We start from the raw sequence: 1128257 nt of genomic DNA, 5'->3' as shown, positions 1-1128257 counted from the left end.
ATCCAGCGGCACACCAGCCACCGAGGGCAGTGAAAGCAGAGCGGAGGCCGAGGACGACGCTGCGGAGGAGGCCGCGACAGCAGAGGCAGGTAACGGAGACGCCCCTACCCCGAACCCTGGGGCCGCCGACCTGCCCCTGCACCCTGTTGCGGAGCCCAACGTACCTGAACCCGCCATCGACACTGTGCCTCCACCGCTACCAACCGGTTCCCAGGTCATCGACACCACCAGCGAGCCCCGCCCCACGCCGTGCCCTCTGACCCCGGGCGTGATCAGCAGACCACAATCACAGGCCCGGTCGCAAGGCCTAGCGCCCCCGTACGCCGCCCGTCGACGGGAGTACTGCCGCCAACAGCTGGAGGTGTTCGAGAGGGAGCAGCGGGAGCGGCGCATGAAATAGGAGAAGCTGCAGGCCCAAAGTGCAGAGCAGAAGATGAAGGCCCGACGAGATCCCCAAGCTGCCCGCGGTCCCCGAGTCACCGGGACTGTCGTGAAATTTCACATGGAACATGGCTGCAGTTTCATCCGAGACCCTGAGACCATCAGCGATGTGTTCGTGACGAGGAGAGATGTGGAGAGCCACCTGCCGGAGGGTCATCGAGGGCGAGATCTGTTTCCAGGGGATGTGGTGTCTTACACCCGACACCAAGGCGTGAAGGGATGGTACGCCCTCCACGTCCACAGAGTAGTAGAGGAGGAGGAGCAGCACTACTCGGACTCTGAGTACCAGGAGGGCCCGGACGGGCCTGAAGATCATGAGGAAGAAGGAGCATCAGGAGGACACCGTTACCAGTGAACGGTAAAGTGGAATTGTACATGGTTACCCGTCAGGGTACAGAGAACTGTGTGGGACTGTTTCAAATTGAGTGTGGTCCCCATTGGGACTGATATAGGACTGTGTGAAAGTTATCCCCTACATCCCCTACCAGGCTGAGGACTGTGAGCAGCCATTTCCCTTCCCAAAACTGGCCGAGGACTGAGAGCGGCCACCCCTTTGTATATAGTTGCGCTTCTTAAAGCGCCCCCTACTGGTTTTATAAAAAAGACTGCAACTTATACCTCAAGGCAAATTTGCTGGACTGTTGCACTTAGAAGAAGAAAGAACACCTGGTCGCAAGTTGCACCGCGGCCATGATCCAAGGATACAAGAATGTGTCTTATTTAAAAAATGTTTTATATGAAGAGTTTAATATGCTGCTAGAAAATGTTTTACATAATTTTGAGACCGTTTTATATGATAAGTGACAAAAGAGTTCCAGATGTATTAGTATGTGTTTTATAATAGTGTGACAAGAAAAGAAAAGTGTGTCCCATAAAGGGAGTTGAACAATGTCGTCCGTTTCTAAATGTAAAAAGTTTTAAAAAGTTTTGCATGTCCTGTAATCGACTGTTTTTGCTCTTTTCCAGCCCGAGGACGTGCTGTGCTTTACCAGGGGGGAATGTAGCGCCCCGAGGGTTCGGCCGCTACAGGGGTATTGCACCTCAGTCCAGAGGTGTGATATTCCACTCCCGGGTAAGGATGGAGTATGGACCAGGGCTCAGTTAGCTGCATACAGCACACACACCCCATTTCCGAGGGACAGCTCAACGGTGCTCCCACTAGACAGAAGTGCAGGCACGACCGACTATGTCCCTGCCTGGAGTGGGGAGGGGGGTGGAACACCCAGTGCTGTAGGGGCAGATAGGGGTTGGTTCCTGAGCGTAGATAGGAGCTCATTGGTTGCTGGTCACCTGGGCTCATGGTCAGAGGGAGGTATAAAAGGTGGGCACCATCTTAGAACAGTGTTCAGTCTGTGGGGAGAAGTTGAGAGGAGAGCTGACACGGAGCAGCAGCTCAGGCTGAGTGCTGCTCCAGAGGCAGGCCTAGAGAAGAGGCTGGAGCCTGAGAGGAGAAGGAGAAGTGGGCCTGGAGAAGAGGCCAAGGGAAGGAGGAGAAGACAGAACAGGAAAGAAGGAGAAGAGAGAGAGAAACAGAAGGGCTCAGGAACAAGAAGGTGGAAGGGACCCTAAGAACCCACGAGAATCCAGGGTGAAGGGTCAGGCAGATTAAGGGTACCGGATCCCAAGTTGGTGGAGGAGAAACTACCCTCAGCCAAAGACCGGTCGTCGTGATCATTTATTGGTGCGACACCTCATCAAACCTGCTAGGAAGGCACCATATAGGACAGCGGAGGACGGGGCCCACGTTTAACCGCACAAGTCCGCGGCCGCTGGACAAAAGTGGGTCACTGGTGAGGCAGGCCAGAGAAAGGACAAAAGGGGGTCCTGAGCCATACTTCTGAACTGCCTGGGAGTTGACCGAGCCCCACACCTGGTGGACGCAGCACGGCTCGGGCGGTCACTACCTGTACAGAAGTGACCTGGAGTACCTGAACTGTGAGTAAAAGACATTGGACTGCAGTACGTTGTCTGTGTGCTCTTTCGCTCCTCCAGCACTACCGGTACTGGGACTCTCACCACCATCACTCCCACCATCCGCTACACTGCCCTGGGGCCGCACTCTTCCCGTGGGGAGTCACACTACCCTAGCTGCACACCTCATCAGCCCCAGTGGTCTGCAATCAGCGGCGGTTCCTAATAACCACAATCCACGGGTGGCGTAGTCGGACATTATCAATAGCACATAACGGACTACCACTGGCCTGACCACCCTGAGCCACGGAACCGGGTTGCCACTACTACTCCCATCGTTCCCTATTGCCCGGATCCGAGTGCCCCACGGCCCAGGAGGCGAGTCACATGCGTTTACGCATGAGGACTACAAGCACTTTCCAGGCGATAGCATCACTTGGAAAGTGCTTGACAACTAGGTCACACTTTATAAATCTATGCAAACAGCATGGATTTATATAATGTGACCGTAAAAAATAAAGCTATACTTACCGATCCCCCGCCGCGTGTGCTGCCGCATTTGTTGTCGCGCTCCTTCCGGGTTGCCGGCATATCGCGAGACAGCCTGCGGTCACATGACCGCGACGTCATCTCAGGTCCTGGAAGGAGAAGCGCTGCAGGGGCCGCCGGAGAGGTGAATATAAACTTTATTTATTATTTTATTATTTTTTTCTCCAGACTTGGGAACCATACGCACATTGAAACGCATATTATCCGCGTGTACAAATGTACAGACACGGATATTATGCGTCTCAATGCAAATCAATGGCGGCGCTTCCGCTGCGCTTCCGCAAAATTAATGAACATGCTGCGGATTTATGAGCGCTGCAGAAACGCTGCGGAAAAATCCGCAGCATGTGCATTGACATTGCGGAATGCCATTGGGGACCATGGGGTGCGAATTACCATGCGTTTTTGATGCGTTTCCGCTGCCGAAATTCCGCAGCGGAAGCGCATGAAAAACGCATCGTGGGCACGCAGCCTGATGGTATTGCTTGAGGCCATATCTACAAAGCCTATGTGGCGCCCCTGCGGGTTCAGTCGCCACAGAGGTACTGCATCTCACAAAGAGGTGTGGTATCTCACTCTCAGGTAAGGATAGAGTGCTGCCCGGGACCCTAACACCTGCATCCAATACATTCCACTTCAGTGGGGGCAGGGCGAGATTGCTCCTGAGGGAGAGTACAGTCCCTGGTCCCTAGCTGAAGGGTGGAACTATGTAGTGGGTGTGGGTGGAGGACGTAGTTCAGGGGAGCACAGGAAAGGAAGTGATACAAATAGAGAAGCCATCGTGAAAGAACAAGTCAGTCAGAGGAGGAGAGTGTGTGGAGCAGGAGCTCAGCAGGAGCTCTGCTCGGGAGCAGGGCCTAGTGAGAGAGGCCCAGGACAGACTGAAGAGAGGAGAGGAGCAGGCTCCAGGAGGAAAGAGGGGATCCTAGGGGTACGGGCAGTGCTGGAGGCCACCCGTACTCCCGAATCTGCAGGAACGTGGAGGGATCAGGCCGCAGAGAGGGGACCAGCCCCTAAACTAGTGGAGAACTACAATGCTCAGCTAGAAACCGGAGGCTTCTGTACTTTTAGGGTGCAGTTGCCACAGCCACAATTACATCACCGAAAAGGTGGCCACAGAGGGTTCAGGGGACTGCAGGTCGCCCGACAAGACCAAAGGCTACCGGCTTGGGACACTGATTGTGAGGCGCAGGGCAGGAGGGTGAGAGCCAGCGCGGGAAGACGACTGAGAAAGGCACACAGAAGGGGGTCCTGTTAAGTGCTCTTGAATTACCTGAGGGATTGCTGAACCCCTCCCTGAGTAAGCACAGGATGACGTGGGAAGTTACACCGGTACCTGTAACTTGGATTGCAACAACTGTGAGTAAACCTTGAAGACTGCACCCCACTGTCTCCATGAATTACTGCTGCGCCATCACCCCTGCACTACACCGCAACATCCATAACAACTCAGCACAGCCCTGGAGCTAAGCTCTACCTGTGGAGAGCTAAACCAACTCTGCTGCATATACACCAGCTCCAGAGGACCTGCCCTGCAGCAGCTGCTCCCTTTAGCCGCATACCACATGTGGCGTCACAAACTGTATATAAAAACTATAAATCCCCTGTAAATATCCCCTTTTTACTGACCGCCCTGGGTCACGGTCCGGGTCACCGCCACTGTGACATCTCCCCTAGCAATGACCGGCCCGGCACCGAGTACCCCACGGCCCAGGGGGCACGTCATTTTTGGCATGACGAACAGGATATGAACCCACCCGTTATCACTGGGCATTGTGAGCCTAGAGACTGTGTTCTATACTGAATGTGGCGCCCGCCCCAGAAGAACGGGCGCCATTATGTGCGTTATCAAGGACAACATAGAACCTCCCATCGTGGGCCAGGTCCCAGAATGGCGCCAAAAGCAGAGCACGCCCCAAGCAGCAGTAACCATGTATGTGGATGTGTCCATCAAGGTGGGGGAGCTGCCCCCAGGTGTGGCCGACAGCAAGCAGCCATGGGACCGCCCCAGAAAGGGGAGAGGAAAAAAGAAGAAAACTGGGAGACAGGGTGTGGTCTCGAGCAGTCTAGACAGACCACACCCGGCAGGCAAGATGGAAGGAGGTCAGCCTGAAGCTCTGGCTTGTGGGCTGCAGCCTGTGGCAAAACCCCTCACCGTGGAGGGGATGCTAGCCAAGTTGTCCCTGGAGGACACCAGCTTCATCCAGGATGAAATGCAGGAACTGGGCAGGAGGTTGGAAGCAGCCCAGCAAGCTGCGATTGCTGACTGGAGAGCGGAGCTGATGGAGAAGTTAGTGACCCGGCAGCAGTCGGCGCTGCAAGTGACCAGCAGCGCCCTGGCGGTGCCTGACCAGAACAGGGAGGCAGCTTGCAGCAGAGGAGCGGCCGCGGGAGCAGGTAAGAGAAGACTCTCTGTCCCGGGCGCTGAAAGCGCTGACCTGCTCCTGGGCCCCCTGGTAGAACTCCCTGTCCCGGGCGCTGAAAGTTGTGATCTGCTCCTTGGCCCCCTGCCGGAACCTCCATACCCGGGCGCGCATGCGCCCGCCCAGCTCCTGGTCCCGGAGCCTTCTACCCCGGGCGCTAATGAGGAAGACCTGCTCCTATGCCCCCTTCAAGAGCCATCAGCCCCCACACCCGAATGGGTGTATGGACGTGCGGTCTGGGACTGGTCCGCGGAGGTGGAAGACCGTAACCTCCCGCTGTTTCCTGCTCCTGAGCCCTTAGCCATCTCCGGGAGGGAAGAGGACCAGTTCCTGTGGGACAACCCTGGGGGGGACCTCATGGGGTTTCCCCGGGAAACCAGAGCAGAGACAGCACGCCGGGTGGAGCACTGCAAGAGGGAGCTGGCACAGCTGGAAAAAGAGCGGCACCTCTGGCGGGTGCGCTGGGAGAGACTAGAGGCCCGGAATATGGAGGAGAAGGCCTGGGCCCGCATAAACAGGGAAGCTGCACATGGTGAAGTTTAACTTGGATGGAGGATGGGATTTCATCCGGGATCCACACACCGAGATGGATCTCTTTGTCAACTGGAGGGACGTGGAGTCCCACCTAAAGGAAGGACATCCGGATCGGAATCTATACCCTGGTGATCACGTCACCTACACCAGGCATAGAGGTGAGAGGGGCTGGTATGCCTAGAACGTCCACAGGGTGGTGGAGGAGAGTGTACCCTCGCCATCTGGAGCTGATGACCCGGCTGGGCCAGCCTATAGTGGACAGGAGTTGTTTCCCTGGAGGAAGCACCACTACTGAGCAGTAGGTGGAACTGTACTGTATATAGTTAGTTACCCGGAAGGGTACAGCAATGTTGGTGTGAACTGGAAAAAGTTATGGGTGTGTTTTCATAGTTACCCGGTAAGGGTACCAAAGACTGACAGGCTGAGGACTGTGAGCAGCCAAGAAATGACCTTGTAAATAGTTGCACTTCTTAAAGTGCCCCTTATTGGTTTTATGTAGCAAAGATGACCTCAGAACAAAAACTCGTTTGGCGTGGCCGAAGACGTGGTCCAACACCTGGATCACATATGCCCTGCAGCCATGCCCAGGGCCTACGTTGAGGGTTTTCGGACAGGTCCCTCATGCTCATGGTTGCTAGATTGCACCTTGTTGAAAAGAATAGACAGCCGGTTGCAGATTGCGCTGTAGCCTACTAAAAATGTTTGATATGAGAAATGTTTTATCTACTTGAAGAATGTTTTACAATGTGTTGTAAGCTGCTAAGGAAACCTGTAACGTTCAAGTAATGTGCCTCCCATAAAGGGAAGAAAAAGTTTGTTTAAAATCTTCTATTCGAATGCATTTTAAAAATAGCATGTCTTTAAAATATTTTGTGCTTTACTCTGTTCCAGCCCGCAGACGTGCTGTGTTTTACCAAAGGGGTATGTGGCGCCCCTGCGGGTTCAGTCGCCACAAGGTACTGCATCTCACCCAGAGGTGTGGTATCTCACTCTCAGGTAAGGATAGAGTGGTGCCCGGGACCCTAACACCTGCATCCAATACATTCCACTTCAGTAGGGGCAGGGTGAGATTTCTCCTGAGGGAGAGCACAGTCCCTGGTCCCTAGCTGAAGGGTGGAACTATGTAGTGGGTGTGGGTGGAGGACGTAGTTCAGGGGAGCACAGGAAAGGAATTGATATAAATAGAGAAGCCATCTTGAAAGAACAAGTCAGTCAGAGGAGGAGAGTGTGTGGAGCAGAAGCTCAGCAGGTACCTGTAACTTGGATTGCAACAACTGTGAGTAAACCTTTAAGACTGCACCCCACTGTCTCCAACTCAGCACAGCCCTGGAGCTAAGCTCTACCTGTGGAGAGCTAAATCAACTCTGCTGCATTTACATCAGCTCCAGAGGACCTGCCCCGCAGCTGCAGCTCCCTTTAGCCGCATACCACAGGTGGCGTTATGAACTGTATATAAAAACTATAAATCCCCTGTAAATATCCCCTGTTGATTGACTGCCCTGGGTCACGGACCGGGTCACCGCCACTGTGACATCTCCCCTAGCAACGACCGGCCCGGCACTGAATACCCCACGGCCCAGGGGGCGCATCACCTACACGAGCGATTAATCGCAGTATAGAAATCAATGGGCTGGAGAGAGCTGATTGGTATGTTAGGAGTTAACTCCACTCCTGAAATGTTACTACTGTGCACACTCAGCCAGGGTCTGGGCAGGCACTAGTAACTGGGCTCTATGGAAACCAGCTGTACTTTATGAAAGATAAAATAGCTCATTGCAGGAGAATGACAACAGATAGAAAAAGCAAGCTAATTGCAAACATGATCATTTTAATAACATGAGAATACCCCTTTAAGTAGTACAGAGACAAAACATCAATATTCTCCTTCCAATATCTCTACAGTTGAACAGCAACCATACATTTTTAATAAAATGCCAATTCATGGTGTTAGTTCTGGTTGCAGCAGTCAGGAATTAGAAGAAAAATAGATGAGCTGATTGTCTGCTCGATGAATTGGTAATGTTAGCATGTATGTACTTGCTCATACCAATTGCTCTAAAGAAGACTGAGTTTCCTTTGAAGGTCATACAGTTCTTGTCTGTGTTACAAGCTCTACCCTGCTAATATCTACCGCTCAGTCCCTGAAGAACCTGCGGACGTGATATGTCACATTCCCAGCTTCACATAAATAATGGAGGTGGAAATATATTCACACCTCTTCTTTTCTTGAGCATCTGCAAATGTTCAGTCTCTTCCTCCACATGGCTATATACTGTAAATAAATGATTATTCTGTTTTCTGTGTGCTGCTATTATATGAAGGGAGCTTCGTTAATCCCCTAATTACTGAATGAGTTTAAAGAACAAGCTAATTTTTTTAATTTTTGTTTTATGGCACTTCAAACACCATGATGTAATTTTTGTTGCATTGCGGTACAACAATTTTAGGGAAAAAAATAAGTTTTTGGATAAGAGAATCCAGAGAGCCATAACATTTTTATTTTGTCATCCATGAAACAGTATTACCATTTTTTTTTTGTTGTAGGACAAGTTGAAGTTTTTATTGGTTATATTTTGGGGTACATATAGTTCATTAATCATTTTTAGTTTTTGGGTGTGAGGATTTTTTTGACTAAAATAAACAGCAATTCTAGATTGCGGTGATGCTAAATATGTAGTTACTTTAATTGTGAAATATTTACAGCTAAAATAAGCGGGAGGATAAATTTGTTTATTAAGTATTTTTTTATATTTTTCTCTTTTCTTCATTTAAGCCCTCTTTCACACATCCGCTTTTCTCATATGTGTCCGATCTATGTTTTTCAGAGTAGGTTCACAATAGGATATAAAATATCATTCAGAGTTTCATCCAGAAAAGTGGGACAATTCTTCTTTCTCATTTGTCATATGTGTCCTGTCCGCATACAATCTGTTTTTCTACGGCAGCAGCTATCAATCATTTACAGAACCATTTACAGTTTCCTATGTTACAGAATTGCAATATAGCCCTAAAATCGAATGCGATTCCATGGCTCCGCTTGGCATCTGATTTTTTTTGCACACCCATAGACTTGAATGGCCGAGTTTCATCCGATTTACTGGTGCACGCTGAAATTCTTTTCACACACTAATTCAGTCAGTGAAAGAAATTTGCTTATCTGCACTGCCCCATTGAATAACATTAGTCCGCGTGCTGTCCATTTTTTCCACGGACTGAAAATATGGTTGTGTGAATGAGCCCTCACAGATAGAATACTTGATCATTATAGTCTATGGGGTTGATCGGATGTACACGGAAACTGTCAGCAAGATGCTGTTGACTAATTTGTCATTCTTGTTATGTGTTGATTTACTACTTTGAACTGTGATAGGCTATGGATTGCCATACTGACATTGTAATCACCATCCAACTTGCCTTTCATGAATGAAGGGTTCTAAAAATATCAGGTTTTATACATATGTCATTTTCACTGTTAAAAAGTGTTAAATGGGTATTCTCAAGTTTGGAAGTTATCCCCTATTCGTGAGATAGGGGATAACTTCCTGATTACTGGTGGTTGACCATCGAGACCCCTATTGATCATGAGAACCAGGTTTCTAAAGAGCCCCATGCGAATTGAGCTTTGATCGATCATGTTCCCTGACGCTCTAACCATTCTTAATTGAGACCACTGTCTGCGCTCGGCTGGTCTTCAGTACTCCCATATGAATGAATGGAGCAGCAGTACGCATGATCGACCTCTACTCCATTAACACAGGGTTATTCAGATCCCTGATTCTGGGGATCAGTGGGAGTCCTGGATGTCGCACCCCCAGCGACAAGGAAGTTATTCTCTATCCATCAATCTGAGATGACCATTTTAAGGAGAGAACTCTTGTTTTTATTTTTAACAATGTCAAAACTAGAACGCAAATAATGTGGTATACGTGTAACTCACTCATACATGGGTAACTGGAAAAAAACAAACTTACAAAACAGAGAAGCTGCACCCACACCCTACTGGTCCCTATACAGACTAGACAAACCCTAGCTGCACAACTAATAACACCACCTTGGACCTGGCTCCCTAAAAGGTCGTCAAGGGGTTTCTGAGGAATCAGAGGGAAGGTCGCTGTGTACAGCTAACCAGGAGAAGGAAAGTGTGCAGAAGGATACGATGACCTAGGTTGAGGAAACTTAAAGCACATGCACAAAGGGGAAATGAGAAGAACTAAGGAAAATAATAAATGAAACAAGAATAGTCTCCCACAAAACTAACTAAGGAGACAAGGAAGGTGCTGGGAAAAGCAGACAAACAAACCTACAGCAGAAATACAAACAGTGTTTACCTAGCAGGGAAAATCCCATCACTGAAGGGCTTGAACTCCTAAGCACTAATCCACTTAAAAGTATAGCCAGCAAGGAAGTGTAGTGAAGGAAGAATATATATAGCCCAACTCAGAATGTGATAAGTGTTATGCACACGCCCGGACTGACTGGCGTGTGCGGGTGTTGTGGTTCCACTGGACCATGGACCGGAGAGTGCCTGGAGGGGCGTGACTAAGTATCTGGCCGATCCGACCAAGGTGGCACGACGGCATACGACGCCAGTGCACCAGGGAGAAACCGGGCAGAGGGACCAGGTGCTACTCCAGGTCAAACTCCGGACACGGGGGTTGACCCACACTGGAATTACTGGAACAGGCAGGTTAGGCTGGCACAGACTGGTGGATGTAAGCAAACACGGCAGGTATGCAGAGGGGTGGATACAGGCGAGTATGCAGGCAGGGAGGTACTGGCCGAAAGGACGGGCTGGAGCACAGAAAGGTTAAGACCCAGTACAGACTGGGTCACAGAACCGCAGATGCGGTAGACAACCACAGCAGAGAGGGAACGCCCAAAGCGGTGGGCAAGAACAGAGCAGGACGGGGCTGCAGGAGCAGCGAGCACAAGCAGGGCAAGACAGGACTGCCGGAGCAGCGGGCAGAAGCAGGGCAGGACAGGACTGCCGGAGCAGCGGGCAGAAGCAGGGCAGGACAGGACTGCCGGAGCAGCGGGCAGAAGCAGGGCAGGACAGGACTGCCGGAGCAGCGTGCAGAAGCAGGGCAGGACAGGACTGCCGGAGCAGCGGGCAGAAGCAGGGCAGGACAGGACTGCCGGAGCAGCGGGCAGAAGCAGGGCAGGACAGGACTGCCGGAGCAGCGGGCAGAAGCAGGGCAGGACAGGACTGCCGGAGCAGCGGGCAGAAGCAGGGCAGGACAGGACTGCCGGAGCAGCGGGCAAAAGCAGGGCAGGACAGGACTGCCGGAGCAGCGGGCAGAAGCAGGGCAGGACAGGACTGCCGGAGCAGTGAGCAAAAGGGTAAGAGCGGAGCAAGGCTGCCGGAGCAGTGAGCAAGGAGTCAGAGCAGGACGGACAGGGCTCTGTTCACACGGAACAGACAGGAAGGGAAAGGCAGAGCCAGATACCCACAGGGTACTTGCAGTGAAGTAGCGAGGGGACCACAAACTCACAAACGGGAGTACAGAGACAACAAGCAGGAGTTAGGTACGAGTTCAGACTCTGCAGAAAAAGGAAAGGAACGGACATAGAGGCAAAACAGGTAAAGGATAGGAGAGAGTTCAGACTGGAACTGAGTGTACGGAAGAGACCGACACTGCAGCGGGATACAGGAGCGGGTCTGGGAATACGGCCCCCAGAGAGGCGGGACGAACAGGCAAGGAGCGTGTTCAGACAGGACAGACAAGATACAGGAACGGATCTAGGTAATCGGCCCCTAGAAGGCGGGAGGAACAGGCTAGGAGCGTGTTCAGACAGGCCTGGAAATACAGCCTCCAGGAAAGGCAGCAGGCAAGAGTACACAGACAGGACTCAGTTCAGACATGGGAACTGATACCGCAAGGCAGGAGACATAGACAGGACTCAGTTCAGACACGGGAACAGATACTGCAAGACAGGAGAAATAGACAGGACTCAGTTCAGACAGGAACAGATACCGCAAGGCAGGGACACAAACAGGACTCTGTTCAGACGGGAACAGATACCGCAAGGCACAGACAGGCAGATCTAGGAATACGGCCCCTAGAAGGCGAAAGAACAGGCAAGAAGCGTGTTCACAAGAACAGACCACAGTTCAGACACAGAACTGGAAAACAGGCAGGAAAACAGGATAGGACCTGGCATGTCAGAGACAAAAAGCCGACTGACAGGACACAATGCTCAGGCGCCATCTTGAGGAAGAAGGTGGTATAAATACCCAAAGATGGACAGCAATAGGCTGAAGGTGCAACAGGGGCGTGTCCGCAGAAGGTACAAGAAACAGGAAGTTCAGCGGGCGTCGCCCTATGCAGCCAAAACAGACAAACAGACAGCAAGGAGGGAAGCCAGAGAGACATTCTGGACTGGAGATCAAGTGCGCGCTCTTGCACAGTGGGAGATGGACCACCATGCAAGGACGCCGCCAGGTATGTTACAGTACCCCCCCCCTTACGCCCCCTCTTCTTCAGGCCTGCCAGAATCTTCCGCAGGGAATTCGAGGACCAGTCGTTCACTTCAAGGAGATCACTTCCACTGTCCACAGGAAAAATTGATCTCATCTGGTTAGCTAGGATGCTACCTCCTATCCAGCCATCCTCAGCAACAGACGAAACGGGTGGAGTACCAGGAACAGCACACAAGGAAGTCTCTCTCCACATATTTTCAGGTGGCACCCCAGAGGGTACAGGAGACAACTGGAAGTCCTTCACCGGGTTGGAGGGGGACAGAGACTTGGGGGTAATCTCTGCTTCGAGGTACATCTTGTCAAACTCACAGGAAGAAATAGACGGGTTATCAGGTACATAATGAGGAAAAGTCACTGTCTCTTTGTTATCTGGTGGTACCCCGGAGAATTCAGGAAACAACTGGAGGTCCTCCGCCGGGTCAGAAGAGTGCAGAGGCTCAGAGAAAACCTCTGCTTCAGAGTACACTAGGTCGGACTCACTGGAGGAAGCAGGCGAGGTATCGGGTACCGAGTATAGGAAAGTCTCTGTCCATTCACCACCAGGTGGCACCCCGAAGGGTTCTGGAGACAACTGGAGGTCCTCCGCCTGGTCGGAGGGGTGTAGAGACTCGGGAGTAACCTCTGCTTCGGAGTACACTAGGTTGGACTCACTGGACGAAGCGAGCGAGGCATCAGGTACAGAGTAAAGGAGAGTCTCTGTCCTTTCGCTACCAGGTAGCACCCCGAAGGGTTCTGGAGACAACTGGAGGTCCTCCGCCTGGTCGGAGGGGTGTAGAGGCTCGGGAGTAACCTCTGCTTCGGAGTACACTAGGTTGGACTTACTGGACGAAGCGAGCGAGGTATCAGGTACAGAGTATAGGAGAGTCTCTGTCCTTTCGCTACCAGGTAGCACCCCGAAGGGTTCTGGAGACAACTGGAGGTCCTCCGTCTGGTCGGAGGGGTGTAGAGACTCGGGGGTAACTACCACTTTGGGGTACCGATTGTCAGGCTCACAGGACGAAGCGGACAAAGTATCGAGTACCGAGTGTAGAGAAGTCTCTCTCCATTTGTCATCGAGTGGTATCCCGGAGGATTCAGGAGGCAACAGGGGGTCCTCCGCCAGGTAGTAGAGGTGCACAGACTCAGAGGTAACCACAGCTTTGGAGCATCCTTGGACATGCACACCGGTTAAAGTGGGTGAAGCATCTGATGCCGGGTGCAGGAAGTTCTCCTGTGTGGAGTCTGGATGGGCAGAAGTCTCTTCGGGCAGGAGAACCGGAGCACTACCCACGCACATTACCCGTTGGGGCTTCTCCGGGATACAGGGAGATGAAGCTTCAGTAGGGACTTCAAGGTTGGGGTCAGGAGGTCTCAGGGAGGACAGACCCTGGCGTGACGGCTTGCCTCTACGTCTAGCACGTCTGGACTGCGTCTTGAGGTTGGGAGAAGTATTCCGGAAAGCATAGTCACCCTGTGAGGATTCTGGGTGGGCAGTAGTCTCATTGGGCTGGAGGACTATTGCGCTACCCACACACATTACCCATCGGGGCTGCTCCGGGATATTGGGAGGTGAAGCTTCAGCAGGAGCCTCCGGGTTAGGATCATCGAAGACCATTAGAAAGGCCACCAGGAAGGCCATTAGGTCCAGGAGGATCGGATCCTGTGTTTCATATAGGGGGTTGATCCATTCCAAGGCATCACCCGCCAGGTAAGACATAATGAATGCCACCTCAACCCGATCGGTGGGAAAACATAGAGGGTAGAACTTGAAGTGTAGCATGCATTGCTCCACAAATGCACGACTTTGTCTTGGATCCCCATAGTAACGTGGCGGATCCGCAGGAACGAGAGCAGATAGATCCATCTGGACGGGTGCGTAATTTGCCTGGAACTCAGCTGAGAAAAAAAAAATAAATTTCATTTATTTTTAATGCATGTATTCGCTGGAAAACTTCTCAGAGAGCGAAGGCCGTGGGGCTCAACGGGAACCATGGCCTGAGCATGCTGTTATGCACACGCCCGGACTGACTGGCGTGTGCGGGTGTTGTGGTTCCACTGGACCATGGACCGGAGAGTGCCTGGAGGGGCGTGACTAAGTATCTGGCCGATCCGACCAAGGTGGCACGACGGCATACGACGCCAGTGCACCAGGGAGAAACCGGGCAGAGGGACCAGGTGCTACTCCAGGTCAAACTCCGGACACGGGGGTTGACCCACACTGGAATTACTGGAACAGGCAGGTTAGGCTGGCACAGACTGGTGGATGTAAGCAAACACGGCAGGTATGCAGAGGGGTGGATACAGGCGAGTATGCAGGCAGGGAGGTACTGGCCGAAAGGACGGGCTGGAGCACAGAAAGGTTAAGACCCAGTACAGACTGGGTCACAGAACCGCAGATGCGGTAGACAACCACAGCAGAGAGGGAACGCCCAAAGCGGTGGGCAAGAACAGAGCAGGACGGGGCTGCAGGAGCAGCGAGCACAAGCAGGGCAGGACAGGACTGCCGGAGCAGCGGGCAGAAGCAGGGCAGGACAGGACTGCCAGAGCAGCGGGCAGAAGCAGGGCAGGACAGGACTGCCGGAGCAGCGGGCAGAAGCAGGGCAGGACAGGACTGCCGGAGCAGCGAGCAGAAGCAGGGCAGGACAGGACTGCCGGAGCAGCGGGCAGAAGCAGGGCAGGACAGGACTGCCGGAGCAGCGGGCAGAAGCAGGGCAGGACAGGACTGCCGGAGCAGCGGGCAGAAGCAGGGCAGGACAGGACTGCCGGAGCAGCGGGCAGAAGCAGGGCAGGACAGGACTGCCGGAGCAGCGGGCAGAAGCAGGGCAGGACAGGACTGCCGGAGCAGTGAGCAAAAGGGTAAGAGCGGAGCAAGGCTGCCGGAGCAGTGAGCAAGGAGTCAGAGCAGGACGGACAGGGCTCTGTTCACACGGAACAGACAGGAAGGGAAAGGCAGAGCCAGATACCCACAGGGTACTTGCAGTGAAGTAGCGAGGGGACCACAAACTCACAAACGGGAGTACAGAGACAACAAGCAGGAGTTAGGTACGAGTTCAGACTCTGCAGAAAAAGGAAAGGAACGGACATAGAGGCAAAACAGGTAAAGGATAGGAGAGAGTTCAGACTGGAACTGAGTGTACGGAAGAGACCGACACTGCAGCGGGATACAGGAGCGGGTCTGGGAATACGGCCCCCAGAGAGGCGGGACGAACAGGCAAGGAGCGTGTTCAGACAGGACAGACAAGATACAGGAACGGATCTAGGTAATCGGCCCCTAGAAGGCGGGAGGAACAGGCTAGGAGCGTGTTCAGACAGGCCTGGAAATACAGCCTCCAGGAAAGGCAGCAGGCAAGAGTACACAGACAGGACTCAGTTCAGACACGGGAACTGATACCGCAAGGCAGGAGACATAGACAGGACTCAGTTCAGACACGGGAACAGATACTGCAAGACAGGAGAAATAGACAGGACTCAGTTCAGACAGGAACAGATACCGCAAGGCAGGGACACAAACAGGACTCTGTTCAGACGGGAACAGATACCGCAAGGCACAGACAGGCAGATCTAGGAATACGGCCCCTAGAAGGCGAAAGAACAGGCAAGAAGCGTGTTCACAAGAACAGACCACAGTTCAGACACAGAACTGGAAAACAGGCAGGAAAACAGGATAGGACCTGGCATGTCAGAGACAAAAAGCCGACTGACAGGACACAATGCTCAGGCGCCATCTTGAGGAAGAAGGTGGTATAAATACCCAAAGATGGACAGCAATAGGCTGAAGGTGCAACAGGGGCGTGTCCGCAGAAGGTACAAGAAACAGGAAGTTCAGCGGGCGTCGCCCTATGCAGCCAAAACAGACAGACAGCAAGGAGGGAAGCCAGAGAGACATTCTGGACTGGAGATCAAGTGCGCGCTCTTGCACAGTGGGAGATGGACCACCATGCAAGGACGCCGCCAGGTATGTTACAATAAGGCAACCAAAACAAAACAATATGAAACACCTGAAGAGGAGCAAACCCAGAAATCAAAAATTAAAGCAATAGGAACCATCAGCATAAGAACAGGGAAGAAAAGGGCAGAACCTTCGGCATAAGAACAGGGAAGAAAAGGACAACAGCTTGGCAGACAGGAGAACTGACCACAGAGCAAGAGGTCACCGGATAGAATCCCCAAACTGAGCCATGACATAATGCTATAAGATGTATCAAAATCAATCATCCAGCTTGACAGTTTTCAGAAATCACAAAAAAGTCATCAGACTGGGGTCTTAATTCAACTTATGGTCTGATTTAGTATTGAGTTTTGAAATCTGAATAAATTTTGGGTTTTCATTTCATTTTTGGGTCTAACGTCTGAGCTTTGCACTCTTTGTGGGGTTTTTGTGACACTAGGGTACTATATTGGGGTGTAACATGGGTGTGTTGTTTATTTAAAATGGGTGGTCATTTGTTAAAAATTTGGGTTTGTCCATAATTTTTGGTTCAGTCACTGAGAAATTACTAAAGAAGAGTTTGGGAACTCCTGGTGGAGATTCATTTGAAATGATAATAGTCTTTTCCAGATTTGTAGTCTCATTTGTGAACTAAGGCTTCATTAATGACTTGGCGTGTAATTGTTCTATATTGTCAAACACAATTAACATTACAGTCATGCTTAATTGCTCTCCATCTTCCCAGTTTTCTCCTGTGTTACGTAACAGCTAAGTAAATCACCACCGTTCTCATAAATGAAAGCCAGCATCGGCCTGCTGCTCCGCTCTGCGCTGTATGTTGCTGGCGACTTTCTTCAGTAACCATTAACAATAAATAAATGCCTTTCATTGTAAGGTGCAATGAGTCTTCCCAGGCTCATGCCCTGCATGAGTGATTTAATAAACTTCATTGTAGTCCGACTTCTGGAAATCAGAATTATTTTTATTAGAACAGACATTTCAGGTAGGAAACCCCACAGCTCATTAGTTTGACCTTGGACACTGTCGGCGAAGCCATAGCGTCTGTAGCATACAAGGCTCCAGTCATTTGACCATTTGATGTTTTTTATTAGAACAGTATGCAAATCTTAAGAAAACTCTGCATGAAGGATAGTTTGGCCATGTAATTGATTGAGTATGTAGAGCCATTTCACTGCTATTGTTACACACTTCATTGAATCTAGATAGTTAACTCCAGGCGGTGTAGAAAGCCATTATTTCACAGTTGTGGCTCAATTATGTAACAGGATCATTTTAGCTTTTCTGTGTTCCTCATTAACTCTCGTTCATTTCAGAAATGAAAAAATTGGAATTTTTACTTCATCATTATTATATTATTTTATATTTTGGCAATTGATACACGGTTTCATGTAGGGATATATATCAGCAGCCTAAAATAAAGGGGTTTTACATTTTCAGGAAACCCCTTTCAAAACTGCAGTTTTCCCCTTCTCCCTCTCTGCTGAGTCCAGTTTTCACTGCTGCTTCCACTATCTGTTATTGTCTGTAGTGCTGACATCATGTCGACAGCGCTGTAGCATGTAAGTGAGTTCAGTGGCTCTGCCTAATTAGACAGCAACGCTGGGTCACTGAGCTCACTCATTGTCTGCAGCGGTGTCCCTTTATGTGACTACAGACTTGTAAATCCTCACAGCGTGCGCACTGGGCACTGTGAGGATTCTCCAGTGACGGTGACGGGAGGTCATGTGACCACAAGTATGCAATTTGCCTACTTTCAGCCACATTCCAACTAGACGTGTCTGGCGTCACTCAATACTATTGCATTGAGTGAGGCTGCGTACGTCTAGTCGACACGTGACTGCATGTATACAAATCGCATTACGCCCACAGCTCCTGGTGCTGGAAAATTCTAACAGTACATTGTGCGTGTAATATGTGGATTCACAAGCCTGCAGACTTGTACCCCAAGGCAGGACATTACATCTAACCCTTTCCCATAAATGGATGTATGTTACGGGTCCGGGTGGTGGAACCTCTGTGCCGAGGTGCAAGGAGGGACCCAGAGGGGCGTGACTAAGTATCAACCCGAACCGACCCTGGTCGGACGGCAGCAAACGACACCGTGACCAGGGAGGATCCGGGCTGAGGGACCAGGTGCTACTCTGGGGACGACCTTGTAAGAGAGCAGGTGGCTCCCACGGGTCAGATGGCTGGGACTGACCGGTATGACGGATGGACACGGCAAGCAGGCAGAAGTCTCTGGTAGCTGACAGGTGGTCACGGTACGTGACAGCAGAGCAGGTAGTAGTCTCTAGGTTTACCAGGCAGGTGGTCACAGCAAGTGACGGCAGAGCCTCCAGGCAGGCTGGCAGGAAACAGGCGGGCGCTCCCAGGTGAGCGGGCAGACCGACAAGGCAGGTAACAGGCAGGTAACAGGTGGGCGCTCCCAGGTGAGCGGGCTGACGGACACAGCAGGTAGCAGACGGATGCTCCCAGGTGAGCGGACTGACAGACAGGGCAGATAACAGGCGGATGCTCCCAGGTGAGCAGACTGGCAGACAGGGCAGGTAACAGGCAGGTAACAGGTGAGCGCTCCAGGTGAGCAGGCTGGCAGGCTTGGCAGGTAACGGGCAGATAACAGGCTGGCAGGCAGGACAAGGAGTCAGGCTAGCAGCGGGACCTGAGGGCTGAAGCAGAGATCAGAAACTGAGCAACAACTTTGCTCGGGCACCTCCATTTTGGAGGAGGTGCCCTATATATGGGAGGACCCTCGGCTATTGGCCGGGGACTCCTTAGGCCGGCACGCACGGCCCCTTTAAGAGGGGGGGAGCACGCGTGCTCCCTAAGCACAGTGCCCGGAGGACTGCGCACGCAGACAGCAGGCTGAGAAGGAGAGCGGGGAGCGTGGTGAGAGGGACGGCGTCTCTGCCCGGCAGGAGGCAGAGACGCCGAAGCTACAGGGCTGCGCGCGCCGACAGCAGGCTGGGAAGGAGAGCGGGGAGTGAGGAGGTGAGAGGGACGGCGTCTCTGCCTGGAAGAAGGCAGAGACGCCGATGCTACAATGTATGTGTCACAATTCCTCCTATTGGTGTGTTTGGACACAGTGAGTGACAGTTACGTCGTCCAATCTAGAGCTGTCAGTATGGTGATGGACAGCTGAGCCATCCAATCAAAGGCTAGGACTTGCTGAGTTGTCAGTGTGATGAGTGACCGTCCAGCCACCCAATCAGAGCTAGGGCGTGCGGGGTCTCCTCCATGTGTCTCCTGTTCGGAGTGATTACTTGGCTATTTAGCTGGCTCTCTGCCTCCAATTACTGCCAGTTGTAGCTTATGCTCGGTGGTGTCTGCATTCATTGTGTTCCTGTGCTCAGTCTCAGATCTATTGTTACCCGACCTTTGATCTTATTTCTGACCATCTGCTTTCCTAGCTCCTCTGTCTTGATCCGGTACCTTTCCAGAATCCTGACCTCAGGCCGTAACCTGACCACGCCTTTGTCCCACTCCTATGATTATGACCAGCTTTCTTGGTATCTGACCCCGGACCTCTTGACTACCCAGCCTCACGGCTTGCCCCTCAGTAGTGACTAGCGACACAGTATGTAAACATCCTGATGGGGCGTAAGTTCCTGCATCAAGATATACACTCCTCAAGATTATAATTGCAACACCATGAAGGACAAGTTGCAAGGTTATAGAAATCAAGGAAGTACCAGGTGTCGATAAGATCTGCAAATGATCATATTTTCAAACACCTAACTCCAATTTGTGGCAAGTGGGAGGTGGAAAAAATTCAGATCTAAGGAATTTGACGATGGGATAGCACTCCTTCTGTTAGCTTATTGCCTCTCTCCACTCTCTGCAGCACAATTTCAAGGAACCTAAGAATTGCCTCTGGGGCTTCCAAATACCTATACCGATTAGATCATGCAGAGCAGTGTATTATCTAAGTGAACTAGATGGTGGCCCGATTCTAACGCATCGGGTATTCTAGAATATGTATGCGGCCGACCGGGCGCAATCAGCAGAACGTTGTTTAAATTTGGCGCCAAAATCGCTGATTGGTCGCGGCCAGCAACCGCGACTAATCAGCAAAACGGTGTTTAAATTTGGCGGCAATATCGGTGATTGGTCACGGGTGGCGGCCGCGACCAATCAGCGAACTGTGTTAGTGAGGACCGGAGAGCTTGTTTAAATTTGGCGATAAAATCGACCAATCAGCAGAGCGTTGTTTAAATTTGGCGGCAATCTCGCTGATTGGTCTCGGCCGTCTGGCGGCTGGGACAAATGAGCAGAGCGGTGTTTAAATTTGGCGCCAAAATCGCTGATTGGTAGCGGTCGCCGGCGGCCGCGACCAATCAGCAGAGCGTTGTTTAAGTTTGGCGCCAATCTCGCTGATTGGTCGCGGCTGGCTGCCGCGACCAATCAGCACAGCGGTGTTTACATTTGGCGCCAATCTCGCTGATTGGTCGCGGTCGGCCGGCGGCCGCGACCAATCAGCAGAGCGGCGTTTAAATTTGCCGCCCATCTCGCTCATTGGTCGCGGTCGGCCACCGCGACCAATCAGCAGAGTGGCGTTTAAATTTGCCGCCCATCTCGCTGATTGGTCGCGGCCAGCCACCGCGACCAATCAGCAGAGCGGCGTTTAAATTTGCCGCCCATCTCGCTTATTGGTCGCGGCCGGCCACCGCGACCAATCAGCGTCGTATTAGTGTGGGCCCGGGAGCGGCGCTGCTTGTGCGGCTTTGTATTAGCGAGGACCGGGGAGCGGCGCTGCCTGTGCGGCTCCTTCTGCTGTGAGAAGCCGGGAGATGAGCGGCTGCTCGCAGCAGAAGCATCCCGACCGGCAGAGCCACTCCCCGGTCCTCTGTTCACACTTACTGTCGGCAGATCAGCGGGCCAAGCCGCTGATCTTCCGACGTTAACCGCATGGAGGTCAGCGGCGCCGGTCGGGGTAGTTGTGCTGCTAGCGCCGCTCATCTCCCCGCTGCATCGCCGCTGACCTCCGTCCGGCAGATGAGCCGCTAACGGCCGCCATCTTTTTTCAGAAATCCCGCTGCGCTGATTGGCCGCTGCCGGACCAATGAGTGACGCGGGATTTCCAGGACAGACAGACAGAAAGACAGACAGACAGACGGGATAAGACGATTATATATATAGATAAGGGAGCACATATTCAAGTTGTAAAAAAAATATATAAAAAAATTTGAAATGTTAAGAAAGTTTGTAAAAATTGCAATTTTTCTCATTGAAAGGCTTATTTTGCAGCATTCTAGTAAATTGTATGTATGTCCCCAATCCCCTCTGCATAGCACAAAAAGACCTTTTATTATACCCCCATACAGAGCGGTCCGACCTGATGGGCGTCTCTTCTCTGGTTTTGATCCGACACCTCTTCTCTTTCTACAATCGCTGTCCTCTTATCTTGCTTCATATGGATGACGCATCATACATCATCCTCACAGTGTCCCTCATTCGTGCTCCTGCGCAGGCGTACCTCTTTCTGTCCTGCCAAGGGCAGAGCAAAGTACTGTATTGTGTATGTGCCTGTAAGGAAGTAGACACCAGAGAATACAGTTGAAGTTGATGCTTAGCTGAGAAATTGCAAGTGAACACCGCCATCTGCTGGTCAAAGGCGAAAGTGAAAGTAAAGTAAGAAGAAGGAACTTGTTAGTGGGAACCCATGTTCCAACAAGAAGTGTTAAAAGACGACACCAGGTCAGGTGACACTTGTGTCACACTTACTTACTATAAAAGGCCTGGCCCGGCCGAGAAGAGGTAGTTAGTGCCACAACCTGAACCAGGATAGGTCGTGTGGCTGTTAGGTGGGCTTACAGCAACCATCATCACAGAAGGGTCCGAGAGCAGTCAGATGCCGGAGAAGGCCTGAGCTGTGAGGAAGATCCATGCACCGCGCCAGTAGAAGTCTGTGACCGGCGCCAGGAGAAGTCCGTGACCAGCTCCAGTAGTACTGTAGTCTGTGATCAGCGCCAGTAGTAGTGAGATAATCTCGGTACTCTAAGTCAGATAATGTTATGAGAAGTTTTAAAGAAGTTTTCACTACTTTATATGAACCCCCCAATGTATCCCCCCGGGGCCCAGAAGTGTTTTTGTAAATACCTTGCTGTGCCTTTTCTGCCTCTGAGCGGCACTATCGCTTGCCGCTCAGAGGCATCACGTGACCCGTCACTGATGTCACGTCAAGTGAGGCGTGACATTAGTGACGCGCTCCCTGCAGTGGCTGCTGGGTTGTGGGCGGGGTTACCCAGCGCCTCACACCCAGCATCCACCGCACGCTTTCCCAGTGAATGAGGAGAGGGAGAGCGCGCGGTGGATGCTGGGTGTGATGCGCTGGGTAACCCCGTCCACAACCCAGCAGCCACTGGTGGAACACAGAAGTAAGTACCCCCTGGTGCAGCCAGAACTTGACGTGACATCAGCGGATTTCAGAGCCTGCTGCAGCCGGGGGTCACGTGATGCCTGTGAGCGGTCAGTGATAGCGCCGCTCACAGGCAGAAAAGACACCACAAGGTATTTAGAGAAAGATTTATGGGCCCTGGGGGAATACAATGAGGGATCATATAAAGTAGTGATCAACCCATTTAATAGCAGTCCACAGCAAATAAAACAAACGTTTCGGTCAATACGACCTTCCTCAGTGTACCAATTGCTGGGAATAGAAGGGGGAACAGGAATGAGGACGTAGTGTCTCAACCAAGATATTTGGATTTCTGGGAATAAAAGTGTGAAAATAACAGGAGGGAGGACACTGTGTCTCACCAAGTATAATCTCAAATTCCAGGGGGGGCATAGAGAAGATAGTGTGCGGAGGTAAAGCGCGGTATCCACCGCTTCCTAATAGGGACGCCCTATCCAGCAATCTGAATATCTTGGTTGAGACACTATGTCCTCATTCCTGTTCCCCTGTCTATTTCCAGCAATTGGTACACCGATGAAGGTCGTGTTGACCGAAACATTTGTTTTATTTGCTGTGGACTGCTATTAAAAATTCTCATAACACCATCTGGCTTAGAGTGCCGAGATTATCTCACTGCTATTATGGCATGGACCCTACTCGAGCACCTTGGTCCAGTAGTGCTGCAGTTTATTTATTATCAGTAGAAGTCTGTAAGCAGCGCCAGTAGAAAATCCGTAAGCAGCGCCAGTAGAAGATTTGTACACCATGCAAGTAGAAGACCTGTAAGCAGCGCCAGTAAAAGAACATGACCAGATCCGAACCAGGCTCGGCAGACGATATATATATACAGTATATATAAAAAAAATTAAATCACCCTCATTTTCCCCCATTAAAAATAAAGATATTATAATAAAAAATACACATTATCACCACATCTTTAGCTGTCTAATCTATCAAAATATAAAATTAATCAACCCGATCTGTAAACAACACAATGAGAAAAAAAAACAAACACCATAATTGCAGTTTTTCGGCATCGCAACACCGCAAAAAAATGCATCTGCCTTAAAATAGTATCAATAAAAACGGCAGCTTGCTACGCAAATAACAAGTTCTCAGCTCTATCGACTGAAAAATGAAAATATGATGGGTTTTTGAAAGCAGCAACACAAGCAGTTTTTTTTTTATGAATTCCTGATTTTTTTTTTCACCAGTTAAAGAAAACCTGTCAGGTGAAAAGACGCTATTTATCTGCAGCTATGGGGTTAATCTGCAGGTTAATAGCATTCTGAACCTGCCCGGTGCCTGCACTGAACTTTATTCCCCAGTGTTCGGCTTCCAGTCACAGGGGTGGCTCCGGCGAGGGTTCATTCACTGCTCTGTGTATAGAGAGCGCAGCTGTAACCACATCCCAACACGGACTGACAGCTCACTCAGTATTATAGCCGGCTGTCAGTCAGTGCCAGGGGCGCAGTTACAGTTCATTTACTCCTGGCGGCAGGGCTCTCAGTGCAGGCGCTGGGCAGGTTCAGAACGCTATTAACCTGCAGATTAACCCCATATCTGCAGGTTAATAGTATTTTTTTTTATTATGAGACAGGTTTCCTTAAAGAAGTTGTCCATCAATGTATGATCGGCTGGGGTCCTGCACGCGGCACCCCAGCCGATCAGCTGTTATTGGTGCCGGCGGTGGCACCCGCTGGAAGTGTTCACCTGCAGGGCTCCGCCGTCAAGTGGTAGTGGCTGCCGTGGTGTACTGCACATCCGCCTCTTATTCAATTGAATAGGAGGCAGACGTGCAGTACACCGGGGTGGCCACTACCACTTGGCGGCGGAGCCCCGCAGGTGAGCACTTCCGGCCGCCAGCACGATAACAGCTAGTCGGCGGGGGTGCCGCGAGCGGGACCCCCAGCCGATCATACATTGATGCCCTATCCGAAGGTATGTAAAAGTAGTGGACAACTCCTTTAAAATAATGGAAAAAAAATAACTATGCATGCCTGGTATCGCTGTATTCATACAAAGTGGGAGAATCATGTTGCCAGTTCATTTTTACCAAATAATGAACACTGTAAAAATAAGTTCCAGAATTTCGCTTTTTTGGCAATTTCACCGCACTTTTCCAGTATCTTATGCTAAAAAGAATGATGTCAACCATAACCACAACTTGTCCCGCAAAACAAAACAATCCCACATACGGCTATGCTGACAGAAGAAAAAGCAAAACCCCCACCCCCCTCGAAAATCGCCATATTGGGAAGAGGATAAAGCAAGGAAAAAGACAATGTGTGACTAAATTTTATTAACTAAACGGGGGAGTGGGTATCAAAAAGCACAGATCAGTCCCTGCTGAAAAAAGGTGTAAAAACGCTTCAGTCCACATCCGCGCAGAATGCGTCTGCAAGCAACCTTCTCCTATACAGAGACGTTCGATCCTCCGTCCGCAAGGTGGCGCAGTCGGGCCGCAGATGACAAGATGGACTCGCGCCTCCGTTGCTATAGACCAGCAGTTTGTTTACTTCCGGTCGCACAACCTGGTAGTGGTGAAGGAGCTTGTGGGGGAACGCTGGTACCAGGGGCATGGCTGCCGAAGAGGAGGAGCAGCCGGTGCCAGGTATTCTGTCTGCCATGTGTATGTAGAGATAGGTTCTCTGTGTGTCTGCAGCACATAGACACTGCTGTCTTCTATGGCTGTCTTATACTGAGAGCTGTGATCCAGCTGTCACTGCTGCTGACAGCTCTGCTCTATTGTGATGCTCTGTCCTGCAGCCATCTGAGCATTGTAGCACATAGGAGCAGATCACACGTCCTGTGCTATGCATGTCATATATATATATATATATATATATATATATATATATATATATATATATATACATATATATATATATATATATATATACATATATATACATACTAGATGGTGGCCTGATTCTAAGGCATCGGGTATTCTAGAATATGTATGCGGCCGACCGGGCGCGACTAATCAGCGAAGCAGTATTTAAATGGGTTGTGCACTACTTTAAATTAACCCCCCAATGTATCCCCCCAGGGCTCCTAATGAATTTTGTAATTACGTCATGTTGTCAATACTGGTTGTGACAACATCGCTGACCACGCACAGCCAGCACGTAATATCCCCGGCTGCAGCCGGCTCTTGCTTCCGCTTACATCACGACTATTTGCGGCTGCAGCCAGGGATCTGCTGTTCCGCGTACCACGGTGAATGATGGGCTGTGGGCGGGGTTATCCCCCATCGTGTCACACCCAGCATTCACCGCGCGCTCTGTCAATGAATGCGCGTGCGGTGGATGCCGGGTGTGACGGGATGGGGGATAATCACTCACCGTGGAACGCGAAACAGGAGACCCCTTGGCTGCAGCCGCATTTAGTCGTGACATAAGCGGAAGCAAGAGCCAGCTGCAGCTGGGGGTCACATGCTGCCTGTGTGCGGTGACCCGAGTATAAGCCGAGACCCCCTATTTTTATGACAAAAAACTGGGAAAATTTATTGACTTGAGTATAAGCCTAGGGTGGGAAATGCAGCATCTACTGTTAAATTTCCATATCCTGGTATGTATAGCTCCCTCATCCCCTAATTGTGGTTTGTAAGGCACCATCATTCCCCTAATCCTGGTTTGTATGGCCCCCTTATCTTGGCTTGTACGGCCCCCGCATCCTGGCTTGTATGGCCTCCTCATCCTGGCTTGTATGGCCCCCTCATCCTGGTTTTGTACGGCAGTGTGTTGCGGTGTCTCCCGTTCCCGACATTGTCTGTGAGATTCCGCATCCTGGGCTTGTCTGGTGGCAGTGTGTTGTGGTGTCTCCTGTTGCTGACGTTTTCTGTGAGATTCCGCATTCTGGGTTTGTGTGGCAGCAGTTTGTTGTGGTGTCTGTTGCTCTCTACATTGTCGTTTCCTTGCTGCTTTTCTGTCATCCTCAGTGGCGTATTTTCGCTTACGACCCATTGGAAGACAGGAAGCGTAAATCATGATAACGTGAATTAAAGAAGTATCTGTTCAGCACGCTGTGACTGGCAGAACGTATTCAGTAAACGTGACAGAAGTACATCACACTGTGACTGACAGAATGTGTTCAGTAAACGTGACAGAAGTACGTCACACTGTGACTGACAGAACGTGTTCAGTAAACGTGACAGAAGTACGTCACACTGTGACTGACTGAACGTGTTCAGTAAACGTGACAGAAGTACGTCACACTGTGACTGACAGAACGTGTTCAGTAAACGTGACAGAAGTACGTCACACTGTGACTGACAGAACGTGTTCACTGAACGTGACAGAAGTATGTCACACTGTGACTGACAGAACGTGTTCAGTAAACGTGACAGAAGTACGTCACACTGTGACTGACTGAACGTGTTCACTGAACGTGACAGAAGTATGTCACACTGTGACTGACAGAATGTGTTCAGTAAACGTGACAGAAGTACGTCACACTGTGACTGACTGAACGTGTTCAGTAAACGTGACAGAAGTACGTCACACTGTGACTGACAGAACGTGTTCAGTAAACGTGACAGAAGTACGTCACACTGTGACTGACTGAACGTGTTCACTGAACGTGACAGAAGTATGTCACACTGTGACTGACAGAATGTGTTCAGTAAACGTGACAGAAGTACGTCACACTGTGACTGACAGAACGTGTTCAGTAAACGTGACAGAAGTACGTCACACTGTGACTGACAGAACGTGTTCAGTAAACGTGACAGAAGTACGTCACACTGTGACTGACAGAACGTGTTCACTGAACGTGACAGAAGTACGTCACACTGTGACTGACAGAACGTGTTCACTGAACGTGACAGAAGTATGTCACACTGTGACTGACAGAACGTGTTCAGTAAACGTGACAGAAGTACGTCACACTGTGACTGACAGAACGTGTTCACTGAATGTGACAGAAGTACATCACACTCTGACTGACCGTGTTTAGTAAACGTGACTGAACTATGTCGCACTGTGACTGACAGAAGTACATCACACACTGTGACTGACAAAACATGTTCAGTACGTCATGGGCAGTTGGTGAGTCACATGACCACATGGGCGGAGTCAGCCCTGCTGACTGACTGACTGATTGGTCCGGCCGCGGCCAGTCAGCGACGCGGGATTTCCTGGACGGACGGACAGACAGACGGGATAAGCCGATTATATGCGTGTCTCTGTCTGAAGCCTTTATAGACTGCGCATGCGCGACGCACAGTCTGGCTCCAGACCGCATCCAGCCTTTACAGGTAAGAGAAGTGTATGACGCCAGAGATCGCGATATGCGTAGACACTGAACGCATACCGCGATCTCCGGCGCCATACTTATATACTTACCTGACCGGGAGGAGCGTTGCCGCGGAGCCTCTCTTCGCCGGAGATCGGGGCAGGAGCGAGGCGTCGGATTGGGGGATAGCGCTATCCCGCGCCATTTTACTGAAGACACATTTGCATTGTGTCTTGAGCAAAATGGCGCCGGACAGCGCGGTGCTCTGGCGCCGCACCCCTCCCCCGGCCTCCAGCAGAACAGGACGCAGCAGCGCTGGAGCACAGGGAAGAAAGGTGAGTATAAGTGTTTATTTTTTTTCTATGTGTGTACAGTGTGAAAGGGATGAGGGAGCCACACATACCAGGATTGTGGGATAAGGAGGCCACACATACCAGGATTGTGGGGTGAGGGGACCATGCAAACCAGGATTGTGGGGTGAGGGGACCATGCAAACCAGGATTGTGGGGTGAGAGGATCATGCATACCAGGATTGGGGGGTGAGGGGACCACGCATACCAGGATTGGGGGGTGAGGGGACCATGCATACCAGGATTGGGGGGTGAGGGGTACCATGCATACCAGGATTGGGGGGTGAGGGGTACCATGTATACCGGGATTGGGGGGTGAGGGGACCATGCATACCAGGATTGGGGGGTGAGGGGTACCACGCATACCAGGATTGGGGATGAGGGGTGCCATGCATACCAGGATTGGGGGTGAGGGGTGCCATGCATACCAGGATAGGATGGTGGGGACAGGATGGGGGCAGCATAAATACCAGGAGGGGGCAGCACATACCAGCATGGGAGACCATATACCAATAAAAATGCTCGCCACCCGGGTTCAATAGCTTATATACAGGGAGGTCCAAAAGTAGGTGGACAGAAAATAATAACATTTATTTTGATTTATATATAAAATTATATTTACTAACACAAGCATAACATTGACAATTAAATTTTATTCTGAAAAATAATACAAAAGCCCTTATATTTTATCAACGCAGGTGCTCAAACTGTTTTCCATTACAATTTGCACAGCTTTGAAGTCTGCCTCTTATGCTTCGACAAACTTTTTTGCACAAGTCTCTTTTGGTATTAATTTCTTGAAATGCATCTCTTATGTAATTTTTCAAATCACTGACACTTTTTGGTTTTTGACTATAAACTTTGTCCTTGAGTACTCCCCAAAAGAAAAAATCCATTGGGGTCAAGTCTGGTGAATGTGCCGGCCAATCAAGTGGGCCTCTTCGGCCAATCCATTTATTAGGAAATGTTTCATCAAGATACTCACGGACTACTCTTGAATAATGTGGAGGGGGCCCATCTTGTTGGAAATAAAGGTCATTTGAATTAGGCTGTTGCTGTAACTGGGGAACAACTTGATTCATTAGAATTTCGAGATACTTATCTCCTGTGACTGTTCCATCAAAAAATATTGGTCTTAAAACACCAAAAGTTGAAATACCACCCCAAACATTGACACCAGGCTCATTTAGTTGTTGCTCTAATGTTAAATGCATGTTCTCATTATACCAGTAAATACAATTATGTCTGTTAATATGGCCGAATAATTTGAAAGAAGCTTCATCACTCCACATAATGTTATCTAAAATTACTGGATTTTGTCTGATAAATCTCCCCCTTCATAACCTTATTTCACTTTCTGTCCACCTTCTTTTGGACCACCCTGTGTATATATATATATATATATATATATATATATATATATATATATATATATATATATATATATATATATATATATACATATACATATACATCGGTCCTATGTGTATGTGCTGCTCAGACATTGCTGTGGTCTATGGATATAATGGCTGCTTTGATCCATCTATCACTGCTATTGACAGCTCTTGGCTATCTGAGCATTGTACTGCATAGGAGCAGATCACCTTTCCTGTGCCTGCCATGTGTATGTGTAGATACAGTAAGTCCTACATTGGAGAAAATAAGTATTTGATACACTGCAAATATTGCAAGTTTTCCCACCTACAAAGAATGGACAGGTCTGTAATTTTTATCGTAGGTACACTTCAACTGTGAGAGACAGAAACAAAAACAAAAAATCCAGAAAATCACATTGTATGATTTTTACATAATTAATTTGCATTTTATTGCATGAAATAATTATTTGATACAATAGAAAAACAGAACTTAATATTTGGTACAGAAACCTTTGTTTGCAATTACAGAGGTCAGATGTTTCCTGTAGTTCTTGACCAAGTTTGCACAAACTGCAGCAGGGATTTTGGCCTACTCCTCCATACAGATCTTCTCCAGATCTTTCAGGATTCGGGGCTGTCGCTGGGCAACATTGAGTTGAAGCTCCATCGAAAGATTTTCTATTGGGTTCAGGTCTGGAGACTGGCTTGGCCACTCCAGGACCTTGAAATGTTTCTTACGGAGCCACTCTTTAGTTACCCTGGCTGTGTGTTTCGGGTCATTGTCATGCTGGAAGACCCAGCCACGACCCATCTTCAATGCTCTTACCGAGGGAAGGAGGTTGTTGGCCAAAATCTTGAGATACAATACTCCATCCATCCTCCCTTAAATACGATGCAGTCATCTTGTTCCCTCCTTTGCAGAAAAGCACCCACAAAGTATGATGTTTCCCCCACTATGTTTCATAGTTGGGACGGTGTTCTTGGGGTTGTACTCATCCTTTTTCTACCTCCAAACACGGCGAGTGAAGTTGATACCAAAAAGTTCTATTTTGGTCTCATCTGACCATATGACCTTCTCCCATGCCTCCTCTGGATCATCCAGATGGTCATTGGCGAACTTCAGACGGGCCTGGACATGTGCTGACATTAGCAGGGGGACCTTGCGTGCCTTGCAGGATTTTATTCTATGACGGCGTTGTAGTTTTACTAATGGTAATGTTTGAGACTGTGGTCCCAGGTCATTGACCAGGTCCTCCCGTGTAGTTCTAGGCTGATTCCTGAGCTTTCTCAGAATCATCCTTACCCCACAAGGTGAGATCTTGCATGGAGCCCCAGACCGAGGAAGATTGACAGTGATCTTGTGTTTCTTCCATTTTCTAATAATTGTGCCATCAGTTGCCTTCTCACCAAGCTGCTTGTAGCCCATCCCAGCCTTATGCAGGTCTACAATTTTGTCCCTGATGTCCTTAGACAGCTCTTTAGTCTTGGCCATGGTGGAGAGGAGTTCAAACAAGAAAGACTAACAAGTATATGAGAGCCAGAATTCTTGCCGGTTGGTAGGTGATCAAATACTTATTTTATGCAATAAAATGCAATTTAATTATGTAATAATCATACAATGTGATTTTCTGTTTTTTATTTTTAGATTCTGTCTCTCAGGTGCAGTGTACCTACAATAAAAATTACAGACCTGTCCATTCTTTGTAGGTGGGAAAGCTTGCTGAATCGGCAGTGTATCAGATACTTATTTTCCTTACTGTATGTGTATATGCAGTTCAGACATTGCTGGGATCAACAGTTGTAATGACTGCTATGATCCGGGTCTCTCTTCTGCTGACAGCTCTGGTCTATGGTGATGCTCTGCCGCATCCATCTGAGTATTATACCACATAGGAGCAGATCACACGTCCTGACCCTCATTGTGATACGTCAGAGCCTGGACAGTGGTGTGTAGTGATATCACAAATACAATGATGAGAGTTTTGATAGAGCTGAGGATGGTCAAACTGTTTTCTTACATATTAGCCACTGAGTCATACTTTATTGGTGATTGTTGTGTTTCAGCTTTTTCACTTCATTTTTTGAAGGTTTTTTTTTATTCATCTATTTTATTGCAGCAGGAACGACGTTTTAGTTACTGTTAAATTTCGCCTGCATATCACCTCCCCCCACTCATCTATAGCTTCTTTTATACTAGCCATACAACATACATATACAACATAGCCATATGTGGGCTTGTATTTTTGCGGGAGGAGATGTAGTTTTGAATTACATCACTCATCTTACCGTATAATGTATGGAAAAATGGGGAAAAAAATTCCAGTGTGATGGGAAATGATGACAAAATACAATTCCACCATTGTCTTTTGGTGTTTTGCTTTTACAATGTTAACTGTTTGATAAAAATAATCTGGCGACATGATTCTCCCGGTCAGTACGATTTTTGGCAATTCCAAGGATGTATAGTTTAAAATTTGGTTTGTGTCACTACTTTCAAAGATCCGCAACTTTTTTACATTTTTAGTTGACAGAGCTGTGTGCTTGTTTGCTTTTTTTTGTGCCGTGCTGTAGTTTTTATTTTAATGCTACAATTTTGAGGTTCCTACGATGTGTTCATCACTTTTTATTGCATTTTTTGTGGGAAGTGTGGTGGACCAAAAACGGCAGTGTTTGTATTTTGATTCTTTTTTTTAACTTTAGGACGTGTAACATACAGGTTAAACAATTTTTTTTATTGTTGTACATCAGACTTGTTCAGATGCAGATATCAAATATGTTTATTTTTTATTTCTTTATTTTTCACAGGTAATAACAGGGTAATTCAATTTTTTTTTTTTATATGTTTAAAAAATGTTCACTTTTTTTTATTTTTATAGTCTTGATAAGGGACTTGAACCTGCAATTATTTGATTACTTGTACTATATATTGCAATACCAGATTATTGCAGTATATAGTAAAAATCATTGTCCTTTATGAAGCCCAGCCATAGGCTTAACAGGAACACCAACATGGCAGCAAAGGTTTAAAGGGTAAGCAACATCTATTGGAGCTAGTTCCGATCACTGCTTTCAGATATAGATGCCAACTGTGTAACTCAGCCAGCATCTGCCCTGTGTGGAGTGAGCTCAGCTCCTGAGCCTGCTCCATACACACTAACCTACTATATAATGGATATAGCCATCATAGAGCATTAAGGGGTTAACTAGGCAGCAGTGTGAACTGTTAGCTCCTGATCCCATCCAGCTGGAGTTCCACTGCACTTGTGATGCTGCAGAGGCAAAGTTGCCTGGCGTAGTAGCATCGGAGAATTCATAGTTTGGGTTAGCAGCACAACGATACTGCTGGCCTGAACTGTTGATCAATCAGGAGCGCACCGCCACAAGGCAATCAAAAAGTCAGGAGGCGTTGTGTTCATAAAACTATATATATATATACATATACAGTACAGACCAAAAGTTTGGACACACCTTCTCATTTAAAGATTTTTCTGTATTTTCATGACTATGAAAATTGTACATTCACACTGAAGGCATCAAAACTATGAATTAACACATGTGGAATTATATACTTAACAAAAAAAGTGTGAAACAACTGAAAATATGTCTTATATTCTAGGTTCTTCAAAGTAGCCACCTTTTGCTTTGATGACTGCTTTGCACACTCTTGGCATTCTCTTGATGAGCTTCAAGAGGTAGTCACCGGAAATGGTCTTCCAACAATCTTGAAGGAGTTCCCAGAGATGCTTAGCACTTGTTGGCCCTTTTGCCTTCACTCTGCGGTCCAGCTCACCCCAAACCATCTCGATTAGGTTTAGGTCTGGTGACTGTGGAGACCAGGTCATCTGGCGTAGCACCCCATCACTCCCCTTCTTGGTCAAATAGCCCTTACACAGCCTGGAGGTATGTTTGGGGTCATTGTCCTGTTGAAAAATAAATGATGGTCCAACTAAACGCAAACCGGATGGAATAGCATGCCGCTGCAAGATGCTGTGGTAGCCATGCTGGTTCAGTATGCCTTCAATTTTGAATAAATCCCCAACAGTGTCACCAGCAAAGTACCCCCACACCATCACACCTCCTCCTCCATACTTCACGGTGGGAACAGGCATTTAGAGTACATCCGTTTACCTTTTCTGCGTCGCACAAAGACACGGTGGTTGGAACAAAAGATCTCAAATTTGGACTCATCAGACCAAAGCACAGATGTCCACTGGTCTAATGTCCATTCCTTGTGTTCTTTAGCCCAAACAAGTCTCTTCTACTTGTTGCCTGTCCTTAGCAGTGGTTTCCTAGCAGCTATTTTACCATGAAGTCCTGCTGCACAAAGTCTCCTCTTAACAGTTGTTGAAAAGATGTGTCTGCTGCTAGAACTCTGTGTGGCATTGACCTGGTCTCTAATCTGAGCTGCTGTTAACCTGCGATTTCTGAGGCTGGTGACTCGGATAAACTTATCCTCAGAAGCAGAGGTGACTCTTGGTCTTCCTTTTCTGGGGCGGTCCTCATGTGAGCCAGTTTCTTTGTAGCGCTTAATGGCTTTTGCAACTGCACTTGGGGACACTTTCAAAGTTTGCCCAATTTTTTGCACTGGCTGACCTTCATTTCTTAAAGTAATGATGGCCACTCGTTTTTCTTTACTTAGCTGCTTGTTTCTTGCCATAATACAAATTCTAACAGTCTATTCAGTAGGACTATCAGCTGTGTATCCACCTGACTTCTGCACAACACAACTGATGCTCCCAACCCCATTTATAAGGCAAGAAATCCCACTTATTAAACCTGACAGGACACACCTGTGAAGTGAAAACCATTTCCGGTGACTACCTCTTGAAGCTCATCAAGAGAATGCCAAGAGTGTGCAAAGCAGTCATCAAAGCAAAAGGTGGCTACTTTGAAGAACCTAGAATATAAGACATATTTTCAGTTGTTTCACACTTTTTTGTTAAGTATATAATTCCACATGTGTTAATTCATAGTTTTGATGCCTTCAGTGTGAATGTACAATTTTCATAGTCATGAAAATACAGAAAAATCTTTTTAAATGAGAAGGTGGGTCCAAACTTTTGGTCTATACTGTGTGTGTATATATATATATATATATATATATATATATATATATATATATATATATATATAATTACTATTTTTTTTTGTTTTGTTATTTTTTTTAATTTCCTAAGTGTTTAGCTTATTCTCATCTGTTGCATTGTTTAAAGCTATTTCCAAGAAATTCAGGCATCAATTAATGCTGCTAAAGTTCTGTGGTTTCCTGTCCTTGATGGGGGACCTTCCTTCTCGTCGGGCGCAAGGATGACAGAATCAGGATCGTCTTACCTGGGCTGGGGCCGGTCAGGTTTGGCAGGGCACAGTCTCTGCTGCGGCCGGTCCCGTGTATCCTGGAAGCGCCGCGGGGGGCGCCAACATGTGGTCTCCCCACGTGCGGGCGGTGGTTTTGCGGCACCTGCACAGCATGGTGGCCAGCAACCCCGCGTCCCGGATGTGACATCACGGGGTGCGACGGGAGATGACGAAACCGGGAGTCGCGCCCCGATGACGCGCGCCGGGACCTCCTGACCCCCGGCGGGGGCTGTACCGGAAGCTGCGGGGACGCCGGCGGTGATCTCCCTGGCACAATGAGGTACTTAAGGGTAGATCACCGGCCAGGCAGCAGCGCAGTGCAGCGTAATGGCCTCACAGCAGCCCTCCCCACCACATCTGCAGCAAGAGCAGACCATGCTGCAGCTGCAGCAGCACGAGGAGACGGAGCAGCCTCGGCGCCAGAGGCGTATCCAGGACCAGCGTCCAGCGCAGAGTAGGAGCAGTGGACGTTCTGGGACACGCAGCGCCAAGGATTCCAGATCCAGCCGGCATAGCTCCAGCAGGGTTGATGATTCCGCGGTCTCCAGAGGAGAAGTATCGGATACCGTCCTGCCTCCCGTTCCGGTACCTTGTCTTTATCTACTGGGTGGTGAGTGAGCTACGTGAAAGTCGACGTATTAATGTAGACTTTTTCTGTTTTCTCTCTCTCTCTCTCTCCCTCTCCTTCCTCCGGTAATGGGCAGGATGTCCCTAAGAAGTGTAAAGAGAAGTCCAAACATAGAGTATGTGCCCTGTGTGAATGGGGCCTAACGAGTGATTGGCCCAAGAGGTTATGCCAGTCCTGTATTGAAGAGACAATTGCGGAGGAAGCCCCAACTTTTTCTTCAAATTTAAGGACTTTGATTAGGTCTGAGGTAGAGAGATCGTTAAAATCCCTTTCCCAACCATCCCAGGCCCATAGAGCAAAAACTCCACCCCCACTTTCAGAAACTGAGTCCGACGAGGGAATGTTGGATGACTCCACTGACTCTTCCTCCTCGGATAGCGGAGCAGGGCCAGGTCATTGTTTTCCCCTGGAAAGTGTGGATGGCTTAGTTAAAGCCGTCAGATCCACAATGGGGTTGGTTGACCAGAAAACAAAGAAGTCAGTGCAGGATATTATGTTTGGCACCTTGGATCGCAAGAGACAACGAGTTTTTCCTGTTAATGATAAGGTGCAGGGTCTTATCAGGAAAGAGTGGGATAGGCCGGATAAAAAGGGCCCCCTTCCATCCTCCTTCAAAAGGAAATATCCGTTTAGTGAGGAGGATACCGCTTCCTGGAGTAAGGCTCCAAAGCTGGATGTGGCAGTATCCAAAGCTTCTAGGAGATCTTCCCTCCCTTTTGAGGACTCGGGGATGCTGAGAGACCCGCTGGACCGGAAGGTAGATACCTTCCGTAAGGGTACTTGGGAGTCGGCGGCGGGGGCATTGAAGCCAGCCATAGCGGCAACTTGTACAGCGAGGTCCCTTATGGTATGGTTGGATAGGTTGGAGGACCAGATTAAAAACAATGAGTCACAGGACTCCATTCTGGCCTCTCTGCCGGTATTGAAGGGAGCGGAGGCCTTCTTATCAGACGTCTCGGCAGATTCCGCCAGACTAGCGGCAAGATCTGCGGCCCTGTCTAACGCCGGCCGTAGAGCGGTCTGGCTGAAGTGTTGCCCAGGGGACATACAGGCAAAAGGAAGACTATGCTCTCTTCCATGTGAGGGGGATTTTCTGTTTGGTACCTCTCTGGACTCAATCCTAGAGAAAGCGGGGGACAGTAAGAAAGGGTTCCCTAAGCCTTCCATCCCATCCTTCAAGCAGTCCTTTCGGAGGAAGAAATTTGGCCGCAGGAGGGCGTCCGGGGAACAACCTAGATGGGAGGATCGTTCCAGAAAAGGGAAAGGATTTTTGTTCGGTGGGCCCTCCCAGGATAGTCGCAAGCCGCCGAAGTGACACTCTATCCCAGGTGGGGGGGAGGCTCTCTCTCTTCCTTCCAGCCTGGGAAAAGATCTCTTCCAGCAGGTGGATCCTCAACTTAGTGAAATCAGGGCTAAAGCTAGAGTTTCGGAGGAATCCACCAAACAAGTTTATTCTGACTGCCCTAAGATCCTCTCTACCAGAACAACGGGCCCTAGAGGAAGAAATATCAGTTCTCCTACAAAAGAATGTCCTGCTAGAGGTGTCTCCACAAGAAGAAAGAGGGGGGTTTTATTCCCCCTTATTCCTTGTAAAAAAGCCGGACAAGTCATACAGAGTCATCCTCAATCTGAGAAGGCTAAATGCGTTCCAGAACATTCCGTCATTCAAGATGGAGACAATAAAATCAGCTATAACCCTTCTATTTCCCGGCTGCTACATGGCAGTATTGGACCTAAAGGACGCATACTATCATGTGCCGATCCATCGCAATTTTCAGAAATACCTCAGGGTAGCCGTAAATATGCAGGGAATTGTCAAGCACTTCCAATACAGAGCGCTTCCCTTTGGACTGGCAGTGGCGCCCCGCATATTCACAAAACTGATAGCGGAGGTTACAGCCCATCTCAGGGAGGCAGACAGACTGGTCATTCCGTATCTGGACGACTTCCTGATAGTGGGCAAAACATATGATCACTGTCTGGGCCAGGTCGATCAGGTATGCACCATCTTAAAAGACTTGGGATGGTGTTTAAACCTAGAAAAATCCAAATTGATCCCTCTCACTACTCAGATCTTTTTGGGCCTTACGCTGGATTCGATTTGGCAAGAATGCCGCCTCCCCGACCAAAAGAGGGAGAAAATAAAGAATCTAGTTTCAGCAGCAATAGCGGACCCAGTCATGACTCTCAGGGGGGCAATGTCTCTGTTGGGATCCCTCACCACCTGCATCCCCGCGGTACCCTGGGCCCAATATCATTCAAGAGAGTTCCAATGGGACGTACTAAGAAACGAAGTGATCCTGAGGGGACATCTAGAAAGCAGGCTAATTCTCCCCCGGAATGTGATTCAGTCTCTGTATTGGTGGTTGGAGACAAGCACGTTCCAGACAGGCGTTTCGTGGGTTCCCCAATTCACCAGGGTGATTACTACAGACGCCAGCCCCAGGGGGTGGGGGGCGCACTTGGACAACCGCCCGATACAGGGAACTTGGTCACAGGAGGAGAGTCTGGAGTCCTCCAATTTGTGGGAGTTACGGGCGATAGAGGAAGCACTGATCAACTTCTTGCCCCTACTAGGAGGTCATCACGTGAAGATTCTGTCCGACAACCAGGTTGCGGTGGCTTATGTGAACCATCAGGGGGGAACCCGTTCAAGGTCACTAATGCAGGATGCGGGGAGAATATTTTCGCTGGTAGAGGGAAAAGTTCTCTCGTTAAGGGCCCTTCATATCAGAGGAGAGGACAACATGAAGGCAGACTTTCTAAGTCGCAGGCCATTATTACAGGGAAAATGGGCTTTAAATCTCTCGATCTTCCGCCAGCTAGTAGCCATGTGGGGGTCTCCAGAGGTCGACCTGTTTGCAACCCGTCAGAACAGCAAGGCAAAGAAGTTCTGCTCACTGAATCCCTTAGAGAACCCGCTAGTAGTAGACTCCTTCCAGTGCAGGTGGGATTTCAGTCTGGCGTATGCCTTTCCCCCAATGTGCCTAATTCCAGCAGTGTTGAGGAAAATTCGGGAGGATCAGGCCTGAGTGGTCCTCATAGCCCCCTTCTGGCCCAAGAGGCCGTGGTTTTTCTGGCTAAGAAACATGTCCATCACGAACCCCTGGATTCTTCCAGAGATTCCCGACCTTCTTGCTCAAGGGCCTATATTCCATCCTCAGGTGAAAGGATTGCACTTAGCGGCCTGGAACTTGAGAGGTCGTTGCTAGAAGGTCGGGGTTTCTCATCAAATTTAGTCACTACTCTTCTAAAGAGTAGGAAGCCAATCACTACCAAGATTTACAGTAGAGTCTGGAAGAAGTTTTTGTCGTCATCTCAGGGAGTTTCCCTGGGGGGGGGGTTCCCATTACAGCCATTTTAGAATTTCTCCAAAAGGGGCTAGAAAGGGTCTAGCAGTGAGCACCTTAAAGGTCCAAATCTCTGCCTTGGGAGCCTTATACAGTTATAATCTGGCCGGTAACAAGTGGATTTCCAGGTTCGTGAGGGCATGCAGTAGAGCCAATCCAGTCCCTACAGTAAGGGTCCCTTCTTGGGATTTAAACTTGGTGCTAAACACATTAACAGGTTCTCCCTTTGAGCCCCTTAGCTCAGGGTCCATAAAACTACTTACCATAAAAACAATACTTCTGGTGGCCTTAACATCAGCACGGAGGGTTAGTGAGTTACAGGCTTTGTCGGCAGATCCACCTTTTACCCTAGTACTAGACGATAGGGTAGTTTTGAGACCAGACCCTGCTTTCCTACCTAAAGTGGTTTCTAGGTTTCATATGTCTCAGGAGATAGCCCTACCATCCTTCTGTCCTGAACCCAAAAATAGCAAGGAGGAAAGGTTTCATACCTTGGATGTCAGGAGATGCCTTATACATTATTTAGCATCCACAAGCTCATGGAGGAAGGATAGGTCTCTCTTTATCTCCTTCCAGGGCTCCCGAAAGGGATTGAGGGTCTCAAAAGGCACTCTGTCAAGGTAGATCCGGGAAGCCATTGCAAGGGCCTACACGGGGTCAGGCAGAGATCCCCCTGACAATTTGGAAGCCCACTCTACTCAGGGCATGGCTGCTTCCTGGGCAGAAAGGGAGGACGTTCCCATTGAGCAAATATGTAAGGCGGCCACATGGTCATCTCTGTCCACTTTCTATAATCACTATAGACTTGACCTTTCTGCCTCCTCTGATCTCACGTTTGGGAGAAGGGTTCTGCAGGCTGTGGTCCCTCCCTCACATACTTAGTTCTCTGTAATTCTCTCGTTGTGCCGTCATGGGTGACCGAAAAACACGTATATTACTTACCGGTAATGTGTTTTTTCAGAACCCATGACGGCACCTTTATATTCCCTCCCTATCACTGTGGTGTACACCTTCCGGTGGGTGGGTGTTGAGTGTTCACATGGGTGAAATTCGTTATAGTTATTAAAATTATGTGCTCTAACCGGAGAGTCCTCTCATGCTCTGTAATCCACTGAAGCAGGGAGAGGCGCCGCCCTTTTTATCTTGAAGGTTTCCTGTCCTTGAAGGGTGGATCCCCTCTCTCGTTGTGCCGTCATGGGTTCCGAAAAAACACATTACCGGTAAGTAATATACGGGTTTTTTCACTATGGGCAAAAGAACTAACAGGCAGTTGCTAACTATCTGCTTTTTTTTTTACCTGGCATCGGCTCACAACGGTCATGGGCCGTTTTGCCGGCAATTTTTATGCTTCACGTCTACAGAGCAGCTCTTCCTCTTCCGGGCTGCCCTGTCGATGAGGCGTGACTGACTTCGTCATGCTGATTGACAGCCTGCTTCCTGCAGTTAGGTGACGGGGAGCCTGCTGTCAATCAGTATGAAATCGACAGTCACGTCAACAGAGAAGAGTGGAAAAGAAGTAGGTGCTCTGCCGATGTGGCGTCAGTGGAAGCCACAAAATCCCTGGCATGAGTAGTTTGTGACCACTCTGAGCCGGCAGAGATCGGTGGCGGGCAGAACGGGGCAGATAGTAAGCAACTACCTGTATGTTAGTTCTTAGATATATAGTAAAATAATAGTTCCAGATAACCCCTCTAAAGTTTACAAAGGGAACGGTGGCTGAAAGAAACATGCCATACTCTCCATCGGAATTCATCTCCTGCTTCAGCGCTGCCGCTATAATGGTTTCCACTGGACCAGAAGTGTTGACTTCCCCACCGCCAGTGACTTGACCACTTAAGCCACCGATTTGCTGCAGAGTCAGGTTACTAGTGGTTAAGATGTCATCACTTCCGGTCCAGTGGAGACCAAGGGGTGGATACTGGTAGTAAGTATGGTTTGGTTTTTTCTCTTATAAGCCAACCTACCCTGTAGGGTGGAAAAAACATTTTAATTGTAATCTACCTTAAAGGATGAAGCTCAAGTGCATAAATATGAAATTGACAGTTGTAGTTTCATCTGTAGTTTAACCCAGCATTAAAATATTCTTTATAGTGAAGTCTGCTTAGTTATGTAGTTAAAGCCTGGTGGTTATATGGATGTCACACAAGATGTGTGAAAGACTAAGTGCAACACAAAGGGAAGGGGGAAAGGGAGCCCAGACTCTAGGGAAAGGGGAGAGTGGAGACCTCCTAGGCTGATCTAGTATCACCTTGTTGTCTCCACTAACATCCCTATATTGGTTCCTCACCAATCGCCACATGCGAACTTAAACTCTGCTTTTCCCTAACGCTTGGCCCTTTAGTGCTCATCCCCCTTACCTATATTCGATCCCCACTAACGACTAAAGACAGCAAGGGAGACAAACACGGGGGGAAAGTAGCTTAGCTTTAGCCGACTTCAGAGAGCGAACTCCAAGCGTCCTCCTAGCACCACAGAGGAAGATAGCAGTTTGAGAGCTCCAATCATTCACAAGGAAACGTAAGTATCACCGGCACCTTCCTGCTGCAAAGTGAAACTATTTAAACACCCAGGCGAGTGTGTCAATTAGCAGGAAGGAGGTAGCCGCTGGGTCCTAGAGTGAAACAGCTAAGAAGGTGTCTGTAATGCCAAACGAAGAGATCTTCTGCAACCAACTGCAGGGCGACTGTCTGTCACACCTGACACATCCGTAACAATGGATGGCAATGTTGGTTGTCGCACAGCTTTTCTCTGAATGGGTATGACTGGGAAATAGCTGAAAATAACTGTGCCTGAAGTTATTATGGATTTTTGCACTGCTGTGGTGTGTTCATGTACACTAACAGAATTTTCACTCAGATTTCGGAGATTATTCCACAGCATAATCACTACGGTCCTTTTCTTCTTGGGATCAACGACGTTACCGTATGTTTGAAAATATGCCGTAATATTAGGCGCTCAGAATACTCTTATAACCATACTTTCCCTGCGCCTTAGGTACGTGCGTTTTCTTCTGCACAGAATAGGGGTTTTGAATATTTTGGTGTTAATACTGACGGCATTGGGCCCTATAGAGCTGATATTTCTGTGACCCCACTCCTTAGACTCTTTTGAGGCATCTTTTATTGCTATTCTCACTTTTATTGCAGATTCTGGAGCTATATTCACGTTTGGAAAAAGCAAGTTTGCTGATAATTGTCCCAGCAAGTTTTGGTTAAAAAATGACAAGCCGGCATTCATAGCATGTGGAGATGAACACACGGCTCTAGTTACAGGTGAATAGAAAATATTCGATTTCCTTTACTGCTTATACACATCTCCAGAATACAAAAGTAGCACAATCTATAGGAATCCCAGACAGAGCTCCCCCAAAGCCCCTGTGTAGGTTAGAAATAAATTATAGTATTAACTATTTGCATGAGAAAAAAACCAATGGCAACTACTCTGCTCTGTAGTGTTAGGGTGGGGACTCCACAGTGTCATCTGATGACTGTGCCACATGTAGGTAGGCAACTGCACAAACCGATCTGGGCTCAGTGCTTGCAATAATTCAGACAGGAAAGTGTTAAAAGTTTATTCTCATCTTCATAAATGGGTATTGTTGGATAAACTTTGTAAATACAAGCAATTTTGCAATTTACTGCTTATTAAAATTTTCAGCTATTCTTGAGATATATATTTGTTTACAGCTCATTGCCTTGGAGACCGACCACTGTTGTTAGACAGTAGTACATGTGCAGTGCTTGCAAGCTCATTTCTTTTGAGCTTTTAACCACTGTTTTAAAGCTGGATCACTGAAGGGTGCTGTTGCCTTCTAATCCCGGGCAGCATCAGTGCAGTGCTTACAGGCCAGACAGCAGTGGTGGTCGGTCTCCTAGGCAACAAGCTGAAAAGTGTTAATATCTCAACAACATATGCAAATTTTTATAAGTAGAAAATTGCAAAAGTGTTAGTGCTTGTAAAAACAATCTGTCAATATCCATTTATGAAGATGGAAATAATCTTTTAAGAACTTCCTAATAAATAGTAGTAGCGGAAACTCTGTTTTTTTGCCTATATTTTGTGTTGAAGATAGAGCTTTCGTTTCTCTGTGAACTGGATTATGTTACCCAGTATTGTTTTCTTTTTATTTATTGAGTATAGAATTAAAAGTGCATTTAGAGTACCTGATAATCAGTTCCCGATTATTGTCCTGTGTAAACATGTTGGCGATCACTCGGCGAATGAGTAAAACGGTTGTTACATCTGGTGATCTTATGCCAGCATAAAAATCATCATTGTCGACAGCATATTGCCCCATGTAAATGGGAAATGTGCTGCTGTCAACGGGATGCTGTATGGGGGCAGAACGATCTTATTAACAACGGTTTCCCCCCATACAGTTTTTCTCAATCTGCGTAACTGGACCTGATATATACTTGTATATAGTCAACTGGCACACATTAACAGATCAAAACTATCTTAAATGGGCCTTAAGGGTGAGACCACGCAAGGTAGGAGTGACTATAAGTGGCCGTGGTACTGCTAATAAATTCTGCTTCCTTTATAAAGTGGTTGTGGCAGATGTGATGCAGCCCAAACATGGCGCATTATTACTACGAAATTAGAAAGTCATAATTGTTGTAACATATATACTTGTGGCTAAGGTCAGAAAAACCCCAAGAAGTTTATTTTTTTAATGCCACCATGCCCAGTGGTGACCTATCCCAGTGGTGTCCAGTTATGGACACAGCCAAGCGCTCTCCCATTAGCTCGACCTCTAAAAACTTCCATAAAGTTATCTGAATTTATATTTACAAATTAATATTAAAATGTCTCTTTTCTGATTAGGAAATGGGAAACTTTACGTTTTTGGCAGCAACATTAACGGGCAACTAGGAATCGGATCTGGAAATGTCATCACCAAACCAACATGTGTCAAAGGTAAGAAGGTATGGGGCTTCTCCATGTTCTGCAGCATTCTTATCCAAAATCTGGGTGTTTGCCTTCAGCATCCCAGCAATGTAGTCAATAATAAGTAGTGTTACTTTTCTACTGGAGAAATGTTTTTTGTTTTTTTTTCCAATCATGGGTGAAGTACTGTTTTGTTTTTTGTTTTTTTACAGAGACTAGCTAAGTTTGGAGTATACTTTTTTTTTTGTTCTGCGAGATGTCAAACTTTCAAGCAGCACCAGTGGAGCTGGCTACCTTTAAAGAGTTGGACATTGACTTATAGAACAACTACCTCTCCTAGGTGGTCCATTTGGCTTACAATATAGCTAATTTGCATATTTGTTTTATAAGTAATCGGAAATGTCTCTGTATGGGACATATTTTGGCCAACTATTATACAGTATATCACAAAAGTGAGTACACTCCTCACATTTTTGTGAATGTTTTATTATATCTTTTCATGGGACAACACTGAAGATATGACGACACTTTGATACAATGTAAAGTAGTCAGCATACAGCTTGTATAACAGTGTAAATTTGGTGAGACCTTTAAATAACTCAGCACACAGCCATTAATGTGTAAACCGCTGGCAACAAAAGTGAGCACGCCCCTAAGTGAAAATGGACAAATTGTACCCAAAGTGTCAATATTTTGTGTGGCCACCATTATTTTCAAGCACTGCCTTAACTCTCCTGGGTATGGAATTCACTAGAGCTTCACAGGTTGCCACTCCTCCATGACGACATCACGGAGCTTGTGGATGTTAGAGACCTTGTGCTTCTCTACCTTTCGTTTGCCCCACAGATGCTCAATAGGGTTTAGATCTGGAGACATGCATGGCGACCCAGCGCCTTTAGGCCTCCACACATCCTGGTGATTCCTGTACAGAAAAGACCAGTACTGGTCTGTGCGACGTGACAGTGTGTCATCGGTGTGTACGTGTGTCACATTCATGTGTTCGTATCCATGTGTCCGTGTGCTGTCAGTGTAACACGTATGGAATGAAATGCAGCATAGAAATTAAAGAATGTTAGGTATTACATATGTTCAAAGATAGAGATAGATAGCGATGAGGAACATGATAGATACAAATATGTCAGTGTGCTATATATAATCAGTGCTTTGCGTGCTTTTTTTTTTTCTTCTGTACTTGTATTTATTGTTTAAATAAAATAAATCTGCTTTGGGTCCCCCATAATTTTCATAACCAGCTGAGGGAAAGCGGACAGCTGATGGCTGATGTTAATATTCTGGGAAAAGGGCCAATACCTCTAAAGGTTCCCAGGCTATTAATAACAGCTCACAGCTGTTTGCGTAGCCTTTTACAGGTTAGTTTACGGGGGGATCCCAGAAAAAGAATTACGAAGGATCCCCTTATAATTACTAACCAGCAAAGGCTAAACAGACAACTGTGGGCTGATATTAATAGCCTGGGAAGGGGCCATGGATATTGGCCCCCTCCCAGACTAAGAACATCAGCCCTCAGCCGCACCTGAAATGGCACATCCATTAGATGCACCAAATTGGCGCTTAGCCTCGCTCTTCCCATTTGCCCTTTTGCGGTGGCAAGTGGGGTCATATTTGTGGGGTTGATGTCAGCTTTGTAATGTCAGCTGACATCCAGCCCAGGGGTTAGTAATGGAGAGGTGTCTATAAGACACACCCCATTACTAACCCCGTAGTGAAAATTAAATAAAGGTACGCACAGAAAAAAATCCTTTATTTTAAATAAACACTCCCCACCCTATTTTACCTATTTATTAATGTAAAATAAAAAATAATAAACCACAGTATTCTTCACCTGTCCACTGATAATCCATTTGTCCCACGAAGAGCCCAACTCGGCTACTTATGGATGTATTGCTGAGCGGTGGCATGATGCGACCGCTCAGCCGTGCACCCAGTAGATACTGAGCTGAGCGTGAGAACGCAGCTTCAGTGACCAGCGGTGACGTAATTGTGGTTACCGTCGGTCACAGGCTGCGGTTCCTACTGTCAGCTCTGTGTGAGCCGGACTATGAACTGCGGTAACCTTAATGATGTCACTGCTCGCAGCGTGAGAAATTTCTAACCAGTAAAGGCTAAACAGACAGCTGATATTAATAGCCTAGGAAGGGGCCATGGATATTGGCCCCCTCCCAGGCTATGAACATCAGACCTCAGCCGCCCAAGAAGTGCTGCATCCATCAGGCTACAACTATCATCAGACCTGTGATCAGCAAGACCAGGCGAAAATGATGACAGTTGTGGTCAGCGCTAGACACAGACGACAGTCGCTAACTACAATTGTTATCAGACTCGCCTGGTCTCTCTGATCACGCGAAGAGGAGGTGACAATGATGAGAGCTGCATTCAGCGCCTGGGAACAGCGCAAACTGAAATGCTTTTTCCCAGGCGCTGGTACGTGTCACACTGATGACACACGGATCATCAGTGTGCACGTGTGCAGCATGCATTTTGTCTGCGGTACATTAAAAAAAGGGACATGTCTGAGGTTTTTTAACACGGCCCGTATGAAAAACCTGGCGTGCGCACCACCATTGAATACAATGGGTGTGTGAGTGTCTGTATTTGCGGTCCTTTAAAAACGGACTCCTGAGGGCGGATTGGCGCTGCCAAACCCAGAAATATATTTTCTGGCTGCTCAGAGTCAGCATTTTAGAGGGTGGTCATGTTCTTGGTTTGGTGGATCTATTAAAAGAATATTGGAGTATTCCATGGGGGACAGACAGATACTTGAGGGCCTGGAGGGAGGAGACATGAATAGGTTGGGGGAAAAAATGCCTACAATGGATCTCATACATAAAACCTGGAACATACTAAAGAAGGTAAGGGGACTAACCAAGTTTACACCTATATGGAATAATAATAATCTCCCAGAGATACAAAAGATTGGTACTATAAGAGAATGGACAGGTAGAGGAATTACTTATATGTATCAAATAATGGAGGGGGAAAGTCTTAAACCTTTCTCGCAGTTGCAGAGTGAATTCTTGCTGCCAAATACAGAATGGTATCACTATGGGCAGGTTAATCATGCAATTAAATCCCAAAGAGCCAAACAACGACTGGTAGTGGAAGCAGATCTAGTATTGGAGTATATTTGTCAGGAGGGGGGTACCAGGGTAGTAATCTCGGGCACGTATAGAGATTTGCTGCATACATTTCTCCTGGAGCTTCCATTGAGAACTAAAAGTAAATGGGAAGAGGAAGTGGGATTCATAAGAGAAGATATTTGGAAAAACATACCTAAGCTTTCCATGAGCGAACCTGCAAGACTGTCACACATTTATGTAATTCATAGAGTTTATAGGTCACCGCTAATAATGCACAAAATGGGGCTGAGGGTTAACTCAGAGTGCCCAAGATGTGGAAAAGGGGAGGCGGGTATATTCCACATGATGTGGGAGTGCCCTAGGTTATTAATGTTTTGGTCTGGGGTTCTCGCTACGATTGATGAGGCTTATGGATGCGGTGTCTCTGGTGATCCTATTACATGCTTGTTGGGCTATGTGGAAGAAATCTTAGCTGATAAAAATATTAAAATAGCCATTGCGAGACTACTTTACTGTGCCAGGAAAGTAATAGCAAGAAATTGGACTGGAGTTGATCCCCCCTCGGGGGAAGAATATTCTAAATAAGTAGAGTACATTATACAGATGGAAAGAGGTATATATGAAAAAAGAGGGAAACAGAATATATTTGGAAAGATATGGGAGCCTTGGATACAATATAAGGGAATTTGAGAGTATTGATTTCAAACCTGTATCATATAGTATAAACTAATATTTGCATAATGCACCTCTGGTTTTCTACTATAACTGGTAAATGTGAGGATTTTGTTTTTAAGATATAACATAGGGGAGGGGAATGCTGTCGGAATGGGTGGGATTGAAGGGATGTTTGGTTATGTTATGTTTTCTATCGCAATTTAATGCCCTGAGAAATATTGTATGATCAGAATATGTTTAATAAAAATTTATTTGATTAAAAAACAGCAAAAAAACGAACTGCATACGGACATGAAAAACGAACGTGTGAAGGGGCGGCCTAACCCTCAGTTTCTTTAGCAAGACAGTGGTCATCTTGCAGGTGTGTTTGGGGTCGTTGTCATGTTGTAATACTTCCCTGCAGCCCAGTTTCTGGAGGGACGCGATCCTGCTCTGGTTCAATATGTTAAATTACATGTTGGAATTCATGGTTCCCTCAATGAACTGTAGCTCCCCACACCTGGCACTCATGCAGCCCCAAATCATGACAACCCCACCACCATGCTTGACTGTAGGCAATACACACTTGTCTTTGTACTCCTCACCTGGTTGCTGCCACACACGCTTGACACCATCTGAACCAAATAATTTTATCTTGTTCTCATCAGACCACAGGACATGGTTTCAGAAATTCATGTCCTTAGTCTGCTTGTTTTCAGTAAACTGTTTGCGGGCTTTCTTGTGCATCATCTTTAGGCCACAGCCCCACTATCAGTATTTGGTCAGTATTTTTTGTCAGGAGTAGGAGCCAAAACCAGGTGAGGAACAATCAGAGAAAAGGTATAAAAGAAAAAATTGCACCAATTCTGCATTTATCACCCACTCCTGGTTTTGGCTCCCACTTCTGAGAAAAAATACGGACCGAATCCTGACCAAATACTGATAGTGGGGCCGTGGCCTTAGAAGAGGCTTCTTTCTGGGACGACAGCATCGCCGACCAATTTGATGCAGTCTGCGGTGTATGGTCCGAGCACTGACAGGCGGACCCCTCACCCCTATAACCTCTGCGGCAATGCTGGCAGAACTCCTACGTCTATTTTGAAAACACAACCTCTGGATATGACGCTGAGCACGTGCACTCAACTCCTGTGGTCGACCATGGTGAGGCCTCTTCTGAGTGGAACCTGTGTTGTTAAACCCCTGTATGGTCTTGGCCACCGTGCTGCAGCTCAGTGTCAGGGTGTTGGCAATCTTCTTATAGCCTAGGCCATCTTTATGTAGAGCAACAATTCTTTTTTTCAGATCCTCAGAGGGTTCTTTGCCTTGAGATGCCATGCTGAACTTCCAGTGACCAGTATGAGAGAGTGTGAGAGCGATACCACCAAATTTAAAACACCTGCTCCCCATTCACACCTGAGACCTTTTAACACTAATGAGTCACATGACACCAGGGAGGGAAAATGGCTTATTGGACACAATTTGGCCATTTTGATTTAGTGGTATACTCACATTTGTGGCCAGCGGTTTAGACATTAATGGCGGGGTGTTATTTAGAGGGCACTCCACATTTACACTGTTATACCAGCTGTATGCTGACTACTTTACATTGTGTCAAAGTGTCATATCTTCAGTATTGTCCCATGATAAGATATAATAAAATATTTACAAAAATTTGAGGGGTGTACTAACTTTTGTGATATATTGTATATTACATCCACTGTGTGAATCATAAAAATGAATATGTCATAAAAATGTCTAGATACAGTGAATAGATCATAATGATTAATAATATTTGCAGTTTATGATCCAGTGAAGAGGTAGGATATTAACTTGCATAGGTTAGCGCCAGCTGTTGTTGTCAGTGTACAGCAATGGGCACGTCCATCCCTCTGCAGCCGTGCACTCCGCGGTCAGTACTGTGCACCAGGGCTGTGGAGACAGAGTCGTGGAGTTGGAGTCCATTTTGGTGGAGTCAGAGTTGGTATAAAATAGATCGACTTCAGCTCCTAAAATATATAATAAATTGGGTACAGTAGGTCAATGCAGTTTGTGGGGAATATTTTTTCATAAGAATTTGGGAAAGTTATGAAATGTCCTATAAATGTCTGTCCTAGTCCTGATCTAAGGGTCTAGACTTTTAGCTGAGATGAATCTATGCTACAGTAAATTTATCACTTAGACATGAGCCATGTATGAGGGAGTCGGGGAGTTGGAGTCGGGGTCATGGAAATTGAGGAGTCGGAGTTGGAGTCGGAGGTTTGGCTTACCAACTCCACAGCCCTGCTCTGCACAGTAATCCACTGCAGAGCAGCCTACAGAAAAGGCTCGCAGGGCAGAAATGCATTTCTAGCGGCCGCTCTGCAGTGAATATGGCAGTAATAGCCTGCAGGCATTTGGTTCTAGTGATAGCTCCCACCCACCAAATTCCTAGAGGATGGGAAAAAAACTTTATGCCAGTTGAGTTTTTAATTTTTGTTTTTTTAGTCGTTATGGTGACCAGGTTTTCTCCAGCTCTGTATTATTCAGTATGTTGTGTACGGCACATATATTATGTATGAGTGATTATAGCTACATAGTATTCCATCACTAAGACCTTCCTGACAACTGGAGCGTTACCTATAAGGCATACACATTCTTCTGGGGGATATCTTGTGTTAACAGACAGTGTTAACACCTTAATGACCCATGACGGTTATATATCCTTTATGAGATGCTGCTATATCCTGCACCATGAATAATATATCCGCTATGGTGGCCTCATAGGTTCTGTACACTGTACTCACAATATCACAGCTGATTGTAATACACAGCAGGGCTCGAGCTGCGACTGTCGGCAAGCAATATCGACCGCAGAGTTTAAAATGTTTGGGAGGCTTCCACCTTCAGCCCTTCGACCCCATGTAATGCGATTGCACCAATAAAAACTACAACAAACAAGCAGTCACACTGCTACATTGGAAGAAAAATTATAAAGTTTTGGCTCTCTCGATGCGTCGACACAAAAATCTTTATTTGTACTCCCATGACAGCACCACAAGAGAGAGGATCCACCCATCAAGGACAGGAAACCTACAGGTTAAAAAGGGCGGCACCTCTCTCCCGCCTCAGTTTAGGTTTCCTGTCCATGATGGGAGACCTGTCAGGTACCTGCAATGAATACCGGTCTCTTGCCCAGATGGATAGACAGGGTGCCTGGAGCAGTGAAGTTTCTGCCCTGGTCGGTCCTGTTCGTTCTGGAGACACCACGGCAGGGCTCATTGGGGCACCTCCGTGTGCGTTGCGGTCAGCGTGACATCCCCTCGGTGGAGCCGAATGGTCCGGTATGTGTGGGACCGCATGCGGGCAACCCCCACCCCCCGCTGCACTACCAAGGGATCTGGGCCGCGCCGGCGGGGAACGTGCAGGCGCGGCCCTGTGACGATGGCCCTGTGACGCATTTCCGGGGCGCCGGCCTCCACCGGAAGTGGGCGCAGCATGCGCGCGGCCAGGAAGTACGGGCCGCATGCAAGCAGAGGGGGACGCCGGAGCATTGATCAGGATGGCGTCCCGCCAGTGCTGCTGGGAGCAGTGTTTTGCCCACCCCTTTCCACACTGGTACCTGTATGGCAAGTATAAAAAAGACCTGGTTACATACAGAGGTGCTTCCCAGACCCTTGTTTTTTCATGACAATGGGAGATACCCAGGAGCTTTCACCTCAGCAAGAACAACTGCTGCAGGAGCAGCCCTCACAAAAGGCGGTGCAATGTCGTTCCCGGACCGGGTCCAGCCGTTCAACTAAGAAGTTCACCGCTAAAAGCAGGAAGGAAGGTCCTGTCGTTCAGCGTGATCCTCCGCCGATTAAGAAGGATTCCTCTGCTTCTACTTTACCGCATATGCCAGGGGGTAAGTGGAATCTTCGTGAAAGTTCTACTAATTTTCTCCTTTACTTCTCTGTCTATGAAATTTTTTCAGAGCAAGAAATGTTCTTTTAAATCAAAGCATAAGGAATGTGCCCTATGCAGCAGCCCGCTCCCTGATGCATATATTAAAAAACTGTGCCAGCCTTGTATTGACAAGGTGATGACGGAAGAAACCCCAGGGTTTTCTTTGGGTCTAAAAAATTTAATTAAAGAAGAAGTAGGCAAAGCTTTGCGAGGGGATTCTGAGGCTAGGCATTCTCCTCAGGACCCTCGACCGGGCTCAAACTCCGATATCTCGGACATTTCTTCTTCTTCCCTATCTTCCTCTGATAGCGAATCTGAGAGACAATGTTTCCCTCTAAATTAGGTGGATGCCTTAGTGAAAGCTGTCCTTTCTACCATGGGCATTGTGGACACTAGACCAGAAAAGTCCCTAGAGGATGTAATGTTCGGAGGATTAGGTCAAAAAAAGAAAAAATGCTTCCCCCATGAATTCAAAGATTAAGGATCTCATTAATAGAGAGTGGCAGAAGCCAGACAGGAAAGGCAGCCTCTTTCAAAAGGAAGTACCCGTTTGATGATACCGCATGCTCCTCCTGGTCAAAAGCACCAAGGCTTGATGTTGCCATTGCTAAGGCATCAAAAAAGGCTTCCCTCCCCTTCGACGACATGGGAGCTTTAAGAGACCCCCTGGACAGATGAGCAGATACCTTCTTGAAAGGCGCTTGGGAGACAGCTACAGGAGCCCTGAAGCCAGCAGTGGCTGCCACCTGCACTTCCAAAGCCCTGATGGTCTGGCTGGAACAGCTAAACGATCAACTAAGGGAGGGTGTCTCCAGGAAGGAGATTATTTCTTCTCTACCCCTAGTCCAGGGTGCAGCGGCCTTTCTCGCTGACGCATCTGCGGACTCAGTTAGACTAGCAGCAAAATCGTCAGCTCTTTCAAATGCTGCTCGGCGAGCCCTTTGGCTTAAGTGCTGGCCTGGAGATGTACAAACAAAATCTAGACTTTGTACAATTCCCTGTGAGGGTGAATATCTTTTCGGCCAAACCATGGATGATGTGTTGGAGAAAGCTGGAGATCCAAAAAAGGGCTTTCCGTCTGTACCTCCTACCCTCTTTTAAGAGATCTTTTCGGAAGAAGTTTATCCGAAGAAGATTCTTTAGAGAACAGGAGAAAGTCGAGGAAAGAGGGTGCAAAGGTAGAGGCCTACTCTTTGGTTCTTCTTCCAGAGATGAGCAGAAGCCGGGGGAATCACAATCGGCCCAGGTGGGAGGGAGATTGTCATTGTTTTTTCCGGCTTGGGAAATATTTGACATCGCAATTGGATTTTGAGCCTGATTAAATTTGGTCTTAAATTCCAATTCAGAGCCCTTCCTTATAGAAGATTCTTAATTATTCCCTCTAGTTCCTCCCCAGAGCGGCAGTCTGCCCTTATATCGGAAATTCAAGACCTAACAAGAAAAAACGTCCTGATTAAGGTTCCGAAAACAGAAGAGGGACACGGATTCTACTCCACGCTCTTCCTGGTCCCCAAATCAAACGGGTGTTTCAGGACCATCATAAATTTAAAATCCTTAAATAGGTTTCTTAAAATAGACACCTTTAAGATGGAATCATTTAAAAACAATAATAAAATTACTTTTTCCCCACTGTTATATGGTAGTCCTGGATCTTAAAGACGCTTATTACCATGTTCCCATTCATAGGGATTATCAGAAGTATTTAAGATTAGCCATCAAAATAAAAGGGGTAGTAAAACACTTCCAGTATACCGCTCTTCCCTTTGGGTTGGCTATAGCTCCGAGAGTTTTTACCAAACTGGTGGCAGAAGTTATGGCCCATATAAGAGAAAAGGATATCATAATATTCCCTTACCTCAATGACTTCCTGATAGTAGGAAATTCCTTTGCACAATGCGAGGCCCACCTTAAGGTCACAATTTCTGTCCTACAAGGCCTGGGTTGGTTTCTAAGTCTGGAAAAATCCAGGTTGACCCCACAAAAAGCCCAATAGTTTCTGGGGGTCATTTTAGATTCAGGAAAACAGTTATCCCATTTATCAGATGATAGGATTACAAAGATCCAGGAACTAATGAGACATTGTATGGATAGACCCTCTATGACACTATGTAAAGCCATGTCATTATTAGGGACCCTGACCTCAAGTTTTACTGCGGTGCGCTGGTCCCAGTTTCACTCAAGGACTCTTCAATGGGATGTATTATATAATGACTCAATTCTAGATGGATGTCTAGACCAGGAGTTTACTTTAAGCCCTCGCTCCTTACAATCCCTTCGTTGGTGGTTGGTATACACTAATCTTTCTAGGGGAGCCCTTGGGAAAATAAACCTACTGCAGTTTTGACTACAGATGCAAGTGCTACTGGTTGGGGAGCTCATTTTGAAAATAGCTTAATTCAGGGAACCTGGTCACAAAATGAGGTATATTTTTCCTCGAATGTTAAGGAGCTTTTGGCAATTGATTATGCGCTCAATGAGTTCCTTGTATATTTACAGGGCCAGGATGTCAGTATACTCTCGGACAATCAAGTCTCAGTAGCTTATATAAATCATCAAGGGGGAACCCGTTCAAAAGACTTAATGAGAGTAGCAGACAGACTTCTTCAGAAAGCAGAAGATCATTTTCTCTCCCTTTCTGCAGTTCACCTAAGAGGAAAAGAAACCATCAATGCAGATTTTCTCAGCCGCAATTCCCTAAAAGAAGGAGAATGGTCCTTGAACCCTAAAATATTCTCCAAGATTGTGGCAATGTGGGGTCGTCCAGCAGTGGACTTGTTCGCGACGAAATCCAATCGGAAGGTGACAACATTTTGTTCTCTGAACCCCAGAGAAAAGCCCCTGGCGGTGGACGCCTTCATGATTCCCTGGGAGTTTCCTTTGGCATATGCGTTCCCTCCCATGGTCCTGCTTCCATCAGTCCTAAGGAAGATCAGGGCAGACGGGGCCAGAATGATCCTCATATGCCCCTTTTGGCCCAAGAGGCCATGGTTCTCTTGTCTCCGCAGAATGTCGATTTCAGACCCCTGGATCCTTCCGGAAATTCCGGACCTTCTTACTCAGGGTCTGGTTTCCCATCCTCCAGCCCCAAATCTCCATTTAACGGCATGGAATTTGAAAGGGCATTGTTAACTAGCAAAGGGTTTTCCTCAAATTTAGTAAACACTCTACTATGTAGCAGAAAGCCCGTTACCACCCGCATCTATGCCAGAACTTGGAGAAAGTTCCTGTCCTTCGCAGAATTCAAAATAGAGGATGGGATCCCTATTGGGAAGATACTAGAGTTTCTATAGCGGGGTTTAGAACAGGGCCTAACCACTAGCACCTTGAAGGTACAAGTTTCGGCTTTAGGAGCCTTATTTGCTTTTGATATAGCAGCTAATTATTGGGTAGCAAGGTTTATAAAGGCCTCTTTCAGATGTAGACCTATTTTTAAATCCAGACCCTCTCCCTGGGATTTTAACCTGGTCTTAAATGCCTTGACTAACCCCCCCTTCGAACCTCTAGATTCAGCCACCCATAAAATTATTCTTCTTAAAACAGCCCTGTTAGTGGCCCTAACTTCAGCCAGAAGAGTAAGTGACATACAGGCCTTTTCTATATCCCCACCATTTACCCAAATTTTGGATGATAGAATTGTGTTAAAGCCTGATCCGGCTTTTCTTCCTAAAGTAGTCTCACGTTTTCATAGAACTCAAGAGGTAAATCTTCCAACCTTTTGTTTCCCCCCGAAAAATCAGAGAGAGGAGAAACTACATACATTAGATGTTAGAAGGTGCGTGCTTAAATATCTGGAGTTTTAGGAAAGATAGGTCCCTATTTAGATGCCATCAGGGGGCTAGGAAGGGTTGTAAGGTTTCAAAATCTACAATTGCGAGGTGGATTAAGGAGGCAATCACCCTCGCCTACTCCTCGGGGGATAAGGAAGTACCGGAAGGGTTGAGGGCACACTCCACCAGAGCAGTAGCAACTTCCTGGGCCGAGAAGACGGGGGTTTCCATCGAAGACATATGTAAGGCTGCCACCTGGTCGTCTCCCCCCACCTTCTATAGGCATTATAGATTGGATTTGGGTGACTCTTCTGATCTCACCTTTGGGAGAAGGGTGCTTCAAGCTGTGGTCCCTCCCTAATCTCCTTTCGTCTCTGTACATCTCACGTGGTGCTGTCATGGGAGTACGAATAAAGCCTTAGTTACTTACCGGTAACGGGATTTTTCGGAGCCCATGACAGCACCCTTGTATTCCCTCCCTACACTGAGTTTTTGCACTCCCATAGAGTTATTTTCCTTTTTTGCACCTTTGGGGGAAGTTACTTAAAGTAATTGGCTTAAATTGAATTTGTTTTGTTGTAATTAACCTTGGCGGTCCTCTCATGCTCTGTTAACTAAACTGAGGTGGGAGAGAGGTACCGCCCTTTTTAACCTGTAGGTTTCCTGTCCTTGATGGGCGGATCCTCTCTCTCGTGGTGCTGTCATGGGCTCCGAAAAATCCCGTTACCGGTAAGTAACTACTAAGGCTTTTCTCCAATAACCCCCCCACGACAGCACCAAAGGAGGATGTCACCCCACCCTAATAGGGACAGGAAACACGAAGAGGTCAAATAGCCCCTCCCTCATCCCCCTCCAGTGTTTTTCCTGTCCCTATTGGGATGAAGAGGTCATCCAGGGTGCTCTGTGCTGGCGGCAGAGACCCAGCATACCTTTTAAGCCGGGCAGCTGGGACCGAGCGGTGTTTTCCTCCTCCCCTTATGCTGCTCCCGTCTCCTCTGGGACTCCGGACCCCCATCCCCACCGAGTCCGTGCCTGCGTGTAAGGTCCGGTGGGTGTCGGGCTGGAGGCCTCCTCGAGCTCTCCAGCCCAGCTCCTCCCCCCTCTCCGGCGTTCTCCATAGCGGGAGAGACGCGCTCCGGATCCCGTAAGTGACGCGGACCGCTGGATGATGTCACTTGTGGTCTGCTTTCCACCCTGGAACGCAGTTACCTAAAAACGGCCGGAAAGTGACGGGGGACGCCGAAACAGGGTCCCTTAGGTTACTTCCGGTCCTTTTAGGACAATGGGGGCCTCTGAAAGTGAAAATGGAAATAATAATGAAAAAAATAAATAAATAAAAAAAAAACGCAGGTGATCGCAGGTGTTCCACCAATTGGACCAAGGGGGAGGAGCCTTCCCACCCCCCTCCCCAGGGAATGAGGGAAAGCGCTGTGTCCAGTCTCCTATATAAGAGCCCTGGACAGAAGACATCTAAGGTAGGACCTAATCCGTTTTGTATATTTATACACTGGATGGTCAGGAATCTATCTTCTCCATGTCTGCGGAGCCCAGCGCGATTCCAGCCCCAGTAAGTCTGTCACTGGGGGGTCCTTTCCTAGGTGCAGGTTAGAATTGATACATTAATTACCCTTCTCCCTCTTTTTTAGGGGGACAAGGATCCTGCACCAGGAAATAAGTCTAGCAGGAAGTATGCTATATGCGCAAAAAAACTATCTTCTTCAAACTAAAAATATTTATGCCAGAAATGTACGGAGAAGATTATTAGGGAAGAGAAGCCATCCCTCATGGATGAAATCAAGAGGATAGTCCATCAGGAAGTTCAATCTCCATTGGCCTCCTTTTCCCGATCCACTTCTGACTCGCCTCCAAAGGCTAAGAAGAGGAAGATTTCCCTGGAAGAAAGAAGAGACTCGGACTCCCAGGACGAAATATCCCTTCCAAAAGACCTCATAGAGGAAGGTGAACTCAGCCCAGTAGAGGAAGGTCTGGAAAATAAGAAATATTATTTCTCAACGGAATTTATGGAAGACCTCCTCACAGCAGTAAGAAGAACGATGGAGGTGGAAGAAGAGAAACCCACTAGATCAGTCCAGGAAGAGATGTTCGGTGGTCTCCGTTCAAAGAAAAAGATAGTGTTCCCGATACATAAAAACATTCAGGACTTAATCCTGGACGAATGGGAAAATCCTGAAAGACGACTGAATACACCAGCAGAATTGAAAGACAGGTTTCCGGTAGATGAAGAAACCTCAAAATGTTGGACCGAGATACCTAAGGTCGATATTCAAGTGGCAATAGTCGCTAAAAAGACAATATTGCCATTCGAGGATTCATCGCAACTGAAGGATACTCTGGACCACAAGATGGACAGCCTTCTCAGGAAATCCTGGGAGACATCAGCAGCCCTTCTGAACACTAATGTAGTCTCTACGTGTGTTGAACGATCCATGTCGAGATGGCTCATCCAACTTGAAGAGCATCTGGCTATGGGCACATCTAGAGAAGAGATACAAGCTTCCCTACCCTTGCTGCAGAAGACCACTGACTTTCTGGCAGATGCTTCAGCGTAATCTGTGAGAGTAACCGCCAGGGCAGCAGTCCTATCGAACTCCACAAGGCGAGCACTATGTCTGAAATTGTGGAACGGTGATGTGGCCTCCAGAATAAAACTCTGTTCCATTCCCTTCAGGGCAGAATATATGTTTTGGCCAGGCCCTTGATGACCTGGAGAAGGCGGCTGATAAAAAGAAGTCCTTGCCAGAACCCAGACACTACAAGAAGACCCCCTTTCGCCCCCCTCGGGAGCAGAATCCCCAGTACAAGGGTACAAGTCTGGTCGGTGGAGCTACCCCAAAGGAGGGAAAGATAGGAATATTTTTTTCCCAAAAGGACAGCGACAACAGAAGCAGTGACGCCAGAGCAGTGGGGGGACGAATCATGAAATACCTTCCCCAATGGCAAAAGATCTGCTCCAGTCAATGGGTCTTGAAGGTAATTCAAGAAGGAGTGAAGATCGAATTATCCTCATATCCTCCAAGAAAAGTGAGGATAACTCGTCTAACCTCCCCGAGATTAAAAACCACACTGATGTCCGGCCTAAGAGACCTGCTATCCTTGGGGGCTATTTCACTGGTCCCAAAAACAGAAAGACACACAGGCCACTATTCACGCCTGTTTATGATAAGAAAACCAAATGGCACTTACAGAATAATAATAAATCTGAAACCCTTAAACCAATACATCATCTACCGAAGATTCAAAATGGAGTCCATCAGATCAGCAGTTCCCTTGATAGGACAAGGATATGTGATAGCAACCATCGACTTACAGGACGCATACTATCACGTCCTTATTAGTGTTGAGCATTCCGATACTGAAATATCGGGTATCGACCGATATTCACTGTATCGGAATTCCGATACTTAATTCCGATACTTTTATAATATCGAATACCGGAATCGGAAGTTCCCATAATGCCTGCGCTCTGCAGTGTCTGTGAAGGATGACAAGCTGGATGGCAGCGCTCAGCTGCGATCCAGCTTGTCATCAGAATGCCATCCCAGCGTGGGAGAATTCTCCTGATTGTTTAAAAGCCGGCGCGCGGTAAAAAGCCGCCGGCTTTTAAACAATCACGCAGCCCCATACTGCTTCCCCGCAGCCTCCCACCCCGATCCTCCGCTCCCCTCGCCACCTCCAATCCCAATCGTAAATTAGGACCGGGCGGGGAGCGCAGCACCAAGGAGCGAAGGACCCGGGCGGGGAAGCCGGCAGTGAAAAGACTTCACCGCCGGCTTTCCCGTTCTGTGCTGCGCTTTCCCGCCGGTTATTTCAAATGAACAGCTGAGGTATCAGGTGATGCCGATCAGCTGTTCATTTGAAGTAGCCGCAGTGCCCTCAGAGGGTTCACGTGAGTTCATGCTTGACTGCATTGCATGAACTCACATGAACTTTCCCACGGCCGCACAGGTCAGCCTCACCTCCCAGACCCGTCATGATTAGTGTGTGCGGGGTGTGTGTGTGTGCGGGGTGTGTGTGTGTGTGTGCGGGGTGTGTGTGTGCGCGGGGTGTGTGTGTGCGCGGGGTGTGTGTGTGCGCGGGGTGTGTGTGTGCGCGGGGTGTGTGTGTGCGCGGGGTGTGTGTGTGCGCGGGGTGTGTGTGTGCGCGGGGTGTGTGTGTGCGCGGGGTGTGTGTGTGCGCGGGGTGTGTGTGTGCGCGGGGTGTGTGTGTGTGCGGGGTGTGTGTGTGCGGGTGTGTGTGCGGGTGTGTGTGCGGGGTGTCTGTGCGTGCAGGCAGACATAGGCCGATGTGACACTACTACTCCCATCGGCCTATGTCTGTCCCCGGTCCACTCGTGCCAGCAGGATCAGCTCGATGGGAGCAGTAGTTCCCATCAGCCTGATCCTGCTATTTAAATTGCCCTACTGTGTCCCCAATAAATTTTAAATACATGTCATTGGTGGCCAGTGGTTACCTAAAAGAAATTAGTTCATACATTACCTGTCCCCGCCGATCGCCACCTAAAATAAAGTAAAAAATAAAAAACTACACCTATACTCACCTAGACACCTAATTCCCCGAAGCCATCGATCTCCTGTAATAAAATATAAAATAATAAACCACAACCTTATCCTTACCCCTCCGTAGCAGTCCACGAGTGTCCCACGAAGATCTCTAGTTCAGAGCAGCCACATAGAATGTGACCGCTCTGAACCGCTGCCGCCGCTAGAATGACGGGGCCGTAAGGGTTCACCGGAGTTCAGGCAGCGCTGCTCCGGTTAGCTCCTTTACGGCACTGCTGTATCGTGAGAAATTCCCACGGTACAGCACTGCCGTAAAGGAGGTCTCCGGAGCTGCGCTGCCTGAATGCACTCCGGTGACCTCAGTCAGTGGCTCCCGCTGCCGGGAGCGGACGTGTTCCCGGCAGCGTGAGCTTACAGCAGCCATGCACAGCTGTCACCATCTCCAGATGTGACAGCTGTGCATGGGAGATCAGCGCAGGAACGTGGACAGGTAACTATTTTTTTTTTAGTAAACTAAGAATAAAATAAAATGGTGTGTTTTATTTCAAATAAATTATTTTTTTCTGGGTGTAGTGTGTTTTTTCTTTTTAACACTTTGTAGGTTAGTAATGGGGGTGTCATATAGACGGCCATCATTACTAACCTGGGCTTCATGGCAGCTGGCGCTGACATGAACCCTACCACTATTACCCCCTGCCACCGCACCAGGGCAGCGTGGAAGAGCGAGGCTAAGTGCCAGAATTGGCGCATCCTATGGATGCGCCATTTCTGGGGCGGCTGACGGCTGGTGTTTCTAGCCTGGGAGGGGGCCAATATTCATGGCACCCTTCCTGGGCTATTAATATCAGCCCCCAGCTGTCTGCCTAGCCTTTGCTAGCTATTAAAATAGGGGGGACCCCACGTCATTTTTTTTGGGGGGGTCCCCCATTTTAATAGCTAGTAAAGGCTAGGTATTCAGCTGGGGGCTGATATTAGTAGCCTGGGAAGCTCCGTGGGTTTTACCCCCTTCCCAGGCTTCAAACATCTGCCCCAGCCGTCTGCTTAACCTCCGCTAGAGACTAAAATTATGGGGGATCCCACGCCATTTTTTTTTTAAATAAATCCTTTATTTTAACACTAAATGACATTTGAGGACTTAATAAAGATGCAGTCCCTAAATTATTATTTATTTTTTAATAAATTTTTCCCAAAACTTTTGACGTGGGCTTCGCCATATTTTTGTATGCCAGCCAGGTACAGCATCCAGCTTCTATGAACGCGCCATTTTCCGGGGCGGCCGCGGACTGCAATTTTCAGCGGGGGGGGGGTCAGAAAGCTTGGGCCTCCCTGCGCTGCAGATTCCATCCCCCAGCTGCCTAGTTGTACCTGGCTGGACACAAAAATAGGGAGAAGCTCCACGTTTTTTTTTTTTTAATTATTTCATGAAATTCATGGAATAATTAAGAAAAAAAGGGCTTCCCTATATTGTTGTGTCCGGCTAGGTACAAATAGGCAGCTGGTGGTTGGGGGCAGCCCGTTCCTGCCTGCTGTACCTGGCTGGACACAAATATAGTGTGAAGCCCCACGTCAATTTTTTTTTAATTATTTCAGGAAATTCATGAAATAATTAAAAAAAAATTATGTGGGGGCTTCGCCCTATATTTGTGTCCAGCCAGGTACAGCAGGCAGGAACGGGCTGCCCCCAACCACCAGCTGCCTATTTGTACCTAGCCGGACACAACAATATAGGGAAGCCCTTTTTTTCTTAATTATTCCATGAATTTCATGAAATAATTAAAAAAAAAAATGTGTGGCGCTTCGCCCTATTTTTGTGTCCAGCCAGGAACAACTAGGCAGCTGGGGGCTGGAATCCGCAGCGCAGGGAGACCCAAGCTTTCTGGGCCCCACCCGCTGCAAATTGCAGTCCGCAGCCGCCCCGGAAAATGGCGCGTTCATAGAAGCGCCATCTTCTGGCGCTGTACCCAACTCATCCAGGGCCCTGGTGCGGTGGCTCACTGGGTAATAAAGGGGTTAAGGCCAGCTTGGCATTATCAGCTGGCCCTAAGCCCGAAATTCATGGGGTCACGCCAATATTAGACATGACCGCCATGAATTTCTAGTAAAGTATTTAAAAAAAACACAAACACCCAGAAAAAAGTCCTTTAATTGAAATAAAGACACAATTCTTTATTGTTCTAAATTAAACCATACTTACCGCCACGCCCATTCCAGCTGAAGCCAACGATCTCCTGCAATAAAAGTAAAATAATAAAGCAACCTCATCCTTACCTTTCCATGGTTCCCAGGACAGCTTCAGCTCTGCTACATCGAGATGACAGGCTGGACCGCAGCAGAACGCTGCCATCCAGCCTGTCATCCCGCGGACACTGAGAAGCGCAGGCATGCTTGCGCTCCTCAGTGTCTCTCTGTGACGTCATCCAGATGAGCCGAGGTCATGTCCAATGAACTCAGCTCACCTCATGCACGTCACTGACAGCGTGGGAAAATTCTCCTGCACTCAGCGCTTCAGCGTGAGAATTCTCCCACGCTGTCAGTGACGTGCATGAGGTGCGCCGAGTTCATTGGACATGACCTCACCTCATGCACGTCACTGACAGCGTGGGAAAATTCTCACGCTGAAGCGCTGAGTGCAGGAGAATTCTCCCACGCTGTCAGTGACGTACATGAGGTGAGCCGAGTTCATTGTCGGCTCATCTGGATGCCGTCACAGCCAGACACTGAGGAGTGGAAGTATGCCTGCGCTTCTCAGTGTCTGCGGGATGACAGGCTGGATGGCAGCGTTCTGCTGCGGTCCAGCCTGTCATCTCGATGTAGCAGAGCTGGAGCCGTCGTGGGAGCCATGGAAAGGTAAGGATGAGGTTGCTTTATTATTTTTCTTTTATTGCAGGAGATCGTTGGCTTCAGCTGGAATGGGCGTGATGGTAAGTATGGTTTAATTTAGAACAATAAAGAATTGTGTGTTTATTTCAATTAAAGGACTTTTTTCTGGGTGTTTGTGTTTTTTTTAAATACTTTACTAGAAATTCATGGCGGTCATGTCTAATATTGGCGTGACCCCATGAATTTCGGGCTTAGGGCCAGCTGATAATGCCAAGCTGGCCTTAACCCCTTTATTACCCAGTGAGCCACCGCACCAGGGCCCTGGATGAGTTGGGTACAGCGCCAGAAGATGGCGCTTCTATGAACGCGCCATTTTCCGGGGCGGCTGCGGACTGCAATTTGCAGCGGGTGGGGCCCAGAAAGCTTGGGTCTCCCTGCGCTGCGGATTCCAGCCCCCAGCTGCCTAGTTGTACCTGGCTGGACACAAAAATAGGGCGAAGCTCCACGTTTTTTTTTTTTTAATTCATGAAATTCATGGAATAATTAAGAAAAAAAGGGCTTCCCTATATTGTTGTGTCCGGCTAGGTACAAATAGGCAGCTGGTGGTTGGGGGCAGCCCGTTCCTGCCTGCTGTACCTGACTGGACACAAATATAGGGCGAAGCCCCACATAATTTTTTTTTAATTATTTCATGAATTTCCTGAAATGATTTAAAAAAAATTGACGTGGGGCTTCGCACTATATTTGTGTCCAGCCAGGTACAGCAGGCAGGAACGGGCTGCCCCCAACCACCAGCTGCCTATTTGTACCTAGCCGGACACAACAATATAGGGAAGCCCTTTTTTTCTTAATTATTCCATGAATTTCATGAAATAATTAAAAAAAAAAAATACGTGAAGCTTCTCCCTATTTTTGTGTCCAGCCAGGTACAACTAGGCAGCTGGGGGATGGAATCTGCAGCGCAGGGAGGCCCAAGCTTTCTGCCCCCCCCCCCCCCCCCCCGCTGAAAATTGCAGTGCGCAGCCACCCCGGAAAATGGCGCGTTCATAGAAGCTGGATGCTGTACCTGGCTGGCATACAAAAATATGGCGAAGCCCACGTCAAAAGTTTTGGGAAAAAATTAATTAAAAAATAAATAATAATTTAGGGACTGCATCTTTATTAACTCCTCAAATGTCATTTAGTGTTAAAATAAAGGATTTATTTTAAAAAAAATTGACGTGGGGCTTCGCCCTATATTTGTGTCCAGCCAGGTACAGCAGGCAGGAACAGGCTGCCCCCAACCACCAGCTGCCTATTTGTACCTGGCCGGACACAACAATATAGGGAAGCCCTTTTTTAAAAAAATTATTTCATGAAATAATTAAAAAAAAATTGACGTGGAGCTTCGCACTATATTTGTGTCCAGCCAGGTACAGCAGGCAGGAATGGGCTGCCCCCAACCACCAGCTGCCTATTTGTACCTGGTTGGACACAACAATATAGGGAAGCCCTTTTTTTCTTAATTATTCCATGAATTTCATGAAATAATTTAAAAAAAAAATGCGTGGGGCTTCGCCCTATTTTTGTGCCCAGCCAGATACAACTAGGCAGCTGGGGGCTGGAATCCGCAGCGCAGGGAGACCCAAGCTTTCTGGGCCACCCCCGCTGCAAATTGCAGTCCGCAGCCGCCCCAGAAAATGGCGCGTTCATAGAAGCGCCATCTTCTGGCGCTGTACCCAACTCATCCAGGGCCCTGGTGCGGTGGCTCACTGGGTAATAAAGGGGTTAAGGCCAGCTTGGCATTATCAGCTGGCCCTAAGCCCAAAATTCATGGGGTCACGCCAATATTAGACATGACCACCATGAATTTCTAGTAAAGTATTTAAAAAAACACAACACCCAGAAAAAAGTCCTTTAATTGAAATAAACACACAATTCTTTATTGTTCTAAATTAAACCATACTTACCGTCACGCCCATTCCAGCTGAAGCCAACGATCTCCTGCAATAAAAGTAAAATAATAAAGCAACATCATCCTTACCTTTCCATGGCTCCCACGACAGCTTCAGCTCTGCTACATCGAGATGACAGGCTGGACCGCAGCAGAACGCTGCCATCCAGCCTGTCATCCCGCAGACACTGAGAAGCGCAGGCATACTTCCACTCCTCAGTGTCTGGCTGTGACGGCATCCAGATGAGCCGAGGTCATGTCCAATGAACTCAGCTCACCTCATGTACGTCACTGACAGCGTGGGAAAATTCTCCTGCACTCAGCACTTCAGCGTGAGAATTTTCCCACGCTGTCAGTGACGTGCATGAGGTGAGCTGAGTTCATTGGACATGACCTCACCTCATGTATGTCACTGACAGCGTGGGAGAATTCTCACGCTGAAGCGCTGAGTGCAGGAGAATTTTCCCACGCTGTCAGTGACGTGCATGAGGTGAGCTGAGTTCATTGGACATGAACTCGGCTCATCTGGATGACGTCACAGAGAGACACTGAGGAGCGCAAGCATGCCTGCGCTTCTCAGTGTCTGCGGGATGACAGGCTGGATGGCAGCTTTCTGCTGCGGTCCAGCCTGTCATCTCGATGTAGCAGAGCTGGAGCTGTCCTGGGAACCATCGAAAGGTAAGGATGAGGTTGCTTTATTATTTTTCTTTTATTGCAGGAGATCGTTGGCTTCAGCTGGAATGGGCGTGATGGTAAGTATGGTTTAATTTAGAACAATAAAGAATTGTGTCTTTATTTCAATTAAAGGACTTTACTCTGGGTGTTTGTGTTTTCTTTTAACTTTGACTATGGGGTTAGTAATGAGGGTGTCTTATAGACGCCTCTCCATTACTAACCTGGGCTTGATGTCAGCTGGCATTATAAGCTGACATCAACCCCAACCCTATTACCCCCTGCCACCGCACCAGGGCAGCGTGGAAGAGCGAGGCTAAGTGCCAGAATTGGCGCATCCTATGGATGCGCCATTTCTGGGGCGGCTGACGGCTGGTGTTTCTAGCCTGGGAGGGGGCCAATATTCATGGCACCCTTCCTGGGCTATTAATATCAGCCCCCAGCTGTCTGCCTAGCCTGTGCTAGCTATTAAATTAGGGGGGACCCCACGTTATTTTTTTGGGGGGGTTCCCCCATTTTAATAGCTAGTAAAGGCTAGGTATTCAGCTGGGGGCTGATATTAGTAGCCTGGGAAGCTCCGTGGGTATTACCCCCTTCCCAGGCTTCAAACATTTGCCCCAGCTGTCTGCTTAACCTCCGCTAGAGCCTAAAATTAAGGGGAACCCCACGCCAATTTTTTTTTAAATAAATCCTTTATTTTAACACTAAATGACAAGTACAGTAAGCAACACTGTCACTGTACTTCATATATATGTGACTGACATGTTTCTATCTATCTAATCTATGTGTGAAGCTCTATTCTGTCTGTTATAAATTGTCGGGTACAGATGCTGAATTGCCGGCCGGCTTTCTTAAAGAGACGGTGCATGAAAACACTATTATTTTTTTTTAATAAATCCTTTACACTAAATGACAAGTACAGTAAGCAACACTGTCACTGTACTTCATATATATGTGACTGACATGTTTCTATCTATCTAATCTATGTGTGAAGCTCTATTCTTTCTGTTATAAATTGTCGGGTACCGCTGCTAAATTGCCGGCCGGCTTTTTTAAAGAGACGGTGCACGAAAACACTATTATTTTTTTAAATAAATCCTTTACACTAAATGACAAGTTCTGTAAGCAACACTGTCACTGTACTTCATATATATGTGACTGACATGTTTCTATCTATCTAATCTATGTGTGAAGCTCTATTCTTTCTGTTGTAAATTGTCGGGTACCGGTGAATGCCGCTGATGAATTGCCGGCTTTTCATGTCATTCTACATTATTCTTAGTTGTTTTACTTCATGTAGAATTAACCTACAAGGAAAGAAAGGGTTTATTTTCATTCCGATATTTGTGTCCCATTGACTTGCATTGGTTTCCGGTATCGGAATCGGCGATATCTGATACTTTTTGGGTATCGGCCCGATCCAATCCGATACGATATTTCCTGATATCGGAAGGTATCGCTCAACACTAGTCCTTATACATCCAATATACCGAAAATTTCTAAGGTTTGCGGTGGTTCAAGAGGATCAAACGTTACATTTTCAATTCAACGTATTGCCGTTCGGGATATCCTCAGCACCAAGAATATTTACCAAAATTATGTCAGAGGTAGTGGCTATCAGAAAGGAGAAAATCTGCATCATTCCCTACCTCGACGACTTCTTACTAGTAGGTCCCTTGGTGGCATCACTCCAGGAAGATCTGCAAAGAACAATCCAAATCCTGACCACTCTAGGGTGGTTGATAAATCGTCAAAAGTCAGACCTGGTCCCTGCCACAGAAAAAACGCTCCTAGGTGTTCTACTAGACTCCGCCAGACAAACCTCCTTCCTACCAAAGGACAAACAGATACTTTTGAGATCCAAGATATCGAATATGAAGACCCTGAACAGGGTGTCCCTAAGATTTGCCATGTTTGCCCTGTGCTCCATGACAGCCTGCATTCAATCCATAGCCTGGGCTCAGGCCCACACCAGGGTATTGCAAACCCATATTCTCACACAGTGGGACGGATCCCCAGACTCCCTAAACAGGAAGATCATGATCCCTCATTATGTGAAGACAACCCTGTCATGGTGGCTCAGCTCAAGAAACCTAAGAACAGGGGTTCCATGGTCTCAGTTCCCTCTGATAACTGTCACGGTAGACGCCAGCAAGACTGGATGGGGAGCCGTCGTCACTCAAACCCCCTTCCAAGGGGTCTGGACAGAAGAGACCGGCAGGAGATCCTCCAACTTCCGCGAGTTAAAGGCAGTGGAGGAGGCACTCAAAATATCGGCTCCAATAATTACGGGCAAACACGTAAAAGTCTATTCAGACAACATGACTACCGTAGCTCACCTGTCCTATCAAGGGAGTACAAGGTACGAGAATCTAAAAAGTATCTCAGCAAGAATATTCTTCTGGGCAGAAGGACATCTTCGTTCCTTATCAAGTCTGCACATAAAAGGCTCAGACAACATCCAGGCCGATTTTCTGAGCAGAAGGAATATCCATCCGGGGGAATGGGAGCTGGACTCAGACATTTTCCAAATGCTGACCACACAATGGGGTTGTCCGGAGGTGGACCTCTTTGCAAGACGCCAGAACACCAAGGCAGAAAAATACTTCTCCCTAGATCCAGACGACGTATGCCTGGGGATAGATGCATTCTCTCACCCGTGGCGTTTCCATCTAGCTTACGCTTTTCCCCCAATTCCATTGCTATCCAAGACCTTACAGAAAGTAAGGACCGAGGAGGTCCAGATAATCTTGATAGCCCCACTTTGGCCCAAAAGGAGCTGGTTCTGTGGACTAAACAGTCTAAGCATAGGAGGACCCCTCATTCTGCCAGCAATCAAAAACCTTCTCCATCAGGGTCCAATACTCCATTCAGATCCAGAGAACCTCCATCTAGCGGCCTGGCTTCTGAGTTCACAATCCTGAAAGCCAAGGGACTCTCAGACCGAGTAATTCATACCCTACAAAAAAGTAGGAAACAAATCACAAACTCCATATACAGCAAGATATGGAAGACCTTCCTAACATGGTATAAACCAAATATACCAGATCTTCGGCATCCTGACATGACCCAGCTCTTGGATTTTCTACAAGACGGGCTGGAGAAAGGTCTTAGACCCAGCACCCTCAAGGTACAGATCGCGGCGCTGAGTGCCTATTTCGACCAGAGCCTAGCCGAACACCGATGGGTAAAAAGGTTCATGACAGCAGCTACTCGTCTGCGTCCCAGAATAATCAACCACGTTCCCTCCTGGGATCTTAATATCGTCCTTAAAGGTCTGACACTACCACCGTTTGAACCTTTGGCCTCAATAGAGCTGGATAAATTAGCCTGGAAAACAACTTTTCTAGTAGCGATTACCACTGCCAGGAGAGTGGGAGAAATCCAGGCCTTCTCAGTGAATGACCCATATTTGGGAATCCTGGATGATAGGATTATTCTACAACTGGACCCATCTTTCTTGCCAAAGGTGGTCTCAGACTTTCATAGATCACAGGAGATAATTCTGCCTTCCTTCTGTCAGGACCCAAAAAATAAAAGGGAAGAAGAATTCCATACTTTGGACATGAGGCGGGTTGTTCTTCACTGCCTCCAAAAGACAGAGGCCTGGAGGAAGGATCAGAACCTCTTTATTCAGCCAGTCAGAACAGAGGAAAGAAAGTCTCAAAGGTTACCATCGCTACTTGGATCAAGAAAGCAATTGTGGAATCATATCAGATCCAAAATCTCTCAACATCAGAAAAACTGAAAGCACACTTTACTAGAGCCATGTCCGTCTCCTGGGCTGAAAAGGCTAGCGCTTCCCTCGAGCAGATATGTAGAGCAGCTACATGGTCCTCGGTCCATACCTTCACCAAGCATTACAAACTTAAGTTAATGTCCATTAAAGACTTGGCCTTTGGGCGGAAAGTGCTTCAGGCCATTGTCCCTCCCTAAACATGAGTCTTTGGTACTCCTCCTTTGGTGCTGTCGTGGGAGGTTATTGGAGAAAATAGAATTAGACTTACCGGTAATTCGATTTCTAATAACCCTCCACGACAGCACTGGTAATTCCCTCACCAGGTTTGGTTTGCCAAAAAATCATCTAATTTGAATAAGAATAAATATAAATTGAAGCATCCATACTTGTGTGGTCCTTTATAAAACACTGGAGGGAGGATGAGGGAGGAGCTATTTGACCTCTTTTTGTTTCCTGTCCCTATTAGGGTGGGGTGACATCCTCTTGGGGCTGTCGTGGAGGGTTATTAGAAACCGAATTACCGGTAAGTCTAATTCTGTTTTTTTTCCATAAAAAAATGTTAATTGAAAATGAAGAAAATTATAGAAGTTTGGTATTGCTGGATTCATACCAGCCTGTATAAGAATATTATATGAAGGACCTGATGTTTTTCGCATGCCCCTTCTCTAAAAAAAAATAATAAAAGCTAATTAATAAAGTAAATGTTACCCATAAAATCGTACAAAAAAAATGCAATTTGATCCGTGAAGATCAAACCCTCATACAGCATTAGTGAAAAATGAAGTTAGGATTTTTTAAATGCATGGATGAAAAATTAAATAAAAGAAAAAACAATTCTTGGTCAATCATATATCAGAAGAGATTGTTAAGGGGTCAAGTGTGCAGCTAAGACCTTCCCGAGAACTGGAGAATTCCAGGATGCGGACCACTGATGTATCTCTGAGGCGTATACATTCTGTACGGTATTTTTAATGGTCCGCTGATCAAGCGTATAATCAGACATGAGGGGGATTAGAGGAAGAGCCTTTTCTTTTAGTGATTGGTTGTAGAGTGAGAAACCCTACACTGTGTTGTCAGCATGTCATATATTTATATAGTGAAACCACAAATAATGTAAAATATAGTAATAGTTACAATACGGTAAAATAATTGTGTTTTTTGTTTGGACACACTGCTCCATCTCTGCATTCTTACTTTACAATATTGTCTGTGGTTTTAGGATTGAAGCACAAACTCTACTCTACATATAGACATAGATAATGTAAAGTCATTGGACCCGATTCATATCAAAGCTTTTACACCAGAATTGTGGCATGAAAAGCTTTGAAAAGTCGCAACATTTTGGTACAACGCTGGGTTGGGCTAAATTGTTGTATCTGATGGTATTCTGATGCCAGTTTCGCCCATATCTCCAACAAAGTAGGCGGATCTGGGGTTGGACTGGGACATGGCAACCCTAACTCGTCAAAGCTGCCCTTATGCCACAAACCTGACTCCAGTCCTCGACTGGAGTAAGATTTGTGGCGAGTTGCACACGGAGGGTCATGCCACTTGTCAGACACTCTTGCACCTCTTAATGAATGAGGAGCGTCTGACTCCAGCACATCGCCTTCCTTAATATTTGCTTGAACAACGCCCATGTTGATGAATTGGAACCATAGAGTGCTCAAATGTAGCAAAGTCAAGTTCATAGTGCAGTCCTAGATGAATCCTCAAATACTATAACATAATAGTGTGCACAGATGTAGTAGTGCTGAGTTACTGTTTATTATGTGTTAAATTAGGATACGATCGTTGCAGTTTTATGTAAAGCTGAATATATCAAGTGTGCAATTAAATGTCGACTTCAGCTCTGCTACATCGGTACCAGCACAGTGAAAAATCCATGACTGTACTCAGCTCTATTCTTAAGGCCCCATACACAGTAGATGGAAAGTCATCCTACCATCTGACTTCAGCAGGATCTGCCCACCATCTAATCTGTATGGAAGTCTCCCAACCCTCCCTCACAAATAATATCGGGGGAGAGTAGGATCTCGCCTGTTGAATTTTTTTGGCCGATCCCTTTGTTCTCTGGGAGATAAGCGACTGTCAGAGGCTTCTGGTAGTTACTCTCTCATAGAGGACTATGCCGAGCCAAGCCTTCCGATGTACCGGGAAATCGGGAGAGCCGCAATAGCTGGGGCCAAACAATATTTCAGTGTACAGCAAAGGGAAACTGTCACCAGATTTTTGATCCCACCTGTAAGAGCAGCATGATGCAGGGGCAGAAATCCTGATTCCAGTGATGCCAATTACTGTCACTTACTGGGCTGCTTGCTCAGCTTTTGATAAAATCACTATTTTATCTGCTGTAGATCTAGCAGTTCTCTGAATGCTGTGCTCTGTATAACCTGCCCCACACCACTGATTGACAGCTTAGGCAGAAAACTGACAATCAATGGTGAGGGTGAGGTTATATGCAACTTATGAATATGGAGGACTACATGGCGGTAGATTTACTAGTCCTCTAGTGATCATCTCCTGCTGACAAAAGTGTGATTTTATCAAAACTTCATCAAGCAGCTCAGTAAGCATACTAGCCAACCATTCTGGTTCCAGTAGGACTGTACCAAACTTGAGGAGCTGTCCCGCCGTGTAGGGAAGTCGCGGGTATGTCCCAACATCAGCTGTGTCTGTTTCCTAAGGTCACAGATGCAGCTGAATATAGAGGTAGAGGAAAGAGCCGAAAAGTCCTTCCTAAACTTCCCAGTCTCTCTAAAGACCGAAGGTCCTGCCAGAACCTTTGGGTCACGTGTCAGTCTCTGGTCTCATGATTGGGGGTAAAGAAAAGGGAAGAGGAGCAGGACACAGGTAATTTGTGTGTATTGCTGTAGGAGAGCTGTGAGTATATGTATGGGTATGTATTGATGTAGCAGAGCTGTTTGTCTGTGTTTGTATTAATGTAGCAGAGCTATGTGTGCATGTTTATTAATCCAGGAAAGTTATGTGTGTATTTATGTAACAGAGCTGTGTGCGTATGTGTTTGTATTAATGTAGCAGAGCTGTGCGTGTATGTTTATTGATTTAGCATAGCTATGTGTTTGCATGTATCAGAGATGTACAGTGCATTGTGAAAGTATTTGGCCCCCTTGAACTTTCCTACCTTTTGCCACATTTCTGGCTTCAAACATAAAGATATAAAATTCTAATTTTTTTGGGAAGAATCAACAAGTGGGACACAATCGTGAAGTTGAACGAAATTTATTGGATATTTAAAACTTTTTTAACAAACTCAAAACTGAAAAGTGTGGCATGCAATATTATTCGGCCCCCTTGAGTTAATACTTTGTAGCTCCACCTTTTGCTGCAATTACAGCTGCAAGTCGCTTGGGTTATGTCTCTATCAGTTTTGCACATCGAGAGACAGAAATTCTGGCCTATTCTTCCTTGCAAAACATCTCGAGCTCATTGAGGTTGTATGGAGAGCGTTTGTGAACAGCAGTTTTCAGCTCTTTCCACAGATTCTCAATTGGATTCCGGTCTGAACTTTGACTTGGCCATTCTAGCACCTGGATACGTTTATTTTTGAACCATTCCATTGTAGATTTTGCTTTATGTTTGGGATCATTGTCTTGTTGGAAGATAAATCTCCATCCCAGGCTCAGGTCTTTTGCAGACTCCAACAGGTTTTCTTCCAGAATGGTCCTGTATTTGGCTCCGTCCATCTTCCCATCAATTTTAACCATCTTCCCTGTCGAAGAAAAGCAGGCCCAAACCAGGATGCTGCAGCCACCATGTTTGACAGTGGGGATGGTGTTTTGAGGGTGATGACCTGTGTTGCTTTTACGCCAAACATATTGTTTTGCATTGTGGCCAAAAAGTTACATTTTGGTTTCATCTCACCAGAGCACCTTATTCCACATGTTTGGTGTGTCTCCCAGGTGGCTTGTGGCAAACTTCAAACGAGTCTTTTTATGGATATCTTTGAGAAATTGCTTTCTTCTTGCCACTCTTCCATAAAGGCCAGATTTGTGCAGTGTACAACTGATTGTTGTCCTATGGACAGACTCTCCCACCTCAGCTGTAGATCTCTGCAGTTCATCCAGAGTGATCATGGCCCTTTTGGCTGCATCTCTGATCAGTCTTCTCCTTGTTCGAGATAAAAATTTAGAGGGATGGCCGGGTCTCTCTAGATTTGCAGTGGTCTGATACTCCTTCCATTTCAATATGATGGCTTGCACAGTGCTCGTTGAGATGTTTAAAACTTGGGAAATCTTTTTGTATCCAAATCCGGCTTTAAACTTCGCTACAACAGTATCTCGGACCTGCCTGGTGTGTTCCTTGGTCTTCATGATGCTCTCTGCACTTGAAACAGAACCCTGAGACTATCACAGAGCAGGTGCATTTATACTCAGACTTGATTACACACAGGTGGATTCTACTTATCATTACCAGTCATTTAGGACAACATTGGATCATTCAGAGATCCTCACTGAACTTCTGGAGTGAGTTTGTTGCACTGAAAGTAAAGAGGCCGAATAATATTGCACGCCCCACTTTTCAGTTTTTAATTTGTTAAAGTTTAAAATATCCAATAAATTTCGTTCCACTTCACGATTGTGCCCCACTTGTTGTTGATTCTTCCCCAAAAAATTAGAATTTTATATCTTTATGTTTGAAGCCAGAAATGTGGCAAAAGGTAGAAAAGTTCAAGGGGGCCAAATACTTTCACAATGCACTGTATATGTGTGTATTAATGTAGCAGAGCTGTGTATGTATTGATATAGGAGATCAGTACGTTTATGTGTTTGTATATATGCAGCAGAGCTGTGGGTGTATGTATTGATGTAGTAGAGCTATGTGTGTTTGTGTATTGATACAGCAGAGCTTTGTGAGTATTGATATATCAGAGCTATGTGTATGTATGGGTGTGTATTGTGTGTGGATGGGTGTATTGATGTAGCAGAACTGTGTGTATGTATTGATTTAGCATAGCTATGGGTGTGTGTTGATGTAGCAGAGCTCTGTGTACACTGTGGGAGCATCTTACTCTATGGAGGGGATTGAACTGTGGGGCAACATAAAAATTGCCGTGGCACACCATGCGCGCAGCTGTTTTGTGTCCCCTTTTACTTTATTTGTTAAAAGATTTGAGGTATGCCAGTAAGTGACACATCACTGGAATTGAGGTCTCTGTCTTTAAATTACGCTGCTCTCTTAGATTAGGTGGAAAAAATCTGGTGACCAATTCCCTGTAAAGGAACAGCGCCGACCGGATCCACATGCAGGTCACTTGACAAATGGTAAGGTTTAATACTAGAGGTTAGGACCTTCCCTAATAGGGTCACCGTGACGTGGTGGGATGGCTTTTACATTTTTTTGATCAAAATGATCTTAACTAAGCACCCTATTTTATGTTCATTTATTTACTGTTGGATATTTGCTTATTATGTTTTCATATTGGGTTTTGTCTGTATGCCATTACTGTAGGTTGTGCATCTTCAATAGTGACACTTTAAGGCAAAACTAGGCTGAGTCATTGGGGGCTCAATTTGTTTTGATCAATGCAAAAAGAACTTTTTTTTTTTTTTTTTGTTAGAGAGGTGTCAAAACTTACCAAGCTTACTTGCATTATTACAGTTATCTGATTGTGATAGTGTCAGGATACTGCAGTGACAAACGGCCTATATACACATGTCATCCGTCTGTCCTCTAGTTTGTAGATGGTCCTTCAAAGGTAGATCTCCAGAGCTGCTCTCCAGCTTGTTGTTCATACTAAGAAACAGACGCACATAATCTTCATTGATTACTTCTAAAGCTTCCTGAAATTATTATAGCCGGCAGCAGGGAACATATCACTTCTGTCTCAGGGAAGACATAACACATGACTCCTGCGTTTACAGAATTCTATATCCCGGACCTGAGGCAGCCAGGTTTTCGGCATTATACCTCTTCTACCCATTCCGGACCTCAAGCTGCCAGGTTTTCGGCATTATACCTGTTCTAGCCATCCCGGACCTCAGGCAGCCAGGTTTTAGCTTTATACCTCATCTAGTCATCCCAGACCTCAGGCAGCCAGGTTTTCGGCATTATACCTTTTCTAGCCATCCTGGACCTCAGGCAGCCAGGTATTCTGCATTTTACCTCTTCTAGCCATCCCGGACCTCAGGCAGCCAGGTTTTCGGCATTATACCTCATCTAGTCATCCCAGACCTCAGGCAGCCAGCTTTTCGGCATTATACCTTTTCTAGCCATCCTGGACCTCAGGCAGCCAGGTATTCGGCATTTTACCTCTTCTAGCCATCCCGGACCTCAGGCAGCCAGGTTTTCGGCATTATACCTCATCTAGTCATCTCGGACCTCAGGCTGCCAGGTTTTCGGCTTTATACCTGTTCTAGCCATCCCGGACCTCAGGCAGCCAGGTTTTCGGCATTTTACCTCTTCTAGCCATCCCGGACCTCAGGCAGCCAGGTTTTCGGCATTATACCTCATCTAGTCATCCCGGACCTCAGGCAGCCAGGTTTTCGGCATTATACCTCTTCTACCCATTCCGGACCTCAGGCTGCCAGGTTTTAGGCATTATACCTGTTATAGCCATCCCGGACCTCAGGCAGCCAGGTTTTCAGCTTTATACCTGTTCTAGCCATCCCGGACCTCAGGCAGCCAGGTATTCGGCATTTTACCTCTTCTAGCCATCCCGGACCTCAGGCAGCCAGGTTTTCGGCATTATACCTCATCTAGTCATCTCGGACCTCAGGCTGCCAGGTTTTCGGCTTTATACCTGTTCTAGCCATCCCGGACCTCAGGCAGCCAGGTTTTCGGCATTTTACCTCTTCTAGCCATCCCGGACCTCAGGCAGCCAGGTTTTCGGCATTATACCTCATCTAGTCATCCCGGACCTCAGGCAGCCAGGTTTTCGGCATTATACCTCTTCTACCCATTCCGGACCTCAGGCAGCCAGGTTTTCAGCTTTATACCTGTTCTAGCCATCCCGGACCTCAGGCAGCCAGGTTTTCAGCTTTATACCTGTTCTAGCCATCCCGGACCTCAGGCAGCCAGGTTTTCAGCTTTATACCTGTTCTAGCCATCCCGGACCTCAGGCAGCCAGGTTTTCGGCTTTATACCTGTTCTAGCCATCCCGGACCGCAGGCTGCCAGATTTTAGGCATTATACCTCTCCGTTGATTTGCAATTCCTACATTTTATCCTGTGTATTTTTTAGTTGACGATTCTTCAAACTGATTTCAAAGGAGATACATTTGTATACATTTGTATGTTAAAATGATGCCATTTCTTAATTACTTCTGTTCAGGGAAGGTTATCTGATTGCTTTCACAGCCCATTGAATTCAGTGCTAAAACCATGTGCAATATGTTCCATAACTCACTTTGTTGTTTACAGACTGAATGTTTTCATTTAAAGCTGATACTATGTCACGAGATGGCGCGACACAATCTGAATACAACATTAAATAGATCTCTTATACCTGATGTGGCTGCTATACTTAGGCCGGGTTCACATGAGCGTATAGAAAAATTTTCTGTGCTTTCATTGACTTATAATGGGTGAGTCTGATTTGTAATATGGATCAAAGCAGCGCATGCTGAGATTTTTTTTTTGCGCTTCTTCTGTAAAAGCGTTCACGTAAACTACTACATTGACTTGCCTTGGTTAGTGTGCTGTCTGTTGTCTACCCTTTTGCATACGGACCGATTATATATTTGTGTGAACGAGCCCTTACTGTAAGATCCATGTCTGCATAATATCTCTCACCTAGGCTGATTGACAGTTCATCAGTGTCCCTCCTTCCTCACACTGCTGAGTACAAGCTGCAGCTGTCAGGCTGGGTGGGCTGAGACTGAATGCACTTATGAGCTTTCTCACTTATAAAATCAGCATTATTCAGCCATTTTGACATGGATTTCTCAAGGAAGTACACTAGCCTCATCAGGTCTATGAGGTCTATATCATAATGTATACAGTTTACATTGTAAATTTAACGTTATATGACTATTTAGGATATCTCTGTGTAGCTCTAATCTCTATTAAAGTAATAAGAAAATATAACATTACAGCATACTTGTTAGTACTGTGCAAACTTTGATTAATGTAGAGCATTTTATGACATATGCATCTCTTTGAATATGCTGCAGTGTTTAGCTTTAAAGCATGTGCATGGGCTTGTGAGAAGCCAGCGGGGACTTGCCTCCATGACTAGTAATCCTAGTTACATCCTTACCGGCTGCCGTCTTAACGCAGACATGGTTGTAATAACGGAGCTGATCTCTGTTTCATGCTGACTGTACTTCGGGCAGCATGAGCCTACCGACAAGTTCCCTTTAAAATCTGGGCGTTCAAAGATGTTACTTACCGTACATGATTGAGTCCAGAGATGTAAATTTGTTAATGTTTCTAATGCAAAATTAACATATTATGCTATTGTGTTTTACAGCATTAAAATCTGAAAAAATAAAGCTTGCTGCTTGTGGAAGAAATCACACTTTGGTTTCCACAGGTATTTTTTTTTTTTTTTTGTTAAACTATAGATCTTGTTCTGCATGATGTGAGTGTATGTGATTTCAGTATTTAAGTCATAAACAAAAATTTAGTTTTTAAAAAGGAACCGGACCGTATAGTCATGCTGCAGTAACAATGGATAGCTTGAATTGGACACTGGCTGTAGGATTTCTGGCGTAAGGTACGTTACAGCTAGTCATAAGATGAGCTGTGGTATCACGCTCCTGTTCTACCCCAGCTTCACCCATTTTGGCGGAGCTAGCCAATACTGATGTGAAAACTCCAAAAGATGCCATATTTTTGCGCAATTCTGCAAACATTTTGCGGCTTAAAAGCAATTTACTTAATCACTTTGACAAATTGGGACCATAGGCTTTTCAAAGTGTATTTTCTCTGGAACGCCGGATCAATTCAGAATAAAATACAGTGGGATGTAAAAGTTTGGGCACCCCTGGTCAAAATTACTGTTATTGTGAACAGTTAAGCAAGTTGAAGATGAAATTATCTCTAAAAGGCCTAAAGTTAAAGATGACACATTTCATTTGTATTTTAGGCCCACAAAAATTTGGGGGGATTTTTTACACTTTAAAAATCACAAAAAGGAAAATGGGCCGATGCAAAAGTTTGGGCACCCTTGGAGATTTGTGTGCTCAGATAACTTTGTCCAAGGTTTCAAACTTTAATTAGCCTGTGAGGGTTATGGCTTGTTCAGTCATCGTTAGGAAAGGCCAGGTGATGCAAATTTCCCAGTTTTATAAAAACCCAGCCTCCTCGAACCTTGTGCCAAAAAACAACAGCCATTGGTTCTTCTAAACAGCTGCCTAGCGCTCTGAAAATGAAAATGGTGGGGCCCACAAAGCAGGAGAAGGCCATAAGAAGATAGTAAAGTCTTTTCAGTTGCCCTTTTCACAGTTCGAAATCTAAATAAAGTGGAGTTCAAGATAAGATCTGGAAGACCAAGCAAAATTTCAGTGAGAGCTGCTCGTAGGATTGCTAGATAGGCAAATCAGAAACCCCTCTTTACTGCAAAAGACCTTCAGAAAGAATTAGCAGTCTCTGGAGTTGTGGTACATTGTTCTATTGTTCAGAGACACCTGCACAATATGGCCTTCATGGAAGAGCCATCAGAAGAAAACCTCACCTGCATCCTCATGCAAATGGTATGCAAAAGAACATCTAAACAATCCTGATGCATTCTGTAAGCATGTCCTGTGGACCGGTGAGTTTAAAATAGAACTCTTTGGCCACAGTAATCAAAGGTATGTGTGTAGAAAAAGGGCACAGAATTTCAGGAAAAGAACATCTCGCCAACCAGTAATCATGGGGGTGGATTAATCATTCTTTGGGGATGTGTTGCAGCCAATGGCACAGAGAACATTTCACTGGTAGAGGGAAAAATGGATTCAATGAAATTTCAACAAATTCTTCATGTAAATATAACACCTCTGTAAAAAAAAAAGCTGAAGTTGAAAAGAGGATGGCTTCTACAAATGGATAATGATCCTAAACACAAGTCAAAATCCACAATAGACTACCTCAAAAGGCACAAGCTGAAGGTTTTACAATTGCCCTCACACTCCCCTGATCCGAACCTCTTTGAAAATCTGTGGCTAGACCTCAAAATAGCAGTGCGTACAAGACGACCCAAGAATCTCACAGAACTGGAAGAATTTTCCAAGGAAGAAAGGATAAAAATATGTCTTATATTCTAGGTTCTTCAAAGTAGCCACCTTTTGCTTTGATGACTGCTTTGCACACTCTAGGCATTCTCTTGATGAGCTTCAAGAGGTAGTCACCGGAATTGGTTTTCACTTCACAGGTGTGCCCTGTCAGGTTTAATAAGTGGGATTTCTTACCTTATAGAATCATAGAATCATAGAATGGTAGAGTTGGAAGGGACCTCCTGGGTCATCTGGTCCAACCCCCTGCTCAAAGCAGGATTCACTAGATCATCTCAGACAGATGTCTGTCCAGCCTCTGTTTGAAGACGTCCATTGAAGGGGAACTCACCACCTCTCGTGGCAGCCTGTTCCACTCATTAATCACCCTAACTGTCAAAAAGTTTTTTCTAATATCTAATCTGTGTCTCCTCCCATTTAGTTTCATCCCATTGCTTCTAGTCTTTCCTTGTGCAAATGAGAATAAAGATGATCCTTCTACAATGTGACAGCCCTTGACATATTTGTAGACAGCTATTAAGTCTCCTCTCAGTCTTCTTTTTTGCAAGCTAAACATTCCCAAATCCTGCAACCGTTCCTCATAGGACATGGTTTGCAGACCAGTCACCATTCTGGTCGCTCTTCTCTGAACTTGCTCCAGTTTGTCTATGTCTTTTTTAAAATGTGGTGCCCAAAACTGTACACAGTATTCCAGATGAGGTCTGACCAAAGAGGAGTAAAGACCGATAATGACTTCACGTGATCTAGACTGTATGCTTCTGTTAATACATCCCAGAATTGTATTTGCCTTTTTTGCTGCTGCATCACACTGTTGACTCATGTTCAGTCTATGATCTATTAGTATACCTAAGTCTTTTTCACATGTACTGTTGCTTAGCTCTATTCCTCCCATTCTGTATATGCTTTTTTCATTTTTATTGCCCAGATGTAGTACTTTGCATTTTTCCCTGTTAAAAACCATTCTGTTGGTTGCTGCCCACTGCTCCAGTTTATTTAGGTCTTTTTGAATCCTCTCTCTCTCTTCTCTAGTATTAGCTATCCCTCCTAGCTTTGTGTCATCAGCAAATTTAATCAGTTTACCCTCAATTCCTTCATCTAAATCATTGATAAAGATGTTGAACAATACAGGTCCCAGGACGGAGCCCTGTGGTACCCCACTTGAGACATTCACCCAGCTGGATGTGAAGCCATTTACAACCACCCTTTGAGTCCGATCACTAAGCCAGTTATTAATCCACCTAACAGTTGCCTGGTCCATTGCATACTTGGTCATTTTTTCAATAAGGATGGTGTGAGATACTTTGTCAAATGCTTTGCTGAAGTCAAGATATACTATATCTACAGCATTTCCCTGATCCACCCAGTCAGTGATTCTGTCATAGAAGGAAATTAAGTTAGTCTGACATGACTTGTTAGTTACAAACCCATGCTGGCTCTGGTTAATCACTTCATTCTTATCCATGTACTTACATACATGTTGTTTAATAATTTGTTCAAAGATCTTTCCTGGTATAGAAGTCAGACTCACCGGCCTATAGTTCCCTGGGTCCACCTTCTTCCCCTTTTTGAAGATAGGAACAACATTTGCTCTTCTCCAGTCTTCTGGGACTTCTCCTGTTCTCCAAGAATTTTCAAAGATTATGGAGAGTGGTTCTAAAATTTCTTCTACGATCTCCTTCAGTACTCTGGGGTGTAATTCATCTGGACCTGGTGACTTGAACTCATTTATGTTAGCTAAATATTCCCTCACAATCTTTCTGTTTACAGATAACTTGGATTCCTCTATTCCTTTAAAAGGACAGTGAAGATCAGTTGATGTTACATTTTCTTTCTGAGAGAAAACAGATGCAAAATAGGAATTAAAAAGTTCGGCCTTCTCAACATCCTCTCTTACCATTTCTCCATTTTCATCCTGTAAAAATCCTATAGCATCTTTGACTTTTCTTTTACTTTTGACATACCCCCAAAATCCTTTTTTATTGCTTTTGACATCTCTTGCAAGCCTTAATTCATTGTCAGCTTTAGCTAACCTGATACGTGCCCTGCAGGATCTGCAGACTGCATTATAATCTTCTTTAGATATGCCTCCCTCTTTCCATTTAATAAACATTTCTTTCTTTCTTTTTAGCATGTGTTTAAGTTCTGTGTTCATCCATCCTGGTTTCCTTAAATGCTTCCCATTCTTCCTACTTTTCGGGATTGTTAACGATTGTGCTTTGAGAATCTCATTTTTAAAAATTTCCCATCCTTCCTGGACATTTTTGTCCTTAAGGACATCCAGCCATTGGATCCCTCCTATTCTCTTTCTGAGTCTCTTAAAATCTGCCTTTCTAAAATCTAACCTTGAAGTTTGAGTCTTCACATGTCTTCCTCCTCTAGTTATCCAAAATTCTATAATAGCATGATCGCTGCCTCCTAGGGTCCCAGCCACCTTTACCTCCTCAACCATTTCCTCCCTGTTTATAAGGATTAGATCCAAAGTAGCAGATCCCCTTGTTTTCTCCCCTACCTTTTGGAAGATAAAGTTGTCAGCAAGAGAGGATAAGAATTTGCTTGACCTGTTAGTTTTACTTGAGAGAGATTCCCAACAAATGTCTGGATAGTTGAAATCTCCCATGACCACTACGTCATATTTTTTGGAGAACTTGGTCATTTGATGCATAAAGAGTTCATCCATATCTTCAGCTTGCCCAGGTGGCCTGTAGTAAATGCCTACAATGGTGTCCTTTCCGTTGTTCTCTCCTTGTATTCTTACCCAAACAGTTTCCACAGAACTCCCAGTCTCTGAAGCTTCCATCTCTGTGCAGATATACGCTTTTCTAACATACAATGCAACACCTCCTCCTCGTTTATCAAGTCTGTTTCTTGCAAATAAGTTGTATCCTTTTAGCCTTTTATTCCAATCATGTGTATCGTCCCACCAAGTTTCAGTGATTCCAATGACATCATATTCCTTTTCCTGCATTAGTAGTTCCAATTCTCCTTGTTTGTTGCCCATGCTTTGTGCATTTGTATAAAAACATTTTAGTTTGTGATTGGTTTCTCTTCCTCCCATATTTTTATTATTTAAATTGTTTTGTCTTTGTTCTTCCTTTCCACTTCCAGTAGCAGAGATCTCAATAGTATTTGTCAGCTGTATGGCTTTTTCTGGCCTTTTGCTTCCCTTCCCACATTGTTCTAGTTTAAAGCTCTTCTGATGAGTGTAGCAAGGCGACTTCCAAATACATGTTTTCCAGTCTTCGTAAGGTGCACCCCATCTCTAGCAAGTAGTCCATCGTATAGGTAATTCATTCCGTGATCCAGAAATCCAAATCCTTGTTGACGGCACCATCGACGTAGCCAGTTGTTCACCTGTAGAATCTTATTCCACCTCATTGTTCCATGGCCATCCACTGGGAGGATGGATGAGAAGACCACCTGCGCTCCCAATTCTTTCACTTTCTTGCCTAAGTCTTCAAAGTCACTGCAGATGGTTTCCAGGTCCTTTCTTGCGGTGTCATTTGTCCCCACATATATTAGCAGGAATGGGTAGTGATCTGTAGGTCTGAAGAGTCTTGATATCCTGTCAGACACATCTTTAATTTTTGCTCCTGGAAGACGGCACATTTCTCTTGAGGTTATGTCTGGTCTGCAGATAGCGGCCTCTGTTCCTCTTAACAGGGAATCCCCCATGACCACCACTCTCCGTTTTTTCTTCACAACATTCTTCTTTCTCCATCCAGGAGGATTCTGAGGGCTTACAAGGTTATTCATTGCTGGCAAAGTCTTATCTTGCTGTATTTCTTCATGGTGCTCCTGCGAGAGAGCCTGGTACTGGTTCCTGAGCAGTATGGGTGCTGACTGCCTCTCGATCCTCCTGCTTCGGTGGGTCACATGCTTCCATTCCTCTGTTTCGTCAGGTGCAGTTCGAATTTCTTCTCTTTCTGAATCATGAAGAGATAATTCTGCTCTGTCTAAGAACTCTTCACCTTCCTTAATGATTTTCAAGGTAGTTAACCTCTCTTCTAGATTTCGCAACTTTTCCTCCAACAGGGACACAAGCTTGCATTTCTGGCATGTGAAGTTTGGCTAAATGGGGTTGGGACCATCAGTTGTGTTGTGCAGAAGTCAGGTGGATACAAAGCTGATAGTCCTACTGAATAGACTGTTAGCTGCTTTTTTCTTGCCATAATACAAATTCTAAGTAAAGAAAAACGAGTGGCCATCATTACTTTAAGAAATGAAGGCCAGTCAGTCCGAAAAATTGGGCAAACTTTGAAAGTGTCCCCAAGTGCAGTTTCAAAAACCATCAAGCGCTACTAAGAAACTGGCTCATATGAGGACCGCCCCAGGAAAGGAAGACCAAGAGTCACCTCTGCTTCTGAGGATGTTTATCCGAGTCACCAGCCTCAGAAATCGCAGGTTAACAGCAGCTCAGATTAGAGAACAGGTCAATGCCACACAGAGTTCTAGCAGCAGACACATCTGTTCAACAACTGTTAAGAGGAGACTTTGTGCAGCAGGCCTTCATGGTAAAATAGCTGCTTGGAAACCACTGCTAAGGACAGGCAACAAGCAGAAGAGACTTGTTTGGGCTAAAGAACACAAGGAATGGACATTAGACCAGTGGAAATCTGTGCTTTGGTCTCATGAGTCCAAATTTGAAATCTTTGGTTCCAACCACTGTGTCTTTGTGCGACGCAGAAAAGGTGAACGGATGGACTCTACATGCCTGGTTCCCCCCGTGAAGCATAGAGGAGGAGGTGTGATGGTGTGGGGGTGCTTTGCTGGTGACACTGTTGGGGATTTATTCAAAATTGAAGGCATACTGAACCAGCATGGCTACCACAGCATCTTGCAGCGGCATGCTATTCCATCCAGTTTGCGTTTAGTTGGACCATCATTTATTTTTCAACAGGACAATGACTCCAAACACACCTCCAGGCTGTGTAAGGGCTATTTGACCAAGAAGGAGAGTGATGGGGTGCTACGCCAGATGACCTGGCCTCCACAGTCAGCAGACCTGAACCCAATCGAGATGGTTTGGGGTGAGCTGGACCGCAGAGTGAAGGCAAAAGGGCCAACAAGTGCTAAGCATCTCTGGGAACTCCTTCAAGATTGTTGGAAGACCATTTCCGGTGACTACCTCTTGAAGCTCATCAAGAGAATGCCAAGAGTGTGCAAAGCAGTCATCAAAGCAAAAGGTGGCTACTTTGAAGAACCTAGAATATAAGACATATTTTCAGTAGTTTCACACTTTTTTGTTAAGTATATAATTCCACATGTGTTAATTCATAGTTTTGATGCCTTCAATGTGAATGTACAATTTTCATAGTCATGAAAATACAGAAAAATCTTTAAATGAGAAGGTGGGTCCAAACTTTTGGTCTGTACTGTATGTGTTAGCAGAGTGGCTTGTGGCAGATGCATGAAGGATATCTACACGAGCGTCATCCTGCAGTAACGGCCGGTAATGTAGATCTAACTGACAACAGGCTCAGATCTTTTTCTTTCTACAAGTATCCTGAAGCATCTGGAGCATGGCCTTGTTAGTCAGTGCCTTACATCAGGACTGCTGAGTGATTCTGCTGTGTCTGGAGGTCGCTGTACGGTGTGATGAGAAGCACAGAAGCCTTTGCAGATCAGTAGCTAGTAGTTGTCTTGAGGAAATAACAAGGTGTACTTGTATGTTTGGTCTTTTATAGCACAAGGAAAGGTTTTCTCTTCGGGCTGGAATAGTGAAGGACAGCTGGGACTCGGTGACACCACAGAAAGATCAAGCTTTCATGAAATTACCTTCTTTAACGGGCAGTGCAAGATCAAACAGCTGTCAGCTGGATCCAATACATCTGCAGTCCTGACGGGTAGGAGACGCAGCGTTATCATTCTCTGATCTTTGGAGCAGTCACTTATTTGTATTTCTCGTATAACCTTCTGCAATGTGACATGTAGATATTCCCCTCACCAGGGGGGCTTTGCTTATCTTTCTCCTGAGATTTTCAGGACAACAGTCTGCCTGCTGTCTAGTGAAGTGTTATCATACAAATCTTGTGTGGCTCCAAATTGTCGTTCACTGCGACATTTACATCCAACTGGGCTTTACCTCTCGCCTTATACCGATAATTTCTCAAAAAACTATCACAGCGGGCACACGAGTTCTACACAGCTGGCTCGTGCTCTAACGGGCAGCTTGAAAATGAGTCTGATTGTTGCCCAATATATTATACCAGCTATTGAACCCGTTGTACGCCCAGGTGGCGAGCATTTTTATTGGTACATTTTTAATTTTATTAATGGCGCCGGAGTCAGCACGTGCGCATACCGCGCTATCCTGCACCATTTTTTTTAAAGACCTTGTCCACGAATTCGCATATACAGTGTCTTCAATAAAATGGCGCCGTAGTGTAGTATGCACACATGCTGACTCCGGCGCCTCACTGCGCAGGCGCCACCCATCCCGGCTTCGGACAGAAGGACCCGTCCAGCATGTATGAGATGTACTAAGAATTCAGGGGGGTGTACTCACTTACGCTGAGCGATGTGTGTATAACGTACTGAGAATACATGGGGGTGTACCCACGCTGAGTGCTGTGTGTAATAACGTACTGAGAATACAGGGGGTGTACTCACTTACACTGAGCGCTGTGTGTATAACTTACTGAGAATACAGGGTGTGTACTCACGCTGAGCGCTGTATGTATAACTTACTGAGAGTACAGGGGGTTTAATCACTTACGTTGAGCGCTGTATATATAACATACTGAGAATACAGGGGGTGTACTCACTCTGAGCGCTGTATATATAACGTACTGAGAATACAGGGGGTGTACTCACTCTGAGCGCTGTATATATAACGTACTGAGAATACAGGAGGCTATACTCACGCTGAGCGCTGTGTGTATAACATGCTGAGAATACAGGAGGTGTACTCACGATGAACGCTGTATGTATAATATACTGAGAATACAGGGGGTGGACTCACTCTGAGCACTGTATATATAACGTACTGAGAATACAGGGGGTGTGCTCACTTACGCTGAGCGCTGTATGTATAACGTACTGAGAATACAGGGGGTGTACTCACGCTGAGCGCTGTATGTATAACGTACTGAGAATACAGGGGGTTTAATCACTTACGTTGAGCGCTGTATATATAACATACTGAGAATACAGGGGGTGTACTCACTCTGAGCGCTGTATATATAACGTACTGAGAATACAGGAGGCTATACTCACGCTGAGCACTGTATGTATAACGTGCTGAGAATACAGGGGGTGTACTCACGCTGAGCACTGTATATATAATGTACTGAGAATACAGGGGGTGTACTCACGCTGAGCGCTGTATATATAATATACTGAGAATACATGGGGGTGTACTCACGCTGAGCGCTGTATATATAACGTACTGAGAATACAGGGGGTGTAATCAATTACGCTAAGTGTTGTATGTATAATGTACTGAGAATACAGGGGGGTGTACTCACGCTGAGCGCTGTATATATAATGTACTGAGAATACAGGGGGTGTACTCGCTTACGCTGAGCGCTGTATATATAACATACTGAGAATACAGGGGGGTGTACCCACGCTGAGAGCTGTATGTATAATGTACTGCGAATACAGTTGGTGTACTCACTTACGCTGAGCGCTGTGTGTATAACGTACTGAGAATACAGTGGGTGTACTCACGCTGAGCGCTGTGTGTATAACATACTGAGAATACAGTGGGTGTACTTACGCTGAGTGCTGTGTGTATAACGTACTGAGAATACAGTGGGTGTACTCACGCTGAGCGCTGTATGTATAACGTACTGAGAATACAGGGGGTGTACTCACGCTGAGCGCTGTATATATAACGTACTGAGAATACAGGGGGTGTACTCACGCTGAGCGCTGTATATATAACGTACTGAGAATACAGGGGGTGTACTCACGCTGAGCGCTGTATATATAACGTACTGAGAATACAGGGGGTGTTACTCACTTGCGCTGAGAACTGTTTTTATAGCGTACTGAGAATACAGGAGGGTGTACTCGCTTACTCTGAGCGCTGTATATATAACATACTGAGAATACAGGGGGTGTACTCACTTGCGCTGAGCGCTGTTTGTATAGTTTACTGAGAATACAGGGGGTGTACTCACGCTGAGCTCTGTATGTATTTCGTACTGAGAATACAGAAGGGTGTACTCGCTTACGCTGAGCGCTGTATATATAACATACTGAGAATACAGGGGGTGTACTCACGCTGAGCGCTGTGTGTATAACGTACTGAGAATACAGGGGGTGTTACTCACTTGCGCTGAGAACTGTTTTTATAGCGTACTTAGAATACAGGAGGGTGTACTCGCTTACTCTGAGCGCTGTATATATAACATGCTGAGAATACAGAGGGTGTACTCACGCTGAGCTCTGTATGTATTTCGTACTGAGAATACAGGGGGTGTAGTTGCGCTGTATGTATAACGTACTGAGAATACAGGGGGTGTAATCACTTACGCTAAGTGCTGTATGTATAATGCACTGAGAATACAGGGGGTGTACTCACGCTGAGCGCTGTATATATAGTGTACTGAGAATACAGGGGGTGTACTCACGTTGAGCGCTGTATGTATAACGTACTGAGAATACAGGGGGTGTACTCACGCTGAGCGCTGTATATATAACGTACTGAGAATACAGGGGGTATGCTCACTTGCGCTGAGCACTGTTTGTATAGCGTACTGAGAATAGAGGGGGTGTACTCACGCTGAGCGCTGTATATATAACGTACTGAGAATACAGGGGGTGTTACTCACTTGCGCTGAGAACTGTTTTTATAGCGTACTGAGAATACAGGAGGGTGTACTTGCTTACGCTGAGCGCTGTATATATAACGTACTGAGAATACAGGGGGTGTTACTCACTTGCGCTGAGAACTGTTTTTATAGCGTACTGAGAATACAGGAGGGTATACTTGCTTACGCTGAGCGCTGTATATATAACATACTGAGAATACAGGGGGTGTACTCACTTGCGCTGAGCGCTGTTTGTATAGCGTACTGAGAATACAGGGGGTGTACTCACGCTGAGCTCTGTATGTATTTCGTACTGAGAATACAGAAGGGTGTACTCGCTTACGCTGAGCGCTGTATATATAACATACTGAGAATACAGGGGGTGTACTCACGCTGAACGCTGTGTGTATAACGTACTGAGAATACAGGGGGTGTTACTCACTTGCGCTGATAACTGTTTTTATAGCGTACTGAGAATACAGGAGGGTGTACTCGCTTACTCTGAGCGCTGTATATATAACATACTGAGAATACAGGGGGTGTACTCACGCTGAGCTCTGTATGTATTTCGTACTGAGAATACAGGGGGTGTACTCGCTTACGCTGAGCGCTGTATATATAACATACTGAGAATACAGGGGGTGTACTCACGCTGAGCTCTGTATGTATTTCGTACTGAGAATACAGGGGGTGTAGTTGCGCTGTATGTATAACGTACTGAGAATACAGGGGGTGTAATCACTTACGCTAAGTGCTGTATGTATAATACACTGAGAATATAGGGGGTGTACTCACGCTGAGCGCTGTATATATAGTGTACTGAGAATACAGGGGGTGTACTCACGTTGAGCGCTGTATATATAGTGTACTGAGAATACAGGGGTTGTACTCACGCTGAGCGCTGTATATATAACGTACTGAGAATACAGGGGGTGTAATCACTTACGCTAAGTGCTGTATGTATAATGCACTGAGAATACAGGGGGTGTACTCACGCTGAGCGCTGTATATATAGTGTACTGAGAATACAGGGGGTGTACTCACGTTGAGCGCTGTATGTATAACGTACTGAGAATACAGGGGGTGTACTCACGCTGAGCGCTGTATATATAACGTACTGAGAATACAGGGGGTATGCTCACTTACGCTGAGCGCTGTATGTATAACGTACTGAGAATACAGGGGGTGTACTCACTTACATTGAGCGCTGTATATATAACATACTGAGAATACAGGGGGGTGTACTCACTTACACTGAGCCCTGTATGTATAACGTACTGTGAATACAGGGGGGTGTACTCACTTACGCTGAGCGCTGTGTGTATAACGTACTGAGAATACATGGGGGTGTACCCACGCTGAGAGCTGTATGTATAACGTACTGAGAATACAGGGGGTGTACTCACGCAGAGCACTGTATATATAACGTACTGAGAATACAGGGGATTTAATCACTTACGCTGAGTGCTGTATGTATAACGTTCTGAGAATACAGGGGGTGTAATCACTTACGCTAAGTGCTGTGTATATATATATATAGCATACTGAGAATACATGGGGGTGTAATCACTTACGCTGAGCACTGTATGTATAACGTACTGAGAATACAGGGGGTGTACTCACTTACGCTGAGCGCTGTATATATATAGCATACTGAGAATACATGGGGGTGTACTCACTTACGCTGAGCGCTGTATGTATAACGTACTGAGAATACAGGGGGTGTACTCTTGCTGAGCGCTGTATGTATAACGTATTGAGAATACAGGGGGTGTGCTCACTTACGCTGAGCGCTGTATGTATAACATACTGTGAATACAGGGGGGTGTACTCACGCTGAGCGCTGTATATATAACGTACTGAGAATACAGGGGGTGTACTCACTTACACTGAGCGCTGTATGTATAACGTACTGAGAATACATGGGGGTGTACCCACGCTGAATGCTGTATATATAACGTACTGGGAATACAGGGGGTGTACTCACGCAGAGCACTGTATATATAGCGTACTGAGAATACAGGAGGTGTGCTCACTTACGCTGAGCGCTGTATGTATAACGTACTGAGAATAAAGGGGGTGTAATCACTTACGCTAAGTGCTGTATGTATAATGCACTGAGAATACAGGGGGTGTACTCACTCTGAGCGCTGTATATATAATGTACTGAGAATACAGGGGATGTACTCACTTACGCTGAGCGCTGTATATATAACATACTGAGAATACATGGGGGTGTACTCACTTACGCTGAGCCCTGTATGTATAACGTACTGAGAATACAGGGGGGTGTACTCACTTACGCTGAGTTCTGTATATATAACATACTGAGAATACAGTATAACGTACTATGAATACAGGGGGGTGTACTCACTTATGCTGAGCGCTGTATGTATAACCTACTGAGAATACAGGGGTGTGTACTCACACTGAGCGCTGTATGTATAACGTACTAAGAACACAGGGGCGTGTACTCACTTAAGCTGAGCGCTGTATGTATAATGTACTGATAATATGGGGTGTACTCAACGAATTTGTCTCTTTCTTTCTATCTCTCTTGTCCTGGACATATTGTCGTCATGCCGCCATTCTGAGCCTGTGCAGTCTTTAGAGGTTTCGGACAGAAGGACACATCCCTGGTTATATTATAGACTAGCTTTTGAACCCGTTCTATGACCGGGTGGCGAGCATTTTTATTGGTATATGGTCTCCCATGCTGGTATGTGTTGCCCCCATCCTGGTATTTATGTTGCCCCCCTCCTGTCCCCACCATCCTATCCTGGTACGCATGGCACACCTCATCCCCATCCTGGTATGCATGGCACCCCTCACCCCCAATCCTGGTATGCATGGCACCCCTCACCCCCAATCCTGGTATGCATGGCACCCCTCACCCCCAATCCTGGTATGCATGGCACCCCTCACCCCCAATCCTAGTATGCATGGCACCCCTCACCCCCAATCCTGGTATGCAAGGCACCCCTCACCCCCAATCCTGGTATGCATGGCACCCCTCACCCCCAATCCTAGTATGCATGGCCCCCCTCACCCCCAATCCTAGTATGCATGGCACCCCTCACCCCCAGTCCTGGTATGCATGGCACCCCTCACCCCCAATCCTAGTATGCATGGCACCCCTCACCCCCAATCCTGGTATGCATGGCACCCCTCACGCCCAATCCTGGAAGGCATGGCACCCCTCATCCCCAATCCTGGTATGCATGGCACCCATCACCCCCAATCTTGGTATGCATGGTATCCCACATCCTGGTATGCATGGGCCCCTCACCCACATCCTGGTATGCATGGCACCCCTCACCCCCATCCTGGTATGCATGGCACCCCTCATCCCCAATCCCGGTATGCATGGCACCCCTCATCCCCAATCCCGGTATGCATGGCACCCCTCATCCCCAATCCCGGTATGCATGGCACCCCTCATCCCCAATCCCGGTAGGCATGGCACCCCTCATCCCCAATCCCGGTATGCATGGCACCCCTCATCCCCAATCCTGGTATGCATGGCACCCCTCACCCCAATCCTGGTATGCATGGCACCCCTCATCCCCAATCCTGGTATGCATGGCACCCCTCATCCCCAATCCTGGTATGCATGGCTCCCTCATCCCCAATCCTGGTATGCATGGCTCCCTCATCCCCAATCCTGGTATGCATGGCTCCCTCACCCCAAATCCTGATATGCATTGGCCCCTCATCCCCAATCCTGGTATGCATGGCACCCCTCATCCCCAATCCCGGTATGCATGGCACCCTCATCCCCAATCCCGGTATGCATGGCACCCTCATCCCCAATCCCGGTATGCATGGCACCCCTCATCCCCAATCCCGGCATGCATGGCACCCCTCATCCCCAATTCCGATATGCATGGCACCCCACATCCCCAATACTGGTATGCATGGCTCCCTCATTCCCTATCCTGATATGCATTGCACCCCTCATCCCCAATCCTGGTATGCATGGCTCCCTCATTCTCTATCCTGATATGCATGGCACCCCTCACCCCCATCCTGGTATGCATGGGCCCCTCATCCCCAATCCTGATATGCATGGCACCCCTCATCCCCAACCCTGGTATGCATGGCTCCCTCATCCCCAATCCTGATATGCATGGCACCCCTCACCCCCATCCTGGTATGCATGGGTCCCTCATCCCCAATCCTGGTATGCATGGCACCCGTCATCCCCAATCCTGGTATGCATGGCACCCGTCATCCCCAATCCTGGTATGCATGGCTCCCTCATCCCCAATCCTGGTATGCATGGTACCCCTCATCCCCAATCCTGGTATGCATGACTCAGTCATCCCCAATTCTGGTATGCATGGCTCCCTCATCCCAATCCTGGTATGCATGGCACTCCCCATCCCTATCCTGGTATGCATGGGCCCCCCGTCCCCAATCCTGGTATATGTGATACCCTTCATCCCCAATCCTAATATACATGGTACCCCTCATCCCTATCCTGGTATGTATGGTACCCCTCATTCCTATCCTGGTATGTATGGTACCCCTCATCCCTATTCTATTATGTATGGTACCCCTCATCCTGGAATGCATGGCACCCAATCACTCATCCTGGTATGCGTGGCACCCCATCCCTCATCCTGGAATGCATGGTACCCTGCATTCCTATCCTGGTATGTATGGTACCCCTCATCCCTATTCTTGTATGCATGGAACTCATCATCCCTATCCTGGTATACATGGTACCCCTCATCCCCAATCCTGGTATACATGGTACCCCTCATCCCCAATCCTGGTATACATGGTACCCCTCATCCCCAATCTTGGTATACATGGTACTCCTCATACCTATCCTGGTATTTATGGTACTCCTCATCCCTATCCTGGTATGTATGGTACCCCTCATCCCTATTCTAGTATGCATGGCACCCCATCCCTCATCCTGGTATGCATGGCACCCCATTCCTCATCCTGGTATGCATGGTACCCCTCATCCCTATTCTGTTATGCATGGCACCCCTCACCCTCCAATCCTGGTATACATGGTACCCCTCATCCCCAATCCTGATATACATGGTACCCCTCATCCTGGAATGCATGGCAACCAATCCCTCATCCTGGTATGCATGGCACCGCATCCCTCATCCTGGTATGCATGGTACCCTGCATTCCTATCCTGTTATCCTGATATGTATGCTACCCCTCATCCCTATTCTGTTATGCATGGCACCCCTCACCCCCCAATCCTGGTATGCATGGGCCCCTCATCCCCAATCCTGGTATACATGGTATCCCTCATCCCCAATCCTGGTATATATGGTATCCCTCATCCCCAATTCTGGTATACATGGTACCCCTCATCCCTATCCTGGTATTTATGGTACCCCTCATCCCTATCCTGGTATGTATGGTACCCCTCATCCTGGAATGCATGTCACCCAATCCCTCATCCTGGTATGCATGGCACCCCATCCCTCATCCTGGTATGCATGGTACCCCGCATTCATATCCTGGTATGTATGGTACCCCTCATCCCTATTCTGGTATGTATGGCACCCCTCACCCACCTATCCTTGTATGCATGGTCCCCTCATCCCCCAATAATGGTATGTGTGGTACCACTCATCCCCCCAATCCTGGTATGCATGATCCCCTCACCCCCCAATCATGGTATGCATTGTCCCCTCACCCCCCAATCCTGGTATGCATGGTCCCCTCACCCCCCCAATCCTGGTATGCATGGTCCCCTCACCCCCCAATCCTGGTATGCATGGTCCCCTCACCCCCCAATCCTGGTATGCATGGTCCCCTCACCCAACAATCCTGGTATGTGTGGCCCCCTCTTCCCCCAATCCTGGTATGCATGGTCCCCTCACCCCCCAACACTGCAAATGTGTCTTCATTAAAATGGCACCGGATAGCGCTATGCGCATGCGCCGATCTGACGCCTCACTCCTGCCCCGGTCTCCAGCTAAGAGAGAGGCGCCGAAGCAACGCTCCTCCCAGTCAGGTAAGTATGTAAGTATGGCGCCGGAGATTGCGGTATGCGTTCAGTGTCTACGCGTACTGCGATCTCCGGCGCCATACACTCCTCTTACCTGTAACGGCTCCAAACGTTGTTCTGTCTGGAGCCAGACTGCTCGTCGCCCATGCACAGTCTATAAAGGCTTCAGACAGAGGGACGCTTAGCCGACTATATTATACACTGTGTTCCAAATTATTATGCAAATAATATTTTCTCAGATTTTCCCAAATTACCTATATGAATTGCAGTCATTGTAATTTTCCAGTCAAATAACTATTAGAGTACAATTGAAAGGTTTTTGTACAAACTGCCTATGATAACAGTATGTTTTTTAAAAAAATAAAACACTCAAACTGCACTCAAAATGCATGTTCCAAATTATTATGCACAGCAGAGTTTTCAACCTTTTCATTTTAATAAAGAACAAAAAAATGGTCATTTTTGAAATTATAAGCATTAGCAGGTTATTACAAACTGAAATCAAACTGTTTTCAACTCAAAACTTTATTCTAGGTGATGTTACATATGCACATAGGACCCCTTGTTCGAAAGGAGCTTCTGAACTCTCTCGTCCATTGAATTTGTCAGGTTTTGGATGGTTTCTGCTTCAATTATTTTGCATGAGGACAGAATACCCTCCCAGAGCTGTTGATTAGATGTGAACTGCCTCCCACCATCATAGACACTCCTTTTGATGATGCTCCAGAGGTTCTCAATGGGGTTAAGGTCAGGGGAGCATGGGGGTCACACCATAAGTTTGTCCCCTTTTATGCCCATATCAGCCAGAGATGCAGATGTGTTATGTGCAGCATGAGACGGTGCATTATCATGCATGAAAATGATCTTTCTGCGGAATGCACGGTTCTTCTTCTTGAACCATGGCAGGAAGTGCTGTTTGAGAAACTCAACATACATTATGGAGTTCATCTTTACCCCTTCAGGGATCCTAAAGGGGCCGACAATCTCTCGCCCCATGATTCCAGCCCAAAACATTACTCCAGCTCCTCCTTGTTGGCGCCGTAGCCGTGTTTGCACGGGGTGTCCATCAACCAGCCATCCTCCACTCCATCCATCTGGACTATCGAGCGTTGCACGGCACTCATCGGTGAACAAAACAGTTTTGAAGTCAGTCTTCATGTATTGTTTGGCCCACTGGAGCCATTTCTGCTTGTGTGCAGTGGATAGAGGAGGTCGACAGGATGGCTTGCGCACAGCTGCAAACCTCTGAAGGACCTGCATCTTGTTGTTCGGGGGACGTTGGAGGCACCAGCAGCTTCAAAAACTTGTCTGCTGCTATGACAAGGCTTTTTTGCCGCTGCTCTTTTAACCTGACGTAATTGCCTGTAGAAAAGAGTCCTCAATTTTCCCTTATCAGCACGCACACGTGTGTACTGTGAATCAGCTACATACTTCTTGATTGTGCGATGATCAGGATGAAGTGTCTTGGCAATGTTGATTGTACTCATGCCTTGACCTAAACACTCCACAATTTGTTGCTTCTCAGCAGCCGACACATCCTTTTTCTTTCCCATTTTGGCAGAAAATGTAGGCTGCTTAATAATGTGGGACAGCCTTTGTAAGTAGTCTTGCCTTTCATTGGACACACCTGCCAAACTAATTAGCACAGGTGTCTGCAATTGCTTACAGTGATATAAAGAGCCCCGACACACATCACCATCAATGAGTTTAACTGACAAACAAACAAATTCTTCCCTTATCACTCCTAAACACTTTTTGCATAATAATTTGGAACACGGTGTAGATATACTCCACAATGTTGCCATTTAAAAAAAAAAAAAAAAAAGGTTAAAGCTTTTGCAATGTAGTGAAAAAAAAATTACTGCATTTTTAAAGAAGTTGTGTCATGATTGACATTAATGGCATTTCTATAGGATATACCATAAATCTCTGAGAGAAGCACATATGCAGCCATCTCTCCTGTCACTGCTGCACCAGTCGGATCGGAGGATTCCCTCTCTGGAGATAGGTGCAGATCCCAGAGTTGAGATTCATGGCATGTGTTCTCCCCGTGTTTGCGTGGGTTTCCTCCGGGTTCTCTGATTTCCTCCCATATTCCAAAGACATACTGATAGGGAATTTATATTTTGAGCCCCGATAGGGACAGTGATGACTATGTCTATAAAGTGCTGCGGAATATAATGGCTAGTGTTGAGCGATGCCTTCCAATATCAGGAAATATCGGATCGGATTGGATCGGGCCGATACCCAAAAAGTATCGGATATCGCCGATTCCGATACCGGAAACCAATGCAAGTCAATGGGACACAAATATCGGAATGAAAATAAACCCTTTCTTTCCTTGTAGGTTAATTCTACATGAAGGAAAACAGCTAACAATAATGTAGAATGTCTTGGGGGAGGTGGTTGCCCTAATCGATGGGAACAGTGCTCACAGTGAAACATGAAAAGCCGGCAATTCAGCAGCGGCATACACCGGTACCCGACAATTTATAACAAAAATAATAGAGCTTCACACATAGATTAGATAGATAGAAACATGTCAGTCACATATATATGAAGTACAGTGATGGTGTTGCTTACTGTACTTGTCATTTAGTGTAAAGGATTTATTAAAAAAAATATTAGTGTTTTCATGCACCGTCTCTTTAAAAAAGCCGGCCGGCAATTCAGCAGCAGTACCCGACAATTTAGAACAGAAAGATAGAGCATCACACATAGATTAGATACATAGAAACATGTCAGTCACATATATAAGAAGTACAGTGACAGTGTTGCTTACTGTACTTGTCATTTAGTGTAAAGGATTTATTTAAAAAATATTAGTGTTTTCATGCACCGTCTCTTTAAAAAAGCCGGCCGGCAATTCAGCAGCCGTACCCGACAATTTACAACAGAAATAATAGAGCATCACACATAGATTAGATAGATAGAAACATGTCAGTCACATATATAATAAGTACAGTGACAGTGTTGGTTACTGTACTTGTCATTTAGTGTTAAAATAATGGATTTATTAAAATAAAAACTGGCGTCAGGTTCCCCGTAATTTTAGTCTCTAGCGGAGGTTAAGCCGACGGCTGGGGCAGATGTTTGAAGCCTGGGAAGGGGGTAATACCCACGGATCTTCCCAGACTACTAATATCAGCCCCCAGCTGAATACCTAGCCTTTACTAGCTATTAAAATGGGGGACCCCCCCCAAAAAAATGACGTGGGGTCCTCCCTATTTTAATAGCTAGCAAAGGCTAGGCAGACAGCTGGGGGCTGATATTAATAGCCCAGGAAGGGTGCCATGAATATTGGCCCCCTCCCAGGCTAGAAACACCAGCCGTCAGCTGCCCCAGAAATGGCGCATCCATAGGATGCGTCAATTCTGGCACTTAGCCTCGCTCTTCCCACTGCCCTGTAGCGGTGGCAGTGGGGTAATAGGGCTGGGGTTGATGTCAGCTTATAATGCCAGCTGACATCAAGCCCAGGTTAGTAATGGAGAGGCGTCTATAAGACACCCCCATTACTAACCCCATAGTCAAAGTTAAAAAAAAACCACAAACACCCAGAATAAAGTCCTTTAATTGAAATAAAGACACAATTCTTTATTGTTCTAAATTAAACCATACTTACCAGTACGCCCATTCCAGCTGAAGCCAACGATCTCCTGCAATAAAAATAAAATAATAAAGCAACATCATCCTTACCTTTCGATGGTTCCCAGGACAGCTCCAGCTCTGCTACATCGAGATGACAGGCTGGACCGCAGCAGAAAGCTGCCATCCAGCCTGTCATCCCGCAGACACTGAGAAGCGCAGGCATGCTTGCGCTCCTCAGTGTCTGGCTGTGACGGCATCCAGATGAGCCGACAATGAACTCAGCTCACCTCATGCACGTTACTGACAGCGTGGGAGAATTTTCCTGCGCATGCCTTGAGCGTGAGAGACTCGGCTCATCTGGATGCCGTCACATCCTGACACTGAGGAGCGCAAGCATGCCTGCGCTTCTCAGTGTCTGCGGGATGACAGGCTGGATGGCTGCTTTCGGCTGCGGTCCAGCCTGTCATCTCGATGTAGCAGAGCTGAAGCTGTCCTGGGAACCATGGAAAGGTAAGGATGATGTTGGTTTATTATTTTTCTTTTATTGCAGGAGATCATTGGGTTCAGCTGGAATGGGCGTAATGGTAAGTATGGTTTAATTTAGAACAATAAAGAATTGTGTCTTTATTTCAATTAAAGGACTTTATTCTGGGTGTTTGTGTTTTTTTTTTAAATACTTTACTAGAAATTCATGGCGGTCATGTCTAATATTGGCTGATAATACCAAGCTGGCCCTAACCCCTTTATTACCCAGTGAGCCACCGCACCAGGGCCCTGGATGAGTTGGGTACAGCGCCAGAAGATGGCGCTTCTATGAACGCGCCATTTTCCGGGGTGGCTGCGGACTGCAATTTGCAGCGGGTGGGGCCCAGAAAGCTTGGGTCTCCCTGCGCTGCGGATTCCAGCCCCCAGCTGCCTAGTTGTACCTGGTTGGACACAAAAATAGGGCGAAGCCCCACGTATTTTTTTTTTAAATTATTTCATGAAATGCATGAAATAAGATAAAAAGGGCTTCCCTATATTGTTGTGTCCGTCCAGGTACAAATAGTCAGCTGGTGGTTGGGGGCAGCCCGTTCCTGCCTGCTGTACCTGGCTGGACACAAATATAGTGCGAAGCCCCACGTCAATTTTTTTTTAAATTATTTCATGAAATAATTTAAAAAAAAGGGCTTCCCTATATTGTTGTGTCCGGCTAGGTACAAATAGGCAGCTGGTGGTTGGGGGCAGCCCGTTCCTGGATGCTGTACCTGGCTGGACACAAATATAGGGCGAAGCCCCACGTCAATTTTTTTTTAATTATTTCATGAAATTCCTATATTGTTGTGTCCGGCCAAGTACAAATAGACAGCTGGGAGTTGGGGGCAGCCCGTTCCTGGATTCTGTACCTGGCTGGCATACAAAAATATGGCAAAGCCCACGTCAAAATTTTTGGTAAAAATTAATTAAAAAATAAATAATAATTTAGGGACTGCATCTTTATTAACCCCTCAAGTGTCATTTAGTGTTAAAATAAAGGATTTATTAAGAAAAATTGGCGTGGGGTTCCCCATAATTTTAGTCTCTAGCGGAGGTTAAGCAGACAGCTGGGGCAGATGTTTGAAGCCTGGGAAGGGGGTAATACCCACGGAGCTTTCCAGGCTACTAATATCAGCCCCCAGCAGAATACCTAGCCTTTACTAGCTATTAAAATGGGAGACCCCCCCAAAAAAATGACGTGGGGTCCCCCCCTATTTTAATAGCTAGCAAAGGCTAGGCAGACAGCTGGGGCTGATATTAATAGCCCAGGAAGGGTGCCATGAATATTGGCCCCCTCCCAGGCTAGAAACACCAGCCGTCAGTCACCCCAGAAATGGCGCATCCATAGGATGCGCCAATTCTGGCACTTAGCATCGCTCTTCCACGCTGCCCTGGTGCGGTGGCAGGGGGTAATAGGGTTGGGGTTCATGTCAGCGCCAGCTGCCATGAAGCCCAGGTTAGTAATGATGGGCGTCTATAAGACACCCCCATTACTAACCTACAAAGTGTTAAAAAGAAAAAACACACACTACACTCAGAAAAAAATAATTTATTTGAAATAAAACACACCATTTTATTTAATTCTTAGTTTACTAAAAAAAAAATAGTTACCTGTCCACGTTCCTGCGCTGATCTCCCATGCACAGCTGTCACATCTGGAGATGGTGACAGCTGTGCATGGCTGCTGTAAGCTCACACTGCCGGGAACACGTCCGCTCCCGGCAGCGGGAGCCCCTGACTGAGGTCACCGGAGTGCATTCAGTCAGCGCAGCTCCGGAGACCTCCTTTACGGCACTGCTGTACCGTGGGAATTTCTCACGGTACAGCAGTGCCGTAAAGGAGCTAACAGGAGCAGCGCTGCCTGAACTCCGGCGAACCCTCTTATGCAATGACGGGGCTGCTTTACGGCCCCATCATTCTAGCGGTGGCAGCGGTTCAGGGCGGTCACATTCTATGTGGCTGCTCTAAACTGGAGATCATCGTGGGACACTCGTGGACTACTACGGAGGGGTAAGGATAAGGTTGTGGTTTATTATTTTATATTTTATTACAGGAGATCGATGGCTTCGGGGAATTAGGTGTCTAGGTGAGTATAGGTGTAGTTTTTTATTTTTTACTTTATTTTAGGTGGCGATCGGCGGGGACAGGTAATATATGAACTAATTTATTTTAGGTAACCACTGGCCACCAATGACATGTATTTAAAATTTATTGGGGACACAGTAGGGCAATTTAAATAGCAGGATCAGGCTGATGGGAACTACTGCTCCCATCGAGCTGATCCTGCTGGCACAGGTGGACGGGGGACAGACATAGGCCGATGGGAGTAGTAGTGTCACATCGGCCTATGTCTGCCTGCACGCACACACCAATCATGACGGGCTGATGGTCTGCGAGGTGTGGCTGACCTGTGCGGCCGTGGGAAAGTTCATGTGAGTTCATGCAATGCAGTCAAGCATGAACTCACATGAACCCTCTGAGGGCACCGCGGCTACTTCAAATGAACAGCTGATCGGCATAACCTGATACCTCAGCTGTTCATTTGAAATAACCGGCGGGAAAGAGCAGCACAGAACGGGAAAGCCGGCGGTGAAGTCTTTTCATTGCCGGCTTCCCCGCCCAGGTCCTTCGCTCCCCGCTCCTTGGTGCTGTGCTCCCCGCCCGGTCCTAACTTACGATCGGGATGGGAGGTGGCGGGGGGAGCGGCGGGAGGCTGCGGGGAAGCAGTATGGGGCTGAGTGATTGTTTAAAAGCCGACGGGCGGTAAAAAGCCGGCGGGCGGTAAAAAACCGCCGGCTTTTAAACAATCAGGAGAATTCTCCCACGCTGGGATGGCATTCTGATGACAGGCTGGATCGCAGCTGAGCGCTGCCATCCAGCTTGTCATCCTTCAGAGACACTGCAGAGCGCAGGCATTATGGGAACTTCCGATTCCGGTATCCGATATTGTAAAAATATCGGAACTCAGTATCGGAATGCCGATACCTGATATTACAGTATCGGAATGCTCAACACTAATGATGGCGCTATATAAGCCAGCATAGTAATAAATAATATCCTGTGGATATGCCATTAACGTCAATCATGGGACAACCTGCTTAAGGCCCAAACTAAGCCACACATATATATTGATGTGATTAGGATTTGGATCCATGTATTGTACTCATTGCATCAGAACAAAATAAGAAGAATATATGTTATCATCAAACATTTTCAGCATGTGCAGCCTTAATTTACCAGCCTTTAAAGGGGTATTCTGCTGGGAAGCAGTTATTAACTATTTACAGCATAGGTGCTTGCTTCTACATCACTGGAGGTCTGACTGTTCAGACGCCCACCAGTAGCCAGAAAGGGGCACTTTTATTCCCATTACATAAGTGTCAGTGTGCACAAGCGTCTGCTGCTTCATTCATTCTCTATGGGACTGCTGGAGCGCTGTACTCTGCTTTTTCCAGAAGTCTCACAGGGAATGAATGGAGCAGCAGTCGCGCACGGACACTGCTGCTCCATTCTACCGGGTATAAAAGTGCTCTCTTCTGGCTATTCATTGGGACCCCAGCGGTCGGACTCCACCGATCTAGAAGTTAGAACTTATCCTGTTGATAGTTCAATGGGAAGATGTTATTACCTACCACTTTAAACAATCCTACATCTGCATTACGTTAATATTAAAAAGGTTTTTCACCTTTTTATTCTAAGCCAGAGAGAATTTCATCATGTCTGGTAGGACTACTTTTAGAAAAGGTAGTGCTGCATGGTTGCGTTGACTTGTCTGTTTGCTTTGTGACTTGTCTCTTCTTTTTTAGGGTTCCTACTGGTATGTGATTTTCAAAAGAAGTTTACACCCTTTAAATATATTCAGATTATATTGATATATAAATGTAGAATGTAATGTTTCTCTGTAAATGGACCAAATTACTTTAATGGGGTTTATCATCTTAAATGTTGTGGACACCTTTGGGGGCATTTTTTTTTATTATTTGTATGTCTTTTGATCAGTTATATAAAGGCCGATTGACAGTCATTTAGTGGTTTATTTAGATAGGACAGCAAACATTCTATACGCTCAGATTGATCGTTAATATGATGATTCCGTGTCATATTATCAGCAGCAATTCACCTCCTTACACAGGGCGATGTGCTGCCCATAACAATGATTTTTATGTGGGCACCTGAAGAACAGGTGTTTTGCTCGTTCGTCTGGAGATTCAGGCCTGTTTAGACAGGCTGATGGGCGGCCAATTCACTGATTATTGGCTCTTCTAATTAGGTCTTTACATTTCAAATGATCTATTTTTCCCACTGGAAAAAAAGAAACATTAAATGTGTCGGGCAGCAGGTTATATGCCTCTCCCTCATTTAATTTCAACTTCCTACACCAACCTGATTTTGTATGTAAGAGAAAGTGGTAAAGAACATTTTGCCCGATTACTACAAGTGTCAGTTTTCGAGCTGGCTGTATAATCTGATACGTGCGGGCTGACACCTCCAAGTTATTGGACACACTTATCATGAGAAGAAGGTGAATTGAATGGCGATCTCTGTCTCCTTCTAATCTCCTGTGCAATGAGCCCGCTTGTAATACTGGTAATAACATAAGATCTTTATATTCCTCCAGAGCACTGAGAATTTATTGATGATTAATAACAAATATTAAGAAAGCAATATATCTGATTCATTTCAGCGGATGGCAAACTTTACATGTGGGGTGAAAATTCAGAAGGTCAACTGGGACTTGGTAACGAGAAAAACATCTGCACTCCTCACCAGATAGATGCTGGGAAGCCTATTTCTTGGATTTCCTGTGGCTATTACCATTCAGCTTTTGTAACACGTAAGTCAACCTACACTTTTTTCCAGTAAAATAATGAACACCATAAGGAAACCAGACTGGTCCTTATTATAGTTAAAGGGGATCTGTCACAAGATTTCATAATTCAAATTAGATTAATGTGATGAGACCGGTGTACTTGCTTTGAAAATCCACATCAAATTGGCTGTATAGTCCTCATATTAAAGGGTTTTTCTCAAGTTTAAAAGTCATCCCTAATTGACAGAAAAGCGGATAATTTTCCAATTCTCTGAGGTCTGACCGCACCAATCCCGAGAACCAGAGTTCTGAGGAGCCCCTGCTGAATAGAGTAGAGGTCCATCAAATGAACTACCGCTCCATTCATTCTTATTGGGATAGCTGGAGATTGGCGAGCGCAGTGCTTGGTTATACCTGGTGCTTCTATTAGAATGAATGGAGAGGCGGTGCGCATGATCGCCCTCTGCTCTATAAAACCCCTTTAAACTTTCTGGCTTTGTAAAATGACATTGCTTTGTTAGGGAGAGGGCAACTATTATTTTTTACTCTAGGATATTCTTTGTCTTTTTTATTTTGTGCATCTATAATTTGGCCTCTTTTAGTATATCACAGATCCATATTACTGTTTCCGGTGGGAATTTAATTAAGAGCAAAGACAGGAGCCCTAGAATCTTGCCTTAAAGGAAAACTGTCATGTAAAAAAATGCAATTAACCTCTTGATAAGGGGTTAAAAGCGTTCTGAAGCTGCCCGACGCCCGCACTGAGAGTCCCGCTGCCAGGGAGGAAATTAAATTTATTACTCCGGTGACCTCAGGCTTTCAGCCATAGGAATGGGCCAGCAGCTGCAGTCACCGCTCAGTGCATAGTAAGCGGCGGCTGAAACCACACCTCCAGCACTGGTTGTTAGCCGGCTGTAATGCTGAGTCAGCTGTCAGTCAGTGGCGGCAGCACAGTTTCAGTCCCCCTCCTACAATGCACTGAGCAGTGACTGAAGCTGCGCCTCCATGACTGAAAGCCTGAGGCTGCCGGGAGAAATAAAGTTAAATTATCCCCCCGGCAGTGGGGCTCTTAGCGTAGGCTCCAGGCAGCTTCAGAACGCTATTAAACTGCAAATTAACCCCATATCTGCAGGTTAATAACGTTTTATTAGATGACCGGTTCCCTCTAATATTTTGTATAGGCATATGTATAACCTGAATGCCTGAACCTTCTGTTTTGTAGAAGAGGGTGAACTATATACCTTTGGGGAACCTGAAAATGGGAAGCTTGGTCTGAATGCTGAGAAGCTAGAAAATCACAAAAAGCCTCAACGCGTTCCTGGCATATCCAGTAAAGTGAAGATGGTTTCCTGCGGTGGAGGACACACGGTCGCAGTGACAGGTTTGTTACTGAGTATTTATATTATTTATTATGCCTATGTGATGTGAAGAATCTTACATATGTTATTTCTTCTCTTAGGATTTTACATGCGTTTTTCCTGCCAGGGACATGCGGATGTGAAGCGTTCTTCACATGCATTTCCGCATGCGGGTTGTCAAGCGCTTTCCAAGGGATTTTAGCATCACTTGGAAAGTGCTTGACAACTTGGTCACACTATATACAGTGGTGGCCAAAAGTATTGGCACCCCTGCAATTCGGTCAGATAATACTCAGTTTCTTCTTGAAAATGATTGCAATCACAAATTCTTTGGTATTATTATCTTCATTTAATTTGCTTGCAAGGCAAAAACACAAAGGAGAATGAAGCAAAAATCAAATCATTGATCATTTCACACACAACTCCAAAAAAGGGCCAGACAAAAGTATTGGTACCCTCAGCCTAATACTTGGTTGCACAACCTTTAGCCAAAATAACTGCGAACAACCGCTTCCGGTAACCATCAATGAGTTTCTTACAATGCTCTGCTGGAATTGTAGACCATTCTTCTTTGGCAAACTGCTCCAGGTCCCTGATATTTGAAGGGTGCCTTCTCCAAACTGCCATTTTGAGATCTCTCCACAGGTGTTCTATGGGATTCAGGTCTGGACTCATTGCTGGCCACCTTAGAAGTCTCCAGTGCTTTCTCTCAAACCATTTTATAGTGCTTTTGGAAGTGTGTTTTGGGTCATTGTCCTGCTGGAAGACCCATGACCTCTGAGGGAGACCCAGCTTTCTCACACTGGGCCCTACATTATGCTGCAAAATTTGTTGGTAGTCTTCAGACTTCATAATGCCATGCACACGGTCAAGCAGTCCAGTGCCAGAGGCAGCAAAGCAACCCCAAAACATCAGGGAACCTCCGCCATGTTTGACTGTAGGGACCGTGTTCTTTTCTTTGAATGCCTCTTTTTTTTTTCCTGTACGCTCTATGTTGATGGTTTTTGCCCAAAAAGCTCTACTTTTGTCTCATCTGACCAGAGAACATTCTTCCAAAACGTTTTAAGCTTTCTCAGGTAAGTTTTGGCAAACTCCAGCCTGGCTTTTTTATGTCTCAGGGTAAGAAGTGGGGTCTTCCTGGGTATCCTACCATACAGTCCCTTTTCATTCAGACACCGACGGATAGTACGGGTTGACACTGTTGTACCCTCGGACTGCAGGGCAGCTTGAACTTGTTTGGATGTTAGTCGAGGTTCTTTATTCACCATCCGCACAATCTTGCATTGAAATCTCTCGTCAATTTTTCTTTTCCGTCCACATCTAGGGAGGTTAGCCACAGTGCCATGGGCTTTAAACTTCTTGATGACTCTGCGCACGGAAGACACAGGAACATTCAGGTCTTTGGAGATGGACTTGTAGCCTTGAGATTGCTCATGCTTCCTCACAATTTGGTTTCTCAAGTCCTCAGACAGTTTTGGTCTTCTTTCTTTTCTCCATGCTCAATGTGGTACACACAAGGACACAGGACAGAGGTTGAGTCAACTTTAATCCATGTTAACTGGCTGCAAGTGTGATTTAGTTATTGCCAACACCTGTTAGGTGCCACAGGTAAGTTACAGGTGCTGTTAATTACACGAATTAGAGAAGCATCACATGATTTTTCAAACAGTGCCAATACTTTTGTCCACCCCCTTTTTTAGGTTTGGTGTGGAATTATATCCAATTTGGCTTTAGGACAATTCTTTTTGTGTTTTTTCATTGAAGACAAATTAAATGAAGATAATAATACCAAAGAATTTGTGATTGCAATCATTTTCAGGAAGAAACTGAGTATTAGCTAACAGAATTGCAGGGGTGCCAATACTTTTGGCCACCACTGTAAATCCATGCAACCGGCATGCATTTATATAGTGTGACCGTAAAAGAATGGTAAAAAATAAAGATTTTACTTACCTTCTGATGGCCCCCGGTGTCCTTTTCCGATCTGTCTTGGCTTGCCGGCAGCTCGCAGTGGACTAAAAGAACCTGCCATGACATCATTTAGTCATGTGACGGGTCACGCGACAGCCGACGTCAGCGGTCACGTGACCCGTCACATGACTAAATGACGTCATGACAGGTCCTTTTTAGACCATCGCGAGCTGCCGGCGAGCCAGGACGCATCGCTAAGGATACCGGGGGCCATCAGAAGGTAAGTATAATGTATATTTTTTATTTTATTTTTATTCTTTTTTTTTTTTTATTTTTTTACAGGTACTATGGTACCCGGGTCCGGAAGAGAGTCTCCTCTTCTCCAAACCCGGGTATCATTCGCACATTGAACCGCATGGTATCCTCATCTGCAGATGCAGGGATGCGGATGTCATGCAGTCCAATGCAAGTCAATGGCGGCGAAAACGCAGCGATTCCGCAAAATAATTGGTAGTGCTGCTGATTTTTCTGCAATGATAATCTGCAGTGGATTAGATTATATACTATGAGTGGGGTGACATGGTCATATTGTGAATAGATGCGGTATATATACGCTGGCTCATGTGGTAGTAACTGCCTGCTCCTCTCCATTCCTTTTCCCTACATGTCCATGACCGGCCTTTTTCCTCTTTGTTGTTATGTGGGCTGACCTTGTGCGCATGCGCCGGGTGCTGCGGTCATGTGCCTGTGACGCGGTCTCTGGTGGCCGGCGCCCCGGAACATGTGACGTCAATGGGGGAGTTCCCCTCTTCCGGGACGCTGCCTGAGACCGCGCCGCTGTCACCAGTGTCCGGGGTGCGCGCCGCTATGCGCCTCTATTGGTCAGTACCTACTTCTGTCTCCTGACGGTTCACATATATGAGGCCTTGTATCCACACACACCCCACCACTGCCCCCTGAGGACGTACGGAAACACATGTCGGGGCTTTCCCTGACACTGTTGGTTATCTCTCACCTGTTACTAAGTATGCTTTGTCCAGCCTTACTCATGTGATACTTACATTATTGTGTGTTGTAGGATTTGACTTTTGATTGATTAGTTATGTTGACCTTTGCTTAGGCCATATGATTAATATTATTGTGACCTGACCTACACACATTTTGCTGTGACTAATTGATTGTATTGGTTGGATTATGTGATTGCATCTTTGCTTTTTATTTGATACCGACTGTGTCTCTATCTTCCCTCTGTTGCCTCACCTGCCTGTATTATGTCTGTTAATATATGGAATCATACAATGTGTGTCTTTTTAAATATATTTAATAAAGTACTTATTTTTTACTCATCACATTGTTTCTTAACTATGTTGTACCCTGTTTTGTTTTTTTAAACACTTATGGTCTATTTCTTGTTGCTCAAGCTTTTTTTAAGCGTAATTGCCGCTGCGGAAACGCTTAAAAAACGCATAGTGGGCACACAGCCTTAATGAGCAAAATTATATGATAGCTAAACCCATAGGATAGATGCTATCAAAGGTAAATGATGTTAAGGATCCATCTCCATCCATCTCTCTTATTAGTTAAAACTGGTTCAAAAGGATTTCCCACTACGATTATGGCATATCTACTTGATATGCCATCCATATTACTTAGTTTTTTTTCTATACCTTTCATTGACTTTAATGGAAAGTAAGAGCCCTTTTTTAGTGTCTTAGCAGTCAGACCTCCTTAGGTAATACTTTTATAGCTCATTCTGTACATATACACCACGGCATGTGGTGGGAAAACTCATTTAGCTACTATTTGCAATTTATCTGTAGACTCAGTTCTGAAAATTCTACTTGCAACCCTTTTAATGCTCAGTAGAGGGCGCGTCTGATACCTTTTTAATTAAATCTCATAGTTTACATTACACTTACGGAGTCTCTGAAGAGGCAATTTGCATATTAAATTTCCCAGAGGGAGCATTGCACGGCGAATAAGCCTCTTTACCTTAACATGCCAGAGCTGGTGTGTCACTCTCCACAAGGACGTTACCCCTTAGACCTCGGTCCAGAGCCTCTCACCTAACCAAATCAGTTCTCATACTTTGCACTGACGAGGACCAATAGCCCGAAACACCATGTTTGCAAATTGAGATTCTGATTTGGCTTTTATCCCAAGTCATATTGCAAGACTCATTAAAGGGTCAATTGTGACTTGTAGGATTGCTGCTCCCAATAGTTGGCGCTATAGAGTTCAAGTCCTCTTGTTCTCTGAAGAGGCAATTTGCACATTACACTTACAGCATATGTTAGTAGCTGGGGATTTAATGGGTAAGGAATATGTAATCTAAAAATTACTTAAAGGGAATCTGTCACCAGGCTTATTTAGCCCACCTGAGAGCAGCATAATGTAGGGACAGCGATGTGTCACTTACAGAGCTGCTTGCTGTAATTTAGATAACATCACTATTTTCTCTGCTACAGGTCTACCAGTTCTCTGAATGCTGAGCCCTGTATAACCCCACCCACCCACATCTCTGATTGACAGCTTTCTGCCCATGTACTAGTTCTATCATGATTATCTCCTGCGGTTAAAACTGTAATTTTATCAAAGCTAGACTAAGCAGTCCAGTAAGTGACACATCACTGGAATCAGGGTCTCTGTCTCTACATTTCACTGCTCTCATATTAGGTGGCAAAAACCTGCTGAGAGATTCCCTTTAAAAGGATTGTCCAACATAAGAAAAAAATGTTTAAGCCACTAATGGGTTTAAAATAAAAAAAAAAGTGGCATATCCACCTCCATCGCTCCGCAGATCTGATAATGTGCCTCCCTAGTCTCCTGGCTGCAGCAGCCAACTATTCTGCAGTGCCTCTTCCAGAACCTGCACTGTATCCGCAGGAGCGTTGGAAGATGAGTATGCCACCATTTTCTATTTCAAGGCCATCCTTGCCTTTAGAAAATCATTTTCTTTTGTATATCGGACAACCCTATTAAATTGATCATCCAGTTTCAACTTACAGCTGACATACAATCAGTGATGCACAAGTATTATTGGGAAGGACCACCATTGCAGTAATCTTTTTTGAAGGTTCAGTGCACCGTTTGTGCAAAAAATCATTAAATCGGCCTTATCTAAACAAAATATATTTTTTTCTGTCTACAGCTCCAAGTCACACATATGTGTTTCTATGGCAACAGACTACAGTATAAACAAACTGTGTAGTCTGTTCCTGCAGAAACGTCTTTAAATCTGTCTCCTACTTCTTGGTTTTCTAGTAAATACTGTTCATCCCCCACGACGTATGTCCGCTGATGTTCATCACTATACCACACATGACTTATTGTTTTCCTTTCAGATAAAGAAGTGTATACATTCGGTCTTGGTCAGTTTGGGCAGCTAGGACACGGCACTGATATCTTTGAAACAAATTCCCCCAAAGTAATAGACACTTTGAAGCAGCAAAAGATTCGATATGTTGCCTGTGGAGAAAACCACACTGCAGTAATTACAGGTCAGTGAGCAAATAATACGTCTGCCCCAGACACAGCACTGACATGGCTTCTGCTTGTATTTGGCATTTGTGCTCTTTGTATTTAACTGTGTGGAGCTGACTTTATTTTGTGTTACTATAAAGGGTAAATTCACATGTGCTGGTATGGTGACGTTTCCAAAATCTGGCAAACGTGCAGTGGTTTTACATAATCTGTACTTTCTTACTGTAGCCTTCTGCAAACGGCAAGAAAAAAACAGCACAAAAACTGTCAGAATAAATACGCTCTAAAGCTGTAATATACAGACCAGACTGATGCGGTCTACTGTTATGTGTCATTCTGCCAGTGCATGGTCAGAACTGGTGGTAAAAGTAGTAGTTGAGTGCGTGCTGTATTTAAAGGGCTATTCTTTTCTCAGTATGTGATGGCATATTACTGGATGAGTAGTCCTCCTTATAAAATAAAAATAGCATAAAATAAAAATAACCTACCGTACCAGCTCTGGGTCTTCCGAGGCTTGCATGACATTATGTCACATAAGCCCTGCCGCCAATTAGCGGCTGATATTGCTTTTCTACACGTTCACTTCCATTGTCTGAACCTTGGACACATGGAAGTGGTGAGAGCGCAGCAGCCTAATTTCCGCCACTGATGACAATGTCACGCAATCTATGGGAGACCCAGAGGCGACATCACTTTTATTTTAAAAAGGGGACTAGTTAATGTAAAAAGGAGTTGTGCGGGTAGTTGACGGTCTTTTTATTGATCACTCAGTGTCCAACCTCTGAGAGCTTCACAAATTCTGAGCATGAAAGTGCTGTATTTAGTAATGATTCGGTGCTGCGTCCCCCTTTACAGTTTTTCCCTGCACAGCGGCACTTCTTGCCATGCAGCTGTGTCGGGGCCTGGAGCCACCCCGTTCTTGCGATAGGGCTCTAGATGGCGACCAAGTTGGTCTCCAGACCAGAATTTCAAATGGTGAAAGGACTTTCCTGCCTTGTTGCACTTTGCCACTAGCCCTACCACAATTCGTAAATGTGCTGCAGTTTAGGCACATCTGCTGGAAAAACAGCCCCCAGGATCCATGCTGCCCATCAGAGTAGAACACGAGAAAGGAACACATTGCTGTCAGCACCAATGTAGGGCATAGGATGTTGGTAACCCTTTGGGAAATGTAAGCTCTGAGTGCTGCTGTGATTATCCTGTGAGGGGGTGGTCTGGATGTGATTATACTGTAAAGGGGTGGTCTGGATGTAGTTGGGCATGTCCCTGTCCATATTGTGGTGGGGGGTGTTCCTCACTTTGGATAACCTTGACTACACTACAAGTTTGATTATGGCTATGTTAAGATGAATTTTAACATTCCCGGACCAGTCACATCCACAGCTCTGTGTGCTATTCCATAGCTTAGATGGGTGCAAGATTTGGGCTCCTCTTAAAAAGCACCATCTCACCCCTAAAATGGACATGAAGGGTCAGTTTCCTGCCCATTTGGACTCCGCTGCGCATACAGACAGCACACGGATCAGAAATATGTTCATCTGAACGTAGCTTATGAGATGTAAGAAGCAGAAAAGGAGAAGAGAGGTACAAGACATTGCAGGAAGTCTAGGGGTACAAGACATTGCAGGAAGTCTAGGGGTACAAGACATTGCAGGAAGTCTAGAGGTGCAAGACATTGCAGGAAGTCTAGAGGTACAAGACATTGCAGGAAGTCTAGGGGTGCAAGACATTGCAGGAAGTCTAGAGGTACAAGACATTGCAGGAAGTCTAGAGGTACAAGACATTGCAGGAAGTCTAGGGGTGCAAGACATTGCAGGAAGTCTAGGGGTACAAGACATTGCAGGAAGTCTAGGGGTACAAGACATTGCAGGAAGTCTAGGGGTACAAGACATTGCAGGAAGTCTAGGGGTACAAGACATTGCAGGAAGTCTAGGGGTACAAGACATTGCAGGAAGTCTAGGGGTACAAGACATTGCAGGAAGTCTAGAGGTGCAAGACATTGCAGGAAGTCTAGAGGTACAAGACATTGCAGGAAGTCTAGGGGTGCAAGACATTGCAGGAAGTCTAGAGGTACAAGACATTGCAGGAAGTCTAGAGGTACAAGACATTGCAGGAAGTCTAGGGGTGCAAGACATTGCAGGAAGTCTAGGGGTGCAAGACATTGCAGGAAGTCTAGGGGTGCAAGACATTGCAGGAAGTCTAGGGGTGCAAGACATTGCAGGAAGTCTAGGGGTGCAAGACATTGCAGGAAGTCTAGGGGTACAAGACATTGCAGGAAGTCTAGGGGTACAAGACATTGCTGGAAGTCTAGGGGTGCAAGACATTGCAGGAAGTCTAGGGGTACAAGACATTGCAGGAAGTCTAAAGGTACAAGGTATTGCTGGAAGTGTAGGGGTACAAGGCATTGCAGGAAGTCTAGGGGTACAAGGCATTGCAGGAAGTCTAAAGGTACAAGGTATTGCTGGAAGTCTAGGGGTACAAGACATTGCAGGAAGTCTAGAGGTGCAAGACATTGCAGGAAGTCTAGAGGTGCAAGGCATTGCAGGAAGTCTTTTTTTATTGCACTAATTCTAATGTATTTAGATTTGGTGACTCCACTTTTTACTAGTCCCTAAATGTTTCAGTTTAGAAGCTGATGGCGCCTAGGTTGTATTATTAATCTGAAGAGCACTACTTGAATTGAGCCGCAGGGCAGCAAGTAGCTGGGAGCCTCCATGTGCACCGGAAACACTCTGAAGTGGACACGGCTCCTTCATTCTCCGGATCAATGCGGGTCCCAGAGTTTGGACCTCAGCAATCATTAACTAGCTATATGCCATTAATCACGTTCAGTCATCTTTCTTAATAGAAACAAACTCCATTTTCATGACTCCTTACAATGCACCGTACAGTGGCACACCGAGTCCCAACGACTCTGCCATATGCTTAAGGCTTAGGTGAATCAAAGGATTCCCCTAAGAAGCTTGTTAAAAATATACAGGAACTGTCTAAGGCTGTGTGCCCACGTAGCATTTTTCAAGCGTATATGCTGCGGAATTTCCGCAGCGTAAATGCTTGAAAAACGCATGTATATCCGCACCCCATGGTCCCCAATGGGATTCCGCAAGTTCTATGCACATGCTGCGGATTTTTCCGCAGCGTTTATGCCGCGTTCAAAAATCCGCAGCATGTCATTTAATTTTGCGTTTCCGCAAGCGGAATTGCCTTTGTCCAATGCATAAAAAACGCAAGGCAATTCTGCATGTGGAAAACGCGTGATAAACGCGCGAAAAATGCGCTATAAACGCGTGCGGAATTCCGCATGTGTTTTTCCGGGAGAGGACTTGCATTTATGCAGCAAAAATTTTCTGCTTCATAAATGCAACATGGGCACATAGCCTTAGGCATAAATTACACTGGTAAAATTACCTGAGCAATCTAACATTTTTGAATATTTTTTATGTTATAGGCTCTTTAATACTGTGCAGATCCGGACCCCACCGATTTGCACAGACTTAAAGGGTCTACTGCATATATAAAAAAAAAAATCCAAAAATGTAGTTACTCTTTAAGACGTTGGAAACTACTGGGCAGCTCTTTATTAATTGCCCTTAAATGCTGCACAAAGTAAAAAAAAAATAATCTGTAGCTTTTGGAGCAGCACTGCTCCTCTGCTCTCAGCCCAATGTCCCTGTGGCTGCAGCAGTCATTGAGACTGGCGGTGGAGACAGGGCTGAGAGCAGAGGAGCTGCGCTGGTCCGGGAGGTGATTAAACATTTTTTTTAAACTTTGCACAGCTCTCTGAGATAATTAATTTGGGGTTGTCCAGTATTAGTGAACCACTGTATAGGAAAGCTGTCAGAAAAAAAAATGACCTATTGGAATCTGCGTCTGTTCCGCTTCCCCTGCAATATAATAGTTCAGGGCTGTTTCTAATGAATCAGAATCTGTTTACAGGAACATGAAGAAAAGCTGAGTTATACTTGGTGTCGGTGTTGTGGGAGTGGTGTATGACGAAAGCTTCATCAGTCTCTTGTTAAAGAAGTTCTCCAGCATATAATGTTGGTGACCTACCATGTGGATTGGTCATCAGTATCAGACTGGTGCGGACCCATCACCCGGCACTCCCACCAATCAGCTGTCATTAACGCCAACAGACGCCGGATGGAAACATTGAACAGAGATGAACAGTACATCTTTGTTTAGTGTGTAGCAGCCGGTGCCGAGGACTGCAGATCAGCTCCTACTTAGGAGCATACAGTGGAATAGTACGCCATAATATTAAGGCGGGTGTTACATTGTAACTTTGGCTGTGACACAGGCCACAATTCGCTGTATGTTGCTGCAAGTGAATGGGGCGGGGCGCATTGCAACCCGCAAAGTACCACAATAAGCAACTTACAAAATGTTGGATTTTTTGCAACTTGCTTATCGCGGTCACGTTGCCTTGCAAATCGCAGTGCGGCTCTATTCACTTCCATTATGTTGCGATGCAGCAGCGATATACAGAAGTTTTTGGCCACATGACCTCTGTCACTGCCAAAGTCACCAGTTAGCCACAGCCATATTGGTTCTTGAATGACTAATGTCAATGGAAAACTAGTCATTGACTTCAAACAATGGACAGCAAGCATTATTTTCCTTAAAGAATTTTTCTTCCTTATTTGGATGTCATTTTAAAACCCCCCAACAATGTTATGAACTGTAATTTGGTGTGAATGTGCCACGTCTAAAAGTCAGAAATAATTATGGAGGCTGTAAAGTATTCTCTAGAGGACAGGATCCTGTACATGGTATACAGCATACCAGAAAATAAAATGCAGGCGCCCTCCCTTAACGTGTCGAATGAAACAGCCCACCCTGGCACAAGAAAAAGTAGTATGGGACATGTAGTTCCACAAAGCACTGTAGAGAGGCGCTACTAGACAATCAGGGCACGCACTGGAGATGCCTGAGCTGATTGGCTGAATTTAAGAATTTATGTTGTATGTGGTTTTATTTTATAATTTCCCAGGAGGCCACTTGTAATCTGAAAATGTTGAACTGAAGGCCATTGTAAGTGTATCTGCCATTGGTGCATACAGTATATATATGTATATGTACAGTACAGACCAAAAGTTTGGACACACCTTCTCATTTAAAGATTTTTCTGTATTTTCATGACTATGAAAATTGTACATTCACACCGAAGGCATCAAAACTATGAATTAACACATGTGGAATTATATACTTAACGAAAAAGTGTGAAACATCTGAAAATATGTCTTATATTCTAGGTTCTTCAAAGTAGCCACCTTTTGCTTTGATGACTGCATTGCACACTCTTGGCATTCTCTTGAGGTAGTCACCGGAAATGGTCTTCCAACAATCTTGAAGGAGTTCCCAGAGATGCTTCGCACTTGTTGACCCTTTTGCCTTCACTCTGCGGTCCAGCTCACCCCAAACCATCTCGATTGGGTTCAGGTCTGGTGACTGTGGAGGCAAGGTCATCTGGTGTAGCACCCCATCACTCTCCTTCTTGGTCAAATAGCCCTTACACAGCCTGGAGGTGTGTTTGGGGTCATTGTCCTGTTGAAAAATAAATGATGGTCCAACTAAATGCAAACCGGATGGAATAGCATGCCGCTGCAAGATGCTGTGGTAGCCATGCTGGTTCAGTATGCCTTCAATTTTGAATAAATCCCCAACAATGTCACCAGCAAAGCACCCCCACACCATCACACATCTTCCTCCATGCCTCACAGTGGGAACCAGGCATGTAGAGTCCATCCGTTCACCTTTTCTGCATCGCTCAAAGACACGGTGGTTGGAACCAAAGATCTCAAATTTGGACTCATGAGACCAAAGAACAGATTTCCACTGGTCTAATGTCCATTCCTTGTGTTCTTTAGCCCAAACAAGTCTCTTCTGCTTGTTGCCTGTCCTTAGCAGTGGTTTCCAAGCAGCTATTTTACCATGAAGGCCTGCTGCACAAAGTCTCCTCTTAACAGTTGTTGAAGAGATGTGTCTGCTGCTAGAACTCTGTGTGGCATTGACCTGGTCTCTAATCTGAGCTGCTGTTAACCTGCGATTTCTGAGGCTGGTGACTCGGATAAACTTATCCTCAGAAGCAGAGGTGACTCTTGGTCTTCCTTTCCTGGGGCGGTCCTCATGTGAGCCAGTTTCTTTATAGCGCTTGATGGTTTTTGCAACTGCACTTTGGGACACTTTCAAAGTTTTCCCAATTTTTCTCACTGACTGACCTTAATTTCTTAAAGTAATGATGGGCACTCGTTTTTCTTTACTTAGCTGCTGTTTTCTTGCCATAATACAAATTCTAACAGTCTATTCAGTAGGACTATCAGCTGTGTATCCACCAGACTTCTGCACTACACAACTGATGGTCCCAACCCCATTTATAAGGTAAGAAATCCCACTTATTAAACCTGACAGGGCACACCTGTGAAGTGAAAACCATTTCGGGTGACTACCTCTTGAAGCTCATCAAGAGAATGCCAAGAGTGTGCAAAGCAGTTATCAAAGCAAAAGGTGGCTACTTTGAAGAACCTAGAATATAAGACATATTTTCAGTTGTTTCACACTTTTTTGTTAAGTATATAATTCCACATGTGTTAATTCATAGTTTTGATGCCTTCAGTGTGAATGTACAATTTTCATGGTCATGAAAATACAGAAAAATCTTTAAATGAGAAGGTGTGTCCAAACTTTTGGTCTTTACTGTATATATGTATGTGTGTGTATGTATATACAGTACAGACCAAAAGTTTGGACACACCTTCTCATTTAAAGATTTTTCTGTATTTTCATGACTATGAAAATTGTACATTCACACTGAAGGCATCAAAACTATGAATTAACACATGTGGAATTATATACTTAACAAAAAAGTGTGAAACAACTGAAAATATGTCTTATATTCTAGGTTCTTCAAAGTAGCCACCTTTTGCTTTGATCACTGCTTTGCACACTCTTGGCATTCTCTTGATGATCTTCAAGAGGTAGTCACCGGAAATGGTTTTCACTTCACAGGTGTGCCCTGTCAGGTTTAATAAGTGGGATTTCTTGCCTTATAAATGGGGTTGGGACCATCAGTTGTGTTGTGCAGAAGTCAGGTGGATACACAGCTGATAGTCCTACTGAATAGACTGTTAGAATTTGTATTATGGCAAGAAAAAAGCAGCTAAGTAAAGAAAAACGAGTGGCCATCATTACTTTAAGAAATGAAGGTCAGTCAGTTCGAAAAATTGGGCAAACTTTGAATGTGTCCCCAAGTGCAGTTGCAAAAACCATCAAACGCTACAAAGAAACTGGCTCACATGAGGATCGCCCCAGGAAAGGAAGACCAAGAGTCACCTCTGCTTCTGAGGATAAGTTTATCCGAGTCACCAGCCTCAGAAATCGCAGGTTAACAGCAGCTCAGATTAGAGACCAGGTCAATGCCACACAGAGTTCTAGCAGCAGACACATCTCTACAACAACTGTTAAGATGAGACTTTGTGCAGCAGGCCTTCATGGTAAAATAGCTGCTAGGAAACCACTGCTAAGGACAGGCAACAAGCAGAAGAGACTTGTTTGGGCTAAGGAACACAAGGAATGGACATTAGAGCAGTGGAAATCTGTGCTTTGGTCTGATGAGTCCAAATTTGAGATCTTTGGTTCCAACCACCGTGTCTTTGTGCGACGCAGAGAAGGTGAACTTATGGACTCTACATGCCTGGTTCCCACCGTGAAGCATGGAGGAGGAGGTATGATGGTGTGGGGGTGCTTTGCTGGTGACACTGTTGGGTATTTATTCAAAATTGAAGGCATACTGAACCAGCATGGCTACCACAGCATCTTGCAGCGGCATGCTATTCCATCCGGTTTGCGTTTAGTTGGACCATCATTTATTTTTCAACAGGACAATGACCCCAAACACACCTCCAGGCTGTGTAAGGGCTATTTGACCAAGAGGGAGAGTGATGGGGTGCTACGCCAGATGACCTGGCCTCCACAGTCACCAGATCTGAACCCAATCGAGATGGTTTGGGGTGAGCTGGACCGCAGAGTGAAGGCAAAAGGGCCAACGAGTGCTAAGCATCTCTGGGAACTCCTTCAAGATTGTTGGAAGACCATTTCCGGTGACTACCTCTTGAAGATCATCAAGAGAATGCCAAGAGTGTGCAAAGCAGTCATCAAAGCAAAAGGTGGCTACTTTGAAGAACCTAGAATATAAGACATATTTTCAGTTGTTTCACACTTTTTTGTTAAGTATATAATTCCACATGTGTTAATTCATAGTTTTGATGCCTTCAATGTGAATGTACAATTTTCATAGTCAAGAAAATACAGAAAAATCTTTAAATGAGAAGGTGTGTCCAAACTTTTGGTCTGTACTGATATATATATATATATATATATATATATATATATATATATATATATATATATATGCTATAAGAATGTCTGTTATCATTGTCTTTTTACAAATTCTAACTTTGTTTTCTATGTTTTGTGCTGTAGACAAAGGCCTTCTTTATACCTTTGGTGATGGACGATATGGAAAACTTGGATTAGGAGAAGAGAATTTCACTAATCAGTTTTCTCCCACTCTTTGTAAGAACTTTTTACAGTTCACCATCCAGTCGGTAAGTAATCTTGTGTCTTGTAGACTGCTCACATAAGTGAGCAGTCTTCCCCAACTCCAGTCCTCAAGGCCCAGGTCATGTTTTCAGGATTTCCTTAGTATTGCACAGGTGATAATTCCATCTCCTGCACAGGCAATAATTCCATCGCCTGTGCAATACCAAGGAAATCCTGAAAACATGATCTATTGGTAAGCATTGAGGACTGGAGTTGGGGAACACTGTGTTATAGCACATGGCACTAAGGGGACAATTAAGTACAGTAAAAAAAAATTAAAAAAATATGAAAAAAAGAAGAAAATAAAACCTCAAACGTTCAAATCACCCCTCTTTTCCCCATTAAAAATAAAAAAATACACATATTTGGTATTGCTGTGTTCGTAGAAGTCCTAATCTATCAAAATTATAAAATAAATTAATCCAATCGGTAAACAATGTAACAAGAAAAGAAAATCAAAACTCCAGAATTAAGTTTTTTTGGCTGCCGCAACATTGGATATTTGCATAGTGTTATATATATTTTTCATTATCAATTGAAATATTTTTTTATGAATTACTATTCATGCACTAAGCACTTTTTTCCTTACATATCCACCTCTGTTAGTGTTGACACTGTCATATTGCAGAATGGAATTTATATATTAGGAACGTTTACCATATTTGTGGAAATCATCTTCCCCCTATTCTACTATTATATATATATTTTTTTTTTTTTTTTTTTTTTTTTTATTTGTTCTGTAACACTATATCAATTGCTGTATTTTGGAGCCATTTTTTAGATATACACTGCTCAAAAAAAATGAAGGGAACACTTAAACAACACAGTATATTCCAAGTCAATCACACTTCTGTGAAATCTACCTGTCCAGTTATGAAGCAAAACTGATTGTGAATCAATTTCTCCTGCTGTTGTGCAAATGGAACAGACAATGGGTAAAAATGATAGGCAATTAACAAGACACCCCCTATAAAGGAGTGCTTCTGCAGTTGCTAACCACAGACCACTTCTCTGTTGTCATCCCTTATGGCTGTTTTGGTCACTTTTGCATTTTGTCATTGCCTTTACCCCTAGAGGTACAGTAGCATGAGGCGATGTTTACAGTACAACCCACAGAAGTTACTCAGGTAGTGCAGCTCATCCAGGATGCCACATCAGTGCGAGCTGTAGCAAGAAGGGTAGCTGTGTCTGTCAGCAGTGTCTAGAGCATGGAGCAGATGCCAGGAGACTTGGAGGGGGTCATAGGAGGGCAACAACCGAGCAGCAGGACTGCTACCACCTCCTTTGTGCAAGGAGGAACAGGATGAGCAGTGATAGGGCACTGCAAAATGACCTCCAGCAGGCCACTAACATCCGTGTGTCTGCTCAAACTGTCAGAAACAAACTCCATGAGGATGGTATGAGGGCCCGATGTCCACAAGTGGGTGTTGCGCTTACAGCCCAACACTGTGCAGCACGATTGGCATTTGCCAGAGAACACAAAGATTGACAGATTCCACATTGATGCCCTGTGCTCTTCACGGATGAGAGCAGGTTCATACTGAGCACATGTGACAGACGTGGCAGAGTCTGGAGATGCCGTGGAAAATATTTTGCTGCCTGCAACATCCTCCAGCATAACCGGTTTGGCAGTGGGTCAGTAATGGTGTAGGGAGGCATTTCTTTGGAGGGCCGCACAGCCCTCCATGTGCTAGCCTCAGGTACCCTGACTGCCATTAACTACCGGGATAAGATCATCAGACCCACTGTGAGACCATATGCTGGTACGGTTGGCCCTGGGTTCCTCCTAATGCAGGACAATGCCAGACCTCATGTGGCTGGAGTGTGTCAGCAGTTCCTGCCAGATGAAGCCGTTGAAGCTATGGACTAGCCCCCCCGTTCCCCAGACCTAAATCCGATTGAGCACATCTAGGACATCATGTCTCGCTCCATCCACCAACGTCACGTTGCACCACAGACTGTCTAGGAGTTGACTGATGTTTTAATCCATGTCTGGGAGGAGATCCCACAGGAGACCATTTGCAACCTCATCAGGAGCATGCCCAGGCATTGTAGGGAGGTCATACAGGCATCATTTCCTTGTCTTGAGGCATTTCCGCTGAAGTTGGATCAGCCTGTATTTGATTTTCCACTTTGATTTTGAGTATCATTCCAAATCCAGACCTCCATGGGATATTAATTTTGATTTACATTGATCATTTTTATGTTTTGTTGTTTTCAATGCGTTCCACTATGTAATGAATAAAGACTTGCAACTGGAATATTTCATTCAGTGATATCTAGGATGTGGTACTTTAGTGTTCCCTTTATTTTTTTGAGCAGTGTATATTGAATCATTGGGTAAATGTAAGCATAACCACTCATTTCTTTATTGGTATTTATAAGACTGTCTCCACGTGCATGTTTTTAATGTTTATATATGTTAATAATAAGGTTATGTCTTTGAATTATTTATGGTATGTGTAGTCTTTCTTTATAGGTTTAATAATTGTATATTTGACAGTATGCATACTGTACACTGTGTGCAGAATTATTAGGCAAATGAGTATTTTGATCACATGATACTTTTTATACATGTTGTCCTACTCCAAGCTGCATAGGCTTCAGAGCCAACTACCAATTAAGTAAATCTGGTGATGTGCATCTCTGTAATGAGGAGGGGTGTTGACTAATGACATCAACACCCTATATAAGGTGTGCTTAATTATTAGGCAACTTCTGACCCATTTTGCCAAAGGAAAGGAAGACAGATTTGACGGGCTCTGAAAAGTCCAAAATTGTGAGATGTCTTGCAGAGGGATGCAGCAGTCTTGAAATTTCCAAACTTTTGAAGCGTGATCACTGAACAATCAAGCGTTTCATGGCAAATAGCCAACAGGGTCGCAAGAAGCGTGTTGGCCAAAAAGGGCGCAAAATATCTACCCACGAATTGAGGAAAATCAAGCGTGAAGCTGCCAAGATGCCATTCGCCACCAGTTTTGCCATATTTCAGAGCTGCAACGTTACTGGAGTATCAAAAAGCACAAGGTGTGCGATACTCAGGGACATGGCCAAGGTAAGGAAGGCTGAAAAACTACCACCTTTGAACAAGAAACATAAGATAAAACGTCAAGAATGGGCCAAGAAATATCTTAAGACTGATTTTTCTAAGGTTTTATGGACTGATGAAATGAGAGTGACTCTTGGATGGGCCAGATGGATGGGCCAGAGGCTGGATCAGTAAAGGGCAGAGAGCTCCACTCCGACTCAGACGCCAGCAAGGTGGAGGTGGGGTACTGGTATGGGCTGGTATCATCAAAGATTAACTTGTGGGACCTTTTCGGGTTGAGGATGGAGTGAAGCTCAACTCCCAGACCTACTGCCAGTTTCTGGAAGACAACTTCTTCAAGCAGTGGTACAGGAAGAAGTCGGTAATGTTCAAGAAAAACATGATTTTCATGCAGGACAATGCTCCATCACATGCATCCAACTACTCCACAGCGTGGCTGGCCAGTAAAGGTCTTTAAGAAGAAAAAGTAATGACATGGCCCCCTTGTTCACCTGATCTGAACCCCATAGAGAACCTGTGGTCCATCATAAAATGTGAGATCTACAGGGAGGGAAAACAGTACACCTCTCGGAACAGTGTCTGGGAGGCTGTGGTGGCTGCTGCACGCAATGTTGATCGAAAACAGATCAAGCAACTGACAGAATCTATGGATGGAAGGCTGTTGAGTGTCATCATAAAGAAAGGTGGCTATATTGATCACTAATTTTTTTGGGTTTTTGTTTTTGCATGTCAGAAATGTTTATTTATAAATTTTGTGCACTGATATTGGTTTACCTGGTGAAAATAAACAAGTGAGATGGGATTATATTTGGTTTTTATTAAGTTGCCTAATAATTCTGCACAGTAATAGTGACCTGCACAAACAGATATCCTCCTAAGATAGCCAAATCTAAAAAAAAGCCACTCCAACTTCCAAAAATATTAAGCTTGGATATTTATGAGTCTTTTGGGTTGATTGAGAACATAGTTGTTGATCAATAATAACAATAATCCTCTAAAATACAACTTGCCTAATAATTCTGCACACAGTGTATATACAACCAGTATACTTGGTTACCTTCGGGTCAGTGACTTTGGGCAAATTCTGTAGGTTTTTACATTCCTCCGAAATTAATAAATTATCTAGATGTACCCCAAAATGTTGTAAATAGACTTTTCAAAAAAAGAATCCCTCATACATACACATGAATGACTCTTGGTATGCAGCTACATAATATCACAGTGTCAGATTGAGATCCCAGGAGACGAGATCTTGGGAGCTGAGAGCTCAATCTGCCTCCGGCAGTGAAAACGATGGGAAGTTTTGGGACTCCGCCAACATTTTGTGAAAGCCTGGGGCCCGCTGCAGCCTCGCACCACTGAACACACCCTCCTCCCAGCCCAGAGCCCGCAGCATCTCCTCACTCCTGTTGCTGTCACTGTCAGCTTCCTGCAACAGCGACTCTGCTTCCTTGGACCCTGCTCCACCGCAGCCGCCCCACATTAAGCTAAATTTATTATAAGACGCACCCCCACCCCCAAATTTTGGATGAAAAAAGTGCGTCTTAAAATCCAAAAAAATACGGTATATATATTTTGCATTGTCAGAATTCAGCATTATATTGCTTCCATTTAGGAAATCTGAGTCTGAAGTGTTTATCAGTACAGTTACTTTCATACAGTCTCTCACTTATGTATTCGAGAACAGCAGATTAAACATTAGGCTTCCTCTGGATTGTATTTCTTGGTCGTTGTCCAGAGATAATCCATGCTGTGGATCCATCTGTGCACATAATTCCTAGATTCATATCTCTAGGGTATGTTATCATGTACTGAAACAGAGATCCGATTTTAATGTTTTTGTATAAAAAAATTTGTATTTTGCTATGAGGATTATCATTTTGTATGTTGAATTTAACTATTTGTTGTCAGCAGCTTGTGACAGTATATCTTGATTTGTTGTTTCTCTGTAGTTGCATTTTTCTGTCTGCCCTTTTAGTTTTGTGCGGTATGACCTGATTGCTCATATTAAACTATAAAGATTCAGCCATTAGAAAGCAGAATTTACATATACAGGTGCATCTCACTAAACTAGAATATCATCAAAAAGTTAATTTCTTTCAGTTCTTCAATACAAAAAATGAAACTCATACATTATATAGAGTCATTACAAACAGAGTGATCTATTTCAAGTGTTTATTTTTGTTAATGTTGATGATTATGGCTTATAGCCAATGAAAACACCTGCAAAGGCTTCCCATGCATTTAAAAAGGTCCCTTAGTCTGTTTCAGTAGGCTCCACAGTCATGGGGAAGACTGCTGACTTGACAGATGTCCAGAAGGCAGTCATTGACACCCTAAATAAATGCAAAGTAAATTTTGCATTTCATTTGGAAATCCAGGTCCCAGAGTCTGGAGGAAGAGTGGAGAGGCACACGATCCAAGCTGCTTGAGGTCTAGTGTGAAGTTTCCACAATCAGTGATGGTTTGGGGAGCCATGTCATCTGCTGGTGTAGGTCCACTGTTTTTTATCAAGACCAAAATCAGCGCAGCCATCTACCAGGAAATTTTAGAGCACTTCATGCTTTGCCAACGAGCTTTTTGGAGATGGAAATTTCATCCTCCAGCAGGACTTGGCACCTGTCCACACTGTCAAAGGTACCAATACCTGGTTTAATAACAACAGTATCACTGTGCTTGATTGGCCAGCAAACTCGCCTGACCTTAACCCCATAGAGAATCTATGAGGCATTGTCAAGAGGAAGATGAGAGACACCAAACCCAACAATGCAGATGAGCTGAAGGCTGCTATCAAAACAACCTGGGCTTCCATAGCACCTCAGCAGTGCCACAGGCTGATCGCCTCCATGCCACGCCGCATTGATGCAGTAATTGATGCAAAAGGAGCCCCGACCAAGTATTGAGGGCATTTACTGAACATACATTTCAACAGACCAACATTTCAGATTTTAAAAACATTTTACAAGCTGTTGTTATAAGGTATTCTAATTTAGTGAGATAATGACTTTTGTGTTTTTATTGGCTGTAAGCCATAATCCTCAACATTAACATAAATAAACACTTGAAATAGGTCACTCTGTTTGTAATGATTCTATATAATATATGAGCTTCACTTGCTGTATCGAATAACTGAAATAAATTAACTTTTTGATGATATTCTAATTTAGTGAGATGCACCTGTAGGTCATAATACTGTAGACTTTTGCTGGAACAGAATACAAACTCCGTTCCAGAGTTTCAAACAGAAGACCTGTGCATGCTTATTGGGGTTAAGGAGTAGTTAAGGAAGACTAGCCATCACATGATGAGTTTTTGAAGGTTTATGGCCACTTTTAAGTAACTTAGGGGCCAGTTTAGTAGCTCTGCAGTAAAAAAGCTCACATTTATTTTTACTGCTTAATATCTCATCGGATATTCATGTCAAGTCTTGTTTCTAAGTATTTCTTTGTTGCTGTACCAAGTCTCTTATTTTCCTGGATATATCTTAATTGGGTCTATAAGAACCAGTTATGGCACCCTCATTTTTTCTCCTTACTGTGTTCAGCATAAATGAGTGTACCCCAACATATTTGTTAGAAAAAAAAATTTAGTTTTGTTTCAGAATCAATATTTTCTATGGGATACTATACTACAAAATACTCCCACAAATATGGACCATTTATTGCCAACAAGATTTGTTATTTTATACACTGAACAAAGTAATTTACTTAACAAATTCATTGCAAAAGTGAGTGCACCCCAATGAAAGTCTTAGCAGCAAAGCTAAAGTTTAGACTACAAAATTCTAATTAATAAGAATTCAACCACAGGTAAGTCTTATTATATTCATTATACAGATATCCAGCAGACAGTTGACAATAAATGGGAACCTGTCACCAGAAGAAACGCTATTAACCTGCAGATATGGGGTTAATCTGCGGGTTAATAGCGTTACTAACCTGCCCGGTGCCTGCACATAGACGAATGCTACAGGGAGAAAATTAACTTTATTCTCCCCGGCAGCATTTTGTTTCAGTCACAGGGGCACCGCGAGAGAACACAGAGTGGTGGCTGTAGCTGCACCCCTAGCACTGACTGACCCCAATGCAGAGCCAGTGTTAGTCAGTGCGGTGGTGCGGTTACAGCTGCTGCTCTGAATACTCTGTATATAGAGCGGTGAGTGAACCCGTGCCTGCGCCACCCCCATGGTTGAAACCGAATGCTGCCAGGGAGAATAAAGTTCATTTTCTCCCCATAGCGTTCAGCTGCGTGCAGACCCTGGGCAGGTTAGTAACTCTATTAACCTCATATCTGCAGATTAATAGCGTTTTTTTTTTGGTGACAGGTTCCCTTTAACAAAGAAAACTCCTTCCCATTTCATGCTGTCAGCAATGGCACAACATGGAGTAGAAATGTAACAAGCCCTGAGAAAGAAAAACATTTCTTTACACAATAAAAATAAAGGCTACGAGAAAATGAGCAAAGCTTTACTTATCCATCAGAATACTGCAGCAAAATTATCAGAATCTCACAGAGACGTCCAGGCTGACCACAGAAGTTAACACCTAAACAGGAACGTCTTCTGATGAGAAGGGTTGAAAAAAAATCGACATGCAAATTCACTGCAGTTAGCTAAAGAGATAGAATGCCAAACTGGGGTGAGTGTTTCAAGTGACTCAATATAGCATGCACTTTAGAGGAATGGCATGCATGGGTGACAACCACGAAGAAAGCCTCTCCTAAAGTGCATGCTTAAAAAAGCTCACCTACAGTTTGCCAGGGCCCATGCTGAAAAATATGAAGACTGCTGGGACTCTATACTCTGAAGTAATTAGACCAAAATACATGTTTTCTGAACTGATGTCTTCAAAACTATATGGCGTTGCAATGGTGAGGAGTAGAGAAATCCATGGTGCCTACAGTGAAACATGGTGACAGTGTTCTTATGTGAGGCTACATGAGTGCTGCTGATGTCAAGGAGCTACAATTTCATTGATGGTATCATGCATTCACAGATGTACTGCTCTATATTGAAAGAGAAGATGCTACCATCACTCCGTGCCCTTGGTAGACGTGCACTTTTCCAACATGACAATGATTCAGAACACACATCTAAGACCACTATTGCATTTCTGGAGATGGACAGGGTGAAAGAGATTCTGTGGCCAAGTATGTCTCCTGATCTGAGCCCAATCGAACACCTATGGGAATTCTGAAGAGACAAGTTGAGTATCACTTTCCATCCAACATCCAGGCTCTAAAAGAGGTCGTTCTTGAAGAATGGGAAAGGATAGATGTTGCAATATATCGCCAACTTGTTCATTCCATGCCTAGAAACTTGGTATGGCTTTAAAGGCAATCTGTCACCATATTTGACCTATCTAAACTATTAATATGGGCATACAGGTTATAGAGTGCTGAAAAAAGTCCTCCCTGTATGCCTCATGTCAGATGTCTTGTTGTTGATAAATCATCTTTTATCACTTTATGTAAATTACCTCTTCCAGACTCTGGGGAGGACGTTACCTGGAAGATAACTGTCTCCAGAGCTTCTTTTACATGAAGGGTGCGTTACCAACATGATGTGTGATGGCCGCTCTCTGCTCTCCTGATCTCACTGCAGAGCTGTGTGTGCTTATACCTGACACATCTGCAGGCTCCTCTCAGCCTCCATCTCACTGGCAGACAGGGTTACAATATTGTTACAATACAGCAAAGCGCAGAGAGCTGCAAAAAATGTGTTTGCAAGAAGACAAGGTTCATTTCTCCTGTTCTGTGTTCGTTACTTGTCTCACACTGGTAACTCCCCCTTCATGTAAAATAATCTCTGGAGGCAGAGTTATCTTCTGGGCAGCATCCTCCCCAGATCCTGGAAGAGGTCATTTACATATAAGAAAAACGTGGATTTCTCTGGAATAAGACATTGGATTGCAGATATCAATGTATCATTTTATTCAGCTTTCTATGACCTGCATGTCCATATAGACGGCTTAGGTGGGTTGATCCTACTGACAGATTCCCTTTAAAAATCACGGAGGACATACAAAATACTAGATATAGCTGTATTTGATGTGGGGTGTATTCATTTTTGCCTCAACTAATTTGAGTAAAACTGAAGATTTTGTAATGAGTTATATTATTACAAGTCAGCTAGTGTGGCCACCAGTAGTCGTGATCACCAAACTCTCTCTGGTAAAGTAAATGTGTAAATGTATATTAGAAGCAATTAGCGGGACCTTAGGGCTATCAATATTAGGTCCACACTTGGGTACTGCCCTTGTCAGGGCAGGAGTCCTTGCATGGGGTATGACAGAGGATTCTAGGTTCTTCACAACTGCCTTTTCCCCTTCCTCCAGCTCTTTATTCTATGTGCTACATTTACTAAGGATACGGGTGAGATTTTCCGTTTTTTTTTTTTTATCAGCACTGTTGTTGTCCTGGGCACCTTATTGTTATTATCATTGATTGCTGAGTATTTATGTGTACTAGCATGTATTGTTTTTAAGGCTATGTGCCCACAATGCAGAAATGAAGCAGAAAATTTCTGCATCTCCCTGGCAGAAAAAACGCATGCAGATTGTGCATGCGTTTTTCCTGCAGAATACATGCGGATTCACATGCGTATCCACATGCGTTAACGCATGTGTTTCCGCATGCGGACTGACAAGCACTTTCCAAGCGATAGCATCACTTGGAAAGTGCTTGACAACTAGGTCACACTATATAAATCCATGCAAACGGCATGGATTTATATAGTGTGACCGTAAAAATAAAGCTATACTTACCCCCGATCCCCCGCCGCGTGTGCTGTCGCGCTCGTCCTGGCTTCTTCCGGGTTGCCGGCATCTCGCGAGACAGCCTGCGGTCACATGACCGCGACGTCATCTCAGGTCCTGGAAGGAGAAGCGCTGCAGGGGCCGCCGGACAGGTGAATATAAACTTTATTTTTTATTTTATTCTTTTTTTTTACAGGTACAATGGTACCCAGGTCTGGATGAGAGTCTCCTCTCCTCCAGAACTGGGTACCATCCACACATAGAGACGCATAAAATCCGCTTGTACAAATGTACAGACACGGATTCTATGCGTCTCAATGCAAGTCAATGGCGGAGCTTCCACTGCGCTTCCGCAAAATTAATGAACATGCTGCGGATTTATTTGCACTGCAGAAACGCTGCGGAAAAATCCGCAGCATGTGCATTGACATTGCGGAATGCCATTGGGGACCATGGGGTACGGATTACCATGCGTTTTTGACGCGTTTCCGCTGCGGAGATTCCGCAGCATAAACGCATGTAAAACGCATCGTGTGCACGCAGCCTAATACGTACACTTTTATATATTCACTTATGTGTTCTTGAGCATGGCTCTTTTTAGCCGTGTTTATTAAAGGTTATGTTTTATTGGTACAACCATTGTTTCTAATATAGAGTTATAATATTAACCTTACATTCATGTTATGGGTTTAAAAAATGTTCTATGAAACTCTAGTCTTGTAAAAAATTTTGGAAATTGTTTTTGCATTCCGTTAGATATTTATTAAAATCTTACTTTTCAAAGGTGGTGTACTCATTTATGCTGAGTACTGTATTAGTAGGCACAGTAACTGTTCCTGCCTCCCCACGGCAGCAGGTGCATCAGTGCTTCCCCACGGCAACAGGGGCATGAGTGCCTCCTCACGGCAGCAGGTGCAGCAGTTCCTCTTCTCTTCACGGCAGCAGTTCCTCTTCTCTTCACGGCAGCAGTGCCTCCTCATGGCAGCAGGTGCATCAGTGCCTCCCCACGGCAGCAGACGCATCAGTGCTTCCCACAATACCAGGCGCATCAATGCCTCTGTACAGTAGCAGTGTATTTTCCAGGCAGCAGGCACATCAGTGGCTCCCAACGGCGTAACAGTGCGTCCCTATGGCACCAGCGTCTGCACATGGCAGCAGGAGATACAACGTTTTAAAATAGATGAAATGTCCACCCCTGGACAAATTTTCAGCAGCTTCCTGAATCTAAGCAGTATGCAATGTACACACCTTTGGGATTCGTTACCCTCCACGGCAGCAGGCGTTACAGTGCCTCCCCGTGACTACATGCATTACAGTACCTCCCCACAGGACCAGCTGCAGCTGTGCCTCCGCACAACAGTAGGCTCAGCAGTGCTCCTTTATGGCAACACTGGCAAACATGGATATCTGGAATCCAATAATTCACCAGGGTGTGTAAATACCTAAGTGCCAAATACTATAAAGCTTTGTGATTGGCAGATATGTGGTGAACTGATTAAATGTAAAACTACTAGACATAACAACTCATGTATGTGTATTCCCATCGGTTGTTACTAATAGATATTTGTATATGGTTACAGAAATATGTGTTACGTCAATCTGTAGGAATTGTATTTAGTTGTAGTTCTTCATCTCTACATGTTTTGCAGAAAAATTAAATCAAGGAAGAAAACTTGTATTTTGTGCCAGAAACTGTTGGGCTACAGGTCCAGCCTCTAGTAGTAACAAATGGAAAGCTTTAGAATTACTGAGCAGGAATGGCAGCAGGCTCTAAATACTTGGCAAGAAGATGGCGATGATCTGTTTTCTAAGAAATATTGATGTAATCTTCCTTTGTATTGCTTACATTATACATAACTACTCTTTTTCAATGTCTGTAAATCATTGAGCCTGAACAAACTAACATTCACTAAGCATTTCCACGTGAATTGCTGTTATTGATCTACAGTATTTATTCTACACAAATTGTATTTTCTTTTACGTTCTTGCTTAATGTTACATTTTTTTGCCCCTTTTCCGTCAGGTGGCGTGCGGCGGCTGTCACATGCTTGTGTTTGCTGTACCTAGGCCTAAAGAATCTGAACTGGTCATCTCTGATGAGCTGAAAGAGAATTATCTAACGGTCAACGGCGATGGAGAAAGGTCTACAAGTCTCCAGAGGTCTCCATCCGCACGCATAAGACGGAGGGAGAAAGTATGTTGTATTCTTCGTTACTATTTCCTTTAAACTCTGTAAATCCAGTAGCATGATATCAAATGTGCTCTATATCCCGTCTCGAAATTGTAATATGTTAAAACAAATGGTAAAATCACAAGATCTAAAAATTGCTATGAAGATTTAACCCCTTCACAACCTTGCGATTTTCCATTTTTTCCTCCCCTTCTTCTTCTTCCCAGAGCCATAACTTTTTTTATTTTTATGTCAATATGGCCGTATGAGGGCTTGTTTTTTGTGGAACGAGTTGTACTTTTGAACGATACCATTGATTTTACCATTTTATCTGGAAAAGAGGAACAAAATTCCAAGTGCGGTGAAATTGCAAAAAAAGTGCAATTCCTCAATTGGTTTTTGGGTTTTTATTTACCATGTTAACTAAGCGCGAAAATTTACTTGACAGTATGATTCCCCAGGTCAATACGCACATACCAAACATGTATAGGTTTTTTTTTTTATTTAAGTGGTGAAAAAAAAATTGCTTTTGTAACTATTTTCCGAGACCCGTTGCGTCTCCATTATTCGTGATCTGAAGCCGGGTGAGAGCTTATTTTTTGCGCGCAGAGCTGATGTTTTTATTGATACCTTTTTGGGGTAGATACAATGTTTTGATCAGTAAAGCATACAGCAAATGGCTAAGATACATTAAGGAAAATCTTAAACAATATCTGTCTGGTATCTATAAGTGGGACCAAAAAGCACATGTTTTATGCATATAGAGATGTAGGATCATATAGCAAAAATGTGCGTACACAGAACTTAATATAAAATATATATTTTTATTAAATAAGCAATAAAAACAGGAGTAGAAACCATCTAAAATTGGTGGATGGGTAAATGTTGCAATAGGCCAAAAAATGGCACCAGAATATAGCCAAATTTGTCTAGAGTCTATATAACATGCACATCTTTGTATGGGAACAAAAGTACAGCAGAGACTAATCAAATGCTATTCATGTTGGTGTAGGCAACATTCACAAAAAGATTGTCATTGATTTATACACTGCAATACACAGAAGTCATGAGAGTGTTGTGGCAAAAGATAATCATCATGACCACACATGAGAAACAAGTAATAATATGTTATAAACTGTGTCCAAAGTCAAGTTGTAACCACCATTACCTGGCTAAAACAGAGGTGCCACATCCCCTACGCACTTTTCGTCTGACATGCCTTCTTCTAGGGGAAGTATGCAAAAGACCATCTAAACAAGTCTGATGCATTTTGGAAACAACTCCTGTGGAACTCTTAAAATAGAACTTTTTGGCCACAATGATCAAAATATGTGTGGAGAAAAAAGGACACCGAATTCAGGAAAAGAACATCTTGCCAACCATTAAGCATGAGGGTGGATCAATCATGCTTTGGGGTTGTGTTGCAGTTAATGACATGGGGAACATTTCACGGGTAGAGGGAAGAATGGATTCCATGAAATTTCAACAAATTCTTGATGTAAACATAACATCATTTGTGAAAAAGCTGAAGTTGAAAAGAGGATGGCTTCTACAAATGGATAATGATCCTAAACACATGTCAAAATCAACAATAGACCACCTCAAAAGGTGCAAGCTGAAGGTTTTACAATGGCCTTCACAGCCCCTTGATCTGAACATCATTGAAAATCTGTAGCTAGACCTCAAAATAGCAGTGCATGCAAGACGACCCAGGAATCTCACAGTACTAGAAGAATTTTACAAGGAAGAATGGATGAAAATCCCTCAAACAAGAATTGATAGACTATTGGCAGACTAGAAAAAGTATTTACAAGCTATAATACTTTCAAAAGGGGGTGCTACTAGGTACTAACCATGCAGGGTGCCCAAACTTTTGCATCGGCCCATTTTCCTTTTTGTAATTTTTAAAATCTAAAAGATGAAAATAATATATTTTTCTTGCCTAAAATACAAAGGCAATGTGCCTTCTTTCACTTTAGGCCTTTTAGAGATCATTTGATCTTCAACTTGCTTAACTGTTCACAATGACAGTAATTTTGACCAGTGGTGCCCAAACTTCTATATTCCATTGTATATGTCAAAGGTTGAGAAGGGGTTAATGTAAGGGTTAAATGTGTAAAATTGCAAATTGATTGTAAAAAACAGCAAGTTTGCAATTAGCTTGTTATTAAATATCCTCACCTTCCTCAAGAATCAAAGGATTTATATTTTTTTAGTTTACTACGTGTTCCTTAGTTTTCTATCCACTTCTGCAGTCTTATAGGCGATGGCTGATTTCTAAGTGAAGCTAGCGCAATGCTTACAAGCTCTGGATCTGGCCAGCTTCACTGCTACTGCTCTCCTTTGAAGCTGCAGAGACAGAAATGCCTTTGACTGTGGCATCTGGAAGCGGTGCGCACCACCCTTCATCAAGTAGAAAGCCAGGAGTCAGTGGCGTGGTGATCTCCTGAGCAGCAAAGAATAACCTTTTAGAGGGCTTTTCCAGAGAATAGTCATTTTGTAATATTGGATTTCTGTTACATTTTGGGTTTTAATTTGTTATAATTTTTAGGATCTCTGTTTGCAGAGTGAATAAGTGAATACGAACATTCAATCTATTCAATTGGAGGCTGAAAATGACTTTTAGAACTATTGTGCATGACCGCTTTACATTTTCTTGTCTCTATATCGGCCGCAAATCCTGGCCAAACGGCAGATTTCTCAATCCGAACGAACAGCCTTGTTGTCATATATGAAGCTGTTAGTTCAGGTTGAGAGATCCACAGGTGTGCTGGGATTTGCAGCTCTTATGGCAAGAATATTTGGCCGCTATGTAGTTGTGTGAATTAGCCTTTATTGGCTCAGATTTGCACATCGCTAGCCTTGTGAAAGTTTCAGAAAAACTTTCCTTCTTGTTTGTAATGTTAGCGATCCTTTAAAAGGAGTTTTCCAAGGAATAAAAATAATTTTTAATGGGCTCAGATTGCGTAAAAAAATAAAATAAGTAATGGCTACCTTCACTAATCCCCTGTAGATCCTGTTCAGGTGTTTATCTGGTTCCTGGTGGTCTCCACTCCCAGCACACCAGAATTGCCAACTTGGCCAGTCACTAGCTGAAGCACATTACCGCTATGGTCGGCATTTCTGCCCGTTTCTCATTTTACGAAACGGACCTTGAAGTAAAGATCAGCAGGGACCAGGTAAGTATCAGTATAGGTGGTTGCGGGGGATCTGTGATTTTGTATATTACTTTTTCTACTTCTCATGTAGTCTGAGCCCTTTAAATAAATCCCTCTAATTCAGTTGAGTTGTCTTCTACAAGTATGCACTGTCATGGTGAATAATACCCCACCATGGCCATTGGGAGCATGCAGCTCATTACTATTCATGTATTAACTGCAGAATCCTCCTTTTGGTAATCGGCAGTGCCATTTCAGTTTTTTAACAGCTGCTTAGAAGCTGAGGTTTGGTTTCAAGAATTGTGCTTCAATTAATTTTCTCTCATTGTAAGGAAAGTTTATGCGTAATTGGTTTCTCTTTCTTCAAGAAACATTCGCCTGAGCAGATAAGAGACTTGACTCGCACCCTGCCGCCATTAAATAGTAATTTACTGGAATCTTCACTGCCGGTTCCCAGCAGTACCGTTCCTCCAAATCTTCTTAAAGTAAGACAAGTCAGTAGTGAATCAAGTGCCCATGACTCTGCAGCAGCCTCTAAATCAGGTAAAAGAAGAATAATTGTAAAACAACATTCATAATGGTACCCAGCGTAATGAAAAATTATTCTTTAACCTGTCAGCTAGTAAAATAATAGACGGTAGAGAATATCAGCTGGCTTCATGGAAGCCTTCATAATACTATAGTATATACTTTATCGTTTCATAAATTTCATTACCTTATTTTTCTAGTAATTAGTGAAAGCTGCAGATTAAAATAAATTGAACTCAATGGCGATTAACATCTGATTTTACTGGGAGAAGGCACAGTCAGCCTGGTATTTCCCCTGGAGAAAAAATCTATAATTACATGACGACCATTCACATAAATGGGAAATAGTATTGGGACGTCATCGATGATATTCAGAGGTTGTTTTTTTGCTGCATGTGACAAAACGTTATTGTAAAATTTTGCCTTAGTTTTATACCTTTATTGATTTTGCATGCTTATTTTGCAGATGAAAAGAAAAGTCATGACATTGTGAAAAGCTTTTCTATGGATGATCAATCTGACCGCCTGAGCCAACAAAGTTTTGGGGGCACCACAGACATTTTAAACATGGTACGACTATTAAACACATTTTTTTCTGTTTTTACCCATATAAATCGGTGGTGGATGAAGACTATGAAGGCAAAAAACATAATGGTGTCCAAAGGTGGACATTTACTTGAAAATAAACTACTTAAAAATAATTACCGTATTTTGCCGTCTATAAGGCGCACCGGACCATAAGATGTACCCCAAATTTTGGGACGGAAAATAGGAAAAAAAAATGTAATAAAATGGTGGTGCATCTTACAGTCGCTTTTACCGTAGCTTACCTGGGGGGAGACTACGATGGAGCGGAGTCTGCAGGAGTGGGGCAATGCTGCGAGCCCCATCCTGGGAAGATGGGGTGTTCGGCAAGGCTGCGGTGGGCCCTGGGCTGTTGCAATTGTTTTCACGGCGGTGGACTTTGGGAAAATGGCCACCTAAGGTGGCATATGCGCAGGTTGAGTTATCGGGAGGCTATTTTCCCAGTGAAAACGATGGGGAGTGCGGGAACTCCGCCGGCATTTTCTGACAGCCCGGGGCCCGCAGCATCACCCCACTCCTTCCGCTGCCAGCTTCCTGCAGCAGCGACCCTACCTGCTGGGACCCCGCTACACCGCAGCCTACCCCCGGTTAGCTGCATTCAGATTATAAGACTCACCTCCATTTTCCCCCCAGATTTGGGGGGAAAAGGTGCATTTTATAATCCGAAAAATATGATACTTAAAAAAAATAAACTTTTTTTGTAATAGTTCCAATACATGTAAAATCAAAAAGAAGCAATTTTGCATATAGCAGATTTTTAATGAAGACTGTATTTTGTGTCTGCAGCTCCTACGCTGACATACATCTCCTCTTGGTAACAGGTTGCAGACAAACCCTGTATAATCTGATGCTGCAGTCATTCATGCACGCATACTTCTCTTGTCCTAACCAACCTATGGAATGTAGGTTAGACATAGGGGCAACAAATTAAAAAGGTGACACATTTTAAAAAAATAAAATAAAAGGAAAATGTGTAAAGTGGATTTTATGGTTGAGAAGGTGAAATGCGGGTTTAAAAGAAAAAAAAACATGACCAACAAGTACTGAATGAAATACAGTTCTGTGCAAAAGCTTCAGACAGGGTTGGATAAGATGCTGCAAAGTAATAATGCGTTCGAAAATAAAAGTGTTAAAAGTTAAAATTAATAAAAAATTATCAATTAACAAAATGCAAAGTGAAGGAAAACAATAGAAATCTAAATTAAATTAATATTTGTTGTGACCTCCCTTCAAAAGAGCAACAAGCATCAATTCTTCGGTATACACTTGCACACAGTTTTTGAAGGAACTCGGCAGGAGAGGATGTTCTAAATATCTTAGAAAACTAACCACAGACATTCTGGTGATGTAGTCTTGCGCTAATCCTCTTGTCTCTTCTTGTAATCCCAGACAGACTCAATGATGCTGATATCAAGGCTCTGTTGGGGCCGTGTCATCACTTCTAGAATTTTTCGTTCTTCTTTACGTTAAATCAAAGCAGGGACCCGGCCCCCGGCCGATGACGTACATGTACAGTCGTGAAGGGGATAAGAGGATAAAAATATTCACGGGAGTGCTTCTTTAAATACAATGGTATAGGGTGCCATGCAAACATGCAGGATCCGCTTACAATTTCGTATATACTTGTACAGAAAAAACTATAGTTCTATAATAATATCCATTTAATTTAAATGATTGACGTTTCCAAACAATAGACCTATTAAAAAAAGGAAACCATGATTTATTGACATTGTGTAACTATGTCACTGGGAATGGTGATTATAATGCAATATCCCACTCTGGAGAAAAGGGTAATCAAGCAACCAGAGATGCCAAGACGCCCATCACTCGGGAGTGAATGGATCGTAATCAGCGCTTGCGTACTGGTCGCTTGATACCTAAGTTGGTTACAATTTAATCCTGCTTGAGATCAATAAAGGTAACCAAGCAACCAGAGTCGTCGGGATGCCTAACACTCAAGCCAAGCGGATCGTCACCACCACCTCCACACTGGCCACACGGTACAAAGCAATCATTGACCACACTCTGCCTTCAAAACTGCTTCAAAGCAGCAATTCTAAGTACATTTGCACACTGTAATTGAGAGAACTCGATAGGGAGCTAGTTCCAAAAATCTTGGAGAACTAACCACAAATCCTTCTGCCTCTTCATGTAATTCCAGAAAGACTTGATGATGAGATCAGGGCTCTATTAGGTCAGTATAATCACTTTTAGGACTTTTGTTTTTCTTTACACTGAAGATAGTTCTTAATGATATTGTCTGTATGTTTTGGGTCATTTTCCTACTGCAGAATAAATTTGGAGCCAAACAGACGACTCCCAGATAGTATTGCATGATGGATAAATATCTGCCTGTATTTCTCAGCATTGAGGGCACAATTAATCTTGACCAAACCACTAGCTCCACTTGCTGAAATGCATCATCAAGGGGGTTGTCCTGTGAAAAGTGATACGTCTGCAGTCACTCTGTGTGACTGCAGACTTATGAATCCTCCCAGCGCAGGCTCTGTGTGCTGAGGGTATTCGCTGGTATGAGTCCCAGGATCAGACGCTATGTATACATAATACATACCCCTGGCCATTCAGCACCGCCTCACTCCATACACTTGTATGAAGCAAGGCCACGCCCCGTCTAGTGACGTGGACGGCCAGTGGGCACGTCTGACTAGAAGGTGCGGCCTCGCTCAATACAAGTGTATGGAGAGCGAGGCCGCACCCACTTGCCGGGGGTATGTATAACACATAACTACCCTCCATTACTGGGTCTCATACCGACGAATCCCCACAGCGCACAGTGCCTGTTCTGGGGGGATTCATAGGTCTGCAGTCATACAGAGTGACTACCGACTTATCACTTTTGACCCGACAACCCCTTGAAGCTTGCAGTCAGCCCCAATCTCCAAACATACAGTCAATGTAATTAAGAACTAGCATAAAGAAGTATAAAGAGTCTTGGAATTGATGACACAGACCTCAGAGTCCTGATCTCAACATCATGGATTCTGTCTTAGATTACATAAAGAGACATAAGAATTTTCACAAGCCTACATCTACAGAAGATCTGTGGTTAGTTCCCCAAGGAGTTTGGAACAATTTCCCTGCTAAGTTCTTCCAAAAACTGTGTGCAAGTGTAACTAGAAGAATTGATGCTATTTTGAAGGCTAAGGGAGGGCACACCAAATATTGACTTGATTTGGATTTCTCTTGTTTTCCTTCACTTTGCATTTTTTAATTGATAAAAATAAACTATTATTACTTGTATTTAAAACATTCTTACTCTGCAGCATTTTATTCACACCTGCCTAAACTTTTGCACAGTACTGTAAGTGAATACTTGTATCATTCTTTGCATAAACATATATATTTAAAGTAAGAATGGAAAATTTTCACATATACGGTGCAAATTCTCATTTTATATACATTGTATATTTTTTGTGTATTCATTTTATATATTTTATTATTGTATATTCTGCTTTGTGTTTATTACCTTGGTGTGTACTTAAATATATGAAATGTTCTATGCAGAATATTTATCCTATTAAAGCCAATTGCAAATATGTAAGCTAAAGTAACCCATTTTCTATATTTTTGCATAGTCGTTTGAAAATATAGATATCTATTAAAAGATGAACTTTTCTATATAAAAATAATAATTACAATATATTCATGATATGATTACAATTTTAGACACATGCAGTAAGCTTGAACCAGGGTAACAGCACATTCTCACCAGTTCTCAAGAGAAAGGTAAGTGGTATTTTTGCTAGTGACATTTTTGTACAATAAGGGAGGATTTTTTAAAGAAATTTTATTTAACAATAAACATAGACAAACCTATAAAAAAGTGCTTGTTCACGTGATGTTATGACTGTAATCTTGGAGTATGCAGCAAAATTAAACATTAAATTTATGCACAGGGCTCCATTCACTTGGACTGTGGCCAAAAGAGAAGTTTTTGTGGTCTTCTTTGGACCAGTATATGTTGGAATACCTTTTATTTTTAGTATGGAATAGTGTAGAAGAGTATGCTATTTCCTACAAGAGTATATTAAAAATATGATTTTTCATTTCCATCTTTTCTGTCTTCTTTTGCTCAATTTTTATGCTTTTTTGTTTTATAGCAGCCTGATGCTATAATAGAATAATGTACCACATGTCTGGAATCGGATAAATATGTTTAGGTACATATTGTACTTCTCCTCAATTCCAGTCTGTAGTGCTATATTTTGTTATAGTAAAGTACTCCTTTTATATTTCTGTTAGCTTTTTTTATTCTTTTTGCTTTCTCATGCATTTCATTTCATCTGTTCTTATTCTTTCAATTTTTCTTCTTCATTGTGTTGCCTCTCGGTGGACTAGAAGAGCATTAAAAATGTGGAACTTAAAGGTGATGGTAAGGTTGAGATGAAGGAAAGGAGCAGATCTCTACGATCTTCACTGTCCTTTAAAAACAGTACTAGTGATGAATCTGGAATGGCTTGTACAGATGGCCAAGCAGAGGCGGTTAAAAAATACACCCAGGACAAATTTCGAAGGGCATCTGAAGCTGGAAAATCTAAATTTGTTTCTAGTCAAGAACAGTTGAATGTTGCTAAAAATGCTAAGTCTGATAGGTCCGTTTCTAAGGCCAAAATCAAAAGACTTGAAAAGCAAATATCAAAAGATAGCCAAGCAGACCTAAGCAAGGTTAAATCTGGGATCACCTCTATAGATGCTAGTGAATCAGACAGCACAGCCACCTCTCAGATAAATAAAAGTAATAAACCTCGTAAGCACCCTCAGGTCATTCGTGTAAGAAGCCACGAGGCCATTCAAGGGCTAAAGACAGTGCACAGTAGAGATGGGAGCTGTTTTGTAAGTAAGCCTAGTCATACTTCATACTCTTCATCCAGTTCTGAAAATGTAACAGGGAATTTCATAAAAGGTGTTAGTTTAGTCACAAACCTAAAAAATGTGCTAGATGACAGCCATCAAGGAGAGAAAGGATTGAAATGTAATGATGGCAATAGAGTACTATCTTTTCAGGATGGGCATAGTTCTGATAGTACTGAACGTTCAGAAGAGCAAGCTAAACGGAAATATTTTAAGAAAAAGAAAGAAAGTAAAATACTTGTTAAGCAAAAAGCAAATGTGGAAGAAAATAAAATGGAGGAAAGGGGAGAAGAAGGCGATCAAGAGAAGGTCAATGATAAAAAAAAGAAAGTTGGGCGAGAAAATGTAAAAAAGGATAACAGGGTAGAAACTTCAAAATCGAAAGTGAACAATGAAAAAGTAGATGAGGAAGAGGAGTGTGAAGAAAAAAGTGAGAATGAGGAAACTGAGGAGGGTGAAGAGAATGAGGACGAAGAGGAAGTCGAAGATGAAGAAAAAGTAGAAGAAGAGGGTGAGGAGGAAGAAGAAGAGGGTGAGGAGGAGGATGAAGAAGAGGGTGAGGAGGAGGATGAAGAAGAGGAGGAGGATGAAGAGGGTGAGGAGGCGGATGAAGAGGGTGAGGAGGAGGATGAAGAGGGTGAGGAGGACGAAGAAGAGGAGGAGGAGGACGAAGAAGAGGGTGAGGAGGAGGAGGACGAAGAAGAGGGTGAGGAGGAGGAGGACGAAGAAGAGGGTGAGGGGGAGGACGAAGAAGAGGGTGAGGACGAAGGTGAGGGTGAGGACGAAGATGAGGGTGAGGACGAAGAAGAGGGTGAGGACGAAGAAGAGGGTGAGGACGAAGAAGAGGGGGAGGACGAGGACGAGGGGGAGGACGAGGACGAGGGGGAGGACGAGGACGAGGGGGAGGACGAGGACGAGGGGGAGGACGAGGACGAGGGGGAGGACGAGGGGGAGGACGAGGACGAGGGGGAGGACGAGGACGAGGACGAGGGGGAGGACGAGGAAGAGGGGGAGGACGAGGAAGAGGGGGAGGACGAGGAAGAGGGGGAGGAGGAGGAAGAGGGGGAGGAGGAGGAAGAAGAGGAGGAGGAGGAGGAAGACCAGGAGGAAGAAGAGGATGACGATAAAAAAAAAGCAAAGGAAATTGAAAAGAGTAAAAAAGAGGAAGAGGAAAAGAAAATGGTGAGAAATATGTTTTTAGCAAAGAAAGTTAACAAAGAAACTGAAAATCAAAAAAAGAATGATAAGAACATTAAAAAGCGGAACCTTCAAGAATTCAAATCCATAAAATCAGAAGGTTTAGCAAAATTAAAATCTCTGGACCAATCTGTTAAATTCTGGGATAATATTTTACCCCAATACCTAACACTCAAATAATACTTTAAAGGTTATGTACACTTTTGCGTAGAATTTTTAATTTGCTTCCTAAATGTGAAGTTGGGCAATATTCTAAATGGTTTTAAACACTTTCTACCACTTTGCTGTTGCACTCTGTTAGTTAGCCCTTTATACATCAACAGGGAGAGGGTTCTACACAGGTCTCCACAGTGTAAGGAGAGGGGAAAGTATCTGCAGTCTCAAGGAGTGCAGAGAAAACAGGCTACACATAAGCAAAACACACGAAGAGGAAATAAGTGCAAGATAGAATCTGTGCTGATATATGATTTAATGAAGACAGTACCACCCTGGACACAAACAGGGCTCACTTCCAGCCTATATTACTGAGAAAGATACTCCCACAAGTGAAAAATCTCAACCTTTAATCTGGAAACTGCATGTCAGGGGGAATCTGAAATTGAACAAAAGAAGATTCCTTATTGAAACTGCATTTTTTTTTTTAACGAAAATAAATTACTTATATAAAAAGTATTTTAACATGTCAAGGGTGTCTGTAGCTTTTAATTTTTTATCAAGTAATCAAATATTGTCCAACTGCCATAGAAGAATATATAGAATACTTTTGGTACTACAGAGACTGTTAAGAAAGAAAATTTTCACTTTTTTTTTATTTAGAGGAATTTTCTAAATGGTTATCTTACCATATCTGGGCTTTGCGAAAATGCAAATTATAGTGCAGTTTTGTGCTATTGGATATTGAATTGCAAAAATTGCTCTCTACACCCCGTTCTATCAACTAGAGAGTCATGCCAATCCTTTTAATGGGATGTTATTAGATTTTCTTGTATCGTCAAATCTAATTATACTATGCACTGTTAGCCTTATTTTTATTTCTCACATATATAATTTATACAGCTAATTTTAAAGTAGCTGTAAAAACTTGATTCTTCTCTACCATTTAGTTTGTAAACTTTTTACTTTTCAGTACAGCCGCTCTTTTTTGTGTTGACATTCAAGATTTCATCCTGTTTGTGCTAAGATGTTTTCTGCCTTGCTGCTACAGTGGGGGAAAAAAGTATTTAGTCAACCACCAATTGTGCAAGTTCTCCCTCTTAAAAAGATGAGAGAGGCCTGTAATTGACATCACAGGTAGACCTCAACTATGAGAGACAAAATGAGAAAACAAATCCCGAAAATCACATTGTCTGATTTGGAAAGAAATTTTTTTCAAATTTTGGAACAACATGGACTTTCAACTCCCTCCAAAGGTTTTCTATAGGGTTTAGATCTGGAGACTGTCTAGGCCACTCCAGGACCTTGAAATGCTTCTTACGAAGCCACTCCTTCGTTGCCCTGGCGGTGTGCTTGGGATCATTGTCATGCTGACCCAGCCACGTTTCATCTTCAATGCCCTTGCTGATGAAAGGAGGTTTGCACTCAAAATCTCACGACACATGGCCTCATTCATTCTTTCATGTACACAGATCAGTCGTCCTGGTCCCTTGGCGGAGAAACAGCCCCAAAGCATGTTGTTGCCACCTCCATGCTTCACAGTAGGTATGGTGTTCTTTGGATGCAACTCAGCATTCTTTCTCCTCCAAACAAGACAAGTTGTGTTTCTACCAAACAGTTCTACTTTGGTTTCATCTGACCATATGACATTCTCCCAATACTCTTCTGGATCATCCAAATGCTCTCTAGCAAACTTCAGACTAGCCTGGACATGTAATCGCTTAAGTAGGGTGACACGTCTGGTACTTCAGGATCTGAGTCCCTGGCGGCGTAGTGTGTTTTACTGATGGTAGCCTGTGTAAAGTTGGTCCCAGCTCTCTGCAGATCATTCACTAGATCCCTCCGTATGGTTCTGGGATTTTTGCTCACCGTTCTTGAGATCATTTTGACCCCATGAGGTGAGATCTTGTGTGGAGCCCCAGATCAAAGGAGATTATCAGTAGTCTTGTATGTCTTCCATTTCTAATTATTGCTCCCACAGTTGATTTCTTCACACCAAGCTGCTTGCCTATTGCAGATTCAGTTATCCCAGCCTGGTGCAGGGCTACAATTTTGTTTCTGGTGTCCTTTTTACAGCTCCTTGGTCTTCACCATAGTGGAGTTTGGAGTGTGAGTGTTTGAGGTTGCGGACAGGTATCTTTTATACTGATAACAAGTTCAAACAGGTGCCAGTACTACAGGCAATGAGTGGAGGACAGAGGACCACCTTAAAGAAGTTACAGGTCTGTGAGAGCCAGAAATCTTGCTTGTTTATAATTGACCAAATACTTATTTTCCACCAAAATTTGAAAAAAAATTCTTTCCATATCAGACAATGTGATTTTCAGGATTTGTTTTCTCATTTTGTCTCTCATAGTTGAGGTCTATCTATGATGTCAATTACAGGCCTCTCTCATCTTTTTAAGTGGGAGAACTTGCACAATTTGTGGCTGACTAAATACTTTTCCCCACTGTATGTCTTATCTCACTATGTTTTATTTTATGTTCTGTTTTTTATTTTGTGTTGTATATATGTTTGTTACTAACATTTAATACACAGATTGTATATACACAGTATGTCTGGGAATTGTGATGTCTGAGTAAATTCAGCTATCAATACTTTTAATTTCTAATCTGGTTTTTATTTTTTCCTGTTTTTAATTTTTTTTCTAACAAAATAATGACGGTACTATAAATGCCCTTCATTGCCAACAGTATGTGGACTACCATTTCAGTGCTGTAATTGATAAATTCCTAAAAGAAATATGTCATCGATAAATGACCAGTTGTTTAAATCAATTTTTATTTTAATTTGATATGTATTATTTTATCAATATATTTAAAAAAAATAAATAAATAAAATAAAAAAAAAACAAAACAGAAACCTGGCAATGTTCACACTGGCCACTAGGCCAAATATTATACTGCTACTACTTCTTCTTTTTAGCAGCCACATAAGGGTAAGTAGCAATAGCTTAGATCTGATGCTGTTGAGTTGTATACTAGTAATTTCTGGGCATGCTCTTACCTGGCTAAAAGTTATTGTGAAGGGAGGGAGAGGAGGTGAGCTGTGATATAACATACTGTCAATGGTGGATCTCTTGTTAGCTACTGTATATAGAGGTGTTACCTTTTATTGTTAACCTATCTGTGATGCAACCAGACTGATATTTAGTCTCAGTGGCTAATGTGAAAATAACAAGATTTCTAATTATTTTTGTTTAATATAAATAGTAATATGAAACATTGAAATTTAAAATTCAGTTACAACATTTTTAAAACCTAAAAATGTAAAGATGACCTATTTTGAATGAAAACATCATACCTAAGCTACTGCAATGCCCTGCACATCGGGTAAGCAACATAGCGAATCAGAAGAACTATACTACATTTCTAATTGGAGGTATTTGCTAATATTATTATTATTACACTTACTACATATGCATATTGCGATAGGACCTTGAAGATGGGAATACCACTTTAACCATATAAATGGCAGCATTTATTTTCAGTGTCTGTAAAAAAATAAAAAGTATCAGACATAGTTCTTACAGTAGTTCCCAAAACTTTGCGCCACAGTTGCTTAGTGCTTTTAAAATAAATGGGGACACAGGCCAAGGATAATGGCATAGGAAACAATAAAGCTCTTTTATTGAATCTTATAAAACTCCTTTAAGTTATATAACTTCCAAAGAAAGCTGTTCCTTAGTGATGACTTGTGACACGATAAACAAGTTGTTATCAATGATGGGCAACATGTCTATTTATTTATGTGTCTAGCCAGCCATCTGTCTGTATTCCTTCCTGCTTCTTATCTCGTTCTCTGTATAATTTGGAATATATGTATAATCCCTGAAACTCTACAAGCTAAGGCACATGGGTATAACCATTTCATTATTTACACTGGGGACATTGGAGTGTTTGGACTGGGTTCACACATTAATGTATGAAATATTATATTGTAGCTAAAAACAATGCATTTTGTAGGTCTTGTTGAGTTTTTTGGCGGCAGCACTCAAGTTCTGTCTAAGATGGAAGAAACAGTCTCCAAGCTCTTTCTTCCAGCTTGGATGGAATGTGACCGCTGCAGACAGTCATAGGCCGCTCATTTGCTATAGGTGTCACCTGACACACCCCACCAGGAAAGGATTCTAGCCACACTACAGACAGCAAAAGCAGTAAGGAGGGTAGATATGTGTTGTTTATTATTATTATTTTTATTACTATATTCTTTTTTCTATTTGTTTTTTAATAGGCGACCATGGAATCATTTTTAAATTATTACTTTCTAGTGCTTTTCCCTTTTAAGATTCCCATAAACCTACCTGTCTGTCTTCTTCAATTGACTGATTCTCCCAAACACATGCAATCTCTTTTCAGCCTAATTATGTGACAGGGCCCATTTTATTACATTCTTGGAGAACCCCTTTAATAAATTTGACGAGTCCTACTTAGGCGCTCACTTCACTAAAACTGGCATACAAAACACCAGTCTTAAATCGATGGGGCAGTTTACTATGTAGTGGACAACCTCTTTAATGAATCTGGGCCATTCTTTCTTCAAAACTTTCTTGGAATGAACGCACTATATGTATGTATTAAGTGGTGCTTGCTTTTACTAGTGGCGGAAAAAAATCTTTCCTGGTGAGGCCGATCTTAAAGCTTAATAGCCAGTAGTATAGGCACATAGTAATAAAGTGTGTCCACCTTTTCTATCTATCTGAATGTAGCCGTGTCATAACATCCCCCTACTGTATATCCACCAAGCAACCTTTTACTGAAAGCTACTATGTTGTTGAATTGTGCCCAGGTCCTCTATGGTGGATATAGGGGGTTGTTATGATACGGCTTTTGTCAATATTAGCCATTTGTTATCCTGTATTGTCCATTCTTTTGTCTAATGTAGTATACTTTATTTATAGATAGATAGATAGATAAATATATAAATTGTTGCACTTTGTCTGCATTTTTGACTGTAGATATTACTGTAGATGTTGACTAATTAGATATTACGTATACATACACATACACACGTGGCCAAAATTGTTGGTACCCCTCGTTTAATGAAAGAAAAACCTGCAATGCTCACAGAAATAACTTGAATCTGACAAAAGTAATAATAAATTAAAAATCTATGAAAATGAACAAATAATCTTATAATATAATAATCTTTATTTTTATATAGCGCTAACATATTCCGCAGCGCTTTACATACATTATCGTCGCTGTCCCCATCGGGGCTCACAATCTAGATTCCCCATCAGTATGTCTTTGGAGTGTGGGAGGAAACCGGAGAGCCCGGAGGAAACCCACGCAAACACGGGGAGAACATACAAACTCCTTGCAGATGTTGTCCTTGGTGGAATTTGAACCCAGGACCCCAGCGCTGCAAGGCTGAAGTGCTAACCACTGCGCCACCGTGCCGCCCTAAATGAAAGTCAGACATTGCTTTTCAGCCATGCTTCCACAGAATTTAAAAAAAAATTAAACTCATGAAATAGGCCTGGACAGAAATGATGGTACCCCTGAAAATAATGACATGTTAAATCATGACATGAAAATAAGGGACATGTTAAATCAAGTTGTGTCCACTAATTAGCATCGCAGGTGTCTACAATCTTGTAATCAGTCAGTGGGCCTGTACATAGGGCTAAAGATACTCACTGTGCTGTTTGGTAACATTGTGTGTACCACACTCAACATGGACCAGAGGAAGCAAAGGAAAGAGTTGTCTCAGGAGATTAGAAAGAAAATTATAGACAAGCATGTTAAAGGTAAAGGTTATAAGACCATCTCCAAGCAGCTTGATGTTCCTGTGACTACAGTTGCACATATTATTCAGAAATTTAAGATCCATGGGACTGTAGCCAACCTCCCTGGACGTGGCCGTAGGAGGAAAATTGATGACAAATCAAAGAGACGGATAATACGAATGGTAACAAAAGAGCCCAGGAAAACTTCTAAAGAGATTAAAGGTGAACTTCAAGCTCAAGGAACATCAGTGTCAGATCGCACCATCCGTCGTTGTTTGATCCAAAGTGGACTTCATGGGAGATGACCAAGGAAAACACCGTTGTTGAAAAAAAATCATAAAAAAGCCAGACTGGAATTTGCCAAACTACATGTGGACTAGCCACAAATCTTCTGGGAGAATGTCCTATGGACAGATGAGACAAAAATGGAAGTTTTTGGCAAGGCACATCCGCTCTATGTTCACAGATGGAAAAATGAAGCATATCAAGAAAAGAACACTGTCCCTACTGTGGAACATGGAAGAGGCTCTGTTAAGTTCTGGGGCTGCATTGCCACATCTGGCTCCGGGTGTCTTGAATGTGTGCAGGGTACAATGAAATCTCAAGACTATCAAGGGATTCTAGAGAGAAATGTGCTGCCCAGTGTCAGAAAGCTTGGTCTCATTTGCAGGTCATGGGTCTTGCAACAGGATAATGACCCAAAACACACAGCTAAAAACACCAAAGAATGGCTAAGAGGAAAACATTGGACTATTGTGAAGTGGCCTTCTATGAGCCCTGACCTAAATCCTATTGAGCATCTTTGGAAAGAGCTGAAACATTCTGGAAAAGGCAACCTTCAAACACGAGACAACTGGAGCAGTTTGCTCATGAGGAGTGGGCCAAAATACCTGTCGAGAGGTGCAGAAGTCTCATTGACAGTTACAGGAATCGTTTGATTGCTGTGATTGCCTCAAAAGGTTGTTCAACAAAATTTTAAGTTACAGGTACCATCATTTCTGTCCAGGCCTATTTCATGAGTTTATTTTTTTTTTAATTCTGTGGAAGCAGGGGTGAAAAGCAATGTCTGACTTTCATTTGTTCATTTTCATAGATTTTTAATTTATTATTACTTTTGTCAGATTCAAGTTATTTCTGTGACCATTTTGGGTTTTTCTTTCATTAAGCGAGGGGTACCAACAATTTTGACCACGTGTGTGTGTGATGTGCAATATTTATAGTGAAAAATGCAGATTAAGTACAACTTTAGATACCCTAGTTAATTATAGTAAATCATTGAAATGTTCTAAAAATTTCTTTGTACAAATTAGGAGGAACATAAAGATGAAGACTCTGAGGAGGAGGAGGATGATGATGAAGATGATGATGATGAGGAAGATGAAGTCGAGGAGGAGGATGATGGAGAAGTCGAGAAAAAAGAAGATACTTCCGCCCCACAAAAGAATGAAATAAAAGCGCCGGAGAATAAACCTGAGGAACATTTGGCGGCAGCAGTGGAGGTAAGATTACAAGTGATTGCTTGTAGGTCCAGAATCAAAGCAGGTGAAGAGTTCTGATTAATCGCCAAATAAAAGCTAAGTTTTATACTTACCATATGGAAGCCTTTTTCGCTGGATCCTCTGCTTATTTTCCCAAGAGTTCTGATTAATCCAGTTATCTTCTCTAAACACACACCAATGCTTTGCTTTTCCTCGTTACCGGCTGATGAAGTCAGAAATGTTCTCTTTTCTGGTCCAAATGTATAAAATATATATGCAGCTGTTCCCTTCTGTTTAGGTAAATAAGAGTCATATATGGTATATAGACAGATATAGATATGTAGATAGAATATCTTAAAATGCCCTGCACCCATGGCATATAAATGCTATAGGCTCATGGCATACTGTATATACTGCTAAACTAGCTTATTGCTTATCACAATATGCACATAGAGAGCCCCATTGCCCTTTGGTACATTGTGTTAACTGACTGCCCTGTCCATGGCTCCTAAGATAACAGAGCTCAGTGGATTTATTCCCATAATCTTCTCCCTGACACTTTCTACTGTACAAGTTCTAAAAACATTTGGTGCAATCCCAAACACAGGAGGCGGAATTTTCTATATCTGCTCCTGTGCTGATAACTGTGCAGCAGAGAACTCTTTCTGTGAGATGGGGACATGAGTAAAATAACAGCTCTGTTATCTTGGGGGCTATGGATGGACCGGTTTGTCTACACACCATATCCATATGCTGCTGGTATGATTCTACATATGTTCTGTGCTGAGCAAAGAGCCAGTTTACCATTTCTAAAGCCATTAAGTTTTAAGTCAGTATATGGCATTTTATAAGTTTCAGAAAAAATTATACAGTGCATTAAAGACTTGTGATAGGACTTAGCTCCAACCCCAATGGAACATGTCCTACAGTTATTTTATTTTTCTTATATATGTGTACAGTCATGTATACTTTCTTATTTATTAGGCCACGAAACTGAACCAAGAAGAGAGTACAGCCGACAAAAAAGTGGAAAATGGTATGTTTTGCCATCAATATCACATTGTAATGCTTTAAAGAGGTTGAGCACCACTTTATCATTGATGACCTTACAATAGGTCATCAATGTCTGATCATTCGGGGCCTGATGCTCGGCACCCCCACCGTTCAGCTGTTCTTGGTGTCAGCGACCGCCGGCCGGAACTGCTCAGTCGCGGAGCTGCTCCGTCTTCTCATAGCGGTCACGACTGGGTACTGCACATCCGCCTCCTAGTCAAATCAGGAACAGAACAGCTGATCAGCGGGGATTCCCGGGTGTCAGACCCTGACCAAACAGACATCGATGACCTATCCCAAGGGGATAGATCATCAGTGATGAAGTAGTGAACAACCCCTTTAATGCTACAGGCTCTAGAAGTTTAAAAGCCATTTGGGGAAAGGACTTAAAGAGGTTTCCCCACAAACAAAAGTTCATTTTAATCAATGGCTGTGTCTGACCTTGTACAGAACATGGCCTGATCATACCACTTCTCCTGGGCAAAGGGGGGTAGCAAAAGAGAATACAGACATTACAGCAGGGGATCACAGCTGATTCATTCTTTCTTTCTTTGAAGTAAAACATTGATTAAAAGCAGGCAGCGAAATGTATTTCCTCAGAAAAAAGATTCAGCTGCGATCCCCTGCTGTAATATCTATATAGTCTTTTGCTTGCCCCCTGCCCAGGAGATGTGGTATGATCAGACCATGTTCCTGCACGGTCAGACACGGCCATTACACAGTACACAGCAGGGGCACATTTATAAGATTATCTCCGCACAGGAACATTTTATTTAAACACATTCAACTGTGGAAATTATTATTATTCCAAGATCTATTGATTAAAATGAACTTTTGGGAAAACCCCTTTAAGTATCCTGGAGAAAGTTAGCCTTCAGGAGACACTTCTGTTCAAAACTGAGACCTAAGTAGATAATAAGGAAAGCTGAATGTTGCAGAAAGTAAATAGAACTGTTTTTAAAGTATAGCAGACAAGTTGTTCTTCTAAACCTAAGAACAAAATATAGTTATCATGAAACAACGCAAAAATAGTGAAAAATATCAAAATTTTAGTCAAGTTTTTTTGTTTGTTTGTAGACCTAGAGCAACCAAAGAATGGTAATGGGGTCAGTTCTTCTGAAAACAATTCAGAAAAACCAACATTTTTTGAGAAAACAAGAAGGGTGAGTATTTATTTAAAATTTTGGATATAGAAAAGCAGCAATGAAAACTGGGACCCGGAAGCCATCTCGATGAAAATGCAGTCTAGTCTGAAGGTGCCAGAGGAGCTGAGCAGGATATATATTGTGTATATTTATGTGCCATCTGTACAGGAAATAGGGGCCCGTGGATACATATGGTGTATATGGTGGGAGCCTTCTTAGTGCATACGCCAAATGTACACCCAAAAATCATTGTGAGCATAGCCTAAAATTCGGCATTGGCTTCTTGTTTTCCTTTGTAAGGAGATGTAAACTCAATTACCATTTCATATCCTATGTGGTTGTACACCACTGTACACAACTAAGGAATATAACGCCACCTCATACTCCTTTTCATTTCCAGTTATCACTGTTTAAAAGAAGATCAACAACAAGTCAAAGATCATTGCAAGGAAATGGGAATGTTGCCCCTGCTTCAAAAGAAAATGGTGATGAAACGTTCAGAAGCAAGGAAAGCAAAGGTGAAAAACCTAATAACAAACAGGAGAATCCCAAAATCATTGAACCCCCAAATGAGAAAACTACAGAAAATGATCAAAATATTCAAGACCAAAAATCCAAGTCATGTGTACTGTTATGAGAACTACCTGGATAATGGGAATGTCAGATCTATTTTATTAGGTCTTGTCTGATAAGCAGTTTGTCCTGTGGAAATCAACACTGGAGAACCTGGGACTGGGTAATACATACAATTCAGGGAAATTGCAGAAAGCAATCGCTTTACATTATTATTGGCTTTTTCTACCTTGCTAATTCACACCACATTATCATGCATTTCCTAAAGCCTAGGCAATTATGTATAGGTGTTTAATAATTCTCTTTTCCAGGTTTTATGGTTGTACGTGTATTGGAATGTATGGAAAGAAACCACTAAGATTAAAAGCAGAAGCCTGGCCATATATTTATACAATGTGATGCGGTTCCTGAATAGGGTGGTAATACATTCCTATGACCTACATACCACTGTATTTCCATAGCACACTATACAGTGTATAGTCTGCACATGATCCGTAGGATTCCACATATATAGCACCATTGTCTCCCTACAAAACCTGTTTTAATGCTTCTAAGGGTAGTATGATGCTATATACAGCACACAATATTGGACCATGTGGACTGCAGCATTGTGTATTTTATAAGTCTGTACTTCCAGCCCAAACTAATTGACCATGCTTGGGTATCACTTAATGTGCAGATGAACTACTTAAATATCCTTTACTTGATTACTATATCATGTTTTTATGGTGGTCGTTAAAAACGTATATTAAACCAGGGCTCGACAAACCCAGGCGCCTGGTCGCCAGTGGCGCCTAGAAAATGTTGTCTGGTGCTTGAGGAGTTGAGAAGAAAAAAAAATACTCTCAATCCAATCCCACCTCCTGCACGGAGTCATCCAATCGGAGGAAGCAGGGACAGTATCGCTCAGGCCGCCTTCTCCACTTTGCTCCGCCCCCCTTATGCTCCGGGACTGGACAGGGAGAGTTGGGTTACGGGGGAAGCAGGGCCGGCGTCAGCACCCGGCGTACCCGGGCAAGTGCCGGGGCCCTGGAAAATCAGAGGGGCCCAGCCGCCCACTCACTGTCGGGGCCCGGGCCCACACACCCACCCGCCCACTCACTGTCGGGGCCGGGCCCACACACTGTCGGGGCCGGGCCCACACACCCACCCGCCCACTCACTGTCGGGGCCGGGCCCACACACCCACCCGCCCACTCACTGTCGGGGCCGGGCCCACACACCCACCCGCCCACTCACTGTCGGGGCCCTGGCCGCTTCCTCGGCACCTGTTCAGGGACGCAGGCGCTGCTTGATTGCCGGCACTTCCCCCAGACATGGCCGCGCGCTGTCCGGCTGTGTCTGCTAGTAATGACACGGCAGGGTCGACGGCACTGCACCTTTAATTGTGCTTGTGTGTCGCTCCTGCCGCGTCATTACTAGCAGACACAGCCGCACAGCGCGCGGCCATGTCTGGGGGAGTGCCGGCAATCAAACACCGTCGGAGCGGAGGTCCTGCACAGATGGGCGGGAGGGGCCCGGACCCGACCGCAAGTGGGCTCCTCTGATGTTCCAGGGCCATGAAGTCTGTGACACGCCGGGGGCCCTGCACTGCCCCATACCCGAGGAGCTACTGGACAGGACACTGGACCGGGGACAGGTGAGTGAGGCTTCCCCAATCCCCATATTAAAAATATTAGTAATGGGTCTGTGTGAGTGCATGTATGTGAATGTCAGTGTATATGACTGTGTATATATATTTGTCTGTTTTATCTATGTGTATGTCTGTATGTGTACATATGTCTGCGTACCGTGTGTGCGCGCGCATATGTCTGCGTACCGTGTGTGCGCGCGCATATGTCTGCGTACCGTGTGTGCGCACGCATATGTCTGCTTACCGTGTGTGCGCGCATATGTCTGCGTACCGTGTGTGCGCGCGCATATGTCTGCGTACCGTGTGTGCGCACGCATATGTCTGCGTACCGTGTGTGCGCGCGCATATGTCTGCGTACCGTGTGTGCGCGCGCATGTCTGCATACCGTGTGTGCGCACGCATATGTCTGCGTACCGTGTGTGCGTGCATATGTCTGCGTACCGTGTGTGCGCACGCATATGTCTGCGTACCGTGTGTGCGTGCATATGTCTGCGTACCGTGTGTGCGTGTGCATATGTCTGCGTACCGTGTGTGTGCGCGCGCATATGTCTGCGTATGTGAAGGATGAGGGGGCAGGCTGGGCCATGTGTAATAAATAAATAAATATATATATATATATATTTATATATTTATTTCTCCGCCGTATCTGTGCATCATGAATCGTGTATGTGTTAAAAGGGCCCACTGAGACTCTTTCGCCCGGGGCCCAGAAAAACCTGGAGCCGGCCCTGGGGGGAAGGATCGCTGTGGCCGGGGGCCCGTTCTCATCTCCCGCTACCTGTGTAAGTACATACAAAGGCCGTGCTCCCCGGGGAGACGCCGTGTGTGAGGGGGTCTATATGTACAGTTTGTCAACAAAAAAAATTCTGGCTCCTAAATTTTTTGGCTGGCTCCTAGATTCTGAACAACTTTGTCGACCCCTGTATTAAACTACTTACCTCTTTAACGCTCCATGACAGATGTATGTGTCTAGGACCTGGCCGTAGTGTGCAGCGTGCTCTGGAGTTGAGCCTGCTCTACACGCAGCAGATGCTGGCTAAATTAAATAGCCGGCATCCTTGTGCAACAGTCACTTACTTGCCCATGGCTGTTGACCATTAAACTCCACTGTTGTTCTTTGACAGCATCATTTAACTCATATTGTATTCTAAGTACTATCCCTGATCCTCATTGACAATGATCACTTTCCCACAGTGAGCGCTGCCTGATCTCAGTTTGCGGCACACAGACATTGAAGGAGCCAACCTGAACTTGATGGACCTAGGTCTTTTTTCAACCTATGTAACTATGTAAGCAGTGCTCACTTAGTGTTAGTGCTGGCTCGCACACTGTGTGCAAGTGTCCTCCCATGTTTGGCTCTTGTATCTGAATTAGTGTTGAGCAAACGTGGTGTTATCCAAGCTCACTCATGTGGTCAATAGAGTGTCGAAAAATTTGTTTGCGTCGCCGCGGCTGCATGTCTCGTGGCTGTTAGACAGCCACAACACATGCGGGGATTGCCTAACAAACAGGCAATCCCTGCAAATGTGTGCTGTTGGGCTCCTTTAGTGTCAGCGTGCCGTGGAATGAGTTCAGGCAGTGCACGCAGTGGGAAAGTGAGCTCTTAAAATGAGCAGACGCATTGCTCAGAATGTAAAATGAGTGGCCGTAGCAGTGCATGGCCATGCCAGGGGTGCACCGAAGCTGATTATTTGGATATGGAATAAAAGTCTTCTCAGACAATAAAACGCTAAAATCTATACGGTTACTATGTGTTTTGGGGGTGACCGGCTCCCTTTAGCAGTACTTTTTCTGATGTGCCACCTTTTTACAGCAGTCATTTAGAAGATGATTGCAGCACTGTGTGTTGCACAGTCCCGATACCATTGCACTTCATGCACTGATCAGAAACCAATAAAGTCTCCAATTTTTTAACTTTTTAGATTGTATGGTTAAGGGCTCATACTCATCTGTGAAAAAAAAACGACGAGTGCAATCCGGATTTTACTCTGACCAATGTTAATCTATGAGGTGCATCTCATCTGCAATATTATTCTCAGCTGAAATTGGACTGAGAAAAAAATCGCAGCATGCTGTGTATTGCGTATATCGGACGAGCTTCGCCAATGCAAGTCAGTGGGTGCGAGAAAAAAAAGTGGACTGCACATGACCATCCGTATGCCATCTGACTTTTATGGATACGTTACCATTCTATAGCATAGAACACTGTAAATGGTCCTGTAAATGACTGCAGAATAATAATTGCAGAGAAAAAAAACGCATTGCATACGGATGTCATACGGATGCTAGGTGTGAAAAATCGCATTGTCACATGAAAATCGCATGACACTCGTCCGTTTTTTCTGTCCAGAAAACTGAACTTTTTTTTTCACACATATGGATATGACCCCTTATACATATTACGGCATCTAAGATGTTTGACCAAGCGATATTTCCTGCTGATCAATTCTGGCTGATGAACACATGTTGGTGCAGTGTTTTGTCAAACTGCAGAGTGGGAGGCTCCTGCTGCAGCCAGTTGTCTCACAACCAGTCCTAGACTTGTATCTGTTTTAATTTCTATATGGTACAAAATGGGACCAGCATGCACCTGTTGAGAGTGCTCATAACAAGATAGTTGACGTCACGCTCCCCCATGTGGCAGATGTAGGTAACCAGCATATTATATTATTTTTTATGCCAGAGATCTGTATCAGGAAAACAAAAAAACTTACTTTTTTCGACCTAGAAACTATGTAATAAGAGTTGGAAATGTATTTTAAGACTGGCTGTATAGTACATACATCCTTGAGGGAAACTACTACACTTGATCACCATGAGAATATGGTGAAATGATCATTTCTGGGCACTTTGTTGCTGCAAACAATCTTTTTTATTAAGTTTTTCCTGTGCCTATTCAGGGCCTGTTACATTTCTTATCATATTTGATTACTATACATTTATATATATCGTTTTGGTAGCTGAACACTTCTCCATCTGTCCAATACCTTGTGTTTCTCACACTTGCACAGATTAGGGTTAGACATTTTTGTAACCCTGAGTGTAAACCACATCTATTTCTACTTTTATATATCCTCTGTATGATATTTTGTATACACTGAAGCTCTTGTAAATGATACCAGAATGTGTGATTGAAAATCTATTTAACTCTTGTGGCCTTTAATTGTTCAGTGTTGTAAAAAGAAGATATATATTTTTCTACATTTTGTAATCAATTCCAGTAAGTTGTAGTTTGTACAATATGTTCTAGATATTTCATGTAATAGCATGGAACTGTGATGTGTGCCCCAAATTAAGTTTATAAATGGTAGAAGTTATGTTATGAGATGTTTGTTACAGAAAGACCTAATTATAACGATTTGCACAAATAAACGGAAAACCTTGTTGTGCCCTGTTGTTTATATGGAGATCATACAGTTTATTAAAGGGAAAATCCATCTAGAACTGAAGTTCCCCATGTGTTCGATGTATGATGTAAATCCTCCTTTAAGGCTGCATTCAGAAATGCAATATGCAGAGAACTTTATCTTTCTTTGCTAAACTTCATATAATTTAGATGTCATGAATGTGCTTCTCCAATACATACATGTCTCTGCATAGCAATGATATCCTGTGTCTGCTTTCTATGAATGAATGGTAAATTCTTTTCTCAATTTGCTTATGACAACATTGTGCACAAATTACGCCAGTGTCCAGCTGCCAGCGGTGTGTACATAAAACCAAGTCATGGCTTCCTTTCTGGAATACTGAGGATTCTTCACAATTGCCAACATTCAGGTTAGGAGAGTTCACAGGAAACACTTTACTGTACACACACTGGTGAGTTTTACCTGAACGTACAGTCAGTCTAGTAAAAATTAAAAAAAAGCCAGTAAATATTTTATTCATAGGGAAGATCTATTAACATTTTGCATACCGGAGTACATAATATAGATTCATTGTATTCATATGTATGTTAGTTCATTGTGCATGATCTTAAGGGGAATCTGTCACCAGATTTTTGCTACCTCATCTGAGAGAAGCATAAAGTAGAGAAAGAGACCCTGATTCCAGCGATATATCACTTACCGTATTTTTCGGACCATAAGACGCACTCTTTTCCCCCCAAATTTGGGAGGAAAATGGGGGGTGCGTCTTATGGTCCGAAAGTAACTTACCAGTGGTGGTGGAGTGGGAGCGGCGGCAGCAGGTGGCGGCGGCAGAAGAGGTATCTGCCTGGGAGCCGGGGCCTTGCCTGGTACCAGGGCCGGTTTCTTGCTGTGAGCGGCTTCCGGTGCGCGGGGCCATCTTTCTGAAGCTGATCTACAGGAAAATGGCCACCGGAGCCGGCGCATGCGCTCTGCTACGCCGGCGACCATTTTCCTGTAGATCTCAGCTTCAGAGAGATGGCCGCTCACGCCGCTCTGCCACGCTACTCACAGCAAGACACCGGTACCAGGCACCAGGGCCCCAGCCACCACTCACCCGGGCCCAAAACCACAGCGCCAGCCATCACTGACCCAGGCCCCAAGCCCCCAGAGCCAGCCACCACTCACCCAGGCCCCAAGCCCCCAGAGCGAGCCACTACTCACCCAGGCACCAAGCCCACAGAGCCAGCCACCGCTCACCCAGGCCCCAAGCCCCCAGAGCAAGCCACCACTCACCCAGGCACCAAGCCCCCAGTGCCAGCCACCACTCACCCAGGTACCCAAGGCCCCCAGCCCACCAGTACCAGGTGACCTGCGCAAGCCACCAGCGCCAGGCCCGACTTCCTGAAGGACCTTGCCTCCTGTGTCCCCCGCTACACGGCCCTTCCAGGTAAGATACCTATTCAGACTATAAGACGGACCCCCATCTTATCAAAAAAAAATATTTTCTTATTTTCCAGCCCAAAATTTGGGGTGCGTCTTATGGTCCGGTGCGTCTTACAGTCCGAAAAATACGGTAGTTTATTGGGTGTAGCAGTTGTGACACAATCAGAGTTTTTTCGATCACCCATGACAGCACCACGAGAGAGAGGATCCGCCCACCAAAGACAGGAAACCTACAGGCTAAAAAGGGAGGCACCACTCTCCCTCATCAGTTGGTTTCCTGTCCTTGATGGGGAACCCGTAACAGGCTTACCTGTTCAGAAGATTTCTTCCCAGCCCTGGCCGGCCGGGTTTAGGCAGGGATCCCTTCTCTGCCTCGGCTGGCGAAGGGCTCCTGGACACCACGGTGGGCTCAAGGGGGCTTGCACGTGTGTCCAACAAGGCGGTGAGTGAGTCCCCTGCCTGGGGATAGGAAGCTCTGGTATAGCGCAGGCGGCAGGTGTACAGTGCCCATTTCACCCTGAATTTCCTCCCCGCAGTCACGTGGAGGCCTAAATCGGAAGTGCTGGGCGCCTGGGATAGGTGGAAACATCGCGAGCAGTGACGGCTGGAGGGGCGTTTACTGATGACATCATTGGGAGACACCGTGATGCGACAGATGACACGCCCAAAGGGTGATCGCACCTGGATCGCTCCATGTAAGAATGGAAATTGCAGGGAGGCGTGCCCCGCTGAAGGGGGCTAGTAGCGTTAACTTCAGCCAGAAGAGTCAGTGATATTCAAACTCTTTCCATAGCCCTGCCTTTTACCCAGATCCTAGATGATAGGGTAATCTTTAAACCAGATCCGGCCTACCTTCCGAAGGTGGCGAGTCTGTTCCATAGATTACAGGAAGTCTTCCTTCCCGATCCAAAGAATCAGAAGGAGGAGAGATTGCATACTTGAGATGTTAGCAGATGTATAGTCAGGTACCTTTCAGCTACTAAGGATTGTAGAAAGGATAGGTCATTTTTCGTATCCGTCCAGGGTTCTAGATGGGTGTAGAGCCTCAAAATCTATTCTATAGCCCTCTCATCAAGCGATACGGAAGTGACGAAGGTTTAAAGGCTCAGGCCGTGGCAACCTCTTGGGCAAGGAAAGCAGATGTCTCGATAGAAGAGATCTGTAAGGCTGCTATTTAGTCCTCTCCTTCTACATTCTATAGACCTATAGATTAGATAAGGGTGCGTCTGCCGATCTCCCCTTTGGTAGAAGGGTGCTTCAGTTGGTGGTCCCTCCCTAGATTATTTTGATCACTGTAATTCTCTCGTGGTGCTGTCATGGGTGATTGATAAAGTCTTAGTTACTTACTGGTAACGGTATTTTTCGGAACCTATGACAGCACCCTTATATTCCTTCCCGTCACGTATGGGTGAGCACTCCTTCCTTTTTTACTAAGCTTGTTATTCCACACTGTAGGTGTCATGTGGTGTCGGTTATATTGTTGTTGTGTTTTGTTGTAATAACTATTGGATATCCTCTCATGCTCTGTAATCCAACTGATGCGGGAGAGAGGTACCCCCTTTTATAGCCTGTAGGTTTCCTGTCCTTGGTAGGCAGATCCTCTCTCTGCTGTCATGGGTTCCCAAAAATCCCGTTACCGGTAAGTAACTAAGACTTTAGTTGTAGCATGTAGCAGAGCTCAGAAAGCTAACCCGCCCATATCGCAACTTTTTATGTAGAATGTCTATTGACAGTGAGCTGCTTATCAGAGGAGGGGGTTGTGGTCAGACCACTTAACATGAGGGAGCTAGTCAGGGCAGTGATAATCTCCTGCTGATAAAACATTCATTCTATGGCAACAGCAGCACACAGTCTAATAAGTAACACATCCTTGAAATCTGTGTTTGAGCCCCTACCTCGTGCTGCCCTCAGAGTACATAGCAAAAACTTGCTGATAGATTCCCTTTTAAAAAGGTACTCCCAGAATTGAAAGTAATTTCATCTCCATAGGATAGTGGACTCTTTACTGATTGCTGAGGGTCCAGTCACTGAGACTCCTATATATCCTGAAAAAAGGGCCTTTGGATCCCGAGACCAAGACTCTTGAATAGAGCAGAGGTGCATGCGCCCTATCTGTATTACATTTTTTTGTTTATGCGACTACCGAAAAAAGCTGTGTACAGCGCTATGGGTAGGGAATAACTTTCAATTATGGGAATACGCCTTTAATAAATTAATGTTCTTCACATTCCTGTGAAGCAGCGCTGGCGTCCTGGGTTCCAATCCCACCAAGGACAACATCTGCAAGGAGTTTGTATGTTCTCCCCGTGTGTGTGTGGGTTTCCTCCAGGTTCTCCGGTTTTCTCCCACACTCCAAAGACATACTGATAGGGAATGTAGATTGTGACCCCCAATGGGGACAGTGATGATAAAGTCTGTAAAGTACTGTGGAAATAATGGTGCCATATAAGTGAGTAAAATAAATAATAAATAAATATGTTGACCACTTTACATTCATAAATGGAAGGTGGGGTTCATCCTCATTGTGTTGGTCCTAGTCTCCACATACTCCATCTTCTAATACTCCAATCTCTTCTTATCCTCTGTAGGAAAGGGTGATGTGAAATTCATGTACTCAATTTATGTTTCTAATCTCTATGCCTATGAATGAGGTAGATGGATCAAATTCCCGTCACGTCCCAAAGCAACCCCAGGTGCTGCTTCCTTCTATACCATTTCCAATGCTTTTTTGTTTTCGGAAAGCAGTTCAAAAGTGACAGCCAATGTCGGCACATCCTCTTCTCACTTCCAAAACTTTTATTACTGTGCTATCTTCCTTTATGAATGACGTGTTTGACACTGCTACATCTGTATTTGTGCAAAAAGGCTGCACTGTGTAAATGATGCCATTGTGACTTCTGGTAAAACTGACATTTCTGCTTGTCAGTAAGAGGTGTTGGGGTCATAATTGTAGTTATAACCTTGTCATTCGTATCTGATACTTCTAGAAGAACTGTTCTCATTCTAAGTAATTACAGACTTGTTTCCCGAGCGCACATCCTGCTTCATGTGCCACATCATGTGCCTGTGTCTCTGTTATATACACGTCTTTTGGCTTCTGGGTATTCTTGCACATACGCCTCTCATCGGTTACTTTTCCTAAACTCTAGCATTTCTTTTTTTTTCTGAACTTTTAATCAAGATTTCATTATACTGACATACAATTAGAGCATTAGACCCAGCCGTATAAACGATATACTATTGGAAAGATGAAAGGCAGCATATAAGCACTAGGGCGGTTAAGGGGAAGGTAGAATACTGGGGGCTGGTTGTGAGGTGGTATACGTTCTAATTAAACAGTTCCACTACATAATGGCATGTACAGAGTTTGAAAATCCTACAAATAGATTTACAACTTTGAAATTGACTTGGTATTAAAAATCCTTCCCTTTCTTTAAAGGGAGAGGTTACCAGCCACTGCAGTAGCCAGTACCCTAGACAGGGAGCACAGTGCTTACAAGCTCTTTCCAATAGAACTTGTATGGGTTGCTTTGAATGTGATCAGCCAATAAGAGTCACTGAATCTATGACAACATCCCATGATGTCACTGAAATCATCCACTATAAAGGCACCTCTGGCATGGCTACCCCTACTTCAGGTGCAGTGAACTGCAGGTCTTGATGCTAGATTTAAAGCACCAACTGAGCTGCCATATTTTTTTTTTAAAAGGAACCATTATAGCATCCTCACATCTCCACTATGCTGCCATTACATGCATTGGCTCTACTGAGAAACTAACTCCTGTTCCTGTCTACCACTCTGATCACACCCGCAGTGCCCTTACCTGCTGCATGTACCACACCCTGGCATGAAACACCCTTGGTCTCAAATGCAGCTGCCATTACTTACCATCTCATGGTCCCCGCAGTCACTGTCCACATACCCCATCTGTCACTAGTGCCCACTGTATTCACTTTTCCTTCTCGTCAACAAAAATATAATACTTGACAGGATATTAAGAAAATTGTTTTTTCCCTTCCACCACTAGCATTTCCCTCCATTCTCACCAATTGCATCCCTACACATTCACTCTCATGATGATGACAGCTGCTGTACAATGAAGTAACTGCGATCGGCCAATCGGAGATATTTTTATAATGTCACCTCTATATGTAGTCTTCATCTTTGACTGTTTCACAATGAATCGGCAAGAACGGGCTTCACTCTGAAATACTTCTTGGAGCCAGAGACAGCATGGTACCGTATGGGAGAATCCTTCCCTGTATTGGCTATGTATTTCACTATAACCTGATGCTGCCACCGGATTTTGGTAGAAGGTTGAAAGAAGCTAAGTTTGCCGCAAAGGTTGAATCTAACCACACATATAGATATATCCAAATCAGAATGTGGTGATGGCAGCAATAGGTATAGATCATTCTAAAATATAACTTTTAATAGGTAGGTTAAAAATATGATACACTCATTACTAACTATATACAAGACAAGGAGAAAAACAATGAAAATTCTCATCAAAATGGGGTTATGCCCATTGAGAGAAAGGGTACATTACTCCTCAACAAGAAGTGGATGACTGGGCAAGCAATATTCAATTAATGAATGTAAATGACCAGGTATAAAGAGTGTTGTCCTCTAGTATATTATTTGAAAACCTGGTGAAGTACAGTCACCCAACTCCCTGCCCAGAAGATCAAACACTTTTGAGTTGGACACGAATTAGAACTTTAGATCAGCCCCCGTGTCTCATTCATCTCAATTGAAACCCAGTGAAGAATAGATGAGTCTGGGGGCGAACAGGATATCCAAAATTAGACGAGGTTAAGGGAATTGGGTAACACAAACTTAACAATGTTCACACAGTGTCCTGATTAAACTTTAGACGTCCTTACTATAAAATGCCCACAGTGGAGGATTAGAATTTATAAGAGAGAAAAAGGAACGTCCTCCCCCATTCAGGAGTCTGTCATCAGTGGACTGATTTCGGGATAATCTCAGGTCATCCTGTGTAGATGTCCAGGGAAAGGTATCAGGTGGGACACATGGGGGGCATTTAGGGAGAGTGCAGGGCCCTCACATTAGGGCTAGTTATGGACTGCCCTTGTCAGGGCAGGAGCTAAAGGGGTATTAGGTTACTGTAGCCACCATAGGGCTCTATAGGGGCAGCACCTGGTATCTTTTCCTGGACATCTGCAGTTTTTCTTGTGAAATCTGGGTACAGATCTGCTTTAAGTGTTATCCATCTAATATCCTTGAACATGGTATGTCATGACAATCTGCTGCTAGATCATACAAGGTAGGATAATATATAAATATAGTGATTAATTAATGCAAATCTCAGGAGTCTCTAGAAGACATTTACTTTTTTTTCTGGCATGACTCCAACCTAAACATCCTCTGAAACTATGTCTGTGCACAGTCCTGGAGGAAATCACCCCCCTCATCCTCATCAATGCAACCATTAATAAGTCTATTCCTGCAGACATGACAAATCGCTTGCATTTCAGAACTAGGTAAGTCTATGTAGCAGTAGGTAGAAGGGGCTTCATTCACCTCATCGGCCTGAGTTTGATCAGTGCAATGCTTAAGTACCAGCTCTGGCAGAGGAGTCTTATAGTAATTTGTGTAGGGAGTCTGCTGCGTCCAATAAGGGATTGCTGTACTCCCCCCTTTTTCCTGGCTGAGTTTCAGTTCTCCAAGGAAAAAAAAAACTTGCGGCATCTTGCTTCTTGCCTGAAGCTTAAAGACTGTGTAGAATTCTTTCCCTTCTGTCTGTGTCTTTCTGCTTCCTTTCCCACTGCGTCTGCAGGAGGACTTGTGTGTAAAGTCATGGGGACCTCTTTGTACATACTTTGGCTGTTCACTCTGAATTTGTACCTGGCAAGTGGATATGAAGGTAGGGCTTCCATGATGATGTGTACTTTATTCCTTCTTGGGGTGATTTCTAGATATTGCACAGTAAACCGAGTCTTCTTTGCTATATTTACTGATAGATCCTTTACAGTTGTTAACGTGTAGGACAATGCTGGTGTCACAGTCCAATATTACATACAAGTTTTTTACTTTTTGTTTTCTTTTTCATAAACTTGTACAAAACATGTGAGGTTTACTTAGTAGTAGTCCTGTTGGTTTTGTATATGTGTGTAATGGACAGGCATTCCTTCATTTCTGTGCTAACAACTATTGTGCTGATTTTTGACACTTAACTCATTTAACCACAGTCTGAGACCTGTTGTGACTGCAGTTTGGAAGCTGGTCAAGGTAAAGTTATTCCATCAGGCTCTAATGGCATATTGGGAGTTGTAGTTGAATATTACCTGAAAAATATCAAGCCAGTTATTGTAAAAATCATGTAATTTTGCTATGGAATTGCAAACAGAACAAGAACTAGACTTCATTTTGTTATATGGCATTTCTCATTCTGATATAATGCAGTGATCTGAGGATTTTTTTGCATAGGACTGCAGGTAAATCTAAAAGACCGCCATGGCGCTATATGTTAAATAAAGCACTAATGCTATTTCCATTGATTTACTCTACTTTCTACCGATTTATACAAGTCACATTGCAGTTTAGTGTCCCCCTTAAACAGTGCCTCATTTGTGTATGTCATATGGTATACAAATGGAGCTATGAAGCTACACAATAAACTAAAGCCATATGCCTTATAGCTGACTGTGGGAAATAAGCCATAATTGCTTAATAGTAGTTGTCAATCCTCAGACTTTACTAGGGAAGATACAATTACATGAAGAAAATAATTGATTCTTGCCATAAAGTGACTTTTCCACTGACAAGGAAGAAATCTTGCATTTATTATGATATAAATAGTGAACGTTTAGACACTTTTTACAATGTATTACAGTAAGCTTGTCAAAGCAGTAATTTGATTGTTGAATTTCCAGTAACCATAATTTTCAGTAATAGATATCCATAAACTAGTAGTTAATAAAGTTTCTTCTATTAAAGGGAACCTGTCATGTTGAACACTGTTTAGAAGTCCAGTGGGTGGTCCTGATCAGTGAGCTATCTATATATTCACACTTATACAGAGGTATCTGTCAATCATTGGATAAGGCCTCCCACTAGACCCCTAAGAGAAAGAGACGGGATCCACATGAATACAATATAACATGTAGTGATACTTTTCCCACAATATATTTAGTCTATTTATTATGTTTGCTTATGTGCTTAGCTCCAAAATATTCCACAGCACTTTACACTGACTTTATCCTGATTCATCAAAGCTTTTATGGCAAAAAAGTGGCGCAAAAGCTTTGAAAAGTCACAAAAGTTTGGCGCATTTTGGACTTGCGCCAAAATGTTGCTGCTTTTGTCGATTTCAGGCCAGTTTCTCCCAGCTCTGCCGAAATTGGCGGAGCTGGGGAATTATGGGTGCATGGTGGAAGCATGACGCCACACAGCTCATCTAACCCATGATGAGCTGCGTGAAAACTAATTAATAAAAACTCACTCCAGTACCTGACTGGAGTAAGATTTCTGGCACAGTGCACGGAAGTGCACACCACTCATCAGACTCTTCATGAATCAGGAGCATCTGACTCCACCACGTACCATGAGAAAATCGCCAGTCTTGATGAATGAGAGCCAATGTCTCTACTGAGGCTCACAATCTAAATTCCCTATTAGTGTGTCTTTGGAGTGTGGGAAGAAACCAGAATACCCAGAGGAAACCCACGCAAACATGGAGAAAATATACAATCTCAATGCAAATGTTGTACCTATTGGGAGCAGACAAAATTTTCATGGTGACTGGTTCCTCTTAAAGGGGTTATCTGGGACTTTAGGGTAGGTCATCAATGTCTGATCGGTGGGGGTGTGACACCCGGCACCCCCGCCAATCAGCTGAACCCGGTGTCGGCGGTGGCCGCAACTGCTCAGTTGCAGAGGTGCATAGCACAGCTGGGTATTACACATTCACCCTTATTGATTTGAATAGGTGGCATATGTGTAGTATCCGGCTGCAGCCACTATACAGTTGTCGGAGCTGACACCGCAGTTTCGGCTGACACCGGGAGCAGCTGATCGGCGAGAGCGCCGGGTGTCGCACTCCCACTGATTAGACATTGATGATCTATCCTAAGGATAGGCCATCAATGTTAAAGTCCCAGACAACCTCTTTAAAGAGTCTTTCCAATCACTAAATGTTCAATTACTAGGATATTCCATAATATTCAAATAAGTGGGGTTAAGTTACATCATGCGCTCTTCTCCCTTTATTTCCACTTTGAGCACAATTTTTGATATACAAAAATGCAGCCAATGTTGCTCTTTCATAATGCTTTGGGTGTCAATGTAAGAACAGTGCTGGGAAAAGGAAAGTAAGCCAGAATTTTAGCCTCTGATTAGAAGCAAAAATGATTCTATTCACTTACAGTATACCGCGATCTTGAAAATGATGAAAAGCTTAAATGGTCACTGACATTTCAATATGCTTTGCAGAAATCACTTGTACGGGAAAACAGAAGAAACTTTGTAATGTATATTATCAGAGAAGTATGTCATGTCACATAGGCTATTCTTCATGTCTTGGGAATCTTACAGTATTGTATTGTTGCATTGCTATGCATCTCAATCTGCGCATGTGTGCCACCTCCAGTGGCCAATTTCCCGAAGCCCACCGCAGAGAAATCAATGGGAAAGTGGGGGGACTCCGTTCAACGCCAACATTTTCTGACAGCCCAGGGCCCGCAGCCTCGCAGCGCTGGGACGCCCCCTCCTCCCAATCCGGGACCCGCAACATCTCCCCACTCCTGCCGCCATCGGCCTCCTAAAGCAGCGACCCTGCCTCCTGTGACCCGCTCCACCACAGTCACCCACCAACTCCCCCGGCACGCTACATTCGGATTATAAGACAAACCCCCATTTTCCTCCCAAATTTGGGGGAAAAAACGTGCATCTTATAATCCAAAAAATACGGTATATATTTTCTGTTAACTTTTGTTCTAACGTATCATGAGCTCCAGTTTATATGCGCTGTGACCAGATTGGTTTCAATATTCTTTTGACACATGGAGCACATTAAGCAAAAATATAATAATACTGTGTTAAAAATAAATTTGGCAATCCATTTCACTATGGAAATTTACTTTTGGATCAGTTATTATTTATTTATAAGCTTCCAAAATGTTTTGTGGAACAGTAAGAATGTGGATTGAAAAAAAATATAATCTTTTGCTTCCTTAGTGGCATCTAAGAAATGCCAGCTAAATTACTGGTAAAACGATCTATAGTATACTGTATAGGACAGTCACCTGCTGCACTGGGGTGGGAGATGGGGGGTCAAAGAAGGAATTAGTTAACTATACTAATGCATCACTTACATTGTATTATAACAGTAGTTTAATCCCTTTGACATATGACATATACAGCTCTGGCAAAAATTAACAGACCACTGCAAAATTTTCATTTTCTCTGATTTTTCTCTTTATAGGTATATTTTTGAGTAAAATATAAATTGTTGTTTTATTCTATAAACTACTGACAACATGTCTCCAAAATTCAAAGCTAAAAATTTTGTATTTATTTGCAGCAAATGAGAAATCATCAAAATAATAAAAAAGAAACAGTACTTTCAGACCTCAAATAATGCAAAGAAAACAAGTTCTTATTCATTTAGAAACAATACTCATGTTTTAACTCAGAAAGAGTTCAGAAATCAATATTTGGTGGAATAACCATGATTTTTAATCACAGCTTTCATGCGACTTGGCATGCTTTCCACCAGTCTTTCACACTGCTTTTGGGTGACCCCATGCCACTCCTGGCACAAAAATTTAAGCAGTTCTTCTTTGTTTGATGGCTTGTGACTATCCAATCTTGATTACATTCCAGAGGTTTTCAAAGGGATTCAGATCTGGAGATTGGCTGGCCATGACAGGCTCTTGATGTGGTGCTCCTTCATCTACACATTGATTGACCTAGCTGTGTGGCATGGGGCATTGTCCTGCTGGAAAAAACAGTCCCCAGAGATGGGGAACATTGCCTGAGCAGAAGGAAGCAAGTGTTTTTCAAGGATAACCTTGTATACGGCTTGATTTATATGTCCTTTGCAAAGATTAACCAGCCCGATTCCAGCCTTGCTGAAGCATCCCCAGATCATTACCGATCCTCCACTAAATTTCACAGTGGGTGCAAGACTCATCAGAGAAGATTATCTTACTCCAGTCCTCTATGGTCCAATCCTTATGGTCTTTGGCAAACTTCAGCCTGGCTCTCCTTTGCTTCTCATTGATGAAAGGCTTTTTTCTAGCTTTACATGACTTGAGGCCTGCCTCTAGGAGCCTGTTACAAACTGTTCTTGCCGTGCACTTCACCCCAGCTGCCATTTGCCATTCCTTTTGCAGGTCACTTGATGTCATCCTGCGGTTGCTGAGTGACATTCGAATAAGATGACAGTCATCCCAGTCAATGTTTGAAATTTTAGGGATGGAGGCAACATGACGCTCACTGTATCCCTCTGCTAGCAAAGCCAGAATTGAGCCCTTCTTTTCCTCACTCAAGACTTTTCTTTTCAACTCCTTTGGCATGGTTAAAAGTTTTTTCATTCAAATTACTTTTGGGCTATTCCTAGCACTTGTTTTGCCATCCAGCTTGTCCTATTGCAAGAGGATTGTGAAGACCACAGCAGTGTTTTTTATACTTTCCCTCGTTACATAAGATTTGGTTAACATGATCACCTAATCAGAAGCACATTAAGTAGAATGAGGTGTACTTTGATTGGGATTCAACTGACACTGGAATGGAATGGCTGTCAGACATGTAGAGATGGTGATTTTTAGAAAACTGTGCAGTGGTCTCTGTATATAAACATCATATGTTGTGTCCCATCCACATGTGACTGTTAACCAGTTAAATCCTGCTATCAGTCTCTGACCTGTTGCCTTGACAACCATACTTGTCATTATGATACTCCCGTGAACGCTGGCTCGTGGCCGGCCTTCATAGTAGACTGTGATTTCTGCTATACATAGCAGTGTTGAAGTCCTGCTGTGTATAGCACAGGCGATCGGACTATATTAGCTTCAAGTGTTCTAAGGGGACCATTGAAGACAGTAAAAAGTAAAAAAAAGAAAAATATGAAAAAAACAAAACAAAAAAACACAAAAGTTCGAATCACCCCCTTTTGGCCCATTGAAAATCAAACAATAAAAAGAAATGCACATATTTGGTATCGTTGCATTCGTAAAAGTCCAATGTATCAAATTACAAAATAAATTAATCAGATTGGTAAACAGTATAATGAGAAAACAGATCGAAACTCCATAATTACATTTTCATGGCCGCCGCAACTTTCCAATAAAATGCAACGAGACGTTGAAAAAAATCGTATCCACCAAACATGGTATCTGTAAAAACGTTAGCTCTGGGCACAAAAAATAAGCCATCACCCAGTCCCAAATCCCAAAAAATGGTAATGCTACGGGACTTGGAAAATTGCAACAAATGTACAAACTTTTTTCATACAAATTTTGGAATTTTTTTTCACCACTTTGGGATTTCTGTTTTTTGCGTTTTTATTTTTTGCTCCCCTTCTTCCTAGAGCTATAAGTTTTTTATTTTTCAGTCAATATGGCTGTTTGAAGGTTTGTTTTTTGCGGGACGAGTTGTACTTTCGAAAGACACCATTGGTTTTACCATATCGTGTACTGGAAAATGAGAAAAACAATTCCAAGTGCGGTGAAATTGCAAAAAAAGTGCAATTCCACAATTTATTTTTTTTTTACCATTTTCACTAAATACTAAACCTGACCTGCCATATGACCTGTTATGATTCTGCAGGTCATTACGAGTTCTTAGATACTAAACATGTATAGTTTCCTTTTTATTTAAGTGGTGAAAAAAAATCCAAACTTTGGCAAAAAAAAAAGTCGCCATTTTCCAAGAACCACAGCGTCTCCATTTTTTGAGATTCGGTGAGAGCTTATTTTTTGCGCGCCGAGCTGACATTTTTATTGATACCATTTTGGGGTAGATACGATGTTTTGACCGCCTGTTATTGCATTTTATTGCAATGTTGCGGCGACCAAAAAAATATAATTCCGGTGTTTCGAGTTTTTTTCTCATTGGACCGTTTACCGATCGGATTAATTCTTTTTTTTATACTGATAGATCGGGTGATTCTGAACGCGGCGATACCAAATATGTGTATATTTGATTTTTTTTAATTGTTTTATTTTGAATGGGGTGAAAGGGGGGTGATTTGAACTTTTATATATTTTTAAAAAAAAATTTTACCTTTCACATGCTTCAATAGTCTCCATGGGAGACCAGAAGCTGCGATCTTCTGGTGAAGGGCTTCAGCTGGGCGGCGCTTATAGCAGATCGGCTATGACAACCACAGGGGTCTCCTGCAGACCCCGGGTTGTCATGCCAACCCATCGGCGGCCTGCAATCATGTGACTGGCGCGCTGATGGGCAGGTCTTGTGGCGCGCTGATGGGCGGGTCTTGTGGCACGCTGATGGGCGGGTCTTGTGACGTGCTTCTGGCGTGGTCATGTTAAATGCCACTATCGGAGTTTGACAGTGGCATTTAACATGTTAACTGCCGCGGGTGAATCGCAATTCCCCCCACGGCTGTTAGGGGCACATGACATCTGATCAGATGTCCTGAGGAAGAAGTTAGATGACTTTGAAATGCATTGACTGTACAACCATTCAACACAATCCTTTCCTGAATTTATTCATCTCGTAAATTCATCCATGTACGTGAGTTTGCCAGCAGCGCAAGGAAAACCGTTTTGAATTCGCACAGCAATTCTGGCACCTTAGGGGCTCTGCGAATGTCGCCTGCAAACTATTCTAGCAAATACAGTACGTGCTCCTAAAGCCAAATAGTGCTCCTTTCTTCTCAGCCCTGACATGTGGCCTAACAGTAGTTTCTGACAACATATAAAACATCACTGAGTTTGGGAGAAGTTACACAATAAATTGTGGGGTCCAGTTTCACCTACTAACCCTTGTGTAACGGACATATTTTCAGCAAAAAAAAAAATTACAGTTTTATCACTAAAATATTATATTTCCACATCCCAATGTTATAAATTTCTGTGAGGAACCAGTGGGTACAAAATACTCACTACTACCTGAGATTAAATCGTTAAGCAGTGAAGTTTAAAATATGGGGTCACTTATGGGGATTTCTGCTGTTCTGGCACCTCAGGGGCTCGGTTAATGGCACCCATAATCTATTCAAATGGGATCTGCAAATCTACTAGGCAAGTAGCGCTCCTTCCCATCCAATCCCTGCCGTGTGTTCAAACAGTAGTGTACAACAACATATGAAGTACTGCCACGCTCGTTAAAAATTGCATAACAATTTGTGGGGTCCATTTTCTCCTAATACTCCTCTTCTAAATTAGAAATTTTGTGCTAAAACATTATTTTAGTAGAAAAAATGTAATTTGTTGTTTTCACATCTAAATGTTATAAAGTTTTGTGAAACACCTGTAGGTTAAAAATGCTCAGTACACCAATAGATTAATTCCTTGAGGGGGTCTAGTTTTCAAAATGAGGTAACTTGTGGGGAGTTTCTGCTTTTCTGGCACCTCAGGGGCTCGGCTAATGGAGCCCACAATCTGTTCAAATGGAATCTGCGTTCTAAAAGCCAAGTAGCCCTCCTTCCCATCCGATCCTTGCGTGTGCTCAAATAGTAGTGTACAACCACATATGGGGTACTGCCACGTTTGGTAAATATTGCATAACAAATTATGGGGTCCATTTTCTTCTATTACCCCTCATGTAAATTATAAATTTGGTGCTAAAACAGTATTTTAGTGGAAAAGAATATTTTTTTTGTTTTCATATGTAAATGTTATAAAGTTTCGTGAATCACCTGTAGGTTAAAAGTATTCAGTACACCACTAGATTAATTTTTCCAAACTGGGTTCACTTGTGGGGAGTTTCTGCTGTTTTAGCATGTCAGGGGCTCTGCAAATGCGACATGGCATTCACAATCTATTCCAGACAAATTTATGCTCCAAAAATCAAATGGCACTCTTTCCATTCTGAGCCTCACCCTGTGCCCCTCAAAGTACATTTAAATCTGAATATGTCCCTAAAGAAAAAGGTTTTGTAAATTTCTTGAAAAAAATGAGAAATTGCTACTAAACTTTAACCCCTCTAACAAAATAAAATGATGTTTGAAAAATTATGCATATATAAAGGAGACATAAGGGAAATGTCATTTATTAGTTATTTTGTACAGCATGGCTAACTGGTTTAAGGATATAAAAATTGAAAGTTTGAAAATTGCGAATTTTTCTACATTTTTGCCAAAATTCCAATGTTTTTACAAAAACACGCAAAACATATTGACCTAAATTTACCACTAATATATAGTACAATGTGTCACTAAAAAAACATTCTCAGAATCACTGAAATACGGAAGCATTGAAGAGTTATTATGTGACCAGTGTCACATGAAGTGACCCTGGTTAGATTTTAAAAAATTGGTCTGGTCAATAAGGTTAAAATTGGCTCCGTCACTATAGAGTTAAAAAAACAGTCACATAAAATCATAATGTTTCATTTCTAGGTATCAACCAAACATTTGTAGACCTGTATTCATTTTTGAAGAACTTCCATTATAGTAGCTTGTTCCAGTGGTGTAACTAGAGTTCCATGGGCCCCAGTGCAAAATTTAGACCTGAGCTCCCACCTCCGTATTGATCAGATGTATGCCTTTTAATAAATAAAAGGACACAACCAGGACGTCAGCATAATTAAGGAAGGGTCTTCTACTCCATATACAAATTTAAACCAAAAAATAATGAGTACATAATGGCCTGAATAAGAACACCAAGAATGTCCATGCTAGTGCTCAAAATGCAATTTTGTTTATTAATCGGTTACATTGTGGACAGCTTATACAAATCTTGGAGGCAATAACAGGATAAACAAAGGACTGAGCAGAGAGGCAAGGTAGGGGAAAAGAATAACACGTTCTGTCCAGTTACAGATATTTTAAGTCTTTATAATTTTCTTTTAACTAATTTATCTCGCTCCCTGGTTGAACTCTAACCTGATTCCCTTGGTTTAAAGATGTATGGCCTTTTGTAGCAGTCTAGTTCCTATACAGATATACGTGTTCACACTCAATGTAATAGTGTCCCCCTCCTGGCACCTTCCTGTAATAATGTCCCCTGTCCGGGACACTTTCTGCAATAATAGAATTTCAAAATTTCTGCTTTGAGAAACCATAAATGTTTAATGATTTGTTTTTTTTGGACCAGGTTTCCCATGTATCAACAAAAATGTACTAAGTGGTGAGACACATCAAGTCACAGATCTGTATATTTAGACTCAAAATCAAAACTACTTTGGCATTGTATTTTGATCATGACCAAGTTGTCAACAGTAAACAAACTCCAATGGTCCCAAAAGAGTAAATCTGATCCATAGAAACATAGAAAGGTAGAACTTACCAGCAGGTAGGTGCTAACTTCCTGCCTGTTTTGACCTGTGATGATCTTTCCAGTCTAAGGCAGCGATTCAGCTGCTTCCTTTGATCTCACTTTGACAGAATGGCTCTTTCTCTTCCGCTCTGCTCTGTCCGAGGGCCGTCACTGCTGACATCATGCTGTTTGACAGCTGACTTCCCGCTGTTAGTCATGGCTCAATGAGCATGATGTCAGCAGTGATGTGCCGTTGACAGAGCAGAGCAGGAGAGAAGGAAATGTTCTGTCGATGTGACGTGACTGCTCTGAGCTAGAAGAGATCCGGCAGGTAGTTACTAAGTAAGTTCTTAGCCACTTAGGGAAAAGAAAATAATAACCCCTTTAAAAAGCACTACACATGTGCTGCACAGTACTCTCTAGTTCACCACCTCTCTTCTCACATATACTTTTGTGAATGAAAGAGAGAAGAGTGCGGTGGATCCTGGGTGCTGCCACTGATGAGATGGTTCCAGGCAGTAAGTATAAACAATTCTCACTTTATTGCAACATGCTTCGAAAAAGGAGGAAGGAGTAAAACCTACTCCAAAACACGTTGCAATAAAGTGGGAATTTTGTTATACTTACCACCTGGAATCATTTTGTCAGGTGATCCACCGCACTCCTCTCTCTATTTGTCATGCCCTCCCTCCATCTGGTGTGAGCACAGCAGCCACGATCAGAATACATATCACTCTTCCACGAAGTTGTGCCACGCACTACCTACTTAGGTGAGAGACCAACCCTCCATCTCACCTCCTCCTGTTAGCGGTGTTACACAGGGAGCACCTCTTGTTCTTTCTCTCTCTAGGTTATAATTTTGGAGAGGAGAGATAAAGACCCATTTTGAGAGCAGTGGCCATTTTAAAAAAGTGACCTACGTAAAAAAAAAAAAAAAAAAAAAAAAAACCACTAACGTAATAAAATTTACATTTTCACACACTTTTTCTCAACCTAACAACGGTTAGAGTTCGTACTTAGATTAAGGCTAGGATTTTGGTTAGAGCTAAGATTAGAGTTATGGTTGAGGCTAGAGGAATAAAGTAGTTATGGGGGAAAAAAAGCAAAAATGTAATAAAATAATACATTTAACAACATATGTTTTATGTGAAATTTCAGAGAAAATAGAAAAAAAGAGATTGAATCTATAGCTACATCGGTATTTTCTTAAACTACAATATATGTGATTGGGGAATAATGTGTTCAACACTGAAGTGGTGAAAAAGACATGAAGTGCTAATAGTCCACGGGGTTTAGGTAACAAAATGCTTGCCTTGCTTGCCCATGCATGGCTACTGAGTAAAGTGATTGCACTATTGGGGTAGTCCTCTAACTATGGGTCTGCTAGCTTACCTGTAGAGACTGTACCCATCTTTTCAGGTCTTCTGAAAGGAGGATCTGTATTTGGAAAGTCTTTAGTGGTTGTGCTTGGTTGACAGATCCAGCCTCCAACCAAAATAAATGTTTAGCTCCACAGGGACATTTTTAAAGGGAATCTACAACCCCTGGCAAAAATTGTGGAATCACCGGGCTCGGAGGATGCTCATTCAGTTGTTTAATGTTGTTGAAAAAAAGCAGATCACAGACATGGCACAAAACTAGTCATTTCAAATGACAACTTTAGGGTTTTAAGAAACACTAAAAGAAATCAAGATTATAAATGTGGTACTCAGTAAGGGTAATTTTTTTCAGACCAAGCAGAGGGAAAAATTATGGAATCACTCAATTCTGAGGAAAAAAATATGGAATCATAAAAAACAAACACACAAAAGAACACTCCAATACATAACTAGTATTTTGTTGCACCACCTCTGGCTTTAATAACTGCTTGCAGTCTCTGAGGCATGGACTTAATGAGTGACAAACAGTACTCTTCATCAATCTGGCTCCAACTTTCTCTGATTGCTGTTGCCAGATCTGCTTTGCAGGTTGGAACCTTGTCATAGACCATTTTCTTCAACTTCCACCAAAGATTTTCAATTGGATTGAGATCCGGACTATTTGCAGGCCATGACATTGACCTTATATGTCTTCTTTCAAGGAATGTTTTCACTGTTTTTGCTCTATGGCAGGATGCATTATCATCTTGAAAAATGATGTCATCATCCCCAAACATCCTTTCAATTGATGGGAAAAGAAAACTGTCCAAAATATCAAAGTAAACTGGGCATTTATTGAAGATGTAATGACAGCCATCTCCCCAGTGCCTTTACCTGACATGCAGCCCCATATAATCAATGACTGTAGAAATTTGCATGTTCTCTTCATGCAGTCATCTTTATAAATCTCATTGGAACGGCATCAAACAAAAGTTCCAACATCATCACCTTGCCCAATGCAGATTCGCGATTCATCACTGAATATGACTTTCATCCAGTCATCCACAGTCCACGATTGCTTTTCCTTAGCCCATTGTAACCTTGTTTTTTTCTGTTTAGGTGTTAATGATGGCTTATGTTTAGCTTTTCTGTATGTAAATCCCATTTCCTTTAGGCGGTTTCTTACAGTTCGGTCACAGACATTGACTCCAGTTTCCTCCCATTCGTCCCTCATTTGTTTTGTTGTTCATTTCCTGTTTTGGAGACATATTGCTTTTAGTTTCCGGTCTTGACGCGTTGATGTCTTCCTTGGTCTACCAGTATGTTTGCCTTTAACAACCTTCCCATGTTGTTTGTATTTGGTCCAGATTTTATACACAGCTGACTGTGAACAACTAACATCTTTTGCAACATTGTGTGATGATTTACCTTCTTTTAAGAATTTGATAATCCTCTCCTTTGTTTCAATTGACATCTCTCCTGTTGGAGCCATGATTCATGTCAGTCCACTTGATGCCACAGCTCTCCAAGGTGTGATCACTCCTTTTTAGATGCAGACTAACGAGTAGATCTAATTTGATGCAGGTGTTAGTTTTGGAAATGAAAATTTACAGGGTGCTTCCATAGTTTTTTCCTCAGAATTGAGTGATTCCATAATTTTTTCCCTCTGCTTGGTCTGAAAAAAATTACCCTTAGTGAGTACCACATTTTTTATCTTGATTTGTTTTAGTGTTTCTTAAAGCCCTAAAGTTGCCATTTGAAATGACTTTAGTTTTGTGCCATGTCTGTGATCTGCTTTTTTTCAACAACATTAAACAACTGAATGAACATCCTCCGAGCCCGATGATTCCATAATTTTTGCCAGGGGTTGTATCAGCAGGTTTTTGCCATGTAATCTGACAGCAGCATGCTGTATGGGGAGAGACCCTGATCCCAGCATTATATCACTTATTGGGTTTCACAGTTGTGATAGAATAACAGTGTTCTCTGTTGCAGATCTAGCAGAGTTCAGAATATTGAGCTGAGTAACCTCACCCACGCCACTGATTAGCAACTTTCAAAGAGAGCTGCCAGCAGCAGATCTTGATGATTTACAAGCCCAAGTGCATTCAGTCGTGGCAGAGCATTCCTCAGACAACCTTTAATAATTGCATTGATAGCAGCTAAGGCATGTAAGTGCGTGCATTTCTGCGTTTGTCTCTCATACTAGTTACTGGATAAATCAAGATATTTTGAAAATTTGAGTTCTGTTTTTTTCATCATTTGCATATCATTATGGATACAATAATTTTCATAACTTCATGATTTTTCTCTTGGTATTGAAATTTTAGAGTTGAGTGTATTAAGGCATTAAATCCCAATTTAGACTTGGGTTCCAACAATTGTAATCCAAATAGATTTAGCTTTCATATCTTTTCACTTTCTGGCATGTAAATGAAAGTCTAGTAATCAAAAAACTTTAGACATTTTACAAGCAAGTTTTTTTTTTTTACACTTTTTAGAAATATGCAAACTTACCCTCAACACCAGAAGGAATAAAGCTATCTCACATGAACCAAACCATAGACTCCTCCAAAAGAACAAGAGACATGTCTACAGAAAACTGCTTCGGGACATGCAGAGCAGAGTATTGGTTGTCTTGATGATATGCCTTAGATCCAGCTCAAGAGGGATACTCACTCTCATTAAAAAAAACACAAAGGTGTATGGATCTCTACTTTTTGGAGGACTCTCTGATTTGGGTAATATGAGCTATTGGAGCTTTCTTTTTTTCTAGAAGAGAGCTAATGTGCATATTTTTTTTCCATGGAACATTGCCTGTAAACATATCTCCATACACTGATACATCTCCTGAAAAGGAACCTGTCATGTGAAAAAATGCTATTAACCTGCAGATATGAGGTTAATCTGAAGGTTAATAGCATTTTGAAGTTGTGTAGCTACAATACTAAAAGCTCCGATGCTGAGAGGAAATTAACTTTATTCCTCTATGCAGCCTCCTGCTTTCAGTCACAGAGGTGCAGCCAGCGCAGCTTCAGTCATCGCTCAATATATAGTAAGCGACGGCTGTAACCAGGGCTGGACTGGCCATCTGGGAATTCTGGCAGATGCCAGATGGGCTGGTGCCAGCTGTGGGCCTCCCCTTCACTCCTCGGACAGACATGCAGACCTTACCCCTGGCACCCCTTTTTTCTATTTAGATTCCTGCGCTGCACAAGGATTAACTCTAGTGGTGACTTGACCTCTGGTTCTTCCTATCCACATTCAGTACATGAAGGAGGAAGGAGGTTATGACGCGGATGCAGCCAGTTAGCTTAAAGGGGTTGACCGGTCTAAAATGAAAACTGTCCTCGCTTTTGGACAAATCCAAACATGCAGAGAAAGTGAGAACTTTGCTCTCTCACCTCCTTCAGATGTCAGTTACGTCCAAAGGAAGTGAGAGGGAAGAAGCTACTGAATTGCTACAGGGATCACTTGAACCGGCGTCGGCACCAGAGCTGAGTATAAGTGTTATTTTTTTAATTAGAGGAATAAAAATAATAGTGTTTGAGAAGGGGTTGTCCGAGTAGTGGACAACCCCTTTAATTTTACATTTATCATCAATCACTATGCAACAAAAAAGGGGTTAATGAAAATGTTAAAAAAGGATGCAATACAGTCATGGTGGTAGTTTAGGGAGATAGAGCAGCTGACAGGTTCCCTTTAATGGTATATTTAGGTGCAGTCAATGCATCTTGAAGGGGTGGTCCGAAGTTAATAACGATTTTCATCCTAAATTACTATTCATTGGAATAATATCATTTCTAATATGTTTTAATTAGAAAATCCTTATCATTCCCTCTCTAATCTGATTTAGTGATATTTTGTATTCTATTTCCTCTTTGATAATTTCCGTTTGAAAATCCTCATTGTATGCTGGGATAATCAAACGAGTCACCTGTGTTATCACACAGGGGCCCAAAAGGTCAGGGGGCCCATTTCCACCTCTAAAACAGGTGGAATTGTGCATTATGATGAGCTATTGGATGGCAAAGGGCCTATATATTGTTCTTGCACAGGGGCCCTTTTCTGTTTGTGTCCACCCATGGCATCATTAGTGACAGCCATTTCAAAGGCTGGGCTAGTGCATGCTCTACTGAGCATGTGTTAGTTGTCAATTCCGATGCATGGTCAATAGGATCTCCCTTGTCACTGTGTAATATTCTTCTCAGTGCACAGTGGCAGTGCACAACCTCCCTGGCTCTAATGAGAATTGACAAGCCGGAAAAAGAGGGCACTGTTAGTGCACATTGTAGGGAGCGAATGGGGAGACCAGCCCTGCCCCGATAGTGAAGTCACTTGTGTGGTCCCTGCTCCCTGCATTCTTTCCTTGTCGGATTGACAGCTGGCTGTCAGTCAAAGTGTCGGGGCGTGCTTACAGGTGCTGCTCTCACTGCTGTGAGCGGTGACTATAATTACTCTGGGCATGCCTGCATGACTGAAATCTGGTGGCACATGGGACAAATAAAAAAATTATTTTGTCCCAAGTGCCGCATCTTCAGTACAGAGGCCGGGCACCTTCATAATGCTGTTAACATGCTGTTTAATCCTATATCTGCAGGTAAATAGTTATCTGACCTGACAGGTTTTATCTGATGTGACAGGTTCCCTTTAAATTCCACATAGTGTTTTTCTGACTTAACAGCAGTTTGTTTCTGTAAATGTGATATATATCTCGAGTGATCCACAAAAATTGACAAACATATATCACATTCACTTCATAGCAAGTGGGCCTGTGTGTTCTCACATGCCAGGGTGGAATTTAAGTCCCAGTCCGACACTGGCTGTAACCATGCCCTGGCAGACGGCAGTGACTGACAGCCGAGACAGCAGTGCACCAGCACAGAGCCGGCTGTCAGTCACTGCCAGGGCATGGTTACACTATGTACTGAGCAGTGACTGAAAGCCTGAAGCTGCTGGGATGAATAAAGTTAATTTCCTCCCTGCAGTGTGGCCCTCAATGCAGGGGCCACACGACTTCAGAATGCTATTAACCTGCAGATTAACCCCATATCTGCAAGTTAATAATTATTGTTCACATGCCAAGTTCCCTTTGATGAAATCAAAGTCCATCCTGTGCTTTCTTAAAATAAAGATTTTCTGAACATTCCAGTAGTTTAGGCCTTACAAGAAGCTCTAGGATACAACAACTTGCAGACTGTAATTGTGGGAGGTTTTCTAGACTAGTTATCCAAAAATACTTAAATAATGGCAAGTGATTGTGATAAATAAAGAGGAAGAGCAATACAGTATATTACTGATGGACACAGTGTATGAAAACAGAGCATTTACATCTGTATTCTATTAAATCACATTGTAACTAATCATAGAAGAATTCTGTTTTTCACTTCTGGGATTATTGGTAAAATAATGGTGCCTTGAACAATTAGTTATAGTATATTAAAATAAGTTGGTTTTGCACAATTTTTGCATGTTACTGTGCTTACTAAGTATTCATTAGTTCCCAAAAAGATCACTGTGGCTTCCATCACATCACTTAGAAATAGCTAAGCACAGTAGTAATAGCTTGCCAAGTTGTTTTATTTGTTTTGGCTGCTGAGAAAACCCCTGGCGGTAATTTTTGGCTTGAGGTTATGTTGGAAGTTGTCGTTAAAGAGAAAGAAGGAATTTCCAATTTGTACTCAGTAGCAGACTATATACACATGCTAAGAACAGCAATACTAAGCATTGCAAAGTAATTACATTGGGATAATGATCTAATCATTACCTATTTTAGGACTGCCATAGAAGTACAGTGGGTACGGAAAGTATTCAGACCCCTTTACATTTTTCACTCTTTGTTTCATTACAGCTATTTGGTAAATTCTAAAAAGTTCATTTTTTTTCCTCATTAAAGTACACTCTGCACCCCATCTTGACTGAAAAAAACAGAAATGTAGAAATTTTTGCAAATTTATTAAAAAAGAAAAACTGAAATATCACATGGTTATATGTATTCAGACCCTTTGCTCAGTATTGAGTAGAAGCACCCTTTTGAGCTAGTACAGCCATGAGTCTTCTTGGGAATGATGCAACAAGTTTTTCACACCTGGATTTGGGGATCCTCTGCCATTCTTCCTTGCAGATCCTCTCCACTTCCGTCAGGTTGGATGGTGAATGTTGGTGGACAGCCATTTTCAGGTCTCTCCAGAGATGCTCAATTGGGTTTAGGTCAGGGCTCTGGCTGGGCCAGTCAAGAATGGTCACAGAGTTGCTCTGAAGCCACTCCTTTGTTATTTTAGCTGTGTGCTTAGGGTCATTGTCTTGTTAATAGGTGAACCTTCGGCCAAGTCTGAGGTCCAGAGCACTCTGGAAGAGGTTTTCATCCAGGATATCTCTGTACTTGGCCGTATTCATGTTTCCTTCAATTGCAACCAGTCGTCCTGTCCCTGCAGCTGGAAAACACCCCCATAGGATGATGACATAGTAAACAGAGTGATCAACAAGAAAAAAGAGAGAATGTTGTTCTACACAGATGTGGTGCACAAGTGATATACTTTTGTATATATTGATACAGGTGACCAAAAAATAATAGCTGAAAAAACTGAAAATTTACAGTGAATAATGCAAAATGGGAGTAGGCTCACCTGTAGATTCCCAGATCCTGGTTAATAGACAGCTACAGTAGATTGGGAATGGAATGCTGAGAAGTAAAAAGAATACCTTGGTTAAAGAGGTTGTCCATTTTCTGGTAAAATTTGTTGTATGACATAGATTGTGGGGTTTTTTTTTGCTACGAAACACTTTGTGATAATTCTTGCACTTTATTCCAAGGTCCCATGGTGCCCATGTAATCACTGGATAATATGCTCTCCATGTTCATAGGGATGATGATGGCGCGGGCCATGTGATATACCTAAGTGACCTCTTCCCCAGCTGACCCCTGGCTCCATCCACTTCAGCTCAGATACAGGCGTAACTTCCTCCAGCTGTGTTTGCACCTGCAGTTGACACTGTGGATTAAGAAGTTAGTTGGGTCACATGATGGGACAGGATGTAAGCCATGGACTCAGGCATTACTGAGTTGTTCTCAAACTTCACAAGCTTTGTGTCAAATGTTTTCATAGGCAGCAGTAGGCCTTGAAATAACACTCAATTATGGCATATAACAAATTTTATTAAAAAAATGTGTATCTGGCAAATCACTAGGGATCCATGTGTGGCCAGGTTTTTAGGAAGTATCTGTGAGTATGGCTTGAAACATTTTGTAAAGCATCATGTAAGAGACTTTGGACCCTCATCAATTTCCTAAGCTAAGTGGATTCATTATAAAGTATCAGAAGCCCCCAATTTCACACATGGGAGCATGGCTGAAGAAAAATGGCTAGGATTAGTGATAGACTTGGGACGCTGCACTCCTACATCAAGTGTAAGCAGTACAGAGTCAATATAGATCCTATGCAGTTAAGAAGTAGGTTTAAGTTCTGTAAAAAAAAAAAAAAGTTTTTACAGTTTGTGAAAACACCGAAAAAAATTGCAGCATTCACCATTGGTCTCTGTCCCCTGGATGACAATTTGGTGGGTCATGTTGTGCCAACTGACACAAAAAGGTGCACTGAGAACAGGCGCTCAGAACTCCAGTCTAATGAATTACAGTTAATATTCTCTTTTATATTCACTTGTTACTCAAAAACTGCAGAAAAACATCTAAGGCTGATGCATTAAAACTGAATGTGTGAATATAGCTCTAAGTAGAATAACCAGGATGGTAGGGAAGACTTGGAGAGGCTGTATTGATTCAAAGTAAATTAGTGCATAGTCACAGACTTATCAAATAAGTAACCAAGCTTTTACTCATCCTCCACTGGTTTAGTAATGCCTCTTTGCCCCTGCTCCAGTCTTTGTTGATCAGCTACAACTTTAATATCACATTTACAGCGCTCCTATCCACTGTTGCTGATCACTAGGCTCAGCAGCTTGTGCTACCTACAAAGGCAGAGCCACTGAGGGCAGTGATTGGCTGCAGCAGTTATGAATTCTGTAGACATAATATCGCTGCCGCTTATCAACAAAGACCAGATCAGCAGCTAAGCGGCATCTCTGGATCTAAAAGCTCAGTTTAATAATTTAAAAGTCTGTGAGCCTATGTACTAAAAAAATTTGAATCAGAACAACCCCTTTAAGTCAATGCTTCTTACACAATTTTCACATAATGAACTCTAGCATATTTAATTTAGCTCTAGTCTAGAAGGAGTAGTTTTAAACCAAATAAAGCTCAATAGAACCTCGTACACGCCAAGTCATGTCATTCAATACTGTGTACCAAATCACACAGCACTTCTAGACAACAACATGATCCATTCTAAAGTGGAGCAATATACTGTATAACATTGTATGAAAATTAAGCAGTATATACTCTTCCATCAAAATGCACTACATAGTATTTATATCCATGGACGTATCTAGGGGGTGTGAGCTGGACATTTTCCCCGGGTGCATCCGGCGGGGGTGGCCCCATCGGGCCGCCTGATGTGGCGGTCCGAGGTGTTAACTAGGTGATTGCATTTTGCTCCCCTATCCTCATAGTTCATAGTGAGATTTGGTTGATCTCTGAGCTGACTGTTAAGCTGACAGCTGACTCACAGAAAGTGTAACACACGTACTTACAGGATTCAATTGTACTCAAGTCTTTCTGGCGTGGGTACAATTGAAGTCCTGACTGCCATCACTTCTGGTGTCATGTCATCTGATCACGCTGCTGTCATCACTCTCCGGTGTCACAGAGGCGCAAAGAACGTTGGTATGGTAAGCGCTCCAATGGAGCTGAAGAAACCAAACATTTATTTGTAGTTAGGGGAGGAGGAATTTTTTATGTAGCCAGTATGAGGAGTATCTGTGAGCAAACAGTATGGGGGCAGGGGGAAGGGTGTTGAAACAGTATGGGGAGTGGGGAATGGGTGATGTGTGAGGAGACAGTATGGACAACGAGGGGGGTATATGTGTGAGGAAGCAGTATGAGGAACAAGGGGGGGAATGGGTGTGGACACAATATGGGTGTGGACACAGTATGGGGAGGAGGAATGTCCACAAGGGGGACAGTGTGTAGGTCATATTTTGCAAAGGGAACATAGTGAGGAGCAATTATTTATTCCAGGGCACAGCGTAGGGCAGACATTTTTATTCAGGAGCACTATAATCATGCTGCTATTAAGGGTACCATGTTGAGATGCACTGTATAAGACTGGAGAAGATCGAAGTCTGCAAAGACGAGTTGTGTATGTGAAAAGTCATCATGGCGTCTGAGCAATATGAAGAAAAAAAAGAAAGAGAATGACTCTAATCAGAGAAGATTTCACCTATAATGTAGCTGGATGTAAATGTTTATTTTTGATACTGACTACGTCTCATCAGTACTGTGGTTCCTGTATGGTCTGCAGTCTGATGATGGCTGATAACTTCCAGTATCTCTTTACAATTATTAAGGACATACTGAGAGTTGTAGGTTCGTGCAATTTAAATGTACATGGCGCTGACCTGACATTGCAATCGGTGTACCATCTACTGATGGTGTTTCATATGATATTCATACACTGATGGTTCTGGTAATATATGCATGTACTGATCAGGTTCTGGTTATGTATTTTTGTACTAATGGGGATTCTAGTGATTTATTTCTGTTCTGCTGGTGGTTCTGATTATGTATTTCTGTACTGGTGATGGTTCTGGTGATGTATTTCTGTACTGATGGGGGTTGTGATGCTGTGTTTCTGTATTGATGGGGGTTGTGATGCTGTGATTGATGGTTCTGGTGGTGTGTTTCTGTACGGATGGGGGTTATAGTGATGTTTTTCTGTACTAATGTTGGGTTGTGATTCTGTATTTCTGTACGGTTAGTGGTTCTGGTGATGCATTCTTGTGCTGTTATTGATTTTGATCCTGTACATGTGTAACAATCTATAACTTGTAAGATTACGTGATACATGGCTATGTTAATAAAGTGTTGAACCGTCTTACAAGTTAAGAGCTACTAAATTTTCATATATGTTAGGATCCTTAAAAGGCTTGTCTAAGTTTATGATGGAAGTCTGCAGTCACTCTACAACAAATTGCAGTGCACATATCGCTCCATTTCTACAGTGAGGATTTTTGTGCGCTTGTAATTAGGTAGGGTTCAGATGAGCATATAAAAAATCATCCGATTTTTCTGGTTGATTTCAGCTGTGCGGCCATACATGATCCATCTGTGTGTATGTTTTTTACATTCGTGTGTAATCCATGTTACATCCTCATGGATCCGTATAAATCAATGGATTAAAATGTACAGTACATGATCAAAAACAGTTTTCTAAGTTAATAACAACAATGTATCCATAAAAATCGGATGCCATACAGATGATTTATACGGGATCCGATTTTCTTTGCACACCCATAGAATTGAATAGGCGAGTCTCATCTGAAATATAATCCGTATCAAAAAACTGTGCACCAAACAGCCCTATTCAATAACATTGGTCAGTGTGTTGTCTGATTTGAACTCAGAGAGCAGATGTCCATATAATACATTCATCTGAACGAGTTCTTAGAGTGGAAGTGTAAATAGGTTTTTGGTCAATCAAGAAAAATTACATTTTTAAGTACTCTTGTAGAAAGCACATTGATGACATTGGCACCCACATGGCCCTCAACACCCGGGGCACATGTCTCTCAGATTTATACCTGCTTTAGAACAATTTCAATAGCATATAAAACTCTCCATTAATCAACGAAGATATCTGCACATCTTTAGTAAAAGATCTAATAATTAGTGATGAGCGAGCATGAATTGTTAACCCTTTCGGCGAGCATGCTCGGGTGCTCGCCGAGTATTGGCGGCGTGCTCGGCAGCCGTGACACATGCCGCCGCTTCGACACTAACATTGATGCCGAGCACACCGCAAATACTCAGCGAGCACCCAAGCATGCTCGCCGAAAGGGTTAACAATTCATGCTCGCTCATCACTACTAATAATATCTAAAAATGCACTCTCATCTCATCCACTTGCAATGTACCCTAGGAACACCTCTGCTCTGTTGCCATGACATGTATATGGCATGTGCATGTATATGGCACTATAGATGCAGTATTCTTCCTTCAGTAGAAGAACTATGCACAACGCGTGCAGTGCTTTCAGTGTGTAAATTGGCCCTTTTCCCACATTGCAAAAATATACGGTACATTCTTTTTCGAGAAGCGTCCTAGAAGTGCTGAGTGATCTATTTTGCTAATTATACAGCATGGAACTTTGTAGATGTGAATTATATGTATAAATCTCAGTAAATGAAATAGCCAGCGGGGAGTTCTACAGAGAATGAATTCCATTTTATAGGATTGGAGCATAATTAAACATTTGGTTACTTTGCGCCTTTTCTGGCAGCTTTCTATAAGCATAGTATATTGTAAATGTGTTATTATATATTGGGTAACATTTCTCCATGCGGACAGCGACATGTTAAAGGGGGTGTCCACTACTATTTAAAATATGCCAAAGCGTTTTTATGATGACAAGCAGCTTCTTTGTAATTACCTCCCTCTGCCTTTTCTGCCACAGGCATCACATCACGTGACCCCCGGCTGCAGCCGGCTCTGATATCCGCTGATGTCACGACAAGTCCAGGCTGCAGTCAGGGGTCTCTCTCTTCCGCGTTCCACAGTGGCTTCTGGGTTGTGGGTGGGGTTATCCCCGCGCATCACACCCGGCATCCACCACACGCTCTCCCTGTCCCCATTCATTGGGAAAGCGTGCAGTGGATGCTGGGTGTGACACGGTGGGGTAAACCCGCCCACAACCCAGCAGCCACTGCGGGGACCCCAGCGCTGAGTCACACCTTTATAGACGGGACGTCAGCGCGGGATCACATGATGCCTGTGAGCGGCCAGTGATAGCGCCGCTCACAAGCAGAAAAGGCAGAGGGAGGTAATTATAAAGAAGTTGCTTTTCATCATAAAAACGCTTTGGCATATTTTAAATAGTAGTGTACAACCCCTTTAAGCACGTCAAGGTGATGAGACTTTTAAAGCCACAATGCTCCTCTGGGAAATATGAAAATTGTCTCTTCAGAGAGGAAGAGAACCAGAACTCTAGTGCCACTTACAGGAAGTAGCAATCCTAAAAGTCAAAAGTGACCCTTTAACAAGCCTTATCACTTAGGATATAAGCCAGAACCAGAAACTCAATTTGCAGACACTGTGTTTCGGGGTACTGCCCCTCGTCGTTCCCATAATGTTCTAACAATTAAAACTACGACATAAATAACATGATGTACAATGAAAAAAATTATATTTCAGTACTGTGTTAGCTAGAAAAATCTATGTAAATTCTTTTATGCTCCAAAAAGACAAAAGTATGTATGTAAGAGTGATACCTTTATTGCCTAACCAGAAAAATTCTATTTGTAAGCCTTCAGTGCACAGATGCTCCGCTGTACATGTATGCAGTGTCAGACTGGGGTGCCTAGGGCCCACCCATAACCAAATCCAGGGCCCCACTTTTCAGCTACATGCAAATGTGGCGCCCCTGAAGGTTCAGTCGCCACAGAGGTACTGCACCTCACCCAGAGGTGTGGTGTCTCCCTTCTCTCAGGTAAGGAGGGAGTGCTACACGGAACCCCAAACACCTGCATCCAACACTACACTGCTCCAGGCCGGCTGGAGGGGCAACATGCAGAGCGCAGCTGCTGAGCCCTGACCCTGGCAGGAGTGGGGGGAACCCAAAGGTAGGGGGAACCAGTAGTGGGTGTGGGTGGAGGAAGTAGTTAGAGGGAGCACTTTAGTAGGAGTATAAATAGAGAAGCCATCTTAGGGTGGCAGTCGAGTTAGGGAGCAGTTCAGAAGAACAGCTCGAGACAGTTCAGAAGAACAGTCCGGGAGCAGAGTCTCATTAGGAGATCTGCTCCACAAGCAGGGCCAAGTCAGGAGGCCCAGGAGGGGAGCAGGGAGTAGGCTCCGTTCTAGAAAGGATCCTAGGGGGTACGGTGCGTGCAGGACGGTACCCGTACGCCCGCATGTGTCATAAAACAGAGGGATCTTAGCCGCATTCTAGTCCCCTGAGGGTCAAGCAAGTCTGTGTAACTCCGACGGACAGGAGGGACTTCAGAGTACCCGAACAGGACTGAGAGTGGGCAGCGCAGAGCAGTAGGGAGAAAGACCAGTGTGAAGATGGTCAAAGTAGGAACACGAGAAAGTGGAGTTCTGCCAGGTATCCCCAAGCTGCCTGAGGAAGGGTTGAACCCCTTCCCGGTGAACGCAGCGCGACGCGGGAGGCCTTAACCTGTATAGTGCACCTGTGGACTGCCTTAAGAACTGTGAGTAAAGACACGGATGACTGCACTGCACCGCCTCTGTCCAATTATTTCGTCCGCGCCATCATTCCCTCCCTGCACTACAACGCCCAGCGCAACCACCACTCCATTTTACACTTCCCTGAGGCCTGCTCCACCTGTGGGGAGCCATTCCATCACAAGCTGCCCTAACATCTGCCTCAGAGGACTTTTGCAGCGCTGGTGATCCTCACCAGACACCACAGGTGGCGTCACGACCTTTCCCAAATCCCCTATAAATATCCCCCTTTTTACACTGACCGCCCTGGGTCACGGACCGGGCCAGCCAATGTGATATCCCCCTGCAAGCAGCCAGAGGCCCGGCTGCCGAGTACCCCACGGCTCTGGGGGCGCGTCAGCTCTGGCGTCACGAACAGGATGCGTGACCAGCCCGTACCGGCGGGTGAAGTGTGCCTACCGAACTGTGTTATGTTACTGAATGTGGCGCCCGCCTCAGAAGAACGGGCGCCATTATGAGCGTGCTAAAGGACAACAATATGGGACCTCCCATCGTGGGCCAGGTCCCGGAATGGCGCCAAAAGCCAGCCCTGCCCCTTGCAACAGTGACTGTCCGCATAGATGTGTCCATCAAGGCAGGGAGGCCATCACAGGGAGTGACCGACAGCAGATCACCATGGGGCCGTCCCCGAAATAAGAGAGGAGGTGGAGAGAAGGAATGGAGACAGGGTGTGGTCTTAACCAGTCTAGTCAGACCGCACCCGGCAGCCAGCATGGACGGAAGCCAGGATCAAGCCTCACCCTCTGGCCTGCAGCAGCAAGTGCCCCCCCCTCACCCTGGAGGGTGCGACAAGCAAGCTGTCCCCGGAGGATTCCGAATTCCTCCAAGCAGAGGTGCAGGAGCTGAGCCACAGAGTCGAGGAGGAAGAGGACATGCCCCTGCAGCCTGAGGCTGATGACCCGGCCGGGTCAGTTGGCAAGAACCAGGCCTACCCCAGGCGGGGACCCCACTACTAGTCCAGCAAGTGGGACTGATTGTGTACATAGTCACCTGTAAGGGTGCAGTAGTTGAACGTTTGATAATAATGTTTTGAGTGTGCGTTTCTATCATTACCCGTCAGGGTATACAGGCTGGGGACTGTGAACAGCCGGATATTGACTTTGTAAATAGTTCAGCACTTCTTAAAGTGCACCCTATTGGTTTTATAGTAATAACCATGACCACAGAACAAAAACCTGTTTGGCGTGGTGGAAGCCGTGGTCCAACTCCAGGATCACCCATGCCCTGCAGCCACGCCCAGGGCCTATGTTGAGGGTTTGCGGACGGGTCCCTCATGCTGCTACCTGTTGCACTTATTGAAAAAGAAAGATCTTATTTAAGAAAGTTTTATAATATTCTGAAAAATGTAACCTGTAACGTTTAAGGTGATGTGCCTCCCATAAAGGGAAGAAATGTTGAGTTTTACAATCTTATATGCAGATGCATCTAAAAATTTGCATGTCATGTATACCCTGTTTTACTCTGTTCCAGCCCGCAGACGTGCTGTGTTTTACCGGGAGGGAATGTGGCGCCCCTGAGGGTTCAGTCGCCACAGAGGTACTGCACCTCACCCAGAGGTGTGGTGTCTCCCTTCTCTCAGGTAAGGAGGGAGTGCTGCACGGAACCCCAAACACCTGCATCCAACACTACACTGCTCCAGGCCGGCTGGAGGGGCAACATGCAGAGCGCAGCTGCTGAGCCCTGACCCTGGCTGGAGTGGGGGGAACCCAAAGGTAGGGGGAACCAGTAGTGGGTGTGGGTGGAGGAAGTAGTTAGAGGGAGCACTTTAGTAGGAGTATAAATAGAGAAGCCATCTTAGGGTGGCAGTCGAGTTAGGGAGCAGTTCAGAAGAACAGCTCGAGACAGTTCAGAAGAACAGTCCGGGATCAGAGTCTCATTGGGAGATCTGCTCCACAAGCAGGGCCAAGTCAGGAGGCCCAGGAGGGGAGCAGGGAATAGGCTCCGTTCTAGAAAGTATCCTAGGGGGTACGGCGCATGCTGGACGGCACCCGTACGCCCCGCATCTGTCATAAGACAGAGGGATCGTAGCCGCATTCTAGTCCCATGAGGGTCAAGCAAGTCTGTGTAACTCCGACGGACAGGAGGGACTTCAGAGTACCCGAACAGGACTGAGAGTGGGCAGCGCAGAGCAGGAGGGAGAAAGACCAGTGTGAAGATGGTCAAAGTAGGAACACGAGAAAGTGGGGTTCTGCCAGGTATCCCCAAGCTGCCTGAGGAAGGATTGAACCCCTGCCCGGTGAACGCAGCGCGACGCGGGAGGCCTTAACCTGTACAGTGCACCTGTGGACTGCCTTAAGAACTGTGAGTAAAGACACGGATGACTCCACTGCACCACCTCTGTCCAATTATTTCGTCCGCGCCATCATTCCCTCCGTGCACTACAACACCCAGCGCAACCACCACTCCATTTTACACTGCCCTGAGGCCTTCTCCACCTGTGGGGAGCCGTTCCATCACAAGCTGCCCTAACATCTGCCTCAGAGGACTGTTGCAGCGCTGGTGATCCTCACCAGACACCACAGGTGGCGTCACAAACTTTCCCAAATACCCTATAGAATCATAGAATGGTAGAGTTGGAAGGGACCTCCTGGGTCATCTGGTCCAACCCCCTGCTCAAAGCAGGATTCACTAGATCATCTCAGACAGATGTCTGTCCAGCCTCTGTTTGAAGACGTCCATTGAAGGGGAACTCACCACCTCTCGTGGCAGCCTGTTCCACTCATTAATCACCCTAACTGTCAAAAAGTTTTTTCTAATATCTAATCTGTGTCTCCTCCCATTTAGTTTCATCCCATTGCTTCTAGTCTTTCCTTGTGCAAATGAGAATAAAGATGATCCTTCTACAATGTGACAGCCCTTGACATATTTGTAGACAGCTATTAAGTCTCCTCTCAGTCTTCTTTTTTGCAAGCTAAACATTCCCAAATCCTGCAACCGTTCCTCATAGGACATGGTTTGCAGACCAGTCACCATTCTGGTCGCTCTTCTCTGAACTTGCTCCAGTTTGTCTATGTCTTTTTTAAAATGTGGTGCCCAAAACTGTACACAGTATTCCAGATGAGGTCTGACCAAAGAGGAGTAAAGACTGATAATGACTTCACGTGATCTAGACTGTATGCTTCTGTTAATACATCCCAGAATTGTATTTGCCTTTTTTGCTGCTGCATCACACTGTTGACTCATGTTAAGTCTATGATCTATTAGTATACCTAAGTCTTTTTCACATGTACTGTTGCTTAGCTCTATTCCTCCCATTCTGTATATGCTTTTTTCATTTTTATTGCCCAGATGTAGTACTTTGCATTTTTCCCTGTTAAAAACCATTCTGTTGGTTGCTGCCCACTGCTCCAGTTTATTTAGGTCTTTTTGAATCCTCTCTCTCTCTTCTCTAGTATTAGCTATCCCTCCTAGCTTTGTGTCATCAGCAAATTTAATCAGTTTACCCTCAATTCCTTCATCTAAATCATTGATAAAGATGTTGAACAATACAGGTCCCAGGACGGAGCCCTGTGGTACCCCACTTGAGACATTCATCCAGCTGGATGTGAAGCCATTTACAACCACCCTTTGAGTCCGATCACTAAGCCAGTTATGAATCCACCTAACAGTTGCCTGGTCCATTGCATACTTGGTCATTTTTTCAATAAGGATGGTGTGAGATACTTTGTCAAATGCTTTGCTGAAGTCAAGATATACTATATCTACAGCATTTCCCTGATCCACCCAGTCAGTGATTCTGTCATAGAAGGAAATTAAGTTAGTCTGACATGACTTGTTAGTTACAAACCCATGCTGACTCTGGTTAATCACTTCATTCTTATCCATGTACTTACATACATGTTGTTTAATAATTTGTTCAAAGATCTTTCCTGGTGTAGAAGTCAGACTCACCGGCCTATAGTTCCCTGGGTCCACCTTCTTCCCCTTTTTGAAGATAGGAACAACATTTGCTCTTCTCCAGTCTTCTGGGACTTCTCCTGTTCTCCAAGAATTTTCAAAGATTATGGAGAGTGGTTCTAAAATTTCTTCTACGATCTCCTTCAGTACTCTGGGGTGTAATTCATCTGGACCTGGAGACTTGAACTCATTTATGTTAGCTAAATATTCCCTCACAATCTTTCTGTTTACAGATAACTTGGATTCCTCTATTCCTTTAAAAGGACAGTGAAGATCAGTTGATGTTACATTTTCTTTCTGAGAGAAAACAGATGCAAAATAGGAATTAAAAAGTTCGGCCTTCTCAACATCCTCTCTTACCATTTCTCCATTTTCATCCTGTAAAAATCCTATAGCATCTTTGACTTTTCTTTTACTTTTGACATACCCCCAAAATCCTTTTTTATTGCTTTTGACATCTCTTGCAAGCCTTAATTCATTGTCAGCTTTAGCTAACCTGATACGTGCCCTGCAGGATCTGCAGACTGCATTATAATCTTCTTTAGATATGCCTCCCTCTTTCCATTTAATAAACATTTCTTTCTTTCTTTTTAGCATGTGTTTAAGTTCTGTGTTCATCCATCCTGGTTTCCTTAAATGCTTCCCATTCTTCCTACTTTTCGGGATTGTTAACGATTGTGCTTTGAGAATCTCATTTTTAAAAATTTCCCATCCTTCCTGGACATTTTTGTCCTTAAGGACATCCAGCCATTGGATCCCTCCTATTCTCTTTCTGAGTCTCTTAAAATCTGCCTTTCTAAAATCTAACCTTGAAGTCTGAGTCTTCCCCCTTTTTGCACTGGCCGCCCTGGGTCACGGACCGGGCCAGCCACCGTGATATCCCCCCTGCAAGCAGCCAGAGGCCCGGCTGCCGAGCACCCCACGGCCCTGGGGGCGCGTCACAAATGTGACATTATCCTCAATCACAAGTTTATATAACATTGAACTGGGTAGATTGTTAAATGAATACGATTCTGCCTTTGTCTGTACATAGTGAATAAACTATATTGTGCCAAGCACTGCTCATATAAGAGGGTGGTGGCCCACTCTTGAACAGGGGCCCACCGGAGGATTCTCCTGCTCTCCTGTGGGCCAGTCCAAGCCTGCATGTATGTCATGGTGAAGTGTTATTTACTGAATCATGCCATACATGTATGGTATGGGGATGGGGCGGGTACGGGAGCTGTGCCTGTGCTGTCCACACCAGGAGCCGGCTGTTACATACAGGTGTGGTCCCACTGCAACAGCCAGGATCGCAGCTATGTGTGATCTTATCTGATTAACTTCTTATCTGCCATGGTTGCACTAACTGCGCATGTAAATACTTTGACAGAGAGATTGCTCTCTGTCAGTCCATCGGTGATCACGGAGTGCCAATGAGTTTCCTGGGATTCCTCATATACAGCTGGGAGCGGGATGTGATAGACTACCTGCCAATCAAACACTGACAGTCTTAGTAATACCCGTAAATTGTGTAAACTGTATTATCAAGGCAATCAAAGGATCACATGTTCAACTACTCTTGTGGAACTGGTAAGTATTTGAAAAAAAAAATTTTAAGTTAAAAAATATATATATATATATATATATATATATATATATATTAAAAAAAAACCAAGTCCCAGTTTTAGTAATAAAAAATAGTTTATATGTAAAAAAAAAAAACAACAAACAAAAAAACACTCCAGCAAAACAACACATATTTGAGGTCTCCACATTCGTAATGACCTTTACTATAGAACAATTTCATTATTTACCTTGGTCAGTGAATACAGCAAAAAAAAAATTGAAAAACAATGACAGAATTGCTTTTTCTATTTATCCTGCCTCACGTAAAAAATCTAATAAAAATAAAAAAGTGATCAAAAAGTTGTTTGTACCCCCAAAATAATACAGCTTGTTACATACAAGACCCATATATAGCTCTGTAAACAAAAAAAAAATGAAACACTCACAACCCCCCAAAAAGTGATAACCCCCCCAAAAGAAATATTGTTATAAAAAGATTTTCTGCTATAAAAGTAGTAGATCATAAAAAACACACATATATATATATATATACACTGCTCAAAAAAATAAAGGGAACACTCAAATAACACATCCTAGACCTGAATGAATGAATGAAATATTCTCATTGAATACTTTGTTCTGTACAAAGTTGAATATGCTGACAACACAATCACGCAAAAATCATCAATGGAAATCAAATTTATTAACCAATGGAGGCCTGGATTTGGAGTCACCCCCAAAATTAAAGTGGAAAAACACGCTACAGGCTGATCCAACTTTGATGTAATGTCCTTAAAGCAAGTCAAAATGAGGCTCAGTATTGTGTGTGGCCTCCACGTGCCTGTATGACCTCCCTACAACATCTGGGCATGCTCCTGATGAGGATGCTGATGGTCTCCAGTGGGATCTCCTCCCAGACCTGGACTAAAGCATCCGCCAACTCCTGGACAGTCTGTGGTGCAACACAGCGAGACATGAGTGAGACATGATGTCCCAGATGTGCTCAATGGGATTCAGGTCTGGGGAATGGGCGGGCCAGTCCATAGCGTCAATGCCTTCATCTTGCAGGAACTGCTGACACACTCCAGCCACATGAGGTCTGGCATTGTCCTGCATTAGGAGGAACCCATGGCCAACCGCACCAGCATATGGTCTCACAAGGGGTCTGAGGATCTCATCTCGGTACCTAATGGCAGTTAGGCTACCTCTGGCGAGCACATGGAGGGCTGTGCGGCCCTCCAAAGAAATGCCACCCCACACCATTACTGACCCACTGCCAAACCGGTCATGCTGAAGGATGTTACAGGCAGCAGACCGCTCTCCACGGCGTCTCCAGACTCTGTCACATGTGCTCAGTTTGAACCTGCTTTCATCTGTGAAGACCACAAGGCTTCAGTGGCGACTTTGCCAATCCTGGTGTTCTGTGGCAAATGCCAAGCGTCCTGCACGGTGTTGGGCTGTGAGCACAACCCCTATCTGTGGACGTCGGGCCCTCATACCACCCTCATGGAGTCGGTTTCTACCCGTTTGTGTAGACACATGCACATTTGTGGCCTGCTGGAGGTCATTTTGCAGGGCTCTGGCATTGCTCCTCCTGTTCCTCCTAGCACAAAGGAGGAGGTAGCGGTCCTGCTGCTGGTGGGTTGTTGCCCTCCTATGGCCCCCTCCACGTCTCCTGGTGTACTGGCCTGTCTCCTGGAGCGCCGCCAGCCTCTGGACACTACGCTGACAGACACAGCAAACCTTCTTGTCACAGCTCGCATTGATGTGCCATCCTGGATGAGCTGCACTACCTGAGCAATGTCTGTGGGTTGTAGAGTCCATCTCATGCTACCACGAGTGTGAAAGCACAACCAACATTTAAAAGTGACCAAAACATCAGCCAGAAAGCATTGGTACTGAGATGTGGTGTGTGGTCCCCACCTGCAGAACCACTCCTTTATTGAGGGTGTCTTGATAATTGCCAATAATTTCCATCTATTGTCTATTCCATTTGCACAACAGCATGTGAAATTGATTGTCAATCAGTGTTGCTTCCTAAGTGGACAGTTTGATTTCACAGAAGTTTGATTTACTTGGAGTTATATTCTGTTTTTTAAGTGTTCCGTTTATTTTTTTGAGCAGTGTATATAAGTTGGATATTACCGTAATCATATTGAACTGCAGAATAATGGTACATGTTAATTCTACTGCATGGTGATTGCTATGAAAAATATGAATTAAAAAACTTTTCTAGATTTATTTTTTTATTCATCCTTGGAACAAAGAAATAGATCAAAAAGCAGTTGTATGGGCCCAAAAATTGTTTAATTGAAAACTACAGTTTGTCCTGCAAAAAAGCAAGCCCTAAAATAGTTCTGTCTACATAAAAATGAAAAATTATAAGTCTAATAATATGGTGAAAATGTTTGTTTTTCTGTGCAAAAGAAAATATAAAAAAATAAAAATTTGGTATCATTGTAATTGTATTTCATGCAGAATAAAGATTATGGTCTCAATTCATCAAAGCATTTATACCAGAAAACTTGTTTAAAACGCTCTGAAAAGTCACAAAATTTTGCACATTTTTCCGCTTTATATCAGTTTTGTCCAGCTCTGTCAAAATGGGCAGAGCTGGGGCAGGACGAGGGCGTAACGCAACAGCTCATCTAATCCATGACCAGTTGTGGTGTACCTCGCACCACAAATATTACTTCCGTAACTGACTGGAGTAGCATTAGTGGTGAGGGGCACGGAGGAGCACACCACTTGTCAGATGCACTATTTTCATTAAGAGGTGTGCCCCTCTTAATGAATAAGTAGCATATGACTCAACTATGCCACTTCATTAAGACCCTTGAGAAAATCGCTGGGCTCAATGAATCTGGGCCTTAATGGTAATTATCCGAAATGGTAAACAGTTTTTTTTAAATGTATATATATAATCCAGAATTGATGTTTTTTTTGTTAATGCCACCTCCCAAAAAGTGTAATAAAAAATTATCAAACAGTCATACTTATCACACAAAGGTATCAATAAAACTATATCTTGCCATGAAAAAAACAAGCCCTCACACAGCTCCGTTGATTGAAAATTGAATTGAATTGAAAATAAAGATTTTTTTTTTAAAACAGTTTATTTATTGTGCAAAAATACATTAAACGATAAAAATTTGATATTGCCATAATCGTACTGACACAGAAGGATAACATTTCATTTGTGCAGCACAGTGAATGGTGTCAAATTTGAAATATTTAAAATAAAATGGCAGAATAGTTGCTTTCTTCTCTTCCTTTACATAAATGTTGGTTAACCCCGTCAACCCTGCGTAATTTTCCATTTTTTCGATTGTTTTTTCCTTCCCTTCTTCCATGAGGCATAACTTAGATGAATAGTAATAAACCGGCTGCAGAGAGATGTCAGAATACCCTGCAGAGACTACTGACATCACCTGCCGGGGCGGCGCTGGTCTCCTGCGCATCAGGTATTCTGACACCTCTCTGCTGACAGTTTATTACTATTCATCTAAGCAGACAACAGAACTGAAGCTGTGCAGAGGGGACAGCGCAGAGGGGACAGGACACAACACGCAGGTGACAGGGGACAGCGCAGAGGGACAGGACACAACACGCAGGTGACAGGGGACAGCGCAGAGGGGACAGGACACAACACGCAGGTGACAGGGGACAGCGCAGAGGGGACAGGACACAACACGCAGGTGACAAGGGACAGCGCAGAGGGGACAGGACACAACACGCAGGTGACAGGGGACAGCGCAGAGGGGACAGGACACAACACGCAGGTGACAGGGGACAGCGCAGAGGGGACAGGACACAACACGCAGGTGACAGCGCAGAGGGCACAGGACACAACACGCAGGTGACAGGGGACAGCGCAGAGGGGACAGGACACAACACACAGGTGACAGGGGACAGCGCAGAGTGGACAGGACACAACACGCAGGTGACAGGGGACAGGACAGAACACGCAGGTGACAGGGGACACCGCAGAGGGGACAGGACACAACACGCAGGTGACAGTGCAGAGGGCACAGGACACAACACGCAGGTGACAGGGGACAGCGCAGAGTGGACAGGACACAACACGCAGGTGACAGGGGACAGCGCAGAGGGGACAGGACGCAACACGCAGGTGACAGGGGACAGCGTAGAGGGGACAGGACAGAACACGTAGGTGACAGGGGACAGCGCAGAGGGGACAAAGCAAGGACCAGCCCCTGAATGGAGCATCACTGATAATGCTTCATTTCAGGGAGGGGCAGGGGCTGGGCAGTGACTGCAGCCTCTGCCCACTGATGACACTTTGAATATCCCAGGATGCACTGGGATTCTCAAACAAAGTGTCATCAGACAGAAAGTAGGGAAAAAATACAATAGCAGCTAGATAATGTAGTTAGGGAACAGTAGGGAATTTTTTAAGCAAGTGTATTAGAAAATAGCTTAGATTATGGTATCGAATAGATAGGCAGTGTCATGTACACACTTCCCAGCATGTGACATGGGTGTGTTTGCAAGGGTTAATTTATCTCCTCTCACTCAATCAACCTCTGTTACAGGCTATAAAGTGAGCATAAATCACATCCCCAACACAGACTACACAAAACGCTGCCACCACTCAACAAGTCCCGGGGTGATCAGTCCCCAAAATATATTCTACAATCAAAAAGGGCCACACACTTTATGAAAGGCTATGGATTCTCTAGAGTATACAAGGATCAGATTTATTAAAGTTTTTAAGCTTTAATATAAAAAATAGTCCTTACAAGAAAAGATATAAAAGGGTAAAAATAGAACACAAATATGCAAAACAGTTTTCAATTAAAAAGGGAGAAATAACAGAAAATACCTAGTTGCCTTCTGTTTCCTTGGGGGGTAGATGAATTATGACTTACAACCAGCATAGGCAGGCCCCCACATGTGAACAACATTCTTTTGTGCACCCAGCTTTTATATGCTTGACCCTGGGCTCAGGGTTCCAGGACAGTCTGGATTAGACTATTTAGTCTATTAGTCTAAATTGCTGTTTGTGACTGGATGGTGGGCTAATTTAGGGCCCAGGGCCTTCCGTTTCAAATATCCTGTGTCTCTAGCTACTCCCTCCATACAGTACACAGACAATATTCAGCTTGTTTATAATGACCATCTAATTCCCTCTGAAGCTCAGACTGACCAGAATGGGGTGTCGGGATTGACACCTCTGTACTCATAGCAAGAAGACCCCTTTGTTCTGAATTCTTGCAATACTGGTAAATTCAGTTTGTCTATTTGGTGTAGGAGCAGTTTGCTGATGGCAGACTCACCTCCATGCAAATACATCTCCCTGACAGGGAGTTAGGAGGAAAATGATTTCGCCTTCAGACCACCCCTTTAAGGGGTGGTCTGAAGGCAAATCGTGTAGATTTGAAGAATGGCTTAACATTGGATGGCCGTGTCTCCAGATGGGGCGCGGCCTCGCTCAATGCAAGTTATGGAGTGAGGCCGCGCACACAAGACGGCTTCTGCCCGGGAGTATGTATATCACCACCGTTCCCGGCTCAGAAAGCGGCGAATCCCAGCAGCGCACAGTGTGCGCACTAGGGGTGATTCATAATTCTGCAGTCATACAGAGTGACTCCAGACTTATCAATTTAGACCGGACAACCCCTTTAATGCGATGTCAAAATTATACTGACACATTGCAAGCTGAAAAATGTTTGCATAAGGTATTTGCCAACATACCTCTAAGTGGAATAAAAGTAATTAATCCTTACATGTTATTTAAGGTGAGCAATTCATACTTGGAACTCCCTTAGGAAGCTGATATTTTTCGCATGCTGTAACATTTCTGTTTTTTTTTTTCTTTTGGCTATGTGTTATATCCAACGCTTATTATTTCAAGTGTTGTAACTTCTTTTTCTTTCTAGACATGTAAACATTTAGTCACACATTAGTTTCTGATTATGTGTGTAATTGAAAGTCACAATATTATTATAGTTGAAGCCTAAAAATATTTATTTATTTATTTGGGCGAACATGTTTCCCTAATAACATAGTAATATAATAACATAGGTTGAATAAAGACCTAGGTCCATCAAGTTCAACCTTTCTCCCCCAATTGTACTCCCTACACTAACTTACTAGCTAACTGGGATTAGGCCTCACAAATCCCGTTTATAATATTTTAATTTGTTTTATATTTTGTATTACTCTTTGTGATTCTAGTAATGGTATTACTAAAATCCCTGTGCCTAAATCTGTTGATCTGGAAGAAGGCAAAAACCCCAGGACACATTCAGCCAATTTGCGTCACTGGGAAAAAATTCCTTCTTGACCCTGAGAAAAGGCGATCAGTCCTGGAACCCTGGATCAAACCTAATTGTGATACTAGTTATGTAATTACTATTACCGTACTAAATATACTACTATAGGTGTAATATTTTGTCTAATTTAACTGTAACCCACAATGTTATGTGTATTGAGGAAGTCATCCAGGCCTTTTTTGAAAGCTGTTATGGTGTCTGCCATTACTACCTCTTGTGGTCGGCATTCCACAGTTCAATTGCTCTGACTGTAAAGAACCCTTTCCTGTTTAGGTGCCGGAATCTCCTTTTTTCCATCCGCAATGAGGGCCCCCGGATCCTCAGTATGGTCTTTGGAAGGAATAAGTCATGTACCAGTCCTTTGTACTAACCCCACATATATTTATACATGTAAATGAGATCCCCTCTGAGGTGTCGTTTTTCTAAGCTAAACAAGCTCAACTTTTTCAATCTCTCATATGAGAGGCCTTCCTTCCCTTGTAATAATCTAGTTGCCCACCTTTGAACTGACTACAACTTCTAAATATCTTTTTTAAAATGTGGAGCCCAAAACTGGATCCCATATTCTAGAAGTTGCCTCACCAGTGATTTACAAAGGGGCAACAGTACGTTGGGATCATGGGATTTTATTTCTCTTTTTATACATCCTAAAATCTTGTTTGCTTTTGCGGCTGCTGCTTGACGTTGAGTACTGCTGCTCAGCTTACTTGTAACCAGAATACCCAAGTCCTTCTCCTGTTCTGTAGTCCCGAGTATACTCCCATTTAATGTATATGTAGCAATAGGATTACTCCGTCCTAGGTGCATTACTCTACATTTATCTATATTAAACCTCATCTGCCAAGTGTTTGCCCATTCAGTCATCTTATCCAGATCGTTCTGCAATATCGTAATGTCAAGATCAGATTTTAATATCCTACATAGTTTGGTGTCGTCAGTAAAGACTGACACTTTACTCTCAATCCCATCCCCAAGGTCATTAATAAAAAGGTTAAAAAGAATCGGTCCTAGCACAGATCCCTGCGGTCCCCACTGCTGAATATATCCCATTTAGAGAACGCACCATTTATGACGACTCTTTGTTTCCTATCATTTAGCTAATTCCTTACCCATCTACATATAGTTCCCCCAAGTCCTTGCTTCTGTAGCTTCTGTAGCTTCAGTATAAGGCTCTTATGTGGTACAGTATCAAATGCCTTTGCAAAGTCCAGATAAATCACATCAGCTGCATTACCAACATCCAGATTTGCACTTACTTTCTCATAGAACCCCAACATGTTGGTTAGACACGACCTATTCTTCATGAATCCGTGCTGATTATCATTTATTATATTATTCTCTGCAATATAACTCTGCAGATCATCTCTTATGATGCGCTCAAAAACTTTGCACACTACTGATGTCAGACTTAACGGACTGTAGTTACCTGGATCCACCTTCTTACATTTCTTAAATATCGGTACCACATCGGCTATCCCCTAATCCTGTGACACTACCCCTGTTACAAGAGAGTCTAAGAATACGAGATACAGCAGTTTGTCAATTACTGAGCTCAATTCCCTCATAATCCATGGATGAATACCATCTGGGCTGAGGGATTTGTCAATGTTTAATTTGCTCAGACGCAGGCTTACTTCTTTTTGTGTTAAACTAGTTATATTAGGTGATGAACTTTGATTTTTGCCCTGTTGAAAGATCCCTGGAACAGACTGTTTGTTGGTGAACATGGATGAAAAGTACCTGTTTAATATCTCAGCCTTTTCTTTGTCCTCTATAATTATCTTATTATCATCTTTTAAGGGGCCAATACCATCTTTTTATTCTTTTTGGCATTGATGTATATAGAAAATTTTGGGGATTTATTTTAATGTCGCTGGCGATTTGTTTTTCTGTAGATAATTTTTCTAGCTTGATTTTTTTTTACATTTCTTATTTAGGTCTTTATACTCCTGAAATGCTATTTATGTATTCTTGGCCTTCAAGATTTTGAATGCCCTTTGTTTTTGTCTTATTTAACTCTGTACTGTTTTATTTATCCATAATGTTTTCTTTTTATTCCTGGACATTTTATTACCAGATGGTATACATTTTCTAATGGATTCTAGTAGTATTTCCTTAAACATGCCCCATTTACGTTCTGTATCCCCAGTTATCATGACATGGTCCTAGTTTACATGATTAAGCTATTCCCTTAATTTGTTGAAATCAGCTTTCCTAAAGTTCCAGGATTTTGCATTTCCTTTTTGAAATGTTTTATGGAATATTAAATTGACACTTACCATATTATGGTCGCTGCATCCCAAATGCTCCTGGACATGTAGACCTGAAATTGTATCTGGTCTATTTGACAGATCTAGCAGATTACCTCCCCTGGTCGGTTCATCTACCAGCTGAGAGAGGTAATTGTCCTGAACTGTAGATAAGAACTTGCAGCTTTTAGCACAACTGGAAGATTCTATGTCCCATTGAATATCTGGATAGTTAAAATCCCCCATAATAAGGAAACTATTATTATTTGTTGCCTTTTTAATTTGTTGCAGCATTTCATCCTCTACCTGTTCAGCTATATTAGGAGGCTTGTAACAAACTCTAATTAAAAGCTTTCCTTTATGGCCATCCCCATGTACATTTACCCAGACTGACTCTACATTGTCGCAGCTCCCCCTAATGTCGTCGTTGAGCACAGGTTTTAAGTTGGATCTTATGAAAATACACACCCTTCCACCTTTTTTGTCTTTCCTGTCCTTTCTAAATGTAGTATATCCTTCCATGTTTGTCACCCAGTCATGGCTTTTTTCCAGCCAGGTTTCCGTAATACCCAGCACATCATACTCTGTGACCGACAGAATACTTGATTAAGAGCTATAAATATCAAAACACTTATATTTTTAAGCCAGTTATGTCTCCAAAATGGGTACTTTCTGTACATGAATGGCAAATGGGCAGAGACCAATTGGCCACACCATGGCTCAAGGTTTAGCTGATGCCTTGCAACACTGGGCCATGGCTTTAAAAATAAAAAGCATCATCATGAGGTTCATATGCCCAAGGACCCCCCAAATTACTGATAGTTAAATCTAACATATGTTTTGTCCAGCTGGCATTATAGCAAATAACTAAGCAAGCAGCAAATTTCTGGTCACAAAGTTAATGTTGCTCAAAGCGTGTTGCACTGAAAACACTGAAAACCGGCAGAGAACATTTGTGCTGGAGAATGATAGGTTGGTCTTCATTTTAAAACATAGGAACTTTTATTTTTTTGTTACATTTTCCACTAGTTGGATCTTATGTTATACTATCAGAAACTCTCTTAAAGGAATTACTCAGATGAACTAAGGCTACTTGCACTATCCAAATTTCTGTTATGTTGTTTCAGGTATCCTGTGGGAGACCCTTCTATTAAACATTCATAGAGCCTCCTTCCTTTCATGCTGTCCATTGAAACTTACATTCAAATAGAAATAGCATGTGAGCCTATAAATAGGTACATTTACTTGCTAAGTAGTTCATCTAGCCAGACAAAAGCACCCTAGAAAGACGCCAATGTGTGTTAATATTTAAGACGTGTGCACTTTCAATTCCCACTCATGCTAACACATTAGCATTGCACTATTAGTTCAAGATGTCAATTGTAATTTCATTTTTTTCAGCTCTGAATTATGATGAAATATGTTACATTGGTTTTATGTAGCCTTCGTTTTTCAGTTTGCAATGAAATATTTGTTTCACAAAAAAAAGTATTTTGGTTCAAAAAAACTCCTAATTTTGTGGCATTTACATATATCTCAAAGAATATGTTTTAGTAGCAACTTCTTTGACAATAAAATATACAATTTGCACCCTTTCTGTAAATAGGAATGATATTTTGTAGAAATATTTATTGGTTTACGCACAGTAGGACGACTACCTAGAACTCTTCATCATCCAGCTGTGCCATAAATTGCCGCTTTATGGAAGACGTGATGTATGGTTTTGGACTAGTAGATGCTGATTCAGTTCTGTGGTATTTCTAGCTTGTAGTCTTGTGGTGGTTAGTAATAATTCTATCATGGCTCTGTCTGTCACTGTGAGTTATGAATTTTGACTCATAAGTAATGTTACTTTTTTTCTTTTTATATTTCTTTCATGCTTTCAAAATATGGTTCTGCAATGCAGTTTTGTATATAAGTTTTCAGAAATGGTTACACTTTTTTAGGTTGGAAAGTAAACATGTAGACAACTTCATAAATAGCTCTTCTGACATCTGCATTAGAGGCTCCATTCATATCTTCTGTTACAGATTTGCCGAAAATATTGGACTCAATAGCACAGCATGCTGCACTGTTTTGTCCAGTAACATGATGGACACCATGACTGAAATGGACTTCATTAAAGTCAGATGGGGTCTCTGCTGGTGTCTGCCATGTAAGGGTTCCAGGGTTCCACTCCCATTAATTTAATTGTTCTGCTCATATAATGAAACAGAACAATGTAATAAAATAACTAGTGATGAGCGAGTATGTTCGAAATCCGATTTCAAAACTTAAGTTTGACACGAATGTGGCACATTCGGATTCGTGATCGGAAAGGCAAGCAAAATTTGTTAAATTCAGGAAAATCTGTAACATTTGGTGAATTTCTGTGGTTACGTGATTGCGGGGCAACTACAGCAATTTTACAGTTTTGCTAGCATAGAGCTTGTGTATGATGAGCGGGGGGACGTGGTAGATGAGTGGGGGGCTGGTGATAGCTCAGAACAGGTCAGATCAGCGGCGCGTTGTTTTTTATTTTTCCTGTAGGCGGTAACTTTAAGTCAGGAAAGCGCGGCTAGCCAATCAGAGCGCAGGAAGCATCCAAGATGTCCCAGACACAAGGGCTTCTTCAATTGGCTGCTGAAATCACATGTCCTCTCCATATGAAAACCGCCAATGTTCCCTCAGTGCCATTTTATGCATATCACTGCTGGAGACAGACGCTGCTCCTGCACCCAGCTACTACGTGATGAGAGATATTAGCCAGATAGATGGGCGCTTCTGTGGAAGTCAGATAGTGTAGATAAGTCCTGTGCTGTGTATCTGTTCAATCGACCTTGCAGCCCTTTTTTTTGTTTTTGTGCAATTACTGAGATTCTGACAGAAAGAGCAGGGCCTATGGCATAGAACAGTGTTGGGTACCGGTTGTACTGTCTGTGCTCCATGCAGGAGTATACCTTCAATCTATTTTTGCACTTGCTAATGTGATAAAGCAAGCAAGCTAGCCCTTGTAAGCCACCTTTTGATTTTGTGGGGTTGAAATTCAGCTATCTACAGAGCTTGTCAGTGCAGAGCTTCTGAGTGCAGAGCACAAAAAACTTTTTTTTTCATTTGCTAATGTGATGTGCAAGCTGTGTTAGCCCAGTTTGTCATTTTTTGGTGGGTGAACTTCAACTGTATGCACAGTAAAACAAACATAGTTTTTCTGTTGGCAGGCAGAGTCCACAAAAGATTTTTTTGTGTCGCAAACGTGATACACTCTGCTAAAAGCCACCTACTATCTTAATGTCGGTGAACCTCAGCTCTTTTGAGAGTAAAAATATTGATTTTTTGTCTTGCTAGGCAGAGTCCACCAAAGATTTTATTGTGTGGCAAACGTGATACACTCTGCTATAAGCCGCCTAGTGCTTTAAGTGGCAGTGAAATTCAGCTGTTTTCAGAGTAAAAGAATAGATTTTTTCTGTTGCTAGCCACAGTCCACCAAAGATTTTTTTGTGTGGCAAACTTCATACACTCTGCTATACGTCAGCTACTACATTAGTGGTGGTGAACTTCAGCTGTTTTCAGAGTAAAAAAAATATTACACTTTGCTATAAGCTTTAATAAGCTTTAATATAAGTTTTTCACTCGAAACGCGGATGGCAAAATATTTTATACACACCACCCCATAATATATGCTTTGTCCTCTGAGATGTCCATTTTTTGTCTTTTCTACAAGTTTTTAAAAGGATTTGCCAATAAAGATTGTAGAATTTTAATTAATTGCCCGGTGTGTTGAGCTGGATCCATCTTCACTTCCTCATTCATAGCTTGTGCAGAGTCAAAAAAATCTATTTTTTGCTGTTGCTAATGTTATACAGCAAGCTAGATCTGAGTTTGAAATAGTTTGGAGAATATCTCCTATATTATACAGGCGTCATCCACAGTAAAAAAAATACTTTGTTCAGTTCCTAACGTTATACAGCAGGGACATCTCAGTTTGAAATAGTTTGGAGAATATCTCGCATGTTATACAGGCCTCATCCACAGTAAAAAAAAATACTTTGTTCGGTTCCTAACACTATACAGCAGGGGATATCTCAATTTGAAATAGTTTGTAGAAAATTTCCTATGTTATATAGGCGTCATCCACAATAAAAAAAATACTTTGTTCAGTTAGTAATGTTATACGGCAGGCCATATCTTAACTTGTGATTTAGTGCCGCTAAAATTTAGGTGTGTGCAGAGCTGTTGCAGAGGAAAAAATCTAATTTTGTTTTGTTAATAGTGTGCTCCTACTACAGTATCTGAGCAACATGAGTGGGAAAAAGAGAGGTCGTGATGGAAGGGGGAATAGGCTTGGTGTTCAAGGTATACGTGGGGCAGGTGGTAATGTTAGGAAAAACACTAGTGAACTAACACCGTCATGTCCTATCCAAAGACAATTGACAACTTCTGTTACTGGATGGGCTACTCCACTCCCTTTCTTTGGCAGCCGCACAGGGATACGCCTTGTTGATAAGGGCCAGAAAGAGCAGGTGCTTCAGTGGATGGCAAGCGCTGCTTCAGGTGGCCTCTCCTCTTCTTCCTCCACCTCAACATCACACACAGTATAGTCCACAGAGGTGGCACCCCAATTACCCTTGCTTCCCCCCGTGTCACAACTGTCCAAGTGCCCAACTGACTGTAGCGAACCACAGATGGGCGAGTCTGTAGAACTGTTCATCATTCTATACCATTGGCATCAGAAGTGTACTCCAAACATTCACAGAGTCAAGAAGAGAAGGAAAGCATCTGCACCGAAGCCCAAAATTTTTTTAAGCTGGTTTCGGGGCAGGACAGAGTAGGATCCGAGTAGATTCCTAACCCTCGTCACCAGACGTTAACCACTGGGGAGGGAGGTGATCCTGATGAAACTCAGATACCTGAGGCTCATGTGGACTGTACTGTGCTGTCAGGGCAACAAGAGGAGAAGGGTCACTCTGAGGGCGAGGAATGGGATGACATATTGGATGATGACGAGGTTGAAGATCCTACTTGGTTGGAACCCAAAGTCACGCAGCCGAGTAGCTCATCTGAGGAGGTGGAGGAGGAAGACGAGGAGGTTACCTTCCACCCTCCAGCACAGACACGGAGTGATGCAAGCACGAGGAGCACTGCATCCTTAGCCACAACTGTGGCTGTGGCCAGCAGCGGTCGTGGGTCTACAGCTTGCAGGGGTGGCAAGGGTTGCCTAGGCCACCCCTTTTTTGAGACCGCAAAGGATGAGCCAACTCACGTTATCTGCACACTTTGCAAGAAAAAACTAAGTAGAGGGAAAAAGTGCAGTAATTTGACTACTACATGCATGAACCTTCACATGCACACACAACATGCTTTATGCTGGAAATCTCACTGCGCTAAAATGCAGACCAGAGGACCTCAAAAACCGTCAGCTGCCTCATCAACCACATCTGCTGCTTCTTCTTCCTCCTCTGTTCCCGTGCCTAGTATTGGCACTCAGGTCTCCCACCGCAAAACTTCTGGTTCTCTACCCGCTCCAGTCAGGCTGAGTGAGAGCCTGTCAGCTGTAACGGAAGCAGACATGCCTGCTGTGTTTGTTTCACGGAGCACACCACATGTTTCTCAATCCAACATAACATCTGCGCCTGCACCTCACTCACAGTCCAGCAGTTTGTCCGTTTCACCGTACTCCACTCCGCCCTCTCTCAGCACCGCAGCCAGTCCTCGGTCCGCAGTTGTGGTCACGTAAAAGATTGTTTCATCCAACACATGACAAAGCTAAGAGGTTGAACTCCACCATCTCAAATCTGTTAGCCACGGAAATGCTGCCTTTTCGCCTGGTAGATACAGACAGTTTCCGAAAGTTGATGGCCATCGTAGTCCCCCAGTACCCGTTGCCCAGTCACCATTACTTCTCTAAGAAAGCTGTGCCTGCGCTACACCAGCATGTCGCAGACAACATTGTTCTTGGCTAAATCTATATCTGCCAGGGTGCATTTCACCACAGACACCTGGAGGAGTGAGCATGGCCAAAGGCGTTACATCTCGCTGACTGGGCACTGGGTAACTCTGGTGGCTGTGGGGACAGGCCGGAATGTGCTGCTCCAAAAATCTTGGAATCCCCAAGGCTTGCAGAACAAACCTCTGTATTTCACACTTCCTCCACTGCTTCTGCGTCCTCACCTCCTCTAGGGCATCCACCTGCAACTTCTGCCTTAATGAGACACGTGTTCCAAGAGTGCAGAGTGAATCCACACCATCTCCGTGCTGTGCAGCCAGGGCTCCCCGCAATCAGACAGTCTTCAAATTAATATGCCTTGGAGATCGCAGTCATACAGCTAAAGAGTTGTGGATAGCTCTCCAGGCTCAGTTTCAGCAATGGCTTTCTCCGTTGAACCTGGAGCCAGGGAAGGCCATGTGCGATAATGATGCGAACCTATTGGCGGCCCTACGCTGAGGCGAACTCACACACGTACCTTGCATGGCTCACGTCCTCAACCTGGTGGTACAGCGATTTCTCCGCCACTATCCCGGCCTGGATGAACTGCTTCAGAAAGTACGGAAGCTGTGTGCTCATTTCTGCCGTTCGCATCCCTCATGTCATCGGCTTGCATCGATCCAGAGGTCTTTGTCCATGCCAGTTAACGGGTTGATATGCGATGTGCCGACACGGTGGAATTCCACTCTGCTCATGTTGCAGCAGCAACGAGCCCTGACGCAGTATATCATCTCGTATAGCCTAAGCCAACGCAGTACGGATGTTGGATATATCACGATTACGGAGTGGGACCAGATTAAGGACCTCTGCACCCTTCTGCACAGTTTTGAAATGGCTACTAAACCAGTTAGCGCTGACAATGCTGTCATCAACATCACTATTCCGGTCATCTACATGCTGGAGAAGGCTTTGAATAGCGTGCGGCAAGAGGTGGTTGTCCAACAAGAAGAGCAGGATGTGGAAGAGATAAGAATGTCTCAAAGTTCCAGACTGTCGTCACACAGGCGAATGCCAAGTGACGGTGTCTTCTTGCGATCGAGGGGGTTTGGTGATACCAAACATACTGTTAGTGAAGGTGCAAGAGCCAAGGAACAAATGGAGGAGGAAGAGGTGATGGGCGAGCAACAGTCAGAAAATAAAGAGTATAATCATCCCCTCTCTTTTGAACGTGGTTGGCAGGAGGGGACGGAGGAAACATGCATCAGTGTTACGCAGCCACCCATAGAGTCTGGCTTTGGACCACCTGGAAGAGCCCGACATATGAGTGCCTTCTTGCTGCACTTTCTGCAACATGATCCCCGTATGGTTAGGATTTGAAATAATGCTGACTACTTTGTTGCCACTCTGTTAGATCCACGCTATAAGAGTAAATTTTGCCAGACGCTTCCCGCCCTGGAAAGGGACACGTTAATGTTGGAGTATCGAAACAAGCTTTTAAGCAACCTTATTAGAGCTTTTCCCCAAGATAGGAGAGAGGCACACAGTGTGCGTCACAGCTGTAGTCTTTCAACCTCCGGCACGTCAGTTCGTCAACGCCAAAGCATTAGCAGCAGCAGAGTAAGTGGCAGAAGCAATTTCTGTGAGTCCTTTCACACATTTTTTAGACCAGCTCGTGCACCAGCACAACAGAGTACAAGTCTGACACATGGAGAACGACTGGAGAGGATGGTGGAGGACTATCTAGAGCTCAATACGAATACCATCAGTGAGGATTTTGACCCTTTTACATTTTGGTCTTCAAAAATGGATGAATGGCCTGAGCTCGCCTGTCACGCCTTGGAGGTTTTATCATGCCTGGCAGCTAGCGTTCTGGCAGAACGTGTGTTCAGCGCTGCTGGTGGTGTCCTGACAGATAAGCGCACCCGGCAGTCCCATGAAAGTGTTGATCGCCTAACTTTCATCAAGATGAACAAGTCATGGATCTCAAAGGACTTTTGCACCCCAATTGCAGACTATACAGAGTAGACGATGTTGCAGTTTTTAGTCTGCTGCATTGATCTTGTGGAATTGCAGTCTGTGATATGGCTTGTGTGCCTGCTCTTGCTGCGGCTGCAGGTTTTAGGCCCTAATTTTTGGAAATGTGAAGAATACAGATTTGGTCTCTCAATCCATTTGGTTGGCTGTAGTGAAAGAGCTGTTGGTCCCCATTATACTACTACACGCTAGTGAAATTGATGCCACGTTGGTGGTTTTAGGCCCAAATGTTTTCAAATGTGAACAGTCCTAATTGGGTCTCCATCTACTGGGTTGGCTGTAGGGGAAGAGGTGTCGTTCCCAATTGTACAATTTCTACTGTACTGAAATTGATGCCACTTTGTTGGTGTTTGCCCGTAATTTTTGGAAATGTGGGTAATCCTGATTGGGTATCCATCTATTGGGTTGGCTGTAGTGGCAGAGGTGTCGGTCCCCATTATACTACTTATACTCTAGTGAAATTGATTTCACTTTGGTGGTTTTAGGCCCAAATGTTTTCAAATGAGAACAGTCCTGATTGGGTCTCCATCTACTGGGTTGGCTGTAGGGGAAGAGGTGTTGTTGCTAATTGTACAATTTCTACTGTACTGAAATTGATGCCACTTTGTTGGTGTCTGCTAGTAATTTTTGGAAATGTGGGGAATCCTGATTGGGTCTCCATCTATTGGGTTGGCTGTAGTGAAAGAGGTGTCGGTCCCCATTATACTACTTATACTCTAGTGAAATTGATACCACTTTGGTGGTTTTAGGCCCAAATGGTTTCAAATTCAGACCAAAATCCATCGAGTGAGGAGACTCCAGCGATGTGGTGTAATTAAAATTTCCATTTATTTGAAGGATGATATTTCCATAAAAAATGCACTTACATAAAGAGCCAATTCACACCATATCTGCAAACAGAGTAAAAAAACCCCGCAGTGCGGTTTTTACTCTGTTTGCCCATATGGTGTGAATTGGCTCTTTTTGTAAGTGCATTTTTTATGGAAATATCATCCTTCAAATAAATGGAAATTTTAATTACACCACATCGCTGGAGTCTCCTCACTCGATGGATTTTGGTCTGAAGTTGTGTTCAATGCAGCCGCCTGCTGCTATCCGAGCAGAAAGGAGGAAACACCGGGAAGGAGTTTATAGGTGAGCGGACTTTATCATTTTCTCTGTATAAATGTTTTCAAATGGGAACAGTCCTGATTGGGTCTCCATCTACTGGGTTGGCTGTAGGCGAAAAAGTGTCGGTCCTAATTATACTGTTTCTACTGTACTGAAATTGATGCCACTTTTATGGTATTAGGCCCTAATTTAGGGAAATGTGAACACTCCTGATTGTGTCTCCATGTGCTGGGTTGGTAGCAGTGGTTTGGTCTCCTTTACAATAGTTATACTCTGATGAAAATAATTTTTTGCTGCATGGGGAGTACATACAAACTACTTGCAGATGTTGTCCTCTATCATCATAAAGGAGTTAGCTCATTGACTAGGAGACCATTTACTGTGATAGAGAGGAGCCAGAAGACCGCAGAGTCTGATTCCTCCCACTCCTGCAGTCATTAAAAAGAAGCCTTTCGCCTTCATATTAATCGGTGCAGGGGTTAATTTGCTCAGTTGTGAGCTCCTGGAAGCTTAACGTGATTTAGGCTCTCGACCGATTTGTCCCATGCATCTCCCCTACTGTTATAACGCTGTACCCAAACACATCAGACTGTCGCCTACCGTGGAAACCTTGAAAAGGAAGCTGAAGACCCACTTCTTGTGACAAGCGTACAATCTGCGGCAAGCCTTGCTCCAGCATACCGCTGCACGACTAACTGTACCCTGACCTACTGTATCCTCACCCATCCCTTGTAGATTGTTTGTGCGCCCTCGCGGGCAGGGTCCTCTCTCCTCTTGTAAAAGTTGATGAGTCACCGTCAGTGACTCCTTTTCACATGTAAAGCGCCATGTAAATGTCGCTGTAATAGTAATAATAATTATTGTACTTGTACTCTGGGTCAATTGATGACACTTTCCACATGTCTACCCCTAATTTGATGTGTTTTGGCAGCTTTTGGGCACATTTAAGGTGTTGTGTATGCGTTTTTTTGTCCCCCCATTGGATCCTATGGCGTTCAGTAGCGTTCGACGATCATTCTAAGAATAAATCGGCGAATACTGCCAATTCGGCGATCGTAATCCGAATCGAATATTGAAACAATATTCTAATATTTAGCTCATCTCTAAAAATAACACTGATGTTGAGAGAGCCATATAATAAGTAAATAAGTACTTTTCTGGCACAAACACCATTACTGCACAAATGACTTAGATGTGACTGTAAAGGGGCCTCTGCTTCTCACATCACTCATTCAGTCACCTATCGCAATAAGTTGACAATGAGCTAACTGCACCCCTCCACATACAGTTCACACATCCACACTACACTTCTTGCTGAGATCACTCGGCGTTTTGATAGGCCAGAAAGATGCCTTCTTTGGGTCGCACACTTGCACACCCATGCATCCAACTTTCCCAAACAACTGTCAGGTACACTGCTTGCACTCTGGCATACAAAAGATAACAGAACTAGTCTAAACTTTCCCTCTTTGAGGTTGTGGGTACGTTTAGAGCAGTAAGGAACAAACGTAATAAAGCTTAGAGTTAATATAAAAATAAAAGATGAAATGACAAAAAGACCTACACACAAGGCAAAAACTATCTAAAACACAATCGGATAAAGAAAGCCCTTACAAATTAGATCCATGAGCGTTTTTTTTTTGCATAGGAGTAACCACAGAAATTTGGGCAACTGTCCAATGCACGTTGTCATCTGGATCGGACAATGGGTGTCTTAGGGTGAGATATTATATAGGATCTCATCCAGGCCCTTCACCCCTCTCTCTGGTCAGGTGAGAGGAGGATGACAAATTATAAGCAATGACAGACAGCGTGTAAGAGATTATGCTACCTTATGTCTTATTTCCCCACAGGAACCTCCTAGTGAAATAGTATGACCAACATGTTTCTGAGAATTTTACCATTCTAGATGCACCAAACATGACTATGATATTTCCATAATTCAGAATGATATTGCATTTCTGTGGTTCACCATGCCTGAAAACCATTGTGCTTGCAGTCACAGAAGCAATTAGGTTTTCCCAAACACAGATATATTCATGAATTGTATGGACATCAGGTTATAGATATGGCAGGGTATATATGGCATTTCCATTTCTGCCATGTTATGTCCCTGATATGGAGACATCCAGTCTGCCTTAGGGGCAATTATCTTTACCTTTGATGTATTTGACTCGCCCCCTGGGCCGTGGGGCACTCGGATCCGGGCAACAGGGCAATAATGGGGGTAGTAGTGGCAACCCGGTCCGTGGCTCAGGGTGGTTTGACCAGTGGCAGTCTTCTATATGTTTTGCAATGTCCGACTACGCCACCCGTGGATTGCGGTCTGGGCTAACCGCCGCTGCAGTGCAGACCGCTGGGGCAGATGTAAATGTGCAGCACTGAATAGTACAACTCCCCACGGGAGGAGTATGGCCCCAGGGCAGTATATAATGGATGATGGAGGGGATGATTCCGACAGCAATAGCCAGGAAACGGAGGCCTCTTAAACAGTTCAGGGTCTTTATTAGAACAGGTGAAACAACCCAAAAACAGGCCCGGCTAGGAGGGGGCCTCGATGTCTGAGAACAAGTGGGAAGCTGGCCCTGATCAGGGTGAGGGTGTAGGCCTACCGTGCTCTCTGCGCTCTCTCTGGCTATTTCCCTCCTCGTGGTGTAATAGCCCATAGCCCACGTTCCTGAGATTGCCGTGTCTTCTCGCCCGTATGGCTTGCAACTTGGGTCCCTTTCTACTCCCGGCCTGGTACGGCTTTGCTGGTCCCTTCTGCTGTGGCGGAACCTCCAGGCTTCTTAGGCCAGGGAACATATAATCCCCTGCGGACTGGTTATTTGCTGTAGGACCTGGAATCCTCACAGCCTCAGACACCAAAGTCTGGTAGATTAGTTTCTCTATCTGCCAGGACAGGCTCGCTTCGCCTCTTGTCCCTGGCTCGTGGCTCTCCTACTGCCACAAGGCCTCTTAGGTTGCAACACAACTGTCTGTCCCTGCACTGGGACACCTCTCAATCCAGAGACAGGTTGTCCAGTTCTCTCTAACCCTGCCCCCAGTTCCAGCTTTTATAGGGGCAGCCTGCTCCCCCTACTGGCCTGGGACAGGAGGTGCTGCATGCTAATGGTCCTTGACCAGAGAACCTCCCCCTTGCTCTCAGACACAGCTTTATTATACATTTACATATTACCTATTTGATAATGAGGAAGTACACGGAAATAGTTTTCTCTTCCAGAAACTCAGTCACTCGCTAATTAATATAACTACACACAGAGGAGGATGCTTCAGTGATTTTGAGTTTTGAATTATCTGGTTTATAACTCAGTCAATGTAGAAAAAAACTGTGGGGAATAAAAGCACACACAATAGGGTGACCCTATTGAAGGAATAACAAAGTAGTAAAATGGTGTTGCTCACCTAGGGGATGTTGTGGTACCCCAGTTTGAAATTCCACCTGCTGTCTCATGGCTGTGGGGAGCCCAGAGTCAAAAATCTCCATGAAAGGATTAAAAAGTAGGTTGCGAGGATGGAAGAAAGGTTCAGTGAGAGATCTTTTATTCAGACAACGTATTTCAACACAGTACCAACATCTTTTTCAAGCCATAAAAAAACTGATAGGGTTTACAGATACAGAGAGGTATTTGAAGTCTAAAATGTGTGCCAAGTTACATGTGAACCACCCATTTAGGGGTGGATACAGAAATTCAAAATTACACAACGATAATAAACCAAAAGAAACAATAATAGACAACTTGTTTATAACTTGGTGGAAAGTAAAAAGTTTGGAGTGAACAAACTGAAGAGGTAGTTAGTACAAAAAACACAAAGAAGTGTAAAAAAAAGTGTATAAAAGTAGTGCATAGAGTAAACGCGAATTGAACTAAAGAAGGGTAGTGGAAGAAAAAGGTAAAGAAGGTGCCATTTACCAGATGGAGCCACAGAGTGTTCAGAGTGGGTGTGAAGCAGAGTAGGTTTGGGAAAAAGACAAGGAGAAGATAGGAGATAAGGGAAACAGATGGAGGAATGGGTTAGGTAAGGAGAGAATTGGATAGGACTGTTAATGGATATGAACTTCAATAGTGTTGGAAAGAGTGATCCTACTCTCATGGTCAGTAGAAATATAAGGTGTGAAAAAAAAATAGGAGACGAAGAAGTGATATTTTGTCACTTAGAATGTTAGAATACGCAGAAAAAATAAAAACGACAATATAGGAATTAAGCGTGCAGAAAATAAAAATTGAAAAAAATTACCATTTGCTATTTTGTGAGATAGATAGATAGCTCTTTAGATTGCCATGCACAATAAGTAGCCAATGAAGGAATTCACTAGAGAAAGCAGAAAACTGACTAACAAGTTTTTTCCTGGGTTGTGATGTGGGGAATAGAAGATATGGAGGTAGAAAGTGAGGCAGTGTAGGTGTGTACTTGAGAAAAAATTGAGAAAATTGCATTGAGATAGGGTGTTGTATTGGTTTTAAAGGGAACCTGTTATGCCTTATCTACTATGTAAACTGCCCCCATAGCGATGTTACTGATGCAATGTGCATCACTAACAAGCTTTTTTCATTAAAATTGGTGCTAATATCATGAGTCTATAACATTCTATTCACTTATATCCTACCTGCTCGTTTAGTCATAAGGGTGTGATCGTTGCATTCAGTCAGGGCTGGCGCTGCCCACGCATTTGAATTTTACTCCCGGCTAGTTCTGATGTAAGTGGGGCGCTTGCACAGTATGACATGGCCAGACGTGGCTCACCACATGTGCGCAGTGAGGCTGAGTAGTTCCCAGCTTCACTGCGCATGTGCTGTGACGAGTGGCTTCCCGCGCATGCGCAGTGAAGTTCCCAGCTTCACTGTGTGCGGCTGGAGCTGCTCATCACAGCGCATGCGCACTGAACCTGAGAACTACACAGCCTCACTGAACACGCGCGGGGAGCCGAGGCTCATAGTGCATGCGCAGTAAAGCTAGGAGCTACAAAGCCTCACTGTGCACACGCGTGGAGCTGCGGCTGGCCATGTTATACTGCGCAAGCGCCCCACTTACATCAGCGCTAGCCGGGAGCAAAATTCAGATGCATAGGCGGCCCCATCCCTGACTGAATGCAGCACCAGTCCTGACTGAATGTGAGTATCACACCCCTATAAGTGTATAAAATGTTATGGACTCATGATATTAGCACCAATTTTAATGAAAAAAGCGTGTTAGTGATGCACATTGCATCACTAACAACGCAATGGAGGCAGTTTACATAGTAGATAAGACATGACAGGTTCCCTTTAATTTTTCAAAAAGTGGTGAGGAATAAAAAAAACACCATTTTCGGGTGAGAGAGTAGGAAAAGTTCTATTGCATTAAAAGTTTGCTTTGAAAAGTAGTAGGAAATGAAAAAAATATGGAAATAAGTGGTGAGATGAAGTGAAAAAAGGTATTAAAAAAATCCACCCCTCTCTATCAGACCCTATCATCCATTAGTTATTCCTCACCACTTTTCAAAAATATATGACTCATAAAATACACCTTGACATGTTTTTTTTTTTTTTAAATGACCTTTGCTTGGTTATACCAAATCTACCGAAAAAAGGGCAGTCTTTCTTAACTGTCTTGCAGTTTTGACATGCTGACGTGAACAATGTAGGTGTAGGGATGTGGACTGTCTTACCCTGTTCCTGCCCCTGAAGACAACAAACGTGTCATGTGAATACTGTAGTGTGGTTTTATATGTAAAATTGATGTGCATCTTATGTAAGGTATTATGGTAATGTACAGTGTCATGTCTGGAGCCTAAGGTCTGGCATAGGGGAGACCGGACACATCATGTCCTCTGGCATAAAGGGGAAGATGGACAGTGACTCGCATAGATGAAAAGTGATGGCCGGTCCCGGGTGCACTGCTGAGGTGGACGGAAATCATTAAGGCTGACAGAGTAAGTGGGCTTGGGGGTAATCCTGGACGAACTAGTGACAGTACTGAAGAGGAGTTGCACTAAGGAGGAAGAAAATGTGAATTGCTGTTCCCTATCTCACTTGTGACCACCTGATGAACTTGAACTAACTAGTAAATGTTTGCTTGTTGTAAAGAACTTGTTGTCCCCTGAATTGTGTGCGTCTGATCCTGAAGATGGAAGCTTGGAGGTAGCGGAGGCCTACAGTGTCCATTTTAGCACATGATCAGATAACAAAGTCAAACATCAGAATAATGTCAGTTTGAAGCTAAGTACTCTGTCTGAGAATTGACTTTGATAAGTGACTTTGACATCTGACTTTGATAAGTGACTGACATCTGACTTTGATATGAGACTTTGATAAGTGACTGACATCTGACTTTGGAATGTGGCTTTGACTTTGATATGTGACTTTGACTTTGATATGTGACTTTGACATGTAACTTGACATGTAACTTTGAAAAGTGACTTTGACAACTGATAATAAAAAAAGAGTTTCTGGGATTTGAACTCTAAAGCTCCACTCTATGAGGCTGAAGCTTTACCATTCAGCCATAGGGTCAAGTGATAGTGACTGGTAGTTTTTCTTGTCTTCTTGTCTTATCGGATCAACCATGAAAATACTTAAGGTGATTCTGATTTTGATGTTTGAAGAAAGTCATATATCAGAGTCACATATCAAAGTCACACATTATTTGAATTTGGCTTGGAGGAGGTCTGTGTGAAAGTCCCAATGAGTTTCAGACAGGTTTTCACTGAAAATCACATAACCAAATAGAATGTCAAAGTTTCTTCAACTGAGTGTATAGCTCAATCAGGGGTGGATTAAGAGTAGCTAGGGCTCCGGGCAGTTTGGAAGGCATGGGCCCCCCAGGGACCCGATGTAACATGTCACATAATCTCCTTTGATAGCTCATGTGATGGGTCATGTGAGTAACACACAGGTGCTCTAGTTCACATCTGTAGATGGAAAATGACATTTTTTTTCCCTTATGTACAGCACTGTACATAGCGCTATATAAAATAGAGCAGAGTGATCAACCTATGGGTGCTCTTATACATGTAAACCATAGCAAAAAAAAACTTTTAAAAAAATCTCTATTTAGTTTAAAAACCCCATACATAAATGCAAACGCTTTGCACAGAAAAACAGTGATATAAAATAAGAGCGGAAATGAGGGGAGATAGGGATTCATTTTGGCCTTCACAATTCCCTTCCTGACAGCGGAGGTTGCCACCCTAACATAGGTAACCTCTATATAGCCCTACCACTACTCTAAGTGACCAGGCATCCTCAATAGGTGATCAGATAATATGTAATGAACATATACAAATGTATACAGGATAGATACTAGTGGGCTGAGGGGTATGTATCAGAAATATTATTCAACTATCTGATCAGAAAAAAACCCTAACAAAGTCCAAGAAGAAGTGTATATGATGTCCTTGTCAAACAAAGAATAACCCTTCAGATCATAAAAGGCCGGTCATGTGGCAGTGCAATTAAAACCCCAAAACATCCATATACCTCAGTCATGTTTCTATGGACATTGAATATCCTATATACAGTTAGGTCCATATATATTTGGACAGAGACAACATTTTTCTAATTTTGGTTCTAGACATTACCACAATGAATTTTAAACGAAACAATTCAGATGCAGTTGAAGTTCAGACTTTCAGCTTTCATTTGAGGGTATCCACATTAAAATTGGATGAAGGGTTTAGGAGTTTCAGCTCCTTAACATGTGCCACCCTGTTTTTAAAGGGACAAAAAGTAATTGGACAATTGACTCCAAGGCTATTTCATGGACAGGTGTGGGCAATCCCTTTGTTATGTCATTCTCAATTAAGCAGATAAATGGCCTGGAGTTGATTTGAGGTGTGGTGCTTGCATTTGGAAGATTTTGCTGTGAAGTAAACATGCGGTCAAAGGAGCTCTCCATGCAGGTGAAACAAGCAATCCTTAAGCTGCAAAAACAGAAAAAACCCATCCGAGAAAGTGCTACAATATTAGGAGTGGCAAAATCTACAGTTTGGTACATCCTGAGGAAGAAAGAAAGCACTGGTGAACTCATCAATGCAAAAAGACCTGGGCGCCCACGGAAGACAACAGTGGTGGATGATCGCAGAATAATCTCCATGATGAAGAGAAACCCCTTCACAACAGCCAACCAAGTGAACAACACTCTCCAAGAGGTAGGCATATCAATATCCAAATCTACCATAAAGAGAAGACTGCATGAATGTAACACGATGCTAGCCACTCATAAGATTCAAGAATAAAAAGGCTAGACTGGACTTTGCTAAAAAAAACATCTAAAAAAGCCTGCACAGTTCTGGAAGAACATTCTTTGGACAGATGAAACCAAGATCAACCTCTACCAGAATGATGGAAAGAGAAAAGGCGTGGTACAGCTCATGATCCAAAGGATACCACATCATCTGTAAAACACGGCGGAGGCAGTGTGATGGCTTGGGCATGCATGGGTGCCAGTGGCACTGGGTCACTAGTGTTTATTGATGATGTGACACAGGACAGAAGCAGCCGAATGAATTCTGATGTATTCAGAGCCATACTGTGTGCTCAGATCCAGCCAAATGCAGCCAAACTGATTGGTCGTCGTTTCATACTACAGATGGACAATGACCCAAAACATAAAGCCAAAGCAACCCAGGAGTTTATGAAAGCAAAGAAGTGGAATATTCTTGAATGGCCAAGTCAGTCACCTGATCTCAACCCAATTGAGCATGCATTTCACTTGTTAAAGACTAAACTTCAGACAGAAAGGCCCACAAACAAACAGCAACTGAAAACCACCGCAGTGAAGGCCTGGCAGAGCATCAAAAAGGAGGAAACACAGCGTCTGGTGATGTCCATGAGTTCAAGACTTCAGGCAGTCATTGCCAACAAAGGGTTTTCAACCAAGTACTAGAAATGAACATTTTATTTACAATTATTTAATCTGTCCAATTACTTTTGGTCCCTTTAAAAACAGGGTGGCACATGTTAAGGAGCTGAAACTCTTACACCATTCATCCAATTTTAATGTGGATACCCTCAAATGAAAGCTGAAAGTCTGAACTTCAACTGCATCTGAATTGTTTTGTTTAAAATTCATTGTGGTAATGTCTAGAACCAAAATTAGAAAATGTTGTCTCTGTCCAAATATATATGGACCTAACTGTATGTATATAGCCTGAACACTTGTGTACTTAGCTTATTGGCATTTTCTTCCAACGCGTTTCCCCCATCTTTTGGTCATTCAGGGATTCATCAGGGAATTCCTTCAATCAGGACAAGAAAAGGAGACCATAAGCTGTACTGCAATGAGGACACAGCCCCCTACATACAGTATGAGCCCGCACATATTTCCCTAGATACAGTATGAGCCCGCACATAGCTCCCTAGATACAGTATGAGCCCCACATGCATATATACTTTATATATATATATATATATATACACATACATATATATATATATATATATATATATATACACACTATGAGCCCCCACATAGCTACCTACAGTATGAGCACTTGCATAACTACCTATATACAGTATAAGCTCCACATAGCTCCATATATACCGTATGAGCTCCCATATAGCCTCCTATATACAGTATGAGCTTGCATATAGCTACCTATATACAGAATAAGCCCGCACATAGCTCCATACATACAGAGTGAGCCCCCACATAGCTCCCTACATACAGAGTGAGCCCCCATATAGTCTCCTTTATACAGTATGAGCCCACACATAGCTCCCTATATGCAGAAAAAGCTCGCACATAGCTCCCTATATAGAGAATGTGCCTGCATATAGCTTCTCATATACATAATTAGCCCCCACATAGCCTCCAATATAAAGTATGAGTCTGCACATAACCCCTCAACAGTATGAACCCCCATGTACAGTATGAGCCCGCACAGAGCCTCCTATATATCACAAGTGAGAAAAATGGACACTGTAGAGGCCTGTGGCCTAAAGTGAGTGTGATGCATTCCACACCTGACAGCACACTGGGACTGAGACACTGTTTGTCTGTAAAGTGCCAGAGCGAAACTATTGCTGAGAACAGTGTTTGGCAGCAGCAGTTACATACAATATGGGCAGCACGTCATCATTGCAGGACTGTAAATAAAGATGGTGGGGCTGCCAGAGGGGAGAATAAGTTAGATTGTTACTCATCGCAATCCCTACTTCCTGGACACTTTTTAAAAATCCTGGTTGAGTACTTAAAAAATCTGCCCCGTGTCTCTTTCATATGAGACAAAGCATTGTTTTATTTAATTAATTCCAGAACTGCAAATTTTATGATCTGTAAAAGAGCCACAAAGGACTTTACGACTGGATATAATTACGATAGAGATGACTGAACTTTGTAGTTAATTTGCTCTGCTTTTGCTAAAGCAGAGAAAAAGCTTATTAAATTCTACTTGTAAAACAATGAAACAACAAAACTGGAAGAATATACAAAAAATGTAAAAACAACCTAAAAACAAGGATGTACTGTCTACAATATGTGTTGGTATAATGAAATATTTGTGTGCAGCAAGTTAGAAATTTCTTCCTACAGTGCTCATTTATTGTATATAGAACGAATATGCCATAAATATCAGATTGTTGGGGTTAGACTCTGTGGGACGTCGACTGAGGCTGTCTGACTTCACTCTGTACCGGTCTGCCTATTTACAATAGTCCGATAAATTTATGTGATGAGTACTACAGAGATCATATCTCAATATCACTTGGGAGTCAAATACTGTTCATGTACCTCTTGTAGCTTTTGACTCACCAATAATATAACTAAACGTCATTTACATGGGCCGTTAGTTGAAATTTCTAATTATTGGCCCATGTAAACATCAAAATTCTTATTTGGTGTCTGAGGTGAACTTCTAATGAGGATTAAAAATTATTGTTGTTGGCAGCAATTTGCCCTGAAGGAACGAGGGATGTGCTGAACACAATGTGCATCATGTATTTGGGACAGAATAATCATATTAACGATTGTCCTGTCCCCAATTTGTATCAAACTGTGTGAATGGGCCTTTACCCCCAAGCCTGTTTGCACCTTCATGACCAGGCCAAATTTTACAATTCTGACCAGTGTCACTTTATGAGGTAATAACTATGGAACGCTTTAATGGATCCCACTGATTCTGAGACAGTTTTCTCATGACATATTGTACATTATGATAGTGTTAAAATTTATTTGATATGACTTGCGTTTACTTGTGAAAAAAACAGAAATTTATCAAAATGTGGAAAACTTAGCAATTTTCAAATTTTTTATTTTTATGCTTTTAAATCAGAGCGTTATGGTCACACAAAATAGTTCATAAATAACATTTCCCACATGTCTACTTACTTACGCACAATTTTGGAAACATTATTATTTTTTTTCGTTAGTTAGTTATAAGGGTTAAAAGTTGACCAGCGATTTCTCATTTTTCCAAACAAATTTACAAAACCATTTTTTTAGGGACCACATCACATTTGAAGTGACTTTGAGGGGTTTATATGATAGGAAATTCTCAAAATTGACACCATTCTAAAAATTGCACCCCTCAAGGTGCTCAAAACCACATTCAAGAAGTTATTAAACCTTCAGGTGCTTCACAGGAATTCATGGAATGTGGAAGGAAAAAATAAGCATTTCATTTTTTTTACAAAAATATTAATTTAGACCCAGTTTTTTTATTTTCACAAGGGTGACAAGAGTAAGTGGACGCCAAATATTGTTGTGAAATTTCTCCTGAGTACGCTGATTCCCAATAAGTGAAGGAAAACCACTATTTAGGCGCACGGCAGGGCTCAGAAGGTAAGGAGCACCGTTTAACTTTTTCAATGCTAAATTGTCTGGAATCGAGAGCGGACACCATGTCGTGTTTGGAGAGCCCCTAATGTGCCTGAAGGGTGGAAACCCCACACATGTGACCCTATTTTGGAAAATAGACCCCTCAAAGAACTTATCTAGATGTGTGGTGAGCACCTTGAACCCCGAGGTGCTTCACAGATGTTTATAACGTAGTGCCGTGAATATAAAAAAATCAAATTTTTTCCACAAAAATGATATTTTAGCCCCAATTTTTTTATTTTCACAATTGTAACAGGAGTAATGGATCCCAAACATCGTTGTGAAATTTCTCCTGAATACGCTAATATCCCATATGTGGGAAAAAAAACACTGTTTGGGCGCACGGCAGGGCTCGGAAGGGAAGGAGTCAAGTTTTGGAATACAGACTTTGATGGAATGGTCTGCGGGCGTCATGTCTTGTTTGGAGAGCCCCTGATGTGCCTAAACAGTGGAAATCCCTCACAAGTTCACCCCATTTTGGAAACTAGATCCCCCATGGAATTTATCAAAGTTTGTGGTGAGCACCTTGAACCCCCAGATGCTTTACAAAAAATTATAACGTTGAGTTGTAAAAATAAAAAAAATACATTTTTGAAAAAAAATTGATCTTTTAGCCCCAAATTTTTTTTATTTTCACAAGGGTAACAGGAGAAAATGGACCTCAAAATCTGTTGTACAATTTTTCCTGAGTACGCTGATACCCCATATATGGAAGAAAACCACTGTTTGGGCACACGGCAGTTCTCAGAAGGGAAGGAGTGACGTTTTGGAATGCAGACTTTGATCGAATGGTCTGCGAGCATCATGCTGCTTTTTGAGAGCCTCCGATGTGCCTAAACAGTGGAAACCCCCCACAAGTCACCCCATTTTGAAACTGATCTATTGTTTCCTGGTTTGTGAACTTTATAACGTAGTGACATACGTAAGTTGTGTAGAGTGCATAAAGTTGGCATACGTGAGTTGTGTAGTGTTCGTCAGGTTGGCATACGTGAGTTGTGTAGTTTTCGTCAGGATGGCATACGTGAGTTGTGTAAGTCAGAAATTAATTTAGTAGTCCCTGGATGTGTGGTACAGTCTGAAGCATTTTATTATACACAGGCCAGGTTTGTCGGGGCAGGTGTCGCATTGATAAGTGGTATCCTTGCGTTTCCCCCTTCTGTTACACACTCGGCACCTCTTTTGCGACCTTCATTTTTTTGTGCTTTGTGGGACCTCCCTGAGGAATTGTTGGCTTGGTACGATATGAGCACCATCAGTTCCGGATGTACTAAAGCCTTCTACTTCCTGATCTCTAAAGATTAGGGCCTTGATCACTACCTCCTGGAACTGAAGGTACGACATACTGGTCTGGCCTGCACATTGTGATAGCATGAAAGCGCTGTGCATTGCCATCTGTACAATGTGCACAGCCAGCTTCTTGTACCACACCTTGGGTTTTCTCATGGCACTGTACAGCTGGAGGACTTGATCAGAGAGATCAACTCCCCCCATGTTCTTGTTGTACCCCAGTACACAATGTGGTTTGTGGACCTGAGTAAAGGTACCTTGTACAGTGGTGGGGGTGCTGCCTTCACCATGTATGGTGGTCAAGAAAAGGACATCCCTCTTGTATTTGGCCACCAGCATGTTGTCGCTACATTGGGCTCTGCTCTCACCCTTTTTGAGCAGCTGCCCAATTAGCGTCTTATGGAGGCCTCTTTGATTTTTGCAGACAGTACCGCAGCCTCCAGTAGCCTGCGCAGAGGGACTTGAAGAGTGGGGTGCTGGTATAAAAGTTATCTACGTAGAGGTGATAACCTTGATCCAACAGTGGGTGCACCAAATCCCACACAATTTTCCCACACACTCCCTGGACAGGAGGGAATTCAGGGGGTTCGATCAGGGAGTCCCTCCTTTCATAAACCCTAAACTTGTTGGTGTAACCTTAGGTACTCTCACACAGTTTGTACATCTTAATTCCATACCTGGCCCTCTTACTGGGCAGGTATTGCTGGAATTTGAGCCTCTTCTTGAAATGGATTAGGGACTCATCCACACAGATGTCCCTTTGGGGCAAGTGCACCTCAGCAAACTTGTTGCTGAAGTGATCTATGACCGGACGAACTTTGAAAAGACGGTGAAATTTGGGGTCATCTCGGGGAGGACCCTGTGCATTATCATTGTAGTGCAAAAATGTGCTCAATGACTGTAGTGCGCATGCACAGATGTAGTGCAAAAAGGGGATAAAAAAATAGACAGGAAAAAAAAGTCCTTGCCAAAAATGAGCACGGGTGCTAATCAGTGGTGTACATCTGATCAGTGGCTGTGAGATACACACACAGAGTGGTGCAAATGGGGGAAAAAATAGTGAAAAACAAAGTCTTGGAAAACAGCGAGCACGAGTGCGGATCAATGATTTGCATCATTGATCATCACTCGGCAGCTACTGGATGCATCCACGGAGGTGGTGCTAAGGGGGGGGAGAAAAATGGACAGGGACAAAAAAAAGTCCTGGAAAACATTGAGCACTGATGTGGATCAGTGATTTGCGTAACTGATCAATGCTCGACGGCTACGGGATGCACGAAAAAGAAAAAAACTGCCAAAATTCGAGCGGTCAAGTACTGATCAGCGCTCGGCGGCAGAAGGGTTGGTGAGAAAGATGGAGAGGGGGAAAAAGGGGGGAGAGGTGGGAGAAGGTGATTGGGGTGGATTAGGAAAGATTAGGCAAGAATCAGGGAGAGATTGGGAACTCTTATTTTTTCTCCTTCAGCAGGGGCACAGGCAGCAGGCAGATATGTGATGCCACAGGCTTTTGTGGCACCACAAAGCCCACCACGGTGCACAGACGTACAGAGTGACTACCCTGTGCAAATCCACAGCTAGAATGAGGAAGTACAGGGTGGTCACTGCTAGGTCACACTGCATCTATTCTCTCTGATTGGTGTGATCAACGTTATCGTCGATCAGCTGGCCCTGATGACTCCGGCGTTGCTAGGCTCCAGCCTATGATCGGGGCTCTTACAGCACCAATCTTAGGCTGAACATCAGTGTTTAGCTGTTAAGAATTAAACAGGCAATCACAGCGATCGTAGTTGCGGGGGGGGGGGGGGGGGTGTCACAACCCCCGAAACAACGACTGCATGTGGCCAGCTGCAAGATGTCACTGGCACTTTAATGCGATCACCGGGTTAAATGAGAACCAATTGACTGGTATAGTCGAGTGGCGATCATTGTGTGCAGAAATCTGCTCATGTATGCAAACTATAAGATGTCCATTGGTAGTTCCAAATGTCAAACAATGTCATAGAATTTCATATGTAAGTCCTAAAATGTTAAAGATTGTTTCAGTATGACAGATTTCTTCAGTGCTGATCTCTTACTAGAGATTGATAAGGGACTAAATATCTTCATTTCAATGTCTGGTTATTGCCTTTATGCAAGTTCCTCATAGCAATGAATGGCACAGCTAAGTGTATTGTATTATAGGAGTAGTATGGTTGCCACATTTTATATTGCTGAAGTGGCAATAACCACAAATCAGTGGTTGGCACCGCTGTATAAGTACTATGTAGATACAGTGGGTACGGAAAGTATTCAGACCCCTTTAAATTTTTCACTCTTTGTTTCATTGCAGCCATTTGGTAAATTCTAAAAAGTTCATTTTTTTTCTCATTAACCCCTTAAGCCCCGCGGGTGGTTTGCACGTTAATGACCGGGCCAATTTTTACAATTCTGACCACTGTCACTTTATGAGGTAATTACTCTCGAACGCTTCAACGGATCCCCCTGATTCTGAGATTGTTTTTTCGTGACATATTGTACTTCATGATTGTGGAAAAATTTCTTCGATATCACTTGCGTTTATTTGTGAAAAAAACGGAAATTTGGCGAAAATTTTGAAAATTTTGCAATTTTCAAAATTTGAATTTTTAAGCCCTGAAATCAGAGCGATATGTCACACAAAAGAGTTAATAAATAACATTTCCCACATGTCTACTTTACATCAGCACAATTTTGGAACCAAAATTTTTTTTTGTTAGGGAGCTATAAGGGTTAAAAGTTGACCAGCGATTTCTCATTTTTCCAACAAAATTTACAAAACCATTTTTTTAGGGACCACATCACATTTGAAGTCACTTTGAGAGGTCTTTATGACAGAAAATACCCAAAAGTGACACCATTCTAAAAACTGCACCCCTCAAGGTGCTCAAAACCACATTCAAGAACTTTATTAACCCTTCAGGTGCTTCACAGGAATTTTTTGAATGTGGAAGAAAAAAATGAACATTTAACTTTTTTCACAAAAATGTTAATTTAGACCCAATTTTTTTTATTTTCACAGGGGTAACAAGAAAAAATGGACCCCAAAATTTGTTGTGCAATTTCCCCTGGGCACGCAGATAGCCAATATTTGGGGAAAAAATACTGTTTGGGCGCACGGCAGGGCTCGGAAGGGAAGGAGCGCCATTTGACTTTTTGATTGTAAAATTTGCTTGAATAATTAGCGGACGCCATGTTGTGTTTGGAGAGCCCATGTGTGCCCAAACTTTGGAGCTCCCCCACAAGTGACCCCATTTTGGAAACTAGACCCCCCAAGGCACCTTTCTAGATACATAGTGAGCACTTGGAACCCCCAGGTGCTTCACAAATTGATTCGTAACAATGAAAAAGTGAAAAAAAAAAACACTTTTTCATTTTTATGAATCAATTTGTGAAGCACCTGAGTGTTCCAAGTGCTCACAATGCATCTAGATAGGTGCCTTGGGGGGTCTAGTTTCCAAAATGGGGTCACTTGTGGGGGAGCTCCAATGTTTGGGCACACAGCGGCTCTCCAAACGCAACATGGTGTCGCTAACAATTTGAGCCGATTTTCCGTTAAATTTGTTAGAGGACACCATGTTGCATTTAGAGAGTCCCTGTGTGCCCAAACATTGGAGCTCCCCCACAAGTGACCCCATTTTGGAAACTAGACCCCCCAAGGCACCTATCTAGATGCATAGTGAGCACTTGGAACCCCCAGGTGCTTCACAAATTGATTCGTAACAATGAAAAAGTGAAAAAAAAAACACTTTTTCATTTGTATGAATCAATTTGTGAAGCACCTGAGGGTTCCAAGTGCTCACTATGCATCTAGATAGGTGCCTTGGGTGGTCTAGTTTCCAAAATGGGGTCACTTGTGGGGGAGCTCCAATATTTGGGCACACAGCGGCTCTCTAAATGCAACATGGTGTCCGCTAACAAATTGAATGGAAAATCGGCTCAAATTGTTAGCGGACACCACATTGCGTTTGGAGAGCTTCTCTGTGCCCAAACTTTGGAGCTCCCCCACAAGTGACCCCATTTTGGAAACTAGACCCCCCAAGGCACCTTTCTAGATGCATAGTGAGCACTTGGAACCCCCAGGTGCTTCACAAATTGATTCGTAATAATGAAAAAGTGAAAAAAAAAACACTTTTTCATTTTTACGAATCAATTTGTGAAGCACCTAGGGGTTCCAAGTGCTCACTATGCATCTAGATAGGTGCCTTGGGGGGTCTAGTTTCCAAAATGGGGTCACTTGTGGGGGAGCTCCAATGTTTGGGCACACAGGGACTCTCTAAATGCAACATGGTATCCGCTAACAAATTGAATGGAAAATCGGCTCAAATTGTTAGCGGACGCCACATTGCGTTTGGAGAGCCCCTCTGTGCCCAAACTTTGGAGCTCCCCCACAAGTGACCCCATTTTGGAAACTAGACCCCCCAAGGCACCTTTCTAGATGCATAGTGAGCACTTGGAACCCCCAGGTGCTTCACAAATTGATTCGTAATAATGAAAAAGTGAAAAAAAAAACACTTTTTCATTTTTACGAATTAATTTGTGAAGCACCTAGGGGTTCCAAGTGCTCACTATGCATCTAGATAGGTGCCTTGGGGGGTCTAGTTTCCAAAATGGGGTCACTTGTGGAGGAGCTCCAATGTTTGGGCACACAGGGACTCTCCAAATGCAACATGATATCCGCTAACAATTTGAGCCGACAATTTGTTAGCGGATATCATGTTGCATTTGGAGAGTCCCTGTGTGCCCAAACATTGGAGCTCCCCCACAAGTGACCCCATTTTGGAAACTAGACCCCCCAAGGCACCTATCTAGATTCATAGTGAGCACTTGGAACCCCAGGTGCTTCACAAATTGATTCATAAAAATGAAAAAGTGTTTTTTTTTTCACTTTTTCATTTTTACGAATCAATTTGTGAAGCACCTGGGGGTTCCAAGTGCTCACTATGCATCTAGAAAGGTGCCTTGGGGGGTCTAGTTTCCAAAATGGGGTCACTTGTGGGGGAGCTCCAATGTTTGGACACACAGGGGCTCTCCAAACGCAACATGGCGTCCGCTAACAATTTGAGCCGATTTTCCATTCAATTTGTTAGCGGACACCATGTCGCGTTTGGAGAGCCCGTGATGTGCCTAAACAGTGGAGCTCCCCCACAAGTGTCCCCATTTTGGAAACTATACCCCTCAAAGATTTTATTAAGGTGTATAGTGAACATTTTGAACCCAGAGGTACGGCACATTATTTGTTTACATTAGGTCATCATATTGAATAAGTTTTCATTATTCTTGAGCGCAAGTGCTCGCTACTTGAGTTTGCATCGGGTACTCAGGTATGCACCATGTACAGCGTGTGCTCGAGTGACATGCTCGAGTCCCTGCTCCGCATGTTTCACGGTTATTAGACACCCAAAAAAAAACATGCGGGGATCGCTCGTGCATGGCAGACAATCCCCGTAAAGTTTTTTGGCCGCGAAGCATATGGGGCAGAGACTCGAGCATGTCACTCAAATACCCACGATACTAAATGCATACCAGAGCACCCGATGCAAACTCAAGTAGCGAGCACTTGCTCTCAACACTAGTCGCCATATCGTCATCTTTTTTTCTTACTTTTGAAAAAAATCCCAACCCCAGCCCTAACCCTAGCACAACCCTAGCCCCAGCACAACCCTAGCCCCAGCACAACCCTAGCCCCAAACCCAGCCCTAACCCTAGCCCAATCCTAACTCAAGAGTTTATTTTTGACGCCGTTCCTTGTGCGGTATAAGTGATTAGACGACTTTATTCTTCGGGTCGGTGTGATTACAGCAATGCCAGAATCATATGGGGTTTTTATGACTGACAGCTGTCACACACTAAAAGACGCATTTTTTGTAAAATCTAGTTTTTGCATCGCCATATTTTGAGAGCTATAATTTTTCCAGATTTTGGCAGACAGTCATGTGACGGCTCGTTTTTTGCGGGATGACTTGACGTTGTTATTGGTGCCATTTTCAGGCACGTGACATTTTTTGATCGCTTTCTATTCCGATTTTTGGGAGGCAGAATAAACAAAAACCAACAATTCAGGAATTGTTTTTTTTTTTTTTTTTTTTATTCTGTTCCGTGTGTGGTAAAATTGATGAGGCAGCTTTACTCTTCGGGTCAGTACGTTTACAGCGGTACCACATTTGTATCATTTTTCTATGTTTTGGCGCTTATACACAATAAAAGCTATTTTATAGAAATAAATATTTTTTAGTATCGCTTTATTCTGAGAGCTATAACTTTTTTATTTTTCGGCTGATGGAGCTATATGGCGGCTTGTTTTTTGCGGGACGAGATGACGTTTTCAGCGGTATCATTTTTATTTATATGCGTCTTTTTGATCGCGTGTTATTCCACTTTTTGTTTGGCGGTATGGTGATAAAGCATTGTTTTTTGCTTGGTTTTTTTTTTTTTTTTTTTACCGTGTTCACTGAAGGGGTTAACTAGTGGGACAGTTTTATAGGTCAGGTTGTTCCGGACGCGGCGATACCAAATATGTGTACTTTTATTGTTTTTTTTTTATTTTTTTTATAATAATATTTATTGATGGGTATATTATATTTTTATTTTTGGTGTATTATTTTTTTTATTTTTTTATAATATTTTTGCACATTTTTTTTTTTTTTTTTTTTCCACTTTCACACAGTTTATACACTTTATTACTTTGTCCCACTCTGGGACTTTCACTTTTTTTTTTCTGATCGCCTGCATGGCACAGGAATGGAGCACCATCCCTATGCCATGAAGGCTGTCAGAAGTGCACAGTGTGAAGATTGCTTGGAGATGCACTGCGCATGTCCAAGCAATCTTCCTGCTCTCTGGTGACCCGGATGTTGTCATGACGACATCGGGTCGTCATGGCAACACCCGGGAAGCCTTTGCAGACTGCGCTGGAAGCCGGAAGAGGAGGTGAGTATCGCCGATCACCTCCCCTTGCCCCCGCAATGCCGCGATCGACTTCGATCGACTTCGATCGCAGCATCGCGGGGGTTAATGTGCTGGGAGCGGTGCGTGACCGCTCCCTGCACATAGTACCGGGTGTCAGCTGTGACAATCAGCTGACACCCGGCGGCGATCGCGCCCGCACAGCCTGTGTGCGGGCGCGATCGCGATGACGTACTAATACGGGTCTGGCTCTTAAGTCCCAGGGCACAGACGCGTATTAGTACGTCAGATGTTATTAAGGGGTTAAAGTACACTCTGCACCCCATCTTGACTGAAAAAAAACAGAAATGTAGAAATGTTTGCAAATTTATTAAAAAAGAAAAACTGAAATATCACATGGTCATAAATATTCAGACCCTTTGCTCAGACACTCATATTTAAGTCACGTGCTGTCCATTTCCTTGTGATTCTCCTTGAGATTGTTCTACTCCTTCATTGGAGTCCAGCTGTGTTTAATTAAACTGATAGGACTTGATTTGGAAAGGCACACACCTGTCTATATAAAACCTCACAGCTCACAGTGCATGTCAGACCAAATGAGAATCATGAGCTCAAAGGAACTGCCCAAGGAGCTCAGAGACAGAATTGTGGCAAGGCACAGATCTGGCCAAGGTTACAAAAGAATTTCTGCATTACTCAAGGTTCCTAAGAGCACAGTGGCTTCCATAATCCTTAAATGGAAGAAGTTTGGGACCACCAGAAGTCTTCCTAGACCTGGCCGTCCAGCCAAACTGAGCAATCGTGGGAGAAGAGCCTTGGTGAGAGAGGTAAAGAAGAACCCCAAGATCACTGTGGCTGAGCTCCAGAAATGCAGTAGCGAGATGGGAGAAAGTTCCACAAAGTCAACTATCACTGCAGCCCTCCACCAGTTGGGCCTTTATGGCAGAGTAACATAGTAACATAGTTTTTTAAGGTTAAAGGAAGACTAAGTCCATCTAGTTCAACCCATAGCCTAACATGTTGATCCAGAGGAAGGTAAAAAAATACCCATGTGGCAAACACTAAGCTCCACTTTGGGGAAAAAAAATTCCTTCCTGACTCCATACGGCAATCAGACTAGTTCCCTGGATCAACGCCCTGTCAAGGAATCTAGTATATATAACCTGTAATATTATATTTTTCAAGAAAGGCATCCATTCCCTTCTTAAATTTTAGTAGTGAATCACTCATTACAACATCATGTGGTAGAGAGTTCCATAGTCTCACTGCTCTTACAGTAAAGAATCCGCGTCTGTGATTATGATTAAACCTTCTTTCCTCCAGATGTAGAAGATGCCCCCTTGTCCCCTTTTCAGGCCTCGGAGTAAAAAGATCAGTAGAAAGGTCTTTGTACTGTCCCCTCATATACTTGTACATAGTAATAAGATCACCCCTAAGCCTTCGTTTTTCCAAACTAAATGACCCCAAGTGTAATAACCTGTCTTGGTATTGCAGACCCCCCAGTCCTCTAATAACCTTGGTCGCTCTTCTCTGCACCCGCTCTAGTTCAGCTATGTCTTTCTTATACACCGGAGACCAGAACTGTACACAGTATTCTAAGTGTGGTCGCACTAGTGACTTGTATAGAGGTAAAATTATCTTCTCCTCATGGGCATCTATGCCTCTTTTAATACATCCCATTATTTTATTTGCCTTTGCAGCAGATGCCTGACACTGGCCACCAAACGTGAGCTTGTCGTCCACCAATACACGCAGGTCTTTTTCAGTGACAGTTTTGCCCAGTGTTTTACAATTAAGCATATAATTATACATTTTATTTCCTCTGCCCAAGTTCATTACCTTACATGTATCCCCATTAAAGCTCATTTGCCATTTATCAGCCCAAGCTTCTAGTTTACATAGATCCTCCTCCTGTAATATAAAATTGTCCTCCTCTGTATTGATTACCCTGCCGAGTTTAGTGTCATCTGCAAATATTGAAATACTACTCTGTATGCCACCTACAAGATCATTAATAAATATGCTAAAAAGAAGGGGGCCCAATACTGACCCCTGTGGTACCCCACTGTTAACTGTTCCATTAATAACCACCCTTTCTTTCCTATCACTGAGCCAGTTCTTAACCCACATACATATATTTTCCCCTATCCCCATTGTTCTCATTTTATGTATCAACCTTTTGTGTGGAACCGTATCAAAAGCTTTTGAAAAGTCCATATACACAATATCTACTGCATTTCCTTGGTCCAGTCCGGAACTTGCCTCCTCATAAAAGCTGATCAGATTAGTTTGACAGGAACGGTCCCTCGTAAACCCATGTTGATATTGGGTCATGAGGTTATTCTTCTTCAGATACTCTAGTATAGCATCTCTTAGGAAACCTTCCAGGATTTTACCCACAGCAGAGGTTAAGATTACTGGCCTATAATTTCCAAGTTCGGTTTTTGTCCCCTTTTTGAATATTGGCACCACATTTGCTATACGCCAGTCCTGTGGTACAGACCCTGTTATTATGGAATCTTTAAAGATTAAAAATAATGGTCTATCTATGACTTTACTTAATTCCTACAGTACTCACGGGTGTATCCCATCCGGGCTCAGGGATTTGTCAACTTTAGTGATTTTTAGACGCCGCCGTACTTCCTGCAGGGTTAAGCAAGTGACATTTAATGGAGAATTTTTGTTTTCACTGATCATGTTTTCTGTCATGCGATTTTCTTGTGTAAATACTGTTGAATAAAAATCATTTAGCATATTGGCTTTTTCCTCATCCTCATCCACCATTTCACCCAGACTATTTTTAAGGGGGCCAACACTATCATTTTTTAGTTTTTTAGTATTTATGTAGTTAAAGAATATTTTTGGATTATTTTTACTTTCTCTGGCAATGAGTCTCTCTGTCTCAATCTTTGCTGCCTTGATTTGTTGATTTGTTTTTTACAGAATTTATTTCATTTTCTGTATTTATTTAATGCCTCATCACTACCTACTTGCTTTAGCTCTCTAAATGCTTTCTTTTTGTCACTTATTGCGCCCCTTACAGCTCTATTTAGCCATAGTGGTTTCCTCCTATTTCTAGCATATTTATTCCCATAGGGTATATATTGTGCTCAGGTCCTATTCAGGATGCTAATAAATGTCTCCCATTTGCTTTGTGTAGTTTTATGTCTCAGGATATCGTCCCAGTTTATTGCACTAAGATCACCTCTCAACCATTGGAAATTTGCCTTCCTGAAGTTTAGTGTCCTTGTAGCCCCTCTACTACACATCTTATTAAAGGATACATGAAAGCTTATTATTTTGTGATCACTATTACCCAAGTGACCCTCAACTCGTATATTTGATATGCGGTCTGGCCTGTTGGTTAATATTAGGTCTAGCAGTGCCCCTCTTCTTGTTGGGTCCTAAACCAGTTGTGAAAGGTAATTGTCTCTCATAGTTGTCAAAAACCTATTACCTTTGCATGAACTACAGGTTCCTGTTCCTCAATGTATTTCGGGGTAGTTAAAGTCCACCACAATAATGACTTCGCCTTGAGTCCCTGCTTCATCTATTTGCTTTATGAGGATATTCTGCTTCCATTATTTTTGGAGACTTATAACAAACCCCTATCAGTAATTTATTATTTTTCCCCCTCCCCTTATCTCCAGCCACAGGGACTCTACATTCTCATTAGACTCACATATATTCTCACGCAAGATGGGTTTTAAGGATGATTTTACATATAAACACCCCCCCCTCACTTGTTTGTACGGTCATTTCTGAACAGACTATAGCCCTGTAAATTGACTGTCCAGCCATGGCTCTCGTCCAGCCATGTCTCAGATATCCCCATTATGTCATAATTATTTTCCAACAAAATTAATTCTAATTCCTCCATTTTGTTAATGAGGCTTCTGGCATTAGTGTACATGCATTTTATGTATCTCTCTGTACCTCTATTCCTTCTTACTATATTGACTGTTCTAACCCCACCCCCAATTTCTTTATTTGTGCCCAGGTCACTATCTGCATTATCTTCCCCACCTATAAAATGAATACCCTCCCCCCAATCCCTAGTTTAAACACTCCTCCAACCTTCTAGCCATTTTCTCCCCCAGCGCAGCTGCACCCTCCCCATTGAGGTGCAGCCTGTCCCTAGCGTAGAACCTGTAGCCAACTGAGAAGTCGGCCCAGTTTTCCAGGAACCCAAACCCCTCCTTCTTACACCAATTCCTGAGCCATTTATTTATCTCCATAATCTCCCATTGCCTCTCTGGCGTGGCATGTGGTACAGGCAGTATTTCAGAGAATACCACCTTGGAGGTCCTTGCTTTAAGCTTTCAGCTTAATTCCCTGAAATCATCTTTAAGGACCTTCCACCTACCTCTAACTTTGTCATTTGTGCCAATGTGCACCATGACCGCTGGGTCCTCACCAGCCCCTCCCAGTAATCTGTCAACCCGATCAGCAATGTGCCAGACTCGAGTGACCCGACGGAAGCCTCTCCTCAGTGCAAGACATATGAAAGCCCGCATAGAGTTTGCTCAAAAACACATGAAGGACTCCCAGACTATGAGAAATAAGATTCTCTGCTCTGATGAGACGAAGATAGAACTTTTTGGTGATAATTCTAAGCGGTATGTGTGGAGAAAACCAGGCACTGCTCATCACCTGCTCAATACAATCCCAACAGTGAAAGATGGTGGTGGCAGCATCATGCTATGGGGGTGTTTTTCAGCTGCAGGGACAGGACGACTGGTTGCAATTAAAGGAAACATGAATGCAGCCAAGTACAGAGCTACCCTGGATGAAAACCTCTTCCAGAGTGCTCTGAACCTCAGACTTGGCCGAAGCTTCACCTTCCAACAAGATAATGACCCTAAGCACACAGCTAAAATAACAAAGGAGTGGCTTCAGAACAACTCTGTGACCATTCTTGACTGGCCCAGCCAGAGCCCTGACCTAAACCCAATTTAGGCTGTCCACCATCCAACCTGACGGAACTGGAGAGGATCTGTAAGGAAGAATGACAGAGGATCCCCAAATCCAGGTATGAAAAACTTGTTGATCATTCCCAAGAAGACTTATGGCTGTACTAGCTCAAAAGAGTGCTTCTACTCAATACTGAGCAAAGGGTCTGAATACTTATGACCATGTGATATTTCAGTTTTTCTTTTTTAATAAAAAAATTTCAGTCAAGATGGGGTGCAGACTTTAATGAGAAAAAAAATGAACTTTTTAGAATTTACCAAATGGGTACAAATGAAACAAAGAGTGAAAAATTTAAAGGGGTCTGAATACTTTCCGTACCCACTGTATGTTTTGAAGATACAAGTATAAAAAGCGTGATGTTAGGGTAGAGTTTACAACTGAAAAAATGTTGCAATGTTTGCTACTTTTGTTTGATGATAGATCCCCATTTTATGCCATTTAACCGCTACCCGACCACCCACTGTAGATAAACGTCCGCGCTGCCTGGGCTCTGTGCAGCGCGGACGTTTAAAAACGGTGGGTGGTCCCGCAGCGCTCAGGACCCCCAGGGTCCTGCAAGCGCTGCAGGAGCGGTGTAGAGCGATAGCTCTGACAGGGAACATCATCGGGACCTGATTGGATCAGGTCCCAGTGATGTTAACCCTTTGCTGTCTTCTATATGCCGTGATCTATAGTGATCGCGGCATATAGAAGACAGCAGGAGGAGAGGGGGTCGTCCACTTACCTCTCCGACGACCCCTGATAGCTTCCAGGACCTTGGATTGCTATGGCAGCTGGAGGTCACATGACCGCCTCCAGCTCTGCCATATATGGTGTCCTGCCTGGCTCAGCCTGCAGCCTGCAGCTGAAGCCAGGCAGGAGACTCTGACTGTGAAACAGTCAGTGAAGATCTCATGTAATGTAATATATGTCTATTACATTACATGAGATCAGGGATCAGAAAAATAAAAATTAATGTCCCATACAGGGACTAAGTAAAAATGTAAAAAAAAGTTAAAAAAAATGTTTTGAAACTGTAAAAAAAAAAATACAAAATAAATTTAAATAAATAAATAAAATATTAAACCGATAAATCCGTATATTTATGCAAAAATAAAAAAAGTACACATATTTGGTATTGCCGCGTCCGAAACAACCCGAGCTATAAAACTGTCACACTAATTAACTCCTTCTGTGCACACCGTAATAAAAATAGACAAAAAACTATGCTTTTTCCTCATATCGCCAAACAAAAAGTGGAAAAAAATGCGATCAAAAAGCAAAATGGAAATAAAAATGGTACCGCTGAAAACGTCATCTTGTTCCGCAAAAAAACAGCCACCATACAGCTTCATCAGCCGAAAAATAAAAAAGTTATAGCGCTCAGAATAAAGCAATGCAAAAAAAATATTTTTTCTATAAAATTGTTTTATTGTGTAAAAGCGCCAAAACATAAAAAAAATATACAGTAAGTGTAGTATCGCTGTAAACGTACTGACCCGAAGAATAACGCTGCCTAATCACTTTTACCACACGCAGAACGTCATAAAAAAAAAACTCAAAAAACAATTCCTGAATTGTTGGTTTTTGTTAATTTTACCTCCCAAAAAACGGAATAGAAAGCGATCAAAAAATGTCCCGTACCCAAAAATGGTACCAATAAAAATGTCAACTCGTCCCGCAAAAAACAAGCCATAACATGACTCTGTCGGCCGAAATATGGAAAAATTATAGCTCTCAAAATATGGCGATGCAAAAACTAGATTTTGCAAAGAAAAAGCGTCTCTTAGTGTGTGACAGCTGTCAGTCATAAAAACCCGATATAAATCTGGTATCTCTGTAATCGCACCAACCCGAAGAATAAAGTAATCTAGTCAGTTATATCACACTAGGAACGGCGTAAAAAAATAAATAAAACCAATTCTTCACCTGCTACTGATTTATTTATTATGTCTCCCAAAGATCGCAGTATGGCTCGGCACACATTTATCCTGCGCTCTGCACTGAGCACTTACACCAGAGTTTCCGTGTAAATCTCTGAAATATGTGATTCAGCCGGAACCTATGACGGAAGATTCCCTGTAATGAGACAGATATAGGCCACTGTGGATGCCGTCTGACCTGTGATCCCACGGTGTCATTTGTTTTAGGCGTGCATAAAAGTGCGGTTTGCCACGGTTTTGTGCACTTCTGAAAAAAAGGACACCGCTAAACAGAGGCCAGACGGAGTCCAGAGTAACTCTGCTGCCTCATTACAGTGAATGAATCCCGCAGGGGTTTCATCTGAATTACATCACTTGGAAATTTAGATGGAAACACCGATGTAAGGACTCAGCCTAGAGCGCCGGATAAATGCGACGTAAAATGTTCCCAAGAAAAGCTTCAACTCAGTCCTCAAAAAAAGCTAGTCCCCACTCAGGTCCGTCATCTGTTAAAAATATAAGGGACTTCCAAGTTACTGGTAGCAGAAAGGCTCTGGAAAAGCAAAATGGCCCTTGCCCCCCAAAAGAAATTCAGAAAATTTTGTGCTCCCAAATCCAAATGCCTATTCTACAATAATTTGTTCTCCAATTGTCAAATAGCACTCCGTCCCCCCCAGATCTCGCCGTATGGCTGAGCGGTACGATACAGCCACATATGGGGTATTGCCACTTTTAGAAGAAATTGTGACACATTTGGGCACCATTTTTACCCATTGCCCTGTGTGAAAATGTAAAATCTGAGGGTAAAACATTTTTTTGTGGTAAAAATATAATTATGCTTTTTTCACTGCCCAATGGTATAAATTTAAAAATTAAAAAATACTGACTACTTCCCTAGATGAATTCCTTGAGAGGTGTAGTTTACAAAATGGGGTCACTTGTGGGGGTTTCTGCTGTTTCGGCATGTCAGCGACTCTTCAAATGTGACATGGTGTCTGCTGCCTATCCCAGTCAACATAGCGCTCCTTTCTCTTCCGAACCCTGCCGTACACCAAAGCAGTGGTTTTCCCCCACATACGGGGTATCGGCGTACTCAGGAGAAATTGTACAACAAATTTCATGGTGCAATTTCTCCTATTACCCTTATGATAATGCAAAATTAGGGAATGAAAAACATTTTTTGTGGGAAAACTGTGAAAATTTTATTTTTATGGCTCAATATTATAAACTTCTGTGAAGCAGCTGGGGGTGCAAGGTGCTCACCACACATCTAGATAAGTTCCCTAAGAGGTCTAGTTTCCAAAATGGTGTCACTTGTGGGGAGTTTCCTCTGTTTAGGCACATCAGGGGCTCCCCAAATGCAACATGGCGTCCGCTAATTATTCAAACAAATTTTACATTCAAAAAGTCAAATGGCGCTCCTTCCCTTTCAAACCCTGCCGTGCGCCCAAACAGTGGTTTGCCTCCACATATGGGGTATCGGCGTGTTCAGGAGAAATTGCACAACAAATTTCATGGTGCAATTTATCCTATTACCCTTATGATAATGCAAAATTAAGGGATGAAAAACGTTTTTGTGGGAAAAATGTGAAAATTGTATTTTTACAGCTGATTATTATAAACTTCTGTGAAGCACCTTGGGGTTCAAAGTGCTCACCACACATCTAGATAAGTTCCCTAAGGGGTCTAGTTTCCAACATGGTGTCATTTGTGGGGGGTTTCCACTGTTTAGGCACATCAGGGGCTCCCCAAATGCAACATGGCGTCCGCTAATTATTCAAACAAATTTTACATTCAAAAAGTCAAATGGCGCTCCTTCCCTTCCAAACCCTGCCGTGCGCCCAAACAGTGGTTTGTCTCCACATATGGGGTATCGGCGTGTTCAGGAGAAACTGCACAACAAATTTCATGGTGCAATTTATCCTATTACCCTTATGATAATGCAAAATTAAGGGATGAAAAATGTTTTTGTGGGAAAAATGTGACAATTTTATTTTTACAGCTCAATATTATAAACTTCTGTGAAGCACCTTGGGGTTCAAGGTGCTCACCACACATCTAGATATGTTCCCTAAGGGGTCTAGTTTCCAAAATGGTGTCACTTGTGGGTGGTTTCCACTGTTTAGGGACATCATGGGCTCTCCAAACGCAACATGGCGTCTGCTAATTATTCAGACAAATTTTACATTCAAAAAGTCTAATGGCGCTCCTTCCCTTCCGAGCCCTGCTGTGCGCCCAAACAGTGGTTTTCCCTCACATATGGGGTATCAGCGCGCTCAAGAGAAATTGCACAAAAAATTTTGGGGTCCATTTTTTCCTGTTACCCCTGTGAAAATAAAAAAAATTGGGTCTAAAGTAATATTTTTGTGAAAAAAGTTAAATGTTAATTTTTTTCTTCCACATTCCAAAAATTCCTGTGAAGAACCTGAAGGGTTAATAAAGTTCTTGAATGTGGTTTTGAGCACCTTGAGGGGTGCAGTTTTTAGAATGGTGTCACTTTTAGGTATTTTCTGTCATAAAGACCCCTCAAAGTGACTTCAAATATGATATGGTCCCTAAAAAAATGTATTTGTAAATTTTGCTGGAAAAATGAGAAATCGCTGGTCAACTTTTAACCCTTATAGCTCCCTAACAAAAAAAAATTTTGGCTACAAAATTGTGCTGATGTAAAATAGACATGTGGGAAATGTTATTTATTAACTATTTTTTGTGACATATCTCTCTGATTTAAGGGCATGAAAATTCAAAGTTTGAAAATTGCAAAATTTTCAAAATTTTCTCCAAATTTACGATTTTTTCACAAATAAACGCAAGTGATATCAAAGAAATTTTACCACTATCGTGAAGTACAATATGTCACGTAAAAACATTCTCAGAATCAGGGGAATCCGTTGAAGTGTTCCAGAGTAATTACTTCATAAGGTGACAGTGGTCAGAATTGAAAAAATTGGCCCGGTCACGAAGGCAAAAACAGGCTCTGGTGTGAAGTGGTTAAAAGGGGGATATTACGGCACCTGATTATTTATAATAGATAAAGTAAGAGCTAGGTAACACTAGAGCGTGGCCGTATGACAGAAAAAAAGTTATGTCTGACTATACCTATCAAATGCTAATTGGATTTTCCAGTTTTTTTTTAAATAACCTAAAAGAGTTGTCTGGGCAGAAGACATTCATGACCTATCCTTGGGATAGATCACCACTTTCACCTTGATGGGTGCATAAGAGTGGTGGACTGTACTGTCATGTTCCTACCCCTAAAGACACCGATTGGGTAATGTAGATAATGTCATGCATTTTATACATATACAGGTGCATCTCACAAAATTAGAATATCATCAAAAAGTTAATTTATTTCAGTTCTTCAATACAAAAAGTGAAACTCATATATTATATAGAGTCATTACAAACAGAGTGATCTATTTCAAGTGTTTATTTCTGTTAATGTTGATGATTATGGCGCACAGCCAATGAAAACACAAAAGTCATTATCTCAGTAAATTAGAATAATTAACAAAAAACACCTGCAAAGGTTTCCTAAGCGTTTAAAAAGGTCCCTTAGTCTGTATCAGTAGGCTCCACAATCATGTGGAAGACTGCTGACTTGACAGATGTCCAGAGGGCAGTCATTGACACACTCCACAAGGTCCCAGAGTTCTAATTTTCATTTGGAAATCAAGGTCACAGAGTCTGAAGGAAGAGTGGAGAGGCACACAATCCAAGCTGCTTGAGGTCTAGTGTGAAGTTTCCACAATCCGTGATGGTTTGGGGAGCCATGTCATCTACTGGTGTAGGTCCACTGTGTTTTATCAAGACCAAAGTCAGCGCAGCCGTCTACCAGGAAATTTTAGAGCACTTCATGCTTCCCTCTGCCGACAAGCTTTTTGGAGATGGAAATGTCATTCTCCAGCAGGACTTGGCACCTGTCCACACTGCCAAAAGTACCAATACCTGGTTTAAAAACAACAGTATTACTGTGCTTGATTGGCCAGCAAACTCGCCTGACCTTAACCCCATAGAGAAAGATGAGAGACACCAGACCCAACAATGCAGACGAGCTGAAGGCTGCTATCAAAGCAACCTGAGCTTCCATTACACCTCAGCAGTGCCACAGACTGATCGCCTCCATGCCACATTGCCGCATTGATGCAGTAATTGATGCAAAAGTAGCCCCGACCAAGTATTGAGTGCATTTACTGAACATACATTTCAGTAGGGAAACATTTAGATTTTAAAAACATTTTTCAAGCTGTTGTTATAAAGTATTCTATTTTACTGAGATGATGACTTTTGTATTTTCATTGGCTGTAAGCCATAATCATCAACATTAACAGAAATAAATGCTTGAAATAGATCACTCTGTTTGTAATGACTCTATATAATATAGGAGTTTCACTTTTTGCATTGAAAAATTTAAATAAATTATCTTTTTGATGATATTCTAATTTTGTGAGATACACCTGTACATATATAAAATGCATGACATTATCTACATGCACCTGTATTGTGTTTTGTGAAATGTGAACTATGTACTGCGGTTTTAGTGTATATTGTAAATAGACTGTGATATGGTAGTGTACAGCATAGGGTAGACGTATAGATTAGAATCTAGGACATAAGATAAGGGCAAAAGGCTTAGCACATACTGTTATGAGAGAGTAACTGTAGTTAGCTAAGATATAGGATAAAATACGGTTAAAGTTTAGAACTAGCCCATAGTGGGAGGGGAAAACCCTAGTTAAAGAGGACCACTTCTTAACAGTTACTCAGATAGAGAAGTACAGTAACCAAGGTCAAGTTCAAGTGCAGTGGGCTGCTAGCATCAGCAAGTATTTATCATTCATGGCAGTGGGAGGCCTTACTAAAATCTTTTGCAGGCATTCCTGCAACGTCCGGAGCTCAGGGTTCGGTATGGGTAGTATGGAGAGTGCCGTATCCTCTGGCATACAGGAGATGATGGATGTAAGAGGGTGACCAGGATCTGGTCATGCACCTTGTCTGTATGTGTACATATAATGTCATGTCCTGTTTGCAATATGAAAAGGTTTTATGATTAATTGCCCTACATGTTAGTAGAGGGTAGTGTAGGAAAGGCTTAAGGAGTTTGGGAGCTGCTGAGTGTGGGAGGAGCAGATTCAGTGGATCAGAGAGCAGTTTCCTGGTTGCAGTTAGTTCCTGGGAGAAAGAGAAAGATGTAAGACAAGTACAGTTGGTGGTCCAGGGGGCACCTTTGGCACAAGTTGTCCAGCAGAGAAGAACCTGTACTCAGGTGCGGCGAAGGAAGAAGAAGTTCCGGCTACCACTGAAGATCCCAGAGACAGAGTGGGAAGATTTGCCGAAGGCAGCCCCGCCCATGGAGGGGCGGAGTCTTGAAAGAGAATCTCGGGTGATGAGCAGTGCGGCGCCATTGCTGGAAGGGACAGTGAAGCAGCGAGAGCCTGAGAAGATGTCCCATCGTGGTGGCCTCGGGCGGATGAAATGGGACCGGCGCAAGAAGCGCCAGGAGATGGAGCAGCAGCAGCAGGCGATGAACCAGCCTGTGCGGCCGACGGTAGTGGCCGCAGTACAGCTGGCTGTGGGCCAGAGTGACAGAGTCAGCTCCAGAGGGGAATCCCCTGCGCTGGAGTCAGTGGGGGCAACGGCCGGTTCACAGGGAAGCGTGCAGTCGGGAGCCTCGAGCATGTCAGCATCGGAGACAAGGAGCCGGAGCAATAGCGGAGGATCGGTCTCCAGTGATTCGTCCTCTGGGACCACCATAATCTATATCCAGGGTCAGGGAGTGGCCCACTACGGTGGTCCCAGGGGAATCCCTGAGTGAGCGGCTGCTTTAAAAAGAAAAAAAAAAAGGAAAGCATCTGGTTGTGCTCGTTGCACGGAGGAAGATAAGGAACTGTTCTGCGTTCCTAGGGGCAGGAGCCCCTGTTCAGTCTGGTAATGACCAGAGGTGGCTCAGGATGCGGTCACTAAAGAGGGACTGTTCCGCGTCTCTTAAAGGGCAACCAGCCCTTATAGCACCATGGAGCAATGGTGCTGGCTGGACGGCCAGAAGATAATTTCTTTTATGTGTGTGTTTTTCCCCCTCCAAGTTCTATTGCGCACGTTTGCGCATTCCTCTGCTGGATTACGGGACTGAACCCTAACAGGGTTAACTAAGGACTGTGCGCAACTGCTTCATGGACTGTGTCCTAGTAAAGAACTGTCGAGCGGTTCAAGGTCCTCAACGGGACCGTACCCAGGAAAAGGAGGGAGGGGGAGAAACTGTCAGGACGACCTGAGGATCGAGCCGGGTCACTGTTCCAGGACTTTCGGAGCAGGATTTGTTGGCCAGCGGGCCTGTGGTGGACAAAATTTTTTTTTGTGTTTATTTGTTTTTTTGGTCCCAGGAGCAAGGGGACCGGAGTCCGATGGACTCATATCCAAAAGAACTTGAACTCTGTGTTCCAGGGTCCCAACCGAGTGGGACCGAGGTCAAGATTGACCACCAAGAAAAAGTGAATTGATATATTGTGTGTTTTAATATAAATATATGTGTCGAATGTTTTAAATGTGCATTGTGTTTTTACAGGTGCTCTCATGGTCGGGACGACCATGTTTAAGGAGGGAGGAAATGTAAGAGGGTGACCAGGATCTGGTCATGCACCTTGTCTGTATGTGTACATATAATGTCATGTCCTGTTTGCAATATGAAAAGGTTTTATGATTAATTGCCCTACATGTTAGTAGAGGGTAGTGTAGGAAATGGTTAAGGAGTTTGGGAGCTGCTGAGTGTGGGAGGAGCAGATTCAGTGGATCAGAGAGCAGTTTCCTGGTTGCAGTTAGTTCCTGGGAGAAAGAGAAAGATGTAAGACAAGTACAGTTGGTGGTCCAGGGGGCACCTTTGGCACAAGTTGTCCAGCAGAGAAGAACCTGTACTCAGATAATCTGAATAGACATTTCCGTACGTTCGGGACCTACGGTCCATAGGATTCACAGTGAGTTGTGTCTCCACAAGCCTTCAGAGAAGGGGAAGCCGGACGGGAAACAGTCCGTACAGGGATTCTTACTACTGCAAGGGTCTTATAGACCAGGAGTGTTCACTATGAAAGGGACAACTCGGGACAAATGGACACTGAACATCTCTACGTGCGGTGTGTCGAACGGTGACCCTGGTGGAGTCAGTATGCAATGTAATGTGCTGTATGAAGATATTTACCAATGTTCTAGTAAAGTTCTTTTTTATAAAATGGAACAGAACTCCTTAAATGTGTGTGCGGCCGTTCCTGAGATGAGAAGACTGAAGACGGCAGAGATCTATGATCCAGATGTGAGTGTTCTGCACCACACACACAATACAGGCAAATGGGAACTTTTATCTTTGTCAGGGGACCGGGGTATGGGAACACATCAGCCGTTGGCCACAACTACTACCCTGAGTCCCTTACATGGACGTGGAACAGCAAGTAGGGAAGGTAAAGGATCCCGGGTGTACTGCGAGACTAAATGGGAAATTCCAGGTGTTGCGAGAGCCAGTGAACATGGAGATAGTCCAGGAGGAACGCATAGTGATGATGATAGTGTGCTGTGTTAAGGAAACAAGGAATGGGAAGTGTGGTGCCCAATACTGCGTGTTTTATTCTGATGAACTTGAACTGTCCAGTTTACTTTTGGTTTGTGCCCCTTGATCTATGTGCGGCGACTCCTGAAGATGGAGACCTGGAGACGGCGAAGGTTTGCGGCCTACAAGTGAGTATAATTCATCCCACACATGATAGCACATTGGGATGGACTTGGACACGATTTTCCTGTAAAATATCAGGGCATTATGGAGCAGCACCTCCACCTCTGCAGAACCCAGTAGTGGCCACTACGCACTAAATAGAGCTGCTTAATGCTGCTCCATTCTATGTGTTTACATCTAGCCACCTCTGGGGATTATGACAGCTGATCAGCAGGGGGTGCCAGGAATCAGACCCCACTGATCTGATATTGACTAGCTCTTCTTAGGATTGTCCATCAATGCATTATGACCGAAGAACCTTGTTAAGCTTTTATTTAGATATTTTTTTCACAAGATTGGAAAATCCCTTAAGCATTGGATGAATACAGTCAGACATCACCTTTTAAATGGGCTGTCCACTACTTTTATATTGATGACCTCTCTTTAGGATAGATCATCAATACCATATTGGTTGGAGTGCGACACCTGACATCCCAACAGATCAACTGTTCCTGGTGCTGGTGGCAGGAAAAGCACAGCTCTGTCAACTGTACAGTGGCAGCAATGAGGTACAACACATCTGCCCCTATTCAAAACAATGGGAGTGGATCTGCAGTACCCCTCTGACCACTATACGGTTGGCAGAGCTCCACAACTGAGAACATCCAGCCATTATCAGCCCCTGGAACAGCTGATCTGTGAGTCTGTTTGTGTGTCGCACCTCCACCTGATCCGATACTGATGAGCTATTCTAAGGATAAGTAATTAATATAAAAGTAGTGGAGAACCCCTTTAATGGATATGTCCAATGCGAGCTCCATTTCACAGTTCATATATAAAATAAATCTATGTTAAATTTGAGTAACTTTCTAACTCACAATCTCTACAAGATAATTAATACAATGCTTTATAGTCCAGAGCTACATCCTGCTGTTTGTTATTGGAAGCAGTTAATAAACTTGTTGTCAGACACCCCACAAACAGCCTAAAACATCTAATGCAATACTGGAATCAGGATAGCGGGCACTGCCTTGCATGAAGGCAATGTGCGGGCCAGAGGAGTACCTAGGGGTTCAGCTCAGTGGGGGCAAAACATCTGAGTAGCCCCTTACCAGGTAACCAAGTTAACAAATATGCTGGAACACCCTAACTGTAGCCTCAACTTGTCTGCAGCGTTTGCAATAAAGACACATTTGACTTATTACCTTACCAGTACTGTGCCCATCTATTCACAACCTGAACAAACTCCAAATTCACCTCACTGCTGAGACGTCAACTGCCATATGTGTCCCTATTACTGCATATGGTGTGTGGCAGAAAAACAGTACTCCCCATGGTGCCCCATATAATGATGCCGATCACTGTGCCTCTTTCAAAGTAAAGTGTCTCCTTTCTGTCCTCCAGCTATTAATGTCCTGTGCAAGTGCCCCAGAACACAGTGCACACATTTTGCCACCTAGAAAGCAATAATGCCCCCCTATGTGCACCTTTGACAGCCACAATACACTGAGTGTCTTAATAACAATAATGCTTCTTAAGTGCCCACTTATCATTCAATTATGTCCCGAGTCCCGGCATTTACAGTACTAATGTTGTAAATCCCCTCATTTACAATAATAATGTCCCCTGAGTCCCCCCATGTACAGCTTCCCTATACACACTAAGATGGACCCACAGTACCCCTATGCACAGTGCCCCCACAGTAGTCTCCAAACCTTTATGATGGCCCCCACAGCAGTCCACACCTTTGATGGCCCCACAGTAGCCCCCACACTAAATGATGCCCCAACGAAAGTTCTCACACTGTATGATGGCTCCCACATTGTATGATTGCCCCCACATTGTATGATGGCCCCCACAGTTGTCCCCACACTGTATGATGACCCTCAATGTAGCCCCCTACACTGTATGATGGCCCCCACAGTAGCCTCCACACTGTATGATGGCACTCACGGTAGCCTCCACACTGTATGATGGCCTCTACAAGTACAAAAAAAACCATCATATCCTCACCTAACCCCAGATCCTGGTGAGTCCACCGGCAGACAGCTGCAAAGTGTGGGTAGACCAAAGAGGTGATGTCATCACGCCAGGGCACAGACAGGACATCAGAGTCTCAGCATGATGATGTCATCATGTCACTCCCCCTGGGGCTCATGGAGTACCTCACCCTGCCATTCTGCAGGCCGCAGGCCTAAAGCAACCTTTGGCCTATAGAATGGAGAGCGGTAGTGCTCTACTGTAGAGTTTTATTGTATCAGTACGCTGTGCACTCCAATAAAGTTAAGACTGGTGGTCACTCCAGGTGGGTCCTCTGAGTAGCTACACTACAGGTGCTGCCAGTGCCATGAATGATTAAAAGATGATTATCAGCTCACCTCCATGAAGGCAATTGCAAGGTTCTCGGCAAGGAGACAGCCATTCCTGCCCAGTGTGGGACAGCAACAACTCAAGGAAGAAATTGATGCTCCAGCCATTTCATGTTTCAGACCATACCCAGGTCCTTATTCATAAATAATAATCTTTATTTTTACACTGCACTAACATATTCCACAGCGTTTTACATATATTATCATGGCTGTTCCCATTGGGGCTCACAATCTAGATTCCCTATTAGTAGGTCTTTGGAATGTGTGACGAAACCGGAGAACCCAGGGGAAACCTACTCAAACACAAAGAGAACATACAGACTCCTTGCAGATGTTGTCCTTGGTGGGATTTGAACCCAGGACCCCAGCGCTGCAAGGCTAACCACTGAGCCACCATGGCTAATTATCAATGAATGAAGGCTTGGATATTGTCTGAAACATCATAGGAAAAAGGAATACGGTAAATCTTTTTGGATATACCTGAGACTGTCACGATTTTAAGATGTTGGAATAAAGCTAACTATTTTATTGGAAAACATAGTTGATTAGAGCCTGTTTTGGTCAGAAATCTGCTAGTGCAAATGGGCCATTAACCAGCAAGAATTGCTGAGAGATTTGATCTATGGAAATTGTCAGTGTTCTGAGGAACCGCACACAAAAAAAGGCATACTGAGAGTATCATTGAATGCTTTTTATTTTGCTTCCCTCATGTCCCGAAAAATACACTGCAAGGTGAAGTATAACAACGTTTCAGGTGATGAGAACTTTGTCACTCTATGTACAAATCGATGAATGTTTGCATATGAACACTCTATTCAATCTCTATAGGACTGCCAAGATGCTTCTCTATTCAATCCTGACCAATCCTGACAGCGGACCAACATTTTTGTGATTGCTATATTAGAAGGTTTTCAGATTTTCCTATATCTTAATTGTGTGGAAATGTCCAAACTTCCTTTAAGAACTTATTTTTTTGCTGTCAGTGTTTCTACATTTTCATTATTAATTTATATGAAACAATTTAAAGAAGTTGTCCACTACTTATACATTGATGACCTATCCTTAGGATAGGTCATTGATGTGTGATCGGCTGGGGTCTGACACCCGGCACCCCCGCCGAACAGCTGTTATCGGTGATGGCGGCGGCAGTGCCGGGTGTCAGTCCCCAGCCGCAGTGTACTACACATCTCCCTCCTATTGATGTGAATAGGAGGCGGATGTGCAGTACCAAGCCTCGGCCACTACAAGTAGACTGAGCAGCTCTGCAAGTGAGTACTTTCTGCCAGCAGCCGCCGCCGACACCGATAACGGCTGATCGGTGTCGGACCCCGGCCGATCAGACATTGATGACCTATCCTAGGCTTAGGTCACCAATGTAAAAGTAGTAAACAAGCTCTTTAAATGTGTAAATATCAATTTACTCTACTAAAAGCAATGTACATAAGTCTATTATCAGTATGTGCTGTAAGAACTGGCTCATAAACCAAGAACTGGTGACGCCCTGAAAAAGTGTTTTCAGACTGAGAAGACGATGGCAGCTCCTAGGACATATCTTCAAATAGCCCAGTTCTATTGTTATACGTGTCTGAATTACTGTCCTCCCAATGTAATCTGTAATCTCTAACCTCTTGCTTCCTTTTGCATTTGAAACTCTGCAGACACTGTAATTCTGTGGTTTGCGTAGTCTGTATACAGTGGCGCAAAGACACACATTAGTCTTTTATTTTAAACACTTTTCAATTTTATTTTCATGAAACAAAAGAGAATAATACTGTCTAGTTGCACTCAGAAAGTTCTCATTTTATTTTGAGGATTATACAGCCATTTCGACATGGTAATTACATCAGCCTCATCAGGTCTCAGAGATATATTTATTCATGTATGGAATTTTTATTGTGAAATCAAATGATAGCTCTGCCATAAGGACCTGCCATTCTTTTTTAATTTTTTCATTGTCATATTCCAAAATCTATTTCATTTTTATTTTTCTATCAATGTAGCCATATGGGGGAAACACGGAGAGCACAAGAGTAGTTAGCAAAGAGGCAAAATCTTTATTAATGATACATGATCACAACAGTAAAAAGTAAATAAAGAAATGACATAGCAAGGGGATCGGGAAAACACAGTGCCGAAAGCTAGACCGCCCCTGGCAAAACACTAGCTAAGCAATCCAAATTACAAAAATGCAAGTAAATCAACAGGCATAAGGAACACTCCATGGGTATATAACCACAGATAAGAACAGTAGATAAAAATGCAAGTAAATCTACAGGCATAAGGAACACCCCATGGGTATATAGCCACAGATAAGAGCAATAGATAAATATCACAATTAACCCCTTTAAAAAGTCAATGAGGCAAATATACACACTCAGGGTAAGTATAACAATCACTGAGTAGTGACAATTTATGTGAACATCCAAGATAGGAGTGAGTTACGTAACTACCCTATGCCATGTAGTGCTAGATAAAGAAATGTATAGAAAGAGTACCCGGACCTAAATGAAAACACTCACCCAGTGAGAAAATGTCCGGGATACAGAACGCTCGTTCAAGTTGCCCAGTGTCAGAGTGTCCAAAAGACAGGAAGCTCGCAAGGTGCCAGGGGAGTCAAAGACCGTGCTGCATGTGAGGACGCGCCCCGACGCGCGTTTCGCTTTCTTTTTCAAGAGGCGCTGTATGTCTGCCTGACAGGACCTGATTATATACGCCCACAACTAGTCATGTGATGCTTAAAACAGAAACTCATTGGAGTATAGCGGCGCGTGTACCCGAAGCCGCGCCCCCCGCTACCAACGTCACAGCTGTCAAGTCTCGAGCGCACACCAGGGGGCGTGCCTAGGAAACGCCCCCGGGGGCGCGCCAGGGACAGGAGACAGCCGGACGCGGGCACGGGCCGGCAAAGAGCCGGAAACTATATGCACCATCAATGTGTGAAAGGAAGCAGAGCTCAGTGAGACAGACCAAGAGTAGTGGGCTGAAAACTGAATAATAAGATACACAGTAAGTAAGACAAAAATGCTCTTAGGCATAGACATATACATGAAATAGCTTAGTGGAACATGATTATAAAAAAGAGATCCATTCAATAACTCTAGATGGTTATAATAAATACCCAAAGGGGTGAGTATAAACAAGTCAGAAAATATATGTATAAATATAAGGACTAATCAATAGAGCCATTTCCGACGGGGAGAAAGATGAAAAAATGGAGGAACTCTTGAAAGATGCTCCATCATGTCCGCTATAGGATGCCTTGAAACAAGGAGTGAAAAAGGTCCATATGGCACACATAACCAATGTATTAGTAGCCACGAGTCTAGAAACATAAAAAAAAAAAACACAATTAGAAACAGGATAAAAACAGGCTAAAAACAAGAGCACGGACTTTAGATCAGAAAGAATAATGAACACTGAGGGAGAGCAAAAGCCAGATACAGGGAACCCAATCATAAGTATGAAGAAAAGCTCAAATTTTCATTAAGGCCGCGCGGTGCCAGGGTGTCAAGGGCACTAATCCACCTGGCCTCTTTTTGTGCAAGGCAGAGTTTATAGTCACCCCCCCGAGAGCCCAGATGTACCACGTCGATTCCACGCACCAGGAGGCTGCGTGGGTCACAGTCGTGTACTTGTTTAAAATGTCGCGGTAAGGTTCTGAGCTCCCGGGGGTCCGACACAGATTTGGCTGCGCCAATGTCCCGCACATGCTCCCGCACCCGTACCCTCAATTCCCTTGTGGTGAGACCAACGTAGATTTTCTTACAGCTGCACGTGGCGTAATAGACCACGTGCGTAGTACCACAGGAAATATATCTGAGGATTCGGTAAGTGCGGGAGCCATCCGAGCTCGTAAAGGACGAACTACGAAGGACATTGGCGCAGGCTCTGCAATGGCCACATGGATAGGACCCAACCCTGGGACCGCGCGACCCAAACGGATTAGATGCTGGTGGGACATAATGACTTGAAGTAACCAGATCGCCCAGATTTTTAGCGCGTCTGGCAGTCATTAATGGAAATGGTCCCACCACGTCCCTCAAGGAGGGCTCCGCCCCAAGAACATTCCAATGTCGTGAGAGGACCCGCCTCATAGAGAGCCACTCATGATTATAAGTGGAAATGAAGCGGGTCCTCTCAGGAGGCCCGGAAAGAGAAGGTCTGGGAGAGGGATATAATAGAGAACTGCGGGGGGTGCTGCGAGCTCTACCATAGCCACGGCCGATGCAGCGATTACTGTAGCCTCTCTGTTTGAAGCGTTGAGTTAGTACTGCCGCCTGCATTTCGAAGCTAGACTCCGTCGAGCAAATACGCTTAATCCTTAGGAACTGTCCGACCGGGACGGCCCTAATGGTAGAAAGGGTATGACCAGAGGCAGCATGCACCAAGGAGTTCACCGCTGTGGGCTTCCTGTAGACGTCAGTCTGAATGAGGGAGTGCGAGTCCACCATCAGAGTGACATCCAGGAAGTCCAAGCGTGTAAGGCTATAAATGTACGTCAATGTAGCCATATGAGGACTTTGCTTTTGTGCCATGAGTTATGTTTTTAATGGTGCTATTTTATGGAACATACAATTAATTTATTAGGTTTCAGTATTTTTTTATTTTGGCTGGGGGGGTGCAAAAGATAACAGCAATTCTGCAATTTTTTTGTGTTAATTTTTTAGGTTTTCTTTTTACAGCGTTTACGACACAGTATAAATGACATACTAAAAACGCGTATATTCAACGTATCATCACAATTAAGGCGTTATCAAATTTTTAACATTTATTCTACTTATATATTTTATAACTTTTGCTGAATATGAACAATTACGGAGACCTATAATTTATTAATTTTCCCGTGGATCAAGCGGTGGAAGGCTTTGTGTTTTTTTTTTGCAGGATGAGTTGACATTTTTATCAGTATCATTTTTGGGTTATGCAAACTTTTGATCACCTTTTATTCAATTGTTTTTGAGATGGGATAAACAAAAAATAGTAATTCTGCCATCGTTATTTATTTAATTTTTTTTATAGCGTTCATTGTACAAGTTAAATAGCATGATACATTTTTAGCTCGTGTCATTATTGACACCGTGATACCAATAATATGTTCCCTTTTCCTAACTTTTTATGTCTAACCATTTAAATGTGACTCTCACTATTGATATTATTGGCTAAGGGGTTTAACTGTCCAAATCAAAGGTAGCTTCCATACCAGCTATTACTATGAGCTACAGCCCTGCCCCTGCCTTCGATCTTTTGGGTGCACTGAGAGCTCCTGTAGAATCAATCTGAGGAAAATGTACATCATGGTGCAGGAATCAACTTCTGACCCTGACATTCCTTTCTCATCATAGGTCAGGAACAGGCGAAACAAATGTGATGTATAGATTTGCATTAGGCCACATTTTGGCTGCAAATCCCAGCCTGACCATGGGGGTTATACACACGTGGTCAAAATTGTTGGTACCCCTCTTTTAATGAAAGAAAAATCCACCATGGTCACAGAAATAACTTGAATCTGACAAAAGTAATAATAAATTAAAAATCCATGAAAATGAACAAATGAAAGTCAGACATTGCTTTTCAACCCTGCCTCCACAGAAATTTTTATAAAATTAAATTCATGAAATAGACCTGAACAGAAATGATGGTACCCCTAAAAATAATGTGACAAAAGGAACATGTTAAATCAAGTTGTTTCCACTAATTAGCATCACAGGTGTCTACAATCTTGTAATCAGTCAGTGGGCCTGTACATAGGGCTAAAGATACTCACTGTGCTGTTTGGTGACATGGTGTGTACCACACTCAACATGGACCAGAGGAAGCAAAGGAAAGAGTTGTCTCAGGAGATTAGAAAGAAAGAAAATTATAGATAAGCATGTTAAAGGTAAAGGTTATAAGACCATCTCCAAGCAGCTTGATGTTCCTGTGACTACAGTTGCACATATTATTCAGAAATTTAAGATCCATGGAACTATAGCCAACCTCCCTGGACGTGACCGCAGGAGGAAAATTCATGACAAATCAAAGAGACGGATAATACGAATGGTAACAAAAGAGATTAAAGGTGAACTTGAAGCTCAAGGAACATCAGTGTCAGATCGCACCATCTGTCGTTGTTTGATCCAAAGTGGACTTCATGGGAGACGACCAAGGAGGACGCCATTGTTGGAAAAAAAATCATAAAAAAGCCAGACTGGAATTTGCCAAACTACATGTTGACAAGCCACAAAGCTACTGGGAAAATGTCCTATGGACAGATGAGACAAAAATGGAAGTTTTTGCCAAGGCACATCAGCTCTATGTTCACAGATGGAAAAATGAAGCATATCAAGAAAAGAACACTGTCCCTACTGTGAAACATGGAGGAGGCTCTGTTATGTTCTGGGGCTGCTTTGCTGCATCTGGCACAGGGTGTCTTGAATCTGTGCAGAGTACAATGAAATCAATAACTATCAAGGGATTCTAGAGAGAAATGTGCTGCCCAGTGTCAGAAAGCTTGGTCTCAGTCACAGGTCATGGGTCTTGCAACAGGATAATGACCCAAAACACACAGCTAAAAACACCCAAGAATGGCTAAGAGGAAAACATTGGGCTATTCTGACATAAATCCTATTGAGCATCTTTGGAAAGAGCTGAAACATGCCGTCTGGAAAAAGCAACCTTCAAACACAAGACAACTGGAGCAGTTTCCTCATGAGGAGTGGGCCAAAATACCTGTCGAGAGGTGCAGAAGTCTCATTGACAGTTACAGGAATCGTTTGATTGCAGTGATTGCCTCAAAAGGTTGTTCAACAAAATATTAAGTTAAGAAGAACCATCATTTCTGTCCAGGCCTATTTCATGAGTTTAATTTTTTTTAAAATTCTGTGGAAGCAGGGGTGAAAAGCAATGTCTGACTTTCATTTGTTCATTTTCAAAGATGTTTAATTTATTATTACTTTTGTCAGATTCAAGTTATTTCTGTGACCATTGTGGGTTTTTCTTTCATTAAACGAGGGGTACCAACAATTTTGACCATGTGTGTAATCTAAACCAACAGCATTATAAGGATCTAACATGCTGTTAGGTTGAGGCATTAGACCCACAGTCAATTGCCAGCACAGAATGACTGTTGAAACCAAGTACAGATGCTCAGTGCATTGTGGTGTGGAGAAACATTTATATACACCTTCCCTCCTGCATGTTTCCCTTCCATTCCCACCTCCTTCTTCTTTGATTGACAGGTCTGACTTCATAGAGCCAGAGAAGGGTGGAGATAGATGGAAAACAAGCAGGTGGGAAGGTGTAGTTAAATGATTGGCCCTGCCATGTAAATACTTTTGTGCTGACAGAGTCCCTTTAAACGTGAACAGAAAAAAATATGAACCAAAATTTTACTTTTTTCTATATTTGTGTCACACAGAAAAATTATATAAATTCCACAAATAATTTTATGTACCCTAAAACAAAGCTAAAAAATATTATCATTTGTTTCGTATAAAACAATGTCTCATACAGCCAGGTCAATGAAAAAATAAAAAGATAGTTGCTGAGAATATGATAGGCAAAAATTGGAAAAAAAATGTATCCCATTCATGCCTGTCACTAATAGGTTAATGTTATCTATTCGTTGATCTTGTTGAAGATAAAAAAAAAAACACCCATAGTTTAATAAAGTTTCCAAGAAAAATATGATTTATGTATTTATGAATTATGTATTACAGTGGTGGCCAAAAGTATTGGCACCCCTGCAATTCTGTCAGATAATACTCAGTTTCTTCCTGAAAATGATTGCAATCACAAATTCTTTGGTAAAATTATCTTCATTTAATTTGCTTGCAAGGAAAAAACACAAAAGAGAATGAAGCAAAAATCAAATCATTGATCATTTCACACAAAACTCCAAAAATGGGCCAGACAAAAGTATTGGCACCCTCAGCCTAATACTTGGTTGCACAACCTTTAGCCAAAATAACTGCGAACAACCGCTTCCGGTAACCATCAATGAGTTTCTTACAACGCTCTGCTGGAATTGTAGACCATTCTTCTTTGGCAAACTGCTCCAGGTCCCTGATATTTGAAGGGTGCCTTCTCCAAACTGCCATTTTGAGATCTCTCCACAGGTGTTCTATGGGAGTCAGGTCTGGACTCATTGCTGGCCACCTTAGAAGTCTCCAGTGCTTTCTCTCAAACCATTTTATAGTGCTTTTGGAAGTGTGTTTTGGGTCATTGGCCTGCTGGAAGACCCATGACCTCTGAGGGAGACCCAGCTTTCTCACACTGAGCCCTACATTATGCTTCAAAATTTGTTGGTAGTCTTCAGACTTCATAATGCCATGCACACGGTCAAGCAGTCCAGTGCCAGAGGCAGCAAAGCAACCCCAAAACATCAGGGAACCTCCGCCATGTTTGACTGTAGGGACCGTGTTCTTTTCTTTGAATGCCTCTTTTTTTTTCCTGTACACTCTATGTTGATGCTTTTTGCCAAAAAGCTCTACTTTTCTCTCATCTGACCAGAGAACATTCTTCCAAAACATTTTAGGCTTTCTCAGGTAAGTTTTGGCAAACTCCAGCCTGGCTTTTTTATGTCTCGGGGTAAGAAGTGGGGTCTTCCTGGGTATCCTACCATACAGTCCCTTTTCATTCAGACGCTGACGGATAGTACGGGTTGACACTGTTGTACCCTCGGACTGCAGGGCAGCTTGAACTTGTTTGGATGTTATTCGAGGTTCTTTATCCACCATCCGCACAATCTTGCGTTGAAATCTCTCGTCAATTTTTCTTTTCCGTCCACATCTAGGGAGGTTAGCCACAGTGCCATGGTCTTTAAACTTCTTGATGACACTGCGCACGGAAGACACAGGAACATTCAGGTCTTTGGAGATGGACTTGTAGCCTTGAGATTGCTCATGCTTCCTCACAATTTGGTTTCTCAAGTCCTCAGACAGTTCTTTGGTCTTCTTTCTTTTCTCCATGCTCAATGTGGTACACACAAGGACACAGGACAGAGGTTGAGTCAACTTTAATCCATGTTAACTGGCTGCAAGTGTGATTTAGTTATTGCCAACACCTGTTAGGTGCCACAGGTAAGTTACAGGTGCTGTTAATTACACGAATTATAGAAGCATCACATGATTTTTCAAACAGTGCCAATACTTTTGTCCACCCCCTTTTTTAGGTTTGGTGTGGAATATATCCAATTTGGCTTTAGGACAATTCTTTTTGTGTTTTTTCATTGAAGACAAATTAAATGAAGATAATAATACCAAAGAATTTTTGATTGCAATCATTTTCAGGAAGAAACTGAGTATTATCTCACAGAATTGCAGGGGTGCCAATACTTTTGGCAACCACTGTATGTATGATTATGTATGCAAGTGCATACTGTACACCAAAATTATTTTAAATAAATGAAAGGATCCAGTGAGTATCTTCTATTGGTTAGCAATAGTTAGCTTCTATAAAGGGGTTGTCAACTTCTGCTCCTACTGAAGGTAAACAATAGTTAGAGGGGTTGTTGTTCTTAGTAAAAAGCTAGGAGAGTGCATCTAATCAAATTCTGCAGAGCTAGGACTTAACCCTGTCCTGCATGGCTCCTCCCCTCTACCCAAAGTCAGGCGCTAGGCACCCATCTGTCAACACACAGCACTTACAGGGCTCTGCTACCTACACATTACATGCAATGTTTTGCCACTTGCACATCGGCTCTGCCGCCGGCACATCCTGCACACAGACTCTGCTATATGCAAATTATGAAGACACTCACTGCCTCAGTCATGCTCTCAGTCAATCACCACAAGCAAATATACAAGACACACAATTCTTTCACAAGTACCATAATGCTCTGCAGATAGACAGCCTCACACAGCTCTGCTACACATGCACTGACGCTGGTCTGTGCTCAGTACATTGCATCCTCCTTTCTAGCCAACACAGTGAAAGGAAATTCACAGTGAAAGCAAATAAATGAAGCAGGGACTCAAGGAGAAGTCATTATTATGGGGGACTTCAACTACCCTGAAATACATTGGGGGACAGAAACCTGTAGTTCAAGCAAAGGTAATAGGTTTTTGACAACTATGAGAGACAATTACCTTTCACAACTGGTTCAGGACCCAACAAGAAGGGGGGCACTGCTAGACCTAATATTAACCAATAGGCCAGACCGCATATCAAATATACGAGTTGGGGGTCACTTGAGTAATAGTGATCACAAAATAATAAGTTTTCATGTAAACTTTAATAAGATGTGCAGTAGAGGGGTCACAAGGACACTAAACTTCAGGAAGGCATATTTCCAACGGTTGATAGATGATCTTAGTGCAATAAACTGGGACGATATCCTGAGACATGAAGCTACACAAAGCAAATGGGAGACATTTATTAGCATCCTGAATAGGACCTGTGCACAATATATACCCTATGGGAATAAACATGCTAGAAAGAGGAGGAAACCACAATGGCTAAATAGAGCTGTAAGGGGCGCAATAAGTGACAAAAAGAAAGCATTTAGAGAACTAAAGCAAGTAGGTAGTGATGAGGCATTAAATAAATATAGAAAATTAAATAAATTCTGTAAAAACCAAATCAAGGCAGCAAAGATTGAGGCAGAGAGAATCATTGCCAGAGAAAGTAAAAATAACCCCAAAATATTCTTTAACTACATAAATAGTAAAACAACAAAAAAATTATAGTGTTGGTCCCCTTAAAAATTGTCTGGGTGAAATGGTGGATGAGGATGAGGAAAAAGCCAATATGCTAAATGATTTTTTTTCAACAGTATTTACACAAGAAAATCGCATGACAGAAAACATGATTAGTGATAACAAAAATTCTCCATTAAATGTCACTTGCTTAACCCAGCAGGAAGTATGGCGGCATCTAAAAATCACTAAAGTTGACAAATCCCCGGGCCCGGATGGGATACACCCGCAAGTACTGCAGGAATTAAGTAACGTTATAGACCATTATTTTTAATCTTTAAAGATTCCATAATAACAGGGTCTGTATGACAGGACTGGCGTATAGCAAATGTGGTGCCAATATTCAAAAAGGGGACAAAAGCTGAACTTGGAAATTATAGGCCTGTAATCTTAACCTCTACTGTGGGTAAAATCCTGGAGGGTTTCCTAAGAGATGCTATACTAGAGTATCTGAAGAAGAATAACCTCATGACCCAATATCAACATGGGTTTACGAGGGACCGTTCCTGTCAAACTAATCTGATCCGTTTTTATGAGGAGGCAAGTTTCGGACTGGACCAAGGAAATGCAGTGGATGTTGTGTATATGGACTTTTCAAAAGCTTTTGATACGGTTCCACACAAAAGGCTGATACATAAAATGAGAACAATGGGGATAGGGGAAAATATATGTGTGTGGGTTAAGAATTGGCTCAGTGATAGGAAACAAAGGGTGGTTATTAATGGAAAACACTCAGACTGGGTCTCAGTTAACAGTGGGGTACCACAGGGGTCAGTATTGGGCCCCCTTCTTTTTAACATATCTATTAATGACCTTGTAGGGGGCATACAGAGTAATATTTCAATATTTGCAGATGACACTAAACTCTGCAGGGTAATCAATACAGAGGAGGACAATTTTGTATTACAGGAGGATCTATGTAAACTAGAAGCTTGGGCTGATAAATGGCAAATGAGCTTTAATGGGGATAAATGTAAGGTATTGCACTTGAGCAGAGCTAATAAAATGTATAATTATATGCTTAATTGTAAAACACTGGCAAAACTGTCACTGAAAAAGACCTGGGTGTATTGGTGGACGACAAGCTCACGTTTAGTGGCCAGTGTCAGGCAGCTGCTGCAAAGGCAAATAGAATAATCGGATGCATTAAAAGAGGCATAGATGCTCATGAGGAGAACATAATTTTACCTCTATACAAGTCACTAGTGCAACCACACTTAGAATACTGTGTACAGTTCTAGTCTCCGGTGTATAAGAAAGACATAGCTGAACTAGAGCGGGTGCAGAGAAGAGCGACCAAGGTTATTAGAGGACTGGGGGGTCTGCAATACCAACACAGGTTATTACACTTGGGGTTATTTACTGTGGAAAAACGAAGGCTTAGGGTGATCTTATTACTATGTACAAGTATATGAGGGGACAGTACAAAGACCTGTCTACTGATCTATTTACTCTGAGGCCAGAGACGGGGACAAGGGGGCATCTTCTACGTCTGGAGGAAAGAAGGTTTAATCATGATCACAGATACGGATTCTTTACTGTAACAGCAGTGAGACTATGGAACTCTTTGCCGCATGATGTTGTAATGAGTGATTCACTATTAAAATTTAAGAAGGGCCTGGATGCCTTTCTTGAAAAGTATAATATTACAGGTTATATATACTAGATTCCTTGATAGGGCGTTGATCCAGGGAACTAGTCTGATTGTTGTATGGAGTTGGGAAGGAATTTTTTTCCCCAATATGGAGCTTAGTGTTTGCCACATGGGGTTTTTTGCCTTCCTCTGGATCAATATGTTAGGCTATGGGTTGAACTAGATGGACTTAGTCTTCCTTCAACCTTAAAAACTATGTTACTATGTTATTTACATCATGTGACCTTGTTGTTACCATAGCCGACTCCTGGCGGCATACCGGACTACTGGGTGCTACAGCTTTAGCCCATAAGTCCCAGAATAATGGAAAATCTCGTCCAATAACAATAATATGCAACAAGTCCTTGACAACTCCCACTTGGTGAGACATGGAACCACAGTCTGTGCGTATGTCCCCCTGGGCCATGTTATAGTTCTTGGAGTCTCCATGGCTACAGCTTACCCCCAGACGCTTCCCAGGGACTAACACAGGTGGAAGTGTGGCTCTTACCAGGGTCACCAAACTCCCTGCGTCCCAAAGTCCCGTCACTTGGACACTGTTCACAGTCACCTGGTCCTCCTGAGGCCCCTCGCCAGGAGGAGGAACAGCACTGCAGGCAGGGTAGGCAAAGTAGGAATTGTGCTGGCCAAAGCTGCAGTCCATTCGTTCTGAGACTAGGTCAGTCCCACCATCTCTCTGTACCGAGTTGCTATGTTAACCTTGCCCCCGGCATTGCGAACCCCGGTTCTCCTCTGAACTATTCCTCTTGAAGAGAAGGCTCCCAGCTCTCATCTCTCTCCCGAGCCGCACCAGCAACACCATGACACCGCAGCAATGTCACTGTCCGGCAGAGCAGCTTCTCCATGCTTTCCAACTGTTTTTGCACTGCTGTAGCTGACTTTACCGAGGACATTCAATCTTTACACTTCAATCGCCTGTGCTCTTTGGGACTTCACACCCGCATTTCATCCATTAATTGTAGGATTCACTCTCTCAGATAGGCATTAGCTTTCACACAGGTAATATGGTTTGGTCCAAACAGTGGCAGTTTTATTGCTTTCAAAACCAAAAACAGCCTCTTCTTGGCATAGATATCACAGCAAATAAACAGTTCAATCAGCAGGCACATATATGTCAGTGCAGGCTCACCCAGATTACAGTCCTTTCTCCCAGAGCAAACTTCATACCCAGAAGATGCACGATCCCACCAGTCTCAGTACCCCATTCAGTCCGAGCTCCAGCAGCTTTCAGTGCCAAACCGAAGTATTCAACTCTGGACACAGTTCACTGTCACGCAAGGTGTAGGAAAGACTCAGTGCAACATGAAGGGAAGGAAGAAAAGGGGCCCAGACTCTAGGGAAAGGGGGTAATGGAGACCTCCTAGGCTGACCTATATCACCCTGTCTCCCCTAACGTCCCTATATTGGTTCCGCACCAATCTTCGCACAGAAACCTCACCCTGTCTTTCCCTGGCATTTGGCCCTGGCTAGGGAAGGGAGGGGATGAGCGCTAGTCGATCCCCACTGACAACTAAAGACTAGCGATGAGCGAGCATGCTCGTTACTCGAGATTTACGAGCATGCTCGGGTATTTTTCGAGTATCTTCAGCGTGCTCAGGTGTTATGTTTGAGTCACGTCGTGCGCATTATTTGCGACTGTTTGACAGCTTTAATACATGTGAGGAATGCCTGTTTCTTAGGCATTCCTCACATGTATTAAAGCTGTCAAACAGTCGCAAATCATCACTACTAAAGACAACAAGGGGGAACAAACAAGGGGAGATAGCTTAGTTTTAGTCGACTTCAGAGAGATGAACACACATCCTCTTAGCACCAGAGAGGAAGAAGTACTGCACTTGCTCTGAGCCTTCACAAGAGATCATGTGAGTATCGCCGGCACCTCCCTCTAGCAAACAGAAGGTATTTATACACCCAGGCCAGGGGTTAATTAGCAAGAGGAAGGTAGCTGTCCCTGAAAGACAGCTTCTAAGAAGGTGTCTGTAATGCCAAACGAAGAGATCTCCTGCAACCAACTGCAGTGCGACTGTCAGTCACTTCTGACACACCCGTGACATTCACACTGAACAGTCTGCAGCTTTCACATGGTTCTCTGCAGCTGCCACAAACAGAATGCTCATCTTTTCTAGCTGACCTATGCAGTCTCCATTCTGGCACGTCTCACTCTCTCAGCTACAGCTCACATTTTGGCTAGTCACTCACCAGCAGCACACTCGACTCTGCTCCATCCAGCAGACTGACACATCTAGTTAACACAGGCCCTGGCACTTAGTAAAAAGCTATGCAGATGCATCCAATAAAATCCTGCAGAGCCAGGGCTTAACCCTGTCCCACCTGGATCTGCTACTATATATATATATATATATGTATATATTCGTACATATATAGTATATATCTCTATAGATATAAATATATACTGTATAAATGTGTGTATATATATATGTATATATTATTCATGATTTGGATCATCGCAATGTTTGCACACATTAACCATTTATTAAATAATCTGAAGAACTACCTTATTGCTTTACTATAATTGCACTTACACCAATGCTAATAAACCCTGGATATGGATGCTTGAACCATTAATATTACTTGCTGACTAGCTAATATAATTTGTGCTTGGCTTTTTTATTTTCAATGTTTATTTTTTTATTTTAGGATCGGGATATTCACCACTAGAAGATGATGAGGATGCTGCTTATGCTCGCTCTAGATATCGCTATGGAGGTGATTGCTTTGCTTATAGTGCTTGCTAAAACAAAACTACTTATTGCTTCACTAAGAATTGCTTACAAAATTGCTTTACATGACAATTATTTACAACTATTCATTCCCCTTCTTTATTAGGATATATTCTTTGTGTCATTTTATTTTTCAAATATTTCTTTGGGATTTAGCAATGTAAATTAGAATAAAAAGTAGAGTTTTATATGTGTGTTAATAAGTGTTATTATCCAGAAGAGTTATCATTTTAATTGTTTTTCTATAATTGCTTCCAAAATACACTTATATAATGTAATACACTTATACAATGCAAGCAAATGAATCAGACATTTCAGTTAAAGGAGTACTCTCAAGTTTGGAAGTTATCCCCTATCCGTAGGATGGGGACTATCTCCCTAATCACTGGGGGTCCGACTGCTGGGGCCCCACCAATCCATAAAACTTGGCTCCAAAGAACCCCATGTGAATGGAGCAGTGGTCGATCGTGCGCACTGTTGCTCCATTCCTTCTTATGCGAGTGCCAAAGATCGGCTATCTCCGGTGCACAAATTACAATTGAATGGAGTGGCTGTATGCATGATTGAACACTGCTTTATTCACATGGAGCTCTACAGAGCCCTGTTCTTGGGATCCATGGAGTTCCCAGTAGTCGAACCCAGAGCGATCAGGATATTCAATAGATGTGAATAAATTCCAAACTTGAGAAAATCCCATTAAATTCTTAGGGAGTCAATGGTATAACTTGAAGCTTATGTCTCCTACCATGAGGTTTTAATAGTATTGGCCTTCTCACATGACCTTAAGGACCTTTTGGGACCCTCTAAACTCCAGCGCTTGAGTGCGACTGCAAACTCTGCATCTACTATAGTAACACCCTTGACGCCATACGTCATGTCCAATAACACTATTAAGCTGCAGATACATGGTTAATTCGCAGGTTAGTAACAGTGTGAAGATGTCCAGCCGCCGTACTAAAAGTACATCACCTAGAAGAAAAGGCACTTTATTTTTCCGGGAGCTGCCAACTTCCAATCATTATAGTGTGCCGGCATGTTTTTAGTCACCACTGTAATCACGGCCCAAAACACTTAGACTTACAGCCGGCTCTGCACTGATGCACTATATAGCTGGATAACAGACAAAGTGCTGGGGTACGGCTTACAGCCACCGCTCAAGGTATAGTGAGTGGTGACTGAAGCCGTACCTGGCACATCTGTATGACTGAAATCCAGAGGCTGCTGGGAGAAACTAAGTTCATTTTCTCCCAGTGCTGCACTTTCAGAACAGCGGCAGACGCCTTCATAATGCTATTATCCTGCAGATTAACCCTATTGCTGCAGGTTTAATATCATTATCAGACATAACAGTTTCCCTTTAAGTGAAAAGGCCATAGGCATCTCTTGTTTATATGGATGTAATAGGGGTTATATAGGGACTAGGTCCTAGAGAATAGGACCTATTGTATTATGTGTATTCTGCTTTACAGTGAACTCATCCACAGTAATATTCTAGGTAAAAAGGTAAAAAGACCATGAGTCCAATGCTGCTGGACTCGCAAACAGACCTTAGGTGTTTTAACATATATGATATGAAGCTACAAACTGTGAAGCTCAGAGGAAGCAAATAGGAGCTTCCCTTCATGCAGTACCATGACCTCAATGCTCACAGAAACATGAACAACCCATCATGCATACTTTTACATATTGTTTTATGCACTGCCTTTAGCTATAATCATGATTTGATAATTACATGGTATTTGGAACTGATCGAGATGGAAGGAATTTGTGAAGCGAAGAGGAAAAAATCTTATATACCCCAGCCAAGAAATGAGCACCTTCTGTGCTAGAACGGATAATACGCTCTACCTGCTGTGACATTTAGTTCTCATTTCTATCCCTTGTTTCAGAATAGTCAGATTATTAGGAGAAAGACTGCATTACAAGGCAATTTGTGCTACAAATGTATCCTCTGCAGACATCTAATCTTGGGGCTTTACCCAGAAGTTTGCAATAGGTAGAAAAGATGCATAGTTGCCTGTGATGGCTGGCACAAGTATGGAATGATAAAAGAATTGTAAGATTCATAGAATGATTGGTATATAGATTTATTGATAAATGGAAAGGCAAAAATATAATTAAATGTATTGGTTGAAGCATGAATAGACACATAATCTTCTCTAAATGTATCCATTCATCCATCTATCGCTCTCTATGAACAATGCATCTGCTATGAGGCAAATTATAGTAATTATTACGTGGGCCTTATATTTAAGGTGTATTCCACCCTAAAAAAAAGCAAGTAAAATCTGTGGTGTGGAGTAAAATATGTGCCTATATGTTATTTTTCACCATAAGCACCTCATTAAAATATAAAAATAAAGACTTTTAAGAATACATTTGCCTTTAATGTACAGTATTGCGGAAGATGGTAGTACAATAATAAGTAGATTATTTGGTCTCATCAGTGCTGATATTTAGAATTGGTCTCAGAATGAGCTCTATAGGAATATTACAGCTATACATGAAAATGACTTATAGCTGAAGATAAAGGGAATCTGTCATCAAGTTTTTCTACCTATTCGGAGAGCAGCATGGTGTGGGAAGGAGCAGAGACTCTGATTCCAGCGATTTGTCACTTACTTGGCTACTTGCTGTAGTTTTTTTTTTTTTTAGTTTTGATAAAAGTCACTGTTTTATCGCCAAAAGATTATCACGAGAAGACAAGTGAATCTACTCCTATGTACAGTGTACAAAGTAAGCTGTCAATCAGTGATGTGGGCGGGGATATACGGAGTTTAGCATTCAGGGAACTGGTAGCAAACAAAACAGTTTTTAATCAAAACTGCAGCAAAAAGAAAAGTAAGTGATACATCGCTGGAGTCAGGGTATCTTCCTCTACATCAGGCTGCTGCCAAATGGGGTAGCAAAAACCTGTGACAGATTACCTTTTAATCTCAAATTAAGATATAAAATGGATTTTCTTCAATTCTATGATTATACCATCCTGGGTGAACTCACAAGTTTTGTTTTTACATTATAATATACAAACAGTACCATTAGTGTCCCATATAAGTCAGGGCAGCAGAGTGCCTCTAAGGCTATGTTCACATGACTTTTTTATGCAAATTTATGCAAATTAAAAGCTGTGTTTTACAGTACCAGCAAAAGCTATGAGATTTCAGAAATCTCATGGACATTGTTTTTTTTTTCCTGACTGAATTGGAAAACTGCTGTGTTTTTGAAAACTGTAGCATGTCACTACTTTCAGCATTTTTTCAGCATATTTTCACTTAAAGAAAGCAATGAGCAAGTGCAAAAATGCAGTAAAAACGCAGGTATCAGGTTTTGCTGCGTTTTTAGTGAAAAAAAAACACGTAGAGCAGTATGTGAAAACCATTTATTTTTGTGATTTTCACAAGTTTAAACCATAATGTCTTGATGTCCTCATGTGAGCATGGCATTGAGGATTAGTACACTTAAATTAAATTCATAATGTGTGAAAAGTAAACATTGGCTTACCAAGGTGTGAAATTGTATATCTGATCAACTCAAGGGTTGACGAAAGTGTGAAAGTAAACAGTGTCCTACAAACTCAATGCACTGCCAATGACTTAGGTAAGCTATTCCTGACCAATTCACCTCCCCCACTGTTACATTTGTAATTGTGTATTTTTTCATTAACTCATATGAACTTTTCTTTTCAGAATAGTCACTATTTTTTCATATATAAAAATATTTTTTCACTTAATAATTTGATCAAGTTGCCCATTTTTCCAAAAATGGTTTTATGGTTTCACATATGTTTTGCATTGGTGATTTGTGTTCATGCTTCTGTGGTGGAAGCAAAGCTGAATTTTGGGATCCTGAAGAACACAGCAAAAACGTAGCAAGACCTGCTTTTTGTAAGCAGCTTCTTTACTGCCAAGAGTGCAGGTTTTGCCTGCAGAAAAAAACACAGCAAAAAGGCAACGTGTGAACATAGCCTAAGGGTTCGCTCACATCTGCGTATATAAACTTGCTGAGATTCTCAGCCAGAAAAGTTGGCGAGTGTCAGGTTTCTTTTCTTTCTCACCTACCTTCCGTATGACATGCGTATGCTATCCGTATGCAATGCGTTTTTAACATCATCTTTTACATACAGTAATTCTCTGTCATTTCAAGCTAGTTTTCTAACTAATAAAACAATCTTATATATCTTATATACAGAGATAGATAGATTTTATACGCAGATGTGAGCAAATCCTAATACTATAGATTGTCCCCTGGTAAACAGTGCTATCATTGTGCTTGCTTAAACACAGCTAAAGAATTAAACGATAACATTCTGGCAGTTTACAGCCACCACATGAGGGAGCTATCTGCACACATATTGACATCAATAGAAGCAATATAAATACATATAGAGTATGATCCTCATAGCAATAGCTGCCAGCAAGCATATGGAAGCGCTCTCCAATTTTGCAAAACTCCCCGTAGAGAAGCTAATTACAAATTACAAGTTACTGATTAGTGGTTTTAGTAGTCTTGTTTGGTCTTTTTAGTCTTTTGCCTTCTTGCCAAGCACATTGTGTTTCTGTTAATACCCCACGTATCCCCTGTAATCCAGATGTGCATCACAAATGATTTATTGTTTGCCTGTAAAGATGAGACAATTTGGCAAACACTCAAATAATTACTGAGCCTCTTTGATCTCTGGCTCATCTCTTTATGATCAAATGCTAAGGTAATAGTTCAAGTAATATCATTCACAAACATGTGAGTTCATAAATTAAGCATCATGTAGATTGCCTGTAACCTTTAAGTGTCTTTATGCAATAACCAAGATCCCTGTAATCTATAGAAGTTATGATAAAGAAAAAGAACTTGTGAAGGCAATTACATTTCAGTAGAATATTACTGCATACAGTATCTCACAAAAGTGAGATACACCCCTCACATTTTTGTAAAGGTTTTATTATATCTTTTCATGGGACAATACTAAAGATATGACACTTTGATATAATGTAAAGTAGTCAGAATACAGATTGTATAACAGTGTAAATTCGGTGTGCCCTTTAAATAACTCAACACACAGCCATTAATGTGTAAGCCACTGACAACAAAAGTGAGCACGCCCCTAAGTGAAAATGGCCAAATTGTGCCCAAAGTGTCAATATTTTGTGTGGCCACCATTATTTTCAAGCACTGCCTTAACTCTCCTGGGCATGGAGGTCACTAGAGCTTCACAGGTTACCACTGGAATCCTCTTCCACTCTTCCTTGACGACATCACAGAGCTGGTGGATGTTAGAGACCTTGCGCTCCTCCTCCTTCCATTTAAGGATGTCCCACAGAAGCTCAATAGGGTTTAGGTCTGGAGACATGCTTGGCCAGTCTCAGTTTCTTTAGCAAGGCAGTAGTCGTCTTGGAGGTGTTTACGGTGTTGGAATACTGCCCTGTGGCCCAGTTTCCAAAGGGCGGAGACCATGTTCGGCTTCAGTATGTCACAGTACATGTTGACATTCATGGTTCCCTCAATGAACTGTAGCTCCCCACAGCTGGCAGCACTCATACAGCCCCAAACCATGACACTCTTACCACCATGCTCGACTGTAGGCAAGACACAGTTGTCTTTGTACTCCTCACCTGGTTGCCGCCACACACGCTTGATACCATCTGAACCAAATAAGTTTATCTTGGTCTCATCAGACCACTGGGCATGGTTCCAGTAATGCATGTCCTTAGTCTGCTTGTCTTCAGCAAAATGTTGCAGACTATCCTGTGCATCATCTTTAGAAGAGGCTTCCTTCTGGGATGACAGCCATGCAGACCAATGTGATGCAGTGTGCGGCATATGGTCCAAGCACTGACAGGCGGACCCCTCACCCCTGTAACCTCTCCAGCAATGCTGGCAGCACCCACGTCTATTTTGAAAAGACAACCTCTGGATATGACACTGAGCATGTGCGCTCATATCCTTTGGTCGACCATGGTGAGGCCAGTTGTGAGTTGAACCAGTGTCAGGGTGTTGGCAATCTTCTTATAGCCTAGGCCATCTTTATGTAGAGCAACACTTCTTTTTTTCAGATGAGAGTTCTTTGCCATGAAATGCCATGTTGAACTTCCAGTGACCAGTATGAGAGAGTGTGAGAGCGATAACACTGAATTTACCACACCTGCTCCCCATTCACACCCAAGACTGTGTAACACTAATGAATCACATGACACTGGGGAGGGAAAATAGCTGATTGGGCACAATTTGTCCATTTTCACTTTGGGGTGTACTCACTTTATTTGCCAGCAATTTAGACATTTATTACATTTACATGAATTTCCTAAAGGTTGTACGTTTATATTGAAAGGTTTCCTTTTACCCCAAATTGTGAAATTCTATACTAATGGATATAATACAGAAAAATGAATTATTTTTACTAGAATACAGGTCATATTTAGAAGCTGTGGTGAAGTAAGATACTAATGGCTATGATCTCCGGCTTCAGCTCAGGCCTTAAAGTGGAACTGTTATATTAATTTTTATTTCATAAATCAAGAGTACACATGAAAATAAGCAACTTTGTAATATATCTTATCAGAGAAATCCACTTCTTTCTCTGCCAAAATTGATCTGTCATTATCAAAATTGTCAATTTTGGGGTAAAATCTGTATTCAGTGAAGACAGATTTTCCCTTTACTGAGATAGGAGATGACAGCTACTATGGATAAGATTCTATGTAGATAGGAAGGGGAGGAGGACAGAAGAGCTTTGCCTCTAGTTCCTGCCTCCTCCCGTCTACATAGAATTGTTTCTGTAGCAACTGCCATCTCCTATCTAAGTAATGGGAAAGTCTGTCTTCACTGAATACATTTTTTCCTCAGGATCTAAGGGGCAACGTTTCTCCTTGAGGAGAGTGACGTGTCAAGCCTGACATGCTAAGGTGAGGAGACTTTTAAGCCGCAATGTTTCTCTGGGAAATATGCAAATTTTCTCTTCCGGGAGGAAGACGACTACAACTCTAGTGTCACCTATGGGAAGTAGGAATCCTAAAAGTCAATATCGACTCTAACGAGCCTTGTCACATGACTTAGGATAATAGTCAAAACCAAAATTGCAATTTGCAGACACTGTGTTTCGGGTACTGCCCCTTGTCAGTGCAAAGTGAGAGATCTGGTTTGGCTGGGTGAGAGGCGTCTGACCGGGATCCAAGAAGTAACATTTCTCCTTGCGGTGAGTGACATGCCAAGGTGAGGAGACTTTTAAGCCGCAATGCTCCTTTGGGAAATATGCCTCTCACCCAGCCAAACCAGGTCTCACACTTTGCACTGACGAGGGACAGTACCCCAAAACAAAGTGTCTGCAAATTGAGATTATGGTTTCGGCTATTGTCCTAAGTCATGTGACAAGGCTCGTTAGAGAGTCGATATTGACTTTTAGGATTGCTACTTCCTATAGGTGGCACTAGAGTTCTAGTCCTCTTCCTCTCTGAAGAAACAATTTGCACCTAAGAATTGAGAATTTTGGTAATGACTGATCAATTTTAGCAGAGAAAGAAGCATTATTTTCTGATAAGATATTTTACAAAGTTGCTTATTTTAATGTGTAGTATTGGTTTTTGAAATAAAAATTAAAATGAGACAGTTACTCTTTAAAGGGAACCTGTCACATTGAAAAATGGTATCTAATCTGCAGGCAGGGTGTTATAGAGCAGGAGCTGATCAGATTGATATACATTTGTGTAGGAAAAGTTTCAGTAAACCTTGTATTTTATTCATTGAAATCCCTGACAGTTTTTCCTGTATGACTGTACATGTAGAGATAGATATCAATCACTGAGTAGGACCGCCCATTTGACTCATATGCATACAAACTCCAGGGATTTCAATGAATAAAATACAAGTTATACCTTTTTCCAACAAACTTATATAGCATTCTGTCGGCTTCTTCTTCTCTATATCATGATGTCTGCAGATCGGACTACAACCCCTGGCAAAAATTTTGGAATCACCGGGCTTGGAGGATGTTCATGCAGTTGTTTAATGTTGCTGAAAAAAAGCAGATCACAGACATGGCACAAAACTAAAGTAATTTCAAATGGCAACTTTAAGGCTTTAAGAAACACTAAAAGAAATCAAGATAAAAAATGTGGTGCTCAGTAAGGTTAATTTTTTTCAGACAAAGCAGAGGGAAAAAATTATGGAATCACTCAATTCTGAGGAAAAAATTATGGAATTATGAAAAACAAACACACAAAAGAACACTCCAATACATCACTAGTATTTTGTGGCACCACCTCTGGCTTTAATAACAGCTTGCAATCTCTGAGGCATGGACTTAATGAGTGACAAACAGTACTCTTCGTCAATCTGGCTCCAACTTTCTCTGATTGCTGTTGCCAGATCAACTTTGCAGGTTGTAGCCTTCTCATGGACAATTTTCTTCAACTTCCACCAAAGATTTTCAATTGGATTGAGATCCGGACTATTTGCAGGCCATGATATTGACCTTATGTGTCTTCTTTCAAGGAATGTTTTCACAGTTTTTGCTCTATGGCAGGATGCATTATCATCTTGAAAAATGATGTCATCATCCCCAAACATCCTTTCAATTGATGGGATAAGAAAATTGTCCAAAATATCAAAGTAAACTTGGGCATTTATTGAAGATGTAATGACAGCCATCTCCCCAGTGCCTTTACCTGACATGCAGTCCCATATCATTAATGACTGTGGAAATTTGAATGTTCTCTTCATGCAGTCATCTTTATAAATCTCATTGGAACGACACCAAACAAAAGTTCCAGCATCATCACCTTGCCCAATGCAGATTCGCGATTCATCACTGAATATGACTTTCATCCAGTCATCCACAGTCCACGATTGCTTTTCCTTAGCCCATTGTAATCTTGTTTTTTTCTGTTTAGGTGTTAATGATGGCTTATGTTTAGCTTTTCTGTATGTAAATCCCATTTCCTTTAGGTGGTTTCTTACAGTTCGGTCACAGACATTGACTCCAGTTTCCTCCCATTCATTCCTCATTTATTTTGTTGTGCATTTCCTGTTTTGGAGACATATTGCTTTAAGTTTCTGTTCTTGACGCTTTGATGTCTCCCTTGGTCTACCAGTATGTTTGCCTTTAAAAACCTTCCCATGTTGTTTGTATTTGGTCCAGATTTTAGTCACAGCTGACTGTGAACAACCAACATCTTTTGCAACATTGCATGATGATTTAACTTCTTTTAAGAGTTTGATAATCCTCTCCTTTGTTTCAATTGACATCTCTCGTGTTGGAGCCATGATTCATGTCAGTCCACTTTGTGCAACAGCTCTCCAAGGTGTGATCACTCCTATTTAGATGCAGACTAATGAGCAAATTTAATTTGATGCAGGTGTTAGTTTTGGAAATAAAAATTTACAGGGTGATTCCATAATTTTTTCCTCAGAATTGAGTGATTCCATAATTTTTTCCCTTTGCTTGGTCTGAAAAAAATTACCCTTACTGAGTACACATTTTTAATCTTAATTTCTTTTAGTGTTTCTTAAAGCCCTAAAGTTGCCATTTGAAATGACTTTAGTCTTGTGCCATGTCTGTGATCGGCTTTTTTCATCAACATTAAACAACTGAATGAACATCCTCCGAACCCAGTGATTCCATATTTTTTGTCAGGGGTTGTATATGTACAATACAACAGGTTCCCTTTACTACATGCAGAGATGGTTTCCTTCCATATCTTATATTAATGATTCAGAACAGCCATAGGAATAGACGACAACTGCTATGTTGGATACGTGGTTAATCAGAGAAGAAGACAGAAATAAACTTATCCACTGGGAATAGTAATCAAAATAATAAACTACAAATACCTGGCTGTACTAGGAATATATTGTCATCATTGGTAACACCTCTGTATATATTGGTGATTTTTTATATATATATACTGTATATATGACTCTTGTGTAATAATTTTGATGTGAACCGATTAATCTGTAAGAAGAGTGCTGGTCAACGCCAAAGAAAGCAGCAGAGAAATAATCTAATATCAAGGAATAGTCACATTAAAAGGGGATATGTTTCAGCATTAGGTGGGATTGTATGCATACTTTGTATAATCAATATAAATACTGTATTTTTTATCTTTCTGGCAGATGCCCCATGGTGCTCACCTATAAAAGTTAAAAATGGACATGCCACCTGCACCAGTCCTTCCCACTCATATTACAAAACTGTGAAAGGGACAAGGTGTAACATCTACTGTCAGAAAGGCTATGAGATAAGTGGAGCCTCTCAGGTTATTTGTCAATTAGATAAGCGCTGGTCTAGCAAATCCATATGTAAGCGTAAGTATCACTGATTAACTTTTTTTTAGCCCAATGCCCAAAAGCAACTTTCCATTATCAGATTACCCCTGTCTCCAGGAACAGTTTATTAAAAAAACAAAAACAAATTATTCTTTAGTCCCTCTCCCTGGGTCCAGCAGTAAAACCCCACCACTGCTCTGATACCTGCTATTATCTGCATGTGCAGCACTGCAACCAATCAGTAAGCTCAGTGCTCTGAGCAAGGTGTGCTATCTACTCGGGCAGAGTTGCTGAGTTCACCGTTTGGTTGCAGCGCTATCGACGTGACTTCAGATCTGCAGATAATAACAGGTGCCAGGAGCAGCAATGGAGAGTCAGTTCTGGACCTGCGGAGGGTGAGTAAAGAACAGTTTCAGGTCTAATAGATGACATAACAAGTAGATTGACACTGGTTTGAAGTCCCTTCTGTACAGGTCTATGGAAAGCACAAGGGGGACTAACAATTGTAAAAATATGACCATTTGGTCCAGATACAATTTGCATATTGTTGATAGAAATGTGCTTCAGACAACGATTATTTTTTTTTAGGGGAAGATAAAAGATGCAAATAGGCGATGAAAGAGTTTGCTCATCCTTTGGATGATCACTGTCACGTTTACAAGGGACAATGCAAGATCATTGATTGTGATTTCAGGATCAGATTGAGCAGGGATTGCTCATAGTATTATGCCATGAAGATATAATGATTAGCAGAAGAGCTGAAGCCATAAAAAGTGGGATATTTGGATATTTGCAATTAAGATTTTTTTGCACTAAGGTGCTTCATTTATTTTAAATTAGATTTCAACAATAATATTGGAAAATATATGCAAATCCTTTCACAATCATTTGTTACAGCAATGGTAGAGTAACACATTTTAGTGTTCGTACTCTGTACTCTATCTTATCTGAAGTTGAAGTAGATAAGTATTCTTTCGATAGAACGTAAGATTAAGTATAAATACATATTAAAATACAATGCATAGGTACAATTGGTACTCTGTAATAGAGCACTGAACAATATCAGACCTGAGAACTCAGATTTATATTTATTGACATATATTTATCATCACAGAAAAGAAACAGGCCTTACCAACGCTAGGTCAGATTACCAAAGCACAAGCAGGATGTAGCAGACCCCCATGGTAAAGGCAGGGGCAGCACAGGTGCAACATACTGATGTGACAGCCACCCCCTCCATGAATTGGCAGATATATTAGTGGCTGTGTAGTATTACAAATTTACAGAGATGGGGCTTGCATAGGACGCCAGTCACACAGATAGGGGTGATGCACAGTGTCTGGCTTACAGCCTATTAATGACGCTCATAATTTTAAATCAAGCGGGATGTCCAGCACTATATACGTGCACCCCACAAGACAGACTCCCCAATTCACCCAACCAACACTAAAGGGCCTGGCTGGCACAGAAAAGAAACAGGCCTTACCAACACCAGGTCAGATTACCAAAGCACAAGCAGGGTGCAGCAGACCCCCATGATAAAGGCGGAGGCAGCACAGGTACAAAAGACTGATGCGACAGACACCCCCTGCATGAATTGGCAGATATCTGAGTGGCTGTATAGTATTACAAATGCACACAGATGGGGTTTGCATCGGACGCCAGTCACACAGATAGGTGTGATACACAGTGTCTGGCTTACAGCCTATTAATGACGCCCATAATTTTAAATCAAGCGGGCTGTCCAGCACTATATATGTACACCCAAGACAGACTCCCCAATTCACTCAACCAACACTAAAGGGCCTGGCTGATTATGTAATATAATTATGACATTTTATTTTTAGCATAAAATGTCATAATTGATAAGGAGTTAGAAAAAAACTTTAAGTGTACCTGGTATTTCAGGTACTTTGCCAGAATAAGCGCTCACTTGGTGTGTACATGATGAATAACACCATTTCTGATTATTATATGACTTGTGTCCTGCATGTTTCACAAGTTTTTCCATTTGCAGGCTCCGTTTCCAATTTCAGTTGTCTCTGAGCTAGTGGGTACATACTATCTGTTATGTTGTCTTCAATACACTGCACATAAACATTTTAGAGTAGCACTCAGTTATGTTTCTGTGTTTCCATAAATGAAGAAAAATGCATTTGCTAGAAGGTACAGCACGATCTGTCTTTCTCTTTGTGCCTGTGTCTTCTTAGTCTTTCACTAAGAACAAATATATGAAAGGACAAAAAATGACACATGCAGATATAAATAATAATATATATGAATAATAGGTCAATTCTTTGTTTCTTCTATATCTGAATGCGCCCGCGGACAAAAGTGGAAACCACTCGGATTAAACTGAACAAACCAAAGAAATTATGCCGAGATGAGGTCAAAAATTATTTGGATAGAGGGACCATTGTTTAATTAAAAATTGCCTTTATTGTAAAACATGCGACATGTGGTGGCACAGAAGGCGCTCACAAAAATACAATAATTATAAACATATAAGATGATGGATGAGTAAAGAGCAACAGCATATGTCCACTAAAAATCCATAAATATAAATAAGACCCAATAAAAGTGGAATGTGCTAGCAGCAAGAAGGATCAAAGAGAGGTAATCATGAAAACCTGTGTTAGAAACATGATCCAAAATGCGTAAAAACACAACATTTTGGGTGATGCAGGTTGTAAATTCAAGCCAATATAACTTTATATAAAATAAAAATAATTCTACCAAACCAGGTTAAATGCTGTTTCAATCCAAATAATAGTTTAAAGGTTCTGCATATATATGAGGATAGCGCAGGTTAACTATCCAAGTAAAGTATGAACTTGAACTTAGTGAACCCTGCATCAATCAAGAAAATATATGGCAGAAATATCAATGCTGCATTTTGAACCCTAATTATATATAAATACCAGTCATAACATGGTGCTGAAACATACCAATATGGATGGTGGGCTGTTGGATGTGGCGCCACATCCAACAACCCACCATCCATATTGGCATGTTTCAGCATACCAACATCATGTTTTTTGAAGTTCCTTAATCCTTTCTGGATGCCTTATGACCCAGAGGCTATGTCATGTGTGAATGTAGTCATTGTGTCTATGTGTACAGGGTTTCACCTGATCCATTAGTGTGTTGGGAAGACATAAATGCTCATACACTTAAGCAATGGCTATCATCTGCTTTTCGTCCAGGATAGCACACTTGTCACCTTGACAAATTTTACTGTGAATCATGTCATATGCTTTACTTATAACAGTCCTCCTTCTACACTGGAAACGTACAACACATCTTTTACTAGTATGGCTAAATTCTGTCCATTTTACTGTGGCACATGATGATTCCACAACCAGTATTGTCTGCATTTATTCTGCTTACATGATCATCACCAAGATATATTGCTTCCTTGTTTTTAAAGTTAAGTTTAGAGAAGTTCTGGAAGTTTCCATGTATCAGTCTGTTCACCAACCTGTGCTGTGCTATTTCTGTGTGTGACTGGGCCCATAACCTGTTGCAGATTTGCAGCTTTCAGCAGAATCATCAGTCCTCAGACATTGTGGAAAAAAAATTGTTTTACTTGGAACATACAGCAAACATCATCTGCATCATCAGGATATGGAGGATTAAAGGAATAACAAAAAAAACAACAAAAAAAAATTAATCCAGGGAGATTATGTAATATAGCCTACAACACAGTGCCATCCGCTGTCCTGCTAAGGATAGTCCCTCCACAGCATAAGCCTGCTGTTGCTGTGCTGATGCAGATCATGGCTGCTCGATGTTATGTGAACCAAGCCTTACCTTTTCTTTGCCACTTTGCAGAGACAGCAGTTTAATACATACCAGTCAGGCATAATAGGTGGGAGTGTAAAAACCACTAATGTTTTTTAATTACATTTATTTATGTATAGAGAAAAGATGCCCTCCTCTCACCATGCCAGTAAATGGGGGATTCAAATGCACAGATGGTGCATACTTCAACTCCAGATGTGAATATTATTGCTCACCTGGATACCAACTAAAAGGGGACAGAATTGCTACATGCATGGATAGCAAATCTTGGAATGGACGGCCAGCAACTTGTGTGGGTAAGATGATCTTATGCGCAGGAAAAACAGAAGTTTGAATTTAGTTTAGATTGCCATTTATCACTGATGTCTTTTAAATACTTATAAAAATAATTTTTATTTCTAAATTGCCTCCATATTCTGCAGAACTTTACAATTCAGAGGGTAGTTGTACAAGCAAAATGAGACATTACAGAGTAACACATAGTTCAACACGTACCAAGAACAATGAGGGCCCTTACAATCTATGAGGATGTAAGGGTGACACAAAAGAGAAAAATATTTTTTTTGATGTGTACAGGCCAGCCACCAATATAATATATAGTGGCATTTAAATAACCCATCATGAACCAGTTACCAGCAAGTATTCAAGTACAGATACAAAGTGTTATTGAGTGAGTGGAAGGGAGAACAGGGAATAGATTAGTGAGGTGAGATAATAGGCCAGTGTAAACAAATGTGTTTTAGGGCACAATTGAAACTGTGGATTCTGGGGATTAACCGGATTGTCTGGGGTAGTGCATTCTAGAAATCTGGCGCAGCATAAGCGAAGTCCTGGAGACGGGAGTGGGAGGCTTGGATTATAGAGGATGTTAGGTTGTTAGTGGAACAGAGAGGATGGGTAGGGTGGTAGATAGAGATGAGGGAGGAGATATAGGGCGGGCCAGAACTGTCAAGAGCTTTGTGGTTAAGAGTGATAAGTTTATATTGGACTCTGTAGAGGATAGGCAACCAGTACAAAGACTGGCACACAGTGGCGACATCAGTGTAGCGGTTGGACAGACATATGACCCTGGCTGCTGCATTCAGGCTTGATTGGAAAGGGGAGAGTTCAGTAAGATGGAGACTGATTAGTAGAGAATTGCAGTAATCTAAGCGAGAATGAATCTGAGCAACATTAAGAGATTTTGCACAGTCAAAGGTGATGCAAGGTGCAATTCTAGAGATGTTTTTGAGGTGGAGGTGACATGAGCAAGTGAGTGATCAAATATGTGGAGTGATTGAAGGATCTGAATCAAATATAACCCCAAGATAGCCACTGTGCTGCTTGGGGGTTATGTAGAACCACACACAGATATGGCAATTTCAGGATTAGTTAGGTTAGAAGAGGTAAAAGGTACTATACAGTGTGTAACTTTTACATGTTGGTCTTAAAGTAAATGTATAGCCAATAATCTGCTTTAATTAAAACTGGATAGTGATACATATTTTTTACTAATCTTTTTTAATCCATGAATGTAGATTTTATCTTCTGTTTTCTGTACATTATTTTGAATGTTTCTTTTCTGCCTGAGTTGCTGTTGACAGCATTTAGAGATGTGCTTTAGGCTATATGCACACGGTGCGTTTTTGGTGCGTTTTCTCCGAGCGGAAATGGGCCTAAAACGCTAGGTAATCCGAGTTCCAGCTAATGCAATGACAATCTCGAAGTGCTGTGCACATGATCAGGAATTTTCCTGTCACTATTGTCAATGCGTTTAAATCTTCAGCATGTCAATTCTTTGTGCGTTTATGCCGCGTTTTTCACCCAATGACTGCAATTGAGTCAGTCAAATCTGCAGCAAAAACGCAGGTATAAAAATATTTGTGGATTTGCTGCAGATGTTTGCTGCGTATTTGACTGACTCAGTTCAAATCAATGAATCAAAAATGCTGAAAAAATGCACAAAGAATTGCCCGCGGGAGACTACTCCTCCCATCATCCTACGGCCGATCCAGCTGACAATAGCGGGAGCAGGCGCCGCTGAGGTGAGAAGTAGTCTCCTCAGCCGGCGTCTGTACGGAGTGTAAAAAAAAAAAAAAAGTTAAAATAAATTGATATTAACCCCTGGGATTTTCCATTTTTGCATTTTCTTTTTTTGCTCCCCTTGTTCCCAGAACCATAGTGTTTTTATTTTTTGGTCAATATGGCCGTGTGAGGGTTTATTTTTTGCAGGATGAGTTGTACTTTTGAACAACATTGCTGGTTTTACCATATCATGTACGGGAAAACGGGAAAAAAATTCCAAGTGCGGTGCAATTGCAAAAAAAGTGCAATACCACGGATGTTTTTTTTTTTTTTTTACCACGTTCACTTAATGCTAAAACTGACCTGCCATTATTATTCTCCAGGTCATTACGAGTTCTTAGACACAAAATATGTATTGTTTTCTTTTAATTTAAGTGGTGAAAAAAAATTCCAAAGTTTGCTAAAAAAAAAAAAAAATGTCGCCATTTTCCAAGACCCATAGCGTCTCCAGTTTTTGGGATCTGGGGCCAGGTGAGGGCTTATTTTTTGCGTGCCGAGGTGAAGTTTTTATTGATACCCTTTTGGGGTAGATCCGATGTTTTGATCGTCTGTTATTGCATTTTATCGCTCCCAGCATTGTATAGCATTGAGCTGCCGGGACTGAGGTCACTGGAGTTCATTAGCTCAAGATCAGCTGAGAGCTTCGGTGACTTCACTTATGGCGCCGGTGCTGTGTGAGAATTTTTCCATGCAACACTGATGCAGTAAGTGAGGGCACCGGAGCTCTCAGATGATCTTCGCTGATGAACTCCAGTGACTTCAGTACCTGCCGCTCAGCGCTATACTCTGACAGGAGTGGTCACACTCCTGTCTGTTTATAAAGTGCTGTCATCTACAACAGTCACACCAGTGACTGCTGGTGCGACTGCTGTAGAAGTGACCCAGATCTTCATGGGACATTGGAATATGTCATCACGGCAGACAGGTGAGGGATATGGTTGTTTTTTATTTTTTGTTTCTTACAGGAGACGAGGGCATTGGGATTAGGCGTTAGGTAAGTATACAGTGTTTTTTATTATAAAATAAATTATTAGGCTAAGCACCAGATTTGGCTCATCTTATGGATGCACTAGTTCTGGGGCCGCTGAGAGCTGATATTATTAGCCCCGGAGGGGGCCAGGTTCCATGGCCCCTTCCCTGGCTATTAATATCAGCCCTCAGCTGTCTGTCTAGCCTTTGCTGGTTAGATTTTATAGGGGGACCCTACATCAATTTTTTTCTGTGGTCCACCCCCGTAATCTAGCCAGTAAAGGCTAAGCAAACAACTGTGGGCTGTTGTTAATAGGCAGGGAATATTTTTGGCTAATGGCCCCTTCCCTGGCTATCAGACCCCAGTGGTTGGCTTTCCCTCTGCTGGTTATGAAAATGATGCGGGAGCCCATGCCATTTTTTTCAATTTTAGGCTATGTGTCCACGATCCGGACGTAGCAGCTCTTTGGACGCAGCATATTCTTTCTGCATTCAAAACTCTGCGTTATATTGAATGCAGGTAAATCCACATGTGTTCACTGAACCATGCGGATTTACTGCATTCAACACATTCTAGTGGTCAAATTTCTGTTACGGAGACTAGCGACTCTGCAAGTGAATTTGACATGCTGTGGTTCTGAAAGACGTGCTGCATGTCAGTGTCCATGGGTGATCCGCAGCCTCAGATGCATGAAAAGTGAACATGGGATTTCTAGAAATCCCATCCACTATGCTGTAATATCTGGACGCAGCAGGTTTGACGCTGCATAAACGCGCAGCATCAAACCTGCAACATTTCCTGATCATGGACACATTGGGGAAAGTGGACAGCCATTGACTTTGATAGATAGGTTAGTTGGGGGGGGGGGTTGAGTGAGACGGTGGAAAGATGAGGAATTCAGTTTTATCCATGTTAAGGTTTAGAAATCTGTCAGAGAAGAAGGATGAAATAGCGGACAGACATTGTGGGATTCTGGTTAGTAAGTAGGTGATTTGAGGTCCAGAGAGGTAAATCTGTGTGTCATCAGCATAGAGGTGATACTGAAAGCCATTGGACTCTATGATAATTAGATGTTCTGTCCTGTTTCCTGATATATGTTTGATAATGAGTGTAAAGCCAGTTGACTGGCGCAAAAGAGATGTGCTCCACACTCATAGTGTCACCTCTATTTTTTTGCTAATTACCACCACGGATGCGAGGAGGTGTTAAGAGGCATTGGAGCACAGCACAAATGCACACACTAGCAGCCATTCTGTTGAAATCTAAGATGGAAGCCATATTTGCGGATTTGCTGCGTTTCAGTGTAAATCAGTAGGCGCAAAATCACACCGGAATCGCGCCGCGGCTGGTACCCGGAGTCGGGAGATGAGGCTGCTACTTCTCTCATCTGACCGCTGCTCTGGCTGATAACAGCGAGAGCAGCGTGGATGGGAGAAGCAGCAGCCTGCTCCTCCCAGCCTGCATGCCAGCAGCAGTTAAAAAAGAATGAAAAAGTAAAAATTAAAAAAAAAACTTCGTACTGTACTGTGACATGCAGAAGTAGTGCTGTTGCAGAGTGTGACAGTCACAAGTAGTGCTGTTGCTTTAAAAGCATTCAGCAACTATTAAAAGTAACACAAGCACATGAGACAGGAAGTGTTGTGCTCCAGAAGCATCCAGCAACTAGAGGGGTTAACACAGTCACAGGAGACAGGGAGGGTTTTAGCAGAGCCCCAAGGGGATTGTGGGGAAGTTGTTTACTGTCTGTCTGGAGCCAAAGAGAAAGGTGGTGTGTGTGTTCTGCATCTGACAGAAGCGCCCCTGCAAGTGAAAAGGATTCAAGTCAGGAGTGAAGCTAAGCACAGGTCAGGTAGAGTTCCTGAACTAGCAGTGCAGAGTATTGTCAAGCAGAAAGATAAAGACTGTAAGAAATGATGTCACAGGGATCATCTCCCTCAGCAAACCCTCCCCCCTCCTCCATCTCACTGTGCTGTAAAGAATGCTGTGTTCATTAATGTGCCTTTTCATTAGAATTAAACTGTCCTGTACTACTGGGAAGACGGTGAACTGCTGTGCTGCTAAGGAAACTATACTGTTTGTCACTGGAGCCTGTTGCTGATAAGACTTAGCTTACACTGGATGTGCAGCTTCTTATTAAATTCTACTGTTCTACCGTTTATGAGGACTCTTGTCAAGTGTGTCTGGTCAGCAAGTGAAACAACCTACGTGTCTGTGCCTGAGGGTCAGTACCCCTGTGTGCCTGAGAGAAGCTGCAGCACATGGTCTATGGTCGCCCTGAGTAACGGTTCCCCCAGGATTCCAAAGAATTCATGTAACCTGTCTCGTCCCTATCTGAACCTAGCGGCGTGCGTGTAACAATACTCACCAATCTGGCGGCCCCTGGTGTCGTCCTCTGCGATGTCTTCTCTTCGGCGGCTCGCAGTACACTGCGGGGCGTGGGCTTGCGCCCCGCTGTGTACTTCCAGGACCTGCGGTCACGTCACTTGACACCTCATGGTCACGCGACCATCATCTAATTGCTGAAGCCGGTAATCAGCTGATCGGTCTCATGACCGATTAGCTGATGCTTACCGTGGGAGCCTTCACAAGAATGTTCCCACGGTCTCTAGCTCACTGGGGCTCATCAGCTAATCTTCAGCTGATGAGCCCCAGTGACCACCTGAAGCACTGTATACTGACTGGGTGATTTTACACCCCTGTCATTATACAGTGCTGTATTCTACAGCTCTGACATCAGTGATGTCTGATGTCACAGCTATAGAAATGATCCGGATCGTCGTGGGACAGTCGTGATCGTAGACTGCGTCGTTGACGGCGGACAGGTGAGGGACATGGTTGTTTGTTTTTTTATTTTTTTTTCAGGAGATCGAGGGCTTCGCGGAGGCGTGTAATAAAAAAAATTGTAGAGCCGTGTGTTTTTTATTTCATACTTTATTCTGGCCGTGTCTTTCATTGAAAAAGCGGCGACCATTTAACCACGCGGTTAGTAATGGGGGCGTCATATAGACGCCCTCCATTACTATCCTGGGCTTCACGTCAGCCGCCAATACAAGGCTGACGTGAACCCCAACCCCATTACCCCACTCGCCACCACTACAGGGCAGTGTGGAAGAGCGAGGCTAAGCACCAGATTTGGTGCATCTTATGGATGCGCCATTTCTGGAACTGCTGAGGAGTGATATTAATAGCCGCGGAGGGGGCTAGTATTCATGGCCCCTTCCATGGCTATTAATATCATCCCGCAGCTATCGAGTTTAGCCTTTGCTGGCTCGATTTTATAGGGGGACCCCACGTCAATTTTTTTCTGGGGTCCCCCTATAATCTAGCCAGTAAAGACTAAACAAACATCTGTGGGCTGATATTAATAGCCATGGAACATTGTTGGCTAATGGCGGCTACTGATATCATCCCCCAGCGGTCGGCTTTCCCTCTGCTGGTTATAAAAATGATGCTGGAGCCCACCCCAATTTTATTTTTTCATTTTAGGCTTTGTGCCCATAATTCAGACGAAGCACCGCTTTGGACGTAAATTTTTGCTGAGTCCAAAACATTGCATTCTATTGAATGCAGGTAAATCTACATGTGTTCACTGAACCATACGGATTTACCGCATTCAATACTTTCTAGCGGTCAACTTTCTGTTGCGGAGACTAGTGACTTCACAAGAGAATTTGACATGCTGCAGTCCTGAAAGACGCGCCGCGTGTGAGTGTCCGCAGGTGATTCGCAGCCTCAGATGAGTGCATAGCGGACATGGGATTTCTGGAGATCCCATCCACTATGCTGCAGATTTTGACCGATTTGAAGTGTCATTATATGCCTTGGATTCACATGTACCGACAACAAAAGTGCGGCATTATAGCTCCGCGTTTTAGATGCAACATAAATACGTTGTGTCCAAAGTGCTGCTGAGTGCTGATCGGGGAGGGGGAACATAGGGGCTAATGAACCAGCTGTGAGATGTTAATTATGGCCAGGGAAAATGTTTGCCTAGTGGCACATTCCCAGGATAAAAAAACAGCTCACAGCAGTCGCATAAATTACCTGAATATAAATGCTAATGAAGATTGGGTGAATGAGACTAGCTAACACCCAGCTATTTTGTTTGGTGATGTCAAGGTGTCAATCAGACCTTTTCATGACCAAACAAAGTAAAGAAACACACAGACACAGGGTAAACATTTTATTTGAAATACAACAGACCCATTCTTTAATCATTTATATGAACCAATATACTCACCCCAGTTCTTATGGTAATCCAAGGGCTTAAGCAATGTCCCACCATCTTTATTTAGCTCCAAAAATCATTCATTGGTGCCCAAAAATGCTCAAAAAACGCTTAAAAAAAGCCTCAAAAACGCATGTAAAAACCGCATTCATTTTTTCTGGCAAGGAGAGACAAAAACGCTCAGGAAATTTCTGCTTCAAATTTGCATCATGGGCACATATCCTCTCTCAGAGACATGTAGTTTAGTCCTGATACAGATCAGTTATTCAACATTCATTGAGACTACATTGGTGTTCAACTGGGATTCAACAATTGGCTGTGTCGTAGAAGCTGCCAGCAAATTCCTGAACCTGAGTAATTAGGACCAGAGAGAAACCATTAGTCTTAGGACATCAGTGTATGGTCAGTATCAGGCTAAGTGCCCACGATGCAGAAATGCTGCATATTTTTTCCGCATCTCCCTGGCAGGAAAAACGCATGCGGATTTTACATGCGTTTTTCCTGCCAGGTAAAAGCGTTTGTCAAGTTTTTTTGCATGCATTTCTGCATGAGGGTTATCATGCGCTTTTCCAAGCGATTTTAGCATCACTTGGAAAAGTGCTTGACAACTTGGGCACTCTATATAGATCCATGCAACCGGCATGGATTTATATACTGTAGTGTGACCAAGTAATAGTTAAAAAAGAAGAATAAAAATGTTAAAAAATAAAGATTATACTTACCTTCCGATGGCCCCCGGTCTTTTCTCCCCTGCGTCCGGTCTCTTGTTCTGCTCGCGGTGGTGTGAAAGGACCTTTCATGACGTCATTTAGTCATGTGACAGGTCACGCGACCGCCGACGTCAGCGGTCGTGTGACCTGTCACATGACTAAATGACGTCATGGAAGGTCCTTTTAGACCATCGCGATCCGCCCAACACATCGGACACATCGCTGAGGAGACTGGGGGCCATCGAAAGGTGAGTATAATCTTTATTATTTATTTTAAATTCTTTTTTTAACAGGTTCTATGGTACCCGAGTCTAGAGGAGAGGCTCCTATTCTCCAGACCTGGGTACCATCCGCACATTGAATGGCTTAATATCCGCATGTGCACATGTAGTGATGCAGATATTAAGCGATTCAATGCAAGTCAATGGCGGCAATTACGCTGCGTGTCCGTAAAATTAATGGACATTCTACATATTTTTCCGCAATGATAATCCGCAGCGGAAATTTCCGCAGCATGTGCACAGCACATGCGGATTATCATTAGGGACCATGGGGCACGTATTACCAAGCGTTTTTTAAGCATTTTCGCTGCGGAAATTCCGCGGCAAAACCAATTGAAAGACGCATAGTGGGCACGCAGCCTCAGTTTTCACTATCAGTGTGCCATCAGTGATTTTCAAGTAAGAAAAAAATTAAATAAATAACTGACAAAGTTTCTCCTATTTATTACAATGGTGATCATGGACAGCACACGGACTGTACACTGATACCACCCTCGTGCTGTCATTGATTTTCACAGATCTATATACTTGTATAGGCAACTTCCATCCATGACTCCAATCAAAAACAGACACGTCTTTGTATTTTTTTGCAAATGCACAGTCCACAAAGAAGCATAGTCATGTGAACAGCCCCATAGAGTATAATGGGTACGCTTTCTATCCGTGAAAATTACGAATAGAACATATACATAAAAAAGATGTGTGAATGAGGGGTTAGGGTAACTTTACCGGACCTTATTTTCAGTGTGAGTGCTGTTGGTGGAAAAAACTGACCTCACATGGACAACACTCAGACTAATGTTATTCAACTGGGCTGTTCAGACTACACGTTTTTTACATGGACCATGAAAGAAATCGCAGCACGCACTAATATCTTCCCTATTTTGGATGAGACTCACCTATTCAAGTCTATGGGTGCGTAAAAAGAAATTGGATCCCATATGTATCATCTGTTTAGGATTCAATTTTTATATATACTTTGCAATTCTTAAGGTAGGAAACTGTTTTAGTCTTGTAAATTTTATTCAATACTGATGTATAAGAATGAATGCCATATGGGAGCAAAAAATTGCCATATGGGTTGCATCCAGATGAAAATATCAATGAAAAATAGTCCTTTTTTTCTGGATGAAAATTGGGCATTTTTTTTTTTTTTTTATCCAGTCGTGTGAACTTAGCCAAACTGTTCAGAGACTGTAAATGTCACAGAATTTACTACATTTGTTGCATCTACCAGCTGGTATTCTGCCGTTTAATAAAAGTGCCAAAACGTCTGTGGGTAATGGTCGACCCACACTGGAACTATCATAAAGTAGCAGCATGATGTGGTGCCTACAATTGAAGAAGCAGAACATATATTCGCCATGATTTCCACTAGATGGCAGTATATACATGCAATTAGATTGAACAGATTTCACAATATGTTACCATGAAGCTGTGAGGTTAATAAGAAACTTCTCATCCGAGGTTTTCTGCTGATGCCAATCAGATTTCTTCGGCATGTAGACTATAATGCAGCCGCATAGCAATATGGGAGGTTTAGGTTGCAATTATTCCTAGTCTTTATATTTGGCTCCTGTAGTCCACCATAATATATATACAAGAACAGCACAGTATTGGCATGAGTACAGGCGCACAATGAGATATCATGAAATATAATCTAGACACAGATAATTTGCACTGTCCGAAAACTTCTGAAATAGATAAAGGGTATAGACAGAATCCAAACTTGTAGGACATTTTTTAAAAAATGTCAAACTACGTCCTATTTCTTACCCATAAGGACATAAAAGGAATTGTATGTACCTCATTTGAAAATCGAAGTTGCACGTAATCTCCATTATTCCCTATGGGGAAGAAAAAAAGCAAGCAATCTACACACATGAAATTGCTTGCCACTCAAAGTCACACATGACATTTAGTTTGCAAATTTAGTGAAATTATATTGCTTGAAGGGGTTTGAATTTCACAGTAATAATAATCCAAAACGAGATTCATGCACCCAATATGTTGTAACCTATCAATTGATTTATTCAGCTTTTAATAACACTTCTTGGCTTGGGGCAACATCCAACTATAGTGAGGTTCAATGTAATTGCACTGCTCACTTTAAGGACAGAGATTTTTTTTTCTGGTGTTTTAAACAGCTTGAAAACTCACTTGCAAAACACCAGTGATTTTATGGAGCTTTTAGTGGCTTTGTTCATTCAGAAAATCTATAGAAACCTAGAGGAAAAACATTGGAAAAAAATTGCAAACCCAGAGCATACTTAATTTTGAAAAAAAATATCAGCATTTAAATGCCAGTGAAAACACTGTTAAATGGGGTATTCCCATCTCCAAAATCCTATCTCAATATGTAGTAGGTGTAATAATAATAATATTAGCAAATACCTCCAATTAGAAATTTAGTATAGCTCTTCTGATTTGCTATGTTGCTTAACCCATGTGCAGGGCATTGCAGTAGCTTATGTATCCATGGATACGACCATTAACAAACTGTCACTATATCAGTGGTCGTAACCATGGATACCTAGGCTACTGCAATGCCCTTCACATAGGGAAAGCGAATCATAAGAAGTATACTACATTTCTACTTGGAGGTATTTGCTAATATTATTATTACACCTACTACATATTGGGATAAGATCTTGGGGATGGCAGTACCCCTTTAAATGCATGTGTTTATCCAGCTAAATATAGAAAATGCAAAAATAATTTCTTTAACTGAGCCCTTTTATTATTGCTGACAGGGTCGGATGGGGACAGATAGAGCCCACCAATGGAATACATTATGAGGGTCTATCCAACATCTTTACAATATCAATATGCTCACTTTTAGCTTTTAATTTTTAACCTCAAAGGTTTAATAATTCAATATAGTCCTAAAAATGTTAAAAACATGCAACACTATTTTTTATGTTAAAATGATATCATGATAGAATCCTGACAAACCTAACTATTGTCAATAAGGTTCATCAGCAACTGTTAGTGTCATATTACAGATCCAACATTGCCATCATTTTAATATTTCTTTCACTATAAAGGAATAGAAAAATAGAAATAATGATGTGGATGGGCACCTAAGAATAATACCTTAAGGTTTGATCACTCTTATATTACATTAACACATTTCCTTTACTCTTAATGTAACAGTATCTGGGTGTTTGGTTCTTAAACCCCTTCTCGACAATGGATGTATTTTTAGTTCCAATGTCAGGTCCCAATGTATGATGCGGGCTCAGGAGCTAAGCGCTGACTGCATAGGCAGAAACCAAGATGGCAAAGACTGAGCAACATGTGCACCGTGCCCTCCTGCAGCTCTCTCCCTCTTCTCCTATTTGTAATTTTAAGACGAGAGCCATCCTAAATTGTAAAAAATGTTCACTGTTATAATAATGCTAACTTAATAATACATTTTAAAGTTTTTACATACTTTTTTCAACCCTAAGTGAAGTCATGCCCAATGTTGGTGTTAGGGCTATGGTTAGGACCAGGGTAAAAAGTTGCATAAAAATGTAAGAAAAAAATAAAATTAAAAGAATTATAGCAAAGCATAACTTTTTATTTTTAAAATTTTAAGTCAAATTTCAACTAAAAGCTGGACCAAACAGCAACTCTAATTCTATCAGTATTTTCTAAAACTAGAATACATAGCTGGGCAGCGAAAGTTGGATCAATGCTAGACTTGTGGAAGGACTCACGGAGGGCTAATGGTTCGCAGGCTGGAGCGGTGGGGGGGTCAAAATACTTGCCACACTATGCCAATGGATGGTCCAATCTTAATTATAATGTATCACTTCTGTGAAATATTATGTTTCTAGATTTGGAACCTCCAAGGATTCAGTGTCCAAGTGTAAAGGAGAAAGTTGCAGAGCCAAATAAACTTACTGCGAGAATCTTCTGGGACACTCCTGAAGGACGAGACACAGCAGATGGAATCCTAACCGAGTAAGTTGTATAATTAATTAATGCAGGTGTAAAACAGTCAGGCCCTGGTGTATAGTAGGGACTATCCTGACTGGGTATACCTTGTCATGGTGAGATAGCATTTACTCATTTTTGATCAAAAAATGTTAACCAAGTACCCTGTCTGATTTATTTGTGTTACTATTTACTTACTGTAGAGTTTCCATGCATTGTTTTTATCCTATAGTATATTTGTTTGTTGGTGGCCTTGGTGTTGCTGTGTATCTGCAGATTGCACTTGTACTAGCAGGCGTGTTTTTTTGTTTAAGTTGCATAATTAGCAAAGTGATACAGTCTGCTAGGAAATTAATCTGGTTAAATGAGTCCATGTATCTGTCTTGTATGCCTCCTCAGTACCACCTTACACATCGTGGTTACCCCGTGGCTTCTCCTCGTGTCTGTCTAGCTTGCTGAGTTTGCCTTTTGCAGCACTCCTCAGCACTGCTGCACCAGCATGTAGTTTCCATCTGGCTTTAAGGGGCGTGGCCGCTCTCAGCAGGAATTTAATCCTGCTGTGTCCTATTGAGATTAGGTTCCCTGGCCTATCCTGTCCCAGCAGGGTCTATATTAGGCCGCTCATCCCACTACTCTTTGGCCGAATGTTGGTTCCTAGCCTGCTTGCTCCTTGATTGATGAGCATATCAACATATTCTGTCTCCCATTATTGACCCAGCCTGTTTACCCGCTCTTTTTGACTTCTTCATCCCTGACTCTGGCTTTGTTTTGTGAACTCAATGTGCATGCCCCGACCTCAGACCATCTGACTATGCTTTTGTCTCATCCTTCTCTACCTCATACCAGTGCTTCTGACCCTCCAGTCTGCTGCTGCTGTCCTGGGGACTGCCCTGGAGTGATACTTGATGTTTACCAGCAGCTCAGCCTATCCTTCACCTAGTGGAGACCTGGTAGACACCTATTCACGTCCCCCCAGGATAAATACCAGAGATTAATGTCCATAACATTTAGTAAATTAAAAATGGTGGCAAAAGTGCACAAAGTCTAAACACAAACTAAATTTCGGGGTCGTAGAAGCACTAAAGAAGTACACTATGTAATGATTTGAAGTTGTAATTAACCACAAGAAAAGTTACATAGATTAAAAAAGACATAGGGTCATCAAGTTCAACCTTTCTCCACCAGTTATACATTCTCTATCGCTCGATTATATATATCAACAATGGCAATTGCTTCAGGGAATTAGGTGTAAAGGTGAGTATAATGTGTTTTTTATTTTATTCTTATTTTTACACTTGTTGTAGACAGCGAAGGCAAAATACTACTCTCAACATTGTCCCTTGCTCACGCAGATTGCAGCGCAAGCCGGGGACCCTAATGAGACTTGGCTCCAGCACCCAGCGCTTGGGAACAGCGCGAACTGTACTGCTGATTCCCAGGCGTCGGTACGTGCCACACATCAGTTTGCACGTGTGCTGGACGTTTTGCAGCCCGTGCTGTGGGTAAAAAACGGACATGTCAGCGTGTTTTGCCCATGGACACACGGTCCATGGAAACACACTGACATGTGCGCAGGCCCATTCATTTGAATGCGTCTACGTGTGTCAGTGTCTCCAGTACATGTGAAAACTGTCACATCATGTACTGGGGACACAGACATGTGAATGAGGCCTTACTAGTCAAATTTTACATCCACCAATACAGCACCCTGTTTCAAGTGCTGGCTTCTTGGATATGGGCCTACAAAGCATTTCTTATTTCAGCATTTTTTTGACAAAGATCAAATTGTTAAAAAGATGAAAACGAATTTAAACATTGAACTGATCATGTGTGTTTTTCCACACATGTTGGCCTGCCATCACATTTAGCTTTCTGTACATGTACGTCCTACTTTGCATTTCTTATTATGTACTTTTTGGCTGAAAAAGTTGTCAATAGTTAATTATAATGTTGTACAAAATGTATGATAAAAGAAAATGTAGCAATTGTAATGAAAACCTGAGCCCCACTACCACTGGCACCAGCTTTAGTGCAATCATACATAGGTCACGATTTGCCTCCTTTATCTATGGCAAGCGTATTAGTAAAAGGAAAGTGGAGCGCACATTGAAATATATAGCACATCACTCTTCATAGTCACATCAGGATGATGTTACCTCTGACAGCAACAACGTCAGTTTTCCTGCACAGAACAGTCTGCCTGATCACAAATGACAAAGAGGGATTATTTTTGGACCCTTTTTTAACTTTGCACTTTGTTATTAAATGAGCTGTTAATTACTACCAAGTTACCATCCGTTGCTATTATAAAGTCACTTTGACATTAGTAAGGCTATGTTTATGTTAAAGTGCTTGAAACGGGTTGGATACATTCCTAAGAGACCTAAGAGTCTTACTCATGTCTTTTCAGGGCAATTAGAGACTGTGATTTGCTGCAAATCAAATTTATTTGAAAAATTAATGGAACCTAGTGAATTTGAATTTAGAGAGATGCGATCATCTCTAGTGCTGAACAGTTTCACCCAAGTTTAGTTTATATTCTAGTCCTTTCTCAGACAAGTAAGTGGGAAGCTAATGTACTGTGTTGATGTCACCTTCTATCACCTTAGACCAGTCTATTAATTCAGATTGTGTTCTACTAAAATTGAATTCTTTTTTTGATATTCAGATAAATATTAATTATATCTGACAAATTAGCTTTGAGTCAGGTAAGAGCCTTTGTCATACTTTGTGAGAAGAAATACATTTTACTAACACAGTAATGTTATAAGTATGATGGATGAGTTAATCACATCAAAGTTTTTTTTAGTGTCACATTAAAAGGACTTCCATCAGGATCTGACTTCCCAGAGGGAGATCATAAAATCCAATACACTGTATACGACAGAGCTGAGAACAAGGCATCATGTAAATTTACTGTGAAAGTCAGAGGTATGGATAACTATGATTGCACTAGATCATGAATTTTTATAAAAAACTATTAAATATTAAAATAAGAAGCCCTTTGTTGGCCAATTCATAGGACTTACATATTGTTGTGATTGTTCTTTTCCTCTTACGACTTTATTCATGTGGTAGAGATATGTTTACAGAATTTGAACGGCTGCATCCAAAATTCGTACAGCTGTATTACAGTATATGTGCCACCTTATGATGCATCATGGAACCAAACTACAGCATATGTTGTATGGTTTCTATATTGTGGTTCCATACAAATCACAGGTTGTGTAAAGTCTGAGAAACCACATAAGAACCGTGCACGAACAAGGAATATTTCACATTCTAATCTCAATTAAAAATATAAAAATGGTACCAAAGTAAAACCACACTAATAAATTATGTGTGCTCAGTTTGCTACATTTAAGGAAAAGTCATGTATAAAATAGATAATCCAGTGTGTTCACCAGTCAACCCCAGAATACGTCTTTATCCAACTACAACCCAATTCCTTGGTAATCCAAATTACCTAATAAAACTATTTGCTTGTCTCTCTGTCTTTTTACTAAGTAAGGCGCTGTGCTAAACTGAATGCTCCTGAGAATGGATACGTCAAGTGTTCGGGAGCTAAAGAGAACTATGGTGCAACTTGTGACTATTTTTGCATGGGTGGTTATGAATTGCAAGGAAGCCCAGCTCGTGTGTGCCAGTTCAATTCTGAGTGGTCCGGCGCAGAACCCACGTGTTCATGTAAGTATATAATAAAAAGTATTAATTTGTTCCAAATTCATACATTTGTAATTTATATGGTAACATATTTTTGAATAAACAATGTAGACGTGAGAGAGCAGCCGCAGATCTGACTTCCTCTGGATGGCGATTACATCTGTAAGAGGGGTCAGTGAAGCGGCTGCCGATTGGCACAGGGATCCTGTGACATTATTATGTCATGTGAGCCCCGGGAGAGCCAGTGCCGACACCGCTGGAACGGCGCTGGCACCGGAAGTGAGTAAAGGTGTTATTATTTTACTGGGCGGAAATATGGTGATTGAGAAGGGGTTGTCCGATTATTGGACAAGCCCTTTAATTAGATTTGAGACTAGGAGATACTTGTACTTGAGCAGTTTACAACTCTTATGAAGATAAAGGTTTATACAAAAGACCTATTTGATAGAAAATGGGGCCCTGGGCAACTAGTAAATAAGACTTTTGTTCACCATTTTAGTCAGTTTCTCTCATAGTTTAAAAATAAATAAAACAAACATACAGTTCTGCTCAAACGTTTACATACCCTGGCAGAATTTTTCCTTTCTTGTCCTTGTTTCAGAGAATATGAATGATAACAAAAAAACTTTTTCTCCTCTCATGGTTATTGGTTGGGTGAAGCCATTTATTGTCAAACTACTGTTTTTCTCTTTTTAAATCTTAATGACAACCAAAAACATCCAAATGACCCTGATCAAAAGTTCACATACCCAAGTTTTTATTACCTTGTATTGCCCCCTCTAACATCAATGACAGCTTGAAGTCTTTTGTGGTAGATGTGGATGAGGTTCTTTATTTTCTCAGATGGTAAAGCTGCCCATTCTTCTTGGCAAAAAGCCTCCAGTTCCTGTAAATTCTTGGGCTGTCTAGCATGAACTGCGCACTTGACATCTTCCTGGAGTGGCTCAATAATATTGAGGTCAGGAGACTGAGATGGCCACTCCAGAACCTTCACTTTGTTCTGCTGTAGCCAATGACAGGTCGACTTGGCCTTGTGTCTTGGATCGTTGTCATATTGGAACGTCCAAGTACATTCCATGTGCAGCTCCCGGGCTGATGAGTGCAAATTTCCCTCCAGTATTTGCTGATAACGTGCTGCATTCATCTTTCCTTCAATTTTCACCAACTTTCCTATATCTTTGTAGCTCACACATCCCCAAAACATCAGCGATCCACCTCCGTGCTTTACATGGTGTTCATTGTAGACCTTGTTAACCTCTCTCCAAATGTAACGTTTATGGTTGTGGCCAAAAAGTTCAATTTTGGTCTTATCACTCCAAATTACCTTGTTTCAGAAGTTTTGATGCTTGTCTCTGTGCTGTTTGGCACATTGTAGGTGAGATACTTTGTGGCATTTGTGCAGTAATGACGTTCTTCTGGTGACTCGACCATACAGCCCATTTTTCTTCAAGTGCCTCCTTATTGTGCATCTTGAAACAGCCACACTGCTAGTTTTCAGAGAATCCTGAATTTCCGCTGATTGTTTTTGTTGGTTTTTCTTTGCATTCCAAACAATTTTCCTGGCAGTTGTGGCCAATGTGGTTTTTACAGAGCCCCTGATTTTCCATTTGTTAATCACAGTTTGAACGCTGCTGACTGGCATTATCAATTCCTTGGTTATTTTTTGTATCCCTTTCCCGTGTTATACAGTTCAACTACCTTTTCCCGTAGATTGGTTGACAATTCTTTTGCTTTCCCCATGACTCACAATCCAGAAACGTCAGTGGCTGGAAGAAAGATGCAAGAGTCTGTCTGGATCCTAGAAACTCACTCAGCTTTTATGCACACACAATGATTACAAGCAAACAGCTCTCAGGTGAGGATGTTACCTTAAGAAGCCATTCAAACCCATTTGTGTTAAATTCTGTGCATGTTATCAGGCCAAAATCACCAAGGCATGTGAACTATTGATCAGGGTCATTTGGATGTTTTTGGTTGCCATTAAGATTTAAGAAGAGAAAACGCAGTAGTTTGACAATAAATGGCTTCACCCAACCAACAACCATGAGTGGAGAAAAAGTTTTTTTGTTATCATTCATATTTTCTGAAACAAAGCCAAGAAAGCAAAAATTCTGCAGGGGTATGTAAACTTTTGAGCACAACTGTACATATGTACTATTGTTTATAGTGAAATACTTTAAATAATACTTCTCTACAATCCCTGCACAATACCACTTTTCACTATTGATGTTCTACAGCAGTGAAGAAGGAAATGGTAAGTCTGAATGGTGGAGTCCATGGGGTAGTCTAGAGCTCTAGGCTACATTCTCACAATGAGCTTTTGGTGAGTTTTTAACCCTGCAGAATTTCTAAACCAATTATTTAACCCCATCATGACATTGCGATTTTAAATTTTTTTCATTTTTGTGTTTTCCTCCCCTTCTTCCAAGAGCTATAACACTTTTTAGTTTTCCATCAATATAGCCTTATGTTTAGCGGGACAAGTTGCACTTTTGAATGACTCCATTCATTCTACCACATATTGTATTGGAAAATGGGAGAAAAATTCCAAGCGCGTTGAAATTGCAAAAAAAGTGCAATTTACAATTGTTTTTTTTATTATTTACCATGTGACTGAAGAAAAAGTCAGCCTTGGCTATGCTTTCATTCCGGGCTTAAATGACAGGTCACTGATCCTTCAGTGACCTGCCTCCTATTTTAAATACAGCGCTTGCGCAATTAATATTGTGGTCTTTAATAAAAAAAATTTGGCTCGAGTAAAGTGGAGCCGGAGCATGTGCTGTAGCATTTATTGGCAAGCGATGCTCTTAATCTGCGCAAGCCCCAGTGTACGTGTACGTGCGCCTATACATCTTACATGGTTAATTTAGCCATAGCTGGTATTGATTTTGCACTGTGCTGTGAAGCACACTCCTTTTAATAAGTTTCCCTATGACGTTGCGGGAAGGAACACATATGGTGGAGCGCACGGTACCTTCCGGTGCTTGTGCTCTCTACCATGTGGGTTTTATGTCTGGAGCGCACTTTGTGGAACGCACGTTTGATTTAAGTTCCAGACATCTTGCGATACTGGGAACGCATGTGGCTGAATGCACCTTAGTTTCCAGTCATGTGCTTCCGGCTATTCCACTTCCGATAGTGGTGGTGCTTGGAACGCATGTGATAGAATGCACATTGGCATCCGTTCACGTGTTTCCGGATATTCACTTCCGAATACACGTGGTACACTGAACTGGGTGGTATGGAACGCACGCCGAACTCAAAGAGGCTTTTAAAACAAAGGGCCACACTAAAAAAGTTTCCCATCTATCAGGATATTGGGACTGCGGGGGACTCTCCTCGGACTCCTTAAATGCCCTATTATGAGGCTGGGTCTTTCTAAATCTGGGTCAGAACAAGCATGGGATCCAGATAAGTAGCTTTTGGATATATATACATAAACTCTGCCTGATTAACTAATCCTGATGAACCTTTTAAAGGAGAAACGGGTCGAGTTGTCATTTGGGTTGGTTAGGCCATATATTTATCTATGCTTGGGGTATGGTATTCTATATGAAATACTCTGATTGTAATCAGGAAATCTATAATCTTATTATAAATCTGACATTCCATGCCTCTGGACTTTGATATTCTATACCATTGAATTGTGTGCAAGATTATGCTCAGACCTTCAAGATAGAGGTTTTTTTTGTCTCTCTTTTTACTGGTATATCTGCAGCTAATTGAACTGATCAGGGTTGCTGATATAATAATTTTACTACCATATGCTATTGATAAAATAATACGTCTCTACCTCAATTTTTTGCACTTTGTTAACCCTAACTTTTTACTGTCACTATAGGGTGATATAGGGAAAGGAGGGTGAGTTGTCGAGGAGCGGGGGCACCACTGCGCAGGATATAGGGTGCCAACCTCCGCTGCAAGGTAGGGCTAGGTAGTGCCAATACACGGTTAGGCACACCCCCCTTCATTTTTGAATTGTGCACTGATAGTGTGTTTTTGTCTTTTTAGTGATAAAAACATGATTTTAAGAGATATGTAATACCAGTTAAATTTTAATTTATTCAATAAAGTGCGGTTTCTGTGAGCTTTTTTACACTGCAATTAATAACATTTACCATTTGCCATTTAACCTTTTATTTCTTTGTACCGTTTATATCTATTATTGAAGGTTGCCTTCTAACATCTGAATCACATAAAATTGCTTTTCACCTGCTTGAATCCCTGATGAATGCGTTAAAATAAATTCATTTTGATGTGCACCAAGGAAGGAGTATATGCCCATTTACCTTAAATGTAATCTAACTGAAATTATATCTGCTGTCCGCCTCTCTGTGTTAGACTATTAATCACACAGAGAGACTGTACGGGAATGGTGACATAAACTGTCTTATTTTATCTTCCTTATTCTCTCCCTCTTCAAAATTCTTTCTCTGGCAGCAGAAAAATAAATGAATGAGAAGAATTACCGAACTGGAAAGAAATTTCTTATTTGACTTAAAGCACAATATCCGCAAGTTCACGTTGCGAGCAGGATTTAGTTTCTTGGCATAATCTAAGAGGTCTAAAGAAAACTCTGAAACCTGAAATTAAAGCTAAATATCCTAAGTCAAGGCCCAATAAAGAGTTGGACATTAAGAGTAGATACCTGTAATAACTGCCACTAGAACTAATTTGCATACCTTTTTCCCAGGGAGCATTGCGAGGACTATATGTCAGCTAGTGGTCTACACAAGGGAAATCAGTACCACCCATGTCCAAAATAGTGGAAAAGCAATTTTTGAACATACTGTACCACTTTTCTCAGCGACAGCCACATTTTCTCTAAAACCACCAGACACTAAACCCAATAATTCCCCCATAAGAACAAGTGGTTGTTACCTACACAAAAGTATTATGCTGTAACAGTGTCTAAATAGCAGCACCACATAAAGCACCAACAGGGTTGCCAACAATTTTTTTCTGGACAGTTTATCAAAAAATCACGGACAGACAATATTTTTTAAAGATACATTGTAATCCATAATAAATCATTATGATTATAAGTAATACATGTCTATAGCCCATAATTCTGATATGAAGACATCAGCTGCATTCTCTTTAAATTGTAAAATGTTGATAATTGCAGTCCAAATAATGTGTATGAGTTTCTTCAGCGTCAAAGAAATCATTTTTACAGACAGGGCAAAAAAGTACCCTATTTTCACAGACTGTCCTGTAATTTCTGGACTTCTAGCAACCCAGAGCACCATACAGTAGTTAACTTAAGACTTATTCACACGTCCAATTTTTCCACATGCGAGAAAAACCGACTGATTATTCTGATCAGAGTGTGATTTAAGAGTCGTCAATTATTCTCGTACGAGAAATAAAAAAAAGAAAGTTTCTTCACTTTCTCCATTATGACAGTTTGTAAAAATTGGACCTCACTCACATGTTGGATTTTTTTAAATCTTTGACTTGCATTGCTGATTTTGATCTGACCCTTGTATCAAAATTGGACATGTCTCCGTGATTTACTGAAAAATCATGGGCAAGTGAATGGCACCATAGACTATCACAGGTACAAGTGCTATCCGCAAAAAAACACTGATAGCACTTGTACATGAAAATTGGACTTCTGAATGAGGCCTTACTGTGACCAAATAAAAGCTCCATTTGTATAGTAATCCCCTAGACTGACAGGTCTCTCCCTATGTGTGCATATAGGGAGAGACCTGGCTGTCAGTCATGGAGGGCAAGTGGGGAGAAGCCACCAGGGACCGGCCTCTTGGACTGTACATCCTATTCGCATCATCCCCAGCGGCTGCTTCAGTGTATCCAGTGAAAAAGAAAGTTAGCGGCACTCACCAATGTACATAAAAAGTTTTTCTTTATTTCAAATCTTCCTAAAAGCATTTCTGTGGCAGAGGAAGCGGGGAGAGGGGGAGAGCGGCAGGTGCAGCAGAACAGACGACAGCCGTTTTACGCTGTAGTACGCTTCAATGGGATTGACATCCATTTCTTTTTCACTCGACACACTTTTTTTCCCCCTTGTGGAACTAGTTAGCTGAGCACCTCCATACACTTCGGGCCTTGGATATCAGACCGTGTTCACATAGGAATTCACACAGGAGTTTCCCATTTGAATTACATGAGTGGCAGCAATTTTATAGGAAAACAGGAGACATGTTATTTTTTACCCTTGACAACCCCTTTAAAGAGGACCAGTCACCATATCAAATGTTTTTGCTCTTTATTCCCATTGCTCACCCGATTAATCTGACAGTTTTTTTAATCTGCCATATGGTTTTAGAGATATGGGTCTTTTTATTCAATTCTAATTCTTATATTCTTTACCAAGGAAGCATTGCTCACAGTGTAATAATGCAGATCAGCCTAAAGACCCCTCCCCAGAGGCTACTGTAAGCCACGCCCCCTTGGTAAACATCATACACATTAGAAGAAAATTAACATGACCATATCTTTGGAAACATATAGCGGATTAAAAAAAACATCAGTGGATGTAAAATAATAGGAAAAACTGGCCAATTTTGACCTGGACACATGTCTTCTTTAAAGTCTTCTCATTATTTCCTTGAATACTTTCCCAATTATCTATTTTAGGAATGCATCAATTTTTGCCAAAAAAAGAGAGTGAAAAATATTGCTCATGTTTGTGTTCATTGGGGGAGGTGTCTCCAGGTTTCTATGTAACTTTTCTGGCGTAAAAAAATGGCAAATCTTGTAGGTGGGGTTTGACTGGAGGGGATTCTGGTGTCCCAAATGATTTACTATAATTGATCTCAAATATTGTCATCATAATAGGGGAAACAAACGTAAAACTTTTCGGTTAAAAGGAAAAAATACCATAATACTCTGAAAAGGGTAAGAAATAAACAGAAGCAATTGTATACTGTATGGAACGACTGCAGGCACCTGAATGTTTTTCTCTAAATTCATTATTCAGCTGCCGAACTCCAGGTCTAATACATGATTTATTTTGCCTACTGCCTCTGAACTTGTAGCATTCAGCCTTGAACATCATCATCCTGGAATTTATGTGGATAAGATGACCGGTTCAGGTTGTTTAGGTCAGGGTGACCCGAAGACTTTTACTTCTTAAGAAAACGAATATAGTTTTACCACCTTATATAAATAAAACTAAAAAAGCTCAGCACAAGTAGCATAGACATTAGCTTTATACTTGTTGTGGCTACATATAACCTATTAGCCAAGGAATTTTTACGAATAATTTTGCACCGGGGATATTAATCCCTATTATTGGAAATAATGTGTAATATAGACATGAGGGTCCTGATTAAAAACAAAACAAAACTGTAGTACACTAGTTTGAACTGGCTGAGTTATCTATTTTTTGGCGAACAATACTGATATATGAAGATTTGGAGGACATGCTCGTGCACAGGCTTGGACTGGCCCACAGGAGAACAGGAGAATCCTCTGGTGGGCCCCTGTGGAAGAGTTGGCCACCACCCTCTTATATGAGCAGCACTTGGCACAATATAGTTGAATCACTAAGTACAGACAAAGGCAGCATCTTATTCTATTAACAATCTACCCAGTTCATTGTTATATACATTTGTGATTGAAGAAAATGTCACATTTGCATGCAGCTGAAAAGGGGGGTCTTAAATTTGGTTACTGGTGGGCCCTTGGCACTCCAGTCCGACACTGCTTGTGTACATGCATTCCTAGTAGGATGATTGAACTAGAGTGCTGTCCATTGATGGCATTGTCCATAGACAGCCCATACATACAGTGCAGACTGAGAAATCAGTAAATGCATGTGAGTAATAGCAATCTTACTGATCATGAACAAAACCTTAACACAAGATGGAGCATGTCTCACTTTCGCTTTTTTTTTTTTCTTTTTACATCAATGTACATAATCCTAATGACCATCTTTATCAATGTTTTAAAACATAGCTACTTATAATATTGGTTTAGCATAAATTTATAGTATATGCGTTTTTATGAAACTGATACATTTCATTACACTTTCCTCACTTTCCAGCTGTCAAGTACACACTCAGGATTTTCTGTGGTCTTGTGGTGTAGATTCCACAATGTAACTATGCAATTTACACTACAGTACAAGTAAATGGGTTTTAAAAATCCTATTCCCATGTTGCAGAAAAAAAATCAGCATAAGGGCTCACTCAGACCACCGTATACATCCGACAAGTGCTATCGGATAACACTCAGATCAATGTTATTCAATGGGGCAGTGCTAGTGACCAATTTTTTTCACTCACATAATCTGTCAGTGAAAAAATTTGCAGCATGTTGCAATTTCACTGTGAATCAAATGCCACTTACCCATTCAAGTCTATGGGTGCATGTAAAACATGGAACTGCACTTGAATGACATCTGAGTACAGTCTGATTTCGGCGGACTAAAACAATGGAGAAAATAAAAAGAAATTTTGTTCATCTTCTCCACACCTGTGCTATGAGTCTCTCATCTGAGAAAATCGGATCACACTATGCTGACACTCGGATCAGAGTGTCATTAGCACAATCGACCCAATTCTCTCGCATGGAGAATCTACTGTCGTGTGACCCCGGCCTGAAAGTGAGGGCACGGTGCAGATTTCCAGTCTGCATCATGCACATTCTTGTGTGGATTTTTATTGTGGATTTAACCCTATTGAGTGCTTTGTAATGGAGTAGGATGAAATTCTCAACAAAATAACCAAGTAACATGCAGATTCTGTAGCAGACGATTGGCATATTTGCAGTCCCCTTCAGACTAGACTCATTTTCCTTCTCTCAATAAAAGAGCATCGCAGGGGAATTGTAACAATATGCACATTACACACTGCCCCCATTCTGCAGTCTGTAGTCACATAAAGTGACTGCAGACTTTTCATTTCAGTCTAGATAACCCCTTTAACATTTGTGACAACCAAAAGCAGTGACTTGCTGGAACCTACAATGCAGCATGGGTTACTCTCCTGAGGGTAACTCACTTAAGCAAGATTGGCTCCTGCCACACTCACATGCTTGTGCCAAACAATCACACCTTTGTAGGCGCTCGTATACCCGTCCAAATAATTGCAACATCAAGTTCCCAGTACCAGTTATTGAACACTGATCTTTTAAAAACCCTAAGGGCAGAGACAGACTGCTGTATAACTCGTGTGAGGATCGCATCGTAAGCAAACCTCTTACTGGCTGTCTGCCCCCCTGACCTTGATAGCTGCATAGAAATACATCACGTTGTCATGCTCAGGCCAGTCCATTCAGTGCGATACAATCATCTCACGAGTTATACGGCAGTCTGTCTCTGTCCTGAGGCTACTTTCCCATGTTGAGCTTTCGATGCATTTTTGACGCTGCATGTTTTTGCTTCATCAAAAACGCAGCGTCTTACAGTTCCAGCAAAGTGGATGGGATTTATAGAAATCTCATGCTCACTGTGCTGCTTTTTAATGCAGCATAAACTGACTTGCGGTGCGTTTTTCAAATCTGCAGCATGTCAATTTCTCTTGCGGATGCACTGCGTTTTCTGTGCAGCTTTTCCCCATAAACTTACATTAAATGTGGAAATCCGCAGCAAAAAAACGCACATGCATTTTTAGTGTATTTCTGTCACGGAAATGCATCAAAAACACATGTAATCCGCACCTAAGTTTAGCAATAAAGTTATTTCAAAGCAAAAAAAGTAGTATCAAAAGCAAAGCAGCTTTATTTAAAGCATGACACACCAGAGACAAACAACGCAGCGTCAAAAACGCAATAAAAATGTGTGTTAAAAAAACGCAATGAAAAACGCAAGCAAACTAATTTAAATAATAGGTGCAGAAATTATGCAATATCAAAAACGCACAAAAAGCTCATCGTGGCAACATAGCCTAAGGTCACGTGCACACGTTGAGTATTTGGTGAGTTTTTTACCTCAGTATTTGTACGCCAAAACCAGTCAGAGAAAAAAAAATATATTTTCACTCACTGGTTTTGGCGTACAAATACTGAGATAAAAAAACTCACCAAATACTCAACGTGTGCACGTGACCTTACACTATTTATGGTTGGATTTATTATTCCTTTACATCTATAGCTATAGAAGGTACGCTAGTAGCCATCGTTCTCTAATTAACATTTGACTTTGATGAGAGTATTGTATTTCCTTCCTAGCATGCTTTATGTGCCTTGTGTACCTCATTAGAGGAACGGTTTGATGTTTGGTCACTTTGTGATCATTGTGGTGCCTTTCCCTGAGTAGTGGTGCCTTTCCCCTAGTGGCCGATGAGATTGGATATGGAAATGGAGCAAGTGAACCGCCGCAGCACAGTATATCCACACTCATTTATTTAGAATTAATTTACATTATAATTAGACTGTTCATTAAGACACAAGACATTTCTATTAATATGACTGAATAAGGGATCTCATAACACTTTGCAGGCTATTCAGTATTTTCATCAGCGTTATTTCTAGACGTGGTGATTATATATAGTGTTTATATTGTTTTATAGAAGATACAGCATTTTAATATTATTTTTGTGTCTTTCATTCAGTTATGAATATTAATGTCGCATTAAAAAACGCTGTCGAATTTTTGGATCAGTTTTATGAAAAGAGAAGATTGGTTGTAATATCCACACCTACTGCTGCTGATTTTTATTATAGGTTACAGGTGGGAACGCTTCAGGTAAAGAGAATTTTTTTATTATTATTTTGTTCACAGATCATAAGAATGAATTGAATTATAATAATTTTGTGTAATGTAACATAATAATGTATATAATCAGAAACTTCCCTCTCTGGCTGGGGTTACCATAACAAATATAATCATAGGAGACTTATTTATCCTCATAGCCTAGTCTTAATGAGGATCTGTCACTAGGTCGAAAGTGGACAGCTTTTGCTCTTATTTTATTCCTGCAGATCCCCTGACTATTCCATTTTTTTTTAAGAAATCCGCCAAACAGTTCCAGATATATGAGCCGTTTTATTTAGTGCACCTCATATGCTGATTTTTATTGTCTTTATTAAAGGGGTATTGCTCACACAGTAATTATGCAGGGCAGCCTAAAGATACGGCCCCAGAGGATCCTGTGAGAAACACCCACTTGGTAAAGACCATAAACATGAGTATATTGGGCGCACTAAATAAAAAGGCTATTTCTCTGGAACCAAATTGGTGGATTTAAAAAATAAAAAAAAGAGAAAAACAGAACAGTCAGGGGATCAATAGGAATGAAATGAGAACAAAAAGTGGCCACAGTATTTGCTGTTGCTGTGTTCTGGGGACCCATAAACAGTAAACTTCACTTAAGAAACACAGACCTTAACTTCTTCACAGCCTTTTTGGTTCTTGAGGACACACTGATTTTTTTTTTAGGTTTTTTTATTACTGTGTTCCAAGAGCCATAGGGACCAATTTATTAAGATATTTTCACCAGAATTCTAGCATAAAAAAGTCACTAAACGTTTGTGCAATGAGAGTTGAACAAAAATTTAGCGACTTTTGGCATTTTTACGCAAGTGCCGGCCAGATTCGGTGCTCACGCTGTAAGGATTCAGAAGTTTGCAGCCACATTGAGTGACTGCAAACTTTTATTAGAGAACTGGACAACCCCTTTAACTATTGGGCAACCTAAAACTCCAGTGCCAGGGTGCAAATTCATTATTTTTATTATTAATGCAAAAAAGAGAGGGACAGGTACATCTAATAATAAAAAATCTTCAAGCTTTATTCCAAATACATATCTTTAAAAATCCATACAAGGATGATGTGGTACAGGAATTTTCCATTTTCATGGAGTACAATTTTAACAGTTACTTCACAGTCTGCAATATGCACACAATGATTTCCCACCACAGGGAAAGTAGCATAGTGATGTCACCTTCCTGGGAAAAGAAATACCGTGTAATAATACAAAGAAAAGGCACACCGTGCTGTCACAGTATGAATGTATTGAGCACAACATCATAGAAGAATACAACAACTTAGTTTAGCAATCTGTATTTTAAGACTAGCGAGAAGAGATAGTCACTACTCTCACATGTGACATATTGGTAATGTCAATATATTGACTGCCTCTCTGATCTCTACATTTAGAGGACAAATCTCTTCTTTGCACTAAATAATATATAAGTATTATATCCTCCTATTTACAAACATGACTCCAACTAATACAAAATATTTGTCAGGTAAGTTCTGAGTATTCCATCTATGAATATCATTTGTGTGACCATGATGGCCCAACAATCAGTTCTGAAAAATGGAATTAGATGGCATTATCCCGAAATTGCCGTGGTTATTAGGAGAGGTGGAACATCGACACCTCTAGACTTTCTGGCATAAATAATTCATATTGCACACTTTTATCTCTGAATACTAGGGAACATATCAATGTGTTTTAATCCACTGTAAACTAATGTAATTAATAAAAGCATGACAGCCATTATTGCCCCTTTCCTCTTTTAAGGCAGGGCTAAGACGTGATCTGATTGCTTTAGAAAACACTGATTTTTTGTGCAAAGAGACCAAACAAAAAATATTGGAGAAATGTTATGTCAGTTTTACGTTTTACCAACCAGAATGAATCAATTTATGCTTCATGTATCACTAGTGCTAAATTTAACCCATCGTTTTAGGTTATCGTATTAGTAAGCTTTGTGTGATATTTCTATATATTTACTATTGATTTTCTTTTTCCTTCTAGCAAGCTCAGTGTGGCTTAGACTTAAGACATGTGACAGTCATTGAATTATTTGGTGTATATCCAACTTATATCGGAAGAATAGGGCGCAGACTACTCCCTCCTGCATTAGGACTACAGCTGAGGTATACAGAATTTTAAGTGTGTCCGTAAAAAACATTTTACATACTGAATAAGCAGCAAATAAGCAACAAAACCCAACCATGAAGCCCTGGACTGATTCATTCCTTTTATGCAAATGTTGTATCATCAAAATAACAATATGTAAGAACATACTGTTTTGTAAGGCTACGTTCACACTTGCAATGGGCATTCCCTATGTTCCATTTTTAGGAAAGGACAAATGGAATTAACGTCTAAAATGGATCAGATAAATAACAGAAGTACCCTACTGATTATTATGGGGTCCATCTTGGTTCTATTATGTATCCTTTCTAGAATAGAACAAACGTTCTATATGATCCCGGAACCCAGAGAGGCCTGTAATAATCAATGGGGCTCCTCTGCTTCTGTTTGCATCAGTTATGCAATAGGCCCTTTTTTGGACTTAATTCTGTTTGTATCTAAAAACAAAACAGCTGAATGGAATGTCACAACTACAATGAGCAAATAAATTTGCAGGACCTGCCAGCACCCCAGCTCCTCTTTTCATTAGCCAGCTTAACGCGACATAATAGGTATCTCACTCTGGAACAATGACATCACACAGACAGAAGAACAGTATATGGGCCCTTTGCAGTGCAATAGCTCATCATAATGCACAATCCCACCTGTCTTGCAGGCGGGAGGGGACCCCCTTGCATTTTGGGCCGCCGTGCTGCTGCACAGGTTGCACCAATGGTATGTCCGTTCCTGATGTCATATTAGGCCATCTGATCAAATGAGGAGTCGAGAATTAGGGCAGGCAGGAGGCAATTATCAGGACTCCTGTCTAGCAGCCACAGAATATTAACATGGCCACTGGAACATGGTCCTGCAAATTTATTTATACAAAGCTTTATAGTCGTTCTGTCACCAGAATCTCAATAGATACTGTATATATTGTTAAAAAGACCATGAGTTGAAGGGTGTTGAATCCCCACCCACAAAATCTGACTGGAGGCTATTCAGTCTCTGCCCTCCAGCTTGTGTGCTGCAGTTTGCACTGAGCACTGTGAGATTTCAACAGCAGCCGGGAGGAAGGACACAAAGACTTTGTCAGACTTTGTCAATCAGGCTAAGTGAGCAATGATTGAGTTTTAAGATTAAAAAAGCATTTCACCAACATTCTTATTTTCAAAGTAAGTAAACCAGTCTCATAAGGTCTAAAAGATCTATTTAACAAAATACAGTCTGTATTGTGAAAACATGTGATAAACCATGTGACAGATCCCACATTGTTTACTATCAAACAGGCTGTCTCTATTGTCTCTACAACTATACCACAAATACTGTACTTTTTTGTATATTCTTTACACAGAAAGCTGTAAAAGATGGCAATATGGTATTGTAGCATTGTGGCAGCAAGTCTGTCCTCAATGGCTAATGGCAATTTTTATTTTATTTTATTATCTTCTAATTAATTTATGTTCTAACTCATCTCTATCAATTTATTATTCCTCTCATTTTATTTACTCTTTTTTTATGATTATGTGCTTTTCTGATATTCCCAAAATATCTTTAATTATTGAAATAGCTAAGAGTCAAATTATCAAGAGTAACGGATTGCAAGTAAGCTCTCTGAATGGCCGTGCATAATTAATGATGTTTAAATTATTGAAATTTGAATATTTTAATGAGGCCAAGTTAAAATTTCTGGTCTCTTTGTAAAAAATAAATCTGATGTTCCTGTGTAAACAGGGGGAGAGTGGGAGAAGCAAAAGAATCAAATGTCAAAAACGAACAGATGCATTTATAGAGGTTAATTCTTTCAGTGTGGTCCTAGAGCACCAACATTGAGAATAGTTCCAGGCAAAACACCAGCAAATACATTTGTAGCCCAAAGATACCAGCTCTGTAAGAATTGTAGAGGAACTAAAAAATCATGAACATATCACCTTAAATGGAATGTGTCATGATTTTTATTAAGAATTATTAATTATATCCTCAATTATTTTTAGAACAAAATAAAATGCATTGTTTTAACTTTTTTTTTTTTTCAGTTTTTCTGCAGCCACTGGAGGTTGTCAATTTTATTTGCTAGTGTGTAAGTGTGTTAGCAGGACACTTACACACTGCAAATACTGCAGCCACAAAGCATAGGAGACTGCGGACTGTGTCCGACCACATTTCCTATATTATGGCTGCTTCAGCTCATTTTATTGCAGTCCAGCACTATGAGCTACAATTTTCCCTGCCATTACTCCCCGCTACTTATTGTTCAACCGTGAGCCACAACTGAAGGTCCTAGCACCAGAGCACTGCAATGGTGGTGAATACAGTTTAGCCAGCCTGGAATAGTATTACTAATGCCAGGCTACCGATCTACCAGGACTACGCTATGGAGGCCAACCTGTGCTCACCGCTACTTTCACATATGACCTAATGGCTCTATTTATTAGGGGTAAATGATACTTTATGAATACATTGGCTATTACAGTATGAATTTCACATTCCCTAATTATTTATTTAACTTATGCACCTTATTTAAATAGGATTTAACTGAATTAATGAACCAGTAAGACTATTTGTATTGTGTGAACTTTTGTGTGTACAAGTATATAAAATTGTGCATACGGACCAGTTATCCTCTATGATAATCTTGCTTGGAGTGCTCCTTTGCTACTTTTTTAATTGTTTTTTTTTTATTAAATGTGCATAATAAAGTTTATTTATTATGGTAGTGGAAGTGGCTGTTCCATGTATAATTGTTAGTGACAACTGCACCAAATAGAAGTTTGTGTTCACACAGAAGCTGTGTGGCTTTGGCCATCTATGTAGGTTCTATTCAATGTACACAGCGCAGTAACCAGTGGCAGAGTCCTCTGTTCTGATGCGCTTTGCAGAAGGACGAGTTAAAGCCTCATTCAGATGTCCCTGCATCACAGACATCTGATGAGGCTTTATACTGACTGAGCAAAGCTCAGTGGTCAGAGCAAGAAAGTAAAAAAAGAAAGTAAAAAATAAAAAGTAAAACTAAATTGTAATCATCCTCCTTTTACCCATTCAAGAAGCACTCCCATTAATTTGTTAATTCCACAGGTCTGTGTATAAGTGTACTAGCTATTGAACCCGTTCTACGCCTGGGTGGCGAGCATTTTTATTGGTATATGGTCTCCCATGCTGGTATGTGCTGCCCCATTCCTGGTATTTGTGCAGCCCCCATCCTGTCCCCACCATCCTATCCTGGTATGCATGGCACCCCTCATTCCAATCCTGGTATGCATGGCACTCCTCACCCCCAATCCTGGTATGCATGGCACCCCTCACCCCCAATCCTGGTATGCATGGCACCCCTAATCCCCAATCCCGGTATGCATAGCACCCCTCATCCCCAATCCCGGTATGTATGGCACTCCTCATCCCCAATCCCGGTATGCATGGCACCCCTCATCCCCAATCCCGTTATGCATGGCACCCATCATCCCCAATCCTGGTATGCATGGCACCCCTCATCCCCAACCCTGGTATGCATGGCACCCCTCATCCCCAATCCTGGCATGCATGGCACCCTTCATCCCCAATCCTGGTATGCATGGCACCCCTCATCCCCAATCCTGGTATGCATGGCACCCCTCATCCCCAATCCTGGCATGCATGGCACCCCTCATCCCCAATCCTGGTATGCATGGCACCCCTCATCCCCAATCCTGGTATGCATGGCACCCCTCATCCCCAATCCTGGCATGCATGGCACCCCTCATCCCCAATCCTGGTATGCATGGCACCTCTCATCTCCAATCCTGGTATGCATGGCACCCTTCTTCCCCAATCCTGGTATGCATGGCACCCCTCATCCCCAATCCTGGTATGCATGGTACCCCTCATCCTCAATCCTGGTATGCATGGTACCCCTCTTCCCCAATCCTGGTATGCATGGCACCCCTCATCCCCAATCCTGGTATGCATGGCACCCCTCATCCCCAATCCTGGTATGAATGGCACACCTCATCCCCAATCCTGGCATGCATGGCACCCCTCATCCCCAATCCTGGTATGCATGGCACCCCTCATCCCAAATCCTGGTATGCATGGCACCCTTCTTCCCCAATCCTGGTATGCATGGCACCACTCATCCCCAATCCTGGTATGCATGGCACCCCTCTTCCCCAATCCTGGTATGCATAGCACCCCTCATCCCCAATCCTGGTATGCATGGCACCCCTCATCCCCAATCCTGGTATACATGGTACCCCTCATCCCTATCCCGGTATACATGGTACCCCTCTTCCCTATCCTGTTATGTATGGTACCCCTCATCCTGGTATGCATGGAACCCCTCATCCCTATTCTGGTATGTATGGTACCCCTCATCCTGGTATGCATGGCACCCCTCATCCCCAAACCTGGTATGCATGGCACCCCTCATCCCCAATCCTGGCATGCATGGCACCCCTCATCCCCAATCCAGGTATGCATGGCACCCCTCATCCCCAATCCTGGTATGCATGGCACCCCTCATCCCCAATCCTGGTATGCATGGCACCCCTCATCCCCAATCCTGGTATGCATGGCACCCCTCTTCCCCAATCCTGGTATGCATGGCACCCCTCATCCCCAATCCTGGTATGCATGGCACCCCTCATCCCCAATCCTGGCATGCATGGCACCCCTCATCCCCAATCCTGGTATACATGGTACCCCTCATTCCTCATCCTGGTATGCATGGCACCCCTCATCCCTATTCTGGTATGTATGGTACCCATCATCCTGGTATGCATGGCACCCCTCATCCCATTTCTGGTATGTATGGCCTCCTCATCCCAGAAACCTGGTATGCATGGCACCCAAACCCTCATCCTAGTATGCATGGCACCACTTATCCTTATCCTAGTATGCATGTGACACGCCCCCTGGGCCGTGGGGTACTCGGTGCCGGGCCTGTCTTTGCTAGGGGAGATGTCACAGTGGCGGTGACCCAGTCCGTGACCCAAAGCGGTCAATAAAAGGGGATTATTTACAGGGGATTTATATTTCTTGTATAGAGTTTGTGACGCCACCTGTGCTATGCGGCTAAAGAGAGCTGCCGCTGCGGAGCAGGTCCTCTGGTGCTGTTGTTAATGCAGCAGAGTTGGTTCAGCTCTCCTCAGGCAGAGCTTAGCTCCAGGGCAGTGCAGATGTTGCTGTTATGGAAGTAGCAATCATGGTGCAGTGCAGTGCAGGGGGTGATGGCGCAGCAGTAATAATTCACAGAGACAGTGGGGTGCAGTCTTCCGGATTTACTCACAGTTCTCACTTTGCTCCTGGTTACAACTGCAGATCATAACTTCCCACATCATCCTGTGCTTACTCAGGGAGGGGTTCAGCAAACCCTCAGGTACCTCCGGAGTACATAACGGGACCCCCTTCTGTGTGTTCCTTCTGGCCGTCTCCCTGCACCTCACACCCAGTGTCCCAATCCAGTGACCGCGGATCTTGTCGGGCGACGTCTTCTCTGTCCCCTGGGTCCTCTATGGCCACCTTTTCGGTGATATAGATGTGGATTTTGGCTGCAGCACCTGAAATGCTGCACCCTCCGGTTACCTAGTTGAATATTGCAATTCTCACTAGTTAGGGGCCGGTCCCCTCTGCGACCTGATCCCTCCACCGCCTGGTAGATTCGGGCGTACGGGTGGCCTCCAGCGCTGGCCATACCCCTGGGATCCTTTCTTCACACCTGGAGCCTTCTCTCTGCTCCCGTTCCTTCCTCCTCTCTTTCTCCTGGGCCTCCTCACTCAGGCCCGCGCTTCCCCTGAGCAGAGCTCCTGCTCCCAACTCCTCCTCTGACTCTCTCTCACTTCTTCTTCTGACTGGCCCCTTCTAGATGGTTCCATCCCTTTTTATATCACTTCTTACTGAGCTCCCTTGAACTTATTCCTCCACCCACACCCACTACATGGTTCCCCCTCCCTTGGTTCCCCCCACTCCAGCCAGGGACAGGACTCAGCAGAGGAGCAGCGCATCTTGCCCCTCCTGCTGGTCTGGAGTCGTGTAGTGTTGGATGCAGGTGTTAGGGTCCCGGGCAGTACTCCTTCCTTACCTGAAAGTGAGATACCACACCTCTGGGTGAGATGCAGTACCTCTGTGGTGACTGAACCCTCAGGGGCACCACACATGGTACCCTTCATCCCTATTCTGGTATGCATGATACCCCTCATCCTGGTATGTATGGTACCCTGCATTCCTATTCTGGTATGTATGGTACCCCTCACCCCCCAATCCTGGTATGCATGGTCCCCCCACCCCCCAATCCTGGTATGCATGGTCCTCTCACCCCCAATCCTGGTATGCATGGTCCCTTCACCCCCCAATCCTTGTATGCATGGTCCCCTCACCCCCCAATCCTGGTATGCATGGTCCCCTCACCCCCCAATAATGGTATGTGTGGTACCCCTCATCCTGGTATGCATGGTCCCCTCACCCCCCAATCCTGGTATGTATAGTACCCCTCATCCCCCAATCCTGGTATGTGTGGCACCTCTCATCCCCCAATTCTGGTATGTGTGGTACCCCTCACCCCGCAATCCTGGTATGCATGGTGCCCTCACCCCCCAATCCTGGTATGTGTGGTACCCCTCATCCTGGTATGCATGATCCCCTCACCCCACAATCCAGGTATGAATGGTCCCCTCACCCCGCAATCCTGGTATGTATGGCCCCCTCACCCCCCAATCCTGGTATGTGTGGCCCCCTCACCCCCCAATCCTGGTATGTGTGGCCCCCTCACCCCCCAATCCTGGTATGTGTGGCCCCCTCATCCCTTTCACACTGTACACACATACAAAAAAATAAACACTTATACTCACCTTTCTTCTCTGTGCTCCAGCGCTGCTGTGTCCTGTTCTGCCGGAGGCCGGGGGAGGAGTGCGGCGCCGGAGCACCACGCTGTCCGGCGCCATTTTGCTGAAGATACACTGTAAACGTGTCCTCAGTAAAATGGCGCCGGATAGCGCTATGTGCATGCGCCTATCCGACGCCTCACTCCTGCCCCGGTCTCCGGCGAAGAGAGGCGCCGCGGCAACGCTCCTCCCGGTCAGGTAAGTATGTAAGTATGGCACCGGAGATCGCGGCATGCGTTCAGTGCCTACATATACCGCGATCTTCGGCGCCATACACACTCCTCTTACCTGTAACAGCTGGATGGGTGATTCTGTCTGGAGCCAGACTGCTCGTCGCGCATGCGCAGTCTATCGAGGCTTCAGACTGAAACACGCATCTCCCGTTATATTATAGATGTAGTGTAGTTTAAGTGTATGAATAAACTTATGGATTGCCATCTTCACCTGGTTCCCAACACTGCTACTGTCCTCTTCTCAAAAATGAAAGCATTGGTTCCATAGGCTTACAAGGTAGTAGCAACTTCTGTCTCACGCACAGACCCCAGTATGATCTGTCTGGTTGCAATCACCATCATATGACTGAGAAGAGGTGCTGGAAACCAGGTGAAGACTCTGATCGGTGAGTATATCAATACACTTCCATTGCAGTACATACAATTTTACACAGGTTTAAGGAATGAAAAAATTAATGGGAGTCCTTCATTAAAAATAAATGAAAAAAATAAACATAGCTGGTATTGTTGCATCTGTAAAAGTCCAGTCTATCTAAAATTAAAAATCTATTAACCCTTACAGTAAATGCCATAAACAGAAAAATGATCAAAATGTTTGAATTGTGGTTTTTCCTTCCTAAAAAATGAAATAAAAAGTGATCAAAACTTTGTATATACCATAAAATGGAATCAATAAAAACATCAGCTCACCATGCAAAAAATAAGCTCTCGGATATCTCTATTGATGGAAGAATAAAAACAGAATGGGTCACTGAAAATGGTGCTACAAACCAATATTTTTCTTAAACTGATTTTTTTCACAACATTAAGGTTAAAAAAAAATCAATACAAGTTTGGTAGTACCGTAATCATATTGACCACAAAAATCATAATCATTGGCCATTTTAATCATACAATAAACACTGTAAATAGCCTCCTCTCGATAAAATGGAGGAATTGTGTTTATTCACTGAATGCTTATATTGCACTGTGGGAAGGGACACCATTTAAAGTTTCACAAAAAAGCCAGAATCAGGTGTACTCAGTGACGTCCACATCTCAGTATTACATTGCAATCATTAACAAGATATCTCGGCACTGAGATTCTGTACTCCATCCTTCCTTATCCTTTTGTAAGCTCCCAGAACAGGAGGAGAAAGGTGATATCAGACACATTGAGCAGATCCTGCCCATATTTACTGCAGTCGTAATGCGTGCTAGCAGAACACCGGATTTTCGTGACATAATGATTGGTTATAAATTGACAGAACTGATGTTCTACTTCACATTAAAGGATTGTCTGGTTTTGAAAAAAACAAAAAACTCTTTTTTCTTTAATCATCCACCACAAGACCAGCTCTGAGTCTGCTGCTGATCCTGGTGTTTGTTATTGTCTGCAGTGCTGATGTCATGTCGAAAGCGCTGCAGCCAATAACTGAGCTTAATGGCTCTGAGCGGCTTGTGTTATCAAATCAGACGAAGCTGAGGAACTCAATTATTGGCTGCAGACGTGACATCAGTGCTGCAGACAATAATAACCAACACCAGCTGCAGTGTCGGAGACTCAGCAATGGACCTGGGGAGGGTGATGAAGCACAGCTTGTTTGTTTTTAAACAAAATGCAGCTAAGGAAGAGCGGTTTTCCGAATCCTAAAAACCACCTTAAGGTGAGATCTTTGTGTTAGATTATATACACAGTCAATGTGACTTGTTGACTGTGCACATAGTTATGTTTTATACTTGTTTTATCTTTGTATACTTGATTTGTACTATGTTACTAGTTATACTTCATGATGTAGTAATTTTCATGTCCTTAGATTGCTCCTAAGAATACCAGAAAGAAAATTTCAGATGGTCGTTCTGGATAAACATGGTGTGGACAAGGAAAGATACGCCATCCCTATAAACAATTCAGATCTTTTTACACTCATTGATGCCTTCCCTCTTCGAAGAGATGAGATGACGTTTCAAGCTGAAGTAGGACACACGTGTAACTGATAGACATGTATTGGACAATTTGGAATAAAATGATGGAGAGCTACTGCTGCATATACCTGCTGTACAGAGAAATTCATCTTTATATATGTTGGCTCTTTATTTCACAAATGCATGATCGTGTCAGATTTATTGGATCCATTATTATTTCACTTTGGGGGACTGATCCTGAAATATTGCAGTTTTCACACTTGTCACTTATCCTCACGATAGACACACACTTTCTCTTCTGCATTTTTCAGGAGTCATATCATTACTATCATTGGCAGAATTACAAAGAAAACTAACACTTCCATTATGAAGCTGGAGGCAGATCAATAACAATAGGTGATGGTTACAGCTCACCTCCTCCCTCTCCCTGTACACTGACCTCTTTACAATTTGTGCCTAGTACAATCCCCATAGAGGTCAGTGAATCTGCATAAGTGGCCATCAATAGTAGGTACGGATGTAGTAATGCCAGTAACACAGCAATTACTTAACACTTTGTGTACAGTTTTTTTTTCATTAAAGGGTTTTTTGCAAGTTCAAGAATAAAAATTGCTCAAGTCAAGGTAAATGGTATTTAATAATAAAAAAAAAACACTTTACTCGCCTCTAAACTATCTTTTTTCTGAACTTGAAAAATTCCTTTTAATGAATACAAGTCATGTGACTATTTAAATATTTGTACAATTTGGGATTTTCTTGAGGACACATTTTTATATATGGCAATAATGAAAGCTTTTAATAAAACATTTTTATGCAGAGATGCTATTATATATTATATTGTGGAAGAGAAATATAATTTTTTTTCTGTGGATAATAAAATAATGGTTGCATGCACTTCTTGTTGTTTTGCTTTTTGCATAAAAAAGTACTATTGGATTTTAAAGGATACCTATTTACAAAGAAAAGTAAATGAATTCTCATATTAAACGTAATGGTTGCAGGGAACCTTGCCAGCAAAAATATGATTATTAAACCATGAACAAAATGCTATAAGGCTCACAAAAATGTCTGCATATGCTCCCTGCTGAAAATGGCAATTTTAGTTTAATGGAAGATGCAGAAAGGGAGGTGCCCCAAAATGTGCATATATACAGAGATATTCAGTACAGACCAAAAGTTTGGACACACCTTCTCATTTAAAGATGCTTTTGTATTTTCTTGACTATGAAAATTGTACATTCACACTGAAGGCATCAAAACTATGAATTAACACATGTGGAATTATATACTTAACAAAAAAGTGTGAAACAACTGAAAATATGTCTTATATTCTAGGTTCTTCAAAGTAGCCACCTTTTGCTTTGATGACTGCTTTGCACACTGTTGGCATTCTCTTGATGAGCTTCAAGAGGTAGTCACCGGAAATGGTCTTCCAACATTCTTGAAGGAGTTCCCAGAGATGCTTAGCACTTGTTGGCTCTTTTGCCTTCACTCTGCGGTCCAGCTCACTCCTAACCATCTCAATTGGGTTCAGGTCTTGTGACTGAGGATGCCAGGTCATCTGGCGTAGAACCCAATTAATCTCCTTCTTGGTCAAAAAGCCCTTACACAGCCTGGAGGTGTGTTTGGGGTCATTGTCTTGTTGAAAAATAAATGATGGTCCAACTAAATGCAATCTGGATGGAATAGCATGCCGCTGAAAGATGCTGTGGTAGCCATGATGGTTCAGTATGCCTTCAATTTTGAATAAATCCCCCACAGTGTCACCAGCAAAGCACCCCCACACCATCACACCTCCTCCTCCATGCTTCACGGTGGGAGCCAGGCATGTAGAGTCCATCCGTTCACCTTTTCTGCGTCGCACAAAGACACGGTGGTTGGAACCAAAGATCTCAAATTTGGACTCATCATACCAAAGCACAGATTTCCACTGGTCTAATGTCCATTCCTTGTGTTCTTTAGCCCAAACAAGTCTCTTCTGCTTGTTGCCTGTCCTTAGCAGTGGTTTCCTAGCAGCTATTTTACCATGAAGGCCTGCTGCACAAAGTCTCCTCTTAACAGTTGTTGAAGAGATGTGTCTGCTGCTAGAACTCTGTGTGGCATTGACCTGGTCTCTAATCTGAGCTGCTGTTAACCTGCAATTTCTGAGGCTGGTGACTTGGATAAACATATCCTCAGAAGCAGAGGTGACTCTTGGTCTTCCTTTCCTGGGGCGGTCCTCATGTGAACCAGTGTCTTTGTAGCGCTTGATGGTTTTTGCAGCTGCACTTGGGGACACTTTCAAAGTTTTCCCAATTTTTCGGACTGACCAACCTTCATTTCTTAAAGTAATGATGGCCACTCGTTTTTCTTTACTTAGCTACTTTTTTCTTGCCATAATACAAATTCTAACAGTCTATTCAGTAGGACTATCAGCTGTGTATCCACCTGACTTCTGCACAACACAACTGATGGTCCCAACCCCATTTATAAGGCAAGAAATCCCACTTACTAAACCTGACAGGGCACACCTGTGAAGTGAAAACCATTTCCGGTGACTACCTCTTGAAGCACATCAAGAGAATGCCAAGAGGGTGCAAAGCAGTCATCAAAGCAAAAGGTGGCTACTTTGAAGAACCTAGAATATAAGACATATTTTCAGTTGTTTCACACTTTTTTGTTAAGTATATAATTCCACATGTGTTAATTCATAGTTTTGATACCTTCAGTGTGAATGTACAATTTTCAAAGTCATGAAAATACAGGAAAATCTTTAAATGAGGTGTGTCCAAACTTTTGGTCTGTACTGTATATATATATATGGTGGCCGTGCCCGGTGTCTGACGCTGCAGAGGCACATTTCAAATAAGGGACACGTGGTTGCGGATGTACAGGGGTTAAACGTCGTTTTCATTACTACTGTCCCCTCTCTGATGGTGTGCAATGTGGTCGACGTTGCCCAGGGTGTTTGTGCAGAGGTAGACATGGGGTTTAGAGAAGAGGCAACAAGAGGAGACCAAGGTAGGTGTGCTTTTCAAACAGATGGAACTTTTACTTGTTGTTTAACACAGCAAAGAAGGGATTACAGCCACAGATGGTACAGAGCAGACATGCGCAGATGACATGGTTTCTCAGATGGACGTTTAGCGAAAGATACAGGGAAAACAGCAGATGAGAGGCCCGACATTCAGCAAGTGTGAATAGAGCCTATCCTGTTCTCCAAACTGACATGATAGAGATCCTCTTCTATCCACTGGGTTGGCATTCCTCAGCAGAGCCCTGCATCACTGCTCGCTCTAACTTTCTCCAACATGGAGGACCACTCTCCAGGCCTGTACTCCTTGTGCGTCCATGTCCATGGCGTAGTATCTGGTAAGCTAGAGGTGCTGTGCAGACCAGGGAATTCCATCTGTCTAAGGGTTCTAGTCCTCAGGATATCCCACGAGTGTTCTCCAGTCAGTCTATCACTATCTGGCCAGCTGAAAGGGGAAGGATGAAGGATCCCCTCACATGTTCCTCCTCTCTGTTCAAGGTGTTTCTTGCTATTATGCAACTCTAGACCTCCCAGAATAAAGCTTGTATCTAACTTTTGTACACCCCAGGGACCCACTAAGCTACTTGCCTAGCAACCATTCTAGTGAGAGGAATTAACTATTACTGTACTAACAGTGCAACAGCAAATCATATATAGTCATATTAAGAACAGCTTACACAGAGTTTACTTAGTAATACAACTCTGGGGTATTACATACCCCCCTCCTTTAGCATGCCTGTCCCCAGCCATGGGACAGAAGTAGGAATGCTTAGAAGTAGAAATACGTACCAGCTCAGCAAGTGCCTATGGCACCAAAGTAAACAGTCAATACACATTATAAAACATTGGCATTAATATCAGAAATATAAAAGTTAATGCAAAAATATACAATAAAAGTAGTAGAAAAAGTCCTTTCATCAATTCTTAGAAACCTGTAATGTCAAAGCTGCATATATCTATAAACAGTAATATTTTTGAGGTAACATGTAGAGACCCTTCTCCTTAGTAGCAGTCTTTTCACGGTCCTTCTAGCAGGGGCGGAACTACCGCCCGTGCAGCCGGTTCATTGAACGGGGGCCCCGAGGGAGAGGGGGCCCCTCCAGCCTCCAGCAGGGCCGCCATCAGGGCATGACTGCCCTGACTCCAGTATGGGGCCCGGCCGGTAGGGGCCCCCTCGGGGGCCCCCCTCTTGTGCGTCTCTCTCCGGGGCCCCATGCTATGCGCCGGGTCCGGGACATTTCAGCGCTGAGCTGCGCTGTTGCAGCAGCGCCTTGATGATTCCCCTGACTTCCGGTCATGTGACGGTGCCGTCACATGGCCGGAAGTCAGGAGAACCTGCTGTCAGCGATTTGGACGAGCGCCAGGATTCTGCAGGGATCGCATGGGGGTAAGTATAACAAGTTTTATTTTTTTTAAAATACAATTAACTAGGAGTGGAGAGATGGGAGAAGCACATGTGTGTGTGTATGTGTGTGTGGGGGGGGAGATGGGAGATGCACATGTGTGTGTGTGTGTGGGGGGGGGGAGATGGGAGATGCACATGTGTGTGTGTGTGTGGGGGGGAGATGGGAGATGCACATGTGTGTGTGTGGGGGGGGAGATGGGAGATGCACATGTGTGTGTGTGGGGGGGGGGAGATGGGAGATGCACATGTGTGTGTGGGGGGGAGATGGGAGATGCACATGTGTGTGGTGGGGGGGAGATGGGAGATGCACATGTGTGTGGGGGGGGGAGATGGGAGATGCACATGTGGTGGAGGGGGATGAGATGGGAGATGCACATGTGGTGGAGGGGGATGAGAGAGGGGCACATGTGGGGGAGGGGGATGAGAGAGGGGCACATGTGGGGGAGGGGGATGAGAGAGGGGCACATGTGGGGGAGGGGGATGAGAGAGGGGCACATGTGGGGGAGGGGGATGAGAGAGGGGCACATGTGGGGGAGGGGGATGAGAGAGGGGCACATGTGGGGGAGGGGGATGAGAGAGGGGCACATGTGGGGGAGGGGGATGAGAGAGGGGCACATAACGAATGTGGGGTGGGGGAGAGTAAATGATAAATGATGATGGGGTGGGGAGAGCACGGACATGATATAATGAATTGGGGCAGGGGGTGCATGTAAATATTGAATGCGGGGAGCAGGAAGTATAGAGTAGGGGGCGTTGCGGATGCAGGAGTGTGACTGGTAACAAATTGGCGGAAAGAGTAGAGGTTCTAATTAAATTATATATTAAGTGCCTATTTACAGTTAATGGGGGCACAGTGGTTGATTACAATTTATATTTGGAATGGTAGGTTGCCTAATAACTAACCATATATTGATGGTGGATGCACGTCTGTATTCAGCTGCGTAATGTAGAAGTTGGGGAATGTGCTCTAGATAACTGTGTTATTTTATGCAGAGACGAGTGATGGCGGTCTGTGCTGGATGAAGGAGAAAAGCGAAGATGAAGGACTTCACCTAGAGACGTCACCGGTGAGTCAGTCTATTACATGTACACTGTGTATAATGTCACTGGTGATCACTGTATTACCTGTACACTGACACTATATACAGAGCTCCTGTGTATAATGTCACTGGTGATCACTGTATTACCTGTACACTGACACTATATACAGAGCTCCTGTGTATAATTTCACTGGTGATCACTGTATTACCTGTACACTGACACTATATACAGAGCTCCTGTGTATAATGTCACTGGTGATCCCTGTATTACCTGTACACTGACACTATATACAGAGCTCCTGTGTATAATGTCACTGATGATCACTGTATTACCTGTACACTATATACAGAGCTCCTGTGTATAATGTCACTGTATTACCTGTACACTGACACTATATACAGAGCTCCTGTGTATAATTTCACTGGTGATCACTAGATTACCTGGACACTTACGTTATACATACCATGTATAGAGCTCCCGTGTATAATGACACTTATGGTAATATTAGTAATGTGGTGGTAATATTAGTAATGTAGTGGTAATATGTGGTCTGGTCATGGTGTGGCAGTTTTTCTCCCTTCTGTGTGGTATTATTCGGTCACTATGTTGTGGTAATATGTGGTCTGGTCATGGTGTGGCGGTATTCCCTGTATGTGGTATTATTGGTCATTTAAAAAAAAAATGTATATGACACATTCCCTTAAAGAAAACTAAATAAAAATATATCTAAAAAGAGTATTGGATATTTTAAGAAAATTTTAATAGGTTAGAGTAGGGCCCGCCCAGAAGAGTCTACCTTATCGTGGTGGCGGCTTTAAAAATCTTTTGGCCAAAACAAAAGCTGATGGCTATGTATGTGGCGCCGTCACATGGCCGAACGTCAGGAGAACCTGGTGGCAGCGACGTGGACGAGCGCCAGGATTCTGCAGGGATTGCATGGGGGTAAGTATAACAAGTTTTATTTTTTTTAAATACAATTAATTAACTAGGAGTGGGGGGAATCAGAGATGCACATGGGGGGGGATGAGAGATGCACATGGGGGGGGATGAGAGATGCACATGGGGGGGATGAGAGATGCACATGGGGGGGATGAGAGATGCACATGGGGGGGATGAGAGATGCACGGAGGGGGATGAGAGATGCACATGGGGGGGATGAGAGATGCACATGGGGGGGATGAGAGATGCACATGGGGGGGATAAGAGATGCACGGGGGGTGAGAGCTGCACATGGGTGGGATGAGAGCTGCACATGGGGGGGTGAGAGATGCACATGGGGGGTTATGTTTACATAACTTTGTTGCCTTATGAAGGGCAGGGGGGGCCCCCCAAAATTTCTTGCACAGGGGCCCACTACAGTCTGTGTCCGCCCCTGCCTTCTAGGTAAGGACCCTGGAAGAAGGAAAAAGTACAGTTTTTATAAAAGGGGAGAAAGAAGTTGTAAGAGACTAGAGAGCTGTCTTGATGCGGTTCCTTCAAACTCCATTATCCCCTACAAGTTTGACAGGGGTGGGAAAGATTTACGGCAGATGTAGGGTGTTTTGGGACTTAAAACTATGGGGCGGAGGGGTTTTGAGCTCACTGTTACAGTGGAGGAGATTTTGGGCACTATACTGTGGACAGTGGGGTAAAGGGGCACAATGCTGTGGACAGTTAGATAGGTATTGAACCAAATGGCACAGAAAGTGGGGAAGAGGGAGGCACAATGCTCTGGAAATTGAGGAGTGGTGAGGTACAATGCTGCAGACAGTGGAGAAGGAATGGGAAATGGGGCATAATGCTATAGTCAGTAGAGAACAGATTGGAAGGGATGCATAATGCTTCAGAGAGGGATCAGGGATGGGATTGGGGTCATATGGTGGAAAGTTGGAAAGGGGTGGGAAGAGGGGCACATGGCTGGAAATGGAGGGAAGGGGTTGGATGGGTGACATAATGCTACAGAAGGGGATGGAAAAAAAGGGGGGCACAGTGCTGCACAGTGGGCTAGCAGTGGAAACAGTGTGCAATGCTGCAGACGGGGGAGAAGATGGAAGGGGGTCATAATGCTTAAAAAAATGGGACAAAATGCTGCTGACAGTGGAGGAGGGGGAAGCTCAATGCTGTAGACATAGGGGAGGGGTGGGAACTATGCTGCAGATGTAGCGCCCCGAGGGTTCGGCCGCTACAGGGATATTGCACCTCTGCCAGAGGTGTGATATTCCACTCCCGGGTAAGGATGGAGTATGGGCCAGGGCTCAGTTAGCTGCATACAGTACACACACCCCATTTCCGAGGGACAGCTCAACGGTGCTCCCACTAGACAGAAGTGCAGGCATGACCGACTATGTCCCTGTCTGGAGTGGGGAGGGGGGTGGAACACCCAGTGCTGTAGGGGCAGATAGGGGTTGGTTCCTGAGCGTAGGCAGGAGCCCATTGGTTGCTGGTCACCTGGGCTCATGGCTAGAGGGAGGTATAAAAGGTGGGCACCATCTTAGTTCTGGGAGAAGTCCAGTCAGAGAAGACAGGGAGCAGAGGCTCTGTAGGAGCTCTGCTCAGAGGCAGGCCTAGAGAAAAGGCCAGAGCCTGAGAGGAGAAGGAGAAGTGGGCCTGGAGAAGAGGCCAAGGGAAGGAGGAGAAGACAGAACAGGAAAGAAGGAGAAGAGAGAGAAACAGAAGGGCTCAGGAACAAGAAGGTGGAAGGGACCCTAAGAACCCACGAGAATCCAGGGTGAAGGGTCAGGCAGATTAAGGGTACCGGATCCCAAGTTGGTGGAGGAGAAACAACCCTCAGCCAAAGACCGGAGGCTGTGACCATTTATTGGTGCAGCACTTCATCAAACCTGCTAGGAAGGCACCATAAAGGACAGCGGGGAACGGGGCCCACGTTTACCTGCGCAGGTCCGCGGCGACCGGACAAAAGTGGGTCACTGGTGAGGCAAGCCAGAGAAAGGAAAGAAGGGGGTCCTGTGCCATACTCCTGAACTGCCTGGGAGTTGACCGAGCCCCTCACCTGGTGGACGCAGCATGGCTCGGGCGTTCACTACCTGTACAGAAGTGACCTGGAGTACCTGAACTGTGAGTAAAAGACGTTGGACTGCAGTACGTTGTCTGTGTGCTCTTTCGCTCCTCCAGCACTACCAGTACTGGGACTCTCACCACCATCACTCACACCATTCACTACACTGCCCTGGGGCCGCACTCTTCCCGTGGGGAGTCACACCATCCCAGCTGCATACATTATCGGCCCCAGCGGACTGCCTTGCAGCAGCGGTTCCTAATAGCCGCAATCCACGGGTGGCGTAGTCGGACATTATCAACGGTACGTAACAGACTACCATTGGTTTGACCACCCTGAGCCGCGGGACCGGGCCGCCACTACTACTCCCAGCGTCTCCCTATTGCCCGGATCCGCGTGCCCCACGGCCCAGGGGGCGAGTCACAGACAATGGGGTAGGCATGGGAAAGAGGGCACAGTGTTTCAGACAGTGGAGGAGGATAGAAATGGGTGAACAATGGTGTAGACGGGGGAAGGATTGGGAAGAGGGGCATGTAGCTGCAGACGGTGTGTGGGTGGGTAGAATGGGTGGCACAATGTTAAAGATGGGGAAGGGTGGGAATGCTGCAGACAGTTGGGGAGGGATAGGGACTGGGGGAACAATGATACAGTGGGGATTGTTATGAAGGGGGCCACAATGCTGCAGACAGGGTGGAGAGAGATAGGAAGGCGGTTATAGTGCTGCAGATAAGGAGGAAGGGCATAATACTACAAATGGGCGGCAAGAGGCCCAATGCTGCACACAGCGGAGGAGGGATGGAAATTGTGGAGCAATACTGCCAATATCATTACAGAGGTACACAGAGGAGGAGAAGGTAAGTGCTCATAGAGCCAAAGATACCGGTGGCAGTATGGGAAGGACTCTGTATGGAGAATGGGGAGGCTCGGTATAGAAAGGGGATGGCATGGGTCCTTTTTATGGAGGTAGCATGTGAGGGCTCGGTATGGAGAATGGGGTTGCATGGGGGTGTCGGTATAGAAAAGGGTAGTGTGGGAAGGCTCGGTATAGAGACTGGGGTAGCATGGGGGCGCTCATTATGGAGACTGGGGTAGCATGGGTGCTTGGTATGGAGACTGTGATAGCATAGAGGGGCATCAAATTGGGGTAACATGGGAGAGCTCAGTTTCGAGAATAGGGTAGTATGGGGGCTTGGTATGGATAATAGGGGGATGAATAGAATGCATGGTATGGAGAATGGGTAGCAGGGGAGGACTCAGTATGGACTGGGGACAATATGAGGGGGACATTGAAGAGGGGATTGCATGGAGTGGGGACAGTAGAGATCATAGTTCATAATTGAAAGTGTGGTGGGTATAATAATAATTTTTATTTATGTAGCACCAACATATTCCGCAGCATTTTACAATTAATGAATTAATTATAATTCATAATGGGGGGGGCGCAGTGTGGTGGTTTTCATTTATGAGAGTGTGGAGTGACTGTCATAGTTCACAAGGGCAGACCAGTGTGGTGGGAATATTTTATATGAGAGTATAGTGTGGAGACCATGTACTAAGAATGAGACTGTGTGTAGTCATTTTTTGCTCAGGGAGCACAGGGACAATTCTTTATTTAGGGGCACAGCATAGGGCTTATTTAGTGCACAGTATGTGTGGTTATTTTTACTTAGGCGGCATTATGATGACACTGTTCTTTTTAAGGGCACCATTTTGGGATGTTCTACAGAAGACCAGAGAAGAGGATAGTCCGTATAGATGAGCTGTGGCTATGAAGAATCATCTTGGAATCAGGTACTTAGTTATAAGGTGCCAGATGCAACCTTTAAACAACTGTGACACCCCAGGGGTCTGGTTGCCACAGTGATAGAGATATTACGTCTGAGAGCAGGTGGGAGGTCCTTTGGTCAGGGATCCTGTGCATGCCACACCTCCTGCCCAGTCTTGGGAGGGGAAGGACTTCCCCTATATAAACCTGGGGCTGAGGCAGGGTAGAGAGTTCTGTGAGGAGAAGACAGGGAGCAGAGCTGCTCTATGGGCTCTGCTCCACAGGCAGGCCCTGTCCAGGGGCCTGAGCCTGGAGACAAGTGGAGTAGAGACAAGAAGCAGCATAGGAAACAGCAGAGTTACAAGGAGTCAGGGGCTGGCAGCTGCAGAGCTCGCCCTGACTAAGAAGACTTCTTTCCGGACCCGGAGTCCGAGGCTGTGGGGACTAACTCCTACCCAGCAGCAGAATCCGTCAGGCAGGGGATTTCAGGTCCTCTGGCCCAGAAGCCCGAAGGCACGGTCACACGCGTGGGACCAGCACCGCCATCGTGGAGCGGAAGCCATTAGAAGGCCCCGAGTCACCGGCCATACGGGTGAGCACCACACGGTACACTCAGGGACGTGGGCTACTTACATCAGCTTCTAGCAAGGTAGCCAGAAGAGTACAGTCAGTTTGGGAGGCCTACAACTACGCCTGGCCAGGGGAGATCCCATCTGCTCAAGGACTGACCAGGCCCCGTTCGCTAGCAAGTACTCCGGGAGGGTCTATCGTTGTTACCAGTAAAGACCCTGAACTACACCGTACCGTCTCTGAGTGGTTCCTGCTACCCCCATCATCCACGTCGGCTGCCCTGAGACCATACCCCTCCCGTTGGGGGTTATACTATCACGCTGCATAATCCTACCATCGGCCTCAGCGGTCTGCCCCGCAGCAGCAGCTCCCTGGCTGCACTCAACGGGTGGCGTAGTCATCAACTATTTACTACTAGTAGACTGCCGTCCAGTTTGACTCCCTGGGCACGGACCGGGTCACCGCCACGAGACTACAACCCTCCACGGATCCGGCTCCGGGTAAGCTCCCGCGTGCGCACCGCAGCGCGACACAGGCCCAGGGGCGCGTCACAACCACTGATCTTTTTTAGCTTGGTGCTTCAGGGTGGGGCCAATCATTTAAATATACCTTCACACCAGCTTGTTTTCTCTCAATCTACACCCCCCTCTTCTTTGATTGACAACTCTGGCTTCATAGGGCCAGAGAAGGATGGGTATAGATCAGTGTTTCCCAAACTCCAGTCCTCACGGACCCCACAGGTCATGTTTTCAGGATTTCCATAGTATTGCACAGGTGATGGAAGTATCATCAAGGCATCAGGAATTCTCTCACCTGTGCAATACTATGGAAATCCTGAAAACATGACCTGTGGGGTCCGTGAGGACTGGAGTTTGGGAAACACTGATATAGATGGAATCTAAACAGGTGGGAAAGTGTATTTAAATGAGTTACTGTACTTGGTTTGAGCAGTCATTCTGTGCTGACAGTGTACTTTTACTAGTCCGTTTAGACAAGTTGTGGCCTCACTTTCATGTGCACAGAACGATCGTTAATATGATCATCCTGTGCACATAGAAAAGCATTGTTCTCAACAGCACGTGTACACACGACAATGTGTTACTGAGAATGATGATATTTAAAGGGAGTTTTTCACCTCCAAAATGCTAATTAATCTGCATACACATTTATATAGAGGATGGGACACAGATATATACAGTTTTAACTTAATATTTTATTTTTCATATGCAGATTAGGGTGCTTCTATGCACTCTTGGCGTGGCCTATGCTTTGGTGCACCGCTAGCCCCTTCTATTTGCATATTAACCCCTTCACGGTATGCACCGTATTTGTACGGCGCATGTCGTGTCTCCCCCTTTGGTGTAGGATCCGGCGATGAGCCCGCACCTTTCCGGGCACATGACAGCTGATCTGTACAGCTGACATGTGCCCCTAACAGCCACGGGTGGAATTGCGATCCACCCACGGCTGTTAACATGATGCTGTCAATCTCTCCGCCGGAAGCGCATCACTAGCTCTGCACATCGCCACCCGTGTCATATGAATGGGGGTCGCCGATGGGTTAGCATGACAACCCAGGGTCTGCTGGAGAACCCTGTGGTTGTCATAGCCGATCTGCTGTGAGCGCCACCCAGCGGTCGGTGCTCATAGCAGATGAACACTTTTGTTACACATAGCAGGGATGAAGCCCTGCTATGAGTAACACAGGTTGATAAGAAAATCACAGCTTCTTAGTCTCCCATGGAGACTATTGAAGCATGTAAAAAGTAGAAAAAAATAAATAAGTTGTTAAAAAATTTGAAAAAATATAAAACCTCAAATCACCCTCTTTCGCCCCATTCTAAATAATAATAATAATAATAAAAAAAAAAAATACACGTTTGGTATCACCGTGTTCAGAATCACCTGATCTATCAATATAAAAAAATAATTAATCTGATCAGTAAACGGCGTAACGAGATAAGAATCAAAACCCGAGAATTACGTTTTTTTGGTCGCCGCAACATTGCAATAAAATGCAATAACGGGCGATCAAAACATTGTATCTACCCCAAAATGGTATCAATAAAAACGTCAGCTCGGTGTGCAAAAAATAAGCCCTCACCCTGCCCCTGTTCCCGAAAAATGGAGATGCAAACTTAAATAAAAACAAACTTATACATATTTGGTATCTGCAAACTTGCCATGACTTGGAGAATCAAATCCTATTGGCAGGCCAGTTTTAGCATTTAGTGAACATAGTAAAAAAGAAAAAAAAAAACAACTGTGGAATTGTACTTTTTTTGCAATTTCATCGCACTTTGATTTTTTGCCCATTTCCCAGTACACAATATGGTAAAACTAATGGTGTAGTTCAAAATAACAATTCGTCCCACTAAAAAGAAGCCCTCACATGGCCTGGGAAGAAGGGGAACAAAAAACGAAAGCTCAAAGCCAGAACAGGGCCACAGCGTCAAGGGGTTAAAGACAGTCAAGTGTCTTAATTGAAAGAGGTAATTTGGTAGAAGTGCTGTCTATAATCACTTAACATTTCACTTCACAGTAGCGATTCAAGTGTCAGTGTGGACACACACACAATATGAATGCAGGCACGTTCTGACGCCTGGCTGGTGCTTGTTTTTGGCTGCGGATTCAATGAAGAGGAAGGGCATTGAAGTGAGCAGACAGCACTTCACACAGCCTTGTCCCCCTCCTTGCTGAAGCTGCTCGCTTGCTACTTCCAGATGCATCGAGTGGCAGCCACTGGCAGGATCAAGGTGTAAGAATGCGCCCATATCTATTCATGTACTAATGGTGGTTCTGGTGATGTATTAATGTACTGATGGTGGTTCTGGTGATGCATTCATGTACTTATGGTGGTTCTGATGAGGTAGTCATGTTTTGGTTCTGGTGACATAGTCATGTACTGATGATGGTTCTGGTAATGTATTCATGTACCTATGGTGGTTCTGGTGATGTATTATTGTACTGATGGTGGTTCTGTTGATGTATTCATGTATTGATGGTGGTTTTGATGACATAATCATGTTTTGATGGTGGTTTTGGTGACACAGTTATGTACTGATGGTGGTTCTGGTATTGCATTCATGTACTGATGGTGCTTCTGGTGACATATTCATGTACTGGTGGTGGGTCTGTTGATTTATTTGTGTACTGATGGTGATTCAAGTGATAGATTCATGTACTAATAGTGGTTTTGGTGATTTAGCCATGTACTGATGGTAGTTTTGGTGACATTTTCATGTACTGATTCCGGTGATGCATTCATGTACTGATGGTGGTTCTGGAGACATATTTATTTATAGTACTGGTGCCATATGAATCTACAATTGATGGCTTTTGTGTTCTATTTATGTAATCATCATCAGTATATGAATACATCACCAGAGCTATCAGAAGTACATGAATACAGCACCAGAAAAACCATCACTGCATGAATATGTCACCAGAACCGGAATACATCAACAGAATCAGCATCAGTACATAAATATGACACTAGATCCACCATGAGTACATGAATACATCACCAAAACTGCCATCAGTTTTATGCAAGCTGTATTTGTTGCATAACGGGTGCAAAAAGCATTATGCGTATCCCTTTACCTATGCTGGTGGTCTGTTAACCAAACTGCCCTCATTATAGTAAAGCTATATTATTTTCTATGACTATCCTTGGTTCTGATATTTAAAATATAGTATGTCAGGGATGAATATCGATATTTGTCCCTGGTTTCGTGTAAATGGTCCGCAAACAATGAATGATTCTACATCTAACTTTGAAATTGCACTCCCTGTAAAGTCACTCGTCCTGTTACCTTAGTGTATAATAATAATAATTATTATTTTATTTCTATAGTGCCAACATATTCCGCAGAACTTTACGGTTTAGAGGGGACTTGTAAAGACAATAAAGACATTACAGAATAACACATACCAGATACCAAAATGAGAGAGGGCCCTGCTCGCAAGCTTACAAACTATGAGGAAATAGGGGAACATGAAAGGTACAGAAAATGGTAAAAAGTGCTTGTATTGTATGGTCCAGCCATCAATATAATAAATAGGGTATTCACATAATGCTGCATGAACCGGTCACCAGCCAGTATGTGTACAAGTACAGAGGGCTATTAAGTGCATGGACAGTGTGTGAACAGATGCTACGAGGGTTCTGATTTTGAAGAAAAATTTTTATGGGCAAAACAAAGATAGTTAGATAAGTGAGGTGAGGCGAATTGCCAGTCTAAAGAAATGCGTTTTTAGGCCACGATTAAAACTGTAGGTAATAACCCATTCCTTTGTTTTGGGGTGGGTGGGAGCACTATTGGCTTTATAAGCCTAGGGCACCAAAATACCTAGTGTCGTCCATGAAGGAAGCCTATCCTAAAGCTCATGCACAAAAAAAAGTCCATCAGGGTCCATTCCAAAAAATGTGAAGACTACTGAGACTTTACATAACAACTTTTGTTTGAAAAAGAGGGTGAAAGTGATTCAGTGGCCAGTTATGTCTCCTGACCTGAACCTAACTGAACACCTAAATGGAATTCTGTAGAGACAAGTTGAGCATTCCTATCCATCCAGCACCCAGGTTCTAAGAGAAATTGTTCTTGATGAGAAATGGAAAAAGATAGATGATGCAATATTTCACCAACTTCTTCATTCCATGAATTTTGGAAATTGTTCTTCTGTTCAGTGGGATAGTAATTAAACTCTTACTTTTCAAAAGGGTTGTACTCATTTATGTTGAAATACATATATATGTTTTAGATATATGTAGCACCCTGAGGATTCGGCTGCTACAGGGGTATTGCACCTCAACCCAGAGGTGTGATATTCCACTCCCGGGTAAGGAAGGAGTGTGGAACTGAGCTCAGATAGACTGCATGCACTACATACATCCCATTCCAGAGGAGCAGGCCGACGGCACTCCCACTTAGAAATGTGCAGGTGCGACCGAGCCTGTTCCTGGCTGGAGTGGGAGGGGGGAGGAACATCCCATGTAGTGTAGGGGCAGATAGGGGGAGCAGTCTGGGTAGTGGTAGGAGCTCATTGGGTGCTGGTCACCTGAGCTCACACATAGAGGGATATATAAGGAGGGCACCAACTAGGATCAGGGTCAGACGCAGAGGAGCCTGTCAGTCAGTCAGCTGCAGAGAACAAGTCTGCTGCAGAGGAAGTCAGCCTGCAGCAAGGGAGCAGAGCAGACCTGAGCCTGAAGAGAGAGAGAGTGGAGTGCAGAAAGACCCAGAGGGGGGACAAAGAAGGGACCCAAGAACCCAAATAAGAACACCGGGTGAGGAGTCAGCAGAAGGGTACCGGAACCCAAGCTGGTGGGGGTAAAGACATTCCCCAGCCAGAGACCGGAGACCGTGGGCAGAGTCTGTCACGGTCACCCACTACATTCACCCTGAAGGCACACCACATGGAGGGTCAGGGAACCTGAGGCCAAAGGTTGCCCAACAGAAGGCCCGAGGGAGCTGGATTTAGGTGAATCACTGGTGGGGACGGCTGAAGGAAGGACAGAGGGAGAGCTCAGGGCCACGCTCCGGACTTGTTTGGGGGTTGGCCGGATCCAGGACCTGGTGGACGCAGCACGGCTCGGGAGGTCACTTGGAGCTAGAGTGACCAGGAACATCTGCAGTAAGTAAAGACCCTTAACTGCACTACCCGAGTCTGTCATCATTACCGGCTGCACCGCACCACCACAACCCCCATCCTCTGCGCCTGTCCCCTCTGAGGCTATACCCCTCCCGTTGGGGGTTATCCCACCAAGCTGCGCATCCACCATCAGCCTCAGCGGACCCTGCTGCAGCGGCGGCCACAGTGACCGCATCACAACGGGTGGCGTAGTCGACACAACGAACTTTAATAACATCAGTAAAGACTGCCACATAACCCTGAGCTTGACGCCCTGGGCACGGGACCGGGTCACAGCCGCTCGGAGACTACAACCCCCCATCTGATCCGGTGCCGGGTATTCCCCTCAAAAAGGAATATGTCCCAGGGGGCGCGTCAACTTTGGCGTAGTCGGCAGGATTACGTGCCCGCAACACCCGGGTACTGCGTGCCTGAAGAAAAGTGCAAGTTTACCTCAGAAAGAAGACTCCTGCCGGTTCCGGAGGGTCCACGCCATCGGACTCCATCACCAGTCGTTTCCCGCCGATTGTCCGCCATTTCCAGCTTGTTCCCGCCATCTGCAGAGTTTCCCGCCACTGGGCGACGCTTCCCGCCAAAACCGCAGATTTCCCGCCTTGGAAGAGCAGCGGACGCCATTATGGGCGTGCCAAAGGAGGGCAAGAGGCCACCTCCCATCGTGGGCCAGGACAGAAAATGGCGCCAAAAGTGGAAACCGCCCCCACCAACAGAGACTGTGATGCTGGAGGTGTCTGTCAGCGTGAAAGAACTACCCCTGGAGCTGACAGTCACCGAGTTGCCCCGGGACCGCCCTCGAAGTGGGAGGAGACGAAAGAGAAGAGAAAAGATGGGTGTCGCTTGGAGCAGTCTGGAACGAGCGCACCCGGAGGCAAGGTATCCAGAGCGAGAGCACCCGGAGTCGAGAAGAGGAAGAGTAGACCCGGGAATGGAGCGGCAGCAGAGCAGCACCGGCCCGCTGGCCAGGAGCCTGCAAAAGGAAGAAAGAGGAGAGCAGAGCAGCACCGGCCCGCTGGCCAGGAGCCTGCCGGAAGAAGAGCAGAGCAGCACCGACCCGATGGTCAGGAGCCTGCTAGAGTCAACAACCCCGCTAGGCTTAGCGGAGATCCTGGCGCAGCTTCCCCGAGATCGGGAGTGCGCGCGGAGTGCCCTGGAGGGCCTCGCGGGAAGGATGGCCCGAGTGCAGAGGGAGATCCTGGCGGAGTGGGGCCGGGAGATGGCCCAGCAAGCTGGAATCCGTCCACGGAACCCGCTCCCTTGGAAGAAGACACCGACTACCTCTGCGGATGACGCGGGAGGACCCAAGGCCGGAGACGGCGCAGAAGAGGGAGCGAGACGCATGGCAGCAGGTAAGGGGGATGCCTATACCCCATACCGGAAGACCACTTACCTGCCCCAGCTCCCCGTCGCAGAGCCCGAAAGTCCCCCTGCCGTACCCGAGACCGCCATGACACCGCCACCGACTAGGCCCCGACCGGAAGCCGCCGTCGCGACCCCAGTGACGTCACGCGTCGTGACCCAGAGCGTGGCGAAGGAAGGGAAGCCTCCGGCCTGGTCGCAAGGCCTAGCGTTTCCGGGCGCCGCATCCCCAGCAGAGCCATCTACCTCCGCGGAGCCTCCGGCCTGGTCGCAAGGCCAGGTGGCCCAGGGTGCCGCCGTGTTAACAGTTCCATTTACCTTCCAGATGCCCCCGGCCTGGCCGCAAGGCCTGGGCAACCTGGGCGCCCCCACCATCGCGCCCGCACCCGTAACATCAAGGGTGCCAAGTCTGGGAGAGGACCCCTTCAGCCAGCTAGCGTGGCCGGACGGGCGGCCCTTCATCTGGCCCAAAGAATTCTTGGAACTGGAGCGACAAAAGAAGTTAGGTCCCCTGTGTGAGCCCCTGATCCCGGCTCCAAAGCCCGTGACTCGGGTCTCGCCTCCACTAGAAGAAGCCCAATTCGTGTGGGACCCCACGGGAGAAGATTTGATGGGGTTCACCGGAGAGACTCGGGCAGCTGCAGCAGAGCGTACCGAGTGTTGCCGTCAACAGCTGGCAGAGTTCAAGAGAGAGCGGGAGGAGAGGCGGGCCAGAGAGCAATGGGCCCGGACCCGCAGCGCGGAGCAAAAGAGTCGGACCAGAAGGGACCCCTATGCAGCAGATCGTCCCCGTACCATCGGGACGGTAATAAAGTTTAATGCGCAGCATGGGTGGGGCTTCATAAAGGACCGGAACACCATGGGTGACGTCTTCGTTACCCGACGGGATGTCGAGTCTCACCTGCCAGAGGGTCACAAAGGCCGTGACCTCTACGTCGGTGACGAGGTAACGTTCACCCGGCACAAGTGTGCCAAGGGACCTTACGCCCTCCACGTGCATCGCCTGACAGAGGAGGAGTTGCGGTGTAGGGAGGAGGAGCCAGAAGACCCGGACGGGTTCAAGGCTAGGAGGTACTACGATTAAGAACAGTAGTAAAGAAAAACTGTATATAGTTACCCGTCGGGGTACCCAAGTAGCCGTAACTACTGAGAAGTTTAGTCCCCGTTGGGACCAGTGAACAGTTTAATCCGTGTGTCCCCTACCCAAACCAGGCTGAGGACTGTGAGCAGCCATCCCATTCCCTTTACTTGGCCGGGGACTGAGAACGGCCAAAACTTCCCTGTACATAGTTGCGCTTCCTAAGGCGCCCCCTACTGGTTTTATGAGAAACTGCTTATCAAAAGACTGTCGCACTTTACCTGGTCACGAGTTGCACGGTGACCAGAGGAGGAAGAAAGAACGAGACGACGAGAATGTTATAATGATGTCTATATGAAAAAGTTTATATATATATAATATTTTATATGTTTTATATGTTTATAAAAATTTGTATGTTTTGGTGTTTTTGTCTTTGCAGCCCGAGGACGTGCTGTGATTTACCAGGGGGGAATGTAGCACCCTGAGGATTCGGCTGCTACAGGGGTATTGCACCTCAACCCAGAGGTGTGATATTCCACTCCCGGGTAAGGAAGGAGTGTGGAACTGAGCTCAGATAGACTGCATGCACTACATACATCCCATTCCAGAGGAGCAGGCCGACGGCACTCCCACTTAGAAATGTGCAGGTGCGACCGAGCCTGTTCCTGGCTGGAGTGGGAGGGGGGAGGAACATCCCATGTAGTGTAGGGGCAGATAGGGGGAGCAGTCTGGGTAGTGGTAGGAGCTCATTGGGTGCTGGTCACCTGAGCTCACACATAGAGGGATATATAAGGAGGGCACCAACTAGGATCAGGGTCAGACGCAGAGGAGCCTGTCAGTCAGTCAGCTGCAGAGAACAAGTCTGCTGCAGAGGAAGTCAGCCTGCAGCAAGGGAGCAGAGCAGACCTGAGCCTGAAGAGAGAGAGAGTGGAGTGCAGAAAGACCCAGAGGGGGGACAAAGAAGGGACCCAAGAACCCAAATAAGAACACCGGGTGAGGAGTCAGCAGAAGGGTACCGGAACCCAAGCTGGTGGGGGTAAAGACATTCCCCAGCCAGAGACCGGAGACCGTGGGCAGAGTCTGTCACGGTCACCCACTACATTCACCCTGAAGGCACACCACATGGAGGGTCAGGGAACCTGAGGCCAAAGGTTGCCCAACAGAAGGCCCGAGGGAGCTGGATTTAGGTGAATCACTGGTGGGGACGGCTGAAGGAAGGACAGAGGGAGAGCTCAGGGCCACGCTCCGGACTTGTTTGGGGGTTGGCCGGATCCAGGACCTGGTGGACGCAGCACGGCTCGGGAGGTCACTTGGAGCTAGAGTGACCAGGAACATCTGCAGTAAGTAAAGACCCTTAACTGCACTACCCGAGTCTGTCATCATTACCGGCTGCACCGCACCACCACAACCCCCATCCTCTGCGCCTGTCCCCTCTGAGGCTATACCCCTCCCGTTGGGGGTTATCCCACCAAGCTGCGCATCCACCATCAGCCTCAGCGGACCCTGCTGCAGCGGCGGCCACAGTGACCGCATCACAACGGGTGGCGTAGTCGACACAACGAACTTTAATAACATCAGTAAAGACTGCCACATAACCCTGAGCTTGACGCCCTGGGCACGGGACCGGGTCACAGCCGCTCGGAGACTACAACCCCCCATCTGATCCGGTGCCGGGTATTCCCCTCAAAAAGGAATATGTCCCAGGGGGCGCGTCATATACATATACATCTATATCTATAGATAGATAAATATGCCTTTAGACTGAATGGTGCCCTGTTCAAAATTGCCTTTTTGTACACCCACCTTTTTGTTTTTATTACTCAGTCTTCCCTGTTTCCGAGACACACGCATGGACAACTCTCTCTCTCAATCTAAATTTATGTATATCTATCGAACAGTCATCACCCAAAACAAGCTATGGAATATTTTGTACTTAGTGGCTACTCAGCCTCATAAAGAGCAAGCTGTGATGTCCTCTTTATACCATATATTTCGATCATGGGCCTAGATGGAAAAGTTGAAAAGAAGAAAAAAAAAGGGTTTATCTGGGCATATAATACCCCAAAGTGCTAAAGTGTCTAAGCATTACTAATTTCCTCATTTAAGTGGCCTGTCATTCCTCATTTGTCTTTCTCAATGAGCTCATTAGTTCTTGGCTTTGATCTAGGTTGTCCCTTTAAATGGTACACCCACACAAGTTCCCATATTAGTGCCATAGAGCACCTATATAAATAGTATTTCTATTAGTTTACACATATTGCCGTAATTACAGCCATAAAGTGGGATTGTCTCTATAAAATAGCACATAAGTACACCTAGCACCGGTATGCCTTTCAGTGCCATACAGAACCCATTTAGTGCCCAATTACATGAGAATTAATGCCAATTTATAGGGGAATTCCCATTTTAAACATTTATGGCATGTCTTAAAGAGAACCTGTTAGCAGAATTAAAGTAAGCAAAAGTAAAGTACACACATGGCCATATAGGCACTGTGATATTGATTAAAACAATACCTATGGTGCAGAAATCTGATTTGTGGATTTTGTGTAATCAGTATTTTAAATTTTCTTATAATCATAGCTTCGAACATCGGGACTGTGGGTAGGGTCTTCGGCTCTGCCACGGCCCTTCCGCTGCTCCTGTTGTCTGTATCATACTCCTGGTTTAAACTTTGCTGCGACACCATCCTAGCCGCAGGTGGCGCTTCCCCACGTTGATCTCTGGTTGGTCTTCCGGAAAATGGGGCCAGTGATGGTGCATGCGCAGATTTAGATCTCGGCCCAATGATGAGATCTCAAACTGCATATGCGCCGCCACCAGCGCCATTTTTATGAAGACCGCTGAGAGCTCCATTTGCGCATGCACCACCACCGGCGCCATTTTCTTGAAGACTGCCAGGAGATCAATGTACGCAAGCGCAGTCTGTGGCTAGGACGGCTCCAGCACAAAGTTTAAATAAAGAGGACGATAAAGACAACAGGAGCAGCAGAGGGGCTGTGGTAGAGCCAAAGACCCTACCCACAGTCCCGCCCCGATGCACAAAGCTATGATTATAAGAAAACTTCAAACCCTGATCACACAAAATCCGCAAAACGGATTTCTTCACCACAGATGTTTTAATCAATATGACAGCGCCAATATGGCCATGTGTGTACTTTAATTAGCAAAATCCTGCTGACAGGTTCGCTTTAATAATATAAATACGTTTATTTTTCTCAAACTCAGATTTACCCAAAGCTGTGTTGCTTTAGGAAATTTCTAGTGTAAAGCCGAAAAATTAATATTCACAGAGGTGGATAGAAACAGCATGCCAAGAAGAGAAAGGAGAATGTGAAAATCAATTTCCCCTAAGAAATTGAAACAATTAATAAAAAGAGTTAACAGCCTATTATTGCAAGCTCCTATAGTAACTGAATGTATCACAGTACTGCATGGTCCAAGTGGACTGTGGATTCCACTATGTCTGATCCTGCAAAAAGATAATGTGACTTACCATCTTCGCTGGTTTGCATTGCCTGTAACTGTTATTACCTCGCATTTGATGATTAATAACCATAAATTATGTCCATTCTGCAATTAACAATTTTCAAAAATACATTGCAATGGTGAATGGAAATAACACAACATCAGTGAATTTCGAAGAATACGACAAACTACATTAAAGTTTAAAAGAAAACACTGAAAAATATAGGTGAGTTCGGCCTAACATTTTAATATGTTTGGGGGAAATGTTGATTGGGCATATCCAATTTTATACAGCCAATCAGTCTGTTCTCCTGAAGATAAGCCATCACCAGAGACGTCTGTCGTTAGTTTTCTCATGCAAAACACAGGAGTTCTGAGTGAGTGATCCTGTGTATGGTAGAGACGTTTGAGATGGCCTTTGGCCGAACAGTCGGCTGAAGCACCATTTGGCCGTCAGCCATCCAATGTGTATAGAAGGCTTTAGTTTGAAAGAGGTACTTGTGATAATATGTATAATTGCGTTTTTACCTGGGCAGAAGAACGTAGAATTGGTTCCAATACAAGGAACGATAATTTGGATTTAAACACAAATATTTTTTTACATTAATAATGGTGCTAGGGAATGTCATATGAGTCATATGGCCCTACGTTCATCTATCTAAAAATCTAATTCAAGTTTTTTTGAGAAACAGCCAAGCCTTGGGAGCTTCAAGAAGATGCATCCAGTGCAGCAGGACTTCAAGCAACCAAAGAATAGATTAGAAGCCCTTAAAAAAGTGAAGACTAACAAATATAGGGCAGTGAACTAGACGTTAATATTTGTTATGACATCATCTCAATTTGAAATATCATTACCTAACAAATGTTTAAGATTTGTCCTCACCCATAACAACAAAATATTTGGCTTTGTAGTAGACTTTCACCACTTTAGTAGACGTCTATTACTTAACATGTATTTTGTTTTATAGCAATAGACAGCCACTAATTGAAATCATGGGGCCCCATAGCCAAAGTTCAAAGTGCCCCTCCCTCGACCGTCTCCTATTCAAATGAAAAATATTCAGAGTAGATGGCGTCAAAGCACATAGGCACAGTCACAGAGGGGCATACCTCTTAACTTTAAAAACAAGGTGAGGTACATGTATTGTGGCACACACACAATAATTATTCATCTACTCAAGCCCCCTAGTGTTCTCACCAACTACAGTAACCCATTTCATGACCCTCATAGAGTATGATACCCCATAAATGTCCCTACACACAATATTATACCCCCAGAGCGAATTCCACCAAAAACATTGCCTCTACTGTATCTCCCATATGCACTGTCTGTGCCCCAGCAAAGTATAATGCCCCACAGATCCTCGAACACATTGTAATGCTGCCACAGTGACCCAAATACAGTATAATGCTTTCACATTGACACCAACACAGTATAACACTGTCAAGGTGACCCCCAATATAGTCTGATGCTGCAAGAGTCCCAACACAATATGCTGTCTCCAGAGTGACCACAACTCAGTATAATGCCCCCCACAGTCTCCCAAAACAGTATAACCCTACAGCAACCACCAAACACAGTATGATGCTCTCACAGTTTCCCAAAATACTGATAACATTAAGAAAAAAAAAATTACTCACTTTTCCCATTACCCCGATGTGCTGCTCCCCTCTGTGCATTATGTGGACTGATACTCACACAGCAGGTGTGATCTAGTGACATCATCGTGCATGCTGCACTCACACTCAGACCCATAGGCTTAATTATGAAACAAGGGGCTGATACTGTTGATATTGAAATAATAACCTAAAAAGTTTGAAGTCACAGCTTCCAAGTAATAACTAAGAAATAAAGTAGCACTCTGTAACGCTAAGTATGTGAACATGAAATATATGAAATTTAAATAGCAATACTGCTCAAGAAAATAGGAATAACTGAGAAATCTTAGCGCTTAAATTGACCAATTCATGTGTACCCGGCAGTAACGGTAAGGCCTTTCTCGATACCAGGACCCTATCAATGTGTATCCTCTCTTAGAGACTAAAGTCTGCATGTGTATTGGAAGGCTAAGATCCTCCTGTAATTAAAACCCCCTGTGGCTTAGTCAGAAGGCCTATGCATATAAATGAAAAAAACTGACCGTCACTTTCGAAACAGAAAACTGGTATGTACAGGTGCTTACTAAGAGTAGCCATCTCCATTTCTTCATTTAGCTTTCAAGTAATAACATATGAATTTTATTGGAAACATATTAAAAACACAATAATGCAGAAAATATTAAAATATGTATATATAACAACAGTAAATAAGTGAGGTTTGCAGTGAAGGCTCAAAAGGGGGGGTGGATACACAGAACAAATAGTGAAGAAATGGGCAGTAAAGGTAATTAACTGGAAAACACAATGAACAGGGAATGAATGAAACATAAATCAGACTAGTCTCAATATGTATAAATAATCAATAAACATGTACCAGTACTGCACATGGGAGGTGGCATGCGTGTTGCCACCGAAAAACCCCTTAGATTTATTAATGCAGCACAACTAAGAAAGCTAACCCCACCCTGACCAGGCTCTCTGTGTGCATAGTCTATAGACAGTGAGCTGCTTATCACAGGAGGGGGCGGAGTCAGACTAGCAAGCATATTCTGCTGTAGCTGATGTAGTCCAGGTAATGATAATCAACATGCGTTTAAACCTTTAGTGTAAGTAAACAACACCACACAGCCGGACATGTGACACATTATTGAAATCTATGTTTTAACCCCTACCTCATGCTGTCCTCAGATTACATAGCAAAAACCTGCTGATAGATTTCCTTTAATAGTATGTTATCCCACAACGTGAAAATGTGGCTAAGTTGTGTAGATGATATATTTATCTTCTGAGGTGGCAACGAGTATGATATTCATAGTTTTATATAGTGTGCTAATGATCAACATCCGTTAATTAAATTTTCCTTGGAAGCGAATGAAGATATCATGCACTTTCTAGATGTAAAAGTGAGGAGGAATAAAAACACCAATATGTTTTTCTTCTAAGCCAACTGAAAAAAATAATCTATTAATACAGGACGGTTTTCTAACCCCGAAGACATTTACTAGCATTCCTAACATCTTATTTATGCGTGCAAGTCACATTTCCAGTACGAATGATGAATATACAGTAAGAAACATAAAGTAATAATGCTGGGGAAATTTAAACAGAGAGGGAATAGTGAGGATGAGGTACAAAGAGCAGGTGAGGAGATAACATTATTGTCTTGTGAACAAGTTTGCAATGAATGAGGGAGGATAAAGATAAAGAACAGAAGATGTTGTATCTCTGAAAGATTATCATTAACAAGCAGACTTAAGCCCCCGTCACACTAAGCGAGATCGCTAGCAAGATCGCTGCTGAGTCACAAGTTTTGTGACGCAACAGCGACCTCAGTAGCGATCTCGCTACGTTTGACACTTAGCAGCGACCAGGCCCCTGCTGTGAGATCGCTGGTCGTGTCGGAATGGTCTGGACATTTCTTTGATCATTGAGGCCCCGCTGGGTAGCATGTATCAGTGTGTTTGACACCTTACCAATGACCTTGTTGACGACTCAGACACAGAAACACATAGGCGTGCATCGTTATACAGGTCGCTACGGGCCGCCGCATCGTTGCTGCGTCGTTGGGAAGATCTGACTGTTTGACAGCTCACCAGCGACCACATAGCGACGCAGCAACGATCCCTGACAGGTCGTATCGTTGTCGGAATCGCTGTAGCGTCGCTTAGTGTGACGGGGCCTTTAAAGGGATTATCCACTACTAGGACAATGCCTTCTCAATCAGAATGTTTGCCCCCCGTAAAAATAAAAACATCTATACTCACCCCCCCCCCCCTGTGCCAGAGCCGTTCCAGCAGTGTCGGCACTCGCATACCCGGGCTCACGTGAGATTGTGATGAGGTTAGGTATGTGTCTGTAGAAGGACAGAAATGCGCTGTAATGCAGATTCACTTTCTAACAGGAACTCTGACGCAAATTATAACATTGCCTTTCCAGTCAAGAGAAAATAACAGCTGTTGGTAATAGTTCTCAAAAAGTTTAACCCCTGATTCATTAAGTGTTACTTGTCTCGGCTTCTGGGTCAAGCTCTCTTACCATATTGCTGCTATCCTTTGCTTTGCTCCACGTCAGGTTGCACAAGATGCCTGTCATGGTTCAGTGACATCATGGTCTTTTAAGGCCAATTCTGACACTCCTCTCTTGAGTATTGACTAAGATATTAGTTCAATTACTGTGTGCTTTGGAGTTTGCCACCATCCATTTCTTTCAGTTGTAATCATCTCTGCAAATATCCAGGGTCTCAACTACATTCATCGACTATTTGTCTCAGATCTGCTGATTAACCCTTTATCTGCTGTAAGCATAGCAAACTGTTATCAGGACTTGTTCACACAACAATGCTGCTGCATCAGTGCATCTTCTCTAGGAATAAGTTTTTCTCTTCATCACTTCGGCCACCGGCTATCCTTTGCTTGCTGATTAACCATTTGTCTGCTGTAAACAAACTCCTCTCTGGATTTTTTCATATATCGATGCAGCAATATCTGAACTATGGCTATACTAGATGCACCTTTTCTGGGGCGGCTGCGGGCTGCTATTTTTAGGCTGTGGGGGGCCAATATCCATAGTGCCTTACCAGCCTGAGAATACCAACCCATAGCTCTCTGTTTTAGCTTGGCTGGTTGTCAAAAATGGGGGGGGAACCCATGCCGTTTTTTTTTAATTATTTCTTTAAATAATTAAAAAAAACGCCATGGGAACCTTCTATTCTTGATAACCAGCGTTGCTAAAGATGACAGCTGGGGGTTGCAGCCTGCAGCTGTCAGTTTTGTCTTTTATTTAGTTGTTTATAGCACAGGTGCCGGCAAATGAATACTCCCATTAGCCTCACCAGCTCTCCCTGTTATTGGTGACAACAGTCGTAGGCTGATGGGTGCAGTAGTCCCATCTGCCAACGCCTGTGACTGGAGGTAAACATTTTACCTCTGGTCACAGCTGCGGGCTCACACTGTGGGAACCGCAACCCTCTGACTAGTGGTATTAATCTTACCACCGATCAGAGGCAATGTTTGCCGCGCTGTCATGCACATGATAGCGTGACAAACAACCGATGTTCGGGTCCTTATTGCAATGCTGTCATCTGACAGAGTGGGAACCGCAGCTCTCTGATCAGCAGTAATGATCTTACCACCGATTAGGGCAGTGTTTGCCTTGCTGCCATGCAAATGACAGCGTGACAAACACCTGATGTTCCAGCCCCCCATTTATGTGAATGGGGTCCGTGTTCGGGTTTGGGTACTGTTCTAGGACCCAAACCTGAACTTTTAATAAACTATTCGGTGTTCGGCTGAACCCGCCGGATACGAAGAGTCAGGGGTTCGCCCATCACTATCAGGCTATGTGCCCACGATGCAGAAATGCTCCGGATTTTTTCCTGAGCGTTTCTGCATCTCCCTGGATTGTACATGCGTTTTCCTGCCAGGGACATGCGGATGTGAAGCGTTCTTCACATGCATTTCCGCATGCGGGTTGACAAGCGCTTTCCAAGCGATTTTAGCATCACTTGGAAAGTGCTTGACAACTTGGTCACACTATATACTGTAAATCCATGCAACCGGCATGGATTTATATAGTGTGACCGTAAAGAATGTTTAAAAATAAAAAAATAAGTCTATACTTACCTTCCGATGGCCCCCGGAGTCTTGCTTCCCTCCATTCTCCCTTGTCGGCAGATCGCGGTACACTGAAGGACCTGCCGACGTCAGCATCGCGTGACTCGTCACATGACTATGAAGTCAGCGCAGGTCCTCCAGTCCATCGCGAGTTGCCGGCAAGCGAAGACAAGCACACCGGAGGCCGCCAGAAGGTAAGTATAATATTTATTTTTTATTTCATTCTTTTTTTCACAGTTTCTATGGTACCCGGGTCCAGAGGAGAGTCTCCTCTCCTCTAGACCCGGGTACCATCCGCACATTAAAACGCATGGAATGCGCATCTATATATACAGTGATGCGGAATCCATGCATTCCAATGCAAGTCAATGGCAGCGAAAACGCAGCACTTCCGCAAAATAATTGGTAGTGCTGCGTTTTTTTCCGCAATGATAATCCGCAGCAGAAATTTCCGCAGCATGTGCACAGCACATGCGGATTATCATTGGGGAACATGGCAGGCCTTCTACCATGCATTTTTTAAGCGTTTCTGCAGCGTTTTTGCCGCTGCGGAAACGCTTAAAAAATGCATAGTGGGCATACAGCCTCAAGGAGGTTTCTCTGAAATGCATTTGCTAGTTTTTATTTTTTTGTATGGTTTGCATCAAGGTGATTTAAATGTTGTGAAAAGCCCCCGTCTCACATAGCGAGATCGCTAGCGAGATCGCTGCTGTGTCACGGTTTTGGTGACGCAACAGCGACCTCACCAGCGATGTCGCTATGTGTGACACTTTGCAGCGATCAGGCCCCTGCTGTGAGGTCGCTGATCGCTGCAAAGTGTCCTGGACCATTTTTTGGTCGTTGCCCTCCCGCTGGTCAGCACACATCGCTGTGTGTGACCAGTGGGAGCAGCGATCAGGCTGGTAACCATGATAAACATCAGGTTACTAGGGGCACACGCGCACCTAGTAACCCGTTGTTTATCATGGTTACCACTCTGCTCACCGTAGCAGAGTGGTAACCATGATAAACAACGGGTTACTAGGTGCGCGTGTGCCCCTAGTAACCCGATGTTTATCATGGTTACCAGCCTGCTCCTGCTTCAGCAGGCTGGTAACCAGGAGCAGGACATCGTGGAAAGATTCTTTCCACGATGTCGCTGCTCCCCTGATCGTTGGTGAGCCTGCCTGTTTGACAGCTCACCAGCGACCACATAGCGACGCAGCAACAATCCCTGACAGGTCGTATCGTTGTCGGGATCGTTGCAGTGTCGCTAAGTGTGACGGGGCCTTAACAAATGAGACAGATTGGAATCCAGATACTGCATTGTTTCTATAGCAACTTCTTTTAACTGCTTAAAGGTTTCTGAACCCTGAAGCAGTTAAAATAAGTTACATAAGATGGAACCTGTGCACAGCAATGTTGTTTTGACATTACTGTAAACTAAGTTTATTTGCGATGCTTTTTCAGGTGGATTTTGGATGGATGCACTTACCCTTAGAAATGGTTTTGTAACTTTTCCAGCCTGAGGAGCATCAACAACTCTTATTTTGAGGTCTTTGGAAATCTAATTTTTTCATGCCATGATACACCTCAACAACCATGTGAAGCTCAGATTTTGGTAGATCCTTGTTTTTTTTTTTTAGATAAAACGGGTTGCCCACTCATATCCAATTGTCATCTCATTGATTGAAAACACCAAAAACACCAGACTCTGGTTTCACCTTCAAATTATCTACTAATCCTTAATGGTCACATACTTTTTTAAGATGTGATATTGGATCATTTTTCTCATTAAAAAATGTCAACGTCTCTTACTTTTGATACGTTTGTTTGATTTAGTTATCTTTTTCTACTTTTTGGACTGACTTGTGTGAAAATTTCATGTGGGTCAAATTTATGCAGAAATATGAAAAATTCTGAATGGTTCACAAATTAATATGTTTGGAAGTTGGAGTGTTTTTTTTTTTAGATTTGGCTATCTTAGGAGGATATCGGTTTGTGCAGGTAACTATTACTGTGCAGAATTATTAAGCAACTTAATAAAAAGCAAATACAATCCCATCTCACTTGTTTATTTTCACCGGGTAAACCAATATCAGTGCACAACATTTAGAAATAAACATTTCTGACATGCAAAAACAAAAACCCAAAAAATTAGTGATCAATATAGCCACCTTTCTTTATGATGACACTCAACAGCCTTCCATCCATAGATTCTGTCAGTTGCTTGATCTGTTTTCGATCAACATTGCATGCAGCAGCCACCACAGCCTCCCAGACACTGTTCCGAGAGGTGTACTGTTTTCCCACCCTGTAGATCTCACATTTTATGATGGACCACAGGTTCTCTATGGGGTTCAGATCAGGTGAATAAGGGGACATGTCATTATGTTTTCTTTTAGACCTTTACTGGCCAGCCATGCTGTGGAGTAGTTGGATGCATGTGATGGAGCATTGTCCTGCATGAAAATCATGTTTTTCTTGAACGATACCGACTTCTTCCTGTACCACTGCTTGAAGAAGTTGTCTTCCAGAAACTGGCAGTAGGTCTGGGAGTTGAGCTTCACTCCATCCTCAACTCGAAAAGGTCCCACAAGTTCATCTTTGATGATACCAGCCCATACCAGTACCCCACTTCCACCTTGCTGGCGTCTGAGTCAGAGTGGAGCTCTCTACCCTTTACTGATCCAGCCTCTGGCCCATCCATCTGGCCCATCGAAAGTCACTCTCATTTCATCAGTCCCTAAAACCTTTGAAAAATCAGTCTTAAGATATTTCTTGGCCCATTCTTGACGTTTTATCTTATGTTTCTTGTTCAAAGGTGGTCATTTTTCAGCCTTCCTTACCTTGGCCATGTCCCTGAGTATCGCACACCTTGTCCTTTTTGATACTCCAGTAACGTTGCAGCTCTCAAATATGGCAAAACTGGTGGCGAATGGGATCTTGGCAGCTTCACGCTTGATTTTCCTCAATTCATGGGCAGTTATTTTGCGCCTTTTTTGGCCAACACGCTTCTTGCGACCCTGTTGGTTATTTGCCATGAAACGCTTGATTGTTCGGTGATCACGCTTCAAAAGTTTGGCAATTTCAAGACTGCTGCATCCCTCTGCAAGACATCTCACAATTTTGGACTTTTCAGAGTCCGTCAAATCTCTCTTCTGACCCATTTTGCCAAAGGAAAGGAAGTTGCCTAATAATTAAGCACACCTTATATAGGGTGTTGATGTCATTAGTCAACACCCCTCCTCATTACAGAGATGCACATCACCAGATTTACTTAATTGGTAGTTGGCTCTCAAGCCTATGCAGCTTGGAGTAGGACAACATGTATAAAAAGTATCATGTGATCAAAATACGCATTTGCCTAATAATTCTGCACACAGTGTATATGTATTATGTGATGTCTCTTCTCCTTCTTCTGATACTGATCTGATCCTAAGAGTCCTGCTAATTATTTGCTTTACAAAGGAAACACCCAGAGAAGCTACAGATAGGAAAAATAACAAACTACCAAGCTCCTATAGTTGGATGTGGTTTGTGAAGAAACTGATCAAAAACTAGGTGTTTTCAGTGTAATGATTGTTGTCACAGATTTCCCTTTCGACTTCTATTTTTTTTTTACATGCTTACTCATTTTTAACTCTCTGCAGCCCCAGCATCCATGACTACAGAGTTTTTCCCATGTAACCAGACTCTCTTCTTCAGGTCAAAGCAATTAAAATGGAATCCAGCTGGAGGTGACAACTTTACAATGCAATACTTTTGTGGCCTCCATATCATGATCAGATGACCTGTGCTTCAGGAAGAAGAGGAAGATTCCTGGTTCGGTCTGTGCTCTCAATAAGGGACATTTCCAGGATGGTCAAGCTAACAAATTATAGGAGCCTCAGGGTTCACCCTTCAGCATCAGAAAATCCCAGGAGAAAATGTCATGCCTTTGAAAAGTAAGATTTTAATCAATATCTCACTGAGCACAAAAACAATTTCCAAAATTGTGACAAGACCAAGTTTCATAGAACATTTTTTTAACCCATAATATGAAAGTAAGGTTAATAACTTTCATTACAAAATCTTCAGTTTTACTCAAATTAGTTGATGCAAAAATTAATGCTCCCCACATAAAACATCTACATCTAGTATTTTGTATGACCTCCATGATTTTTAAAGACAACACCAAGTCTTTTAGGCATGGATTGAACAAGTTGGTGACTTATTGCAACATCTATCTTTTCCATTCTTCAAGAACGACCTCTTTTTGAGCCTAGATGCTGAATGAAGAGTGATGCTCAACTTGTCTTCTCAGAATTCCCCATAAGTGTTTGATTGGGTTCAGATCAGCAGACATACTTAGCCACTGGACCACTCTCATCCCGTTCTTCAGAAATGCAACATTGCCCTTAGATATATGTTTTGCAAACATTGCCATGTTGGAAAAGTGCACGTCTACCAACGGCACAGAGTGATGGTAGCATCTTCTCTTTCAATATACAGCAGTACATCTGTGAATTCATGATACTCATCAATGAAATGTTGCAACGTCTTCTATTTTTTAATCCACCAGTTCAAAAAGCATTTACCTTGATGTCATCCCTCCAGAGTATAGAATCCAAGCAATCTTCATATTTTTCAGCATGGACCACGGCAAATTGTAGGCTGTTTTTTTGTGCATGGACTTTAGAAGATTCCTTTGTGGTAGTCACCCATGCACCTCATTTTTCTGCAGTGTACACCACATTGTGTCACAGGAAACACCCAGGTTTGGCTTTCTACTTCTTTAGCTAACTGAAGTAAACTTGCATTTCTGATTTTCTTCAAACTTTCTCATCAGAAGACTCTCCTGTTTAAGTGTTAACTTGTTTAGCCTGGACGTCTCTGTGAGATGGTTGCAGTTTCTTATTCGCTACATTTTTGTATAATTTTTGCTACAGGATCCTGACAGATAATTACATATTTGATGATCTTCTTGTGGATTTCACCTTTCTTGTGTAAAGAAATTATTTTCATTTTCAGGTCTTGTGACATTTGTCTTCCATGTGGTGCCATTGCTGACAGAATGAAATGGGAAAGGGTTTTCTTTGTTGAGTAACATCTTTTATAGTCAACTGCCTGCTGCAATCTTGTTCAATGAATAATTAGACATACCTGTGGTTGAATTATTGCGAATTTTAATCCTGTAGTCTAAACTTTAACTTTGCTCCTTAGACTTTCATTGGGGTGTACTCCTCTTTGCAATAAGGTCTTGAATGAATTGGTTAGGAAAATGACTTTTTTTGGGTATGCAAAATAACAAGTCTTGCGTTGTTATGTTCTGCTACCAGAGCTAAGGAAAGAGAGGAGATCTGTCCCTACGATAGAACTCAGCTGAATCCCTACGATGTAACAGGGAACCTGATCCTGCGATCAGACCTGCTAAAGTCCTAAGCTAGTCTGTACGGAGACCTATAGATGTGGGGAAGGAATCCCTACAAGTACTAAGGACTGGGAGGAATATGGGACACCTCCTAACAGAAATAGTAGCAGACAGACGAACAAACAAAATATATAGAACATAGAGGTCCGTAGACCAAGCAAACTAACAGAGTTAGATACAGAGCACAGGCTAGCTAGAAAGTAGTTATACAATGAAGTCCAGCAAAGCCAGAAGGGCGGAGCAGGATTAAATAGGCCAACAAGGTCATGTCACCAGCAAAGGAAAAAAACCTAAGAGCAAGGTTCTAACAGTACCCCCCCTTCTAAGAGGATCCTCCGGATCCCCTAGGACCAGGCTTATCAGGAAATCTCCTGTGAAACGCTCTGATAAGTCTGGACGCGGAAACATCATCCGACCTCACCCAAGAGTTATCCTCGGGTCCGAAACCTTTCCAGGCCACAAGATACTGCAAACTACCTCTATACCGTCTAGAGTTAAGGATGCGAGAAATTTCATATTCCCCGTCCTCCACCACCGGAGGAACAGAGGCAGAGGCGTCACAATCCGATACAACAGCTTTTTTCAACAGAGAGACATGAAATACCGGATTAATTCTCCAGGAGGTAGGAACCTCCAACCTAACAGCAGATTGGTTGACAACCTGAAGCACCTTAAAGGGCCCTACAAACTTGGGACCCAATTTCTTAGAAGGAATCCTCAACCGCAGATTCCTAGAGGACAACCAAACCATGTCACCAACAGCGAACAAAACCTCCTGTCGTTTCCTATCAAAGTAGTCTTTAGATTTTCTGTTGGCCTCCTGAAGATTACCACGCACATCCGTCCAAACTCTCTCCAAATCACCGGAAAAATTCTCCTCCTCAGGCACGGCAGATCCCAACTTGGAGAACGACCCAAACGACGGATGTCTCCCAGAACAACAAAAAAAAGGCGAACAACCAGCAGAAGAAGATGTATGATTGTTCAGAGCAAATTCAGCAAGTGGCAGAAACTCAGACCACCCCTCTTGATTGTCTGCCACAAAACAACGCAAGAACTGCTCAACATCCTGGTTTTTCCTTTCTGTCTGGCCATTAGATTCAGGATGATATCCGGACGAGAACGACAAATGAACTCCCAACCTGTCACAAAAGGCACGCCAAAAACGAGCCACGAACTGAGGACCCCTATCAGAAACAATGTCAGTAGGAACACCATGAAGTCTGACAATTTCCTTGACAAAGGCCTTAGCGAGAGTTTTAGCGCAGGGCAGTTTGATGAAGGGAACCAAGTGACACATCTTGCTAAAACGGTCCACGACCACCCAGATGACAGTAAAACCCTCAGAGGGGGGAAGGTCAGTTATAAAGTCCATAGCCAAATGTGTCCAAGGAGCACTGGGAACCTCCAAAGGACAAAGCAACCCCGCAGCAGGAGTATGTGAGGACTTAGATCTAGCACATATAGTACATTGACGCACCCACTTAATGACTTCCTTCTGCCATCCAGGCCACCAAAAACTGCGACCCACCAGTCTCTTGGTCTCAGAGATTCTGGGATGACCTGCCAACCGAGATTCGTGACACTCAACAAACAAATCTCTCCTAAAGGTCCCAGGCACAAACAACCTCCCATGAGGAGTGTTAGATGGGGCATTCTCCTGTGCTTTAAGAATCTCATCTTCCAAAATGGAGTCCAAAGCAGCTATCACAACACCTTCTTGTAAAATGTTCTCCTCTTTCTCAGCACCGACTATGGGAGAAAAACTGCGAGACAAGGCATCCGCCTTAACATTCTTAGTACCAGGGATGTAAGTAACGGAGAAATTAAACCGCAAGAAAAACAGTGCCCACCTAGCCTGACGGGCATTCAGGCGCTTGGCAGCATCAAGATATATCAGATTTTTATGATCCGTAAGAACCTGAACGGGAAATTCCGCACCTTCCAAGAAGTGGCGCCAGTGTTCAAATGCGAGTTTAATAGCCAATAATTCCCGATTACCAATATCGTAATTCAGTTCAGTCTCCGAAAATTTTTTTGAAAAAAAGGCACAGGGATGTAATCCATCCCCGTTATCCTGAGACAATACTGCGCCAATCCCCACAGAGGAAGCATCAACCTCAACCAAAAACGGCTTAGTCACATCAGGCTGCATAAGGATGGGAGCAGAGGTGAACCTCTCCTTGAGATACACAAAAGCTTCAATGGCCTCAGAAGACCACTGAACCGCATCAGCACCTTTCCTGGTGAGATCGGTCAGAGGTTTGACAATACTAGAAATTTTTTTTATGAATTTTCTGTAATAATTGGCGAAACCTAAAAACCTCTGTATCGATTTCAAACCAATAGGCCTAGGCCATTCCTGTACAGCTTGAACTTTAACCGGGTCCATCTCAAAACCTTCGCTGGAGATAATGTAACCCAAAAAACTAATTCTCTGTACAGCGAACTCACATTTCTCCAGCTTAGCAAAAAGCGAATTGTCCATTAATAACTGTAATACCTCACGTACGCTCCGCCAATGAGACTCCAGATCCGGCGAATAAATCAAAATGTCATCCAAATACACAACCACATTTTTGCCGATCAAAGGTCTAAGGATGTCATTAATAAGATTCTGAAAAAATGCAGGAGCATTAGTAAGACCAAAAGGCATAACGAGATTCTCAAAATGACCCACAGGAGTGTTAAAAGCAGTCTTCCATTCGTCACCCTCCTTCATGCGCAACAGATTGTATGCCCCCTTAAGGTCAATTTTAGAGAACCACTTGGCCCCCATTAACTGGTTAAACAGATCAGGAATCAATGGCAGTGGGTAAGGATTGCGTACAGTAATTTTGTTAATCTCACGAAAATCCAGACAAGGACGTAAACCGCCGTCCTTTTTTTTTACAAAAAAAAATCCAACCGCCACAGGAGACTTAGAGGGCCTAATGTGACCGGCGGCCAAACTTGTCTGTATGTATTCCTCCAAAGCCTTCCTCTCAGGAATAGTAAGGTTAAATAAACGACTTTTAGGAAGAGTCGCTCCAGGGACAAATTCAATAGAACAATCATAGTCTCTATGGGGAGGCAAAACCTGCGATTCCTTCTCAGAAAAAACTCTCCAAAAATCCTGAATAGGAACAGGCAATTCTCCCCTATCCAAAGCTGCAATACGCCCGTTACAACACTTGTCATAACATTTATGGCTCCAGGATTTAATTTCACTGGTAGACCAATCCAGTACAGGATTGTGAAATTTTAACCAGGGCAATCCCAATATTACTGGAGAAGGCAAGTTATTCAAAACTACCAAATCCAATTTCTCATGGTGAACACCATTAATAGTGAGAGGAAATTCACAGACCTTGAGAGTAATATTCTTCAAAGGGGAACCATCCACAGAAACCACAGCAATGGGGGATGATAAAGGTTCGGGTTTTAAATTGAGTCTTTCCAAGAATTCCCCATCAATAACATTCAGAGTAGACCCACAATCAACAAACACCCGAAATTCCATTAATTTTTCCTGAGCAATCGTGGAAGCAGCTAAAAATACACCCTTGGAATTTAAACAGGCAATACGGGCATGACTGACCATTTTTTTTTCTTTCTTCATACGAAGCTCACAGCCTTTAATCAAATGACCAGATTTTCCGCAATAGAAACACAAGCCTTCAGAAAATCTACGATCTTTTTCTTGAGAGCGAGGTGCCACCGATCCAATCTCCATCGGTTCACCACTGTTAGTACACACATTCTCATAACCAGAAACTGACATAGCAGAGGATTTGCTCTCATTAACCCTTGCACGCAGTCTCCTATCCACCCGTATAGCTAATTGCATAGCCTGTTGCAAATCTTCAGGTGTGGGATAAGCAATTAGCAGGTCTTTAACCCTTTCATTGAGCCCAGCAAGAAATAGACTTTTCAGAGCAGAATCGTTCCACCCTGTTTGAGTAGACCAACGACGGAAATGAGTACAATATTTTTCCACATTACCTGATCCCTGTTTCAAACGTCTCAACTCAGTCTCAGCTGATGCGACACGGTCAGGATCATCATATAATAGTCCCAAAGCAGAAAAAAAAACTATCCACTGATCTGAAGCATGTATCACTAGGTTGCAAAGAAAAGGCCCACTCCTGAGGCTCTTTGCGCAAAAGTGACATTATGAACCCTATGCGCTGGGATTCATCCCCAGAGGACTTGGGTCTCAAACGAAAATACAATAAGCAAGCATTTTTAAATGAAAAAAATTCTCGGTGTTCACCAAAAAATAAATCCGGCAAACATACCTTAGGCTCCAAGAAATGTGCTCCAGGACAGTTACTCACGTGCTGACGGAGCTCGGCCACTTCCAGAGAGAGTCCCTGCAGGTGTTTAGCCAAATCCTGAACCGACACCATGATGGAACAGAAAAATCTTTCCTTAGAGAATTTGCGGGCTGGACTTACTGTTATGTTCTGCTACCAGAGCTAAGGAAAGAGAGGAGATCTGTCCCTACGATAGAACTCAGCTGAATCCCTACGATGTAACAGGGAACCTGATCCTGCGATCAGACCTGCTAAAGTCCTAAGCTAGTCTGTACGGAGACCTATAGATGTGGGGAAGGAATCCCTACAAGTACTAAGGACTGGGAGGAATATGGGACACCTCCTAACAGAAATAGTAGCAGACAGACGAACAAACAAAATATATAGAACATAGAGGTCCGTAGACCAAGCAAACTAACAGAGTTAGATACAGAGCACAGGCTAGCTAGAAAGTAGTTATACAATGAAGTCCAGCAAAGCCAGAAGGGCGGAGCAGGATTAAATAGGCCAACAAGGTCATGTCACCAGCAAAGGAAAAAAAACCTAAGAGCAAGGTTCTAACATGCGTGCAGTCAATGGCCCACATTTGTTGGAGTACTTTGTAATATAGTATCCCATAGAAAATGTTGATTATGAAAGCAAACTAACGGTTTCTGACAAATCTGTTGCTGGTGTACTTGTGGCACCCCAGGTCTGGTCGCCACAGTGGCAGCAATGTCATGTCTGAGAGCAGGTGGGAGGTTCCCTGGTTGGGGACAATTAGCATGCAGCACCTCCTGCCTCAGTCCAGGGAGGGGAGAAACCTGCCCTTTATAAACTGGATCTGGGGCGGGGTTAGAGAGTCCAGCCAGAGAGAAGTTCCAGACAAATCGCAGATAGGGACAGGTCAGCAGCAGGCTGAGGAGTCCCTGCAGGCAGAGGAGGAACACGAGGCCAGGAGGGGAGCTAGAAGAGCTCGTCCGGCCTAGAGACTTACAAAGCTGGACACTGGAGTCCGAGGCTGTGAGGGTTATAAGCCCAGCAGCAGAAAACCACCATGCAGGGGACTTCAAGTCCTCTGGCCCAAGGAAGCCCGGAGGCTCAGCCACACGAGAGGGACCACTACTGCCCCGGAGGGGTGAGAAGTACGGAAGGCCCGAGTCGCCAGTCATATGGGTGAGAACAACACGGTACACTCAGAGATGTGGGCTACCACTACACTACAGCAGGATAGCCAAGAAAGAGTGAAGTCAGCACGGTAGGCTTACAAACTCCCCCTGACCAGCAGGATTTCCCAGTTGCTCTCAGACTGACCAGGCCTCCATTGTTAACCTGTATTCCGGACGGGTCCCTTAATACCACCAACAGTAAAGACCCTGAATTGCATGACAGACTCCGTGTGGTTACTGCTGCTCCCATGCACCATCACCACCAACATCCCTAGTTACTGCCCTGAGGCTATACTCCTCCTGTGGGGAGTTATACTATCCTCTGCTGCACCCACAACACCAGCCTCAGCGGTCTGCCCTGCAGCGGTGGTTCACTCTGACCGCAATCCACGGGTGGCGTAGTCGGACACGGGAGCCACGGACACGGGAGCCACGGGACCGGGTCACCGCCACGGTGACAACAACCCCCAGCGTCCACAAACGGTCCAGTTCCGGGTATCCACACACTCACACGGCCCAGGGGGCGCGTCAACTTTGGCGTAGTCGGCAGGATTTCGTGCCCGCCACCAATGGGTACTGCGTGCCTGAGGAAAGACTGTAATACTTACTTTGGTGCGGTTTGCCGCCATCCGCAGCCGTTTCCCGCCATCCGCGGCCATTTTCCCGCCATTGGGCGCCATCTTTGGGACGCCACGCGGGAAGAAGAGGGGCGTGGATGAGAAAAGCGCGCGAGAACTGGAGCCCCGCCTTATGCACGGACGCTGCGCAAGGTCCTGAAAGGAGCTGAGCGGACGCTGACGTCACCAGGACATAACGCAAGGTCCTCAACCCCGACGATCGCCTGTAGAGCCGCGGCCTACAGAAGAAAAGCAACAGTATGCCAATCTAGCCAAATTGTTCACCATTAACCAGAACTCTGTAAAGGCTGTGGAACCCTTGCCTCCATCTCAACCAGAGGAGGGTAACTGCTCCAAGAAACAAATGGAGGACTGGTGTCAGAAACTGCATGTGGGCACCGACTCTACTCCCTCACACCAAAAACAGGGAGTCTACCGGGTGGTCCAGGAGTATGAAAGAGTCTTTAGTAAACACCCACTAGACTTTGGGCAAGTAAAGGGGGTAGAACACCAAATCCCCACGGGAGACCATCCACCCATAAAAGAGAGATACCGGCCTATGCCCCCTGCACACTATCAGAATGCCAAGGGTATGTTGCGAGAAATGAAGGAGGCTGGGGTGATCAGGGATAGCTGTAGCCCCTGGGCAGCTCCTCTAGTTCTTGTAAAAAAGAAAGATGGAACGATGAGGATGTGTGTAGATTATAGAAAGGTCAACAGAATAACACACAAAGATGCGTACCCGTTACCTAGGATAGAGGAGTCTTTGGCTGCACTAAAATCTGCTAACTTCTTCCTACTTTGGATCTCACTAGCGGGTACTGGCAGGTTCCTGTAGCAGAGTCAGACAAGGAGAAGACCACCTTCACCACCCCGATGGGTCTCAGTGAATTCAACTGTATGCCGTTCGGACTCTGCAACGCACCAGGGACCTTCCAGAGGTTGATGGAGTGTTGTCTGGGGCACAGAAATTTCGAGACGGTCCTACTCTACCTGGACGATGTCATCGTATATTCCAAGACCTATGAGGACCATCTAAAGCACCTGGCAGGGGTGTTCGATGCCCTGGCAGGCTTTGGCCTAAAGGTGAAACCCTCCAAGTGTCATTTACTGAAGCCAAAAGTACAGTACCTGGGACACGTGGTGAGTGCTGACGGAGTACCCCAGACCCTGACAAGATCACGGTGATTAAGGACTGGCCAAGACCCTCCAGCATAAAGGAAGTGCGGCAGTTCCTCGGGTTGGTAGGCTACTACCGAAGATTCATCTCCGGATTCACCAAAATGGCAGCCCCTATGCAGGACCTCCTGTTTAGTCAAAGACTAAAAGTCAGAAGCCGCCCTTTAAGTGGGACAAGCTGGAGGAGGAGTCTTTCTGCCAGCTGAAGATGGCCCTCACGGGGGATGAGGTCTTGGCCTACCCTGATTACAGCCAGCCTTTTATCCTCCACACCGACGCCAGTAACGTGGGGCTAGGAGCCGTACTGTCCCAGATCCAGCAGGGCAGAGAACGGGTAATTGCTTATGCTAGCAGAAAGCTGAGACCCACAGAGAGAAACCCTGAGAATTATAGCTCCTTCAAGCTAGAGTTCCTGGCAGTGGTGTGGGCAGTCACCGAACACTTCAAGCAGTACCTGGCTTCTTCTAAGTTCACTGTGTACACGGACAACAAGCCGTTGACACACCTGGACACTGCAAGACTTGGTGCCCTAGAGCAGAGATGGATGGGCCCGGCTGTCCAATTATGAATTTACTATCAAATACCAGACAGGGCGCGCAAATGCCAATGCAGATGCATTGTCCAGAATGCCTCACTTGCAGGACGGGGGAGAGAATGCAGAACAACTGGAAGAAATTGAGCTCCCTGCATTAGACCATCATGGAGTCACCCAGTGTTCCCACTGCATAATGGAGAGGTGCTCTGCCACCGCTACGTTCAATCCCTTACCCCACCACGGCTGGGCAGAGACACAAGATAGTGACCCCGCAGTCCGCCTGGTAAAAGAGATGCTGACCCAGGCTGATGCTCACCTTGATCCGGATGCTCCAGAAGAGGCCAAACAGCTGGGAAGGAGAGGAGCAAGCTGTTTCTCTTCGAAGGGAGGCTGTGCCGCAGAACCGTCAACTCTCGAACACATGAGCTGATCTGGCATGTAGTGGTCCCAAGGCGGGATGCGGCTATGGTCCTAGAAGCATACCATGACGGAGCAGGGCACTTTGGATGGAAGAAGCTGGAGTACCTGTTGCGTGAGCGGTTCTTCTGGGTAGGCATGAGAGGGGCTATAGAGAGATGGTGCAGAGACTGTGGCCCGTGCAACCTAAGGAGGAAGGACCGCGCCAGCCAGAAGACTCCACTACAGCCCATCATCACAAAGCAGCCCCTTGAGCTTGTGGCCCTGGACCACGTAAAGCTGGTTCCAAGCAGATCGGAATACGTCTACGCCCTCACAATTGTAGATCACTACTCCCGGTTCCTAGTGGTGGTCCCTGTCAAAGACTTAACAGCTCAGACGGCCGCCAGAGCCTTTCAGCAGCATTTCTGCCGCCCCCACGGGTATCCAGAGCAAGTGTTGTCCAGCATTCGAGGCTGAAGTCTTCCAGGAATTCTGCAACCTGTATGGCTGCAGGATGATAAGGACAACGCCTTACCACCCCCAAACCAACGGGATGTGTGAGAAAATGAACCAGGTAGTACTGGACCTGCTCAAGACGTTGCCCCTGGAGGAATGCAGCCTGTGGCCTGAGAAACTGCCGGATCTGGTGGACTTGTATAACCATATCCCAGTGGGTTCTACCAACTGCACCCCAGCTTACCTAATGAGAGCAAGACCTGGTAAGCTGCCAATTGACCTGGAGATGGGAGTCCTGACACCCGAGGACACCTCACCAGAAGCAGACTGGGACACAGAACGACAGCAGCAGTATCGGAAAGTACAGGAGTGTGTGGAGCGAAGTCTATCTTAAGCAAGAGAGAGGCAAGAAAGGAATTACAACCAGCATGCTCCTGCTGCTCCCCTGGCACCTGGAGAGCAGGTCTTGAAGAGGAAGAGACGGCTCCACAAGTTGGATGACCAGTGGGAGAAAGACCCGTACACCTTACTGCCGTCAAGCCATGAAAACCCAAAGGTGTGTGTTATCAGTAAAGATGGAGGAGAGACCACAGCCACTGTCTCCAGAGACCACCTGAAGAGTTGTCCCGAGCAGCTGCAAAGTGCTGATGAAGACCAAGATAGCCCTCAACCCGCAGAGGAAAGGGAAGAAATGGTCAGTACAGTGCTCGGAGAATTTCCCCGGTCCTGGACACAAATCAACAATGCCATAGTGGTACCCGTCCTTACCTTCCTCCAGCCAACTCCTCAAGAGCCCGCAGAAGAGCCAGTAGTGTTGGAAGAGCAAGTGGCCCCGGAGGCAGAAGAGTACGTACCAGCAGCTCAGGAGAATCAACCCTCTGCTAGTAGTGAACCTGCCATGCCCGTGGTGAGCCAAAGAGTGCGCAGAAAGCTGCCCAACCTACCCGTAACATCTGCAAACACCTCTAGTGCAGACATGAGCACACCCAGTGCACAGGGGGTGGAAACAGGGGACCCAAATAGAGTACCACCAGACAGTGGGTTACGTAGGTCCACCAGGAGCACTAGAGGTCAAATGCCCGCTCGCTGGAGAATCTAAATGCCAAGTATATATCTACCTGTATATTGCAAATGTTTAATGTTTGTTGCCTGGTTATTAATTATGTTTTTCTAGTTACCCAACAGGGTTCATGGACTAACAGGTTATGGACAGTGAATAACCGGAACTGTACCTTGAACATAGTTGCACCTGGTAAGGTGCCCTCTTTTGAAGACGACCCCAGAACACAAAACCCGTAGAGGTGGCTGAAGACGCGGTCCAACTCCGGATCATAAAAGCCCTGTAGCCACCCCAGGGCCTAAGTGGAGGGTTTAGGATGGGTCCCTCAAAGTGCATCATGGGTGACAAGGACACCTGGTTATGGGAGCGCCGTGACCTAAAAAGACTAAACTTCTTGTATATATGTTACTGTATTGTTATTACCTGTTGTGTTTTTGCAAAATGTGTTTAGTCCCGGAGTACTAAATTTCACTAGGGGGGAATGTGGCACCCCAGGTCTGGTCGCCACAGTGGCAGCAATGTCATGTCTGAGAGCAGGTGGGAGGTTCCCTGGTTGGGGACAATTAGCATGGAGCACCTCCTGCCTCAGTCCAGGGAGGGGAGAAACCTGCCCTTTATAAACTGGATCTGGGGCGGGGTTAGAGAGTCCAGCCAGAGAGAAGTTCCAGACAAATCGCAGATAGGGACAGGTTAGCAGCAGGCTGAGCAGTCCCTGCAGGCAGAGGAGGAACACGAGGCCAGGAGGGGAGCTAGAAGAGCTCGTCCGGCCTAGAGACTTACAAAGCTGGACACTGGAGTCCGAGGCTGTGAGGGTTATAAGCCCAGCAGCAGAAAACCACCACGCAGGGGACTTCAAGTCCTCTGGCCCAAGGAAGCCCGGAGGCTCAGCCACACGAGAGGGACCACCACTGCTCCGGAGGGGTGAGAAGTACGGAAGGCCCGAGTCGCCAGTCATACGGGTGAGAACAACACGGTACACTCAGAGATGTGGGCTACCACTACACTACATCAGGATAGCCAAGAAAGAGTGAAGTCAGCACGGTAGGCCTACAAACTCCCCCTGACCAGCAGGATTTCCCAGTTCCTCAGACTGACCAGGCCTCCATTGTTAACCTGTATTCCGGATGGGGCCCTTAATACCACCAACAGTTAAGACCCTGAATTGCATGACAGACTCCGTGTGGTTACTGCTGCTCCCGCGCACCATCACCACCAACATCCCTAGTTACTGCCCTGAAGCTATACTCCTCCCGTGGGGAGTTATACTATCCTCTGCTGCACCCACGACACCAGCCTCAGCGGTCTGCCCTGCAGCAGCGGTTCACTCTGACCGCAATCCACGGGTGGCGTAGTCGGACACTCAGCATATAGACTGCCATTTAGTTTGACCACCCTGAGCCACGGGACCGGGTCAAAGCCACGGTGACTACAACCCCCAGCATCCACAAACGGTCCGGTTCCGGGTATCCCCACACTCACACGGCCCAGGGGGCGCGTCATACTCATTTGTTCTGGACACTGTATCATTAGTACAACCTGTGTAGCTGGCTGAGAAATAAGGGAGCTCATTCCCACTTCCAAAGCAGCAAGCAGCTTCTATCACAGACACATAAACAGGTGTATAATGATAAACGATTGGACTGCAAAGGGTCCTTACACTATTTTTGCACAGAGGCCCTTTTCTGTCTGTAGAGAAGGATGCAGTTGGGCTCCGTTGTATTTTCATCAGCTGTGGCCTGCTGACTGCACTGTATAATCCTTACGCATCCATTTACAGACAGGTACAGATGCAAATTAAGGGAGGTCAGGACCCATGAGCAATATATCATCAGACCCTTCACAGTGAATCAAAATGTTAATCTTTTTTTAAGGAACTCTTACATATCGTAACTAGTGTTGAGCGATACCTTCCGATATCAGGAAATATCGGATCGGATTGGATCGGGCCGATACCCAAAAAGTATCGGATATCGCCGATTCCGATACCGGAAACCAATGCAAGTCAATGGGACACTAATATCGGAATGAAAATAAACCCTTTCTTTCCTTGTAGGTTAATTCTACATGAAGTAAAACAACTAAGAATAATGTAGAATGTATTATGCGAAAAGCCGGCAATTCATCAGCGGCATACACCGGTACCCGACAATTTACAACAGAAAGAATAGAGTATCACACATAGATTAGATAGATAGAAACATGTCAGTCACATTTATATGAAGTACAGGGACAGTGTTGCTTACTGTACTTGTCATTTAGTGTAAAGGATTTATTTAAAAAAATAATAGTGTTTTCATGCACCGTCTCTTTAAAAAAGCCGGCCGGCAATTCAGCATCTGTACCCGACAATTTATAACAGAAAGAATAGAGCTTCACACATAGATTTGATAGATAGAAACATGTCAGTCACATATATATGAAGTACTGTGACAGTGTTGGTTACTGTACTTGTCATTTAGTGTAAAGGATTTATTTAAAAAAATAATAGTGTTTTCATGCACCGTCTCTTTAAAAAAGCCGGCCGGCAATTCAGCAGCGGTACCCGACAATTTAGAACAGAAATAATAGAGCATCACACATAGATTAGATAGATAGAAACATGTCAGTCACACATATAAGAAGCACAGTGACAGTGTTGGTTACTGTACTTGTCATTTAGTGTAAAGGATTTATTTAAAAAAATAATAGTGTTTTCATGCACCGTCTCTTTAAGAAAGCCGGCCGGCAATTCAGCATCTGTACCCGACAATTTAGAATAGAAGGAATAGAGAATCATACATAGATTAGATAGATAGAAACATGTCAGTCACATATATATGAAGTACAGTGATAGTGTTGATTACTGTACTTGTCATTTAGTGTTAAAATAAAGGATTTATTTAAAAAAAAATTGGCGTGGGGTTCCCCTTTATTTTAGTCTCTAGCGGAGGTTAAGCAGACGGCTGGGGCAGATGTTTGAAGCCTGGGAAGGGGGTAATACACATGGAGCTTCCCAGGCTACTAATATCAGCCCCCAGCTGAATACCTAGCCCTTACTAGCTATTAAAATGGGGGACCCCCCCAAAAAAATGACGTGGGGTCCCCCCTATTTTAATAGCTAGCAAAGGCTAGGCAGACAGCTGGGGGCTGATATTAATAGCCCAGGAAGGGAGCCATGAATATTGGCCCCCTCCCAGGCTAGAAACACCAGCCGTCAGCCGCCCCAGAAATGGCGCATCCATAGGATGCGCCAATTCTGGCACTTAGCCTCGCTCTTCCCACTGCCCTGTAGCGGTGGCAGTGGGGTAATAGGGCTGGGGTTGATGTCAGCTTATAATGCCAGCTGACATCAAGCCCAGGTTAGTAATGGAGAGGCATCTATAAGACACCCCCATTACTAACCCCATAGTGAAAGTTAAAAAAAAAAAACACAAACACCCAGAATAAAGTCCTTTAATTGAAATAAACACACAATTCTTTATTGTTCTAAATTAAACCATACTTACCGTCACGCCCATTCCAGCTGAAGCCAACGATCTCCTGCAATAAAAGAAAAATAATAAACCAACATCATCCTTACCTTTCCATGGTTCCCACGACGGCTCCAGCTCTGCTACATTGAGATGACAGGCTGGACCGCAGCAGAACGCTGCCATCCAGCCTGTCATCCCGCAGACACTGAGAAGCGCAGGCATGCTTGCGCTCCTCAGTGTCTCTCTGTGACGGCATCCAGATGAGCCGACAATGAACTCGGCTCACCTCATGCACGTCACTGACAGCGTGGGAGAATTCTCACGCTGAAGCGCTGAGTGCAGGAGAATTTTCCCACGCTGTCAGTGACGTGCATGAGGTGAGCCGAGCTCATTGGACATGACCTCACCTCATGCTGCCTAGTTGTACCTGGCTGGACACAAAAATAGGGCGAAGCCCCACGTATTTTTTTTTAAAATTATTTCATGAAATTCATGAAATAATTAAGAAAAAAAGGGCTTCCCTATATTGTTGTGTCCAGCCAGGTACAAATAGGCAGCTGGTGGTTGGGGGCAGCCCGTTCCTGCCTGCTGTACCTGGCTGGACACAAATATAGTGCGAAGCTCCACGTCAATTTTTTTTAAATTATTTCATGAAATAATTTTTTAAAAAAAGGGCTTCCCTATATTGTCGTGTCCGGCCAGGTACAAATAGGCAGCTGGTGGTTGGGGGCAGCCCGTTCCTGCCTGCTGTACCTGGCTGGACACAAATATAGGACGAAGCCCCACATCAATTTTTTTTAAATTATTTCATGAATTTTCTGAAATAATTTTAAAAAAATTGACGTGGGGCTTTGCACTATATTTGTGTCAAGCCAGGTACAGCAGGCAGGAACGGGCTGCCCCCAACCACCAGCTGCCTATTTGTACCTGGCCGGATACGACAATATAGGGAAGCCCTTTTTTTCTTTATTATTTCATGAATTTCATGAAATAATTTAAAAAAAAAATACGTGGGGCTTCTCCCTATTTTTGTGTCCAGCCAGGTACAACTAGGCAGCTGGGGGCTGGAATCCGCAGCGCAGGGAGACCCAAGCTTTCTGGGCCCCACCCGCTGCAAATTGCAGTCCGCAGCCGCCCCGGAAAATGGCGCGTTCATAGAAGCTGGATGCTGTACCTGGCTGGCATACAAAAATATGGCAAAGCCCACGTCAAAATTTTTTGGGAAAAATTAATTAAAAAATAAATAATAATTTAGGGACTGCATCTTTATTAACTCATCAAATGTCATTTAGAGTTAAAATAAAGGATTTATTTTAAAAAAAATTGGCGTGGGATCCCCCATAATTTTAGTCTCTAGCGGAGGTTAAGCAGACGGCTGGGGAAGATGTTTGAAGCCTGGGAAGGTGGTAATACCCACGGATCTTCCCAGACTACTAATATCAGCCCCCAGCTGAATACCTAGCCTTTACTAGCTATTAAAATGGGGGACCCCCCCCAAAAAATGACGTGGGGTCCCCCCTATTTTAATAACTAGCAAAGGCTAGGCAGACAGCTGGGGGCTGATATTAATAGCCCAGGAAGGGTGCCATGAATATTGGCCCCCTCCCAGGCTAGAAACACCAGCCATCAGCCGCCCCAGAAATGGCGCATCCATAGGATGCACCAATTCTGGCACTTAGCCTCGCTCTTCCACGCTGCCCTGGTGTGGTGGCAGGGGGTAATAGTGGTGGGGTTCATGTCAGCGCCAGCTGCCATGAAGCCCAGGTTAGTAATGATGGGCGTCTATAAGACACCCCCATTACTAACCTACAAAGTGTTAAAAAGAAAAAACACACTACACCCAGAAAAAAATAATTTATTTGAAATAAAACACACTATTTTATTTAATTCTTAGTTTACTAAAAAAAAATAGTTACCTGTCCACGTTCCTGCGCTGATCTCCCATGCACAGCTGTCACATCTGGAGATGGTGACAGCTGTGCATGGCTGCTGTAAGTTCACACTGCCGGGAACACGTCCGCTCCCGGCAGCGGGAGCCCCTGACTGAGGTCACCGGAGTGCATTCAGGCAGCGCAGCTCCGGAGACCTCCTTTACGGCACTGCTGTACCGTGGGAATTTCTCACGATACAGCAGGGCCGTAAAGCAGCTAACCGGAGCAGCGCTGCCTGAACTCCGGTGAACCCGCTTATGCAATGACGGGGCTGCTTTACGGCCCCGGCATTCTAGCGGCGGCGGCGGTTCAGAGCGGTCACATTCTATGTGGCTGCTCTGAACTGGAGATCTTCGTGGGACACTCGTGGACTACTTCGGAGGGGTAAGGATAAGGTTGTGGTTTATTATTTTATATTTTATTACAGGAGATCGATGGCTTCGGGGAATTAGGTGTCTAGGTGAGTATAGGTGTAGTTTTTTATTTTTTACTTTATTTTAGGTGGCGATCGGCGAGGACAGGTAATGTATGAACTAATTTATTGTAGGCAACCACTGGCCACCAATGAAATGTATTTAACATTTATTGGGGACCATGGGGCAATTTAAATAGCAGGATCAGGCTGATGGGAACTACTGCTCCCATCAAGCTGATCCTGCTGGCACGAGTGGACGGGGGACAGACATAGGCCGATGGGAGTAGTAGTGTCACATCGGCCGATGTCTGCCTGCACGCACACACCCGCAGACATCGCACAGACACCGCACACACCCGCAGACATCGCACAGACAACGCACACACTCGCAGACATCGCACAGACACCGCACACACCCGCAAACATCGCACAGACACCGCGCACACCCGCACACATCGCACAGACACCGCGCACACCCGCACACATCGCACACACACCGCGCACACACACCCGCAGACATCGCACAGACACCGCGCACACCCGCAGACATCGCACAGACACCGTGCACACCCGCACACATCGCACAGACACCCACACACACCAATCATGACGGGTCTGGGAGGTGAGGCTGACCTGTGCGGCCGTGGGAAAGTTCATGTGAGTTCATGCAGTCAAGCATGAACTCACAAGAACCCTCTGAGGGCACCGCGGCGACTTCAAATGAACAGCTGATTGGCAGCACCTGATACCTCAGCTGTTCATTTGAAATATCCGGCGGGAAAGCGCAGCACAGAACGGGAAAGCCAGCGGTGAAGTCTTTTCACTGCCGGCTTCCCCGCTCCTTGGTGCTGTGCTCCCCGCCCGGTCCTAACTTACGATCGGGATGGGAGGTGGCGAGGGGAGTGGAGGGTCGGGGTGGGAGGCTGCGGGGAAGCAGTATGGGGCTGTGTGATTGTTTAAAAGCCGGCGGCTTTTTACCGCCCGCCTGCTTTTAAACAATCAGGAGAATTCTCTCACGCTGGGATGGCATTCTGATGACAGGCTGGATCGCAGCTGAGCGCTGCCATCCAGCTTGTCATCCTTCAGAGACACTGCAGAGCGCAGGCATTATGGGAACTTCCGATTCCGGTATTCGATATTGTAAAAGTATCGGAATTAAGTATCGGAATTCCGATACTGCGAATATCGGCCGATACCCGATATTTCAGTATCGGAATGCTCAACACTAATCGTAACTCAATATAGCGACAAGGAAGACTCCCAAAATACATCAAACTGCAATATTCTGTATTGTAACAGTAATAGACTTGAAAATACTGGAAAATTACTGGAAAAAAAATTTTATTCATTGAAACTATGTTTATAGGTCAATTACATTTTAATGCAATTACATTTTATTTAAATCCAACTTGAATTGCAGCCAATGTCAAAATTCTCTTGTTTATAGATCTTGTCTCAGAGAACTAAAATTATCAAAATATAGAATGAATGTACACTTCTCTGCCTGAGATTGATATGGCTGTCTAAGCTGCAAAGAATTAAAGGAGTACTACTTCAAACATAGATATATGCAGTATTGTGCTACCAAGACGGATACATTGTGCAGTGATCTGTAAGAAGCAAATGCATTCTATTAAAATTATGAGATCTTCTAGTTCTAAATACAATAAATATACTGTACAGTGAAATTCTTTGACACCTCTTCCTAACAAAATATTTTTCATTATGAAATGCTTCTGAATGTTGACGTTAAAGTCATTATAATCTATTATTATATTTTTATTTTTTGGAAAGGTGGCTATTTATATGAAGGGATTTTACAAAAGAGCCATGATAAAACAGGAAAAATATTCACAGTAAAATGTATGAGACAATATAACAAGCCCATCTATGACAGACATCTGAGTGGAAAAAAAATGGTCATGTTGCAACCAAAGAAATTTTCCATTTTAGAGAATGTAAACTGATCTCTGATTGATGCTCATATCAACCAAGGACCTTTTTTCTTTATTTCTGATACTTCATGGCTATTATTTTCTGGTACATTTCATTTTATCATATATTATTTTCCTAAAATTGTCACTTAAGTTTAATGCATGATAAATTTTTTGCTGCTAAAAAGGTAAAATTAAAACATTTGGAGATACAGCTAAAACGCAGTGTCGGATTCACTTATACGCTCAGTAGGCCTTTGCCCATAGGTGACCCTGGAGTAAAGTCATCTACTAAATGATAAAAACAGAAAGGAATATGCTGATTAGTGTGTATGCATATCAATATGAGGTGGATTTATTTATTCCAGTCCATTTTCTACGCATGCATGACTCTTTGATAGGTAGAGTCCTATTTGTAAGGAGACATACAGGAAGTGTTAAAGCTGAGATACTGCATAAGGAAGCCATTCCTAAAAGCCACAAGATCAGCTCTGCAGTATATATTTTCTGCTTCTCCTTTCCCTCGCATCTCTTGGTATATACTGAAATGTATGTATTCAATCTGTAAAATACAATTATTATTCCTTAGCTCTCAACATCATTCTGATTTTCGGACGTTTGCATCTCATTGTCCAAAGAGCCTGGTATGATCCTCCAGCATCATCTGTTTCCTAGATTACTGCGGCTGGTCTTGTATAGCTGTGTTCATTCTAAATAATGTACTAGAATCAGTCTAACAAAATATAAAGCTCTAAAAGGTGCTTAAATAGCAATTACAGGGAGCTTCGCCCTAGATTCAGACAAATGATAAGTAGAGTTCGAATAGTTGGGTCCCGCACTATTGCTCCAAACAAAACAATATGTGTAAAACACTGACAATATACTTCAAAAATATTTTGACAGAAAATTGTGCTGTAGTTTGTGCTCAAGGGGTTTTAATTTGTCACAAACCTATATATCTGTAGAATTACCTGTAGCTCACAAACCCAACCTATAGTTACCAATGTCATCTATTTGATGTATAGTCAGAGAGTTGCCTAATAAACTGTTATTTCCAATGGTTTAATGATGTCTCATTGTGATGTAATAGTGCACAATCAACAGATTAATCCTATTTGTTTTACTGATTTATTGTTGTGAGTAAATTTGGGGTGGAGAGATGTAAACTTGAATGGTTTTTCATGCTGTATTATATATTTAAAGGAGTTGTCTAGGTTTGGGTCAAAAGACTGCACTCTATGTGACTACAGAATCGTAGTCCCTGGTATTGCCAGTGCCAGTGGGCGGTAATGTGACCACATGTATTGCGATTTGCAAATTAACGGTCACATGCAAACTAGGTGCGCTCAGCTTCACTCCATAGAAGTGAATTGAGAGAAGCTGGTCATGTCTAGTCGGCATGTGACTGCAAGTATATAAAACGGCAGACATTTATCCAAAGCCTGGACAACCCCTCTAAGGAATAGTTGCTATGGTCACAACATTTGACACATAAGCAGAACTCAAAGTATCCTGTGGCACATGGCAAATATGGCCTTGTTTATATGTGGCACCCCAGGGGTCTGGTTTCCACAGTAACAGCAATGTTATGTCTGAGAGCAGGTGGGAGGTCTCTTGGTCAGGAATCCTATGCATGCCACACCTCCTGCCCAGTCCTGGGAGGGGAAGGACTTCCCCTATATAAACCTAGGGCTGAGGCAGGGTGAGTGAGTAGAGAAGAAGTAGAGACAGAGAAGAGAAGCAGATATAGGAAAAGAACATCAGGAGCTCTGTGGGAGCAGTGCTATAAGGAGTCAGGGGCTGGCAGCTGCAGAGCTCGCCCTGACTGAGAAGCTATCACCGGACCCGGAGTCCGAGGCTGTGGGGACTAATCTTTACCCAGCAGCAGAAACCGCCCGGCAGGGGATTTCAGGTCCTCTGGCCAAGAAACCCGAAGGCACGGTCACACGCGTGGGACCAGCACCGCCGTCGTGGAGCAGACGCCACTAGAAGGCCCCGAGTCACCGGCCATACGGGTGAGCACCACACGGTACACTCAGGGACGTGGGCTACTTATACCCGCCTCTAGCAAGGTAGCCAGAAGAGTACAGTCAGTTTGGGAGGCCTACAACTCCGCCTGGCCAGGGGAGATCCCATCTGCTCAAGGACTGACCAGGCCCCGATCGCTAGCCAGTACTCCGGGAGGGTCTATCTTTATCACCAGTAAAGACCCTGAATTACACCGCATCGTCTCTGAGTGATTCCTGCTACCCCCATCATCCACGTCGGCTGCCCTGAGGCCATACCCCTCCCGTTGGGGGTGATACTATCACGCTGCACAATCCTACCACCGGCCTCAGCGGTCTGCCCTGCAGCGGCAGCTCCTTCGCTGCATTCAACGGGTGGCGTAGTCGTCCAACATCTACCGCTAATACATCGCCGCTCAGTTTGACTCCCTGGGCACGGACCGGGTCACCGCCACGAGACTACAACCCTCAACAGATCCGGCTCCGAGTAAGCTCCCGTGCGCGCGATGCCGCGCGACGAAGGCCCAGGGGTGCGTCAACTTTTGGCGTAGTCGGCAGGATCTCGTGCCCGCAACCACCGGGTACTGCGTGCCTGAAAAAGACTGTTCAAACTTACCAGTGGTGAAGATTCCCGCCATCCGCGAAGTTTTCCCGCCATCCGGCGCCATCTTCTGCCTTCTTCCCGCCATCCGTGGAGTTTTCCCGCCGTTGGACGCCATCTTGAAGACGCCGCGCGGGAAGAAGAGGGGCGTGGACTCCGAAAGCGCGCGAGAACTGAAGCCCCGCCTCACGTCCGGACGTTGCGTAAGGTCCTGGAAGGAGCCCAGCAGACGCCGACGTCACAGGAGCGCGACGGAAGGTCCTCAACCCTGACGATCCACTGCGGAGCCGCGGCCTACGGAAGAGGATCATCGCAAGGTAGGCCACGGTCCACTAGGGGGGAGGAAGATGTCGGATACGGAGGAGAGCTTCACTGCCTCAACCCCCGCCAGCGCCACCGCTGCTGCAGTCATGCCTTTCACCATGCCCTATATCCCGGGAGCGGCCTGGCTACCCCAGTACTCAGGGGAGTCACATACCCTGCATGACTTTAGAGAAAAGCTGGATAGCCTCTTCCAGGTGTATCCCCTCACAGAAGAGCAAAAAGTGAGCATCCTGGTGGCCCAATTAACCGGGGCAGCCCAAAGGGAGGTAAAGTCCTGGCCACCTGGGGGAAGGACTGTTGCAGGGATACTAACCCGGCTGAGGGACACCTTTGATACCCGCACCTCAGCCGAGATCAAGCTTAGATTCTACGGGTGCAAGCAGCGAGCACACGAGAGTATAAGGGACTATGCCCTGAACCTACAAGAGGCCCTGAGAGCCATTAAGCAGACCGACCCTGACGGCGTGGGAGACGAGGACAGGCTGTTGACTGAACAATTTATAGAGGGTTTATATTGCAATGCCCACCGAACCCAGTTGCGGGCAATGGCCTTACAGGACCCTCATCTGGGATTTGCACAGTTCAAGGACAGAGCCATCCGGGTGCTCCGAGAACCGGCACCAGGTGGCGTTGTGACCCACAGACGCCCCACTACCACTTACCACCAGGAGGCGGCACCCTTGTCGGCAGGGCCTGTGGGAGCTGATGCACAGGCTTTGAACAATGACCCGGCTCCAGACCTGCACCATCAGGTCCAAGAGCTAGCTAAAAGCGTTGCCGCGCTAACCCGAACTGTGCAGTCTTTACAGGTTTCCACTCCAGGGAAGATCCAGCTGGCATCCGGACCGGAGGACATCCCGTGGCGTCGACCAAGGAGGACCCCACCGGCCAGAGGAAGACCCAGCGACCGATACAACGAGGACGGACAACCCATCTGCCGCCGCTGCAATCAACCCGAAAGTCTGTACCATCAGTAAAGACGGAGGGGAGACCATAGCCATTGTATCCCGGGATCACCTGAAGAAGTGTCCTGAACAGCTACGGAACCCTGAAGAGGAACAAGAAGACCATCGACCCGTAGAGGAAAGGGAAGATATGGTTAGTACTGTGCTCGGAGACTTCCCTCGGTCCTGGACTCAAGTCAATGGTGCAGTTGTGGTACCCGTCCTCACGTTCCTCCAACCAGCATCCCAAGTGCCTACGGAGCAACAGGTAGAGCTGGAAGAGCAGCCGGTCCAGGAGGCAGAAGACTCCACACAAGCAAAACAGGAGGATCAACCCTCTGCTTATAGTGAGCCTGCCGTACCCCTAGTGAGCCAAAAAGCCGGTAGACAGCTGCCCAGTTTACCCTTGACAGCTCCTACACCCTGTAGTTCAGGGCTAGACAGTCAACTCCGTAGGTCCACTAGGGCCACTAGAGGCCAGTTACCCGCACGTTGGAGGATTTGAAGTGTTTAAATTGTTTTATTTGTGGTCACCTGTCTGTTACTTGTAAATAATTATGTGTTTCTAGTTATTTATAGGAGTCCTTGGTGGATTTACCGGGAATCCTTGTACATGGTTGGAGCGTAACCTAGGAATGGACTAAAGACTGTTAAGGACTCGGGGCAGGACAGACCCCTACCTCGTTACGTCTCCCTGTTTTGGTGAAATGGACACCTTGCTTTTCTTCAAAAACTGCACCCGGTTGCGGACACGCCGTGACCATCTTTATATGTTTTTCTTATTGTACTATTATTGTTTATACCTTGTTATGTTTAAAAATATGTTTAGTCCCGGAGTACTAAATTTCACTAGGGGGGGAATGTGGCACCCCAGGGGTCTGGTTTCCACAGTAACAGCAATGTTATGTCTGAGAGCAGGTGGGAGGTCTCTTGGTCAGGAATCCTATGCATGCCACACCTCCTGCCCAGTCCTGGGAGGGGAAGGACTTCCCCTATATAAACCTAGGGCTGAGGCAGGGTGAGTGAGTAGAGAAGAAGTAGAGACAGAGAAGAGAAGCAGATATAGGAAAAGAACATCAGGAGCTCTGTGGGAGCAGTGCTATAAGAAGTCAGGGGCTGGCAGCTGCAGAGCTCGCCCTGACTGAGAAGCTATCACCGGACCCGGAGTCCGAGGCTGTGGGGACTAATCTTTACCCAGCAGCAGAAACCGCCCGGCAGGGGATTTCAGGTCCTCTGGCCAAGAAACCCGAAGGCACGGTCACACGCGTGGGACCAGCACCGCCGTCGTGGAGCGGACGCCACTAGAAGGCCCCGAGTCACCGGCCATACGGGTGAGCACCACACGGTACACTCAGGGACGTGGGCTACTTATACCCGCCTCTAGCAAGGTAGCCAGAAGAGTACAGTCAGTTTGGGAGGCCTACAACTCCGCCTGGCCAGGGGAGATCCCATCTGCTCAAGGACTGACCAGGCCCCGATCGCTAGCCAGTACTCCGGGAGGGTCTATCTTTATCACCAGTAAAGACCCTGAATTACACCGCATCGTCTCTGAGTGATTCCTGCTACCCCCATCATCCACGTCGGCTGCCCTGAGGCCATACCCCTCCCGTTGGGGGTGATACTATCACGCTGCACAATCCTACCACCGGCCTCAGCGGTCTGCCCTGCAGCGGCAGCTCCTTCGCTGCATTCAACGGGTGGCGTAGTCGTCCAACATCTACCGCTAATACATCGCCGCTCAGTTTGACTCCCTGGGCACGGACCGGGTCACCGCCACAAGACTACAACCCTCAACAGATCCGGCTCCGAGTAAGCTCCCGTGCGCGTGATGCCGCGCGACGAAGGCCCAGGGGTGCGTCATATATATATTCTAAACAGCCATATTTCAAATTATAAATACAAGTGGATGTGACTGCTACAGACTTGAAACGGAACAGATCTGAACTTGGATATGGCAAAAGTTGGTAATATATATTTATGTATATTATATAAAACATATATTTGGATGATACTAACATACAAAATATAAAAGTATTAAGGTTACTGGCCATTTAAGTATCCTTCCAAGTTCAGAATGCTGCATATCACAGTTATGGATCTATAAAATTGGCACTATCTTAGAGTTCATGCAAGGAATTAAGTCTACAGATCATGATACCTAACTTCCATTTTACAGTACTACAAGCGTGGGAATCTGTCAATTCTCAAACTGAGGCCAGAATAAAATAAGAACAGAGACCTATTCTTGTGTTACTTATTGGGGTTCTTGTTGTACTTATTCCTGTAAAATCACTGTTTTATCTGCTGCTTCTCTGACAGTCCTCTTAATGATGAGCTCTGTCTTACTCCACCCAATTCTGTGTAAACTTTGCATAGGCAGAAAGTTGCCAGTGGTAGGGCAGGTGCAGCAGATAAAACAGTGCTTTATCAAAACTACCACTAGAAGCCCACTAAGTGACTCAGCATTAGGCCGGGGTCACACAAGCGTCACGGCAGAGTGATATGTGATAAAACATTGCATAGCACTCGGACCAGTGTTATTCTATGGGGCAGCTCACATCTGGGATTATTTTCTCATGCCGATTCAGCATGAAAGAACAATTGCAGCATGCTGTGATTGGCAGCGAGACTCGGCTCACACGTGCCCTCTCTCTCTCCCCTGCACCTGGGCTGCGATTCTCTGATGCGAGAGGATCAGAGCACAGAGCACTGACACTTGGCTCACGCTCGCAGCAGAGCTGGAGCCAAGTGTCATTAGCATATCGCATCCGATGCTATACGCTCGTCTGATTCCAGCTATTGAATCAGGGTTTCTGCCCCTACTTTATGCTGTTCTTAGATGGGACAGCATAAACCTGGTGACAGACTCTATTTAAAAAGCATTACAGTGAAAGCAGGCAAGATCCTATCAATTATAGCCTGCTCATAATTTGTGCTTGGATGTCTCATTAGAGCTAAGAGCTCTGGTTGGTATTCTTGCGTCTGGACATGGTGGATCTCAGCATGAGAGTTCCTTCTATGGAGGTTCCAGGATTGTCTATCATCTTTTGCCACAAATACTTTTCTTCACCCTGAGCATCCATCCAGGCAACATCATTTCCATAACTTGTACCTGTGTAATATAAAATATGATAATTTAGTATCTCAGCGGGATTGGATCACCTGCCTAGGAGTCCTTTATTTCTGACACATTTAATACATTCTAGAAAAGATGTGCTCACCTCAGGACATTAACAATTTTAGAGTACAAGAAAACTTTGGATCTTTAATGGTCTTTCAGTATCATTTGGGTACTTCTAAAATTGTATGTGATCTACAAATAAAATTGGGTACCATTTGTCAGCATATTTAAGTAAAAGTTGAGCTGATCTTAGATGATCAGATGTCTCACCAACACTGCCGGCCTTAGAACCAATATTTCATTTTGGATGAGAAAAGATCATGTAAATCAATTCTTCTAAATCAAAGGCCATATTAGTTCACCTAACATAATGCATTAATAAATCAAAGCTATGTGGTCCAGTAGTTGGGAATGACAGATCTCGTGAATGAGAACAATATTTGATTTCGCACAGAAGGCTCTGTAACTACAATTGCTTCCGACCATGTCAGTAAAAAAAATAAACAATATCTGCTCATTTTCTTTCTGACCATCATTAATCTATTATTATTATTATTATTATTATTATTATATGTGCCTAACTGATCATTTCTGCCATTGAAAAAGTGGAAGTTTTTGCTGATTTATACAAACTTACTGACATATACCACAATAATTTCAAAGTAAGGGCTCATGAAGACGACCATAATAGTCAGAGTGCGATCCGACAAAACACTGGATCTCACTCGGACCATTTAAGGCTATGGGGCCATGCACATGTCTGATTTTTTTCCCCAGAGTCTGTCCGCAGAAATAAATTACTGCATGCCCGAGTTTGATCCAATATTCGGATTGCACTAGGCCATGCAAGTCAATCAGTCTGTGGAAACTATCGGACTGCACTCAGATGACATCTGAGTGCAGTCTGATTTCCATGGACTGACAGGAGAAGATGGAGAAATTACCTTCCAGCAGGACGACCCTAAATATACTGTCGTAAATCCCATTGAGAATCTGTGGCAAGACTTGAAAATTGCTTTTCACAGACGCTCTCCATCCAATCTCACTGAGCGACAGCTAATTTGCAAAGAAAAATTGGCAAAAATGTAATTTTCGAAATGTGCAAAGCTGGTAGAGACATACCCCAAATGATTTGCAGTAGTAATTGCAGTGAAAGATGGTTCTTACAAAGTATTGACTCAGGGGGGCTGAATACAAATGTACTTCACAATTTTCAGATTTAAATTTTAAAAATTATTAGAAAATCATGTATCATTTCCTTTACACTTCACAAATACTTGCTATTTTGTGTTGGTATATCACATACAATTTAAATAAAGAACATTTAAGTTTGTGGGTGTAAAGTGAAAAAATGTGGAAAAGTTCACGATGTATGAATACTTTTTCAACGCACTGTAACTGATGAACTTTATGCATCAATAAACTCCTTTTAGTCTACTACAGTAAATGATTGCTATGGCGCACATCACTTTAGGTGGAAGTAACATTGAGCTTGTCTTGTTACGCTAGCGTTTGTATTTGTCTCATTATATTCAGTCAGTGCACAGCACTATATATTATTGAGCAATAATTTTATATTTCTAAGATCATCTTTACATATATGATGATGAATAAGAAAAAGCAGCAAGAGAGCATTGAGCAGAAAATATATGTACAAGCCTCCCAATACACATTAAAAAGCAATAAACTTTTCAATTATTTTTATATTTTTAAGCCCTTTAATTGCCTGCAAATCGATGGGGGTCCGGATCCTGACACACCCATCGATTGCTCAAAAGACCTCCGAGAAGTGCACAGCTCAGGAGGCAGGAGAATGAAAGCAGAAAACAGAGTATGAATTAAATAGAAAGCCCACAACTTTTAATTGAATCTATTCTCCTCCTGCGTTGATCTGTAGGCAAATAAATAATAATCAGTTAAAAGTTACTCTTTCAATTATTTGGCCTCTTATTTTATAAGGAATTAGGACACATAACTGGCCAGCCATTTTTACTCTAAATGCTTGGCATAAATAATACTAAAAAAAAATTAGAGTTACTTAAACTTCTGCCACTCCATCGCCATATCCAGTCTTTATTGGCTACAGCAGTGTCCTGACTACAGCATGTGATCGCTGCAGCCAATCACAGAGCTCACTGGTGTCATGTTTATATCAATATCACAGCCAAGCCCAGTAATAAAGTAAAAAAAAGTTTGAGTTGTAAACCCCCCTATAACAAATAATATTCTATGACCCCTGAACTTTTGCTTCTTAGTTCTTGTTATTAAGCAGATTAAATTTTTATTACAATAAAGGGGGGTATTGGCTAATCTTCATAAATCAGCTGTTATGTGATGACAATGGACACCTCTGTGGAATTACAACACTATCAAAATATAGCATTTTCTATTATACTGGATCTTTACTTGTCTTCAGTTCTTTCATATAATGTTTCCAGTGTTATATAAAGGGGTTGTCCAGGATTTATGCCACTTACCTATACGTGTATAGCACTTAACAAAAATATTCCTTTATGTTTGTTCTATGTGTGTATTATATATTCATTACTCATGAAGTTTGGCTATTATAGTGGTGATGCCTATATACAAATTCCTAAATATATTTACAATCACCTTATAGTTCGGCAATATCCTCTACAAATAATAATGTTCCATGTTACTTTCAATATGATATGGTACATGCGGTATATCTTAGGTACACTTAATGCAAGAGCTTTATATTTTTTCTAGACATATTTACGTCAATGATATTTGGCATTTATAATCGATGTTAACTCTAGACATTATGGGATATTTGAAAGCATTGCGCCACAGTATTAATATGCATATGTTATCCGATGATGCCGCCCACTAACTTTGTTCGATATATTCTTTGGCCCCAGGACATTGTTTGATATACCTTTGTCCATAAACTGTTAGTGCATACCGTGCATGCATTGCCTCATGCACAGCCTTGTGCGCCATGGTGCAGCGCTCTGACATATGAGGCATCGCCTGGGCAACGGAACGGTGCAGCTGACCTGGTCAGGTGCCCACATGACAACTGCATTGAGCGCCAGCCCCTTGGTGACGAAGCATCATGGCGGCAATGCGCTACTGCACAGGTGCGGTCATGGCAGCGTCACACTGCAACACAGGTGCGGCTGGTGATGTGGCATCATGGCGGCAATGCGCTACTGCACAGGTGCGGTCATGGCAGCGTCACACTGCAACACAGGTGCGGCTGGTGATGTGGCATCATGGCGGCAATGCGCTACCGCACAGGTGCGGTCATGGCGGCGTCACACTGCAACACAGGTGCGGCTGGTGATGTGGCATCATGGCGGCAATGCGCTACCGCACAGGTGCGGTCATGGTGGCGTTACACTGCAACACAGGTGCAGCTGGTTTCTTAATAGGTTATGGTATATAACAGTGACTAGATTGTGCTTCTATACCTCCTGATGAAACCGCAGGTAGCGGTGAAACGCGTCAAGGTGCACAGTAACCCTGATCTTCAGGTAACGCTGCAGAGTCTATTATGTGCTCACTGTAACATCTCATTATATTTTCCGTGTCTAATGGATAATTGTGTAGGACTAATATAATTAGTGTTGGCCTCAGGTAATGCTGTAGAGATAAACATGTGTTCACTATTAAGTTTCATATGTCTATTAGGTAATTGTGAGTTACAAGTATAATTAATGTATTGATATGCTATTTCAGCACAATATGCACTTTTTGTATTTAATATCATACACCAATTTTATTGGTTCTTTCTATTTCATGTTATGACAGTCGCCAAAGTATTTGATTTATAATATGCTATTTAGCTTGATATAAAATAGCCCTGTATTTCAATACTAAATATTATGTGTTTTCTGTATTGTCTTTAAATGTTTTTTTTTATTATGAATTGATTTTATCTAATTTTGTATATTTCTGAATAAAATCTATTTTTACTATAATAGTTTGCATCAGATGTTCCTTCAAAATCCTCAGTAGGTTTAATGCTATGTATATGAAGGTATCCTCTTTGTTATTTTGAGAACTTGTACTAATTTGCATATATTATTTAAAGGGGTTGTCCAGGTTCTTCACGAAAGTCTGCAGTCCCTGTTTGGGACTGCAGACTTGTGAGTCCTCGCATTGCATGTACCGGCGCTGAGACCAAGCAATATATGTATACTTCCGGACACATTCCAACTAGACAAGTGAATTGAGCAAGGCCTTAAATGTCTAGTCAGAATGTGGGCTTGTAGTATGCTTATCACATACTTGTGGTCACATGACCGCTCGGTCTCACAAATCTGCAGACTTTTGTGATAAACTTGGACAAACCCTTTAATAAAAAAGATATTATGCAACAAAAATTATTTGACCAAATAAAAACTATTCCAATTGATAGGGATCTTATACTATGATATACACTAAGAAAGATAGCTGGAATCAATTTGTTTGGACTCTAACAGTTCTGCTATGAGTTTTCCATAAAAGTAAAACATCTTACACTACAACTACAGAATATGAGTGGTGCAACAGATTAGCCGGTAGACTAAGACATATCTTGTATCAAGTAATCCAAAAAAAAAGAACGAGCTAAGCAGTATAATGAACTGCAGCTTACCCTCTATTTGCCATCTACCATTGCTTTATTCAGGGGTAGCTTTTTGCTATTCCTATGTGGCACCCTTCTTATCCTACTATGGCTCATTAATTATTAATTTTCCCTTCTCTACGATAGTAAAGTGAGGAGAAATATCTGACAGAGAAGAGCTACCACTGATACAGAAGAGAGTAGCTAAATTAAATTATTGCAACTTATCCGCCCTATTCAAAATCCCTACGGGGTTCATCATTCGGTGCTGCTATGATTCATCAAACAGTTGAAAGTTTATGATCAAATTATTTACCTGTTTTTATAATGTAACCATGTGTGCACCTCTCTGCATATTTGCTTGAGCTGCACATTTTGTAGTTCTTTACTTAGCTTGTTATTTGCATTGGATTTACTTAAAGGGAATCTGTCATTAGGTTTTTGCTAACCCATCTGAAAGCAGCATGATGTAGTGGCAGAGACTCTGATTGCAGCGATGTATCATTTACTTTACTAGTTGCTGTAGTTCTCTGAATGCTGAGCTCTGTATAATGCCACCCACACCACTGATTGACAGCTTTCTGTGTGCACTGTACATAGGCAGAAAGCTGCCAATCAGTGTAGGGGGTGGGTTCGTACACATCTCATGAATATTAAGTACTAACTGGCTGTAGTCCTCTAGTGATAATCTCCAGCTGGTTATGATTTTCTCAAAACGACAGCAAGCAGCCCAGTAAGTGACAGAATTAGGGTCTCTGCTTCTTTCCTTTAATAAAAGTTATGTCTTAGCAATCATAATGCAACACGAAGTGAAATATATTTGAGCCAATTAGGGAAATTCAACTCAATTTCATTCATTGAAAATTTTACATCAGCCGATAACTCTCATACAGACTTCAAAGCTTTATGGCAAACCACTAGAGAAGGTCCATTGCCTCAGAAAGCATGAGATTTATTTCAGTGGTGCCCGGTGAAAGTGAACCTCTACATTCTGAATGAGTTTTTATATGGGAGTAGATATACATTTTTAATTAACCAAGATTTTTCATTGCTGCATTATTTAGCTGGATCAATGATTGAATTAGAGAGGCATAAAGTTTGATGTGGAAACAATTGGCAGTGTGAACCAAGCCTTCCACTCAGGTGCAAGAACATTGCATCTTTTTGTAGGGAATATCATCTTGTTAGCTTCTCTGCCATGTAGAAGTAATATGTGGGCTGTCTGATATATGGTGCTTTTATTAATACTTTTAATTATTGCTACTTTTGCTGCTGTTCTAGTTTCCTGCCATTAGATGGTGAAGCCCAACTCATTTTTCTTTGCAGTCGGCACTATGAATTCTTGATACTCACTTCTTAGGGCTCATTCAGACGTCAGTGATTTTTCTCCTACGCAAAAAAAAAGATCTCAGTTTCATCAGTGTTTTGGATCAGATTTGCACCAGAGTTTGGTCAGCGTCAATTTCAAAGTTTGGTCAGAGCTTCATCAGATTTTCTCGAATGAAGACACAACTGATGGAGGATTCTTGAGCTTCTCCTCACAGTCCGTGAAAAATGGAAAGCACACGCATGGCATCCGAGTGTTGTCCAATTTTTTCATGGACACATATACTTGCATTGGCGAGTTTGATCCGACACTCAGATCAATATTGTACAAGTCTCCGTGCTTTTGTGTGAGTCACTTGGTCCGAGGAAAATAATCAGACATGTGAACTACCCTGTTGACTAACACAGGTACGAGTTCTATCTGTGAAAAACTAGGATAGCACTCGTAGGAGAAAAACTGACGTCTAAAGGAGCCCTAGTACTTAGAGAACATTAGTACTATTGAGTTAGTACTTACCACTGCCACAGCCTAGACAAACTCCACCCAAAAATATGTTGCTTGATAAGGATTCCTTATCCCACACTGAAAGCTCCAGGCAGACATTCTGTAGGTCACTGGGCTGAAGGCTGGTGAAGGAGAATGTATGGTTCCATTGAGGGTTCACAGACTTTTTAATTATGGGAGTTTTGTGCTTAGTGGATTTGTTGTTATCTGGTAGCAGATATCTGAGGAAAGAAACTTAGCTCCTTATATTTCTATCACAAAATCAAAATATACATCACAACAAAGAAAAAGTAACATAATGAACTTCTTTAAATACGTAAGACTCATCGAGATGTCAACATTCAGAAGTATAATACGGTTTTAGGCCAATTTCACATATCTGTGGACCATGATGCATGGAATGGCACAAGATCTCCTGATCTGAACTCCTCAACAGTCTCATATATGCCCATAAAGCAGCCAGTGAATACATTGCGGTCCATGCTTGGATTGTGAAACACAAATGTATATCTATAATATGACACTGGTTATGTTATTCATACACTGTATATCCATCCACCATATGGGGAGGAAGAGAAGGCCTCATTCACACTTTAGTATTTATGTGCAATCTGGTTTTTAATGGATAATACACACTTTCTGCACTGCATTCCCACGTCCTTGGACTCCATCCATTTACAGATATACCTTGGGAAAGGCCATGACAGGCCGAAATGTTGGTTATTACTATCTGTTTTTCATTTGGGTCTAATAATAAATTCATTTTTTCATTGTAACTGTTGTGCCGAAGTTCTCTCTATTTCTGTAGTACACGGACATATTACATTATATGGCCCTGTTCACACAAAACAATAGAAACATAGTCGTGTCTGCATTTGGTCTGACTTATGAACCGAACTCAACCTTTTCAATGATTGGGTCCATGATGTCACCGAATAGCACATGGATGACATCCATATGACATCTGTGTGCTGTCCTTTTTAACACAAATGTGTTAATTCAGTCAAATGAATGCCTGAAATTTTAGAAGGGGATGGGTAATCTTGCAGCAGAGTCATAGGTTTTACGACACTGCAAAACATGCGCAAAATCCATAAGTAAATATACTTATTAATGGGATTTGATATCTCCATCTTTGAAAAGAAACCAGTTTTAGACTAGGTACACACTACGTTCGTGACCATTGCTGGATGCATACGGTCAAGAGGTATGCGCCCAATATTGGCCACCATCAGAATGGATGCTGAGGTATCTGACCACCATAGGGACCCGTTGTAAAGAAATGCATACTACATAGTATATGTTTCTTTGCAGTGTCCTCCTGTATAGGGAAGCATATTTGCTGCACTTTCCTATACAGTTAAACAAACAGTATGCAAGCGGCCAAATGGAGACTCGAAAGAATACACTTTTGGCCTCCATGTGGGGAATGGGAGCCTATGTCAACATTAGAGTATACATTGGGAAAAGTTCCTGATGTATACTGTAGGCGTAGTCCACAGACAAAATGTGCAGTGCACCTTGGCTAAGAAGATTTTCCAAGAAACTTTGTCTTTTCACATGTGGATTTTACAGCCATGGTTGTCAATATGATTCGATAATAGAATAAGAACATTAATAAATAATATTAAACAATAAAAATCTGCAAATAAGAAAAAAAGCCATCTAAATCATGTTGATGGGAGTATATATACACTGCTCAAAAAAATAAAGGGAACACTCAAATAACACATCCTAGATCTGAATGAATGAAATATTCTCATTGAATACTTTGTTTTGTACAAAGTTGAATGTGCTGACAACAAAATCACACAAAAATCATCAGTGGAAATCAAATTTATTAACCAATGGAAGCCTGGATTTGGAGTCACCCCCAAAATTAAAATGGAAAAACACACTACAGGCTGATCCAACTTTGATGTAATGTCCTTAAAGCAAGTCAAAATGAGGCTCAGTATTGTGTGTGGCCTCCACGTGCCTGTATGACCTCCCTACAACGCCTGGGCATGCTCCTGATGAGGTTGCGGATGGTCTCCTGTGGGATCTCCTCCCAGACCTGGAATAAAGCATCCGTCAACTCCTGGACAGTCTGTGGTGCAACGTGACATTGGTGGATGGAGCGAGACATGATGTCCCAGATGTGCTCAATTGGATTCAGGTCTGGGGAACGGGCGGGCCAGTCCATAGTTTCAATGCCTTCATCTTACCAGACAATGTGAACTGAGGTCTAAGATGGCAGACATACAAGAAACAGAGGCATGTTCACACTAGCAAAAAAGAAGCAAGACAAAAATATATCTCATACCCTACCATAATTATATATAAATGTAAAGCAAAATTGCATAATAAATATAGGGTACTTAGTGAACTATTTTTGATCAAAAAAAGTATACAAGCCGTCCCACCAGCGGCAAGGTGACCCTAAATTGGGACGGTACCTATACTGCCTATATTAAAAACCTTACTGTATATCAAAGTTGAAGTAATGCATATAAAAGGGTAGACAAATAGGACCGGGTCCCAACTCCAGACCACCTAGGCCCGTGGTAAGCTACATATATACCAATCAGCTCAACAAAGGGCATGCCACACCCTTAAATTGCACAGAATGCAAACAAGTCAAAAAACCAGACAATGTGAACTGAGGTCTAAGATGGCAGACATACAAGAAACAGAGGCATGTTCACACTAGCAAAAAAGAAGCAAGACAAAAATATATCTCATACCCTACCATAATTATATATAAATGTAAAGCAAAATTGGATAATAAATATAGGGTACTTAGTGAACTATTTTTGATCAAAAAAAGTATACAAGCCGTCCCACCAGCGGCAAGGTGACCCTAAATTGGGACGGTACCTATACTGCCTATATTAAAAACCTTACTGTATATCAAAGTTGAAGTAATGCATATAAAAGGGTAGACAAATAGGACCGGGTCCCAACTCCAGACCACCTAGGCCCGTGGTAAGCTACATATATACCAATCAGCTCAACAAAGGGCATGCCACACCCTTAAATTGCACAGAATGCAAACAAGTCAAAAAACCAGACAATGTGAGCTGAGGTCTAAGATGGCAGACATACAAGAAACAGAGGCATGTTCACACTAGCAAAAAAGAAGCAAGACAAAAATATATCTCATACCCTACCATAATTATATATAAATGTAAAGCAAAATTGCATAATAAATATAGGGTACTTAGTGAACTATTTTTGATCAAAAAAAGTATACAAGCCGTCCCAGTCAGAGATGAATATAAACAGTTTATATATACACTGTGTGCAGAATTATTAGGCAAGTTGTATTTTAGAGGATTATTTTTATTATTGATCAACAACTATGTTCTCAATCAACCCAAAAGACTCAAATATCCAAGCTTAATATTTTTGGAAGTTGGAGTGTTTTTTTTTTAGATTTGGCTATCTTAGGAGGATATCTGTTTGTGCAGGTAACTATTACTGTGCAGAATTATTAGGCAACTTAACAAAAACCAAATATAATCCCATCTCACTTGTTTATTTTCACCAGATAAACCAATATCAGTGCACAAAATTTAGAAATAAACATTTCTGACATGCAAAAACAAAAACAAAAAAAATTAGTGATCAATATAGCCACCTTTCTTTATGATGACACTCAATAGCCTTCCATCCATAGATTCTGTCAGTTGCTTGATCTGTTTTCGATCAACATTGCATGCAGCAGCCACCACAGCCTCCCAGACACTGTTTCGAGAGGTGTACTGTTTTCCCTCCTTGTAGATCTCACATTTTATGATGGACCACAGGTTCTTTATGGGGTTCAGATCAGGTGAACAAGGGGGCCATGTCATTATTTTTTCTTCTTTTAGACCTTTACTGGCCAGCCACGCTGTGGAGTAGTTGGATGCATGTGATGGAGCATTGTCCTGCATGAAAATCATGTTTTTCTTGAACGATACCGACTTCTTCCTGTACCACTGCTTGAAGAAGTTGTCTTCCAGAAACTGGCAGTAGGTCTGGGAGTTGAGCTTCACTCCATCCTCAACCCGAAAAGGTCCCACAAGTTTATCTTTGATGATACCAGCCCATACCAGTACCTCACCTCCACCTTGCTGGCATCTGAGTCGGAGTGGAGCTCTCTGCCCTTTACTGATCCAGTCTCTGGCCCATCAAGAGTCACTCTCATTTCATCAGTCCATAAAACCTTTGAAAAATCAGTCTTAAGATATTTCTTGTCCCATTCTTGACGTTTTATCTTATGTTTCTTGTTCAAAGGTGGTCGTTTTTCAGCCTTCCTTACCTTGACCATATCCCTGAGTATCGCACACCTTGTGCTTTTTGATACTCCAGTAACGTTGCAGCTCTGAAATATGGCAAAACTGGTGGCGAACGGCATCTTGGCAGCTTCACGCTTGATTTTCCTCAATTCATGGGCAGTTATTTTGCGCCTTTTTTGGCCAACACGCTTCTTGCGACCTTGTTTGCGATTTGCCATGAAACGCTTGATTGTTTGGTGATCACACTTCAAAAGTTTGGAAATCCCTCTGCAAGACATCTCACAATTTTGGACTTTTCAGAGCCCATCAAATCTCTCTTCTGACCCATTTTGCCAAAGGAAAGGAAGTTGCCTAATAATTAAGCACACCTTATATAGGGTGTTGATGTCATTAGTCAACACCCCTCCTCATTACAGAGATGCACATCACCAGATTTACTTAATTGGCAGTTGGCTCTCAAGCCTATGCAGCTTGGAGTAGGACAATATGTATAAAAAGTATCATGTGATCAAAATACTCACTTGCCTAATAATTCTGCACACAGTGTATATATAACAGGTATTCTGAACAAGGGATTGGCAGCAAGGGTAATGAACAATAATTTGAAATATTAGCAAGATACAAAGTCTCTCAAAATAATGTGGTGCCCTCAGTCATGGGAGACACCACGTGAGTTCTTTAACTCTGCATATGGCCCTAGCGGAGGTCACCGGTTATTCCCGCTAGGCCGAAAGTCTTTTCCGGACAAATTCAATTAGATCACGTTGAGCTCCTTTAACCCCAACCGTTCCCCTCCCAACCTGAGTACCTAAACCCAATTGGCCCCGGTACCGTGAGTGAACAGTAGAAGTGACGGCCCTGTTCACGTATGCTGCTCCTCTGCTTTCACTGGCGTGACTTTCCTGGCTCAGCAGTCTCTCAACTCCTCTCTTCTTTGCTGTTGGAGGCAATCTCTCAAGCCTTGGGTAGGGGGATCCAGACCTCATCTGTCGGCGGGCGACGTCGGGTTCCGCAAACTCACTCAGCACCGCAAGCAGGCTCCGAGTCTTATATCATCCATATATATTAAAGTGGCTTCAAAGTTGAGGTCCCCCAAGCATCTCTCCATCAGTCTTTGGAAGGTTCCCAGCACATTTGTTAGCCCGAATGGCATCCGATTGAACTCAAATAGGCCCATAGGGAGAACAAAAGCTGTCTTCGGACGATCCTTCTCAGCTACTGAGACCTGCCAATAGCCACTGGCCAGGTCGAAGGAAGAGAAGAACTTGGCGCTTCCTAGCGCAGATAGAGACTCTTCAATTCGGGGGAGTGGATAGGAGTCCCGTACTGTACAGGCATTCAAGCTTCCGATAGTCTACACAGAATCTCAGGGTACCATCCTTCTTCCAGACCAGCACGATAGGAGCCACCCAAGGACTCTGACTTTCGCGGATCATGCCGTTCCGGAACATGTGGGCCAACAGCTCTTTCACCTCCTGGTACATTTGAGGCGGGATCTGCCGATATCTCTCTCGGATGGGAGCAGTATTTCTGGTGGGTATTTCGTGCTGAATGTCCCGAGTGCACTCAAAATCGTCTTCATGTTGTGCAAACACTCCCTGATATCGCTGTAGAAGTTGTTCGATCTACCTTACTTGTCCAACAGAAAACTCAGTAAGATTAGCCTCCATTTTCTCCAAGAGGTGGCGCCCAGCCAAGGGTTCTCTTCCATTCTCCTGGCTGTTGAGGGACACCTCCAGGGTCCATGGCTCTCCTTCCACAGGTGCCAGCCCTATAGCGTCAGCTCTGTTAAGGGCCTCTGGCATTATACACACTCGCGCCACCTCTTGTCGGGGCAACAACTGTAAACTCGTGCCACTTAGATTGATGCAAAGCACGGGCACTCGACCCTGCCACACGGTGGCCAGGGTCCGAGCAACCAGGAGTCCAGAGGACGCTTCCTCTCCCTCCATTGGTTCAATTTGAATGTCCACACCTTCTAAGGACACATGTGCCAGCACCGGTAATGTGAGTACAGTCTGTCCCACTGACAGTGTCATTGTGGCTTCAGGTGGTATCAATACCTTACCAAGGTACTGAGAGGTAGCGGGCAATTTTTTGAATTTGGCTGACCCGCACGAGATGCTGGAATACTCTCTTGTTAGCTGGGTCTCGAGTGGCGCGGTTCCAGTTGTTTTTGTCACAGCCCTCAGCCAGGAACTGTCCGACCTCCTTCAGCACATTCATGCCCAGGGTTACAATGGGCCCATCGCCTCCGGGCCCTGTGGTCAGTACGATCCCTTTCCGACCGAGGTCTTTTCCACATGCCCGGACAGACATCCATACTATTCCCGCTACTGGGATTGGTAGTTGATTAGCCGCCACCAGTTTGAGAGTGGGTTCCCGCCAGGAACGAGCAACTTCAGGAAAGTGACTTTGGAAATACGTCTCAGGCATAGTGGTCACTTGTCCATTAGACAGCGGATCCACTGCCCATTAAATTCAGCCCAGATAATGGGCCTCTCGGAGACAATGTCTTCAGAGCTCCCTCTTCCACTCTCTGAAGCTCAAGACCCCACGGTATGCTCCACAACCGTGGGGCATTTTAGTTTAACGGCTGTCCCCTCCTCCTCCTTTCTCGGTTTGGACAGTCTTTGGAGATATGCCCCCTACTGCCGCAGGTCCAACACTCTGGTCCTCGTTCTACCGATAGGTCGGGTACATGCCATGCTGGGGCCTGGTAGGAACATCTTTCTCGCTCTGGTCTCCGTCCGCGTTGGGCGGTACGGTCCATCGGCAAGGGGGCAGCAGGGGTCTTTCTGATAGCGTTCAACTCACCCCGAATATCTCGAATTTCCTGACGTATTTCCCGTACCCAATCAGGCTCTTTGCTAGTGAATTCAGGGGCAATTGCCTCATGACTTCTAACTGTGGCTTTGAGAACAGGAACTTCTTTCTCCAGGACTCTAGCTTCAGCCCTTACCTCCAGGAAGCCCAGATCAGGGCTCAAACGCAGCCGCTCCTTTAAGATCTGCCTCAGGGAAGGGTCTTTCAAGCCAGCAATCAGTTGGTCACGCAACACTTCATCTAATGGTCCCAGTCCTCGGTTCCCATCTCAAGCCTTCTTAGTGATAGGGCCGTCACTTCCTGCAATGCATTAACATACTGATTTATGGTCTCATTTTCCCCTTGGACCCCCTGAAACAACCGTAGGCGCAAGTGTCCCAGATCTGTGGTGTCACCGTGCATGTTCTCTAGAATTTTTATCACTGTGTCCACGGTGTCACGGTCCCCAGGTGGGCGGTACATCACAGTCTGCCAGGCCTCTCCATCAAGGGTTAGGAGGGCCAGTTCCGCCTGGGCTAGGGGATCAAAGGGATACATACATAGCATACTTCTCAGTCTTTCTACCCAGTCCCACAGTGACATGCCATCCCCCGTGAACTTGGGAAGATGGCTGAGCATAGCCCCCAGGGGTATATGGCTCCGGCCGGACCCAGTCACAGGCTGCTCCGTCATCTCTGCGTCTGAATGTTGCATCCTGCCGACTACGCCAAATGTAATGCAGGTGCCGGAATGCAACGCACAGAGACACAAGGCGAGAACAGTCAGAGATGAATATAAACAGTTTATATATATATAAATATATATATATATATATATATATATATATATATAACAGGTATTCTGAACAAGGGATTGGCAACAAGGGTAATGAACAGTAATTTGAAATATTAGCAAGATACGAAGTTTCTCAAAGTAATGTGGTGCCCTCAGTCATGGGAGACACCACGTGAGTTCTTTAACTCTGCATATGGCGCTAGCGGGGGTCACCGGTTATTCCCGCTAGGCCGAAAGTCTTTTCCGGACAAATTCAATTAGATCACGTTGAGCTCCTTTAACCCCAACCGTTCCCCTCCCAACCTGAGTACCTAAACCCAATTGGCCCCGGTACCGTGAGTGAACAGTAGAAGTGACGGCCCTGTTCACGTATGCAGCTCCTCTGCTTTCACTGGCATGACTTTCCTGGCTCAGCAGTCTCTCAACTCCTCTCTTCTTTGCTGTTGGAGGCAATCTCTCAAGCCTTGGGTAGGGGGGTCCAGACCTCGTCTGTCGGCGGGCGACGTCGGGTTCCGCAAACTCACTCAGCACCGCAAGCAGGCTCCGAGTCTCCTCAGCAGGCACAGCACTCGGGTCACATCTGTGAGGGATCTGGAGCTCTTCCACCGGTGCCTGGCTGTGGCACCTCACAGACCTCTGGTTTAGGCCTGCCACACGGGGCTTCTCAGCACGCAGAGAACACGTCTCCTCCTCTCTGCTGCTTGGCGCCAAAAACTGCTCAGGCTTGGCGCGCTGGCCTCTTATCTCCAGGAACTCCTTCCTGGAAGTCACCTGATCGGGTCCAGCATCTAAATCTGCTCTCTCTTCAACTTCTCTTGTGTATCTTGGTTCCGCTTGACTGTGTCTGGCCAGCAGATAGCAGTCTCTCTCCATCTTTGAAACATCATATAAAAGTTCTCTTAAAGGCTCTCTCCCCTCTGCTACACTTGCACAAAGGCGGAGGTAGCGGTCCTGCTGCTGGGTTGTTGCCCTCCTACGGCCCCCTCCACGTCTCCTGGTGTACTGGCCTGTCTCCTGGTAGCGCCTCCAGCCTCTGGACACTACGCTGACAGACACAGCAAACCTTCTTGCCACAGCTCGCATTGATGGGCCATCCTGGAGGAGATCCCACAGGAGATCATCCGCAACCTCATCAGGAGCATGCCCAGGCGTTGTAGGGGGGTCATACAGTCACGTGGAGGCCACACACAATACTGAGCCTCATTTTGACTTGTTTTAAGGACATTACATCAAAGTTGGATCAGCCTGTAGTGTGTTTTTCCACTTTAATTTTGGGGGGGACTCCAAATCCAGGCCTCCATTGGTTAATTAATTTGATTTCCATTGATGATTTTTGTGTGATTTTGTTGTCAGCACATTCAACTTTGTACAGAACAAAGTATTCAATGAGAATATTTCATTCATTCAGATCTAGGATGTGTTATTTGAGTGTTACCTTTATTTTTTTGAGCAGTGTATATTAAACCAACATTATCTGTTATAAGACTGCGACCAAAGGAGTAGAGCAGTGGTGTGCACGTTGTGGCTTTCTAGGTTTTATGATACTAAAACTTTTAGCAAGCTGCTCACAATAGTCAGGGGCCACAGGTTGCAAACTTTGAACATATCAATCTGAATAGAAACCTTACCCTTTAACAAATGTGTCTGAAGTTCCCCCTGATTTCACAGCAGTTAAATTCTTGGCCTCCTTAACAAGTACTTCAAGTATTCCCCCTGTCGGCATAGGGACTTTCTTTGACCTTCTGAAACTTTTCTTTCCTGTTAAATTGGAAAATTATAATTTAGAAAGATATTTAGATTGTACTGTATTAGCCAAAAATGTAAAGAGCTGATAATTTCTATTAGAAGTCGGGAACATTTCTATTCACTAGTGGGATTTTTTATTACCAACAACCTCTTCGGGTGAAACCACACATTGCAGCTACTGATTGGCCTAAACTCTGCCCATCTGCTGCTGGCGCAATGGACACATCATTGTGAAACAACATTTTGCCCCAATTGGCTATCACAGTGGGTGAAGTTTCAGCTGCATTTCACTAGCTGATGCATGTGGTCTCACCCTAAGGCCCCCTGCATGCAGTTTTTGCATAAACAAGCATGGTTTTGCATTTTTGACTGCATATTGTTTAGCAGGCACATTACCAATAGGGGTCCACATTAATAAAATTGGTCTATTAAATTTGTCTCACACATGTGAAAAACAATAGTTCAAAACCATGTTTGTGTATGTAAAAACTGCATCAAAACTGCACTGTGTGGCCACATACAGAGGGTGAGGCCACACAGTCAGGTTTTGTTCAGGCAAAGTTTAAACCAAAATCAAGTGTGGATCATAAAGACAAAGAAAGCATAAAAATAAGCTACTGCTCCTCTTTTTAAATCCACTCCTGGTTCGATCTATGGAAACTGCGTCTACCAAAGAGTATGTGCACGCTGCATCTCATAGACAACAGTGTAACTGCATAGTTTTTGAAGCAGAAGACGTCGTCCTTGTCATGTTTTTTCTTGTTTTTGCTGCAGCTTTGCCGCTAGCAGATTTTTCTAAATTTTACATATAACACAGTGGTGGCATCCAAGCAAGCGTTGCCTGAAGAATAGTCAGTTCACTTCTTTTAGATGCTTCTTGGCTTTCAGAGAATGAAGTGGTGAACAGAAGTTAAAAAATGGAATATATGCATAGCCAGTCGTTTTGACATTGCTGTGCATACATCCAGTCTTTTTAATATTTAATGAGTGTTTTTTTTTAACATTAAAAACCTGAACAAAACATGAAAATCTGTCTTCACCATAAATGGACTTTTGCATAGGATAACATTTGAGCAGTTGGTTCACCTACCCCTGAGGAAACCACTTGAGTGGCGATACACATGGGGAGGCCTGAAATCCTTCTCCTTGATGAGTCTTACTTCCTCTTACATGGTATCATTTGTTCACGTTAGCACTTTCCTTATGATGTATCTTTGGGTAGGATCTATTGTTGATGTTTCATTATATATTGTATGTACTTATGCTTGACTGCACATTGTTACTTTCATACTTACCTGATGATAGATTGTGTGAATAAAAGTGATATTTAAAGGGGTTTTCACAAAAATACTAACTCCTCTCCTCAGGATAGGGGATAACATGCTGATTCCTGTGGTTCCTGAGACACCCAAACTATTCTGCAGAATTCAGCTTTCTCAGTCCCACAGAGAATAAACGGTTCAGTGGTCAAGTTTGTACATGCCGCTACATTCAAGATGGGGGCTTAGAAAAGCCCTTTTGTTAGGATTGTGGTGGTCCCAGCAATGGGCAGAAACTTGCAAATTTGAAAATAATACTTTAATGTAGAGAGGATAGGGGAAATTGTGTCACTAATCATGATTGCGAATCAAAACGAGAAAAATCAGGGTGATAATTACTGTGCACATAGATGAGACCCCGAAATGCGTAGACACTTTGATAAAGAGAATTTACCAATCATTTGAGTGAATTTAGCGCTGCAATTGTCACCCTGATTTTTCTCGTTTTGATTCGGAATTCCTATCCAGACCAAATTGGTGCCAGCAGAGAGGACAACAGTGCCAAGTTCCACATCATTTCTGAAAGTTTCATGAGATGTTATGTTTTGAACACAACAATTTAAGCCCTGGGGGGCAACAGGATATATTTTAGCTTACCTCATTACAAATGTTTTGCCCTAGGACGCACTGTCTCTACTTTTTATAGACGTATGCAACTGGTATCACTAATCATGATTGTGCTGTCTGTGTTGTATTTAGCACTAAACACATATATATTTTTTAAAGTAAACCTGTCAGCTCATACATGCTTCCCAATCTGTAGGCAGCATGTATCAGACACTGGCTATTAATTCAGCCAGGTATAAACGGCTGTGAAATGTCGTGGCGTTTCAGAGAAGAACATGATTTAATAGCTGCCAGGCAATGAGACACGTTGGAAAATAGTCAGAGAGGTGGGTCCCTGACGGCTTCTCCTCGCTCGCTCCCCTGGATTGACAGGTCTATGCCTACATGCACAGTAGGGCAGAGCAGAGTGCACTTGTGTGATCCTGCGAGCATACTGTGCAGGCGCGAGCTCTCGGTTCCCTTTGTGGATAACGCATCACATCAATTGAAGCAGGAGGACGCGATTAGGAGCAGAGAGGAGGGACAGACGCTGCAGCAAGAATGCCCATCGGACCGGACCACTCTCATTTACATACAGAAAGGGAGTATATCAAATGGTATTTTTTTGTAGTGTAAAGAGGGAGTCAGGAGCTGATAGGCACATTTTTCTTGCATAAATAAAATGTGCCTTTTTGCAATTGTCTGTGAGCACAGCCATTTGATATAGCTGCTGATTTACAGTACTTTTTTCTGCTTTGGTACATGAGCTTGTTGCATCCATAGATTACCATCATGACCAGGTTTTGTGTAGTTTTGTCTTGTCTATAGTTTGGTGGGAAAAGTTTTCGAATACGGAGGATCTGGTAATCATAGGTTGGTTGGAAAAGGGAGGATGTGATAGCCATAGGAAGGGAGTCACAGCAATTTTTAGCAAAATTGCAGCAACAATAGCACATGTCAATCCAGCCTTATAATTTCTTTGATTCAATTCTCTTTTCAGCATAAGAGGCTTAGACTTGCAAAGATAATTCCTTTAGATATACCCTATATAGTAGTTTTCTACACTTTACCTGTTGATATTGGTTCCAGTGGAAGAGTCAAGTTCTTTTCAGGAGGAATATAATGTAAGCCAATAACAATTTCTCCTTTATATTGCAGAGTACCTTCTGATGATGAATCCATCTTAACAAAAAAAAACAAAGAAAAAATTATACTTTGCACTTATCATGTAAATGTTTAAAATATATATAACATATATAAAATCAATAAAACAAAACTTAACGATATTTCCAGTTGTTGAGGACACCAAAAGAAAGCATGCTTCTAATGTAAAGCAAGCTTAAAATCAAAGTAGAAGTTTTAAAGTAAGAGTTGATAAAAGTACAAGGGAGCCAAAAAATCCCTTTGACACATGGATGAAGGCCAATTCTGTTAAAGACCCTAGAAAGTTGGGGGACCTGTTTAAGATTCCGCATTATGGCCCACAAGCTTCAAGTTACGTCATTGTCTACAGTTGGAAATGATATGAAAGATTGCCTCCATGTAAATAATCGTAAAGGACTAGCATGTCTTACACCTGCAGGTAGTTTTGACATACTTGCTTTAATTTGCTGAGCAATGAAAAAGCTCCAGAACTCTCCAAATGACTTTTGATTTATATAGTGGTTTAGGAAAAATGCTGCACATCTCTCTCACCAACCATCCACATTGGAGCCCCAATGTGTGTTTAGCTCGTTAAAAGTGTTAAAAGTATACACCTTTGGCTTGGAAGTTTTATAGAACTAAGTTACACATTTTTAGTAATTCCCTATTATATAAGTCAAGGGACCTCCAAAACAGAAGTGCATTCACTTCTAGCTCAAAGAAACATTGGTAAATAATACATAAAGAAACATGGTGACGTTCTGAAGAATTATCCGCTTTCAGGAGCACCTATGAGACATAGGGTTTAACTGCAATATATTTATATAAAGCAAGAAGTAAATAAGAGCAAATTATTCCAGTCCATCTGTCAATACCTGTCAGGAGATTTCAAGGCTCATTTAATTTATCTCCTATATTATTTCACATTCACTGGCAAATATTCCACAGATTGACTCCTCTATAATTAAACCTAGAGCAGGTGGTGGTATGTCTGCCGCCTTATTTAAAGAGTTCTATTTTTAATATGTAGAAAAATCTGAAGTTAGTTTTGCAACTTGAATGGAAGGATCAATCATTAATTACAAAGGAAAACATTTTGAAGGAAATGGGGACTTGGCAAAAGAAACCTATGTTTTCTATTATCCATAAAACCTAAGGCCTCATTAAGACGTCCATTTTGTTTTTTACACATAAAAAAGAACTGAATTCCATCAATGGCTGAATCACATTTTTATCAGTGTATGGTCAGTGTCAGTTTTTACCATCAACGTTTGATCACTTTTTCTCATATGCAAAAATAAAAAAAATGACGGAGGCTTCTCAATCTTCTCGTAGCAAGCAGTTAGTGAAAAACAGAACTAGGATGCAACTATGATGCCATCGGAGTACTTTCCAAATGTTTCACGGACCCATGAATCTGAAAATGTTGATCAAAACTGGATGTTTGGGGATTTGTTTTTTGGGGGTTCATGATACAAAAAGACAAGTATGTGAGCATCCCCATTGACTATGATGGGTACATGTCCTATCAGTGAAAAACACTAAATAGAACATGTACATGCTATGAAACACACCGATAGAACACATGTTAGAAATCTTCTGATTAGTAGGCCCAGCTTTGTGTTGATGTCGCATGGCTTACTCAGCAGAAAAGGAATCCATGATTGAGGCAGGTTGTGGGATCAAAGCTGCATACACACTTACACACTATCTGCATACCAGCATAGACTATATACCTATTGTAAAAAGAAACAAATCACTCACCTTGGGTTGCAAAGTAAAACATTCATCTTCTTGATTTTCAAAATTCCATGTATCAAGGGGAATATTCACTTCTCCCAAGAAACTGTTACGCCCAAATCGGTCATTATGCCAGACAGACAGTTGTAAAGTTCTAGTTTCTAACTGTGTATGACTGATTACATACTGAAATGGAGAAGAAGAGAAAAAAAACAAGTTGGTGTGGGGACTGGAGAAGAAATATGATATAAACAATCACCTTCCATAGCAGAAAAACATAATATTACATGTAAGATAAAATTACTTTCATGCATCAGTGATAGTCTGCCATCCAGAATGAATCAATCTTGATTTTTTAAAAGTTAACCAATGTTGATATACTAATATTAAAAAGATTATCCAAAAATCTAAAACTCAATTGAGTGAAGAATCTGCTGTGTCCAACACATCCCAAATGGATAAATACATGGACATTTTGGTCACTTATATCATGTTTTACACTGTCCAGGCATTGATACAATTAAAGAAATAAGTATAGTGGATACAGAAGTTGAAGTTACCTATGGGTCCTGCTATTTCCCGGGCCCTCTGTCACTGGGTCCCTGCTACCTTTCATGTATCACTGTGCAAAGCATTTTTTTTTCTACAAGACAACACTTTTAGCCCTGCCTCTGTAAATGTGGAAATAGAAGAAACATTCTCCTAAAGACCGATACCTAATAGAGCTGACATGTTATATTGCTGCATTTCCCATATGTTGATGTTTGATGCAATTGTTTAATATATGATTAATTTCCCTCTGTGCACTTGTGTTGGGAAAGTGAAAGTAACAGTGTAGATGCAGGGCTCAGAAGAGTTAATACTTAGCCATCTCTGCAGATGGGAAGAGTTTTTGGCAGAGAAAGTTACTTCCCGGTTAGAGGAGTCTGCAAATTTGGAGACTAAAGCGGACATAAAACCCGTGTTGCTAAGGATCCAAAATGCGATAGGAAACCAGATGTGGCATGGATTCGGTTTTATTTGTCAGCGCGTTTCGAGGTGATCATACCTCTTCATCAGGACAAACCACAGTTCATTGTGACTGTCCTGAAGAAGAGGTATGATCACCTCAAAACGTGTTGACAAATAAAACCGCATCCATACCACAACTGGTTTCCTATGGTACATTGGATCCTCGGCAACACGGGTTTTTATATCCACTTTCATCTTCAAGTTTGCTTACTATCTGTTTGGTGGATCTGCAGCAGGTAAGTGTATGAAAATGTGGCGCCCCTGAGGGTTCAGTCGCCACAGGGGTACTGCACCTCAGATAGAGGTGTGGTATCTCCTCTTCCAGGTAAGAATGGAGCATCACCCAGGACCCTACTTCACACTCAACACTACACCACTCCTGCCCTGCAGGAGGCCTAAATGCACCAGGGTGCAGCCCCGTTCCGGGAGAGAGGAGATGAGGGGGGGACCAAAGATAGGGGGAACCATGTAGTGGGTGAGGGTGGAGGACACACTTACAGGAAGCACTTATAGCAACATATATAATCTACGGCCATCTTGAGTTCAAGGTCCTTTGGTTGTGGTCTTCTGTCAGGGTCTGCAGCTGGCTGAAGATTCACAGTTCTCGTTCTCAGGCCTTGAGACGAGGAGCGGGTCAGAGTTAACCACTGTCTCTGCCCGGTCAGGGTCCCGTTCTAAGAAGGCCTTGGAGGGGAGCAGAGGAGATAGGCTCCACAGGCAAAAGGATCCCAGGGAGATACGGACGGAGCGGAGTCGCCACCTGTATTCCTCACTCTGGCCAAGCCAGAGGGATTCCTGCTGCAAGAGGGGTGACCGGCCCCCGATATCTGACTGTGTACTTCACGTCACTGATGGAAAAGCCCGGCAGCTTAGTGGATCCCAGGGAGGGAAACAAGCTGGAGGAGAAGGAGAAAGAGAGGGAGAAGGAGAGGAACACACCGACGGGGTCTTGACAGGTGCTCCTGATCTACCTGGGAAGTGCTGAGCCCCCTTCCTGGTGGCCGCAGGGCGCCGCGGGAGGCAGAGAGAAGCTTTGCAGCGGCTACTTCACTAAAGTGAGTAAAACCTGGATGACTTCATTTACCGTCTCCACTTGGTTATTCCCGCGCAGCCCTGCACCCACCATCCCTCCACTCAGTCCATCTGACACTGCCCTGAGGCCTACTCCGCCTGTGGGGAGTAGTTCCAACCAAGCTGCCAGAATATCAGCCTCAGAGGACTGTCGCAGCGCTGGTGGCCTTCACCAGAAACCACAGGTGGCATAGTCGAATAACCACTCATCAACAAGCCCATTATTTTTCATGTGACAGCCCTGGGCACGGACTGGGTCACGGCCACGACGACATCCCACCCTGCCACCCCATCGCTCAGGGAGGGCGAGTCAAATACAGTAAGTATGTACATATGTCTTGGATGTGAATGCCGAAAAAATTAATCAGAAAGATTAAAAGAACTAAACACCTGATAGCCGATAAAAAAGTCAGCAGAACAATACATGAATGTGTAAAAATAATATTTGATTGGTCAAGTATATTGAGTAGTACACCCTCAAGGTGTGAGGGTAAAAGAAATATAGGGAAAAGGGCGCATATCACATGTTTAGTAAAAGTGACGTATGTCAAATGTGCGAAGGGAGACATGCTGCATACGGTCAACAGTGTACATAAAATATATAGAAAATATTGAGTAGGTACAAATGTAATTTTACATAAAGACACTGCGAGTATGGTAAAATAATATGGTTAACCAGGAAAGTGACTGAATGTGCATGTGGATGCAAATACTACATACTGTAGGTAGGAGGTATAAACGGAACACTGTCTCTTTAAATTTTCAGTTGGTTTATTGAGCAGCATAAACCAATGTAAAGTTCATGAAAAACAAACACAGCCAATCCGGCCTAACGTCAAACAAAATAAGAAAAGAGTCCAGCAAAGTCCATGCACCAGCCAGGGTCCGGCCACTCCGGGTTTAGCAAAAACCACACGGTTCAGGTTTAGCAGGAACAAATACACGCTCCTCTCTCTGGAGCTGGCCTCCAGATACTGACCACCTCCTGAGTCAAAAGGCTGGCTTTTTATAGCCCCTAAACCACGCCCTGGAGTGGAGATAGGGTGGATAGCTTCCCTCCCAGCACTTAGCTATCCACCGGTAAAGCATGCCCTTGTAATTCTGGCTATTAACTCTCTCTGCACCTAATGTGCAGGAGAAACCTCCATGTTTTACATCACTGAAGCAAAAAGTCTCAGAGACACGTATCCCCCTCCAATGACTTTGTCACATATTCCCTTCCTCTGCCCAAAGCCAGGGGTTTGGGCACCTTCAGCCACCAGATAGGGAATTCTAGAGAGGACATCAGCATTTCCATGTAGTTTCCCGGGCCTGTGCTCTACATGAAAATTAAAGTCTTGTAGTGCTAGGAACCACCTAGTTAGCCGGACATTTTTTCTCTCTTTTCTCTCAACCATCTCAACGGGGCATGGTCTGATACCAGTTTAAACTTCCGGCCTAGTAGATAGTATCTCAGTGTATCTATGGCCCATTTTATGGCTAACCACTTTTTCTACTATCGCGTAATTTTTCTCGCAGGATGTTCTTCCCCATTTATCTCTTGAGAGAGTACGGCTCCTAGGCCAAAATGGGACACCTCCTAAACAGAAAAGTAGTTGCAGAAAACAAAAAGACAAACTGACAAAAAAGTACTAGAGGTCCCAGAAGGACCAAGCGAACTGACAGAGAAAGGCACAGAAGCACCTGGCTAGAGAAACAGTCAAACACTGAAGTCCAGCACAGCCAGAAGGGCAGAGCTGGAATATAAAGGCAGATGGTCACGTGACCGCAAAACACAAGATGGAAAAAACAAACAGGAGGGTTCTAACAGTACCACCTCTTTTATGAGGATCCTCCGGATCCTCCAGGCCCAGGCCTATTCGGAAACCTCCTGTGGAAAGCTTTAACAAGCCTAGGAGCAGAGACATCATCCGTCTTTACCCAGGAGTTGTCTTCGGGACCGAAACCCTTCCAGGAGACAAGATACTGTAATCTGTCTCTATGCCATCTAGAATTCAAGATACGAGAAATTTCATATTCGCCGTCTTCCACCACAGGAGGAACTGTGACAGTGGCGTCCCTATCAGATACATCAGCCTTTTGTAACAAGAAAACATGAAACACAGGATTAATCTTACAGGAAGTAGGGACATCCAACCTAACAGCAGTCGGGTTAACAACCTGAAGCACTTTAAATGGACCCACAAACTTAGGACCCAGTTTTTTAGAGGGAATCCTCAACCGCAGGTTCTTCGAGCACAACCAAACCATGTCACCCACAGTAAACAAAACCTCCTTACGTTTCCTGTCAAAATACTTCTTGGACTTCTTGTTAGCCTCTTGAAGGTTGCAATGTACATTAGTCCAAACCCTCTCCAAATCACCGGAAAAATTCTCCTCCTCCGGCACCGCTGACCCCAATTTGGAGAACGAACCAAAAGACGGATGTCTCCCAGTACAACAAAAAAAAGGAGAACACCCAGCAGAGGAGGATGTATGATTGTTAAGAGCAAATTCTGCGAGAGGCAGAAACTCAGACCACACCTCTTGATTGTCCGCCACAAAACAACGCAAAAACTGTTCAACATCCTGGTTCTTCCTTTCAGTCTGTCCATTAGACTCAGGATGATAACCAGACGAAAATGACAAATGGACTCCCAACCTGTCACAAAAAGCACGCCAAAAGCGAGCCACAAACTGAGGTCCTCTATCAGAAACAATATCCGTGGGAACGCCATGGAGCTTGACAATCTCCTTAACAAACGCCTTAGCGAGTGTCTTGGCGCAGGGCAACTTATTGAATGGAACCAAATGACACATCTTACTAAAATGGTCCACGACCACCCAGATGACAGTAAAACCCTCGGACACAGGAAGATCAGTAATAAAATCCATTGTGAGATGCGTCCAGGGCGCACTAGGATCCTCCAGAGGGCAAAGAAACCCCGCAGCAGGAGTATATGAAGCCTTTGACCTAGCACACACAGTACACTGACGCACCCACTTGATGACTTCCTTCTGCCATCAAGGCCACCAAAAACTGCGACTGATAAGTCTCTTAGTCTCCGAAATTCCTGGATGACCTGCCAACCGAGACTCATGACACTCCACAAGCAAATCTCTCCTAAAGGCTCTAGGCACGAACAACCTCCCATGGGGAGTGTTAGATGGAGCATCATCTTGAGCTTTCAGAATCCCATTCTCCAAAACGGAGTCCAATGCCGCCACCACAACTCCTTTCTGTAAAATGCTCTCCTCTTCCTCGGCACCGACCGTAGGAGAGAAGCTGCGAGATAAAGCATCGGCTTTAACATTCTTAGTACCAGGGATATAGGTAACAGAAAAATGAAACTGAGAAAAAAAAAGTGCCCACCTAGCTTGACGGGCATTCAAGCGCTTGTCAGCATCCAGAGAGATCAAATTCTTATGATCTGTGAAAACCTGAATAGGAAATCTAGCGCCTTCCAAAAAATGACGCCAATGTTCAAACGCGAGTTTAATAGCCAGCAACTCCCGATTTCCAACATCATAATTCAGTTCGGTTTCCGAAATTTTTTTCGAAAAGAAGGCACAAGGATGTACTCCACCCTGGTTCTCCTGAGACAAAACTGCTCCGACCCCCACCGATGAAGCATCGACCTCGACCAAAAAAGGCTTGGTCTCATCAGGCTGCATAAGGATAGGGGCAGAACTGAACCTCTCTTTGAGATACTCAAACGCTTCAATGGCCTCAGTAGTCCACTGGGCCGTATTCGCACCTTTCCTGGTGAGATCGGTTAGAGGTTTAACAATTACAGAAAAAATCTTAATGAATTTCCTGTAATAATTGGCAAAACCCAAAAATCTCTGTATAGATTTCAAACCAATAGGCCTAGGCCATTCCTGCACAGCCTGAACCTTCACAGGGTCCATCTCAAAGCCCTCGCTGGAGACAATGTAGCCCAAAAAACTAATTTTCTGCACAGCGAACTCACATTTCTCCAGCTTAGCAAAGAGTGAATTATCACTCAATAACTGCAAAACTTCACGTACACTCGGCCAATGGGACTCTAGATCTGGTGAGTAAATCAAAATGTCATCCAAATACACAACCACATTCTTACCAATCAAAGGTCTCAGGATGTCATTAATAAGGTTCTGAAAAAATGCAGGTGCATTGGTAAGACCAAAAGGCATCACCAGATTCTCAAAATGACCTACCGGAGTGTTAAAAGCAGTTTTCCATTCATCACCCTCCTTCACTCGTAACAAATTGTATGCCCCCCAGAGATCAATTTTAGAGAACCACTTGGCCCCAACTAACTGGTTAAACAAGTCAGGAATTAATGGCAATGGATAGGAATTGCGTACGGTAATCTTATTAATTTCACGAAAATCCAGACATGGTGGTAAACCCCCGTCCTTTTTCTTAACAAAGAAAAATCCAACTGCCACAGGCGACTTAGAAGGTCTAATGTGACCAGCAGCCAGGCTAGTCTGTATGTACTCCTCCAAGGCCTTTCTTTCAGGGATTGTCAGATTAAACAAGCGGCTCTTGGGAAGAGTAGCTCCCGGAACAAACTCAATGGCGCAATCATAATCCCTATGAGGAGGTAAAACTTGTGACTCCTCCTCCGAAAAAACCCTCCAAAAATCTTGAATAGATACAGGTAATTCCCCTTTTCCACAGTCGCAATGCGACCATTACAACATTTATCATAGCTCTTCGGACTCCAAGACTTAATCACATTAGTAGACCAGCCCACTAAAGGATTGTGCAGTTTTAACCAAGGCAATCCTAGAACAACTGGAGAGGGTAAATTATCTAAAACAACCAAGTCCAAAATTTCTTGGTGAACTCCATTGATAGTGAGGGGAAATGCAGCAACCTTGTGAGTAATACATTTCAAGGGAGTGTTATCAATTGCAATCACAGAAATAGGTGATGACAAAGGTTTGGATTTCAATTTAAGGTTTTCCAAAAACCCTTTATCAATCACATTAAGTGTTGAACCACAATCCACAAATACCTGAAATTCAATCAAATCTCCCTGCAAAGTAGTACTCCCAGAAAGAAATACTCCTGCAGAGCGTAAACAAGCTATACGGGCGTAACTGACCTTTTTTTTTTCTTTACTTAAATGACGCTCACAATACTTAATCAAATGGTCAGCTTTACCACAATAAAGACACAATCCCTCGGCGAACCTCCGGTCTCTTTCCTGAGAGCGGAGTGACATCGCCCCAACCTCCATCGGTTCTCCGCCGTCTGAGCAGATTTTCTGGGGACTAGGAACTGACATTACAGGAGTCTTTACCTCATTCAGCCTGCACCTCAGCCTCCTGTCCACACAAACAGCTAATTGCATGGCATCCTGCAGAGTCTCAGGTGCAGGGAATGCAATTAGCAGATCCTTAACCCTTTCACTCAGACCAGCAAGAAATAAACATTTCAGCGCAGGATCATTCCATTTAACTTCTGAGGCCCATCTCCTGAAGTGTGTGCAAAAATTTTCAACATCACCTGACCCCTGATTCAAACGCCTGAGTTCTGCCTCAGCAGATGAGATTCGATCAGGATCGTCATATAACAGCCCCATAGCAGAAATTTTTTTTTCAACAGACCTTAAACACGGATCATTAGGTTGGAGAGAAAAGGCCCACCCCTTTGGTTCATTGCGCAAAAGTGACATAATAAAACCAATGCGTTGTGATTCATTCCCAGAGGACCTTGGTCTCAAACGAAAATATAACAAACAAGCATTTCTAAAAGAAAAAAAAACTTAAGGTTTACCATAAAAAAACATCAGGCAGTCCTACCTTGGATTCGACAAAATGCGCTTCAGAACAGCTACTCACGCGTGGCTGAAGCTCGGCCACCTCCAGAGACAATCCCTGCAGGCGTTGAGCCAAATCCTGGACGGAAACCATATTAATCCCCGAATTTCTTTCCTTTTAGTTTTTTGGGCTGGACTTATTGTTATGGTCTGCAACATGAACTAAGGAAAGATAGGGGAAAGCTGTCCCTACAGTAAGACTAAGCTGAATCCCTACGATGTAGCGGGCTGCCTGTTCCTAGCGAACAGACCCGCCTTAGTCCTCGGCTAGTCTGAACGAAGACCTATAGCATTAAGGGAGGGGTCCCTAAAAGAACTAAGGACTGGGACAAAAATGGGACACCTCCTAAACAGAAAAGTAGTTGCAGAAAACAAAAAGACAAACTGACAAAAAAGTACTAGAGGTCCAGAAGGACCAAGCGAACTGACAGAGAAAGGCACAGAAGCACCTGGCTAGAGAAACAGTCAAATACTGAAGTCCAGCACAGCCAGAAGGGCGGAGCTGGAATATAAAGGCAGATGGTCACGTGACCGCAAAACACAAGATGGAAAAAACAAACAGGAGGGTTCTAACAGCTAGGATCCGATCCATAGCCCTCTGGAAGGTGGCTGGGACCCCCTGCAGTCCGAACAGCATCCGAGTGTATTGGAAACATCCATCAGGTGTCGAGAAAGCCGTCTTCTGTTTGGCCGACTGAGACATGGAGATCTGCCAGTAGCCCTTCGTCAGGTCAAGGCTGGTGATATACCTCGCCGGTGCAAGCCTCTCGATGACTTCGTTGACGCGGGGTAACGGGTATGCGTCACACTTGGACACCTCATTCAGCCGGCGGTAGTCGTTACAAAATCTCCACTCCCCATTGGGTTTTGGAATGATGACGATGGGACTCGACCATCCTCCTCTCTTAGACTCCTCTATCACACCGAGGTCTAACATCCTTTTTACCTTGGTTGAGATCACCTCTCTGCGTGCTTCAAGAATCCTGTAGGGTTTCAGGTTCACCCTTATATGCGGCTCTGTTAGCATGTCATACTCTACCACCTGGGTATGCCCCGTCAACTCTGAGAACAGGTCAGGATTCCGCTGTAACAGTTCTCGACATTGTTGCTTCTTGGCCAGCGATAGAGTCTCTGCCATTGTGACATCTTCGACCTGGCCTTCGGGAGTGGATCCCAAGAATGGAACTCCCACGGGCTCCCGATCTCGCCAAGACTTAAGCAGGTTCACATGGCACACCTGATGCGTCTTTTTTCGGCCAGGCTGGTGGACTCTGTGGTTCACTTCACTGAGTTTTTCGACCACCTCATATGGACCTTGCCACTTGGCCAGGAATTTACTTTAGACGGTGGGAATGAGAACTAGAATATGATCCCCAGGCTGGAAATTTCTCAGCCTTGTCGACTGGTTATACACCCTCGCCTGGGCTTCCTGCTCCTGGTTGAGATGTTACTTCATGATGGGCATCACTTTCGCCATTCTCTCCTGCAACTGGGCGACATGTTCTATGATGCTCCGGTGGGCGTAACCTCGGCCTCCAAGGTTTCCTTGGCAATATCTAGGAGACCTCTTGGATGCCGGCCATACAGGAGATACAACGGAGAGAAACCAGGCTTGAGGGACTTCTCTGATGGAGAAAAGTAGAAATGGAAGCAGATAGTCCCAGTCTCGCCCATCCTTTTCAACGACCTTCCTGAGCATCGCTTTTAAGGTTTTGTTAAAGTGTTCCACCAGCTAGTCCATCTGAGGGTGGTAAACTGAGGTCCGTATCTGGACAATCTGAAGGACCCTACATAGCTCCTTCATCACTTTGCTCATGAAGGGAGTTCCCTGGTCTGTCAAAATCTCTTTTGGCAGACCTGTCCGAGCAAAAATATGGACCAGCTCCCAGGCTATACTCTTACTTGACGAGTTTTTTAGGGGTACCCCTTTGGGGTACTGGGTCATATAGTCCATGACCACCAGGATGTATTGGTGGCCTCAGGCCGATTTAACTAAGGGACCCATGAGGTCCATGGCAATCCTCTCAAAGGAAACCTCTATTACAGGTAGTGAAACTAAGGGACTACGGAAGTGGTAAGAGGGCGCGGTTATCTGGCAGGTGGGGCAGGACCTACAATAATTTAGGATCTCCCGGTAACATCCTGGCCAATAGAACCTCCTCATTATCCTTTCATGGGTTTTCTCAACCCCCAGGTGTCCCCCCAGGACATGTGAGTGGGTCATATCTAATATCCTCCGTCAGTATAGCCCTGGAACTAACAGCTGTTCCACTACATCTTCACCTCTTAGTTTGGCCACCCGGTATAATAATTCCCCCTCAACTGCAAAGTGTGGGTACCTGGTGTCTGCTCCTGAGCAATCCCATTACAAACAGTAACATTGTCCCACACCCCTTTCAAGGTCAAGTCCCGAGCTTGAGCTGACACAAAGTTCTCCCAGGGCACCTTTAACTCAGGGTGGTCATCTTCCTCGGTCACAGTCTTGTCCTTGTTGCCGACAAGGACACACAAGGGGAACTCATCCACTTCAGACTTCAATGGTGGTATTTCTGGCTTTTGTCCACGCAACTCAGTTTAGTTCCCTTCCCTCACAAGTCCCAGAACAAAGAAAAATCGCGCCCCAATATGACGGGATGTATCAGGTCCTTGACCACCCTGACCTCGTGGGATTTGGCACCACAGTTTGTTCCCACTGTCACTCTGGCCACTGGGTAGTTCTTGGCGTCTCCATGTATGCAGCGGACGCCCACAGTTTTAGCCGGGATCAACTGGTGGGGAAGGGTGGCACTGATTAGGGTCACCAAACTCCCAAAGTACAATAGTCCAAGCACCCTCACTTCATTAATGGACACGGCACATGCCTGCGGCCCCTCGCTGGGTTAACAGTTCACACTGCAGGCTGGATAAGCGTAATAAGAACAACATCTATCTAATCTGCAGTCCATCTGTTCGAAGGACATAGGACAAGGGGCAGCTATGTGTCCGGGACTGTGACATTTCTAACAGGTCAAGTCCTTACTAGTCACTTTTGGCAACCCCTCAGCGACCCCTTGGGATCTTGAACTCCCCCCAGTTGTGGCTCTACTACCCCTCTTTTGAGATTCGGGCTCCTTCTGGGTACTCCAGTACTGGGATGCAACCACATCCGGCTTCCTTAGGGACCTTTCGACCACCTGGTACCTTTCTACCAGTCCAACTAGATCGTCTGCATTTCGAGGGTCGCCCTGGTCAACCGAGGTCTGCACCGGCCTAGGAAGGGAGTGGATAAATCTATCTATAACAACTCGCTCGGCCATCTGGGCTGGAGATGAGGACTCCGGCTGCAACCATTTTTGTACAAGATGCAGCAAGTCGAACATCTGTGAACGAGGGGGTTTGTCACCATAATACGCCCAGTGGTGAACCCTTTGGGCTCTAACTGACATAGTCACTCCAGCACATGCCAAAATTTCAGTTTTTAATTTGGCATACTCCTGTGCATCCTGTAATGCCAGGTCATAATAAGCCTTTTGCGGCTCGCCAGTTAGATAGGGGGCCAGCACCTCTGCCCACTGTTCCGGCGGCAGCCTCTCTCGTTCTGCTATCCATTCAAAAGCAGTCAGAAATGCCTCCACACCATCCCCCGGGGTAATCTTTTTCATGGCTCGTCTTACCACTTTCCGGACGTATGAACCATCACCTGGAGTTGGGGGAGGGGCTGCCTGCCTCCCACGAACCGCCTCTGCAAGTAGTTCAATCTGATGCTGCTGTCTGTACTGGTCTTGTTGATGCTGTTTCTATTGACAGAACTGGTCTTGTTGCTTCAGCTGCTGCTGTTGTCGGTACTGGTCTTGTAGCTGTTGCTGCTGCTGCTGTTGTTGGATCTGTTGCATCAGTAGTTTATTTGTGTTCTGCTGCTGCTCAAGAATATACATGTATTTCGCATTATCCATCTTCCCCTCAACTCGGACCATTTTCCCTGACCCAGCTTCCAAAAAACATCCCCACAGCATGATGCTGCCACCATCATGTTTCACTGTGGGGATGGTGTTCTTGGGGTGATGAGATGCGCTGGTTTGAGAACAGACATAGTGTTTATCTTGGTGGCCAAAAAGTAAAACTTTGGTCTCATCTGACCACAGCACCTTCCTCCATTCATTTGGGGAGTCTCCCACGTCTTTTGACAAACTCAAAACGAGCCTTACAATTTGTGTAAGTAAAGGCTTTTTTCTGTCCACTGTTCCATAAAGGCCACATCTATGGAGTGTACGGCTTATTGTAGTTGTATGAACAGATACTCCAGTCTCTGCTTGGGAACTCAGCAGTTCCTTTAGAGTTTACTTTGGCCTCAGTGCTGCCTCTCTGTTGAATGCCCTCCTTGCTCAGGCTCAGAGTTTTGGTGGGCGGCCCTCTCGTGGCAGGTTTGTTATGGTACCACGTTCTTTCCATTTGATGATAATGGATTTGATTGTGCTCCTTGGGATCATCAGAGATTGGGATATTTTTTTTTATAACCCAACCTTAACTTGTACATCTCAACAACTTTGTCCCTGACTTGTTTGGAGATCTCCTTGGTCTTTATGGTCTTGTTTGGCTAGTGGTGCCTCTTGCTAATGGTGTGGCAGCCTCAGAAAATGTGTGTGTTAGTATATACTGACAGATCATGTGACACTTCAATTGCACACAAGTGGACTTCCTTTCACTAAGCATGTGACTTATGAAGGTAATTGCTTATTGCTTGCACCAAAAATTAGGGGCTTCATAGCACATGCCAATTTTTAGTTATTTGATCCCATAAAATTAATTTATGACTATATTTTTCTCACTTTAATTCACCAACTTAGAATATTTAATGCTGATGCATCACACACAAATCGGATTACAAAAATATTTAAATACAGGTTGTAATGTAACAAAATAGGTAAAAAGTCAAGAGGGGGTCAATACTTTTGCAAGCCACTGTATATCTGTGCTAACTACATAGTATTTGCATCCACATACGCATTCAGTCACTTCCCTGGTTAACCATATTCTTTTATTATATTCGCAGTGTCTTTAGGTAAAGTTACATTTGTACCTATGTAAGGGTAGTGAACAATGGCTATCGTGTTCATAATCCTAAAAACAACAATTGCGTTATTGTTATATCATGTGAGCAGTGTCCTGTGTCTTTGTAAATATCTTGATGTAATGTGCCATGTGAAATGTAATATGGTCCTCTGAAATGAGTAGAGTGTGATATGCTTTGTAAGTGTAATATGCATAGTGTTATAAGATGTATAGTGTTTGTAAGGGAGATCTGCCCAGCAACAGACTGCAGGGACAGATACAGTTAATGTTTGGGACTAACCCACGCAAGGATGGAAGTGTGCCAGGGAAAGCAGACTGCATCCTGTAGTGAGTTAGGGACAAGTTCAAGTAGGAGTAAGAAGTGTTTTTGAGCAGTGGTGCTGTTGGGTGAACTACAGAAGGGAGACTAAGGGACCAGACAGTAGTGCGACCTGCAATTGACCGAAGACCAGACAGAATGACCTTCCACCTTAAAGGGGTCCTTGGATAGGACGACGTGTCACGAGAAACCCTGAGGTTGCTAAACGCCGAAGTTAACAGGCCTAAACAGGGCTGTGTTCATTCGATTAGTGGGTGATCCCAAAAAGGTAGACTTAGGGCGCCAGTAGTGTAAGAAATAGGGTGAAACAGTGTGCTTCACCAGCCCTGGAGTAGACTACAGTGAAAGGAAACAATGTGTATGAAAATGCTTTTCACTGTGAAGGAAATGTTCATTAGACTTGGTACCCGCTACCCCTTGTTGTACATAACTGTTACTTGAGCTGAGCAAGCAAAAGTACAGTTAGATGATTTATTTACGGTTTTAAATAAGGTCCTCTTGTATGTTTCAAAATGGGTCCACCACCCTCTTGCAAATATTAAGGACTCTTGTCATCTGAGCCCCACTCTTATATGTTAAACTATCCGGAACAAAGATATTAATTTAATGGTTGCAATGGGTTAACGTGGACAGTGTTGTGGTGTAGATGCCATCTGGTTACATAAGTTTGTATGCAATGTGATCGCTCATGCTATATTATAACTGCTGCAAATCACCAGAAAAATGATGTTGCTAAGTAGTAGTATTCTTATTTTTGTTAGGTAAGCCTGCGTTCTACAGTGGATGTGAAAATTCTACACACCACTGTTAAAATTGCAGGTTTTGTTCTATAAAAAAATCATACAAAGAAGAATAATTTCAGAACTTTTTCCACCCATAATCTGTTCAAGCCCATTGAGAAAACAACTGAGTCATTTTGAGGGGGAAATAGAAATTACAAAAAGAAATAACAAAACTAAAATATTGTGGTTGCATAAGTATGAGCACCCTCTTATAATTGGGGTTTTGGTTGTGTTCAGAATTAGAAAATCACATTTAAACTCATGTTAAACAGTAAACAGTACACAACTGCCATCATTTACAGGGATTCTGATTAACGCCATATAAAGTTTAGCTGTTCTAATAGAATTCCCTTGACACTTTCTTAGTTGCATTTTACAGCAAAAGCCATTGTCCATAAGCAGCTTACAACACAGCATAGGGATCTCATGGTTGAAATCTATCAGTCATTTCACCTCTCAGCACGACAATGACCCTAAGCATACCTGCAAATCAACAAAAAAAGGCTGCACCAGTAGAAGATGAAAGTTTTGGAATGGTCCAGTCAGAGTCCAGACCTGAATCCAAATGAAAACCTGTGTGTTGACCCGAAGAGGTAGCTGTACACAGGAGATACCCTCACAATCTGACAGATTTGGAGCGCTACCGCAGGGAAGAGTGGGTAAAGATTGCCAATTCTAGATGTGCCATGCTGATAGACTTCTACCGAAAATGCTTGAATGCTGTCATAAATTCAAAGGGTACTTCAACAAAGTATTAGTTTAAGGGTGTGCATATTTATGCAATCACATTGTTTTAGTTGTTTATTTTTATTTTTCTACCTGAAAAGATTTCAGTTTATTTTTCAATTGAATTGTACAGATTATAGGTGACTTTAAAGGTGGGAAAAGTTCTTCTGGGTACGATGTACTTTAAATAACAAAAACCCTGTGACGTGCATTTGCAGTGGCCAAATCCCGTACCTGCGCACTTCACTTTTTTACAGAAGGCGCACTTCTTCCTCCCGTCTTTAGTCATTGTACTGCAGGGATCTTGTGCCCAGGCGCTGGAGAGTGACTCTGACTTCCCGGCGCCTGTGCACAAGATCCCTGCAGTACAATGAACATAGATGGGGGGGAAGAAGTGCGCCTTGTGCAAAAAGTGAAGTACGCATGTGCGGGATTTGGCCACCGCAACTGCACGTTACAGGGTACTGTGACATGTGGGGGAGAGGGGAAACATAATAATTCACACAGGAGGTGGGGATTTCATCTGGGCCCCGGGACTGGAACATATCAGAAACCTGAATGAATAAAAAGAAATTGCACAGCAACAAGACCTCTAATATGAGGCATACAGTTAGTAATGTAAATCTATTCCTATCACCTGTATGCCCATTTTAGTAGGTCAGATAAGTCCCAGGGGGTGACAGATTCCCTTTAATGTTTATCATGCATTTTCGAAGAAGAGTTTGTTGCTGCACTTGTTGGGGGATCAGGGTTAGGAGAATATAAGTTTGTTTTTTTCTGGGAAACAAAGATGGCATTTTTATTTATGGGCACTCAGGTGGGGTGGCATTATTGGAGGCAGACCCAGTACTTAAAAAATATATTGTGATCTATTTCAAGTTGTCTTTTTTCAAGCTTGTTAGCTGAAGCATTGCATGTGTGATTAAACAGGTCACATTATTTTTCTTAAAGTGCTGCCTCCATCTCATTTGCTGTACTAAATGTGAGAGATCCGAATGTCAAGTCTCTTGGGGACTTGCATCTTTACTATTTTATTTCATTTTGGCTTTCAGTGCTGCTTGCTGTCTTTATCCAGGTGGCATTATACATTTTTAGGGGGTACTCAGAGAGCCTTACTGTACACAGTAATTATTTAAGCTCCGGTATCAAGAGGCTTCTGTTAAATTTGTGCATGAAAAGTTCAGCATCAATCTTCTGTAGATAAGCTGTATTTATTTGGATGACTTGAAAAAATCAATGTTGTCTGTTACACAGTAATGACTTTACTCCTTGGAGAGACATCACTTTAATGAACATGAACTGAGGTTTGGCAGTCATGAAACAGAAGCTACTTGCACTATAAGGTAATAAATACCAAGGTATGCTGCACTTCACTAGATACAGGAAAAGTAACCTGAAAATGATTTGTAAATGGATTGCAATGTCCCAGTGGTTCTTTCTAGTATCCAATATTGGAATCCATGAAGTGAGCAATCATTACAAGCAGAATAATTATGGGGAAAGTGCCTTATCTTCAAAGTCATAAAATAAGTAATAGCTTATCTGTATCCTGAAGGTATTTGAAGAGTTATTCCCATCTTCATAAATGTGTATTTTCAGATAGTACTTGTTAATACAAGCAATTTTGCAATTTACTGCTTCTTAAAATTTCCATCTATTCTTGAGATTTTAACATTTTTCTTCTCTTTACAGCTCATTGCTTTGGAAATCAGCTACCTCTGCTAGACAGCAAAACATGTGCAGCGGTTACAAACTTTTTTCTGTTGAGTTTGTAAGCACTGCTTTGAAGTTGCCCAGGATCGCTGGAGTGCACTGCTACCTCCCGGACTGATTTAGAGCAGTGCTTACAAGTTAGATAGCAGAAGTGGTCGTTCTCCTAGGTAATGAGCTATATACAAAAGAAAAAACGGAAGCCAATTGTAATAAGCAGTAAAATGCATAAGTGCTTGTTTTAACAAGCACTATCCAAGAATATCTATCTGTGAAGATGTGAATGACCCTTAAAGGAGATTGCCACCCAAAAAGTGACCTCTAGCAATATCACTGAAAATATTAGAACATTGCAATGAGTCCATGAGTTTAGACCCCTACAAATTTCTTTAATTTCAAGACCATAAAAAGCATTAAGAGATTTCCATTACACAAGAAAATCTAGTTCAAGTAAATGAGGCTATGCCTACAACGGTGTGTCAGAAAATTTTAGTAAATACAAATTCTGATCCATAAATCAATCGCTCTGTATACTGCCAAATGCTTATTTGTTCTAAAAATGAAAAAAAAAACAGTTCTGAAAATTGGTGGTGGTCAAGGGCTGTACCCAAGACATGACAAAAGATAATATTTTACTCAATTTACGCTTTAAATATTCAATGGCAGTGAAAACTTGGGTTTTGGAAACCATCAGCTTGAAAAATGTGATAACCGAACTTCATTCGCATATAAGGAGCGAACACTGAGTATATGAGCAATGGCTGTCTTGGCTTAAAATGGAAAATCAAGATATTATTAGAACTTGATTAACATGGTTGTTGGTGTCCTTTACATGTATTGGTTCTGCTTGTATAGCAAATAAGAATTACATAAGATAATACCTGTAAGGGCTATTTCACACGTCAGTGTGTCCTGTACGTGTAGTGCGTTTCCACATGTACTGGAGACACTGACACACACAGACCCATTCAAATCTATGGATCTGTGCACATGTCAGTGTGTTTCCACAAACCGTGTGTCCGTGTGTTCCACACGCTGAAATGTCCGTTTTTTACAAGCTGCACGGTCCACAAAATGTCCCACACTGAACACACACGGATGCAAACCGTCTGACATCAGTGTGACACGTATGGACGCCAGGGAATTAGTGTACAGTTAGCGCTGTTCCCAAGCGCTGGGTGCTGAACGCTGCCCTCATCATTGTCCCTTGCTTGCGCTGTGATCAGCACGAGCTAGGGACAATGTTGGGAGTAGTACTCTGCTCCCGCAGTGTCCCTGTGTAAAAATAAGAATAAAATCCTTATACTCACCTGTCCAGTGATGTCCCCTGCTGTAATCCTCTGACTGCTGACGCCGAGGAGCCGGACAGAATGAGCTGCTTTAGCAAGCAAGGCCCTGAATTGAGTGGAGCTCACTGACAGGACACTGCTCCAGAGCTTAGTGCAGCTCCAGGGCTCGCTCGCTGGATCGGCTCATTTTCCACGGCTCTTCGGCGTCAACGGTCAGAGGATTGCAGCAGGGGATATCTCTGGACAGGTGAGTATAAGGATTTTATTGTTTTATTCTTATTTTTACACATGGACACTGCGGGAGCAGACTACTACTACTTCCAACATTGTCCCTTGCTCGTGCTGATCACAGCGAGAGCAAGGGACAATGATGAGGGCAACGTTCAGCACCCAGTGCTTGGGAACAGCGATAAATGTACACTGATTCCCATGCGCCGGTATGTGTGATCCTGATGCGGCATACGCGTGGCACACGGTTGCCACACACGGACACACGGACAGAGAAATCTCCAGTATGGGTTTTTCCAGTACTGGAAAAATCAGGACGTGTGAAATCGGCTTAACCCACAGTGGTTATAAAATCACACCAATCCGCAGAAAAAAATGAGCTTTACTGTTCTATAATATATTCTTCAAAGCAATATCTAACAATATTTCTAATCAAAAATGTAGCAATACTTACATTTCAATCCCCTCTCCTTCTGATAAATTCTTTCGTCATATTAATAGTGTATGAAAGTAAAGAGAGATGCAATAGAAAACTCATATATTTAAGGACCTTCAAACCTGAATAGTTACTCCGCTGGATCCATCCTAAATCTTCCAATATACAGTACAGACCAAAAGTTTGGACACACCTTCTCATTTAAAGATTTTTCTGTATTTTCATGACTCTGAAAATTGTACATTCACACTGAAGGCATCAAAACTATGAATTAACACATGTGGAATTATATACTTAACAAAAAAGTGTGAAACAACTGAAAATATGTCTTATATTCTAGGTTCTTCAAAGTAGCCACCTTTTGCTTTCATGACTGCTTTGCACACTCTTGGCATTCTCTTGATGAGCTTCAAGAGGTAGTAGTCACCAGAAATGGTCTTCCAACAATCTTGAAGGAGTTCCCAGAGATGCTTAGCACTTGTTGGCCCTTTTGCCTTCACTCTGCGGTCCAGCTCACCCCAAACCATCTCGATTGGGTTCAGGTCTGGTGACTGTGGAGGCCAGGTCATCTGGCGTAGCACCCCATCACTCTCCTTCTTAGTCAAATAGCCCTTACACAGCCTGGAGGTGTGTTTGGGGTCATTGTCCTGTTGAAAAATAAATGATGGTCCAACTAAATGCAAACCGGATGGAATAGCATGCCGCTGCAAGATGCTGTGGTAGCCATGCTGGTTCAGTATGCCTTCAATTTTGAATAAATCCCCAACAGTGTCACCAGCAAAGCACCCCCACACCATCACACCTCCTCCTCCATGCTTCACGGTGGGAACCAGGCATGTAGAGTCCATCCGTTCACCTTTTCTGCATCGCACAAAGACACGGTGGTTGGAACCAAAGATCTCAAATTTGGACTCATCAGACCAAAGCACAGATTTCCACTGGTCTAATGTCCATTCCTTGTGTTCTTTAGCCCAAACAAGTCTCTTCTGCTTGTTGCCTGTCCTTAGCAGTGGTTTCCTAGCAGCTATTTTACCATGAAGGCCTGCTGCACAAAGTCTCCTCTTAACAGTTGTTGTAGAGATGTGTCTGCTGCTAGAACTCTGTGTGGCATTGACCTGCTCTATAATCTGAGCTGCAGTTAACCTGCGATTTCTGAGGCTGGTGACTTGGATAAACTTATGCTCAGAAGCAGAGGTGACTCTTGGTCTTCCTTTCCTGGGGCGGTCCTCATGTGAGCCAGTTTCTTTGTAGCGCTTGATGGTTTTTGCAACTGCACTTGGGAACACTTTCAAAGTTTTCCCAATTTTTCGGACTGACTGACCTTCATTTCTTAAAGTAATGATGGCCACTCATTTTTCTTTACTTAGCTGCTTTTTTCTTGCCATAATACAAATTCTAACAGTCTATTCAGTAGGACTATCAGCTGTGTATCCACCAGACTTCTGCACAACACAACTGATGGTCCCAACCTCATTTATAAGGCAAGAAATCCCACTTATTAAACCTGACAGGGCACACCTGTGAAGTGAAAACCATTTCCGGTGACTACGTCTTGAAGGTCATCAAGAGAATGCCAAGAGTGTGCAAAGCAGTCATCAAAGCAAAAGGTGGCTACTTTGAAGAACCTAGAATATAAGACATATTTTCAGTTGTTTCACACTTTTTTGTTAAGTATATAATTCCACATGTGTTAATTCATAGTTTTGATGCCTTCAGTGTGAATGTACGATTTTCATAGTCATGAAAATACAGAAAAATCTTTAAATGAGAAGGTGTGTCCAAACTTTTGGTCTGTACTGTACGTATTAAAATTCTTTTTTTGTAGTGTTTCCAGTATTCTATGCGGCATTGTGCAGCCTTTGCTTATTGAGTTACAATTAGCATTCACTTGCTCAAAAACAAATACATATACTATCTCTCAAGGCCATTATTATGTGCGACTGATATATCTCCATTATTCCACTAAACATTTCACTGTGATCTACTGTACATTAATAATAGTAAATAAAACAGTGTTTAGTCTATAATTGAATGCCATGATTCAAAGCAATCACTGATATGCAAGGTACAAAATACAGGGGTTTAAGGATGAGGCTAAGTGCCCATGATGCAGAAATGCTCCAGATTTTTCCTGAGGTTTCAGCATCTCCCTGGCAGAAAAAACGCATGCGCATTTTACATGCGTTTTTTCTGCCAGGACAAGCTTTTGTCAAGCGCTTTTCCAAGCGATTTTAGCATCACTTGGAAAAGTGCTTGAAAGTTGGTCACACAATATAAATCCATGCAACCGGCATGGATTTATATTGTGTGACCAACATAGTGTAAAAAAAAAAAAAAGAATTAGAACGTAAAAAATAAAAAATAACCTTATACTCACCTTTTGATGGCCCCCGCTTTGCTCCCAGCGTCGCTGCTGGCTCCGTGGCGGGTAACGGTAATGTAAAAGGACCTTCCATGACGTAATCGTTCATGTGACAGGTCACGCGACCGCCAACGTCAGCGGTCGCGTGAGCTGTCACTTGACCGCTGACGTCATAGAAGGTCCTTTTACATTACCGGTACCCGCCACGGAGCCAGCAGTGACGCCGGAAGCAGAACGGGGGCCATCAGAAGGTGAGTATAAGGTTATTTTTTACTTTAATTCTTTTTTTACTTACAGGTACTATGGTACCCGGGTCTGGAGGAGAGTCTCCTCTTCTCCAGACCTGGGTACCATCCGCGCATTAATCGCATAAGATACACATGGCTACATGTAGTCATGCGGATCTTATGAGATCCAATGCAAGTCAATGGTGGCAATTTCGCAGAGAAATCGCACTAGAATTGGTCTTGCTGCGGGTTTTATCGCAATACGATTTTGCAGCGGAAATTTCCGCATGATGTGCACAGCACATGTGGATTTGCATTGCAGCAAATGGCAGACCTATTACAAGCGATTTTAATGCCTTTTCGTGGTGTTTTCGCAGCGAAAATACACTGAAAAAACACATTAAAATCGCTTTGTGTGCACATAGCCTGAAGGTGATATATCTGTAATGAACTAAATAAAGGCTTAATTATTGGAAGTGCAAATGTCCAGGATCTCTAACATCTATGGCCCATTGTTACCTTCTCAAGCTAGTGCCCAGCAGTGGTTGAACAAATAGTTGTTAAAGGGCTTTTCTTAACTTGATAAGATGGTTCTGAAATTCCCTTTCTGGTATGGAGTGGAAGCGACATGGAAGGGGAAGGGGAGGGAGAAAAACTAATAAATTACTGATAGGGGTTTGTTATAAGTCTCCAAAAATAATGGAAGCAGCGGAGAATATCCTCATAAAGCAAATAGATGAAGCAGCGACTCAAGGAGAAGTCATTATTATGGGGGACTTCAACTACCCTGAAATACTTTGGGGAACAGAAACCTGTAGTTCAAGCAAAGATAATAGGTTTTTGACAACTTTGAGAGACAATTACCTTTCACAACTGGTTCAGGACCCAACAAGAAGGGGGGCACTGCTAGACCTAATATTAACCAACAGGCCAGACCGCATATCAAATATACGAGTTGGGGGTCACTTGGGTAATAGTGATCACAAAATAATAAGTTTTCATTTATCCTTTAATAAGATGTGTAGTAGAGGGGTTACAAGGACACTCAACTTCAGGAAGGCAAATTTCCAACAGTTGAGAGATGATCTTAGTGCAATAAACTGGGACAATATCCTGAGACATAAAACTACACAAAGCAAATTGGAGACATTTATTAGCATCCTGAATAGGACCTGTGCACAATATATACAATATGGGAATAAACATGCTAGAAATAGGAGGAAACCACTATGGCTAAATAGAGCTGTAAGGGGTGCAATAAGTGACAAAAAAAAGTATTTACAGAACTAAAGCAAGTAGGTAGTGATGAGACATTAAATAAATACAGAAAATTAAATAAATTCTGTAAAAACCAAATCAAGGCAGCAAAGATTGAGACAGAGAGACTCATTGCCAGAGAAAGTAAAAATAATCCCAAAATATTCTTTAACTACATAAATCGTAAAAAACTAAAAATTGATAGTGTGGGCCCCCTTAAAAATAGTCTATGTGAAATGGTGGATGAGGAAAAGCCAATATGCTAAATTATTTTTTTTCAACAGTATTTACACAAGAAAATGGCATGACAGAAAACATGATTAGTGATGACAAAAATTCTCCATTAAATGTCACTTGCTTAACCCAGCAGGAAGTACGGCGGTGTCTAAAAATCACTAATGTTGACAAATCCCCTGGCCCGGATGGGATACACCCGCGAGTACTGCAGGAATTAAGTAACGTCATAGATAGACCATTATTTTTAATCTTTAAAGATTCCATAATAACAGGGTCTGTACCACAGGACTGGCGTATAGCAAATGTGGTGCCAATATTCAAAAAGGGGACAAAAACCGAACTTGTAAATTATAGGCCTGTAAGCTTAACCTCTACTGTGGGTAAAATCCTGGAGGGTTTCCTAAGAGATGCTATACTAGAGTATCTGAAGAAGAATAACCTCATGACCCAATATCAACATGGGTTTACGAGGGACCGTTCCTGTCAAACTAATCTGATCAGTTTTTATGAGGAGGCAAGTTCCGGACTGGACCAAGGAAATGCAGTGGATGGTGTGTATATGGACTTTTCAAAAGCTTTTGATACAGTTCCACACAAAAGGTTGATACATAAAATGAGAACAATGGGGATAGGGGAAAATATATGTATGTGGGTTAAGAACTGGCTCAGTGATAGGAAACAAAGGGTGGTTATTAATGGAAAACACTCAGACTGGGTCTCAGTTAACAGTGGGGTACCACAGGGGTCAGTATTGGGCCCCCTTCTTTTTAACATATTTATTAATGACCTTGTAGGGGGCATACAGAGTAGTGTTTCAATATTTGCAGATGACACTAAACTCTGCAGGGTAATCAATACAGAGGAGAACAATTTTATATTACAGGAGGATCTATGTAAACTAGAAGCTTGGGCTAATAAATGGCAAATGAGCTTTAATGGGGATAAATGTAAGGTAATGTACTTGAGTAGAGGAAACAAAATGTATAATTCTATGCTTAATTGTAAAACACTGGGCAAAACTGTCACTGAAAAAGACCTGGGTGTATTAGTGAACGACAAGTTTACGTTTGGTGGCCAGTGTCAGGCAACTGCTGCAAATAAAATAATGGGATACATTTAAATAGGCATAGATGCTCATGAGGAGAACATAATTTTACCTCTATACAAGTCACTAGTGCGACCACACTTAGAATACTGTGTTCAGTTCTGGTCTCCGGTGTATAAGAAAGACATAGCTGAACTAGAGCGGGTGCAGAGAAGAGTGACCAAGGTTATTAGAGGACTGGGGGGTCTGCAATACCAAGACAGGTTATTACACTTGGGGTTATTTACTTTGTAAAAATGAAGGCTTAGGGGTGATCTTATTACTATGTACAAGTATATGAGGGGACAGTACAAAGACCTTTCTACTGATCTTTTTACTCTGAGGCCTGAAACGGGGACAAGGGGGCATCTTCTACGTCTGGAGGAAAGAAGTTTAATCATAATCACAGACAGGGATTCTTTACTGTAAGAGCAGTGAGACTATGGAACTCTCTGCTGCATGATGTTGTAATGAGTGATTCACTACTAAAATTTAAGAAGGGCATGGATGCCTTTCCTGAAAAGTATAATATTACAGGTTATATATACTAGATTCCTTGATAGGGAGTTGATCCAGGGAACTAGTCTGATTGCCGTATGGAGTCAGGAAGGAATTTTTTTCCCCAATGTGGAGCTTAGTGTTTGCCACATGTTTTTTTTTGCCTTCCTCTGGATCAACATGTTAGGCTATGGGTTGGACTAGATGGACTTAGTTTTCCTTCAATCTTAAAAACTATGTTACTATGTTACTATAAGTGGTGGCAGACATGATTCATTGTATGGGATTGCAGGAGATAACCAAGCGCTGTATAGGAATGCAGGGGGACGAGCGTATAAGGCCACAGCTCCATTCTGACAGCATTTTAGAGCCCCACTCTCCTCATTGGTGGGGTTTCCAGGTGCAGTCTCTGAATAGGTGTTAACTTATCATATTGGGAAAAGCCCTTTAAGGCTGTGTGCCCACGATGCGTTTTTTAAGTGTTTCCGCAGTGGCAAAAACGCTGCAGAAACGCTTAAAAAAGCATGGTAGAAGATCTGCCATGTTCCCCAATGATAATCCGTATGTGCTGTGCACATGCTGCGGAAATTTCCGCTGCGGGTTATTATTGCGGAAAAAAACGCAGCACTACCAATTATTTTGCGGAAGTGCTACGTTTTTGCCGCCATTGACTTGCATTGGAATGCTTTGATTCCGCATCACTGCATCTGTATATGCGGAATCCAAGCGTTTCAATGTGCGGATGGTACCCGGGTCTAGAGGAGAGGAGACTCTCCTCCGGACCCGGGTACCATAGTACCTGTAAAAAAAAGAATAAATAAATATTATACTTACCTTCTGATGGCCCGCGGTCTCCTTGTCTTCACTTGCCGGCGGTGGACTGGAGGACCTGCGCTGACGTCATTTAGTCATGTGACTGGTCACGCGACGCTGACGTCGGCAGGTCCTTCAGTGTACCGCGAGCTGCCGGCAAGCCAGGACGGCGCGAAGAAAGACTCCGGGGGCCATCAGAAGGTAAGTATAGATTTATTTTTTTATTTTTTGACATTCTTTGGGGTCACACTATATAAATCCATGCTATTTGCATGGATTTATATAGTGTGACCAAGTTGTCAAGCACTTTCCAAGTGATGCTAAAATCGCTTGGAAAGCGCTTGTCAACCCGCATGTGGAAATGCTTGTGAAGAACGCTTCACATCCGCATGTCCCTGGCAGGAAAAACGCATGTACAATCCGCATGTACAATCCGCATGTACAATGAGCATGCGTTTTTTCTGCCAGGGAGATGCAGAAACGCTCAGGAAAAATCCGGAGCATTTCTGCATCGTGCGCACATAGCCTAACTTTACTCATAAACTCTGCTCAGGCCTTTTTTTTTTCATTAAGTGTAGACACGAGGAAAGATCTCCTATGCTCTTAATACAATTGATAAAATGGTAAGCCAATGCATATCTCACAACCTATGCCAAAAAGAAAGCTTGTTTGCACAGGTCAGGCCTATTATTCTCGCATCCATACATAAATATGGTATATGTACAAAAGTATTGAGACACCTACACATTACACCTTTTGGAGCTTTTATGATATCACATTTTAAATCCAAAGGCATTAATATGGTGATAGTACCTCCTTTGCAGCTATACCAGCTTCCACTCTTCTGGGAAGGTTGTCTACAAGACTCTGGAGTGTGTTTGTGGTAATTTTTGCCCATTCATCCAGAAGAGCATATGTGGGGTCAGACACATATGTTGGACAAGAGGGGCGGATTGAAATCTCCATTATAGTTCATACCAAATGTGTTTGATGGAATTAAGGTCAGGAAAGTTCTTAACCAAATTCACCCAACCATGCCCTGCTTTGTGCACTGGACACAATCATGCTGGAACAGAAAAGAGCCTTCCCAAAAAGTTTGAAGCATAAAGTTGTTAAAAAAGTCTTGGTCTGCAAAAGCATTAAGATTTCACTTCATTATAGCTAAGGGGTCTAGACCAAACGTTTTCACTGCTCTAGAGTCCAGAGGCGACGTGCTTTAAACTACTCCATCTGACGCTTGGCATTGGGCTTGGTAATGTATGGCTTACATTTAGCTTCTCGGCCATAAAAACTTATGCCATGGAATTTCCAGAACACAGTTTTTGTGCTGATGCTAATGCCATAGGAGGTTGGAACTCTGCAGTTACTAAGTCAGCAGAGTGTTGACGAATTTTATGTGCTATGTACCCTAGCACTCTGCGACCCCACGCTGTAAGTTTTAAGTTGTCTACCACTTCGTATCTGAGTTGGGTTTCCTAAACACTTTCACTTTTCAAAAATAGTACTCATAGTTGATTGTGGAATATTTAGGAGGGTCTTTTTGGATGGCATCTTATTACAATACCACATCTGAATTCAGTGAGCACTATAGAATGAGCTATTCTTTCACATATGTTAGTAAAGGCAGGCTGCAAGGCTTGATGGTTGATTTTATACACCTCTAGCAATGGGACTAAATGAAAATCCTTAATTCAATCATTAAGAATTGTGTCCCAATAATTTGGTCCTTAGGCTGTATTCACACATCAGTGTTTTTCAGTCTGAATATGGATCACAATGCACGGACTGGCTGTAGGTCTCCTGACCTGAACCTCACCGCCTCATATATGTCATGGATGTGTAAATCCAGCCTTACGGTGCATCATGAATGAGAATCCATATAGCACCAAGAACTTGCAGCCTTTGTAGTCCTTGATATTTTTAAGGTCATGTAGTTTGTTCTAAATTGAATGACATATTTTTGCCTTAGCTGTTTCGTTCAGATGAAAGTGCTATTTACTGTAATATGTACAGTACATAGACGAGCACCGGCAGAAAAGAAACATCTTACAATATGAACTTCTTGACCCACTGCAATGAAGATTCTAAAAGCCTTTTATACAGGAGGCTTATCAAAAGACATTTCTTCCTTCATACCAAGTATAATATAAATTTATTAAGTACATATAATCAAACTGCAATCCATCTGCTAGACTAGGGTACAGTCCAGTACACTGGATATAAATGTGTCTACTGGGATTTGTTCTGGTTTACAGACAGTTGTGAAAATGACTTTTAGGGTTAGTACAATTGGTAGGTGGGATAACCAGCAGCCTGGAGAGCCACCGAGGAAGAGAGGTGCAGTTAACATTTGCTTTTGAGTTGCTTTTTGCAATTTATTTAAAACTATGTCCACGCTGCTGTAGTTGACAGATCATTACTCTTTAGTGCAATGGTCCCCAACCTTTCTTAACTCGAGAGCTATAATCAGCTCAGATAGAGGGTTGCCATCCACTTCCAGAATCCTTTTAGTAGGGACATCCACCTCCTGCTTAGCCCACCCCCACCCTCCCACAGTAGCAACACCCAGAGCCCTCATTATTAGTATAATGACAACTAAAGCTTCCCCATAGAAATCACACTGAGACAGTATGTGTGGCGCCCAGCTGCGCTTGGTGCCACAGATCCTAGGGGGGTGCATTAATGGAATCCTCCACAAGAGGCCCCCATAAGCATTCACACATCTCCACCTTACCACCTCAGACCACCAGAGGGAGCCCATTAGGGATATAAATAGGGAAGGTGGAGCTAGGCAGTCAGTCAAGAGTCAGAGTCTAGAGTCTGGAGTCGAGCAGTCAGTCTGGAGTGCACAGAGTGAAGAGCTGTGTGTGCGGAGAAGCACGCGGGTTGCTGTGTGAGGCAAGCTAGTCCTCCAGCGGTCCTGAAGCCCAGTCTAGACTCAGGAGCTCAAGTAAGTGAGCCCAAGGCGTGCCGACGCCTGTAAGAGCGGTGAAGAGCGGCAAGCTGCCGTTAGTGTGAGTAGCCTAGTAAGGGCCTGAGCGCGGCCGAAGGCGAGTGGAAAGTGAGTAGCAGAGGGGGCAGAGGAGCTTACCCAGCTCACCCCGAAACATATACCGGACACCGGGTCCGAGCTTACCGGGATCTCTACGACTCAGTAAGGCATAATCCCTGGAGAACTACAGGTCCCAGGATCACCAGAGAGCTGATACGTAACAGAGCCAGGAGACACATAGGCCCCGTAAGCTGGGACCGTGCACTCCAAGAGAAGGCCCTACCACAACGTCAGCCGGTGCAGGACAGAGATAAAGTTAGGCTAGCTTCAGGCAGGTCAGAAACTTACTACGCAGAGGCAAAAAACAGGAGGCCCTACACCCGCTCATTGGGGAGGATCCTGATATGCATCCTTCACCCTACAGTGCTCCGGGATGTGCCTGAATTACCACCAGTAAAAGGTACTGAAGTGACTATCGTGTCTGTCCCTGTTCTTGCTCTGACCCGGCTGGGTCTCGCCTGTCCTGAATCCCCCTCTCTATACACTGCCCTGAGGCCTAGCTCCACCTGTGGGGAGCTATACCATCGAGCTGCCTTATCACCGGCCTCAGCGGACTGCCGCAGCGCTGGTGATTCTCACCAGAAACCACAGGTGGCATCACGAACTTCCATAAAATTAGCAAACCAAACCACCCTTTTAAAAGCTGACCCCAGAGTAAGGGCCCGGGAGCAGACAACTGCGACATCCCCAAGGTCAGGCAAAAGGCCCGGGTACCGAGTCGTCCCCATTCCCCTGGGCTAGTCATATGCTTACATCCAGGGGTTCCTACATTACCCAACTTTGGTATTCTCGCATCAAGCATACCCATTACACTATCACATTCAGCTTAAAGCACCTCCTCCAACACTAGCAGTGTCATCCTATCTCTAGACTACTATCCTCAATTTATCTCTAAACCCCAAAAACCAGTATATGCTCATCTAGATCTGCTCTTCTGTGCGGGGCTACTCACAAAAGTCACCATATGGAAACCTGCTCTTCATAACTATTTGCTAGACCTGGTTCTAATGTACCAAGCTGGCAGACAGCCGCGAGCCACACATCATGGGCCTGTGAGCAACATGTGGCTCCTTGGCACAGGTTGGGGACCCCTGCTTTAGTGCATTGTTGGAGAAATAGTGTGTGTCACCAAAAAAGAACAGCCTATTCGACAGCTAACCTGCTGGAATGTTATATATTGAAATCCCCGCCTTGAATAGTAGAAGATCTTTTCCCACCCCTAATTAAAAGACACACCTATAGATTATTTCTGTAAATACAAAATATGTTTTTAAACAAGCAGGGAAATGTTTTATCTCTCGGAATGCAGCGTTTGTGATCTCGTTCTATCCTGTCTGTATACTCTCTTTTGCTTCTTCCCCTGAATATCTCAGCACAGGAACATTTTCTTTACCACATCCAATGGTGGAACTTATTTTTATCCCAAGATCTATTGATTAAAATGTACTTTGTCCGTGGGACAACCCCTTTAACAATTGATGAAATTGTTTGTTTTTTTATTACATATTCTACTGACAGTTACTTTTAGGCCGGAGACACACTAGTGAATTTAAAATCGGTCCAATTTTGATGCAGGAGAGTTGGACGAGTGTTCTGTGATTTTGTTTCTGATTCTTCTGCGATTGCAATGCGATTCTGTGTTTTTTTTTTCCTACTCTCAGCTTATGTGATGCTATTTACATCCGTTTTTCGTGGGATTGTGATGCAATTTCCTGAGACAGTGGAGAATGTTACTACAAAATCGCATGGCATTTGGATTACTCGAGTGCCGTCCGATTTAAAATCACATCCATTGATTTTCTACTTCTGAATGCGATCCGATTTGAGATTATAATCGCAGCTTGCTGAGATTTTTTTCCAGACCGATTGCAATCCGATCCGAGCTGGATAAAAAATCACAGATGAACACAGAATCACAGAATAACATTGGTCCGAATGCAATCTGATTTTTTATCGGATTGCATTTCATGGCAAGTGGGAGCGAGCCCTTACTCTTGGAGTCTCTCTATTACCTACGATATAAAGTGTATTTGCCTCCTAGTTGCTGATTTTGTGAAGGAAAACACTTGGTATCTGTAATGCGCATATGAGAAAAATGAGATTTATTTGTACTACACAACACTAAATATCCGATTCTTCTTCTTCTGAGCCCTGCTTAAGCTCCTCAGCGTGCTCCGTTTCTCTAGTTTTTACTCAAATGTGTATGATAGTTGCTAGGTTACATCAAAAGGAGCAAATATGTCTGATGCACTCACAAAAATTAACATAGAAATAAGAAAAAACACATGACTAGGGCTAAGTCTGCGTGCCCATTATGCGTTTTTCAAGCGTTTTTTGCCGCGGAATTTAGCAGCAAAAACGCTTAAAAAATGCTTGGTAATACGTGGCCCATGGTCCCCAATGATAATCTGCATGTGCTGTGCACATGCTGCGGAAATTTCCGCTGTGGATTATCATTGCAGAAAAATACGCAGCATGTCCATTAATTTTGCGGACACGCAGCGTAATTGTCGCCATTGACTTGCATTGAAACGCATAATATCTGCATCACTACATGTGCACACGCGGATATGAAGTGATTCAATGTGCGGATGGTACCCAGGTTTGGAGAAGAGGAGACTCTCATCCAGACCCGGGTACCATGGTACCTGTTAAAAAAAGAATTTAAAATAAAAAATAAACATTATACTCACCTTCCGATGTCCCCCGGTTTTTTCTCCACTGTGTCCGGTCTCTTGTATGACTCGCGGTGGTGTGAAAGGACCTTCCATGACGTCATTTAGTCATGTGACAGGTCACGTGACCGCTGACATCGACATGTCACATGACTAAATGACGTCATGAAAGGTCCTTTCACACCACCGCGAGCCATACAAGAGACCGGACGTAGTGGAGAAAAGACCGGGGGTCATCAGAAGGGGAGTATAATGTTTTTTTTTTATTTTTTACCATTTTTATTCTTTTTTTCAACTATTAACTTGGTCACACTATATAAATCCATGCCGGTTGCATGGATTTATATAGTGTGACCAAGTTGTCAAGCACTTTTCCAAGTGATGCTAAAATCGCTTGGAAAAGCGCTTGATAACCCGCATGCAGAAATGCATGCAAAACCGATTGACAAACGCTTCTACCTGGCGGGAAAAACGCATGTAAAATCCGCATGCGTTTTTCCTGCCAGGGAGATGCGGAAAAAATCTGCAGCATTTCTGCATCGTGGGCACATAGCCTGAAGCAAGGTAAAAATGGTAAATTGTTGTTGCCAGTATACTGAAAATGTTAATCTACTGCACTTTGTTCTTTAATGTCTTATTTTTGAGTTTCAGGCAGGGAGAGCAATCAGAACCCATTATACGTGAGTGACAGGAATAAATATGAAGAGAGACTTTGCTAAAGTAATGCCAGAGCACTTCTGCTTCACGAAACTGATGTTCAACAAATCTACCTCTAATAACATGACAATGGAACAAGCAGCAAATGCAAAACCACAAAGTAAGAAAGATATAAAATCACTTTACACTGCTCTTTCATAATATTTAATATATACATTAGGATAAACACTTTATTCCTTTTTTTAAACAGTTTGATGTGCATTGCTGGATCAATTAAGGGACCAAATCTTTGCTTCATCACCTAGAAATACTTTATTCACAATTTACTCCTCATTTACGAAAACTAGTATAGAAAAAACTGACTACAGACCACTTATATAATTTTCCACCTCACACAGACAAAAAAAAGCTGTGATCTGATTGATTGATTGATTAATTAATTGATAATGGCAAAACCTCTCTATATCTCTTTACAATAATGCTCTAATGTGGGGTTGATGGAGGTGAGGTGTTTTATTTACTCATATCCAATGCAGTGTTAAAATCCATCCTGGGATCTTTTTCAAGCAATGTGATACAAGTAAAGATGGGTAGTTTGATTTTACACCGCCGCAACCCAGCATCCAGTGCAGCCCCCTGTGGCAGCCGGCCTTCACTTCTGCATCAGGTGCCCATTATTTCGGATGCTTGAGTGCAGAACCAGGGAAGCACAAATTAAACTGCTAATCTCTAGATACAAGAACAAAAAGGGGATATACATATCCCAAAGTGTAAATATGTATTTAAAGAGGTTATCCAGGACTTTTTTTTACTATAAGTGCTTCTCGCTAAATTAGAATATCATCAAAAAGTTAATTTAATTTCCTGGTAGATGGCTGACCTGGTAGACGGCTGAATCTATGGGGTATTGTCAAGAGGAAGATAAGAGACACCAGACCCAACAATGGGCTTCCATAACACCTCAGCAGTGCCACAGGCTGATCGCCTCCATGCCACGCCGCATTGATGCAGTAATTGATGCAAAAGGACCAAGTATTGAGTGCATTTACTGAACATACATTTCAGTAGGCCAACATTTCGGATTTTAAAAACATTTTTCAAGCTGTTATTATAAAGTATTCTAATTTACTGAGATAATGACTTTTGTGTTTTCATTGGCTGTAAGCCATAATCATCAACATTAACAGAAATAAACACTTGTAATAGATCAATCTGTTTGTAATGACTCTATATAATATATGAGTTTCACTTTTTGTATTGCAGAACTGAAATAAATGAACTTTTTGATGATATTCTAATTTAGTGAGAATGTGCCTAAAAACTACCTGCCTGCTCTACCCAGCACCAGCTAAGAATGATCACTGACTGCTACTGCCGGCGATTCAGATGCTCCATGTCAACAGAGCAGCTCTTCTTCTATCGGGCTGCTCTTTCGACTGGGCATGACTTCTGATGTTATGCTGATTGACAGCCAACTTCCTGCAGTTAGGCAGGGGGGAGCTGGCTGTCAATCAGCATGACTTCGGCAGTCATGTAAGGGTGTGACAGGGGCTGTCATATGTCTCTCCCTCTTAAGACAGTGTTTGTACAAAGTGTGTGATTTTATTGCATTTTTGTGATTGTTATGATATGTGAAATTGCATAGTGTTTTATAGGCACTAATGCACTCAGTTATTGTAATGTATTGTGATCAATGTATAATACAATTTATGTGTAGCATATAGGGAAAGTACAGGATTAAGTTTAGAGCATCAAGTATAGGATAGGGGTCATAGTTTAGATTAGGAATGGGAAAGATTCAGTTGTGGGCATATTAGATATAGGAAGTGGGTTTTCAGGTTAGTATACAGTTACAATGGTTGGGACCATCCTATCACGGGAGGGTGAAAGAACATATAAAAGGGGTTTACCTCCTGGTTAGATCAGTTGGAGATTAGGTTGAGAGTTAGATAAAAGATAAGTAAGAGTTCAAGGCCAGAGGGCTGGAGGGCATGAGAAATATGGATTGTTCTGGCAGCATGAGAACGTAAGCAAATTTCTTCAGCAGACATTCATATAACGTCTGAGGCCTACGGCCCAAACTAGGCAGTGGAAAGCGTGCGGCATTCTCCTCCTACAAGGGGAAGCTGGACGTGGAAACGCGTGAGGGAAACGGGACGGGTCTTATGGAAACTGCAAAGCTGGACGGAGTATCCTGGGGGCCAAGGGAGCCATTAAGCAAAGGGATAACTCAGGCTCAATTAACAGAGAACATGGAAACGTACTTTGCTGTAACATCAATTGAACTTGGAATATTAAGTAAAGTTGGACTGTTTGATAAGAAGCGAGTGTCCCCTGATTTGTGTGGGGCTGATCCTGGACCAAAGGACATGCATGCAGCGGAGGCCTCCAGCCTGAAAGTGAGTACATCGCACTGCACACAGCATGACATTGATGGACAGGAATACTGTTTATTTGTGGGGTGCCAGGGTGCACCTGTGCACCTTACAGTCACATACAGTCACATGCAGAGTAGAGAAGAAGAGAAGCCGCTTCTCTGTCGTCGATGTGATGTCAATGAAAGCCACTGAATTGTCAACAGGAGCAGTCTGTGAACACTCTGTGCAGGCAGAGATCGGTTCTGGGGACAACAGTCAGGTACAGTAGTAAGCAACTTTCCGCTTGTTAGTTCTTAGGCACATTGTAAAACAAATAGTCCTGGATAACCCCTTTAAGTATTAATTAGGTATAAAAGCTGTGATTTATGATGCATTCATAGTGTAATATACAAACATACATGACATTGTAAAGAGTGAGAAATACAAATCAGATGTGGAATAATGCAATATCTAATGTATAAATATCAGTACACATAAGTAAATTACAATATATAAGACAAAATTTGAATAAATATTTGTACTATATGTAAACTGCAAAGTAGAATAAGCTAAAAGAGAGGGACAGCGGTCACTTGACTTCTTGATCAGAACTTAACCGCTGGTGCCCATCATTATTTACTATAAGAGACCACCCAAAATATGATCCCTACTATATTCATTATTGTACAACTTACCTTGAGCACTTCATTGAACTCAGGATTACTTGTGTTGGTTTTTACTTTTGTCTTTCGTTTGCTCTGACGTGATTTGTCAGGAAGAAGATATGCCTTTACATACCTAAAAACATGAAATTAAATGCATAGTATTAACTAAGAGATGACATACAGGTAAGGATAACTACACCTTCTGAAAACTGATCTGAGTTCACAATGTTTTTTTTATTGCTGTGCCCACAGTTAGGATAGTAGTGATCCAAAATGTTGGGCATATTTAGGCAACCCAATAGCAAGTAAAAAAACAACTTATACTTGTTCTGTACTTTTAGGGTGTATAGATATATACCGTATTTTTCAGACTATAAGACGCACCGGACCATAAGATGCACCTAGGTTTTAGAGGAGGAAAATAGAAAAAAAATTGAAGCAAAACATGTGGTCATGATGCACTGTTATGGGGGAGGGGTCTGCTGCTGACACTGTTATAGGGGTAAAGTCCCCCAATTCTATACTAATATCCCCCATTGTGGTATATATATGCCCCCATCCTGGTATATATGGCCCCCCTTCCTGTTATACGTGGCCCCCATTCCCATCCTGGTATACATGGTCCCCCATCCTGGAATGCATGGCACCCTGATCCCCATCCTGGTATGCATGGCACTCCCATCCTGGTATGCATGACACCTCCATCCTGGTATGCATGGCACCCCCATCATGGTATGCATGGTACTCCCATCCTGGTATGCATGGCACCCCCATCTTGGTATGAATAACACCCCCATCCTAGTATGCATTGCAACCACATCCTCATCATGGTATGCATCGCACCACCATTCTGATATGCATGGCACCCCCATCGCTATCCTGGTATGCATGGTACCCCCATCCTGGTATGCATGGCACCCCCATCTCCATCACTCTGCACACATAAAAAAATTAATTATTCTACGCACCTTGCTTCCCTCTGCTCCAGCGCTGTGTCCTGTTCTGTTGCCAGCAGCTGATTTCACTGTGTAAGCAACGCATGACGTCACTGCCATGCACCCTCACAGGCTGAGGTCAGCTGCCTGAATATTCACTGCTCCCCATGCCCGGATTATGGGCGTAGGGAGTAGTGAATATTCATTCTCCTTAATAGCATGGACAGTGTCAGTCGCAGCCGTTGGCTTCCTGCTGTGGCTGCAGCTAACAGTGTGCCCTCTATTAAAGAGCATGAATAGTCACTACTCCCCACGCCCATGGGAGTGGAGAACAGTGAATATTCATGCTCTTTAATAGGGGGCACACTGTTAGCCGCAGCCACTGCAGGAACCTGGTGGCTGCGACTGACACTGTGCACGCTATTTCTTTAACAGCAGGCACAGTGTTAGCTGCAGCAGGCGGCTCCTGCATCCTGTGCCCCGCTCCTCTGCCCCTGCCTCTCCCTCCACATCTCCACCATCCACGGACCGTACATCCGGACTATAAAACGCACCCCCTACCTTAAATTTTGGAGGTCTTATAGTCCGAAAAATATGGTATATCATCATGATGTATACAGTTAGGTCCATATATATTTGGACAGAGACAACATTTTTCTAATTTTGGTTCTAGACATTACCATAATGAATTTTAAACAAAACAATTCAGATGCAGTTGAAGTTCAGACTTTCAGCTTTCATTTGAGGGTATCCACATTAAAATTGGATAAAGGGTTTAGGAGTTTCAGCTCCTTAACATGTGCCACCCTGTTTTTAAAGGGACCAAAAGTAATTGGACAATTGACTCCAAGGCTATTTCATGGACAGGTGTGGGCAATCCCTTCGTTATGTCATTCTCAATTAAGCAGATAAAAGGCCTGGAGTTGATTTGAGGTGTGGTGCTTGCATTTGGAAGGTTTTGGTGTGAAGTAAACATGCGGTCAAAGGAGCTCTCCATGCAGGTGAAACAAGCCATCCTTAAGCTGCAAAAACAGAAAAGACCCATCCGAGAAATTGATACAATATTAGGAGTGGCAAAAGCTACAGTTTGGTACATCCTGAGAAAGAAAGAAAGCACTGGTGAACTCATCAATGCAAAAAGACCTGGGCGCCCACGGAAGACAACAGTGGTGGATGATCGCAGAATAATCTCCACGGTGAAGAGAAACCCCTTCACAACAGCCAACCAAGTGAACAACACTCTCCAGGAGGTAGGCGTATCAATATCTAAATCTACTATAAAGAGAAGACTGCATGAAAGGAAATACAGAGAGTTCACTGCACAGTGCAAGCCACTCATAAGCATCAAGAATAAAAAGGCTAGACTGGACTTTGCTAAAAAACATCTAAAAAAGACAGCACAGTTCTGGAAGAACATTCTTTGGACAGATGAAACCAAGATCAACCTCTACCAGAATGATGGAAAGAGAAAAGTATGGCGAAGGCGTGGTACAGCTCATGATCCAAAGCATACCACGTCATCTGTAAAACACGGCGGAGGTAGTGTGATGACTTGGACATGCATGGCTGCCAGTGGCACTGGGTCACTAGTGTTTATTGATGATGTGACACAGGCCAGAATCAGCCGAATGAATTCTGATGTATTCAGAGCCATACTGTGTGCTCAGATCAAGCCAAATGCAGCCAAACTGATTGGTCGTGGTTTCAACTACAGATGGACAATGACCCAAAACATAAAGCCAAAGCAACCCAGGAGTTTATTAAAGCAAAGAAGTGGAATATTCTTGAATGGCCAAGTCAGTCACCTGATCTCAACCCAATTGATCATGCATTTCACTTGTTAAAGACTAAACTTCACACAGAAAGGCCCACAAACAAACAGCAATTGAAAACCACCGCAGTGAAGTCCTGGCAAAGCATCAAAAAGGGGGAAACACAGCGTCTGGTGATGTCCATGAGTTCAAGACTTCAGGCAGTCATTGCCAACAAAGGGTTTTCAACCAAGTACTAGAAATGAACATTTTATTTACAATTATTTAATCTGTCCAATTACTTTTGGTCCCTTTAAAAACAGGGTGGCACATGTTAAGGAGCTAAAACTCCTAAACCCTTCATCCAATTTTAATGTGGATACCCTCAAATGAAAGCTGAACGTCTGAACTTCAACTGCATCTGAATTGTTTTGTTTAAAATTCATTGTGGTAATGTCTAGAACCAAAATTAGAAAAATGTTGTCTCTGTCCAAATATATCTGGACCTAACTGTATATATACAGGTATAGATATACATCCTATACAATGTAAGCCCGCAAGAGCAGGGCCCTCTTCCTTCTGTACCAGTCTATCATTGTTAGTTTGTTTACTATAAGTGATATCTGTGTGTATGTAACACCTTCTTATGTACAGCACAAATGAATCAATGGTGCTATATAAATAAATTATAATAATATAGCTTGAAGCTTGGGGTTGCTCTTCTTAGAGAAGGTTCTCCACTTGGAAGGTAACACCAGGTTATATTATTGGGTGACTTTCAAGTTTGATACATCTTTTCCATTAACTTTTAAATTGATTCTTTATCTTATTCGTTATTCTGCTGTTCTAGTGGTCTTCTGATTTATGTCATGTTAAATCACTGGGAATAATACTTGAAATGACAGTGCTACATCCTATAGACTAAAATTCAACTCATTGTTTTCTGTGCTGAATAATTAACTATGCAGTAGGTAAAAGCATTTATAATGCTTTTTCAGGGGCACACGGGTCTGTACAAAACACAATTTTTATATTTGAAATAATGCCTGTAATGTAGAGATAAAAATGTTCTTACGGGTCCGTTTTGTTCTTCTTCTCATCGGCCACTGCTAGATTTTTACAACTCTTCACCAGAACGTTCAAAGCGCCTGTTTTATAGCTGTAATTAAGATTCAGTATGATTTCCCCTGTGACTTTCATATTATCATAGTCCCAAATTTCACTATAGGCACTTGTCATGCTATTAATACTTGTCTGAAATAAAGCACAGAAAAAGAAATTATAAAATAGTTATTCATCTGATGCATTGTAGTGTGCATGAGAAAATATATTACTTCTGGGTATTATGTACAGTACATAGTATAAAAGTAAAAACATATTGAAAACTGTTCTTCAATTTACCAGCAAGCCATTGTCATTGGTAATTTTAGAAAGTAGGCAGTAGGTATGGGGTATACATACTATAGAAGAAGCTGTCTTGGGGCTCATTAGGGGGCAGTTTAGTCCAGCGCTACCCCCCCCTACCAATATATAACATCACAATGGCAGGAATGACGTCAAACCAGTGAAAGGAAGGTCACAAGTTGACAATTTCGCTATTCTCACAACCAGGGAGGATTTAAAATGGTAGCGCCAAAATGTTTAGATACAATGCAATGAACCAGTACTACCAGGTTAATGTACGCCCTGTGTATAAGCCAAGGCTATAGTTTCTTCAGTAGGCAGCACAGTATGTCCCTGGGTTTGTGGGAAGAATTTTTTCTTTTGTTACATCAACTGACTATGTTACCTTTTTACTTAATCCACATCCTTTGTATATTGACAGGATAATATAACATACAAGCTCTGGAGGTGCAGTCATTTTCATTCTCTCTAAATGCATTTCATGGATTGGGGGCTTGGTGTTTCCTGAGCCTATTACCCTTCCCTGCGACGTGATTGCGAGGTGCCGATGAGCAGCCGTGGCAGGCGCAAAGGCTCCGCTGAAGGCCTCAATAGCTGTCATGTCAATACTACTGTAGAGCTCAGCCATAGGCTGGAATTCATAGGAAACTTTATAATTTTTAACTTTATACTGAAATACTGTAATTTCGCAGTCTATAAAACAAGTTTTCACAAAATCGCATGTTCAAGTTCCCTAAAGGGACAAAAAAATAAAGCAAAACAAATGTTTTGAAATATATGAAAATTCGTATCACCCTCTTTTTCCCCTTTAAAAATAAAGAAATAAAAAGCTAAACATTTTTAATATTGCCATGACTGTAAAAGTCCGATTTATTAAAATAGAAAAATTAATTAAGTTGTACGGTAAAAGGTGTAAAGAGAGAAAAAATTGGAATGCGGGAATTGTGTTTTTTGGTCTTCATAATTCCACCAAAAAATGCAAGAACAAGTAATCAAAACATTTGATGCACCCCAAAATAGTACCAATAAAAACATCAGCTTGCAATGCAAAAAACAAACCCTTACACATCTCCATTACCGAAAAAATGAAATCACAATGGTTCTTCGAAAAGGTGACTTTTTTTTTTTGACCTGTAGAATCATGCATCTACGTCATTTTTACTGCACAATGCACTCCATAAAAAACTAAACTCAAGAAACAATAGTAAATTGCACCTATTTTATAATTTCAACGCACTTTAAACTTTTGTTAACATTTTCCAGGACATTGTATGGTAAAATGAATGGTGTCATTCAAAACTACAACCTCGTTCTGCAAAAGACAAGCCCAAATCTGGCAGAAAGATCAAAACAATATATGGCTCTTGGGGGAAGATGAAGAAAAAAATCAAATGCCCAAAACAGAAAAATCATGAAGGGGTTTATAGAATGAAACCAATGACAACAAGCAGGGGCGTAATGAACGCGGTCGCCACTGCGATCGGGCCCAGCGGGTCTGAAGTCCTCTGACACCAGCAGAAACGTCAACTGGATTTGAATTCTTGGATGCACATCCAGCTGAAGTGTATTGCACTACACAGACCCATTGGGTCCGTGCGCGACAGCACACGCTGCCAGCCAATCAGAGGCCGGCAGCTGACGTCGGCGTGCACGTGACGGGGCGCATGGCAGTGACTTCATACTCTCCCATCGACGTCAGCTACTGGCTTCACAAGAGGTTGCCGCGAGGGAGTGAAGGGAAGGTGAGTATTTATTTTTTAATCAGTGGCCATACTAGTACATAGAAGACTATGGGCTGTGCATTATGCTTTACGGATGACTATGGGGTTCATTATATTTTATGGATGCCTATGGGCTGTGCATTATACTCAATGGATAACTATGAGCTATGCATTATACTTTATGGTGGACTATGAGCTGTGCATTATACTATATGGAGGACTACGGGCTGTGCATTATATTTTATGAAGGATATGGGCTGTGTATTATGCTAATATGGATGACTATGGGCTGTGCATTATACTACATGGATGACTATAGGCTGTGCAGTATATTATATTGAGGACTATGGGATGCACTATATTATATGGAGGTGCATAATACTTCTGCTATGTACTCCCCTGGCAGGGGCCGGCTGGCAACTTTTAACCTGGGGGCAAGCACACAGCTGTGGCCCATCGCCGCCGGCGCCAACACCAGTAACAGCTGATCAGCAGGGGTGCAAGTTTTCCCACCTACAAAGAATGGAGAGGTCTGTAATTTTTATAGTATGTACACTTCAACTGTGAGAGTCAGAATCTAAAAATAAAAACCAGAAAATCACATTGAATGATATTTACATAATTAAATTGCATTTTATTGCATGAAATAAGTATTTGATCACCTACCAACCGGCAAGAATTCTTGCTGTCACAGACCTGTTAGTTATTCTTTAAGAAGCCCTCCTACTCTGCACTCATTACCTGTGTTAATTGCACCTGTTTAAACTCATTACCTGTATAAAAGACACCTGTCCACACAATCAATCACACTTCAGCCTCTCCATCATAGCCAAGACCAAAGAGGCATCTAAGGACACCAGGGACAAAATTGCAGACCTGCACAAGGCTGGGATGGGCTACAGGACAATAGGCAAGCAGCATGGTGAGAAGGCAACAACTGTTGGCACAATTATTAGAAAATGGAACAAACACTAGATGACTGTCAATCTTCCTCGGTCTGGAGCTCCATGCAAGATTTCACCTCGTGGGGTAAGGATGATTCTAAGAAAGGTTAGGAATCAGCCCAGAACTACACGCGAGGACCTGGTCAATGACCTGAAGTGAACTGGGACCACCTTGTCAAACATTCCCGATAGTAACACACTACCCCATCATGGATTAAAATCCGGCAGGACACGCAAGGTGCCCCTGGTCACGCCAGCACATGTGCAGGACTGTGTGAAGTTTGCCAATGACTATCTGGATGATCCAGAGGAGGCATGGGAGAAGGTCATGTGATCAGATGAGACCAAAATAGAACTTTTTGGTATCAACTCCACTCGCTGTGTTTGGAGGAAAAAGAAGCATGAGTACAATCCCAAGAACACCGTCCCAACTGTGAAGCATGGTGAGGGAAACATCATACTTTGGGGGTGCTTTTCCGCAAAGGGGATGGGACGACTGCATCGCATTGAAGGGAGGATGGATGAAGTCAATTATAGCTAGATTTTGGCCAACAACCGCCTTCCCTCAGTAAGAGCATTGAAGATGGATTGTGGCTGGGTCTTCCAGCATGACAATGACCCGAAACACTCAGCCAGGGCAAGTAAGGAGTGGCTCCGTAAGAAGCATTTCAAGGTCCTGAAGTGGCCTAGCCAGTCTCCAGACCTGAACCCAATAGAAAATCTTTGGAGGGAGCTGAAACTCAATGTTGCCCAGCGACATCACTGAAACCTGAAAGATCTGGAGAAGATCTGTAGGGGAGAGTGGGCCAAAATCCCTGCTTTAGTGTGTGCAAACTTGGTCAAGAACCACAGGAAACGTCTGACCTCTGTAATTGCAAACAAAGGTTTCTGTACCAAATATTAAGTTCTGTTTTTCTATTGTATCAAAAACTTATTTCATGCAATAAAATGCAAATTAATTACGTAAAAATCATACAATGTGATTTTCTGGATTTTACTTTTAGATTCTGTCTCTCACAGTTGAAGCGTGCCTACGATAAAAAATTACAGACCTCTCCATTCTCAGAATCAAAGGCAAGTATATGATATTCTGTGACTACAGACATCCGATGTCATGTATAGCATAGTATGTGACTATTACATATTATTACAGAATACCAGTCACATTATATTATCCTGTATTTAACATATAACGTTGGATTTCAGTGCGCACAATAAACCACATACTGTGTACAGGGTAATGGGTAATTTGTGACTGGCATATGATACAATATGATGTTGTACTGATATGATGATACACAGACATCAGCCACATATTATCCTGTATATATCATCTGATATCTGTGCACACAGTATGCCACATACGGTATACAGGTGAATATGTGATGGTATATGATAAACTTATTACAGACATACAATGGTATATACAGTATATATGTGACTGTTGTATACTATGACTATATACATTGTATATACATCTCTATGACAGTGTTTATACTGTTTAACATCTGATGTCTGTATCACTGTGTATCATATACCAGCACTGTATGTACTGTACTGTGCACTGATACAAGGTGGAATATGCACTGGACTGATCAGGATACTGGCTACAGGACATAATACATGGCTGTATATATTTGTATATATACAGTGGTGGCCAAAAGTATTGGCACCCCTGCAATTCTGTCAGATAATACTCAGTTTCTTCCTGAAAATGATTGCAATCACAAATTCTTTGATATTATTATCTTCATTTAATTTGTATTCAATGAAAAAACACAAAAAGAATTGTCCTAAAGCCAAATTGGATATAATTCCACACCAAACCTAAAAAAGGGGGTGGACAAAAGTATTGGCACTGTTTGAAAAATCATGTGATGCTTCTCTAATTCGTGTAATTAACAGCACCTGTAACTTACCTGTGGCACCTAACAGGTGTTGGCAATAACTAAATCACACTTGCAGCCAGTTAACATGGATTAAAGTTGACTCAACCTCTGTCCTGTGTCCTTGTGTGTACCACATTGAGCATGGAGAAAAGAAAGAAGACCAAAGAACTGTCTGAGGACTTGAGAAACCAAATTGTGAGGAAGCACGAGCAATCTCAAGGCTACAAGTCCATCTCCAAAGACCTGAATGTTCCTGTGTCTTCCGTGCACAGTGTCATCAAGAAGTTTAAAGCCAATGGCACTGTGGCTAACCTCCCTAGATGTGGACGGAAAAGAAAAATTGACGAGAGATTTCAACGCAAGATTGTGCGGATGATGGCTAAAGAACCTCGACTAACATCCGAACAAGTTCAAGCTGCCCTGCAGTCCGAGGGTACAACAGTGTCAGCTGGGTCTCCCTCAGAGGTCATGGATCTTCCAGCAGGACAATGACCCAAAACATACTTCCAAAATCACTATAAAATGGTTTGAGAGAAAGCACTGGAGACTTCTAAGGTGGCCAGCAATGAGTCCAGACCTGAATCCCATAGAACACCTGTGGAGAGATCTCAAAATGGCAGTTTGGAGAAGGCACCCTTCAAATATCAGGGACCTGGAGCAGTTTGCCAAAGAAGAATGGTCTACAATTCCAGCATAGCATTGTAAGAAACTCATTGATGGTTACCGGAAGCGGTTGTTCGCAGTTATTTTGGCTAAAGGTTGTGCAACCAAGTATTAGGCTGAGGGTGCCAATACTTTTGTCTGGCCCATTTTTGGAGTTTTGTGTGAAATGATCAATGATTTGATTTTTGCTTCATTCTCTTTTGTGTTTTTTCCTTGCAAGCAAATTAAATGAAGATAATAAGACCAAAGAATTTGTGATTGCAATCATTTTCAGGAAGAAACTGAGTATTATCTGACAGAATTGCAGGGGTGCCAATACTTTGGGCCACCACTGTACTTGTGATGCCCTGTACCTGGTGAAGGATTGGTCCTATGCAGGGGTCTGTGTACTCAGGTCTGCAGTGGCTGCATTATCTTGGGCAGTGTGAGAAATGGTGGCAGTTTGAACCTTCATACAGATCGGGAGCAGATGACCTCACACTGGCAACCTGACCTGAATGAAGGGTCAAACTGCTGCAATAAATCCCACTGATACTCAACAGAGCGGCAATAAATAAAGTTCAGGATCTGGCCCCGGACTTGTGAGGAGATGAGCAGCTTCCTGTCACCTCCTCATTCTACAACCAACACAAATCTCCTGCCTCCATCACATTTCGGAGCTCATACTTACAAAGGTGCAACTGTGTCTGGCATCCTGCACTGCTCACACGCTGAAGCTCTTCTCCCGTGGGAGGAAGAAGGTCAGTGTGAGCCTGTGAGGAGAGTAGTGTCTCATGTGCTGCTGCCGCCCTGGCCGGTACATGCCCACATTTAGAGGTACAGTGCTGGCCGCAGCCTTTAAAGCAGCAGAGGTCTTGGCGGCCCCTAACAACTGCCTGGGGTCCGGCCTAGGGGGCATCTGCCCATCTGCCCCCCGGCCCAGTCTGCCCCTGACCCCTGGTGAGTATAATGGTTTATTTTTTTCTAAACATTAAAGAACAGTGGCAGAATGGGGGACATATACCAAGATGGGGGATATATATACCAGGATGGGGCCAGGATAAGGGACACATATACCAGGATGAGGAACATATATACCAGGATGGATGGTGCGCACATATATATATGTACAGTACAGACCAAAAGTTTGGACACACCTTCTCATTTAAAGATTTTTCTGTATTTTCATGACTATGAAAATTGTACATTCACACTGAAGACATCAAAACTATGAATTAACACACGTGGAATTATATACTTAACAAGAAAGTGTGAAACAACTGAAAACATGTCTTATATTCTAGGTTCTTCAAAGTAGCCACCTTTTGCTTTGATGACTGCTTTGCACACTCTTGGCATTCTCTTGATGAGCTTCGAGAGGTAGTCACTGGAAATGGTCTTCCAACAATCTTGAAGGAGTTCCCAGAGATGCTTAGCACTTGTTGGCCCTTTTGCCTTCACTCTGCGGTCCAGCTCACCCCAAACCATTTCGATTGGGTTCAGGTCTGGTGACTGTGGAGGCCAGGTCATCTGGCGTAGCACCCCATCACTCTCCCTCTAGGTCAAATAGCCCTTACACAGCCTGGAGGTGTGTTTGGGGTCATTGTCCTGTTGAAAAATAAATGATGGTCCAACTAAACGCAAACCGGATGGAATAGCATGCCGCTGCAAGATGCTGTGGTAGCCATGCTGGTTCAGTATGCTTTCAATTTTGAATAAATCCCCAACAGTGTCACCAGCAAAGCACCCCCACACCATCACACCTCCTCCTCCATGCTTCACGGTGGGAACCAGGCATGTAGAGTCCATCCGTTCACCTTTTCTGCGTCGCACAAAGACACGGTGGTTGGAACCAAAGATCTCAAATTTGGACTCATCAGACCAAAGCACAGATTTCCACTGCTCTAATGTCCATTCCTTGTGTTCTTTAGCCCAAACAAGTCTCTTCTGCTTGTTGCCTGTCCTTAGCAGTAGTTTCCTAGCAGCTATTTTACCATGAAGGCCTGCTGCACAAAGTCTCCTCTTAATAGCTGTTGAAGAGATGTGTCTGCTGCTAGAACTCTGTGTGGCATTGACCTGGCCTCTAATCTGAGCTGCTGTTAACCTGCGATTTCTGAGGCTGGTGACTTGGATAAACTTATCCTCAGAAGCAGAGGTGACTCTTGGTCTTCCTTTCCTGGGGCGGTCCTCATGTGAGCCAGTTTCTTTGTAGCGCTTGATGGTTTTTGCAACTGCACTTGGGGACACTTTCAAAGTTTTCCCAATTTTTCGGACTGACTGACCTTCATTTCTTAAAGTAATGATGGCCACTCGTTTTTCCTTTACTTAGCTGATTTTTTCTTGCCATAATGCAAATTCTAACAGTCTATTCAGTAGGACTATCAGCTGTGTATCCACCAGACTTCTGCACAACACAACTGATGGTCCCAACCTCATTTATAAGGCAAGAAATCCCACTTATTAAACCTGACAGGGCACACCTGTGAAGTGAAAACCATTTCTGGTGACTACCTCTTGAAGCTCATCAAGAGAATGCCAAGAGTGTGCAAAGCAGTCATCAAAGCAAAAGGTGGCTACTTTGAAGAACCTAGAATATAAGACATATTTTCAGTTGTTTCACACTTTTTTGTTAAGTATATAATTCCACATGTGTTAATTCATAGTTTTGATGCCTTCAGTGTGAATGTACAATTTTCATAGTCATGAAAATACAGAAAAATCTTTAAATGAGAAGGTGTGTCCAAACTTTTGGTCTGTACTGTATATATATGTAATTTAGTCAGAATGGCCTCAGGTCACCTCCAGCTCCTCTCCGCACAAGACACTGAGCATGTCCTGAAAACTAGTATAGAAGTCAATACATTTTTCTAGACTATTGTATTAAAATGTCTATGTGGATACTGTAAATCAAGACTGAATGCTGTTAAAGCAATGTAGCTGCACAGGCAAGATGTCTGCCTCCATAATAATGTAAAGAAACAAAAATAAAAAACAATCTATAATCAGAAAAATACATGTCAGTAGCTGGTTTAATCAGTATAAATATAGGTAATATGCTCTTTTTAATTATTGGAACTATGAGAAAAAAAGGCATGGAAATCTCATCATTCATGGCATCAAACTGCATAACATGTTATAGGAATCATTATATCGAGGAGGTTATGGCTCTCCTCTATCTTAAGTAATATCCTTATTGTAAATATAATCTTACTGATGACAGAGAGATTCCCATTTACTTTTATGACAGTGAGAGCGTCATAATCAATAATGATTAAGTGTCAAACTAAATATCTTTGGAAAGTGAAAGTGATGGAAATGAAGAAAGCACAATGTGCTGTGATCCTATTTGTACAGTGTGATAGAGAATAGCTGAGGTTCTGCACTCATGTAAAAGCTTGAAACCTATCCATTAACTCCCAAGTGCCTGACAATGGGCCGATGGTAACAGTCTCTGAATTATTTGATATTGATTTTACCTTTTTTCCTTTAACAAAGTCTTCACAAGAGCTGAGCAGCTTAATGCATCGTTTAAAAAGGGATTTTAAAGAAATCTAAACCTAATCTCAGCTTCTGAGGAAGAGTGCCAGTACGTCATTAAAACAATGGGATTGTAGAGCCGTTTCACAATGATGACATGAAATTTTGCATAGGACTTTTGGGTTCAACATTTTATTCAGCACTTTCTTTGTTGCTTCATAAAAGTAAAGATAAAGTCTGGTAGAGCAATCTGCATGTGCCACCCACTCTCTGCATTTCCTGCTGCTAAGTAACAGCCAAAACAAATACTGTTGGTACTGTATGGCAGCCATTGCTGCTATGGTGCTGTGCCTGTGGGGTGGTGTACCCTGGAGCCATGGGGCTTTGCCTTGGGTGCTCCCCCTGCTGGCGTTCCCTTGCTACAACAGTGGTCGGCACATTTCACCACACCTTTTAGGTCAGGGATCCACTGAGAGGTGGCAGTGGGCTTCACAGACTGATCAGAATGTTAAAGAGGTATTCCCATCTCCAAGATCCTATCTCAGTATGTAGTAGTTGTAAATATAATGATAATAATATTAGCAAATTCCTCCAATTAGAAATGTAGTATAGTTTTCTGATTCTATGTCTCTTTGCTCATGTGCAGGGCATTGCAGGACCCTAGGTATCCATGGTTACGTCCACCAATATAATGATGGTTAGCTAGTTGCTAGTGGTCCTAACCATGGATACCTAGGGTCCTGCAATGCCCTGCACATGAGCAAAGAGACATAGAATCAGAAAACTATACTACATTTCTAATTGTAGGTATTTGCTAATATTATTATTATTACACCTACTACGTATTGGGATAGTATCTTGGAGATGGGAATAACCCTTTAAACTAAGAATATTATTTTAATTTTTGTAAATTTTTGCTTAGCCACAATAGATCAATAGGTAATTTTTGTATATCATGTCCATGTATTTTCTCTACAGTAAAACATTATTTTTTGAATATTTAAAATGAGATTCTGTTAAACGCAGATTTTAATCCTAAAGGGCTACTGTACATTTAATTGTGTAATATAAAGGCAATCTGTCACCAGGTTTTTGCTATGTAATCTGAGAGCAGAATAATATAGGGGCATAGACCCTGATTGCAATGATGTATCACTTACTGGGCTGCTTTTTTCATAAAACCACTGTTTTATCTGCTGCAGATCTAGTAGTTCTCTGAATGCTGTGCTCTGTATAACCCTATCCACACCTCTGATTGACAGCTTTCTATGTACACTGTAAATTGGTAGATAGCTGCTAATCAGTGGTGGGGGAGGGATTACACAGACCAGGAGGACTACATGGCACAAGCCAACTAGTCCTCTAGTGATAATCTCTTGCTGGTAAAACATTGATTTTATTGAACTAGAACAAACAGCCTAGTAAGTGATACATTGCTATAATCAGGGTCTCTGCCCCTACATCATGCTGCTCTCAGATTAAATAGCAAAAAACAACTGCCAGGTTCCCTTTAATATTAAACATAAATATTGCTAATATAAGTTGTGGAACTCACAATCTACTTTTGTATTTTAGACACACACATTAATTTCATAAAAAAAACACTTGACTTCTATTCTACACTCACACAAACATAAAGAAATCATTCAAACTCTATATAAATGTTGCCCTTATCCAGAATCGAATCCAGGACCCAAGCTCTATTCTGAGACAAGCATTGCCTCTCATTTCCTGCATTTGTGGTCCCAGGGTCGGACTAGCGTGACAGGGTACCGGAGAAATGCACGGTGGGCCCCAGAGAGAAAGAGAAGAAAAAAAAGTTAAGGTTACTGGCCCTTTAAAAGCGCGCGCGGGTGGCAGGGACGCGTGCACGCAGACCTCACCCGCCGCAACGACCACCTGGCCAGCACATCCAGGCAAGTACTGGGGCGGGGGACTTTACGCTAGGGGCCCGTACTGGCACCGGGGCCCTCTCTCAAATACTCACCTCTCCCGTTCCCAGCAGCTCCAGTGTCTTCAGCGTCTTATGACTCTGCCTTCACTGAAGTGCGCCCTCTTTCTTGAGCACTGCAGAGTTAGAAGACGAGCTGAGTACACCGGACCTGCGGGGAACAGGAGAGGTGAGTATTTGATTTTTTTTTTATGTATGCAGCAGCCAGTACGCAGTATGGAGCACTATGATGTAAAATACTGATGAAATACTGAATGTGTGAACATGGCCAAAGGATAAGTGATAAGTTATTGATTGATGGGGGTCCGACTGCTGGGACCTGCACCAATCTGCAGAATGTGCAACTTTTATCCCATTAGTATGGAGCGGCATGTATGACTCGGACACTGATCCATTCATTCCATTAGGGGCTGCACTTGGATTTTCCTGGAAGCACCAAAGAGAATGAATAGAGCTGTGGTCAGACATCCCACCTGCCGCTCTATATTAAAATGGGGATAAAAGTGTCCTGTCAGGGATAAAAATTCCCCATTATTCCGATTGGTGCAGTTTCCAATGCTCAGATTCCACCGATCAATAAGTTATCACCTACCTAACCTGTGGATCGGTGATTACTTGTTTTCATAAAATAACCCTTTAATGCAAACTATCGTAATTGTACATCCCAGTTATAATGGTGCACAGTCGATGTGCAGGAATCGGCTGTGTTTTATAGTCGACGCTCCACTATAACAGGGATAAGGGATAACATGTATTTGCATATAGCTGTAGGGTGGGCCCCCAGAGTCTATTCCCCCTATGGACCCCAGACTCCCCAGTCCAACCCTGTGTGGTCCCCATATATACAGCTCAAGCATCAATTATGGGCTATTGAAAGCTCCTTCCACCATTCCTCCTTCACTGTTAGAATGTAGCATATATATAGATATTGTATGTGGTTGCAATACATACATATAAATCACATGGAGATGTTGTAGAATAATATACATCTGTAGATTGCATCTCTCTCTGCTTTACTGTGTTTCTTCTATGATGGTGGTTATATTCTTACTATACAAGCAATATTTGATGTACTTGGTTTCATTCCTGAGCTTCGCAGGAACTGCCATACCACACTAGTACTACCCAGGGAACCATAAACAACAAGACTATACATTAACATTGACTTCCATTATCTTACATGAAAGTGTGTCACACAGGGTTTAGTGCCTGTCAGCCTAATATACTATTGATTGCAAGAATAGGTCAGTACCTGTGACAAGAAGTAACACTATGTAACACTTACTAAGCCCTAATTGTAGGTGGCTGAAGCCCATCATCTCTTTCAGGAAGCATTACATTAGGCAGAAATAATATAAAAAGCATATATTTATGCTATTGCTAAGACACAGCTATAGACAGTCAACTAAATATCCTGATGTTTTTTTATATGGAAACAGACAGATAGACATACAGATAACTGGTGAGGAAAGTAACAATTTGCAGCTTTCAAAAATAAATATTTACATTAGGAAATCCAAGACAATTGCTGAAACATTTCTGACCAACAGAAACAATTTCCATTAGTTAAGAGATGATTATTGATTAGTTGGACTTGTGGACATGGGGACTTGTATATGGACATTTTTAAAGAGGTACTGAGCCATTTTTTATTAATATTAAGCCCCTTGACTCATATTATTTGTAACATATTAACCTTGTAGCGAACATCGTTATCAGACATCAGCTCTCTGTCTGTACATTTTCTTTTTGCTTCCTCCCCTACCCAGGAGACGTGGTATGATCAGACCATGTTCCTGCACAGTCAGACACGGCCATTACACAGTACACAGCAGGGGCACATTTATAAGATTATCTCAGCACAGGAACATTTTATTTAAACACATCTAATTGTGGAACTTATTATTCCAAGATCTACTGATTAAAATTAACTTTTGTCCGTGGGAAAACCCCTTTAACACGTCAATCTGGAATGTAACTACTGCTCATGTTCAGCCTGGCTGTGTTGGTCGGTCTCCATGGCAATGAGTTGTAAACAATGTAAGACACACCTATCAAAGAAGGAAATGACAACAGAAATAAACAGGAAGTCAACCGTAACTTTTTTTATTTTCATGCTGTCTAATTATATATTTTTTTTAACATGCGAATAACCTTTTAACACTAACACTGTCAATCACATGTAACCAAGTATATCCAAGCATTGTACAGTCAAGTAGAAAAACACATAAAAGATTAAAGGAAGGCAGAGAGATAAGCATAGAGTTAGAACTCACAGTATCTGCATCAGCATCAGGGACATTTAAGTGGGTCCATTTCCTCTCCGAACCTGGATGGGCATTCTTATAGAATGAATAAGAGTAGAAAGAGCAGAAATGTTAAAGAATTAGAAACATGCACCAAGAGAAAAGCTAAGAAAATAAGGAATCAATATAAAGTTAAACTGAATATCCGATTTAAATAAAAAGAAGTACCGACTGGTATTGATTGTGGGTGTTACAATAATATCTATCTTTAAAAGGGTTGTGCCCCCATAAATAATACATTTAATTAAGCAGAAAAGGTGAAAATAAATGGTTTTATAATTTACAGTTATTAAAAATGATGCTCCATTCAAAAAATAACAAGCTTTTATCTTCTGAAGTATGCTCCATGGCCAATCAGCTGGCCGAACATACGCAGTTCCTGTCATCATAAGAGTTCCCCCCAACTCCCCACCCCCAGTGTGCACAATGTATGCTCCCTGCGCACACACAGGTCTGACAGCGAGCGCAGGGAGCAGATTCCTGAGAAGCATGGAAGTGTGTCAGTGATTCTTCTCCCTGCGCTCACATAAGTCTGACCTCTGGGTGAGACCGTTCTGCTTCATCTGCGCGCTGTGCGAGCGCAGGGAGCATACGTTGTGCATATGTTTAATAACTGTAAATTACAAAACCATCTATTTCCACCTTTTCTGCTTAGTTAAATGTATTCTTTATGGTGGCACAACCCATTTAAATTAGTCAGTAAATTAATGCGGTGATCCCTTATTATTATTAGCCAAATATTTCACCGAGTAGTAAGTATGATAGCAATTGGAGAGAGTAGCCTAAGAAAGTAAAGAATTATATTAAGCAGTTTGTAAAAGTTAAAGACAGCCATGTATAAGAACAGTGCTCAATCATCTGACAAACACTTCATTAAAACCTATAATGATCAGATTGATTTTCTTTGATTAATTCTGTATATTCATGTCTAATAGTTGATAAAGATGTAAGAGAACTCTTATGCCTAATGCCACAGATGGAAATATTCTAAAGGTCAGACATTGTCACTCTGTTACCAGAGACATATGATTGTTCTCAGTTTTTATATACAGTTGAATCAGTAATTATAGTTACTTGCTTGCCTATAGCTGTCACTTAAGGCAACTTTTCAGGATATGTTATCATGAGGAAAAACACTATTTCTAGCCATTATATGACTTTTATCCTGTATTTTTTAACAGTTGTCCACTCTGCTGACTTTCTCTAATGTTCAGTTTTCTCTGCGTACGGAGGAGGAGACTAGAGTTTTGATGTCTCCCATGCATAGTATATAGAGACATGAGGGATCCCTACTCTTCTTGTATAACAGAACTGAGCGGTGTAGCTGTGAATCTAGTTCTGGGATGAGATAAATTACTTGTCAAAAGCTCCTTCTCTGCCTGTGTCAGTGCTTCGCACTGCTCAACCCTCCTCAACTCCATTGTTTCTCCATATGTTTTAATAGAAACTGTAACCTGTTTCTTCAGTAAGCAGGCAGACCATCTTGCTTTGCCCAAGATGAATTTGCGCAGTGTTTCAGAGTGATTGATGAGTTCAAGAATAAAGAAGTGGCTCATCAGTGGAGAAAGAAGCATATTTCTCTAAAAAGATATATTTCAACGTTTCTTATATTCACTTATGCTATTAATTTATGCAAAGTTTGTTAAAATAATAGTGACCATTTAATCTATAAGCAGCTTGTAGCAGCCTGGCATATCTACTTTCTTAGACTACTGTAGTGTTCATACATCAAAATGACAAACCCATCTGTACTACAGTGCATCTCTGGGCTCCACATATTTACAGATAATGGCTCATTACAAAATCTATTTTTGTAGAGAAGATTTGATTAGGAAGAACATTTGGACTTAAGCAATGTTATTCCTGCCAAAGTGAAGTTGTTTTACCTAAACACAAAAGTTAGTTAGTCATCACTGTGGCTGATCCAAACATATTAAATCTTTGTGTATTCATCTCAGACACTATTATTTCACTACTAAATATTTGACAAGACTAAAGAAATGCAGACATTCTGTGACTTGCATGTGGCTCAGATTTGGACAACTAGTATACCATGCTCCACAAAAGCTGTCTATGATTTAATTGATTTCAGTTTTCTATATTATTAATTAGCTATAATGTTTTATACAATCCTCAGTATTGAAATTGCAGTACCAAGAAGGAAAGGTTGTGTAATTATGGAAAGCACAGGATCGATAGAGATGTTAATATTATGCAAATGATGAAATAAATGGAAACAAAATTCTGAAAACATCACAAATTAATCAGTATGGTGCCTGAGCATCACAGAAATACAAACACTTACATGGGTTGGCTGCTGTCAATAAGATTATTAATAATTGCCTTGAGGAATGTTCTGCAATGCTGAATGCACTTGGGCAAACATCAAGATCCACTGCTGGCAGCTCCCTTTGCCATTGACGACCAACCAATGGCATCCCAGATGTGCTTCATGGGAGCCACTCTGGAGACGCTGCAAGCTAGAGTAGCAGATTTTGGCCATGCAGGCTGCTCACAGTAGCATGAGCAACATGAAACCTTGCATTGTCATGTGAAAAAATGACTAATGAGACACTTATTAGTTAGTTTTAGTTTTTCTTTAAGAAGCCCTCCTACTCTGCAATTATTTACTATATTAATTGCACCTTGTTACCTGAGCTTGTTACCTGTATAAAATACACCTGTCCACACAATCAATCACACTTCAACCTCTCCACCATGGCCAAGACCAAAGAGCTGTCTAAGGACACCAAGGACAAAATTGTAGTCCTGCACAAGGCTGGCATGGGCTACAGGACAATAGGCAACCAGCTTGGTGAGAAAGCAACAACTGTTGGCACAATTATTAGAAAATGGAATAAACACAAGATGACTGTCAATCTTCATCGTTCTGGGGCTCCATGCAAGATCTCGCCTCGTGGGGTAGGATGATTCTGAGAAAGGCCAGGAATCAGCCCAGAACTATCCGGGAGGACTTGAAGAGAGCTAGGACCACAGTCTCAAACATTACTGTTAGTAGCACACTATGCTGTCATGGATTAAAATCCTGCAGGACACACAAGGTCCCCCTGCTCAAACCAGCATGTGTCCAAGATCATTTGAAGTTCGCCAATGACCAACTGGATGATCCAGAGGAGGAATGGGAGAAGATCATGAGGTCAGATGAGACCAAAATAGAACTTTGGGGGTGCTTTTCGGCAAAGGGGACAGGAAGAATGCACCGTATTGAAGGGAGAATAGATGGGGTCATGTATTGCAAGATTTTGGCAAACAACCTCCTTCCATTAGTAAGAGCATTGAAGATGGGAAATTAATTTTTTTTTAAGATTCTGTCTCTCACAGTTGAAGTGTACTTATAATAAAAATTACAGACCTCTCCATTCTTTGTAGGTGGGCACCAAGTTACCCACCTACATCTAAATCCATTAAGTGGTTGTGGTAAGACAACCATGTCAGATGAACTAATCTCCCTATATGAACAATTTTTTTACCCAGATTAGACCCTATTGCACTATTGTCTTCCCAGGTTACTCACCCAAAATAAAGATAATGATAATAAAGATGCCGATGCCATTACCTCATTCTGCAGCCAGCAATAGATAGTGTAATACAGCAGCCTCCAGGTGTTCCAGCAGCTGGAAACTTCAGTAACCTTAAAGTCTCCCTTAAAGGCTCCCTTAATGTTTCCGGGTCTCACAACTGCCGGGAAACCCAGTGGCTGTGAAATCTGGTAGGTTATCTGAGTTCACATCCACTGAGTCTTGCGGTAGCTTGACTAATGAGTGCCGAGTTCCGGACTTGCGGTCGCTCATCAGTATGGCAATCGCTCTGCGGTCGTGAGAACCAGGTGCTGTGATCTGACTTGACATCAGTAAGGTTACCTCAGTTCACAGCGGTGCTGCCCTCATGAGAACCAGCCGCTGTGAACTGAGTTAATCTTACTGGTGTCACCTCAGTTCACAGCAGCCATGTCTCGCGTAGAACAGCATCACTCCGGGCAGTGGCTTCTGCTCCAGTCTATGGAGCTGCGTTCTCTGAAGACTGGGATCATCGTGGGACCTCCATATTATGGATTATGGTGGACCCAGTGGATTATTATTTTTTTAGTATTATTTTTTTTTTTTTTGTTAATAAATGGGGGAAAAAGGGAAATTTTGGGGGATTTTTTTTCAAATAAAGATTTTTTTCTCTGTGTTTTTTTTTCAAATAATTTTTTTTCTCTGTATTTTCTTCTCTTTTTACTTACTGGGTTAGTAATGGGGGTGTCTGATAGATGCCGCCTCATTGCTAGCCTGTGGGCTTGATGTCAGCGGACATTACACAGCTGAGGTCAACCCCATAATCCCATTACCCTGATTGCCACCATACCAGGGCAATCGGGAAGAGCTGAGCCTACGCACCAGAGTTAGTTCATCTAATAGATGGTCTTAGAGGGCAGGTCTTATTAGGCTGGGAAGGGGCTAATATCCACGGTCCTTTCCAGCCTATTAATATCAGCCTCCAGCTGTCTGCTTTGCCTTAGTTAGTTGTTAAAAATATAGGATACCCCACGTCATTTTTTTTAGGGTCCCCCATATTTAATAACCAGCAAAGGTAAAACAGACAGCTGGGGGCTAATATTAATAGGTTGGGTAGGTCCATGGATATTGGCCCTTCCCATAATACTTACACCAGCTCACAGCTGTTTGCTTTCCCTTGGCTGGTTATTAAAAATAGGAGTGAACTCCACGTTATTTTTTTTCATTCATTTATTTATTTATTAGTATTTTTCATTTATTTATTTATTAGTAATAAATAAATGAGAAAAATGGTGTGGGGTCCCTGCTATTTTTTATAAACAGCTAAGGGAAAGCAGACAACAGCAGGCTGATATTAATAGGCTGGAAATGCCCATGGTTATTGGGCCGTTCCCAACCTAAAAATATCAGTATGCAGCCACCCCAGAAGTTGGGGTTAGTAATCAAGAGGTATCAGTTAGACACCCCGATTACTAATCCAATAATAACAATAAACAAACACATACAGAAAAAAAACTTTATTTAATTAAAGACTCCCCCACACTAGCCCTTGTAAATCCACTTATTTATGAAATGATCTCATAAAGGAATCCACTTCCATCTTCTTCTTTGTCTCCTGTGCCTGTGGATAGCAGTGCAGAGGCACCGGCTGATGAATTCTCTCACCAGCATCGCTTGCTCTCGCTGCTATAAGTGAGAGCAGGCGACTGTTACGGATCCAGGTGGTGGAACCTCTGTGCTGCAGAGCAAGGAGGGACCAGAGGGGGGTAACTAGGTATCAACTCGGACTGACCAAGGTCGCACAGTGGCTCAATCGACTCCGTGAACCAGGGAAGGACCGAGCAGAGGGACCAGGTGCTACTCTGGGCCAGTCCTTGTATGAGAGCAGGTGACTCCCATGGGTCAGAAGGCAGACACTGACCGGTACAGCAGATGAGCACAGCAGGCATGTAGACGGACTGGCAGACACCACGGGTAACTGGCAGGAGCCTCCAGATAGGCAGGCTGGTAGGCACGGCAGGTAACAATCAGGAGCCTCCAGGTACGCTGGCTGGTAGGCAAGGCAGGTAAAGGCTCCGGATAAGCGGACTGGCCAAGCCCATGGACAGACTGGCGGGCTGGGCCGTGAGCAGACTGTCGGGTTGGACTGGTAGTGAGGCTGGCGGACTGGACTGGTAGTCAGGCTGGCAGACTGGACAGGTAGTCAGACTGGCGGACTGAACTAGTAGTCAGGCTGGCGGGCTGGACTGGTAGTCAGGCTGGCGGGCTGGACTGGTAGTCAGGCTGGCGGGCTGGACTGGTAGTCAGGCTGGCGGGCTGGACTGGTAGTCAGGCTGGCAGTGGGACCTGAGGGCTGAAGCAGAGTAGGTACACAGAGCTACAACCTTGCACGGGCACCTACATTTTGGAGGAGGTGCCTTTTATATGAGAAGTCCTCCAGCCATTGGCCGGGGACTCCTTAGGACGGCGCGCGCGGCTCCTTTAAGAGGGAGGAAGAGTGTGCGCCCTAAGCACAGTGCCCAGGAAACTGCTCGCGCCGGCAGCAGCAGGAGAGCCGGAAGACGCCAGGTCAGGAACGCGGTGGTAAGGGGGACGGCATCTCTGCCTATCAGGGGGCAGAGACGCCGATTCTACAGTACCCCCCCCCCCCTTTACGCCCCCTATTTTTTAGGCATGAAAGAAATTTTTTAAGAAGAAGCGGGGCGTGGATGTTCTCCCTGGGTTCCCAAGTTCTCTCCTCTGGGCCAAACCCCTTCCAATCCACCAGAAAAAAATTTTTTCCTCTTACCCTCTTGGTGGCCAGAATGTTCTCTACCTCAGACATCCTCAGAGTAGACCGGAGTAGGGGAGGTACCTGGATCGTCGGAAAAAGAATTAAGAACAACCGGTTTGAGGAGAGATACGTGGAAGGAGTTGGGAATCCGTAAGGTGGCCAGGAGTTTTAACTTGTAGGCCACTGGATTGATTTGCTTGAGGACTTCAAATGAACCGATGAACCATGGACCCAGCTTATAGGAGCATATTTTGAGATGAACATGTTTGGAGGAGAGCCAAACCTTGTCTCCCGGACGGAATTGAGGCGGATCCAAACGTCTCTTGTCGGCATGTCTCTTCATCCGCTCGGAGGATTGAAGAAGTGCAGATCTAGTGTCCTCCCAGATGGTAGAAAATTTGCTGACCAGAGACTCCGCAGCAGGATTTCCACTGAAGCGGAGACGGGAAACGGAATCCGGGGGTGTTGACCGTAGACCACAAAGAACGGGGACTTGGAAGAAGATTTGCTTTCATGGTTGTTATAGGAGAACTCGGCCCATGGTAGGAGCTCTACCCAATTGGTATGATGAGCGTTGACGAAGTGCCGGAGGAAGCTGGTAAGGATCTGGTTGATACGTTCCACTTGGCCATTGGACTGAGGATGATAAGCAGAGGAGAAATCCAGGGAGACATCCAGCAGCTTACACGTATCTCTCCAGAAGCGCGAAGTGAACTGGACCCCTCGATCAGATACAATGTGGAGGGGTAGGCCGTGGAGACGAAAGATGTGATGGATGAAGTCCTTAGCCAGCACAGATGCAGATGGGAGACCAGGCAGAGGGATAAAGTGTGCCATTTTAGAAAAGCGGTCAGCGACCACCCAAATGACAGTACAACCGGCAGACACAGGGAGATCAGTAATAAAGTCCATAGCAATGTGTTGCCATGGGGCAGCAGGTACGGGAAGAGGCAGGAGACGGCCAGCTGGAAGATGTCTGGGAACCTTGTTGCGGGCACAGGAAGAACAGGCCGTTATGAAGTCTACAACATCCTTGCGTAGGGAAGGCCACCAGTAATGCCGGGTAATGAGCAGGAAAGTCTTCCTCTGGCTGGCATGGCCGGCTAATTTAGATGAATGACCCCAGTGAAGAACCTTCTTACGATCCGAAACCGCTACAAACGTCCTACCGGGTGGGAGACGAGACAGGTCCAAGGGAGCCACATTCATCACTTTGGCGGGATCGATGATATGCATAGGCTCCTTCTCTTGATCGGAAGTCAGGAAGGATAGGGATAAAGCGTCGGCTTTAACGTTCTTGTCCGCAGGGCGGTAATGTGGGGGTAAAGTTGAAACGGGCGAAGAATAAAGACCACCGGGCCTGACGCGGATTAAGTCTTTGGGCAATTTGTAGATATGCCAGGATTTTGTGGTCAGTGTAGAAGACCACCGGATGCAGAGACCCCTCTAGCAGGTAACGCCACTCCAGCGCCAATTTGATGGCTATCAGTTTTTGGTCTCCTATGGAGTAGTTGCGCTCGGACGAGTAGACGAGCTTGGAGAAGAAGCCGCAGGTTACCATTCTCCTGGACGGAGATTTCTGGGTGAGCACCGCTCCGGCTCCGGAAGAGGAAGCATCAACCTCCAGAAAGAACTATTTGTTGCAATCCGGACGGTGCAGCACCGGGCAGAAGAGAAGGCCTGTTTTAAGGAGAGGAAGGCCTCTTCCGCTTCGGACGTCCATTCCTTAGGATTTGCTCCCTTCCTGGTGAGCGCAGAGATGGGTGCAGTCCGGGAAGAGAAATGTGGGATGAAGAGGCGATAATAGTTATCGAAGCCCAGGAATCGCTGAATTGCCTTCAATCCCTCCGGTCGGGGCCACTTTAAGACGGCAGAGACCTTCTCGGGATCCATCCGTAGACCAGTCTTAGAGATAATATAGCCCAGGAACGGAAGAGAGGTCTGCTCGAAGAGGCATTTCTCAAATTTTGCATATAGGTGATTCTGCCTGAGCCTAAGCAGGACCTGACGAACATCCCTCCGGTGTGTGGGTAGATCCGGAGAGAAGACCAAGATGTCGTCCAGGTACACCACCACACACGAATATAAGAGGTCACGGAAGATGTCGTTAATTAGTTCTTGGAAGACGGCTGGAGCATTACAGAGGCAGAAGGGCATCACACGGTATTCATAGTGGCCATCCCGGGTATTGAATGCCGTCTTCCACTCGTCTCCTTGGCGGATCCGGACCAAGTTATACGCCCCATGAAGATTGAGCTTGGTGAAGATCTTCGCGCCTTTAAGGCGGTCAAACAGCTCTGAGATGAGTGGCAGGGGGTATTTGTTTTTGATAGTAATCCGGTTGAGTCCCCCTATAATCGATACAGGGGCCTAGTGAACCGTCTTTTTTTTTTACGAAGAAGAATCCTGCTCAAGCCGGGGAGGTAGATTTCTGGATGAATCCCTTAGCCAGATTTTCTTCGATATACTCAGACATGGCCCGGGTTTCGGCCATTGACAAGGGGTAGATATGCCCATGGGGTGGAGAGGCACCGGGTACCAGGTTGATAGGGAAATCTTATGGCCTATGAGGTGGCAGTGTCTCTGCTTCCTTCTTGTCGAAGACATCTGCATAGGACCAGTATCGTGCCGGTAGACCAGGTAGATTAGCCGGAGTAGACGGAGGTCTAGCCGGGCGAACCGGAACCAGGCAGGTCTCATGGCAATCTTGCCCCCAAAGGAGCACCTCACTGGATCGCCAATTCAGAACGGGTTCATGTCTCTGTAGCCAGGGTAGGCCTAGCAAAAGGGAGTGAGAGAGTTCGGATAGCATATGAAAGGAGATCCTCTCCGAGTGCAGCATTCCCACCTGAAGGGTTACAGGCTCTGTGACGAGCAAGATGGTCTCCGGAAGAGACTGCCAATGGTTCAGCCAGAGGTTTGGTGGGAATCTGATATTTCTCTATAAGGGACTGAGAAATGAGATTCCCAGGGGCTCCGGAATCCAGGTGGGCGGTTTCAAAGAAGCGGGTCTCTCCACAGGAAATAGAAACGGATAGCGTCAAGGACAAAGAGGATTTACTCTTGCCTAGGACGACCTCTCCGAGCGGTCCTAGACACTGTAGTTTCCCGGCTTCACCGGGCAGGAACGGATCAGATGCTCCTTACTACCACAGTAGAAACAGCTCCCCTCAGCTCTGCGTGTTTCTTGCCGAGACTTGACCATCTTGGTCTGGTCGATCTGCATGGGTTCGGGCGAGCGTGCCCGGGGAGTTGCTGGTTGGGAGGCAGGTTTCTGGAAAACAGGAGCAAGACGAGGAAATCTTCTCTCCCAGGTAGTCTCCTTAGCTCGTTCCAGGAAACGGATGTCAATCCGGGTAGCTAGTGACACCAGGTCATCCAGGGTGGTAGGAATGTTCCGGACGGCTAGCTCGTCCTTAATCTGTCCGGAAAGACCCTCCCAGAAGGTGGACACCAGGGCCTCGTTGTTCCAGGCAAGCTCAGATGCGAGGGTATGGAACTGTATGGCATACTGGCCCACGGTGAGACTCCCTTGGCGGAGACGGAGCAATGAGGAGGCAGTAGAAGTCCTTCGTCCGGGCTTATCAAAGACCTTCCAAAAGGCAGTGAGGAAAGCCGGAAGATTGGACACCAGGTGATCCCCTCTCTCCCATAGAGGGTTTAGCCATGCCAATGCTTCCCTGGTGAGGTGAGACATGATGAATGCCACCTTGGCCCGGTCGGAGAGAAACTGATGTGCCAGTAGTTCAAAGTGCAGCGTGCACTGGTTCAGAAAACCCTGACATAAGACGGGGTCACCCACAAAACGAGGAGGCGCAGAGAGCCGGGGTGCAGAGCTGGATGCCGTGGCACTGGTAGGCAGAGGCGCCGCGGGAGTGAATGCTGTTCAGCTCGAGGCGGACACAGGTGGGACGGACAGCATGTCCAGTCGAGAGTTGACAGACCGCAGGTAGGTCAGGATGGTTTCCTGTTGGGATCTCTGACGAGAAACCTCCTGGTACAGGTCAGCAAGCGAAGGAGCCTGGGGGCCACCGGGTTCCATGACCCGTGCAAACTGTTACGGATCCGGGTGGTGGATCCTCTGTGCTGCGTTGCAACGAGGGACCAGAGGGGCATAACTAGGTATCAACTCGCACTGACCAAGGTCGCACGGCGGCTCAATCGACTCCGTGAACCAGGGAAGGACCGAGCAGAGGGACCAGGTGCTACTCTGGGCCAGTCCTTGTATGAGAGCAGGTGACTCCCATGGGTCAGAAGGCAGGGACTGACCGGTACAGCAGATGAGCACGGCAGGCAGGTAGACGGACTGGCAGACACCACGGGTAACTGGCTGTAGCCTCCAGATAGGCAGGCTGGTAGGCACGGCAGGTAACAAGCAGGATCCTCCTGGTAGGCTGGCTGGTAGGCACGGCAGGTAAAGGCTCCGGATAAGCGGACTGGCCAAGCCCATAGACAGACTGGCGGGCTGGGCCGTGAGCAGACTGTCGGGTTGGACTGGTAGTGAGGCTGGCGGACTGGACTGGTAGTCAGGCTGGCGGACTGGACTGGTAGTCATGCTGGCGGACTGGACAGGTAGTCAGGCTGACGGGTTGGACTGGTAGTCAGGCTGACGGACTGGACTGGTAGTCAGACTGGTGGACTGGACTGGTAGTCAGGCTGGCGGACTGGACTGGTAGTCAGGCTGGTGGGCTGGACTGGTAGTCAGGCTGGCAGTGGGACTTGAGGGCTGAAGCAGAGTAAGTACACAGAGCTACAACCTTGCACGGGCACCTCCATTTTGGAGGAGGTGCCTTTTATATGAGAAGTCCTCCAGCCATTGGCCGGGGACTCCTTAGGACGGCGTGCGCGGCCCCTTTAAGAGGAAGGGAGCGTGCGCGCCCTAAGCACAGTGCCCAGGGAAGCTGCGCGCTGGCAGCAGCAGGAGAGCCAGAAGACGCTGGGTCAGGAACACGGCGGTAAGGGGGACGGCGTCTCTGCCTGTCAGGGGGCAGAGACGCCAATGCTACAGAGACGCTGATGACAGTAGTAGTCATCAGCCAGCGCCTGACAGATGGTAACCTTGTCAACGCCAGTCACAGCTGCTGGCTCACACGCTGTCCTCTTTGTGACAGCGTGAGAACCGCGAAACCCAGCAGCTGTGACCGGCTGTGACATCAGTTAGGTTAATGCTGGTCAGAGCCGGTGTTTCCCACTCTGTCACGCAGAAGACAGCGTGGGAACTGCCGGGTGCTCGGGCCCCCCATTGACTTAGATTATACCCCATTGATCCCACTTTTCTGTAAAGATTCAGTGGTGTTACTCAGTATAGAACAAAAGTTAATTTTAGTACTGGGAATGGACTTTAAGTACAGTATAAGTTGTTTTTCTATTCTTAAGGTTGTAGATCAGTAAGAGAGGAACGGTTGGCAGAGAAAAGCCTTAATAGTAGGCTTCAATCATTTTACATATTACAATCTTCAAAGAAAATTTTTTTCTCACTTTTTCAACTTTACTTGGTTATTCACCTAGCTTACTTAGCTTGCACACAGGGCAGACACTGTAACAAGAGGATGAAGTCTTCTCATTATTAGCACAATAACTAGACAATAGTGACAGTACCAACTGCAGATCTTACAAGAATACCTTCCCCCTTTGTGGTTTTTGATGTCCACTTTTCAAGAGAGCTGAACTGTGAGACACTCTCAGAGAATAATACAGCAGTGCTTCACTGTCTCATTGAATCCTGCTTAGCTTGTCGTTGCTATGATCTATAATAGTATTGTGATCCAGACTGTGAGAAAGATATTATAGATGATCACTCCCAAGGCTGTAACTACTTAAAGTGAACCTGTCATCAGAAAAAACGCTATTAACCTGTAGATATGGGGTTAATCTGCAAGTTGATAGTGTTATTATAGTGTTGAGTGAGTATGTTCTATTAACCCTTTCGCCGAGTATGCTCGGGCCGAGCTCCGAGTATTTACAGCTGCTCGGTGATATGGTTGAATCGCTCCGGTGTGCTTGATTTGCGACTGTTTGACAGCTTTATTACATGTGAGGAATGTCTATTTCTTACACATTCCTCACATGTAATAAAGCTGTCAAACAGTTGCAAATCATGCACATGGGAGCGATTCAACCATATCACCGAGCAGCTATAAATACTCGGAGCTCGGCCCGAGCATACTCGGACAGAACATACTCGCTCAACACTAGCTTATTAACCAACCCGGTGCCCACGCTTAGCCGAACGGTGCAGGGAAAAAATTAACTTTATTTTCCCTGTAGCGCTCCAGTATCAGTCACGGGGGCGGTGCCGGCACGAGTTCAGTGACCGCTCTGTGTATAGAGAGCTGTGGCTGTAACCGCACCCCCGGCCCTGACTGACACTTGCTCTAAATTGGGATCGGCGGTCAGTCAGTGCCGGAGGCGTGGTTACAGCTGCCGCTCTCTATACTCAGAGCAGTCACTGAACTCGTGCCGGCACCGCCCCGGTGACTGCTACAGAAATGCTGTGGGGGGAATTAAGTTCATTTTCTCCCTGCGGGCGCCGGGCAGGTTAATAACGCTATTAACCTGCAGATTAGCCCCATATCTGCATGTTAATAGCGTATTTTCTGGTGACAGGTCCCCTTTAAAACACCAAGTTTTATTACTGTTAACCCTTGATATTATTTGGACAATATGTATAAAAGATAAAAAAATATAAAATCCAATGTTTCATATGGAATAACACTAATATTTGGCCACTAAATACTTCTTATACTTTTCTTTTATTATTATTACATATTACACAAAAATGAAATAAATAATTAGTAATGCTACAGTACAAATTGGAACTACTTGAACAGAAATGTATTATCTGGGGAGTATCAGAGGCAGCATTGGCACATGGATCCTGTTTTTTGAATTTGTCCCCTCTTTTACATAAGAAGGCACAAGTATTATAAGTGGCAGTAATGACTAGATTGTGAAATTAATGGGATACTTTTGTAATGAAACAAATAAGGAAGCTTAGAAAAAGATGGAAGCCCTGGACTAAATAGCTTAAAGCTCACTCCAGTAGATTTTTTATGGCAGAACTGGAGTGGTGCTACCAATCCAAGTTCCCTGCCCCTAGTCCTATACTTACCAGCCGCCATCTTCATCTTTTATCAGCGTTGCACCGGTCACGTACAGCAGTTTGTGACCTACTGCAGCCATCCGGAAGTCACAACTCAATTTGAATCTATGAGAACCAGAACGAGCTGCTCAGACTTACGTTGAGAGCTTGTGACTATTATCTCTGACTTCCAGTCAGTCAGAAGTTGTGGTCACAAGATGGCGGCGTGAGACTGGAGCATTTGCTGGGAAGAGCTGAAGACAGCAACTGGTTAATATAAGACTAGGATCAGGGAACTTAGATTAGTGACACCACTCTAGCGTTCAAATAAAAAAAATGCTGGAGTGATGCTTTAAAAATTAGTGTTTCTTGGTTATTGTCATAAAATTGTAAAAGTGAAAGATTTAGTCATATACTTATTTCTGCTTTATTTCATTATCACCATATTTTTTGGTTCTCTGAAGTAATTATGATCTAATGAAATGTATCAGAATCACTTGGAAATAATGTGGGCTGGGAACCAACATGTATATATACACACACAAACTTTTATAAAATATCAGTTACACATTAATTAGTCATGTAAAATTGTTCATGATCACATTAAAGCGTTATGGATAGAGGTGAAAAATACATTTTTTTCCCTAATTGCTAGAAGTATTTAATATTAGCCCATCTGAAAAGTAGGGCTTAGTACAAAATAAATAAAAAGTCCATTACTTTTACTTACAACAGAATATCCACTCCGTAAACTAGCAGGTTTTTGTGGCACTGAGTCAATAAAATCCTCTTCATTTTCATCTAAATATTCCTGAAAAAAGAAATAACTGTCATCATATATCATTTCATCATAGAGAGTAAAATTAACTTAATGAAACGTCATTGCTGTAACAGATTCTTTTAAAGCTTAAATGAATTGAGGTGAAACAAACTACACCAGACACATGTATTGCAGACGCTGTTTTAGCTTGTGCTAATAGACTCTGGGCACAGTAGACATATTTATTAGGTGCATTTCCCAATGTACTGAACATAGAACCATAACAGATTGCAAAAAAGCCTGATAGAATCATGTTCCGCTTTAGGACATGTGTAACCTTTTATTGATAAACTGACAGACACATCGGTACATTTATAAGCCAGAATATAAGTATATATTTCCATAGAAAATCTAAAATTACATTAAATATTACACTTAAAGGGGTTGCCTCATGAGAAAAAATAGTTTATTAATAGATCTTAGAATAATAATAAATTCCACAATTTGATATGTTAAAAAAAAATTCCTGTCCCGAGATAATTGTATAAATGTGTCCTTGTGTAATGGCTGTGCTTGACAGTGCAGTAACAGGTCAGATATACCACAGCTCCTGGGCACGGGAGGAAGCAAAAGAGTATACAGACAGGACAGCACAGGATCACAGCTGATTCTTTCTGTGAGGTAAAACAAGTTTTTAAACAGGCAGGGAAATGTTTTTCCTTACAAAAACCATCAGCTGTGATCCCGTGCTGTAATGTCTGTATACTCTTTTGCTTCCTCCCCTGCTGTAATGTCTGTATACTCTATTCCTTCCTCCCCTGCCCAGGAGCTGTGGTATGATCAGGCCATGTTCCTGCACAGCCATTACACAGTGCACAGCAGGGGCACATTTATACGATTATCTCAGCACAGGATCTTTTTATATTTTAAACATCCAATTGTGGAAATTATTATTATTCCAAGATCTGTTGATTAAACTGTACTTTGATTTTTAAAGTGTTTGTCTGCTTTCGATAATTTTTGTTAGAAGGGTCCTCTGATTATATGCTGCTGATCACAGGTTGTCCTAATGCTGGGACTTCTATTGATCAGATGTGATCTGTGGGAGAACCTGGCAATAATATTTATTTCCCTTGCTGTAATTGAAATTGGAGGGGAAATTGATCATGATTCATTACAGCTCTCACTGACTATCCATGTAATGCCGTGAGAGCATGTGTGGTCAATACAAATGACTTATTCCTTCCAAAAACATTACAAAGGACCAGGGGCCACTCATTATGGGTGGAAGAATGATGATTCCGGCAGCTGAGTAGAAAAGGGTTCTTTACAGTCAGAGCAGTTGGACTGTGGAATGCCGGCTACAAGAGGTAGTAATGGCAGACACTATAGCAGCTTTTAAAAAGGGCTGGATGACTTCCTCAACACAAATGGTATTGTGAGATCGTACATAATTTAGTGACAGAATTTATAATTGATGGAAAAAGGTTGAGCTTGATGGACCTGAGTCTTTTTTCAACCTATGTAACTATGTTGGGTCCTCTAGAATGAAATAATTTCTGTTGCTCCAGGTTAAACAAGGGACCAATATTTTATTAACTCAGGATTCCCTGAAAGAATATACAATTATGTGTTTTCTAGACCAAACAACCTCTTTTGGTATACTCCATTGCCTAGAATGAAATTAAAGGGGTTTTCCCACAAACAAACGTTGATTGTAATCAATAGATCTTGGAATAATAACAATTTCCACAATTGGATGTGTTTAAATAAAATGTTCCTGTGCTGAGATAATCTTATAAATGTGCCCCTGCTGTGTACTGTGTAATGGCTGTGTCTGACTGTACAGGAACATGGTCTGATCATACCACATCTCCTGGGCAGGGGAGGCTGCAAAAGAATATACAGACATTATAGCAGGGGATCACAGCTGATTCTTTCTGTGAAGTAAAAAATGTCACTGCCTGTTTTTTTAAGGACCTTGGGTTTTTCCGTTTTTGCGTTTTCATTTTTTGCTCCCCTTCTTCCCAGAGCCATAGCCTTTTTATTTTCGGTCAATATGGCCATGTGAGGGCTTATTTTTTGCGGGACAAGTTATGTTTTTGAACGACAACACTGGTTTTACCATATCATGTACTGGAAAAGTGCGGTGAAATTGCAAAAAAAAATGCAATTCCATGGTTGTTTTTTTTTGTTTGTTTTTTTTTCCACGTTCACTGAGTTTATCTATTAATAAACAATCTTCTTTTGTAAGCCATTTATACTCCTAGTCTCTGTTTGGTTTTAGAGTAGGGAGAGGTGCTGCTGCGTCAAGGAGAGATTTGCTTGTGTATTAGGTAGTGTAGGGAGAAAAACTGTACATTACACATATCCATCTTAACAAACAGTCCTTTCGAGGACTAACTAATCCATCTGAAGAGATATCAGGCAGGCAATGTATATAGGCAGGCAGGGTATATAGCAGACTGCAGTGCATATAGCACAAGAGGCCCCATTCCAATTCTGCCTTCTGCTGCTGTTAGATATTTCTATACAAAGGCCCAGGTCTCACGGGCCAGGAATACTTTTTTTTGGATCTTAATCCTCATTATTTGCTTAAAAAGCAATCCAGAGAACACTGTTTTTCTGCGCCATTTGCTTGTTGGCACTGCAGAATACAGCCAGGTCCTTTCCATATTACAGCGCTAGAAATCCAGTGCATTTAAAATTGTGTTTTCTCCGTCACACGGATCACATATACGTTTTCAGAAAATACTGCCATTTTTGGCCTTCATTCCAATTTTTTTTCACTGTGTCAGTGAAGTTTTTGACAATGGTTTGCTGTTCAAACTACTTACCTACAGGCCAGGTATTTAATACTCTGTTTTCTCTGTCACACGGATCACATATACATTGTCAGAAAATACTGCCGTTTCTGGCCTCCATTAAAAATTCCTTTCAGTGTGTCAGTGAAGCAATTCACACCAGTTTGCTGTTCAAACTACTTACCTACAGGCCAGGTATTTAAAACTCTGTTTTCTCTGTCACACGGATCACATATACGTTGTCAGAAAATACTGCCGTTTCTGGCCTCCATTATAAATTTCCTTCAGTGTGTCTGTGAAGCAATTCACACCAGTTTGCTGTTCAAACTAGTTACCTACAGGCCAGGTATCACACGGATCACATATAAGTTCGCTCCAAACTCAGTAATTTGTAGTGAGCGTGGAAGATACTGTCCTCCATTTAAAATGGGCAAGGCACGTGGCAAGGGACAGGAAACTGGACGTGATGTTGATGGCGCCTGCAGAGACCGAGGACAAGGCCGTGGGCAAGCTGAAATTGTGCCACAACAAACATCCACATCTTCTTGACCGACCTTCCTGCCCCAATTCCTAGGGGACCGCAGCACACCACTATTGAACCCAGAGCAGTGTCAAAAGGTTGTTGGTTGGATAGCGGATAATGCTTCCAGTCACTTAGCCACCACCACCACTCTGTCTTCCACACGGTCAAGTCTCAGTAGCCGTGAGTCTGGACCGCATATTCCTCACCCTGATCCTCCTTCATCCCACCATGCCCGGAGACAACTGATCCCACACTTAGACACTCTGAAGAGCTGTTCACTTTTCCATTTATAGATTCGGAACTCTCGCCCGATCCTCCTGAAGCGGGGCAAGAGGACATCGCGTGTAGCGATGCCCAAATATTTGAGCAGACAAGGTCACACGAAGGCGACTGTGGGAAAGTGTCACAAGAGGTGGACGATGATGAGACACAATTGCCAGAAGGTCAGGAGGAGGTGTGGAAGTGGAAGACGAGGTGGTGGATGATATAGTAACTGACCCAATCTGGCAGGAGGACATGCAGAGCGAGGACAGCAGCACACACGGGCAGGGAGGCAGAGCACCCCAACAGGCAAGAAGTAGCAGTGTGGTGGCCGCAGACAGAAGGCAGGCAACCGTTCCCCGTAACACCAACACGAAGGAAGTTGCCAGTACAACTGTTACGTCTTCCCGAGCCTGGTTGTTTTTTAAAGACTCTGCTGATAACCACAAAAAGGCCATTTTCACCACCTGCCATGCCAGCATCAGCAGGGGTGGCAAAACGACCAGCCTGACCACCACCAGCATGATCAGGCACATGGCAGCAAAGCACCCGACTTTGTGGACCGAACCCCAGGGTCCAGTAACAGTGTCTGCAGGTGGCACCATTGCTTCTTCTGTTGTTGTGCATGCAAGCCAATCCCCTGTCCATGGTGCATGCGAAGATGCCTCCTGCCCTGCACCTGTCGTTGTGCATTCTCGAGTAGCAGCATCAGGAAGCACGTCTATGTCCCTGTCCCAGCGCAGCGTTCAGTTGTCCATACCCCAGTCCTTGGAGCGCAAGCGCAAATATGCAGTCTACGCCCCACAGCCACACTACTAAATTCTCACATTTCAAGACTGCTTGTGCTCGAAATGTTGCCTTTTAGGCTCGTGGAGACGGAAGCGTTCCGCGACCTGATGGCGGCGGCCGTCCCTCAGTTCTCGATCCCCAGCCGCCACTATTTCTCCCGGTGTGCCGTCCCCGCATTACACAAGCACGTGTCCCAAAACATTAGCCGTGCCCTCAACAACGCAGTTACCGGGAAAGTCCACCTAACCACGGATACATGGACAAGTGCTTGTGGGCAGGGACGGTACATCTCGCTGACGGCACACTGGGTTAATATAGTGGAAGCTGGGACCCAGTCGGACCTTGGGACGGAACACGTCCTCCCGACGCCAAGGATTGCGGGACCTAGGTCAATCCCCCACGGTCTACAGCTCCTGCACCTCAGCCTCCTCCTCCACTTCAGCCTCCATCTCCAAAATGACCACAACAGTCACAAGCTGGAAGCACTGCAGCACTGCCTCGGCCAAGCGGCAACAGGCTGTGCTGAAGCTAATATGTGTAGCGCTGGCGTCCCTGCCCTCTGCTAGGCAGGGACGCTGCTCCCCTCACCGCTCTGCTCCGTGCCCGGCGTCCTCTCCCCGCTCTGCTGTCAGCGCGCGCTCCTGCCCGGCGTCCTCTCCCCGCTCTGCTGTCAGCGCGCGCTCCGTCCCGGCGTCCTCCTCCTGCTCTGCTCTCGGCGCGCGCTCCTTCCCGGCCCCTGTGCTTAGGGCGCGCGCGCGCGCGCTCCCCTCCTCTTAAAGGGGCCGCGCGCGCCGCCCTAAAGAGTCCCCGGCCAATGGCCGGAGGACTTCATCATATAAAAGGCACCTCCTCCAAAATGGAGGTGCCCGAGCAATGTTGTTTGCACCTGTGTCTCACCTGTGCTTCAGCCCTCAGGTCCCGTTGCCAGTTACCTGCCAGTTACCTGCCAGTTTCCTGCCAGTTTCCTGCTAGTTACCTGCTTGATTCCTGCCTGAATACTTGTTACCTGTCTGCCAGCCTGAGGTCCGACGGTCTGCCTTACTACTCCTGTCAGTCTGTCTAAAGGACCAGCCTGCCCGCTCACCTGGGAGCGCATATCAGCTACCTGCCTGCTTGCCTGAGGTCCGACGGTCTGCCTTACTACTCCGGTCAGTCTGTCTATGGACCAGCTTGCCCGCTCACCTGGGAGCGCTTCTCCGTTATCTGCCTGCTTGCCAGCCCGGAGGCTCCGTTGTCACGTGCTGTGACCACCAGCTATCTCAGAGACTCTTGCCCGCTCACCTGGGAGCGCATCTCCGTTACCTGCCTGCTTGCCAGCCCGGAGGTCCCGTTGTCACGTGCGGTGACCACCAGCTATTCCAGAGACTCTCGCTTGCTCACCTGGGAGCACACATCTACCATCTGCCTGCTAGCCTACCCGGAGGCTCTGCCATCACAGGTCGTACCTACCCCTTACCCAGAGACTGCCCTGATCACTTGCCGTAACTCCCTGTCCGTTCACCCAGAGACTGCCACCCGCTCCCTTACAAGGGCCGCCCCCTTGTATAGTAGCTCAGAGGTTCCGCCTCCCGGACCCGTTACAGTTTGCTCGGGCCATGGAACCCGGTGGCACCCAAGCTCCCTCGCTCTCGGACCTCTGTCTTGAACTGTCCCGTCTGAAGTCCCAACAGGAGGCCATCCTGGGTCATCTGCGGAATGTTAATACTCGCCTGAACACTCTGTCTGATCCACCAACAACCTCCGCCAGTACCATGGTATCCTTTTCCGGACCCCGGCTCTCTGCACCTCCTCGCTTCGGAGGCGACTCCGTCATGGCTCGGGGCTTCATAAATCAGTGCACCCTGCATTTTGAACTATTATCCCACCAGTTTAACTCCGACCGAGCCAAAATTGCCTTTATCATGTCCCATCTCACCGGGGAGGCCCTGGCCTGGCTAAATCCTCTATGGGAGAGAGGAGATCCCCTGGTGTCCGACTTGCCTGCCTTTCTCATGGCTTTCCGGAAAGCCTTCGACGAACCCGGACGGAGGACCTCATCCGCATCTTCTCTGCTTCGCCTCCGTCAGGGAAGCCTCACCGTGGGCCAATATGCCATACGGTTCCGTACCCTTGCCTCGGAGCTGGCCTGGGATAACGAAGCCCTGGTATCCGTCTTCTGGGAGGGTCTGTCCGGCCGTATTAAAGATGAACTTGCTGGTCGGGACATTCCTACCACTCTCGATGATCTAATAACCCTTGCCACCCGGATTGACCTACGGTTCCAGGAGCGTGCCAAAGAGGTCACCCGTGAGAGAAGGATTCCACGTCTAGCTCCTACTTTCCAGGAACCCGTCATTCCTTCCGTTTCTCCACAGGTACACTCTCCTGAGCCTATGCAGGTCGACCAGACCAAGATGGTCAAATCCCGTCAGGATTTCCGCCGTGCCGAGGGGAGCTGCTTCTACTGTGGCAGTAAGGAGCATCTGATCCGTGCCTGCCCGGAGAGGTCGGGAGAACGCCTGTATCTAGGTTCACTCAGAGGGGTCGATCTAGACAAAAATAAATCCTCTCCATCCCTGCTGTTGTCAGTCTCAATCATCTGCGGGGAGAATCGTTATTCCGAACTAGCCCAACTTGACTCTGGAGCAGCCGGAAATCTTATTTCACAGTCCCTGGTGGAGAAATTCCGCATCCCCACCAAACCTCTGGCTGTACCCTTGTCTGTTGTTGCCGTGGATGGGGGCCTCTTACCTCGCCCCATCCAATTCATCACCGAATCCATTACTCTGCAGGTGGGAATGCTGCATTCAGAGAGTATCTCCTTTCACGTTCTGCCTGGTCTCCCTCACGCCCTCTTGCTAGGTCTGCCTTGGCTCCAGAGACATGCACCCGTGCTTGACTGGCAAACCGGAGAAGTCCTTCACTGGGGACAGGCCTGTCATAAAACCTGCCTGGTTCCCGTCCATTCCGTCCGTCCCTCTCCTATCCCAGCTAATCTACCTGGACTTCCGATTCCTTATTGGTCTAGTGCTGATGTCTTTGTTAAGGAGGAGGCAGAGACATCACCACCTCATAGACCATGTGACTGCCCCATCGATCCCGCCAGAGTAATGCAGGTGGCTCCCGTGAGTCTAAATTGTCTCCCTCCTGGTAAGACGTTCGTATCGGTACCTGATCGGGAGAGAATCCTACACTGGGGTCATTCGTCTAAACTAGCTGACCACGCCGGTCGGAAAAAGACCCTCCAGCTTATTACCCGACACTACTGGTGGCCTAACCTGCACAAGGATGTTATGGACTTTGTTTCTGCCTGTGTGTCCTGCGCCCGCAACAAAGTTCCGAGACACCTGTCGGCCGGCCGCCTTCTTCCTCTGCCAGTACCTGCTGCCCCCTGGCAGCATTTAGCGATGGACCCTCCTCAATTCCGTCCTGGGGATAAAGTCTGGCTCTCGTCCAAATATGTCCGACTCAAGATCCCTTCCTATAAGTTAGGGTCTCGGTTCATCGGCCCACTGGTGGTCATCGGTCAGATCAACCCGGTAGCCTATAAATTGAAACTCCCGGCCAACTTACGGATCCCTAACTCCTTCCATGTATCTCTCCTCAAACCTGTGGTACTTAACTCTTTTTCTAAGTCTACAGGTACGCCTCCTGCTCTGGTTTCTGCTGAGGACAAGTTTGAGGTAGAGAACATTCTTGCCAGCAAAAGGGTAAAAGGAAAGACCTTTTTTCTGGTAGATTGGAGGGGGTTTGGTCCTGAGGAGAGAACGTGGGAGCCCCGGGAGAACATCCATGCCCCTCTCATCCTAGCTAAATTTCTGTCTGGCCTAGAAAAGGGGGGGCCTAAAGGGGGGGGTACTGTAGCGCTGGCGTCCCTGCCCTCTGCTAGGCAGGGACGCTGCTCCCCTCACCGCTCTGCTCCGTGCCCGGCGTCCTCTCCCCGCTCTGCTGTCAGCGCGCGCTCCTGCCCGGCGTCCTCTCCCCGCTCTGCTGTCAGCGCGCGCTCCGTCCCGGCGTCCTCCTCCTGCTCTGCTCTCGGCGCGCGCTCCTTCCCGGCCCCTGTGCTTAGGGCGCGCGCGCGCGCGCTCCCCTCCTCTTAAAGGGGCCGCGCGCGCCGCCCTAAAGAGTCCCCGGCCAATGGCCGGAGGACTTCATCATATAAAAGGCACCTCCTCCAAAATGGAGGTGCCCGAGCAATGTTGTTTGCACCTGTGTCTCACCTGTGCTTCAGCCCTCAGGTCCCGTTGCCAGTTACCTGCCAGTTACCTGCCAGTTTCCTGCCAGTTTCCTGCTAGTTACCTGCTTGATTCCTGCCTGAATACTTGTTACCTGTCTGCCAGCCTGAGGTCCGACGGTCTGCCTTACTACTCCTGTCAGTCTGTCTAAAGGACCAGCCTGCCCGCTCACCTGGGAGCGCATATCAGCTACCTGCCTGCTTGCCTGAGGTCCGACGGTCTGCCTTACTACTCCGGTCAGTCTGTCTATGGACCAGCTTGCCCGCTCACCTGGGAGCGCTTCTCCGTTATCTGCCTGCTTGCCAGCCCGGAGGCTCCGTTGTCACGTGCTGTGACCACCAGCTATCTCAGAGACTCTTGCCCGCTCACCTGGGAGCGCATCTCCGTTACCTGCCTGCTTGCCAGCCCGGAGGTCCCGTTGTCACGTGCGGTGACCACCAGCTATTCCAGAGACTCTTGCCCGCTCACCTGGGAGCGCTTCTCCGTTACCTACCTGCCTGCCAGCCCGGAGGTTCCGCTGTCACGTGCCGTGACCACCTGCTATTCCAGAGACTCTCGCTTGCTCACCTGGGAGCACACATCTACCATCTGCCTGCTAGCCTACCCGGAGGCTCTGCCATCACAGGTCGTACCTACCCCTTACCCAGAGACTGCCCTGATCACTTGCCGTAACTCCCTGTCCGTTCACCCAGAGACTGCCACCCGCTCCCTTACAAGGGCCGCCCCCTTGTATAGTAGCTCAGAGGTTCCGCCTCCCGGACCCGTTACAATATGCTTAGGTGACAAACCCCACAATGCTGAAGAGTTGTGGACAGCTCTGAAAGAGCAGGCAGATCTGTGGCTCACACCGCTGAACCTACAGCCAGGCATGGTCGTGTGTGACAATGGCCGGAACCTGGTGGCGGCTCTGAGGCGAGGCGAGCTCACACACGTACCATGCCTGGCCCATGTGCCTAACCTCGTGGTTCAGCAGTTTCTCAAATCCTACCCGGAGCTGCCGGATCTGCTTATTAAAGTACGCCACCTGTGTGCCCATTTTAGAAAGTCAGCTACTGCTTCCGCCGCCCTTGCCGTGGAGTCCACCAAGATGGTGAGCGGTGATGACGCCATAATTAGCATCACCATCCCTCTTCTCTGTCTTCTGAAACGCTCTCTCCTCACAATCAAAGAGGATGCATTGCAGGCGGAGCATAGTGAGATAGAGCAAGGAACCATACAGGGTGATTACACACAGCCCAGCCTCATCTCATCCCAACGTGGATTGGGTGACAATGAGAAAGAGGAGGAGGAAGGACAGGAGCTAGTTTCATGCGCTATAGACGGTACTACCTGCACAGCTGTCATACTGTCTGTTCAGCGTGGATGGACTGAGGACAGGGAGGAGGAGGAGGAGAGTATGGTCAGTCATCCTCTTCGTGAGGACACGGAAGTCTTGCCTGTCAGTAGTGTGGCACGCATGGCTGAGTTTATGTTACGCTGCCTTTCCCATGACCCTCGTGTTCTCAAAATTTTGGGTGACAGTCATTACTGGTTGGTGACACTTCTAGACTCACGCTACAAGGAGAACTTTATGTCTCTTTTTCCTGAGGCGGACAGGTCTACAAAAATGGGGCTGTACCAAAAGGCCCTTGTTGCGGAACTATTAAAAAAATTCCCATCCGAAAACGCTGGCGGCAGAGGGCACACTTCGTTGGACAACCAAGGAGTACAAGCGAGAGAGACATAACTTCAATCCAGCAGAGGCAGGGGAACACTGTCAAAGTTCTGGGAGAGTTTTCTCAGCCCCTCCCATCGCACAGGCCCTGAGGCGCGGGGTACTCTCACAAGGAGTACAAAGTTTGGGAAGATGCTAAGGGAGTACCTCCATGATTCCTCTGTGCCTTATAATTATTGGGTATCCAAGCTGGATACGTGGAATGAACTGGCTCTCTATGCCTTGGAGGTCCTGGCCTGCCCTGCCGCCATTGTTTTATCAGAGCGAGTTTTTAGTGCCGCTGGTGGAATTATAACTGATAAGCACATCCGCCTGTCAACTGAAAATGCTGACTGGCTGACTCTTATAAAAATGAACAAGGGCTGGATTGGGCCAGACTTCTCAACACCACCGAATGATAGCAGCGTAATATAAACTCAAATCTAGTGTCTTTTCTTGGGAGGTGTATTCCCATGCACCTTTTCACACCCAGACATGCGTATACGCTTCCTGATTTTGGCTATTTGCTCTTGTCCTCCTCCTTCTCCTCATCCTCCACAACCATATCATCAGGGTGACAGTGGTCCGTGATGCAACACCCACATAATTTTTTTAAAGGGTGTTTATGATGCCCGTAAAAAAAAAAAAATTACAGTATGTTCATGTATACCCCCAGGGGTAAATGTTTGTCAGCCCATACACTTAGTGTATGGGCATTACAAGTATAGGAGGCCCGCTCCTTACTAATGGGAACATTTTTTTATGAGGCCCTCCTCCACGTCTCTTCCAACGGGCATTGAAGTGCCTCCAAATTTTTGGCAGCCCTTGCATTCACCGCATAGGCCAACACTATGGGAGACTCTCTCCTTTCTAATGGGAATTTGCTGTTACTGTGGCCCTGCTCTATGTGTCTTTAATTTCTTAGTGGGGTTTTTCCTAAATTTGGTCAGCCGTTGGACTCACTGCATACCCTATAACTGTATAGCAGACTCTCTCCTTTCTAATGGGAATTTGTTGTTACAGTGGCCCTGCTCTATGTGTCTTTAATTTCTTGGTGGGGTTTTTCCTAAATTTGGTGTGCCGTTGGACTCACTGCATACCCTATAGCTATATAGCAGACCCTCTCCTTTCTAATGGGAACATGTTGTACTTGTTACTGTGGCCCTGCTCTATGTGTCTTTAAATTCTTAGTGGGGTTTTTCCTAAATTTGGTCAGCCGTTAGACTCACTGCATACCCTATAACTGTATAGCAGACTCTCTCCTTTCTACTGGGAATTTGTCGTTACTGTGGCCCTGCTCTATGTGTCTTTAATTTCTTAGTGGGGTTTTTCCTAAATTTGGTCAGCCGTTGGACTCACTGCATACCCTATAACTGTATAGCAGACCCTCTCCTTTCTAATGGGAACATGTCGTACTTGTTACTGTGACCCTGCTCTATGTGTCTTTAAATTTTTAGTGGGGTTTTTCCTAAATTTGGTCAGCCGTTGGACTCACTGCATACCCTATAACGGTATAGCAGACCCTCTCCTTTCTAATGGGAACATGTCGTACTTGTTACTTTGGCCCTGCTCTGTGTGTCTTTAAATTCTTAGTGGGGTTTTTCCTAAATTTGGTCAGCCGTTGGACTCACTGCATACCCTATAACTGTATAGCAGACTCTCTCCTTTCTAATGGGAATTTGTCATTACAGTGGCCCTGCTCTATGTGTCTTTCAGAGTCTCTCCATCATCAATGAAACAGGATGTGTCTGATGATGTGTCACACACCACATTGCCAGATAAGGTTGTAAAATGTTAAAATGACATTTCACGGTGAATGCATTTGCCTTAAAAAATAACGTAAAAAAAAACAGTAGGATCTTTCTTTAGCATAAAAACAGAGTCGCCAATGTAACCTCAATGTAATCACATTGTTCAGCTCCTGCACCTCCTCCTCCATCTCCGAAATGACCACATCAGTCACAAGCTGAAAGCACTGCAGCACAGCCTTGGCCAAGCGGCAACAGGCTGTGCTAAAGATAACATGCTTAATGCTTAGGTGACAAACTGCCCAGCGCTGCAGAGTTGTTGAGAGCACACAGCAGCTTGATCTGTGGCTCTCACCGCTGAACATACAGCCAGGCATGGTCGTGTGTGACAATGGGCGGAACCTGGTGACGGAGAAATAACAGCCGGAGTAGATACGGTTTCCCTCTATGCCAGTCCTTTCACCGAGCTAAAGAATATGGCTGTGGTGAAATACAACCCCCACTGAGAAGCTGTTTCAGATTGAAAAACATTGGACCCACCAGAGGATTTGATTCTGAGGGCTCACCTTTCTCCCCCGCTCAAGAGCCCCATAGCAGCTGCAAAGTTAGCGCTATCATGAACTCTCCTGATGTAGAAGCCAGGGCACACCAGAGGATTCTCTGGTGGGACCATCCAACCCTGCCGAGAAGCAGTCCTGGCTAAGAAAAGTGCGTGGGAAGGTTCCCGGACACTCTATGGCTGCTTTTTTACTCAGGTGGAAACCCACGCAAACATGGGGAGAGCATACAAAAGTCCTTGCAGATGTTGTCCTTGCTGGGATTTCAGCACTGCAGGGCTTCAGTGCTAACCACTGATCCGATGTGCTGCCGTTCACCCTCTAATATCTAACAGGCTGGAGAAACTTGCACCTACTGCCACTCTATCTTCAGGTCCTTTGTGAGAAACTAATGTATTTGGGCAGCCACTCAGTCTACCAAATAAAATTCCTGAGAAGGAAATTGGGGATGGCTTCGCTACTGTTACTGGGGGCAGTGCTAATACCATGGCGTCATAACATAGTTTACTGGAAATATTCCAGGATGGTAGGAGGCAAGCAAATTCCCACAGAAAAGTACCAGCAGTAATGTTCAGGGACCCGCGCTTGTAGAAGGCGGAGACAGCACCGGGAGAAATAGTGACGGCTGGGGAACTAGTATGAACACAAGGCATGAGTCATGAAGCAGCCCTGGCTAAGAAAAGTGTGGGGTAAGGTTCCCGGACACTCTATGGCTGTTTTTTGAATGTGGATCGGACGTGCTCAAGCATGTTATTTCTCAAACCGGATTGCAGATCAGGCCATTGGCCAACTCTGTAGTCATGAAATTAAATGCGCAAAGAAAGATGTTTGTGTGTCAAAGCACCACCGAGAAGTGCGAATTGATGTTGGACGGGCTGCCATTGCTTCTGCAAAAGCTGCTTTTGAGGACTTCCTAGGAAAAATGACACCCAGAGTAGATATGGTTTCCTTCTATGCCAGTCCTTTGACAGAGCTAAAGAATATGGCTGTGGTGAAATACAACTCTCAGCAAAAAAAGCTGTGGACTGACTCCGTACCGTCCCTGGCCGCATTCACCTGTCCACGTGTTTGTGGTTAGGCGGTCCTTCCCAGTAAGTGCACTGGGGAGGGCATGGGTAATGTTGTGGGACCCGTGCTTGTGGAAGGCGGAGACGATACCGGGAGAAACAGTGGTGGCTGGGGACCGAGTATGGACACCCGGCCGCTGTCGGCATGAGATTATGAAAAGCTTCCACCTCCACGAGCCTAAAAGGCCACATTTCAAGTGCAAGCAGCTGTCAAAAATTTGGCAGTATAGTATTGCAGCCTGTGGGTTGGTGGGTGGCTGGCTGCATACTTGCGCTTGTATTCCAAGGAATGGGGTAGGGACAACTGAACGCTGCACTGGGACAAGGACGTGGACGGTGATTGTTGCAAGTCTGCAACGACAGGTGCATGGCGGGAGGCATCTTCGCGTGCGCCAAGGATCACTTATGATGGGCACACTTTTAGGCAGTGACCTGGGAGTCAGAAACGCTTCCAGAGGTCTTCCCCATGCTGTTCCCATGTCTTTTCAGCACTGTATGCATGTGTCTGAAGATGTGTCACACACCACATGGCCAGATAAGGTTGTAAAATGTTAAAATGACATTTCCTGGTGAATGCATTTGTCTTGGTTGAAAGCAATTTTAAAGTGCAAAAACGTACCAAAAACGCTATGTGTGAACATAGCCCAAGGTGTGGAGGAGTTTTTTTTGTTTTTGGTTATTTATTTTGCCTTACATGCTAGTCATTACCCTGGAAAGGATGTGCCTTAACATATTTCCCAGGAAAATCCATTTTGGTTTCATTTTTGTATGTTTTATTGTGAGTCCGTAAAAGTGGCATAATACTCTGACAACGTTGTTGACAGCAGTGATCTGGGAGTCAGAGATGCTTCCAGGGTTCTTCCCCATGCTGTACCCATGTCATTTGAGCACTGTTCCCATCAATTTGGGCAATTTTTAGGCCCTCTGCAGACCGCCGGGGGTAGCCGCCTGAAAAATGCTTGAGTTTCCCATAGACTTACATTGGGCTCGTTGCTCGGTTCGAGCACCAGAGTATTCCAATGTGCTCGACCCGAGCAACGAGTACCCGAGCATTTTAGTGCTCGCTCATCACTACAGTTGGTATGTTGTATTTCATTATTTCTGGTCCTTATCTGAACAGAACACACGTAGAGCCAACAGAGGAGACAGTATTCGTTTTTCCAGTTCTCGGCTTTTATTTGAGCTAATTTGCTAACAGTGGATATCACAGTTTTCCCAACACTAGCAGACTGTGGAGTTTAATAAGGGAAGCCACATTCTGCAGCTCTGCTAATGCTAATCAATAGTGTGAACATTTGGCTTCATTTTATCTTGCGCGAACCAGGGCACTGCTTGTTGTAATCAGCTAGGCTTCACCAGATATCAGATAGCAGAGGACTAATAGGATTGACTTTTTACCTTGGAAGAGGAGCTGGCAGATTATAATGCACAGCGAAAAGCTCCTGTTTAATGTGGCATGTCTACTCCTGAAAATGTGTTAAATTGACCATAAACGCAGCAATGAAATTAACAATTTGACCGTAAAAGACAATAATTAAAACTTATCATTATGTTTATGGAGCAAAACAATCAATTCCATTAGTTACAACTGGTTTAGTGTTATTCTACATTTTACTTAGTGCCCATTTAGACTAGTCTACCGCAGTCGTTAAATGAACACCTATTGGCTAAGCAAACTAAATGACAAATGTTTAAGTTCCAGACAAGCAGTTGTAGGGCATGCTGTAAACAGTTGACCTTGAGAAACGCTATGACAAACACTGAGCTGGTGCTGAACTATACCCAGGAATGCTCGTTACTGGTTATTGGCCTGCCTAAATTGGTCCATAGTTATATCTTAGGCCTCAATCGTACTATGGAAAATTTTATTAGAAGGAAAAATAAGGCTCACATTCAAACACATAGGGCCATTTACTGTACTGTACATTTGTCTGTGTTGGAGCACAGGGAGGCTGTGTAGCCCTTCCACACACATGGGCCTGATAGATAGTTACATGTAATAATGTAATTATAGGCCTGATACAGTAAAAATCAGCAGATTTAACCAATTTCCATATGAAAAAAATTCATGCATAGCATTGTGTTAGGAGTATACTGGATAATGAGTTTTGCCAAGAGCGGTCCAAATCTGTCAGATTGCAAGGGAATCTCCCATGTTCAGCAACCTCTTCAGGTCAAGCCACAGATTTTCAATTGGATTCACGTCGGGGCTCTGACTGGGCCATTCCGAAACTTTGATCTTATTCTGGTGAAACCATTTTTTGTTTATTTGGAGGTATGCTTAGAGTCGTTGTTGTGCTGAAAGGTGAAATTACACTACATCCAAATAACAGTTCCAAAGCATAATGCTGTCTTTACTATGCTTCACTGTAGGTATAGTGTTCTTTTGGAGATGTGCAGTGTTGACTTTGTGCCAAATGCACCCTTTGGAATTATGGCCCAAAAAGGTCAACCTTGGTCTCATCAGACCTTAACATGTTTTCCCACATGCTTTTGGCAGAGTTGATGTAAGATTTGGAAAAACAGCCAGGCTTTGATCTTTTTCTTTGTAAGAAAAGGCTTCTTCTGTCTTGCAACCCTACCCTCAAAGGCCATATTCATGAAGAATACAAGAGACTGTTGTCACATGCAGAACACAACCAGTACTTGTCAGAAATACATGCAGCTCTTTTAATGTTGGTGTTAGGCCTATTAGCAACCATCTGGACTAATTTTCTTTTCGTCTTTTCATCAATTTGTGAAGAACGTACAGTTCCACGCAATGTCTCCTCAGTGTTCCTTGGTATATCTACTGCCTTTGAAACATTTTCCTACCCTTCTCCTGACTGATAACTTTGAAAAAATTGATTACTTTGCTGTGTTGAAAGCTGTTTATGGACCATGGCTTTGGCTGTAAAATACAACTAAGAACATGAAAGGAGAATCCTACTAGAATAGCTAAACTTTATATATGGTTAATCAGAATAGCTGTAAAGGATTTTCATTTTGTACTGACTACTATTTAACATGAGTTAAACTGTGCTTGGCTAATTGTGAACAAAACCACATCCCCAATTATAATTTTATTTTCCCCCTCAAAATGATATGTTTGTTTCTCAATGGATTTGTACAGATTATGGTTGACATTAAATAGAATCTGTCAGAAGGTGTTTGCAATTTATTTTGAGCGCAGCATAATATAGGACAAGTGAGCCTGATTCTAAGACCTCATTCACACGGCCATGTCTCCAGTACTTGTGTTAACAGTTTTCACACATACTGGAGACACTTACACAAGTAGACCCATTCAAATGAATGGGTCTGCGCACATGTCACTGTGTTTCCACGGACTCTGAGTCTGTGGACAAAACACGCTGACATGTCCGTTTTTTCCCTGCAGCACAGGCCGCAAAACATCCCACATACGTGAACACCGATGACAAACGGATGAAATCCATGTGTCATCAGTGTGACATGTACCAGCACCTGGGAAACAGCGGTAGAGTTCGCCCTGTTCTCATGTGCCGGGTGCTAGAGGCAAGTCTCATCATTGTCCCCTGCTTGTGCTGAGATCACACATAATCCTTCATTGCATCCACTATAATGTTCAGTAGTGAACACTGCTCACAGTGTAATGAGGAATTAAAGGTCCAGTAGCTGGCAAAAAGTGGCCGCTGGCTTGAGCACTGCTGTCCCCTGGAATCTGACCGGGGGGGGGCGGAGAGAAGGACATCATGGGCCGTAAATGGCACATGGACAGGGGTTAACCATCCCTGTTATAGAAAGGTCAGTCTTGACAGCAGGCAGCGGGCGGCAAGTTGCTCAGAATGGAGTGATCCAGTGGAAAGGACTTTGGAGCAATTTTTCACTCAAGAAACAACAGTTTTGGTAATGAAAGTATATTACACTTTTGATAGTGGCTACATTAACAATCTAATAAGCATAAGTTTGATGAATGACACTGACTATTAAACAATAAACGCTCACAATACCTTTTTACTGTGGACCACTGGCAGCAGAAAATCCACAGGGGTAAGAACTAATGCAGATTTTACTGCAGAAATGTACCTTTTGAAATCAATCAAATAAATAGATAAGCTGATGATTTCATATCAGCAAGGCATTCAGATGAATGTATTGACATACTGTAAATTTCAATTCTGCAGCACCATTCAAGTTACGCTTCAAATTTTTTCTAAGATATCTTAAAATGCTCTACTATAATACACAGCAGATTATCCATCCCGAAAAGAAGAATAAAAAATCAGCTGCTTATCTAACTATTGTAACAAAATCTCTCAGTTATTTTTTTAAAGACATTAATGTTCCACTCACCAAGTTAGTGTTCAATCCTCCTGGAACAGATTTGCTCCTTATGCTTCCTGTTTCCCCATTCCCTTCAGTAAATGGTCTGGAAAGGTCCACCTCTGACCGACTGTGATCTGAAAAGGAGTGCTATACATATTATCTACCAATAACTACTGCCATATAGTAGAGGTGTACTCAAATTATGAAAATTAGTACAAATACTTTTGCGTTTTTAAATGGAGACACTTAATTGTTAAAATTAGGGTGAGTTATTTTCCTTTTTTTTCACCCAATGTATTGCGAACTTGTGGCAAAGTATGTGTTTTTGCAGTAATTTCCTTCTAATCGAGGTAAAAATTGCAACTTTACAGCAACAAGTGAACTCACTCCAAAATATAATGACTACATTGTTTTTACAAATGTAATGGTGAAATGTAGAAGTTGTTTGATGCAAGAGATTATTATTACTATTTATTATTATAGCGTCATTTATTCCATGGCACTTTACATGTGAGATGTCTTAATTTAATATAAAAAGGAATGATATTGTAATTTTTCATGCCAAAGCCTAAATGTAAACCTAGAAAATTCTGAAGATCTGATAAAAACACACATCATTCTATCTAATTAAGTTCAATTCAGAAGGCTATGACACAGATTTATTTTACTGTCCCTTTAAAGGGGTTGTCCGGTCTTAAGCTACAAGTCTGCAGTCACTCTACATGACAGCAGACTTGTGAATCCTCACATCACGCACACTGGACACTGTGGTGCACCTGCTGCGCATGAGTGCCACAGATCCTAGAGGGGTGCATGAACGGATTCCTCCACAAGAGGCCCTCATAGCATACACACACCTCCACATTCCACCTCAGACCACCAGAAGGAGCCCGATAGGGATATAAATAGGGAAGGTGGAGCTAGCCAGTCAGTTCCTCTGGAGAGTTCAGCAAGTACAGGTCTGAATACAGAGTCGAGCTCAATCTAGTCTGGTCTAGTCCAGAGAACACAGCTAATAGTTCAGCAGTGGAGCACGAGGCTCCTGCAAGCTAGACTCAGGGAGCTCAGTTAGAGCTCAAGGCGTGCCGACGCCATAAGAGCGGTGAAGCGCGGCAAGCTGCCGCTAGTGTGTATAGCCTGGTGAGGGCCTCGATCGTGGCCGAAGGCTAGAGGAGTGAGTAGCATTGGGGGCAGAGGAGCTGTACAAGCTCACCCCAGAAAACATATACCGGACACCGGGTCCGCGTATTCAGGGTCATATATCCCCCTGTAGAGACAACCGGAGACCCCTGGACGACTTAAGGTCCCAGGATCACCCAAGAGCTGATACGTACCAGAGCCAGGAGTCATGGAGGCCCCGCAAGCTGGGAGCGTGTACTCCAAGAGAAGGCCCTACCACAAAGTCAGCCGGTGCAGGACAGAGACAAAGTTAGGCCTAGCTATAGGCAGGTCAGAAACATACCACACAAAGGCAAGAAACAGGAGGCCCTATACCCGCTCACTGGGGAGGATCCTGATATGCACCCTTCACCCTACAGTGCTCCGGAATGTGCCTGGAATTCCATCAGTAAAAGGTACTGAAGTGAACTGTGTCTTTGCCTATCCTTCTTCAGACCCGGCTGGGTCCCCTCTGTCCTGCATCCCTACATCCACGCTGCCCTGAGGCCTAGCTCCACCTGTGGGGAGCTATATCACCCAAGCTGCCTTAACACCGGCCTCAGTGGGCTGCCGGAGCGCTGGTGAACCTCACCAGACACCACAGGTGGCGTCACGAACTTTCCCCCATTATTCCTTGCTTTTTAAAGAGTGACCCCAGGGTACGGCCCCAGGAGCCGGCCACCGCGGCATCCCCCAAAACCGACAACAAGGCCCGGGCGCCGAGTGGCCCCCATCCCCTGGGTGCATCAACACTGTGAGGATTCTCACAGTGTGCAGTGTGCCGCCCGCCGCCGGCATCGGAGAGTCTTCACAGCGCACGGTGTGTACAATGTAAGGATATACAAGTCTGCAGTCATATAGAGTCATATAGAGTGATTGCAGACTTGCAGCTTAAGACCGGATGACCGCTTTAATGTGAAAATCATGTGTGTCATAAAGCTGTATTAAGTTGAATGGAACTGATTTTCAGCCGCAGAAATTTTTGCAAAAAATCTGCCATTTGTGAATTCATTTTTCTGGGTCATATTTCAGACCCAACACAAAGTTGCCATAGGATTCTCCTAAGCATAATATAAATTACCGTTGATTTATATGGTGATCTAAGAGGGTCCATTTGTTAAGGGGTCCATATATTCAGTCTTTTTTTTATGGGGCTCTTCTCTTCTAGGTACACTGCCATCTTTACTGCTGCAAACATTCATGTGCTTGCAAAAATTGACCACTTGACTCACTTAGCTAGAGTAACAATATATGATTACCATTCATGTACTGTATTCAAAGAACATGTAGAACAAGAAAAACTTGGATTGCTCCGAGTCTTGGCATGGAGTAGCTGGAAAAGATATAAATTGTTAAAGAAAGAGAACAGTGCCTGCTTGCCTGATGTCAATGTTTCTGACATTTTTTGAATTGCGCCTGATTATAATCTGAGCATCATTTTAGCATCCCTTTTTTTGCTAGCTCAGACATCCCCGGTTTTAAACTGCTGGAGCTTGCAGCAGAATAACAGATGTACTGTAGGAACTGTCCTTGTGGGATTCTGTAATGATAGGGATTTGCCACAAGAGGGAAACTATAGGCTGAGAGTTACATAGTGGAACTAATCAAAACCTTTTTGTCAAATCAAGATCTGCTTTCAATTAAAAAAACCCCTAAATATTGAAACCATAAGGCAAAGCCATGAGTATTTGGTGAGCTTTTGATGTTAACCTTTAATTTAGTAAATAAGATGTTTCCTCTTTTGTTTATTCCCCCTTTAATGCTTATTGAAAACATACTTATATATGGGCCTATGAACTTTATAGGCCTATGTGTGCTTTTTTCTATATACATTAAGACTTCTCTTGGTGTCATCGCCCCATTTTTTGGTCTGACCACTGTCAGTCTTGGTTCTCTTACAGGGACACGGGCGCCTATATAAGTTCTTGTAACTACATTTTAATTGTTATGTTTGTATGTCACCTTTTTATATATGAGGATTGCCAATTTTAATCTTATTTGCTAAATTAAAGGTTAAGTTTTAGGTCCACTTATTGCTGTTTTTGTGACTTTGACTAGTGGATTTGGCGGCGTGGGGTCTGGAAACGTGTCCCCCTCCAATCTTACTTTTTGCTTCATCTGAGTTTTTGATGTTGCAGAACTTGTGCAGCATTTCTGCACCTATTAGCTAAAATAGGTCACTTTAATTGTTTTCATTGTTTTTGAGTGCGATTTTTTTACATGTGTTTTATTGCATTTTTTCCAATGCAGTTATGGTTTATCTTTGGTCTGTCATGTTTTAAATAAAGCTACTTTGTCTTTGATACTTCCTGGTATTTGGCTTTGACAAAACTTTATTGTTACAGTCATTTGTGCATTTCTTGCCATATTAGGGCATCTAATGCAAGTATATGAGGAAAACCCGTACATAAAACTCAGAGTTCCCGCAAGAGAAATTGGGTTATAGGAAGTTTCGCCCCCAGCAATTTGCCCACAGCAGTTCGCCCCCATCTGTTCGTCCCCAGGTACATTTCGCCCCCGCACATTTCGCCCCTATCATTTCGCTCCCAGGAAGATTCGCCCCCGCACATTTCGCCCCCACACGTTTCGCCCCTGGACGTTTCGAACTGGGGGCGATATGTACGGGGGTGAGATGTGCGGGGGCAAAACATCCTGGGGGCCAAATGCTGGGGACGAAATGTGCGGGGGCGAAATGTACCCGGGGGCGAATTGCTGGGGGCGAACTGCTGGGGGCGAAACATCCAATTCCCGAGAAATTGATATGTTGCAGATTTCAAACACGCACCGCAGGTCAGTTTACACAGCCTTAATAAAAAGCACATTGGGCGTGAGATTTATATAAATCCTATCCACTTTGCTGGAGTTGTAAGATGGTTTACTTTCCTTGCGCAGCGAAAATACCCAGCATCACCAAAAACTCGTAGTGGGAATTTAACCTAAGCAAGAAAGCAAAAATTAGCTTATGGGGGGCGATTCACTAAGACTAGTGTTCCGCATGCCAATCTTAATGAAGGGCTCGCTGGAGTACAATGTGTCAAATTCATGAGGAGGTGCACGCTACTTAATGAATTTGGCACATCTTCTCAGTGGCATGCATCTGGGCATAAAAAACGCCAGCACTTTTGCTGAGTTTGACGGGCGAGCAAAGCCACACTCTGTCCCGCCCGGCTCCTCCACAGCCTTGCCTATTTTGATGGAGCTGTTTCAAACTTCAAAAACGCCAAATGATGCAACATTTTTACGCAACTCTGTAGGTGTGTAGGTGAAAATGACAAATATTTTTATAAATTTGTGTTGTCCCAACACATTCTGCTGTCCTCTGTTAATCCTCCTGAATACTGATACATAAATAGACAACTGGATGTTACCACTCCCATTGTCAAGGCGGTGTGTCCCTACATAACCCAGCAATTTCAGCACTGATTGGCCAGTGTCGGTTTGTGTAGGGACACAACCAGTTTTTAATTTATTCATACATTTTTAGGAGGAATAGCAGAGGAACGATACAACACAGAGGTCTAAGATTATCCAGAATTGTTATTTCTTGCAGATTGTACATATTACTAAAACTAATAAGTCAGGAAAGATGTTGCGTCCTTTTTAAATACTGTACTTCTATGTTTTGCAAGCAGCTAATGCTAATCAAGCGTACAAGCGTTAGGTGACACCTGACACTGCATATTTGTCATGCTGAAAGTTCTGCACACTTTACTTGTGCTTTACTGTCATTTTTTTTCTGCAAAAAACGTGATTGAAAAGATGAAATATAACTTAGTTTTGCTCATAAATCAACATAGTACCCCAAAAGTACAATGTGTAAGCGCTGTTTATCATATTCTTTGTATATAACATTGTAATTGCAGAGATATTTTCTGCACTAACATCCATTCATTTTAACAAGCAGTAATCATGGCTAATAATTAGTGTTGAGCGATACCTTCCGATATCAGGAAATATCGTATCGGATTGGATCGGGCCGATACCCAAAAAGTATCGGATATCGCCGATTCCGATACCGGAAACCAATGCAAGTCAATGGGACACAAATATCGGAATGAAAATAAACCCTTTCTTTCCTTGTAGGTTAATTCTACATGAAGTAAAACAACTAAGAATAATGTAGAATGACATGAAAAGCCGGCAATTCATCAGCGGCATTCACCGGTACCCGACAATTTACAACAGAAAGAATAGAGCTTCACACATAGATTAGATAGATAGAAACATGTCAGTCACATATATATGAAGTACAGTGACAGTGTTGCTTACTGTACTTGTCATTTAGTGTAAAGGATTTATTAAAAAAAATATTAGTGTTTTCGTGCACCGTCTCTTTAAAAAAGCCGGCCGGCAATTCAGCATCTGTACCCGACAATTTATAACAGACAGAATAGAGCTTCACACATAGATTAGATAGATAGAAACATGTCAGTCACATATATAAGAAGTACAGTGACAGTGTTGCTTACAGAACTTGTCATTTAGTGTAAAGGATTTATTTAAAAAAATAATAGTGTTTTCATGCACCGTCTCTTTAAGAAAGCCGGCCGGCAATTCAGCATCTGTACCCGACAATTTAGAATAGAAGGAATAGAGAATCACACATAGATTAGATAGATAGAAACATGTCAGTCACATATATATGAAGTACAGTGACAGTGTTGATTACTGTACTTGTCATTTAGTGTTAAAATAAAGGATTTATTTAAAAAAAAATTGGCGTGGGGTTCCCCTTAATTTTAGGCTCTAGCGGAGGTTAAGCAGACAGCTGGGGCAAATGTTTGAAGCCTGGGAAGGGGGTAATACCCACGGAGCTTCCCAGGCTACTAATATCAGCCCCCAGCTGAATACCTAGCCTTTACTAGCTATTAAAATGGGGGACCCCCCCAAAAAAATGACGTGGGGTCCCCCCTAATTTAATAGCTAGCACAGGCTAGGCAGACAGCTGGGGGCTGATATTAATAGCCCAGGAAGGGTGCCATGAATATTGGCCCCCTCCCAGGCTAGAAACACCAGCCGTCAGCCGCCCCAGAAATGGCGCATCCATAGGATGCGCCAATTCTGGCACTTAGCCTCGCTCTTCCACGCTGCCCTGGTGCGGTGGCAGGGGGTAATAGGGTTGGGGTTGATGTCAGCTTATAATGCCAGCTGACATCAAGCCCAGGTTAGTAATGGAGAGGCGTCTATAAGACACCCCCATTACTAACCCCATAGTCAAAGTTAAAAGAAAACACAAACACCCAGAGTAAAGTCCTTTAATTGAAATAAAGACACAATTCTTTATTGTTCTAAATTAAACCATACTTACCATCACGCCCATTCCAGCTGAAGCCAACGATCTCCTGCAATAAAAGAAAAATAATAAAGCAACCTCATCCTTACCTTTCGATGGTTCCCAGGACAGCTCCAGCTCTGCTACATCGAGATGACAGGCTGGACCGCAGCAGAAAGCTGCCATCCAGCCTGTCATCCCGCAGACACTGAGAAGCGCAGGCATGCTTGCGCTCCTCAGTGTCTCTCTGTGACGTCATCCAGATGAGCCGAGTTCATGTCCAATGAACTCAGCTCACCTCATGCACGTCACTGACAGCGTGGGAAAATTCTCCTGCACTCAGCGCTTCAGCGTGAGAATTCTCCCACGCTGTCAGTGACATACATGAGGTGAGGTCATGTCCAATGAACTCAGCTCACCTCATGCACGTCACTGACAGCGTGGGAAAATTCTCACGCTGAAGTGCTGAGTGCAGGAGAATTTTCCCACGCTGTCAGTGACGTACATGAAGTGAGCGGAGTTCATTGGACATGACCTCGGCTCATCTTTATGCCGTCACAGCCAGACACTGAGGAGTGGAAGTATGCCTGCGCTTCTCAGTGTCTGCGGGATGACAGGATGGATGGCAGCGTTCTGCTGCGGTCCAGCCTGTCATCTCGATGTAGCAGAGCTGAAGCTGTCGTGGGAGCCATGGAAAGGTAAGGATGAGGTTGCTTTATTATTTTACTTTTATTGCAGGAGATCGTTGGCTTCAGCTGGAATGGGCGTGGTGGTAAGTATGGTTTAATTTAGAACAATAAAGAATTGTGTGTTTATTTCAATTAAAGGACTTTTTTCTGGGTGTTGTGTTTTTTTAAATACTTTACTAGAAATTCATGGTGGTCATGTCTAATATTGGCGTGACCCCATGAATTTTGGGCTTAGGGCCAGCTGATAATGCCAAGCTGGCCTTAACCCCTTTATTACCCAGTGAGCCACCGCACCAGGGCCCTGGATGAGTTGGGTACAGCGCCAGAAGATGGCGCTTCTATGAACGCGCCATTTTCTGGGGCGGCTGCGGACTGCAATTTGCAGCGGGGGTGGCCCAGAAAGCTTGGGTCTCCCTGCGCTGCGGATTCCAGCCCCCAGCTGCCTAGTTGTATCTGGCTGGGCACAAAAATAGGGCGAAGCCCCACGCATTTTTTTTTAAAATTATTTCATGAAATTCATGGAATAATTAAGAAAAAAAGGGCTTCCCTATATTGTTGTGTCCAACCAGGTACAAATAGGCAGCTGGTGGTTGGGGGCAGCCCATTCCTGCCTGCTGTACCTGGCTGGACACAAATATAGTGCGAAGCCCCACGTCAATTTTTTTTTAATTATTTCATGAAATAATTTTTTTAAAAAAGGGCTTCCCTATATTGTTGTGTCCGGCCAGGTACAAATAGGCAGCTGGTGGTTGGGGGCAGCCTGTTCCTGCCTGCTGTACCTGGCTGGACACAAATATAGGGCGAAGCCCCACGTCAATTTTTTTTAAAATAAGTCCTTCATTTTAACACTAAATGACATTTGAGGAGTTAATAAAGATGCAGTCCCTAAATTATTATTTATTTTTTAATTAATTTTTCCCAAAACTTTTGACGTGGGCTTCGCCATATTTTTGTATGCCAGCCAGGTACAGCATCCAGCTTCTATGAACGCGCCATTTTCCGGGGTGGCTGCGCACTGCAATTTTCAGCGGGGGGAGGGGGGGGGGCAGAAAGCTTGGGCCTCCCTGCGCTGCAGATTCCATCCCCCAGCTGCCTAGTTGTACCTGGCTGGACACAAAAATAGGGAGAAGCTTCACGTATTTTTTTTTTTTAATTATTTCATGAAATTCATGAAATAATTAAGAAAAAAAGGGCTTCCCTATATTGTTGTGTCCAACCAGGTACAAATAGGCAGCTGGTGGTTGGGGGCAGCCCGTTCCTGCCTGCTGTACCTGGCTGGACACAAATATAGTGCGAAGCCCCACGTCAATTTTTTTTAAATCATTTCAGGAAATTCATGAAATAATTTAAAAAAATTGATGTGGGGCTTCGCCCTATATTTGTGTCCAGTCAGGTACAGCAGGCAGGAACGGGCTGCCCCCAACCACCAGCAGCCTATTTGTACCTAGCCGGACACAACAATATAGGGAAGCCCTTTTTTTCTGAATTATTCCATGAATTTCATGAATTTAAAAAAAAAAAAACGTGGAGCTTCGCCCTATTTTTGTGTCCAGCCAGGTACAACTAGGCAGCTGGGGGCTGGAATCTGCAGCGCAGGGAGGCCCAAGCTTTCTGGGCCCCACCCGCTGCAAATTGCAGTCCGCAGCCGCCCCGGAAAATGGCGCGTTCATAGAAGCGCCATCTTCTGGCGCTGTACCCAACTCATCCAGGGCCCTGATGCGGTGGCTCACTGGGTAATAAAGGGGTTAAGGCCAGCTTGGCATTATCAGCTGGCCCTAAGCCCGAAATTCATGGGGTCACGCCAATATTAGACATGACCACCATGAATTTCTAGTAAAGTATTTAAAAAAAACACAAACACCCAGAAAAAAGTCCTTTAATTGAAATAAACACACAATTCTTTATTGTTCTAAATTAAACCATACTTACCATCACGCCCATTCCAGCTGAAGCCAACGATCTCCTGCAATAAAAGAAAAATAATAAAGCAACCTCATCCTTACCTTTCCATGGCTCCCACGACGGCTCCAGCTCTGCTACATCGAGATGACAGGCTGGACCGCAGCAGAACGCTGCCATCCAGCCTGTCATCCCGCAGACACTGAGAAGCGCAGGCATACTTCCACTCCTCAGTGTCTGGCTGTGACGGCATCCAGATGAGCCGACAATGAACTCGGCTCACCTCATGTACGTCACTGACAGCGTGGGAGAATTCTCCTGCACTCAGCGCTTCAGCGTGAGAATTTTCCCACGCTGTCAGTGACGTGCATGAGGTGAGGTCATGTCCCATGAACTCGGCGCACCTCATGCACGTCACTGACAGCGTGGGAGAATTCTCACGCTGAAGCGCTGAGTGCAGGAGAATTTTCCCACGCTGTCAGTGACGTGCATGAGGTGAGCTGAGTTCATTGGACATGACCTCGGCTCATCTGGATGACGTCACAGAAAGACACTGAGGAGCGCAAGCATGCCTGCGCTTCTCAGTGTCCGCGGGATGACAGGCTGGATGGCAGCGTTCTGCTGCGGTCCAGCCTGTCATCTCGATGTAGCAGAGCTGAAGCTGTCCTGGGAACCATGGAAAGGTAAGGATGAGGTTGCTTTATTATTTTACTTTTATTGCAGGAGATCGTTGGCTTCAGCTGGAATGGGTGTGGCGGTAAGTATGGTTTAATTTAGAACAATAAAGAATTGTGTCTTTATTTCAATTAAAGGACTTTTTTCTGGGTGTTTGTGTTTTTTTTAAATACTTTACTAGAAATTCATGGCGGTCATGTCTAATATTGGCGTGACCCCATGAATTTCGGGCTTAGGGCCAGCTGATAATGCCAAGCTGGCCTTAACCCCTTTATTACCCAGTGAGCCACCGCACCAGGGCCCTGGATGAGTTGGGTACAGCGCCAGAAGATGGCGCTTCTATGAACGCGCCATTTTCCGGGGCGGCTGCGGACTGCAATTTGCAGCGGGTGGGACCCAGAAAGCTTGGGTCTCCCTGCGCTGCAGATTCCAGCCCCCAGCTGCCTAGTTGTACCTGGCTGGACACAAAAATAGGGCGAAGCGCCACACATTTTTTTTTTTAATTATTTCATGAAATTCATGGAATAATTAAGAAAAAAAGGGCTTCCCTATATTGTTGTGTCCGGCTAGGTACAAATAGGCAGCTGGTGGTTGGGGGCAGCCCGTTCCTGCCTGCTGTACCTGGCTGGACACAATTATAGGGCGAAGCCCCACATAATTTTTTTTTAATTATTTCATGAATTTCCTGAAATAATTAAAAAAAAATTGACGTGGGGCTTCACACTATATTTGTGTCCAGCCAGGTACAGCAGGCAGGAACGGGCTGCCCCCAACCACCAGCTGCCTATTTGTACCTAGCCGGACACAACAATATAGGGAAGCCCTTTTTTTCTTAATTATTCCATGAATTTCATGAAATAATTAAAAAAAAAAAAACGTGGAGCTTCTCCCTATTTTTGTGTCCAGCCAGGTACAACTAGGCAGCTGGGGGATGGAATCTGCAGCGCAGGGAGGCCCAAGCTTTTTGCCCTCCCCCCCCCCCGCTGAAAATTGCAGTCCGCGGCCGCCCCGGAAAATGGCGCGTTCATAGAAGCTGGATGCTGTACCTGGCTGGCATACAAAAATATGGCGAAGCCCACGTCAAAAGTTTTGGGAAAAATTTATTAAAAAATAAATAATAATTTAGGGACTGCATCTTTATTAAGTCCTCAAATGTCATTTAGTGTTAAAATAAAGGATTTATTTAAAAAAAAAATGGCGTGGGATCCCCCATAATTTTAGTCTCTAGCGGAGGTTAAGCAGACGGCTGGGGCAGATGTTTGAAGCCTGGGAAGGGGGTAAAACCCACGGAGCTTCCCAGGCTACTAATATCAGCCCCCAGCTGAATACCTAGCCTTTACTAGCTATTAAAATGGGGGACCCCCCAAAAAAAAATGACGTGGGGTCCCCTCTATTTTAATAGCTAGCAAAGGCTAGGCAGACAGCTGGGGGCTGATATTAATAGCTCAGGAAGGGTGCCATGAATATTGGCCCCCTCCCAGGCTAGAAACACCAGCCGTCAGCCGCCCCAGAAATGGCGCATCCATAGGATGCGCCAATTCTGGCACTTAGCCTCGCTCTTCCACGCTGCCCTGGTGCGGTGGCAGGGGGTAATAGTGGTGGGGTTCATGTCAGCGCCAGCTGCCATGAAGCCCAGGTTAGTAATGATGGCCGTCTATATGACACCCCCATTACTAACCTACAAAGTGTTAAAAAGAAAAAACACACTACACCCAGAAAAAAATAATTTATTTGAAATAAAACACCATTTTATTTAATTCTTAGTTTACTAAAAAAAAAATAGTTACCTGTCCACGTTCCTGCGCTGATCTCCCATGCACAGCTGTCACATCTGGAGATGGTGACAGCTGTGCATGGCTGCTGTAAGCTCACGCTGCCGGGAACACGTCCGCTCCCGGCAGCGGGAGCCACTGACTGAGGTCACCGGAGTGCATTCAGGCAGCGCAGCTCCGGAGACCTCCTTTACGGCAGTGCTGTACCGTGGGAATTTCTCACGATACAGCAGTGCCGTAAAGGAGCTAACCGGAGCAGCGCTGCTTGAACTCCGGTGAACCCTTACGGCCCCGTCATTCTAGCGGCGGCAGCGGTTCAGAGCGGTCACATTCTATGTGGCTGCTCTGAACTGGAGATCTTCGTGGGACACTCGTGGACTACTACGGAGGGGTAAGGATAAGGTTGTGGTTTATTATTTTATATTTTATTACAGGAGATCGATGGCTTCGGGGAATTAGGTGTCTTGGTGAGTATAGGTGTAGTTTTTTATTTTTTACTTTATTTTAGGTGGCGATCGGCGGGGACAGGTAATGTATGAACTAATTTCTTTTAGGTAACCACTGGCCACCAATGACATGTATTTAACATTTATTGGGGACACAGTAGGGCAATTTAAATAGCAGGATCAGGCTGATGGGAACTACTGCTCCCATCGAGCTGATCCTGCTGGCAGGAGTGGACGGGGGACAGACATAGGCCGATGGGAGTAGTAGTGTCACATCGGCCTATGTCTGCCCGCACACACACCCGCACACACACCCGCACACACACACCCCGCACACACACACACCCCGCACACACTAATCATGACGGGTCCGGGAGGTGAGGCTGACCTGTGCGGCCGTGGGAAAGTTGATGTGAGTTCATGCAGTCAAGCATGAACTCACATGAACCCTCTGAGGGCACCGCGGCTACTTCAAATGAACAGCTGATCGGCATCACCTGATACCTCAGCTGTTCATTTGAAATAACCGGCGGGAAAGCGCAGCACAGAACGGGAAAGCCGGCGGTGAAGTCTTTTCACTGCCGGCTTCCCCGCCCGCGTCCTTCGCTCCTTGGTGCTGCGCTCCCCGCCCGGTCCTAATTTACGATCGGGATGGGAGGTGGCGAGGGGAGCGGAGGATCGGGGTGGGAGGCTGCGGGGAAGCAGTATGGGGCTGCGTGATTGTTTAAAAGCCGGCGGCTTTTTACCGCGCGCCGGCTTTTAAACAATCAGGAGAATTCTCCCACGCTGGGATGGCATTCTGATGACAAGCTGGATCGCAGCTGAGCGCTGCCATCCAGCTTGTCATCCTTCAGAGACACTGCAGAGCGCAGGCATTATGGGAACTTCCGATTCCGGTATTCGATATTATAAAAGTATCGGAATTAAGTATCGGAATTCCGATACAGTGAATATCGGCCGATACCCGATATTTCAGTATCGGAATGCTCAACACTACTAATAATCCTTGCAGTGGAAATATGATGATCTCATACTGTCACTATAGATCAGCACAATGTAAATGAAGTATGAAAGTAAACCTAGTGACATGACTGACCAGGGTCTGCCCGTCTGCTACCTACTGAGGCTCAAAACCAAAGACAAGCAGCAGAGGAACAAAATAGAAGTACTACTCTTTTATTTCTATGACCTAGCCAGTTGTTTATACCACGGTGGAGCCTTAAACACTGACCACATAAGGTCTAGTTACGACAGTGCAGTTTTAAATGTATTTTCTGCCTTTCTTTCTACCCAAAGCAAAGAAATTACTTCCCGTTAAAACAGGGATGTCAAACTCAAACACACAGATGGCTAAAATTAAAAACTTGGACAAAGTCGTGGGCCAACCAGTATACAGTATAATGGGCCCCACACAATCCTTCATACAGAATAATGGGCCCCACACAGTCCTTCATACATAATAACGGGCCCCACATAGTCCTCCATATAGGATAATGGGCCCCACATAGTCCTCCATACAGAATAATGGGTCCCACATAGTCCTCCATACAGAATAATGGGCCCCACATAGTCCTCCATACAGAATAATGGGCACCACATAGTCCTCCATACAGAATAATGGGTCCCACATAGTCCTCCATACAGAATAATGGGCCCCACATCGTCCTCCATACAGAAAAATGGGCCCCACATAGTCCACCATACAGAATAATGGGTCCCTCATAGTCTTCCATACAGAATAATGGGCCCCACAAAGTCCTGCATACAGAATAATGAGCCCCACATAGCCCTTCATACAGGATAATGGGCCCAACATAGTCCTTTATACAGGATAATGGGCCCCACATAGTCCTTTATACAGGATAATGGGCCCCACATAGTCCTTTATACAGGATAATGGGCCCCACATAGTCCTTTATACAGGATAATGGGCCCCACATAGAGGTGGTGGTTCTGGTGTAACAGGTCAAATAAAACCACCCAGAGTTTGCCATGTATATGTTAAAGTGTTTATCTGGACTATAATATTGAAGACCCATCCTTAACATGGGCCATCAGATTGGTGAAAGTCCATCTCCCCGCACCCTTGCCGATCTGCTAACAGCACCATGTACTGTATTTGGTAGCAGCAATGTTTTGGTACTGCAGTTTAGTCCTATTTAAAGGGGACTATTTTATTATTTTTTTACCATAAGCCTAAGAAATAACAGGTAGGTAGTTGCTACCTGTTCTACTCAGCGTCTGCTAGTGATTTTGCTGCTCACGTCAACAGAGCTGCTCTTTCTCTTCTGAGCTGTTCTGCCAATAAGGCGTGACTGCCGACATCATGCTGATTGACAGCCGGCTCCCCGCAGTTATACAGTGGTAAGCCAGCTGTCAATCAGCATGATGTCTACAATCAATCACGTTCCATCTACAGAGCAGGGAGGAAGAGAAGTAGCTGCTCTGTCCACTGAATCACTAGCAGGAACAGTCTGTGACCGCTCTGAAACAGCAGATAAAGAACAGGCCGCTTGTTAGCAATCAATTGCCTGTTAGTTCTTAGGCCCATAGTGAAAAAAAAATCAGTCGTGGATAACTCCTTTAAGTAGATAAAATTGAGTTGCAATATACAAGGAATAATCACTACCGAATGTTTTGCACTCTGCCTAGAAACCAATAAAGGGAATGTGACACCATTAAGTCGGCTAATTGGCAGGTGAGTAGGGAGTTAAAACTAGTGTTGAGCCACCCCCGTAGTGTTCGAGTTCGGTTCGGTTCGTCGAACACCCGTGTGTTCGCCGAACTGTTCGTCGAACACCTTCGAACACCGTTAAAACCAATGGCAGGCAAACAAAAACACATAGAAACACATAGAAAACACCTTCAAAGGTGTCCAAAAGCTGACAAACTGCTCAGAAGACACAACTAACACATGGAAAAGTGACAAGTACATATAGTCATGCGAAAAGAAAAGAGGTGGAGGAGTAAAAGGAGGGGGAGACACAAATATAGGCATGTCATGCCCTTCTAAAATCCAAAAAGTGAGAAGCCGACACGTTCAGTCCGCTCCTGCCCGTGCCACCTCCGTGTTGCCGGGTTTGTGCCAGAGCCGCGGTGAACCCTGACGGCCAGCCCCCCTCTCCCAATACTGGTGCCTGTCCGCTGGTGGGTCGAGAGAGCCCCCCTGTGGTGGAGGCAGCTCTAAGCTTTTTAATTTAAATTGTCTCTCTAATTTGAATGAATACACTTTAAATCCATTTACAAGGATCTATTGGAGGGCAAGTCTCATGCCAGCAGCCGCGTAATTCCAGCTCCAGTAGCGTCCACTAAAGCTGCTGCAGTTAAAAAGCTTTTATAAGGATCGAGCTCGGCTGTCCACCGCAAGGCATCCTACTGCCAGTCCCAGCCCCTATGCCTTGGGGTGCCTCCTGATGCTCTTCACTGAGTATCCCGTGGTCCCGAAGCATTTCCTTTGAAAAAATTAGGTGTCCAAACTACAGGTGGTGTAGCTTGCTTAACAGCCGGGATAATCCGCTGACTAGCAGACACTGCTACTAGGCACAAAGTATTTCCTGGGCTAGATGCAGTTAAAAATTTGTAATTAGATACTCTCGTTGGATGCTGAGAAAGCATTCCATAGAGTCTCCTGGCACGCCATATATGATTCTCTTAAAAAGCTTGGGGTAGGGGTCTAGGGGACCCTTTTATAGCCAAAATCACGGCCCTGTATCACAATACGTCACCTAGGCTGAAGATAAATGGAACTGTAGCACCCTGAGGGCTCGGTTGCTACAGAGGTATTGCACCTCACCCAGAGGTGTGATATCTCACTCTCAGGTAAGGATGGAGTGTGGATCAGGACCTGACACCTGCATGCATTACACCACATTGCCGTGGGGCAGGGCGACCAATATGCCTCTGAGATGGGCACGACAGTCCCTGTCCCTGGCTGGAGTGGGGGGAGGGAACACTGAGGAAGGGGAACCCTGTAGTGCAGGAGCAGGGAGGAAGCAGTTCCTGGGTGCATTGAGAAGGGAGTATAAAAGGTGGGCACCATCTTAGTTCAGTGCAGAGAAGTCTGAGCAGAAGTGGCAGGGAGCAGGGGCTCTGCATGAGCTCTGCTCCGGAGGTGGGCCTAGTAACAGAGGCCCAGGCCTGGAAGAGGGAGAAGGAAGGAAGAGGAGCGGAGAAGGCTCCAGGAACGAGGAATGAAGGGATCCCAGGGGTGCGGACGGGCGAGTCGCCACCGCACGCCCGAATCCACCTGCGTGGAGGGGTCAGGCCAAAGGGGGAGACCGGTCCCCGAAACTAGTGGAGGCAGGAAACGACCCTCAGCTAGAAACCGGAGGCTCTGACATTTTATGTGGCGCAGCCCCTCGCTACACCCGCTAGGAAGGCACCACATAGGGTCAGGGAAACTGGCGCCAAGTTTACCAAGAGGAGGCCCGAGGCAGCCGGACAGAAGGGTTGGTAAGAAAGGCCAGACAAAGGACACACAAAGGGGGTCCTGTGAAGCGCTCCAAAGTTATCTGGGAGTTGTCTGAGACCCTCACCTGGTGAGCACAGTACGACGTGGGCAGCCGTTACCTGCAGACGTGGTCTGGATAATAAGAACTGTGAGTAAAGGCCCTGGACTGCATCACTGACTCCGTGTCGTTACTGCTGCTGCCCTGCACCATCACCCCCATCCTCCGCATACACTGCCCTGAGGCTATACTCCTCCCGTGGGGAGTTATGCTACGCTCTGCTGCACCCACAACACCAGCCTCAGCGGTCTGCCCTGCAGCGGCGGTTCACTCTGACCGCAATCCAGGGGTGGCGTAGTCGGACATTTAAACATCAAAACCACATAAATAGTTCCGCCACTGGTTTGACCACCCTGAGCCACGGAACCGGGTCGCCGCCACGAAGACTACAACCACCAGCATCCACCAAAAAGGGTCCGGCTCCGGGTGTCCCAAGGCCCAGGGGGTGCATCAGAACATTTTCATCACCTTTCACAATCACCAATGGGACAAGGCAGGGATGTCCTCTGTCCCCTCTCTTATACATCCTAGTGACGGAGCACCTGCTCTCATCAATTCGCCATAACCCCAATATTAGGTGGATTGAGGTGGGAGGCACCGAGTACAAGTGCTCTCTATTTGCTGATGATGTCCTAGTATATATCACTCAATCACATATATCCATCCATGCTGTTATGGCTGAAATAGATCACTTTGTTACATGGTCAAATTTTAAAATCAATGCAGCGAAGTCTGAGGCCCTCGATGTCTCCCTCCCCAAATCCATATAGGATTCCATCCAGTCCAACTTTCCCTTTGCCTGGCCCTCACAGGGTATCAAATACTTAGGAATTCCTATTCATAGAGACCTCGCCCATCTATGTTATCTTAATTTTGGGCCCTTTATTGAACAACTCCATACAGACCACGGTTGGCAAGTTAGAACTGTAAGATTCACTACGTGAACCACTGGTGTTTTGTGGAAAAGCACATGTACACTGTGTTCCAAATTATTATGCAAAAAGTGTTTAGGAGTGATAAGGGAAGAATTTGTTTGTTTGTCAGTTAAACTCATTGATGGTGATGTGTGTCAGGGCTCTTTATATCACTGTAAGCAATTGCAGACACCTGTGCTAATTAGTTTGGCAGGTGTGTCCAATGAAAGGCAAGACTACTTAAGAAGGCTGTCTCACATTATTAAGCAGCCTACATTTTCTGCCAAAATGGGAAAGAAAAAGGATGTGTCGGCTGCTGAGAAGCAACAAATTGTGGAGTGTTTAGGTCAAGGCATGACTACAATCAACATTGTGCGATGATCAGGATGAAGTGTCTTGGCAATCAAGAAGTATGTAGCTGATTCACAGTACACACGTGTGCGTGCTGATAAGGGCAAATTGAGGACTCTTTCCTACAGGCAATTACGTCAGGTTAAAAGAGCAGCGGCAAAAAAGCCTTGTCATAGCAGCAGACAAGTTTTTGAAGCTGCTGGTGCCTCCAACGTCCCCCGAACAACAATATGCAGGGTCCTTCAGAGGTTTGCAGCTGTGCATATGCCATCCTGTCGACCTCCTCTATCCACTTCACACAAGCAGAAACGGCTCCAGTGGGCTAAACATTACATGAAGACTGATTTCAAAACTGTTTTGTTCACGGATGAGTGCCGTGCAGCGCTCGATGGTCCAGATGGATGGAGTGGAGGATGGCTGGTTGATGGACACCCCACGCAAACACGGCTACAGCGCCAACAAGGAGGAGGTGGAGTAATGTTTTGAGCTGGAATCATGGGGAGAGAGATTGTCGGCCCCTTTAGGATCCCTGAAGGCGCTAAAGATGAACTCCATAATGTATGTGGATTTTCTCAAACAGCACTTCCTGCCATGGTTTAAGAAGAAGAACCGTGTATTTCACAGCAAGATCATTTTTTTGCATGATAATGCACCATCTCATGCTGCACATAAAACATCTGCATCTCTGGCTGATATGGGCATAAAAGGGGACAAACTTATGGTGTGACCCCCAAGCTCCCCTGACCTCTACCCCATTCAGAACCTCTGGAGCATCATCAAAAGGAGTGTCTATGATGGCGGGAGGCAGTTCACATCTAAGCAACACCTCTGGGAGGGTATTCTGTCCTCATGCAAAACAATTGAAGCAGAAACCATCCAAAACCTGACAAATTCAATGGACGAGAGAGTTCAGAAGCTCCTTTCGAACAAGGGGTCCTATGTGAAAATGTAACATCACCTAGAATAAAGTTTTGAGTTGAAAACTGTTTGATTTCAGTTTCTAATAACCTGCTAATGCTTATAATTTCAAAAATGACCATTTTTTTGGTCTTTATTAAAATGAAAAGGTTGATCGAAAAGTTTGGGGGATCTAAGAGTGTGGCAACCCAGTAGTCATGATTACTTCGAATTCTGACAATATGAGGGTCATGTTGCAGGTAGTGCAGCAAGAAGGCACTTATGTGTCTTGCGCATCTCGGAGCCCCAAAATTATTTTCCGGGCTAGATGCAGCTAAAAATTATTATTAATTTTAAATCTGGTGGAGCTTAGTATAGATGGCCTAATAGGATCAGTGCTGCACACTGCTACAAAGCCCAAATTATTTTCCAGCCAAGATACAGATAAACATGATTAGTAATTTTAAATCTGGTGGAGCTTATTATAGATGGCCTAATAGAATCAGTGCTGCACACTGCTACAAAGCCCAAATTATTTTCCAGCCAAGATACAGATAAACATGATTAGTAATTTGAAAGCTTAAAACGGTTGGTAGGGTGATTTTAACCAATCATCAAGCTTTTACTCTCCCCAGGATGACACAGGGGTAGAAAAGTCGTTTCGGATCCATGATTTGTTCATCTTTATGAACGTGAGTCTGTCTACATTATCAGTGGAGAGCCGCGTGCGCTTATCTGTCAGCACACCACCAGCAGCGCTGAACACACGTTCAGTCAGAACGCTGGCTGCGGGGCATGACAAAATCTCCAAGGCGTAAGTGGCTAGCTCCGGCCATTTATCCAGATTGGAAGCCCAAAAAGAGCAAGGGTCCAGTGACACAGTCATGGCTTCAATGTTTACTTGGAGATACTCCTGTACCATCGTCTCTAGGCGTTGACTATGTGTCAGACTTCTTGTCTCCTGTGGCCTTGCAAAGGATGGGCTAAAAAAGTGGTGAAATGATTCCGCAAAATTGATGTTACCAGCAGATACTGTGGTTCTGTTACGGTTTGAGTGCTGAACACTTGACAGTCCTACGGTTGGCAAGTTGGAACTGTGAGATTCACTACGTGCACCACTGGTGTTTTGTGGAAAAGCACATGTAAGATTCTGCAACAGTCTCTGCTGATACTCCTGCATGCGTGCATCCCTTTCTATGGCAGGAATAATTTCTGCAAATTTACTTTTGTACCGGGGATCTAACAGTGTGGCAACCCAGTAGTCAGGATTATTTCTAATTCTCACAATTCGAGGGTCATGTTGCAGGTAGTGCAGCAAGAAGGCACTCATGTGTGTTGCGCATCCAGGAGCACCAAGTCCCTGTTGTGTTGGTGGCGAGGTAACAATCATGCTTCCTTCCTCTGTCCTCTCCCTCCAACCTCGCACAACAGAAATGTGATCAAGGTCTCCCTCATCTGATGAGTCTTCCATCAGTTCGTCCTCCACTTCTTCCTGGGCTCCTGCACCTTCCTCACTAGTTTGGCTGCTACCATGCGCCCTGGTAAAACCATCTCCCCCACCCTCACATGCCTGCCGCCTTGGTGCTGCCGACCGTCTGGACCTTGCAGATGTTAGCCCTTCCGCATACAATTCCTCCTCCTCTACTTCCTCCACCTCCTCTTGTGCCACCACCTGACTCCGAATTCTGTTTAACATGTGCTCCAGCATGTAAATCACCGGAATAGTCATGCTGATAATGGCATCGTCAGCACTAAACATCTTCGTCGCCATTTCAAAACTGTGCAGAAGGGTGCATAGGTCCCTGATCTGAGACCACTCCTCCAGCGTGATTTGCCCCACCTCTGGATCTCGTTGGCCCAGGCTATACGTCAGAACGTATTGCACCAGGGCTTGTCGGTGCTGCCACATGTGCAGAGTTGAATTCCACCAGGTAGGCACATCGCATTTTAGCCGGTGAAGTGGCAGGCCCAACGACTTCTGTAGAGATGTAAGTCGCTAAGCTGCGGGATGCGAACGGCGGAAGTGAGCACACAGCGACCGTGCCCTCTGCAGAAGGCCATCTAGTCTGGGATAGTGGGCTAAAAATTGCTGTACAACCAGGTTCAACACGTGAGCCATACAAGGCACGTGTGTGACATTGCCCCGGCGAAGGGCCGCACCCAGGTTTGCAGCATTGTCGCACACGGCCTTCCCTGGTTTCAGGTCCAGTGGAGACAACCATTCATGAAATTGGTTCTCCAGAGCTGACCACAACTCCTCAGCTGTGTGACTCACATTTCCCAGACATTTCAAAGTAAAAACCGCCTGATGACGTTGAGCCCTACTGCCAGCATAGTAAGGAGGTGTGCAGGATCCCTTCTGCGCAGTTAGAAAGCTTGTGGCATGACCAGACAGGCTTTGGGTGCAGGTGGAAGACCGAGAGGAGGTTGAGGAGGCAGAAGCAGTGGAGGAACTTTGACATAAAGAGGATTGACGCACAACTCGTGGGGACGGCAAGACTTGGACAGCAGCCCCTTGTCCTGCTGTCACCATAGTTACCCAGTGCCCAGTCAGCGACATGTAATGCCCCTGTCCATGCCTACTCGTCCAAGTGTCTGTGGTGAAATGCACCCTGTCACACACAGAGTTTCTCAAAGAAGCGGTGATGTTGTGTGCGACATGCTGGTGGAGCGCAGGCACACCTTTCTTTGAGAAGTAGTGCCGACTGGGCATCTGGTACTGGGGCACTGCGACGGACATAAGGTCTCGAAAATCCTCTGTGTCCACCAGGCGGAAAGGCAGCATTTCTGTAGCCAAGAGCTTGCAGATGGTGAAATTCAACCTCTTAGCTTTCTCATGGCTAGGAGGAAATGGTCTTTTACTTGTCCACATCTGAGGGACCGAGGGCTGGCTATTGTGCTTAGACGGGGTTGATAAGGGTGTCCCCGGCAAACTGCCGGTCTGTGAGGAAGATGCAGGCGGACATGTTAGGTTGCCTTGATCCAAAGGTGGTGCTATCGATGTCGGACAGCGCTCAACACCAGCTGGTGTTACCACCTCCAAAGAAAATGATGACCTGCCAATCACGCTGGCTGTTGCGGGTAAAGAGGTGGCAGGTCTGCGCCCCAAAACAGGTGTGACTGCTGTCCCCCCAGTCACAGAGGATGAAGAGGCCGCGGATGCACAAGATATGGCAGACGGTGGTTGGCCCGGCCGGCTAGGCCGCATTGTAGCACACTGAGCTTCCCACTGCAACTTATGCTTCATGTCCATGTGCCGGTTCATGCATGAAGTACTCAAACTATGTATTTTTTGACCTCTACTTAGCTTTTGCTGACAAATGTTACAGATAACACGAGTTGGGTCATCTTTATCGATCTGAAAAAATGCCCAGGCTATGCAAGGCTTAGCACCCATGTGACCTGAAGAGCCACCACGACTTGTGGTGAGAGGCAGAGTTGTGTTTGAGGATGCAGTTGTTGACGTGCTTCCAGTACTACGTCTCTGTCCAGGAAGGCGCAACCTGACCTCGTCGTCACTAGCATCTTCCTCCACCTCCTCTGCTGACCTCATCTCTTGGCTGACTGTGGGTTGACAGTAAGTGGGATCTCCAACCTCATCATCATCACCCTGTGCGTTATCACACCCGTCGTCCTCAGAGCCAACCTGTTCCTGCCCTGACAAAAAACTAAAGTTGTCGCTCCAATCAGGTATTTGAGTCTCATCATCGTCTTCCTCATTGTCTCCACCAACAGGAGTTACAGTTTGGGAATGAGGGTCTACATTATGGTCAGAACCTTCTGCGTCTGGTCCTGGATCCGACTCAAAGATTCTGGGCATCAGTGCAGATCATTTCCTCATCTGGATTCACAGAAGCGCTGGAGTCGACCTCTGATTCCCAGGCTATAGTATGAGTAAACAGCTCTGCAGACTCAACCATCTGTTCTACCTCATACTCAGACGGGCAGCTGGAGATTTGGGAGCTGTGAGGAAGCAAGTGCGATTGGGGTGACACCTTTGAGGACTGGAGTATAGTCAGTATAGGTGGACTAATAGAACAAGTCCCACACACTGCTAGAAGGCCAAATATTTTTTCAGAGCTAGATGCAGAAAAAAATTATATTCAGTTTGCAACCTGATGGAGGTCAGTATAGATGGACTAATAGAACAAGTCCCACACACAGCTAGAAGCCCAAATATTTTTTCAGAGGTAGATGCAGAAAAAAATTATATTCAGTTTGCAACCTGATGGAGGTCTGTATAGATGGATTAATAGAACAAGTCCCACACACAGCTAGAAGCCCAATATTTTTTCAGAGGTAGATGCAGATAAAAATTATTTTTAATTTGCAACCTGATGGAGGTCAGTATAGATGGACTAATAGAGAAAGTCCCACACACTGCTAGAAGCCCAAATATTTTTTCAGAGGTAGATGCAGATAAAAATTATTTTTAATTTGCAACCTGATGGAGGTCAGTATAGATGGACTAATAGAGAAAGTCCCACACACTGCTAGAAGGCCAAATATTTTTTCAGAGCTAGATGCAGATAAAAATTATTTTTAATTTGCAACCTGATGGAGGTCAGTATAGATGGACTAATAGAGAAAGTCCCACACACTGCTAGAAGGCCAAATATTTTTTCAGAGCTAGATGCAGATAAAAATTATTTTTAATTTGCAACCTGATGGAGGTCAGTATAGATGGACTAATAGAGAAAGTCCCACACACTGCTAGAAGGCCAAATATTTTTTCAGAGCTAGATGCAGAAAAAAATTATATTCAGTTTGCAACCTGATGGAGGTCAGTATAGATGGACTAATAGAACAAGTCCCACACACAGCTAGAAGCCCAAATATTTTTTCAGAGGTAGATGCAGATAAAAATTATTTTTAATTTGCAACCTGATGGAGGTCAGTATAGATGGACTAATAGAGAATGTCCCACACACTGCTAGAAGGCCAAATATTTTTTCAGAGCTAGATGCAGATAAAAATTATTTTTAATTTGCAACCTGATGGAGGTCAGTATAGATGGACTAATAGAGAAAGTCCCACACACTACTAGAAGGCCAAATATTTTTTCAGAGCTAGATGCAGAAAAAAATTATATTCAGTTTGCAACCTGATGGAGGTCTGTATAGATGGATTCATAGAACAAGTCCCACACACAGCTAGAAGTCCAATATTTTTTCAGAGGTAGATGCAGAAAAAAAATATATTCAGTTTGCAACCTGATGGAGGTCTGTATAGATGGATTAATAGAACAAGTCCCACACACAGCTAGAAGCCCAATATTTTTTCAGAGGTAGATGCAGAAAAAAAATATATTCAGTTTGCAACCTGATGGAGGTCAGTATAGATGGACTAATAGAATGATGCTATGCCCAAAAGATTTTACTTCACTAGGTGCAGTAAAAAAATTGGTATTCTATACACAGGTGGTATATCTTGCAACACAGATAGGCTACTCCACTGACTAACACACTCTGCAATAGGCCAAAATGGATTAGCTTTGCTAGATTCAGCCAAATGCTGTGAAAAAAACTTGCACAGCACTGGCACAGACCTGCCTGGCAAAAACTGATAGGAACTGATGTAACCTAGTCCTGAAAAGGACTGCAATTACAATTAGTCTTTACTCCCACAATCTATCTATTTAAGAGCACAGACCTGCCTGATAAAAGTCGTAGGAAATGCTGTAACCTAGTCCTTAAAAGGACTGCAATCACAACTATTCCCTACTCCCAAGCTATCTGTAGATTTGTGCGAAAATTGGCTTGAAATTAACAAGGTATAGCGCACACAGCAACAGCGGTGCCGTCTAACACGCAGCTGCAGCAGTGAGAAAATGGTGGCGACGGGGAAAATGGCTTGGTCTTATAGGGCAAGGACATGTGACATACACTGCCAATGACACATGCCCTTGCTTGTGTGAAAAACAGCAGTTCGCTCCGTGTGTGCGCTGCTGATAGGCTGACAGACTGCACCTCCCCACTGCAAATGCGGGAAAGAGAAAAAAAAATGGAGATCTTCATTATTCCTGCAGAGATCCATCCCCTGCCCCTCCCCCCACCCCGCTGTACACTCAAACTGCGTATTAACATTAATTTTCATCATTACTGAGAAAAAATCCAGTTATGATTTTGGTGCACGAACAGTTATCGAACATAACCTCGAACAGCCGAATTTTTCTCAAATCGTTCGTGTTCGCCGAACGGCTCGAACACCGCCCAAAACAGCTCGAATTTGAGATTGGCGAACAGTTCGAGTAGAACAACGCTCATCTCTAGTTAAAACCCCCCATGGTCTGATTGACCACGAGAATTATAGTCTCAGAAAACCCCATTTTTTAGGAATTACCATATCAATTTAAAAACATAATTTTCAAAAACACATCACAAATATAAAAAATAAAAAACTCCTTTCCAAATGCTGAACATGGCTAGTAAATAGAATGCATATTATTTTGATTTATTATCTAAGTATGACCACAATTCATGCTGATTTTATAATAAATGCATAGGCTGGTTTCACACAAACTTTTTATTCGTGTTTTCTGTGCCTTTTCTTTCTGATTTTATTTCACGTTTATAATAGGGGCGAAACAGCTGCAATCAGATGTCAGTTCAAGCCTATGGTAAAATACACTGCTCAAAAAAATAAAGGGAACACTCAAATAACACCTCCTAGATCTGAATGAATGAAATATTCTCATTGAATACTTTGTTCTGTACAAAGTTGAATCTGCTGACAACAAAATCACACAAAAATCATCAATGGAAATCAAATTTATTAACCAATGGAGGCCTGAATTTGGTGTCACCCCCAAAATTAAAGTGGAAAAAAACACTACAGGCTGATCCAACTTTGATGTAATGTCCTTAAAACAAGTCAAAATGAGGCTCAGCATTGTGTGTTGCCTCCACGTGCCTGTATGACCTCCCTACAACGCCTGGGCATGCTCCCGATGAGGTTGCGGATGGTCTCCTGTGGGATCTCCTCCCAGACCTGGACTAAAGCATCCACCAACTCCTGGACAGTCTGTGGTGCAACGTGACGTTGGTGGATGGAGCGAGACATGATGTCCCAGATGTGCTCAATGGGATTCAGGTCTGGGGAAGTCCATAGCTTCAATGCCTTCATCTTGCAGGAACTGCTGACACACTCCAGCCACATGAGGTCTGGCATTGTCCTGCATTAGGAGGAACCCAGGGCCAACCGCACCAGCATATGATCTCACAAGGGGTCTGAGGATCTCATCTCGGTACCTAATGGCAGTCAGGCTACCTCTGGTGAGCACATGGAGGGCTGTGCGTCCCTCCAAAGAAATGCCACCCCACACCATTACTGACCCACTGCCAAACTGGTCATGCTGAAGGATGTTGCAGGCAGCAGATCGCTCTCCACGGCGTCTCCAGACTCTGTCACGTCTGTCACATGTGCTCAGTGTGAACCTGCTTTCATCTGTGAAGAGCACAGGGCACCAGTGGCGACTTTGCCAATCCTGGTGTTCTGTGGCAAATGCCAAGCGTCCTGCACGGTGTTGGGCTGTGAGCACAACCCACATCTGTGGACATCGGGCCCTCATACCACCCACATGGAGTCGGTTTTTAACCGTTTGTGCAGACACATGCACATTTGTGGCCTGCTGGAGGTCATTTTGCAGGGCTCTGGCAGTGCTCTTCCTGTTCCTCCTTGCACAAAGGCGGAGGTAGTGGTCCTGCTGCTGGGTTGTTGCCCTCCTACGGCCCCCTCCACATCTCCTGGTGTACTGGCCTGTCTCCTGGTAGCGCCTCCAGACTCTGGACACTACGCTGACAGACACAGTAAACCTTCTTGCCACAGCTCGCATTGATGTGCCATCCTGGATGAGCTGCACTACCTGAGCAACTTCTGTGGGTTGTAGAGTTCGTCTCATGCTACCACGAGTGTGAAAGCACAACCAACATTCAAAAGTGACCAAAACATCAGCCAGAAAGCATTGGTACTGAAATGTGGTCTATGGTCCCCACCTGCAGAAGCACTCCTTTATTGAGGGTGTCTTGATAATTGCCAATAATTTCCATCTATTGTCTATTCCATGTTGCACAACAGCATGTGAAATTGACTGTCAATCAGTGTTGCTTCCTAAGTGGACAGTTTGATTTCACAGAAGTTTGGTTTACTTGGAGTTATATTCTGTTGTTTAAGTGTTCCCTTTTATTTTTTTGAGCAGTGTATATAAACATATAGCATTTTTTTTGCAAATTAGTAGCATTATCCTGGTCAGTAATCTAGCAAATTACCTGGTAATCTGGATAATCTCTATTCTCTTAGTGCTTTTCTCTATAGACTTCTCATTGAACTTCAAGCCAAGAAAATCACTTGCACAATATAACAGTAAAAATGGATGTAAAACACACCATAAGTGTACATTTACATGTGATGTACTTTTACTCCCCTGGCAAATTCACTGTAAATTTGCACGGATTGCTGCAGACCTCACTATAGGTAATTCGGCGACATTTACAAGGCTGCGCTGTTGCATTTTGTGGCAGATTTGTCAAGGGTGGAAAATACAACCGACTCTGAAAAAAAAGTTCAAAACACAACAAAAAAAAAACATTGCATGCGGAAGAGCTAATATTACTGGGGCATTGGTATTGGAGCTTTGTTTTTTTCTGACATATACTGTAGCTGTAAATCCCCTGATTCTCTTCACAAGGCCTCAGAAATTATTGAAAACTCTGGCTGGCACTGCCCAAGTCCAGCAACAGCAATTGCAGACAAATGTTTTATGCATAGTTGTGGCCAAGAACTATTTTATATAAAAGTGATATTTCTCATAACATACAGCCCAAATTAAAAGGAATTTGTCTATATGTATGAGGAATTACCTTGATTTCAGCAATGTGTCATTTACTGGGCTGCTTGCTGTAGTTTTGATAAAATCACTTATATCAGCAGGAGATTATCACTAGAAGACTAGTAAACCTGCTGCCCTGTAGTCCTCCATATTCATGACCCCACCCCCTTGTATATCCACACCCCTGTCACTGATTGCCAGCTTTCTGCCTATGCACAGTGTACACAAAAAGCTTCCAATCAGTAGTGATGGCGGGATAATGCAAAGCACAGCATTCAACTGGAAGATCTGCAGCAGATAAAACAGTGATGACATAAAAATACAACACGCAGGCCAGTAAGTGGAACATTGCTGGAATCAAGAACTGTGCCCTACATCATGCTGCTCACTTAAGGTTATAAAAACCTGGTGGCAAATTTCCATTAAGGGCAAATTTTTTATAATTTTTTTCAAAAAATATTAATAGTAAATATTATAAAAAATATCGTAAAACCTTTTGTACACACATACATGTGTCAATCAGCAGAAGGGCGCGGTAATGGCAGATTATTACATTTTTTGCAGTATTTTGCAATACGGTACGGTACTTTGTCTTTTTCTTTTTTTTTTATTTCAACCCAACAAAACCTATTTTAGTGGTCAAAAAAACTTACAGTAATATATAACTGATTTGGGTTTTAGATTAGTGTCTGGCTGTATACAAAAGTTAAGCCTTATGGGTTTATGGAAACATGAATATTTATTTCTATTAATTTATTCATTTTACTAACTTATATATCTCCATAAATTTACACAGCATTATATAAACTTTATGATCACTGTCCTCATTGGGGCTCACAATCTAAATTTACTGTATACTTTCCATAATTTCATGGTAAAATGCCGCATTCATGGCTTCTCTAAAGGGAATCTGTCAGTAGGTTCAACCCTCAAAAGTTATCTACATGGGCATGTAGGTCATAGAAAGTTGAATAAAATTATACCTTGTGTCACTAGGATACCGTGACAGAGAGTGTTTGGCTACAAGCATGCCTGCACTGGTTGGATCTACTTTGCTTTCCAGTTAGCTGTGCAGATTTCCCTTGTTCTTTTGTTGCAAGGGTTAAGCAGTTCTGTTTGTCTCCTAAAACTTTCCGTCCTGGGTTATCTCAGCTGTTCTGATTTCTCCACTCCCCTCTGGCATAAGTACTCACCTCTTAGCTTGGGTAGTTGCCAGAGAAGCTTGCTATATCTTGGAATCAGTATGTAGGTGTGAGCTGTGGAAAGAGAAGTCGTCTAGAAGTCGTCTCCAGAGATTTCTGCGCAGTTAGGCTTCTTGGTGGAGGGTGGCATCCTGGGACTGCTCCCGAGTGGTACTTGGTGTCTGCCAGCAGCCAAGTCCACCTTGCCATCAGAGGGCAGGTGAATACATGGTAGGCACTAGGCCCCGCCCCTCCGGGGAAAGCCTGGTCCATTACGCAGAGCGTCTACACCAGCCAGCGTGACATCTTGATATCTAATATATAAGATCGATGGGCCAGGCAGAGATCTCCCTGAGAATCTGCCTCCAGAACATATTTTAAACAAAAGGGAGCTCTGTTGTACTGTGTTATTTTTGATCTCACTGCAGAGCTGTGTGTGATAAGAAGAGCAGACTGTCAATCATTACATATCTTAAATTGGTAACGCCCCCTTTCATTTATAATAAGCTCTGGAGGTAGATTCTCAGGGAGATCTATGTCTGGCCTATAGATCTTAACAGCTCATTTACATATGAGAGAAATTTGAATTTCTCTGGAACCAGACATCAGATCGCAGCTATGAAGGTATCATTTTATTCAATTTTCTATGACCTGAGTGCCAATACATGGCTTAGGTTATTCTACTGACAGATTCCCTTTAATAATGACAAGTTGTGCATGTCATGTGGTAGTAAAACTAATGGCAATGGGAGTTGCCAGAAAGTGAGAGATAGATATTCACAATATATGGGAATAACAGTCACTTAAAACTGTAGCACTTGTGTCAATCATTTCATAAATTTCCATCACATAGATGACATACATACCAGATGCTACTGAAACTCGAGATAAGGCCAAGGATGGAGTGCCAGAACCTTGTCTCCTATGTCTCTTTGCAATATCCTCCGGTATGCTAGAACTTGTTTTCATTCCCCTTCCAAATGACTGCTGGGAATAAAAATCTATGTATAAGTAAAAACGTCTTTCTTTCTCATATTTAAAGGGGTTGTCCAGTGAAAATCAAGTTATCACCTATCCACAGGATTGAGTATAACTTTTTTTTTCAGTGGGTGTCTGACCACTGGGACGTGCACTGACCGTCAGAATGGGGGACTTTTATTTCTCTTACAATAGAATGGCAGTGCACATGCTCGACCGCCGCTCCAGTCATTCCCTATGGGGATACAGAACCTTTTTATGGAAGCCCCATAGGGAATGACTGGAGTAGCAGTCAGGTATATAAACAATCAGACATTTTGTAATGGGGATAAAATTTGCCTTTCCGAAAAATATTTCCCTGTTCTGCAGATCAAAGCAAGTCCCAGCATTGGAACACCCACTGATCAACCATTTATAATTTATCCTGTGAACTGTGTGTTGATAACTTGTTTTTATTGGAAATCCCCTTTAATTTACTGTTTCCATTTTTCTGATACAGAATTTGCAAACCCCAGTAGAGATTAATTAAAATCCTGTGTCTATAATAACCACTAAGAGGATCGTAGAAGCATCCTTCATCTTGTGAATACATTAAGCTTATCCATTGCCTCTTGTGAGACAGTTAAAACTTTCAAGCTCATTGCCTCATGTAATATTCTGTAACCAACAGGCTTGTTGCCTACCTGTGAGTAAAATTGTTGCATTAGACCTGTGTTTCTCTCAGTGGGGGACCAGTCTACCACCAAGAGATGCTACATCCTAAATGTTAGTTAATAGAATATATCACCACTCATGAACCCTAACAGTAATTATGAGAAATCCTACAATTATTTAGTACTACACAGAACAACACTCACCGTGTGACTGTAATTAGAAGTTACACTTCGTTTACTTGGGGTGGGAGAACTGTGATGCACTACAGCACTTGTGGTGGTCCGGGAACTGTTGCTTTGACCCCCTGTTTGTGAATTGATACTGCCAGTAGGGTCTAAGGAATGTACACTTTCACTGGAATTATAAAAGAAATCCTATAAACCATGCCAGCAATTTTTAAGCAAAAAATGTTTACTATCATCAGCAAAAAAACAATCAGTTCTTTGTATACAGGCCTTGTATAGGGATTATCATCTAGTTTAAAGGGGTATTCCCATCTCCAAAATCCCATCCCAATATATAGTAGGTGTAATAATAGTAATATTAGCAAATATCTCCAATTAGAAATGTAGCATAGTTTTTCTGATTTGCTGTCTCTTTCCTCATGTGCAAGCATCGCAGGACCTTGGGTATCCATGGTTACGTCCACTGATAAAGTCAGTTAGTTAGCTAGTTGCTAGTGGTCGTAACCATGGATACCTAAGGTCCTGCGATGCCTGGACATGAGGTAAGAGAGCAGGGTCGAACACAGACTGTAGTAGGCCCCTGTGCAAGAATTTTTTGGGGGCCCCCCTGCCCTTCATAGGGGGCATGAAGGCCCCCCCCCCCGTGTATCTCTCACCCCCCCCCCCACCCCCCCGTGCATCTCTGATTCCCTCCACTCCTAGTTAATTAATTGTATTTTAAAAAAATAAAACTTGTTATACTTACCCCCAGGGCCGGCTCCAAGTTTTTGTGGGCCCTGGGCGACAGAGTTTCAGTGGGCCCCTTTAACACATACCATGATTCATGATGCACAGATACCACAGAGAAATATATACATATAGTACAATGCCAAGGATTTCACTTACTACATTACATGAGCGATATCCTCAGGGCACAGTGCAGACCGGACAGATAGTCCTCCATACAGTATTATAGGCACCATATAATGCTCCATACAGGATACTGGTCCCCATATAATGCTCCATACAGGATACCGGTCCCAATATAACGCTCCATACAGGATACTGGTCCCCATATAACGCTCCATACAGGATACTGGTCCCCATATAACGCTCCATACAGAATACTGTCCCTCATATAACGCTCCATACAGAATATTGGCCCCCATATAACGCTCTATGCTGGCTGTTCCCCCCTTATAATGCCCCATTACACGAGCGATATCTATTGTAAATTCTACAATAGCTCAGAAACTGGCGAATCCTCACAGCGCACAGTGCAGACCGGACAGATAGTCCTCCATACAGTATTATGGGCACCATATAATGCTCCATACAGGATACTGACCCCCTTATAATGCTCCATACAGGATACTGGTCCCCATATAATGCTCCATACAGGATACTGGTCCCCATATAATGCTCAATACAGGATACTGGCCCCCATATAACACTGCATACAGGATACTAGCCCCCATAAAATGCTCCATACAGAATACTGACCCTCATACAATGCTCCATACAGAATACTGACCCCCATATAACGCTCCATACAGAATACTGGCCCCCATATAGCGCTCCATACAGAATACTGGCCCCCATATAACGCTCCATACAGAATACTGGCCCCCATATAACGCTCCATACAGAATACTGGCCCCCATATAACGCTCCATACAGAATACTGACCCCCATATAACGCTCCATACAGAATACTGTCCCCCATATAATGCTCCATACAGAATATTGGCCCCCATGTAACGCTCCATGCAGGCTGTTCCCCCCTTATAATGCCCCATGCAGGATGACACCCCCCTTTTAATGACCTATGCAGGATGTCACCTCTACCCCCCATAAAATGCCCCATGCAGGATGTCACCTCTCCCCCCCATATAATGCCCCTTGCAGGATGTCACTTCCCCCCTTTTCAATGCCCCATGCAGTATGTCAGACCACCCCCTCCCTTATAATGCCCCATGCAGGAGGTCACCCCCCCTCCTTATAAAGCCCCATGCAGTATGTCACACACCCACCCTCCTTATAATGCCCCATGCAGGATGTAAATTCCCCCCTCCCCATCTTATAATGCCCCATGCAGGATGTCACACCCCCTCCCTTATAATGCCCCATGCAGGATGTCACACCCCCCCCTCCCTTGTAATACCCCATGCAGGATGTCACTTCCCCCCTTCCCCTCTTATAATGCCCCATGCAGGATGTCATTTCCCCCCTTCTCCTCTTATAATGCCCCATGCAGGATGTCACACCTCCCCCCACCCCCATATAATGCCCCATGCAGGATGTCACACTCCCCCCACCCCCATATAATGCCCCATGCAGGATGTCAATTCCCCCCTCCCCCTCTTATAATGCCCTATGCAGGATGTCACACTCCCCCTCCCTTATAATGCCCCGTGCAGGATGTCACTTCCCCCCTTCCCCTCTTATAATGCCCCATGCAGGATGTCACTTTCCCCCTTCCCCTCTTATAATGCCCCATGCAGGATGTCATACCCCCTCCACCCCCATATAATGCCCCCATGCAGGATGTCAATTCCCCCCTCCCCCATATAATACCCCATGCAGGATGTCAACTCCCCCCTCCTCCTCTTATAATGCCCCACGCAGGACGTCACTTCCCCCCTTCCCCTCTTATAATGCCCCATGCAGGATGTCACACCCCCCCACCCCCATATAATGCCCCCATGCAGGATGTCAATTCCCCCCTCCCCCTCCCCATATAATGCCCCATGCAGGATGTCAATTCCCCCCTCCCCCTCTTATAATGCCCCATGCAGGATGTCACACCCCCTCCCTTATAATGCCCCATGCAGGACGTCACTTCCCCCCTTCCCCTCTTATAATGCCCCATGCAGGATGTCACACACCCCCACCCCCATATAATGCCCCCATGCAGGATGTCAATTCCCCCCTCCCCCATATAGTGCCCCATGCAGGATGTCAATTCCCCCCTCCCCCTCTTATAATGCCCCATGCAGGATGTCACACCCCCTCCCTTATAATGCCCCATGCAGGACGTCACTTCCCCCCTTCCCCTCTTATAATGCCCCATGAAGGATGTCACACCCCCTCCCTTATAATGCCCCATGCAGGACGTCACTTCCCCCCTTCCCCTCTTATAATGCCCCATGCAGTATGTCACACTCCCCCCCATATAATGCCCCATGCAGTATGTCACACCCCCCCATATAATGCCCCATGCAGGATGTCACATCCCCTCCCTTATAATGCCCCATGCAGGATGTCACCCCCCCATATAATGCCCCATGCAGGATGTCACCCCCCCCATATAATGCCCCATGCAAGATGTCACACCCACTCTCCCCCCACCATATAATGCCCCATGCAGGATGTCACACCCACTCCCCCCCCCATATAATGCCCCATGCAGGATGTCACCCCGCCATATAATGCCCCATGCAGGATGTCACCCCCCCCATATAATGCCCCATGCAGGATGTCACCCCCCCATATAATGCCCCATGCAGGATGTCACACCCACTCTCCCCCCACCATATAATGCCCCATGCCCCCATACATGAAAAAAATAAAAAAATCCAATACTCACCTCACTTCTTACCTGCTGCTGTCGCTGCTCCGGACTCCAGCGTCGTCCGCGTCTTCCCGCTCTGCACTGTGACAGGTCAGGAGAGAGCGCGCGCGGTACAAAGACATCACCGCGCCCTCTGACCTGAGACGTCACAGTCAGAGGACGCGGAAGACGCTGCGGAGGCACGGGGAGGGGTAAGTATTGTGCCGGCGCCGTCACATGACCGGAGATGTCCCAGCGCTCAGCATGGGGCCGGGGCCCATGCTGAGCGCAGAGACATCTCCGGTCATGTGACGGTGGGGGGTCCTGCGGGGGGGGGCCCCATGAGGAGACACACAAGAGGGGGCAGTCAGGGCCCCATGCTGGAGTCAGGGCAGTCATGCCCTGATGGCGGTCCTGCTGGAGGCTGGAGGGGCCCCCTCTCCCTCGGGGGCCCCCGTTCAATGAACCGGCTGCACAGGCGGTAGGTCCGCCCCTGTAAGAGAGATAGCGAATCAAAAATACTATATTACATTTCTTATTGGAGATATTTGCTAATATTATTATTATTACACCTACTACATATTGGAATAGGATCTTGGAGACGGGAATACCCCTTTAAGATCTCATACATGGAACCATGTTTTGGATGCCAATATGTTTTTATTTCTTTTCAATGGACCCATGCTCACCACTGTATGGAAATATTTCCATCAGCGTTTGCATAAAAAAGTGCAACTTTCTCTATTGTATGCCTTGTATCAGACCAATTCTGTAATATGGAGCCTCGGATAGAACTATGTGGGGCGGCGCAATACAATTCCATGTGTATGAGGTCTTAACCTAAGCAAATATAATGTTTCAAACATTAATCTTTCAAAAGGCTTAAAAAAAGCTTTAAAAAATTATGATCTGACATGAAAATGAAATAAACTGTTACCGAATAGAGATTGGTGAGCTGCGCTTGGATTCAGAGCGGGAGTCAATTCTGAAGCTTGCTTGACTGACTTCATCAACACTTTCCTGGCCGTTGTGTAGAAACTCTGATTGCGAAGCTTCAGGGAGGTTGTGAATATCTGGTCTGGATCTCCTGTAAAACAATAGTGTATGTGTCTCCATAAAGAAGAATGAAAAATGAAAATACACTGGTCACAGATATTGGAAAATGAGCAACGTGCAGAACCATCGCCATTAGATTGCATTGGATACAAAATTAAATCTACCAACAAAAATTGAAAGTCTAAATTAACAGCTTAATGGAGTTGACTAGAGAGAGATTTATTATTGAATTCAATTATTTAAAGTATAGGACCAACATCATATTTACTGTATTTATCAAGAAAATTTCATTTTTGACCTTTTTTTTCAATTTACTTGCATTAAAAAAATGCATGGCTATATAAAAGTTTTTATGGTAGTAATAATGCCTACAATGTGTTTCTATGGCCCAAGCATGTGCAGGCAATCATTATTCTGTCACTGTAGTTGCGTTTAACTCGAAAAGTAAATCCTATGTTCCAGATGACTCTCTTCTAGTTTAGTTAGAGGGAATCTGTCAGCTGGTTTTTGCTATGAAATCTGAGGGCAGCATGATGTAGGGGCAGAGACCCTGATTTCAGTGATTTATCTCTGAAAAAAAGAACGGGAAGTTCATTAGTGAATGAAAATCCTCCTGAGGATAATTGCAATTATCCGCATTTTTTGTTTTCAGTCCATATGTATATATATGTCTTTTAACCATAGCAATGTAACCTGTGATTAAGAACCCCTGTTTGGTTCGAAACGCGTAAGGTCTGCCTTACATATGGCGCTTTTTTAATGGAACTAATAAAATGGATGTTTTAACTTTACATTTCTTGTGATGGGTACGGAGAAGGTGCTGGAGTTTCTCTCATCTACTTCCTACTGCTTCTCATCCCTAGATTTGCTACCAAGGATTTCCGTGCACCAGTGGACCCTTATGGCATATGCATGGTAGGCTGAAATTTTCCCTTTTTTCCTTATAATCTGTCCCAGTAACTGCATTCAGCTATAAAATAAGATTTGGCCAGCTGTGTTAATTCGATCTCCAGCTTTTTACTGGAAGAGATCTGGCCAGGATGGAGGATTTACTGCTCAGTGACATATGAATAATGGCTGACTGCGCATGCTCAGCCAGCTAAGATCAGTTACATGCACAAAACCACATTGCAGACAATATTAATAACTCTATAGAACACCATAAAACATAAGCATCTATATAACCATGCATTATTATTAATACAAGTAAATTGAAAAAAAGTTAAAAAGAAAACCATTTTCTTGATTAATGAATATAAATATGATGATCGCACAACACCTTTAAACCCATCCTCAGGAAGACCTGACCTATTGAGGGTTGTAAGCAGTGAAAGAGGCAGGGGATTATGTAAATTTACAGAGAAAAATGTCTGTTTTGAGGGAATTTCTGCCCTTTCTAGGAGACAGGTCCTAAATATCCTGATTTTGGGGATGTAAATGATGTTTGTATAAATTCATGTGAATTTTATTTAAAACAATAACTGGCCTTGTGCCCATAGCAGTTAATTAAGGGTCAGTATTCATTCCTAAAAATTGCTCCACGGAGATTAGTCAGGCCGGTTGCGCTGGTAATTTGATTTATCCCAAAGGGATTTCACCTATGATGGTTTATGCAGACAAACACCTTAAGATGTCAACGACAACCAATCAGAATCCAGACTTTGTTTTCTAACTTGTGCAATGAAAATGGCATCAGGATTCTGATTTGTTGCAATGTAGTTTGCCTGAATTAGTTTCCACATATAAAACAGATTACGGTATATCAGTGCTTCTCAAATTATGAGACCAGTGTAGCGCCCCCGAGTTGTTGGTAAGGCACAGGCGGTGAGGTGGTTTTCCTGGAATGATCATATTCTGCCCAGTACCTATTGCACGTACAGTAATTCATTTATTCTCTGTACTTATTTTAATGTTACACTTCATTTAGAAGGAAAAAAGGTAAAATTGGGAGATATTTCTAATTTATGTATGGATTTACACTACAGATGGTGAGGCCCAGACATCTACTGAGGAAATAGAATTTTCTTAAAGGAGTTGTCTGCAGTCACTCTGTGAATCACTGATGAATCCTCACATCGACCATATTGCGCACTGTGAAGATTCTCCGGTGCTGGGAGTGACGCGCCCCCAGGGCCGTGGGGTACTCGGCGGCCGGGCCTTCAGATGCTTGGGGGAAATCACGGTGGCTGGCCCGGTCCGTGACCCAGGGCGGTCAGTGCAAAAAGGGGATATGATTATATTTATAGGGGTTTTAGAATAATTCGTGACGCCACCTGTGGATTCTGGTAAGAGGTTACCAGCGCTGCGACAGTCCACTGAGGCTGATGTTAGGGGCAGCTATGATGGGACGGCTCCCCACAGGTGGAGCAGGTCTCATGGCAGTGTAGAGGTGTAGAAAGATGGCGGAAGCAGGAGGGAGATGGCAGGACGGTCCCAGAGGAAGTACAGGCACACACACAAGGGTAAACTTCAATACCTTTACTGGTGGTGATGCAGGTACGGTCCAGGGCACTCAGGGCGAAGGGTACACTTCTGGACTCTCCCCAGTGAGCAGGTGTAAGGCCTGCTGATCTGTGTCTTTTACTCTCTAAGCTTCGGGCCTGCCTGGAGCTAGGCCTGGCTTGCTTACTGCTTCCTTCTTGTACCTACTGACCTGGCGGTAGGGTTTTCTCCTGGTTCCCACTATTCCTGGTCGCTGGAGCCTTAGTGGTACCTAACCCTGTTGCTGTGGTCAGCGGTTGGTTAACCTCGGACTTGTAGTTCTCCAGGGATTCCGGTTCCTACTGGTCATAAAGATCCCTGTAGGCGCGGACCCGGTGTCTGGTATATGGTTCGGGGTGAGCCTGTTATGCTCCTCTGCCCCCTATGCGTTTCTCCTTCTTCTCCTCAGTCTGCAGACTCTCTCATGCAGACTTCCTGAGCAGACTCTCTGAGTTCTGTCCCTGTCTGTGCCTGACAGGAACTCTCACTTGCCTTCTAGACCGCTCCAGGCTCTCACTGGCCAGACTAGCCCGCAGCTTGGGCCTAGCCTGGCCTTCAGCCACACAGACTTCAGCTTGTCTGGAGCTGCAGCATGGTGTCACACTGTCTGCTTCCCACTGACTGACTTCCTGAACTCCACCCCTCAGTATTTATATACCTGACAGGGCTCCATCTAGTGGACTTGGGTGGAGGTGTCTGCATGTATTGAGGCCACTGGGGAGAATTCCATCCATGCACCCCTCTGGGATCTGTGGCACCAGTGCGCAGAAGGGGCGCCACAGGAGCAGTAGGCATAAGACCGAAAAAATATGATTTGTATACATGCGGTCATGTGCCAACTAGAGGGGTGCAGCCTCGCTCAATGCAGGTGTATTGAGCGAGGCAGGACAGTTCTAGTCGGAATGTGGCTCAAAGTATTGAAAACACAAACTTGCCATCACATGACCGCCTGCTCCCGCTGCTGGCATCGGAGAATCATCACAGAGCACAGTGTGAGTGATGTGTGGATTCACAAGTCTTCAGTCACACAGAGGGACTGCAGACTTGTACCCTATGACTGGACAACCCCTTTAATCAGTCTGGTAAGGCCCAGTAGAAAAGGTTTAAGATCTCCTGGATTATAACAATCAAAGGTTGTTTAATAACTGAGACCTTTACGAAACAAGCAGAAAACGTCTTCTAGTTTAAGCATGAAGTACTGACCAGAGTGTGGATTTGGCACGATACACACAGTTACAATGGAATTAAACACTGAATCCTTATTTCGCAGATACCTAATCCATATGAAGTAGTGGCGTATTAAGTACTCTGTCATTCTGTTTCTTTTTCTTATTGTTTAGAACATCAGAGAACTAGGAAATATGATACAAGTAGTATTGACTAACACTGGGGATCAGTAAATTCTTCACCTTTCAGAGCGTGGGATCGATGAGATGCTTCTCAAGCTTTGTGCGTCGAGATTTGAATGAATGCTGATTGCATCTTCCCCAGTCCTTGTCGGCTTCCCAAGTCTTCTGTCAGGACCACGGATAAAAGAGGAATCAATGCATGGCTTTTTTTATACTGTATTTTTCCTAACAATAGTGAACATTAGGTTTACACTGCATATAAAATAGGCATAAATTATACATTCTGAATCTATTCCAGCAACAGTCTAGATACCAGTCAGGCATGACAAGATAACCTTATGCCCCATACTGATTATAATGCTATACCAGCTATTTCACCTATCAAAAATGACAGGCGCTCTCTTGTCCCCTATGATTAGCATCACTGCCATCCTGCTCTATAATTAAATCATCTTCTCTTTACTCTAAATTCTGTCTCCTTTGTCTGCCATCCTTACCTCTGCTCTTATCCAACCTTATTTTATTGACATGTAGCCCCCTGATTCCCCAGCCTACGTGTCAGGTACATTGGCATTCTTAAAATATTGCTGCGAATTGCAGCGCACCAAGAGTAGGTTGTATGCAAAACTACAGAGATAACAAAGCTACAGTAATATAATGCACAAAGCTGTGATAAAGTAACTGTGATGATAACTACTTTATGACGTTATTATTGTCTGTGGACATATATCATTATATAGATGAATACTAATTTCATACAGATTTATGCAGAGTTTATATGGTGCGATTTATATCACTTATATCACATATGCAGTGCATGTGATGTCATAGACACACATGTAAAGAACAAAACATAGTAAACCACAAAAGATAAACTGTCAGCACGATTTTGTAATGTAAAATACAGACATGGCTGTAATGGGGCCGTAATACTGATTAAATTGGTATATTTGGTGAAGAAATATACTTTGTGGTTCTTCTTTAATCACCATTTGAAGTTTTCTGCTAATTAGATTTTGGTGCTCAGGGGTCGGACTGTGCACTGGGTCTTCTCTTCCCTGTCTGTGATTCCCAGCACATCTGCCTCCGGTCTTGAATGACCTGCCTCCTCTGTTTGATATCTCAGCAGTGACCTGCCATTCAAAGACCGGAGGCAGCGGAGGGGCCGGGAAATCACAGACAGGTTGTAGAACACCCAGTGCACTGTGCACCGAAATCTAATTAGCAGATAACGTCAAATGGTGATTAAATAAGAACCACAAAGTGGATTTCTTCATCAAGGTATAAATTGAATCAGTATTACAGCTCTATTACAACCATGTCTTTACTCTACATTGCAAAATTATGCTCACAGGTTCTCTTTCAAGAGATATTATGCTACATACTACATATTGAACTTAATCATACCACTACGATAATAATACAATGTTTGTGGGGGTACAACCCCACAGGTCCCCCAAAATTTGCAATACTCCAGTGAGTAAATGTGGCTAAGTTTCAGTACTAGGCACAACCACATATATACCGTAGGTGCACTGGTAAAACATTGAAAAGGGAAACTACGCTTGCTGATCAAGAGGTTCCCAAGAATAAGCCATCAGTCATCTGTAGTCACTTGTCCTAGTTCTACATTAGTGGAAGTAATGTTGTACAGCATTGATTATTATACTATAAAGGATGTACTTTGTATTCCTATACTAAGACATTTTATTCCTTTTCATTTAATTGCAATTTCTGTCTTTCTCAATATTATGACTATTCTGAATGATATTAATGTCACATTCACATAAATTCTTCCCCAGTTTTCACTTCTCACCCATTGGCCCGTGGCAGTGATCTTGTACTTCGCAGGCTCTGCGTATCATATTTTGACCGTATGCTTTTACCATCATCGCCTTTTCCTGCATGTTGACTACTGCCGGAAAGAAAAATTTTGTGAGCAAGCAAGAGAGAGGATTTTGGCAGGTTGTCTTATAATGTTTAACTACTGTATGAGAAATAAGACAATATATTATTATGCCTTAATATTGTGTAGGCAGATTGCTATGCAAGAAGATCAATCATGAATTTTCATATTAAATCTCATTTAGGCTGATTCCACATGCAGCAATGAGACTGCATTTTAGCGTTTGTATGCACCATGGTCCCATCACTTCTACTTCCATTATTGTTCTGAACCAAACTTAGATGACCTTGTTAAGCCTGGCCTAGTAGCTTTAATAAACCTTGTTAAGTTTGGCCTAGTAGACCGGCAAAAAGAAGGATTATGGTACAAGGGAAAATACAGCAACAGCTACAGGTTGCTGCATTATGGCATTCTTGTATTCACATATATTTCTGACATATCAATTTGTCAACTGTTACAGCCTTAGTAAAAGAGGAGCACATATGCCTGAGTCCATGGTACATTCTGCACATTAATAAGATTTTTTTTTCTTCAGTTTTTTAAACAATTAACATAGCTTTTTCCATAGATTTTTGGATGGTCGGATTTCCTCTCAAGAATACAATGAAAGCTCTTTAAAAGACCACATCTATGAGAAGAATACCCCTTTATCCAGACTAGTCTTCCTGTAAGAGATCTCAGTTCCACTATATACTTATCGCTCCATATTTTTTAAGAGGACCATTCGGAAGGAAGACCATTTTTCAATGGAATCTGGGTGGTCATCCTAATCCCGTCTCAAAATCATATAACTTACTGCTTTTTATAAACTTTATAAAAAAAAGTAGTGAGTCATACCGCTACTGTTGGATGCTACTGAATGGATGAAAATCCCTCAAATAAGAATATAAAGACTCTTGTCTGGCTACAAAAAGCTTTTACAAGCTGTGATACTTGCAAAAGTGGTGCTACTACGTACTAACCATGCAGGGTGCCCAAACTTTTGCATCGGCCCATTTTCCTTTTTGTAATTTTTAAAATGTAAAAGATATATATTATATATATGTAAAAAATATATATATATTTTTGCCAAAAATACAAAGTAAATGTGTCATCTTTAACTTTAGCCCTTTTAGAGATCAAAAACCAAAACTTTTACATGCTACTGTATGTTGGGCTGCTCTACTCAGCTCATAGGGGATTGCCAAGGCGTATGTATTGAATCATGCATATCATAATTTGAAAAAAAAAAATGTATAGGCCACTTACCGCTTTCCAGTACTTTCACTGTCTTCAGGTACAGGCACTATGGTGTTTTCTTTGATATCAATACTAGATTTTCTAGTGTCTTCACCTATTTTAGCAGACACTGTATAATAAAAAAAGAAAATCATTTTTGTGCATGACCATAGATTGTTTTTCCAGAAAATCCTCTAAGCAGCATGAAGCTAAAAGGTCAATGCTTTGGCAAATAATGTACGAACTCTGATTACCAAGCACTGAAAGCTGTTACTGCCTCTGGCCTTTTGTTATATAAAACTGTGACTCACTAATCAGATCTTTTTAATCTAAGAAGACATTTGTGGCTGCCATGACAGCTTGTGATGGTCTGCCTTGTTTGTCTAATAACAAATATGAAAAGAATAATCTTACCAAAAATAATTAGTAACATATCAACAATGGTCATCTACGATATATTGTATATATTCTGATATATGGTACCTTATATGGCACTGAACAAGAGCTTTTATGTCATTACCACATGTAGTATGTATACTATATTTATAAAATTATTTAGATATCCAAATATGCCATGTGTTTGTTGAGCATCTTGATCCAAAATCATAGTTGTTACTATAGAGTTAGTCTTCTTCCTTTTGCTGATGGAACAGTCTCCTCTCTTCTGAGAGGGCTCATCACTAGAAATGAGCGAACATGTTCGGAAAATGTTCGCCAATCTCAAATTCGGCACGAATATTGCACATTCGGATTCGTGTTCGGACCCCTGAGCTTTTTTACTCAAAATCTGCAAAATTCGGGCCGACCCGAACTGAACATCAGTGGATTCCCAGGCTGTCATCTGCGTGACAGTGCGGGAAACAGGGGCTCTGATCGTCGGTACCGCCTGTCACAGCGCTGGGGGATCACACTGTCAGATGTCAGTGTGATCCCGCAGCTATGACTGTGACCTGCGGTAAAAAGCTTACCACGGGTCACAGGCGTCGGCTAATGAAACTACAACCCCCGTCAGCTGATGCCTGCTGTCACTGGAAACAACGAACAATGACGCTGCTGATAGGAGGAGTAGTCTCTCATCAGCGGGCACCTGTGCTCCAAGTAAAAAAAAAAGTTAAAATTAATAAATAAATATTTAAATAAAAATAAAAAACACATTATACTCACGTACACCTAATTTCCGTGTATAAATATTTAAAACAGTGTTGACTTTTATTTCAAATAAAGGACTTTACTCTGTCTCTGTCTTTATTACAATTTACTATGGGGTTAGTAATGGGGGTGTCTTATAGACGCCTCTCCATTACTAACCCCTGGGCTTCATGTCAGCTGCCAATACAAGGATGACATGAACCCCAACTCTATTACCCCACTTGCTACCGCCACAGGGCAAATGGGAAGAGAGGAGGCTAAACACCAGATTTGGTGCATCTTATTGATATGTTATTTCTGGGGCCGCTGAGAGCTGATGTTCTTAGCCTCTGAGGGGTCAGGATCAATGGCCCCCTTTCCTGGCTATTAATATCAGCCCGCAGCTGTCTGCCTAGCCTCTGCTGGTTAGAAATTATAGGGGAACCCTACGTCAATTTTTTTCTGGGGTCTCCCTGTAATCTAGCCAGTAAAGGCTAACTGAACCACTGTGAGCTGTTATTAATATCCAGGGAACATTAATAGGCGAGCACCCATTCCATTGAAGCCATTGTCTCCTGTATAAAACAGAAAATAATAAACAACAAAAATACTCACTTACCGCCCATTCCATTTGAAGCCACTGTCACCTGTAAAAAACAAAAATAAAAAACAACCATATCCCTCACCTTCCCTTGATAAAGCCGGATACGCTCCACGCGAAACGCGTGTCGGCAAGCGGTAGAGACCTATCTGTCACCTTTTGGGCGCTGGGCTCCTTCAGGGTAAGCCATTTAGCCGTAATTAGTAGGTCTGGGCTCTTACATTTTGGATTGACATTTTCCTAGGTCCTTGCTTTTCTACACACTTTGGGCTACTTATTCCTCAGTATACTTTTCATTATACTTACTATACCACATGGCTTGTGAGGTCTTCAGCCATCTTTTATGCCTGGGTTTGGTGTCTTCCTTGGTTTCTAAACCAATTCCTATTACCTCCTGCTAGGCTTGTCTGCTCCTTGTTTGCCTTGCGCCCTTGCTGCTACTTTTATTGTATCCCTCCTACACACATTTGTTGCTTACAATTGTATTTATTGATGACTATGCATGTTTCTAATAAAGTTATACAAATTTATTTATAAACCTTAAAACTCCGCTTGTGTTCTGTTTTCTCCATATCCCTCACCTGTCCGACATGATGAAATAATCCATACTGTCCCGCGAAGATCTGGGTCAGTTGTAGAGTAGTCACATCAGCAATCACTGATGTGACTGTTGTATAGGACAGCCAGCTATACACTGACACAGGAGTGTAATCACTCCTGTGTCAGTGTATGGCACTAGCTGCCGTGAGAGAGGCCACCGGAGTTCAATCAGCTGATGAGCTCCAGTGACCTCACTCACTGCAATGTGGCTGCGTGAGAAAATTCTCACGCAGCGATGGTGCTGTAAATGAGGTCACCGGAGCTCAGCACTATACACTGGGGGAGCGATCACGCTCTTGTCAGTGTATTGCCGGTTGCCGGGTAGAACAGTCACATCTCTCGATGTGACTGTTCTACAAGTGAGATTGCCATGGTACACTTGGGATTACATGGAATACAGCGGATAGGTGAGGATTATGGTGGTTTATTATTTTTTCTTTTTTACAGGTGATATGGGCATCGGGGATTAGGCATTAAGGTGAATATTGTGTTTTTGTTTTTTTACAGGGGACAAGGGCATCAGGGATTAGGTGTAGGTGAATATAATGTATTTTTTTTATTTTAATATTTATCTATTAATTTTAATTTTTATTTTACTTGGAGCACAGGCGCCCATTGATGAGAGACTACTCCTCCCATTAGCGGCGCCTGCGCTCGCTGTTCACAGTGATAGCAGGCATCTGCTGATGGGGGTAGTAGTCTCATCAGCTGACACCTGTGAGCCGCGGTACGCTTTTTACCCCGGGTCACAGTCACAGCTGCGGGATTACACTGACATCTGACAGGTGGTAACGATGTTACCACCGATCAGAGCCCCTGTTTACCGCACTGTGCCGCACATGACAAAGAGGAAACCATGGTTGTTTGGGCCCTATTCGGGTTTGTGGTAGGGTTTGGGTGCCCGAATACGGACCTTTTTTTGATATTTGGATAAAGACGACGAACCAGAGCATAAAAAGGTTTGCTCATCTCTACTCATCACTAGATTTCAGAACATGGTTGTGTTGATTTGTGACCATTCATCCACAAAAGTATTACGGAGGTTGGCAATGATGGGCAATTGGCCAAACAGTAAAGTAATATCCAATACTCATCCCATTATAGATAGAAACAACAGTTATTTAATTCTGTTAAAAACAAGTCAAAATACAGTATTAATTGAAAAGACACTCACGCATTTTTAGCCTACAAAGGCAAAAATAAGAACTGATTTGCAGTCTGTGATTCCAAATTATCCAAAAGGCATACAAGATTGAGGCAAAGAGTACCATAATCGATTTGGGGTTAGTTAGTATGTATTACAGCTGATGATGCCTACTTTTATGTGCTTCCCACTTCAGCTTGTTTCTTTTTGCTTCCAAATGTGAACTGTCGATTCTGGAAGGTTTTGAATTTGGAAATGGTAGTGGGGCTAAAATGTAAAAATGTATTTTTCTGGAAAGGGAGCAACCTATAAAAGAGTTTTTTTTTTTTGTTTGAAGATTGCATTACAGCCAGCTTGCTTATAAGTAGTGATGAGCGAGTGTGTTCGTTTAACCCTTTAAATGAGCACGCTCAGGTACTCGCTGAGTAGTTTCGGCGTGCTCGGCGTTTTAATTCTCTGTCGCCGCGCCTGCAAGTGTCACGGCTGTTAGACATCTGTGACACATGCAGAGATACAGGCAATCTCTGCATGTGTCACAGATGTCTAACAGCCAAGACACTTGCAGGCGCGGCGACAAAGAATGAAACGCCGAGCACACCAAAATACTCGCACGCTTGGGTGCTCGCCGGAAAGGGTTAATGATACATACTCAATCAACACTACTTATAATCTGTTGTCTGATAATAAGAAATGACGTCAGAGGAGAAAATTACAGAGGTAGTCTTGGACAGAGTTCTCTAATTACAAATCACATCATATATGTAAATACCTAGAACCTTTCTCATTATAGACTTTCGGACAATCTCACTTCCTAGGACAGTGGCATTTCTGAAGCGTCTAGATTTCTCTTCAAAAAACCAGTCTCCTGTGGCTATTGTTATCTGCCTACAGAAAAATAAAAAATAAAAAGACAGATCAATATATATTACAAATTGCATGTCAATTGCAAAGTGAACAGTAGCAAAGTTATATGTTTATTAGTTCAAAGGTATTTACTTTGCCAGTAATGAGAGTATTGCGACAAGACCATGATGATGGAGTGGACAACACAAAGTGAACATGTGACAATTAACTTCAATCTTGTTAGTCAGATTAAAATATTTTTGTGCAAATTGTTGTATGAGATTAGAAAAAAATGTTTTTCTGTTTGACAAATTACATGGAAATAAAAAAAATAGATTATTATTTCATGCAACTATTGATTGTTACTTTTTTTAACATGAAGATTTGCTTTGGTAGCAATGTGATTATTTGTGGTGAGTGCGGCATGTATATAAATGCTGTGCAAGGGAAGTAACTCCCAGAAAAAAAGGTCTAACAACTATAAAGATGTTTTACAAAACTAAAGAGCACAAAAAAGTTGTATCTAAAATTACATACTGATAAATGTATAATCACTAGCGATGAGCGAAAGAGCTCGTCACTGCTCGGTACTCGCCCGAGCATCACTGTGCTCGATGAGCTCCGCGAGTATTTCCGGGTTGCTCGGGTGGGAAATCGGGTCCCCTCCCTGCATGCTTGGCGCTCTTTAGAGAGCCAATGAACATGCAGGGATTGCCTGCTATGCACTGTAATGCCATAGCCATGGTGGTTGTGGGCATTACAGTGATTGGCTGGCCGCACAGCATCATCAAGTGTATATAAGACCGGGTGCCGCCATGCTTGTCACAGTCTACTCCAGAACCAGGCAGAGTAGGGAGAGCCGCTGCTGCGTCAGGGAGAGAGTTGCTTCTTCATAGTTAGTATAGGTATTCCACAACATATATATATATATATATATATATATATATATATATATATATATATATATATCCAACTGAACTAACAGTCCTTCTGAGGACTAATCCAGCTGCATATATTCAGTGGTGATAGCAGGAGTTAGGCAGGCAGTGTATGTGGCAGACTGCAGTGCATATAGTGCAAGAGGGTCAATTGAACGTTCCTGCTGCTGCTGTTCTTACAGATATTTGTAGACATAGCCCCAGATATCAGGGACCAGGGAAATTTTTTTTTCTTAATCCTGGTTATTTGCTTAAAAAGCAATCCAGAGCACACCATTTTTCTGCTCCATTTGCTTGTTCTCACTGCAGAATAAAGCCAGATCTGTTCCATATTTCAGCAATAAAAATCCAGAAATTTAAACTGAACGTGGAAAATATTAACCTCCTTTTCCATTCTGTTGCAGTGTGTCAGTCAAGCCATTCACTCTAGGTGTCTGTGAAGAATAATATTAGTAAATTACAGGCCTGCTATTTAAAACCGTTGTTCTCTGTCAGACATAACACCTATAAGAGTGTTCCAAAATCAGACATTTCTTCCATTTTCATTCCGTTGCACTGTGTCTGTCAAGCTCTTCACACTAGGTGTCTGTGAAGGATAGTATTAGCAAATTACAGGCCTGCTATTTAAAACCGTGGTTCTCTGTCAGACATAACACCTATAAGAGTGTTCCAAAATCAGAAATTTCTTCCATTTTCATTCTGTTGAAGTGTGTCGGTCAAGCTATTCACACTAGGTGTCTGTGAAGGATAGTATTAGCAAATTACAGGCCTGCTATTTAAAACCGTGGTTCTCTGTCAGACATAACACCTATAAGAGTGTTCCAAAATCAGAAATTTCTTCCATTTTCATTCCGTTGAAGTGTGTCGGTCAAGCTATTCACACTAGGTGTCTGTGAAGGATAGTATTAGCAAATTACAGGCCTGCTATTTAAAACCGTGGTTCTCTGTCAGACATAACACCTATAAGAGTGTTCCAAAATCAGCCATTTCTCGTGAACGTGGAAAATGTTGGCCTCCATTAAAAATGGGCAAGGTGCGTGGCAAGGGACGGGGAAGTGGATGTGATGGTGATAGTGCATGCAGAGGCCAAGGCCAAGGACGTGGCCGTGGGCAAGCTGAAATTGTGCCACAACAAACACCCACATATTGTCACTCGATCTTCCTGTCCCAATTACTAGGGGGCCGCAGAACACCACTATTGAACACAGAGCAGTGTCAAAAGGTTATTGGTTGGATAGCAGATAATGCTTCCAGTCACTTAGCCACCACCACCACCACCCTGTCTTCCACATGGTCAAGTCTCAGTAGCCGTGAGTCTGGACCGCATATTCCTCACCCTGATCCTCCTTCCTCCTACCATGCCGAGGGCCCGGAGACAAATGATCCCCCACTTGGACACTCTGAAGAGCTGTTCACTTTTCCATTTGCAGATTCGGGCCTCTCGCCTGGCCAGCTTCAAGCAAGTCAACAGGAGAACGCATGTAGCGATTCCCAAATATTGGAGCAGCCACAATCACATGAAGGTGACAGTGGGAAAGTGAAATTACTGTCGCAAGATGTGGATGATGATGAGACAAAATTGCCAGAAAGTCAGGAGGAGGACCAGGGTGCGGAAGTGGAAGACAAGGTGGTGGATGATATAGTAACTGACCCAACCTGGCAGGGGGACATATAGAGCAAGGACAGCAGCACACAGGGGGAGGGCGGTGTAGGACCACAACAGGCAGGAAGAAGTAGTGTGGTGGCTGCAGACACAAGGCGGGAAAGCGTTCCTCGTAACGCCAACACGAAGGAAGTTGCCAGTACAACTGTTAGGTCTTCCCGAGTCTGGTTATTTTCTAAAGACTCTACAGATAACCCTAAAAGGCCATTTGCATGACCTGCCAGGCCAGCATCAGCAGGGGTAGCAAAACTAGCAGCCTGACCACCACCAGCATGATCAGGCACATGGCAGCAAAGCACCCAACTAAGTGGACCGAACCCCAGGGTCCAGCAACAGTGTCTGCGGGTGACACCATTGCTGATTCCGCTGTTGTGCATGCATGCCAATCCCCTGTCCATGGCGCATGCCAAGATACCTCCCACCCTACACCTGTCATTGCACACTCTCAACTACCACCATCATCAAGCACGTCCACATCATTGTCCCAGCGCAGCGTTCAGCTGTCCCTACCACAGTCCTTGCAATGCAAAAATACGCAGCCAATGCCCCACAGGCCACACTACTAAATTCACACATTTCACAAATGCTTGCGCTCGAAATGTTGCCTTTCAAGCTTTCCGTAACTTGATGGCGGCGGCCGTCCCTCGGTACTCGGTCCCCAGCCGCCACTATTTCTCCCGGTGTGCCGTCCCTACATTACACGAGCACGTGTCCCACTATATTAGACATGCTCTCAACAATGCAGTTACTGGGAAAGTCCACCTAACCACGGACACGTGAACATGTGCTTGTGGGCAGGGACGGTACATCTCGCTGACGGCACACGAGGTTAATATAGTGGAAGCCAGGACCCAGTCGGACCTTGGGATGGAACATGTCCTCCCGACACTGAGGATTGCGGGCCCTGGGTCAATCTGGGTTGCCACCACATTCTACAGCTCCTGCACCTCCTCCTCCTCTTCTTCAGCCTCCATCTCCGAAATGACCACATCAGTCGCAAGCTGGAAGCACTGCAGCACTGCCTTGGCCAAGCGGCAACAGGCTGTACTGAAGCTAATATGCTTAGGTGACAAAAGTCAGCTACAGCTTCCGCTGCCCTTGTCATGCTTCAGCAACGTTTGCAGCTTCCAGCTCACCGACTGATCTGCATTGTCCCCACGCATTGGAACTCTATATTGCAAATGTTGGGAAGGATTTGTGAGTGGAAGAGGGCAGTTGTTGACTACCAGCATCAACAAGGCCGTCAGTATTCAGGTCAGACTCCACACATAAAACCTCGGGAGTGGACATGGATGTCAGACATTTGTACCATCCTACAAAACTTTGAGGACTCCACCAAGATGGTGAGCGGTGATGACGCCATAATTAGCGTCACCATCCCGCTTCTCTGTCTTCTGAATCGCTCTCTGCTCACAATTAAAGAGGATGCATTGCAGGCGGGGCACGATGAGATGGAGCAAGGAACCATACAGGGTGATTACGCTCTCTGCTCACAATTAAAGAGGATGCATTGCAGGCGGAGCATGATGAGATGGAGCAAGGAACCATACAGGGTGATTACTCACAGCCCAGCCTCATCTCATCTCAATGTGGATTGGGTGACAATGAGGAAGAGGAGGAGGAAGAACAGGAGCTAGTTTCCTGCACTATAGATGGTACTGCGTGCACAACTGTCATACCGTCTGTTCAGTGTGGATGGCCTGAGGACAGGGAGGAGGAGAAGAGGAGGAGGATGAGGAGGAGAGCATGGTCAGTCGTCGTCTTGGTGAAAACACGGAAGTCTTGCCTCTTAGCAGTCCTGTGACCCTCGCGTTTTCCAAATTTTGGGTGACAGTCATTACTGGTTGGTGACACTTCTAGACCCACGCTACAAGGAGAACTTTCTGTCTCTTATTCCCTTGCAGGACAGGCCTAATAAAATGGGGCAGTACGAGAAGGCCCTTGTTGCGGAATTATTTAAAAATTCCCATCTGAAAATGCTGGCGGCAGAGGTCACAGTTCATTGGAGAACCAAGGAGTATGGGCAAGAGAGACACAAATGCAATCCAGCAGAGGCAGGGGAACACTGTAAAAGTTCTGGGACAGTTTTCTTAGACCCTCCCATCACACAGGGCCTGAGGGGCGGGGTATTCTCCCAAGGAAGGAAACGTTTCGGAAGATGGTGAGGGAGTACCTTGCCGACCATACCAACGTCCTCCGTGATTCCTCTGTGCCTTATAATTATTGGGTATCCAAGCTGGACACGTTGCATGAACTGTCCCTCTACGCCTTGGAGGTCCTGACCTGCCCTGCCGCTAGCGTTTTGTCAGAGCGGGCTTTTAGTGCCACTGGAGGAATTATAACCAATAGGCGCATCCGCCTTTCAACTGAAAATGCTGACAGTCTGATTCTTATAAAAATGAACAAGGGCTGGATTGGGCCAAACTTCTCAACACCATCGAATGATAGCAGAGTAACATAAACTCAAATTCAGTGCCTTTTTTTCGGGAGGTCTAACTCTATTCCCATGCACCTCTGTCTTCACACCCAGACATGGGTATACGCTTCCATATTTTGTCTATTTGCTCTTGTCCTCCTCCTTATCCGGATCCTCATCCTCCACCACCATATGTACCATATCAACATATCTACGTCTCTTACAAGGGGCATTGGAGTACCTCCAAATTTTTGGCAGCCGTTGCTTCACTGCATAGGCAAACAGTATGGGAGACACACTTCCTAATAATAGGAGCATTATTTGCAGGAGGCCCTCCAACCTCTATGTATCTTGCAAAGGGCATTGGAGTTCCTCCAAATTTTTGGCAGCCATTGCAGTCACTGCATACGCAATAATAGTATAGGAGTCCCACTCGTTAATAATGGGAACAACAAAGCATAGCCGACTGCTGGCCCTTTAAGAATAGTAAGGGCCGCCTGATGGCCCTATAAAAATAGTCTTTGTGACTTTTGAGTCCCTCCATCATAAATGAAATAGGATGTGTCTGATGATGTGTTACACACCACATGGCCAGATAAGGTTGTAAAATGTTAAAATGACATTTTCCAGTGAATGCATTTGTCTTGGTTGAAAGCAGTGCAAAAACACATCAAAAACACTGCGTGTGAACATAGCCCAAGGTGTGGAGGAGGATTTTTGTTTTTGGTTATTTATTTTGCCTTATGTACAAGTTATTACCCTAGAAAGGATGTTCTTTAACATATTTCCCAGGAAAATTCATTTTGGTTTAGTTTTTGTATGTTTTATTGTCCGTAAAAGTGGCATAATACCTCTGACAACGTTGTTGACAGCAGTGACCTGGGAGTCAGAAATGCTTCGAGGGGTCTTCCCCATGCTGTTCCCATCAATTTGGGCAATTTTTAGGAGCTCTGCAGACCGCCAGGGGGAGCCGCCGGAAAAGGAGTTTCCCATAGACTTACATTGGGCTCGTTTCTCGGACCGAGCACTCGAGCATTCCAGTTTGCTGGACTCGAACAACAAGTACCCAAGCATTTTAGTGCTCGCTGGTCATCACTAATAATCACAAGGGCTTAACATTTTGTTGTAGCTTTTTCAAAGACAATAGACTCAAATTTATCATGAAAAATTCTGTTTGCTATCTATTGGGGGGGGGGGCAAAGGATGCTAGATTATCAAGATTTTACTCATAAAAAGGGGTTGTCCAGGCAAAAATAAAAAGTTTGCTGTCACTCTATATGGGTGCAGACTGACAAATGATGACTGTGTGTTGCACACTGTCTTGATTCCACTGTATTCCCCATGCGGGTGGGAAATCACATGACCACATATATTTTATTTGCATACTTGCAGTTACATGTCGACTAGACTGCTCTGACTTCTCTTAATAGAAGAGAATTGAGAGAAGCCAGAAGAGTCTAGTTGACACATGACAGCAAGTATGCAAATTGTATATATGCGGTCATGTGCTCAACCCACCCGTATGGCGAATGCAGAAATACAGCGGAATCATGACAGGGTGTACATCGCAGTTTGCAGTCATAGAGTGACTGCAGACATTTCTTTTCAGTCTGGACAACCCCTTTAAAGAACTTATTAAGCAGCATTCCTTCATTATATACCTAGTATGATAATCAATCACTTTCCAAGTAGGAGCAATTCAACAAGATGCATGAAGAAATGTAATTGGAATATACATTTTAAATAGATGACCATCAAAGAAACCTAGGCCATATGCGCCTTGGTTTAAATGGAAGAAAAAATAGAAAGACACATAAAATTAATTATTATTTATTTCAACAGTTTAAAATAAAAACAGGATTAAAAAACAGGTGCCCTCAGAATACATAACAAACATATTCCCTTAGCTAAACAAATACAGTGGTGGGGGGCCCTATATCAAAAAGGGTCAAAAGGTATATTACAACTAATAAATATTGTGCACAATTCCTAAAAAAAGGGGACTAATAATGATATAATAATTTGATAATTTAATATCGGTAAATAGTACAACCTGCAGATAAGTAAAGTGCAAATGTGCCTGAAACAGTATCAAAATATGTAAATTAATATATATATACACACATACACCCTAAGTCAAATTATAAATAAATATATAAAGTGAAAAAGTGCATAAAGAGATTAGTGCATACAAAAATACACTTGCAGGTGTACCAGAAGAACAAGGTAGTGCAATAATTGTAATTACATCTTAGGCATCCTGGATGCATAAGATGTAATTACAATTATTGCACTACCTTTGTTCTTCTGGTACACCTGCAAGTGTATTTTTGTATATATATATTATATATATATATTTCTTTATAATTTGACTTAGGGTGTATGTATATATATATATATATATATATATATATATATATATTTATTAATTTACATATTTTGATACTGTTTCAGGCACATTTGCACTTTACTTATCTGCAGGTTGTACTATTTACCGATATTAAATTATCAAATTATTATATCATTATTAGTCCCCTTTTTTAAGGAATTGTGCACAATATTTATTAGTTGTAATATACCTTTTGACCCTTTTTGATATAGGGCCCCCCATCACTGTATTTGTTTAGCTAAGGGAATATGTTTGTTATGTATTCTGAGGGCACCTGTTTTTTAATCCTGTTTTTATTTTAAACTGTTGAAATAAATAATAATTAATTTTATGTGTCTTTCTATTTTTTCTTCCATTTAAACCAAGGCGCATATGGCCTAGGTTTCTTTGATGGTGATATATTTATTGGAAGCATATAAGTTTGTGACCTTTTGTGGTATTTTAAATAGATGCCCTACTAATCATACAATAGAATGTAAAAACCAGTGGACACATTGATGGAAGCTGATGGAGTAAGCCAAAGGTCAGGTGGAGGTGATGTCCTTTGTGTGACAGATCTGGCACTCCACTGTGGTTTCTAGGGTAGATGTGATATGCATGTATATTGCCAATGGATTAGCAAACACTGGCAGCTGCTTTCAAATAAATCCTAAAAGGCAGGGACACTTCTGAAAATCTGGACTCCACCTGGATTCCCTGCTGAAATAATAAAACTATCTTAACACTATATTTTAATTTTTTTTTTGTTACATGTGTGTTATTAATGGTGTTGGCAATCTTTTATTAACGAATCTATACTTAAAATTACTTACGCAATCTTGGCACACACTATACATTTCCAGACTTTGTCTTTCACCACTACACGACATGCTTTGCACACTCTGAATTCGCATGCTTGACAGATATCTCCCCGGTTGAAGATAAATCCCAGAGCCTTCTGACAGCGGACACAGATTTTGGTACTATTCTGACGTAATCGGTGAATTTTGGCACCTTTCTTTCTGATTTCCAGAAGTTCATTTTTTAATTTTCTATAAAGAATATAAACAAAATACATAGGATTAATGTACTGCATGTTAATGCAAATATCTAACCAGTCATTCATATGGAAACAAATCACAAGCTTGAAAGAATTCAGCTACAGTCAAGAAGTTCACTTCTTCTTCAAACTAAATATCAGATTTAGAAAAAAAGGTCAACGTTCATGATTTTGACCATGGTATGATTATTTGTTCCCTGAGGGGTCATTTGTATTTGTAAAACTCTAAACCAACTAGGATTTTCATATCTAAAATTTTCTCGTTAAAAGAACATGGTGAATCTCAACCATAAATTCTGTGGGTAAAAATGCTTTACTCTTAAGAGAGATAAGAGGAGAGTGACCTGACTGGTTCAATGCTGACACAATCAAGACAATTACTAATAACAACTCAAACTTATGGGCTACAAGTAGAGATGAGCAGATCGATATCCATGGAAGACCTAGTTTGAGTCGAATTTTCTGAAATTTGCATTTTCATGTGAATTCACAACATTTTGGGAATCGATTTGAGCATCACAAAAAAAGAAAATTGCCCAGTACCATTACTCGCACTGTTGATGTATCAAGGAACGGGGTAATGTCTTTTAGCATAGCAGCGTGAACCTCCCTATAATGCTATGTGATGCACCCCCTGGGCCGTGGGGTACTCGGTAGCCGGGCCAGTCGGTGCTGGGGGTGTCACGGTAGCAATGACCCAGTCCGTGACCCAGGGCGGTCAATTAAAGGGAAAGGTAGAAGGGGAATAAAGTTTTTATATATAATGTTCGTGACGCCACCTGTGGCATGCGGCTATATGGAGCTGCCGCTGCGGTGCAGATCCTCTGGAGCTGATGATGACGCAGCAGAGTTGGTTCAGCTCTCCACAGGCAGAGCTTAGCTCCAGGGCAGGATATAGTGATACAATAGCGTAGATGTGGTTGGTGCGGTGTAATGCAGGTGATGGCGCAGATAATGACCAGTCCACAACTTAATGGCGGTTTCCTCTTATCTTTACTTGCGGTTGTTAAGCAGACCGGGGCGCGGGTACTAGCTGGTAGTAGAGGTCCGGGCGGCCTGGAAGCAAGTTGGGGATCCACCTCGCCAGGTAAAGTTGTAGGCCTTCCCTCTGCGCTAATCTCTTTGGCCCTGCGGCTTGTAGCTATACTGTGGCCCTCATCCCTGAGTAAAACGTCTGTTCCTCACCCGTATGGAAGGCAGCTCGGGCCTTCTTGGAGTGTCGCTCCCACGTGGCGGTGCTGGGCCCTATGGTGCTGCTGAGCCTCCGGTTTCTGCGGCTGGGCTTTCAGTGCCCCACAACCTCGGACTTCGGTGTGCGGTTCTTCTGCGCTTCCCTCTGGGGTGAGCTGGCTTACAGCTCCACTCCCCAGGTCCTTCCTCGTCGCTGTCCTGTCTTCAACTCCTCTCACTAACTCTAACTAACCCCGCCTCCAGATTCCAGTTGCTAAGGGGAGGAGCTCCCCTTGCTGGTCTGGAGCCAGGAAAGTGTTGCATGCTAGTATACCTGACTAGGGGACCCCTGCTTGCTTCCAGGCATGGCATCACCCCTTGTGAGGGAGGCAATGCCACTGTGGCAACCAGACCCCTCGGGTGCCACACTATGCAGTTATGGCATCTGACGTGTTATCATACCTTGTACAGTGGTGGTCAGTACATGGGCCATCACAGATCAGCAGTTCCCAGCAGAGTACAATTTGTACAGTAGAGTTGTTTTCCATATCCAGAGTCACTAGGTAAGCCTCTCTCCCCTGTAGAGACTAAGCTCTTATGGTCAGCAAGGTCCTCTCTCTCTCTCCTATAGAGTGTAAGCTCTTATGGTTAGCGGGGCTCTCTCTTCTGTAGAGTATAGGCTGATATGGTCAGCAAAGTCATCTCTCTTTCCTGTAGAGTGTAGCCTCTTATGATCGTTGGGGTTCTCTATCTTCTGTATTGTGCAAACTCTTATGGTCAGCGGGTCCCTCTCTTTCTGTTCTGTAGAGTGTAAGCTCTTATGGTCAGCGGGGTCCTCTCTCTTTCTCTCTCTCTCACAGAGTGTAAGAGCTCATACCCATCACCGTAAAAAATACGGTCCGATATCAGTCCAGAAAAGTGGGAAGAGTGTCATGCGATTTTCATGCGAGTACAAAGTGATTTTTCTCACCTAGCATCCAATTAACATCCGATTGACATGCAAATGCAATCCAATTGCAATTCGATTTTAACATGAGCTTTTACATAGAGCAATTCTCTGTCATTTCACATAGTTTGTCAATGAAATATTCTTCAATACAATTATTAGGCTGCCAACCTAAGCAGATAGGTAGGGGCACGTTAGGGATTACTATAGAATTTATATTCCCCTTATACCCTGCATTATTTTTGCTGGACCTGTTTGACTCCATTTATATGTATAGACACACCTCTATCATTTTTTTTATTTTTAGAGTGTTTTTGGAGAGTTTTTTTAAGATAATCATTGAAAGTTATATTTTAGGGGTCTATTTTTCTTGTTGGCTTCTTCAGTATTGAACTTTTCCTCTGTTTATTAGCCACAAATTGAATTTTTAAGGAAAATTCAGCAAAGCCAGTCAATTCAAATTTCAAAAGATCTGCTTATGACACAAGATTATAGGTTACACACTCAACAAAACTTGTCATACAAAATGTTTGTTGCATTGTAGTAAAATCATTATTACCTAGTGTAAGCCATATAAATACATTGACCCATCCCATTGAATGTCATCAAGCTAATCATCTATGACCAGCGCCTACACGTTTCAATGGCTACTACCAGAAGGAGGAGTCCACTTGCATCAATTCACTAGAGCAGTGTTCCTCAACTCCAATCCTCAAGGCCCACCAGCAGATCATATTTCTGGTTTTCTTTAGAATTTTGCAGTTGATGGAATTCTGACCTGTGTATTGTTTGGAAAATCCTGAAGACTTGATCTGTTGATGGGCCATCATGACTGGAGGTGAGGAACACTGTTCTACAGTACATTAGGAATGTGGTAGAAGAGCCGAATTTCAGCATGAATATATATATTCAAAACAGCAACTTAGCAGTATTTAGGGATGTAAAAATATGAACTCCTGTTAACACAAAACCGTATGATTGCATGATTTCCCTAGTGATTTTGTGCTCTGGGAAACCACTTCTGTGTGCTAGAGATGTAGGCCAATTTAAATATACCTAGAAGTAATTATTAAAACAATGTATACATATATACTAAATACATGTACACTGTGAATCTCTAGCAGAATTGTGAAATAGCACCTGCGCTTTACATTTGTCACAATTTATCTTACTGAAAAATTAAGATTCTGAAGAATTGAGCATATGTGCAGATAAATGGAACATGAGGACTGCCAGACTCAGCATGAATTATAAATTAAACTCACAGTATGTTGAAACGAAGAAAATTATATTATTTCAGCATCTTATCTCACAGCTTCATTACAGCAAAATGTATTAGATCAAGAACTGGGAATGTTAAAGACATTTTGTTCAAAAGCATAATAAGCTGTGTTGTTTGGAGCTGGATACATTTTGTGAACAAATAATTTACATTCAGATAACATTTATTTCCCTGCAGAAAAATTGCTTAACCTACTTTATGAATATTGTCAGCTGTTACTTTTTTATGCATGACTGAGCAGAACTCCATTTTTTTTCCACCAGAGGACTATTATTGAGAAATGTATGAAAAAGAGAATTCCTGGTTTAAGATGTCTGCTGCTAAAAATACAACATCATTTTATAATTCACATGCTATAAACCACAGATCACTCTAGGTCTGGAATAAATTCTCCCACCACAGATCTTTGTGCAGATCTGGGCCAAATCTACTGTAAATTCTGCATGTGTTACATGTGGAATTTGCTGTAAACAGCATTGTACTCCAGATTCAATCTAGATTTCACCCCTGAATCATTGAAAGTAGTGATGCCTGCGGTTAAAAGCAGCAGCATTTTCAAAATAAAAGGAATGCTGCCATTTTTGATGAATTTGACAGGCAAGCGCAGTCACTTGCTCATCCCCAGCTTCACCCACTTTAGTGTAGCTGGCCAACATTGGCATGAAAAAGACAAATGTTGCAAACTTTTTTGCACAACTCCACATTACACAAAAAAATTGCTAATTTTCAATGTTGTACAGCTATTTTCTGGCATAAACAGTTTGATGAATCAGATCAATATTAGAGATGAGCGTTGTTCTACTCGAACTGTTCGCCAATCTCAAATTCGAGCTGTTTTGGGCGGTGTTCGAGTCGGTCGGCGAACACGAACAATTTGAGAAAAATTCGGCTGTTCGAGGTTATGTTCGATAACTGTTCGTGCACCAAAATCATAACTGGATTTTTTCTCAGTAATGATGAAAATTAATGTTAATACGCAGTTTGAGTGTACAGCGGGGCGGAGGGAGGGGCAGGGGATGGATCTCTGCAGGAACAATGAAGATCTCCATTTTTTTTTCTCTTTCCCGCATTTACAGTGGGGAGGTGCAATCTGTCAGCCTATCAGCAGCGCACACACGGAGCGAAGTGCTTTTTTTCACACAAGCAAGGGCATGTGTGATTGGCAGTGTATGTCACATGTCCTTGCCCTATAAGACCAAGCCATTTTCCCCGTCGCCACCATTTTCTCACAGCTGCAGCTGCGTGTTAGACGGCACCGCTGTTGCTGTGTGCGCTATACCTTGTTAATTTCAAGCCAATTTTCGCACAAATATACAGATAGCTTGGGAGTAGGGAATAGTTGTGATTGCAGTCCTTTTAAGGACTAGGTTACAGCATTTCCTACGACTTTTATCAAGCAGGTCTGTGCTCTTAAATAGATAGATTGTGGGAGTAAAGACTAATTGTAATTGGAGTCCTTTTCAGGACTAGGTTACATCAGTTCCTATCAGTTTTTGCCAGGCAGGTCTGTGCCAGTGCTGTGCAAGTTTTTTTCACAGCATTTGGCTGAATCTAGCAAAGCTAATCCTTTTTGGCCTATTGCAGAGTGTGTTAGTCAGTGGAGTAGCCTATCTGTGTTGCAAGATATACCACCTGTGTATAGAATACCAATTTTTTTACTGCACCTAGTGAAGTAAAATCTTTTGGGCATAGCATCATTCTATTAGTCCATCTATACTGACCTCCATCAGGTTGCAAACTGAATATAATTTTTTTCTGCATCTAGCTCTGAAAAAATATTTGGCCTTCTAGCAGTGTGTGGGACTTGGTCTATTAGTCCATCTATACTGACCTCCATCAGGTTGCAAATTAAAAATATTTTTTTTCTTCATTTAGCTCTGAAAAAATATTTGGGCTTCTAGCAGTGTGTGGGACTTGTTCTATTAGTCCTTCTATACTGACCTCCAGCAGGTTGCAAATTGAATATAATTTTTTTCTGCATCTAGCTCTGAAAAAATATTTGGGCTTCTAGCGGTGTGTGGGACTTGGTCTATTAGTCCATCTATACTGACCTCCATCAGGTTGCAAATTAAAAATAATTTTTTTCTGCATCTAGCTCTGAAAAAATATTTGGGCTTCTAGCAGTGTGTGGGACTTGGTCTATTAGTCCATCTATACTGACCTCCATCAGGTTGCAAATTAAAAATATTTTTTTTCTTCATTTAACTCTGAAAAAATATTTGGGCTTCTAGCAGCGTGTGGGACTTGTTCTATTAGTCCATCTATACTGACCTCCATCAGGTTGCAAATTAAAAATAATTTTTTTCTGCATCTAGCTCTGAAAAAATATTTGGGCTTCTAGCAGTGTGTGGGACTTGGTCTATTAGTCCATCTATACTGACCTCCATCAGGTTGCAAATTAAAAATAATTTTTTTCTGCATCTAGCTCTGAAAAAATATTTGGGCTTCTAGCAGTGTGTGGGACTTGGTCTATTAGTCCATCTATACTGACCTCCATCAGGTTGCAAATTGAATAAAAAATTTTCTGCATCTAGCTCTGAAAAAATATTTGGGCTTCTAGCGGTGTGTGGGACTTGGTCTATTAGTCCATCTATACTGACCTCCATCAGGTTGCAAATTAAAAATAATTTTTTTCTGCATCTAGCTCTGAAAAAATATTTGGGCTTCTAGCAGTGTGTGGGACTTGGTCTATTAGTCCATCTATACTGACCTCCATCAGGTTGCAAATTGAATAAAAACATTTTCTGCATCTAGCTCTGAAAAAATATTTGGGCTTCTAGCGGTGTGTGGGACTTGGTCTATTAGTCCATCTATACTGACCTCCATCAGGTTGCAAATTAAAAATAATTTTTTTCTGCATCTAACCCAGCCAATAGTTTTGGCCTAATACCACAGTTTGGCCACTCAGCTCTGCTCGGTTACCATCCATTGTTTTTATGTGCAAACAACTCCAGAGTTGTGAATTAGTTAACCACCAAAATGAGTGGAAAAAGGCCTGCTGCTGGTGGAAAGGGGAATAGGCGTGTTGGGAAGGGGAAAAAAGGTTGTGTCCGTGGGGTAGGTGCAGAAGAAAGACCATCTTCCAGCCAAACTAAAATGTCTACTTCTTTTAGCGGACAATGTGATAAGATCCCTTTCTTACGGCCACGCCAATCGCTACAAATTCCAGATGAGGCACAAAAACAGCAGGTGCTTCAACGGATATCAAGTGCTCCTTTAAGTGGGCTCTCCTCCACATCAACTTCAACATCACAAATACTCCAGTCCTCAAAGGTGTCACCCAAATCGCACTTGCTTCCTCACAGCTCCCAAATCTCCAGCTGCCCGTCTGAGTATGAGGTAGAACAGATGGTTGAGTCTGCAGAGCTGTTTACTCATACTATAGCCTGGGAATCAGAGGTCGACTCCAGCGCTTCTGTGAATCCAGACGAGGAAATGATCTGCACTGATGCCCAGAATCTTTATGAGTCGGATCCAGGACCAGATGCAGAAGGTTCTGACCATAATGTAGACCCTCATTCCCAAACTGTAACTCCTGTTGGTGGAGACAATGAGGAAGACGATGATAAGACTCAAATACCTGATTGGAGCGACAACTTTAGTTTTTTGTCAGGGCAGGAACAGGTTGGCTCTGAGGACGACGGGTGTGATAACGCACAGGGTGATGATGATGAGGTCGGAGATCCCACTTACTGTCAACCCACAGTCAGCCAAGAGATGAGGTCAGCAGAGGAGGTGGAGGAAGATGCTAGTGACGACGAGGTCAGGTTGCGCCTTCCTGGACAGAGACGTAGTACTGGAAGCACGTCAACAACTGCATCCTCAAACACAACTCTACCTCTCACCACAAGTCGTGGTGGCTCTTCAGGTCGCATGGGTGCTAAGCCTTGCATAGCCTGGGCATTTTTTCAGATCGATAAAGATGACCCAACTCGTGTTATCTGTAACATTTGTCAGCAAAAGCTAAGTAGAGGCCAAAAAATACATAGTTTGAGTACTTCATGCATGAACCGGCACATGGACATGAAGCATAAGTTGCAGTGGGAAGCTCAGTGTGCTACAATGCGGCCTAGCCGGCCGGGCCAACCACCGTCTGCCATATCTTGTGCATCCGCGGCCTCTTCATCCTCTGTGACTGGGGGGACAGCAGTCACACCTGTTTTGGGGCGCAGACCTGCCACCTCTTTACCCGCAACAGCCAGCGTGATTGGCAGGTCATCATTTTCTTTGGAGGTGGTAACACCAGCTGGTCTTGAGCGCTGTCCGACATCGATAGCACCACCTTTGGATCAAGGCAACCTAACATGTCCGCCTGCATCTTTCTCACAGACCGGCAGTTTGCCGGGGACACCCTTATCAACCCCGTCTAAGCACAATAGCCAGCCCTCGGTCCCTCAGATGTGGACAAGTAAAAGACCATTTCCTCCTAGCCATGAGAAAGCTAAGAGGTTGAATTTCACCATCTGCAAGCTCTTGGCTACAGAAATGCTGCCTTTCCGCCTGGTGGACACAGAGGATTTTCGAGACCTTATGTCCGTCGCAGTGCCCCAGTACCAGATGCCCAGTCGGCACTACTTCTCAAAGAAAGGTGTGCCTGCGCTCCACCAGCATGTCGCACACAACATCACCGCTTCTTTGAGAAACTCTGTGTGTGACAGGGTGCATTTCACCACAGACACTTGGACGAGTAGGCATGGACAGGGGCGTTACATGTCGCTGACTGGGCACTGGGTAACTATAGTGACAGCAGGACAAGGGGCTGCTGTCCAAGTCTTGCCGTCCCCACGAGTTGTGCGTCAATCCTCTTTATGTCAAAGTTCCTCCACTGCTTCTGCCTCCTCAACCTCCTCTCGGTCTTCCACCTGCACCCAAAGCCTGTCTGGTCATGCCACAAGCTTTCTAACTGCGCAGAAGGGATCCTGCACACCTCCTTACTATGCTGGCAGTAGGGCTCAACATCATCAGGCGGTTTTTACATTGAAATGTCTGGGAAATGTGAGTCACACAGCTGAGGAGTTGTGGTCAGCTCTGGAGAACCAATTTCATGAATGGTTGTCTCCACTGGACCTGAAACCAGGGAAGGCCGTGTGCGACAATGCTGCAAACCTGGGTGCGGCCCTTCGCCGGGGCAATGTCACACACGTGCCTTGTATGGCTCACGTGTTGAACCTGGTTGTCCAGCAATTTTTAGCCCACTATCCCAGACTAGATGGCCTTCTGCAGAGGGCACGGTCGCTGTGTGCTCACTTCCGCCGTTCGCATCCCGCAGCTCAGCGACTTACATCTCTACAGAAGTCGTTGGGCCTGCCACTTCACCGGCTAAAATGCGATGTGCCTACCCGGTGGAATTCAACTCTGCACATGTTGCAGCGACTGTGGCAGCACCGACAAGCCCTGGTGCAATACGTTCTGACGTATAGCCTGGGCCAACGAGATTCAGAGGTGGGGCAAATCACGCTGGAGGAGTGGTCTCAGATCAGGGACCTATGCACCCTTCTGCACAGTTTTGAAATGGCGACGAAGATGTTTAGTGCTGACGATGCCATTATCAGCATGACTATTCCGGTGATTTACATGCTGGAGCACATGTTAAACAGAATTCGGAGTCAGGTGGTGGCACAAGAGGAGGTGGAGGAAGTAGAAGAGGAGGAGTTGTATGCGGAAGGGCTAACATCTGCAAGGTCCAGACGGTCGGCAGCACCAAGGCGGCAGGCATGTGAGGGTGGGGGAGATGATTTTACCAGGGCGCATGGTAGCAGCCAAACTAGTGAGGAAGGTGCAGGAGCCCAGGAAGAAGTGGAGGACGAACTGATGGAAGACTCATCAGATGAGGGAGACCTTGATCACATTTCTGTTGTGCGAGGTTGGGGGGAGAGGACAGAGGAAGGAAGCATGATTGTAACCTCGCCACCAACACAACAGGGACTTGGTGCTCCTGGATGCGCAACACACATGAGTGCCTTCTTACTGCACTACCTGCAACATGACCCTCGAATTGTGAGAATTAGAAATAATCCTGACTACTGGGTTGCCACACTGTTAGATCCCCGGTACAAAAGTAAATTTGCAGAAATTATTCCTGCCATAGAAAGGGATGCACGCATGCAGGAGTATCAGCAGAGACTGTTGCAGAATCTTACATGTGCTTTTCCACAAAATACCAGTGGTGCACGTAGTGAATCTCACAGTTCCAACTTGCCAACCGTGGGACCGTCAAGTGTTCAGCACTCAAACCGTAACAGAACCACAGTATCTGCTGGTAACATCAATTTTGCGGAATCATTTCACCACTTTTTTAGCCCATCCTTTGCAAGGCCACAGGAGACAAGAAGTCTGACACATAGTCAACGCCTAGAGACGATGGTACAGGAGTATCTCCAAGTAAACATTGAAGCCACGACTGTGTCACTGGACCCTTGCTCTTTTTGGGCTTCCAATCTGGATAAATGGCCGGAGCTAGCCACTTACGCCTTGGAGATCTTGTCATGCCCCGCAGCCAGCGTTCTGTCTGAACGTGTGTTCAGCGCTGCTGGTGGTGTGCTGACAGATAAGCGCACGCGGCTCTCCACTGATAATGTAGACAGACTCACGTTCATAAAGATGAACAAATCATGGATCCGAAACGACTTTTCTACCCCTGTGTCATCCTGGGGAGAGTAAAAGCTTGATGATTGGTTAAAATCACCCTACCAACCGTTTTAAGCTTTCAAATTACTAATCATGTTTATCTGTATCTTGACTGGAAAATAATTTGGGCTTTGTAGCAGTGTGCAGCACTGATCCTATTAGGCCATCTATAATAAGCTTCACCAGATTTAAAATTAAAAATAATTTTTAGCTGCATCTAGCCCGGAAAATAATTTTGGGGCTCCGAGATGCGCAAGACACATAAGTGCCTTCTTGCTGCACTACCTGCAGCATGACCCTCATATTGTCAGAATTCGAAGTAATCATGACTACTGGGTTGCCACACTCTTAGATCCCCCAAACTTTTCGATCAACCTTTTCATTTTAATAAAGACCAAAAAAATGGTCATTTTTGAAATTATAAGCATTAGCAGGTTGTTAGAAACTGAAATCAAACAGTTTTCAACTCAAAACTTTATTCTAGGTGATGTTACATTTTCACATAGGACCCCTTGTTCGAAAGGAGCTTCTGAACTCTCTCGTCCATTGAATTTGTCAGGTTTTGGATGGTTTCTGCTTCAATTGTTTTGCATGAGGACAGAATACCCTCCCAGAGGTGTTGCTTAGATGTGAACTGCCTCCCGCCATCATAGACACTCCTTTTAATGATGCTCCAAAGGTTCTGAATGGGGTAGAGGTCAGGGGAGCATGGGGGTCACACCATAAGTTTGTCCCCTTTTATGCCCATATCAGCCAGAGATGCAGATGTTTTATGTGCAGCATGAGATGGTGCATTATCATGCAGAAAAATGATCTTGCTGTGAAATACACGGTTCTTCTTCTTGAACCATGGCAGGAAGTGCTGTTTGAGAAAATCCACATACATTATGGAGTTCATGTTTAGCGCCTTCAGGGATCCTAAAGGGGCCGACAATCTCTCTCCCCATGATTCCAGCCCAAAACATTACTCCACCTCCTCCTTGTTGGCGCTGTAGCCGTGTTTGCGTGGGGTGTCCATCAACCAGCCATCCTCCACTCCATTCATCTGGACCATCGAGCGCTGCACGGCACTCATCCGTGAACAAAACAGTTTTGAAATCAGTCTTCATGTAATGTTTGGCCCACTGGAGCCGTTTCTGCTTGTGTGAAGTGGATAGAGGAGGTCGACAGGATGGCGTATGCACAGCTGCAAACCTCTGAAGGACCCTGCATCTTGTTGTTCGGGGGACGTTGGAGGCACAAGCAGCTTCAAAAACTTGTCTGCTGCTATGACAAGGCTTTTTTGCCGCTGCTCTTTCAACCTGACGTAATTGCCTGTAGGAAAGAGTCCTCAATTTGCCCTTATCAGCACGCACACGTGTGTACTGTGAATCAGCTACATACTTCTTGATTGCCAAGACACTTCATCCTGATCATCGCACAATGTTGATTGTAGTCATGCCTTGACCTAAACACTCCACAATTTGTTGCTTCTCAGCAGCCGACACATCCTTTTTCTTTCCCATTTTGGCAGAAAATGTAGGCTGCTTAATAATGTGAGAGAGCCTTCTTAAGTAGTCTTGCCTTTCATTGGACACACCTGCCAAACTAATTAGCACAGGTGTCTGCAATTGCTTACAGTGATATAAAGAGCCCTGACACACATCACCATCAATGAGTTTAACTGACAAACAAACAAATTCTTCCCTTATCACTCCTAAACACTTTTTGCATAATAATTTGGAACGCGGTGTACATGTGCTTTTCCACAAAACACCAGTGGTTCACGTAGTGAATCTTACAGTTCTAACTTGCCAACCGTGGTCTGTATGGAATTGTTCAATAAAGGGCCCAAAATTAAGATAACATAGATGGGAGAGGTCTCTATGAATAGGAATTCCTAAGTATTTGATACCCTGTGAGGGCCAGGCAAAGGGAAAGTTGGACTGGATGGAATCCTATATGGATTTAGGGAGGGAGACATCGAGGGCCTCAGACTTCGCTGCATTGATTTTAAAATTTTACCATGTAACAAAGTGATCTATTTCAGCCATAACAGCAGGGATGGATATATGTGATTGAGTGATATATACTAGGACATCATCAGCAAATAGAGAGCACTTGTACTCGGTGCCTCCCACCTCAATCCACCTAATATTGGGGTTATGGCGAATTGATGAGAGCAGGTGCTCCGTCACTAGGATGTATAAGAGAGGGGACAGAGGACATCCCTGCCTTGTCCCATTGGTGATTGTGAAAGGTGATGAAAATGTTCTGACGCACCCCCTGGGCCTTGGGACACCCGGAGCCGGACCCTTTTTGGTGGATACTGGTGGTTGTAGTCTTCGTGGCGGCGATCCGGTTCCGTGGCTCAGGGCGGTCAAACCAGTGGCGGAACTATTTATGTGGTTTTGATGTTTAAATGTCCGACTACGCCACCCGTGGATTGCGGTCAGAGTGAACCGCCGCTACAGGGCAGACCGCTAAGGCTGGTGTTGTGGGTGCAGCAGAGCGTAGCATAACTCCCCACGGGAGGAGTATAGCCTCAGGGCAGTGTATGCGGAGGATGGGGGTGATGGTGCAGGGCAGCAGCAGTAACGACACGGAGTCAGTGATGCAGTTCAGGGCCTTTACTCACAGTTCTTATTATCCAGACCACGTCTGCAGGTAACGGCTGCCCACGTCGTACTGTGCTCACCAGGTGAGGGGCTCAGACAACTCCCAGATAACTTTGGAGCGCTTCACAGGACCCCCTTTGTGTGTCCTTTGTCTGGCCTTTCTTACCAACACTTCTGTCCGGCTGCCTCGGGCCTCCTCTTGGTAAACTTGGCGCCAGTTTCCCTGACCCTATGTGGTGCCTTCCTAGCGGGTGGAGCAAGGGGCTGCGCCACATAAAATGTCAGAGCCTCCGGTTTCTAGCTGAGGGTCGTTTCCTGCCTCCACTAGTTCGGGGACCGGTCTCCCCCTTTGGCCTGACCCCTCCACGCAGGTGGATTCGGGCGTGCGGTGGCGACTCGCCCGTCCGCACCCCTGGGATCCCTTCATTCCTCGTTCCTGGAGCCTTCTCCGCTCCTCTTCCTTCCTTCTCCCTCTTGCAGGCCTGGGCCTCTGTTACTAGGCCCGCCTCCGGAGCAGAGCTCATGCAGAGCCCCTGCTCCCTGCCACTTCTGCTCAGACTTCTCTGCACTGAACTAAGATGGTGCCCACCTTTTATACTCCCTTCTCAATGCACCCAGGAACTGCTTCCTCCCTGCTCCTGCACTGCAGGGTTCCCCTTCCTCAGTGTTCCCTCCCCCCACTCCAGCCAGGGACAGGGACTGTCGTGCCCATCTCAGGGGCATATTGGTCGCCCTGCCCCACGGCAATGTGGTGTAATGCATGCAGGTGTCGGGTCCTGATCCACACTCCATCCTTATCTGAGAGTGAGATATCACACCTCTGGGTGAGGTGCAATACGTCTGTAGCAACCGAGCCCTCGGTGCTACAGTTCCATTTATCTTCAGCCTAGGTGACGTATTGTGATACAGGGCCGTGATTTTGGCTATAAAAGGGTCCCCTAGACCCCTACCCCAAGCTTTTTAAGAGAATCATATATGGCGTGCCAGGAGACTCTATGGAATGCTTTCTCAGCATCCAACGAGAGTATCTACTTACAAATTTTTAACTGCATCTAGCCCAGGAAATACTTTGTGCCTAGTAGCAGTGTCTGCTAGTCAGCGGATTATCCCGGCTGTTAAGCAAGCTACACCACCTGTAGTTTGGACACTTAATTTTTTCAAAGGAAATGCTTCGGGACCACGGGATACTCAGTGAAGAGCATCAGGAGGCACCCCAAGGCATAGGGGCTGGGACTGGCACTAGGATGCCTTGCGGTGGACAGCCGAGCTCGATCCTTATAAAAGCTTTTTAACTGCAGCAGCTTTAGTGGACGCTACTGGAGCTGGAATTACGCGGCTGCTGGCATGAGACTTGCCCTCCAATAGATCCTTGTAAATGGATTTAAAGTGTATTCATTCAAATTAGAGGGACAATTTAAATTAAAAAGCTTAGAGCTGCCTCCACCACAGGGGGGCTCTCTCGACCCACCAGCGGACAGGCACCAGTATTGGGAGAGGGGGGCTGGCCGTCAGGGTTCACCGCGGCTCTGGCACAAACCCGGCGACACGGAGGTGGCACGGGCAGGAGCGGACTGGCCGTCTCGGCTTCTCACTTTTTGGATTTTAGAAGGGCATGACATGCCTATATCTGTGTCTCCCCCTCCTTTTACTCCTCCACCTCTTTTCTTTTCGCATGACTATATGTACTTGTCACTTTTCCATGTGTTAGTTGTGTCTTCTGAGCAGTTTGTCAGCTTTTGGACACCTTTGAAGGTGTTTTCTATGTGTTTCTATGTGTTTTTGTTTGCCTGCCATTGGTTTTAACGGTGTTCGAAGGTGTTCGACGAACAGTTCGACGAACAGTTCGGCGAACACACGGGTGTTCGACGAACCGAACCGAACTCGAACACTACGGGGGTGGCTCAACACTAATCAATATATCTGTAAAGAAGTTGGCGTATATGTATATACACATATATATATACCGTATATATATATATTGTAAGGCAGCGCTAGTCATCATCCTGGGGGATACTCGCTGCAGCGGGTCAATTAATGCACACCAGCAATGTCTTTCCGGTTTTCACACTTCAGCAGTTTATTATCTCATCATAAACCGCCGTTCACACATATAATGTTCAGGAGCCCTGCAACTAGCAGACAGGCCCTCTTGGCTCCAGTTACATCCCTCAACAAAGTCACTTATATCAATGTCCACATCAATGTCCATATCAAGCAGTAGTTTACCTTTGAGGGGTTGTAGCTACTTCAGTCCGCTTTGTCCTGCCACCACTGTGGCTATAGGGCTTACCACACGTGGTCTCCAGCCCTTATCCCGTCCAAGGCCACTGGCATCTCTCATACGCACAGATCCAGGCTCTGCCTTCCAGGACGCTTATTTTAGTAAGCCTCTGGCCCTCCAAGGCTTACTGGCATCGCTTCCACACAAGGATCCAGGCTTCACCCTCCAGGAGTCCACCAGGCCTCTCACTCACACACGGTGTCCGCACGGGAGCAGGCCTCATGCCTTTCACGCGCGGTGCAGGCCTCATGCCTTTCACGCGCGGAGCAGGCCTCATGCCTTTCACCACAGGAGCAGGCTTCATGCCTTACACAACACAACCCACCTGTCTCAAATCACCCAGGGTTTATATATCCTGTAGAACACACACACACAGACAGGACCTTGCTGATGTCACAGTCATGTGATCAGACAGACATTCTGTGCGCACAGGACCTGAGCTATGTCACAGTCATGTGACCAGTCACCTGAGGGAAAGGTACATGTTCAGCCAAAATACACACTGGATCATTACAGTAATGCTGCTGCTTTACAATATATACACATACACAGTGGGTACGGAAAGTATTCAGATCCATTTAAATTTTTCACTCTTTGTTTTATTGCAGCCATTTGGTAAATTGTAAAAAGTTTATTTTTTTTTCTCATTAAAGTACACTCTGCACCCAATCTTGACTGAAAAAAAACAGAAATGTAGAAATTTTTGCAAATTCATTAAAAAAGATAAACTGAAATATCACATGGTCATAAGTATTCAGAGACTGAAAAAAGATAATTAGCTCATATCACCTGATGCTCACAGGAATCCCAGGCTCACGGATTAGTGTCCAGCATACACTTGCAAGGATATATAAGGAAGGTGAAGTCCGGTGCCACATGCGATAAATCCTTTTATTCCAAAATTAAAAATCACAACATGTCCCTAGGAGGGGAACAACTGGACGCGTTTTGAGGACACAGCCCCTTATTCATCAGTCAAATAAGGGGCTGTGTCCTCGAAACGCGTCCAGTTGTTCCCCTCCTAGGGACATGTTGTGATTTTTAATTTTGGAATAAAAGGATTTATCGCATGTGGCACCGAATTTTACCTTCCTTATATAAGTATTCAGACCCTTTGCTCAGACACTCATATTTAAGTCACATGCTGTCCATTTCCTTGTGATCCTTCTTGAGATGGTTCAACTCCTTCATTGGAGTTCAGCTGTGTTTAATTAAACTGATAAGACTTGATTTGGAAAGGCACACACCTGTCTATATAAGATCTCACAGCTCACAGTGCATGTCAGACCAAATGAGAATCATGAGCTCAAAGAAACTGCCCAAGGAGCTCAGAGACAGAATTGTGGCAAGGCACAGATCTGGCCAAGGTTACAAAAGAATTTCTGCATTACTCAAGGTTCCTAAGAGCACAGTGGCCTCCATAATCCTTAAATGGAAGAAATTTGGGACCACCAGAAGTCTTCTTAGACCTGGCTGGACTGCGGTCTCTATTCTTTGATGCCATTGAATCCTCCTGTGCTACAATCTGCCCCTGCATTGTGTGAGGAGATAAAATACAATACTGAGCAGCATTTGAGGGCTGGTTTAAGCTTTGGATAGTTAATGGGAAAGAGTAAGTAGATCTAGTTGTGTGTGCCTTTTTATTGGCTTAAAGCATGACTCCACTTAAGCTAAAATGGTGTCCTTAAAGCTTAGTGGTTAGTGTCACCCACCAGTTGTCATATGCTACCACTTCTGTTTGGTATGTCTTAGCTTAGTCCAAGGTTACTTAAAATAAAAATTTCTCTGCCATTTTATGTCCCTACACTGGGACCTTTATTGTTTGTGTTGTCCCTGATAATGTGCCATGCTGTCCCTGTCGCTTACCTGCCCAACAGGCACAATTTTACACCTAATTGTGCCTCTGCCCTCACCTGGGACCTTTCAGCCCCTGTCAGTGTTCCAATAACCACTCTGTCTCCGAATGAGCCTCATCACCGTGCAAACACTCACCGGTTGCCCTTCTGCCCCTGAGAGTGCCCCTATCCCTCAAATGCTTCTCTGCCTCTAACAATCTCCTCCACTTGTTAGGTGCCTTATTAGCCCTAATGGTGCCTACCTATTTGCCAAACTAGCCTAAAAACTTTAGATATAGGTATTCTGACGCGCCCCCTGGGCCATATTCTTTTAGGGGGAATATCCGGAGCCGGATCAGATGGGAGTTGTAGTCTTCCGAGTGGCTGTGACCCGGTCCGTGCCCAGGGTGTCAAACTCAGTTGTATGTGGCAGTCCTACAGGTGTTATAAGTTCTTTATTGTCGACTACGCCACCCGTTGTGTTGCGGTCACTGTGGCCGCCGCTGCAGCAGGGTCCGCTGAGGCTGGTGGTGTTGGTGCAGCTTGATAGGATAACCCCCAACGGGAGGGGTATAGCCTCAGTGGGATCAGGTGCAGAGGATGGGAGTTGTGGTGATGCAGTGTAGACGGCAATCAGAGACAGAGTCGGGTTATGCAGTTTAGGATGTTTACTCACTGCTGATGTTCTGGTCACTCCAGCTTCGAGTGACCTCCCGAGCCGTGCTGCGTCCACCAGGTTCTGGATCCAGCCAACTCCCAAATAAGTCCGGAGCGTGACCCTGAGCTCTCCTTCTGTCCTTTCTCTGGCCGTCCCCACTATTGATCCACCCAGGTCCAGCTCCCTCGGGCCTTCTGTTGGGAGACCCTTGGCCTTGGGTTCCCTGACCCTCCTCGTGGTATGCCTTCGTGGTGGATGTGGTGGGTGACCGTGACAAACGCTGCCCACGGTCTCCGGTCTCTGGCTGGGGAGTGTTTTTGCCCCCACCAGTTTGGGTTCCGGTACCCTGTGCCGACTCTTCACCCGGGGATTTAAGTTGGGTTCTTGGAGTCCTTTTCTTCTGGTTCCCCCTCTGGGTCTCTCTCTCTTCTCCTCTCTCACTCTGGGTCTCTCTTCTCCTCTGCTCCTGACTTTCTCTCTGCAACTGACCCTGTTCTTAGTTGGTGCCCACCTTATATACACCCTCTATGTGTGAGCTCAGGTGACCAGCACCCAATGAGCTCCTATCTTTACCCAGGCTGCTCCCCCTATCTGCCCCTACACTACTTGGGATGTACCACCCCCCTCCCACTCCAGCCAGGAACAGACTCGGTCGTACCTGCACATTTCTAAGTGGGAGTACCGTCGGTCTGCTCCTCGGAAATGGGATGTGTGTAGTGCATGCAGCCTACCGAGCTCAGTTCCACACTCCTTCCTTACCCGGGAGTGGAATATCACACCTCTGGGTTGAGGTGCAATACCCCTGTAGCAGCCGAATCCTCAGGGTGCTACAATTCTGTATTTAAAAACATTTATAAGCCTGAATCCCTGCCTCTCTCCAGAAGAGAATTCTGTGCCATCATTGATGGTCTTCTCACGTACCTTTGTTGTGTGCACTAGTTCTTCCTCAAATACTGCATTTAAAATATGAAAGTAACTTCATGGCTTGGAGTGTGACAAATATACTGTAAATTGAAGATCTAAGCTTGTTTTTTTCCGCTATCATCCATCTTTTTGCTTATACAATATAATAAAACAATACAATTTCCTTTTAGATGTGTAAAATCAATGTTATCATCACATACCAAGTCAGTAATTTATTGCTACAGATGTGAACCAGTAAAAAGAGATGACAATTCTGGCATTAATAAATGGTTTTAAGTAAGCACATACGGTATAATTAGATGATGATGAATGACCAATAAACAGCAAAAAGATGTAAAGAAAGGAAGCAAAACAAAAGGCAAATAAGCAGAAAAGATCAATAGACAAGAATGGAGAAAATGTAGTGAGTACTAGTTTGTAATTCCAACAGCATCAAGAGAAAAAAATTGTGTCCCTTTTTCCAAACTATTCACATACCGAACTTTAGGAACATATCAAAGAAAAATTCAAGAGCTTTCAAATATTTAGACGTGGTAGAACCGATATGTGTTTCAGTTTTTTTTTTAGGATTACCAGCTGTAAGTCTCGAAGAGATCAAAGATCCAACATTTATCATATCCCTGGTCTAAAATTGCTGCCATATTGATATTCACTGTGTGTCATTACATTTATTGTCTATAATGAAACATATGTAGGTAAATAGTATTACAATGCTGCCGGGCATTCTTATTAAAAGTGCAGTTATCGGGAAAAGATGAACCTATTTTCTCCTGGTAGAGGAACTTTCAGTAAGGTGGCCGAGCAGCATTATTATTAACCCTCAGATTATTCCTTTATCTGCAGGTAAATAGTGCTTCCAAAGTGACAGGTTCCCTTTAGTGTTTAGTCCAACTAATACTGAAGATGGTATAACTAGACAATCTAAAAATACACAAGATTTATAATTCAGCATGAACCGATTTGATAAATTTAATCTAAATTTACAGTCTATCAATTGCACAGGATCATTAAAGGGAACCTGTTATGTAATTTGTACTATCTAAACTGTCCCCAGTGCGTTGTTAGTGATGCAATGTGCATCACTAACACACTTTTTTCATTAAAATCGGTGCTGTAATCCCTTTCAAAAACCACTTTATATAGTTATATCTTACTTGCACGTTTAGTCATAGGTGTGTATTTAATTGCGTTCAGTCCGGGTTGTCGCCATCCATACAATTTGAATGATGTTTCCGGGTTTGCGCTGACATCACTGGAATCAGCTTTGAAATGCCGCTCTTGCGCAGTGTGTATCAGGGAGCCATGCATGCGCCATGACAAGCGGCTCCCCGCACGTGCGCAGTAAAGCTGTATGTACACAAAAAGAAAAAGTGGGCACTGCTGGGGAATAATAATCACAAATAGAAAGGGGTGCTACAGTAACCTGATGTAAAGACACAAAATTATTCGGAAGAAAAAGACTCAGGATATATAACCATGCACACCCAATGTTGGAAAAGTGAAAAAAATCTTTATTACATGATTACATTTAGACAACAAAAGAAACATTTTTTAAAAGCATTTAAAACAGACAAAAACATGTGCAATCTTCATATGGGGGAATTCATGATAATATGCATAAAAATAGCAATAAACCCCACTATGTTATGTGCCACAGGTATATTTTACATCACTTATATAACATTCGATTAATGTAGACCAACTAAGCAACCCTGGCTATAAATAGCACAGCACAACCAGTCAAAATATGTGTTTATGACAAAGCAAACCCCCCTAAATAATATAAGTGAATCAAGGAATGAGTAGGAGAGATGGTCTATTGGCAATGGGGGCCCATATTTTAGAGGTATTGGCCAGATTGTGTCACCAAAGTCATATATGACGTGGCACAGTTGATCCACATCCACTTCGTCAGACGAAGCTGCGTCTGAGCAGCGTAACGCGTAGGGTCTCTGGTGCCAGCAGGTAATTATTCTTCCATATATTTTTTATTTACTTATTTTCTTGACTTGACCACTCAGGAATGCCTGGCTTGTTATTTATATGTGGATCAACTGTGCCACGTCATATATGACTTTGGTGACACAATCTGGCCAATACCTCTAAAATATGGGCCCCCATTTTGTAAAGCTGTATGTAGTTCCCAGCTTTACTTACTGTGAGACACAGCGTCTCCAGCGCATGCGCACACAGTGAGGCTGGGAACTACACACAGCTTCATTAAGCACGCGCGGAGAGCTGCTCGTCACGGCACATGCGCGGCTCCCCAGTACACATTGCGCAAGAGCGGGGAGCTGCTCGTCACAGCGCATGAGCGGCTCCCCGATACACACTGCGCAAGTGCGGGGAGCTGCTTGTCACGGCGCATGAGCGGCTCCCCGATATACACTGCGCGAGCGCGGGGAGCTGCTCGTCACAGCGCATAAGCAGTTTCCCGATACACACTGAGCAAGCGCAGCATTTCAAAGCTGATTCCAGTGATGTCAGCGCAAATCAGGGAACATCATTCAAATTGCGTGGGTGGTGACAACCCTGATTGAACGCAAAGAGGCATACCCCTATAACTAAAAGAGCAAGTAAGCTATAATTATGTATAGAGGTTTTTGCAAAGCATTATAGCACTGATTTTAATGAAACAAAGCGTGTTAGTGATGCACATTGCATCACTAACAACGCACTGGGGACAGTTTAGATACTACAAATCACATGACAGGTTCCTTTTAAATCTTCCCCAATATATCAAAGTGAATGGTATTATTCAAAACAATAATTAAAGAGAAAGGCAAAAAAAGAATCTGTTTTTAACCTTATTACTATTTCTATGCATATCTTTTATTTTGTTCATGCCTTTTCCTGCAGAGAAGAAGCCTTCATAAGGCTATGTAGCCGAAAAAATAAAACGTTTTCAGCCAGGAGTTAAGAAAAAGGACAGAGTAAAAATAAAAATTGTCCGCTTTGGGAGAGGTTAAGCTATTCATTGTGGGATGGTGGATTGGATAGATTCTCTTTAAACATATATTATATTTTATTAACAGAGTCTATAGCAGACTTACAATAACTTCCTAAGCAAATATGCTGATATGAGTAGAGGCTTTGATATAAAACCACAGTACAAAGAGAAGTTTCACTTCAATAAAATATTTAAACTGTCACTGATTCAATGAAATTTGAATAAAAAAATCACATTATAATCTTTACAAATCACTGTTTCTGACTTTCTAAAGAGGTTCTTCGGTAGCTGTAGACAGTACTGCACAGTGCAGAATATAAAAATATAGCTGCTGCAAACTTTTGTTATGAAAAAGGATGAGGGTCATTTAAATCAATACATGCCATATAGGCAGCTTTTCTATTAGTTTTTTTTTCTCTTTCTGATATCTCAGCTGAGAAATCTATGTTGTATTGGTATCTATGGTAAAATCATTAAATGGAATTTCATAGCAACAGAAAATCATAATACTTATTTAGCACTGTAGCAATGCTACTCACTTGGGAGCAGTAGGAGGTATCACAGGAACTGTTTCTATTTAAAAGTCTGGCTGGTTTACTTCAGTCTTCATAAACCACATCACAGGAAACTCAAATATAGCCCTTGTCCGGCACAAAGTAAAATATTAAGCAAAAAGTCCATACAATAGTGCTGGTTAGCCCACCTGGTTTAGAATCCAGGTTCTTAGTACTTTAGCAAAGGCACTCAATCCAGGAGATCTGCACACCTCCATACACACCAACATGTGTGAGACAAACAGGTCTCATTTTACAAAGTGGACCACACCCAGGGGTGGAGATATGGTGAGCAGCTACCTTTCCCAACTCTTCAACTGCTCACAATTCAAACTGTCATGGACAATTAACCCATTTTAGTCCTATATGTACTAAAAGGTTTGGAAATCAACATTGTACAATACTGGTAACATATTTTAATATACATATATAATCACTTAGCTAATATTTACTGTGACCTTTCGAACATCATACCACAATCACTGCAATACACTATATCTTTCTTTATAAATCTAAATTGTAATAATATTTATGAAAATAATCAGTTTAAAAAAATAGATAGGGAATGGAGCCATAGTTAAACAGTATGCACACATCTGCTCCATTTACACTGGAGACTTAAGATCCTCTTCTCATGATTAATCTGCAGTCATCCAGATATGCAAGATGACCTTTCATTTAAAGGGAATCTGTCAGCAGGATCTCATGCCCTCCTCTCCCTCCAAACTATTTAACTATTAATAAGTGCATGTAGCACTTTCACAGACAAGTTCAGCCATACCTTGACATGGCCAGTCCATTCCTCGGTTACTGAGAAATCAGCATTTCAATTTATATGCAAATATGGCTGAAGAACTATGGTAGATACCAGCCCCAGTCCTCACCTAGTACTGCCTCCGAACTAGGGTAGATCTGAAGCCTCTGTCACACCAGCTCTATTCCCTACCTAGCACTGCCTCCCCCTGCTTGACTGACAGCCATTATATTGTGTGATTTCAGGCAAAGGAGCTGTCAGTCACAAGCAGTAGGAGGCAACAATTGGCAGGGAATAGAGCTGTAGTGACAGAGGCTTCAGATCTACCTTAGCCCTTCAATCTCATTTGCATATCAATTCAAACTCTGATTTCTCAGTGACGGAGGTACAGCCTGTCCATGTAAAGGTATTGCTGTACGTATATTTGAAAGAGCTGCATATGCATATAAATAGTTTGGGGGATGAAATCCTGCCGACAGGTAAAGTCCGAGTGACAATGGTGATGTCCCAAATATAAAATAACTAGAAGTAGCAGGAAATAGTAGTCAAGTCAGTAGGTTGAGGACACTGTAACAACCCTTGTAGAGAGGACTAGAGATGTGTACTACATCATTTACTTGGAATGTAAAAGCTAGGACATTTTTCTGCCATATATGTCTTATATAGCAAGTTATTATTAAATTAGCCATGTTGAATAACCAAAAACTAAACTAAAGGTGCTTGAAGCAATACTCCAGGAAAAACCCTGTTCTGTTGATGTTAGGTAACAAAATCAATTATACATCTAAAGTGGGCAAAAATAATCATTTTAAACAAATTCCAATGGGAAAATTAAACTTCATATGTATCATAGATGCTTCTATCACTCTTTCCTTATTCTGTTTTTAATCATGAGTAGAAAAGTACATCCACACAGGCATTCTTTTTTTATGCAACGCATGGAAGACAATTAGTAAAATCTCATCCACTTTTCTGATACACAACCACTATTTCTTGTAAAATCAGTAAGAAAATGTACAGTGTGTGTGTCCCCTCTAAATATACCCTAGGACACTAAATATTCACATAGTGGCTGTGTATACACTGATAGTAGATGTTATAAGAAAAAAGGTTTAGGCATGCTGAATTTCAACACTGTTCTGACTTCTCTGTTCCCGCAGGAGGAAAGCCTCTGCCAGAGGCTTCCTACGAGGGCATATTCTGCTTGCTCCATTAAAATAAACATAGTCATTCAGCTGACCGCTGTATGGCTAGCTTTAGAGAAATACATTTAAAAAGTGATGTTTAGGAGATGGTTCAAGGAGCATGATTTCAGTTTCTTATTTTCAATACATTGCAAGAGAATATTGCTAGTTGCTGTGATGCCATTAAAAAAACTTAATTAAAACTTCAAATAGATTATAAAATCCAGTAATCTGGCAGTTTAGCAGTCTGTGTGGGCATAGGTGCTTAAATAAGTATTCCCAAGGAATTATATTGCCTTAATTAGTTAGAATGAAAATAAGCAAGTTTTCAATTGATTTGCTTTTTATATCTGCTGTCATTCTCCTACAATGAGAGCTTTTATTTTACAGTGTATAACTGGTTTCCATAGAACCAGTGTCTGGCCGAGTGTGAGCCGTTAATACTTTCCAGCTAAAGAGTTAACTCCTAACATATCAGTTAGCTCTTTCCAGACCATTGATTTATGTTCTGCAGTTAGCTGCTCATCTCCTTCCCCCTCCCTTTCAGGTTCTGACAAGCTGCTGTTATAAATCTTGCAAATCTCCAGTCCCCATGATCAGCTGCTCTAAGAGCAGTTATAATCATGCTTCCACTGTCCCGAGCTGTATGCTTCCTCAAATGGCCTGTTATCTCTATATGAAAATACATTTCAGGACAAACTACTGATAATTTAATTTTGTGAAACAGAATGTGTGCTGAGCTTTATAGTTCTACAAATACTAAATCTCTGCTACTCCCCAGAACTGTCAATCAAGGAGGAGAGCGCGCCCTGCCAGAAACCAGGAGGTATAGAGACAGCTTAGCTCTGAGCTGCTCATGTGACAACTTAATTATACCCTTTTAACTGTTACATATCTTTCATAGATTTCAATAGAGAATAACCATACATGCAGACCAAAATCCCCTGGGAAGTTCTGCTAAATAAATGTATCTACAAGGTTCCCAGACAATCATGGACCTACACAATTTATTTCTCTAGCAACTAAACAAACTATTGTTTCAGCCTGGAAAAAAACAGGGCTAGTCTTCTCTGAGATGAAAATATGCATCTCTTGGCACATGATCAACATAAAGCTTACCGATAGGGAGGAAAAGTTTGAGCAGATTGCATTAGCTACATTCCCTTTGCCTTACCTAATTTACAACTGTTAGACTGTAGAAAGCACAGCTCGCCCACTAACCCCTTTTTGGAGTGACCCTAGTTGTGACTCTCATGAGTTCCCCCCTATACCCAAACTCCCTGTTGTTCTTTCACATCTTGTTTCTCCATAGCCTTCACATTGCATGTTCAACAGAGGCATTAAATGGATCTTTCGAATCCTGTGGAGACCCATCAGGGCAACCCAAACACAAGTACATCAGTTCCCATCTCCTGTTTTACCAACGTCATCCAAGTGGCCTATTTGACCTATTACTCTTAAGAGCTAACTCCCCTGACTCACGCCTGTCATTGGGCACCATAATACAGCCTATCTTGCTCAACACTGATTGAATCTTTTAGGCATTGTATATCTTTATCCACCATTTGAGAATACCACTTACTACTATTGATCATTATTAACCTGCTGATTACTTTGTACTTCCCTGTATTTAATAAAAATGTACAGTTTTAAAGATAAAAAAATTGATATGTCTTTAATGGTAATTGTAGGATAACTTTACCATGATGAGGAAAGACAAGGAAAATTGATATCTGCACATTGCCTATAAAAAGCACATACCGTATACTTTTTCTATTTCTGCGATTAGTTAGCTTACCTTACTCTTTTATCCTCTATTTGCTTGAGATTTTCATCACGTTTTAGCACAGCTAGAATAGCCTCTTTTTCTTGGTCCAGTAAATAGGACAAGTTCAGGATTTCTGTGTTTTTAGACATGATTACAAACAATCTGAAGAACGGTGAATGGAATTGTAGACCTCATTCAGAGGGCGGAGGTTGTTAGGAAAAAATGTTAATCAGAAATATTCTTTTCGGGTCATATATTGCACAGAGAAGTTCTCACGTAGACTTTGAATAACTGTAGAGTTGTTGAGTTGTACTTTATGGCTGCAGACTGATATATAATAAAAAATCTTCATCATTGTCCAATCTAAAAAAAAAAAAAAGAATACATAAATGTAAATCCTTATAATTCATATTAATCATGTTCATTGGGCAGACTGGGTAAGTTTAGCATGTTATATTACACTATACACAAATTCTTATTCTCTACAGACAACGATATGTTTCCCCAGTGTTTTGGGAGCACAAAACAAAAACTGCGGTATAGCAATATCATTGACTTGTGTGGCCTTTTATAATTATTGATGATGGTGCCTTTGGTGGTAATGTCTTCTTACTGATTGAAATCTAATTGAATTTATTTACGCTCTTGCTTTATGCAGTTTCCCTCAGAGAATTTTTCCATTATAGGGAGAAGAGAGAAATAACGCATAGTATGCATTTCTTTTGGTCAAAAAATTTCAGAACCTTGACAGAAAGCTGACAGACCCCATTACAAGTCATTATCACTGTTCTAGAAGAATGAAACCGAGCTGTTATCACTCCGTGATTAACAAAAGCCATAACATTAGAGTGAACAGAACCACATGACTATATATTAATTTTCAGTCACATAGTTCTCAATGGTTCTTCGATTCATAATATAGGACATTGCTACTTCTACAAAAAATAGCAGAAAACAGAATGCTAAAGTGAACTCTTTAATTCTGATGGGAAATGATAATGGAAAACCAGTTTTTTAAGATACCTTAGATAATGTAAAGCAAATTCTAGTAGGCATGTCTGGAATGTGCTTCCTTCTAGAAGGCAGCATGTAAAATCATTCTATAGGCTAGGAAAATGTCAGGTATGTTTAGGAGGTGTGGGTTATTAGAACAGTCTTTCTAAGAAGAAAAGGTACAAAGCGTACAATGGATAAGAGGTCTACTTGTATTGTCAAAAAACAATTGCAGAGGCTGAGTTAATGATCCTTAAACAAACAACTTCCTAGGCACACACAAACACACATTATATTATATATATTGAACACGTCACCAATTTGCTAAGTAAATATATATCTAAAGGTGCTATTGACATGAAATTCTCACCAGATGTTAGTAACAACCCATCCAATCCACACAGGCAAAGAAATCAAACCATAGATTATCCATCCATTAAATTATGTGTAATAATGAGAAATGACACAGGGAAAAATTATTGAACACATGAAGAAACAGAGGTACAAAAAGCCATGGAAAGTCTTGACACCAGTTGAAGTGTGTCAGTAATAAGAAAGCAATCTTGACACTTAGTGAAAAATAATAACAGCATGTTCTACTGATGGCCTATAAAAATGTGTCTCATTACCAAGGTGCCACACAAGAAACATCTCAAGATGGGTAAAACCAGTGAGCTGTCTCAAGACCTTTGCAAGTTTATTGTTGCAAAACATACTGATGGCATTGGTTACAGATTTCTGAACTAGTGAAGCTTCCAGTGAGCACTGTTGGGGCCATAATCCGGAAGTGGAAATAACATAATTTCAGCATAACCCGGTCACAACTAGATGCTCCTCGCAAGATTTCAGACAGGGAAGTGAAAAGAATTCTCAGAAGAGTTGTCCAAGAGCCAAGGATAGCTGTGGAGTGCTACAGAAAGATCTGGAATCAGCAGGTACAATTGTTTCAAAGAAAACTATAGCTAACGCACTCAACGTCCATGAACCGTTAGGATTAGCTGATTATTTGAAGGTGAAAGTAGAGTCTAGTGTTTTCAGTCAATGAGATTTAAATCCGGTGTGAGTGGGAGTCCAATTTTATTTTATAAACAGGGATCTTTCAAAGTTTGACCTTCTCAACACATTTGTGGAAGTATATAATGGTGTGACCAAAGGAGATTTCTGAGTTCTCAATGCTCATCAAACTGGAAACAGTTACAAATCCATCTCTAAAGAGTTTGAACTCCAACAAACAACAGTCAGTCAGATTGTATACAAATGGACAAAATTCAAGACCATTATTCAGCAGTGGTTAACCAACAAAGATCAATCCAAAATCAAGGCATCAAAAAGTAACCCAAGATAACCTCTAAGCAACTAAATGTCTTTCTTACATTAGCTGATAACTATCAGGAGGACACTGAACAACAATGAACAAAAAACCGTTGCTGCCCATCTGCAGTTTGCTAAAGATCACCTGGACAAACATGAATGTTGTTGGAACAATGTTTTGTGGATGGATGAGACTAAATAGAGCTTTTTTGTTTAAAAGAGAAGCATTATGTTTGTAGAAAGAAAAACACTGCATGAAATGAAACCTCATACAGTACCTCCTGACATTTTCCTTTAGACTTTGCTGGTATAATTCAGAAGTCATTGTTCCATCAATGATGGCAAGTCGTCCTGGCCCAGATGCGATAAAAAAGTCCTAAATCATAATAGTACCACTACCATGTTCTACAGATGATATGAGGTTTTTCATGCTGTAAGGCAGAGTTTTTCTTTCTCCAAACATTTAAAGAGTAACTTTAGTTTTCAATTTTATTTAATAAATCCAAGTATGCATGAAAATAAGTAACTTTAAAATATATGTTATCAGATAAATGTGCTTCTTTCTCTTCCTGGACTAATCTTTTACTTTGTAAACTCTGTATACCGGCAATTGCCTTACTGGAATTTTGTATTCAAAGAAGACAGATTTTCACAATGCTAAGATGGGAGATGACAGTTGGTGCTCATAGCATTCTATGGAGATGGGAGGGGAAGTAGAAGGGAGGAGCTTGAGGTAGATAGACATTCTGCTGCAGGTGCTTCTTAAATAAGTTATACTTAAAACCAAAAAAAATAATTCAGCATGAGAAAACAATTGCAGCATGCTGCGAGGGAAATCGGATCACGCGCACTTGTATGAGTGTGTGTGAAACATTGGACTGCACTCGGATGTCATCTGAGGGCAGTCCAATTATTGCGGACACAGAAAATGTCACAAAAACACAGTTGAAGCAAAATTGTTTTGTGTCATAATTGTATTTTACGTCACAAAATGTTCTATTGCATTCAAAAACTAAGAACAACCAAATATCCCACCAGGCCGTTCTTGATCCAATGACTCATACCCATAAGCCTCTGCAACAAGGTTTATACTAAATCCATTAGTTCATTCTTTCAGCTTCCATAGTGCAGCAATCCCAACAGCTATTGTTCTGTGAGTTTTTTTTTATTGTATCTATTAAAAATATGGAAGAATCCCATGTTTTCATTCCACAATGCTCCTATTTCACAATTTATTTTAAACGATTCAATTAATGACCCAAGAATTCATTATTTTGGTCATACCTTAGAAACAGCCTCAGGCACCTCAATCATGACAGGAATATTGACAAAGAAATAAAAAAAAAACCTTATTGAAGGCTTTCTAACAGCCTGGACTAAATATCAGAGAACATTGGAATATACAGTTAGGTCCATATATATTTGGACAGAGACAACATTTTTCTAATTTTGGTTCTAGACATTACCACAATGAATTTTAAACAAAACAATTCAGATGCAGTTGAAGTTCAGACTTTCAGCTTTCATTTGAGGGTATCCACATTAAAATTGGATGAAGGGTTTATGAGTTTCAGTTCCTTAACATATTCTTTAGCTTGGTGAAAGGACTTGGGAAACCATATCTACCCAGCTGTCATTTCTCCCAGGAAGTCCTCTAAAGCTGCTTTCACTTGAAATGTGGCCTTTTAGGCTCGTGGAGGCGGAAGCTTTTCATAACCTCATGCCGGCGGCGGCCAGGTGTCCATACTCGGTCCCCAGCCGCCACTGTTTCTCCCGATGTCATCTCCGCCTTTCCACAAGCACGGGTTCCACAACATTATCCGTGCCCTCCCCAGTGCACTTACTGGGAAGAACCGCCTAACCACAAACACGTGTGCAGGTGAATGTGCCAGGGACGCTACGGAGCCAGTCCACAACTTTTTTTGCTGAGTTGTATTTCACCACAGCCATATTCTTTAGCTTGGTGAAAGGACTTGGGAAACCATATCTACCCAGCTGTCATTTCTCCCAGGAAGTCCTCTAAAGCTGCTTTCACTTGAAATGTGGCCTTTTAGGCTCGTGGAAGCGGAAGCTTTTCATAACTTCATGCCGGCGGCGGCCGGGTGTCCATACTCGGTCCCCAGACACCACTGTTTCTCCCGGTGTCGTCTCCGCCTTCCACAAGCACGGGTCCCACAACATTACCCGTGCCATCCCCAGTGTACTTACTGGGAAGGACCGCTTAACCACAAACATGTGAACAGGTGAATGTGGCCAGGGACGGTACGGAGCCAGTCCACAGCTTTTTTTGCTGAGTTGTATTTCACCACAGCCATATTCTTTAGCTCGGTCAAAGGACTGGCATAGAGGGAAACCGTATCCACTCTGGGTGTCATTTCTCCCAGGAAGTCCTCTAAAGCAGCTTTTGCAGAAGCAATTGCAGCCTGTCCAACATCAACTCGCACTTGTCGGTGGTTCTTTGACACAGAAACATCTTTCTTTGCGCATTTAATTTTATGACTACAGAGTTTGGCAATGGCCTGATCTGCAATCCGGTTTGAGAAATAACATGCATAAGCACGTCCGATCCACATTGAAAAAACAGCCATAGAGTGTCCGGGAACCTTCCCCCACACTTTTCTTAGCCAGGGCTGCTTCTCAGCAGGGTTGGACGGACCCACCAGAAAAACTGAGACTCCTCCGGTGGGCCCTGGTTTCTCCTTCAGGAGAGTTCATAGTGACGAGGTGAGGCCATGATGATGATAGAGGCCACCATCTGCTTAGTTTTCTGTTACTTGGAATGCAAGTGCAAGTATGCCGCCAGCCAGCCACCCACCCACAGGCTGCAATACTAAACTGCCAGATTTCTGGGCAGCTGATTGCACTTGAAATGGGGCCTTTTAGGCTCATGGAGGCGGAAGCTTTTCACAGCCTCATGCCGGCGGCGGCAGGGTGTCAATACTCGGTCCCCAGCTGCCACTATTTCTCCCGGTATCGTCTCCGCCTTCCACAAGCACGGGTCCCACAACATTACCCATGCCCTCACCAGTGAACTTACTGGGAAGAACCGCCTACCCACAAACACGTGGTCAAGTGAATGTGGCCAGGGACGGTACGGAGCAAGTCCACAGCTTTTTTTGCTGAGTTGTATTTCACCACAGTCATATTCTTTAGCTTGGTAAAAGGACTTGGGAAACAATATCTACTCCAGCTGTCATTTCTCCCAATAAGTCCACTAGAGCTGCTTTCACTTGAAATGTGCCTTTTAGGCTTGTGGAGGCTGAAGCTTTTCACAACCTCATGCCTCGTATCCATACTCGGTCCCCAGCCGCCACTATTTCTCCCGGTGTTGTCTCCGACGTCTACAAGCGCGGGTCCCTGAACATTACTGCTGGTACTTTTTGGTGGGAATCTGCTTGCCTCCTACCAGCCTGGAATATTTCCAGTAAACTATGGCACGACGCCATGTTATTAGCACTGCCCCCAGTACCAGTAGCGAAGCCTCCCCAATTTCCTTCTCAGGAATTTTATTTGGTAGACTGAGTGGCTGCCCAAATACATTAGTTTCTCACAAAGGAGCTGAACATAGAGTGGCAGTAGGTACAAGTTTCTCCAGCCTGTTAGATATCAGAGGGTGAACGGCAGCACATTGGATCAGTGGTTAGCACTGAAGCCTTGCAGCGCTGGGATCCTGGGTTCAAATCCAAGCAAGGACAACATCTGCAAAGATTTTGTATGTTCTTCCATGTTTGCGTGGGTTTCCACCTCAGTAAAAAAGCAGCCATAGAGTGTCCGGGAACCTTCCCACACACTTTTCTTAGCCAGGACTGCTTCTCGGCAGGGTTGGATGGTCCCACCAGAGAATTCTCTGGTGTGCCCTGTTTTCTGCATCAGGGGAGTTCATGACAGCGCTAACTTTGCAGCTGCTATGGGGCTCTTGAGCAGGAGGAGAAAGGTTATCCCTCAGAATCAAATCCTCTGGTGGGCCCAATGTTTTTCACTCTGAAACAGCTTCAGTGTGTATTTCACCACAGCCATATTCTTTAGCTCGGTGAAAGGACTGGCATAGAGGGAAACCGTATCTACTCCGGCTGTCATTTCTCCGTCACCAGGTTCCGCCCATTGTCACACACGACCATGCCTGGCTGTATGTTCAGCGGTGAGAGCCACAGATCAAGCTGCTGTGTTACAGCTTTCAACAACTCTGCAGCGCAGGGCGGTTTATCACCTAAGCATTAAGCATGTTATCTTCAGCACAGCTGGTTGCCACTTGGCCAGGGGAGTGCTGCTGTGCTTTCAGCTTGGGACTGATGTGGTCATTTTGGAGATGGAGGAGGAGGTGCAGGAGCTGAACAATGTGATTACATTGAGGTTACATTGGCGACTCTGTTTTTATACTAAAGAAAGATCCTACTGTTTTTTTTTTTTATGTTATTTTTTAAGGCAAATGCATTCACCGGGAAATGTCATTTTAACATTTTACAACCTTATCTGGCAATGTGGTGTGTGACACATCAGTAGACACATCCTGTTTCATTGATGATGGAGGGACTCTGAAAGACACATAGAGCAGGGACACAGTAACAGGTACGACATGTTCCCATTAGAAAGGAGAGAGTCTGCTATACAGTTATAGGGTATGCAGTGAGTCCAATGGCTGACCAAATTTAGGAAAAACCCCACTAAGAAATTAAAGACACATAGAGCAGGGCCACAGTAACGACAAATTCCCATCAGAAAGGAGAGAGTCTGCTATACAGTTATACGGTATGCAGTGAGTCTAACGGCTGACCAAATTTAGGAAAAACCTCACTAAGAAATTAACCAAATTGACCAAATTTAGGAAAAACCCCACTAAGAAATTAAAGACACATAGAGCAGGGCCACAGTAACAAGTACGACATGTTCCCATTAGAAAGGAGAGGGTCTGCTACACAGTTATAGGGTATGCAGTGAGTCCAACGGCTGACCAAGTTTAGGAAAAACGCCACTAACAATTTAAAGAGACATAGAGCAGGGACACAGTAACGACCAATTCCCATTAGAAAGGAGAGAGTCTCCCATAGTGTTGGCCTATGCAGTGAATGCAAGGGCTGCCAAAAATTTGGAGGCACTTCAATGCCCCTTGGAAGAGACGTGGAGGAGGGCCTCATAAAAAAATGTTCCCATTAGAATGGAGCAGGCCTCCTATACTTGTAATGCCCATGCACAAGTGTATGGGCTGACAAACATTTACCCCTGGGGGTTATACATGAACATACTGTATAAAACATTTTTTTTATGGGCGTCATAAACACCCTTTAAAAAAATTATGTGGGTGTTGCATCGCGGACCACGGTCACCCTAGTGATATGGTGGTGGAGGATGAGGAGAAGGAGGACAAGAGCAAATAGCCAAAATCAGGAAGCGTATACCCATGTGTGGGTGTGAACAGGTGCATGGGAATACACCTCCCAAGAAAAGACACTGGATTTGAGTTTATGTTACGCTGCTATAATTTGGTGGTGTTGAGAAGTCTGGCCCAATTCAGCACTTGATCATTTTTATAAGAGTTAGCCTGTCAGCATTTTCAGTTGACAGGCGGATGCGCTTATCAGTTATAATTCCACCAGCAGCACTAATAACCCACTCTGATAAAACGCTGGCGGCAGGGCAGGCCAGGACCTCCAAGGCATAGAGAGCCAGTTCATTCCATGTATCCAGCTTGGATACCCAATAATTATAAGGCACAGAGGAATCACGGAGGACGTTGGTACGGTCGGCAAGGTACTCCCTCAGCATCTTCCCAAACTTTGCACTCCTTGTGAGAGTACCCCGCGCCTCAGGGCCTGTGCAATGGGAGGGTCTGAGAAAACTCTCCCAGAACTTTGACAGTGTCCCCCTGCCTCTGCTGGATTGAAGTTGTCTCTCTCTCACCTGTACTCCTTGGTTGTCCAATGAAGTGTGCCCTCTGCCTCCAGCGTTTTCGGATGGGTAGTTTTTTAATAGTTCCGCAACAAGGGCCTTCTAGTACAGCCCCATTTTTGTAGACCTGTCCACCTCAGGAATAAGAGATATAAAGTTCTCCTTGTAGCGTGGGTCTAGGACGTGTGTGAGCTCGCCTCGCCTCAAAGCCGCCACCAGGTTCCGGCCATTGTCACACACGACCATGCCTGGCTGTAGGTTCAGCGGTGTGAGCCACAGATCTTCCTGCTCTTTCAGAGCTGTCCACAACTCTTCAGCATTGTGCGGTTTCTCACCCAAGCATATTAGCTTCAGCACAGCCTGTTGCCGCTTGGCCGAGGCACTGCTGCAGTGCTTCCATCTTGTGACTGATGTGGTCATTTCGGAGATGGAGGCTGAAGAGGAGGAGGAGGCTGAGGAGGATGAGGTTCTGGAGCTGTAGACCGTGGGGGTAACCCTGATTGACCTAGGGCCCGCAATCCTTGGCGTCGGGAGGACGTGTTCTGTCCCAAGGTCCGACTGGGTCCCGGCTTCCACTATGTTAACCCAGTGTGCTGTCAGTGAGATGTACCGTCCCTGCCCACAAGCACTTGTCCACGTGTCCGTGGTTAGGCGGACTTTCCCGGTAACTGCGTTGTTGAGGGCACGGCTAATGTTTTGGGACACGTGCTTGTGAAATGCGGGGGCAGCGCACTGGAAAAAATTGTGGTGGCTGGGGACCGAATACCATGGGACAGCCGCCGCCATCAGGTTGCGGAATGTTTCCGTCTCCACGAGCCTAAAAGGCAACATTTTGAGCGCAAGCAGTCGTGAAATGTGAGAATTTAGTAGTGTGGCCTGTGGGGCGTTGGCTGCATATTTGCGCTTGCGTTCCAACGACTGGGGTATGGACAACTGAACACAGTGCTGGGACAAGGACATGGACGTACTTTCTGATGATGCTACTTGAGAGTGCACAACCACAGGTGCAGGGCAGGAGGCATCTTTGCATGCACCATGGACAGGGGATTGGCTTGCATGCACAACAGCGGAAGAAGCAATGGTGCCACCTGCAGACACTGTTCCTGGACCCTGGGGTTCGGCCCACAAAGTCAGGTGCTTTGCTGCCATGTGCCTGATCATGCTGGTGGTGGTCAGGCTGGTCATTTTGCCACCCCTGCTGATGCTGGCCTGGCAGGTGGTGCAAAGGGCCTTTTTGGGGTTATCGGCAGAGTCTTTAAAAAACAACCTGACTTGGGAAGACCTAACTGTACTGGCAACTTCCTTCGTGTTGGTGTTACAGGGAACGGTTGCCTGCCTTTTGTCTGCGGCCACCACACTGCTTCTTCCTGCGTGTTTGGGTGCTCTGCCTCCCTCCCCCTGTGTGCTGCTGTCCTCGCTCTGCATATCCTCCTGCCAGGTTGGGTCAGTTACTATATCATCCACCACCTCGTCTTCCACTTCCGCACCCTGGTCTTCCTCCTGACTTTCGGGCAATTGTGTCTCATCATCGTCCACCTCTTGTGACACTTTCCCACCGTCACCTTCGTGTGACCGTGGCTGCTAAAATATTTGGGCATCGCTCCACGCGATCTCCTCTTGTCCCGCTTCAAGTGGACCGGGCGAGAGGTCCGAATCTATAAATGGAAAAGTGAACAGCTCTTCAGAGTGTCCAAGTGTGGGATCAGTTGTCTCCGGGCACTCGGCATAGTGGGAGGAAGGAGGATCAGGGTGAGGAATATATGGTCCGAACACACGGCTACTGAGGCTTGACCGTGTGGAAGACAGGGTGGTGGTGGTGGTGGCCAAGTGACTGGAAGCATTATCCGCTATCCAACCAACATCCTTTTGACACTGCTCTGGGTTCAATAGTGGTGTGCTGCGGTCCCCTAGGAATTGGGACAGGAAGGTCAGGTGAGAAGATGTGGGTGTTTGTTGTGGCACAATTTCAGCTTGCCCACAGCCTTGTCCTCAGCCTCTGCATGCACCATCACCATCACGTCCAGTTCCCCGTCCCTTGTCCATTTTAAATGGAGGACAGTATCTTCCACGCTCACTACAAATGACTGAGTTTGGAGCGAACTTATATGTGATCCGTGTGACGGAGATTGCTTCACTGACACACTGAAAGAAATTTTTAATGGAGGCCAGAAATGGCAGTATTTTCTGACAACGTATATGTGATCAGTGTGACGGAGAAAACAGAGTTTTAAATACCTGGCCTGTAGTTAAGTAGTTTGAACAGCAAACTGCTGTGAATTGCTTCACTGACACACTAAAGGAAATATTTAATGGAGGCCAGAAATGGCAGTATTTTCTGACAACGGATATGTGATCAGTGTGACGGAGAAAACAGAGTTTTAAATACCTGGCCTGTAGGTAAGTAGTTTGAACAGCAAACTGGTGTGAATTGCTTCACTGACACACTGAAAGAAATTTTTAATGGAGGCCAGAAATGGCAGTATTTTCTGACAACGGATATGTGATCCGTGTGATGGAGAAAACAGTTTTAAATACCTGGTCTGTAGGTAAGTAGTTTGAACAGCAAACTGGTGTGAATTGCTTCACTGACACACTGAAAGAAATTTTTAATGGAGGCCAGAAATGGCAGTATTTTCTGATAACGTATATGTGATCCGTGTGACGGAGAAAACACCGTTTTAAATAGCTGGATTTGTAGCGTTGTAATATGAAAAGGACCTGGCTGTTTTCTGCAGTGCCAACAAGCAAATGGCTCAGAAAAACGGTGTTCTCTGGATTGCTTTTTAAGCAAATAATGAGGATTAAGATCCAAAAAAAAAGTATTCCTGGCCCCTGAGACCTGGGCCTTTGTATAGAAATATCTAACAGCAGCAGAAGGCAGAATTGGAATGGAGCCTCTTGTGCTATATGCACTGCAGTCTGCTATATACCCTGCCTGCCTATATACACTGCCTGAGAAACACTTTGGCCAACATATTAAAGACTCACGGGTAGGTGGTGACAAAAAAGACCTGCTCACCACCCATGGCCGTAAGTAAGAAATGCATGCCTGATATCTCTGCAGATGGATTAGTTAGTCCTCAAAAGGACTGTTTGTTAAGATGGCTATGTGTAATGTACGGTTTTTCTCCCTATACTACCTAATACACAAGCAAATCTCTCCCTGACGCAGCAGCACCTCTCCCTACTCTGCCTGATTCCGGAGTGACTGTGACGAGCATGGCGGCGCCAGGTCTGATATAGACCTGATGACGCTGTGTGGCCTGCCAATCACTGTAATGCCACAACCACCATGGCTATGGCATTACAGTGAGTGGCAGGCAATCCCTGCATGTTGATTGGCGCTCTAAAGAGCGCCAAACATGCATGGAGGGGACCCGAGCTCCCGCCGAGCAACCCCGGAAATACTCGTCGAGTGCCGAGCATCTCGAGCAGTGAGATGCTCGAGCGAGCAGCAAGCAGTAGCGAGCATGCTCGCTCATCACTAATGACTACCGATAATGGCAAAACATTATAAAATATTATAAATTATTCCATTTTAGATTTTTCAGCAGAAACTGATTAAAATAGGTCTGTAAATCAATATAGTTTATGACAAATGACAGAGATATAAATCAGATTATACCTGAGTCATAACAGTGGAGGCTGATGAAGATGATCAAAAACCAATCATATTGGTTTGATTCCAGTAAGGAGGAAATGAAGTGGAAAAACGGGTTTTACAATGACTCATCCATTTATGTCTGGGTCAATTATGTTTCAAAGAATTGCAAAGTAAAAGTTGTAGTGACTGGGGTGAAAAACTAGATTCCTTCAATCATTCTGTACTCTAAAGGTAGGAAACAAAATCAGGCATGGTTGTCACTGGCAAATGGCGCTCTATCCTCAATAAAAGGCAAAACAAACATGTGCAGTATCTGAATTTTAGAAATATGTGTTACTGGGCGGCTACTAAAATCTGACATTCTTCGAGATACCTTCAACTTTTCAACTCACATAAAAAATTATAATAATTCCCCAAAAGCTGTAAAAGAGATCAGAGAGCATAGAGCTGTACACAGGTTGGTTGTGAATACCAGTGCTAGCATGGACCATGAGAAATGACAGAGAATATGCAGTATTGGATAAAGAGAACCACAGCATTAACCCTATCTGGACATATGGTCAATTTAAAATTTTTACACTTATTTTACACATTTTTTACTCCATTCTTGCAAGGGCCATAACTTTTTTACTTTTCCGTCGTCATATTTATGTGATCAGTAGCGTAACTGGAGTCCGATGGTCCTCGGTACATGTACACATATATATAGCAGCGTCCTTTTCCTGCGGTATAGCTGTTGCAAGCAAGTGGGGCACCATATGGCAGTGCTGCCCGCGATGGGTACACCAAAGTCAGCTGCCAGCCTCTGATTGGATGGCAGCCTGTATAGGCATTTTGGTGCGGGGAGTCTGTGGGCGAGGATGCACATTCATCTGAAAACGGCTCTGGTGTCGTCCAGCCCCCTGACTTCACAGACCTGGTTGCGGTTGCACACTCTGTGACGTGATCATTAAGCCCTTACATTTGATGGCTTATTTTTTGCGAGATGAATTGTAGTTTAACTGACCCCACCATTCACTTTGCCATAGATTCATAGTATTGATGAAGCTATATCAGAGCTTTATTTTTACATAGAGAGTTGTTCTTTTTATTGATACCATTTTAGGGTACATAATGTTTTAATAGTTTTCATTACTTTTTTTGTTGGAGGCTCAGTATCCAAAAAATGTTTTTTTTTATTTTTATTTCTTTAATGCATTTATTGTACAGGTTGAATAATTTATATTTTTGTATGTCAAACTTTTGCAAACACGCAGATAACAAATAGGTTTATTTTTACATTTTACTTTTTTTTTAATTTTTTGTATTGGGAAAAAGGGGCAATTCAAACTTGAGTTTGTTTTTTTCAAATATTCTTAAAAGCTTTTTTATAACCTAATAGTTTTTTTTAGCCCTCAGGGTGACTTAATCCTGCGATCATTAAGTCGATTGTACAATATATTGCAATACTTCAGTACTGCAGCATGTAGTAAATGAAATTAATTTGCAGTGGGCTGGGCTTCATAGAAATACAAAGATAGCATCGACAGTAGCCTTCAGTAGGAAACGAGGCGACGAACATCAGAATGGACAGCTGCCCAAGTTATATCACTTGGGCAGAGGTTAAAGAGGTTAAACAGCAAGGATAATTTCCTGAGCCCACTCCATATACATGCACCTGACATAAGTTATATGCCAAAGCTATAGAAAAAGACAAGGGCTGAACATCAAAAAGCCTTCATTGACCTAATGCTTGGCAAAAATTTAGAAAACTAAACATGAGGTTCTTAGTTTAACATTCTGATCAGACTGTATGAAGACCACTGCAATGTCATGGTGAACCTCTTAGTGGATCCCTAACTTTTTATAGCCTTAAAGCTGTGGCGCTGTGCGTCAACCACTGCCGCAGTGACAATACACCAGGAGGGTGGGCGACCTGGTGCCTCACAGCACCCATGCTGCATGGCTGAGTCTCCATGACTCCAGGCCACAGCATCCCACAGGCACAACATCCCACAACAATGGCCGCCACACAGCACTAACACCAAGTGAAAGGAGTTAATAAACTCACACTCCACAAGCTCTCAGACTGTGAATGTAGAGCAAAAATAGGCGGAACCGCTCTTGCAGTCTCCTGCTAATTAAAAATTCCTGTGACAAATTGGAGATGTGCTTCTCCAAGTATAAAAAGAGGGGATAGACAATGCAATATGCCAGTGCAAATCAAACATCCAAAAATCATACGTTGATCTAAAGCCTAGGCAAAAATTTACAGAGCTGAACAAGAGGTTCTTAGTTTAACATTCTGATCAGACTGTATGAAGCCCACTGCCATATCACAGCGAACGTCTTAATGGGTCCCTAACTTTTTTTAGCCTTAAAGATGCAGCGCCATGCGCTAACCCCCGCCACAGTGACAATGCACCAACAGGGTGGGTGACCTGGTGCCTCACAGCACCCATGCTGCGATGCTGAGTCCCTAATGTTCAGTTTTGTAATGGAATTAGATTAATGTATGATGTCTGGAAGTGCTGTCCATGTCTTTTCCCTACAGCACTGACAACATCAGCTGTACATGTTAGAAGGAGTTAAATATATCTTTAAGGTTTATGTTTAATTTAAAGAGAATCTGTTAGTAGGATCAATCCTCTTATGTCATCTATTTGGGCATGTAGGTCATAGAAAGTTGAATAAAATGATACCTTGATATCTGCGATCTGATGTCTTATTCCTGAGAGAGCCATGTTTTTCTTAATATGTAAATGACCTGTTAAGATCTATGGATTGGACATAGATCTCCATGAAAATCAGCCTCCAGAGCTCATTTTAAATGAAAGGGGAGTTACCAGTATAAAACATGTAATGACTGACAGTCTGCTCTCCTGATATATATTTCTCACACAGGTAATGCTCCCTTTCATTTAAAATAAGCTCTGGAGGTAGATTCTCATGCAGATCTGTGTGTGGCCCATAGATCTTTACTTGTTTACATATTAAGAAAAACATGGATATTAAGGTATAATTTTATTCAACTTTCTATGACCTACATGCCCATATAGATGCCATTGGAGAGCTGAACCGACTGATAAATTCCTTTTAAAAAGTTCTCTGGGATTTTACGAAATTTGCCTGACAGCAAGCTACCGTATTTTTTGGACTATAAGACTCCAAAATTTTGGAGGAAAGTGGGGGGTGCGTCTTATAGTCCGGATGTACCTGTTGTGGCTGTGGATGGGGGATAAAGGCGGCGGTGGAGAAGCGGGTCACAGATGCAGTAGCCGGCTGCTGCAGTTATCATGTGGGCCTGCTGTTAAAGAAATTAATATTCACTGCTCTTCACTCCCATGGGCATGGGGAGCAGTGAATATTCATTTTCTTTAATAGCGATCACACTGTCAGCCAAAGCCGCAGGCTCCTGCATCTACTGGGCAATCACGTGTGCCCGCTATTAAAGAGAATGAATATTCACTGCTCCCCATGCCCATGGAGAGAAGTGAATATTCATTCTCTTTAATAGCAGGCACGTTATCGCCGAGCAGCTGCAGGAGCCGGCGGCTGTGGCTAACACTGTGCCCGCTATTAAAGAAAATGCAGCGCTGCGAGGGAGCGAAGGGAAGGGAAGTAGAAATGTTTATTTTTTATGTGTGCAGCATGTTGGGGGACATATATACCAGGATGGGGATGAGGGGGCCATATATACCAGGATGGTGATGAGGTGGCTATATATACCAGGATGGGGATGAGGGGGCCATGTATACCAGGATGGCGATGAGGGGGCCATGTATACCAGGAAGGGAATGAGAGGGCTATGTATACCTGGATGGGGAAGAAGGGGCCATGTATACCAGGATGGGGATGAGGAAGCCATGTATACCAGGATAGGGGGACATATATATCTGGATGGGGATCATATATACCAGGATGGGGACATATATATATATCAGGATGGGGGGCATGTATACCAGGATAGGGACATATATATACCGGGATGGGGGATATTAGTACAGAATTGTGGTACATCACCCCTATAACAGTGTCAGCAGCAGATTCCCACCCATAATAGTGAGTCATGACCACATTTTTTGCTTCAATTTTTTTTCTGTTATCCTCCTAAGACTCACCTAAAACCTAGGTGAGACTTATGGTCAGGTGCATCTTATAGTCTGAAAAATACAGTATGTACAATAGTAACACAATAAAACAAGTATAACTCACCTTTGTAATCCTCTGCCATTCTTATGCCTCTGCTTTGGTAGTCCCCACAAGCCCTGCAGTACAATGATGAATGATGTATGCCACATCGTAGCCAGCTGCAGGCCTGGCGGCAATCATCAGAGAAGTGGCATTGGAATGGCAGGAGATATAAAAAAAACCCTGTCACTAGACTCATGCTGCCTGAACTGCGGGCAGCATGAATGTGAGCCTGGCTGTGCGACTGCAGATAACAGTTTAAAAATCCAGTCAGGGTTTTTAGGGAGAGACCTGTTAATCAACTAGAGTGGGGTGTGGAGAAGCCAGCCAGAGGCCAAGCCAAACTAGTCGGCTCTTTACCTGGAGTCCCCAGCCAAGGGTATGTGCACACGTTGCGTTTTTCCTGCATGGATTTGTTGCAAAAAATACGCAGCCTTTTCAGTAACAGCAATGTGAATGAGATTTCTGAAATCTTATGCACATGCTGCTTATTTTTTCCTTGCAGATCTGCAGCATTTCAATTCTTATAGCATTTTTGCAGCGTATTTCACCCAAACTAATGAGTAGGGAAAAATATACAACAAAAACGCATGTCAAAAACTTAGTAAAAATGCTATTTAACACAGTGCTTTTCATGCCAACACATCAGGGCTTGCAGAAGAATCAAAGCCTAAGTCTAAAACGACGCAGCGTTTCAGAGGAAAACATACCTGGCTGCAATAGTACAGCCAGGGTATGACTCACTCTGCCCATGGTTCCTGCACCATGAATCTAATGACAGGTTCCCTTTAAAAGCCAGTTTTGGTTATTTTGCCTCCTGTCAAGCAAATTTCATAAAACCCTGATGAACCTGGTAATAGCTTCTGTACAAATCCTGAATGGTAACATGGGAGGTTATTACCAGTTCATAAGATGGATCTAAAGACAAGACAAAAAGTTATTGCCTTTCAAAAAAGTTCACAATGGATCCAGATAAAGTATAGAAAAAAATGTGACTACTAGTTCCACCTTGGTAAAATAAATGACTGAACATTTTTGAAAAACAAAAACAGTTCCTGCATTTCATCTTTTTTTGTCTGATGGTTGGATTGATTTCTCTTAATAATTTATTAGCCTATTGCTCTTCATGTCATTCCCTCCCTAGGTTTTCTGAGAATTACCTGCAAACTAGAGATAGATTGATGTAGATGAATTAAATCATTCTAAAACTGTAAACCTGCTGTCCTTGTACAACGTAAACTTACAGCAATAAGAAATATAGATATAACGGGTAGTACTGAATGAATAAAAACACTAAATGAAAATTAATAGTATGATATAATCGACGCATCTGCATATTCACAAAATAATAGCACAGCAATACATTTTTAATTTGATTGTGCACGTCAAACCATGGCCCATATTCATAATCAGCTCCTATTACAATCAGAGGATAGAATGCAATTTTCTCATTATATTTCTATTCCTCCATCTGACGCTGGGCACTGGTCTAGCAATGAAGCAATAATAATGACTGACTTAACAAAGATAACATACACTGCATGTTATGAAGAAGAAGGTCAAAACCTTTACAATCAGCATTCTAATGTAATTAACATACTAAAATCTAAAGGCAGACATTGGAATAATGAGCTAATATATTGAATCACAGACGCAGATATATGTGAAATACGTAAAACCACAAAGGGTTGTTCACAAAATACTAGTTATTCCCTATTAAGGGGATAACTTGCTAATTTCTAGGGGTCCAACAGCTGGGACCTCCAGTGATCCCGAGATCAAATCTTTGATACCCCAAAAACAAAGCTCTGCAGTCCCATCCTGAAAGGAGAGGAGGTGCACATGCTCAGACTCTGCTCCATTCATTGTCTATGTGACGCGCCCCCTGGGCCATATTCTTTAGGGGGAATATCCGGAGCCGGATCAGATGGGAGTTGTAGTCTTCCGAGTGGCTGTGACCCGGTCCGTGCCCAGGGTGTCAAACTCAGTTGTATGTGGCAGTCCTACAGATGTTATTAAGTTCTTAATGTCGACTACGCCACCCGTTGTATTGCGGTCACTATGGCCGCCGCTGCAGCAGGGTCTGCTGAGGCTGATGGTGTAGGTGCAGCTTTTAATGGTATAACCCCCAACGGGTGGGGTATGGCCTCAGGGGGTCAGGTGCAGAGGATGGGGGTTGTGGTGGTGCAGCATAGATGTTAATGAAGACAAAGTCGGGTTGTGCAGTTTAGGGTATTTACTCACTGCTGATGTTCCGGTCACTCCAGCTTCAAGTGACCTCCCGAGCCGTGCTGCATCCACCAGGTCCTGGATCCAGCCAACCCCCAAGCGAGTCCGGAGCGTGACCCTGAGCTCTCCTTCTGTCCTTTCTCTGGCCGTCCCCACTAGTGATCCACCCAAGTCCAGCTCCCTCGGGCCTTCTGTTGGGAGACCCTTGGCCTTGGGTTCCCTGACCCTCCACGTGGTATGCCTTCGGGGTGGATGTGGTGGGTGGCCGTGGCAGACGCTGCCCACGGCCTCCGGTCTCTGGCTGGGGTGTGTTTTTGCCCCCACCAGCTTGGGTTCCGGTACCCTGATGCCGACTCTTCACCCGTGGATTGGATTTGGGGTCTCAGAGTCCTCTCTTCTGTTTCCCCCTCTGGGTCTCTCTTGCTTTCTCCTCTCTCTCTCTCTGGGGCTGCTCTGCTCCTCTGCTTCTTACTCCTCTGCAAAGGCTGACAGACTGACCCTGTTCTTTGATGGTGCCCACCTTATATACACCCTCTATGTGTGAGCTCAGGTGACCAGCACCCAATGAGCTCCTATCTTTACCCAGGCTGCTCCCCCTATCTGCCCCTACACTACTTGGGATGTACCACCCCCCTCCCACTCCAGCCAGGAACAGACTCGGTCGTACCTGCACATTTCTAAGTGGGAGTACCGTCGGCCTGCTCCTCGGAAATGGGATGTGTGTAGTGCATGCAGCCTACCGAGCTCAGTTCCACACTCCATCCTTACCCGGGAGTGGAATATCACACCTCTGGGTTGAGGTGCAATACCCCTGTAGCAGCCGAATCCTCAGGGTGCTACATTCCCCCCTGGTAAATCACAGCACGTCCTCGGGCTGTAAGACATAACACCAAAACATACAAATTTTTGCATAAACATATAAAACATTATATATATATATTATAAAACATTCTCGTCGCCTCTGGCTCCTCCTCCGGTCACTGTGCAACGTGTGACCGGGTAAAGTGCGACAGTCTCTCTGGAAAACTGGTTTTCCCATAAAACCGGTAGGGGGCGCTTTAGGACGCGCAACTATATACAGGGATTATGGCCGCTCTCAGTCCTCGGCCAGGTATTAGGGAGGAATGACCGCTCTCAGTCCTCGGTCAGTGGGATTTAGGGGTTAAACGGGTAACAGTTCACACATGCTGGTCCCAACGGGGGCTATATTAGCAACAGCAACAGTTTCAGTTTCAGTTTATGGTGCCCCGACGGGCAACTATATACAGCTCCTGCTTCGCTGTACTTAACGACGGCGTCCTCCTGCTCTTTCTTTATTGTTACCTTTGGCTCTAGTTTCAGACCCGTCCGGGTCCGTATGCTGGGCAAACAGATCTTCTCCCAGATGCGGCACTTTAGGTCTTATGGGCGCGGTGGTGTTAGCGCCCGGGTTGCCCGGGCCTTGCGGCCAGGCCTGGGGTATCTGGAAGGTGAAGGGCACCGTAAGGACGGCGGCGCCCTGGGCTACTTGGCCCTGCGACCAGGCCGGGGGCTCCGCGGAGGTAGGGGGCGCTGTTGGTATTGCGGCACCCGGGGGTACTAGGCCTTGCGACCAGGCTGGTGGTACTTCCTGCTTGGTCACGCTCGGGGTCGAGGCGTGTGACGTCACAGGGGTCGCGGCTCCCGTTTGAGGCCTAGTCTGCGGCGGTGACGTTGCAGCGACGGGCACGGCAGGATAGACTTCGGGCTCTGCGACGGGGAGCTGGGGCAGGTGCGCGGTTTCCCGGTTTGGGGTATAGACGTCCCCTTTACCTGCCTCCACTCGTTCGGCTCCCTTCTCGGCGCCGTCTCCGGCCTTCAGTCCTCCCGCGCCATCCTCAGAGGCGGTCTGTTTCCTCGTCTTGGGTGGCGTGCTCCGCTGACAGGTCTCGGTCTGCTGGGCCATCTCACGGCTCCACTCCGCCAACGTCTCTCGCTGCACCCGGGCCATCCTCCTTGCGAGGCCCTCCAGAGCGGTCTGTGCACACTCCCGGTCTCGGGGGAGCTGTGCTAGGACCTCCACTAGTCCTAGTGGGGTCGTTGTTTCCAGCAGGCTCCTGACCAGCGGGTCGGTGCTGCTCTGCTCTCCTACAGTTGCTTCCAGCAGGCTCCTGGCCAGCGGGCCGGTGCTGCTCTGCTCTCCCTCCTCTGTTTCTAGCAGGCTCCTGGCCAACGGGCCGGTGCTGCTCTGCTTTCTCGCCATCTCCGGGTAAGCTCCTCCGATATTCTTCTCCCGGCTTCTTGCCTCCGGGTGCGCTCGCTCTAGACTGCTCCAGGCGGCACCCATCTTTTCTCTCTCCTTTCGTCTCCTCCCACCTCGAGGGCGGTCCCGGGGCCACTTGGTGACTGTCAGCTCCAGGGGCTGTTCTTTCACGCTGACAGACACCTCTAGCATCACAGTCTCTGTTGGTGGGGGCGGTTTCCACTTTTGGCGCCATTTTCGGTCCTGGCCCACGATGGGAGGTGGCCTCTCGCCACCCTCTGGCACGCCCATAATGGCGTCCGCTCTTCCAAGGCGGGAAACCTTTGGAAATGGCGGGAATCGCTTCCCAGTGGCGGGAAACTCTGCAGATGGCAGGAAAAAGCTGTTAATGGCGGACAACCGGCGGGAATCGACCTGTGATGGAGTCCGATGGCGGGGACCCTCCGGAACCGGCAGGAGACTTCTTTCTGAGGTAAACTTGCACTTTTCTTCAGGCACGCAGTACCCGGGTGTTGCGGGCACGTAATCCTGCCGACTACGCCAAAGTTGACGCGCAATGAGCTCCCTGGGCCATATTCTTTAGGGGGAATATCCGGAGCCGGATCAGATGGGAGTTGTAGTCTTCCGAGTGGCTGTGACCCGGTCCGTGCCCAGGGTGTCAAACTCAGTTGTATGTGGCAGTCCTACAGATGTTATTAAGTTCTTAATGTCGACTACGCCACCCGTTGTATTGCGGTCACTATGGCCGCCGCTGCAGCAGGGTCCGCTGAGGCTGATGGTGTAGGTGCAGCTTTTAATGGTATAACCCCCAACGGGTGGGGTATGGCCTCAGGGGGTCAGGTGCAGAGGATGGGGGTTGTGGTGGTGCAGCATAGATGTTAATGAAGACAAAGTCGGGTTGTGCAGTTTAGGGTATTTACTCACTGCTGATGTTCCGGTCACTCCAGCTTCAAGTGACCTCCCGAGCCGTGCTGCATCCACCAGGTCCTGGATCCAGCCAACCCCCAAGCGAGTCCGGAGCGTGACCCTGAGCTCTCCTTCTGTCCTTTCTCTGGCCGTCCCCACTAGTGATCCACCCAAGTCCAGCTCCCTCGGGCCTTCTGTTGGGAGACCCTTGGCCTTGGGTTCCCTGACCCTCCACGTGGTATGCCTTCGGGGTGGATGTGGTGGGTGGCCGTGGCAGACGCTGCCCACGGCCTCCGGTCTCTGGCTGGGGTGTGTTTTTGCCCCACCAGCTTGGGTTCCGGTACCCTGATGCCGACTCTTCACCCGTGGATTGGATTTGGGGTCTCAGAGTCCTCTCTTCTGTTTCCCCCTCTGGGTCTCTCTTGCTTTCTCCTCTCTCTCTCTCTGGGGCTGCTCTGCTCCTCTGCTTCTTACTCCTCTGCAAAGGCTGACAGACTGACCCTGTTCTTTGATGGTGCCCACCTTATATACACCCTCTATGTGTGAGCTCAGGTGACCAGCACCCAATGAGCTCCTATCTTTACCCAGGCTGCTCCCCCTATCTGCCCCTACACTACTTGGGATGTACCACCCCCCTCCCACTCCAGCCAGGAACAGACTCGGTCGTACCTGCACATTTCTAAGTGGGAGTACCGTCGGCCTGCTCCTCGGAAATGGGATGTGTGTAGTGCATGCAGCCTACCGAGCTCAGTTCCACACTCCATCCTTACCCGGGAGTGGAATATCACACCTCTGGGTTGAGGTGCAATACCCCTGTAGCATCCGAATCCTCAGGGTGCTACATATGGGACTGCCAAGTATTGGACACGCGGCAATTTTTAACACCATATTTTTAATAGGGCATAACTTATTTTTTTTAAGGAATGACCCTTCAAATACCTTTTATATACATTCCACGGTATTCAAGGAGTTCTACGCTTTAAAAATAGTAAAAACCAAGGGATGGATAATGACCCCATTTTGGGGTCCTATAACACGGCTCGCCATAGGCCCCATGCATCATTTAAAGGGAACATGTCAGGTCCCCCATGCCTTCCAACCCAGCAGCATTCACCTTTGTATGATTAAACTCCCTGTCTAACCAGCCCTTTATAACATAATTCAGTTAAATAAATGCTTTAAAAAAGCATTTATAATGTCCCCTTTTGCTATGCTAATGAGGGCTTTGACTAGTCGATGGGAGGTTAGTTTCCCAGACTACTCAGCCCTCTTTCCATGTTATCACGTCCTGTGGGCGTGATAACATTATTTGTACAAGCCGACATCTTAGCCAGCTCCTGCAAATCTAGTGCGTGCAGCCAGTGTATGCTTCCCGACTTCAGAGATGCACTGCGCATGACCGGAAGCCATTTTCCACAGGGGCGTGATAACATGGAAAGAGGGCTGACTAAATTGGGGCAACTAACGACCCATCGAATAGTTAAAACCCTCATTAGCATAGCAAATGGGGACAATATAAATGCTTTTTTAAAGCATTTATTTAACTGAATTACGTTATGCAGGGCTGGGTAGGCAGTGAATTTAATCATACATAGGTGAATGCTGCTAGGTTGGAGGGCATGGGGAATCTGACATCTCTAGTTAATAATGGTTTTAAGGAAGGAATGAAGGTTAGTATTGCCAAGAGCATTTCTCTCTGTTTGAGTTGTCCTTTAGAGGTTATGTAAAATGCCTTAAAAACACATGAAAAAGGAAAAACACTGCCTCTATAATATGGTTATGTACAGAGCACTATTTGTCTGCACAAAAAGTACCTATGTTTTTTTTCTATCTATTATTGTACAAACTCTAAGGCTATGTGCGCACATTGAGTATTTGGTGCAGAAATCTCTGCAAGGTTCCTGCATCTCTTGGCAGCAAAAACGCAGCGGAAAATCCGATGCGTTTTTGTTGAATTTTTTGTGCGTTTTTGCCTGCATTTTTTGCAATGCATTCAATGGGTGAAAAACGCAGGCAAAAACGTACAAAGAATTGACATTCAGCGGATTTAAAAGCACAGCAAATCCTGAAAGGAAAAATACTGATCATGTGCACAGCACATCAGGATTCTCATTAACTTTTCTGGCATAAGGATTCCTTAGCGTTTTTGGGCCAATTCCACACAGAAAAAAAACGCTTCAAAAGCGCACCCTGTGCACACCGCCTAATATTTCCTGATGTATATTAACATAATAGACGGTAACTGACTAGGACGAGCCCTAAGGTACTATTTGCATAGAAACATAATTACAGTAAATAGAGCTTAAGTGTTATCTGGTATTACAATCAGGAATGTCAGGGATGATGAGTGGTTGCACAATTTCTGATGCATGCCTTGTAAAGGAAACATAATCACTGTCCTAAACAAGGGTTTCATGGAAGTAAACATTCTGCACCTTTCTAACATACTTTGTATGTACTGTATTTTTTAAATTCAACAGTTTTTGAGGTCTTACATCAGTTTGCTGTCAGCGCATCATTAACAAAACATCCATTATTTTTAGTTAGAAGCTAATGCCTGCTTGATAATGTGCATCTCACACATGTGCTTTGCCGTTACAGGGAACCATAGATCCATGCTTACTTTACCACGGGCAGTATGAGTCAGAGTTTGTCTGCGCATTTGCAGTCAGGTACGCTTTACTCTGAAACATTGCATGTTTAATTCTGAAACGCAGCTGGCGCCTTTCCAAATAATATCTTCTCTGAAATGCTGCAGAGTAAAAATGCCTGGCTGCATTTATGCACCAGGCTCTGATTCATCTGGGATTTGGATGGTATGAATCTAGTGACAAATTTACTTTTAAAGTAAAAAAAATTATATTCAGAGGGGTCACAGAGGAGCATATCTCACAACTTTGCAGCCTTTACAAAGTAATTTTCCTCCTACTGAAACCCTAGATTCCCCTTTCATTGCCCCCATAAAGTATGATGTCAAAGAAAGTGCCCCACAATCACTGTATGATGCCACCACAGTGAATTCCTCCACAGTATCATACACATGCACAGTATGATGACCCAACCATACCCCACCTCAACTCCCTCGGCAAAGTATGATGACCCCCAACACAACACAGTATGACCCCCTGTTATCCCCACACAGCCCTCAATGCAGTGTAATGGGCCCAACACACCTCTCCACACTGTATAATGGCCCCCACTAGCCCTCGAAAGAGTAGAATGGCCCCACATAGTCCTCCAAATATTATAATAGTCCCCACATAACCTTCCATATAGTATAATGCACTCCCCATAGTCCTCTATATAACAGTATAATGCACTCCCCATAGTCCTCCATATAGTATAATGTACCCCCATAGTCCTCCATATAGTATAATTGGCCCTCATAGTTCTCCATATAGTATAGTGCTATACCCATAGTCCTCCATATAGTATAATGCATCCTCATAGTCCTCCATATAGTATAATGCTACTGTATTCCAATAGTCCTCCATATAGTATAATGCACTCCTCATAGCCCTCCATATAGTATAATGCAATCCCCATAGTCCTCCATATATAATAATGCACTCCCCATAATCCTCCCTATAGTATAATGCACTCCCCATAGTCATCCATATAGTATAATGCACTTTCCTTAGTCTTCCACATAGTATAATGAGCCCCCCCAATAGTCCTCCATATAGTATAATTCACCCCATAGTCCTCCATATAGTATAATGCACCCCTATAGTCATTCATATAGTATAATGAACCCTATAGTCCTCCATACAGTATTATGGCCACCACAATGTCCTCATTGATTTTAAAACAATACAATACTCACCTCTCCTAGTTCCCCCACTTCTCTGGTCTAGGCAGCGAGCCTTCTGAAGTGCCGCAAATCTCCACGCAGCATGCTCCATGTAATGACGTCATTGCGCCCGCTGCTGCTGAGACATCAGATGCAGAGGAAGAATGTTGGAGGAGGGAGCGTCAGCGGATGGCTCCCTCTTTCATCATTGCTTTCAACTGTATTGACATCTAGAATACCGATACAGTGCAATGACGGGCAGGGGCCCGTGCTGGCAAGGGGCCCTCCGGCTCATGGGCCCCATAGCATTCGCGTGGCCTGCTGCCATTGGTGGTACTCCACTGGTGTTAAGGTACTGTGCCTACCCTGACAAAAGGAATGTGTGGTTTATTATACATTTTGGGCTGAAGAAAACCTGTTATGTTTTGATTTTCTTATGCTGGAGAAAGCGTTTTCATTTGGAGTGCGGAGAAACGCAATAAACCTTACCTTGTTTCTCACTAAAACTTATGCTTGTGTTAAGTGAGTGCCTACTGGTGGGCGTGAATCCCTACACTGTTTTTTCTCCAGTTCATTCATCTTCAAAAACAGAGACTCGTGAACATGGCCAAAGTTTTTAACCCCTTCACGACAGCCAACGTTAAATAAATGCTGGGCTTTGTGCAGCGCTGACGTTTCTCTATGGTCGGCGGTCTTGCAGCATTCGGGACCCACAGAGCCCTGTAAGCGCTGGTATTCCTGTGCAGAACCATAGCTCTAATTGGCTCAGGTCCCGATGATGTTAACCCTGTGTTATCTTCTAGATGCCACTATCAATAACGATCGCGATCACTGCATTTAGAAGTGAGGAAGTGGGCTCCTTCTCTCACCCCTCCGGCACCCCTGTGATATGATCACGGGGGAGCAAAGGGTCGTCATGGCAGCTGGAGGTCAAATGATGACTTCTTGGTCTGCCAGCTACGGTGGCCTGTTAAACCCAGCCAGAATCAGGGTCTAACAGACATTCTGTCAGTGTAAAACTGACAGTTCTCATGCATTGTAGTACCTATGTATTGCACTGCATGAGGCCAGTGATCAGAGAGCAGTTAAAATCCCACACAGGGATTAAGTAAAATAGTAAAAAAAAAAGTTAAAGCAAAATTTAAAACTACTTAATAAAATCACAAAATAAATGTAAAAAAATGAAAGAAATATTAAACCAATATATACATATATTTATGTAAAAACAAAAATAAACAAAAAAAAGTGCACATATATTGTATCACCATGTCCAGAAAAAACAATCTATAAAGCGGTCATACTAGTTAATCCCTTCAGTTAACACCGTAAAAAGAATAACTAAACATGACAAAAAACTATGCTTTTTCATCACTGCCAAACAAAGTGGAATAAAACGTGATCAAAAAGTGTAAATACAAATGGCATCGCTAAAAATGTCATTTTGTCCCGCAATAAAACATATACAGCTCCATCAGCAGAGAAATAAAAAAGTGATAGCTCTCAGAATACAGTGAGGATCTATAAAATTATTTTTATTGTGTAAAAGAGGTAAAACATAAAAAAATTATATAAATGTGGTATCGCTGTAATCGTACTGAATTGCTGTTTCTTGTTTATTCTGCCTCCCAAAAATTTGAATAGAAAGCAAATCAAAAAATGTTATGTGGCAAAATGGGACCAATAAAAACGTTAACTCATCCTGTAAAAAACAAGCCCTCACAAGACTGTAGTCAGAAATATAGAAAGATTATGGTTCTCAAACCTTGGCGATGCAAAAACTTTTTTTTTGTATAAAAAGCGTGTGGCAGCAGCCAAACATAAAAAACTATATAAATCTGGTATCGCTGTAATCGTACTGACCCGAAGAATAAAGTCGTCAAATCAATTATACCACATGAGGAACAGCGTAAAAAATAAATAAAACAAATTCTTCACCTGCTGTTAATTTGTTCATTCTGCCTCCCAAAGACGGCGGTAAGGCTTGGCTAACATTTATCCTACGCTCTGCGCTGATCGCATACACCAGGGTTTCCATGTAAATCTCTGAAATACGTGATTCAGATGGAATCCCCGGCGGATTCCTATAATGAGCCAGATGGAGTCACTGTGGACGCTGTCTCGCGATGATCCAGTGGTGTCCGTCTTTTTAAGCGTGCTTAAAAGTGCAGTCAGCCACAGTATTGGGCACCTCTGAAAAGGGCACCACTAAACAGAGGCCAGACAGAGTCCAGAGTAACTCTGCTGCCTCATTATAGTGAATGGATCCCTCGGGGGTTTAATCTGAATCATGTCATTCAGAGATTTAGATGGAAACCTTGACGTAAGTGCTCAGCGCAGAGTGCCGGATAAATGTGATTCCAAACGTTATGTAAAATGTTCCCAATAAAAGCTTCAACTAAATCCCGAAAAAACAAGTTCCCACTCAGGTCCATCATCTGTCAACGGATATATAGGGGGCTTCCACGTTACTGCTAGCACAAAGGCTCTGGAAAAGCGCTATGCCCCCCCCCCCCAAAAAAAAAAAGATTCCTGCAAATTCTACGCCCCCAAATCCAAATGCTCCCCCTCCCTTCTGAGCCCCACAGTCTGCCTAAACCACATTTAGCATCCACATGTTTGGCATTTCTGTAGGGATGACAGCCCTCTTAATTTACGGAGTGCGTGTCTCTAGAAGCATGAGCTGGGCACAACGTACCGGGCACTACAATGTAATGGGCACTACAATGGCAGGTTTGCAATTTTCACTGAGCAACATCCATTGCTGCTTGTTTCTGGAAAACACCCATGGAGTCAAAATAGTCACTACAATTCCCAAATAATTCCCGGAGGGGTGTAATTTCTAAAATGAGGTCACTTGATGGTAATTCTGCTCTTCTGGCACTTAGGGGCTCTGTATATGGAGTCCACAAACTATTCTACAAAAAAAATTTTCTCCAAGAGTCAAATAGCGCTCTTTCCCTTCCGAATCTCGCCGTGTGGCTATGCAGTAATGTGCAGTCACATATGGGGTATTGCCATGTTCAACTGAAATTTTGCCACAAATTTTGGTGCCATTTTTATCCATATCCCCTTGTGAAAATGTAAAATCTGGGGTTAAAACAAATTTTTGTGGTAAAAATGTATTTATTTTTTCTTCATCGCCCAATGGTATAAGATTCTGTGACATTCCTGTATTGTCAATATGATCACTTCACCACTAGATAAATTAATTGAGAGGTGTAGATTATAAAATGGGGTCACATATGGGGGGGTTCTGATGTTCTGGCACCTCAGGGGCTCTGCCAATGTGACATGGCACTCGGAAACCATAACAGCAAAATCTGCATCCAATATGGCCCTCCTTCTCTTCTGAGCTTTGCATTGTGCCTCAAAAGTAGTATTCGACCACATATGGGGTATCTGTGTGCTCAGGAGAAATTGCACAACAGATTGTATGGTCCATTTTCTACTATTACCCTTGTGGAAAAAAAATTTGGGCAAAAGAAACATTTTTGGGGGAAAAATGTATTTTTTCATTTTAACAGTTCAACTTTATAAACTTCTGTAAAGCAGCTGGGGGTTTAATGTGCTCATCACATGTCTACATAAATTCCTTGAGGAGTATAGTTTCAAAAATGGGGTCACTTATGGGAGGTTTCCACTGTTTAGGCACATCAGAGGCTCTCCAAATGAGACATGTCATCTGCAACCAATTTTGCATTCAAAAAGTCAAATGATGCTCCCACACTTCCGAGTCCTGCAGTGCGCCCAAACAGTAGTATTCCAACACATATGGGGTAATGGCATTCTCTGGAAAAATTGTACAACAAATTGTGTGGTGGAATTTTTCCTGTTACCCTTGTGAAAATAAAAAATTTGGAGCTAAAACAACATTTTTGTGATTGTTTTATTTTCGCAGCTCAACGTTATAAAATTCTACCTCTTATGAGGTATTGCTGTGCTCAGGAAAAATTGCGTAATAAATTGTACTATTCATTTTCTCCTATTACCCCATTTTAAAATTACAAACTTAGGGCCAAAGCAACATTTTAGGGGAAAAAATGGTAAGATTTAATTTACTCAGCCCAAAGTTATACAATTTTAGGGCAGCACGGTGGCTCAGTGGTTAGCACTGCAGCCTTGCAGCGCTGGGGCCCTGGGTTCAATTCTCACCAAGGACAACATCCGCAAGGAGTTTGTATGTTCTCCCCGTGTTTGCGTGAGTTTCCTCCGGGTTCTCCGGTTTCCTCCCACACTCCAAAGACATACTGATAGGGAATTTAGATTGTGAGCACCAATGGGGACAGTGATGATTATGTATGTGAAGTGCTGTGGAATATGTTAGCACTATATAAAAATAAAGATTATTATACAATTCTGTGGAAAAAAAAATACTCACTACTCCCCTAGAAGAATTCCTCATGAGGTGTAGCTTCCAAAATGGGGTCACTTGTGAGGGATTCTGCTGTTTTGGCATGTCAGGGACTCTTCAAATGTGACTTGGTGTCTGCAACCTAGTCCAGGCAAAATGGCACCCCTTCCCTTCCAAGTCCTGCCATGTGTCCAAACAGTAGTTTTACACCATATATGAAGTATTGACATACTCTGGAGAAATTGCACAACAAATTGCATGGTCCATTTTGTCCTGTTACCTTTGTGAAAATTAAACATTTCTGGCATAAATAAACATTTTTGCAGGAAAATGTGTTGTTTTTTTTATTTTTACTGCTCACCTCTAGATAAATTCTTTGAGGGGTCTAATTTCCAAAATGGGGTCACTTGTGGGAGGGTTTCCACTGTTTAGGCACATTAGGGGCTCTGCAAATGTGACATGGCGTCTGCTATCGATTCCAACCATTTTTGAGTTCCAAAAGTCAAATGGTGCTCCTTCCCTTTCAAGCCCTGCCGTGCGCCCAAACAGTAGTTTTCCACCACATATGGGGTATTGGTGTACTCAGGAGAAATTAAACAACAAATTGCATTGTCCATTTTCTCCTGTTACCATTGAGAAATGCAAAATTTGGGGCTAAATCAACATTTTTGTGGAAAAAGGTAAACTTTTAATTTTTTCCTTCCATATTGCACCTGAAACGTTAATAAACTTCTTGAATGTGGTTTTGAGCACTTTGAGGGGTGCAGTTTTTAAAAAGGTGTCACTTTTTGAAAGTCACTTTAAATGTGATGTGGTCTGTAAAAAAATATTCTTTGTAAAATTTGTTGGAAAAATTAGAAATTGCTCATCAATTTCTAACAAAAAAAATATGTTTAAAAAATTCTGCTGATGCAAAGTAGACATATGGGAAATGTAATTTAATAATTATTTTGTGTGATATAACTATCTGCTTTAAGGACATAAAAATGAAAAGTTTGAAAATTGCAAAATTTTCAACATTTTCGCAAAATTTCTGATATTTCCACAAATAAACGCAAAAAATATCGACCTAAATTTATCACTATCATATAGTACAATATGTCACAAAATAATCAGAATCACAGGGACACTTTGTTATTACCACATAAAGTGACACTGGTCAGAATTGAAAAAATTGGCCTGGTCAGGAAGGTGAATACAGGGTCTGGCCGAAAAGGGTTAATGAATATATGTTCCGGCTATGAAAAACATGGATAGAACATGTATGTGAAGCCTAGACTTATGAATCGGGCTACGGTTAAATTCAGACAGGAATATAAAGTAATTCAGTTTTATTTATTCAGAAAAAGAGACAATTTTTAAAAATCTTTATGCTGTTCAATACGTCCATTTTTCACGTCTGTATGTAATCCTATTTTAGTTTTTACATCTGTTTCGTACATCCACAATCAAGAAAGATAAAAATAAAAGGTCCAATTATGTTTCCTAATCTTTGCAAGATATTCATTGCAAACAGATGCCATGCAATTGGTTTCCGTATAGCATGCATTTTTTTTAACCCAGCAATTGAATTTAATTGCCAAGTCTCATCCAAAAAAAGGATTACATTTATTTTTTTTTCTACAACAGTTCATTGGTCTATGTAAAAAAAATAGTAATCTGAACTAGTGCATTGATTACCATAGGTCTGCGTGCTTTCCGGTTTTCACATGGACAGCACATAAACAGAATAAATGCTTTTCTGAATGTAATCTTAAACTGAGGGTTAGACCGGGTTCAGACATCCGCATTAAAAACGGGCCAATTACATCCATAGAGTGCCAATGTGTGAATGGCTCTGTATCCTCGCTCACACTATCCTGGTCAATAACATAGACCATTGAAGTTCATGCATGGTCCATGTGGAAAAATACTCATGTCAGTTGGTCTATTTGATGTGTGTGATTCATCTCATAGAGGGACCGAAAACACGCTCGTTTTAGATAAAGAAGAGTGCAAGACCCGCGACCAGACAAGGCTTGTTGTAATTTTTGCAATATTCGGAATTTAGTTGAAAAAAGGCCATATAAATGTGGCACCCCAGAGGGTCCGGTTGCTACAGTGGTATTGCCTCCCTTAAAAGAGGTAATGCCATGTCTGGAGGCAAGCAGGGGTTTCCTGGTAGGAACACTATACATGCAACACTTTCCTGGCTTCAGACCAGCAAGGGGAGACCCCTCCCCTTGGCAACTGGTATTTGGGGGCGGGGTTAGTTTTAGTCAGTGCAGGAGTTGAGATTAGGACACTGAAGTGAGAGGAGCTAGGGACTGGAGCTGGAGATAGCTCGTCCTAGCTGGAGCACACAAGAACCGGACACCGGAGTCCGAGGCTGTGGGGGATTCCAGACCCAGCAGCAGATACCGCAGGGCAGGAGATTGCAGGTCTCCTGGCCCCATCAGACGCCCAGAGGCTCAGCAGCACCGAGGGACCAGTACCGCTACGGAGGAGCAAGGCATCCACAAGGCCCGAGCTGCCAGCCATACGGGTGAGCACAACACGTTACACTCAGGGACGTGGGCTACATCACAGCTACAAGCAGAATAGCCAAACAGTATAGTGAGAACGGTAGGCCTACAACTCCACCTGGCCAGGAGGACTCTATGCTTGCTCCCAGACTGACCGGACTCTTATCTCTAGCCAGTACTCCAGTCCAGGCCTGTCTAATTGCTACCAGTAAAGACCCTGGGACTGCAGTGCACGGACTCTTGGTTATTTCTGCACCGCAACACCCTGCACAACCACCATCATCCACACACACTGCCCTGAAGCTAACTCTTCCTGTGGGGAGTTATACCACCTTTGCTGCTATACCACCGGCTTCAGAGGACTGTTCCGCAGCGACGGTCTCTATTAACCGCACTCCACAGGTGGCGTAGTCGGACATTATAAAACCCCTATTCACAAATACTACCCTTGGATTGACCACCTGGGCCACGGACTGGGTCACCGCCACGGTGACTACAACCCCCAGCATCCACAGGCCCGGCTCCGGGTACCCCACGGCCCAGGGAGCGCGTCATATATATATATATATATATATATATATATGTATACACAGTACAGACCAAAAGTTTGGACACACCTTCTCATTTAAAGATTTTTCTGCATTTTCATGACTATGAAAATTTTACATTCACACTGAAGGCATCAAAACTATGAATTAACACATGTGGAATTATATACTTAACAAAAAAGTGTGAAACAACTGAAAATATGTCTTATATTCTAGGTTCTTCAAAGTAGCCACCTTTTGCTTTGATGACTGCTTTGCACACTCTTGGCATTCTCTTGATGAGCTTCAAGAGGTAGTCACCGGAAATGGTTTTCACTTCACAGGTGTGCCCTGTCAGGTTTAATAAGTGGGATTTCTTGCCTTATAAATGGGGTTAGGACCATCAGTTGTGTTGTGCAGAAGTCTGGTGGAAACACATCTGATAGTCCTACTGAATAGACTGTTAGAATTTGTATTATGGCAAGAAAAAAGCAGCTAAGTAAAGAAAAACGAGTGGCCATCATTACTTTAAGAAATGAAGGTCAGTGAGTGCGAAAAATTGGGAAAACTTTGAAAGTGTCCCCAAGTGTAATTGCAAAAACCATCAAGCACTACAAAGAAACTGGCTCACATGAGGACCGCCCTAGGAAAGGAAGACCAAGAGTCACCTCTGCTTCTGAGGATAAGTTTATCCGAGTCACCAGCCTCAGAAATCGCAGGTTAACAGCAGCTCAGATTAGAGACAAGGTCAATGCCACACTGAGTTCTAGCAGAAGACGCATCTCTTCAACAACTGTTAAGAGGAGACTTTGTGCAGCAGGCCTTCATGGTAAAATAGCTGCTAGGAAACCACTGCTAAGGACAGGCAACAAGCAGAATAGACTTGTTTGGGCTAAAGAACACAAGGAATGGACATTAGACCAGTGGAAATCTGTGCTTTGGTCTGATGAGTCCAAATTTGAGATCTTTGGTTCCAACCACCATGTCTTTGTGCGACGCAGAAAAGGTGAACCGATGGACTCTACATGCCTGGTTCCCACCGTGAAGCATGGAGGAGGAGGTGTGATGGTGTGGGGGTGCTTTGCTGGTGACACTGTTGGGGATTTATTCAAAATTGAAGGCATACTGAACCAGCATGGCTACCACAGCATCTTGCAGCGGCATGCTATTCCATCCGGTTTGAGTTTAGTTGGACCATCATTTATTTTTCAACAGGACAATGACCCCAAACACACCTCCAGGCTGTGTAAGGGCTATTTGACCAAGAAGGAGAGTGATGGGGTGCTACGCCAGATGACCTGGCCTCCACAGTCATCAGACCTGAACCCAATCGAGATGGTTTGGGGTGAGCTGGACCGCAGAGTGAAGGCAAAAGGGCCAACAAGTGCTAAGCATCTCTGGGAACTCCTTCAAGATTGTTGGAAGACCATTTCCGGTGACTACCTCTTGAAGCTCATCAAGAGAATGCCAAGAGTGTGCAAAGCAGTCATCAAAGCAAAAGGTGGCTACTTTGAAGAACATAGAATATAAGACATATTTTCAGTTGTTTCACACCTTTTTGTTAAGTATTTAATTCCACATGTGTTAATTCATAGTTTTGATGCCTTCAGTGTGAATGTACAATTTTCATAGTCAAGAAAATACAGAAAAATCTTTAAATGAGAAGGTGTGTCCTATATATATATATATATATATATATATATATATATATATATATATATATAGTATTGTTTCATTACATAGCCACATGTTTATTTTCTCAGACAATAGCGGTTGCTTAGTAAATCTACAGCCCATAAAGTCTAGAAATGAGCAGTAACATTCCAACATTTCACACAGTAACACACAATGGGCAAAGAGAGTCCTACCTACAGTATATCACATGTATATATCTATCTGTTCAGTCGAGTACGACTCTTGGCTATTCTATTCATCATTGCTCCCATAATATATATATATTAGGTAAATACACATTGAGATTAATAGATTCAAATAAATAGAAATGAATAATAGATTCATATAACAAGAAAGAAGCTGACTGAAATATATATACATTTCCTAAGATGATTATTCAATATCGGGCTAGGCTATAAGATAATAGTATACAATGAAACTAGCAGATCCATAACATACATCCAATGCTGAAAGACATGTCTAAATTGCCAATCCACGGTCCAGTTTGATTTGACGTTATATATTTCCACACCATTGGCCAATGATGGCATCCCATATGATTACCTCACTAATTCCCAATGACAGTATCTGATATAATCACATATGACTGTTATATCAGTGCCCAATGATGGCATCTGATCGCATATTATTTTAATACCACTACCCAGTAACGGGCAACTAATCATATATAAAAAGAATACCTGTAATCACTATAAAAATATGCAAACAATCTACACGTCATCCATACAACTAACAAAAGAAAATCTATTACTCTTTTGGCATAATAGTTGTCATGATCCGGACTCTCTTTTATGACTTTTCTAAACACAAGTGACTTTTTCCTGGGCTGCTAAACTAATACAGTGAGCTTATGTGATCCACTTAGGCTGATTTGCTTATGTGTCACAAAATTGAATTCCTAAAATGACAAAGTGACATGATAAACTCATACAGAATAGAAGATAAATCATTTGCAGAAGCAGATCTGTAAGAGTAAGGTATTGTCAATTAAAACCGTCATATACAGAACCCGACAACCTGATCTATTGCCCTGTGCTGCCATCATCCAACAGGCCCATAGTTCTGCTTAGTCTGTGACCAGAATAAAACTGAAATCAATAGACCATACAGTGTAAGAATACAGTTGTTGGCAGAATGAGGCTTGTATTTCATGTATCCAGTAATTTGCACCATAATCAGACGTCTTACCTTATGTAGTGCCAATTTGTAACTATAAAATGAGACAAAAACTGTTTCGTGCTTCATCAAAGCTCATTATTTTCAGTGTAAAAACAACCTCAGCAGTGCACAGATCACTGCACTGGAAACCTGACAAACCAGACTGTCTTGTCCCCAAGATCTGGTGACAATTTACACGCCCAGCGGTACAATGTTTGCGTGTCAGAAAAGCAGGTACATAGCCTGTAAACGCCCCATGCTGCATTTTACAGTTTACTGACATCACAGGCAAGCTGGAATGTGAAAGGAAAGGTACCTGATTTTTCTTGCAGTACAGGCATGCACGCAATTTAATGTTTTCACCAAGCGCAGCTGACATAGATACCATACATACTAGAAGTTTGAGTATCATAATACAAGCCCCTTTCACTGTCTTATTTTCTGGCATTTTTCAATTTATTGAAATGCATTTTAAAATTGCAGCTTTTATATGAAGGGCTTGTTATAGATTTTTTTTTATTTCAGGGATATATTTACAAAATAATATAATAAACAAATATCAAATTATCTCCCTATCACTAGTTCCTACAGGCCTAGCCCCTCATCCCATCCCAGAAAAGAAAAAGAGAAAATGACAGATGTAGAAAAAATAATCATATTCAATCTTCCCTTTTTAATATGAATCTGGGCTTTAGAAGATACTTTTCTTCAGCTTTCATGGATTGAATCCAGGACCCTCATAGCTGGCAGAAGCCAACTAATATGTTTCAGTTGTTATAGAGAGCATATCGTAAGTCAATATTTCTTCATACCGGTCTATTCCTTCCACCAATGGAGAGTCACTACTCATTAACTTTTTGGTTATCGCAAATGTGGCGCCCTGCTATGCATGAGTGCCACAGATCCTAGAAGAGTGCATGAAAGGATTCCTCCACAAGAGGCCCCCACAACATACATACACCCCCACCTTCCACCTCAGACCACCAGAGGGAGCCCGTTAGGGATATAAGTAGGGAAGGTGGAGCCAGGCAGCTCAGTGAGTGATTCAGTAGTTCCTCTGGAGAGTTCAGCAAGTACAGGTCTGAATACAGAGTGGAGCTCAGGTCAGTTGTAGCTCAGAATAGGGAGCTTTAGGTGTGCCGACGCCATAAGTTCGGTGAAGCGCGGCAAGCTGCCGTTAGTGTGTATAGCCTAGTAAGGGCCACGAGTAGGCCGAAGGCGAGTGGAGAGTTAGTTCATAGGGGGCAGAGGAGCTTAACCAGCTCATCCCGAAGCGTTTACCGGACACCGGGTCCGAACTTACCGGGATCTCCAAGACCCAGTAAGGCATAACCGGAATCTCTGGAGAACTACAGGTCCCAGGATCACTTGAGCGCTGATACGTAACAGAGCCAGGAGACACATAGGCCTCGCTAGCTGGGAGCGTGTACACTCCCTGACAGAAGTTATGTCGCTTATCCATGTTATGTAAATAAAAGCTTATAGCCTGACGTTAAATTCATCCATTGTTTTTATAAATTACTCTTTTGAAAGCTGAAACCCTCCTAAATTTGGTTTAGGTTAAGAAAATAAATTGGCATCAATGCTGAAATATTGATCATTTAATGAACACAGAATGGTCAGATTTTGGCAAGACAAAAGTTTTGTCGCCCATAGAAAGTAATGTGATATTCAAACAAATAATTATCTTAAAATACAAATATATGTTGCATAACATTGGTGAATGAAGTTGTGGTGCTATTAGAGTCATATTTAATATTTTGTGTGACTTCCATGAGCTTGAAGGACTGCATCCATGTGGTTCAACAATGATTCATACAATTTATTAATGAAGTCATCAGGAATAGCAAAGAATGCAGTCTTACATGCCTCCCACGGTTCATCTAGATTCTTTGGTTTTGTCTTCCAAGCTTCCTCTTTCATCCTACCCCAAACATGCTCAATGATGTTCATGTCTGGTGACTGGGCTGGCCAGTCCTTGAGCACCTTGATCATTTTTGCCTGGAGGAACTTTGTTGTAGAGATGGATGTATGAGATGGAGCACCATCTTTCTGCAGAATTTGACCCCTTTTATGATTTGGAATGTAAGAGGTAGCTAATACTTCTTGATATTTTAGGCTATTGATATTGCCTTCCACCTTGTAAATGTTTCGCACACCCCCATACTGAATGTAACCCCAGACCATGATCTTTCCACCACCAAATGTAACTGTTTTCTGGGTGTATTTTGGATCCATACGTGCTCCAGTAGGTCTCCTGCAGTATTTGCGGCGGCTGTGGTGTAATTCTACTGAAGATTCATCAGAGAAATCCACCTTCTGCCACTTTTCCAGTGTCCATCTGTTTAGCAGGCTGTGGGACTTTGCAAATGCCACACAGTTTTTTTTTTTGCCTTTTGTTTAGTGCTGGCTTCTGGGCACTGATTCGACCATGGAGGCCATTTCGAGACAGAATCCTACAAACTGTTCTAGTTGACACAGGGACTTGAGGTGACCAGGCCTGTTGGAGATCTGCTGCAGTGGAAGAGGGGCTTGCTTTGGATTTTCTAACCAACAAACATTCCTCCTGAGCAGTTGTCTTGTGGGGTCTGCCGGACCTGGGCTTATCAAACACATCTCCAGTCTCTTCAAATCTTTTTTTAATTCTTTGTACTTGGCGCTGAGACACATTAAAGGTGCCAGCCACCTCTGCAGTGGATCTGGTCTTCAGCCTCTTGATAATGAAGGCTTTGGTGGCAGGGTGGATGTTTGGCATGTTGTCAGAGCTCAAGTTGCAGTTCAAGTGAAGGTCTGGGGTCCTGGATTTCTTTTTATACACACCCACTAATTAACCAATCATTTACTGAGCACTGGTGAGGATGTAAACTAGGATTGGGTGCATTATATGACCAGGTGACAAAACTTTTGTCTTGCCAAAATCTGACCATTCTGCGTTCATTAAATGATCAATATTTCACCATTGATGCCAATTTATTTTCTTCACCTAAACCAAATTTTGGAGGGTTTCAGCTTTCAAAAGAGTAATTTATAAAACCAATGGATGAATTTAACGTCAGGTTATAAGCTTTTATTTACATAACATGGATAAGCGACATAACTTCTGTCAGGGAGTGTACTTCAAGAGAAGGCCCTACCACAAGGTCAGCCGGTGCAGGACAGAGACAAAGTTAGGCCTAGCTCCAGGCAGGTCAGAAACTTACTACGCAAAGGCAAGAAACAGGAGGCCCTACACCCGCTCATTGGGGAGGATCCTGAGATGCACCCTTCACCCTACAGTGCTCCGGGATGTGCCTGAATTTCCACCAGTAAAAGGTACTGAAGAGAATTGTGTGTGTTTGCCTGTCTTTCCGTAGGCCCGGCTGGGTCTCCTCTATCCTGCATCCCCCCTTTACACGCTGCCCTGAGGCCTAGCTCCACCTGTGGGGAGCTGTACCATCAAGCTGCCTTATCATCGGCCTCAGCGGGCTGCCGCAGCGCTGGTGCTTCTCACCAGATACCACAGGTGGCGTCACGAACTTTCATATAATAATTAACTACCCTTTAAAGAGTGACCCCAGGGTACGGGCCCGGGAGCCGACCACCGTGACAGCCCCAATGTCAGGCAAAGGCCCGGGTACCGAGTCATCCCCATCCCCTGGGCTAGTCACAAGTCTTGCATAAAAGAATAATTTTGCTCATAACACTTTTTGTGGTGTTTTTAATGGTAATTATTATTTGGTGTTATTTTCCTGTATAGAACTCTTTGGAGGAAAAAAAAACATTATACCCAAAGCAGGCTGTCACATGACTTGAAGGCCATGTGCCCACGTAGCATTTTTGTAGCGTTTTTGCAGTGTTTTTACGGCTGCAAAAACGCCGCGAAAACACTTGTAAAACCGTCTGCAATGCAAAGCAATGTGAATTCGGATGTGCTGTGCACATGATGCGCTAATTTGCGCGCCGAATTCTCATTGCGTTGCAAAACTCAGCATGACCATTTCTACCGCGATTGCGCTGCAAATTCACGGCCATTGAGGAACATTGAAACGCAGCAAACCCGCAGGTATATGTGGATTTGCTGCGTTTCAATTAAATTCAATGGCCGCGAATTTGCAGCGTAATCGCGGTGCGTGTGGTACCCAGGATGAAGAGGAGACTACAACTCATGCTTCTGGAGACACGCACCCATAAATTAGGCAGGCTCTCACCGCTACAGAAATGTAAAACATGTGGACGCAAAATGTGGTTTAGACACACTGGTGTTCAGAAGGTGGGGGGGGGGATATTTGGATTTGGGAGCCCACAATTTGCTGAATTTATTTTGGGGGGTGAGGGCCAGCCTGTGGCTGGCGTTCATAGGAGATCATGATTTTTACTCTACATAACAGTGCTGATGCACTGCTATGTATAGCCCAAGTGATTAGACCATCACAGCTTCAAGTTCCTTAAGGGACTATTAGATAGAGTAAAAAGTGTAAAAAAGTTTTTAAAAATATGAAAAAAAAAAGCATAAAAATTCAAATCGATCCCCTTTTTCCCCATTGAAAAAAAAAAAAAAAAAAAATCACATTTGGTATCGCTATGTTGCTAAAAGTCAGATCTAACAAAATATAAAGTAAATTAATCTGATCAGTAAACGGTGTAACGAAAAAAAAAAAAGCCAGAATTGTGAACATGGTAAATAAAAAAAAATAAAAAAATAATTGTGGAATTTCTCTTTTTTTGCAATTTCACTGCACTTGGAATTTTTCCCACGTTACAGTACATCAAATGATAAAATGAATTATGTAATTCAAAAGAACAACTCATCCCGCAATCAACAAGCCCTTATACGACTATATTTATGGAAAAATTTAAAAGTTATGGGTCTTGGAAGAAGGGGTGGGGGAAAAACAAAAAGACATGGAAAATCGCTTGGGGTGAAAGAGTTAAATAATAAAATTCAGTCAGCACTTGGGTTAAATGTTTAGTATCTTAAATCATACAGCTCAGGTTTGTATAAGGTGGAGTGCACCAAGCTTGCTAATTGATCACACCCATACTATTAGATAAAGTGGACTGTACAGCACTATAGAAGTGCAGCCCACAAATACAAACACCCAATTTAACCCACCAACACTACAGGGCCTGGCTGCATTCTGTCAAAATGAATAAATACATGAGGTACTAGTTGATATCCAGCCACAATGCATTGTTTTGCGAGTACTCACATCAAAATGAAAATCAAATGATTATTTAAACCCACTCCATACAGCACTGGTGCGAATTGTGATACATAGCCGACACTTGAGAGTAACAGTGTAAATGTTACAGTAGCATTTAAAAGGCTTTAAAATGGGAGCCATCAGTTCTGATTAGTGATGAGCGAGCACTAAAATGCTGACTCCCAGGTCACTGCCTAAAAGTGTGCCCATCATAAGCGATCCTTGGCGCATGTGAAGATGTCTCCCGCCATGCACCTGTTGTTGCAGACTTGCAACAATCACCATCCAAGTCCTTGTCCCAGTGCAGCGTTCAGTTGTCCCTACCTCATTCCTTGGAATGCAAGTGCAAGTATGCAGCCAGCTACCCACCCACCCACAGGCTGCAATACTATACTGCCAAATTTTTGACAGCTGCTTGCACTTGAAATGTGGCCTTTTAGGCTCGAGGAGGCGGAAGCTTTTCATAACCTCATGCCGGCGGCGGCCGGGTGTCCATACTCGATCCCCAGCCGCCACTGTTTCTCCCGGTGTCGCCTCCGCCTTCCACAAGCACGGGTCCCACAATATTACCCGTGCCCTTCCCAGTGCACTTACTGGGAAGGACCGCCTAACCACAAACACGTGGACAGGTGAATGTGGCCAGGGACGGTATGGAGCCAGTCCACAACTTTTTTTGCTGAGAGTTGTATTTAGCTCGGTGAAAGGACTGGCATAGAGGGAAACCATATCTACTCCGGCTGTCATTTCTCCGTCACCAGGTTCCGCCTATTGTCACACACGACCATGCTTGGCTGTATGTTCAGCGGTGAGAGCCACAGATCAGGCTGCTGTGCTACAGCTTTCAACAACTCTTCAGCGCTGGGCGGTTTGTCAATTAAGCATTAAGCATGTTATCTTCAGCACAGCCTGTTGCCGCTTGGCCAAGGCAATGCTGCAGTGCTGTCAGCTTGTGACTGATGTGGTCATTTCAGAGATGGATGGAGGAGGTGGTGCATGAGCTGAACAATGTGATTACATTGAGGTTATATTGGTGACGCTGTTTTTTATACTAAAGAAAGATCCTATTGTTTTGTTTTTTTAACATTATTTTTTAAGACAAATGCATTCACCGGGAAATGTCATTTTAACATTTTACACCCTTATCTGGCAATGTGGTGCGTGACACATCATCAGACACATCCTGTTTTATTTATGATGGAGGGACTCTGAAAGTCATAAAGCCTATTTTTATAGGGACATCAGACAGCCCTTACTGTTCTTAAAAGGCCAGCAGTCGGCCCTCGCTATTGTTAGAGAGCCATCAGCCGGCTATGCTTTGTTGTTCCCATTATTAACAAGTGGGTCTCCTACACTGTTATTGCGTATCCAGTGACTGCAAGGGCTGCCAAAAATTTTGACGCAATCCAATACCCCTTTGAAGAGACATAGAGGAGGGTCTCAGTAAAAAAAAATGTTCCCATTATAAAGGAGCGGGTCTCCTATAGTGGTAATGCCCATGCTGTGACTGCAAGGACTGACCAATTTTAGGAAAAACCCCACTAAGAATTTAAAGACACATAGAGCAGGGCCACAGTAACGACAAATTACCATAAGATAGGAGAGAGTCTGCTATACAGTTAAAGGGTATGCAGAGAGTCTAACGGCTGACCAAATTTAGGAAAAACCCCACTAAGAATTTAAAGACACATAGAGCAGGGCCACAGTAACAAGTATGACATGTTCCCATTAGAAAGAAGAGGGTCTGCTATACAGTTATAGGGTATGCAGTGAGTCCAACGGCTGACCAATTTTAGGAAAAACCCCACTAAGAATTTAAAGACACATAAAGCAGGGCCACAGTAACGACAAATTCCCATTAGAAAGGAGAGAGCCTCCCATAGTGTTGGAATATGCAGTGAATGCAAGGGCTGCCAAAAATTTGGAGGCATTTCAATGCCCCTTGGAAGAGACGTGGATGAGGGCCTCATAAAAAAATGTTCCCATTAGAAAGGAGCGGGACTCCTATACTTGTAATGCCCATGCACTAAGTGTGTGGGCTGACAAACATTTACCCCTGGGGGTATACATGAACATACTGTATAAAAAAAAATTTTTACGGGCATCATAAACACCCTTTAAAACAATTATGTGGCTGTTGCATCACAGACCACGGTCACCCTGGTGATATGGTGGTGGAGGATGAGGAGAAGGAGGAGGACAAGAGCAAATAGCCAAAATCAGGAAGCGTATACCCATGTCTGGGTGTGAAAAGGTGCATGGGAATACACCTCCCAAGAAAAGACACTGGATTTGAGTTTATGTTACGCTGCTATCATTCGGTGGTGTTGAGAAGTCTGGCCCAATCCAGCCCTTGTTCATTTTTATAAGAGTCAGCCTGTCAGCATTTTCAGTTGACAGGCGGATGCACTTATCAGTTATAATTCCACCAGCGGCACTAAAAACCCAGTCTGATAAAACGCTGGCGGCAGGGCAGGCCAGGACCTCCAAGGCATAGAGAGCCACTTCATTCCATGTATCCAGCTTGAATACCCAATAATTATAAGGCACAGCGGAATCACAGAGAACGTTGGTACGGTCGGCAAGGTACTCCCTCAGCATCTTCCCAAACTTTGCACTCCTTGTGAGAGTACCCCGCGCCTCAGGGCCTGTGCGATGGGAGGGTCTGAGAAAACTCTCCCAGAACTTTGACAGTATTCCCCTGCCTCTGCTGGATTGAAGTTGTGTCTTTCTCGCCTGTACTCCTTAGTTGTCCAACATAGTGTGCCCTCTGCCGCCAGCGTTTTCAGATAGGAATTTTTTTAATAGTTCCGCAACAAGGGCCTTCTGGTACAGCCCCATTTTTGTAGACCTATTCGGCTTAGGAATAAGATATACAGTACAGACCAAAAGTTTGGACACACCTTCTCATTTAAATATTTTTCTGTATTTTCTTGACTATGGAAATTGTACATTCACGCTGAAGGCATCAAAACTATGAATTAACACATGTGGAATTATATACTTAACAAAAAAGTGTGAAACAACTGAAAATATGTCTTATATTCTAGGTTCTTCAAAGTAGCCACCTTTTACTTTGATGACTGCTTTGCACACTCTTGGCAGTCTCTTGATAAGCTTCAAGAGGTAATCACCGGAAATGGTCTTCCAACAATCTTGAAGGAGTTCCCAGAGATGCTTAGCACTTGTTGGCCCTTTTGCCTTCACTCTGCGGTCCAGCTCACCCCAAACCATCTCGATTGGGTTCAGGTCTGGTGACTGTGGAGGCCAGGTCATTTGGCGTAGCACCCCATCACTCTCATTCTTGGTCAAATAGCCCTTACACAGCCTGGAGGTGTGTTTGGGGTCATTATCCTGTTGAAAAATAAATGATGGTCCAACTAAACGCAAACCGGATGGAATAGCATGCCGCTGCAAGATGCTGTGGTAGCCATGCTGGTTCAGTATGCCTTCAATTTTGAGTAAATCCCCAACAGTGTCACCAGCAAAGCACCCCCACACCATCACACCTCCTCCTCCATGCTTCACGGTGGGAACCAGGCATGTAGAGTCCATCCGTTCACCTTTTCTGCGTCACACAAAGACACGGTGGTTGGAACCAAAGATCTCAAATTTGGACTCATTAGACCAAAGCACAGATTTCCACTGGTCTAATGTCCATTCCTTGTGTTCTTTAGCCCAAACAAGTCTCTTCTGCTTGTTGCCTGTCCTTAGCAGTGGTTTCCTAGCAGCTATTTTACCATGAAGGTCTGCTGCACAAAGTCTCCTCTTAACAGTTGTTGTAGAGATGTGTCTGCTGCTAGAACTCTGTGTGGCATTGACCTGGTCTCTAATCTGAGCTGCTGTTAACCTGCGATTTCTGAGGCTGGTGACTCGGATAAACTTATCCTCAGAAGCAGAGGTGACTCTTGGTCTTCCTTTCCTGGGGCGGTCCTCATGTGAGCCAGTTTCTTTGTAGCGATTGATGGTTTTTGCAACTGCACTTGGGACACTTTCAAAGTTTGCCCAATTTTTTGGACTGACTGACCTTCATTTCTTAAAGTAATGATGGCCACTTGTTTTTCTTTACTTAGCTGCTTTTTTCTTGCCATAATACAAATTCTAACAGTCTATTCAGTAGGACTATCAGCTGTGTATCCACCAGAGTTCTGCACAACACAACTGATGGTCCCAACCCCATTTATAAGGCAAGAAATCCCACTTATTAAACCTGACAGGGCACACCTGTGAAGTCAAAACCATTTCCGGTGACTACCTCTTGAAGCTCACCAAGAGAATGCCAAGAGTGTGCAAAGCAGTCATCAAAGCAAAAGGTGGCCACTTTGAAGAACCTAGAATATAAGACATATTTTCAGTTGTTTCACACTTTTTTGTTAAGTATATAATTCCACATGTGTTAATTCATAGTTTTGATGCCTTCAGTGTGAATGTACAATTTTCATAGTCATGAAAATACAGACAAATCTTTAAATGAGAAGGTGTGTCCAAACTTTTGGTCTGTACTGTATATAGTTCTCCGTGTAGCGTGGGTCTAGAAGTGTCACCAACCAGTAATGACTGTCACCCAAAATTTTGAGAACGCGAGGGTCATGGGAAAGGCAGCATAACATAAACTCAGCCATGCGTGCCAGACTACTAACAGGCAAGACTTCCGTGTCCTCACCAAGAGGATGACTGACCATGCTCTCCTCTTCCTCCTCCTCCTCTCTGTCCTCTGGCCATCCACGCTGAACAGACGGTATGACAGCTGTGCAGGAGGTACCGTCTATAGTACATGAAACTAGCTCCTGTCCTTCCTCCTCCTCCTCCTCTTCCTCATTGTCACCCAATCCACGTTGGAATGAGATGAGGCTTGGCTGTGTATAATCACCCTGTATGGTTCCTTGCTCCATCTCATCGTGCTCCGCCTGCAATGCATCCTCTTTGATTGTGAGCAGAGAGCGTTTCAGAAGACAGAGAAGCGGGATGGTGACGCTAATTATGGCGTCATCACCGCTCACCATCTTGGTGGAGTCCTCAAAGTTTTGAGGATGGTACATATGTCTGACATCCATGTCCACTCCTGAGGTCTTATGTGTGGAGTCAGAAATGAATACCGACGGCCTTGTTGATGCTGGTACTCAACAACTGCCCTCTTCTGCTCACAAATCCTTCCCAACATCTGCAGTGTAGAGTTCCAATGCATGGGGAAATCACACACCAGTCTGTGAGCCGGAAGCTGCAAACGCTGCTGAAACACTGCAAGGGCGGCGGAAGCTGTAACTGACTTTCTAAAATTGGCACACAGGTGGCATACTTTAACAAGCAGATCCGGCAGCTTCAGATAGGATTTGAGAAACCGCTGAACCATGAGGTTAAACACATGGGCCAGGCATGGTACGTGGGTGAGCTCGCCTCGCCTCAGAGCCGCCACCAGGTTCCGGCCATTGTCTCACACGACCATGCCTGGCTGTAGGTTCAGGGGTCACAGATCTTCCTGCTTTTTCAGAGCTGTCCACAACTCTTCATCATTGTGCAGTTTGTCACCTAAGCACATTAGCTTCAGCACAGCCTGTTGCCGTTTGGCCGAGGCAGTGCTGCAGTGCTTCCAGCTTGTGACTGATGTGGTCATTTTGGAGATGGAGGCTGAAGAGGATGAGGTGCTGGAGCTGTAGACCGTGGGGACAACCCTGATTGACCTAGGGCCCACAATCCTTGGCGTCGGGAGGACGTGTTCCGTCCCAAGGTCCGATTGGGTCTCGGCTTCCACTATGTTAACTCAGTGTGCTGTCAGTGAGATGTACCGTCCCTGCCCACAAGCACTTGTCCACGTGTCTGTGGTTAGGTGGACTTTACTGGTAACGGCGTTGTTGAGGGCACGGCTAATGTTTTGGGACACGTGCTTGTGTAATGTGGGGACGGCACACCGGGAGAAAAAGTGGCGGCTGGGCACCGAGTACCGAGGGATAGCCGCCGCCATCAGGAATGCTTCCGTATCCACGAGCCTAAAAGGCAACATTTTGAGCGCAAGCAGTCGTGAAATATGAGAATTTAGTAGTGCGGCCTGTGGGGCGTTGGCTGCATATTTGCCCTTGCGTTACAAGGACTGGGGTATGGACAACTGAACGCTGCGCTGGGACTAGGACGTGCTTCCTGATGCTGCTACTTGAGAGTGTGCAACAACAGGTGCAGGGCAGGAGGCATCTTCGCATGCACCATGGACAGGGGATTGGCTTGCATGCACAACAGCGGAAGAAGCAATGGTGCCACCTGCAGACACTGTTCCTGGACCCTGGGGTTCGGCCCAAAAAGTCGGGTGCTTTGCTGCCATGTGCCTGATCATGCTGGTGGTGGTCAGGCTGGTTGTTTTGCCACCCCTGCTGATGCTGGCCTGGCAGGTGGTGCAAATGGCCTTTTTGGGGTTATGGGCAGAGTCTTTAAAAAACAACCAGACTCGGGAAGACTGGTGTTACAGGGAACGGTTGCCTGCCTTCTGTCTGCAGCCACCACACTGCTTCTTCCAGCCTGTTGGGGTGATCTGCCTCCCTCCCCCTGTGTGCTGCTGTCCTCGCTCGGCATGTCCTCCTGCCAGGTTGGGTCAGTTACTATATCATCCACCACCTCGTCTTCCACTTCCGCACCCTGGTCCTCCTCCTGACTTTCTGGCAATTGTGTCTCATCATCGTCCACCTCTTGTGACACTTTCCCACCGTCGCCTTCGTGTGACCGTGGCTGCTCAAATATTTGGGCATCGCTACACGCGATCTCCTCTTGCCCCGCTTCAAGTGGACCGGGAGAGAGGCCAAAATCTATAAATGGAAAAGTAAACAGCTCTTCAGAGTGTCCAAGTATGGGATCAGTTGTCTCTGGGTACTCAGCATGAAGGGAGGAAGGGGGATCAGGGTGAGGAATATGCGGTTCAGACTCAAGGCTACTGAGACTTGACCGTGTGGAAGACAGGGTCTTGGTGGTGGTGGTGGCAAAGTGACTGGAAGCATTATCCGCTATCCAACCAACAAACTTTTGACACTGCTCTGGGTTCAATAGTGGTGTGCTGCGGTCCCCTAGAAATTGGGACAGGAAAGTCAGGCGAGAAGATGTGGGTGTTTGTTGTGGCACAATTTCGGCTTGCCCACGGCCTTGTCCTCGGCCTCTGCATGCACCATTACCATCACGTCCAGTTCCCCCGTCCCTTGCCACGTGCCTTGCCCATTTTAAATGCAGGACAGTATCTTCCACGCTCACTACAAATGACTGAGTTTGGAGCGAACTTATATGTGATCCGTGTGACAGAAAAAACAGAGTTTTAAATACCTGGCTTGTAGGTAAGTAGTTTGAACAGCAAACTGCTGTGAATTGCTTTACTGACACACTAAAGGAAATTTTTAATGGAGGCCAGAAATGGCAGTATTTTCTGACAACGTATATGTGATCCATTTGACGGAGAAAACACAGTTTTAAATAGCTGTATTTCTAGCGTTCTAATATGGAAAGGACCTGGCTGTATTCTGCAGTGCCAACAAGCAAATAGCGCAGAAAAACGGTGTTCTCTGGATTGCTTTTTAAGAAAATAATGAGGATTAAGATCCAAAGAAAAGTATTCCTGGTCCCTGAGACCTGGGCCTTTGTATAGAAATATCTAACAGCAGCAGAAGGCAGAATTGGAATGGAGCCTCTTGTGCTATATGCACTGCAGTCTGCTATATACACTGCCTGCCTATACACCCTGCCTGCCTAATATCTCTGCAGATGGATTAGTCCTCAGAAGGACTGTTTGTTAAGATGGATATGTGTAATGTACGGTTTTTCTACCTACACTACCTAATACACAAGCAAATCTCTCCCTGACGCAGCAGCAGCTCTCCCTACACTGTCTGATCCGGAGTGACTGTGACGAGCATGGCGGCGCCAGGTCTGATATAGACCTGATGACGCTGTGCGGCCTGCCAATCACTGTAATGCCCACAACCAACATGGCTACGGCATTACAGTGCATGGCAGGCAATCCCTGCATGTTCATTGGCTCTCTAAAGAGCGCCAAACATGCAGGGAGGGGACCCGAGCAGTGGCGAGCATGCTCGCTCATCACTAGTTCTGATGACCTTCGCATTCTCATGTGATGCAATCGCAGGGTGCTGATCGAATGCATTTGCAGCTGGGGGCCTACTTAAAGAGAACCTGACAGCTGATACATGCTGCCCGATCCAGGGGCAGCATGTATCACACATTGGCTTTATGTACTTATCTAGGTATTTTTGATTCTGAAATGCTGTGGTATTTCAGAGAAAAACATACTTAAAAGCCACTAGGAACTGAGCAGCACTAGAGACTAGTCAGACAGCCCGGTCCCCGGTGGCTTCTCTCTGCCCGCTGCCTTGGAGTTAAAGGTCTTCCCCTATACATGCACATAGGCAGAGACCTGTAAATTCAGGGCAGCTGGCAGGGTGAAGCCATCGGGGACCATCTGTCCACAGCACAGCTTGGTCCCCAGTATGTTTTTCTTTGAAACGCCGCTGACTGTTAAACTCCAATATTTCTGGCTGACTTCATACAGCCAGTGCCTGATACATGCTGCCCCTGGATCAGGCAGCATGTATCAATGGCAGGTTATCTTAAGACTCCCTGTGTCTGCTATGGTAGAGCTCCTATGAAGCACAGTCTGTGGCAGGTTTAAGTTGTAAAAAAAAAACCTGTACATGTGATTCCAGCCTTAATTCCTTCCTGCCAAAACCAGTTTCCACCTTCCTGACCAGGCCAAACTTTTCAACTCTGACATGTGTCACTTTATGTGGTAATAACCCCAGAATGCTTTTAAATATTACTGTGATTCTGGGACTGTTAGTGGTGAATAGAGATGAGCGTTGTTCTACTCGAACTGTTCGCCAATCTCAAATTCGAGCTGTTTTGGGCGGTGTTCGAGCCGTTCGGCGAACACAAACAATTTGAGAAAAATTCGGCTGCTCGAGGTTATGTTCGATAACTGTTCGTGCACCAAAATCATAACTGGATTTTTTCTCAGTAATGATGAAAATTAATGTTAATACGCAGTTTGAGTGTACAGCGGGGTGGGGGGAGGGGCAGGGGATGGATCTCTCCAGGAACAATGAAGATCTCCATTTTTTTTTCTCTTTCCCGCATTTACAGTGGGGAGGTGCAATCTGTCAGCCTATCAGCAGCGCACACACGGAGCGAAGTGCTTTTTTTCACACAAGCAAGGGCATGTGTCATTGGCAGTGTATGTCACATGTCCTTGCCCTATAAGACCAAGCCATTTTCCCCGTCGCCACCATTTTCTCACTGCTGCAGCTGCGTGTTAGACGGCACCGCTGTTGCTGTGTGTGCTATACCTTGTTAATTTCAAGCCAATTTTCGCACAAATATACAGATAGCTTGGGAGTAGGGAATAGTTGTGATTGCAGTCCTTTTAAGGACTAGGTTACAGCATTTCCTACGACTTTTATCAGGCAGGTCTGTGCTCTTAAATAGATAGGTTGTGGGAGTAAAGACTAATTGTAATTGGAGTCCTTTTCAGGACTAGGTTACATCAGTTCCTATCAGTTTTTGCCAGGCAGGTCTGTGCCAGTGCTGTGCAAGTTTTTTTCACAGCATTTGGCTGAATCTAGCAAAGCTAATCCTTTTTGGCCTATTGCAGAGTGTGTTAGTCAGTGGAGTAGCCTATCTGTGTTGCAAGATATACCACCTGTGTATAGAATACCAATTTTTTTACTGCACCTAGTGAAGTAAAATCTTTTGGGCATAGCATCATTCTATTAGTCCATCTATACTGACCTCCATCAGGTTGCAAACTGAATATATTTTTTTCTGCATCTACCTCTGAAAAAATATTGGGCTTCTAGCTGTGTGTGGGTCTTGTTCTATTAATCCATCTATACAGACCTCCATCAGGTTGCAAACTGAATATAATTTTTTTCTGCATCTACCTCTGAAAAAATATTGGGCTTCTAGCTGTGTGTGGGACTTGTTGTATTAGTCCATCTATACTGACCTCCATCAGGTTGCAAACTGAATATATTTTTTTCTGCATCTACCTCTGAAAAAATATTGGGCTTCTAGCTGTGTGTGGGACTTGTTCTATTAATCCATCTATACAGACCTCCATCAGGTTGCAAACTGAATATATTTTTTTCTGCATCTACCTCTGAAAAAATATTGGGCTTCTAGCTGTGTGTGGTACTTGTTGTATTAGTCCATCTATACTGACCTCCATCAGGTTGCAAATTGAATATAATTTTTTTCTGCATCTAACCCAGCCAATAGTTTTGGCCTAATACCACAGTTTGGCCACTCAGCTCTGCTCGGTTACCATCCATTGTTTTTTTGTGCAAACAACTCCAGAGTTGTGAATTAGTTAACCACCAAAATGAGTGGAAAAAGGCCTGCTGCTGGTGGAAAGGGGAATAGGCGTGTTGGGAAGGGGAAAAAAGGTTGTGTCCGTGGGGTAGGTGTTAAAGCAACAGTAACATCTGCAGAAGAAAGACCATCTTCCAGCCAAACTAAAATGTCTACTTCTTTTAGCGGACAATGTGATAAGATCCCTTTCTTACGGCCACGCCAATCGCTACAAATTCCAGATGAGGCACAAAAACAGCAGGTGCTTCAACGGATATCAAGTGCTCCTTTAAGTGGGCTCTCCTCCACATCAACTTCAACATCACAAATACTCCAGTCCTCAAAGGTGTCACCCAAATCGCACTTGCTTCCTCACAGCTCCCAAATCTCCAGCTGCCCGTCTGAGTATGAGGTAGAACAGATGGTTGAGTCTGCAGAGCTGTTTACTCATACTATAGCCTGGGAATCAGAGGTCGACTCCAGCGCTTCTGTGAATCCAGACGAGGAAATGATCTGCACTGATGCCCAGAATCTTTATGAGTCGGATCCAGGACCAGACGCAGAAGGTTCTGACCATAATGTAGACCCTCATTCCCAAACTGTAACTCCTGTTGGTGGAGACAATGAGGAAGACGATGATAAGACTCAAATACCTGATTGGAGCGACAACTTTAGTTTTTTGTCAGGGCAGGAACAGGTTGGCTCTGAGGACGACGGGTGTGATAACACACAGGGTGATGATGATGAGGTTGGAGATCCCACTTACTGTCAACCCACAGTCAGCCAAGAGATGAGGTCAGCAGAGGAGGTGGAGGAAGATGCTAGTGACGACGAGGTCAGGTTGCGCCTTCCTGGACAGAGACGTAGTACTGGAAGCACGTCAACAACTGCATCCTCAAACACAACTCTGCCTCTCACCACAAGTCGTGGTGGCTCTTCAGGTCGCATGGGTGCTAAGCCTTGCATAGCCTGGGCATTTTTTCAGATCGATAAAGATGACCCAACTCGTGTTATCTGTAACATTTGTCAGCAAAAGCTAAGTAGAGGCCAAAAAATACATAGTTTGAGTACTTCATGCATGAACCGGCACATGGACATGAAGCATAAGTTGCAGTGGGAAGCTCAGTGTGCTACAATGCGGCCTAGCCGGCCGGGCCAACCACCGTCTGCCATATCTTGTGCATCCGCGGCCTCTTCATCCTCTGTGACTGGGGGGACAGCAGTCACACCTGTTTTGGGGCGCAGACCTGCCACCTCTTTACCCGCAACAGCCAGCGTGATTGGCAGGTCATCATTTTCTTTGGAGGTGGTAACACCAGCTGGTGTTGAGCGCTGTCCGACATCGATAGCACCACCTTTGGATCAAGGCAACCTAACATGTCCGCCTGCATCTTCTTCACAGACCGGCAGTTTGCCGGGGACACCCTTATCAACCCCGCACAATAGCCAGCCCTCGGTCCCTCAGATGTGGACAAGTAAAAGACCATTTCCTCCTAGCCATGAGAAAGCTAAGAGGTTGAATTTCACCATCTGCAAGCTCTTGGCTACAGAAATGCTGCCTTTCCGCCTGGTGGACACAGAGGATTTTCGAGACCTTATGTCCGTCGCAGTGCCCCAGTACCAGATGCCCAGTCGGCACTACTTCTCAAAGAAAGGTGTGCCTGCGCTCCACCAGCATGTCGCACACAACATCACCGCTTCTTTGAGAAACTCTGTGTGTGACAGGGTGCATTTCACCACAGACACTTGGACGAGTAGGCATGGACAGGGGCGTTACATGTCACTGACTGGGCACTGGGTAACTATGGTGACAGCAGGACAAGGGGCTGCTATCCAAGTCTTGCCGTCCCCACGAGTTGTGCGTCAATCCTCTTTATGTCAAAGTTCCTCCACTGCTTCTGCCTCCTCAACCTCCTCTCGGTCTTCCACCTGCACCCAAAGCCTGTCTGGTCATGCCACAAGCTTTCTAACTGCGCAGAAGGGATCCTGCACACCTCCTTACTATGCTGGCAGTAGGGCTCAACGTCATCAGGCGGTTTTTAATTTGAAATGTCTGGGAAATGTGAGTCACACAGCTGAGGAGTTGTGGTCAGCTCTGGAGAACCAATTTCATGAATGGCTGTCTCCACTGGACCTGAAACCAGGGAAGGCCGTGTGCGACAATGCTGCAAACCTGGGTGCGGCCCTTCGCCGGGGCAATGTCACACACGTGCCTTGTATGGCTCACGTGTTGAACCTGGTTGTCCAGCAATTTTTAGCCCACTATCCCAGACTAGATGGCCTTCTGCAGAGGGCACGGTCGCTGTGTGCTCACTTCCGCCGTTCGCATCCCGCAGCTCAGCGACTTACATCTCTACAGAAGTCGTTGGGCCTGCCACTTCACCGGCTAAAATGCGATGTGCCTACCCGATGGAATTCAACTCTGCACATGTTGCAGCGACTGTGGCAGCACCGACAAGCCCTGGTGCAATACGTTCTGACGTATAGCCTGGGCCAACGAGATCCAGAGGTGGGGCAAATCACGCTGGAGGAGTGGTCTCAGATCAGGGACCTATGCACCCTTCTGCACAGTTTTGAAATGGCGACGAAGATGTTTAGTGCTGATGATGCCATTATCAGCATGACTATTCCGGTGATTTACATGCTGGAGCACATGTTAAACAGAATTCGGAGTCAGGTGGTGGCACAAGAGGAGGTGTAGGAAGTAGAGGAGGAGGAGTTGTATGCGGAAGGGCTAACATCTGCAAGGTCCAGACGGTCGGCAGCACCAAGGCGGCAGGCATGTGAGGGTGGGGGAGATGGTTTTACCAGGGCGCATGGTAGCAGCCAAACTAGTGAGGAAGGTGCAGGAGCCCAGGAAGAAGTGGAGGACGAACTGATGGAAGACTCATCAGATGAGGGAGACCTTGATCACATTTCTGTTGTGCGAGGTTGGGGGGAGAGGACAGAGGAAGGAAGCATGATTGTTACCTCGCCACCAACACAACAGGGACTTGGTGCTCCTGGATGCGCAACACACATGAGTGCCTTCTTGCTGCACTACCTGCAACATGACCCTCGAATTGTGAGAATTAGAAATAATCCTGACTACTGGGTTGCCACACTGTTAGATCCCCGGTACAAAAGTAAATTTGCCAAAATTATTCCTGCCATAGAAAGGGATGCACGCATGTAGGAGTATCAGCAGAGACTGTTGCAGAATCTTACATGTGCTTTTCCACAAAACACCAGTGGTGCACGTAGTGAATCTCACAGTTCCAACTTGCCAACCGTGGGACCGTCAAGTGTTCAGCACTCAAACCGTAACAGAACCACAGTATCTGCTGGTAACATCAATTTTGCGGAATCATTTCACCACTTTTTTAGCCCATCCTTTGCAAGGCCACAGGAGACAAGAAGTCTGACACATAGTCAACGCCTAGAGACGATGGTACAGGAGTATCTCCAAGTAAACATTGAAGCCACGACTGTGTCACTGGACCCTTGCTCTTTTTGGGCTTCCAATCTGGATAAATGGCCGGAGCTAGCCACTTACGCCTTGGAGATCTTGTCATGCCCCGCAGCCAGCGTTCTGTCTGAACGTGTGTTCAGCGCTGCTGGTGGTGTGCTGACAGATAAGCGTACGCGGCTCTCCACTGATAATGTAGACAGACTCACGTTCATAAAGATAAACAAATCATGGATCCGAAACGACTTTTCTACCCCTGTGTCATCCTGGGGAGAGTAAAAGCTTGATGATTGGTTAAAATCACCCTACCAACCGTTTTAAGCTTTCAAATTACTAATCATGTTTATCTGTATCTTGACTGGAAAATAATTTTGGCTTTTTAGCAGTGTGCAGCACTGATCCTATTAGGCCATCTATAATAAGCTCCACCAGATTTAAAATTAAAAATAATTTTTAGCTGCATCTAGCCCGGAAAATAATTTTGGGGCTCCGAGATGCGCAAGACACATAAGTGCCTTCTTGCTGCACTACCTGCAGCATGACCCTCATATTGTCAGAATTCGAAGTAATCATGACTACTGGGTTGCCACACTCTTAGATCCCCCAAACTTTTCGATCAACCTTTTCATTTTAATAAAGACCAAAAAAATGGTCATTTTTGAAATTATAAGCATTAGCAGGTTGTTAGAAACTGAAATCAAACAGTTTTCAACTCAAAACTTTATTCTAGGTGATGTTACATTTTCACATAGGACCCCTTGTTCGAAAGGAGCTTCTGAACTCTCTCGTCCATTGAATTTGTCAGGTTTTGGATGGTTTCTGCTTCAATTGTTTTGCATGAGGACAGAATACCCTCCCAGAGCTGTTGCTTAGATGTGAACTGCCTCCCGCCATCATAGACACTCCTTTTAATGATGCTCCAAAGGTTCTGAATGGGGTAGAGGTCAGGGGAGCATGGGGGTCACACCATAAGTTTGTCCCCTTTTATGCCCATATCAGCCAGAGATGCAGATGTTTTATGTGCAGCATGAGATGGTGCATTATCATGCAGAAAAATGATCTTGCTGTGAAATACACGGTTCTTCTTCTTGAACCATGGCAGGAAGTGCTGTTTGAGAAAATCCACATACATTATGGAGTTCATCTTTAGCGCCTTCAGGGATCCTAAAGGGGCCGACAATCTCTCTCCCCATGATTCCAGCCCAAAACATTACTCCACCTCCTCCTTGTTGGCGCTGTAGCCGTGTTTGCGTGCGGTGTCCATCAACCAGCCATCCTCCACTCCATCCATCTGGACCATCGAGCGCTGCACGGCACTCATCCGTGAACAAAACAGTTTTGAAATCAGTCTTCATGTAATGTTTGGCCCACTGGAGCCGTTTCTGCTTGTGTGAAGTGGATAGAGGAGGTCGACAGGATGGCGTATGCACAGCTGCAAACCTCTGAAGGACCCTGCATCTTGTTGTTCGGGGGACGTTGGAGGCACAAGCAGCTTCAAAAACTTGTCTGCTGCTATGACAAGGCTTTTTTGCTGCTACTCTTTCAACTTGACGTAATTGCCTGTAGGAAAGAGTCCTCAATTTGCCCTTATCAGCACGCACACGTGTGTACTGTGAATCAGCTACATACTTCTTGATTGCCAAGACACTTCATCCTGATCATCGCACAATGTTGATTGTAGTCATGCCTTGACCTAAACACTCCACAATTTGTTGCTTCTCAGCAGCCGACACATCCTTTTTCTTTCCCATTTTGGCAGAAAATGTAGGCTGCTTAATAATGTGAGAGAGCCTTCTTAAGTAGTCTTGCCTTTCATTGGACACACCTGCCAAACTAATTAGCACAGGTGTCTGCAATTGCTTACAGTGATATAAAGAGCCCTGACACACATCACCATCAATGAGTTTAACTGACAAACAAACAAATTCTTCCCTTATCACTCCTAAACACTTTTTGCATAATAATTTGGAACGCAGTGTACATGTGCTTTTCCACAAAACACCAGTGGTTCACGTAGTAAATCTTACAGTTCTAACTTGCCAACCGTGGTCTGTATGGAATTGTTCAATAAAGGGCCCAAAATTAAGATAACATAGATGGGAGAGGTCTCTATGAATAGGAATTCCTAAGTATTTGATACCCTGTGAGGGCCAGGCAAAGGGAAAGTTGGACTGGATGGAATCCTATATGGATTTGGGGAGGGAGACATCGAGGGCCTCAGACTTCGCTGCATTGATTTTAAAATTTTACCATGTAACAAAGTGATCTATTTCAGCCATAACAGCAGGGATGGATATATGTGATTGAGTGATATATACTAGGACATCATCAGCAAATAGAGAGCACTTGTACTCGGTGCCTCCCACCTCAATCCACCTAATATTGGGGTTATGGCGAATTGATGAGAGCAGGTGCTCCGTCACTAGGATGTATAAGAGAGGGGACAGAGGACATCCCTGCCTTGTCCCATTGGTGATTGTGAAAGGTGATAAAAATGTTCTGACGCACCCCCTGGGCCTTGGGACACCCGGAGCCGGACCCTTTTTGGTGGATGCTGGTGGTTGTAGTCTTCGTGGCGGCGACCCGGTTCCGTGGCTCAGGGCGGTCAAACCAGTGGCGGAACTATTTATGTGGTTTTGATGTTTAAATGTCCGACTACGCCACCCGTGGATTGCGGTCAGAGTGAACCGCCGCTACAGGGCAGACCGCTGAGGCTGGTGTTGTGGGTGCAGCAGAGCGTAGCATAACTCCCCACGGGAGGAGTATAGCCTCAGGGCAGTGTATGCGGAGGATGGGGGTGATGGTGCAGGGCAGCAGCAGTAACGACACGGAGTCAGTGATGCAGTCCAGGGCCTTTACTCACAGTTCTTATTATCCAGACCACGTCTGCAGGTAACGGCTGCCCACGTCGTACTGTGCTCACCAGGTGAGGGGCTCAGACAACTCCCAGATAACTTTGGAGCACTTCACAGGACCCCCTTTGTGTGTCCTTTGTCTGGCCTTTCTTACCAACACTTCTGTCCGGCTGCCTCGGGCCTCCTCTTGGTAAACTTGGCGCCAGTTTCCCTGACCCTATGTGGTGCCTTCCTAGCGGGTGTAGCGAGGGGCTGCGCCACATAAAATGTCAGAGCCTCCGGTTTCTAGCTGAGGGTCGTTTCCTGCCTCCACTAGTTCGGGGACCGGTCTCCCCCTTTGGCCTGACCCCTCCACGCAGGTGGATTCGGGCGTGCGGTGGCGACTCGCCCGTCCGCACCCCTGGGATCCCTTCATTCCTCGTTCCTGGAGCCTTCTCCGCTCCTCTTCCTTCCTTCTCCCTCTTCCAGGCCTGGGCCTCTGTTACTAGGCCCGCCTCCGGAGCAGAGCTCATGCAGAGCCCCTGCTCCCTGCCACTTCTGCTCAGACTTCTCTGCACTGAACTAAGATGGTGCCCACCTTTTATACTCCCTTCTCAATGCACCCAGGAACTGCTTCCTCCCTGCTCCTGCACTACAGGGTTCCCCTTCCTCAGTGTTCCCTCCCCCCACTCCAGCCAGGGACAGGGACTGTCGTGCCCATCTCAGGGGCATATTGGTCGCCCTGCCCCACGGCAATGTAGTGTAATGCATGCAGGTGTCGGGTCCTGATCCACACTCCATCCTTACCTGAGAGTGAGATATCACACCTCTGGGTGAGGTGCAATACGTCTGTTGCGAACCGAGCCCTCAGGGTGCTACAGTTCCATTTATCTTCAGCCTAGGTGACGTATTGCGATACAGGGCCGTGATTTTGGCTATAAAAGGGTCCCCTAGACCCCTACCCTAAGCTTTTTAAGAGAATCATATATGGCGTGCCAGGAGACTCTATGGAATGCTTTCTCAGCATCCAACGAGAGTATCTAATTACAAATTTTTAACTGCATCTAGCCCAGGAAATACTTTGTGCCTAGTAGCAGTGTCTGCTAGTCAGCGGATTATCCCGGCTGTTAAGCAAGCTACACCACCTGTCGTTTAGACACTTAATTTTTTCAAAGAAAATGCTTCGGGACCATGGGATACTTAGTGAAGAGCATCAGGAGGCACCCCAAGGCATAGGGGCTGGGACTGGCAGTAGGATGCCTTGCGGTGGACAGCCGAGCTCGATCCTTATAAAAGCTTTTTAACTGCAGCAGCTTTAGTGGACGCTACTGGAGCTGGAATTACCGCGGCTGCTGGCATGAGACTTGCCCTCCAATAGATCCTTGTAAATGGATTTAAAGTGTATTCATTCAAATTAGAGAGACAATTTAAATTAAAAAGCTTAGAGCTGCCTCCACCACAGGGGGGCTCGCTCGACCCACCAGCGGACAGGCACCAGTATTGGGAGAGGGGGGCTGACCGTCAGGGTTCACCGCGGCTCTGGCACAAACCCGGCGACACGGAGGTGGCACGGGCAGGAGCGGACTGGCCGTGTCGGCTTCTCACTTTTTCGATTTTAGAAGGGCATGACATGCCTATATCTGTGTCTCCCCCTCCTTTTACTCCTCCACCTCTTTTATTTTCGCATGACTATATGTACTTGTCACTTTTCCATGTGTTAGTTATGTCTTCTGAGCAGTTTGTCAGCTTTTGGACACCTTTGAAGGTGTTTTCTATGTGTTTCTATGTGTTTTTGTTTGCCTGCCATTGGTTTTAACGGTGTTCGAAGGTGTTCGACGAACAGTTCGGCGAACACACGGGTGTTCGACGAACCGAACCGAACTCGAACACTACGGGGGTGGCTCAACACTAGTGGTGAATAAAAGGTTTAAAAAAAAATTTGGTGGTTATGAAAATATTGTAAATTTGGCATAAAAAGAAAAATTAACAAATTTTGCATTTTTATGACCTAAAAACAGATAGTCATAACTTACACAGTAGTTAATAAATAACATTTACCATATGTCTACTTTATGTCTGCATCATTTTTTTAAATGTCTTTTTTTTGTTGGACTGTGAGAAGGCTAAAAAATGTAGTAATTTTTCAATGAAACTTACAAAACCTGTTTTTGAGGGACCACTTTACATTTAAAGTGACTTTGAGCGTTCTATATTTAAAAAGCCCCCAAACAAAACCACATTTTAACCCCTTTACCCCCGAAGTCAATGCAAGTCAATGGCGGAAATTACGCCACGTTCCGCAAAAATAATGGACATGCTGCGGATTTTTCCACAGTGATAATCCGCAGCGGAAATTTCCGCAGCATGTGCACAGCACATGTGGATTATCATTGGGGACCATGGGGCACGCATTACCAATCGTTTTTTAAGTGTTTTCACTGTGGAAATTCCGCAGCAAAAACGCTTGAAAAATGCATTGTGGGCACGCAGCCTAATTTTTCCAACAAAATTTACAAAATCATTTGTTTAGGGGCCTCATCACATTTGAAGTGACTTTGAGGGGCCTTTATGACAGAAAACCATAAGATACCCAAAAGTGACACCATTCTAACAACTGCACACCTCAAGGTGCTCAAAACCACATTCAAGAAGTTTATTAACCCTTCAGGTGCTTCACAGGAATTTTTGGAATGTGGAAGAAAACAATGAACATTTAACTTTTTTTCACAAAAATATTACTTTAGACCCCAAAATTTGTTGTGCAATTTCTCCTGAGCTTGCCGATACCCCATATGTGGGGGAAAACCACTGTTTGGGTGCACAGCAGGGCTCAGAAAGGAAGGAGCGCCATTTGACTTTTTGAATGTAAAATTTTCTTGAATAATTAGCGGACGCCGTGTCGCGTTTGGGGAGGCCCTGATGTGCCTAAACAGTGGAAACCACCCACAAGTGACACGATTTTGGAAACTAGACCCCTTAGGGAACTTATCTAGATGTGTGGTGAGCACCTTGAACCCCCAGGTGCTTCACAGAACTTTATAACATTGAGCCGTAAAAATAAAATTTTCACATTTTTCTAACAAAAATGTTTTTCAGCCACCAATTTTGTGTTTTCATAAGAGTAACAGAAGAAATTGCACCATACCATTTGTTGTGCAATTTCTCGCCGATACCCCATATATGGGGAAAAAACACTGTTTGGGCGCACGACAGGGCTCGGAAGGGTAGGAACGCCATTTGACTTTTTGAATGTAAAATTTGCTTGAATAATTAGTGGATGCCAAGTCACGTTTGGGGAGCCCCTGAGGTGCCTAAACAGTGAAAACCCCCCACAAATGATCACATTTTGGAAACTAGACCTCTCAAAGAACTTATCTAGATGTGTGGTGAGCACTCTGAACCCCCAGGTGCTTCACAGAAGTTTACAACGTAAAGCTGTGAAAATAAAAAAATCTAACTTTTTCCACAAAAATGATCTTTTAGCCCCAAATTATTTATTTTCACAAGGGTAAGAGGAGAAAATGGATCCCAAAATTGTTGTGCAATTTCTCCTGGATATGCCAATGCCCCATATGTGGGAAAAAAACACTGTTTGGGCGCACGGAAGGGTTCAAAAGAGAAAAAGCACTGAGTGACTTTTTGAACGCAAAATTGGGTCGAGAGCAGACGCCATGTCGCGTTTGGAGAGCCCCTGATGTGCCTAAAAAGTGGAAACCTCCCACAAGTGAGCCCATTTTGGAAACTACACCCCTCAAGGATTTTATCAAGGGGTATAGTGAACATTTTGAACCCAATGGTACGACACAGAATTTGATAACATTAGGTCATCATATGGAATATGTTGTCATTAGTCTTGAACGCAAGTGCTCACTACTTGAGTTTGCATCGGGTACTCAGGTATGCACCAAGTATTGCGGGTGCTCGAGTGACATGCTCGGGTCCCCGCCCCGCATGTTTCACAGTTGTTAGACATCCAAAAAAAAAACATGCTTGTGTATGGCAGGCAATCCCCGTGTGTTTTTTTTGGCTATATGACAGCCGCGAAACATGCCCAGCGGGGACTCGAGCATGTCACTCGAGCACCCGTAATACTTGGTGCATACCCGAGCACCCAATGCAAACTCAAGTACCGAGCACTTGCACTCAACACTAGTCACGCCATATCGTCATCATTTTTTTTTCTTTACTTTTGAAAAAATCCCAACCCCAACACAACCCTAATACAACCCTAACACAACCCTAACCCTAATCCTAACCATAACCCTAATACTAACCCTAATACAACCCTAAACCTAACACAACCCTAACCCTATCACAACTCTATTCCTAACACAACCCTACTCCTATCCATAACCCTAATCCAAACTTAACACAAAACTAACCCTAACACAACCCTAATCTTAACACAACCCTAATCCTATCCGTAACCATAATCTTAACCTTAACACAACCCTATCCCTATCCCGAGGGATCCAGTCATTATAATGAGGCAGCAGAGTTACTCTAGACTTCGTCTGTTCTCTGTTTAGCTGTGTCCTTTTTTTCAGATGTTCACAAAACTGTGGCCGACGGCACTTTTATGCACACCTAATAAAAAGACGGACACCGTGGGATCACAGGCCAGACGGCATCCATGGTGCCTCCATCTGCCTCTTTACATGGAATCTTCCACCTGGGGTTTCGTCTGAATCACGAATCACTGAATCAGTGTAGAGCGCAGGATAAATGTGAGCCAAGCCTTACTGCAATCTTTGGGAGGCAGAATTAACAAATCAGCAGCAGGTGAAGAATTGGTTTTATTTATTTTTACACTTTTCCTCGCGATTACAGCGATACCAGATTTATATCGAGTTTTTATGTTTGGCTGCTGTCACACACTAAAAAACCCTTTTCTTTTGCAAAGACTTGTGTTTGCATCGCCATATTTTGAGAGCTATAATTTTTCCATATTTCGGCCGACAGAGTCATGTAAGGGCTTGTTTTTTGCGGGACAAGTTGTCATTGTAATTGGTACCATTTTCGGGCACATCACGTTTTTTGATTGCTTTCTATTTTGATTTTTGGAAGGCTGAATAAACAAAAACCAACAATTCAGGAATTGCTTTTTTTTTTTTTTAATGCCGTTCCGCATGTGGTAAAATTGATAAGGCAGCTTTATTCTTCGGGTGAGTCTGTTTACAGCGATACTACATTTATATTGTTTTTTTATGTTTTGACGTTTTTACACAATATAAACTCTTTTATAAAATAAAGAAATTTTTTTGCATCGCTTTATTCTGAGAGCTATAACTTTTTTTATTTTTCGGCTGATGGAGTTTGTTTTTTGCGGGACAAGATGACGTTTTCATCGGTAGCATTTTATTTTCATTAGTCTTTTTGATCGCGTTTTATTCCACTTTTTGTTTGGCGGTATGATGATAAAGCATCATTTTTTGCTTTGGCTTTTTTTTTACAGTGTTCACTAAAGGGGTTAACTAGTGGGACAGTATTATAGGTCAGGTCGTTCCGGACGCGGTGATGCCAAATATGTGTATTTTTATTGTTTTCTTTTTTTCATAATAATATTTATTTATGGGTTTTAAACCATATATATATATTTATACATATACACATATACATATATATATGTATATGTATATATATATATATATATATATATATATATATATATGTATATATACATAGATTTTTTTTATTATTATTATTATTTACTTTTTTTTAAAATATTTTTTTACTTTTTTTTTTTTTCACTTTTTTACTTAGTCCCACTACGGGAATTTAACTTTCTGCAGGCTGATCGCAGTTATAAGGTACAGCAGTGCAAGATCACTACTATACCTTCTAAACTGTCAGCCCAGCATACACAAGTTACTTTGATCATGCACTGTGCATGATCAAACTAACTTGCTGGTGCCTGGTGACCCGGATGTCGTCATGACGACATCGGGTCACCATGGCAATGATCGGGACCCTGCGCTGACAGCGCTGGGTCTCTGATCCAAGAGGAGAGGGGCTTTTGTCCCTCTTCTCACTCACTAAATGCTGCTCACAGCTATCACAGCATTTAGGGGGTTAAAGTATGGGAGCGGTGCAGGCACCACTCCTGGCACTGAGTGGCGGGTGTCAGCTGTGAGAATCAGGTGACACCCGGCGGTGATCACGCCTGCACAGCCTGTGTGTGGGCATGATCGCCATGCCATAATAATACGTTCCTGGTTCATAAGGCCCAGGGCACAGGGACGTATTATTACGTACATCGTCAGTAAAGGGGTTAATATCTCCAACGCTCAATGTATTCAAAACCAAATTCAGGAAGTTTGCTAACGCTTCAGAAGCTTCACAGGTATTAATGCAAATGTAAAGAAAAAATGAAAAATTTAATTATTTTAAGAAAGTTGCTTTGGCCCCCAATATTTCTTTAGGAAAAATTAGCCGCTTAATTTTGTTGAACAATTTCTCCTTGGTATGCCAGTAACATATATTTAATCAGAAACTACTCTTTGGGCACACGTGAGTGCTCAAAGGGGAAAGAGCATTATTTGATTTTTGGAGCGGAAATTTAACTGGCATATATTGCGGACACCATGTCACATTTGCTGAGCCCCAAAGACACGAAAACAGAACAAATTACCTCAAAAGTGACTGTATTTTGAAATCTACACCCCTCACGGAGTTCATCTAACGGTGTGTTGATCATCTTAGATCCACAAGTGCTTCACAGAATTGTATAACAGTGGACCATAAAAATTAAAAAGTATGTTTTTTTCCACTAAAATGTTCCTTTAGCCACCACTTTTTAATTTTAACAAGGGGTAATAGAATAAAATGGAATCTTAATTTGTTATGCAATTTCTCCCATACAAGACATTACTCCATATATGGTCAGAAACTACTGTTTGGGCCACACAGCAAGGTTTGGAAGGGGAGGTGCACTATTTGTCTTTTGGAATGACATTTTGGTTGTAATAGTTTGCAGATGTGACACCCCAGGGGTCTGGTTGCCACAGTAATAGAGATATTATGTCTGAGAGCAAGTGGGAGGTATCTCTGGTCAGGAGCCCTAAGCATGCAACACGGCCCACCCAGACCTGGGAGGGGAGGAATCTGCCCTTATAAACTGGGTCTGGGGCGGGATTAAGTTAGACAGGGCCTGCAGAACAAGCAGAGCAGTCAGAGCCTGGAGAGGGAAAGTGACAACAGGAGCTCTGTAGGAGCAGGAGTGAGTGCCAGAGGCTGGAAGCTAGAAAGCTCGCCTTGGCTGAAGACACTAATACCGGACACGGAGTCCGAGGCTGTGGGGACATCCAGGTCCAGCAGCAGAATCCAACCGGCAGGGGATTCCATGTCCTCTGGCCTTAGAAACCCGAAGGCACAGTCACAAGCAAGGGACCAGCACCGCCATCGTGAAGCGAAGGCTAACGGAAGGCCCCAAGTCACCGGCCATACGGGTGAGCACCACACGGTATACTCAGGGACGTGGGCTACTTCTACCCGCATAGAGCAAGGTAGCCAGGAAAGAGTGCAGATAGTCGGGGAGGCCTACAACTCCACCTGGCCAGGGGAGATCCTGCTTGCTCACAGACTGACCAGGCCCCTACTGCTAACCAGTACTCCCGGGAGGGTCTGCATTATACCATCAGTAAAGACCCTGAACTGCACCACACGTTTCTGTGTTTCATCACCGCACCAGCACCATTACTACTGGGATGCTCACACCATCACTCCCACCATCCACATTAGCTGCCCTGAGTCATTACTTCTCCCGTGGGGAGTTATCCCATACTCGGCTGCGCAAACTACATCAGCCTCAGCGGTCTGCAGCGCAGTGGCGGTCCCCACTGACCGCAATCCACGGGTGGCGTAGTCGGACAATTACAATACCAATAGACTGCCACAGGTTTGACTGCCCTGGGCAAGGACCGGGTCACCGCCACGGAGAACTACAACCCCCAGCGATCCGGCTCCGGGTATCACCCTGCACAGCACAGGCCCATGGGGCGCGTCAACTTTGGCGTAGTCAGCAGGATCTCGTGCCCGCAACCACCGGGTACTGCGTGCCTGAAAAAGAGACTTTTATACTTACCTGTGGTGAAGTTTCCCGCCGTCCGGAGCCGTTTCCCGTCATCGGACGCCATCTTGGACCGTTTCCCGCCGTCTTCTGCCTCCTTCCCGCCTTCGGACGCCATCTTCGGGACGCCGCGCGGGAAGAAGAGGGGCGTGGACGCCGAAAGCGCGCGAGATCCGAAGCTCCGCCCCACGCTCCGACGCTGCGTAAGGTCCTGGAAGGGAGGAAGAGAGACGCTGACGTCATCGGAGCGCGACGCCAGGTCCTCGACCCCGACGATTGACTGCAGAGCCGCGGCCTATGGAAGAAGAGCATCGCAAGGTAGGCCACGGTCCACTAGGGGGGAAGAAGGATGTCGGACACTGAGGGGTGCTCCACCGCCACACCGGCCGCCAGCCCAACCGCTGCAGCGGTCATGCCATTCACCATGCCCTATATCCCGGGGGCAACCTGGCTACCCCAGTACTCAGGGGAGTCACATACACTGAGTGACTTTAGGGAAAGACTTGATAGCCTCTTCCAGGTATACCCCCTCACAGAAGAGCAAAAAGTGAGCATTCTGGTGGCCCAGTTAATCGGGGCAGCCCAAAGGGAGGTAAAGTCCTGGTCACCTGGGAAGAAGAGGACTGTCAGAGAGATACTAGCCCGGCTGAAAGACACATTTGACACCCGCACCTCAGTCGAGATAAAACTAAGATTTTACGGGTGCAAACAACGGGCACATGAAAGTATAAGAGACTATGCTCTAAACCTACAAGGGGCCCTGAGAGCCATTAAACAGGCAGACCCTGACAGCGTGGGAAATGAAGACAAGCTGTTGACTGAACAATTTATTGAGGGTCTACTGTGCAATGTCCACCGAAGCCAGTTGCGGGCTATGGCCTTACAGGACCCCGACCTGGACTTTGCACAGTTCAAGGACAGAGCCATCCGGGTGCTCCGAGAACCGGCACCAGGTGGCGCTGTGACCCACAGGCGCCCTGCCATCACTTATCACCAGGACGCGGCGCCCTTGTCTGCAGGGCCTGTGGGAGCTGATGCGCAGGCTTTGAACAATGACCCGGCTACAGACCTGCACCATCAGGTCCAAGAGCTGACTAAGAGCGTTGCCGCGCTAACCAGAACTGTGCAGTCTTTACAGGTCTCTTCTCCAGGAAAGATCCAGCTGGCATCCGGACCGGAGGACGTCCCGTGGCGCCGACTGAGGAGGACCCCACCGGCCAGAGGAAGACCCAGCGACAGATACAACGAGGACGGACGACCCATCTGCCGCCGCTGCAATCAAGTGAGATGATGATTTGGTGCCGGGCAGCTATTGGTCTAAGAGGTAGAGACTACCAAGCAATGGTAGAACCCATCTACTCAGACAGTAGGCCCACCATTTTGACAGCACGGGGGGTGGTCGATGTACGCCATGGGAGGGTGCCCGTCCGCATCATCAATATCGGGGAGAGAGAAGTATACCTGCCCCGGTATGCCACACTAGCCAAATTGTTCACCATAAACCAGAACTCTGTACAGGCCGTGGAACCCTTGTCTCCATCTCAACCAGAGGAAGGTAACGGCTCTAAGAAACCAATGGAGGACTGGTGTCAGCAACTGCATTTGGGTACTGACTCCACTCCCTCACACCAAAAACAGGGAGTCTATCGGGTGGTTCAAGAGTACGAGAGAGTGTTTAGTAAACACCCGCTAGACTTCGTGCGAGTAAAGGGGGTAGAACATCACATCCCCACGGGAGACCATCCTCCCATAAAGGAGAGATACCGACCCGTACCCCCTGCACACTATCAACACGCCAAGGGGATGCTAAAAGACATGAAGGAGGCTGGGGTAATTAGGGACAGCTGTAGCCCCTGGGCAGCTCCACTAGTCTTAGTGAAAAAGAAAGACAACACCATGAGAATGTGTGTAGACTACAGGAAGGTCAACCGTATCACACACAAAGATGCGTACCCGTTACCGAGGATAGAAGAGTCCTTAGCTGCATTAAAATCTGCAAACTTCTTCTCTACTTTGGATCTCACTAGCGGGTACTGGCAGGTTCCTGTAGCAGAGGCGGACCGGGAGAAAACCGCATTCACCACCCCGATGGGACTCAGCGAATTTAACTGTATGCCGTTCGGGCTCTGCAACGCACCAGGAACCTTCCAACGGTTGATGGAATGCTGTCTGGGACACCGGAACTTCGAGACGGTCCTACTATACCTGGACAACGTCATCGTCTATTCCAAGACCTATGAGGACCATCTGGAACACCTGGCAGAAGTGTTTGAAGCCCTGGCAAACTATGGCCTAAAGGTAAAACCCTCAAAGTGTCATCTACTGAAGCCAAAGGTACAATACCTGGGACACGTGGTGAGTGCTGACGGAGTAGCCCCCGACCCTGACAAGATCACCGTGATTAAGGACTGGCCAAGACCATCCAGCATAAAGGAAGTGCGGCAGTTCCTCGGGTTGGTAGGCTACTACCGAAGATTCATTCCCGGTTTTACCAAGAAGGCAGCTCCTATGCAGGACCTCCTGATAGGCCAGTCCAGGAAGGCCAAAAACCAGAAGCCACCCTTCAAATGGGAAAAGCTGGAAGAGGAGTCCTTCCGCCAGCTGAAGATGGCCCTCACGGGGGATGAAATCCTGGCATACCCTGATTACAGCCAGCCCTTTATCCTCTACACGGACGCAAGCAACATCGGGCTAGGAGCCGTACTGTCCCAGATCCATCAGGGGAGAGAACGGGTAATTGCTTACGCCAGCCGAAAACTGCGACCCACGAAAAGAAACCCTGAGAATTACAGCTCGTTCAAGCTAGAGTTCCTGGCAGTGGTGTGGGCAGTAACCGAACGTTTCAAGCATTACCTTGCCTCTTCCAGATTCACCGTGTACACGGACAACAACCCGTTGACACACCTGGACACTGCAAGACTGGGTGCCCTGAAGCAGAGATGGATGGCCCGCCTGTCCAATTTTGAGTTCACGATCAAATACCGGGCAGGACGCTCCAATACCAACGCGGACGCCCTGTCCAGGATGCCAAACCTACCGGACGAAGGGGAGGATCCAGAAGAATTGGAAGAGAACGAACTCCCTGCGTTTCACCGTCATGGGATTACCCAGTATTCCCACCGTGTGAGGGGCCAGCGATCTGCTACGTTCAACCCCTTACCCCACTACAACTGGGCGGAGACGCAAGACAGTGACCCCGCAGTCCGTCTTGTGAAGGAGATGCTGACCTAGGCTGACGCCCGCCTGGACCCAGACGCTCCGGAAGAGACCAAGCAACTGTGGACGGAGAAGAGCAGACTGTTTCTCTACAAGGAGAAGTTGTGCCGCAGAATGGTCAATTCCCGGACATATGAACTGATCTGGCAGGTGGTGGTACCGAGACGGGACGCAGCTATGGTGCTGGAGGCCTACCACAATGGGGCAGGGCACTTCGGATGGAAGAAGCTGGAGTTCCTGCTGCGTGAACGGTTCTACTGGATAGGCATGAGAGGAGCCATTGAGAGATGGTGTAGAGATTGTGGCCCGTGCAATCTAAGAAGAAGGGACCGTGCCAGCCAGAGGACTCCCCTGCAGCCCATCATCACCAGGCAGCCGCTGGAACTGGTCGCCCTGGACCATGTTAAACTGGCTCCAAGCAGAAGAGGGTATGTCTACGCCCTAACCATCGTGGATCACTACTCCCGATTCCTAGTGGTGGTCCCCGTCAAAGACTTAACAGCACAAACAGCAGCTAGAGCCTTCCAGCTGCACTTCTGCCGCCCACACGGGTACCCGGACCAAGTGCTGACGGACCAAGGACCAGCCTTCGAAGCGGAGGTCTTCCAGGAGTTCTGCAACCTGTATGGCTGCAAGAAGATAAGAACAACACCCTATCACCCCCAAACCAATGGACTCTGCGAGAAGATGAACCAGGTGGTGATAGATCTGCTAAAAACATTGCCCCTGGAAGAACGCAGTCTGTGGCCTGAGAAACTGCCCGATCTGGTAGACCTGTATATCCACATCCCGGTAGGTTCCACCAACTGTACCCCGGCTTACCTAATGCGAGCAAGACCTGGTAAGCTGCCTGTTGACCTGGATATGGAAGTCCTGATACCCGAGGACACCTCACCAGAGACAGACTGGGATACAGAACGGCAGCAGCAGTACCGGAAAGTACAAGAGAGAGTCGAGCGAAGTCTCTGTCAATCAAGAGAAAGGCAGGAGAGAACTTATAACCAACATGCTCCCGCTGTTCCCCTGGTACCTGGAGAGCAGGTCTTGAAAAGAAAAAGGGGGCTCCATAAGTTGGACGACCAGTGGGAAAAGGACCCGTACACCGTACTGCCCTCAAGCCACCATAATCCAAAGGTGTACGTCATCAGCAAGGATGGAGGAGAGACCACAGCCACTGTCTCCAGAGACCACCTGAAAAAGTGCCCCGAGAAGTTGCAAAGCACGGATGAAGATCAGGAAGTCCCTCAACCCGTAGAGGAAAAGGAGGAAATGTCCCCGGTCCTGGACACAAGTAAACAACGCTATCGTGGTGCCCGTCCTCACCTTTCTCCAGCCAGCCCCTCAAATGCCTACAGAAGACCAGGTAGAGCTGGAAGAGCAGCCGGCCCAGGAGGCAGAAGAATCCACACCAGCAGCACAGGAGAATCAACCCTCTGCTAGTAGTGAGCCTGCCGTGCCCCTAGTGAGCCAAAGAGTGCGCAGACAGCTGCCCAGCTTACCCATAACACCTCCTACACTCTGTAGTGCAGGACCAGTTAGTGAGCTCCGTAGATCCACTAGAGTCACTAGAGGTCAGATGCCCGCTCGCTGGAGAATCTAAACTAATGCACTGTGAATTTACTTGTTTATTGAGAACTGTTTATGGTTTATGTTTGTTGCCTGTTATTAATTATGTTTCTCAGTTACCCTGCAGATTTATGTGGACTAACAGGTTATGGACACTGGATAACCAGAACAATTCTTGTAGATAGTTGCACCTTGGTGCCTCTTGCGAAGACGGCCGCGGAAGAGAAAACCTGTCTGGCGTGGCCTACTTGCGGCCCAAAGTAGCTAGCTCCAGCCTTGCAGCCACGCCCAAGGACAACGCAAGGGGTTTGCTTTGGACAGGTCCCCTACTTCGCTTAAAACTTCACCTTGGGTGATATGGACACCCGGTTGCGGACACGCCGTGACCTTTAAAGAACTAAAGCTTCTTGTAAATATGTTATTGTATTATTGTTATACCCTGTATTTATGTTTCTTTAAAAAAAAATGTGTTTAGTCCTGGAGTACTAAAATTTACTAGGGGGGAATGTGACACCCCAGGGGTCTGGTTGCCACAGTAATAGAGATATTATGTCTGAGAGCAAGTGGGAGGTATCTCTGGTCAGGAGCCCTAAGCATGCAACACGGTCCACCCAGACCTGGGAGGGGAGGAATCTGCCCTTATAAACTGGGTCTGGGGCGGGATTAGGTTAGACAGGGCCTGCAGAACAAGCAGAGCAGTCAGAGCCTGGAGAGGGAAAGTGACAACAGGAGCTCTGTAGGAGCAGGAGTGAGTGCCAGAGGCTGGAAGCTAGAAAGCTCGCCTTGGCTGAAGACACTAATACCGGACACGGAGTCCGAGGCTGTGGGGACATCCAGGTCCAGCAGCAGAATCCAACCGGCAGGGGATTCCATGTCCTCTGGCCTTAGAAACCCGAAGGCACGGTCACAAGCAAGGGACCAGCACCGCCATCGTGAAGCGAAGGCTAACGGAAGGCCCCAAGTCACCGGCCATACGGGTGAGCACCACACGGTATACTCAGGGACGTGGGCTACTTCTACCCGCATAGAGCAAGGTAGCCAGGAAAGAGTGCAGATAGTCGGGGAGGCCTACAACTCCACCTGGCCAGGGGAGATCCTGCTTGCTCACAGACTGACCAGGCCCCTACTGCTAACCAGTACTCCCGGGAGGGTCTGCATTATACCATCAGTAAAGACCCTGAACTGCACCACACGTCTCTGTGTTTCATCACCGCACCAGCACCATTACTACTGGGACGCTCACACCATCACTCCCATCATCCACATTAGCTGCCCTGAGTCATTACTTCTCCCGTGGGGAGTTATCCCATACTCGGCTGCGCAAACTACATCAGCCTCAGCGGTCTGCAGCGCAGCGGCGGTCCCCACTGACCGCAATCCACGGGTGGCGTAGTCGGACAATTACAATACCAATAGACTGCCACAGGTTTGACCGCCCTGGGCATGGACCGGGTCACCGCCACGGAGAACTACAACCCCCAGCGATCCGGCTCCGGGTATCCCCTTGCACAGCACAGGCCCAGGGGGCGCGTCACAGAGTCCATAAGGTACCGAAACAGCAGAGAAAAAACACAATTGAAGCTGTCTTGAGGCATGCATCTAGGAGTCTAGTGATCATTTTATTCCCAAAGTTGCTTTATAATATAGTGATGTGAAACCGAAAAATTTAATTTTATCCACTAAAATGTTTCATAGATTCATAGCTTTTTTAAGGTTGAAGGTAGACTTACAGTGGGTACGGAAAGTATTCAGACCTCTTTAAATTTTTCACTCTTTGTTTCATTGCAGCCATTTGGTAAATTCTAAAAAGTTCATTTTTTTCTCATTAAAGTACACTCTGCACCCCATCTTGACTGAAAAAAAACAGAAATGTAGAAATTTTTGCAAATTTATTAAAAAAGAAAAACTTAAATATCACATGATCATAAGTATTCAGACCCTTTGCTCAAACACTCATATTTAAGTCACATGTTGTCCATTTCCTTGTGGTCCTCCTTGAGATGGTTCTACTCCTTCATTGGAGTCCAACAGTGTTTAATTAAACTAATAGGACTTCATTTGGAAAGGCACACACCTGTCTATATAAGACCTCACAGCTCACAGTGCATGTAAGACCAAATGAGAATCATGAGCTCAAAGGATCTGCCCAAGGAGCTCAGAGACAGAATTGTGGGAAGGCACAGATCTGGCCAAGGTTACAAAAGAATTTCTGCATTACTCCATTACTCAAGGTTCCTAAGAGCACAGTTGCCTCCATAATCCTTAAATGGAAGAAGTTTCGGACTACCAGAAGTCTTCCTAGACCTGGCCGTCCAGCCAAACTGAGCAATCATGGGAGAAGAGCCTTGGTGAGAGAGGTAAAGAAGAACCCCAAGATCACTGTGGCTGAGCTCCAGAGATGCAGTAGGGAGATGGGAGAAAGTTTCACAAAGTCAACTATCACTGCAGCCCTCCACCAGTCGGGCCTTTATGGCAGAGTGGCCCGACGGAACCCTCTCCTCAGTGCAAGACATATGAAAGCCCGCATAGAGTTTGCTCAAAAACACATGAAGGACTCCCAGACTATGAGAAATAACATTCTCTGGTCTGATGAGACAAAGATATAACTTTTTGGTGATAATTCTAAGTGGTATGTGTGGAGAAAATCAAGCACTGCTCATCACCTGCCCAATACAATCCCAACAGTGAAACATGGTGGTTGCAGCATCATGCTATGGGGTGTTTTTCAGCTGCAGGGACAGGACGACTTGTTGCAATTGAAGGAAAAATGAATGTGGCCAAGTACAGAGATATCCTGGATGAAAACCTCTTCCAGAATGCTCTGGACCTCAGACTTGGCCGAAGGTTCACCTTCCAACAAGACAATCACCTAAGTACACAGGTAAAATAACAAAGGAGTGACTTCAGAACAACTTTGTGACCATTCTTGACTGGCCCAGCCAGAGCCCTGACCTAAACCCAATTGAGCATCTCTGGAGAGACCTGAAAATGGCTGTCCACCAACGTTCACCATACAACCTGACGGAACTGGAAGAAGAATAACAGAGGATCCCCAAATCCAGGTGTGAAAAACTTGTTGCATCATTCCCAAGAAGACTCATGGCTGTACTAGCTCAAAAGGGTGCTTCTACTCAATACTGAGCAAATGGTCTGAATATTTATGACCATGTGATATTTCAGTTTTTCTTTTTTAATAAATTTGCAAAAATTTCTATGTTTCTGTTTTTTTCAGTCAAGATGGGGTGCAGAGTGTACTTTAATGAGAAAAAAAATTAGCTTTTTAGAATTTACCAAATGGCTGCAATGAAACAAAGAGTGAAAAATTTAAAGTGGTCTGAATACTTTCCGTACCTGCTGAAAGTCCATAGAGTTCAACCGAGAGCCTAGCATGATGCAGAGGAAGGCAAAAACCCCATGGGGTAGACACTAATGGATCCATATAGGGAAAACATTTCTTCCCTACTTCATGTTGCTTTAGCAATTTTTCATTTTTATAGTTGGTAAAATCAACTGAGGAATTTGTAAAGCAATTTCTCCTAAGTATGAAAATCCCCAGTATGTGGTTAGAAATTACTGTTCGGACACACTGCCAAGCTCAGACGAGAAGGAGTGCCATTTTGAACCACAGATTTTATTGGAATAGTTTCAGGGTGCCATATCACATTTTCAAAGCTCCTGAGGTGTTAGAACAACAAAATCCCCCAAAATCTGCATCATTTTATAAACTACTCACTTGAATGAATTCATCTAGAGGTGCAGTAAGAACCTCATCATTACAGGACAAGTGTTTCACAGAATTTTATACCTTGAGCCATTAAGAAAAAAAATAAATTTTTACCACTGAAATGTTGTTTCAGCCCAGATTTTTCTCATATTCACAAGAGGTAATAGGTGAAAGTGAACTCAGTTTGTTTGTTATTCAATTGCATCTTTGTGCAACAATACCCCTGTGGAGAATATGGCAGCTATAGTTCCATGTCAGTCATTTGTATCCTCTTTGGCATGGGACATGGCCTTACACTAGCTTTTATCTCCCTTGGGTCACTCCCATTCTGATTTCTGGGCTGAACCTAAATCCCCTCCCCGTGCCTCTGGCAGCTAAAAACTCCAAAACATAATATAGCATAACTCCTTAATGGACAGCCCTAGGGAGGCGGCTTTGGTGCCATCAGATCCAGCCAGGCCCCTGCTATGCATAGCTGTTCTATGTCGTTCCCTACCCCTAGGTGCTAGAATGCTAGAATGGGTCGAGACCCAGGCGGGCGTTCTCGTTGTTCTGGGGATCTCACACGATGTACGGCTAGGAAATATAATATCTCCATAACGCCTTATGAAATTGATAGCTGACTTAACTAAGCAATTTAGAGCGCATAGGATCCACATGGCAAGTAAGCCTTTTGTTCTGCTTTGAGCTGGTCAAGGTGTCAGATCTGTCACTCACAGCCTTTTGACTCTTGACCCCTTTTGCTGTTGCTTGGTGTTCTGTTACAACGGCACACTGAAGGGGTTTATAAAAAAACGGCCCAGCGCACGCATGGTCGAGCATCACACCGGTAATTGACATGATTCATCTGCTTATATCTGTTGTACTATACCCTGTATATGCATATTGGACCATTATATATGTATAACCATTGTGTACATATTGTATTGTCTAGTGTGCCCTTAAGGCGATTAAATATATAATTTTACCTTGGGCTGCTCTTTTATCTTGATCTACAAATCCACGCGTCCTTTTCTCGGTTTAACTTTCCATGCTACCGGGGCTGGTGTCTGGCCCAATATAATTTCCGTTGATGGACCGGGCTTATATTGAATGAGGAACTGGTGGCAGTTCTACCAAGCTGATAAGGTTCTGTTTCACTGGGGCTAATGAAAGGGGCCTCTCCGTCTGTCACGGGTGTGAGCGAGTGTGGTGCCACGTCAGTGACTGTGTGGGCCATCTCCTCTCACTCCCTGTGCCTTCCTGAGCCCATGTGGACAGGGGGTGTCTGTATAAAATTGTACCAAGCTGACCTTACGTGCCCCCAGGGGGTGCGGAACATCATATTGGTACAAGTGAGGAGACTTTGCCACGTGATCCCGCTGACGTAATATTGATGTCAGGTGGGGTGTGGAGGTGCGGATTCTGTATAACCCCCATATGGGGTAATCATACAGTACTGTTTACAGTACTTTACTTTTGAAGTGCAGATTTTCCTGGAATAGTTTGCAGATGCCATTTACCGATACATATGTGACTCCATATTAGAAATTATACCCCCCCTTCGAATTTACCTATGGGTGCAGTGACAATTTTGACCCGATAAGTGTTTTCCAGAAATAAGCACGATTTGGCGTTGGAGAGTGAAAATTCAAAATATGCCAGCTTATTCCAAATACATTGTGCTCAGTTTATGATCCTGGAGACCTGCACCTCTTAAATTGTCAAGTGGGCTCTCCCTGTAACAGTATTGCCATACATTTTGACACTTACTGAAGTTTAGGCACACTGCAAGGCTCAGAAGGGAGGGGGGCATTTGTATTTTGCAGCACAGTTTTCACTAGATTTATTTTTAAGAAAACCATATCACTTTTATAGAGCCTTTGTGCCACTAATAACTTGGAAACCCCCTATATTTCTGTTGACAGATTACAGACATGAGTTGAAGCTTGTTTATGGTGGGTTGAATTGAAGATTTTATTGGAACTATTTTGGAGTACAGAACATTTTGATTGTAGGCTGGGTTTCATTTATCCTGCGCTCTACACTGTGCACTTACCTCCAAATATTCAAAATACAGTATTCAGATAGAACCCTTGACAGAGCATTCACTATAATGAGTTAGACAGGATCAATGTGGACTCCATTTGGCATCTATTCTTGTTGTGTCCAATTTTTTCAAAGGTACACAAAACCATTGTCATCTACACCTTTTTGCATGAATTAAAAGACTGAATACTGCCAGATGGTGTATAAAGTGACTCTGTCTACCTCATTATTGTAAATGGTTGTCGGGGGTTTCGTCTGAATCAGTTTTTCTTTTTTGTGTGATTTAGACAGAAGCCATGACATAAGTGCTCAGTGTAGAGCACAGGATAAATGTGAACCAAGCTTTATTGTGATTTTTGGGAGGCAAATCAATAGCAAGTCATGAATATTTTTTTTTTAATTATTCACCATGTGGTATAAATTATACAGCGTTATTCTTCGGGTCAGTATGATTAAGGCGATACCAGATTTATATTGGTTATTTATGTTATGCTATTTTTACATAGTAAGGCTTTAATCACACATCAGTATTTTTGATCAGTATTTCATCAGTATTTGTATGCCAAAACCAGGAGTGTCTCCAGAATGGGTGTCAATCTTTCAATTATAGTTCTATAAGTCCCACTCCTGGTTTTGGCATACAAACAAAAAAAGAAAAATACTGACCAAATACTGATGCGTGAATAAGCCCTAAAAATGTTTTTTTTTTTTTTTAAATAACCTTTGCAATACTTTAAGAGCTATAATTTTTTTATTTTATCGCTAACCTGTACAGAAGATGAGATTAACTTTTTGTTGGAACCAATTAAGGGTACATAGCATTTCTAATCACTTTCTATTCCGATTTTTGATGGGCAGACTAAATAAAAAACAGGAATTCACAAATTGGTTATTTTTATGCTATTCACCATGCTGTAAAAGTGATAAAACAGCTTTATTCTTAGGGTCTGAATGACTACAGCAATTCCCCATTCATATAGGTTATTTTATGTTTTGCTACTTTTGCACACTAAGAACAATGTGGTATCCTTTCTGTTTTATAACTCCTGTGTAATGGTGATCAAATACCACCGATGGGCAGGGACGTTTCAGATTTGTATTCATGCCCTTAAAGTTCCTATTGGTTCATAATTCAGAGGGAACTTTTCCTTTGTCTGTGATCCTATTTAAAGTGCCTACATGTGCTAATAAACCAGAAGTCCTGAGTACACCATACAAGGCTGTGCTGCATTAATTTCCTGAGTGCTCGTAAAGCAAATATTTTTAATTTGGAGTTCCAAAGGCAAGGTGTATTTTGCTAACATTGCCAAATTCTGAGAGCAGTAACTCTTCTATTTTTCCACTGACCAAGCTAAGTGGGGAGTTCTTTTTTGCAAGGCGAGATTGCGTTTTTAGTGATACCATTTTTATTTGGAAAGGACTTTTTGAGCATTTTATTCCACTTTGTGTGTATTGGAATGATGAAAAATCAATGTTTTGCTGTGATGTTTTTGTCTTTTAGGCTATGTGAACACATGTTGGGTTTTTTCAGCTTCACAAATCTGCAGCAAAACCAAACCATGGTTTTGCTGTGTTTTTTATCCGTTTTTTGTGCGTTTTTTTCAGCATTTTTTTCACTGTCCTTCTGTCTCTATTTATGCATGTACATAAAGTTCTGTGGGAAAAAAATGTCATTCTGGTTTTGGTATAGTGGAGGAGGTGAATTGTTCAGGAATAGTTTAGACACTGGCAATGCATTGAGTTTGTATGACACTATTTACTTTCACACTATTGGCCTGCCATTCAGTTGCACAGGCATTGTTCAATTTCACACCTTACTGGGCCACAGGTATTGTTCAATATCGCACATAGCTCAGCTAATGTTTACACTGTTCACATCACTAATTTAATTAAACACTCCTAATACAAACAACCATCTCAGTGACCAAGACAAGATGGTAAAATCACAAAAATAAATGAGTTTCACATACTGCTGTACTTGCTTATTTTCACTAAAAACACAGCAAAACCTGATAGCCATGTTCACACATCATGATTTTTTCAGCGATTTTTCACTACCCATTACTTCCAATGGGTGAAAAACGCTGAAAGAAGTGACATGCTCTATTTTCCAAAAACCCAATCAAGGCACAAAATACGCAACAACTAAAAAACAAGATGTGTGAACAGAGAATTCTGGTTTCTCATAGACTTTGCTGGTACTGCAAAACGCAGCTGAAAGTTTGCATAAAAAACTGCAGCAAAAAACGCTGATAAACCCAACATGTGTGAACATAGCCACGGTGTCTACTGTAGGGATACGTATGTAGAAATGTGCAAGGCTCAAAATCAATAAACAATATGTTATTTATTGGATAAAATAATAATTAAAAACATATACAGCAGGTTAAATAAATATTGAACACGTCACCAATTTTCTAAGTAAATATATTTCTAAAGGTGTTATTGACATGGAATTCTCACCAGATGTCGGTAACAACCCATCCAATACACACAGGCAAAGAAATCAAACAATAGATGTTCATGAATTAAGTTATGTGTAGTGTTGAGCGAGTATGTTCTGTCCGAGTATGCTCAAGCCGAGCTCCGAGTATTTATAGCTGTTCGGTGACATGGTTGAATCGCTCCCGTGTGTATGATTTCCAACTGTTTGACAGTTTTATTACATGTGAGGAATGTGTAAGAAATATACATTCCTCACATGTAATAAAACTGTCAAACAGTCGCAAATCATGCACACGGGAGTGATTCAACCATATCACCGAGCAGCTATAAATACTCAGAGCTCGGCCCGAGCATACTCGACGAAAGGGTTAATAGAACATACTCGCTCAACACTAGTTATGTGTAGTAATAAGAAATGACAAAGGGAAAAAGTATTGAACACGCTTACTGAAATTTATTTAATACTTCATACAAAAGCCTTTGTTGGTGATGACAGCTTTAAGACACCTCCTGTATGGAGAAACTATTCGCATTGTTACACCCGCAGGTGGCACACGTGTTTCCTGGACCCACTGTGCCACAGGGCTGGGCCTGCCTAGGAAGGGGCGTAGCTAAGCAGTTACTTGGTGTTCACTAGAGCTCCTGATGGTGGATACAGGCTGGGTTGCAGGTAGCCGCCAGTTACCACTCCTAGGCAGTCCCCGATACTGCAGCTGGAGACGCCGGGGCAGAGGCATACACATTGCTGGATACACCGGGATTGAGGCATACACATCGCTGGAGAAACTGGGTTGGGGCATACATATCGCTGGAGACACCGGGGTTGGTGCATACACATTGCTGGAGACACAGAGGCTGGGCCATACACATCGCTGGTGACACCGGGTTTGGGGCATACACATCACTGGAGACATCGAGGCAGGGGCATACACATCGCTGGAGTCACCTGTGTTGGGGCATACACTTTGCTGGAGACACCATGGCTGGGACATACACATTGCTGGAGACAACGGGGCTGTGGCATACACATTGCTGGAGACACCGGGGCTGGAGCACACACATCGTTGCAGACGCTGCTGTCTTCTGTGGGACGGGAGCGCATTGCATGCTAACTTCGCCTATCTGACGTAATCTTCCATTGTATCCTCCACAGCATCCTATAGTGAGCACTGCCTGTGCGTAGTCGCAGAGTAATAAGAAATTAAAGGGCTGGCAGCCGTCAAAACGCAACTACCAGCCCAAGAACTTAGGTACCTGGGAATCTGCCCACGGGTCGGAAGTTCTCCACCCTAGTACTACAGGATAGTATTTTGTGTGGAGAGCTGAAAGAAGAGATACAGTTATATGAAAAAGTTTGGGCACCCCTATTAATCTTAAGCTTAATGTTTTATAAAAATTGGTGTTTTTGCAACAGCTATTTCAGTTTGATATATGTAATAACTGTTGGACACAGTAATGTTTCTGCCTTGAAATGAGGTTTATTGTACTAACAGAAATTGTGCAATCTGCATTCAAACAAAATTTGACAGGTGCATAAGTATGGGCACCCTTATCATTTTCTTGTTTTAAATACTCCTACCTACTTTTTACTGACTTACTAAAGCACTTTTTTTGGTTTTGTAACCTCATTGAGCTTTGAACTTCATAGCCAGGTGTATGCAATCATGAGAAAAGCTACTTAAAGTGGCCACTTGCAAGTTGTTCTCCTGTTTGAATCTTCTCTGAAGAGTGGCATCATGGGCTCCTCAAAACAACTGTCAAATGATCTGAAAACAAAGATTATTCGACATAGTTGTTCAGGGGAAGGATACAAAAAACTGTCTCAGAGATTTAACCTGTCAGTTTCCACTGTGAGGAACATAGTAAGGAAATGGAAGAACACAGGGACAGTTCTTGTTAAGGCCAGAAGTGGCAGGCCAAGAAAAACATCAGAAAGGCAGAGAAGAAGAATGGTGAGATCAGTCAAGGACAATCCTCAGACCACCTCCAGAGAGCTGCAGCATCAACTTGCTGCAGATGGTGTGACTGTGCATCAGTCAACTATACAACGCACTTTGCACAAGAAGAAGCTGTATGGGAGAGTGATGCGAAAGAAGCCGTTTCTGCAAGCACGCCACAAACAGAGTCGGCTGAGGTATGCAAAAGCACATTTGGAGAAACCAATTTCTTTTTGCAAGAAGGTCCTGTGGACTGATGAAACCAATATTGAGTTGTTTGGTCATACAGAAAGGCGTTATGCATGGTGGCAAAAAAACACAGCATTCCAAGAAAAACACTTGCTATCCACAGTAAAATTTGGTGGAGGTTCCATCATGCTTTGGGGCTGTGTGGCCAATGCCGGCACCGGGAATCTTGTTAAAGTTGAGGGACGCATGGATTCCACTCAGTATCAGCAGATTCTTGACAATAATGTTCAAGAATCAGTGATAAAGTTGAAGTTACGCAGGGGATGGATCTTTCAGCAAGACAATGATCCAAAACACCGCTCCAAATCTACTCAGGCATTCATGCAGAGGAACAATTACAATGTTCTGGAATGGCCATCCCAGTCCCCAGACCTGAATATCATTGAACATCTGTGGGATCATTTGAAGAGGGCTGTCCATGCTCGGCGACCATCAAACTTAACTGAGCTGGAATTGTTTTGTAAAGAGGAATGGTCAAAAATACCTTCATCCAGGATCCAGGAACTCATTAAAAGCTACAGGAAGCGACTAGAGGCTGTTATTTTTGCAAAAGGAGGATCTACTAAATATTAATGTCACTTTTCTGGTGAGGTGCCCATACTTATGCACCTGTCAAATTTTTTTTGAATGCAGATTGCACATTTTCTGTTAGTACAATAAACCTCATTTCAAGGCAGAAACATTACTGTGTCCAACAGTTATTACATATATCAAACTGAAATATCTGTTGCAAAAACACCAATTTTTATAAAACAATAAGCTTAAGATTAATAGGGGTGCCCAAACTTTTTCATATAACTGTATACAGCATAATATTCTGTATTTAGGTGTTGAAAGAAACAAATGTAGCAATGCCAAGTAGGCTAGAGTTAAATCCTAGCTCTGCAGGCTTTGATTAGCGCACCTTGCTAGCTCTGCATATAAACAGGCTAGGTGTTCATCTAAGGCATTCAGCTAAGGGAAGCTGACCAGACTGGATGTGCCTTGAAGCTGAAAAGAGAGACCAGCAAGAATCCCTCTCTGAGAAGAGTCTACACAAGCCATCTGCAGAGGACTGCAAGTATGAGTTGCTATTGACAATAGCTGTTTTGTTTGACTGAGCTGGGACTAGCTCATCCGTGTATGAGTAACCAGGGCTGTTTTGTTTACTTAGCACCTGGACAAGGCTAGGGATTTATGCTTAGGAGTTTGTTTTGGTGCTGTGCAACATGTGGAAAGCAATAAAAACTGCATGTGTTTGGACAAAAACTACATTGCCTGTGTGAACACTACCTAAGGCCTAATACTACAGGAGGACGCTGAATGGAGCAATGTATTTAAGGATTCAGCTCTGTATAGAGGGACTGAGAAGATATACTGTAAGATAGAGCTTCACAGCGGCTTAGATGAGTTGAGTTGTGTTTGATAACTGCAGCTGAGAGATCACGGATATGAAGATGCAAATGCTGTTCTATTGATTCTTATTGCAGAGGATTACTTATATAGAGATTTGCAGTTTCACAAAACTGGTTTGTCAGCAGCAGGAAACAAACACAGCTCTACATTGCCATTGTGGAGGGGTGCAGGAGAGTTTAGCTCTGCTATAACTGGTTAATGATGTAGAACCACACAACATATATGATATATTCTTCAGAAGATAAAATTAGACTGGCAGTATAGGAGCAAATAGTGCACAGAAGGTGAATTCTACACTTGGGGTGGGGGGGGGGGTGTAGGGGGTCCATTTAATATCTCACCTGTTCTTTTTTTTAATGAGACTACTTCAGTGATAACTTTTGTCTGTGTCTATGTTTTAAAAAGCATATAAAAACACCATGTATTTTAAGCATTCTTAATGGCATTTTAAGAAGGCTTACTGATGTTTTTTCGCTATTCATACCATACCTAGAGCATGCTGCAAGATGAAAAACACCCACTGACCCCAGAAATGCAATAAAAATGTCAAAACCAAAATTATGTGTGTACAATATTTTAAGAGGATATAAACTTCAAGTTTTCTTTGTATGTTTTGAAGGCACTTTAAATTTTTGTAGACCGTATCTGAATACTGAGATTCTCAGAAGTTAGCTGAGAACTATGCCTGAGAAGCGTGCAGCTCTAGAGCAGGAATGCACAGCTCCTGCCTGAGTGAGTGCACAAAGTGAAGTACGGATACAAAAGAAAGCCTGTAGCCTATGGCTTTCTGTTGCATCAGTACAGGGCTCTGTGCGCTCTGCTCTGTTAGCTTTCTCAGACAGGAGCTGTGCTCTCCTGCCTCCTGAGCTGCATTCTTATCCGCACACCTTTCACCAAATTTTTCATGTTGAACTGAACACACAATGTAATAAGGGCTGCACAGTGAACTAATTGAGATTCTGGTTTGGCTTTTATCCTAAGTCATACGGCAAGGATCGTTATAGGGTCGATATTGACTTTTAGGATGATTGCTACTTCCAATAGGTGGCACTAGAGTTCAAGTCCTCTTCCTCACTGAAGAGGCAATTTAAATATTTAATTTTTCCCAGAGAAGCATTGCATGGCCCACAAGTTTCCTTACACTGGCATGTCAGGTATGTCACTCTCCTCCACAAGGAGAAACTCTACCCCTCAGACGCCATGTATTTTTTAAAAAAGTTGACAATAAGTTTAAAAACTGCAGTTTCAAAGATGAAAATTGAAAGATCTTACATTTTTATATTTAACAAAGATTGTGATAAGGAGAAAAAAAACATAGTCAACAATTTTTAAACATACTGTAATACGCTGGGGCATTGTAGGGCGGCATTGCTGTGATATAGACGGAGACAGTCCATATAAAGAAAATGAGGGGCTTTTATTTTCAGCCAAAATGCAGCTAACAATAAAGCAGCCGACAAACAACAAAGACTTGCCCGGCTAGGTGCTAACTAATACATCATACCTCTGACTCACACTACCAGGGATGTGTGTGGGGCTTGGCTCTCCAGCAACTCAGCGTTTAGCACATTTAACCATGTATATCCTTCCCAGAAATACACCATATCAGTCCGGAGGCTGTGTCTTACTTTCTGAGGCTTTTCTTCAGCCCCTTATGTGTCTGTAATGGTCCGACCTCCCATAGCTGAGCTGCCTAAGCCTACAGTACTGAAGCGGGAGTGGGAGTGATAAGTCCCACTACCAAATCCTACTCATCACTCCAATAAAATCCGGCCTGGAACTACCATGAATAAAATGGCTCAGCACCTAAGGTACTGCACCAACCAGTACTACTCAGCTTTTAATATCTCGTCCAGCTTAACTTTCTGGGATACACTCCGTCCAGTATCCTTCCTGTTGGCCGCCTACAATACATTTAACACAAAAACCTTATTTAAACAAAAGGGAAATTTCTTTAAAAAACACCATTAAAAGACACATTTACACAGAATAAAAGACATAAAAATTTTTTGTAGACAATCCCATAAAAAAAAATCATTCAAATGTGTGGTGCTTTTTAAACTTTTAAAATGCTGAGAAAAAGTGACTGTAAAGGTTCCTTAAGGCTATGTGCCCACTATGCGTTTTCCAAGCGTTTATGCTGCTGAATTTCCACAGCATAAACGCTTGGGAAACGCTTGGTAATCCGCCCCCCATGGTCCCCAATGACAAGCCGCAATGTCAATGCCCATGCTGCGGATTTTTCCCGCAGCATTTATGCTGCGCTCAAAAATCTGCAGCATGTCCATTAATTTTGCAGACACGCAGCGTAATCGCCGCCATTGACTTGCATTGAAACGCATAATATCCGTGTCAGTACATTTGTACACACGGATATTATGCGTTTCTATGTGCGGATGGTACCCAAGTCTGGAGGAGAGGAGACTCTCATCCAGACCTGGGTACCATAGAAACTGTAAAAAAAAGAATTTAAAATAACATCACCTTCTGATGTCCTCCCGGTGTTTTGTCTGCTCCGTCCGATCTCTTCCAATGCTCCCGCTGTTGTGAAGGACCTGCCATGACGTCACTGAGTCATGTGACCCATCACATGGCTCAATGACGTCACCGCAGGTCCTTCACAATAGCGCGAGCCCCCCAACACACCGAACGCAGCGGAGATAACACCGGGAGGACAACGGATGGTGAGTATAAACTTTATTTTTTATTTTTTACCATTCTTATCCTTTTTTTTAACTAACTTGGTCACACTACTATAAATCCATGCCGGTTGCATGGATTTATATAGTGTGAACAAGTTGTCAAGCACTTTTCCAAGTGATGCTAAAATCACTTGGAAAAGCGCTTGATAACCCGCATGCAGAAATGCATGCAAAGACGCTTGACAAACACTTCTACCTACGCATGCGTTTTTCCTGCCAGGGAGAAGCGTAAAAAATATGCAGCATTTCTGCATCGTGGGCACATAGCCTTAGGTAGCATCATGGGAAAGAAGCTTTTCTATGTTGTCAAAGCACCCCCCGGCTTTCACGACAGTGAAGTAATGAGGCAGTGACCCAGGATAGTTCAACTTAATTGTCTTTATTTTGGCAACTTACAAAAATAACTCAAACGTTATCCTCCGGTTCGCAGCCGGATAATCTGTAGCAGTCTGTATTAGTCCGTTGCCGTGGGCGACCGCATCACCGTGTCACTTGTGGGTGCGTCAATGGCTTTGCTCTCTCTGGCACTGACCTGTGTTCAGCCTCACACAGACTTGGGTTACACAGAGCTGCTCCTGCTCTCTTGCTTGCACAACCAATACTGACAACCCCAAACCTTAACTAAAAGTTTAAATGGGAATCGTGGAAATGGGCCACTCCCAAGACCCAGAGTGGGGGGGAGAGATCCATCTCACTACCATCCTACAGATTTCTCCAAAAATAAAGGCCCATGTCAGGTTTTGTTAAATCTGACTTGGTCAAATAGTTTGACCAAATCCACTCTTTTATTTTCATTGTAACCACAGCTGTGACAGTATTTTTCGGACTATAAGACGCACCGGACCTTAAACCGCACCTAGGATTTAGTGCATAAAAAAAAAAAATGAAGCAAAAGATGTGGTCAAGATGCACTGTTATGGGGGGGGGGTCTGCTGCTGTCACTGTTATAGGGGTAATGTCCCCCATTCTGGTATATATATCCCCCCATCTTGGTATATATGGCCCCCCACCCATCCTGATATATTTATGTCCCCATCCAGGTATATATGATTCCCATCGTGGTATATATGGCCCCTTATTCAAGTATATATGGCCCCCAATCCAGGTATATATGTCCCCCAATCCAGGTATACATGGACCCCCTCCTAATCATGGTATGCATGGTCCCCTCATCCCCATCCTGGTATACATGGCCCCCTCACATCCCCATCCTGGTATACATGGCCCCCATCCTAATCCTGGTATGCATGGCCTCCTCATCCCCATCCTGGAATACATGGCTCCTCATTTCAATGTAACACATGTGCTGGAATGCAACTCACAGAGACACAAGGCGGGAACAGCCAGGGGTTGATATAACCACTTTATATGTATAACAACTATTATGCAATGGGGTTAGTAACAAGGGTAATAAACAGCAACTTGGAATAACAATAAGAAATATCTTTCAGCGAATAACAGTAAAGTTCTTTACAAAAGTGTGATGCACCAAGTCGTGGGAGTCCACATGTGAGTTCTCTTTGAATGGCCCTAGCGGGGGTCACCGGTTATTTCAGCTGGGCCTCAAGTCTCTTCCGGATAAAGTCTATCAGATCCCGTTTAGCCTCCTATACACCAACCGCCCACCCCCCCCCAACCTGAAATCCTAATCCCAACTGTCCCCGGTACCATAGGTGAGAGTTGGAAGTGACGGCTCTGTTTACTTGGCGATTCCTCCGTTGTTGCTGGCACATCTCTTATGTCTGAGTTCCCTCTCAGCTCTTCTCGGCTTGACCGTCTACGGTAGTCTCTCATGCTTGCGGTAAGGGGGTCTAGACCCTGGCTCCTGACAGGTGGCATCAGGGTCCCGGGTACTTAGTGTGGGGCGCAGGTCCTGACTATGACCAACATGCGCTGGGCTCAGGGCACTTCAGTGAGGAGTCCGGAGCTTCTCAGGCAGTGTCCGGCTCTGGTGCAACGCAGGCCTCAGGCTGAGGCCTGTCGCGCTGGGCTCTGCGGTACCTCTGGAGCACGTCTGCTCCACTATTCAGCCTTGCGCCAAATCTCCCTGTGACTTGGCACGCTGGACTTTTATATCGAGAAAATCCTTCTATCGATTTCACCTGATCAGGTGCAGCATCTGAATCTGCTCCCCCTTCAACTCCTCTAGCACAAGTTGATTCCACTTGATTGCATCTGGTCAGCAGATGGCAATCTCGCCTCATCTCAGGCACATCCTACAAGAGTTCTTCTGATAGCTTTTTGCCTTCTACTACATTCCTCCCCCCTTTTTGCTTGCCAGTCCTTGGGCGAGTGGACTTTTGCGGGATTGACGCCTCCTTCCAGGCAGCCCAAGTTCAGACAAGAGTTGAGCACACTCTGTTTTCCTTTTGAGTCTAAGACCAGATAAATTCTTCTTGGGCATACCGGTTAGGAGGGATTCCGGCATTAGCCCGCTCAGTCCTGCGGAGCTCGTCCTGCAGAGGTGATTCTGGAGTTCCTGAAGAATCAATCAGTCACTGAGGATTGTAAATCACCTCCCAATTCATTCTCTGTCCCACTCGAAAGTGGCACTAGCAGCTATAACAGACTCAACGGTACTGTAGCCCATCCTTCTTCATCCACTTGCTTCAGCCACTTCAGTTGGAGATTCAGTCCCGTGACAGTCCTTCACTTCGGAAGAGCAGGGCCACAGCATATTGCGGTGCAATACTCTAGATGTCGCGGTGTCATTCCCTTCGGGTCGGACCTCGTAGACCGGGTTATCCAGGTGGACCTTCTTCACCACTCGATAGGGTTTTGCCTCCCAATGGTGATCCAGCTTACACTAGCACATGGTTTCCTGACTGGAGTTGTCCACCCGAGGTTGGGAGCCAAATCAAATGTTCCACTTCCCGGAACTTCTGTTCAACCAATCTTTTTACAGTGTGAAGTTAGCGTCGGTGCTGCCGAATCCGGACAGGGGTCTTCTGAGTCCAGCTCCAGTACAGTGAATTCTCGACCATTCCTCCCAAACAGCAACATGTAAGGGGTGTAGCCAGTAGTTGAATGGACTCACTACTTGTTTTCTAGCATCCTCTAGTGTGAACTGTGCTTTACAGACTGCTCTGCTGATTGCATTTCCCCCTGAGTGTTTATGGACTTTGAGTTTTTGTCTGCGCTTGTTTGAAACACCGTGTGTTTATAATATAAACTTTGATACCTATAAACTGTGTTCTGTAGTATCTTTGTTCCACACAAAGAGACTCCTGTGGTATCCATTATAATTATTACACACTCCAAAGTGGGGACCCCTCTCATGAGCTTCCTTGGCTAGCTGTACTACTAGCGCTTCTGGAACTAATACTTGCCAGGTAACATCAAACTCCCGAGGTAATTGGATCCTTCGGCATAGCAAGCCATCTTTCAGAAAGAGTCTTTCCCACTAGCCAAAGATTTGCAGGGTAGTTGGGAGCGAAGCAGCCCTGGCGTCCTGGTCGGATTTTCCCCCAGGGCAACCCATTCTCTCAGTTTCGCCAGTTCTGGGTCGGACTGCTATAGATGGATCCACTCGTCTCTTGATCGGCCCAGAATTTGAGTGGGTATGGGCTCTCCTCTGGACTCCTGGGCATCTACTACAGCAGCGGCAAACTGACTGAACTCCAGGATCTCGTCACCTTCAAGCTCTTCGTCTATATCTCTTTTCAGCCCTGCTTGGGTGACTCGGGACAGGGCGTCTGCATGGGTATTCAGAGCATTAGACTGATAGGCGATCTTGTAATGGTACTTAGACACCCTTGCGACCCACCACTGTTCTAACGTGCCCAGCTTCGCATTCTTTAAGTGGGCCAAGGGGTTGTTGTCTGTCCGCACTTGTACCTCTGACCTCGACAAGTACTCCGCAAATTTCTCGGTCATAGCCCATATCAATGACAGTAGTTAAATCAAATTTTAGAAAAACTACGTATAACGAACAATGAATTAAAAATATAATAAACTTTATTGATATTAATAAAATTAAAAAAACAATAAATATACAAAAATCTCTAATGGCAACAAATAAATAAGTGGTAGGCCATATAAGGCTCCACAGATAGACATCCACATAATCAGAGGGAGCATATGGATAAAGATTTGGACTACATCCACTAGGAGTTATCAGAGAACCACATAACTAAACCACAAATGGATACTAAGGTGCACAGTGCTAATGTAAACTCACAATGGGAAAATGTCCAAAATCTAAAGTAACATAGAATAGATATGCCCTAGGTACTCACATGTGAATGTCAATCTATGGTGCCTCCGCCCCAATGACAGTAGTTCCAGTTTGAATGAACTGTAGTTGACTGGATTTTTCTCTGTATCCCTCAGTGACTGACTGGCATATGCGATCACCCGTTCACTTCCTTCTTGTTCTTGTGCCAATACTGCTTCCAGACCATGCAAGCTCCCGTCATTGTACAACACGAAGGGCTGTGAAATATCAGCATAGGCCAGAATTGGAGCATCCGTTAGTGCAATCTTCAATGCTCGGAAGGCTTCTTCTTGTCCTGGGCCCCACTGAATAGGTTGTCGCTTGGCTCCACCCGCCGTTCCTCTTAGCAGCTCATTGAGTGGTACCGCAATCTTAGCGAAGTCTTTCATGATTCGGCGGTAGTATCCGGCGAATCCCAGAAATGCCCTCAGTTCTCTCATGTTGGTAGGTGTCGACCACTTCTGTACTTCAGCTACCTTCTCTGCGGTAGGGTGCACTCCTGCACTGGACATGGTGTGTTCCAAATATTCAATCTCCCGCTTGAATAAATGACACTTGCGAGGTTTGATTTTCTATCTGTGTCTCTGAAGTCGCTCTAATACTTGTTCCAGTCAGCGGTGGTGATCTTCAAACGTAGCAGAATAGATAATTATATCATTTAGGTATATCAAAGTGGCTTCGAAGTTAAGATCCCCCAAGCATCTTTCCATCAGCCTTTGGAAGGTCCCTGGCGCATTTGTCAGTGTTAGCTGCAGCAGCTGGTGTCACAGGTGTGTCATAAGTGACAGACAGTCACCCTGCAGTTAGTTGCAGGAGATCTCTAAGTTTGGCATTACAGACACCTCCTTAGAGGCTGTCTCTCTAGGACCCAGCGGCTACCTTCCTCTTGTTAATTAACACCCTGACCTGTATAAATACATGCTGCCGCTAGAGGGAGGTACTGGCGATACTCACATTACCTCTTGTGAAGGCTCGGAGCAAGTGCATTACTTCATCCTCTCTGGAGCTATGAGGATGGGTGTTCATCTCTCTGAAGTCAACTAAAAGCTAAGCTCTCTTCCCTTGTTTGTTCCACCTTGTTGTCTTTAGTTGTCAGTGGGGATCAACTAGCGCTCATCCCCCTCCCTTCCCTAGCCAGGGCCAAACACCAGGGAAACACAGGGCGAGGTTCGCGTGTGGCGATTTGTAAAGAGCCAATATAGGGACGTTAGTGGAGACAGGGTGATATTAGATCAGCCTAGGAGGTCTCCACTCCCCCCTTTCCCTAGAGTCTGGGCTCCCTTTCCCTCTTCCCTTTGTGTTGCACTAAGTCTTTCCCACACCTTGCGTGACAGTGGGCTACTGGTTCCTCCGCCGCCGCTCCCCCCCCCCAACCACAGCTAAAGCAGGTATATCCAGACTATAAGATGAATCCACCACTTTCCTCCAAAATTTTGGAGGAAAAAAGTGCATCTTATAGTCCGAATAATACAGTACAATGCTCTCCAGTGGGTTTAGTATGCTTCTATGCACATCCTAGGGGACACATAACGACCCTCATATATGATTCTCCTCACTGCCTCACACTACTTTATGGCTATATCATTCACACGGAAGCAACTACTAGACGAAAGAGGGTTTCTCTATAAGTAACCGGTATGTAAGATTTTCTTTTACTGTAAGAGCAGTAACACTGTGAAACTCTCAGCAAGAAAAAAAGTTAATTCTTTATATGAAAGGTTCTTACATATACAATGTAATATCATGTATTATTATTATTATTATAGCGCTGATATAGGAAAGTAATGGAAAGATTTATTCTGCTATATTTGGAGTCTGGAAAAAATTTTCCCGAAAATTGGTAGCTGTTATGATTTTTTCTCAATTACACTGTAGCAGGTTGAACTACAGTCATGGCCAAAAGTATTGAGAATGAGACAAATAGTAATTTTTCCAAAGTTTACTGCTTCATTTTTTGTAATGGCAATTTGCATATACTCCTGAATGTCAAAGAGTGATCAGCTTAACAGCAATTACTGTGCTTGCAAAGTCAATATTTGCCCAGAAAATGAACTTTAACCCCCAAAACACATTTCAACATCATTGCAGTCCTGCCTTAAAAGGAGCAGCTAACATCGTTTTAGTGATTGATCCATTAACACAGGTGTGGGTGTTGATGAGGACAGGGCTGGCGATCAATCAGTCATGATTAGGTAAGAATGACATCACTGGACACTTTAAAAGGAGGCTGGTTCTTGGTATCATTGTTTCTCTTCAGTTAACCATGGTTATCTCTAAAGAAACACGTGCTGCCATCATTGCCCTGCACAAAAATGGCCTAACAGGGAAGAGTATCGCAGCTACAAAGATTGCACCTCAGTCAACAATCTATCGCATCATCAAGAACTTCAAGGAGAGAACTTCCATTGTTGTCAAAAAGGCTGCAGGGCGCCCAAGAAAGACCAGCAAGCGCCAGGACCGTATCTTAAAACTGTTTCAGCTGCGGGATCGGACTACCAGCAGTGCCGAGCTTGCTCAGGAATGGCAGCAGGCTGGTGTGAGTGCTTCTGCACGCACTGTGAGGCGGAGACTCTTTGAGCAAGGGCTGGTTTCAAGGAGGGCAGCAAAGAAGCCACTTCTCTCCAGAAAAAACATCAGGGACCGACTGATATTCTGCAAAAGGTACAGGGAGTGGACTGCTGAGGACTGGGGCAAAGTCATTTTCTCTGATGAATCCCCTTTTCGATTGTTTGGGACATCTGGAAAACAGCTTATTCGGAGAAGAAGAGGTGAGCGCTACCACCAGTCCTGTCTCATCCCAACTGTAAAGCATCCTGAAACCATTCATGTGTGGGGTTGCTTCTCAGCCAAGGGAATCGGCTCACTCACAGTCTTGCCTAAAAACACAGCCATGAATAAAGAATGGTACCAGAATGTCCTCCAAGAGCAACTTCTCCCAACCGTCCAAGAGCAGTTTGGCGCCCAACAATGCCTTTTCCAGCATGATGGAGCACCTTGCCATAAAGCAAAGGTGATAACTAAATGGCTCATGGAACAAAACATAGAGATTTTGGGTCCATGGCCTGGAAACTCCCCAGATCTTAATCCCATTGAGAACTTGTGGTCAATCATCAAGAGACGGGTGGACAAACAAAAACCAACAAATTCTGGCAAAATGCAAGCATTGATTATGCAAGAATGGACTGCTATCAGTCAGGATTTGGTCCAAAAGTTGATTGAGAGCAAGCCAGGGAGAATTACAGAGGTCTTGAAGAAGAAGGGGCAACACTGCAAATATTGACTTGCTGCATTAACTCATTCTAACTGTCAATATAACCTATTGGTGCTCATAATATGATTGCAATTATATTTCTGTATGTGATATAAACATCAGACAAACACTAATAAAAACCAGAGGCCAGCAGATCATGTGAAAATATAATTTTGGTGTCATTCTCAAAACTTTTGGCCATGACTGTAGATGGACGCAATGTCTTGTTTAATTACTAATCATATTAATATGGATGCCATAAACAGTATAAGGCTAGGGTCACACGACTGTTTTCTACACCTCCAAGAAAATCGGTCCAATTATGCTAATCACACTCTGATCAGACTCTTTTCAGAGTTGGATCACAGTGCGATCCGATTTTCTCGGATGTGGAGAATTTAAAAGATAAAGTTTCTCCTTCTTCATTCAGTTTGTCCGTGAAGATGTAATCTGAGTGTGGTCAATGTTTTCCATGGACCCATAAATATGAATCGGCAAGTGCCAACCGATTATTAGTCCGGGGAAAAAGTCAGAAATGTGCACAGCCCTATAGAATAACATAGGGATTGGTGCTATCCGTAAAAATGCCGGATAGCACTCATCCGGGTTATATGGCTGTCTGCACGAGCCCTAAGGATAGTCCTAATGGCAGATTCTGGATGCGGTATAATAGCAATTGTTTGAAACCCCTACTTCAACCCATTCTGGGCATCTTGTCCACATATGCCTGTGTGGAAAGTTAATCTGTCTCAGCAATGACACTTTAAGATAACAATACAGTGCATTATAGTTGAGTTTTTAGTTTATTCATGACCGTAGGGAAAAGTATTGCGTCAGCAAAGGCAATAACAAATTAATTTCGAGTGTAACGGTATTGTCTGAAATGTTATGTCTCTAAAGTAATACACATCTTAAATGGCTTTATGTTTTTTAATTAGGCTTCAGATAATCTTCTTTAATATGCACTTAAATAAATATTTTTTTAAAAAAAACACTAATTTGTAATATACTTATTGAAGTGATAAAATATCTATTGTTAAAAACACCTTTCCCAATATTTATATCACCAAAATTAGGCAGAGGAGCTTACTAAAAAAATGTTTTTCTCTCCACTGCATTGCAAAGTTTTGGGCTTTTGAGGCTTAAGGCATGTAATAAGAAAATTTTCCCTTCAACCAAGAGGGTGTTAACAGAGATACTTTTCAAGGGGCTGCCCAATCATAAGAAAGAAGCGTCATAGAGGAGAAAACAAAAAGCAAGCACCCACATAGAAGGTCAGAACAGGCATTTTCAGTGTGTATTGATATACTTATGAAGATTCTGGTGTATTTATATACTAATAGTGGTTTTGGTGCTGTAATCCTGTACTGATTATGGTTCTGGTATTGTACATAAGTACTGATGATGTTTTTGGTGATGCACTCATGTAATGATGATGGGTCTGGTGACGTATTTGGGTACTGATGATTATATAATCATGTACTGCTGATGGTTGTGGTGTTTTATTCATCTATTGATGTTGGTTCTGGTGATGTTTTCATTTACTTATCATGATTCTGGTGCACTATTCATGTACTCATGATGGTTCTCATACTGTAAAAATGTAGACATAGTAATACTTAATTTGTTAGACGATGTCCTACATGCTATGCTAATAAGGCAGTGTTAGGAGCACTAAACTTTTTGTATTTTGGGAGGAGGGGTGAAAAATGGGTGTGCTATCACAGTGTCATGTGAAATTTGTGTAGATCCTGTATTCTCGTGAGATCTTTATATAGCATCTACAACATTATCAGTACTCAAAGGGAAACTGTCACCAATTATTCAAAAAACAATTCTGCAGTGTGCTGCCCAGCAGGCAGAATAGTATATGGCTTAAAGGGGTTGTCCACTACCTTTTAAAATAAGCAACCTAACCTTTCAAAATAAAAAACATATGCTCACCAGCGCCGTTGCAGCAATGTTAGTACTGGATCTTCCCCTTAGGTCAATTGTCAGTCGCTATTGGGCTGCTGCACACTCACTTCCATCATACGTACTTTGCAGGGCACTCACATGGCTTAGCAATGTCACACGAGCCCTGGGAGACCTGACATTGCTGGAACAGTGCCAGTGTAGGAGGCGAGCATCTGTTATGTTTATTTTATAAAAAATAAGAAAACAGTTTTCCAGGTGTTGGACAACTCCTTAAATAGAAATTTATGGATTGGTACATCGCTCTCACAAAATGGTATCCAATCCTGCCTGACTCACAATGAAAAGTAAGAACTAAGGCTGCTTTTACATGTTGGGGCCACAGTGCTTTTTTTTTACCATGGAAAAACAACCCCTTAGTGACGAAACCAATTTTGCCCCTAATCCCTTTACCCCTGAAGGCTGTTTGCACGTTAATGACCAAACCAAATTTTACAATTCTGACCAGTGACACTCTACGTGGAAATAACTTTGGAACGCTTCAACATATCCCACTGATTCTGAGATTGTTTTTTCACGACATATGGTACTTCATGATAGTGGTAAAATTTGTTCAATATGACTTGCGTTTATTTGTGAAAAAAACTAAAATTTCACGATTTTCAAACTTTTAATTTTTATGCCATTAAACCAGAGTTATGTCATACAAAATAGTTTACATCAATTTTTGAAACATCATTTTTTTTGTTAGGAAGTTAGAAGGGTTAAAAGTTGACCAGAAATTTCTCATTTTTCCAACAAAATTTACAAAATCATTTTTTTCAGGGGTCACATTACATTTGAAGTGACTTTGAGGGGCCTATATGACAGAAAATACAGAAAAGTGACATCATTCTAAAAACTGCATCCCACAAGGGTCTCAAAACCACATTCAAGAAGTTTATTAACCCTTCTGTTGCTTCACAGGAACTGAAGCAATGTGGAAGGAAAAAATGAACATTTAACTTTTCTTCTCAAAAAATTTACTTTAGACCCATTTTTTTTAATTTTCACAAGGGTATCAAGAGAAAATGGACCATAAAATCTGTTGTGCAATTTCTCCTGACCATGCCGATATCCCATCTGTGGGGGGAAACTACTGTTTGGGCACACGGCAAGGCTCGGAAGGGAAGGAGCACCGTTTGACTTTTTGAATACAAAATTGGCTGTAATCGAGAGCGGACGCCTTGTCGTGTTTGGAGAGCCCCTGATGTGCCTAAACAGTGGGAAACCCCCACAAGTGACCCCATTTTGCAAACCACGCCCCTCAAGGATTTTATCCAGGGGTATAGTGAGCATTTTGAACCCACAGGTATGACACAGAATTTGATAATATTAGGTCGTCATATTGAATATTAGTGTTGAGCATAAGTGTTCTCTACTTGAGTTTGCATCGGGTGCTCAGATATGCACCGAGTATCGCAGGTGCTCTAGTGACATGCTCGAGTTCCCATCCCGCATGTTTCGCGGCTGGTAGTCACCCAAAAGAAAACATGCGGGGATCCGCGATACTCGGTTGCATATCCGAGCACCAGATGCAAATTCGAGTAGCGAGCACTTGCGCTCAACACAAGCCATCATATCGTTATCATTAACCACACTAACCCAACCCTAACCACAACCCCAAACCTAACACAACTCTAACCCAAAAATCTAACCCTAACCCCAACCCTAAGCCCATATCTAACCTCAACCCAATTTTAACCCAAACACAACCCGAACCCCAACTGCAAAGAATGGAAAAAATTAAAAAATATATATTTTATAATTTTTATCTAACTAAGGGGATGACAAAAAGGAATTTGATTTACTTGTTTTTGACTTTTGATCACTGTGATAGGGTTTATCACAGTGATCAAAAGGAGCCAGTAGGAAAAATTCCCTATTGTTGCCGGGTACCGGCTGGCAGATCTCGGTGGGCACACTCCGTATGCGCCCTCCATTTTTTTTCCAGGAAGATGATGCAGGGACGGGGGATGGAGCAGGAGGGACCGAGGGATGGCGGAGATTCTGCGGGGGGGGGATTTGGGGGACATAATTTCTCTCTCCTCTGACATGTATATCATGTCAAAAGAGAGAGAAATTATTTTAAAACGGGCACAGGTTGTTGTTTTTTTTTTTTCGCGATTGGGACCAGAAAATCCGCCATGATCATGGTTTTCTGAGCTATACCCTTATTCCTGATTGCCATTTTAAAATGGCAATGAGGGAATAAGGCCCCTTAACGGCTGCCGTTTTAATGCTTATTGGTGGTCATTAAGGTGTTAAATTGGATTTGTAAAGTTATTTGATAGTGTTCACAAATGTTTTTATTTTGTTTATAATGAACTGACCTACATTCTTTAATGTTTAAAGCTTTACTAATCTTCAGTTATCAGCAGTGGCGTAAGTTAAAGCTTGTAGGCTCCAATGCAAAATATCCAATGGGGCCCCCAATTAACACAGGTCTTTAATAGTAATAGTCTCTTCATATGGGCAAAAGGGACCTTTTGGCCCCCCAAAAGTCTCCAGAGCCTGGGTGTGAATGCAACCCCTGCTCCTATTATAATTGCACCCCTGACTTTAGTCTTCAGTTCAACAGTTGTACTTATTTTTACCTAGCACAGAGCTGGAAATGAAGCTCATGAACCCAGGAACAAGGCTGACAGATAAACAACAGAGCACCTTTGAAAATATAAGTGTATTAGTAAGTTATTTATAATCATATTATTAACAGGAATTAAAGCATATTTTTGGAAGTAGATAACTTCTGTAAACTAACTGCTACCATTAATGTTAATAGCTAATGTTTTTCTGGGCGCTTACAGATGTACTAATACAATAATTTCTGAGCTACTTTGACAAACGCTAAACACAATTTTTAAATAAGACTGAAAAATAGAAAAATAAAGGTCTTACAAAGATGTTGCATCAAATAACAAATCACTCAGATGTTAAGATTTGTAATTAAGTTGATTTTCTGGTTTCATTTTTCTATATTACTATTTCTTTTTAATTTGTCTATTTAATAAAAAACAAGCCTTTATTATTCAAAATTATACTCTCGTATAAAAAAAAGTATTTTATTTTTTAATAATTACATTTTTAATTGACTTTCTCAAGTCATCAGAAATGAAAATTTTCATGAAAACAGAATAAGTAGAACTATTTTCATACAGTCTTTAGGACATGCTTAATAGAGCCCATTGGGGCATAAAAATAAGAGTAATTGTCGATTTTAATGAGCATTCCACTATTTTCTGTGACATATATTACCAGGAAAAGGAAACTGTGTAAAAGAGTTAAGTTTACAATTTAATCTCTCTTGTCTCAAAAATGTAAAACAAAATGTGAACTTCTCCACATTTGAATAGGAAATTTATTAGACATTCAAATGGCATGAATAGTTGCAAAGATATATATGTAGATTTGGTGTATTGATATTAAATGGGAATTTTCCTTTGACATGTCTATAAATAATATTTGAATAAGCAGCTCATTCTACTTATCTCTTCCTGCAGTAGCAGCCTGCTGTAGATTTGCTTTTCTAGGAAGTATTTTGCCTCTGCCAACACTTTTTGAAGAGAAGAGCTTTCTCTTTCTTTAAAGGGAATCTCACAATTTTTTTGCCATCTAATCTGAGAACAGCATAATGTAGAGACAGAGACCCCGTGTGAAGAATATTGAAAATATAATCCCATGTCAATCATAGTGCCCTGTTTGGTGGGGGATTATACAGATCTACAGTGTACAGCTGTAACCGGACACTTTTGCAGCAAGCAGAATGGAGGGGGCTGAGGGACAGTGAGTGACAAAAACCCCACCCACAGCTGTTGAGCTGCCACAGGAAGACCCCCTGTGGAACCCAAACATGTGGCTCCCTTTGCGTCAGATACTATAATTCAATACCGAGTTATGGGAATACAATATATCCCAATGATACACCAAATAGATTTTTGGAACCACCCGAACATGAAGAATGTCACCCTAGCTTCCAGCACAGTCTAGTGCGCAGTAATAGGGAGATACACACCACAGCCTTTTGGAAACATCTAGGACCACTGTGTTTGGTCTCCACGCGTAGCAGGGGCCCGGCTGGATCCGATGACACCAGGACCGGCTCCCAAGGACCGTCCATGAAGGAAGTAGAGAGTTTTTAGCTGAGAGAGGCTGGGATGGAGATTTAGGTCTAGCCAGGGGGCAGGAGGGGGAGTGACCCAGAGGGGTTAAGAGCTCCAACAGCCCTAGCTCCATGTCTTTCCCCCTGGGAGGTCGTGACGACACGTCGTGTGGGATAAGGCAGATCCGTATCACGTGATCCGTCGGACGTAAGTATGACGTCAGGCGAGTGGCGAGTTGTGGATCTGTCACAAGTGGTGGCGGCGGTGGGATTCTGCGGGATCTCTCTGCTGCCATTCTTCACACCCTGATTCCAGCACTGTGTCACTTTCTGGTTTGCTTTCTGTACTTTTGATGAAATCACACCTTTATCAGCACAAGGTTATTACCAGAGGACTAGTAAACCTGATGCCATGTATTCCTCCATATTCATGAGCTTTCTATAACTCCGCTCCCACCACTTCTGATTGCCAGATTTCTGCCTATGCACAGCGTACACAGAAAGCTGCCAATCAGTGATATGGGCAATGTTATATACAGGTGCATCTCACAAAATTAGAATATCATCAAAAAGTTAAATTATTTCAGTTCTTCAATACAAAAAGTGAAACTAATATATAGAGTCATTACAAATGGAGTGATCTATTTCAAGTGTTTATTTCTGTTAATGTTGATGATTATGGCTTACAGCCAATGAAAACACAAAAGTCATTATCTCAGTAAATTAGAATACTTTTAACAACAGCTTGAAAAATGTTTTTAAAATCCAAAATGTTGGCCTACTGAAATGTATGTTCAGTAAATGCACTCAATACTTGGTTGGGGCTCCTCTTGCATCAATTACTGCATCAATGTGGCGTGGTATGGAGGCAATCAGCCTGTGGCACTGCTGAGGTGTTATGGAAGCACAGGTTGGTTTGAAAGCAGGCTTCAACTCGTCTGCATTGTTGGGTCTGGTGTCTCTCATCTTCCTCTTGGCAATACGCCATAGATTCTCTATGGGGTTAAGGTCAGGCGAGTTTGCTGGCCAATCAAGCACAGTGATACTGGTGTATTTAAACCAGGTATTAGTACTTTTGGCAGTGTGGACAGGTGCCAAGTCCTGCTGGAGAATGAAATTTCCATCTCCAAAAAGCTTGTCAGCAGAGGGAAGCATGAAGTGCTCTAAAATTTCCTTGTAGATGGCTGCTCTCACTTTGGTCTTGATAAAACACAGTGGACCTACACTAGCAGATGACATGGCTCCCCAAGCCATCACTGATTGTGGAAGCTTCACACTAGACCTCAAGCAGCTTGAATTGTGTGCCTCTCCACTCTTCCTCCAGACTCTGGGACCTTGATTTCCAAATGAAAATTGGAACCCTGGGACTTTGTGGAGTGTGTCAATGACTGCCTTCTGAACATCTGTCAAGTCAGCAGTTTTCCCATGATTGTGGAGCCTACTGAAACAGACTAAGGGACCTTTTTAAATGCTTAGGAAGCCTTTGCAGGTGTTTTTTGTTAATTATTTTAATTTACTGAGATAATGACTTTTGTGTTTTCATTGGCTGTAAGCCATAATCATCAACATGAACAGAAATAAACACTTGAAATAGATCACTCTGTAATGACTCTATATAATATATGAGTTTCACTTTTTGTATTGAAGAACTTAAATAAATTAACTTTTTGATGATATTCTAATTTAGTGAGATTCACCTGTAGATCTCAGCATTCAGAGAACTAGTAGATCTTCAGTAGATGAAACAGTGATTTTATCAAAACTGCAGCAAGCACCTCAGTAAGTGACACATCACTGGAATCAGGGACTCTGCCCCTACATCATGCTGTCCTCAGATGGGATATCAAAAACCTGGTAACATATTCTCTTTAAGAAAAATGTATTCAGCAGAAAAAAGTATGCTTTGTACGGCACTGTGCTGGTGCTGCTTTTATATATTCACTAAACTCCTCAGTGACTTATATTTCTAACACTTAGGCTGCGTGCCCACTATGCGTTTTTCAAGCGTTTATGCCGCAGAATTTCCGCAGCGAAAACGCTTAAAAAGCGCTTGGTAATACGTGCCCCATGGTCCCCAATGATAATCCACATGTGCTGTGCACATGCTGCGGAAATTTCCGCTGCGGATTATCATTGCGGAAAAATACGCAGCATGTCCATTAATTTTGCGGACACGCAGCGTAATTGCCGCCATTGACTTGCATTTAATCGCTAAATTTCCGCATGACTACATGTGTACATGCGGATATTAAGCGATTCAATGTGCGGATGGTACCCGGGTCTGGAGAAGAGGAGACTCTCCTCCAGAGCCGGTTACTATACTACCTGTAAAAAAAAAGACCTGTCACATGACTAAATGACGTCACCGCAGATCCTTTTAGACCACTGCGAGCCGTACAAGAGACCGGACGCATCGGAGAAAACACCGGGGACCATCGGAAGGTAAGTATAATGTTTATTTTTTATTTTTTACCATTTTTATTCTTTTTTTTTTAACTATTACTTGGTCACACTATATAAATCCATGTCGGTTGCATGGATTTATATAGTGTGACCAAGTTGTCAAGCACTTTTCCAAGTGATGCTAAAATTGCTTGGAAAGCGCTTGATAACCCTCATGCAGAAATGCATGCAAAAACGCTTGACAAACGCTTCTACCTGGCAGGAAAAACTCATGTAAAATCCGCATGGGTTTTCCTGCCAGGGAGATGTGGAAAAAATCTTCAGCATTTCTGCATCGTGGGCACTTAGCCTTAGGGTTACAATATGCTATGAATTACATTTATAAAATGTGTGAAATATGTATATAGACATCCATTAGGGAATATTAAAATGCAGCCAAGTCTCAATTATGCAACATCCACAAAGCTAGCATATTGCAAGATCAGATTTTCCAGCCTAGTTGGCTACTTGATGCAGGAACAGCTAAAGGTTACAATTAATCGTGAATAAAAATGTGTATCCCAACATTAAATGGTATTAAAAAAGTAGTAGTTTGATTTACTCAAAAAAGGGATTTCTTAATGACAAGAAACATAAAAAAATTCTCAATATAACCATAATAATAATGATAATAATTTACAATCCACAAAAAACAAACTAATCATAAGATTTATCTCACTCTAGAAATGTATTATTTCATTGTATATTTTCAGCATATGCAATAAATGCCTGATATACAGTACTTTAAAAAAGTATTCATACTCCATGAACTTTTCCACGTTTTTTCACGTTACATCCACAAACTTAAATGTGCTTTAATGATATTTTATGTGATATACCAGCACAAAATAGCAAGTATTTGTGAAGTACAAAGGAAATGATACATGTTTTTCTAAATATTTAAAAAATATAAATCTAAATTATGACGTACATTTGTATTTAGCCCCCTGTGTTCTGATACCCCTAATAAAATCCTGAATGACCAATTGCCTCCATAAGTCACATAATTAGTAAATTGAGTCCACCTTTGTGTCATTTATTCTCAGTATAACTACAGCTGTCCTCTGAAGGCCTCAGAGGTTTGTTTGAGAACATTAGGGATCAAACAGCATCATGGAAAACACCAGAAAGGTCAAGGCTAAAGTTGTGGAGAAGAGTGAATCAGCTTTAGGTTATAAAAAGAATAGCCTAAGCTCCGAAATCTCACAGAGCACTGTTCAATCCATCATTCAAAAATAGTAGGAGTATAGAACAACTGCAAACCTACCATGAGATGACTGTCCAGTGTCTACCTAAACTGACATCCCAAGCAAGGAGAGCACTAAATAGAGAAGCAGACAAGAGGCCCATGTTCATTCTGGAGGAGATGCAGAGATCCACAATGTTAGAACCCTCCTGTTAGTTTTTTCTATCCTGTGTTTTGCGGTCACGTGACCATCTGCTTTTATATTTCAGCTCTGCCCTTCTGGCTTTGCTGGACTTCAGTGTTTGACTGTTTTGCTAGCCTGGTGCTTCGGTGCCTATCTCTGTCAGTTTGCTTGGTCCTCTGGGACCTCTAGTACATTTTTGTCAGTTTGTCTTTTGTGTTCTACAACAACTTCTGTTTAGGAGGTGTCCCATTTTTTGTCCCAGTCCTTAGTTCTTTTAGGTACCCCTCCCTTAATTCTATAGGTCTTCGTTCAGACTAGCCGAGGACTAAGGCGGGTCTGTTCACTAGGAACAGGCAGCCCGCTACATCGTAGGGATTCAGCTCAGTCTTATTGTAGGGACAGCTTTCCCCTATCTTTCCTTAGTACTTGTTGCAGATCATAACAGTAAGTCCAGCCCAAAAAACTAAAAGGAAAGAAATTCGGGGATCAGTATGGTTTCCGTCCAGGATTTGACTCAATGCTTGCAGGGATTGTCTCTGGAGGTGGCCGAGCTCCAGCAACACGTGAGTAGCTGTTTTGGAGCGCATTTTGTCAAACCCAAGGTAGGACTGCCTGATGTTTTTTATGGTAAACAGCAAGATTTTTTTTCCTTTAAAAATGCTTGTTTGTTATATTTTTGTTTGAGACCAAGATCCTCTGGGAATGAATCACAGCGCATTGGGTTTATTATGTCACTTTTGCGCAAAGAACCACAGGGGTGGGCCTTTTCTCTCCAACCTAATGATCCGTGTTTAAGGTCTGTTGAAGAATTTTTTTCTGCTATGGGGCTATTATATGACGATCCTGATCGAATCTCATCTGCTGAATCAGAACTTAGACGTTTGAATCAGGGGTCAGATGATGTTGAAAATTATTGCACACACTTCAGGAGATGGGCCTCAGAAGTTAAATGGAATGATTATGCGCTGAGATGTTTATTTCTTGCTGGTCTGAGTGAAAGGGTTAAGGATTTGTTAATTGCATTCCCTGCACCTGAGACTCTGCAGGAAGCTATGCAGTTAGCTGTTCGTGTGGACAGGAGACTGAGGTCCAGGGTGAATGATGTAAAAACTCATGTAACGTCAGGTCCTAGTTCCCAGAAAATCTGCTCTGACAGCGGAGAACCAATGGAGGTTGGGACGATGTCACTCCGCTCTCAAGAAAGAGACTGGAGATTCGCTGAGGGTTTGTGTCTTTATTGTGGTAAAGCTGACCATTTGATTAAGTATTGTGAGCGTCGTTTAAGTAAAGATAAAAAAAAGGTCAGTTACGCCCGTATAGCTTGTTTACGCTCTGCAGGAGTATTTCTTTCTGGGAGTACTACTCTGCAGGGAGATTTGATTGAATTTCAGGTATTTGTGGATTGTGGTTCAACACTTAATGTGATTGATAAAGGGTTTTTGGAAAACTTTAAATTGAAATCCAAACCTTTGTCATCACCTATTTTTGTGATTGCAATTGATAACACTCCTTTGAAATGTATTACTCACAAGACTGCTGCATTTCCCCTCACTATCAATGGAGTTCACCAAGAAATTTTGGACTTGGTTGTTTTGGATAATTTGCCCTCTCCAGTTGTTCTAGGATTGCCTTGGTTAAAACTACACAATCCTTTATTGGACTGGTCTACTAATGTGATTAAGTCTTGGAGTCCGAAGTGCTATGATAAATGTTGTAAAGGTCGCATTGCGGCTGTGGAAAAAGGGGAATTACCTGTACCTATTCAAGATTTTTGGAGGGTTTTTTCGGAGGAAGAGTCGCAAGTTTTACCTCCTCATAGGGATTATGATTGCGCCATTGAGTTTGTTCCGGGTGCTACTCTTCCCAAAAGTCGCTTGTTTAATCTGACTATCCCTGAAAGAAAGGCTTTGGAGGAGTACATAGAGACTAGCCTGGCTGCTGGTCACATTAGACCTTCTAAGTCACCTGTGGCAGTTGGATTCTTCTTTGTTAAAAAAAAAGGATGGTGGTTTACGTCCATGTCTGGATTTTCGTGAAATTAATAAGATTACTATACGCAATTCCTACCCATTGCCGTTAATTCCTGACTTGTTTAACCAGTTAGTGGGAGCCAAGTGGTTCTCCAAAATTGATCGCCGGGGGGCATACAATTTGTTACTAGTGAAGGAGGGTGATGAATGGAAAACTGCTTTTAACACTCCGGTAGGTCATTTTGAGAATCTGGTGATGCCTTTTGGTCTTACCAATGCACCTGCATTTTTTCAGAACCTTATTAATGACATCCTGAGACCTTTGATTGGTAAGAATGTGGTTGTGTATTTGGATCACATTTTGATTTATTCGCCCGATCTGGAGTCCCATTGGCAGAGTGTACGTGAAGTATTGCAGTTATTGAGTGATAATTCACTCTTTGCTAAGCTGGAGAAATGTGAGTTCGCTGTGCAGAAAATTAGCTTTTTGACTACATTGTCTTCAGCGAGGGCTTTGAGATGGACCCTGTGAAGGTTCAGGCTGTGCAGGAATGGCCTAGGCCTATTGGTTTGAAATCTATACAGAGATTTTTGGGTTTTGCCAATTATTACAGGAAATTCATTAAGAATTTTTCTGTAATAGTCAAACCTCTAACCGATCTCACCAGGAAAGGTGCGAATACGGCCCAGTGGACTACTGAGGCCATTGAAGCGTTTGAGTATCTCAAAGAGAGGTTCAGTTCTGCCCCTATCCTTATGCAGCCTGATGAGACCAAGCCTTTTTTGGTCGAGGTCGATGCTTCATTGGTGGGGGTCGGAGTAGTTTGGTCTCAGGAGAACAACGGTGGAGTACATCCTTGTGCCTTCTTTTCGAGGAAATTTTCGGAAACCGAACTGAATTATGATGTTGGAAATCGGGAGTTGCTGGCTATTAAACTTGCGTTTGAACATTGGCGTCATTTTTTAGAAGGCGCTAGATTTCCTATTCAGGTTTTCACAGATCATAAGAATTTGATCTATCTGGATGCTGCCAGGCTCTTGAATGCCCGTCAAGCTAGGTGGGCACTTTTTTTTCTCGGTTTCATTTTTCTGTCACGTATATCCCTGGTACCAAGAATGTTAAAGCCAATGCTTTATCTCGCAGCTTCTCTCCTACGGTCGTTGCCGAGGAGGAGGAGAGCATTTTACAGAAAGGAGTTGTGGTGGCGGCTTTGGACTCCGTTTTGGAGAATGGGATTCTGAAAGCTCAAGATGATGCTCCATCTAACACTCCCCATGGGAGGTTGTTCGTGCCTAGAGCCTTTAGGAGAGATTTGTTTGTGCAGTGTCATGAGTCTCGGTTGGCAGGTCATCCAGGAATTTCGGAAACTAAGAGACTTATCAGTCGCAGTTTTTGATGGCCTGGATGGCAGAAGGAAGTCATCAAGTGGGTGCGTCAGTGTACTGTGTGTGCTAGGTCAAAGGCTTCACATACTCCTGCTGCGGGGTTGCTTTGCCCTCTGGAAGTTCCTAGTGCGCCTTGGACGCATCTCACAATGGATTTTATTACTGATATTCCTGTATCCGAGGGTTTTACTGTCATCTGGGTGGTCGTGGACCGTTTTAGTAAGATGTGTCACTTGGTTCCATTCATTAAGTTGCCCAAGACACTTGCTAAGGCGTTTGTTAAGGAGATTGTCAAACTCCATGGCGTTCCCACAGATATTGTTTCTGATAGAGGACCTCAGTTTGTGGCTCGCTTTTGGCGTGCTTTTTGTGACAGGTTGGGAGTCCATTTGTCATTTTCGTCTGGTTATCATCCTGAGTCTAATGGACAGACTGAAAGAAAGAAGCAGGATGTTGAACAGTTTTTGCATTGTTTTGTGGCAGACAATCAAGAGGTGTGGTCTGAGTTTCTGCCTCTCGCAGAATTTTCTCTTAACAATCATACATCCTCCTCTGCTGGGTGTTCTCCTTTTTTTTGTTGCACTGGGAGACATCCGCCTTTTGGTTCATTCTCCAAATTAGGGTCGGCGGTGCCGGAGGAGGAGAATTTTTCCGGTGATTTGGAGAGAGTTTGGACTAATGTACGCTGCAACCTTCAAGAGGCTAATAAGAAGTCCAAGAAGTATTTTGACAGGAAACGTAAAGAGGTTTTGTTTACTGTGGGTGACATGGTTTGGTTGTCCTTGAAGAACCTGCGGTTGAGGATTCCCTCTAAAAAACTGGGACCTAAGTTTGAGGGTCCATTTAAAGTGCTTCAGGTTGTTAACCCGTCTGCTGTTAGGTTGGATGTCCCTACTTCCTGGAAGATTAATCCTGTGTTTCATGTTTCCTTGTTGAAAAAGGCTGACGTATCTGATAGGGACGCCACTGTCACAGTTCCTCCTGTGGTGGAAGACGGCAAATTTGAAATTTCGCGTATCTTGAATTCTAGATGGCATAGAGGGAGATTACAGTATCTTGTCTCCTGGAAGGGTTTCGGTCCCGAAGACAACTCCTGGGTAAGGACGGATGATGTCTCTGCTCCTAGGCTTGTTAAAGCTTTCCACAGGAGGTTTCCGGATAGGCCTGGGCCTGGAGGATCCTGAGGATCCTCATAAAAGAGGGGGTACTGTTAGAGCCCTCCTGTTAGTTTTTTCTATCTTGTGTTTTGCGGTCACGTAACCATCTGCCTTTATATTCCAGCTCCGCCCTTCTGGCTTTGCTGGACTTCAGTGTTGTTTGACTGTTTTGCTAGCCTGGTGCTTCGGTGCCTATCTCTGTCAGTTCGCTTGGTCCTCTGGGACCTCTAGTACATTTTTGTCAGTTTGTCTTTTGTGTTCTACAACAACTTCTGTTTAGGAGGTGTCCCATTTTTTGTCCCAGTCCTTAGTTCTTTTAGGGACTGTGATGAAAGCCGGCCGGTGGGTGCAGCTCTCTGGCGCCCCCTTACCTCTCAGGTCAGTCAAGGTACTGCACCTAGAGAAAGTAGTGCCAGGAAGCTGCAACCAGCGCAGGGAACACGGTAGTGTGTTATCCCTTCAACGTCACTAAACCGTAACGTCACTACACAGCACAACTCGCTAGCGCCCTCTTAGCCTCAGGTCAGTCAAGGAACTGCACCTAGGATAAGCGGTCGCCAGGGAGACTGTCCTGTAACCTACTGGGTATCGGGGCCCTCTGTAGTGAGGGCGGTATATATATCTTCCTTGGCCGCGCCAGGAATATATATATCTGAACCTCCGACCGTCACTACCAGCCTTCCCCAATCCCCAGTTGGTATGCTGCCACCAGTCCCTATTTTAGATATACGCCCAGTCCGTGAATGGGCCTATATCGGGTCAGGAACCAACCCTGGGTAGCGTTTTGGCTTGAGCCGAGCTCACACGGACGTGCGTTCGTTATGCAGAATAAAAGGCAGGCCCACAATTACTTGAGGTAATTGATTATAATAATACACTAGATACACGATATACAACTAAATATACACAGGTATAAGGTCAGGCTAAACTATACAACAATGGAATACAACACACAGAATCACCACAGCATATCAGTTACCGGTTTCTTGATTTTCTTGTGACGCAGGGAGAGGATTCTGCGGTCGCAGGCACGGTTCTTTGTTACAGGCTGAGGCCTACCACCGCATGGTCAAACTGCTCCTCCCCTTGGTGGCCTCAGCTGGTGCTCAGATGTTCAGCACCCCACTCTTGGGTCAAGACTGACTTATCTCTTGTCTGTCCTGCTATCTTACCTGCCCCGTCCCGCCCACTGCTGGTGAGGTCAGCTGGCTCAGTCTCCACCCTCAGGTCTAACTTCGATCAGAAGCCCAAATTCTATGGAACCCAATAACTTCTTCTGGGATGGTCTCATGATACCCCCAGGGGTTCCCATGGATTCGGGCCGCCGTAACCGACCCTTTGATATCAATTATGATACCATACGGTCCTCAGGAATGGCTCCGCGCTATATCTTGGCTTCCAGAGCACGTACAAACGTCTACCGCGGAGGCTTGTGTGCGCAATGGCTCCGGGACGCCGTGATATTTTTTATTGGCCCATCCCATGCAACATGCGTGTACTTTTCATGTTTCTATATCTTATGCCTCCATGCTTGTGACAGACAAAGAAACTAGTCCTATGGGACAAATGGTCAGGTACAGATAGACGAAGCACCCCCCCCTGCTGGCTGTGTTTCCTCTCGAAGTCTTTGAAGCTCCTAGCATTCAAGTGTTAAGTAGGCTTCTTATCTTACAGGAGCCTGGATGGGGGGAAACTATCTAGTTGACGTTTTAACAGAAGGTCCCAAGGGTGGGGGCTGCTGAAGTGTGGCCATCCCTGGATATGATTTATCATTACCAAGATGGCGGCTACAGGTTCATCACACCTCCCCCTATACGAGGGCGCGAGGGGGTAGCACATTCCTGTGTTCCCCCGTGCGTCCTTCTGCACCCTCCCCTTGCCGGGATAACCCGTCAGCGTTACCGTGGTCACGGCCTCTTCTGTGGCGAATGGAGAAGTGGTACTGCTGGAGAGCGAGGCTCCAGCGTAGCAACCTGCCATTCGACCCAGAGACCGTGTGTAACCAGCTGAGGGGGTTGTGGTCCGTCTCCACGGTGAAATGGCTCCCGTACAAGTAGGGCTGCAGACGCTGCAGGGCCCATACAATTGCCAGGCATTCTTTTTCCACCGTGGAGTAAGCCACCTCCCGGGGCAGTAGCTTCCTGCTCAGGTACAAGACAGGATGTTCCTGGCCTGTCGTGTTGACCTGACTTAGCACAGCACCGAGGCCAAAGTCACTGGCGTCGGTCTGTACCACAAACGGCCGGTCGAAGTCGGCAGCTTGCAGTACAGGGGAGCTACTTAGGGCGGCCTTGAGTGCCCCGAAAGCTGTCTCGCAGGCGACTGTCCAGTCGACTGCGACGGGCAGCTTCTTCTTGGTGAGGTCCGTCAGGGGCTTGGCCAGGGTGCTATAGTGTGGGACGAACCTCCTATAGTACCCGGCGGTCCCCAAGAAGGACATCACCTGCTTTTTGGTCCTAGGAGTGGGCCAGGATGCGATGGCATCCACTTTCCCCGGTTCTGGCTTCAGAACCCCCCCGCCTACCCGGTGACCCAGGTAGAGGACCTCACTCATGCCCAGCTGGCACTTTTCCGGCTTGATGGTCAAGCCTGCCCGGTGGATCCGACCGAGCACCTGCCGCAGGTGCTCTAGGTGATCCTCCCAAGTGGGACTGAAGACTGCAATATCGTCCAAGTACGCAGCCGCGTACCCTTCAAGTCCCTCAAGCAGCGTATTGACCATCCGCTGAAAAGTGGCAGGGGCATTCTTCATGCCGAATGGCATCACTGTGGACTCGTACAGTCCAAAAGGGGTGATAAAGGCAGAGCGTTCCCTTGCCGCGGGGGTCAGAGGAATCTGCCAGTACCCCCGGCTCAGATCCATGATGGTCAGGTACTTAGCCCCGGCCATCCGATCGAGCAGGTCATCGATGCGTGGTATGGGGAACGCATCGGTGGCCGTTACAGCGTTGAGCCCCCGGTAGTCCACGCAGAACCGTGTAGTTCGGTCCTTCTTTGGTACGAGGACTACAGGCGAGGCCCACGCGCTGCTGGATGCCTGGATCACCCCCAGCTTCAGCATCTCGTCTATCTCTTGGCGCATGTTTCCCTGCACCTCGAAAGAGACCCGATATGCTGAACGCCGGATCGGCGGGTGATCGCCAGTGTCCACGTCGTGGACAGCCATCTCAGTCCTTCCGGGCAGGCTGCTGAACAGCCCCCGGAAGGGGTGCAGGGTGGTCCCCAGCTGGGACCGTTGGTCCTCCGTGAGCTGGTGGCCAACCCCCACATTCTCGATGGACCCACCCGCCTTGGCTTGGGTGAGCAGATCCAGGAGGGTTTCTACCTCTCCTTCCTCGGGAAGGTTGCACACTGGGTGGGCAGTCGCTTCCCGCTCATGATGAGCCTTCATCATGTTCACGTGGAAGGCCTTCCTCCTTCCACGGGCGTGATCCAGGGTGACCAGATAGGTGACGGCATTGAGTTTCTGGTGCACGAAGTAGGGACCTTCCCAGGCTGCCTGAAGCTTGTTCTGTGGTACGGGGACCAGTACCCACACCTTTTGACCCACCTGGTAGGTCCTCTCACAAGCATTCTGGTCGTACCACCGCTTCTGGTCGGCCTGGGCCTGGGCCATATTGTCCTGCACCAGCTTTGCCAAGGCCATCATCCTGTCCCGGTGGCGCACGACATACTCGATGACCGACACCTCGGGGGTGGCCAAATCCCCTTCCCATGCTTCCTTCACCAGAGCCAGGGGGCCCCGTACCCGTCGCCCGTACAGGAGCTCAAAGGGGGAGAACCCCGTTGAGGCCTGCGGAACCTCCCGGTAAGCAAATAGGAGGTGTGGGAGGTAACGCTCCCAGTCTCTCCCGTGGGAGTCGACCAACATCTTAAGCATCTGCTTTAAGGTGCCATTGAACCGCTCACACAGGCCATTAGTCTGTGGGTGATACGGGCTGGCCACCAGATGTTGCACCTGCATTTGCTTACAGAGGGACTCCATCAGCCGCGACATGAACTGGGTCCCTCGGTCGGTGAGCATTTCTTGGGGGAAACCCACTCTGGAGAAGATCTCCAGTAAGGCGGTAGCCACCTTGTCGGCCCGAATGGACGACAAAGCTACCGCTTCCGGGTACCGGGTGGCATAGTCCACTACCGTGAGTATGAAGCATTTCCCGGAGTGGCTGGGAGTGGACAGAGGTCCAATAAGATCCACAGCGACCCTCGAGAAAGGCTCTTCGATGATTGGCAGAGTTACCAGTGGGGCTTTGGGGCGCGGCCCCGCCTTCCCCACCCTCTGACAGGTGTCACACGAACGGCAGTAGGCACCCACCGCGGCTCCCATCCCAGGCCAGTAGAAATGCTGAGCTATCCTGGCCTTGGTTTTAGCGATCCCTAGGTGTCCGGCCATCGGAATCTCGTGTGCGATCCGCAACAATTCCGCCCTGAACGGATAGGGTACCACTAACTGTCGGTCCCTGGGCCACGCCTCCGGTGAACCCTGCTGGACCGTTACCCGGTACAGCCGTCCCTGGTCCCAGACCACACGCTCGCAGTCTGACTCCATGGGAGGCTGTGCCGCCTGTTCCTTGAGAGCTTTCAGGCTGTCGTCTGCTTCCAACGCAGCCTGAAATTCCTGACTTGATGTGGCCAGAATCGACGAAACTGCCACATCCTCCGTCAGCCCCTCCGGGCATGTCACCTGGCCGCTGTCTGACCCGGCAGACACTTGGTCAGAAGTGGGGAAGCCGTCGGACCTCTGCAAGGCTCCTTGGGCTCCGGCGCTCCCACTCCTGGTGACAGCGGCTATGACCGCTGTGACCGTGGGTAGTGCCTGCTTCCCCTCTGTTTCTGACCAAGCCGCCCGATCAGGCAGGCTTCCTAGGCCTTTGGACATCTCAGATGTGGGGAACTCCTGCCCTGGGGTCTTACCTGGCGGCTCCTCTCTTGGGACACCCCCACCTCCCATGGCCTGTTCCTCCCCCTGCAGTGGGCCTATACTCAGCAGCCTGGATACCCCTGGGAGCCCTACACTGCCGGTAGCTGCCCCCCTCTCCATCCCTGAGCTTCCCTCTACAGAATCCTGCCCGCCCCCTCCCTCACCGGAGGACAAGAGGTCACGGCACGCCGGCTGAGCACCTCTGCGGGCATCCCCACACTCCCCACCTGCTTTCACTAACCCTGTTTGTGTTGTGTCTGTGCAGGTGTTACCCTCAGGTTTCACTCCCTCCTCCTCAGCAGGACACACACTACATACAACATGGTTGGCATTAGCAGCAGACAAATCAATACACTCTTGGGGGGCCGAACTTGGGGGTTCAGAGGGTACATACTGCGATACTAGACGCCCCAAGTCGGTCCCTAATAAAACATTTGCGGGAATATTTGGCGTTACTCCCACCTCCCGCATCCCCCTTCCGGCACCCCAGTCCAAATACACCATGGCAACGGGAAGTGCCGGCTCCACGCCTCCAACCCCGGAGACGGAAAGAGTCTTTCCTGGTACCAAGTCCTGGGGGGACACCACCTCAGGCCGTACCAGTGTTCGTTCAGCGCCCGTGTCCCGCAGTCCCATGACCGCAGAGCGGCCTATGGTGACGGGTTGGATGTTGTCCAGGGACCTACCACCACCCCCTCCCACACACAAAACATTGGGCGCTCTCTGGGACTGGGATGGGGTCTTTTGGCGCTGGGGACACTCAGCCCTAAAGTGTCCTGGTTTGTTGCATAGATGACAACGTCTTACGTCTGGTCCTTGCCTGGAGAGGGCAACAGGGGGATACACCCCTTGTGTTCTAGGGGCCGGGGAAACAGGGGCATGACTGGGCTTACCCCCTCTCCAGGTGCTGCTGGCAGACTTCTTCAGCTCAGGCGCCCTGTTATTGGCATACTCGTCTGCCAGGGCGGCTGTAGCAGAAGCCCCTGTTGGTTTTCGGTCACGGAGGAACTGTCGGAGGTCCTCTGGGCAGTTCCACAAGAACTGCTCCGTGACGAACAGTTCCTGGACCTCCTGGCGGGTAGTAAGCGCTAGACCCGAGGTCCAGTGCTCTGCGGCTCTCAACAGCGCCCGCATATGATCGGTCCAGGTGTCCTTGGGGCCACGCAGCAGGCTCCGGAACTTCTGGCGGTACGACTCGGGAGTGAGGTTGTACTGCCGGATCAGGGCCCGCTTGATGCAGTCGTAGTTCTGTACCTCCCCGGCAGGTAAGTCCCCCAAGGCATCCAGGGACTTACCCCTCAAACGGGGGGTCAGGTATCTGGCCCACTGATCCCGGGCCAGATGGTGCTGAAGACAGGTCCGTTCAAATGCCACCAGAAAGGAGTCCAGGTCCCCATCCTTCTCCAGTAGAGGGAAGTCCTCAGCTCGGACTTTGGACGACTTGGTCTCCTGATGGGTTGGTTGCTCTAGCGGAAGCCCCCGCTGGGCCAGGTCCAGTTGGTGCTGGCGCTCCGCAGCTCGCTCTGCACGCTCCGCAGCCTCCCGGCGCTCTGCAGCTTCACGCTCCGCAGCCTCCCGGCGCTCTGCAGCCCGCTCTGCACGCTCCGCAGCCTCCCGGCGCTCCGCAGCTTCGCGCTCCTCCTCCGCTGCCTTCTCTGATGCTGCCAGGAGGGTTTTGTAGACGGCATCGCCATGAGACTGGAGACTTGCCATAGCCGCTTGTAAAAGGGCTTGTGATCTGGACAGGCTGGGCTGGGTAGGTGGTGGGCAGCCCACTGCGGGACCGTATACTGGGGACTGGCTCCCTGAGGTGCCCGAGCTGGACTCCTCCTCGCCATGAGTAACAATGTCCTCCCCTCCTGCCACACGGACCGTAGCATTAGCCTCCTGCAGGGTCTTGCTCCTGGTGCAGTCTGCCATCTTGGTAACCGACACCGCTGCAACCCTGAGTTTGCACACACCTTGTTATACTTTTAGCCTGACCGTCTAACGTTGGGCTGACCTTAAGACTCCAGCAGTGGAAGTTACCACTGGCAGTCTTTAGTGCCTGGGAGTAGGGGTCCCACAACACTATTATTCTGCAATCCCACCGCTCTGCCACCAATGTGATGAAAGCCGGCCGGTGGGTGCAGCTCTCTGGCGCCCCCTTACCTCTCAGGTCAGTCAAGGTACTGCACCTAGAGAAAGTAGTGCCAGGAAGCTGCAACCAGCGCAGGGAACACGGTAGTGTGTTATCCCTTCAACGTCACTAAACCGTAACGTCACTACACAGCACAACTCGCTAGCGCCCTCTTAGCCTCAGGTCAGTCAAGGAACTGCACCTAGGATAAGCGGTCGCCAGGGAGACTGTCCTGTAACCTACTGGGTATCGGGGCCCTCTGTAGTGAGGGCGGTATATATATCTTCCTTGGCCGCGCCAGGAATATATATATCTGAACCTCCGACCGTCACTACCAGCCTTCCCCAATCCCCAGTTGGTATGCTGCCACCAGTCCCTATTTTAGATATACGCCCAGTCCGTGAATGGGCCTATATCGGGTCAGGAACCAACCCTGGGTAGCGTTTTGGCTTGAGCCGAGCTCACACGGACGTGCGTTCGTTATGCAGAATAAAAGGCAGGCCCACAATTACTTGAGGTAATTGATTATAATAATACACTAGATACACGATATACAACTAAATATACACAGGTATAAGGTCAGGCTAAACTATACAACAATGGAATACAACACACAGAATCACCACAGCATATCAGTTACCGGTTTCTTGATTTTCTTGTGACGCAGGGAGAGGATTCTGCGGTCGCAGGCACGGTTCTTTGTTACAGGCTGAGGCCTACCACCGCATGGTCAAACTGCTCCTCCCCTTGGTGGCCTCAGCTGGTGCTCAGATGTTCAGCACCCCACTCTTGGGTCAAGACTGACTTATCTCTTGTCTGTCCTGCTATCTTACCTGCCCCGTCCCGCCCACTGCTGGTGAGGTCAGCTGGCTCAGTCTCCACCCTCAGGTCTAACTTCGATCAGAAGCCCAAATTCTATGGAACCCAATAACTTCTTCTGGGATGGTCTCATGATACCCCCAGGGGTTCCCATGGATTCGGGCCGCCGTAACCGACCCTTTGATATCAATTATGATACCATACGGTCCTCAGGAATGGCTCCGCGCTATATCTTGGCTTCCAGAGCACGTACAAACGTCTACCGCGGAGGCTTGTGTGCGCAATGGCTCCGGGACGCCGTGATATTTTTTTATTGGCCCATCCCATGCAACATGCGTGTACTTTTCATGTTTCTATATCTTATGCCTCCATGCTTGTGACAGACAAAGAAACTAGTCCTATGGGACAAATGGTCAGGTACAGATAGACGAAGCACCCCCCCCTGCTGGCTGTGTTTCCTCTCGAAGTCTTTGAAGCTCCTAGCATTCAAGTGTTAAGTAGGCTTCTTATCTTACAGGAGCCTGGATGGGGGGAAACTATCTAGTTGACGTTTTAACAGAAGGTCCCAAGGGTGGGGGCTGCTGAAGTGTGGCCATCCCTGGATATGATTTATCATTACCAAGATGGCGGCTACAGGTTCATCACAGGGACCCCTCCCTTAATTCTATAGGTCTTCGTTCAGACTAGCCGAGGACTAAGGCGGGTCTGTTCACTAGGAACAGGCAGCCCGCTACATCGTAGGGATTCAGCTTAGTCTTACTGTAGGGACTGCTTTCCCCTATCTTTCCTTAGTACTTGTTGTAGATCATAACACACAACTCAGGTGGGAGAATTTGTACACAAGACAACTATTAGTGATACACTCACAAATTTGGCCTTTATGGAAGAGTGGGAAAAAGAAAGCCATTTTTGAAAGCAAGCTATAAGAAGTCTCATTTTCAGCTTCAAAAAGCCATGTAGGGACACAGCTAGCATGTGGAAGAACATGCACTGGTCAGATGAGACCAAAATAGAACTTTTGGGCTAAATGCAAAATTATATGTATGGCAGAAAACTAACCCTGCACATTACTCTGAAAACACTGCCCCCACTATCAGACATGGTGGTGGCAGCATCATGCTGTGGAGATGCTTTTTTCAGCAGGGACAGGGAAGCTGTTCAGAGCTGATGGGAAGATGGATGGGGCTAAATTCAGGGAAATCCTAAAGGAAAACCTGTTAGAGGCTGCAAAAGACTTGAGACTGGGCGTAGGTTTACCTTCCAGCTGGACAACGACCCAAAACATACTGCCAAAAATACAATGGAATTGTTTAGATCAAAGCATATTCATGTGTCTTAATGGCCCAGTCACAGTCCAGACCTAAATCCCATTGAGAATTTGTGGCAAGACTTGAATATTGCTGTTCTAAGACACCTCCATCCAATCTCACTGAGCTAGTTTGCAAAGAAGAATTGGCAAAAATGTCAGCCTCTAGATGTGTAAAGCTGGTAGAGACATACCCCAAAAGACTTGCAGCAGTAATTGCAGTGAAAGGTGGTCCTACAAAGTATTGACTCAAGGGGGTTGAACACAAATGCACATCACAATTTTCAGATTTATAGTTTTAAAATATTTAGAAAACTATGTATCATTTCCTTTACACTTCACAAATACTTGCTACTTAGAGTTTGTGTATCACATAAAATTCCAATAAAATACATTTAAGCTTGTTTGTGTAACATGAAAAAATGTGGAAACGTTCACGACGTATGAATACTTTTTTAAAGTATTGTATAGGTTTAACTTCTGAGACATCCACTCATGGGGAGAACAGAGGTCTTCCACAGATGTTTCTCTATAGATTAAAGGGAATTTATCAACAGAATTTTGTTGCCCCATCTGAGAACAGCATGGTGTAGAGACAGAGACCCTGATTCCAACTGGGCTGTGTGTTGAAATTTTATATAATCATTGTTTTATCGTCTGCAGATCTACCAGTTCTCTAAATTTTGAGCTCTGTGTAATCCCGCCCATGCCACTGATTGACAGTTTTCTGTACATAGGCACAGAGCTGCTAATCAGTGCTGGGCCAGAGTTATACACAGCTCATGAATATAGAGGACTACATGACAGCAGGTTTACTGGTTCTGCAATGATAATCTCCTACTGAAAAAACAATGATTTTATAAAAACTACAACAAGCAGGCCAATTAGTGACACATCACTGGCTGCTCTCAGGTTAGGTAGCAAAAACATGGTTAAAATTTTCACTATAAAGACTTCAACAGAAAGAGCTTCAGACATGGAGCCACCTCCTCATTCATTTTTGGCTTGGACATGGCATTGATCACTTCACTTGGCGGATTAGGGGAAAATGAAAAAAAACAGAAAGGAGGCACTTATGTCCAAGGCTCTGTTATAACGTTCTATGTGAGATGTAGAAAAACTCTTTTTCTTCCAATAAGTAGAAGTCTCAGTGTCACTCGTCAGACATTTGTGGTATATTATGAATATCTACAGGAATAACTCTTTAAAACATTAATATATGCACAACAACTGCCTAATTAGTACATGAAAAGCAAGTGGGCATTCGTCCAATCACAAAAATGTACTAAAACTGTCTTGACTATTATCTAGTAAGTAACACATTCCTTATACCTTAGCTGCAAGTTTCTAAGATCCTGCTTAAAAGAAAAAAGCCAAAAGAACATTTTTTACATCTTTTGGATAATATCTCCACTTTAGACTATTATAGGATTACATTTTTACTGTAACATTTCCCTGATCGCATTTGCCGTAATGCACACATTGCTAAGAACATTTAATTGTTAGTGTTGTATTATTTAGAATTCATTGGGTTTACCAAAGTACCTATTGTTTGCTGAGGACAAAAGTTTTTCTTTAATCATAAATTTAAATAAAATTTTGTTTATTAAATTCAGACTTTCATATTTGTCTTGAGGCATTAATTTTACTCTATTTTCCCCTGAAATAATACGCTAAAGGGTTTAACAATAGGTTGTTATGTTAGGAGGTAGTTTGCTACAGCGATACCCTCAGTGCTGTGGTCTAGTGCTTTCCCTAAATCCCACTCCTAGTGATTTTCAAAATAGAAATAAAGACAAGAAACATGTTGCATGCACATATTCATTTGTTTTAGAAAGTATATAACACTACAAAATCTGTGTTTTAGTCTTATTCATATCTAGGTTGTATCAATATGATGCTCACAAAATACCTGCTGCAATTATTCTGTTTCACTAAGAAACTAAAGAGTTTTAAACAATTACGCACAGCACTATATGAAATCCTGAGCTTACCTATTGTATCTATAGACTTGGTCTCTGCTGGGTTTTTCTAATGTGCTAGTCATATAAAAGAACATGCTTTGATTTATTAAATCTGTTGTATTTCTATACAAATATTCCATCTCTTTGATTATGGCGCCCAATAAGGGACCATATGTAAAATGTGCGTAATCAAGGCTAAAACAGTACAAAGAACAACAACAATGTAACTGATAAGTTATTTTATACTAAAGCTTAGAAAGTTATTTCCACATACAAAAAAGTTTCATAATTTTAGTCAGGGATGGACACTGACAGGGCACCTGTGAAGGTCTTGCAGCTGTTGCCCCGTTACTCTGCCTTACCCACGCACATTTACATGTATATTCACAATAGGTGCACATTTTCAAAATATGCACATGCTAATACATTGAAACAACTTCTCAGAACATTATAGTACAAACATGCACACTTGCATATTTAAAATACTCACATGTAACAAATACAAATATAAAATGAGATTTCATTACGCACGTGTCCAGAAATCCAGAGGAATTTTGTTTGTTCATTTATTGTTGTAACAACAATAGATTTTTTAAGTAAGCTCCACTATATGAAGTCTTTTTTTTTTTTTTGCAAGACAAGATGTATCTTTTCTAAGTGTCATTTTGCCAAACAACGTGGAGCATGACATTTTGTTTTCACTTTTTTTAGTTTAATGGAGAAAATAAAATCAGCCTTTCTTACAACATTTACTGATCACCATAAAAATCCGTTCACTGAATTGTATAGGTTGTTATGATTCAAGGGATACTAAATATATTTCTTTTTAAAACGTGTATTAAAATGTCATTTTTTTTATGTTTTTTAGTAATTTCATAAATATATATGTATATATATAATCTCTTACTTTTATTTTAGCCTTAATATACTGATATATAAAGATGTACTGGTATATACAGATGTATCTCTATGTAAAAGCACATTATGCAAGTAAAGAATAATGCTCTTTTAGAACTTTAGGCAGAGAAAATCCTCCCAAACTTAGCAGTGTAGGCTGCAAGTCCCTGCTAGACTTTTTCCCTGCCATGCTAGAGGTTGTGAGTAGTGTTGAGCATTCCGATACTGAAATATCGGGTATCGGCCGATATTCGCGGTATCGGAATTCCGATACTTAATTCCGATACTTTTGCAATATCGTATACCGGAATCGGAAGTTCCCATAATGCAATGAGCCAGTTTCATTTTATTCAGCCAATGAGGATCCTAAGAAGTGTGGGCACATCCTGTTAGGTATGTAGGCATCTTAACTAATGGCATGGCTGTGATTGGCTGCTGAAATGATGTCATGATGCACTATAAAAGTCGCCGCCGCCTTTTTGAGCTCACTCTGCTGTGAATTCAGTTAGGGATAGGACGCTGTTGTTCTGAGGGACAGTTTTAGCTACCTATTTGGTCTATTCTGCTTTACCCAAGCTACTTTATAAATCGCTGTGCCTTGCAGCGCTAGTGCACAGTTCTCTGTGCTGTTCACCGCTGTCTGCAAGGTCTGTGTGTGTGAGTGCAGCTCACCCTGTAGTGTGTGCTTCAGCCACATCTGGTTGTAGTGCACTCAGTGTGTGTCACTGCCTCATACATTGTCCTTTTTTGCCAATTCATAATTTTTCCTGATATCTCCTATTAGTGTGGTGGTTCCATCCGTATTCAGCTAAATTGGTTCCAAACACACTATATAGGAGTAGATAGAGAATTTTTTTTTGTCTTGCAGTGCTAGTGCACAGTGCTCTGCATCTGCACTGTTTACCGCTGTCTGCAAGGTCTGTGTGTGTGAGTGCAGCTCACCCTGTAGTGTGTGCTTCAGCCACGTCTGGTTGTAGTGCACTCAGCGTGCGTCACTGCCTCATACATTGTCCTTTTTTGCCAATTCATAATTTTTCCTGATTTCTCCTATTAGTGTGGTGGTTCCATCCGTATTCAGCTACATTGGTTCCAAACACACTATATAGGAGTAGTTAGAGGAGCCTTTCTGCAGTATTGTGCCCTGCAGCCCCAGCCAGATTAGTATTAGCCTATTTTTTGTAGCCTCATCTATTGCATTGTAGGTTACCTTCCTACATTGTAATAGCTACAAAAAGTTTGTGATACTATCGGTATTACGTCTTTGGGCACATCCAGTGTGTTTTTGTGACAAAAAAAACCTAAATAAAGTTCACCAAACACTCCACTTTACAGTTGTGTAGGCCACATTAGCTCATATTAAAGTCTAGTCCACACTTTATAAAATTAGTGTTTCTTATACCTGTTAGCAGCTGTTCAGGAATAAGCACACTAAGCCCTTAGTACTTTTCTGCCTATCTTTATCAGTCTACCAAGATGAAGAAGGCAGGGAGTAAGGCATGTGGTCGTGATCGTGGGCGTGGGCGTGGAGTTTCTGCAGGGAGAGGACGTGAGGATTCTGTGCCTGCAGGGAGAGGACGTGGGGATTCTGTGCCTGCTGCGGGCACCAGTGACTCAGCATCCCCCAGTTTTACCAGGGAACAGTCCTTTATGCGCAGATTTGTAGGAGCTAGCCGTAGCCCACTGCAGCGGGAGGACCAAATTGAAGCCGTTGTCGGATGGATGGCAGCTAACGCATCGACTTCAATTAGTTCCAGATCCTCTCAGGTCCTGAGCACTGAAGAGCACCCATCTGTCTCTTCACCACCTGCCAAATTGCCCAGGCAGTCAGAGAGCCCTGGACAGGAGCCATCTCTACTTCTGTTCTCTGAATCTCTTGGCTTGGAAAGAGGGGGCCAGCCAAGCAGAATTCGAGAATTTGAAGAAGAGGTAGTATGCAGTGATGCGCAACCATTTTGTCTCTCTGAATCTGAAGAGGCGGGTGGGCCAGTGCCTATGGTCAGCAGCACACCTCAGTACGCATCTGATGATGAGGCTCAGGTGCCACTTTATGGTGCGTACTGTGCTGTCGAGACTACCCAGGAGAAGCAGTTGTTTGAAGAGGGTGGTGTAGATGAGGTCCTTGACCCATCATGGCATGAGGGACAGGAAGGTGGTGGGAGCAGCTCTGAGGAAGAGATTCCCTGAACAGCCCAAAAAGGAGGGAGAGGGAGGGGGCAGACTTGGTTGCCTGTAGCCTCCACTTCGGCACCCATTAGGAGCATGGTTCTTCCAAAATCCAAAGCGGGCGCTCCCAAGACTTGCAGTGCCTGGTCCTTTTTTGACACAGTTGCAGATGACATTTGCTTTGTCAAGTGCAAGCTGTGTAATCAGAAGGTGAAACGAGGGAAAAGTGTCAGCAACCTCAATACCACAAATATGTGGAAACATGTGCGGACCAAGCACGTGGTGGAGTTACAAAAACACACTGAAGACCTAGGCCAACCTACAGCGCCACCTACCACCTCTTCAGCTCGTGTTGTAGCCTCTTCCTCCAGCTCACACACAGCTCGTTCGGCTTCCTCACACGATCGCCATGGAAGAATCTCTGGCACTGTTGTACAGAGACACAGTGTAATTCCACCCACAGCACCACTTTCCCAGTCATCCTCACACTCCCAGGCCAGTCTACAGCCATCGTTAGCACAGGCATGGGAGAAAAGGCGCCCATACTCGGCAAACCACCCCCGAGCACAGGCTCTGAATGCTGGCATTGCTAAACTACTGGCCCTTGAAATGCTATCATTCAGGCTGGTGGAGACTGACACCTTCCGTAAGTTTATGGCATTGGCAGTCCCACAATACAACGTGCCCAGCCGCTTTTATTTCAGCAGGCAAGCCGTCCCTGCCCTGCAACATCATGTGGAGGGAAAAATTAAACATGCGCTACAAAACGCCGTCAGTAGCAAGGTCCACCTGACCACCGATGCGTGGACCAGTAAGCATGGACAGGAACGATACCTTTCCCTCACTGCCCATTGGGTAAATGTTGTGGAGCCGGGTACAGATCTTGAGAGTGGCGCTGTACGTGTTCTGCCAACTCCAAGGATTGCAGGAATCCAGTCTGTACACATTGACTCCTCCTCATACTCCAGTTCCTCTGAATCAGCGCTGCAGGAGCCGTCACGGTCTACCTCCACATCGACCCGTGAACGGTTACCTGTTATGATGACCGATATTAGCACAGCCGTGGCCAAACGTCAACAGGCCATATTAAAATTAATTTCTTTGGGGAATCGAAGCCACACAGCGCAGGAGCTCTGGAATGCCATCAAGCAGCAGAGCGACGTGTGGTTTGTGCCAGCGAATCTCCAGCCAGACATGGTAGTGTGTGACAATGGCCGAAATCTGGTGGCAGCTCTGGGCCTAGGCAACCTCACTCACATCCCATGTCTGGCACATGTGCTCAACTTGGTCGTGCAGAGTTTTTTGAGGGACTATCCAGATCTTGATGCACTGCTTCACAAGGTCCGCATAGAGTGCGCTCACTTGCTGCGTTCCAGCAACGCAAGATCAGACATTGCAGCTCTGCAGCGCCGATTACGTCTTCCGGAACATCGCATCATATGTGACCTACCCACCAGGTGGAATTCAACGTTACATATGTTGGAGAGGTTGTGTGAGCAGCAGGCAGCAGTAATGGAGTACCAGCTGCAGCAGGCGCAAACAAGTCACAGTGCGCGCCGTTCACACTTCACCACCACTGAGTGGGCCTCTATGAAGGACATTTGCCACTTTTTGTGTGCCTTCGATTATTCCACGCGGATGGCGAGTGCAGATGATGCACCAGTCAGCATGACTATCCCCCTTATCTGCCTGCTTGAAAAAACACTGCAAGCACTAAGGGACGAGGTTTTGGAAGAGGTGGAGGATGAGGAGTCACAAATGCCATCTGCTTCTCTACAGTCTGCGCAACGTGGTTCCTCACAAAGGCCTAGGCAGGGGACACTTTGTGAGGAGGATGAGGAGGAGTCAATGGATAAGGAAGACATCTGTCCAGAGGAGGGAGGTGCACAATGCTCTTGTAGTCAGTATCTAGAGCGAGGGTGGGGTGATGCAGAGCAGGCAGAGATCACGCCTCAAGCAGGGGACAGCGTTTCTTGGCCAGTTGGCAATCTGCAGCACATGGTTGATTTCATGCTGCAGTGCCTGAGAAACGACCGCCGCATCGCCCACATTCTCAACACGGCTGATTATTGGGTGTCCACCCTCCTAGATCCTCGCTACCGGGACAACTTACAAAGCCTCATAATACCGTTGAACCGGGAGCGTAAAATGCGGGAGTACCAAGACGCACTGGTGCATTCCATCATGTTCTCCATTCCAACCGAGAGCAGTGCTGCTAGTGCTTTACAAAGCAGCTCAGTGCATCGAGGCAGTGGAGGAAGCTCTGCACAAAGAGGGAGCAGAAGCAGCGCCTCAGCACAAGGCAAGACCAGTATGGCCGAAATGTGGCAAAGTTTTGTGTCCCCGCCGCCACAAATGTCTACACCATCACAGACGGCTCCAGTCAGCAGGAGGCAACGTTTCCGTCAGATGGTGACAGACTACATGTCTTGCCCTCTTAGTGTACTCCCAGACGGCTCTTCTCCCTTCAAGTTTTGGGTCTGTAAGCTGGATACATGGCCAGAGCTTAGTCAGTATGCATTGGAGGTGCTAGCTTGCACTGCTGCTAGTGTATTATCGGAACGCGTCTTTAGTGCTGCAGGTGGTGTATTAACAGACCGTCGCATGCGACTATCCTCCGATAACGTTGACCGGCTTACTTTTCTCAAAATGAACAAGGCCTGGATCTCTCATGAATTTGCCAGTCCTCTTCCAGAATAAATAATTGGTTGGCAACAGTATCCAGGTCTCCTGTTGTGTTCATGTTTCTACCACCTGAACTGTAATCCCTGAGCTCCAACACCGCCAGTTGGCGCTCGGAAGTGCCGTCTGCACAGTCAACACTTGCTGCCGTGTTATTGGGGTTCAGTAACGTCAGCTGTTCCCCTGCTGTGCGGACGGAAATTTCTCCTGCTCTGTCCACATTCTCACTACTACAGATTTTAAAGTTGCTCCAATTACACCTCTTGCTCCTCTGTTTTTAGTATTTACCCTGGGCTCCAATACCGCTAGTTGCTGCTCGGAAGTGCCGTTTGCACAGTCAACACTTGCTGCCGTGTTATTGGGGTTCAGTAACGTCAGCTGTTCCCCTGCTGTGCGGACGGCAATTTCTCCTGCTCTCTCCACATTCTCACTACTACAGATTTTAAAGTTGCTCCAATTACACCTCTGGCTCCTCTGTTTTCAGTATTATCCCTGAGCTCCAACACCGCCAGTTGGCGCTCGGAAGTGCCGTCTGCACAGTCAACACTTGCTGCCGTGTTATTGGGGTTCAGTAACGTTAGCTGTTCCCCTGCTGTGTGTTCGGCAAATTCTCCTGCTTTGTCCACATCCACTGTACTACTGATTTAAAACTTGCTCCAATTACACCTCTGGCTCCTCTGTTTTTAGTATTTACCCTGGGCTCCAATACCGCTAGTTGCTGCTCGGAAGTGCCGTTTGCACAGTCAACACTTGCTGCCGTGTTATTGGGGTTCAGTAACGTCAGCTGTTCCCCTGCTGTGCGGACGGCAATTTCTCCTGCTCTGTCCACATTCTCACTACTACAGATTTTAAAGTTGCTCCAATTACACCTCTGGCTCCTCTGTTTTCAGTATTAACCCTGAGCTCCAACACCGCCAGTTGGCGCTCGGAAGTGCCGTCTGCACAGTCAACACTTGCTGCCGTGTTATTGGGGTTCAGTAACGTTAGCTGTTCCCCTGCTGTGTGTCCGGCAAATTCTCCTGCTTTGTCCACATCCACTGTACTACTGATTTAAAACTTGCTCCAATTACACCTCTGGCTCCTCTGTTTTTAGTATTTACCCTGGGCTCCAATACCACTAGTTGCTGCTCGGAAGTGCCGTTTGCACAGTCAACACTTGCTGCCGTGTTATTGGGGTTCAGTAACGTCAGCTGTTCCCCTGCTGTGCGGACGGCAATTTCTCCTGCTCTGTCCATATTCTCACTACTACAGATTTTAAAGTTGCTCCAATTACACCTCTGGCTCCTCTGTTTTCAGTATTATCCCTGAGCTCCAACACCGCCAGTTGGCGCTCGGAAGTGCCGTCTGCACAGTCAACACTTGCTGCCGTGTTATTGGGGTTCAGTAACGTCAGCTGTTCCCCTGCTGTGCGGACGGCAATTTCTCCTGCTCTGTCCACATTCTCACTACTACAGATTTTAAAGTTGTTCCAATCACACCTCTGGCTCCTCTGTTTTCAGTATTATCCCTGAGCTCCAACACCGCCAGTTGGCGCTCGGAAGTGCCGTCTGCAGTCAACACTTGCTGCCGTGTTATTGGGGTTCAGTAACGTCAGCTGTTCCCCTGCTGTGCGGACGGCAATTTCTCCTGCTCTGTCCACATTCTCACTACTACAGATTTTAAAGTTGCTCCAATTACACCTCTGGCTCCTCTGTTTTCAGTATTATCCCTGAGCTCCAAACACTGCCATTTGGCGCTCAGAAGTGCCGTCTGCACAGTCAACACTTGGTGCCGTGTTATTGGGGTTCAGTAACGTCAGCTGTTGCCCTGCTGTGCGGACGGCAATTTCTCCTGCTCTGTCCACATTCTCACTACTACAGATTTTAAAGTTGTTCCAATTACACCTCTGGCTCCTCTGTTTTCAGTATTATCCCTGAGCTCCAACACCGCCAGTTGGCGCTCGGAAGTGCCGTCTGCACAGTCAACACTTTCTGCCGTGTTATTGGGGTTCAGTAACGTCAGCTGTTCCCCTGCTGTGTGTCCGGCAAATTCTCCTGCTCTGTCCACATTCTCACTGCTACAGATTTTAAAGTTACTCCAATTACACCTCTGGCTCCTCTGTTTTTAGTATTTACCCTGGGCTCCAATACCGCTAGTTGCTGCTCAGAAGAGCCGTCTGCACAGTCAACGCTTGCTCCAGTGTTATTGGGGTTCAGTAACATCAGCTGATCCCCAGCTGTGTGTACGGCAAATTCTCCTGCTCTGTCCACATTCACACTACTACAGATTTTAAAGTTGCTCCAATTACGACTCTGGCTCCACTCTGTTTTTAGTATTTACCCTGGGTTCCAGCACCGCCAGCTGTTTCCCAGCAGTGTCTTTGGCACGGGTACTCCCTCCTGCCCAGCCTGGTTCCAGCACGCCAGCTGTTTCCGGGTAGTGTCAACGTCACTTTGCCTCCAATGCGTTGTCCTGTCGTGTTGCGGTCGGGTTAGCTGACTCTATGGTGCCTGCAGTTTAGGTGACTCCTATGTGGGCTGCGGGATCTGGCAATGAAGGCTGGTTCCATAGTGCCAATAGGACAAGCACCCCCTTTAGGACTGTGGGTTTTGGTAACTGCGGCCGGCTCGCGGCCTTGCAACTTTTTTTTACATGGGTACCTTCTGCTACCCATCCGGGTTCCAGTACAGTCAGCTGGTTCTCGGCAGTGCCTTTGGCTTAGGTGCCTCCTTCTCGGTATCCAAGTTCCACCAACGTCTGCTGGTCCTTGGTAGTGCTTTCTGGCACAGGTACCTCCTGCTTAGTAACCGAGTTCCAGTACCGTCAGCTGGCCCTCGGTAGTTCCATTGGCTCTTGTACCTTCTGCTACCCATCTGGGTTCCAGTACCGTCAGCTGGTCCTCGGTAGTTCCATTGGCTCTTGTACCTTCTGCTACCCATCCGGGTTCCAGTACCGTCAGCTGGTCCTCGGTAGTTCCTCAGCCTTCTTGTACCTTCTGCTACATTTCCAAGTTCAAGCTTTTTGAAATGGTTCTTGGTAATCACTCTGGATCTCCCTGACGAGGACCCTGAAGACGAGGACCCTGAAGACCAACCCGAAGAAGACGAGGACCCCGAAGACGACGACCCTGAAAACGAGGACCCTGAAGACCACCCCGAAGACGACGAGGACCCTGAAGACCACCCCGAAGAAGACGAGGACCCCGAAGACGAGGACTCTGAAGACGAGGACCCTGAAGACCAACCCGAAGAAGACGAAGACCCCGAAGACGAGGACCCCGAAGACGAGGACCCAGAAGACGACGACCCCGAAGACGACGACCCTGAAGACCACCCCGATGAAGACCAAGAAGATGACCCTGAAGAAGTTGACCAAGAGGACAAAGAAGAGAAGACAACCACCAAGAAACAGAAGAGCAAGAGACAGAAAACCAAGAAGCAGAAGTACAAGAAGCTGCAGAAAAAAAAGCGGAAGAACATTAAGCATAAGACTAAAAATCAGAGCAAAAGATAATATCTAAATTATAAGCAGAAGATGACTAAGCAGTGTATGGGGGTGAGTCCGTTCCTCCTTGTGGTGCCCCTGGAAAAGACCTGCTGCTGCAGGCCAAACTGAACGCGGACAAATCCTGTTGTAAATCTTTTGTGACGGGCAGAACGAAAGGTGTAATGTTCAAACTTTTATAGATAACAACTACAGGAATGCCTGTCACAAATAAGAATATGATGAAGAAGAAGAATATGAAGAAGATGAAGAAGTAGAATATGAAGAAGAATAATAGTTGAATAAGAAGAATATGAAGAATGTAAAAAAAAAAGAATAATACGAAGAAGGTGAAGAAAAAGAAGATGAAGAAGGTGAAGAAGAAGTGGATGAAAAAGATGCTGATGCTGAGGATGATGTAGGAGAAAGTGTGGGAGAAGTAAAAAAGGTGAAGAGCATGGAAATATCTGACAAAATATAAAAAATACTTAACATAGTCAATATTTCCGTAACTCAGAACGTCTTAATAAAAATATAATTCCTGCTATTCCATTTGATTGGGCTAAACCTCTATGCCTTTATTGCCTCCCCCACCACCCCCAATACATTCTACATTATTCTTAGTTGTTTTCCTTCATGTAGAATTAACCTACAAGGAAAGAAAGGGTTTATTTTCATTCCGATATTTCTGTCCCATTGACTTGCATTGGTTTCCGGTATCGGAATCGGCGATATCCGATACTTTTGGGGTATCGGTCCGATCCAATCCGATCCGATATTTGCTGATATCGGAAGGTATCGCTCAACACTAGTTGTGAGTAGTGATGAGCGAGCATGCTCGCTACTGCTTGGTGCTCGCCCGAGCATCTCACTGCTCGAGGTGCTTGGCGCTCGCCGAGTATTTCCGGGTTGCTCGGGCGGGAATTCGGGTCCCCTCCCTGCATGTTTGGTGCTCTTTAGAGAGCCAATGAAGATGCAGGGATTGCCTGCCATGCACTGTAATGCCGTAGCCATGTTGGTTGTGGGCATTACAGTGATTGGCTGGCCACACAGCGTCATCAGGTCTATATCAGACCTGGCGCCACCATGCTTGTCACAGTCACTCCGGATCAGACAGTGTAGGGAGAGCTGCTGCTGCATCAGGGAGAGATTTGATTGTGTATTAGGTAGTGTAGGGAGAAAAACTGTACATTACACATAGCCATCTTAACAAACAGTCCTTCTGAGGACTAATCCATCTGCAGAGATATCAGGCAGGCAGGGTGTATAGGCAGGCAGTGTATATAGCAGACTGCAGTGCATATAGCACAAGAGGCTCATTCCAATTCAGCCTTCTGCTGCTGTTAGATATTTCTATATAAAGGCCCAGGTCTCAGGGGCCAGGAATACTTTTCTTTGGATCTTAATCCTCATTATTTGCTTAAAAAGCAATCCAGAGAACACCGTTTTTCTGCGCCATTTGCTTGCTGGCACTGCAGAATACAGCCAAGTCCTTTCCATATCAGAGCGCTAGAAATCCAGCTATGTAAAACTCTGTTTTCTCCATCACACGGATCACATATACGTTGTCAGAAAATACTGCCATTTCTGGCCTCCATTAAAAATTTCTTTCAGTGTGTCAGTGAAGCAATTCACAGCAGTTTGCTGTTCAAACTACTTACCTACAGGCCAGGTATTTAAAACTCAGTTTTCTCCATCACACGGATCACATATAAGTTCGCTCCAAACTTAGTCATTTGTAGTGAGCGTGGAAGATACTGTCATCCATTTAAAATGGGCAAGGCACGTGACAAGGGACGGGGAACTGGCGTGATGGTAATGGTGCATGCAGAGGCCGAGGACAAGGCAGTGGGCAAGCCGAAATTGTGCCACAACAAACACCCACATCTTCTCGCCTGACCTTCCTGTCCCAATTTCTAGGGGACCGCAGCACATCACTATTGAACCCAGAGCAGTGTCAAAAGGTTGTTGGTTGGATAGCGGATAATGCTTCCAGTCACTTAGCCACCACCACCACCACCCGCCTGTCTTCCAAACGGTCAAGTCTCAGTAGCTGTGAGTCTGGACCCCATATTCCTCACCCTGATCCTCCTTCCTCCCACCATGCCGAGTACCCAGAGACAACTGATCCCTCACTTGGACACTCTGAAGAGCTGTTCACTTTTCCATTTATAGATTCGGGCCTCTCGCCTGGTCCACTTGAAGCTGGGCAAGAGGAGATCGCGTGTAGCGATGCCCAAATTTTTGAGCAGCCACGGTCACACGAAGGTGACGGTGGGAAAGTGTCACAAGAGGTGGACGATGATGAGACACAATTGCCAGAAAGTCAGGAGGAGGACCAGGGTGCGGAAGTGGAAAATGAGGTGTTGGATGATATAGTAACTAACCCAACCTGGCAGGAGGACATGCAGAGTGAGGACCGCAGCACACAGGGGGAGGGAGGCAGAGCACCCCAACAGGCAGGAAGAAGCAGTGTGGTGGCCGCAGACAGAAGGCAGGCAACCGTTTCCCGTAACACCAACACGAAGGAAGTTGCCAGTACAACTGTTAGGTCTTCCCGAGTCTGGTTGTTTTTTAAAGACTCTGCCGATAACCCCAAAAAGGCCATTTGCACCACCTGCCAGGCCAGCATCAGCAGGGGTGGCAAAACGACCAGCCTGACCACCACCAGCATGATTAGGCACATGGCAGCAAAGCACCCGACTTTGTGGGCCGAACCCCAGGGTCCAGAAACAGTGTCTGTGGGTGGCACCATTGCTTATTCCGCTGTTGTGCATGCAAGCCAATCCCCTGTCCATGGTGCATGCGAAGATGCCTCCTGCCCTGCACCTGTCATTGCACACTCTCAAGTAGCAGCATCAGGAAGCACGTCCATGTCCTTGTCCCAGTGCAGAATTCAGTTGTCCATACCCCAGTCCTTGGAACGCAAGCGCAAATGTGCAGCCAACGCCCCACAGGCCACACTACTAAATTCTCACATTTCACGACTGCTTGTGCTCGAAATGTTGCCTTTTAGGCTCGTGGAGACGGAAGCATTCCACAACCTGATGGCGGCGGCCGTCCCTCGGTACTCGGTCCCCAGCCGCCACTATTTCTCCCGGTGTGCCGTCCCCGCATTACACAAGCACGTGTCCCAAAACATTAGCTGTGCTCTCAACAACGCAGTTACCGGTAAAGTCCACCTAACCACGGACATGTGGACAAGTGCTTGTGGGCAGGGACGGTACATCTCACTGACGGCACACTGGGTTAACATAGTGGAAGCCGGGACCCAGTCAGACTTTGGGACGGAACACGTCCTCCCGATGCCAAGGATTGCAGGCCCTAGGTCAATCAGGGTTGCCCCCACGGTCTACAGCTCCTGCACATCATCCTCCTCACCCTCCTCCTCCTCTTCAGCCTCCATCTCCGAAATGATCAAATCAGTCACAAGCTGGAAGCACTGCAGCACTGCCTTGGCCAAGTGGCAACAGGCTGTGCTGAAGCTAATATGCTTAGGTGAAAAACCACACAATGCTGAAGAGTAGTGGACAGCTCTGAAAAAGCAGGCAGAACTGTGGCTCACACCGCTGAACCTACAGCCAGGCATGGTCGTCTGTGACAATGGCCAGGACCTGGTGGCAGCTCTGAGGCGAGGCAAGCTCACACACGTACCATGTCTGGCCCATGTGCTTAACCTCGTGGTTCAGCCGTTTCTCTAATCCTACCCGGAGCTGCCCGATCTGCTTGTTAAAGTACGCCGCCTGGGTGCCCATTTTGGAAAGTCAGCTACAGCTTCCGCCACCCTTGCAGTGTTTCAGCAGCATTTGCAGCTTCCGGCTCACAGACTGGTGTGTGATGTCCCCACGTGTTGGAACTCTACACTGCAGAGGTTGGGAAGGATTTGTGAGCAGAAGAGAGCAGTTGTTGAGTACCAGCATCAACAAGGCCGTCGGTATTCAGTTCAGACTCCACACATAAGACCTTAGGAGTGGACATGGATGTCAGACATATGTACTATCCTCCAAAACTTTGAGGACTCCACCAAGATGGTGAGCGGCGATGACGCCATAATTAGCATCACCATCCTGCTTCTCTGTCTTCTGAAACGCTCTCTGCTCACAATCAAAGAGGATGCATTGCAGGCGGAGCACGATGAGATGGAGCAAGGAACCATACAGGGTGATTACACACAGCCAAGCCTCATCTTATCCCAATGTGGATTGGGTGACAATGAGGAAGAGGAGGAGGAGGAGGAAGGACAGGAGCTAGTTTCATGCACTATAGATGGTACTATCTGCACAGCTGTCATACCGTCTGTTCAGCGTGGATGGCCAAAGGACACAGAGGAGCAGGAGGAGGAGAGCATGGTCAGTCATCCTCTTGGTGAGGACACGGAAGTCTTGCCTGTTAGTAGTCTGGCACGCATGGCTGAGTTTATGTTATGCTGCCTTTCCCATGACCCTCGCATTCTCAAAATTTTGGGTGACAGTCATTACTGGTTGGTGACACTTCTAGACCAACACTACAAGGAGAACTTTCTCCCTTATTCCTGAGGTGGACAGGTCTACAAAAATGGGGCTGTATCAGAAGGCCCTTGTTGTGGAACTATTAAAGAAATTCCCATCTGAAAAAGCTGGCGGCAGATGGCACACTTCGTTGGACAACCAAGGAGTACAGGCGAGAGAGACACAACTTCAATCCAGCAGAGGCAGGGGAACACTGTCAAAGTTCTGGGAGAGCTTTCTCAGACCCTCCCATCGCACAGGCCCTGAGGCGCGGGGTACTCTCACAAGGACTGCAAAGTTTGGGAAGATGCTGAGGGAGTACCTTGCCGACCGTACCAACGTCCTCCGTGATTCCGCTGTGCCTTATAATTATTGGGTATCCAAGCTGGATACGTGGAATGAATGGGCTCACTATGCCTTCGAGGTCCTGGCCTACCCTGCCACCAGCATTTTATCAGAGCGGGTTTTTAGTGCCGCTGGTGGAATTATAACAGATAAGCGCATCCGCCTGTCAACTGAAAATGAACAAGAGCTGGATTGGGACAGACTTTTCAACACCACCAAATGATAGCAGCGTAACATAAACTCAAATCCAGTGTCTTTTCTTGGGAGGTGTATTCCCATGCACCTGTTCACACCCACACATGGGTATACGCTTCCTTATTTTGGCTATTTGCTCTTGTCCTCCTCCTTCTCCTCATCCTCCACCACCTTATCACCAGGGTGACCGTGGTCCGTGATGCAACACCCACATAATTTTTTTAAAGGGTGTTTATGATGCCTGTAAAAAAATTATTTTATACAGTATGTTCATGTATACCCCCCAGGGGTAAATGTTTGTCAGCCCATACACTTAGTGCTGCCGAAAAGCAGTCCTAGCTAAGAAAAGTGTGGAGGAAGGTTCCCGGACACTCTATGGCTGCTTTTTTAATGTGGATCGGCCATGCTTATGCATGCTATTTCTTAAACCGCATTACAGATCAGGCCATTGTCCAACTCTGTATTTAAGAAACTAAATGCGCAAAGAAAGATGTGTTTGTGTCAAAGCACCACCGACAAGTGCGAGTTGATGTTGGACGGGCTGCCATTGCTTCTGCAACAAGCTCAATTACAGGACTTCCTGGGAGAAATGACATGCAGGGTAGATACGGTTTCCCTCTATGCAAGTCCTTTCACCGAGCTAAATACAACTCTCAGCAAAAAAATTTGTGGACTGGCTCCGTACCGTCCCTGGCCACATTCACCTGTCCACGTGTTTGTGGTTAGGCGGTCCTTCCCAGTAAGTTCACTGGGGATGGCACGGGTAATGTTGTGGGACCCGTGCTTGTGGAAGGCGGAGGCGATACCGGGAAATATAGTGGTAGCTGGGGATCGAGTATGGACACCTGGCCGCCGCTGGCATGAGGTTATGAAAAGCTTCCGTCTCCACGAGCCTAAAAGGCCACATTTCAAGTGCAAGCAGCTGTCAAAAATTTGGCAGTATAGTATTGCAGCCTGTGGGTGGGTGGGTGGGTGGCTGGCTGCGCATACTTGCACTTGCATTCCAAGGAATGAGGTAGGGACAACTGAACGCTGCACTGGGACAAGGACGTGGACGGTGATTGTTACAAGTCTGCAACGACAGGTGCATGGCGGGAGGCATTTTCGCATGCGTCAAGGATCACTTATGATGGGCACACTTTTAGGCAGTGTCCTGGGAGTTAGAGATGCTTCCAGAGGTCTTCCCCATGCTGTTCCCATGTCTTTTCAGCACTGTATGCATATGTCTGATGATGTTTCACACACCACATGGCCATATAAGGTTGTAAAATTACATTTCCTGGTGAATGCATTTCTCTTTGTTGAAAGTGATGCAAAAGTGCAAAAATGCATCAAAAACGCTACGTGTGAACATAGCCCAAGGTGTGGAGGAGTATTTTTGTTTTTGGTTATTTATTTTGCCTTATATACAAGTCATTACCCTGGAAAGGATGTGCCTTAACATATTTCCCAGGAAAATCCATTTTGGCTTCGTTTTTGTATGTTTTATTGTGAGTCCGTAAAAGTGGCGTAATACTCTGACCACGTTGTTGACAGCAGTGATCTGGGAGTCAGAGATGCTTCCAGGGGTCTTCCCCATGCTGTTCCCATGTCATTTGAGCACTGTTCCCATCGATTTGGGCAATTTTTAGGCCCTCTGCAGACCGCCGGGGGGAGCCGCCTGAAAAATGCTCGAGTTTCCCATAGACTTACATTGGGCTTGTTGCTTGGGTCGAGCACCCGAGTATTCCAATTTGCTCGACCCGAGCAAAGAGTACCCGAGCATTTTAGTGCTCGCTCATCACTTGTTGTGAGTATGAATCGCACACTTCAAGAAAAATATATTAGGTATGAAGGCAACTGCTGAGCACAGAGAGATGCCAGGGGCCCTTCCCCCAGCATCTTGAGTCGGAGGGTGAAAACTGGAGGATTAAAACAACATCTTGACTTAGATACATTCAGTGTGTCTGGGTTCTTTCCCCATGCAGCTAAAGCAGATGTTAATGTGGCATGTCCACCCCTGGTTTGCTACGCACCTTTGGTAGTGTCCTTGTAAGTAGTGTTGAGCCACCCCCGTAGTGTTCGAGTTCGGTTCGGTTCGTCGAACACCCGTGTGTTCGCCGAACTGTTCGTCGAACTGTTCGTCGAACACCTTCGAACACCGTTAAAACCAATGGCAGGCAAACAAAAACACATAGAAACACATAGAAAACACCTTCAAAGGTGTCCAAAAGCTGACAAACTGCTCAGAAGACATAACTAACACATGGAAAAGTGACAAGTACATATAGTCATGCGAAAATAAAAGAGGTGGAGGAGTAAAAGGAGGGGGAGACACAGATATAGGCATGTCATGCCTTTCTAAAATCCAAAAAGTGAGAAGCCGACACGGCCAGTCCGTTCCTGCCCGTGCCACCTCCGTGTCGCCGGGTTTGTGCCAGAGCCGCGGTGGACCCTGACGGCCAGCCCCCCTCTCCTAATACTGGTGCCTGTCCGCTGGTGGGTCGAGCCCCCCGCGGTGGGGGGGGGTAACATCTGCAGAAGAAAGACCATCTTCCAGCCAAACTAACATGTCGACTTCTTTTCGTGGACAATGTGATACGATCCCTTTGTTACGGACACGCCCATCGCTACAAATTCCAGATGAGGCACAAAAACAGCAGGTGCTTCAGCGGATATCAAGTGCTCCTTCAAGTGGGCTCTCCTCCACCTCAATTTCAACATCACAAATACTCCAGTCCTCAGAGGTGTCACCCCAATCGCACTTGCTTCCTCACAGCTCCCAAGTCTCCAGCTGCCCGTCTGAGTATGGGGTAACACAGATGGTTGAGTCTGCACAGCTGTTTACTCATACTATAGCCTGGGAAACGGAGGTCTGCTCCAGAGCTTCTGTTAATCCAGACGAGGAAATGATCTGCACTGATGCCCAGAATCTTTATAAGTCGGATCCAGGACCAGATGAAGAAGGTTCTGAGCATAATGTAGACCCTCGTTCCCAAACTGTAACTCCTGTTGGTGGAGACAATGATGAAGACGATGATGAGACTCAAATACCTGATTGGAGCGACAACTTGACTTTTCGGTCAGGGCAGGAAGAGGTTGGCTTTGAGGACGACGGGTGTGATAACACACAGGGTGATGATGACAAGGTTGGAGATCCCACTTACTGTCAACCCACAGACAGCCAGTCGATGAGGTCACCCGGGCCTTTGCCTGGCCTTTGGGATGTCGCGGTGGTCGGCTCCCTGGCCCGTACCCTGGGGTCACTCTTTAAAAGGGTGGATAATTGTTAATTTTATAAGAGTTTGTGACACCACCTGTGGTATCTGGTGAGAAGCACCAGCGCTGCAGCAGTCCACTGAGGCCCGTGATAAGGCAGCTCGATGGTATAGCTCCCCACAGGTGGAGCTAGGTCTCAGGGCAGCGTATGCAGGGGGAATGCAGGACAGGCGAGACCCAGCTGGGTCAGAGCAAGAACGGAAACGGACACGGTAGTCACTTCAGTACCTTTTACTGGAGGAAATTCAGGCACATCCTGGAGCACTGTAGGGTGAAGGGTGCATATCAGGATCCTCCCCAATGAGCGGGTGTAGGGCCTCCTGTTTCTTGCCTCTGCGCAGTAAGTTTCTGACCTGCCTGGAGCTAGGCCTAACTTTGTCTCTGTCCTGCGCTGGCTGACCTTGTGGTAGGGCCTTCTCTTGAAGTTCACGCTCCCAGTATGCGGGGCCTAAGCGTCTCTTGGCTCTGTTACGTATCAGCACCTTAGCGATCCTGGGACTTGTAGTTCTCCAGGGATTCCGGTTATGCCTTACTGGGTCATAGAGATCCCGGTAAGCTCGGATCCGGTGTCCGGTAAATGCTTCGGGGTGAGCTGGTTAAGCTCCTCTGCCCCTTATGTACTAACTCGCCACTCGCCTTCGGCCTACTCGGGCCCTCAATAGGCTATACATACTAACGGCAGCTTGCCGCGCTTCACCGATCTTATGACGCCGGCACACCTTAAGCTCTATCTGGGCTCCCTGAATCTAGCTAGCAGGAGCCACGTGCTCCACTGCTGAACTATTAACTGAGTTCTCTAGACTAGACTGAGCTCCACTGCAGACTGACCTCTCTTAGGCTTCTCTACTGCAGGAACTCTTCAGAGGAACTGAACTGCCTAGCTCCACCTTCCCTATTTATATCCCTAACGGGCACCCTCTGCTGGTCTGAGGTGGAAGGTGGAGATGTGTGAATGTTTATGGGGGCCTCTTGTGGAGGATTCCATCAATACACTCTTCTAGGATCTGTGATACCAAGCGCAGCGGGGCGTCACAGATGCTATTGACGACGAGGTTAGGTTGCGCCTTCCTGGACAGAGACGGAGTACTGGAAGCACGTCAACAACTGCATCCTCAACCACAACTCCGCCTCTGACCACAAGTCGTAGTGGCTCTTCAGGTCGCATGGGCTCTAAGCCTTGCATAGCCTGGGCATTTATTCAGATCGATAAGGATGACCCAACTCGTGTTATCTGTAATATTTGTCACCAAAAGCTAAGTAGAGGCCAAAAAATCCATAGTTTGAGTACTTCATGCATGTACCGTCACATAGATATGAAGCATAAGTTGCAGTGGGAAGCTCACTGTGCTACAATGCGGCCTAGCAGGCTGGGCCAACCACCGTCTGCCCCATCTTGTGCATCCGCGGCCTCTTCATCCTCTGTGACTGGGGGGACAGCAGTCACACATGTTTTTGGACGCAGACCTGCCACCTCTTTACCTGCAACAGCCAGTGTGATTGGCAGGTCGTCAGTTCATTGGGAAGTGGAAACACCTGCTGGTGTTGAGAGCTCTCTGACATCGAGAGCACCACCTTTGGATCAAGGCAACCTAACATGTCCGCCTGCATCTTCCTCACAGACCGGCAGTTTGCCAGGGACACCCTACTTAACCCCGTCAAAGCACAACAGCCAGCCCTCGGTCCCTCAGATGTGGACAAGTAAAAGACCATTTCCTCCTAGCCATGAGAAAGCTAAGAGGTTGAATTTCACCATCTGCAAGCTGTTGGCTACAGAAATGCTGCCTTTCCGCCTGGAGGACACAGTGGATTTTTGAGACCTTATGTCCGTCGCAGTGCCCCAGTACCAGATGCCCAGTCGGCACTACTTCTCAAAGAAAGGTGTGCCTGCGCTCCACCAGCATGTCGCACACAACATCACCGCTTCTTTGAGAAACTCTGTGTGTGACAGGGTGCATTTCACCACAGACACTTGGACGAGTAAGCATGGACAGGGGCGTTACATGTCGCTGACAGGGCACTGGGTAACTTTGGTGACAGCAGGACAAGGGGCTGCTGTCCAAGTCTTGCCGTCCCCGCGAGTTGTACGTCAATCCTCTTTATCTAGAAGTTCCTCCACTGCTTCTGCCTCCTCAACCTCCTCTCGGTCCTCCACCTGCACCCAAAGCCTGTCTGGTAATGCCACTTGCTTTCTAACTGCGCACCTCCTTACTATGCTGGCAGCAGGGCTCAACGGCATCAGTGTTTACTTTGAAATGTCTGGGAAATGTGAGTCACACAGCTGAGGACTTGTGGTCAGCTCTGGAGACCCAGTTTCATGAATGGTTGTCTCCACTGGACCTGCAACCAGGGAAGGCCATGTGCGACAATGCTGCAAACCTGGGTGCGGCCCTTCGCCGGGGCAATGTTACACACGTGCCTTGTATGGCTCACGTGTTGAACCTGGTTGTCCATAAATTTTTAGCCCACTATCCCGGACTAGATGGCCTTCTGCAGAGGGCACGGTCGCTGTGTGCTCACTTCCGCCGTTCGCATCCCGCAGCTCAACGACTTACATCTCTACAGAAGTCATTGGGCCTGCCAGTTCACCGGCTGAAATGCGATGTGCCGACACGGTGGAATTCAACTCTGCACATGTTGCAGCGACTGTGGCAGCACCGACAAGCCCTGGTGCAATAGTTTCTGACATATAGCCTGGGCCAATGAGATCCAGAGGTGGGGCAAATCACACAGCAGGAGTGGTCTCAGATCAGGGACCTATGAAGTTGACGCGCCCCCTGGGCCGTGGGGTACCCGGAGCCGGGCCGGTAAACGCTGGGGGTTGTAGTCACTGTGGCGGTGACCCGGTCCGTGACCCAGGGCGGTCAATCCAACGGTAATTTGTATATATGGATTTTATAATGTCCGACTACGCCACCTGTGGAGTGCGGCCAAAGGGGCCGCCGCTGCGGAACAGTCCTCTGAAGCTGGTGGTTTTGCTGCAATGGCATTATTACTCACCACAGGAAGAGTGTAGCTTCAGGGCAGTGTGGGTGGATGATGGTGGTTGTAGTGCAGGTAGTCAGTAATGAACACAGAGTCCGTGTGATGCAGTCCCAAGATCTTTACTCACAGTTGTTGCAGTCCAGATTACAGGTACCAGAGCTATCTCACCCGTCGTGCTGTGCGTACTCAGTGAGGGGCTCAGTCCACCCCCAGATAGCTCCGGAGTACTTAGCAGGACCCCCTTCTGTGTGTCCTTTCTCTGGCCTTCTCCCTGCACCTCACACCCAGTGACACTTCTATCCGGTATCCTCGGGCCTTGGCGGGCGACTTGTGTTCCGTCCCCTGGGTCCTATGTGGCTACCTTCTTAGTGAGACTGGTGTGGACTTTTGCCTGCAGTACATGAAATGCTGCAGCCTCCGGTTTCTAGTTGAGCCTTGCTGTTTCTCCTATAGTTGAGGGACCGGTTCCCCTTATCTGGCCTGACCCCTCTACCTCCTGGTAGCAGCGGGAGTACAGGTGGCCTTCTGCACGGCCCGTAGCCCTAGGGTCCCTTCGGTTCCTGGAGCCTTCCTGCTCCCACTCCTCTCTTCTCTCCTTCAGTCCTGGGCCTCCCAGGCTAGGCCCGCCTCCGGAGCAGAGCTCATGCCGAGCCTCTGCTCCTGTCACTTTTCCTCCTCTGACTGGCTTACTCTTTCTAAGATGGCTTCCTATTTATACTCTCCCTGTCATGTGCTCCCCTAAGCTGCTCCCCTAAGCACCCACTACATAGGATCCTCCCACCAGCTAGGGACCTGGGACTGTGCTCTCCCTTAGGAGCAATCTCGCCCTAACCCCACTGCGGGTATGTGTCGGATGCAGGTGTTAGGGTCCCGAGCCATACGCCTTCCTTACCTGAGGGTGAGATACCACACCTCTGGGTGAGATGCAGTAACTCTGTGGTGACTGCACCCTCAGGGGCGCCACACACCTTTCTGCACAGTTTTGAAATGGCGACGAAGATGTTTAGTGCTGACGACGATGCCATTATCAGCATAACTATTCCGGTGATTTACATGCTGGAGCACACATTAAACAGAATTCAGAGTCAGGTGGTCGGACAAGAGGAGGTGGAGGAAGTAGAGGAGGAGTCGTATGCGGAAGGGATAACATCTCCAAGGTCCAGACGGTTGGCAGCACCAAGGAGGCAGGCATGGGAGGGTGGGGGAGAGGGATTAAACAGGGCGCATGGTAGCAGCCAAACTGTTGAGGAAGGTGCAGGAGCCGAGGAAGAAGTGGAGGATGAACTGGCGATGGGCATGGAAGACTCATCAGATGAGGGAGACCTTGATCACATTTCTGTTGTGCGAGGTTGGGGGGAGAGGGCAGAGGAAAAAGCATGATTCTTACCTCGCTACCAACACAACAAGGACTTGGTCCTCCTGGATGCGCAAGACACATGAGTGCCTTCTTGCTGCACTACCTGCAACATGACCCTCAGATTGCAGAATTCGAAGTAATCTCGACTACTGGGTTGCCACACTCTTAGATCCCCGGTACAAAAGTAAATTTGCCGAAATAATTCCTGCCATAAAAAGGGATTGACGCATGCAGGAGTATCTGCAGACGCTGTTGCAGAATCTTACATGTGCTTTTCCACAAAACACCAGTGGTGCACGAAGTGAATCTCACAGTTCTAACTTGCCAACCGCGGGACTGTCGAGTCTTCATCACTCAAACCGTAACAGTAACACAGTATCTGCTGGTAACAGCAATTTTGTGAAATCGTTTCACCACTTTTTTAGACCATCCTTTGCAAGGCCACAGGAGACAAGAAGTCTGACACATAGTCAATGCCTAGAGAGGATGGTGCAGGAGTAACTCCAAGTGAACATCGAAGCCATGACTGTGTCACTGGACCCTTGCTCATTTTGGTATTCCAATCTGGAAAAATGGCCGGAGCTCGCCACTCACGCCTTGGAGATCTTGTCATGCCCTGCAGCCAGTGTTCTCTCTGAATGTGTGTTCAGCGCTGCTGATGGTGTGCTGACAGATAAGCGCACGCGGCTGTCCACTGAGAATGTAGACAGACTCACGTTCATAAAGATGAACAAATCATGGATTCGCAAGGACTTTTCTAATCCTGTGTTATCCTTGGGAGGCTAAAAGCTTGAGGATTTGGTAATATCACCTCACCAACCGTTTTAAGCAACTGTGGGGCAATTGATGCCACTTAACCCTAGAACGCATGACCATAAAAATCTACACTTTCACATACCTGGGGCCTTTTAGGCCCGTGTGCAAATAACATTGAATAACTCAAACTCAAATGACAAACAACTATATACATGAAGAATAACTAGAGTTTCAAAATTCTAACTAAAGTAATCTTGCAGAAAATAGAAAACAATTAACAGGGCGGGACTGCGAGGCCCCAGGTATGCGTTCTAGGGTTAAGTGGTGTCTGTGCCACAATTATGGGAAAAAATGGAAACTCTTTTCTGAAGAGCTGTTTACTCAGAGGTCTGCTCCAAATCTTCAGTGTCTGCTAGTCAGCGTAGAATTTTTAACTGCATCTAGCCTAGGCAATACTTTGGGCGTAGTAGCCCAGCTGCGAAGCAAGCTGCACCGCCTGTGTATCTAATAAGAATTTTTAAATGCATCTAGCCTAGGCAGACTGTGGGGACCCCCAACCAAACCCAGACGCTCAGCCCCCCTACCGCCCCCCTTTCCTTGACAATACAATAATGTAACTCTTACAACTGGATGGGTGAGGATCGGTCACAGCTTTATTAACTCTTTATACTCATTCCATTAGAAAGACATTTTATTTCTAAAATAATTCAGCTTGTTGCAGCATGCCCTGGGTCTCCACTCCGGCAACTTGGCCAACAAGTGTAACTCTCCAGCATGTCCTTTCTATTTCCAGGCCACGGAGGATCCTGCGTACTCGTATGCAGGACTCTGACCCCCACCCATCACTCTTAACGCTTGTTCCACTCCGTCCTGGAGTCCTGACAGGAATATGTCCAGTCCAATATCCATTAAGTGAACACCGTCGGGCCGTATGAGGCCTGCTTTATCTCCTTCCAGTTGTCGGTGTCGTACCACTACACCGCCTCTGTCTCTTCTAAATTTTGCCATCCGAATATTTATTACCCGCCTTGTCCGTTCGATGGCCGTGATGTCTCGCGCACCTTGCCATACCGCTATCGGCACAATCTCTGACCATACTATAGCTAGTTTTGTGAAAAATTCTCTGAAGCGCTCAGTGTCTAGTTTCATTATTGCCATTAGTTATGCGCTCTTGTGATGACCTAGGTTGTTTCCCCCGGCCTGTATAACTAAGATGACCAGACATCTTGCCTCTCTCCCTACCTTGATTACCTCCATTAGTACCTGTGGCCATAGCAGGCCTCTAATACCTCTCCAGTTGAAATATGTGTTATGAAACTCTAATTTCCTCCCGCCTGGGCGGACTTTCGCCCTTTAATCTGCCCAATATATATACGAGTGGCCTTTCACCCACACTGTTGGCTTAGCGTCACCTGTAAAAGAAACAAACCACGTTAGGATAACAAGTCCGGTCTTATGTATCTTGCCAAACACGTGGATCACCATCTCTCTATCCTCTGAACTTCCGTTTCTGACAGTCCTGCTCTTGCTGCTTCTGTGGCCGCGCCTATGCGGAATGAGTGTGTCCCGTAATCTTTGAGGTGGTTCCCTGCCGATGTTATGCATTTATTAAATATAGCTTGGAACTGGTATCTTGATAATGGCGTCCCATCAATGTGTGATAGGAACAAATTACTTTGTGATCTGATGGTTAGATATGGTTTTACTTTTGTTACCCGACTCAGTGTACCGTTTGTGGGTTGTAGAAGTACCCAAGTGCCCCTGCCCGCTGGAACCATTTTCGATTTGTGTATACGTAGACGTATTGCATTATTGCCTATGACTACGTCCTGGTGTAATAAGCCTCCACTGGTGGTAATTTTGGATTGAGGGACTAATTCGCTTATACATAGCGCCCCGAAGAAGGCGATCACAAATGCAGTAGACAGTAGTGTTGCTTCAAATTGTGAGTGTCATGTTAATGGTGTTAGGGATATGATGTGAGAAATCAGTTTTAGTGACACGGGACGGGACGTCTACACTCCTGACTTGGCTGACCCCTTTTCCACCCTTTTTTGGATTGTCTGATGATGAATCTTTGTCACATCTCCCCAATTCAGTAGTTGGAAGTGAAATGCTACTCCGGTCAGACACCGCTGCGCTGACGCCCCTGATATGCCCCTCATCATTAGCTGGTGGAGAAATTCTATGGTGACTTGTGATCTGGCTTGTTCACATTGGTCAACCCGTCTGCCTGCTACTAGTCGTGTCCACTCTTCCCATGCCTTACCGTATGCTTGCCACGTCGACGGGGCAACTGACGCTCTGATTAATGGCATCAACTATTCGCCACTAGATCCCATAGGGAAGGTGGGCAACTGTTGTCCCGATGGGTGGGCATTGTGGAAGAGCTCTGTGAAAATCTGCCAATTGAATTGTTATAAAGCGTTAGCAGCAGCTTTAGACCCCTCAGCATAGTGGCTAGCGCGGACCCATACATTGTGTTTTAGGCACAGGAATGCTAGCCTGGGTAGTAGGCCTAGCACTGGGAAAGACGATGATGCCATCTTATTAATGCAGTGCGCTAAGCTGGTGTTTTTTGTTATGAAGCGTATATTTTTGTAAGCCAGGAGCGCGCCCCATATTTCTATTGCTACCACTATTGGGAAGAAAAATTATTTTCAGGGCTAGATGCAGCGAAAAATTATTATTAATTGAAAAGCTGGCGGAGATTGGTATAGATGGCCTAATACAATGAGACCCACACACTGCTAGAAGGCCAAATATTTTTTCAGAGTTAGATGCAGAAAAAAATTATATTCAGTTTGCAACCTGATGGAGGTCAGTATAGATGGACTAATAGAACAAGTCCCACACACTGCTAGAAGGCCAAATATTTTTTCAGAGGTAGATGCAGACAAAAAATTATTTTGAATTTGCAACCTGATGGAGGTCAGTATAGATGACTAATAGAACAAGTCCCACACACTGCTAGAAGGCCAAATATTTTTTCAGTGCTAGATGCAGAAAAAAATTATATTCAGTTTGCAACCTTATGGAGGTCAGTATAGATGGACTAATAGAACAAGTCCCACACACAGCTAGAAGCCCAAATATTTTTTCAGAGGTAGATGCAGAAAAAAATTATATTCAGTTTGCAACCTGATGGAGGTCAGTAGAGATGGACTAATAGAACAAGTCCCACACACAGATAGAAGGCCAAATATTTTTTTAGAGCTAGATGCAGACAAAAATATATTCAGTTTGCAACCTGATGGAGGTCTGTATAGATGGATTAATAGAACAAGTCCCACACACAGCTAGAAGCCCAATATTTTTTCAGAGGTAGATGCAGAAAAAAATATATTCAGTTTGCAACCTGATGGAGGTCTGTATAGATGGATTAATAGAACAAGTCCCACACACAGCTAGAAGCCCAATATTTTTTCAGAGGTAGATGCAGAAAAAAATATATTCAGTTTGCAACCTGATGGAGGTCTGTATAGATGGATTAATAGAACAAGTCCCACACACAGCTAGAAGCCCAATATTTTTTCAGAGGTAGATGCAGAAAAAAATATATTCAGTTTGCAACCTGATGGAGGTCAGTATAGATGGACTAATACAACAAGTCCCACACACAGCTAGAAGCCCAATATTTTTTCAGAGGTAGATGCAAAAAAAAATATATTCAGTTTGCAACCTGATGGAGGTCTGTATAGATGGATTAATAGAACAAGTCCCACACACAGCTAGAAGCCCAATATTTTTTCAGAGGTAGATGCAGAAAAAAATATATTCAGTTTGCAACCTGATGGAGGTCTGTATAGATGGATTAATAGAACAAGTCCCACACACAGCTAGAAGCCCAATATTTTTTCAGAGGTAGATGCAGAAAAAAATATATTCAGTTTGCAACCTGATGGAGGTCTGTATAGATGGATTAATAGAACAAGTCCCACACACAGCTAGAAGCCCAATATTTTTTCAGAGGTAGATGCAGAAAAAAATATATTCAGTTTGCAACCTGATGGAGGTCAGTATAGATGGACTAATACAACAAGTCCCACACACAGCTAGAAGCCCAATATTTTTTCAGAGGTAGATGCAGAAAAAAATATATTCAGTTTGCAACCTGATGGAGGTCTGTATAGATGGATTAATAGAACAAGTCCCACACACAGCTAGAAGCCCAATATTTTTTCAGAGGTAGATGCAGAAAAAAATATATTCAGTTTGCAACCTGATGGAGGTCTGTATAGATGGATTAATAGAACAAGTCCCACACACAGCTAGAAGCCCAATATTTTTTCAGAGGTAGATGCAGAAAAAAATATATTCAGTTTGCAACCTGATGGAGGTCTGTATAGATGGATTAATAGAACAAGTCCCACACACAGCTAGAAGCCCAATATTTTTTCAGAGCTAGATGCAGAAAAAAATTATATTCAATTTGCAACCTGATGGAGGTCAGTATAGATGGACTAATAGAATGATGCTATGCCCAAAAGATTTTACTTCACTAGGTGCAGTAAAAAAATTGGTATTCTATACACAGGTGGTATATCTTGCAACACAGATAGGCTACTCCACTGACTAACACACTCTGCAATAGGCCAAAAAGGATTAGCTTTGCTAGATTCAGCCAAATGCTGTGAAAAAAACTTGTACAGCACTGGCACAGACCTGCCTGGCAAAAACTGATAGGAACTGATGTAACCTAGTCCTGAAAAGGACTCCAATTACAATTAGTCTTTACTCCCACAATCTATCTATTTAAGAGCACAGACCTGCCTGATAAAAGTCGTAGGAAATGCTGTAACCTAGTCCTTAAAAGGACTGCAATCACAACTATTCCCTACTCCTAAGCTATCTGTAGATTTGTGCGAAAATTGGCTTGAAATTAACAAGGTAGAGCGTTGTTCTACTCGAACTGTTCGCCAATCTCAAATTCGAGCTGTTTTGGGCGGTGTTCGAGCCGTTTGGCGAACACGAACAATTTGAGAAAAATTCGGCTGTTCGAGGTTATGTTCGATAACTGTTCGTGCACCAAAATCATAACTGGATTTTTTCTCAGTAATGATGAAAATTAATGTTAATACGCAGTTTGAGTGTACAGCGGGGTGGGGGGAGGGGCAGGGGATGGATCTCTGCAGGAACAATGAAGATCTCCATTTTTTTTTTCTCTTTCCCGCATTTACAGTGGGGAGGTGCAATCTGTCAGCCTATCAGCAGCGCACACACGGAGCGAAGTGCTTTTTTTCACACAAGCAAGGGCATGTGTCATTGGCAGTGTATGTCACATGTCCTTGCCCTATAAGACCAAGCCATTTTCCCCGTCGCCACCATTTTCTCACTGCTGCAGCTGCGTGTTAGACGGCACCGCTGTTGCTGTGTGCGCTATACCTTGTTAATTTCAAGCCAATTTTCGCACAAATCTACAGATAGCTTGGGAGTAGGGAATAGTTGTGATTGCAGTCCTTTTAAGGACTAGGTTACAGCATTTCCTACGACTTTTATCAGGCAGGTCTGTGCTCTTAAATAGATAGATTGTGGGAGTAAAGACTAATTGTAATTGGAGTCCTTTTCAGGACTAGGTTACATCAGTTCCTATCAGTTTTTGCCAGGCAGGTCTGTGCCAGTGCTGTGCAAGTTTTTTTCACAGCATTTAGCTGAATCTAGCAAAGCTAATCCTTTTTGGCCTATTGCAGAGTGTGTTAGTCAGTGGAGTAGCCTATCTGTGTTGCAAGATATACCACCTGTGTATAGAATACCAATTTTTTTACTGCACCTAGTGAAGTAAAATCTTTTGGGCATAGCATCATTCTATTAGTCCATCTATACTGACCTCCATCAGGTTGCAAATTGAATATAATTTTTTTCTGCATCTAGCTCTGAAAAAATATTGGGCTTCTAGCTGTGTGTGGGACTTGTTGTATTAGTCCATCTATACTGACCTCCATCAGGTTGCAAACTGCATATATTTTTTTCTTCATCTACCTCTGAAAAAATATTGGGCTTCTAGCTGTGTGTGGGACTTGTTCTATTAATCCATCTATACAGACCTCCATCAGGTTGCAAACTGAATATATTTTTTTCTGCATCTACCTCTGAAAAAATATTGGGCTTCTAGCTGTGTGTGGGACTTGTTGTATTAGTCCATCTATACTGACCTCTATCAGGTTGCAAACTGAATATATTTTTTTCTGCATCTACCTCTGAAAAAATATTGGGCTTCTAGCTGTGTGTGGGACTTGTTGTATTAGTCCATCTATACTGACCTCCATCAGGTTGCAAACTGAATATATTTTTTTCTGCATCTACCTCTGAAAAAATATTGGGCTTCTAGCTGTGTGTGGGACTTGTTCTATTAATCCATCTATACAGACCTCCATAAGGTTGCAAACTGAATATATTTTTTTCTGCATCTACCTCTGAAAAAATATTGGGCTTCTAGCTGTGTGTGGGACTTGTTGTATTAGTCCATCTATACTGACCTCCATCAGGTTGCAAACTGAATATATTTTTTTCTGCATCTACCTCTGAAAAAATATTGGGCTTCTAGCTGTGTGTGGGACTTGTTCTATTAATCCATCTATACAGACCTCCATCAGGTTGCAAACTGAATATATTTTTTTCTGCATCTACCTCTGAAAAAATATTGGGCTTCTAGCTGTGTGTGGGACTTGTTGTATTAGTCCATCTATACTGACCTCCATCAGGTTGCAAACTGAATATATTTTTTTCTGCATCTACCTCTGAAAAAATATTGGGCTTCTAGCTGTGTGTGGGACTTGTTCTATTAATCCATCTATACAGACCTCCATCAGGTTGCAAACTGAATATATTTTTTTCTGCATCTACCTCTGAAAAAATATTGGGCTTCTAGCTGTGTGTGGGACTTGTTGTATTAGTCCATCTATACTGACCTCCATCAGGTTGCAAACTGAATATATTTTTTTCTGCATCTACCTCTGAAAAAATATTGGGCTTCTAGCTGTGTGTGGGACTTGTTCTATTAATCCACCTATACAGACCTCCATCAGGTTGCAAACTGAATATATTTTTTTCTGCATCTACCTCTGAAAAAATGTTGGGCTTCTAGCTGTGTGTGGGACTTGTTGTATTAGTCCATCTATACTGACCTCCATCAGGTTGCAAACTGAATATATTTTTTTCTGCATCTACCTCTGAAAAAATATTGGGCTTCTAGCTGTGTGTGGGACTTGTTCTATTAATCCATCTATACAGACCTCCATCAGGTTGCAAACTGAATATATTTTTTTCTGCATCTACCTCTGAAAAAATATTTGGCCTTCTAGCAGTGTGTGGGACTTTCTCTATTAGTCCATCTATACTGACCTCCATCAGGTTGCAAATTAAAAATAATTTTTATCTGCATCTAGCTCTGAAAAAATATTTGGCCTTCTAGCAGTGTGTGGGACTTTCTCTATTAGTCCATCTATACTGACCTCCACCAGGTTGCAAATTGAATATAATTTTTTTCTGCATCTAACCCAGCCAATAGTTTTGGCCTAATACCACAGTTTGGCCACTCAGCTCTGCTCGGTTCCCATCCATTGTTTTTTTGTGCAAACAACTCCAGAGTTGTTAATTAGTTAACCACCAAAATGAGTGGAAAAAGGCCTGCTGCTGGTGGAAAGGGGAATAGGCGTGTTGGGAAGGGGAAAAAAGGTTTTGTCCGTGGGGTAGGTGTTAAAGCAACAGTAACATCTGCAGAAGAAAGACCATCTTCCAGCCAAACTAAAATGTCTACTTCTTTTAGCGGACAATGTGATAAGATCCCTTTCTTACGGCCACGCCAATCGCTACAAATTCCAGATGAGGCACAAAAACAGCAGGTGCTTCAACGGATATCAAGTGCTCCTTTAAGTGGGCTCTCCTCCACATCAACTTCAACATCACAAATACTCCAGTCCTCAAAGGTGTCACCCCAATCGCACTTGCTTCCTCACAGCTCCCAAATCTCCAGCTGCCCGTCTGAGTATGAGGTAGAACAGATGGTTGAGTCTGCAGAGCTGTTTACTCATACTATAGCCTGGGAATCAGAGGTCGACTCCAGCGCTTCTGTGAATCCAGACGAGGAAATGATCTGCACTGATGCCCAGAATCTTTATGAGTCGGATCCAGGACCAGACGCAGAAGGTTCTGACCATAATGTAGACCCTCATTCCCAAACTGTAACTCCTGTTGGTGGAGACAATGAGGAAGACGATGATAAGACTCAAATACCTGATTGGAGCGACAACTTTAGTTTTTTGTCAGGGCAGGAACAGGTTGGCTCTGAGGACTACGGGTGTGATAACACACAGGGTGATGATGATGAGGTTGGAGATCCCACTTACTGTCAACCCACAGTCAGCCAAGAGATGAGGTCAGCAGAGGAGGTGGAGGAAGATGCTAGTGATGACGAGGTCAGGTTGCGCCTTCCTGGACAGAGACGTAGTACTGGAAGCACGTCAACAACTGCATCCTCAAACACAACTCTGCCTCTCACCACAAGTCGTGGTGGCTCTTCAGGTCGCATGGGTGCTAAGCCTTGCATAGCCTGGGCATTTTTTCAGATCGATAAAGATGACCCAACTCGTGTTATCTGTAACATTTGTCAGCAAAAGCTAAGTAGAGGCCAAAAAATACATAGTTTGAGTACTTCATGCATGAACCGGCACATGGACATGAAGCATAAGTTGCAGTGGGAAGCTCAGTATGCTACAATGCGGCCTAGCCGGCCGGGCCAACCACCGTCTGCCATATCTTGTGCATCCGCGGCCTCTTCATCCTCTGTGACTGGGGGGACAGCAGTCACACCTGTTTTGGGGCGCAGACCTGCCACCTCTTTACCCGCAACAGCCAGCGTGATTGGCAGGTCACCATTTTCTTTGGAGGTGGTAACACCAGCTGGTGTTGAGCGCTGTCCGACATCGATAGCACCACCTTTGGATCAAGGCAACCTAACATGTCCGCCTGCATCTTCCTCACAGACCGGCAGTTTGCCGGGGACACTCTTATCAACCCCGTCTAAGCACAATAGCCAGCCCTCGGTCCCTCAGATGTGGACAAGTAAAAGACCATTTCCTCCTAGCCATGAGAAAGCTAAGAGGTTGAATTTCACCATCTGAAAGTTCTTGGCTACAGAAATGCTGCCTTTCCGCCTGGTGGACACAGAGGATTTTCGAGACCTTATGTCCGTCGCAGTGCCCCAGTACCAGATGCCCAGTCGGCACTACTTCTCAAAGAAAGGTGTGCCTGCGCTCCACCAGTATGTCGCACACAACATCACCGCTTCTTTGAGAAACTCTGTGTGTGACAGGGTGCATTTCACCACAGACACTTGGACGAGTAGGCATGGACAGGGGCGTTACATGTCGCTGACTGGGCACTGGGTAACTATGGTGACAGCAGGACAAGGGGCTGCTGTCCAAGTCTTGCCGTCCCCACGAGTTGTGCGTCAATCCTCTTTATGTCAAAGTTCCTCCACTGCTTCTGCCTCCTCAACCTCCTCTCGGTCTTCCACTTGCACCCAAAGCCTGTCTGGTCATGCCACAAGCTTTCTAACTGCGCAGAAGGGATCCTGCACACCTCCTTACTATGCTGGCAGTAGGGCTCAACGTCATCAGGCGGTTTTTACATTGAAATGTCTGGGAAATGTGAGTCACACAGCTGAGGAGTTGTGGTCAGCTCTGGAGAACCAATTTCATGAATGGTTGTCTCCACTGGACCTGAAACCAGGGAAGGCCGTGTGCGACAATGCTGCAAACCTGGGTGCGGCCCTTCGCCGGGGCAATGTCACACACGTGCCTTGTATGGCTCACGTGTTGAACCTGGTTGTCCAGCAATTTTTAACCCACTATCCCAGACTAGATGGCCTTCTGCAGAGGGCACGGTCGCTGTGTGCTCACTTTCGCCGTTCGCATCCCGCAGCTCAGCGACTTACATCTCTACAGAAGTCGTTGGGCCTGCCACTTCACCGGCTAAAATGCGATGTGCCTACCCGGTGGAATTCAACTCTGCACATGTTGCAGCGACTGTGGCAGCACCGACAAGCCCTGGTGCAATACGTTCTGACGTATAGCCTGGGCCAACGAGATCCAGAGGTGGGGCAAATCACGCTGGAGGAGTGGTCTCAGATCAGGGACCTATGCACCCTTCTGCACAGTTTTGAAATGGCGACGAAGATGTTTAGTGCTGACGATGCCATTATCAGCATGACTATTCCGGTGATTTACATGCTGGAGCACATGTTAAACAGAATTCGGAGTCAGGTGGTGGCACAAGAGGAGGTGGAGGAAGTAGAGGAGGAGGAGTTGTATGTGGAAGGGCTAACATCTGCAAGGTCCAGACGGTCAGCAGCACCAAGGCGGCAGGCATGTGAGGGTGGGGGAGATGGTTTTACCAGGGCGCATGGTAGCAGCCAAACTAGTGAGGAAGGTGCAGGAGCCCAGGAAGAAGTGGAGGACGAACTGATGGAAGACTCATCAGATGAGGGAGACCTTGATCACATTTCTGTTGTGCGAGGTTGGGGGAGAGGACAGAGGAAGGAAGCATGATTGTTACCTCGCCACCAACACAACAGGGACTTGGTGCTCCTGGATGCGCAACACACATGAGTGCCTTCTTGCTGCACTACCTGCAACATGACCCTCGAATTGTGAGAATTAGAAATAATCCTGACTACTGGGTTGCCACACTGTTAGATCCCTGGTACAAAAGTAAATTTGCAGAAATTATTCCTGCCATAGAAAGGGATGCACGCATGCAGGAGTATCAGCAGAGACTGTTGCAGAATCTTACATGTGCTTTTCCACAAAATACCAGTGGTGCACGTAGTGAATCTCACAGTTCCAACTTGCCAACCGTGGGACCGTCAAGTGTTCAGCACTCAAACCGTAACAGAACCACAGTATCTGCTGGTAACATCAATTTTGCGGAATCATTTCACCACTTTTTTAGCCCATCCTTTGCAAGGCCACAGGAGACAAGAAGTCTGACACATAGTCAACGCCTAGAGACGATGGTACAGGAGTATCTCCAAGTAAACATTGAAGCCACGACTGTGTCACTGGACCCTTACTCTTTTTGGGCTTCCAATCTGGATAAATGGCCGGAGCTAGCCACTTACGCCTTGGAGATCTTGTCATGCCCCGCAGCCAGCGTTCTGTCTGAACGTGTGTTCAGCGCTGCTGGTGGTGTGCTGACAGATAAGCGCACGCGGCTCTCCACTGATAATGTAGACAGACTCACGTTCATAAAGATGAACAAATCATGGATCCGAAACGACTTTTCTACCCCTGTGTCATCCTGGGGAGAGTAAAAGCTTGATGATTGGTTAAAATCACCCTACCAACCGTTTTAAGCTTTCAAATTACTAATCATGTTTATCTGTATCTTGGCTGGAAAATAATTTGGGCTTTGTAGCAGTGTGCAGCACTGATTCTATTAGGCCATCTATAATAAGCTCCACCAGATTTAAAATTACTAATCATGTTTATCTGTATCTTGACTGGAAAATAATTTGGGCTTTGTAGCAGTGTGCAGCACTGATCCTATTAGGCCATCTATACTAAAGCTTCACCAGATTTAAAATTAATAATAATTTTTAGCTGCATCTAGCCCGGAAAATAATTTTGGGGCTCCGAGATGCGCAAGACACATAAGTGCCTTCTTGCTGCACTACCTGCAGCATGACCCTCATATTGTCAGAATTCGAAGTAATCATGACTACTGGGTTGCCACACTCTTAGATCCCCCAAACTTTTCGCTCAACCTTTTCATTTTAATAAAGACCAAAAAAATGGTCATTTTTGAAATTATAAGCATTAGCAGGTTGTTAGAAACTGAAATCAAACAGTTTTCAACTCAAAACTTTATTCTAGGTGATGTTACATTTTCACATAGGACCCCTTGTTCGAAAGCAGCTTCTGAACTCTCTCGTCCATTGAATTTGTCAGGTTTTGGATGGTTTCTGCTTCAATTGTTTTGCATGAGGACAGAATACCCTCCCAGAGCTGTTGCTTAGATGTGAACTGCCTCCCGCCATCATAGACACTCCTTTTAATGATGCTCCAAAGGTTCTGAATGGGGTAGAGGTCAGGGGAGCATGGGGGTCACACCATAAGTTTGTCCCCTTTTATGCCCATATCAGCCAGAGATGCAGATGTTTTATGTGCAGCATGAGATGGTGCATTATCATGCAGAAAAATGATCTTGCTGTGAAATACACGGTTCTTCTTCTTGAACCATGGCAGGAAGTGCTGTTTGAGAAAATCCACATACATTATGGAGTTCATCTTTAGCGCCTTCAGGGATCCTAAACGGGCCGACAATCTCTCTCCCCATGATTCCAGCCCAAAACATTACTCCACCTCCTCCTTGTTGGCGCTGTAGCCGTGTTTGCGTGGGGTGTCCATCAACCAGCCATCCTCCACTCCATCCATCTGGACCATCGAGCGCTGCACGGCACTCATCCGTGAACAAAACAGTTTTGAAATCAGTCTTCATGTAATGTTTGGCCCACTGGAGCCGTTTCTGCTTGTGTGAAGTGGATAGAGGAGGTCGACAGGATGGCGTATGCACAGCTGCAAACCTCTGAAGGACCCTGCATCTTGTTGTTCGGGGGACGTTGGAGGCACAAGCAGCTTCAAAAACTTGTCTGCTGCTATGACAAGGCTTTTTTGCCGCTGCTCTTTCAACCTGACGTAATTGCCTGTAGGAAAGAGTCCTCAATTTGCCCTTATCAGCACGCACACGTGTGTACTGTGAATCAGCTACATACTTCTTGATTGCCAAGACACTTCATCCTGATCATCGCACAATGTTGATTGTAGTCATGCCTTGACCTAAACACTCCACAATTTGTTGCTTCTCAGCAGCCAACACATCCTTTTTCTTTCCCATTTTGGCAGAAAATGTAGGCTGCTTAATAATGTGAGACAGCCTTCTTAAGTAGTCTTGCCTTTCATTGGACACACCTGCCAAACTAATTAGCACAGGTGTCTGCAATTGCTTACAGTGATATAAAGAGCCCTGACACACATCACCATCAATGAGTTTAACTGGCAAACAAACAAATTCTTCCCTTATCACTCCTAAACACTTTTTGCATAATAATTTGGAACACAGTGTACATGTGCTTTTCCACAAAACACCAGTGGTTCACGTAGTGAATCTTACAGTTCTAACTTGCCAACCGTGGTCTGTATGGAGTTGTTCAATAAAGGGCCCAAAATTAAGATAACATAGATGGGAGAGGTCTCTATGAATAGGAATTCCTAAGTATTTGATACCCTGTGAGGGCCAGGCAAAGGGAAAGTTGGACTGGATGGAATCCTATATGGATTTGGGGAGGGAGACATCGAGGGCCTCAGACTTCGCTGCATTGATTTTAAAATTTGACCATGTAACAAAGTGATCTATTTCAGCCATAACAGCATGGATGGATATATGTGATTGAGTGATATATACTAGGACATCATCAGCAAATAGAGAGCACTTGTACTCGGTGCCTCCCACCTCAATCCACCTAATATTGGGGTTATGGCGAATTGATGAGAGCAGGTGCTCCGTCACTAGGATGTATAAGAGAGGGGACAGAGAACATCCCTGCCTTGTCCCATTGGTGATTGTGAAAGGTGATGAAAATGTTCTGACGCGCCCCCTGGGCCTTGGGACACCCGGAGCCGGACCCTTTTTGGTGGATGCTGGTGGTTGTAGTCTCCGTGGCGGCAACCCGGTTCCGTGGCTCAGGGCGGTCAAACCAGTGGCGGAACTATTTATGTGGTTTTGATGTTTAAATGTCCGACTACGCCACCCGTGGATTGCGGTCAGAGTGAACCGCCGCTCCAGGGCAGACCGCTGAGGCTGGTGTTGTGGGTGCAGCAGAGCGTAGCATAACTCCCCACGGGAGGAGTATATCCTCAGGGCAGTGTATGCGGAGGATGGGGGTGATGGTGCAGGGCAGCAGCAGTAATGACACGGAGTCAGTGATGCAGTCCAGGGCCTTTACTCACAGTTCTTATTATCCAGACCACGTCTGCAGGTAACGGCTGCCCACGTCGTACTGTGCTCACCAGGTGAGGGGCTCAGACAACTCCCAGATAACTTTGGAGCGCTTCACAGGACCCCCTTTGTGTGTCCTTTGTCTGGCCTTTCTTACCAACCCTTCTGTCCGGCTGCCTCGGGCCTCCTCTTGGTAAACTTGGCGCCAGTTTCCCTGACCCTATGTGGTGCCTTCCTAGCGGGTGTAGCGAGGGGCTGCGCCACATAAAATGTCACAGCCTCCTGTTTCTAGCTGAGGGTCGTTTCCTGCCTCCACTAGTTTCGGGGACCGGTATCCCCCTTTGGCCTGACCCCTCCACGCAGGTGGATTCGGGCGTGCGGTGGCGACTCGCCCGTCCGCACCCCTGAGATCCCTTCGTTCCTCGAGCCTTCTCCGCTCCTCTTCCTTCCTTCTCCCTCTTCCAGGCCTGGGCCTCTGTTACTAGGCCCGGCTCCGGAGCAGAGCTCATGCAGAGCCCCTGCTCCTTGCCACTTCTGCTCAGACTTCTCTGCACTGAACTAAGATGGTGCCCACCTTTTATACTCCCTTCTCAATGCACCCAGGAACTGCTTCCTCCCTGCTCCTGCACTACAGGGTTCCCCTTCCTCAGTGTTCCCTCCCCCCACTCCAGCCAGGGACAGGGACTGTCGTGCCCATCTCAGGGGCATATTGGTCGCCCTGCCCCATGGCAATGTGGTGTAATGCATGCAGGTGTCGGGTCCTGATCCACACTACATCCTTACCTGAGAGTGAGATATCACACCTCTGGGTGAGGTGCAATACCTCTGTAGCAACCGAGCCCTCAGGGTGCTACAGTTCCATTTATCTTCAGCCTAGGTGACGTATTGCGATACAGGGCCGTGATTTTGGCTATAAAAGGGTCCCCTAGACCCCTACCCCAAGCTTTTTAAGAGAATCATATATGGCGTGCCAGGAGACTCTATGGAATGCTTTCTCAGCATCCAACGAGAGTATCTAATTACAAATTTTTAACTGCATCTAGCCCAGGAAATACTTTGTGCCTAGTAGCAGGGTCTGCTAGTCAGCGGATTATCCCGGCTGTTAAGCAAGCTACACCACCTGTAGTTTGGACACTTCATTTTTTCAAAGGAAATGCTTCGGGACCACGGGATACTCAGTGAAGAGCATCAGGAGGCACCCCAAGGCATAGGGGCTCGGACTGGCAGTAGGATGCCTTGCGGTGGACAGCCGAGCTCGATCCTTATAAAAGCTTTTTAACTGCAGCAGCTTTAGTGGACGCTACTGGAGCTGGAATTACGCGGCTGCTGGCATGAGACTTGCCCTCCAATAGATCCTTGTAAATGGATTTAAAGTGTATTTATTCAAATTAGAGATACAATTTAAATTAAAAAGCTTAGAGCTGCCTCCACCACAGGGGGGCTCGCTCGACCCACCAGCGGACAGGCACCAGTATTGGGAGAGGGGGGCTGGCCGTCAGGGTTCACCGCGGCTCTGGCACAAACCCGGCGACACGGAGGTGGCACGGGCAGGAGCGGACTGAGCGTGTCGGCTTCTCACTTTTTGGATTTTAGAAGGGCATGACATGCCTATATCTGTGTCTCCCCCTCCTTTTACTCCTCCACCTCTTTTCTTTTCGCATGACTATATGTACTTGTCACTTTTCCATGTGTTAGTTGTGTCTTCTGAGCAGTTTGTCAGCTTTTGGACACCTTTGAAGGTGTTTTCTATGTGTTTCTATGTGTTTTTGTTTGCCTGCCATTGGTTTTAACGGTGTTCGAAGGTGTTCGACGAACAGTTCGACGAACAGTTCGGCGAACACACGGGTGTTCGACGAACCAAACCGAACTCGAACACTACGGGGGTGGCTCAACACTAAAAACCATAAAGCAAAGAAACTGCCTAAGTAAGAAAAAATTCCATAAAAATATGAACTGCACTTTGTGCTATTTTTTTTCACAAACATTAAATGAGTTGTCTGGTCTCATAATAATTTTTTCCTATCCGAGGTCTGACACACAGCATCCCCACCGATCAGCTGTTATAAGCTCCAGTGATGACCCGATATAAATATTGAATGGAGCTGCACTGCACAGCTTCATTCAATATGTAGTGTTTAAAGTGCACCTGTCAGCAGGATTGTGCGCAGTAAACCATATAACTGTCAGGTGGGCGCTGTTACACTGATTAATATTATACCTTTGTTGATGAAATCCTTCCTGTAGTTCTTTTATAATCTTTATTTTCATTTCTGATAGAATGAGATGCTCGTGCTTCGGGGTGGCCTTTGGGGAGGAGCTTTATGTGGTGCTCTGATTACGTATTCCTATGTCCGCCTTCTGACAGGTCACTGTGCCTTCTGTGACTTGCCTACTATTTTAAATACTGCATGTGTAATTGTGTTCCAAACCTGAAATTTACATGCAGCAAAACAGCCCCCGCTGCCCGCGTATGCGCAGTATCATCTCTCTGTTGCCGATAGATGCCACTGCGCAAGCGCCGCTAGCAGCACCATTTTGCTAGAGGAAAAAGAAATTTGCCTGCAACAATATGGCACCGCCTGCCGCCCTTGCGCAGTAGCATCTCTCATCTATTTCATTAATTCAGGATGGCTAAACATTGAAAACTGTTGTTTTTTCAAATCATAGTTGAACATGGCAATAAAGAAACTATGCACATGGCAGGACAATCACTGCACAGGTCACCAGGACCACTTTGTACAAGACATCTACCAGAACCATTACAATTTATTTTTAATATGTGTCTGCTGTACCTGGCATAGGTCTTCACACTTGTATAGAAATCTACATACTGAATCTCCAGGTGCTTCAATATTCATAAAGAAGTTTTTACTCACAAATTATAGGGAGTCTAGCAAAAACAATCATGGCATGTTCCATCGTGTATTACTACAGTATTCCCCACTAGAACCATTCCCTTGTACATTGTGACACTATACATTGGCAAATAGATTGCCTATGACTTTGTAATATCTAGGGACTCCGTGTCCCACCGAATAGGCTCATTTCCTTTTATATGCGCACTAAACCTTGATGATAAAAAAAATAAAGTTGTATAAAGAGTAATTTTATGTTTTTATGTTCATTTTAATGTAACTGTTCTGAAACTATTGTGTATTTTGTTCTCTTACATTGTATGTTTGCTACATTGTAACAACATCAATAAAATTGTGTATTTTGGAGATACATTGCATACTTCTGAACTCCTTGCCCCAAAACTATTAGAGTCATTATTTTGGGGTACCTAGCTTCATATTTTATATGCGTTTCTACTATGTATTCTTAGCAGAAGAGGTTTTTCCTGTTGTTAGGTGTAATCTGCAGCTTCAGCAGGGAAGCTATGAAAAAATGGAATATCCCATGGAATTCATGCAGACAGACAGTATGGTTACATATTATAGCTCCATAGGGAAGCTACAGACTTTCAAAAACGTCTGTCTATATTTATTTCAGTTGCTTATATAGTGTCAACATATTCTGCAATGCTTTACAGACAATGTCATCACTCACTGTCCTCAGTAGGGGCACACAATCTAAATCTGTATATCTTTGGAGTATAGGAGAAAACTGGAATAACTGTAGGAAAACCCACACAAACAAGGTGAAAACAAATACATGTTGTTCTTGGTGCTAAGCACTGAGGCACTCTGCTGCCCACTATAGTTTATTCATGGGATATAATGATCACTGATAGGCTTGATTTTCCTTTTGATACATGCACGGTATTATCTTTGGAATAGTATAAGATATCAACCCAAACCAAGGGTATTCTATATTCACCACAGTTTCCCTTGCAGAATTTCAGTCTTTAAAGGGTATATTCGGTGTAACAGGCCATAGTATACCCCGAGTGAAGACTACCGTGGTTAAAGTGGCCTAGGCTAGGTCAATTTATACTCCGGGGTACAAATTGGCCCAAGGCATTTCCTACCACCTCATGCCAGATTATACCCCCCTTGATATCAGCAGCGTTGAGAGATATACACAAGAATTACTTAATTTTTCAACATCTTATTTGGGATTCAGGTTTGTCAGGTAAGTTATGTGAGAAGATAACTGACTTAGCTATTAAAGTTCTAAATACATAAACTTTTATTACTTGAACTAGAATAAACTTCAATCAGTAAAAATATTAGACTTCCACAAAGGTATAATGAGGTAAAGAATCCTACCGCACTTCTCAGTAGTTACACATTAAAAACAGCTGTGTGTCTAAGTATGATAGAAAGAGATCTGCACACTTTTCAACCAGTCAGAGACAGGATGAGAAACCCAGTGAAGTGATAAGATAAAGTTACAATTACATTCTAAGGTATTTAAGGTGTCTAATGGTCGTTAGTCAATGGGAGGTATGTATCACAGAGATGGCTGGTCTCTGTGATGTATTTTCTCTAGTGCACGCACGTACTAAAAGGACTAATTGGTGCACCTGGGACCGGGTTCCGGGTAGTTTGAGAGATGGTCGGGTCTTGCTACCCACATACCTCACCTGTGTGTGTGGTTAACAGCCTATTTAATTGAGGCTGTTGTTTGGCACATGGTCTGTGTGTCTGGAGGGAGAAGGCCTCCTGTGTGTGGTTGTCTCCAGACTGAGCCATGTACTAGATGCCTAGGGTGACCACAGCGCTGGCTAACCAGAGACTAAGCTAAAAGGCCTGTTTTCATTGTTTTTGCCTACACTAAAGGCTATTTGTTTGCATTTTGCTTTTGACGGTTTATGAAGCCTATACACCACTATGGACATCTAAAAGAACATTCCTCCTGTTTGCCTCTCATCACACCTGAGTGAGTACAATCTCTACAATTGGTGGAGAATGCGGGCAGCGTTCCCAGCAGAGACATGTGACTGCTACAGTAAGGACTGCATGGCCTAGGTCAAGTCTGTCGCAAGCCAGAAAGCATCGCCAGACAAAATGGAGGACCTGCTGAAGCAATTGGTCCAGTCGCAGCAGCAGCAGGAGACCAGCAGGCTGTTGTTACAGCAGATCCAGCAGCACCAGAAGGAACAACGGCAGTAGATGCAGCTTCTGGAAGCCACCATCCAGGGCAGGATGAGCGCCACAGCCCCAAATCCGGCTGATGACACCCACATCCGGAATGCTTTAAGATGGGCCTTGCAGAAAATTACCCCAGGGGATGACGTTGAGGCCTTCCTGACCTTGTTTGTAAGGGTAGCCGAGAGGGAGATACGTCCGCCAGAGCAGTGGGCAGAGGTACTGGCGCCATACTTGACAGGAGAGCCACAGAAGGCGTACTATGATTTAGCTTTGCAGGATGCCAAAGAGTATGGCAAGCTAAAAACTGAGATTCTCGCGCGCTTGGGGTGACAATGACTATCAGGGTGCAGCGGGTTCACCGCTGGGCGTATCACCGGGACAAACCACCGTGCTCCCAAATGTTAGACCTGTTGCACCTGGTCCAGAAGGGGTTGCAGCCGGAGTCCTCTACACCTGCACAGATGGTAGAGCGGGTGGTGATGGACCGGTTTGTACACTCTCTACTGAGGCCCATACAGACTTGGGTTGCCCAGGGGGATCCCTGGAATGTGGATGAACTGGTTGGACTGGTCGAGAGATACCAGGAGGTTAAAGGTTCTTTGGGAAGGCAGCCCACTCCATACTGGGGGTCCCAGCAGGGGGCGGAGGCTAAAAGGGGGTGGGGTGTTCAAAGTCCTAAGGGGCGGGGGAGGTGGTGCCCAAGGTCCCAATGGGTGAAGTTTGCTGGAGGTGCCACGGCCCAGGCTATATAGCTGCCCTTTGTCCCCTGACGCCCGAGCTGATGGACTGCAGCATAGGACGCCGTTGTTCATATTATGCATATCCGGCCTGCAGTGTGAACTGTCCACCGGCGAGGCGAGGGGCCTCAAACATGTCTCGTGAAGGTGAACGGGCGGGAGGTAATGGCACTGCTAGTCTCTGGGAGTCTGGTGACCCTTGGGAGGACCACCTTTCCTCTTCAACTGATCCCAGGGAAAAAAGTTGGTGTACGGTGCATCCATGGTGATGCTAAAGACTACCGTATGGCCAGAGTGGACATTGAAATGGCCAATGGTACTGAGTCCCACAAGGTCGGCGTTATTTTGGGATCTGTGGGGGAAGGGTTCCGGGTTCGCTGGCTCATATAGGAAACCAGTTAACCCTGATGAGGTATCACCACACCCAGAGTCAGACAGGTTTCCCTTTTGTGTCCTTGTGGGGGATGAGGAGGTGGTGTCCCCTGAGTCTGACATTCTGGAGTTAGGGGTGACCAGTGAGAATTTTGGGTCTGCCCAACATAGGGACCTAACTCTGAAGGAAGCCTTCAATAATGTCACTGTCATAAATAGGGTTGCAAAGGAGCCAGTGGCTGACACAAGGTTTCCTTATTTTATGATGAGTGGGGAGTTGTTATACTGGGTCACAAAAGTGAGGGAAGAGCTGGTGGAACAGTTAATAGTGCTGGGTCCCTATAGACGGAAGGTGTTAGACATGGCCTATTTGCATATCTTGGGTGACATCTAGGGGTGGAAAAAATGCAGGAATGGATTATGCAGAGGTTCTATTGGCCCAGGTGTCATCTGGAAATAGTAAATTATTGCAGGTTCTGTCCTAGATGTCAGTTAACCGCTCCCACCTCTCACTTTTGAAGTCCCCACGTGCCATTGCCCATTATTGAAGTGCCATTCGAGAAAATTGCCATGGACTTGGTCAGTCCCCTAGTTAAATCTGCTCATGGGCATCAATATATCTGGGTCATCCTGGACTATGCCACATGCTATCCGGAAGCAATTCCCCTGAAAAACTCCTCCACAAAGAGTATAGCCCTCGAATTGGTCCACGTTTTCTCCCAGACAAGTTTACCAAAGGAGATCCTGACAGACCAGAGAACACCTTTTATAAGTAAAGTGATGAGGGAGTTATGCAAGGTCCTGCAAATCTCCCAACTGAGAACTTCAGTGTACCATCCTCAGACAGATGGAAAGGTGCAAAGGTTTAATAAAATGCTAAAGAGTATGCTGAGGAAGGCCATAGAAAAGGACGATAGAGACTGGGACTGTCTCCTACGGTATCTGCTGTTCTCCATCCGAGAGGTTCCGTAGGCCTCTACGGGGTTCTTGCCATTCGAACTTCTGTATGGCTGACATTCATGAAGTCTCCTGGATATAGCCGAGGAAACCTGGGAAGCCGAAATCACGCCCAACAGAAGCATCATCGAGCACGTTGCACTGATGCAGCAGAGGATTGCCAAGATGATGCCTATCGTAAAAGGACATCTCCTCCAGGCACAAGAAACTCAGGCCAGGGTCTAGAACTGGTCAGCCAGAGCGAGACAATTCAATCCGGAAGACCGAATCCTCGTGCTAATTCCTACGGTGGAGAGTATGTTTTTGGCCAAATGGCAAGGGCCGTATGAGGTGGTGGAGAAGCTTGGTGATGTGAACTACAAGGTCTATCAACTGGGACTATGTAAGCCGTACCAGATATTCCACGTCAACCTCATCAAGCCATCGCAAGACAGGGAGGCCGTGGAAGCTCCATGCTTGCTAGACAAGCCAGAAGGGGATATGGGAGGAGTCACAATAGCAAAAACGCTAATGAAGGCCCAAAAACAGCAGTGTCAGCAGTTGCTGCAGAAGAACATGAATCTGTTCTCGGAATTGCCGGGCTGCACAAGGATCATAGAACATGAGGTTCTGACGGAGCCAGATGTGCAGGTAAACTTGAAGTCCTATCAGATACCTGAGGCCCGACGAGAGGTGATCTCCAAAAAGGTGGCTCGTATGTTGAAACTCTGGGTCATTGAGATATCCAAAAGCGGTTGGTCGAGCCCGATTGTCCTGGTCCCAAAGCCCGATGGTAAATGGAGGTTCTGCAATGACTATCAGAAGTTGAATGAGGTCTCCAAGTTCAATGTATATCCCATGCCACGTGTCAATGAGCTGATCGAGAGACTTGGGCCAGCAAGGTACATAAGGTTACCTTGGTAAGGTACTTGGATTTGACGAAGGGATATTGGCAGATCCCCATGGCACAGTGAGCCAAGAAGCAGACTGCATTTTCTATGTCGATGGATGTTTTCAGTATGTCCGGATGCCGTTTGGACTGCAGAGGGCCCCTGCAACCTTCTAGAGAGCTATGGATTTTATCCTTGCACCCCATAAGCAAAACGCCGCCGCATACCTGGACGATATTGTTATCTTCAGCCCGGACTGGGAAAGTCATCTGGAAAAGGTCCAGGCAGTGTTTGATGTTCTAAGGAAGGCAGGGTTTTCAATAAACTCGAAGAAATGTGTCATGGGAAAAAAAGAAGCCAAATAGAGGCGAGATCAAACCCCAAATCAGTAAAGTGGAGGCAATCCAAACCTCACCGAGACCCCTGTCAAAAAAGCAGGTTAGAGCCTTCCTAGGGATCGTGTGATACTACAGGAGGTTCATCCCAAACTTCTCCATCATGGCCGCACCCCTGACTGACCTCCTTAAGGGGACAAAATCAGCAATGGCCAAATGGTCTGAAGAGGCGGAGACGGCAGGGGCGTACATAGAAATCATGGGGCCCCATAGCAAAAGTCCAAATTGGGCCCCCTTTCCCGGTAAAAAAAAATCTGCAACGTAACTGGAATCACAGTGTATAGGCGCAGTCACAAAAGGACATAGCTATCTACTTTTGAAGACAGGGAAATGGACATGTCTTGTAGCATATACATAGTAAATGTGCCCATACTGAAGCCTTTTAGTGTTCTCAACCCTTTTATCGCCCTATAGATTTAAATACCCCCCAAAATGCATCCAACACACTCTATGATAACCCCTACAGTAAATTCCCCTACTGTAACCCCCACATGCACAGTATGATGACTCCATAGTCCCCCCAGCAAAGTATGATGTCCACACAACCACCCACACAATATGATAGCTTTGACAGCACCCAAACACAGTATGATGGTCCACACACACACCCCACAGCAACCCTCCCTCACACAGTATGAAGGTCCCCGCAAAGTATGATGATCTCCACAGACCCACATTGTATGATGATCCTCACACAGTTTGATGGCCCCATAGGCCCTCCACAGGACCTCCAAACAATATGATGAAGGTACCCACAGTATGATGGTCAGCACATTTCCCCCACATACAGTAAGCAGCACGGTGGCTCAGCGGTTAGCTCTGCAGCCTTGCAGCGCTGGGGTACTGGGTTCAATTCCCACCAAGGACAACACCTGCAAGGAGTTTGTATGTTCTCCCTGTGTTGGTGTGGGTTTCATCCAGGTTCTCTGGTTTCCTTCCACACTCCAAAGACATACTGATAGGGAATGTAGATTGTGAGCCCCAATGGGGACAGTGCCGATAATGTCTGTAAAGCACTGTGGAATTAATGGCGCTATATAAGTAAAATAAATATATACCGTATTTTCCGGATTATTAGACGCACCCCAAATTTTGGGGTGCAAAATAGGAAAAAATATTTTTTGTTTTTTTTTTAAATAAAATGGTGCACCTTATAATCCTTTTTACCTGGGGGCAGTGGTAGTGGAGGGGGGGTCACAGGAGCCAGGCTCACACATACCGGAAACTGGCGGCAGAGGAGGCTGCGGCAGGAGACGGGCGATGCTGTGGCCCCGCCCTCAGAAGAAATGTCAGTGATTCAAGGCGGTGGTGGTGGCGGTGGGAGCTAGGCGAGTTCAGCGAGGCGATGCTGCGGCCCTGTCCTCAGAAGTCGGCGGTGAGCGGAGGCGAGGTTCCCTATCTTGTACATAGCCCTGCGCTGTGCTTTTGTAAAATAGCCGCTGGAGCATGCGCAGATCGAGATCTCTAGAGAACTCGGCCAGCTCCCGCCGCCGCCACCACCGCCTTGAATCACTGACATTTCTTCTGAGGGCGGGGTCGAAGAATCGCCCCGCTACTGCCACAGCCGCTGCCAACCTCCTTTGTTTGGGACCCTTATCCGACGCCGCCCCACAAGTAACCATAACTTTTCATTATAAGACGCACACCCTTTTTCCTCCCAAATTTGGGGAAAAAAGTGTGTCTTATAATCCGAAAAATACGGTGAGAAAAATAAAAGAAATAATATTGGCCCCCACAGTAGTCCCCACCACAATATGATGGTCGCCACAAGCCCCCCACATCATATTATGACCCCCTTTCAGTAGTCCCCATCACAGTATAAGACCCCACAGTCCCTTACAAGTCCTGACTAGGAGAGCATGAGCTGCCGTGCAGATAAATGTGTGTAAAGCAGTAATTTATACAATTTATTAATGTTCAGCTGTAATCCCCTCTGGTCCCAGAAGTTCCTCCTCAAGCCTTTTGGTGACCGACACAGGACAGTGTGACAGTAGCTCTAGCTCGGTGTGAAGGAGGCTTCCTGACTCTCTTTGTGCACAATCACAGCCCTCCTCCCTATAAACCTGTAAATAGTTAGCAGAATTCTATTTACGACCCCTCCCCCTGCCTTAACACCCACACATCCAACAATCAGCATGCAGGTGGAAACTCATCTGACTGAGTCGTTTCACACAGAGAGCCCAGCGCTGCCCTGCTAACCTGCAGTGTCAGCTGAGTGTCACCCCTGCATCCAGGACATCTCCCTCTGTCTCCATTAGCCAGGCTCCAATGATCACCACGCTCCGGGTACTCAGCTCCTCTCTGCTGTGCACGCAGCGCAGTGATCTAGGGGGGCGTGTCTATGAACAGAGCAGCCAGCTCCGGGCCCCCTGAATGCTGGGGCCCCATAGCAGTCGCGTGGTCTGCCTCTATGGGCAGTACGCCACTGGGAGACGGCCTTTCAAGAGATGAAAGTGGCTCTGTGTAGGCAACCGGTCCTGGTTACCCATGACTTCAAGAAAGTGTTTATACTCCAGAAAGATGCCTGAGATGTCCGTTTAGGGGCAGTCATTTCCCAGGAGATACCAGGGAGGACCACCCTGTCCTCTACCTGACTAAAAAGCTGTCCTCCTGCAAGAAAAATTATTCAGTCATAGAGAAGGAGTGCTTGGCCATAAAGTGGGCAGTGGACACGTTACGGTACTATCTGTTAGGTTGAAAATTTAGATTAGTATCAGATCATGCCCCACTCAGATGGATGAGGGAAACAAAGGGAAAAAATGCCACAGTCACCCTCTGGTTTTTAGCCCTACAAGACTTCAACTTCCATGTAGAACATAGAGCAGGGAAGCTAAGCTACATGGTAATGCCGATGCCCTCTCGAGAATCCCCGATCTGATAGTAGAAGGTGCTAAGCCCCACGGCTTTAGGCAGAGTGGGGAGGTATGTAAGGTGGCTAATGTTCGCATAGTTTATGGGAGGTATGTATCACAGAGATGGCTGGTCTCTGATGTAACCTGGAGTATTTTCTCTAGTGCACACACGCACTAAGAGTACTAATTGGTGCACCTTTGACTGGGTTACGGGTAGTTTGAGAGATGGTCGGGTCTTGCTACCCACATACCTCACCTCTGGGTGTGGTTAACAGCCTATTTAATGGAGGCTGTTGTTTGGCACATGGTCTGTGTGTCTGGAGGGAGAAGGCCTCCTGTGTGTGGTTGTCTCCAGACTGGGTCGTGTACTGGATGCCTACCAGCGCTGGCTAACTAGAGACTAAGCTAAAAGGACTGTTTTTGTTGTTTTTGCCTACACTAAAGGCTATTTGTTTGCATTTTGCTTTTGTGCCCACGATGCAGAAATGAAGCAGAAAATTTCTGCAGCATTTCTGCATCTCCCTGGCAGAAAAAACGCATGCAGATTGTGCATGCGTTTTTCCTGCAGAATACATGCGGATCCACATGCGGATTCACATGCGTTTCCGCATGCAGATTGACAAGCACATTCCAGGCGATAGCATCACTTGGAAAGTGCTTGACAACTAGGTCACACTGTTTAAATCCATGCAAACAGCATGGATTTATACAGTGTGAACCGTAAAAATAAAATAAAATAAAGCTATACTCACCCCCGATGTCCCGGCGTGGCTGCAACGCTGCTTCCTGGCTGCTTCCTGGCTGCCAGCATATCGCGAGACAGAGCGGTGAAGGGCCTGCTGTCACATGACTGTGACGTCACCGAAGGTCCTTCAGCGATGCCGGCATGGAGAGAGAGCCGTAAGAAAGGTGAATATAAAATTTATTTATTATTTTATTCTTTTTTTACAGGTACAATGGTGCCCAGGTCTGGATGAGAGTCTCCTCTCCTCCAGAACTGGGTACCATCCACACATAGAGACGCATAGAAGCCGCTTGTAGAAATGTACAGACACGCATTCTATGCGTCTCAATGCAAGTCAATGGCGGCCATTCCGCTGCGCTTCCGCAAAATTAAATGACATGCTGCGGATTTTTGTACGCAGCATAAACGCTGCGGAAAAATCCACAGCATGTGCATAGAACATGCGGAATCCCCTTGGGGACCATGGGGTGCGGATTACCTAGCGTTTCACAAGCGTTTACGCTGCGGAAATTCCGCAGCATAAACGCTTGAAAAACGCTACGTGGGCACCCAGCCTGACAGTTTATGAAGCCAATAAACCACTATGGACATTGAAAGGAACATGCCTCCTGTTAACCTCTCATCGCACCTGAGTGAGTACAATTCCTACAGGTAAAAGCACTTATCTTGATGGACAACAGTTTAATCTCAGCGTTACCAGTCATATTGTATTGTAAATTCAATCTTTATCATGTGATTTACAACACAAATACATTCCAACTACGTGTAAGTCAGTTTTAAGTTATTAAAAAATGGCATCTAAAATCGCTCATTTACAAGGGCTCAAAAAATAGAGGGGTATAAATAGAGGGTTTATTTATTAGAGGGCTATTTTACACCCCCCTGGTAAAGTTTGGCCTAGGATAGTTTATCCCCGGGGTACACTCTGGCCTGGGCCAAACTGTACCCGGGTTTAATCTGGGCAAGAATTAATTTGGCCTTTTACACTGAGTGTGGAAATTACTATTGCACATAGGAAAAGGAACCCAGTGGTACAACATGCAGTGGATACCACTCCTCTATATCCACTACGTGTTGTACTACTGAGTTCCTTCCACTATGAGCAATAGTAATTTCCACACTCGATGTAACAGGCCAAATTAACCCCTGTCCAGATTAAACCCGTATATACAGGGTGAGCCATTTATATGGATACACCTAAATTAAATGGGAATGGTTGGCGATATCAACTTCCTGTTTGTGGCACATTAGTATATGGGAGGGGGGAAACTTTTCCAGATGGGTGGTGACCATAGTGGCCATTTTGAAGTCGGCCACTTTGGATCCAACTTTATTTTTTTCAAAGGGAAGAGGCTCATGTGACACATCAAACTTATTGAGAATTTCGTAAGAAAAACAATGGTGTGCTTGATTTTAACGTATCTTTATTCTTTCATGAGTTATTTACATGTTTATGACCACTTATAAAATGTGTTCAAAGTGCTGCCCATTGTGTTGGATTGTCAATGCAACCCTCTTCTCCCACTCTTAACACACTGATAGCAACACCGCAGAAGAAATGCTAGCACAGGCTTCTAGCATCTAGTTGTTTCAGATGCTGCACATCTCGTATCTTCACAGCAAAGACTATTGCCTTCAGATGACCCCAAAGATAAAAGTCTAAGGGGTCAGATCGGGAGACCTTGGTGGCCATTCAGCTGATGGTCACGCGACCACTGATGTCAGCGGTTAGGTGATGGTCGTGTGACCATCAGCTGACTAAATTACGTCACCGCAGGTCCTGCCAGTACATCGCGGGACGCCGAGGAGCAGGGACGCCGCCGGGAGGAGACCGGGAGCCATCGGTGAGGTGAATATAAGGTTTTTTCTTTCTTTTTACTTTTTAATTCTTTTTTTTTTACTTTAGGTGCAGCATTTGATAGTAGAAATGTCCTCTAAGTTGGTCACACAATATAAATCCATGCCAGTTGCATGGATTTATATTGCGTGACCAACTTGTCAAGCCCTTTTCCAAGTGATGCTCAAAGTCGCTTGGAAAAACGCTTGAAAAAAACGCATGCATAAACGCATGTAAAAACGAAGAAAAAACGCATGTAAAATCTGCATGCATTTTTTCTGCCAAGGAGATGCAGAAATGCTCAGGAAATTTCCGCTTCAAATCTGGATCGTGGGCGCATACCCTAAGGCTGCATGCCCACGATGCGGATTTAATGCGTTTTCACTGCTGCATTTCCGCCCCAAAAACACATTAAAAATGCATGTTAAGTTGTCGACCATGTTTCCCAATGATTATCAGCATGTGCTGTGCACATGCTGCCCAAATTTCCGCTGCGGATTATCATTGCGGAAAAATCCGCAGCACTACCATTAATTTTGCGAAATCGCAGCCATTGACTTGCATTGAACCGCATGACATCCGCATGCATACAAGTAATAATGCGTGGATTGTACCCGGGTCTGGAGAAGAGGAGACTCTCCTCCAGACCCGGGTACCATAGTACCTATAGTTAAAAAAAGAATTAAAATAAAAAAAAAGTACTTACCTTCTGATGGCCCCCTGTCTGCTCCTGGCGGCACTGCTGGCTCTTTGGCTGCTCGCGGTGGTGTAAAAGGACCTTCCATGACGCCATTTAGTTATGCGACAGGTCACGCGACCGCCGGCATCGGAAGGTGAGTATAATGTGTATTTTTTATTTTTCGACATTTTTATTCTTTTTTTTTTACTATTGTTGCTGCATTTGCAGCATCGTAACTAGGTCACACAACATAAAGGCATGCCGGTTGCATGGATTTATATAGTGTGACCAAGTTGTCAAGCACTTTTCAAGTGATGCTAAAATCGCTTGGAAAAGATCTTGACAACCCGCATGCGAAATCACATGTTCAAAATGCTTCACAAACGCTTCTACCTGGCAGAAAAAAACGCATGTACAATCCGCATGTACAATCCGCATGCGTTTTTTCTGCCAGGGACATGCAGAAACGCTCCGCAGCATTTCTGCATCGTGGGCACTTAGCTTTAAGCAGCTAAACTGTGAAAACAAATTTGATCACGACTATATATTTTATTGCAGAGTCTGGAATGGGTTATCAATCTTCAGATAAACCTCCCCTCTCATTAGGTTACATGGGTAACCTTTTCACATTGCTTTTGTCACTGAGAAAGCTGCTTATCTTGGTCAAGCAGGTACAATAAACATGTTGTGTCACTAAAGGTGTATTTACACTGTTTGCAGTCTGTGTTTGCACATATGCCATTCCGTGGAGATGGACAGAAGACTTGTGGTCTCTGCAGAACATTACAGAAAAGGGTTAGAAAAAAATGGTTGCTTTCATACAAAAGAAACACACCTGTCTTGGGGTTGTGTGTGGGACTGCATCTAGTTGGCTGTCACTTTTATAATATTCAATACCAGTCACATCCCATTGATAAGTGTGCTAAAAATACAGCTGGCATTTGGTACAGACAGTGCAGCACAGCAACTATGTCCTTTATATCTTTATGCGATACTTAGTCTTAGTCCTACAGAACAGATACAGCTAAGCAGAAAACTGAACTATGATTGGACAACGATCTCAAATACTCATTAGCCCACTAATATAAAATGTATGACTAACTTATGAGAACTAAAAACACTAAGGGATAACTTTCATTATTAGTAGTTAAAATGCCAGATTCACAATTCCACCATACTATCCGTATCCGTATTACAGAGTGATTCACTCACTTATTTACCCAGAAAAATTGCTGTAATTTCTAAAAGAGACTTTCAACCATATGGAAATTTGGACCTTGGTTCATGAGAAACTGATGTTTTAAAGCAGGTGTTGAAAATGTCCACCGTTCACATCCAAGCACACCTGCACCCGCCATTCCATATTGTTGAATGTATTCCGCAGAACGTCTGGGGTTATAGCCTGAGTTTCTCGCTGTATGTTCTCTCGGAGTACCTGTAATGTTCGTGGCTTGTTGCTGTACACCCAAACTTTCAAATGGCCCCAAAGTAAAAAATTTGACGGTGTTAAATCAGTACAGTGACTTCAAACACAACCTTTCTTGGCAGGTCATTGACATGTTGAATACAACATGCCTGTCTCCTGGAAAAGCCTGTGCAATGATTTACGTGGAGATGCCAGATGTCGCTGTTTCACATCTGAAATTGTTTCCTCTGACATTTTCAGATGTCCCCCATCATGCCTATCCAGTAATATTCCTGTACGTTCCAGCTTATTCACCAATGACAGAATACAAGGTTTGGACAGTGGATTTCAACCTCCAAACTTTAGAAACTTACTTTGGCATCTCTTTAATTACTCAGTTTTCCAATAAGTTTTCACAGTGACACGCTCCTCCAAACTGTATCTGTTCATTGTTAACAAATGAAGAAGGAATTTGGCAGGAGTGAAATGCAAGCACCACACAAACTACTGATGTGCAGGAAGGAGTGCAGGAAGTTATCTCGTAGCGGAGACGATCGGCGGGGCGACAAGTCGACGAGACCACTTGGCAAAAGGATGTTGCTCGTCACTGTGTTAATTGCACTCTCACTTCTCATGAACCAAAGTATGTACAGTCCAAATGTCAGTACAGTCGACCATCACTTTTAGAAGTTACAGCAATTTTTCTGGGTACAGCAGCGTGTGAATCACCCTGTATTTGCAAGTCTATCCAGCAATCAAATATTACAGTAGAAGCTAATTGCAAAGGGAGTGTGTATAAAATATACATTTTTATTAAATGCTAGTTAAAAAGATTCAATCTTACAAATAACCAGGACAGGCAAAATAGCAACAAGCAAAAACCCTGGGGTAGGGAAAACACATGCAACATGCAAGTATAGAAGGTATTATATTATGACTGATAGGATTTATTGTATACATGTTAAGGTTCCACCTATGTCACACGTGTCAATGAAAGTATGTCAAAAGAACCACCATCGAATATTTCAATAAAAGAAACCTTACCCATGTGGCAGGTGAAGCCCCCCCAGGGAATGCGTAAGCAGAATGTGAAGAGTCCCTATGCGTGTTAAACACACGCTTTCTCAAGGGTATTGACTTATCAATCCTCTCTTTCTATATTCACTACCGACCTAGTGCAATTCTGCTCATACTTAATAATACATAATTAATACTATTGAAGTGAGACTTGACAGTATTGATTGCTGGATACTGATATTTGATTATCAATGTATAGTCTCGATGTGTTTCACCTGCCTATTTGACAGTGGGCGCATGAGGAGTCTTTTTACATTGCTTGGCACAAGAGTCTGTGATGCGCCAAAGCCAAACATCACAGACTGTCGTACCAAGCAATATAAAAAGTCTCTTGATGTGCCCACTGTCCAATAAGAGGGAGAAAACCGTTGAGACTATAAATTGATAATCAAATATCTGTTTTAAGGACATATTTACTATGAAGGACCAGGCATCTGAGAAGTGCGCTGGTTACACACGGCTTTAACTAACACTCAACTTCTCAGATGTCCAGCTTTTCATAGTACAGATGTCTTTGAAAAAGATCATTTGATGGTTGAAACATCGGACAGTATTGGTTCTCACCTTTTTTACAGATCTAAATAAACATATAATTTGAAGCAAAAAAATTTAGCCAGAATGACACATACTAAGGAGAAAACATGGCTGTTTAAATAGTCATAAATATTAGGTATAGTGTCTGATTTACTCACAACATTACCCCGTAAGAGAGCTGTTGGATAGTTCCCTTTATCACGTCTTTACAGCTTAATTTCCTAGTACAGCTGGCATTTGGTAGATAACAGTCCAGTAAATGGCACAACATAAAAATGAATTATTAGAGATAGGGTTAGATCAAACAGCATAGAATCTGAACGTCTCCTCCAGATTGCATACTTCTTATGTTTCTACAACCTTTGGTTCTTTGATAAAAGAGAATAGAAGAGCAGTTCAGCATAGATGGAATCGGTTTCATGCATTTTTAACTATCAATGACTGTGTACAGAATACTTATCTGTTACAGTCCAGCACTTGCCTTTTAGGAATAACAATCTCAATGAGAAATTATGGGAACATGTCTCACTTCTTTTCTACAGAAATTGCGGGTTACTCAGATATATTCACTGTAGAGCCCCCCAAAAAAAAGAAAAAAAAAAGGATTTCCTATTTACTTACTATTGATATGTCAGCAATTTTGATAAACATAAGAGGACAATAAAAAGAATTACTTGATATCAGGTCGATGGCCAGACAGGAAGCTCCAACATCAAACTGTGAATATATTAATACATTTCTAGGAGGAATAAAAGAGGAACAGCACAATGCAAAGTCCTAAGAAAAGATTCTCCACAATTGTTATTTCAAAAAGAATATAATTATTTACTTAAACAGACGAAGTCAGAGAAGATGACAGGCCCCCATAAGGGAGCAAATGGCTATATTTGGCTCTTTATTAACTCAATATATTTTGTTTTCTTTTTTTCTTCTTTTCTTGCTGTCTTCTAAGCTTGCAGCATAAGTTTTTTCTAATTGGTAGTTTTGTGATCCATACTCAGCGCTACACATAGGTGATATATAACCAAAATAAACAACTACTTTGTGGTAAAAAAATTTACAGTTAAATTGCCCAAAAGTTTGATCTGCTAGAAGGTATTATGGTAAATATTTATACTTTGCTTTATTATTTAGACAATTCATATATCTTTGATCATTTTGTATTTTAATATTAGCTTTATAAGTATTATTCGTAAAAGCAAATGAAAATATAGAGCTGTCTTGTATTAAAGCCTTCCTTTGTTTCTGAAAGTATAGTAAGTATAGTTAATGTAATGTAAGCCATTCCCACTTTCCTTATGTTTGTGGTTTTTAATAAAAACTTGTCACCAGGCATCTGAGAGCAGACAAGTCTGGGACATAGACAGAATTGGTTGTGTTCTCTTGTCTCCGATCGATTGACTCCCTGATTTGATCAAAACTGGCAAACGTATGAAACCTTTTGAGTTTCCCCTAAAACTTTCTATCTAGATTTCTCTATCAAAAATAACAAAATCACTTACTTACTGCAATGATCAGTGAAAATCATTGGTAACTGACACATATAGCAAACACTGATCAAACTCGGATCCAAAACACTTATGACAACCGGACCGTTTTTTTTACGTATGTGAAAACTCACGGATGTCTGAATGAGGCCGTAACTGGATCAATGGAAAGAACAAAAAGGTATTTGGGTGCTCTACAGTTTTCCAATCCACAGACTTCTGCTCTAACAGATTCCACTAATATGATCTTCTCACATATCACGATGACACAACAGAAGATCTCTCTTGGGTGGATTTTCCCTTTAAAAAAATGATACATATGTTATGTGGCTTCTGTGATGTCACTTTGAAATATTTAATTATTTTCCTTAAGGATAAGTATATACAACTGTTCTATATTACCTGTGACAGCTTAAGGTTTAAAAAGCCCCTGCTGTATACTGTATGCCTACACCACCCACAGAACTCTGACTTCAGAAACAGTAATTACGGGATTCAAGACATTCAGATGCATTAGAAAGGATCTCTCAATAGGTATTAATTGCAATGTTCTTCTTATGTTCTGTTACTAATGGTTAACTCGTGCCTTTTTACAATGGTTCCCTTTATCTCATACACTGTGTAATGGAAAAGAAAATGATTCCCGAGAACCCAGCAGAAAGTTCTTTATCCTGAATGTCACAATGATTATCTTCCACCTGTAAAATGTCACTATCTAGACCCTTCCAGTTACTTCTACCACTTGTTTGTAACAGAAGCCACAATGTATTATGTCATTTAAATAATTATTTTGAGAAAAATCATACTTTAGCAACAGCATCTCTGAAATCCAAGATAGGATGTCAGGTAGGATAGGATGCTCAGATGTCCATTTCTAACATATGAGTTCTAGCAATGTTTTTCACTGATATAATACATTTGCATTATAGTCTGTGGGGCTATTCACATGTCCATGTTTTTTTCATTATCCCAGTCAAGGATAAAACTCACCCATTCAAGTCTATGGACAGCACACTGAGGGGGAAAGCCCTGTGTAGGATATCACATGCAGGGCCGGCTCCAGGTTTTCGTGGGCCCCGGCCGAAAGAGTCTCAGTGGGCCCCTTTAACACATATGATGATTCATGATGCACAGATACCACAGAGAAATATATATATAGTACAATGCCGAAGATTTCACTTCTTACATTACATGAGTGATATCTATAGTAAATTCTACAAAAGCTCAGAAACCGACGAATCCTCGCAGCGCACAGTGCAGACCGGACAGTATAGTCCTCCATACAGTATCATGGGCATCATATATTGCTCCATACAGAATAATGACCCCACATAGTCCTCCGTACAGTATAATAGCCACCACATAGTCCTCCATACAGTATTATGGGACCCATATATTGCGCCATACAGATTAATGGACCCCATTTAATGCTCCATGCAGAATACTGGTTCCCATATAACGCTCCATACAGAATACTGGCCACCATATAACGCTCCATACAGGATACTGGCCCCCATATAACATTCCATACAGGATACTGGCCCCCATATAATGCTTCATACAGGATACTGGTCCCCATATAACGCTCCATACAGGATACTGGTCCCCATATAACGCTCCATACAGGATAGTGGCCCCCATATAATGCTCCATACAGAATACTGGCTCCCATATAACGTTCCAAACAGAATACTGGCCCCCACATAATGCCCCATGCAGGATGTCATTTCCTCCCCATATAATGCCCAATGCAGGATTTCACACACCCCGATATAATGCCCCATGCAGGATGTCACCTCTCCCCCTCATATAATGCCCCATGTAGGATGTCACCTCTCCCCCCCATATAATGCCCCATGCAGGATGTCACCTCTCCCCCCATATAATGCCCCATGCAGGATGTCACTCCCCCCCCATATAATGCCCCATGCAGGATGTCACCCCCCCCATATAATGCCCCATGCAGGATGTCACTTCCCCCCCCCATACAATGCCGCATGCAGGATGTCACCTCTCCCCCCATATAATGCCCCATGCAGGATGTCACCCTCCATATAATGCCCCATGCAGGATTTCACCGTCTATATAATGCCCCATGCAGGATGTCACCCTCCATATAATGCCCTAGGCAGGATGTCACCTCTCCCCCCATATAATGCCCCATGCAGGATGTCACTTCCTCCCCATATAATGCCCTATGCAGGATGTCACCTCCCCCCCATATAATGCCCCATGCAGGATGTTACCTCTCCCCCCCATATAATGCCCCCATGCAGGATGTCACCTCTCCCTCTCATATAATGCCCCATGCAGGATGTCACCCCCCCCATATATAATGCCCCATACATATATAGATAAAGAAAAAAAAATCAAATACTCACCTCACTTCTCACCTGCTGCCGCTGCTCCGGACTCCTCAGCGTCGCCGGCGTTTTCCCACTCTGCGCTGTGACGGCTCAGGAGAGAGCACGGTGAAGAGACGTCACCACGCCCTCTGAGACGTCACAGTGCAGCAGCCGTGGAAGAGATCGGAGCTGCTGCGGAGGAACAGGGAGAGGTAAGTATTGTGCCACCGGCTGCCGGGGACCTGAGCAAGCGGGGGGGGTGGGCACTGGCACTGCACCGCTCACGGGTCCCATAGCACGCCGGGGTGCCCGACGGTGAGTGGGCCCCCCCCCCGCCTGCTCAGGGCCCCGGCACTTGCCCGGGTGCGCCGGGTGCTGACTCTGGGCCTGATCACATGTAAAGGAAATGAACTGAGATCTCATCTGTAATGGCTCAATTGGGGTAATATAAATCCCAACTGTTAACCCATGCATAGCTATAACTGTGCCACACTGATTACACAGCAAATAAAAGAGCAACTACTTAAAGTCAAACCCTTTTAGCCTTGTCCAAAGATCACTCAAAGGTAATCCAAGGTGTGTACGTTAGTTTACAAAGTCACAGTCACGGCCGCTTGTTTACATCAATTCGGTCATACATAATCCTATGATTTATGACTTCCTGGTTTTATAAGCTTTTACAAGCCTTTTATACACGTTTAATGTGTAAATAGCAAATAGATGCCATAGCAAATATAGTATAGTCACATCCTAGTACCTGACAGAGAGATATCTACAATTTGCTGACCATAGAAAACATTATATATATTATTTATGTTCTGTATTGGTGGCCCAGCAGAACATGCTCTCTATAGAGTATCTGCAATACTGTTCACAGGAGTTTGCCTCAAGCATTTCTCTTCACTAGGTTAGTCATTCTCATTGGCAGAGGTTTACATTTACTCCACTCTAAGGTGACTCACTTAGGAAACAATTTTCAATCTAGAAATAAAGCTCTTCATTTTTTAACTGATTTTGTGATCATTATCAGTGGAAGTGGGCCATGCCGAAGAACCGTGCAGCAAACCTGCTGTAGTTCTGTTATGGGATTACAGAAGTGAAACATGCTGAGATCACATATAGCTACCGATATACATATATGGTGCCAAGCAGGAAAGGGGCAAGATGGAAAATAGCCATCACCTAAACCACCATGACTGCTGTTAATTTAATGCTTGCTGTATGATAAAGTCCTTTACCAATGGCCATTAAATATTAAACCAAATAAAAGGGAATCTGTCATTAGGTTATTGATACCCCATCTGAAAGCAGCATAATGTAGCGGCACAGAGCCTTATTCCTGCGATGTATCACTTGCTGTTTGCTTTGCTGCAGATCTAGCAGTTCTCTCACTTCTGAGCTGTGTATAACCTGTCCACACCACTGATTGGCATATTTCTGTCTATGTACAGTGTACAGAGAAAGCTGCCAATCAGTGGTGGCGGCGAGGTTATAAAGTGTCCATGAATATTCTTAACTACCTAGCAGCAGATTTACTAGTTTTCTATTGACAATGATTTTAGCAAAACTACACTAAGTGACACATCACTGGAATCAGGGGTCTCTACCTCTATATTTCTTATGCACTCAGATTAGGTGGCAAAAACCTGGTGACAGATTTGACTTAAAAGAGGTAAAGTAGGTGGACCTTGGGCAAAAGTTAAAAGTGGGGCCCCAAATGCTAATAAATTGCATCATCACACACAAACATTTAGGTTGCATTTACATGAGCTAATTTCATATTGTTAAACCAATACCGACTATATTGAAATCATTCGGAGCTTTTTAAACAGGCTAACATAGAATGATGGGCACAGAAAGATCACTGATAGATCATTCTGTCCACATAAAGTATCATGTTATCAGCAGCACATCTGTTTACAATGATTTTTGTTCCTGTATAAACAATCCAATCACCTGATGATTGAGCATCATTTTGTTCGTTCATTTTGTGATTGCTAATATGTTTACTAGTGTTGAGCGAGCACTAAAATGCTCGGGTGCTCGTAGCTCGGGCCGAGCTCACCGTGATACTCGGGTGCTCAACCCAAGCAATGAGCCCAATGTTAGTCTATTGGAGACCGGAGCATTTTTTCGGCGGCACCCCCGGCAGTCTGTAGAAAGCCTAAAAAGTGCCCAAAACGATAGTGACAGTGCTCAAAAGACATGGGGACAGCATGGGCATCGCCCCAGGAAGCATTTCTGACCCCCAGGTCACTGCTGTCAACAACGTGGTCAGAGGTATTAAGCCACTTTTACGGGCTCACAATAAAACGTTCAAAAACGAAACTGAAACGGTTTTCCTGTGAAATATGTTAAGGAATTTCCTTTCCAGGGTAAAGACTTGTGTATAAGGTAAAATAAATAACCAAAAACAAAAATACTCCTCCACACCTTGGGCTATGTTCACAAGTAGCATTTTTTATGCGTTTTTGCACTTTTGTATTGCTTTCAACCGTGACAAATGCATTCACCGGGAAATGTAATTTTAACATTTTACAATCTTATCTGGCCATGTGCTGTGTGACACATGCATACAGTGCTGAAAAGACATGGGAACAGCATGGAGAAGACCCCTGGAAGTGTAGCACCCCGAGGACTCGGCTGCTACAGGGGTATTGCACCTCGATCCAGAGGTGTGGTATTCCACTCCCGGGTAAGGATGGAGTGTGGAACATAGCTCAGTTAGCTGCATGCACTACACTCACCCCATTTCCGGGGGACAGACCAACGGTACTCCCACCAGATAGATGTGCAGGTACGACAGCTTCTGTCCCTGGCTGGAGTGGGGAGGGGGGAGGAACATCCCAGTGGTGTAGGAGCAGAGAGGGAAGGGACTCTGGGCATAGGTAGGAGCCCATTGGGTGCTAGTCATCTGGGCTCGGGTGTCAGAAGGGAGTATATAAGGTGGGCACCATCTTAGGACAGCAGTCAGTTCGGTGAAGCGCAGTCTGGAGGAGAAGAGGAGAGGAGCTCAGCCAGAGAGGGCTGACAGGGAGCTGTGGCTCAGTCTGGGCCCAGCTCCAGAGCCAGGCCTGGAGAGGAGGCCTGAGGCAGAGAGAGAGAGAGAAAGAAGAAGAAGGAGAAACAGGAACACCAGGAAAGGCCCAGAGACGCAAGAAGAGAGGGAACCCTGAGATCCCACGGAATAACGGGTGAAGGGTTGGCAGAACAGGGTACCGGATCCCAAACTGGTGGAGGCCAATTATCCTCAGCCAGGAACCGGAGGTCGTGGTCAAGTCTTGGCGCGACCCCTCACCATATCCACCAGGAAGGCACACCGTATAGGGTCAGGGAAGCCGGGAAAGGTTTCGCCACCAGAAGGCCCGAGGGAGCCGGACAAAGGTGGGTCCCTGGTGGGGACGGCCAGTAGAAAGGAAGAGAGGGGAGCCCTGGACCACGCTCCGGAATTGCCTGGGAGTTAGCCGAGTCCCTCACCTGGTGGGCGCAGCACGGCTCGGGTGGTCCTTACTGCGCACAAGTGACCTGATAAAGAACTGTGAGTAAAGCTGTGAAAACTGCAACCGCACGTCTCAGTGATTCCTTGCCACACCACCACTACCACCATCATTCCTCCCTGCCTCGCCAGCTGCCCTGAGGCTATACCCCTCCCGTTGGGGGTTATACCATCCACGCTGCACCACCGTACCACCGGCCTCAGCGGTCTGCCCTGCAGCGGCGGCTTCATAGCCGCAATCAACGGGTGGCGTAGTCGAACAAAACAACATCTTATGCCAAGCACCGCCACTTAGTTTGACACCCTGGGCACGGACCGGGTCACCGCCACAAGAAGACTACTACCCCCATCGGATCCGGCTCCGGGTATCCCCTGCATGCGCAACGCAGCACAACATGGCCCAGGGGGTGCGTCAACTTTGGCGTGGTCGGCAGGATTACGTGCCCGCAACCACCGGGTACTGCGTGCCTGAAGAAAAGTTAACATGTACCTCAAAAAGAAGTCTCCCGCCAATTCCGGAGGATTCCCGCCATCGGACGCCGTCCGGAGTCGTTTCCCGCCGCTTGCCCGCCATTTGCAGCCTTTACCCGCCATCCGCGGAGTTTCCCGCCATCAGGAGACGATTCCCGCCATCTGAGACGGTTTCCCGCCCTGGCAGAGCGGACGCCATTATGGGCGTGCCAGAGGGTGGCAAGAGACCACCTCCCATCGTGGGCATGGCCCCAGAGTGGCGCCAAAGGAAGAGACCGCCCCCACCAGCCGAGACTACAATAATGGAGATGTCCATCAGAGTGGGGGGTCTGCCCCTGAAACTGACTGTCACTAAGATGCCCCGGGACCACTCCCAATGGGGGCGGATAGGGAATAAAGCTGAGAAGATGGGTGCGGCCTGGAGGAGTCTGGACAGATCGCACCCGGGGATGGAGGAAGAGTCGAGCAGCACCGACCCCGTGGTTCGGAGCCTGTTGCAGGCCGCCACCCCAGAAGGCCTGGTGGAGATCCTGGCACAACTCCCCAGAGATCGGGAGCGTGCACAGACTGCGCTGGAGGCCTTGGCCCGGAAGATGGCCCGAGTACAGCAGGAAGCACTGGCCGAATGGAGAAGGGAGATGGCCCAGCAGGCTGGAACCCGCCAGCAGAGGACGCCACCCGCAACGTGGGGCATGTCTGCCCCTGAGGATGGTGCAGGAGGGACGAAGGCCGGAGACGACGCCGCGGAGGGAGCTGCAAGGATGGAAGCAGGTAATGGGGACGTCATCACCCCGTGCCCAGTAGCCGTAAGCCTGCCCCAGCTCCCTGTCGCAGAGCCCGAAGTCATACTCACCGCGCCCGTTGCCGCACCGCCGCTGCTCCCAACTAGGCCTCAAGCGGCAGGAGCCGCGGTCGCGCCCTCTGTTACGCCACGCCCCTCGACCCTGAGCGCGGCGAAACAGGAATTGCCACCGGCCTGGTCGCAAGGCCGAGTACCCCCGGGCGCCGCGGTCTCCACAGCGCCCTCTACCTCCACTGTGCCGCCGGCCTGGTCGCAAGGCCTGGTGCATCCGGGCGCCGCTGCCCCCACAGCGCCCTCCTCCCCAAAAGTGCCATACCTGGACCCAAAGAGGATGCCTCTGGCCTGGACGCAAGGCCGGGTACCTCCGGGCACCGCTGCCCCCACAGCGCCCTCGACCTCCACAGTGCTGCCTCTGGGCGAAGATCTCTTCGCGCAGCATACTAGCCCGGACGGGCTGCCCTTCGTGTGGCCACCGGAGTACATCAACCCCTGACTCCGGAGGGAACGGCCCCTGTGTGAGCCTCTGATCCCGGCACCGGCGCCCGCCAAAATTGTCCCGCTCCCGTTGGAAGACGCCCAATTCGCATGGGATCCGACCGGTGAGGACCTCATGGGGTTCACCAAGGAGACCCGGGCGGCCGCAGCCCGGCGTGAGGAGTGCTGCCGTCAACAGCTGGAGGTCTTTGGGAGAGAACGGCGAGAGAGGCGAATCCGCGAGGAACAGCTGCAGGCCCAAAGCGCGGAGCTGAAACGCCGGGCCCGACGAAACCCCCGTACGGCCCACGGTCCCCGCGCCAACGGGACCGTAATAAAGTTTCAACTGGAGAATGGTTGGAGCTTTATCCGGGATCACCGAACTCCCGGCGACGTCTTTGTCACCCGCAGGGATGTCGAGAGCCACCTGCCGGAGGGACACCGCGGACGTGACCTCTACCCGGGTGATGTGGTCGCCTTCACCCGGCATCAGTGTGCTAAAGGACCGTACGCCCTTCACGTACACCGGCTGACTGAGGAGGAGATGCAGTATGAGGAAGACCAAGAGGACCCGGACGGGTCTGAAGACTACCCTCAGGAAGGAGCAGGAGGACATTGTTACTAATGAACGGTAACTGAAACTGTATATAGTTACCCGTAAGGGTACCTGTCATGCTGCTAATTGAAGTGTGGTCCCCGTTGGGACTAGTGTGGAGTTATTAAAGGGACTGTTACCTGTGTGCCCTAATCCCTAATCAGGCTGAGGACTGTGAGCAGCCACTCCCTTATCCCCACTGGCCGAGGACTGAGAGCGGCCACCCTGTAAATAGTTGCGCTTCTTAAAGTGCCCCCTACTGGTTTTATAAGGAACTGTTTTTCTACTACGGAATTGGTGACTGTTGCACTTTACCTGGTCACAAGTTGCACCGTGGCCAGAAATCAAGAATATGTTCTGAAAACGTTGTATGTGAAAATGTCTTATAATAGAAAGTTTATTATGCTGCTAAAACAGTAATGCCAAAATCTTATATAATGTTTTACAAAAGAGTTCCGGTGGCATTAGTCAGATATTTTATAATGTCATAGGAAAATGTTTTATACCTGTAACGTTTAAAAAGAAAAGAGTACCTCCCATAAAGGGATGAGTTCATAGTTAATATCTTATATGTGAGTGCACTTTAAAATTTTTGTATGTCTAATTGTTTTGCTCTATTCCAGCCCGAGGACGTGCTGTGATTTACCAGGGGGGAATGTAGCACCCCGAGGACTCGGCTGCTACAGGGGTATTGCACCTCGATCCAGAGGTGTGGTATTCCACTCCCAGGTAAGGATGGAGTGTGGAACATAGCTCAGTTAGCTGCATGCACTACACTCACCCCATTTCCGGGGGACAGACCAACGGTACTCCCACCAGATAGATGTGCAGGTACGACAGCTTCTGTCCCTGGCTGGAGTGGGGAGGGGGGAGGAACATCCCAGTGGTGTAGGAGCAGAGAGGGGAGGGACTCTGGGCATAGGTAGGAGCCCATTGGGTGCTAGTCATCTGGGCTCGGGTGTCAGAAGGGAGTATATAAGGTGGGCACCATCTTAGGACAGCAGTCAGTTTGGTGAAGCGCAGTCTGGAGGAGAAGAGGAGAGGAGCTCAGCCAGAGAGGGCTGACAGGGAGCTGTGGCTCAGTCTGGGCCCAGCTCCAGAGCCAGGCCTGGAGAGGAGGCCTGAGGCAGAGAGAGAGAGAGAAAGAAGAAGAAGGAGAAACAGGAACACCAGGAAAGGCCCAGAGACGCAAGAAGAGAGGGAACCCTGAGATCCCACGGAATAACGGGTGAAGGGTTGGCAGAACAGGGTACCGGATCCCAAACTGGTGGAGGCCAATTATCCTCAGCCAGGAACCGGAGGTCGTGGTCAAGTCTTGGCGCGACCCCTCACCATATCCACCAGGAAGGCACACCGTATAGGGTCAGGGAAGCCGGGAAAGGTTTCGCCACCAGAAGGCCCGAGGGAGCCGGACAAAGGTGGGTCCCTGGTGGGGACGGCCAGTAGAAAGGAAGAGAGGGGAGCCCTGGACCACGCTCCGGAATTGCCTGGGAGTTAGCCGAGTCCCTCACCTGGTGGACGCAGCACGGCTCGGGTGGTCCTTACTGCGCACAAGTGACCTGATAAAGAACTGTGAGTAAAGCTGTGAAAACTGCAACCGCACGTCTCAGTGATTCCTTGCCACACCACCACTACCACCATCATTCCTCCCTGCCTCGCCAGCTGCCCTGAGGCTATACCCCTCCCGTTGGGGGTTATACCATCCACGCTGCACCACCGTACCACCGGCCTCAGCGGTCTGCCCTGCAGCGGTGGCTTCATAGCCGCAATCAACGGGTGGCGTAGTCGAACAAAACAACATCTTATGCCAAGCACCGCCACTTAGTTTGACACCCTGGGCACGGACCGGGTCACCGCCACAAGAAGACTACTACCCCCATCGGATCCGGCTCCGGGTATCCCCCGCATGCGCAACGCAGCACAACATGGCCCAGGGGGTGCGTCAGAAGCATCTCTGATACCCAGGTCACTGCCTAAATGTGTGCCCATCAGAAGTGATCCTTTTCGCATCAGAAGATGCAGACTTGCAACTATCCCCGTGCAAGTCCTTGTCCCAGGGCAGTGTTCAATTGTACCTCCCCCATTCCTTGCAATGCAAGCGCAAGTATGCAGCCTGCCACCCACCCACCCCGAGGCTGCAATACCATACTGCTAGCTTGCTTGCACTTGAAATGGGGCCTTTTGGCTTGGAGGAGGCTGAAGCTGGCCACTACCTCATGGCTGCTTCGGCAGCGAGGTATCCATACTCAGTCCCCAGCCGCCCGGCGGCCGGGTGTCCACGCTCGGTCCCCAGCCGCCAGGGGGCGGCCGGGTGTCCATACTCGGTCCCCAGCCGCCCCGTGGCCGGTGTCCACACACGCTCCCCAGCCACCTGTGGGCGGCCGGGTGTCCATAAACGGTCCCCAGCCGCCCCCATTTCTACTTGGAACATCCCCCCACACACTTTTCTTAGCCCGGCCTGCTTTAGGGCAGCATTGGACGACCCCACCAGAGAACCAGACTCCTCCAGTGGGCCCTGGCTTCTCCATCAGGGGAGTTGAGAGTGCCAAGGTGAGGAGCATGATGATGATGATAGAAGTTAGCATCTGCTTTGTTTTCTTGGAATGCAAGCGTAAGTGTGCAACCAAACACCCACCCACCCCCAGGCTGCAATACCATACTGCTAGCTTGCATTTGAAATGGGGCATTTTAGTTTGGAGGAGGCTGAAGCTGGCCACTACCTCATGGCTGCTTCGGCAGCGAGGTATCCATACTCAGTCACCAGCCGCCCGGCGGCCGGGTGTCCACGCTCGGTCCCCAGCCGCCAGGGGGCGGCCGGGTGTCCATACTCGGTCCCCAGCCACCAGGGGGCGGCCGGGTGTCCATACTCGGTCCCCAGCCGCCCCGAGGCCGGGTGTCCAAACACACTCCCCAGCCGCCCCCATTTCTCCTTGGAACATTCACCCACACATTTTTCTTAGCCCGGCCTGCTTTAGGGCAGCATTGGACGAGCCCACCAGAGAGCCAGACTCCTCCGGTGGGCCCTGGCTTCTCCATCAGGGGAGTTGAGAGTGCTAAGATGAGGAGCATGATGATGATGATAGAAGTTAGTGTCTGCTTTGTTTTCTTGGAATGCAAGGGCATGTATGTAGTAGCGGCTAGGCCTGAGGTGGTCAGCATTTTGGCGCATATCCTACCTCCTCCGAGGATTGCTGGATGTTTTCCTGCTACTATCCCAGTTCTATGACTCCCGTTAAAACAAAGCTTCAGGTGATGAATGATGATGAGGTGGTGGCAAAGGAGAAAGAGCAGGAGGAACAGGGACCATTCACATCAATATCAGGCCAGTCAACCACACATATCTTGTAGGATATGTTTCTGTACCAAAAGGAGCGGTTCGGCTACACAGTTAAAGGGCATGCAGTGAGTGCATTGCCTACCAAAAATTCCGAGTCACTCCAATGCCCCTTGGAAGTGACATGGAGGTCAGAGGGCCTTAACTAAACCGTTTTTTCCATTTATAGCAACTGGGTCTCCTGTGCACTGTTGGCCTAAGCAGTGAATGGAAGGCTTTCCAAAAATTATGAGGAACTGCAATGCCCCTTGAAACAGACATGGATTACAGCATACTAAAAACCTTCTACCCATTATTGGGGAGTGGGTCTCCCTTAGTGTTCGCCTATGCATTGAAAAGCAAAAGCTGACTAAAATTAGGAGGAAATGCAATGCCCGTTGGAAGAATGGTGGAGGTCGCAGTGGAATAAAAAGACAATATCAATGCCCCTTGGAAAAGTGGTAGAGGTCGGAGTAGCTTAACAAGACGGTTTTAATGCCCCTTGGATAAGTGGTGGAGGTCGCAGTAGCTTAACAAGACAGTTTTAATGCCCCTTGGAAGAGACGTGGAGGTCGCAGTGGAATAAAAAGACAATATCAATGCCCCTTGAAAATGTGGTGGAGGTCGCAGTAGCTTAACAAGACGGTTTTAATGTCCCTGGGAAAAGTGGTGGAGGTCGCAGTAGCTTAACAAGACGATTTTAATGCCCCTTGGAAGAATGGTGGAGGTCGCAGTAGCTTAACAAGGCGGTTTTAATGCCCCTTGGAAAAGTGGTGGAGGTCGCAGTAGCTTAACAAGACGGTTTTAATGCCCCTTGGAGAAGTGGTGGAGGTTGCAGTAGCTTAACAAGACGGTTTTAATGCCCCTTGGAAGAATGGTGGAGGTCGCAGTAGCTTAACAAGATGGTTTTAATGCCCCTTGGAAGAGACGTGGAGGTCGCAGTAGCTTAACAAGACGGTTTTAATGCCCCTTGGAAGAGTGGTGCAGGTCACAGTAGCTTAAAAAGACGGTTTAAATGCCCCTTGGAAGAGACGTGGAGGTCACAGTGGAATAAAAAGACAATATCAATGCCCCTTGAAGAGTGGTGGAGGTCGCAGTAGCTTAACAAGATGGTTTTAATGCCCCTTGGAAGAGTGGTGGTGGTCGTAGTAGCTTAACTAGACGGTTTTAATGCCCCTTGGAAAAGTGGTGGAGGTCGCAGTAGCTTAACAAGACGGTTTTAATGCCCCTTGGAGAAGTGGTGAAGGTCGCAGCAGCTTAACAAGACGGTTTTAATGCCCCTTGGAAGAGACGTGGAGGTCGCAGTGGAATAAAAAGACAATATCAATGCCCCTTGAAAATGTGGTGGAGGTCGCAGTAGCTTAACAAGACGGTTTTAATGCCCCTGGGAAAAGTGGTGGAGGTTGCAGTAGCTTAACAAGACGGTTTTAATGCTCCTTGGAAGAATGGTGGAGGTCGCAGTAGCTTAACAAGACGGTTTTAATGCCCCTTGGAAGAGACATGGAGGTCGCAGTAGCTTAACTAGATGGTTTTAATGCCCCTTGGAAAAGTGGTGGAGGTCACAGTAGCTTAAAAAGACGGTTTAAATGCCCCTTGGAAGAGACGTGGAGGTCACAGTGAAATAAAAAGACAATATCAATGCCCCTTGGAAGAGTGGTGGAGGTTGCAGTAGCTTAACAAGAGGGTTTTAATGCCCCTTGGAAAAGTGGTGGAGGTCGCAGTAGCTTAACAAGACAGTTTTAATGCCCCTGGGAAAAGTGGTGGAGGTCGCAGTAGCTTAACAAGACAGTTTTAATGCCCGTTGGAAGAGACGTGGAGGTCACAGTAGCTTGAAAGACAAGTTTTAATGCCCCTTGGAAGATTGGTGGAGGTCACAGTAGCTTAAAAAGACGGTTTAAATGCCCCTTGGAAGAGACATGGAGGTCACAGTGGAATAAAAAGACAATATCATTGCTCCTTGGAAGAGTGGTGGAGGTCGCAGTAGCTTAGCAAGACAGTTTTAATGCCCCTTGGAAAAGTGGTGGAGGTCGCAGTAGCTTAACAAGACGGTTTTAATGCCCCTTGGAGAAGTGATGGAGGTCGCAGTAGCTTAACAAGATGGTTTTAATGCCCCTTGGAAGAGACGTGGAGGTCGCAGTAGCTTAACAAGACGGTTTTAATGTCCCTTGGAAGGGTTGTGGAGGTCACAGTAGCTTAAAAAGACGGTTTAAATGCTTCTTGGAAGAGACGTGGAGGTCACAGTGAAATAAAAAGACAATATCAATGCCTCTTGGAAGAGTGGTGGAGGTTGCAGTAGCTTAACAAGACGGTTTTAATGCCCTTTGGAAAAGTTGTGGAGGTCGCAGTAGCTTAACAAGACGGTTTTAATGCCCCTTGGAAAAGTGGTTTAGGTCGCAGTAGCTTAACAAGACAGTTTTAATGCCCCTTGGAAAAGACGTGGAGGTCGCAGTGGAATAAAAAGACAATATCAATGCCCCTTGAAAATGCGGTGGATGTCGCAGTAGCTTAACAAGACGGTTTTAATGCCCCTGGGAAAAGTGGTGGAGGTCGCAGTAGCTTAACAAGACTGTTTTAATGCACCTTGGAAAAGTGGTGGAGGTCGCAGTAGCTTAACAAGATGGTTTTAATGCCCCTTGCAGAAGTGGTGGAGGTCGCAGTAGCTTAACAAGACGGTTTTAATTCCACTTCGAAGAGACGTGGAGGTCACAGTAGCTTAAAAAGACGGTTTAAATGCCCCTTGGAAGAGACGTGGAGGTCACAGTGGAATAAAAAGACAATATCAATGCCCCTTGAAAATGTGGTGGAGGTCGCAGTAGCTTAACAAGACGGTTTTTAATGTCCCTGGGAAAAGTGGTGGAGGTCGCAGTAGCTTAACAAGATGGTTTTAATGCCCCTTGGAAGAATGGTGGAGGTCGCAGTAGCTTAACAAGACGGTTTTAATGCCCCTTGGAAGAGACATGGAGGTCGCAGTAGCTTAACAAGATGGTTTTAATGCCCCTTGGAAGAGTGGTGGAGATCACAGTAGCTCAAAAAGACGGTTCAAATGCCCCCTTGGAAGAGACATGGAGGTCACAGGAGATTAAAAAGACAATATCAATGCCCCTTTGAAGAGTGGTGGAGGTCGCAGTAGCTTAACAAGGCGGTTTTACTGCCCCTTGGAAAAGTGGTGGAGGTCGCAGTAGCTTAACAAGACGGTTTTAATGCCCTTTGGAAAAGTGGTGGAGGTCGCAGTAGCTTAACAAGACGGTTTTAATGCCCCTTGGAGAAGTCGAGGAGGTTGCAGTAGCTTAACAAGACGTTTAAATGCCCCTTGGAAGAGCCATGCAGTTCAGCATCTTAAAACATTATTCCCATTATTGGGGAGTGGGTCTCCCATAGTCTTTGCCTATGCCTTCCAAGCAAAAGCTGCCAAAAATTAGGAGGGAGGAACTTGCAATGCTGGCAACACGGATTAATGCCACCCTGGTGGTATAGTGGTGGTGGAGGCTGAGGATAAGGAGAAGAGCAAAATACAGCCGAAATGAGGAAGCGTATACCCATGTGTGGGTGTGAAGCGGTGCATGGGAATACACCTCCCGAAATAACACAGTGGATTTGACTTTATGTTACTCTGCTGTCATTTGGTGGTGATGAGAAGTCTGGCCCAATCCAGCCCTTGTTCATTTTGATAAGGGTCAGCTTGTCAGCATTGTCAGTTGACAGGCGAGTGCGCTTATCTGTTATAATTCCCACAGCAGCACTAAAAACACGCTCCAATAACACGCTAGCGGCAGGGCAGGCCAGGACCTACAAGGCGTATAGAGCGAGTTCATTCCAATTGTCCAGCTTGGATACCCAATAATTAAAAGGCACAGAGGAATCACGGAGGACACTGGTATGGTCGGCAAGGTACTCCCTCACAATCTTTTGAAACTTTCCACTCCTTGTGAGAGTACCCCGCGCCCCAGGGCCTGTAAGCTGGGTGGGTCTCAGAAAACTGTCCCAGAACGTTGACAGTGTTCCCCTTCCTCTGCTGGATTGGAGTTGCGTCTCTCTCGCCTGTACGCCTTGGTTGGGCAACGAACTGTGACCTCTGCCGCTAGCGTGTTCAGATGGGAATTTTTTTAACAGTTCTGCAGCAAGGGCCTTCTGGTACTGCCCCATTTTTGTAGACCTCTCCACCTCAGGAATAAGAGAGTGAAAGTTCTCCTTGTAGCGGGGGTCTAAAAGTGTCACCAACCAGTAATGACTGTCACCCAACATTTTTACAACGCGAGGGTCACGGTTAAGGCAGCATAACAAAGTCAGCCATGCGTGCCAGACTGGTAACGGGCAAGACCTCCGTGTCCTCACCAAGATGACGACTGACCATGCTCTCCTCCTCCTCCTCCTCCTCCTCCCCCCTGTCCTCAGGTCACCCACGCTGAACCGACGGTATGACAATTGTACAGGTACTACCGTCTACAGCGCATGATACCAGCTCCTGTTCTTCCTCCTCCTCCTCCTCCTCTCCCTCATTGTCCCCCAATGCACGTTGGGATGAGATGATGCTGGGCTGTGTGTAATCGCCGGCTACGGCTTCTTGATCCATCTCATCATACTCTGGCTGCAATGCCTCCTCTTTAATTCTCTGCAGAGAACGTTGCAAAAGGCAGACAAGTGGGATGCTGATGCTAATGATGGCGTCATCGCCACTCACCATCTTGGTGGACTCCTCAAAGTTTGTCAGGATGGTACATATGTCAGACATCCAGGTCCACTCCAGAGGTCTTATGTGTGGAGTCTGACCTGAATATCGACGGCCTTGTTGCAGCTGGTACTCCACAACTGCTCTCTTCTGCTCACAAATCCTTTGCAACATGTGGAGGGTAGAGTTCCAACGTGTGGGGACATCACACACCAGTCAGTGTGCCGGAAGCTGCAAACGCTGCTGCAACACAGCAAGGGCGGCGAAGCTGTAGCCGACTTGCGAAAATGATCTGACAGGCGGCGTACTTTGACGAGCAGATCTGGCAACTCGGGGTGCGATTTAAGAAACCGCTGAACCACGAGGTTAAGCACATGAGCCAGGCATGGTACGTGTGTGATCTCGCCTCGCCTCAGAGCCACCACCAGGTTACGACCATTGTCACACACGACCATGCCTGGATGTAGGTTCAGCGGTGTCAGCCACAGATCTGCCTGCTCTTTCACAGCTGTCCACAACTCACAAGCAGTGTGAGGTTTATCGCCTAAGCTTATGAGTTCCAGCACAGCCTGTTGCCGCTTGGCTGAGGCAGTACTGCAGTGCTTCCAGCTTGTAACTGATGTGGTGATATCTGAGATGGAGGCTGAACATGAGGAGGAGGAGGAGGATTATGCGCAGGAGCTGTACACTGTGGGGGCAACTCTGACTGATATAGGGCCCGCAATCCTCGGTGTAGGGAGGATGTGTTCCGTCCCAAGGTCCGACTGGGTCCTCGCTTCCACTATGTTTACCCAGTGTGCCATCAGGGAGATGTACCGTCCCCGGCCACAAGCACTTGTCCACGTGTCCGTTGTCAGGTGGACTCTCCCAGTAACTGCGTTGTTGAGGGCACGGCAGATGTTTTGGGACACGTGCTTGTGTAGTGCGGGGATGGCACACCGGGCAAAATAGTGTCGGCTGGGGACCGAGTACCAAGGTACGGCCACGGCCATAAGGTTGCGGAAGGATTCCGTCTCCACCAGCCTAAAAGGCAGCATTTCCAACGCAAGCAGTCGTGAAATGTGCGAATTTAGGACTGTGGCCTGTGGGGGTTGGCTGCAAATTTGCGCCTTCGTTCAAAGCTCTGGGATATGGACAATTGAACGCTGCAGTGGGACATGGACGTGGACGATGATGCTTTTTCTTGAGAAACTGCCATAACAAGCGAAGACTGAGAGGAGGGGGCATCTTTGCATGCAGTATGGACAGGGGATTGCCTTGCACACACAACAGGGGATTCTCTTACACGTACAACAGCAGAAGAAGCAGTGGTGACACCCACTGACACTGGTCGTGGACCCTGGGGTTTGCCCCACAAAGTAGGGTGCTTTGCTGCCATGTGCCTGATCATGCTGGTGGTGGTCAGGCTGGTAGTTTTGTCACCCCGGCTGATGCTGGCATGTCAGGTGGTACAAATGGCCTTTTTGGGGTTATCAGCAGAGTCTTTAAAAAAAATTCCAGACTCTGGAAGACTTACCGGTTGTACTGGCAACGTCCTTCGTGTTGGTGTTACAGGTAACTGTTGCCCGCCTTCTGTGCGCGGCCACCACACTTCTTCTTCCTGCCTGTTGGGGTACTCTGCCTCCCTCCCCCTGTGTGCTGCTGGCCTCGCTCTGCGTGTCCTCCTGCCACGTTGGGTCAGTTACTAGATCATCCACCACCTCCTCCTCTTCCACTTCCGCACCACGATCCTCCTCCTCACTTCGTGGCAATTGTGTCTCGCCATCGTCCACCTCTTGTGACAAATTGCCAGCGTCGACTTCCTGTGGCCGTGGCTGTTCAAATATTTGGGCATCGCTACATGGGATCTCCTCTGCCACCACTTCAAGTGGAGTGAACAGCTCTTCAGAGTGTCCAAGTGTGGGATCAGTTGCTTTCTGACGACACTCGGCATGGTGGGAGGAAGGAGCATCAGGGTGAGGAGGAGTATGTGGTCGAGACTCACGGCTACTAAAACTTGACCGTGTGGAAGACAGAGCGGAGGTGGTGGTGCCCAGGTAACTGGAAGTATTATCTGCTATCCAATTAATTACCTGTTCACACTGATCAGTTCGCAATACTGGTGTTGTAGTGTGCTTCCCTAGTAATTCGCTCAAGAAGTGGGAGCGAGAAGATGTGGCTGTTGGTTGTGGCACATTTTCACCTTGGCCACGGCCCCGTCCTCTACACGCACCATCACCAGAACGTCCAGTTCCACGTCCCTTGCCACGCGCCTTGCCCATTGTAAATGAAGTAAAATAGCTTACACTCGCACTATCAATGGAAAAAGGGTAATAAAAAGGAGATTAGAACCGTGGAAGAGGAAAACCACAGTTCTATTTCTCTGGCCTACACCAGAATCTTTTAAACAGATATATTTGTGACTGAACAGACAGGGAGACACTATTTTTTTTTTTACGTAAAACAGGCCAAAAGCTGGATAATACAGAGATTTGAACCGTGGAACTGCAAAACCACAGTTCTAATTTACTGGCGTATACCAGACTTTTTTTAATAGATATATTTGGGGCTGAACAGTCAGCGACACACTCAAACTGTTTTTTTTATGTAAAAAAGGGCCAAAAGTGGATAATACAGACATTTGAACCGTGGAACTGCAAAACCACAGTTATATTTCTCTGGCCTACACCAGAATCTTTCAAAGAGATATATTTGTGTCTGAACAATCAGGGAGACACTATTACTGTTTTTCTTTACGGAAAAAATAGCAAAAGCTGGATAATACAGAGATTTGAACCGTGGAACTGCAAAACCACAGTTATATTTTTCTGGCCTACACCAGACTATTTTAAACAGATATATTGGTGTCTGACCAGTCAGGGAGACACTATTACTGTTTTTTTTTACGGCAAAAAATGCCAAAAACAGGATAATACAGAGATTTGACCCGTGGAACTGCAAAACCACAGTTATATTTTTCTGGCCTACACCAGACTCTTTTAAACAGATATATTTGTGTCTGACCAGTCAGGGAGACAGTATTACAGGTTTTTTTACGGCAAAAAATGCCAAAAACAGGATAATACAGAGATTTGACCCGTGGAACTGCAAAACCACAGTTATAGTTATGTGATATACACCAGACTCTTTTAAACAGATATATTGGTGTCTGACCAGTCAGGGAGACAGTATTACAGCTTTTTTTATGGCAAAAAATGCCCAAAACAGGATAATACAGAGATTTGACCCGTGAAACTGCAAAACCACAGTTACATTTTTCTGGCCTACACCAGACTCTTTTAAACAGATATATTGGTGTCTGAACAGTCACAGACACACTCAATTTTTTTTTGGGGGGGGGAGAATACCAAAAGGTTAATAAGACGCGTATTTGGACAGTCTGACTGAGGAAAAAAAAAATGCAGGATTTAGATGAAAAAAATAATAAATTGTCCTGGCCCCTGAGACCGGGGTGATAAGTCTAGCAATTTGACCAACAGGAGCACACAGGACTGTAATGCAGTGTTTGTTGGTATAACCACTGCGTCTCCTATACAGCCTGCCTGCCTGATATCTGGGATGGATATTAGTCCTGAGAAGGACTGTTTGTTTGATTTGGCAGGCTTTAGCGACCTTACACTAACTCTATTTCGGAGTATAAATCTCTCCCTAGTTCAGCAGCACTGACCCTACACTGGCTGATCCGGAGCGACTGTGTCCAAGATGGCGGCGCCCGTTTTTAAATACTCGAGGTGACGCTGTGCGGCGATCACTGTAATGCCCACAAACAACATGGCTGCGGCATTACAGTGACTGGCTGGCAATCCCTGCATGTTCATTGGCTATGTAAAGAGCGCCAAACGTGCAGGGCGGAGACCCGAGCTCCCGCCCGAGTAAACCGGAAATGCTCGGTGCTCGCCGAACATCCCGAGTAGTGAGATGCTCGGGCGAGTACCGAGCAGTGTCGAGCATGCTCGCTCAACACTTATGTTTTATGTATTTATAAATGTGGATACCACATACACATATTGTATGTTACACACACATCAAATTCATTGTTGTTTTTTTACACACATTAGTATATAAAACACACTGTATGTTACACACACTGCATGTTCTCACACATGCAGTCTGGTTGAAACCAGAAGTTTTCATACACTATATAAAGAGACATATATGCATGTTTTTCTCAATATCTGACATGAAATCAGAATAAACCTTTCTCATTTTAGGTCAATTGGGATTATCATAATTTTTAATATTTGCCAGATGCCAGAATAATGAGAGAGAGAGAGAATGTTTTAAGGCATTTTTATTACTTACTGCAAAGTCAAAAGTTTACATACATTTCATTAGTATTTGGTACCATTGCCCTTAAACTGAATGACTTGGGTCAAACGTTTGGGATATCCTTCCACAAGCTTCTCACAATAGTTGGTCAGAATTTGGGCCCATTCCTCCTGACAAAACTGGTGTAACTGATCCAGATTTGTAGATCGCCTTGCTCACACCTGCATTTTCAGCTTTGCCCATAAATTTTCAATAGGATTGAGATCAGGGCTTTGTGATGGCCACTCCAAAACATTAGCTTTGTTATCCTTAAGCCACTTTGTTACAATTTTGGCAGTATGCTTCAGGTCATTGTCCATTTGGAAGACCCATTTCCGCCCAAGCTTTACCTTCCTGGCTGATGTCTTGAGATGTTGCTTCAGTATTGCCACATAATCTTCTTTTCTCATGATGCCATCTATTTTGTGAAGTGCACAAGTCCCTCCTTCTGCAAAACAACCCTACAACATGATGCTGCCACCCCCGTGTTTCACAGTTGGGGTGGTGTTCCTAGGCGTCTAAGCTTCTCCCTTTTTCCTCCAAACGTAGCGATGGTCATTATGCCCAAAAAGTTCAATTTTACGTTCATCAGACCACAGGACATGTATCCAAATATTAAGGTCTTTGTTCCTGTGTGCATTTGCAAATATTAATCTGACTTTTTTCTGTTTATTTTGGAGTAATGGCTTCTTCCTGGCAGAGTGGCCTTTCAGCCCATGTTGATACATTACTCGCTTCTCTGTGGTTATTGACACAATCTTACCAGCTTCTGCCATCATCTTCACAAGGTCTTTGCTTTTGTCCTTGGGTTGATATGCACATGTCGGACCAAAGCACGTTCATCTCTGGGACACAGAACCCGTCTCCTTCCTGAGCGGTATTATGGCTGGACATTCCCATTTTGTTTGTATTTGCGTATAATTGTTTGTACAGATGGACAAGGCACCTTCAGGTATCTTGAAATGGTACCCAAGGATGAGCCAGACTTGTGCAAGTCCACAATTCTCTTCCTGATATCTTGGCTGATTTCTTTAGACTTTCGCATGATGTTACACAAAGAAGCAGTGTGTTTCAGGTGTGCATTAAAATACATCCACAGGTGTGTTTCTAATTAACTCAGATGTTGCCAAAAAAACTATCAGAAGTTTCCAAACACATGACATCATCATATGGTCAGTCCAGAATTGTTTAAAGTCATAGTAATCTTAGTGGGTGTAAACTTTTGACTTTGCAGGAAGTAATAAAAATGCCTTAAAACATTCTCTCTCATTATTTTGGCATTTGGCAAATATTAAAAATTATGGTAATCCTAATCTACCTAAAACAGGAAAGGTTTATTCTGATTTCATGTCAGATATTGAGAAAAACATGAATATGTGTCTTTTTATATAGTGTATGTAAACTTCTGGTTTCAACTGTATATACACATACCGCACACACACAAATATATATACATATAGCACATACAGACATGTATATGTATATATACACAGCACATACATGCTGAAATATGTATACAGAGCACATACATACACAGAGCACATACATACACACATGTATACACAGAGCTCATGCATACATACACATATGCACATACAGAACACATACATACACATATGTATACACAGAGCACATACATACACACACACAGGGTCGCCATCAGGGCATTACTGCCCTTACTACTGTATGGGGCCTGGTGAACAGAAGGAAAAAAGGAGGACCCAGCCAGCCCGGCCAGTGGGCCCGCGGGCTGCCTGCCTGGGTCCTCCCTCTCTCTGCTTCTACTCACAGTTCTAATCATCATAGATACATGCACCCACAGCACCCGGCAGCCGGAAATATGCGCTATACCTTTAAACCGCCACCGGATGCGGGGTGCATCATTGTCCTCAAGCAGTGACGCCGCCGGTCACATGATATGCACGCACAGTGCGTGCTCACTTTCATTTTGGAGCAGTGCAGCGGGCGTGCAACACGTGCACAGACGTCGGACTGCAGTGCATCTGTTGGACTGGGGCCCGGGGACCAGGAGTCGGGACAGCCAGCAGCATCGGCGGCAGCAACAGGCAGCATGTGCATTGAGGGGGCTGCCTGGCCCTGTGAGGCCCTGTGAGGGGGCTGCCTGGCCCTGTGAGGCCCTGTGAGGGGGCTACCTGGCCCTGGAAGGCCCTGTGAGGGGGTTGGGTGGCCCTGTGAGGGGGCTGCCTGGCCCTGTGAGGGGGCTGCCTGTGCCTGGCCCTGTGAGGGTGCTGCCTGGCCCTGTAAGGCCTTTTGAGGGGGTGCCACGTCCTGTGAGGCCCTGTGATGGGGGTGCCACGCCCAGTGGACAAGGACAACCAAGAACAGTCGACGATTGCATTTCAAGAAGGTCCAACTAGAAGGTAGGAACATGAATGGTTGACAAATATGGTGTCCTCCCCCCCTTTTTTTTACTCTTGACTACTATATTTTTTGTTACATTATCAAAGTTTGAGTTATGTTTTGGGGTGTATTTATATTCTAGAATTTATTGATTTTTAACCCCTTCATGACCGAAGCATTTTGCGTTTTCGTTTTTTGCTCTCCTTCCCAAAGCCATAACTTTTTTATTTTTCGGTCAATATGGACTTGTGAGGGCTTATTTTTTGCGGGAAAAGTTGTACTTTTGAACGACACAATTGGTTTTACCATATAGTTTACTGGAAAACTGGAAAAAAAATCCAAGTGCGGTAAAATTGTGAAAAAAAAGTGCATTGTGAAAAAAGTCATTTTTTGTTTTCTTTACCACGTTCGCTAAATGCTAAAACTGACCTGCCATTATTATTCTCCAGGTCATTACGAATTCATAGACACCAAACATGTATAGGTTCTTTGTTTTATTTAAGTGGTGAAAAAAAAATCCAAAGTTTGCTAAAAAAAATAAAACTAAATAAAAAAGGCGCCATTTTCTGAGACCTGTAGCGTCTCCATTTTTAGTGATGTGGGGTGGGGTGAGGGCTTATTTTTTGTGCGCCAAACTGATGTTTTTATTGATACCATTTTGGGGTAGATACTATGTTAAATGCATTTTATTGCAATGTTGTGGCGACCAAAAAAATTTAATTCGGCGTTTAGAATTTTTTTTCTCATTACGCAGTTTACCGATCAGATTAATTTTTTTTTATATTGATATATAGGGCGATTCTGAATTCGGCGATACCAATTATGTGTATTTGGGGTTTTATTTTATATGGGGCGAAAGGGTGATTTAAACTTTTATATTTTTTTAAAAACCTTTTTTTTACACTTTTTACAAGCTTCAATAGTCTCCATAGGAGACTAGAAGCAGCACTTTTAAGATCTACTCTGCTACACACAAACGATTAGCAGATTTGCTCACTTGCTATGAGCGCCGACCACTGGGCAGCACTCATGGCAATCTGGCAATGACAATCACAGGGGTCTCCCACAGACCCCGGTTTGTCATGCCAACCCATCGGCGACCAGAGATCATGTGGAGGCGGAGCTGGGGTGAAGCCTGGGCGGAGTCTCAAGGGGGCCCCAAAATTTTACCAGTATGGGGCCCCAAAATTCCTAGTGGCAGCCCTGCATACACATATAAAACATATATATACACATACTGTTAGAACCCTCCTGTTAGTTTTTGCTATCTTGTGTTTTGCGGTCACGTGACCATCTGCCTATATATTCCAGCTCCGCCCTTCTGGCTTTGCTGGACTTCAGTGTTGTTTGACTGTTTTGCTAGCCTGGTGCTTCGGTGCTTTTCTCTGTCAGTTTGCTTGGTCCTCTGGGTACTTTTTGTCAGTTTGTCTTTTGTGTTCTACAACAATTTCTGTTTAGTAGGTGTCCCATTTTTGTCCCAGTCCTTAGTTCTTTTAGGGACCCCTCCCTTAATTCTATAGGTCTTCGTTCAGACTAGCCGAGGACAAAGGCGGGTCTGTTCACTAGGAACAGGCAGCCCGCTACATCGGAGGATTCAGCTTAGTCTTAAGCCCCCGTCTCACATAGAGAGATCGCTAGCGAGATCGCTGCTGTGTCACGGTTTTGGTGACGCAACAGCGACCTCACCAGCGATGTCGCTATGTGTGACACTTTGCAACGATCAGGCCCCTGCTGTGAGGTCGCTGATCGCTGCAAAGTGTAATGGACCATTTTTTGGTCATTGCTCTCCCGCTGGTCAGCACACATCGCTGTGTGTGACCAGCGGGAGCAGCGATCAGGCTGGTAACTATGGTAAACATCGGCTTACTAGGGGCACACGCGCACCTAATAACCCGCTGTTTATCATGGTTAAAAACCTGCTAAAGTGAGCGGTAACCTCCCGCTCCCTGTAGCAGAGTGGTAACCATGATAAACAACGGGTTACTAGGAGTGCTTGTGCCCCTAGTAACCCGATGTTTACCATAGTTACCAGCCTGCTCCTGCTTCAGCAGGCTTGTAACCAGGAGCAGGACATAGTGGAAAGATTCTTTCCACGATGTCGCTGCTCCCCTGATCGTTGGTGAGCCTGCCTGTTTGACAGCTCACCAGCGACCACATAGCGACGCAGCAACGATCCTTGACAGGTCGTATCGTTGTCGGGATCGTTGCAGCGTCGCTAAGTGTGACGAGGCCTTTACTGTAGAGACAGCTTTCCCCTATCTTTACTTAGTTCTTGTTGCCGATCATAACACATACATATAAATAGAATACATACATACACACATATATACACAGAGCGTATACACACACACATGTATACAAAGCACATATAAACAGGGTCGGACTGGCTCACTGTGGGCCCACGTGCTGACACTGTTAGCTGTCTACAGCTACAGGCACAGAGGTGATAAAATGCCGGCTGATCGGACAGCTGACAGCGGAGCTCAGGTAATGAGCAATGATGTACTGAGTAACAGTGCTCCTCCCCACAGTGTCACAGGCTGACAGCAGGAAGCTCAGGGAGAAGGATGGCTCCCTGCTACATCACTCACCAAAGGTTAGAGTTATGTAGCTGAACAGGATTAGCATCCATAACTAACCGAGCCCCCGCCAACACCAACAGTGAGTGTCAATGGGGGGCTTTACTCAATGGTGATATAGGGTGAGAGGGCTCAGTCACTTAAGCATGAGTAAGGACCTTCTTCCCTCACTTCTTGGTTCACCCCTCACTGGCTGAGCCCCCCCATACCACCCCTGACTGACTGATCCCCCCCCTGTACCACCCCTGATTGACTGAGGCCCCCCTGTACCACCCCTGACTAACTGAGCCCCCTGTACCTCACCTAACTGACTGAGCCCCCCTGTATCACTCCTGACCAACTGAGCCCCCCTGTACACAAGATTTGGCTCAAATTACGCCATTTTTGGTAAATGTGAACCATTGTGTTTTTATGTTTCACCACAATATTAGCATGTTTTACCACACAATTGGTGGGCTGGTATTATTTCTATGTAGCTACATAGTGGGCCCCAGGAATGATTTTCTCTTGTGGACCCAAGGTACTCCAGTCCAACGCTGCATATACACACAACAATCATTCATGTCAGCTTTTCAGCACACTGTGAAATCTAGCATCTCCTAAATCTCCCATTCAGTTCAATGTGACAGAATGTGCCTTCCAAGTAATATTGCAGTCATCAGCATTTTCCAATCACAAAAGATGACAAGCATCAATAAACCAAGGAATCCAACGTAAAAAATAAACAGCATCCATCTGGGTTGTGAAACAAAAAAGTAACTTATTCCAACAAGTACAAACCCAATGTAGGTCATTATCAAGTCTGGATCGAAATGCTCTGGTGATGCTTTTGATGGAATAAATTCAGTTATGTACTTTGCAGGATAAATACATTTTATTTTTTGAAAACCCACCCAATGGTTGCTGCGTGTGCATTACAATCCTGCTGCAATTATTGAGAGATTCCGTCTACAGATGCGTAGATCCGAATAACTCTGAGACTGAAGGAGCATTGTGCTTGGAAGAGAGCCATAAAACATCTATGCTCTCAATTGGCAAAGGCCATCATGGATGCCATTTTTTGATATGTCTCAATGACTTGTTAGAAGATGATTAAAGATGAACCTTTCCATTAAGACAGAAAAGTGCATATAATTTTTCATAGATGATCTTTTTTGTGCGTTCATGTCATAAGTATGACAAATAGAAAGGTGGGGTCAGCTCATCAAACTGGAAGTACAGGCTCTGGAACAGTGGGAGGCTTCGCTCGGATCAGGCTGGAGCTGCAACAACTTCAATGAAGGACAAGCGGAAAGGATCCAACATGGATTGAGCCATCCCAGGTGTGTATAAATAAAACTTATTTATAGCCAAAAGGCGTAGGTCCGACTGGACACCTTTTTTATACTTGCTATAGGGTGGAAACTTGCCAGTCATTTGTCCTGGAGTTTTTACCTCTAAATAATAAAAGTTATGTTTTATTTATCCTCACCTGGGATGGCACAATTCACGCTGTATCCTCTCCGCTTGTCTTCATGTCATAACTAATACTGTTTCAAGGTAAAGAAAATTTCACACAGCTATGCCCACAGCACTGACATTTAAAGGGGTTGTCGTTGAGGCCTGGGACAAAAGTCTCTAGTCACTACATGACTGTGGACTGCCAAATCATGACAGTATGCCATACGAATCCCTGGTATTCCCAGTGTGAATGGGCAGTCAGATGATCACATATGTGCAACTTGCATACTTACTTTGAGATTTGGCTTCTCTCAATAGAAATGACTGGAGAAAAGACGAACGCATCTAGTCAACATGTGACCACAAGCATGCAAATTGCAAACATGCAATCACGCAACCGCCCACTTGCATTGGGAATACCAAAGGGATAACGATGAAAGGTGACAGCATGCGCACAACCCATAATTTGGTGGTCTGCTGTCACAAAGAGTGACTACAGACTTATCTCAAGCCTAGACAACCCTTTCAAAGATGAGAACCAAATTTTTAACGCTGTATTAAACTCAGACATACAACGGTATTGCAGATTTGTTTTGTACAGATCCATAATGCAGCCCTCATAATAAGTTATTGGACTTAATGGACCTATGTCTGTTTTCAACCTGGAAAACCACTTTATGGAAGACCACTTTATGGAAAACCACTTTATGTATGTTTCAAGCAGAAAATACCTGCCATATTTTATTGTAGCATTAAAGAGTTTTTAACATGGTTAGAGGTTGAGCTTGGAAACTAGATTTGTGTTTTGGTAGTGACAGTAGATACATCGCTAGTAATATACGGAAGGATGCAGTAATCATAAGTAATAGCTTCTCAGATCGGCCATTAAATTACAATTTTTATTGTTAGTGTTTATTTCTTCATGCAAAATTGTTAAACACAGCATGTAGTCGGTGACTCATCATATAGAGGAACGTATAAGCTTAACTGGTATGAATATGTGATTATGGTAGTTAGTACTGTAAGGTGTCCTACATTTTGTCTTAGACTCATGACGTGACAGTGACATTTACAACAACCAATGAACCAGAGATTGTATTTTAGAGCTACAAACAATGAGAATCATAATTATAAAAATATAGCTGAGAAAATAGGACATTTTTCACATATGAATGTGTGCTAATTGTTTCTTGTAACCTGTCATTTTTAACAAGAACTACAACTACAAGATGCTGCAGGGCCAGCATTTTCACAAGATGCCTATCCCCAAAAGGGCACTTTACAAGCCATAAACTGCACTGATAATGCCAGGACGATTTTAATTTGGATGTTTCAATAAGTGTTTTTATTCACACTGGAAAGCTAGTGCTGAATTTTCACTAACTTCCTAAGTCCCCTCCATTCTTTCCCAACCAGGAGTTTTCATCCGAGCAATTCCCATGGATCTGACCAAGCATTTAAAGTGCACCTGTCAGCAGGATTGTGCTCAGTAAACTACATGCACTGTCAGGTGGGCGCCATTACACTGATTAAAATGATACCTTAGTTGATGAAATCTGTGCTGTGGTTCTTGTGTAATCTTTACTTTTACGTTTGGAGATAATGATATGCTCGTGCTTCGGGGCGGCCTGTGGTGGGGGGCTCTATCTGGTGCTCTGCTTGCTTAATCAGCTATATGCTCTTATGACCGGTCACTGATCGTTCACTGACCTGCCTCCTATTTTACATAATGCATCTAGTAGTGCGGGGGTAGGTAAAATAGTAGGCAGGTCAGTGAAGGCACAGTGAGCTGTCATATGAGCATACAGATGAATATATAAGCAGATCACCAGATAGAGAGCCCCCCACAGGCCGTCCAAAGCGCGAGAATATCATTATCTCCAAACTGAAAGTAAAGATTACAGTAGAACCACAGGACGATTTCATCAACCAATGTATCATTTTAATCAGTGTAATGTCGCCCACCTGACAGTGTACGTAGTTTAATGAGCACAATCCTGCTGACAGGTGCGCTTTAAGAGGTGAGCTGAAAGCACACATTTTTTCTAAGTGTGTGTAACATGCAGTGTGTGTGTATGTAAAGTGTAGTGTAGGTAGTATGGCGTGTGTATAACATATACTGTGTGTAACATACAGTGTGTGTAGCAGATACACTTAACGCCTTTCCTACATTTGCAGTATATATATGTCATTGTCGGGAAGGACTTCCCGACCAATGCAGTATATATAAGTCATGGCAATCACCCGCGCACAGGGAGTTTTGTGCGGGCAATCGCCGCCGGGTGTCAGCTGATTCTGACAGCTGACACCTGGGACTCAGTGCCATGAGTGGTACCACTCTTGGCACTTTAACCCGCTAAATGCTGCGATCGCAGCATTTAGCGTGCAGGCAGAGGGAAGAAAGCCCCTCTCCCCTTTGATCGGAGAGGCCCCGATCAAAGGCCCCGATCATTGCCATGGTGACCCGATGTCGTCATGACGACATCCGGTTCACCAGAGCTAGCAAAGTTGCTAGATCATGCATTTGATCCAGGATTCTTGTACTCATCACCTTTTCTCAGGGTCAAGAAGGAATTTTTCCCCGTGGTGCAAATTGGCTGAATATGTCCTGGGGTTTTTGCCTTCTTCTGGATCAACAGATTTAGGTATAGGGATTTTAGTAATACCATTATTAGAATCATAAGAGTAATACAAAAAATAAAACTAATTAAAAAAATTATAAACTGGTTCATTTGTAATAGTAATAGTGCAGTACTAATAAAAATGGTAATAATACATTTGTGAGGCCTAGTCCTAGTAAGTTAGTGTAGTTTTAGTGTAGGGAGTACAATTGGGGGAGAAAGGTTGAACTCGATGGACCTAGGTCTTTATTCAACCTACGTTACTATGTTACTTACTATGCTCAGAGCATGATCTAGCAACTTTGTGTGTCAGTGCAGCACTGACAGTTTATAAGTAGAGATGAGCGTTGTTCTATTCGAACTGTTCGCCAATCTCAAATTCGAGCTGTTTTGGGCGGTGTTCGAGCCGTTCGGCGAACACGAACAATTTGAGAAAAATTCGGCTGTTCGAGGTTATGTTCGATAACTGTTCGTGCACCAAAATCATAACTGGATTTTTTCTCAGTAATGATGAAAATTAATGTTAATACGCAGTTTGAGTGTACAGCGGGGTGGGGGGAGGGGCAGGGGATGGATCTCTGCAGGAACAATGAAGATCTCCATTTTTTTTTTCTCTTTCCCGCATTTACAGTGGGGAGGTGCAATCTGTCAGCCTATCAGCAGCGCACACACGGAGCGAAGTGCTTTTTTTCACACAAGCAAGGGCATGTGTCATTGGCAGTGTATGTCACATGTCCTTGCCCTATAAGACCAAGCCATTTTCCCCGTCGCCACCATTTTCTCACTGCTGCAGCTGCGTGTTAGACGGCACCGCTGTTGCTGTGTGCGCTATACCTTGTTAATTTCAAGCCAATTTTCGCACAAATCTACAGATAGCTTGGGAGTAGGGAATAGTTGTGATTGCAGTCCTTTTAAGGACTAGGTTACAGCATTTCCTATGACTTTTATCAGGCAGGTCTGTGCTCTTAAATAGATAGGTTGTGGGAGTAAAGACTAATTGTAATTGCAGTCCTTTTCAGGACTAGGTTACATCAGTTCCTATCAGTTTTTGCCAGGCAGGTCTGTGCCAGTGCTGTGCAAGTTTTTTTCACAGCATTTGGCTGAATCTAGCAAAGCTAATCCTTTTTGGCCTATTGCAGAGTGTGTTAGTCAGTGGAGTAGCCTATCTGTGTTGCAAGATATACCACCTGTGTATAGAATACCAATTTTTTTACTGCACCTAGTGAAGTAAAATCTTTTGGGCATAGCATCATTCTATTAGTCCATCTATACTGACCTCCATCAGGTTGCAAATTGAATATAATTTTTTTCTGCATCTACCTCTGAAAAAATATTGGGCTTCTAGCTGTGTGTGGGACTTGTTCTATTAATCCATCTATACAGACCTCCATCAGGTTGCAAACTGAATATATTTTTTTCTGCATCTACCTCTGAAAAAATATTGGGCTTCTAGCTGTGTGTGGGACTTGTTGTATTAGTCCATCTATACTGACCTCCATCAGGTTGCAAATTAAAAATAATTTTTATCTGCATCTACAGTACCTCTGAAAAAATATTTGGGCTTCTAGCTGTGTGTGGGACTTGTTCTATTAGTCCATCTATACTGACCTCCATCAGGTTGCAAATTGAATATAATTTTTATCTGCATCTAGCTCTGAAAAAATATTTGGCCTTCTAGCAGTGTGTGGGACTTTCTCTATTAGTCCATCTATACTGACCTCCATCAGGTTGCAAATTAAAAATAATTTTTATCTGCATCTACCTCTGAAAAAATATTTGGGCTTCTAGCAGTGTGTGGGACTCATTGTATTAGGCCATCTATACCAAGCTATACCAGCTTTGAAATTAATAATAATTTTTAGCTGCATCTAGCCCTGAAAATAATTTTTCCCAATAGTGGTAGCAATAGAAATATGGGGCGCGCGCCTGGCTAACAAAAATATACGCTTCATAACACAAAACACCAGCCTAGCGCACTGCATTAATAAGATGGCATCATCGTCTCTCCCAGTGCTAGGCCTACTACGCAGGCTAGTATTCCTGTGCCTAAAACACAATGCATGGGTCCGCGCTAGCCACTATGCTGAGGGGTATAAAGCTGCTGCTAACGCTTTATAACAATTCAATTGGCAGATTTTCACAGAGCTCTTCCACAATGCCCACCCATCGGGCAACAGTTGCCCACCCTCCCTATGGGATCTAGTGGCGAATAGTTGATGCCATTAATCAGAGCGTCAGTTGCCCCGTCAACGTGGCAAGCATACGGTAAGGCATGGGAAGAGTGGACAAGACTAGTAGCAGGCAGACGGGTTGACCAATGTGAACAAGCCAGATCACAAGTCACCATAGAATTTCTCCACCAGCTAATGATGAGGGGCATATCAGGGGCGTCAGCGCAGCGGTGTCTGACCGGAGTAGCATTTCACTTCCAACTACTGAATTGGGGAGATGTGACAAAGATTCATCATCAGACAATCCATAAAAGGGTGGAAAAGGGGTCAGCCAAGTCAGGAATGTAGACGTCCCGTCCCGTGTCACTAAAACTGATTTCTCACATCTTATCCCTAACACCATTAACATGACACTCACAATTTGAAGCAACACTAATGTCTACTGCATTTGTGATCGCCTTCTTCGGGGCGCTATGTATAAGCGAATTAGTCCCTCAATCCAAAATTACCACCAGTGGACGCTTATTACACCAGGAAGTAGTCATAGCCAATAATGCAATACGTGTACGCATACACCAATCTAAAACGGTTCCAGCGGGCAGGGGTACTTGGGTACTTCTACAACCCACAAACGGTACACTGAGTCGGGTAACAATAGTAAAAACATATCTAACCATCAGATCACAAAGTAATTTCTTCGTATCACACATTGATGGAACGCCATTATCAAGATACCTGTTCCAAGCTATATTTAATAAATGCATAACATCGGCAGGGAACCACCCCAAAGATTACGGGACACACTCATTCCGCATAGGTGCGGCCACGGAAGCAGCAAGAGCAGGACTGTCAGAAACGGAAGTTCAGAGGATAGGGAGATGGCGATCCACGTGTTTGGTGAGATACATAAGACCGGACTTGTTATCCTAACGTGGTTTGTTTCTTTTACAGGTGACGCTAAGCCAACATAACACATATTTCAACTGGAGAGGTATTAGAGGCCTGCTATGGCCACAGGTACTAATGGAGGTAATCAAGGTAGGGAGAGAGGCAAGAGGTCCGGTCATCTTAGTTATACAGGCCGGGGGAAACAACCTAGGTCATCACAAGAGCGCATAACTAATGGCAATAATGAAACTAGACACTGAGCGCTTCAGAGAATTTTTCACAAAATTAGCTATAGTATGGTCAGAGATTGTGCCGATAGCGGTATGGCAAGGTGCGCGAGACATCACGGCCATCGAATGGACAAGGCGGGTAATAAATATTCGGATGGCAAAATTTAGAAGAGACAGAGGCGGTGTAGTGATACGACACCGACAACTGGAAGGAGATAAAGCAGGCCTCATACGGCCCGACGGTGTTCACTTAATAGATATTGGACTGGACATATTCCTGTCAGGACTCCAGGACGGAGTGGAACAAGCGTTAAGAGTGATGGGTGGGGGTCAGAGTCCTGCATACGAGTACGCTGGATCCTCCGTGGCCTGGAAATAGAAAGGACATGTTGGAGAGTTACACTTGTTGGCCAACTTGCCGGAGTGGGGACCCAGGGCATGCTGCAACAAGCTGAATTATTTTAGAAATAAAATGCCTTTCTAATGGAATGAGTATAAAGAGTTAATAAAGCTGTGACCGATCCTCACCCATCCAGTTGTAAGAGTTACATTATTGGGTTGTCCATGAAAGGGGGGTGGTAGGGGGGCTGAGCATCTGGGTTTGGTTGGGGGTCCCCACAGTCTGCCTAGGCTAGATTAATTTAAAATTCTTATTAGATACACAGGCGGTGCAGCTTGCTTCGCAGCTGGGCTACTACGCCCAAAGTATTGCCTAGGCTAGATGCAGTTAAAAATTCTACGCTGACTAGCAGACACTGAAGATTTGGAGCAGACCTCTGAGTAAACAGCTCTTCAGACTCAACCATCTGTGTTACCCCAAGCCATAGTGTATGTAGTTTCTTACAGTTAAAAGGGGGGGGTGCGACCCAACCCACCTGGAAATGACGATGCCAACGTCACGTAAGACACAGCAAGGGGACTCCCAAAATTGTGGCACAGACACCACTTAACCCTAGAACGCATACCTGTGGCCTTGCAGGCCCGCCCAGTTAATTGTTTTCTATTTTCTGCAAGATTGCTTTAGTTAGAATTTTGAAACTCTAGGTATTCTTCATGTATATAGTTGTTTGTCATTTGAGTTTGAGTTATTCCATGTTATTTGCACACGGGCCTAAAGGGCCCCAGGTATGTGAAAGTGTAGATTTTTATGGTCATGCGTTCTAGGGTTAAGTGGCATCAATTGCCCCACTGTTGTTTAAAACGGTTGGTGAGGTGATTTTACCAAATCCCCAAGCTTTTAGTCTCCCAAGGATGACACAGGGGTAGAAATGTCCTTGCGAATCCATGATTTGATCATCTTTATGAACGTGAGTCTGTCTACATTCTCAGTGGACAGCCGCGTGCGCTTATCTGTCAGCACACCACCAGCAGCGCTGAACAAACGTTCAGAGAGAACGCTGGCTGCATGGCATGACAAGATCTCCAAGGCGTGAGTGGCGAGCTCCGGCGATTTTTCCAGATTGGAATACCAAAATGAGCAAGGGTCCAGTGACACAGTCATGGCTTCGATGTTCTCTTGGAGATTCTCCTGTACTATCCTCTCTAGGCATTGACTATGTGTCAGACTTCTTGTCTCCTGTGGCCTTGCAAAGGATGGTCTAAAAAAGTGGTGAAACGATTCCACAAAATTGCTGTTACCAGCAGATACTGTGTTACTGTTACTGTTTGAGTGATGAAGACTCGACAGTCCCACCGTTGGCAAGTTAGAACTGTGAGATTCACTACGTGCACCACTGGTGTTTTGTGGAAAAGCACATGTAAGATTCTGCAACAGATACTCCTGCATTCGTCAATACCTTTTTATGGCAGGAATTATTTCGGCAAATATACTTTTGTACCGGGGATCTAAGAGTGTGGCAACCCAGTAGTCGGGATTACTTCGAATTCTGACAATCCGGGGGTCATGTTGCAGGTAGTGCAGCAAGAAGGCACTCATGTGTCTTGCGCATCCAGAAGGACCAAGTCCTTGTTGTGTTGGTAGCGAGGTAAGAATCATGCTTCCTTCCTCTGCCCTCTCCCTCCAACCTCGCACAACAGAAATGTGATCAAGGTCTCCCTCATCTGATGAGTCTTCCATGCCCATTGCCAGTTCGTCCTCCACTTCTTCCTCGGCTCCTGCACCTTCCTCAACAGTTTGGCTGCTACCATGCGCCCTGGTTAATCCCTCTCCCCCACCCTCCCATGCCTGCCGCCTTGGTGCTGCCAACCGTCTGGACCTTGGAGATGTTATCCCTTCCGCATACGACTCCTCCTCTACTTCCTCCACCTCCTCTTGTCCCACCACCTGACTCCGAATTCTGTTTAACATGTGCTCCAGCATGTAAATCACCGTAATAGTCATGCTGATAATGGCATCGTCAGCACTAAACATCTTCGTCGCCATTTCAAGACTGTGCAGAAGGGTGCATAGGTCCCTGATCTGAGACCACTCCTCCAGCGTGATTTGCCCCACCTCTGGATCTCGTTGGCCCAGGCTATACGTCAGAACGTATTGCACCAGGGCTTGTCGGTGCTGCCACAGTCGCTGCAACATGTGCAGAGTTGAATTCCACCGTGTCGGCACATCGCATTTCAGCCGGTGAACTGGCAGGCCCAACTACTTCTGTAGAGATGTAAGTCGTTGAACTGCGGGATGCGAACGGCGGAAGTGAGCACACAGCGACCGTGCACTCTGCAGAAGGCCATCTAGTCCGGGACGGTAAGACTTGGACAGCAGCCCCTTGTCCTGCTGTCACCATAGTTACCCAGTGCCCAGTCAGCGACATGTAACGCCCCTGTCCATGCCTTCTCGTCCAAGTGTCTGTGGTGAAGTGCACCCTGTCACACACAGAGTTTCTCAAGGAAGCGGTGATGTTGTGTGCGACATGCTAGTGGAGCGCAGGCACACCTTTCTTTGAGAAGTAGTGCCGACTGGGCATCTGGTACTGGGGCACTGTGACGGACATAAGGTCTTGAAAATCCTCTGTGTCCTCCAGGTGGAAAGGCAGCATTTCTGTAGCCAACAGCTTGCAGATGGTGAAATTCAACCTCTTAGCTTTCTCATGGCTAGGAGGAAATGGTCTTTTACTTTTCCACATCTGAGGGACCGAGGGCTGGCTGTTGTGCTTAGACGGTGTTGAGTAGGGTGACCCCGGCAACTGCCGGTCTGTGAGGAAGATGCAGGCGGACATGTTAGGTTGCCTTGATCCAAAGGTGGTGCTCTCGATGTCAGAGAGCGCTCAACACTAGCAGGTGTTTCCACTTCCCAATGAACTGACGACCTGCCAATCACACTGGCTGTTGCGGGTAAAGAGGTGGCAGGTCTGCGTCCAAAAACATGTGTGACTGCTGTCCCCCCAGTCACAGAGGATGAAGAGGCTGCGGATGCACAAGATGGGGCAGACGGTGGTTGGCCCAGCCGGCTAGGCCGCATTGTAGCACAGTGAGCTTCCCACTGCAACTTATGCTTCATATCCATGTGACGGTACATGCATGAAGTACTCAAACTATGTATTTTTTGGCCTCTACTTAGCTTTTGCTGACAAATATTACAGATAACACGAGTTGGGTCATCCTTATCGATCTGAATAAATTCCCAGGCTATGCAAGGCTTAGAGCCCATGTGACCTGAAGAGCCACTACGACTTGTGGTCAGAGGCAGAGTTGTGGTTGAGGATGCAGTTGTTGACGTGCTTCCAGTACTCCGTCTCTGTTCAGGAAGGCGCAACCTAACCTCGTCGTCAATAGCATCTGTGATGCCCCGCTGCGCTTGGTATCACAGATCCTAGAAGAGTGCATTGATGGAATCCTCCACAAGAGGCCCCCATAAACATTCACACATCTCCACCTTCCACCTCAGACCAGCAGAGGGAGCCCGTTAGGGATATAAATAGGGAAGGTGGAGCTAGGCAGTTCAGTTCCTCTGAAGAGTTCCTGCAGTAGAGAAGCCTAAGAGAGGTCAGTCTGCAGTGGAGCTCAGTCTAGTCTAGAGAACGCAGTTAATAGTTCAGCAGTGGAGCACGAGGCTCCTGCTTGCTAGATTCAGGGAGCCCAGATAGAGCTTAAGGTGTGCCGATGCCGTAAGATCAGTGAAGCGCGGCAAGCTGCCGTTAGTGTGTATAGCCTAGTGAGGGCCCGAGTAGGCCGAAGGCGAGTGGCGAGTTAGTACATAAGGGGCAGAGGAGCTTAACCAGCTCACCCCGAAGCATTTACCGGACACAGGATCCGAGCTTACCGGTATCTCTATGACCCAGTAAGGCATAACCGGAATCCCTGGAGAACTACAAGTCCCAGGATCGCTAAGGTGCTGATATGTAACAGAGCCAGGAGACGCTTAGGCCCCGCATACTGGAAGCGTGAACTCCAAGAGAGGGCCCTACCACAAGGTCAGCCAGCGCAGGACAGAGACAAAGTTAGGCCTAGCTCCAGGCAGGTCAGAAACTTACTACGCAGAGGCAAGAAACAGGAGGCCCTACACCCGCTCATTGGGGAGGATCCTGATATGCACCCTTCACCCTACAGTGCTCCGGGATGTGCCTGAATTTCCACCAGTAAAAGGTACTGAAGTGACTACCGTGTCGTTTCCCGTTCTTGCTCTGACCCAGCTGGGTCTCGCCTGTCCTGCATTCCCCCTGCATACGCTGCCCTGAGACCTAGCTCCACCTGTGGGGAGCTATACCATCGAGCTGCCTTATCACCGGCCTCAGTGGACTGCTGCAGCGCTGGTGCTTGTCACCAGATACCACAGGTGGCGTCATGAACTCTTATAAAATTAACAATTATCCACCCTTTTAAAGAGAGACCCCAGGGTACGGGCCAGGGAGCCGACCACCGCGACATCCCCAAGGCCAGGCAAATGCCCGGGTACCGAGTCATCCCCATCCCCAGGGCTAGTCACATCCTCCTCCACCTCCTCTGCTGACCTCATCGCCTGTCTGATTGTGGGTTGACAGTAAGTGGGATCTCCAACCTCGTCATCATCACCCTGTGTGTTATCACACCCGTCGCCCTCAGAGCCAACCTCTTCCTGCCCTGACCGAAAAGTCAAGTTGTCGCTCCAATCAGGTATTTGAGTCTCATCATCGTCTTCATCATTGTCTCCACCAACAGGAGTTACAGTTTGGGAACAAGGGTCTACATTATGCTCAGAACCTTCTTCATCTGGTCCTGGATCCAACTTATAAAGATTCTGGGCATCGGATCAGATCATTTCCTCATCTGGATTAACAGAAGCTCTGGAGCAGACCTCCGTTTCCCAGGCTATAGTATGAGTAAACAGCTGGGCAGACTCAGCCATCTGTGTTACCCCATACTCAGACGGGCAGCTGGAGACTTGGGAGCTGTGAGGAAGCAAGTGCGATTGGGGTGACACCTCTGAGGACTGGAGTATTTGTGATGTTGAAATTGAGGTGATGGAGAGCCCACTTGAAGGAGCACTTGATATCCGTTGAAGCACCTGCTGTTTTTGTGCGTCATCTAGAATTTGTAGCGATGGGCGTGTCCGTAAGAATGGGATCGTATCACATTGTCCACGAAAAGAAGTCGACATCTTAGTTTGGCTGGAAGATGGTCTTTCTTCTGCAGATGTTACTCCCCCCCCCACTGTGGGGGGCCTCGACCCACCGGCGGACAGGCACCAGTATTGGGATAGGGGGGCTGGCCGCCAGGGTCCACCGCGGCTCTGGCACAAACCCGGCGACACAGAGGTGGCACACGCAGGAACGGACTGGCCGTGTCGGCTTCTCACTTTTTGGATTTTAGAAGGGCATGACATGCCTATATCTGTGTCTCCCCCTCCTTTTACTCCTCCACCTCTTTTCTTTTCGCATGACTATATGTACTTGTCACTTTTCCATGTGTTAGTTGTGTCTTCTGAGCAGTTTGTCAGCTTTTGGACACATTTGAAGGTGTTTTCTATGTGTTTCTATGTGTTTTTGTTTGCCTGCCATTGGTTTTAACGGTGTTCGAAGGTGTTCGACGAACAGTTCGACGAACAGTTCGGCGAACACACGGGTGTTCGACGAACCGAACCGAACTCGAACACTACGGGGGTGGCTCAACACTATTTATAAGGCATATGAATGCTTCTGCATCCCTATGCTTTATGAGCGATCAGGCTGAAAAAAGTGAAAGTCCCATAGTGGGACAAAGTAAAAATGTAAGAATAAGTGAAAAAAAAATTAAAAAATATTTTTAAAAATATCACAAACATATATATATTGCATCCATAAATAAATATTTTTATGAAACAAAAAAGTACACATATTTGGTATCGCCAGGTCCAGAACGACCTGATCTATAAAACTGTCCCACTAGTTAACCCCTTCAGTGAACACCGTAAAAAAAAAAAAAAAAAACATGCTTTATCATGATACCGCCGAACAAAAAGTGGAATAGAACGAGATCAATAAGACGAATGTAAATACAAAATGGTATATCTTCAAACATCATCTTGTCCCGCAAAAAACAACAGCGACACACCTTCATCAGCGGAAAAATAAAAAATATATATCTTGCAGAATAATGCGATGCAAAAATAATTATTTTTTCTACAAAATAGTTTTTATTGTGTAAAAGCGCCAAAACATAAAAACAATATAGATTTGTCATGGCTGTAAACATACTGACCTGAAGAATAAAGCTGCCTTATCAATTTTACCACACGCGATACAGATTGAAAAAAAAAAAAAAAACTCCTGAATTACTGTTTTTTGTTCATTCTGCCTCACAAAAATCAGAATAAAAAGCGATCAAAAAATGTGACGTGCCCGAAAATGGTACCAATAAAAAAGTCAACTCATCCCGCAAAAAACAAGCCCTCACATGACTGTCGGCTGTCTGCCTCCCAGAGATTGCAGTAAGGCTCGGTTCACATTTAACCTGTGCTCTGCGCTGAGCGCTTACACTGGGGTTTCCATGTAAATCTCTGAAATATGTGATTCAGACGGAACCCTCGGTGGACGATTCCCTAAAATGAGGCAGATAGAGGCACTGTTGATGTGTCTGATCTGTGGTCCAGCAGTGTCCACCTTTTAAGGCGTGCATAGAAATGTTTTCGGCCACAGTTTAGTGCACTTCTGAAAAGGACAACGCTGAACAGAGGCCAGAGGGAATCCAGAGTAACTCTGCTGCCTCATTATAGTGAATGGATCCCTCGGGGGTTTCATCTGAATCATGCCACTTGGAGATTTAGATGGAAACCCCGAGATAAGTACTCAGTGTAGAGCGTTGGATAAATGTGATCCAAAATGTTATGTAAAAAGTTCCTAACAAAAGCTTCAAATCAATCCACAAAAAAAAAGTCACCACTCATCTGTTAATGGAAATATAGGGACTTCCGCGTTACTGGTAGCACAAAGGTTCTGGAAAAGCGCTATGGCTCCCCCCCCCCCCAAAACAAATTCAGCAAATTCTGCACTCCCAAATCCAAATGTCCCCTCCCTTCTGAGCTCCAGTGTATGCCTAAACCGTAGTTCGCTACAGAAATGCCAAATGTTATGATCTGCTACAAGCACTAAGGAAAGAAAGGAGATCTGTCCCTACAATAGAACTAAGCTAGATCCCTACGATGTAACGGGGAACCTGATCCTGCGATCAGACCCGCTAAAGTCCTCGGCTAGTCTGTACGAAGACCTATAGATGCAAGGGAGGGATCCCTACAAGAACTAGGGACTGGGATAAAGTTGGACACCTCCTAGCAGAAATTGTAGCAGTAAAAGACAAACACACAACATAGAACATAAAGGTCCGAAGACCTAGCTAAACTGACTGAGAAAGGTAACTAAGCACCAGGCTAGCTTAAGAGTAGAAATTATAATGAAGTCCAGCAAGGCCAGGGGGGCGGAGCAGGATTAAATAGGCAAAAAAGGTCATGTGACCAGCAAGATAGAAAAAACCTAACAGGAGAGTTCTAACACCAAACATGTGGATGCTGAGAGCCCGCCTAATTTACAGGTGCGTGTCTCCAGAAGCATGAGCTGGGCACAACATACTGGTCACTACAATGTACTGGTCACTCCAACGTACTGGTCATTACAATGGCAGTTTGCAATTTTCACTCAGCAACATCCACTGTTGCTTGTTTCTGGAAAAGAACCATGGAGTCAAAATCTTCACTACACCTGTAGATAAATTCCTAAAGGGGTATAATTTCCAAAATGGGGTCACTTGAGGGGGAATTCTGCTATTCTAGCACTTAGGGGCTCTCTATATGGAGTCTGCAAATTATTCTAGAAAAATCTGTACCCTAGGAGGCAAATAGCGCTCTGCCCCTCCCGAGTCTCGCAGTGTGGTTAAGCAGTACTGTACAGCCATATATGGGGTATTTGTACATTCAGCAGAAATTGTGGGCCAAATTTTGGTGCCATTTGTACCTATTTTCCAGTGCAAAAATGTAAAATCTCGGGCTAAAACCAAATTTGGTGGTCAAAATGTAATTATTTTTTTCTTCTCTGCCCAATGATATAAAATTCTGTGACCTACCTGTGGTGTCAATATGATCACTGCACCCCTAGATCGATTCATTGAGAGGTATAGTTTGTAAAATGAGGTCTCTTTTGGAGAGTATACTGATCTGGCACCTCAGGGGCTCTGCCAATGTGACATGGCACCCTCAAACCAGTCCAGCAAAATCTGAACTCCAATATGGTGATTTTTCCCTTCTGAGCTTTGCACTGTGCCTCAAAAGTAGTTTTTGACCACATATGGTGTATCGGCGTACACAGGAAAAATTGCACAACAAATTTTGCGGTCTATTTTCTCCCGTTATCTTCTGAAATTTAAAAAATTGGGGGCTAAAACAACATTTTTGTGGGAAAAATAATCTTTTCATTTTTACAGATCCACGTTGTAAAATTCTGTGAAGCACCTCTGGGTTTAAGGTGCTCACCACATATGTAAATAAATTTCTTTCCTTGAGGGGTCTAGTTTCCAAAATGGGGTCACTTGTGGGGTTTTTCTACTGTTTAAGCACATCAGAGGATCTCCAAACGTGATATGACATCCGCAGACATATGGGGTATCTGTGTGTTTAGGAGAAATTGCACAAAAATTTTCGGGGTCTATTTTCTCCTGTTACCCCTTTGAAAATAAAAAAATTGGGGCTATAAGAACTTTTTTTGTGGGAATAAGAACTTTTTGAGATTTCTTTATTTTAACAGGTCTACGTTATAAACTTCTGTGAAGCACTTGGGGGTTCAAGGTGTTCACCATACATCTAGATAAGCTCCCTGAGGGGTGTAGTTTCCAAAATGATGTCACTTGTAGGGGTTTCCACTGTTTAGGGACATCAGGGGCTCTCCAAACGCGACTTAGCGCCCGCTAATTATTCCTGCAAATTTTGCATTCAAAAAGTCAAATGGATCTCCTTCCCTTCCAAGCCCTGCTGTGCGCTCAAACAATAGTTTTCCTGCACATATTGGATATTGGCGTACTGAGGAAAATTTGCACAACCAATTTTATGGTGCAATTACACCTGTTACCCTTGTGAAAATGCAACATTTGTGTCTAAAGTAAAAAAAAATTGTGAAAAAAGTTAAATCTTTATTTTTTCCTTACACATTCCATTAATTCCTGTGAAGCACCTAAAGGGTTAATAAACTTATTGAATGTGGTTTTGAGCACCTTGAGGGGGGCCGTTTTTAGAATGGTGTCATTTTGGGGTATTTTCTGTCATATAGACCCCTCAAAGTCACTTCAAATTTGATGTGCTCCCTAAAAAAATGGTTTTGCAAATTTTGTTGGAAAAATGAGATATCACTGGCCAACTTATAACTTTGTAACAGAAAAAAATTATGTTTCCAAAATTGTGCTGATGTAAAGTAGACATGTGGAAAATGTTATTTTTAACTATTTTGTGTGACATAACTCTCTGATTTAAGGGCACAAAAATTGAAAGTTTGAAAATTGCTAAATTTTCCAAATTTCTGCCAAATTTCATTTTTTTCACAAATAAACGCAAGTCACGTCAAATATTTTTTACCAGGTTCATGAAGTACAATATATCACGAGAAAATCTCAGAACCAGTGGAATCCGCTGAAGCGTTCCAGAGTTATCAACTCAAAAAGTGACAGTGGTCTGAATGGCTAAATTTGTCCTGGTCATAAAGGTGAAAACAGGCTCGAGGGTGAAGGGGTTAAAAATACTGGGATTGTAGATGTGTGTTCATAGGTGTAACCATTCATCTTGTGATTGGATCATTTATGCCAGAATATTAATTATTGTTCTCAGCGGCATGTTCAACAGTTAGTTCAACAGTCAGCCTGTGTAGTAAAGAGGCCAGTAGACAAGCGTCCAACAACTTGAATAAAGTCGATCGGTGCTTGTTTAAATGTGTGAATTCATCTCATCTAAATGCATCATAAATGTTTCTGTATGATGGTGCAATACATTTTCATTAGTGGCACCACTTTTAAGAGTGCCATACTTAAGTCGAAAACTGCCCCTGCTCAAAAGCAGAACTTAACTGTCCCTGACAGAGCCCTGACATCAACCCTGTTGAACACCTTTGCAATGAAATAGAATAGACATTGTTAGCAGGCCCTCCCATCCAACCGCATTTTGTGACTTCACAAAGAAGAGTGGAAGCTGTTCAAGTTGCCACGGTGGGACCAATTCCATACTAATGCCTATGGATTTAGTATGGGATGTTTTAAAAGCTCCTGTAGGTGTAATATGTAGGTATTTAAATATTTTTGGGCAAAAAACATCCCCTCCTTGGTTTTGTGTGTGATTATCCTTGGAAATACCTGTTTTTATTGAGAGGTTTTACAAACTCTTTAATGATTCCGACTTTAATATGTAGGGTTGGATTGATGACTTTATGCGGAGCGACAAGCATCTGATATCCTACATTTTTCTGGCCTGGTATAAAGTATTATTGACAAGACCAGTCATTTTTCTTTGAATAATTTAATTTGTCACAACTATCTCATTTAGGCTGGGGGTCACACGAGCATTGATTCTCTCATGCGAGAGAATCGGTTTGATTATTCAAATGACACTCCGATCCAACTGTGATCCGAGTTTGATCAGAGTGTGAGCTTACTATGATCCGATTCTCTCAGATGAGAGAATCATAGCATAGGTGAGGAGAAGATGGAGAACTTAATTTCTCCATGTAAGGGTGTGTGAACGCCTCTGCACACTGCCTTGTCCCACTGATAAAACAGGGGCAGTGTGACATATCATGGATGCCTTGTAATGCTAGAAATGCTAATGTGTGTTAATGTATTGTGATAAAATAGTATAGGGAAAGAATAGATATAGGAATATGATAGAGTAAAATGGAACTAGGGGTTTGGATTAGGGAGGTGCTGTAGTCAGTGGGATCTTAGTGTTACTTGGGACTTTCCAGAGTGGGAGGAGTAGAAGTTATAAATAGGGGGAGCACTTCCTGATATAGATTAGATAGGGTAATAGCATTGTGAAGTTTGAAACATTTATGCTTGTGCTGGAGTTACATTCTAGAAAGAATGAGGAAGAGTTCAGGGCCCTGGGGGCTGAAGGTCAATGGAGACACAGCAGGAAGAAAAAAGGAGAGTGGGCAACATGGGGAATGAGAAAGCAGATAACTCTGAGGAAACTTTCCGAAAAGTCCGGGGCCTACGGCCTGGAGAAGAACTGGAGGAGCCAGCCTTCATTATTCCCAATGAAGGGAAATTGGCAAGGGATATACCAGTGGAGAGTAGGACCGTGTTCCCAGAAGCTGGGTGAGCTATACCTGAAGGATGAGGAGGTAGAGCAGGAAGAGACAGAAGGGAGAACTAAGACTGTAACTGTTGTGTCCCAAAAGAATGTATCTGTGACCAAAACTGAACAGCTACAAGAGTTAAGTAAAGTTGATTTTTATGGAACAGAAACTGAGTCTGGAAGTGATTGTTTGCCTGCCACATCTGGAATCCTGAAGATGATGACGACCTCCAGGAAAACCGTGAGTGTGGTGCAATACACACAGACCACTAGGTAAACTGGACATTATCTTTTATTTGTGGGGAGTCAGGGTGTGGGAGCATAGCAGCAGCCCCTCACCACAACTACCACCCTACACCCCTCACATCCATCTCCTCTATTGCCTAAGTCTGTGGATGTTGGACTGCACTCAAATGACATCAGAGTATAGTCTGATGTTTTACGAGCACCCATAGACTTGAAACATGCATGTCATCTGCAATTTTTTTTCACACACAGAACCGGTCTATGGAAAAATGCAGATCTGCACTACCCTACTATATAACATTGGTCCAAGTGCTATCCGATAAAACATCGGATAGCATTTGCCCGAGTTCAATGCTTGTGTGAACAAGCCCATACAGAGATCCTAACAGAATTTTGTGTCACCCTGCTGTAATCATACTAAAATACCGATAACGTTAAAATCACAACACATATGCCACTCATGATTCTTATACTGTAAAAGTTTAAGAAGATTTTCCATGACTGTATAGGTTTCCTTGGGTTGCATATGCCAGTATAAGTGAAGGCAGCACATTGCTGTTGTACAAAAGAGCACCTTCAAACTGACTTTAGAAGAACTATGAACAAGCACCAACCATTGCATGAGATGCCCAGTCTATGTCCCCATCCTGAATCAAAGCGTCAACAGTAGTGTTGAGCCACCCCCGTAGTGTTCGAGTTCGGTTCGGTTCGTCGAACACCCGTGTGTTCGCCGAACTGTTCGTCGAACTGTTCGTCGAACACCTTCGAACACCGTTAAAACCAATGGCAGGCAAACAAAAACACATAGAAACACATAGAAAACACCTTCAAAGGTGTCCAAAAGCTGACAAACTGCTCAGAAGACACAACTAACACATGGAAAAGTGACAAGTACATATAGTCATGCGAAAAGAAAAGAGGTGGAGGAGTAAAAGGAGGGGGAGACACAGATATAGGCATGTCATGCCCTTCTAAAATCCAAAAAGTGAGAAGCCGACACGGCCAGTCCGTTCCTGCCCGTGCCACCTCTGTGTCGCCGGGTTTGTGCCAGAGCCGCGGTGGACCCTGACGGCCAGCCCCCCTATCCCAATACTGGTGCCTGTCCGCCGGTGGTTCGAGGCCCCCCACGGTGGGGGGGAGTAACATCTGCAGAAGAAAGACCATCTTCCAGCCAAACTAAGATGTCGACTTCTTCTCGTGGACAATGTGATACGATCCCATTCTTACGGACACGCCCATCGCTACAAATTCTAAATGAGGCACAAAAACAGCAGGTGCTTCAACGGATATCAAGTGCTCCTTCAAGTGGGCTCTCCATCACCTCAATTTCAACATCACAAATACTCCAGTCCTCAGAGGTGTCACCCCAATCGCACTTGCTTCCTCACAGCTCCCAAGTCTCCAGCTGCCCGTCTGAGTATGGGGTAGCACAGATGGTTGAGTCTGCACAGCTGTTTACTCATACTATAGCCTGGGAAACGGAGGTCTCCTCCAGAGCTTCTGCTAATCCAGATGAGGAAATGATCTGATCTGATGCCCAGAATCTTTATAAGTCGGATCCAGGACCAGATGAAGAAGGTTCTGAGCATAATGTAGACCCTTGTTCCCAAACTGTAACTCCTGTTGGTGGAGACAATGATGAAGACGATGATGAGACTCAAATACCTGATTGGAGCGACAACTTGACTTTTCGGTCAGGGCAGGAAGAGGTTGGCTCTGAGGACGACGGGTGTGATAACACACAGGGTGATGATGACGAGGTTGGAGATCCCACTTACTGTCAACCCACAGTCAGCCAGTCGATGAGGTCAGCAGAGGAGGTGGAGGAGGATGTGACTAGCCCTGGGGATGGGGATGACTCGGTACCCGGGCATTTGCCTGGCCTTGGGGATGTCGCGGTGGTCGGCTCCCTGGCCCGTACCCTGGGGTCTCTCTTTAAAAGGGTGGATAATTGTTAATTTTATAAGAGTTCATGACGCCACCTGTGGTATCTGGTGACAAGCACCAGCGCTGCAGCAGTCCACTGAGGCCGGTGATAAGGCAGCTCGATGGTATAGCTCCCCACAGGTGGACCTAGGTCTCAGGGCAGCGTATGCAGGGGGAATGCAGGACAGGCGAGACCCAGCTGGGTCAGAACAAGAACGGGAACGGACACGGTAGTCACTTCAGTACCTTTTACTGGTGGAAATTCAGGCACATCCCGGAGCACTGTAGGGTGAAGGGTGCATATCAGGATCCTCCCCAATGAGCGGGTGTAGGGCCTCCTGTTTCTTGCCTCTGCGTAGTAAGTTTCTGACCTGCCTGGAGCTAGGCCTAACTTTGTCTCTGTCCTGCGCTGGCTGACCTTGTGGTAGGGCCTTCTCTTGGAGTTCACGCTCCCAGTATGCGGGGCCTAAGCGTCTCCTGGCTCTGTTACATATCAGCACCTTAGCGATCCTGGGACTTGTAGTTCTCCAGGGATTCCGGTTATGCCTTACTGGGTCATAGAGATACCGGTAAACTCGGATCCTGTGTCCGGTAAATGCTTCGGGGTGAGCTGGTTAAGCTCCTCTGCCCCTTATGTACTAACTCGCCACTCGCCTTCGGCCCACTCGGGCCCTCACTAGGCTATACACACTAACGGCAGCTTGCCGCGCTTCACTGATCTTACGGCACCGGCACACCTTAAGCTCTATCTGGGCTCCCTGAATCTAGCAAGCAGGAGCCTCGTGCTCCACTGCTGAACTATTAACTGCGTTCTCTAGACTAGACTGAGCTCCACTGCAGACTGACCTCTCTTAGGCTTCTCTACTGCAGGAACTCTTCAGAGGAACTGAACTGCCTAGCTCCACCTTCCCTATTTATATCCCTAATGGGCTCCCTCTGCTGGTCCGAGGTGGAAGGTGGAGATGTGTGAATGTTTATGGGGGCCTCTTGTGGAGGATTCCATCAATGCACTCTTCTAGGATCTGTGATACCAAGCGCAGCGGGGCATCACAGATGCTATTGACGACGAGGTTAGGTTGCGCCTTCCTGAACAGAGACGGAGTACTGGAAGCACGTCAACAACTGCATCCTCAACCACAACTCTGCCTCTGACCACAAGTCGTAGTGGCTCTTCAGGTCACATGGGCTCTAAGCCTTGCATAGCCTGGGAATTTATTCAGATCGATAAGGATGACCCAACTCGTGTTATCTGTAATATTTGTCAGCAAAAGCTAAGTAGAGGCCAAAAAATACATAGTTTGAGTACTTCATGCATGTACCGTCACATGGATATGAAGCATAAGTTGCAGTGGGAAGCTCACTGTGCTACAATGCGGCCTAGCAGGCTGGGCCAACCACCGTCTGCCCCATCTTGTGCATCCGCAGCCTCTTCATCCTCTGTGACTGGGGGGACAGCAGTCACACATGTTTTTGGACGCAGACCTGCCACCTCTTTACCCGCAACAGCCAGTGTGATTGGCAGGTCGTCAGTTCATTGGGAAGTGGAAACACCTGCTAGTGTTGAGCGCTCTCCGACATCGAGAGCACCACCTTTGGATCAAGGCAACCTAACATGTCCGCCTGCATCTTCCTCACAGACCGGCAGTTTGCCGGGGACACCCTACTCAACACCGTCTAAGCACAACAGCCAGCCCTCGGTCCCTCAGATGTGGAAAAGTAAAAGACCATTTCCTCCTAGCCATGAGAAAGCTAAGAGGTTGAATTTCACCATCTGCAAGCTGTTGGCTACAGAAATGCTGCCTTTCCACCTGGAGGACACAGAGGATTTTCAAGACCTTATGTCCGTCACAGTGCCCCAGTACCAGATGCCCAGTCGGCACTACTTCTCAAAGAAAGGTGTGCCTGCGCTCCACTAGCATGTCGCACACAACATCACCGCTTCTTTGAGAAACTCTGTGTGTGACAGGGTGCACTTCACCACAGACACTTGGACGAGAAGGCATGGACAGGGGCGTTACATGTCGCTGACTGGGCACTGGGTAACTATGGTGACAGCAGGACAAGGGGCTGCTGTCCAAGTCTTACCGTCCCCACGAGTTTTGCGTCAATCCTCTTTATCTCGAAGTTCCTCCACTGCTTCTGCCTCCTCAACCTCCTCTCGGTCCTCCACCTGCACCCAAAGCCTGTCTGGTAATGCCACCTGCTTTCTAACTGCGCAGAAGGAATCTTGCACACCTCCTTACTATGCTGGCAGCAGGGCTCAACGGCATCAGTGTTTACTTTGAAATGTCTGGGAAATGTGAGTCACACAGCTGAGGAGTTGTGGTCAGCTCTGGAGACCCAGTTTCATGAAAGGTTGTCTCCACTGGACCTGCAACCAGGGAAGGCCATGTGCGACAATGCTGCAAACCTGGGTGCGGCACTTCGCCGGGGCAATGTCACACACGTGCCTTGTATGGCTCACGTGTTGAACCTGGTTGTCCAGCAATTTTTAGCCCACTATCCCGGACTAGATGGCCTTCTGCAGAGGGCACGGTCGCTGTGTGCTCACTTCCGCCGTTCGCATCCCGCAGTTCAACGACTTACATCTCTACAGAAGTCGTTGGGCCTGCCAGTTCACCGGCTGAAATGCGATGTGCCGACACGGTGGAATTCAACTCTGCACATGTTGCAGCGACTGTGGCAGCACCGACAAGCCCTGGTGCAATACGTTCTGACGTATAGCCTGGGCCAACGAGATTCAGAGGTGGGGCAAATCACGCTGCAGGAGTGGTCTCAGATCAGGGACCTATGAAGTTGACGCGCCCCCTGGGCCATGGGGTACCCTGAGCCGGGCCGGTAGACACTGGGGGTTGTAGTCACTGTGGCGGTGACCCAGTCCGTGACCCAGGGCGGTCAATCCAAGGGTAATTTGTATATATGGATTTTATAATGTCTGACTACGCCACCTGTGGAGTGCGGCCAAAGGGGCCGTCGCTGCGGAACAGTCCTCTGAAGCTGGTGGTTTTGCAGCAACGGTATTATTACTCACCACAGGAAGAGTGTAGCTTCAGGGCAGTGTGGGTGGATGATGATGGTTGTAGTGCAGGGAGTCAGTAATGAACACAGAGTCCGTGTGATGCCGTCTCAAGATATTACTCACAGTTGTTGTAGTCCAGATTACAGGTACCAGAGCAATCTCCCCCGTCGTGCTGTGCATACTCAGTGAGGGGCTCAGTCCACCCCCAGATAGCTCCGGAGTACTTAGCAGGACCCCCTTCTGTGTGTCCTTTCTCTGGCCTTCTCCCTGCACCTCACACCCAGTGACACTTCTATCCGGTATCCTCGGGCCTTGGCGGGTGACGTGTGTTCCGTCCCCTGGGTCCTATGTGGCTACCTTCTTAGTGAGACTGGTGTGGACTTTGGCCTGCAGTACATGAAATGCAGCAGCCTCCGGTTTCTAGTTGAGCCTTGCTGTTTCTCCGCTAGTTGAGGGACCGGTTCCCCTTATCTGGCCTGACCCCTCTACCTCCTGGTAGCAGCGGGAGTACGGGTGGCCTTCTGCACGGCCCGTAGCCATAGGGTCCCTTCGGTTCCTGGAGCCTTCCAGCTCCCACTCCTCTCTTCTCTCCTTCAGTCCTGGGCCTCCCAGGCTAGGCCCGCCTCCGGAGCAGAGCTCATGCCTAGTCTCTGCTCCTGTCACTTTTCCTCCTCTGTCTGGCTTGCTCTTTCTAAGATGGCTTCCTATTTATACTCTCCTTGTCATGTGCTCCCCTAAGCTGCTCCCCTAAGCACCCACTACATAGGACCCTCAAACCAGCTAGGGACCTGGGACTGTGCTCTCCCTTAGGAGCAATCTCGCCCTACCCCCACTGCGGGTATGTGTTGGATGCAGGAGTCAGGGTCCCGAGCCATACGCCTTCCTTACCTGAGGGTGAGATACCACACCTCTGGGTGAGATGCAGTAACTCTGTGGCGACTGAACCCTCAGGGGCGCCACACACCCTTCTGCACAGTTTTGAAATGGCGACGAAGATGTTTAGTGCTGACGACGATGCCATTATCAGCATGACTATTCCGGTGATTTACATGCTGGAGCACACATTAAACAGAATTCAGAGTCAGGTGGTGGGACAAGAGGAGGTGGAGGAAGTAGAGGAGGAGTCGTATGCGGAAGGGATAACATCTCCAAGGTCCAGACGGTTGGCAGCACCAAGGCGGCAGGCATGGGAGGGTGGGGGAGAGGGATTAACCAGGGCGCATGGTAGCAGCCAAACTGTTGAGGAAGGTGCAGGAGCCGAGGAAGAAGTGGAGGACGAACTGGCAATGGGCATGGAAGACTCATCAGATGAGGGAGACCTTGATCACATTTCTGTTGTGCGAGGTTGGAGGGAGAGGGCAGAGGAAGGAAGCATGATTCTTACCTCGCTACCAACACAACAAGGACTTGGTACTTCTGGATGCGCAAGACACATGAGTGCCTTCTTGCTGCACTACCTGCAACATGACCCCCGGATTGTCAGAATTCGAAGTAATCCCGACTACTGGGTTGCCACACTCTTAGATCCCCGGTACAAAAGTATATTTGCCGAAATAATTCCTGCCATAAAAAGGTATTGACGAATGCAGGAGTATCTGCAGACGCTGTTGCAGAATCTTACATGTGCTTTTCCACAAAACACCAGTGGTGCACGTAGTGAATCTCACAGTTCTAACTTGCCAACGGTGGAACTGTCGAGTCTTCATCACTCAAACAGTAACAGTAACACAGTATCTGCTGGTAACAGCAATTTTGTGGAATCGTTTCACCACTTTTTTAGACCATCCTTTGCAAGGCCACAGGAGACAAGAAGTCTGACACATAGTCAATGCCTAGAGAGGATGGTACAGGAGAATCTCCAAGTGAACATCGAAGCCATGACTGTGTCACTGGACCCTTGCTCATTTTGGTATTTCAATCTGGAATAATCGCCGGAGCTCGCCACTCACGCCTTGGAGATCTTGTCATGCTATGCAACCAGCGTTCTCTCTGAACGTGTGTTCAGCGCTGCTGGTGGTGTGCTGACAGATAAGCGCACGCGGCTGTCCACTGAGAATGTAGACAGACTCACGTTCATAAAGATGAACAAATCATGGATTCGCAAGGACATTTCTACCCCTGTGTCATCCTTGGGAGACTAAAAGCTTGGGGATTTGGTAAAATCACCTCACCAACCGTTTTAAGCAACAGTGGGGCAATTGATGCCACTTAACCCTAGAACGCATGACCATAAAAATCTACACTTTCACATACCTGGGGCCCTTTAGGCCCGTGTGCAAATAACATGGAATAACTCAAACTCAAATGACAAACAACTATATACATGAAGAATACCTAGAGTTTCAAAATTCTAACTAAAGTAATCTTGCAGAAAATAGAAAACAATTAACTGGGCGGACCTGCAAGGCCACAGGTATGCGTTCTAGGGTTAAGTGGTGTCTGTGCCACAATTTTGGGAGTCCCCTTGCTATGTCTTACGTGACGTTGGCATCGTCAATTCCAGGTGGGTTGGGTCGCACCCCCCCCTTTTAACTGTAAGAAACTACATACACTATGGCTTGGGGTAACACAGATGGTTGAGTCTGAAGAGCTGTTTACTCAGAGGTCTGCTCCAAATCTTCAGTGTCTGCTAGTCAGCGTAGAATTTTTAACTGCATCTAGCCTAGGCAATACTTTGGGCGTAGTAGCCCAGCTGCGAAGCAAGCTGCACCGCCTGTGTATCTAATAAGAATTTTTAAATGAATCTAGCCTAGGCAGACTGTGGGGACCCCCAACCAAACCCAGACGCTCAGCCCCCCTACCGCCCCCCTTTCATGGACAATACAATAATGTAACTCTTACAACTGGATGGGTGAGGATCGGTCACAGCTTTATTAACTCTTTATACTCATTCCATTAGAAAGGCATTTTATTTCTAAAATAATTCAGCTTGTTGCAGCATGCCCTGGGTCCCCACTCCGGCAAGTTGGCCAACAAGTGTAACTCTCCAACATGCCTTTCTATTTCCAGGCCACAGAGGATCCAGCGTACTCGTATGCAGGACTCTGACCCCCACCCATCACTCTTAACGCTTGTTCCACTCCATCCTGGAGTCCTGACAGGAATATGTCCAGTCCAATATCTATTAAGTGAACACCGTCGGGCCGTATGAGGCCTGCTTTATCTCCTTCCAGTTGTCGGTGTCGTATCACTACACCGCCTCTGTCTCTTCTAAATTTTGCCATCCGAATATTTATTACCCGCCTTGTCCATTCGATGGCCGTGATGTCTCGCGCACCTTGCCATACCGCTATCGGCACAATCTCTGACCATACTATAGCTAATTTTGTGAAAAATTCTCTGAAGCGCTCAGTGTCTAGTTTCATTATTGCCATTAGTTATGCGCTCTTGTGATGACCTAGGTTGTTTCCCCCGGCCTGTATAACTAAGATGACCGGACCTCTTGCCTCTCTCCCTACCTTGATTACCTCCATTAGGACCTGTGGCCATAGCAGGCCTCTAATACCTCTCCAGTTGAAATATGTGTTATGAAACTCTAATTTCCTCCCGCCTGGGCGGACTTTCGCCCTTTTTTGTGCCCAATATATATATACGAGTGACCTATCACTCACACTGTTGGCTTAGCGTCACCTGTAAAAGAAACAAACCACGTTAGGATAACAAGTCCGGTCTTATGTATCTCGCCAAACACGTGGATTGCCATCTCCCTATCCTCTGAACTTCCGTTTCTGACAGTCCTGCTCTTGCTGCTTCCGTGGCCGCACCTATGCGGAATGAGTGTGTCCCGTAATCTTTGGGATGGTTCCCTGCCGATGTTATGCATTTATTAAATATAGCTTGAAACAGGTATCTTGATAATGGCGTTCCATCAATGTGTGATAGGAAGAAATTACTTTGTGATCTGATGGTTAGATATGTTTTTACTATTGTTACCCGACTCAGTGTACCGTTTGTGGGTTGTAGAAGTACCCAAGTACCCCTGCCCGCTGGAACCGTTTTCGATTGGTGTATGCGTAGACGTATTGCATTATTGGCTATGACTACGTCCTGGTGTAATAAGCCTCCACTGGTGGTAATTTTGGATTGAGGGACTAATTCGCTTATACATAGCGCCCCGAAGAAGGCGATCACAAATGCAGTAGACATTAGTGTTGCTTCAAATTGTGAGTGTCATGTTAATGGTGTTAGGGATATGATGTGAGAAATCAGTTTTAGTGACACGGGACGGGACGTCTACATTCCTGACTTGGCTGACCCTTTTATGGATTGTCTGATGATGAATCTTTGTCACATCTCCCCAATTCAGTAGTTGGAAATGAAATGCTACTCCGGTCAGACACCGCTGCGCCGACGCTCCTGATATGCCCCTCATCATTAGCTGGTGGAGAAATTCTATGGTGACTTGTGATCTGGCTTGTTCACATTGGTCAACCCATCTGCCTGCTACTGGTCGTGTCCACTCTTCCCATGCCTTACCGTATGCTTGCCACGTTGACGGGGCAACTGACGCTCTGATTAATGGCATCAACTATTCGCCACTAGATCCCATAGGGAGGGTGGGCAACTGTTGCCCGATGGGTGGGCGTTGTGGAAGAGCTCTGTGAAAATCTGCCAATTGAATTGTTATAAAGCGTTAGCAGCAGCTTTATACCCCTCAGCATAGTGGCTAGCGCGGACCCATACATTGTGTTTTAGGCACAGGAATGCTAGCCTGCGTAGTAGGCCTAGCACTGGGAGAGACGATGATGCCATCTTATTAATGCAGTGCGCTAGGCTGGTGTTTTGTGCTATGAAGCGTATATTTTTGTTAGCCAGGCGCGCGCCCCATATTTCTATTGCTACCACTATTGGGAAAAATTATTTTCAGGGCTAGATGCAGCTAAAAATTGTTATTAATTTCAAAGCTGGTGGAGCTTGGTATAGATGGCCTAATACAATGAGTCCCACACACTGCTAGAAGCCCAAATATTTTTTCAGAGCTAGATGCAGATAAAAATTATTTTTAATTTGCAACCTGATGGAGGTCAGTATAGATGAACTAATAGACCCAGTCCCACACACTGCTAGAAGCCCAAATATTTTTTCAGAGCTAGATGCAGAAAAAAATGATATTCAATTTGCAACCTGATGGAGGTCAGTATAGATAGACTAATAGACCAAGTGCCACACACTGCTAGAAGCCCCAATACTTTTTCAGAGCTAGATGCAGATAAAAATTATTTTTAATTTGCAACCTGATGGAGATCAGTATAGATGGACTAATAGACCAAGTCCCACACACTGCTAGAAGCCCAAATATTTTTTCAGAGCTAGATGCAGATAAAAATTATTTTTAATTTGCAACCTGATGGAGGTCAGTGTAGATGGACTAATAGACCAAGTCCCACACACTGCTAGAAGCCCAAATATTTTTTCAGAAGTAGATGCAGAAAAAAATTATATTCAATTTGCAACCTGATGGAGGTCAGTATAGATGGACTAATAGAACAAGTCCCACACACTGCTAGAAGCCCAAATTTTTTTTCTGAGGTAGATGCAGAAAAAAATGATATTCAGTTTGCAACCTGATGGAGGTCAGTATAGATGGACTAATAGAGCAAGTCCCACACACAGCTAGAAGCCCAAATATTTTTTCAGAGCTAGATGCAGATAAAAATTATTTTTAATTTGCAACCTGATGGAGATCAGTATAGATGGACTAATAGACCAAGTCCCACACACTGCTAGAAGCCCAAACATTTTTTCAGAAGTAGATGCAGAAAAAAATGATATTCAATTTGCAACCTGATGGAGGTCAGTACAGATGGACTAATAGAACAAGTCCCACACACTGCTAGAAGGCCAAATATTTTTTCAGAGGTAGATGCAGATAAAAATTATTTTTAATTTGCAGCCTGATGGAGGTCAGTATAGATGGACTAATAGAGAAAGTCCCACACACTGCTAGAAGGCCAAATATTTTTTCAGAGCTAGATGCAGACAAAAAATTATTTTTAATTTGCAACCTGATGGAGGTCAGTATAGATGGACTAATAGAGAAAGTCCCACACACTGCTAGAAGGCCAAATATTTTTTCAGAGCTAGATGCAGATATAAATTATTTTTAATTTGCAGCCTGATGGAGGTCAGTATAGATGGACTAATAGAGAAAGTCCCACACACTGCTAGAAGGCCAAATATTTTTTCAGAGCTAGATGCAGACAAAAAATTATTTTTAATTTGCAACCTGATGGAGGTCAGTATAGATGGACTAACAGAGAAAGTCCCACACACTGCTAGAAGGCCAAATATTTTTTCAGAGCTAGATGCAGATATAAATTATTTTTAATTTGCAACCTGATGGAGGTCAGTATAGATGGACTAATAGAGAAAGTCCCACACACTGCTAGAAGGCCAAATATTTTTTCAGAGCTAGATGCAGAAAAAAATTATATTCAGTTTGCAACCTGATGGAGGTCAGTATAGATGGACTAATAGAACAAGTCCCACACACAGCTAGAAGGCCAAATATTTTTTCAGAGGTAGATGCAGATAAAAATTATTTTTAATTTGCAGCCTGATGGAGGTCAGTATAGATGGACTAATAGAGAAAGTCCCACACACTGCTAGAAGGCCAAATATTTTTTCAGAGCTAGATGCAGACAAAAAATTATTTTGAATTTGCAACGTGATGGAGGTCAGTATATATGGACTAATAGAACAAGTCCCACACACTGCTAGAAGGCCAAATATTTTTTCAGAGCTAGATGCAGAAAAAAATTATATTCAATTTGCAACCTGATGGAGGTCAGTATAGATGGACTAATAGAATGATGCAATGCCCAAAAGATTTTACTTCACTAGGTGCAGTAAAAAAATTGGTATTCTATACACAGGTGGTATGTCTTGCAACACAGATAGGCTACTCCACTGACTAACACACTCTGCAATAGGCCAAAAAGGATTAGCTTTGCTAGATTCAGCCAAATGCTGTGAAAAAAACTTGCACAGCACTGGCACAGACCTGCCTGGCAAAAACTGATAGGAACTGATGTAACCTAGTCCTGAAAAGGACTGCAATTACAATTAGTCTTTACTCCCACAATCTATCTATTTAAGAGCACAGACCTGCCTGATAAAAGTCGTAGGAAATGCTGTAACCTAGTCCTTAAAAGGATTGCAATCACAACTATTCCCTACTCCCAAGCTATCTGTAGCTTTGTGCGAAAATTGGCTTGAAATTAACAAGGTATAGCGCACACAGCAACAGCGGTGCCGTCTAACATGCAGCTGCAGCAGTGAGAAAATGGTGGCGACAGGGAAAATGGCTGGGTCTTATAGGGCAAGGACATGTGACATACACTGCCAATGACACATGCCCTTGCTTGTGTGAAAAAAAGCACTTCGCTCCGTGTGTGCGCTGCTGATAGGCTGACAGATTGCACCTCCCCACTGTAAATGCGGGAAAGAGAAACAAATGGAGTTCTTCATTATTCCTGCAGAGATCCATCCCCTGCCCCTCCCCCCACCCCGCTGTACACTCAAACTGCGTATTAACATTAATTTTCATCATTACTGAGAAAAAATCCAGTTATGATTTTGGTGCACGAACAGTTATCGAACATAACCTCGAACAGCCGAATTTTTCTCAAATCGTTCGTGTTCGCCGAACGGCTCGAACACCGCCCAAAACAGCTCGAATTTGAGATTGGCGAACAGTTCGAGTAGAACAACGCTCATCTCTAGTCAACAGTAACACACATTTCAGGGGCTTGGGTAGTCTCCACTCTACTGAGCATGTGTTGGTTGTCAATTCGGACATCACTTTCTGGGATGGGACGGTTCTCTGTTTTTCCTGTTCGCCAGGTCATCTCTTTACAATGCGCACTGACAGTGCGCTCTCGTGTCGGATTGTCACTTCTCATCAGAGCCGGCGAGGGAGTGCACTGCTGCTGTGCATATTGCACAATGACAAGATTCTACTGAGCATATGTTGGAATTGACAACTGACACATGCTCAGTAGAGCAGGGACTAGCCCAGCCCCTGAAACAAATGTAACTGATGATGCTCCATTTCAGGGTGGAGACAGAAAATGTGGGAGTGACCGCAGCCTCTGCTCCCTGATAACATCACCATTGAGTGTCCCAGCATACACTGGGGATTCTCACATGAAATGTCAACCAGGAAGTTAGTTAAAAAATAAAGCAATTTTATACGGTTGAGAGGGGATGCTAAGGAATTTTTAATTAAAGTATATTAGAAAAGCAATTTGATTACATTAATTAAATAAACATTTAGGATTGAATTACGCATGAGCTGTCAGGTACCTTTAAGCAGCAGACTCTGTGCTCCACCAGAGACATATGATAGCCCAATTTTAAGAAAGAAAAGATGAGGTTGTAGTTCAAGAATAAAAACTTATTTTAAATATGTTTAGACTTGCATGTCAGACAGAATATCAACAAGAACAAAAAGATCATTGTCAATCACTCTTCGTCACATCGCAACATAAGACATTGGGAGAATTATACAACTGTAATAGTATATGCAAATGTGATCTAAAATATTGTAACAAATACTGGGAGTGAAGTACTTTAAATCCTAAGCATAAAAATTTTAACAAACACGGGGAAAGAAGTAGATTGAATCCTAAAAGTACCGCAATTTTCATTTTTTCAGCCTTATTTTTTTTTTTTTTACTGTTTCTCTCAGTAACTTCCAAACAAGAAACACTCTTGCATTTTTAACCCTTTCCTGACAAGGCCAATTTGTGTTTACATTTTTTCCTCCACTACTTCCAAGAGCACTAATTTCTTTATTTTTCTGTCCACATACACGTATTACAGCTTTTTTTGTGTGGGAAGAGTTGTACTTTTGAATGACACCATTCATTTCACCACATAGTGTACTGGAAAATGGGAAAAAAATTCCAAGTGTGGTGAAATCGCGAAAAAAAAATTTATAATATTGTATTTTTGGGAATTGTTTTTACGGTGTACATTGTGTGGTAAAAATGACCTGCTGATATGATAATCTTCATCAGTACGATTACGGCAATACAAAACTTTATATATATATATATATATATATATATACAGTACAGACCAAAAGTTTGGACACACCTTCTCATTTAAAGATTTTTCTGTATTTTCATGACTATGAAAATTGTACATTCACACTGAAGGCATCAAAACTATGAATTAACACATGTGGAATTATATACTTAACAAAAAAGTGTGAAACAACTGAATATATGTCTTATATTCTAGGTTCTTCAAAGTAGCCACCTTTTGCTTTGATGACTGCTTTGCACACTCTTGGCATTCTCTTGATGAGCTTCAAGAGGTAGTCACCGGAAATGGTCTTCCAATAATCTTGAAGGAGTTCCCAGAGATGCTTAACACTTTTTGGCCCTTTTGCCTTCACTCTGTGGTCCAGCTCACCCCAAACCATCTCGATTGGGTTCAGGTCTAGTGACTGTGGAGGCCAGGTCATCTGGCGTAGCACCCCATCACTCTCCTTCTTGGTCAAATAGCCCTTACAGAGCCTGGAGGTGTGTTTGGGGTCATTATCCTGTTGAAAAATAAATGATGGTCCAACTAAACGCAAACAGGATGGAATAGCATGCCGCTGCAAGATGCTGTGGTAGCCATGCTGGTTCAGTATGTCTTCAATTTTGAATAAATCCCCAACAGTGTCACCAGCAAAGCACCCCCATACCATCACACTTCCTCCTCCATGCTTCACGGTGGGAACCAGGCATGTAGAGTCCATCCGTTCACCTTTTCTGCGTCGCACAAAGACACGGTGGTTGGAATCAAAGATCTCAAATTTGGACTCATCAGACCAAAGCACAGATTTCCACTGGTCTAATGTCCATTCCTTGTGTTCTTTAGCCAAAACAAGTCTCTTCTGCTTGTTGCCTGTCCTTAGCAGTGGTTTCCTAGCAGCTATTTTATCATGAAGGCCTGCTGCACAAAGTCTCCTCTTAACAGTTGTTGTAGAGATGTGTCTGCTGCTAGAACTCTGTGTGGCATTGACCTGGTCTCTAATCTGAACTGCTGTTAACCTGCGATTTCTGAGGCTGGTGACTCGGATAAACTTATCCTCAGAAGCAGAGGTGACTCTTGGTCTTCCTTTCCTGGGGCGGGCCTCATGTGAGCCAGTTTCTTTGTAGCGCTTGATGGTTTTTGCAACTGCACTTGGGGACACTTTCTAAGTTTGCCCAATTTTTCGGACTGACTGACCTTCATTTCTTAAAGTAATGATGGCCACTCATTTTTCTTTACTTAGAATTTGTATTATGGCAAGAAAAAAGCAGCTAACAGTCTATTCAGTAGGACTATCAGCTGTGTATCCACCTGACTTCTGCACAACGCAACTGATGGTCCCAACCCCATTTATAAGGCAAGAAATCCCACTTATTAAACCTGACAGGGCACACCTGTGAAGTGAAAACCATTTCCAGTGACTACCTCTTGAAGCTCATCAAGAGAATGCCAAGAGTGTGCAAAGCAGTCATCAAAGCAAAAGGTGGCTAATTTGAAGAACTTAGAATATAACACTTATTTTCAGTTGTTTCACACTTTTTTTGTTAAGTATATAATTCCACATGTGTTAATTCATAGTTTTGATGCTTTCAGTGTGAATGTACAATTTTCAAAGTCATGAAAATAAAGAAAAATCTTTAAATGAGAAGGTGTGTCCAAACTTTTGGTCTGTACTGTATATATATACATTTTGGATTATGTCTTTATTTTCTGAGCTTCATAATTTTTCGGTCTATAGATCTGTATAAGAGCTTTTTCTTTGCGGGGTAAGATGACGTTTTTATTGATACAATTTTTAGATAGATATGACATTTTTATAGCTTCTTACAGCATTTTTTTGGCGATATTGTGGCGACTAAAAAATATATTTTTGGAGTTTTGAAATTTTTTTCCGTTTACTGTGTTTACCGATCAAGTTAATTATTTTTATATTTTGATAGATCAGACATTTATGCATGTAGCGATACCACATATATGTGTATATTATCTTTATTTTGAAATGGTGAAAAGGGTGCTGATCCAAACTTTTGTTTCTTTTTTTATTTTTTAAAAACTTTTTTTTACTGTATTTATTAGTTTCCTTAGGTGACTTGAACCTGCGATCGCCTGGTCGCTTGTACTATTTACAGTAATGCCACAGTATTGCTACATATAGTAAAACTCATGGTCTACTTTGAAATCAAGCCGCAGGCTGTGTTTCAAAGTTTCAAAGGAGCTCAATGATAACAGGCATGGAGGACTTCAACAGACCCCAGGCTGTCGTAGCAACCCATCGGCACCCTGCAATTGCGTCATGGGGGCGCCGATAAGCGCCTAGAATGACACACCTCCATGCCGGCTTGTTCCTGATGCCGCTGTCAGTCTCATTTAACTGGTTACCAGTGTGCTCTACCTGTGGCTGTCAGAGGTAGGTCCTGGCTATGTGTCACAACCATTATCTGCCAAATATGGGTTGCTCCATATACCTGCTACCGACTTGTGCCATACATGTATGTGGATCAGTAAGGGGTTAATGTAATTTTCATGTTCAGTGTAAGGATATGGGCATGCTGCCCACATTTCCCCCTTGAAGAAGACACGTTTTATGGTTCTAATGTTAAGTGAAGAGTGTCCTGCGTCTTTTGTAAGTAATGTGCCATGTGAAATGGGATATGTTCCTGTGGAGTGTATAGCAGTGTAGTGGTGTGAATTATAAAATGCAAAGTGTTAAAAGATAGGTAATGCATAATGTAGAGTGTTATAATGTTTGCATGGAGCTGTGTAAGAGGTTAAGTTTGTCCAGCAACAGATTGCAGGGTCAGAGATAGTTAATGTTGGGACTATACTTCAGTGGGATGGGCCAGCTGTTAGGGACAGAGAGGGTTCTTTCTAGAGACTTCAGTTAATACCTAGTGTGCAGTAAGAACAAACGTATCGTCTACAGGCTGTGGAGGTCTTGTGTATAGCGTGACTTGTGGCAGGAGGAGAAAGAGACAGGATGGGAGATAGCATGAACCTCGAGTGTGGACGAAGACACAGGGTGTGAACAGCATTGTAACTAGAGACCGATCCTCGAACAGAGTGGTTCCAGACGATAGGAGCCAGATGACGGAACCCTAGCAGCCAGGCCCCTTGAACCGTCAAGGTCCCGGATGACTTCTACTGGTGCAGGTGTCACACATGGTGAGGGAAAACTATGTGCACAATGACGGGAAGAGGGGGAGGACACCCAAACATTAGGGAAAGGGAGAGTGGAGACCCCAGGCAGAGCTGACAACACCCTGTCTCCCTTAACGTCCCTAAATAAGTTCCGCATCTATCGCCGAGCAGGAAACCTAATCCCTCACTGCCCCTAGTGATAGGCCCTAGGTAGGGAGGGAACAGGGTGAGCACTAGTCAGCCCCCACTGCAACTAAAGACAAACAGGTAAACAGACATGGGAATACACTTAGCTTGAGAAGACAACAGAGAGATCATGCTAACTATCCTCCAAAGGAACTCCAAGAAAACACTAGCCGACTACTAGTACTTCAGGCCTGGACAGAGGAAAATAGAGCTATCACCGGTGACTCTCTGGAGAGACTGAAGGTATTTAACCATCCAGCAAGGGTGTGCCAATTAGCAGCAGAAGGTGGAGGTCACTGCTAGGTCCTAGAGGGAGAAGGATATCACTACACCACAGAGATGAAAAGATCAAGAAGGTGTCTGCAAAGTCAAGCACAATGACCTTCTACAGCTGGATCCAGAACGACTGTCTGTCACACCTGACACACCCGTGACAGCAGGACTGTAGTGACCAGGCCCCTTAACTGTCAATGTACTGGGTTAACCTCAACTGGCATGCGAACGTAGTCAACCAACCGAGCGGTTTCCCGCTAGATGTCCTGGAGTGCAAAGCGTTACTCTGCTCATCATGGGACCCCTAAGGGGGCTGGACATAGGACTGCAGAAAAGGAGGGTGACCGTCAAGGTGTACGCTGTAACGCTGAACTGGGTTGCACTGGGACTCACCGGCCCAGTTAGATCTGAAGAAACCCAGTGGGGAGTTGAACTCTGTCTGATAGTGCTGAGTGGAACTGAAATGTTTGGAAGCTTTGCACCCGCTACCTCCTACATAAAGTTTTAACTGAAGAACTGTTGGAACTGTTGAGTAAAAAACTGTTGTTGAAAAGGAACTGTTGGTCTCTTGAGTTGTCTTATGGTCCTGGCCAGCTGTGAACAGTGGCAGCATGCGGCCTGTACAAACATACAGCCCACACTACTAAAGTCCACACACCCAGCCAGGACTGGGTTTTCCATGTAGCGTACCTGGGCGTCAGAAGTGAGTCCCTCACTCACGAGCACCACAAAAATAAGTAAATTACATAGTCATATCTCAGTTACAGAAAACTTCCTCATTTTTTAAAAACTGTATAACTGTATTGAAGCCAGCTGAGCACCTGTGTGTCCATCACACGAAAACACATTCTTATCCAATAAAGGTTCCCACTGAATGACTGCAAGAAGAGAGATCTTAAAAATTATGGATAATAAAACAGAAAGTTAATTTTTTCAAATCATACTATCACTTTCATTTATTTCTACAGTACCAAAAATTAATATGCAATTCATTTCTCTGCTGTGTTAACTAAAATAAATTGGCATAGCCAGAATAAGTATCAGACAGGTTGGATTTCTTTCTTCTCTTTGCTAAGTGTTGTCTAACTACAAGCCATTATTCTTATGCTTATCACCAACTTTAGCATTTGCATGCATGAACAATTCATAGTCCCACACATATTACTGGAGCCACAGTCAGCCTCAAAGGTGTATTCCGACCACGTACATATGTAACATATGATGACCTTGTCAAGAGTTGGACTCAATCCTCTTACATTAAACAACGTTTTTGGCAGAATTTACAACACAGGCTTCATGTGGATGATGCAATGAAATTTCCCAGAGGCTTGGGGACCTCAAACATTGTGGAAGGTCCCACCCAAGTCGGCCTCACCTACACACCTATCTTTCACTACCTAAAGACATTTGTGAGCCATAGTGGAGCCATCCTCTATGAACACAGAAACATCACAGTCACAGCTGTAGTTCACCAGGTGTCTAAGGCCACAGCCCCACTATCAGTATTAGGTCAGTATTTGGTCAGTATTTTTTCTCAGGAGTTGGAGGCAAGACCAGGAGTGGGTGATAAATGCAGAATTGGTGCACTTGTTTCTATTATACCTTTTCTCTGATTGTTCGTCATCTGGTTTTGATTCCCACTCCAGAGAAAAAATACTGACCGAATACTGACCAAATACTGATAGTGAGGCCGTGGCCTAAAGTTGAAATTCATGGAGAGCACACAAACCCATGGTGAGCCTCAGTGCAAATCACTTATCTATTCTGCAGATAGGTGAGAAGTTGTAATTGGAGGATAACCCTTTTATTTTACTTTATGTCCAGCTAAAATACTATTAGTACTGACCAAATAACATCAACTGGTCTTTCAAATTTCTACTCAGGATCAAAATAAGAGAAATACACTTCTTGCTTTTCACATTTGGCACAATTAGAGAAATGTTTGGCATATTAAATTCTTCTACTAATGAGAGGCTCCAGTAATTGCTACTACCAAAAACACAATATATACTTAGTAACAGAGTAAACCCCATAAGGAGTTATATTAATTTGATATAGGTAGGCTGCATTTGCCGCATTCTGTTTCCTCAATAACTGGACTAAAGCCATTCAACAGAATGTGTGAGGGTGTCTGTGGGCAACTGAGTAGTACACTGTGCTCTAATAAATATATATGTCACATTATTGCGTTATGATATCATATTGTGGATGCATGATATATTATTTGTAGAGTGCAATGTGATAAATGCAAATAGCAGTGGTCTGAAAATAATGTTTGACCCTAGTATTTAGACATCCTTCCCAACTTTTAAGGAATGGAAGATGCTCTTAGCAGGCCCAGAGAACTAAAGCCCCCCATACACATTAGACTACTATAAGCTGAATCAGATATCGACAGGTTTGGCCAAATTTTTAATGTGCATGAGAGCCCTGGACAATTGATTGTTGATGAAGATAAGGATCCGGCATGTCTGATCTTGGACTGCCAATACCTTGGATCTCTGAGGATAAGCCACCGCCAGACAAACAATGGGAAAAATAAGTATTTGATACACTGCTGATTTTACAAGTTTTCCCACTTACAAAGAATGGAGAGGTCTGTAATATTTATTGTTGGCACACTTCAAGGTGAGAGACAGAATCTAAAAATAAAAACCAGAAAATCATATTGTATGATTATTACATAATTAAATAGCATTTTATTGCATGAAATAAGTATTTGATCACCTGCCAACCAGCAAGAATTCTGCCTCTCACAGACCTGTTAGTTTTTCTTTAAGAAGCCCTCCTACTCTGCACTCATTACCTGTATTAATTGCAACTGTTTGAAACTTGTTACCTGTATAAAAGACATCTGTCAACACACTCAATCACACTCCAACCTCTCCACCATGGCCAAGGCCAAAGAACTGTCTAAGGACTCCAGGGGTAAAAATTGAGCTTATTGAAACTCAATGTTGCCCAGCGACAGCCTTGAAACCTGAAAGATTTGGAGAAGATATGTATAGAGAAGTGGGCCAAAATCCCTGCTGCAGTATGTGGAAACTTGGTTAAGAACTACAGGAAACAATTGACCTCTGTAATTGAAAATAAAGGTTTCTGTACCAAATATTAAGTTTTGTGTTTCTATTGTATCAATTACTTATTTCATGCAATAAAATTCCCCACTGTATATAGGAGAGGTTCCCTTGTCGGGAACACAGGAGCGCTCTGCTGAATGGGAGAGCCAGCCTCGATGACTGCAATGAAAATGAAAACTCCCACTATGCAGGGATTAATAGTTTTGCAGTAGTCCACAATCCCTGGAGCTAAAAAAATTCTGCAGTCTATGGATATCAGCTCAGAATAAAACTACAACCTATAGGTGGACATTACATTAAAAAGCTGACAGTCCCGCAATTCATTGAGAAATACGAACAGAAAATTTCAAGTTACATCAAGTACTCAATTTTACATCAGGGTTGCTAACTGTCCAGAAATTAATGGACAGTCCACAAAAATTAGAATGTGTTTTCCCCTGTACATCAAAAAAATTCTGACATGACACATTTGTATTTTTAACTTGTACAGGTTATTATGACTGTAATATTCAACATTTTACAGTTCACAATGAATGTAACTAATGTCTTCATATCAGTATATTGGGCTGCAGACATGTATGACTTCAAATCTCAATAATTTAATATGGTTTTCCAATGCGTCTATTAAAATAGGTCTGTAATTCTTTGATAAGCTGTCCAGAAGAAATAAGAAATCATGTTGGCAACCCTGTTTTATATGCTCTCTCACAAATCCAAAGAACAATCCTGCCTCTACACCTTTCGAGCGGTTATAAATATCCCCATTTGGCCCAGGTCAAATCTCTAATATATGTGCTATAATGAATCAAACCCCGGCATATTATGCTAAGATTCTATTTACACTGGCCGATCATAGAACGAGTTCCATGATCATTTTCTGATAATCCTCCATTGTAACCAGGCTGCCAATCACCCGACAAATGAGCAAAAAGCCTATCCTCAGCACCAGAGGTTCTAGCGAAAACCAGGTAGTCTCTTAGTAATGCCCCTTCAGGCAAGCCTGTGATGCAGTGGGTCCACACCCACTGCCTTAACAAAAGCACAGATGACTAACATCTTTCAGAAAAGATCCCTGTGGGGGAGAGACAGCACAGCTGAGTTTAGTTGTGTCACATTACAAACCCTTCTCCTACTCTAGCACTGCCTGCTCTGCTGTACTGCCCCTCCCCCACATTGCTTGTCCCTAGATGTGTCAGTAGTCCCACTTATGTCTGTTGTGCTCAACTTATAATCATTCTACAGTGAGATCAGAGCAGGATGTCATTATATATCACATAGGAGTAGCACAGAACAGGCCGGTTACCCCTGTGTTTGAAATATAAGAACAGCCCTGATCTCACTGCAGAGTGAGTACAAGGTGCTTGAGAACATACTGAGACACCTGCTTTAAGCTATGGTGGGAATGTTCTTCTTTCTTCAGTCTGTTTCTTTCTGCTTACTATTGGTCAGCATCATTCAGGGAAAAGAAGTACATTCCCCCAGTGAAAACTATCTGCTAACACCCACTTGATCTTAAAAAAATTAACTCATTAGGTGCCAAATACTTTGATTGCTCATTAAAAAATTACAAAAAGTTTTATTCTACCCTGCAGCCATTATTACATTGTGTGTCCAGTTCAACATGTAAAATGTGGTGAAAGGTCCTCCTTAACTATGTAGGCCCTTTCCAAAATAGTCAACTGTCCTATTGCTTGCTAACAAACCTCTGTTTTTTTTAACAAAGCCCACAAACTGAATCTAAATGTAATGTGGCATGCATACATTTGGCTTCTCAGTGAAAGTCCTATTGTCTCTGTAAGATTCAGAATGAAATAGCCGATAAGACTAGTGCTCCCAGACTTGCAAGGATTGGAAAATTAACTCTTTATCTTCAAAAGATTTATTTCACTCTGTTTTCTCGATATAGTATATATTAAAACAATAAAACAACACGTTTCGGCTATAAAATAAAAAACACATAGCCTTCTTCAGGTATGAACATATCTTAGAGTATATGAGAGTTATATAGTCTTCACAATTGCACCTGGTTGTGTTAATTGGATTAGATTAACCATATAGATACCGAGTATAGTTTCAGTTAATCGTGTCAGCTGTTTTTCTATACATATACAGTACAGACCAAAAGTTTAGACACACCTTCTCATTTAAAGATTTTTCTGTATTTTCAGGACTATGAAAATTGTACATTCACACTGAAGGCATCAGAACTATGAATTAACACATGTGGAATTATATACTTAACAAAAAAGTGTAAATACCTGAAAATATGTCTTATATTCTAGGTTCTTCAAAGTAGCCACCTTTTGCTTTGATGACTGCTTTGCACACTCTTGGCATTCTCTTGATGAGCTTCAAGTGGTAGTCACCGGAAATGGTTAAATAAGTGTGATTTCTTGACTTATAAATGGGGTTGGGACCATCAGTTGTGTTGTGCAGAAGTCTGGTGGATACAGCTGATAGTTCTATTGAATAGACTGTTAGAATTTGTATTATGGCAAGAAAAAAGCAGCTAAGTAAAGAAAAACGAGTGGCTATCATTACTTTAAGAAATGAAGGTTAGTCGTGCGAAAAAATTGGGAAAACTTTGAAAGTATCCCCAAGTGCAGTTGCAAAAACCATCAAGCGCTACAAAGAAACTGGCTCACATGAGGACCGCCCCAGGAAAGGAAGACCAAGAGTCACCTCTGCTTCTGAGGATAAGTTTATCCGAGTCACCAGCTTCAGAAATCGCAGGTTAACAGCAGCTCAAATTAGAGACCAGGTCAATGCCACACAGAGTTCTAGCAGCAGACACATCTCTACAACAACTGTTAAGAGGAGACTTTGTGCAGCAGGCCTTCATGGTAAAATAGCTGCTAGGAAACCACTGCTAAGGACAGGCAACAAGCAGAAGAGACTTGTTTGGGCTAAAGAACACAAGGAATGGACAATAGACCAGTGGAAATCTGTGCTTTGGTCTGATGAGTCCAAATTTGAGATCTTTGATTCCAACCACCGTGTCTTTGTGCGACGCAGCAAAGGTGAGCGGATGGACTCTACATGCCTGGTTCCCACCGTGAAGCATGGAGGAGGAGGTGTGATGGTGTGGGGGTGCTTTGTTGGTGACACTGTTGGGGATTTATTCAAAATTGAAGGCATACTGAACCAGCATGGCTACCACAGCATCTTGTAGCGGCATGCTATTCCATCTGGTTTGCGTTTAGTTGGACCATCATTTTTCAACAGGACAATGACCCCAAACACACCTCCAGGCTGTGTAAGGGCTATTTGACCAAGAAGGAGAGTGATGAGGTGCTACGCCAGATGACCTGGCCTCCACAGTCACCAGACCTGAACCCAATCGAGATGGTTTGGGGTGAGCTGGACCGCAGAGTGAAGGCAAAAGGGCCAACAAGTGCTAAGCATATCTGAGAACTCCTTCAAGATTGTTGAAAGACCATTTCCGGTAACTACCTCTTGAAGCTCATCAAGAGAATGCCAAGAGTGTGCAAAGCAGTCATCAAAGCAAAAGGTGGCTACTTTGAAGAAGCTAGAATATAAGACATATTTTCAGTTGTTTCACACTTTTTTGTTAAGCATATAATTCCACATGTGTTAATTCATAGTTTTGATGCCTTCAGTGTGAATGTACAATTTTCATAGTCATGAAAATACAGAAAAATCTTTAAATGAGAAGGTGTGTCCAAACTTTTGGTCTGTACTGTATATGTGCAGGTTAAAAAAAATTTTTATTTTCAAGTTATCACACATTATCTATAAAATTTATTTTCTTTTTATTATTCCATTATTTCCCCTTCCTACCTTTCCTTTCTTTTCTTTAGGAAGCTTATATAGGTATCTCTAATATTTCAATATCCAAATGGCTCTCAGTATGTAGCATTAGAATCACCATCGAATGCATAGTATAATCATAAAAATATCTATCTATATATATATATATATATATATATATATATATATATATATATATAAATTAAAAAAAAGAAAAAAAGAAAAATAATAATAAAAATAAATAAATAAATAAATAAATAAATAATAATAATAAAAAAATTTTTAAAAAAAGCAACTTTCACACGTTTTCGATTTTATCATTGAGGCCGTCTGGATATAGACAACGTAGCCTATATATCCAGAAGGCCTCTTTCCTATTCAATTGATGGATTCTATCAGGTTTATCTGAAGGAATCTCCTCCACTGGCGTTATTTTCACTCCAAATTTCTTATCATGAGTTGTTAAGAGATATCTTGATAGACTGTGCGTTAGGAGTCCGAACTTGGCATTATGTCTGTGTGCGTTCAAGCGTGATCTGACCATCTGTGTTGTCTGACCGACATATTGAAGCCCACATTCACATAAATAACATAACTGCTGGTACATGTAAGATGGCTTTGAATAGGAAAGGTCTCACCTGTACTATTTGATTTTATAGATTGGTGCCCATGTGTAATGGATTGACAACACTGCCATTTTTTTTGTAAACACTTAAAGGTGCCATTTTGTGTAATCGGAACATATCCTATAAAATTGTTTTTGAAAATATTTGTCTGTTCTTTTGTGTATTGTCTTTTCAAGCGACTTGGTGCGATGATATTTCTCAGCGTTTTTCCTTTTCTAAATGTGATAGCTGGTCTATTCGGCAGAGTATCACATAGGAGGGGGTCCTGTAACAAAATATGCCAATGTCTTTGTAAAACCTCTCTAATCCATACATTATCTTTATTAAATGAAGTAATAAAATTTTGATGCCATTTTTTGTTACCCTCCATCATATTTTTACCTGAATGTGCATTAATTACTGATTTGACATTCCTATTTGCTCTACAGTAGCTTCATTTTCTTGTGTTTTCATTATTAGACAATCATCTTGAGTTTTTTTCAGATTTATCTGATACGCCTCATTTATTAAATGCTTCGGATGCTTTTTTTTCTGAAAACCTTTTCTTTAGTATTTGAGATTGCAGAACATAATCAGATTTTTTTGTATTATTTTTTCTAATACAAAAAAAATTGACTGAATGGAATATTGTTCTTCCTTTTGAGGTAATGGGAACTTTGATGATCAAGATACCCATTAACATCCACTTTTTTTAAAATGTGTTTTGGTAATAATTTTTTTATTTTCATGTGTAATTTCCAAATCTAGGAAAATGTCTCTTTCCTTTTCAATGTTAGCCACAAAAGAAATTCCCCAGTTATTACTATTGAGTTCTTTTACTAGCGTTTCTGCCTCTCTAAACCCCCCTTTCCACACGACAAACCGATCATCAATATATCGTTTGTAGAGTATAATCCTATCTGTATACTCAGATGAGCAGAGGAGCGATTGGGACTCGAATAGCCCCATAAATAAATTAGCAAAACTTGGGGCTACCCGAGTCCCCATCGTGGTGCCATGTCTCTGCAGATAAAGCTGGCCCTCAAACTAAAAAACATTGTGCTTGAGGATAAATTCAAGGCTTTCGATCTGTTTCTCTGGCATATTTCCATTTTTCTCTAGATAGAATTTGACTGCATCCATGCCTAAGTTATGATCAATATTTGAATATAATGCATTCACATCAAGTGTCAGCATTAGATAATCCTCCCCCCATTCCAGAGTATTTAAATCATGAATAAGCTGTGTAGAATCTCTTAAATAAGAGGGTAATGTTTTAACATGTTCCTGGAGATAGAGATCAAGAAAATGGGATAAATAACTAGTCATTGAGTTGATCCCTGAGATGATAGGACGACCTGGGGGGTAATTGGGATCCTTTTGTAGTTTTGGTAAATAATAGAAAAAAGCCATGGAAAATTCTTTGTTAGTCAAAAAACTTCTTTCTTTTTCGGTCAGGATTCCTTCCATAAAAGCATTATTAATCATGGTGTGATATTCCTTAGAAAAGGTTTTTGATCGATCTATACTTAATTTTTCATAATATTAAGGATTTGATAGGATATTTGATGCCTCTTTGAGATAGGCATCTCTATCCAATATTACGACCCCCCCCTCCTTTATCCGCTTCACGAATCACAATTTCTCTATTATTTTTTAAATTAGTTATCGCTGTTTTTTCTTCAGCTGTAATATTTGTTTTGTATCTTCCATTTTGTTTAGTCATTATTTTAGTGGTTTTTCTAAAAGATGTTTTGACACCTTTTTTATTTTTCATAGAACGAAGTTCTATATAGCTCCCCCTATGATGTATAGTATATTAGTATCCTCTACCATTTCAGTACCTGTAGCTATTGGTGTACTTACTTTAGTTTTTAGAATCTGTATATCATTATTTCTCTTCTGAAGTGCAAAATGTCTTGTGAGGGTCAGTCGTCTCACAAATCTATTTAAGTCAAGGAAGAGATCAAAATTATTCGCCTCTTGACTGGGGCAAAAATTAAGTCCCTTTACTAATATCCTCTCCTCTGCCACTTTAAGATTGTATTTAGATAGATTGAATATTCTTTTTTTAGGAGAATCTCCATCCTGTGTTGGCCTTTCCTCTAGTGCACATATAGGAGATATTTTCGGATTTGTTTTTATTACTATTTCTTTTTTATGTCCGAAATGGTGGGATTTTTTAGTATTTTTTTCAGAGTTTCTGCCTCCTCTAGTCCCTCGGGGCCTCCTTTTCTTTTTCTTAAGGTAGCTATTAGTGGGGGGAAAAATTTGGTTATCTGTGATTGCGATGGGGGGATATGCATGGATAGAATCATAGTGGGAGCTAGATTGGACTGGCTCAATATTGATGGTACTATCGTCTCCACTAGCGGTAGGAGGCGCACAGGACCAATCTCTAAAAAAGATATCTGTGAACTAAGGGAAGTGGGTGATGAGGTGGATGCTTGTGCCATTGTAACTAGAGATGAGCGGTTTCGACTAGAACTGTTCGCCAATCTCAAATTCGAGCTGTTTTGGGCGGTGTTCGAGTTGTTCAACGAACGCGAACGATTTGCAAAAAATTCGGCTGTTCGAGGTTATGTTCGATAACTGTTCGTGCACCAAAAGCGTGTCCTGCATGTCTGGCGCTATTTAGAGCACCAATCATGCAGGGATTGTCTGCCACTCACTGTAATGCCACAGCCATGGTGGTTGTGGCATTACAGTGGTTGCCCAAATCGATGGGAACAGTGCTCACAGTAAAACATGAAAAGCCGGCAATTCAGCAGCGGCATACACTGGTACCTGACAATTTAGAACAGAAAGAATAGAGCATCACACATAGATTAGATAGATAGAAACATGTCAGTTACATATATAAGAAGTATAGTGACAGTGTTGGTTACTGTACTTGTCATTTAGTGTTAAAGGATTTATTAAAAAAAATAATAGTGTTTTCATGCACCGTCTCTTTAAAAAAGCCAGCCGGCAATTCAGCATCGGTACCCAACAATTTAGAATAGAAAGAATAGAGCATCACACATAGATTAGATACATAGAAACATGTCAGTCACATATATAAGAAGTACAGTGATAGTGTTGATTACTGTACTTGTCATTTAGTGTTAAAATAAAGGATTTATTTTAAAAAAAATTGGCGTGGGGTTCCCCGTAATTTTAGTCTCTAGCGGAGGTTAAGCAGACGGCTGGGGCAGATGTTTGAAGCCTGGGAAGGGGGTAATACCCACGGAGCTTCCCAGGCTACTAATATCAGCCCCCAGCTGAATACCTAGCCTTTACTAGCTATTAAAATGGGGGACACCCCAAAAAATGATGTGGGGTCCCCTCTATTTTAATAGCTAGCAAAGGCAAGGCAGACAGCTGGGGGCTGATATTAATAGTGTTAGAGCTCTCCTGTTAGGTTTTTTCTAGTTTGCTGGTCACATGACCATTTTTGCCTATTTAATCCGGCTCCGCCCTCCTGGCCTTGCTGGACTTCATTGTATTTTCTACTCTTGAGCTAGCTTGGTACTCTGTTCCCTTTCTCTGTTAGTTTTGCTAGGTCTTCTGACCTCTATGTTCTATGTTGTGTGTTTGTCTTTTACTGCTACAATTTCTGCTAGGAGGTGTCCAACTTTATCCCAGTCCCTAGTTCTTGTTGGGATCCCTCCCTTGCATCTATAGGTCTTCGTACAGACTAGCCGAGGACTTTAGCGGGTCTGATCGCAGGATCAGGTTCCCCGTTACATCGTAGGGATCCAGTTTAGTTCTATTGTAGGGACAGATCTCCTGTCTTTCCTTAGTGCTTGTAGCAGATCATAACAGTAAGTCCAGCCCAAAAAATTTCTCTAAGGAAAGACCTCCAGTTTCCATCATGGTCTCGGTTCAAGATTTGGCTCAACGCTTGCAGGGGCTCTCTCTGGAGGTGGCCGAGCTCCAACAACACGTGAGTAGCTGTTCTGGAGCACATTTTGTGGAGCCAAAGGTACGTCTGCCTGATCTATTTTTTGGTGAACAACAAGATTTTTTTTCTTTTAAAAATGCTTATTTATTGTATTTTCGTTTAAGACCCGGATCCTCTGGTGATGAATCACAGCGCATAGGGTTCATAATGTCACTTTTGCGCAAGGATCCTCAGGGATGGGCTTTTTCTCTCCAACCTAGTGATCCGTGCTTTAGATCAGTGGATAGTTTTTTTTCTGCTTTGGGTTTGTTGTACGATGATCCTGATTGTGTCTCATCTGCTGAGTCTGAATTGAGACGTTTGAGGCAGGGATCAGGTAATGTGGAAAAATATTGTTCTCACTTCTGTCGGTGGTCTGCCCAGGTGGGGTGGAACGATTCAGCTTTGAAAAGGTTGTTTCTTGCGGGGCTAGGTGAAAGGGTTAAAGATTTGCTGATTGCTTATCTCACACCTGGAAACTTGCAGGAGGCTATGCAATTAGCTATACGGGTGGACAGGAGACTGCGTGCAAGGGTTAATGAGAGCAAATCCTCTGCTATGTCAGCTCCGAGTCTTGAGAGGGTCTGTGCTGACAAAGGAGAGCCGATGGAGATTGGGGCGATGACACCCCGCTCTCAGGAAAAAGACCGCAGGCTTTCTGAAGGTTTGTGCTTCTATTGCAGAAATTCTGCTCATTTTATTAAGAACTGTGTGCTTCGTATGAACAAAGAAAAAAAAAATGGTCAGTTATGCCCGTATAGCCTGTTTAAATACTAAGGGAGTATTCCTATCTGCTACTACCGCTGCTCAGGAAGAAGTAATTGAATTTCGGGTATTTGTGGATTGTGGTTCTACTCTGAATGTAATTGATGGGGGATTCTTGGAAAAACTTACATTAAAACCTAAACCTTTGTCATCCCCTATTGCTGTGGTTTCTGTTGATGGCTCTCCCTTGAAGAGTGTTACTCACAAGGTCTGTGAGTTTCCCCTCTCTATTAATGGTGTTCATCAAGAGAATTTGGATTTGGTAGTATTGAATAATTTGCCTTCGCCAGTAATATTGGGATTGCCCTGGTTAAAATTGCATAATCCTGTACTGGATTGGTCTACCAATGAAATTAAGTCCTGGAGCCCTAAATGTTATGACAAGTGTTGTAACGGACGTATTGCTGCGGTGGAAAAAGGGGAATTACCTGTACCTATTCAGGATTTTTGGAGATTTTTTTCTGAGGAGGTGTCACAAATTTTGCCTCCCCATAGAGACTATGATTGTGCATGAGGTGAGCTGAGTTCATTGGACATGACCTCGGCTCATCTGGATGCCGTCACAGCCAGACACTGCAGAGCACAAGCATGCCTGCGCTTCTCAGTGTCTGCGGCATGGCAAGCGGGATGGCAGCTTTCGGCTGCCATCCAGCCTGTCATGTGAATGTAGCAGAGCTGAAGCTGTCCTGGGAACCATGGAAAGGTAAGGATGAGGTTGCTTTATTATTTTACTTTTATTGCAGAAGACATTGGCTTCAGCTGGAATGGGCGTGATGGTAAGTGTAACATACCTGGCGGCGTCCTTGCATAGTGGTCCATCTCCCACTGTGCAAGAGCGCGCACTTGATCTCCAGTCCAGTTTGCTAGCCTGGCTTCCCTCCATGCTGTCTGTTTGCCTCTGTGTCTGCTGCTTAAGGGCGGCGCCCGATCACTTCCTGCTTTTTGTACCTGCTGCAGACACACCCCTTGTGCGTCCTCAGCCTATTGCTGTCTGCCATCTGGTATTTAACCCGGCTGTTCCAATGAATCCCTGCCTGAGCATTGTGTTCTGTCAGTTGGCCTTTGGTCATTGATATGCCAGGTCCTGTTTATGTTTCCTGCCTTCGGTATCAGTTCCCGTGTCTGAACTGTGTCCTGTCTGTATTATCTTCTAGCCTGTTGTCTTCTGCCTATCCTGGAGGCTGTATTTCCAGGCCTGTGTGAACCCGCTCCTGTATCTTGCTGCTGTGTCTGTTCTTGTCTGAATACTCTCCTAGTCTGTTTTGTTTTTCTCTATGTCTGTACTTTCCCTTTTTCTGCAGAGTCTGAACTCGTACCTAACTCCTGCTCGTTGTCACTGTACTTCCGTTTGTGAGTTTGTGGTCCACTCGCTACTTCTCTGCAAGTACCCTGTGGGTATCTGGTTCTGCCTTTTCCTTCTAGTCTGTTCCGCGTGTACAGAGCCCTGTCCCCACCGCGTCTGCGGTTTTCGCTTTGCTCAGCTCTGTCCACCGCGTCTGCGGTTTTCGCTTTGCTCAGCCCTGTCCACCGCGTCTGCGGTTTCGCTTTGCTCAGCCCTGTCCAGCGCGTTTGCGGTTTTCGCTTTGCTCAGCTCTGTCCACCGCGTCTGCGGTTTTCGCTTTGCTCAGCTCTGTCCACCGCGTCTGCGGTTTTCGCTTTGCTCAGCTCTGTCCACCGCGTCTGCGGTTTTCGCTTTGCTCAGCTCTGTCCACCGCGTCTGCGGTTTTCGCTTTGCTCAGCTCTGTCCATCGCGTCTGCGGTTTTCGCTTTGCTCAGCTCTGTCCACCGCGTCTGCGGTTTTCGCTTTGCTCAGCTCTGTCCATCGCGTCTGCGGTTTTCGCTTTGCTCAGCTCTGTCCACCGCGTCTGCGGTTTTCGCTTTGCTCAGCTCTGTCCACCGCGTCTGCGGTTTTCGCTTTGCTCAGCTCTGTCCACCGCGTCTGCGGTTTTCGCTTTGCTCAGCTCTGTCCACCGCGTCTGCGGTTTTCGCTTTGCTCAGCTCTGTCCACCGCGTCTGCGGTTTTCGCTTTGCTCAGCTCTGTCCACCGCGTCTGCGGTTTTCGCTTTGCTCAGCTCTGTCCACCGCGTCTGCGGTTTTCGCTTTGCTCAGCTCTGTCCACCGCGTCTGCGGTTTTCGCTTTGCTCAGCTCTGTCCACCGCGTCTGCGGTTTTCGCTTTGCTCAGCTCTGTCCACCGCGTCTGCGGTTTTCGCTTTGCTCAGCTCTGTCCACCGCGTCTGCGGTTTTCGCTTTGCTCAGCTCTGTCCACCGCGTCTGCAGTTTTCGCTTTGCTCAGCTCTGTCCACCGCGTTTGCGGTTTTCGCTTTGCTCAGCTCTGTCCACCACGTCTGCGGTTTTCGCTTTGCTCAGCTCTGTCCACCGCGTCTGCGGTTTTCGCTTTGCTCTGTCCTGTCCACCGCGTCTGCAGTTTCGAATTTGTCTCCCAGTCTGTACTGGACCCTACCCAGCCTGTGCTCTAGTCTGCCTGTTCCTGTATTCCCCGGTGTGGGTCAACAGCCGTGTCCGGAGTCTGACCTGGAGTAGACCCTGGTTCCTCTGCTCGGTTCCTCCCTGGTGCACTGGCATCGTATGCCGTCGTGCGACCTTGGTCGGATCGGGCAGATACTTAGTTACGCCCCTCCAGGCACTCTCCGGTTCATGGCACAGTGGAATCACTACATAAACACGCACACGCCAGTCAGTCCGGGCGTGTGCATTACAGCATGCTCAGGCCATGGTTCCCGTTGAGCCCCACGGCCTTCGCTCTCTGAGACGTTTTCCAGCGAATACGTGCATTAAAAATAAATAATTTTTTTTTTCCTCTAGCTGAGTTCCAGGCGAATTACGCACCCGTCCAGATGGATCTATCAGCTCTCATTCCTGCGGATCCGCCATGGTACTATGGGGATCCAAGACAGAGTCGTGCATTTGTGGAGCAATGCATGCTACACTTCAAGTTCTACCCTCTTTGTTTTCCCACCGATCGGGTTAAGGTGGGATTCATTATGTCTAACCTAGCGGGTGATGCCTTGGAATGGATCAACCCCCTATGGGAAACACAGGATCCTATCGTCCTGGACATAATGGCCTTCCAGGTGGCCTTTCTAATGGTCTTCGATGATCCTAACCCGGAGGCTCCTGCTGAAGCTTCACTTCCCAATATCCCGGAGCAGCCCCGATGGGTAATGTGTGTGGGTAGCGCAATAGTCCTCCAGCCCAATGAGACTACTGCCCACCCAGAATCCTCACAGGGTGACTACGCTCTCCGGAATACTTCTCCCAACCTCAAGAGGCAGTCCAGACGTGCTAGACGTAGAGGCAAGCCGTAACGCCAGGGTCTGTCCTCCCTGAGACTTCCTGACCCCAACCTTGAAGTCCCTACTGAAGCTTCAGCTCCCTGTATCCCGGAGAAGCCCCAATGGGTAATGTGCATGGGTAGTGCACCAGTTCTCCTGCCCGAAGAGACTACTGCCCATCTAGACTCCACACAGGAGAACTTCCTGCACCCGGCATCAGATACTTCACCCACTTTAACCAGTGTGCATGTCCAAGGATGCTCCGAAGCTGTGATTACCTCCGAGTCTGTGCACCTCTACTACCTGGCGGAGGACCCCCTGTTGCCTCCTGAATCCTCCGGGATACCACTCGATGACAAATGGAGAGAGACTTCTCTACACCCGGTACTCGATACTTTGTCCGCTCCGTCCTGTGAGCCTGACAATGGGTACCCCAAAGTGGTAGTTACCCCCGAGTCTCTACACCCCTCCGACCAGGCGGAGGACCTCCAGTTGTTTCCAGAACCCTTCGGGGTGCTACCTGGTAGCGAAAGGACAGAGACTCTCCTATACTCTGTACCTGATACCTCGCTCGCTTCGTCCATTGAGTCCGACCTAGTGTGCTCTGAAGCAGAGGTTACCTATGAGTCTCTACACCCCTCTGACCAGGCGGAGGACCTCCAGTTGTCTCCTGAACCCTTCGGGGTGCTACCTGATAGCGAATGGACAGAGACTCTCCTATACTCGGTACCTGATACCTCGGCTGCTTCATCCAGTGAGTCTGAACAAGTGTACTCCGAAGCAGAGGTTATCCCCGAGTCTCTACACCCCTCCGACCAGGCAGAGGACCTCCAGTTGTCTCCTGAACCCTTCGGGGTGCTACCTGATAGCAAATGGACAGAGACTCTCCTATACTCGGTACCAGATACCTCGCCCGCTTCTTCCAGTGAGTCCGACCTAGTGTACTCCGAAGTAGAGGTTATCCCTGAGTCTCTACACCCCTCCGACCAGGCGGAGGACCTCCAGTTGTCTCCTGAACCCTTCGGGGTGCTACCTGATAGCGAATGGACAGAGACTCTCCTATACTCGGTACCTGATACCTCGCCTGCTTATTCCAGTGAGTCCGACCTAGTGTACTCCGAAGCAGAGGTTACCCCCGAGTCTCTGCACTCTTCCGACCCGGCGGAGGACCCCCAGTTGTTTCCTGAATCCTCCGGGATACCACCTGATAACAAAGAGACAGTGACTTTTCTACACCTTGTACCTGATACCTCGCCCATTTCATCCTGTGAGCTTGACAAGATGTACCCCGAAGCAGAGGTTACCCCCGAGTCTCTGCACCCCTCCAACCCGTCGGAGGGCTTCCAGTTGTCTCCTGAACCCTCTGGGGTGCTACCTGATAATAAGTGGAGAGAGACTTCCTTGTGTGCTGTTCCTGGTACTCCACCCATTTCGTCTGTTGCTGAGGATGGCTGGATGGGAGGTAGCATCCTAGCTACCCAGAGGAGACCAGTTTTTCTGGTGGACAGTGGAAGTGATCTCCTTGAAGTAAAGGATTGGCCCACGAATTCCCTGCGGAACATTCTGGCAGGCTTGAAGAAGAGGGGGCGTAAGGGGGGGGTACTGTAACATACCTGGCGGCGTCCTTGCATAGTGGTCCATCTCCCACTGTGCAAGAGCGCGCACTTGATCTCCAGTCCAGTTTGCTAGCCTGGCTTCCCTCCATGCTGTCTGTTTGCCTCTGTGTCTGCTGCTTAAGGGCGGCGCCCGATCACTTCCTGCTTTTTGTACCTGCTGCAGACACACCCCTTGTGCGTCCTCAGCCTATTGCTGTCTGCCATCTGGTATTTAACCCGGCTGTTCCAATGAATCCCTGCCTGAGCATTGTGTTCTGTCAGTTGGCCTTTGGTCACTGATATGCCAGGTCCTGTTTATGTTTCCTGCCTTCGGTATCAGTTCCCGTGTCTGAACTGTGTCCTGTCTGTATTATCTTCTAGCCTGTTGTCTTCTGCCTATCCTGGAGGCTGTATTTCCAGGCCTGTGTGAACCCGCTCCTGTATCTTGCTGCTGTGTCTGTTCTTGTCTGAATACTCTCCTAGTCTGTTTTGTTTTTCTCTATGTCCGTACTTTCCCTTTTTCTGCAGAGTCTGAACTCGTACCTAACTCCTGCTCGTTGTCACTGTACTTCCGTTTGTGAGTTTGTGGTCCACTCGCTACTTCTCTGCAAGTACCCTGTGGGTATCTGGTTCTGCCTTTTCCTTCTAGTCTGTTCCGCGTGTACAGAGCCCTGTCCCCACCGCGTCTGCGGTTTTCGCTTTTCTCAGCTCTGTCCACCGCGTTTGCGGTTTTCGCTTTGCTCAGCCCTGTCCACCGCGTCTGCGGTTTCGCTTTGCTCAGCCCTGTCCACCGCGTCTGCGGTTTCGCTTTGCTCAGCTCTGTCCACCGCGTTTGCGGTTTTCGCTTTGCTCAGCTCTGTCCACTGCGTCTGCGGTTTTCGCTTTGCTCAGCTCTGTCCACCGCGTCTGCGGTTTTCGCTTTGCTCAGCTCTGTCCACCGCATCTGTGGTTTTCGCTTTGCTCAGCTCTGTCCACCGCGTCTGCGGTTTTCGCTTTGCTCAGCCCTGTCCACCGCGTCTGCGGTTTTCGCTTTGCTCAGCTCTGTCCACCGCGTCTGCGGTTTTCGCTTTGCTCAGCTCTGTCCACCGCGTCTGCGGTTTTCACTTTGCTCAGCTCTGTCCACCACGTCTGTGGTTTTCGCTTTGCTCAGCTCTATCCACCGTGTTTGCGGTTTTCGCTTTGCTCAGCTCTGTCCACCGCGTCTGCGGTTTTCGCTTTGCTCAGCTCTGTCCACCGCATCTGCGGTTTTCGCTTTGCTCTGTCCTGTCCACCGCGTCTGCGGTTTCGAATTTGTCTCCCAGTCTGTACTGGACCCTACCCAGCCTGTGCTCTAGTCTGCCTGTTCCTGTATTCCCCGGTGTGGGTCAACAGCCGTGTCCGGAGTCTGACCTGGAGTAGACCCTGGTTCCTCTGCTCGGTTCCTCCCTGGTGCACTGGCGTCGTATGCCGTCGTGCGACCTTGGTCGGATCGGGCAGATACTTAGTTACGCCCCTCCAGGCACTCTCCGGTTCATGGCACAGTGGAATCACTACATAAACACGCACACGCCAGTCAGTCCGGGCGTGTGCATTACAGTAAGTATGGTTTAATTTAGAACATTAAAAAATTGTGTGTTTATTTCAATTAAAGGACTTTATTCTGGCAGTCATGTCTAATATTGGCGTGACCCCATGAATTTCAGGCTTAGGGCCAGCTGATAATGCCAAGCTGGCCCTAACCCCTTTATTACCCAGTGAGCCACCGCACCAGGGCCCTGGATGAGTTGGGTACAGCGCCAGAAGATGGCGCTTCTATGAACGCGTCATTTTCTGCGGTGGCTGCGGACTGCAATTTGCAGCGGGATGGGGGGGGCAAGAAAGCTTGGGCCTCCCTGCGCTGCGGATTCCAGCCCCCAGCTGCCTAGTTGTACCTGGCTGGATACAAAAATAGGGCGAAGCCCCACGTATTTTTTTTTTAATTATTTCATGAAATTCATGAAATAATTAAAAAAATGGGCTTCCCTATATTGTTGTGTCCGGCCAGGTACAAATAGGCAGCTGGTGGTTGGGGGCAGCCCGTTCCTGCCTGCTGTACCTGGCGCCTCTCCATTACTAACCTGGGCTTGATGTCAGCTGGCATTATAAGCTGACATCAACCCCAGCCCTATTACCCAACTGCCACCGCTACAGTGCAGTGGGAAGAGCGAGGCTAAGTACCGGAATTGGCGCATCCTATGGATGCGCCATTTCTGGGGCGGTTGACGGCTGGTGTTTCTAGCCTGGGAGGGGGCCAATATTCATGGCACCCTTCTTGGGCTATTAATATCAGCCCCCAGCTGTCTGCCTAGCCTTTGTTAGCTATTAATATAGGGGGGACCCCACATCATTTTTTTGGGGGTCCCCCATTTTAATAGCTAGTAAAGGCTAGGTATTCAGCTGGGGGCTGATATTAGTAGCCTGGGAAGCTCCGTGGGTATTACCCCCTTCCCAGGCTTCAAACATCTGCCCCAGCCGTCTGCTTACCCTCCGCTAGAGACTAAAATTATGGGGAACCCCATGCCAATTTTTGTTTTAATAAATCCTTTATTTTAACACAAAATGACAAGTACAGTAATCAACACTATCACTGTACTTATTATATATGTGACTGACATTTTCTATGTATCTAATCTATGTGTGATGCTCTATTCTTTCTATTCTAAATTGTTGGGTACCGATGCTAAATTGCCGGCCGGCTTTTTTAAAGAGACGGTGCATGAAAACACTATTATTTTTTTTAATAAATCCTTTAACACTATATGACAAGTACAGTAACCAACACTGTCACTGTACTTCTTATATATGTGACTGACATGTTTCTATCTATCTAATCTATGTGTGATGCTCTATTCTTTCTGTTCTAAATTGTCGGGTACCGGTGTATGCCGCTGCTGAATTGCAAGCCGGCTTTTTTAAAGAGAGTGTCTTCTGAGCAGTTTGTGAGCTTTTGGACATCTTTGAATGTGTTTTCTATGTGTTTTCTATGTGTTTCTATGTGTTTTTGTTTGCCTGCCATTGGTTTTAACGGTGTTTGACGGTGTTCTAAGGTGTTCGACGAACAGTTCCACGAACATCCCGGTGTTCGACGAACCGAACCCGAACACTACGGGGGTGGCTCAACACTAATTGTAACAAGAGTGGATGGGGTATCTTCACTGCTATATGTTGTCAAATCATTCAAATCAAAGAAGCCATTTTCAACATCTGAAATTCCATTAGCAGTATCCCCCAAAATATCTATAGATTTTTTCGAATTGGGTAGAATAACCTGTTGTATATCACCCCGGATTATAGCTTATCCAAAGCCGGTAATCCTGGGTTCGGTGCAGGTGGCATTGATTTCATAGGACTATTATTATCCTTGTTTTTATCTTTATTATTTGCCAGGTGGGAATTTTTATTATTAATAATCAAGGGGAAACTTTCTAGATCATATTTATGTTTGTAAACCGGAGTAGAATGATTTACATATTTTTGGGGGGTATTGCACCTGTATGTCTCAAGGGTTTATAGGCAGTATTTTTTGCTAATCGGGAATTATAGAAAGTCCGTAAATGATCTACTGTATCTCTCTGTTTTTTTTAGAGATGGAATCCAAAGATTTGGATCCCAGTTGATTATTAGTGGGTCTTGATTTATTCCCAACACTTATGTCAGTTTTATTATTTAAAAACACATCCCTACGTAATTTTTTAGTTTTTGTTTCCATAAGATTATTCTCAAAAATTTTTAAATTCTTATTCATATCACTATTCAATGTATCATAGTATGGAATCATTTTATATTGGTTGAGATCTTCAACCAGCGACTCACATTTTTTTGTTGCTTGGAGTGCTAGCTCCTTGCGTTTCAATATTAATAGTGACATTGAACCATCTGAACAAGTATCCAAAATTTCTTGCCATCTGCTCGAAAAATCTGTATCTATAGAAAAAGAACTGTTGAAATGAATCTGTAAACTGTAACGGGTCTGGGAGGCGGAACCTCTGAGCAACTATACAAGGGGGCAGTCCTTGTAAGGAAGCGGGTGGCTCCCAGGGAAGACGGGCAGGTAGTCACTGCAAGTGACAGGGACAGTCTCTGGGTAGAAGGGCAGGTAGTCGCGGCAAGTGACAGGGACAGTCTCTGGGTAGAAGGGCAGGTAGTCACGGCAAGTGACAGGGACAGTCTCTGGGTAGAAGGACGGGTACTCACGGCAAGTGACAGGGACAGTCTCTGGGTAGAAGGACAGCAGGCAGGTGGCTGGTGAGCGCTCCCAGGTGAGCGGGCGAGAGTCTTTGGACGGGCAGGTGGTCACGGCAAGTGAAGGCAGAGCCTCCAGGTAGACTAGCAGGCAGGTAGCAGGTGAGCGCTCCCAGGTGAGCAGGCAAGAGTCTCTGGACAGGCAGGTGGTCACGGCAAGTGACGGCGGAGCCTCCAGGTAGGCTAGCAGGCAGGTAGCAGATGAGCGCTCCCAGGTGAGCGGGCAGGCTGGTCCATAGACAGACTGACAGGTGTCGGAAGGCAGACCGTCGGACCGCAGGCTTGCAAGCAGGTAAACGGATATCAGGCAGGTATCAAGCAGGAATCTGACAGGTGACTGGCAGGTAACTGGTAACGGGACCTGAGGGCTGAAGCAGAGTGAAGGCTTTGCAACAACATTGATCGGGCACCTCCATTTTGGAGGAGGTGCCTTATATATGGTGAGGTCCTCCGGCCATTGGCCGGGGACTCCTTAGGACGGCGCGCGTGGCCCCTTTAAGAGAGGGGGAGCGCGCGCGCGCCCTAAGCACAGTGGACGGGAAGCAGCGTGCGCTGCCAGCAGAGCGGGAGGAGGACGCCGGGCACGGAGTGGAGAGGTGAGGGGAACAGCGTCCCTGCCTAGCAGGAGGCAGGGACGCCGACACTACAGTACCCCCCCCCTTTAGGCCCCCCCTTTTTTTAGGCCAGACAGAAATTTATCAAGGATGAGAGGGGCATGGATGTTCTCCCGGGGCTCCCACGTTCTCTCCTCAGGACCAAACCCCTTCCAATCTATCAGAAAAAAGGTTTTTCCTCTTACCCTTTTGGTGGCCAGAATGTTCTCTACCTCAAACTCGTTTTCAGCGGAAACCAGAGCAGGAGGCGTACCTGTAGACTTGGAAAAAGAGTTAAGTACCACGGGTTTGAGGAGAGATACATGGAAGGAGTTAGGGATCCGCAAGTTGGCCGGGAGTTTCAATTTATAGGCCACTGGGTTGATTTGTTTGATAACTTCTAGTGGGCTGATGAACCGAGGCCCTAACTTGTAGGAAGGAATCTTGAGCCGGACATACTTGGACGAGAGCCAGACTTTATCTCCAGGACGGAATTGTGGAGGATCCAGGCGTTTTTTGTCAGCGTGTTTTTTCATCCGCTCAGACGACTGAAGGACTGCGGATCGGGTACTCTCCCAAATGGAGGAAAATTTGTTAACGAGAGATTCCGCAGCCGGATTGTCCACCGAGGTGGAGACGGGAAATGGGATCCGAGGATGCTGACCGAAGACTACAAAAAACGGGGATCTGGAGGAAGATTCGCTCTCGTGATTATTGTAAGAGAATTCGACCCATGGCAGGAGATCCACCCAGTCTGAATGGTGGGCATTAACGAAGTGCCGGAGGTAACTGGTCAGGATCTGATTGATCCGCTCCACTTGACCATTGGACTGTGGGTGGTATGCGGAGGAGAAGTCCAGGGTGACGTCTAGTAGCTTACATGTGGCTCTCCAGAAGCGTGAGGTGAACTTAACCCCACGATCCGACACGATGTGGAGGGGCAGGCCATGGAGACGGAAGATGTGGCGGATAAAGTCTTTAGCCAGCTCGGGTGCAGACGGGAGGCCTGGCAGGGGAATGAAATGAGCCATTTTGGAAAAGCGGTCAGCGACCACCCAAATGACCGTACAACCGGCAGAGACAGGGAGATCTGCTATGAAGTCCATAGCTATATGCTGCCAGGGGGCAGCAGGTACTGGAAGAGGAAGGAGGCGACCGGCTGGCAGGTGTCTCAGAACCTTGTTGCGGGCGCAGGACACACAGGCAGAAACAAAGTCTATTACGTCCTTGTGCAGGGTAGGCCACCAGTAGTGCCGGGTGATAAGCTGGAGGGTCTTTTTCTGACCGGCATGGCCAGCAAGCTTAGACGAGTGACCCCAGTGTAGGATCTTCTCCCGATCAGGTACCGTTACGAACGTCTTACCAGGAGGGAGACGATTTAGACTCACGGGGGCCAACCGCATTACTCTGGCGGGATCGATGATGTGTTTAGGTTCCTCCTCAAGATCAGACACCAGGAAGGATCGGGACACGGCGTCAGCTTTGATGTTTTTGTCAGCCGGGCGAAAATGAAGAACAAAATCAAAGCGAGCAAAAAACAAGGACCACCGGGCTTGGCGCGGGTTAAGTCTCTGGGCACTCTGGAGGTAAGCCAAGTTCTTGTGATCCGTGTAAATTATTACCGGGTGAAGAGCCCCCTCGAGCAGGTAACGCCACTCCTCCAATGCCAGCTTAATGGCCAATAATTCTCGGTCTCCTATAGAATAGTTGCGCTCGGAAGAGAAGAGCTTGGAGAAGAAGCCGCAAGTTACCATTCTCCCGGAAGACGATTTTTGGGTAAGTACCGCTCCGGCTCCAGAGGAGGAGGCGTCAACTTCCAGGAAGAATTGCTTGTTGCCGTCCGGGCGATGCAGCACCGGGGCGGAAGAGAAAGCCTGTGTTAAGGAAAGAAAGGCTTCCTCAGCTTCGGGCGGCCATTCTCTGGGATTAGTGCCCTTACGGGTGAGCGCAGAGATTGGGGCAGTCCGGGAAGAGAAGTGCGGTATGAAGAGGCGGTAGTAGTTGGCGAAGCCCAGGAACCGCTGAATAGCCTTCAACCCCTCTGGTCGAGGCCACTTCTCGATGGCAGACAGTTTCTCAGGATCCATTCGTAGGCCGGTCTGAGAAATTATGTAGCCCAAAAACGGAAGCGAGGTCTGCTCAAAGAGGCACTTCTCATATTTAGCGTAGAGGTGGTTCTGCCTGAGCCTGAGCAGAACCTGACGAACATCCCTCCGGTGTGTGGGGAGATCCAGAGAGAAGACCAAGATGTCGTCCAGGTACACCACTACGCAGGAGTAGAGAAGGTCCCGGAAGATGTCATTGACCAACTCTTGAAAGACGGCGGGAGTGTTACAGAGACCGAAAGGCATTACCAGGTATTCATAGTGACCGTCCCGGGTGTTGAATGCCGTCTTCCATTCATCCCCCTGACGGATACGGACCAGGTTATACGCCCCACGGAGGTCCAGCTTGGTGAAGATTCTAGTCCCCCTCAGACGGTCAAATAATTCCGGAATGAGCGGAAGGGGGTATTTATTCTTCACCGTGATCTGGTTAAGGCCTCTATAGTCTATACAGGGACGGAGTGAGCCATCCTTCTTTTTGACGAAGAAGAAGCCTGCTCCCGCCGGGGAAGTAGATTTCCGGCTGAATCCCCGGGCCAGATTCTCCTCAATATATTCTGACATGGATCGGGTCTCAGCAGCGGACAAAGGGTAAATGCGCCCACGGGGAGGAGTAGCGCCAGGCATCAGGTCGATTGGGCAGTCGTATGGTCTATGAGGGGGTAATGTCTCTGCCTCCTTTTTATTAAATACGTCCGCATACGACCAATAAGGAGCCGGAAGACCAGGTAGATTGGCTGGAGTAGGAGAAGGACGGACAGGATGGACGGGAACTAAACAAGTCTTATGGCAGTCCTGTCCCCAGCGAAGGATTTCTCCGGTCTGCCAATCAAGCACGGGTGCATGTTTCTGAAGCCAAGGTAGGCCTAGCAATAGGGCGTGAGAGAGTCCAGGCAGAACATGAAAGAAGATGCTCTCAGAGTGCAGCATTCCCACCTGCAGGGTTATGGATTCGGTGATGAGTTGGATGGGATGTGGTAAGAGGCCCCCATCCACGGCAGCGACAGATAAGGGTACAGCTAGAGGTTTGGTTGGAATGCAGTATTTCTCTACCAGAGACTGAGAAATGAGATTTCCGGCAGCTCCAGAGTCAAGTTGGGCTAGTTCAAAATAACAGTTCTCCCCGCAGATGATAGAGACCGACAGCAACAGAGATGGAGAGGGTTTACTCTTGTCTAGGACGACCTCTCTGAGCGATCCTAGACACAGGCATTTCCCGACCTCTCCGGGCAGGAACGGATCTGGTGCTCCTTACTGACACAGTAGAAGCAGCTCCCCTCGGCACGGCGTAACTCTTGACGGGTTTTGACCATCTTGGTCTGGTCGACCTGCATACACTCGGGTGAGTGCTCCTGGGGAGTAGCAGGAGAAGGGACAGGTTTCTGAAAGGTAGGGGCTAGACGTAGAAACCTCCTCTCACGGGTGACCTCTTTGGCGCGTTCCTGGAACCGGATGTCAATCCGGGTGGCAAGAATTATTAAGTCGTCGAGAGTGGTAGGTATGTCCCGACCGGCGAGTTCATCTTTAATACGGCCGGACAGAACCTCACAAAAGACAGACACTAGGGCGTCGTTATCCCAGGCCAGCTCCGAAGCAAGGGTACGGAACCGTATGGCATATTGGCCCACGGTGAGATTTCCTTGATGGAGACGTAGCAGAGATGATGCGGATGAGGTCCTCCGTCCGGGTTCGTCGAAGACTTTCCGGAAAGCCGTGAGAAAGGCTGGCAGGTTGGACACCAGGGGGTCTCCTCTCTCCCATAGAGGATTTAGCCAAGCCAGTGCCTCCCCGTGAGATGGGACATGATGAAGGCTACTTTGGCCCGGTCGGAGATAAACTGGTGGGACAGGAGTTCAAAGTGCAGGGTGCACTGGTTCATGAAGCCCCGAGCTTGAGCGGGGTCCCCTCCGAAGCGAGGAGGTGCAGAAAGCTGGGGTCCGGGGCAGGATGCCATGGTATTGGTGGGCAGCGGCGCTGCTGGGCTGTGAGTCATGACACTAGCGGTGGTTGCTGGTGGAGCAGTCAGAGTGTCCAGGCGAGAGTTGACATTCCGCAGATGACTCAGGATAGACTCCTGTTGGGACCTCTGACGGGACAGTTCATGACATAGGTCCGAGAGCGAGGGAGCTTGGGTGCCACCGGGTTCCAGGGCCCGAGCAAACTGTAATGGGTCTGGGAGGCCGAACCTCTGAGCAACTATACAAGGGGGCAGTCCTTGTAAGGAAGCGGGTGGCTCCCAGGGAAGACGGGCAGGTATTCATGGCAAGTGACAGGGACAGTCTCTGGGTAGAAGGGCAGGTAGTCGCGGCAAGTGACAGGGACAGTCTCTGGGTAGAAGGGCAGGTAGTCACGGCAAGTGACAGGGACAGTCTCTGGGTAGAAGGACGGGTACTCACGGCAAGTGACAGGGACAGTCTCTGGGTAGAAGGACAGCAGGCAGGTGGCTGGTGAGCGCTCCCAGGTGACCGGGCGAGAGTCTTTGGACGGGCAGGTGGTCACGGCAAGTGAAGGCAGAGCCTCCAGGTAGGCTAGCAGGCTGGTAGCAGGTGAGCGCTCCCAGGTGAGCAGGCAAGAGTCTCTGGACAGGCAGGTGGTCACGGCAAGTGACGGCGGAGCTTCCAGGTAGGCTAGCAGGCAGGTAGCAGGTGAGCGCTTCCAGGTGAGCAGGCAAGAGTCTCTGGACAGGCAGGTGGTCACGGCAAGTGACGGCGGAGCCTCCAGGTAGGCTAGCAGGCAGGTAGCAGATGAGCGCTCCCAGGTGAGCGGGCAGGCTGGTCCATAGACAGACTGACAGGTGTCGGAAGGCAGACCGTCGGACCGCAGGCTTGCAAGCAGGTAAACGGATATCAGGCAGGTATCAAGCAGGAATCTGACAGGTGACTGGCAGGTAACTGGTAACGGGACCTGAGGGCTGAAGCAGAGTGAAGGCTTTGCAACAACATTGCTCGGGCACCTCCATTTTGGAGGAGGTGCCTTATATATGGTGAGGTCCTCCGGCCATTGGCCGGGGACTCCTTAGGACGGCTAAGCACAGTGGCCGGAAAGCAGCGCGCGCTGCCAGCAGAGCAGGAGGAGGACGCCGGGCACGGAGTGGAGAGGTGAGGGGAACAGCGTCCCTGCCTAGCAGGAGGCAGGGACGCCGACACTACATAAACGTTTTGGTATAATTTTATGTTTATTACATATGTCCAAAAATTCAGCATGCAGATGATGTTGGATCTCTATCTTCATATTTTTTTCAAAGTTTTAAAAAATATCTCTAATGTTTTTTTTAGTTCCTAGATCAATATCATCATATACTGGTTTCATTAAGGTGTTACTTGTAGTATGTGGATTGATGGCAGCAAATGCCTCACGTCTTCTTGTCAGTCTGTTGTTAAAATAATCCATCTTTAGACCGCAGCTCTTTTCCCCTGGTCAGACCAGTAACGATCTCCTCCTAAGCCCATGGATATCCTTAGGCTTTTAGTAAAACAACAGTTTCGACCTCAAGGCTGTGGGGTCTAAAAGAAAGGGGGAGGTCGAAGAACAAGCGCAGATCTAAGTGTAGATTTTCTATGTAGGTTAGAAAAAGAAAAAAGGTTTTAAGCTCACCTTTAAATTATCTTGTAATATTGCATGTCGACCTCACGGTCTTGTTTAACTGAAACTATACTCGGTATCTATATGGTTAATCTAATCCAATTAACACAACCAGGTGCAATTGTGAAGACTATATAACTCTCATATACTCTAAGATATGTTCATACCGGAAGAAGGCTATGTATTTTTTATTTTATAGCCGAAACGCGTTGTTTTATTGTTTTAATATATACTATATCAAGAAAACAGAGTGAAATAAATCTTTTGAAGATAAAGAGTTAATTTTCCAATCCTTGCAAGTCTGGGAGTGCTAGTCTTTTTGGGTATTTCATTCTGAACTCTATCCTACGGATTCCTGGCTGAGAGATCCTGTCACACCTGTCATGAAGCTGCATACCTGAGGAGTTGGACACTGAAACAAGACTGTGAGGTCTACATGCAGTATTACAAGATAATTTAAAGGTAAGCTTAAAACCTTTTTTCTTTTTCTAACCTACATAGAAAATCTACACTTAGATCTGCGCTTGTTCTTCGACCTCCCCCTATCTTTTAGACCCAACAGCCTTGAGGTCGAAACTATTGTCTCTGTAAAGATATGGTCAAAACATTGTTAACATGAATAATTGCTTATTAAAAAATACATACTGTTCGTATTGAAAAAAAGAAACTGAAGACCTGGCAACCTTGGTTCAACTATGTTGATATCTCAGGCCTTTGCTTGTTTTGGTCACCCAAACTACTCAGGTTCAATACTTACTATCCTTTCACTGTAAAAGCAGACGTCCCTCATTTCTTTCCCCATTGTTGTTCCAGTTAACACAAATTGAACTTGTTTGAAACATCTTGTTCTCTACTATATTTGTAGTATTGACTTACTGCATGGGGTGTTGCATTTTCTCTCATGTATGCTGATTTTTTACATTAAATTAAAAAACATTTGTCACAAAAAACAGTGTGCTTGCTTGCTTGTATACCATTAACTCAGATGTTGAGGAGATGATATATCTCACATTTTGTAGAATATAGATCAGCAATGACACAGTCCTATCACTGGAGATTATTAAATTATTCCTCTCTTTAGAGATCTGTAGAGCGTTGTCTTGTTATTGCTGACTCAGATAAGAACTCATAAAGTCATGTTGGCCAATTCCTTCTCAAGCATCAACAGTAACTATCTCTCTTTGCACATTACACCACAAGGAAGAAAACATCAAATTTCTACTCTTAAAATTCTTCTTTAAAACTCCCAATTTTCATGCAAGTACTAGGAGTATAGTTTTTAAATATACTTTTAAACATTTTCCTTCAAAACATCAGTAATGTAACATACTTCCCTCACCCCCTCACCGCACTGTTGACTTATTCTCTTCTACCGTTTAGGTTCGCTGTGTCTGAGCCAGTTACTGTAGTCTATATGATACTACTAGTGCTGTTATGGTCTATTTTTCTGATGCTGTAATTATTTGATTACTTTTCTGAAATAACCCATGAATCCCCACTCTGGTTTACCAATGGTCTGTTTCACCTTCTGTTAGCATAAATACTCTCCCACACTCTCCTGAATTTGACCTGGCAATCCCTCACCTTGGTTTTAGCTCTGATTATGCCTTTGCTAGTGATTCTCCAGTTCTAACGTCAGTTTGTCTTTCCTTAATTCGCTCCACCAGTCAGCAACTACTTTGCAGATGCAACCTAGGAGCCAATGAAGCAAAAGGCCAGATCCCTTAGGAGGGGTTAAAATGTGAACAATAGGGAGGTCCTTGGATTCTGCTAAACAGAATGACCAGCGCAATATCTGACTGGAAGCCCATTTTGAGCTGATTGTGCCATTGTAAGAATATTCAATTGTGAAAAGATTTTCATAATACAAGGAGTGAAAACAGTACAGCTACTGTTCTATTAACAGAAAATGCCATTACCAATTTCCAAGTATCTATAATAACTCATTAATGTAATTCAGATACGAAAAGGTGTCTTTATAGATTAGTCCTCTTGCAGCTCCTGGATTAATGTAAGAGAATGAAACAATTATTGGATTTTTTTATACAAAATAACTCTTCCTCTGCATTATTTGTTAGCTGTATTTTTTAATTGCATGTAATTGATTTGAAAGGCAGCAACGGTTTCTCATATTTCATGCTCTGATTATACGAGACACGCAAATACAGGCCATTTAATCTTTAGTGGGAGCTGAACAGATGCAGGAGGAAACATATTACACAGAAAGTAGCTACCCTTCTCTGCTGATGTTATATGGCAAATACAATGTGTTTTAAACACATTTCAGAAAGTTGCTGCAAGCAATGTCATACAATCGCATCATGTCAAGATACCCTAAAAGGGATTTTAAACACTGATGGTTTATCCCAAAGGATAGGAAACTAATATTACGGTAAACATCTTTAACTACTGTACTATCTTTTTGTGACAGTTTTGGTGTTTATCAAGGCTTGCTTAGTTATATTAAAATATTCAAAGTTGAAAGAGGTGAAAATACAGTGCCTAAAACTGGAAATGCAGAGCTACTTTGGCTGGCAATATATACTGTGCAGACACTGTGGTTAGTTCTTTTGCGGAACTATAATTGATACTGTATAGGGACATTTCTGTACTGGACTTCATAAGAGCACTGTGACTGGTTCTGTTTGATTCAGTAGCAAACAGTGATATCTAATGGGCATTTGAGGCAGCTATGGTTACAGTGAGACACTGTGACTGCTACTGCAATAAACACTTCAATTTTTACAAAACCACATTTTGAAAAGGGGAATGCTTAAGTCTTATTCAACCTCCAACTCAGATACAGTAATCACTTGCTTTTTAAAAATAGGTTTTGCATTTTAAAAATAGGTTTTTCAGTATCTCAGGTGTATAATATAGCCATTGTCCGTATCGTCATGAGAAAAACAAAGTACAGCCTCTATTATTTGCATACTAATGTTATTTATTTATCAAAAAAGGAGGCCAAAATTAAGAAGCAGTATGTCAAAAATTAAGTACACTCTATGAATCAATATCTTGTAGAACCACCTTCAATTTCTGTATGAGTTTATCGGTCTCACACATCATTCTGGAAGAATTTGGTCCCATTCTTCTTTACAACTTTGCTTTTGTTCATTGACTTTTGTGGGCATTTGTTTATACACAGTTCTCTCAAGGTCCCACCACATCATTTTATTTGGGTTGAGGTCTGAACTTTGGCAACACTGCAATTTTCCTTTTTTCAGCCATTCTGTTGGTTTGGTTGGGATCATTGTCCTGTTGCATGACCCAGTTCCAGCCACAATATAGCATTTGGATAGATGACCTCACATTTGACTCTTTGGTACACAGAGGAGTTCATAGCTGACTCAATGACTGCGAGGCACCAAAGTCCTTTGGCTAGAAAACGAGTCCAAATCATCACCACTCAACAACCCTGCAGGATAATTGGTATGAGGCGTTCATGCTTATATGCTGCACTTGGTGTTCGCTAAACAGGATTACAGCAAAACATCTCCACTTTGGTCTCATCATTCCAAGAGACATTATTCCAGAAGTCTTGTAGTTTGTTTAGATACAATTTTGCAAATTTTAGGAATGCTACTCCATTATTTATTTTACTCACTTATATAGCACCATTAATTCCACATCGCTTAACAGACATTATTGGCACTGTCCCCATTGGACTCACAATCTACATTCCCTATCAGTATGTCTTTGGAGTGTGGGAGTAAACTGGAGAACCCGGAGGAAACCCACGCAAACACGGGAAGAACATACAAACTCCTTGCAGATGTTCTCCTTGACAGAATTTGAATCCAGGACCCCAGGGCTGCAAGTCTGCTACTGAACAGTGACGCGCCAGCACAGAAGAACGATGAAGACACTACCCATAGAAGGGCGGATAAGGTACAGATAATAGCGCGAGAGTGCAGGGCGCAGGCGCAGGATTCCGACACCACAACTGCACGTCACATGGCACTGTGATGTGCATTGGAGGGAGGTGGCATAATAATGAAGACAGAAGGCAGAGATTTCTTCCAGGCACCGCACGCCCCGAAGCCTGGAAGAAATCATTAACATAAAAGATTAAAACTCTATTTCTCAACAACTAGACGGCAGCTCCGATGCACACAGGTAAGTCTATTTTAACCATTTTATTACCTGTATGCCCATAGCAATAGCTTACAAGCGTCCTAAGGGTGACAGATTCCCTTTAAACCTGCATCTTTGTTTGAAAATTATAATTATATTATTTACATGAATAATCTGTTATTTGTATGCAAATGAAGCCTGCCCCCTGCTTTCCGAGTGTAGGCATCTGTTCGTTCCGCTTTTCGGCATTAATTTCTAAACAGTGATCCCCATCTGCTACTAAAACAATCCAAGTTGATTCAATATGGGGGCTAGAACATGTTGTAAGGGATGCCCAGTTTATTATGACTAACTTATTTGAAAAAGCAATGTATGTAAATGAACTTGACTCCAGTAAGGAAAAAACAATATCTAGTACCAACTATAGGTAAAGCTTCATCTAGGGCAGGGGTCTCAAACTCGGCTGAGTATATGGGCCGCACACGGAAAATTTTTTAATTTGGGGGGCCGCATTCTTTGCAGGACAAAGTGACATTTTTAGTGATACCATTTTTTTTTCTTTACACCTTTTGAACATTTTTGCTGTTTTATTTTTTATAGCTTGGGTCATTATGGATGTGGCGATAATAAAACATGCACTTTTTTTGTTTACTTTAGTTTAGATATAAAGCAGCATTTTTAGTGGCAAAATATTTTTTCATGCTTTATTTTGAAGTTTTTCTGCCAAAATCTTGTAGTAATGTGCCCCACCCTGGTCTGCATCTTGTAATGTCCCCCCATCTTTGCCCCCATCTTGCCGTAATATTCCATACTGGACCCCATATTGTCGTAATGTCACATACCGGTCCCCATATTGTAGATATGTCCTCATCTTGCAGTAATGCCCCATCCTGGTCCCCATCTTGTTGTAATGTCCCCATCTTCTAGGAATGTCCCCATCCTGGTCCCACTCTTGTAGTAATGTCCCCAGCCTGGTCCCCATGTTTTAAGACTGTCCCCAGCCTGGTCCCCATGTTTTAGGACTGTCCCCAGCCTGGTCCCCATGTTTTAGGACTGTCCCCAGCCTGGTCCCCATGTTTTAGGACTGTCCCCAGCCTGGTCCCCATCTTTTAGGACTGTCCCCAGCCTGGTCCCCATCTTTTAGGACTGTCCCCAGCCTGGTCCCCATCTTTTAGGACTGTCCCCAGCCTGGTCCCCATCTTTTAGGACTGTCCCCAGCCTGGTCCCCATCTTTTAGGACTGTCCCCAGCCTGGTCCCCATCTTTTAGGACTGTTCCCAGCCTGGTCCCCATCTTTTAGGACTGTCCCCAGCCTGGTCCCCATCTTGGAGGACTGTCCCTTGTGCCGTTCTACACATACAAGAGAAAAAAAAAACATTCTTCTCACCTGTCCTCCGTTCCCTCGGCGTCCTTTCTGCACCTGTGGCCTGCAGGCACCATAGACCCCGATCACGGCCCGGTCCAGGAGCTGCCGGCAGCTGCACTTCAGTTCACTGTATTGCCACGCAGAGACCGGCTCTCTGCACAGCAATACCAGTGGCAGCCGCCGGCCTATCAGAGGCCAGCAGCTGACATCTGCACGTGTCAGTGACGTCATACGCTGCTGCGCTGGGACGCCGATGTCAGCTGCTGGCCTCTGATAGGCCGGCGGCTGGCACTGGTATACCTGTGCAGAGAGCCGGTCTCTGCGCGGCAATACACTGAACTGAAGCGCATCGGGGTCTATGGTGCCTGAGGGCCGCATGAAGCAGCCTGAAGGGCCGCATGCGGCCCGCGGGCCACGTGTTTGAGACCCCTGATCTAGCGCATCTCGCCCAGCCAAGCAGTACCTTGATCTGTACTGAGTAAGGATTTCAAAGCAACTGTTTACTGATTGATGTTTCTAGAGGACAGTGCTATAGGTACTGTCCTCCTGACAGTACCTATACTGATAGTTAGAATCATCCTGATAGTTAGAATACTTTTTCCTAGGGAGCTTTGCCAATATCTCAGAGAGTAAAGCAATATGCTGAATTTATACTTCCCTGGCAGCTTTGTTTAACCAAGCTTAAAGGGAAACACTGCCTAGATTTTTAATTACATATAATTTTGGCATGTCAAGAGATAAAACTGGTGAACATCCAAAATGCATTTTAAGCTTGTCATCTGCATGAGATTACTGTTGGCCAACAGCTATCTTTCCCAACTCACCCATACACATAAGTGTTCAGCATGGCATCTGTTCGTATGTTTTCAATGAGGAGAGAGACACCTAGCAGTGATTAATTTTCCCTTAAAACAAAAGGATTGTCCACTGAAATTCCAATGGTTTGATCCTTTCCCAACCCCGAACATCATCTGTCAGAAGAGAAGAGAGTTTGGAGGCCCCGGCAAAATTGGCGGCTCTAGACAAATTTCTAGTTATTTGTATATTTATTATTAATATTTGTATTATTTATAGTTTGTGTTATGGGTGCCAGTAAGCAGCTCATGACTCCCTACCAGTGATGTTTCATACTATGGGCATGCAATACTTTTCTAAAGCTCAAAGCACCATGAATACGAAACGGCACTGTCCAAACAATGTTTCTACAGTATAACCAGCCCCCTTAACTAAATGTCGCATGTCATGTGACATTTCCAATTCTGTGATATCTGAACACTAAAGAAGGGAAATTTGCATAGCAGCTGGCAGTGTAGATGAATTGTAGGAGGGAAGGTTTAGGCTGTGTGCACATGGTGCATTTTTGGTGCATTTTCGCTGCGTTTTTTCCGAGGGGAATTGGGCTAAAAACGCTAGGGAAACCTTGTGCCAGCTAATGCAATGACAATCCTGAAGTGCTGTGCAAACGATCAGGAATTTTCCTGTCAGGATTTGCTGTGCGTTTAAATGTGCATCATGTCAATTCTTTGTGCAATTTTCCCGCGTTTTTCACCTATTGACTCCAATTGAGTCAGTCAAATCCGCAGCAAAAATGCAGCTATGAAAATATTTGCTGCGGATTTTTGCTGCGTATTTGACTGACTCAATTGAAGTCAATGGGTCAAAAACACAGCAAAAACACAAAGAATTGACTGCGGGTCACAGGCATCAGCTGATGAGACTACTCCTCCCATCAGCCTACGGCTACTGCCACTCATAACAGCGAGAGCAGGCAACGTTGATGGGAGCTGTCATCAGCCGGCGCCTGTGCTCACAGTGAAAAAAAAGTTAAAATAAATAAATATTAAAATAAAAAAACACATTATGCTCACCTATCCACCATAATCCCAAGTGTCCCACGGCGATCAGATCACCCAGCAGAAAGCTATACACTGACAGGAACATGATTGCTCCCAGCAGTGTATAGCCCTAAGCTGCCAGGAGAGAGGTCACCAGAGTTCAATCAGCTGATGAGCTCCGGTGACCTTATTTACTGCACCGACGCTGCATGAGAAAATTCTCACGCAGCGGTAGTGCAATGAGGTCACCGGAGATCATCAGCTAACTGAACTCCAGTGACCTCTCTCAAGGCAGCTCAGTGCTATACACTGACACAGGAGTGCATACACTCCTGTGTCAGTGTATAGCCTTCTGTCCTCTAGAACTGTCACATCAGTGATTGTTGATGTGACTGCTCTAGAACTGACCCAGGTCTTTGTGGGACACTCTGGATTATGTCATCACGTCGGACAGGTGAGGTATATGGTTGTTATCTTTGTTTTTTTACAGGTGACAATACCTTCAAATGGAATGGGCGTTAAGTGAGTATTTTTGTTGTTTATTATTTTGTTTTTTTTACAAGGGACAATGGCTTCAGCAGATTAGGCGCTAGGTTAGTATAATGTGTTTTTTATTCTTAAATAAATGATTAAGACCTTTTATTTAAAATAAAATTTTTTCAGACCATATGTTTATTTCCAAACCTTTTCTATGGGGTTAATAATGAGGATGTCTTATAGACGCCTCCCCATTACTAACCCCTGGGTTTCATGTCAGCTGGCAATACATACCTTACGTCAATTTTTTTTCTGGGGTCTCCCTATAATCTAGCCTGTAAGTGCTAAGGGCTGTTATTAATAGCCAGGAAACATGTTGGCCTAATGGCCCCTTCCCTGGCTAGTAATATCAGCCCCCACTGGTCGGCTTTCCCTCTGCTGGTTATGAAAATGACGCGAGAGCCCACACCATTTTTTTTAATTTAATTGTTCATTTTATTTCATTTAAAAGAAATCCATTGCCCACTGTGTTTGTTTTTGACACTGCGTAAACTCACCCACAGCATGTCAAATTCGCTAGTCTCCACTGCAGATTTTGACCGATTGAAAAAAGTCATTACATGTGGTGGATCCGCATGTACTGACAAAACAAGTGTGGCATTAGAATGCAGGGTTTTGGATGCAGTAAAAATATGCTGCGTCCAAAAAGCTTCTGGTTTCTGATTGTGGGGACGTACCCAAAGGCTAACCAAACAGCGGTGAGCCAGGGAACATGTTGCCCTAATGGCCCCTTCCAAGGCTAAAAATAGCAGCCCTCAGCTGCCCCATGGCACTTCATATTTGAATGGAATTAGGGGTAATGGGATTAGGTGTCGCTGACACCAAGCCCTAGGTTTAGTAATGAAAAGGTGTCAGCCAGACACCCTCATTACTAACCTGTAAGTAAAGAGTTAAATAAACACACACACCGAGAAAAAAACACTTTATTTGAAATAAAATAGACACATTCTTTAATCATTTACCAAGAGATACAGAAACCTTGCAGACATTTCTGCAATCAAATACTCAACGTGCGCACATACCTAGAGTCCAAAAAAGTGTGCTCATAAAGAACCATTGAAGCTGTATTTTTCAGGCAGAAGTAAGCGCAGTTTTTAGCTCTTTAAAGTTTGTAGCTCAAGCAAATAATGTGGAGTAAGGCATTGGGACAGACCATGAACATGCAAAATATTACTGAATATTAAATTATAGGGTTTTCTTAGTATTTCAAGTAACATATTTTCATGAAATTAAATAGTGCTTTAAGGCCTATCCAGTATAGCTGAAGTACTATGCTCCTAAATGGATACCAATGCAATCTATATTAAGTTTCATGAGCGCTCCTTATATCATTTTAAAAACCGCTGCAGCGGAAATTACCCAATGATCACACTCCCAGTTTTAATTAAGTGATATATGCTATATGTTATCACTTGGATATAGCTTTGGATATTACTAACTATTACTAAGCTAGAAATTGCCTTTTAAGCAGTGCACACTTAAATCATACCTTCCAACTTTGAAAAACAAGATAAAGTGACATATACAGCAGCGTGTACTACACTGCGGCAATTTTTATTTTACACTAAGCCTGTATCCTAACTTTGCCCAGTCCCTTATATATGCCCACACATAAATACTGGTCCTAGAAAATCACATTAATGTTCCTACACAGCAGGAGGCTGTCATCAATTCCAAAGTGTGTGCAACCAAGTATTAATTTGGGGTGCCTTTATTGCTGCACATGCTGTTTATTCTGTTTCTTCTTTGAAATTGCAACATGGAAGTTGAAAAACAATGTTTTATTGTTATATTACTTTGGACCATTAATTAAAAAATGCTGAGGATATAATTTTTGTACATTTCCATTTATTTCTGAAGATATTGTACAGTCTATGAAGAAAAAAAAATGAAAAGGTGCCAATAACGGTGAGCAACACTGTATCCCCAGTCTCCCGAACAGCTCCTCTAATTTGAGACAGTCTTGCTGCATATGGGATGGTTATGCTTAAATTGACCTAACCATGAGTGTTTGCAAAATAAAAATTGGAAACTTTACTTATGCAGGAATAATTGTGAATCAAGTATAAATTTGCTACTTAAAGGAATTTTTCCACAAAAAAACAATTAACACCAATACACAGGATAGGTGATAAATGTCTGATCACTGGGGGTTTCACTGCAGCTCTAGCTCCAGTCATAAGTGTGGTCACTTCACTGTCTATAGGACTGATAGAGATGGACAAGTCCATCTCTCAGCCATCTCCATAAGGCTCAGACAGTGGTGCAGTTGTGCGCCTGTGCAACTACGCCTTTCAATTTAATTGTGAATACTGCTAAAAGGAAATTGGGCTTAGGACTTCAGGTCTAGTGATAAGCAGGAACCACCAGCAATCAGAAGTTACCACCTATACCATAGGCGATAAGTAGCATTCATAGAAAAAAAATCCTACAAGTTGAAGTCAAGTAACCACTATTGCTACCACAAATTCTAGAAAACCTTATTTATGGAATGTGCCATTTCACTTACAGCTAGAGATTTATCTCCACTCACTGGCACTACAATTTAATAAAAGCCTAGCAATTGTGTTACAATTTTGTGGAGATAAGGAAAAGATGATCTGTCCAGAATATATAAAAATCAATACAAATTTCTTCTTTGATTGGCACTATAGGTTGTTTCTACACTAACATACTGCAGTAAATGGAGGTCTTGATCTTAAGAACTCAGGATAATCACATGGAACACTCTCTGGCCATATCTAATTCAAATGTCTATCATGTTGCTGAAGAAACTGATACAATGAGGTTCATTTGCAAGAACTGATCTCAAGCTGGAAAAAACAGGACCTTAAATAGACAATTTAAGCTATAGTTCTGTGCTCTTGACAAAAAATATAGTAAATTTACCAAATAGCCACAAAACTACTGATCTTCATTTGCAATTTTAAGAAGCGGTACAAAGGTTATGACTATGATACCGTTGTATATCAATTAAAGCTCCACAAACCTCGTGACTCGCCTAGACACTCTGTTGCTAAGCATTCTAAAACTTTGCTCACAAATATGACATTGCCAGATACTTGAGATTTTATTAAGATGCTTTCAGGTTTTAGTGCAGAATATATTAGCAAGAAGAATTCATTTTATAGTGTTATATAATGTGATAATCTGCTTTTAGAGGGTTCAGAGAACAGTGGCCAATTCTTGTTGAAAAATAGGATGAATGAGGCAAAAAAGACGTAAAATAGGCTAAAGAAAATCTTGAGAAGAATAAATTTAATTTAGCTACAGTAGTAAGAGATTTTATACAAATACACATTGTTGGTACATGAAGAGGTAAACTGGCTGTAAAGTAATTATCAGGTGTGTGACTAGGTCTGCCATATCATCTAGAATGGGAAAGATGCTGTACAGAATTAGAAAAATATACCTGCTTGTTCCAGAATGAGCACCTCTCATGTCTGTGGGTTATGTGTGGAATGGCAGTTCTGCTCCATTAAAATGATTGAAATTGCAATACCCCACACCACATGTAGACAAGTGTGACACAATTTTCTGAACAAAGCAGCCACATTTCTCAAATCCTGTATAACCTTTCTAAAATTCAGCACTTATGAAAATGTTTGGCAACTAAACTTAAAGGAAATCTGTCAGCAGGATTCACACTTCAAACTATGTATATGTCCATGTAGCTCTTTCAAAGACAAGTCCAACAATACCTTTACACAGCCAGTCCAGTCTTCTATTACGGAGAAATCAGCATTTGAATTGATATGCTAATAAGCACACTGTCACTCCAGCTCTATTCCCCAACTCAGAGCCATATCTTCTTGTTTGAATGACAGCATCTATGCTGTGTGACTATAGGCAAAAGAGCCGTCATCAAGCAGGAGGAGCCAGGAAATTGAGCTGAAGTGAAAGCGACTTCAGATCTACAAATATTTCTTTAGCTTCTTCTACCTATCAATTTAAAGGCTGATTTCTCAGTAACAGATGGACGGACTGGCCATGTAAATATATTGCTGGACTTGTCTTTGAAAGAGTTACATGGTCATATAAATAGTTTGGAGTTTGAAATCTTCCAGACAGATTCCCTTTAACTTCTGTGTGTAAATAATGTTTCACTACAACAATGTTTTTTTTATGGTTGTTTGGAAAGAGTATCAGTCTCACCCTTTTTATAGCCATTAGTAAGTGCACATAACAGTATCCAAACTTCAGTACAGGAGACTTATGGTTTTAAAAGCCATAAGCTCGCGCATGCGTGGACCTCGGAGTGAGAGGACATGTCTGCCTGAACTCCTGTCCTGGCATCGCTGAACACAGCACTTTACAGCGTCTCAGCAGGTATTTAAGTTACCAAAGCCCTGAAAGATAACAGCTAAGTGTGGGGAGGGCAGAATGCCTAAGAAAGGAGTCAGCCCACCAGCAAGGTCCCATCACTGATCTCTTATCAGCACAGCAGGCAGGTGGGAAACCAACAATGGCCATGGTGTCCTCAGCCTCACAGCAGGACTTTGACACCCTTCCCCCCCAGCACGTCCCAGCAGGCTCAGTGATATCAACTGAGTATTTACTGAAGCAGCTGTTAGAGACCTTCAGAACTGAATTAAAAACTTCTGTAGATAACTTTTCTGCTCAATTACAAGAGATAGAGCAGAGGACCTGTGACTTGGAAAAAAAAATAGAGGATACAGCTGGGGCTCTAGAGGAAGATCAGGCTCACATTAAAAGCCATGCAGATCACCTTGCTTTATTAGATCTTAAATATGAGGATCTGGAGAATAGGTCCAGGAGAGGAAACATAAGAATAAAATCATTGCCAGAAAGATTTACTTCCTTGAAAGAAACTGTTATGGACCTATTTACTGCACTCCTGCCTGACACAGACCCAGTTCTGCTACGTATAACAAGGATATACAGAGCCCTAGGGAAACCAAGGTCAGAAGATGTCCCAAGAGACGTAGTTCTCAAATTACATCACGAGGATATAAGAGATCTCATCTTGACTGCAGCACGAGAATACCCGGATCTCCCAGGAGTCCCAAATAGCGTCCACCTTTTTGCTGACATCTCCCCAGCCACACTTTTCAGGAGAAGGTCTGTCCGACCCATCACCTTGGCCCTACAGGATGCAAATATAAGATATAGATGGGGCTTTCCATTTGCGCTATCATTTTTCTATAAAGGTGCATCTTTTGTTATATGGTCCCTGGAAGAGGAGAGAGCCGCTCTCAGAAAAGCAGGTATCCAGCTCCCAGATGACTCCGTTCCAAACCAACGTTCATCCCGTCCAGTGAAAGTATGGACCGAAGCCAACATAAGAAGGAGACAATGGACCAGAGCATCAACGACCTGAACTTAAATTACAGAGACCTTCTATGGTTTCTTATGCCCTCGAGTCTGACATGGGTTTTGGAACTTGAGAAGTTACATAGGTCTCTTTTTAAGGTGTTTGCCTATGCTCTTTTTGTTTATTGAGATTAAACGGTAACGTGTACCTACAACCCAGAAATGGGACAGTTTTACTCTTATGATATCCCTCCGACCCTAGTAATTATACCACATAAGCCTTTATTAATAAAAATTGTTAGAAAAAAAAAAAAGGTTCATATGTGCTATATACATGTGAAAACAGATGTACATGATTTGGGAGGACGGATACATCATAAGGCGCATATTAGATTGTTTCTTCTTTTTTTTTTCACCTGTTTACGGTGAATTTCCATATATTTAGCTGTGTTAGGCGACCCGGGATACTGTATGTTGCCCACCATGGTAATGAGGAGGAATTCCAAGTGTGTTAAGAACCTCTATGTTACCAACCTGTTTGGGTTAATCTCCCAACTTGTATTTATGCTATTTTTTGTCTTATTCACCCTATATATGTATTTTTATGCCTATGATCCAGATTCTCCGACCATGTCCACAGATCCTTTCCTGATATACCATGCCAATTTGGAACCACCGACACGAACATTGAATATAAGGCGATATGTAATAGGTAACCCACTCTACATCCCCACACACCATAACCATATGTAGGGTTTTATCGCATAATGTCCGGGGATTTAATTCCCCGTCAAAACGAAGAAAGGCATTCATTGACTATGCTAAGCATAATCCTGATATTATCTGCCTCCAAGAAACCCATTTCTCAAACACGTCATTCCCTTCATATTTTAATTCTGCATACAATAGGGTTTATTTGGCAACTAATGACAAAAAAATAGAGGCGTGGCAATATTCCTTAAAAATAGCTTACCTTTCCAACTGCGCGATACCCTAGTTGACCCAGAGGGCCGTTTTGTTATCCTAATGGGAACATTGCAGGGCTTAGACCTATGTCTAATTAATAGCTACACCCCAGCTGGTCAACAGCTTTCATTATTCCGAATGATTCTTACTAAGCTCAATAACTTCACCTTCAAACATTTAATATGGTGAGGGGATTTTAATCTGACCTTAAACCCTAGCCTGGACAGCTCTGCCATTGGCAGAGCGGATTTATCCAAAATAGAACGTAAAAGGATCAATTACCTTATTAAATCCAACCAACTAACTGATACCTGGAGAGAATCCAATAGCTCTAACAGAGGGTATACGTTCTTCTCCCCAGTGCATAAAATCTACTCTAGGATTGACCTGATCCTAACAAACTCATGTACGTTACCAACAATGTTATACTCTAGACATATCCCTTCCTCCTGGTCAGATCATGATGCGGTTTTAACGGTTTTCAAACTTAATACTCCAACAACACGGCTTTTCTCTTGGAGACTAAATGAGGCTATCCTTACAGACCCAATAATAGCAGCTCAAATTAAGGAAGACCTGGATATTTATTTTTCTACAAATTGTACGGAAGACATTAGCCCTGGAACCATTTGGCTGGCTCACAAAAAATACATAACAGGAACTCTAATTAAATTGGCTCATAGAAAAAAAGAAAGATCCCAAATACAAAGGAATCTAGAAACCCAACTAGCTAGATATGAAATAGCGAACCAATCGCAAACATCGAAATATCTAATAAAACGCATCCTAGACACGAAACTACAATTAAATTCCCTTTTAACTACAAAAACGGAGAAGGCTATGAAATGGACAAAAACATACTTCTATAAACAAGCGAACAAACCCAGTAAGCTATTAGCTAGACAACTCCATAAAAAAGAACTACTAAACACAGTATTCTCCATAAAATATACCTCAGGTAGCGTAACATCACACCCTGACAAAATTTATGCCACATTTCATTCTTTCTATCAACAACTATATTCAAAGCCCCAACCCTTGCCTCAAAACCAGATAGAGTCCTTCCTACAAACAATACACCTCCCCAAAATTGACAATAATACAAGTAAAGTTTTGCAATCTGAGATAACGGAAGAGGAAATCACTATGGTGATAAAACAGCTTAAGAAAGGGAAGGCTCCAGGAGCCGATGGGCTGACAGCCATGTACTATATAAAATATATGGACACCCTTCTCCCACACATAAAAAAATACTCTAATGCCTTACTTTTAGGTGAACAAATGCCGACAGAATTTTATACTGCTCAAGTTACGGTAATACCCAAACCCAAACGAGACCCCCTCATGATCAAAAATTATAGACCAATATCCCTACTTAACATTGACCTTAAGATTTATACATCTATCATCACCAGACGATTAAACAAACTTTTGCCATCTCTAATCCATAGAGATCAGGTAGGTTTTATCCCCACTAGGCAAGCGCCAGACAATATTAGGCGTAACCTAAATATTATACATGCCGCAACAACGAAAAAGACACCACTAATGATGCTCGCTTTAGATATTGAAAAAGCGTTTGATTCGATATCCTGGCCCTATCTTTTCAACATTTTGAGTAAGTATGGATTCTCCCGATCGTTCATCGACTCCATTGCATTGCTTTATGATAAACCCTCCGCTTATCTTAAACTCCCACCAACCAAACTGACCCCTATAAATATATGCAGAGGTACACGCCAGGGCTGTCCACTTTCTCCTGCGCTATTTGCACTGGCGATGGAACCCCTGGCTGAAGCTATCCGAGGCCACCCTGACATAAGTGGTTTTAAGCTCTCCAACGATGAATACAAGGTGAGTCTATTTGCAGATGACCTTCTCCTATCCATTACCCAGCCTTTAATATCCCTGCCCAATTTATTTTCCCTCCTCAAATCGTTTGAAAAAATCTCAGGACTCAAAATTAATATAGAGAAATCCGAAGCACTATTCATCAATATGACCCAAACACAGCAAGAACAAATTACCTCAAACTTTGGCTTTACTAAAAAAGAACACTTACATTACATATTTGGGAATTATCCTCACGAAAGAAAAGGGTACACTTTATAAATGGAACTACGCCACTCTTATACAAAGTTTTAAAGCTGACCTAAATAAATGGTCCACCCCATCACTTTCTTGGTTAGGTAGAGTACACGCAATCAAAATGGTCACACTCCCGAAATTTCTTTACCTCTTTAGAACCATCCCTATAAATATACCTCATAGGACCTTTTCCATGATACATTTGCTGGTAGATAAATTAATATGGAAAAACAAGCGGTCCAGAATCGCTCAGAAAACTATGTTTTTACACAGGAGCCTGGGAGGAGTGTCGCTGCCAAACTTTTCCTTATACTACAAAGCAGCTCAAGTGGCACAGCTGTCAAATGTGTCTGCTCAATCTGATGTGCCCAGATGGGTAGGAATTGAGTCTTCACTATTGGAGCCATACTCACTCCCAGGGCTCCTGTGGTCAGTGGGCAAATTAAAAATGTGACTATATTTTCCCCATTTTCATTCCACTCTCTGAGCATCTGGAGGAAAGTAAGATTTAAGTTCCATCTACAATCTCAACCCTCCCCGTTGCTGCGGATACTTAATAATCCAATGTTCCCAACTGGATTAGAACCATAAGCGTTCCAATGGTGGAAGCTAAAGAGGCTTATAAGTTTGAAGGAATTTTGCCCGTCCTATAAACTGATCACTAGACAGGAATTCATAGACACACATACCCCTCCATATAGAGAAGCAATGCACACCAACCAGGTACTACATTTTGTAGGAAGACAAGTCCCGAAGAAAATTCTCTCACATCCAGCGAGTTTTGAACAAAAATGTATCTACGACCCGTTCGGTAGGGGAATCATCTCACACTTATATTCTATATTTAACACCCCAACACATAATAGAAAACAACAATTCATGCTAAACTGGGAAACAGACCTAAATGTAACAGTGACCCCCCAAAGATGGCAATGCTGTTGTGACACAATTTCAAAGAGTAGCAATCAAACTTCATTGACAGAAACCTCAATAAAACTACTACACAGAACATACTATGTCCCAACTAGACTGCACAGAATCTACCCGGGGGTCTCGCAAAAATGCTTCAGAGGATGTGATGCCCAGAGAGACATGAAACATATCTGGTGGACGTGTTCCAAGGTGCAAGCCTTGTGGAAAGATATTGGAGATTTGATCACGAGACTGCTTGGGACATCTGTCCAGATATCTTCGACAGTTTTGCTACTAGGAGATAAACCTTCTGGAATCTCTAACACTTCTTTTAAACTCCTTAATTATATCACCATGGCGATGAGGATCCATATAGCATCCAAATGGAAAACAACAACATTATCCCTTTTGGAAGTAAAAAAGAGAATTAATACAATAATGTTACACGAAAGAATAGAAGCCACAAGAACTGACAGCCTGATAACATACTTTGACACCTGGACCCCCTGGATAGATTTTCACATGGACACACAGCTAGCTGCAGCCCTGCGTATTTCCCCTTGATATGGAGTTTGTATATAAAGATGGGCATGATTGGATCATATTAGCTTGGTAGGCTTAATTAAAGGACATCATATTATGTGTCATTAGGGTTACTTTGAGTTTGCCTATCCGTCTGTAACAAATTATAGGTGGACAATGAGATTTAGGAAATGTGATTGACATGGTAACCTCAGGATATCCATTCCCTCCCCTTCCCTCCCCTTCCCATGTTGAGTCTGGAGTCTTATTTGTATTTGTTTGATGTGTTACTGTAAAAATGTAAAAAGCAAAGGGACAAATGGACATGAATAGTATTATACTCCCCCTGCGTGGGGTTATTGTCACCAAATTTATTGTTCCTTTTTAAATTAAATAAAACAATATGAAACTAAAAGCCATAAGCTCAAAACTTTGTACTTGGTTCTAATACAACACCAAATATTCCACCTACTGGACATTGAAAGATATCACCTGCCTCACGTACCTCAAAACACTGGACTCAAAAGTGCCATCAACCCCCTACATGTATGCATGGACACTACATTGACATCTAGGCACTGATTCATCAGAGAAATTTTGCGAGCAATTTCCTTTGAAAAGTCACAAAAATTTTGGTGCAACTCTTCGTTTTTACACCAGTTTCTCCCAGTTAGGTGAAAATGGACGGAGCAGGATGGGGGTGCATCAACGGCATGACACCACAGCTTGTACAATTTAGGGACTGGAGTAAGATTTCGGGTGTGGCGCACGGAGGCTCACGCCACTCTATAAACGCTCCTGATTCATGAAAAGGCATGCAACTCTTCATGAATCAGGAGTTTCTGACTCCACCATGTCCCTTCATCAAGACTGGCAAGAAAATTGCCGGTCTTGATGATTCAGGGCCTAAGTGTTATTTCTGTCCAAGCTTTTGAATTACAAGAAGTATTACATACTCTGTCCTTCTCTTTTGAATACCAAGAAGTATTATATACTCTCTTTCCCAACCATGAGAGAATATCATTTATCCTCCTGCTCGGCAAGAATTTTTAATGACCTCCATTCAGAGACTATTAAATACCCCCACCTGTTTAAAATCAGACTATATAGAGTAAATGTATTAATTAATTCTCCCCTATATTTTTTAAGGCTACATATACATGGGTTGCTGATGTTGCAGTTTGCTTGATCTTTCAAAATCATCGCAATAATGTTTCATATCTACCAACATTGCAGCAAAAAACATAACGCAGCCACAGCGAGTGAATGCAGCCTGAAACGTCACAGGAGAAAGTCAGTCTCGAGAAATAAAAGAAGACATACCAGAGGAAACTGCTCATCTCATGCACCAACAATCTACCCTGTAAAGTTGGAAAAAATATAAAGAAAAACCTCTTTAACTTCCTGCCTACCAATAGTAAACCGAGGATTACACAACTGGATACCAAAGAATACTACTAACACCATTCACATCATGTGGCCACAGTAACCCAAAACTTCCCTTTCCCCTTTTAAGTAGACATAACAAAATATAAGGTAATATATAGTAAATAGATGTTAAATAGAACACTGCCCGCACCACTGACCATTCGGGATAGTTTGCCGCCTACACATCATCAGTAAACACACTCCGACATTCAGGTATCTACTTCATGGCTTCCAGGATACAATCTGTTTTAAAGAAGATCACCAGGTTAACGTGGCCAATTTTTGCTCTTATGATATTCCTGCTTCCTCCTTAAGTATTACATTTTTTTTCTTTTTCTTTTTTGTTTAGTCTATTTTGATGGTTAACCAAAGGGGTGTGTCTTTAGGCCGATCTGCATTATTATCCTATGAACAATGCCTTTTTGGTAAAGACCACACAAATTAGCTGTATATAAAAAGACTCATATCTCTGGAACTGTATGGTGGATTTAAAGAAAAAAGGGAATCGGAAAACTCAGGTGAGCAGTACGAACAAAACCACTTTTAACCTAATGACAGGTATTCTTTATTGAAGAGTGTTACTAGGCAGAATACAGGTTGCCATATAGCATAAGTGACATGTTATTTTGGCATAGTGGGCACAGCAGACTACTAGATAAGAAGTTTTTAAAAAGCTGGGCTTTGAGAAATAAAGTATAAACTTGTGACAAAGTCCCTGATTCCAGCTCTGAATTACTTTTATTCTTTTGTCTAGTTTCATAAAATACCTGGTTACACGTTTCATATTAACTAACTCCCACATCTACATCTATTTGCATGATTTAAATAGATGGAGAAATACAGTAATTGACCTGATATAACACCAAGCTTTCATTCTAAGAGACTGTGTGTCTATCTATGGTTACAAAACTTACACTTTGTGTACAGAGCGGAATATACAGGCAGGAAAATATATTTTAGTAGATGGTTACCAGTAAATTGAATAATGTAAAGAATAATCTGGGTCAGTGGCGAGCACAACAGAAGAGGCCCCTGTGCAAGAACAGTATATGGTCCATTTGCTGTCCAATAGCTCATCCTAACGCACATTTCCACCTGATCTGGAGGTTGAAGTGGACCCCCTTGGCCCCCTGTGTGGCTGTACAGGTTGCACCAATGAATTTTCTGTAATTGCAATCAACATTGAATTCAGCTCCAGATCCTTGTGAAAATCTCTATGCACACAGATTTTATATCATGCAGAAACAATATTCCCAAAGATTCCTTCATCTTATGATTATAATTAGAAATAATAAACATAAACAAGGGTAAGCAAACATTTGGATTCCTGATGGTGGTTAAATATATATAAAAAGACTCATATAGTCATAGTGTGTAAATAAATATCTATTCCCTCATCAGAAATCCGGACCAGTATGACCCAAGGACTGTCGGTAAAATGAAGGAAGAACAGTCCGACCATAAAGTCCCAACATGTCGTATACGGTGAAGAACAAGGTAAATTTATTTATTACAGGTGACAAAAATGGATATGAGAACAATGTCAAGAAAAATAAAACAAATTTAAAACATCTAAATACTGGGGCGCATGTCCGGCGAATGAGTGAAAATCATGGAGGGACCGCTAGTCTCACAAATTCCAACACGATATTAACATCACATATGCTAAATGGAATGTATATACGTATATTGTACCAGAATCATGCCTATAGAACAGATAGAAAGTACAGGTGATACAAATGTATATTAGATGGTAAAATAGAAAACACTGCTGTAAATGCATTTAGACACATAAATGGATAAGTAAATATTACTATTAATACGGATGCAAATCCAGTCTCCTACAGGGTAACTTCAGTAAAGGAGTATGTAAAGTGCTAGTGCATGTATACTTCTCCAATTGTGCAAAAATACAATTTATGCAAAAAAAACAAAGTAGAGAGCAAAAATGCAGCAGCAGCAATAGTCAAATCAACATAGTAGCAGATTCAGAGAGGATAGGCTCGAAACGGTACTCATTTCATGCTAGCACACCTCATTGACATATTACATAGATACTTGTGTAAAGGAGACTTACAGTCAGATGGCTCCCTTGTCCGTACCGCGTCCACCCCGACGCGTGTTTTGGCAAGCACCTTCGTCAGCGGGTACAGGCATCAGGGAGGCCGGAAGTATAAGAAGAAAGGAGATACCAATCAGAGAGTGGGGGTGTGTTATTGCAAACCAATTAGAAAGTGGAGGTATATTATTGCAGACCACTAGTGGAGGAGGGGGCGTGGTATGATGCGTAACGGGCTCCAGTGTTAGGCCACCTACATGACAACCACATCATGTGACCAATAGCTCCGAGAGCCCATGGGACCCGGAACCGCAGGACACCAGGAGACGCGGTCGGCATAGAGGCACACTGACCCAGGAGCGCACTCTTCCTTTGCAGTTTGTTCAAGCTCTTGAATGTTTTCAGGGTTCTTTTTCCCAATGGTAGATTTCAGCTCACCCCAAATATTTTCAATGGGATGGAGGTCAGGACTCATTGCTGGCAATTTTAAAACAGTCCATTTTTTCTTTTTCAACCATTCCTTTGCACTTTTGGTTGTGTACTTTGGCTCATTGTCCTGCTGGAGGACCTATGATCTTCCACTCAAACCAAGTTTTCTTACACTGGGTAGGATATTTCGCTCTAAAATCTCTTGAAAATTCTCTGATATCATGATTCCTGTGATACGGTCAAGGCCTCCAGTACCAGACGAAGCAAAGCAACCCCACAGCATTATGGATCCTCCACCATGCTTAACTGTTGGTAAGGTGTTCTTTTCCTTATAAGCTTCATTGCGCCGTCTGTAAACAGACTGTTGCTTTGCTTTGCCAAAAAGCTCTATTTTTATTTCATCTGTTCATCTGTTCTTCCTTGGCCTTCGTCCATAAAGCTCTGCTTGGTTTAGTGTGGGGCATATGCTACTTGTTGAAACCAGACTGTTCCAGGTTGGTCTTCGGGTCTTTGGACATTTGATGTGGTGTTTTTTCCACCATTCACACTAAAGTTCGAAGATATCTCTTGTCAATTTTCCTCTTTCCCCCTCGTCCAGGGAGGTTCTTGATGGTTCTATGCTTAGCAAACGTCTTAATAACATTGTGCACTGCTGAAACTGAGATACCAAGGTCTTTGGAGATGGCCTTATACCCTTTTGAAGTCATGTATTTACTAATAATAACAGTTCTGATGTCCTTAGAGAGCTCCTTTGTCTTCACCATTGTGACAAAGGATCAGGGCTTACCATGTTGCTTTTTAAAAAAGTGAAGTCATTATTCATTGACTAATTCATGTCACATGGGCACCGACAATTAATCACAGGAGAATCTCTTTGGTGATTTACCACAGGAGAGTCAAAATGTGTTTCCATACTAAATTAATGTAAAGGGTGCCAATACCAGTGTCACAGCAGCTTTAGGTTTTTATTTTTCTCTCCCATTGTTTTTGGTTTTAAATTATTGTTTATCATTTGCTCTTTTGTATTTAACACGAGTGCTCTATACAAAAAAAACTGTTTCAGTTGATTCATTTTTTTCAGGACATATTCCACATTATGTACTTGAACTTCATGGGTGCCAATAACGATGAGCAGGACTGTAGTTCTCTAAGATATGCTGTGTGGAACCAACTCCCTGCCAGGTCCTTTCAAGCTATGTGCAAGTATCTAGAAGAATTGATGCTGTTTTGAAGGCAAAGGGTGGTCTCACCAAACATTGATTTCATTTAGAATTCTCTTTTGTTTATTCACTTTGCATTTTCGTAATTGTTAAAAATAGACTATTAACAGATCTATTCTTGAAAACAATCTTACTTTGCAGCATTTTTTTCACACCTGCCTAAAACTTTTGCACTGTAATGAACATTTGTAAGAACATAAACACAACAACTGTCTAAGCCTTCCCGGAAAAATGTATTCTTGTATTGTTTTCTATGGTTGGAGTAACTGGTACTGTTATATAACAGTATATTTGGTTATGTTATATTATGTCAAGTGTTTCTGCAATGTACATACAAACTTGTGTTTAGAGATGAATTGATCGATCTGCGGAGGATCAACTTCGAATCAACTTTCCTGAAATTTGAACAATCAATTTGAAAAGATCGCAAACAAAAATTGCCATTTCACACACTGTTGAAAACTCAGAGAGTTGGCTAATGACATCAGGCATGTCTGCGCAGGCTTCCCCATAATGCCCTGCAGCTATCACATCACATGGTCTAGTCCAGCCAATCAGGGTGGACTATTACAGCCAATATAAAAATTGTGGCGGGCTAAGCAGCGCCATTTATGACTTTTCCAGCGTAGTGATAGGAGATCAGCATGCACACCTCATTCAACTTAATGATTAAAAAGGCCCAATCTGATCTGGTGTGCTATTGCAGTGCTAAATCATATTGTTAAAGGGGTTGTCCGATCCCAATTTATAAGTCTGCATTCACTCTGTGTGACTGCAGACTTATGAATCCTGCACTGTGCGATGCAGGGATTCACCGATTTCTGACCCGAGACCGGAGGGTATGTATGGGCTATACATACTCCCGGCCAGTGGATGCGGCCTCACTTTCATACACTTGTAAGGCGGTGTCACTAGATGGGGCGCGGCCTCGCTCTATACAAGTAAATGGAGCGAGGCCTCGCCCGATAGATGGGCCCTGGCTGGGAGCATGCATAACGCATACATACCCTCCGTTCCCAGGTCAGAAACCGGCGAATCCCCGCAGCGCACAATGCGTGCGCTGGGGGGATTCATATGTCTGCAGTCACACAGAGTGGCTGCAGACTTATGGATTTGGACCAGACAACTCCTTTAATAGGAGTGGCAGTCTCATTTTTTGAATAATAGTCCAAAGACTCAAGTGAAATATATGTATTTAGGATAGAGGCTGAATTGATTAATCTGCAGCAACAGCACTTTAACCCTTTTACGACCTTAGCTATATATGTACGTCCAAGGTCATCTCCTTACTTTTGATGCACGCTCCGGAGATGAACCCGCATCTTTCCCAGCACATGACAGCTGATTTGATCAGCTGTCATGTGCCTCTAACAGCTGTGGGTGGAATCACGATCCACCCACTTCTGTTAACATATTAAATGCTGCTGTCAATCTCCGTCATAAGACACACCCATAGGTGCCCCTTTCATGTGATCGCGGGGCGCCGATGGATTGTCATGACAGCTGAGGGTCTGCAGAAGGCCCCCGTGCCTGTCATTGAAGACCCCCTATGAACGCCAGCCCGTCGACACATAGCAGGGCTGAAGCACAGGCGATCGGAATATTGCAGCTTCAAGTCTCCTAGGGGGACTATTGAAGCAAGTAAAAAAAATGTTTTAAAACGTATTAAAAAAAAACCCCATAAAAGTTCAAATCACCCTCATTTTGCCCCATTCAAAATAAAACAAAAAAACCCCCACATATTTGGAATCGCTGCGTTAAGAAACGGCATAACGAGAAAAAAAATCAAAACACCAGGTTTTTGCCGTAACATTGCAATAAAAAGCAATAACAGGCGATCAAAACATTGCATCTACTCCAAAATGGTATCAATAAAAACATCAGCTTGGCGCGCAAAAAATAAGCTACCACGCAGCCCCAGATCACGAAAAATGGAGACACCACGGGTCTCAGAATATTGCGACATTTTTTTTTTCTTACAAACTTTTGATTTTTTGATTTTTTTTTTCACCCCACATAAATTAAAAAAGAACCTATACATGTTTGGTATCCACGTACTCTTAATTACCTGGAGAATCATAATGGCAGGTCAGTTTTACCATATAGTGAACATGGTAAATTAAAAACCTAAAAAACAATTGTGGAATTGCACTTTTTTTGCAATTTCACCGCACTTGGAATTTTTTTTCCATTTTCCAGTACACTACATGGTAAAATCATTGGCGCAATTTAAAAGTACAACTTGTCCCTCAAAAAATACGCCCTCATATGGCTATATGGACAAAAAAATAAAAAAGTTATGGCTCTGGGAAGTAGGGGAGCAAAAAACGAGCGAGCAAAAATGAAAAATCGCAAGGTGGTGAATCGCAAAATAGCAAGCATTTTTTTTTATTCTTTACACAGTACAAACAAGGAGGGCAGTATTAAACCCTTTAGTTTTAATTCTGATACTAAACAAAAATCCAAAAACCAAAGCTTGCATGTCTCAAAAAGTGTGCTTCCTGCATTGTGAGATGGGAAAGCCATTTTTTTTTAAAGCCAAAATAAAAATCTTTATAATCCGGAAATGCAAACACAAATGTCTCACAAAGTGTGCGTATTCAAAAAAATATGTTTTTCTGCACACTTCCTTGGTTACCACTGGATACCATCCGGTTTCTATCAGCTGGATAGGTTAAGGTCAGTTAGACATTAATAAGGTTTTGTTTGCATTAAAGTGCTCAAAACAGGTTCAATACACTCGTAGGAGAACTCAGAGTATTATACACATATTTTGCAGTGAATTAGAGACTTTTTAGTATTACAAATTCATTCACCACAAATTACATTTTTGGTGAAAATTCAGTAAAGAAAGCGATAGACCCCACACTAAACATGAAAATCAGGCAGAGAGTCATGCACCCTGCACTGCACATGGGGTACTGGTAGAATGTGACAGACCCTATACTAACATGGAGGGCGGGTAGAGAGTGATAGATCCCACATTACACATGAACTGCAAGTAAACAGACAGATCTCACAATACACATGGAGGACAGGTAGCGAGACAGGGTTGGGTTGTCACACTAAACATGGAGGGCCGGTAGAAAAAGACAGACTACACACTAAACATAGAGGGCAGGTAGAAAATGACAAGAGAAGAGGTAGAGAGTGTCGGACTTCACATTACACATAGATGGCTGATAGATAATGATAGACCCCACTCTAAACATGGAGGGTAGGTAGAGAGTGTCGGGCCTCATACTATACATGGAGGGCAGGTAATTAGCTTAAAACTCCACACTATATATGAAGGCCAGGTAAAGAGTGACAGACCCCACACTATACATGGAGTACAGGTAGGGTATGACAGACCCCAAACTATACATGGAGGACAGGTAGAGAGTGACAGACCCCACACTACACATGGAGGACAGGTAGATAGTGACAGACCCCACACTACACATGGAGGACAGGTAGAAAATGACAGACCCCACACTATACATGGAGGACAGGTAGGGAGTGACAGACCCCACACTATACATGGAGGACAGGTAGGGAGTGACAGACCCCACACTATACATGGAGGACAGGTAGGGAGTGACAGACCCCACACTATACATGGAGGACATGTAGGGAGTGACAGACCCCACACTACACATGGAGGACAGGTAGAAAATGACAGACCCCACACTATACATGGAGGACAGGTAGGGTATGACAGACCCCATACTATACATGGAGGACAGGTAGAGAGTGACAGACCCCACACTACACATGGAGGACAGGTAGATAGTGACAGACCCCACACTACACATGGAGGACAGGTAGAAAATGACAGACCCCAAACTATACATGGAGGACAGGTAGAGAGTGACAGACCCCACACTATACATGGAGGACAGGTAGAGAGTGACAGACCCCACACTATACATGGAGGACAGGTAGAAAATGACAGACCCCACACTATACATGGAGGACAGGTAGAGAGTGACAGACCCCACACTATACATGGAGGACAGGTAGGGAGTGACAGACCCCACACTATACATGGAGGACAGGTAGAGAGTGACAGACCCCACACTACACATGGAGGACAGGTAGATAGTGACAGACCCCACACTACACATGGAGGACAGGTAGATAGTGACAGACCCCACACTACACATGGAGGACAGGTACAGAGTGACAGACCCCACACTATACATGGAGGACAGGTAGGGAGTGACAGACCCCACACTATACATGGAGGACAGGTACAGAGTGACAGACCCCACACTATACATGGAGGACAGGTAGGGAGTGACAGACCCCACACTACACATGGAGGACAGGTAGGGAGTGACAGACCCCACACTATACATGGAGGACAGGTAGGGAGTGACAGACCCCACACTATACATGGAGGACAGGTAGGGAGTGACAGACCCCACACTATACATGGAGGACAGGTAGGGAGTGACAGACCCCACACTATACATGGAGGACAGGTAGGGAGTGACAGACCCCACACTACACATGGAGGGCAGGTAGATAGTGACAGACCCCACACTACACATGGAGGACAGGTAGATAGTGACAGACCCCACACTACACATGGAGGACAGGTACAGAGTGACAGACCCCACACTATACATGGAGGACAGGTAGGGAGTGACAGACCCCACACTATACATGGAGGACAGGTAGGGAGTGACAGACCCCACACTATACATGGAGGACAGGTAGGGAGTGACAGACCCCACACTACACATGGAGGGCAGGTAGGGGGTGACAGACCCCGCACTACCCATGGAGGGCAGGTAGGGGGTGACAGACCCCGCACTACCCATGGAGGGCAGGCAGAGAGTGACAATTAGAATGCATGATTTCAAAAATTCGCATATCTCTACTTTTAAAATGATGTTAAGGAAGAAGCAATAGCAACTTTTAGACCACGTTCACACGTTCAGTATTTGGAGAGTTTTTACATCAGTATTTGTAAGTCAAGACGTGTTTCTATTATACTTTCCCTCTGATTGTTCCTCTCCTGGTTTTTCTAACAAATACTGAGGTAAACAACTCACCAAATACTGAAGGTGTGCACGGGGTCTTACATTTCATGTGGTAAATCCCTGCAGAGCTAACTCTATACTTTAAGATAAATGTGAAATGACGCCTGACATTCCCCACAGTATACACTAACTAGCAGTGCGTACAGTAAACGTCTGACGTGGGTAAATGTTGCCTGTGACAGAACTCTGTGTCCTACATGACCAGGGCGGTCTATTTGCTGACACATAAGACTTTACAGAACACTGAGAACACCGGGGGTGTCACTTCCCCTACATAAAACAAAACTTTAAGACAGGAGAACTGACAGTAGCATCATGTGAGACAACAAAGGCAAAGACACAGAAGACATAGTAACGACCAGTCGGCTGATTACATTACGGCGACATAACGTTCGCCCCTTAAATTGAAATGACTGTCGGTCGGTCTTATCCAATTTACCCCCGTACACGACATATACATGTATTCTTTTTAGTGTCATTGCTGTTGTTTTTTCCTTGCATTTTGAACACTTATCCTTGGCTAAACCCTTAGGATAAGAAGTCTGTAAATTAGAGTATACATTATTAGAGGAGCACACGGCTAAAAACATGTTCAAGGGTAAAAACTATAGTATATCATACTCACTGTGCAGAGTGCAGGTTACTCAGGCAGAAGATAGTCCCTGTTACTTTGCCTCCATGCGCATCCCTCATCCTCCAGCTGATTTTGCTACTGCTGCAGGCAGCTGAGGGGCACAAGCCCACGTGACGTACCAGAGCGAAGACGTCATGGTGATTAGCATCCTCAGCATCTAGCACTCCGCTGTGCATTACCGCCATCTAGTGGGTAACTTTATGTTGCAGGGCTCGTCCATACAAATAAAATTTTCTTACTACACTGTGTGAAGTATTATTAGGCAAGTTGTATTTTAGAGGATTATTTTTATTATTGATCAACAACTATGTTCTCAATCAACCCACAAGACTCATAAATATCCAAGCTTAATATTTTTGGAAGTTGGAGTGGGTTTTTTTTTAGATTTGGCTATCTTAGGAGGGTATCTGTTTGTGCAGGTAACAATTACTGTGCAGAATTATTAGGCAACTTAATAAAAACCAAATATAATCCCATCTCACTTGTTTATTTTCACCAGGTAAACCAATATCAGTGCACAAAATTTAGAAATAAACATTTCTGACATGCAAAAACAAAAACCCCAAAAATTAGTGATCAATATAGCCACCTTTCTTTATGATGACACTCAACAGCCTTCCATCCATAGATTGTCAGTTGCTTGATCTGTTTTCGATCAACATTGCGTGCAGCAGCCACCACAGCCTCCCAGACACTGTTCCGAGAGGTGTACTGTTTTCCCTCCCTGTAGATCTCACATTTTATGATGGACCACAGGTTCTCTATGGGGTTCAGATCAGGTGAACAAGGGGGCCATGTCATTATTTTTTCTTCTCTTAGACCTTTACTGGCCAGCCACGCTGTGGAGTAGTTGGATGCATGTGATGGAGCATTGTCCTGCATGAAAATCATGTTTTTCTTGAACGATACCGACTTCTTTCTGTACCACTGCTTGAAGAAGTTGTCTTCCAGAAACTGGCAGTAGGTCTGGGAGTTGAGCTTCACTCCATCCTCAACCCAAGAAGGTCCCACAAGTTCATCTTTGATGATACCAGCCCATACCAGTACCCCACCTCCACTTTGCTGGCGTCTGAGTCGGAGTGGAGCTCTCTGCCCTTTACTGATCCAGCCTCTGGCCCATCCATCTGGCCCATCAAGAGTCACTCTCATTTCATCAGTCCATAAAACCTTTGAAAAATCAGTCTTAAGATATTTCTTGGCCCATTCTTGACGTTTTATCTTATGTTTCTTGTTCAAAGGTGGTCGTTTTTCAGCCTTCCTTACCTTGGCAATGTCCCTGAGTATTGCACACTTTGAGCTTTTTGATACTCCAGTAACGTTGCAGCTCTGAAATATGGCAAAACTGGTGGCGAATGGCATCTTGGCAGCTTCACGCTTGATTTTCCTCAATTCATGGGCAGTTATTTTGCGCCTTTTTTGGCTAACACGCTTCTTGCAACCCAGTTGGCTATTTGCCATGAAACGCTTGATTGTTAGGTGATCATGTGGCGCCCCTGAGGGTTCAGTCGCCACAGAGGTACTGCATCTCACCCAGAGGTGTGGTGTCTCCTTCTCTCAGGTAAGGAGGGAGTGCTGCCCGGAACCCCAACACCTGCATACAACACTACACTGCTCCAGGCCGGCTGGAAGGGCAAGATGCAATGTGTTTTCCTGCTGAGCCCTGTCCCTGGCTGGAGTAGGGGGAACCCAAAGGTAGGGGGAACCAGTAGTGGGTGTTGGTGGAGGAAGCAGTTTAGGGGAGCACCAGAGAAGTAGGTATATAAAGGGAAGCCATCTTAGGGTGGCAGAACAGGTTAGTAAGTGGGAGAAGTCAGTCAGGGAGCAGAGTCTCTTTAGGAGCTCTGCTCCATAAGTAGGGCCCAGTCCTAGAGGCCCAGGAGGGAAGCAGAGGAGTTGGCTCCGATCTAAAGAAGGGATCCCAGGGGGTACGGCGAGTGCGGGACAGCACCCGGGCAAATAGACAAAGTTTGGAGGAACTTTGGAGTAAAGATGGGGATGGAGTTGAAAAATTTGGCCTTGTTATGTCCATAAACAGATTCAAGCTTCTAATTCGTTGCCTTCGGCTTGACGACAGAACTACCCGAACCGAACGTAAAACACATGACCGACTTGCTCTAATTCGTGATATATTCCAAAAATTTGTTGAAAACTGTAAAAAAAGCTATTGCCCTGGGGAGAATCTCACTATTGACGAAATGCTCCCTGGTTTTCGTGGTAAATGTGCCTTTCGGCAATATATTCCATCAAAGCCTAACAAATATGGAATAAAAATGTATGCCCTTGTTGATGCCAGTAAGACCTACACTTACAATCTGGAAGTTTATGCAGGAAAACAACCAGAAGGTCCTTACTGTGTCAGCAACAAACCCAGTGATGTTGTAAAAAGACTGGCTGAGCCCTTATTTGGATCGGGTCGCAATATAACAGCTGACAATTGGTTTTCAAATTGTGATCTGATTGATTATCTGAAAATGCAGAAGCTTTCATATGTAAGAACGGTAAGAAAAAATAAAAAAGAATTGCCTACACAGTTTGTAAGTGTGAAAGGGAGACAACAGTACAGCAGTATGTTTGCATTCCATAATGGAAAGGTTTTGGTTTCCTATGTACCACAAGCAAAAAAAATTGTACTTCTTCTATCAACACTTCATGATGATGATGCCATCGATCCTGGGACTGAAGCACAAAAAACCCCGGAGATAATTACATTTTATAATGCAACCAAAGGGGGTGTTGATACTGCTGATCAGATGTGCTCAACTTTCAACGTCAGCAGAAACACCAAACGCTGGCCAATGGTCATATTTTTTGCTATGTTGAATTTGGGTGGTATAAATTCACAAGTCATTTACCTTAAAAACAAGCTTGAACCTCTCCTTAGACGATTCTATCTGAAAAAATTGGCCCATGAACTAGTGCTTGGAGAGCTACGCAGGAGAAGTATGAAAACAATCGGTATCCCCTCTCGCCTTCAAGTTCAGCTCAAAAGATTCCGCCCAGAAGATGATAGTGAAAATTCACCACCTGCACCACCTCCCAAAAGAAGGAGATGCACCTCCTGTACCACGGAAAGCGGAATCAGAAGGCTTTCTAATTATGAATGTCACAAATGTCATAATGCAATCTGCCTGACACATGCAAAAATGATGTGTAATTCTTGCTCTTTGCTCTGCAAGTGTAATTTTTCTGGGGAAACTTCAGGATCTAATTCTGATTGAATATGTGTTTAATAGTACTTAAGGTACCTTAAAATTAAGTTTGTTTCCATAAATTTTCTTTGTAGAGTTTTTTGACAGAGTCGAACTGGGGACTATTTGGCGGGAGTTTTGAAATGTTTGTATTTCAGAGTTATTAGTTTTATGTTAAGTAAATGTTTTTTTTTTTTGCACCTGATTATGTGTAGTCTCTTTTATTACATCCCTATGAAGGTCACTGATCACTTTTAGAGCACTGAAATTGCAAACATTAGATATTATAGGTATTTTTCTAGCCTGTGCCTGACAAGTCACATTGTATGTGAACTCGTTAGAACCGATATTGTATGTGACGGAGGGTTAAAGAAAACTGCTTTTGTTTTTGATACTTCCTGGTATTTGTCTTTGACAAAACTTTATTGATACAGTCATGTGCGGATTACATGTATTTTTGATGTGTTTCCAAAGCTAAAATGTTCTAAAAATGCATACGCATTTTTTATTTGCAGATTTTCCAAATCTAATGCTATTCTATGGAGAAACTCCTCACTATAAAACTCAGCATACTCACAAACGAAATTGAGATGTTGTGGATTTCAAACATGCACCACAGGGCAGTTTATATTGCATAAAAAAAAAAAACATTAGGCATGACATTTCTATAAATCCTAAAATCCTATCCACTTTGCTGCAACTGTAAGACGCTGTGTTTTTTTTGCCTTCTGAAAATAAGCATCATCAAAAACTCATTGCGGGAACTTAATCTGACTATCTGGTATCACTTACTTTCTTTGAATAAATAAATGCGCCATCATCAGCAGAATGAAGTTGCTGTGTGTGGTGATATGTGTCGGGCCCAGGCTTGGACTGCCCACAGGAGAATCCTCTGGTGGGCCCCTGTTCAAGAGTGGGCCACCACCCTCTTATATGAACAGCACTTTGCCCAATATAGTTGAATCACTTTGTACAGACAAAGGCAGCATATTATTCATTCAACAATCTACCCAGTTCATTGTTATATACATTTGTGATCGAGGATAACATCACATTTGCATGTAGCTGAAAAGTGGGGTCCTGGAGTTGGTTACTGGTGGCCCTTGGCTCCCCATTCCGACACTGGCGGGTCTCTCTGTCCACCTCATCTCCAGATATGGCTGACTAAATTTGCTCTTTTATTTTCTTTTTTCTGCCTATGGCTTTATGTCACTATTATTTACAATGTTTCCTTACTTTACTTTTCCTCCATGCATAGTTTTTCTATCTAGACCAATATCACTGTTGCCACTACATACCTCTAGCGGCTTTTTTTTTCTTATTCTCTCTTCATCCCTTGCATGCTTTGAAACATCAGATTTATTACACACCCACTCTTCAAATATTTTTTGAATAGTATTACATTATCATTATTGGGAATATTGTTTTTTGATATTTGCGTGTTCCAACTACATATCTGTACACAGTATTTTGGCTTGAGGACATGGTCTATTCTTTCTCATTCAATTGTGGAAAAAATCCAGCTTCCAGGATCCCTTAAAAATTGGAATTTTATTGAAAAAGCATTAAAAACATATATCCACAACATATAAGTCACAACCCATATGGGGAAGGTGCTAGGGATGTGTTTCATTTTTTAGGATGTGCAGTCCTCCTTTTGCATATACTTTTTGTTTTCCATTGGTTACTTTTATGTGCTTGACTGACACTCCATACATATTTATGTTGTGCCCACTGCAATTTCTCTCTTACATGTAATGTAGTGTCAATTATATTTTAGATACATGTCTGCGATGCGCAGGATCTCATACTTTATAATACAGCCCAAGCTAATACTTAAAACACGACCGCAGAGGTTTTTTTTTATTTCAGCGCTGGAGTGGAGGCACTAACGTAAGGTCCCTGACCCTAGGGTATTATACTTACCAGCCGCCATGTTCAGCTATTACCGACGCAGCTCTGGGCCGCCATCTTGTGACTGCAACTTCTGACTGACCGGAAGTCAGAGGTAACAGATGCAAACTCTGAATGTAAGTCTCTGAGACCCTCGTTCTGGCTCCCATAGACTTACACTGAGGAATGACTTCCGGCAACCCAGCAAACACTGGAGAGATCCAGCAGGTCACAAACTGCTGGAGGCCGACTGGAGTGGCGCTGACAACAGAAGAAGACGGCGGTTGGTAAGTATAAGATTGGGGGCAGAGAACTTAGATTAGTGGCACCACTTCGGGGCTGCAATAAAAAAAAAACACTGGAGTGGTGCTTTAAGTGGCTAGTCTCGATTAAAATATATTTTAACCCTAGAAAGTCCAGCTGCTATAAATAAATATATTATACTTACTTCTGCCAATTCCAAGTCTGTTCCGTTATACTTGTGTAACAGCCACTACTTGTCATGCATTTTAACTGTAGGGATAAGGATATATATACTGTACATACACAAACGGTATGTCGTCAAAACTTCACCTAACAAAGTAGCAGTATGAGAAAACCACTAGATACAATAATGTTGCCAGCCAAATAATATAAATCCAAAAGCAGAGGCAGCACCTCAAAAGTTTTATTCACTCAAGGCAAAAATTTCAGCCACAAAAGGAACCTTTATCTTGCCTGGCAGCAGTGTACTATTCAGACTCTTTTAGGCCTCATTCAGACATCTGTGAGTCGCGTACATGCTCTCTCATTGTTTTATAGGGATAGAATACGTATCCATTATAGTCTATGGGGCTGTTCACATGTTTGTGTTTTTTGACCCTTTATAAATCATTGACACATGTCTGTTTTTTACTGGCATGAAGGATGAAAAGTACCAATACAAGGCTATGGGCAAAAATCACCGACAGCACATGGATGGCATCATTGTATGATCCGTGTTCTGTCCGTGATTAACATTGTAATGTATAGGAGAAGCTTTGTAATTAATTTATCCATATGAAAAAATCACTGATGGTAAGAACTGACAAATGGACTCAGATCCGAAACCTCTGATCACACTCATTCATTGCGTATGTGAATAAACACAGACGTCTGAATGAGCACTTAGGCCGTCTGCCACTGGTTTTAATTCCCAGTCGTGCAACCACTGGCCTGTCGCGATTGTTTGCACCTTCAGCGACACCGTTCTAGTCAGATCTGTACAATCATGAATTAAGCACAGTCAATCAATAGACATATCAGTATATTAGAAACATCTTTCATAGGTTGTCATTTGTGTTCAAAATTGCGTGGTAACAATCTGTACATAACTGTGCACAAATAGTATAGAGCAAGGATTGTGAAACAAACCTGAATATGTCATGAGACTAAATATCCATGGAAATAAGAGATTAATCATTAACCCTCAGGTGTAACTAATGTGTTGATCCAGTACAATGATGGTTGCCATGTTTGCAGGAGTCTCCCATACATACATGATTACATACGGTAAACTGTAAGATTGGGCGGCTACCGTCATCAAAGGTGCCAACCTCAAGGTGTTGAGCATTAGACAGGTTGCTGTGCGAACACAGTGACGTTACCTGCAGTCCTGTGCTGTGAGTCATGTCACAGAGGAACAAGGCTAATGCAATGAGATGATCCAGATACCGAACAGCAGCAGGACGTCATGCAAGATATTGTTCTTATATGCATGCAGTTCAGTTACGCCTTACGGTTAATGATTTACCTGCCATCGTCACGGATAACTATTCTTATGACACATGCAAGTCTCTTTCACTAGCTATTGATGTCTACATCGAGGCACATTTATGTACAGATGGTTATTTGTGTTCAAAATCATATGGTAACAAACTATGAAAGATGTTTGAGGTACACAGATATTAATTGATTTTAGATTCGGCTGCCATGCTTGAAAAAGGCTGTTGCAGCCAAAACTTTGCTTTGGGCAAATAAAAGTAGGTTATTGCTGAGTGTAGGGTACTTTTTTATTTGTTATGCTTACTTACATAGCACCATCATATTCTGCAGCACCTTACAGACATTATCACTGTCCCCATTGGGGGTCACAATCTAGATCTCCTATCAGTATGTCTTTACAGTGTGGGAGGAAACTCACGCAAACACGGGGAGAACATACAAACTCCTTGCAGATGTTCCTTGGTGGAATTTGAACCCAGGACCCCAGACCTGATGCAAAGTAGCTATGCTAACTATTGAGCCACCATTCTGTCTTGGTACTATTTACCGTGCAGCCCTGAGTACTATTCACTATGCAAACGTGTTTTGGGAAGCCTCCCAGAAGTACAAAAGAAAGTGTATATAGAAGGTTGCTGTATGCATGAATAATTGTATGCGTCCAGAAGTGATAGAATATGTTAATCAATTCAATACATTTTGCAAAATGGAAAGTTGGGGATGGTCCTCTCTGCAGCACTCATACTGAAATGTGTCACAATCATTCCATGTCTAAAAGATTGGCTCTTCAAAGCTCCCATAGAACATCCATTGATCACTCATCTTGTCTTTAGATCTTGTGCAACAGCATTTTTAATCAACTGGAAAAAAAATTGCAACTCTCAAACAATCCAGTTCTTGGGGTGCATCCTGGATTCACAACAGATGTATGTGAGACTATCTGCTGTCCAGGTTCAGAAGATCACCATCCTCACACAACAGTGAGGTCAGCCTCTTATGTGCATGTGGTTCCTTGGGCTTGCGCTCACATTCACAGTCTCCAGAGCAACATTCTTCTTTCATGAAACAAGTCTCTGAGTTCATTGGATAGCCATTTTCTAATTTCTCCAGTGAGCATACAGCACCTGAAGTGGTGGTTACAGGAAGAGCACCTATCCTGTTGCCTATCTCTAAGTCCCTTTTGGAAGATGATACTCACAATGCATGCCTCAGCCTTCAGCCTATGAGACTTAACATTTATCTGCCAGTTCTTTCATGAGATCTTTCTCTAGTTTTAGGAGTTCTGGAAAAGTCATTGAGCCTCTATCGGAAAGTAGCTTAAAATTTCTAACCTGGAAAACCTTGTTTTTAATGGCCATCAGCAAGAAGGGTCAGTGAGATTCAAGCCTTGTACTGTAGAAAGTCCTTAACGACTGTTTGGTTCTTCCCATTATATCTAGTTTTCTCCCAAAAGTTTTCTTGATTGACAATGTGAATCAAGAGATTGTTCTTCCATCTTTTTCCTATAAAGAGTTAAAGAATGCCTCTCCCAGCCTGCCTCTTATTCCTCAGAAAATAGAAAAGATGAACATCTTTTTTTTCAATTCCATGAAAAAAATAAAGGTCAAAGCAAGTAAAGCTTCCCTCTCTTGCTGGTTGAAGAATTCTATAATCTTTTGCTACAATCAAGATGGACTTCACCTCCAATTGTGAAATCATGTTCTAGACAATCGACAGAAGATTCATGGGCAGAATCCAACTATATTCCTCTGAACCTAATATGCAAGGCCATGACATGCTCAACATCATCTACCTTTATTATATATTACTAGATGGTGGCCCGATTCGAACGCATCGGGTATTCTAGAATAGGTATGCGGCCGACCGGGCGCAATTAGCAGAGCGGCATTTAAATTTGGCCCCAAATCGCTGATTGGCGGTATTTAACTTTAGCGCTAAGATCAGTGATTGGTCGGGTCCGAAGACCGCGACCAATCATCGAATCGTCTTGGTGAGGACCGGGGAGCGGCGCTGCCTGTGCGGTTACTTCCGCTGCGAGAACCCGGGACATGAGCGGGCGCTCGCAGCAGAAGTATTCCGACCCGCAGAGCCGCTCCCCGGTCCTCCCTTCCGCATGGATGTCAGCGACGCCGGCGGTCCTTCCGCTGCTACCGGCCGGGACATGAGCGCCTCGCGCCGCTCATCTCCCGGCTGCATCTCCGTCCCGCAGATGGGTCCGGCGGTCGGGGTCCTTCTACTGGTACCGGCCGGGAGATGAGCGCCTCGCGATCTCCCGGCTGCAACGCCGCTGAGCTCCGTCCCGCAGATGAGCCGCTAACGGCCGCCATCTTTTTTCTGAAATCCCGTGGCGCTGATTGGCCGCTGCCAGACCAATGAGCGACGCGGGATTTCCTGGACAGACAGACAGACAGACCGGATAAGACAATTATATAGTAGATAGGTAGACATACCAGAGACCTCAGACTTTGGCAAATGACCCAAAGGCTGAGCTCTCTGGCCACCCCCATTTTTCTCTTTATTGAGGTCTCGGACTATCCCCACTTTTTTCTTTATTGCTTATTAATTCCAATACTATGCTGTAGAATGTCCAGGAAAGAATAACATTTGTTACCTGAAATTTTCATTTCCTGGAGTTTGTAAGTAGCACATGATTTCCCTACAATAATGTATTGCCGCATACTAACTTAAGTCTGGTTTATTTGTGTGGCCTTATGTAATGTTAATCATTATTGCTAATTATTGCTATTTAATTGTCTCTTCTGTTGTAACCATTTAAGTAACCTTAACCCCATACTGTAATAAATAAAATAATAATAAATTGTGCTGCCTACAGACTCCAGGAAATGAAAACTTCAGGTATGAAATTTTATTCTATCCAGGGATTGCTGAAGTAAGTCAGATGTTGCATCTATTTTGATTAACCGTGCTAATTATGCAAATTGTTTTCTCAGCGTGCGCACTGGAACTGAAAGGTACTTTAATCACACTAACCATTTCACTGTAATAAACCATGATTAAGGGTGTTGATGCACCAGAAATGCGTTAGTGGTTAAAAAGACTCTCTGTGGCTGATGATTACATAAACATCCTTTGGATTTGATATCTCACTATATGTTTTTAATGCATTTTAAAGATATTATCTCCGTTGAGCAGGACATTTTTTCCTTGGATGTTAAGATTCAAACCTACTATCATTGAGTAGAAAACATGGATAGAGGTTTTTTTGTCCATTACTCTGGAGATAATTCAGATTAAGTGTACAATTACCAGGAAAAATAGTCAACCTCGATCCTTTTTGTTCTTTCCCTTTCCGATAATTTTTTTTTATTAGTGTCCATGGTAGGGTTGGGAAGGCAGGGAAAGCTAAGAAGATAGGGGATGAAAATGAGTGAAAATAGTAATTGATTGAGGTATAAGAATTTAGCCCCTTCCCAACACTGGACATTCACATTTAAAAGGAGTCTGTCAGTACAGAATGACTGTTCAAACCAGGTACAGGTGTTTGGTGCACCATGACTTGGCCAAACATTTAAAGGGGTTTTCCCACGAACAAAAGTTCATTTTAATCAATAGATCTTGGAATAATAATAATTTCCACAATTGGATGTGTTTAAATGTTCCTGTGCTGAGATAATCTTATAAATGTGCCCCTGCTGTGTACTGTGTAATGGCCGTGTCTGACCGTGCAGGAACATGGTCTGATCATACCACATCTACTGGGCAGGGGGGGAAGCAAAAGAGTATACTGACATTATAGCAGAGGATCACAGCTGATTGTTTTTGTGAGGTGCTCAGTGCATATGACCAATTTTACACATGTATAAAAAGAAAAAAAAAATTGCAGTATGCACTACTTTTACAGACCAGACTAGTGCATGTAAATAGCAGGCAGCTCTTGCTCTTGTCCACATAGTGACGAGCACATGGAGCTAGTCACATCCACAATTTGCGGAAATGACTCGTCTGAGTTTTACTACGGCTGTCTGAAGCCAGCCTAAATGTGTGCATGTATTGTTTTTATTTTTATTGTGCATATGTTAAAACATAAAATAAAGAAAAAAAAATACAGAAAAATGTTTTCCCAATAAAAAATTTATTTTTCATGCAAAAAAAAAAAAAGAAGTAAACAGTTGGTATTGTTGCATCTATAAAACGTTTACACTATTTAATCCCAACAGTAAACACCGTAAAAAATGAATACAGTAAAATTGCTGTTTTTTATCATTTGGCCACACAAAAAGTGGAATAAAATGCAACAAAAAAGAAAAATTGTATGAATAAAAATAAAAACTCATCTTGCAGAAAACAAGTTCTCACTTACCTCTGACAGCAGAAAATGTATAGCACTCAGAACGTGGAGATGCAAAAAAAAAAATTTTTTTTGCTTAACCCCTTCTCGATTTTTGACGTACCCATTCGTCATGGTCGGATAGGGGTTCCCAACCTTTGACGTATGGGTACGTCCTGGTGCTCGTGAGCGGCACAGGAGCGGTGCCCACGCGATCGCTACTGGGAGGACAGCTTACGTGGCAGCCGAGACCCGGCTGTCCCTGCCAAGAGCTGTGCCCACACCGCCGCCGGCTGTTAACCCCCTAAGTGCCACAATCGATATCGATTGCAGCAGTTGGAAGGCTAGGAGAGGGAGGGGGCTCCCTCTCTCGTCCCATCGGCGCCACCGCAACATCATCGCGAGGGTCCAATCAAAATCATAGTAATCTGAGGTAGTCATGACTGCCTCCGGGTCAGCCAGCTACGGCAAGCCTGTTAGACCATGCTCCTGGCATGGTCCAAGAGTCTTCTGTCAGTACAGCACTGACAGGTATAATGTATAAAAGCCAAAACCAGGAGTGGGTAATAAATGCAGAATTGGTGCCCTTGTTTGTATTATACCTTCTCTCTGAGTTTTCTCAAGAGTGGGAGCCAAAAACTAGGTGAGAAACAAATACTGACCACATACTGATAATGGGGCCGTGACCTTATGAAGGGACTAAGTAAAAAAAGAAAGAAAAAAAAAATTGCAAAAATATTTTAAAAAAAAAAAATTGCAAAATAAAAAAAAATTAAAACAACATTATACCCATAAATACATATATTAAAAAGTACACATATTTGGTATCACTGCGTCTGGAAAAACCTGAACTATAAAACTGTCCCACTAGTTATCCCCTTCAGTGAACACCGTAAAATAAATAAAAATATGTGCAATAAACTATGCTTTTTCATCATATTGCCAAACAAAAAGTTGGGTAAAAATGCAATAAAAAATCAAATGGGAATCTTTCAATGGAAGTGTATGAAATTACCATGCCACAGGTAGCTCAAAGGTTCTGAAAAAGTGGCATATGGCTATACCACCACCTCCTCTTCCCAAAAATAAAATCTTGTGAAATCCGAGAACCTGAGCCCTAAACCACACTTTGTGACTAAACCACACTTGGAGGCTAGATGTTTGGCATTACTGTAGCGGGGGGAACTCACTTAATTTACAGGAAGCATGTCTCTAATAGCACAAGCTGGGCACAATGTACGGGCACTAAACTGGCATATTTATCATTTTTATTCCACGACCGAAGATGTGCTTATTTCTGGAAACCAAGTGTGGAGTCAAAATAATCACTACACTCATAGAGCAAGTTCCAGATGGGTGTAACTTCTAAAATGGGGTCAGTTGAAAGTGGATGGGGAATCTATGCGGTTTCTGCCTCTTTAGGGGCTCTGCAAATGACACCCACACACTGGTTCAGGAAAATCTGCGCTTCAAAAATCAAAATCCTTCCTTCCGAGCCTTGCCGTGTTACCAAATAGTAGTTTACGACCATATGTGGAGTATCGACGCATTCAGGAAAAATTGTGTAACAATTGTGCATCTATTGTCACCTGTTACCTATTGTAAAAAAGTAAAATTTGTGGTTAAAACATAAATCTTAAATTATCAGTGGTAATTTTCTTATGCTCATGGCGTAATAGTATAAAATTCCATGAAACACTAGGGGTGCCAACATGCTCACTATATCTCTAAATTAATTTACTGAGGTGTATAGACTGTAAAGGGTGTTACTTTTGGGGGGTTTTGCTAATTTGCACCTCATGGACTCTGGTGATGGGACATAGCACTCGCAAACCTTTCCAGCAAGATTTGTACTCCAAAAAGGCAATATTTCCCTTCTGAGCTTTGTAGTGTGCCTGAACAGTATGGGCTACTGGCATACTCAGGAGAGATTGCCTTACAAATTGTGAGGTCCATTTTCTTCTATTACACCCCTATTAAATACAAAATTTGGGGCTAAACATCATTTTAATGTAAAAACATAATTTTTATTTTCATTCGAAATGTTATAAAATTCACTGAAGCGAGGCACCTGTGGTTTCAAAATGGTCAACATACCCCTACTGCTCTGCCACCTCAGAGGCTCTGCTAAAGAGAAATGGAGTCTGCAAATTTGCATTCCAGAAGTCAAATAGCGCTCCTTCCCTTCCATGTTCTGCTGTATGCCAAAACAGTAGGTCCGACTATATATGGAATTTCGATGTACCCAGGAGAAAATGGATCCCACAATAATTTCTCCAGTTATCCTTGGGAAAGTGAAAAATGTGGGGATAAAGTAAGGCTATGTGCCCACGATGCAGAAATGCTCAGGATTTTTTCCTGAACGTTTCTGCATCTCCCTGGCAGAAAAAAACACATGTGGATTGTACATGCGTTTTCCTGCCAGGGACATGCGGAAATAAAGATTTATTCACTGACATTTCCGCATGCGGATTGACAAGCGCTTTCCAAGCGATTTTAGCTTCACTTGGAAAGTGCTTGCGACAACTAGGTCACACTATATAAATCCATGCAAACGGCATGGATTTATAAAGTGTGACCCGAGAGAGTGGTTAAAAATAAAAAAAATAAACTAATACTTACCTTCCGATGGCCCCCGAGACTTGCAGTGCTCCTGTGCTGGCTGCCGTCAGATCGTGGTACTGAAAAGACCTGCCGTCACTTGACTGTGACGTCAGCGCAGGTCCTTCAGTCCTGCGTGATCTGTCAGTAAGCGAAGAGGAGGAGTCCGGGGGCCGTCGGAAGGTGAATATAATCTTTATTTTATTCTTTTTTTTATGGTACCTGGGTGTGGAGGAGACTCTCCTCTCCTCTACACCCTGGTACCATCCGCACATTAGAACGCGCCAATTACGCAAGTACAGATGCAGTCTTGCGGAATTGGCGCGTTCTAATGCAAGTCAATGGCGGCGAAAACGCAGCACTTCCGCAAAATAATTGGTAGTGCTGCGTTTTTTTCCGCAATGATAATCCGCAGCGGAAATTTCTGCAGCATGTGCACAGCACATACGGCTTATCATTGGCGAACATGGCTGCCCTTCTACCATGCGTTTTTAATGCGTTTCCGCAGCTGCAAAAACGCATTAAAAACGCATCGTGGGCACACAGCCTAACACTTTACTCAAAGGGAACTGGTCACCAGTTTTTCCGATATGACCTACGGCGACCACCTTTCAGCCCTTTGTTACAACATTCTATAATGCGGCACATGACTCCAATTCTCCCTGCAAAACAAGAAAAAGACCTTTTATTATACTCACCTATGGGAGGTCCGGTCTGCTTGGCATCGCTGGTCTTGGTCCAGCGCCTCCTCTCTTCTTGCGATTGCCGTCCTCCTTCTCCGGTTCGTGTGGCTGATGCGTCTTAAGTCATTCACAGTGTCCCCATTTTCGCTTCTGCGCAGGTGCACTTCTTCCTGCCCTGCCACAGGCAGAGTAGTATTGTAATGCACATGCGCCGGCGCTCTTTTGACCTTTCCTAATGCATGCGCAGGACGGTACTTTGCGCTGCCCACAGCAGGACAGAGAAAAGTGAGCTTGCACAAAAGCGTGGAGGGAGACACTGTGTGGACGAAGTAGGACGGGTCATCCACACGAAGCACAGGAGAAAGACATTGTAAGATGAGAGAGGGTACTGGACCAAGACCAGCAACACCCATAAGACCAGACCGGACCACCCCGTGGGTGAGTATAATAAAAAGTCTTTTTCTTGTCTTGCAGGGCGAATTTGAGTTATATTTGCAGCACTATAATGCTGCCACATGGAGCTGAAAGGTGGTGGCTGTAAGTTATATTGGAAAAAAATGGTGACAAGTTCCCTTTAACAAAAATGTTGTTTTTCCTTTCATTTTTTACTTACACTGCATTAATTCCTGTGCAGCACCTGAAGAGTGAAAAAAAATTCATGAATGTGATTTTGAAAACCTTTAAGGGTGCACATTTTATGATGTCTTTTTTTGGGGGTTTTCTGACATACACAGAGCCTTGAAAAAGTATTCATATCCCATGAACTTTTACCCATTTTTTTTCCAAGTTACACCTACAAACTTAAATGTATTGGGATTTTATGTGATATACAAAGTATACAAGTATTACATATACATTACATATGTTTGAGTCCCTAAGAAACAGGCAATCCCTGCATGTGTTGCGCAGCTGTCTATCGCCGCAAAACATGCCGCCGCAGGGACTCGAACATATTATCAGAGCACGCCCAAGATACTCAGATAACAAGTTATCCGAGCACGTTCGCTCAACACTACTGATAACCCTAAGTAAAATCCTGAGTGACCAATTGTCTCCAAAAGTTACATCATTAGTAAATTCAGTCCACCTGTGTATGATTTATTTTCAGTATAACTACTGCTGTTCTGTGAAGGCCCCAAAAGGTTTGCTTGAGGACATTAGAGCTCAAACAGCATCATGGAAACCAAAGAGCACACCAGACAGGTCCAGGATACCATTGTGGAGAAGTGGAGAAGAGTAAAGCAGGATTAGGTTATAAAAAAAAAAAAAAAAATAGCCCAAGCTCTGACCATCTCAAGTAGCACTGTTCAATTCATCATACAAAAATGGAAAGAGCATGGCACAATTGCAAACCTACCAAGACATGGCCATCCACCTAAACGGACATCCCAAGCAAGGAGAGCACTAATTAGAGAAGCTGCCAAGAGGCCATGGTCATTCTCGAGAAGCTGCAGAGATCCACAGCTCAGGTAGGAAAGTCTGGCCAGAGGACAACTATTGGGCCACATTCAGTATTTTACCTCAGTATTTGTAAGCCAAAATCAGGAGTGGAACAATCATAGAAAAAGTATAATAGAAACATGTCACCACTTCTGCATTTTTCATCCACTCATGGTTTTGGCTTACAAATACTGAGGTAAAATACTGAACATGTGAACGTAGCCTTAGTCGTATACTCCACAAATCCGGCCTTTATGGAATTGTGCCAAGAGGAATGCAATTTTTGAAAGCAAGCCTTAAGAAGACACGCTTGCAGAAAGCCATTTAGGGGGCACAGTTAGCATGTGGAAGAAGGTGCATTGGTCAGATGATACAGAAAGTAGAACATTTGGGCTCAATGCAAAACGCTACATGTGGCGGAATACTAACACTGCACGTCACCCTGAAAACACCATTCCCACCGTCAAACATGGTGGTGGCAGCATCATGCTGTGTGGATGCTTTTCTTCAGCAGTAACAAGGAAGCTGGTCAGAATTGATGGAAAGATGGATGAAGCTAAATACAGAGCAATCCTGGAGGAAAACCTGCTTGAGGCTGCAAAATACAAGGTGGGCCATTTATATGGATACACCTAAATTAAATGGGAATGGTTGGTGATGTCAACTTCCTGTTTGTGGCACATTAGTAGATGGGAAGGGGAAAACTTTTCCAGATGGGTGGGGACCATGGCGGTCATTTTGAATACAACTTTATTTTTTTCAATGGGAAGAGGGTCATGTGACACATCAAATGTATTGAGAATTTCATAAGAAAAACAATGGTGTGCTTGGTTTTAACGTAACTTTATTCTTTCATGAGTTTTTTACAAGTTTATGACCACTTATAAAATGTGTTCAAAGTGCTGCCCATTGTGTTGGATTGTCAATGCAACCCTCTTCACCCACTCTTGACACACTGATAGCAACACCGCAGAAGAAATGCTAGCACAGGCTTCCAGTATCCGTTGTTTCAGATGCTGCCCATCTCGTATCTTGATGGTATGGTGTGGTATATGGGGTACAAAGATAGTGGGGCCAGTCTTCATCAATGGTGGCCATTCAACTGGCCCACGACAACCAATCCACTTTCCAGGAAACTGTTCATGTAGGAATGCTCGGACCTGCCACCCATAATGTGGTGTGGTGGTGCACCATCTTGTAGGAAAAACTCAGGGAACATGCCATCTTCAGTGCATAAAGAGGGCAACACATCATCATGTGGCAATTTCAGATATCCAGTGGCATTGAGGTTTTCATTGATGAAGACTGGCCCCACTATCTTTGTACCCCATATACCACACCATACCATGAAGATACGAGATGTGCAGCATCTGAAACAACGGCTACTGGAAGCTTGTGCTAGCATTTCTTCTGCGGTGTTGCTATTAGTGTGTCAAGAGTGGAAAAGAGGGTTGCATTGACAATACAACACAATGGGCAGCACTTTGAACACATTTTATAAGTGGTCATGAACTTGTAAAAAACTCACAAAAGAATAAAGTTACGTTAAAACCAAGCACACCATTGTTTTTCTTATAAAATTCTCAATAAGTTTGATGTGTCACATGACCCTTTTCCCATTGAAAAAAATAAAGTTGGATCCAAAATGGCCACCATGGTCACCACCCATCTGGAAAAGTTTTCCCCCTCCCATATACTAATGTGCCGCAAACAGGAAGTTGATATCACCAACCATTCCCATTTAATTTAGGTGTATCCATATAAATGGCGCACCCTGTACTTGAGACTAGAGCATAGGTTCCCCTTCCAGCAGAAAAAGAACCCTAAAAATACTGGCAGAGCTACAAGGGAAAGTGTTAGATCAAAGCCTAATCATGTGTTTGAATGGCCCAATCAAAGTCCAGACCTAAAGCCCATTGAGCGTTTGTGGCAGACTTCAGAATTGCTGTTCACAGATGCTCACCATCCAATCTCACGGAGCTAGAGCTTGTTTTCAGAGAAGAATGGGCAAAAATGTAAACCTCTAGCTGTGAAAAACTGGTAAAGAGATACACGAAAAAAACTTGGAAGCAGTAATTGCAGCGAAACGTGGTCCTACAAGGTATGGACTCGGGGGCTGAATTCAAATGCACATCACAATTTTCAGATTTATATTTTTTAACTCCTTTACCCGTTTGATGCAGATTCCAGTACTGAGCTGGCATCTTTTCTGGCACATGACAGCTGATCTGATCAGATGTCATGTGCCCCTAACAGCAGTGGGTGGAATTGCGATCCACTCGTGCTTGTTAACATGTTAAATGCTGCTCCGACAGCAGCATTTAACATGGCCACGTCGGAAACGTGTCACCATCTCCGCCCATGAGTTGGCAGGACAACCTGGAGTCTGTAGGAGACCCCTGTGGTTGTCACTGCCGAACTGTTATGAGCACCGCTCATAGCAGATGAGCATTTTTGTTACACCTAGCAGGGCTTTTTAATTTTTAAAAATTAAAAAATATGAAAGCTCAAATCGCCCACCTTTTACCCCATTAAAAATAAAACAATTTAAAAAACAAATCAAAAATACACGTTTGGTATCGCCGCATTCAGAATCGCCTGATCAATATTAAAAAAAAAACTGTAAATGGCAAAATGAGAAAAAATTCAAAACGCCAGAATTAGTTTTTTTAGGTTGCAATAATGGGCGCTCCAAACACCGTATCTACATAAAAATGGTATCAATAAAAACGTCCGCTCAGCGAGCAAAGAATAACCCCTCAACCAGCCCCAGATCACAAAAAATGAAGTCTCTGAAAATAGTGCCATTTTTTCTTTTTACAAACTTTGGAATTTTTTTTTCACCACTTAGATAAAAAAGAAGCTATACATGTTTGGTATCTGTGAACTCATAATGAGCTGGAGAATCATAATGGATGGTCACTTTTAACATTTAGTGAATGTTTAAAAAATCACATTTGTGGAATTGCACTTTTTTTGCAATTTCACCACACTTGGAATTTTTTTTCCTGTTTTCCAGTACACTACATAGTAAAATCAACAACTCGTCCTGCAAAAAAAACAAACCCTCGCATGGCCATATTGACAGAAAAATAAAAAAGTTATGGCTCTGGGAAGAAAAAAAACAAAAAAGGGAAAAACCCAAGGTGGTAAAGGGGTTAAATATTTAGAAAACCATATATAATTTACCATACACTTCACAAATATATACCAACACAATGTAGAAAGTATCATCACACAAAATCCCAATAAAAAACATTTAAGTTTGTGGGTGTAACATGGAAAAAAGGTGAAAAAGATTACGGGGCATGAATACTTTTTCAAGTCACATAATCACTTCAAAAGTGAAGTGGATCCAAAAAAACAAACAAAAAAAACAACAGGGTTTGTAAATTTCATCGAAAAAAAAATTCCCACTACTTTTTACCCCTCTAACATCCCAACTGAAAAAAATAACAAAAACAAGATGCCGACGTAAGTAGACATATGGTATCACACTTATTTAAAAGGTTGTCCAGGCTCCACAGGAAGAGCAGACATCACCATTCTATTAGTAGCACTTCATCGGATCATCAACTTCACCTGACTGCTATAGTCAATCACCGGCTGCAGCAGTCCGACAGCTGGTGGAATGGTGACATTACCGCTTCCAGTCTCTGCGCAGACCATAAAGCCAGACCACTGGATCCAGGTGGGTGCCTGCTGGTTAGTATGACTGAGTTTGCCATCCGAGTGCAGTCCGATGTACTCACACAGAGTCAATGGAGAAGATGGAGAAATTAAGTTCTTCATCTCCTCCGCACCTGTGCTGCAATTCACTCATGCGAGAGAATCTGATCAGACTCAGATGACACTTGGATCAAACTGAGTTTGTGCTGAGTGTCATTAGCATAATCGGCCCGTATCTCGCATATGAGAATCTACGCCAGTGTGAACGTATAAAATCACAAAAATGTAAAAGTTCAAAAATTGTGAATTTTTCAATATTTGTCAAATTTCAGATATTTTCATTAATAAATGCAAATTATATTAACTTACATTTCCCACTAAAAGTACAGTGTGTCACAAAAAAACAAGGTTCAGAAGCATGGGGATATGTTTACAGGGTTTAAGGAGTAGTTCTCCCTTAACTTGAAGATTTAGGCCACATGCACACATTGAGTATTTGGTGAGTTTCTTATATCAGCATGTGTAAGCCAAAACCAGGAGTGGGTAAAAATGCAGAAGTGGTGACGTGTTTCTATTATACCTGTCCTCTAACTGTTCCACTCCTGGTCTTGGCTTACAAATAGTGCAATAAAAAAATTCACCAAATAATCAACGTGTGCACGTGGCCTTATAGGCCATACAATGCTCCTCTGGGAAATTAAATCGCCTCTTCGGAAGAAAAGTTAAGGAACTCTAGTGACAGATATTGGAGGTAGAAATCCTAGATGTCAATATTAACCCTTTAAAAGGCCTTGACACATAGCATGATAGGAAGTCAAACAAGAAACTCCATTTTCAGAACATGTTTTGGGATATTTACCCCTCCTCAGGGCAGAGAATAATAATAACTGGTTTGACTGAGTGTGAGGCCACTGACAGGGGTCTAAAGGATAACATTGAAGGGAGAAATGATCCAGTGGAAATAGAGGCTTTCTGTTAAAAATAAAACGTAATATTTATTCAAGTATAAAAACTCCAGTTAGGGTATGTGCACACGATGCAGAAATGCTCAGGATTTTTTCCTGAGCGTTTCTGCATCTCTCTGGCAGGAAAAAACGCATGTGGATTGTACATGCGGTAATGAAGCGGTCTTCACTTTCATTTCCGCATGCGGGTTGACAAGCGCTTCCCAAGCGATTTTAGCATCACTTGGAAAGTGCTTGTCAACTTCACACTATATAAATCCATGCAAACGGCATGGATTTATATAGTGTGTGATGTCAAAAAATAAAAAATAAATCTATACGTTACCATCTGATGGCCCCCGGTGTCCTGCTTCATCGGTCCCGGCTGCCGGCAGTGAAGACTGTAGGACCTTCCGACGTCAGCGTCACGTGACCCGTCACATGACTCTGACGTCAGCGAAGGTCCTTCATTCAACCGCGAAGTGCGCGGGAAGCCGGCAGGACGCAGCGCGGGCCGTCAGAAGGTGAGAATATATATATTTTTTATTTTATTCTTTTTTTTTTAATGGTACCTGGGTCTGGATGAGAGTCCTCTCCTCCACACCCGGGTACCATCCGCACATTAGACCGCATGAAAAGCGCATCAACATATACAGTGATGCGGATTCCATGCGGTCTAATGCAAGTCAATGGCGGCAAAAGAGCAGCGTTTCCGCAAAATTGGCATGCTGTGGATTTTTGACCGCAGCGTTTACGCTGCGGAAAAATCCGCATCATGGGCACAGCACATGCGGATTTCCATTGGGGAACATTGCTGCCCTTCTACCATGCGTTTTTCATGCGTTTCCGCAACTGCAAAAACGCCGCGGAAACCCATGAAAAACGCATCGTGTGAACTCAGCCTTATACTGGAAACGTAGTATAAAATACTTCAAGAATCCAAGGAAATCCGAGGAACCAGAAAATTTCTCATAGGGATAAAATATAACTTTTATTCTGTCTTTAAAAGTATATGACAGTAGTTACAAAAGAGGTAGATGAGGTAGTATAAAATACTGTTAACAGGACTACTAGTTTCGACACGCTCTTAGGAGTCTTTCACATGTCAGTGTTTACAATTCGCATGGTGTCCGTTTCCACACGTACTGGAGACATTGACATATGTAGACCCATTCAAATGAATGGGTCTGTACAAGTCAGTGTGTTTTCACAAATAGTGTGAACATATGCAAAACACGCTGAAATGTCCGTCTTTTACCCGCAGCACAGGCCGCAAAATGTCCCGCACGCGTACACAAGGATGACATCCGTGTGACACGTACTGACGCCTGGGAATCAGCGGTACAGTTAGCGCTATTCCCATACGCCGGGTATGCAACGCTGCCCTCATCACTGTCCCCTGCCGGCACTGCGGTCAACGCCAGCAGGGGACAATGTTGAGAGTGGTATTCTGCTCCCGCTGTGTAATAAACCTGTAAAAATAAGAATAAAATAAAAAATGCCTTATACTCGCCTGTCCTAAGTGTCCCACGCTGTAATCCATCTGACTGCTCACACCAAGGAGCAGAGGAGAATGACTCGCTGCAGCGAGCAGGCCCCAGCTCTGTGGAGAGCTCACTGAGTGACTGAGCTCAGCACAGAGCAGGGGCCCGTTCGCTGCAACGAGTCATTCCTCGGCGTGTGCAGTTAGATGGATTACAGCGTGGGACACTTAGGGCAGGTGAGTATAAGGATTTTTAATATTATTCTTATTTTTACAGGTTTTGAACACAGTGTGAGCAGAATACTACTCTCAACAGTGTCCCTTGCTGGCGCTGATCGCAGCGTCGGCAGGCGACAATGATGAGGGCAGCGTTCAGCACCCAGCGCTTGGGAACAGCGCGTATTATACCGCTGTATCCCAGGCACCGGTGCATGCGATACTAATGCAGCACATGGCTGCCACATGTATCATACACACAGACATCTCCGGTACTGGTTTCCGGTCATGTGAAAGACCCCTTACTCATGGTCTGTCTTGTCTCCTGGTTGTCAGGAAATAAATCGATCAAAGACGTAAATTAATAGGGTGTGTTCAAGTATCATGTGATATGCCAGCAGACAGGTGTCAGCAGTAAATTAAAATAAATCCAATAGACAGAAAAAAAGAGCATATCAATCAAATCAAATGATACTTCAGCAGTTTATGTTCGAGATGCCCTCCACGGTGTGGCTTATGTACTTTTTCTATGCCCAAAAACCTGAAGCCTGTTACATCACCCTTGTGTGTTCTAGCAAAATGTTTGGATACAGCTTATGTGGAAACTGCTTTGGAAATATTGCCCAAATAATTGATAACCAACAGACAAGACAGACCATGAGCAAGACACTGTCAAAGCTAGTAGGTTCTGTTAACAGTATTATATACTACATTACCTGTATACCTGGAATTTTTAGAAAGCCTCCATTTCCGCTGGATCGTTTCTCCCTTCATTCTTGTACATGTGCAGCTGCTCTGACTGGATCCGTGTGTGGCTTCTGACAACGCCACTTCTACTGCGCCCAACTATTTGGTGAGCTGATCTACCACCGTTTTTTTTTTTTTCTCTAAAGGATAACGTTTCTCCTTGTGGAGAGAGCCAAGTTTGCATACAGAGATTTAAAGGCCATGCATTGGGAATATATAAAAATATTCCAAAGATAATAGCACAAAGTGATAATTGGCAGATTTGAAACATTTGGCCTGGTGAGAAACATTAAAACTGGCTTCCGTGGGAAGAGATTAAGTATATGATTGAATATTGAATTTGAAAGAAAGAAGACTATTAAAAAAAAAAAAAAAAGTCACAGCATTGGTGGAACTTAAAGTGAACCTGTCACGTGAAAAAATGCTATTAATCTGCAGATATTTAATCTGAAAGTTAATAGCGCTCTGACACGGTGCCGCGCCAGCACAGAGAGCCCAGCTGCTGGAAGGAAATTGACTTTATTCCTCCCGGCAGGCTCAGTCTTTCAGTCACAGGGGTGGCTTCGGTACGGCTTTAGTCATAGCTTTGTGTATAGCGAGCAATGGCTGTAACTACGCCCCGACACTGACTGCAAGTCGGTTTAATGATGAGTGAGCTGTCAGTCACTGCCAGGGGACGTGGTTACAGCCACTACTTTATATACACAGAGCGGTGACTGAAACCGCGCCGGCGCAACCCCGATGCCAGAAGGAATAAAGTTTATTTCCTCCTGGCAACGGAGCTCTAAGAGCAGGTGCCAGGCAGGTTCAGAACACTACTAACCCGCAGTTTAAGCTCATAGCTGCAGGTTAATAGCGTGTTTTTCATGGGACAAGTTTCCTTTACTGCATAACCTACCTTTTCTTTTCATGCCCACAAGAAAACACTGAAAGCAGAGCATGGATCATGGTCGCAATAGTATGTTTTTCCCATGGGTCACAACATGTTCAAACTTTTCTCTTTGCCCTAGTTTATTAAATATTGCTATTTTTGAGGCCATGTTCTTAACATGTCCAGATGCTTTTGTATTAGGATTTTAAGCGGTCATATTAAAATACAGTTTCATTATAAAGTCTGTCACAGTTTTACAGTATCCAAAGTGACAATTGTTCTTAAAAAAAAGAATCTGTCACACCAAAGAATACACATTTACAGGAAGAAGAAAAGAAAATTTGGCATTTTCATATTTCATTCGGTATAAAACAGAATATTAAACATGTTCCTGTGAGGTGAATATTAAGTTTTCATCATAACTTGAAATGAGTTATAGTAAAACACACTATACAACAACAATATACAAAAAAAAAAAAAAAAAAAGTTTTGATCAATTATATATAATTTCTGATGAAGTGCATCTTTGAAAAATATCTGCTAGCTTTTGCGTCATTTTTCATACAAACAAAAATATCAAATGGGAAGCTCTCCCTAGTCCAATCCATATTTTCATGTCAACGAAAAAAATATATATATTAAAAAAAAATAATATTAATCCATGCGACTTTTGAATAGTGTTCAAGGTCGTCCACCCGGTGGCAGTGTAAGATTAGCCATAAGATCACGCACTGCGGCAAATATCGTGCATTCCCCTGTGGACAGAGAAGGAAAAAGTGTTACCAGATTATGTGACACATTGTCGAATTAGTAGGATAGGAGCCCTGACTGGTTGTGGGATCACAGGACAGATCCTTCAGATAGACATCAAACAAAATAGGTGACACTCATATCACACAGCAGAAATCTCAGGCTAATACTTTGATTTCTGCCCCGAATGTGGAATGTCAGAGGATGTGATTACAACTTCATTGTGACAAACGCCAAAATACTTAGCAAATCCCGGACCCATGAAAAGGGCCGAAGAACTCCGAGCAGAAACACACCTAATTTTTTGGATGCAGAGGGTAACAGTAAATCCCTCTGCAAGTAGTAGAGAGACCCAAGCTTAAAAAAATGGCACTGTAATAATATCCAGATGAGATTCTACTTAGGAGGATCAGATAATGAAAAGTACTGTTTATTATATTTATCGGAAAAAAAAAAATTGCCATTTTTGCAAAGCTGTCAGGAATTGCAGCCACCTTTGTTGCCATTTTTAAATTGGAATCTCAAACTCATAGCAACCCAGGTGCTTTGCTATTAATATAACACATTGACAAAATGACAGTCGATGTAACAATGCTACCAATATGGCCGCACTGTGGTACAAGCTGCTGCCACTAGGAGGCAGACAATGAGCCAAATATGCATCATCTCCTCCTGCAATGCCTATAGCCTTTCTGCAGACACTAAACAAATCAGCTTGTACACCAGTATTAGGACAGACAGACACAGCCAGCAGAGTAAGTTCATGCAGGGAAAGATTCTGGTGCATCCATTACTTAGATGCACAGGTGCAGACTCACAGGATGTATGTAATAAGAGTTCTTTTTAAATTAAAGCAGTAGAATAAGATTTTCCATATAGCGGCATGCAGAATAGATAGATAGATATAGATCTGAATAGAATATGGCTAACCTGGACGTGGTTGATTCATCTCTGCAAACCTCTTCAGAATGTTGCTGACCATCAGAGGAGCGGCCACTGAGGAGTTCTGCTGACGAGGGATGTCCGCTTGTTGAGTTGTTCCCGACGCCATGTCATAGATGATTGGAACAATAATACTAACAGGCTCTGGTGGCACAGACGTCTTTTGGGTTAACTGGAGCTGTGAACAACAAAAAGCAACACATAATTACAATCTGTCAGTTATCAAACTAGTGGAAAATAGTCACACGTCTGTATACGGCATTTGGTATCTTGCTTCCTGACCAGGCACATTTCGTGTTTTTTTATCAATGCAATTTAAAGAGAATCTGTCAGCAGGTTTTTGCTACCTAATCTGAGAGCAGCCTGATGTAGGCAAAGAGGCCCTGAATATACAGCCAGCACCTGCCTCTAGAAGCAGCAACTGGACCTGGCTCCAATCACTGCTGTTTAACCACTTAACTACCACTGTCAATCTCTGCTGAATTTAGGTGGAGCAAACTTGGTGACGTGTCAGTTTCGGTGCCCACTGAGAGTTCCGTCAGAAACCAGCAAGGAGAAATAAAACCCCACAAAATTATATTTTCCTACTGTGAAAATAAATGAAAGAAAAAGCATATTTGGTCTTTCATGGACACAGTGATACCAATCGGCCCAAAAAAATATTTAAGTAAATAATTATATACACATATACATACACACACATACTGTACATACACATACATATAAATATAACAAGTACCAATACACACTAGTCATAAAAAAAAAGTCCACATAGATTAATCGACAGGACATATTAAATTCCCCAAAAAATAAATGGCAGGACTGCACATTGTATGGTAGAATAAATTATGTAATTCAAAACTAAGACCTAAGCTTGTTCTGCAAAAGAACAAGCCCAAATTCGACCATGTAAACGTAAAAGTAAAAATGTTATGACTGAAAAAATGAAAACTGGCTCAGATAGAAAATATAAAAGCAGAAATATTTTGAAGACCAACCTATAAAAGGGACAAACCATGGATTGTGAATCTATAATCTAACCTGGATCTCCTTAGAGATACCTCATTACTTTAGATATGTTTAGTATTTTTCAACCAATGGATAGACAGCAGTAACATTTTTTTTCAGGAGACAATATATGTAAACTCAGAATCCAGCCCTATTAGCCCAAGCGCACATAAGATAAATTCAAGTTCATCCATTACAATACATGGTTCCACTGATCAACTTACTCATCAAAATTATGTTATATGAATTGCCATTACTTGCTGAAGGTAAGAATAGTATAGATTATATACACATTACTAGTCAAAGGAGTCCCCAAAAAATTATCAGAATGAATCTGTCATTGATCCAGTAAAACCAGAAGCCAGTATGCTAGCCTGAAGGCCCCATCAATTTAAAAAGGGGCTACTGTGGCACAAATAAAAAATAAATAAATGTTACTATTACTACCTGGAGGTTACTGCACTCTTCAGGGTAAACTCAATAGATATCGGTACGGTCATAGAAATTGTATTTTTTTCTAGTGATTACTGGATCGATCTTCACCTTTACAAATTCCCAATACTTACAAAAAACAGCATTTTAGATTTAAGGACAACAGCAGGAGTCCCCGGAGGAGCAATCGGCGGAGCACTTGGAGGGATAGTCAAACAGAACTGCACATTCCACTTCAGTTGCGTTGCTTGATCTGGAAACTGTTTTACAGAGGAGTTAGTGTCCACAGAACAATTTTCAAAAATAAAAAAAATAACAAATCATGTGCTAACACACCACAGAAATTTTATGTAAGAAAAGAATGTGCCACTTTCCATTAGTAAGTGAAGGCCGTGAATAGTCACCCCGGGAAACCTCTAACTCCCCTAGTACTGACAGCAGTGTGGAGTGAGCACCGTCAGCACCCAACTAACCCTAACATGCCACAGTGATTAGTGACCGCAGAACGTAGAGAGTTTGACAGAGGGAGACTGGCTATTAGCAACCGGAGTCCCCTTGTAGGAGTTCAAGTCCCCTTGTTTAAAGGGAACCTGCCATGTAAAATAATGCTAATAACCAGCATAGATGGGGTTATTCTGCAGGTTAATAGCGATCTGAGACTGAGTGGCACTGGCTCGGAGAGTCCCTTTAAAAGAAAAAAAAAAGAAAACTATTAAATACTATTTAATAAAAAAAAAAGTTAATATATAAAGTTGTTCAATGCAATAAGAAACAAAGACACTAGTGATAAAAATAAAAAAATAAAAATCTGACATCATTGCATCCTTAAAGACAACTACAGTAAAACTATATTATTATTTATCTCGCACGGTGGGCACTGCAAAAGGGGAAAAATAAAAAATTTGAAAAACTATGCCAGGATCGCCATTTTTGTTTATGATGGAAAAGTGTTTTGTATCTCGAAATGGTACCAATAAATCTATAGATCACATTGCAAGATACAAACCCTCACATTGCTCTGAAAACAAAAAATGAAAAGGTTATAAGTTGTTGTTTTTTTTTTTTTAAATGTTTTAAGTCATTCCACTTTACAAAACATACTACAGCTTACCAAAACTGCAACAGAAGACACAGCCTGTGAACTAGGATGGCACCATTTCTATAATCCCCTTCATGATTAGGTACCAATTAAGAGAATAGTCTATTTTTATAAAAGATACCAAATCTGCCATAATGTATTGTGTGAGTGCCCATGGATTCTTACCAGCTCGAGCTTCATTATGTGGACACAGTCTCGGAGTATGTGCGTCGGTGCACCTAATAACTTTGTAAAAGCTATTAGTGTGTTCGCTTTGAATGGTGGACCTGCAACCTAAAACAGTAAAAACAGATTTTATTAGGTTTCATTACAAAATTAAATCCATAACACGATAAGTGAAAACATTTTATCTGGACGAGCTTGAAACAGGAAAAAGAAAAAAGGAGAAAAAGTTGCATTTTCAGGTGCTACTATGCAGCTGGACAGCCTAGTGTAAAAGCATAGGCCACAAAATAACAGCGCTGTATAGTTACATTACTGTAAGATAATTTAGGGATCAACACAGGACCCAAAAGTAGAGGAATTAAAAGTAGAGCCTCAGCAGTGCTATAGTTCTTAAAGGGGATATACAGCACTAAGATATAGATGAGCTATTCTTAGTATAGGTCATCAATATAAAATCTGTTGGGTGTTCAACACCTACACAGTCACCAATCAGCTGTTACCGCTCTGGCAGCAGCTGGATGTAAACTGTGTAGACTGGAAAATCACAGCTCCCTACTCTCTGTAGTGGCTGTTCTTGGGTACTGCAGCTCAACACTTTATTAAAAGGAAGGGGAGATGAGTTGCAATATCTGAGAACAGTGCATGGAGCTGTGGCTCTGTGTGCTCCCGGTAGCTGCTGGACCTGGTAACAGCTGGTCAATGGGGGTGCCGAAACCTGATCAAGATCATATTCATGTCCCAGCCAATGAATAGATCATCAATATCTTAGCACTGGACACTTTTGTCATAGGAAAAGATGACAAAGCAAATAATATGCAAACATGTAATGAAAATGCTCAGGCTCTAAAGTTGTGAAAAGCTCAAAGATATGACACAGCTTTCAGCTGTAGATTATTCAGACCATAGTAGCAGAAAACTCAACTCCCAGAGATGGAGCCCACAAACATGGTGAGCAGTATGCAATCTGATGGCAAAGGTCAGCTAAAAAGCCCTTCTATTCTGCAGGCTACGTCTGAGAAGTTTGTGGAGATGGGCCTCCGGAGTGGTTTTACTGCACAGGGTGTTAAACCAATCTAGGTATAACGTTTTTTAGTAACCAAACAAGGCCACTTTATTTTCAAAATTTTAAAACAAAACAATTTCAGCCTGTTGCATGTCTCAAAGAAAGGGCATCCGCTCCTTAGATGATTAGCATGTGCCAAGCACAGCATAAAATCGATTAATCATATAGCTTCAGGCAAACTGATGAGTGCCATGTTTTTTGGTATCAGTATGGATAGAGGTATTTCAAAGGAATTAATCTCTCTGACAAGATACAAGTCAGGTCAGATTTGGTCTACACAAACCTTGCGGAGAAACCATTACTTTGGAGAATACTATAAACATACCCTGGTCTCAAAGAACTTCTCCAGGACCTGTAGTTCCTCTGGCTTCCACTGTCCGGCATTTTCAGGTGTCACTTTCAGTTGCAGAGTCTGGTTCGTGGTTGGGTTAAGAGCCACACGACACTTTAGAACTTCTGTCTTGAACATAATAACTCCTGGCTCATTGGAGTTTATGAGCTGCAGCTGAAAAGGATGAAATACATGTCGTAAGTACACAAACATGTACCTGCTGACATTTTTTCAACATGAAGGAATTACTCCATTTTATACTTTATTCTAAATAATAAAAGTTTTCAGCATTCTATCAGACCTTAATGAATAACGATAGGACCAGATATATATGAGTGCATACGTACAGTTTCTTGTTGGATTATCCTTTGAAGATGCCGCCTCATGTTTACAGAGCCGAGAAACCTTTCAAGAGGAGAACACAGGTAGCTTCCTGCCAAGGCTGGTGCTAACCCAGGCGTTGGAGATGGTAGTAGAAGTACGTGCAAGGCACTGTGCGTGAGGATCGTAGGGATAGATGCAGCCCAAGGACGTTGAGGTAGCTTGCGAGGAGGAGGCATATTCGTCGGCAAAGTTTGGGAACCTAGAAAGAAATAGGAAAAAAATACCATTTTGCAACTTTTTGTTTAGTTTAAATTGCGGGCAGAATTTGGGGTTCGTTAATATTTATGATTATATGATTTCATGGTCATTGTATAAAAGCTCAATACAAGAAAAGGAGACATGAGTAAGCAGAAAGATAAGATAACCTGCCCAGTATCATGTGCTGAAACCAGTTTATATGTCAAAAATGAAAGAGGAAACCGCCGCAACCGCCGAGTTTTCCCAGGTGAAACCGCTTTGCCGTCGTTCTTTAACTCTATACTAGCAAGTATTCGATTTAAATCATTTTTATATTTTGATCAGATTTTTATTGACCAGATAATACCAAATGTGTGCACTTTTTTTTTATTTTTTTAAATGAGGAAAGTCCAATTTTTGTGTGTTATTTTTTTTTACCGTCTCCATAAAGAACATAAACCTGCTATCATCTCATCGCCAATACTATATGCCGCAATATATCTCTATGGCAGCAAATAGCTAAAAAAAAAAATCACTGTCTACTATGAATGCCAGCCATAGGCTGATCTAAATAAGAGCCCTGTCATGGCAAGCACGGTGATCTACAAAAGACACCCGGCTGTCATGGCAAGCACCAATGGGCGCTTTGAACGTTGCACCCCTTGGGGCGCGCAATGTAAATGTTAACAGCAGCGGACAGAGGTTAGCTCCACCAGCAGCTGCTAGAGGCAGGTGATGGATGAATAAAACAGCCATCATATGCTGGGAATGGTACAGGTGAATCTCCAGAGCCCATTCCATAGGGGGAATATGTCATCAGGAAATGACCTATTGTATAAATCAGGTTATTATGTTGAATGTATTTATTTTAAATGTGAGAATTTTTTAATAGATAAAAAACAAACAGAAATCCTAACCACTAAGCCTAGGGAGACCCCCATACACATTATACTAAAGTCAGCCAAACAAGGTTTGACAGTCTAATGTGTACAGGGGCCTCCCATCTCTCCCCGACAGATGATGATGGTGGAGGGAAGCATTCGGCCTAATGAATTTCATCAGCAAATCCTTTTGTTCTCCTTGGAGATAAGCCACTGCCAGAAAAGTTTAGCAGTGGCTCTTTCATAGAGAATTCAAGAGTGTTCAGCTGAGCCGAACAGTCCTGTGTATGGGCAGTCGGATGAGACAGCTGTTGGCCAACATCTAATGTATATGGTGCCATAATGCTAGAATAATACATCCTGTTCTATACAGGAAGTATTGTGATCACAGACAGGGTTACAATGAAAGGTGACAGTTCTGTATACAGATAACATGGGATCCACCATTCATAATAGGTGAAGGTCATAGCTCACCTGCTCCCCCTCCCTTCACAATAACTTTTGTCAAAAAATCTCTCCTGTAGAAAATCAATGACTCAGAGTCAGTCTATTGCAGCCTATGTCCATATGGCTGCTGAAAAGAAAGGGAAGTTTAAGCCTACTATTATACTTCGTTGCCAGTGTAAAAATGGCAAGATTACTAAAAAAAAAATAAAACTAAAAATAACCCTTTAAGGACTTGGACACTTTTTTCTACTTTTGTTATTTTTACTCTTGATGGAAGAGCCTTAACTTTATTTTTCATCAACATTGCTGTATGGGGGCTGTTTTTTTTGTAGGAGGAGATGTAGTTTTGAATGACTATTAACAAATAATATATTATAGTTTCTATTGATACCATTTTGTGGTGCTTTTCTTTTATTTTTTTGTGTGAAGTTTGGCAACCAAAAAATGGCAATTTTTTTTGTGTGCAGTTTAAGTGCTTTTATATTTCGATAGATTAAACTTATTCAGACATGAAAATAAAAAAATTAAAAAACATATTTAGTCATTTATTTTTGAAGAGATTAAAATACGGTGATTTAAACATTTGTCTTATTTATTATTAAACTTTTTTTTTTTTCTTAGATTTTTTAGTTCCCCCTAAGGGACTTGAACTTGTGATTGGTTTTACTGTATACAATCTAAACTCAGTATTGAAGTATATGGTGAAATTGAGGTTCTATAAAGTTCAGTCTGTGGATGAGCTTGACAGGACGACTAAGATGGCAGCAAGGGACCTTCAGCAGGCCCCAAATGCCAAGGTAATCATTAGCTCCCAATGATCGCGTTGCAGGTGGCTGATGGGAAGTAGTGCGTGCATTTAAATGGTTAAACTGAAGTTATAGTCAGATGTAGGCTATATAACAGCTGGCATGTGCCGCATATGAAGCGGGCTCTGCTCCCCACCTGGCTTTATGTAGCCCATAGTGACCCATGATGAAACATGTATGTCATAGGTCGATATGGGGTTAATATAGTGAGAACACTTTTCATTTTAAAAAGAATTACATTTAACATAAAAACCTGATTTCAAACAACAGGCCATTTTCTGATGGCACATTCCCTATAAAACATAGCACAGGCATTACACGGCACTGTTGCCCACAGTGAATGTGTTCTATGGTCAACTGAACGGGTAGAACATGATGCAGCAGCATGGCGGCGGTAGGTTAACACAGCTAACTGTACTGTGTTTTTGCATTTATTTTACATGATAGGATGGGCTGAAATGATTTTAATTATTGTAGAATTTCGATTACATTTGGGATTTCTCTGGACATGTTATGGTGTAGTGTATGCATTACTGGTCAGCTGTTAATGCCCTAACATCGACTGGCAAACCAAGATGTAAAGCAAATATGCAATCCTGACAATTGTGCTGTAGAAAAATCTCTAGTAGAGCGACAAACTAGAATCACTAAATGAGAGCATGATTGGAACCACAACATACTTGTTCCAGCTCGAGGGGAGTGAGACACATCGGGGACAGGAGAGTGAAGAGATGGATTTGCTGGTGAAATTCCAGGCATGCGAGCAGCTGGAGAAGGACCAGGCACTTGAGGAGACCCTGGCCAATTCCCTGCACGTTGGCTGGGTGACATCATGGTGTACGGAGAGCTAGGGTCTAATGTACCTGTGCAGGTTGCAAAATGAGATTTTGTCACATTACCTCCTCTTCTACTTTCCATATGTAGGGATATTAGAGTGATAAAACAGGAATTTGGGAAAACAATATAAGTCTTCAGATTCATTATCAATAAATATAACAACTAAGTCTATTAGAAGTTTCCTTGATAAGTAAAGTCTTTCACAACGATGTTGAAGATAGAAAGATCAAAGTAGATGCCACGAGGAGGAAAAAAAGGAAATTCTAGACCATTACTGCAGCATGTATGACACTAAAGTACACCTGAGCACTGGCTATTGAGTTCCTTGGGTAAAAGGTGTCCACAAATTTCATACATAATCATATTAGAACATTGATCAGTCAAATTTATTTTAAAGTGTTATTTATTTCAGGGAGCCGTGCATATGCAAAAAGTGTTCACGTGCAAAACAGAGGCTTACGGAGTGACTGACTACTGCAGAAGGGGAGAAGATCCTGCCCACAAGAGCTTACAATCTACAGGGGAAGGAGAAGGTAGGTAATGGTAGAAACTGCTCATATGGCAGTAGCTCTTGAGGACTGGAGATTACAATTGGTGAGGAATCAAGAGATTAAAGTTAGAGATGTATGAAGAGGACAGGTGATAGACAGCATTCTTAGTCAGAAATAAAATTAAGACTATATTCTCTGTACAATGTAGAATTGAGCAATAAGATTTGTAGGACCTTGGTCCAAAGGCCATGTTGGTAGTCTGTAGCCGTTGAACCAGGGCCCTTCCAGCCTCCTATCTGCCAGCATCTCCTACACCTTTGGATTACTAGGCTCAGCATGGAGTCATTACTGTGGTGTGACACAGACGCAGCACCAGGTTTATCAATCATAAAAGATGACAAGGATGCCAGGACCTAGGAGGTTCACAGGGCTGTGGTCTGGTGGTGACCGGCTACTGTCAACTCCACTGGACCAGGGTCTTTTTGTTCAATTCTTGTAGCTAGTGGAAGATTTGGGAAAGTGGAGGGGTAGTGAAGGATTAAAGTGAATCTGTCAGAAAGTTTTTCTATATAATCTGAGAGCAGCATAATATAGGGCAAGAAAGCCTGATTCCAAGGATGTGTCACTTACTGGACTGCTAGGTGCAGTTTTGATAGAGTCCCTGTTTTGTCTGATGTAGATGTAGCAGATCTAAGACTTCTGGGCTGTGTATAACCCGGCTACACTCCTGACTGGCAGCTTCCTGTCTACACTGTGAATTGTCAGCAAGCGGTTAATCAGTGGTGGGGGCAGGGTTACACAGATTAGCCTGACTGGTGTGCATGTGAGACCTAGTCAGGCAGGGAATCTCCTGCTGAAATACAGATTGTATTAAAACTGTAACACAGCCTTATAAGTGATATATCCCTGTAGGCTCTCGAGCCCTATATTATGCTGCTCTCCAATCTGATAGCAAAAACGGATTCCCTCTAGCTGAGCAGCAGGGTTCAGGGTAGGTTTAAGGGATGCAATAGTGTTAGATGGGCAGACACTGGACACAGAAAAATCATGCAGTAGGAGATGAGGACATGCAAAAGTGTTTTTTGTACTCAAACATTAGAAAGGAGTACATTCGAGAAATGCTTTTAAATTAAAGCTGGCAGGAGGATCCCAGGGTTTGAAAGCAGTAGCATCAAAAGCTAACCAGAGGCAGCAGACTTTGGAGACAGGGGAAAGTGTGGAGCCATGACCTTCAATAGTTATGGTAGGGAGGAGAGGAAATGGTTAAAAGTGTATTAAATTCAAGGTTTTTTTTCTCTTTTTGGAATTCTGGAGAGAAGGGAAGCAACGTCTAGGTCACATATGTCAAACTCTGGCCCGTGGGCGAGTATATTTAGCCTGTGATGCCGGGCGAGTCGCCCGAATATATCTGGCCCTTGCACTTTCAACTATATCGGCATCCTAGATACTGATATAGATGAAAGCAATGCTGGATGAGTGAGTGTCCGATAACGCTCCCTCTCCCATCATTCTCCCTGTGTGTCTGACGTCTCAGTGCAGCAGGCGCGACGTGACGACGTCATTACAACACGCTCGCTGTACCAAAATGTGCAGGGGATCTGAACAGACCAGAGCAGCGGGGGAACAGGCAGAGGGGAGTTTTTCTTTGTTTTTTTAATGTGGAGCCTATTATACTGTATGGAGCACTATGAGGCAATTATACTGTATGGAGCACTAAGTGGGGCCATTATTTTGTATGGAGGACTATGTGGATCCATTATTCTGTATGGAGGACTATGTGGGGCCCATTTTACTGTATGGAGCACTATATGGGGCCTATTATACTGTATGGTGCACTAAGTGGGGCCATTTTTTTTTAAATAAATATCAAAGGTTGGCCCGCGACTTTGTCCAAGCTTTTCATTTTGGCCCACTGAGTATTTGAGTTAGGTCAAAGAGTGTTGTTAGCATGAAAGTGGTGCAGAAAGGCATACAGATAAAGAAGCATAGTGAGTCACAGGACACCAAAGGAGAGTGAAACAAGGAGGTGGGGAGCAAAATGTTCAGTTGGTGAGATAGGAGGATGAAGGAGTGAACCTAGTCTGTAATTGCAAGGGGTGAGAACATTTACAACAGAAAAAGAAGGCAGACTATGTTAAAAGCAGTGGTCAGGTCTACCAGGAGATGCATGGACGAAATGCCTGTAAAATTATTTCATACACAAAAAGGTTGATGCCTGCTTTCTAGTAGTCCAGGTAATGAAGATATTAGCACCTAGTCAATAAGTAGAGGGGGATATTGCATTTACATCAGCAGTCCACTGATTTCTTTAATTCCCTAAGCACCATTGATGTCTTTTGTGTGCTGTCTGTCTCTCTTTAATGCCCTGCATTGCTCACAAAGAGCCATCTCTAGCATCTATGTTTCCAGCCTCAAGAATTAAAACACAAAGTATACCAGAAGGATGCAGATTTTATTTATTATTATTCTATTAAGAAGAAAGCAGAAATTCCCTGTGTGTTCTCGCATTGGAAGAATAATAGTTTGTAAATAGTAGAAAGTTCAATTACAGTGTATTTAGAAACTCTATATTATTGCTCTTTAAAATTGTAATCGTGACATTTAAATAAACAGGTTGTGGTATAAGGAGATGTTCACACTGCATCTTTTTCCAGCAGTCGAAAACATATTTTTCAAGCTCAAGACACTACAGGAATGGCTCAGTCACTGACATTTTCTCTGCATTCTTTAAGCCCATGAGCATATTTTAATTTTTTTTTGGCAATGTTTTCCCATTGTTATTTTTGGTTAAAAAATTTTGGGCATCTTTTTATTGCCATTTTTCAAACACCAATAAAGGGAATTTGTCGCTGGATTTTTGCCAGCTTATTGTAGGGGCAGAGACCTCTGATTCCAGTGATGTGCCACTTACTGGGCTGCTTGCTGTAGTTTTGATAAAATCACTGTTTTATCAGCAGCAGATTATCACTAGAGGACTAGTAAACCTACTGCCATGTAGTCCTGCATATTCATGAGCCCTGTATAACCCCGCCCCCACCACTGGCAACTTTCTGCCTAGGCACAGTGTACACAGATAGCTGTCAATCAGTGGTGAGAGAGGGGTTACACAGAGCTCAGCATTCAGAGAACTGGTAGATATGCAGCAGAAAAAAAGTGATTTTTATCAAAACTACAGAAAGCAGCCCAATACATCATGCTGTTCTCAGATGGGATAGCAAAAACATGGTGACCGGTTCCCTTTAAGGAATGAATAAAACACTTGTGTTGAAGGTTGAAAATGCTTACAAAATTGCTTAAAAAGATGCCTGTGGATGTTTCTAGCATTCCCATTGCATTCAATGGCATGGTGTGCTGCTTCCTAGCAGAAAACATCTGAAGATTGTGTATTACTTCTTTTAAACACATGGCGCCTTTGAAATTCTGAAGTGTTTAAAAGATGCTCAAAAACCTGAACGCAAACAGCAAGTTGTTTTGACATAAAAATGAATAGGAAGAGTCTTCTGAGTGCCTTTTCTGACCATTTTATGAGCGGAGATGCTCAAAAAACGCCAGAAAAAGACGCAGTGTGAGCATATCGTAAGATTCACAATAAAGCATTGAAAATATTACTCAGCAATGACACAGACTAAACAGACTTTACAGAAAATAGGTATGGAGTTATGTCTATCATGTGCTCCTCCAGAAACTAAGTGCAGTTCACAACGAACGAAAGCACTTTGTGATGTCAATATGGTAATGTTTTAAAGGGAATCTGTCTGAAGGTTTTTGATACCTCATCTGAGAGCAGCCCGATGTAGGCAGAGAGACCCCGAGTCAAACGATGTATCACTTAGATTACTGGGTGCAGCCAGATTTGGCAATGGAGCAAAGCTGAGAAAGCTGCCCCCACCCACACCAAGTTCTCTATGCAAGAAGTCCATAGACAGTGAGCAGCTTATCACAGAAGGGGGCAGAGTCGGACAATTGCCTGCTCACAGCAATGTTAATCACCAGGTGATTAATCCTTCAGTGTACGTAAACACCACCACCCAGCAGGACAAGTGACACATCATTGAGTTCAGTGTCTTAACCCCTACATCATGCTATCCTCAGATTACACAGCAAAACCCGGCTGATAAATTCCCTTTAATTTCACTTCTAGGCACAATACACATTTCAGGAGTTGTTTCAACTAAATGTGGTAATCTCTGGTTTCAACAAAGAAACCTACAAAAAGCTTACATATCTGCTTAATAGTTTTCTTGTTAATTAAAAAAAAAACATTTATATTCCTGACTAAGCTTTTAACTGTTCATATTGAAGCTTATCTGATGACTGGATGAGTCAATAACAATACTCAGGCTTGGTTCACAGTGTGCGGTTTTTAATAAGATGTTTTTTTTGTCCAAACCTAAAAGCGACCCTGCCCAGGTACATTACATTTGACTATATGATTACTAATGTACTGTCACTAATAATAATATTCTATGTTGTGAGATCAGTGCCCCGTTTGGCTTATTTCTAAAAAGCTGCGGCAGAGGCAGTGAGAGCATTGGGAAGTCTGAGCCATACTTTCCTTGCCTGCTCCTTGTTGCAAGAAGGACATCATCAGCATTGGTCCATACCACACCAATGGAAAGGCACAAGAGACATGGTTCAGGCTTTCCACAGTGCTTCCCATACTTTTTAGAGATGAAATGTATAGTTACATAATATAGGAGATGTAGTGTTAGCTTAATGTAAATTTATGTTTGTTGCTGCATCTTAAAAAAAAAAGTATTCTGTAAAAGTGACAAAATAAAAATACACACAGTTGAAGGGTCTTTGCATTTTGGATATTTACCGTCTCCCCACAGGCTATCCCATAAATGCCTGGAATATGCAGGTCCCACCTTCTGGAACCCGCACCCATCTCCACAACATTTTACTGCAAAAAAACTTCATAGTACGAAAACAGCAATGGTGAAGTTTTATACTAAATACTCACCATGAGGACTTGAAAAATTAGGCGTCGGAACCATTGTAATTCCAAGGGAGGAAGGAGATTGTGTGGGACCAAACGATGCAGGAGAAGGTGCCCTTAATGCTCCACTAGGAGAACTTTGCAAGTTCCCTAAAGGGAAAAGACGGCCTATATGTAATATTGGCAAAGGAAATTTAGCAATACATTTGCTCAGCTGCGTACAAGCTACAAACCCTTCACCACGATCTGTATGACTTCCCCTGCCCGTCATCTGTTATTAGCAAGTAAAACTGTGTATAACATCTTATCCACCCTGCATCAATTTTTGTTGTAAAACTAGTTGTCATTACCAGTAATATTATCTTACTAAAGCAGTCGCTGTACTAAGCAAAAAAGGTCCCCCCACACTAAAATCCCCTTTTTTAGCAAAGTTTGTAATGTTATCGTGAAATCCTAATAGGACTTAAGTTAAAGTGCCCACAAACTATGAAACACACTGGAATTGTGAGAGAGGGAAGCAAGCTTTGTAAGCAGTCTATAGGCCTTGTGTGTCCTAGTAGAAGTCAATAGCAGCTCACCTGGTGATTGAGAGTGCATCATTACCGGGGAAGGAGTAACAGTGTTATGGTAAGAAGATGGTGGAGAAGTGAGAGGATAAGCACCTGATGTTCCAGACTGCTTTGCAAACTGTTAAAGGGAAATACAGAAAGCCAAAGTTACACTTCTCACTGTGAGTTAAAGTGTAAATCCACTTTAGAGTTATCCTTTTTTTCCACATGAATAAAGAAAACTGCATAAAAGGGTATTTGCATCCTATATATAATAATAATAATAATCTTTATTTTTATATAGCGCCTTATGCAGCGCTTTACATTCATTATCATCACTGTCCCCATTGGGGCTCACAATCTAGATTCCCTATCAGTATGTCTTTGGAGTGTGGGAGGAAACCGGAGAACCCGGAGGAAACCCACACACACACGGGGAGAACATACAAACTCCTTGCAGATGTTGTCCTTGGTGGGATTTGAACCCAGGACCCCAGCGCTACAAAGCTGCAGTGCTAACTACTGAGCCATCGTCTTGCCCTATAAAGTGATGGCATTGCTTTAGGGTGTGCCAACACTATTATAAATACAAGGGCATCCTTTGGGACTACCACTCATCCTGAGAATTAAGGGGTTGCTGTGCTAACTCGACCCTGAGACCCATTACTGTTGCTTCTACCCTGCACAGTAGCACCAAGACACCTGCTGCGCAAGGGAACTGACATATAGCTCCATTCAAGCGAATGCAGGACGCTGGGGCTCCCTGCACATCTAAGTTCCAGTAGCACATTGGGTAGGGAAAAATAACCTTGCAGCCTCTTCAGTCTCAGGATTGTGGGGGCCCGAGAGTTCAGGACACCACTGATCCATACACCAATGGCTTATCCTAGCAGTTACATGAATACTCCTTTAAGAGTATGCTGTCACAAAGTAAATGTAATTTTCAACCATAGTAACACATTCACAATGGATTCAGGACATGCGGTAAGTTATATAATTACAGCATGCCGTCTCTGCTGTGGATTATTGCAACTGTTGAAATTCGTTGCCAAATTCAATCAGATACTGGTGTATCAGGTGTCAGCAACCTGCAACCACAAGTTCCAGCATGTCCTCACAGCCGTAGGCCGTAATGCGACTGTCACTGTGCTGGAAGTTATAATTTCAAAACAGCAGAAGTGCTCCAGGTAGTAGACCCTGGTGTAAGTTTTCAGGCAGGACAAATCACATACATTGCACATTTTGACAATAGAAGCAGTTAACAAAAACTTGAAATGCCCAAAAACAAAACAAACAAAAAACAAAGCCTTCAATCATGTGATCGGAATTATTTTTTTTCTCTCATTCCCTACAATGTAACATTCCTGTAATACCTATAAAGCCTACCTCTATTTAAAGTTTATAGGTTGTCAAATGCACCAGTTTTGTCATTTATATATATTACCTGCTGTGCTTGGGGCTGAAATTGGGATATTAAAGAGTCCATCATATCACCCCCAATCGGTGAAGGTGGATTGTCGTCTTCATTAACCGATCGTCGCCTTGCATCCTGATTGCTGTCCACAAACATGTTTAAGAAAGTCTGAAAAAGAAGAAGAGAAAAGTAAATCTAATTCCACCTTATAATAAAGTATACAGAAATTAAAACATTTGATTCAAAAGGAATGCTGCCGTTTAAAAACTTTTTTGTTCTACTACTTTCTATATATAATAAACCTGAAGTGCAGCAATGGGTTATACACCTTTTTATAAAAGACCAATTTTCTTTGGGCCTAAGATTTAGGAGACCCAACATGATCCAGCAGACTGAGCTCTCCAAGTATGCCCATGTCCTTCCAGGTAACATTAGAGATGAACACTGATTTGTAGCAGAAACACAAAGAGAAGTTCTAATGCTATTTTTTGCAAGGCCCTTCCTATCAAAGCTTTCCTTTTAATAATGGATTCATTACATGCCATCCAAGGCTAATATTAGATGACAAAATAGTAGAAAAAAAATTGCCAAATAAAACCCACCGATTGTACCCACCTTCAGTCCTGGTGCAGGATAAAAGCCTTCAACAATTTTACTGTTATCAAAGAGACTGTAGGCTCCATCACGTATTGCCACAACGCCTCTGCTCCTACAGTAGATGTCTATACAATACATGTTTCTGAAGGCCAAGCGAATGTGCGTAGGTGACTGGGGAAGTATAGAAAAGCACTGGTACGCCGTATTTATCCGCTGTGTCAGTCCTAGCATCGGCACTGTTGGAAGTTTGTTGATGGCATTTAAAGGAGCTTGAGTATCAAACAATACCTAATCAAAGAAATAAAGGAAATGGGTCAAATTACTTATATCAAGTGATGTTTAATACAAAATGTAACACTACATTTAATTCCCCAATAATAGAACACTACTAGCTGAATTTTAATAGAGGGATAAATACACACCTACATAAACAATTATAGCTCAGTAACACAGATTTAGTTAGAGCAACCCTCGTCAGACTATTTTTACCCTACAGCCAGTAATTGGGATTGAATCCAGGCAGAAAAAAAGACGGTAAATGTCCCCAAAGCTGGTATGGAACACCTAAATACGGCTACATAGAGCACATACGTTTCTGAGTGTGCGTACTATATCATGTATATATAATATATAGTTACATTTATCTCAATATAATTTGTATAGATCCAAATATCAATCTGTAAATTTCCTTTCCAGCAGTTTTTAGAACCTGCACCACAGATCTTACAACACACCACAATCTATTCACTGAGCAAGTATGGAGAGAAAACCTATATTTACAGACAGCGGGAGGAAGATCAAAAATATTAAGTTAGTCTACGCTCACAACACATTTTGCTATATTGTCCAAATTTGTTATATAAAGAAAGGTGGACAAAAACTATCAAAAGAAGAGTCAGGATGGCTATAAAGTTGTACCCCTGTTGCCATTTACTTTATTGCAAAAAAATAAACCTTTAACAAAACGGAATCCTATTTCCAATTCAAAACCCGATCCAGGTATCATTTCCGCCAGGAACCTGGGAGCATGTTTTTTTTATATCCAGTAATAATTCAATGGTTCAGTTTATGACTAAACCTCTCCAGTCCAGTGACTTTGAGCTATTAGTTTCTAATTGTTCTGATGTTACAATTAACTAATCAAAGTCTAAAAAAAACACCCAAAAATAACAAAAACAAACAAAAAAACACTTGTATACCTGTAACAACTGCACTACATTTGGTACTTTGTTGAACATTTCCTGCAGCTGGTGAAGGATGATATTATGACAATTACTGCACCCCGAATTAGGTCCAGTTGTCCCAAGTGATATGTGAAATTTATGGTGAACAGAATTCCACTGAATACTTATCTGCAATGTGGATGAAAAGAAATTAAAGTTCAAAACATGTAGGAGAATGTAGCAAAGCATTAATTATGTCAGATGTGACGTCTAAAGTGCTTTTCACATACCGAGCTTCCCTTTGTTTGCCCGTAGCACAGGATAAGTTTGCGATAATTGTATAGTCTGACCTCAGAGAAAAGGTTTAGATGGGGTGGTATGTCTGTAAGAGAGAAAAAAGAAAAAAAGTTAGTTCACTGTAAAGTGAAACACTCTTCAAAAATAATGCTGAGAAATAAAGATTACCTTGTAAACAGCGTGAAAATTCCAACATGCATTCATACAATCGAGCAATGCTATTCCAGTCATTCAGGAACATTTCCACCACTTTGCGCCCACCCACTGGTTCAGAAAGTGGATTTTCATATGTCAAGTACACATGACGTGTTGGACCTATACATTAAAAAAAAAATTATTATGGGGTTACAATTTCTTAACTTTAAGACAATAAGAATCTACCAATAGTGCAGGACTTACGCTGACCTTGCTCCCTAGAAGTACTACTGTTTAGCGGACAGTTTGCAAATACCAGTTCTGCTACCCATGTGCGATTATTCCTGCCTTGCAAACGAAAAGTGCAATCGAGAAGTGACTGTTCTAGTGCCTTTTGGGTTTCTTCACAAATTCCTTTACAGGGAGGAATTCTTTAAATATAAAGAGAAAAACGGAAAATAAATTAGTTCAACATGGTACAGACGTTCCAAATAAAATGCTACTTTAAAAAGGAGTCATCCCAAGATCTAATTGGCAGATCTATGGCCCTCTATGTAAAATTAATAAGCTTTGCAAATACAATATGTTCACTTTTCTATAAAGGATCATTTTGTTCATTGTGACTTCCCCTACGTTGTCAGTCTGAGCATGGACACTTCATTTCAGTTCTGAAAGTATATTGTGTCAGTAGTTCTTCGTGTGCAGAATCAACACGTGTGCAGTATCCCTGTCCTCACTGTACAGGGCGAGTATGCCCTGTACAGTGGTCACTAGTAGTGATGAGCGAGTATGTTTTGTTAACCCTTTCGCCGAATATGCTCGGGCGAGCACCGAGTAGTTAAAGCTGCTCGGTGTTATGTTTGAATCGCTCCCGTGTGCATGATTTGCGACTGTTTGACTGCTTTAATACATGTGAGGAATGTGTAAGAAATAGAGTACTCGGTGCTCGCCCGAGCATACTCGGCGAAAGGGTTAACAAAACATACTCGCTCATCACTAGTCACTAGTGCTGAGCATCAGAAGTCAAAGTACCCAGAAGGAAAGGACCTAGCAGGTTTATATAGTAATGTGGCAATGAGCTGGACTATTGAAAAACAATAATTGTGGGATAATTCCTCCAAGGAGAACTTAGGACAGGTAACATTGGACTAGTGCAAACGTTTTGGGGTGGATAATAACAAAATTGGTTCTAACAACTGGATTTACGGTCCACACAGAACATCTGGATGAGTAGCTTCCACTGTAACAACTGGGGAAGAGTCATGATGGTGTGGTGGTGCTATACTGGTAAAACTATCATGGCTACTATAGCATTCTGTTTTGCACTTAATAAAATGCTGCTGACAGATTCCCTTTAACTAAGTAAAGTACAGACAGGGCTATGACAGCGCTGTCATACTCATTAAAATGACACCTCAAGTAAAAAAATCAGTTTTGTAGTGTTTTATTAATCTCTGTTTGAAGTTTTCTTGTATTCATATCTTCGTGTATTGGGGTGGGACTGTGGATAGTCTTCAGCTTTGTTCCGTCTCCACCACGTCTGGGTGTCTCCTCTTCTTTAAAATTTCGCGCCGGCGCCGTCTTAAGACACGGACGGAGCATGCGCAGATTCAGCTCTTGGAAGTCTTTAGGAAAAATGTATTTAATGTATTCATAATAAGCAGGTCCCCCTTCATACATCAAACAATTAATACAGAAAAAAAATCAATTTACCTTAGTATTCTAATAGCGTGGCTGAAGCCATCCCCTTCTATCTGGACACCTTGGTGGGGTATGTCCATGTTGGATAACTGTTAAAAAAAAAATTATCATCATCAGCTAAAATAAAAAAAAAAATAGTGCTCTGCTACAAAACCAACTAGCCAGTGAGCGTGGGCCAAACATCCTACTATGAGCTCCCTTTCCAGATTTGGCATGTGCCATGAAGAGAAAAATCTGCAATTGTGCGATCATAGCACAACAATCTTTATCTTGTATGATCAATTCAAGGCAGGAAAGGTAAGGAGAACTCGATGAGCAAGTCACAGGCAGGGGGGTGTCCATGGCAGGAGAGCTCTGTACCCACTCAGCACCAGATTAAGGCTTCCACAACCCAAAATTACCAGACGGACTTGAGAAGCTGGCATTTAACCCCTTCATTAACCACAGATCACTAGAAAAGCAGGCAACGTCATTCCATCTAATATTTTAACCCCAAATTTACAGGAAGCCTCTAAAATAGCATACATTTCTACTACTAGCTTAATCTGCACAAGTTCACACTTTTTAATAAGGTCAATATTGCATAATCCGTCAGCAGATCTAGTATACCAGACCTGGGCAAAGTGTGGCCCATGAGATACATCAGGCCCTCTGGCTGTTCCAGTTCGGTCCATGGACTGAGACAGCCGAAAGACTGAAAACACTGGCCCACAGGCCGCACCATGCATCGGCCCTCCTCCGCCCGCGTCATGATTGCACCGCTATGTGCATCATACTGTATATATTGGGGGGCTGTGTGTGGGATCAAACTATACATAGGGGGGCTGTGTGAGGGTTCTTAATGTATATAGGTGGGGCTGTGTGTGGCCTCATACTGTTCATAGGGAGTGCTGTGTGTGGGCTCATGCAGTATATAGGGGAGTTTCAGCATCATTTTTTCTGTTCAATATTCAGTGATACAATCAATATAAAATTATACTTAATATTGAACAGAATTAATTTCAGCCTATTATTTTAGCCCTCCACAACAGTCACGGTCTGTCATGTGGCCCCTCTGGAAAATGAATTGCCCACCCCTGTGGTATATGATATACATCGCAGTGCTAAGCTATGGCAATGCTGCAAAGCAAAGCCTTGTCATCTCACTTAATATATAGAAGCAATCATAAGGCGGTGCCTGCAGCATTACAGTGACACTACTACATCATTAACCTTTTAACTGCCATGAGCTATAGTTATCACATACCACTTGTGCCCCAATATAACCAAAGCATGCCTGCGGGTTATCAGGGCTGCTGGAGGTCTAACAAAGACCCCAGGACTGTCATGGCTTCATTGCTTTAGACAATGCTTCACCGATAGGCTACAATGTCTGGCGATAATTGCATTGCGAAGCTCCCTAGCGTGACCAAATAAACCATTAGATAATGCTAATGAAGTCCTTATCAACAGAAAAAATATCTTGAATAAAAGTGGATTTCATTGCAATAGTGTTAAAATGAAAAATACAAATCATGCAAAAAAGTTTCATACAGTTTTAGCTGCCTGAATGTGCAAATGCTCAAAAAAAAAAAAAAAAAAGTTCTAGAATAGGGTTACTCTGGTATTCAAAGATTAATACTTTATGTTTACTTATAATTTCTCAAGGAAATTATTCATCCGCATGTATTGCTATGCACATACCAGGCAGCATTTTAGTTCTGTAAGTAAGAAGTCTTTTCTTCAGGAAAAGCAGTCTGTTAACAAAGACCATGATCACTTACTTCTGTTCGAAGTCCAATAAACGGCATGTTGGAGTCACACATGGCCACAAAGTGAGCGAGCACTTTATTAAAGGCACACATTTCTCCTGTCCGCTTTGGCTTCTTAGACGCCGGAGAACCCTGATCACCAGAGAGCTGCAAGAAGTTAATTACATTTAGAAATTTAACAGTGAAAATATCGATAATGGATTAGCTTTTTTCATGATGCTGTGGTGCTTTGCTAACCCTATTTTTCTATATGATGCTTAAATATTTACTTTGCGTTTACAGCCAGCTTTGACTTGCTTTCGCCATGTTCCATCGAAAGACAGCTCATCAACATTTGTCTTGAATCGCTGCAGCAAAAGAGCAGTCGGAGGGTTCTCTTCTCCGTCTGGGTGACTGACTGACAAGAAGTGGTAGCTATATTCCAACTCCGACGGGTTACTGGGAACCTCGAGCATCTCCACTACCTAGACATGCAAAAAGGAGAGATTCAGAGACAAAATATCTGTCGAGTTAATAAAAATAATGCAGAATTTTCTGTTACCATCCTAGTGTGATTATATCATGCAGGTACTCCAATTTGATGGAAATGTGACATGAAATTAATAAAAAGAAAAAAAGGTCTTACTATGTAGTACTGTGGAAGACGAGTAAGTTTGATGAAAAGCTTATGTTTGGAAAGATTGCTAATAGGATGGTTGGCAAAGTTTGTCAAATGCAAAGATTCACTGCATACAGTGGGCAGATGCTTCACCGAATGCTTACAACGCTGCTGTCCAAGCCAGAACCTAAAGGAGAAAAACAAAATCTTAAATCCCGATTGGGGATAAAATAAGCTGGCCTATGAACACAGATTCAACTGGCCAATGCAACGGACACAGTGAATATAAGAATTAGCAAGCACAGATCATCCATGACATGTCATGAAAAATACAATTAAGGGGAATTTGTGCGCAGGTTTTTGCTATGGAATCTGATAGCATAACAGAGACAGAGAGCCTGTTTCCACTTACTGGACTGCTTGATGTAGTTTTGAAAGAATCCCTGTTTTGTCTGATGTAGATGTAGCAGATCTAACACATTTGGGCAGTGTATAGCTCAGCCCACACCCCTGACTGCCAGCTTCCCGTGTACACCAATCATTGGTGGGTGATGGGTTACACAGATCAGCCTGACTGACCGGCACAAAATGTGTAGTCCAGTAGTTTCATCTCCGGCTGATTAAGATTGATTCTATTTAAACTAAAGCACACAGCCTAATTATTTTTTATCATTATTATTTATTATTATAGCCCTTTACATGTGATAGGGATATGCATAGCAAAAACATTTACATAATCTTAACAAAACGAGTCAGCGACTGGTACAGGAGGAGCGAGGACCCTGCCCGCAAGGGCTCAGAGTCTACAAGGGATGGGTGAGGATACAGTAGGTGGGGGTAGAGGAGGTCATGCAGTAATAAGTGACACATCCCTGGAATCAGGCTGCTCTCAGATTAAATAGCAAAATCCTGTTTGACAGATTCCCTTTAACACTATAATAAGCGAAAAAGATAACATTTCTTTTCTGTATTCTATAACTGTTATCTTGATATAGACAACACTTACTTAAGCTGCTGTAGCCAAGGGATTATTTTTTTCATCTCATCATTGATGGATTTCTCAATATCATCTAACGTGGTCTGGTCTACAGTAGAAAATATTTCATTTTGTTAATTTGGTTAATTAAATAATTTAACCCATGCGTACTAATAAATATATATATATATATATATATATATATATATATATACACACACACATACATACATACATACATACACACACACCTCTGGCAAAAATTAAGAGACCACTGAACAGAAAGCATGGAAAGACTGGTGGAAAGCATGCCAAGACGCATGAAAGCTGTGATTAAAAAAACATGGTTAATCCACCAAATATTGATTTCTGAACTGTTCCTGAGTTAAAACATGAGTCATTTTAGGACTGAAAGCATGGTTTCTTTTTTAGAATTTTGATGCAAGAAAATACAAAATTTTTAGCTTTTGAATTGCAGAGACATGTTGTCAGTAGTTTATAGACTAAAACAACAATGTACATTTTACTCTTTTAATATACCTATAAAGAGAAAAATCAGAGAAACTGAAAATTTTGCAGTGGTCTCTTAATTTTTGCCAGAGGGGGGGTGTGTGTGTGTGTGTGTGTGTGTGTGTATGTATATGTGTGTGTGTATATGTATGTGTGTGTGTGTGTATATGTATGTGTGTGTGTGTATATGTATGTGTGTGTGTGTGTATATGTATGTGTGTGTGTGTGTATATGTATGTGTGTGTGTATATGTATGTGTGTGTGTATATGTATGTGTGTGTGTATATGTATGTGTGTGTGTATATGTATGTGTGTGTGTATATGTGTGTGTGTGTATATGTGTGTGTGATTATACACACACACACACACACACTCTATCTATGCATGAAAAAACCTAATTCTTACCAAATCCATATAGCATGAGCTGAAACATTCCTGAATGAAGATCTACGAACACATGAAGACACTCTGAACGTCCGCATGGCTCTAGAATGGGGATAACTAGGGTTGGTAGGGCAGTTTCCACAAATGCTGCAAGACAAAGAAATCCTCAATATAAACTATAAATACATTATGTATAAATGTAGTGATTGTCAGCACAGATAAGCCTAATGTATTTGGGTTTTTTTTTCAGACAATCGTTACAGAGGAAGTTTATTTACTGTAATAAAAAGTTGGATTTTTGGGTGAAATAAAAGATTACATTTACATTTTGCTTTTTTCTAAAGTACAAAGATAATCCGCCGCACTTTACAGATACAAATGTTGACTCTCTTTATAATCATTGTAGAAGAATGAAATGAAGTATAGACATACACACGTGGACGAAATCATTGGTATCCTTCTGTTAAAGTAGAAAATGGTCACTGAAATAACTTGAAACTGACAAAAGTTGTTTTGGTTTTTTTTTCTCTTGAACTACAATTCATAATGACTATTGTGAGTTTTTATTACTTTAATACAAGGGAACCAACAATTTTGTCCGTGTATATATGCATTTCTAACCTTTTACAATGCAATTACATAGAGATTTATCAGACCTCAGATTTAGTGGTTTGTATAGTGTGTGCGTGTGTACAGTAAAATGCAATAAAACACGTGTTTCTGTACAGTAATGCAAGAAAATCTGAAAGCTCAGAGCCCCCAATACTGAGTAGAGAAAACTAATTATGAGACTCACCAAAATTATTAAACACAATGGAGCTAATACAGAGTGTTTATGTAAAACACTTTGAATAGTTGCAATTTTTTTGCGGCTTGTAATTTTCACGCCAATTTCAAGCAGCTACTCCAAAATAAATTGAGTTGGAAGAAGTCGGGGTGGGATAGGGCGTGTCCACGACCGCCCATCAGATTATTCAAAACTGGCAGGGTTTCTTCATCCAGAAAAGTTACCGGAGTCCTCGAATGGAGTAACATTCCTGGCAAGGTACACAACGCTGAAACACCAACTTTGATGATTTGGGCCAAGGATACTAATCAATTTTTATTAATTGTACACTAATTCAGGTCTTAGCACCAATTAGGTCAAGTAATCTTGTAGAGGTTTTTAACCCCTTAATAACATCTGACGTACTAATACGCGTCTGTGCCCTGGGACTTAAGAGCCAGACCCGTATTAGTACGTCATCGCGATCGCGCCCGCACACAGGCTGTGCGGGCGCGATCGCCGCCGGGTGTCAGCTGATTGTCACAGCTGACACCCGGTACTATGTGCAGGGAGCGGTCACGCACCGCTCCCAGCACATTAACCCCCGCGATGCTGCGATCGAAGTCGATCGCGGCATTGCGGGGGCAAGGGGAGGTGATCGGCGATACTCACCTCCTCTTCCGGCTTCCAGCGCAGTCTGCAAAGGCTTCCCGGGTGTTGCCATGACGACCCGATGTCGTCATGACAACATCCGGGTCACCAGAGAGCAGGAAGATTGCTTGGACATGCGCAGTGCATCTCCAAGCAATCTTCACACTGTGCACTTCTGACAGCCTTCATGGCATAGGGATGGTGCTCCATTCCTGTGCCATGCAGGCGATCAGAAAAAAAAAAGTGAAAGTCCCAGAGTGGGACAAAGTAATAAAGTGTATAAACTGTGTGAAAGTGGAAAAAAAAAAAAAAAAAATGTGCAAAAAATAATATAAAAAAATAAAAAAATAATACACCAAAAATAAAAATATAATGTACCCATCAATAAATATTATTATAAAAAAAATAAAAAAAAAACAATAAAAGTACACATATTTGGTATCGCCGCGTCCGGAACAACCTGACCTATAAAACTGTCCCACTAGTTAACCCCTTCAGTGAACACGGTAAAAAAAAAAAAAAAAAAAACCAAGCAAAAAACAATGCTTTATCACCATACCGCCAAACAAAAAGTGGAATAACACGCGATCAAAAAGACGCATATAAATAAAAATGATACCGCTGAAAACGTCATCTCGTCCCGCAAAAAACAAGCCGCCATATACCTCCATCAGCCGAAAAATAAAAAAGTTATAGCTCTCAGAATAAAGCGATACTAAAAAATATTTTTTTCTATAAAATAGCTTTTATTGTGTATAAGCGCCAAAACATAGAAAAATGATACAAATGTGGTACCGCTGTAAACGTACTGACCCGAAGAGTAAAGCTGCCTCATCAATTTTACCACACGCGGAACAGAATAAAAAAAAAAAAAAAAAAAAACAATTCCTGAATTGTTGGTTTTTGTTTATTCTGCCTCCCAAAAATCGGAATAGAAAGCGATCAAAAAATGTCACGTGCCTGAAAATGGCACCAATAACAACGTCAAGTCATCCCGCAAAAAACGAGCCGTCACATGACTGTCTGCCAAAATCTGGAAAAATTATAGCTCTCAAAATATGGCGATGCAAAAACTAGATTTTACAAAAAATGCGTCTTTTAGTGTGTGACAGCTGTCAGTCATAAAAACCCCATATGATTCTGGCATTGCTGTAATCACACCGACCCGAAGAATAAAGTCGTCTAATCACTTATACCGCACAAGGAACGGCGTCAAAAATAAACTCTTGAGTTAGGATTGGGCTAGGGTTAGGGCTGGGTTTGGGGCTAGGGTTGTGCTGGGGCTAGGGTTGTGCTGGGGCTAGGGTTGTGCTGGGGTTAGGGCTGGGGTTGGGATTTTTTTCAAAAGTAAGAAAAAAAGATGACGATATGGCGACTAGTGTTGAGAGCAAGTGCTCGCTACTTGAGTTTGCATCGGGTGCTCTGGTATGCATTTAGTATCGTGGGTATTTGAGTGACATGCTCGAGTCTCTGCCCCATATGCTTCGCGGCCAAAAAACTTTACGGGGATTGCCTGCCATGCACGAGCGATCCCCGCATGTTTTTTTTTGGGTGTCTAATAACCGTGAAACATGCGGAGCAGGGACTCGAGCATGTCACTCGAGCACACGCTGTACATGGTGCATACCTGAGTACCCGATGCAAACTCAAGTAGGGAGCACTTGCGCTCAAGAATAATGAAAACTTATTCAATATGATGACCTAATGTAAACAAATAATGTGCCGTACCTCTGGGTTCAAAATGTTCACTATACACCTTAATAAAATCTTTGAGGGGTATAGTTTCCAAAATGGGGTCACTTGTGGGGGAGCTCCAATGTTTGGGCACACAGGGACTCTCTAAATGCAACATGGTATCCGCTAACAAATTGAATGGAAAATCGGCTCAAATTGTTAGCGGACACTACATTGCGTTTGGAGAGCCCCTCTGTGCCCAAACTTTGGAGCTCCCCCACAAGTGACCCCATTTTGGAAACTAGACCCCCCCAAGGCACCTTTCTAGATGCATAGTGAGCACTTGGAACCCCCAGGTGCTTCACAAATTGATTCGTAAAAATGAAAAAGTGAAAAAAAAAACACTTTTTCATTTTTATGAATCAATTTGTGAAGAACCTGGGGTTCCAAGTGCTCACTATGAATCTAGATAGGTGCCTTGGGGGGTCTAGTTTCCAAAATGGGGTCACTTGTGGGGGAGCTCCAATGTTTGGGCACACAGGGACTCTCCAAATGCAACATGATATCCGCTAACAAATTGTCGGCTCAAATTGTTAGCGGATATCATGTTGCATTTGGAGAGTCCCTGTGTGCCCAAACATTGGAGCTCCTCCACAAGTGACCCCATTTTGGAAACTAGACCCCCCAAGGCACCTATCTAGATGCATAGTGAGCACTTGGAACCCCTAGGTGCTTCACAAATTGATTCGTAAAAATGAAAAAGTGTTTTTTTTTTCACTTTTTCATTATTACGAATCAATTTGTGAAGCACCTGGGGGTTCCAAGTGCTCACTATGCATCTAGAAAGGTGCCTTGGGGGGTCTAGTTTCCAAAATGGGGTCACTTGTGGGGGAGCTCCAAAGTTTGGGCACAGAGGGGCTCTCCAAACGCAATGTGGCGTCCGCTAACAATTTGAGCCGATTTTCCATTCAATTTGTTAGCGGATACCATGTTGCATTTAGAGAGTCCCTGTGTGCCCAAACATTGGAGCTCCCCCACAAGTGACCCCATTTTGGAAACTAGACCCCCCAAGGCACCTATCTAGATGCATAGTGAGCACTTGGAACCCCTAGGTGCTTCACAAATTGATTCGTAAAAATGAAAAAGTGTTTTTTTTTTCACTTTTTCATTATTACGAATCAATTTGTGAAGCACCTGGGGGTTCCAAGTGCTCACTATGCATCTAGAAAGGTGCCTTGGGGGGTCTAGTTTCCAAAATGGGGTCACTTGTGGGGGAGCTCCAAAGTTTGGGCACAGAGAAGCTCTCCAAACGCAATGTGGTGTCCGCTAACAATTTGAGCCGATTTTCCATTCAATTTGTTAGCGGATACCATGTTGCATTTAGAGAGTCCCTGTGTGCCCAAACATTGGAGCTCTCCCACAAGTGACCCCATTTTGGAAACTAGACCCCCCAAGGCACCTATCTAGATGCATAGTGAGCAGTTGGAACCCCCAGGTGCTTCACAAATTGATTCATAAAAATGAAAAAGTGTTTTTTTTTTCACTTTTTCATTGTTACGAATCAATTTGTGAAGCACCTGGGGGTTCCAAGTGCTCACTATGCATCTAGATAGGTGCCTTGGGGGGTCTAGTTTCCAAAATGGGGTCACTTGTGGGGGAGCTCCAATGTTTGGGCACACAGGGACTCTCTAAATGCAACATGGTGTCCTCTAACAAATTTAACGGAAAATCGGCTCAAATTGTTAGCGACACCATGTTGCGTTTGGAGAGCCGCTGTGTGCCCAAACATTGGAGCTCCCCCACAAGTGACCCCATTTTGGAAACTAGACCCCCCAAGGCACCTATCTAGATGCATTGTGAGCACTTGGAACACTCAGGTGCTTCACAAATTGATTCATAAAAATGAAAAAGTTTTTTTTTTTTTCACTTTTTCATTGTTACGAATCAATTTGTGAAGCACCTGGGGGTTCCAAGTGCTCACTATGCATCTAGAAAGGTGCCTTGGGGGGTCTAGTTTCCAAAATGGGGTCACTTGTGGGGGAGCTCCAAAGTTTGGGCACACATGGGCTCTCCAAACACAACATGGCGTCCGCTAATTATTCAAGCAAATTTTACAATCAAAAAGTCAAATAGCGCTCCTTCCCTTCCGAGCCCTGCCGTGCGCCCAAACAGTATTTTTTCCCCAAATATTGGGTATCTGCGTGCCCAGGGGAAATTGCACAACAAATTTTGGGGTCCATTTTTTCTTGTTACCCCTGTGAAAATAAAAAAAATTGGGTCTAAATTAACATTTTTGTGAAAAAAGTTAAATGTTCATTTTTTTCTTCCACATTCAAAAAATTCCTGTGAAGCACCTGAAGGGTTAATAAAGTTCTTGAATGTGGTTTTGAGCACCTTGAGGGGTGCAGTTTTTAGAATGGTGTCACTTTTGGGTATTTTCTGTCAAAAAGACCTCTCAAAGTGACTTCAAATGTGATGTGGTCCCTAAAAAAATGGTTTTGTAAATTTTGTTGGAAAAATGAGAAATCGCTGGTCAACTTTTAACCCTTATAGCTCCCTAACAAAAAAAAATTTTGGTTCCAAAATTGTGCTGATGTAAAGTAGACATGTGGGAAATGTTATTTATTAACTCTTTTGTGTGACATATCGCTCTGATTTCAGGGCTTAAAAATTCAAATTTTGAAAATTGCAAAATTTTCAAAATTTTCGCCAAATTTCCGTTTTTTTCACAAATAAACGCAAGTGATATCGAAGAAATTTTTCCACAATCATGAAGTACAATATGTCACGAAAAAACAATCTCAGAATCAGGGGGATCCGTTGAAGCGTTCGAAAGTAATTACCTCATAAAGTAACAGTGGTCAGAATTGTAAAAATTGGCCTGGTCATTAACGTGCAAACCACCCGCGGGGCTTAAGGGGTTAAACGCACATATAAAAAGAAAAGGAAAGGGAAAAACATCAGATGTAAAAATACCTACAGTTGTCGTTTGGGTTAAAATTCTTTAAGATGGCTTTTAGCTCCTGTAACTTCTGATGTGATCGAGCATGTACACTGTCGATTAGCAGTTTTTCTATAGACAAGTGGTCAATCTATAAAACATGAAAAGATATATAAGTAATCATACTGCATAAATAATAAAGAAACCGACTGATGAGAACCAACGTACCCGCATAGCTCTTTCTATTAATTTAGAATCACAAGTTGGCAGTGGAGGCTCATGGGAAATTTGCAATGGTTTTGAGCCATCACTTTCATCAATCTTTATAGTGACCTTGTGTACAGAAGCTGTCCCTGTTTTTCTTCCCAATACCTGTTGGCTATAAAACAAAAATAAAAAAATACATTATAAGTAAATTAATCACATGTAAAAAAAATATATATATATATAAAAAATTAACTGATGCATCATTAAAAAAAAAAAAAAAAAAGCACACTACATCTACCCATGGGCTGCCGCGTTCTTAAATACTATAGTATATTCCCAAGTGTAAAATCAAAATTACAGAAAGCCACTTCCAGCATCGGCGTCATTTCAGTGATGTCTGCGCCTGGTTGCCCAGTGCATGTGTGACATTGTTATGACACGTGTGCACTGCAGCCAATCGATTGCAGCTCTCACACTTGCTTAGGACAAACCTCAATCATATGAAGTGTGAGTGAAGCAGTCCATAAGTGACCTATAATTGTTATGGCACATGAGCCCTGGGAGGCACGGTGCTGATATTGCTGGATGCCAGTGCGGGACGCAAATATCTTTTTTATTTTACCCTGGAAAATATATAATTTAAGAAGGGAATGTCCGAGTAGTTGACAACCCTTTTAAGCAAGTAAACCATTGTGATGTTATTTGAAGATAAAAAAATTGCCTTATTTTTTCATTTTCCAGACGAGTTTAATTGTTTACATAGACACATGGGCTCACCCATATTATTATTATTATAGCGCCATTTATTCCATGGCGCTTTACATGTGAAAAAGTGGGTATACATAGCAAAAAACACAATAATCTTAACAGAACGAGTCAGCGACTGGTACAGGAGGAGCGATGACCCTGCCCGCGAGGGCTCACAGTCTACAAGGAATGGGTGAAGATACAGTAGGTGAGGGTAGAGCTGGTATTGCAGCGATATGGTGGAACGGTGGTTACTGCGGATTGTAGGCTTGTCGGAACAGGTGGGTCTTCAGGATCCTTTTGAAGGTTTCCACGGTAGGCGAGAGTCTGATGTGTTGGGGTAGAGAATTCCAGAGATGGGGGGATGCACGGGAGAAATCTTGTATGCGATTGCGGGAAGAAGAGATAAGAGGGGAGTAGAGCAGGAGATCTTGTGTGGATCGGAGGTTGCGTGCAGATAATAAGTACCAGGAGACTAGGTCACAGATGTATGGAGGAGACAGGTTGTGAAAAGCTTTGTATGCTAAGGTTAGGGTTTTGAACTGGAGTCTCTGGGCAATGGGGAGCCAGTGAAGGGATTGACGGAAGGGAGATGCCGGGGATTAGCGGGGGTACAGGTGGATTATTCGGCCAGCAGAGTTTAGGATAGACTGGAATAGGGCGAGAGTGGTAGAAGGGAGGCCACAGAGCAGGAGGTTGCAGTAGTCTAGGCAGGAGATGATGAGGGCGTGCACTAGTGTTTTTGCAGAGTCTTGGCTGAGGAATGTGCGGTCCGGGAGATATTTTTGAGTTGGAGTCAGCAGGAAGTGGAAAGGGCTTGGATATGTGGTTTGAAAGAGAGATCAGAGTCCAGGGTTACCCCGAGGCAGCGAGCTTGTGGGACTTGGGAGAGCGGGCAGCTGTTAACTTTGATGGATAGGTCAGATGGGGGGGGGGGGGGTGAGTTGAGTGAGGTGGGGGAAAGATAATGAATTCAGTTTTTTCCATGTTAAGTTTTAGAAATCTACCAGAGAAGAAGGATGAAATAGCGGGCAGACATTGTGGGATTCTGGTTAGTAAGGAGTTGTTATCGGGTCCAGAGAGGTAGATCTGTGTGTCATCAGCAAAGAGGTGGTATTGAAAGCCATGAGTCGCTAGGAGCTGTCCCAGTCCAAAGGTGTAGATGGAGAAGAGCAGGGGTCCTTCCATATGAGCTGCTCTCCAAATCTTACAGATATACGAAATTACTATCTAACAGGAACCTAGCGAATAAAAAGAGAGGAACCTCTCCTCCGCATCAGTTGGGTTACAAAGCATGAGGCCCTCCAAAACAGTTATTGGTACATACCTTCAACAGACCATAAGCGTTAAACACCATCTGAACTATACACCTAGAATTCTATTAGTGCACACCCATAACAGTGAGAGGGGTGGAGAGATTTTAAGGGTGTTGTGATGGAGTCTGGAAAATCCCATTACGGGTAAGTAATTTTATCTTTTCCTTTCCCTTAAGACAGCACCACAGAAGAGATTAACAGAAAGGACAAATCTACCCTAGGGAGGGACCATCGCTGGTAGAAGCCTTCTCCCAAAGGACAGATCAGCAGAAGAGGTCAGATTAAGCCTATAGTGCTTATAGAAAGATGAAGGAGAGGACCAAGTTGCAGGTAGATAGACACCTCCATCTTCTCTGGCAGGAAGTTGCGACAGCTCAAGTAGAATTAGCTTTTATGTTCTTTGGGACTGAACTACCACTAGAGGAGTAGGCTAACTTAATGGCTTCCCTAATCCATCTAGCTAGAGTACTTTTCGACCTTTCCTAGGGACCTGGAAGGAAACCAACAACGACTGGCTCTTGCTTAACGTTTTTTTTTTTACCGAAATGTAATTTATTAAAGACCTCCTAACATCCAAGGTGTGAAAATTTTTCCCCCTTCAGGTTCCTAGGATATGTTCAAAAGGAGGGAAGAATAATCTCCTGACTGCTATGAAATCAGTATCTCCTGCTGCAATTGTCTGGTATGAAATGGAGGCCATAGTACTGCTGGAATACGTGAGGTCAGGGTTCCCAACAAAGACATTGCTTTCCTGAGTGTCATGGTAGGGTTGCTGACTGCCACTGATACCAGGCTTCAAACTTAGTGAGTCAGGCTTGTTTCATACCAGAAGAGAAAAAGCACAGAGTCTAAGAGAAGACCTAAAAAAGACTGAACTTTTGACGAATTAGCCGTGACTTTTCAGAAGCCAGCCCATCTCCTCCAGCGTCGCTCTGACTCTTGCTAGTTGGAAGCTGCAGTGTTCTACCGATGTGCAGACTATCAGCAAATTGTCTAGGTATGGGATCATTAGCATATCCTGCTCTCAAAGATGAGCAGCCATTTCTACTACAATTTTTGTGAAGATCATCGGGGCCATGGACAAACCGAAGGGCAAGGCCCAGAACTAAAAATGCCTGACCCCCTTGTTTATGGATAGGGTTACTCTTAGGAATTTCTGGTCTCTTGCATGGATTGGAATATAGTGGAATGCATCTTTCAGATCCAGCACACTCATGTAACAGTCTGGAAACAGAAGTTTCATAGCCGATTTTACTGACTCCATTTTAAAAGGCCAATATATCAGGAATTTGTTCAGATTCTTTAAATTGATGATGGTTCTGAAAGGTTCCTTATCAAGAAAAGGGGGAAACCCCTTTTTTCCCTCCTTCAATGGTACTTCTGAGAACCTGTTTCTGAACAAACACATTACTTCTGATTCCAGGGCTAAATGTTCCTCTTAAGATTTCTGGGGGGATATTACTGCAATGGTCTTAGGAGGAACAGCCCGAAATTCCAACCTCAGGCCTGACTCCACTATATCTAGAATCCAGCTATTGGATGAAATGCTTGCCCAGGCAGGGAAGAAAATGGAAAGCAGTCCCCCTAATCGGGAAGTGGCATCACTGGGTTGATTTGCTTCCCTGAGGAGGGACCCCAATCATCAATCCTCTGTTTTTACCTCTTGTCTTCCCATTTCTCTTGATCTCTGGGAGGTCTTTTCTGGTAGCACATTCTCCTCTGAGATTCCAGGATGGACAAATTGGGAAATTCCTTCTTCATATCACCAGCTTTGTCCAGGATGTCATCCAGAACCTGACCAAACATAATCTCAGTCACACTGGATGGAACATAATTTGGTTTTAGACTGGATATCCCTTGGCCAGCCATTACGGCCAGCGTTAGAAAGGTCTGATCAGGCCGCCAACTTCACTGAGCCTGCCGGGGTATCTGCGAGAAAGGCTGCTGCTCCCTGCATTAGTGGTAGATTGGCCAGGATGTTTTCTCTCGGAACACTTAGTTGACCCTCCAGTTGGTCTATAAAGATGATCATGGATCTGGCTGTACAGGTTGCTGAGATAGCTGGTTACTGGGCTCCCGTCGAAGATTCCCAGGTAGCCATCAGCCTTCCTATCTAATGGATCTTTTAGGATTCCCATCCAGCAGATTTTTTGGATGAATTGTCCATTGCAATATCTATCTTCAGCACTTCACCCCACAAGGCTGTCTCCTCCTTCCTTCTTTTTGAAGACGAAGGTAGCGAACCATTCTTTTCCGGTTTCTTCCATTCCTTTTTAATGAGCGCACGAATTTTCTCATTTATTGGAAATGTTCGTCGTTTCTTCTGCTCTAACCCGCCGAACAGAATATCCTGTACTGACTTGGGTGTTTTAGAGTCTATGATACTCATGGTAGCCCTTACAGCTTTGACCAATCTATCCATGTCTTTTACAGGCAAGTACCATCAGAGAATGAGGAAGAAGTATCAGACCCACAGTCACCTTCTGACTTCACTGATTCATCCGAATCAAAAGACAACTTCCTGGCTTTCCTTTTCCCCTGTCTATCACCTTCTTGATATATCAGGGTGTTAAGGAAATCTTTAACTTCTGCCTAATGACTTACTAAGTCCATGGCAAAATTCAGGGATACCTCACAAATATTTTTTTGGATACAACTTGAGTTTCTTCTGCCACGAGCTGGAAAACATATCCTGCAAAGCGCACACTCATTTTTAAGCTTTGAACTACACTTCTTAGGTCTTTCCTAGTAATTAAAAAACAAGAGAAGGGACCTTGTTACCGTGGTGAACTTTCACAAAGATCACTCACCACTTAGTCTCTTAGTAAGGATAACAGATTCAGAGGAGGGATCAAACCACACGAGTGTTCTCCCCTGGAGGCGGTGGATCCGTCCTGATCCACTCTGCTTCTCTGGCTGACCTTACTGTAGCTTCCAGTGGTCCTTCTATCACTCGTGCGATTGCCACTGTTGTGCCTACTCTGACGCTGACGTTGTTGATGCTGCTGCTCCTCCATAACCATAGTGGAAATGAGAGCCGGAGCAAAACTCGCTCCTTGGCTTCCAGAACCCCATTTAAATGAGGGACCGGCCAACAGTTACTCCCTGCATGTGGATACCTCCTCCAGACCCAACGTAAGTGAAGTTACCACACATGGAATATCTACGCCGCTCACGTCTGCACGCCAGCACAAGCCCCCACTGGACCTGTGGCAGCGCCTCCAGGACCTGACACCAGTGCTACAAGCAAAGAGCAGTTCCTCCAGGCAACCGGGGGAGGCCTGGGTAAGCCTTCTCTGCTATCTTCTGCACCTAATCTTCAGATATAGGTTCCTCTCACGGACAGGAAACCAACTGATCCGATGGGGGGGGGTTCCGCCCTTTATATTCAGTAGGTTCCTGTCCTTGATGGGCTGATCCTCTCTTGTGTGGTGCTGTCATGGGGGAAAAGGAAAATAAAGCATAAGTCACAAAGTGCATTACAAAGGGTGAAACCCACAGTGATTCTCCACAGCATAAATTAACTGACTGTGGAAGGGTCAATTTATGATGTGGTTTGTCTCTTCTTAAAATCTTATACACAATGTTGGTAAGGTAAAACGCAACAGATTTCACCCCCTGAAAATACCCTAAAAGAGTTGTCATAAAATATATTTATGGTATGAATACAATGTCATCATTGTATGGTTAGTGGTGGTGTGTCTGATGGGAACCTTAAAATGGCTAAAGAATTGATGAAGATGCTGCAAGGAATTAACTGAAAAAGAATTTGTTAACCACAACACTGGATACACAAAGGTAATAAATTTAGGTGAAGATACCATCCTTCCTTTAAATACAACTCGTTATTACATACTTCCAAACAGCCAGGATGAGGCATTTCCCTGCAAGGTATCTTTCAATCTGAACGAGATCCCCCCATCGTTCCCTTATTAGCATTTGTGCCTGTGAGTGCAGGACTTCCAGTTGAAGTGATAAGCAGAAGGAATCTATACAGCATAAAATTAAGGAAACAACAGCGTAGAAAAAGCAATCCACATCATATAAAATTGCATGGTAATATTTTCCACCTTCTCCCCAAAAACATAAATAATTAGTTTTCTCTCTTTATGAAAATAGAACTTGATCTTGGTATAAGGAGACTATCCTTATTAACTTTACCCACATTAATAAATATATTTGCACCTTTTTTTAACTCCAAAAACTAAGTGTTATCTGCTATTTATCACCACATTTGACCTATCTAAACAATATGAGCATAAATATGCTGAAAAAAGGTCCTACCTGTCGGCCTCATATTAGATGTCTTGTGTAGACATCTTTTATAATTTTATGTAAATGATCTCTTCCAGGCTATGTGCAGGACACGGCCTGGAAGATAACTCTGCCTCCAGGGATTATTTTAAATAAAAGGGGCGTGTGAGACAAGTAACTAACAAAGAACAGGAAAAATTAACCTTGTCTTCTTGCAAACATCTTTTTCTACAGCTCTCTGAGCTCTGCTGTATTGTAACAATATTGTACCCCTGACTGCCTGTGAGATGGAGGAGGAGCTTGCAGATGTGTCAGGTATAATCACACACAGCTCTGCAGTGAGATCAGGAGAGCAGAGAGCGGACATCACACTGGTAACTCCCCTTCATGTAAAAGAAGCTCTGGAGGCAGTTATCTTCCAGGGGATCCTCCTCCCTAGAGCCTGGAAGAGGTCATTTACATAAAGTGATAAAAGATCATTTATCCACAAGACATCTGATTTGAGACATACAGACATCATTATCCTCAGTCAATAACTCATATGATCATATTAATAGTTAGGTCAAATGTGGTGACAGACTGCCTTTAACCACTTTCAGCAGGATGAAGAGCAATTAGCACCACGTGTCGGTTTAGTGAGAAGTGGGCATGGCTTACTGATGGACAGAATTTAGAGACACCTTATGAAATGTGGAAATGTCACATTTAGACCCCACACAGACTTTCTTTCATTCCAATTCATTTCTTTACTACTTTAGTACCTAGCACAACCTTGGTAGCCTCACTTCCTGTGCCTGAAGCCAGGAGGGGACTCACACAAAAGAGAGATCCTGTGCAAGAGCAATATATGGGAACTCTGCAGTCTAATAGCTCATCATAATGCACAATTCCACCTGCTTTGGAGGTGTTAGGCGGCCCCCTTACATTTTGGGCCCCTGTGCAGCTACACAGATTGCACAAATAGTATGTCCGCCCCTGGCCATGATGGAGTTATTCCTACCTAAGCCATGAAAGGCTGAAATGTTACTGTCCTTTTAGAAGCAAAACTTACAGTATATCTGAAAGATGAAGTACTTTTCATAATATAATTTAAAGGGAGTCTGCCAATTTATAATTAGAATTTTCACCTAGTGGAGGGGAAAAAAAAATCCTACTTTTACTGTTAAAATTGGTTGCCTTGTTTTCACTGAATCGCCCTTTATTCAAATATGCTAATTAGGTGCAATGTGCACCTTGGGCATGGCTGAGTGATTCAGCGCTCCTTCACATCTACTTGTCTTTAGGCAACGTCCGCCTCTGTGGTGCTTGATTGGCAGCGCTAGCTTCATAGGAGAACACTGAAGTACCAGAATGAGGGGGAGCGGAATAGATCCCAAGAAAGGCTGTTCTGTGCATGTATCTCTACTCCACGGTTCAGTGGAGACAGCACTAACTCCGAAGAAGGCAGCACTGTAACTCAAGCAAGAAGGGGAAGACATTGCTTGTAGACAAGTACATGGGAAGGTGAAACTAACCAAGCACCTTCTTAGCATATTGCAATAAAGGAAGGTTTAGTGAAAACGAGCCAAAAAAGGATTTTATCAAAAAACTAAGATTTTTCACAGGACAGTCCCCCTACAAGGTGCGGTGCTTGGTCTAAAGTCCGATTTAAGCTGATAGACTCCAGTTAAACAGTATGCATAACTGCGATACAATTCAACACACCAATGAGAGACACAGATGAGATTTTGGCGTGGGTCCAATCCTTTTCTAACCCTGTAACATCAAGTACATGCCTGATTAAAAGGGAAACATTTTCAAGCGGGATTACGTGATAGGTGTTAACAATTGTGGTTGTTGGCCCTGGCACAAGCAAATGGTGTGTACCACATGCACACCACCAACAGGAGAGTTTACGAATAGTGCTTTCAATTACACAATATTGGAAAACCAACATATCAGAGACATAGTCCATCATTTGTATTTGTAGAATTTAGTGTTGGGTATTTCATGTTATTCATTTTAAATAATACTTAAAATAAAATGCAGTTTTTATTATGCTGATGCATATGGTCTATTTAAGCAATTGAATATGCAACTTGTCTACTCCCTGCCACTATTGTAGAGTCCGAACCCTGTTGTTAGTGTGCTTGGTGTAAATTTCTCTTATTTTTCCTCAAAAACACCTGCAACCCAATCCTCAATATGCATACTACTGCCTGAAGACATTTTAACTTGGAAAGGTTCTCAAGTCTAAGCCGTATGCAAACTATTTATAAAGTAAAACAAAACGGAACTGTGAACAGAATAGATTTAAAAATAAAATTATAAACTATAAGTTAAATGAAAAGGATACGCAAACATGTGTACATATCCTGAAGTGGTTTCTCGTCAGAAAAGAGCCTGGATTGAACCAACTGGTGAATGAAGTTTATTTGCATGCTATGAACTAGTGCGCGACCATCTGGAAGGAATAAGAAAAAATGTACATATTCACATAATATAAAAGAGAGGACATATCTGTAAAATAGGAAAAAACTGATCATTTTAATAGCTTTACAAACTGCAAGTAAAAAAAATAAATAAATGCTTTCCCTTACGACAGTCATTATAATAAACAAGGGAATGAACTAGCACATTTCAACACAAACTACATCACTAAAAGTGTTATCCTGGACTTTTGTAGAGAGCAGCTTCTCTTCCAGTTTGCCCTGTCGAACAGGGAATCACTGCCGATGTAATGCTGATTGACAGCCAGCTCTGCGCTGCCTAACTGCGGGGAGCCAGCTGTCAATCAGCATGACATCAGCGCCCTGTCAACAGAGCAGAGCGGAAGAGAGGAAACTGCTCTGTTGACATAATGTCAACGGAGCTACAGAATCACCAGCAGGAGTGGTCCGAGAAGGTAGACAGTTAATAACTACCTGCCTGTAAGTTCTTCGCCCCATAAGAAAAAAAAAGAAATACAAAAAGTCCTAGATAATCCCATTAAGGTTACATTTTATACATACATTCTTAAGTCCAATTGTGATAAGGTAAGAGGATATTAAATTGTGCTGTTTTGCTGTGAAATTTAGTATTTTAAGAAATAAAATTCACCACAGGTTTATAAATTACCTCCAGTTTCTTTATCTTCCACTAGAATTTCAAGTTTTAGGAGTCTCCATGGAACATCAGGATCATCTCCCATCACAGTAAGAGTAGCTTCAAACTCTCCCTCAACACGAAATTTCACTCTTCCATTTGCTATACAGTAATTGTTCACAAAAATGTAGAGATATTGAGCAAATGTCTATACTTCTGTAAAATATCTGTAAATGGACATAAAACTACAAATACAAGGAAAAACATACAATAAAAAAAGTATTCATACCAACTGTAAGATTTGCTAGCTGCGGAGGGAGGTCTGTAGTAACCAGTCGATGCCTCAGGATCTGGTTGAGCTGATGAAGTGTTGTTTGTTTTTCAATTTTGGTAATAGGATCAGGGGGAATTATTTTATCCTGTCAGTTAAGAGAGTCAACTTGTTAGGCGACAGGTATGAATCATAGACAGGACTGTATGGTCATTCCAATAAATAAGACAATCAGAAAAAAGACGCGGGCGTCAGAGAGCAGTGACAATGCAGGTGGGAAAAACATATGGCAGAATGTCGACTGACACTTTTTTTTTTGTTCTTAGAAACATACCCTGATACATGTTGGCAGTCGTGGATAGGACCCTGTTGTAAGAACATCAATTGCATAAGGAATTGCAAAGCTCGGCAAACGAGCGTGCACCAGGGCATCTCTCGCCAATGATGCCAGTCTGTCGGCAGTGTCAACAAACAAGATGGTTTGCTGGTCGAGAAAGCTTGATATCATCTGCAGAAGAAAACAAGGACCACTTAAAGAAATAAACAAAAATTGTCAGGATTAAATTGTGGCTCTGGAGCCTTAAAGGCAACCTGTAATCAAGAATGTGGGTATAACACCATGGCCCATATGCAACACGACCTCTAAATACCTTTTTAGATATCCCAGTGTTCAAATTCCTGCAAGGTACGCAAATTGCCTCTTCAGAGAAAAAGAGGACTTGTATCTATAGCGCCACCTATTGGAAGCAGCAATCCTACAAGTCACAATCAACCCTTTAACGAGTCGTGCAATATGACTTGGGATAAAAGCCAAATCAGAATCTCAATTTGCAGACAGTGTTTCGGGCTGTTGGCCCTCGTCAGTGCAAAGTATGAGAACTGATTTGGCTAGATGAGAGGCTCTGGACTGAGGTCTAAGGGGTAACGTTTCTCCTTATGGAGAGTGACACACCAGCTCTGGCATGCCAAGGTAAGGAGGCTTATTCGCCGTGCAATGCTCCTCTGGGAAATTTAATATGCAAATTGTTCTTCAGAAAAAAAGAGGACTTGTACTCTATAGCGCCACCTATTGGAAGCAGCAATCCAACAAGTCACAATCAACCCTTTAACGAGTCGTGCAATATGAATGCCTGATGAAGAGGTTTGATAGTCCACATTTACTGCAACAGATCTTCTTGGTGGCCCTGCAGCAGTCCTCATATGCCTCTATAGGAGTTGTGACTGGCACACCCTATCAGGTGAGCCTACCTTTAACAATTCACACCACCAGTTTAGCAGATAAGACCCCCATTTGCGCTTTTTGTCTTTCCAGTTTTTCTAGTTTGCTTTAGTGGAAATCCAGTCACCGATTCCTGTTAGCATGCTCACCGTGCGCTGACTGACATCCTTCCTGGCACAGCTAACATTGATTTCACCGTCCAGGCACATCAATCAAGACACAGTGGGCAAGCCAATAACATGACGACCGTGGGTAGCACCCCTAGATGACTAGCGAGAGCGTAGTTTCATAGTTTTATATGTCCAATTTCCCCTGCCTTAGAAAAACAGCGATTTTAAAAACATCCCCTTTAAATCTGATGGTTTGCAAACATTCAGTCAGCATTGCATGTACATGGGGTATTTTATACCGCATTCACATACTCCAGAAAATATCTGCACGGAATAAGGAATGTATCAAAATCCACAATATGTGCACTATTAAGGCCTGGTCCACATTTGTTCATCTGCAGACCTATACATCGGAAGTATACAACAAAAACATATGCAGGTGTGTAACATATGTCAAATTATGCCTGTCTGAATTTTGACGAATAGGCTGAATGTATGCAACACGTCTACTATGTCTATATGGTTTTAGGTTTGTTTGTTTTTTTAAAAAAAGACCAATTTTTAATTTTTTTTTCAATCTTTTCTCAGCTAATTTTTACTCGCACAAACAGGAAAAAGTATATGTGTTACACTTATTGAAACGTGCTGCTATATGGTTCAGTATGTCTCAAATTAAGCAGAACGAAGAAAAAAACGTATGTCTTTCAGACTTTTTTTTTTTTGATGGGGGAAATAAATCCATCCAATGAAAAAATATATATACAGTACAGACCAAAAGTTTGGACACACCTTCTCATTTAAAGATTTTTCTGTATTTTCCCGACTATGAAAATTGTACATTCACACTGAAGGCATCAAAACTATGAATTAACACATGTGGAATTATATACTTAACAAAAAAGTGTGAAACAACTGAAAATATGTCTTATATTCTAGGTTCTTCAAAGTAGCCACCTTTTGCTTTGATGACTGCTTTGCACACTCTTGGCATTCTCTTGATGAGCTTCAAGAGGTAGTCACCGGAAATGGTTTTCACTTCACAGGTGTGCCCTGTCAGGTTTAATAAGTGGGGTTTCTTGCCTTATAAATGGGGTTGGGACCATCAGTTGTGTTGTGCAGAAGTCTGGTGGATACACAGCTGATAGTCCTACTGAATAGACAGTTAGAATTTGTATTATGGAAAGAAAAAAGCAGCTAAGTAAAGAAAAATGAGTGGCCATCATTACTTTAAGAAATGAAGGTCAGTCAGTGCGAAAAATTGGGCAAACTTTGAAAGTGTCCCCAAGTGCAGTTGCAAAAACCATCAAGCGCTACAAAGAAACTGGCTCACATGAGGACCGCCCCAGGAAAGGAAGACCAAGAGTCACCTCTGCTTCTGAGGATAAGTTTATCCGAGTCACCAGCCTCAGAAATCGCAGGTTAACAGCAGCTCAGATTAGAGATCAGGTCAATGCCACACAGAGTTCTAGCAGCAGACACATCTCTTCAACAACTGTTAAGAGGAGACTTTGGGCAGCAGGCCTTCATGGTAAAATAGCTGCTAGGAAACCACTGCTAAGGACAGGCAACAAGCAGAAGAGACTTGTATGGGCTAAAGAACACAAGGAATGGACATTAGACCAGTGGAAATCTGTGCTTTGGTCTGATGAGTCCAAATTTGAGATCTTTGGTTCCAACCACCGTGTCTTTGTGCGACGCAGAAAAGGTGAACGGATGGACTCTACATGCCTGGTTCCCACCGTGAAGCATGGAGGAGGAGGTGTGATGGTGTGGGGGTGCTTTGCTGGTGACACTGTTGGGGATTTATTCAAAATTGAAGGCATACTGAACTAGCATGGCTACCACAGCATCTTGCAGCGGCATGTTATTCCATCCGGTTTGCGTTTAGTTGGACCATCATTTATTTTTCAACAGGACAATGACCCCAAACACACCTCCAGGCTGTGTAAGGGCTATTTGACCAAGAAGGAGAGTGATGGGGTGCTACGCCAGATGACCTGGTCTCCACAGTCACCAGACCTGAACCCAATAGAGATGGTTTGGGGTGAGCTGGACCGCAGAGTGAAGGCAAAAGGGCCAACAAGTGCTAAGCATCTCTGGGAACTCCTTCAAGATTGTTGGAAGACCATTTCCGGTGACTACCTCTTGAAGCTCATCAAGAGAATGCAAAGAGTGTGCAAAGCAGTCATCAAAGCAAAAGGTGGCTACTTTGAAGAAGCTAGAATATAAGATATATTTTCAGTTGTTTCACACTTTTTTGTTAAGTATATAATTCCACATGTGTTAATTCATAGTTTTGATGCCTTCAGTGTGAATGTACAATTTTCATAGTCATGAAAATACAGAAAAATCTTTAAATGAGAAGGTGTGTCCAAACTTTTGGTCTGTACTGTATAATGTTAACTGGAAAAAATAGTCAAACAACTTTTTTTTTTTTTTTTTTTTACAATATTTTGCAATTTTTAGCTGCAAGTTATTTAAAAAATTGACTCTACATTTATAGCAGAAAGACAGGTGTGCACCCAAAATACTATGTGAACCAGCAACAGAGAAGAATGGTAGTCTGCCCCCCATTCAAGAAAGAAAAAGTAATATCTGTGTGTTATCACTATTATCACTGACATGCAGTGTAAGGAAGAATACTGCACACATACATGTATGTGTCCAATTAACAATTTAGTTTTGAAAACCCTTATACCTACTGACAAAAATCACTGTTGGGATCCCAATAATAGTGATATCTGTGCTCTACCTTTTTTTTTTTTTTTTTTTTTTTTTTTTTTTTTTTACTGAAGATTTGCTTAGTGTGAACAGATACCCAGAGTGAACAATTCTAAAAAAATTTTTCCAGAGTCCAATTGGGAGAAGGAAATCTAATGACCATTTAATACCAGTTTTACTTCTACAAGCTGAGGACTTCCTATAATAAATCTAATTGTGTTTTTGACCTGTGAACAAGCAAAATGCAGACAGGCTTTATGTTGCATATGATACATGATTATCTCGCTCTCATAGGAAAACAGAAAACCACAACACTCCAGTGGTGAAGGCTGAAGAAAATTAGAATTGCTTTACTGAAATTGTCAGCATATGTTGTTCCACAAGAAAGTATTTATACACGTTTTTGTAGGCCATAGTCAAGATCCGATATGGACCAAAACACTGGTCAATCTTCTTGGGAAGCAAGAATATGCACTTTGTGCTGATAACTTCAATCAAGCAATTCTAATTTTCATCAAACTGCAACACTGGAGTGCTGTGGTTTTCTTTGAAGTGTATGACAGGAAGATCATCCCTACCATAGTAGCACACATCCTAGCCAAAAGTGCCAACCATACTGTCTAAGGGGGTTTTAGCATTGAGTCTAGGCACCCGTTCAGTGGCCCATCAGGGATTACGTCTCGGACATAGTAGACTGCGTCTGGGTGTCCGTCTCAAGTAGGATTACACTCCCGAAAATTATGCACATTAGAGCGCACGATCACTCTGCTGGCACCATACAAAGACCCATGGACAGGACCTATGGTCACATTTGCGCATACAGCCTAATCTCGTTTTGTGGGGGGCGGGAGGCAAGTTCGGACGTAAAACCTGACGGGGCCACTGAACAGGTGCCTAAACGCAATGTGAAAGTATCCTAACAGGAGGCGGGAAAAGGTGCTAGAAGCTTGAAGGTCCCATAGTTTTTCTTGATTGCTAAGAGAACATTCACTTCTCTCCAAAAAATAGAAATGATGAGGATAAGGACATGTTAGGTGAAGGGTGTGGAAGTAAAGGCATACATTGGTAATACTCACCGCACATTTCTCAACTTTGCCAGCATTGTTTGCCCATTTCACTAGAGCTAGCAATCTAACGAAGAGCTGACGTGTACGGCTAGCAAACTGTACAATTTCAATTTTCCTAGAATACACAAACACTTACATTATAGACTCCAATTATTCCAATGCTGCTAATAGGTGTATAAACTCATGTATATAAAGCACCGGCCCCAAATTACCCCCAAAGTCCAACATGGCTATACATTAATTATGCAAAGAGCATGGCAGCGTTAAAGAGAACCTTATCAGCAGGTCAATAGTGACCAGTTTTTGATCTTATTTTATTCCTGCTGTTACCTTGAGTATTCCACTTCTTTCTTTTAATCCGACACACAGTTGTTGAAATATGGCCCTTTTTATTAAGTGGTAATTCTTATGGCCTTTACCAAGGGGGCAGTACTCCAGGATTCTCTGGGGCCGTGTCTTTAGACTGCTCTGTATTATTACCCGGTGAACAACGCCCTCTTGGTAAACACTGTAAGAATTAGCATTAAATTAATAAAAAGGTCCATATCTCTAGAGCTATATAGCGGATTTAAAAAAAAAGGAAAAAAAAAAAAACAGAATACTCAGGAAAGCAGCAAGAATAAAATATGACCAAAAAATCTGTAGGATGCAAACCACTAATACAGCAATGCTTAGTAACACTAGACGCACTGGTATAGCTGCACGAACAAGACCAACAACCTATCCGGTTTTGACAAATATGCCCAGAAAAGAAGAATTAAGATTTTTTTTTTCAAATTTAAACATCAGAAATATTTCCATGGAATAATACCTTGATTTTTTGGGGGGGGGGGGAAATAATGTTTTCTAAAATAAAAAAATATATGTTTCAAATTAACAAGCTGCTTCTTTACATCTGTATTATTTAAAGACAACTAGTGATGAGCGAGTGTGCTCCTTTCACCCTTTAAATGAGCACGCTCAGTTACTCGCCAAGTAGTTTCGGCATTTCAGTTTCAGCCACCGCAGCTGCATGTGTCACGGCTGTTAGACAGCTGTGACACATGTAGGGATTGCCTGACAAACAGGCAATCCCTACATGTGAAACAGCTGCGAAACATGCAGCTGCGGCGGCTGAAACTACTCAGCGAGTACCCGAGCGTACTCGTTTAAAGGAGCACGCTCGCTCATCACTAAAGACAACCTATCAGTACATTTTTACATCAGCAGAGATATGGCTGTGTAAATGCTTGCCGCTCCATAAAGATGATACCTTCTTTCTAGGAGGACTACACCTGCCAGTCATAAGAAATCTAACCTAGAAGCCACATGCAAATCAGGCTGGAAGTACACCGATGTTGTGACAATGTTCTTGTAGTTCTTATGAATACACCCCCAGTCCACTTCCAGCTTAATTTCCACGGTAGATATAAATGGCACATCATAGGTCTCCAAAAAGGTACCATTATTATTGGAGGACAAGCACAGCCGTACCACTACTTCCCTCTAAAAGACACAGCATATTTGTTATGGATTTTGCACTCAAGATTTGCAGCAAATACCCGGACAATGTCTGCATGTCATTCACACATATCGCGAAGAAATCTGCATCAATTTTGGAGCACGCTGCTTATTTTTAAATCCATAGCACTCCTATAAAGTTGAGATTATTCACGTGCAGATTTATCTGACAACTCACTAAATGTTGGGTCAATTATATGACATCTCACCTTTCCATGTCAGTCTTCCTTGGCAGCCTAAAAAGATAAGAAGGCAATTACACTCAAGCCGGAAAAGGATATCAATTATAGTACCTGCTGAATGTATATCAGGCATATTCAGCATAAACACTCTGCGTTTTCCCAAGCTATTATGTAACAGAACTCAGACTTATGACCCATTTAGATGAGCCATTAACCAGGCTGGCAATCACCCATGCATAAAAATAATGGTTATCGGCAGCACTTCGCCCTGTGTAAAGAGATGTGCTGCCAATAACATGATACTGTATGGGGACAGAGCAAGTGTATTAGAGTTTGTCTTGTCCCCGTCACTCATCAATGAGTGTTAACAGTCAAGTTAACAGACATTGAACGTCTGTCGTTTAACGGCTGGGATCTGTTCTAAATGGACCACATCAGTGAAACTAATCAATATAACATTACATAGAGTGCACATTAATTCCATCTCCTCCACTTATTCCTTTAATACCATTATAAACTTTAAGGCCTCATACACATTAGATGAAAGTTGGCCTCCTGAATCTATCTGCCAAGATGATATCGGGGGAGAGAAGGATCGGACAGTTCCTGATTCTTTGTTTTTCAGGTGAGGTGTCTGGTAGCAGCTTTTCCCTCCATCCCCATTGAAAACATCAATGCTTGGCCCAGGAGAGCGCTCATGTGAATGGAGGAGTCTGGTGAGATAGCTGCCAGACATATAGACAGCCATCTCAAGCATATAGTCAGCTATAGTAAAAAAAAGTTGTCATATCTCAAAGTTTTCACATCTCATATCACGTAGGATATGCCATCCATTTATGATCCAACCTTCGGGAACCTCCATAGATTCTGAGAATGTATAGGACACAGTGCAGGTGTAGAGCGGGGTCTCTTATTGTTTTTCTCTGCACAGCAATGCATGGCCAACCAAGCTGTGTTGGAAACTGTAAGGCTATGTTCACACATCATGTTTTTGTCAACTTTTTTTATGCAAATTTTCAGCAGCGTTTTGCAGTACCAGCAAAGTCTATCAGATTCCAGAAATCTCATGCACACGTTTTTTTTGTTCAGGATTTTGTGCTTTGCATGGTTTTTTGGAAAATAGAGCATGTCACTTCTTTCAGCGTTTTTTCAACCATAGGAAATAATGGGTGGTGAAAAAAACACTGAAAAAAAAGCAGGTGTCAACTTTTCAGAGTTTTTTGTGCCTAAACCAGAATGATTTTTTTTTTCCACTGAACGTTATGTACATGCATGACAGTGAAAAAAACAGCAATAATTCAGCAACAAACATCCTGAACAATGTCCTGGCAAGAGATTAGGTTTTGCTGAAGAAAATTGACGCTGAAAAAAACATGATGTGTGAACATAGCCTAACAGGACCCATCAAGTGACTTGGGACCAGCTGCAAATAGAGAGGGCTACGCCAGCACTGCACCAGATAAAGTGATATTATTGGAATTCTGTATAATTGATCACTGACGCTCCTTTTTTAGATTTCACTGCCCTACCCCTTCCCCCAAAAAGAGAGATAAGTATTATCTGAAGGGGGAAAAAAAAACAACAATGACTGAACCAGCGATGGATAAGACATTAGGAGCCATTTAGACCAACCCATAAGTCAATATGACTATTCTAATGGCCCAGTAACATCTGTGTGTGTGTGTGTGTGTGTGTGTGTGTGTGTGTGTGTGTGTGTGTGTGTGTGTGTGTGTGTGTGTATTTTCTCTCTCATTTAACTTTAAGGAATACAAGTCACTTCAGAGTACTATGATCTGTATAATCGCACTCAGCCTTCATCATTTATATAGTCACAGAACTCCTAGGTGACTAATATGCTTAGAACGGGCAGCAAGAGCTACATTATCTTATTATGTGCAAGGCATAGCATCCACCAAGATCAATGAGGAAAAACACTTGTTTGTCAGGAGGAATTCATTCACCTGAACCATCACCAAAAGTCTGCAGCATAAAGAGCAGTTGTCCCACCGCCTGGTATACACATACTGTTCTATGTTATATTCTGTAAGAACCAGTGTAGGACAGACTGAGGCTCAGATGCACTGGACAAAAACCCAAATTCTGCACCATAGCCTCCAACAAGGCAATGGGTTGGACCGAAGGACTGAAGCTGCGACACTGTCAATTCTTGTAGGTTGTGTCCAGTGATGTGCTTTTATTGAGCCTGTACACCACTCTGTGTGCGCACACTTTACAGCAATGTTGAGAGCGATCGGTGGGAAGTGTGGAGGGGGGGGGGGGGCCGGACCCAGACCCCCAGTGAACAACAGCAGTTAATAGTAGTAGTAATAATAATAATAATAATAATAATAATAATAATAATAAAACTTGTGATACAATAGTTACCCTTTAATTATCGCTGTTCTGGTGTCATCAGCCTTCAGTACTCCAGCTGCAATGAGACTGCACATTTCAGCATTTCAAGGCACGATGGGAGTAGTAGTCTCACAACAGTTGGAGTCCTGCAGATTGCGGATACCTGCATGTAGTAGTTACATACATACATAAACAGCAGAGTCTATATCTGTATAGGCAGGTGTAGCGCTTTACAGGCATAGGAGAAGAAAAACGAAATTAACCGTTGGTTCTGTCAAGGATGACCCCATTTGACTAATAAAGGGGTCTGACAGATTCTATTGTGCTGTGTCACTGACGGGATGAATGGCGCAGCACGCTGCAATAGTCTTCTCATCTAATAAGCCAGAATCAGCTCTAGAGACCCCTGATGTGACCGCAGCTCATGAAGCCTGCATGTGTCCCATCACCAGGCAGCGCCGGCCACGAACAGACAGCAGGCAGCGCCAGTGATGGACATGATCAGATCTCCCAAGGATGCAGCCATGTCTACACAGAAAGACACCTGATCACACACAAGCATTGAATGGATCTCCCGATCACCAGATCCTAGTGATCTGCTACTTAGTGTGGAGTCCACAGGTGACCAGTGATGGCTCATCCCCCACATGACACTACAGGTATAACACCCCAAGCCCTGCCACTTACAGGTCGGCCAGCACGTTGATCTCCTGGTAAGTCCTCTGCAGCAGGAAGTCGATAAGGGTGCTGAGGCGATAGCCATGGCTGCTGGAGCTGGCGGCCACTATGGTGCCAGGGGGAGGCGGCTGAGGGGCAGCGGTAGGACCCCCAGACACCACCAGCTGACTGCTCTCCAGCTGCACAGGAGGCATTCTGCCTACGGCTCACACTCTACCGTTCACAGATGCCGTGTGTGCGAAGGAGAGGCATAGGACCCGGCTGCCGGGGACCCCGTACACTGCCGACCCTCTAACCCTCTCTACAACAAATGTGTGAGAACCAGGGCCCTACAGGCAGCCGCCTCCTTCATGCACCGGAAGCGAAAGTAGCAGCAGTGGCTGGGGGAAGGGACTAAACCGGAAGAGACTCAACCCCCCCCACCCTCCTCTCTGGCAGACACAAAGCGCATGCGCGCTGCTCGCTGCTCGCTGATGGGCGTGACTTGTGTTCCTACTTATGCTCGTGACGTGAGGTTGAGTCATGTCTGGCGCCGACTCCTGTCATGTGACCTCTGTTGTGAGACGTAAGGAGGACAGATGCTGTAGTCAGTGACACTGGCCGCTCTGCGTACACCGGGCAGCGCCTACCGGGCACAAGGCGGGCGGCTGCTCGTGTGCCGGAAACGACTAACTGTAATAGCCGCACACTGCTCCGGTATGAGAAGGCGCGCACATGCCGCAGTTGTGACAGGTTTATTTTGTGGTTTGCGCTTTTGTATTTTCTTTTTATACAAAGTGCCTCACATTTACTTTCCTGTTTGCATAGAAACGTATTTTGTGGGACAAGCTGCTGTTTTTGCATGATACCGTTCATGTTACCAAATAATGTACTGAAAATCTCCACAGGGGGAAAATGGTAATTAAAAATCTACGATTCTCCCAAGGACATACTAAAAAGAATGAACATGTTAACTTATTGGTCCAAAAATCTGCTGCTGTATAATAGATGTATTGGGCATTTTAGATGTGGAAGGATCACGGAACATATGAAGATTACAGGGGAATGAACACATCTCCCATATAAACAGGTGTATAATACACACTGCTCAAAAAAACAAAGGGAACACTCAAATAACACATCCTAGATCTGAATGAATGAAATATTCTCATTGAATACTTTGTTCTGTACAAAGTTGAATGTGCTGACAACAAAATCACACAAAAATCATCAATGGAAATCAAATTTATTAACCAATGGAGGCCTGGATTTGGAGTCCCCCCCCAAAATTAAAGTGGAAAAACACACTACAGGCTGATCCAACTTTGATGTAATGTCCTTAAAACAAGTCAAAATGAGGCTCAGTATTGTGTGTGGCCAGCGCCGGACTGGTGTACCTGGGGCCCACCAGGAAAGTTTGTATTGCACGTTTTCCTCTCCTCTATAATACAGTACCATTCAATTGTTTGTGAAAGGCCCAAAACAACAAACACACACTTAAGGCTGAGTGCCCACGTAGCGTTTTTCAAGCGTTTATGCTGCGGAATTTCCGCAGCGGAAACGCTTGTAAAACGCTAGGTAATCCGCCCCCCATGGTCCCCAAGGGGATTCCGCATGTTCTATGCACATGCTGCGGATTTTTCCGCAGCGTTTATGCTGCATACAAAAATCCGCAGCATGTCATTTAATTTTGTGGAAGTGCAGCGGAACTCCCGCCATTGACTTGCATTGAGACGCACAGAAACCGCGACTGTACATTTTTACAAGCGGCTTCTATGCGTCTCTATGTGCGGATGGTACCCAGTTCTGGAGGAGAGGAGACTCTCATCTAGACCTGGGTACCATTGTACCTGTAAAAAAACAATAAAATAACAAATAAAGTTTATACTCACCTGTCCGGCGTCTTCTCTCTGCCAGCAGCGCTGAAGGACCTGCGGTGACGTCACAGTCATGTGACCGCAGGCCCTTCACCGCTCTGTCTCGCGATATGCCGGCAGCCGGGAACCAGCCAGGAAGCAGCACTGCAGCCACGCCGGGGCCTCGGGGGTGAGTATAGCTTTATTTGTTTTAATTTTTACGGTCACACTATATAAATCCATGCTGTTTGCATGGATTTATACAGTGTGACCTACTTGTCAAGCACTTTCCAAGTGATGCTATCGCCTGGAAAGTGCTTGTCAATCTGCATGCGGAAACGCCTGTGAACCCGCATGTGGATCCACATGTATTCTGCAGGAAAAACGCATGCACAATCTGCATGCGTTTTTTTCTGCCAGGGAGATGCAGAAATGCTGCAGAAATTTTCTGCTTCATTTCTGCATCGTGGGCACATAGCCTCACAGTCATTCAGCAGCAAAATTACAAAAGTTTTTTTTTCAGAACAGAAGATGACATTGCATACGTATTAATAATGTCATCATCGTCTAAGTTACTTGAAATGTCATGCTCAATGTTCAACAGAAAGAGTGACTCTAAAAGTTCCTGTCCAATCGAAGACCTCAGATGATTTTTTACAATTTTCAGCTTTGAGAACACGCTTTCACATGAAACCTGGGTGCAAGAAAGTGTAAGAAGTGTCTTGTAAACTGCAAAAATGTTTATGTAAGCAGCAGAATGTAAACTGTAGTCATATAAAAGTCTGTAGCAGCAGGAAAGACAGTTTTGCGGGACGAGTTGTACTTTCAGATGCAATCATTTATTTTACCATATAGTGTACAGGGAAATGGCAACAAAAATTCCAAGTGCAGTCAAATTTTAAAAAAAGTGCAATTACACGTTTGTTTGTTGGGTTTTTTAGTCACCATGTTCACTATATGGTAAAACCGACGTGACAGTGTGATGCCTCGGGTCAGTATGAGTTCGTAGATACCAAACATGTATACCTTTATTAGTATCTAAGTGGTGAAAACAAATTCACAAGTTTGAAAAAAAAAATCACACTTTTCGCGCCAGCTGCCTTGTTTTATCTGGCTGGCGATCAACATATGACGGGAGCTGGGCAATGGGCATGATTATCAAATAATATATACCTGACAGGAGCCCATAGATTTGCTGGCTCCAATAATATATACCTAACAGGAGCCCATACATTCTGCTGCCTCGAATAATATATACCTGACAGTAGCCCAAACATTCTGCTGCCTCCAATAATATATACCTGACAGGAGCTCATAGATTCTGCTGGCTCCAATAATATAAACCTGGTAGGAGCCCATAGATTCTGCTGCCTCCAATGATATATACCTGACAGGAGCCCATAGATTCTGCAGGCTCCAATAATATATACCTGACAGGACCCCATACATTCTGTTGCCTCCAATAATATATACCTAACAGGAGCCCATACATTCTGCTGCCTCGAATAATATATACCTGACAGGAGCCCATACATTCTGCTGCCTCCAATAATATATACCTGACAGGAGCTCGTAGATTCTGCTGGCTCCAATAATATAAACCTGGTAGGAGCCCATAGATTCTGCTGCCTCCAATGATTTATACCTGACAGGAGCCCATAGATTCTGCTGGCTCCAATAATATATACCTGACAGGAGCCCATACATTCTGCTGCCTCCAATAATATATACCTGACAGGAGCCCATAGATTCTGCTGCCTCCAATAATATATACCTGACAGGAGCCCATAGATTCTGCTGGCTCCAATAACATATACCTGACAGCAGCCCATAGATTCTGCTGCCTCCAATAATATATACCTGATAGGAGCCCATACATTCTCCAGCCTCCAATAATATATACCTGACAGGAACCCATAGATTCAGCTGCCTCCAATAATATATACCTGACAGGAGCCCATAGATTCTGCTGCCCTCAATAATATATACCTGATAGGAGCCCATACATTCTGCTGCCTCCAATAATATATACCTGACAGGAGCCCATAGATTCTCCTGCCTCCAATAATATATACCTGACAGGAGCCCATACATTCTGCTGCCTCCAATAATATATACCTGACAGGAGCCCATAGATTCTCCTGCCTCCAATAATATATACCTGCCAGGAGCCCATACATTCTGCTGCCTCCAATAATATATACCTGACAGGAGCCCATACATTCTCCTGCCTCAAATAATATATACCTGACAGGAGCCCATAGATTCTGCTGCCTCCAATAATATATACCTGACAGGAGCCCATACATTCTCCTGCCTCCAATAATATATACCTGATAGGAGCCCATACATTCTGCTGCCTCCAATAATATATACCTGACAGGAGTCCATACATTCTCCTGCCTCCAATAATATATACCTGACAGGAGTCCATACATTCTGCTGCCTCCAATAATATATACCTGACAGGAGCCCATACATTCTCCTGCCCCCAATAATATATACCTGACAGGAGCCCATAGCTTCTCCTGCCTCCAATAATATATACCTGACAGGAGCCCATAGATTCTGCTGGCTCTAATAATATATACCTGACAGGAGCCCATAGATTCTGCTGCCTCCAATAATATATACCTGACAGGAGCCCATACATTCTGCTGCCTCCAATAATATATACCTGACAGGAGCCCATAGATTCTCCTGCCTCCAATAATATATACCTGACAGGAGCCCATATATTCTCCTGCCTCCAATAATATATACCTGACAGGAGCCCATAGCTTCTGCTGGCTCTAATAATATATACCTGACAGGAGCCCATACATTCTGCTGGCTCCAATAATATATACCTGACAGGAGCCCATAGATTCTCCTGCCTCCAATAATATATACCTGACAGGAGCCCATACATTCTGCTGCCTCCAATAATATATACCTGACAGGAGCCCATAGATTCTGCTGGCTCTAATAATATATACCTGACAGGAGCCCATGCATTCTGCTGCCTCCAATAATATATACCTGACAGGAGCCCATAGATTCTGCTGCCTCCAATAATATATACCTGACAGGAGCCCATAGATTCTCCTGCCTCCAATAATATATACCTGACAGGAGCCCATAGATTCTCCTGCCTCCAATAATATATACCTGACAGGAGCCCATACATTCTGCTGCCTCCAATAATATATACCTGACAGGAGCCCATACATTCTGCTGCCTCCAATAATATATACCTGACAGGAGCCCATACATTCTCCTGCCTCCAATAATATATACCTGACAGGAGCCCATACATTCTCCTGACTCCAATAATATATACCTGACAGGAGCCCATACATTCTGCTGCCTCCAATAATATATACCTGACAGGAGTCCATACATTCTGCTGCCTCCAATAATATATACCTGACAGGAGCCCATACATTCTCCTGCCTCCAATAATATATACCTGACAGGAGCCCATACATTCTCCTGACTCCAATAATATATACCTGACAGGAGCCCATAGATTCTGCTGCCTCCAATAATATATACCTGACAGGAGCCCATACATTCTGCTGCCTCCAATAATATATACCTGACAGGAGCCCATAGATTCTGCTGCCTCCAATAATATATACCTGACAGCAGCCCATAGATTCTGCTGCCTCCAATAATATATACCTGACAGGAGCCCATACATTCTGCTGCCTCCAATAATATATACCTGACAGGAGCCCATAGATTCTGCTGCCTCCAATAATATATACCTGACAGCAGCCCATAGATTCTGCTGCCTCCAATAATATATACCTGACAGGAGCCCATAGATTCTGCTGCCTCCAACAATATATACCTGACATGAGCCCATACATTCTCCTGCCTCCAATAATATATACCTGACAAGAGCCCATACATTATCCTGCCTCCAATAATATATACCTGATAGGAGCCCATACATTCTGCTGCCTCCAATAATATATACCTGACAGGAGCCCATACATTCTGCTGCTTCCAATAATATATACATGACAGGAGCCCATACATTCTGCTGGCTCCAATAATATATACCTGACAGGAGCCCATACATTCTCCTGCCTCCAATAATATATACCTGACAGGAGGCCATACATTCTGCTGGCTCCAATAATATATACCTGACAGGAGCCCATAGATTCTGCTGCCTCCAATAATATATACCTGATAGGAGCCCATACATTCTGCTAGCGCCAATAATATATACCTGACAGTAGCCCATACATTCTCCTGCCTCCAATAATATATACCTGACAGGAGCCCATAGATTCTCCTGCCTCCAATAATATATACCTGACAGTAGCCCATACATTCTCCTGCCTCCAATAATATATACCTGACAGGAGCACATAGATTCTCCTGCCTCCAATAATATATACCTGACAGGAGCCCATACATTCTGCTGCCTCCAATAATATATACCTGACAGGAGCCCATAGATTCTCCTGCCTCCAATAATATATACCTGACAGTAGCCCATACATTCTCCTGCCTCCAATAATATATACCTGACAGGAGCCCATAGATTCTCCTGCCTCCAATAATATATACCTGACAGGAGCCCAAACATTCTGCTGCCTCCAATAATATATACCTGACAGGAGCCCATAGATTCTGCTGCCTCCAATAATATATACCTGACAGGAGCCCATACATTCTCCTGCCTCCAATAATATATACCTGACAGGAGCCCAAACATTCTGCTGCCTCCAATAATATATACCTGACAGGAGCCCATAGATTCTGCTGCCTCCAATAATATATACCTGACAGGAGGCCATAGATTCTGCTACCTCCAATAATATATACCTGACAGTAGCCAATACATTCTACTGCCTCCAATAATATATACCTGACAGGAGCCCATAGATTCTCCTGCCTCCAATAATATATACCTGACAGGAGCCCAAACATTCTGCTGCCTCCAATAATATATACCTGACAGGAGCCCATAGATTCTGCTGCCTCCAATAATATATACCTGACAGGAGCCCATACATTCTCCTGCCTCCAATAATATATACCTGACAGGAGTCCATACATTCTGCTGCCTCCAATAATATATACCTGACAGGAGCCCATACATTCTCCTGCCTCCAATAATATATACCTGACAGGAGCCCATACATTCTCCTGACTCCAATAATATATACCTGACAGGAGCCCATAGATTCTGCTGCCTCCAATAATATATACCTGACAGGAGCCCATACATTCTGCTGCCTCCAATAATATATACCTGACAGGAGCCCATAGATTCTGCTGCCTCCAATAATATATACCTGACAGCAGCCCATAGATTCTGCTGCCTCCAATAATATATACCTGACAGGAGCCCATACATTCTGCTGCCTCCAATAATATATACCTGACAGGAGCCCATAGATTCTGCTGCCTCCAATAATATATACCTGACAGCAGCCCATAGATTCTGCTGCCTCCAATAATATATACCTGACAGGAGCCCATAGATTCTGCTGCCTCCAACAATATATACCTGACATGAGCCCATACATTCTCCTGCCTCCAATAATATATACCTGACAAGAGCCCATACATTATCCTGCCTCCAATAATATATACCTGATAGGAGCCCATACATTCTGCTGCCTCCAATAATATATACCTGACAGGAGCCCATACATTCTGCTGCTTCCAATAATATATACATGACAGGAGCCCATACATTCTGCTGGCTCCAATAATATATACCTGACAGGAGCCCATACATTCTCCTGCCTCCAATAATATATACCTGACAGAAGGCCATACATTCTGCTGGCTCCAATAATATATACCTGACAGGAGCCCATAGATTCTGCTGCCTCCAATAATATATACCTGATAGGAGCCCATACATTCTGCTAGCGCCAATAATATATACCTGACAGTAGCCCATACATTCTCCTGCCTCCAATAATATATACCTGACAGGAGCCCATAGATTCTCCTGCCTCCAATAATATATACCTGACAGTAGCCCATACATTCTCCTGCCTCCAATAATATATACCTGACAGGAGCACATAGATTCTCCTGCCTCCAATAATATATACCTGACAGGAGCCCATACATTCTGCTGCCTCCAATAATATATACCTGACAGGAGCCCATAGATTCTCCTGCCTCCAATAATATATACCTGACAGTAGCCCATACATTCTCCTGCCTCCAATAATATATACCTGACAGGAGCCCATAGATTCTCCTGCCTCCAATAATATATACCTGACAGGAGCCCAAACATTCTGCTGCCTCCAATAATATATACCTGACAGGAGCCCATAGATTCTGCTGCCTCCAATAATATATACCTGACAGGAGCCCATACATTCTCCTGCCTCCAATAATATATACCTGACAGGAGCCCAAACATTCTGCTGCCTCCAATAATATATACCTGACAGGAGCCCATAGATTCTGCTGCCTCCAATAATATATACCTGACAGGAGGCCATAGATTCTGCTACCTCCAATAATATATACCTGACAGTAGCCAATACATTCTACTGCCTCCAATAATATATACCTGACAGGAGTCCATAGATTCTCCTGCCTCCAATAATATATACCTGACAGGAGCCCAAACATTCTGCTGCCTCCAATAATATATACCTGACAGGAGCCCATAGATTCTGCTGCCTCCAATAATATATACCTGACAGGAGCCCATACATTCTCCTGCCTCCAATAATATATACCTGACAGGAGCCCATACATTCTCCTGCCTCCAATAATATATACCTGATAGGAGCCCATACATTCTGCTGCCTCCAATAATATATACCTGACAGGAGTCCATACATTCTCCTGCCTCCAATAATATATACCTGACAGGAGTCCATACATTCTGCTGCCTCCAATAATATATACCTGACAGGAGCCCATACATTCTCCTGCCCCCAATAATATATACCTGACAGGAGCCCATAGCTTCTCCTGCCTCCAATAATATATACCTGACAGGAGCCCATAGATTCTGCTGCCTCCAATAATATATACCTGACAGGAGCCCATAGATTCTGCTGGCTCTAATAATATATACCTGACAGGAGCCCATAGATTCTGCTGCCTCCAATAATATATACCTGACAGGAGCCCATACATTCTGCTGCCTCCAATAATATATACCTGACAGGAGCCCATAGATTCTCCTGCCTCCAATAATATATACCTGACAGGAGCCCATATATTCTCCTGCCTCCAATAATATATACCTGACAGGAGCCCATAGATTCTGCTGGCTCTAATAATATATACCTGACAGGAGCCCATACATTCTGCTGGCTCCAATAATATATACCTGACAGGAGCCCATAGATTCTCCTGCCTCCAATAATATATACCTGACAGGAGCCCATACATTCTGCTGCCTCCAATAATATATACCTGACAGGAGCCCATAGATTCTGCTGGCTCTAATAATATATACCTGACAGGAGCCCATGCATTCTGCTGCCTCCAATAATATATACCTGACAGGAGCCCATAGATTCTGCTGCCTCCAATAATATATACCTGACAGGAGCCCATAGATTCTCCTGCCTCCAATAATATATACCTGACAGGAGCCCATAGATTCTCCTGCCTCCAATAATATATACCTGACAGGAGCCCATACATTCTGCTGCCTCCAATAATATATACCTGACAGGAGCCCATACATTCTGCTGCCTCCAATAATATATACCTGACAGGAGCCCATACATTCTCCTGCCTCCAATAATATATACCTGACAGGAGCCCATACATTCTCCTGACTCCAATAATATATACCTGACAGGAGCCCATACATTCTGCTGCCTCCAATAATATATACCTGACAGGAGTCCATACATTCTGCTGCCTCCAATAATATATACCTGACAGGAGCCCATACATTCTCCTGCCTCCAATAATATATACCTGACAGGAGCCCATACATTCTCCTGACTCCAATAATATATACCTGACAGGAGCCCATAGATTCTGCTGCCTCCAATAATATATACCTGACAGGAGCCCATACATTCTGCTGCCTCCAATAATATATACCTGACAGGAGCCCATAGATTCTGCTGCCTCCAATAATATATACCTGACAGCAGCCCATAGATTCTGCTGCCTCCAATAATATATACCTGACAGGAGCCCATACATTCTGCTGCCTCCAATAATATATACCTGACAGGAGCCCATAGATTCTGCTGCCTCCAATAATATATACCTGACAGCAGCCCATAGATTCTGCTGCCTCCAATAATATATACCTGACAGGAGCCCATAGATTCTGCTGCCTCCAACAATATATACCTGACATGAGCCCATACATTCTCCTGCCTCCAATAATATATACCTGACAAGAGCCCATACATTATCCTGCCTCCAATAATATATACCTGATAGGAGTCCATACATTCTGCTGCCTCCAATAATATATACCTGACAGGAGCCCATACATTCTGCTGCTTCCAATAATATATACATGACAGGAGCCCATACATTCTGCTGGCTCCAATAATATATACCTGACAGGAGCCCATACATTCTCCTGCCTCCAATAATATATACCTGACAGGAGGCCATACATTCTGCTGGCTCCAATAATATATACCTGACAGGAGCCCATAGATTCTGCTGCCTCCAATAATATATACCTGATAGGAGCCCATACATTCTGCTAGCGCCAATAATATATACCTGACAGTAGCCCATACATTCTCCTGCCTCCAATAATATATACCTGACAGGAGCCCATAGATTCTCCTGCCTCCAATAATATATACCTGACAGTAGCCCATACATTCTCCTGCCTCCAATAATATATACCTGACAGGAGCACATAGATTCTCCTGCCTCCAATAATATATACCTGACAGGAGCCCATACATTCTGCTGCCTCCAATAATATATACCTGACAGGAGCCCATAGATTCTCCTGCCTCCAATAATATATACCTGACAGTAGCCCATACATTCTCCTGCCTCCAATAATATATACCTGACAGGAGCCCATAGATTCTCCTGCCTCCAATAATATATACCTGACAGGAGCCCAAACATTCTGCTGCCTCCAATAATATATACCTGACAGGAGCCCATAGATTCTGCTGCCTCCAATAATATATACCTGACAGGAGCCCATACATTCTCCTGCCTCCAATAATATATACCTGACAGGAGCCCAAACATTCTGCTGCCTCCAATAATATATACCTGACAGGAGCCCATAGATTCTGCTGCCTCCAATAATATATACCTGACAGGAGGCCATAGATTCTGCTACCTCCAATAATATATACCTGACAGTAGCCAATACATTCTACTGCCTCCAATAATATATACCTGACAGGAGCCCATAGATTCTCCTGCCTCCAATAATATATACCTGACAGGAGCCCAAACATTCTGCTGCCTCCAATAATATATACCTGACAGGAGCCCATAGATTCTGCTGCCTCCAATAATATATACCTGACAGGAGCCCATACATTCTCCTGCCTCCAATAATATATACCTGACAGGAGCCCATACATTCTCCTGACTCCAATAATATATACCTGACAGGAGCCCATACATTCTGCTGCCTCCAATAATATATACCTGACAGGAGTCCATACATTCTGCTGCCTCCAATAATATATACCTGACAGGAGCCCATACATTCTCCTGCCTCCAATAATATATACCTGACAGGAGCCCATACATTCTCCTGACTCCAATAATATATACCTGACAGGAGCCCATAGATTCTGCTGCCTCCAATAATATATACCTGACAGGAGCCCATACATTCTGCTGCCTCCATTAATATATACCTGACAGGAGCCCATAGATTCTGCTGCCTCCAATAATATATACCTGACAGCAGCCCATAGATTCTGCTGCCTCCAATAATATATACCTGACAGGAGCCCATACATTCTGCTGCCTCCAATAATATATACCTGACAGGAGCCCATAGATTCTGCTGCCTCCAATAATATATACCTGACAGCAGCCCATAGATTCTGCTGCCTCCAATAATATATACCTGACAGGAGCCCATAGATTCTGCTGCCTCCAACAATATATACCTGACATGAGCCCATACATTCTCCTGCCTCCAATAATATATACCTGACAAGAGCCCATACATTATCCTGCCTCCAATAATATATACCTGATAGGAGCCCATACATTCTGCTGCCTCCAATAATATATACCTGACAGGAGCCCATACATTCTGCTGCTTCCAATAATATATACATGACAGGAGCCCATACATTCTGCTGGCTCCAATAATATATACCTGACAGGAGCCCATACATTCTCCTGCCTCCAATAATATATACCTGACAGGAGGCCATACATTCTGCTGGCTCCAATAATATATACCTGACAGGAGCCCATAGATTCTGCTGCCTCCAATAATATATACCTGATAGGAGCCCATACATTCTGCTAGCGCCAATAATATATACCTGACAGTAGCCCATACATTCTCCTGCCTCCAATAATATATACCTGACAGGAGCCCATAGATTCTCCTGCCTCCAATAATATATACCTGACAGTAGCCCATACATTCTCCTGCCTCCAATAATATATACCTGACAGGAGCACATAGATTCTCCTGCCTCCAATAATATATACCTGACAGGAGCCCATACATTCTGCTGCCTCCAATAATATATACCTGACAGGAGCCCATAGATTCTCCTGCCTCCAATAATATATACCTGACAGTAGCCCATACATTCTCCTGCCTCCAATAATATATACCTGACAGGAGCCCATAGATTCTCCTGCCTCCAATAATATATACCTGACAGGAGCCCAAACATTCTGCTGCCTCCAATAATATATACCTGACAGGAGCCCATAGATTCTGCTGCCTCCAATAATATATACCTGACAGGAGCCCATACATTCTCCTGCCTCCAATAATATATACCTGACAGGAGCCCAAACATTCTGCTGCCTCCAATAATATATACCTGACAGGAGCCCATAGATTCTGCTGCCTCCAATAATATATACCTGACAGGAGGCCATAGATTCTGCTACCTCCAATAATATATACCTGACAGTAGCCAATACATTCTACTGCCTCCAATAATATATACCTGACAGGAGCCCATAGATTCTCCTGCCTCCAATAATATATACCTGACAGGAGCCCAAACATTCTGCTGCCTCCAATAATATATACCTGACAGGAGCCCATAGATTCTGCTGCCTCCAATAATATATACCTGACAGGAGCCCATACATTCTCCTGCCTCCAATAATATATACCTGACAGGAGCCCATACATTCTCCTGCCTCCAATAATATATACCCGACAGGAGCCCATACATTCTCCTGCCTCCAATAATATACACTGTGTTCCAAATTATTATGCAAATAATATTTTCTCAGATTTTCCCAAATTACCTATATGAATTGCAGTCATTGTAATTTTCCAGTCAAATAACTATTAGAGTACAATTGATAGGTTTTTGTACAAACTGCCTATGATAACAGTATATTTTTTAAAAAATAAAAAACTCAAACTGCACTCAAAATGCATGTTCCAAATTATTATGCACAGCAGAGTTTTCAACCTTTTCATTTTATTAAAGAACAAAAAAATGGTCATTTTTGAAATTATAAGCAATAGCAGGTTATTACAAACTGAAATCAAACAGTTTTCAACTCAAAACTTTATTCTAGGTGATGTTACATTTGCACATAGGACCCCTTGTTCGAAAGGAGCTTCTGAACTCTCTCGTCCATTGAATTTGTCAGGTTTTGGATGGTTTCTGCTTTAACTGTTTTGCATGAGGACAGAATACCCTCCCATAGCTGTTGCTTCGATGTGAACTGCCTCCCGTCATCATAGACACTCCTTTTGATGATGCTCCAGAGGTTCTCAATGGGGTTGAGGTCAGGGGAGCATGGGGGCCACACCATAAGTTTGTCCCCTTTTATGCCCATAGCAGCCAGAGATGCAGATGTGTTATGTGCAGTATGAGACGGGGCATTATCATGCATGAAAATGATCTTGCTGCGGAATGCACGGTTCTTCTTCTTGAACCATGGAAAGAAGTGCTGTTTGAGAAACTCAACATACATTATGGAGTTCATCTTTACCCCTTCAGGGATCCTAAAAGGGCCGACAATCTCTCTCCCCATGATTCCAGCCCAAAACATTACTCCACCTCCTCCTTGTTAGCGCCTTAGCCGTGTTTGCATGGGGTGTCCATCAACCAGCCATCCTCCACTCCATCCATCTGGACCATCGAGATAATTTCATGCATGATAATGCCCTGTCTCATGCTGCACATAACACATCTGCATCTCTGACTGCTATGGGCATAAAAGGGGACAAACTTATGGTGTGGCACCCATGCTCCCCTGACCTCAACCCCATTGAGAACCTCTGGAGCATCATCAAAAGGAGTGTCTATGATGGCGGGAGGCAGTTCACATCTAAGCAACAGCTCTGGGAGGGTATTCTGTCCTCATGCAAAACAATTAAAGCAGAAACCATCCAAAACCTGACAAATTCAATGGACGAGAGAGTTCAGAAGCTCCTTTCGAACAAGGGGTCCTATGTGCAAATGTAACATCACCTAGAATAAAGTTTTGAGTTGAAAACTGTTTGATTTCAGTTTGTAATAACCTGCGAATGCTAATAATTTCAAAAATGAACATTTTTTTGTTCTTTATTAAAATGAAAAGGTTGAAAACTCTGCTGTGCATAATAATTTAGAACATGCATTTTGAGTGCAGTTTGAGTTTTTTATTTTTTTAAAAATATACTGTTATCATATGCAGTTTGTACAAAAACCTTTCAATTGTCCTCCAATAGTTATTTGAGTGGAAAATTACAATGACTGCAATTCATATAGGTAATTTGGGAAAATCTGAGAAAATATTATTTGCATAATAATTTGGAACACAGTGTATACCTGATAGGAGCCCATACATTCTCCTGCCTCCAATAATATATACCTGACAGGAGCCCATAGATTCTGCTGCCTCCAATAATATATACCTGACAGGAGCCCATAGATTCTGCTGCCTCCAATAATATATACCTGACAGGAGCCCATACATTCTGCTGCCTCCAATAATATATACCTGACAGGAGCCCATAGATTCTCCTGCCTCCAATAATATATACCTGACAGGAGCCCATACATTCTGCTGCCTCCAATAATATATACCTGACAAGAGCCCATAGATTCTGCTGCCTCCAATAATATATACCTGACAGGAGTCCATAGATTCTGCTGCCTCCAATAATATATACCTGACAGGAGCCCACACATTCTCCTGCCTCCAATAATATATACCTGACAGGAGCCCATACATTCTGCTGCCTCCAATAATATATACCTGACAGGAGCCCATAGATTCTGCTGGCTCTAATAATATATACCTGACAGGATCCGGGTCCGTCCTCCACAGTGCGCACAGGAAGCAGACAGACCTCCTGCGCGCGCGCTGGCAGTGTCGCGCTGCACAGAGGAGGCAGCAGGCTGAGCAGGGAGATTGCTCTCCCTGTTTGGTGCTGCCGATATGATTAGCGAACCGGGGGGGCCCTCTGTTCTCTGTACAGGGCCCAGGGAGGGTAGGGGGCGGGGCTTGGGGACATGGCCATCGGGACCCGGGGCCCACCGGGGGTTTTCCTGATCCACCGCTGGGCCAGTCCGCACCTGTGTGGCCTCCACGTGCCTGTATGACCTCCCTACAACGCCTGGGCATGCTCCTGATGAAGTTGCAGATGGTCTCCTGTGGGATGTCCTCCCAGACCTGGACTAAAGCATCCGCCAACTCCTGGACAGTCGGGTGCAACTTGACATTGGTGAATGGAGCGAAACATGATGTCCCAGATGTGCTCAATCGGATTCAGGTCTGGGGAATGGGCGGGCCAGTCCATAGCTTCAATGCCTTCATCTTGCAGGAACTCCTGACACACTCCAGCCACATGAGGTCTGGCATTGTCCTGCATTAGGAGAAACCCAGGGCCAACCGCACCAGCATATGGTCTCACAAGGGGTCTGAGGATCTCATCTCGGTACCTAATGGCAATCAGGCTACCTCTGGCGAGCACATGGAGGGTTGTGCAGCCCTCCAAAGAAATGCCACCCCGCACCATTACTGACCCACTGCCAGACAGGTCATGCTGAAGGATGTTGTAGGCAGCAGATCGCTCTCCACGGCGTCTCCAGACTCTGTCACGTCTGTCACATGTGCTCAGTGTGAACCTGCTTTCATCTGTGAAGAGCACACGGCGCCAGTGGCGACTTTACCAATCCTGGTGTTCTGTGGCAAATGCCAAGCGTCCTGCACGGTGTTGGGCTGTGAGCACAACCCACATCTGTGGACATCGGGCCCTCATACCACCCTCATGGAGTCAGTTTTTAACCGTTTGTGCAGACACATGCACATTTGTGGCCTGCTGGAGGTCATTTTGCAGGGCTCTGGCAGTGCTCCTCCTGTTCCTCCTTGCACAAAGGCAGAGGTAGTGGTCCTGCTGCTGGGTTGTTGCCCTCCTACGGCCCCCTCCACGTCTCCTGGTGTACTGGCCTGTCTCCTGGTAGCGCCTCCAGCCTCTGGACACAACGCTGACAGACACAGCAAACCTTCTTGCCACAGCTCGCATTGATGTGCCATCCTGGATGACCTGCACTACCTGAGCAACTTCTGTGGGTTGTAGAGTCTATCTCATGCTACCACGAGTGTGAAAGCACAACCAACAATCAAAAGTGACCAAAACATCAGCCAGAAAGCATTGGTACTGAGATGTGGTCTGTGGTCCCCACCTGCAGAACTACTCCTTTATTGAGGGTGTCTTGATAATTGCCAATAATTTCCATCTATTGTCTATTCCATTTGCACAACAGCATGTGAAATTGATTGTCAATCAATGTTGCTTCCTAAGTGGACAGTTTGATGTCACAGAAGTTTGATTTACTTGGAGTTATATTCTGTTGTTTAAGTGTTCCCTTTATTTTTTTGAGCAGTGTATATTCCCTGTGCTTGTTAGGTGGGAATGCACAAGGAATATATGTAGATTACAGGGGAATGAACACATATCCCATATAAGCAGGTGTATGTTATATTCCCTGTGCTTGTTAGATGGGAATGAACATGGAATATATGTAGATTACAGGGGAATGAACACATATCCCATATAAACAGGTGTATATTATATTCCCTGTGCTTGTTAGGTGGGAATGAACATGAAATATATGTAGATTACAGGGGAATGAACACATTTCCCATATAATCAGGTATATATTATATTGCCTGTGCTTTTTAGGTGGGAATGAACATGAAATATATGTAGATTACAGGGGAATGAACACATATCCCATATAAACAGGTGTATATTATATTCCCTGTGCTTGTTAGGTGGAAATGAACATGGAATATATGTAGATAATAGGAGAATGAACACATATCCCATATAAACAGGTGTATATTATATTCCCTGTGCTTGTTAGGTGGGAATGAACATGAAATATATGTAGGTTACAGGGGATTTAACACATATCCCATATAAGCCGGTGTATGTTATATTCCCTGTGCTTGTTAGGTGGGAATGAACATGAAATCTATGTAACTAATAGGAGAATGAGCACATATCCCATGTAAACAGGTGTATATTATATTTGCTGTGCTTGTTAGGCAGCACAGTCCACATACGTCCCACACTGATGACACTGATGACACAACGATGATATCCATGTGTCTTCAGTGTGACGCATACCGGCGCCTGAGAAAAGCCGTAAACTTAGTGCTGTTCCCAGGTGCAGGGTGCTGAATCCTTCTCTCATCATCTTGACCTGGTCTCCCTGTGATCAGCAAGACCAGGCGACGCTGATGACAGTTGTAGTCAGCGGCCGCCGCCTGGAAACAGTGCTAACTACAGCTGTTATCATCCTCGCTTGGTCTCCCTGCAATCAGCGCTACCAAGCGACACTGACGAGAGTTGGAGCCAGCATATTAAATAAATAAATAAAATGGAGTGGGATACCCCTAATTTTTACTAACCAACTGAAGGAAAGCCGACAAATGGGGACCAGTGTTATTATTCTGGCAAAGGGCCAGTAGCAATAAAGGTTTGCAGACTATTAATAACAGCTTACAGCTGTCTGTTTAACCTTTACTGGAGGGGGTACTCCCAAAAAAATGACGTAGGGTCCCCCTAATTTTAATAACCAGCAAAGGCTAAACAGACAGCTGCCAGCTGATATTAATAGGCTGGGAAGAGGCCATGGAAATAGGCCCCCTCCCAGACTAATAACATCAGCCACCCCAGGAATGGCGCATCCAATAGATGCTCCAATTCTGGCACTTAGCCTCGGCTCTTCCCGCTTGACCTGGTGCGTTGACAAGTGGGGTAATAGTTTTGGGGTTGATGTCAGTTGTGTAATGTCTGCTGACATCAAGCACAGGGATTAGTAATGGAGAGGTGTCTATCAGACACCCCAATTAGTAACCCCGTAGTTAAAATAAATAAACACACACAGAGAAAATTTAATTGAAAAAGTAATTCCCCTCATTTTCCCATAGAAATCAAAGTTATACTCACCTGTCCGCTATAATTCCATAATAAAGAGGTCCCAATGTTATACTCACCAGTCTCACTGCGAGCGGTGACATCAGTAAGATTACCGCAGTTCATATGCCAGCTCACACAGAGGTTACCGTGGGACGTCACCACTTATCACTGTAGCCGGGTTCTCACGGTACTCTCATTGTGTTCCGGCTGGTGTGGTGAGCAGTTGCATTACTCATGTTACTGCTCACCACATTATCTGGATGAAGCAGAGTTGGGGATCGTCGAGGGACCTCCTTATGATGGATTTACCGTGGACAGGTGATGCAGACAGCGGTGAATACATTGGTGGAGGAGGGGCCGCCAGCCCCTTCTTCCACCAATCAGCTAGTGAGACAGCTGACGCGATGACATCATTTCTTCATGTCAGCTGTGCACTGTGGAGAGTCAGTGCATCGGAGACTGGAGCAGAGCACCAGGGTAACTGAAGCGAGGCGACTATATGGTGTTTTTTTTTTTCATGTGTTTGGCTGGAGATGGGGAGGCTATGGTGCTCTCATGCGGAACATAGGAAGACTATGGGTGTCTCATGTTGAATATGGTAAGGCTATGGGTGTCTCATGCTGAACATGGGGAGGCTATGGGTGTCTCATGCTGAACATGGGGAGGCTATGGGGGTCTCATGCTGGACATGGTGTTACGGGTGTGTCAGGTGTGAAAGACAGTCGCTCTGGATCCGACTGTAGAAGGTCACTGCATTTGGCATTGCAGACGCCTTCTTGATTCTCTCATCTCTGTTGTATAGTTCTATGTACCTCTGTCCAGGCTTGGAGCACTAGTAGTCAGCTAGTTTCTTATCTGGGTACCCTTGGAGGACAGTTGGCGTTATCTCTCTGGTGTCTGCTCAAGCTAAGTGTATCCCCTTTGTTTGTTTACCTTGTTGTCTTTAGTGGTAGTGGGGCTTGACTAGTGCTCACCCCGTCCCCTCCCTACCTAGGGCCTAGTTATAGGGACATTCAGGGTTTAGGTTCCCGCTCGGTGATAGGTGCGGAACCTATATAGGGACGATAGGTCAGGCAGGGTGATATTAGATCTGCCTAGGGGTCACCTTACCCTAGTTGTTGGGCTCCCTTCCCCCTCTTTCCATCATTGTACACTTTTGCCTTCCCTCACCTTGCGTGACACATGGGGAGGTTGTGGGGGTCTCATGCTGTACATGGGTAGGCTATGGGGATCTCATGTTGGACATGGGGAGGCTGTGGGCGTCTCATGCTGGAGATGGGTAGGCTTTGGGGGTGTCATGCTGGACATGGGGAGGCTGTGGTGCTCTCATGTTGGACATTGGGAGGCTGTGGGGCTCTCATGCTGGACATTTGGAGGTTATGGGGGTCTCATTCTAGACATGGGAAGGCTATGAGGGTCCCATGCTCAACATTGGGAGGCTATGGTGGTCTTATGCTGGACATTGGGAGGCTATGGGGGTTTCATGCTGACATGGAGAGGCTATGTGGGGCTAATTCTGGGTATGGGGAGGCTATGTGGGGTTCATGCTGTGTATGGGAAGGCTATGTAGGGCACATGCTGTATATAAGGAGGCTATGTGGGCACATGCTGTGTAAAGATCTGAGGTTGTGGGTTGTAAGTAATCACCTAGGCAGGTTAGTGATGCAACAATATTTTATTGATCATTGCCATAAAGCAATTCCAGGTAAATGGCCAAAATACAGTTCTCTCAGTCCTCAAGTTCCCAATCTGGGTTCAGTAGTTCCTCTGGCTTTGTATAAGGCCATACTCACTGTCTCCTAACTTTTGGTTAGCCCACAGATTTCGTATCTCCAGCCAGTATAGCCTGTAGCCACAGTCCATGATCCTCTAGACCAGGGGTCTCAAACACGCTAGCCTCTGATAGGCCGGCGGCTGGCACTGGTATTGCTGTGCAGAGAGCCGGTCTCTGCGCGGCAATACACTGAACTGAAGCGCCGCTGCCGGCAGCTCCTGGACCAGGCCGCGATCGGGGTCTATGGTGCCTGCGGGCCACAGGTACAGAAAGGACGCCGAGGGAACGGAGGACAGGTGAGAAGAATCTTTTTTTTTCTCTTGTATGTGTAGAACGGCACAAGGGACAGTCCTCCAAGATGCGGACCAGGCTGGGGACAGTCCTCCAAGATGGGGACCAGGCTGGGGACAGTCCTCCAAAATGGGGACCAGGCTGGGGACAGTCCTCCAAGATGGGGACCAGGCTGGGGACAGTCCTCCAAGATGGGGACCAGGCTGGGGACAGTCCTTCAAGATGGGGACCAGGCTGGGGACAGTCCTCCAAGATGGGGACCAGGCTGGGGACAGTCCTAAAAGATGGGGACCCGGCTGGGGACAGTCCTAAAAGATGGGGACCAGGCTCGGGACAGTCCTAAAAGATGGGGACCGGTATGTGACATTACAAGATGGGGGACATTACAAGATGCAGACCAGGGTGGGGCACATTACTACAAGATTTTGGCAGAAAAACGTCAAAATAAAGCATGAAAAAATATTTTGCCACTAAAAATGATGCTTTATATCTAAACTAAAGTAAACAAAAAAAGTGCATGTTTTATTATCGCCGCATCCATAACGACCCAAGCTATAAAAAATAAAACAACAAAAATGTTCAAAAGGTGTATAGAAAAAAAAAATGGTATCACTAAAAATATCACTTTGTCCTGCAAAGAATGCGGCCCCCCAAATTAAATTTTTTTCCGTGTGCAGCCCATATACCCAGCCGAGTTTGAGACCCCTGCTCTAGACGGCAGATAAACGATGAAAGCACAGGTATCCAGTGGCAGCAGTCCTTTTAAGAAAGTTTAAATCCAAACGACATAATCCATAATGGTAACATGTTTATCAATCCATTCTTCCAAGTCCACGGTCTCCATCCTCTTCCTTCAATCCTTCTGTAACGGGTCTGGGAGGCGGAACCTCTGAGCAACTTATACAAGGGGGTGGTCCTTGTAAGGAAGTGGGTGGCGACCAGGGAAGACAGGCAGGCAGTCACAGCAGGTGACCGGGACAGTCTCTGGGTAAACGGGCAGGAGGTCACGGCAAGTGACCGGGACAGTCTCTGGGTAAACGGGCAGGAGGTCACAGCAAGTGACCGGGACAGTCTCTGGGTAAACGGGCAGGAGGTCACAGCAAGTGACCGGGACAGTCTCTGGGTAAACGGGCAGGAGGTCACAGCAAGTGACCGGGACAGTCTCTGGGTAAACGGGCAGGTACGACCTGTGACGGCTGAGCCTCCAGGTAGGCTAGCAGGCAGATGGCAGATGAGTGCTCCCAGGTGAGCAGGCGAGAGTCTCAGGATAAGCAGGTGGTCACAGCATGTGACGGCGGAGCCTCCAGGTAGGCTAACAGGCAGGTAGCAGATGAGCGCTCCCAGGTGAGCGGGCAAGAGTCTCTGGACTGGCAGGTGGTCACGGCATGTGACGGCGGAGCCTCCAGGTAGGCTAACAGGCAGGTAGCAGATGAGCGCTCCCAGGTGAGCGGGCAAGAGTCTCTGGACTGGCAGGTGGTCACAGCACGTGACGGCGGAGCCTCCAGGTAGGCTAACAGGCAGGTAGCAGATGAGCGCTCCCAGGTGAGCAGGCAAGAGTCTCTGGACTGGCAGGTGGTCACAGCACGTGACGGCGGAGCCTCCAGGTAGGCTAGCAGACAGGTAGTAGGTGAGCGCTCCCAGGTGAGCGGGCAAGCTGGTCCATAGACAGACTGACAGGTGTCAGAAGGCAGACCGTCGGACCTCAGGCTAGCAAGCAGGAAAGCGGATGGCAGGCAGGAATCAGGCAGCAAACTGGCAGGCAACTGGCAGGCAACTGGCAGGTAACAGGCAGGTAATAGGCAGGTAAAAGGCAACGGGACCTGAGGGCTGAAGCAGAGTAGTGAACAGTGCAACAACATTGCTCGGGCACCTCCATTTTGGAGCAGGTGCCTTATATATGGAGGGATCCTCCGGCCATTGGCCGGGGACTCCTTAGGGCGACGCGCGCGGCCCCTTTAAGAGAGGGGGAGCGTGCGCGCGCCCTAAGCACAGTGACCGGGGGAGAGCGGGCGCTGCAAGCAGAGCGGGAGGAAGCCGCCGGGCACGGAGCAGAGAGGTGAGGGGAACAGCGTCCCTGCCTAGCAGGAGGCAGGGACGCCGACGCTACAGTACCCCCCCCCCCTTTAGGCCCCCTTTTTTAGGCCAGACAGAAATTTAGCAAGGATGAGAGGGGCATGGATGTTCTCCCGGGGCTCCCATGTTCTCTCCTCAGGACCAAACCCCCTCCAATCCACTAGAAAAAAGGTCTTTCCTCTTACCCTTTTGGTGGCCAGAATGTTCTCTACCTCAAACTCGTCTTCAGCAGAAACCGGAGCAGGAGGCGTACCTGTAGACTTGGAAAAGGAGTTAAGTACCACGGGTTTGAGAAGAGATACATGGAAGGAGTTAGGGATCCGTAAGTTGGCCGGGAGTTTCAATTTATAGGCCACCGGGTTGATCTGTTTGATAACCTCCAGTGGGCCGATGAACCGAGGCCCTAACTTATAGGAAGGAATCTTGAGCCGGACATATTTGGATGAGAGCCAGACTTTATCTCCGGGACGAAATTGTGGGGAATCCAGGCGTTTTTTGTCGGCGTGTCTCTTCATCCGCTCGGACGACTGAAGGACTGCGGATCGGGTACTCTCCCAAATGGAGGAAAATTTGCTAACAAGAGATTCCGCGGCCGGGTTATCCACAGAGGTGGAGACAGGAAAAGGGATCCGAGGATGCTGACCGAAGACTACAAAAAACGGGGATTTAGAAGAAGATTCGCTCTCGTGATTGTTGTAAGAGAACTCGGCCCATGGTAGGAGATCCACCCAGTCTGAATGGTGGGCATTAACGAAGTGCCGGAGGTAACTGGTCAAATTCTGATTGATCCGCTCCACTTGACCATTGGACTGTGGGTGGTAAGCGGAGGAGAAGTCCAGGGTGACGTCGAGCAGTTTACATGTGGCTCTCCAGAAGCGTGAGGTGAACTGAACCCCACGATCCGACACGATGTGGAGAGGCAGACCATGGAGACGGAAGATGTGGCGGATAAAGTCTTTAGCTAGCTCGGGAGCAGACGGGAGGCCTGGCAGGGGAATAAAATGAGCCATTTTGGAAAAGCGGTCAGCGACCACCCAAATGACCGTACAACCGGCAGAGACGGGGAGATCTGTTATGAAGTCCATAGCTATATGTTGCCACGGGGCAGCAGGCACAGGCAGAGGAAGAAGGCGGCCGGCAGGCAGGTGTCTCGGAACTTTGTTGCGGGCGCAGGACACACAGGCAGAAACAAAGTCAATTACATCCTTGTGCAGGGTAGGCCACCAGTAGTGCCGGGTAATAAGCTGGAGGGTCTTTTTCTGACCGGCGTGCCCAGCTAGCTTAGACGAGTGACCCCAGTGTAGAATCTTCTCCCGATCGGACTCCGTTACGAACGTCTTACCGGGAGGGAGACGATTTAGGCAGAGCCTGATCTTGTGTTTAGGCTCCTCCTCAAGATCAGACACCAGAAAGGATCGGGACAGGGCGTCAGCTTTGATGTTTTTGTCAGCTGGACGAAAATGAAGAATGAAATCAAAGCGGGCAAAAAACAAAGACCACCGGGCTTGGCGCGGGTTAAGTCTCTGGGCGCTCTGGAGATATGCCAAGTTCTTGTGGTCAGTGTAAATTATTACCGGGTGGAGAGCCCCCTCGAGCAGGTAACGCCACTCCTCCAGTGCCATCTTAATGGCCAACAATTCTCGGTCTCCTATAGAATAATTGCGCTCAGAAGAGGAGAAAAGTTTGGAGAAAAAGCCGCAGGTTACCTTTCTTCCGGAAGAAGATTTTTGGGTAAGTACCGCCCCAGCTCCGGAGGAGGAGGCGTCAACTTCTAGGAAGAATTGTTTGTTGCCGTCCGGACGATGCAGCACCGAGGCGGAGAGGAAGGCCTGTTTTAAGGAAAGAAATGCCACCTCTGCTTCGGGCGGCCATTCTCTGGGGTTCGTACCTTTACGGGTGAGAGCAGAGATAGGGGCGGTCCGGGAAGAGAAGTGCGGTATGAACAGGCAGTAATAGTTGGCGAAGCCCTGGAACCGCTGAATAGCCTTCAACCCCTCTGGTCGGGGCCACTTCTGGATGGCAGACAGTTTCTCAGGATCCATTTGTAGACCTGTCTGAGAGATTATGTAGCCCAGAAATGGAAGAGAGGTCTGCTCAAAGATGCACTTCTCATATTTAGCGTAGAGGTGGTTCTGCCTGAGCCTGAGCAGGACCTGACGAACGTCCCTCCGGTGAGTAGGAAGATCCGGAGAGAAGACCAAGATATCGTCCAGGTACACCACCACGCAGGAGTAGAGAAGATCACGGAAGATGTCATTGATCAACTCTTGAAAGACGGCAGGAGCGTTACAGAGACCGAAGGGCATCACAAGGTACTCATAGTGGCCGTCCCGGGTATTGAATGCCGTCTTCCACTCATCCCCCTGACGGATACGGACCAGGTTATACGCCCCACGGAGATCCAGTTTGGTGAAGATTCTAGCCCCCCTCAGACGGTCAAATAATTCAGGAATAAGCGGAAGGGGGTATTTATTCTTCACAGTAATCTGGTTTAGGCCTCTATAGTCTATACATGGACGGAGTGAGCCGTCCTTCTTTTTGACAAAGAAGAAGCCTGCTCCCGCCGGGGAGGTAGATTTCCGGATAAATCCCCGGGCCAGGTTCTCCTCAATATATTCAGACATGGACCGGGTTTCAGCAGCGGACAAAGGGTAGATTCGCCCACGGGGAGGAGTAGAGCCGGGCATCAGGTCGATTGGGCAGTCGTATGGTCTATGAGGAGGTAAAGTCTCTGCCTCTATTTTATTGAAGACATCCGCATAAGACCAATAGGGAACCGGAAGACCGGGCAGATTGGCTGGGGTAGGAGAAGGATGGGCAGGACGAACGGGAACTAGACAAGTCTTATGGCAGTCCTGTCCCCAGCGAAGGACCTCTCCGGTCTGCCAGTCAAGCACGGGTGCATGTTTCTGGAGCCAAGGCAGGCCAAGCAATAGTGCGTGAGAGAGTCCAGGCAGAACATGAAAGGAGATGCTCTCAGAATGCAGCATTCCCACCTGTAGAGTCAGAGATTCGGTGATGAGTTGGATGGGATGTGGTAAGAGACCCCCATCCACGGCGGCGACAGATAAAGGTACGGCCAGAGGTTTTTTGGGAATGTGGTATTTTTCTACCAGGGATTGAGAGATGAGATTTCCAGCAGCTCCAGAGTCAAGTTGAGCCAGTTCAAAATAGCGGTTCTCTCCGCAGAAGATAGAAACAGACAGCATCAGGGATGGAGAGGGTTTACTTTTGTCTAGGGCGACCTCTCTGAGCGATCCTAGACACAGGCGTTTCCCGACCTCTCAGGGCAGGAACGGATCCGGTGCTCCTTACTGCCACAGTAGACACAGCTCCCCTCGGCACGACGTAAGTCTTGACGGGTCTTGACCATCTTGGTCTGGTCGACCTGCATAGGCTCAGGTGAGTGTGCCTGGGGAGTAACAGAGGGAGTGACGGGTCTCTGGAAGGTAGGGACTAGACGTGGAATCCTCCTCTCACGGGTTACCTCCCTAGCGCGCTCCTGGAACCGTATGTCAATCCGGGTGGCAAGTGTAATCAAGTCGTCGAGAGTGGTAGGAATGTCCCGACCGGCGAGTTCATCTTTAATACGGCCGGACAGACCCTCCCAGAAGACGGACACCAGGGCGTCGTTATCCCAGGCCAGCTCCGATGCAAGGGTACGGAACCGTATGGCATATTGGCCCACGGTGAGACTCCCTTGACGGAGGCGTAGCAGAGATGAGGCGGATGAGGTCTTCCGTCCGGGTTCGTCGAAGACCTTCCGGAAAGCCGTGAGAAAGGCTGGCAGGTTGGACACCAGAGGGTCTCCTCTCTCCCATAGAGGATTTAGCCAAGCCAGTGCCTCTCCCGTGAGATGGGACATGATGAAGGCTACTTTGGCCCGGTCGGAATTAAACTGGTGGGACTGGTGTTCAAAGTGCAGGGTGCACTGGTTAATGAAGCCCCGAGCTTGAGCGGAGTCGCCTCCGAAGCGAGGAGGTGCAGAAAGCCGGATTCCAGAGCAGGATACTATGGTATTGGTGGGCGGCGGAGCAGCCGGGCTGCGAGTCATGACACTAGCGGTGGTTGCTGGTGGGGCAGACAAAGTGTCCAGGCGAGTATTGACATTCCGCAGGTGACCTAGGATGGACTCCTGTTGGGACCTCTGTCGGGACAGTTCATGACAAAGGTCCGAGAGCGAGGGAGCTTGGGTTCCACCGGGTTCCATGGCCCGAGCAAACTGTAACGGGTCTGGGAGGCGGAACCTCTGAGCAACTTATACAAGGGGGTGGTCCTTGTAAGGAAGCGGGTGGCGACCAGGGAAGACAGGCAGGCAGTCACAGCAGGTGACCGGGACAGTCTCTGGGTAAACGGGCAGGAGGTCACGGCAAGTGACCGGGACAGTCTCTGGGTAAACGGGCAGGAGGTCACAGCAAGTGACCGGGACAGTCTCTGGGTAAACGGGCAGGAGGTCACAGCAAGTGACCGGGACAGTCTCTCGGTAAACGGGCAGGAGGTCACAGCAAGTGACCGGGACAGTCTCTGGGTAAACGGGCAGGTACGACCTGTGACGGCTGAGCCTCCAGGTAGGCTAGCAGGCAGATGGCAGATGAGTGCTCCCAGGTGAGCAGGCGAGAGTCTCAGGATAAGCAGGTGGTCACAGCATGTGACGGCGGAGCCTCCAGGTAGGCTAACAGGCAGGTAGCAGATGAGCGCTCCCAGGTGAGCGGGCAAGAGTCTCTGGACTGGCAGGTGGTCACGGCACGTGACGGCGGAGCCTCCAGGTAGGCTAACAGGCAGGTAGCAGATGAGCGCTCCCAGGTGAGCGGGCAAGAGTCTCTGGACTGGCAGGTGGTCACAGCACGTGACGGCGGAGCCTCCAGGTAGGCTAACAGGCAGGTAGCAGATGAGCGCTCCCAGGTGAGCAGGTAAGAGTCTCTGGACTGGCAGGTGGTCACAGCACGTGACGGCGGAGCCTCCAGGTAGGTTAGCAGACAGGTAGCAGGTGAGCGCTCCCAGGTGAGCGGGCAAGCTGGTCCATAGACAGACTGACAGGTGTCGGAAGGCAGACCATCGGACCTCAGGCTAGCAAGCAGGAAAGCGGATGGCAGGCAGGAATCAGGCAGCAAACTGGCAGGCAACTGGCAGGCAACTGGCAGGTAACAGGCAGGTAACAGGCAGGTAACAGGCAACGGGACCTGAGGGCTGAAGCAGAGTAGTGAACAGTGCAACAACATTGCTCGGGCACCTCCATTTTGGAGGAGGTGCCTTATATATGGAGGGATCCTCCGGCCATTGGCCGGGGACTCCTTAGGGCGACGCGCGCGGCCCCTTTAAGAGAGGGGGAGCGTGCACGCGCCCTAAGCACAGTGACCGGGGGAGAGCGGGCGCTGCAAGCAGAGCGGGAGGAAGCCGCCGGGCACGGAGCAGAGAGGTGAGAGGAACAGCGTCCCTGCCTAGCAGGAGGCAGGGACGCCGACGCTACAGTACCGCCCCCCTTTTTTAGGCCAGACAGAAATTTAGCAAGGATGAGAGGGGCATGGATGTTCTCCCGGGGCTCCCATGTTCTCTCCTCAGGACCAAACCCCCTCCAATCCACTAGAAAAAAGGTCTTTCCTCTTACCCTTTTGGTGGCCAGAATGTTCTCTACCTCAAACTCGTCTTCAGCAGAAACCGGAGCCGGAGGCGTACCTGTAGACTTGGAAAAGGAGTTAAGTACCACGGGTTTGAGAAAAGATACATGGAAGGAGTTAGGGATCCGTAAGTTGGCCGGGAGTTTCAATTTATAGGCCACCGGGTTGATCTGTTTGATAACCTCCAGTGGGCCGATGAACCGAGGCCCTAACTTATAGGAAGGAATCTTGAGCCGGACATATTTGGATGAGAGCCAGACTTTATCTCCGGGACGAAATTGTGGGGAATCCAGGCGTTTTTTGTCGGCGTGTCTCTTCATCCGCTCGGACGACTGAAGGAGTGCGGATCGGGTACTCTCCCAAATGGAGGAAAATTTGCTAACGAGAAATTCCGCGGCCGGGTTGTCCACAGAGGTGGAGACAGGAAAAGGGATCCGAGGATGCTGACCGAAGACTACAAAAAACGGGGATTTAGAAGAAGATTCGCTCTCGTGATTGTTGTAAGAGAACTCGGCCCATGGTAGGAGATCCACCCAGTCTGAATGGTGGGCATTAACGAAGTGCCGGAGGTAACTGGTCAAATTCTGATTGATCCGCTCCACTTGACCATTGGACTGTGGGTGGTAAGCGGAGAAGTCCAGGGTGACGTCGAGCAGTTTACATGTGGCTCTCCAGAAGCGTGATGTGAACTGAACCCCACGATCCGACACGATGTGGAGAGGCAGACCATGGAGACGGAAGATGTGGCGGATAAAGTCTTTAGCTAGCTCGGGAGCAGACGGAAGGCCTGGCAGGGGAATAAAATGAGCCATTTTGGAAAAGCGGTCAGCGACCACCCAAATGACCGTACAACCGGCAGAGACGGGGAGATCTGTTATGAAGTCCATAGCTATATGTTGCCACGGGGCAGCAGGCACAGGCAGAGGAAGAAGGCGGCCGGCAGGCAGGTGTCTCGGAACTTTGTTGCGGGCGCAGGACACACAGGCAGAAACAAAGTCAATTACATCCTTGTGCAGGGTAGGCCACCAGTAGTGCCGGGTAATAAGCTGGAGGGTCTTTTTCTGACCGGCGTGCCCAGCTAGCTTAGACGAGTGACCCCAGTGTAGAATCTTCTCCCGATCGGACTCCGTTACGAACGTCTTACCGGGAGGGAGACGATTTAGGCGGAGCCTGATCTTGTGTTTAGGCTCCTCCTCAAGAACAAACACCAGAAAGGATCGGGACAGGGCGTCAGCTTTGATGTTTTTGTCAGCTGGACGAAAATGAAGAATGAAATCAAAGCGGGCAAAAAACAAAGACCACCGGGCTTGGCGCGGGTTAAGTCTCTGGGCGCACTGGAGATATGCCAAGTTCTTGTGGTCAGTGTAAATTATTACCGGGTGGAGAGCCCCCTCGAGCAGCTAACGCCACTCCTCCAGTGCCATCTTAATGGCCAACAATTCTCGGTCTCCTATAGAATAATTGCGCTCAGAAGAGGAGAAAAGTTTGGAGAAAAAGCCGCAGGTTACCTTTCTTCCGGAAGAAGATTTTTGGGTAAGTACCGCCCCAGCTCCGGAGGAGGAGGCGTCAACTTCTAGGAAGAATTGTTTGTTGCCGTCCGGACGATGCAGCACCGAGGCGGAGAGGAAGGCCTGTTTTACGGAAAGAAATGCCTCCTCTGCTTCGGGCGGCCATTCTCTGGGGTTCGTACCTTTACGGGTGAGAGCAGAGATAGGGGCGGTCCGGGAAGAGAAGTGCGGTATGAACAGGCGGTAATAGTTGGCGAAGCCCAGGAACCGCTGAATAGCCTTCAACCCCTCTGGTCGGGGCCACTTCTGGATGGCAGACAGTTTCTCAGGATCCATTTGTAGACCTGTCTGAGAGATTATGTAGCCCAGAAATGGAAGAGAGGTCTGCTCAAAGATGCACTTCTCATATTTAGCGTAGAGGTGGTTCTGCCTGAGCCTGAGCAGGACCTGACGAACGTCCCTCCGGTGAGTAGGAAGATCCGGAGAGAAGACCAAGATATCGTCCAGGTACACCACCACGCAGGAGTAGAGAAGATCACGGAAGATGTCCTTGACCAACTCTTGAAAGACGGCAGGAGCGTTACAGAGACCGAAGGGCATCACAAGGTACTCATAGTGGCCGTCCCGGGTATTGAATGCCGTCTTCCACTCATCCCCCTGACGGATACGGACCAGGTTATACGCCCCACGGAGATCCAGTTTGGTGAAGATTCTAGCCCCCCTCAGACGGTCAAATAATTCAGGAATAAGCGGAAGGGGGTATTTATTCTTCACAGTAATCTGGTTTAGGCCTCTATAGTCTATACATGGACGGAGTGAGCCGTCCTTCTTTTTGACAAAGAAGAAGCCTGCTCCCGCCGGGGAGGTAGATTTCCGGATAATTCCCCGGGCCAGGTTCTCCTCAATATATTCAGACATGGACCGGGTTTCAGCAGCGGACAAAGGGTAGATTCGCCCATGGGGAGGAGTAGAGCCGGGCATCAGGTCGATTGGGCAGTCGTATGGTCTATGAGGAGGTAAAGTCTCTGCCTCTTTTTTATTGAAGACATCCGCATAAGACCAATAGGGAATTGGAAGACCGGGCAGATTGGCTGGGGTAGGAGAAGGATGGGCAGGATGAACGGGAACTAGACAAGTCTTATGGCAGTCCTGTCCCCAGCGAAGGACCTCTCCGGTCTGCCAGTCAAGCACGGGTGCATGTTTCTGGAGCCAAGGCAGGCCAAGCAATAGTGCGTGAGAGAGTCCAGGCAGAACATGAAAGGAGATGCTCTCAGAATGCAGCATTCCCACCTGTAGAGTCAGAGATTCGGTGATGAGTTGGATGGGATGTGGTAAGAGACCCCCATCCACGGCGGCGACAGATAAAGGTACGGCCAGAGGTTTGGTGGGAATGTGGTATTTTTCTACCAGGGATTGAGAGATGAGATTTCCAGCAGCTCCAGAGTCAAGTTGAGCCAGTTCAAAATAGCGGTTCTCTCCGCAGAAGATAGAAACAGACAGCATCAGGGATGGAGAGGGTTTACTTTTGTCTAGGGCGACCTCTCTGAGCGATCCTAGACACAGGCGTTTCCCGACCTCTCAGGGCAGGAACGGATCCGGTGCTCCTTACTGCCACAGTAGAAACAGCTCCCCTCGGCACGACGTAAGTCTTGACGGGTCTTGACCATCTTGGTCTGGTCGACCTGCATAGGCTCAGGTGAGTGTGCCTGGGGAGTAACAGAGGGAGTGACGGGTCTCTGGAAGGTAGGGACTAGACGTGGAATCCTCCTCTCACGGGTTACCTCCCTAGCGCGCTCCTGGAACCGGATGTCAATCCGGGTGGCAAGTGTAATCAAGTCTTCAAGAGTGGTAGGAATGTCCCAACCGGCGAGTTCATCTTTAATACGGCCGGACAGACCCTCCCAGAAGACGGACACCAGGGCGTCGTTATCCCAGGCCAGCTCCGATGCAAGGGTACGGAACCGTATGGCATATTGGCCCACGGTGAGACTCCCTTGACGGAGGCGTAGCAGAGATGAGGCGGATGAGGTCTTCCGTCCGGGTTCGTCGAAGACCTTCGGGAAAGCCGTGAGAAAGGCTGGCAGGTCGGACACCAGAGGGTCTCCTCTCTCCCATAGAGGATTTAGCCAAGCCAGTGCCTCTCCCGTGAGATGGGACATGATGAAGGCTACTTTGGCCCGGTCGGAATTAAACTGGTGGGACTGGTGTTCAAAGTGCAGGGTCCACTGGTTAATGAAGCCCCGAGCTTGAGCGGAGTCGCCTCCGAAGCGAGGAGGTGCAGAAAGCCGGATTCCAGAGCAGGATACTATGGTATTGGTGGGCGGCGGAGCAGCCGGGCTGCGAGTCATGACACTAGCGGTGGTTGCTGGTGGGGCAGTCAAAGTGTCCAGGCGAGTATTGACATTCCGCAGGTGACCCAGGATGGACTCCTGTTGGGACCTCTGTCGGGACAGTTCATGACAAAGGTCCGAGAGCGAGGGAGCTTGGGTGCCACCGGGTTCCATGGCCCGAGCAAACTGTAACGGGTCTGGGAGGCGGAACCTCTGAGCAACTTATACAAGGGGGTGGTCCTTGTAAGGAAGCGGGTGGCGACCAGGGAAGACAGGCAGGCAGTCACAGCAGGTGACCGGGACAGTCTCTGAGTAAACGGGCAGGAGGTCACGGCAAGTGACCGGGACAGTCTCTGGGTAAACGGGCAGGAGGTCACAGCAAGTGACCGGGACAGTCTCTGGGTAAACGGGCAGGAGGTCACAGCAAGTGACCGGGACAGTCTCTGGGTAAACGGGCAGGAGGTCACAGCAAGTGACCAGGACAGTCTCTGGGTAAACGGGCAGGAGGTCACAGCAAGTGACCGGGACAGTCTCTGGGTAAACGGGCAGGTACGACCTGTGACGGCTGAGCCTCCAGGTAGGCTAGCAGGCAGATGGCAGATGAGTGCTCCCAGGTGAGCAGGCGAGAGTCTCAGGATAAGCAGGTGGTCACAGCATGTGACGGCAGAGCCTCCAGGTAGGCTAACAGGCAGGTAGCAGATGAGCGCTCCCAGGTGAGCGGGCAAGAGTCTCTGGACTGGCAGGTGGTCACAACACGTGACGGCGGAGCCTCCAGGTAGGCTAACAGTTAGGTAGCAGATGAGCGCTCCCAGGTGAGCAGGCAAGAGTCTCTGGACTGGCAGGTGGTCACAGCACGTGACGGCGGAGCCTCCAGGTAGGCTAGCAGACAGGTAGCAGGTGAGCGCTCCCAGGTGAGCGGGCAAGCTGGTCCATAGACAGACTGACAGGTGTCGGAAGGCAGACCGTCGGACCTCAGGCTAGCAAGCAGGAAAGCGGATGGCAGGCAGGAATCAGGCAGCAAACTGGCAGGCAACTGGCAGGTAACAGACAGGTAACAGGCAACGGGACCTGAGGGCTGAAGCAGAGTAGTGAACAGTGCAACAACATTGCTCGGGCACCTCCATTTTGGAGGAGGTGCCTTATATATGGAGGGATCCTCCGGCCATTGGCCGGGGACTCCTTAGGGCGACGCGCGCGGCCCCTTTAAGAGAGGGGGAGCGCGCGCGCCCTAAGCACAGTGACCGGGGGAGAGCGGGCGCTGCAAGCAGAGCGGGAAGAAGCCGCCGGGCACGGAGCAGAGAGGTGAGGGGAACAGCGTCCCTGCCTAGCAGGAGGCAGGGACGCCGACGCTACAGTACCCCCCCCTTTAGGCCCCCCCTTTTTTAGGCCAGACAGAAATTTAGCAAGGATGAGAGGGGCATGGATGTTCTCCTGGGGCTCCCATGTTCTCTCCTCAGGACCAAACCCCCTCCAATCCACTAGAAAAAAGGTCTTTCCTCTTACCCTTTTGGTGGCCAGAATGTTCTCTACCTCAAACTCGTCTTCAGCAGAAACTGGAGCAGGAGGCGTACCTGTAGACTTGGAAAAGGAGTTAAGTACCACGGGTTTGAGAAGAGATACATGGAAGGAGTTAGGGATCCGTAAGTTGGCCGGGAGTTTCAATTTATAGGCCACCGGGTTGATCTGTTTGATAACCTCCAGTGGGCCGATGAACCGAGGCCCTAACTTATAGGAAGGAATCTTGAGCCGGACATATTTGGATGAGAGCCAGACTTTATCTCCGGGACGAAATTGTGGGGAATCCAGGCGTTTTTTGTCGGCGTGTCTCTTCATCCGCTCGGACGACTGAAGGAGTGCGGATCGGGTACTCTCCCAAATGGAGGAAAATTTGCTAACGAGAAATTCCGCGGCCGGGTTGTCCACAGAGGTGGAGACAGGAAAAGGGATCCGAGGATGCTGACCGAAGACTACAAAAAACGGGGATTTAGAAGAAGATTCGCTCTTGTGATTGTTGTAAGAGAACTCGGCCCATGGTAGGAGATCCACCCAGTCTGAATGGTGGGCATTAACGAAGTGCCGGAGGTAACTGGTCAAATTCTGATTGATCCGCTCCACTTGACCATTGGACTGTGGGTGGTAAGCGGAGGAGAAGTCCAGGGTGACGTCGAGCAGTTTACATGTGGCTCTCCAGAAGCGTGAGGTGAACTGAACCCCACGATCCGACACGATGTGGAGAGGCAGACCATGGAGACGGAAGATGTGGCGGATAAAGTCTTTAGCTAGCTCGGGAGCAGACGGGAGGCCTGGCAGGGGAATAAAATGAGCCATTTTGGAAAAGCGGTCAGCGACCACCCAAATGACCGTGCAACCGGCAGAGACGGGGAGATTTGTTATGAAGTCCATAGCTATATGTTGCCACGGGGCAGCAGGCACAGGCAGAGGAAGAAGGCGGCCGGCAGGCAGGTGTCTCGGAACTTTGTTGCGGGCGCAGGACACACAGGCAGAAACAAAGTCAATTACATCCTTGTGCAGGGTAGGCCACCAGTAGTGCCGGGTAATAAGCTGGAGGGTCTTTTTCTGACCGGCGTGCCCAGCTAGCTTAGACGAGTGACCCCAGTGTAGAATCTTCTCCCGATCGGACTCCGTTACGAACGTCTTACCGGGAGGGAGACGATTTAGGCGGAGCCTGATCTTGTGTTTAGGCTCCTCCTCAAGATCAGACACCAGAAAGGATCGGGACAGGGCGTCAGCTTTGATGTTTTTGTCAGCCGGACGAAAATGAAGAATGAAATCAAAGCAGGCAAAAAACAAAGACCACCGGGCTTGGCGCGGGTTAAGTCTCTGGGCGCTCTGGAGATATGCCGAGTTCTTGTGGTCAGTGTAAATTATTACCGGGTGGAGAGCCCCCTCGAGCAGGTAACGCCACTCCTCCAGTGCCATCTTAATGGCCAACAATTCTCGGTCTCCTATAGAATAATTGCGCTCAGAAGAGGAGAAAAGTTTGGAGAAAAAGCCGCAGGTTACCTTTCTTCCGGAAGAAGATTTTTGGGTAAGTACCGCCCCAGCTCCGGAGGAGGAGGCGTCAACTTCTAGGAAGAATTGTTTGTTGCCGTCCGGACGATGCAGCACCGAGGCGGAGAGGAAGGCCTGTTTTAAGGAAAGAAATGCCTCCTCTGCTTCGGGCGGCCATTCTCTGGGGTTCGTACCTTTACAGGTGAGAGCAGAGATAGGGGCGGTCCGGGAAGAGAAGTGCGGTATGAACAGGCGGTAATAGTTGGCGAAGCCCAGGAACCGCTGAATAGCCTTCAACCCCTCTGGTCGGGGCCACTTCTGGATGGCAGACAGTTTCTCAGGATCCATTTGTAGACCTGTCTGAGAGATTATGTAGCCCAGAAATGGAAGAGAGGTCTGCTCAAAGATGCACTTCTTATATTTAGCGTAGAGGTGGTTCTGCCTGAGCCTGAGCAGGACCTGACGAACGTCCCTCCGGTGAGTAGGAAGATCCGGAGAGAAGACCAAGATATCGTCCAGGTACACCACCACGCAGGAGTAGAGAAGATCACGGAAGATGTCATTGACCAACTCTTGAAAGACAGCATTAGCGTTACAGAGACCGAAGGGCATCACAAGGTACTCATAGTGGCCGTCCCGGGTATTGAATACCGTCTTCCACTCATCCCCCTGACGGATACGGACCAGGTTATACGCCCCACGGAGATCCAGTTTGGTGAAGATTCTAGCCCCCCTCAGACGGTCAAATAATTCAGGAATAAGCAGAAGGGGGTATTTATTCTTCACAGTAATCTGGTTTAGGCCTCTATAGTCTATACATGGACGGAGTGAGCCGTCCTTCTTTTTGACAAAGAAGAAGCCAGCTCCCGCCGGGGAGGTAGATTTCCGGATAAATCCCCGGGCCAGGTTCTCCTCAATATATTCAGACATGGACCGGGTTTCAGCAGCGGACAAAGGGTAGATTCGCCCACGGGGAGGAGTAGAGCCGGGCATCAGGTCGATTGGGCAGTCGTATGGTCTATGAGGAGGTAAAGTCTCTGTGTAACATACCTGGCGGCGTCCTTGCATGGTGGTCCATCTCCCACTGTGCAAGAGGGCGCACTTGATCTCCTGTCCAGAATGTCTCTCTGGCTTCCCTCCATGCTGTCTGTTTGTGTCTGTTTCTGCTGCTTAAGGGCGGCGCCCGATCACTTCCTGCCTTTTGTACCTGCTGTGGGTCACACCCCTTGTGCGTCCTCAGCCTATTGCTGCCTGACACTTGGTATATAGCTCAGCAGCTCCCTTCTATCCCTGCCTGAGCATAGTGTTTTCCTTCAGTGTGTGCTTGCACTCTGAAGGTGCCAGGTCCCGTTCTTTGTTTCCTTGTCTGCCTTTCCTGGAGGCTGTATTTCCAGGCCTGTCTGAACTTAGTCCTGTATGTCTCCTGCTTTGCGGTATCAGCTCCCGTGTCTGAACTGTGTCCTGTATGTCTCCTGCTTTGCGGTATCAGCTCCCGTGTCTGAACTGAGTCCTGTATGTCTCCTGCTTTGCGGTATTAGTTCCCGTGTCTGAACTGAGTCCTTTCTGTGTATCTTGTCTGTCCTGTCTGAACACGCTCCTTGCCTGTTCCTCCCGCCTTCTAGGGGCCGATTACCTAGACCCGCTCCTGTATCTTGTCTGTCCTGTCTGAACACGCTCCTAGCCTGTTCCTCCTGCCTTCTAGGGGCCGATTACCTAGACCCGTTCCTGTATCTTGTCTGACCTGTCTGAACTCGCTCCTAGCCTGTTCCTCTCGCCTTCTAGTGGCCGATTTCCTAGACCCGCTCCTGTGTCTGGTCTGTCCTGTCTGAACACGCTCCTTGCCTGTTCGTTCCGCCTTTTAGTGGCCGATTTCCTAGACCCGCTCCTGTGTCTGGTCTGTCCTGTCTGAACACGCTCCTTGCCTGTTCGTTCCGCCTTCTAGTGGCCGATTTCCTAGACCCGCTCCTGTGTCTGGTCTGTCCTGTCTGAACACGCTCTTTGCCTGTTCGTCCCGCCTCTCTGGGGGCTGTATTCCCAGACCCGCTCCTGTATCCCTCTGCAGTGTCGGTCTCCTCCGTACACTCAGTTCCAGTCTGAACTCTCTCTTGTCCTTTACCTGTTTTGCCTCTATGTCCGTTCCCTTCCTTTTTCTGCAGAGTCTGAACTCGTACCTAACTCCTGCTTGTTGTCTCTGCAAGTACTGTGTGAGTATCTGGCTCTGCCTTTCCCTTCCTGTCTGTTCCGTGTGAACAGAGCCCTGTCCTCCCTGCTCAGCCTTGTCTGCACTCTAGCTGTGCTTGCCTGTAACCCTCTGCCTGTATTGTTCCTGAGTCCCGGTGTGTACTGGGTCCTATCCCGCCTGTGTTCCTACCTGCTAGTGCCTCCCTGCCTGCATACCAGTCGTGCCTGCCTATACCCACCAGTCTGTGTGCCAGCCTACCAGCCTGTTCCTGTATTCCCCTGTGTGGGTCAACAGCCGTGTCCGGGGTCTGTCCTGGAGTAGCACCTGGTCCCTCTGCTCGGTTCCTCCTTGGTGCACTGGCGTCGTATGCCGTCGTGCGACCCTGGTCGGATCGGGTGAATACTTAGTCACGCCCCTCCAGGCATTCACTCTCCGGCACGGTCCAGTGGAATCACTACCAATCACACGCACACGCCGCTTAGCCCGGGCGTGTGCATAACAGCATGCTCAGGCCATGGTTCCCGTTGAGCCCCACGGCCTTCGCTCTTTGAGAAGTTTTTCCAGCGAATACATGCATTAAAATAAAATAAATAAATTTTTTTCCCCCTTTAGCTGAGTTCCAGGCGAATTACGCACCGTCCAGATGGATCTATCAGCTCTCGTTCCTGCGGATCCGCCACGTTACTATGGGGATCCAAGACAGTGTCGTGCATTTGTGGAGCAATGCATGCTACACTTTAAGGCCTACCCTCTCTATTTTCCTTCCGATTGGGCTAAAGTGGCCTTTATGATGTCTTACCTGGCGGGTGATGCCTTGGAATGGATCAACCCCCTATATGAAACACAGGATCCGATCCTCCTGGACCTAATGGCCTTCCTGGTGGCCTTTCTAATGGTCTTCGATGATCCTAACTCTGAAGCCCCTGCTGAAGCTTCACTTCCCAATATCCCGGAGCAGCCCCGACGGGTAATGTGTGTGGGTAGCGCAATAGTCCTCCAGCCCAATGAGACTACTGCCCACCCAGAATCCTCACAGGGTGACTACGCTTTCCGGAATACTTCTCTCAACCTCAAGAGGCAGTCCAGACGTGCTAGACTTAGAGGCAAGCCGTCACGCCAGGGTCTGTCCTCCCTGAGACCTCCTGACCCCAACCTTGAAGTCCCTACTGAAACTTCATCTCCCTGTACCCCGGAGAAACCCCAATGGGTAATGTGCGTGGGTAGTGCACCAGGTCTCCTGGCCGAAGAGACTTCTGCCCATCCAGACTCCACACAGGAGAACTTCCTGCACCCGGCATCAGATGCTTCTTTCTCTTTAACCGGTGTGCATGTCCAAGGATGCTCCAAAGCTGTGGTTACCTCAGAGTCTGTGCACCTCTACTACCTGGCGGAGGATCCCCTGTTGCCTCCTGAACCCTCCGGGATACCACTCGATGACAAATGGAGAGAGACTTCTCTACACCCGGTACTCAATACTTTGTCCGCTTCGTCCTGTGAGCCTGACAATGGGTACCCCAAAGTGGTAGTTACCTCCGAGTCTCTACACCCCTCCGACCAGGCGGAGGATCTCCAGTTGTCTCCTGAACCCTTCGGGGTGCTACCTGGTAGCGAAAGGACAGAGACTCTCCTATACTCTGTACCTGATACCTCGCTCGCTTCGTCCAATGAGTCCAACCTAGTGTACTCCGAAGCAGAGGTTACTCCTGAGTCTCTACACCCCTCCGACCAGGCGGAGGACCTCCAGTTGTGTTCAGAATCCTTCGGGGTGCCACCTGGTGGTGAATGGACAGAGACTTTCCTATACTCTGTACCTGATACCTCGCTCGCTTCGTCCAGTGAGTCCAACCTAGTGTACTCTGAAGCAGAGGTTACCCGTGAGTCTCTACACCCCTCTGACCAGGCGGAGAACCGCCAGCTGTCTCCAGAACCCTTCGGGGTGCCACCTGGTGGTGAATGGACAGAGACTTTCCTATACTCGGTACCCGATACCTCGCCTGCTTCCTCCAGTGAGTCCGACCTAGTGTACTCTGAAGCAGTTGTTTTCTCTGAGCCTCTGCACTCTTCTGACCCGGCGGAGGACCTCCAGTTGTTTCCTGAATCCTCCGGGATACCACCAGATAACAAAGAGACAGTGACTTTTCCTCATTATGTACGTGATAACCCGTCTATTTCTTCCTGTGAGCTTGACAAGATGTACCTCGAAGCAGAGATTACCCTTAAGTCTCTGTCCCCCTCCAACCCAGTGAACGACTGGTCCTCGAATTCCCTGCGGAAGATTCTGGCAGGCCTGAAGAAGAGGGGGCGTAAGGGGGGAGGTACTGTAACATACCTGGCGGCGTCCTTGCATGGTGGTCCATCTCCCACTGTGCAAGAGGGCGCACTTGATCTCCTGTCCAGAATGTCTCTCTGGCTTCCCTCCATGCTGTCTGTTTGTGTCTGTTTCTGCTGCTTAAGGGCGGCGCCCGATCACTTCCTGCCTTTTGTACCTGCTGTGGGTCACACCCCTTGTGCGTCCTCAGCCTATTGCTGCCTGACACTTGGTATATAGCTCAGCAGCTCCCTTCTATCCCTGCCTGAGCATAGTGTTTTCCTTCAGTGTGTGCTTGCACTCTGAAGGTGCCAGGTCCCGTTCTTTGTTTCCTTGTCTGCCTTTCCTGGAGGCTGTATTTCCAGGCCTGTCTGAACTTAGTCCTGTATGTCTCCTGCTTTGCGGTATCAGCTCCCTTGTCTGAACTGTGTCCTGTATGTCTCCTGCTTTGCGGTATCAGCTCCCGTGTCTGAACTGAGTCCTGTATGTCTCCTGCTTTGCGGTATTAGTTCCCGTGTCTGAACTGAGTCCTTTCTGTGTATCTTGTCTGTCCTGTCTGAACACGCTCCTTGCCTGTTCCTCCCGCCTTCTAGGGGCCGATTACCTAGACCCACTCCTGTATCTTGTCTGTCCTGTCTGAACACGCTCCTAGCCTGTTCCTCCTGCCTTCTAGGGGCCGATTACCTAGACCCGTTCCTGTATCTTGTCTGACCTGTCTGAACTCGCTCCTAGCCTGTTCCTCTCGCCTTCTAGTGGCCGATTTCCTAGACCCGCTCCTGTGTCTGGTCTGTCCTGTCTGAACACGCTCCTTGCCTGTTCGTTCCGCCTTTTAGTGGCCGATTTCCTAGACCCGCTCCTGTGTCTGGTCTGTCCTGTCTGAACACGCTCCTTGCCTGTTCGTTCCGCCTTCTAGTGGCCGATTTCCTAGACCCGCTCCTGTGTCTGGTCTGTCCTGTCTGAACACGCTCTTTGCCTGTTCGTCCCGCCTCTCTGGGGGCTGTATTCCCAGACCCGCTCCTGTATCCCTCTGCAGTGTCGGTCTCCTCCGTACACTCAGTTCCAGTCTGAACTCTCTCCTGTCCTTTACCTGTTTTGCCTCTATGTCCGTTCCCTTCCTTTTTCTGCAGAGTCTGAACTCGTACCTAACTCCTGCTTGTTGTCTCTGCAAGTACTGTGTGAGTATCTGGCTCTGCCTTTCCCTTCCTGTCTGTTCCGTGTGAACAGAGCCCTGTCCTCCCTGCTTAGCCTTGTCTGCACTCTAGCTGTGCTTGCCTGTAACCCTCTGCCTGTATTGTTCCTGAGTCCCGGTGTGTACTGGGTCCTATCCCGCCTGTGTTCCTACCTGCTAGTGCCTCCCTGCCTGCATACCAGTCGTGCCTGCCTATACCCACCAGTCTGTGTGCCAGCCTACCAGCCTGTTCCTGTATTCCCCTGTGTGGGTCAACAGCCGTGTCCGGGGTCTGTCCTGGAGTAGCACCTGGTCCCTCTGCTCGGTTCCTCCTTGGTGCACTGGCGTCGTATGCCGTCGTGCGACCCTGGTCGGATCGGGTGAATACTTAGTCACGCCCCTCCAGGCATTCACTCTCCGGCACGGTCCAGTGGAATCACTACCAATCACACGCACACGCCGCTTAGCCCGGGCGTGTGCATAACACTCTGCCTCTTTTTTATTGAAGACATCCGCATAAGACCAATAGGGAACCGGAAGACCGGGCAGATTGGCTGGGGTAGGAGAAGGACGGGCAGGACGAACGGGAACTAGACAAGTCTTATGGCAGTCCTGTCCCCAGCGAAGGACCTCTCCGGTCTGCCAGTCAAGCACGGGTGCATGTTTCTGGAGCCAAGGCAGGCCAAGCAATAGTGCGTGAGAGAGTCCAGGCAGAACATGAAAGGAGATGCTCTCAGAATGCAGCATTCCCACCTGTAGAGTCAGAGATTCGGTGATGAGTTGGATGGGATGTGGTAAGAGACCCCCATCCACGGCGGCGACAGATAAAGGTACGGCCAGAGGTTTGGTGGGAATGTGGTATTTTTCTACCAGGGATTGAGAGATGAGATTTCCAGCAGCTCCAGAGTCAAGTTGAGCCAGTTCAAAATAGCGGTTCTCTCCGCAGAAGATAGAAACAGACAGCATCAGGGATGGAGAGGGTTTACTTTTGTCTAGGGCGACCTCTCTGAGCGATCCTAGACACAGGCGTTTCCCGACCTCTCAGGGCAGGAACGGATCCGGTGCTCCTTACTGCCACAGTAGAAACAGCTCCCCTCGGCACGACGTAAGTCTTGACGGGTCTTGACCATCTTGGTCTGGTCGACCTGCATAGGCTCAGGTGAGTGTGCCTGGGGAGTAACAGAGGGAGTGACGGGTCTCTGGAAGGTAGGGACTAGACGTGGAATCCTCCTCTCACGGGTTACCTCCCTAGCGCGCTCCTGGAACCGGATGTCAATCCGGGTGGCAAGTGTAATCAAGTCGTCGAGAGTGGTAGGAATGTCCCGACCGGCGAGTTCATCTTTAATACGGCCGGACAGACCCTCCCAGAAGACGGACACCAGGGCGTCGTTATCCCAGGCCAGCTCCGATGCAAGGGTACGGAACCGTATGGCATATTGGCCCACGGTGAGACTCCCTTGAGGCGTAGCAGAGATGAGGCGGATGAGGTCTTCCATCCGGGTTCGTCGAAGACCTTCCGGAAAGCCGTGAGAAAGGCTGGCAGGTCGGACACCAGAGGGTCTCCTCTCTCCCATAGAGGATTTAGCCAAGCCAGTGCCTCTCCCGTGAGATGGGACATGATGAAGGCTACTTTGGCCCGGTCGGAATTAAACTGGTGGGACTGGTGTTCAAAGGTCAGGGTGCACTGGTTAATGAAGCCCCGAGCTTGAGCGGAGTCGCCTCCGAAGCGAGGAGGTGCAGAAAGCCGGATTCCAGAGCAGGATACTATGGTAGTGGTGGGCGGCGGAGCAGCCGGGCTGCGAGTCATGACACTAGCGGTGGTTGCTGGTGGGGCAGTCAAAGTGTCCAGGCGAGTATTGACATTCCGCAGGTGACCCAGGATGGACTCCTGTTGGGACCTCTGTCGGGACAGTTCATGACAAAGGTCCGAGAGCGAGGGAGCTTGGGTGCCACCGGGTTCCATGGCCCGAGCAAACTGTAACGGGTCTGGGAGGCGGAACCTCTGAGCAACTTATACAAGGGGGTGGTCCTTGTAAGGAAGCGGGTGGCGACCAGGGAAGACAGGCAGGCAGTCACAGCAGGTGACCGGGACAGTCTCTGGGTAAACGGGCAGGAGGTCACGGCAAGTGACCGGGACAGTCTCTGGGTAAACGGGCAGGAGGTCACACCAAGTGACCGGGACAGTCTCTGGGTAAACGGGCAGGAGGTCACAGCAAGTGACCGGGACAGTCTCTGGGTAAACGGGCAGGAGGTCACAGCAAGTGACCGGGACAGTCTCTGGGTAAACGGGCAGGAGGTCACAGCAAGTGACCGGGACAGTCTCTGGGTAAACGGGCAGGTACGACCTGTGATGGCTGAGCCTCCAGGTAGGCTAGCAGGCAGATGGCAGATGAGTGCTCCCAGGTGAGCAGGCGAGAGTCTCAGGATAAGCAGGTGGTCACAGCATGTGACGGCGGAGCCTCCAGGTAGGCTAACAGGCAGGTAGCAGATGAGCGCTCCCAGGTGAGCGGGCAAGAGTCTCTGGACTGGCAGGTGGTCACGGCACGTGACGGCGGAGCCTCCAGGTAGGCTAACAGGCAGGTAGCAGATGAGCGCTCCCAGGTGAGCGGGCAAGAGTCTCTGGACTGGCAGGTGGTCACAGCACGTGACGGCGGAGCCTCCAGGTAGGCTAACAGGCAGGTAGCAGATGAGCGCTCCCAGGTGAGCAGGCAAGAGTCTCTGGACTGGCAGGTGGTCACAGCACGTGACGGCGGAGCCTCCAGGTAGGCTAGCAGACAGGTAGCAGGTGAGCGCTCCCAGGTGAGCGGGCAAGCTGGTCCATAGACAGACTGACAGGTGTCGGAAGGCAGACCGTCGGACCTCAGGCTAGCAAGCAGGAAAGCGGATGGCAGACAGGAATCAGGCAGCAAACTGGCAGGCAACTGGCAGGCAACTGGCAGGTAACAGGCAGGTAACAGGCAACGGGACCTGAGGGCTGAAGCAGAGTAGTGGACAGTGCAACAGCATTGCTCGGGCACCTCCATTTTGGAGGAGGTGCCTTATATATGGAGGGATCCTCCGGCCATTGGCCGGGGACTCCTTAGGCCGATGCGCGCGGCCCCTTTAAGAGAGGGGGAGCGCGCGCGCCCTAAGCACAGTGACCGGGGGAGAGCGGGCGCTGCAAGCAGAGCGGGAGGAAGCCGCCGGGCACGGAGCAGAGAGGTGAGGGGAACAGCGTCCCTGCCTAGCAGGAGGCAGGGACGCCGACGCTACACCTTCCACACAACTCCTCACTAAAGCATGTGTCTCTCTTCCTCCCTGGGGTCAGCCCCCTCCAAAGGTCAGAAATGATGACACCCTCCCCTCTAAGCATTTACTTTAACATGAGACTGCATGTAAGACCTCCTGTGGTGACAGCTCCAGTGTGTCCACTCTTTCCATCTACATAAGGGGTCCCTTGGCTGAAAGAACAATGGTCCAAGGCCCCTGAGATAAGGTCACTGAATGGAATGAATACCTGAGATTGAATTGATGAGCAAACAAATCACTAACAAAACACAGCAAGCAAATTTCTAAGAAAATACAAAAATAAGATCGATGTAAATGGGTGCTCAGTGCTGGAAAAGTATTTAGTAAGTGGCCAGATCCTCACACTCCTCCCCCACTTTTTCAGCACAGACACGAATGTAAGTGGTCTCGCCTTTATGAGAACGAAATTTTGTATCAACCAGTTTCCTCAAACCATATTCCATGTCGCCCTTGTGAATATACTCCACAGTCCCCATTCCACTCTGGTATACATCAGTATAATAGACATCTCCAGCTTTTCTCATATGATCTTTCAGATCCTGCCAACTTCCCGATGGGGGAAGCCCTGAGACGAGAACTCTGTATTTAGTTAGCTGGTTCAGGGGTCTGTCCCTTCTGCAGGGTCCTCCATATCCCCCCCTGATCCCCGGTTTGTCCTGGGAAACTCCCCACTTGCCCAATGAGAACCAAACATGGATCCATTGCGACCAACCCCAGAGTGCTGACACCCAGTTAGGGAGATGGTCACTTGGCGACCTGGTAAAGGGAGCTCTGGGGGGACAGTATCTGGGCTGACCAGTGTGATGGTAGATCCAGTGTCCCGAAGTCCCTGGGCCTCCTCCCTGATGTAATTTACCTCCCCCAGATTACATTCCTTCATTGTGACAGTCATTGCATTTTGTGTATCACTCACCGCTGACATGTGGATATTGCTGCTTTCCCTATTGGCTGATGCAGTGTGAACCGGTGCTTGGCTTCCAGTTACGACATTGGCCCAGTGGCACACCAATCCTGCTCCCAGATAGTTTCCCAGCAACACATCTACTGGTAGGTGCCACACTACTCCTACATACACCATTCCATGACTGTGACCCCAGTCTAAATGTAGTCGGGCCCTCCGAATGTTCAAAGTTTCTCCTCCGGCTATATTGACTAACATACGGCTGCCGGGTACAATACATTGGTCCGGTACTAAATGGTCTTTTATCAATGTGACTGAGGCTCCGGAGTCACGGATCCCTACAGCCACCACGCCCTCTACCTAGACCGGCTGCAGATGCTGGTTAATGGACTCTGAGGTGTCCCATCTAGTCCAGGACACTTCTCCTTGTGCCACATATGATTCTTCTTCTTCTGGTTGGTGTAGTGGGATCCTCTCTCCCTCAGCATTCCAGCCCCATTGCAGCACAGGGTTCACAGGTTGGGGACGTGGATGATGTAGCCTAGAATGTTTCTGAAATTCCCTGGCAAAGTGTCCACAGTTATGGCAGTTAAGCCCTCATCGCCCTGACGTGGGCCGTACTTGGGGGCTTGGGAAACCTCCCCCTCTTTGTGAAGTCCAAAATCCCTGCAGTGCCTCCTCTCGATGGTCCATGGGTCTCACTGGCATCCGCGTGAGCCTTGGTTCCCGACTCACTGGGGCTGTACTTCCACGTTGCCCGGGTCGATTGGCAGACCAATCATCAGGGAATCTGGCAGCCTCATCCAGGCTGAGTGGCTTTCTATCTGCCACCCATTCTTTTAAATTACCTGGGAGCTTTGACATAAATTGTTCCAGCATGATTATGTCAATTACATGTTCTGCTGCCCGAGCCCCCAGTCCTTCTATCCACAGAGTGCATGCCGTACGTAGTGTGTTGGCAAACTCCCAATGTGTGTGTGCAGTGGGCTTGTCAGTCTCCCGAAACTTCCTCTGGTAGATTTCTGGCGTGACTGCATACCTCTCTAGTAATGCACTGCGAATGGTAGAGTAACATCTCTGATCCACTGAAGTGAGTTATTAAAAGCTTCTCTTGCTTTTTGTAGCGCCGGCGTCCCTGCCCTCTGCTAGGCAGGGATGCTGTTCCCCTCACCTCCCTGCTCCGTGCCCGGCGTCCTCCTCCCGCTCTGCTGGCAGCGCGCGCTCCTTCCCGTCCACTGTGCTTAGGGCGCGCGCGCGCGCTCTCCCTCCCTCTTAAAGGGGCCGCGCGCGCCGTCCTAAGGAGTCCCCGGCCAATGGCCGGAGGACTTCACCATATATAAGGCACCTCCTCCAAAATGGAGGTGCCCGAGCAATGTTGTTGCACTGTTTACTACTCTGCTTCAGCCCTCAGGTCCCGTTGCCAGTTACCTGCCAGTTACCTGCCAGATTCCTGCCTGATTATCCGCTACCTGCCTGCTAGTCTGAGGTCCGACGGTCTGTCAGTCTGTCTAAGGACCAGTCTGCCCGCTCACCTGGGAGCGCACATCAGCCACCTGCCTGCTTGCCCGAGGTCCGACGGTCTGCCTTCCAACTCCTGTCAGTCTGTCTATGGACCAGCTTGCCCGCTCACCTGGGAGCACACACCTGCTACCTGCCTGCTAGTCTACCTGGAGGCTCTGCCGTCACGTGCTGTGACCACCTGCCTGTCCAGTGACTCCTGCTCGCTCACCTGGGAGCGCTCATCTGCTGCCTGTCTGCTAGCCTACCTGGAGGCTCTGCCGTCACGTGCTGTGACCACCCGCCTGTCCAGAGACTTCTGCCCGCTCACCTGGGAGCGCTCATCTGCCGCCTGTCTGTTGGTCTTCCTGGAGGCTCCGCCGTCACGTGCTGTGACCACACGTTCATCCAGAGACTCTCGCCTGCTCACCTGGGAGCTCACGTCTATCATCAGCCGCCACAGGTCGTACCAACCCTTTACCTAGAGACTGCCCCGGTCACTTGCCGTGACCATCTGCCCGTTCATCCAGAGACTGCCCCGGTCACTTGCCGTGACCATCTGCCCGTTCATTCAGAGACTGCCCCGGTCACTTGCCGTGACCATCAGCCCGTTCATCCAGAGACTGTCCCGGTCACTTGCCGTGACCTCCAGCCCGTTCACTCAGAGACTGTCCCGGTCACCTGCTGTGACCTCCTGCCCGTCTTCCCTGGTCGCCACCCGCTCCCTTACAAGGACTGCCCCCTTGTATAGTAGCTCAGAGGTTCCGCCTCCCAGACCCGTTACAGTTTGCTCGGGCCATGGAACCCGGTGGCACCCAAGCTCCCTCGCTCTCGGACCTGTGTCATGAACTGTCCCGTCAAAGGTCCCAACAGGAGTCCATCCTGGGTCACCTGCGGAATGTCAATACTCGCCTGGACACTCTGACTGCTCCACCAGCAACCTCCGCCAGTGCCATGTCTCGCAATCCGGCAGCTCCGCTGCCCACTAATACCATGGTATCCTACCCCGGACCCCGGCTTTCTGCACCTCCTCGCTTCGGAGGCGACTCCGCCCAGGCTCGGGGCTTCATAAATCAGTGCACCCTGCACTTTGAACTATTGTCCCACCAGTTTAACTCCGACCGGGCCAAAATTGCATTCATCATGTCCCATCTCACCGGGGAGGCCCTGGCCTGGCTAAATCCTCTATGGGAGAGAGGAGACCCCCTGGTGTCCAACTTGCCTGCTTTTCTCACGGCTTTCCGGAAAGTCTTCGACGAACCCGGACGGAAGACCTCATCCGCATCATCACTGCTACGCCTCCGTCAGGGAAGTCTCACCGTGGGCCAATATGCCATACGGTTCCGTACCCTTGCCTCGGAGCTGGCCTGGGATAACGACGCTCTGGTATCCGTCTTCTGGGAGGGTCTGTCCGGCCGTATTAAAGATGAACTTGCCGGTCGGGACATTCCTACCACTCTCGATGACCTAATAACTCTTGCCACCCGGATTGACCTACGGTTCCAGGAGCGTGCCAAAGAGGTCACCCGTGAGAGGAGGTTACCATGTCTAGCTCCTACTTTTCAGAAACCCGTCACTCCCTCCGTCTCTACCCAGGTACACTCTCCTGAGTCTATGCAGGTCGACCAGACCAAGATGGTCAAAACCCGTCAGGACTTACGCCGTGCCGAGGGGAGCTGCTTCTACTGTGGCAGTAAGGAGCACCGGATCCGTGCCTGCCCGGAGAGGTCGGGAAACGCCTGTGTCTAGGTTCGCTCAGAGAGGTCAACCTAGACAAGAATAAATCCTCTCCATCTCTGCTGCTGTCAGTCTCAATCGTCTGCGGGGAGAACCGTTATTTCGAAGTAGCCCAACTTGACTCTGGAGCAGCCGGTAATCTTATTTCACAGTCCCTGGTAGAGAAATACCGCATCCCCACCAAACCTCTGGCTGTACCCTTGTCTGTTGCTGCCGTGGATGGGGGCCTCTTACCACGCCCCATCCAACTCATCACCGAATCCATTACTCTGCAGGTGGGAATGCTGCATTCTGAGAGTATCTCCTTTCATGTTCTGCCTGGACTCTCTCACGCCCTCTTGCTAGGCCTACCTTGGCTCCAGAGACATGCACCCGTGCTTGACTGGCAGACCGGAGAAGTCCTTCGCTGGGGACAGGACTGCCATAAGACCTGTCTGGTTCCCGTCCATCCCGTCCGTCCTTCTCCTACCCCAGCTAATCTACCTGGACTTCCGATTCCTTATTGGTCTTATGCTGATGTCTTTAATAAAAAGGAAGCAGAGACACTACCTCCTCATAGACCATACGACTGCCCTATCGACCTGTTACCTGGTACTACTCCTCCCCGTGGGCGTATTTATCCTTTATCCGCTGCTGAGACCCGGTCGATGTCCGAATATATTGAGGAGAATCTGGCCAGGGGATTCATCCGGAAATCTACCTCCCCGGCGGGAGCAGGCTTCTTTTTCGTCAAAAAGAAGGACGGCTCTCTCCGTCCCTGTATAGACTATAGAGGCCTTAACCAGATCACGGTGAAGAATAAGTACCCCCTTCCGCTCATTCCGGAGTTATTTGATCGTCTGAGGGGGGCTAGAATCTTCACCAAACTGGACCTCCGTGGGGCGTACAACCTGGTTCGTATCCGTCAGGGGGATGAATGGAAGACGGCATTCAACACCTGGGACGGCCACTATGAATATCTGGTAATGCCCTTTGGTCTCTGTAACGCTCCTGCCGTCTTTCAAGAGTTGGTCAATGACATCTTCCGGGACCTTCTCTACTCCTGCGTAGTGGTGTACCTGGACGACATCTTGGTCTTCTCTTCGGATCTCCAGACTCACCGGAGGGACGTTCGTCAGGTCCTGCTCAGGCTCAGGCAGAATCACCTCTTCGCTAAATACGAGAAGTGCCTCTTTGAGCAGACCTCGCTTCCGTTTTTGGGCTACATTATTTCTCAGACCGGCCTACGAATGGATCCAGAGAAACTGTCTGCCATCGAGAAATGGCCTCGACCGGAGGGGTTGAAGGCCATTCAGCGATTCCTGGGCTTCGCCAACTACTACCGCCTCTTCATACCACACTTCTCTTCCCGGACTGCCCCAATTTCCGCGCTCACCCGTAAGGGTACTAATCCCAAAGAGTGGCCGCCCGAAGCAGAGGAGGCCTTTCTTTCCCTAAAACAGGCCTTCTCTTCCGCCCCGGTGCTGCATCGCCCGGACGGCAACAAGCAGTTCTTCCTGGAAGTTGACGCCTCCTCCTCTGGAGCCGGAGCGGTACTTACTCAAAAATTATCTTCCGGGAGAATGGTAACTTGTGGCTTCTTCTCCAAACTCTTCTCCTCTTCTGAGCGCAACTATTCCATAGGAGACCGAGAGTTATTGGCCATCAAACTGGCATTGGAGGAGTGGCGTTACCTACTCGAGGGGGCTCTTCACCCGGTAATAATTTACACTGACCACAAGAACTTGGCTTACCTCCAGCATGCCCAGAGACTTAACCCGCGCCAAGCCCGGTGGTCCTTGTTTTTTGCTCGCTTTGATTTTGTTCTTCATTTTCGCCCGGCTGACAAAAACGTCAAAGCAGATGCCTTGTCCCGATCCTTTCTGGTGTCCGATCTCGAGGAAGAACCTAAACATATCATCGATCCCGCCAGAGTAATGCAGGTGGCTCCCGTGAGCCTAAATCGTCTCCCTCCCGGTAAGACGTTCGTATCAGTACCTGATCGGGAGAAGATCCTACACTGTGGTCACTCGTCTAAACTAGCTGGCCACGCCGGTCAGAAAAAGACCCTCCAGCTTATTGCCCGGCACTACTGGTGGCCTACCCTGCACAAGGACGTAATAGACTTTGTTTCTGCCTGTGTGTCCTGCGCCCGCAACAAAGTCCCGAGACACCTGCCAGCCGGACGCCTTCTTCCGCTTCCTGTGCCTGCTGCCCCGTGGCAGCATATTGCTATGGACTTCATAACTGATCTCCCCGTCTCTGCCGGTTGTACGGTCATTTGGGTGGTCGCTGACCGCTTTTCCAAGATGGCTCACTTTATTCCCCTGCCTGGCCTTCCGTCTGCACCCGAGCTGGCTAAAGACTTTATCCGCCACATCTTCCGTCTTCATGGCCTGCCCCTCCACATCGTGTCGGATCGTGGGGTACAGTTCACCTCACGTTTCTGGAGAGCCACTTGTAAACTGCTAGACGTCACCCTGGACTTCTCTTCCGCTTACCACCCACAGTCCAATGGTCAAGTGGAGCGGATCAATCAGAGCCTGACCAGTTACCTCCGGCACTTCGTTAATGCCCATCATTCTGACTGGGTGGATCTCCTACCATGGGCCGAGTTCTCCTATAACAATCACGAGAGCGAATCCTCCTCCAAATCCCCGTTTTTTGTAGTCTTCGGTCAGCATCCTCGGATTCCTTTTCCTGTCTCCACCTCTGTGGACAACCCGGCTGCGGAATCTCTCGTTAGCAAATTTTCCTCCATTTAGGAGAGTACCCGATCCGCACTCCTCCAGTCGTCCGAACGGATGAAAAGACACGCTGACAAAAAACGCCTGGATCCTCCACAATTTTGTCCTGGAGATAAAGTCTGGCTCTTGTCTAAATATGTCCGACTCAAGATACCTTCTTACAAGTTAGGGCCTCGGTTCATCGGTCCTCTGGAGGTCATCAGTCAGATCAACCCGGTGGCCTATAAATTAAAACTCCCGGCCAACTTACGGATCCCTAACTCCTTCCATGTATCTCTCCTCAAACCTGTGGTACTTAACTCTTTTTCCAAGTCTACAGGTACGCCTCCTGCTCCGGTTTCTGCTGAGGACGAGTTTGAGGTAGAGAACATTCTTGCCACCAAAAGGGTAAGAGGAAAGACCTTTTTTCTAGTAGATTGGAGGGGGTTTGGTCCTGAGGAGAGAACGTGGGAGCCCCGGGAGAACATCCATGCCCCTCTTATCCTAGCTAAATTTCTGTCTGGCCTAAAAAAGGGGGGGCCTAAAGGGGGGGGTGCTGTAGCGCCGGCGTCCCTGCCCTCTGCTAGGCAGGGACGCTGTTCCCCTCACCTCCCTGCTCCATGCCCGGCGTCCTCCTCCCGCTCTGCTGGCTCGCGCGCTCCTTCCCGTCCCCTGTGCTTAGGGCGCGCGCGCGCGCTCTCCCTCCCTCTTAAAGGGGCCGCGCGCGCCGTCCTAAGGAGTCCCCGGCCAATGGCCGGAGGACTTCACCATATATAAGGCACCTCCTCCAAAATGGAGGTTCCCGAGCAATGTTGTTGCACTGTTTACTACTCTGCTTCAGCCCTCAGGTCCCGTTGCCAGTTACCTGCCAGTTACCTGCCAGATTCCTGCCTGATTATCCGCTACCTGCCTGCTAGTCTGAGGTCCGACGGTCTGTCAGTCTGTCTAAGGACCAGTCTGCCCGCTCACCTGGGAGCGCACATCAGCCACCTGCCTGCTTGCCCGAGGTCCGACGGTCTGCCTTCCAACTCCTGTCAGTCTGTCTATGGACCAGCTTGCCCGTTCACCTGGGAGCACACACCTGCTACCTGCCTGCTAGTCTACCTGGAGGCTCTGCCGTCACGTGCTGTGACCACCTGCCTGTCCAGTGACTCCTGCTCGCTCACCTGGGAGCGCTCATCTGCTGCCTGTCTGCTAGCCTACCTGGAGGCTCTGCCGTCACGTGCTGTGACCACCCGCCTGTCCAGAGACTTCTGCCCGCTCACCTGGGAGCGCTCATCTGCCGCCTGTCTGTTGGTCTTCCTGGAGGCTCCGCCGTCACGTGCTGTGACCACCCGTTCATCCAGAGACTCTCGCCTGCTCACCTGGGAGCTCACGTCTATCATTAGCCGCCACAGGTCGTACCAACCCTTTACCTAGAGACTGCCCCGGTCACTTGCCGTGACCATCTGCCCGTTCATCCAGAGACTGCCCCGGTCACTTGCCGTGACCATCTGCCCGTTCATTCAGAGACTGCCCCGGTCACTTGCCGTGACCATCAGCCCGTTCATCCAGAGACTGTCCCGGTCACTTGCCGTGACCTCCAGCCCGTTCACTCAGAGACTGTCCCGGTCACCTGCTGTGACCTCCTGCCCGTCTTCCCTGGTCGCCACCCGCTCCCTTACAAGGACTGCCCCCTTGTATAGTAGCTCAGAGGTTCCGCCTCCCAGACCCGTTACACTTTTCCTGTCAGGCCAATGCTCAAAAATCTGGGCCAGTCACCGATTGACACCTCATGCAGCATACAGAGGTTCTCAAATAACCGGAGATGTTCATCAATATTTGAGGTGTCCTCATTAAACTGTGGTATATCTCGGTACCTTAAAGATGTGGGCCCCTCTCTCCTGTTATCCACTGTCCTCTGCAATGGGGCGGGTTAGGGTACTGCTACATGCGCACCCAGATATTTGCTTAACACTGCCGCCCGCTCTATCTCCGTAGCCCGATCTCCTAGCGTGTCCAGCATCCGCCTCAACTCAGTCGGTTGATCCTCCACCATCTGGATGACAGCTCTGGGCTGTTGTCCCTCATCCACGTCTGAACTGACCTCTTCATGTGGTTGTTCTTGGTCCCAATCGGCCAAGCGTTGCATTAGGGTCGCCCGATTGTCCTCTGGCAACCACTCTAGTTCTCTCTCAGAGCAAAGGGCTCTCAGCTCCTCCTTCTTGAGCCTCTTGTAGATGGAGTCTGCCATTTCTTCTGCCAAGTCACCTCTCAGTAACTTTCCCTGGTATGCTATCCAGAGATAGGTGATCCCACCGCTTGCCACCACTTGTAAAGATCTGAGGTTGTGGGTTGTAAGTAATCACCTAGGCAGGTTAACGATGCAACAATATTTTATTGATCACAGCCATAAAGCAATTCCAGGTATATGGCCAAAATACAGTTCTCTCAGTCCTCAAGTTCCCAATCTGGGTTCAGTAGTTCCACTGGCTTTGTATAAGGCCATACTCACTGTCTCCCAACTTTTGGTTGGCCCATAGATTTCGTATCTCCAGCCATTATACTCTGTAGCCACAGTCCATGATCCTCTAGACGGCAGATAAAACGATGAAAGCACAGGTATCAAGTAGCAGCTGTCCTTTTAAGAAAGTTTAAATCCAAACGACATAATCCATAATGGTAACATGTTTATCAATCCATCCTTCCAAGTCCACGGTCTCCATCCTCTTCCTTCAATCCTTCCCTGGGGTCAGCCCCCTCCAAAGGTCAGAAGTGATGACACCCTCCCCCTTAAGCATTTACTTTAACATGAGACTGCATGTAAAGGCCCCGTCACACATAACAAGATCGCTAGCGAGATCGTTGATACGTCACGGTTTTTGTGACGCAATAGCGATCTTGCTAGCGATCTCGTTATGTCTGACAGGTAGCAACGATCAGGCCCCTGCTGTGAGATCGCTGATCATTACAAAGCTTCCTGGACCATTCCTGGATCGTTTTTCTCCCGCTGGGCAGTGTGCATTGCTGTATTTGACACCTTATCAACGACCTCGTTAGCGATTCAGAACTGAGACACGTAGGCGTGCATAAATTGGACTTTTCCGCGCCCCTCGTCCCCAATTGGTGGTCGCTACAGCGTTCTCATTTTCCGCCGTGCATAAAGAAGGCAACAGAATAGCGATTCCATCCTTTGTTTCTGACCTCGTGCTGGACTGCCGATCCTAGCAGAATTCTCCAGGCTGTTGATATCCGTTCATTCGACTGAGTCCTGATTTTGCGGATCGTTGTAGCGTTCTCCGGCTGTGACTGGCCGTACATCTGGTCTTGTCAATCTTGGTCAATCGGAGATGAGGGGGCGCGGAAAAGTAATTTTATGCACGCCTTTGTGACACAGTACAGTCCCTATCAAGGTGTGGATCGTTGAAATAGCCGCTGTGTGAAAGCGTCCCAAGGACCGCCGAGATCGTTAGTTAGATCGCTGGGGCGGCCGAAATCGTTGGGAAGTTCTGCATGTTTGACAGCTCCCCAGCGATCACAAAACGACTCTCCAGCGATCCCAAAACCGTGACGTAATAACTATCTCGCTAGCGATCTCGTTATGTGTGCCGGGCCTTAAGACCTCCTGTGGTGACAGCTCCAGTGTGTCCACTCTTTCCATCTACATAAGGGGTCCCTTGGCTGAAAGAACAATGGTCCAAGGCCCCTGAGATAATGTCACTGAATGGAATGGATACCTGAGATTGAATTGATGAGCAAACAAATCACTAACAAAACACAGCAAGCAAATTTCTAAGAAAATACAAAAATAAGATCGATGAAAATGGGTGCTCAGTGCTGGAAAAGTATTTAGTAAGTGGCCTGGTCCTCACATGCTGTATATAGCGAGGCGATGTGGGGCTCTTGCAGTATATAGGGGGCTGTGTGTGGGCTCTTACGGTATATAGGGGGCTCAGATGATATATACAGTGGTGGTCAAAAGTATTGGCACCCCTGCAATTCTGTCAGATAATACTCAGTTTCTCCCTGAAAATGATTGCAATCACAAATTCTTTGGTATTATTATCTTCATTTAATTTGCTTGCAAGGAAAATAGAATGAAGCAAAAATCAAATCATTGATCATTTCACACAAAACTCCAAAAATGGGGCAGACAAAAGTATTGGCACCCTCAGCCTAATACTTGGTTGCACAACCTTTAGCCAAAATAACTGCGAACAACCGCTTCCGGTAACCATCAATGAGTTTCTTACAATGCTCTGCTGGAATTGTAGACCATTCTTCTTTGGCAAACTGCTCCAGGTCCCTGATATTTGAAGGGTGCCTTCTCCAAACTGCCATTTTGAGATATCTCCACAGGTGTTCTATGGGATTCAGGTCTGGACTCATTGCTGGCCACCTTAGAAGTCTCCAGTGCTTTCTCTCAAACCATTTTATAGTGCTTTTGGAAGTGTGTTTTGGGTCATTGTCCTGCTGGAAGACCCATGATCTCTGAGGGAGACCCAGCTTTCTCACACTGGGCCCTACATTATGCTGCAAAATTTGTTGGTAGTCTTCAGACTTCATAATACCATGCACACGGTCAAGCAGTCCAGTGCCAGAGGCAGCAAAGCAACCCCAAAACATCAGGGAACCTCCACCATGTTTGACTGTAGGAACTGTGTTCTTTTCTTTGAATGCCTTTTTTTTTCCTGTACATTCTATGTTGATGCTTTTTCCCAAAAAGCTCTACTTTTGTCTCATCTGACCAGAGAACATTCTTCCAAAACGTTTTAGGCTTTCTCAGGTAAGTTTTGGCAAACTCCAGCCTGGCTTTTTTATGTCTCGGGGTAAGAAGTGGGGTCTTCCTGGGTATCCTACCATACAGTCCCTTTTCATTCAGACGCCGACGGATAGTACGGGTTGACACTGTTGTACCCTCGGACTGCAGGGCAGCTTGAACTTGTTTGGATGTTAGTCGAGGTTCTTTATCCACCATCCGCACAATCTTGCGTTGAAATCTCTCGTCAATTTTTCTTTTCCGTCCACATCTAGGGAGGTTAGCCACAGTGCCATGGGCTTTAAACTTTAAACTTCTTGATGACACTGCGCACGGAAGACACAGGAACATTCAGGTCTTTGGAGATGGACTTGTAGCCTTGAGATTGCTCATGCTTCCTCACAATTTGGTTTCTCAAGTCCTCAGACAGTTCTTTGGTCTTCTTTCTTTTCTCCATACTCAATGTGGTACACACAAGGACACAGGACAGAGGTTGAGTCAACTTTAATCCATGTTAACTGGCTGCAAGTGTGATTAGTTATTGCCAACACCTGTTAGGTGCCACAGGTAAGTTACAGGTGCTGTTAATTACACGAATTAGAGAAGCATCACATGATTTTTCAAACAGTGCCAATACTTTTGTCCACCCCCTTTTTTAGGTTTGGTGTGGAATTATATCCAATTTGGCTTTAGGACAATTCTTTTTGTGTTTTTTCTTTGAAGACAAATTAAATGAAGATAATAATACCAAAGAATTTGTGATTGCAATCATTTTCAGGAAGAAACTGAGTATTATCTGACAGAATTGCAGGGGTGCCAATACTTTTGGCCACCACTGTAGAAGGGGCTGTGTGTGGGCTCAAACATTGTATAGGGGGATATAAGCATACTTAATTCTGTTCAATATTAAGTGTTCTAATTATTTCATATTATTATTAATTGTAATTAATATGTTAATATTAATATTTAGCTAAATCTATTTAAAACCTCCATAGACTTGATTATACATGATTATATTGGATATCATTGGTTGCAGGGCTTGTTCTAAGCACATTCTAGAATGTTCTGACATCGGTACCATGGTGACCTCTGCCTGGACTTTATGATATCATGAGGAATATATAAGCAACCGCTCACACGGAGCTCCTTTGAGGGTTATAGTAGGAGTTCAGAGTGAGTATGCGTGTCTTTCACTCCTGGTCTGTCCTTATTATTTCTCATTTCCTACCTATATACAGGTGCATCTCACTAAATTAGAATATCATCAAAAAGTTAATTTATTTCAGTTCTTCAACACAAAAAGTGAAACTCATATTATATAGTCATTACAGAGTGATCTATTTCAAGTTTTTATTTCTGTTAATGTTGATGATTATGGCTTACAGCCAATGAAAACACAAAAGTCATTATCTCAGTAAATTAAAATAATTAACAAAAAACACCTGCAAAGGCCCCTTAAAAAGGTCCCTTAGTCTGTTTCAGTAGGCTCCACAATCATGGGGAAGACTGCTGACTTGACAGATGTCCAGAAGGCATTCATTGACACACTCCACAAAGTCCCAGAGTTACAATTTTCATTTAGAGATTAGGTCCCAGAGTCTGGAGGAAGAGTGGAGAGGCACACAATCCAAGCTTCTTGAGGTCTAGTGTGAAGTTTCCACAATCAGTGATGGTTTGGGGAGCCATATCATCTGCTGGTGTAGATCCACTGTGTTTGATCAAGACCAAAGTCAGCGCAGCTGTCTACCAGGAAATTTTAGAGCACTTCATGCTTCCCTCTGCCGACAAGCTTTTTGGAGATGGAAGTTTCATTCTCCAGCAGGACTTAGCACCTGTCCACACTATCAGAAGTACCAATACCTGGTTTAAAAACAACAGTATCACTGTGCTTGATTGCCCAGCAAACTCGTATGACCTTAACCCCATAGAGAATCTAAACCCCAGAGAGAATCTATGGGGTATTGTCAAGAGGAAGATGAGAGACACCAGACCCAACAATGCACACGAGCTGAAGGCTGCTATCAAAGCAACCTGGGCTTCCATAACACCTCAGCAGTGCCACAGGCTGATCACCTTCATGCCAAGCCACATTGATGCAGTAATTGATGAAAAAGGAGCCCCGACCAAGTATTGACTGCATTTACTGAACATACATTTCAGTAGGCCAACATTTCGGATTTTAAAAACATTTTACAAGCTGTTGTTATAAAGTATTCTAATTTACTGAGATAATGAATTTTGTGTTTTCATTGGCTGTAAGCCATAATCATCAACATAATTTGACTTGACGTAACATCAGCGGAAGGAAGAGCTGGCTGCAGCCGGGGTTCACGTGATGTCTGTGAACGGCCAGCGATAGCGCCGCCCACAGGCAAGAAGGACACTAAAGATATTTACAAAAACATTTATTGGCACAGGGTAAATACATTGGGGTCATTGTAAAAAGTAGTGGACAACTCCTTTCAGAAGTGCAATGAGAATCCTTGGATTGATGACGGCCTGCATTCCATGTGTCAGGTGGAGTCAGTTTCACACCAGAGAACTACAAAAAGCAGTTCTGTCAGCCTGGGACAGGCGTCAGATATCCCTAGACAAGGTGATGTCCCTGTCAGGTGTAGTAAGTGTTACGGGTCCGGGTGGTGGAACCTTTGTGCTTCGGTGCAAGGAGGGACCAGAGGGGCGTAACTAAGCGCCTACTCGGACCGACCCAGGTCACACAGCGGCTTAGTCGACTCCGTGAACCAGGGAGGGACCGGACAGGTGAACCAGGTGCCACTCTGGGACCGACCTTGTGTGAGAGCAGGTGCCTCCCATGGGTCAGATGACAGGAGCTGACCGATACAGCGGATGAGCACGGCAGGAAGGCTGGCGGGTGATGCGGGTAGATAAGCAGGCCGGGTAGATAAGCAGGCCGGGACTCTTTAGGATGGCGCACACGGCCCCTTTAAGAGGGAGGGAGCGCGTGCGCCCTAAGCACAGTGCCCGGGAAGCTGCGTGCCGTGTGCGCCACAGCAGGAGGGGAGCAGGAAGATGCTGGACCGGGACCGCGGCAGCGAGGGGAACAGAGTCTCTGCGTCGCAGGAGGCAGAGACGCCAATGCTGCAGTACTCCCCCCTTTACGCCCCCTCTTCTTTAGACCCGCAAGAAATTTTTTAAGAAGATGAGGGGTTTGAATGTTCTCCCTGGGTTCCCAAGACCTCTCCTCCGGACCAAACCCCTGCCAATCCACAAGAAAGAAAGTCTTTCCTCTTACCCTCTTGGAAAGAATTAAGAACAACTGGTTTGAGGAGAGATACATGAAAGGAGTTGGGAATCCGTAAGGTGACCGGGAGTTTCAGCTTGTAAGCCACGGGATTAATTTGGTTCAGAATCTCGAACAGACCGATGAACCGCGGACCCAACTTGTAAGAATGTATCTTGAGATGGACATATTTAGAGGAAAGCCAGACCTTGTCTCCTGGACGGAATTGAGGCGGATCCAGACATCTCTTATTAGCATGTTTCTTCATCCGCTCGGAGGACAGAAGAAGCGCAAATCTAGTATCTTCCCAAATAGCCGAAAATTCGCTGACGAGAGACTCCGCGGCAGGATTGTCCACTGAAGAGAAGATGGGAAACGGAATCCAGGGGTGTCGACAATAGACCACAAAAAATGAGGATTTAGTAGAAGACTCGCTCTCATGGTTATTATAGGAAAACTCGGCCAGGACAGGAACTCAACCCAATCGCTATGGTGAGCGTTGACAAAGTGCCGAAGAAAGCTGGTAAGGATCTGATTGATACGTTCCACTTGACCATTGGACTGAGGATGATAAGCAGAAGAGAAATCCAAAGAGACATCCGGCAGCGTGCACGTGGCTCTCCAGAAGCGCGAAGTGAATTGAACTCCGCGATCCGAGACAATGTGGAGGGGTAGGCCGTGAAGACGGAAGATGTGATGGATGAAGTCCTTAGCCAGCACAGATGCAGACGGAAGACCAGGCAGAGGGATGAAGTGGGCCATCTTAGAAAAGCGGCCGGCAAATGACAGTACAACTGGCAGAAACAGGGAGATCCGTGATGAAGTCCATTGCAATGTGTTGCCACGGAGCGGAAGGCACGGGAAGAGGAAGGAGACGGCCGGCTGGAAGGTGCCTGGGAACCTTTTTATGGGCACAAGAGGAACAGGCCGCGACAAAGTCCGCAACATCCTTGCGCAGGGAAGGCCACCAGTAATGTCGGGCAACGAGCAGAAAAGTCTTCCTATGGCCAGCATGACCGGCTAGTTTGGATGAATGGCCCCAGAGTAGAACCTTCTTCCAATCCGGAACCGCTACAAAGGTCTTACCGGGTGGAAGATGAGATAGGTCAAACGGAGCAACAGTCATTACTTTGGAGGTGTCAATGATATGTAGAGGCTCCTCCTCTTGGTCGGAAGACAGGAATGAGCGGGATAGAGCGTCGGCTTTAATGTTCTTGTCCGCTGGGCGGTAGTGTAGAGTGAAGCAGAATCGGGCAAAGAATAGAGACCACCTGGCCTGACGCGGATTTAGTCCTTGGGCGTTCTGCAAATAAGCGAGGTTCTTATGGTCAGTGTAGATGACCACCGGATGCAGAGCCCCCTCAAGCAAATAGCACCACTCCTCCAGCGCTAACTTGATGGCCAGCAGTTCTCGATCTCCTATAGAGTAGTTGCCTTCAGATGAGGAGAAGAGCTTAGAGAAGAATCCGCAGGTCACCATTCGCCCGGACAAGGATTTCTGGGTGAGCACTGCTCCGGCCCCGGAGGAGGACGCATCAACCTCAAGGAAGAACTGCTTGTTTCAATCCGGATGATGTAGCACAGGAGCGGAGGAGAAGGCTTGTTTAAGATGAAGGCCTTCTCCACTTTGGAAGTCCATTCCCTGGGATTTGCTCCTTTATGGGTGAGCACAGAGATGGGAGCAGTCCGGGAGGAGAAATGAGGAAAGAAGAGGCGGTAATAGTTTGCGAAGCCCAGGAATCGCTGAATCGACCTTCAAGCCCTCCGGTCGGGGCCACTTTAAGATGACAGACACCTTCTCGGGATCCATCCGCAGACCAGTCTCGGAGATAATATAGCCCAGGAACGGCAGAGAGGTCTGCTCAAAGAGGCATTTCTCGTATTTAGCGTATAGGCGATTCTTCCAGAGCCTCAGCAGAATCTGACGAACATCCCTCCGGTGTGAGGGCAGATCCGGAGAGAAAACCAAGATATTGTCCAGGTACACCACCACGCAAGAATACAGGAGATCTCGGAAGATGTCGTTGACCAGCTCCTGGAAGACGGCTGGAGCATTACAGAGACCAAAGGGCATCACGCGATATTCGTAGTGACCGTCCCTGGTGTTGAATGCCGTCTTCCACTCGTCTCCCTGGCGAATTCAGACCAAATTGTACGCCCCACGAAGCTTGAGCTTGGTGAAGATCTTTGCGGGCAAACAGCTCCGAGATGAGAGGCAGGGGGGGTACTTATTTTTGATGGTAATCTGGTTTAGGCCCCTGTAATCGATACTGGGACGTAGAGAGCCGTCTTTCTTCTTGACGAAGAAGAATCCTACTCCAGCCGTAGAGGTGGATTTCTGGATAAATCCCCTAGCAAGATTCTCCTCTATGTACTCAGACATGGCACGGGTCTCGGCCAGCGACAAAGGGTAGATTCGCCCGCGGGGGAGGAGAAGCACCAGGTCGATGGGGCAATCATAGGGCCTATGAGGTGGTAGGGTCTCAGCCTCCTTTTTGTCAAAGACATCCGCATAGGACCAGTAGGGTGCCGGCAGACCAGGTAGATTAGCCGGAGTAGACGGGGGTAGAGCAGGACGAACCGGAACCAGACAGGACTCATGGCATTCCTGACCCCAACGGAGCACTTCACCAGATCTCCAATTCAGGACGGACTCATGTCTTTTTAACCAGGGTAGACCAAGCAAGAGGGATTGAGAGAGACTGGACAGCACATAAAAGGAGATCTTCTCCGAGTGCAGCATTCCCATCTGAAGGGTTACAGGCTCAGTGACAAGCAAGATGGTTTCCAGGAGAAGCTTCCCATCCACAGAGGCAACCGCCAATGGTTCAGCCAGACATCCGGTAGGAATCTGATAACGCTCCACAACGGCCTGTTGAATGAGGTTCACAGCGGCTCCGGAATCCAGATGGGCAGACTTGAAGAAGCGGGTCTCACCACTGGAAATGGAAACAGACTGAGTCAAAGACGGAGAGGATTTACTCTTGCCTAGGACGACCTCTCCGAGCGGTCCTAGACACTGGAGTTTCCTGGCCTCACCGGGCAGGAACGGATCAGATGCTCTATACTGCCATAGTAAAAGCAACTCCCCTCGGCTCTGCGTGTCTCCAGGCAAGACTTGACCATCTTGGTTTGGTCAATTTGCATAGGTTCTGACAAACATGCCCGGGGGATTGCTGTGTGAGGTTCTGAGACTTTCTATCATGGTTTTTTCATGTTGTGCTTAGATCTTGTTTTTTCCCTGCAGCCATCTTGCTTTCTGTTTTGTGCATCCATTTTGCCCTCAGTTGTATTGGAGTCTTCAGCCTCTATGTCTCCACCCTGTTTTTCTGCCATTTGCACTTAAGCAGCCTCAGCTGTTAGTTCAGTGCTTCTGAATCCTGTCTGCAGCCAGTCTGTAACATTGCTTCCTGAAGCCTCTGGACTAAGCTCTTCAAGTCAGCTTCACTCTCTGAGGAATCCTCATAGTTTACCTGCCTGTCTGAAGTTCCCATTTATGGATCTGAGTCTTCTTACCTGCTGGATCACTGGACTACTGCTTTACTCAAAGGACTTCTCAGCACCCGTAAGAGAGACTTTGCTTATTGCTTAAAGACTGTCTTTTGTTGTTGTGCCTTTTGCAACTCCGGGGAATCCGGGGTTAATCCAGTTACACCAGGAGGTGTTCCCTTTTGCTCAGAGACTTGTATATTACTGTGCATCTGTTTGTATGACGTAATACAAGAATATTACTTTATCAAGACCTGTGTTTCTTGTACTTCCTTGCACTCATGCCAAGACTCCATATACACTGAATTCTACACTTTACAAGATTCAGAAGCCACAAGATGGAGTCAGCTGGGTCTGGGAGTATTGATGCCCACATTAAGAAATTGTATGAGGTGACTAACTCAATCCTCACTGATTTGCAGACTTTAAAGGCGAACTTTGCAGGTCTGCAGGATCGTAGCGATCACAGCCTACAGGTGCTTGGTCAAAATTTTCGAGATTTCTGCACCCGGACTGAAGCTTTGGAGGAGTTAGTTCGTGCACCAGTTCCTACCCCGGTATTGGGCCTCCCCAAGTTACCTCCTTTTCGCTTTGGCGGAGAACGAGAAAAATTCAGGGGATTCCTCAATCAATGCAAACTGTTTTTTGCCACCCAGGCATCACAATACCCTACTGACCGATCTAAGGTACTAACAATAATCATGCTTCTCACTGACAAGGCCCTAGCATGGGCGAACCCTTTGATTGAGACTAATGATGCATGTCTGGACGATCTAAATACTTTCATATTGGCCCTGGGGCAAATGTTTGATGATCCCAATCGCAGTGCTACAGCAGAAGCTGCCATGCTAACCTTGCGTCAAGGTAAACGCTCAGTAGCAGAATATGCGCTGGATTTTAGGAGATGGGCCCTCGACACTACTTGGAATAGCTCCACCAAGAAATCCATTTTCCGGAAGGGGTTGTCTTCTGAAGTTAAAGATGAGCTCGCCCGTGCTGACCCTCCCACTGCTTTGGGAGATTTCATCAATTTCTGCATCTGGATCGATGCCCGGCTTACAGAACGTAGACAGGAGAGATGGTCGGCAATTAATCGTGTTAACAGATACCTTCCTCCCTCTCCAACTAGAGACTTTGTTCCTCGGACTCCTCGAGAAGCTGAACCTGAACCCATGCAAGTGGACTCTCTACAGAAACGGGTCAGTGACGCACGTAAGGAGCATCGGTTGAAGGAGAATCTATGTTTCTACTGCGGTAAGTCTGGGCACTTCATTATAAACTGTCCCAGCCATTCCCGTAAGGCCACTGCTGCAGTTATACACTGTGAATGCTGTGAAAAGGGGTCTGTGATGGCGGCTCGGGAACTCTTGTCTGACCCGGCTGCACCTATAGATATTGACTATTCAGACTTAAACTCTGTCACATCTGAGCCTGATTCACATATCAATGCTGCAATTTTTCCGGTTTCCTCTGCTGTGTCTCATCCGAACTGCAACAAGAACAGTTCTCATTGTCTTCTTTCTATTAAACTCTGGATTAATGCTGTTTGGGTGTCCACTTCAGCTATGATTGATTCTGGAGCTAGCGGCAATTTTATGGACATTTCCTTTGCCCAAAGACACGGAATACGTTCTGTGAAGAGGACAACCCCTGTACAGATGGAGACAGTGGATGGCTCTCTGTTAAGTTCAGGACCCGTGGATCAGGAGACGGTACCCGTCAAGGTTTTCATGGGGAAAGGTCATCTAGAGAGACTGTCGTTTATGCTCATCACTTCTCCACATTTCCCCATTATTTTAGGATTACCTTGGTTGCAGATTCAGAACCCTACAATAAATTGGGAAACCAAGGAGCTGCATTTCCCGGAGAAGAAGACTATTCCCGGGGTTATGATTTGCTCCACTCCGGTAATTTCCACACCATCAGTCTTCAAATTGCCGCCCATGTATAGTGAGTATTCTGACATCTGTGATAAGAAGAATGCTGACCAGCTTCCTCCCCACAGTCCCTATGACTGCCCAATTGAACTATTACCAGGTGCAGCAATACCCTTTGGTAATATTTACCCTCTGGCAGGCCCAGAACTAAAGGCGTTGAAAGACTATATCGATGAAAATCTAGCTAAAGGCTTTATACGTCCCTCTTCTTCCCCTGCAGGTGCACCCATCTTTTTTGTAAAGAAAAAGGACGGATCTCTTAGACCCTGTATAGATTATCGGGAGCTTAATAAGGTCACCATCAGGAATCGCTACCCACTACCCTTGATCCCCGAATTGTTGGAGAGGGTACGACAGGCTAAGATTTTTACTAAATTAGATCTTCGTGGGGCCTACAATCTGGTCCGCATTAGGCCAGGTGATGAGTGGAAGACAGCTTTCAGGTCACGTTACGGACATTTTGAATATCAAGTCATGCCGTTCGGCTTATGCAATGCGCCAGCAACATTTCAACATTTAGCCAATGACATCTTCAGGGATCTTTTGGATACATTTGTGGTGATTTATTTGGACGATATTTTAATTTTCTCTAATTCCATAGATGAACATCATGAACATGTGAGGACGGTCTTGGGACGTCTAAGAATGCACCGCCTCTATATCAAGCCTGAGAAATGCGAGTTTCATGTAACTAAGATCCAGTTTTTGGGGTACGTAATTTCTTCACAGGGAATAACCATGGACGTGAGGAAGACTCAGGCTATTCAGGACTGGCCAGTGCCCAGGAATATGAAAGAGGTTCAGCGCTTCATCGGGTTTGCAAATTTTTACAGGCGTTTTATCAGGAACTTTTCTGAAATAGTGTCACCCATCACACAGCTGACCCGTAAGAAGTCTACCTTTGCCTGGACCTCTCAAGCCCAAGAAGCGTTCTCCCGTCTTAAGACCAGATTCACGACGGCACCCATCTTGGTGCATCCAGATCCTGAACTCGCTTTCATAATAGAGGTGGATGCTTCGGACTGTGCCATTGGAGCTATACTCTCCCAAAGGATAGGTGAGAACAGTATTTTACATCCTTGTGCTTTCTTTTCTCAGCGATTGTCGTCAGCAGAAAAGAACTATGACGTAGGGAACAGAGAACTGCTGACCATTATTGCCGCCTTCAAGGAATGGAGACATCATCTTCAAGGAGCATCTCAGCAGATAGTTGTACTGACGGACCACCGCAATCTGGAATTCATTAGGTCGGCCAAGTGCCTGACCCCTCGTCAGGCCCGCTGGAGTCTTTTTCTAAATCAATTTAATTTCGTAATTTCCTATAGGCCTGGTTCCCGCAATGGAAAGGCCGATGCATTATCTAGGATCCACTCAATTGAGACCACTCCAATCATGACACCTAAGACCATTCTTCCTGATTCCAAGGTCCTGGGGGTGATCCATAATCAAGATTTATTAAACGACATTAAGGAAGCTTATCAACTGGATTCCTTGTTAGAACAACCTTCTAACGAGGTAAGTCTGACTTATAAGAATGGTGTGTGGATGCAGGGACAACGCTTGTATATACCTGAGACTGTCAGATTGAGAGTACTGCATTTAGTTCATGACTCTAAGATGGCGGGTCACAGAGGAAGTCTAAAGACTCAGGAATTTCTATCCCGTTTCTTTTGGTGGCCCACCTACAGGAAGGATGTCCTAAATTATGTTGCTTCTTGTGAAGTCTGCGCCAGATTCAAGACACCACGTTCCTCACCTACAGGTCTTTTGCAGCCCTTGCCCATCCCATCCCGCCCTTGGGGCTCAATTTCTATGGATTTCATTGTGGAGTTGCCAAACTCTCAGGGGAAAAACTCCATTTTGGTGGTGGTGGATCGTTTGACAAAGGCAGCTCACTTTATTGCTTGTACCGGTTTACCTTCTGCCAAACAGACATCAGACTTAATCGTTCAAAATGTGTTTCGCCTACATGGAGTACCAGATGAAGTCATTTCTGATCGGGGGGTGCAATTCACTTCAAAATTTTGGCAGAGTTTCTGCGCTGCTTTAGACATTAAAGTTAATCTCTCTTCTGCATTTCACCCCCAGACAAATGGACAAACTGAACGCACCAATCAGACCCTGGAGCAATATCTCCGCTGCTTTATTTGCCATCTGCAGGATGATTGGGTGGATCTTCTCCCATTGGCTGAGTTTTCATATAATAACTCACAGAGCGCTTCCACAAAGCAATCTCCATTTTTTGCCAATTTAGGCTATCATCCTAACATTCTTCCTCGGTTTCCCATAGATACGCCTCTACCAGCTGTGGCCGACAGAATTTATTCCCTGCAACAAAATCTGGAGGTGTTAAAGGAGAATCTGGAATCAGCTCGGGAAAGGTATAAAAAAGCAGCCGATAAATTTTGAAAGCCAGCACCAGACTTCAAGGTAGGAGATTTAGTCTGGTTGTCAACCAAGAATTTGAACTTAAGAATTCCATCATCTAAACTTGGACAAAAGTACGTGGGTCCTTATAAGATTAACAAGATTATAAGTGCAGTGGCTTATCGTCTTCAACTTCCTAAATCTATGAGAATTCACCCAGTGTTTCACGTGTCTTTACTTAAGGCAGCAGTTCCTAATATGTTTCTTGGACGGTCTCCTTCCCCTCCTGATCCAGTGTTGATCGATGGACAGGAAGAATTTGTGGTGGAAAAGATTCTGGACTCTAGGCTGCACAGAAATCGTCTCCAATACTTGATCAAATGGCAGGGCTACTCAGTGGAAGATAACTCTTGGGAACCAGTTGACAACATCAATGCCATCCTCAAGGGGGGAGTAATGTGAGGTTCTGAGACTTTCTATCATGGTTTTTTCATGTTGTGCTTAGATCTTGTTTTTTCCCTGCAGCCATCTTGCTTTCTGTTTTGTGCATCCATTTTGCCCTCAGTTGTAATGGAGTCTTCAGCCTCTATGTCTCCACCCTGTTTTTCTGCCATTTGCACTTAAGCAGCCTCAGCTGTTAGTTCAGTGCTTCTGAATCCTGTCTGCAGCCAGTCTGTAACATTGCTTCCTGAAGCCTCTGGACTAAGCTCTTCAAGTCAGCTTCACTCTCTGAGGAATCCTCATAGTTTACCTGCCTGTCTGAAGTTCCCATTTATGGATCTGAGTCTTCTTACCTGCTGGATCACTGGACTACTGCTTTACTCAAAGGACTTCTCAGCACCCGTAAGAGAGACTTTGCTTATTGCTTAAAGACTGTCTTTTGTTGTTGTGCCTTTTGCAACTCCGGGGAATCCGGGGTTAATCCAGTTACACCAGGAGGTGTTCCCTTTTGCTCAGAGACTTGTATATTACTGTGCATCTGCTTGTATGACGTAATACAAGAATATTACTTTATCAAGACCTGTGTTTCTTGTACTTCCTTGCACTCATGCCAAGACTCCATATACACTGAATTCTACACTTTACATGCTGGTTGTGGGACTGGCCTTTGGAATGTTGGAACGAGATGCGGAAATCTTCTCTCCCAGGTCGTCTCCTTAGCGAGTTCCAGAAAACGGATGTCAGTCCGGGTAGCTAATGACACCAGGTCGTCCAGGGTGGAAGGGATGTCAGGACCCGCTAGCTCATCCTTGATCCGTCTGGAAAGACCCTCCGAAAAGGTGGACACCAGGGCCTCATTGTTCCAGGCCAGTTCAGATGCGAGGGTTCGGAAACGTACGGCATACTGGCCCACAGTGAGACTCCCTTGGTGGAGACGGAGAAGTGAGGAGGAGGTAGATGATTTTCGTCTGGGCTCATCGAAGATCTTCCGGAAGGCAGTGAGGAAAACCAGAATATCGGACACCAGGGGATCCCCTCTTTCCCACAGAGGGTTAAGCCATGCCAACGACTCTCTGGTGAGGTGAGACATGATGAACGCCACCTTGGCCTGGTCGGAGGTGAACTGGTGTGCCAGGAGTTCAAAGTGCAGCGTGTACTGATTTATGAAGTCCCGACATAGGACGGGGTCACCACCAAAACATGGAGGCGCAGAGAGCCGGGGTCCCAAGCCTTGTGCCACAGCGCCACTGGATTGAGGTGCTTCCAGAGCGGGTGCCGCTTGGTTAGAGACGGACACAGTCGGGGTGGACAGCGCGTCCAGGCGGGAGTTGACTGTACGCTTTGATCACTTCTTAATGCATTTTTTTCTTGAGTTGTAGCAATCAAAAACACGCAGTTTTGCCATTTTGATTTTTTCTTTGCTTTACAGTTTTTACAGATTGGGTCAATTCATTTTATATTTTCATAGATCGGACTTTTCTGAACACGTTGATACCAAATGTGTATTTTTTTCCTTTCTTTAATGTTAACTGAAGAAGAGAGGGCTTAATTTGAATTTTTTTTAACTTTTTTAAAAACTTTTTTCTTACTTTTTTCTCGATTTTTTAGTCCCCTTAGGGGACTTGAATCTGCGATTGTCTGATCTCTTATACCATATACAGCAGTATTGCGGTATACAGTAAAATCACTGTCTTCTATGACACCCAACCACAGGCAGAATGTCACAGGAGAGATAACAGTTTTTTCCAGGACATCCCCCTGACAGCACTATGGAGGACGTCCAGGAAACACCGAGAGGTTAAAAACCCTGCCCTCCTTCCACCCCCCAGTGTTTTTCCTTTCCCTGTGAGGATAGAAACAGAGAGGTGCAAATGCAGGGAATCCTACCTGCTTGCGGGCTGAGGGGATTGGGCGGCTTAGCTTCCCCTAACTCCTGTCAAGAAGCCTGCGGCTGACACCCCCTGAATGGGGGTCCATAAGCCCGGCCAGTGTGGCGCTGCTCCTGGCTTTGGAGCCACTTCCCTCCAGCAAGGGATCTAGGCTCCGGCCTCCTGCAGGGTTCCGGCCATGTCTTTGCGCACTTCCTGTGATGTCAGGGGAGTACGCGCGAGGTAAGGCACGCTATTTGAAAATTCTTAAAGCAACAGTCGGCGTGCGTTCCACGGTGGGATGCAGGAAGCAGGGAAGACATTAGACAGGTAAGTATATAAGCTTTGGATATGTCTGACTTCCCTGTCTGTGCTGGAGACTGTTGAGATGGAGGATCTTAGGAAGACCCCATCTGAGCCACCAATTGTACATGTGAGTGGGGAGGGTGGGTAACACCCTGGGAGGCAGTCTAGCAAGGTTAGTTAAAGGTCCCCCCTAGATATGTAAGTTTCTGTCCCTCTATGTCTCAATAGCACAGGGGCCCCACTAGCCCACCAACGCCTGCAAAAAAGGATAATATAAGGTCGGGGGGGAAAGAAGAAAAAATGCCTCATATGCAACTGCAGTCTGCTCGAAGCATGGGGAAAACAGCTATGCAAAGGCTGCACCTCCAGAATCATCAGGGATGAGCAGCCAACCATCCTCATGGATATGAGATCCATGATTAGAAAAGTTTGGGCTTCCATCTCAGATCTAGTTCCCCCCCAGATGCCTCAGCCGCGACCCCGGACAAAGAGGCCAAAGTGGGAAATGGAGTTATCTTCAGAGGAAGATGTACAGTCCTTCAGATATGAGGATGAAGATGTAGCCTCGGAACCACCGGAGGAGGGGACAAGATATCTCTATTCATTGGCAGATACGGACAAACTCTTAAAATCTATCAGGAACACCATGCAGGTGGAAGAGACACAGAAATCTCATTCCATACAGGATGAGATGTTCAAGGGTCTAAGATCCCAGAGACACAGGGTTTTCCCTGTAAACAACCCCATCCGTGCCATGATCCTTGAAGAATAGGAGGATGCGGAGAAGAACTTGGTAATTCCACGGGACTTTAGACTAAGCTTGTCCTTTGAGCCAGAAGACATTAAGCAATGGGAGGAGGTGCCTAAGATCGATGTTCCCATTGCGAAGGACCCCATGGATAGAAAGGCGGATGGTCTTCTTAACAGGACCTGGGAAACATCAGCAGCTATTATAAAGACTAACATTGCTGCTACCTCAGTCGCTAGGTCTATGCATTTGTGGGTTGAGGATCTCAAGGAGCAATTAAGATCAAAGGCTCCTATGGAATCAATTCTTAGGGCCCTTCCCCTTCTTAAAATGTCAACAGGCTTTATGGCAGACGCATCGGCGGAGTCTGTAAGATTTGCTGTCAGAAACAGTGCTCTGTCAAACGCAACCAGGCGGGATATTTGGTTACAAACATGGTCCGGGGACAGCCAATCAAAGAATAACCTGTGTTCCAATCCCTTCTCAGGATCTAGGGTCTTTGGGCCACTGTTAGATGATATTCTTGTAAAAGCATCTGATAAAAAGAAAGGGTCTCCGGAGGATAAGCCTGATAAATATCAGCCCACTTGTAGAGCCTGTCCCTCACGTAATGTTATGATCTGCAACATTAACTAAGGAAAGATAGGGGAAAGCTGTCCCTACAGTAAGACTAAGCTGAATCCCTACGATGTAGCGGGCTGCCTGTGTTAGAACCTTGCTCTTAGGTTTTTTCCTTTGCTGGTCACATGACCTTGTTGGCCTATTTAATCCTGCTCCGCCCTTCTGGCTTTGCTGGACTTCATTGTATAACTACTTTCTAGCTAGCCTGTGCTCTGTATCTAACTCTGTTAGTTTGCTTGGTCTACGGACCTCTATGTTCTATATATTTTGTTTGTTCGTCTGTCTGCTACTATTTCTGTTAGGAGGTGTCCCATTTTCCTCCCAGTCCTTAGTACTTGTAGGGATTCCTTCCCCACATCTATAGGTCTCCGTACAGACTAGCTTAGGACTTTAGCAGGTCTGATCGCAGGATCAGGTTCCCTGTTACATCGTAGGGATCTAGCTGAGTTCTATCGTAGGGACAGATCTCCTCTCTTTTCTTAGCTCTGGTAGCAGAACATAACAGTAAGTCCAGCCTGCAAATTCTCTAAGGAAAGATTTTTCTGTTCCATCATGGTGTCGGTTCAGGATTTGGCTCATCGCCTGCAGGGACTCTCTCTGGAGGTGGCCGAGCTCCGTCAGCACGTGAGTAACTGTCCTGGAGCACATTTCTTGGAGCCTAAGGTATGTTTGCCGGATTTATTTTTTGGTGAACACCGAGAATTTTTTTCATTTAAAAATGCTTGCTTATTGTATTTTCGTTTGAGACCCAAGTCCTCTGGGGATGAATCCCAGCGCATAGGGTTCATAATGTCACTTTTGCGCAAAGAGCCTCAGGAGTGGGCCTTTTCTTTGCAACCTAGTGATACATGCTTCAGATCAGTGGATAGTTTTTTTTCTGCTTTGGGACTATTATATGATGATCCTGACCGTGTCGCATCAGCTGAGACTGAGTTGAGACGTTTGAAACAGGGATCAGGTAATGTGGAAAAATATTGTACTCATTTCCGTCGTTGGTCTACTCAAACAGGGTGGAACGATTCTGCTCTGAAAAGTCTATTTCTTGCTGGGCTCAATGAAAGGGTTAAAGACCTGCTAATTGCTTATCCTACACCTGAAGATTTGCAACAGGCTATGCAATTAGCTATACGGGTGGATAGGAGACTGCGTGCAAGGGTTAATGAGAGCAAATCCTCTGCTATTTCAGTTTCTGGTTATGAGAATGTGTGTACTAACAGTGGTGAACCGATGGAGATTGGATCGGTTGCACCTCGCTCTCAAGAAAAAGACCGTCGATTTTCTGAAGGCTTGTGTTTCTATTGCGGAAAATCTGGTCATTTGATTAAAGGCTGTGAGCTTCGTATGAAGAAAGAAAAAAAAATGGTCAGTCATGCCCGTATTGCCTGTTTAAATTCCAAGGGTGTATTTTTAGCTGCTTCCACGATTGCTCAGGAAAAATTAATGGAATTTCGGGTGTTTGTTGATTGTGGGTCTACTCTGAATGTTATTGATGGGGGATTCTTGGAAAGACTCAATTTAAAACCCGAACCTTTATCATCCCCCATTGCTGTGGTTTCTGTGGATGGTTCCCCTTTGAAGAATATTACTCTCAAGGTCTGTGAATTTCCTCTCACTATTAATGGTGTTCACCATGAGAAATTGGATTTGGTAGTTTTGAATAACTTGCCTTCTCCAGTAATATTGGGATTGCCCTGGTTAAAATTTCACAATCCTGTACTGGATTGGTCTACCAGTGAAATTAAATCCTGGAGCCATAAATGTTATGACAAGTGTTGTAACGGGCGTATTGCAGCTTTGGATAGGGGAGAATTGCCTGTTCCTATTCAGGATTTTTGGAGAGTTTTTTCTGAGAAGGAATCGCAGGTTTTGCCTCCCCATAGAGACTATGATTGTTCTATTGAATTTGTCCCTGGAGCGACTCTTCCTAAAAGTCGTTTATTTAACCTTACTATTCCTGAGAGGAAAGCTTTGGAGGAATACATACAGACAAGTTTGGCCGCCGGTCACATTAGGCCCTCTAAGTCTCCTGTGGCGGTTGGATTTTTTTTTGTAAAAAAAAAGGACGGCGGTTTACGTCCTTGTCTGGATTTTCGTGAGATTAACAAAATTACTGTACGCAATCCTTACCCACTGCCATTGATTCCTGATCTGTTTAACCAGTTAATGGGGGCCAAGTGGTTCTCTAAAATTGACCTTAAGGGGGCATACAATCTGTTGCGCATGAAGGAGGGTGACGAATGGAAGACTGCTTTTAACACTCCTGTGGGTCATTTTGAGAACCTGGTTATGCCTTTTGGTCTTACTAATGCTCCTGCATTTTTTCAGAATCTTATTAATGACATCCTTAGACCTTTGATCGGCAAAAATGTGGTTGTGTATTTGGATGACATTTTGATTTATTCGCCGGATCTGGAGTCTCATTGGCGGAGCGTACGTGAGGTATTACAGTTATTAATGGACAATTCGCTTTTTGCTAAGCTGGAGAAATGTGAGTTCGCTGTACAGAGAATTAGTTTTTTGGGTTACATTATCTCCAGCGAAGGTTTTGAGATGGACCCGGTTAAAGTTCAAGCTGTACAGGAATGGCCTAGGCCTATTGGTTTGAAATCGATACAGAGGTTTTTGGGTTTCGCCAATTATTACAGAAAATTCATAAAAAATGTTTCTAGTATTGTCAAACCTCTGACCGATCTCACCAGGAAAGGTGCTGATGCGGTTCAGTGGTCTTCTGAGGCCATTGAAGCTTTTGTGTATCTCAAGGAGAGGTTCACCTCTGCTCCCATCCTTATGCAGCCTGATGTGACTAAGCCGTTTTTGGTTGAGGTTGATGCTTCCTCTGTGGGGGTTGGCGCAGTATTGTCTCAGGATAACGGGGATGGATTACATCCCTGTGCCTTTTTTTCAAAAAATTTTTCGGAGACTGAACTGAATTACGATATTGGTAATCGGGAATTATTGCCTATTAAACTCGCATTTGAACACTGGCGCCACTTCTTGGAAGGTGCGGAATTTCCCGTTCAGGTTCTTACGGATCATAAAAATCTGATATATCTTGATGCTGCCAAGCGCCTGAATGCCCGTCAGGCTAGGTGGGCACTGTTTTTCTCGCGGTTTAATTTCTCCGTTACTTACATCCCTGGTACTAAGAATGTTAAGGCGGATGCCTTGTCTCGCAGTTTTTCTCCCATAGTCGGTGCTGAGAAAGAGGAGAACATTTTACAAGAAGGTGTTGTGATAGCTGCTTTGGACTCCGTTTTGGAAGATGAGATTCTTAAAGCACAGGAGAATGCCCCATCTAACACTCCTCATGGGAGGTTGTTTGTGCCTGGGACCTTTAGGAGAGATTTGTTTGTTGAGTGTCACGAATCTCGGTTGGCAGGTCATCCCGGAATCTCTGAGACCAAGAGACTGGTGGGTCGCAGTTTTTGGTGGCCTGGATGGCAGAAGGAAGTCATTAAGTGGGTGCGTCAATGTACTATATGTGCTAGATCTAAGTCCTCACATACTCCTGCTGCGGGGTTGCTTTGTCCTTTAGAGGTTCCCAGTGCTCCTTGGACACATTTGGCTATGGACTTTATAACTGACCTTCCCCCCTCTGAGGGTTTTACTGTCATCTGGGTGGTCATGGACCGTTTTAGCAAGATGTGTCACTTGGTTCCCTTCGTCAAACTGCCCTGCGCTAAAACTCTCGCTAAGGCCTTTGTCAAGGAAATTGTCAGACTTCATGGCGTTCCTACTGACATTGTTTCTGATAGGGGTCCTCAGTTCGTGGCTCGTTTTTGGCGTGCCTTTTGTGACAGGTTGGGAGTTTATTTGTCGTTCTCGTCCGGATATCATCCTGAATCTAATGGCCAGACAGAAAGGAAAAACCAGGATGTTGAGCAGTTCTTGCGTTGTTTTGTGGCAGACAATCAAGAGGGGTGGTCTGAGTTTCTGCCACTTGCTGAATTTGCTCTGAACAATCATACATCTTCTTCTGCTGGTTGTTCGCCTTTTTTTTGTTGTTCTGGGAGACATCCGTCGTTTGGGTCGTTCTCCAAGTTGGGATCTGCCGTGCCTGAGGAGGAGAATTTTTCCGGTGATTTGGAGAGAGTTTGGACGGATGTGCGTGGTAATCTTCAGGAGGCCAACAGAAAATCTAAAGACTACTTTGATAGGAAACGACAGGAGGTTTTGTTCGCTGTTGGTGACATGGTCTGGTTGTCCTCTAGGAATCTGCGGTTGAGGATTCCTTCTAAGAAATTGGGTCCCAAGTTTGTAGGGCCCTTTAAGGTGCTTCAGGTTGTCAACCAATCTGCTGTTAGGTTGGAGGTTCCTACCTCCTGGAGAATTAATCCGGTATTTCATGTCTCTCTGTTAAAAAAAGCTGTTGTGTCGGATGGTGACGCCTCTGCCTCTGTTCCTCCGGTGGTGGAGGACGGGGAATATGAAATTTCTCGCATCCTTAACTCTAGACGGTATAGAGGTAGTTTGCAGTATCTTGTGGCCTGGAAAGGTTTCGGACCCGAGGATAACTCTTGGGTGAGGTCAGATGATGTTTCCGCGTCCAGACTTATCAGAGCGTTTCACAGGAGATTTCCTGATAAGCCTGGTCCTAGGGGATCCGGAGGATCCTCTTAGAAGGGGGGGTACTGTTAGAACCTTGCTCTTAGGTTTTTTCCTTTGCTGGTCACATGACCTTGTTGGCCTATTTAATCCTGCTCCGCCCTTCTGGCTTTGCTGGACTTCATTGTATAACTACTTTCTAGCTAGCCTGTGCTCTGTATCTAACTCTGTTAGTTTGCTTGGTCTACGGACCTCTATGTTCTATATATTTTGTTTGTTCGTCTGTCTGCTACTATTTCTGTTAGGAGGTGTCCCATTTTCCTCCCAGTCCTTAGTACTTGTAGGGATTCCTTCCCCACATCTATAGGTCTCCGTACAGACTAGCTTAGGACTTTAGCAGGTCTGATCGCAGGATCAGGTTCCCTGTTACATCTTAGGGATTCAGCTGAGTTCTATCGTAGGGACAGATCTCCTCTCTTTCCTTAGCTCTGGTAGCAGAACATAACAGTCTGTTCCTAGTGAACAGACCCGCCTTAGTCTTCGGCTGGTCTGAACGAAGACCTATAGAATTAAAGGAGGGGTCCCTAAAAGAACTAAGGACTGGGACAAAAATGGGACACCTCCTAAACAGAAGTTGTTGTAGAAAACAAAAGACAAACTGACAAAAATGTACTAGAGGTCCCAGAGGACCAAGCGAACTGGCAGAGATAGGCACCGAAGCACCAGGCTAGCAAAACAGTCAAACAACACTGAAGTCCAGCAAAGCCAGAAGGGCGAAGCTGGAATATGAAGGCAAATGGTCACGTGACCGCAAAAGACAAGATAGAAAAAACTAACAGGAGGGTTCTAACAGTACCCCCTCTTTTATGAGGATCCTCCGGATCCTCCAGGCCCAGGCCTATCCGGAAACCTCCTGTGGAAAGCTTTAACAAGCCTAGGAGAAGAGACATCATCCTTCCTTACCCAGGAGTTGTCTTCGGGACCGAAACCCTTCCAGGAGACAAGATACTGTAATCTCCCTCTATGCCATCTAGAATTCAAGATACGCAAAATTTCAAATTCGCCGTCTTCCACCACAGGAGGAACTGTGACAGTGGCGTCCCTATCAGATACGTCAGCCTTTTTCAATAAGGAAACATGAAACACAGGATTAATCTTCCAGGAAGTAGGGACATCCAACCTAACAGCAGACCGGTTAACAACCTGAGGCCCTTTAAATGGACCCACAAACTTAGGACCCAGTTTTTCAGAGGGAATCCTCAACCGCAGGTTCTTTGAAGACAACCAAACCATGTCACCCACAGTAAACAAAACCTCTTTACGTTTCCTGTCAAAATACTTCTTGGACTTCTTGTTAGCCTCTTGAAGGTTGCAACGTACATTAGTCCAAACTCTCTCCAAATCACCGGAAAAATTCTCCTGTTCCGGCACCGCCGACCCTAATTTGGAGAATGAACCAAAAGTCGGATGTCTCCCAGTACAACAAAAAAAAGGAGAACACCCAGCAGAGGAGGATGTATGATTGTTAAGAGCAAATTCTGCGAGAGGCAGAAACTCAGACCACACCTCTTGATTGTCTGCCACAAAACAACGCAAAAACTGTTCAACATCCTAGTTCTTTCTTTCAGTCTGTCCATTAGACTCAGGATGATAACCAGACGAAAGTGACAGATGGACTCCCAACCTGTCACAAAAAGCGAGCCACAAACTGAGGTCCTCTATCAGAAACAATATCTGTGGGAACGCCATGGAGTTTGACAATCTCCTTAACAAACGCCTTAGCGAGTGTCTTGGCGCAGGGCAACTTAATGAATGGAACCAAGTGACACATCTTACTAAAACGGTCCACGACCACCCAGATGACAGTAAAACCCTCGGATACAGGAAGATCAGTAATAAAATCCATTGTGAGATGCGTCCAAGGTGCACTAGGAACTTCCAGAGGGCAAAGCAAACCCGCAGCAGGAGTATGTGAAGCCTTTGACCTAGCACACATAGTACACTGACGCACCCACCTGATGACTTCCTTCTGCCATCCAGGCCACCAAAAACTGCGACTGATAAGTCTTTTAGTTTCCGAAATTCCTGGATGACCTGCCAACTGAGACTCAAGACACTCTACAAACAAATCTCTCCTAAAGGCTCTAGGCACGAACAACCTCCCATGGGGAGTGTTAGATGGAGCATCCTCTTGAGCTTTCAGAATCCCATTCTCCAAAACGGAGTCCAAAGCCGCCACCACAACTCCTTTCTGTAAAATGCTCTCCTCCTCCTTGGCACCGACAGTAGGAGAGAAGCTGCAAGATAAAGCATCGGCTTTAACATTCTTAGTACCAGGGATATAGGTAACAGAAAAATGAAACCGAGAAAAAGAAAGTGCCCACCTAGCTTGACGGGCATTCAAGCGCTTGGCAGCATCCAGATAGATCAGATTCTTATGATCTGTGAAAACCTGAATAGGAAATCTAGCGCCTTCCAAAAAATGACGCCAATGTGCAAACGCAAGTTTAATAGCCAGCAACTCCCGATTTCCAACATCATAATTCAGTTCGGTTTCCGAAAATTTCCTAGAAAAGAAGGCACAAGGATGTACTCGACCCTTGTTCTCCTGAGACAAAACTGCTCCGACCCCCACCGATAAAGCATCGACCTCGACCAAAAAAGGCTTGGTCTCATCAGGCTGCATAAGTTTAGGGGCAGAACTGAACCTCTCTTTGAGATACTCAAACGCTTCAATGGCCTCAGTAGTCCACTGGGCCGTGTTCGCACCTTTCCTGGTGAGATCGGTTAGAGGTTTAACAATTACAGAAAAATTCTTAATGAATTTCCTGTAATAATTGGCAAAACCCAAAAATCTCTGTATAGATTTCAAACCAATAGGCCTAGGCCATTCCTGCACAGCCTGAACCTTCACAGGGTCCATCTCAAAGCCCTCGCTGGAGACAATGTAGCCCAAAAAACTAATTTTCTGCACAGCGAACTCACATTTCTCCAGCTTAGCAAAGAGTGAATTATCACTCAATAACTGCAAAACTTCACGTACACTCTGCCAATGGGACTCCAGATCTGGCGAATGAATCAAAATGTCATCCAAATACACAACCACATTCTTACCAATCAAAGGTCCAGGATGTCATTAATAAGGTTCTGAAAAAATGCAGGTGCATTGGTAAGACCAAAAGGCATCACCAGATTCTCAAAATGACCTACCGAAGTGTTAAAAGCAGTTTTCCATTCATCACCCTACTTCACTCGTAACAAATTGTATGCCCCCCGGAGATCAATTTTGGAGAACCACTTGGCTCCAACTAACTGGTTAAACAAGTCAGGAATTAACGGCAATGGGTAGGAATTGCGTACGGTAATCTTATTAATTTCACGAAAATCCAGACATGGACGTAAACCGCCGTCCTTTTTTTTAACAAAGAAGGATCCAACTGCCACAGGCGACTTAGAAGGTCTAATGTGACCAGCAGCCAGGCTAGTCTCTATGTACTCCTCCAAAGCCTTTCTTTCAAGGATAGTAAGATTAAACAAGCGACTTTTGGGAAGAGTAGCACCCGAAACAAACTCAATGGCGCAATCATAATCCCTATGAGGAGGTAAAACTTGTGACTCCTCCTCCGAAAAAACCCTCCAAAAATCTTGAATAGGTACCGGTAATTCCCCTTTTTTCCACAGCCGCAATGCGACCATTACAACATTTATCATAGCACTTCGGACTCCAAGACTTAATCACATTAGTAGACCAGTCCAATAAAGAATTGTGCAGTTTTAACCAAGGCAATCCTAGAACAACTGGAGAGGGCAAATTATCCAACACAACCAAGTCCAAAATTTCTTGGTGAACTCCATTGATAGTGAGGGAAAATGCAGCAGTCTTGTGAGTAATACATTTCAAAGGAGTGTTATGAATTGCAACCACAGAAATAGGTGATGACAAAGGTTTGGATTTCAATTTAAGGTTTTCCAAAAACCCTCTATCAATCACATTAAGTGTTAAACCACAATCCACAAATACCTGAAATTCAATCAAATCTCCCTGCAGAGTAGTACTCCCAGAAAGAAATACTCCTGCAGAGCGTAAACAAGCTATACGGGCGTAACTGACCTTTTTTTTATCTTTACTTAAACGACGCTCACAATACTTAATCAAATGGTTAACTTTACCACAATAAAGACACAAACCTTCGGCGAATCTCCGGTCTCTTTCCTGAGAGCGGAGTGACATTGCCCCCACCTCCGTTGGTTCTCCACTGTCAGAGCAGATTTTCTGGGAACTAGGACCTGACGTTACAGGAGTTTTTACATCATTCACTCTAGACCTCAGTTTCCTGTCCACACGAACAGCTAACTGCATAGCTTCCTGTAGTGTCTCAGGTGCAGGGAATGCAATTAGCAAATCTTTAACCCTTTCACTCAGACCAGCAAGAAATAAACATCTCAGCGCAGAATCATTCCATTTAACTTCTGAGGCCCATCTCCTGAAGTGTGTACAATAATTTTCAACATCATCTGACCCCTGATTCAAACGTCTAAGTTCTGATTCAGCACATAGCAGAAAAAAATTCTTCAACAGACCCTAAACACGGATCATTAGGTTGGAGAATTTCTTTCCTTTAAGTTTTTTGGGCTGGACTTACTGTTATGATCTGCAACATGAACTAAGGAAAGATGGGGGAAAGCTGTCCCTACAGTAAGACTAAGCTGAATCCCTACGATGTAGCGGGCTGCCTGTTCCTAGTAAACAGACCCGCCTTCGTCCTCGGCTAGTCTGAACGAAGACCTATAGAATTTAGAGAGGGGTCCCTAAAAGAACTAAGGACTGGGACAAAAATGGGACACCTCCTAAACAGAAGTTGTTGTAGAAAACAAAAGACAAACTGACAAAAATGTACTAGAGGTCCCAGAGGACCAACCGAACTGACAGAGATAGGCACCGAAGCACCAGGCTAGCAAAACAGTCAAACAACACTGAAGTCCAGCAAAGCCAGAATGGCGGAGCTGGAATATGAAGGCAGATAGTCACTTGACCGCAAAACAAAAGATAGAAAAAACTAACAGGAGGGTTCTAACACGTAAGCCAGATTATAAGGGAAAGGAAAGTCCAGTAGATAGATGGAGCTGCCCTAAAGGGGGAAAAGCTTCTTTGGCTCTGGGTCTGGCTCGGGAAGACTATGATGCCATATGCGTTGGGGAGTCGTGTAAGGTCGTTCTTCAGGGGCTGGCAAGAGATCACTAAGAACCGTATCTTTGGGATCCAAAATAGAATTTTCACAGTTACCATGAGAGAGGTTTATCCTGACCAATCCTCAGTCTGCAGCCTATACCTCTCCCATGTTGGCAGAAGTACAAGACCTTCTAAAAATAGGGGCCATAACTCCTGTTCCCCGGGTAAAGGAAACCCTCCGGGGAAATGTGCACTATAATGAACTTAAAAACGTCAAATCATTGGGTAAGGTACAAACAGTTCAAAATGGAGTCAATTCAGTAAACCGCTCCCCTCATAGACAGAGGTGCTATGATGTGTACTCTAGATCTCAGGAAGGCGTACTATCATGTCCCCATCCATCACGATGATCAAAAATATCTGAGATTCGCAAAAACTTTCTGTTTCTACCCTTCAGAGGCTAGGTTGGCTAATAAATTGGGACAAATCAGATCTAGATCCCGGACCCAGAAAGGTCTTTTTGGGGGTTACCTTAGACTCTCTCCTAAGAACCTCATTTCTACCCATAGTGAAGCAGAAATCATTAAAGAAGTTGTCCACTACTCTTTACAATGACCTCAATGTATTTATCCTGTGCCATTAAGTGTTTTTGTAAATACCTTTAGTTGTCCTTCTTGCCTGTGAGCGGCGCGATCTCTGGCCGCTCACAGGCATCGCGTTACCCCCGGCCGCTGATGTCATTTCAAGTGAGGCGTGACATCAGTGACACGCTCCATGTGGTGGATTCTGGGCTGTGGGTGGGGTTACCCCATGTGTCACACCCAGAATCCACCACGTGTTTTTCCATTGAATGAGGAAAGGGAACGCGCTCTTTGACTTGATGTGACATCAGCGGAAGAAAGAACTGGCTGCAGCCGGGGGTCACGTGATGCCTGTGAACAGCCAGCGATAGTGCCGCCCACAGGCAAGAAGGACAACTAAAGATATTTACGAAAACACTTATCGGCACAGGGTAAATACATTGGGTCCATTGTAAAAAGTAGTGGACAACTCCTTTCAGAAGTGCAATGAGAATCCTTGGATTGATGATGGCCTGCATTCTATGTGTCAGGTGGAGTCAGTTTCACGCCAGAGAACTACAAAAAGCAGTTCTGTCAACTTGGGACAGGCGTCAAATAGCCCTAGACAAGGTGATGTCCCTGACAGGTGTAGTAAGAAGATCCCTGGTATGGTGGACTCTTCCAAAAAATCTCCAGGTGGGGGTAGCTTTAATCCCTTCCCTGTGTATAGTAATTACCATGGACGTGAGTCAGTCGGGTTGGGGCGCCCACCAGAAATACACGCAAGATCCTCAAATTAACGGGAACTTCATGCTGTATGGGAAGCCCTCCATTGCAACCGTCCACTTATACAAAACAAACATGTGAAGGTCTTGTCGGACAACACAACGACAGTGGCTTTTCTACGTCACCAAGGAGGGCCAACACATTCTCTACTTAAGGGTCTCACTACAAAGAGGTTTATTTGGGTGGAAAAGACGGTCTTATCAATATCTGCTGTCCAGCTAGAAGGGGCCCAAAATCAGTTGGTGGACTTCCTAAGCAGGCGAAAGATCTGTCCCACAGAATGGGAACTAAACATGTAGGTTTTCCTCAGTCTGACCCGTCATTGGGGTACCCCGCAAATAGACCTTTTTGCGACCAGGGAAAATACAAAAGTCAGGAAATTCTATTCCCTGAATTCCCAGGACAATCCAGAGGGGATAGATGCATTATCCCAACAATGGAGCAAGGGTCTGTTATATGCATTCCCACTGCTACACTTGATTCCAAGAGTGTTAAGGAAGATGCAGGAGGATCAGGCAAGAATAATATTGATAGTTTCCTTTTGGCCGAAGAGGAGCTGGTTTCTTCTATTGGCAAAAATGGCACTGGAGGAGCTGGTCCTCCTTCTTTTGAGAGGGGACCTTCTTCAATATTCAAATACATGGGTGTAACATCCCTGGCGGCGTGCTGGCATGGCTTACCACCTTCCACCATGCTAGACCGCCAACTTACCTATCAGTCCAGGCTGTACACTTTGCTCCAGTACTTGCTGTGTGCATTTCTCTTGTCTGATTGCTTAGGGCGGTGGCGCGGTTACTGCCTGATTCTTAAAGTTACAGTGTGCGCACTCCTAATGCGTCCCCAGCCTATTGCTGTAAGTCACTGGATACTTAAACCCCCTCCATCCAGTGGGAGGTGCCTGAGCAACACTTTCTTTCAGTGTGTTCTGTGCAACTGAGTTGCCAGGTCCTGTCCTGTATCTTGTCTGTTTCCGCCACCCTGGGGGCTGTATACCCAGGCCTGTTACCTGTGTCTATGACTTCTAGTCTGTTCCGCCCCCCTGGGGCTATATACCCAGGCCCATTACCTATATCTGTGACTTCTAGTCTGTTTCCGCCATCCTGGGGGCTGAGTTCCCAGGCTCGTTCCTGTATCTTGTTCCGGGTTCAGTTCCTGTCTGAACTGTGTCCTAGCCCGTTACCTGTTTGTCTCTATATCCGTACCTGCCCTTTTCCTGCAGTATCTTAACCTGCACCTAACTCCAACTCATTGTCTCTGTACTTCTGTTTGTGAGTTTTCTGTCCCCTTCTACTTCATTGTAAGTACCTTGTGTGTATCTGGTTTTGCCTGTCCCGTCTCCCTGCCTCCGTATCTACTTCCTGTGTTCTAACTATCTTCCTGTGTTTCCCAGTCTGTTCCTTGTGAACAGAGCCCTGTCCTGTCTGCCTGCACCTTCTGCTCTGCGGTTTTGCTCTGCTCTGTTCTGCCTCGCTTGTCCACCGCACCTGCGGTTTTGCTCTGCTTTGCTTGTCCACCGCACCTGCGGTTTCGCTCTGCTTGTCCACCGCACCTGCGGTTTCGCTCTGCTTGTCCACCGCACCTGCGGTTTCTCTTTGCTCAGCTTGTCCACCGCACCTGCGGTTTCGCTCTGCTCTGCTTGTCCACCGCACCTGTGGTTTCGCTCTGCTTGTCCACTGCACCTGCGGTTTCGCTCTGCTCTGCTTGTCCACCGGACCTGCGGTTTCGCTCTGCTCTGCTTGTCCACCGCACCTGCGGTTTCACTCTGCTCTGCTTGTCCACCGCACCTGCGGTTTCGCCCTGCTCTGCTTGTCCACCGCACCTGCAGTTTCGCTCTGCTCTGCTTGTCCTCCACACCTGCGGTTTCGCTCTGCTCTGCTTCGCTTGTCCTCCGCGCCTGCAGTTCTGCTCTGCTTGTCCACTGCACCTGTGGCTCTGTTCCTGTATCCCTATCCAGCCTGCGTTCCTACCTGCCAGTATCTGCCTGTCTGCATACCAGCCGTGCCTGCCAGTACCCGCCTGTCTGCATACCAGCCGTGCCTGCATTCCCTGGTGTGGGTCAACAGCTGTGACCGGGGTCTGACCTGGAGTAGCACCTGGGCCACCTCCCACATCCCTCCTCAGACCACGGAGTCGATTAAGCCGCCGTGTGTTCATGGTCGGATCTGGCAAGGCCCCTAGTGACACCCCTCCAGGCACTCCTTGGTTCGTGGCCCAGTGGGACCACTAACCACGCTCACGCCAGTCAGTCCGGGCGTGAGCATAACAATGGGTGGCGCCAGCAGTGACTGAATGCTGTGCCCGCCCATGACTGAATAGCAGAATCACACCCCTATGACTGAAAACGAGCAGGTAGGACAAAGTATATCAAAGGTTATAAAATCATTATAATACCAACAATTTTATTGAAAATAGCTTGTTAGTGATGCACATTGCATCACTAATAACACTATGGGTGCAGTGTAGATAATAGCTAGGACGTGACAGGTTCCCTTTAAGACCAAGTACGCTGAGAGTCCAAGTTTTGGCCTTAAGCGCGATCTTTGACAATTGGCAGCTAATCCATGGATAGCTAGATATTACCGGGCAATTCAAAGATTAAAGTGTATATTATATTCCCTGTGGTTGTAAGGCCTCCTTCACACGTCAGTACCTCCAGTGTGTGTGGTGACATATTGGAGACACTTACACACATAGACGCATTCAAATCAATGGGTCTGTGCACATATCAGTGTGTTCACACGGACATGCACGTTTTTTTCCGGCGGCACGGTCCACAATACGTCTCACACAAGTGCACACTCATGGCACAATGATGATATCCATGTATCTTCAGTGTGACGCATACCGGCGCCTGGGAAAAAACGTAAATTTAGCACTGTTCCCAGGCACCGGGTGCTGAATCCTACTCTCATCATCATCGCCTGGTCTTCCTGTGATCAGCAAGACCAGGCGACGCTGATGACAGTCGTAGTCAGCGGCCGCCGCCTGGAGCAGCGCTAACTACAACTGTTATCATCCTCGCCTGGTTTCCCTGCAATCAGCGTGACCAAACGACACTGACGAGAGTTGAAGTCAACATATTAAATAAATAAATAAAAAAATGGAGTGGGATACCCCTAATTTTTACTAACCAGTTGAAGGAAAGCTGACAAATGGGGACCGGTGTTATTATTCTGGCAAAGGGCCAGTAGCAATAAAGGTTTGCAGACTATTAATAACAGATTACAACTGTCTATTTAACCTTTACTGATAATTTAAAAGGGGGTACTCCCAAAAAAATGACGTAGGGTCCCCCTAATTTTAATAACCAGCAAAGGCTAAGCAGACAGCTGCCAGCTGATATTAATAGGCAGGGAAGGGGCCATGGAAATTGGCCCCCTCCCAGACTAATAACACCCCAGAAATGGTGCATCCAAGAGATGCTCCAATTCTGGCTCTTAGCCTCGGCTCTTCCCACTTGACCTGGTGCGTTGACAAGTGGGGTAATAGTTTTGGCGTTGATGTCAGTTGTATAATGTCTGCTGACGTCAAGCCCAGGGATTAGTAATAGAGAGGTGTCTATCAGACACCCCTATTACTAACCCCGTAGTTAGAATAAATAAACACACACACACACAGAAAAAAGCCCTTTAATTCAAAAAGTAATTCCCCTCATTTTCCCATGGAAATCAAAGTTATACTCACCTGTCCGCCATAATTCTATAATAAAGAGGTCCCAATGTTATACTCACTCAACAGTTCATATGCCAGCTCACACAGAGGTTACCGTGCGAACTGCTGCCTCTGACCAGCGGTGACCTTGATGACATCACCGCTCATCACTGTAGCCGGGTTCTCACAGTACTCTCATTGTGTTCCGGCTAGTGTGGTGAGCAGTTGCATTACGCATGTCACCACTCACCACACCATCCAGATGAAGCAGAGTTGGGAATCGTCGAGGGACCTCCTTATTATGGATTTACGGTGGACAGGTGATGCAGACAGCGGTGAACACATTGGTGGAGGAGGGGCCTCCAGCCACTTCTTCCACCAATCAGCTTGTGAGACAGCTGACGCGATTACGTCATTTCTTCGCGTCAGCTGTGCACTGTGGAAAGTCAGTGCACCAGAGACAGGAGCAGAGCACCAGGGTAACAGAAGCGAGGCGACTATATGGTGTTCTTTTTTTTTCATGTGTTTGGCTGGAGATGGGGAGGCTATGGGGCGCTGATGCGGAACATAGGAAGGCTATGGGTGTCTCATCCTGAATATGGGAAGGCTATGGGTGTCTCATGCTGAACATAGGGAGGCTATGAGTCTCTCATGCTGAACATGGGGAGGCTATGGGGGTCTCATAGTGTCACTGGTGTGTCGGGAGTGACAAACAGTCGCTTTGGATCCGACTCCGACTGTAGAAGGTCACTTCGCTTGGCACTTCAGACACCTTCTTGATCCTCTCATCTCTATTATATAGTTCTATGTACCTCTGTCCAGGTTTGGAGCACTAGTAGTCAGCTAGTTTCTTCTCTGGGTACCCTTGGAGGACAGTTGGCATTATCTCTCTGGTGTCTGCTCAAGCTAAGTGCATCCCCTTTGTTTGTTTACCTTGTTATCTTTAGTGGTAGTGCTCACCCCGTCCCCGCCTTACCTAGGGCCTAGTTCTAAGAACATTCAGGGTTTAGGTTCCTGCTCGGCGATAGGTGCGGAACCTATATAGGTACGATAGGTCAGGCAGGGTGATATGAGATCTGCCTAGGGGTCTCCACTCCCCGTTACCCTAGTTGTTGGGCTCCCTTCCCCCTCTTTCCGTCATTGTACACTTGTGCCTTCCCTCACCTTGCGTGACGCATGGGGAGGTTGTGGGGGTCTCATGCTGTACATGGGTAGGCTATGGGGATCTCATGCTGACATGGGGAGGCTGTGGTGCTCTAATGGTGAACATTGGGAGGCTGTGGGGCTCTCATGCTGGACATTTGGAGGTTATGGGGGTCTCATGCTAGACATGGGAAGGCTATGGGGGTCCCATGCTCGACATTGGGAGGCTATGGTGGTCTTATGCTGGACATTGGGAGGGTATGCGGGTCTCATGTTGGACATGGGGAGGCTACATGGTTCTCATGCAGGACATGGGGAGGCTATGGGGATTTCATGCTGACATGGAGAGGCAATGTGGGGCTCATTCTGGGCATGGGAAGGCTATGTGGGGCACATGCTGTATATAGGGAGGTTATGTGGGGGACATGCTATATATAGCGAGGCTATGTGGGGGCTCTTACGGTATATAGAGGGCTGTGTGTGGGCTCTTACGGTATATAGGGGCTCATATGATATATAGAAGGGGCTGTGTGTGGGCTCAAACAGTATATAGGGGATATAAGCATACTTAATTCTGCTCAATATTAAGTGTTCTAATTATTTTATATTATTATTAATTGTAATTAATATGTTAATATTAATATTTAGCTGAATCAATTATAAACCTTCCATAGACTTGATTATACATGATTATATTGGATATCATTGGCTGCAGGGCTTGTTCTAAGCACATTCTAGAATGCTCTGACATCAGCACCATGGTGACCTCTGCCTGGACATTATGACATCATGAGGAATATATAAGCAACCATTGACACAGAGCTCCTTTGAGGGTTATAGTAGGAGTTCAGAGTGAGTATGCGTGTCTTTCACTCCTGGTCTGTCCTTATTATTTCCCATTTCCTACCTATATACAGGTGCATCTCACTAAATTAGAATATCATCAAAAAGTTAATTTATTTCAGTTCTTCAACACAAAAAGTGAAACTCGTATATTATATAGAGTCATTACAAATAGAGTGATCTATTTCAAGTGTTTATTTCTGTTAATGGTGTAGTTACGACGCTTTGATCGCTTCTTAATGCATTTTTTTCTGGAGTTGTAGCAATCAAAAACACGCAGTTTTGCCATTTTGATTTTTTCTTTGCTTTACAGTTTTTACAGATTGGGTCAATTCATTTTATATTTTCATAGATCGGACTTTTCTGAACACGTTGATACCAAATGTGTATTTTTTTTCCTTTCTTTAATGTTAACGGAAGAAGAGAGGGCATAATTTGAATTTTTTTTTTTACTTTTTTAAAAACTTTTTTCTTACTTTTTTCTCGATTTGTTAGTCCCCTTAGGGGACTTGAATCTGCGATTGCCAGTGTAGCGCTGCTCCTGGCTTTGGAGCCACTTCCCTCCGGCGAGGGCTCTAGTCTCCGGCCTCCTGCAGGGTTCCAGCCACGTCTATGCTCACTTCCGGTGACGTCAGAGAAGTGTGCGCGAGGTAGGGCGCGCTATTTGAAAATTCTTAAAGCAACAGTCGGCGTGCGTTCCACGGTGGAACGCAGGATGCAGGGAAGACATCAGACAGGTAAGTATATAAGCTTTGGATATGTCTGACTTCCCTGCCTATGCTGGAGACTGTTGAGATGGAGGATCTTGGGAAGCCAGAGACCCCATCTGAGCCACCAATTGTACATGTGAGTGGGGAGGGTGGTTAACACCCTGGGGGGGCAGTCTAGCAAGGTTAGTTAAAGGTCCCCCCTAAATATGTAAGTTTCTGTCCCTCTATGTGTCAATAGGACAGGGGCCCCACTAACCCATCAACGCCCGCAAAAAAGGATAATAAAAATTCGGGGAAAAAGAAGAAAAGATGTCTCATATGCAACTGCATGCTGCCCGAAGCATGGGGAAAACAGCTATGCGAAGGCTGCACCTCCAGGATCATCAGGGATGAGCTGCCAACCATCCTCATGGATATGAGATCCATGATTAGGGAAGAAGTTTGGGCTTCCATCTCGGGTTTAGTTTCCCCCCAGACGCCTCAGCCGGAACACCGGACAAAGAGGCCAAAGTGGGAAATGGAGCTATCTTTAGAGGAAGACGTACAGTCCTTCGGATCTGAGGATGAAGATGTAGCCTCGGATCCACCGGAGGAGGGGAAAAGATATCTCTATTCATCGGCAGATACAGACAAACTCTTAAAATATATCAGGAACACCATGCAGGTGGAGGAGACACAGAAATCTCATTCCATACAGGATGAGATGTTCGGGGGTCTAAGATCCCAGAGACGCAGGGTTTTCCCTGTAAACAACCACATCCGTGCCATGATCCTTGAAGAATAGGAGGATGCGGAGAAGAGCTTGGTAATTCCACGGGACTTTAGACTGCGCTTGCCCTTTGAGCCAGAAGACATTAAGCAATGGGAGGAGGTGCCTAAGATCGATGTTCCCATTGTGAAGGTGGCCAAGAAGACTTCAATCCCGTTTGAAGACGCGTCCAGCCCAAAAGGACCCCATGGAGAGAAAGGCGGATAGTCTTCTTAACAGGACCTGGGAAACGTCGGCAGCTATTATAAAGACTAACATTGCTGCTACCTCAGTCGCTAGGTCTATGTATTTGTGGGTTAAGGGTCTCAAGGAGCAATTAAGATCAAAGACTCCAATGTCAACGGGTTTTATGGCAGATGCATCAGCGGAGTCTGTAAGATTTGCTGCCAGAAACAGTGCTCTGTCAAACGCAACCAGGTGGGATATTTGGTTACAAACATGGTCCTGGACAGACAATCAAAAAATAAGCTGTGTTCCATTCCCTTCTGAGGATCTAAGGTCTTTGGGCCAGTCTTAGATGATATTCTTGAAAAAGCATCTGATAAAAAGAAAGGGTCTCCGGAGAATATTTTGATAAATATCAGCCCATTTGTAGAGCCTGTCCCTCACGTAAGGCAGATTATAAGGGAAAGGAAAGTCCAGTAGATGGATGGAGCTACCCTAAAGGGGGAAAAGGTAGGGGACCCCCCTTTGGCTCTGGGTCTGGCTCGGGAAGACTATGACGCCATATGCATTGGGGGGGTGTCTAAGGTCGTTCTTCAGGGGCTGGTAGGAGATCACTATGAACCGTTTCTTTGGGATCCAAAATAGAATTTTCCCAGTTACCACGAGAGAGATTTATCCTGACCAATCCTCAGTTCACAGCCTACACCTCTCCCATGTGGGCAGAAGTACAGGACCTTCTAAAAATAGGGGCCATAACTCCTGTTCCCCGAGTAGAGAGGTTCCAGGGTCACTATTCAAGGCTTTTCTCAATCAGGAAACCCTCCGGGGAAATGTGCATTACAATGAACCTAAAACCATTAAATCATTGGGTAAGGTACAAACAGTTCAAAATGGAGTAAATTCAGTCAACCTTTCCCCTCATAGACAGAGGTGCTATGATGTGTACTCTAGATCTCAGGAAGGCGTACTATCATGTCTCCATCCATCATGATGATCAAAAATTTCTGTTTCTACCCTTCAGAGGCTAGGTTGGCTAATAAATTGGGACAAATCAGATCTAGATCCCGGACCCAGAAAGGTCTTTTTGGGGGTTACCTTAGACTCTCTCCTAAAAACCTCATTTCTACCCGTAGTGAAACAGAAATCATTAAAGAAGTTGTCTACTACTTTTTACAATGACATGACCTAAATGTATTTACCCTGTGCCAATAAGTGTTTTTGTAAATACCTTTAGTTGTCCTTCTTGCCTGTGAACGGCGCAATCTCTGGCCGACCACACAGGCATCGCGTGACCCCCGGCTGCAGACGGCTCTTCCATCCGCTGATGTCATGTCAAGTGAGGCGTGACATAAGTGGCGCACTCCACGCGGTAGATGCTGGGTGTGACACAGGGAGTAGCCCCACCCACAGCCCAGCATCTACCACGTGGAGTGCGTCACTGATGTCTCGCCTCACTTGACATGACATCAGCGGAAGGAAGAGGCGGCTGCAGCCGGGGGTCACGTGATGCCTGTGAACGGCCAGCGATATCACCGCTCACAGGCAAGAAGGACAGCTAAAAGTATTTACAAAAACACTTATTGACACAGGGTAAATACATTGGGGCCATTGTAAAAAGTAGTGGACAACTCCTTTAAGAAAAGAGATAGATAAGTTCTCAAGGCGTCGTTGCTCTATCAGAAGTGCAATGAGAATCCTTGGATTGATGACGGCCTGCATTCCATGTGTCAGATGGAGTCCGTTTCACGCCAGATAACTACAAAAAGCAGTTCTGTCGGCCTGGGACAGGCATCAGATATCCCTAGACAAGGTGATGTCCCTGTCCGGTGTGTAAGAATATCCCTGATATGGTGGACTCTTCCAAAAAATCTGCAGCTGGGGGTAGCTTCGATCCCTTCCCCGTGTGTAGTAATTACCACCAACGCGAGTCAATCGGGTTGGGGCGCCCACATAGAAGGAAGGTTTTTCCAGGGGATCTGGTCACCAGAAATTCACGCAAGATCCTCAAATTACCCGGAACTTCGTGCTGTATGGGAATCCCTCCGTCGCAACCGTCTACTAATTCAAAACAAACATGTGAAGGTCCTGTCGGAGAACACAACGACAATGGCTTTTCTACATCACCAAGGAGGACCAAGACTTTCTCTACTTCAGGGTCTCACTACAAAGAGGTTTCTTTGGGTGGAAAAGACCATCTTATCAATATCTGCTGTCCAACTAGAAGAGGCCCAAAATCAGTTGGCGGACTTCCTAAGCAGGCGGAAGATCTGTCCCACAGAATGGGAACTAAGCATGTAGGTTTTACTGGGAACTAAACATGTAGGTCTGTCCCGTTGTTGGGGTACCCCGCAAATAGACCTTTTTGGGACCATTGAAAATACAAAAGTCAGGAAATTCTATTCCCTAAATCCCCAGGACAATCCAGAGTGGATAAATGCATTATCCCAACAATGGAGCAAGGGTCTGTTATATGCATTCCCACTGCTACCCTTGATTCCAAGAGTGTTAAGGAAGATGCAGGAGGATCAGGCAAGAATAATATTGATAGTTCCCTTTTGGCCGAGGAGGAGCTGGTTTCCTCTATTGGCAAAAATGGCGCTGGAGGAGCCGGTCTTGCTTCCTTTGAGAGGGGACCTTCTTCAATATTCAAATACGTGGGCGGCGCCAGCAGTGACTGAATGCTGCGCCCGCCCATGACTGAATAGCAGAATCACACCCCTATGACTGAAAACGAGCAGGTAGGACAAAGTATATCAAAGGTTATAAAATCATTATAATGCCAACAATTTTAATGGAAGAAGCTTGTTAGTGATGCGCATTGCATCACTAACAACACTATGGGGGCAGTGTAGATAGTAGTTAGGAAGTGACAGATTCCTTTTAAGACCAAGTACTCTGAGAGTCCAAGTTTCGGCCCTAAGCGCGATCTTTGACACTCAATTGGCAGCTAATCCCTGGATAGCTATATTTTCCAGGGCGGTTCAGAGATTAAAACCCTGGGTGAAGAAATCTATTTCACCTTGGAACCTTAAGCCCCCGTCACACTAAGCGAGATCGCTAGTGAGATCCCTGCTGAGTCACAAGTTTTGTGACGCAACAGCGACCTCAGTAGCTATCTCGCTACGTTTGACACTTAGCAGCGACCAGGCCCCTGCTTTGAGATCGCTGGTCGTGTCGGAAAGGTCTGAACATTTCTTTGATCGTTGAGGCCCCGCTGGGTAGCATGTATCGGTGTGTTTGACACCTTACCAACGACCTTGTTGACGACTCAGACACAGAAACACATAGGCGTGCATCGTTCTACAGATCGTTACGGGTCGCTGCATCGCTGCTGCGTCGTTGGGAAGATCTGACTGTTTGACATCTCACCAGCGACCACATAGCGACGCAGTAACAATCCATGACAGGTCGTATCGTTGTCGGGATCGCTGTAGCGTCGCTTAGTGTGACGGGGCCTTTAACCTCGTTCTAAATGCTCTATGCAAACAACCATACGAACCAGCGAAGAAGTTAAGCATCGGCAGGCTCATTTTTAAAACAGCTTTTCTAATAGTAATTACAACAGCTAAGAGGGTGGAAGAATTGCAGCCGTTATCCACAAGAGATCCGTACCTACAGATTAACAAGGATAGGATAGTTCTTAGGTTTGATCCGTTTTTTCTGCCCAAAGTCGTATCTGCCCGAAATATAAATGAGCAAGTAGTTCTATCATCCTTCTGTCAAAATTCTAAAAATCAGAAGGAGACATTTTTCCATTCTCTGGATGTCAGACAGTCAGTCATCTTTTATTTAGAAGCCACCCAGAATTGGAGACAGGATCACAACCTGTTTATCCAATTCGGGGGGAAAAATAGGGGCAAAAAAGCTTCCAAAAAGACTATTGATAGATGGATTAGGTCGATGATAGGTCTGGCCTATACAGCACAAGGGAAGGTCCCTCCGAAAGGGTTGAGAGCCCATTCAACCTGATCAATGGCCACTTCATGGGCTGAGAAAGGGGGGGGCCTCGGTGGAGCAGATATGTACTGCCTCAACATGGTCAAGCTTAAGTACATTCTCTAAACATTATAAACTAGTTGTGTTGGCGGGTCAGAGAGCGGCATTTGGTAGAAAGGTTCTCCATGCGGTAGTCCCAACTTAACTCAATACTTTGGTATTCTCCATGGTGCTGTCAGGTGGACGTCCTGGAAAACGGTAATTAGACTTACTGGTGATTGTATTTCCAGGAGTCTATCATGACAGCACAGTTACTTTCCCTCCCTTACTTGTTTATGTACAGTATGAAGTAACATTGGTATATAGAGCCGTAATAAATTTTGTTTCATCAATCATGGTGTGGTACTTAGAAATATACTGAGGGGTGGAGGGAGTGGAGGTTTTTTAACCTCTCTGTGTTTCCTGTCCCTGAAAGGATAAGAAGGACGTCCTCCATGGTGCTGTTAGGAGGATGGACTCCTGGAAATACAATGACCGGTAAGTCTAATTACCGTTTTGTTTTTTTCACTGGCCCTTATATTCTATGGAGTTAGTAACATGTCAGCTTTAGGACGAACTGTGGATCACATTCACCCATTGACTGACTACTAGGAAAAACTTGGGAAATTTCCATCAGCTTTTTTTTTTCATACAAGAGAAATAGATGACATACTGATGGTAAAAATGGATACATGGACCAAAAAAAAGATGAAAATATGATGAAGCACACTAATGAAAATTAGTTGGTTTGGTTTTGTGCAGATGAGAAAAAAATGATGTGTGAATACTGCCTAAAAATAAGTCATCCACTGCAACTGAGTGACTTTTAGTAAATACTTCAGTTAATCTAGTTGTAAACTGTAGGTTGTTTTTCAGCTGCAAGTATAAATCACAGGTAAAAGTCTTTCTTCTCATTGTATAGTGGTGTGGTGCGCATGCGTCACCTTGGCTCCATCCTACAGGGGCATTTCAGAGCTGGAGGGTCCGGCAGACGGATCATCAGCAATCAGTAGCTTATTCCCTATACTGTGGATGGGAATTGGATGTTTCGCCCCCAGCAGTTCGCCCCCAGCAATTCGCCCCCTGGTACATTTCTCCCCCGCACATTTCGTCCCCAGCATTTGGCCCGCAGGATGTTTTGCCCCCGCACATTTCACCCCCGCACATATCGCCCCCAGTTCGCCCCCGGATGTTTCGCCCCGCGAAACGTCCGGGGGCGAAACGTGCGGGGGCAAAATGTGCGGGGGCAAATCTTCCTGGGAGCGAAATAATAGGGGCAAAATGTGCGGATTCAAAATGTACCTGGGGGCGAACTGATGGGGGCGAACAGCTGGGGGCAAATTGTGGGGGCGAACTGCTGGGGGCGAAACTTCCTATAACCCTGTGGATAGGGGACGGATCCGCAGAATTAGTAGCTTATTCCCTATACTGTGGATAGGGGATAGAGGACAGATCCCCAGAATCAGTAGCTTATTCCCTATACTGTGGATAGGGGATGGATCCCGAGCAATCAGTAGCTTATTCCCTATACTGAGGATAGGGGATAGGGGACGGATCCCCAGCAATCAATAGCTTATTCCCTATACTGTGGATAGGGGACGGAGCTTATTCCGTATACTGTGGATAGAGAACGGATCCCCAGAATCAGTAGCTTATTCCCTATACTGTGGATAGGAGATGGAGATGAATCCCCAGAATCAGTAGCTTATTCCCTATACTGTGGATAGCGGATGGATCCCCAGCAATCAGTAAATTATTCTCTATACTGTGGATAGAGAACGGATCTCCAGCAATCAGTAGCTTATTCCCTATACTGTGTATAGCGGACGGATCCCCAGCAATCAGTAGCTCATTCCCTATACTGTGAATAGCGGACGGATTACAAGAATCAGTAGCTTGTTCCCTATACTGTGAATAGGGGTTAGATCATATCAGTAGCTTATTCCCTATACTGTGAATAGCAGACGGTACCCCAGAATACTGCCCAGTACCACTCCTCCTGTCCTGTATATATTTATATGTATATATACACACTGCCCAGTACCACTCCTCCTGTCCTGTATATAAATATATATATCCCAGTACCACTCCTCCTGTCTTGTGTGTGTATGTGTATACAGTACAGACCAAAAGTTTGGACACACCTTCTCATTCAAAGATTTTTCTGTATTTTCTTGACTATGAAAATTGTACATTCACACTGAAGGCATCAAAACTATGAAATAACACATGTGGAATTATATACTTAACAAAAAAGTGTGAAACAACTGAAAATATGTCTTATATTCTAGGTTCTTCTAAGTAGCCACCTTTTGCTTTGATGACTGCTTTGCACACTCTTGGCATTCTCTTGATGAGCTTCAAGAGGTAGTCACCGGAAATGGTCTTCCAACAATCTTGAAGGAGTTCCCAGAGATGCTTAGCACTTGTTGGCCCTTTTGCCTTCACTCTGTGGTCCAGCTCACCCCAAGCCATCTCGACTGGGTTCAGGTCTGGTGACTGTGGAGGCCAGGTCATCTGGCATAGCACCCCATCACTCTCTTTCTTGGTCAAATAGCCCTTACAAAGCCTGGAGGTGTGTTTAGGGTCATTGCCCTGTTGAAAAATAAATGATGGTCCAACTAAACGCAAATCGGATGGAATAGCATGCCGCTGCAAGATGCTGTGGTAGCCATGCTGGTTCAGTATGCCTTCAATTTTGAATAAATCCCCAACAGTGTCACCAGCAAAGCACTCCCAAACCATCACACCTCCTCCTCCATGCTTCACGGTGGGAACCAGGCATGTAGAGTCCATCCGTTCACCTTTTCTGCGTTGCACAAAGACATGGTGGTTGGAACCAAAGATCTCAAATTTGGACTCATCAGACCAAATTACAGATTTCCACTGGTCTAATGTCCATTCCTTGTGTTCTTTAGCCCAAACAAGTCTCTTCTGCTTGTTGCCTGTCCTTAGCAGTGGTTTCCTAGCAGCTATTTTACCATGAAGGCCTGCTGCACAAAGTCTCCTCTTAACAGTTGTTGTAGAGATGTGTCTGCTGCTAGAACTCTGTGTGGCATTGACCTGGTCTCTAATCTGAGCTGCTGTTAACCTGCGATTTCTGAGGCTGGTGACTCGGATAAACTTATCCTCAGAAGCAGAGGTGACTCTTGGTCTTCTTTTCCTGAGGCGGTCCTCATGTGAGCCAGTTTCTTTGTAGCGCTTGATGGTTTTTGCAACTGCACTTGGGGACACTTTCAAAGTTTTCCCAATTTTTCAGACTGACTGACCTTAATTTCTTAAAGTAATGATGGCCACTCGTTTTCCTTTACTTAGCTGCTTTTTTCTTGCCATAATACAAATTCTAACAGTCTATTCAGTAGGACTATCAGCTGTGTATCCACCCGACTTCTGCACAACACAACTGATGGTCCAAACCCCATTTATAAGGCAAGAAATCCCACTTATTAAACCTGACAAGGCACACCTGTGAAGTGAAAAGCATTTCCGGTGACTACCTCTTGACGCTCATCAAGAGAAGGCCAAGAGTGTGCAAAGCAGTCATCAAAGCAAAAGGTGGCTACTTTGAAGAACCTAGAATATAAGACATATTTTCAGTGGTGTCACACTTTTTTGTTAAGTATATAATTCCACATGTGTTAATTCATAGTTTTGATACCTTCAGTGTGAATGTACAATTTTCATAGTCATGAAAATACAGAAAAATCTTAAAATGAGAAGGTGTGTCCAAACTTTTGGTCTGTACTGTGTATATATATATATATATATATATATATATATATATATACACACTGCTCAAAAAAATAAAGGGAACACTTAAACAACTGAATATAACTCCAAGTAAATCAAACTTCTGTGAAATCAAACTGTCCACTTAGGAAGCAACACTGAATGACAATCAATTTCACATGCTGTTGTGCAAATGGAATAGACAATAGATGGAAAGTATTGGCAATTATCAAGACACCCTCAATAAAGGAGTGGTTCTGCAGGTGGGGACAACAGACCACATCTCAGTACCAATGCTTTCTGGCTGATGTTTTGGTCACTTTTGAATGTTGGTTGTGCTTTCGGACTCTACAACCCACAGAAGTTGCTCAGGTAGTGCAGCTCATCCAGGATGGCACATCAATGCGAGCTGTGGCAAGAAGGTTTGCTGTCTTTGTCAGTGTAGTGTCCAGAGGCTGGAGCCGCTACCAGGAGACAGGCCAGTACACCAGGAGACATGGAGGGGGCCGTAGGAGGGCAACAACCCAGCAGCTGGACCTCCGTCTTTGTGCGAGGAGCAACAGGAGGAGCACTGCCAGAGCCCTGCAACATGACCTCCAGCAGGCCACAAATGTGCATGCGTCTGCACAAACGTTTAGAAACCGACTCCATGAGGGTGGTATGAGGGCCCGACGTCCACAGATGGGGGTTGTGCTCACAGCCCAACACCATGCAGGACGCATGGCATTTGCCACAGAACACCAGGATTGGCGAAGTCACAAGTGGCTGAAAGTCTGAACTTCAACTGCATCTGAATTGTTTTGTTTAAAATTCATTGTGGTAATGTCTAGAACCAAAATTACAAAAATGTTGTCTCTGTACAAATATATATGGACCTAACTGTATACTGCCCAGTACCACTCCTCCTGTCCTGTATATAAATATATACTGCCCAGTACCACTCCTCCTGTCCTGTATATAAATATATACTGCCCAGTACCACTCCTCCTGTCCTGTGTATATAGATATATACACACACTGCCCAGTACCACTCTTACTGTCCTGTATATAAATATATACTGCCCAGTACCACTCCTCCTGTCCTGTATATAAATATATACTGCCCAGTACCACTCCTCCTGTCCTGTGTGTGAAAAAAGTATTTAGTCAGCCACCAATTGTGCAAGTTCTCCCACTTAAAAAGATGAGAGAGAGGCCTGTAACTGACATCATAGGTAGATCTCAACTATGAGAGACAAAATGAGAAAACAAATTCTTTACAAGGTTCGCACACACTGTTGCTGGTATGTTGGCTCGTTCCTCCATGCAGATCTCCTCTAGAGCAGTGATGTTTTGGGGCTGTCGTGGGCAACACGGACTTTCAACTCCCTCCAAAGGTTTTCTATAGGGTTTAGATCTGGAGACTGGCTAGGCCACTCCAGGACCTGGAAATGCTTCTTACGAAGCCACTCCTTTGTTGCCCTGACGGTGTGCTTGGGATCATTGTCATGCAGAAAGACCCAGCCATGTTTCATCTTCAATGCCCTTGCTGATGGAAGGAGGTTTGCACTCAAAATCTCACGATACATGGCTCCATTCATTCTTTGATGTACACGGATCAGTCGTCCTGGTCCCTTGGCAGAGAAACAGCCCCAAAGCATGATGTTGCCACCCCCATGCTTCACAGTAGGTATGGTGTTCTTTGAATGCAACTCAGCATTCTTTCTCCTCCAAACACGACGAGTTGTGTTTCTACCAAACAGTTCAACTTTGGTTTCATCTGACCATATGACATTCTTCCAATACTCTTCTGGATCATCCAAATGCTCTCTAGTAAACTTCAGACGGGCCCGGACATGTAATGGCTTAAGCAGGGGGTCATGTCTAGCACTGCAGGATCTGAGTCCCTGGCAGCGTGTAACATACCTGGCGGCGTCCTTGCATAGTGGTCCATCTCCCACTGTGCAAGAGCGCGCACTTGATTTCCAGTCCAGACTACCACTCTGGCTTCTTTCCATGCTGTCTGCTTTGCTCTGCTCTGGCTGCTTAGGGCGACACCCGCCGAACTTCCTGTGTCTTGTAGCTGCTGCGGACACACCCCTAATGCGTCCTCAGCCAATTGCTGTCTGTCACCTGGTATTTAAACCAGCTCCTCCTTGGAATCCTTGCCTGAGCATCTTGTTCTGTCAGTTGGCTTCTAGTCACTGATGTGCCAGGTCCTGTCTATGTTTCCTGCCTTGCGGTATCAGTTCCCGTGTCTGAACTGTGTCCTCTCTGTGCACTTTAGCCAGCTGTCTTTCTTCCTTTCCTGGAGGCTGTAATTCCAGGCCCATGTGAACTCGCTTTTTGCCTGTTCGTCCCGCCCTCTGGGGGCCGCATACCCAGACTCGCTCCTGTATCTCGCTTCAGTAACTGTTCTTGTCTGAACTGTCTTCTAGCTTCTTACCTGTTTTGTCTTTATGTCCGTTTGCTCCCTTTTTCTGCAGTGTCTGAACCAGCACTTGGCTTTACCTAGGCTCGTTCCTGCATTTTGTTGCAGTAACTGTTCTTGTCTGAACTGTCTCCTAGCTTCTTACCTGTTTTGTCTTTATGTCCGTTTGCTCCCTTTTTCTGCAGTGTCTGAACCAGCACTTGGCATTACCTAGGCTCGTTCCTGCATTTTGTTGCAGTAACTGTTCTTGTCTGAACTGTCTCCTAGCTTCTTATCTGTTTTTTCTTTATGTCCGTTTGCTCCCTTTTTCTGTAGAGTCTGAACCTGCACCTAACTTCTACTCGTTGTCATTGTACTTCTGTTTGTGAGTTGGAGTCCTTTCGCTACTTCTTTGCAAGTACCTTGTGTGTATCTGGCTCTGCCTTTCTTTTCCAGTCTGTTCCGTGTGAACAGAGCCCTGTCCCCTTTACTTTGTCTTTGTTTACTGCTTCGGCGATTTATCTCTGTCCTGTCTTACTTACCGATTCGGCGGTTCCTGCCTGCTCAGCCTTGTCCACCGCACTTGCGGTTTCGCTCTGCTCAGCCTTGTCTACCGCGTCTGCGGTTTCGCTCTGCTCAGCCTTGTCTACCGCGACTGCGGTTTCGCTCTGCTCAGCCTTATCTACCGCGTCTGCGGTTTCGCTTTGCTCAGCCTTGTCTACCGCGTCTGCGGTTTCACTTTACTCAGCCTTGTCTACCGCGTCTGCGGTTTTGCTCTGCTCAGCCTTGTCTACCGCGTCTGCGGTTTTGCTCTGCTCAGCCCTGTCCACCGCGTCTGTGGTTTTGCTCTGCTCAGCCTTGTCCACTGCGTCTGTGGTTTTGCTCTGCTCAGCCTTCTCCACCGCGTCTGCGACTTCGCTCTGCTCAGCCTTGTCTACCTGCGTCTGCGGTTTCGCTCTGCTCAACCTTGTCTACCGCGTCTGCGGTTTCGCTCTGTTCAGCCTTGTCTACCGCGTCTGCGGTTTCGCTCTGTTCAGCCTTGTCTACCGCGTCTGCGGTTTCACTCTGTTCAGCCTTGTCTACTGCGTCTGCGGTTTCGCTCTGTTCAGCCTTGTCTACCGCGTCAGCGGTTTCGCTCTGGTCAGCCTTGTCTACTGCGTCTGCGGTTTCGCTTTGCTCTGCTTGATTACCACATCGGCGGATCTGAACCCGTCTCCCAGTCTGTACTGGACCCTACCCAGCCTGCGCTCTAGCCTGCCTGTTCCTGTATTCCCCGTTGTGGGTCAACAGCCGTGTCCGGGGTCTGACCTGGAGTGGCACCTGGTCCCTCTACTCGGTTCCTCCCTGGTGCACTGGCGTTGTATGCCGTCGTTCAACCTTGGTCGGATCGGGCAGATACTTAGCTACGCCCCTCCAGGCACTCTCCGGTTCATGGCACAGTGGAATCACTAATCATGCACACGCCAGTCAGTCCGGGCGCGTGCATTACAGCATGCTCAGGCCATGGTTCCCGTTGAGCCCCACGGCCTTCGCTCTCTGAGACGTTTTCTAGCGAATACGTGCATCTAGAAGAAATTCATTTTTTTTTTGCTACAAGCTGAGTTCCAGGTGAATTACGCACCCGTCCAGATGGAGCTTTCTGCACCCGTTCCTGCGGATCCGCCACGGTACTATGGCCATCCAAGACAGAGTCGTGCATTTGTGGAGCAATGCATGCTACACTTCAAGTTCTACCCTCTTTATTTTCCCACCGATCGGGTTAAGGTGGGATTCGTGATGTCTTACCTAGCGGATGATGCCTTGAAATGGATCACCCCCCTATGGGAAACACAGGATCCTATCGTCCTGGACCTGCAAGCCTTCCTGGTGGCCTTTCTAATGCTCTTCGATGACCCTAACCCGGAAGCCCCTGCTGAAGCTTCACTTCCCAATATCCCGGAGCAGCCCCGATGGGTAATGTGTGTGGGTAGCGCACTAGTCCTCCTGCCCGAAGAGACTACTGCCCACCCAGAATCCACACAGGATGACTACGCTCTCCGGAATACTTCTCTCAACCTCAAGAGGCAGTCCAGACGTGCTAGGCATAGAGGCAAGCCGTCACGCCAGGGTCTGTCCTCCCTAAGACCTCTTGACCCCAACCATGAAGTCCATGCTGAAGCTTCACTTCCCAGTATTCCGGAGCAGCCGCGACAGGTAATGTGCGTGGGTAGCGCACCAGTTCTCCTGCCCGAAGAGACTGCTGCCCACCCAGAGTCCACACAGGAGGACTTCCTGCACCCGGTATCTGATACTTCACCTTCTTTACCCGGTGAGCCTGTCCAAGGGTACTCTGAAGCAGTGATTACCTCCGAGTATGTGCACCTCTACAACCTGGCGGAGGACCCCCTGTTGCCTCCTGAATCCTCCGGGATACCACTTGATGACAAATGGAGAGAGACTTTCCTACACCCGGTACCCGATACTTCGTCCGCTCCATCCTGTGAGCTTGACAAAGGGTACCTCAAAGCGGTAGTTACCCCCGAGTCTCTACACCCCTCCGACCAGGCCGGGCGGAGGACTTCCAGTTGTCTCCTGAACCCTTCGGGGTGCTACCTGGTAGCGAATGGACAGAGACTTTCCTATACTCTGCACCTGATACCTCGCCCGCTTCGTCCATTGAGTCCGACCTAGTGTACTCCGAAGCAGAGGTTACCCCCGAGTCTCTACACCCCTCTGACCAGGCGGAGGACCTCCAGTTGTTTCCTGAATCCTCCGGGGTACCACCAGATAACAAAGGGACAGTGACTTTTCTACACCTTGTACCTGATACCTCGCCCATTTCATCCTGTGAGCTTGACAAGATGTACCCCGAAGCAGAGGTTACCCCCGAGTCTCTGCACCCCTCCAACCCGGCGGAGGACTTCCAGTTGTCTCCTGAACCCTCTGGGGTGCTACCTGATAATAAGTGGAGAGAGACTTCCTTGTGTGCTGTTCCTGGTACTCCACCCGTTTCGTCTGTTGCTGAGGATGGCTGGATAGGAGGCCGCATCCTAGCTACCCAGATGAGGCCAGTTTTGTCTCTTCCTGTGGACAGTAGAAGTAATCTTGAAGAGAAGGATTGGCCCCCAAATTCCCTGCGGAAGATTCTGGCAGGCCTGAAGAAGAGGGGGCGCAAGGGGGGGTACTGTAACATACCTGGCGGCGTCCTTGCATAGTGGTCCATCTCCCACTGTGCAAGAGCGCGCACTTGATTTCCAGTCCAGACTGCCACTCTGGCTTCTTTCCATGCTGTCTGCTTTGCTCTGCTCTGGCTGCTTAGGGCGACGCCTGCCAAACTTCCTGTTTCTTGTAGCTGCTGCGGACACACCCCTAATGCGTCCTCAGCCTATTGCTGTCTGTCACCTGGTATTTAAACCAGCTCCTCCTTGGAATCCTTGCCTGAGCATCTTGTTCTGTCAGTTGGCTTCTAGTCACTGATGTGCCAGGTCCTGTCTATGTTTCCTGCCTTGCGGTATCTGTTCCCGTGTCTGAACTGTGCCCTGTCTGTGCACTCTAGCCAGCTGTCTTTCTGCCGTTCCTGGAGGCTGTAATTCCAGGCCTGTGTGAACTCGCTTTTGCCTGTTCGTCCCGCCCTCTGGGGGCCGCATACCCAGACTCGCTCCTGTATCTCGCTTCAGTAACTGTTCTTGTCTGAACTGTCTTCTAGCTTCTTACCTGTTTTGTCTTTATGTCCGTTTGCTCCCTTTTTCTGCAGTGTCTGAGCCAGCACTTGGCTTTACCTAGGCTCGTTCCTGCATTTTGTTGCAGTAACTGTTCTTGTCTGAACTGTCTCCTAGCTTCTTACCTGTTTTGTCTTTATGTCCGTTTGCTCCCTTTTTCTGCAGTGTCTGAACCAGCACTTGGCTTTACCTAGGCTCGTTCCTGCATTTTGTTGCAGTAACTGTTCTTGTCTGAACTGTCTCCTAGCTTCTTATCTGTTTTGTCTTTATGTCGGTTTGCTCCCTTTTTCTGTAGAGTCTGAACCTGCACCTAACTTCTACTCGTTGTCATTGTATTTCCGTTTGTGAATTGGAGTCCTTTTGCTACTTCTTTGCAAGTACCTTATGTGTATCTGGTTCTGCCTTTCTTTTCCAGTCTGTTCCATGTGAACAGAGCCCTGTCCCCTTTGCTTTGTCTTTGTTTACCGCTTTGGCGATTTATCTCTGTCCTGTCTTACTTACCACTTCGGCGGTTCCTTACTTACCACTTGCGGTTTCTCTCTGCTCAGCCTTGTCCACCGCGTCTGCGGTTTCGCTCTGCTCAGCCTTGTCTACCGCGTCTGTAGTTTCGCTCTGCTCAGCCTTGTCTACCGCATCTGCGGTTTCGCTTTGCTCAGCCTTGTCTACCGCGTCTGCGGTTTCGCTTTGCTCAGCCTTGTCTACCGCGTCTGCGGTTTTGCTCTGCTCAGCCTTGTCTACCGCGTCTGCGGTTTTGCTCTGCTCAGCCCTGTCCACCGCATCTGCAGTTTTGCTCTGCTCAGCCCTGTCCACCGCGTCTGCGGTTTTGCTCTGCTCAGCCCTGTCCACCGCGTCTGCGATTTTGCTCTGCTCAGCCCTGTCCACCGCGTCTGCGGTTTTGCTCTGCTCAGCCTTGTCTACGACGTCTGCGTTTTCGCTCTGCTCAGCCCTGTCCACCGCGTCTGCGGTTTTGCTCTGCTCAGCCCTGTCCACCGCGTCTGCGGTTTTGCTCTGCTCAGCCCTGTCCACTGCGTCTGCGGTTTCGCTTTGCTCAGCCTTGTCTACCGCGTCTGCGGTTTTGCTCTGCTCAGCCTTGTCTACCGCGTCTGCGGTTTTGCTCTGCTCAGCCCTGTCCACCGCGTCTGCGGTTTTGCTCTGCTCAGCCCTGTCCACCGCGTCTGCGGTTTTGCTCTGCTCAGCCCTGTCCACCGCGTCTGCGGTTTTGCTCTGCTCAGCCCTGTCCACCGCGTCTGTGGTTTTGCTCTGCTCAGCCCTGTCTACCGCGTCTGCGGTTTCGCTCTGCTCAGCCTTGTCTACCGCGTCTGCGGTTTCGCTCTGCTCAGCCTTGTCTACTGCGTCTGCGGTTTCGCTCTGTTCAGCCTAGTCTACCGCGTCTGCGGTTTCGCTCTGTTCAGCCTTGTCTACCGCGTCAGCGGTTTCGCTCTGCTCAGCCTTGTCAAGCCTTGAGATCATTTTGACCCCACGGGGTGAGATCTTGTGTGGAGTCCCTGATCGAGGGAGATTATCAGTGGTCTTGTGTGTCTTCCATTTTCTAATTATTGCTCCCACAGTTGAATTCTTCACACCAAGCTGCTTGCCTATTGCAGATTCAGTCTTCTCAGCCTGGTACTGGGCTACAATTTTGTTTCTGGTGTCCTTCGACAGCTCTTTGGTCTTCAACATAGTGGAGTTTGGAGTGTGACTGTTTGAGGTTGCGGACAGGTATCTTTTATACTGATAAAAAGTTCAAACAGGTGCCAGTACTACAGGTAATGAGTGGAGAACAGGGGAGCTTTTTAAAGAAGAAGTTACAAGTCTGTGAGAGACAGAAATCTTGCTTGTTTGTAATTGACCAAGTACTTATTTTCCACCAAAATTTGAAAAAAATTTCTTTCCAAATCAGACAATGTGATTTTCAGGATTTGTTTTCTCATTTTGTCTCTCATAGTTGAGGTCTACCTATGATGTCAATTACAGGCCTCCCTCATCTTTTTAAATGGGAGAACTTGCACAATTGGTGGCTGACTAAATACTTTTTTCCCCCACTGTGTGTATATATATATATATATATATATATATATATATATATATATATACATATATATATATATCTCAAAAGAATGCAGCAGCACTCCATATGGCCAAGATTCGTCTTAACAATGAAAATAATGAAAATATTAGATCTAAACTATTTTGCTTAGCAACAAGTACTTACAAACAATGTAGGTTTTTAGCGCATAAATTGGCCAATTCATGTGTGCCCATCAACGACAGCAAGGTAACCTCCCCCTGATGGGGATTAGGCAGAGTAGTTACCCATGAGGGGGAGGTTACCTTGCCGTGGTTGATGGGCACACATGAATTGGCCAATTTATGCGCTAAAAACCTTCATTGTTTGTAAGTACTTGTTGCTAAGCAAAATAGTTTAGATCTAATATTTTCATTATTTTCATTGTTAAGACGTATCTTGGCCATATGGAGTGCTGCTGCATTCTTTTGATATATTTTATAGTTACGGCAGCTGGCACCAGTTCACACTAGGAGGTGCTGGTCAGGTTTCTCTGGTTTGTATACATATATATATATATATATATATATATATATATATATATATATATATACATACAGTACAGACCAAAAATTTGGACACACCTTCTCATTTAAAGATTTTTCTGTATTTTCATGACTATGAAAATTGTACATTCACACTGAAGGCATCAAAACTATGAATTAACACATGTGGAATTATATACTTAACAAAAAAGTGTGAAACAACTGAAAATATATCTTATATTCTAGGTTCTTCAAAGTAGCCACCTTTTGCTTTGATGACTGCTTTGCACACTCTTGGCATTCTCTTGATGAGCTTCAAGAGGTAGTCACCGGAAATTGTCTTCCAACAATCTTGAAGGAGTTCCCAGAGGTGCTTAGCACTTGTTGGCCCTTTTGCCTTCACTCTGCGGTCCAGCTCACCCCAAACCATCTCGATTGGGTTCAGGTCTGGTGACTGTACTGTACATACACACTGCCCAGTACCACTCCTCCTGTCCTGTATATATATATACATATATACATGTGTATATATATATATATATATATATATATATATATATATATATATATATACACACACACACTATATATATATACATACTACCTCAAAAGTTTGGGGTCACCCAGACAATTTTGTGTTTTCCATGACGACTCATACTTTTATTTATCAAATGAGTTGCAAAATTAATATAAAATATAGTCCTGACATTGACAAGGTTAGAAATAATGATTTTTATTTGAAAGAATAATTTTCTCCTTCTAACTTTGCTTTCGTCAAAGAATGCTCCCTTTGCAACAATTACAGCATTGCAGACCTTTGGCATTCTAGCTGTTAATTTGCTGAGGTAATCTTGAGAAATTTCACTCCATGCTTCCTGATGCCCCTGCCACAAGTTGGATTGGCTTGATGGGCACTTTTTGCGTACCATATGGTCAAGCTACTCCCACAGCAGCTCAATGGGGTTGAGATCTGGTGACTGCGCTGGCCACTCCATTACAGATAGAATACCAGCTGCCTGCTTCTTCCCTAAATAGTTCATTTTGGAGGTGTGCTTTGGTTCATTGTCCTGTTGTAGGATGATATTGGCTCCAATCAAGCGCTGTCCACAGGGTATGGCATGGCGTTGCAAAATGGAATGATAGCCTTCCTTATTCAAAATCCCATTTACCTTGTACAAATCTCCCACTTTACCAGCACCAAAGCAACCCCAGACCATCACATTACCTCGACACTGTAGCATCAGTGCCTCTGCCCCCTGCCAGGCAGAGACGCCGTCACCACTACCGCCGCGGTCCTGCTGCGGCATCTTCTGGCCTCCCTGCTGCTGCTGGTGCACGCAGCTACCCCGGCACTGTGCTTAGGGCGTGCGCGCGCTCCCTCCCTCTTAAAGGGGCCACGCGCGCCGTCCTAAAAAATCCCCGGCCAATGGCCGGAGGACTTTCTCTATAAAAGGCACCTCCTCCAATATTGAGGTGCCCGTGCAAGGTTGTTGCTCTGTTATACTTACTTTGCTTCAGCTCTCAGGTCCTCTGCAAGTCAGTCCTGTCCGCCAGTCTGTTCTTCAGTCAAGTCCGCCAGTCTGGATACTTTTCAGCCAGACAGTCTGCCTACAGTCCAGTCCGCCAGTCTGTCTATGGGCTCTGCCCGCCTGCTTACCTGGAAGCACCTGCCTGTTACCTGCCGTGCCCGCCCGCCTGCTTACCTGGAAGCACCTGCCTGTTACCTGTTGTGCCCGCCAGCTTGCCTACCCGGAGCACCTGTCTGGCTATCAGCCGAATCAGCCTGCTTGCCTACCTGGACCACCCATCAGCCTGCCTGCCGTGCTCTTCCGCTGTACCGGTCAGTTCCTGCCATCTGGCCCGTGGGAATCACCTGCCCTCGTACAAGTTCGGTCCCAGAGTGGCACCTGGTCCCTCTGCTCGGTCCCTCCCTGGTTCACGGAGTCGACTGAGCCACCGTGTGACCTTGGTCAGGCCGAGTAGATACTTAGTCATGCCCCTCTGGTCCCTCCTTGCACCGCAGCACAGAGGTTCCACCACCCGGATCCGTAACACACCATGCTTGACAGATGGTGTCAGGCACTCTTCCAGCATCTTTTCAGTTGTTCTGCGTCTCACAAATGTTCTTCTGTGTGATCCAAACACCTCAAACTTTGATTCGTCTGTCCATAAAACTTTTTTCCAATCTTACTCCGTCCAATGTCTGTGTTCTTTTGCCCATATTAATCTTTTCCTTTTATTAGCTAGTCTCAGATATGGCTTTTCTTTGCCCTGAAGGCCAGCATCTCGGAGTCGCCTCTGCACTGTAGACGTTGACACTGGCGTTTTGTGTGTACTATTTAATGAAGCTGCCAGTTGAGTAGCTGTGAGGTGTCGATTTCTCAAACTAGAGACTAATGTACTTGTCTTGTTGCTCAGTTGTGCAGCGGGGCCTCCCACTTCTCTTTCTACTCTGGTTAGAGCCTGTTTGTGCTCTCCTCTGAAGGGAGTAGTACACACTGTTGTAGGAAATCTTCAGTTTCTTAGTAATTTCTTGCATGGAATAGCCTTCATTTCTAAGAACAAGAATAGACTATCGAGTTTCACATGAAAGTTCTCTTTTTCAGGACATTTTGAGAGTTTCATAGAATAAACAAATGTAATGCTCCAGATTCTCAACTAGCTCAAAGGAAGGTCAATTTTATAGCTTCTCAAATAAGCCAAACCGTTTTCAGCTGGGCTAACATACTTGTGCAAGGGTTTTCTAAACATCCATTAGCCTTCTTACACAGTTAGCAAACACAATGTACCATTAAAACACTAGAGTGGTGGTTGTTGGAAATAGGCCTCTATACACCTATGTAGATATTGCAATAAAAACAAGACGTTTGCAGCTAGAATAGTCATTTACCACATTAACAATGTATATAGTGTCTTTCTTTAAAAAATAATGACATTTCTAAATGACCCCAAACTTTTGTTTCAACTTTGTGTTTATTAAACATTTTTCATAAAAAAAGACATTGTCATTCATTTTGCAAATAAATGAGGTGTAGAGTCAGAGTGGAGAGACAATGATATGGAAAATAAACAGTAACAGTAAAGGGAGTAAATATATAACTCTAGAGTTCTCTCTTCGATCTTGAAGTGAAACGTAGGATGTAAACAGAGCTCCACATGGTATAGTGAACATTCCTCACAGGTACACAATATCTATCATTATTACAGGTTAGTGAGAACATAGCAATGAACTTCCAAACATAGAAGGGTTATAGATGGAAACGTTCTCTAAACAGGTCCTATAATCCCCATATTTTTTCAAAACCATCTCCAGTGTTGTGAAGGTTTGCAGTCATTTTTTCCATAAGGTGGATGTCGCTTATTCTAGTGTAAAGGTCAGAAATCGCGGGGGCAATGGGTTTTTGCCAGAATAACGGGATCAAACATTTAGCAGCCGTCAGTAAATGCAATAATAATTTACTTTTTGATTTTTCTAGTCCTCTGGGGGGGAGATTCAGCATATATATACGTGGGTCTAGGGTATATAAACCCCAAGGACGTCACTTAGCAACTGTTCAACTTTTTCCCAATAGCTTAGTATCCCTGGACATGACCAGAATATGTGGAAAAGGGATGCCCCATTAGCACCACATCACCAGCAAATATCTGGGATGGTATGATTCATTTTGTGAAGTAGTTCTGGAGTGTGATACCAGTGCATCAGGATCTTTATCTGATTTTCTTTATAAAGGGTGTTGGCAGAGGATTTGTGGGCCCGAGACCAAATCATTTTCCATTGTTGGGTAGTTAGCGTATGGCCTAGACAGCTTTCTCATCTGGACATGTAGGAGTGTTGGACATTAATTAATGGGGTCGGGGTTTGCAAAATAGAATATATGTCTGAGATTAGTCCCTTGGTCGAAGGGACGCTTGAGCATAACTGCTCAAATCTAGATGGGGTGAGGGATTCAGGTGGGCCAAAATTAGATCTGAAATAGTGGATTATCTGCTGGTATGAGTAGAATAAGGTTCGTGGTAGTTTGTATTTATCAGCCAGATCAGTAAAAGGTATAAATTTCCTAGTCAGAGGGTCCACCAGATCCTTAAAACAAAAAAGACCTGCATTTGCCAAAGTGGTAACCATCCCTGCTGAGAAGAGATATGGTAGATGTGGATTATACAGGAATGGGGTCATGAAGGATGAATGAGGTGCTAGCTGAAATTTCATCCTCGAGGACCTCCAAATCTCCCTGGTGAATTCCATAGGGCCTAAAACTGCTGTTGTGGGTATGTCATTAGGTGGACCCCATATCAGGGACGCCGGGTGATAGGGGGCCAAAGACAGCTTTTCAATTTCCGTCCATTTATTGTAGGCGAGAAGTTTTGACCTGGAGGGGATATAGCGCAAGTGGGTCGCGTAGTAGTATTTAACGATATCAGGGCAATTTAATCCTCCTTGCGATTTAGGGGCACATAGTACCGATCTAGGAATACGGTGGCGACCGGAGTGCCAAATAAATCTTAATATCATGGATTGGATTGTTTTAAGCGTACTCATCGGTATTTTAACTGGGATAGTTTCAAATAGGTATAAGAATCTGGGCAATATAGACATTTTAATTGAGGCTATTTTTCCCAGGAATGAGATTGGTAAAGAGGACCATTGTTTAAGACGTTTCTCGGTATCTCTAATTAATGGGGGGAAATTTGCATGGAACATTTCTCCATATCTAGGGGTGATACATATACCCAAGTATTTAATGGAGGACAACCCCAGGCAAATCTATATGATTGCTGTAGGCAAGTGAGTCTCTGTTCCGTGATGTTAAGTGGTAGAGCTTCAGTCTTTCCCGAATTTATTTTATATCCAGACAGTTTAGAGTAGACATCCAGTGTCTTTTGCAAATTAGGGAGAGATATTAAGGGGTTCGTCAGGGACAGCATAACGTCGTCAGCAAAGAGGGTAATTTTAAAGTCTTTGCTCCCAATCCGGATCCCCGTGATGTCTGGGTTAATACGGATCTGGGCTGCCAGGGGTTCAGTGCTGAGTACATAAAGTAAAGGGCAGAGAGGACATCCCTGGCGAGTCCCATTACGTATGGGGAGACGTTGGAAGTGGGCATGAGGCAGACGGACAGTTGCTTCAGGGCAAGAGTAGAGAGCCGTAGGGGCGGTAACAAAGGGCCTGACAGGCCAAAATGGCGTAGGGTAGAAAACATAAACGTCCAATCCAGCCTATCGAAGGCCTTCTCTGCGTCAAGGCCTAGAAGAAGTGCCTCGTCACCTCTTCTATTCACCACATCTATCAAGTCCAGAATGCGTCTCGTGTTATTTTCTGCCTGACGGAAACGTACGAAACCCACCTGATCTTTATGAATTAACTGCGAGAGCCAGGCATTCAATCTCTCCGCCAGGATTTTTGTAAAAATCTTAAGGTCAGAATTCAAAAGACTGATAAGTCGATAGCTCGAACATTCCATAGGGTCCTTGCCTTCTTTGGGGATTACCGTGATATATGAGTGGAGCATAGCGGCAGGGATTGGACCTCCCTTTAGAAAACTGTTAAATAAAGCAGCCATATGTTGCGAGAGTAGGGACACATAGGTTTTATAATATAAGTACGGAAGACCATCCGGCCCAGGGGTTTTAGAGGTAGGTAGGTTTTTAATCGTTTCTTCAATCTCCTCAGTCGAGATTAATCTATTTAAATCTAACAGTGCGTCAGGGGAGAGTTTAGGGAGATGGCATGAGGTCAAAAAGTCTTCCAAGAAAGCGTCTGCAGGAGGAGAGGAAGGAGGTATAGTAGGGGGTAGGGAATAAAGGGCAGAATAGTAATCGTAGAAGGCACGAGCCATCCCACCAGGGTCGTAGTTTATGAGTCCCTGGGAGTTTCTGATACCATATGGGGCATTCGTATACGCTTTTTCCTTTAAGGCTATGTGCCCACGTTGCAGAAATGAAGCAGAAAATTTCTGCTTCATTTCCGCATGTCCTCTCCCAGAAAAACACATGCGGAATTCCGCACGCGTTTATTGCGCGTTTACCACATGCGGAATTGCCTTGCGTTTTTAATGCATTGCACAAGGCAATTCCGCTTGCGGAAACGCAAAATTAATGAACATGCTGCGGATTTTTGAACGCAGCATAAACGCTGCGGAAAAATCCGCAGCGTGGGCATAGAACTTGCGGAATCCCCTTGGGGACCATGGGGAGCGGATTACCTAGCGTTTAACAAGCGTTTACGCTGCGGAAATTCCGCAGCGTAAACGCTTGAAAAACGCTACGTGGGCACGCAGCCTCACTGTCTCGCCAAAATAGTATGAGCTTTGTTCCCATATTCATAGTACTTTTGACGGGAGAAGCGTAGGAGCTTTTCCACCTTTCTCAGGGACAGGTCTTTCAATTTAGTTCTGAGGTCTATCACTTCCTTCAGGTCTCTGAGGTTGGGTCGCGCAATGAGTTTGACTTCAGCGGATTTAAGCTTAGCTTCGTATAGAGAGTGTTGCAGTTTAGCATCTTTTTTCAGACGGGAGGATAGCGCTAAGCATTCTCCTCTGAAAACTGCTTTATGCGCTTCCCACAGAGAAGTGAGTGAAGGGGCCGTGGGTGTATTTTCAGCAAAATAATGTAACAGGGAAGTCTTCATGATGTCATTCGTCATGTTATTTGTCAGGAGGGATTCATTAAGACCCCAGTGTGTAAGTTTCGTCCGGGTGGGTGCGATCTCAAGATCCATCGTCAGGGGAGCGTGGTCAGACCAAGAAATTGTCCCTATAGTCGCCTGCTTCAGGAATCGTAGCATCATCACGTTACCAAAAAAGTAGTCTATTCCACTATGGGACTGATGAGGGTGAGAGTAAAATGTAAATTGCCTAGTTGTCGGGTTATCTACCCTCCACAAGTCGTAGAGTCCATGTTTACGTAGTAATCTCCGGAATTGCAACGAGTCGTGTACACTTCTCTGATGTGAGTCAGGGGTGGGTCGAATGTAGAGTCTGTCAGAGTTATCAGAAAAAGCAAGATTAAAATCCCCCCTAATAATGTGCATGCAATTCCGGTCAGGATTGAGTTTATTCAGGACAGAGGTGAGAAAGGATATCTGACCGGTATTAGGGGCGTATATGTTGCATAAGAGAACCTGGATACAGTCAATGTCTCCCATAAGTATTATGTATCGTCCTAGTGAGTCTAGACAAGTAGTCCGGATCTGGAGTCTACAGTGCTGGGAAATCAGGACAGCTACCCCTGCCTTTTTCGATTGTGAGCACGCCGAGTAAGCTCGGGGGAACCAGTTTTGTGCAAATGTAAATGTTCCAGTGTTAGTCAAATGGGTCTCTTGTAGAAATATGACCCCAGCGTTAGATTCCCTCATTTCTTTCAGGGCAAATCTCCGCTTAATAGGGGAATTGAGACCTTTAACATTCAAAGTGAGCAATCTAACCATATTTGAAGTTAATACGACCCTGCGGTGGAGGTTTACGTTTCAGTTGGGAAATTTCTACTATTGTATTTAGAGGAACTCTCGATACAGTAATATAGTTGACGCATTTAAAACCTAGAGGGAAAATAACATGTATAGAAATAACCAAGTGTAGCAACATTACAAATATAATTGTTAACCAGGTACCAAGCAACTTTGGACCGAGTACAAGAGTAGGACCTTTGGATTGGAAAATCCTAGCATAGACAGGTTATAAATATTGTGCTACCCCTTTTTAGGGGGGTACGAATAATTAGGGTCCGTTCTAGTATCGGTGGATAGACAAGTCACCACTGGGAGTAACAAAGGAAGAAATATGTTCTAATGGGTTCTTCCACCCCAGGAATGTTAACAGGATCGAGCCCACCAGTATGGGGAGATAAGGTATAGCTCAATAATGGAGACCTCTCCAGGAGGGAGGGAAAGGGAAGGGTGGTAGGGTTAGAGAACGGAGATAAAGAGGCAGAAAGAAAAAAGAGAAAAGAAAAAAAAAATGGGGGGGTAAGGGGAAAAAGGAGCGGAGGGAAGGGAGGAAAGAGGGAAAGGAAATAAGAAGAAGGGGATAATAAAGGGGAAATTTATGCAACGCAGGTGACATCCTGAAAGAGAAAGAATTAGATGAGTAAGACCATTACTAAAGTTCCAGTTTTCAGGCGTTTCTGTTCACGTTTCCCGCTCGTCTTTTCCTCGAAGAGACTGACTGCCAGGTTGGCCGGAGGGGCGCGGAGAACGCTGGAGTCATCCAGTCCGGTAGATCCGGTGTGTCAAGGTTGAAGGCTTTACAAAAAGCAGGCAGATCTTCCGGGTATCTCAGTGTCGCATCCGTGGCGCCCTGTCGTGCCGACAAGCTAAATGGAAAACCCCATTTGTAGGGAATGTTTTTGTCTCGTAATAGATTAAGGAGGGGTTTCAATGCACAGCGACGTTGAAGCGTAATCCAAGACAAATATTGAAAGAGATCAACCTTAGTTCCCTTGAAGGTAGGCTGTTTGGAAGCATATGCCTTGGCCATTATTTCCTCTTTCAGGCGAAAGTCAGTAACATGACAAATAACGTCTCTTGGGGTTCCTTTGAGATTTTTCGCTTTCAGTGCTCTATGGGCTCTGTCCATAGGTATAGACTGGTCCAGAGGGCGGCAGAGAATAGAATTGAAGATTGTTTGGAGAGTACTCGCTACATCCTCTTTTTCACGAACTTCAGAAATCCCTCTAAGCCTGATGTTATGTCTCCAGCCTCTGTTATCGAGGTCTTCGACATGACGCTGTAAGTCCTCAATAACTTTTGTCTGCAAGGTCACCATAGATTGCAATTGGCCAATGACCTGTCTTGCGGTGGTGTGATCCTCTTCTAATTGGTGGAATCTGTGGGACAGTTCTCACCTCCTGCGTCTCCATCCAGTCGGCATGTGAAGGTGCAGCAGCCAAATCCAGACCCTCGGAGCGCTGCGGCAGGCTCTGTCCCCGCCAGTCTCTCTGCTCTCTCCCCGTCGGCTCTATGTTACAGGCAGGAGTTATGAGGAAGGAGAAGGGCGAAGCTACGGCGTCCCACGCCATCTTGGTGGACGAGCGCAGCGAGGACTCACCATGTCGCCCCTCAGCTTCTGGAGGGCAGCCTCCCTCCGAACCGGTCTGCAGGCCGCTCACCCGGACGCAGCGAGGCTCACCGATTTCATGGTGAGTGACAGGCAGATTGCTATCGGGATCCGGGAGATCTGTCGGCATGTCAGCGCCGCTGTATGTCGGGGACGGCGGGGAGGTTTCCCGGGTCTCCTGTCTAAAGAAGTCGTCCAGAGTCAACGGCGTCGGCGCCTCTGGGCCCTTGGGGGTCTTGGGCTGCCGTTATTTCCCCATGGTAGGCGAAGTGCTGAAATTAAAAGTGGAAATTTAAGTCCTGGGGTATGGAGCTCTCCTCACCCACGTCTTCCCATGTGGACTTCCGGTCACGCCCAACGACCCCAAACTTTTGAATGGTAGTGTATATATATATTGCCCAGTACCACTCCTCCTGTCCTGTATATAAATATATACTACCCGGTACCACTCCTCCTGTCCTGTGTGTGTAACCGTGATCGTATATCCCCCAGAATGTGTACAGAGACCTATTAAATCCATTGGAGTGCATTGCAGTCACAAACTCACCTGCGGCTGCAATGCAGGAATGAAGGTGAGCATTGACCTGGTCAGGCTATCTGGCTAAGGCAGATTAGTAAAACCCTGCAGGGCCTTCATTTCTTGGAGGAGGCTACAGGAAGGCAGTGGAGCGGCCTCCTCCCTCCAACCCGGGTTTTCCAGTGGCTCTTGCCACAGGTCCTTTAAAAACCCTGCATTAAGGATTAGTGTTGTTCAGTGTTGGGACCTTCTAGGAACATAGCAGGAAAGCTTGGCGGGCCTGTGTGTCAGGCTCTGAGCGGCCCGGCGCGGCCGTTGCCCATGGCAACTGTTGTTATGGACTGATGTTAACCCCGTTGCGAACCGGAGGACTTTCTGTTTTACCCGTGAGTGCTGAATAAAAGCTGCTTATCTTGGAATTGCTTGGGTCACTGCCTCAGTTACTGCACGGTGTGAACACCGCCGCCTTATAATACACACTGCCCAGTACCACTCCTCCTGTCCTGTGTATATATATATATATACCTCCCAGTACCACTACTCCTGTCCTGTATATAAATATATACTGCCCAGTACCACTCCTCCAGTCCTGTATATAAATATGTACTGCCCAGTACCACTCCTCCTGTCCTGTATGTATATAAATATATATACTGCTGTCACTTGTGTGTAAGAGGTGACAGACAGTCGCCCTGCAGTTGTATGCAGGAGATCTCTACGTTTGGCATTACAGACATCAGGTTAGAGGCTGGCTGTCTCTAGGACCCAGCGGCTACCTCCCTCTGGCTAATTAGCTCCCTGGCATGGGTGTATAAATACCTGGTGTGTCTGAGAGAGAGGTGCCAGCAATATTCAATACTACTTGTGAGGCTTTAGCAAGAGCAGTAATTTGTTCTCTTTGAAGCTTGAGTCCGTGTGCGCATTTGTCTAGAGTCGTCTAAAGCTAAGCAATCCCCCCCTGTTTGTCTACCCTTGTTGTCTATAGAGTTTAGTGGAGATCGACTAGCGCTCATCTCCTCTTGTCCCTAGCTTTAGCCATACGCCAGGGAAAGTCAGGTCGAGGAACATGTGCGGCGATTGGTGAAGAGTAGTGGTGAGCGAACACTAAAATGCTCGGGTGCTCGAAGCTCGGGCCGAGCTCACTGTGATACTTGGGTGCTCGACCCGAGCAACGAGCCCAATGTTAGTCTATGGGAGACTCGAGCATTTTTACGGCGGGATCCCCGGCAGTCTGTAGAAAGCCTAAAAGTGCCCAAAACGATAGTGACAGTGCTTAAAAGACATGGGGACAGCATGGGCATCGCCCCAGGAAGCATTTCTGACCCCCAGGTCACTGCTGTCAACAACATGGTCAGAGGTATTAAGCCACTTTTACGGGCTCACAATAAAACGTTCAAAAACGAAACTGAAACGGTTTTCCTGTGAAATATGTTAAGGAACTTCCTTTCCAGGGTAAAGACTTGTGTATAAGGTAAAATAAATAACCAAAAACAAAAATACTCCTCCACACCTTGGGCTATGTTCACAAGTAGCATTTTTTATGCGTTTTTGCACTTTTGTATTGCTTTCAACCGTGACAAATGCATTCACCAGGAAATGTCATTTTAACATTTTACAATCTTATCTGGCCATGTGCTTTGTGACACATGCATACAGAGCTGAAAAGACATGGGAACAGCATGGGGAAGACCCCTGGAAGCATCTCTGACACCCAGGTCACTGCTTAAAAGTGTGCCCATCAGAAGTGATCCTTGCCACATCAGAAGATGCAGACTTGCAACTATCCCCGTGCAAGTCCTTGTCCCAGGGCAGTGTTCAATTATACCTCCCCCATTCCTTGCAATGCAAGCGCAAGTATGCAGCCTGCCACCCACCCACCCCCAGGCTGCAATATCATACTGCTAGCTTGCACTTGAAATGGGGCCTTTCAGTTTGGAGGAGGCCGAAGCTGGCCACTACCTCATGGCTGCTTTGACAGCGATGTATCCATACTCAGTCCCCAGCCGCCCGGCGGCCGGGTGTCCACGCTCGGTCCCCAGCCGCAAGGGGGCGGCCAGGTGTCCATACTCGGTCCCCAGCCGCCCCGCGGCCGGGTGTCCACACACGGTCCCCAGCCGCCTGGGTGCGGCCCGGTGTCCATAAACGGTCCCCAGCTGCCCCTATTTCTCCTTGGAGCTTCCCCCCACACTTTTCTTAGTCTGGCCTGCTTTAGGGCAGCATTGGACGAGCCCACCAGAGAACCAGACTTCTCCGGTGGGCCCTGGCTTCTCCATCAGGGGAGTTGAGAGTGCCAAGGTGAGGAGCATGATGATGATGATAGAAATTAGCATCTGCTTTGTTTTCTTGGAATGCAAGCGTAAGGGTGCAACCTGCCACCCACCCACCCCCAGGCTGCAATACCATACTGCTAGCTTGCTTGCACTTGAAATTGGGCCTTTTAGGCATGTGGAGGCAGACGCCGGCCACCATGTCATGGCTGTGTTGGCGGCCTGGTATCCATACTCAGTCCCCAGCTGAACTAGACTCCTCCGGTGGGCCCTGGCTTCTCCATCGGGGGAGTTAAGAGTGCCAAGGTGAGGAGCATGATGATGATGATAGAAGATAGCATCTGCTTTATTTTCTTGGAATGCAAGTGTGGCACCCCAGGGGTCTGGTTTCCACAGTAACGGCAATGTTATGTCTGAGAGCAGGTGGGAGGTCTCTTGGTCAGGAATCCTATGCATGCCACACCTCCTGCCCAGTCCTGGGAGGGGAAGAACTTCCCCTATATAAACCTGGGGCTGAGGCAGGGTTAGAGAGTTCAGAGGGAGAGTTCAGCCAGGAGGGCTGACAGGGAGCTGTGGCTCCGGCTGGGCCCAGCTCCTGGGCCATGCCAGAAGTAGAGACAGAGAAGAGAAGCAGCTATGGGAAGAAACAACAGGAGCTCTGTGGGAGCAGTGTTACAAGGAGTCAGGGGCTGGCAGCTGCAGAGCTCGCCCTGACTGAGAAGATTTCTTACCGGACCCGGAGTCCGAGGCTGTGGGGACTAACTCCTACCCAGCAGCAGAATCCGTCAGGCAGGGGATTTCAGGTCCTCTGGCCAAGAAACCCGAAGGCACGGTCACACGCATGGGACCAGCACCGCCGTCGTGGAGCGGAAGCTACTAGAAGGCCCCGAGTCACCGGCCATACGGGAGAGCGCCACACGGTACACTCAGGGACGTGGGCTACTTATACCCGCCTCTAGCAAGGTAGCCAGAAGAGTACAGTCAGTTTGGGAGGCCTACAACTCCGCCTGGCCAGGGGAGATCCCATCTGCTCAAGGACTAACCAGGCCCCAATCGCTAGCCAGTACTCCGGGAGGGTCTATCTTTGTCACCAGTAAAGACCCTGAACTACACCGCATCGTCTCTGAGTGGTTCCTGCTTCCCCCATCATCCACGTCGGCTGCCCTGAGGCCATACCCCTCCCGTTGGGGGTTATACTATCACGCTGCACAATCCTACCACCGGCCTCAGCGGTCTGCCCTGCAGCAGCAGCTCCTTAGCTGTACTCAACGGGTGGCGTAGTCGTCCAACATCTACCGCTGATACAGCGCCACTTAGTCTGACTCCCTGGGCACGGACCGGATCACCGCCACGAGACTACAACCCTCAAGAGATCCGGCTCCAGGTAAGCTCCCGCGTGCGCAACGCAGCGCGACACAGGCCCAGGGGCGCGTCAGCTTTTGGCGTAGTCGGCAGGATTTCGTGCCCGCAACCACCGGGTACTGCGTGCCTGAAAAAGACTGTTCAAACTTACCTGTGGTGAAGATTCCCGCCATCCGGCGCCATCTTCCGCTTCCTTCCCGCCATCGGTGGAGTTTTCCCGCCATCCAGCGCCATCTTCAGCCTTCTTCCCGCCATACGTGGAGTTTTCCCGCCATTGGACGCCATCTTGAGGACGCCGCGCGGGAAGAAGAGGGGTGTGGACTCCGAAAGCGCGCGAGAACTGAAGCCCCGCCTCACGTCCAGACGTCGCGTAAGGTCCTGGAAGGAGCCCAGCAGACGCTGACGTCACAGGAGCGCGACGGAAGGTCCTCAACCCTGACGATCCACTGCGGAGCCGCGGCCTACGGAAGAGGATCATCGCAAGGTAGGCCACGGTCCACTAGGGGGGAGAAGGATGTCGGATACGGAGGAGAGCTTCACCGCTTCAACCCCCGCCAGCGCCACCGCTGTTGCGGTCATGCCTTTCACCATGCCCTATATCCCGGGGGCAGCCTGGCTACCCCAGTACTCAGGGGAGTCACATACCCTGCATGACTTTAGAGAAAAGCTGGATAGCCTCTTCCAGGTGTACCCCCTCACAGAGGAGCAAAAAGTGAGCATCCTGGTGGCCCAATTAACCGGGGCAGCCCAAAGGGAGGTAAAGTCCTGGCCACCTGGGAGGAGGACTGTCGCAGAGATACTAACCCAGCTAACCGAGGAGGAGCTGCAGTACTACCAATATGAGGAAAGCCAAGAGGACCCGGACGGGTCTGAGGACTACCCTCAGGAGGGAGCACAAAGAGGACATAGCTACTGAAGGGAAGTAGCGTGAATAAAGAGCTGTAAATAGTTACCCGTAAGGGTACAAGGACTGCTGCTAATTAAAATATGGTCCCCGTTGGGATTAGTGAATTGTTCCCCATGTGCCCCTATCTTAAACCAGGCTGAGGACTGTGAGCAGCCATTCCTTATCCCCACTGGCCGAGGACTGAGAGCGGCCATATAGTGTAAATAATTATGTGTTTCTAGTAATTTATGGGAGTCTTTGGTGGATTTACCGGGAATCCTTTGTACATGGTTGGAGCGTAACCCAGGAATGGACTAAAGACTGTTAAGGACTCGGGGCAGGACAGACCCCTACCTGGTTACGTCTCCCTGTTTTGGTGAAATGGACACCTTGCTTTTCTTCAAAGACTGCACCCGGTTGCGGACACGCCGTAACCATCTGTATGTGTTTTTCTTATTGTATTATTATTGTTTATACCTTGTTATGTTTTTCTAAAAATATGTTTAGTCCCGGAGTACTAAATTTCACTAGGGGGGAATGTGGCACCCCAGGGGTCTGGTTTCCACAGTAACGGCAATGTTATGTCTGAGAGCAGGTGGGAGGTCTCTTGGTCAGGAATCCTATGCATGCCACACCTCCTGCCCAGTCCTGGGAGGGGAAGAACTTCCCCTATATAAACCTGGGGCTGAGGCAGGGTTAGAGAGTTCAGAGGGAGAGTTCAGCCAGGAGGGCTGACAGGGAGCTGTGGCTCCGGCTGGGCCCAGCTCCTGGGCCATGCCAGAAGTAGAGACAGAGAAGAGAAGCAGCTATGGGAAGAAACAACAGGAGCTCTGTGGGAGCAGTGTTACAAGGAGTCAGGGGCTGGCAGCTGCAGAGCTCGCCCTGACTGAGAAGATTTCTTACCGGACCCGGAGTCCGAGGCTGTGGGGACTAACTCCTACCCAGCAGCAGAATCCATCAGGCAGGGGATTTCAGGTCCTCTGGCCAAGAAACCCGAAGGCACGGTCACACGCATGGGACCAGCACTGCCGTCGTGGAGCGGAAGCTACTAGAAGGCCCCGAGTCACCGGCCATACGGGAGAGCACCACACGGTACACTCAGGGACATGGGCTACTTATACCCGCCTCTAGCAAGGTAGCCAGAAGAGTACAGTCAGTTTGGGAGGCCTACAACTCCGCCTGGCCAGGGGAGATCCCATCTGCTCAAGGACTGACCAGGCCCCAATCGCTAGCCAGTACTCCGGGAGGGTCTATCTTTGTCACCAGTAAAGACCCTGAACTACACCGCATCGTCTCTGAGTGGTTCCTGCTACCCCCATCATCCACGTCGGCTGCCCTGAGGCCATACCCTCCCGTTGGGGGTTATACTATCACGCTGCACAATCCTACCACCGGCCTCAGCGGTCTGCCCTGCAGCAGCAGCTCCTTAGCTGTACTCAACGGGTGGTGTAGTCGTCCAACATCTACCGCTGATACAGCGCCACTTAGTCTGACTCCCTGGGCACGGACCGGATCACCGCCACGAGACTACAACCCTCAAGAGATCCGGCTCCGGGTAAGCTCCCGCGTGCGCAACGCAGCGCGACACAGGCCCAGGGGCGCGTCACAAGCGCATGTATGTAGTAATGGCTAGGCCTGAGGTGGTCAGCGTTTTGGCGCATATCCTACCTCCTCCGGGGATTGCTGGATGTTTTCCTGCTACAATCCCAATTGTATGACTCCCGTTAAAACAAAGCTTCAGGTGATGAATGATGGATGAGGTGGTGGCAATGGAGAAAGAGCAGGAGGAACAGGGACCATTCACATCAATATCAGGCCAGTCAACCACACATGTCTTGTAGGATATGTTTCTGTACCAAAAGGAGGAGTTCGTCTACACAGTTATAGGGCATGCAGTGAGTGCAATGCCTACCAAAAATTTCGAGGCACTCCAATGCCCCTTGAAAGGGACATTGAGGTCAGAGGGCCTTAACTAAACCGTTTTTTCCATTTATAGCAACTGGGTCTCCTTTGCACTTTTGGCCTTAGCAGTGAATGGAAGGCTTTCCAAAAATTATGAGGAACTGCAATGCCCCTTGAAACAGACATGGATTACAGCATACTAAAAACCTTCTACCCATTATTGGGGAGTGGGTCTCCCTTAGTGTTCGCCTATGCATTGAAAAGGAAAAGCTGACTAAAATTAGGAGGAAATGCAATGCCCGTTGGATGAATGGTGGAGTTTGCAGTGGAATAAAAAGACAATATCAATGCCCCTTGAAAAAGTGGTGGAGGTCGCAGTAGCTTAACAAGACGGTTTTAATGACCCTTGGAAGAGACGTGGAGGTCTTAGTAGCTTAACAAGATGGTTTTAATGCCCCTTGGAAGAGACGTGGAGGTCGCAGTGGCTTAACAAGGCGGTTTTAATGCCCCTGGGAAAAGTGGTGGACATCGCAGTAGCTTAACAAGACGGCTTTAATGCCCCTTGGAAGAATGGTGGAGTTCGCAGTGGAATAAAAAGACAATATCAATGCCCCTTGAAAATGTGGTGGAGGTCGCAGTAGCTTAACAAGACGGTTTTAATGCCCCTTGGAAGAGACGTGGAGGTCGTAGTGGAATAAAAAGACAATATCAATGCCCCTGGGAAAAGTGGTGGAGGTCGCAGTCGCTTAACAAGACAGTTTTAATGCCCCTGGGAAAAGTGGTGGAGGTCGCAGTAGCTTAACAAAACGGTTTTAATGCCCCTTGGAAGAGACGTGGAGGTCGCAGTAGCTTAACAAGACGGTTTTAATGCCCCTTGGAAGAGACGTGGAGATCGCAGTAGCTTAAAAAGACGGTTTTAATGCTCCTGGGAAAAGTGGTGGAGGTCGCAGTAGCTTAACAAGATGGTTTTAATGCCCCTTGGAAGAATGGTGGAGTTCGCAGTGGAATAAAAAGACAATATCAATGCCGCTTGAAAAAGTGGTGGAGGTCACAGTAGCTTAACAAGACGGTTTTAATGCCCCTTGGAAGAGACGTGGAGGTCGCAGAGGAATAAAAAGAAAATATCAATGCCCCTGGGAATAGTGGTGAAGGTCGAAGTAGCTTAACAAGAAGGTTTTAATACCCCTTGGAAGAGACGTGGAGGTCGTAGTGGAATAAAAAGACAATATCCATGCCCCTGGGAAAAGTGGTGGAGGTCGCAGAAGCTTAAAAAGACGGTTTTAATGCCCCTTGGAAGAGACGTGGAGGTCGCAGTGGAATAAAAAGACAATATCAATGCCCCTGGGAAAATTGGTGGAGGTCGCAGTAGCTTAACAAGACGGTTTTAATGCCCCCTGGAAGAATGGTGGAGTTCGCAGTGGAATAAAAAGACAATATCAATGCCCCTTGAAAAAGTGGTGGAGGTCGCAGTAGCTTAACAAGACGGTTTTAATGCCCCTTGGAAGAGACGTGGAGGTCGCAGTGGAATAAAAAGACAATATCAATGCCCCTGGGAAAAGTGGTGGAGGTCGCAGTAGCTTAACAAGATGGTTTTAATGCCCCTTGAAAGAGACGTGGAGGTCGCAGTAGCTTAACAAGATGGTTTTAATGCCCCTGTGAAAAGTGGTGGAGGTCGCAGTAGTTAACAAGATGGTTTCAATGCCCCTTGGAAGAATGGTGGAGTTCGCAGAGGAATAAAAAGACAATATCAATGCCACTTGAAAAAGTGGTGGAGGTCACAGTAGTTTAACAAGACGGTTTTAATGCCCCTTGGAAGAGTTGTGGAGGTCGCAGTGGAATAAAAAGAAAATATCAATGCCCCTGGGAAAAGTGGTGGATGTCGAAGTAGCTTAACAAGACGGTTTTAATACCCCTTGGAAGAGACGTGGAGGACGCAGTGAAATAAAAAGACAATATCCATGCCCCTGTTAAAAGTGGTGGAGGTCGCAGTAGCTTAACAACACGGTTTTAATGCCCCTTGGAAGAGACGTTGCGGTTGCAGTGGAATAAAAAGATAATATCAATGCCCCTGGGAAAAGTGGTGGAGGTCACAGTAGCTTAAGAAGACGGTTTTAATGCCCCTTGGAGGAGACGTGGAGGTCGCAGTAGCTTAACAAGTTGGTTTTAATGCCCCTTGGAAGAGACGTGGAGGTCGCAGTAGCTTAACAAGACGGTTTTAATGCCCCTTGTATGAACGGTGGAGTGTCACGGGTGTGTCGCCACGAAGATCGTCGCGATTACACAGCCTGACTTCTCGCAGCTGAGTTTTTGGTGCTTGGTGTTTTTCGGCAGGGAGGGAGTTAATTCTCTCTCTCTGTGCTAGACGAGGCCCAGCCTCGCCCAGCTGCAGTTAATTCTGCAGTATTGGGACTCCTTCAAATACCTGCCGTTCTGATAGGGTAGTTGTCGGTGAAAGCTTTTCATGCAGACTATCAGAGGGATACGTGGTATTGTGGAGTTAGGAGCGAAGAGTACTCGGTGTGTTTTTTTCCCTTCCTCGCTTTATTCTTTATCCCCTTACCTGTTGGTGTTCCCTCCGTTGTAGTGGTGTAAGTTTTTTTGTATGCGAGGTGGTTTTTTGGTTTGCCCCTTGTACTGTCTCGTTCGTCTTGTACTGTGTTTGGCATATACTGTCCTGTCTCCAATTGTTGTGATCGGGGTCCTTCTCAGGACTAGAATACTGAGGTTCAGGGATTCTCAGGAGGTAGGTTTACGCTGGCGGCCTGGACCTCTGTACCATCAACAGTACCTCCAGGTAGAGGGATTAGGCAGGGGCTCAGTGTAGGGTCAGCATAGGCTCCTGACCTCCTGAACGCTGAGACAGCGTGACATTGAGATCGCAGTAGCTTAACAAGACGGTTTTAATGCCCCTTGGAAAAGTGGTGGAGATCGCAGTGGAATAAAAAGACAATATCAATGCCCCTGGGAAAAGTGGTGGAGGTCGCAGTAGCTTAACAAGACGGTTTTCATGCCCCTTGGAAGAATGGTGGAGTTTGCAGTGGAATAAAAAGACAATATTAATGCCCCTTGAAAAAGTGGTGGAGGTCGCAGTAGCTTAGCAAGACGGTTTTAATGCCCCTTGGAAGAGTCGTGGAGGTCGAAGTGGAATAAAAAGACAATATCAATGCCCCTGGGAAAAGTGGTGGAGGTCGCAGTAGCTTAACCAGACGGTTTTAATGCCCCTGGGAAGAGACGTTGAGGTCGCAGTAGCTTAACAAGACGGTTTTAATGCCCCTTGGAAGAGACGTGGAGGTCGCAGTAGCTTAAAAAGATGGTTTCAATGCCCCTTGGAAGAGACGTGGAGGTTGCAGTAGCTTAACCAGACGGTTTTCATGCCCGTGGAAAAAGTGGTGGAGGTCGCAGTAGCTTAACAAGACGGTTTTAATGCCCCTTGGAACAGACGTGGAGGTTACAGTAGCTTAACAAGATGGTTTTAATGCCCCTTGGAAGAATGGTGGAGTTCGCAATGGAATAAAAAGACAATATCAATGCCCCTTGAAAAAGAGGTGGAGGTCGCAGTAGCATAACAAGATGGTTTTAATGCCCCTTGGAAGAGACGTGGAGGTTGCAGTGGAATAAAAAGACAATATCAATGCCCCTGGGAAAAGTGGTGAAGGTCGCAGTAGCTTAACAAGACGGTTTTAATGCCCCTTGGAAGAGACGTGGAGGTCGCAGTAGCTTAACAAGACAGCTTTAATGCCCCTTGGAAGAGACGTGGAGGTCGCAGTAGCTTAACAAGATGGTTTTAATGCCCCTTGGAAGAATGGTGAAGGTCGCAGTAGGTTAACAAGACGGTTTTAATGCCCCTGGGAGAAGTGGTGGAGGTCGCAGTGGAATAAAAAGACAATATCAATGCCCCTGGGAAAACTGGTGGAGGTCGCAGTAGTTAACAAGACGGTTTTCATGCCCCTTGGAAGAGAGGTGGAGTTCGCAGTGGAATAAAAAGACAATATCAATGCCCCTTGAAAAAGTGGTGGAGGTCGCAGTAGCTTAACAAGACGGTTTTAATGCCCCTTGGAAGTGACGTGGAGGTCACAGTGGAATAAAAAGACAATATCAATGCCCCTGGGAAAAGTGGTGGAGGTCGCAGTAGCTTAACAAGACGGTTTTAATGCCCCTTGGAAGAGACGTGGAGGTCGCAGTAGCTTAACAAGACGGTTTTAATGCCCCTTGGAAGAGACGTGGAGGTCGCAGTAGCTTAACAAGATGGTTTTAATGCCCCTTGGAAGAGACGTGGAGGTCGCAGTAGCTTAACAAGACGGTTTTCATGCCCCTGGAAAAAGTGGTGGAGTTCGCAGTGGAATAAAAAGACAATATCAATGCCCCTTGAAAAAGAGGTGGAGGTCGCAGTAGCTTAACAAGACGGTTTTAATGCCCCTTGGAAGAGACGTGGAGGTTGCAGTGGAATGAAAAGACAATATCAATGCCCCTGGGAAAAGTGGTGGAGGTCGCAGTAGCTTAACAAGACGGTTTTAATGCCCCTTGGAAGAGACGTGGATGTCGCAGTTGCTTAAAAAGATGGTTTTAATGCCCCTTGGAAGAGACGTGGAGGTCGCAGTAGCTTAACAAGACAGTTTTAATGCCCTTTGGAAGAATGGTGGAGGTCGCAGTAGGTTAGCAAGACGGTTTTAATGCCCCTGGGAGAAGTGGTGGAGGTCGCAGTGGAATAAAAAGACAATATCAATGCCCCTTGGAAAACTGGTGGAGGTCGCAGTAGGTTAACAAGACGGTTTTCATGCCCCTTGGAGGAATGGTGGAGTTCGCTGTGGAATAAAAAGACAATATCAATGCCCCTTGAAAAAGTGGTGGAGGTCGCAGTAGCTTAACAAGACGGTTTTAATGCCCCTTGGAAGAGACGTGGAGGTAGCAGTGGAATAAAAATACAATATCAATGCCCCTGGGAAAAGTGGTGGAGGTCGCAGTAGCTTAACAAGACGGTTTTAATGCCCCTTGGAAGAGACGTGGAGGTCGCAGTAGATTAACAAGACGGTTTTCATGCCCCTGGGAAAAGTGGTGGAGGTCGCAGTAGATTAACAAGACGGTATTCATGCCCCTGGGAAAAGTGGTGGAGGTCACAATAGCTTAACAAGACGGTTTTAATGCCCCTTGGAAGAGACGTGGAGGTCGCAGTAGCTTAACAAGACGGTTTTAATGCCCCTTGGAAGAATGGTGGAGTTCGCAGTGGAATAAAAAGACAATATCAATGCCCCTTGAAAAAGAGGTGGAGGTCGCAGTAGCTTAACAAGATGGTTTTAATGCCCCTTGGAAGAGACGTGGAGATTGCAGTGGAATAAAAAGACAATATCAATGCCCCTGGGAAAAGTGGTGGAGGTCGCAGTAGCTTAACAAGACAGTTTTAATGCCCCTTGGAAGAGACGTGGAGGTCGCAGTAGCTTAACAAGAAGGTTTTAATGCCCCTTGGAAGAGACGTGGAGGTCGCAGTAGCTTAACAAGACGGTTTTAATGCCCCTTGGAAGAATGGTGGAGGTCGCAGTAGGTTAACAAGATGGTTTTAATGCCCCAGGGAAGAGACGTGGAGGTCGCAGTAGCTTAACAAGACGGTTTTAATGCCCCTTGGAAGAGACGTGGAGGTCGCAGTAGCTTAACAAGACGGTTTTAATGCCCCTTGGAAGAGACGTGGAGGTCGCAGTAGGTTAGCAAGACGGTTTTAATGCCCCTGGGAGAAGTGGTGGAGGTCGCAGTGGAATAAAAAGACAATATCAATGCCCCTTGGAAAACTGGTGGAGGTCGCAGTAGGTTAACAAGACGGTTTTCATGCCCCTTGGAGGAATCGTGGAGTTCGCTGTGGAATAAAAAGACAATATCAATGCCCCTTGAAAAAGTGGTGGAGGTCGCAGTAGCTTAACAAGACGGTTTTAATGCCCCTTGGAAGAGACGTGGAGGTAGCAGTGGAATAAAAAGACAATATCAATGCCCCTGGGAAAAGTGGTGGAGGTCGCAGTAGCTTAACAAGACGGTTTTAATGCCCCTTGGAAGAGACGTGGAGGTCGCTGTAGCTTAACAAGACGGTTTTAATGCCCCTTGGAAGAGACGTGGAGGTCGCAGTAGATTAACAAGACGGTTTTCATGCCCCTGGGAAAAGTGGTGGAGGTCGCAGTAGATTAACAAGACGGTTTTCATGCCCCTGGGAAAAGTGGTGGAGGTCGCAATAGCTTAACAAGACGGTTTTAATGCCCCTTGGAAGAGACGTGGAGGTCGCAGTAGCTTAACAAGACGGTTTTAATGCCCCTTGGAAGAATGGTGGAGTTCGCAGTGGAATAAAAAGACAATATCAATGCCCCTTGAAAAAAAGGTGGAGGTCGCAGTAGCTTAACAAGATGGTTTTAATGTCCCTTGGAAGAGACGTGGAGATTGCAGTGGAATAAAAAGACAATATCAATGCCCCTGGGAAAAGTGGTGGAGGTCGCAGTAGCTTAACAAGACAGTTTTAATGCCCCTTGGAAGAGACGTGGAGGTCGCAGTAGCTTAACAAGAAGGTTTTAATGCCCCTTGGAAGAGACGTGGAGGTCGCAGTAGCTTAACAAGACGGTTTTAATGCCCCTTGGAAGAATGGTGGAGGTCGCAGTAGGTTAACAAGATGGTTTTAATGCCCCAGGGAAGAGACGTGGAGGTCGCAGTAGCTTAACAAGACGGTTTTAATGCCCCTTGGAAGAGACGTGGAGGTCGCAGTAGCTTAACAAGACGGTTTTAATGCCCCTTGGAAGAGACCTGGAGGTCGCAGTAGCTTAACAAGACGGTTTTAATGCCCCTTGGAAGAGACGTTGAGGTCGCAGTAGCTTAGCAAGACGGTTTTAATGCCTCTTGGAAGAGACGTGGAGGTCGCCGTAGCTTAACAAAACGGTTTTAATGCCCCTTGGAAGAGACGTGGAGGTCGCAGTAGCTTAAGAAGACGGTTTTAATGCCCTTTGGATGAGACGTGGAGGTCGCAGTAGCTTAACAAGACTGTTTTAATGCCCCTTGGAAGAATGGTGGAGGTCGCAGTAGCTTAACAAGACGGTTTTAATGCCCCTTGGAAGAGACGTGGAGGTCGCAGTGGAATAAAAAGACAATATCAATGCCCTTGGGAAAAGTGGTGGAGGTCGCAGTAGCTTAACAAGATGGTTTTCATGCCCCTTACAAGAGCCATGCAGTACATCATATTCAAAACATTATTCCCATTATTGGGGAGTGGGTCTCCCATCGTCTTCGCCTATGATTTCCAAGCAAAAGCTGCCAAAAATTAGGACGGAGGAACTTGCAATGCTGGCAACACAGACCACGGTCACCCTGGTGGTATAGTGGTTGTGGAGGCTGAGGATAAGGAGAAGAGCAAATTACATCCGAAATGAGGAAGCGTATACCCATGTGTGGGTGTGAAGCGGTGCATGGGAATACACCTCCCGAAATAACACAGTGGATTTGACTTTATGTTACTCTGCTGTCATTTGGTGGTGATGAGAAGTCTGGCCCAATCCAGCCCTTGTCCATTTTGATAAGGGTCAGCTTGTCAGCATTGTCAGTTGACAGGTGAGTGCGCTTATCAGTAATAATTCCCCCAGTGGCACTAAAAACACGCTCCGATAACACGCTAGCGGCAGGGCAGGCCAGGACCTCCAAGGCGTACAGAGCGAGTTCATTCCAAGTGTCCAGCTTGGATACCCAATAATTAAAAGGCACAGAGGAATCACGGAGGACACTGGTACTGTCGGCAAGGTACTCCCTCACCATCTTTTGAAACTTTCCACTCCTTGTGAGAGAACCCCGCGCCTCAGGGCCTGTAAGCTGGGCAGGTCTCAGAAAACTGTCCCAGAATGTTGACAGTGTTCCCCTGCCTCTGCTGGATTGGAGTTCCGTCTCTCTCGCCTGCACGCCATGGTTGGTCAACGAACTGTGACCTCTGCCGCTAACGTGTTCAGATGGGAATTTTTTTAACAGTTCTGCAGCAAGGGCCTTCTGGTACTGCCCCATTTTTCTAGACCTCTCCACCTCAGGAATAAGAGAGTGAAAGTTCTCCTTGTAGCGGGGGTCTAAAAGTGTCACCAACCAGTAATGACTGTCACCCAACATTTTGACAACGCGAGGGTCACGGTTAAGGCAGCGTAACATAAAGTCAGCCATGCGTGCCAGACTGGTAACGGGCAAGACTTCCGTGTCCTCACCAAGATGACGACTGACGATGCTCTCCTCCTTCTACTCCTCCTCCCCCTTGTCCTCAGGCCACCCACGCTGAACCGACTGTATGACAGTTGTACAGGTAATACCATCTACAGCGCATGATACCAGCTCCTGTTCTTCCTCCTCCTCCTTCTCCTCCTCTCCCTCATTGTCCCCCAATGCACGTTGGGATGAGATGAGGCTGGGCTGTGTGTAATCGCCCATTACGGGTTCTTGATCCATCTCATCATACTCTGGCTGCAATGCCTCGTCTTTAATTCTCTGCAGAGAGCGCTGCAAAAGACAGACAAGTGGGATGCTGACGCTAATGATGGCGTCATCACCACTCACCATCTTGGTGGACTCCTTAAAGTTTGTCAGGATGGTACATATGTCAGACATCCAGGTCCACTCCTGAGGTCTGATGTGTGGAGTCTGACCTGAATATCGATGGCCTTGTTGCAGCTGGTACTCCACAACTGCTCTCTTCTGCTCACAAATCCTTTGCAACATGTGGAGGGTAAAGTTCCAACGTGTGGGGACATCACACATCAGTCGGTGTGCCGGAAGCTGCAAACGCTGCTGCAACACAGCAAGGGCAGCGGAAGCTGTAGCCGACTTGCGAAAATGAGCTGACAGGCGGCGTACTTTGACGAGCAGATCTGGCAACTCGGGGTACGATTTAAGAAACCTCTGAACCACGAGGTTAGGCACATGAGCCAGGCATGGTACGTGTGTGATCTCGCCTCGCCTCAGAGCCGCCACCAGGTTACCGCCATTGTCACACACGACCATGCCTGGATGTAGGTTCAGTGGTCTCAGCCACAGATCTGCCTGCTCTTTCACAGCTATCCACAACTCACAAGCAGTGTGAGGTTTATCACCTAAGCTTATGAGTTTCAGCACAGCCTGTTGCCGCTTGGCTGAGGCAGTACTGCAGTGCTTCCAGCTTGTAACTGATGTGGTGATATCTGAGATGGAGGCTGAACATGAGGAGGAGGAGAAGGATGATGCGCAGGAGCTGTACACTGTGGGGGCAACTCTGACTGACATAGGGCCCGCAATCCTCGGTGTGGGGAGGATGTGTTCCGTACGAAGGTCCGACTAGGTCCCGGCTTCCACTATGTTTACCCAGTGTGCCGTCAGGGAGATATACCGTCCCTGGCCACAAGCACTTGTCCACGAGTCTGTTGTCAGGTGGACTCTCCCAGTAACTGCGTTGTTGAGGGCACGGCAGATGTTTTGGGACACGTGCTTGTATTGTGCGGGGATGGCACACCGGGCAAAATAGTGTCGGCTGGGGACCGAGTGCCGAGGGACGGCCACCGCCATAAGGTTGCGGAAGGATTCCGTCTTCACCAGCCTAAAAGGCAGCATTTCCAACGCAAGCAGTCGTGAAATGTGCGAATTTAGGACTGTGACCTGTGGGGCGTTGGCTGCGAATTTTCGCTTTCGTTCAAAGCTCTGGGATATGGACAATTGAACGCTGCGGTGGGACGTGAAAGTTGATGCTGTTTCTTGAGAAACTGCCATAACAAGTGAAGACTGAGAGGAGGGGGCATCTTTGCATGCAGTATGGACAGGGGATTGCCTTGCACGCACAACAGGGGGTTCTATTACACGCACAACAGCGGAATAAGCAGTGGTGACACCTACTGACACTGGTCGTGGACCCTGGGGTTCGCCCCATAAAGTCTGGTGCTTTGCTGCCATGTGCCTGATCATGCTGGTGGTGGTCAGGCTGGTAGTTTTGTCATCTCCTGCTGATGCTGGAATGGCAGGTGGTACAAATGGCCTTTTTGGGGTTATCAGCAGAGTCTTTAAAAAAATTCCAGACTCTGGAAGACCTACCAGTTGTACTGGCAACGTCCCTCCTGTTGGTATTACGGAGAACTGTAGCCCGCCTTCTGTGTGCGGCCACCACACTGCTTCTTCCTGCCTGTTGGGGTACTCTGCCTCCCTCCCCCTGTGTGCTGCTGGCCTCGCTCTGCGTGTCCTCCTGCCACGTTGGGTCAGTTACTAGATCATCCACCACCTCCTCCTCTTCCACTTGCGCACCACGATCCTCTTCCTCACTTCGTGGCAATTGTGTCTTGTCATCGTCCACCTCTTGTGACAAATTGCCAGCGTTGACTTCCTGTGGCCGTGGCTGTTCAAATATTTGGGCATCGCTACATGGGATCTCCTCTTCCACCACTTCAAGCGGAGCAGGCGAGGGGCACAAATATGGAAATGGACCAGTGAACAGCTCTTCAGAGTGTCCAAGTGTGGGATCAGTTGCTGTCTGACGACACTCGGCATGGTGGGAGGAAGGAGCATCAGGGTGAGGAGGAGTATGTGGTCGATAACTCACGGCTACTAAAACTTGACCGTGTGGAAGACAGACCGGAGGTGGTAGTGCCCAGGTAACTGGAAGTATTATCTGCTATCCAATTAATAACCTGTTCACACTGATCAGTTCGCAATACTGGTGTTGTAGTGTGCTTCCCTAGTAATTCAGTCAAGAAGTGGGAGCGAGAAGATGTGGCTGTTGGTTGTGGCACATTTTCACCTTGGCCACGGCCCCGTCCTCTACACGCACCATCACCAGAACGTCCAGTTCCACGTCCCTTGCCTTGCCCATTGTAAATGAAGTAAAAGAAGCTTACACTCGCACTATCAATGGAAAAAGGGTAATAGAAAGGAGATTAGAACCGTGGAAGAGGAAAACCACAGTTCTATTCCTCTGGCCTACACCAGACTCTTTTAAACAGATATATTGGTGTCTGACTAGTCAGGGAGACACTATTACGTTTTTTTTTTACGGCAAAAAAAGGCAAAAACAGGATAATACAGAGATTTGACCTGTGGAACTGCAAAACCACAGTTCTATTTCTCTGGCCTACACCAGACTCTTTTAAACAGATATATTGGTGTCTGACCAGTCAGGGAGACACTGTTACAGTTTTTTTTTATGGCAAAAAATGCCAAAAGCAGGATAATACAGAGATTTGACCCTTGGAACTGCAAAACCACAGTTCTATTTCTCTGGCCTACACCAGACTCTTTTAAACAGATATATTGGTGTCTGACCAGTCAGGGAGACACTATTACAGTTTTTTTTTACGGCAAAAAATGCCAAAAGCAGGATAATTCAGAGATTTGACCCGTGGAACTGCAAAACCACAGTTATAGTTATGTGGCGTACACCAGACTCTTTTAAACAGATATATTGGTGTCTGACCAGTCAGGGAGACACTATTACAGTTTTTTTTTATGGCAAAAAATGCCAAAAGCAGGATAATACAGAGATTTGACCCTTGGAACTGCAAAACCACAGTTCTATTTCTCTGGCCTACACCAGACTCTTTTAAACAGATATATTGGTGTCTGACCAGTCAGGGAGACACTATTACAGTTTTTTTTTACGGCAAAAAATGCCAAAAGCAGGATAATTCAGAGATTTGACCCGTGGAACTGCAAAACCACAGTTATAGTTATGTGGCGTACACCAGACTCTTTTAAACAGATATATTGGTGTCTGACCAGTCAGGGAGACACTATTACAGTTTTTTTTTATGGCAAAAAATGCCAAAAGCAGGATAATACAGAGATTTGACCCGTGGAACTGCAAAACCACAGTTATAGTTATGTGGCGTACACCAGAATCTTTTAAACAGATTTATTGGTGTCTGACCAGTCAGGGAGACACTATTACAGTTTTTTTTTACGCCAAAAAATGCCAAAAGCAGGATAATACATAGATTTGACCCGTGGATCTGCAAAACCACAGTTATAGTTATGTGGCGTACACCAGACTCTTTTAAACAGATATATTGGTGTCTGACCAGTCAGGGAGACACTATTACAGTTTTTTTTTACGGCAAAAAATGCCAAAAGCAGGATAATACAGAGATTTGACCCTTGGAACTGCAAAACCACAGTTCTATTTCTCTGGCCTACACCAGACTCTTTTAAACAGATATATTGGTGTCTGACCAGTCAGGGATACACTATTACAGTTTTTTTTTACGGCAAAAAATGCCAAAAGCAGGATAATTCAGAGATTTGACCCGTGGAACTGCAAAACCACAGTTATAGTTATGTGGCGTACACCAGACTCTTTTAAACAGATATATTGGTGTCTGACCAGTCAGGGAGACACTATTACAGTTTTTTTTTATGGCAAAAAATGCCAAAAGCAGGATAATACAGAGATTTGACCCTTGGAACTGCAAAACCACAGTTCTATTTCTCTGGCCTACACCAGACTCTTTTAAACAGATATATTGGTGTCTGACCAGTCAGGGAGACACTATTACAGTTTTTTTTTATGGCAAAAAATGCCAAAAGCAGGATAATTCAGAGATTTGACCCGTGGAACTGCAAAACCACAGTTATAGTTATGTGGCGTACACCAGACTCTTTTAAACAGATATATTGGTGTCTGACCAGTCAGGGAGACACTATTACAGTTTTTTTTTATGGCAAAAAATGCCAAAAGCAGGATAATACAGAGATTTGACCCGTGGAACTGCAAAACCACAGTTATAGTTATGTGGCGTACACCAGAATCTTTTAAACAGATTTATTGGTGTCTGACCAGTCAGGGAGACACTATTACAGTTTTTTTTTTATGGCAAAAAATGCCAAAAACATGATAATACAGAGATTTGACCCATGGAACTGCAAAACCACAGTTATAGTTATGTGGCGTACACCAGAATCTTTTAAACAGATATATTGGTGTCTGACCAGTCAGGGAGACACTATTACAGTTTTTTTTACGGCAAAAAATGCCAAAAGCAGGATAATACAGAGATTTGACCCGTGGAACTGCAAAACCACAGTTATAGTTATGTGGCGTACACCAGACTCTTTTAAACAGATATATTGGTGTCTGTCCAGTCAGGGAGACACTATTACAGTTTTTTTTTTACAGCAAAAAATGCCAAAAGCAGGATAATACAGAGATTTGACCCGTGGAACGGCAAAACCACAGTTCTATTTTTCTGGCCTACACCAGACTCTTTTAAACAGATATAATGCTGTCTGACCAGTCAGGGAGACACTATTACAGTTTTTTTATGGCAAAAAATGCCAAAAACAGGATAATACAGAGATTTGACCCGTGGAACTGCAAAACCACTGTTATAGTTATGTGGCGTACACCACAATCTTTTAAACAGATATATTGGTGTCTGACCAGTCAGGGAGACACTATTACAGTTTTTGTTTACGGCAAAAAATGCCAAAAGCAGGATAATACAGAGATTTGACCCGTGGAACTGCAAAACCACAGTTCTATTTTTCTGGCCTACACCAGACTCTTTTAAACAGATATATTGGTGTCTGACCAGTCAGGGAGACACTATTACAGTTTTTTATACGGCAAAAAATGCCAAAAGAAGGATAATACAGAGATTTGACCCGTGGAACTGCAAAACCACAGTTATAGTTATGTGGCGTACACCAGAATCTTTTAAACAGATATATTGGTGTCTGACCAGTCAGGGAGACACTATTACAGTTTTTTTTTACGGCAAAAAATGCCAAAAGCAGGATAATACAGAGATTTGACCCGTGGAACTGCAAAACCACAGTTATAGTTATGTGGCGTACACCAGACTCTTTTAAACAGATATATTGGTGTCTGGCCAGTCAGGGAGACACTATTACAGTTTTTTTTTTACAGCAAAAAATGCCAAAAGCAGGATAATACAGAGATTTGACCCGTGGAACGGCAAAACCACAGTTCTATTTTTCTGGCCTACACCAGACTCTTTTAAACAGATATATTGGTGTCTGACCAGTCAGGGAGACACTATTACAGTTTTTTATACGGCAAAAAATGCCAAAAGAAGGATAATACAGAGATTTGACCCGTGGAACTGCAAAACCACAGTTATAGTTATGTGGCGTACACCAGACTCTTTTAAACAGATATATTGGTGTCTGACCAGTCAGGGATCAATATATGAAGAAATAATCGCTGCACTCCCTAATGCGGTGCTCAAGAAGGGACCGAGCTCTTATACTATGCAAAATAACCTTGGCACTCTGGGATTCTCTGTTAATGATTATTGATTTTTATTGCAGTCCAAAAGATAGTACACAGAACACAAAACGTTTCGGTCTATACGACCTTCATCAGTTAGCTGTAGAAAATAATAAATAAATTCTAAACAAATTAACATAAATCAACAGAGTACATCTGTCATGAGCCTAAATCTAAACATACAGATTTAGCAAAAATAATGTTAAATATTGAAGGACAGGATCATAGGGGATGGGAAAGCGGAACACAAATAAGGGATGATGCTATAGGGAGGAAAAAAAAACAGAGGCACTGTAGCCATCACGGCCAGAGATCTGGGCCTATACACTAAGAGCACATACAGGCCCCCCCATGGCTCACACGCCCTTGAAACATTCATAGGTTTCGTCAATACAGCCTTCAGGGAGTTACATTCCAAGGTAGACGGAGGGGGGCTTCACTACGAACCTAACCTGTCGGCGTTGGACCAACAGGCCCTCAATAGCCTCAAACAAGACCATGATCTTGTAATTAAACCAGCGGATAAAGGGGGTGCAATAGTTGTCATGGACAGAGCCCAATACATCAAGGAAGTAGAGCGCCAACTGAGTGACACATCTACGTATCTACAACTATCTCACGATCCCACTTCCCAATTCAAAGTTCTCGTACATGACATCATAGACCGACATATCAAAGCGGGAACAATTGACACCAAAACGGGAGAATATCTCACCAAGACGCATCCCATCATTCCTGTCTTCTATATCTTACCAAAGATCCACAAGAGCCTAACGGAACCCCCTGGACGACCTATCGTGGCCTCTACAGACTCATTGTGTTCTCCCCTTTCTATTTTCGTAGAAAAGATTATTACACTTCTAATACAAAGGAGTCCTTCCTTTCTATTAGATGCGGATTCATTTCTTCATGTCCTCACCGAGCTCAAGCAAGTCCCCACCTCTGCTTGGCTGGTGTCATTCGATGTTAAGAACCTTTACACCTCGATCCCACATGACCAAGGTATACATTCTGTCAGGGCATTACTGGTGGAGGCTCAGACTAACCCTCAGGTCACAGAATTGGTCATGGACCTATTGTCCCTGATACTCAAGAAGAATTATTTTCTTTTTCAAGACAGGTTCTTCTTACAAACCAAGGGCACCGCGATGGGCTCAAATGTAGCACCGCCGTATGCAAATAGCTACATGGCAGCATTCGAGACGATGGTGGTATATGTCCACCCTCTCTTCCAGGCACATTCCGTTACATGGAAGAGATTCATCGGCGACATCTTCTGCATCTGGAATGGCCCTCTAGCCACTCTGGAATTGTTCTACTCTGATCTCAATACTGCCTGGCCTGACCTACATTTCACCATGACCCAGGACCTCCATCAGATCAGTTTCCTAGACACACTAGTCATTAAGGACACCGAGGGCTTCCTCACTACAGACTTATACTCTAAGCCCACTGATCGCAATGGGCTACTGCATTACACCAGCAATCATCCATCGCATGTCAAAAGGTCCGTACCCCGGTCACAGTTCAAAAGGGTCGAATGGATTGTGTCAAACCCCACTACCCGCCAACTGAGATTAAAGGAGATGCACCAAAAGTTTACCGAAAGGGGCTACCCCCCATCGTCTCTCCAGCCTCCACAAGCCATTCCTCGTGACACACATACAAACAAATCCAACCGCATTCCTTTCGTACATACATTCCATCCCTTTTCCTATCTACTTCACAAAACCATCCGTAAACATTGGAACATCCTACGTACCTGCTATCCGTCCATTACCAGCTTCCATAAACCATTTATGCCATGTTTCAAGCGAGCCCCCAATCTTAGGGACTCGCTTATCCGAGCAGACGTGAGCACGAATAGACCAAAATCGACCCAGCGCTTTCTTCAAAATCCCAAAATGGGCACATTCCCGTGCCTACAATGCAGACAGTGCAGTAATGTTACGAAGGGCAACCTAATACACCACCCCCATTCAGGCAGGAATTACTATGTCAAAGGCTACTTTACCTGTGACAGCTCATATGTGGTCTATTTAATCAAATGCCCCTGTGGACTCCTGTACATAGGTGAAACCACCCAGCCCATACGGGATAGGATATCTAAACACAAGTCCACAATTAGATGCAAGAACCTTCTGCTACCTATCCCACAGCATTCTATATCATCAGGCCATAGTATTTCTCAACTGAGATTCCAAGTTTTGGAACATGTTGCACCATCCCGACGCGGCGGTGATCGGATCCGCCTCCTCAAACAGCGTGAAGCATTCTGGATCCATGAGCTTGATTCCCTCTCCCCCAGGGGATTAAATAGGGATTATGATCTATTATCTTTTATATGAACACCGATGCATCACCTTTGTCTCCCCTGTTAACTACTGAGGGCTTGATGTTATATGGTACGTTATTATAGAACATCCCATGACTGGTGACCCATGCCCTATCAATTTGTCATTTATTTACTGGCTGATGTACTGTCTATAGTTGCGATCTACTGTCCATGCTAAGTTATTGTTTCCACAGTGACATATTTTTGTTCTATTGCAGAATCACCTATTACCTGGTCCCTCCCTGCTGTCCTCTCCAGTTCCTGACCCACTGTTATGGCAACGAAGCACCTCACCATTCTCCTTAGCTTGCGCATGCACTTCCTGTACCCTGAAACGCAAGCCTTTGCATGGTGGAACGCACTCGGGACCCGACACTTCCGCTTATGTCATAGTGACACTTCCGGTCATGCGCAGACCGTCACTTTAGCGCTCCCATGACTATTGGACACCCAATTAGCTTTAGCCCTATATTAAGACCCTCCCTCTCACCTGGAGTTATGCAACGAGCGGTGGATGCCGCGTTGCCACTCCTGATCCCTATACATCCAGTTGCAGGTAACTCCACGTTTGCTCCAAGGTTTCTTGGACATACTAATATCCATTTAGCATGCTTACCCATTGTGCCATCCTTTCTAGGTAGTCCTCTGGGACCCTCAAACAGCTCTACTCTCCTCTCCTCTCTCACACCTGCCCACAGATTACACGGGTATGTGCCTTCAAACCTTTCATAGAACATTTCCCTCTCCCCCTTCCCCTCCCCCCCCTTTTTTTTCCTCCCTATAGCATCATCCCTTATTTGTGTTCCGCTTTCCCATCCCCTATGATCCTGTCCTTCAATATTTAACATTATTTTTGCTAAATCTGTATGTTTAGATTTAGGCTCATGACAGATGCACTCTGTTGATTTATGTTAATTTGTTTATAATTTATTTATTATTTTCTGCAGCTAACTGATGAAGGTCGTATAGACCGAAACGTTTTGCGTTCTGTGTACTATCTTTTGGACTGCAATAAAAATCAATAATCATTGACCAGTCAGGGAGACACTATTACAGTTTTTTTTACGGCAAAAAATGCCAAAAGCAGGATAATACAGAGATTTGACCCGTGGAACTGCAAAACCACAGTTCTATTTTTCTGGCCAACACCAGACTCTTTTAAACAGATATATTGGTGTCTGACCAGTCAGGGAGACACTATTACAGTTTTTTTACGGCAAAAAATGCCAAAAGCAGGATAATACAGAGATTTGACCCGTGGAACTGCAAAACCACAGTTCTATTTTTCTGGCCTACACCAGACTCTTTTAAACAGATATATTGGGGTCTGACCAATCAGGGAGACACTATTACAGTTTTTTTAACCGCAAAAAATGCCAAAAGCAGGATAATACAGAGATTTGACCCGTGGAGCTGCAAAACCACAGTTATAGTTATGTGGCGTACACCAGACTCTTTTAAACAGATATATTGGTGTCTGACCAGTCAGGGAGACACTATTACAGTTTTTTTTACGGCAAAAAATGCCAAAAGCAGGATGATACAGAGATTTGACCCGTGGAACTGCAAAACCACAGTTATAGTTATGTGGCGTACACCAGAATCTTTTAAACAGATATATTGGTGTCTGACCAGTCAGGGAGACACTATTACAGTTTTTTTTACAGCAAAATATGCCAAAAGCAGGATAATACATAGATTTGACCCGTGGAACTGCAAAACCACAGTCTATTTTTCTGGCCTACACCAGACTCTTTTAAACAGATATATTGGTGTCTGAACAGTCACAGACACACTCAATTTTTTGGGGGGGGACAAAACTACCAAAAGGTTAATAAGACGCATATTTGTACAGTCTGACTGAGGAAAAAAAAAATACAGGATTTAGATGAAAAAAAAAAAAAATTTCCCTGGCCCCTGAGACCGGGGTGATAAGTCTAGCAATTTGACCAACAGGAGCACACAGGACTGAAATGCAGCGTTTGCTGGTATAACCACTGCGTCTCCTATACAGCCTGCCTGCCTGCCTACCTGATATCTGGGATGGATATTAGTCCTGAGAAGGACTGTTTGTTTGATTTGGCAGGCTTTAGAGACCCTACACTACCTATTTCACACTATATATCTCTCCCTAACTCAGCAGCACCCTCTCTACACTGTCTGATCCAGAGTGACTGTGTCCAAGATGGCGGCGCCCGGTTTTAAATACTCGAGGTGACGCTGTGCGGCCAGCCACAAACAACATGGCTGCGGCATTACAGTGACTGGCTGGCAATCCTTGCATGTTCACTGGCTCTGTAAAGAGCGCCAAACGTGCAGGGCGGAGACCCGAGCTTCCGCCCGAGTAACCCGGAAATGCTCGGTGCTCACCGAACATGCCGAGTAGTGAGATGCTCGGGCGAGTAACGAGCAGTGTCGAGCATGCTCGCTCAACACTAGTGAAGAGCCAATATAGGGACGGTAGTTGAGACAGGGAGACACTAGAACAGACTAGGAGGTCTCCGCTTTCCTTAGAGTCTGGGCTCCCTTTCCCTTTTCCCTTTGTGTTGCACTAAGTCTTTCCCACACCTGACGTGACATTATCGCCGGCCGAGCACGTTTTGAAAAGGGAAAAAAAAAACTGACATTTTGGTTTTTTTTTCTCTGTGTGTTTTTGGGCGTGGACTTTTTTTTTTCCTTTCTCCCTTGGTATGGGTTCAGTTGCAGAGCGGCTGCACAGGCTGTCTCTGGAGGTGAATGACCTCCGCAGTGAGGTACAGCAGCAGCATCAGCGGCTACAGGTTGCCAATATGGGGGTCTCTGCAGGTAGGCCTGCCCAGCTTGAACCCAAGGTTTTCCCTCCCGGTCAGTTTTTCTGGAGGTAGGAACAAGTTTTTTGTATTCAAGGAGGCCTGCAAACTGTATTTTAAACTTCGTCCCTATTCCTCCGGAAATGAGGAGCAACGGGTTGGAATTGGGATCTCTCTACTGCAGGGCGATCCTCAATCCTGGGCGCTTTCTTTACCACAGGACTCGGTTTCTCTCCAGTCTGTGAAGGGTTTTTTCGGGGCTCTGGCCCTTATCTATGATGACCCTGACCGAGTCGCCTTGGCTGAGTCTAGGCTACGTCGCCTTTAACAGGGGAATCGGTCAGTGGAGACGGACAGTTCGGAATTCCGTAGATGGGCAATGGATTACAAATGGAATGACTCAGCCCTTAGAAGTCAATTTTGTGAGGGGCCTACTGAAAGGTTAAAAGATGCATTGGCAGTATATGAAACTCCTCAGTCCTTGGAGGCTGCCTTCGGGATAGAAGGGTGAGACCACCTTCTCCGAGGCCTTCTTGTCGGGGTTGTGTACCTTTGCCAGGGGAGCGGTCTGGAGGTGAACCAGTACAGGGGGAGGTGGAGGAACCCATGCATTTGGGGGGTGTCTCTGCATCATACATCTCCCCGGAGATTCGCAAGAAAAAAGGCGTATGTTTTTTTTGTGGGAAAAAGGGACATTTTGTTGGGACCTTGTAACATCCCTGGCGGCGTGCTGCCATGGCTTACCATCTCCCACCATGCAAGACCGCCAACTTACCTATCAGTCCAGGCTGCACACTTTGCTCCATTACTTCCTGTGTGCATGTCTCTTGTCTGATTGCTTAGGGCGGCGACGCTGGCACTTCCTGATTCTTAAAGTTACAGCGTGCGCAGTCCTAATGCATCCCCAGCCTATTACTGTGAGTCACTGGATACTTAAACCTCCTCCACCCAGTGGGAGGTGCCTGAGCAACACTTTCTTTCAGTGTGTTCTGTGCAACTGAGTTGCCAGGTCCTGTCCTGTATCTTGTCTATTTTCGCCACCCTGGGGGCTGAGTACCCAGGCCTGTTACCTGTATCTGTGTCATCTTATCTGTTTCCGCCACCCTGGGGGCTGAGTACCCAGGCCCGTTACCTGTATCTGTGACTTCTAGTCTATTCCTGCCACCCTGGGGGCTGAGTACCCAGGCTCGTTCCTGTATCTCGTTCAGTGTCAGTTCCTGTCTGAACTGTGTCCTAGCCCGTTACCTGTTTGTCTCTATGTCCGATCCTTCCCTTTTTCTGCAGTGTCTGAACCTGTACTTAACTCCAACTCATTGTCTCTGTACTTCTGTTTGTGAGTTTTGTGTCCACTCGTTATTTCATTGCAAGTACCTTGTGTGTATCTGGTTCTGCTTGTCCCATTTCCCTACCTCCATATCTACCTCCTATGTTCTAGCTATCTTCCTGTGTTTCCCAGTCTGTTCCATGTGAACAGAGCCCTATCCTGTCTGCCTGCACCTGCGGTTCCGCTCTGCTCTGCTTGTCCTCCGCAGCTGTGGTTCTGCTCTGCTCTGCTCCGCTTGTCCTCCGCACCTGCTGTTCCGCTCTGCTCTGCTCCGTTTGTCCTCCGTGCCTGTGGTTCCGCTCTGCTCTGCTTCGCTTGTCCTCCGCGTCTGCGTTTCCGTTCTGCTCTGCTCCGCTTGTTCTCCGCGCCTGCGGTTCCGCTCTGCTCTGCTCCGCTTGTCCTCTGCGCCTGCGGTTCCGCTCTGCTCTGCTCCGCTTGTCCTCTGCGCCTGCGGTTCCGCTCTGCTCTGCTCCGCTTGTCCTCCGCGCCTGCGGTTCCGCTCTGCTCTGCTCCGCTTGTCCTCCACGCCTGTGGTTCCACTCTGCTCTGCTCCGCTTGTCCTCTGTGCCTGCAGTTCCGCTCTGCTCCGCTTGTCCTCTGCGCCACCGGTTCCGCTCTGCTCTGCTTGTCCTCCGCGCCTGCGGTTCCGCTCTGCTCCGCTTGTCCTCCATGACTGCGGTTCTGTTCTGCTCTGCTTGTCCTCCGCGTCTGCGGTTCTGCTCTACTTGTCCTCTGCGCCTGCGGCTCTGCTCTGCTTGTCCACCGCACCTGTGGCTCTGTTCCTGTATCCCAGTCTGTACTGGTCCCTATCCAGCCTGCTTTCCTACCTGCCAGTCTGTCTGTTTACCTGCCGTGCATACCAGCCGTGTCTGCCAGTACCCACCTGTCTGGATACCAGCCGTGCCTGCCAGTACCCACATGTCTGCATACCAGCCGTGCCTGCCAGTACCCACCTGTCTGCATACTAGCCATGCCTGCCAGTACCCACCTGTCTGCATACCAGCATAACCTACCCGTTCCTGTATTCCCCGGTGTGGGTCAGCAGCTGTGACTGGGGTCTGGCCTGGAGTAGCACCTGGGCCACGTCCCTCCTCGGCCAACAGAGTCAATTAAGCCGCCGTGTGTTCGTGGTTGGATCTGGCGAGGCCCCTAGTCACGCCCCTCCAGGCACTCCTCGGTTCGTGGCCCAGTGGGACCACTAACCACTAACCACGCTCATGCCAGTCAGTCCGGACGTGAGTGTAACAGACCTGTCCTTAAATTCCTAAAAAAAAGTTGACTCGATTAACTCTTGGTAGTCTGGAGTTGGATAAAGAAGGGGTGCATTTGTGGAAAACCTGCAGTTCTCGCTTTGTCCTGACAGCAGAGGTGGTGCTAGAGAGCAAAACCGAGAAAAACCGAGAAAATTTCTCTGTTTGTTGACAGTGGAGCCGGAGTCAGCATGGTTAATGCTGAGTTTGTGAAAACTCATGGTCTTGCTTGCTGTACTTTAGATAAACCTATTTCTATTTTCGCCATCGACTTGGCGCCACTTGCACAGAAAGCATTTACTCAGATTGTACATAATGTGAAACTGAGGGTGGGGTCAGTTTATTGTGAAATAATCCCTTGCTATGTCCTGGACAATCTTCCCACACCGATTGTCTTGGGTATCCCTTGGCTTGTTAAACATAATCCGTTGGTGGATTGGCAATCCGGGGAGATTATTGAATGGGGAGATTACTGTTTAGATATTTTCCTTGCTACTGTCTCTACGGAAATATTACCTATTTTTCTGTCTTGCTTTGAGGACGTTTTTTCTGAGAGGGGGTGTCAGGATTTGCCTCCTCATCATGCTTATGACTGTCCTATTAACCTGACCCCCGGAGCTAAACTACCGAAATCCAGACTGTATAATCTTTCAGGACCTGAGAAACAAGCCATGAAGAATTTCATTGCGGAAAGTCTGGAGAAGGGACATATCAGATCCTCATCTTCACCCACGGCGACAGAGTTCTTCTTTGTGAAGAAAAAAAGATGGCGGTCTACGTCCCTGTTTAGATTTCCGGGAATTAAATCAAATTACCATCCGTGATCCATACCCTCTTCCTCTGATTCCTGATTTGTTCAGCCAGGTTGTGGAAGCTAAGGTATTCTCCAAGTTGGATTTAAGTGGAGCCTACAACCTGGTTAGAATCAGAGAAGGGGACGAATGGAAAACAGCGTTCAGTACCCCGGAAGGACATTTCGAGAGTCTGGTTATGCCTTTTGGTTTGACCAATATGTAAGGTGCCCCAGCGAGGTAGTTGTGGGCGAGCTGTAGTCCCCACTCGCTATGGCACCCTACAGACAATACGTGTCCTCCCTCTGAAGTATGGCTATGTATGTGTTGCTCTTCACTTACTTCAAGCCATCCGATCGCAGCTGTCTCCAGGCATTTCTCTTCTGGGACCAGGGCAGCAAGAACTTCAGAGGACACGAGGTTCTTAACCAGAACTTGAACTTTACTTGGGGAAGAGGGATATATACAGTATTTACAGGCAGATATAATGGATAAGGCCCGACAGGCTATCATCTCTCTCACAGGCACTGACAACATCTTCAGCCCTGGTTCCCTCTTTAAGTGAAGCATCTCTGTGACTCTATCTCTAGTCCACGAGACTCTTCTGTAACATTAACAGTGACCTGGATCTAATATCTCCCCCACGTCCTAGCCTGGAGTCCTATTTATCTTCTTCCGCTTCCTGCAGACTTGAAGTGCCTCGGGTCCTCACTACCTCTATTGAGTTTCTCCGACCAGCTAACAGGACTCTTGCTCTTGCGTGAGAAGACTTGCACAGTAGTGATCCCACTGTCTGAGGGTGTAAAGCTCCTGTCTACCCTAGCAGCCACTATAGTCAGGCTGCCCGCACGATTCCCCGTACTGTCTCTTACTGAGTGACTCCTCCTGCTTTCTAGACACTTAAGCAGGAATCTTCCTAAAGTGCCCTCCCTCGGTGAGCTGTCATCACACAGCATTAACTCATCACTGCCTGTAACCCTGCTAGCAGACTCAACCTGACATCTGCACCCAGAACAGTGGCATCTTGTGGCTGTTTACAGGTACTGCAGCCCACAATGAATTATGCCAGGAACAAGCTCTATATCACTCAAGGCTTGATCCGGGCACTAAGTCCCCCCTTTACTCTACTGACTGGACCACTAAAGCTAACCCCTAGCTTGGTCTACCAACAGTTCAGAGAGGTCTGACTTTAGGAACACTTCCTTTAACTATCTCAGTACCAAGGGAAGGCTACGCCCTTCCCCACTATTACAAATACATCTGCGGTATTCCAGCATTTCATAAATTACATTTTCCATCATTTGGTGGGGAGGTTTGTGGTGGTCTATCTGGATGATATTTTGGTGTACTCATCTGATTTTGAGACTCATTGGGGGCATGTTAAGCAGGTGCTTCAGATATTAAGGGATAACAAACTTTATGCCAAACTAGAATAATGTGTTTTCGCTGTTCAGGAGGTGCAGTTTTTGGGGTACTTGTCATCTTCGGGTTTTCAGATGGATCCGGAGAAGATCCGTGTAGTCCTACTGGGAACGTCCCGAGAACCTGAAGGCTCTACAACATTTTCTGGGCTTTACCAATTTTTACAGGAAATTCATCCAAAATTACTCTGTTATAGTGAAACCCCTTACTGACATGACTAAGAAAGGGTCTTATTTTTCCAAATGGTTGGATGTTTCCCTCCAGGCTTCTTCCTTAAAGAATCATTTTGCCACTGCATCTATACTCAGTCACCCGATATTTTTCAACCCTTTATTGTGGAGGTTGATGCATCGGATGTCAAGGTTGGGTCTGTGTTGTCTCAGGGTTCGTCCCCTAGTAAATAGAGTCCATGCGCCTTCTTTTCTAAATAATTGTCTTCGGCTGGGAGAAATTATGACGTGAGTAATAGGGAACTTCAATCAAATTGGAGTTCAAGGAATGGCGACATTGGTTGGAGGGGGCTGTCCATCCTATTACTGTTATTACTAGCCATAAGAACCTGTCATAACTCCAGTCAGCTAAACGTCTCAACCCTAGGCAAACCAGATGGTCCTTGTTTTTTACTAGGTTCAATTTTGCTGTCACTTTTCGTCCAGGGGTCAAAAATGTCAAGGCTGATGCTTTGTCCTGGAGCTTCCCTGGTGATGGTGACCATGAGAACCCTGCCCCGATATTACAGAAAGGGGTAGTCATTTTGGCACTTTATCCTGAACTGGAGGGTGAGGTGTTGGAGGCACAGCGGGACGCCCCTGCCTCCTGCCCTTCAGGAAAGTTATTTGTACCATCTAATCTGCGCTATAAAATAATCAAGGAACATCATAACTCTGTGCTTGCTGGGCATCCAAGTGGTAAGGCAACCGCAGACCTCCTCTCTCGTCGTTTTTGGTGGCCGGTGTTGCATCGGAATGTAATTGAACACGTAGCTGCTTGTAGTATTTGCGCGCGTTCTAAGATTTCGCATACCCGTCCGTCTGGTACTCTTCTTCCGCTACCTATCGCTAGTAGGCCATAGACACACTTGTCCATGGATTTTATTACTGACTGGTTTCTGCAGGCAAAACGGTGGTTTTGGTGGTAGTAGATAAGTTCAGTAAAATTGTTCATTTAGTCACATTGCCTGCGCTTCCAAATGCCAAGACACTTGCTCAGGTGTTCATAAATGAGATCATAAAGCTTCACGGGGTTCCTTCCTATGTGGTGTCAGATCGGGGGACCCAGTTTGTTTCTAAGTTCTGGAAGGCATTCTGTTCTCGAATGGGGGTGCAGCTGTCCTTTTCCTCTGCCTTCCACCCTCAGTCGAATGGACAGATCGAGCGAGTCAATCAGAATTTGGAGACTTACCTCAGGTGTTTCGTTTCCGAAAATCAGTAGGATTGGGCATCCTACCTGCCGCTGGCAGAATTTTCCATTAATAATCATCGTCAAGAATCCACTGGCAGGTCAACGTTCTTCGGTGCATACAGTTATCACCCACAGTTTGGTACCTTTAGTGGGAGAGGAGCTTCTAGAGTTCCGGAGGAAGAACGGTTTGCTTCGTTGCTCTCCTCGCTATGTCAGGGTGTGCTGAGTAATTTAAAGATCATGGGAGACAGGCATAAATGTATGGCTGACAGAAAATGCTTGCCAGGTCCGGACCTCAATGTGAATGATTTTGTGTGGTTGTCTACCAGGAATATAAGATTGAAAGTTCCTAGTTCTCATCTCCTGCCGTCCCTAGCCTTAGCCATACGCCAGGGAAAGTCAGGGCGAGTCACGCGTGCAGCGATTGGTGTAGAGCCAATATAGGGACGGTAGTTGAGACAGGGTGACACTAGACCAGTTTAGGAGATCTCCCATTCCCCCTTTCTCTAGAGTCTGGGCTCCCTTTCCCTTTACACTAAATCTTTCCCAAACCTGGCGTGACAACTGCCCAGAACCACTCCTCCTGTCCTGTATATAAATATATACTGCCCAGTACCGCTCCTCCTGTCCTGTGTATAAATATATACTGCCCAGTACCACTCCTCCTGTCCTGTGTGCATATATATAAATATATATATATATATATATATACACACACACGCGCACACACACACACAGACACACACACAGGGTGGTCCAAAAGTAGGTGGCCAGAAAATAATAACATTTATTTTGATTTATATATAAAATTATATTTACTAACACAAGCATAAGATTGACAATTAAATTTTATTCTGAACAATAATACAAAAGCCCTTAAATTTTATCAACGCAGGTGCTCAAACTGTTTTCCATTACAATTTGCACTGCTTTGAAGTCTGCCTCTTACGCTTCGACAAACTTTTTTGCACAAGTCTCTTTTGGTATTAATTTCTTGAAATGCATCTCTTATGTAATTTTTCAAATCACTGACACTTTTTGGTTTTCGACTACAAACTTTGTCCTTGAGTACTCCCCAAAAGAAAAAATCCATTGGGGTCAAGTCTGGTGAATGTGCCGGCCAATCAAGTGGGCCTCTTCGGCCAATCCATTTATTAGGAAATGTTTCATCAAGATACTCGCGGACTACTCTTGAATAATGTGGAGGGGCCCCATCTTGTTGAAAATAAAGGTAATTTGAATTAGGCTGTTGCTGTAACTGGGGAACAACTTGATTCATTAGAATTTCGAGATACTTAGCTCCTGTAACTGTTCCATCAAAAAATATTGGTCCTAAAACACCAAAACTTGAAATACCACCCCAAACATTGACACCAGGCTCATTTAGTTGTTGCTCTAATGTTAAATGCATGTTCTCATTATACCAGTAAATACAATTATGTCTGTTAATATGGCCGGATAATTTGAAAGAAGCTTCATCATTCCACATAATGTTATCTAAAATTACTGGATTTTCTTCAATTTCGTTAAGCATAATCTCACTAAATTTCAGCCGCCTGTCTGGATCATCCTCCAATAAACCATGAATTAGACGTGGACGATAAGCTTTCCGCCCAATAGATTTCAGGATTCGCATGATAGAAGCTCGTGAAATTCCCAATTCCAAAGAGGCTCTTCTGGTGGACTTTTTTGGACTCTGAACAAATGTTTCAGCAATATGTTGTTTATTATCTTCAGTACAGACTGTTTTGGGTCGACTAGTTTTTGGAGCATTAAGGATTGAGCCAGTGGCATTGAATTTGTCACGAATGCGGTAAATGGTTTGTCTCTTTGGGGCTTGAGTACCAAATGTTTCAACCCAATTTGCTCTAACGGTTTCAGCATTTTGAGATTTCCAATACTCTGTTAAAATCCATTTTCTTTGATCTGTATTTAAATTATTTGCTATTATGTGTTATCCGAATTATCTGAAAAGAAAACAGATTTGGGGGAGATCTATCTGTGAAAACTAGATCTGTGAAACTGGCTCAGTTGGCCTTAGCAACCAATCAGATTCCACCTTTCATTTTTAAAAGAGTCTGTGAGGAATGAAAAGTGGAATCTGATTGGCTGCTAAGGGCAACTGAGACAGTTTCACTTTACACCATGTTTGATAAATCTCCCCCTTCATAACCTTATGACACTTTCTGTCCACCTACTTTTGGACAACTCTGTATATATTTACGACTTCTCCTGTCCTTTATATAAATATATACTGCCCAGTACCACCACTCCTGTCCTGTGTGTCTGTATGTACAGTACAGACCAAAAGTTTGGACACACCTTCTCATTTAAAGATTTTTCTGTATTTTCATGACTATGAAAATTGTACATTCACACTGAAGGCATCAAAACTATGAATTAACACATGTGGAATTATATACTTAACAAAAAAGTGTGAAACAACTGAAAATATGTCTTATATTCTAGCTTCTTCGAAGTAGCCACCTTTTGCTTTAATGACTGCTTTGCACACTCTTGGCATTCTCTTGATGAGCTTCAAGAGGTAGTCACCGGAAATGGTCTTCCAACAATCTTGAAGGAGTTCCCAGAGACGCTTAGCACTTGTTGGCCCCTTTGCCTTCACTCTGCGGCCCAGCTCACCCCAAACCATCTCGATTGGGTTCAGGTCTGGTGACTGTGGAGGCCAGGTCATCTGGCGTAGCACCCCATCACTCTCCCTCTTGGTCAAATAGCCCTTACATAGCCTGGAGGTGTGTTTGGGGTCATTGTCCTGTTGAAAAATAAATGATGGTCCAACTAAACACAAACTGGATGGAATAGTATGCCGCTGCAAGATGCTGTGGTACCCATGCTGGTTCAGTATGCCTTCAATTTTGAATAAATCCCCAACAGTGTCACCAGCAAAGCACCCCCACACCATCACACCTCCTCCTCCATGCTTCACGGTGGGAACCACGCATGTAGAGTCCATCCGTTCACCTTTTCTGCGTCGCACAAAGACACGGTGGTTGGAACCAAAGATCTCAAATTTGGACTCATCAGACCAAAGCACAGATTTCCACTGGTCTAATGTCCATTCCTTGTGTTCTTTAGCCCAAACTTGTCTCTTCTGCTTGTTGCCTGTCCTTAGCAGTGGTTTCCTAGCAGCTATTTTACCATGAAGGCCTGCTGCACAAAGTCTCCTCTTAACAGTTCTTGTAGAGATGTGTCTGCTGCTAGAACTCTGTGTGGCATTGACCTGGTCTCTAATCTGAGCTGCTGTTAACCTGCGATTTCTGAGGCTGGTGACTCGGATAAACTTATCCTCAGAAGCAGAGGTGACTCTTGGTCTTCCTTTCCTGGGGTGATCCTCATGTGAGCCAGTTTCTTTGTAGCGCTTGATGGTTTTTGCAACTGCACTTGGGGACACATTCAAAGTTTGCCCAATTTTTCGGACTGACTGACCTTCATTTCTTAAAGTAATGATGGCCACTCGTTTTTCTTTACTTAGCTGCTTTTTTTCTTGCCATAATACAAATTCGAACAGTCTATTCAGTAGGACTATCAGCTGTGTATCCACCTGACTTCTGCACAACACAACTGATGGTCCCAACCCAATTTATAAGGCAAGAAATCCCAATTATTAAACCTGACAGGGCACACCTGTGAAGTGAAAACCATTTCCGGTGACTACCTCTTGAAGCTCATCAAGAGAATGCCAAGAGTGTGCAAAGCAGTCATCAAAGCAAAAGGTGGCTACTTTGAAGAACCTAGAATATAAGACATATTTTCAGTTGTTTCACACTTTTTTGTTAAGTATATAATTCCACATGTGTTAATTCATAGTTTTGATGCCTTCAGTGTGAATGTACAATTTTCATAGTCATGAAAATACAGAAAAATCTTTAAATGAGAAGGTGAGTCCAAACTTTTGGTCTTTACTGTATATACACTACCGTTCAAAAGTTTGGGGTCACCCAGACAATTTTGTGTTTTCCATGAAAACTCATACTTTTATTCATCAAATGAGTTGCAAAATGAATAGAAAATATAGTCCAGACATTGACAAGATTAGAAATAATGATTTTTATTTGAAAGAATAATTTTCTCCTTCAAACTTTGTTTTCGTCAAAGAATGCTCCCTTTGCAACAATTACAGCATTTCAGACCTTTGGCATTCTAGCTGTTAATTTGCTGAGGTAATCTTGAGAAATTTCTTCCCATGCTTCCTGAAGCCCCTGCCACAAGTTGGATTGGCTTGATGGGCACTTTTTGCGTACCATACGGTCAAGCTACTCCCACAGGAGCTCAATGGGGTTGAGATCTGGGGACTGCACTGGCCACTCCATTACAGATAGAATACCAGCTGCCTGCTTCTTCCCTAAATAGTTCATACATAATTTGGAGGTGTGCTTTGGGTCACTGTCCTGTTGTAGGATGAAATTGGCTCCAATCAAGCGCTGTCCACAGGGTATGGCATGGCGTTGCAAAATGGAGTGATAGCCTTCCTTATTCAAAATCCCATTTACCGTTTACAAATCTCCCACTTTACCAGCACCAAAGCAACCCCAGACCATCCCATTACCTCCACCATGCTTGACAGATGACGTCAGGCACTCTTCCAGCATCTTTTCAGTTGTTCTGCGTCTCACAAATGTTTTTATGTGTGATCCAAACACCTCAAACTTTGATTCGTTTGTCCATAAAACTTTTTTCCAGTCTTCCTCTGTCCAATATCTGTGTTCTTTTGCCCATACTAATCTTTTCCTTTTATTAGCCAGTCTCAGATATGGCTTTTTCTTTGCCACTTTGCCTTGAAGGCCAGCATCCTGGAGTCGCCTCTTCACTGTAGACGTTGACACTGGCGTTTTGCGTGTACTATTTAGTGAAGCTGCCAGTTGAGGAGCTGTGAGGTGTCTATTTCTCAAACTAGAGACTCTAATGTACTTGTCTTGTTGCTCAGTTGTGCAGCGGGGCCTCCCACTTCTCTTTCAACTCTGGTTAGAGCCTGTTTGTGCTCTCCTCTGAAGGGAGTAGTACACACCGTTGTAGGAAATCTTCAGTTTCTTGGCAATTTCTCGCATGGAATAGCCTTCATTTCTAAGAACAAGAATAGACTGTCGAGTTTCACATGAAACTTCTCTTTTTCTGGCCATTTTGAGAGTTTCACAGAACAAACAAATGTAATTCTCCAGATTCTCAACTAGCTCAAAGGAAGGTCAATTTTATAGCTTCTCAAATCAGCCAAACCATTTTCAGCTGGGCTAACATACTTGTGCAAGGGTTTTCTAAACATCCATTAGCCTTCTTACACAGTTAACAAACACAATGTACCATTAAAACACTGGAGTGGTGGTTGTCGGAAATGGGCCTCTAAACACCTATGCAGATATTGCAATAAAAACAAGACGTTTGCAGCTAGAATAGTCATTTACCACATTAACAATGTATAGAGTGTATTACTGATTCATTCAATGTTAGCTTCATTGAAAAAAAAGTGCTTTTCTTTCAAAGATAATGATATTTCTAAATGATCCCAAACTTTTGAATGGTAGTGTGTATATTATATATACAGTACATACCAAAAGTTTGGACACACCTTCTCATTTAAAGATTTTTCTGTATTTTCCTGACTATGAAAATTGTACATTCACACTGAAGGCATCAAAACTATGAATTAACACATGTGGAATTATATACTTAACAAAAAAGGGTGAAATAACTGAAAATATGTTCTTCAAAGTAGCCACCTTTTGCTTTGATGACTGCTTTGCACACTCTTGGCATTCTTTTGATGAGCTTCAAGAGGTAGTCACCGGAAATGGTTTTCACTTCACAGGTGTGCCCTGTCAGGTTTAATAATTGGGACTTCTTGCCTTATAAATGGGGTTGGGACCATCAGTTTTGTTGTGCAGAAGTCTGGTGGATACACAGCTGATAGTCCTACTGAATAGACTGTTAGAATTTGTATTATGGCAAGACAAAAGCAGCTAAGTAAAGAAAAACGAGTGGCCATCATTACTTTAAGAAATGAAGATCAGTCAGTCCGAAAAATTGGGAAAACTTTGAAAGTGTCCGCAAGTGCAGTTGCAAAAACCATCAAGCGCTACAAAGAAACTGGCTCACATGAGGACCGCCCCAGGAAAGGAAGACCAAGAGTCACCTCTGCTTCTGAGGATAAGTTTATCCGAGTCACCAGCCTCAGAAATCGCAGGTTAACAGCAGCTCAGATTAGAGACCAGGTCAATGCCACACAGAGTTCTAGCAGCAGACACATCTCTACAACAACTGTTAAGAGGAGACTTTGTGCAGCAGGCCTTCATGGTAAAATAGCTTTCTTCCTTTCCTGGGGCTGTCCTTATGTGAGCCAGTTTCTTTGAAGCGCTTGATGGTTTTTGCAACTGCACTTGGGGACACATTAAAAGTTTGCCCAATTTTTCAGACTGACTGACCTTCATTTCTTAAAGTAATGATGGCCACTCGTTTTTCTTTACTTAGAATTTGTATTGTCGCAAGAAAAAAGCAGCTAACAGTCTATTGAGTAGGGTTATCAGCTGTGTTTCCACCTGACTTCTGCACAACACAACTGATGGTCCCAACCCCATTTATAAGGCAAGAAATCCCACTTATTAAACCTGACAGGGCACACCTGTGAAGTGAAAACCATTTCCGGTGACTACCTCTTAAAGCTCATCAAGAGAATGCCAAGAGTGTGCAAAGCAGTCATCAAAGCAAAAGGTGGCTACTTTGAAGAACCTAGAATATAAGATATATTTTCAGTTGTTTCACACTTTTTTGTTAAGTATATAATTTCACATGTGTTAATTCATAGTTTTGATGCCTTCAGTGTGAATGTACAATTTTCAAAAATCTTTACATGAGGTGTGTCCAAACTTTTGGTCTCAACTGTATATATATATATATATATATATATATATATATATATATACTGCCCAGTACTACTCCTTCTGTCCTGTATATAAGTATACTGGCCAGTACCACTCCTCCTGTCATGTATATAAATATATACTGCCCAGTACCAATCCTCCTGTCCTGTGTATAAATATATACTGACCCCTGGGACCCTCACGATCCTGAGAAACGTAGCTTTGAAGAGCAACATGTATGTGCAGCTGTGGTTGATCATACACACCGCGGCGCCATTCACATGTGGCTTATCAGATAGCTCCTTTAAAGCGACTCTATCAGCAAGATTTATCCATTTAAACTAAAGGCATGCCCATAATGGCACTGTGATGCAGATTAATCTGATACCTGATGTGAAGGGATCCGCTCAGTGTTGTTTAATACTCACTTTATGAAGTTTTCAGAAAATTACATCTTGAGTGCTTCAGTATGCTTTGGGGTGGGACATGGGGGCAGTGTCTTCTTCTCGTTCGACTTCCCCCCCACAGCCTCCTCTGTTTCTGCTCCTGCATGGCAGGCAATCCCGCGAGGTTTTTTTGGCTGTATAACAGCTGCAAAACATTTGGGGCGGAGACTCGAGCATGTCACTCGAGCACCCGCTATACTCGGTGCATACCCGAGCACCCGATGCAAACTCAAGTAGCGAGCACTTGCGCTCAACATTAGTCGCCATATCGTCGTCATTTTTTTTTCTTTACTTCTGAAAAAATCCCAACTCCAACCCTCACCTTAGCCCAACCCTAACCTTAGCCCAACCCTAGCCCGACTCCAACCCTAGCCCAACCCTAGCCCAACCCCAACCCTAGCCCAACCCCAACCCTAGCACATCCCCAACCCTAGCACAACCCCAACCCTAGAGTTTATTTTTTTACGCCGTCCCTCGTGTGGTATAAGTGATTAGACAACTTTATTCTTCGGGTCGGTGCGATTACAGTGATGCCAGATTCATATCGGGTTTTTATGATTGACAGCTGTCACACACTAAAAGACACATTTTTTTGCAAAGACTAGTTTTTGCATCGCCATATTTTGAGAGCTATAATTTTTCCATATTTCGGCTGACAGAGTCATGTGATGGCTTGTTCTTGGAGGGACAAGTTGATGTTTTTATTGGTACCATTTTCGGGCACATGACATTTTTTGATCGCTTTCTATTCTGATTTTTAGAAGGCAGAATAAACAAAAACCAACAATTCAGGAATTGTTTTTTTGTTTTTTTCTTATGCCGTTCTGTGTGTGTTAAAATTGATAAGGCAGCTTTATTCTTCGGGTCAGTACTTTTACAGCGGTACCACATTTATATTTTTTATATTTATTTTGGCGCTTTTACACAATAAAAACTATTTTATAGAAAAAAGTTATTGTTTTTGCATCGCTTTATTCTGAGAGCTATAACTTTTTTATTCTTCGGCTGTTGGAGCTGGCTTGTTTTTTGTGGGACAAGATGACTTTTTCAGCGGTACCATTTTTATTTACATTCGTCTTTTTGATCGCGTTTTATTCCTTTTTTTGTTTGGCGGTATGATGATAAAACATCGTTTCATGTTTTTTTTTTTACCGTGTTTACTAAAGGGGTTAACTAATGGGACAGATTTGTAGATCAGGTTGTTCCGGACGCGGCGATACCAAATATGTGTACTTTTATTGGTTTATTTTTTTTTTCATAAGATTATTTATTTATGGGTGCAATATATTTTTATTTTATTATTTATTTATTTATTTCATTTTTTTATATATATATATTTTTACAATTTAAAAAAAAAAATGTTTTCACTTTCTGATACTTTTGTTACTTTTACACTTTGTCCCACTATGGGACTTTCACTTTTTGCAGCCTGATCGCCTGCATGGCATAGAGAGCAGCAGCTCCCTATGCCATGCAGCCTGTCAGCGCTGCACAGGGAGAAGTTACTTTGGTCGTGCACTGCACATGACCAAAGCAACTTCCTGCCTCCTGGTGACCCGGATGTTGTCATGATGACATCGGGTCACAATGGCAACATCCGAAACCGGACTCAACTGCTGCGGGACGCCGGCAGAGAAGGTAAGTATAGCGCTTACTTCCTCTTGCCATCGATTTCTATCGCAGCATTTCGGGAGGTTGATGTGTCGGGAGCGGTGCGGGACTGCTCCCTGCACATAGTATTGGGTGGCAGCTGTAACAATCAGCTGACACCCGGCGGCGATCTCGCCCGCACCGCTTGTGTGCGGGCGAAATCGCCAGGGCATACTAATACGTATCAGGCCCATAAGGCCCAGGGCTCAGATACGTATTAGTACGCCCTGGGCCAGAAAGGGGTTAAAGGGCTAAATCCTGCTGACAGGTTCGCTTTAAGAGAGTGGTGAGGGGTACGACAACGTAAAAGCAAAATTCAGTTATCGGGCTGATGGATGTTATAGTATGTGAGCTGGTGGGGTTTGTGTGGCAGGGCTACTTTTTTGTCCCAGTCCGGCCCTGGATAGCTGCCATTTACTGGGTGCCACTCATGTAATATATATTATTTACAAAGATGCCAAAGTGTTTTTTATGGGTTACCAACATTAGAGGAATTGTTATTTGACTTATTAAACACAAGTCAGAAAAGAAGAAAAATTTGTTAAAATCTTAAAGGGAACCTGCAGGTTAACCCAATATCTGCAGGTGAATAGCGTTTTTTTTCAGGTGACAGGTTCCCATTAAGTGGCGTCTGTAGAATTATATATATATTAAACATATGCAAAAAGTCATCTCACCGCTGGTGTGTTGAGGACTCCCAGATTGCATGGACATTTGCCAGGAGCCACAGACTTTTCAATCCAAGATTGGAGTCCAGCAAAGCAAAGATAATCCCATAAAACATAACATTTATTCCACCATGTATAAAATATGATATTGCTAAACAATTCAGCAGATAAAGGGTTATTCCAGGAAATGGATGATGACTTCTCAGTGCAAGGACTCTCACTGATGTACAGCATGTTTACACAGGTATACAATATATTTGAAAATAAATATATACATTTTTCATCTGTGAGAACATTTTATTTTATTTTTTACATGCATATATTTAGTTGCTAAACACCATTTTTGTAATTTGATTTCATTACAAATTATGCACCATTTGGCTTTTACAGGATGTTTCCTTGTCCATTCAACTTTGATGTGGTCTGTGATCATAAACTGGCTGATAGGAGCTGAAAAAAGACAGATTATAAAGTTACAAACTCTCCCATTGGACTATTAGAAGTTTACTGACAGATTTTCAGTTAACTCATTATGCAGCCACTAATTCATATTGCAACACAGAACCTATAGAAGGCAAACAGTGCAAACATATAATGGAACCTAATTAGAAAAATTCAAGTAAGGCTGTGTGCCCACTATGCGTTTTTTAAGCGTTTCCACAGTGGCAATTCCGCTGCAGAAACGCTTAAAAAACGCTTGGTAGAAGGTCTGCCTTGTTCCCCAATGATAATCCTCATGTGCTGTGTACATGCTGCGGAAATTTCCGCTGCAGATTATCATTGCGGAAAAATCCACAGCACTACCAATTATTTTGCGGAATTGTGGCGTTTTTGTCGCCATTGACTTGCATTGAATCGCTTAATATCCGCATCACTACATGTGCACATGCGGATATTATGCGATTCAATGTGCGGATGGTACCCGGGTTTGGAGAAGAGGAGATACTCCTCCAGACCCAGGTACCATAGAACCTGTAAAAAAAAGAATTAAAATAAAAAAAATACATTATACTTACCTTCTGATGGCCCCCGGTCTCCTCAGCGATCCGTCCTGGCAGCTCGCGATGGTCTAAAAGGACCTGCCATGACGTCATTTAGCCATGTGACGTCGGTTGCATGGATTTGTATAGTGTGACTAAGTTGTCAAGCACTTTCCAAGTGATGCTAAAATCGCTTGGAAAGCGCTTGTCAACCCGCATGCGGAAATGCATGTGAAGAACGCTTCACTTCCGCATGTCCCTGGCAGGAAAAACGCATGTACAATCCACATGCGTTTTTTCTGCCAGGGGAGATGCAGAAACGCTCAGGAAAAATCCGGAGCATTTCTCCATCGTGGGCACATAGCCTAAGAAAAAAATCTTACTTGAATGATCATATAAATAATCCTAACACCACAGTAAGTGCAGGACACTTCACCAGATATGCAATAAATCACAACCCAAGTGTAGGTATATAATCTCAGGATAATAGGAGAAGCATGCATGAGAAGCTCAATATTTAAAGTCATATTTTATTAAAGACAAATATTAAAAGATATTAAATAACAGGGATTGCCTCATAAACTGGACACATACAGTAAGTTGACTGGAGGAATCAAATATGGTATAAGGGTCAAGCAGCAAAGCCCAAGGTAGAAGGTAAAAACCACAAGTACTTATAATAGAGGACACATATCTCCACCATCAGTACTGAGCGAACGTGATCACCAACGATTCCAAACCCCCAAAAGCAGCAAGTATAGACAAGACAGTTCGACTAAGCAACATTAGCTTACAGAAGCCCTCCTCCTCCATCAAGGTTTTTATCTTCTTACTATATTGCAGTCATCATATTATATGGCACTGTGTACTTACAATTGCTAATTTTTCCCTTTCTACCCTGTTAATTCTTCTCTTTTCTCTGCTCTATGTAGAAACAGCATGTCTCTTTTCCCTACAGAAATCATCCCCCTCCCCTACTGCTCCCTCCCCTCTGCCAGGATTTTTTGCTGTGACTTATGAGTCATACAGGGAAAATTGACCTCTGTTTTCTACATAGAGCTTAAAAAGATTCAGCTAGTCAGTTTTTAATCATGTGATGTCATAGACCTAATGGAAAAGAGAAGAATTAGCTGGGTAGAAAGGCAAAATGAGCAATTATAAGTACACAGTGCTATATAATATGATGATTGCAATATATTAATAGGATAAACATTTTGATGGGAGTGCTTCTGTAATAAATAGTATTGCTGCCTATTGAACCGAGGCATGGTGTCCTTCCACCCACATGCACGTTTCGCCTCGCTTCTTCCTGGGGCGATATAGCTGTATGCAGACTTGTATTATGCTGGACAAGTTTTAGTTTCTATAGTAAGTAGTAGATTCGAAAAACTCCAGCACCTTCTCCATAGCCATCACAAGAGATGTAAAGTTAAAACATCCATTTTATTATTTCCATTAAAAAAGCGCCACATGTAGGGCAGATCTTACGCGTTTCGAACCAAACAGGGGTTCTTAATCATAGGTTACATTGCTGTAGTTAAAAAGACATATATATACATATGGACTGAAAACAAAAGAGAAAATAGGGTGGAGACCAACAAAGAACAGGAAGTTCATTAGTGAATGAAAAACCTCCTGAGGATAATTGCTCAGTTATATGCATAAATTAAAGCACTGTGCACATCTAGCAAAAAATTTATGTGGGTTCCACTAGCCCTCACTTAAAAGACGTGTAGCACCCTGAGGATTCGGCTGCTACAGGGGTATTGCACCTCAACCCAGAGGTGTGATATTCCACTCCCGGGTAAGGATGGAGTGTGGAACTGAGCTAGTAGGCTGCATGCACTACACACATCCCATTTCCGAGGAACAGACCGATGGTACTCCCACTAGAGAAATGTGCAGGTACGACAGTGTCTGTTCCTGGCTGGAGTGGGAGGGGGGTGGAACATCCCAGTAGTGTAGGGGCAGATAGGGGGAGCAGCCTGGGTAAAGCTAGGAGCTCATTGGGTGCTGGTCACCTGAGCTCACACATAGAGGGGTATATAAGGTGGGCACCATCTTAGATCAGGGTCAGTCAGTTGTCGGTCAGTCAGTCTGTGAGACGTCAGTCTATCTGAGAGCCTGAGAAGCAGAGCAGAGGAGAAGGAAGAGAGACCCAGAGGCGCAGAGGGGACCCCAAGATCCCAAAATAAGGACAAAAGGGTGAAGGGTCGGCAAAAGGGTACCGGATCCCAAGCTGGCAGAGGCTACAGCACACCTTAGCCAGGAACCGGAGGTCGTGGGCAGGATCTGCCACGACCACCCACTAAATCCACCCGGAAGGCAGACCAAGAATAGGGTCAGGGAACCCAGAGACAAGGGTTTACCAACAGGAGGCCCGAGGGAGCCGGACTTAGGTGGATCCCTGGTGGGGAAGGCCGGAGAGGAGGACAAGTCAGAAAGGGAGCTCAGGACCACACTCCGGAGTTGCCTGGGAGTTGACCGAGTCCAGGACCTGGTGGACGCAGCACGGCTTGGGTGGTCACTGCTGTACACAGTGACCCGAGCAACACCAGTAAGTAAAACCCTGGAACTGCATTTTATGCCTCTGAGTCTCCTTGCTGCACCTTCACAACCACCATCCTCCACGGCTGACCCCCTGAGGCTATACCCCTCCCGTTGGGGGTTATACTACCAAAGCTGCACACATACCAACAGCCTCAGCGGACCCTGCTGCAGCGGCGGCCTTTTGACCGCAAATCAACGGGTGGCGTAGTCGACACAAAGAACTCTAATAACATCTGTAGGACTGCCACACACTGAGTTTGACACCCTGGGCACGGACCGGGTCACAGCCACTCGGAGACTACAACCCCCATCTGATCCGGCTCCGGGTATCCCTAACAGCACTGGCCCAGGGGGCGCGTCAACTTTGGCGTAGTCGGCAGGATAACGTGCCCGCAACAACTGGGTACTGCGTGCCTGAAGAAAAGTTCACCGTTACCTCAAAAAGAAGTCTCCCGCCGGTTCCGGAGGGTCCCCGCCAACGGACCCCATCACAGGTCGTTTCCCGCCGGTTGTCCGCCATTTGCAGCTTTTTCCCGCCATCCATGGAGTTTCCCGCCACTGGGAGACGATTCCCGCCATTTCCAAAGATTTCCCGCCTTGGAAGAGCGGACGCCATTATGGGCGTGCCAGAGGGTGGCAAGAGGTCACCTCCCATCGTGGGCCAGGTCGAAGAATGGCGCCAAAAGCGGAAACCGCGCCCACCAACAGAGACTGTGATGCTGGAAGTGTCCATCAGCGTAAGAGAACTGCCCCTGGAACTGACAATCACAAAGTTGCCCTGGGACCACCCTCGATGTGGGCGGAGACAGAACAAGAGAGCAAAGATGGGTGTCGCCTGGAGCAGTCTGGAGAGAGCGCACCCGGAGACAAGACGTCTGGAAGAGAGTCCAGAGAGAGCCTACCCGGAGATGGAGGGAGAGTCAGGCAGCACCGACCCAGTGGTCAGGAGCCTGTTGCAGGTCGCCACTCCAGAAGGCCTGCTGGAGATCCTAGCACAGCTCCCCCGAGACCGGGAGTGTGCACAGACCGCGCTGGAGGGCCTCGCACGGAGGATGGCCCGGGTGCAGCGGGAGACGTTGGCGGAGTGGAGCCGAGAGATGGCCCAGCAGACCGGCACCCGTCAGCGGAGCACGCCACCTGAGACGAGGAGACAGACCGCCTCTGAGGATGGCGCAGGAGGAATGAAGGCAGGAGACAGCGCCGAGAAGGGAGCTGAACGGACGGAGGCAGGTAAAGGGGACGTCTCTACCCCGAGCCGGGAAACCGCGTGCCTGCCCCAGCTCCCCGTCGCAGAGCCCGAAATTCCCCCTGCCGTGCCCGTCGCTGCATCGTCACCGCCGCCGACTAGGCCTCAACCGGAAACCGCGGCCGCGACCCCTGTGACGTCACACGCCTCGACCTCGAGCGTGGCCAAGCAGGAAATACCACCGGCCTGGTCGCAAGGCCTAGTACCTCCGGGCGCCGCAATTCCAACAGCGCCCCCTACCTCCGCGGAGCCACCGGCCTGGCCGCAGGGCCGAGTAACCACGGGCGCCGCCGTTCTTACGGTGCCCTTTTCCTTTAGCGTGCCCCAAGCCTGGTCGCAAGGCCTGGTCAACCCGGGCGCCGCTACCACCACAGCACCCATAGCACCTAAAGTACCGCACCTGGGTGAGGACCTGTTCGCCCAGCATACGTGCCCGGATGGGCAGCCCTTCATATGGCCACCGGAGTTTCACCATCCCCGACTCCGGAAAGAGAGACCCCTAGATGAACCCCTGATTCCGGTTCCGAAGCCCGCAAGGAGGACCTCGCCCCCGCTGGAGGAGGCACAGTTCGAGTGGGACCCCACTGGAGAAGACCTCATGGGGTTCACTCAGGAGACTCGGGCGGCCGCAGCGGAGCGTGCAGAGTGCTGCCGGCAGCAGCTCGAGGTCTTCGAGAGGGAGCGGAGAGAGAGGCGGGTCCGGGAACAGCAAATGCAGATAAGGAGCGCGGAGCAGAAGAGCCGGACCAGGAGGAAACCCCGTGCAGCTCATGGTCCCCGTGCCACCGGGACTGTGATAAAATTCAATATGCAGCACGGATGGGGCTTTATCAGAGACCATCAGACCCCCGGCGACGTCTTTGTAACCCGCAGAGACGTAGAAAGCCATCTGCCGGAGGGACACAGAGGTCGTGACCTGTATGTAGGGGACGAGGTCACCTTCACCCGGCACAAGTGTGCCAAAGGACCCTACGCCCTCCATGTGCATCGCCTGACGGAGGAGGAGCTGCGGTGTGAGGAGGAGCAAGAGGACCCGGACGGGTCTGAAGAATCCAAAGAAGGAGCAGGAGGACGCCGTCGTTGAAGTACGGTAGAGAGAGACTGTACATAGTTACCCGTCAGGGTATAAGAACTGTTCTAGTTAAAATATAGTCCCCGTTGGGACCAGCCAATTGAACTGAATCCCGTGTGTCCCTATTCCCACTGACCGAGGACTGAGAGCGGTCATTCCTTTCCTAATACCTGGCCGAGGACTGAGAGCGGCCATATTCCCCTTGTATATAGTTGCGCTTCCTAAAGCGCCCCCTACCGGTTTTATAGGGAACTGTTTTATTCCAAGAGAGACTGTCGCACTTTACCCGGTCACAAGTTGCACCGTGACCGGAGGAACCAGAAACAAGAATGTTATTTATATGAAAAGTTTATTGCTGATATATATATATATGATGTTTTCTATGTTTATGTTTATGAAAAAAAAAAAATTGTATGTTTTGGATGTTTATATTTTACAGCCCGAGGACGTGCTGTGATTTACCAGGGGGGAATGTAGCACCCTGAGGATTCGGCTGCTACAGGGGTATTGCACCTCAACCCAGAGGTGTGATATTCCACTCCCGGGTAAGGATGGAGTGTGGAACTGAGCTAGTAGGCTGCATGCACTACACACATCCCATTTCCGAGGAACAGACCGATGGTACTCCCACTAGAGAAATGTGCAGGTACGACAGTGTCTGTTCCTGGCTGGAGTGGGAGGGGGGTGGAACATCCCAGTAGTGTAGGGGCAGATAGGGGGAGCAGCCTGGGTAAAGCTAGGAGCTCATTGGGTGCTGGTCACCTGAGCTCACACATAGAGGGGTATATAAGGTGGGCACCATCTTAGATCAGGGTCAGTCAGTTGTCGGTCAGTCAGTCTGTGAGACGTCAGTCTGTCTGAGAGCCTGAGAAGCAGAGCAGAGGAGAAGGAAGAGAGACCCAGAGGCGCAGAGGGGACCCCAAGATCCCAAAATAAGGACAAAAGGGTGAAGGGTCGGCAAAAGGGTACCGGATCCCAAGCTGGCAGAGGCTACAGCACACCTTAGCCAGGAACCGGAGGTCGTGGGCAGGATCTGCCACGACCACCCACTAAATCCACCCGGAAGGCAGACCAAGAATAGGGTCAGGGAACCCAGAGACAAGGGTTTACCAACAGGAGGCCCGAGGGAGCCGGACTTAGGTGGATCCCTGGTGGGGAAGGCCGGAGAGGAGGACAAGTCAGAAAGGGAGCTCAGGACCACACTCCGGAGTTGCCTGGGAGTTGACCGAGTCCAGGACCTGGTGGACGCAGCACGGCTTGGGTGGTCACTGCTGTACACAGTGACCCGAGCAACACCAGTAAGTAAAACCCTGGAACTGCATTTTATGCCTCTGAGTCTCCTTGCTGCACCTTCACAACCACCATCCTCCACGGCTGACCCCCTGAGGCTATACCCCTCCCGTTGGGGGTTATACTACCAAAGCTGCACACATACCAACAGCCTCAGCGGACCCTGCTGCAGCGGCGGCCTTTTGACCGCAAATCAACGGGTGGCGTAGTCGACACAAAGAACTCTAATAACATCTGTAGGACTGCCACACACTGAGTTTGACACCCTGGGCACGGACCGGGTCACAGCCACTCGGAGACTACAACCCCCATCTGATCCGGCTCCGGGTATCCCTAACAGCACTGGCCCAGGGGGCGCGTCAGACGCATCGCTGAGCATTTTGCTGGAGCGACTACGAATCCTAATGCAGTGAGTCTCTCCATGTCAGGGCTCTGCAAAATTTTTCTGATTTTCACTGTGGTGATCTTTCCTCACTAAGGCTGTGTGCCCACGATGCATTTTTAATGTGTTTCTGCAGCGTTTTTGCAGCTGCGGAAACGCATTAAAAACGCATGGTAGAAGGGCAACAATGTTCCCCAATGATAATCCGCATGTGCTGTGCACATGCTGCGGAAATTTCCGCTGCGGATTATCATTGCGGAAAAAAACGCAGCACTACCAATTATTTTGTGGAAGTGCTGCGTCTTCGCCACTATTGACTTGCATTAGACCGCATGGATTACGCATCACTGTATATGTAGATGCGTAATTCAAGCGTTCTAATGTGCGGATGGTACCCGGGTGTAGATGAGAGGAGAGTCTCATCCACACCCAGGTACCATTAAAAAAGCTGTAAAAAAAGAATAAAATAAAAAATAAATGTATATTTACCTTCCGGCGGCCCGTGCAGCGCTCCTCCTTGCTTCCCGGCACTTTGCAGTGGATTGAAGGACCTGCGCTGACATCAGAGTCATGTGACGGGTCACGCGACACTGACGTCGGCAGATCTTTCAATTCACTGCTGCCGGCAGCCGGGACCAAGTGAAACAAGCCAGCGCGGGCCATCGGAGGGTAAGTATATATTTATTTTTTTATTTTTACCACTCTCTCGGGTCACACTATATAAATCCATGCCGGTTGCATGGATTTATATAGTGTGACCTAGTTGTCACAAGCACTTTCCAAGTGATGCTAATCGCTTGGAAAGCGCTTGTCAATCCACATGCGGAAATGTCAGTGAATAACGCTCCATTTCCGCATGTCCTTGGCAGGAAAACGCATGTACAATCCGCATGTACAATCCGCATGCGTTTTTTTCTGCCAGGGAGATGCAGAAACGCTCAGGAAAAAATCCTGAGCATTTCTGCATCGTGGGCACATAGCCTTAAGGTTATTGGTATAGACTAGGTGCAAAGACAAATACCTGGAGGAGATGGAGACAAGCTTCTCCTAGCCAGAGAAGCTTCATGGATTCTTAAACTTAACTCTCGCATTCCCAATGGTCTCAATTTTCGCAATGATCTAATGTACATTTTTTGATACTTTTTTCTAATGGTGTACATAATTTGCCAGCATACCATGCACATAAGTTTAATTTATACATATTACTGAGCAATTATCCTCAGGAGGTTGTTCGTTGAACTTCCTGTTCTTTGTTGGTCTCCACCCTATTTTCTCTTATGTTTTCAGTCCATATGTATGACACGCCCCCTAGGGCCGTGAGGTCTCGGTAGCCGGCCGGTCCTGTATTGGGGTAGTCACGGTGGCAGTGACCCGGTCCGTGGCCCAGGGCAGTCAAATAAAGAAAAGGGAAAGTTAATTTGGGGAATGAAGTTCATGATGCCACCTGTGGTATGCGGCTATATGTGGCCGCCGCTGCTATTCAGATCCACTGGGGCTGTTGGTAACGCAGCAGAGATAGTGCAGCTCTCCATGGGCAGAGCTAAGCTCCAGGGCAGTATATGGTTATTGATGAGGTAGTTGTTGCTGGTGTAGTGCAAGGCAAGTGGCACAGCAATTAGTCAAGGACACAGTAGGGTGCAGTCTTCAAGTATTTACTCACAGTTGTCAAGGTGCTCCAGGTTACAACCGCCGGATTATAACCGCCCACGTCGTCCTGTGTCCACCGGGGAAGTGATCAAGCCAAATCTCAGATAACTTGGGTGCACTTGAACGGGACCCCTTTCTGTGTACCTCTCCAGGTTGTCTCTCTGCGCTGGCTCTCTCCCTCCTGCCCTGCGCCTCACACACAGTGTCCCAAGCCAGTGGCCGCGGACCTTGCTGGGCGACGTCTGGTCTGTCCCCTTTGTCCTATATATATATGACCACCTTTTTAGCGATTGTGTGTGGATTTTGGCTATGGCACATGAAGATACCGCAACCTCCAGTTTGCTAGCTGAGCCTTAAAGGACTCCACTAGTCTGGGGCCGGTCCCCTTCTGCGGCCTGATCCCTCCAAGGTCAGCGTGAACTCGGGCACACGGGTGGCATCCCGCACTTGCCGTGCCCCTAGGACCCCTTCTCTCTCTGGAGCCCCTCTCACTGCTCTGGTGTTCTCTCCTCACTCTGCTCCTGGGCCTCTCAGACTGGGCCCTACTCCTCACTCTCCACTGAACTCCTCTGGAACGCCTTCTAGCTGTTTCTACCCTTGCTTTTATACTCCTCTGTCAGTGCTCCCCTAAACTATTTCCTCCACCCACCTCCTCTACTTAGTTCCACCTTTCTAACAGGGACCAGGCCTGTGCTCTCCCTTAGGAGCTATCTGGACCTTCCCCTATGAAGTGGTGTAGTGTTGGATGTGAGTGTTTGGGTCCCGGGTAGTGCTCCCTCCTTACCTGAGAGTTGGGGACCACACCTGTGGCTGAGATGTAGTACCTCCGTGGCAACTGGACCCGCAGGGGCACCACATGTATATATATGTCTTTTAACTACAGCAATGTAACCTATGATTAAGAACCCCTGTTTGGTTTGAAACGCGTAAGGTCTGCCTTACATATGGCGCTTTTTTAATGGAACTAATAAAATGGACGTTTTAACTTTACATCTCTTGGGATAGATATGGAGAAGGTGCTGGAGTTTTTCTAATCTACTTCTTACTGCTTCTCATCCCTGGATTTGCTACCAAGGCTTTTTGTGCACCAGTGGACACTTACGTCAAATGTATGGTAGGCTGAAAGTTTCCTTTTTTTTTCTTTATACATCTTTAATTTTTATAGGAACCATGGTAGGGCGCATATAAAAAAAATAAAAAAAATTTTTCTTGCAATTTATTTTTAGAACATTTAGTGTGCTGTATGTGGTTAGAAAATCAACAGTAAGTGAATTTACAGCAGCCCTCTACCTCACAACAAGAACATCAAAAATACATGATTGACAGGTTACATCGCTATTGCTCTCCTTTATTGTTTCTAGTGCTGTTCTTCTGGTACCCCGTCCTCTTTACATGTATGTGACTCGCCCCCTGGGCCATGGGGCACTCGGATCTGGGCAATAGGGAGACGGTGGGAGTAGTAGTGGCAACCCGGTTCCGTGGCTCAAGGTGGTCAGGCCAGTGGTAGTCCGTTATGTGCTGATGTTTATGTCCGACTACGCCACACGTGGATTGCGGTTATTAGGAACCGCCGCTGCATGCAGACCGCTGGGGCTGATGAGGTGTGCAGCTAGGGTAGTGTGACTCCCCACGGGAAGAGTGCGGCCCCAGGGCAGTATAGTGGATGGTGGGAGTGATGGTAGTGAGAGTCCCAGTGCTGATAGTGCTGGAGGAGCAAGGAGCATACAGACAACAGGTTGCAGTCCAGGGTCTTTACTGAAACAGGTAAACTGACCCATAAACAGTCCCAGCTAGGAGGGGACCTGGATGTCTGAGAGCAATGGGGAAATTGGCCTTGGTCAGGGTGAGGGTGTAGGCCTACCGTGCTTTCTGCGCTCCTTCTGGCTATCTCCTCCTTATAGGGTAACAGCCCACGTTTCCGAGCTTTCCGTGTATTCTTGCCTGTATGGCCTGCGACGTGGGTTCCTTTCTGCTCCCAGCCTTGTACGGCTTTACTGGTCCCTTCGGTTGTGGCAGGGCCTCCAGGCTTCTTAGGCCAAGGAATATACAGTCCCTTGCGGACTGGTTCTCTGCTGGGGGATGTGGAATCCTTCCAGCCTCAGACACCAAAGTCTGGTAGATTAAGTCTGTTATCTGCCAAGACAGGCTTGCTTCGCCTCTTGTCTCTGGCTTGTGGCTCTCCTCCTGCCACACTTCCTCTTAGGTGCAGTGCAACTGTCTGTCCCTGCTCTGCTGAGACACGTCTCAGTCCTGAGACAGGTCATCTGGGTTCTCCCTAACCCTGCCCTCAGCACCAGCTTTTATAGGGGCAGCCAGCTCCCCCTACTGGCCTGAGACAGGAGGCATTGCATGCTAATGTTCCCCTGTCTAGAGAACCTCCCCCTTGCTCTCAGACACAGCTTTAATTACACTTGTGCCATCCAGGTCAGGGTGACACATTCCCCCCTAGTGAAATTTAGTACTCCGGGACTAAACAATAAACAAAGACAATATGCATAACAATAAAACATTAATAGACAGACGGCGCACAAATTGAGTTCTTTAGGTCACAGTGTGGCCTGTGACCGGGTGTCCATATCACCAAAACAACGGGGAGCCATAACCAGGTGGGGGTCTGTCCTACCCCAAGTCCTTCACAGTCTTAGTTCATTCCTGGGTTAGGCTCCGAACGCAGTCCATACAAGGTCCCGGTTATAAAAAAGTCCATAACCTGTGAGTCCTTACGGTTGCTGCAAGAGACTGAAACACAGAATTACCGAACATGCATGTACCTTGGCAAACAATTCAACATTTGGCAACAAGGTTATTTACGATTTAGTACACTCTATATTCTCCAGCGAGCGGGTATCTGCCCCTTTGTGCTCCTGGTTGACCTACGTAGCCCACTGTCTGGTGGTGGACCAGCCTGGCTTTCCCCACTAGCGTTAGGGGTACAGCTACCAGCTGAATGTACAGGTAGGGCAGGCAGCTGTCTGCGGGTCCTTTGGCTTACCGCAGGCATGGCAGGCTCACTGTCAGCAGAGGGTTGACTCTCCTGGGCTGCTGGTACAGGCTCTTCTGCCTCTGGAACCGCTTGCTCCTCTTCACCTCTCGTCTCTGGTGTTGGTTGTTGCTGGGCCGGTTGCAGGAAATGCAGGACGGGTACCACTATGGCATCATTTATGCGAGTCCAGGACTGAGGGAACTCTCCGAGGACGGTGCTGATCATTTCTTCCTTGTCCTCTGCGGGTTCAAGGTCACTCTGATCCTCTTCTGCACTACGGAGTTGCTCGGGGCACCTTTTGAGGTGGTCTCTGGAGATGACACTAGTGGTTTCTCCTCCGTCCTTGGTGATCACGCACACCTTTGGGTTGTCATGGTCAGACTGCAGTACGGTGTAGGGTTCCCTTTCCCACTGGTCGTCCAACTTATGTAGCCTTCTCTTCCGCTTTAGGACTTGCTCACCAGGTTCTAGGGGACTAGCAGGGGCGTGTTGATTGAAGAGTCTTTCTTGCTTCTCTCTCACCTGGGCCAGGCTCTTCTCCACACACTCCTGTACCTTCTTGTACTGCAGTTGCCTTTCCGTATCCCAGTCCGCATCCGGGGAGGTGTCCTCAGGTATTAGGACTCCCATCTCCAGGTCTACGGGCAGCTTACCTGGTCTAGCTCGTATCATGTAAGCCGGGGTGCAGTTTGTAGCATTCACCGGGATGTTGTTGTACATGTCTACCAGGTCCGGCAATTTTTCTGGCCACAGGCTGCGTTCCTCCAGGGGCAATGTCTTCAGGAGATCAATGACTATATTGTTCATCTTCTCACACATCCCGTTGGTTTGGGGGTGGTAAGGCGTTGTACGAATCTTCTTACAGCCATAGAGGTTGCAGAACTCCTGGAAGATTTCAGCTTCAAACGCTGGACCCTGGTCTGTCAGGACCTGTTCCGGATACCCGTGTGGACGGCAGAAATATTGCTGGAAGGCTCTGGCCGCTGTTTGGGCTGTCAAGTCCTTTACCGGGACCACCACTAGAAAACGGGAATAGTGGTCCACGATTGTCAGGGCATAGATGTATCCTGACCGGCTGGGAGCCAATTTGACATGGTCCAGAGCTACCAGCTCAAGAGGCTGCGTGGTGACGATGGGCCTCAAGGGTGTCTTCTGGCTGGTACGGTCCTTCCTCCTTAGGTGACTAGGGCCACAGTCTCTGCACCATTTTTCTACAGCTCCTCTCATGCCGACCCAAAAGAACCTTCCTCTTAGTAGGAACTCCAGTTTCTTCCAACCGAAGTGTCCCGCTCTGTCATGGTAAGCCCCCAGGACCATAGCTGCATCCCGCCTTGGGACCACGACTTGCCAGGTCAGCTCGTGCGTCCGGTGGTTAACAATCCTGCACAACTTGCCTTCGTAGAGGAACAGCTTACTCTTCTCTTTCCATAGCTGCTTGGCTTCCTCTGGGGCATCTGGATCTAGGCGGGCGTCTTCCCGGGTCAGCAGATCTTTCACCAGGCGGACTGCAGGGTCACTATCTTGGGTCTCGGCCCAGCTGTGGTAAGGTAGGGGATTGATCATCACGGTTGTTAGATCCTCCTCTTTCACGCGGTGGGAGTATTGAGCGGCTCCATACCGGTGAAACGCGGGGAGTTCTACCTCCTCCAGCTCTTCTGGGTCTTCGTCACCTTCAGGTAAGTGAGGCATCCTCAACAGGGCGTCTGCGTTGGCATTGGTTTTGCCAGCCCGGTACTTGATCACGAAGTCATAGTTGGAGAGACGGGCCATCCACCGCTGTTCTAGGGCACCCAGTCTTGCATTGTCCAGGTGTGTCAACGGGTTGTTGTCCGTGTACACTGTGAACTTTGCGGAGGCCAGGTAATGCTTGAAGCGTTCCGTCACGGCCCACACCACCGCCAAGAATTCTAGCTTGAAGGAGCTGTAATTCTCCGGGTTCCTCTCGGTGGGCCTCAGCTTCCGGCTGGCGTATGCGATCACCCGTTCTCTGCCCTGTTGGTTTTGGGACAGTACGGCTCCCAGTCCCACATTACTGGCGTCTGTGTGGAGAATGAAAGGCTGGCCATAATCAGGGTAGGCCAGGATCTCATCCCATGTGAGGGCCATCTTTAGCTGGCGGAAGGACTCCTCTTCCGGTTTATCCCACTTGAAGGGTGGCTTTTGACTTCTGGACTTGGACTGTCCGATCAGGAGGTCCTGCATAGGAGCTGCCATCTTGGTGAACCCGGGGATGAACCTTCGGTAGTAGCCTACCAACCCGAGAAACTGTCTCACCTCTTTGATGTTCGAGGGGCTTGGCCAGCTCTTGATTGCCGTGACCTTGTCAGGGTGGGGGGGCCACTCCTTCCGCGCTTACCACGTGCCCTAGGTACTGGACCTTTGGTTTCAGCAGGTGACACTTCGATGGTTTCACCTTCAGGCCATAGCCTGCCAGGGCTTCGAACACCTCGGCCAGGTGCTTGAGATGGTCCTCGTAGGTCTTCGAATAAACGATCACGTCGTCCAGGTAAAGGAGGACCGTCTCGAAGTTTCGGTGCCCTAGACAGCATTCCATCAGCCGCTGGAAGGTCCCTGGTGCGTTGCAGAGCCCGAAAGGCATACAGTTGAATTCGCTCAGTCCCATCGGGGTGGTGAAGGCGGTCTTCTCCTTGTCAGCCTCTGCCACAGGAACCTGCCAGTACCCGCTAGTAAGGTCCAAAGTAGAAAAGAAGTTAGCAGATTTTAGTGCGGCTAAAGACTTCTCTATTCTAGGCAGCGGATATGCGTCTTTGTGGGTGATACGGTTGATTTGTCTATAGTCCACGCACATTCTCATGGTGCCGTCTTTCTTTTTGACCAGAACCAAAGGGGCTGCCCAGGGGCTACAGCTGTCTCTAATAACCCCAGCTTCTTTCATCTCTCTTAGCATGCCCTTTGCGTTCTGATAATGTGCAGGGGGTACAGGTCTGTGCCTCTCTTTTATTGGTGGGTGGCTCCCTGTGGGGATGTGGTGTTCTATCCCTTTTACTCTGCCGAAGTCTAGCGGGTGCTTACTAAAGACTCTCTCGTACTCCTGTACCACCCGGTAGACTCCTTGTTTTTGGTGCAGGGGAGTGGAGTCAGCACCCACGTGGAGTTTCTGGCACCAGTCCTCCTTTTGTTTCTGGGAGCCATTACCCTCCGCCTGAGGAGATGGAGGCAAGGGTTCCACGGCCCTGATAGCTTGGTGTTCGACAACAAACAGTTTGGCGAGTGTAGCGTACCTGGGTAAGTGTACCTCCCTCTCCCCAATGTTGAGGATGCGGACGGGCACCCTCCCATGACGGACATCAACCACCCCCCGGGCTGTCAAAATGGTGGGCCTGCTGTCTGAGTACATCGGTTCTACCATGGCTTGGTAGTCTCTACCTCTCAACCCGATTGCAGTCCGACACCAGATCATCATTTCACTTTTGGGAGGCATGGAAATGGGAAATGGGTCACTCAGTCTTATGACGCGCCCCTGGGCCTGTGTCGCGCTGCGTTGCGCATGCGGGAGCCTACCCGGAGCCGGATCAGTGGAGGGTTGTAGTCTCGTGGCGGTGACCCGGTCCGTGCCCAGGGAGTCAAACTAGACGGCAGTCTATTAGTAGTAAATAGTTGATGACTACGCCACCCGTTGAGTGCAGCCAGGGAGCTGCTGCTGCAGGGCAGACCGCTGAGGCCGGTGGTAGGATTGTGCAGCGTGATAGTATAACCCCCAACGGGAGGGGTATGGCCTCAGGGCAGCCGACGTGGATGATGGGGGTAGCAGGAACCACTCAGAGACGGTACGGTGTAGTTCAGGGTCTTTACTGGTAACAACGATAGACCCTCCCGGAGTACTTGCTAGCAAACGGGGCCTGGTCAGTCTTTGAGCAGATGGGATCTCCCCTGGCCAGGCGTAGTTGTAGGCCTCACAAACTGACTGTACTCTTCTGGCTACCTTGCTAGAAGCTGATGTAAGTAGCCCACGTCCCTGAGTGTACCGTGTGGTGCTCACCCGTATGGCCGGTGACTCGGGGCCTTCTAATGGCTTCCGCTCCACGATGGCGGTGCTGGTCCCATGCGTGTGACCGTGCCTTCGGGCTTCTGGGCCAGAGGACCTGAAATCCCCTGCCTGACGGATTCTGCTGCTGGGTAGAAGTTAGTCCCCACAGCCTCGGACTCCGGGTCCGGTAAAGAATCTTCTTAGTCAGGGCGAGCGCTGCAGCTGCCAGCCCCTGACTCCTTGGAACTCTCCTGTTTCCTATGCTGCTTCTTGTCTCCACTCTCCTTGTCTGACTCACCCTGCCTCAGCCCCGGGTTTATACAGGGGAAGTTCTTCCCCTCCCAAGACTGGGCAGGAGGTGTGGCATGCACAGGATCCCTGACCAAAGGACCTCCCACCTGCTCTCAGACATAACATTACATTACTGTGGAAAACCAGACCCCTGGGGTGCCACATTCCCCCCTAGTGAAATTTAGTACTCCGGGACTAAACACATTTAGAAAAACATAACAAAGTATAACAATAACAACACAATAAGAAAAACACATAAGATGGTTGCGGCGTGTCCGCAACCGGGTGCAGTCTTTGAAGAAAAGCAAAGGTGTCCATTTCACCAACACAGGGAGACGTAACCAGGTAGGGGTCTGTCCTACCCCGAGTCCTTAACAGTCTCTAGTCCATCCTGGGTTACGCTCCAACTATATACAAGGATTCCCGGTAAATCCACCAAGGTTTCCTAAAAACAACTGGAAACACAAAATTATTCACAAGCAACAATACACAGAAAAACATAAATAAAACAATTTATACACTTTAAATTCTCCAGCGTGCGGGTAACTGGCCTCTAGTGGCCCGAGTGGACCTACGGAGCTGACTGTCTGGCCCTGAACTACAGGGTGTAGGAGCTGTCAAGGGTAAACTGGGCAGCTGTCTACCGGCTCTTTGTCTCACTAGGGGTACGGCAGGCTCACTATAAGCAGAGGGTTGATTCTCCTGTTCTGCTTGTGTGGAGTCTTCTGCCTCCTGGACCGGCTGTTCTTCCAGCTCTACCCGTTGCTCCGTAGGTTCTTGGGATGATGGTTGGAGGAAGGTGAGTACGGGTACCACAACTGCACCATTGACTTGAGTCCAAGACTGAGGGAAGTCCCCGAGCACGGTACTAACCATATCTTCCCTTTCTTCCACGGGTCGATGGTCTTCTTGTTCCTCTTCAGGGTTCCTCAGTTGTTCGGGACACTTCTTCAGGTGGTCCCGGGATACAATGGCTGTGGTTTCCCCTCCGTCTTTACTGATGGTACAGACCTTCGGGTTCTCGTGGCTTGAGGGCAGTACGGTGTACGGGTCCTCCTCCCACTGGTCATCCAACTTGTGGAGCCGTCTTTTCCTCTTCAAGACCTGCTCTCCGGGTACCAGGGGAACAGCGGGAGCATACTGGTTGTAAGTCTTCTCTTGTCTTTCCCTAGCCTGACAGAGACTTCGCTCCACGCTCTCTTGTACTCTCCGGTACTGCTGCTGCCTCTCTGTGTCCCAGTCTGTTTCTGGTGAAGTGTCCTCAGGTGTCAGGACTCCCATTTCCAGGTCAACAGGTAACTTACCAGGTCTCGCCCTCATTAGGTAAGCCGGGGTACAGTTGGTGGAACCTACCGGGATGTGGTTGTATAGGTCCACCAGATCGGGCAACTTCTCAGGCCACAGACTGCGTTCTTCCAGGGGCAATGTTTTTAGCAGATCCATTACCACCTGGTTCATTTTTTCACAAAGTCCATTAGTTTGCGGATGGTAGGGTGTCGTCCTTATCTTCCGGCAGCCATACAGATTGCAGAATTCCTGGAAGACCTCCGCTGCAAAGGCAGGTCCCTGGTCCGTCAGCACTTGGTCCGGGTACCCGTGTGGACGGCAGAAGTGCTGCTGGAAGGCTCTAGCTGCTGTTTGAGCCGTTAAGTCCTTGACGGGGACGACAACCAAGAACCGGGAGTAATGATCCACGATGGTTAACGCGTAGACGTAGCCACTTCTGCTTGGGGTCAGTTTTACATGATCCAAGGCTACCAGTTCCAACGGTTGCCGGGTGACGATGGACTGCAGGGGAGTCTTCTGGCTGGCCCGGTCCTTCCTTCTCAGATTGCACGGGCCACAGTCTCTGCACCACTTCTCGATGGTTCCCCTCATGCCTACCCAGTGGAACCGCTCGCGCAGCAGGAACTCCAGCTTTTTCCACCCGAAGTGTCCAGCTCCGTCGTGGTATGCCTCCATCACCATGGCTGCGTCTCTTCGTGGCACCACTACTTGCCAGAGTAGTTCATGCGTCCGGGAGTTGACCATTCTGCGGCACAACTTCCCCTTGTAAAGGAATAGTCGACTCTTCTCCGCCCATAGTTGTTTGGCTTCCTCCGGAGCGTCTGGTTCAAGTCGAGCCTCCGGCCGAGTCAGCATCTCCTTCACCAGTCGGACGGCAGGGTCGCTGTCTTGCGTTTCCGCCCAGTTGTAGTGGGGTAAGGGGTTCAACGTAGCAGCCTGTTTACCCCTTACCCGGTGGGAATACTGGATAGTCCCATGACGGTGGAACGCAGGGAGTTCAACTTCTTCCAGTCCCTCCGGATCTTCTCCTTCGTCCGGCAGGTTGGGCATCCTGGACAGGGCATCCGCGTTAGTATTGGAGCGTCCTGCCCGGTATTTGATTGTGAACTCGTAGTTGGACAGACGGGCCATCCACCTCTGCTCCAGGGCACCGAGTCTTGCCGTGTCCAGGTGTATCAACGGGTTGTTATCCGTGTATACGGTGAACCGGGAAGAAGCGAGGTAATGCCTAAAGCGCTCGGTGACTGCCCATACCACGGCCAGGAACTCTAGCTTAAATGAGCTGTAATTCTCGGGGTTCCTTTCGGTGGGTCGCAGTTTTCGGCTGGCATAGGAGATCACTCGTTCTCTCCCCTGCTGAATCTGGGATAGTACGGCTCCTAGCCCGATGTTACTGGCGTCGGTGTAGAGGATGAAGGGCTGGCTATAGTCTGGGTACGCCAAGATTTCATCCCCCGTGAGGGCCATCTTCAGCTGGCGGAAGGACTCTTCTTCTAGCTCTTCCCATTTGAAGGGCGGCTTCTGGTTCTTGGCCTTCCGGGACTGGCCTATCAGGAGGTCCTGCATAGGCGCTGCCTTTTTGGTGAAACCGGGAATAAACCTTCGGTAGTAGCCTACCAACCCTAGGAACTGCCGCACTTCTTTTACGCTGGAGGGGCTTGGCCATCCCTTAATTGCGGTGATCTTATCGGGGTCGGGAGCCACTCCGTCAGCGCTCACCACGTGTCCCAGGTATTGCACCTTTGGTTTCAGGAGGTGACACTTGGAGGGTTTCACCTTTAGGCCGTAACTCGCCAGAGCTTCGAACACCTCCGCCAGGTGTTTCAGGTGGTCCTCATAAGTTTTGGAGTATACGATGACATCGTCCAGGTACAACAGGACCGTCTCGAAGTTTCTGTGGCCCAGACAGCACTCCATTAATCGTTGGAAGGTTCCTGGGGCGTTGCAGAGTCCGAACGGCATGCAGGTGAACTCACTAAGTCCCATCGGGGTGGTGAATGCGGTCTTCTCCCGGTCCGCCTCTGCTACAGGAACCTGCCAGTACCCGCTAGTGAGATCCAAGGTAGAGAAGAAGTTAGCAGATCTTAAAGCAGCCAATGACTCCTCTATCCTTGGTAAGGGGTACGCATCCTTGTGTGTGATACGGTTGATTTTCCGGTAATCTACACACATCCTCATGGTGTTGTCTTTCTTTTTGACTAAAACTAGTGGGGCTGCCCAGGGGCTACAGCTATCCCGGATTACCCCAGCCTCCTTCATGTCTCTAAGCATCCCCTTGGCGTGTTGGTAATGTGCAGGGGGTACGGGTCGATACCTCTCTTTTATGGGAGGATGATCTCCCGTGGGGATGCGGTGTTCTACCCCCTTGACTCGCCCGAAGTCTAACGGGTGTTTACTAAACACTCTCTCATACTCTTGAACCACCCGATAGACTCCTTGTTTCTGATGTGAGGGAGTGGAATCAGTACCCAAATGTAGTTGCTGACACCAGTCCTCCATGTCTTTCTTAGAGCCGTTACCTTCCTCCGGGTGAGATGGAGGCAAGGGTTCCACAGATTGTATAGAATTTTGATTAGTGGTATATAATTTGGCTAGCGTGGCATACCGGGGCAGGTACACTTCCCTCTCCCCGATATTTATTATGCGAATGGGCACCCTCCCATGGCGTACATTGACCACCCCCCGTGCTGTCAAAATGGTGGGCCTACTGTCTGAGTAAACTGGTTCTACCATTGCCTGGTAATCTCTTCCTCTCAGACCAATAGCTGCCCGGCACCAAATCATCATTTCACTTTTTGGGGGCATGGCAATAGGAAAAGGGTCACACATTCTTACGCTACCAATCTCACCGCCGGAGAGTTCCACTTGTTGCCGTTGCATCAGTGCCCGGATCTCTTTCTGGAGCACCCGCTGCTCGCCGGAGCTGGCGTTCTTGGCAACCTGCTGTAAAAGGAAAATCACCTCTGCAAGACAATTTTCAATTACGTTAGTTCCTAGAGTTATTTTTGGGTGACTCTCATGTTTATCAATATCTACAATGATCAGTCCCTGTGCGGCCAGTTCGACTCTACTGATTTTGAGGGCCACCTCCTTAAATCCGATCTGTGGCACGGGCTGGCCATTGCTGGCGATGATACTCAAGTCGTCGTCAGGGTAGTGGGTAATATCCGAGTCATTCCAGTACTGCTTGAAGAGCACGTACGGGATGGTGGTGACCTGTGACCCGGTATCCAGTAGGGCACTCATGGGAATGCCATCCAGTACCACAGGCAAGACTGGACGTCCTCCCACATATCTGTCGCGCCAGTTCGATGGGCCTGGTGATCTTTTTCCTGGGGGTTGGCCCTCTACCCCAGGTTGTGCCCGTTTAAAGAACAGTACCTTTCCATATGTCCGGGTTGATTGCAGCGGCGGCAGATGGGTCGTCCGTCCTCGCTGTATCGGTCACTGGGTCTTCCTCTGGCCGGTGGGGTCCTCCTTGGTCGACGCCACGGGATGTCCTCCGGTCCGGATGCCAGCTGGATCTTCCCTGGGGTGGAAACCTGTAAAGACTGCACAGTTCGGGTTAGCGCAGCAACGCTCTTAGCTAGCTCTTGGACCTGATGGTGTAGGTCTGGAGCCGGGTCATTGTCCAAAGCCTGCGCATCAGCTCCCACAGGCCCTGCTGACAAGGGCGCCGCCTCCTGGTAGTAAGTGGTAGTGGGGCGTCTGTGGGTCACAACGCCACCTGGTGCCGGTTCTCGGAGCACCCGGATGGCTCTGTCCTTGAACTGTGCAAAGTCCAGATGGGGATCCTGTAAGGCCATTGCCCGCAACTGGGTTCGGTGGGCATTGCAATATAAACCCTCTATAAATTGTTCAGTCAACAGCCTGTCCTCGTTTCCCACCCCATCAGGGTCGGTCTGCTTTATGGCCCTCAGGGCCTCTTGTAGGTTTAGTGCATAGTCCCTTATACTCTCATGCGCTCGCTGCTTGCACCCGTAGAATCTAAGCTTAATCTCGGCTGAGGTGCGGGTATCAAAGGTGTCCTTCAGCCGGGTTAGTATCCCTGCGACAGTCTTCCTCCCAGGTGGCCAGGATTTTACTTCCCTTTTGGCTGCCCCGGTTAGTTGGGCCACCAGGATGCTCACTTTTTGCTCTTCTGTGAGGGGGTACACCTGGAAGAGGCTATCCAGCTTTTCTCTAAAGTCATGCAGGGTATGTGACTCCCCTGAGTACTGGGGTAGCCAAGCTGCTCCCGGGATATAGGGCATGGTGAAGGGCATAACTGCAGCAGCGGTAGCGCTGGCGGGGGTTGGGGCAGTGAAGCTCTCCTCCGTATCCGACATCTTCCTCCCCCCTAGTGGACCGTGGCCTACCTTGCGATGATCCTCTTCCGTAGGCCGCGGCTCCGCAGTGGATCGTCAGGGTTGAGGACCTTCCGTCGCGCTCCTGTGACGTCGGCGTCTGCTGGGCTCCTTCCAGGACCTTACGCAACGTCCGGACGTGAGGCGGGGCTTCAGTTCTCGCGCGCTTTCGGAGTCCACGCCCCTCTTCTTCCCGCGCGGCGTCCCCAAGATGGCGTCCAACGGCGGGAAAACTCCACGGATGGCGGGAAGAAGGCCGAAGATGGCGCCGGATGGGGGGAAACTTCACCGATGGCGGGAAGAAGGTAGAAGATGGCGCCGGATGGCGGGAAACCTCCACGGATAGCGGGAATCTTCACCACTGGTAAGTTTGAACAGTCTTTGCTTTTCAGGCACGCAGTACCCGGTGGTTGCGGGCACGAAATCCTGCCGACTACGCCAAAGTTGACGCGCCCCTGGGCCTGTGTCGCGCTGCGTTGCGCATGCGGGAGCCTACCCGGAGCCGGATCAGTGGAGGGTTGTAGTCTCGTGGCGGTGACCCGGTCCGTGCCCAGGGAGTCAAACTAGACGGCAGTCTATTAGTAGTAAATAGTTGATGACTACGCCACCCGTTGAGTGCAGCCAGGGAGCTGCTGCTGCAGGGCAGACCGCTGAGGCCGGTGGTAGGATTGTGCAGCGTGATAGTATAACCCCCAACGGGAGGGGTATGGCCTCAGGGCAGCTGACGTGGATGATGGGGGTAGCAGGAACCACTCAGAGACGGTACGGTGTAGTTCAGGGTCTTTACTGGTAACAACGATAGACCCTCCCGGAGTACTTGCTAGCAAACGGGGCCTGGTCAGTCTTTGAGCAGATGGGATCTCCCCTGGCCAGGCGTAGTTGTAGGCCTCACAAACTGACTGTACTCTTCTGGCTACCTTGCTAGAAGCTGATGTAAGTAGCCCACGTCCCTGAGTGTACCGTGTGGTGCTCACCCGTATGGCCGGTGACTCGGGGCCTTCTAATGGCTTCCGCTCCACGATGGCGGTGCTGGTCCCACGCGTGTGACCGTGCCTTCGGGCTTCTGGGCCAGAGGACCTGAAATCCCCTGCCTGACGGATTCTGCTGCTGGGTAGAAGTTAGTCCCCACAGCCTCGGACTCCGGGTCCGGTAAAGAATCTTCTTAGTCAGGGCGAGCGCTGCAGCTGCCAGCCCCTGACTCCTTGGAACTCTCCTGTTTCCTATGCTGCTTCTTGTCTCCACTCTCCTTGTCTGACTCACCCTGCCTCAGCCCCGGGTTTATACAGGGGAAGTTCTTCCCCTCCCAAGACTGGGCAGGAGGTGTGGCATGCACAGGATCCCTGACCAAAGGACCTCCCACCTGCTCTCAGACATAACATTACATTACTGTGGAAAACCAGACCCCTGGGGTGCCACACTTACGCTACCTATCTCACCACCAGACAGTTCTACCTGCTGCCGTCTCATCAGGGCTTTTATCTCCTTGTTGAGGACTCTCTGTTGGCTGGAACTAGCATTCACCGCCACCTGTTGTAGAATTACAATTACCTCTGAAAGACAATTTTCAATTACATTAGTACCCACAGTTATTTTAGGGTGACTTTCACGACGGTCAATGTCCACAATAATCACTCCCTGTGCCGGTAGTTCAACTTTACCAATTTTAATGGTCATCTCCTTGAACCCCATCTGCGGCACGGGTAAGCCATTACTGGCGATGATGCTCAAGTTACTGTCTGGATACCGTGTGATATCAGCGTCAGTCCAATACTGCTTAAAAAGTACATAAGGGATAGTGGTTACTTGTGACCCAGTATCCAGCAAGGCACTCATGGGGATACCGTCCAGCACCACGGGTAAAACCGGGCGCCCCCCAACGTACTTATTACGCCAATTGTAAGGGCCTGGTGATCTTATGCCTGGGGGTTGGCCCTCTGCCCCAGGTTGGACCCGTTTAAATTACAGTACCTGGAAATGTGTCCGGGCTGGTTGCATCGACGACAAATGGGCTGTCCATCCTCTGCGTAGCGGTCTGTGGGCCTCCCTTGGAACGACGGGATCCTCCTCTGTCGACGCCACGGGACATCCTCCAGACTTGAAGCCAGCTCGATGGGTCTTGACGGGTCCACTTGCAACGCCTGGACGGTCCTGGTCAACGCCGCGACGCTCCTGGTCAGCTCCTGGACTTGGTGGTGCAGGCCTTTCGACGGGGCTTGGTTCAGGGCCTGTGCATCAGCCTCCACGGAGTCCATAGAGGAGGGCGCCGCCTCCTGGTGGTAGGTGATAGCAGGGCGCCGGGGGTTTATAGCGCCACTGGTTACAGATTCACGGAGCACCCTTATGGCCCTGTCCTTAAATTGGGCAAAGGTCAGGTCGGGGTTCTGAAAGAACATGAGGCGCAGTTGGGCCCTGTGGGCGCTAGACAGCAGACCTTCTATGAATTGTTCTGTTAGCAGTTTATCGGTTTCCTGCACACTGCCAGGGTCAGTTTGTTGAATAGCCCTCAAGGCTTCCTGCAGATTTAGGGCATAGTCTCTGATGCTGTCCTGTGCCCGCTGCTTACATCCATAGAACCTCATTTTAATCTCAGCGGAGGTACGTGTGTCAAAGGTACCCCGCAGCCTGGCCAGAATACCCTTTACAGTCCTTTTCTCCTCAGTGGGCCATGATTTTACCTCCCTTTGGGCTGCGCCAGTTAACTGCCCTGTCAATATGCTGACCTTCTGTTCCTCTGTCAGGGGGTAAACGTGGAACAAACTGTATAGCCTTTCCTTGAAGTCAGTTAGGGCATGGGGCTCCCCTGAGTATTTGGGCAGCCAGGCCGCTCCAGGGATGTAGGGCAGGGAAAAGGGCATCACCGCTGCTGCAGCTGCGTTGGTGGTAGTGGGCGCCTCTGTGTCCGACATCTTCCTCCCCCCTAGTCAAGCGTGGCCTACCTTCCGACGATCCTCTTCTGTAGGCCGCGGCTCCGCTGCTGCTGCTATGGACGAGGACCTGGCGTCGCGTCTTGATGACGTCAGCGTCGCTCTCTCTCCCTTCCAGGACCTTGCGCAGCGTCGGTGCGTGGGGCGGAGCTTCGGATCTCGCGCGGTTTTGACGTCCACGCCCCTCTTCTTCCCGCGCGGCGTCCTGAAGATGGCGTCCGATGGCGGGAAGCAGCCGCGGATGGCGGGAAGACGGCAGAAGACGGCGGGAAACGGTCCAAGATGGCGTCCGATGGCGGGAAACGACTCCGGACGGCGGGAAACGGTCCAAGATGGCGTCTGATGGCGGGAATCGGCTCCGGATGGCGGGAAGCGACTCCGGACGGTGGGAAACTTCGCCACAGGTAAGTTACAAAAGTCTTTTTCAGGCACGCAGTACCCAGTGGTTGCGGGCACGATATCCTGCCGACTACGCCAAAGCTGACTCGCCCCTTGGGCCGTGGGGCACTCGGATCCGGGCAATAGGGAGACGGTGGGAGTAGTAGTGGCAACCCGGTTCCGTGGCTCAGGGTGGTCAGGCCAGTGGTAGTCCGTTATGTGCTGATGTTTATGTCCGACTACGCCACCCGTGGATTGCGGTTATTAGGAACCGCCGCTGCATGCAGACCGCTGGGGCTGATGAGGTGTGCAGCTAGGGTAGTGTGACTCCCCACGGGAAGAGTGCGGCCCCAGGGCAGTATAGTGGATGGTGGGAGTGATGGTAGTGAGAGTCCCAGTGCTGATAGTGCTGGTTGAGCAAGGAGCATACAGACAACAGGTTGCAGTCCAGGGTCTTTACTGAAACAGGTAAACTGACCCATAAACAGTCCCAGCTAGGAGGGGACCTGGATGTCTGAGAGCAACGGGGAAATTGGCCCTGGTCAGGGTGAGGGTGTAGGCCTACCGTGCTTTCTGCGCTCCTTCTGGCTATCTCCTCCTTATAGGGTAACAGCCCACGTTTCCGAGCTTTCCGTGTATTCTCGCCTGTATGGCCTGCGACGTGGGTTCCTTTCTGCTCCCAGCCTTGTACGGCTTTACTGGTCCCTTCGGTTGTGGCAGGGCCTCCAGGCTTCTTAGGCCAAGGAATATACAGTCCCTTGCAGACTGGTTCTCTGCTGGGGGATGTGGAATCCTTCCAGCCTCAGACACCAAAGTCTGGTAGATTAAGTCTGTTATCTGCCAAGACAGGCTTGCTTCACCTCTTGTCTCTGGCTTGTGGCTCTCCTCCTGCCACACTTCCTCTTAGGTGCAGTGCAACTGTCTGTCCCTGCTCTGCTGAGACACGTCTCAGTCCTGAGACAGGTCATCTGGGTTCTCCCTAACCCTGCCCTCAGCACCAGCTTTTATAGGGGCAGCCAGCTCCCCCTACTGGCCTGAGACAGGAGGCATTGCATGCTAATGTTCCGCTGTCTAGAGAACCTCCCCCTTGCTCTCAGACACAGCTTTAATTACACTTGTGGCATCCAGGTCAGGGTGACACATATGTAAATTGACTGGTACCTACCACCCTGCACAGTGTGCTGGGGAGTCTGAGACACTCCTCCTGCTGTGGGCAGGTCCATCTAAGTGCAGGAGGTGACTTATCAGGCTGGACTATTCACACTGCTTTACAGTGGGCTAAGATAATCCCCCCAGCTCGTAGATGGAGCAGCCCAGAGCATGGGGCGTGTCTCAGACTCCCCAGCAAATGGTGCATTGAGAATCCTGACAATCATGCATGAAGAGTAGGGCTAGAAATCAGAGGAATAGTGACAGGTTATAAAGGAGAGAGCTGGGTGCTGTAAATATACATTATACATGTATTGGGATTCTTCTATTGTGAGTTGGAAGGTCGACCAGATGAGGATGGCTTGTGGTCGCACCATGCCAGGTTGATATGTGGCACCCCAGGGGTCCGGTTGCCACAGTGGCATTGCCTCCCTCACAAGAGTTGATGCCATGCCTGGAAGCAAGCAGGGGTCCCCTAATCAGGTTTTACTAAGCATGCAACACTTTCCTAGCTCCAGACCAGTAAGGGGAGTTCCTCCCCTTGGTAACTGGGATCTGGAGGCGGGGTTAGTTAGTCTTAGTGTGAGTTGAAGTCAGGACGTCGAAGAGAGAGGAGCTGGGGACTGGAGCTGCGCGGTAGCTCACCCCAGAAGGACCAGCACAGAGGAACCGGACACTGGAGTCCGAGGCTGTGGGGGCACTGAAGGCCCAGCAGCAGAAACCGGAGGGCAGGAGACTGCAGGTCTCCTGGCCCCATCAGACGCCTGGAGGCTCAGCAGCACAGAGGGCCCAGCACCGCCACGTGGGAGCGACGCACCAGCAACGCCCGAGCTGCCTGCCATACGGGTAAGCACAGAAACGTTGCACTCAGGGACGAGGGCCACCGCACAGCTACAAACAGCAGGGCCAAAGAGTTTAGTGGAAAGGGAAGGCCTCCAACTTCACCTGGCAAGGAGGATTCTTTACTTGCTTCCAGGCTGCCCGGACTTCCATTTCTAGCCAGTACCCTAGTCCAGGCTTGTCTAATCACCACCAGTAAAGCTAAGAGGAAACCGCCAGTAAGTTGTGGACTGATTATTGCTGCGCCATCAGTCACTATAAATCCCCAATCAATAACCCCTTTTTATTGACCGCCCTGGGCCACGGACCGTATCACCGCCACTGTTACATCTTCCAGCATCTACCGGCTCGGCACCGGGTACCCCACGGCCCAGGGGGCGCGTCAACTTGGCGTCACGAACAGGATTCATGAAGCCCGGTTTAACTGGGTCCTGTGTGCCATAGACTTTATTGAACTGTGTTATCACGTGGTTTGCCGCCCGCCGAGGGGGAAGAAAGAAGCCCCGATCCGGAACCGCCGGGTAAGAGATCCTTCCGCCTGCAGAGCAGCATACTGGTACGTCAGGAGACAACCAGGACCTGGCTGAGGTTCACTAGGGGGGAGGAAGATGCCCAGCATGGAGGAGGGTGCAGCCGCAGGTGCGGCCGCTGCTACTGTAATGCTGTTATCAATGCCATACATACAGGGGGCGGCGTGGTTGCCCCAGTACTCAGGGGAGTCGCACACCCTGAACGACTTTGAGGAGAGACTGCGCAGTTTGTTTAAAGTGTACCCCCCTGTCTGAGGAGCAAAAAGTCAGCATCCTCATAGGACAGCTAATCAGTGCAGCCAAGAGAGATGTGAAGTCCTGGCCGGGCAGAGACAAAGGCACAGTAAAAGAAATACTGGCCCAATTGAAGAATACCTTTGACACCCGCACCGCAGCAGAAATTAAGATGAAGTTTTAGGGGTGCAAACAAAGAATGCAGGACAGTGTATGGGACTATGCTCTAAACCTGCAGGAGGCGCTGCGGGCCATCAAACAGGTAGACCCCCGACAGTGTGCATGATGAGGACAGATTGCTAACTGAGCAGTTTATTGAGGGGCTCCTGTTCAGCGCTCACAGGACACAGCTGCGCATTATGGCTCTGCAAAACCTTGATCTGGACTTTGCACAATTTAAAGACAGAGCCATCCGGGTGCTGCGAGAATCAATCCCAAGTGGCACTGCATGCCTCCGGCATCCAGCTATCACATCACCAGGAGGTGGTGTCCTTTCCCCCAGCACCTGTGGAGGCTGACGCGCAGACCCTAGATAATGATCTGTGGCACCCCAGGGGTCTGGTTTCCACAGTAATGCAATGTTATGTCTGAGAGCAGGTGGGAGGTCTCTTGGTCAGGAATCCTATGCATGCCACACCTCCTGCCCAGTCCTGGGAGGGGAAGGACTTCCCCTATATAAACCTGGGGCTGAGGCAGGGTTAGAGAGTTCAGAGGGAGAGTTCAGCCAGGAGGGCTGACAGGGAGCTGTGGCTCCGGCTGGGCCCAGCTCCTGGGCCATGCCAGAAGTAGAGAAGAGAAGCAGCATAGGAAGAAACAACAGGAGCTCTGTGGGAGCAGTGTTACAAAGAGTCAGGGGCTGGCAGCTGCAGAGCTCGCCCTGACTGAGAAGATTTCTTACTGGACCCGGAGTCCGAGGCTGTGGGGACTAACTCCTACCCAGCAGCAGAATCCGTCAGGCAGGGGATTTCAGGTCCTCTGGCCAAGAAACCCGAAGGCACGGTCACACGCATGGGACCAGCACCGCCGTCGTGGAGCGGAAGCTACTAGAAGGCCCCGAGTCACCGGCCATACGGGTGAGCACCACACGGTACACTCAGGGACGTGGGCTACTTACACTCGCTTCTAGCAAGGTAGCCAGAAGAGTATCGTTAGTTTGGGAGGCCTACAACTCCGCCTGGCCAGGGGAGATCCCATCTGCTCAAGGACTGACCAGGCCCCAACCGCTAGCCAGTACTCCGGGAGGGTCTATCTTTGTCACCAGTAAAGACCCTGAACTACACCGCATCGTCTCTGAGTGGTTCCTGCTACCCCCATCATCCACGTCGGCTGCCCTGAGGCCATACCCCTCCCGTTGGGGGTTATACCATCCACGCTGCACCATCCTTCCACCGGCCTCAGCGGTCTGCCCTGCAGCGGCAGCTCCATAGCTGCATTCAACGGGTGGCGTAGTCGTCCATCATCTACCGCTGATACAGCGCCACTTAGTCTGACTCCCTGGGCACGGACCGGATCACCGCCACGAGACTACAACCCTCAAGAGATCCGGCTCCGGGTAAGCTCCCGCGTGCGCAACGCAGCGCGACACAGGCCCAGGGGCGCGTCAACTTTTGGCGTAGTCGGCAGGATTTCGTGCCCGCAACCACCGGGTACTGCGTGCCTGAAAAAGACTGTTCAAACTTACCTGTGGTGAAGATTCCCGCCATCCGGCGCCATCTTCCGCTTCCTTCCCGCCATCGGTGGAGTTTTCCCGCCATCCGGCGCCATCTTCGGCCTTCTTCCCGCCATACGTGGAGTTTTCCCGCCATTGGACGCCATCTTGAGGACGCCGCGCGGGAAGAAGAGGGGCGTGGACTCCGAAAGCGCGCGAGAACTGAAGCCCCGCCTCACGTCCGGACGTTGCGTAAGGTCCTGGAAGAAGCCCAGCAGACGCCAACGTCACAGGAGCGTGACGGAAGGTCCTCAACCCTGACGATCCACTGCGGAGCCGCGGCCTACGGAAGAGGATCATCGCAAGGTAGGCCACGGTCCACTAGGGGGGAGAAGGATGCCGGATACGGAGGAGAGCTTCACCGCTTCAACCCCCGCCAGCGCCACCGCTGTTGCGGTCATGCCTTTCACCATGCCCTATATCCCGGGGGCAGCCTGGCTACCCCAGTGCTCAGGGGAGTCACATACCCTGCATGACTTTAGAGAAAAGCTGGATAGCCTCTTCCAGGTGTACCCCCTCACAGAGGAGAAAAAAGTGAGCATCCTGGTGGCCCAATTAACCGGGGCAGCCCAAAGGGAGGTAAAGTCCTGGCCACCTGGGAGGAGGACTGTCGCAGAGATACTAACCCAGCTAACCGAGGAGGAGCTGCAGTACTACCAATACGAGGAAAGCCAAGAGGACCCGGACGGGTCTGAGGACTACCCTCAGGAGGGAGCACAAAGAGGACATAGCTACTGAAGGGAAGTAGCGTGAATAAAGAGCTGTAAATAGTTACCCGTAAGGGTACAAGGACTGCTGCTAATTAAAATATGGTCCCCGTTGGGATTAGTGAATTGTTCCCCATGTGCCCCTATCTTAAACCAGGCTGAGGACTGTGAGCAGCCATTCCTTATCCCCACTGGCCGAGGACTGAGAGCGGCCATATCCTGTAAATAATTATGTGTTTCTAGTAATTTATGGGAGTCTTTGGTGGATTTACCGGGAATCCTTTGTACATGGTTGGAGCGTAACCCAGGAATGGACTAAAGACTGTTAAGGACTCGGGGCAGGACAGACCCCTACCTGGTTACGTCTCCCTGTTTTGGTGAAATGGACACCTTTGTTTCCTTCAAAGACTGCACCCGGTTGCGGACATGCCGTGACCACCTTTATGTGTTTTTCTTATTGTATTATTATTGTTATACCCTGTTATGTCTTTCTAAAAAAAATATGTTTAGTCCCGGAGTACTAAATTTCACTAGGGGGGAATGTGGCACCCCAGGGGTCTGGTTTCCACAGTAATGCAATGTTATGTCTGAGAGCAGGTGAGAGGTCTCTTGGTCAGGAATCCTATGCATGCCACACCTCCTGCCCAGTCCTGGGAGGGGAAGGACTTCCCCTATATAAACCTGGGGCTGAGGCAGGGTTAGAGAGTTCAGAGGGAGAGTTCAGCCAGGAGGGCTGACAGGGAGCTGTGGCTCCGGCTGGGCCCAGCTCCTGGGCCATGCCAGAAGTAGAGAAGAGAAGCAGCATAGGAAGAAACAACAGGAGCTCTGTGGGAGCAGTGTTACAAAGAGTCAGGGGCTGGCAGCTGCAGAGCTCGCCCTGACTGAGAAGATTTCTTACCGGACCCGGAGTCCGAGGCTGTGGGGACTAACTCCTACCCAGCAGCAGAATCCGTCAGGCAGGGGATTTCAGGTCCTCTGGCCAAGAAACCCGAAGGCACGGTCACACGCATGGGACCAGCACCGCCGTCGTGGAGCGGAAGCTACTAGAAGGCCCCGAGTCACCGGCCATACGGGTGAGCACCACACGGTACACTCAGGGATGTGGGCTACTTATACTCGCTTCTAGCAAGGTAGCCAGAAGAGTATCGTTAGTTTGGGAGGCCTACAACTCCGCCTGGCCAGGGGAGATCCCATCTGCTCAAGGACTGACCAGGCCCCAACCGCTAGCCAGTACTCCGGGAGGGTCTATCTTTGTCACCAGTAAAGACCCTGAACTACACCGCATCGTCTCTGAGTGGTTCCTGCTACCCCCATCATCCACGTCGGCTGCCCTGAGGCCATACCCCTCCCGTTGGGGGTTATACCATCCACGCTGCACCATCCTTCCACCGGCCTCAGCGGTCTGCCCTGCAGCGGCAGCTCCATAGCTGCATTCAACGGGTGGCGTAGTCGTCCATCATCTACCGCTGATACAGCGCCACTTAGTCTGACTCCCTGGGCACGGACCGGATCACCGCCACGAGACTACAACCCTCAGGAGATCCGGCTCCGGGTAAGCTCCCGCGTGCGCAACGCAGCGCGACACAGGCCCAGGGGCGCGTCAGATCCATCTGCAGACCTACGCCTTCAGGTCCAGGAGCTGACCAAAAGTGTGGCTACACTAACTAAAACCGTGCAGGCCATGCAAGTGTCTCCAAAGGAAAAGATCCAGCTGGCTTCCAGTCCAGATGACGTCCCGTGGCGACGACAGAAGAATTCCACCGATCAGAGGGAGGAACAGCGATCGCTACGACCAGGACAGACAACCCATCTGCCGCCGCTGTCAAAAGGTGGGACACTACGCAAGATTCTGCAATTTAAACGAGCAACACCTGGGGCAGAGGGCCAACCCCCAGGAGTAAGACGACCGGGCCCACAAAGCTGGCGAGACAATTACGTGGGAGGACGACCGGTCCTACCCGTCGTGCTTGATGGCATCCCAATGAACGCATTGCTGGACACTGGGTCCCAGGTGACCACGATGCCATATATCCTTTATAAACAATACTGGACTGATTCAGACATTACCCGCCGTCCAGATGAACATCTTAGTATCTATGCCAGCAATGGTCAGCCCTTGCCTCAGGTGGGGTATAAAGAGGTGACCATAAAAGTTGGCAAAGTAGAATTGCCATCACAAGGAATGATTATTGTTGATATTGATCACCGAGAAAGTCATCCCATGATAACCTTAGGCACTAATGTGATAGAAAATTGTCTTGGAGAAATTATTGTTTTGTTGCAACAGGTCGCTGAGACTGCCAGTTCCAGTCAGCAGCGAGTTCTGCAGAAGGAGATCAGAGCCCTGATGAAAAGACAACAGGTAGAGCTGTCTGGAGGGGAAATTGGCAGTGTCAGGATGAGTGATCCCTTCCCCATTGCAATACCCCCTAGGAGTGAAATGTTGATATGGTGTCGAGCAGCAATTGGTCTCAGGGGTCAAGATTATCAGGCCCTGGTAGAACCCGTGTACTCTGACAGTAGGCCCACCATCTTGACAGCCAGGGGGGTAGTCGATGTCCGCAAAGGGAGAGTACCGATACGCATCCTGAATTGTGGGGAGAAAGAGGTCCATTTACCCTGGTATGCTACCCTTGCTAAGCTGTTCACTGTCAGTAACAATTCTATAAGGATAGTGAAACCCTTGCCTCCATCCAAACCGGCGGAGGATAATGGCTCCAAGGGACAGGTGGAGGATTGGTGTCAGAAGCTACAAGTGGGCACTGACTCCACCCCATTGCACCAAAATCATGGAGTATACCGGGTGGTTTGAGAGTATGAGTGGGTCTTCAGCAAACACCCACTAGATTTTGGGCAGGTAAAAGGGGTCCAACATCATATCACCACGGGAGATCATCCACCCATTAAAGAGAGGTACAGACCTGTACCCCCAGCTCACTATCAATGTGCCAAAGGAATGCTACGGGAGACGAAGGAGGATGGGGTGATCAGAGATAGTTGTAGCCCCTGGGCAGCTCTATTACTTCTCGTTAGAAAGAAGGATGGTACAATGAGGATGTGTGTTGATTACAGGCAGATTAACCGCATTACACATAAGGACGCCTACCCATTACCCAGGATTGAGGAGTCATTAGCTGCACTAAGATCTACTAATTATTTCTCCACTTTGGATCTCACCAGTGGTACTGGCAGGTTCCTGTGGCAGAGGCGGACAAAGAAAAGACCGCGTTTACAACACCAATGGGCCTCAGTGAGTTCAACTGCATGCCATTCGGGCTCTGCAACGCCCCAGGAACCTTCCAGCGGTTAATGGAGTGCTGCCTAGGACACAAGAACTTCGAAACTGTCCTGCTGTACCTGGACGACGTAATTGTCTACTCGAAAACATATGAAGACCACCTGGAGCACCTGGCCGAGGTGCTCGAAGCCCTATCTGGTTTTGGCCTGAAGGTAAAGCCGTCCAAATGCCACCTGTTGAAGCCCAAGGTACCAGACCCAGAAAAAGTCACCGTGATCAAGGACTGGCCAAGACCCTCCACTATTAAGGAAGTGCGGCAGTTCCTCGGGCTGTTAGGCTACTACAGAAGATTTATCAAGGGTTTCACCAAGATAGCAGCACCCATGCAGGACCTCCTAGTCGGCCAGTCCAAGAAGGCCAAGAACCCGAAACCTCCGTTCAAATGGGGTAAACCAGAGGACGAATCCTTCACCCGACTGAAAATGGCTCTGACCGGAGACGAAGTCCTGGCCTACTCCGACTATGGCCTACCCTTTATACTTCATACAGATGCCAGCAACGTGGGATTGGGAGCGGTGCTGTCCCAGGTACAACAAGGCAAAGAGAGAGTGATTGCCTACGCCAGCAGGAAGCTCCGGCCCACGGAAAGGAACCCCGACAACTACAGTTCCTTCAAGTTGGAGTTTCTCGCCATAGTCTGAGTTGTAACAGAGCGCTTCAAGCACTATCTCTCCTCCTCCAAATTTACAGTCTTCACAGATAACAACCCGCTGATGCACCTGGAGACTGCGAAACTTGGTGCCCTAGAGCAACGATGGATGGCCCGACTGTCTAACTACGAGTTTACCATCAAGTATCGGGCAGGTCATAAAAATGCAAATGCTGATGCGCTGTCCAGGATGCTCAACTTGCCAGATAGGGGGGGAGACCCTGAAGAGCTGGAGGAGATAGAGATACCCGCTTTCCATTATCATGGGGTGACCCAGTGCTCCCACTGTGTGAGGGACAAGCGCTCCGCCAACAGAGAGGCCACGTTCAACCCATTGCCCCACCATGGATGGGCAGAGACGCAGGATAGCAACCCTGCTATCCGCATTGTAAAGGAGTTACTGACACAGGCGGACTTGCACCCTGATCCAGATGCTCCACAGGAGACCCAACAGTTGTGGAAGGAGAAGGGCAAGCTGTTCATCTACGAGGGAAAGCTGTGCCGAAGAAGCATCAACTCCCGGACACACGAATTGGTCTGGCAGGTGGTAGTCCCAAGGCGGGATGCACCAATGGACTTAGAAGCGTACCACGATGGAGCAGGACACTTCGGGTGGAAGAAGTTGGAAGTCCTGCTACGTGAGCGATTCTACTGGGTTGGCATGAGGAAAGCAATCGAGAGATGGTGTTGAGAATGTGGTCCATGCAACCTGAGACAAAAAGACCGTGACAGCCAGAGGGCTCCCCTGCAGCCCATCATCACCAAACAGCCACTAGAACTGGTAGCCTTGGACAACGTGAAGCTAGCCCCAAGCAGGTCAGGCTATGTCTACGCTCTAACCATAGTAGACCACTGCTCCCGGTTCCTGGTAGTAGTGCCAGTAAAAGACCAGACGGCTCAGACGGCAGCCAAAGCGTTCCAACAGCACTTTTGTCGTCCGCACTGTTACCCTGAACGAGTGCTTTACCGACCAAGGAACAGCCTTTGAAGCAGAGGTGTTCCAGGAATTCTGTAACTTGTACGGCTGCAAGAAAATAAGGACGATGCCATATCATCCCCAGACTAACGGGTTGTGTGAGAAGATGAAGCAGGTGGTAATAGACCTGTTGAAGACGTTGCCCATTGAAGAACGTAGCCTGTGGCCAGAGAAGTTACCAGATTTGGTGGACCTATATAACCACATCCCGGTGAACTCCACCAACTGTACACCCGCTTACCTGATGAGAGCAAGACCTGGTAAGATACCCATTGACTTAGACATGGGAGTCCTAACACTAGAGACGACTTCACCAGATGCGGATTGTGATACCGAGTGGCAGCAACAATACCGCAAGGTGCAAGAGTGTGGAGAGAAAAGTTTGTCCCAGGCGAGACAGAAGCAAGAGAAAACTTATAATCAGCACGCACCTGCCGTTCCCTTATCACCTGGAGAACAGGTACTTAAGAGGAAAAGACGAGTCCACAAGTTAGATGACCCGTGGGAGGTTGAGCCATATACCGTCCTAGCCTCAAATTACAACAACACCAAAGTGTGCCTCATCAGCAAAGATGGAGGGGAAACTTCAGCGGCAGTCTCAATAGACCACTTGAAGATCTGTCCTGAACAGTTGAAACACACAGAAGAAGATCAAGACAACTCTCAGCCCACAGAAGAAGTGGAGGAAGTGGTCCAAACAGTCCTCGGAGAATTTCCCCGGTTTTGGACGCAGGTGAACAAAGCAATTGTAGTAGCGGTCCTTACCTTTCTCCAAGCGGCCTCACCGGAAGCTGCAGAAGTCGCAGAACAGCAGGAAGACCAGTCAGCCCCAGAGACAGAGGTTTCATCATCAACAGATCAGGAGAATCTACCCTCTGCTAGCAGTGAACGTGTCGTACCCAGGGTGAGTCAAAGAATTCATAGGAAATTACCCAGCCTACCGGTGTTACCTCAGACTACCTGTAGTGTAGTTCACACTGAACCCACCGCACCAGGGGTAGACACTAGGGACCAGGGTAGGGCAGTGACAACTAACGTACTACGTAGATCAACCAGGAGTACAAAAGGTCAGCTCCCTGCTCGCTGGAGAAACTAAAGTATAAGAGAATTAAAGTGTATGTTGTTTATAGTTGTACCCGTTAAATAGTCTTGGAAAAGTATAATTGTTGAATTTATGGACAATTGGACCACAGGACTAGGTGTGGTCAGGACAATATTGAATATAGTTACTAATAGGCCTAGAAAATAAGCCTCAGGCGTGGCTGAAGACCAGGCCCAACGAAAGAGTGCCCTAAAGCCACGCCCAGGGACCATGCACAAAGTGGGTTGATGCAGTTTCCACCAGCCAAATTACAGTTACCAGGATTGTGGCGTAAGGACTAAGCGCCGCAGTGGCTGCTTTCAATTTTTTTTTTTTTTTTTTAATTTTTGACTTGTTACACTGTTTGCAATGTGAATTGTTATTGTTATTGTTAATTTTAAAAGGTATCCTCAGTCCAGGAGTACTGAAGTTAACTAGGGGGGAATGTGGCACCCTAGGGGTCCGGTTGCCACAGTGACATTGCCTCCCTCACAAGAGGTGATGCCATGCCTGGAAGCAAACAGGGGTCCCCTAATCAGGTTTCACTAAGCATGCAACACTTTTCTGGCTCCAGACCAGTAAGGGGAGTTCCTCCCCTTGGTAACTGGGATCTGGAAGCGGGGTTAGTTAGTCTTAGTGTGGGGAGTTAAAGTCAGGACGTCGAAGAGAGAGGAGCTGGGGACTGGAGCTGCGTGGCAGCTCACCCCAGAAGGACCAGCACAGACGAACCGGACACCGGAGTCCGAGGCTGTGGGGGCACTGAAGGCCCAGCAGCAGAAACCGGAGGGCAGGGACTGCAGGTCTCCTGGTCCCATCAGACGCCCAGAGGATCAGCAGCACAGAGGGCCCAGCACCGCCACGTGGGAGCGACACACCAGCAAGACCCGAGCTGCCTGCCATACGGGTGAGCACAGAAATGCTGCACTCAGGGACGAGGGCCACCGCACAGCTACAAACAGCAGGGCCAAAGAGTTTAGTGGAAAGGGAAGGCCTCCAACTTCACCTGGCAAGGAGGATTCTTTACTTGCTCCCAGGCTGCCCGGACTTCCACTTCTAGCCAGTACCCTAGTCCCGGCTTGTCTAATCACCACCAGTAAAGCTAAGAGGAAACTGCCATTAAGTTGTGGACTGATTATTGTTGCGCCATCAATCCCTGCGCTACAACGCCCAGGATAACCCATAACATCTACACTGCCCTGGAGCTAAGCTCTACCTGTGGAGAGCCACACCATCCCTGCTGCAGTAACATCAGCTCCAGAGGACCTGCTCAGCAGCGGCGGCTCCCTTAGCCGCATACCACAGGTGGCGTCACAAACTTTATACAATCACTATAAATTCCCAATCAATAACCCCTTTTTATTGACCGCCCTGGGCCACGGACCGGATCACCGCCACTGTTACATCTCCCAGCATCTACCGGCCCGGCACCGGGTACCCCACGGCCCAGGGGGCGCGTCAGCGGTCATCTGCCAGTAACACCTGCGGCCGGAGTCACCTCCACCTGCGGCTGGTCACCTATTTAACCTGACACAGTGATTTTATGTCTTTGCTTTTTCATTTTTCTCTCCCCTTCTTCCAAGAGCCATCATTTTTTTATTTTTCGATCCACATAGACGTATGGGAGATTGCTTTTTTGTGGCACAGGTTGTATTTTTGAATAACACTATTCAGTTTATCAAGTAAGAAAAAAGAGGAAGAGTGCCTCACCGTGTGTATTGTAGTTCAGTTGCTCCAAATGATTGCAGCCTGATTCCAATCCCTTGACCACCGGAATGAATCAAAAAGGAGCTGGAGAAAAAATGGAATCCTAGCGGCTGATAAATTTAGCAATCTAATTCTCATGTCTTTAAAAAGAGGGATATCCATACAATATAAAAACAGTAAACATTCTGACACATTTCTGGCTGAAGCCCTTAGTCATAGAATGTCTCCCTGCCTCCCTCTTTTTAAAGACATGAAATAAAGATTGCTAAATTTTATCAGCCACTAGGATTCCAGTTTTTCTCCAGTTCCTATTCAGTTAATCATGTGATATACTAGAAAGTGTGAAAAAAAATTCCAACTCTGCCAAAATTGCAAAAAAAAACTGCAATCTCACAATTATTTTGGATAATTTTTTACTTAGTGTATGATTCTTCAGGTCATTATGATTATTGAGATGCTAAAACATGAATAGTTTCTTTTTTATTCAACTGGTGTGAAAACAAACAAAAAAAAACACGCAAATTTGGAAAATAAAATTTCCTCTTGTCGCCATTTTCTGGGAGTCATTTTGAAAAGTATATGCATAAAAAATTAAAAAGTTTCAATCTTCCCCCTTTTCATATTTGAAAAAAAATTGAAAAAAACATTTGATATCACTGCAGCCATAAAAGTCCGATCTGTCAAGATATAAAATTATTTTAACCAGACGTAAAACACCAAAAAGAAAAAAAAAAAAAAAAGAGTCGAAACACAAGAATATAATTTTTTGGGTTGTTGTACCCCCCATAAAAAATGTAGACGGAATAAATTGAAATATGATATCCATAAAAAAGAAAGCTCAGGTCTACAGTTCCAGGTCCCAGAAAATTATGTCACAAACCAAAATTATTTATTTACAAAGTTTAAAATTAACCACCAAATTGTAAAAAAATCCTTATAAGTTTGCCATCACAGTATTCTAACTGACCTAAGTAATAATACCGCCAGGCCATTTTACCAAATAATGAATGCTGTAATGAATTGCATTTTTTTAACCATTTTACTACTTTTGGATTTATTTTTTTTTACGCTTTTCAGTACATTATATGGTAAAATGATAGGTGTAATTCAAAACAACTCGATCCACAAAAAATCAAGGATGTGGCTTTTGGAAGACGGGGAGTAAAAAAATTAAGGCTCAAAAATGGAAAATTTCCCAGTGATTATTAGAGATGAGCGGTGATCGACTCGAACTGTTCGCCAATCTCAAATTCGAGCTGTTTTGGGCGGTGTTCGAACCGTTCAGCGAACCCGAACGATTTGAAAAAAATTCGGCTGTTCGAGGTTATGTTCGATAACTGTTCGTGCACCAAAATCATAACTGGATTTTTTCTCAGTAATGCTGAAAATTAATGTTAATACGCAGTTTGAGTGTACAGCGGGGCGGGGGGAGGGGCAGGGGATTGATCTCTGCAGAAATTTTTTTTTTTCTCTTTCCCGCATTTACAGTGGGGAGGTGCAATCTGTCAGCCTATCAGCAGCGCACATACGGAGCGAACTGCTTTTTTTCACACAAGCAAGGGCATGTGTCATTGGCAGTGTATGTCACATGTCCTTGCCCTATAAGACCCAGCCATTTTCCCCGTCGCCACCATTTTCTCACTGCTGCAGCTGCGTGTTAGACGGCACCGCTGTTGCTGTGTGCGCTATACTTTGTTAATTTGAAGCCAATTTTCGCACAAATCTACAGATAGCTTGGGAGTAGGGAAAAGTTGTGATTGCAGTCCTTTTAAGGACTAAGTTACATCATTTCCTATGACTTTTATCAGGCAGGTCTGTGCTCTTAAATAGATAGGTTGGGAGTAAAGACTAATTGTAATTGCAGTCCTTTTCAGGGCTAGGTTACATCAGTTCCTATCACTTTTATCAGGCAGGTCTGTGCTCTTAAATAGATAGGTTGGGAGTAAAGACTAATTGTAATTGCAGTCCTTTTCAGGGCTAGGTTACATCAGTTCCTATCACTTTTTGCCAGGTAGGTCTGTGCCAGTGCTGTGCAAGTTTTTTTCACAGCATTTGGCTAAATCTAGCAAAGCAAATCCTTTTTGTCCTCTTGCAGTGTGTGTTAGTCAGTGGAGAAGCCTATCTGTGTTGCAAGCTACACCACTTGTGTATAGAATACAATTTTTTTTACTGCACCTAGTGAAGCAAAACCTTTTGGGCATAGCATCATTCTATTAGTCCATCTATACTAACCTCCACCAGGTTGCAAATTCAAAATAATTTTTATCTGCATATAGCTCTGAAAAAATATTTGGGCTTCGGCTTGTAGCAGTGTGTGGGACTTGTTCTATTAGTCCATCTATACTAACCTCCAGCAGGTTGCAAATTCAATATAATTTTTTTCTACATCTAGCTCTGAAAAAATATTTCGGCTTGTAGCAGTGTGTGGGACTTGTTCTATTAGTCCATCTATACTAACCTCCAGCAGGTTGCAAATTAAAAATAATTTTTATCTGCATCTAGCTCTGAAAAAATATTTGGGCTTCGGCTTGTAGCAGTGTGTGGGACTTGTTCTATTAGTCCATCTATACCAACCTCCATCAGGTTGCAAATTCAATATAATTTTTTTCTGCATCTAGCTCTTAAAAAATATTTCGGCTTGTAGCAGTGTGTGGGACTTGTTCTATTAGTCCATCTATACTAACCTCCACCAGGTTGCAAATTCAATATAATTTTTATTTGCATCTAACCCAGCCAATACTTTTGGGCTAATACCACAGTTTGGCCACTCAGCTCTGCTCGGTTCCCATCCATTGTTTTTTTGTGCAAACAACTCCAGAGTTGTGAATTAGTTAACCACCAAAATGAGTGGAAAAAGGCCTGCTGCTGATGGAAAGGGGAATAGGCATGTTGGGAAGGGAAAAAAAGGTTGTGTCCGTGGGGTAGGTGTTAAAGCAACAGTAACATCTGCAGAAGAAAGACCATCTTCCAGCCAAACTAAGATGTCTACTTCTTTTAGCGGACAATGTGATAAGATCCCTTTCTTACGGCCACGCCAATCGCTACAAATTCCAGATGAGGCACAAAAACAGCAGGTGCTTTAACGGATATCAAGTGCTCCTTTAAGTGAGCTCTCCTCCACCTCAACTTCAACATCACAAATACTCCAGTCCTCAGAGGTGTCACCCCAATCGCACTGGCTTCCTCACAGCTCCCAAGTCTCCAGCTGCCCGTCTGAGTATGGGGTAGAACAGATGGTTGAGTCTGCAGAGCTGTTTACTCATACTATAGCCTGGGAATCAGAGGTCGGCTGCAGAACTTCTGTGAATCCAGACGAGGAAATGATCTGCACTGATGCCCAGAATCTTTATGAGTCGGATCCAGGACCAGACGCAGAAGGTTCTGAACATAATGTAGACCCTCGTTCCCAAACTGTAACTCCTGTTGGTGGAGACAATGAGGAAGATGATGATGAGACTCAAATACCTGATTGGAGCGACAAATTTAGTTTTTTGTCAGGGCAGGAAGAGGTTGGCTCTGAGGACGACGGGTATGATAACGCACAGGGTGATGATGACGAGGTTGGAGATCCCACTTACTGTCAACCCACAGTCAGCCAAGAGATGAGGTCAGCAGAGGAGGTGGAGGAGGATGCTAGTGACGACGAGGTCAGGTTGCGCCTTCCTGGACAGAGACATAGTACTGGAAGCACGTCAACAACTGCATCCTCAAACACAACTCTGCCTCTGACCACAAGTTGTGGAGGCTCTTCAGGTCGCATGAGTGCTAAGCCTTGCATAGCCTGGGCATTTTTTCAGATCGATAAAGATGACCCAACTCGTGTTATCTGTAACATTTGTCAGCAAAAGCTAAGTAGAGGCCAAAAAATACATAGTTTGAGTACTTCACGCATGAACCGGCACATGGATATGAAGCATAAGTTGCAGTGGGAAGCTCACTGTGCTACAATGCGGCCTAGCCGGCCGGGCCAACCACCGTCTGCCACATCTTGTGCATCCGCGGCCTCTTCATCCTCTGTGACTGGGGGGACAGCAGTCACACCTGTTTTGGGATGCAGACCTGCCACCTCTTTACCCACAACAGCCAGCGTGATTGGCAGGTCATCATTTTCTTTGGAGGTTGAAACACCAGCTGGTGTTCAGCGCTGTCCGACATCGATAGCACCACCTTTGGATCATGGCAACCTAACATGTCCGCCTGCATCTTCCTCACAGACCGGCAGTTTGCCAGGGACACCCTTCTCAACCCTGTCTAAGCACAACAGCCAGCCCTCGGTCCCTCATATGTGGACAAGTAAAAGACCATTTCCTCCTAGCCATGAGAAAGCTAAGAGGTTGAATTTCACCATCTGCTAGCTCTTGGCTACAGAAATGCTTCCTTTCCGCCTGGTGGACACAGAGGATTTTCGAGACCTTATGTCCGTCGCAGTGCCCCAGTACCAGATGCCCAGTCGGCACTGCTTCTCAAAGAAAGGTGTGCCTGCGCTCCACCAGCATGTCGCACAAAACATCACCGCTTCTTTGAGAAACTCTGTGTGTGACAGGGTGCATTTCAACAACAGACACTTGGACGAGTAGGCATGGACAGGGGCGTTACATGTCGCTGACTGGGCACTGCGTAACTATGGTGACAGCAGGACAAGGGGCTGCTGTCCAAGTCTTGCCGTCCCCACGAGTTGTGCGTCAATCCTCTTTATCTCGAAGTTCCTCCACTGCCTCTGCCTCCTCAACCTCCTCTCGGTCCTCCACCTGCACCTAAAGCCTGTCTGGTCATGCCACAAGCTTTCTAACTGCGCAGAAGGGATCCTGCACACCTCCTTACTATGCTGGCAGCAGGGCTCAAAGTAATCAGGCGGTTTTTACTTTGAAATGTCTGGAAAATGTGAGTCACACAGCTGAGGAGTTGTGGTCAGCTCTGGAGAACCAGTTTCATGAATGGTTGTCTCCACTGGACCTGAAACCAGGGAAGGCCGTGTGCGACAATGCTGCAAACCTGGGTGCGGCCCTTCGCTGGGGCAATGTCACACACGTGCCTTGTATGGCTCACGTGTTGAACCTGGTTGTCCAGCAATTTTTAGCCCACTATCCCGGACTAGATGGCCTTCTGCAGAGGGCACGGTCGCTGTGTGCTCACTTCCGCCGTTCGCATCCCGCAGCTCAGCGACTTACATCTCTACAGAAGTCGTTGGGCCTGCCACTTCACCGGCTAAAATGCGATGTGCCTACCCGGTGGAATTCAACTCTGCACATGTTGCAGCGACTGTGGCAGCACCGACAAGCCCTGGTGCAATAAGTTGTGACGTATAGCCTGGGCCAACGAGATCCAGAGGTGGGGCAAATCACACTGGAGGATTGGTCTCAGATCAGGGACCTATGCACCTTTCTGCACAGTTTTGAAATGGCGACGAAGATGTTTAGTGCTGACGATGCTGTAGCATCGGCGTCTCTGCCTCCTGCTAGGCAGAGACGCCGTCCCTCTCACCTTCCTGTTCAGCGCGCGGTGTCCTCCAGCGCTCCTTCCCTCGCTGCTGCCCCTCTTTTAAAGGGGCCGCGCGCGTCGTCCTAAGGAGTCCCCGGTCAATTGCCAGAGGACTTCCCATATATAAGGCACCTCCTCCAAAATGGAGGTGCCCGAGCAAAGTTGTTTGCACTGTGTCTCACCTGTGCTTCAGCCCTCAGGTTCCGCTGCTAGCCTGACTTCTCGTCCTACCTGCCAGCCTGTTATCTGTCCGTTACCTGCCGAGCCTGCCAGCCTGCTCACCTGGAGCGCTCACCTGTTACCTGCCTGTTACCTGACTTGGCTATCTGCCCGCTCACCTGGGAGCATCCGCCTGCCCCGTCTGTCAGACCGCTCACCTGGGAGCGTCCACCAGTTACCTGCCTGTTACCTGCCTCATCTGTCAGACCGCTCACCTGTGAGCGTCCACCAGTTACCTGCCTGTTACCTGTCTCGTCTGTCTGCCTGCTCACCTGGGAGCGTCCACCAGTTACCTGCCTGTTACCTGCTGTGTCCGCCAGCCCGCTCACCTGGGAGCGCCCACCAGTTACCTGTCAGTTACCCGCCTCGTCTGTCTGCCCGCTCACCTGGGAGCACCTGCCTGTTTTCTGCCAGCCTGCCTGGAGACCCTGCCGTCACTTGCTGTGACCACCTTCCTGGTAAACTTAAAGACTGCTACTTGCCCTGCTTTCTCGAACTGTGACCACCTGTCAGCTACCAGAGACCTCCGCCTACTCCAGCTAATCTACCAGGTCTCCCGGCTCCTTACTGGCCCTATGCGGACGTCTTCGGTAAAAAGGAAGCCGAGACGTTGCAACCCCATAGGCCATATGACTGCCCGATCGACCTGGTACCTGGCGCCACTCCTCCCCGTGGGCGTATCTACCCGTTGTCTGCAGCCAAGACCCGGGCCATGTCTGAATACATTGAAGAAAATCTGGCTAGGGGATTTATCCGAAAATCTACCTCCCCGGCTGGAGCCGGATTCTTCTTTGTCAAAAAGAAAGACGGATCGCTACGTCCCTGTATTGACTACAGAGGACTCAATCTAATCACTGTAAAAAACAAATACCCCCTGGCGCTCATCTCCGAATTGTTTGACCATCTTAAGGGCGCCAGGATCTTCTCCAAGCTGGATCTACGAGGAGCATATAACCTGGTCCGTATCCGTCAAGGAGACGATTGGAAGACAGCATTCAATACCCGGGACGGTCACTAGGAGTACCTTGTGATGCCCTTTGGTCTCTGTAACGCTCCCGCTGTCTTTCAAGAGCTGGTCAACGACATCTTCCGTGACCTCCTGTACTCCTGCGTAGTGGTATACCTGGACAATATTTTGGTCTTCTCTCCGGATCTCCCCACACACCGAAGGGATGTTTGTCAGGTCCTGCTTAGGCTTCGGCAGAACCACCTCTATGCCAAATACGAGAAGTGCCTCTTCGACCAGACCTCCCTACCTTTCTTGGGCTATGTTATCTCCCAGACAGGTCTGCAAATGGATCCCGAGAAGCTCTCTTCCATTCTAAAATGGCCCTGTCCAGAAGGTTTGAAGGCGATACAGCGATTCCTGGGCTTCGCCAATTACTATCGTCTTTTCATCCCACACTTCTCGTCCCGGACTGCTCCCATATCTGCGCTTACCCGTAAGGGGGCAAATCCCAAGGTATGGTCGCCTGAAGCCGAGGAGGCCTTCCTTTCTTTAAAGAAAGCCTTCGCCTCTGCTCCCGTCCTGCACCGTCCGGACTATAATAAACAATTCTACCTGGAGGTTGATGCCTCCTCCTCCGGAGCCGGAGCGATACTCACCCAAAAATCTTCTACCGGGAGAATGGTAACCTGCGGCTTCTTCTCCAAAATCTTCTCCTCGTCTGAGCGCAACTACTCCATAGGAGACCGTGAACTGCTAGCCGTCAAATTGGCACTGGGGGAGTGGCGCTATCTGCTTGAAGGGGCCCTATATCCGGTAATTATCTACACGGATCACAAAAACCTGGCATATCTCCAAAATGCCCAGAGACTCGATCCTCGCCAGGCCCAGTGGTCGTTGTTTTTTGCCCGCTTCGACTTCATTCTTCATTTCCGCCCGGCGGATAAGAACGTCAAAGCTGATGCCTTGTCCCGGTCCTTCCTGTCCTCTGATCAAGAGGAGGAGCCTACCCACATCATTGACTCCTCCAAGGTGATGAATGTGGCCCCCTTGGATCTGACTCGTCTTCCACCCGGTAAGACATTTGTAGCAGTACCAGATCGGGAGAGGGTTCTTCGCTGGGGACATTCTTCTAAACTAGCTGGCCATGTTGGCCAAAAAGAAGACCTTCCAGCTCATTGCCCGGCATTACTGGGGGTCTACCCTGCGTAAGGACGTTGTAGACTTCGTCGCGGCTTGTTCATCCTGTGCCCGTAACAAAGTTCCTAGACATCTACCAGCTGGCCATCTCTTGCCCCTGCCAGTACCTGCTGCTCCATGGCAGCACATTGCTATGGACTTTATCACTGATCTTCCTGTTTCTGCCGGTTGTACAGTCATTTGGGTGTTCGTTGACCGCTTTTCTAAAATGGCCCACTTCATTCCCCTGCCTGGTCTCCCATCTGCACCCGAGCTGGCTAAAGACTTTATCCGCCACATCTTCCGTCTCCATGGCCTACCCCTCCACATCGTGTCGGATCGTGGGGTTCAGTTCACCTCACGCTTCTGGAGAGCCACATGTAAGCTGCTAGACGTCACCCTGGATTTCTCCTCCGCTTACCACCCACAGTCCAATGGTCAAGTGGAGCGGATCAATCAGATCCTGACCAGCTACCTCCGGCACTTCGTTAATGCCCACCATTCGGATTGGGTGGATCTCCTACCATGGGCCGAGTTCTCTTATAATAACCATGAGAGCAAATCCTCTTCCAAATCCCCGTTCTTTATTGTCTATGGCCAGTACCCCCGGATTCCAGTTCCTGTCTCCGCTTCTGTGGACAACCCTGCCGCAGAGTCTCTTGTCAGCGAATTTTCTACTATTTGGGAGAGTACCAGGTCCGCCCTTCTTCTGTCCTCCGAGCGGATGAAGAGATATGCTGATAAGAGACGTCTGGATCCACCTCAATTCCGTCCGGGAGACAAGGTTTGGCTCTCTTCCAAATATGTGCGGCTCAAAGCACCCTCCTACAAGTTGGGTCCTCGGTTCATCGGACCCTTCAAAGTCCTCAGGCAAATTAACCCAGTGGCCTACAAATTAAAACTCCCCGCCACCCTGCGCATTCCCAACTCCTTCCACGTATCCCTCCTCAAACCCGTTGTCCTTAACACTTTTTCCGACAATCCAGGTACTCCTCCTACTCCGGTTTCTGCTGAGGACGTCTTTGAAGTGGAGAGTATCCTGGCCACCAAGAGGGTAAGAGGGAGAACCTTTTTTTCTGGTGGATTGGAGGGGGTTTGGTCCTGAGGAAAGAACTTGGGAACCCAGGGAGAACATCAACGCTTCGCTTCTCCTTGAAAAATTTCTCTCTGGCCTAAAAAAGGGGGGGTCGAAAGGGGGGGTACTGTAGCATCGGCGTCTCTGCCTCCTGCTAGGCGGAGACGCCGTCCCTCTCACCTTCCTGTTCAGCGCGCGGTGTCATCCAGCGCTCCTTCCCTCGCTGCTGCCGGCGCGCGCTCCTTCCTGGGCACTGTGCTTAGGGCGCGCGCGCGCTCCCCCTCTCTTAAAGGGGCCGCGCGTCGTCCTAAGGAGTCCCTGGCCAATTGCCAGAGAACTTCCCATATATAAGGCACCTCCTCCAAAATGGAGGTGCCCGAGCAAAGTTGTTTGCACTGTGTCTCACCTGTGCTTCAGCCCTCAGGTTCCGCTGCTAGCTTGACTTATCGTCGTGCCTGCCAGCCTGTTATCTGTCCGTTACCTGCCGAGCCTGCCAGCCTGCTCACCTGGAGCGCTCACGTGTTACCTGCCTGTTACCTGACTTGGCTATCTGCCCGCTCACCTGGGAGCATCCGCCTGCCCCGTCTGTCAGACCGCTCACCTGGGAGCGTCCACCAGTTACCTGCCTGTTACCTGCCTCGTCTGTCAGACCGCTCACCTGTGAGCGTCCACCAGTTACCTGCCTGTTACCTGTCTCGTCTGTCTGCCTGCTCACCTGGGAGCGTCCACCAGTTACCTGCCTGTTACCTGCTGTGTCCACCAGCCCGCTCACCTGGGAGCGCCCACCAGTTACCTGTCAGTTACCCGCCTCGTCTGTCTGCCCGCTCACCTGGGAGCACCTGCCTGTTTTCTGCCAGCCTGCCTGGAGACCCTGCCGTCACTTGCTGTGACCACCTTCCTGGTAAACCTAAAGACTGCTACTTGCCCTGCTTTCTCGAACTGTGACCACCTGTCAGCTACCAGAGACTTCCGCCTGCTTGCCGTGTCCATCCACCATACCTGTCAGTCCCAGCCATCTGACCCGTGGGAGCCACCTGCTCTCTTACAAGGTCGTCCCCAGAGTAGCACCTGGTCCCTCTGCCCGGATCCTCCCTGGTTACGGTGTCGTTAGCTGCCGTACGACCAGGGTCGGTTCGGGTGGATACTTAGTCACGCCCCTCTGGGTCCCTCCTTGCACCTCGGCACAGAGGTTCCACCACCCGGACCCGTAACAGATGCCATTATCAGCATGACTATTCCGGTGATTTACATGCTGGAGCACATGTTAAACAGAATTCGGAGTCAGGTGGTGGCACAAGAGGAGGTGGAGGAAGTAGAGGAGGTGGAGTTGTATGTGGAACGGCTAACATCTGCAAGGTCCAGACGGTCGGCAGCACCAAGGCGGCAGGCATGTGAGGGTGGGGGAGATGGTTTTACCAGGGCGCATGGTAGCAGCCAAACTAGTGAGGAAGGTGCAGGAGCCCAGGAAGAAGTGGAGGACGAACTGATGGAAGACTCATCAGATGAGGGAGACCTTGATCACATTTCTGTTGTGCGAGGTTGGGGGGAGAGGGCAGAGGAAGGAAGCATGATTGTTACCTCGCCACCAACACAACAGGGACTTGGTGCTCCTGGATGCGCAAGACACATGAGTGCCTTCTTGCTGCACTACCTGCAACATGACCCTCGAATTGTGAGAATTAGAAATAATCCTGACTAATGGGTTGCCACACTGTTAGATCCCCGGTACAAAAGTAAATTTGCAGAAATTATTCCTGCCATAGAAAGAGCTGCACGCATGCAGGAGTATCAGCAGAGACTGTTGCAGAATCTTACATGTGCTTTTCCCCAAAACACTAGTGGTGCACGTAGTGAATCTCACAGTTCCAACTTGCCAACCGTGGGACCGTCAAGTGTTCAGCACTCAAAACGTAACACCTGCAACATGACTCTCAGATTGTCAGAATTCGAAGTAATCCTGACTACTGGGTTGCCACACTCTTAGATCCCCCACACTCTTCGATCAACCTTTTCATTTTAATAAAGAACAAAAAAATGGTCATTTTTGAAATTATAAGCATTAGCAGGTTATTACAAACTGAAATCAAACAGTTTTCAACTCAAAAATTTATTCTAGGTGATGTTACATTTGCACATAGGACCCCTTGCTCGAAAGGAGCTTCTGAACTCTCTCGTCCATTGAATTTGTCAGGTTTTGGATGGTTTCGGCTTAATTGTTTTGCATGAGGACAGAATACCCTCCCAGACCTGTTGCTTAGATGTGAACTGCCTCCCCCCATCATAGACACTCCTTTTGATGATGCTCCAGAGGTTCTGAATGGGGTTGAGGTCAGGGGAGCATGGGGGTCACACCATAAGTTTGTCCCCTTTTATGCCCATATCAGCCAGAGATGTAGATGTGTTATGTGAAGCATGAGACGGTGCATTATCATACATGAAAATGATCTTGCTGCGGAATACACGGTTCTTCTTCTTGAACCATGGCAGGAAGTGCTGTTTGAGAAACTCCACATACATTATGGAGTTCATCTTCACCCCTTCAGGGATCCTAAAGAGGCCGACAATCTCTCTCCCCATAATTCCAGCCCAAAACATTACTCCACCTCCTCCTTGTTGGCGCCGTAGCCATGTTTGCATGGGGTGTCCATCAACCAGCCATCCTCCACTCCATCCATCTGGACCATCGAGCGTTGCACGGCACTCATCGGTGAACAAAACAGTTTTGAAGTCAGTCTTCATGTATTGTTTGGCCTACTGGAGCCGTTTCTGCTTGTGTGCAGTAGATAGAGGAGGTCGACAGGATGGCTTACGCACAGCTGCAAACCTCTGAAGGACTCTGCATCTTGTTGTTTGGGGGACGTGGGAGGCACCAGCAGCTTCAAAAACTTGTCTGCTGCTATGACAAGGCTTTTTTGCCACTGCTCTTTTAACCTGACGTAATTGCCTGTAGGAAAGAGTGCTCAATTTTCCCTTATCAGCACGCACACGTGTGTACTGTGAATCATCTACATACTTCTTGATTGTGCGATGATCAGGATGAAGTGTCTTGGCAATGTTGATTGTAGTCATGCCTTGACCTAAACACTCCACAATTTG

The 1128257-nt window shown here is 45.1% G+C and overlaps 5 protein-coding genes across 17 annotated transcripts; 3 read left to right on the top strand and 2 right to left on the bottom strand.

The window, feature by feature from the left end:
• Positions 1-25140: 25140 nt before the first annotated feature.
• On the top strand, positions 25141-152507 carry LOC141228087 (X-linked retinitis pigmentosa GTPase regulator-like). 2 transcript variants are annotated; one of them, XM_073667291.1, is made up of 17 exons: positions 25141-25275; positions 42105-42230; positions 43786-43878; positions 77409-77471; positions 84837-84995; positions 102689-102838; positions 104037-104195; positions 109428-109583; positions 118048-118172; positions 129995-130165; positions 133668-133842; positions 134294-134397; positions 138100-138159; positions 147677-147865; positions 148829-148880; positions 149975-150060; positions 150443-152504. In XM_073667291.1, exons 1-17 carry the CDS (start codon positions 25242-25244, stop codon positions 150677-150679), a joined length of 2139 nt encoding a protein of 712 aa, XP_073523392.1. In that variant the 5' UTR covers positions 25141-25241; the 3' UTR covers positions 150680-152504. The 2 variants fall into 2 exon arrangements, with proteins under 2 accessions (XP_073523392.1, XP_073523393.1); XM_073667292.1 differs by lacking the exons at positions 77409-77471; positions 84837-84995 and having other exon boundaries at positions 150443-152507.
• Positions 138167-141675, top strand: LOC141228113 (uncharacterized). The gene has a single exon (XM_073667293.1). It carries the CDS (start codon positions 138817-138819, stop codon positions 140659-140661), a length of 1845 nt encoding a protein of 614 aa, XP_073523394.1. The 5' UTR covers positions 138167-138816; the 3' UTR covers positions 140662-141675.
• Positions 152508-162729: 10222 nt separating the features above from the next.
• On the top strand, positions 162730-314780 carry SRPX (sushi repeat containing protein X-linked). Of its 3 annotated transcripts, XM_073667287.1 has the most exons (10): positions 162730-162931; positions 262135-262203; positions 272319-272510; positions 276395-276571; positions 288353-288479; positions 291262-291383; positions 291960-292139; positions 302642-302775; positions 304796-304917; positions 313778-314780. In XM_073667287.1, exons 1-10 carry the CDS (start codon positions 162865-162867, stop codon positions 313956-313958), a joined length of 1371 nt encoding a protein of 456 aa, XP_073523388.1. In that variant the 5' UTR covers positions 162730-162864; the 3' UTR covers positions 313959-314780. The 3 variants fall into 3 exon arrangements, with proteins under 3 accessions (XP_073523388.1, XP_073523389.1, XP_073523391.1); XM_073667288.1 differs by lacking the exon at positions 262135-262203; XM_073667290.1 differs by lacking the exons at positions 262135-262203; positions 272319-272510 and having other exon boundaries at positions 162731-162931.
• Positions 314781-364146: 49366 nt separating this feature from the next.
• Positions 364147-847475, bottom strand: SYTL5 (synaptotagmin like 5). Of its 7 annotated transcripts, none has more exons than XM_073667280.1 (20): positions 847340-847475; positions 556180-556512; positions 530393-530611; positions 522101-522216; positions 517889-517988; positions 516551-516649; positions 514795-514899; positions 510786-510935; positions 506335-506485; positions 505366-505486; positions 475938-476044; positions 457938-458018; positions 443806-443871; positions 430577-430755; positions 426846-426948; positions 392540-392701; positions 390703-390814; positions 387650-387779; positions 378172-378380; positions 364147-371743 (listed from the first exon to the last, which is right to left on the bottom strand). In XM_073667280.1, the coding sequence occupies exons 2-20, from the start codon at positions 556296-556298 to the stop codon at positions 371586-371588; spliced, it is 2487 nt and encodes an 828-aa protein (XP_073523381.1). In that variant the 5' UTR covers positions 556299-556512; positions 847340-847475; the 3' UTR covers positions 364147-371585. The 7 variants fall into 7 exon arrangements, with proteins under 7 accessions (XP_073523381.1, XP_073523383.1, XP_073523384.1 ...); XM_073667282.1 differs by having other exon boundaries at positions 505366-505483; XM_073667283.1 differs by having other exon boundaries at positions 514795-514896.
• Positions 847476-871107: 23632 nt separating this feature from the next.
• Positions 871108-922063, bottom strand: MED14 (mediator complex subunit 14). 4 transcript variants are annotated; one of them, XM_073667275.1, is made up of 31 exons: positions 921672-922063; positions 918657-918683; positions 916957-917062; positions 912165-912338; positions 911849-911978; positions 911593-911721; positions 910832-910939; positions 908099-908231; positions 902201-902351; positions 902012-902123; positions 895962-896087; positions 895077-895155; positions 894098-894257; positions 893742-893936; positions 893485-893619; positions 891734-891810; positions 890285-890451; positions 890054-890200; positions 889879-889970; positions 889625-889777; positions 888444-888713; positions 887859-887996; positions 886445-886553; positions 885891-886016; positions 880277-880459; positions 877249-877484; positions 876896-877075; positions 875508-875615; positions 874378-874503; positions 872792-872981; positions 871108-871866 (listed from the first exon to the last, which is right to left on the bottom strand). In XM_073667275.1, exons 1-31 carry the CDS (start codon positions 921854-921856, stop codon positions 871793-871795), a joined length of 4326 nt encoding a protein of 1441 aa, XP_073523376.1. In that variant the 5' UTR covers positions 921857-922063; the 3' UTR covers positions 871108-871792. The 4 variants fall into 4 exon arrangements, with proteins under 4 accessions (XP_073523376.1, XP_073523379.1, XP_073523377.1 ...); XM_073667276.1 differs by having other exon boundaries at positions 871109-871866; positions 890291-890451; XM_073667278.1 differs by lacking the exons at positions 918657-918683; positions 921672-922063 and adding an exon at positions 918741-918818.
• Between the last annotated feature and the right edge of the window lie 206194 nt (positions 922064-1128257).

The sequence above is a fragment of the Phyllobates terribilis genome, unplaced genomic scaffold (assembly GCF_046119375.1).
Source record: "Phyllobates terribilis strain yellow unplaced genomic scaffold, ASM4611937v1 Scaffold_2__4_contigs__length_985480577, whole genome shotgun sequence".
Lineage (NCBI taxonomy): Eukaryota > Metazoa > Chordata > Amphibia > Anura > Dendrobatidae > Phyllobates > Phyllobates terribilis.
The sequence above is the reverse complement of the archived record's forward strand: the minus strand, read 5'-3'. Positions and strand labels throughout refer to the sequence as shown.

Excerpts from the sequence above, each read along its gene's own strand:
- LOC141228113 (XM_073667293.1), top strand. The coding sequence starts at position 138,817 with ATGAAGGAAAGGAGCAGATCTCTACGATCTTCACTGTCCTTTAAAAAC.
- SRPX (XM_073667287.1), top strand. The coding sequence starts at position 162,865 with ATGGGGACCTCTTTGTACATACTTTGGCTGTTCACTCTGAATTTGTAC. Across the intron at positions 262,204-272,318 it reads CTCTAGATATCGCTATGGAG|ATGCCCCATGGTGCTCACCT; the intron begins GTGATTGCTTTG and ends TCTTTCTGGCAG. Across the intron at positions 288,480-291,261 it reads GCAGATGGAATCCTAACCGA|TGTCACATTAAAAGGACTTC; the intron begins GTAAGTTGTATA and ends AGTTTTTTTTAG.
- SYTL5 (XM_073667280.1), bottom strand. The coding sequence starts at position 556,298 with ATGTCTAAAAACACAGAAATCCTGAACTTGTCCTATTTACTGGACCAA. Across the intron at positions 530,612-556,179 it reads ATAGAGGATAAAAGAGTAAG|AAAATTAAAAAATGAACTTC; the intron begins GTAAGCTAACTA and ends TATTCTTTATAG. Across the intron at positions 510,936-514,794 it reads TCGATCCCACGCTCTGAAAG|GAGATCCAGACCAGATATTC; the intron begins GTGAAGAATTTA and ends ATTGTTTTACAG.
- LOC141228087 (XM_073667291.1), top strand. The coding sequence starts at position 25,242 with ATGGCTGCCGAAGAGGAGGAGCAGCCGGTGCCAG. Across the intron at positions 130,166-133,667 it reads GCATAAGACGGAGGGAGAAA|AAACATTCGCCTGAGCAGAT; the intron begins GTATGTTGTATT and ends TCTTTCTTCAAG. Across the intron at positions 134,398-138,099 it reads CCACAGACATTTTAAACATG|ACACATGCAGTAAGCTTGAA; the intron begins GTACGACTATTA and ends TTACAATTTTAG.
- MED14 (XM_073667275.1), bottom strand. The coding sequence starts at position 921,856 with ATGCCTCCTGTGCAGCTGGAGAGCAGTCAGCTGGTGGTGTCTGGGGGT. Across the intron at positions 908,232-910,831 it reads GGATATGTACACATGTTTGC|ATTCCTTCTGCTTATCACTT; the intron begins GTATCCTTTTCA and ends TATGCTGTATAG. Across the intron at positions 902,124-902,200 it reads TAATAGAAAGAGCTATGCGG|ATTGACCACTTGTCTATAGA; the intron begins GTACGTTGGTTC and ends CATGTTTTATAG.